We start from the raw sequence: 1,153,433 nt of genomic DNA on the forward strand, positions 1-1,153,433 counted from the left end.
TTGGCCTGCTGCTTCCACCACTGGGGCCTGACATTCACATTCCTAGAAAATCCTCACCACAGCCTCCACTAATAACCACACCCTAAGCCACTGAGGAAGTCACAGACAGCACTGAAGCTATTTACAGTGAAAAAATAACATGGAGACTATACTACTGCATGCACCCAGAATCAAAGCTAAAGTACCCTACCAAACTAACACCATGGATAGAACTTCAACAAAAAGTCTCCCCCAGTGAGAGCCAATCCAACAAGTTGGAAGAAGCAACTGTTATACCACATACACAGATATAAACATCAGGACACAAGAAAATGAAAAAGCAATCAAATATGAAACCTCGAAGGGATCATAATAATTCTCCAGCAACAGATTTCAATGAAAAAGAAATTTATGAGATCCTAGAAAATGAATTCAAAATAATGATCCCAATTAAAGAAGCTCAGTGAGATACAAGAGAAAATAGTTAAGCAATACAAAGAAATCAGGAAAGCAATTCAGGATATGAATGAAAAATTCACCAAAGAGACAGATACTGTAAAAAAGAATCAAACAGAAATCATAGAACTGAATAATTCAATGAATAAAATTAAAAACATATTTGAAAGCTTCAACAATAGATTAGATCAAGCAAAAGAAAAAATTTAAGAACTTGAAGTGAGGTCTTTTAAAATAACCAGAGTCAGAAAAAAAATAAAGAATTAAAAAGAAGGAACAAAGCCTACATTACATATGGGACACCATAAGGTAACTATTTAAATTTTGGGTATTTGGGAAGGTAAAAAGGCCAAATACATAGAATACCAATTTAACAAAATAATAGCTGAAAATTTCCCAAGTATAGCAAGATATTTAGACATCCAGATATAGGAAACTCAGAGAATCCCAAATACATGCAACTCAATATGTCTTATCCATGGCACATTATAGTCAAACTGTCAAAAGTCAAGGACAAAAAAAGAATTCTCAAAATAGCAAAGAGAAAAGCACCCACCCCCACATCAGATTAACTACAGATTTCTTAGCAAAAATGTTATAGGCCAGGAGAAAATAGAGTGATTTATTCTAAGTGATAAAAGAAATCTGCTGCAAGCCAAGAATCCTATACTCAAGTTATCATTCATAAATGAATGAAAAATAAAGTCTTTCCCAGCCAAGCGAAAACTGAGGGAATCATCACCATTAGACCAGCCCTACAAGAAATGCTTAAAGAAGTCTCACACCTGAAAGCAAAAGGATATCTACCATCATGAAAACACATGAAAACATAAAATTCACTGGTAGAGCAAAAACACAACTGAGGAAGAGAAAAAACTCAAATGTTACACCACGGAAAACAACCAAACCATAATGATAAACAACAAGAGAGAAAGAAAAGAAGGGCATGCAAAACAATCAGAAAACAATGAACAAAATGACAAGAATAAGTCCCCCTAAGTCAATAAAAAACTTGAATGTAAGCCGATTACATTTTACACTTAAAAGATATATACTGGCTGAATTAGCCAGGCATGGTGGCATGCACCTTGGGAGGCCGAGGAGGGTGGATCAGTTGAGACATGGAATTCAAGGCTATAGTGAACTATAATTGCACCACTGCAGTCTATCCTGGGCAACAAAGTGAGACCCTATCTCAGCAATAATAATAATCATCATCATCATCATTAAAGATATAAATTAGAGGAATGGATAAAGAAAAATATGGCAGTTATATATTGCCTACAGGAAACTCATTTTACCTGTAAAGACACATATAGACAGAAAGTAAAGAGGCAAAAAAAGATATTCCATGGAAATGGAAACCAAAAGTAAGTAGGAGTAGTTATATAAAACAGACTTTAAGTCAAAAACAGAAAAAGTGTACAAAGAAGGTCATTATATAATGATAAAGGAATTAATTCATCAAGAGGATATAACAATTCTAAATACGTATGTACCCAACAATGGAGTACCCAGATATATAAAGCAAATATTACATCTAAAGAGAGAGACAGACTCCAATACAATAATAGCTGAGGACTTCAACACCACAATCTCAGCATTAGACACATCACCTATACAAAGAATTAACAAAGAAACATTAGATTTAAACTACACTTTAGACCAAATGGACCTGAGAAACATCTGCAGAACATTTTATCCAATAGCTGCAGAATACACATTTTTCTAATTAGCTTATAGAATATTCTCTAGGATAGATCATATGGAAGGCAACAAAATGTCTCAAAATATTTAGAAAATCGAAATCATACCAAGTATCATCTCAGACCACAATGGAATGAAATTGGAAATCAATAACAAGAGGAACTTTGGAAACTGTACACAAACATGAAAATTAAACAACATGCTCCTGGATGACCACTGGGTAAATGAAAAAATTAAGAAAAAAATTTTAAAAAAATTGAAACAAATGAAAATGGAAGCACAATCTACTAAAAGATATGGGACATTGCAAAAGCAATGTTAAGCAGGAAGTTTATAGCAATAAATGCCTACATCAAAAAAGTAGAAAGATTTTGGCTGGATGCAGTGGCTAACACCTGTAATCCTGATAGTTTGGGAGACTTAAGCAGAAGAACTGCCTAGGGCCAAGAGTTTGAGACCAACCTGGGTAACACAGGAGAACTCTCTCTACAAAATAAATAAATAAATACAAATTTTTTTAAGTATAAAGATGTTAAGTAAACAATCTAACAATGCATCTCAAGGAATCAGAAAAGCAAGAACAAACCAAGCCCAAATTAGTAGAAGGAAAGAAATAATAATGATCAGAGTAGAACTAAATGAAATAGAGACTAAAAAACACACACACACACACACACAAAATCAATGAAATGTAAAGTTGGTTTTCTGAAAAGGTAAAATCAATAAATCACTAGCTAGATTAACCAAGAAAAAAAGAGAAGAACCAAATAAACAAAATCAGGAATAAAAATGGAGACATTACAAATGATACACAAAAACACAGATTATTTGAGACAATTATAAACTGTATGCTAACAAACTGGAAAACCCGGAGGAAATGGATAAATTCCTGGATACATACAACCTACCAAGATTGAGCCAGGAAGAAACAAAAGCTGAACAGACCAATAACGAGGAATGAGATTGAATCAATAACAAAATCTTTCCCAACAAAGCAAAGTCAGGAACCAGATGGCTTCACCACCAAATTCTACCAAACTTAAAGAATTAACACCAATTCTCAAAAAAATTACAAATTAAAAAAAAAATTACAAATTAAAGGCCAGGCACAGTGGCTCACCCATGTAATCCTAGCACTTTGGGAGGCCAAGGCAGGTGGATCGCTTGAGCTCAGGAGTTTGAGACCAGTCTGGGCAACATGGCGAAACCCTATCTCTACAAAATATATAAAAATTAGCTGGATGTGGTGACATGTGCCTGTAGTCCCAGGTACTTGAGAGGCTGAGGTGGGAGGTTGGCTTGAGCCCAGGAGGTAGAGGCTACAGCAGTGACCTGCATTCCAGCCTGGGTGACAGAGCCATACCCTGAAAAAAAAAAAAAAAAAAAGAAAAGAAGAAAGAAAGAGAACCCAACATCTAATCAATCACAAATATTAAAGAGGTATTGTATAGCCAGGTACAGTGGTTCACACGTGTAATCCTAGCACTTCAAAAGGCTGAGGTGGGCAAATTGCTTGAGCCTAGGAGTTTGAGATGGGCTTGGACAACGTGGTGAAACCCTGTCTCTACTAAAAATACAAAAATTAGCCCAGCATGCTGGTGCATACCTGTAGTCCCAACTATTCAGGAGGCTGAGCCTGGAGGATCATTTGAGCACAGGATGTGGAGGCTGCAGTGAGCCATGATTGTACCACTACATTCCAGCCTGGGTAACAAAATGAGACCCTGTATCAAAAAAAAAAAAAAAAAAAAAAGAAGTATCTTACATTCTTTTAAAAATATTGTCTTCAAAATCTTATGTGCATTTTGCACTTACAGCACATCTCATTTCACACTGTTCATATCTCAATTTACAAAAAAAAATATAGTTTTTTATTTGGGAAGACAGGAGGCCTCACTATGTCGCCCAGGCTGGCTCAAACTCCTGGGCTTAGATGATCCTCCTACCTTGGCTTCCCAAAGTGCTGGGATTACAAATGTGAGCAGACTTGGCCTCAAATGTTCAATAACCACATGTGGCTGGTGGCTGCCGTACTAGGTAGTGCTGTTCTAGCATATTAACTATGAATGATTTTTAAAGTTAGAAGAAATAATTCTATGTGAATATAAAATAAAATCACATCCACAGGTTACCTCTACAAAACAACACATGCATGCATACTGTCAAACATATGGACTTATTATTAGCTGAGAATAAAAACAGTATCTTGCCCCTTCAGGATGCTGCTGTAAGGCAAGCATAAATTAATCCATGAAAAGTGCTTAGAACATCCAAGTACCACACCATAAGCACGATTAAATATTAGTTACTATTATCATTAGATAATCTGCTTTGACATTTTTCCACTACTGCTTATTTCTGCTCATCCATTCATGTTATTATCTGCTAGCAAGTTTCTTGTGAAATAGAAGAAAGGCAATAACAGCTACCAAAGGTTTAAGAAAAATGCTTTGGGGCAGGTTGCTTAGTGTGGGAGGATCAAAAATAAATACTTGCAATTAAAAAAAAAACACCACATCTCCTCAAACTATTCCAATAAAATTGACGAGGAGTAAATTCTCCCTAACTTGTTTTATGAGGCCTGTAATACCCTGACACCAAAATCAGATGAGGACATGACAAAAAAAGAAAACTACAGGCTAATATCCCTGATGAATATACAGACAAAAATTCTCAACAAAATACTAGCAAATTGAGTTCAACAGGACATCAGAAAAAAAATATATCATGAGCAAGTGGAATTTATCCCAGGGATGAAAAGATGGTTCAACATATGCAAATCAATGAGCATAATACATTACATCAACAGCATGAAGGACAAAAGTCGTATGATCATCTCAATAGCTGCAGCAAAATTATTTGATAAAATTCAACAGTTTTTCATGATAAAAACTGTCAACAAACTAGAAATATAAAGAAAATGTCTCAATATAATAAATCCCATCTATGACAAACTCACAGCTAACAGCGTACTGAATGGGGGAAAGCTGAAAGCCTTTCCTCTATGAACTGGAGCATGACAGGGATGCCTACTTTCTTCACTCCTACTCAATATTGTACTGGAAGTTTTAGCCAGAGTAATGAGGCAAGAAAAAGAAATAAAAGACATTGAAATTGGAAAAGAGGAATTCAAACTTTCCCGTTTTTCTGATGGTATGATCTTATATTTAGAAGTACCAAAGACCCCACCAAAACACTCTTATAATATGATCAACAAATTCCGTAAAGTTGCATGATGCAAAGAACACACAACAATTAGTAGCATTTCTATACACAAATAATTAAATAGTTGAAAAAGAAATCAAGAAGGCATCCCATTTATGATAGCCACAAAAAATAATAAAATACCTATGAATAAATTTTACCAAGGAGGTAAAAGACCTTTTCAAGGAAAACTACAAAATACTGATGAAATAAACTGCAGAGGACACAGACAAATGTAAAGGCATCCCATGCTCATAAATCAGAAGAATTAATCTTGTTAAAATGAACATACTTCCCAAAGCCATTTACAGATTCAATGCAATCCTTATCAAAATACCAATGTCATTTTTTAGAGAAATAGAAAAAAATTCTTAAGTATGTATAGAATCCAAAATTAGCCTGAATAGCCAAAGCAATTTTGAGAAAAGAGAACAAAGCTGAAGCTATCACACTATCTGACTTCAAAATATAATACAAGGCTACAGTAACCAAAACAGCATGGTGTTGGTATAAAAACAGATACATAGACTAATGGAACAGAACAAAGAACAGAGAAATAAATCCACATATTCACTGCCAACTGATTTTCTACAAAGGCACTAAGAATATACACTGAAGAAAAATATCCTCTTCAATAAGTGGTGCTGGGAAAACTGAATAACCATATGCAGAATAAAACTAGGCCCCTCTCTCTCACCATATAAAAAAATCAACTCAAAGTGGATCAGACACCTAAACATAAGACTGAAAACTATAAAACCACTAGAAGAAAACATAAAGTAAACACTACAGAACATTGGACTGGGCAAAGAATTTATGGCTAAGATTTCAGAAGCACAGCCAACAAAAACAAAAATAGACAAACAGGACTACATTAAATTAAAAAGCTTCTGCACAGCAAAGGAAACAATCAACAGGGTTAAGAGACAACCTGTTGAATAGGAGAAAATATCTGTAAACCATTCATTTGACAGGAGACTAATATTCAGAATATACAAGGAACTCAAACTCAACAACAGAAAAACAAATAGTCCTGTTAAAAAAAAGTGAAGGATATAAATACACATTTCTCAAAATGTTGACATACAAATAGTCAACAGGTATATTTTTAAAATGTTCAACGTCACTAGTCATCAGGAAAATGCAAATCAAACTCACAATGAGATATTTTCTTACCCCAGTTAGAATGGCTATTAGTGAAAATGCAAAAAACAGATGCTGGCGAGAATACAGAGCAAGAGGAACTCATTCACTGTTGGTGGGAATGTAAATTGGCATAGCCATTATAGAAAACAGTATAAAGATTTCTCAGAAAGCTAAAAATAGATCTACCAGATGATCCAACAATACCTCACCTGGGTATTTATCCAAAGGAAAATAAATCAGTATAACAAAAGAATACATACATCCCTATGTTTATTATAGCATTATTCACAATAGCAGAGTTATGGAATCAACCTAAGTGTTCATTAACAGATAAATGGATAAAGAAAATGTGGTATGGAATGTGGTACACAATGGAATACTATTCAGCTATAAAAAATAATAAAATCTTGTTGTTTGGAGAAACATGGATGGAAGTGGAGGTCATTATGTTCAATGAAATAAGCCAGGCACAGAAAGACAAATACTGCATGTTCTCACTCATATGTGGGAGCTAAACATAGTTGATACCGTGGAGGTAGAGAGAAGCATGATAATTACCATAGGCTGGAAAGGGTGTGTGGGGAGGAGGAAGGATAGAGAGTGTTTGGCTAATGTATACAAACATACAATTAGATAGAAGAAATAAGTTCTAATGTTCAATAGTAGAGCAGCATGGCTGGTTAATAACAATATACTGCATGTTTCAAAATAGCTAGAAGAGAGGACTTGAAATGTTCCCAACACATAAAAATGATAAATGCTCAAGGTGATAAATACCCTAAATACACCAACTTGATCATTACACATTATATACATATTACAAAATATCACAGGAACCTCATAAATATGTACAAACATTGTGTTTCAAAAATTTTTTTCGAAATTAATTGATGGTTATTTATGTCATAAAAATAGTTAAGCAAACAAAGTTCCTAAAAATAATCAAACAGACAAACAAAATCCTGGGATGGCAAACAAAACCTTATGGTTTTTAGGCCATCAGTTAATTTCTGCCACTTGCTACCTGTTTGTTATAGGACAGGGACAGGATCAAAGAAGGGGAGTAGAACCTGCAGGTAGATTCACATGAGTGAAGTTACGAGGCATTGACCTACAAGACGTGTGACAGCCCCTGATGTGCCTGTTCTCTGCATGGTCTGTCATATCCCCCTGGCTGGACTGCTCTCTGCTCTCCCCCATCTGCTCTGATCGGTCAAGATCAGTTGTAATCTTCCCTCCTGAAAGCTTTCCTCAATATGGATTTCACTTGCTGTGTTAAATGATGTGGTTTTTACATTGACTTCCAAGATTTGCTGTTAATTTCATTCATGATAGTTGTTTCTCTCAATGATTATTTTATTAATTCACTCATTCAATATGCTCTTATTGGATGCCTCTATTGGAATTACGACTATAAAAAAGACAAGTCTGTATGACAATCTGTATTCAATGTGCGAGTAGGTACACAGAAAGTGCTCACTCTGCTCACTACTATTTGAAGAACTCATAAAGGATTTCTCAACCCCCAACATTATCAACATTTTGAGCTGGATAATTCTTTGTTGTGGGGGCTGTTCTGTGCGTTGTAGGATAGTTAGCAGCATCGCTAGTCTCTAATCACTGTATATGAGTAGCAACTCCCCCCCACCCTAGTTGTGACAAGCAAATATGTCTCCAGACATTGCCAAATATTCCTGGGGACAAAATTGCTCCAGTTGGGAACCACTGGAATAATAATTTTGAAAGGATCCAAGTAAAAATAATGTAACATCAAACACCTTTTGGTAACAAGTTATAACAAAATTCAGGTGTGGGAAATACAACCACAAAAAGAGGCCTTTGAATCAGCAAAAAATACATTTTTATTGGAAAAGGTGGTTTCAAATAAGTTTGAGGAAATTGTGAAGATTTGGAATATTTTTGAATATATTAAAAAATTGAAAATTTCTCAGGGTAGAAATTTTTTTAATCTAGTTTCTCTAAGTTTATTTGCCTAAGTAATACCTTTTATTTTTTAAACAGTACTTATTAACTTTGAATTCTAACCCATTAAACATGCTTTGAAAAATTCTATACTCTGTGTTCATTATACAACTATTACTGGTTGGATTGATACATTATAGACATTGCTATCCCATTATCTACCTCTGATAAGATATCCCCTTAAGAACATCAATGATACTAGTCAGGACCCTGATAACTAGCAAGGAGAAATAGGGACATTGTTTTAGGCCAGTGGTCTCAAAATTTAGAGTGCATCAGAATCACATGGAAGGCTTGTGATAAGAGATTTCTGATTTAATAGGTCAGGGTGGTGCCTGAAAATTTGTATTTCTAACTGTTCTGCAGGTCATGCTGATCCTGCTCATCCAGAGATTTCACTTTGAGAACCACTGTAAAGTATAATGAGAGCATCAAACCAAGTTACAGTTTCTATTTAGAGAAAAAACCTTTCTTGGTCTTTTGATGTGGCTAAACCTTACGACTGCTGACTGTTTCAGAAAGCCACAGAGTAGGGACCACAGATAAAGATGAGCCTTTATAACAGAAATGACAGTAAGTAGCCCATGGATAAATGTTGGTGGCACTTTTCTCTTACATTGGTATCGCATACTGGATATCTCTCAGTAATTGGGGGCCTACTGCATTTAGATGTTCAGAGCTTTGTACAACAGGCTGAACAAATTATAAGTAAGTCTTAGATATCTTATCTGCCCTCAATGAATTTATAGGATACTTTAGAGCCACTTAACAATACAAAACAGCATAATGTAAAGGCAAAATTAATAGAACAGAAAATGAAGAAGAGAGGGAGAAATGATCTCACATCATTAATACCACTCACGCCTGTAATCCCAGCACTGTAAGGGGGCCGAGGAGGGCTGGTCAGTTCGAGACCAGCCTGACCAACATGGCGAAACCTTGTATCTACTAAAAATATAAAACAATTAGCCGGGCGTGGTAGTGGGTGCTGAGGCAGGAGAATTGCTTGACACAGGAGACAGAGGTTGCAGTGAGCCCGATAATGGTGCCACCGCACTCCAGCCTGGGCGACAGAGCGAGACTCCGTCTCAGAAAAAAAAAAAAGCAAGCTGAGACGTAGAGTGTAAGTAACACGCCCCAGGTGTCTATCTTTGTTAGGCAACAGAGCAGGGAGTCAAATCGAGGTGTATTTAACACAGAGCACAATGTTATTTCCTCATTGTTCACTTGCAACTGTTTTTCTTGAGCTGCTTTCTCTTCCTCATCCTCTTTTTATAAACTAACCTTTGTTTTTGTTTAGTAAATAAAAATGTTTGAAACCCAGCATGTTAGCATATTAGCTAAATATGGTCTATACTAGAATCTCACTGCACCAACTTTAAGACTCAATGAAAAGATAAAGTTTATCCATGTGGAGCTGACCTAAAAGAATAAGAAGACAACAGTGGTTTATCTTTTAAAATATTTTTCAGTTTAATATGCCCTTTATTTGATATGTTAAGCAATTTTAGTGTACTAATATGTTTCAATACCAAACTATATAGATGCATGAAAACTATAGAGAAAAAACCCTAAATAAATCAGTAGCACTAAAGGACATGGTAAGCAATAATTATAGAAAGATTAAGAATTTTAGAGCTTAGAAAGAAATGAATGAGAGAGAATTAAACATTTTGTCCATGTTAAGATTGCGTGACTGTTTTATGAAAGTAATCAGGTATACCTTCAGAGTTAGAAGAGATCAAATAGAACAGAGATGTGCCCTATATAGGAAGATTTTTTTCTATTCAGTAGATTCTTGTATCCTGAGAATTGGGTTCATATGAGTTTCATAAAGACTTCTCTACTGCATTGCTTTTCACAATATAAAGTGCGTCAGCATTGTCTAATAGACTTGTTAAAACATAGATTGTTGGGCTCAACCCCCAGAATTTCCAATTCAGAAGGTCTAGTTAGGATCAAGAATTTGAATTTTTAAGAAGTTCCCAGGTAATGCTGGGTGCTAATAGCCAGGGACCACATTTTGAGAACTATAACTCTAGCAGTGGCAGCTCCTTGCATCCTGTTTTCACACATCACTCTCTCTCACCCCTTTCCAGAGGAGAGATCCTGCCTGGGGTCTGCTCTTTACATAAACTGCCTCTCCTAATTTTGCCTTTTGGTCTTCTTTTTCATGAAAGTCAGACAGCCACTTTTATTCTCTGATGCTCACAGAGGCAGGATACATTGAAATTAGAACTAGATTGAGATTCTGGTGATGGGGTTTAGCCCTACACCTGCCACTAATTGCTTAGATATCAGTTACTTCATGTTTTAATTGAGGGATTGGGACTCTTTGATCCCTCAGGTATCTTTCAACTACTGATCCCTCAGGTATATTCAACTAGTTGATCCTTCAGGTATATTTCAAGTACGTTTCTCCTCCCTGAATAGAATGTTATGCCTCAGTGGGCACAAGAAAAATATTAAACATTTTCGGTGGCATGTGGTGATCTCTTAGGCATTTGTGCTCCTGTCCCATGTCTAAGGAGAACTCCACTTCACTATGGGGAAGTGGCTACAGTGCTCTGGGACTCACAGCCCTTGGTCTTTGGCCCTGGTTCTGTGTTTGAGCAACCTTCTCTGAGTCTCAGCTTCCTCATCTAAAAATTCATGGACATGCATTCTATATATTATACAGATAAACAATCTATATAATAACTTTAGTTCTAGCTTCTGCTGACCACCTTAAAATTAATATGTGTCTATTATATGCCCATGTGGTAAATGACTTACATTAGTAAAACGTAAAAATGCTACATGTGATCTACCCCTGTGGTATTTTGTCAGTGAGCGGGTCCTTACTTATGAAGGGGAATAAATGTGTCATGCTATAATTTCAGATATTAATGGCTCATTGTGCTATGGTGATGCTACTTTCAGAAACACTTTCTCCCATACCCTTTAAGCAACAGAACAAATCACCTATCCTACATGTAATAAGTACCAAGTCTTACTGCGTGAACAATAATGGAGCCTGGATACAGATCATTTATTTCGTTTATTCTCCATTCTATCTTTTCTGATCGTAGTGAAAAAGGAGTTAAAGCAAGTCTACTTTGGCCCTGGTTAGGAGCTGCAGGGAAATATGTGCACCACCTTTGTTCCCTTAGTAAGTGTAAGTTATAGACTCAGGAATGGACTGAGTTAAAAAGGAAACCTGATAAATGAAATTCTATATTTAATATTTGTAATTTTTAATATTTGTCTACAATCAGTTGCCAAATACAATTCCTTTTGTCTGGAAAACAAGTTGGAAGGTCCCTACTATAATTGTGTCACAGTAGTCATGATGATGTGAATGCATTTCTTTTATTACATATTCACCTAGTGAATGTGGGATTGCACCTTTATTCTTCAAGGAAGCAGCAGAACCCCATGAAAAGAGCATTGGCCTGGATGTCAGGAGAGCCAGGAACGCAGGGTTGAGATTGTTGTTTGGATAAGATATCTTTTTTAAAAATTACCTCGAGGTTGTATTTTATCCTTCAATTAAATAGAAACTGATAAGTTAGAAGTTGAGCTCAGAGAAGAGCATGGCCCTTTGAGCCCACGGAAGTAACTTTGGAGATTTCTACAGAGGTCAATACAAGGGTGAAGAGAGCATCAGGGTTAAAAACATTCAAGGCAAATATACTGGCACTTGTGTGAAAAGAAGGAAATCAGTAAGGTTCATTGACACTGAGGACATAAAAAGTAAAGTGCCATAAAAGAGAGTCAGAGACAAGATCATCAAGTAGTTAAAGAAACTCTTCCACTGACAATAGGAGACTAGCAGAAGTAAAGGCAAAAGAGCTGAAAACATCAATCCTGGTATCAGAAGAAGGCTACTTTCCAATAGTCATTCGCTTCTCTTTTCAAAATGCCTTTCATACATGCATCATCTTTTACAAGCGTGAGTGAGGAAGTGCTTCGCAGGTGTTAGCTAAGTCAGGAGGTTAATGGTCTGAGTTCCGTTTTCTGAATCTCTGATTCACAGGCTACCCCATTCCTGATGGAAGAAGTAGGGTGAGCTCAGCCCCGATTAGTGTGCAGCCTTTCCTAACTTTCAACAGCCATGAAATTGATTTTTTTGTAAGCCTTCTATAACCATGATTGTACTTTCACCAGGCAAGTATCTTTGCAAACTAGATGACAAAATAAAAATATGTTGTTTTATAACAAATTAAGCTGATGCAGCTTAATTTGTTAAAGTTCCTAATTATTTGGACACATACTGTCATACACAAATAAGTTAACTAAAAATGAATTAGCAATTACTCATTGGGAGTGGGCCAATGATAAAATAAAATTTAAAAAATCTTTAAAGCAATTTTATTTTTAAACTATGAGAACTTGAGATTAAAATAATCTAATACATTAACTTTTATAGTAGACTGTACAATATATTGACTACTGAGAGGTCTACAATGTTTAGTGTATAATGAATAAAGCAACTTTTGGACCTTGCGTTTATCCTATAGTTGGTGACCTAGAACACTTGGTTTCATAAACAAGTGAGTCATTTAAGCTATTTCCATTTCAGGCTTTCAATACACATATCAGGGCTGAGTTTATTGGCATGAATTCATCTTTAAGTTTTTTAAGTTTAAAACTGAAAATTTATTTCCAGGACCAGGATTTGGTTGGCAATGTTGAGCCACAAAAGCTGAAAGAGTTTGAATTGAGAAAACATGGAAAATTATGGAAAATCTCAGCACCAGGGAAAAGGTAGATCTTAGAATTCATCAGCTTTTCTTGACAATCCTCCTCACCCCAACAACTACCTGTTCAGGTACATCAGGTATTTTACTAGCACACAGTGAGCTTCAATTCACAGACTAGAATTCAGACACAAGCTTTCAGTACTTTGTGGGAAAAGAAATATAGAGCAAGGATCCATTCTTAGATGTCCACAGAATGTAGGCAGAGATTAAGTAACAAGAAGGGTATCAGAGAGCAACTCAGAATTTACATGGAAATTGTGGTAATGAATCTGGGCATTGGTTACAAGAAGGAGCAAGATCTTCCACTGCAACTAGAAGCAAAGTCAAAACAAGGAAGCAGAAGCGCAAGATGGGTTTGGTGAAGAGACACTAAGATGTGAACCTTCACATGTCCTCTGTCCAGGGACTCGTTTGTCCCAGAGCCTGAGTGGGGCCTAGGTCTGAAATGGAATAGACATTTACAATTTTTTCAACATTTTGTTCTGCAAACATATCATATCCTAAAGACTGTACCTCTTCCCTGGAGGAGGACAGAAGAAGGGACAGTGGGAGAACCTTGAATGGACCAAGTTTGAACCTTGATCTTGACTAGGAGAACATATATTTTTGTAATTAGGAACACAATAATAATGAAGAGAGAAGATTAATAATTTTTTACCATCAATAGAAATGACACGCATGGGCTTGAGTAACTCCAAAGCTAAATTGACTCTGTTTAAAAAGATTTTGAGGAAAGTTTGGCACATTTCAGTCATGATTTGCACAATTTGACCTAGCAATACAAATATCTGATGCCCTAATTACATGCCACTTTTTCATATCTTTTTTTTTTCCTTTTAATCACTCAATCTTAGCAAGTGTTTGCCCTCAAAGTCCCAAAATAAGAGACTGGTGTTTTGAATATAATTTCATTAATAGAATTAGCATGATAGGCAGGGCACGGGATTTTTCCTTCTCTACTCTTCTTTCAGCCCATCTGGTCCAAAATGCTCCTCAGATGAGGTGAACTGCAACCACCATTTTACTCAGTTTATTCTCATGGTTTGAATTATGTCTCCCTGGAAGGGTTACTGCTATTGAAATCCCTTGTGCACTTTTTGAACAAATGGCTGCTGCCAATCCTATTACTCAAAATTCCACAGGGGAGTTTAGAAGGTGAGTTCCAAATTCATTGTGGCTGAACCAGAAAAGTATATTTGAGAGCAAAATTCTGCAAAAGAATTTGGCAAGAGATTATTCTTGAGAGTTCTCTTTCCTTCTAAATGCCTAGAAATTTGGGTTGATTTTTATCACTTTAACACAGTGTTTCTCAACAGCAGCATTGTTGACATTTGGGACTGAGTAACTCTTTTCTCAGACGTGTGTGCATTATGGGGTGTTTAGCAGTATTCCTGGCTTCCACCCACTAGAAACCACTAGCACCCCCTTAGCCAGTTTTGACCATCAAAAATGTCTCCAGGCATTGTCAAATGTCCCCTGGAGATAAAACTGCTCTTAGTTGAGAACCACTGATTTATTTATTTATTTTAATTTTTAACAGCTTTATTAAGGTGTAACTGATATACAAAGAACTGCACATATTTAATGTGTACAATTTGATGAGTTTGGACACATATAAACACCTATGATACTATCATCACAATCAAGGTAATAGGCATATTCAACACCTCCCAAAGTTTCCTGTATCCTCCCTTTTTCTATGACAGGAACACTTCACCTGAGATCTACCCTCTAAACAAAGTTTGAAGTGCACAATTGTTAATAGGCACTAGGTTATATAGTAGATCTCTAGAACTTACTCATCTAGCATAACTGAAGCTTTTACACTCACCAAATGACTTCTCATTTCCACTACCTGAGAACCACTGATTTAATACCTTTAAAATACTTTGATTCTCTAGACAAGATGACTAATTAGATTTGTAACAATATTACCAATAGATAGCTATCCATATGCAATCCTGTATTTTCTACCTTTAAAGAAGCACTATACATATGTACAATATAAACATGATTAATATTGTCTTTTTCACATTACTCTTGCCATCCAACCAACAAAATGTAATATTGTCTCGATCATGGATTATTGAGCAATTGAGAACAAAACAACAATAAAGATAAAACTATTAGGTGACCCATAAACCAATATTGAAATAAATAAGCACTGAAATAACTAGTAATTCTGTTTCTACAGCTAGGCCATTTTTGTATTTTATCTCCCTTTTAAGGAGCTATTTTTCATTCATAGCACTGTTGTAAATTATGCACAGCAGACTTCTTCATTTAATAGGTTCAGGTCAGAGAGTGATTGTATTTCAGCAGTTGGTATTCAGGGATTTTGTAATTTATGAGGTTTATTAATTTAGCAGATTATTTGCTTAAGATGCCACTATCCCTTCACCAAGCAATCACTGTGAGAATTTCTGGTCAGTTTAGCATTTTTAAAAGAAGCTTCAGTATTTAGAACATTCTCATACCCCTCAAAATTATATAAATTCCACAAAATTTAGCACATAGGAAGTGATTAGAAGAGAAATAAACGAACTGTTTTTTCCTTTTGTGCATGTGAAGGAGGGTAAGTGGAAAACTGGAAGTTAGGGGCTGAGGAAGAGCACCTTATTGTTCCCTGGAAGATTCAACAGGGAGTGAAATTAGAAAGAAACAGGTACTGTAAACGCCAATATAGGAAGTGCTTACAGAATTAGGCCCCCTAAAGAGGGCAATCCCTAGCATTTCTGAGAGGATCTCGAATTGGTCCACTGCTTCTTTAATCACATTACAAAACAGGCAAGAACAAAAAGAGCAGGGAGGTAAATGGGATGCAAATGGGAGGTAAAGGACTCAGTGCCAGGTGACTCAGAAAGGTATAGGCAAGTTTCTTTTCTTTGTATTTAGAAATATGAACTATTGCCACAGGATATATTTAAAACAAGAAAATGGGTTATAAGAAATCATATAAAATGGTATTATTTGCAGGAGCTTATGTGTCCCCCCAAATCCAAATCTGACTCTAGTGTCCTCTCAATGTCCAAATGAAAATGCAACCATCAACTGGAGTACTTTCCCAAGTATAAACATGTCACCAAATATCCTTCTTTAGCAAAAGGGCTTGGCTAGGTCATTAGAAGCCAACCAATATGACTAAAATGAATCAGATATTTTTCCTTTAAAATAGGCTTCCTGTATTCTTCATGGAAAAAAAAAAGCCTATTTTTCCCTCCTTTCTCTCCCGTATAACCTTTCAAGAATCTTCCACCTGGTGTCAGTGGTGAACTCCTCTCTGCCTCATACATGCTTCCAGAATTTCTGCATCTTCACACATTTCCCTCACTTAAAATTACTTTCCACTCCTTCCTATCTGCATCTGATTATCCTTAAAGCTGTGGCTGAAGTCTCACCTCTTACTGAATCCTTATTTGAACTCCATCCTCCACACCCACCTTGAAATAATATTATTAATCTCCAAACATTTATGGTCCTTGGTGCCAGGATCAGTCATTTGTCATTGCCACTCATTGTATATTTTAATATTTTAAATGTGCATGGTTTATATTCTCAATGATAAAATAGGAAGCTTATAGAGATGATTAATACTTCAGCATATCCTTTATAGATAATTGCTATTTTTGAAATATTTAGGTGAAATTAATTGAGAAAGAGGTGGTTTCTCTTTGCTGCTTACATAACCTGACATTCAGACATTCCTCTCCTTTCTTTGTGACCTCCCCCCACCAATTCCAAGCATCTTGCTACCTGTACCCTGATCCTAACTAGTTCTGTGTTTCCACTTTCTCCCACAACCTCTAAGATTGCATTGCCTCCTAGTATGCAACAAAAATGAGTTAGATGAATACCTGCCCATAGTGAGTCAAATTATTAAATTAGATTCATACCTGCAGATTAATACTAGCCCATGAGTGAGCCAAATTATTAAAGACAAGTTAATCTGGGCTTTTTGTGCATATTATATGTGTATGTGCATGTGTTTGTGTGTACTTATTTGGGGAAAGAATGGAAAGATTCTCTCAATATTCTCAGATTATGCCCCCTGGCTGCTGCCCAGCGTACGTTGATGAGCTGCTTACAGCTATCATCTACTGGTAAATGAAAAGATAAAATGACTCAAGCTAATAAATATGATGTAAATGATTTTAATCCACATTTGTAAGACATCTAAAAGAATAAATGATGTGTGATTATTCTCAATGAGACTTTTTTAAAAGTTAGTTTTAAAGATGTTCATTTTGTTACCCCAGCCTTCTCATGCCAATGCATTTTCTCTTCTATGTGTCTTGAACTGGGGTCAGAATCCCTTGCAGCAAGGCCTGGAAATATAAAAGGAGATTCTTTGTTCTTATAAAATTAACCTAAATTCACAACTTCAATGTGATAGCATTAAAATTTAATATTAATTCTATACCACTTAGGGCTTTAGTTTCCAACTTTACATAACGGAGAATGATTGTACCTTCCTTTATCTTCTTTTTTCTCTTTCTGTATAGCTATTTTAAATGTTCACTGGTTTTCTTGAAACTTAGCAATCAGATAAAACTGTCTTGATTGATGTTACAGAATCATGGATTTCCCCACCAAACCAAAGGAATCCTTCCTCATTATCTCTGGTCTCTTCAGCTAGGCCATGCTCATCTTCAGGTAAATGTACTTATTCCCTATCTTCTCAAATCAGCTATCCACTTTTCTCCAGCCAAGCTTGGCTGTAAATTGATAAAATCTCCAGTTGTCTTTGTGATTTCCCTACAGAGTGCAGCTGGGTCCCTTTCAGTTTAAAAGAAACAGGTGTGGGGGTAACTTTGCTCAACCTTTAAAAAATTGCTGTCATAAAAGACAGAGATGGAGTGGTGACTTAAATATATATTTTTTTGAATGGCAGAAACATCTTACTCTTATGGAATAGGAAATTCATGAAACATAAAACTGGCTAATCACAAAGCATCAGGCTTACTGACTGCTTCCATTTGTTCTTCATTTTTTTTTTGGGCAGGAAACTTTGATATTCAAGCTCACAGCTTTCAAAAGCGCTGAATATACTCAGAAAAATTAGAAACAGTGAGGTTAAATGGGAGTATTAGCTTTCAATCCTTCCAAACTTGGTAAACATCAGAAGACATTAGTCATAATAGAAGAAGTGATGAAGTAGGAATTAAAAACCTGGGGTTCCAGTCTCATCTCACATAAACTAGCCAAGAGATCTTTGATAGGTCATGAAAGCTTTCTGGACCTCAGGATTCTTATCTGTAAAAGGATGAAATTGAACTAGATAACCTCTGAGTTATATTCCAGAACTAAAATCCAAGGGCTCAACCTAATATTTTTAGACCTTTTAAATTTCCTCTGGTGCATAATAAATGCAGGTTTGTGTTTTATCTAGAAAGAATGAGAGAGATTTAGGAGTAAATTTGTAATAATTTTTGACTTAAGACCAGAGATGCTAAAGAGAAAGTTGGGTTCATAGGGATATAATGGGAAAGCATCCACCTATTAATGTTCCATTCTTAGACATGAGCATATGTAAAGTTGACACTGTTTTAAATATCCTCTACTCCTTATTCACCATTATTACTCTTAACAATATTTTTATTATTGCCGCTGTGTCAGCAGGTTGGCTAAGATTTGGTTGATCTCGGCTGGGCTTGGCTGGTACCTCTACTTTAAACCACTGGTTTGTGGGCATGTTAGGGTGACCCTGATTCATATGTTTCTTGTCTTTTCATGCCAGAGATTTCAGCCAGGGCATGTTCTTCTTATGGTGATGGTAGATGTTTAAGAGTAATCTTAATTTATAGATGAGAAAACTGAAAGCCAGAGAGGTTAAATAATAACAACACCCATTTCAAAGTAGATGAAGAAAATAAAGGGGGAGAGGAGAATGATTCTTTGGTTTATGTAGGTGGAAAGTCCAAATGGATGATCTGGCTTCAAGGCACAGCTGAATTTATTGGTTCAAATGATGTTCTTGGGTCTCTGTCTCTCTCCATCTCTTGGTTCTGCTTTCTTCTGTATTGGTTTCATTCTCAAGCTGATGCTAGCTGCCTGAAGCACTGGCCTTAAGGCTCATAATACAGAAGACAAACATTCTACCTTGTTGTTTATATAACATTTGCAAAACTATTAGACTGGCTGAGCTAGAGACAAGAACTTGCAAGAACTTGTACACGCATAGCCTTGAGATAAGAGAAGTGAGGCCATTTGATGTCAGCGTGGAGTAGGGGAGGGAATCCCTGAAAGGAAAAGATGCTGAATTGATAAAAACTTACAGATGCCTGCTCAAGTGTTTACCTAAAAGCCTACAAAAGTGGCAGAGCCAGGACTAAAACATTTATTTCCTTGACAGTTAACTTTAATATACCTTGTACACATTAGTGATGTTCTCTATGTCCCATTCTCATAGTGGTGGGAAGCAGGTCTGCCTAATGATGAATCAATGCCAACTCCAAGCCCTGGGGAGACAGAAATGATGCCCAGGACATATATATCTCCTATCTCTGGATCTCAGAAACACATTTGGGCCACTCATTTAATCTCAAGTGATCCAATACATTGAAGCTGGTCAGAATGTCCAACCAGCCGACTCTGTTTCTTAATTCCTGAAATAAATGGCTCATTGTGCTGGTAAGAGTGACCATACCTATTTGTGTATGCAATCCCTCTATACAATTGAGGGGAAAAAAATCACATAGTTTATTATTTTTAAAATATATCACCCCACTGCTATGTTTGTTTTATTCATCTTTTTAAAAACAAAACCATAGCTCTATGAAAGACTTTACTAAACAGAAAGTGATTATTTCTGTGTTAGCTTCCTAGGGTTGCTATAACAAAGTGCCATAAACAGGGAGTCTTAAAACAACACGCATTAATTGTCTCGCATTCTGGAAGCTGCAAGTCTGAAATCAAGGACTTGCTGTCTCTGAAACTTGCAGGGGAGATATCTTTGCTTGCCTTTTCCTAGCTTCCGGTGGTTTTCCAGCAATCTTTGACATCGTTGGCTTGCAACTGCATGACCCTAGTCTCTGTGCCTGTCTTCACACGGCATTCTCCCTGTGTCTCTGTGCCTTTGCATGCCCATCTTCCTGGGAGGACACCAGTCATGTTGGATTAGGGGCCTACCTTTTTCTAGTGTGACCTCAAGGATACCAGTTGTGGTGGATTAGGGGCCCACCGTTTTCCAGTGTGACCTCGTCTTAACTAAGTATGTCTGCCACGACCCTATTTCCAAACAGAGACACATTTGAGGTCACTGGAATTAGGACATCAACATCTCTTTTTGAGAGAGACACAATTCAAATGACAACAGTCCTTGGCAGGATAAAGGGTTAAAACTAAGGGAACTGCTGGTTGTTTGACACTCCACTTAGTAAGTGTTACTCCTCTTGGCCTTCCCTGCTCTTTCCTCCTCTCTTTTCCCCCCACCACCTTCCCTGTCAGAATTTCCTAAGTACTTTCAACCTCAGGAGACAGATAATGTCTTTATATTTAACTTCCAAGGGAATTTTTTCCACATTAATTTATCATATCATACACTGATCCATGAGGTAAATTCGGCAAACTTCATTATCTCTTTTCAGTAAGTGACAAAAGATAAAGACACCCAGAAATATGGAATGTCTTGTCTAAGGTCATTCAGCTGGGTGGTAAAGCTTGGATGAGAAGGAGAATGCCTAATTCTAACACCTGAGATTCATTCGCCCTGTGCTGCCTCCCAGCTCCAGAAAGACTCAAGGATTTGGTGACTTTTAAATGGGTCTTTCCTTTCTATATGTGCCACAGCTTCCCAGGCCCATCACATATCCAGCCATGTCTCTGCTTTTCACGGAAGGTTGACAATTCACAAAACTTTAAACGCATCCTGAGAGCTTTCCTAAGCTGTGTGGTCCTATTTTAACTGCAAATTGGGCATCTTCACTCGGAGGTTCTTTAAATATGGTAAGTCAGTATTTCCTCCCTCCCAAGATTCATTCCTTGTCGCAAATTTCCCCATCTCTGTTAATGGCCTGGGACCTCTTACCACTCCTACATCCATGTAGGAATCTATCTCATTGCTAGACCACATTGCATTTACCCCCAAACTCTCTCAGATCTCTCTCTTCCTTTCTATCCCAATTGCTGCTGCTTTTGCTGGATTCTTCATCAGTCCTGCCTGAACTGTTGGTTTTCCTTCCCCACTGTTCCCTCCCTGCTCCAGCTCATCCTCTACACGGCCCCTAGAGTCATTCTTAAAATGGTCAATTTAAAGTTCTTCAGTGGCTGTGAGAGCTGAACTATAAAATAAAACCAAGTATTAATGGACAAGATACTGGAAACATCGGGGGAACTATGGCAGTAAATTTGACAAGGGTAGTTGTATTATTAAAAATATAGAAAGATAGTCTTAAATTTCTAAGCTGTCCAAGAATATTACATACTCAAAGAAGAGTTCAGGTAAATAAAAATGGTTGGCGAGAGGGAGAAAATGTATATATGGCAACTTTGAGTGACTTGCTCAGTTTTTCTGTTAATGTAAAACTGCTCTATAAAAATAAAATCTAGGCTGGGCATGGTAGCTTATACCTGTAATCCCAGTACTATATGGGAGGCCGAGGCGGGTGGATCACTTGAGGTCAGGAGTTCGAGTCCAGCCTGGCCAACATGATGAAACCCCGTCTTTACTAAAAATACAAAAATTAGCCAGGTGTGGTGGTGCAAGTCTGTAATCCCAGCTACTCGGGAGGCTGAGGCACAAGAATTGCTTGAACCCAGGAGGTGGAGGTTGCAGTGAGGCAAGATTGTGTCTCCGCACTCCGGCCTGGGCAACAGAGTGAGACTCTGTCTCAAAAACAAATAAAATAAAATCTATTAATTAAAAAATAAAAACGATTGAGAATGAACTGTCATTGTTACAAATAGTTATAAAAATATTATAAATAAAACTAAGCATAATTACTTTTAGGTGTTACAGCTCGTCTGGATCCATGGTTAGGGTTTAGAGGACTGAAAGAAAGAGTATTTGCTCAATCATATTAAAACCTAACTTGCTGATATGCCGCCTTATTCTAAATTGCAAGTTTCATAAGCACTAAAAATTGGCTGACCTACTTCACCATAGTAATTGAAAGGGATTATTACTGACGATTAGCAAGCAAGCAATGGTAATAGATAATTTACTTTCCAAATATTTTGCAAGCAAGCGCATTTTTTTTTTCAAAAAAGAAAACACATTAGACAGTTGTTTCTTGGCAAATTACAATGCATCTTTTATTTCTTGACAAATAATTCATACTGCAGTGTTTTTTACAGCCTGTAATTCTAATGTGGCTGTTACATTTGTTATGTCTACAGACACTTTGTCAGGATAAGTATTCAGTACAATGCATAGGGACTTATCCACGCAGCGCTCATTATAGCCGATAGTCCCAAGATCATGGCCTGGGCAAAGCTCAGAGAGGAGGCCTTTTATAGCCAGATTTTGTCCTTCAAGGGAAAATGGAGTCATTTTCTATGTAAATGTTAAAACTCTTCCAGCCTCAGATAGTCTATTACAGCCTTTCCAAGGTGTTTTCTTTTCTATCCTTAGTGAAAAATATAGTAAAATCATGGCATATTTTTCTCATCCCACACAAAGGAACAGAAATCACTATATCTTTAGCAAAGGCTAAGTAAGGTGAAGGATGGAAGAGGCTCTGATGATTCACGATGTATTATTGGATAACACCTTCATTTTCGGGAAAACTATATTTTGAGTTTAAATTAATTATTACTTATTGGATTATATTTCTGGTCAATATGCCATTGTTTAGCACTCTGTTCTCTAATTACAACCTTGTCATACAATTTCTATGACTTATATCACTATCAGGTTAAGTTTAATGCAAAATACATATTAGGTAATCCAAAACTACTTGAATGAATTTAGTCCTCTGTGGTTTTCTGCAAAGGCACTGCATTAATGAGTTTTTCAGTGTCAATAAATCATTTTCTTTGCTTATCCCCAGAAAAATACATTGTTTTCTGCATAGAAAAGAAATTATAGTAGTAATTAAAGCACACGATTTGCCAAAAACTCTGGTAGCAGTATGCTGCTCTTTGTTCTAATGGAAAGCCTGGACTATTCTAAAGTCATGGACCTGTGTTAACATGGTTTCTTTTTCTTGGAATAGTACTCAGACACTGTTTGTTATATGAATGAGTGAATATATGAGTGAGAGAATGAACGAGAGTCCTTCTCTCTACCTTCTGTCTGGATCTACGGTATTCTTTAGAGCTCACCCTTACTGCTGTGACTTAGCCACCAAACACCTGTAGTTATACTTTGTGCATCTTCCCACACATCAGGAATCCGGCTTTCTGTTCAGTAAATATCTAATGAATTAATGACCCAGCTGACAGCAGTTTACTTGCCCTCTCAATAGATTGTGGCACTATTGACACTATGTCCTTCTTGAAATAAACTGTATTCTTGCCTGATTTTTCTGCTACCCTCTAGCTATTTCTTCTCAGACTCCTTTGGCAATTTGTTCTGGGCCTTCTTCTTTTTCTACATTCTTAGTTAATTTCATCCATCACTTGAGTTTTATATACTATGTAGGATAATGCCCTCTAGGGCCATGCATGTTATAGTAAGTGAAATAAGCCTGACACAGGAAAAAAACATGACCTCACTTGTATATGGACACTTTTTTTAAAGGCCTAATATAAAGAGATGGAGAATAAAATGACAGAGTTTTGGAGCGTAGAAAATGGAAGATGTGGGTAAAGGAGACAAAATAGAAAACATGTATGATGAACAAGTCAAAAGATCTAACAACAAGAGGACTACAGTTAATAATGGTGTATTATATTCAGGATTTTTGCTAAATGAGTAGATTATAGCTGCTCTTGCCGTGAGAAGTGGGGAAGGCAAAAATGGGTAACTACATGAGATGATGGATATGTTAACTTGTTCCACTATAGTCAACATTTTACTATATATATATACATATATATGTATCTTTTATAATATCATATTGTATACCTTAAATATATACAACTAAATGTATTTTTAAAAAATAGATAGTATCAAAATGTTGAAAACCCTCCAAATTTTATTTCTTTCTCAGACCAATCTTCAATCTTCTGAGCTCTGAACTTCATTTATATTATTATTTATTATATATTATATAGATTTATATATACATATATAACTTCATATATATTTATATATATATAACTTCACATATATGTGTATTTATATATATGGTGCATCTTCTCCATTCCAGGTGTCATAACAAAATACCACAGACTGGATAGCTTAAACAATAGGAATTTATTTTTCACAGTCTGGAGTTTGGGAAGTCCCAGATCAAGATACCAGCTGATTTAGTTCCTTAGTGAGGGCTCTCTTCCAGGCTTACAGATGGCAGATGCCCTTCTTGATGAATTAGTACCCTTATAGGAAGAGAAACCAGAAAGCTTGCTTCCTCCATCTCTCTCCACCATATGAAGACACAGCAAGAAGCACATCATGAGCACCCTACCCTCAGATCTCGTTTAAACTTAATTACCTCCCAAAGACTCGGTCTTCAAACGCTGTCATGGTGGGAGTTAGGGTTTCACCATGTGAGTGGTGAGGCGATACAATTTAGCCCATAGCACCAGGTAATCTCTCCATGGATACAGACTGAACAAAACTGATACAGGATCCTTTCTTACAGAACTACATTCTAGTTAAGGAAAGCAAACAGTAACCCAGTAAACAAAAATAAATGATTTCAATTATTATGTATCAGTAAAATATAAAGGTTAAAAAGTAAAATAAATAAGATAATTTCAGATAGTGATAAATGCGCTGAGGAAAAGAAACAGGGTAGTGTGACAGTAAAACTAGAATGGGATCAGGAGTTTAAAGGGCATGAGAAATAGGGCTAGTCTTTGTAGGAATGTGAACATTTAAGTCCTGGATCTGAATAATGAGAAGGAACAAGCTAAAATTTAGGGCAACAGTTTTCTAGGGAGAACCAACCCTGAGCTTGGCTACTTTGAGAAACATAAATAATTTTATAAACAAGGCTATAACCGGCATACCTAATTGGCTACCTAAAAGACATTTTGTGAGTCTAATCTTAAAACCAGTTCCAGATCACCCCCTAGAAATGTATATCTTTCCTGATCTTCCCTACCTCAGTAAATGGTTCTACCATGCACTTAATTGATTAAGCAAGACTTCTAGGAGTGATTTCTGTTATCTCTCCACTTCTCACTTCCAACATGCAATCCTGCTCCAAGACCTATCTCCAAAATACATCTGTTCACTTTTCCCCCTTACAACAACACCAATACAAGTCACCATGATTTCTCCACAGGAACTATTTCAATTATATATTAATCATTCAGATTGTTCACACTCTTGACTCCTTCAAGCCATTTCACACAAGACTGAGGGGGATGATCATTTAAAAATCCAAATTGTTGGGTGATGCAACAGCAATCAAGACAGAAGTATCTGAATAAAAAAAAAGAGACATATACATAAATGGAACTGAATAGACAATCCAGACATAAACCCACAAATTTATGCTCAAGTGCTATTTGACAATATTTCTAAGAAAATTCAATTGAGAAAGAATAATTTTTTCTACAAATTATGCTGGGACAACTGAGAATCTTCATGCAAAAAAAAAAAAGAAAGAAAGAAAAGAAAAAGAAAAGAAAAGAAATTAGATGAATTCTTTCTACCACACAGATAAATTCACTCGAACTGGATTTTTGACCTAAATATGAGAGATAAAACTATAAAAAATCTTAGAAGAAAATATGGGAATAAATCTCCATGACATTTGGTTAGGCACTCATTTCTAAGATATGACAAGGAAAAGCATACGTGATAAAGAAGAAACAGTTAAATTGAACTTTGTCAAATTAAAAGCTTTTGTGCTGCAAATAATACCACAAAGGAAGTGAAAGACAGCCCACAGAATGGGAGAAAATATTTGCAGATCATATATTTGTTAAGGAACTTGTACCTAGAATATAAAAAGACCTCTTAAAATGCAATTATGAAAAAAAAACAGATTTTAAAATGAGCAAAGGATTTTAACTGACCTTTCCCCAAAGAATATGTATCAAGAAATGATAAGCACATGAAAATATGTCAACATTCTTGATTATTAGGAAAATGAACATCAAAACCAAGATGAGATACCACTTTATACCACTTTAAGGTGGCTATAATTAAAAAGACAATAGGAAGTGTTAGCAAGAATGTAGAGAAATTGGAACTTGTAAACAGCGGACAGGAATGTAAAACTGCGCAGCCACTTTGTAAAGTGTTATGTCAGTTTCCCAAAATGTTAAATATAAAGTTACTATATGACATAACAGTTGCACTCCTCAGTATACATGGAACAGATATAAAAATATATGTCTGCATAAAAATTTGTACTTGAAAGTTCATAGCGGCATTATTCATAATAGCTAAAATGTAGACACAACTCAAGCATCAATTAACTGATAAATGGGTAAATAAATGTGGTATATCCATACAACAAATTAATGTTCAACAATACAAATAATTGAAGTACTGATACATGCTACAACATAGCTGAAGCTTAAAATCATTATGCTAGATGAAAGTAGCCAATCACAAAAGGCCAAATATTGTGTAATTTTATTTATGTGAAATTCTAGAATAGGCAAACCTATAGAAACAGAAAGTAGGTTAGTAGTTACCTAGGGCTTGGGGAGGGGGAATGGGGAGTGACTGCTAATGAATATGGAGGATTTTTTGAGGGGAAAACAAAAAACATTTTCAAGTTAGATTGCAGTGATGATCATAAAAATGCATGAATATACCAAAAGGCATTAAATTGTATGCTTTAAATAAATGAATTGTATGCTTTATGAGTAATATCTCAATAAAGCTGTTCAAAATTGTTAGGCGATGAAGATATTCTGTATTTTATGAGTTACATGTTTGAATCAATTTGTCAAAATTGTATAGTTGAGATTTGTGCACTTCAGAAAATATGAATTTTACCTAAAAATAGATATAAAGTAATAATCAAGTAAGGGTAGAGAATAAAGGATAGTATAGGTAAAACAAAAATAGCAGAATGTTAATAATTGTTGAAGGTCAATAATAGGTACAGAATGGTTTATTATAATATTCAGTTTATTTTGCATGTATTTAAATTATTCCATCTTATGTTTTAAAGTATATATTATATGCATAAATATATATTTCTGCATAGCACTTTTCAAAGGCCTCTCTACTGTGGACTATAGAACCCTGCATGATTTAGCCCGCTGCCTCCCCGCCTCACCTTGTGCCCCTCTTCCACAGTTTTGCTCTGCCTCGTCACCTGGGCTTCTTTTTCTTCCTCTCCGCGGGTGCAGGAATACTCATCCTTTCATCCTTTCTCTGATTCTCCCTTCATATTTTGGGCCGCAGCCTATAAGTAACTTCCTCAGAGAGGCATTCTATTTCCATCAAACTCTCTCTCGTGGCTCCCAACTTTTTGTTCTTTTTTTCAAAGAACATACCACAATATGCAATTATATATTTATTTATATTTTTATTTGGTTTTTCTCAGTAGGATCTAAACTTCATGAGGTCAGAGATCTTTTTCTATTTTGTCCTACGCTGGCTATTTTCTGCCTAGAGTTTGCGTGCCAACACATTAGTAAATAATAGTTTTTACACAGAAGTAAAGAATAAGTGAGTATAATTTTAGATGGCTCATCTTATGAAGAATTTCTAAAACCAGATTAGACCATGGAAGAACTAAAGTTTCAGAATGTATATCCTGTTTTTTTAATGTTTCAGTGATACTTTTTCTATCAGCAACTTTTTATATAAAAACTCATTACTCAGGGATTTTTAAGATGGTAATTTAAAACATTTTAGAGTGAGGTTGAAATTTCAAGGAAATCGTAAACTGTATTACCAAGAATTATTTTTTCTGATGCCAGAGGGAATTTTTTAAGAATATAATCCTATGGCTATTGTTTTGTAGCTTAATGAACTCAAAGTGAGGAAATAAGCACAGCTGCTGGCATTTAAAGCTATCAATAGGTAAACAAGGCGAGAAAACAAGTAATAAACCTTGCTTTCATTTTTGATTGCCAGGAGTAGATTAGAATTGTTAAGAAAAAGATGGAGCAAAATGTTGGGGTATTGTTAATTAAAAAAAAACCTAGTATATATGCTTAAAATATTCTTAAAGCAATGGATGTGATGAAAGATACATATTAAATACCTAGGTGCTACATTTTTCAACTGCCAGTGAAAATTCTGAACATTTTGGATGCACTTAATTTTTAAAAGAGCAGAAATTAAATAGTTTATACTGTGGTAAACTATAATCCTTAATATTCTTAACAAAAATATATTTTCCTTAACAATATTGAAATGTTTTTTACGCAGTATATATTTTATATGAGGTAGCTACATTATTCTGCTTTTCAAACTTTAATGTGCAAAATAATTCAGGGGAATCGTATAAAATGAAGATTTTGATTCAGTAGATCTTGGATGGGGCCTACACTTCTGCATTTCTAGCAATTTCCCAGATGATGCCAATGCTGTGGGTCCAGAGACCACACTTTGCTCAGTAGTGATCAGCACACTATTGAACTTTATTGGCAGAGGTAGTTCCATTACTAAAAATTGTAACTAGACAGTACCTTGAAGATCATTTAGTGCTTTCCTGCCTTCAGGAGAGGAACATCTATCATGAGGGCAGATGGCTTTTCTCTTTTTGAAGATCTTAAGAAAATGCCAAACTGCTTAATTTGCATCCCATTATAGTGTTTATTCACTTTGATCCTTAAGGATCACATATCCTGGTAAAAGTGGCAAATATATAGGCATGTGAACCACTGAAAAATAATACAAGGTAATAGATGACTATGGGCTACTGAAACCCTTGGCTCTTGATTCAAATATATCTTTCTCTATGTCATTTTTAACTTGATTTTTATCTTTATTCTGTTCATATTATTATATATATAATCATATGCTACATCAAATAATTGTTTGAATTATAAAAATACAAGTTAGGGAATGCTACATGAGTGTTTTACATAGTAAGTCTGACAGAAATTCAGAGAAAGAGAAAAGTCTAGAAATCACCAGACATTGCCCTAGAATGCTTCTTTTAGGAGGTGTTTTTAAGCTGGGTCTGTAGCAACAAGAGTGAAGTATAGAAAGGAAGGACAAATAAGGTGTGTCAGCTAAAGAATAAGTGGAATAACTGGGTAGAGCAAAGTGTTGGGAGATAATAAGAAATTAAATAGAGGAAAAATTTAAAAGTAAAATTGGAGTTAGGCAGTAGAAAACTTTCAGGAGTAAGACTCAGTGATTTGCCTACTCTTCCAAAGGCAGTGGGAGTCATGGGAGGTTTTCTGTGGGCAAATGACAAGATGAAAGCACAGCTGAGCAGGCTGGTAGGAGCCAGAAAGAGCTGGAGTCAGGGAGCCCATCACCCTACAAGCGTATAGAACCCTGCCATAGACATGGAAGTGCAGGGAGAGGAAGTAGCTTTGGAGAAGATGTATTTGGACCAAAAATCTGAATTTGGTCTAACATAAATGTTCCCAGCTTTAAGTCTATTATGTTTGCTTGATTTCTGTAAACATAGGAGAAAACGATTAGACTCTGAATAAACTAAAAAACTCTAAATCTAGATATGTTAGAAAACAATAGGTTTTTTTAATGTAAATGACGAGTTGATGGGTGCCACAAACCAACATAGCACATGTATACCTATGTGTACGTTGTGTGCATGTACCCTAGAACTTAAAGTATAATAATACAAATAAAAATAAATAATAGGGTTTTTACTCTTTACTAGATTTTTTTAAACCTTTCAGAACGTTTAATGCTTGGCTCAGTTAGCCTAAAACACACAAACACAAACACAAACACAAACATGCACACACAGATACATACACAAATACATAACACATGCACACACATGTTCTCTCAACCTTGCTCTTCACTTCTTTTGCCATTCTACTTCTCTCCTTCTTTAGCTGCTCTGTGTAAAGATGAATCTACACTCATGGCCTGCCCTTCAGCATTTTGCAAATTTACTCCTTAAACGTGTTGCACTCTGGCTTTTGTGTCCTCAACCCCCACACACAGTTGAAATTTTGCTGAAGAATAATTTACTAATTTTCAAATTGAGTAGCCTAAACAAATTTTTACTATGAAAAATTTCAAATATAAAGGCAAATAGCAATATAATGAACTTTGTGTCGCCATCATTTATACTCAAAAATTACCAAGACTTTGACACATTTGCTTCATTTTCCTTTCCTCTATTGAATTGCTAGAAAACACACCCCAAACATCATGTCATTTCGCTGCTACACATTTAGATACTTTATTTCTAAATAAATATGGACATTTTCTTTTACAATTATAATGTCATTATCAACCATAATAAAATTAACAATTACTCCTTAATATAATCTGATACCCAGTACTGTAATCAAATTTCTCCCAATTATCTCAAAAAGATTATAATTATTTTGTTTGAATCAGGATCTAAACAAGGTCCACACAAGACAATTTCCTGATAAGTCTCTGAAGCCTCTCATAATCAAAAGCATTTATTCCTAGCTTCTGTTCCCTCCTTTTTCTTCTCTCTGCCTCTGACTTGCTAAAGAAACTGGGTCAATTGATTTGAAGAATATCCCACAATCTGGATTTGTCTGTTTGCTTTCTTGTGGTATCATTTTGATTGTTCTTTTTCCTGTTGTATTTGCTGTACATAGGGATTACCTTTAGATGCTTGTTTAGATTCAAGTTCAGCATTTTATAGCAAATAATTTATAGGTGATCCTATGTGCTTCAAACTACATCAAATCAGCAGGCCCATAATGTCTTAAGTCCTATTTTTAGTGCTGCTAAGATTGATCAATGGGTGTCAAGTATTGACAGCCTGACCTCTCCATCAACTGTTCACCGAATGGTTCATCCATGTTGGGTTTTGCCTAAATCACTTTACATCATTAGAGTTTGAAAACTGAATTTCTAATTCTATTATCCATTGCAAATTTCTGGAGTTTATTTATAAACAGGTACTTTTCCTCCCTCATCAGCAGGGCTATTTGGGTAGCCTGCAATGTCGTTTATACAGGAAAGGCAGAACAAATGCTTACCTCTTTCCTTTTAATTGACAGTTTTGAAAGTAAGGCATTGGTATTTAGTTACTTTAAATGGTATCCAATGAGATATCATCTCCACCCTCTCACTTTCGAGTTCTCTATTTTTCTCCACCTCTGTCTCTTCTAAAGGACCATTTTGAATTCATAAGACAGTACTTAACTGTTTTAACCAATTGCATCATTATTTTTGATGCTCAAATTGTTTCATCTTTGGTCAGTTGGAAGTCTTTCATGTTGTCCACTGGGTCCTTGGATGGAGACCTTGCCTTCCAATCCATCAAGATTTTTCAGGCTCATATTGTATAATTCCTCCCCCTGATGTGTAATTTTTTCCGTGAAACTGTTACCAAAATATCAAGGGAGTGGTCTAGGTCCTGTTGCTCATTGCCCAAAAAGCCTATCACTGAGAAAACGAGTATTGCTAGGGAAGAAGGCTTTATTTGGATGCGGAAGCTGTGGAGACAGGAGATAAGTCTCAAATCCATCTCCTCAATTGACTCCATTTGGGGCATTATGTAGTGGGGACAGATGTAGCTATGTGTGGGAAAACAGGAATTCGAAAGGGGTAAGAAAGGGGAGTTTCAGTTCCTTGATACCCCCTGGGAAGCCTGAGGGTCAGTTTCCTGAGGAAGGAACTCAGATAAGACTCAAGCATTAACACTGAGAGGGTCAATTTCTATGTTTATCCAAAAACCATCTATGGGACAACTGGGCTGGTTGCAAAACCCTGATCACTTTTAGTGGAGATTGGTATTAAACTTTTACAAACTGGCCCTGCATATACTCACCGTAATCGTAAGCTCTGCGTTCACAGGTATCAAACAAAAGTAACTGATTTACCTTAAAGCTAGAAACATTCATACTGGACTGAATGGCTTAAACAATAGAAATTCACTTTTTTACAGTTCTGGAAGCTAGAAGTCCAAGATCAAGGTTCCAGCAAGGCTGGTCTCTGATGAGGCCTCTCTTCCTGCCTTGCAGATAGATGCCCACCTTCCTGCTGTGACCTCACAAGGTTTTCCCTCTGTGTGCACACTGACAGAGAGAGGACGCTGGCATCTTGTGCCTTCTTATAAGGACACCAGTCCTATTGAATTAGAACCGCACCCTTATGACCTCATTTAACCTAATTACCTCCTTAAAGGCTCTATTTAAATATTGTCACGTTGAGAGTTAGGCCTTCTATATGTGAACTTAGAAAATGGGGCACAATTTAGTTCGTAATACTCATTTTTTTATAGATTGTTATTGCTTCTAGGCTTTTTCAGTGGACAAAGCTAAGAAGAATTTATTTGGAAAAAAAACTTGGTTATGTAAATCTATGTTGCCTTTTCTAATTTAAATGTAAATTAAATGATAGGGTTTTAACCTAATTTCTTGGATTTCATTTTTGTTTCTTTTTCCTTTAGTTTGAAAATCTTGGTTCCTAACAGTTATAACAATTACTCGTTTGCATCATTCTATCATATACATAAAATAATTTCAAAATAATAATACCAATATTACTACTACTACTAAATAAGATGAACATTTCTTTGAAGCTCTATTTGTCTTAGGATATATTTCAATAAGGGCATACAGTCTTGTGAGGTCACAGCAGGAAGGTGGGCATCTATCTGCAAGTGAATTTAAATAAACTATTTTCTGTGTGTGGTTTTGTTAACAGTTGGTAGGCACTTTGGATAAATACTTTTGTTAGTTTATTATTTGAGGTTTTTGTTTTTTTTTTTTCCAGACAGGTCTCCCTCTGTCACCCAGGCTGGAGTGCAGTAGCGTGATCTTGGCTCACTGCAGCCTCTGCCTCCCGGACTCAAGCAATGCTCACACCTCAGCCTCCTGAGTAGCTGGGACTACAGGTGCACGCCACCACTCCAGGCTAATTCTTGTATGTTTTTTGTAGAGACAGAGTTTCGCCATGTTGCCCAGGCTGGTCTCCAACTCCTAGACTCAAGCAATCTGCCTGCCTCAACCTCTCAAACTGGAAGATCAAAGGCATGAGTCACTGCACGTAGCCCAGAATTTATTTCTTAATTATTTTTTTGAGAAGGAAAAACACTTGTATTTCCAAAATCAAAATTACATAACATGGAATATTCAGAGAAGTCTTACCTTTATTCCTGTTTCCTCTACCATATTTCCCCTCTTCTCTTCTAGATAAATATTTTTTTTAAGTTGACATTTTATTTATCCTTCCTTGGTTTATTTTTACTAGGCTAGCAGGATTGTTTTAACAATGACAATCTCAGCTCTGTATCTTTTTATTTTTTTGTTTGTACATAGTCCGCTTCTGTGCCTTTTATTTTTGCGTTCAACATATTCTAATGAAATCTGTCCTGGTTTTATGTTAAAACTTTTCTTAACATGTTCATTTTGAATATTATTTATTTTCAAAGTACAAGCAAACTTCAAAAATATAAAAAATGTAAAAGGTTTGGTCTCTAACTGAATAGAATATCATCTAAGACCTATTCACTGATGTTTTACTAGTTACAATAAATCACTCACACTTTCAGGTGAGAAAATATAGCAATTTTTAAAAAACAGACAAAATCTTAATCAGGGAACTGGGGCTTCTAGTTAAAGTAGACAGATGATGAACAAGTACCTAAATAATATATAAAATGAATATGCAACATGCAAGTCATATCCATTTCCCAGGGCTGTCACAACAAAGGACCACAAATTGAGTGGATGAAAACAACAGAAATTTATTCCCTCACAGTTCTAGAGGCTAACAGTCTGAAATCAAGGTGACAGCCAGGCCATGCTTTCTTGGAAGCCTCTAGGGGAGGGTCCTTCCTGGCCTCTTCCAGCTTATGGTAGCCCCAAGTGTTCCTTGCCTTGTGGCAGCCTAACTCCAATCTCTGCCTCCATTTGCTTATGGCATTCGCCCTGTGTGTCTCTCTGTGTCTGCATATGGCTATTTTCTTAGAAGGACATCAGTCATATTGGATTAGGAGCCCACCCCTACTCCAGTAGGACCTCATCTCAACTAATAACATTGGAAATGACACTATTTCCAAATAAGGCCACATTCTCCAGTCCTGAGGGTTAGGATTTCAACATGTATTTTTTTGAGGGAACACAACCTAATCTACAACATTAGGTATTGGTAAATATTACAAAGAAAACAAAGTAGAACAAGGAGGATAAAGAAGACACGGCAGTAGTATTGAAGGAACATGAGATGTGATGAAATTTTGAGCATTTTTTTAAGATAACATTTTTCAGAAATCATGGATAGATATGACATATTATCAAGGATTATTCCAGGTTTTTTGTCTAAGTCACTGGAAGAATAAAGGCACCATTTGCTGGGTAAAAATTAAAAAGTAAAAGTTTTGAGGGAGTAATTAAGACTTGAGGTTTTGATCAATTTTAAGATGCCGGTTGGACACACAAATGGAGATGACAAATAAGCAGTTGGGTATACAAATAAAGACTCTAGAGGAGTGGCTCGGACAGGAAATATAAATTTGGGGGTCATCAGTGACAAATTATATTAAAAGCCATGAGACTGTATAAGATCATACAGAGACTGAGAATGATTAGTGACTTGGCTTTTAGTAGAACCAAAGTTTGGAGATTGGAAAAATAAAGAGGCACTTGCATCGAAAACTGAGAAACATTGGCCTGTGACTTAGAAAAAGTCTCAAATGACTAAGTCTCAAATGACTAAGTCTGAGTCTCAAATGACTAAGTCTTTCAAGAACAACAGATCCTGATAGATCAAATACAGTGAGGATGTTATTAACCATTGGATATGGCAATGTGAAGGTCATTTGTGATCTTGACAAGAGCTGCTGATAAGAGTGGTAGGACAAAATCCTGACTATAATAGGTTCACAAGGGAATGGATAGAGAAGGATTGGCCATACTGCACACAGGTGAATCTCCTGGGGTGAAATTTGCTAAGAAAGGAAGCAAGAGAAAAAACCTGGAGTGAAAGTTGGATTCAAAGGGTTACTTTTTGGATGACCAGTAGAGAAGGAAAAAACAATGATACAGGAGACAGAGGAGACAGTTGCAGACGCAATTGAGTAAATATGAGGGAACTGGATCTAGGGGGGCATTGGCCTTAGTTTGAAGCTACAACTTCTACCTACAGTTTATTTCTAGTAACAACAGGAAAGCGAGGATATCAATGTGGATTGAGTTGTGCATAAATTTGCTGTTTTGCTGCTGGAAGCATATGAATTGTTTGTTATCTCAAAGACATAAGAAGCAGTGTCATCAACTGAAAGGGAGTCCTCCAAATTAAGGCCAAGATGAAGATTTCATCATGCACAATTACTCACTTTATAATAGCATAACAAAGACTTACTTTATCATGTATCACTTGTTTTCTATACTCATCATACACAAATCTATACTGTAATATTTTTTAAGACTCTGGAATTTTCCACTATGAAAGTGTATTTCTGAGTTTCCTTAAGGAAATAAGAAAAGCATTGTAATTGGGATGATTTACTTTATTATATAAACTTTAAATGGTGTTTTATGGGATTTAAAAAAGAAAATGCTCATTATAGATATGACGGTCTATAAGCCAAACTTTTATAAAACTTTCATAATTTCTGCAACCATAAAAGTGATCTATTTCAAAATTAGACAGCCTCACTCATTTCTACTCATTTGGGTAAAAATTTGTCAAGCAACTGAATAAAGCACAAAAGATAAGAAACAAACAATGGGAAATAATTTATTTCACTTACTGAATTAGTTAATAGAAGAAAACAAAGAAGATTATTTAAACAAAATTTTCCTTTAAGGTAGTACCAGTAAGATATCTAGTGGTAGATGAAGAGAAAAGCCCATAATATACCCAAAAGAGGTGGTGTTTGTTTTATTATTTTCAGCAACAAATATATAAACTAAAATTTATCAAAACAATGCTCTTGACAGAAGCATCTAAGCTTGAATGTTTTCTAAAAAAAATTTCAAAGAACTTATTATGTTTAAAATTAATTTTTAAAAATTTGCATTGTGTCTATATTAATATTTGAATGTCAATGCTTTGTGGCCTCCTGTGTCCATTTGTGTGTGTGTGTGTGTGTGTGTGTGTCCATGTGTCTGTGTGTATGCTCAAAAAGAGATAGGAGAGTAGAAAGTTAAAAGTTTATTGTTGGAAAAATTCATTGTTTGGAAGGGTTTACAGTCTGGTTGCAGAGAACATACATAGAAGAGAATAACACACAGATGTTATGTAAATGAAGATAATTTAAAACACATACAAGTGGAAGCTGACACAGTAACATGAGCTCCTAAGTGCCTGACAGTAGAGTAAGGACTTTTGAATGCCAATGGAGGAGAGTACATAGAAGTTAGTTGTAATAAGAACCCGGGTATGGCTTTCTCGGCAACATTTAAAATCGCGAATCGCTCCTTTTTTGGTATTCTGTCTTTCTTAGATTTCAAGATACTATTATTTTCTAAATTTTATGCTTTCTGTTTTTCTTGGCTTCTTTGGCCAGCTCTCCTTTCTCCCAGGAAGCAAGATTCAATATTAATTCTCTTCTTTGGCAACCACAATAGATAACCAGCACTGTTATATTAATCATTGTTCCAAATACATTTTATTGCTTAAATCTCACAATATCCTATGAGGTAGAGATTATTATTACTGTCATCTGGCAATGAGGAAACTGAAATAAAATTACTTGCCCAAGTAATTTGCCCAATATCTTTTCAAAGTTTCTGTGCCCTTCATTTTTAGCATGAAGTCTATTTCTTACATTTAAAATATAACTTTTTTTTCCTAAATACAGAAGTAATTCACGAGGGTCCGTATTAGTGAGAGTTCTCCAGAGAAACAAAACCAATAGGATGATTTATTATTAGGAATTGGCTCATACAATTTTGGAGGCTGAGAAGTGCCAAGACCTGCTGTCAGCAAGCTTGGAGGCCCAGGAAAGCTGACGGTATAGTTCCAGTGCAAGTACAAGACAGAAGACAGGGGAAGACCAATATCCCAGCTTGAAGGCACTCAGGCAGAAAGAGGGGGAATTCTCTCTTGCTCAGTCTTTGTATTCTATAGTAGTCCCCCCGCTTATCTGTAGTTTCTGTTACTCAAAGTCAACCGTCATCTGAAAATATTAAATGAAAAATTCCAGAAATAAACAATTTATACCTTTTAAATTGTGTACCATTCTGAGTAGCAACATGAAATCTCACATATACTCTCTGTGTCTTACCTGGGATATGAGTCATCCCTTCATCCAGTGTACCATGCTGTATATAGAACACACCCGTTGCTGTATAGGAAAAAAACCGTGTTTATGGGATTAGGTATGATCCAGGGTTTGAGGCATCCACTGACGACATCCACCCCAGAAATGGGGAGACTATTGTGTTTCTTCCTTCAATTAATTGCGTGAGGCCTACCCACACTGGGGAGGGCCATCTGCTCTACTCGGTTTACCAATTCACACCTTAATCTCATACAGAAACTCTTAGAGACACACCCAGAATAATGTTTAACTAAATATTTGGGCACCCCTTGGCCCAGTCAAGTTGACACATAAAATTAACTACCACAGTGTCATAAAATTTTAAAACCAATGCAAAACTAGGAATTGTTAATACCTCCTCACTTATCATTTTTTGCCATCATTTATTCTGCTCCTGTTCCACTGACCTGCTTTCTGCACTTCAAACAGTCTAAGTGTTGACCCAAATTGGAAATTTTGCCCATGCTGTTTTGTCTGCTCAGAACAATTTTTCTTTCTTATCATTTAAATTTTAACTCAATTGTTACCTCCCCCAAGTGACCAAGTGATACCCTTTATCTAACATCACACTCAACCCAACCTCCCAATATTAACCTGAGAAATTCCCATTCACTTTTTATTTTGCTTTCCTGTTGTAGTTTCTTTATGGAACTCATTAACTGAGATTATCTTACTTATTTTCATTTTATCTTTTGTGTTTCTTATCTTTCTCTTCAACTAGGAGATAACCACCACGAAGGTAAGAGCCATATCTATCTCATTCATTACTTTGTCTCCAGAACTCAGACAAGTATCTGGCACAGAGCAAATGCTTCATAAATATGGAATGCATGAATGAATAGGAGCTCCTAACATCTTCAGTCAACCATCCTGAACTAACCGTTGTGGCCAGCAGGTAGAATAATCTTCCTAAAACAGCACTTATCATATCATTTCCCTGCTCAGCAGCCGTTAATGTTTTACCATGGTTTTCTGAATAGCTTACAGATTTTGGTTGACATTCAAGGCCCTAGATTATAAACAAGGGATATTTTGGCAGCTCTAACCATTTCTCCCAAACACTCCAATGTTCAGCCAAACTTTACCAGTCACAAAGCTTCCCATTTCTATATCAAAATATTTCCCATCAGTGTAGATAAAGCTCCAATGCCACCGCTTCCATTGAGGCTTCCCTGAACACCCTAAATGAGCCAGTAGAGTTTATCTTTTTCACCTGGATTCTGATGATCCTTGCTTTATGCCACTGTATGAGAATATACAGCTTTATATGAATGTTATTTTAGCATATGCATTCTTTTCCATTATTAGAATGCAAGCATGCTGAAAACAGAGTGAGGCAGACTGGTGCAGTTGAAAGAGTGCAAACTTTGATATGGGTGAAGTAATTTACTAAAACACTCTAAAAAAATCTAAAGCACTCTTAAAATGGAGAGCCAAACATAATGTCTCTAGTAGGTTGCCTGCCATGTGTTAGGGTATCTGATAAATGTTAGTTTTCTACCTTTATTCCATATTTATCTTTATAGTTTTATAGTGCTATTGTCACAGATATATAGCAAATATTTGCAGAATAAATTGAACAAAAATTATCTTCATAATTTCAATTTATCATGTCAGCTCCATGCCTGTGTTTTAACTTCTACATGGATAACCTGCCATTACCTCAAACTTACCACATCCCACATACGACTCCATATTGTCCTTGTTCTTCTGTTCAATTGCCTTAGTTCTGTCACTGGCAAGACTACTGCCCACTTCTCAATACATCTGAGTCACCCTATCTTTTTCATCTTCTTTATCTTCATTGCCTGCTAAATGTTTTTTTCCTGCTTACCTTTTAAGATATCTCTAGCATCTGTCTCTTTCTTTTCCCTCCATTACCACCATTCTAGTTCAGTCTCTTAGCAAAACTTAGCTAAATCAGTCTATGAAATCCCATGAAATATTAGAAAAAGTTCCAGCATTAGTACTATGTATTTAGCTTAAAGGATGGATGGTTGGATGGGTGGATGGATGTGTCAACTGACAATAGACCTAATCCCTGATATTGTGCATTAGTTTCCAAAACTGAATTTGTGATAGGGGGTTTTCAGCTATTTTAAGAGATCAAAAACTTTCCAAAACAAAATTGTTTTACTTGAATTTGAAAATTTCTATCATTAAGCAATATGAAAATTAAGTTTGCAGGTAAGTGTATTTGGAAGTGTTCTTTTTTTTTTATACTTTAAGTTTTAGGGTACATGTGCACATTGTGCAGGTTAGTTACATATGTATACATGTGCCATGCTGGTGCACTGCACCCACTAACTCGTCATCTAGCATTAGGTATATCTCCCAATGCTATCCCTCCCCCCTCCTCCCACCCCACAACAGTCCCCAGAGTGTGATATTCCCCTTCCTGTGTCCATGTGATCTCATTGTTCAATTCCCACCTATGAGTGAGAATATGCGGTGTTTGGTTTTTTGTTCTTGCGATAGTTTACTGAGAATGATGTTTTCCAATTTCATCCATGTCCCTACAAAGGACATGAACTCATCATTTTTTATGGCTGCATAGTATTCCATGGTGTATATGTGCCACATTTTCTTAATCCAGTCTATCATTGTTGGACATTTGGCTTGGTTCCAAGTCTTTGCTATTGTGAATAGTGCCACAATAAACATACGTGTGCATGTGTCTTTATAGCAGCATGATTTATAGTCCTTTGGGTATATATCCAGTAATGGGATGGCTGGGTCAAATGGTATTTCCAATTCTAGATCCCTGAGGAATCGCCACACTGACTTCCACAATGGTTGAACTAGTTTACAGTCCCACCAACAGTGTAAAAGTGTTCCTATTTCTCCACATCCTCTCCAGCACCTGTTGTTTCCTGACTTTTTAATGATTGCCATTCTAACTGGTGTGAGATGGTATCTCATAGTGGTTTTGATTTGCATTTCTCTGATGGCCAGTGATGATGAGCATTTTTTCATGTGTTTTTTGGCTGCATAAATGTCTTCTTTTGATAAGTGTCTGTTCATGTCCTTTGCCCACTTTTTGATGGGGTTGTTTGTTTTTTTCTTGTAAATTTGAGTTCATTGTAGATTCTGGATATTAGCCCTTTGTCAGATGAGTAGGTTGCAAAAATTTTCTCCCATTTTGTAGGTTGCCTGTTCACTCTGATGGTAGTTTCTTTTGCTGTGCAGAAGCTCTTTAGTTTAATTAGATCCCATTTGTCAATTTTGGCTTTTGTTGCCATTGCTTTTGGTATTTTAGACACGGAGTCTTTGCCCATGCCTATGTCCTGAATGGTAATGCCTAGGTTTTCTTCTAGGGTTTTTATGGTTTTAGGTCTAACGTTTAAGTCTTTAATCCATCTTGAATTGATTTTTGTATAAGGTGTAAGGAAGGGATCCAATTTCAGCTTTCTACATATGGCTAGCCAGTTTTCCCAGCACCATTTATTAAATAGGGAATCCTTTCCCCATTGCTTGTGTTTCTCAGGTTTGTCAAAGATCAGATAGTTGTAGATGTGCAGCGTTATTTCTGAGGGCTCTGTTCTGTTCCATTGATCTATATCTCTGTTTTGGTACCAGTACCATGCTGTTTTGGTTACTGTAGCCTTGTAGTATAGTTTGAAGTCAGGGAGCGTGATGCCTCCAGCTTTGTTCTTTTGGCTTAGGATTGACTTGGTGATGCGGGCTCTTTTTTGGTTCCATATGAACTTTAAAGTAGTTTTCTCCAATTCTGTGAAGAAAGGCATTGGTAGCTTGATGGGGATGGCATTGAATCTATAAATTACCTTGGGCAGTATGGCCATTTTCACAATATTGATTCTTCCTACCCATGAGCATGGAATGTTCTTCCATTTGTTTGTATCCTCTTTTATTTCCTTGAGCAGTGGTTTGTAGTTCTCCTTGAAGAGGTCCTTCACATCCCTTGTAAGTTGGATTCCTAGGTATTTTATTCTCTTTGAAGCAATTGTGAATGGGAGTTCACTCATGATTTGGCTCTCTGTTTGTCTGTTGTTGGTGTATAAGAATGCTTGTGATTTTTGTACATTGATTTTGTATCCTGAGACTTTGCTGAAGTTGCTTATCAGCTTAAGGAGATTTTGGCCTGAGACAATGGGGTTTTCTAGATATACAATCATGTCATCTGCAAACAGGGACAATTTGACTTCCTCTTTTCCTAATTGAATACCCTTTATTTCCTTCTCCTGCCTAATTGCCCTGGCCAGAACTTCCAACACTATGTTGAATAGGAGTGGTGAGAGAGGGCATCCCTGTCTTGTGCCATTTTTCAAAGGGAATGCTTCCAGTTTTTGCCCATTCAGTATGATATTGGCTGTGGGTTTGTCATAGATAGCTCTTATTATTTTGAAATACGTCCCATCAATACCTAATTTATTGAGAGTTTTTAGCATGAAGGGTTGTTGAATTTTGTCAAAGGCTTTCTCTTCATCTATTGCGATAATCATGTGGTTTTTGTCTTTGGCTCTGTTTATATGCTGGATTACATTTATTGATTTGTGTATATTGAACCAGCCTTGAATCCCAGGGATGAAGCCCACTTGATCATGGTGGATAAGCTTTTTGATGTGCTGCTGGATTTGTTTTGCCAGTATTTTATTGAGGATTTTTGCATCAATGTTCATCAAGGATATTGGTCTAAAATTCTCTTTTTTGGTTGTGTCTCTGCCCGGCTTTGGTATCAGGAGGATGCTGGCCTCATAAAATGAGTTAGGGAGGATTCCCTCTTTTTCTATTGATTGGAATAGTTTCAGAAGGAATGGTACCAGTTCCTCCTTGTACCTCTGGTAGAATTCGGCTGTGAATCCATCTGGTCCTGGACTCTTTTTGGTTGGTAAGCTATTGATTATTGCCACAATTTCAGATCCTGTTATTGGTCTATTCAGAGATTCAAGTTCTTCGTGGTTTAGTCTTGGGAGAGTGTATGTGTCGAGGAATTTATCCATTTCTTCTAGATTTTCTAGTTTATTTGCGTAGAGGTGTTTGTAGTATTATCTGATGGTAGTTTGTATTTCTGTGGGATCGGTGGTGATATCCCCTTTATCATTTTTTATTGCGTCTATTAGATTCTTCTCTCTTTTTTTCTTTATTAGTCTTGCTAGCGGTCTATCAATTTTGTTGATCCTTTCAAAAAACCAGCTCCTGGATTCATTAATTTTTTGAAGGGTTTTTTGTGTCTCTATTTCCTTCATTTCTGCTCTGATCTTAGTTATTTCTTGCCTTCTGCTAGCTTTTGAATGTGTTTGCTCTTGCTTTTCTAGTTCTTTTAATTGTGATGTTAGGGTGTCAATTTTGGATCTTTCCTGCTTTCTCTTGTGGGCATTTAGTGCTATAAATTTCCCTCTACACACTGCTTTGAATGCGTCCCAGAGATTCTGGTATGTTGTGTCTTTGTTCTCATTGGTTTCAAAGAACATCTTTATTTCTGCCTTCATTTCGTTATGTACCCAGTAGTCATTCAGGAGCAGGTTGTTCAGTTTCCATGTAGTTGAGTGGTTTTGAATGAGTTTCTTAATCCTGAGTTCTAGTTTGATTGCACTGTGGTCTGAGAGATAGTTTGTTGTAATTTCTGTTCTTTTACATTTGCTGAGGAGAGCTTTACTTCCAAGTATGTGGTCAATCTTGGAATAGATGTGGTGTGGTGCTGAAAAAAATGTATATTCTGTTGATTTGGGGTGGAGAGTTCTGTAGATGTCTATTAGGTCTGCTTGGTGCAGAGCTGAGTTCAATTCCTGGGTATCCTTGTTGACTTTCTGTCTCGTTGATCTGTCTAATGTTGACAGTGGGGTGTTAAAGTCTCCCATTATTAATGTGTGGGAGTCTAAGTCTCTTTGTACGTCACTCAGGACTTGCTTCATGAATCTGGGTGCTCCTGTATTGGGTGCATATATATTTAGGATAGTTAGCTCTTCTTGTTGAATTGATCCCTTTACCATTATGTAATGGCCTTCTTTGTCTCTTTTGATCTTTGTTGGTTTAAAGTCTGTTTTATCAGAGACTAGGATTGCAACCCCTGCCTTTTTTTGTTTTCCATTTGCTTGGTAGATCTTCCTCCATCCTTTTATTTTGAGCCTATGTGTGTCTCTGCTCATGAGATGGGTTTCCTGAATACAGCACACTGATGGGTCTTGACTCTTTATCCAATTAGCCAGTCTATGTCTTTTAATTGGAGCATTTAGTCCATTTACATTTAAAGTTAATATTGTTATGTGTGAATTTGATCCTGTCATTATGATGTTAGCTGGTGATTTTGCTCGTTAGTTGATGCAGTTTCTTCCTAGTCTCGATGGTCTTTACATTTTGGCATGATTTTGCAGCAGCTGGTACCGGTTGTTCCTTTCCATGTTTAGCGCTTCCTTCAGGAGCTCTTTTAGGGCAGGCCTGGTGGTGACAAAATCTCTCAGCGTTTGCTTGTCTGTAAAGGATTTTATTTCTCCTTCACTTATGAAGCTTAGTTTGGCTGGATATGAAATTCTGGGTTGAAAATTCTTTTCTTTAAGAATGTTGAATATTGGCCCCCACTCTCTTCTGGCTTGTAGGGTTTCTGCCGAGAGATCCGCTGTTAGTCTGATGGGCTTCCCTTTGAGGGTAACCCGACCTTTTTCTCTGGCTGCCCTTAACATTTTTTCCTTCATTTCAAATTTGGTGAATCTGACAATTATGGGTCTTGGAGTTGCTCTTCTCGAGAGTATCTTTGTGGCGCTCTCTGTATTTCCTGAATCTGAACATTGGCCTGCCTTGCTAGATTGGGGAAGTTCTCCTGGATAATATCCTGCAGAGTGTTTTCCAACTTGGTTCCATTCTCCCCATCACTTTCAGGTACACCAATCAGACGTAGATTTGGTCTTTTCACATAGTCCCGTATTTCTTGGAGGCTTTGCTCATTTCTTTTTATTCTTTTTTCTCTAAACTTCCCTTCTCACTTCATTTCATTCATTTCATCTTCCATCGCTGATACCCTTTCTTCCAGTTGATCGCATTGCCTCCTGAGGCTTCTGCATTCTTCATGTAGTTCTCGAGCCTTGGTTTTCAGCTCCATCAGCTCCTTTAAGCACTTCTCTGTATTGGTTATTCTAGTTATACATTCTTCTAAATTTTTTTCAAGTTTTCAACTTCTTTGCCTTTGGTTTGAATGTCCTCCCGTAGCTCAGAGTAATTTGATCGTCTGAAGCCTTCTTCTCTCAGCTCATCAAAGTCATTCTCCATCCAGCTTTGTTCTGTTGCTGGTGAGGAACTGCGTTCCTTTGGAGGAGGAGAGGCACTCTGCGTTTTAGAGTTTCCAGTTTTTCTGCTCTGTTTTTTCCCCATCTTTGTGGTTTTATTTACTTTTGGTCTTTGATGATGGTGATGTACAGATGGGTTTTTGGTGTGGATGTCCTTTCTGTTTGTTAGTTTTCCTTCTAACAGACAGGACCCTCAGCTGCAGGTCTGTTGGAATACCCTGCCGTGTGAGGTGTCAGTGTGCCCCTGCTGGGGGGGTGCCTCCCAGTTAGGCTGCTCAGGGGTCAGGGGTCAGGGACCCACTTGAGGAGGCAGTCTGCCTGTTCTCAGATCTCCAGCTGCGTTCTGGGAGAACCACTGCTCTCTTCAAAGCTGTCAGACAGGGACATTTAAGTCTGCAGAGGTTACTGCTGTCTTTTTGTTTGTCTGTGCCCTGCCCCCAGAGGTGGAGCCTACAGAGGCAGGCAGGCCTCCTTGAGCTGTGCTGGGTTCCGCCCAGTTCGAGCTTCCAGGCTGCTTTGTTTACCTAATCAAGCCTGGGCAATGGCGGGCGCCCCTCCCCCAGCCTCGCTGCTGCCTTGCAGTTTGATCTCAGACTGCTGTGCTAGCAATCATCGAGACTCTGTGGGGATAGGACCCTCCGAGCCAGGTGTGGGATATAATCTGGTGGTGCGCCGTTTTTTAAACCCGTCGGAAAAGCGCAGTATTCAGGTGGGAGTGACCCGATTTTCCAGGTGCTGTCCGTCACCCCTTTCTTTGACTGGGAAAGGGAACTCCCTGACCCCTTGCACTTCCCAAGTGAGGCAATGCCTCGCCCTGCTTCGGCTCGCGCATGGTGCGCGCACCCACTGACCTGCGCCCACTGTCTGGCACTCCCTAGAGAGATGAACGCGGTACCTCAGATGGAAATGGAGAAATCACCGTCTTCCGCGTCGCTCACGCTGGGAGCTGTAGACCGGAGCTGTTCCTATTCGGCCATCTTGGCTCCTCCCCCTGGAAGTGTTCTATACTTAAACCAACACAGAATATTTTAACTCTAAGTTAGAGCTTACCTTTTAAAGAAGCTCATCACCAGGTGCTAGCAATCACTGTCAAGGGAAATACAATGATGGAGATCAACAGTGAGCCCTGGGCCTTCAAAGGGGATGAGAACATTAACAGCTTCATATTTAAAAATCTGTATGGACTATACAGTACCTGAATCCAAGCCAAAAATAATCATTTATTTCAAATGGTTTCATCAAATTATTCCTACAGTCTCTGTTGTTTTAAATGCACTCCGCCACAGTTTGGCATTAGTCACACCTGATATTCTGGCAAATGCCTCTAGGCCATATATTGCCTAACTTTGCTTTCTCCTTGTTAGGTAGCCAGCCTCCAACACAACTTTTAACAATTCCTGCCTACTGGTATTCATACCCTTGTATTAATTCTCTCCCAGATTATTCTAGGGTTGGTCCATGTGACCAATAGAATATGCCAGAAGTAATGCTGTGTCACTTTCAAGATTAGGTTATAAAAGATTGTAACTTCTGTCTCAGACTGTACTTCAACTCACACTAATGACTACATGTGGAGTTCTCCTGAGTAGTTTACAAGGAAGGAAAAAACTTAAGCTTGGTTTACAGGTGATTCTGCATGATATTCAGACAACGTCCAAAAGTGAATGGCTGTAGCCTCTGCTTCATTCGGGGATGACCCTGAAGGACAGTGGTGAAGGAAAATACTCTGACTTACAGAACTCTGAGCAGTGTGCCTAGCTGTTTATTTTTCCTAGAAAGAAAGATGCCCAGAGATATTGATATGCACCAACTCATGGGCTATGTCTAATGGTTTGACTGGATGAGCAGGGACTTGGATGATTGGAAAATGGATGGGAATGAAGTCTAAGGAAGAAATATATGAATAAAGCCTTCCAAATGGGAACAGAGCGTAAAGATATTTACATTCCATGTGGAGGCTCACCAAAGGGTACCTCAGTAGCATAAGATTTTATTAATCAGGTAGATAAAATGACCCTTGACCATAAAATGTGGATTTCAATCAGCCTCCTCCTTCAGTCACTCCTGCCAATGTCCATTGGGTTCATGAACAAAGCATCAAGGATGAAGGGTTTGCATAAGCTCAACAGCATGGACTTTCACCCACCAGGGCTGATTTAGCTACAGCCATTCCTGGATGCCTGGTCTACCAATAGCAGAGACCAACACCGAAACCCTCATATGGCACCTCCTGGAGGGATTAATCAACTTCCTGGCATAAAGTAGACCACATTAAACCACTTCTGTAATGGGGCTGGCGAGACTTGTTCCTAAGAGAATAGATATGGACTTGCCTACTCTGACCGCAATTTTTTAGGCAAAACTACCAGACGGCCTTATCTACTATCATGCAATTCCACACAGCATCTCTTCTGCCCATGGAAGTAACCACAGCAAATGAAATGCAGCAAGACAGTAATACACACAGAATTTATTCATGGTCTTACCATATTCCCATTATCCTGAAGACACTGGCTTCATAGAAGGGTGTGATGGCCTTTTGAAGACTCAGTTATGGTGTCAGCTGGGTGGCAACACCTTGTGAAGCTGAGGTAACATCCTTTATGATGGGTTGAAATGGCTAATACATTGTCCTGTGTTTGTGATAGCCAAAATCTGCAAGTTCAGGAATCAAGAGGTGGAAATGAGAGTGATATTGCTCCTAGTGATCTTATAGCAAAAGGATGGCTTCCTGTTTCTACAGTTTTGGGCTTTGCTGGTGTAGAGACCAAGTATTTTCAAAGAGAGGACAGCTTCCACCAGGGGACACAATAATGACTCCATTGAATGGGAAGTTGAGACTGCCATCTAGTCAGCTTGAGCTTGCATGCTTGTGAATCAACAGGCAAGGAAGTGAACGGCTGTAGTAATTGATCCTGACTATCGATGGAAATCGAGTAGCTACTACACAATGGAAATAAGGAGGAATAAGTCTGGAATGCAGGAGATTCTCTGCAGGATTTTCTACGTCCTGTGATTAAAATAAATGGAAAACTACCACAACCCAATTGAGGCAGAACTGTTAACAGTCCAGACCCTCCAGGAATAAAAGTTTGCCTCACCCCATCCATCAGACTGTGAACTACATTGGGTGTTAGCTTTTTGCTGAGGGCAAAGAGAATATGAAACAAATGGTGAAAAAAGGTGGTTATAAATACAAGCTATGACCAAGCGACCAGTTGCATAAATGAAAACTGTAATCGTTATATTTCTTGCATATTTTGAAAAAAACATGAATGAGCTAGAACGGAATTTGACAAACTTTTTAAGCAAAAAGCCAGACAGTAAATATTTTGGACTTTTTTAGGATTTGTGGGCCATGTACAGTCTCTGCTACATATTTTTTTATTTTATTCTTTTTTGACAATCTTTAATTTAAAAATAATGTTATTTTATATTTTATTTGTTATTTTCATCCTATTGGTATATTATTAAATCATCATAAAATACTTTGAAACAAAACTTTTAGCTCTCAGGCTGTATAAAAACAGGTTAAGGGATGAATTTTGCTTACAGGCCATAGTTTTCCAACCCTTAGACTAGAAGAAGAATAACCATTATCCACAGACAAAAACAAAACTTTGTGTTGTCTTCTGGGAAAAGGCTTAGCATGTTTTCCTTGTATGCTGAATAAGTGCATTGTGTTAGGCATAATGTCATTACTGTTTCTATTTGGAGATTAAGTATAGTTTAAGAAAATATGTCCGGGTGCCAAAGTGACAAGTTGTGGACTGGTAGCTTTGTAATGTGTCAACTTGGTTAGATTGAATGACATTTCCCAGAATTCCCTTCCCAGTATGTTGCCAGTTAGAGTAGGCCACAAGTGAATCTTATGCACGATTTGGAGGGTAGAAGAAGAGAAGCAACAGCAGTTGTTCTGAATGCTCACACACATTGTCACTGGCATGGAGCAGTAGCCAAATCTGCAACTGCCCCACCTTCTCCTGAATCCCCAGATGATGAAGAATGCCAGCTTCTCCTGTAGACACTCGTACTATCAACATCAGAACAATGGAAACTGCCATCTTATGCTTGTGGGTCCCAGCTAGCTCTTGCACTTCCCTACTTTCCATCTTACCTTCCTAACTCTGCTTTCCCTGCAGACTTTGAGCTCCAGCATAGCTCTCAAAGGCAACAGCCTTGCAGAGACTATCCAGTGAGCTTCCAAAATTGTGTAATGTCAAACCCCAGTAACAAATGTCTTTTTAAAATGTATATATCTGTGTATCTATGTGTGTATGTATGTGTGTAATATATAAAATCTCCTAATGGCTTTGCTTCTCTAACTGATATACCCTGCTATCTGAGTTTAGTGGTGTCTTATCTCTGAGAGCTGTTATACTATTTCCATCTCCAACTAGGAGAACCAAGAAGCAGTGAGTCTTTGTATATTGGAATTCTGAGCTTGATATATTTTCCTTATTCTGAGTGTGCAGTAAAATAATGTGGCTACTGTTAAGAGAATTCCATACTTTCGAGCTCAACAAAAATGTTTTAAGATATAAATTTTGCATAGTGATCGTTTATTGCACCAAATTACTTCCTTATTATCTTTCTCTCATTCAGAGAGATCCCAGTTATGGAATGCATAGATTTCTGCATACTATTTATTTACAAAACCATAATAAAATTATATTTTAACGCAAACAATTATAGACAACCTGTAATCTTATTTGGCACTCTTCTCTTATTTGTCTCTATGCTAGTAATCTCATACTTTCACTAAACAGTTCCTATCAAGCTTACTTTGTATCCTGTGGTCAGCTTACTACAGTGCAAAGCCAATTACTCTTGGATAATAGACTTACACTCTTATTTGTAGCCGTATCTATTCCTATGGAACATACCTGGTGAAATCTCTCCCAGATCCAAATTGCTTTTGTCTCAGGATTCCTGGTCCTGAAATGTTATGATTTACCATCTGAAGAGTGAAACAATATATTACCATGTGGTGGCAGGAACAAAGGAGACACAGCTAAGGGGGAGAGGAGACAAAAATAAAGACTTAAGGAAAACATAATAGTAATAAAAATAAGTTGCTAACACATGTTTTACATAGATTCTGTGCTACACATTATGCTATGCTTTTAAAAAAGCATATTTTCAGTGTATCAGGAAATATTTATTAAATAAGTACTTTTAATCTTTGATTACGAAATATTTTCTATAATATCATAAGTAAATTTTTAAAAAACTAACATCTATGCATAAGAAATGGAACATTATCAACAGCTTGAAAGTCCTCTATATCCCCTTCTTGATGCATCATCCTGATTTCCATCATGTCCAAATGTAGGTACAGATCTGAATTTTGTGTTTCTTATTTTCTTGCTTTTCTTTATCATTTGGCCTCATGTATATGTATCCTGAAACAATGTATTTAGCTTTGCTTGTCTTTATACTTCATATAGATGGAATTAAATTACATATATTCAGTGATTTCCTTTTTTACTCAACCTTATGCTTGTGAGATGAATCTATGTTCTGTGTGTGTGTGTACTTGGGGCTTATTCATTTTCACTATTGTGGACTTTCTGACTATACCTGACTTTATTTATCCACTCATCTATCAATAGATACCTGAGTTATTTGCTATTCTGTTTTTTCCATGATTAAAATTAATTCTACAATAAACATTCTTGAATGTATCCTTTGATCAACATGTGTTAGTGATTTTCTTTTGCCCATAAGTGTTTCCTGGATTTGTTTCCACTCTACAAGTTATTTCTATATTGTTTTCCAAAGCAGCTGCAACTATACATATATATATATATATATATATATGTATGTATGTATGTATATATGCCCACCAGCATTATTAAAAAGAAATTCCTTTTGTTATATTTTTTCAATGTTTCACAATCTGGTGGGTGTGAAATTAAAGCCACATTGAAGTTAAATTTGCATTTTCCCAACTATTAAAGGGGTTGAACATTGTTTCATATGTTCATTGGCTACTTGTTTTCCATCTTCTTTGAAATGTCAGTTCATATTTGTTGCCTTTTTTTAACTACTTTTTTTTTTCTTAAGAATTTTTAGCACTTGTTTATATATTCTGGAAGCTAAGCCTATGTCCATTATGCACAACAAATAACTTCTTTCATTTTGTGGCTTATTATTTAGGTTTCTTTATGGTATCTGTTAATTAGCAAAAGTTCTTAATTTTAATATGCTTGAATGTATCAATCAATCTTTCCTTTATGGCTAGTACTGTTTATGGAAATATTACTTACCCTGAGCTCTTAAATAGTTCGTATTTTCCTTTAAGTTCTGGCATTGCCTTTCACATTTAATTACTTAATCCACTTCTGTAGTAGACACACATTTTATTTTTCTACTTGTACCAAAAAGGGCTACATTTCCATCCAGCTTTGTAGTTTGGTGGAGCCATAGGAATGTGTACTGCGCCCTAAAATCTCTTGCAAGATCCTCAGTGCTCCCCATCTGCCAGCCGGCTACAGAAGACACGGAGGATAACTAAGCCAAGGGGATGGCACAGCCACTAGATAAAAGGAGCTGGATCTGTGAATGACAATGGAGATCAGACCACTGACACACCTCTCCCCCATAAATCTACATTAGAATGTGACACCGATAGGAAATAAACACTTTTCATGTGAATCCATTGTAATCTGTGGAGGTGAGAAAAATAGCATACCCGGCTAATAAAACTTAGGAATTAATTTTTTATTTTTTTTTTTGAGATGGAGTCTCACTCTGTCACCCAGGCTGGAGTGCAGTGGCGTGATCTCGGCTCACTGCAAGCTCCGCCTCCCGGGTTCTCGCCATTCTCCTGCCTCAGCCTCCCGAGTAGCTGGGACTACAGGCGCCCGCCACCACGCCTGGCTAATTTTTTTTTATTTTTAGTAGAGACGGGGTTTCATTGTGTTAGCCAAGAAGGTCTCGATCTCTTGGCCTCGTGATCTGTCCGCCTTGGCCTCCCAAAGTGCTGGGATTACAGGCGTAAGCCACCGCGCCCGGCCAGGAATTAATTTTTGTATGGTTAAGAAAGATGGAATTCATTGCCTCATATGAATAAACAATGGTCCAAGTTCCATGTATTGAATAAATCCAGCCTTTCCTCATTGACCTGCATTGCCATATCTGTCATATATCAAGTTTCCAAATATGTCTGGGAATGCACCTGGAGTTTCTATTCCATTCCAAGCATCTATCCCTGTACCAGTACAGATGGTTTTAGTTATTGGTGTTAGGATAAATCTTGTCATGGAGTAGAACGAGAATCTCCACTTTATTCTGCTTTGTCAAGAACTTCTTGTCTTGGATCTTCACTCTTCTATATGGAATTTAGGATCAGCCTCATAAACTTTATGAAAAGCTTTATGAGATTCTTTTATTGAAGTTGCTTTGAAACAATAGATAAACTGGGGAAAAATTGACATCCTCATAATATAAAGGCTTCTTACCCATTTGTTTGTACTTACTTGGTGTTTTTCAGTAAAGGTCTATAATTTTATGCAGAAAAGCATGAAATCCAAAACTTAGATAGCATTTGTGGTAGGCAGAATAATGCCCCTTCCCCAACCCCCAAATGTCAATGTACTAATTCCCAGAACCTGTTAATATGTTACCTTAAATGACAAAAGGGACTTTGCAGATGGGATTAGGGTAAAGGACTTTGAGATGAGATGATCCTGTTTTACCCAAGTGCATCCAACTGAATCACATGAATACTTAAAAGTGAGGACCATTCCTGGCTGTGGTCAGAGGAAGATGTGACTGCACAGAATGATCAGAAAATACACTTTGAAGATGGAAGAAGAGGAACATGAACCAAGAAATGTAGGAGGCCTATGAATCTTGTAATGGCAAGGCAAAGATTCTCCCCTTAAAGCCTCCAGAAATGAATGCGGTGTTGCTGACATGAAGATTTTAACCCAATGAGACCTGTGTCAAACTCCTAGCTACTAAACTGTAAGATAATAAATTTATATTCTTTTAAGCCATTGAATTTGTGGCAATTTGTTATGGCAGCAATAGAAAACTAATAAAGCATTATTATTGGTTTGTACAATTAGAGTTTGTTCAAATTTACCTGTATATTTATCATTTTTATTGCCAATGATTCTTTTAGAATTTTAGACCCTCCTAGGTGATGATTTGGCTCTGTGTCCCCACCCAAATCTCATGTTGAACTGTGATCCTGAGTGTTGGAGGTGGGGCCGGGTGGGAGGTAATTGGGTCATGGGGGCAGATTTCCCCCTTGCTGTTCTCATGATAGTGAGTGAGTTCTCACGAGATCTGGTTGTTTAAAAGTGTGGAGCACTTCCCCCTTAGCTCTCTCTCTCTCTTCTGCTCCACCATAGTAAGATGTGTTTGCCTCTTCTTGGCCTTCTGCCATGATTGTAAGTTTCCTGAGGCTTCCCAGCCATGCTTCCTGTACAGCCTGTAGAACTGAGTCAATTAAACCCCTTTTTTCATAAATTTCCCAGTGTCAGGTAGTTCTTTATAGCAGTGTGAGACGAATCTAACACACTAAGATTAGCGTTTTTCTTTCCGAAGTAAACTTTAGAAGGTAATTGACTTAGCATATGTTTATGAAACACTTAGGTTCTTTTTTGGCCTTTTGTTTGTCTTTGTTTTTGAAAAATTTCACAGAGTATGCAATTTAATGTTGACAGTTGTTTTTCTCTCCGTACTTTGAAGATATTCCACTCTTTCTCATTCAAATATCAGATATCTGACTAATTAATTATCCTTCATTAGGTATTCTGTCTTTTCTTTCTGACTACTTTTAAACTTTCTCTGTGGCTACTTTTTCTTTATTTTCACTGTATTATTTCTAAGAGTATTTCTTTTTATTTAAGCCTTTGGGGATTTGTTTGCTTCTTGAGTATGAAAATCCTTGTATTTCTCATTAATTATCTCTTCAATGTTTTGTCTTCACAATTGTCTCTATTATCTTTTTTTATTAATTTTTTTTGCAGCTCCATGTGTTGAACTTTCTCACTCAGAGTCCTATACTCTTAAACCAACTTTGATATTTTCTATTTCTATGTCTTTCTGAGCTTCATTCTGGATAATTCATTGTCTCTGATAGTTTGAAAATTGATACAGTTAAATTGAGATAACCACTAGAACAGTCAGAATTTGGGTTTGGAAGCTACAAGGTGAAGACTGAGAATTGAAAGTTCTTTTTTTTTTTTGTTTTTGAGACAGGCTCTCACTTTGTTGCCCAGGCTGGAGTGCAATGGCACGATCATAGCTCACTGCAGCCTCCATCTTCTGGACTCAAGTGATCCTCCCATCTCAGCCTCCTAAGTAGCTGGGACTACAGGTGTGCATCACCATGCCTGGCTAAATTCTTTATTTTTTAGTAGAGATAAGGTCATGCTATGTTACCCAGGCTGCTCTTGAACTCCTGAACTTAAGCAATCCTCCCGTCTTGGCATCCTAAGGTGCTGGGATTACAAGCATGTGCCATGGTGCCTGGCAAGAATGGAAAATTCTAAGACCCTAGATAAGAGAGAGGAAAAGGTACAGAGTAGCAAATACCAATTAAGTATGGATAGCAGGAAGGAAAGCAGAAAAGGCAGGTCTTGAAATGTTTCAAGTCATCATTTAGAAAATTATTTCTGAAAAGAGAATAATGGGAAACTTATACGTAAAACAATATTTTGTTCAATCTCCTACTCTGACAAATAAGAGAGCACATCCTGCTTGAATTTTTGTCTTTTTTGTACCAGAGATTAGATGGCATTTAAAAAAATGGAGGAAAAGTCTTGCCTAGTAATAAAGTTTATTAACTAGGCTTCAAAATTTAAGGGTTAAATTTTAAAGAGGGCACTATGAACACCTATAGAACATGTAGGGATAAAGGAGAGTCACTACAAAGGACTAAAGTGTACAGACATTGCTTTCATAGTAAGCATGAGTGTTTTCTTTATATTTTGATTTGTATTACCTAAGTAGTGGTTCGAAGCTGCATTTCTTTGCAAAAAATAAAAACATCACATATAAAGCCAAAATCCCTTTACTATCCTCCTCAATTTTAGAACATTCATCCTGGAGGAACCATGATGTAGATTTTCTCTAAATATTTACATTAAAAGGTGCCCAGATAGAACATATGAACTAATTGTATGTGTACTATATGTGTAGTTTGTATATATGTGTTTCATATAAGATTAGAAACATAGGTAGATGCTGCCCACTAGAAAGCCAGAATGAAACTGATAATATTCTAATCAGGAAGCGACGAGGTCCCAAAACAGGACTGACAGAGCAAAGGAAGTGGCTAAAGTTGATAAATGTGTATATGTGGAAGGAGAAAGATTTGAAAGTAAAGATAATGCCAAAGATTTGGGCTTAAATACCAGGATAGCAGCTGGTGATTCCCTTGGTGTTTAGGAAGTAGGGCAGTTGGGAAAATTTTAAATGAAACAAAGACATTTGTGTGAGGCATGCTGATTTGAGGTAGAAATGACCTCAAATCTGATTTAAATCTTTAATCAAATAATAGTCTTCTGTGGCTTGAAATGTACCTTATTTGACTATCTATTTAATAAGTATTCTACCCTACTGAATATTGATGTCTATTTAGATCCGTCCCAGTCATCATTATATTCAAAATTTTAAATTCTTTAAAAAGTGTTTCTCTAATTTTTTTTTTCCTTTAACGGACATTCTTTAAGAATTTGCTATTTAACTGTAGTGTTGAACAGTAAATTTTTAATCTGGACAGTTAGAGCTGTGTAACCTCAGTCAAGTCATTTGCCTTCTTGTGGCGAGTGTGCTGTTTAAACAAGGACATGTAGGCTTCCTTTCCCATCAACATTGAAGACTAGGTATCCTAACTTACCCTTCTTCTGAAAGCAACTAAATGCTAAGCAATTCTTTTTTAACTCCTTAAGTGCATTAATAATATGACTACAAGACAAATAAAAAACTAAGTGAAGTCAAGATTCCAGAAGTGTTTCTATGTAAGAGAATAAGAGTAAGTTAGAAACAAGCCAGATTCCTTCCTCCCTGCACCCCACATTCCACCCCCTGCCACTCAGAATGCAAGGAAAATAGCATGATGCTCAATAAGAGAGAAAAAAATTATCCTTTGAAAATTGCTAAAGAAATGCCAACCCTCAGGGCTTATAGGTCAGTTTACATTGGCTGGGTTCTTCAAAAATCTTAAAATGGCATACCAGAAGCAAATGCAAGTGCTCTTTGGAGGAATTACCTCAATCACAGGTCTCAAAGAATTTTAATAGGTGATGCTTCACATGAGATAACATGACAGAAACAGACTACAAAAAATGGCAGATACATGAATTATCAATCATGCATTATAAACCAACCATGTTAAAAGTTTAAGAAATAAGACAGTAGCTTGAAAGTATGAGCAGGAAGAAAGAAAACATAAAAAAGGAACATGAATTTTTGGAAAAGAAAACAAGTAGAACTAGAAATAAAAATTACAATAAATTTAAAATTCAGTGGATTGTACTAACTACATAGTAGATTAAATTAGAGAAACAATAAGTGTACTGGAAGGTGGATCTGAGAAATTATTAGGAATGTAGAATGCAGAGACAAAGAAACAGGAAATATATAAAAGTGATAATGGAAATATGGAGCATAGAGTGAGAAAATTTACCTTATAAAAAAGAAAAAAAGAGAATTGATACAGCAGAAGCGAGGTTTAAAAAATTTCCACAACCAATAACAAACAATAATCCATACCTTCAAGAAGCTCAGCAAATTACAAGCATAAAAAAGTTCATATGTGACAAATCCTACTGGAATTGCAGAGACTTACGTGGTCGAGATATTATTTTGAAAGACCCATTACATTAACAGAAGCAATGATAAACCAGGAATTAATGAACTCTGCTGTGAAGGGTGAGATGGTAAATAATTTAGGTTCTGAAGGCTGTATAATATCTGTCACAAATATTAAACTCTGCCATTTTAGCAAAAGCAGAGATAGAAAATGTGTAAATTATTAAGCAGGCTGTGTTTCAATAAAGCTTTATATACAAAAAAAAAAAAAGATGGTGATCCAGATTTGGCAGGTGGGTCACAGTTTGCTCACCCCTAAGTTAGACTGACATCTAACTCCTCAACAACAAAAATGGGAGACAGAGGCAATAGAATAACTGTAATGAAATGAAATAAGACCATGGCCAACTTGCCCTTCCATAGGCAGCAAAATGTCATTCAAGAATAAGGTAAACTAAAGACATTTCCCAGAAAAAAAAATCTGATAGATTTTACCATCAACATAACTTTACTGAATAAAATTCTTAAAAATGTAACTTCAGGCAAGGGGAAAAAGTGATCTCAGATAAAGAAATAAAAAGATAAAGAGCAATAAAAATAATATGTGAGTAAATCTAAATCAGTATCAACTATGTAAAACAAAAATAAAGGTATAACAAGCATATAAACAATAAATAAATAAGATAGAGCTAAAATTTCCAATGATAATAGCATTTACTGTGAAAGGAGTGACTGGAATAAAGTGCTGTAAGTTCTTAAATTGTTCAGAATGAGGGTGGAAATATTGATTAGCTTTAGGCTATAATATTGATATAAGTAAATTAAATGTATGTAAATGTATATAAACGTCCTAAAGGAAGCACTACATAATAGAAAGAGAAAAAGGAAATCCAAACAATTAAGGGAGAAATACGTTTTTTAAAAATCTACTATAAAAAAGTCAAGAAAGGAAAGAAAAATATCATAGAAAGAGACATACAAAAAGGACAAAAAATATGGTAGAAACGTCTACATATATAAGCAGTTAGCATTAATATAAATATACTGAATGCTCCAAATAAATAAAAATGGTAATGCTGGTTTTTAAAAAGCCACCTATTTACTACCCTAGGGAAGAAGAGCAATTTGAGCCTACAGCAAAGAAAAGGGAATAAATAGTAAAATTTAGAGCAGAAATCAATGAAATTACAAAGACGTAAACAATTAAGAGATTGTTTTGTTTTTGAGACAGGGTCTCACTCTGTCACACAGGCTGTAGTGCAGTGGTGATCATAGCTCACTGCAGCCTCAAACTCTGGTTCAAGTGATCCTCCTGCCTCAGCCTCCCAATAGCTGGCACCACAAGTATGTGCCACCACGCCTGGCTAATTTTTGTATTCTTTGTAGAGATGAGTGTTGTCTCTACAAAGAATGTCACTATGCTGTCCAGGTTGGTCTCAAACTCCTGGGCTCAATCCCACCACAGCCTCCCAAAGTGCTGGGATTACAGACATGAGCTACTGCACCCAGCCTAATAAGAGAATATTGACAAACCTCAAACCTCATTCTTTGAAAAGATTCATACATGTATTAGCCTATAACCAAGAAAAAAGAGAGAAGACACAAATTATAAATATCAGATGAAGGAAGGTCATTATTACTGATCTCATGGATATTAAAAGGATAATAAAATAATACCACAAACAACTCTATGCTTACAAGTTTGATAACTTAGATGAAATGGACCAATTCCTTGAAAGACACAAAGTACCAAAATTCACAAAGAGAAATAGATAATCTGAATAGGCCTATATCTATTTTTAAAATTATTTCAATAATTCATAACCTTCCCCCCAAAAAAGCATCAGGCCCAGATGGTTTTATCGCTAAATTCTACCAAACATTTAAGGATGAAATTACATGAACCAATTTTTTACATTCTTGTAGAGAAATAGAAGCAGACAGAATATTTCTAAACTTAATATATGAAGCTAGAATTAACCTATACCAAAGTCAGACAAAGACATTACAAGGAAGGATAACTAAAGACAGATAGCTTTCATGAACATAGAAAGCTAAAGCAATCTTTTGTTAAAGATTTCATACAAAATCTTTAACAAAATATTCATAAATCTATTTCAACAATCTATAAAGAAAATAATATGCTATGATTGAGTGGGATTTATTTCAAGTGTGCAAGACTGGTTCAAAATTCAAAAATCAATCAATGTACTTCACCAATTAGGCTAAAGACAAAAAAAATCACATACTCAAATCCACTGATGTGGAAAAAGAATTCAACATAATCCAACACCCATGCATAATAAAATTCCTCAGCAAATTAAGAATAGAGGGGAACTTCCCCACTTGATAAAGAAAATCTACAAAAAGATCCACAGCTACATTTTACTTAATGGTGATAAACTAAATATTTTACTCCTAAGACTGGGTACAAGGCCAGGACATCCTTTCTTTCTAGGTACCCGTTCAATTTTTGTGCTGGCAGACCAAGCCTATTCAATTATATGAGAAAATAAAGTAAAATATATAAAGATTGAAAAAAGAAATGAAATGTCTTTATTTACAGATGACATGATTGTCTATGTAAAAAATTTGAAAGACTTGACCAAAAAAATACTCACTCATGGATCCAATAAGTGAGCATTGCAAGATCACAAGATATAAGGATAACATGCAAAATGAATGTTTTTCTATATACCAGGAATGAACAATTGGAATTTAAATTTTAAACAACAAAACATTTACAATAGCACAAAAAAGAGAAAGAAATACTTAGTTATAAATCTAACAAAATATGTACAGGATCTATATGTGGAAAGCTACCCAAGTCTGATGCAAGAAATTAAAGAAGAGGTAAATAAATGAAGAGATAATCCATGTTCATGGAAGGAAGACTCCATATTATTAGTCTAACTTCATCTATAAGCACACTCCTAATCAAAATCCCAGGAAGCTATTTCACATATAGTAATATACTTATCAAAAATTTATGTAGAAAGGTAAAAGATCTAAGATAGCCAACACAAAAAACAAAGAACACCATCTAATTTCAAGACTTACTTTAAAGCTACAGTAATCAAGACAGCATAGTATTGGTGAAATAATAGGTACATAGATCAATTGAACAGAATAGAGGGCACAGAAAAATACCTACAAAAATATATAGTCAACTGATTGTTGACAGAGGAGGAAAGGCAATTGTATTAATTCACTATTGCTATTGTAAAAAATTACCGCAAACTTCATGGCTTACATAACACAAATTTATCTTATAGTTCTAGAGTTCAGAGGTCTGACATGGGTCTCACATGGCTAAAATCAGGTTGTCTGTAGGGGTGTGTTCCTCTCAAAAGATTCTAGGGGACAATACATTTCCCTGTTAGTTTTAGCTTGTTGAGGTGCCACATTTTTTGGCTCATGGCTCAATTCTATCTTCAAAGTTGGCAATAGCCAGTCATGTCTTTCTCTCTTTGCATCACTGTGACATTGCTTCCATCATCATCTCTCCTTCTTTAATTCTTTCACCTCCCTCCTCTACTTTTAAGGAGTCTTGTGGTTACTTTGAAGGGCCATGTAGATACTCCAGAATAATCTCACCATCTCGAGATTAAATGATTAGCAATCTTAATTCTATCTTCAGCTTTGATTCCCCTTTGCCATGTAACCTAAACCTAATTTACTCAGAGGTCTTGGGAATTAGGGTGTAAACATCTTTGAGAGGGTGTTATTGGGGAGGGGTGGATTTTTTTTTCTTTTTTCTTTTTTTTTTTTCTTTTTTTTTTTTTTGCTTACCACAGCAATTCAGGAGAAAGAATAAACTTTTCAGAAAATGGTGCATGAACAATTGGATGTCCATGTGTTAAAAAAAAAAAAAAAGGTAAATCTAGCACAGATCTTATACCTTTCACAAAAAGAAATCCGGATCATGACCTCAAAGTGAACCATAGACCTAAATGTAAAATACAAAACTATAAAACTTCTTGAAGAAAAACATAAGAGAAGATCTAGGTGGCCTTTGGTTGGTGCTGAGTTTTTGAATACAACACCAACAGTAAGAACCATGAAAAAAAATCTGGTAAATTGTAACTTAATAAAACTTAAAAGACACTGTCAAAAGAATAAAAAGATAAGTCACAGTCTTAGACAAAATATCTGCAAAACACATGTCTGATAAAGCACTTGTATCGAAAATACAAAAAGAATTCTTGAAACTCAACAATAAGAAAACAAACAATCCAATTTTAAAATAGGCAAGAGTATCTGAGAAGACACTACTTTAAAGAAGACATACAGATAGCAAATAAGCAAATGAAAGATGTTCAATGTATTCTGTCTTTTTGGAATTACAAATTAAAACTTTAAGGAGAAATTTCTACACACTAGTTACAACAACAAACAAACACACAAACAAAATACTCCTAAATCTGACCATAGAAATTACTGTCAAGGATAAGCAACAGGAACTCCCATTCTTTAATGATGAAAATTCAAAATGGTATAAACACTTGGAAGAGAGTTTGGCAGTTTCTTAAAAAGCTAAAAAGTCTTACCGTACAACTTAGAATGCACTTCTGTTTAGTTACCTAACTGATTTGAAAACTTATGCTCCACAAAAACCTGCCCATGAATTATTATAACAGCTTTATTTGTAATCACCAAAACATTGGAAGCTAGCTAGATGTCCTTCAATAGAAGAAATGGTATGTAAACTGTGATAATCCATGCTAGGAATTACTATTCCATAATAAAAAATAAATGAGCTGTTAAGCCACAAAAATAGATGGATGAATCATAAATGTGCATTGCTACGCAAGAGAAGCCAGGTGGAAAAGTGTACATATTCTATGATTTCAATTAGATTTGTCTTAGAAAAGGCAAAACTATAGAGACAGTTAAAGGGTCAGTGGTTACCAAGAGTTTAGGGGAGAGAGGAGAGTTGAATAGGTGAAGCACAGGGCAGTGATATTTTGGGGTAGTAAAATTATTCTGAATAGTACTGTAAGGGTAAATACATGAAACTTTGTCAAAACCTATAGAACTTTACAGCACAAAGAGTAAACCTTAATGTATACACATTTTTTAAAAAATCATTCAAGAGGTTGTGGGATCCTGGAATGGAATGTGGAATGTGACAAGACAGAATACCTTTGTTGCAACATTTAAAACAACTTCACTGAAGCAGTATGGGAAAAAGTTGCCAAGCTAAGTAACTTTGGAAATGAGTAGAGTTTGTTAGACGAAAGGCAAAAGAATCTATATATAAGCACTATACTCTAGTTGATAAAGGCGGTTCCCATGAGGTTATTGGTAAACAACTCTGATAGCGCTCTTCATGTACACTGAAACTAAACAATTAAGTAAATGGGTGACCGATGGTAGGAGCCAGGTTTCTTACTGTTGGAGCACGAGATTGCAGATATACCAGGGAAGTAGCCTAGATAGATCCATGTGGTGGTAATGGACCACAGTTGAGGACATCAGTATGAACGCATATTTAGCTTACTATACATATCTATATAGATGATTATAACATAAATATTATAGATATGTATGTACATATACCTGGATTAGTATACACATATATTTTCTTGCTGTATCAGCTGAGAAAATCTAGAAGCAATGATAATCCAGGAGTAATAAACACACCTAACACCTAGATCTTGGTTTCTCATGCCACTCTCCAGTAAAAAGAAGCAAGTCTTCCTGGTAAAATGGTTGGTTCTAGGATGGGATGGGAAATGTACAAGAGGATCCTGGAGCATCTAATGTTAGATGCTAATAATAGGGGAAACTGGGTGAGAGGTATATGTGAACTTTCTGAACTATCGTCACAATTTTTTTCTAAACCTACAACTGTTCTAAAATAAAATGTGCATTTTAAAAGAAATCTTGTATTAAACCAAAAGAAGGTGACAGGAAGAGCAGAAAGCTTGAAGACGCAAGATGGACAAATAGACAAGAATGACAAAAACTAAATAATTACATAAAGTTTATGTAAATTAACACGATTAATTACAAGGCAGAGATTATCAGACTGAATTAAAAAGCAGAACTCATCTATAAGTTCTCTAAAATTGGTGCATTTAAAATATAAAGGTACATAGAGATTAAAATGAAAAAGATGGAAAAAGATATATCATGAAACCTGTAACCATAAGAAAGCTAGAGTGTTTATGTTAATATCAAATAAAACAGGCATCAACACAAGGGGTATAACCAAAGGTAAAGGACATTTTAAATGTGTGCTGAATTCTACAATTTTTTAAGTGGGAGAGTTATGCTACATGATCTCTAAAGTCCTTCCTGCACTTAGGTCTATGATTTCAGAGCTGGGCAGTAGCAAGTCTGATTTCTAAAAGTGAGCACATTTTGCTATGCCTTTACAAGTCCATAAAGAGCTGTTGGATTCACATGGATAAATTCTGATGGGCTCTTTCTGAACAGATTTGTCTATGCAGAATATTTTGCTTGAATTCAAATGAAATTTGTATTAACCTTTGTAAGTGGGAAAGCATAAAGAAATAGCACAAGAGGTTTATAGATATACCAGACCATAAGATTGTTTGCTTATGAAAGCTGTTGAACTATTTATTTGATCCACACCACACACATTTTGGAGGCATTGAACTGAAAGCATAATAAACCCTAGGGTGTGTATGTATTCTAGAGAAAGAGAAAGACTTGCATTCAAATGAATTCATTTTGTTTAATGTGTGTTTTAGAACCATACTTGAAAAGTACTCTATGAAATTTCAATTTGATTTTGCTGGGTCACTTTCATTTAGAACTTAGTAAAATCTAAACTGCCTAATGAATATTTAGTATACCTTAGACAGTTCAGCATTTTCAAACCTGCCTTGAATTGAAACATCAAAACAAAAATATATTATTTTTCAAATTCTTCTTGGTCTTTTCCTTTTGTGCCTCCTAAATAAAGATAGTCTAATAGCTGGAAATACTAGTATAAAATGAAGAGGGTAATGAGTAGGAAAAGAAAGGTTAGGAAGTTATAATCAATTGTGAGCTTCAATACAATCATAAACCATGAGAGCTAAATAAGTCCTATCTCTGCCTTTGCCCTTTCCTTGTAATAATGCACACAGTGATTTTTAAGTAATATAAGCCTGAGATAAAAACTGCAAAGTTCAATTATCGTAGCAATGAAACATTAGGAAGGAAAAGTGGATATGTTTGAATAAGTGATAAGAGTGGAAATATGACAACATAATGACATTTCAGTAACAAAATTAATTTACCTCAGATATAAGAGGGTACATTTTCCCATACTGATTGCTACTGATTTTTTGGTTTAGTTTAGTGAATTGTAAATCTCCCTGCTGCTGTTCTAGTAATTATATATTCACTTGAATTATGAAAATGATTACCATAATATTTCAGCCTCTAGGGAGCTATAGACGTTTTCCATCACTTGAACCATTTTCTCCATTTTTTAAAACTCAGAATGATTTATATTCATTTTTTAAATTGTATAGAAATATTTGTAAGTTTAAATGTGATGTGATTCTAACTTGCATTGTTGAAAAAACTAATTTCCAATGGTTTTGTGTGTGTTTGTGTGTGCATGAAATAACCAAGTTATTTCATTGGAATGCACAGAAACGGAAGAACTAATGAGTTACTAAGTTGAGAAAGAACAGAAACGGAGCAATGAAAGACTGAAACATGAGGGCATTTCCCCATAGGACCATTTTAAATTTAAACCTAATAAAGATGTATCAGGGAAGGGGCAGCAAAAATGGGGAAAGACAGCATATAGTCTCACTTTGTGTATGTATAATAGAAAAGGTAATGGCAAATTGTGGAGAACAAAAATGTTTAGAGATTCTTTTGCAGTGGAAATCTTAGAATTGAGAGAGAAAACCAACTTGAAAACAAATAGCATATTACCATTTTCTCTTTCTTTTTCTTTGGCTCCATAAATAGGTACTAAGTCTCTGCCAAATGCAAGGACACTTAGCTAACTGTGAGGATGGCAGGATATACAGCACTGGTCCTCAAGGAGCTTTCATTCCCTTAATCGGAAGGCAGTGAGGGAGCTTGCCCATTGCGTTGTGTGGCAGTTAGGAAAGAATGTTTAGATAAAAATTCAGAGAGTGAATACTCTTAGGATGTCCCAAGGCCAGTATTTTTTTTTTCTGTTTTTCTTTTTGAACCAGGGTTTTTCTGTCACCCAGGCTGGAGTGCAGTGGCATGATCATGGATTCACTGCAGCCTCGATCTCCCAGGCTTGGGCACAAGCAATCCTCCCACTTCATCCTCCCAAGTAGCTGGGACTATAAGCATATATCACCTCACAATGCCAGTATTTCTGTGAGCCTCAGTTCCACTTCCCTCAGCACCATCTTACTGATGGAGTCAGTAACTGATGGGTTAATTCCATGTATATAAACTTAAGATCATTTCCAGTCATGAGCTGTTCAAGCCCCATCCTTCTTCCTACCTGCTTTCCTCCTTGTGTCCAGCATTAGTATGAGGTCATGTTTCTAAATACACATTTTAAAGACCCCACAGTTCTGAATGAAGCAAAATCATTCGCAGTTCCAAAATGTGTAAAGAATGTGGGCTTGGGGTTTGGGCAGTTCAGATGCCGTCTACTCTTCTCATGTGCATATAATTTCTTCCTGGATAAAGTGTGCATTCACATGAATTTCTCTTCAGTTCTGACTTTCCATCTTGAAGTGATCCTCTCTGCAGATTGGAGTCCTTCAGCCCTGGGAAGACACTATAAGCTTCGTTAGTGTTATTCTGCTGTCCCAGAGCTCAGCAGCCTATGGAAATAAATTTGGCTGTATTAGAATGTACTCTTGGCTGGGTGCAGGGGCTCACACCTGTAATCACAGCACTTTGGGAAGCCGAAGTGGGTGGATCTCCTGAGGTCAGGAGTTCAAGACCAGCCTGGCCAACATGATGAAACCCCGTCTCTACTAAAAATGCAAAATTAACCGAGCACAGCGGCATGTGCCTGTTATCCCAGCTACTCAGGAGGCTGAGGCAGGAGAATCGCTTGAACCTGGGAGATGGAGGTTGCAGTGAGCCAAGATTGCACCACTGCACTCCAGCCTGGGCAACAAGAGTGAAACTCTGTCCCCCGGACCACCCCTCAAAAAAAGGAATGTATTCTCAAATTTTGCTGTTTGGATATGCCCCTGTATCCTCCTGCAGCCCCCAAAAAACAACAGCAAACCTGGTTACGCAGAACCCGGCACATGACAAGCTTTCTCTGTGAAGTGTTTCTGGAAGACCTCAGAGGGTGTCTCATGGGTGCCAAACACGTCTGTGCTGCTGGCTGCTGTATGCCCCCCATCCCATCTCCATTGCCACTGGCTGGCTGCCAGCAGTGACGCAGGTGCTCTGCCACTGCATTTTCAGGAGCTCCCCTTGGTGCTTGTTGTAGAAACTCAGGTTTGCAAGATGTTATTATTTTGGTTGCAGTTGTTTAATTTACATCAGCAGACAATTTTTTTCCAAAGCACTAAGTTAGTTCTGTCTATCCTGAATTTGCACTTCCAAATTTGGGGAAATTTTAGGCTATGTTATTGGAAGACATAATTATTTGTATATAAAATCTTTAAATTCAGCATTACCAAGTAATTTTTAATAACGCAGATACAAAAAGAACAAAACTAGAATGACCCGAAGTATGTCATTATAACTCATGGAAAAAAATCGTAATCGACAAAACTTGAAAGCAAGCAGTATGTCCTTCAGCAGGTAGGTGAATGGATGAATGAACTGCAGCACATCCAGACAATGGAATATTATTCATGCCTAAAAAGAAATGAGCTATCAAGCCATGAAAAGATACAGAGGAAAATGAAATGCATGTTACTAAGTGAAAGAAGTCAATCTGAAAAGGCTACATACTTTACAATTTCAACTATATGACATTCTGGAAAAGACAAAACTATGGAGACAGTAAAATGATCAGTGGTTGCCAGGAGCTGTGGGGAGGGAGAGATGACCAGGCCAAGCACAGACGATGTTTAGGGCAATTGCTATCCTGTTTGATGCTGTAATGATAGATATATGTCATTTTAAATTTGTCCAAATGGCACAGAATGCACAGCACCAAGAGTGAACTCTAATGCAAACTATGGACTTTGGATGATAATGATGTGTCAATGTAGGTTTATCAATTGTAACAAATGTACCACTCTGATGGGTGATATTGATAATGGGGGAGGCTCTGCATGTGTCAGGATACAGGATATATGGGAAATCTGTTATCTTCCTCTTAGTTTTGCTGTGAACAAAAACCTGCTCTAAAAAAGTAAAATGTTTAAAAAACATAAAAGTTATGGTATTTATTTATATTTTACTCCCTAGTCTATATAAATAGCTTTGAACATCATTACTTTTATCTAAACTATCAATTTTTTTTAATAAAATGCAATCTGTTTTACATTGTCTTTTCTGAGGATGTAACACTGAGCTTAGTTTCTCTTGAGAAAAAAAACCAAAGTCCCTTTCTTTTTTTGTTTCATTTTTATAGATTTAGGGGGTACAACCTACACTGATATATTGTGTAGTTGTGAAATCTGGGTGTTTAGTGTAACCGTCACCCAAATAATTTACTAGTTAGGTAATTTCTCAACCCTGACCCTGCCCCCACCCTCCCACCTTTCCAAGTGTCCAACGTCTACTATTTCCACTTTCTATGCACACATTATTTAGCCCCTACTTATAAGTGGGAACATGTGGTATTTAATTTTCTGTTTTTGAGTTGTTTCACTGAAGATAGTGACCTCCAGTTCCATCCAGGTTGCTGCAAAAGACATGACAATTTCATTATTTTTATGGCTAAGTAGTATTCCATGGTGTGTGTACGTAAATATACAAAGAAAGATGTGATATATAGAAAGATATAGAAAATAAAGAAAATGTGATACGTCCAATCATCTGTAGATGGACACTTAGGTTGATTCCATATCTTTGCTATTGTGAATAGTGCAGCAATAGACATATGAGTACAGGTATCTTTTTGATATAATGATTTCTTCTCTTTAAGTAGATACCCAGTATCTAGTAGTAATCCCAGTAGGACTGTTGGATCATATAATAGTTCTATTTTTATTTCTTTGATAAATCTCCATACTGTGTTTCATAGAGGTTGTACCAATTTACATTCCCACCAACACTGTGTAAGCATTCCACTTTCTCCACATCCTCACCAACATAAGCTGATTTTGACTTCTTATTAATAGTCATTTTGACTGGTATAATATCTCAATGTAATTTTAATTTGCATTGCTCTGATGATTAGTGATGTTGAACATTTGTTTATGCTTCTTGGCCATTTGTACAAAGTCACTTTTTTATTTACTATTGAAGATAAATTGTAACTGCCAATGGCCATAGATACGTGGGCCTCATGTTGTTTTCAAACAGAACAATGCAGAATTATTCTAAAGCAGCTTTTATTTGCCAAAAATAAAACGAGTTGTGTATTATAAATAACAATTGAACACAAATTGTTTGGTTGTGTCCCTTTTTAACCCGGTATACAATTGTTTGTAAAAGCAAAACATCTGGTTCTAATTTTATGGGTATCAAAGCTACCAGAAGAGGCAACATGCAAACAATGAGCAGATTTGTCACTTTTGTAAGAGGGTCAAAAATCTTCTACTGCTTACACCCTAATGTGAGCAAAATGCTGGTCTTTCTCTTCACTTAGAGCAGAATTTTTGATCCCTCCCCAGATGTTCTCAAGGCCAAAGCCAGAAGTAAGGTCCCACTTCCTGATTTTCCAAATGTGGTTACAGATTTGGTTATCTTATTTTCTGTAAAGATCACAGGAAAATGGGTATCATTCATTCCAGGAACCTGTAGAATTAGAAAACAATAATTTAGGACTGCAATATGAGCCCCTTGCAGCTCTTTTCTAGGGGAGTGATTGAGTGATATGCTCCCATCTGATTGTGGAAATCCAGTGCCATAGAGTCCTACAGAAGCCCCAGTCATTTTTCCATGCTGACTACTCTGCTCAGATCATCTTTTTAACAGCTTTAAAAATACTATATATTTATTTGGAAGAGTAAACAAGCATTCTATTATTGTAGTGCTAATATTCTTCTATTTTCTCATTGAGTTAAATTAGATGCTGATTTTGTGAAGAACAGAGTCATTTTTATCACTGATTACACAGCACAAATCTCTGATATATGCAGGCTTCCTTCCTGATATAAGCATCCTCACTCATTCATTCATGTCCACTTCAGCATTGGCTTTAACATCCAAATTCTGGGTTCCATGCAGATCTTGTGTTCTCTGAGAAGCCTGTCTTATACACAGTCATGGAACAACAGAACTGGGAGATCACTCTAGCTCACATTACAGATGAGGACACTGAAACAGAAAGCTATTAAGCAATTTGCCTGAGATCATCCACCTGGTTAGCATAAACGTTCAGACTGAGCTGGGGTCTCATACGGCTCAGGCTACACTGGCTTTGCCATTTCCTGGATTCTTACAGTCTACTACATTATTTCACACTTAATTATGTATTGCCTGGCCATACTCCCTAAGTAATTCTTGTGTCTGGACCTTGCCTTACAGGCATATCTTGTTTTATTTTGCTTTGCTTTATTGTCCTTTTAATGCAAGTTTTACAAATTGAAAGTTTGTATTAAACCTGTGTTAAGCAAGTCTATTGGTGCCATGTTTTCAACAACATGTGCTCACTTCATCTCTCTGTCATGTTTTGATAATTCTTGCAATATATAAAATTATTTTTATATCTGTTACGGTGATATGGGATCAGTTATCTTTGGTGTTCCTATTGTAATTGTTTTGGGGTGTCATGAATCACACCCATATTAGACAGTGAACTTAATATATAAATATTGCGTGTGTTCTGACTGCTGCAGTGGCAGGCCAATTGCAGCCTCTCTCTTTCCTCAGGCCTCCATGTTCTTTGAGACATTACAATATTAAAAGTAGGCCAATTAATGACCCTACAATGGCCTCTAATTTTTCAAAGGAGAGAAAGAGTTGTACCTCTGACTTAAAATCAAAAGTTAAAAATGATTAAGATTAGTGAGGAAGGCATGTCAAAAGCTGAGACAGGCCAAGAGCTAGGCCTCTTGAGCCAAAGATAGCCAAGTTGTGAATGCAAAGGGAAAGTTCTTGAAGGAAATTTAAAGTGCTAATCCAGTGAGCACATGAAAGACAAGAAAGCAAAATAGGCCAGGCATGGTGGCTCATGCCTGTAATCGCAGCACTTAGGAGGCCGAGGTGGGTAAATTGCTTGAGGCCAGGAATTCCAGACCAGCCTGGCCAACATGGTGAAACCTCATCTCTACCAAAAATACAAAAACTAGCTGAGCTTGGTGGTGCACCTGTTATCTCAGTTACTTGGGAGGCTGAGGCAGGAGAATTGCTTGAACCCGGGAGGTGGAGGTTGCAGTGAGCAGAGATCACGACACTGCACTCCAGCCTGGGTGGCAGAGTGAGACTCTGTCCCCCACCCCCGCCTGCCAAAAAAAAATAAAAGACAGAAAGCAAAACAGCTTTATTGCTCATAGGAATAAAGTCTCAGTGGTCTAGATAGAAGACCAAATCAGACACAACATCACCTCAAGCCAAAGCCAAATCCACAGCAAGGCCCTAACTTTCTTCAATTCTATAAAGGCTGACAAAGGTGAGGAAGCTGCAGAAGAAAAGTCTGAAGCTAGCAGAGGTTGGTTCATGAGGTTTAGGAAAGAAGTTTCTCTATCATAGAAGTACAAGGTGAAGTAGTAAGTGCTGATGAAGAAGCTGCAGCAAGTTATCCAGAATATCTAGCTAAGATCATTGATGAAGACGGCTACGCCAAATAACAGTTTTCCATATAGACAGAACAGCATTTTATTGGAAGAAGATGACATTAAGGGTTTTCATAGCTAGAGAGGAAAAGTCAAGGCCTGGCTTCAAAGCTTCAAAGGACAGGCTGGCTGTCTTGTTAGGGGCTAAGGCAGCTAGTGACTTTAACTTTAAGCCAATACTCATTTACCATTCCGAAAGCCCTAGGACCCTTAACAATTAAGCTAAATCTATTCTGCCTGTGCCCTATAAATGGAAAAAGAAAGCCTGGATAACAGCATATCTATTTACAGCATGGTTTACTAAATATTTGAAGTCCGTTGTTAAACCCTACTGCTCAGAAGAAAAAAAAAGTTTCTTTCAAAATATTACTGCTTATTGACAATGCATCTGGTCACCCAAGAGCTTTGATGGAGATGTACAAGGAGGTTAATGGTGTTTTCACACCAGCTGACACAACACACATTGTGAAGCCTGTGGACCAAGAGTATTTTTGACTTTCAAGTGTTATTATTTAAGTAATATGTTTTGGAAGGCTATAGTGCCATAGATAGTAATTCCTTTGATATACCTGGGGAAAGAAAATTGAAAACCATCTGAAAAGAATTTACCATTCTAGATGTCATTAAGAACATTCATGATTCAAGGAAGGAGGTCAAAATATCAATGTTAACTGGAGCTTGGAAGAAGTTGATTTCAACCCTCATGGATGACTTGGAGGAGTTGAAGACTTCAGCTAAGGAAGTAACTGCAAATGTGGTAGAAATGGCAAGAGAACTAGAATGAGAAGTGGAGCCTGAAGATGTGACTGAATTACTGCAATCTAGTAGTAGACGGGAAGTCACTTCATATGGATAGGCAAAGAAGGTGGTATATTGAGATGGAATCTACTCCTGGTGAAGATGCTGTGAACATTTTTGAAATGACAACACAGGATTTAGAATATTACATCAACTTATCTGATAAAAAAATAGCAGGAAGGTATAACAGGATTGACTCCAATTTTGAAAGAAGTTCTACTGGAGGTAAAACACTATCAAGCAGCATCACATGCTACAGAGAAATTTTTTGTGAAAGGAAGAGTCAATAGATGTGGCAAACTTTATTTTGTCTTATTTTAAGAAATTGCCATAGGCACCCCAATCTTCAGCAACCACCACCCTGATCAGTCAGCAGCCATCGACATCAAGGCAATAGCCTGGGCAGCATAGTGAGACCCTGTCTCTACAGAAACTTTTCAAATTAGCCAGGAGTGGTAGCATGTGCCTGTAGTCCCAGTTACTGAGGAGGCTGAGGTGGAAGGATTGCTTGAGTCGAGAAGGTTGGGACGGCAGTGAGCCGAGATCATGCCACTGTACTCTAGCCTGGGTGACAGAGTGAGACCGTGTCTCAAAAAACAAAAAACAAATACCATCGTAGCAAACCCACCAACACAAAGATTGAAACTTGCTGAAGATGATCGTTAGCAATTTATAGCAATGAAGAGTTTTTTAATTAAAATATATGCATTGTTTCCTTAGACATAATGACATAATGCTATTGCACACTTACTAGGCTACAGTGGCTACAGTATAGTGTAAACATAAACTTAACTTTTTTTTTTTTTTTGAGGTGGAGTTTCACCCTTGTTGCCCAGGCTGGAGTGCAATGGCAAGATCTCAGCTCACTGCAGCCTCCGCCTCCCGGGTTCAAGCGATTCTCCTGCCTCAGCCTCCCAAGTAGCTGGGATTACAGGCAAGCGTAACCACACCCAGCTAATTTTTTGTATTTTTAGTACAGATGGGGTTTCTCAATGTTGGTCAGGCTGGTGTCGAATTCCCGACCTCAGGTGATCTGCCCGCCTCGGCCTCCCAAAGTGCTGGGATTACAGGTGTGACCAACCTCACCAGGCTGTAAACATAACTTTCATACACACTGGGAACAGAAAAAATTCACGTGATTTGTTTTATTGCAATATTGGATGGTCTGGAACTGAACCCACAGTATCTCCGGAGTATGCCGGTATCTATTGACTGCTGACTCCACGGTAGGTGCTCCAGAAACGTGTTAATTGACTGGCAAAAATGTGCAGTGATGTGGATAACGCCTCTTGAAAACCCTATCGTGAGACCAAAATGAAGAATTCCATTAAGATTTTGTGTTCTCATCCTTGAGATCTTGAAAATATTCCACAGAACGGTGGTAATCCTGCCTATTTTAAAAATCAGTACATTCAATATCGATATTGCTAACTTTTAACAGATAAAATCCCTTTTTAAAAAAGGAAGTAAAATCATATGGGACACAGTATCTTTCACTACTGGAAAAGGTAAAGAATGAGACATTAGCTCATTGTGTCCTTCCATACCCAATGCTAAGAAATTGGCATGAAAACTAAAAAAATTCAGCCAATTATCTGGATATTTTAGTTTGTCTTATAAAAAATGGTATATAGAAGGCGTCCAGAATTCTATCATTGCTTAGTTGTCAGTCAAAAAGTCATTGTTATACATAAATATGATGTCATATCAATGCATAATAAACCTTCCTGTCAATCAAAAGTATTGTTATGTATAGACTTTGTGTCAGACATTTTAGGCTTTGCATTGAGATATGAAGTGCATGCAAATTAAAGAAAATTTAAAGATGGCATGGCCACAGGCAAATATATTTTAATAGAGTTAGACTTTACAGGGAAATTGACACTTGAGCAAAAACACAAAACGCAAGTAAATACAGTTTGCTAAAAAAGGGAGCTAGGTTTTGAAGGGGGAAAGAAAAGATATAATTTTATCACATACAGGCATATTTTCAATTCAGACAATCCACCCATTAGGATTCTATAATTGAAAATGGGAAAATAATAAATGGAGACAAGGTATCAAGACAAACTTCTTGTCTCAATTTCTATATTTTCTAATATTTAAAAAATTGTTTAATATAGCTAATTTTCAAAGGAATTATCTGCCCAGTTATATATTACATTGTATGAGATCTAATATCAAAAATAATACTTTCACCTGAAAATTTAACTCTTTAATTCAATTTTCCATTCTAATCACTGGCAAAATTTCTTTCACTGAGGGAGTCAGCAAGACTCCTGAAGAACAGGGATTATGTAGTTGTTCACCTCCTGTCTTGCCCTGAACTCCTCCCTTTATGTGTTCTGTTATCCCTGCTTTGGCTGCAACTAAAATAATAATAATAAAAAAAGAATCAGCAGGAGGCATAGGACCGGAATGGTCTAAACTCACATCCTATCTAATCCAAGCAGCATGAACCTTCTGCAAGGGTGCCTGCCTAAACCTGGTACTTGCAGAATTCCACGTAAGACTTTGGCCACTTAACCTGACACAGGTTCTTCATCTACAAACATATAAAATGAAAATAAATTCATTTACATAATAAACATATATTGAATACTTTCTATGTTCTAAATACTAGGATAGAGTAATAAGCTAGAACATGGTTCAACCTAGAAGGGGGGGCAGACTTTAATACATTTTCTGGTTCACTATTTAGTTGCAGGTGGGATAAGTGCTCTTGAGCAATATACTTGAGGATGTACAGCAGGGGACTCATATACTCAAAGGCAGAGTTAGAGGTGGGTGGGTAGATAGTCCAGGTGAAAAAAAACCTAGCAATTACAAATGGGCTTTGTGAACCTCACATATAATGATTGTAAGAAAGCACCTTGCAATGTATGAGGGGCTAGATACATTCTAGTATTATTAATTTGGAATGTATAATTATGAACATCAGCACTTAGTTGAGAGTTAATTAACATCATAGATACTAAAAATATATGTGTTGAATTGATTGCTTTTATAGACCCCTTCACAGTCTGAATTTATTCCAAAAATAAAGTCATGCAATATTAAATGTAAGTTACAAAGTCCAAGAAGGCAAGAGTCATGTTATCTTGTTTACTTCTAGTACAGGCCCTAGCATATAGAAGACACTAAATAAACACATGATTTGGGGCTAAACAAAACAATAGACTTTAATTGTTCCATTTTACAGATAAGAAAACTAAAGACCAGAGAAACTGCTTTGTTCAAGGTCAGAGGCTACAAATTAGTACAAATAAAATCTGAACCTAGGATTTTGCTCTTAATCCATTAATAATAGTAAAATTTGTGAAAATAATATGTGATATCCATTGATTACTGACACAGGGGATAAGATCAAAAATGATTTGAGAGGAGATCATTTTCTTCTTAGGAACAAACAAACAAAACTTTCTGGTAACATATTGTATGTATTGCTTTTCTTTTGCAGCAGGCTGAGATTAAATTTCTACCACATAGGTCACCTTGCTACCCCTTACAGAGGTTAGGGTGGAACTCAGCAACAAAAAAGTAAGGGGTATGAGTGCCAATTACTGATAGTTAATCTTGAATGCTTCGCAATGGTCAAAAGCAGGCTAATAAGAGGAATATCATTTTCTCATAAAGCTGAAAAGGTTTGGGGAGAAAATTCATTCTCTTAGTGGAGAGTTTTTTTAACGTGTGTAATTGAGTGGTAATACTGCTGTAGCTAAGACTAGAAGGCCCCGCGTATTTTGTATCTATTGTTGTATGGCAAATTATCCTAAAACTTAGAGTCTTAAAACAACAATAAAAAATTATCTTACAGACTTTCTGTGGTTTCAAAACATTTGTTATCTCACACAATTATTGTGGGACAGGAAGTTAGAATTGGTTAAGCTGGATGATTATGGCTTGGGGTCTGTTATGAGTTTGTAGTTAAGATGTCAAATGGTGCTACAGTCATCTGAAGGTTGGATGAGAGCCGAGGAAGTCACCTCCAAGATGGTTCATTCACAGGCCTGGTGCTGCTGGCTGTTGTCAGGAGTCCTTAGTTCCTCACCATGTATACCTCTCCATAGGGCTAAGGGTCTTCATGGAACAGTTGGCATTTTCCAAAGTACTTTCCAAGAAAGCAAGGTGGAAGGCACAATATCTTTTACGGCCTAACCCCAAAGATCATACTTCATCGTTTCTGCAGTATTAGAAGTTATTCTGTGTGGAAGAGGATGGCACAAAGGCATAAATACCAAGAGACAAAACTTACTGATGGCCATATTGGAAACTGGCCACCAGATCACCCAAGATCACATGCTCTTCCAGGAAAGAAAGTGGACATTGGGACCACAGTATAAAAAAGTGCCTATAGTACACCAGTTGCACCTGGTTGGTAAATTACAATGTAATAGAATAAAACCTTCACTTGCTTACCTTTTTGTAAAGCAAGGGAACTATTAAAATTTCTCAACTTAGGTTCAAACAAACAAACACCAAGCATAATAAGGAAGCATAAAATGTAGAAAAACATTCTTCCCTAGTATCAGGGGACATATTTCGTGTCAAGTTTGAAATAATTGGTAACCAGAAGGGACTATATACGCTGGCAGAATTGTTCTGAAAATATCTTCATCCTGCTGATCAATTCACAGCGAGATGCTGGTAACAGTCAGAGGAGGTCACAAAGTTTCACTTGCTAGATAGAGAAAAGATGTTCCATGAAGGAGGTAGAGGAACTGAGAGATACAGGAAGTTTGTAAAAGGGCAGAAAGGTGATCTACCCTAAAGGTGGATTGCAACTCACCCAGAGATCCCTGAAACTACTCACCACCAAACCAAGCAATAGTACAACCTCATCACACAAGGCAAGGGATTTAGACTATTTGAGACCAATTCACCATTGAGTACCTCTGTGGGAAGCTTGGTTTAATCCCAAAGATGGGTATTTCTTACTATCCTGAGGAAGTGTACATTCTCACAGTTCCTAGCCAAAAATGAAATGTGCTTCAAAGTAGGTCAGAGCTGAATAACAGCTCTCAGGAGCTTTGCAGTACACCATGCATGTAAAGGAAGAAAAACAAAGCTGCTTAGAGAAGAGTCTCAATTCTCAGATTTTAGAATGAATTCTGTAGCTGGAATGAAGAAAAAAATAATTCTTTTGCATTTACTGAATGATTGCAGTAAGAACTTTGGCCATTAATTTTATCCTCTAGCTTGATTTTTCTTCTTCATACTTCCATTTTTTTAGGAATTTGGGTGTATGATAACTACTCCAGATTCTGTTATTAACAAGTAACTTACAGATTTTTGTTTCAATAAACTTTCTGAAAGTTAATCTAATCATACCCAACTAAGTGTTTCCAACTGTTTCTTATTATCCGCAGTAACAATTTTTTTTTTTTTAGACGGAGTCTCGCTCAGTCGCCCAGTCTGGAGAGCAGTGGGGCGATCTCGGCTCACTGCAAGCTCCGCCTCCCGGGTTCACGCCATTCTCCTGCCTCAGCCTCCTGAGTAGCTGGGTCTACAGGCGCCTGCTACTACGCCCGACTAATTTTTTTGTATTTTTAGTAGAGACGGGGTTTCACCGTGTTAGCCAGGATGGTCTCGATCTCCTGACCTCGTGATCCGCCCGCCTCGGCCTCCCAAAGTGCTGGGATTACAGGCGTGAGCCACCGTGCCTGGCCTATCTGCAGTAACAATTCTTAACCATGGAATAATTTGGAGAATACACACATTTGACACTAAAAACAGTTAACGTTTTGATAGGTAGATAGATTATAGATAGATAGATAGATAGATAGATAGATAGATAGATAACTGGGTGGGAAGATGAATGAATAGATGGGTGGGTGGATGGATGGACAGATGGATGAATGGATGGGTAAGTGGGTAGGTGGGTGAATGGATGGATGGATGAATAGATAGATGATAGAAAGATAGGTAGATAGATAGATAGATATAGATGTGTTTTCTTGAATGGCAAGCAAGGGGCTGCAGTTCGTCTTGAGCAAGCAAAGGTGAATGATGCAGCTATAATTTGTGTTCATTAATGGTATCACAGTGAAATAGAGATTGAGAGCTCTTGGCCTGCATTATAAAGTGGATCTTCCCACCTACCATTTTGAACCATGTCTAATGGAGCACCTTTCACTTACTGTTCCTGCACATGCCCCACATTTTCCCACTCCCAGGCCTTTGCTCATATTGCCCCCCAGCTTCTCTGATTAGCTTTACATGTCTAAATCCTAGCTAATTTTTAAAAGCTTACTGCCACCTTCTCATAAATGTCAAGTCCAACAGACCCTTTTCTCTGAACTCCTAAAAATATCTTTGCTTTTGCACTCCTCATTTGATTTTTGATTCGTGACACGGGGGAGGTTTAGACAAAGTGATTAATTAATTAAACTAATATTTATTGAGCATATATTATGCTCTTTGTATTGAGAATACAAAGTTGATTAATCACAGACTCTTTCTGGTAAGTTCATAATTTAACAGTAATGATAAATAAGTAAGTTACCGCTCAGTGTAATAAATTCTATGATAGCTGTAAGGATGGAGGGCTGGAGAAGCACAGAAAAAGAAGTGACTTGAAATTCATATATTTAGTTTAACAAACACATACAAGGAAACTACTACTGCCAGGAACTGTTCAAAGTGCTTCATAAACATTAACTGATTTTATCCATCTGACAATTCTATAAGGTAGGTATTGTTATGATCCCCAGTTTACAGATGAAACTGAGACATGCTCACACAGCTAGTAGGTGGAGAGCCAGGATCTGACCCAGGCAGTCTCAATCCTGAATCTTTGCTAAGAATTATTAGACAATGCTGGCTCAATGGCTATTGAATAATCAAAAAAGTTTTGAAAATAGACTTATTTTCATGAATAAACTCCATGAACGTTCATGGAATAAATGGCTTCATTCATGATGGATGTATAGGAGTTTGATAGGCAAAGAGAAGAAAGAAGGGCATTCCTGCTAGATAGATGGAGATGTTTCAAGATGTATAAATATGAAAGAACAGAAAGTATCTGGAAAACTGGAAAGTTCCCCTGGCAGGTACTGGGCCTGTCTGCCTCATTTCCATTCTCACTCTTTCCCTGTTTGACACTGTATCACAGGAGAGCTACTGCTACAGCAATGTTGTCCAAACATATGCATGAAGCCAGGTTTGCCACTGGGAGGCCCTGGACAGACACTGTAGACAAGAAGGCAAGCAGTGGTCAGAATATTTTTCCCAGACTCTTGTCTGTGGCAGGGCCTCTGGCAACAGCTGTGTCTCCTGGTCAGTTCCCACCAGGTGACTGGGCCCTGGTCCGCTGTCTTGCCCCTTGGATCCTCTAACCCAGATGTGCTGGGTGCCCTGCAGTTGCTAACCTCTGAGCTGTTGCACCATCCTCTGCCCAGTTTCTCACCGCTTCTATTTCCTGTGTAAGCAACCCCTAGTACTAATTCATTTTACATACACACAAAAAATTTTAGATAGGCTTTTGTTTTCATGCTTAGACCCTGACTGACATATTCAGAATATTAGGGACAGAGTGTATTCACCATATGTGAGAGAAAAAGGTATGAGTTTCTCATTGACGAACAGAATAAAAAATTGCAATGATAGTTTATTTACTCTTTACCTTATATTTTAAAACCTTATGTTTTGCATAATGCATAATTAGTAAAGTGATATGTCCATAAATAATATATTATGTATTAAATGTAATGTATAATTTAAATCTATTTAATGTATTTATAGTTATACAGTATTTATAAATTATACAAGATATCTATGTACTATATATAAACATATGTTATATTTTATGCATCTTAATAATTCTATTTAAATGTATTTAAATATATATTTTAAGATATTCATTCTCAAAGACTGTTTCTCCGATGGAGCATTCATCTGAAAACTTTAGAGTCTCTAATACAAAAAGACATTTAGTCAGTATCATTATAATGTCAACAAAATTCATAAGTCATCAGCATCTCCTCTTAGTGATAGGCACTGTTGTGTGAGAACTCATGATAGAAGCATATTAAAACAGCTTCACAGAATGACTTATGTCACTTATGTGGGCACAATGACTACTAAGACTTCTACAGTTGATTTTATTTTCTCCCAGGCATGGCTGAACTAAATTAAGCACTCTAACATTGGCCAGAAAAAGAAAGATGGAAGGAAGAAGGAAGAAGGAAAAAGAAAGGATGGAAGGAAGGAAGGAAAAATGAAAGAAGGAAGGAAGGAAATCTCAAATAGCATGTGGTCAGAAATGAAAAGGTAAAAATGGCCCCAAAGGTCCAGCTTCCATCCTTGCAACACTGTCCCCAGAGTGAAAGATTCTTAGAAGACCAGAAATCCTTCCTTTTGGATGGTTGGTGCCTATAGAGGATATGTGGCTCCTCCTGAATGTGGTTCAGCCCCCGGTTCCTCTTTTCCTACTCTGGGGATCAATAAAAGAATAGGGCTGAACCCAGGGTATCAGATAGACAGAATAGCTGCAATGCCCAGTGAAATGCACAATTTATTTTTATTTTTAGATGAAAATAATAAAAAGTGTCTGTAGATAGAAGTTTTAATATTTTTTTCTGCATTCTACTTTGGAAACTACTGTTTTATGTAATTTTCCACTTTATTTGGCATTTTTAAATGCTAGTCACCTTTATTTGTGTTTTCAAATGACCTGAGGGGAAGAACAGAAGGAGTGGGGAGAGAGAAACAGCTAAAATAGCTTAACACCTGAGCTTGCTCATACTGCTCTTTTGCAAGTTCATGCTTCTGCACCAGTTGGTTCAATCTGGACAGAACCCTGGGAAATGAACAAACCTATAGAATAATTTCTCTGTGTTGTGCTTCATGTTTCAGAGTAGCTATTTTCAACTAGTATCACAGAGTGCTGCTACCAGCAACTGTTAAATTACATAGGAATTTGACTTCACACTGTTTATTGAAGAAATGCTAGAGCATATTAAGTGAATTTTTATTGTGCTTATATATTTCTCAAATGCAACTACAATGCTAAGTGCCTTTATTAGAGTGAGCAAGTTGATAAAGCATTTATAACATATAAATATTTGAAATTTATATTTTCAAATAGTCTATGAAAACAACATAAAGTAATGGTTTACTTTGGTGTTTGGGAAAAGAAAGAGTAACTAGAAATAGAAATAAAAAGTCTTGATATAGAAAACACATATCATCTACATTGGAGATTTAAGAAGATTATAAAAATATATGTGTCGTAAAATATATGCTTTGTGGGGTAATTTTAAGAAATAAGAAAATCTAATCTTATTTGAGAAAACCAGCATTTAATTTCCTTTGGGTTCTCCCTTTTCTATCTTTGAGAATTGCAAATCTCTCAGTATTATCTGTTATATATCTTCCCTAGTGCTTAGTTCTTGGATTTATGTTCTATTCAACTACTGATTGCATTAAATAACAATGTTAATTCTCAGTAGTTATTAGTTGAAATTAGCTAAATTATTTGAAATCTCCCTATCAGGATAAAACTACAATTTAAAATACCTTTGTTACTTTTTTGGCAAGGGAACACCATTATTATAATCACCATCTCCTAAAGATAGTATTTATTACTTCTGTGTAGAATAGAGAACATTACAAGATTCACCTTTAAAAGAGCACACAATGTAAGGATAAAAAGGTAGAAATCATTTTCATCTCTCCACGCACCCATAGGTTACTGTTAAGAGAAGAAATAAGATTTGCTTCACAAACAAGCGTATGCGTCACTGAACAGACAACAGCTCACTAGGTATATTCTGAAAAGCTTTTTAAAAGCATATGAAAGAGTGAACAGTGGATTTTTCTTTTTCATACTAGGCTGCAAGCTATAGTAAAGTGGTTTTCTAAGCATATTTCAATATATACATATGCATGTATGTATGTACATATTCCAGATATTGGTTTATTTAAAGGAAAAAAATACCAGTTTTCCAAAGCATAGATTCCAAGGGGTATAATTAAGTTTAAAATTTTAAAGACATTTTGGACTTACTTTAATATTTCAGGCTGAAAAAAAAGTGAATGAGGTGGTAGTGGTTGGGAAGATACTCATTTGGCTGCTCAAAGAGATGTGTCTGGGTTCTGGGACCCCTCAAGTACAGCAGCAGCTGCGCCTGTAGATGATCCTGCACCTATTCCAAGAAGTGCCTGGCTGGAAATAGGAAATTCATGTTTCCTGATTACCTGCGCCAAATGCAGGGAGAAGCATTGTCAAGACCCTGCAATTCTTCTCGTTGGGTTTGTCATCGATGCTGTGGGTACAGTTTTCCAAAAAACAAAGGATAATGAAACTGAGTTAGGAGAATTTGATCATTTCATAACTCTGCCTATTAAAACCTTATATTCATTCCAAAAACTATAGAATGTGTGGATTTTCCAATTGTTATTCTCCTGGGATTTGAAAAATAATCTTCTTAAGCCAAAACTTTTTCTGAGAGTGGGAGAAAGAAATTTTATTTCCTGGAAACCTAATGAGAAATTGGGAAGCATAATAATAGAGCTGTTTTATTCATCACTAATGGACATATTTTGGAAGTAAAAAGTATAAAGAAACTATGAAAATAATCCCACTATATGCCAGAATTTTTAGAAAAAATAGTTTTATAGAATTAAAATTGAGGGAGGAAAAATTAAATCAAAGAGTGAGAAATAAATATAAGCTTTAATCCTAGGAAGAGTTAGAAGTTAAACATTGCAGAAGAAATACTGAAAAGCCATACTGCCAGAAAAAGTCCCCTCATATCTGCCACATTGCTGAGATTTCACTATTAAAAAGCCCTTATTTTTTGATTTTTAACAAAAATCCTTTTGTGGCTCTCAGAGCGTTCCTCTTCCCAAATCAAAATATCTAATAGTTCTAGTGATGTTACATTGTGATTGGTGTCAAATACACAATTTGAACCCAGGTCACCTGACTGCCACCCCAGTGCTATTATCTAATAGTAATCTTGCTCAAAATGGAATTTTAACTCAATGCTAATCTGAAAAATAAAAATATTCTTGACCATTTTAATGCCGATATTTGTGTCTAGAGTTGTGCCAACTTTAATTATCTTTATTAATTATCAACTTTAATTATCTTGGACTGAAACAGATAAAAACTTAATGCATCCCAAGTGGCGGCCAAATGAGGTAGGGGAGCACTGTGCTAAGGAAGCTTTCACATAACTTTGAATAGAGAAAGTGATCAGCTCATTGTACAACAGCACAGAAGTATAGGATTGTTAGTAATGGCCAGCACCATCTTCATGAGGCTAGAGGCAGCTAAGTATTGGCAAAATAATATCACATTAGACAGGCACGGTGGTTCATGCCTGTAATCCCAGCACTTTGGGAGGCTGAGGCGGGTGGATCACCTAAGGTCAGGAGTTCAAAACCAGCCAGGCAAACATGGCGAAACCCTGTCTCTACTAAAAATACAAAAATTAGCCGGGCGTAGTGGCATGTGCCTGTAATCCCAACTACTCAGGAGGCTGAGGCAGGAGAATCACTTGAACCTGGGAGGCAGAGGTTGCAGTGAGCCGAGATCATGCGACTGCACTCCAGACACTTAGTGACAGAGCGAGACTCCATCCACCCCCCCAAATAATAATAATATCACATTAAATTAATGTGGGTAATTTAGCTCTTGGCTTTATATATTTGATTAACTTTAACTTGTAAATGTGTGAATACTGTTTCACGGTTGTATAAAACTTTTGAGCATACGGGGGTCTGAGAGAATTCTTTTAAAAACAAAACATTATTGGAGTTCTGAAGTTTAGCAAACTGTGTCCTTTACTAGTTGAGACATTGGACTCTCTTGTCTCACTCCCACTTGTAATGGAGATAATTGATGTGTGTGTGTGTGTGTGTGTATGTGTGTGTATCGGCTGCAAATACAGAGCCAAATTAAATGTTAGAGGACCCAGGTCCTTTGGTGCCTAATTCAAATCCAAGGGCTTTTGAGCACAGGGAGATGACTTCTAGGTAACCAGGTAACCACTTTTATATATTGAGTTTGTGTCTGAACGCAAAATTTCCATGTGTTAGTCATTCATTCTCATTCGTGGTCTCACTTGAACAATTTCCTGAAGAAAATGTGTATTTTAAAATATGCCTAATTTCTAGAAGTCCCAATAATTGGGAAAGAACTCCTGTTCATTCATTCTGCATTGTTACTTGGGGACAGAGCTGGGACTTGAAGGCAGGAGAACTGAACTCCAGAGCCTGTGTCTGTTCACCTCCTTGCTTTAGAGACTCAAAGATTGTTCATTCTAAAGTGATGACATAAAGACAGTCCCCAGAATGGCTATTACATCATTGAAGTAATGGTGACATTGAGCTCTAAGAAGTGACAAAGGGAAGTTCTAGTTCTGGGAAGCTCTATTAGGCAGTTTTCTAGAATTTCTCTTTCTCCATCCTTATGTCTTTTTGCTAAATTCTTACCTCCAGCAGTCATCTGACTATGTCGCTAATCTTTTAACAGGAGAAAGCTGTATCAGTGATCTACTGTTGTATAACAGACCATCCCCAATTTAGTGTTTGAAACAATGATTTATTGTCATGTTCCCATGAATTCACTATTCTGTTCCATGTAGTGTTGGCTGGGATCACTCATGCATCTGCACTCAGCTGGTGGCTGGGCTAGGGTACATTGATTCTTTTCCTCTAGATGGTCTCTGTCTCTCTAGCAGGGTTCTTTAAAGCACAGCAGCTAGATTCCAAAAGGGAGCATTCCAAAAGGACTAACCCCAGTGTGCAAGTGCTTATGGAACTTCTGGTAGCCACAGCAATTTACATGGCAAACCCATGGTCCATGTGGAAGGGGACTAAAAGACAGTATTCATGCAAAACAGTGTGATTGATTGGGAGCCATCAATGTGTCAGCCTACAAATGAAATGTAGCTATGTATGAATTTCCATTTTTTAATGTATTTTCAAGGAGTGTCGGAATGTGATTACATTTTGTATGTATGTGATTACACATGTGCAAATCTATTAATATAATGTGATCTTGCCTGTTAAAGAGACATATAAGAATCTGGAATAGGCTCCAGAGAAGTTCTACTTGCCCCTCACCCTCTAATTTCCAAACAAATTTCAGTTCATGGCAAGTGACACATGAAATAAACCTGACAATGGACAGGGGAATGGTGTAAACATGCAACATTCAATGTATTAGAAAAAGTTAACGTTATCCTGCACATGTACTCCTGGACTTAAAAGCTGAACAAAGAAAAAGAAAAAATGTGAATATGGACAATAATTCTAAACAAACAGGGCAGGTATTTAAAGAAATTAATTTTTAAAAGTGAAATTATAGGTTCTTAAACCTAAATTTTGTGCAAAAAAAAAAATCCTTCCACGTATTGGCGTATCAGTCCCCCCTATTCAAGGGCCTTGATCATCATTTGTGAAGCTCATTAGTTTCATATCTGATGCCAAGAGAAGTAATAAGGTCCAATCACTGGGAGAAGGTACATATCAAGGTGGGTTTTGCAAGGTGAGATATAAGCTAGAATTTGGGGAAACATGTAAAACTTGGCATGATATAAAAAAAGAGGCTGGGCGTGGTGGCTCCCGCCTGTAATCCCAACACTTTGGAAGGCCAAGGTGGGCGGATCACCTGAGGTGGGGAGTTTGAGACGAGTCTGACCAACATGGAGAAACCCCGTCTCTACTAAAAATACAAAATTAGCCGGCGTAGTGGCAAATGCCTGTAATCCCAGCTACTTGGGAGGCTGAGGCAGGAGAATCGCTTGAACCTGGGAGGCGGAGGTTGCGGTGAGCCGAGATCACGCCATTGCACTCCAGCCTGGGCAACAAGAGCGAAAATCTGTTTCCAAAAAAAAAAAAAAAAAAAAATCAAAAGTGTGGAAAATAATATGATAATAACCTCTGTTAAACTTGCATGAGGGAATGGACTAGACCTAAGTGTAAATAGGTGATTTGATTGGGGTCATTTTGATTGCTTGGCAATACAATTCCTTTCTTTTATATTTAATCAGAATGTTTGTACATCTATTTATTAATTGACCCAGTGGGTAAGACGACCACAGTGACTGGGCTTAGTGTAAATACTCATTAGTTCAGTTCTCTTGATTGGATCAGATGACCCTTTTACCCATACGATCAATACATTATGTGACGCATAAATGGTTCGTCCAAACTTCTAAGGGTGACATTACTCCATTCAACAGTGCTCTCCCCACAGAGAAATAAGCATAGCTAAGGAAATAACTTCTTTTAATGAGATTAATCCCGATGATAACTTAAAAGGCAGTTTTACTGCAAGATGTAGATGACTTTCAAACCTCCTTATTAATTAAAATATTGAATCATTTTTGGTGTCATCAACATGGTGGTTATAAATAAAAGTGAGACTGGGGGAGTAGTTTTTTAAATAAATGAAGCCATAACCCTAAAATTTTCTGCCACGGATTACCCTGAAACTCTTCATAAATTCACCTAGAACAGGATTTAAATGATGCCTGCATTAACCATAGTCAAAACTGGTGATCAAATGCATTTCTACCCACAGAAACCCAGATGAAGGAATGCTGAGCCCTTCTTTCCACCAGGACCTAAATATTTCCTGAAAGTTTGAAACTCGAGGCTCAGCGTCTACTCCTTCCCCAATATTTCTGCAACAATTTTATTGGGACCAATAATTTATGCAAATGTGAGGCTGAACAGTTGGGCTCCTCTGGGAGCTTTCCACTGTGTTGGTGCTAGTTTGGATCGTGTGTGTGCGCGTATGCGCGCACGCGCGCGTGGAAAAACCGGGTATTTCCCTAAAGGAGTTTAGTTGACACCAAGAGGTCACTCCCCTGAGGAGCCGGCTGCAGGGCGGTGATTCGCCCCCGGGATGGTGGCGGCGATTCCGTGCGCCTTCCTGCAGTTGGACATCAGTTATATTTCAGGCTTTCAAAGTAAACGACGAACTCAGCACTTTGGCAGAGTCCAAAATCCGCCAGCGAACTTGGGTGCTAGAGTTCGGCGGGAAGAAAAGGTGACTCAGAGATGCAGCACATTTTTCTGGCACTTTCCACCGAGGATACTCTAATAAACGGGGGAGGGGGAAAGAGGGAGGGAAGGAGAGGAACACCCTCCTCCTCTTCCAGAAACTGCACCTCAGCCTGAAATTTGGGTATTATTTTACCTGTATTTATAAAAACCACCACCGCACTCCCTGCACCAACTACCCAACTGCCTCGACTTCCATTAAAAGCAGCTACTAAGACTAAAGAGAGGGAAAGACTAAGGGCGGGGTGGGGGGAGAGACAAATAAATAAATAAAAGAGAGCGCGAGGGGGGAAGGGGAGAGAAGGGAGAGGGAGCGCCTGGGACTCGAGACGGCGGCAGGTTCAATTAGCTAAACAAAGAAATCATGGCGGATTGTTTACATTTGGCAGCGCCCGGGCTGCGCCGACCGCCGGCCCCGAGCCGCCGCGGGCTCCGAGGAGTCGGCCGAGCTGCTCCCGCGCCCTGGCCGGGTAAGTGACGCCGGCCGCGGGCCCGGGGCGGCCGCCGCGCGCGCCACCCCCGCTGCCTCCCCGCCCCCGGCGGCCCCGGAGCACCCCCACCATCCCCTGCCCCCTCCCCCACCGGATCGCCCCAGCCCCCTCCTCTTGCCCCCGGCGCAGCTGGGCTCCGCTTGGATTTCGGTGACGCTGTGGCTCTGTTCGTTTGCTGCTGCTGCTGCTGCTGCTGCTGCTGCAGCCAGGGGGAAGGGGTGGGGAGAGTTGGGGTGGGGGCGGCAGAGCAGTGTGGAGAGCAGTGCCCCTCCACTCGTTTGTTGCCTCTTGGGGTCAGGACCTCCCCGCCTGGGCCAGCCCAGCGGACGGCCCCGGTGCGCGCTCGCCTTGCGCCACCGCCTCCGGGACCCAGGCGGAGCGCGCCACTCAGCCCGGGAGGTGGGGCCGGGCAGTGACCCCGCGCGAAGTGCCAGTGCGGAGGGCGGGGGTGGTTACCGAAAGATGTAATCCCAGGAGGGGCCGCCGCCTTCGCTGTCCCCTACCTGTACCCTCTCTTTATCCTACCCTCCATTCCCCGACCCTTTTCTCCCTCTCTTCTCCCCGTTCTTTTCTACTCCCCTCATTGCTTTTCTCAGACCGGCCTTAGGGTTGAGAACCTGCTCAAGAGGTCGCCTTCCAAAGGCTGACCTTGCCAAAGCCACCCACGTCTGTGAGAGCTTTTCCAAAGATTGACTCTTTCCTCATCTTTGTGGCCCGAGGGTTCACTTTTTTTCCGTAGGGTGGAACTCTTTCTCCTACAGAGGCTTTTTAGACGAGTGTCTTTGTGCTGCGGTTGGCACAGCAGTACTAGGAGGTTAGGTAATGACAGGGGAGGAAAACAAAGGCAACAAATAGGGGGAAAAAGGGAGGGCAATGTCACCAACAACAGAGGGGGCTTTCTGTATTCCCAGAAAAGATGGTTTCCTTTGCGGAATGCTTCCAGCATCATCGGCATGCAACTGACATATTTGCTTTGTACAGAGAAAAACAAATTCTTAGGTCCTTCAAGTTAACCTCTATTTTCCTTTCAATAAAACTTTAAAAAAATGTTTAGTGCATTCAGTAGTTTGCTTTTTCTCTTTCTTTTGCTTCCTCTTTCCAGAACCTTAGTTAATATCTGTGTCCTATTTGGGAGAAAATCACAGCCAGGACTAGCTGTGGAACAGAGCAGGACTGGAGTTGGTGACATTTAAGCAGCCTTGACTGGGGGCCAGGGCAGCAGAACCAGGCCCAGTTGCTTCTCTTGCATACGTCTTTTTGAGGCTCTGACATCACACTGCTGCTGGGTTGCTAATGCACCATTGTAAATCGTACAGTGAATTGCTGTATTACCTGAGAAAGAAAATGCTGGCATTAAAAACAATCTTTTTTGCATTATCATAGCAATCATATCTTCTATACAAAAAAGGATTCAAGCGAATTCTTGATTCATAATTTTTATTATACCCTGTGGAAGGCCCATCTGGAATAAGATATGCACGTACTATTTCTCTTCTTCCCCTTGAAGGTGGCAAACACTAGGTGGTTGGTTCTCATTTGTTAGATTACACCAAATTATGTCTATTTTTTGCTTAATCACCAAAGCAACTTTCTATCCAGCTCACTACATGTTTAGTAAAGCAAAACTTATTTCACAATTACTATTTGGCAGGTATAGCCCATCACCTTACCATCCCACTACTCAGTTCTTTTTGACCCATTGACATTTTAAAAAGTAAGGTTTATCTTCAGAGAGCAGAATAGAAATGAGAGTGGGTAGCGAGTCTTAGCTAACTCAAGAACTCAGGACTTAGTGGAGTTAGAAGCTTTCAGTGAAGATTGCACATGTGTATTTTCAGTTTTGTGGACATGAGAAACACAAAGCTGGTGGTTTCATAAAGAGCTTCTACCCAGACACTTAACTCACCAGTTAGCTTGAGATCGCATTACTCAGTAACCCCAAGCACATTCTCATAAATGGATTTTATGTTGACTCCTTGTCCATATCAGTTCAGAGATCATAATCATGGAAGAAAGTGAATTGCCTTCCACAATGACTTTAACAGAAGTAGAAAGATCAGCCTATGGGTTATAGATCTTGCTGACCCATTAAGGGTCAGTAAATTAGTAGACTGCACTTGAGTTGACACTTCTGATCCCAACTTAATGTGTTGATTAACTCATGGCTGCCATCTTCATTATGGGCTATTAGCACATTGTTAAGCCTGATCTTAGAGTAAGAAATTGTTTTTATGTTTACTTTTTGGTTCCCAAGGTTAATCAATATTCATTATGGCCTTACTGTTTTTCTTTAAACTGAGGAGGTTAAATAAGTCCTTCTATAGAGAAAAGAAAATTTAATACTATATATATGAATTTGGGATGCAAAATATGGGATGGAAGAATTTTGCAATATACACACATATATCGTTAGAAACACCATCTCCAAATGTAAAAATACTTATTATATATATACATATTAAGAAATTTGAATCTACATCTTTCTCATTGGTAGCTAGCATCCTTTCTTACTCTTGTGTGTGCATTTGAATGACAGACAAATTTAATGTATGATATTTAAACCTCCAATGCTGGTTTCTGGAAATTGCTGTGTAGAAATAGTCAATGCCTAAGTCTAGACCTTGTCTACTAGTTAAGTGTAAATTGTAGGCTCCAGTGAGGCAGATATCTGTGATCAGTTTAAGCTAGAAATCAATCTCTAGACTGCATTATTACATCCATGAAGCATTTCTTCTTTCCTGGTTTTCCTGAAGTTTCAAGGTAGTTGCAGTCCTGGTAGTCTGGGTATCATCAGTAAGTACTCTGTAGTCTCACCATTTGGTAATCAGTATGTCAATAATGCTGGGAAAACTGCTTAAGCTCGCAAGATTTATACTCCCAACCATGTAATAGATAAGAGTTGCATAGGTCGTTCCACATGGAACTTCATTCCAAACTCAATCTGTTCTTGTGTCAGCTAGGCCCCAAAGTAACAATTTCTGGTAGGGGTTTTTGGATCTATTACTTGGCAAACATTTATTGAAACTCAAGCAAAAACAAAATGTAATGAAACCCATTAGTCTACAGAAAAATATAAGGAGAATTGGGATATTTTTCTGCCTCTGAAATCAAGATGAAGAAGGGTGTTGAGGAAGCCTGATAGTATCAATAACAAAGGAATGGTCCCCCAAATCATGAGAGGCCACTGAATTTGTCAAAGAGGAGGTCATTGATAACCTTACCATGGGCATTGACTGAGGGTGTAGATCGGAGGGCAAGATTGTGGGAGGGTAAAGAAGAAGAAGATGGTGAGAAAGCTATGATAGATAATATTAAATTTGAATATCTCAGGATGACATTCTTGAAAGGTACTGTAGTTGGCAAATCCTCTGTTCACAAGGCCAGTCTCAGAGAAAATAGTATCTTAGTAGAAACTAAATTTTAAAAGTGTTAAGTACATTAAAAACTTTACAGCAAATAAAAGCCGAGGAAGGCACCTGCCTTCAAAATTAGCCACATTGTTGGCATTAAAAGCCTGTACCAACAGGTAATCCCCTTGAATCATCTTCTTTAGTCGTTCAGGGACACATGGCTGCAGAATTGTGATCTGCTGAGTACAAGTCTCCAAGCTCTAGGGTACACAGATTATTTTTGGTTTTAAAGTGTTTGAGCCCATTATTACTTGAAATTCAATGTCCTTTGCACTTGCTTCCTCCCTTATTTCATTTCCTTAAGCCCTGCCAAACTGCTTTTGTAACCATGTAGCCTTTCTACAAATTATCTTGGTATTTAGGGGAAGTTTTTTTCCTTTTAAGGGTGGTGGTGCATCTGGTGTCGTTATCTTTAGAGTTAGAGGATGTGCTGTCAGCAGACCCCTTTCTGAAACACACAGCCCACCAGCGAGATAGCAATGTTTATTGTCTGTCCTGCCCTTTCAGGGACTGAACTGAAGCTGTAATACATAAAAACATTGTAGGTTTTAAACTTATAATGTGTAAATATAAAGTGAATTATTTAAAATTTGTCTGGCAAGAGTTTACGTATAGGTATATGTAAAAGAGGGAGACGTAAAAGCAAAACATTTGGCTTTTATTTGAATGCAATCTGTAGATCTTTTTTTTTTTTTAATAAGAATTTGGCTTAATTAAGGTGGCTTTGTGGTATGCTGTGTGCTTGGAGCAGGAATGGGAGACCAGCAAGGGCTATGAGTCACAGGCTGTGAAAAACAAAGTGGGGCAGCAAAACATTCCCCTTCAACCCAGATCTTCACCCCTGCCCATCTCAGGCTAAACAGCAATATCAACAACCATGGCCATAGAGGTAGGCCAACTCAAATCAGTAGAATCTGCATCAAGGAAAACAGAGTAGACAGTATGTCAAAGGAGCAGCAGCTCTTGTCATCGCTGGGTTTTCAGATACATAAATCAGAGAGCTCTGTGCCAGTTAGTACCAGAGCTAGTGGAAGCAGAATCTTGTTGGAGGAAGAGGCTGGCTGAAGTTCACTGAGAGGCCAAAGTCCCAGTCTTGCTTGCACCTGGGCTTTATTGCTACCAGAATACAAGCTAGGAACCAGGTAGATGTGTCAGAGAGCTAGGTAGACTTCATGTGGAGATTAGGTGAGGTGTGGGTATTTGGGCTTTGCTCTCACTCCAGAACCCTTTGTTTAGGGGCAGCAGACCCAACCCCTCTTGCCAAATCCATTTCTACCAATGGGTTAGAGTGTTTATTGTTCTATTATGTCTCTGCTGTGCATGTTTATGGAAAGAGGTGAAGACTGAGTATGGCTGCAAAGATTGGATAAACAGGGTAGAAAATGATGGGGACTGATAAAATGGAGTAACCCAATGAGACTGCAGAATTAACTAAAATTAAATTATATTATTTTATATTTATTATAATATAATATAATTATGATATAATATTCCATAAGTACAGTATCTGAAAACAACAACCATATGCTCAGATAAAATCATGGGTCTGAGATTATATATATTCAACAATGCACTGAAAGTTAACTTTAACTTGCTCTTAATTATGTCAGAATTCCTATATCAAGCCCTTGTGTGTGTCACAACTCAATGAAATTTTAAAATTCGAGAATATACTCATACAACACATTTGACACATAACCATCCTTTCCAAATGAAAGACTCTAAATATAGTCCAGGTGAAACTGAGCACTGGAAAGAGACAGTGAGTTTGACAATGGCATTCTATTATTAGTTGCCATAGTTTCCACTGTAACAACACATTTCTTTAATTATATCTTTCTGAGGACATCACGTAAGATTTAACAGGATTGATTAAATGACAGTAACTTTCTGGCTAAAACAAAACAACAAATATCAAACATCTTTACCATCTCGTAATTCAAGAATGGAAGAATGATATTCCATATATATAAGAGGCTCTATGAATCTCTAAGAATATCACTCAATCAAGAACACAGACAGAACTCAACATATTAAACATTCAGATCAACATCTGAAAAATCAATCTTAATTTCACTTTTTATGTGTATTTTCTATTGCTGTTATAAAAAAATTACAACAAACTTCGTGGCTTAAGACAACACAAATTTATTATCTGACAATTCTGTAGGTCAGAGCTCTGATACACTTCTTGACTAAAATCACGGTGTCACCAGGGTCTTAGTTTTTTCTGAAGGCTCCTGAGGAAAATCCATTTTCTTATCTTTTCCAGCTTCTAGAGGCCACCCACATTCCTTGGCTCAGAGCCCCCTTCCTCCATCTTCAAAGTCAGCAATGTTGGATGTTTCTGACCATTCTTCCATAGTCACGTTTCCCTCTAACTACAGTTGAGAAAGGTTTCCTGCTTTTAAGCAACCACGTGATTTGATTAGGCACACCCGGATAGTCCAAGATAGTCTCCCTCTCTCATAGTCTTTAACCTTAATCACATTTGCGGAATCCATTTTGCCATAGAAAGTTTCATATTCACAGGTTCCAAGGATTAGGATGTGAACACTTTTGTTGCCCTATTATTCTGCCTAATCTTTAATTCTGCTTTCTTCTTAACCATGTTAGAATTTAATTCTGCTTTCTTCTTAACTGTGGCCTATGTTAGGCCACTCTAGAAGCAGTGGCCAAGGCAAGGATCCCAGTGCCTTTGAAGTTTAAAAATACAAGTTTCTTTGGGAGTAACACCAAAAAATGCTGATAAGGGAGTAGAGAGAAGAGACAGGAAATTAAAGAAATACAAGATAAGGTGTATTAACAAGCAAGTTACCACTGGGATATTCTGAGAGTTAGTGTAAGACTAAGAGTTATTCTAATGGAGGAGTGAGGAGTTTGTGGCATTTGTCCTCCAAATCTCTATCTTTATTGGTTTGAGCTGCTTCTAAGGGTATTATCTCTCTGGCATTGCTGGCTTGTCGTACATGTGGGCCAAGCATATTCCCCCAGCCAGGCTGAATACCTCAAGCAAAGATTATAGGTGTTCACAGCAAGCAGCTTTCAGTGTGAAGAAATGAGTGCTTGGAGTTTATGTGTGGGGCACCCATGGCTCTGCTACCCCACCCCCCAGATTTAGTTATTCACTAAGTCTTATGTTTTGTTATTCCTACATTAATTTCTTTGCACTTCCCTCTTTCTAGTACTACAATTGAGATCAGCCTTTCTGCATCAGTCTACTAATCTGTTCTATTCCACTCTAATTTGTGCTATATATGGCTCAAAATTTGTCTTCCTGAAAAATATGGCTTTTCGAGTATTACTTAGACAAGCAAGCAAAGAAAAGTCTCCACTGATTTCTCATTAGCTGTAGGAAAATGTGAAAAGAGAAGTCTTCAGCCTAGCGAGCCCTCAGGTAATTCCATTCTAGCCACATGATACCTTATCTTTGTCAATTCTTATGCTTATACTGTCCTATATATATCAACTTTACCCTGTCCCTGGAGACCGGAAGTATTAATCCAATTTGCCTAACTATGCTTTTGTTTTGTTCATAGTCCTTAAGTCTTCAGATCTAAGCCTGGCTGATATGGAACTTTTCACCTGGCCCAGGTGAGACATTCTTGTCTCATTACTCATTACTTGTCTTATCACTATTTTTGAGCCCATCTTATGATTTCCTTTCCTCTTGCTCTTGATCATAGAGTTTCTTTTTCTAGGCTAATGATCTAATACCTGCCATCCTTGAAGGTTCGGATAAAACCTTTCCCTTCTTTATTTAGCCTTCCATTAGCCCATCCCAGCTGGAAGTGAGGTATCTCTCTTCTCTGAAAGCTTTAAAACTACTATTTTAGCTTTTATTATTTTGTGTTCATAATTTTAGCTATTTTTTCATAGAATGTAAGTTTAATCACTTCAGACAGGTTCTAAGGTCTTTGAAGATAACAGAATATCATACTCTCTTACCTCTCAAATCCTAGAATATTTTGATTGTAGTATGTACTCTTTAGCTATTTGTTGATACATTTGTCAGACACAAGTAATCTGTTTTGGAAAAGTGTGCACAGTATATTTCAAAGTGAAAACTAATAAAGAAAAAATAATCAGTATTTCAGTGATGTGCTACTGTTGCGCTACAAAGCAATTCATTACTTGAGTTAAATGATAAAAAATCTAATTCTCTTTTTTCTTACTTCAGCAAAGCAATTTTTTTAAAGTTAAAGAAACCAACACATTTAAAACTAAGATATCTTAAAAGTATGAACAAGTTTGGATGTTTCTCCTCTATTCTTAACCTAGACCTAAGAGATGTGGTGAGGATGACAAAGTCCTGTTCCATTTTGAAAACTGCTGAAACACCCTTAAAAAGTGTTTGTACTTTTTTATTTAAAATTTTCAAATTTCCAAAACTAATTTAAAAAGAATCTAGGATACGACTTTACTTGCAAAGCATATATATCCAGTGGCTTCTTGGATGCTGGTGTTTCCATTTTTCATTGGGGGAAAAAATAAATGCTCCATTTTCATTTTGATCTCCTTTGTCAAGTGTGAGGCCTGCAAAAGGTTGGGAAGCATGGCTAATTATTTGTTATGGTATCAGCATAGCTTTTCTTTTGTGCATAATTTTACACCTCAGAGTCTGTGCTTTGGGGTGCTTTTTCAGTGTTGGAAATAGAACTTCACAGTGCCTTTAATCAGGCTCTTTGGACCAACAGGCATTGTAGTACTGCCAGCAGAATAGGACAAAGTTACCTGCCAAGGGGAGCATCCTTTGTTATCTCCGACCTCATTAATACCAATCAATTGAGTTAACAATCAACACATACTGCTTGGATTACTCAACCCTGGGAGTTTAAAAATACTCATGCCTGAGCCCCACCTGCAGACATTCTAAGGTCTGGTCTGTGTTCTGGGCATCTGAATTTTGAAATTAGCCCTAGGTGATTCTAAAGAGCAGCCAAAACTAAAAACCACAGGTCTGATCCCTACTGTCCCCCGAAGCCTGATAGAATATGGATATCATGGATTATAGAGCTTATAGATAATATAGAAATCATCTACTCTCCTCTCTGATCTGAAACAATTTATGAGCTGAGCAAGCAGATCTGGCAGTATTAAGAGAAGTGACTCATACAACAGGAGTCACGGCTAAACTTCAGGTCTCCTAACTTACGGGCCATAGTCCTTCCCTACTTAAAGTATGGTCATGGGACCAGCAGTGTCACTTGGGAACTTATTAGAAATGCAGAACTTTAAGCCCTACCGCTGATCCCCTGAATCAGAATCTGTTTTCAATGAATTCCCCAGGAGACTCGAATTCACATACTTTTGAGAAGTGTTCATCTTTACCATTGCTTAACTGTTGTCTCTTATAGGTTAGAATCTCATTTATCTCTGTATCCTCAACATCTAGCACAATGTCTGGGACATGTGCATTTTAAATGCATTTTTGCTACAAAAGATGTTAGACATGTACTTTAAAACATTTATTCTTTGAATAGATGAACTTTATTATACTTTCCATATACTGTTCCATGTTTCATCTTTATGAGCCTTTATTGTGTACTTTAAGTATACTTATTTTGTACTAGGCATTGTAACTACGAAGGTAAATGAGATATTTTCTAGGAGGTCACTATCTAGTTGGAGAAGAGGGATCGTAAACAGATATAATACATGGAGTTAGAAACACAATGGAAACAGTGTGGCATAAGAGCCCACAATGGAAACAGTGTGGCATAAGAGCCCACAATGTTTGCCATGGGAATGTGAAGAAAGAACACTGGGTTTGGGTCTTCGGGTGGTCTTGGGGTTTGAAGGGCAAAGCTGACTTCAGATAGCTATTAGGAGCCAGCCAGATGATGGAGATGAGGGATGCAGGTAGCACTGCTCAAAGGGTGGTTTAAGAAGAGACAGCAGCCTAGGCAAAGACTCAGAGATACCTTGTGCATCAAAATAGAAGGAAAACTACACTTAAGAGTGGCTACTCTTGAGAATCCAGTAGAAGGATGACTAGAGGTGGGGTGTAGGGAAGAGAAGAGGGTTCCTGTGTTTCTTATCCACCTGGATTTAGATGTAAAGGAAAATATTTAGAAAACCAAGGAACAGCCCAAAATTTTACAACTCGGAAATATCAATATTAATTGCATGTGAACTGAGAAATGCCTTACAGTCCAGATTTTTTTTTTTTTTTTTTTTTTTTTGAGATGGGGTCTTACTCTGTCACCCAGGCTGGAGTGCAGTGGCATGATCTTGGCTCACCGCAACCTCCGCCTCCTGGATTCAAGCAATTCTCCTGCCTCAGCCTCCCGAGTAGCTGGGATTACAGGCATGTGACACCAAGCCCGGCTAATTTTGTATTTTTTTTAGTAGAGATGGGGTTTCTCCATGTTGGTCAGGCTGGTCTTGAACTCCTAATCTCAGGTGATCTGCCCGCCTCAGCCTCCCAAAGTGCTGGGATTACAGGCAAGAGCCACCGCGCCCGGCCTACAATGACAGGATTTGGAGATCTTGTCATTGTGCTTTCCTGGTCTAAATCCTCAGAACTGCCTAGCATTCACAATCAACAATAAGCAAAGAGCAGTCCACTTCAATCCAGACAGAATCATATAATTCCATTACCTTCAAAGTACCTTTCCTTTTCAAATGAGACTGTGAGTTTAAAGAAGCATTGTCGAGTAGGGTAACTACTAGCCACATGTAGCTGTTGAGCTTTTGAAATGTGGTTAGTCTAAATTGAATGGTGCTGTAAGTGTAAAATGCATACCAGATTTGGAAGACTTACCAAAATAATGTAAGATATCTCAATTTTTTATATCAATGACATACTGAATTGGTAATATTTTGGATACATTGGGGTAAAAATATATTAAAATCTATTTTACCTGTTTCTTTTCACTTTTTTAATGTGAAAATTAAAATTATGTATGTGGCTCACATTATATTTCTGTGAAAAGAGTTGGCCTAGATTATTTAAACCTGAAGATGCCACCGAATAATGACCTTTCTCTTCTTACCCTGGAAACTCACTCCCATCTTCTACCCTGGTAACTGACTCCATATGGGGCTCCAGAAGCCTTGGAAGTGGTTTTAGCTTTTAAGTTGTAGAGGTAAAGTTTTTTAATAATTGTGTCAAGTTGGGATAAAGTAAAATGAATAACAGGTAAAATTTTGCCTTTATCAAGTATTTAAAATTTTTTATTTTAGTATATCTCTTAAACATCCCTGCAGTTATTTTTATTTAATGGTTATGCAAGTTTATGACTTGTCCAACTCTTTCCCTCTGAAGCCTGAATAAAATGCCATTGTCAAATACACCCTTTCTAATCTGTGTTATTTGACATACAGTAGGTAGGACAGAGCTTTAGGTTCTATTTTCACTTCAGTGCAGATGTGAAAGTTCCAGTTAATGAGAGCGTAGTGTAAGTGTTTGTGTTTCAGGAAGAAAAGGCTCCCTGAATCTGCCTTAAAGCTTTAGATATTCTGTACAGGGAATAAAGTGATAGGCTCAAATTAACTGTGGCCAGACAGATCCACATGATATGAATATAAATGTTTAAGTTTTGTTCGAATTAAGGTTCTTGGTATCAAGGAAAGTGCTTTCTCACTAGGCAAGTCAGAATCACTGTATCTTACTCCTCTGCTGGGACATATAGTATGGGTTTTTCATTGAACTCAACTATGAGATTTTATTCAAGTCCCTTATTTGGATACATTTAAAGGTAGCTTCAGTAGTCTAAAATTTTCAGTCCACATTTTTGGGGGTCTTCATAAATCTTTCCTGATTACATCAATGGTGATGTGGTTAATTGGAAAAAAAATATGGAGGCTAGAATGTGAATTTTAGAATCAGCAGACAGGTTTTAATGCCTCACCATTTGGTGATTAGAAGCAGGTCACTTCACCAAAAAACAGTTTTCTGAAGGATAATTACCTCGAATTGTATTTCTCCAAAAATTACTTCTCAGAAAGTCAATTCACCAAAATCCAATTTCCCTACTGAACACTTCATGGAATGATCAATTTGCCAAATCACTGCTTTATAAAACTTTCCTTCTATTAGGTTTCTTAAAGTTTGTAGCAAATCCTGCTGTATAAGGTGACTGTGGCAGCTTTGGGAGATAATTTAGAGGTTTAGTTTAGTTTAGTTTGGTTTTAGTTCTTCTTAGAACTGCAGCCATTTTACATTATAGCTTATGTATTTTGAATCACAGTGTTGTGTTGTCTTAAAATCAAGGACTTCTTAAATCATAAGGATAAGGTGAGTTCCCGTCATCTAACTCATTTTTAATCTAACCCATTGTCTTTTATACATTTTTGATTCACAGATTTGCTAACTGAATGAATCAAATGGATTACTTGTAATATATTTTAAACATACGCCTGAAATGTGAAACATACAGGAAATGACATTTAGCTGGTTTGGACTGACAAATGTGCTACAGAATTGCTGGGCTGAAATGGCTAGGGCAAAATTAAAAAGTAAACTAAAACTAGGACTAAACACAATTAAACTAAATATTCAAAATATCATTAAGGGTATTGAACCATCCCATGCAATTTGCTAGAAATTTTATAAAATGCAGAAAGTTTATGGCTTCTATCTCTTTGGTATGTTAACTTGGTACTGGTTTGTAGGAAGATTTGAGATGAAAGACAATAGCGTTGTAAGTGGTAGAAAATAAGCTGGAATGCCAGAAGGGATTTTATAATGGACCATGTAATTGAGACCTCAAATTTGATGTATACTAATTACCAATACAAAGTGAATTTAAATTCCTAAAAATTGTTGCCATGAAGATAAAATGAAAACCAGTCAACTAAAACTAGAAATAATATTTGGAAGCTTTAATTACTATGAATAATATTAATTGCTTTAAAAGTTGGACATAGTTTAAAGAAATAATTTTTTGGTAAATTTAGCAAATTGGCCATTCTTCATATTTATTATTTCGCAAATTGTCCATTTGATGAATAGATTTTTAGCAAATTGACCTAAAAGTGTACGATTTGTAGTAAGTTTGGTAAACTGTTCTAAATCTCACTTGCTTTACTCTATGAATGCGGATGATAGGGAGTATATGAGAATTAAATGAGGTAACTTAGGTACAGCACCTTATACATAACTTAACAAATGTTATGTCTTTATCCTTGGAGTGAGATTCCACCTGTGACTTAGCCACTAACCAGCTGTCTACCAAACCATGTCAACTTTTCTGGGCCTTAGCCTTCTCAACTTTATTATTATTATTATTATTTCGGGATGGAGTCTAGCTCTGTCACCCAGGGTGGAGTGTAGTGGTGCAATCTCAGTTCACTGCAGTTTTTGCCTCCCAGGTTCAAGTGATTCTTCTGCCTCAACCTCCTGAGTATCTGGCACATGCCACCACACTTGGCTAATTTTTTGTATTTTTAGTAGAAACGGAGTTTGGCCATGTTGGCCAGGCTGGTCTCAAACTCCTGACCTCAAGTAATCCACCCGTCTCAGCCTCCCAACGGGCTGGGATTAGAGGCGTGACCCACTGTGCCTGGCTAGCTTTCTTAACTTTAAAGTGAAGGGGTTTGACTAAATTATCTTGAGGATCTCGTTCCAACCAAAGAATTCTATGATGCTAAACACAAAGAAACAAATACCTCAAACACTGGCCTGCTTAGATTTCAAAACTTCTGAGGTCTGGGTTCCACAAAAGGACAGAATTCAAGGGTTAAGGTAACTGGGTCACTAGTGCTAATTATGAAGAGCCTCTCTGAGTTGTTTGCTTGGACCCTGAATATTTGGTGGTCCCAGGACTCCCAAGGTGATGTGCTCTTCAACACTTCTGAGAAAAAACACGTTTGGTCCTATCTAAGCCATGAATTGAGGAGGGAGACGAGCTGACTATGTTGGTTTCTTGCAGATGTCCAAGTATCAGTTCATTCTCCAAGGAGAGCTCCCTCACTGGTGTACTTGGGGCATAGGAGTATTCTAGGACTGCCTGAGGGCTGCCTGAGCACCTACTAGAATGCTAACTAAGCATGAGTGACCTGTTGGTTTCTGCCCCTATCCACTCCACCCTGGTCTTTTTTTTTTTTTTTTTTTAACTTATCAGTATTGCACATTTATTTGCTATACTCAAAGAGCCTCTCTTTTATTAAAAGTAAATAGCATACGTGTAACTGTATTACAGCCCCTGAACATGTCTGTGCAAAGCAAGTCCTTTTTCTGACTGGAGCACACTTTACTTGTGAATCCAAATTAGAATAATAAATAAATAACTTTTTTTATAGCAGACCAACAAGCTTCTGGTGAAAATAGCTACTGCCTAATTTAAAATGCTATAGAAAAATTTGATTCTTTCTTGATATTTTATGATGTTAGAGGTTCTCCCCCCACACAGCAAAGTTTACAAATATACTGTACATCCAGCTAATACTACAGCCTTAGAGTAACTGCATTTTCCTACATAATTTTAAGCCTATCTTCAGGAGTTCTAAACAAAGTAAAAAGCACATACATTTCCATCCATAAAATACAGCACAAATCTCACTACATTTTCTCAGGGGTAAAAGAAAGAAGTATCTCCATGCTCTGGGAACCATTGACAGAACATATTGCAATCTTTTCATTAAGTTCACACTAAATGAGGATTTAACGCATGGGCAAAACATTCCATCCCTAGAGGTTCCAGTGCCCATAATCCCACCTTGAAAATATCTCCATATTAATTGTTGCAGCCAAGTGGACACGGAGTTTTGCTGCTTGGCACTCCTACTTCACAGATAACTAACTGCAATCATGGAAACCTTGGTTTTTTATTTTCTAATACATCCTTATTCGAGCAAATATTTCATATATTCCTTTAAACCCAGAAAATCCATGTGGATCAAGCTAAACAGTAATGCCTTTAATGTATTTTGATCTTAACTGTATGACTTTTAGAATATTTATAAATACATGTACTTCTGTTAGACACATGTATCTATACTCTGCTTTAAAATTTGATATCTGAAAATTCATATTTCAGAAACTGATAAATTGCAGATTGGTCATCCACATTACTAAAAAACTAGCTGAGGCTTCCTTTAAGAAACTGTATCCCTAGTTAATTTAAAATATGATCCAATGTATAAGTATTTTGTTTTCACATCACTCCTGGGATGCATTTATTGTTTAAAGTGAGGTACACCTGGATGAAATGAATGTTTATAAGTTCTGGCTTACCTTTTCCATTTCTGTGCCTCAGGCTGTTAGCTGCCGAAGTCCTACTTTCTCTAAAATCATGTACTTCAGCCATTTAATAAACTCATAATAAGTGAGTTTCCCAAATAACCATTGGGACATATTTTACACTCATTTTCTTAAAACAAAGAAAATAAAAATTTCTTGTGTAGTAAATCCCTCACTACTCACAATTCTACCTCACAAATAAGAAGAGCTTAGTTGTTTCCAGAGACTGTACACAGTTTGCAACTCTGGCATGGTGGAAAATCCTGGCACATGAACAGCCAGTAGGAGCAATGTGCCAGTTTTGAATTGTTCACTGTTTTTATTATAGGTTCTAGGTTTCAGATGAACAGGAGCCTCCTATTGCTTTTATAGCAGGATATTAAATTGTAGCCTCTGGCAGGAGGCACCTGCCCTCTTCCTGGCATGCTGTAGTCAGTCTTTGGCCATGTGGTACTCTAGTGTAATGTATATTTTGTGTTTTGCTCTACATGGGGATTTAAACATAGCGGAACACAATCTCTCCCTGAAGGTATGCAACCCTTGGTGTCAGGTCTTGATAAAGTCTTCACACTACCGTACTAAAATTCAATGTGTATGGAAGGTCCTGCCTTCCACAGAATGTTTTTAGTGGTAGAATGAAATAAAATTTTATGAGCATCTTAGACAAATGTATATAATATCTTGTTGCCTTTGGATAGAACTTTCCTGATAGCTCCTTTGCCCTGGCTGTCTGTTCTGTTGACCACACATGATGATGTGTTTAAGTCCACCTAGTATTTGGAGAATTAATCATATATATATATATATATATATATACACACTGATTCCTTGTCCATGCTCTGCAGGCAGATCAGTATATTCTCCCCCAGATTTAAAACTAAGAGTATTGGAAGTAATTAATAATCTTTGAATACACTGTAAATCTTTGTCATTTATTGATGAATATTCAATCATATATTTCAAAAAACTGGAATGTACAAGTAGTACAAAGTTTTGCTCTTATAATTGCAGTACAGAGCAATGATTTAGTCTGTTATTAAAATAAAAGGCACAACTTTAACATCCTTAGTTTTAATAGTGTGATCTGAAGTTTATTTTGATGGCATTTCTCTTGAAGTTCCATCTTCTAGAATTGTCTAGCTGAGCTTACAACTTACTACTCAGTTAAAAAGAGTAATTAAATCTGTTAATGCACAATTGTGGAAGTATGGATGGCTTTTTGAAATGCGATATATTTAACCTTTACCTTATTTATTAAATCATGAAAACAGCTCACAGGATTAGAATACATCTTAAAGTTTTCTAGCCCCACCACCCTCATGATACTTATCTCTAAATTTTTTGCCAAACTATTCTTCATAGGTGTACCTCAGTTGTAATGAACCACCTCAGGATTGGCCTCCTACCAGATGTACCAAACAATGCCGTTCCCTGCCCCCAATCCCAGAGTGCTGCTTACATACTTGATTAAGAGAAAGTTTTGGCATCTTCTGAACCTAGAAAGAGGTCTCTTATTGATTGTTAATTGAAGGTGTGTCCGTTAATTTTAAGCTTTAAACACCTCATGTGCCCTTAGCAATTAGACTTTTGTTTCTAACTTCCTCAAAATCTACATTAAAAGACATTCAATAATTGGAATGTGAAATGATGTAAGAGGTAGTGGTGTGCTGAAATAGGCTCCTACCTGCTTGTATGGCTCACTAGTTGAGTGACATTGAGTTAAGTGACATCCCTTTGGTAGCTTGAAATCAGCCATGGTGGGATCATTTACACCACAGAAAATGGCGAGTGATTTAAATCCCCCTCACTCCAGCCAACTGTTAAACATTTACCAGTATACTACTGCATAAGGAGGTGTACATAATTGAATATTAAAGGAGATAACAGGTAAAATGCATGCCAGATACTCTGCCTTAAAGAAACCAGATGAATTAAGAGGTTCTGGCTTTAAAAAATAAATATTATGGTAATGTAGATAACTGAAAAAATGAAAGATAAAAGAACCTTAAGCTAGAGACTATTATAAAAATATCCCGTCTCTCAAAATGACTTGTTCTCTTTGGGGTCAGTTCTCAAAATGACTTGTTTTCTTTGGGGTCAGTTTTTTATAACTTCTTCAGGAAACTTGAAAATTTACTTAGATTACTTGCAAAAAAAACACTTTTCTTTGCAAATATTCTATATGGAGGAATCACCACATAGTTTTGGATAACTGAGCCATGAACTGAAAGTCTCTGAGTTGACTTGCAGAAGCATTTTACAAAGTAATGATACCCACTTTTAAAAAATCTATGATTACGTATGGATGTGATAATCTGTAGCAGCACTATCAGATAAATAATACATATTTAAAAAATTTCTGTAATTACATGTTTACCCGATAGGCCAGAACGACTCTGTCCCAAGGAGCTGTTACAGACTGAGTAAATAATACATGTTTTAAAGTCCATAATTACATATGTAAACGATAGACTATCGAGTAAATAATGCACATTTTAAAAAGTCCATAATTATATATTTACATGATAGTCTGTAAATTCTGTAATTACTTATTTACACAATAGACCATAACAGCTGTTACAGTCTATTATGTTAACTCTCATAGAATTATATTATGGATTTTTAAAAACACCATAAAGAACCTAAGGAATGAAATGATAGCAATGAAATAAAATATAAACTTCCACTTATTATAGCTCTCTCAAAAGAGGAGAATTTTGAGTTCAGGTGAAACTCATGACTGATACTTTATCAGTAATTTCTGACTTAAAATTTATTCACAAAAATATAGGTTAAGGAATCAAAGGATGAGGAATAACTGGGCAGTATGTATTAGGCCAAGTTTTTAAGCATTTCCAAGGATAAAACTTACTCTTGGTGGCATAAATAAAGACTTGTATGTAACTTTTATGTTTTTTAGACCTCATAAAATTGCAGTGGAGCATAAAAATGAAAACTGTATTTGTGTCTTTTATGTATTATTTAAGTATAGTAGAATTAAAATACTGTAGAATATTCTCTGGTTTATACCTAATGATAACATGTTGGGGCATATTCGTGTAGGCTATATATAATGATAACATATGCATTTGTGTGTTTTTTGTGGGAATTACAGTTGCTTTCTTGACCTTTTAAGGGTCCTCATGGGTTAAGGATTCATACCATACATTTTATGGCTCAGCTTCTGAATTTATTCTAAAGTTAAATACAAGATCAATGCAACTAAATGAAACTTCTATCCGTAATGACTACTAAATAGCAAGGCTCAATCAAGCAAGTTAGAATCTGTCATTTAGTGATATTGGACCACATATTCTTAGTTACAAAACATAGTATAGGAGAAACCTTTGATCCTATTTGTTAGGTATTATTTTGTAAAATATTTGACAGCTTAAAGTAAGTGAGTGCTTGAGTTTCAGAGAACTGTTGTAGAAAAGTTAATCTTCACATCTCTTAAAATTTATTTTCATTTCACATTTGAGCTGTAGACCCCTGACAAGTCTCAGCAATACTGTGGACAAAGTTACTTAAACCAGGGGCTTTCAAATTTCTTTAAATGCAACTCCTGATAAGAAATATTTAATGTTAGTACCCAGTATGCACATACATATATACCAAACTTTTACAAAACCATACATACTCTTATGAAATGTAATATACTCTGATATCTGTTCTTTTGTATTCTATTCCATTGTGTAAAAATGCTGGTTGTAACTCACCAAATTGATTTCATGATCTACAAATAGGTCACATCTGCAATTTGAAAAACACTGAACACTGATTTAGAGAATGCTTTTTTCTTTTCTTTTTTTTTTGCTGGAGTATGCAGGATTTCCTTACTTTATACTAGGTAGACAAAATCTGGTTACATTTGAGATGAAATGTTTTATTGGTGGATCATATTTGTATAATCTAACAAAAATGACTCATTATTCATGAGTCCAGAAATATATTAAAATATTATAAATTTTTCTCATATATGTCTAGTTTTACAGATCTTGAAATAGAGCATCCTAGTATATATTATTCTAGAGTTGTGGTTATTATTGAAACTGTAGAAATTATTTAATGGGAGCTATGCAGAGTGATAAATCAGATACTCAGAATGTCCTGCTTGAGAAGGGATTTATTTCATGGGTATTGTTGATATTCCCAGTGCACATTTGGAATCAGACAAGAAAAAAAGGAAATAGTAACCAGAAATGATAACTGGTCTGAAAGAGCATTTCATCTTCTTTGTATGGTAAGAAAGTCCTTGAATAATAAAATATAATAGGGTATTAAAATGTATCTAAATTTTAATGAGTGAATTAACTTGACACTTAAGATCTGAAATGAAAAAGTCACCATTAATTTGTAAATAAAGTTAAATATTTTAAAAATTATTGTTTTACTCTCCTTTCCATTATATATGTTAATGTTCACGAAAATACAGTATGCTAAGATTTTTTTTTCAGAAGCCATGCCTCTGATTGTGTAATGGAAGTTCTAAAATTGGTAAATATTCACTAAACAAATATCTAAAATCTATACTGACTGCTAGTCTCTATCTCGTCAATACTTTACATTTGGTGACCAGGGAGAATGGAAGGAGTTTCTTCAAGTATTCCTCAGTGATCTCTGTAATGTTCATGACTCTGAATAGGCTCTGTGGGTAGAATATCTTCATACCACAGCTAGTTTATATTTGTCAATTAGTCATAATGTCAAATACATGTCATGACAAATCTTTTGAGTTTCAAAAAACATCCGCTCTGCTGTTGTTTCACCCATTTCTTCTCCTGCATTTCTTCCCTTAGAGTTCAGCTCTCCATATATCCAGCCTCTCAAGCTCCTAACTCCCTCCCTGTCCTTCATTCTTCTTCATTCTTCCTCTCTTCATTCTTCCTGACTAGTCAATGCCACATCTTTTATGGTCTATTTCCTAAATATATCTTGAACTTGCCCCTTGTTTCCTTTCCGACTGCCATTTCCTACGTTCAGACCCTCATGATTTCCTCCCTGGATTCCTCTAAGCCTCTGGAGTGATCCTCCTGCCTCCAGCCTACTGCTATCACTTTTGTCTTCCCCACAGCTATTGGGGCAGTTCTAAAAATGAGATCATGATCATGGCGCCCTCTGCTGAGGATTCCCTTTCCCTTTGTTTTCTCTGACCAGCTTTGCTCATCCTTCACAACGTGGAAACAGCGCCTCCTCCCATAGGCCTTCCCTGCCTCCCTGCGTCCCCATAGCACGCTGAGTGGGCCTAGTAGTACCTTGAGCATAGCTCTATTAGGGCACTGTCAAACTATTTTACTGCGTGTTTGTATCTCTTCCTCATTAAATTTTAACTTCTTAAAGGTAATGACCTTATCTCTTTGGCAGGAAATATTAAGTACCCAATAAATATTTGTGGAATGATTAGATGGCAGAACCACTGTCTGAAAACATTAACCTCCAATTCAGGCTGGTATTTTTCAATTAGATTTGTCATAAGTTGAACTTGATCTTTTCAATGGTTACTAGAGAAAATAGAAATAGGGAATGGAGAAATAGGAGACACAACTTAGAAAGATGAAAATTTCCCTTCTAATTACAGAGTTGATCAGGAATTTTGTGGTTCTAGAATCCAAACTGTAAAACTACTGCTTCCATCGCAAAGATTCATTGCTACTGTAATGATTTCTTTAAAAACATTATATATTAAAGAAAGGTATTGAAATCTACTCCCTTCCTGAATGTTTTATAAGTATTTATAAATTATTTCCACATTGCACATAGCAGCTTTTTCTCAAACTCTATACCCAATTTGGATGTTGCAGTTTTAAAATGTAGACCACTTATTTAAAAAGAACATTTCTTTAGCTATATTCTGCAACTATGTATGGACATTATCCATACATGGGTAATTTGTTTTTTTCTGAAGGAATTTTCCTCTTGCTCTTTTGAAGTTTTGGAAGTTTGTGATTTAATAGCAAATGATTGCATAACTTTTCTGTTGTAATGTCGAGTACGTATGTGTTGGAGAAGTTATTTATTTTATATGCATTTGTTGTTTTCTTTTTTATTATTATACTGGAATTTGAAGACAGAGAGAGATTTCTTCCCTGCAGTGTTAACTACAGAAAGGGCTAGCATTATGGAATGTCACTTGACTGGCTCTTATAATGATAAATATTTCCATGACAAAACCTACTGTGAACCTGTCTGTATGCTACAGAAATTTCTCTCTCCCTTGGCTACTACTTTACTTCAAGAAGAACATAGAGAAAATATAATAGATTACTTCTAAACACTCATCAAAAATTAAATAAAACACAGGTAAAATAAAGGCTATCTTTCCCTTTATATTATTCTGCTATCAGTTCTGCAGTATGTAGATTTTATTCATTTTTTTTTTTTGCCCTTATTCAAAGTTGATGCTCTTGGTGGTGCTATTGTCCATTTATAAATACGCCTTGAAATTCAGGGTGTGTGCCAAAGATATTGATAAGCTAGATTCTTTGTCTAGTGACCATTCATTTATTTATTCATTAAAAATATTGAGTACCCATTGGACATGCAAAAATGAACACAAATTCTGGCCTCAAGTAGTGCAGAGTCTAGAAGTGGCAATAAGACATGTACATAATATGACAAAAGTAAAAAAGTGATATGAAACTCTAACCGCTTCTTACCGGCTCCAGTGCTTGCATGAAGTGTGTGAGTCACTATCATCTCTTGCTTACATAACTACAGGGCCTACTAATTGGTCCCCCTACTCCTACTTCTCACACACCCCAGCACTCTCAACACAGCAGCCAGAAGCTCCTTTTAAATTAAAAGTCAGATGATGTCACTCCTCAGCTTCAGAACTCTGTAATAGCACTCATTTCACTGCCATGATATGTCCCTTCAAACCCCCACACCAATGGCCTCTGACCTTATTTCCTACTACCTTTCCCCTCCCCAGGTTCCCTCAAGCCCCTCTGGCCTCTTTTTTGTCCCTCAACAGCACCAGGCGCGTTTCTAGTTCTTTGTTCTAGGTCTTCGCCACAGATCTATGTTACTAATGCCCTCACCTCCTTCAAGTCTTTGCTCAGATGTCACCTCTAAGTAAACCCTATCTTAACCACTGCATTACAGGTTGCAACCCCCTACACTCCCATCCCGTTACTCTGCTCTACATTTCATGTTCCAAAGAATCTATCACCTTTTAAATGCTACGTGATTTTTTTTGTGTATTCTATTTATTGTTGTTTCTCCTTGTTAGAATCTCAGCTCCATAAGGCAGGGGTCTTTTCCTCTTTTCACTGATGCATCTGAAGCTCCTAGAAGAGGACCAGCCCATAATAAGTGCTCAGTAATGTTGGTTGAATGAATGAAAAGATGAATGAGAGTTACAGGTAGAATGTTATTCAAATGTATAGGAGAAAGAGACTTATTCTAAGAAGAAAGGACTGGGAAGGCCTCAATGGAGGTTTATCTAAATTAGATGTTGATATATGAGTAAGGTTTGGACACATGCAAATACATTTCGGTGAAACAGTTTAGCTTGTCATTTTAAGTTTTCTTTTACCTTTAATATTGTCTTGTAATTCATATTCATAATATTTGTGTTAAAGTCAATTAAAAGGGCACATTGAAGATAGGATTAAGTGCAGAAAGAAATAGGAAAACAACTGGTTTTTTTGGTAGGAGAGTATACTTTCCACCTAAGTCTGTATAACAGTTCATTTTGCTTTGTAGTCCAATCTCTCCAGACTAAAACGAAAAAAAGAAAATAAAAATTATTATAGCAATCACATCGTCAGTCACCTTCCTCCTGCTCTTTCAAAATTATCTCAGAGACCTGATGTCCTCAAAGCCTATTTCTATTTAACTAAACATTCATTAAATCCAACATATGGTTTAAAAATTATTTCTGTTATTTGGATGTTTTGCAGCTCTTTAACTTCTTTTTGACATATTTAGAGAAAAAATTACTATAAGTGTTAACATCAGATAATCAGCCAGTATAATATAATGCTAACAACAACATAGTTTAGCTTATAGAGAAATCCTATATTAAAGTGCCTGCCTGATTTCTGCCTTCTTTTATTTCTTACTTAAACTGCTCAAAATGAAGCTTTTACTGCAGCACCAAACACTGAACTCAGAAGCTCAATACTAAAATGGCTGGAGGCCATGCTGAAAATTAAGCAGCAAAGAACTAAGGAACAACATGAAATACTATTTCAAGTGATGCTTTGCTAATTTGGCAAGATGCTGTTGCTAAGGTACTGGTTTTCTCTGCCTGCTCGCCTCTTATTCTTTCTTGACCACACTACAGATAGGCTTTTATACTTGTCACTCTACTGAAATTCCCTATACTTATCTTTGACATCTCACGGCATCTGATGCACTTGAAACACTTTTTTGGTGTTGGTGAGTATTCCTGAACATCACACCTAGGGTCACCTTCCTACCTCACTGGTCCTTCATCATATATCTCGGCTAGATCTTCCTCCCACTCCCCCTCATTGCCACCTGAACATATTGGTGTGTTCTGGGACCAGTCTTCACATGTCTTATACTCTGGATCTGCACTCACTGTTGGGGCAATACACTATTCCCATGGCTTAGATCCCATGTACGTACTGATGACCACAAGTGTTTTTCTCTAGCACCTGCCTCTCTTCTAATCTCCAAGTGCTTATCATCATCTAATAGACATCTCAAAATTAGCATGTTTAACACAGAACACTTGGTTTCCACTTAGCCTCACTCTGCAAACCCTTTTCCTGCAGTGTTCTGTATTTCAATCAATATACCACCACCATTGCCATTTATTCAATTACTTAGGCAAACCCTTGACTCATCCTAGATTCCTCTCTTTTGGACCACACATCCAACCCATTAGCAATTTCAGCTGGCTATATTATCAAAATATATTCTATATTTGGCCCTTCTTCCCAATTTTCTTTGTCCACCCTATTGAAAATAGCACCCGCTGTGGGTCACTTTTCCTGCTTCACTTTCCCCATGGCAGTTATCGCTATGAATTTATGTTATGGTATAGTGCCTGTCTCACCACGACAATGTGAAGGCAATGTGTACCTGCCTGTTCCCTGGCACATGGTAGGCACTCGATAATTTTTTGAACAAGTGAATAGATGCTGAATAAATATACATTATTTAAGTCTGATTTTATTTATTTTTGCCTCTGTTGTTTTCCCTAATTCTTTTTTCCTCAATAAAAACATGTCATGTTTTAACCACTCTACATGTCCTGTTAAGGGTGATTTAAAAAAAAAATTATATTAACCAAAAAATAGTATAGATGATCCTGGAAAACTTGGAAAATATTCACTGGAAATTATAAATCTTCACCCATTTATACTCTGTCTGGCATATTATATTAGCTTAAGATAATTCAGATACTGGCTGCAGTTTTTTAAAAAAGGTTTCCTTAGAGATATAGATTCCCATCAAAACCAAATACAAAAAGAACATGAAGCAGAAAGAGATACAGAAAGACAGAATATGAATATTTAGTGCTTTCTGCATAATTTTCATTCAGTCCATGAAGACCTTGTAGAAACTAGATCAGTTATTTCCTATTTGCCTTGACCCAATTCAACCTATAGCCCTTAGGCTGGTCAGAACTGGAACTAGGTTTTTGACAGATGTTAATAGAAAGTTAACAGAAAATCATGGAGATAAAAAAGTGAGAAATGAAAGCAAAGTGTCAGCACAGGGGTGAGCTGCCCAAGTATCTATGCACCAATAACCATAAGAAGACAGACTTATGGGCTCCCACTTGGTCTTCTTCATCATCCCACTCACCTCAGGGTCTTCTCACCTTCTTCCTGTGCTGGGTTCTGCATTGATGAACAAGAAATTATAGCACACTTTTTAGTTCTTCCTCTCCCACTGGGGTACAAGTCAAGCTGAACAACTAGGACAGTCGTACCTTTAGGATCAATTTTCCCTTGATGTTTTGGTCGTTCTGTGTGTGTATTTGCTATTAGAAAATTCTCAAAGGAGAATCCTAAGTAATGTCAAAGTGGACCTATGTGGAAATTTCTGTTAGAAAAACTGCTCCTCCCTGGAGGAATCATTTACCTATAGCAAAGGCAGATGATTCTATGGTCACTGGGCCTAAGAATGTATCAGTGCACGTGATTTCGAGCAGCCTGCTTGGGTATTTGTTATTTGATTAAGTAACTGTCTAGATTTTTTGAACCAATAATTTATTTAATTTAAACTAATCTGAGGGGTTGGTGGAGAAGCCAGTCTGAGTCAGTGAAAATAATGAATTGTGATTTAAAAAAAAAAAATGCAATTTATTTTCACTCACAAAAACCTAGCAGCTAATACTTTTGTCAAGTAGAGATCCTGCCAGATCCAAAAGATAAGAATTGCTTTATATACAAATGATCATGCCAAAGGACTAAAGAAACAGTTGTGTTGCATTAAAGAGGTTAGTACATATGCCCCTAAAATCTTATTTTTTGGATTGATATAAACCAATCCCAACTATTTCCTAATTTTTACAAATTTAAAATTATAATAGACAAAGAATTTGTAAACCACATGTTTGAACAAAACTCTGGGACACACAAACTGAAAGATAAGGGCAGAATATTTTAAATTAAAGGTATTTTAGAAAATCTGGACCAGGCTACTACCCCAAACATAAGACACATAGTTAGCCTGCGCCCAACTCTTTCATGTCTGCAAGATTAGAAACTGAGGCCAAGGATGTAATGTGTTTCAATTATGATAATTATAAAATTTCTTTTCTTTTCTTTTCTTTTTTTTTTTTTTTGAGACGGAGTCTTGCTCTGTCGCCCAGGCTGGAGTGCAGTGGCGCGATCTCGACTCACTGCAAGCTCCGCCTCCCAGGTTCACGCCATTCTCCTGCCTCAGCCTCCCGAGTAGCTGGGACTGCAGGTGCCTGCCACCCCGGCTAATTTTTTGTATTTTTAATAGAGACGGGGTTTCACCGCGTTAGCTAGGACGGTCTTGATTTCCTGACCTCGTGATCCGCCCGCCTTGGCCTCCCAAAGTGCTGGGATTACAGGCGTGAGCCACCGCACCCGGCCGATAATTATAACATTTCTGATGGATATAGGTGAAAGTAAGTTTGAATACAACCCACCCAAAACAGTGTTTGAAGATGTTTTCCTCAACCGTTCTTCCTATTTTATACTTTGTTGTATTTACAAACTGCTTCAAAGTTTTGCTTAAGTATATCTATTGGATTATGTGACATTTACATGATAGGTTTCATAGGTTTTTAAAAGTCATTCCTTCTATTTATTAATTCAGTGAATACAAATCTGTCATGATGCATTGATAATCCCCTTAGTTTTTATTATTTTGTGTTGAATATATTAATGTTTCCCTTCAAACTCACTTTTTTAACTTCATTATAGGTGTGCTCATTCTTTTTTGTTGTACTGGTTTAAATGCGCAATTAAAATTAATTAAGTGCTTTTGTCCAGAAGTTTTCTTGTGTTGTAATAGCTGTAAGGTTAAATTGGGCTGGGAGTGGTGGTTCATGCCTGTAATCCCAGCACTTTGGGAGGCTGAGGTGGGCAGATCACTGAAGGTCAGGAGTTTGAGACTAGCCTGGCCAACATGGTGAAACCCCGTCTCTACTAAAAATACAAAATTAGCCGGTTGTGGTGGCGGGCACCTGTAATCCCAGCTACTCAGGAGGCTGAGGCAGAAGAATTGCTTGAACTCGGAAGGCAGAGGTTGCAGTGAGCCCAGATCGCGCCACTGCACTCTAGCCTGGGCAACAGAATGAGACTCCGTCTCAAAAAAAAAAAAAAAAAAAAAGATTAAATTGAAGAGCAAAAGAAAGATTCAGTTTGAAATCACTACAGTCTATGGCTACTAGTTTTCAATTCATATGTGAGTAAGTGTATTTCATAGTTTTAAAACTCCACACATGATTCTTTTATGTCACGTGTTTTAAATTAGGCACAATAATGTGTGTGTTAGAAACCTACTTGGAGTTAGTTGATGCAGAGATGTTTGGGGACTTCACATCCATTTTCTAATCTCTAGTTCTCATATACTTCCTAAACTTGGAAAAATTTTGCATTGTACAAGCCATGAAGAAATTTGAATGTTGAAACAATTATTCTTTTCTTTTTCTTACTTCTGTGGAAATTAAACAACAAAAAAACTTTGTTAATTCAAGACTGTATTATGCCTGAGGTTTTAAATACACAAAAGTCAGTAAAATAAAAGTGATGGTTCCTAGAGCAAGTATAATTCAGCTATATTGCACATATATATTAAAGCATAAAAGTTAACACCATATGTACAAAATACTACACGGGCCCATTTGTGTCACAACTGATAAATGCACAACTCCTATAGGAGCTGTGAGCTCTTATAAGAGCCCAAGATTTGAGTCCCAGATATGAGAGAGGTTTAGGTACGGTTGTGAGAATACTGCTGCATTTCTTCTGTAAATTTTAAATTTCAACCAGAAAGCTGTTGAAGCTAAAATTTCATTAGGGAAACAGTGTTAGCACTTCTGATTTTTACAGTCACAGATTTGTTTGTATATTATAAATTCAGAATGGTCTTTGCCATTTATTGGTTGTTGCTGGTCATTTATTGTTTTCAACAAATATTTATTGAGAATTTACTAGGTACCAGATTACCCTAGACACTTGGGTCATCAGCAAACCAGACAGTAATTCTTGCCCTTGGGAAGCTTACATTCTGGTGAGGACAGGCAGACAGTAAACATAACAAATAAGTATATTATAAAGTAGGGTAGTAGTTGTTAAGTGCAATGAAAAAAAAAAAGAATAGAGAAGAGGTATACAGAGGACAGGAAGTTGGTGGATACGTTGCAATATATTAAAATAGGAGAAGAGGTGAGAAAAGGCTGGAAGGCCATAGGGAGTCAGCCAAGTTCATAGACAGAAGATGGTTTCAGGCAAAGTGAACAGCTGGAGCAAAGGCCCAAAGGCAGGAACATATCTAGCATATTTGAGATGCCGCCTCAGTGTGGCTAGAAAGGCCTGAATGAAAGGGAGAGTAGTGGGGGACAGTATCAGAGAGTTAACAGAACACTGGCTCATGAAGGGCCTGCGGGTCATTGTCTGGATTTTGACATTTTAATTTGAGCAAAAGGGTGTAATCCCACAGCTTTAAGCAGAGAAGTGACATGATATGATGTTACTTCTAAAAGGGTCACTCTGGCTGTTTTTGTTGAGAGTAAACCATGCAGGGACTACAATGATAGTATGGAGCCTCATTGGAGAATCAGAATAATCCAGGCTATATGCTTGAACCAGGCTAGCAGCAGTGGAATGGGGAGAGAAATGTTATGTTTTGGAGCTAGTCTGAAGGTAAAACCAACAGGATTTCCTAATGAGTTGAGTGTGGAATGTGGCAGTTAGAAAGAAATAAAAGGTGACTACATACAAAGTTTTTGGCTCAAGCAACTGGAAAGATGATGTTGCCATTATCGTAGATGTATAATTATTGGTGAAATATGTTTGGGAAGGAAGATTATTTCAGTTTTGGACTTGTTAAATTTGAGATATCTTTTAAATATCCAAGTGGTGTTGGAATCATTGCATCTAAGAGTGTGAAATTCAAGAGAAAAGTCTGCTGTACCTGTAGATTGGGGAGCCATGAGCTTCTAGATAGTATTTGAAGCCATAGGTCTTATTGAGGTCATCAAGAGGGTATAGATGGAGAAGAGAGTAAGGCCCTGGAGCCCTCCAACATTAAGAGGTCAGAGGAAAGAGGAGGAACCAACAAACGAGACTGAGAAGAAATGACCAGTGAAGGGAGAGAAAAATGATCAACTGGGTCAAATGCTGTGGATAGATTAAATAATCTAAGAACTGATCATTGACCACTGAATTTAGCAACGTAGAAGTCATTGGAGACCTTGATAAGAGTAGTTTCAGTAAAATGGTGGGGACAAAGCTTGATTGTAATGGTTTAAGTGAAAAAATAGAGAATATGTTTATGCCCAATACTTTTGATATATTTTGCTGAAAGGAGGAACAAGGAAATGGGATACTTGGTGAAGGCAGTGAGATCAAGAAAGTGATATGCTGGTAAGTATTTAACAACCAGCTCTCTGGCAAAAATAAAAATTTTAAAGAAATTTTGAGTTGTAGCTTTTGCCAATTTCAGTAGTGCAAATTCTCCTATTATGGCTGATTTTACTGAACACAGAGTTGAGAAGAGTTGGGCACAACTGGCTTTCAAGGGCTGGAGTGAGCCAGCTCCAGGACACTACTGGGTAATAGAAATTTTGTTTTGTTTTAAAATGAAAGAAAAAAGTAGTTTGTATATCTTAAAGGGACGAATTCAATAGAGATTTAAAATTTGATGATCTAAATAAAAAAGGGGGTGAATTTCTGGTTGAAATTTTCCATAGTAGGCGAGACAGGATGTGATGCGGTGCACACAGAGGGATCAGCTTTAAATAGAAACCTGTATAGTTCATCTTTGTTAATAGTGGGAAAGCCAAAGAATATAGTGAGTATTCTGTAGGTTTTTTGGTGACAGGAGCCTCACTGTTTATTTGTATGGAAGAGAAACCCACCTAAAATAAATTAAGCCTTTAAAAATAATGAATATTTGGAAAGATATAGTGATAGCTCAGAAAACCTAATGGGACTAACTGTAGTTGAGCCTCATGAGGAAACTTACGTCTTTGTTCTTAAGTTTTAGACATATCCTTCTCTATCTCTAGAGACTGAATTTCTTTCCTTCATTTTTGCATGTTCCAAATTCGGCTTCCCTGTTCAAGTGTCCAGTAGAGAGAAGCAAACTGCAGATAAGAGAACCTGTTACCTAACTTGTGTCAGTCTCCACCTGTGGTCCAATCAGCTTATATCAAGAGGGCAGGAGCTACTGACCAGTTAGCAAAGAAGATTCATTTTAGGGGAATGGGGTGGGTTCTCTGGGCAGGATAGGGCTAAGGATGAAAACATAGACATCTTCAATATGGTCATTAACAGTTTGGGGAAAGTATTGAATGAATGAATATCTTCTGTGTCATGCTTTTTTTATTCATTTATGTATTCATCAATTAATTATTTATGAGCTACTATGTGCCAATCATTGTGGTATACAGTGGAGCTATGAAGATGAATAATTCTTCTCCCTATCCTAAGAGCATTTCCATTTTTCTAAGGTGTTTACAGTCTTCCTCAGTATGAAAATGATAGTGGTGATAGCACTGGTTGATTATGTCTTAAAGATCAAATATTGAAAACATTTTATACAAACATTAGTCATTAGCCCAAAGACATCACGTACCTACAAGGCATTTGTTAAAAATCATTTATTGCCCTTTTTTTTTTTTTTTTTTTTTTTTTTTTGAGACGGAGTCTTGCTCTGTAGCCCAGGCTGGAGTGCAGTGAGTGCAGTGGTGCCATCTTGGCTCACTGCAAGCTCCACCTCCTGGGTTCACACCATTCTCCTGCCTTAGCCTCCCGAGTAGCTGGGTGGGACTACAGGCAGCCGCCACCACGCCCAGCTAATTTTTTGTATTTTTAGTAGAGTTGGGGTTTCACTATGTTAGCCAGGAAGGTCTCCGTCTCCTGACCTTGTGATCCGCCCGCCTTGGCCTCCCAAAGTGCTGGGATTACAGGCGTGAGCCACCGCGCCTGGCCTTATTGCCATCTTAATCTCTTATTAAAAAATGAATTATTTTTGGTAATTTTTTTATAGTTGGTTTCATAGGTTGTTTTTTTGTGAGAAAAGGAGCATGAATTCCTTGCTTTCATATGCTAAAAAAGTTATATTACCTCATGCTGATATTTAAAATAATTCATTTGTGTTTCATATTAGTTTTTGAATCATCTAACATATGTACATTGTTAAAGGCTTAAACATTATAGGAGAGAATGAAATTAAAAGTTAACATAACATCTAGCTCCCTGAGCTCTTCTTCCTTAAACCTTCTAGTCTCACTTCACCGAAAGAAATACTGCCAACATTTCTTATGTAGACTTTGGGAAACGTTTAATGTATATTTAAGATATTTATACACATATAGTACGGTCCTAACTTAGGATTGAAAAGCACTTGGCATTTGTTCTTTGAAATTCCCTGCATATATTTCTTCTTTAAAAATACTTATGTTATTGGATAAGAAATAACGAATCCCAACTTTTCCTCCTGAACAGACCTGAGACAGAGATCCTAAGTAGCTGAATTTCATCTTGTAATACTAATCCCATTTTACTGAATTGTGTTTCAGAGAAGTTTGTCACTTGTCCATGCTCATATAATTAACAAATGACACAAGTGAGATTCAAAACCATGCTCACATTATACTGGACTCTACTGTCTTCCAAATATTCTTGCCTCTTAATGATAAACAACTATATTATTTCTTCATGAATTTTTAAAAAATGTTATTTTTCCAAGCTTTTGCAAATGCCTGTTAATAACAGAGGTGTCACCTTTGAAATATTATGCTCTTTATGGCAATGAAAATAACTGCAAGCTTAATTTTTTAATTTAAAAATTTTTATGTTTCCATAAATGCAGAACATTTTGCAATTCAGAATCCTGGATCTGATTATTTCGAAAAAATGTATTGGGGCTGTTTTCCTGAAGGATACTTTACTTTTTCATGTGGTCTTTGGTTGCCAAAGTAGGTTGACAGATTCCCTCTCGTACCTTCCTATAAGAACAGCAGCAGGTGGTGGTCTTGGAAAGAGGGGATGCATATTTTTAAGCATTTTTTAAAGCCAAGTATTCTGGCAAATAATTTCTCTCTTGGCTGAATACTTGAGCCCCAGCTTTGATATGTTTGTTCTCTCTAAAAACAACAACAACAACAACAACAACAACAAAGCACACACACACACAAAAACCAGTATCCTCTAATTCCTCTATTTAAGGCTGGAAAATAGAATAGAACCTTAGTATCCTTCAATAAGAATTCTGTAATTTTCATTGCAGGTAGAGAAAAGATGGAAGGGAGTATAGCTCTTCAGAATTTGTCCTTATATGTTCTAATCTGTAGATGATGGGAATCTACAAAGCCCATCATCAGTAAATGATTATTTATTTTTGAATGAGCTGTGTTGCCAGACATAACATTTTTTTTACTATCTGTGTTTCTTTTTTTTTTCACAATAAAATTTTATATTCATCCACAAAAAAACATCTTGCAACCTTCGGAAATTGTAGAAAGAAAACAGTGGGGAGCATATCCTTGTGGAGCGACTCTGGTTGTAACTGGTGATTAGTATTTTGGTCTTTTGACTTCAACCCCATCAGCTTCCATCTTCTTCCTCTTCTCAATGATTGCACTAATCTTCCACTGGCAATCGAGCGCTGCTTTGTCATTGGTTTCCTTGAAGCGTCTGGTTTTCCGCCCTTCAGACATTTTGATACCATACTGGAATGCAGCCTTGGGCAAAGCCTCTTTGTTGTTCATATACTCGCTGTAGTCTTCCTGGGTATCAAAGTCCCAACGGCTTAAGGTTCTCTTCTTGTTACCCTGGTCCATTTTGCTATAATCCACCTCCTCATCACTATCCACAGCCATGTCATCCATCGTGGCTGGATAGCACTCTGCATAACTGTTGGACATGCCAAAGAAATCTCTCAGCTGCTTTTTGTCTTCTGCAATTTTCAGCGATTCTGTGCCTTCCCAGCCAGCAGACCCAGCAAACTTTTCATTGATGGACTTGATCAACTCCTTGGCCGACCCAGGTCCTTTGTCAACGTCCACGGACTCATCATGTACTTTTGGCTTCTCAAAGTAGCTGTGTCTCTTCTTTTCCTCTTCTCTCTCTCGGTCCTGCTCTCACTCTCGTTCCCGATCTCGTTCTCGTTCCCGATCTCGTTCTCGCTCCTGATCTCGTTCTCGCTCTCGCTCTCGGTCACGGTCTCTGTCTCCTGATCACGCTCCCGTTCCCGATATCTCTCCCGCTCCTTGTCCCAAGGTGTCTTGATTGTGGAGGGTGTATAATCCCCAATGTCTTCGAAAATACTCCTGTCAGCCTCAGCAGGTTTCTTCTCTTCCAGCTTCCCTTTATCCTTCTTCTTAAGCTTCTTGTTACGGGTTCCCTGCCTCAGGTATGAAAGCAACTGGGTAAGCTTGCTAATGACAATATCATTTGTGGTCAGTATGGTCTGGGCCTCCATGGTGGGGCAGTCAACCTTGCTGCGGATAAGAGTGGTGGGGATATCTGTGTCAGCTTACTCATCATCCAGGCCTACCACATAGGCCATGCGGCCCGGCAGGAACAACTCATTCCGCTTATATGCTTGTTCTTAAAAAGCACTCGGTAAACATTGCGGCCCAGACGTGTTTTAAATTCAATTTTATTTTCAGGATCCTCATCTTTCTTGGTTTCTTTCTGGGGCTTTTCCATCAGTTCCTCTTCCTCTTTCTCTTTGCTGGCAATCTCAGCTCGTACCTTTTGAAGCAGAGCAAAATCCAAGCCTTTCACCAAATGGGTGTGTTCCATGTCACCACCCAAGAATTTGGACTCCTGGATCAACTGTCTTCTCTTCTCTGCAGCTGATTTGTCCGCCTTAGTAGTGGGGCCAACAGCCCTGTAGTTAGCTGTGGTGTTGATAAGCTCGGTTTCTTCATAATCTTTGTTCACTCCATCTCTCCGTTCCTTGGCACGACCCCGGTACTTCTCTGCTAGCTCTCTCTCTCTCTCAATTTCTTGTTGGCGTAGCTTAGCATAATAACTTTTCTTTTTCCTCCTTCGTGCAGCTGGGTCTTCATCCTCATTGTACTCCCTTGGCATCTCATGGTGACGTGACTTAGAAGGTGGTGCAGAGGTAGGTGCAGCCCTGGGGGTCATGAGAAGTTTCCTGAAGTCTTCATTGGTGAGTTTTGATTGGTGGAAGGAGTGAGGATCATCCACATCGTGGCCATCAGGGGCCAAAGGGTTGGAGAACGGCTCACTATCTCGCTCCGGCATTTTGTTATCATTCTTCCGCTGTCATCAACAATCGAGTCTCCAACCTACTATCTGTGTTTCTTGTAGTTATATTTTTATTTGTCTGTCTTTGGATAAGATGCTGAGATCCAGTTTTCTTTTGGAAACTTAGTTGTCTGCATGGTAAGGAAAATGTGCCTGTCTTAATAGTTAATGATTAAGCTATTAATCTGGGGATATAAAAAATAAAAACCAATAAAATTTCATCAGTGATGTGGGAAGTGAAAATATCTGTTAGGTAATACAGAGATTGAACAATTTTAACTTTGTTTATTGGCCACACATTCCTTTCCTCCCTCTGACTTAGCTGATACGCTCCTTCCTTTATCTTCCCAATGAGTCGGCCACATTTATTAAGAGCCCACCATATTTTAAACGCAATGTATGTGCTGAGGGTAAATACAAAATAACCGGAAAATAAGGATAATTAGCTGGAGGAATTTATAATCTAGTTTCCTTTTTTTCCCCTTTGCTTTTCCCACTCAACCTCTTTCTTTGTTTTATTCCATTTAATTTTTCATTCCTGGGGTCTGCAAGCATTCTATATGACTGCCACATTCCCCTTTTTCTTTTATGTGCTCTTTATTTCATTCAGGAATACAGTTCAGGAATTTTCATTTGTAACTTTTTTTTAACATATGCCAGTGCTATATGACTATGCCAAATAAGTAAGATTATAAATATTTTAAGACAATTTTATAGGTGTTCATAACACTATAGGTATATGTAAAGATGTGTAAAAATTATATATGTATAAAATCCTGAAGGGCTATGGATAGCTATGTGTTTCAATAATTGAAATAAACATTTATATATACTCTATGTTAAAATGACCAAATTAAGTGGTATTACTGATTAAACATATGTAGTTGTTAATATATATTTATCCTTAGCCATTTTGATTACAGTTAATTTTAGGGACTAATTACAATAACGTTTGACAGCTTTAATTAGACCCCATCCAAAAGTGCTGGGTCAACATGGATAAATAATTCTGAAAATACTCTTGATACACTTACAAACCTATAGGAATTACTGCTAAGACTTTGTCTACACTTAGCATTTCAGCATCCTATTTTCATTTTTACCACTAAAATTCCTTAAATCTGTTTTTGGTGGTTGACGGAAGAACTAATGTTAAGTAAAATAATATATCGTTTGCAAATATTTTGAGCAGCTAATTAACAATGTTCTAGATACACCCAAACCAACGAATAAAAAATTCTCTTTCTCACTTTCTTTCTCTTATCTTTTTTTTAAAATTCATTTTTTAAAATTTTATTTTTCCATAAGTTATTGTTATTAGGGTGCAGGTTGTATTTGTTTACACGAGTAAGTTCTTTAGTGGTGATTGGTGAGCTCCTGGTGCACCAATCACCCAAGCAGTATACACTGCACCCACTGCACCATATATAGTCTTTTATCCCTTGCCTCCCTCCCACTCTTCCCCCTAAGTCCCCAAAGTCCCTTGTATCATTCCTTTTTTTTTTTTTTTGAGACGGAGTCTTGCTCTGTCGCCCAGGCTGGAGTGCAGTGGTGTGATCTCAGCTCACTGCAAGCTCTGCCTCCCAGGTTCATACATTCTCAATGCCTCAGCCTCCCGAATAGCTGGGACTACAGGTGCCTGCCACCATGCCTGACTAAGTTTTGTATTTTTAATAGAGACGGGATATCACCATGTTGGCCAGGCTGGTCTTGAACTCTTGATCTCAAATGATGCACCCACCTCGGGGTCCCAAAATGCTGGGATTACAGGTGTGAGCCACCGTGCCGGCCCATTGTATCATTCTTATGCCTTTGTGTCCTTGTATCTTAGCTTCCACATATCAGTGAAAACATACCATGTTTGGTTTTCCATTCTTGAGTTACTTCACTTAGAATAATAGTCTCCAGTCTCATCCAGGTCATTGCAAATGCTGTTAATTCATTCCTTTTTATGGTTGAGTAGTATTCTATTGTGTATGTGTGTGTGTGTGTGTGTGTGTGTGTGTGTACATATATATATATCACAGTTTCTTTATCCACTTGTTGATTGATGGGCATTTGGGTTGGTTCCACGATTTTGCAGTTGTGAATTGTGCTGTTATAAACGTGTGTGTAAGTATCTTTTTTGAATAATGACTTCTTTTCCTCTGGGTAGATACCCAGTAGTATGATTGCTGGATCAAATAGTAGTTCTACTTTTAGTCTCTTATATTCTCAGTGGAGAAGAAGCAGAAAGGATTGAAGGGGTGGGATGACGACTTTATAAACCGATAGATTCTCAAAATGCCTCCCCTTATGCATCTATACTATCTATTCAACTCAACTTAGTTATATGGCATTGTGTTAGGTCATGATGGAAGAGAGGCATTGGTCAAAAAATAAACAAAATTAATAGAAATGCAATCAAATTTGCAAGTTTACTATGGTTAAACATAAAATATAATAATTATAAAGTTATTAAAAATGAACATTCTAGATATTAGAAGACATTTGTTTAGAAATACATATTAACTAATAAATGCTATACAGTACCTCCTGCTTCGTGCAAAAGTCTACGCCATCTACCCATCAGATGAGTAGCCATACAGTTAAAATATTCTCAACCTAATCTTAAAAGGATAATGCTTAACATTAGAAAAAATCTTGAAATTGTCAAACATTAGAGGAGGGGGAAAGTGTTACACAATTTGCATTATAATTTAAAATAGAGGAAGACTTTTTTAATTTGAAAAAGAAAATATAAATTAATTTATTTTGAATATGGTTATGTTCTTCAAGTAAGCTGAAAAACAAAAACAAAGAGACAAAGCCCTAAAGCCATGAAAAGGCCCTCTTCTCATGGTGACCTTGACAAAGCAATGTTGTCTCCCAATAGTCAACAAAGGGCATAGGGAATGTCTGCGTCAGGGTTAATCTGGGTGGACAAGGCAAGGTGTTTCTTGATGGTTTCTGAATGGAAGGTAATTTTGACGAATATTCTGTTTGGTTAACCTGATCAAAGCAACAACGTGGGACTCACATTTAACAAGTTGATAAGAATAAGTTAATGTGTTGGAGCCAGCATTTGTGACACTGAAATGAAAGTGTTTGGAGAGGAGGAAATTAGAGCCATGATTAGCTAGCAAAACAAGACCAAAATAGACTATCCTGATATTGGATATATTTTTTCTCAAAAAAGTATCTTTTTATTACAAAGTAATAAATAGTCCATGCAAAAAATTTTTAATGATACAGGAGTAGTGACCTGCCTCTCAAAGGCAATCACTCTATTTTGGTATACATCATTTCAGATGTGAAAACGTATCTACAAGGTCAGAAGTATATATATACACATACATATACGCACATATACATACATATACTTTTCATATAAAGTATTTCTATGTTTTCATATTTCTATATATATTTATATATACATTCATATATATGCATTCATGTGAATGTATATGTAAATAAATCTGAAAGTATATATAAACAAACGTATAAATATATTCATATATAGTATAGTATCTAAATCAGTTTCATCTTAAAAATAGTTGTATGTATTCCATTGTCTAAATGCATCATAATTAAATTAGCCAACCGGATGTAATTTTAATTAAGTTTACATTGACTCTATTAAAAATGTGTTTTTATTAGCTTTGTCTGAATTATGATTTTGGTGATCTATGACCTCTATGTCTCCATTACCCTGATTAACTAAAAATGGACTGCATATTATTAGAAAATGTCATAGGAGGCAGCATTTAAAATTAACTTTTAAGGTAAACTAAAAATCAAAAGACCTGGATTTTATTTCTAGCTTCAAGACTTAGATATTATGTAAATTAATTAAAACAATTTCAACAGTAGCAAACATATGGCAGATCTGGGGTTACGAATTTATTCTACAGGATTGTTTTAAATTTTTAAAGGAATACAGAGACATGTTGGTTGACAGCAACTCTCACAAAACTTTTCTAGGAAGTAGAATTAAGGCTCCAGCCAGAGTGACCATGAGTTTAAACCAGAGAAACATTTTTAATGTTATATACCTTTATATTAATGGAAAAAAAGAAGAAAATTATCTTATGAGATGGTTAATAATTTTCATTTTTATTTTTCTCATTTACATTTTTTTTTTCATGTTGGCTCATGCACTAAACTAAACTGTGATTCAAGGCTTGGTATATCCTGTAACTACACAGCAATTTCCAAAACTTACTTCCTTTTTTTTTTTTTGAGACAAGAGTCTTGCTCTGTCACCCAGGCTGGCATGATCTCAGCTTACTGCAACCTTTGCCTCCCAGGTTCAAGTGATTCTCCTGCCTCAGCCTTCCGAGTAGGTGGGATTACAGGTGCCCACCACCACACCCGGCTCATTTTTGTATTTTTAGTAGAGGCAGGGTTTCACCATGTTGGCTAGGCTGGTCTCAAATTCTTGACCTCAAGTGATCCACCCACCTTGCCCTCCCAAAGTGCTGGGATTACAGGTGTAAGCCATCTTGCCCAGCCAACTTACTTCCCTTTTAAAGCATCTTCAGTATTTTTTATTCCTTTAGATTCCTTCTCTTATTGTGTATTTTTGTTAGTGTTAAGCTTTCTTATATTAATTTCGTTTCCACAGTTCAATGAATTCTGAAACATAGGTTACTTCTGGATACCCTGTCCATGGTTACAGTTTTGGATTCCATTTGTTTTCCTCTAGATGACATTGATGGATAGGTAGCCCAGTAAGCTTTTCGTATTCTGGCATTGTTTTCTCTGTAGAGATTACTATCACATTTAATTTGATAATTTTTAAATAGTTTTTATCACCTGCTATATCCTTCTCTAGCTTTCTTTATATAGTATTACAAGCATTAATATATTAATATGTATATCCTATCCATCTACCTTCATGCAAGTGTTATATGTATGTGTTTGTGTGTGCATGTGTATATATATATATACACACCTATACATATATATACTACGTGAATTATAAATGTATGCATAGATAGATGTGATTCAGTTTCACTTTCTTTGTTGTGGATGACATAATTGTGTGCTCTCCTGTGGTGATATTCAAGTTCTGGTTTCATTTAGAGGATTAGGGTTGTTTTCTTTTTTTTGTTGGTATATATTTAGGCCCTTTCCTCACTGGCAAATTACATAAGCTCAAGTTCTATAGGCAAACCAGTTTCAAGAAAACTGGGGATACTTTGTACATTTTTAAATTATGTGTTTAGAGCTTAAAAACGGGGCATAATAATTTCTAAAGTATCCCTTTTTTGTATGCTTTGATAAGTACCATGCATAATATTGGATTTTATATACATTTTAAGGCTCTGATTCATAATGTAGATTGCAATTTAATAGAAAATTTAATTTTGTTAGAAGATATACTAAATATTTGATAGATGTCCTGAAGACAAATGTTGTGTGCTAAAAAGAGAGTCATAGTTTAGCAAAGATTAAGACAGAGCTGATTTCCCTGCCTATTAGTTGTGAGCTGAGCGGATTACAGGGGAGTATCCATTCCTTCAGGGAAGTCTAACTGGTACGATGTAATTTACTTTGGATTTTCAATATCTTTTGCTTACTTCATCTCCTAAAAGGATAACTTTGAAAGTAAATTGCAAAAGCGACCATATTAGACCCTTCTGATGAAGAATTAGAAAAACAGATCAATATTAGGTGAAGTGTGTATTTTTCTAAATCAGTATTAGCATGGCAACCAAGAAGTGATTTATATGCTTAAAATACAAATTAATCATCAATAGAGTTCTTACATCATTATTTACAGTTAAAATATTCAGGAGTCATAATTTAGAAAAAAAGGTATTTTAAGCTCCCCGTGACCTGATGATCACAATATTTGGCCATTTAGCATTGCTCTTGCAAGGTGGTGTCCTGCATGTAAAATCATATGCAGATGCAAATGTTCAGATTTTACAAATTGTAATAAATCCTGTAATTATGAGGCATAGTTAATTAGCCTCCTATGAACTGAAAGGCATTGTTAAGTACCCTAAGTGTCCTTCCAACATATGGGATGCACTGTATGTAGGGTGAAAGGATTCCTCCCCGCAATAATCTTTCAGTTCTTGTCCTTTCTCCTAGGTGACAATTCCATAATGCATCTATCTACTCAGAACTGAACTGAGACCTCCTATCCATTTTGCATAGGACACTGGACAGGCATTAAAATGGAAACAATATTTTTTCCCTCTTGATGCAGAGGAGATTTAAATTGGTACCCTGGAGGTAAAAAGGGCATAGCTCATCACCCAGTGCCCAGGCTGTAGGGGATTTTTTTTAAATAGTAAGTACAAGAACATGATTTTCCTTTCTCAGTTTTTGGGAATACAGTCATTTAGAAAATATTTTATTAGTATAATTGCTTATATGAATCATAACCTTTCAAATACTCTAATTTTCATGGATCCATTTTAAACATTGATTATTTAAGTTCTGAAAAAAAGGTGTGAGTGTGTGTATGCGTGTATTTCTGGATTTATTGTAATACAATCGTGAACTTCCATATAAATAAAGTGAAGTAAAGATTTAGAGCATTCAAATCAAAGTTTTTATTACTTACGTAAATACAAGTTTTTATTACTTACAAAAGTATTTGTATCTGTTATGGCTACAAGTTTCTATTTTATTTTTCTGTAGCCTCAGTTTTCGTTAGTTGCATTTTTTTATCTCGAACTAAAAAATTCAATATTCATCTAATGCATGCACATTTGGAAGATTATTTTACAGAATCAGTCTGTAGCTACAGTTTCTGTGTCTATAGATGGACAAGTTGAACCAGACAGCCACTTCATGATTCTATGAAATTTGAGACTGAAGCTTCCTGCCTTTTTAATGATCTGAGAATGAAGGCAAATTAAAATAATTTCTTTGAAATTAAATTGCATTTTCAGAAATAATTCTAAATATTATAACACCAGATCTTCCACTTCCTAATTCTCTGACATGTACCAGCACCACTGCCTACTGTAGGTGTGTTCCTTCTGAACTTTGCTATACAGGCCTAAGACCAGCACTTAAATACTTACAAATTGAATTGCACTGTGTTAGAAACTGGCTTGATAAAATAAATTACTATATCTTGTAGGTTAAGATTTGAGTTCTGCAATTGTAGCTGTTACAAATTACCTGAAAACCTTTTTATATTGCATTTCTTAAGGCTGTATTTTACAATTGCTCTAATAAAAAATTCTATACAAAAATTGTTTGATATTAATAGCAATCATTAACAACTTGATAGATTCTTAAGTATATTTGCAATACATTTAATCTTATTAAACTCAGCCTTGAGTTGTTTCTTCCAAATATTATAGGTCTTTATGAAGCTAGCAATATAAAGAAGAGATTTCAACCATTTTCGGCCAAAAATTAGGTTTAGCTTAATGGATCAATTTTTTTCTTATTAAACTGCATCTGACCAGTGCCAAGTAATACATTCAGCATTGATCTTTGTCTCACCCTGCTGTAGCTTGCATTCTCTTTATGTACATGAAAAATAAGGTGCCAGGAATGAAAACAATGCCTGTATAATACAAATATAGAATTTTTCTCAGACTTCCATTCAGTTTATCATTTCACTTTGTTATTAATGCTTTGCCTGCTGCTTTTCAGAAATGTGTTTTTAAAAAGCACATTTATTTCCATAAAGAATGCTTTCTTCTGTTGTAATTATAAAAAACATACACCATATACTGGAGTACATCAATTGTTTCAGGGGCATGGAGAAAATATATGAGCCCCATTCACATGTGCAAACAGCCTGTTCTAAATGTGGAGCCCTCCAGGGACTTGACCCAGTAACTCCAGGGATCTGAAGCCTACTGGTTAGAACTGGGGCTTGAATTTGAAGTTGTGTTTTTCTTTCTGTAACAATAGAAAGAGAAATCAAAATGGAACCAGGTTTTAATAGATACAGAGTGTGCACCTGACAAATTTGAAGTGATGTCGGTGCTTCTGTGAACTTCTCAGTGTTTGTGACACCTATAGTCATAACAGTAGCCCCCAGACCTCTTCATACTACTCCTCTCCTGTCTTTTTTCCATCCTAATACATTCTGTATACTTCTTGGGAGAATCTTATATCATTGCCTCAACTTGGAACTTCCACTTTGCTTTAAAGTTTTATTGGCTCTTTATTGCCTTAAAAGGCAGAATTGAACCACCACACCTGGGCACTTAAGACTCTGGGGAATTGGGTTTTAACCCGACTTGTTGCCCTTGCCTTACACTTTCCCTACACAAATCTTTGAATTACTATGTTTCCAAATACACCTTGTGCATTTCTTTGCTCACACTTTTCCCCTTGTTAAAATGCCCTTTAATTCTCCCTTCCCCTTTTCCACCTGTCCAGTTTCTATCAGTCCTTCAAGTTCCAATTTCGTATGTCACCATTGCTTCAAAATGTTAGCTCCTCACTCTGCACAAACTGGGTTTTAAATGAAAAAGTAAGCTTTGGAGTCTAACAAATTTGGTTGGAATACAAAACAGACAAGCTGCATGACCTTGGTCAATTTAGTTAACTCTAATTTAGTAACTTCATTTACTCCAACTTTGAAAGTGGCAATTTTAATATTAATTCTGTATTGTTGTGAGAATTAAATGTATTTATATAATAATCTTGGCAAATGGTTGGCATCTGATAAATAATAATAGTTTTCTTTCTTCTCCCCTGAGGTCCTGTAGTCTGGACCATTTATTTGGTACACACTGTTGACATGTTGCAATAATTTTTTTTATTTATCTGTAGTTACCATCTCATCAACTGATTTTTAAGGTTCCTTTTCCATGGTGATGGTGCCATATATTACTTTGTATCTGTCATAATGTAAAGCACAGATTCATGCATACTAGACATGATTTGATTAACTTGTTATATTTTTTCTCAACAATAAAGAAAAATAGTATCTTTCTTCTCCATTGTCTTTCCACATATTGTCCCTTGTCAACATCAGGAGTCAGTCTCGGAATTCTTATAATTTGTTTTAGATTTTTCTTTTAATTAGTCTCTTTTAAAAAGGGAATGATACTTGATGGATGCCTAGAGCCCCTAAAGAGTGACAACTAATATGAGACAAGGGCAAGTGTCTTTCCGTTTGAACCATGTGGCTTCATTCTGTTTTGCCAGCAGTGAAATGGTGATTTGATTTCAAGTCCTAGATAAGGCATCTTGGATTGGAACATAGTTGTAATGTGGGACACACTCTTGTCTCTCTGATTGGTGATGGGAGGTGATAATCCGTAGAAGGCTTGTATTTTCTGGGCTTGGAAACTGTGGGGTATATAAAGCTATAACCTTTCCCATGATGAGATGGCAGTGCTTTGTATCAGCATCTCAGGTACTCTCAAGAATATAGGAAATCGACTTGGGCAATTCTTTGTAACAGCTTCATGAGTTACAGCAGTTAAAAGTATGTTTTTTGGGAAATATATGTCTTAAAGTTGGGCTTCTTAGTGGTTATAACTTATATAAATACCAGAGGCATACACCATTCATAATTCCATCCAAGGCAACCAAGGTGCGAACATGTTTTCTTTGTAGACACATGAATGCAAACATACCATAAATACATGTACACATGCATACCACTAGAGTAGCATCGAAAATGAAATATGCGGCCGGGCACGGTGGGTCACGCCTGTAATCCCAGCACTTTGGGAGGCCAAGGTGAGTGGATTACCTGAGGTCAGGAGTTCGAGACCAGCCTGGCTAACACGGTGAAATCCCGCCTCTATTAAAAATACAAAAAATTAGCCGGGCGTGGTGGCGGACACCTGTAATCCCAGCTGCTCAGGAGGCTGAGGCAGGAGAATCCCTTGAACCCGGGAGGCAGAGGTTGCAGTGAGCCGAGATCATGCCACTGCACTCCAGCCTGGGCAACAGAAGCAAAACTCCATCTCCAAAAAAAAAAAAAAAAAAAAAAAGAAAGAAATACGCAACTCCATGTGTGTGAAATATCATCAAACTGCATGTTTAGCTAAAGGTTCCATCCTAAGTCTTTGAGTGATCAGTATAGTCCTAAAAGTATCCTAAAATGAGTATATGTCATGGATTAAAGGCAAACCAAAACACACACAAAAAGGGTATGATTTTTGGAGTAATATATACCATAAAAAACAATGTTAATATTGAATATGTATGAGTTTCGTCATAAGTGCTCCTTAGTCTTTCCTAACTCCGAAATAAATTTTAATTTTTAAAAAGGAAAGTATATAAAACCTGCCTTTTTAAAATTTAAGAATAAAAGAAAAAAGTTAAACTATTACAATGCAATTCATATTTTTATACTACATTTTAGGTTTCAGTTTTGCAGTAAACACAAATGAGAAAAATGTTTTTAAGGCTAGTAAGGGAAAACATCTTATGTCTTCATGACATTTTGCCAGGGAAAAATTGTATACATTAAAATTTCAAATAACTGGCATTCAGTTAATTGGCATTCTTGATTAATTTTCATTAAAAGTAAAAATAACACCTGTATTTATTTTTAAAATTTAAATTGTACAGAAGGGACAAAAATGAAAAGTAAAAGTTTCTCTCCACTCGCCACTGGAAATCACTTAGGTCATTTATTTTACCTGCCCTCTTTCTTTCCCTTCTGCGCTCCTGCTATCTCTCTCTTTTTCTGTCTCCCTCCCGTTTTGTTCTATTCAATTGTATTGTGAGGTGGTAAAATTATTTATTTTCTAACTTATCAATCTTAGGCTACTCATATGATGGCCTACTGTGAAGGGCACATCCATTTTACACCATCACCACCTTCCATATCCTCCAACTTTTCTGCATTCTGATTTGTGTTAAGTTTTATAACATATACATTCTACTCTGTAGCCATAGTGAAGCCTTCCTCTACTTTTAAAAACCACAGGACAATTCTACACATTTTAACCCAGTAAAACAGTATTATGTTGTGTAAATGTTATTCAATGAAGAGCCAAGCATTTTGGTTGGACTTTGGCAAAGTAAAGATAATACTATCTCACTAAACTTCCAACTGCTGCAAAAGGAATTCCAAACTTCCAGGTTCAGTGGAAATATATATTTAAAATTCAGAAGTCTTTTTTTTTTAATTTCCAGAATGTGTGTCTATTTATTTATTTATTTATTTATTTATTTTCAAAGGCAGCCTATTCTTTTTAATGGATACCAAATTCTTTCAAATTCTTTCTGAAGATACTAGTTATAATTTTAAAAGCTTTCCTTGCTGAATGATATCTTTTCGGCATTAACTCTTCTGTTCTATGAATTCTTCTAGGCTCTTTTCTTTTGTGCTCTTGGTGTCTCTCAAATATGATCTTGGAGCTGTGTTTTCTGCGTAGCTGTGTAGGTAAGCAGCAGCGGGTGGAGTGTTTGCCAGGTTTTTCTGGAGGAGGTGTGTGTGAGGAGCAGGCAGACACCCTGGGAACCCCCACAACTGGCGAATAAGAATATTTATTTTGGCCTTGGAGCACTTTAATCCTTGTGTGTTCTCCTCAGTTTCTGGGGTGAAAGTCTAATATTACATCAAGCTCCCCATGCTTCCCTCTCAGCCCCCAGTCCCTCACCAGGCTTACTTATCAGCCATATCATACACTTTCTTTCGAAAGCAATTCTTGGGGTTCTCTGTGGGGGAAACCCCAGAATTTTTAAACCTAGATATTGCTGTTATTCATTTTACACACTGAAGAGGGAGAGTCGAGAGAAAGATCTGTATGGTTCAGCTGCTCAGAATGTAATTCTTCAGTTCCCCTCTGCTGACAGCCCCACAGCCCCTACTCCGAACTTGTTGACTCAACTTGAATTGATGTTTCCTTTGATGTTTTGGGTTGCAGTTTTCCCTCTAGTCTTCTCTCCTCTAATTTACTTCCACTGTCTTTGAATCAGTTTCCTCTGAATTTATGATTTTCTTCTGTGTTGCTTTCTTATTTGCCAGAACTCTTAAGAGGTTTTATTCTTCAGGAAAAAAAAATCTCTCATTTCAGTGGGACTTGGAAAGGAAGGATAAGTGGAAATAAATGCTTGATTTGCTTTCTCAAGCTGGAATCAAGGTTAAGGGCTGATCTAACACAACTGTGCTTTAGAAGGATGACTGCCAGTAAATGGAGGGTAGTGAGAGGAGAAACTGAGGCTGGGAGACTGGTTAGGAGGGTGCAACACTAGTTTGTGTGCAAGATGATGAGAGTTCCCAGTAGGACAGTTGCAGCAATAGAAAAAGATGAAACTATATTGGATAGTTTAAAAATTATTCTTTAACTTTAAGACCCGTAAGAAAGTAACCCTATGTACTAAAACAAAAAATTCCAGGGAATATCCTGGAAACAGTACACATGTCAAACCTTTATGTGTACTGTTCTGGACAATGAGCGATGATGTTTAATGATCATGAGGTAGTACAAAATCCTTAGGTAGGAAAATAAGAATTTCTCATGCTAATCAGACTGCATTTTGTTTTTCTCTCTCTCTTTTTTTTTTTTTTTTTTGGAGACAGATTCTCACTCTGTCACTCAGGCTGGAATGCCGTGGCACGATCTTGGCTCACTGCAACCTCCACCTCCCAGGTTCAAGTGATTCTCTTGCCTCAGCCTCCCAAGTAGCTGGGATTACAGGCACCTGCTATGAGGCCAGGCTAATTTTTGTATTTTTCAGTAGAGATGGGGTTTCACCATGTTGGCCAGGCTGGCCTTGAACCTCAAGTGATCCTCCCACCTCAGCCTCCCAAAGTGCTGGGATTACAGGCATGAGCCACTGCTCCTAGCCTCAGACTGCATTTTCTAGGACAGACATGAAGAACATTTTCTACCAGGCTAAAAGAATAAGACTTTAAAATAATGTTGTTTTCTAGTTGTACAGAAACTTCAGTTAACCAGGCTTCAAGAATTCAGGGAACTTGCATCTGTTTTTTTGTTTGTTTGCTTATTTGTTATTTTGAAGTCAGAAAAAGGGTATTATGAAAATGCTACCTTTATTCAGTTATGTGACTAAAACTTATATTTGAGAGAATTAAGAATTACCTTGCTTTTAGGGCAAGCAAAGATAGATTAGCGAGATTGCAAGGCAACTGAACCTCATTTATTTTTTTCAGTACTGGTCTGTGTTTCTGCTTGTATTAGAATTAAAAAGAATCTGAACAAATGCTTAAAACAATTTCTCTAGTTTCTTTGATGGTGTTAGCAGATGCTTCATATTTTAATGGATTATATAAATTGTGAGCATTAGAAAAGCAGTGAAGAGGAATGGAACTAGATCACATTTAGTATGATTATCATTATACTCATCCAGTCAGAGGAAAAATAGACCAATCCTACATATTATGGGTCTACTAAAAATGCAACTTTGTCAAGGAAATTTTTTGTTTCCATAATGGTTCTGTAGTTACTTCATCACAATGTAAAATGGTGTGGGCACAGTTATTAACTATATTCCCAGTGAAGTATACATTTATTTCCTTTGCAGATGTGCACTTCATAATTTTTTCTGTTTATAATTTGTGTATTGCCACACAATTCCCTTTTCTCTTAATAACAAAATAAGCACAGGATGATTCATAAAAGTTTTGAGCCTTTTTTCTTTCTTTTATTAGATCATTAAGAATATTCTAATAGACTCTTTTCTTCAGAGAAAATCTATTTCCATAGATTTCTGTGTGTTGTTAGGGAGTGTTTTCTTTCGTTTACTCATCTTTTGTGGGTTTTTTTTTTCCTGCTCTTTGTGTTTATTTCAGTCAATAAATAGATGAAAAGAAAATGCTGCATAACAAAATGCAAAGTGTATTTTTGTTTGCTAGTTGATAAATTAGGAAGATGTGGGGAACGAAAAATTATAACCTGCATTTGCAAGACACTTTAAAAAACTTTCAAAAGCAGCACATGTATACGATGTCCCATGCTGTCTCTAATGGTCCTGTGAGTTAGTGGGCTAGGTAGTGCTTTCCTAGGATGAGGAAGCCCATTTGCAGAGAGTTTAAGTGACTAATCCAAAGACCTATAGCTGATTGTGGTGCAGACAAGTCTTGATTCACATCTTCTAATCCTCCTTTTGGGAATTACCCTTGACTATGAATAAAGCACAATAGCAAGTCTATAACTGGTAATAAATGCACAAAGAAAGAAATAAACAAAGTATTTATTCTTTTCAGCAATCTTCCTAATTGATACTAAGTCCCAGTATCATTATATTGGTTGTTTGTGCAGATATGTTGATTGACAATCTGCAGTGATTATTAAAGTGGCCAAAATAAACAGATTAATTATGTGTTATCCTTCGTGACACATGCAAACACATGGCCAACATTATGGAATGTAGAAACCACAGAAAGCCTCAGTGAGACTTTGTCCAACACCCTGCTTTTAAACATAAAGAGACCAAAGCTTGTAAAGGCCCAGTGTTCAGAACCACGGTCTTAGATTTATTAATAAAAATTTAGGTTTCCTTACTTGCTCCCAACCTAGGAGTCAGATCTTGTCCTTAGTCGTATCTTCTCCTTTACACACTAATAATTCCCCATATCATTAAAGAAGTGGAGCACTTGACAAAGAAATTTCTACCTCTAATAAGCCATTAATGAGATGGAAATGCAATAGGATTTCTGATCTTTTCTCCCCAAAAAGAAAAAAATGGTAAATTGGAAGGGAGTGTGTGGAAGAATAAAACAGAGATGTATTCTAGGCCCCTGTTACACAAAATGTAGGCCAGGAACCAGCAACAGCAGTATCACCAGCAGCTGGTGAGAAATGCAGAATGTCTGGCTCTAGCTCAGACCAGTCAGAATCTGCAAGATTCCTGTATGATTTGTATGTACATTAAAGTTGAGAAGCACTGCTCTACATCAACAGAGTAAGGAAAGTGAATTTTTTATTTGCTCTTCTCCCATCAATTCTTTTTTCTAATGCAAACATGTCTTTAGGTAACAAGTTGTCAAGATTTGGCTTTCTGAGAAAGTGGAAGTGGCTGTTTAGCTTCTACAAATTATTCTCTGAAACATTAGAACTCTTTATAAGAAATCTCTCCCTCAGAATTATAAAATGCTGTATTTCTCAAAATTGTTCTTTATGTGCCAGATGTCAGGAGTATATATAGTGCCATTTTATGAAAAAATGAATGAATATATTATATTACAGACACATTATTCATAATGCTAAGGATCTTCCTTTGTTTGGAATGCAGAGATTTTCGGTTTGGACTTCATGTTTGTATAAGGCTTATTCTTTCAAGTTCAACCTCAGTTTTTGAGATTTTAGTGTGAAAAACTCAGAAGTAAATCCATTTGATATCTAAAATTTTAGATACAAAGGAAGGCACCATGAAATCAATAATGTATTTGCATGGAAGCAAAGGACATCCCTTGACAGAACATTTACCTCAATGAAATGCAGACCAGTGATATTGGACTTCAAAGCAAACATTAAGTTTACCCAGTATGTATGTAATATTTTCACAAAAGGCAAACTAACATGGTTCTCATTATTTAGAGATATATTTTTCAGAAGAGAGAAAGCTAATGGAAGAATATTCTGATATTTTTGCGGGCCAGATTTTGTTGTTTTCTTGATTCATAACAAGGCTTTCTGGGTACAAGTCAGTCAGGTAAGGAAAGCAGGAATTGACCACTGTCTTAGAAGATGAATAAGATTTGAGTAAGGTGAGGATAGAGGTTTTGTGGGGCCTGATGCGTATATATTGTTGGGTGCCTTTTTAAGATAAATAGTGCAAATTATAAATACAAAATTAGATGCAGTCTTGTAAGAGGCTCATGCAAATGCTTTCTGGCATAACTGCCTCTGGGAAGGCATTCTAAGTGAATAGAATTGGATGCACAAAGGTGCAGCAGTCTAAATGAACTGGTGGAATGGAGGTGTCCATATGAAAAACCAAAGAAGACTTTGTTCAATCCACTGTTGCTATTCCAGGCAGAGGTATTACCTAGAGGTAAATAAGGTATAAAATGGAGCTGGCTGTGGTGACTCTCTCTTGTAATTCCAGCAACTCAGGAGGCTGAGGCAGGAGGATCCCATAAATCCAAGAGTTTGAGGCTGCAGTGAGCTTTGTCACCCAACCTGGGTGACAGAGTAGGATCCCATCTCTAAAAAAAAATTTTTTTTTTTTTAAAAAGAAAGTATAGGCAGGGCACGTTGGCTCACGCCTATAATCCCAGAACTTTGGGAGGCCAAGGTGGGTGGATCATCTGAGGTCAGGAGTTCGAGACCAGCAGGCCCAACATGGTGAAATCCCATCTCTACTAAAAATACAAAAATTAGCCGGGCGTGGTGGCTCACGCCTGTACTCCCAGCTACTTGGGGGGCTGAGGCTTGAGAATTGCTTGAACTCAGGAGGTGGAGGTTGCAGTGAGATGAGATCATGCCACTGCACTCCAGCCTGGGCAAAAGAGTGAGACTTGGTCTCAGAAATAAAATAAAAATAAAAATAAAATAAAATAAAATAAATTAAAAAAAGGTATAAAATGGAGATTCAGTCTCATTACCATCACTACTATGAAAGTCAAAACTTATCACCACATGCTTCACTCTAGCCCTACAAATTTTCCCCTGCCATCTGAGCCATTCTTAGACTAGAGGAAATGATGAATTGTTTGGCTTTTACCAAATGTTAGTAACTTCCAGGTGAAGGAAGCAGTTTAAAATTAAACCGTTGCTTTGAAAGTGAGGTGACAAATTTCCTGTAAGCATAATATGTTTATTTTACCAACTTTTAAAAATAAAAGTGTTAAAAATGAAAGAAATGTTTTCAGTGGAAATAGAGAACAGTCTATGCGTTTACAGTAGTCCATGCTTCTTTAATAAACTTAACTTTAATGGATTAATTTTTCCCTGATACATATTCAGTAACATCATTTTTGAGTCAGTTTTCACAAATTCTAACTTAGTGAAAGGAATTTGAAACCTTTTGCTTCCCCCAACATTTTATAGTATTTCTCAGTTAACTTGAATGCTCACAAATTACATTCTATTCACTTAAATATTATATAGCACTTTGATGAAATGATAAGCAACTGAGCTTTAAAAAAAATAGTGATCCTAGAAAGGTTTGTGGATCTGTAGACTAAGGAAATAAATTAATGAATGTGTTTAGGATGTGCCAGGACAATAAGGTTCCCAACAATCCTTAGGTGAGAAAATTCTGTACTTTTAAATCCCAGAGGGCAAATCAGGTCTCTTTCATTCATCACAGTCTTGGGAGCTCCTAATTTTAAACTAGTGTGTAGGTGTCTCTCTGTTCACAATAGAACAAGAGAATCAATAAGAGATGGATAGTTTGGGAAGATTTCAACTGCTTCGGCACCTACTTTCATTACACACAAGGCACAGATGCATCAAGGTCAAGAGTCACTTGTAGACACTGTGATTTGGGTCCAAGAGAAGCTTTCTCTTGAGTGGCATTCTCTTGAAATGTATTTGCAAATACATGGCAATTTAGACTAACAAAGGCAATCCACTTTACTAATATATTTGCAGTGGCAGAAGAGATGCTCAAATTCAGGATTCAAAGGCAAAGGTAAAAGGAGAGCCTTGAATTTAAAAATCAAATCAAAACAAAACAAAACCTCACTCACCAACTTGTATGGTTCCTCCAGTCTTTTCTCGTCTTGGATTTTCATCATTCTGATACATTTACTGCTCTGTTTGGTTAAATCCCAAATTACCACTTCAATTTATCAGCTGGTCACGGTCTCATAGAACAGATCCTAATCCCAATGTCAGCACCACTCTACAAGGGCTGCTCCTGCGTTAAGTTTGTATGGAGTTGCCCTGGATACAGCTCCCTACCTAACTCTGTGGCCCTCACAGGGGGCGCTTCCAGCCCGCAGGCAATGCAAATTAGCACAGGAAATGTTACATTAATTTCTAGGCACTTCAAATAATAGTTAGAACGAATCCCTAACTAAATTGGTAGGGAGCAGTTAGGTTACTGTCTTTCCACTCCTGGGTAAGGTACCTCCCTGCTGATTGACAGGTCGTCCGCTTCTGAGCAGGGGAACAGGCTGAGAGTTTAAACTTCGCTCCCCCCAACACAGCTTTTACTTCAGCAAGTAAAAGCGTCACCATAGCGGCTTGAGTATATTTGCTCTTAACCTGCTCTATTTTATATAGACACGTATAAATGCATATATAAAAATAGAATGTACTTACATGGTAAATATGTATATATGTAGATGCATACACACAGATACACATGTGTGTAAATACATATTTATGCATGCAGATATACATATACACACACATATATATACATCTATAAAATTTTAATGTGTCTGGGTTTAAGAGGGACTTGGTGGATAGCAGCCTTCTTAGGAACACCCTCTGCCTCTCCGAACCCTATCATCGCATAATCATCCCTCTGGCTTCATGAAACAGACATCTGTGTTTACTGGAACTACCATGATATTTATTGAGAGGCAACAGAATATAGTCCAGAGAGGCATTTCCTCCAGGCTAAGATAGTCAAAGATAAAATACCAGTTCTTCCACTTACTGTCTGTGTGTTCCTGAACAAATTTCTGAACCCTTCTGTGCCTCAGTTTCTTCATCTATAAAAGGAGGATAATGAGAAAAACATATCGCTTAGGATAAATATCAAGATAAAATGAGATAGAAATGTACATGTTATAGTTCATATAACAACTATACAATAAATGTCACCTATTATCTCCTTATAATATTATCTGGAAATAATAGAATATGTTATATAATTAATTACACAACTGAAGCTTAGATAGTACCCACCTTGCCTGAAGCCTAGTAAGGGTGGAGCAGGGAACTCCATCACTGGTCTGTCTGACAGAGAAGCCCCTCTTCACCTGTTTCCTGATCCCTGCTTTTGCCTGTGTAATAGTGTAGCCTGTTTCCTTTTCCAAGACCCTACTTTATACTTTGGCACATCATCTGCAGTGCTTTGGGCAATGTGGAGTCTAGGGGGTGCATAATAAAGATATATTGTTGGATTAATTTGTTAGCACACCTCTACCTGTGATGCTGCTAAACAATTTTTAAACTTCTGACAATGCACTTCTCTAATAACCTGTTATAAAATGTTTATCTTTCAGAAGCTGTCTTTATTAAACTCATAACTTTTTTTCCCTTTCTCTTTAGCACAATTTCACTTAGCTCTCTTATGTTCAACTTGTTAGTTGAGATTGTTTTCTAATTGTATATAGCATGGCCAAATAAATTGTAAGTTGCACTTTCTTCATATTACTCCTTAATTTCACTTGCATTTCAAGGAGCAGTAAATAATTATATACACATCAGAGATTCTACGTACAAACAAATTGAAAAGTCTAAAGAGCCATTTACATTTTTTACTGGATGGTGTTTTTGCTCTCATATGGTTTAAAGAAATGTGATGGTGTGTTAGTCTGTTTGCGTTGCTCTAAAGGAATACCCGAGGCTGGGTAGTTTATAAAAGAAGTTTATTTGGCTTACAGTTCTGCAGGCTGTACAAGCATGGTACCAACATCTGCTCAGCTTCTGGCAAGGCCTCAGGAAGCTTATAATCATGGCAGAACGCAAAGGAGGAGCAGGCATACTACATAACGAGACAGCGAGCAAGAGAGAGAGAGGAAAGGAGGTGCCAGGCTTTTAAACAGCCAGCTCTCACATGAACTGAATGAGAACTCACTCGTTCCTGTGGGAAAGGCACCAAGCCATTCAGGAGAGATCTGCCCCCATGACCCAAATACCTCCCTCTAGGCCCTCCTTCCAACACTGGAGATCACATTTCAGCATGATATTTGAAGGGGACAAGTATCCAAACCATGTTAGATAGTGAGTGCAAAGTCAACAATTACAATTACGTCCTGGTTGCCTTTATCTTTTTGATTTTCTTTAAAGACAGGGTCTCACTATGCTGCCCAGGCTGGACTCTAACTCCTGGCCTCAAACAATCCTCCTTCCTCAGCCTCTCAAGTAGCTGGGACTACAGGTGCACACTACTGTACCCAGCCACCTTTGTCTCGTTTGTCCTTTTTTGCCAGGATTCATACTGTTGATCAATTTTTTCTTCTCCTCTTAGCCCCTTCTCCCTGGGCCTTCAGTGACACCTGGATCTCCTGGGTTTCTGCCTAACTGTCAAGCAGCTTCTTGGGCTTGCCACTTACATCAGGTCTTAAATTGCCATTTCTTTGGTCTGTTTCTTTGCTTTGCTACCTTCTTTGGTCTGCTTCTTCCTTAAAGCTATTACCTGGCTGCTCTCATTTACATTTGTGACCCTCCCTACCATACCTTGCATATTGTTCCCCAAGCTCCAAACCTGTATCTCTTTTGAGGACCAAACCTATGCTCTCAATTGACTGCAAGAGAATTCTCCTCTCTCAACCATACCACAAAATCATCATGTCCAAAGCTGAACTAATTTCCATACAATACCTCAAGTCTACACCCCTTTCTGCGTTAGATATCTAAGTGGATGACCGCACCATTTACCTTTTACAAAATAAACAAACTTGGGTGTAGATCAAGATTCTTCTCTCAGTCAAACACCACACTCTGTTAATATTACATCTGAAAATATCTGTTGAATCTATCATTTCTTCTTCATGCTTAGTACTGCTACCTTAGTTTTGTTCCTCATGATTTCTTGCCTGTGTTATTATAATAGATCCCTAAGTGGTCTCTTTGTCTACATTCTCACCCCCTCCATTTTATCCCATTGTGCTTTCCAGAAGGAACTTTCTAATTGTAGATCTGATTGTGCCTCTCTTGGGGCACACATCGTATCACTGCCAGGACAGGACCAAGTACCAAGCACCGTAGCATGGCAGTGAATGCAGATTAAGACCTCATTCCTGCCCATTTCATCAACTTTTTTTTTTCCTTTTTTTTGAGATGGAATCTCACTCTGTTGCCCAGGTTGGAGTGCAGTGGCTTGATCTCGGCTCACTGCAACCTCCGCCTCCCGAATTCAAGCAATTCTCCTCCCTCTGCCTCCTGAGTAGCTGGGATTACAGGCGCCCCCAACCATGCCTGGCTAATTTTTGTGTTTTTAGTAGAGACGGAGTTTCGCCATGTTGTCCAGGCTGGTCTCAAACTCCTGGATTCAAATGATCCACCCACCTCGGCCTTCCAAAGTATTGAGATTACAGGCATGAGCCACCACACTCAGCCTTCATCAGCCTTTATGTCTTCACAAGAAATTACATTTCTGCAACTCAGACAACTGTCCTTCCTGTTCTTGAAGGAGCACGATACTGCAGGACAGTTATTAAACATGTGGACTCCTGAAGCCCAACTGCTTAAGTTGAAATTAAGGCTCTATGTGACACTGGAGAAATACCTCACCTCTCTGGCCCGTGCTTTTCTCAACTGTGAAAGGGGAATGTTATAGTATCTACTTTACAGGATAGTTGAAATGGGTAAAGCACAGGGAATAGCAGAATAGCAAGTGCTCAATATAAGTGGCTGTTGTTGGTATTACCTGTTCTTTAGTCCCTCAGCTGCCTTCTCCTACTGCCTGAAATAGCTAACATCTACTCTTTATTTAAACCTTAACTTGCATTGTATGTTCCAGAAGAGTTCTCTAGCCCTATCCTCCAGGCCCTCACTGCGTTCCATGCATACCTCTATCACGGAGCTCAACTTAGTTTTGGGTCATTGTTTACCTGGGTTGAGGCTCTTTCATCTTTGTCTTCCCCAGCACCAAGCACTAATAATATCTCAGTAATTGTTGAGTGGTTTGTTTAATAATGTAAGTTGGTGTTTAAATAAATGACTGCTGTAGGTAGCTCGGAAATGACCTTGGGCAAGAGAAAGTGAGTTTTTTCATAGGATGGTTAGGAGTATTGAATGGATGTGATTATGCTTTAAGGACTCTAAAAATATTAATTCTCTGAACAGTTGATGATGGAAGTGGTATTTCTGCCAGATTTTACCTTGTTGTATAAAAGCCATTTATCTTTGTTGTTCTGCTGTCTGGATGGTTATTCTTAATTACCTTTCCTCTGAGATACCACAAAATATACACTTCTGCCGAGAGGCATCATGCGATAGAGGAAAGAAAGAACACTGGGCCAGAAGGCATGAAACCAGGTTCTATTTTGTGTTTATTCTTGACTGCTTTGGGTAAGGAGGCGGCCTAGCTGAAATTCAGTATTCTTGTCCATCACAGATGACTGGTATACTTTCTTAGGTTCCTCCCGGCAATCCTAGTCTGTGATTTATATCATCTGAATGAATACTGTAATAATGATTAAATTCTTAGGTACTTTAGTAACTGCATCACCACATCTTTCTTCCTTTTCTCTATTTCTACCAAAAAAACAAACAAGTTAACTTGGCTACAAAGTGGTTTATTCTAAATAGTTTGAAATATTTTTCAGATGGCTTAAGAAGCACTTATTTGTGTGGCATGGTTGGTGAACAAGAACTTTAGAATTTAATGTCAGATCTTGCTGCCAGAGAAGGAGGTGGAGTGGGAATAGAATGGTGATGAATCAGAAGCCTCTGGTCTTTTGAAGTCAGAAAAATGATACTTTAATGGAGTCATCCACACAAAAATGTTTTAGGTTTGATATCTTGAAAGAAGAACACATTGTGGGATTGGCTTTAGGTAGCAAGTAACGAGAGAAAATGCCAGAAGACAAAATAAATAAATAATATTTAGCAGAATCTAGTTGTAAACAGACTAATAACTCAAAGAAAGACATGAGAAACTTGACTAAATAAGAAGGAATTCCTAAGTTTCGGAAGAGCAAGGCTACACCTTAAAGGAAGCTTTCATTTCCAGAGTACTGATTAAGCATTTCCGACGTGCATGTGAGGCACTGTTGTAGGCACAGTGTATGTATTAAATCACAACAATCCTATGAAATAGGTACTATGACTATACCCATTTATCAGATGAAGAAACTGAGGCACTATAGAACTATACGAAGTCACATTGCTAATAAAAAGGGCACATAAGATTTGAATTCAGGCAGTCCAGCAGAATCTGAATCTTACTTAACAATAAAACCCTCTTATTAAAATTTGCACATTTGAGTTGGAGGTTTTCCTGAGGGGAAGGAAGAGGATAGCATGTTTTGCTTTTGTTTGTTTGTTTGTTTTTTTAAAGTAGAATTTCCAAAATTTGGGGGCATGGCCAAAATTATTTATCTTCCTAAATCTTCAAAATGTATGGGAATTATTTTTTCCATACCCCGTATGTTCAGTCATATAGAAATATCAGCTCTGAGGAATGGGTTAGTATAAGATAGTATGTGCAAATATAAAAAAAATTCATGCATCATGATATCCTTGTAATATATGGCCCATCTTTCTTCACATTCATAAACCCTTCAATGTATAGGAGAATTGTATGTGAATGATTTTTTACTATTAAATGAAAAAATATAAATGAGCATTGAACCCCTATTTTACATGGAGCATTGTAAATTTAGAAAGTTGTCAGAATTGTCAGTTCCATTTTTCTTTTTCAATTTTCAAGACTTTTAAATCTTAATATTTATCACACAACCAGAAAAAGTATATAAAACATACAGCACAGGTTTGATGAATATTTTTAAGTGAACATTCATGCACCTTTTGTTCTAGTCAAGAAAAGAGCATTCCCAACATGCTAGGAGCTCCCTTCTTCTTTAGCACCCAAGTCATGACCCATACCTTTCCCCTATCTTTATGTCAGTGTTATTTCTAACTCTTCTTAATATCATCAAATATTCATCAAACCACAGAAGCCCGTCAAAGAAACAAACTATTCATTACACTTATTAAAGAACAGTGAGTCAGACTCTATTCAAGGAGGGCTACTCAGGACTGCAGAGATAGGTGTAGGGACCACTACACTGTGGTTTTGCAATGGGGAAGATAGATTAGGCTCAACTCCTTGTACAACAAGAAAAAATGGGAGTTTATAGACAAGGAGTAGGGGTGAGTGTCAGTGGATCGAAAATTCCTACAGGGAAACACCAGGGTGAGGGGGATTTCTGGGCAAACGGACTTGACAGGATTCTTGCTAAAGGCAGGCCAGGGTGATCAGACTGGACAATGGTAGAGAATAAGGAAACTGACCAGATATCAAGGGTGATCAGATATCAAGGATGGCCAAGCTGACATAACAGGATTCTTGCTACAGTTGGAGAATGCAGAGACAACATGGAAGTCCGAAAGTCAAGGCCTACCTAAGAAGAGAGCTCAGAAAAGGCTGAGTAGAGTTTGGTCAAGGAGAAAATTTTTATCAAGGCTAAAATATGTTTTACTCCATACCAGCAATCCACTGACTTGCTAATTTATTAATCATAAAATTATAGTGTGTGATGCTAATTTCATAAGTGAAATTCATTTTTAAAAGTTATCAATGTTTCAGAAAAAAGATATACTGCTAGTTCCTCAATAATCATTTCTCTTCACTAAGGAAGAATATCCTGTACTTTATGTAACAAGAGATAGGCTGGTACATATTAAACACAATTTCCATAGAGTCAGTTTGGTGAAATACATTCCACCATTGACAGCTATTAACTGTTGTATTCATAAGTCACAATGAACTTTTGAAATAATTTTCTCAGTCTTTGCAATAGAATTATGTAAATATTATTATTGCCACTTTTTATAGGTGATAAAAGAGCTAATATCTTCATGAGTCCTTTTATGGATGCGATGTGGAAATTAGGGTGCAAAGAGGCTGGGTGATATGCCTAGAAACACACAGCCAGGAAGTAGCACTGTCAAGACTCAAAACGAGGTCTCTGCTTTCAACCCTTTCCACTTGCTCATCCTGCTCTTTTAAAATAAAATGTTTAACAGCAATCTTTTAACTTTTCAAAGAAATAGATAGTTTACTAGGTGCTTTTTAATTAATATGAAAGACTTCATAGCTGCCCTGTCAGGTAGGCAGATTGGGAGATTTTAGCCTTATTTGGTGAAAACAAAAAAATCCTGAGGTTCAAAGATGAAAAGTGATCAAATTAAGTAACATGACTTGTAGGTGGTGCAGTGTGGCTTGAAATGTTTTTTATGTGGATTCCACAGTGGGGTTGGAGAAGAAAAAAAAGAGGGCCCATTGAAGTATCACCTCATTTTCTCCTTCTGCTGCAGGATTTTTGCTTCTTAGCTCAGCTAGGTCTGGATTCTTGTCTCATGACCAGGAAGAATTAGGCAAGTGAATGTCAAAGATTGAGTGGGCTAGAATTTATTAAACACAAGGAAAGCTCTCAGCAAAAAGAGGAGAAGTGGGGGGTGGTTCCCCTACCTGAAAACAGGAACGTTCCTCTAATATGGCTGGGCCTGGGGATTTTTATGGGTCAGAATAGGGAGTGTGTGCTGATTGGCTTGTAAGTATGCAAAAAAGGTCAAAGTGAAGATACCACTCAAAGGTGCGCATGACAGTGTACAAAACCTATTAGGAAAGGGTAGTTATATGTAAAACAGGTGTAGGATGGGGATCAAAGACAGGAAAGTGTGCCAAATGGGAAGATGAGTTCTCAATCTGGTCCAAGGATTTACCCAGGACAGTTTCCAGCTTGAAGGTTGGGTTTCAATGAGGACCCACTCCTAACTGCTTAGGCACTTCCTATCACTTTCTTCCCCTTTGACGACAACCATTGCCACATATACTGGCATATATGTGGTCCTTAAACACCAGGGAACACCCGGGGAGGGGTTGAGACTGAGGTTTGGGGAAGTGACCCCTACTGTGAAAAGGCTTACATTAGGAAGAGGGAAAAAGATGAAAGAGAAATTTAAGGAGGGAAAGGAATAGAAAAGTTGGTCTTGAATTTTTAAGGGAGAGACTTATTTATTAGAGAGGTTAATATTAGGGCACAGGGACTACTGGAGTATTTTTGAAATATCCTAAAAAGCTATGGTGACTGAAGAGAAGGAAACATCAAGAAAATGAATTACTACATTGCTTTCAAGGTCAGTTAGATAAAAACATAGTTTCATTTCTTCTAAGCATTTTTTTCTCTAACCCCAGTATTCCTAATTTGGGGGTATTTAGAGATAATATTTGCCTCTATTTCATCTACCAATAATATATGAAGACTAGAAGGGTCTATGCCTCATCTAGTTTTCAAACACCTTTCTTGATTCTCCTGCCTGTTATGCCTGAAGGAGACATATACAATTCTTTTCACAAACATTTGACACCTATCTTAATAAAATAACAAGCACATGCCTTGTAGCACTTCAAGGAGAAAAGGAAGGTAGAACTAAAACCGAACCATTATGGGGTACTGCATCTCTATAAAGGTAAGGAGACTTCATCAAAGAACTGAAATGGATCCAGGGGGACCAAATTTTATTTATAGTAGTTTATAGTACTAAAAAGTTAGAACTGATAGCTAATTTTAAAGTCATTTCCTAACCACAAACCTTAAAGTGATGATGATATCAGTGCATTGCATTCCTATTTCAAATATTTACTTACACATGAAGATGACAATTAGAAAAGCAATACTAGCAGGATTTTCACAGCCCAGTCTTTGTCTCAGAAGGACTCTGTGCCTTTTTTTTTTATATCCATTCAAACTATTTTGAGATTTTATATGCCTAGACTCAATCATAAAATTGAATTCAGATATAACCTTTTGCAGTATGTGGAGCTAATGAAATCACCCCAAAGGTCATTTACTTAAGCAATAAGCACTTCAAATTGATCATGATCAGTTAAACTATCAACTCCAAGTAATGATTTTTTTTTGTCTCTTTTTCTTTTTTCTTTTGGTACTTACTCAAGTACCAGAATTAGAAGATCGGTTTGTCCCTAGTGTTTAATATCCAATTTTCTACCAATCACAACACAAGACATGCTCTGTTAGATTCATGATACTCTTAAAATGGGTTTTATTTTACAAGTCAAGGTACAATCACCAATTTTGTTGACATATTACTACAAGCTATGTAAAGCCTTAGATAAAAAGCAAAAAGGAGATAAATCTGTGTATCTCACATCTGATAATCACACATTGTAGGAAAATTTGAAAAATGTAAGGATATGAATGTAGACATATGCATGACAATAAAGGACACTTTCAAATTCAATATTTTTAGCTCAGTTTTCAAAATCAATTTTTATTTCCTATGTCTCTAGTAACATTGGGTAAGTCAGACTGTGTATAATAATATTACATATCATTTCAATTCAATCAAATAATAATATGTCAGTAAACTTGGTGAACCAAATTTATGTACTCTTATCATTAGTTATATATTCCAATTTCTTTAAACATTTCTAGGAATCATGGGACAGAAGTTTAGCATTATAATTAAAAGTTTGGTTTTAGATAACTCTATATGAATATTATAAATATCACATGAATATGTATCACCATGTCATCTTTATTTTTTATCTGAAAGATAACTTTTGGGCTAGATCATAGCATATGGCCCCTTCTGTAGAATTTGAGCAGAGCGAATAAAGAGTGAACATTCAAATTATCAGTGGTGTTACCTAGTCAGCAACCGTGGCAAAGCAGCTGATAGTTACTGAGTTGAAAAGAATTACTGAAATAAAGTTTGGGGACTTTGGATTTATTAACTTTTTCCTGCTATGGACTGCATTCAAATGCATCAAATAGCATCTCTTTTACTAGGAACAGAGATCAAAAGAGGAAACTAACATTAAATAGATAATGGTGCCTCCCATAGAACCTTAAAGTAACTGTCTACTTACTTCTCAAATTCAAAATACATGATTTATAGAATCATCTACTGTTCTTTCACCAATAATTAATTTTATTTATAAAAAACCCTTTTTTAAAATTTTCTATTCTGATATGGTTTGGCTGTGTCTCCACCAAATCTCATCTTGCATTGTAGTTCCCATAATCCCCACCTGTCATGGGAGGAAACCGATGGGAGGTAATTTAATTATGGGGGTGGTTACCTCCATGCCGTTCTCGTGATAGTAAGTTCTCATGAGATGTGATGGTTTTATAAGGGTTTTTTTTCCCCCTTTTGCTTGGTACTTCTCCTTCCTCTGCCATGTGAAGAAGAATGTGTTTGCTTCCCTTTCCACCATAATTGTAAGTTTCCTGAGGCCTCCCCAGCCATGCTGAATTGTGAGTCAAATAAACCTCTTTCCTTTATAAATTATGCAGTCTTGGGTATGTCTTTATTAGCAGTGTGAGAACGGACTATCTAAGGTTTTCATTTTGGCTGAATATTTGTATAACTAATATAATGATGTTGGCTGGGTGCAGTGTCTCATGCCTGTAATCCCAGTACTTTGGGAGGCTGAGGCTAGTGAATCACCTGAGGTCAGGAGTTTGAGAACAGCCTGGCTAACATAGCGAAACCCCATCTCTACTAAAAGTACAAAAATTAGCCGGGTGTGGTGGTGCACACCAGTAGTCCCAGCTACTCGGGAGGCTGAGGCAGGAGAATCACTTGAACCTGGGAGACGGAGGTTGCGGTGAGCAGAGATCATGCCACTGCACTGGGCAACAGAGCAAGACTTCATCTCAAAAAAAAAATGATGATATTGTTTTCATTATTTTTTTTGCATCATTTAGATAATTTGTTTTACATCCCACATGTAATACATAAGCAAATCCTGTTGGTTTTGCCTTCAGAGTGTGTCCTAATCTAACCATTTATCATCACTTTATCTCTGCCACCATGTCCCAAGTCATCACACCTCCGACCTGGATCACAGCAAGTGCTCCTAACAGGTCTCCTTATTTCTACCCTGGTTCCTGATAGTATGCTTTTCACAAAACAGTACATCTTTCAACATTTAAACTAGATTGTGGCACTCTGCTGCTCAAAAGCCTCCAATGACTTCCACATCACACTTAGAACAAAATGCTAAGTCCCCCATCATGGCCTATGGGGATTTGCCTGATCTTGCTCCAGGTTTCCTCTCCACCCTTGTTTCCCACCACTCTTCTGTGTTCCACCCAGCTGGCCCCCTTCAACTACTGAACACAAGAAAGCTCTTCTCAGAGTCACCTCCACCTGGAAGGTTCTCCCCTCAAGTACACATGGTTTGTGCTTTTACTCTACCTTGAATTCCTCTCTAATATCAGGTTCTCAGAAAAGCCCTGCCTTACCCTCCTATTTCAAATGGGTCTGCCTTCTATTATTCTGCCCTTTCACTCTAGATTAGTTTTTTCATAGTACGTATTGCTATTTAAAATAATATTATTGGTTAATTGGTTAATTGGTTGATTGGTTAATTGTCTGGCTGCCCCAATATGTCTGGCTGCCCCAATATGTCTGACTGCCCCAGAATGTGAGATCCTGTAAGTCAAGAACTTTTCTTTCTCTCTTCTTATTGTTTAAACTAGTCTATACCTGGGAAGTAGAACTAGTGCCTAGAATATAGAGGCACTTGATGAAAAAATAATGTTGGATTATTTGAGGAATTAATTTTCTTTTTAATAGGATGTGACATAAATACCTCCATTTGTTTCCTCCAGGGATCCCAGGACCTTACTCCTTTCTATTATAATGATAGAAATGCCACCATTGTAATACTAGCATTTACTAATGTTTGTATCTGTTTTCAGGAATGTGTTTTATCTCTTTATCTAATTGGTGTTTTGAAACCAGCATCCTACTGCTTTAACCATTGTAGTTTTATGGTACATTTTATAACTGACAGTGTAAGTTCCCTCCCCAATACTCTTTCCAAATTCTTATTTATTCTTGCTGATTCTTCTTAGTTTTGCCAGATGATCATGAGAACAACCAATTCAAAACAGTTATGTTTTAACTGGAATTGTGTAGAGCTATAAATTAGTTTGGAAATGTTTTTGCATTTTTTTTTACAATGATGAATCTTTCAACTCAAGAGAAATATGTCTCTCCATTTATTCAAGTCCTGTTTTGCAGCTCAATAAAACTTTGTGGTTGGCCAGTTGCAGTGGCTCATGTCTGTAATCCCAGCACTTTGGGAGGCCAAGGCAGATGGATCACCTGAGGTCAGGAGTTCGAGACCAGCATGGCCAACACAGTGAAACCCCGTCTCTACTAAAAATACAAAAATTAGCCGGGCATGGTGGCATGCACCTGTAATCCCAGCTACTTGGGAGGCTGAGGCAGGAGAATTGCTTGAACCCAGGAGGTGGAGGTTGCAGTGAGCCGAGATCACACCACTGCACTCCAGCCTGGGCAACATAGTGAGACCCTGTCTAAAAAACAACAACAACAACAAAAAACCCCACAAAAAACCAAAACTTTGTTTTTTTCTTCATTTCCATGTATTTCTTATTACAGTTATTCTTAGGTTTTTTATATTTCACATATTACATATAAGTTATTTCCAACTGAGATTGAGCTTTAAGTGATATTTTCCCAATGAGTCCCACCTGATTTCTCTTTGTGCTTTGCAACTGACGATCTGGATGCATGTTAGATTAATTATTTTCAAATGGGAATTACCTTTTTTTTTAAAAAAAATAACTCCTTATTTTGCTGTTTATGGGCTTAATAAAGATAAAATAGTGTATTCTAAAATGTTCACATCATGTCATTTGCCCCATTCCTCTTACTCCCTATGACCTTTATCAAAATAACTGAGAACTTGTCGTTTGTATTTATACAAAAATTGCTTAGCAGTCGAACATTTTATTAATCATTTGCGCAGAAAAATACATCGAAAATCAGTTTAACACTGTTCAAAAAATTACAAGTCATTTAAAATCAATTTTTGGGGAAAAAAAGAACTTGTTTCTTTTTCAAATATGCAGATGAATGTTCTGTATTGTGTCTAGCAAGCAAACAACTCATTCCTTTTAAAAAAGTGTAGTATAAGCGTTGAAAGGTTAAACTGAAAGAAAATCACTAGGCCATGAATTATAGAAAAGTATAATAGATATAAAAATAATTCAAAACTATGTATTTACCCCATTCTTTATTATCTGTACATTTTATAGTCTTAGTTTATATAAATGGCAAAACTGGCTGAGAACAGTGGCTCATGCCTGTAATCCCAGCACTTTGGGAGGCTTAGATGTAAGGATCGCTTCAGCCCAGGAGTTTGAGACTAGCCTGGCCAACATAGCAACACTCAATCTCTATGAAATTTTGTTTTAAAGTTAGCTGGTTGTGGCCGGGTGTGGTGGCTCACGCCTGTAATCCCAGCACTTCGGGAGGCTGAGGCGGGAGGATCACGAGGTCACCAGTTCGATACCACCCTGGCCAAAATGGTGAAACCCCATCTCTACTAAAAATACAAAAATTAGGCGGGCGTGGTTTCACACGCCTGTAATCCCAGCTACTCGGGAGGCTGAGGTAGGTGAATAGCTTGAACATGGGAGGCGGAGGTTGCAGTGAGCCACGGCACTACAGCCTGGGACAAAGCGAGACTCCGTCTCAAAATAAATAAATAAATAAATAAATAATAAATAAAGTTAGCTGGTTGCTGTGGGGTGTGCTTGTAATCCCAGCTACTTGGGAGGCTGAGGTGGGAGGATCACTTGAGCCCAGGAGTTTGGGGCTGCGGTGAGCCATGATCATGCCATCGTACTCCTGCCTGGGCAACAGAGTGAGACCCTGTGTCTAAAATAAATAAATAAGTAAATGGCAAAACTATGTCACACGAGTCAGAAATTATATCCAACACTTGGGCCTTACAAATTTCTTTTCCCGTTTATCTGTGAAATTTCTGGACATAACAAATGTTCTTTTTATTTCATGTCATTGCTGTTGCTTTTCATGTTCAAGTACTACAGTATTCTAAACACTGGTACCAGACACTCATATCAGATACTGCCCTGGAGAAGGTCAAGGGCTCTGAAATATACATTATCCTCATTAATCACTGTAAATAGAGAGTTTCAGGATGAAATTATTTAGAATATGTTATAATATGAATAACCAAAGACGACCACTTGCGTATTGTGGTTTGTAAAAACTGCCCGTGACACCTTCTTAGTGAAGATTCTGTTCCCCAAATAAGGATTATCTTTGAATAAAGTGATGTCATATTAGCTGGTGTGGAGATTCAATAATCCTGTGATGTTTCTTGAGAGAAGAGGGTCAGTTGGAGCTTCTGAAACCCATATTTTTGGTTGCTGTTCCACATCACAAAAATAAAATCCATCTCTTCCTTTATTTGTGTCATGTATACCTGCTTTTCTTGATGATGTGAATGATTAATACAAACTGTCACATTGATAGCTGATTTTAGAACGCTCATTTAAAAATATCTTAATTTCTGGGGTGGGATGCTGGGGGCGGAGTAGGGGCGGGGAGCAGCGCAGCCTCAGCGAAGGCGCAAGAGCAATGTGTGGAGTCAACGACACTTATCTTTGAGAACTTGCGGGTAGGGCGCTTTAAATTAAATATTAACATCTTAAAAATGAGGTCTGGGCTGGTTATCACTGCACAGAGGAGACCTAAATCGGGCTGTAGTGCTGAGGTCCCTGGCTCCACTGCACTGAGACAGAGTGCAAACTGATCTGCCTGTGGAGGGGGGTGGGGGTTGCAACTTCATTTTCCTCTGACATATTTTGTTGCCTGATTAATAGGCTGACACTAATTTAGGTCTCAGAAGACTAGGATGTTCTGTAACAGGATAGAGAAGGAAGCGGGGGAGGAGAAAAGGGGGAATAACAGAATGTGGGATGTCTTGGAATTTGGGCCTAGGGAAACCCAGGGCATATTTTAAAGACCTTACCCGCTAGCAAATTGAGAATGAAAAAGCCAGTGCCTTAAACAATTAATTTTGCTAATCATGCAATCTAAATTGTCACACTTAAGTATCTCAGTGTTGACCTGTTTAGACAATATGCCTTAATCCACAGGGGAGTAGTTTCAGTACATCATGTTTAAGTTAGCTAATTAATATCAAAAGCAGGGTGGAATTGACTAACAGGTAATTTAATCAAAAGATAATTAAAACTATTGAAAGTTACAAATTATTATTTAATTAATACTAGTTAATATTATAATTTTCAAAGTTTGAATTATGCTGATTAAAGCGTTCTCTCATAAATACCACTGAAAATTAATTACAAATTAATATAATCTGCTGAAACATCCTCTTAATGGACTTCCAGCTATTCTTGACTTTTGCAATAAATAAACATTAGACCCCATACTGCATCCCATCTTCCTGAATATGTTAGGCATTCTGAAAATATTGAGGCCTTCAACTCCCTGGGTTTCTAAAGGAATGCACATATACATTAGCACCTTTAATAGCAGAGAGGTTGATGCTTTTGCTGGGGTAGAGGCTGAAGGGCAGTAGAGGTGGGCAAACACTGAGGGGGAGCTCCACTAGCCAGTGCCTTTTTGGCTCCTCAGCGTGGCCTCGTTGCCTGTTTTAGAGAAGCTTCCAGAAGATAGTTGGGTGGGACATTAGAGGAGACAGTGGAATGTTGCTCTTGGCCCTTTGCTTCTTCCTGCACTTTGCTATAATCTCTGTCTGTGGGTGAATTCATTAGGAATCATGTGCAAGGATTCAGGTGAGTATGTTTGGGGAGCCTGAGAAAATCAGACCTTGTGAAGGAAACCTAACAGCCTGTGATAGAGCTGTGTTATATTATATATATTTGCAGAGAATATAGAGAAATAAAGGAGAAGTCAGGGGTAGGGTTTTAGGGAATAGATGTTTTCTCCTCTCTCATTTACCATAGAAAACCAAGCTAACAACACATCCATAGGAAATGTTCTTTGTATTATATTAGGGAATAGGCAGTATTTCCATACTAAAGTGGGCGAATACCCTCTAGAGCCTTAGAACACTGTAGAGATAACTCTTTAATGTTGCTTCTCCCAGTATTTAATTTTTGACTGTAAAGGGACCTAGAAAGAAGAAATGGAAGCCAGAAAGCTGAGCCAAAGGGAACTCTCTTTGGTCATTGAGGATTTGTGCTATTAACCTTTCCTAATAAACCGAGCATGTTGAGCCTCCCCCTCCTCCTGCCCCCAGTGTATAGCATCTAGCACTTTTGGAGTTGCCCTGTAAATATAAAATGACCTTGCTGCCTGTATTTATGAGGCAGTTAGATGCTGAATGGGATGTCATATAACCTAATACTCCATATAGAAGCTTCTGCTGAAATGTATATGCAGTAAAGACAGATTTACAACTGCCTTGAGTTTCCCTTTGAATTTCCAAGATTTATCTGAGCTTAAGGTCTCAACATTAGTTTCATGCTGCCAGAGCATTTTTCAGAATTCACGCTAGAACAGAATTTTGGGACTAGTGCTGAATTTCCTTTGATGAACATATGCTTTTGGTCTCTCATTTTCTCCAGAGGCTTTGACTGAAATTGAGGGTTATGGTCTTCATTTTGTTTTAGTCATTTACCATGGGCCACTATCAAAAATGCTTTTTCTTAATTGGAGCATTTTGGGAAAACTAATGAAGGAAAAATCTTGTCCCTTAAAAATTGAATCACAGCTGTAGTAGTAGATAAGACTGACATATTCAGTTCTTAGAAAGAGACAATCAATGTTGAATGCATCGGGTGAGTTCATTTCTGGAGCTTGGCTTTAATAGCTTATAAAGAAGATTGATTAAGTTCTTGTCTGATAGATCAATAGTGGAATGAAACTGAGCTTCCCTCCTTCCCCTCATAAGTGTGGATTCCCTATCTGCCTGGAGGCACAGAAAAGGCAAACATTTGTGCCTTGCTTTTCTTCAACGTGTTATTAACAGCAGCTATTATAATAGGGACAATATTTATAAGTTACCTAGATTGATTTATTATATATTAAACATTTGAGAAAGTTTATTAATTCATCTAACAAATAAGTCTATTTCTTTATGTTGCTGTGAATAATTCTGGCCTAGATAAGGATAAAAGTGATGACATTGAAAACACAGAGAAACGTCATGGATTTAAATCTTGAGATTCCGAATCTGCTCTTTATTCTAATCTGTGTAGCAAAAATTAGTTTATGAGTGTATAAAATTTTGGTTTTATATGTTTGTGTTAGATTTTAATGTGGAATAGTTTTTTATTAAATTAAATAATTTATTTTGTTATGTTAATAAAAATGCATATACATAATTTATGTGTTTACTCTTTAATTCATTTAATTTAATTCAATTTACATAATTTATACGCTTCTATTCAGGTTTTTTCGTTATTTTCTTTCTTTTTTCTTTAGCCTCATGGAATAAATCATGGCTGTTGAAATGAAACTGTGAAGCATGATGATTAGTTAGATAATTATTAAAAGTTTTCCATAATGATTAACTTGCATTTATTTGTAAAATATTTTTTAAATGCACTATCTCTAATTGCTTTTATAAACTGGGTAGGCCTTTCCTACTTATTAAGCTACTCCCCTACCATTTACATGTAACTAAATTCTCCTCTGATTTCCATGTGCTCCAAGAATAAAGACCAAAAGCCTTTCCCAGTCCCGTATGGCTTTGTGTAATCCAAACCTTACTTATTACTTCAGCCTCCAGTTACACCACTCCCTGACTCACACTGCCTTTTGTTTTCCTGCTATGTAGCCATTGAGACATTTTCCCCCCTTCTGCGGTGAACTCTTTCTCTCTGTAATCCTTCCCCCTTTTACCTGGTCACCTCTTACTTGACCTTAGTCAGCAGTTCATTCTTCACTTCCCCTGGGAAGCCTTTGATTCCTCAAAGGCACATAATGCTCTTCGATGGTCTCACATGACATCTTGAACCACAGTTTGTAGAATGCCTTTCTTGGTTTAATTAGTTGATCAATGTCTATGAGGACAGGGGCTAAGTCTATTTTTTGCTCATCTGTGCAATACAATAATAAGCAGGTAATAATAGTGTTCCTGGCACCTAGTAGATACTCAAAAAGTATTTATTTAATAATGAATTAGTGTCGACTATGGTACCACCTCGAACTATCCTTTTGCTTTAATCAGGCCTTCTCCCCGCTTTTAAAGAACAGGAAGAACTGCAGAATGCAAGGAGACCATTTCATAAAATGTATACACCAACTAACATTGCCTCTGATGGTTGAGAAACTGAATGAATCTATTCCTCCTTAAAGGAAAAAGAATCACATGATTTAATAAAGACTACTACTGAAGATTAATGTGTAAGTTCCTTCTTCTCTTAGAGAAAATTGGGAAGGTTTATGTGTGTGGTGGGGATGAGAGAGTGGCAATATACTGACAGAAGTGTTTGTGTTTGCATACTCACAGTAGAGGACCAGGAGAAGGAATGATAGTATTGTAAGAGTAAATACAGTGTTTTCCTCTGTGGCTTTACTGAAGCAAAGATCTATTGCCAACATCAAGGTGAGATTAAAATACTTTTTGTACAGCATCAGAAATAATTGTTTTTAGGGAGAATAATAGGCCATGGAGAGTAAAAGGGTGTTTCAGAGAAGCATATCTCTTCACACCTAAAAACACTCTTTTGGATACAAAGGGAAGAGCAGAAAGGAATTTATGAAATGAACAGATACAACATACATAATTGGGCAATATTGCAACCACAGATTATTCTGAGGTTAAAAATGGTATATTAAGAATACAAGAAGTTTTTCAAGTAAGAGAAATTGTTCTTTTTCTACCTTCTTTGCTTCATCTCTTTTCACTTTTTCTTCTTCACTTCTTCACATCTCTCATTCACTTTTTCTTCTTCTTGAATTTCAAAACAAAATTTATTACAGTACTTTCTAGGCATAGTGTTTCTTAACTTTCAGAAGTTGTGATGAGACCAAGTGGACCAAGGTGAACATTCAGTGCCTGCTTTGTCTCCAGCTCTTCCTTGCTTTTTTGTTTTTAAATGGCCAGGGCAGCCTTCTTGACCAAATTTATAAAATAGTAATAATGGCCAGGGCATGGTGGCTGATGCCTGTAATCCCAGCACTTTGGGAGGCTGAGGCAGGCGGATCACCTGCGGTCGGGAATTCGACACCAGCCTGACCAACATGGAGAAACCCTGTGTCTACTAAAAATACAAAAAATTTGCCGGGCGTGGTGGCACATGCCTGTAATCCCAGCTACTCTGGAGGCTGAGGCAGGAGAATCGCTTGAACCTGGGAGGCGGAGGTTGCAGTGAGCCGAGATCACGCCATTGCACTCCAGCCTGGGCAACAAGAGTGAAACTCCGTCTCAAAAATAAATAAATAAATAAAAATAATATAGCAATAAATGTTTCTACCCTGACAGGTTTTTAAAACAGAAATACTTTAAAGTTTCAGAAATATTATTTACAATAGAAGTTATTATAGAGATCGTTTAAAATTACATTAAACTTATTATTACATACATTAACATTACTATTACATATTAGCCGAAGTTGAAAGCACAGAGAGGTGTGTTTTATTTTACAACGAAGGCCTTTGTATGCTGCAATAACAGCAAGCATGTAATTTTTAATTAAACAGTCTTACTGATTTTTTAATAGTAGCATATGTATGGTAATATGAGAGGGAAAACTTTGGGATTTAGCCCTTTTCATAGTCTCAATGGCTTGATAGCTACAGTAGTGTTTGCATTTACTTTGAACTTTGTCTTATCAAATAATTTTTTAGACGAAAGCCATTATTCTGATCTGGCACCACATAAAGTTTATATTACTAATGCCTTTTAAAAATCATTTGAAATATATAAATTTCTAACTTTGGCTGGGTGCAGTGGCTCATGCCTGTAATCCCAGCACTTTGGAAGGCCGAGGCAGGAGGATCACTTAAGGTAAGGAGTTCAAGACCAGCCTGGCCAACATGGTGAAACACTATCTCTACTAAAATTACAAAAATTAGCCAGGTGTGGTGGGGCTGTGATCCCAGCTACTTAGGTGGCTGAGGCGCGAGAATTGCTTGAACCTGGGAGGTGGAGGTTGCAGTGAGCTGAGATTGTGCCACTGCACTCCAGCCTGGGTGACAGAGCAAGACCCTGTGTCAAAAAAATAAAAATTAAAATTAAAAATCTGACTTAAAAGGCTCAAATAAAACATTGTCTCTGTAGGGAGATACATTTGCCTTCTCCTTTAGAAAATATGGACAGAAAAGGAATATGAGGAAGAGTATTTGGCAATTTTGTAGTTGCTTTTATTTCTGTTTCACTTGAGCAGTTTATTGTCATGTTTTAATGAACATGAATTAAAATATGAAGAGTGATTATGGATCTATTTTAGGGTTAGTATTTTGCGATCACAGACTTATATTTTCTTTGCTGCAAAAGCTTTATTTGATAAAGATATAAACTGACTCCTTTGACAACTGGTAAAGTATTCTGCATGAATGTTTCTCAACCTTATTTGAGCAGTAATCTCTTTTCATTATAAACATTTTATAACTCCACTTACTATCCTGAGATTAAATTCATATTTAACATAACTTGCTACACACATAAATATTTTAAAAACTTAATGTAATTCACCAAATTGTTATGAAAGATAAGAAAAGGGAATGTGATTTATAATAAAATAATCCGTAGCTCAGGATGTAAATGCATGGTGGGACTGGATCAGAAGATGGAACAAAGTTGGCAGGGCTTGCCTGTGTATGATTGCTATGACTGTGACCATCGCTGGTAGAGCTGTGATGTATTGGCTACCAGGTGAAGTGAATTACCAAATGACTAATAATTCTTGGTACATTTATAAAAAACAGGATATAATCTTCCCTTAGTTAGAAGGTAGTTGTAGTTCCAGAAAATTCTGTTTATGTTAAACTTTTGGCAAAATGCGTTGTTTTTACTTTTAAAAAATGCTTTGTGTTTATATGTAAAATGGGTTATTTTGCATAATAATTATTAATGGATTTTTCCACTATAGGAGTGTTTTTCAAGATAACAGAAAATTATTCAGGATATGGGTCAGTTTTTGTTGTATGTGGGATTGATTTCCTTATTCTAAGACACCTAGCATCCCTGGCCTCTGCCTGCTAAATGCCAAAAAGACCCCCTCCATCATTGTAACAACCGAAAAGGTTCCCACATTTTCCAAAAAGACCCCTGGTGTTTTCCACTGAGAACCACATAATTACCAATGAATACTGCTGTATCCTAGATAAAGGAGATAGTGGCTCCTACTCCAAGCTAAGTATTATTAAATCTTTCATATTTATGTTCAATAACAATAAGTAAATAGGCTAAAATCATGTAAATATACAATATGATTTTTATCCAAAGATTAATTTTCAACTTGAAGATACCTGAAATTATAACAGATCCTCTAATGATGAGCATGCAACCATTTCTAGATTAAGAATTTTTAGAAGAAAAATGATTTTGGGATTTTGAGAATATTGGCCATAAAAATCCCCCAAAATTTTGCTAAAAAATGATCATGACCTCAACTAAAAGGCGTGCCTTAACAGTGAACTGAGGTCAAAAGGGGAGTGAGACAAAATGTGCATGGCATATGCGTTAGGGAAAAACCAGTTGTAGTGTGGTGTGAGTTAGGTTCCTTGGGATACAAACTCGGAGACAGCGTTTTGTGTGCAGGATGTTTATAAGGGACCCCTGGGGATCAACACCTGTGCAATCAAGACTGGACAGAAGGAGAAGTCAAGCTGTGATACAGTCTTAATACCTACTTTCAATGACCTCATGGGAGCTCCAAAACTAGGATAGCCTCTCAGAGTTGGACCAGGGTGTCCAGATATTTATAGTTTCAAAGTGGTCAGTCGTTGTATACAGGCTGATCCAAGAAGGAGTATGAATTTGAGCAAGTCCCCTCTTTGGAACTGCGCTGATCCCTGAAAGCCCTGACAGCGGAAGCCTGTCTGCTGACAGCACGCCCAGCAGAGAGGACAACAGGTCTTTTATTGAAGGGAGACGTGCATGGCACATCACAGTATTTACCACATAGATCTGGGCATCTGTTCAACTGGAATCCAAAAATTCAGGTTGGCAAGGATACCTGTGGGATCTGCTCTTTGGATGGGAAGCTGTGGCAGCAAGAACCTCTGGCATGGGTCATATTAATGGCAATATTTGCAATTATCATTATTCCAGACAGATCTAGCTATACTGAAAAAGAGAATGTGAGTATAGAAGACGAGTCCAGGCACCAGGAGCATAATAGCGGTCAGAGAACCAAGTCCAGGACCCCAGGCAGATTAGCTAGAGTTCAGGCAGGGTGTCAGCGCCAGTGGGGAAGAAAGAAACCAAGGAGCTGGAATACCGTCTGTAAGTTGAGACAGAAGGATAGCCATATGGCCTGGAAAAAGATGACAAGTTTGAGGAAATAGTTTGCATGTCAGAGGGAACACTCGAGGGACCCTGGCCAGAGGGAGGGATATATCCAGACACCCCATGTCTGAGTCAGGATAGGCTCAAAGGTTGCCCAGCACTGGACATCTTCAAAGATTTTTATTACTGTTTATTGCGTCAGGTGAAATCAACAACAGCTAAGAAAAAGGAGAAACACATTACAATGTAACTAGTATAAACAGTGGAAAATCACTGTGGTTTGAAGAAACAAGTTTTGGTTGAAGTAATAGTCCTAGCAAACTTCCTGCCTGGACTGTTTTTAGAGGATTTGGAAAAGCCAAGTAGCTGTCATCTCAAACTAAAGAAATCTGAGGTCTGTGTCTCCTAAAGAGAGGTGACTGTGGAACAGTAACACAGAATATCAGATTTCAATCTTCATGTTTCTCCTTTTGATGGGCACACAATCCAAATTCGAGATTTTAAGGTCCTGCACAATTTCGTTTCACCCACGTGTCCTTCCTTATTCCCCGGCCCCTTTCATGAGACGTGCTCCCTTCCTCCTCCAGTGCCTTAATGCAGCTTCTCCAGCTTCCGCAGCTCTTTACTCCAATCCCAGCCATCTGGGCTCACTTCAGATCACACCTTCCCTATGGAGATGACAAAATCTGCTCTACTGTAATGATGCTGGCAAAGCTTAATTGTTCTTCACTTATTTCATGGCTGTTTGTTTTATCTTCCCAGCTAAATAAATTGCAGTTCTTTTGAAAGAAAGGATCGGCTGGGTATGGTGGCTCATGCCTGTAATCCCAGCACTTTGGGAGGCCAGAGCAGGCAAGTAACTTGAGCCCAGGAGTTTGAGACCAGCCTGGGTTGCATGGTGAAACCCCATCTCTACAAAAAATACAAAAATTAGCCAGACATGGTGGCGTGTACAAGTAGTTTCAGCTACTTGGAGGCTGAGGTGGGAGGATCACTTGAGCCTGGGAGGCAGAGGCTGCAGTGAGCCGAGATGTGCAACTGCACTCCAGCCTGGGTGACAGAGTGAGATCCTGTCTCAAAAAAAAAAAAAAAAAAAAAAAAGATCATGTCAAAAGTTTCCTTGTTTCCTTTATATCTTTCACAGTGCTCAGAAAAGAGCTGGTCACCAGGTGGCTGCTAGGTAAACAGAAATCGATTGATTGACTCAGCCTGAGTTTATGTATTCAAATTCACATTTCCTGAATTAGCAGACATGGTCTTGTTTTTAAAATTGACTTTATAAGATCTCGTGTTTTCTTATATCTGATGGTGATGAAAATGTCTCACCTCAAACTTGTGAAAATATGAATTCCAATGAAGATAATTTTTTTCTTCCTCTTTTAGTGAGTATGTTTCATACTGTAGTCAAAATTTTAGATCTCTCTGAGAATTAACTTCTGTTTTATTACAGTGTGGCAATGCCATCTATTCATTGTCCTGAGAGATGCCTGCCCTGTCATCTCTCCTATGATCAGGACCCAAACTGTACTAAGTAGTAGCTATAGGGCAACATTAATTATTCTAGGGAATGTGTTTCTTTGGTAGAATCTGAAGTTCAGGATTAAGAGGACATCTTTCACTTGTAACATCTTGTTCCATTTGTGTTATTTAATTAGAGATAACTTCATACTATTAAGAGCTACTACTCTTGGATCAGATGCTGTTTTTTAAAGCTCAGTCCCATAAACCTCTATAGTCCACAAATATCATTTCCTTTTTGTGATACCTCTACAATATGAAGATTATATTTAACTCTCCTGGTTAATTCATTAATCTTATGCTTTATTCTTGACTTTATTCAAGGGGGGTAGGCATCGTGATAGGTATAGAGACCACTGTAATGGGGTCTTGCAGTGGATGAGAGACACTGAACTCAACTCCAAATATAACATGGGCAAGTGGGGATTGTAGACAAGGAGCAGGGTGAGCAGGGTGAGCAGGGTGGGGATCAGTGGATGGAAAATTACTAAGCAGAGACATTAGGGGTGAGAGATTCTTACGAGAGCAGCTCAACAGAATTGTTGCTGAAGGCAGGCCAGGGTGATAAGATATCCAGGGTGGTTAGACACTAAGGGTAAGGAGGTTTCCCTACACTGACTTAGCAGGATTCTTGCTCAAACTGGCTTGTACAAGGACAGAGAAGAAAGACCAAGGTCAAGCCTAGATGAGTACACATCTCAGAGGAGCCTGATTAAAGTTAGGTTAAGGAGGGGGTCTTTGTCACATGTTATTCTTTACATTTTACATGAGTTACTAATCATGATTGTGTTATACTTATGTGTTTGTACATATGTAATGTTACATGTAAGTATACATATAATATCTATTACGTCAATGAAATTTTTAAACAATGCTTATTATTTATTAGGCAAATATTTATGAAATGCCTGTGATGTGTCACTTATATAGGTACTAGAAATACAGAAGAGGGGCCAGACAAGGTGGCTCATGCCTGTAATCCCAGCACATTGGGAGCCTGAGGCGGGAGGATTGCTTGAGCCTAGGAGTTCAAGACCAGCCTGGGAAATATGGCAAAACCCTATCTCTGCAAAAAATATAAAAATTTGCTGGGCGTGGTGACACATCCCTGTAGGCCCAGCTACTCAGGAGGCTGAAGTAGGAGGATCACTTGAGTCTGGAAGGTCAAGGCTGCAGTAAGCTGAGATCAAACCACTGCACTCCAGACTGGTGACAGAACAAGACCCTGTCTCAATTAAAACAACAACAAAAAAAACCCAGAATAGAAGAAAATAGACAAAAATTCTTGCCTTATATTGTAACAGAGGATACAGACAATAACAGGTTTGAAAAGGGAAGACAGATAAGGAATAAGATAAATAAGTAAAATAAAGCTGAATAGGGAGATATAAAATGCCAAGAGGTTTTGTTTGTTTTTAAAGTTTAGTTTTGCTTTGCTGAAATTTTAGATAGGCAGGTTAGGGAATAAGAGGGTGACCTTTGTGCAAAGCTCAGAGAGAAGAGAAAGATGGAGCCACATAGATTTCTGGGCAAAAAGCATTCCGGGAAGAGGGAGAGGTGAGTGCAAAGACCCTGAGGCAGAGGGCCAAACATGCTCATGGAATACCAAGGAGGGGAGTGTGGCTGAGGGCAAAAGATGGGGTGGGGGGAGATTAGTTAGAGATGAGGTTAGATCTAAAGTAATGGGGAGCCCGATCCTGGGGGAATCCACTCTTGAAAGCTGTCATCAGGACTTTTAGTGAGATGTAAGCCACTACAAGGTTTACAGCACTGTGATGAAACAGTTATTATGACTATACCCATTCTACACGGTATTGTACAAATTTTATAGGGAGACTGCATGTAGCTCTTCATATTTAAAAAAAGGGAAAAAAATTAAAACACCTTGAAAAACACTCTCATACTAGAGTCACTGATAATATAATCCTATTGTATTTTTCTAGGGAGAGATGCCCTAATACTTATTCATGCATAACAGAAAGAGAGTTCCTTTATAATCTCAAGAAAACAAGACCATTTCATTTGGTAGATTTTTAATTGGGGAACTCCTGAAATTCCAGTAATGGAACATGAGCAAGGGTAGTGGAAAAAGTATTGGATTTGGAGTTATCTATATTTTTGGCTTCTTACTCCATTTTTACTAGCTTTCATTGATGGAAAGCTCACTAAGTGCCAGGCATTGTGCTAAAACCTTTAAGTGCATTACCTAATGTAATTTTGACAACATCCTGTCCATTAGGTACTATTATTTGAAAGGCGTAGATAGATAGATGAAGAAACTGTGGATTATAAAATTTAAATAACTTTCTTAAAGTCTTACTGCTGATAAGGGGAGGAACCTTTATTTAAGCGTACAAGATGTACAATGGCTTCTGATATCAAATCTCACATTCTACCTTCTAAAAAGCAGTTTAAAAAACCAATCCGTAATCACTGTGGCCAAGGGAGGTTTTGAAAAAATAAATAGCGGAAACCTTTCCATGTGTCCCATTCTGGACTTTTTACACCCAGATGGGACCAGGGGTCTCTTTACTTCAGGACTTTTACTGCCGAGTGCTTAGATTTTTACTTTGTGCTTGCTTAGAGTGACACTCTAAATATTAAAAGACGGGTTTTCTTTTTGTTTTTCTCTTCCTCTGTTTTCCTCTCTCTTTTCTCCTCCTCAGATAAGAGAATATCTACATATTGTCTTTACCCCTTCTGTCATTAGTGGTAATGGCCCCTATGTACTCTTCTGTGACTTTCCCACATTCATATATAAACATATATATTTCTTTTGCTTTAGAAAAATGGAATCATGTTATATAGACTTCTCTGCATGTTGTCACTTGACATTGGGAAAAATCCCTTGAAATCAGCTGATATTCAACCATTTCCTTATTGAAGCCGTTTTCTTTGTTTCCAATTCTTTGTGTTTCCGTGAACATATTTGAACATACAGTCTTACCTATTGATGGTTTTATCTTTGAGACTGATTCATAGGAATAGCATTGCTATGACTAGGTGATATATAGTTTAATTAATTTGTTATAATTAATTTTTAAAATTTAGACGGGGTCTTGCTTTGATGCCCAGGCTGGAGTGCAGTGGCATGATTATAGCTCATTGCTGCCTTGAATTCCTGGGCTCAAGGGATCCTCCAGCCTTGTTAAATGTTAAATCCCACAAAGTGCTGGGATTACAGATGTGAGCCAGCATACCTAATTTATATAGTTTTAATTTTATAGATATTTCTGAACTACTTTCAAAAACTTCTGTAACAGTTTACATTTGTAGCAACTAGTTGTTGCTATATGTTGAAATATAGCCATTTACCTGAGTCTTCACCAGAAGTAGATGTTACTTCTCCTTTTAATTATTTCTAATTTGATAGCATAAAATATCTCATGGTATTCTGATTTGCCCTTTTCTGTCTGGTAGAGAGGCTTAACATCTTTTTATAATTGTATTGGCCATTAGGACTAGTTTGTAAGATGTGTATGCAAATGCTTTGTACGTCTGTTGGGTAGTATGTTGTCTTATTTTAAACACTGAGATGAAATTCACATAACATAAAACTAACCATTTAAAAGTGAACAGTTCAGTGGTTTTTAGTACATCCATAATGTTGTGTGACCACTCCTACATCTAGTTCCAAAAATTTTTTTTCACCCGAAAAGGAAATACTGTACCTATTAACAGTTATTCCTCATTCCTCTTCCCCCAAACCACTGGCAACCACCACTCTGCTTTCTGTTGCTGGAGATTTACCTATTCCGGGTATTTCATATAAATGATGACCTTTTGTATCTGTTCTTTCACTTAGCAAAATATTTTCAAGGTTGATCAATGTGGTTGGTATATCTTGTTTTTTTTTTAATCAATTTGAAAAGCTATTTGTAGATCTAGATTTTAAAACTTTTTGTATCATCTGGATTATAAAATTAATATAGTATTTGGCAATGGATTTTGTTTATAGAATTATTTGTCATATAAAAGAGTGTAATATTTATACATTCAGATATTTCTATCTTTAACCTCTGGGTTGAGCATGCAGTCTGCTAAAGTTTCTCTGAATGTTTTTATTGATTTAGGTTCATATTTAAATTTTTAAGCAAATTGGAACTTTGGTACATGAGATTTCTTTTGTCTCAGAAGGATAGCCACTAGTTTCATTGTTATTTTTAAGTAAATTATCCTTTCTTCACTCAGTTGAAATTGTACCTTTCTATATATTAAATTCCTGCTATTGCCTTTTTCTGGTTTCTCTAGTTCATTCCACTGATCTCTCTGACTATTCTTATGCCAATACCATAGTGTTTTGATTCAGTGGTTTTGTATTTTTCATATTTTTCTCTCCTTGTTAAATGCTTTCTAAGTTTATATTAGTACAATTACATTTTTTATTAGAGGCAAAAAAAGTTACTCTTTTGAAAAATTTTGGCACTTAGAAGTAACAATTATGAACTCATCTGAAATAAGTGGCTATATAATATACTCATGTTTCTGTTGCTAAATCTGTAAATTTTAATCCTGGATATCAAGAAAAGATTGCTGGTTGCCATTTGACTGGACTTCCGAGAAAAATTACAGAGATAAAACCCTTCCTATATAAATCCTTCTGTAAATCATGAGTGTTTCATACTCGGAACTGGCATCACTGCATCAATCTGTGAGCGTGTTTAAATGCAAAGTGCAGAGTGATGCACAAGCTTTCCTTGGTGATGCTGTGTGTAATCTGTTTGCTAGCTGCCCCTTGCAGGGCCTGTCACTATGCCTGGCTTCTTGCCCCCTGATTACTAAAGACCATTGAACTCTTATTCATGAAGCGTTTTCAGGCAGCCATTGTATACTCATTACTGGGTAAGATCAAGAAAAGAAGTCCTTACTTGTTCTAGCTTTGAAAAACAAAGACAATTTTTCCTTCACAAAAAGAAGACACAAACTCTACCCTTGAGAAAAATCACAGCACAGTTGGGGAAATATAAATATTTATAATTATATCTAAATACGTCTTCAAATCAACATTTATATACACACATTGCAGTAGTAACTTACATTTGTAGAGCACAGCTCTTTATAGTTTAGAAAGTGTTTTCATCAAAATTGTTTTAAGAGGATGTTCCTACAACATTTTGAACGATGTCTAGGAGCTATTTCTGTCCCTAATTTAATGATGTTCAGAATAAGACTTTTAGGGTAAGCAAGGCCAAGAACCTTTCAGAAAAGATGGTTTCATTCCTGCATTTCTTTAACCAGGTTTATTTATTTATTTATTTATTTATTTTTGAGACGGAGTCTCGCTCTGTGGCCCAGGCTGGAGTGCAGTGGTGCGATCTCGGCTAACTGCAAGCTCCGCCTCCCGGGTTCACACCATTCTCCTGCCTCAGCTTCCCGAGTAGCTGGGACTACAGGCACCCCCCACCACGCCCGGCTAATTTTTTGTATTTTTAGTAAAGACGGGGTTTCACCCTGTTAGCCAGGATGGTCTCGATCTCCTGACCTAGTGATCCGCCCTCCTCGGCCTCCCAGAGTGTTGGGATTACAGGCGTGAGCCAACGCGCCCGGCTAACCAGGTTTATTTTTTAATGGAGCCATCCTTGGCTCTCAACACCTAACTTATGGAGCATCTTTGTTTTTTCCCCAGGAGTGAGAGTATACAATAGTTTGGTGGACATTTAAACTGTATATAGTATAAATTGTTCTTGGGGCTGGAGATCTGGGAGAGAACAAGACTTGACATGGTCCCTGCCCTCATGCAGAGTGTGTTTGTGTGTGTGTGTGTGTGTGTGTGTGTTTAGGAGGGATGTGCATGCAGGGCAGGGAAGGCAAGGATAATAGATATGTAAACAAATAATTAGCATTGTGATAATTATACAGCAGGCTGGTATATGGTACACATAATTATTGACCTGACCTTGATAGATATCAAAGTGAACTTTCTGAGGAAGTGACCATTAAGCTGAGTATGCAACTGCTTAGGGGAAGCAGGAAGGCCTTAAGGGAGGGAGCAGAATCGCACATTGAAGAATCTGGAAAAAGGTGGGAAGCACTGGAATAACAAAGTTCTCTGGAAACAAAGCTAGGGAGTGGGTTGGGGGCCAGATTATGCAGGCTTGTGGGTCAAGGAGAGGATAATGGAAATTATCCTTAGGAGCCGTGAGAAGTTTAGGAGTGACATGGTTCTATTAGAGTGCTATGGCTGGTTCAGAGTAAGACATAAGAAGAGAGGCCAGTTAGAGGCCTGTTGACAGAATTGAGGTGATAAATGTGGGTAACTTGGACTGGAATATTGGTAGTAGAAAGGGAAAGAAATGAACAGATTTGCAAAGCATTTAGGTTATAGAATTCACAGGTCTTAGCAATTGATTCAGTCTGGGGAGATGTCGAGTATATCTCCCAAGCTTTTGACTTGGGCTTGAAGAAAAGACTATTTATAATAATTGGGGCTGGGTGCAGTGACTCACGTCCGTAATCTCAGCACTTTGGGAGGCCAAAGCTGGTGGATCGCTTGAGCTCAGGAGTTCGAGATCAGCTGGGCAACGTGGTGAAACCCCATGTCTACAAAAAATAGAAAAATTAGGCGTGGTGGCTTGTGCCTGTAGTCCCAGCTACTTGGGAGGCTGAGACAGGAGTATCACCTGAGCCCAGGAGGCGGAAGTTTGCAGTGAGCTGAGATGCACTATTGCACTCCGGCTTGGGTGACAGAGGGAGACCCTGTGTCAAAACATAAAATAAAATAACAATTGGTTCAAAATATTTTGAAAATTGTTTTGGTTCTATCTGCATTGGTGCAAAAGGCAAAAAAGAAAAAAAAACAGGAATGTGCTTATGTAGACATTAAAGCCATAATGACACACCAAATATTTGCTTTAACTAAAGAGGGCTATGGTTGTACAGAGCTGACACAAATATGATACACTATTGATAATAAAACTGAGGTCTTGCCCTCTATAAAAGTTAAACTAATTATTTACACTTGCATATTCACTCACATTATTTATTATTTTCTATTTAAAATCATTATTTTTATTGCAAAACAGACTTAATTTTATTCTCAGCCTATAAACCTTACTATAACTTATCTATATCTGCTAAGCACAGAGTCATTTTTGTTCCTTTAATAAGTGTAGTAATTCGCATTGGCTAATGGTATAACTATGATAATTACATAATGTAGTTGTACTCTTAACCACTGCCTTATTACAACAATTTTAAATCTTGTTATTTTTTCCTAGTGGAGCAGAGCATATGGTTATCCAATTTTTTTTACTACATTAAAAAAACACACAACTTTTCTTGCTTTTCTCTTATCTTTTGCCTCAATCCAGTTAGCAAAATTTTACATGTAGTTTGGAGATTATACTTGCTATTGGGTGAAATTATATACCCTGTGCTTTTTTCCTCGTCCTGGATTAATTTGGGTTTTCTTCTTAGATCTTTTACTTCCGGGATAGTGTGTACAGTTTTTCATGGCAAATCATAAACTTAGCACATTTTACTGAACAATTCACTCATCTTTTCAACTACATTATGGTAGATAGTTGTGGAGAGGAGGGTTTGGTGTTAGTGATTAAAATTATGAATAGAGGAGCTGGGTACAGTGGCTCACACCCTGTAATTCCAGCAATTTGAGATGCTGAAGTGGCGGGATCTTTTAAGGCCAGAAATTGGAGACCAGCCTGGATAACATCGTGAGATCCTCTCATAGGTGGGAATTGAACAATGAGAACACTTGGACACAGGGCAGGGAACATCACACACCAGGGCCTGTCGTGGGGTGGGGGCATGGGGGAGGGATAGCATTAGGAGAAACACCTAATGTAAATGACAAGTTAGTGGGTGCAGCAAAGCAACACAGCAGATGTATACATATGTAACAAACCTGCACGTTGTGCACATGTACCCTAGAACTTAAAGTATAATAAAAAAAGAAAAGAAAAAAACAGTTTTAACTATTATTTGGGTGTGGTGGCGCATGCCTGTAGTGCCAGCTACATGGAAGGCTGGGGTGGGAGAATCACTTGAACCCAGGAGTTTGAGGCTGCAGTGAGTTACGATGCCATTGCACTCCAGCCTGAGTGGCAGAGCAAGACCCTGTGTCTAAAATAATAAGAAGAATGAATACAAATATAGTGAACTCTTATCTGGAGTGATTGAAAAAAGTGCAAACCAAATATTCATCTGTGTGTATTCCATGTATAATTTATAGATGATTAATTTTCCAATAACTATAGCCAGATTAATTTCCTCTAAAAATTAAACCAAGTGTATTGTATTTTGGCCTTTGAGGAGTCAGAAAATGCCTCAGGATTTTCCAGAACCTGACTCCAGCATGTTTCGGGGGGGGATCTAGCTGTTATTCCAGACTTCTTTATGCTTCCTTTATAAAGTTGCAAAAGTTCTGAGTAATAGACGTTTTGAGTATTCAGAAAAGATAGCTTTTCTCAATATGTCAGATCTTCATTATATATATCTAAGACATGCTAAACTTCTCAAGTTTTTTAATAAAACCATATTATAAAGGCATAAAATAAAGTTTTAAGGCTAGTGGGGCCAGGTCTAGGAGGTGAAGTGGATAGTTAAAATAATTAAAATGCAAAGTTTAAAATTGTTATTTTATTTAAAAGCCTAATAACTTAAATCCTAACTCACCATAACCATTAATTAAGTGGATTTGTTTTTCAGCACTGGCCTTGTTCACCTTAGTACTGAAGTCCATTCAAGTTCAACTCAGTCTTATTAGTCTTCATGCTGCCCCAGAAGATCACTGATGATCAGCATGATCAGAAGACCTTTAAAGGTTGCAAATTATGAAAAAAAGTATTAGATTATGTTCAATGTACTATGCCTGAATTAACCAGAAAACTTAATAGTGAAATACTGTGTTTATTTCTAATTTTGACAGCATTATTTAATTTGGAGAATTTGGTCAAAGAAACATAAGAGCAAAATGCATTTGTTTCAATAATTTGTGAAATTCAGAAGGTTGTGATGCTTTTTTTACTTTTTAATTATCCAGAGGCAAATTACATTCTTCTTCTCTTTGACTCTTGAAACTCGACCTAACATGGCTATTACAAGAAACAATAACAAATGTACTTGCTGCATTATTCTCTTGGTGCTAGTTACATCCATCTGTGTGACTTCTTAATGACTTATTTTTAATCCTGCAAGATTTTACATAGGTCAAATAATTACATTCATTTTCTTTATTTTATTTGTCTCCCTGAAATTGCTTAATGAAAGATCCACACAACTACTATTCACAGCAAGAAATGTGGCCATACGTGGGAAACATCTTTGGAAACTGTAAAGGCCTCACAGATATGTAATAATGGGAACGATGATGATAGTGTGTGTTTTGAACAAGGCTGATGGCAGAATATTCCCTAAGCATTGACAGGGAGCCCGGGAGGCAACTTTCCTGGAGGAGACTTTATAGTACTTAGCTTCTGCATTAATTTGAATGTGCTCATCTGCTGTACTGAGATCTTGTACACTGTTCGGCCCATTTCACTCTCCAATGACAGGTGTGGTGCATCTTGTTGGAGAACTTAGCAAACATCTCAAATTTCAGACCAACAGGTAGCCTTTGTCTCTGAGACATCCTTTCTATGTGTTGATTTCATTTGTTTCACCTCCTTTTACAAGGCCTGACTCCAGGCTCATTCTTTCAGAAAGCCTCTTTTTTTCACTGTTCTGACATGAAGGGCCAATGCCTTTGTTGCTCTTAATATTTGAACTCTTATTTTGACAACAGATTTATTATCAGTGTTGTGACATCTCTCCTTTTGCTTTCTGGAATCCTTACTCACACCCATATATATTCAGGTAAATTTCATGTGTGTTTGCTTTATGTTTCTTTTCATATTGTAAAACTCTTGAGATGTAAAGCCATAACCTTATATCTCTTTGGATGCCTCACAGTGCCCAGAATCTAAGAAAATTTATGTTTAGTTCAGTTTTTGTTGATTTAATTTTGATCACCAAAGATATATTCAAAAAAATTTTTGTGCCTAGAAAACATATTAGATTTTTTAAACAAAAGAAGTTTACTTTTCATAGAAAGGATGGTGGGTGATATGGACAAAGGAAAGATACAAAAGGTGTTTTTGCTGCAGTTTTATGGTCATTTTCCCATCAGATTGAAGATACTTAACATGGTTGTGCTTCATAGGGTCCTTAAACTCCCTGAAATTATGTGATTAATATAATTTGTAGAGAATTATAATATGTAGAGAAAGAGCCCATGGTTTTTATCAGATTTTCAAAGGTTGTAAGTGACTCAAAGATAACTGAGGGTCTGAGTTAGAAGGCACCACAACTAAAATACTCTGTAACAAAGCTGGTGTCAAGGGCTTTTTGTTTGGATGGTGATAGTATTACCATAGTAATACCATATTATTGCCATAGAGGAATGTTGTTTGTTGATCTGACTTCATCATACAACATTAATACATACATGAAAATCCAAGTTTTTGCAAGTATAAATTTGGTGATATTATTCACTTAAGGAAATAGTTAAGTAAAATTTTAGGTAATGAGCTCCTAGACATTTAACATTAACTTATGTGTTGTATTTCAAAAATACATTTCCTTTGCTCTGGACAAAAAGCATACCAGGAATTCTATAATTTGCAACAGAATAAATTAGCCCATAAATGTGCTGCATCTGCCTGTGGGACAGACATTATTTTAAAATGTTGTCTCACAGAAGTGAAGGCATTTCTTGATTTCATGTGTGTGTATTTGTTTTGTTTTGTTTTTAATTCTGTATGAGACTTCACAGCAGCTTAATATTGGATTCACAATTAGTGACTGAATAAACATCTCTGTGTGGATTGATTTAGCTCTGTTCATGTATTCATTATGTGGGTGATCTTCTAATACCTCAGCCTCCAAGTTCCTTGACCCATGCTCACAACCCAGATCAGTGGTTCTCAGTGTAGACCTCAGACTGACAGACACAGCATCACAGAGAACTTATTAGAAATGCAAATTTGGGGGCTCAGCCCTAAATCTGGAATCTGAAACTCTGTAGTGTGAAGCCCAGCAATGCAATCCCTTTAGCAAGCTTTCTGGGTGACTCTGAAAGCTGTTATGCTACAACTTGCTAATAACAACAACTCTACCCCTTACTATCATCTCAATTTCAAGCTAACTGCTCTCTGACCACCATTAATCCTGCCAGCTCCCTACTTCCTTCTAGTATCTCAACTGTCCCATAAGAGGTCCATGAATCATTTTCACTTTTTTTTTTTTTTGTAATCATCTCCGTTATGTCCTCATTACTCCTATTAGATCCCATGGTCCATGATTGTAATCATTAAGTTCCATGTTCTCTCTCTCTGTCTTCGTTTTACCTAGACAAATTTCCACCTTGTTTACATCATCTCTCCAATGCTGCAGGCTCATCTGAGTATTTCTAGAGAAAAACTCACAACCATGCCAGCAATCCACTTTAACACTAACCCCAACTGAACCTTAGTACTACTGGAAATCCCAGTATATTACCTTAGTCTAGTCACTCTCATATTCCTTTAGCAGAGTATTTTCACATTCTGCCTCCCCTACTGTTTTTGTGGATAAACTGTCCATGTCTTTCCAAAGGCCAACCTCTAGCTCCTACACTGGATTCCATTTCCTGTCCCCTATTCAAGGAGATTTTTTCCAGTAATTATTTTTTCTCTCTCCTGCACTAGCACTTGTTCCTTCTCTACCTGGCCACTCCCATCAGCAAAATAAATATGCTGTCATATCATCTATTATTTTAAAAAATTCTCTTACCTGCAAATGCCCTGCTTCCTACTATACTGCTTGTTTGTTTTTATAAGAAAACTCTTTTTTAAAAGTTGTCTCTAGTCATTTTCTTCCAATATTGTCACTTGCAACTACCCCAGCCAGGTGTTCATTTCTACTGTTTCATCGAAACAATTTTTGTCAATGTCACCTAAATCTAATGGCTAATTCTTGTCAATGTGCCCAATGAGTTTCTGAATCCAATGGCTAATTCTTGTCACTGTCACCAGTGCGTTTCTAGATTTAATGGCTAAATCTCATTCTTCTTCTGACATGGCCCATGTACAATATCTGACATAGTTAATCAGCTCCCTCCTTCCTGAAATACTTTTTTGCACTTGGCCTTCAGGACACATCTCTTTCCTTGATTATCCCTCTCTCAGTAGCCATTTGCTGCTTCATCCTCATCCTCCTGACATTCTAATATGGAACTATTTCCAGGTTCAGTCCTTAGCCTTCATCACTTCATTATCTGTAATCACTCCCTAGGTGACACCATCTAGTGTCATTCATTAGTTTATATACCATTTAAAAGCTGGTAGCTCTAAAACCCATGTCCCCATCCTATACTACTCCCCTGAACTCAAAATCTATATATCTGTTTATTTGATATCCCCACTTGAGTGCCTAATAAGTCCCATTAATTCATCATGTTCCAAACTGAATTCAGATTTTTCTACCCTGCCCACCAAACCTGCATCTTCCACACATTAGTTAAAGGCAGCTCCATTCTTGCATTTGCTTAGGTCAGACACTGTGCAGTGATCTTAACTCACTCCACTCTGTTTTTTCTCTCAGCCTACACCCAATCCATAGTAAGACCTGGCAGCACTAGCTCCAGTTTACATCCCAAATATGACTGCTTCTCACTGCCTTACTTCTACCTATCTGGTCTATGCCACCCTTATTTTTTTGTCTGGATTGTTGTAAGAGCTTTCTAATTTGTCTCCCTGCCTTTGCTCTTCTCTCTATCCTCTTAGATGCTACTCTTAACCTAGCAAACAGGATGATCTCATTAAAAAGGAAATTGCATCATTTTACTTCTATACTCAAAGCTGTCCCAAAACTTTCAGTCTTATTGGAGTAAAATCAAACTCCTTGTTGTGGCCACGTGACCCACCATATGACCCTCCATGATCTTGCCGCTTCCACCTCACTGACCTCACCTTCTTCCACTCTTCCCTCTTGCCCAACCTGCTGTAGCTACAATGGTGCTGAGGCTGGCTCTCAGTAACCAAACCCAATTCCACTTCAGATCTTTAAATGCTCTAACCAGAGAGATCTGTATCATCTTGCTTGTTTATGTAAGGTTCTTTCTTCCCTGACTACCGAATTTAAAAGAGTAATAGCCTACATATAATCACTTTCTCTTTTACACCAGCTTTATTATTCTTGATGTGACTTCTCACCATCTGACATATCATTTAGGACAAACCACATGAAATTGTAGATAATGACTATTTTTGACCGACAAAAACTGCCAGTGCCTAGGGTAGTCAGGGAAGCCAGTTCGTATTTCTTGTTTGTTTGTAAGCTCTGTGAGAGAAGAGATTTTTCCTGTTTTGTTCACTGTTATAGCCCCAGCTAAAAGATATAGTGCTTGGTACATAATAAATACTCATAAATATCTATAGAATGAACTACATGAATGAGTCAGCAATATTTATAAGGTATCTACAATGTGCTATTCTTGTTTCAATCCCTGTATCCACTCTCTTTTCTGTTTTATTTCTCTTTATAAAAATGAGTCACAGGCTGGGTGTGGTGGCTCATGCCTGTAATCACAGCACTTTGGGAGGCCGAGGCAGGTGGATCACCTGAGGTTAGGAGTTTGAAACCAGCCTGGCCAACATGGCGAAACCTCGTCTTTACTAAAAATACAAAAATTAGATAGGCTTGGTGGTGGGAGCTTGTAATCCCAGCTACTTGAGAAGCTGAGGCAGGAGAATTGCTTGAACCCAGGAGACAGAGGTTGCAGTGAGCTGAGATCACACCATTCCACTCCAGCCTGGGCGACAAGAGCAAAACTCCATCTCAAAAAAAAAAAAAAAAAAAAGAGTCACCACATTTTTCAATGAGTAACTAAATTAATATGCAGTTCGGGTGATTCAAGGGAACACAGTAACTATTTGAAAAAATAATGTAATAGAAATTTATATCTAATACATTATATCTAAGTATATGCATATATCTTTATTTTACTAATTATGCTTTACTGGGACCACTAATAGAATTGTACTGAGACCACTGATAGAGCTTTTTTTTTTTTTTTTTTCAATGTCCTGAACACATTTTATCTGAAAGTGTGTGATACGCATGCTGGCAGGGCAAAAGTAGGATGTCATTAAACTGTTGCTTTAAAGAAGTGACAAAATGTTACTTCTTTCCAAATAAAACAGGATAAAATTTGAAAAGAAAGGCTTTGGGATCATGAAAAGTATGAGTATGGGGAACAAAATACCTTCTTTTAATTTTGCAGCAATGAATACGCTTTGAAAACTGAAATTCGTTAGAAAGTACTAGAAATGGTTTAGCAATAGAGTTCAGCCACAAAACTTAAGTCTGAGACTATGGCATGGGACACATTTTCACCAGTCATAATTTTAGCCAAGTATAGAGAGATGTGATTAGGAATACTCAAATACAATCTGGGGGAAAATAACCAGGAATCACATTTTAAAAAAACATGAAAATTGTGATGTCCTGCAAGACACTTAAAACTGCAACATCCGTTCTCTGAACAAGTTAACTGAGGCAAACTGAGAAGGCAGTATATATCCAGGAGCACAGCACACATTGGGCGGAAGATCTGGGATGAGAGCCCAAAAGTCCCATTTTCCTGTCTCATACTTTTGTATTCAAAATATTGCAATCTGTTACCTAGAAGAAGATTAGTGTGTAGAACTGAATGCTTTAATTTTACTGCAGGAAAAAGTAATGTAGAAAGAGCATAGGCTGTGATGGATATAAAATGTGTCTAAACACAGATATCTTTGGTTAATTAGTAAAATGGCAAAGACACTTCGAAAAACAAGAGAGGCACATAAATCTCTTTCATAAGTGTTAAATATTTCAATATTCACTCATATGAAAATCTTTTAATGGAGCTCTCACATATTTGTAGAAATAATTAACATTATATTTGAAGCATCAATTTTTTTGCCACTGAGCTAACATAACTTTTTATCATTATATCTTTGAATACTGTATTACTTATCTGATCTAGAACATTTCACATAAAAGAAAGCTAAAGTTAGCAAAAGAACAGTTCATAAAAATATGTGGTATCTGTGAAAACAGATATGATTAAAATAGTATGTGCTGTTTAAATGAATTAGAAGTCATCTTGGAAAGCCCAATGAAGTCTCCTCATCACACAGAGGCAGTTAGGAAGGCAAATAGGACTCCAGGGTGCATTAAAAAAGGGAGAAAATAATATGGAAATATTAAGTTGATGTGATATCAAATAATGATATACTTTCATCCAGAATACCGAGTCTAATTTCAGTCAGTGCACCTTAAGACATGTCAAGCAGAGAATGAAAATATCAGAGGAATGTGGAAAAAGGAGTAAATTGGGGATTAATTCACAGAAAGATAATTTATTTCTCCCAAATAAGTTTTAATAAGCAGGAAGTCACTTTTTTTTTTCAAAACATCACAATAAAGGACATTGGGCGACTGATATTTATAATAAAATAATTAGCAACTTAATGTATTAGCTGAAGTTTGGAACGATACACTTAAAACTAGTTATCTGGATTGGTCAGAAAAGCGTTGCAGATTTAAAAGATCTGAATGGGAACATCAGTGATGGAAGCAGAACTTCTAGGCTAGTGGTCTTATTCTTTTCCAGGTTGTGTATTTACCCTGGGCCTTGGTCCCAATCAACATGTAACATTTATTGTAAGTTTATGTGCATTTATGGTGACACAAAAGTGTAAAATAAGGTCTCTCATCCTTTTTTCCTAATTAACAAAATAAATTGCATTATGTGTTTTCTCAGTATAGAAAGAGAACATACATATTACCAGAAAGGAATTCCAGGCTGGAACATGTAGATTATATAAAAGCCTTTTTCACTACCAAGGAAACTTTGTGCCTATTACCTAGAAATAATGGCTGAGCTCACTATTGTGAAGTCTGGGGCTTCCTCTAAGAAAAGAAATGAAATTATTTTCTTTTTCTTTTAATATACTTGTCATTTTATAAAATGTTGGATTTATGTACTTTAACTTGGCATATAAATTTTATCTCATTTATCCTCATGTGCTTCTTAAAATGATTAACATTATCTTCATTTCAGAAATGAAGAAACAGAGTTTATAGTTGAAAGAATGAAAAGGAACGAGGATTCAATTCTAGGCCTTTCACTATGAGTCTATTTTTCAGGATTCACAATGATATTATTTTTTATAATACAAGTGACAATGAGGAAAAAAACGTGACTCTCATGGAACACTGCATGGAATCTGGGACTTTCTTTATCTTTATTTATTTTTTACATACTCAAATAGGAAAAGATTAGTCCCATAAACCTAGCACTAATTTTAACTTCCTCTTGAAATATTCATATTTCAAGAAATTGAAATTACTCATTACTAGAAATTGGACTTTGTAAATAATCTGAATTAAGCTATTCATTAATATTCTCTACTTTAATCACTTGTAGTTTTGGTCTTCCAAACATTTAAGTGATTTTCTGCCTTTTCCAGAGACTACTGTTATTCAGGTGCAAACATTTTTTGTTTATTTTTTCCAAAAAAGATTAGTAAAGACCAAGGTTTGGGAAGCTTAGAGGAACCAAGCTTATTTGAAAGTAGAGTTAAGAGAATGGACTCAGAGGGTATATTATTTAAATACCAAACAAAGGTATTCACAAAAGAAAGAGAGAGAAATAGAGCACATGAATAGTAGCATCTAAGCATTTAGAGCTTCGAATGGAACTTTCTTTCCTCTCTTATGAAATGTCTTTGAAAAGAATTTGGGGCCTTGATTGCATGTTTAGGACATCAGAGTACTAAGCAGGGGTAGGGAAATTCAGGGTCCTATTCTGCCTTTGCTGAATACTGTAGATTTTTTTCTACCCCTCACTGGTAATTATAACGTTTGGAAAGATGAAAAAAAGTGTTTTTTTTTTTGTTTGTTTGTTTTTTTTCTTTCTTGGAGAATGCTTTTCTTTCAAAGATTCTGAGTTTGGAGAAGATCTTTAAACTAAGGGGTACTAGACATAAGAGTCTTTTTAAGTCCTTCTTATCCCAACATTTGAAAAAGCATTTTATTCATAAAGCTTACACTGTTTTTTCACAGGAGCCATTTAATTCATTATGGAGTAGTATGAAGCTGTTGAGAGAGATATAGCAGCTTGATTCATTTGAAATCACAGGACAAATAGACTTTAAAAAGCAAATGCATCCATTTTGACACTAATTATGTGTCTTTTGCACATGCGGTATCTCATGTCACAAATTGCTCTCATTTGCTTCTCACTGCAGAATGTCTCTGAAATGAGATGAGTGGAAAATGCCTTAAACAGGTGGATGTGGAACAGGTCGGGGACTTTAAGGACTTCAGTGGAGGAGGGGTGGGTTGGGGAAGGGAAACAAATGAAGATGTCTTAGAAGTCACTGCAATTTATATGGAATCTGTTCAACGCCGACACTGAACCATATGAGAAGGTGGGTTATATGGCTTTTCAAATATCATGTATTCTCCTTACAATCAGAATGACAATATAACAGAGCCCATGATACCTCAGAAATTGTGCTAGGATTATTTTATTTGTATATGGATCATTGTCTTTGAACCTTAACATAAACCTGTACTTCTGTTCCCATTTTACAGATGAGGGAACTGAGGAGGTGAAGGAATTTATTGAGAAGATCATAAGTAATTCTAGGGGGATTAAAACCGAGGCAATCTGATTCCAGAGCCCTAGAGAGCTTTCCCACCAAGTGTGTAGGACTTTGTCCTGCATTTTTCTGATTCTAACTCTTCTACTTGGCTACCCAAAATTCTGTAGAAATGCTTTATGACAAACAGAAAGTTTAGTGAAGTCTATAGAATTAACCTGAGTCTGGCATCTTGCAATCCACTGTTGAATCTATTTAGCACAGGAGGAGAGCTTTATAAATGATGCAAGAGTTTCTTAGAGTTCTTTATAGAACAATTCAGATTGGGCTAAAAACAACCAAGAGAAGAGAAAAGCACACATTCATTTTCCCTGAATATGAACAAAAACAAAAGCAGTTGCTACATGGTGTGAATTGGAGGAATCTTATATTATTGAGCTGGTGCTTGTTGCCTGATAATGGACAAGACTAGCCTCACTTTTCTGTAACTAAGCCTGTAATGGTGTCACAGCCTATTTGATGCCAATTGGTGTTCCTGGGGTCCTTGGTATAAAGCAACCTTTGCAAATGAGTAGTCAAAATGGTTGGAATAAGGAATAAAACCAGAGAGTAAAAAATGAATAGCTAATTCAACACTTAATTTCTTTTAATTTTGAGAGCCTTACATGTGTGCTGCTACTATGAATGGGTGGGATGTTGATGGTGGAGGAGAGTTTTAAACTGTAAATTTGTTTTCACCTGAGCTGTAGAATTCAAAACTGGCATGCCTTACACGTAATGCAGTTTGACAGTTCATTTGAAATAAATGTGCCGATAACCCTTAAAAGTGGTAATAAAATACTCTTTGCTCTACTGTACAGATGATTAATACCACTAAAGTAATTAAATTCCATTAGGCTGAGGTTCACATACCCAAGGAATTGGTGCCAGGATTTAGCCGTTCTCTAGTGAGGACAAAAGACTAATGCCTTTTAAAGCCATGTTTCACTAGGAAAATCCCAGGGAAGTCTATATTAACTTAGGACATCTGCTTGTTGTGATTGTTTGAGGTATTGATGCATTGGATCATTAGCAGGGTAGCGTGAACTAGTGTTTTCCTGTTGACAAGGATCTCTCACCAGGAGCTGCTAGCTTTCTGCAAGGGGAGAGAGAAAGCAAAGCAGGGCAGCCAAGTTGAGTCCTGTGAATAGCTTTGACTTACAGAATTATTGCTAACTGTATAGTCTCTGATGGTAGGAAACAGCATTTTGCCCCCAGCCATTTTTCCCAAGATCAAAGCCAAAGTAACTCTGTCTCCTGCTGTTTTGTAGCTGTAGATTCTTAAAGACTGGCATTATTGTCGTCGATGAACAGTTTGCCCCCTTTCAGATGGTTGCAGTAATGACCCACGGGGGAGGCAGTGGTTAGGCAGTGCTGACAATGTGACCAGGTGCTGCAGCATAAGCGTTTCATTAAATATTGAAGCAATGGTTTTCAGTTACAGTGGCAAAAAGGGAATTTGGTCTATGTCCAAATATGTGGCTATTTTTTCCCTTCAGCCTCTTCTAATCACATTATTTTTTGCATGACCTTTCTGCTGGTAATTAGCTGCCGTCCTGAAAAGCATTGTGGGTAATATATCTAAGGTGATTCTGCATCCCCCTTTACAGGCTGGTAGTCGTTCTTAATGTATGTATGATTTATTTACCATCTTTTGTCTTAAAATTTACAAACCATAAAAAAGCCCTTATGATTATTTTGTTTCCAGCGATACCCACTGAAAGAATCCTGAATTTTCCAGGGAAAGATAGTTTGCAGAAACTGAGAATGGGACTTAAGTGCATTTAGAGTTAGGTTTTATATGTGTACCATGTGAAAAGCTGTTTTGTGGCTTCAACGCCCTGTTTCCATTTAAAGAATGTTAAACTTGTCTGTATAATTTGTGTAATTGAATTCACAACAGAAGAACTACAGTCATTTCTCAAAGAATGTGGTTGCCACTTTATTAGAGGAGCAGCATTACAATAGCAAAGTTTACTAGGCTGTCTGTCCTGTGACAAACTTTTTATTTATTTTTTTTTGAGGCAGAGTCTCACTCTTGCCCAGGCTGGAGTGCAGTGGCACAATCTCAGCTTACTGCAACCTCCACTTTCGAGGTTCAAGTGATTCTCCTGCCTCAACCTCTGGAGTAGCTGGGATTACAGGCATACATCACCACCACACCCGGCTTAATTTTTGTATTTTTAGTAGAGACAGGGTTTCACCATGTTGGCCAGGCTGACCTCAAGTGATCCACCCGCCTCGGCCTCCCAAAGTGCTGGGATTAGAGGTGTAAGCCACCACACCCATCAACAAACTTTTATAGGACTTCCTAAAGTTCTCTGTTTGCAGAATCCTTTAAGAGAAAGTGGGACTTTACATAGGAAAACATTTGTAAATTGTAATAAAATATTGCACACAGAAAACTCATTCAAAACGTCTAGAGGAAAGCCTGGTGACTATTGGAGGCTATGAGAGGTGAACTAAAACAACAATGTACCATAAAACAAACAAAACAGAAGCTCCGGGTAGGAAAGGCCACAGAAATTAAATAATTTTCTTCCCACTTATCCCTACCTTGAAAATCTTACCTATTGCTTAATAGCTATATTAAATTTCAAATTTTCTGAAATATCAAACTGAGTTTCTGCAGGTTAGGTGCACTTTGTCAGATTTCCACATTTAAGTCAGGTTCCTCTCTTCCTTTAGCAAAACTCTTTGGCACTTTTCTACCAAATGTAAACATGGTTTTGTATAATATTGTCATTCATCTGAGAGACAAACTAAACTGTTACATGTGGGCATTATGTTTTAGATGTACCATACTTGCCCATGAGATCACCAGCTCTATGTCAAAACCACATTAAAATAAGAATCTACTGTCAAATTTTCCTTGTTTTTGTTTTGATTGTAGTTAGGAAGAACTGAATTAAAATGTTATTGTAACCATTCTTCAATCTCTGTCTTTCTATCTTTCTTGTTCTATCATTATTCCTTTATTCTTCTTCCTCAATTCATAGATGTTAAATGTGTGTACCTGCCAGGGAAAAAAGTACTGAAAAGTGACTGTTTACTGACAGGTTTTTATTTTCTGACCAGTATTAGTAAGATAAAACAACTTTTAAAAAGAGCTATAAGAAGAATTTTAACTTATTGTTATTATTTCCTTTTGATTGTACTGTTCAGAACACTTTAGGAAATGACTACCTTCTTTTCATTGGCAAATTCTTTTTTTTTTTTGAGATGGAGTCTCGCTTTGTCGCCCAGGCTGGAGTGCAGTGACACGATCTCGGCTCACTGCAAGCTCCGCCTCATGGATTCATGCCATCCTCCTGCCCCAGCTTCCCAAGTAGCTGGGACTACGGGCACCCGCCACCACGCCCGGCTAATTTTTTTGTATTTTTAGTAGAGATGGGGTTTCACCATGTTAGCCAGGATGGTCTTGAGCTCCTGACCTTGTGATCCACCCACCTCGGCCTCCCAATGGTCTGGGATTACAGGCGTGAGTCACCACACCCGGCCAACAAATTCTTAAAAATATAAAAGTTTATATGTAATAGAAAAAAATTGAGGCTGCTGTAGATGGAGCAAATAAAGAAAAAAAGGAGGAAGACTTGTTTAAAAATGTAAATTAATCAAGCTTGTTTCAACCTATTCATGCTTAGTTGCTAATATTATCACCTAGCTAGTACTTTCATGTTGAAAATTGTTTATACTCCCGAGACTGTTTTAAGTAAGATGACAACCAGGCAAAATTCTAGAGTTGTACGTGAGTATGGAAATAAATACAAAGTGTCTCGTGCCAGTACCATTGCTTCTTGTAGACATAGCCAAAATAGCTCCTAAAAAATGTTCATGAGATTCCTCAAAAGAGCATATTTATCTATTTTCAAGTGCTGGATGGGATAGTTTCTCTGCCTCAAGAGTTTTCACAAGCAATGGTGACATCTTCAAATTTCAGTCTAGTGGGCTTGAAATATTTTTGGAGAAGACAGTATGCATTCAAAACCATTCCTTTTTTTTTATTATAATGTGAAAATTCTGTTTTGACACAATTTCTTCATTTCTTCATGACAATTTGCACACACAGTTTAAATTATTTCCCATTATTTAATTGTATTCTTTGGGCTTCTCTGAAACACATAAATATTAAGGATAGATTAATGCCAGAGAGTATGTCCAAAATACTGCTGGCAAGAATAATGTGACCAAAGGGAATTATCTTTGATAGAGGAAAGATTGAGATACAGTTAAGTGGAAAAGGGAGGGGATTGTTTCTAGGCTAGTAACTGAATGGTCTCTATTCAGAATGAGATTTTGTTATAATAATAATAATAATTTATGAAAGGTTTTCTTTTTATTGTTAAGCTTTCTTTTCATGATATAAGTGAGATTTTAACTTTCAAATTTTTTTGTAGGACTCCTGATTTTGTGATATGTGGCCTTAAAGATTCTAAAAGTATCTGTATTGGCACAGATTCCTCTATTTCAGAACATTCTATATGTTGCAAAATAATTTTGTAATATAAATCAATAAGCACTTATTAAGTGACTATAGACATATATTCTAGAAAATACTTTGGATAATATATCTGAAGTCTGATTTTATACTTTTAATTTTTAGAAATTGACTCTTTGGTGGCAGTTTCTTTGAGAGCCTTGTGTGCTGTTTTAGAGGTTAAGTTATGGCGTACCCTATATTTTGTAGAACACTGACACCCTGTGAAAAACAACATAGTATTCCCAGGTTAAAATGGAAAACTAATGCTTTCCCCACTTCACAGACCCTACATTAATTTTATAATGAAAATATTTTTCATTTAAAATTTTTCTCTAAGAGCTGCCCATTTTTGAGAGACACTGACTTTTATTGTTTAGGCTTTTGGGCTATGGTGGCATTGCCAGAGGGAGCCAGAATTTGATCAGCATAAGGAAATTGCAAGGCATGGTTTTAAAAATTAATGTACGTGGTTCAATAAAGAGTGGTAATTTGAAAGGATCCAGCAGAATGCAGATAGAAGATGGGGAACTGGGCATTGGAAGTTCTGGTGGTATAGGTAGCTGAGCCACATATGGACACAATGAAGGAAGGTGGATGACAGAAGCAAGAAATGCATCAATAATTGTTGCTGAAAGGAACAATTTTTTTCTCTCAGTTTTGGGGAATGAGTTGAAGGAACAACCCAGCAAAAGCAAAAGGAAAGTTCAAAGTTAAAAACAAACCAGGGGCACACAAGCAGCAAAGGGGAGCTGAGAGGAACCTGGGAAAGTCCTCATTTATTTGCAAGTTCTTGGTGATCCTTGACATGATGTGAACTTGACTGCTGTAACTTACAGGGAAAAATACACAGTGGTGTGCTGGAGCCGGCCAGTATTTGCTCACAAGAAACAATTGTTAAATTGTCAGTAATTTTGCAAGCCCATTATTAAACACAGCCATTATTAACAATTAAAATTTTACACTTACAATTCAATTCGGTTTATATATATATAATATATATATATATAAAAATTATAAAGATGGGGTCTTGTTCTGTCACCTAGGCTGTAGTGTAGTGGTGTGATCATAGCCCACTGCAGCCTCAAACTCCTGGGCTCAAGCAATCCTCCCACCTCAGCCTCCCAAAGTTCTGGGATTATAGGCATGAGCCACTATGACCGGCAAATTAACTATATTTAAAATAAATGTAACATATGTGCAAAACTTATCACTTATTACCTTATAAACCTTTACTTTTCTTTATAATTTTGAGTTCATTCACATCTATTCTATCTTTACCGTGAAAATGCTATATAATGATGTGCTATTTCCTATCCTCTACATTTAGTATCATCATCTTGGTAACCTGAAGTCAGCCATGATGGGAATATTTACACCATGAAAACTGGCAAGTGTTACAATCAGGGCATTTTTCCTCATCTTGAAGCTAAATGTCAAACATATACTCTTACACATTTAACTACACCTTTGCAAGTATTTGTGATTATCTTGATCATTCCATTAACAGGGACACTCAACTACACTTAATCTACAGTAGGTCCAATATCTTGTTCATATTGTTTTTAGTAGTAGAGATAGTAGGATTGAGGGCAGATTCAGAAGAGCAGGTAAGCAAACATCTTCTTGCTCAAAACTAGTATTCAGTAAAAAGAAATGAGGTGAAGAAAATTTGGCAAACTGTCTTCTGAGACATAGGTTTTCTTGGAATTTTACCCACATGTCAGTATGGAAAGAAATCAAGATTGCATTTTTCCACCTATTAGGGAAATCAACACACACTAAGACAGAAGGGAAAAGATCATTTTTAATAAATTTGACCAACTGTGGTTCTTAGGGCAAAAAAACTGTTCTTCTCTGAGTTATTAATACCTAAATAACAAAGTGGGATTGGAAAAGGCCCAGATATAGGTATATAAGTACAGATAACAGTTAACAGCATGCCAACCATTGCTCAAAAGAAAATGTGAGAAAGACAAGAGTCTATCCCTGGGGTTCACATTGCCTTAACCTGGGTTCTTGGACCTTTCTATCTTCACTAAAATATGTTTCAACTTATGATCAATTATGAGTACAAGAGAGCCAGAGGGTTTTTTTTTTTTTTTTTGGTTCAGGGTGCACAATTGCAGCTTTGAAATTCTTTTACATTTTCATTCTTCATGCTGATGAGTCAGTGCAGATTTATATTACCATGTTATTATGGATAGTGGAGACTGTGTCTCCTTGAAAGTAACGGCATGTGATTGCTTACTCCATTACTTTCAATGGGACTCAGTCGTTGCCATCCTTAGGGACTCAATCCATTGAAAGTAATAGTCTGAGACTGCCCACATTGTTACCGTGCTTTAAATTGGCTTGAATTTATACTAAGCAGTATGGGCTAGCCACAGAAGTCTCACTTTTAAATGATGTAGAGTTGATCAAGTTTTTTGGCCAGCATTTAGAAAGTTTAACTGCCTGTTTGGAGAGTATATTCTTATTATTTAAACCATCCATTTCTGAATATTGAAATGTTTTGACATTTAGCCTCTGAACTATTAGAGAAATTCACAACATTGCAAGAAATTGTTTTTAAACTTTAATCCTTTCTTAAATATGCTGTATTCTGGCATTTCAGGAAAAGAGAATTCTTTTGCCTGGACATTAATTAGGTTAATGTTTTTACAATAATAACTAAAGTATATTTTTAGAGCTAAAAAGAAACTCCACAATATCACATTTTAGATGAGGAAGCTGAAGTTTAAGGTAATTTGACATGGGTCAAGGTCACAAGGCAGACTAATAGCAAAGCAGAGACCAGAATGGCTCTGTGCAGGATTATCCAATCCCATTTAAATCTTTAGAATTAGTCTATTTTTATTCTTAAATATACTAGTGAGTTGTTTCAAGATAAATTGCACATTAGTACTCACACTTAAGTGATAACACATTTTAATTTTTCTCCATAAAACAAACATTTTAAGATCCTGTTAGCATAAAATACCTTTCTGGTAAAAACATTCATGGAGTTTGAAGTGGGGTAGAGGAGAAAGAAGGTATTGCATAGGAGATTGTATAAAATAGTGTTAAAAAACTGCCTCAGGTATATTATCTTTTATATAACTTTGCCCCTATGTTTATGTTGGAGTTTGGGAATGCAGAACATACTTTTAAAATCTGTGTTCTGTTATCAAATTGTTGAAATGCCCAGTCTTTTTAGACTACTATAAAAAAGTTTCCATTGTAACCTCTATAAAATCAGCAAAGTGTTACTTTATATTTAGTTGCTTTTACAGCTAAAACTTGGACATTCCTTGATATATGTAGCAAATAGTTGATAAAATCATTAAATGTTATTGAGTTTGTACCTTGTCATGAAAGCTAATCATTTGTGAATTGAAGGCCTTCCTCTTTATTAGCAGTGCCAATAGTGGAAAGTACTGGCCTCTCCTAGATATTCACTGTAACAAAAAAATTCAAAGCCCTGTCAATTATGTGATGAAAATGAGGGAGGTATTAGCTTTGATAATAATAACATAACCAGAAATTTAATTTATTATTTTGTTTATTGTCAACATTATTGATGCAAATATTATTGATATATAGATTTTTACCACATATACTTGTATGTAATGCATATCTAACTACTATTTGGATAGACAATTGAATTATACATATATTAGTTATGTTACTATGGGAATCGGATGTAACATGAAGGTGTAAATATGGATGTTCTCTAAAATCTCTTCCATTTCTAGAGTCTATGATTATATGGTTTAAAAAATACGAATTTCAGTCCTAGCAGCTAATTTCCTTTTTATTATATAACAAAATTTTATCCTACAACATTTTTTAAAAGTAAACTACTAATATGGTTTGGCTCTATGCCTCTACCTAAATCTCACCTTGAATTATAATAATCCCCATGTGTCATGGGAGGGACCCGGTGGGAGGTAATTGAACCATGGGGGTGGGTTTTTCCCATGCTGTTCTCTTGATAGTGAATAAGTCTCACGACATCTGATGGTTTTGTAAAGGGCAGTTCCCCTGCACATGCTCTCTTGCCTGCTGCCAGCTAAGAGGTACGTTTGCTCCTCCTTCACCCTCCGCCATGATTGTGAGGCCTCCCCAGCCATGTGGAACTGTGAGTCCGTTAAACCTCTTTTTCTTTATAAATTACCCAGTCTTGGGTATTTCTTCATAGCAGTATGAAAATAGACTAATACAACTACCGCACCAAAAAACGAAAAAACAACTATACTACCCTGTGCTCTTACAAGTCAGGGTAGTGGCTACTCTTGGAGTGGGTGTGGTGGTGATTGACAGATGAAGAGATGAAGAGAAGAAGGGGAGATTCTTGGTGCTATTAATGTTCTGTTTCTTGATCTGGGTGCCGATCATATGATTGTGTTTCGTTTGAGAAAATTCATCAAGCTGTGCACTTTTCTGCAGTTTTGAAGAAAACTGGATAAAACGTTTTGAAATGACATGCAAATATAAAGAACAGGTTTATTCATTTGAAAACATCTGACGTTCCAAGAGACTTAACCTCCTTTTAAAAGTTCATCTTAGAATTGTTTGTTTGGTTTGTTTTTGGTTTTGTTTTGTAATAGGAGAGGTTGACAAACTATGGCCCCTGGGCCAAATCTGGTCTTTTGCCTATCTTTGTATAATCTATGAGCTAAGAATGGCTTTTTACATTTTTTTTTTGTCACCCAGTCTGGAGTAAGGTGGCGTCATCTCGGCTCACTGCAACCTCCGCCTCCTGGGTTCAAGTGATTCTTCTGCCTCAGTCTCCCAAGTAGCTGGAACCACAGGTGCGTGCCACCATGCCCGGCTAATTTTTTTAGTAGAGACGGGGTTTGGGATTTCACTGTATTAGCCAGGATGATCTCGATCTCCTGACCTCTTGATCTGCCTGCCTCGGCCTCCCAAAGTGCTGGGATTACAGGCATGAGCTGCTGCGCCCGGCCATGGCTTTTTACATTTTTAAATAATTGAAACAGAAAAATCAAAAGGAGTCTGTGTGTGGTGGTTCATGCCTATAATCCCAGCACTTTGGAAGGCCAAGGTGGAAGGACTGTTTGAAGCCAGGTGTTTGAAACCAGCCTGGGCAACACAGTGAGACCCTATCTCTTCAAAGAAAAAAAAAAATTAGCCAGGCGTGGTGGCAGGTGCCTGTAGCCCTTGCTACTGACAGGGCTGAGGCAGGAGGATGTCTTGAGCCCAGGAGTTGGGCTGCAGTGAGCTGTGATTGTACCACTGCACTCCAGCCCAGGCGACAGAGGGTGACCCTGTGTACAAACAAACAAAAGAATAGTATTTTGTGACCCATGAAAATGATATGACATTCAAATTTCAGTGTCAAAAAGTAAAGTTTTGGCCGGGCCCAGTGGCTCACGCCTGTAATCCCAGCAGTTTGGGAGGCCGAGGCAGGCGGATCACCTGAGGTCGGCAGTTTGAGACCAGCCTGACCAACATGGAGAAACCCCCTCTCTACTAAAAATACAAAAAAAAAGTTAGCCGGGCATAGTGGCACATGCCTGTAATCCCAGCTACTTGGGAGGCTGAGGCAGGAGAACTGCTTGAGACCGGGAAGTGGAGGTTGTGGTGAGCCGAGATCAGGCTGTTGCACTCTAGCCTGGGCAACAAGAGCAAAACTCCATCTCAAAAAAAAAAAAAAGTAAAGTTTTATTGGAACACAGCCACACCCATTTATTCCTATTTTCTCTACCATTTTTTAGCGGGGAGGGGGTCTGCTTTACTGCATTACAGTTGCTTTTGTATCAAAATAGCAGTCCAAAAATAAGTACAGTCTGGCCTTTTAAGAAAACGTTTGTGGATTTCTGCTAAAGGGATCAACTTTAGGGTCAAGGGTAAAATGATACTACTATCATTTAAATGGTATATGAAATAAGGCACTAATTGGCATCATTTAACTTAGATATTACCCACACTCACCCAGATACTTATCTTTGGAGCCTACATTCATTGTTTATCAGATTCTGATAGCAAAACCAGGAGAGCCAGCAACCGCATTGGAAAAAAGTATTTTTCTTGAGGTATTGCTGCTTTCTCTCATGCTTTTATCCTACCAGTTTCTGGCATCCTTACGGGGCCAGTCTATCTCTGCCTTCACAAAATTCCTGCTGACTCAATTCATGCCCTTCAGCTGGTAATCTGGTTAATATTGTGCAGTCTTCATGTGGGATCACACCTGCCTTTGTCTTCAAGATGTGAAGTATTGATTTACCACAAGCACTCTTTGACCTTCAGAAATCTGTTGATAGTTTCTTCCCTTAATGATATGTCCTTGTTAAGGTTATTTCCTCAACTGGTATCAGCCATCTTCTAGAAATCACACACACACACACACACACACTCTTACACTTACACAAACATTCAGAGATGTCCATGTTGCCCCATGGGCAATTGTTCTCATATTATTTCTCCTCCATCTAGTACATACTTGCAGTTTCCTTGGATATGGTCCATAGTAGTGACCTGACTGATCAGTTGTCATTTTGTTGATGCATCTTTAAGAAATAAGAAAAGAGGAAGAGCTGTGAGTGCTCAAGTAAAGCCAGGGTCAGAGGAAAACAAAGATAAGGTGCAAAAACTGGATTATTCAGGATTATGAGCATACCAGTTTTTTTCATGCATTCTGGTAAGACGGTGAGAAGGTTCTTATAATTTATTTTTCTCCTCTTCTTCTTCTTCTTCTTTTTTTTTTTTTTTTTAATTTTGAGACAGGGTTTCACTCTGTCACCCAGGCTGGAGTGCAGTGGTATGATCATAGCTCACTTCAGCCTCGATCTCCAAGCAATCCTCTCACTTCAACTTCTTGAGTAGCTGGGACTACAGGTACAGGCCAACATGCCCAGCTAATTTTTTAAAAATTTTTTGTAGAGCTGGGGTCTCCCTGTGTTGCACAGGCTGGTCTCAAACTCCTGAGCTCAAGTAATCTCCACACCTTGGCCTCCGGAAGTGCTGGGATTATAGGCATGAGCCACCATGCCTGGCTCAGAATTTATAACGTAAATCCACTTAAAAGAGGAATGGGGGAACCAGCCACCCCAAACTGTAACTATGCCATGATTCTGTAAGTCCTTCTCTTTTTTTTGTCCTCTCTTGTTTATATTTCCATATGGAATGAGAGCCTATGGCCCTGAGGCAGTTTGTCACAGGTGGCCACTATGCACTCAGAAATGCAGGTGATAGCATCTTGTGGCAGTTACGAGCATGGTCTCTGCAGCTGGAGTCTGGATTCAACCCTCACTGTTCCATTTCCTGGCTGCATGTTATACATTCCTGGACAGTTATACATATATCTACTCAGCACTTCCATTAACTCACCTAGAATGTGGAGGTGAAATGAATGAATACCAGTGCTTTTGTAGGGTGTTCGGTTCATAACAGTTTTACCAATCTCTCTCAGAAGCCTGAAGAGTCCCCTGTAGGATGCTCTGGGTGCCAGTATAGAAATAAAGTAGAGACCAGGTGCAGTGGCTCATGCCTGTAATCCCAGCACTTTGGGAGGCCGAGGTGGGTGGATCACCTGAGGTAGGGAGTTCAAGACCAGCCTGACCAATTTGGAGAAACCCCATCTCTACTAAAAAAAATTACAAAATTAGCCGGGAGTGTTGGCGCATGCCTATAATCCCAGCTACTACGGAGACTGAAGCAGGAGAATCGCTTGAACCCGGAAGATGGAGGTTGTAGTGAGCTGAGATCCTGCCATTGCACTCCAGCCTGGGCAACAAGAGCGAAACTCCGTCTCAAAAAAAAAAAAAAAAAAAAAAAGAGAAACAAAAAAAAAGAAAAAGAAAAAGAAAGAAACTAGAATTGATCTGTATGAAGTCACGCTGAATAACATTTTTCTTTTGTTTAAAGCTCAGTTAATCTTCAACTTCTAGAAAAAAGTTTGTGTTTGTAAATGACATCAGACTTAAAATTTACATCTTAAAATATTTTAGGCCTTACTCAACATCTCACATTCAATCATTGAACAAATAGTTATTGAATACCTACTGAGTGCAGTCATCATGTCAGGCCCTGGGGATGCAGCATCCAGAAAGACTCAGGTGGTCCTAGTAGGGAAGAAATCGGGCAAACAAAACCAAATAAAACAGCTGTGAAAGAAGTAAATGTTGTGGGTGTTGTGAATGGTAAAATAGAGTTTTAAACTAGAGAACTGCAAAAAGAAATGTGCTTTTGACAGAGTGATGGAAGCAGACAATTAAGCTTAGATCTGAAAGATGAAAAAGAACCAACTAGGTTGACAATGGGAAGGTGAACAGTCCAGGCACACCGTACAGCCCTTCTGAAAGTCCTGAAGTGGACACTGTTTGTCCTCCTTTGAAGAACAGAAAGGGGAGTTGAAGCTTGGTGAGTAGCGTGGAGATCAGGAAGAATGAGCTTGGGGAAGTGGGTCAGGGACAGATCTTGCAAGGTTGGGATGTAATCTGATTTCTGATTTATTTCATAAGAAGGTCCAAATTAGCCAGGCGTGGTCGCGGGTGCCTGTAGTCCCAGCTACTTGGGAGGATGAGGCAGAAGAATGGCGTGAACCCGGGAGGCGGAACTTGCAGTGAGCCAAGATCGCACCACTGCACTCCAGCCTGGGCGACAGAGCGAGACCCCCTCTAAAAAAAAAATAAATAAATAAAAATAAGGTCCAACTGGCTGCTGTGGGGAAATAATAGGGCAAGGGTGGAATTCAGAATTACAGTTTGAAGTCCACTGCAATAGACATGATGCAGATTATTGCAGGATCACGGACTCTGTGTGTGCGTGTGGCTTGGAGCATATATACCATGATCCTTATCAAATCATGCAGGGAATTCAAATCACCGCTATGTACGTAAAAATGAACTTATATAGACTACATATCTAAAAATAAATACTATAAACACATATTCATATGTCTTTATAAAAGATGAAATGCCTTAAAATTAAAATTATGGGATGTAACTTACTGTGTATTCAGTTTAGGATTATTTTTTCGCCTGTTAATAATGCTTATTTTCATGTATCAAGCTTTTATTTTTTTACAATTTCCAGGAAAAAAAAAAGCGTATTTGTTTTATCCCTTCAAACCTGCATTTCCATTCAAATTTACCTTCTTTATGTTTTTATGTAAGTGAAAATCTACATTAATAAGCATATCCATGAGATTTTAAAATGTAAGAGGGATAATTGTTATTGAAATGAATGTTGGGGAGACTTGGATGGAAGTGGCCAGGTGGAAGAACCTCGGCTGTATTCTGCTCAGGCAGTATGATTCTATTGAAATTTCAAGTCTCTCTGGGGATTTTTTCCAATCAACCAAAACTCATGATATGAATTTTTGATGGCAAAATTAGAAAATAAAGCGCCCTTGTCTTTAAAAATAAAATTTGAATTCAAGAAGTGATCTAGTTAGACACTTGTATAAACTAACTTTACATTCATGGCGAATGAATCTAACGTAGACAAGAAGTTTCACCTGGTTCCTCATTAATATGATTATATCCTGAGTTGGTGATGAGGTGGGACAGGTTCTGAACTTGCCTATTCTAACTAATTTATTTCACAATGAGAACCAAGTCAAGTGTATCCACATGAGAACTAGCCATGCCACCTAGGAGAAGTGCATAATTATCCTCAAATAGCCCCTTACCTTTGGAATGGGACACAAGATCAAATGTGAGTCAAGTTATTCAACCTGGAGTTGGCTTTCCCCTAGCCCCTCCCTCCTTTGTACAGGGCTAATGCAGACAAATGCTCTAATCCTCCCATCCTGAGGTTGGCAGTTAGCCAGCTGCAGGGACATTAGCTCCTCATTAGCACCTTGTCATCTGCCCACAAATCCACATCCCAGAACAAAGTAAAGTGCCTGTCCCATTTGAAGCTTTGGCTATTGAAAAAATGAATGCCAGTCCGTGGGGTTCCTTATGGTTTTATGAGTTAGGAGTAAAACAGAAATTCATGTTATTTAGATTTAAGAGATTAATGGCATGTTGGTCAGCAGATTATATATTATGGTATACTTTGATAAATTCAGATTTTAAAACTGACCTTTTATTTCCAAATCATTTGGAAATAGTCTTTTATTTTTCCTTTAGAATATTATCTTTATTACTAAGATAGCATTAGAAAGTTGCAGAGTAACAAAAAGGAGAGATGTTCTCAGAAGTAAGTCTGAAATGTTCTGGACAAGCACAGGAGTTTAGCTTGTTATAAATTCTTTGCAATATTGAATAGGTGAAGACCATTTGATAAAGAAGCAATTCTCATTAACACCTCCCTTTTTCTTTGTAGAACCTGTCTCATTCTGTGGTTGCAAAATGTGTATATCTGGGAACATGTGCATCAGTAAAAGCTTTGCAGTTAAGTCTCTCCAAATCTTTTTTTGTGGTCATTTCAGCCATCTGAACCATCAATTTTGGTTACTGCAAAAGCTAATCCTTTGGCTCAAAGCACAGCTAACGGAAAGAGGGTTGAGAATTCTGAATGTGGTGTCTTGCATTTGGTTTTGTTCCTGCATGTAGGAATAGCTGAGAAACATTTCTTTTAGTTCTGCAAACATGCTGTTACTCTCAGCCACACCCCCCAGCACTTGCAGAGCTCAGCTGTCGATGCAGCCAAGTTTGCTGTTCGCTTCCGATGGTGAAGCATTTTCCCCCATTGTATATCTTGTGCCTTACTATCTAATGCTTTAAATGCCTACTTTGATTTGTGGCTGTCTGTTAAGGCCTTGGATGTGCCTTTAAAAGGAATACAACTTTTCTGCTGATACAAAAAAATTTTAGATCTCAGATTTTCACCTTTGCCTCCACCCACTTAAGGTCTGAGAATTGGACAGTATGGAGGAGAAAGCATATCTTTCCCTTCTCATCTAAGGTTCATTGACTGGGGCCCCTATAACGAAACACAGATTAACGAGAGAAAATCACACATATGTTTTAAATGTAAGCTTTGTGTGATATGGGAGCCTTCATGAGGAAATTAAGACCCAAAGAAGCAGCTAAACTGTAGAGCTTTTTATACTGTAGTAGGTTTGATGTAGAGTGGACAGTCATGGAGAAATATAATTGGACAAAGGGGGTATGATCTAATGATAATAAACTAGGGGAGAACTTAGCAACACCCGTTTGTTCAGATTTTTCTTTGTGATCCTGTGTCTTCAGAGATAAGGCTGCTCTTTTCCTCCAGGTATAGAGAGAGCATCTCTCACATGAGGGTTTTATGGCCTGCATTAGGGGAGGGTCAGAAAATCCTTCCTAGGTTTTATGACCTGTTTTAGTGGAGAAAAGCAGGGGAAGGTCAGGGAGACCTTCATGCAAATACTGTTTCTCAAATTTCTTCAGCTTAAAATTTTCCATCTGTCAAGGTGCCATATTTTGCAGTAGCATGTCCTAAGCCGCAACAGTAACTGAGGAGTAATGGTTAATTGCTATATTTTGTAATTTCCACTTCAGCTCAAATTCTGGCCTGCCAACAAGCTTAGTTTCTTTTAGGGCTCATCTAATTTCAGTACTTTGAATCAATGCCAATCTGTACCTCCATACACAATAATACAAATTGATTCTATAGGAAATGATGCAATGATGAGATTGGTCAGTGTCCCAAAACAGGCAGCCTACTTTGTTGGAATGGAAACATTACAACTTTATAAGACAGGCTTATACATTCCAGATCACTGAAAGATTTTAGGATACATTTAATAGACTCATTTGCTATATGGAATGTCCAAGATGAGAAGCCACATTTTCAGAGGAGCAGGAGCTACCTCTTTCTTTTTTCTTTTTTTGAGATGGAGTCTCGCTCTGTTGCGCAGGCTGGAGTGCAGTGATGCGATCTTGGCTCACTGCAACCTCTGCCTTCCGGGTTCAAGCAATTCTCGTGCTTCAGCCTCCCTAGTAGCTGGGATTACAGGCATCTGCCACCATGCCTGGCTAATTTTTGCATTTTTAGTAAAGACAGGGTTTCATCACGTTGGCCAGGCTGATCTCGAACTCCTGACCTCAGGTGATGCACCCACGTCAGCTTCTCAAAGTGCTGGGATTATAGGCGTGAACCAAGCTACCGTGGCCGGCTGAAGCTGCCTCTTAAAACATATTGTTTGTATTCCTAAATATATTCAGAAGGGAAAAATATGACTATCAGTTGGGATAGTTTTATTTCCCTCCTAGAAGCCAAAAGGCTTCTTCCAGTCACTTCCCAAAATCACATCCAGCTCTATGGTGAGCCCAAAGACGCCATGGCACTTACTTAACTTTTACTATTTGCCATGTGTGTATGTGTTTGTGTTTGTATGTGAAGAGAGGAGTCCTGTATTGCTACCTGTCCCATCCCCCTTTATCTAATCCATGGTAGGTGTTTTTATGCTGACAGATAAAACCCAATCCCCTGGCAGTTTGAGGCTGTGTCTGTCTAACAGCAACTGCCGTTTAGACTACTTTTGGACATGGTCCATTAATATATGGTCTAAGTTATATTTTTATAAGTTATATTTTTCAAAAACCAATTAAAGAAACGTTAGTTTCATGTTATGTATGAGTTTCATTGAAGTGATGTTTATTTTGTTTACCAAGAGCTTCCAAATTCTGGTCCTTTAATTGTATTGTTTTTCTAAAGGCACAGCCCGTCTGGTATCATAGTTTAAAAGAATATTGTGATCTGGTTATCTAGTTTCTGTTCAGATTTATATATTGACAAGGAAAGCAAGATACATAGCATTCACATCTTGAGCTTTCAAATTCAGAAGTATAGTTATCACAAACATACTTCATAACTCAGCAATGCATAAAAAGTGTTTAAATAATAGATCGAGGTGACAGATGTCATAAACATATATGAAAGGGATAGAGTCAAACCTGGCAAATTTTGAGATGTGGTTTCAATCACAGTGTTTTTTGTTGATTTTTTTATATGATCTTAGGCAATTTTAAATTAAGGCAGGCGTCACTTTTAATTTATTGTCAGGTGGAAAGCACACTTATTTTGTACTCTAAGGATTTATTCAACTTAACTCTGTAATTGCTAGCAATATACAAGCTCATTATTTCACAATTTACTATATTTGGTGCCAGCTGTTATGGAGTTAATGGCAAAGTCGGAAAAAATGACATAAAGCACACTCTCAGGTTTAGTGCAACCATCATACATTATTGTTAAGAATCTCCAGTCAGCCCAGGAGTTCACTTTAGTACTATTTCTTACCATTGTCATAAGTTAAAATAAAAAACAAAAAAGATTATTTTTCCCACCAAATATTGTATTTAATATTTTGCCAGACATTCAACTTTGCCTCCCTTTTACTATAAGAGAAACTTCTCATACCTGTTTCTTTTTCCGAAAGTTATTTTTGGCAAAGTTACAATTTCATACACTATTTTCATTGAAATGAGGTTTGAGAGGTGTCTGTATAAAAAGTAAGAAGCAAATATGCTTTTAATTGGGTTATGTGTCGCTCAGCCCAGTATTTTTTCCTCCTAGATATACTTCCTACTCATATTTTAATAGAGCCTGTAATCTTAGGGGAACAATACCCAGATAAAACAGCATAACAACCCAATATGAATTCAACAGCAAAATTCTGAAATTAAAGAAAAGTGATTTTCCTGCATTACAAGGAATTTTTGGTATATATATATGTATAATATGTTACGTTATACAATACTCACATTGTTTACTATTGTTACTTTCACAATTTCAACCCAACATTTTAGGTTTTTTTCCTACTCAGTGATATCCCTAAATAAAGCCATTTTTAAAATTGAGTATTGTTACAAATTTTTTTTGGTTTGAAATTATGTAACTTCTTTTTGCTGAATATATTATCTCTGATATGCACAAAATGCAACATTTGATATATTTCTATAAATTGAATGGGTGTTAAAATAAGAAATAAGAAACTCTATTTTTAATTATGGGAATACTTAAACTATTCCTCACCCTCTGGTTAACCAATAATCTTTACACATTTTTGTGAATTTGTGTATCTAACTTGGGAAAAAGTCACTCTTCTTCTCTGTGTGACACATAAAAAGAGAAAATGCGTTTCCAGGAAACAATCCACTAGTAATTTAGTCCAGCTATTTTCAGTACTTAACTTTTGTACTTTTTTCTTAAGTTCACCATGATATGACATTTTATTATTGGTTTTTTTTTTTTAAATAGTCATTCACCAGATATTAAAGGATGCAGTTGGTTTCAGTTCAGGCAGGTTTTAACTGCGTTTTAATTAGCTTAAAACATATGCTTCCATTTATCGTATTACGTGGTGTACATCCTATCCCATTTAGCTGAGTATTGAGGACTATTGTACAATATTGTGCTCAGGCTAAAACAATGAAATACTAATTGGATCCAGTAAAATAACTGTAACATTTCCGATTCCTATTAGGCAGGTTACGTAAATTAGGCTAATATAAAATGGTGCTTAATAGAATTGCAAATATGGTGTGATGATACATTCAGACAGGAAAGACAGTGAAAGGGGATTTTGGAGAAAATCAAATACATTTGCATTACAATAAAACATTTCCTGCTGTGAGGGCTTTTGCAATGCTGGAAAAAACAACACTCCAGCACCACTCCCTCTTATTTACATAGGAATGCCATCCCAACCTCTTCCAGTTCCTATAAACAGTTGTCTGTCAGTAACAGAGAATAACGTGCAGTTTTAAGTCTGTTGATGAATACAGTCCTTTTATTATTTCGTCAGGCATCACATCTGAGATCTTTATACTGCAATGAGGGAGCATTTCTCTTTATATACAGTATGTCTTTTATGATGAGAATGTACTGTGTAGGCTTTAAAAACTGACTATAATCATTGGATTGGATTGATATTTCCTATTTGAGCGACTAAATGTCTTGTGTTTATTTCCTTCTCTTCTTTTAAATTATTACTCACTGGGTTGGATAGTTGTGACATTTGTATATACTTTAATCATCCTAAAATTGATTTGAAAATAAAGTCTGGATAGCCTTTTCCTCCAAGGTCTCAGCCCCCTTGGACTTTCTTTTAAGCTCGAATAACAGCCATGTCTGATATTTTAAATGAAGAAATTTGAGGAACTGACACCCAGGTGCAGAAGGGTAGACCGATCCTCTTTCTAAAATCCTTCCAAACCAACGCTAATTTTGTCTTTGTTCATTAGGAGTCCCCATGGTGAGTTTCCTTCTGTGTGTTTGAGGAATGCAGAGCACTTTCTGGGCTGAGAGGTGTTCTGGGGAGGAGATTTTTGAAGCTGTCCCTCAAAGGAAAAGTTGCCCAATGAAGTGAGGAAAGCACTACATTTTTCCCTTGCAAATACACTGATAAAAGAGCTTTCTGCTGAACTCACAAGCACCCTTGAACCTTTCAGTTTGCTCCCAGCGCTCAGATCCCAGTGTTTCTGTGAAATGGCAGAGAGAGAGAGAAGACCATTCTGGGGCCTAGCATGCAAATGAGCAAACCACGTAAAGGAAAAGAAAATTTAAATCCCATCTATTGTATTCTAAGCAGGTTGCTAGCAAGCCTTTGTGGAGCTGGTATAAAAATGAATCTCATCTCCTTCCTGGCATGAAAACTAAAAACATACTTTATTTCCTCACTCACATCAGTAATTTTTATGCAGTTTTATCTTCAAGAAAAGATTTTTGTTTTTCCTAGGATTTTAGGGTATAACATTTTCATTCATGATACAAATTATTTTATCTGCATCTGTGCTTCTGATTCAGACTTTAATCTCCCTGAGATGTTTAGTTTTGGAATTTGTCACTTTATTTACATTCATAGGTAGGTCTCCCCCTCTTTTAAAAAAGTATTGGAATTAATACTATTTGCTCAAAGGAACAGCCTTTTAAAAAGGCACTACGTCGTATGAGGCATGCTTTTCTAGTGAAGCAAACAAGTTAAAATCCTCTAGATTCAAATTCCCTTCACTTCCAGCTTTCAGCTGTAAAGCAAAGCATTTTCATCTAGATGTAAAAGATGGTAATTGTACAATAAAGGAAAGGTTCTGGCCAATAGGAATATGCTTGGGGAACGTGAGAAGAGGGGCACTAGGGGCAAAGAAATAGTCATCAGGCTCTGCAGTCCGGACTTACCGAAGAGGAACCCTCGACAACCCACGTGAAGCAAACTGGTCAGCCAGCCAACTAGAGGCTTTGTCCACCAAACCACGTAATCTGTTTAGCTGAGTTCCCTCCACTCCATTATATTGATTAGAAAAAATTAAACTGATTGATTTATTTCAGCCTCATTTCATGTAAGTCAAGTGTGGAAATTTTTAGATCTATTAGTTTTTCTTATTTTCTTTTTCTCGGTAAAATTTTTGAAAATCTTGGTACAATGTAATTCTATATCAGATAGAGGAACTACCCATATAATCTAGAGGATTCTCTTCTCAAATGACTTACAAAGATAACCTTTATTTTGAAATAATTATTGATTTACAGGAAATTGTAAAAATATTGGAAGTCCCATGTACCCTTCTCCTAGTTCCCCCATTGGTAATATCTGACATAATTTGAATACAGTAATACAGTCAAACTCAGGAAACAGATTGAAAGCACCTTATGATTTCACCAGTTTTACATGGATTCATTTGTATCTGTGTGTGTATGTAGTCTTAAACAATTTTATCAAATAACTTCTTTTTTAGCTTACTGATAGCTTCAGGAAAAAAATAGCAAAGTGGCCTCAACAGTGGTGTTTTACTAAATCACTCATTATTTCCACATTCAGTGATAGCCAAAAATAATATATATATATGTGTATATATATATACACATGTATATATGTGTATATATATATATACACATGTATATATGTGTATATATATATTTTGCTGTTGTTGTTTTGGTTGTTTTATTGTCTAATAAAATAGACTCTTCACAGACATAAGGAACATAAAATGCATACATGCAAAAGTAAAGCAGTAATTTGCTAAATATAATTATAATCAAAATAAAAGTCCAGATAATTAATATAATTTGATTTTCATCACAATGCAAACATTAATTTTTAGTTACACCTAGAATTATAGTTTTTAACCTTTTACATCACACGTGCATGCACACAGATATGTTTGTGGTAACCCTACTTTTATCTCATAGATCACTAATTGTTTATGTGCACATACATGTAAATAATGACACACTCCAATTACATAGATTTGTAGAGTACAAATGCCTTAGATCTGGGATCAGCAAACTCTTTCTGCATAGGACCAGATAGTAAATATTTTAGGCTTTGCAGACTAGGTCTCTGTTGCAACTACTCAATTCTGCCCTTGTAGCAAGAAAGTAGCCATAGACAATATGATAAATAAATGAATGAGTGTGGCCATGTTCCAATAAAACTGTATTTATGGACATTGAAAATTAAATTTCACGTAATTTTCAGGTGTCACAAAATATTATTTTTCTTTTGATTTTTATTCCAACTATTTAAAAATGTAAAATCCATTCTCAATTCACAGGCTTTACAAAACAATCTGGTTTTGGCCTGGATTTTACCAAGAGGCTGTAGTTTTTGGACCCCTGTACTACAAAATATGTACCATGCTTTCATTGATGTGTATGCATGCAAAAGTTTTCTCCCTTCTACTCTAATCTCATTCTCATTGTCACTTGAGAAGGCATAGACAAGTTATATAGTAGAAGCAGTTATGCTAATATGAGAGAAGGTTCTTGATGTAATAGTACAGTAATAGTAGATTATTTTCTTCTTTTTTTTAAAGTAGTTTAACATTGCATTAAAGGGAAGAACTCAAGTTTCTAATTTTTTTCCTATTTTCTTGTCATGGATATATTAGCAGTACATGATGCATACTAATTATAAAGTTGGCTGTAACAAGAGTTCCTCTTGTGAATCCATTTAAGAACTGATTGTTTACTATCTTTTTCTGTAAGTATAAAATTTTAATTATGCCACTGACAGGAACTGTGCGTGATACAGTGCTCTACATTTATCACTGGGAGAGGGCCAGTTGCAGAGCTGTTTGACTTTGGAGAAATCCTGATGCGTTTGCAATGTTGAGCAGCAGGTGCCACATTATTATGTACAGAAAAGCAATTAGGAAGCATATTGGATGAATGGGGAGTGCATTAATATTAGCAAGTACATTTGTCAGTGGTTTTGATGCGAGTCTTTTTCTTTCCTTTATGCAACATTAAGATTGTGGCTCTCATAAATTCTCCCCTTAAATTGCCATCTGTTCCCTTGTCAGGCAGTAGTGAGGTAGAGAAAAGTTTTCTTGACAAAATGAAAGGAATTTCTTTTATTTAAAGTAGAAGCAAAAGGGCCTATAGAAAGTTGCAGAATTGTAGGTTGTGCAGTTCAGCTTTGCCTGTGTTAAGTAATTACCTTTGAATGTAACATTAACCATGGAACCCTTTGATTTTTACAAGTCGCTGTTTTTTCCCAGTCATTTCATGTATTTGAAAATTCAATAGGAAAGAGTTATAATTAGATTAATGCAATGACAACCAGCAATTGGCCATTTGGATTAGGAAGTTTGAGGAAGAAATTGCTGATTTTTTTTTTTTTTTTGGTGCATCATTTCCATTTTTCTTTCCTAGGTCTATGTTCCTATCCTGAAATAATTTAAGATTAATTAATAGAATATCACTCCTCTTTAACTCTAGGCTATTTCTGAAATACATAACATTTAATACAATAGCAACTGAAAGAAATTCTCTGTACCATATTTACTATAACAACTGGGTATATCTTCATGACAAACTCTGATGTGTACTTAACAATTAAATCTTCCAAAATCTTCATTAACTGGAAGACACAGCCAATAAGTGATTTTGGTTAATTGAGTTTTCTGGTTATTTGAAAGGTAATATAATTCCTTTAATTACAACTACCTTAATTGAACCTTTTTTTCTTGAATATATTTTTTCACTTTTTAACTTTAGCAGTATAGGATATGAAATATCATGACATCTAGGCCTTCACATGCTTTCTCATTGTCATCTTGGGCATTTTTTAAAATGCTTTAGGAAGAAGAAAGAATTGCACTAAACTTGTACCTAATATGAAGCATAACCTAACTTTTTAAAAAATGGTTAATGTTGTTGTTTTCTTCTTTTCCCAAAAGTACTTCCTTTTTTTTTTTCTTTTCTTTTCCTTTTTTTTTTGAGACGGAGTCTCACTGTGCTGCATAGACTGGAGTGCAATGGTGTGATCTCAGCTCACTGCAACCTCTTCCTCCCAGGTTCAAGCGATTCTCCTGCTTCAGTCTCCCAAGTAGCTGGGATTACAGGCGTGAATCACCATGCCTGACTAATTTTTGTATTTTTAGTAGAGATGGGGTTTCATCATTGTTGGCCTGGCTGGTCTTGAACTCCTGACCTCAGGTGATCTACCCACCTCAGCCTCCCAAAGTGCTGGGTTTATAGGCGTGAGCCGCTGCGCCTGGCCTCCAAAAGTACTTTCAAAAGGAAAATTGAGTTAATATATTTTCTATTTGAGTTCTCGTTGATTATGGGCATAGAAAGATTGAGTAATATAGCTTTATGGCTGAGGCCTGTGAAACAAAAGACAGATTAACAAAAGAAAAGCATTCACATTTTATTTAATGTAAGTTCCATGTGACACAGGTTCATAAGGACATAAAGACCCAAAGAAACAGTTAAACTTGTATATTTTCATGCTAGGTTTGATGAAGAGTGGATAGTCTAGGAGGAATAGGATAGGACAAAGCATTTTCATCTAGATGTAAAAGATAGGATGATCTAATGGTGGCAAACTGGGGAAACTCTGCAAGGCCTTTTTGTTCAGATTCTTCACTATGATTCTTCACTTTCAGAGATAAAGATACTCCCCTCCTCCAGGTATAAAGAGATTCCCCTCTTGCATGAAGGTCTTATGAGCTGCTTCAGGGAAACCTCAGAAAATCCTTCTTAGTTTCATGATCTGCTTTAGGGGAGAAGGGTTGTGGTGGTGGGGAAATTAGAGAGACTGTCTTGTTTCTGCCATTTTTCAATATGTCAGGTGGCATAATATTTTGGGCTATAGTATCCTGAACCCCATGAATAACATGGTTTTTCCACCCACGTTAAGTGTTGTCATGCATAACGTAGCCCATTTACAGGTGTCTGGAGCCACAAATTGATAGTTGCAGACGTGAGGAAAGCTGAAGATGAAAAGAACATGAGGTTTGACTGAGGTCTTCTAGTTTCCCTTCCTTTCTGTTCCCAGAGTAACTAAGGTCAAGACCAATCAATTGTGACTCAAGCTCACATGAAATGTGTGTAAGAACTGATGCTGGTTTATTCACTTAAAATGAGATTGGGCACTGTGTCAGCTCATCAGCTTGTTCCCTACAGGTAAGTTTTGTTTAAAAGCTAAAGTTTAAGCACAGATTTTAGTTGGCATGCAAGGCCTCATAATTAGTGGATTTATCTGGATCTTAAGCTAGTGTCCTCAAGTTCAGATAGCCTTATTTGTCTCCACTCTTGGAACCCAAATGTTTAAGTATCCTCTACCATGGACAGGGCTGGAGATACCTTGAGAAACTCTTAATTTGAGAGTTCATTTATTCTTCTTGCCTCTTCAATTTTAGCTCAATTAGCAATATCCACATTCCTTTGAAATTTGAATATTCCCAAATCTCCTTAGTCATGCATAACTAAATCTCTTATGAGACTTTTACTCATAGATGGCTATGAGTAAAACTATGAGTAAAAAAGTCTCTTTCTTTTTGAGATGGTGTCTCGCTCTGTCACCAGGCTGGAGTGCAGTGGCACGATCTCGGCTCACTGCAACCTTCGCCTCCTGGGTTCAAGCAATTCTCCTGCCTCAGCCTCCCGAGTAGCTGGGACTACAGGCACATGCCGCCATGCCTGGCTAATTTTTTTTTTTTTTTTTTTTTTGGATTTTAGTAGAGATGATGGGGTTTTACCATGTTGCCCAGGCTGGTCTCGAACTCCTGAGCTCAGGCAATCTGCCTGCCTCAGCCTCCCAAAGTGCGAGGATTACAAGTGTGAGCCACTGTGCCTGGCCTAAAGTCTTATTTTTAGTAGGTGTTGTTTTTCAAGCTTTCAGAAGTAATCTTTGTTCTACATTCTAGGGCGCCCATTTAACCTCACTATCTTGTTTGAGTGCCTGTGTGGAAAAGGACAATCTGAGTACTTTTATAGTTGAATCTGGTTGTGATTACACCATGGCCTTTCATCCTCACAGTAGGCAGCTAGCTTGGGCCACATAAACAAAAACAAAAATCAAGTAAAAGGAAGAACAATTAGCCAGGTAATTTAGAGAAGCAAACCACAGCAATAAGGATGAAAATACCTTATCATCATTTGCAGTGAACTTTCACACGCGTCATCTCGTTACCTTCTCATAACAAACCAATGAAGTAGGCAGTGTTCATGTGTTTATCACAAATAGAGAAATTGACCCTGTGCCAGGCTTCCAGAATCATTCTGTAGGAAGGGGCAGGGCCAGGAGGCAAATGAGGATCTACTAATTCTGGTGCTTTTTCCTCCCTCCCAGCCCTCTTCTCAGCTTTTTGCATTTTATAAAGGGGAGTCTTTTAACTCTAGGGAATCCATTTGTAGAAAATATTGCCTATTTGATCAAACTTTCAATTTACTTGGTCATAGCAAATGGATCCTAATGTGTCTCATTGACTTCCTATCCTGAACACCTTTGAGTTTTTTGTTTACCCCAGGCTACGTGGAAGGAGTTGTCACCAAGGTGAGGGTAAAAAACACTGGGCTGAGAGTTAGGAGAGCTGACTTTTACATGAGTTTGATAGATACTTTTAGGTTAGTTATTCAACCAAACTAGACCACATCTGTAAAATGAGGGATTAGGACTTTGATATGTTCTAAGCCCCTTTCCGGTTTGGGGATTGTATGTCTGTCTCACATCTTTCAGGAAGTCCCAGAGCTCCTCACTGTTCATAGAGCTCAGTCCTCTGTTACTGGAGCCTCTGTATGTCTGGATGCATTTGGGGTGCCTGGACTCCAGTCCCAGTGGCCCAGCATACCAACTATGTGACCAAGGACTAGGCAGATGGTATCTCTGGACTACTACCTTGTTTCTACAACGAAAATGACAATCCTTACTCTGCTGGATTCACAGGGTTGTGTGAGGATCTAATGAGATAATAGTTATGAAAACATTTTATAAACTCTAAAAAGATAAAATAGTCCATGAACTTCAGTTAGTGATTGCTATCTAACTGATCATCTCTCTGTAGCACCTATTCTTCCCATGACCCACTACCGTTTTGTTCACTGGTCATATCTTGGAAGCTAGAGGCAAGGGCTGAAAAGCATATAATCTCAGCTGGGCCAGTTATCTTGGGTGTTAGATCTGTAGGAGTCTAGGTATTCTCCAATCCCAGCTCATTCCTGAAGCAAAAGAAAGCTCTATGGGAAGATATGTGTACATTGAAGCCCCTAGAAGGGAGGAAAAATTATTACTGTCGCCTAAAATCTGGAAATAAAAAGAAACATTTTAAACTATGAGTGCCAGGGAGCCTGGGCTTCTACTGGTGGCAAGAGAAAATGCCCCCTGCGCTTTATAATTGGATATCTGTCACTGCCTTCTAGCCATCCAGGCAGGCAAATTCAAACCTATTTTCTGTCTCTCACTCAAGAGAGATTTGGAGCCAAGCTTATAACCCTTTCTGGCATGCCTTTTGGATCTTTTCTTGGATTCCTTAATTATTTATTTATTATTATGAAGCCATCACTTTGAATCTGGGCATGAGTACAAAATGGAGGAAAAAATTAAAAAAAAAAAAAAAAAAGGAAAGTGTAGAACCACAAAGGTCAGCCAACTAGTCTCCAAATACCCCTCCCTTCATTTCCTTACTATCCTCCCCTTTCTATTTTCTCCTCTTTTCTACACTGCATACTCTGCCTAACTCAGCATCATCACCCACCTACAGTCAGATCCCTTTAAAGGAGTGTGATTAGATGCACATAATGACCATATCCAAAATCCAGCTGAATTTTTCTTCTCCACCCTTCTCCCCATCTTTACTTTAGTGACTTGCTTTGTTGAATCCAACTGCGGTAGAACTTGGTGGAACGCCCTTTGTCAAAACTCAACCACTCCTAAAGCATTTATTCTGCACCTTCATATTTTGGATTATTGGGTTTTTTGTATTTATTTGTTTTGTATTGATTTTATATTCATCTAAGTCCTGTGTATGGATTAAATTTTTTTGTATTGGTCTTAGTACTGTGTATCAGGGACAGCGACAGGTTTGTTCTCTTGTCCTTCTAATAGAGGAGAGCATTTATCTGTAGTTTCTCCAAGCACTTCTCAGAAGGCATGTTTGAAATGAGAAGAAAAAATGCCATTGATGGCTGGGTGCAGTGGCTCACGTCTGTAATCCCAGCACTTTGGAAGGGCGAGGCAGATGGATCACTTGAGGTCAGGAGTTCGAGACCAGGCTGGTTAACATGGAGAAACCATGTCTCTACCAAAACTACAAAAATTAGCTAGGTATGGTGACAGGCACCTTCCAGCTACTCGGGAGGCTGAAGCAGGAGAATTGCTTGAACCTGGGGGGCAGAGGTTGCAGTGAGCCGAGAATGCATCATGGCACTCTAGCCTGGGTGACAGACTGAGACTCTGTCTCAAAAAAGAAAAAAAAATGCCATTGATACACAGATATCAATATAACTGTCAGATGCTCTCTTAGGAATTAGCAACTTAATTCACTTCCATGCATATTTATTGAGAACTCTAATTTTATTGAACCTCATTTTCATCTCCATTTCTCCAATACTATGCTAGTTCCTGGGAATAGGGAAAAGAAACATAGAAGATAATTCATCTTTTAAAGGGGTTTTACAGTTTGGTGAGGAGTCTTAATACACGTGGACATTTAATACACCTGAAACATACAGCCAAATTGTAAATTTAGATGCAGAGGATAACGTCTAAGAAATTAACATTAGAGCCCAGGCATGGTGGCTCACGCCTGTAATCCCAGCACTTTGGGAGGCCAAGGCGGGTGGATCACCTGAGATCAGGAGTTCCAGGCCAGCCTGGCCAACATGGTGAAATCCTATCTCTACTAAAAATACAAAAATTAGCTAGCTGTGGTGATGCATGCCTGTAATCCCAGCTACTTGGGAGACTGAGGCAGGAGAATCGCTTGAACCAGGGAGGCGGAGGTTGCAGTGAGCCGAGATTGCACCATTGCAATCCAACCTGGCAGCAGAGCGAGACTCCATCTCAAAAAAAAAAAAAGAAATTAACATTAGGGATAATAAATAGATCAATATACTAGGGTTAATGGAAGGGACTTCATGGAAAAGAAAGGACGTAAATAGGGCCTTAAAGGACACATTGAATTTGAAAAGAAGAACAGAGTAGGAAGGGCACAAGAAGGGAAGGATATGACAGGCACAAATTTGTAGAGGCAGGAAGGGATGTGGTATGATTTGGAAGCCATGGCATTGGGCTTCAAATGGGACATTGTAAATGATGAAAAGGACTAGCAAGACCTTATTAGCAAAGATTTGAGACTGTAGACAGAGAAAGGATGCTGAAGTTTCGAAACAGAAGCATAGTGTAACAACTATGTGTTTTGGGGAAGTCTAAATTGGCTTAATATACACAGGCTAGATCAAGGACAATAAATGTAGCCAAATCAGATTGGGTTATCAAACTTAAGCCATTCAATTCAGAGTCATTTTATTTTAAATTTTTATCATTTGTTTTTATAGCTTGCAGAGCACTTTCACTTGTATTATCTTGTACACAAGTCAAAATAACCCAGGAAGGCAGATAGGGCATGCCATGTTATCCCATTCTATGTATATTGAAATCATAGAATCTGTGATGTTAAATGTCTTACCCAAATATATGTAGTGTAGAAGTGATAGAATTGGGACTTAAATATAGGAAATACAGTTTATAGTTGAAGGCATGCTATGTCACCATGAATCAGAAGAAATTCTCCTTTCTTAGGTCATTAAGTTGATCTTGAGGAATTTACATAAGCACAATATTTTACTCCTGAAATCAGTTCACTCAAGCGGACCTAGCTTCACACATCTCAAAGTCAGATTCCCTGCTCATTGCCCATTTTTTAGGATTCAAGTAGAAATATCTTTAGATCCTTTACAAGACTTTAAATATATTGACCAAGTGTGAGTTATTCTCAATCCTCTTAAGGGAACCACATTCTTTACAACTTAGGATGTTATTATCTGTTTTTATGCTGAGCCTTATTGTTAAGTATCCTAGCAAAGGCAAACTCAAATTTTATGAATTTGACTATGACCAGTAATTTTTTTTTTTGTTTTGTGATGGAGTCTCACTCTGTCGCCCAGGCTGGAGTGCAGTGGCACGATCTCGGCTCACTGCAAGCTCTGCCTCCTGGGTTCACGCCATTCTTCTGCCTCAGCCTGCTGAGTAGCTGGGACTACAGGCGTCTGCCACCATGCCCGGCTAATTTTTTGTATTTTTAGTAGAGACGGGGTTTCACCATGTTGGCCAGGATGGTCTTGATCTCCTGACCTCGTGATCCACCTGCCTTGGCCTCCCAAAGTGCTGGGATTACAGGCATAAGCCACTGCGCCTGGCATATGACCAGTAATTTTTTTCTTTAGAGAGCTTTTCATAGAAACATAACATTCATTCAGAATAATGCACAAATCATAAGTGTACAGCTGAATGAATTTTCAAAAACTGAATACATCCAGATTAATAAACTAAACAGGAGTATCCTAGAAGTCCCCCTCATGCCTCCTACTAGATGACAGACAACGTTATTCTATTTTTTATTTTAGATTCAGGGGGAACATATGTATGTTTTATACATGCATGTTGCTGCAAAGGACATGATTTCATTCTTTATGGCTGTGTAGTATTCCAGGGTATATATGTACCACATTTTCTTTATTCAATCTGCCGTTGATGGGTACCTGGGTTGATTCCATGTCTTTGCTATTGTGAATAGTGCTGCAATGAACATGCAAGAGCATGTGTTTTTGTGGTTCAAGGATTTCTTTTCCTTGGGATATATACCCACTAATGGGATTGCTGGGTAAAATGGTAATTCTATTTTTAGTTCTTTGAGAAATCTCCAAACTGTTTTGACAGGGGCTGAACTAATTTGCATTCCCACCAACAGTGTATAAGCATTCCCGTTTCTCTGCAACCTTGCCAGCATCTATTTTTTGACTTTTTAATAATAGCCATTCTGACTGGTGTGAGATGTTATCTCATTGTGGTTTTGATTTGCATCTCTAATGATTAGTGGTATTGAGCATTTTTTCGTCTGTTTGTTGGCTGCTTATATGACTTCTTTTGAGAAGTGTCTGTTTATGCCCTTTGCTCAGTTTGTAATAGGGTTTTTTTTTTCTTGTTGATTTGTTTAAGTTCCCTATAGATTCTGGATATTAGGCCTTCGTCAGATGCATAATTTGCAAATGTTTTCTCCCATTCTGTAGGTTGTCTATTTATTAATAGTTTCTTTTGCTGTGCAGAAGCTCCTTAGTTTCATTACGTCCCAGTCTGACAACTTATTAAAATGCTTCTTCTTATCTTACTTTTTTGAACTTTCTTTAGTAGAAATATATACTTTCTACTATATTATGGTAAAAATATATATTTTTTACTCTATGATAGTAAAAATGTACTTTCTACAATGTATAATTTAATTTTTAAAAATTTCATTGTTTTTACATTTTTGTATACCTATCTTAATACTTTGAGTCAAAATTCAGTCAAAATAGTCTTCAGCATTGTTATAAAGAACAGTCATTCGTAGGTAACCTGGAATGATTTTGATACAGCTAAATTTCAGTTTTCATTCCTTTCTCTAACAGTTATAATTTGATTTTCAGTGTTTCACTGTCTTAGATCTTTTTCAGCTTTTTTTCTCTTTCATTTTAGACATTGTCTACATACCTAATGATCATTATCACCTAGAGGGTCCTCATTCAGTTTGCTTTAATAGACTTGTCATCTGTATCAATCCAAGTCCAGGGAATTGGCTGTTTATTTTTTTCCCTAATTTAACATTTGCATGTCGATAGAAATTTGAGTGCTTGATTTTCTCTATTTAGTGTATATCAATTAATGTCCAATTATAATCTTTTCCTTTTACCAGTACAAAGCTTGTTATTACCAGTACAAAGCTTGTGGAGTTTGGTACTTTCTTTGCACTGTGATATGTCTTTACATAATAAATCCTAGAACAGTACCTATGTAAGTTTTTGCAGGTTTTATTCTTTCAGCTTTTGCTATTAAAACCTGCATATATGTAGATATTATTGTTCTGTTGGTTGTGACCTGGCTCTGTGTTCCTGCCCTTGAAGACTTGTGAATGAGTCATTTTTCTTCTATAACAATTGTGTTTGACTTAAAAAAGAAAATCTTGGCTCAGATGTCTGATTCTGACATGAATTACTTTTTGCTGCAGATTCTTTTTGCTACAGATTCTGTTTTCCCCAGATTCTTCCCTGACTCTGACCACCATGGCTCTTTTAGGTATGAGGTCAATTTACTACCTATGACCTTCGCTTCTTCCCTACCTATGATTAGCCACTATGCAGACTTGGCATAAAGAATCTCAGAAGTCCTCCCTAGTACATCAATTTCTAGGACTTTCCTTTTGCCTATGCAGACAGCTTTACTCTGATTCCTTTCTAACCTATGCTGTTAATTGCAAGATAAGCATACCCAAATTAAGGACTTGTAACACACAGTCAACTTCTCCCTGAGTTAAGGAAGGAATGCTCCTTGAAAACGAAGAGAGAAAGCTCTGCTCCCCACCCCTCCCACATTCTCTTTAGAAGGGAGCAAGAGAGGTTTCAGGGACTTATTTCTAAGTGCAACACTTAAGTTTGGCCTGTGAGGGGTAAATAGTCCATTATCAGGAAAAAAAAAGTCTTACCATTACATAGTCAAAAACATAGACAAATACAGAATTTGTTGCATCAAACTTTACTTTTTTCCAAGGAATCAGCCATCAGTCCATACACATCATATGGGCATCAGGGGCCTCCTTCTCCTTCCTTTTCCCCCTTTTTTTCCAAAGTCTTGTTCACATTTTTGCATCTTTCCAGAGCTCTGCTTCTTAGTCAATAAGTTTGTGATCTTCCTTCTAGATGCATCTGAATGGCAGCAGCAGGCCCTGAGCTCATTAGCCTTTGCATGTTATCTGCATCCTTTCAGGTGCTTGAACTTTCTCTCTGTCTCTTTCTCTATCTTAGGAATTCTTACCACCTCTTGTGGTCTGAGTTATTATACTTTATTATACTAACAGATTCTCTGTCTTTTTTGGGTCTCACCAATAGCTTCCTCCTGAGAAGGCGACTATGTGAGGAAGAAAAGTGGCAGGTGAAAAAGGGTAAAGAAGCTCCATATTGTCACATAAGTATTCATAGTACCTCTTTGAAAAGACTCCAGAGTTTCTTGTGCAGATAGTAGAGAGGGCAAGAAGAAGACTTAACACTTCTGGTTGCTTTTATTCTTGTAGGAAAAGCGGAGTGAGTGCCTAAAGTAGAGAGAAAAAGCAGCTGCTTGCTGTCACCACTGGGGCTTGGTCAGGGCTGCCTCCTGCAGGTCCTTCATGGACTTGGTGAATGTGTATCCTTTTGACACTTAGGTTTGTGAAGGTAGAAACAAGACAAGCTTTTCTCTCTATGACTTCTTGGGAATGGAGGAAAGAGGACAATTTTGGGCAAGACATTTGATACTTTATATAGAAAGTCGTTATAACACTTTTTCCTTTTTTTTTTTCTACTGGAAGTTCCTACCCTAGGATAAGACTCTTTCCACCAATTTCTTTCTTTCTTTCTTTCTTTCTTTCTTTCTTTCTTTCTTTCTTTCTTTCTTTCTTTCTTTCTTTCTTTTTCTCTTTCTTTCCTTTTTTCTTTCTTTCTCCTTCTTTCTTTCTCTCTCTTTCCTTTGTTTTTTTTTTTTTGACAGAGTCTCACTCTTTCACCTAGGATGGAGTGTGCAATGGCATGGTCTTGGCTCACTGCAATCTCAGCTTTCCAGGTTCAAGAGATTCTCCTGCCTCAGCCTCCCAAGTAGCTGGGATTACAGGCACGTGCCACCATGCCCGGCTAATTTTCATATTTTTTAGTAGAGACGAGGTTTCACCATGTTGGCCAGGCTGGTCTTGAACTCCTGACCTCAAATGATCTGCCCGCCTCAGCCTCCCAAAGTACTGGGATTACAGGCATGAGACACCTTGCCTGGCCTCCACCAATTTCTTATCCACACCACAGACCCTTCCCCTTGGAGAAGCATGTGACCTGTAATGCATCTTTTTTTCTTTTCTTTTCTTTTCTTTTTTTTTTGAGACAGGGTTTCCCTCTGTTGCCCAGGCTGGAGTGCAGTGGTGTGATCATAGCTCACTGCAGCCTCCACCTCCCTGGCTGAAGTAATTCTCCCACCTCAGCCTCCCGGGTAGCTGGGTCTACAGGCATACGCCACCATGCCTGTCTCATTTTTTGTATTTTTTGTAGAGACAGGGTTTCGCCATGTTGCCCAGGCTGGTCCTGAACACATGGGCTCAAGCAATCTGCCTGACTTGGCCTTCCAAAGTGCTGCGATGACAGGCGTGAGCCACTGTGCTTGGCCAGACCTCTAATATATCTTAGTGCAATTATTCAGTGCAGTAACTTCGGGATCCTTTTCTTTACAGCCAGCGAAAGCAGTTTCCCAGGTTTGTGCACAAGCATTATTTTTGAGAGTGGTTCATCAATTTATTAAAATAATTTATGTTTTAACTATGTTGTGATAGGAATGGCCTGATTTGGCTGTATTAGGAACTGTGACCAATAGTTGATATTTGCAAGATGACATCAGTTACATGTGCTTTTTTTCAAGATACTTCTGTCAAATGATTAGTTCACAGGTTCTACATCTGTTTTGAGCTTAGGAGGTAGTAAGTTTCGTAATGTTTATTGTTTTCTAATGCATGTTTTTTGTCAAAGTTTTACAAAATTTTTGGTTAAATTTATTATGTGACATTGGAGATTGAGTTAGTACTTCTGCTTTTTGGTCTGATTTTCAGGTAGTTACTCTAAAGATATGGCTAGTTCTACATCTAAAACAAAAAAAGAAAATTTTACATTTTCTTACAGGAGTATTAGAAGCAACACCCTTTTGTATCAGGGGTTGATCATTAGGGGATGGAGATGGGCCTCTATTGGAAGGAGTTTATGCTGTACATTTACTCAAGAAGGTAGTAGACAGATGAATGAAAGGTCCTAATCACCAATATTTGCTGAATAGGTTCTAGGGAATTATTACCTTAACTTCCAGCACATATACACACACAGGCTTCAAGCTGTAGCTGAATTTTGGTAGCATCTCTTCTCATCCTCTCTCCTTTTCAAGTTAGTCTGACAGTTTCTTCTTTCTAATATTTTATATAAAAACATTTCTGGTGAGGGACAGGCTAGAAGCCTAGGGTATTTCCACAAATCAAGATTTTTTCCCCCATAGCTCTAGCTTCTTCCACATCCTGTTAGATTCCCGGTTATAACATACCAAAGCTAAATTAATTAATTAGTGTTTAGAGCAGTTTTAGGTTCACAGCAAAATTGAGATGTATAGAGATTTCCCATATACCCCCTTGCCCTAACACATGCATAGCTTCCCCCATTATCAACATTCCCCACTGAAGTGGTATATTTGTTACAACTGATGAAACTACATTGACAGTTAAGGAAAAATAAAAAGCAGTAACTTATTTTAAAGATCATCTTGATTTCCAGTACACTCTTCATTTGATATCACTTAGGCTAATACCTTAATCAATTCTCAATCTCCGTGTATACCCTCTTGGAATGGTGTGCCCACCAACCCTAGCACAGGAGGAGCAATAGGGCTGTAGCGACTCACTCATGTATTAACTTACTATATCTGTACAGGCAAATCAATCCAATTGCATGGTGATATTTACCTGCCTAAAAGGGACATTTTAAAACAAAAGAAAATAAACATGGGGTGAGATTGATTTTAATTTGATTACTTCCAGATTAATTTGTTAATTCTTAGTAACAAATGATAGGAACAATCAGTGTTCTTGGTGCTATGATTATGAACACAAAGAAGACATACTCCTACCATCAAGTTGTATATTGTCAAGAGGGGAAAATCAGCTCATGAAGAGATGGTGATAATTATATGCACCAAAATCAGTGCTAGATACTCAGGGGCTTATGAGAGCCTGGAAGAGGGTTATCTAACGCTGTCTGAGGTTGATGGTGAAGGAGATGGATAGAAAAGAATTCCCTTAGCTGCTGCCTCCAAAGTTTAAAATAAAAGGATAAGTTTGAGCGAAAGAGATGAATAAGCTGGGGTGGAAGAAGAAGAGAGAATGGTATTGTTGGCAGAGCATACAGCATTAGCAAAGCTTTGGAGTCCAGAAAGAGCACTATGCATATTGGAGGGAACATGGAGCAGTTTAACGTTGCTCAGGGGTAAAGCATAGAAAGGGAGAGGTGAGAGATGAGGGCAGATAATTAGGCAGGGGCATTATCTGCCATGTTAAGGAGTTTGGACATTTTCCTATAGCTGATGTTGTGCTAGTAAAGTTTAAAATGGCACATGACAGACTTCCCCCTTTAATCGGACCATAACTTCAATTTCTTTCTGCTTTGAGGAACTGCAGGTTATTTGTCAACCCAATGGTGTCAGAGGTGTTTTTCCGCTGATGAGTGGACAAGCCAAATTCTTCAGAGAGATGCTGCTGCCTGACCCATATGGCCCACTGACAGTTTGACAGTTGACAGCTTTTAGTCAGACTAGACTCACTTAAGCTGCTTACCCATCCTGAGGCGAGCACGCGGCCAGCGCCCGGACTCCACATCATTCTGGCTGTCTTAATTGGGCACTAATTAAATGTTTTGGCTGGAAACCTCTCCTTGCCATGGCTGAATGGACTCATTTGAGGCCAGTATTTCAGGGAAACATCTTGTTAGGCTGATCAGAATCCCTGTTTAAAAGGAAAATGCATATATTCAGTTTGTTCCTTCCTATTTTGGCCTAAGGATTTATCTCTTTTTTGCCTTTGAGAAAAAAACCCTAAAAATTTAAAAGGATGTATGTGTATGTATATATGTATAGATTCACATGTATAAATAACATATATTCATATGTATATATCCTCATTCACATACACACGCATGTGCACATACACACACACACACGCACGGCTCAAGATAGGAGCTGATGGAAGCATAGCTCTACAGCCAAGAGGTCACATCCAAATTTTGTTTAAGCTAAACATATGGTTTACTTTAAGCTAAACATATAGTTAATCTGCCTGTGGCTTATTTTCTTTATTTGTGACAAAGTCACAAGAAAAACATTAGAATGTTAGCATAATATTTTAGAGTGAAAGTTAGGGATGAGGATAATTCACCTCGAATCCTAGGGCATTTACAAAAGGATAGATAGATGGGCTGAGATCTGTTTTCTATCTTTACTTAGCTGTTGCATGCTGATAGGTATTTCTTTCTCAAATCATTCCAAAAGCAAAGTAGATAGCCAAGTGTTTGGGTTTCAAAGGGCTATCTTCAGTCTACATTGCAAAGAGTGCCTGCAGTATCAACAAGGCTAAGCAGTAGGTACAGCAAATGCATTGAAGAAGAATATATTGAATGCACCAACCATCTTGCAGACCTTCAGGTGTTGGTTTTATAGCCATTGAAGGCATTGGAGGAGGTTACATCATTAACATGAAATAACAATTGTTATTTCTTAGGAATTCCTCCACTTTCTGAAACTATACCTCTCTTATGAATTTTGCTTTTCTGGTAAAATAAGCCTAGTAATGTGATTTTTCCCCCAAAATAATGATGGTGTTAATTGTATTAAACAAGAACTAACATGAAAATTGAGATTTGTGGAGGCTAAAATTAATTCCTAAATTATAATTTTCTATGAAGAAATAGAATTAGATAACAGGGTTTCAAGGTGATTTCTTCTCTAAAAAGGAAAAATAAGATGTGCTCCAGTTCATGTATCTTCAATGCTTTCAATTATCTTAATGTGTATTAATATATATTATATGTGATAAGTATAGGTTTATAAGAGAAAACCTCATCAATTAGCTATTCTTGAGTACCTTTGCATTTGGTTACTAAGGAATAACCTGTTCATGATCAACAGTGGTAAAACAGAGCACAGTAAAACACTGCTCTATCTGAACTAAAGTAGATCTTCAAAACCTCTTTGATGTGCGTGCTTCTTTAGGTCTTAAGGACACATTAAAGTGTATGTTGAACTTTCTAATATTCACTTTATTTAACGAGAAATGTTTTCCTTCCTGTTTTGCCACTGTCTTTCCCTTCCATATCCACTCCCCCCTCCTTTTATTTTATTTTATTTTTTGTTCTGAGAAATGATTATGTGTGTTCTTTTCCTATTTAAAATTTAAAGAGTTACATTTGGGAGAGGAACAATGTAGGGAAAGGAAACCCCTGGAGTGTGTCTGATGTGATCGTTCTCCTCTGTGCCACCATTTTTCCTCCTGCTGTGGGAGCGCTAAATGATAATGCCTGATACCTTACCGAATAAAGCCTGACACGGTTTCCAGCTGTGAGCATGTGATCAGTTTTTATGTTTGATTTTTGCACACAAGTATACTACTGCAAGCATGTCCACAAACTACTTCACAAATGCTTTAAGGGGGGAATTGCTCTTGAGTGAATAAAACATTAAACAAACACTAAGTAATTGCATGAAAAAATAAAAAACCTTCATTTATTTTAGAAAGCCATGTTTCTGTTCAAACCCAGACTTTTAAAATAAATTTAATTTATATTCAATGGTCAGATATAACCACATAACCAATCCTCTATGAATTTACTTGCAAGCGAATTTTAATCTGAGATGAGTTGTCCAAACAGAAAAGAGACTGTTACTTCCTGTACTTTGCTGCAATGATTAAATATGATTGTAATTATACAATATGTTGATTCATTTGTGAGAAACATTGACTAATATATCCACTATTATGTCATCTTAAAATGGAGTCTCGTAGGCTGTAATTTTTAAATCCATATTTTTCTTGAAGCAGCATATTACACATATATGATCCTGGTTTTAATGATATATTTTGGTAATAGTCTTAGATGTTAGAGTATTCTGTGTTAATGCCTATCTTATAATATACAATATATATTTCTTATTGTTAATTTGTTGATATTTATAAAAAAGCTGGCTATTCCAATTAGTAATTCTGAATTTAAAAATAAGATATTATTAAAACAAAAACAAATTATCAGATACTGTTAATTCTGAAATTCTACTGCTGTCATTTACAAGGTGTATGGTGTGCCATGATGTTTGTTAACATCAAAATTAATCAGACACTTCTTCTTGGCTCACCTCACTGATCAGAGGGCAAAAAGGCGGGGATTGGGGGAGCTCCTAAAGGAGAACACTAGCAGACAAAAAGAAAAGTAATTTTATTTTTAGTGATGAGATGGTTTGATCATTGGTTGTGGCTTAGTGGTTTAGAGATGGAAGGATAGGTGCATAATTTATAAATAAATGATAAGTACCTATACTCATATTTTTTAAAGCATTCTACTTCCATGCAGAATTCCATTTTCTGAATCCCACCCACTGCTTGTCCACCTGCAAGCACCAGACCGAGAGGAGGCCACTCCTATTCTCAGGCTTGTTAATATTAGATACAATATAATATTACATACAAGGGACAGGGATGTTACATTTAGAGAGAGTTAAGATTTCAAGTTTCCCAACAAAAGTAGAAAAAACAAACATTCCATCCTCAACTTTAGCTTTTAAAGATGTTGTAGAAGTATATGAAGAAATGGAGAAAGGATGGTGATAGTAATAGAATGGTTCTGCTAGTGATAACATGCTTGTTTTTAACTTTATATGCACCCACTTTAAATCCCCAATTGAACATTTCTAGTGGCTACTTGTTTTCTTGTAGAAATCTGGTATTTCCTGATTATCCCGATTATTGACAGAGTTTTTAGATGTGTCCTTACCATGGATGACAGTATTAAATCACTGTAGATATGCCGTCATCGTCTTTAGGGCCAGTCATTACTATCCCAAAAAAGAGAGATAAATAAAGGAGAGGAATGGCAGTGAGTCATTAGACCCTCTGCAGAGAAACTACTTACCAACATTGCTTTCATGAACTTTCCTTGTCAATGGGCTAGCAAAAAGAACAATGCTAGCCATTCACATAGACATGGAATTTGTGAATTTCTGAAGATTGGGGATTATTTCCAGTCCTGTTTTGGATTTTCATGAGCCATTAACTATTCTCTCTCTCTCTGTAAAGTATACATGCAAAATATGCAATGTTAAACATATTTGTTAAATGTATATATGTTAAAGATATGTTAAATGTGTTCATATATGTATTCATGTATTCATATATTCATGTATTCATATATAAACATGTATTCATATATTCATGTATTCATATATAAACATGTATTCATATTTTCTCATGATGTGTTAAATAGACATTATTCAATATATATTAAATAATATATGTGTAAGATATATCTGTCTATCCATCCATCCATCCATCCAACCATGTATCTCCTTGAAGTGTGAGATTAATAAATGGCCATATTTCTTTCCGTTGTTATGTTAGGACTTTACAAAATATATGGTGTTTGAGAGTGATGGGGAATTGGTGTGGGAATTTGCCAGGATAAATACTTCCAGGATAGGTTGGAATATGGGAAAAATGGCAAGTGTGGGAAAGAGTAGAGAGTTACCAGATATTTCGTAGCAATTGAGACAATCTGTGTTATGAACAAAATTACTCATTTGTATACTTCAGTTATTCTTCTGTTGAGTATAGATAATAATATTTCTTATCTCACTTGCCCCAAGCTGCCGTTCCCAAACAGCTGCCATATACTAGGTCTCTTGCAGTTTATGACATCCAGAGGCAGAAAAAACGAATGCCTTTTTTTTTTTTTTTTTTGAGACGGAGTCTCACTCTGTCGCCCAGTGGTGAGATCTCCCCTCACTGCAAGCTCCGCCTCCCGGGTTGACGCCATTCTCATGCCTCAGCCTCCCGAGTAGCTGGGAGTACAGGCGCCCACCACCAAGCCTGGCTAATTTTTTGTATTTTTAGTAGAGACGGGGTTTCACCGTGTTAGCCAGGATGTTCTCGATTTCCTGACCTCGTGATCGGCCCGTCTTGGCCTTCCAAAGTGCTGGGATTACAGGCGTGAGCCACCGCGCCCGGCTGGAATGCGTCTGATTTTTGTACCATTTAAAGAGGTGAAAAGCTCCCCTAGAAATCTCCCTGTAGATGCTCCCTGGTATTTCTTTGGCCAGAATCGTGGCACCTGCCAGTGTTTGAACCAGACACTTACATGAGGGATGTGTTTTTCTGAGGCAGCAAAAGAGAAGACATTGCTCAGTTCAGAACAAGAAAGGGCAGTCTTCTAAAGCTTTTTGTCCCGCAGTTTCAAATAAGAAAAAACCTTCTGACCCATAAGAGTTAGGAATTTTGTACAGAGTCATTACAAATGTTGTCATCTAAATCCTGTTTGATGCAGAAAGGTGTCAGTGGCTTTAAAATTTTTTCAGTTTAAGTCATTCAGAAATTCTTTCGAAGTATATACATTGATAAGACAAAAACAGTCTACCACCTTATCTCCTAGATAAATCCAGATTCTGAATCTGTTTCTACCACCGTTTCCCAATTAAACAGCCAAAAAAGTCATTCCTTAGAATGGATTAATGACCTGCAAAATTCCATTTAAACATAGCCATTCTTGAGTTTTATTAGTGGAAAAATACAAACTGGTCTGTGGTCATGGATTATTACAGATTCACTCCAGACTGCTGAATTGAACTCTGATGAACCTGCGACACTCTCCATTAAACCTCAAAATGAGCTTTCTCTTAATTGGGGAGTAGGAAGGGAAAGTAAACTAGTGGCTGGTAAATGCCAGACTTGTGAATCATTTCTTTATTTTGGACAAGAGTGTTGAAACGTTTTTAGATGTGCATGGAATTAAAAGAGAACAGGGTGGGGAAAGGAATTTATTTATTTATCAAGCCCTACACTTTTTCTGGGCAAATGTATGCATGGTATTTTTTAGACCTCAATATAATGCAAGAGGAAAGTAGTATTGTACTCATTTTTAGAGGATAAAATTGATTCTAGGAAGGTTAAGTGACTTGTGCCAGGCTAAATAATTAGTAGTGGCCCTAGGATTGAAACAAAAGCATTCTATAGATATTTATTGAGTTAAGCTCTAGCTACTAATATCTATCTATCTATCTATCTATCTATCTATCTATCTATCTATCTATCTATATAGTGAAAGAACCAGACATGATCTTTGTCTTTCTGGGGCTTATGGTTTAGAGGGGAAAACTAATATTAAAAAAAAAAAACTTCATGTAAAAATATATGTGATTATAAAGTTTGATAAGTATTATGAATAAAAAGTTCAGGGGGACATAATTTTCCTTGGAATGTCAGAATATGTAAGTAGGGACCTGAAAAATGAGGAACTATTATCTAGGTGAAGAATGGAGATAATTCTGTTCCCTCCAAGGAAATGGCCTATGTCAAGGCTCCAAGTAGGACATAAAAACTGACTGGAATAACCAGAGCATAGTAATTGAGGATGGTGTGATGAGGCTAGAAAATAGGCAAGGACCAGATTTTTATAGAGCTTTGGAAGACATGATACGGATTTAGATTTTTATCTAAAATGCAGGTCGGCCTGGCACAGTGGCTCATGCCTGTAATCCCAGCACTCTGGGAGGCTGAGGTGAGCAGATCACCTGAGCTCAGGAGTTCAAGACCAGCCTGGCCAACATGATGAAACCCCATCTCTACTAAAAATACAAAACTTAGTCAGGCATGGTTGCAGGCACCTGTAATCCCCACTACTTGGGAGGCTGAGGCACGAGAATCTCTTGTACCCAGGAAGCAGAGGTTGCAGTGAGCCGAGATTGTGACACTGCACTCCAACCTCACAACAGAGTTAAGACTGTGTCTCAAAATAAAATAAAATAAAATGCAGAGGAATACCATTGAAGCAGGGCAATGTCATAATTAAGATTCACAAAATCATACCTGTTGCTATGTAAGAAATGGATTAGAGGGGTTTCTTTCATATCTAGATCATACAACAAACACTTTTAATCATAATTATATGTTTCTAGTGTTGTTAGTTAAATGAATGAAAGAATAAATGAATAATTGGATCTGCAGATAAAATGTAGAACAACGCTTTAAAAGACAAATGAATTTTTGTTAGTCAGCACCAGAGAGAGAATTACCTACTAACATGGCTCTGAGAAAGTATTATAATATGGTTCTAAAGATAAAATTTACCTACCTCACATTTTTTATTTCTTTTTTCCTACTCTTATATATTAATATTAGGTTGGTGCAAAAGTGCTTTAGAGATTGAGCTTTTCAGAACTCTCTGCTTAAATTAAATGTATTTCCTTTTTAGAAACTTTAGCTTTCTTTAAGTTAAAGTTTCCTAATGCTGAATACCTAACAACCTGATAAAATTATTTTAGAGTTGAAGGAATCAAGAGCTCAAAATATGCCTTCACCCCACAGGTTTTCAAATTCAGAATGATAGCTGCTCAGTGTGTATTTATGTGCTTGCCAGTATATACTAGATATATTTAAAGTTTTTTAGTTCTTTTCCCTCTAAGCAGAGGCATTAATGGGCTATTATTGTTATAATGGGTGTATTGGTGGTTTATGAAGAAATTACTCTTAGGGGTATATGCATATTCACTTGTATATAAAGACAAACATTGACCCTCAAGGTGTCCATTTACATTTTAGGCTTTTCAGCTTCCTGACTTACAAGGGAACTATCAATATATTTAAAAATAAACAAAGAAATAACAGAATTGGAAGTCTACATAAAAGATCACCTAACCCACTGCATGGTTTGGATGTGTCTCTCAAAATTTGTGTGTTAATTCCAAATGCAACAGTGTTGGGAGGTGGAAACTAATGGGAAGTGTTTAGATCAGGAGGGCTTTGCCCTCATGAATAGATTAATTCTACTATGAAAAGGGTTTGAGGGAGTGGGTTCACTCTCTTTTGCTCTTCTTCATGTGAACACCCAGTACCTTGATCTCGGACTTACCAGCCTCCAGAACAGTGATAAATAAATTTCCGTTTTTAAAAATAATTTACCCAGCCTGTGGTATTCTATGATAGCAATAAAAAACAAACTAAAACACCCACCATGTTTATATTTCAAGCAGAGAAGCTTTTGTAAGGAGTTGGGCTCCTTTTTTGTTGTCATCGAGGAAAGACAGTGTCTCTCCCCACTGGTCACTGAGGATCTGTAATAATCTCCTTGAGAGCAGGTCACTATCTGAAGTAGAATATCATTTGGCCTTGTACACCTTGAGACCCCTGTGGTGATCAGACATTTGAATATGCTATCCTCTCTGTCTGGAATGTTTTCTTCTCTCCTTTTCACTTCATACTCATCCTTCAAAATGCAGTGATCTTATTTTTCTAGGGCAGTCTTCCCTGAACTCTCTTTTATGTTAAATTAGATTATACTATCTTTTGGGGCCCTCTGAGTACCATGGAATTTATCACAGCTGAAACTTTACAAATATTTGTGTGGTTATTTGATTAATATTTAGTTTGTGAGCTCCTAAGGTAAATAACAGCTCAATGACAGTGACATCCAGCATATATGAATGCAACCAAGGAAAGGCAATTAATATCTTCACCAGTTTCACAATAAAACAGTATTTTAAAAATATTTCTTTTTTTTTTTTTTTTTTGAGACGGAGTTTTGCTGTTGTTGCCCAGGCTGGAGTGCAGTGGCGCGATCTTGACTCACTGCAAACTCCCCCTCCCGCTTTCAAGCGATTCTTCTGCCTCAGCCTCCCAAGTAGCTGGGGTTACAGGTGCCAGCCACCATGCCCAGCTAATTTTTTGTATTTTTAGTAGAGACAGGTTTTCACCATGTTGGCCAGGCTGGTCTTGAACTCTTGACCTCAGGTGATCTGCCTACCTCAGCCTCACAAAGTGCTGGGATTACAGGCTTGAGTCACCATGCCTGGCTTAAAGATGTTTCTTATCAAGATTAAGTTTATTACAAAAGATGTCTCATTATTAGAATGCTATAGAAATTCCTTCCTTTTTTTACTTATTTATTTATTTTTGAGACAGTCTCGCTTTGTCACCCAAGCTGGAGTGCGGTGTTGTGATCATGGCTCACTGCTGCCTCAACCTCCTGGCTGCAAGTGATCCACCCACCTCAGCCTTCCAAGTAGCTGGGAGTACAGGCATATGCCACCATGCCTAGCTAATATTTTAAATTTTTGTGGAGATGGCATCTTGCTATGTTGCTGAGGCTGGCCTTGAACTCCTGGGTTCATGCCATCCTCTCATCTTGGCCTTCCAAAGTGCTGGAATTACAGGTCTGAGCCACCATGCCTGGCACCTTTCTCCTTTTCAAATAAATCAACTAAAGTCATGAAAATCGAAGTCTTTTAGCAGTTAATTTCAGTGTCTTGTCTGCAACCCACACTTAGAATTATGTTTTACATAATGACCGTAAACCTGCGAATATGAATAAAAGTTTTATGAAAAACTTCCATCATACTATACAATCTCCCACTGTATTGTAATAAAGGATGCTGATCATAAACCCCCAAACTGATGTACCTTCCATCAATGGGTTGTGATGCAATGTTTGAAAAGTACTTAAAGTGTTTATCTAATTGGGATTCTTCTCTATTACAAAATAGATAACTGAAAATTTAAATTATCTACCCATTGATAGTGTTACATATGCTTTTTTATTTTCTTCTTTATAGTATTCTGTATTGTCTACTTACTAAAATTAAATATATTGCATTTGTACTCAGAAACTAAGTTTAGGGAAATAAAGTTCCTTTTCAGTTATTACTTTGTTACTGCTAAAATATATACTTTTTTGATATTCTAACAGTCTAAATCTTTGCTTTGCTTTTCACTAACTTCTCAGCTCACACTAGTCTCATCTCAACAAAGATTTCTCTTTTTTGAATCTTCATAAAATCCTCCAGCTTCCAATTTGTATCTGAAGAGCTATTACATAAAACTGATTTCCCAGTACTTGTTTGGCAAAGCCTCACTTATATCCAATATTTAGATACTCTGAAGACAAGTACTGTGGGTGTCATTCACAATTTAGATTATCAACTTCTGGCCAGGAAATTCACTTTATTGCAGTATGTATAGTGCAAAGTACTTTGTGTTGTTTGTGTTTAACATTGTTTGTTAGTATCATTATCAACATAGTAATGTTATAAATAGCATTGTCAGAAACTACAACAGTCACTAAGATAACAGCCTTAACACCAGTGGCATGTACAGTATGCCATTATATTAATTATCACAATGGATCTGACAGGCTGCTCCTAAGAATTCACAGTAGTGAGTAGTTTATGATTTTAAACTCAAGAGGAAAACTGGAGAATACATCAATCCTAATACACTGTTGTCTCTGTGAACCTCCCTCTTTTTCTCAGTTTTAAAAAATAAAGAGGAAAATGATAAACTATTACTGAACCACATTCATTAATGGAATTAAATAAGTTGTTAGCTCTGTAATAAAGAAATGTGACAAAGAGTACATAATTTTTTTGCTCTATAATTTGATCATTGTCATTTGGCTGGATACAAGTAGTTCATCAGAAGGAAATTGTGCGTACCCAACAAGGTAAAGCTGTGAAAGAAAAGAGAATGTTGCATATTTATATTTATATTTCTAAATATGATTCCATTGAGAAAATATTTTCCTCTGTTGGGGAAAGGAATGGCATGTCATCTCTAAGCTGGTTTTATAATTTGGTATGTTGTAGATTCTGTAGTCATGAACATTAGGAGTGGGATAAAAGTCACTATCACTGCAATGTCCTCCCAATCTAAATAGTAAAACTGAACTTAACAAAAGGATATTTTTCCCTGTGGTATAAATTAAAAGTTGATTGTAATTCATAAAATGAACTTCTAATACTGCTTCTGAAAGCTTTATGTATACATGGATAATTTACTTATTTATTCCTATAGCACTGGACAGAAATGAATACTCAAAGTGTCCTCAATGTTTAGGGGTTCCTACAGAGTATAAAGTTATCTGTTTATTTACAGTTTTAATTACTATAAAGGAAATTGTTTCGTGGCTTCTGCCTTTATTTTTAGTTTCTTAAGGAATTATTAGATAAACATAGATTTCAATTTTACCAACTATCTTCTTTGATGGTCTGCTATTTGGCTAGCTTCTATCAGAAATCTATACTACCAATGGCCTTTGAAAGCAGTGAGTATATGAAATTAAATGCTGGAAATAATTATGGTTAAGCAGCAGTCTGAAAATACATGACACATACTCATTTGTATAATAGGATAATTTCATTTTGCGTTCACTTTGGTGTCATAAGAGTTAAACTTGGTTAAATAAATGGTTTGTGTTTTAGGCTTTTATTTATAACTGTATCTTATGTTTTATTTATAACTGTATCTTATGTTTACTTATTTAAAAATATAACATATAACTGTATAGGATTTGTTGAAGATAACTTAGGGTTAATTCATATTATGGCTAGTTTGTATCACATGGTTATTTAGGCAAACTACCTTTATCTCAGATCTTAGGAACTAAGTAAAATCTGACATATTTAATGTTGTGCTTCCATTATGAAATAGTATTTAGATAATTAAATTAAAAAGCAAATTTAAGTTCTTCATCAAGTCAATATTCTAGAGTTGGATCCAGTTGATCTAACTTCAGCTGTTGTCTTTAGACAGCGTGGCTGTCAGTGGTCATGGTCTTAAATGGAATAAAAAGCAATTCCTAATAAGTTGAAATAAGTCATTCCTTTGAACCTGTTATAAACAAATAACAAGACTTTCATCAGATACTTTTCATAAAAATGAGCAACTTTGTTCCAATACTCTTGGAAAATTCCAAAGGAAATATGCACTCCGTCAGATAGAATGTACATTATAGATGGCTTTGCCAACCTTACTGGTTCACAGATGGCAAAGTGTTAATAGAAACTATCATCTCAAGTCAAACTGTAAGGCCTAGTATTTAGTGTTTTAACTCAAGAAATATTTTCAGACTTACTCTGTTATTTATTTTTACTTTTTTCTTAGGGAAACTCAGGAATCATAGTAGTGTTCCTCTTTGCTTTTAATGTGAAGGGAATTTGAGCCCTAATTATGTTCACAGGACTCTCCCAAGATGATAGAGCTGGGCTAAGAACTGAGGAGTCTCAATTTCCAGCTTTGACCTCTGTGCAGCATCTAATATTGGCATGCAACCTCTGGTCATATATTTGTTCCATTAAAGCACTATGCTAACTGATGGGATTCAAAAGATAAGATGAAAAGTGAAATTGTGATAAGTGAACCCGTGGGACAACATGCTGCATTTGTTTTTGGCTTAAATTCTTGACTGTAGGGGAAGGGGCAAAGGGACTCTGATATTTCTAATGACTGCTTACACCTTCTTATCTTTTAAAAACTGTGCTCTCTGCAGTATGTAATAGAGTCTGTTTTTAAAAGACATCTTCTCTTGAGAGAAAACACAGATTCTTCCCAAATCCTCCAAAACCCTTCTCTCAGTGTTTGGTCACTGCTATTAAATAAAAATTTTGTGCAGTCTAAAGAACCGGGCAGATGTTAAAAACCCTTGTGGTCCCCACCAGCTGGGGGGTTCCTCTGTTTGTTATTTCCCGGCTGCTTGGCACGTTCCTGTGACATAAAACAAACCCCCATTATAAAGGATTATATGATGAGTCAACAAGCATGTGAAAGATAGCAACCAAATGGTGACTCCCAATTACATGAAAAATTACTATAATCACCCCTGCTGTAACACCCGTCTGTTGGCAAAGTGGTTGATCCCCTTGAAAAGCATTAAAAAAAGGCCTAGTGTATTAAATAAAAATCTCAGTTCTGTGTGTAATCATAAAAATTAACACTGTCACTTTAAAAAAAAACTAATTAGTGTCCTAAAGGGAAACCTACTAGGCTATGTAAAGTAGCTATTATGAAAATGTTTAGCCTTTTGAATGTATTTCAGACAGCGTTTGTGTTGCCAGATTTGTCAGCCAAAAATTCACTAAGCAGATTTGTCAGGGGCTGAGGCCATAATCTGTAAAACAGACATTGGCATAGAGATTAAAGATCAAGAGAATTATATAGGTTTTGTTACCATATGCCAAGATTTCTTTTTAAAAGTAAGTTTATTTTGTGTGGGCTGTAACCAGAAGCAAGCACTATCTTTGTTTGGTATTTAAAACAGTAGCATTTCCTGCCGAGGAAGGAACAAAACAGTTTCATTCACACACTTGGGGTGCGGTGGTGGTGGTGGTGGGGCGGGGCGGGGAGGGTGTGTGTGTGCAAGATGCTTCTGACATTTCTTCTGTAGTTTCTTTCCTCTCTTTCTACAGTGTAAGCCTCATGTATGAGTCATGGATGAAAAATCAACGACAGAAGAGCCCTTGGGTCCACAGTCACACTTTTCCCGGGGACTGTAGGAGCTGCCTGGGACACCCTCTCCTTTCAGAAGATGTGTCCCTAACTTGGAGGGTGCCCATATTACAGTCAGGCTTCCCATGTCTAGCCACAGATGACATATTCATGTCTATCAGGCTCCTCTTAAAGAATTTTATGCTTAGAAACATCAGTGACCCAAAACGGGCTGGGTGCAGAACTTCTTTGGCAGCTTGGCCACATGGCTCTGAGGAAGTCATGAAATCACTTTGAACAATGCATTCCTTAAATAAGAATGTGAATTAGGTGGTCTCTCAGGACCCTTGGCCTCTAAAGTTGTATGATTCTGTGAAGGTCAGACCTTGCATAAATTCCAGTACAACCCTCTCAGATGCAGCAAGAAAAAGTAGTTTATATTGCCATAATATATGCTGCAAAATTTAATAGAATGATGGACCGCTTCCTGAAAACAGTTGAGCAAAAGCGTTATGCTACAAAAAACTATATATGATGGTTTCCTTAGAACTGTGGTCAGTATTGGGGCAGATTTGGGTAATTACAACAGCCAAACATAGTAATGACATTCTGAGACATTTATACTTTTGAGATGACAGTGGATAAAACTCATTGTAATACTTCATAATTTTAGTAATATTTTAACACAGAAGCCTAGTCCACAGATATCCTGGGACACACACCTATGCACACACACAATTTATTTACCTAGATGGAAAGGAAGTCACATATAATTTGTATGGGAACTTTCAAAGGCGCTTACACTAAAGCTTTTCTAAGCCACTTTTAAATTATATCTTCATTACACAAATGGAATATTGCTCAAAGAACCGCTGACTGAGAGAAGTGGCAAGCAGTCTTCCCAGACTTTATTCAGTATTCACATCCAATCACATGGGTAAACATAAATACATCACAATGCTTATTCAAACACTCACAAGTTATCTATAGAAGACAAACTACCATATATTCTCCGAAACAGATTTTTCTTCCATTTCCCTTTTTCATTTTGCATCTAGTGTATTGACTGAAATTCATCTGGTTTTTTGTTTTTTCTTTTCTTGAAGCAAATTATAGGCCCCTCCTGGCTCCACCTATAATTTTTCACATTTTCTTGAGACAAACTACAACACATTGACACGAAGTTACTGGCAAACAGAAATTCTAGAAAGTATCCAAAAGGGGTTAGGAGTCTGACACTTGGCCTCCTGACCTGAGGGGAAAGTAGATTTCCGTCGAGGCTGCAGTCTTGGGACTTCCGCCTTGAGGAGCCAATCTTGGCCCTCATGTTCCGGATAGCAGGAAAGGAAGGGATATACCTGCGAGTGGTTTTTGTGCTAGTACAGACACTAGGGGGTGTCCAAGGACCAAATGTATTCCTCCTTCCCTTCAGCCTTGTCTTAGGTCCAGCTAACTTAAAAAGTGCAGGAGCTAAGGGAAAATCCATCCAATTAATTCCTGTCTTGTGCCGAAATAAATAATGTGGGGTCAGTTTCATCATCAGGCCCCGATTCCCTTGGATCTCTGGCAGCCTTTGTAATCTCAGGGTTCAGAGCTGGCACCATCCCGTATTTAAGCTACAGGTGATGAGAATGAGGTGCTCTGTTATCAAATGCTTTTTACTTCTGTGTGTGTCAGAATTTACTTGTTGTTGAAAAGAGGTCACCAATTTTCCTTTTCTTTAGTGTTTCAGTTTAGGTCTGTTCACACTAAACTATGAAGGGCGGGGGGGAATTGTAAGAAGGCAGATTTCTGCCTTCTCATTCTTGTGGGGTCCCATTTGCTTTTTATTGTGGATTATTTGTTAATTATTACTTATTAGAAAACATTGGCCCTTGCTACTGTAGACATCTTCAGGCCTTTGGGCATGGGTCTCTTTATGAATACCTATTACTTCTTAATTATGATGGTTTAATAAGATACGTCTTTCATTTTCATCTCCTATCTCTCTTCCCCTATGATTCTTCTCCTTTTGCTATTGGTCCCTGAGGGCATGTTACTGGCTCCTTTTTCTTTATTGCTCCCATCTTCCCTTTGCCCCTCCTGGTAAATTAAAAAAATAAATAGAATGCATTTTAAGGATGACAACAGTAATAATAAAGCCAGGAATTGCTTTCCAGCTAAATGCACTGATTGGAAGTCCTATTGAAAATAGCATAAACCTAATTGAAGTAGTCAACCCCTCCCATATAGGTCATGCTATGCTCTATTAAAATGAAGGTAAAACAAAGCTTGTGACATTTCTGCATTTCCCAGACTGACTTTTCCTAAGACATATCGATAGTATTGACAATAGTATTGCATTGTGCTCCCTAGTGACCCAGCCTGTCATCTTGTGGTCCTGGATAATTCTTTCTTAATGAAACCTTATTGTGTCCTTTACCTATAACAATCAACAGAAAAATAATTATGTTTCAACATATAGAAATAAAAAATTTGAAATAAATCAAAATTGTAGCAATTAACTAACCAGTAACACTGATCATTTGGATAATGTGGATGTTCAGTACCCGCCAATTGTGGCCTGTTAAAGATGCAAATACGTTTTCTAAATTTATGAAAATACACAAGTTGCTAAAGAAATGTCTGATGTGAAATTATCAGGAGAGTTGGGATTATATATAAGGAGTTATTATTTGATTTCATTTTGAATAATTTAAGTAGTCTGTCTTCAAGAGTCATTATTTGGTCCTAAGCTTTATTACTGAAGTTTCTTATATTCCATGGAACTGACTATCAGATTTGATGGCAAAGCACTAGCAGCTGGGAAACTGCTCTTTCTCTCCCCTCTCATTTCCCAAACAATGTTTGCACTGATTAATACTATGCAACAAGACATGACGCAGAGATTGTGTTGGCATTGTGTTCTGATGACCCCACACATTGTGTGCGCTCTGTGGTTCCTTTTGCTGTTCATAGTTATATGGGTTTATCAGAAATTACATGTCAGGCTCCCGATGAGTGTAATTGTATACTGATTGTGTATAGTTTTTTAAACCTCATTATTAGCCTTGTATGCAAACCAAATAAAAGGAAAGTTTAAAAAAGGAGAAAGAAAATAGCCTCCACTGGACGTCATGTCAGAGCCCAGGTGTTTGAGCCTGGATGCAGGGGGGAAACAAAATGTTCTCTCAGGGACATCTGCAGCAGCCATGTGCTTGAAAAAGGCCCTAATGAGTGGAGGGGGAAGGAAAGAAGTGGTTAGGGCATGGGGGGAGAGCTCCTGGCTTTGCTTTCTTCTAACTCTGTTCTCCTTGCATGCACGATTCATTTAATAACAAGGCAGGGAGGACACTGAGGGATGCAGTGTGTGTGTCCTCGTTCATTTTAACTTTCATTAATTGGTGCCCCCATGGCAATTTCTCTGAGTTCTGACCCTCTACTTAGAATCACTCTTTTTTTTTTTTTTTTTTTTTTTTTTTGAGACGGAGTTTCGCTCTGTCGCCCAGGCTGGAGTGCAGTGGCGCGATCTCGACTCACTGCAAGCTCCGCCTCCCGGGTTCACGCCATTCTCCTGCCTCAGCCTCCCGTGTAGCTGGAACTACAGGCGCGCGCCACCATGCCCGGCTAAATTTTTGTATTTTTTTAGTAGAGACGGGGTTTCACCGTGTTAGCCAGGATGGTCTCGATCTCCTGACCTCGTGATCCGCCCGTCTCGGCCTCCCAAAGTGCTGGGATTACAGGCGTGAGCCACCGCGCCCGGCCGAATCACTCTTTTAATGGAAAAACAAAAACAAAAACACCTCAACTATGCAGCTACAAACTCGGGGAAAATAGGCACAGGAAGAGTGATGAAATGAACAGTGCTTTCTTTCTCTTCCCAGGGCTCTGCCCTTCCACCCATTTACACCTGAGCAATTTATTGGACATTTCCAAGACAGTTATTATCCAGGATGTGCATACTTTGGACTCACAAGCAGGAAGCTCAGCAGGGAATGTTGAAGTATTACATACCAAGGACGAGGGACATTAGAATTAGACTCATCTCTAATGTGGAAAGTACTTAGTTCTCTTTTAAAAACCTTTAATCAGTATACAGTGGTTCAGTACACAGATGTTAGCACCAGTGTGAGGGCTCTCTAATTGTAATTTAAGTTATCCCTGCCTTAGGGCTCCCAATCAAATTATTAGACTGTTACAGTGAATCTGTGGCTCTTGGTTGCACCTTGCAAGGGGGTGTTTTCTGGAATGACGAGAAACAGTGGTTTCTCCTGGGAAGCAAATGTACCATTATGGACTTATTAGGTCCTTGATTAGATCCACAGCTGATAAGTGAGTAGATATTTCAAGAGAAAATATTGCAGTTTATTTCAATCTGCCTTACTCAGCCCATTGGGTTGTGGAAAAGAAAGTAAATGAAATAGAACTAAAGGAAACGTACGTGCAATTTTTTAAAAAAGTGGTTGTAAAATTTATTAATCAATCCTTATACATTGCTACTAGCTCTTTATGCATTAAAGGTTAATGCTTTTAAAATGTGTCTGTTTGTTTGGTGTTTCTTCTCAATCCCTAAACTTGCTTTCTATTGAAAATTTTCTGACTGGACTGCTAAGACTCAAAGAGTTAAATATTCAGAGCGACAATTAATTAATTAAACGGTCCTAGAAAGTAACCTCTCAAGTTTCCTTCCTGAAATTCATGTTGATCTGATTTGCTTTAATAAGTGACTTGCTATTGAACTAGTTTTATGTACTTTAATTTGAAGATAATTACAATACTATAATTCACATTTCAGATGCACATTAACTTTTCAAAAGATATCAAGCTAGATACCTCTACCTAGCATTGTGTTTATTTTTTAGTATAGTGTAACCTGAAGAATAATTATCTGGTTGTAGTAATATCTTTTAAGTTCTTTCTATTACTACGCATTTATTTGATTTTAATTGTAGAACCATTGGTCATATTGAGTTCATTTCCTGTTCATGTTGATTTCATGAATCTCTCCATTAGTATTCAATTGCACAGTAATTAGTCATTAGTTCACCGTGATGTCTTCAAGCATGTGTACACTTACATTCTCATTTTCCACTCAGTTTCTACAGTCATATTTGAATTTTCTATTTCTTAAGGAAACGAAGGCCATGATAAGGAAGACAAAAATGCTAGATGATGACTTGATTAAACATTTTGCCAAAAGGCCCCTAGTCGAGGCATGCAAAAGCTGGATACATTGAAAATGAAGTAAGTGGCAGCTGCCTAGCCATAATACTGAAGTCATTGAGATGTCAAAGCCTGGGATCTGAAGCATTTGTGATCAGAGGCCAGATAGAAGCTATTTAGTGAAACTTTAGCATGATGTTTGACCTCTGTGTACACCTGGCTAATTCTGATTAGAGCATCTTCAATTTCTGAAGAAAGGTGAAATTCCCAACTTGTTACTAAGCTCCAATAATGTATTAAATGTTACAATTTTAACTAACTGTTCGGCTTTACAGATCTATTTTTCTTTATAAGAGAAAGTGTTTTTCAAAAAAAATGTTGTCAATGGATTAATTAATTCCAAATTTGCTGTGTTTTTAGTTCACATTTTATCTGAGGTATTCGTTTAGCTCCCACGAAAAGTAAATATGTCATCTGTCATAGTCTGTCACAAGCTCCCAATTTAAATCCATTAGAAAACTGTTCTTGCTTTTTATTTGAGCTGGCTTCACATTGTTGTCCTAATTAAATTGGAATCTTATATCATTTAAATGTTAGACTTGAGAATGAAATTATTTCTGTTGAGGTGATAATGGCAGTCCTCTTGGCAGAGCTCAAAAACACTGCTTTCAGACTAGTTGAGTCAATGTTCTAGTTGCCATACCTGCTTCATATAGGTTTCCATTTGCATTTCTTCCCTAAATGAAATGAGAGACCCCAAGTTGAATAGTCTCTTTCCAAATAGATCAGTTCTGCAATATCTATAACTGTGCCCTATTTTTGGTTTTTTTTTGTTAGTCCAATTAGTACTTTAATTTTTATAACTTGTTTAAACAAAAATACTTTGCACCGTAGTGTGTATAATGCTTCTCAGACTAACGTGCATGTGAATCTCTTGGGGACCCTGATAAAATGCAGAGTCTGGTTCAGCAGGTCTGGGGTGGCTCCAAGATTCTGCATTTCTCAGAAGCTCCCGAGGGAAGCTGGCGTGGCTGGTCCATATTCTACACTTTATGCAGCAAGGATGCAAAATGATTAGGAGGCAAATGAGATGAATCAGAATTGGTATCTTCTCACCTAGCTCTTTTTGAGAATTGAAAAATCACTCTCAAATTGTAGAAGTTATAACAGCAGTTGTTATTTTGATGTGAAACTTTGCTAAGATGTTGGTTTTTATTATGTGTTAAGCTTTAACATCTATGTTTGATCCCTTTAGAAGCAACTGGCTTTTGTAAGAGGAATATGTGTGGCTTCAAAGTCACCCTCCTGACTTACACATACTCATTGCAGCAGGCTTTTTCCATATATTAAACTTAATATTTAGAAGTTAGCAGCAGGTATATTATTTCTGCATCTTTTTTATAGGAAAAATTACCTTTAATTTTTTGTAAACGTCTAGGCTTAAGAAATTAATTTTCATCTCTAAATTTAACAGGGTGAATCCACAGAATAATACCCAATAAGTTAATGATAAGGGATGCCAATTTGAGAATCATAAGAAACTGCGGAAATTCCCAGTAATCAAGGTGGTTTAACATAAATGTCTGCCGAATGTGTGTCTGTGTTTTATCTGGAAAACTAAGTTAGATCAATGAAACAGTTTATTTCATTTCTCTGGGCATGAAGTCTTGGCTTTTGGATTCGCTTCTGCATATAGTCTCAACTGTAAATTGCTCTCAGAATTGAATTATAGTCTATAAAGTTTCCCAAATCTACTTGGAAAACTCTTTAAATTTTCTCTATGTTTCAGGAAGCCAATGTGAATAAGAATAATTATTACCCATTTGTAAAGTAGAACATTCTTGGCCCTCATCTTTTCCTGTCTCTCTTCCTCCCTGCCTCTCTTTCTCTCCTCATTTTAATTCTTCTTTTCCTTCTTCTCCTTTTCCTACTTCCCTGTTCCTACACTCAACTCTCCTCCCTTCTTTCTCCTTTGCTTTTTTATTATTTTTAATTTTTTAATTGTCAATATTCAATAAAACCTCTTTCTTTTTTCTTTTATGCATTTGTTAAATGAAAAATCAATTATATCAGTACAGGAAGATTAGAAAAAATTCCAAATTATGATCAGCCCATGAAACTTATTTTTCAAACTTTTTTTTTTTCTTATAGCATGAAACCAAAGGAAATGTTTTATAAATTTCAGATATACCCTGGGAAGTTGGTTCATATCCATGAATCTGTTTCTGGTTAGTTAATATGTAAACTTTGAAGGAAATACTTTAGGAAAAATTTGATGTAACGTTATTTCAATTTTTAGATACAATCATTTTAAAAATTTGAATACGACCCCAAACCCGATGAAATGGATTAGGGAAAGATAAAAAAACAAAACAATAACAAAATACTTGACTCATCTCAGACTTTAGAGCCCAAGAAGGCTTTAAGTAAATAAGGTGTAGTATGTTTTATGTAAAGGTTGGTGGTATGACAGAAACAAGGTGTCCCAAAAGATAGCAAAGATATCAAACAGACCTTGATGGAGACATCCATCTGCCTCTTCCTACCTTTGCTACCTGGACAATTATTTATTGTTTCTGAGCCTAAGCTTTTTTAACTATTAAGTGAGATAATTACTAACTCCAAGTGTCCATTTGAATTAAGTAAAATAATATAATCCTCCCAAGCATGAATATTAACACATATTTTTTGATTTCTTGTCTCTGGAAATATAGCAGAAAACAAAATAGAAAAATATTTCTCATATAGCTTGCATTCTAATAAGAGATGAGAGAAAATAAGCAAATAGCAAATGTAATATATGCTACGGAAAAAAGCCAAAAAAAAAAAAGGGGAATAGGGGATGCTAAGGTGCCAGGTGGAGAGATGGTAGTTTTAAGTAAGGTCATCAGAAAAGATAGCATTTGAACAAAAGTCTCACTGGGAAGAGTGTTCAAGGCAGGGAAACAGCAAGTGCAAGGGGCCCGAGGCAGAGGTGTGCTTGGCATATGTGAGGAAATGCACAAAGGCCTGGATGGCCAAAGTGGAATAAGTGGGTAGGAGACCAGAGGAAGAAAAAGTCAGGGAGCTGCCTGTGAGGCCAGATCATGCTGGACCTTGTGGGTTATTTTAAGGACTCTGGTTTTTATCTTAAAATGATGGAAACCTGTTGGAGGTTTTGAGTAAGAGAATAACAAGATCTAATTCTGTTTTCAAAAGGGGAACTCCCTCTGCAGTTTGGTGTCAGCGGAGGTGTGAGAAGTAGTCAGATTCTGCAGGATTTGCTGTTGGATTGGATGTGGAGTGTGAGAAAAGAGATGAGTCAAGGACTTAGATTTTTTTTGGCCCGAGAAACTGGAAAAAAGGAGTTATTATTCAATCTGTGGCAGAAACAGGTGTGGGGAGGCAGGAAGATCCAAGTTGAGTTAACCTGTGTTAAAATTTGAGAAGCCTATAGGATATTCCAGTGAAGCTATGAGCTAGAAGTTCAGCAAATGTGTTGGTTTGGGGCTCAGTGGAGAGGTGCAGGCTGAATATGGAAAACCGTGAGAAGTCACTGATACCTTTTTTTTTTTTTGAGACTGAGTCTTGCTCTATCACCCAGGCTGGAGTGCAGTTGCATGATCTCAGCTCACTGCAACCTCCTCATCCCGGGTTCAAGTGATTCTCGTGCCTCAGGCTCCCGAGTAGCTGGGATTTCAGGTGCCTGCCATCACACCCGACTAATTTTTGTGTTTTTAGTAGTGACAGGGTTTTACCATGTTGGCCAGGCTGGTCTGGAACTCCTGACCTCAAGTAATTAGCCTCGCCTTGGCCTCCCAAAGTGCTGGGATTACAGGCTTTGAAAAGATATGTTTCCAGGGCGATGTGGGAAGGAGAGCACTTGTTACACAGTAGGTGTTTAACAAACACGAGTTGTCCTACTTTTCTCTTTTTCTTTCACCTTCTGACTGACAGTCTCATGCCATTTTTTTATAGATAGCTAGATATAAGTAGGGTCCAGATAGTAAATTATTTGTTACGTGCATGTGTGTTAGTCTGTTCTCACGCTGCTAAAAAAGACATACCCGAGACTGGGTAATTTATAAGGAAAAAAAGGTTTAATGAACTCGTAGTTCCACGTGGCTGGGGAGGCCTTACAATCATGGCTAAAGGTGAAGGAGGAGCAAGGGCACATCTTACATGGTGGCAGGCAAGAGCTTGAGCAGGGGATCTGCCCTTTATAAAACCTTCAGATCTCATGAGACTTATTCACTATCACATGAACAGCATGGGAAAAACTTGCCCCTATGATTCAAATACCTCCCACTGGGTCCTGTGGAAATTATGAGAGCTACAATTCAAGATGATATTTGGGTGGGGACACAGTCAAACCATATTACCATGTGATTATGTGTTTACTTCATTTCTTCTAAAGACTTGTCATTCTGTATCTATTGGCTGTAGTCTCTGTTTCTTGATTTAAAATAGTTTCGGAGCATACCTTCACTTGAACTAAGCCATATCTTATATTTTCTGTCCTCATGAGTATACCGTAATTCTTGTCTTCACAAGTGTTTATTAATAGACCATCTGGATTGCAGGGTGCTATTATGTAAGCAAGTTAAGCAAACTTGATGGACCTTTAGCTCTTTGCCCTTGAAGAACATTTAACCTCATGCTAATAGGCTCATAACCAACAGGCTATTTAGATGCTTAAATAAACACTGAAAAAAATGCACACAGTTTACAAAAAAAGTCTAATATTGACAGGTGCAAGCGATATTTTAAGATTTTTTAAAATGTGTTGATCAGCATAGCGAATGATAGAATATTAGACCATCTGGAGATTCTTTACCTATTGAATTATTAGAAATGTAATAATATTCAGTTTTGCTTCTCTCTGTTGACATTGTTTTCCCATGTGGCATCCATGTTGGCCCATGTGAGTGGGTTTGTAGCATGCATATGTTTTCATTTTACTTATTGATTTCAGAGCTTTTGTGTTCAGCATGTCTCTATATCCATCCTTTACATGTGGCCCACTCACATTTCCCCAGTTCAGAAGGAGCACAAAGCTCAGGGTGTCATGATTATTTGCTAATGAAGCATTTAGCCTGGAAATTTGCCCTCAGGAAAACAGAGCACACTGATTGGAATCATGTTTTTGATGAAACCTTTTGTTGAGTGAAACTAATTTCTCTTTAATGAACATCTATATGTATTGGTTTATTTATTCTACAAGTGTTAATTTTCCTGTCCTGTAGTTACGTAGAGAGTGCTGCTTGAAAACACAATATATAGTCATGCATAGTAATCATTTATTACTTTATAAAACACTTATGGTCCTAGAAGAAACTCCTTTGTTAAAAGAATCAGATTCTTTTAACAAAATAGTGTAAGGTTATATATTACATTAGATAGTGGGATTATATTATCTTTGTCAATTTTTATTTAAAACTTTAAAAGTGATTTTAGGGCATCTTCTTTTCTGATACAAATCAAATTAATTATATCTAGAATTCTATTTCTAATCAAAGGAAGCTTCTCAGAAAAACTAAAACTGCTCACCTTGCCTTATGACCTCATTCTAGTCAGGATAGCCTGATGGTTGTAACAAAAAGTCTAAATTCACCACGGGATAACACAACATGGCAAAGTTTTGTTACTCCTTGATGTAGTCCAATTATAATAGAATGCGGGGAGGGGTGCTTCCCTTCTCTGTCATTTAGGGACCCACATTCTTTCCACCCAGTGGTCTATCCCACCCTGTCTCCCGAAGACTCAGTGTTCTTGGCGGGATCCTTTCTATCCTGACAGTGAGGATAGACAACAAGGAAATAGCATGGTGGACTGGTAAGAGTTTTTAGATGCCAGGCCTAGAAATAGCACCTTTCATTTCTGTATATGCAGATACCTATCTGCTTGGCTAGAATTCAGCTATGTGGCTCTATCTAACGGCAGGAGTAGCCCAGAAAGGTGGTTTAGTTGGGTGCCAAAAAGAGGTGAATACAGATATGTCTGAGTCTTAGCAATCTGCCACAGACCCTATTAAATTAGAAACCAGAAACACAGTGGTGGACCTCTCCCCATTCTGCTATTTTCTCTTAATGATACTGCTTCCTCCACCTCTGTTCTCTTCTGCTATTTACCAAATTATATAAACTGTGAAATGGGAAGGAATTGCACACTAACCTAAAACAAAGAAAATAAAATTATTTTTATTTAGGAAAATATAACATATATTGGTCTCTTAACATTTGCTTTGAAGATTAATCTCAGTACAGCAGGTCCTTGAATAACATTTTGTTCAACATTATTTCGTTATAATGTTGATGAGAAAAAAAAAAATGGATTCCTATCCGGGACCACTGTCTGTGTGGAGTTGCATGTTCTCCCCTTGCCTGTGAGGGTTTTCTCCAGGTGCTTGTTTCCTCCACATCTGAAAGCTGTGCACATGTGGAGAATGGATGTGTCTAAGTGGTCCTGATGTGAGCGAGTGTGGGTGTGTATGTGAGTGCGCCCTGCCGTGGGATGGCATCCTGGCCAGTGCTGGTTCCTGCCACGCCCCCTGAGCTGCTGTGATGGGCCCTGGCCATCTGTGACTCTGAACTGGAATAAGCAGATAAATCATTATCTTACTTGTTTTTATTTTTTCTTAAATGTTTGTAGAACTCACATTTCTTTCCATGTTTAATATTAGAAGTGTTTTGGGGATTTATTTAGAAGTTAGCTGATGTTTTGTGACCAGAAATATGCTGTAGGAACTTAACTCTTGTTTTTTATCAATTAGCCTGTGGTAAAGTTGGTTTCATTATATATCATTTTACTTGAAGTTGATGTTTCCAAGAACCTATCCATAAAGTTATGTGAGGACTTACTGTATTTAGCTTGTGTTTCCCTGTATCACAGGCTGACATCTATTAAAAATAAGCTCCAGCGTACCATGCAGCCTTGTGGAATTCTGAGAAGGACATTCTGGTATAAAGTTCTATTGTGTTCCTTAGTGAAAATAGACCTGGAATTAAAATTGATTGAACAGCTACTATGTAGGTACCCTGGTAAGCCCTTTACAAATATTTATCTTATTTACTCCTCAAAACAACTTCACAACTCTGTGATTTGGGGATTATCCCTTATGTGGAAGGAGAGGAAACTGCTTTGACTAAAATACAGATCTCTTTGGCTATAAAACCTGTGCACTTGCCACAACAAGGGTGTTCATTGAATGATCCTCTCCTCCCCACCCTCCATCTCCAGGTTTCTTCAGTGGTTTAAGGCCCTATGCAAAGTCCGTATTTGACAATGTAGACTGAAGTAATTGGTTACCAAAACCATCAAATCTACTAAGTATAGACAGGCTGAGCCTGTAGTCAAACCAGTGTACTCAAACCAGGGATTAGAAAAACAGCTGAAAAACAGATTGGGAAGTCCTATAAACATAGAAAAAGATCACAGATATTCTGCTTATTTTTAACTAATTACCTTAAAAGATAATTAAGAAAAATGAAGTTAGTGCTGTTTTCCTAAATATTGGGCTCTTTTTCCAATTGATTTTTTTCTTCTCTTTTCTTCTCTTTCTCTCTGACTTATGTTCTCTATCACTGCTGACAAAAGAAACAAAAAGAAAAAAGGAAATAATGGAAAAGATTACTTTTTCCTTTCTCATGGACTCCAAATAAAATGGACATGGTATTAACTCCTATAATGATTTGCTCTTTGCTTCCATCTGCATATCTGATCTAATTATACTAATAAAAGAAGAAGGCAAAGGGAGATATTATACTAACAAGTGAAGTTTTTAACTTGCACAAGAAACATTTATTCCCTCTGCTCTCCACTCCCCTTTAAACAGCTATTTTGCATCCCTTGATGCACAGCAGGGGGAGTGGCATTTGCCACCCCATGGCAAAATGGATCTGCATGCCTCTGTACATAAAACTGGTCCATGTGTGATTTAGCTTTGCGTTGTATTGTGTTTTTTATACTAATATAATATTGTTCTAGTGCTTGCCCCTGATTAAAGAAATACATAAATAAATAATTTATAATTTAATTAATAAGGTATAATATGCAAAGCACAGTAATTTCAAACAGCTTGTAATGTCTCTAATGTACTTTCAATTTTTTATTTTACATAAGGGCTATATTCATTATGTGGTTATGATAAACATACTAATGAATTTTATTACAGGAACAAATTTAAACATGTAAATGAGATCAAATAGTATTAAAATGCAAACGATGGTGAAACTTATTACAAACTAACCTTGCCAACACACATGGAATGATGTTATTTTAAAACTTTGCAAGTTGTATCCCTTAAACAAAGACAATGCCTTTTACAATGTCCCTGAACATAAGAATTTGTGAACTGCATGCTTTATTCTCATATGAACTCCCCAACCAAAAAAAAAAAAAAAAAGTTAACTAGAATCCAGGGTTTGCATGTAACTTTGGATGACAATTAAAATCCCTTTTCTTGTTCCAGTGAACAGTAATCTATGCATAATTACATTCAAATGAGATATTAGCATTTTTTGTGCTTACTCTTTGTTAATTGCAGAGTTCACTCACCATGGTGATGCTTTTGATGGAATCAGGCAACCTTATTGACCTGATGCCGTAAGGCGTGTTGGGAAATTCTGCTGTATTCTTCATTTTTTTTTTTATTTTGGCATTTTGAGGAGTCCTGCTGCTTTTATTACATTCCTGACACTTTTGTTAATAAATCATTGCAAAGTTAATGAAAATTGCATTGAGGCATATCCAAAATAATTGTGTCCTTTGTCATGCTAATAAATTGAAAGATGTTGATCCAATGGGCGAATGCATGCCCATTATGGAGAAGTTTGTGATATGGTTGCCTGTTGCATTTACACTTTTTCCTTGGCATATCATTCCATGTAAAATGTGAAAGAGGAAAACCTCAATATGTTTTATTTCATATTTTATGCAATGAGCCTTTAATTAAGTCAGCAAATCGGCAAATTATATCTACATGGAAAGATAGAAGTATTTGTATTATGATTTATGAAAGGTTGTTAATATCAATAGGCATCAGCAACAGTCTAATGTCAGACTCATGAAAACATAAAAACCATGTTTAACTGACCTTTCTCTTATGCCTAGGAATTTTGCGCCACATTTATATATGACCCACTTGATTTAAAAATCACAGTAATAACCGACCATTCATTTCCCAAGGCTCCTCCTATACTAATTTAGGAAGAAAGTGAAGAAATGTGACTTTTATTTAAAAAAATGGTCTTTTTGGCAAAGCATTAGGTCTTTTCATTCACTAAGCCTTAAGTGTGTAAGGGTGCAAGTGAGTGTGTTTGAGGGACGAAAACATAGTCACACTCATACACACTGTGAAGCAGGTTTGACTGTTCTAGGTGAGGAAGAATATTCAGTTCAGAAAAATTTAAACTCATATTAGATTGCATATATATATATATATATATATATATATGTATGTATGTGTTTTTTTTAATTTATCTCAAGGAAGAACTCCAAGTAATTGTTGTCTTGGGGAGTTCTTAATTTATGCACTAGACCATCATGCTGATTTTAGGTAGGTATTTATTCTGCTATTCAATCAAAAAGCATAGTTTCCATAACAACTGCCACATCAGATGAAACGTACAGCTTGGCATTTGAAATACAGGACTTCTTAGGAGATATGCTTCCTGACATATTGTGTTGAACTTGTGTTCCTTTCATTCTCTTTTAAGCTAGCAAGATCTGTGTTTCTATAAAGGACCATCGCAGTTTTGCATAATTATTACAATCCATCTGCACATTTCCAGGATTTATATTAAAGTAATTAAAGCCATTTTGTATTAGTGGGTGCTGTGTGGAAGCGGCTTGGATGCAGGATTCTAAAAGTTCCCACTTGCCTGCTTGCTGTGCTGTAATTTGGAGAACAGAATGTTCCGTAAATGAGGTTTGGGAATACTACATTTTTTTTCTTTCTTTTCTTTGCAAAGTTACTTTTTTTCCTCCAGTGGAAAATGGAATAAAAGGTTCACCTAGGGACTGGAATTAATGTAGTCCTTCTGCCTAGGGTTAAAAAAGAGCAAAATCACAGCTAGCAACATTGTGCAAACCCTAATATATTTAGCTTTTTCTATGAAGAAATAATAAGCCTGTGTTTCTAAGGCAACTTTCTTCCAAGGAGCAGCAAGCAATTTAATTTATATTCTCATTTTCCCCAGCTGTATTTGTTCAAGATAAATGAGGGCTAATATTATTAACCCCATTTTGTGGATGGGATGATTGAGGCAGACAGATAATGTTGTAGAGAGCAGATAATAAGGAAGATAATGTTGTACTGGGCAGTGCGGAGACGCACCTCGGCAGGAGTAATAACTAATACCTATTATATCAGACCCACTGAAAGAACTGAAAGTGCGATACTGCATTTGCTGAGAAAAATCGTGTAAGTTCCATATACTTTCAAATGGCTAGTTTGGGATAGACTTACCACTTCTGGCTTAGGCATGAATCCTTGGCATCTCTGTTGAGGTTTGCAAGGCTGTTTGATTCTTAGCATTCAGGATCTGCTTCACAGGAATCTGCGATTCTTCTGGGTAGGCCACAGGAAAGCTCCGAGGAGACCATAGTATCCAATTAAGAAGGCAGCATTCTTTTATATATATATATATAAAATATATATATAATATATATAATATATAATATATAAAAATATATAATGTATATAATATATATATAAAATATATAATGTATATAATATATATAAAATATAATATATAATATATAATATGAAAATATATAATATATAAAATATATATAATATATAATATATTATATAATATATAATATATAATATATAATTAATATATATAATATATATAATATATAATATATATAATATATAATATATAAATATAATATATATAATATATATATTTTTATTATACTTTAAGTTCTAGGGTACATGTGCACAACGTGCAGATTTGTTACATATGTATACATATACATGTTGGTGTGCTGCACCCATTAACTCGTCATTTATATTAGGTATACCTCCTAATGCTATCCCTCCCCACTCCTCCAACCCCACAACAGGCCCTGGTGTGTGATGTTCCCCTTCCTGTGTCCAAGGGTTCTCATTGTTCAATTCCCACCTATGAGTGAGAACATGCGGTGTTTGGTTTTTTGTCCTTGCGATAGTTTGCTGAGAATGATGGTTTCCAGCTTCATCCATGTCGCTACAAAGGACATGAACTCATCCTTTTTTATGGCTGCATAGTATTCCATGGTGTATATGTGCCACATTTTCTTTATCCAGTATATCATTGTTGGACATTGGGGTTGGTTCCAAGTCTTTGCTCTTGTGAATAGTGCTGCAGTAAACATACGTGTGCATGTTTCTTTATAGCGGCATGATTTATAATCCTTTGGGTATATACCTAGTAATGGGATGGCCGGGTCAAATGATATTTCTAGTTCTAGATCCCTGAGGAATCGCCACACTGTCCTCCACAATGGTTGAACTAGTTTACAGTCCCACCAACAGTGTAAAAGTGTTCCTATTTCTCCACATCCTCTCCAGCACCTGTTGTTTCCTGACTTTTTAATGATCGCCATTCTGACTGGTGTGAGATAGTATCTCATTGTGGTTTTGATTTGCATTTCTCTGATGGCCAGTGATGATGAGCATTTTTTCATGTGTCTTTTGGCTGCATAAATGTCTTCTTTTGAGAAGTGTCTGTTCATATCCTTCACCCACTTTTTGATGGGGTTGTTTTTTTCTTGTAAATTTGTTTGAGTTAATTGTAGATTGTGGATATTAGCCCTTTGTCAGATGAGTAGATTGCAAAAATTTTCTCCTATTCTGTAGGTTGCCTGTTCACTCTGATGGTAGTTTCTTTTGCTGTGCAGAAGCTCTTTAGTTTAATTAGATCCCATTTGTCAATTTTGGCTTTTGTTGCCATTGCTTTTGGTGTTTTAGACGTGAAGTCCTTGCCCATGCCTATGTCCTGAATGTTATTGCCCAGGTTTTCTTCTAGGGGTTTTATGGTTTTAGGTCTAACTTTTAAGTCTTTAATCCAACTTGAATTAATTTTTGTGTAAGGTGTAAGGAAGGGATCCAGTTTCAGCTTTCTACATATGGCTAGCCTGTTTTCCCAGCACCATTTGTTGAATAGGGAATCCTTTCCCCATTTCTTGTTTTTGTCAGGTTTGTCACAGATCAGATAGTTGTAGATGTGTGGTATTATTTCTGAGGGCTCTGTTCTGTTCCATTGGTCTATATTTCTGTTTTGGTACCAGTACCATGCTGTTTTGGTTACTGTAGGAAGGCAGCATTCTTAACAAAAAAGTTAATGCACATTTAAAAATAAATTAAGTATACTAAAACTGTTTCCCAACTGGAGAAAATGATTTTTTCTTCTTAGAGCTTACTGTTAGTATTAAAACTTCCTTTACTGTGAGAGAAGCGAATGAGTAATGCTGAGCACTTTCTTTCCTGAGCCACTTATCTGTCAGACCATTGTTGTCATGCCCCCTAATAAATGATTATTAACTGATCTTTCTATGATCCCATCATACACCTATAAGGCTAGATGATGATGAAAATTCTTTGTCAGAAACAGTAACATCCACAGAATTGATTAGATGTGGAATCCTGGCTTCTGCTGCAACAGTGGAACTGAGATATTAGGGTGTCCTGAAGCACAAGGTTAAAAGTACCTGGTCATGGTGTTGATAAAGGTTAAGCATACAGACCTTGAAATCAGACAGAACTGCTTAATGTACCATTTACCTGCTATATGTTTTGAATCAGTTACTTAATAGTGCTGAGACTTGTCTCCTCTGAAAAAAAGAGTAATAAGAACTTGCTCATATTTGGGAGGCTGAGGCAGGTGGATCCCTTGAGGCCAGGAGTTTGAGACCAGCTTTGGCAACATGGCAAAACCCTGTCTCTACAAAAAATACAAAAATAGCCAGTCATGGTGGTGCACGCCTGTAGTCCCAGCTTCTCGGGAGGCTGAAATGGGAGATCACTTGAGCATAGGAGGTCGAGGCTGCAGTGAGCTGTGATTGAGCCACTGCACTCCAGCCTGGGTAACAGAGTGAGACCCTGTCTCAAAAAAAGAAAAAAAGAAGAAAAAAAGAACTTGCTCATGGGGTTGCTATAAGTGTTTTGTGAAACAATATTTGGAAAATGCTAGCACATTGCCTGACACATAGCAAAGACTCAAGAAATGATAGCTTTTAGGTTTATCATCATTCATACATTTTAGAACCTACCAATTTGAATTTTATCCGGCTTGCTATTTTTTTTTCCTTTTTTACTTGGTCTATCTCTTGAAGGTTTTCATTGTTGTTGGTGCTGGTGTTTAACAAGAAATAATTAACTTATTTAGTTAGTAAAGTAGGCAAAATAAGACAGAACTCAGGTTTAACAATACCATGACTGTTAGCTATATGATCGTGGAAGGTGAGAAACCTTGCCTGCATTTTTGTTTTCTACTCAGATCACATTCATTAAACTTCTGCAACTAAGAAGGGATAGTGAAGGCGATTAGAAGGAGGAATAGTGTAAGATCTCATAGTGAGATTCAAGAAAGTAAACTTTGGCTGGGCATGATAGTTCACACCTGTAACTCCAGCACTTTGGGAAGCCAAACGAGAGAATGATTGAGCCCAGGAGTTCAAGACCAGCCTGGGCAATGTAGTGAGACCCCATCTCTACAAAAAATAAAAACAAAAAAATAGCTGGGTATGGTGGTACATGCCTGTGGTCCCAGCTACTCAGAAGGTTGAGGGAGGAGAATTGCTTGAGTCTGGGAGGCTGAGCATGAAGTGAGCTGAGATAGTGTCACTGCACCCTAGCCTGGGTGATAGAATGAGAATTTGTCTCAAAATACCAAAAACAAAGAAAGTTAACTTCTCCACAGACTCTAGAACCTAACCTGGAGAAAGTCCTTAAAGTTTGAAAGAAGAAATTTAGAGGAAGGAGATTTGAGATACAGTTTGAAGAGTACCTGCTGAAATTATATAACTTTCCACTATAGTATATTTTGAAACAAATTTAAAGAAGCTTTAAACTCATTTCATGGGTTTTAGATCCACATTAAGTAACCACCAAAAATGGTCAGGATTAGGGGTCATCCTAAATGTGGTGAAGGGTCAGTGGAATGGGGTCTGAAGGCATGAGGATAAGAACAAGGAGGGGCATTTGATGCATAAAATGCTTCTGGTACCTTGCCTGGTCCCAGAAGCAGAATGCCAGGCTGACTAGACCATCGTCAGACCCAGTATGTATTACATTTCTGATATTCTGAACAGATTGTCTATTGGATTATAACCAGGTAATTCTTCCAAAATAATTTAGACAGAAGCAGATATACACACAGTCCTAGTGAACATTACCCAAAATAACTTTATCTATCCATGGTCTCTAAAGGCAAAATGCAATACAAATGAAAGGTTTGCAGAAGTTTTGATTGGGAGTGGAGGAACTCTTGCTGCATTAATGTGTGGGAATAAAAAGAGTTCCAAATCTAGCAGTGCCTATTTTCTGTTCTGGAAAATATAGAAAATAACTTGCCTTGCACACACCTCCTCTTCTCTCTCTCTCTTTTTTTAATTATATAGGTTTTGCTCATCCCAAACTGCCACTTTGGAATGACTGACTTGTCTGATACTTCTGTGCTTCAGTACATGTTTTATTGCCTGCAGTCTACTTTATGATGTGTTGGTGAGATTGGCCCTTTTTTTGCACACAAAATCATCAAAGTCCAAATTATTTTTGGACAAATAGAACCACCAAATAACAAAAATTTCAATCTATGAGTTTTAAAAATATAAATGAATACTGTCTACTCACTTAGTAATTTTCATTCAAATTTTTTTTTCAAGCATATGTGTTTTCGACTGAGGTTATTGAGGTCTTAGCTCTATAAAGGACCAGTGTTAGATGTGGGACATATTAAAGAGATGAACCATACTTAGCATAGTAGAAAATATTATAGAATTGCAGTTAGAAGACCTGGTTTGTAATCTCTTCTACTTCCAGCTTTCAAATTCACCCTCTGCAAGCTATTTAGCATTTTTAGCCCTCAGTTTCTTCATTTGGGAAAATGTAGAAATATTATCTGAGGTGTTCACCGTTTCATAATTTGTTCATAATTTATCATAAAATGCTCAAAATTTTTAATTCTGTGGAGTTTTATTGTTTTTACTGTTCATTATTCTTTTAAAAAATTGATCTTATCGAACAAAACCTCTTTTGGGTTCTACAACTTTAAATCAATGCAGCAGGCAGCAATGGAAACAAATCTCTGATAGAAATTCAAAAAGAAAGAAAAACTGATTAGAACACCACGCCTTCTGGTATTCATAGCAACACTTACATCATGTTGTTCCTCAGCTCAAATAACCTTTGCTGGCCCTTCTCACATGTATAGGTCTTAGCCTTCACCTCCAACCTTGTGTCTCCTCTCTTCTGTTGCCCTTCTGGGACACTATCTATGTGCCCCAGACCAGCTGAACAGCTTGCCATTTTCTGAATATTTCATGGGCTTTTTTTTTTTTGGCTTCCCCTTTGTTGCTGGTGAATTGTGTACTTCCATCTTGACTCACTTTAAATTTTTTATAATACTCATCCTTCCTAATTCTCTTGCCACATTTTTTGTTTTTTGAAGCCAATGTCGCTTATCTACCCTGGCACTTGGAACAGTGTGACACAGACAATCAACAAATATTGCTGGAAAATGACTAGGAATCCAGAAAGCATCCAGTGATTTCAGATCTATAGAACATGTTGTTCTACAAGCCAGTGAAGTATCTTAGGTTTGATGGCGTTTGTGGAAGATAGATATTAATGTTCTTCTGGAATTCTTTGCTCTGTATTTGGAGGACATCAGCAGATGGCCATCTCTCTTATCTTGAATTGGGCCACTCTCAACAACTCTGATGTGGAAGCTAGAGGGTCCAAATTTTACATTTTTCTTTTAATTTTCTGACTTATCAAGACATAAGAATTTCCTGGAGGTTTTTCTACTAGTTCATACATTATCATATTCAAGATATGTCATGATAAGCTAAGACCACTACAGCCCAGGAAGGCAAAATTTTGATGTCTTGTTCATGGATAACAGAAATCTGAAATCCTAAACGGAAGGGATTAATTCAGAGTATTGCTCAATGAATGGTGAGCAAATGTCTGTGTTAGCGTATCCATCATTAATGAAGAGCATTTGATTAGCTTGGAAAAGGCCAGGTTTGCTATGACCTTCCCCAGAAAGAAGAACAAGAGGGTGGACAAATGCAAGTACTGGATCTGAGTGTTTCATAAATTGTTTATTTCCAGTATACAAGTACTATTTAGAGTGGTTTTTCTTACCACTGGGCTTCAATACTAGCAGTGGTGTAGCCTGTTGGATTCCTTACATACTTCTTGGATACTTCATTGTAAAAGGGGTACAAGATGCTTTTTAATAATTCTTTAAACTTACCACGTATCTTAATATTGGGTGAAGCAAGGTTACTGGGAAACATTATTATTATTAATTAGAATATGTGTTTGTATTTAGTCAAGCATTGGGAGCATGCTCTTTTTCATATTCTATTTAGTTAGCTTCAAGGAGTAATGATGCTTCTCAGCATCTGAATCTCAGAGAGCTGGAAGACTGGCAACATATATGTCATTATGTCCCACAGTGTCCATTTCAAATACAGAATCTTCTTAAGACCTGGAGTGAGAGCTGTGTTAATTGCTTACACAAATATTGGCTAACACTTCTTTTTTTTTTTTTTTTTTGAGACAGAGTTTCACTCTTGTTGCCCAGGCTGGAGTGCAATGGTGCGATCTTGGCTCACCACAACCTCTGCCTCCCGGGTTCAAGCAATTCTCCTGACTCAGCCTCCCGAGTAGCTGGAATTACAGGCATGTGCCACCACACCCGGCTAATTTTGTATTTTTAGTAGAGATAAGGTTTCTCCATGTTGGTCAGGCTGGTCTCAAACTCCCAACCTCAGGTGATCCACCCGCCTCAGCCTCTAAAAGTGCTGGGATTACAGGTGTGAGCCAACACGCCCAGCCAACACTTTGGTTTTTAAACTGTACCCTAACTTTGACAGTGGAAAATTTTATGTAAGTGTATCAACAAGCAGATAGGAGATGAGCAGGCCTCTAAAATAGATGTTCAAAAGCTCCTCTGAACAAACCTCATGTGTTGAGTAGGATAATGCATTTTAAGAAGGAGAAAAGTAGTAAAGGGGACCCCCTTGGCCCCGCTGATATACCTGTAACATGAAGAACAACTCGAGTTTGGGTCTCATCTTAGAAACTTGGCGCCTAATGTATTTAAATCAACCTTAGCATTCTGGTGCATCACAATATACAAAATGATGAATGGATTATAAAGTGTTTAGGCCTCAGAATACATATATTGACACAGTTCTTGAGAAGCAGCAAATCTACTTCATGTTTCTGCTCATATACATAATGCTCTTAGCAGGTCTGCCAGAGAGTCTGTTGTGTCTTCCAATAGGTGTGGAGTGTGGAAACCATGGGTAGTTGAGTAGTTGGCATTTGACCGGCCCTGGCTTTTCCAATAGCATTCAACAGTGAATCTGGAGCTGTTGTTTAGATTGGTGCTGTTATCTTATTTGAGGTTTGAACTTGCTGTATTTCGTGTTTATTCTGTACTATAAGTTGCTCTACCTAAGATTACCAGTGGCTTTGAAAACAAGTGTCTGTTGAATAGTTTTTTTGTCTCCTCTTTATTTTTGCCAGCTGACCTTTGGCCTGTAACTATAAATAAAGATATTCCTGTCTTGAATGACTAAATAGGAATGAATTTAGAGATGCTCATATAAATACTATACTATTCTATAAACAGTGAAAGGACTTGGAGAAGCATTCTGAAGTACTAGGAAGATTAAAATTTCTATTGATTCTTATAGCTGACATCATGTGGTAGATTAAAGATTTCTAAGACATTTCAGAAGACTTTTTGCAATTGGAATGTATATTTTACAGTATTTTCCTAATATAGATATGGTAACTCAACAATTGAGAAGTTGTGGGGATTTTTGTTTGTTTGCTTCATATATCAGCATTGCATCAGTGACTAGGCAGTGCTTAATATTTCCTTTTACCCCTTCGCTAAGTTTTTGATGGCTTCATTTCATTTGACACTTCACACGAGTCCCTAAAACACCAAGACTGTATAATTCATATATCACAGGTGACAGTTCATGGATAACATATCATGTTTGGTTCTCTATTAGATCTGCTATAATCTATGGGCCTTGTGATGAATAAAGAGAAAGTGCTCTATCATAGCGCTCTATCACTGTCTATTACCTGGAAACACTGCACAGACACTAATTAGAGGAGCGTTTTCTAAAGGCCTAGAGTAAGACGAAAATCACAAGTAACTGAACCACAATCTCCCAGCGAGTTTCAAGCCAGAAGGTGCTGGGCCACAGAATGGTCTGCTACGGTTTTAGGCCCCTTCTTTATGTGGCTGAGGCAAACTTTGGTCCACAACTGCCTGAACCCACGCATCCACGTATATCTTCTGTCAGTTCTCCAGTGCTTAGAAGAAACTTCAAGCACTATTGCAAATATGCAAATATGTGTTGCATATTTTCGGGCCCTAATATGTTCTGAAAACCATACTCTCACTATTGACACAAACCAATTTAATTTGTTTTCATCCACCCCAAGAGAAAATAGGTTAGCCTGGGTTGTTAGAGAGTTCTTTGAAAAAAGAGGCTCATCTTTTTTGGGTTCTATAAAGTGTTTCTTAACTTTCAATGTGCATACGACTTCTCTGGGATCTTTTTCAAAATGCAGATTCTGATTCAGTAGATCTGGGTGGAGCCCAAGATTCTGCATTTCTAACAAGCTGCAGCCCCCTGTCCACACATTGAAGAACAAGGTTCTAAAAAGAACTCCTTGAAGTGTATGCCTGAAGACAGTTCGTGGCAGCTCTGAGTTGAAGATAGTGAGGAATTGTTCAGATTCCAGTTAGAAACCCATCTGCCATAGCATGTGTCCTGTTTATTTCCATTAACAAGTCCTGTTCTCATTATTGATCTGACCAGCCTTGAAGGGTCAGACTTCATCCCTGAAAGAACATCCTGCACCCTGAGCCACAAGGAAAACCATCCAGCAAGGGGATTAATATCACCCCTTTCGGTATTGACCCTCCACTAGGGGAGCTAGTATTTCTGGCCCTGAGCCAGCTGATCTCATCCACAAATTAAGCTGACAGTTCCTCCCAGCAATAAACGTTGTCTTGGAGCCAAGGCAACATTGATTTAATCGGTCTCAAACAGATTCACTGGCCACAATTTCACAGATTCCTGAGGGAGAGCCCCCCACTGCGCAGGGGTGCTGCAACCCTCTTTCTTTCCTCTTCTTCTCTCTCCATCTTCACTGATGCTGCTGGTCAGTGGGTTGGAACCGCTGCACAAGACAGGATGGAGTGAGATGGGCATTGATTAAGGTGAATGGGACTTAGATTAAGGCAGAGGGGACCAGGATCTGGGTCAGAGGATGAAGAACAAGGACTGGGAAAGAGCAGAGAGTGAAGAAACATAGGAAAGTAGTTTTCTGTAGATTTGAGACTATTTGATGCCTCTCATAATATGTATACTTTCTCATGGAATATAAAGTCCATAGATATCAGAAACATAAAAACTTCAAAACTGGAGGAGGAAAGGAGTCTTTCTCATTCTTTGTGTTTATTAGAGGTTTGCAAAGCAACAACTAGAACAATGGAATCCTGTTAAGTAGTAGTTATGTGGAATATGGAAAGGAATTCAGTAACTGAAATGGATGACTAAGAGGAAGCTATTTGCTGGATATATGTGAAGTCCAGTGAACAGATTGGGTACTAGACCTTTTTCTAATGCTTCAAGGTCTGGGATTCACAAACTCCCTCAGTTTCAAGGAATTCTTGAACCTCCTGAGATTATATCTAATATATGCCAGGTATAATTTGCATGTATGAACATTTTCAGAAACTGAAATAAGTTCCTTTTCTTTCATTAGGATATCAGAGTTGTTTGCAATTTATAAAACGTTAAGCAAAAACAGTGCCCTAAGAGAAGGACATTTTGGCTATGTGGCTGTGATGTCTGGTAAATTACTCTGTACTCCAAACTTGGTCAGAAAATACTTTGTAATAAATTAAGGAAAAAATGGAACCCAACTCCTCCAATAGCAAGAGCTAAGACTGACACTGGTTTTCTTTGTTAGGATGAACCAACCATTCAAGCTAAGGAGAACTCAAGAGGTGATGGTGAGGAGGGAGCATTTACACTGAAAGGAAACTCAGGCCTAGAATAGTATAAATAACTCATCCAGTGTCTCTTGGCAGAGCTAGAATGAAAACCTGTCTCACTCTTAATCTAGTGCACTTTTTTACTTCACCCTAAAGTTCTAATTTAGATGTCACTGTCAAAAATGTGCTCTAGCTTTTATTTTTTATATATTTATATATTTTGAGATGGAGTCTCGGTCTGTCGCCCAGGCTGGAGTGCAGTGGCGCGATCTCAGCTTACAGCAACCTCCACCTCCCAGGTTTAAGTGATTCTCCTGCCTCAGTCTCCCGAGTAGTTGGGATTACAGGCATGAGCCACCACACCTGGCCTCTAGTTCTCTTTTCTAATTCAATTCCCCACCTCCCATGATGACCTTGAGGGCTTCATGTCCTTGGCATATACCCTTAGACCCAAAATTACTTAGTGATTTTTAGTTTTTTCTTGTTTTATTGCACAATAATAAAGTTAAAAAGATCGGTTTCCATTTTCAAGACCTTTTTACTTTTGCTATTTAGTCAAAACCCTATTCTAACATTTCACAATATTGTAAGAATGCAGAGGGCTATAAATCCATGCCTGAATCTCAGTTTCATGTATTCTGTCCGTGTCTGTAGATTCTCTAGTCCCATATGGGTTCATGCAGTTGCATTATGCACTCTGACATCCATGTCATGTCATGTTTATCCAACTGTTTTACTACTAGTCAAAATCAGAAGTTTTTTTCCTTCCCAGTTCTCCCAACAGGGCCTTCCCAGCTTAGAGAAAAATGAAGCTGTCGGCCATCAGTTTATACATCATCACCAACGATAAACATGCCAGGATCAGAACCTGCATTTTGTTATCTGACCATTGTTGATGGCAGGGAAAAAAAGACAGCTTGATTTTCATTAGCTGAGCTGACCCCTAGCCCTAGGAGCAGTGGGAAAAAAAAATACATTTTGACTGGAAGTAAACTGAGGAAACATGACATGGAGTCAGGGAGGGATTGTAGATCTTTCCCAGAGGTGTGATTTTTTAACAGACTGGCTTTTGGCGTTTGAGGAAAATCTCAACAACTCTCTGGACAGAATTTTCATAACTGTCCACTTGGCAGGGCTGATGTGTGTCTTGAAATAATTTTCAAGATTTGATTTTGAAATCTGAAATTTGATTTTATTGTATGTGCTCTGGTTTTTGTATACAGTGGTCTTGTTTCCTGAGGCCTGGAAATGTAGACAAGTTTCCCCTCCTCCTGCATTTTATCCCCTTTGTATCTGTGGCCTCTCACAGAGTGGCTGGCACATGGCTATATAAGAAATTCCTCCAAAAGGAGTTAAGTGTTTATGTGGGGATGGGAGCTACCTTTTATTTGCCATATGATAGGGGAGAAGGAGCAGAGGCTTTGGGGGTCAGATGGGTCTGAGAGTATCAATCTGGAAATGTCACTTACTGATTTAATCTCAACGTCTTCATCTTTATTATGGCTATAAGACCTTCTTCCAAGAGATGTTAGAAATAAGTGATTAACATGGCTGCATTTAGTGACTCATACCTGTAATCCCAGCACTTTGGGAGGCCAAGGCGGGTGGATCACCTGAGGTCAGGAGTTTGAGACCAGCCTGGCCAACATGGTGAAACCCCATCTCTACTAAAAATAAAAAAATTAGCTGGGTGTGGTGGCGCATGCCTGTAATCTCAGTTACTCGAGAGGCTGAGGGAGGAAAATTGCTGGAACTCAGGAGGCGGAGGTTGAGGTGAGCCAAGATTGTGCCATTGCACTCCAGCCCAGGCAACAACAGCGAGACTCTGTCTTAAACAAAACGAAACAAAACAAAACAAAAAAAGTAAGTGATTAACACGTATGTGTAAAGTGTTGGCATGTAATGAGTTCTTGATATAGGTAAATTCTTTTTCCTCTTTTGGTTGCTTCTCTCTTTTGGTATAAATGCTGGATGTGCTAGAAATCTAGAGCTAGCTCAATACAACTTTTACATGAATCTCATGGCCTTTCTTTTAAATTTTCTTTGTGATAAAGAAGGAAGAATAAAGGCATTAGAATCAGTTAGACATAAAACACATTCTTCTTTTTATAGAGTGTTCAACTAAAAACAAGGGTCTTGACACAACCACTGCCTGAAACAAGATATATTAGTTGCATAACCACCCCTGTATCTACAAGCAGTTATTTCCTATTTTTCTATTGTATTTACTCTTAAAAGTAATGTTTGTGGCTCTAACAAAAGATAGATAGAAGAGCTTTATGAAATAGAACATAGGGGAAGTATTGGGAGAATGGAAAGTAGTGGGGAAAGGACCAGGGTGTGGGCAGGGAAGAGAAGAGCAAGGCAGCCGGAGGGCTGAGGGTTTGGCAAACAGTGCATAGCCTTTGTTGTACTGGTTGGAAAGGCTGCCCTGGTCTTCTTTTTCCATCGTCTGGATGCCACCATATGGCTACTCTATCTTGGCTGGGGTTTTCAGGGTTAAGATTCAAATCTCTTCTTCTTTTCCTCTTTAGAACTATAATAAAAACACCAGGAGGGTCTTGCTCCCTCTGGCCAAGAATAAGATGAAAGAACAAAGGAAACTTGATTCTATGCCCAGAAATTGGATTTTCCTTATTGGGTCCATTTTTAAAACCCTGGAGTAGAAGATTCACCTGGACTTGGGGCATTTCATTTGGACTAGGCTTAAGATCCTAGGGTAAACAATTGGAATGCTGCTATACAGACTTGGTGGCTGCGTTATGAGGTGTGTGTGTGGGAGGGTGGGAGGTCGGGGGAAGATTAAGGAAATACTTTCAGTAAGAAAGGTTAAGACTTCTGCTAATCATTGGTAGTGAGGCAACAATTCCACTCATGGACATTCGCAATTCATTTGAACAAGTATTTGCCAATTGCCTGCTCTTTGTGGGTCAAGGAGGGCAAAGGGTTCTCTGCTCTCCTGGGTGTGGTATTATGGTTAGGCTGAACAGCTTACACAGGAAACAGTCAAAGAAACAGTAGAAATAAAGCACTCAGTTGGCTATCATTAACTGGCCCCAGTTTCAATAATTAGTCTGTAGTATGGGAGTAGACAGAAAGGTCAGTGATCAGTGCTGATTACTGAGGAGCTCTTGTAGCAAATTTCATGAAAGAGGGAATCCTAGCAGGGGATACAAGGTAGTGCCTATCTCCATTTCCTTTTTTTTTTTTTTTTTTCTTTTTTTGAGATGGAGTTTCGCTCTTGCTGCCCCAGGCTGGAGTTCAATGGCGCGATCTTGGCTCACCGCAACCTTCGCCTCCCGCGTACAAGTGATTCTCCTGCCTCAGCCTCCTGAGTAGCTGGGATTACGGGCATGCGCTACCAGGCCTGGCTGATTTTGTATTTTTTAGTAGAGATGGGGTTTCTCCATGTTGGTCAGGCTGGTCTTGAACTCCTGACCTCAGGTGATCCACTCGCCTCAGCCTCCCTAAGTGCTGGGATTACAGGCGTGAGCCACCGCACCCGGCCCTCCATTTATTGATACATTCTTTTCAGGTCCTTATCTATGCCCTAAGAAAGAACAACAGTTCTCCTCATGTGCCATATTGTCTTTGTATAAGTGTTCCCTCTGCCTAGAAGGATCCTCTTTGTTTTTATTTGTTCTTTTGATTGTTCATTCATACATAAGCTGGTTGAATCCTATTTATCTTTCAGAACTTATTTTCTGTGTCACCTCCTCCTCCAGGAAGCCTTCCCAGAGAACTGACTCCCTTCCCCTCCAGCTGCCCCTAGATTGAACAGGGTGTTTCTTTTCCATGTTACATCAGCACCTATGCATACCTTACATACAGTGAAATGAGGGCAGATACTGCATCCTTGACCAGCCTCTGGTCTCCTTTAGCACAGTAATTTGTTTTAGCTTGACAGTCTGTAGTCAACTCAAGAAAGGTTTTTTTGAATGAGTCAATAAGAGAATACCAGATAAAGAGTCATGAACATCACATTGCTTCATTAGCTGTTTGTTTCTGGGGAGAACATTTTTATAGCAAGGAGTCTCATTTCAGAATCAGAATTTCTAATGCATACCTTATCCCTGAAAATTATGCGCTTGTCTGGCAGTGATTCCTGCACACCCAGAAGAAGAAACCTCTTAGCATTGGCCATAGGTGATCACGGGCCCCCACTCTCCTGCTGGGAGATGTATGGCTCCACGTTCCTCCAGGAGTGAGAATGCTGAGGCTGGCTGCTTCTAGGATGAATGAAGGGTCTTGGCAAAGGCTAACTGAACAAGCTTTGGGGTCCATTTGGAGGTTGACCTTTGTGTGTTGTGCAGCACATGCTCTGCTGGGAATGGGTGCTGTGTTTAGTGATCCACTTTCCCTGTAAGAGATGCAGAGATGGGAGGCCAACCAGAGAGAGGTTAAAGAGATGTGGGAGACTTACAGCTGGGGATCATTAACAACAATCAAGACCAACATAAAAAGGCAGCAGGACTTCTCTCCCTCTTGGCCTTGGACGCCATCTGGATAGAAGAAGTTTGGTTTAAACTTCTTAGCACTCTAAGATGGTTTCTTAAACTGCTCCATAGAAGTCCCTCAAGGTTGTAAAATCTATCACTCGAAGCCCCTTACCAGAAAATCTGTACCCTTTTAGACTGCAGCAGATGACTGATAACATAAATAGCATACTTACTTTTTTTTCTCAGAAATACCTGGTAGGCCCAATGGATCTTTTTACACATTCTGAAAGCCATTAACTTTTTCTAATTAGAACTAGACAGGATTCTTCAACTGCCCCACCCTCATGTCCTTTCTAAGGGCCCACCGTCTGCCAGAGCTGGTTGGAATACAGGTGGACTCCTGAACCTGGGGCAGCCCGGGGACTAAGACAAGCCCTGGCTAAATGAATCAGAGTTTTTCCCCATCAAGAAAATTAGAAGCAAGAACAGAGGGAATTTGCAGTCTGTGATGGACCCTTGAGATGAAAGGTCAAGGTCTTATAGAATTAGAGCTGGGTCTGCTTTCCTGATGTCACCTGCACACTGAAGTCATGAAAGGCTGGATAGTGAAGACCTGAGAAAGCAGCCAAGTGGAGGGGATGGATCAAATGTGCAGAGAGAAGGAAAGATGACACCGTACAGGCCCTAAGAGTTGGAGGTGATGGCCTCAGTGACTGCATGCAGGTTTCCAAGTCCAGGCCCAACTCTACTGTGTTTCCTGTCCTTGGATGCATGGATGTCCGTGACATCATCATTGTTGTGTCCATCTAACTCTCCTTTCACTAGCTTGAGAGGTTTTCTATTCCTAGCAATAGAAAATGCTCTGAACTTGTCCCTGTCAGGCTTTACGTGACCATGGCATTTATTTTATTTTATTTTATTTTTTTGAGATGGAGTCTCACTCTGTTGCCCAGGCTAGAGTGCAGTGGTGTGATCTCAGCTCACTGCAACCTCCAGCCTCCTGGGTTCAAATGATTCTCCCGCCTCAGCCTCCTTAATAGCTGGGATTACAGGCGCCTGCCATCATGCCCCGCTAGTTTTTGTATTTTTAGTAGAGATGGGGTTTCACCATGTTGGCCAGGTTGGTCTCAAACTCCCAACCTCAGGTGATCCACCCTCCTTGGCTTCCCAAAGTGCTGGGATTACAGACATGAGCATACATGCCCTGCTGACCATGGCACTTATATTGCTTTTTCTGTGGTGACTAAAAGCAAAGTATGTAGACGAAAGGGGACTAAAGGGGGATGATCAATGTTTGTTTTTACCCTCTTAATAACAGCAATAGTTCTTGGCCTCTGGAACCCACTGACTCTGTCTTAGTCATCTGTATTGTGCAACAGTTTGGGCCTTAATGGTATTCTGTCCTACAAGAGTCTCTAATCTTTCTAGACATGTAGTATTTTTGTTGAGATTGTGTCCAGCAATATGTTTCATGCTTTGCTTAATCTCCCCACATCAGTCAGTTTTGGGGCACAGTGCAGGCATCCAGCAGGTATTCCTTGACACGGGAAGGTAATGATGGGGATTCATGTTTTCCTCATATATATTAGTAAGTAAAGAAAACCACTCGATTCCTTCATATAATTTGCTTTTGAAACCTGTGCCATAAAATCAAAAGTGGAAGCTCAGTTCTACCCCCTCGTTTTGTAGTTGATACTTGGAGTGTCAAGAGAGGTTAGTTTGATGATAGAGTCCCAGTTCCAGGGACATTCTATGCCTTTGAATTTTTTTTTTCTTTCACACAAATTAAAATAACCTTATAGTTTTTTTGACCTGATTATAAAAGAAATGTATGTTTACAACACTCAGGGCCTTGGTGTTACTATTCTCTCTGCCTAGAACACTTTTCTCAACATGATGCTTGTGGCTGGGTCCTTTGTTTCATTCAAGTCTCTGCTCAAATGTAACTCTGAGAGGTCTTTGAACATCCTAAAGTATAATAGCCCAGTAGTTGCTCTCAATCACCTCTCCCTGCTTTCCTTTCCTCCACTGCACATACTACCTGCTGACCTTATATTCTATTTTTATTTATCCCTTGCCTTCCCCACAACATTGTAAGCCCATGAGCACAACAGGGGCTTTGTTTAGTCCTCGGTCATATCTTCATTGCCTAACGTAGTGCGAAGAACATGGTATGAAAACAGATATGCAGAATGAATATATAGTATAAATGAAATGGAAAAATTTAAAGACTTCCTAAGGAATAGAATAGAAAATAAATATTACCCACATTCCCACCACCCCAGAAATAAATGTTAACATTTTAGTAGACAAAATCTTGAATATTTTAAAGAAAGAGAACTTGTTGTTTGTGATTAGATTTTTTTTTTCATTGCAATGAATGTAGGTGTCTTTCCATGTGACATCAGTAGTTGTCAGCCACAGTAGTGTAGCAGCAGTTAGAGGGTGCTAAAATCCACATTTCAAAGTCCTTCCTCAGACCGATTCAATCAGATATTTCAGATGGAGAGCCAACATTCCTAGCTTTAGAAATGATTTGTATGCACAGTTGGAGTTGCAAGTTACTGGTCTACATCATTATTTTAGTTGCAAAGAATGGAAAGTTTTTTTTTCTTTTTGTAAAGCTAATGGACCCTTATAGGACTCTTAAACTATGACTAATGAAGCCAGATGTACCTACCAGTAATTGGGTTCATAATATGGCGATACTAACAAATATTTTTTAGTACTTACTATGAATTTAATTATATTTCAAGATACATGTACAGATGCTCCTTGACTTACCATGGGGTTATGCCCCAAGAGACTCATCCTAAGTTGAAAATATCGTAAGTCAAAAATGCATTTAATACATTTAACCCATGGAATGTCATAGCTTAGCCTAGCCTATCTTAAACATGCTCAGAGTATTTACATTAGCCTACAGTTGCGCAAAATCATCCAACATGAAGCCCATTTTACAATTAAGTACTGAATATCTCACATAATTTAGTGAGTGCTGTGCTGAAAGTGAAAAGCAGAATGGTCCTATGGGCATTGGAAGTGTGTTTCTACTAATCGTGTATTGCTTTTGCACTGTTGTCAAGTCAAAATATTGTAAGTTGAACCACTGTAAGTCAGAGAGTTTCTGTATCTATTCCTTTCATCCCCACAGAACTGTTAAGTTTGGTTCCTTGTTATTGCCATTTTACAGATGAAGAAATTGAGACACAAAGTGTAATTTACCCACATAACCATCATATAGCAGCTAATAAGAAATAAAGCTGGGATTTGAGCCCATTCTTCTAACCCTGATACTGTACAGCCCAATGGATTCTAATATAAATATAAAAATTAACATTGACTTAGTTTTCCAGTCTGAAAATAGCTTTTGCTTTGGAAGGCATAGTGGAACAGTGGAAAGACTTTCTCTGTCACATTTGAAGACATTTAGTGATTATCTACTTAATGACTGGCTGACCTTGGGCAAATTGTTTAACTTCCGTAGCTTAGCCATATTTGAAAAATGGAACAAAGATGCCAACTAAATACCTGTGGAGAGAATGGAGATGTTACATCTGTAACCGTGCCTGGCACAGGTAGGTCCTGAATAAATGATAGTGATTAGCATCATCATCACTTCACTTGATCCTCACAGACATACTGGGAAGGACACAGGAGGGGCTTTTGGAAAGGCGAGCTGTGCGGGGCTCAATTTGTAATGTTTTGCCTATACCTGTCTCCTTCCAATAAGCAGGGCCTGAATATGCTTTGACACATAATTTGATGGTTAAATCCTCTATTACATCATGGAACAAATGTCAAAAGCCCTTCCCCAACCCCTGTAAGTTATAGAGAAGAAGGCACATGGGGATAGAATGGGGGTAAGAAGATGGGTGGCATATCTGCCTTTTCCGGGTGTCTTTATTCTATTTTACTAGTGAGCGATTTAATTTTACTTGCAGAATAACAGAGATGTTAATTGTCATGTCAGAGCTTTTACATGACAAGATACAGTTAGTTATTGAATAGATAAGGACAATTTCAATGCAGTACAGTTATGGTTGAGGTAGCACAAGTGAACAGTGACATTTTTTATTTAACTCCCTATTACATTAAAAAATCAAGTCCTTATGCCTTTTCTTAAGAAATTATCAGTCATCAGTCTTTTGAACTATGAGGCTTATGAGTTAAATGGGTCTCCAGAATACATCTGAGAAATCACATTATAAAGTGTCCCTTGCCTACTAGGTTGAGTCTACTCTTGCTCAGAATGTTCAAAGCCTAAGGAGTAAAGGATAGGAGAGAGAAGTGAGTGGGCATAAAGTTGGAAGATAAGACAGAGATGGAAATTTTCTGCTGAGTGGGAGAGGCAATAGGAAGGAGACAGGAATTGAGAGACTGTGGCCAAGACACTGTGTGAAATGGTTACATGTCTTCTTCCCTGCAGATTCAGAGCTTAGACATTCTCAGACATGGCCAAAATATTACATGAAGTTTAGTCACACATCTCTAAGATTTTTTTCTACACTGGCTTTTATTTACTTACCTCCTATGTACTCTCGAAATACTCTACTTGGGCTTTCATTATTGAACCAGTTCATCTCTCAGAAAAGCCAGCAATAACCTGTATGCATTCTTGGCTTTTATCTTTGTAACCCTTCAGCATCTGTTTGGCATTGTTTTGCTCTCTCCTAAATGAACAAACATGCCCTTCCCTTGCCTTATGACAGCGCATCTTCTGGTTTTCTTTCTGTGAGTTTGACTACTCCTACTCAGTAGCCTTTATCGGCTCCCTCTTTTCTCCCTAGTCTTTAAATGTTGAGAGTTTTCAAGTTTTGTCCTTGGCCCTCTTCTCTTTGCCTGCTGTGCCTTTCCCCCAGGCAATTTTATTTATTCCCATGGCTTTAATTACATTCTGCCTTGCATAATCACTACACTGATGACTTGTAATTGTATAACTCTAGAATTGACTTCTCTTTAGACTCCTCTGTGAGCTGCACCTCACCCTGTTTCACGGACAAATGAAACCACTCAAAAACTGGACTCGACATCCCTCCCATCCCAAACAAAATCTTTTTTTTTTTTTTCCTTGAGATGGAGTCTTGCTCTGTTGCCCAGGCTGGAGTGCAGTGGTGTGATCTCGGCTCACTGCAACCTCCGTCTCCTGGGTTCAAGCGATTCTCCTGCCTCAGTCTCCTGAGTAGCTGGGATTACAGGTGCGCACCATGACGCCTGGCTAATTTTCATATTTTTTTAGTAGAGACGGGGTTTCGCCATGTTGGCCAGGCTGGTCTTGAACTCCTGACCTCAGGTGATCAGCCCACCTTGGCCTCCCAAAGTGCTGGGATTACAGGCATGAGCCACCATGCCTAGCCCCAAACAAAATTATCTTCCACTTTTTCCCATGGCCACTTTGTGTCCGCTCTCATCATTCATCTCTAAACATTCACCGTGTCCTATTTGTCTTACCTCCACCATTTTTTTTGGCTTTGTCTACTTCCCTCCTTGCTTTACAACTAAAAAGCAAAAAGTCTCAAGCCCTGAATGTTAGAGAATTTGCCTCTCCTACCAGCTTAAACATCTCCTCTGCTTACTCTCTGAGTCCCAGACCCTTTAGTATGCTTGTTTCTCCCTGGCTAAGAGTCTTCACGTGTTCTGTTCCCTGTCCCTGGAGGTCACTATCCACCTCCACATGCTAGGTAATTAATTGCTGCTTTTTCACTTCCTCAAGAAAGCATTTTCTGACCTTCCAGGTCCTTCCGCTATATGCTTTTATTATACCCTACCGTCTTCTTTTATTCAATATTTATCACAAAGTGTAACTAAGTAATTAACTAGGACAATACTAGTCAATCTTTACCATCCCAGTGAAATAGTAAAATTCATGAAGGTAGAAACCTTTTGTCTATTGTTCTATGCTTTCACCCACTGTACCTAGTACAGTGCTTTACACACTGAAGGCACTCAGTAAATATTAATTGAAAGAAAGATAAAATAAAAAGGAAATTCCTTTGTGGATATATAAAATTCAGGAAAAAGTCTGGGCAAAAAAACAGTCCATTACTAAACCTGGGAAGAATAGTTCAAAGTTCTTTCTTTCTACATTTGTCAGTCTCTCTGAATTTTTTTTAGTCAATTATTTTCCACCTGGCAAAATATATGAGATGGTGAGATACTTTCTCTGCTACAAAACTTCAGTCAAATAAGGGCAGTCTTTCCATATTTATGTTGAGACTGTATGTCCAGTTGTATAAATGTTCCTTGCCTCTAAAGAGGATTCTATTAGTTCCTTTTTCCTCTGTTAAAAAGTGAGAAAATTGAAAGCTATTATATTCCTGATTGCTGAAGCATGTTTCTGATTTAAACCCACATCTCTATGAATTTAATTTAATGATATATTGAAGATGGTTGAAGGGTATAAAGTTCTGCGCTGATATCAGTGTGAGTACACCTAAGTAATTAGTGAGGAGTGTAAATACTTTCTTTAAATAAACTGCTATCTTTTTAGCACTTGAGAGAGATTTCATCTTTATCCTTATTTCCTTGATTAAAAAAGAAATGATATGGCTGTTGTAACTCAAAGGCCTTACTCACTTCATAGGCATTGCTGACACTGGAAGCCATCGCATGAAGAGGAAAAGAAGGTGAAATTCTCACCCCTAACAAAACTGTCACAAAATTACATTTTCACATATCTGAGAAAAAAAAAAAAGAAAACACAATGCTATTCGTTTCTGACTTGGCTTTTTCAACAGCTAAATACAGGTGGCAAATGAGTAGCATTACACAACTATTTTATAAAACATCTCCAATAATTAGTACTGAAGTCTTTTGTGTGGAACAATATTTGGGAGATGGGCAGCTAAGAAATGGTATAAATGTCGAGTTACCAGGATGGGGACTTATTGGAAGACTGTCCAAAAGGTAGGAGAGAAAAGGAACAAGTGACTGTGGAAAAGCAGAGGGGAAGGGTGGTTTAAAGAGATCAGAGAGAACAAAAGGATGTGGGGCAGACTGCTGAAAGTCCATGGAGGATTGAAAACCAGAAGTGGAATTTTGAATTGGATGTACATATAAGAGGAATTGATTGAGGATAGAGGAGTGGGATGTAGTATTTCAGAATTATAGATGTGAGGAAATGGACAGGGCCATTGTCCACATGCATTGATGCACTGACCTGAGGAAAGGAATGAGCTCATCATGGTAAAAGACTGGGAAGTTGTGGGGTATTACATCAGCCTCTGATGAGGTCCTTCTCTTGCCTGCTGTTTTTCTGAGCCACTGGCAAGATCTCCCTTAACAATATGTTTCCTATTTGCTAACATGAGATCTGATGCTATTTTGTTTCTTTAAATTTTAAATCTTCTGAAGGAAAAGTGTTCTGATCACTAAAGAGATATCCCTAAATTGTGAGAATCTTTTTATCTATCTATCTATCTATCTATCTGTCTATCTATCTATCTATCTATCTATCATCCCTCTGTCTGTCTGAGTTTGGAAATGTTTAAATTTATTTATTAATTCAAATATGTATTTTATGTTTATGTCTTCCAGTATATGAAAGCATTTCATATTGAAGAAGGTTTCTAGTGATGGTAAGGGGTAGCTCTAGAAAAATAATGACAAGAAAATTTTGATTCAAAATAGGGAAGAGCTTTCCAGAATATGGAAAAGCTCTAAATGCGATAACTTGAGAAATGCTGAATTCTTCATAGTTAAAAGTGTTCAGATATGGGTGTGAGACAGCAGCTTGGCAGGAATGTGGCAATAAGAGAGGCAAGTCAGAAAGCCTGGACTAGGAGGCTTGTTATCCTGTGGCCCAAAGGCAGGCCATGTTCTCCCAATGTGTTTCCCCAGTCCTTTTTGGCTTTCATAATTTTTAAACTAGTTGCCAACATTTAAAAGTTGAGATAATTCAAAAGATACCAATTTTCAGCTTTTCTTGAAAAACTAGAAAATCTGGCAATAGTGCAGTATCCTTAATAAATGACACACCTCGGAGGAAAGTAGCCATTGTCCCTTGAGATAGTGCATAAGATCTGTTTGTCACAGGCCAGCAGAGTCCACTTCACACACAATCACATTACTTCTCTGTTCTTTGTGAACATTGGAGTTTTCACCTGGTTTATTTATTTTTTCCAATCCTTAGATTTTCCAAATTTATGAAAATTTCAGAATGTTTTTCTTTTTTCATTTTAGATACTTTGGATTTTGAGTGTGGTGTGATTAGCTGGTAGTCCATGGTTAAGATATTCTGTGTTTGAGATAGAAGTGAGAAGATCCAGGGGAGATAGCCAACGTTAAGTTTCTTTAATGATTTTAAGTTAGTTATGTCAAAGATACCTCATATTGATAATCACACATCTGATTGGATCAATCCTCTATATTGCTTACAAAAGTGGCTATTCTGTAAGTAATATTTCTTTATGAGTACATATACACTTTTCTTCATAAAGCACGATGCTTGAAACTGTAAGACAGCAATGAATCACTGTCATAAATCTTATTATAAATCTTCCAGGAATGTTTTAAACCAGATTGCAGTGATTTTTGCAGAATGCATATAGATTCTAGACATCCATATTTTATAAGCACCTGTCCTTAACTGCAAGAAGTCTGAAACAAATACATTTTGTTTGAGAGTTTAATGTCCTGTAATACTTTAAGATGTAACTAAAGATTCAGAAACTTCAAGTCTGTTAAATTTTACCATATACCTCAATGGCATCTTCTTTGCCTATCTCACTGGCAAAAATATGTTCACAATATATCCCACTTTATCAGTACTGTATAACTCTAGTACTCCAGTCCTTAGAGGCAAGCAAGAGATAAAGAAGAAATGTGTTTTTTTTTCTTTTTTTAAACCTGAAATCTATTACCTTTTTATTGTAAGAAATATACCTTTAAGACTCCTCTCTACTGCTTTTGATAGTTGCTGTGTCTGTAGTCAGTACATATCTCATGAAGATCTACATAATGCATGTAAACATTTTAATCTGATGACATTTCCCCATTAAAGAGAACAGAAAAGCACAAGATTTTTAAAATGCTTTTTAAAAAGAGGGTGTTATGTACATATCATTTATAAATAAACCTTGAAATAGCCATAAGATATATGTGGCAGATGGTTGAGTAAATGTGGTCAATATGAAGACTTCCACAATTGACTCAAGTGGGTAAAATTGATTTTTTAAACCTATAACCCATTATGATTATGCATTTAACCTAACCACACTCACATGGTGGTGTTTGCATTCTTATGTGGCTTGGATTTTCTGTCTCCTGTCTAGCAAATGCTAAGAATGGGAAAGAAGAGCTCCTCTTGGATATGTCTGAGTTCCATAAAGATATGTTTTAAATCATGGAGGGAGATAAGCTTTGGTTTCTTTTCTTCCTGTTTTTAAAATTCAGACTAACTCAGTGTTGTTGTCTTTATAAATGATAGTATGTATTGCATTTCAGAGTGGCCCCACTTATTTTTTATGACCACTGATGAGAAGTGTGTCATTTTTTGGAATGGAGAAGGTAGAACAGAGTTCTACAACCTCTCTATTTGTCATGGTGAAAAATTAGCAGTTTGTTGACTTTCCTTTTTCATTCATGTTGACTTGTCATCCTTCTTGCTCTCTGGTTTCCTAATCTTGGTAGCTGTTGTTTGAGAGCTTGTCTTTGTAGGGGCAGTGTCAGAATATTACTTGTAGCAGTTGTTTCATTTTAACATACTTCCTCAATGATGTCTCCTCTAGGTTGCATAAGAGCAAAGTTAATATTTTTGAGAACATCCTTTCTCCAGCCTGATACACTTCGTAGAATCATAGGAAGCTGGAACTGTAGGGAATCACTATAACCATGTAGTTTGGCATTCACAGACTGGTGGTCCACCAGTGCTCCTCTCAGCACTGTTTAGTTTGGCTGACATAGTGATTGTTGTTTGTTTGTGTGTTTGTTTTTAATCTGAATCTCTTCAAATAAGGCATGTGTTTTTCACACTGCTATGGCTCACGGTCCTCCTTGATTTCCCACAACTCCCTACTTGACACATTTATGCTACTTACCTAGCCTATCAAGTGTCATGTGTAGTAACTTTAATGTACATTAAACCATGACATTTCCATTTTTTTGGAATTAAAAGATAGTTGAATATTAGAAATTGCATATGTTGCGATCTTGTTGTTTCATAGACAAAAAAGTAGAGGTCTAAAGAATTAATCCCTTCTTCAAAAATAAGAGAGGTACTACCATCTCAAAACAGGTATGTTTTTTCAGGGATTTCTAGGTAAAGGATCATTTTACTAGATTGACAAACATTACCTATTAAAATGCAGTTACCTCTGGGATTTATAATTTTTGAAGCCTTATCACCAAGCATATATGTATTTGAATAATTTATTTCACTTCCCTCCTGAGAGTAAGATTTGATAGGTAGAGGATGATGGAAGGAAATGAACACTAGTGTTCAAGAGAAAAAGAAAAGGTACCACTGAAGAAAGAGTTAGGGCACCCATGAAGAAAAGACAGAGAGAGAGACGACATGCAGAAATAAACTTTAATTCTTATACCTACAGAGGGACATAAAGAGAGATTCACAGGATGGGCAATCAAGGAAGACTAAAGGGAACACAGCTTGCAATTCATAGGAGCTAAGTGGAATTTTCCTGAAGTTCTGTTTTCTCTGTAGATGTACCACTTGTTTTATGTGGATTAATAGTCATCAGAATCAATATGCTCTAAGTGATGTAAGTGAATTTAAGCATTCTTTCATTTAACAGATTCCTAGTGTGAACCATATCTAATGATCAGTCTAAAATTGGGAATAGATTATTTATTGCAGGGCTCTAAGTTATGAGTTTATTTGGTAATTGAGTTGGGACAAAGATATGATTACAGTTTGTTCAGTAGATGCACTATGGCTTAAATAATGCCTCTGAAATGCATGCATGTAGATAAAACTGCATCTGTGCATCTAAGGGAAAAAGTCCTGTCCTTTTTCTTTCAGAATATTGGGAAAATGGGTTCTGATATTAATTTTGGCAGTTAATAAAAGTAAAGAGCTATAACACTGTAGTGTACTCTAAAAATTACAGGGAACAGAGCCGCTTAATTACAAGTGGCCAGTTTTCAGCTTCGTATTCCTATGCTTGTAATGAGAACAGTAGGAATTATTCCTGATTTTTCTAGTTCCAAACATGCCAAGAAAACAATTGCCTTAACCTTGTATCTTCACATTAATAAATCCTAATTATGTTCTCAGTACTGAATTGTACAATAATATCCTTGAAAGTTTATACAGTGCTTGAAGCTACATCATCTCCTTAGATTCCTATGACAACCCCACGAAGTGAGCATCGGTATTATCCCCATTTTTCAGATGGGAAAGGTGAAGTTGGGCAAGATCAAGTGGACTGCCATGAAGTGGCGGGGGTGGCATCAGATCAGAGTCTGCATCGTTTTACTCTAATTCCCTTGTTTGTTCACTCTTTGGATAGAAGAGAGGAAAAAGCAAAGAAGCTTTGTGCCCAGACTGTTTAGCACATTGACCTGTTTTGATACCAATGGAGAGGCTCCAGAAAAAGTTCAGAGATGGCATGCAGATTCTGACAAATAGAGGCTTCTCTAGCCAGTAGACTTGAATATGCTGTAGAGGAAAAGCTACTGTGCCCTGCCTTCATGGCAGGTCAGAGCTTATATTGTCATGCTGTTTTTCTGCTTAAGGGGTCATGGCTCTCTGCTTTTCATTATCTAGGGAAATATCATATTATTAACCAGGGGCATTGAGGGATGTATATGAGAACTAGTGGCACAAATGTGTATAGTTGATATTTCCCAGTGGTCTGCTAGAGAGAGCCTTTTCCAGTGTATTGTGGAATTTCAAGCCACATTAACAGAGAGAAACACTATTCAATGTATCCCTTCTGTCCATAAGGGAGGAAAGTATATAGGGAAGAATGTTCAATTTCTGTTTCTCTATAGTCACAATTAAAAAAAAATTGATAAGGAGTATCAGTCTTCACAAATGAGAAAATTCAGTTAGAATCATTGAAATGATAGTGCTTTTTGGGCAATTATATGAAGATGGCTCATTTAAAATCAGATCTTTCAGTGTTAATTTAAAAGAGAATTTTCTATAATGCTATCACTGGGAGGAGGATGGCTCTGTGACTGGTAATAGGCTGGTAAGTGAGGGCTAAAGTTGACTTCCTCATAGAGCATGTTCATCACTTGCAGAAAGAGCAGTGCAAGTACTTATAGGGGCTGTATTAGGGGAGAGGAATTTTGGGAGAGGGTTATGTCAACTTTCCAAACTTTTTTGTAATGCAACTATACTAACTAGAAAAAGAAAATATGTTTATAATACAATGAGTAATAAAAGCCTTTATTAGATGTTACAATTGTGTTATCAGTTCTACAGATAATTTTTTTTTTTTTTTGAGATGGAGTCTCGCTCTGTTGCCCAGGCTGGAGTACAATGGCGCGATCTCAGCTCACTGAAATGTCTGCCTCCCAGGTTCAAGTGATTCACCTGGCTCAGCCTCCCGAGTAGCTGGGACTACAGGCGCGTGCCACCATGCCTGGCTAATTTTTTGTATTTTTTGTAGAGACGGGGTTTCACTGTGTTAGCCAGGATGGTCTTGATCTCCTGATCTCGTGATCCACCCACCTCGGCCTCCCAGAGTGCTGGGATTACAGGCGTGAGCCACCATGCCTGGCCTCCACAGATATTTTTACTAGCATTTAATTTGGGTGGAAACAGAATAGACTAGCAGCAGTATACATTTCAATTATATATATTTTATATATATGTGAAATAAATGGTCACGTAAGACGTTGGTTTGGATGTGTTGCCATGTGTCCTGCCTGGGTCACTTATTTTTTTTCCTAAGTAGCAAAAAGTGAGTGTAATAGACTTTATAAAGAAAAATACACTCCAAGTAAATTTATTTGGAGTATTAGAGGTTGTGAGCACATCATATACTTTGTTTGTTTCTGGAATCATAGTTCAATTTCAGTTCAAGTTAGGACTTGAACTGAATTTCAGTCAGTAAAGGAACAACTGTCAAAAAGGTTCTGTCTTGATATAGTTGTCTCTTCTGTGGCTTCTTGGTAGCGATGAAATGACCTTACTTGAGTCCATTAAGGTTTTTGGTACTGATGTACAGTGTAAATGATCCATTTTTATCTTTCACAAACCAATATTCTTTGAAAGTACTCGGTGTTTTAGGTGCAATTCAGAAGGTAATAGAGAAGGAGACTCGACCCTCAAGGAAGTTGCAATCTAAAGGCAATCTGTCCTTCAGTGGCGAAATGCTCTGCAGATCTGAAGTGCCTTCCCACTCCTCTGTGGAGAGAAATTGCCTTTCGCTTTGGTGCTATCCAGCGAGAGAGAAGTCCCTGCCCTTAACTATTAGCTTTAGAGAACAATTTGAGGAAGAGGTAAGCCTTCAGAATACTTTTCTAATTTAATGTATCTATTTAAGTTTTCAAAGACCAGAATTTCTTTTATTCGCTTCTGTTGATTTCCTCTGGAAGAACTGCGTTTACATTCAGAAAGCTGACAATTTACAAACTTTGGCCACACCAACTGATTCAGGGGTAAAGAAATAAACCAAGAAATTTTCATCAAGGCATTGGATCCAGTGAGGTAGCCTAGAGAGAAACAATAGGAACTTTTCATTGTCCAGTTAGACATAAACACTCTATACTATTTCATTCCGTAGTACTTGAGTTCTGGCCACAGAGGACCTGACAAGGCATGGAGACAAGATATGTCATTTTTCCTTCTCATAGAGTCCTGATGTTTCTCTCTATGGTTTCAATTTCTGATTATTCCCATGGCTCCTAGTGCTGTGATACCCCTGAGCTCACATCATGCTTATACAAGTTCAAGGAGTGTCTGCCACATTTTATAATGGAGCTTCTGGTCACAGCTTGTTTGAGAGTATTGCTTTTGGCCAGGAAGCAAACAAACAAGCAAAAGAGGCTCTCACTCCTCATTCCATTTCAATTGTTGTAACTCAAAAAAAAAAAAAAAAAAAACCAAAACAAACAAACAAACAAACAAAAAAACACCTAATTTCAAAACTATGATCTTTTAAAAAAGCACTTTCAGTTACAAATAGTCACTTTTCAAACAGATACACACACACAAGTACACGTATACATACACTGATATGATAATGTAGTAATCACAAATAGACTTTTAGTATGCTGTCATATTAGTTTATGAAATTGACTTATAAAGTATAACTCTTATATTGTACATTCCATAGATGATAGACTCTGATATTGTATTTGTTGAAGAGAGGAAGTAACAAGAAAGTCTTAGGATTGCTTTGTACATTTTATAATGTCAACTAATAATTGTTTTATACAGATATTTTAGCTTAGGCCATAGTTCATACTGTTCCTTCTTTGTACATTGAAATGCAATAGCTTTTTACGAAGAAAGTGAAAGTACAAGTGCTAACAAGAACTTGCCATTTTGCCTGTGCATTCTGTTGCAAGCTTTGGTTCTTTGGAATATAAGGTAATGCTGCTAAATATTAAGATAGTTCCTTTACTCTATGTACTTATCCAGTGATAGAAACCACAGCACTCATTTTGTCGAGATGTGTTTGTTTAACTTCTGGAGGTTAACCCAGTGGCAAGTTCATCTTTATTTGATAATAATGAATCAGAAGTTTTATGTGTTTGCTTGAGTAAGATTGCCATCTGGTAAATAATATGTTTTGTGAGTGTTTATAACAATCATGGTTTAAGCCAAAATTGACTTATCATGATTGCTGCAAATAACACTTGAGTGTCCTAACTGGTTTGATTTTTTTTTCTTTGTTGAATTGAGCAAATGTATTTTACGAAGCTTCCTGCGTTTATTTTTAAAGTATTTTATGGGTTTTAAAGCATGAGTTTTCAAAAGCAATAATTACAGCTGATTACTATCTCCATATAGTACTTCTCTAAAGTAGAAAAAAGGATTGTTTATAAAGCAGCATAAGTATTATATATATGTGTATGTGTATATATATATGTATGTATATATATGTATATATATAGTTTTGCCTTCAACAAGTTTCAGGTTTATTCCTTTATGAATTGAAGAACCCAAAACATTTTTACATTGGTAGAATAGCATGTTAAGAAAGTGTGGCTAACAGATCAGCCAAGAGTGTCTTGGTGTATTATTTCTCAGGCAGTAATAGCATTAAAAGCAATTGTGAAAATGGTCTTTAACCCATTATCTTGCCTTAAAAAGGAGAAATGTATGATATAAAAAAGTTTCTTTTTCTTTTCTCAGCCTAAGTAAAACCTGAGACTGTCTTTTTTCCATGCCACATGTAAAACAGCTTTTCTAGTTTCCACAGGATTAATTTTCTATCAGTTCAATTTGAAGACTTCAAGTGATATTCAATGACTTCTTCTTGAAAATGTCAATTAAAATCTTTAACTGGTTGCTTTGCATATCAAAAGGAACTGAAGGAAATGAGTAGTTAAACTAGAAATTTGGGATGAGTCTAGAAAGGGTGTCTATAGTTGGTTAGTTATTTTTGCTTCGACGACCAGGAGTTTGATTCTTCATGGCAATCAATTATTTTTACTCTGTTCTAAGGTCAACATTATGGTCCTTGGCTGTCAGTGACTCTCTTGCTTTGGGTGGTATGATCTGAAAGTAGACTGGAGAGGCTGAGAGTAGAACTGGGTCAACAAAAAGCCGTCTTCTGTTCTTTGAAATATTCTTCTTATCTTTTTTTATATTTTGGAAGACGATTATATCTTCATTAAATGGTCTCCATCTATGTGTATGGCATATGTAGATACTTCCCTGAATCCTGTCTTCATCTCTCTCACTTCTTACTCCTTCTTTTAGGAAGTTTATTTTCACTTATGTGTTCAATTTACACTTACATATGTATGACTTCAAATATACTTTGCTGTCCCCTTAGCTTTAGATCTTTAGCCATAAACATGCCAGCATTCTTGATTACTGATTAATGGCTCCTTCAATAAGTTTTAGAGTTCATTATCATTCCTCTTCTATCATTCCTCCACGACTGTGGACTTGTTGCTTAAATACAATATTGAGTAAAAATATTAAATCAGACATGATAGAGTATAAACTGCATGATTCAAAATAACATGAATTAACCTATGTTGTTTAGGAATGCATAATTAGGTAGTAAAACTATAAAAGAAAGCAAGAATGTGAATGGCATAATGGAATGGTGGTTATCCCCATGGAAAGAGGGGCTTATAATAAGGAGGGGCACACAGAAGACTTCTCTTGCTTGACCTGAATGGGATTATAATGGTTTCTTTTTTTTTTTTTTTTTTTTGGAGACTGGGTCTTATTCCGTCACTCAGGCTGGAGTGCAGTGGTGTGATAATAGCTCACTGCAGCCTTGACCACCCAGACTCAAGTGATCCTCCCACCTCAGCCTCCTGGGTAGCTAGACTCACAGGCACACGCCACCATGCCTGGCTAATTTTCTGACTTTTTTGTAGAGACAAGGTCTCACTATGTTGTGGTTTATTTTATTACAATTAATTAAGCTGTATATTCATGTTTCTGTACATTTCAGTATGTTTGTTACATTTCTAAATTTTTAAAAAGGAAAAATGGGAAAAATATATTTTAGGTTTCTTGACAAGATCACTTTTTCCTTACACATTGTGAAGAGAATTTAAAAATAAATCTATTATTGTATAAAAAGTAATGCCTAACAATGGTCAATAATCATCAAGATCTTTAAGACCACTGATATCCTTTGACTCTGCAATTCCAGTTATGAGCTCCATTGTAAAGAAATAAAATCAGAAGTATATATAGAGAAATATGCATTTGGATATTTATTATGGATTAAAAAGCCCTAAATTTCCCAAAACAGGCGGTTAATTAAATTTAGTATGGCATATTGACAAAATCAAAGACTTGAATCCTTATTCATTAGCAGTCGCACCCTAATATATTTGCTTTTTAAATTTTTAAAATGAAATTTGTTTTTCTAAAGATCTCTTAGTTTGTATACTTGAAAACCATAGGTCAATATTGCAAATAATATATTTTTCTTTATCTGGTGTACCCAATAGTTTGTGTTTTCTGATATCGACTGATCTGACTTCTTTTTCCAGAGGTATATGAGGATTTCTGCTAGTTTTTATGTTGGAAATTTTAGGCATATTCCAAATAGAAGTATGAATTTCAGCAGAAGAAAAGCCATTATTAGGAAAGGGAGTCACTTATAGTATTTCAAAACAAACCCACCATTTCTGCAGAGCTGAACAGTTTACTTAGCCAATGAGGATATAAATATTTGCATATCTGATAGACTAATGCCAGCTCTAGATTTAACACACAGTGCACAGCTGCTGTCGGCTGATGATTTTATTCCTGCAAACTCAAATATTAACTAAACCAAATGATAGATTTTTAGCTTCTGTTAATAGAAGTTTTACAAAATGGCTTGACTACCTGAGATAAAAGACATTCATGTTTTTCCAGGGTAAATGTAATTGCTTATAAAAACTGCCTCAAATTGTGATATTAAAAAAAAGTTTGATGTTAGAGGAAATGCGTGTTAAAAGACAATATTTGAAAAATGATGTAATGCAACAAACTGGGTTTTTAAACCACCTAGTTTTCCATAACATAAAAATAAATCCTTTCTGCTCACTCCAAAAGCAAAAGTCCTGTCAGGATTTACTGTTAGAAAATGTTAACTTTCCTTATTGCTTACATATTTCTGTAAATTCAATACATCTGAAATGTGTTCAACTCTTTGATATATAGCAAATCAGTGTTCTTTATGTTACAGGAGATTTTAAAACTGACTTTTCAACTTTTAAAAGTTATTGATTTTGACACAAATCTATGAAAAATACATCTTCTTGGTTAGCACCACTGCAACAAAAAGAAAAAAAAAAATCCGAACACACACACACACACACACACACACACACACACACACACACACACAACAAAAGCCTGAAGTGAGGTCATCCTCACAGAGATCCGGAGAGGGGAGTGCTTAGAGCAGGCACCGGGAGCAGTGTGATTAAAAAGCAATTTATACCACATTGTCTTCACACTAATAACCACTCCATGTAAAAGCTCCCCAGGAATAAATGTGCTGTGGTAAAAAGTTGAGTCAATTTCACATTTTCAAAACCCAAACACTGTGTGTGTGTGTGTGTGTATACATATATATAATACATATGTATGTGTATATATATATATATATATATATATATATATATATATATACAGATATATGTGTATATATATATATAGAACATTTAGTTAATCCTGTGCAAAAGGAATGGTCTGCTCTGGTGGAGAGCTTTTGAGTTGGGAAGATTGAGTTTTGCCTCATTGATCTTGGTCATTATTTAATTATCTGTACTTCATTTGCCCTTTATGAAAATATGGAGGAATTATTCTTTCCTACTTGTAATGTTGACCAATGATTTAGTACCATCTCAGAAAATATCTTTAATATTTTCTGAAAATGCTAGTAAATGTACAGTATTGTTATACCATGAATGTAAAAAGTTATAATAAACCACTTAATATTAGCTTTCAGAGAAGAAAATCAAAAAGATCATTTGACTCAAATGTTACCCTCACGTTAAAATGTCACCCTTTGTCTGAACCAAAAATAAAAGTCAATGTGGAATCATCCTAAGGTTGTCAGACAGGGTGAGAAGAACATACTAATATTGCCTCATTTTCTTGTTGAGTAGAACCCCTTTGGATAGTTCTTGAAACTCTTTGTGTCTCAGGTTCCTGTTCTGTAAAATTCAGGCACTGGGCAGATGATATTGAAGACCCAGTTTTAGAATTATATCTGTAGCATGAATTAAATTTGTTCCTATTTGAGAATATTTCACTTGACAGTTATTTAGATTATAAAAGCTGAATAATAATTTGAAGGAGACATAATGCAAGAAACTTGATTTAATTAAGAACTAGCTTTTAAACATGTGTGTGGGGGGCAGGGGAGAGGGTCAATAACATATAACAACAAAGAGGTAGAACATCTAAAACTGCCACATATTTCTGGTGGGAACTGTAAAACTCACTTTGAAAAGCTGATGGGAATGTCAAATTTTTTTAAAGATAACCACTTATGATTAAAAATGTTAGTAACTTGATTTAATTGAAACTAGCCTTAAAAAGAAAAAAAAAAAAGAGGGTGGTTACGAGTTCTCAACACTAATTCTTGGTGAAGATGTGATACAATTGATACTCTCATACACATTGTTTGGAGTTTCTTGTAAAGTTAAACACACACCTACCCCTTGTCCAGCAATGCCACTACTACCAAAGAGAAATGAAAACTTACATCCACAATAAAAAACTTGTATAAGAAAGTTGATATTGGTTTATTCATAATAGTCCCAAGCTGGAAGCAATTCAAATGCCCATGAATAGAATAAGTAATTTTTGTATTTTCATACAATGAAATAAATATTAACCAGCAATATAAAGGAAAAAAATACTGCAACACCATGGAGAAAACTCAAAAATGTTATGTTAAACGAATGAAACCTGATGTGATAACATATGGTTCATTACATGAAGTTGAAGAACAGGCAAACTATGAGCAAAAGTTGATTAACTGGAAGGAAACGTGAGAGAACATTCTTGAGGGACTGAAATAATCCATACCTTGACTGGGGTGGTTGTTATACATTTGGAATGAATGGAATATACATTTGTCAAAATAAATCAAATTATACTCTTAAGACATTTGCATTTAATGTAAAATGTAAATTTTACCCCGATTTTTAAAAAAGGGTAAGGGGATGCTTTTATGGTAAGTGGAAAAGTTGACAATGGGAGGATTAAGGGCCTACCTTATAGGAAACAATAGGATGTTAGTGGTTTATGGGCAGGAAAGTAGATATTATTTACAGCAATGATTGGAAGAGATGAATTCACTTAGTCCTGAAGTGGAAAGTGTTCTAAGTTTAGACAAAGCAGTAGTCTATAGTTATTTCACTCTGCCCTTTATGCTGATCGAAAATAAGCAAAAAAAGGAAAAAAAAAATCTCCTTCCTCATTCTTCATGATTTTAGAACTTCAGATAATACAAGTACCTCCTCAAATTTGGAAAATAGTAGACATTTCCTATTCTGAAAGACTGGGTTTGTTCTACATGGTTACTATAAAGGCCCCCAAGTAGTGTAATACATTGTTTCTACACCTAAAACTCAAGAAATACTTGAGGAATTTGCTAGACAAAATACAGTATGAAGGTTTGCGTGCTAGGGAGCAGCTAGTAAGTGAGATACGTTGAAAACTCAGGCAACCAGAAGGACTAATCACTCACCCATTCCTCATGCATTTTTGAGAGTAGATGCAGAACCCTGGGTTTTAACTGTACGTGAATCCAGTCTCCCTGAAAGTGAATGCTGATTAGCATAGCTCTGCTAGGTTGCCTGTTTTCTGAGCACCTAGGCTGCTGTTGATCTGTATGTTCCATAATTATTAGGGTGGGACGTGGGTGGGGAAGTTCATTTGTAACTGATGGGTCAGCTCTAACATAAACAGATTTTGACTCCAGGTTATGATTCATAATACATATTTCTTCCATTAATAATCCGTTCAGTAACCTGAATCAGATTTCATATAATGTAACTTCACAAAACACAGAATCACTTTGTATTGTCTTGATTAATCTGCTATAAATCAGGCTGAAAACTCCATTTTGATATAGATTAAAAAATACCTTCCACAAGTCAACTTCAGACTAGTAAATTAATTGTTTATGTGAAGAGGAACCTTGATGATTTATAGAGTTCCTTTGAAACACAGCATAGTATTTTAAAGGAATTACTTAAAAGAAAAAAAAAAACTTCTGTAGAAAGAAAGATCTCATATGACTTCCTGGTAATATGTTACTTTTTCATTAAATTTGCTTTTTATTTGGAATAGCTTTTGGCCCACTTGCTACAAGATTACATTTTAAACTGCCAACAAAATTATGTTTATCTCACAAAAGAAGTCTAACCAGTTTATTAAAAAGGCATCTAAACATAAAATCCCTGTCTTCAAATATTTGAAGGCCTGTCATGTAGAAGAGGGAGATTGTTCAAGTAGGAAAAACCTTCTGAATGGTAGAAGAGGAGCAGATTTCCAGGGAAATGAAATAATTTGTAATATTTACAGAATGGAAGTAGTTGAGTCTCCTGAAATAGATGTTTATCATCCAAGGTTTCAAGCCTCTGAGGTTAAATACCTCTCAGAAATGTTGCATAGAGAGTTCTGCGGTATGTGAGAAACTGAACCACAGACCTCTACATTCCCAGCAACTCTAAGATTATACTTACATGGTAGACATGAGTATTTTTTAAATGATACTTTCTTTAGAAACAGGTATCTATAGAAAAGTGATTTCTAGCATTGCCATAGAATGACCACACCACTTTTAGAAGAAAGAGTTGTTTATTATACTCCTTTCCTAAAACATGAAATTTTGGACAAATTAGGTAATTCAGCCCTTCTTCAGTTGCTCCAGGAACTTAGAATTTATCTCATAACCTACCCCAATTTTGTAAAATTCTAATTATTAATGATTTCTTCTTTTACTAGGCCTGCAGTTCTTCAGATGTCATTCAGGTACCCTGGGAGTCCCTGAAACCCTTTTAGGGTGTCCTCATGGTCAAAACTATTTTCATAATAGTACTAAGATATTATTTGCCTTTTTCCTTTTTTTTTTTTTTGAGATGGAGTCTCCTTCTGTTGCCCAGGCTGGAGTGCAGTGGTGTGATCTCGGCTCACTGCAAGCTCTGCCTCCTGGGTTCACATCATTCTCCTGCCTCAGCCTCCCGAAAAGCTGGGACTACAGGCACCTGCCACACACCCAGCTAATTTTTTGTATTTTTGGTAGAGACGGGGTTTCACTGTATTTGCGTTTTTCATTCTTATTCTCCACAAGAGTACAATGGAGTTTTCTAGCAGCTGCGCGATATACAACATCATCACAGACTATATATAGAAGCAGATACGAGAATACCACTGTCTTCTAATAAAGCAGACATTAAAGAGCCATCAAAAAAATGATAAACAATGCCACTTTTGTCTTGGAAAATAGCTGCTTTTCATTAAAAGTGTTATTTATGTTTACATATGATGGGTTATTTATTAGTTTAGATAAGTAATAAATATTTTTTAAAATTTCTGTTTTAATTTTTTTTTTAATATCCAAAGAGATTTATTCTGAGCTAAATATAAGTGACTATGGCCTATGACACAACCCCAGGAGATCCTGAGAACATGTGCCCAAGGTGGTCGGGCTATAGCTTGGTTTTATACATTTTAGGGAGACATAAAACATCAATCAATACTGCTAAGATATACATTGGTTTGGTCTGGAAATGCATGACAACTCAAAGTGGGGTGCTTCCAGTTCATAGGTGGATTTAAAGATTTTCTGATTGGCAATTGGTGGAGAGTTTATCTAAAGACCTGGAATCAATAGAAGGGAGTGTCTGGGTTAAGATAAAGAGTTGTGGAGACCAAGGTTCCTATTATGCAGATGAAGCCTACAGGTAGCAGTCTTAAGAGAGAATTAATTTCAAATATGGTAAATATCAATAGATACAGCCCACATAAATTATAGTGAGGGTAAAAGAGTTATGAAATCAAAACATTTGATAACTGCTCTGGCAAGTCAGAGACTCCTCCCCAGCTGGGCACGGTGGCTCACACCTGTACTCCCAGCACTTTGGAAGGCCGAGGTGGGTGGATCACCCGAGGTCAGGAGTTCAAGACCAGCCTAGGCAACATGGTGAAACCCTGTCTCTACTAAAAATACAAAAATTAGTCAGGCGTGCTGGCGGGTGCCTGTGATCCTACTACTAGTGAGGCTGGGCCTGAGAATCACTTGAACCCAGGAAGCAGAGGTTGCAGTGAGCCAAGATCACGCCATTGCATTTCAGCCTGGGTGAAATGAGACTCTGAAAAAAAAAAAAAAAAAAAAAACCACTCCTCCCTTCTTATTACTTTTACCCATGAAACCTAGATCTACCTAAGATATATTCAATATCTATGTGATCTGAGAATCTTGCAAATACTTGAAGACAGTGTAATAATTTCCCTCTCTTAGTCTCCCCTCTGCAGATAAAGGGCCATCAGTTCCTTCAGGCACTAGACACAACATATGATTTTGAGTTCCCACACTATTTGATAGGTCTTTTTTGAATGTATTTCAGTGAGTGATGTATCATCTTAAATATAGCACTCAGAATAGAGGAAAAATATTGTAGGTCATACATTTAATGGTAGAGTGGGACCATTATCTTTATTATTGGAATTTTGCTGCTATTCATACTGCTAAAGATTGAATTAACATTTCTGGCAGCTATTATCATGATTTTTTGATACACATGGAGCTTACAGCTAACTAAGATTCCCAAATGCTTTTCAGTTAAGCTACTACTTCTAGGCTACATTTTCCAGATCTTCAGTTTTTGTAATAATTCTCTTTTTATCCAACTGAAGATTTTACTCCTTATTAAATTGAATCTTATTTCATTTACCCTAATTATTACAACATGCTGGGATATTTTACAGATTGCCATTGTGCATCTGAAATGTTAGTCTTCTCAGCTTTGAGGCATCCAGGTATTCAATAAACATGACATTTACATGTGAATCAAATCATTGATGCTGGACAAGGCCAAGGGAGGAGTTCTGTGGTCCATCACCATAAAATTTTTTCATGAGGAAGGTATTTTCCCTCTTCAGATACGTCATCACTTTCCTTAGAGGTGGTCTCTTTGTGTCCTGACTGAACTCACTCCTATGAGCCATAAAATTATTGTTGACCTTCAAGAACTACTAACTATCCTGTCACTTATCTTCACACGTACCCTGAGCTTCACATCGCCCTCCATATGTTTACCTTTTTATATGAGAACAGTGCTATTTGAAAGAAAGCAGGACCGAGTTGAATGGCTTTACTTTCTGTTATCAGTTATTTTATACCTTCTTCCCCATGTAGACCTTCTACCACTTTTATCTTTCTCTTACTCTAGACATAGCTTTAGAAGACTTTGTGTTGTCATTAGGGTTTCTTACAAACCTCCTCTTATTTTGGACTTTCTACTCAAGTGACCCTGTTCCTTCTTGCTAGGGTACTCTCTTCACCATTGGTTAATTATTCCTCCTGGAACCTACTGTACAAACCTTTACAGAAACTGCAGTTGTCAGGTTGTTCCCTGGGCTGCCACATGACCTGTTTGGATACTTGTCTCTTCTGTAATGTCTCCCTCTTGTCATGAGCAGCTTTTGTTTTCATCAGTTTCTGACCTGGGTTCTTGCTTATCTTTCTACGTAACACTTTGAGTCCACCTTTTCTAAAGTTTGTGGTATCCATATGGTTATGTTTAGCTTTTTCTTATTTTGGCTTCTTGAACTCTGAAATAACACAATCATTTAAAAATATCTAATGTTCAAAATCTTGTAAGTTTAAAATTTTTTATGACATTGAAATACCATATTTATTTTCAATTTTTTTCTCTTACTACCAAAAATACATTTATCTTGTCTCTGGGATAGAATACAAATGTTTTGTTTTCATGGAATGTTTGATGTTAGTACAACTTGCCATGTGGTAAATGGCCTATATGTATTTGTTGACACAATGCTAACTCCTTCAAATATACTTTATTTCAATTAGAAAGTATTTTATTAGTGTATCAATGTTCCTAGCTTTTACCTACCATGGTAAAGTAAAAGTAAGAAAAATATGATTAGGTCTTTGTTTTCAAATAATTTATTGAGTACCTGTGAAGAAAAGGCAGAGTAGCAAAACAAAAAAATAAACAATAAAATAATCAGGTGACAATATATCAATTTGTTTAGCTGTTCATTTAGCAATGACTTATTGAGCAACTACTATATACCAGTTTCTTCAGTAGGCACCTGGGACACAAATATGTAAGGTATAGGCCATGTCATTAAGGAATACCAATCCAGTGGGGGTGGGGAATTCATATGATAATAATACAGTATGGTGAAAGCTAAGAGACATATACACATGAGAGACTATGGGAACCCAAGGAAAAGGAAACCAATGAGGCTCATACCCCTCAACTCCACAGAAGAGGAGCAGGAATTTTAATCATGGATTGGTTTTTACCAGGCGGCAAGATGAAAAGCAGATTTCTTCAGAGAAGGGGACAAAGCGTGCAAAGGGGAAAGCAAAAGAAACTGGGCCATTTGACATGGTTGAGTGTTTGCTTTGTATATTAGGGGCAAGGGCTGGAGGTGAGTGATACAAAGCAGTAATTTGAAATTTAGTATTTAAGCCAGTAGTTTTCTAATTGTGCTCTCTGAAATCCCTTACGAGCAATGGGATGGGAGCTGTGAAGATAAGAAAGCTGATCTGCAGGGCTCTGGGCTTCTCACCCCCGTTTTCACCAGGACAGCTTCTCCTTTGTTTGTTTTATCTACTGGACTTTTTAGTCAGGTTTTCTTGAAATAATTGTTTAAAGCTTTTTTGAAAAATGAAGCCCATTGCAATGGACAAAGGGGATGTCCTGATAAACAGGGGGCCAATATGTTCATCCCAGGGGTGGTGTGAAGGATAGGTGGAAAACAGGAAGACTAGTTAGATTGCCATTGTATTTACATGTTCATTCTTTCAAAATGTATTTATTGCACACCGACCCCAAGCCAGGTTGGAGTCGGGAAGTACAGAGAAAGTTTTGTGTCTGACAACTTGATCACAGAAGCAAGATTTGAAGTGGTTCTTGAATGATGTGTAGAAGATAAGGAAGGCTGAGCCTTTTACTTGCTTTTTTTCTCCTTGTAATTTTTCATTTTGATGAAACTTCAAACTTACAAAAAAGTTGCATTTTATCTACTTTAAAAATAACTAAATCTTGTAGAACATATAGAAACATAGAAATGTTCATAGTTATATTTATTTTTCTATATTATTATAACATATATAACATATAATGTTTACATTTCTTTAAATATATTTCTATTTTATAATGATGGAGATAAAAATAACCACTATATTGAATTCTCAAGTAATCCATGCTGTGACTTTGAGAGCCTGAATTCTCAAGGATAAAGTGACACTCTTGTTTTACTAAGATAAACATAGCTCCCTCTCAGTCACTGTACCCTACCATTAACGCTAATGTGAAGGCCTAACCTGGGGCTGTGCCCTGCTTCGTGGTCCAGGTGGACAGGGAGCCCAGATGAACATTCACGTGCTTCTAGAACATGCATAGTCTGCTCTGTTGGGCTTTGCATTGGGTTATAAGATAGAGCACATCTTGAAGAGTGTCACACCATTACACTTTTGAAAGAATTGAAAGAAAACCTGTAAGGCCAATTGAACAACTGGAGTTCTATCTTGAGGATGGAGTTAGTTGGGAATCCTTTGTGGTTTACTATGTGCCAGGCTATACGTTCATCCAATTTCTCATATTATTTCATTTAATTCTGAGAGCAAAAGGATAAAGGAAGAGCTATTATTATTCTCATTTCATAAGTGACAAATTTTCTATGCTGCAGCTCAGAGTTGCTCCGTAACTTTCCAAAGACCATAGATAGTATGTGGCAGAGCTGAGATTCAACTTGGGTGTGGTTGGGTTGTACTCCAAAGACCAAGCTCTTACGTAGTATTGTTCCCTGATGTTTCAAACCCATGCTCAGAACAGAGATTTGGTCAGAAACTCTTCTGGGAGAGGCCTGTGGGTACTTGACAGCTTCAGGCAGTCATCTCAGCTCCCGGCTCTCACAGCCCTGTCCCCTGGGCCTGCCTGTGATCACTGCTCTGTTGGCGAGGACTTGTGTGCTGCTGATAGAGATGGGAAAGTCGGTGGCTTAAAAATTTAGAAGGTTTTCTCTCGTGTGAAGGAAAGCTTTAAGAGGGTAGTGCAGGGTAGGCAGGCACTTCCTAGGCTCATCTGGAGCCTGAGTTCCTTTTATGTGTATGTTCTACCATCTTTAATACCAGTCGGTAGAAAGGTGGCGACTGAATCTCCAGCTGTTGTATACAGGCAGGAAGAAAGAAAGGGGGAAGCAGGACAGTCTCCAAGTGTCTGTCAAATCATTAAAAGGCCTTCTTTGTTAACTTCTCATTGGCCAAAACAAAGTCACATAATCACATCTAGATGCAGAGTAGCCTGGGAAATAAAAGCTTTTAGCTGAGCACATTGCCTCTTTAAACAAATGCAAGGTTATTACGACAACAGAAGGGGAGAATGAATATTGGGTGGGCAACAAATCCTCCCTGACACATTTTCCTAACCTGAGGTTTACCCAGTTTATTTCTAGGTTCAAAGACTGTCCACTGAAACCTGTGCTGGGTCTCTACTCTGGCTTAAGTGCTGAATGCTGGCTTAGTGAATTATGACATATTTTTATAGTGTTGTTTGTGAAATTGACAACCATTGTCTTTAATTCTGGATCTAAAGAGTTGGAACCTACTCAGGAATATTGTTTTCTAAATCTTCTTTGAATCTTTGAACACATGGCTATCATGGGACAGAGACAGCACTTGTCTCCATTACACCAGTTAAGGATCTGAGGCCAAAGAGATCAACAACCTTTATTCAGAGTTGATGCAAGGTACTACTATCTCTGACATTCAGACTAGTGACGTGTGTGTGTGTGTGTGTGTGCGCGCGCGCGCATCTTTTTTTATGCTTTCAAGTCATTCAGTCAAAAGCAGGGCTTCTCAAGGGTAGAGGAAGGACCAGGACTTTCATGTATGTTGAGAAAAATTATCAAGAAAAAAAAAAGGAAGCACCCTAAAACAGGACCCCTAAATTGTCATGTTTCCAATGTTACATCTGAAATGTACATTTTAAATGTTTACAAGTAAACATTAACGTTTTACAGTCACTTCTTTTATCCTCAACACATACACACCCAACCCCCTTAACAATCCCGTAATACTGTATCATTGTGCAAAATAGAATCTTAGCATTTGTTTAGAACACTAAATATTAAGGTCAATGTATAAGGATAGGGTAAAGTATGCTGCAGCAACAAACAAACCCCAATGTCAGTGGTTTTATACAAACAAAATTTATTATTTTTCTTCATGAAAAGTCCACTGCAGATCTAGATGATTCTCCAGGGGTTACCAGTGATTCAGCAATCTAGGCTAATTAAGGCTTCATTTTTCCACCTTTTTGTCCCTGCCAGGAACACGCAGCCTCTGTCTACTATGCAAGAGTGGAAGGCTACCGGAGAGTCCAGAAGATATGTTAGCTCACTTTTCATCATTTAGATCAAGTCAAAAAGCCTTGTTTGTAACTGCAACAGAGTTGAGAAGTGAATTTTCTGAGTTTCCAGAAGAAGAAAAGAATATGAACACTATCTTTACCATTGCCCACTAATGGGAGAAATTTTTAAAGTGGCATAATGAATATCATCTTTCAATCCTGCCAATGTTTCTCTATGACTGCATGTATGATGTTGGCTGAAATTTGAGGTCCTTTGTGAATGTGAGGTCAAGGCCAACTGACCCTATATTCCTCTTGCCAAATCTGTCCCTGGTAGACCAAGATAAAGTGCAGGAGGTCCAGGATTACCATCAAATAGCAACAACCAACATGCCTTGTATATGTGAGTTTCTGAGACTGCTATGTCAGTTGTCAAGCACACACTTAATATGTAATTTTGAATAAATGTTGGATGGAGGAGTGACTTATTCTTGGAAGCCTCCTTCAAGTTCAGACACGTAATTGAATATTATTTCTAGTGACTTATCTTGGACATCTAGTCTGCATTCATCTTTTAACAGTGTCCAATTGAAATTTCATATACATTTTGAAAGCAGAAAGTCCGTCTGCACTCTTTGGGATGAATCTTTGTTCAGGATACTTCCAAGCAGGGTCCCTAACAAAAGAGAAGGATAAAAACCCTCACCTAAGAAGAGGGTTGGGGTTGCTTGTGAGTTACTGTGATCATAGAGGGTATCTAACAATTTCCTAGTCCCCTTCCTCAACAGCTGTGGTCGTCTGATAGTAGGTCTTTCTATGCCTTTTTGTGTTTCTCTTAAAAAGTTGAAATTTTAAGGTGCTACATTTAACCATTTGCCCCCATGCAGTCTGATTTACATACCATAAATTTGAAGAGATGTCTATCTTTAGATATTAAGTTATAATTTTGAAAACAAAAAAGTGCCATCCATGGCATTTCACTGGGTAGTAGGTTGTATATTTTTATATCACAGATGGAAAAAGAAAACTAAGACGAAATTTTGATCTAGAGCACCAAAGGAATTGCCATTTGAGCATGTGTGTAGATTTCTTAACTAGCAGTCTAGGTATACTTCCCATATTGATTCTATTTCATTGAGCATCATTTGGGGAAGATGCATTCGTTGGCTGTCATAGATAATGGATAGAAATTGTGGTCATATACATTGAATTGTACCTGTATTTTCACCTCATTAAGACTGGTGAACACCTAACCAGAATAATTAAAGAAGGTGCATGTATGTCTGTGTGTATGTGATGGGTTTGGGAAGCAGGGAGGGGAAAGGACACCACTGAATACCCTCTGCCACAAGTAGTGAGAACTGATAAGAAAGATGGTTAATGAATTACTAGTGAGTAGAAAGAAAAATTTTTCTTGCTGTAGCTATCAAGTCCAGCTTTTCATTTTTTGTTTTTGTGAATGAGGAAATGATCTCGTTATTACTTTATTGATCTAGGCCAAGTGCTTAGATACATTTCTCTCAATTTTTGAAGTAAAAGTTTCTTTGTTCTCAATTTGAAAAGGATTTTCTTTTCTCTTCTTTTTTTGGTCAACCCCTCTGTGTTTCTGCAATATCGGGCCACCAATATGACTCCAATAGCACAGTCACACATGTGATGAGATGAGGGACAGACATGGGAGCAGATTGTCCCAGGCGGCTACTTTTCTGTTGACTTGGACGCAATCCTAGGGGAAAAATCATTTTAAATAAGTTACTCTCTTTAAATCTTAAAAGTTTCTGGGACAGCAGGCAGGGACTTGGCAATGTGCTGGTAATGTGTTTTAGCCAGGATGGTCTTCAGAAATATGCTTGAGAATTATTAACTTGTCTGGGCATAATTTAGCAGTATTTACTGTCTGTTCCTCTGAGTCATTGCACAATCTGTACTGTCCCTGGGATATTTAGACCTTCCTGGCCTGGCCTATTTTGTCATGTAATAATATATAAAAATACAACCATTCTTAAAGTGCAAGCATGTACCCTGTCGGAGTGTGACCTCTTTAAGTTAATTTTTATGCATCAAAGTATTTGATATTTACCCAAACATATTCAGATCTCTCACGCGGTGTTTTTTGTTTTTTTAATTTTTAATTTTTTTTTTTTTTTAATGACAAAAACATCATTGATCTGACAGCTTGCTCTCCAGGGAAGAGATATTGTGGATAGCTTTAAAGCCTAGATGCTTCCAAAGTCCTTTTCTTCCACCAGTCCCAAAGCAGTATGTCTGGAGTCGGGGCAATGCAGCTTGCCACCATGGCAGCTGGGAGTTTGACAGTGTTATGAAGAATTGCAACTGTTGATCAGTGAATTGTTACAGTGTTGATGACAGCGTTGCAAATTAATTCTGAAATTAACTGAGGGGACATGAAGAGGTCCCACTGCTTATCTGAGAGAAGGAGGGCAGGGTAAAAATTATTGGTGGAGATGAGTGAATATGAGAATCACATTCAGAAAATTGTGTCTACCAATCAAGGTGGTGGGTACAATTTCCATAGTCTTTGGGAGAGGCATCTGCCTAAGGAAAATTGGTGGCTGAAAGATACATGAAAAAGAGTTATGACTGAATGTTTTCAGTACTTTGTTATTTTAGAAATGATTTATTGAACTCATTGCATCTTAGAGAGGAAGAATTAATAGGTTGCTATTTTCCTTCTGTTTTAAAATTAACCCAATATTTTACAAAATTGAAACAATTTTTCAGAGTTTCTCTTCTTCTTCCTGCCTCCCTCCACAGTTTTGTAGCAGGATTTTATTTATTTTTTATTTTTATTTTTCCAAATGAAAGTACCTTCTAGTTCTGAGTCTTATTTTGGCTACGTGTACAGAATGCTGTGTACCTGAAACCAGAGGTATCCTTCACCAGTTTGTAGCAGCCATTAACATATGCTTTTCCCAAGGTTTCGTGTACTTATTCTGAGCATGTGCCTTTTACAATGCAGAACACAAGAGACTTGTTTTGTAAGATTAATGAAGGTCACCAAAATTCTCAAAAGTATTCTGATAATTAAGGCTTTGTTTATCAAAAACAAGTTATATTAAGAGCAAAAAGATTCATGGTAATTATTCATAATCTTAACAATTCAAGTGTAGCCACCTCATTTGTGCATTTAATTCTTCTTGTTAATGTTTTGCATAAATCTGCATAATTACTTGAGTTGCCTGTTGTAATTTTGACAGCTACTCAGTTCATGTGCACTAAAGTATATCAAAAGCTTGATGTGCTGAATATTTATAATTTTACGTATGTTCTTGGGATAATATTTTTTCAACAATATTTTTAGTTTTTATAAAATTGACACGGTATACTTGGAAACTTTGCCAAATGTAGCTCTCTAAAATAGAGAGCTCATCAGGGAAATAAACTAACATTTAAAGGTATAGAACCCACCCCGGGCAAATTTTTTCAGTAATCCAGATGAATTATGCCTGTCATGAACTATTTTTCTCTCTCAATCTTTCTCCCTTCCTTTTCCTTTATCTTTTTTTCTCTCTGTGTCTCTTGCTCTCTCTCACACACACATACACACTAACACATATATGATGCAAAAACTTCAGATTATGTTTTTATAGAAGTCTTTTAAATTTAGGACACAAAGTTTTTCTTTTCTTGTTTTAAATAATTATTTTGTAAGGATGGGAATAGCCAGATGCTTCCCTTCTGGATATTAGTAATAGTGTAATAAGTAAATAACCCCAGGAAAAACTCTAACCAAGTCTCATTAAACTTGCATTGTCACCTGAATTCTATAGTGGAAGGGAGAAGGCTATAATTCATTTTGTTATGTAGTTTTTAAAATGAAGGGAAGTGTTTTACTCAATGGGAGTTTCTTAGCAGGCGGATTTTTTAGGTAATATAAGATGTCCAAGAAATAGCCATTCCTAATCAATGTAGTCACAGGGAAATAATAGTAGTAAGAGAAACCCATCACTAAAGTGATATTATGCGCCATCCAAACTCCTGTTGAGGAAAAGATTTTATGGATTGAGAAAATTCTAACCTCTTCCAGATAAATGGAAGCAGGCATGATTTTAGAGTGATAGCAGATGTTGCCATTGTTTGTAAATATCCCTGTGCTTGTGAAATATTGAGACATTTCAAGCCTAGATCTTAGAGGAAATTTTATTGGTTTTTCTCAGATATACTTGGGGGAGTTTCATCAGTTAGTTGAAGTTGTGTAATTGATTGTGCTGATATCAGAATTGAAATAAGATATTAAAACAAGGTAAGCTTAAAATTCTTGTCACTGACATTCTTACAGATGATTTTGAAGTATCTCTGAGGTTCTGTTTTACATGGAAACACTATGGTTTATTCAGATTGCCCAAATTTGGTTAGTTCATTGGTTTAATAAACATTGAAGGTGCCGATACTTTCATGAAACATTCTGTAGCATCTGCATACACCATTAAATAGGAGATGACATTCCTTGGATGTCGATTTAATAATTTAATATTGTTTATAAATAATGTTATTCTAAGAGTAGTACAATATCCATTTGCTACACATAGGCATTTTGACCGTAACACTTTTTTCAAAAGTGATGTAAATGTATTAGCTTTCCACTATTAAACAGCCTGCCAGTATTTCTGAGCTATTATAATCACTTAAATAAGGAAGCCAATGAATGAAAATGATTACCTAAGAGAACAAAGATCTTATTTATTTATTAGAACTAAGCTCCTATGAGATGGCAGAAGCTCCTCTCATGAAAACAAATTGCATCAGTAATCCATTAACAGAGTTTTTTGTTTTTTGTTACTGTTTTTTTCCTAAGACTTCTCAATGCATTGAAAACATCATTCGATTTTAGACTACTGGGAGTTGCTAAATACACTTATTACTATGGGATTATTTTGCAAAAAAAAAAATGAATAAAAAGGGGAATTTTTAAGGTGACCAAATATCAGATAGATTTATCTAGAGTTTTATATATAGGTATTTCTGTGTATTTGTGACCTGTATGTCTCCATGGATGCAACTTGTGCATACAGACACACACATATGCACATTCACACACACACACACCTGAGATTGATTAAAGTTAAAAGTGCAGTCATGTGCTTCTATTTTTCACCTTAATGAGCACTCAGAAGTAAGTGAAAAATTAAAAGGTGGTTGGTTATATTTAGCTGTAGCTGTACACTCAATATATGTTGCACACAGTAGGAAATGAACATAAAATCAGTGAAAAAGCCTCAACATTGCAGCTATATGCATTAATTAAAAGAAGTTTGTTAAACTAAATTTGAAAAAAAACTTCTTTAATTGTGTTTACCCAAAAGGCTTTTCTTCCTAATTTAAATAGCATAAACATCTGGACTAAAGCAATATTAGAATCATGGCAGTAGTCAAGCAAATCTTGTGGAAAATAATGAAATTAGATCCCTGGTGTTGTGACAGAGTAAGGGCAGGATACATCAGTTCGATGTTAATAAAATTTCCATGAATGACTGAATACAATTAAGAAATTGTCAGTTGCGGCAATGAACTTTTGTAGCTCATAGATGTTTGCATCATTTGATTATGCTGGCAATTTAAAATTGTTTGTTAGTGTCTGTGTTGGGATATTAATTATGACCTTTATTACAGCCCACAATTAAACTAGTCATATAGCAACAAGCAAACTGTGTTGTGATACTGAAGGATCTGAACTATTTACAAAGAGGTCTGTTGGGTTTGGAGCCACCAGTGCCCTTTCAAACTGGAAATGATTTTAAAAGATGCAGTAGTTGAGAAACCACAACAACTGGGATGAGTAAGCCCTTTAATACAAGGAGTTCTTTTTAATAGTGTTTTAACAGTTTTAATTGCTAACAACATCTGTAAAACTGGAAAAAAAGCATTTTTAACTGTGACTCTAAGATAAGCTTTCCCTGTTCAGGAAGAGAAAACAATTATTCATTGGTTAATTAGCTGTAAACAACTTTTAAAAGATACATTCATTATATATGTAATTATTTGAAAAAAGGCTTCAATGTTATTTGTACTAATGCATAATTATTAGTGCTTGCTAAAAGGATTAACAGGACTTAGATGACCACTATTATTGCGGAGTAGCACAGTGAAGAGATGAGATTAGCATCAGGAAGGAATGTGTTATGATGAATCAGATAGGAATTTTTTGTTTTTGCTTTGTTTTTTCTTGTTTGCACACGGTAGTAGAGGTCACGTGGAGTCACATTATATTTTCAGAAACAATGTGTTTCAACCTCAAGTAATAGTACTTTTCATCTTTGTTTTTATGACACATAAAATATCTCACTAGACAAGTTTTTCTCTCCTAGAGTTATATTGTTGCTATGATTTATTATCTGTTCATTTATTTGTTTATTTACTTATATTTACCTTTGAGAGCTTTAAAAAAATCAACACTAAGTTATATTTTAAACTTGTGGTTATTAAAAACAAACTAGTTACCAGTAAAACCATGAGCTAGTTAGTCTCACTTGTGCTTATTGCAGCCACTGTATTATATTTATTAGATCATGTACCATGTTCCCTATAGCATGTTTGCTGTTTCACAACTATTGGTAGAAATTAAGTACAATAAAAATAGTTTGGTCTGATGTTTGAATTTCAGTAGATGAAGTTCAGTGTTGACCTGCTTCTAGTGTTCAGTGATTTGGTTGAAACAGAATAACTTGGATATTTTGAAGTAGTTTGGGTATTAGCTTTTCTCCTCCCTGCCCTCTATGTTTTGTTTAGCTTCCTCTTCCCATTACATTTAATTGGCTACCTGATACCATTATTACAGACTCAAAGTTGTGCATTTCATGCTGCAGTGATGTTGATAAAGATATTGCATAGCCTGGGGCAAACCCAGGGCTTTTGTACTTTTTACTACTGTATATTATAATTAACTCATCTTAGGTGGGCCAAAGGTTTGTCATGGGCTTTCTTACCACAACAGCCTGGATTTGATTCCACTCGAGAGCCCCACCACCCCCACCCCAACCCGCCAGTCTTTTTTTTTTTTTTTTTTTTAAGAAAGAAATGAAGTTCTGGAGCTTTGGTTTCAGCATTTGCAAACCTGTTTCCCAGGGTGCCAGTTAAAATCCCAGTGGTGGTGACTCATCTCCTTTATTTCTCCTTAAGGCCACTGTGAGATGAGACCTCGCCTGGAGCACTGTGCAGACAGAAAAACTATTGCATATTCCCAATAAGATAGGCTTTCCTCCGAAGTCCTTGATCAAGTTTTCTACTCTAAACTGAGAATGTTAGTGTCTTTGTGAGTCACTCCAGCCTCTATTACAGAGCAATAATATTTTGAGTTTGAAAATTTTTGTAGCATTTGGTATGAGCTTGCCATCTCTAAGCATTGCAGTTTTTGTCTTGAGTGACAGTGATGAGGGGGCAAGCCTGCTTGGGCTATCACGTTGGCTCAAGTAGCTAAGCTAAACTCTCTCATGCCTTGAGAGACCTTAAATGTGACATTATTCCAGTGTCTATTGAACTTTGAGTGTACTTGAGCACTAGTCAATCTGCTGAATTATCGGATACCTCCCCTCAATTTCTCCCCCATCTTTATCATGTGTCCTAAATATTTGAAGGAGGCGAAGGTGTCAGGAAAATTTACCTATAAAATCCATTCATTTATTAAATATTAAAATTCCAAATTCAAACACAGCCATGGCCTTTAGCATACAGGGAGTTCTAAATGAATGCTGTAGCACTGTTATTTTTGTTAGTTGACAGGGAAATTATTACATTTTTAAGGATTTGTGAATTTAAGCATAGATGATTACTTTGAACGTTGGGGTTTTGCAAATGGGAAGCCTTGTTGCTCAATTTACTAATTTATTTTGTGATCTGTGACTAAACTGAGTAAAAATGCAAATAGTACAAGGCCCTTTCCATTTTATCACCAGATCAGTTTACTGATGGGAGGATCAGAGTCACTAAACACTCCGACACTCTTGTGATTCCTAAGTAGTTGGGCATTAAAAGCCGCTAGTGAAGACTAGGAAGATTGTGGTGGTTCACACAGGGAGGTTTAAATGAAATCTAGTTATTTATTTTAGGTTTAAAATGAAGAGTCTCCAGCTCAGGTTTATTGGCCATTGTGACAGTACAAACAGGTCTCTTCCCCATCACATGCAACAGTAAACTGCATTGCTGGGAGGTGGCAAACTCATGCAAAAAGGAAAGCACTTGACAAGGGCTGAGTGAATAATGCTGCGAGCTTAAAAAGACCCTGTTAAATGCCTTTGTATGTTATTTGTATACAATTTCTGATTCTTAAAAACTGAAAATTATATTTTTGATTCTTTTTCTTCTCGCATTTTTATAGTGATCAAATAAGTTTCCTTTAACATTATAATATTAAAAATAATTCAAGAGAATGTATTTTTTCATATTATATATTAAAATGAAGTTAGGTCATCAAGGGAACACTAACGAGGGACGCTATTGTGGTACAGTGCATTGCTATATATGTTTAGAAACATTAGGGGTCAATTGAAATCCTGATATGATTTAATCAGCATTTAACATGTGATTTATTCTGAAAATCCAGTAGAGAAACTATGAAATTCCTCTACATAGTAGCCATTCATAGACTGAAATGCCTTTTAGTAGAAAGAATGGAAAACGTGTTCCCAAATGGGAAACATAATCCCAAAAGCGATCCACAACCCATATTCAACATCTCAACAATATGAGATGTTGATATGAAATGTAAAATGAAATGATCTGATATGGCATATAAGTTGATTTGTTTAGCATTGTCTCTTTCAAAAGTCTCTTCTTTTTTGTATTATACTTTAAGTTCAAATGTCTCTTCTTTAGAAATTATTGAATCAGACTAAGTGATGTAGCTCATTTGTGCAATAGGTCAGGGACTGGGTTGCAGGAAGCACACACATGTAGTCTACAATTCACTACCCAAAATCCCTGAGACGGAGACGTGTTTAGAAATTTTCTTTTAGAAAGGTACTATGGTGCATATACCGCAGATTATGCAATATCTCCAGCTGGGTCTGGGGCAGCACCCTATAATCAAACACATTCATGTTTCTGCATCGCAGTGTATGAATATTCACATTGAGTGGGATAAATAAAGATTCTAAATAATCTTCTTGAAATTAGTTCAGGTCTGGTTTTGCTGCCACATGAGTTATGAAAAGCCTTTCATAGCTTTTTGTTTTCACAGTTGCAGATGGGAGATTGTGGACCAGTGTTTCTATACTCAAGAGACCCCTCCAGTTACCTTTGGTGTCATAGGTTTTCATTTTTATATCAGTCAGGTCATAATATGTTGCTTTAATCAAACAAGCGAGTAGGGACAAATATGGCAAGAAACTTATGGTTAGACCTATTTGTTTAAGTCAACAAATATTTATTGATTAACAAATATGAGCCAGGCACAGTGCTGGGCACTTAGGGGGATATAGAAGAAGTGGAATCATGGTCTCTGCCCTGGTAGAATTTATAATGAAATTAGACACATGAAACTTTCTCTGTCTCTATTCCTCTCATACACACATACACACACACACACACACACACACACACACCCCTGCAGAATAATACCGAACATATATGAGCAAATGCCAAATTGAGTGTTCCAAAGAATACATGCTTTAAGTCAGCAATGGAAAATATGTTTCAAATCACCTGCCAAATCTTATCGATTGGCAGTGGCTGCTTCTGGCGCTAATATCGATGTTTCTAGCTAAGCCTGAGGTTAGCTGCAAGAGTCTCCTTATTGATTATCAATGTATGGCTTGGTGGCAGGAGAGTGGAATGATAACACGCCTAATATTTGCATCTCTTCAGATCTAGGTAGTCAAAGTCTAGGAAGGATTTCTTTTTGAAGACGGATAATAACTGCTGGTGAAATTTATTATTATTCTTTAATTATTCTTTGTCCATTAAAAAAAAACCCTTGGGAGTTAGTTATTTTCAAAAGTTTAAGAGCATATTCATGGAATTACCACCTGTGTTTAGAATTTTAAGATCCTTTAAATAATTATAGCATCTTTTTGGGGTGCACAATTCTGAGGCTGTAATTTTACGTATGGGACAATAAAATTTAATGTAACAAACTAGATTATAATCATATGGATTAGTAGTTGAGAATCTCTTCAGCTTAACTTTTTTGTTTATTCATTTTGTTGTGTTTTATATGTTATGTCTTATACAATATGAGTTATAAAATGTAGCTATGCTAATTAGATGTGAACCTCTCTTCCAAGAAACAATAATCCACTTTAGGGTTGTTACCCTAAGCCTTATCTTCTTTCGTTTCCTTTCATTATTTCAGGAGCCCTGTTTGCACTTGGTGCGTTGTAATAAGAAGTCTTTATGATCTTGTTGCTTACATTCTTTGGCTCCTCAGTCCACCTTCTGAAATGTTTAATTATGATGAATGTGGGATGTTGGAAAACGCCTCACTCCCATGTGATTATTATGAAATATATGTACTGTATATATAAATGGGGCAAAAATTCATTAATAGCAAAGATGTAACACTCCATGTAGCTTTCCTCTCTCACCTCAAGCATTCTCATATGACCTAATCACAGAAAAATGTGTCAGATTTTTCCTTTACTCTGGAGTTTGACCTCCTCCCATAAGAATTGGGTTTTGACATAAGCTTTCTCCAGTTCCTACTGTAATATCTTGAAATCTTATTTGAGAGATTTTTTCCTTGAAACTGTATTCTCAGATTTGAAAGGAAAACATTCTTTTAGTCTTGTAAATTTTTACATATTTCCCAGGTTCATGGTAAATTCTGTGGTGATGTAATTTTATATCATTAACAAATACTGAGCTGAATATTTTTAAATGAATTCTGAAAAGTTCAAAGTTCCCTGCTGCTTGTGTGAAAGGTTGAGCCATCACGTTTAAAATAAGAAAAAATGGAATAATAGGGGAGCCACAGGCATCTTTTATTTCTCTATCTTGGGGAAGCAGCAGCAGGGATCAAACAGTTTAACTATGACAGTGCCCTCCTAACCTGCCGTGTACCTCCTTGGGCATGAGAATGGACAATCCAAGGGACCCGAAAATGTGCTCATCCAGACACTTTGAACATCAAACTGGGCAATCATATTTATACTCAGGGGAAGCTAATTCATGGCTGGCCACAGAATGGCATTCAGGCAACCAAATGAAATGGATTATAAAATTTGATTGATATAACAAATGAAAGTTAAACTGTCCCCTAGTGCATTTAATTCTGAACTGGGAAACAGTGATCAGGTAGTGTAGAATTATAATTTATTTTTGCTAAAAAATAGAATATTGACTCCTACACAAGAGTTTTAGAATAGAAAAATCATCAATTTTAACCAGATATCAGCTAACAAATAGGCTTTATAATCAATGCAATACACATTTATGCTAAAGATATTAAGTATTAATGTATAATATTTTAAAATTCGTCTTAATTGGTGAGGATGGTAGATATGGATAAAGGCAATAATATATAATTATGTTACTTGTTCTAAAAAAAATAAAAATAAAATGCATTTTAAACTCAGCTTTGAATTTATTTGAAACTCATTCAAAAATTATATGGGATAATTATAAGCATGTGCAGATACAAGGAAATACCACTTCTATAAGGTAAACACAAGGACTATAATGGACAGAATAGTATAAAGAATACATCACGTAAAACAAAAAGATGAATGTAAGTATATAACTTGGTTTAAGGTATGTTTGTTTCCCCCCTAGATTCATATAGAATCTAAAAACAGGCTCATGAATCTCAAATGATATAATTTGACTGAACAGTACAATCTGTTAATGCATTGCATGTTAATATATTTTCCTTATATTGAGGTGTGTGTGGTTTTATCAAGTATATTTACTGTTTCAGACGTGTTTGTTGATGATAATGAGCACACTTTCACAATGTTTTTTATGGAGCTGTCAAATTAGAACATTTTTGACATCTACTCATACATCTAAATGTGTCAGTGGTCTGTAGTAGCCTCATATGTGTACTAACATTGATAAAGTGCCTTTGACAGTCATAAGGATGTACTTGTGCATCTCCAACTACAGGGAGTGTCACTTACCAAGGACCCCAGCTGCTGTGCTCTGAAATCTACTTCAGAGTTTGTGCCAAGGTCATGCCTCCCACAAGCCTCAGCCAATCACTGAGCTTTGCTACGCGCTGAGTCAGTCCTGTTGCCGGGACCCTTGGCTCTCTTCTGGCCAAGGACTCCTCTGTGCTTGCTGAGCAGTCTGGGAAGCTTCTACTCAACCCTCCTTCCTTCATATTCAAGCTGCACCGTGGTCTGAGGATTATCCCAGCCTCTTCTGTAATCCTATCTTGGCATCTGCTTTCCAAAATACCCAGACTAACACAATGCATTTAGTTTATTCTTATTCTTTTTGGAATTTAATTATTTGTCAATTTTATTTTTGTCAACTTCAACAGGCTTAAGTTGCAAGGCTCTCAATAAATGTTTAATAAATTCATGAATAGATGGCAGGCTTTCTGAAATCTAGCAAGATTCATAGATGGTGAAACTCAATTATGATATGCTTTTGTCAACTGTATGCTCCCAATTTTACTTAATCTCTATCTCAAATTTTTTTGATACTTTTGATTTTAATAGTTTCCAAAAATGATTACTGCTTGTGATTCACTAAGGGTAGAGCCAGGGCCATATGATTGTATTTTGGTCGTTGACTGATTATTCATTTACAACCATACATACTTGTGTAACACCTGTGACCACTACTGGCTGGGAGAAAGAGAGGAGAGCAAAGATGTATAAACATGGTGCTTTCTATCAGGGTGCTTACTATCTCACTTGACCAGAAACAAAACAAGCAAATAATTAACACCAATATGTGAAATGATTTGAGACAAAGAATCTTTTTCATACATAGCCAAGGGAACTCACAGACAAATGGTCCACTTGCAGGCAGAGACTATATGGTTAGATTTCACAATTTTCTCAATAAAATGAAACCCTACTACCTGCTTACTTGGTTGTCCATGATTATGGACTTCTAGTTAGCAAGTAGAGTACTTGTACCCTGATTAGTGAGTGCAGTCTCAGTCATTGGCTATCTACCCTTGCTATTCAGAGTTTAGGCTGATGACTAAAGCAGCATTAGCATCACCTGGAAGCTTCTTGCAAATGCAGAATCTCAGACCTAACCCCAGACCTACTCAGCATCTTCAACAGGTGATTCACATGCACGTTAAGGTTAGAAAAGAAATACCTTAGAGTCTAACACTTAAACTACTGACGATTATGTTGCTAGGATGAGACTCAGACCATGGAGGTTCACAAATTACTAGGAATCTCACCTAGAGTGGCAAGATTCTCAGCTAAGCATTGGATCTCAGACTGATGAAGCAACACTGCATTACTAACTCTTTATAAAAATTTGTTTATTTATTTTCTATATCCTGCATTGTTACCAAAAAGGCTCAAGATGGCTTATAAGGTATATATAATAAAATATTTTAAAGAGAATAATAATAATAGCATTGTTGGAAATACTTGTGAAGAGAAAATATGAATAAGAAACAGAAGCCATCGAAGAAGAAGATACACAAAACTCATGCAAAGAGATCTAGTATCTGTGTTTTATTTTGCAATAAGAAGGTTGAGGACAATGTCCATTACCTTAGTGAAGGCCACCTGTATAATATCCCTTATGAGACAGCCTTCCAAAATTTAGTGACAGGAAAATCTTTGTCTAATTTGAAGAACTGCTGTGCTTCCTTCTTAATGATAATAATGCTTTTACGAATTACTGTGTTTTTCTCCCTGACTTCCAGAAAGCACAGGGCCAAATTTTATGGCAATCATGAAAACTATTTTAATCTTCACAACTGGAATATTTTCCTTTTCTTTCTTTGAATACTTAAAATATTTTAGTTGTATTATACATATGATTCATATTATAGCCCAGTTTAATTCACTTTTGGAAGAAATTTTTTTAAATCAACATATAATCAATCAACACATTTTGTTTCATTCTGAGTATTGTTGAAAAGGATGAACTTTCATGTACCAATAACGAGTTACTCATTTATTTTTAATAAAACTAATTCAGCTAGTGTGAGTATTTTGGGTATATCTAACACAGGGTTACTTCTGAGGAAAGGTAAATTAAAAAAGAATTATAATATTGAAAACTACACCTAAAGGAAAGAGAGGAGCGACTATGAAATGGAACAAATTCAGATCTTATGTCATTGTGTACAATGCTTCAGTAGAATCAGTTTCTTTGTATCAGCTTCTCTACTGTGCTGATGTCTAACCCTCAGAAGTGAGACAGTTGAGTCTGCTATTTTCAGTGTAGAAAAGGACACATCCGCCAAGACTGTAGTCCTACAAAGTTTGCTCTCCTGCAAAAAGATGTGTTCTTGTGGATAGCCATGGCATGGCCTTGGGAAGATGGAGTTAGGCTATCTACTAGCATGTCTTCAATGCACCCAGATGCTGTCCCACCCACCTCAATACATTGCCATTAAAGTTCTATCCATTTAAGTCTTTGGGTCTTGATTAAATTTAGGTAGTTTTAGCAACACCGTTAAATAAAACTATTTTCCTTCATTTACTCTTTGGACGAATAAAATGTTTGCGATAGATTTCGATGTGTGGAGATGGGAGAAAGGCTGAGGATGAAGCCTTTGGAGGGAAAAAAGGGAAAGACGTGAAAGAGAGGATGATGGAAAACTGGAGGAGGAGGAGAAACTAGAATTTTCTCATTTATTAATTTCTGCCCCTTTAGTTCAAAAATGGTGAGCATGTTCAACTGATTACTTAATTAATCGGTTATAGAGTATTTTTCAGAAAGAGTCTTAACAGTCTCAATACAAATTGACTTGCACTATATCCATGTTATCTTCCTGCTCACTTCTGTGGTTAAGTTCTGTGAATCAGCCTTAGTTTTAGATTTTCTTACTTGTAGCCAATTGTATTAAACATTAATGAAATTGAAACTTTATCTTTTTAAAATCTGTGGGAAATTAAGTTTTGTAGTCCAAAGTATTTGCCCTTAAGAATATTGATTCTAAAATATAACACATATCAAGACTTTAAGACTTTATGATCGCGTGAATGATCTATGAAAGAGACATATAGCCTTTTCGTTTATGATTTTTATGTGAATGATTATTAGTATGTATATAGTAAATGTTGAGTAACTTGACTTTATTTTTCTATTACATTATAATGATCTTTTTAATTACAGAATTTTAATTAAATTTGGCAGTATTTTACTAAAATTCTTTAACAAAGAACTTTTTGCATGTTCTGTTATATTGTTTTCTTGGAAGTTGTAAATAAAACTATAGGCCATATCCATATAGAAGCCTCACCACTATTATTACTTCAGGTGTTAAATAACATCTATTTTGTACTTGATGGCTGTCAGCCTGTAATTCTTGCTTTGTTATACCTTGAGTATTTTAATAGTTTTCATTACATTTGTAGTATTTACACCCTACCCTATCATTGCATTTTTTAAATGGTGAAATTAAGTAATATAATCTTTATTTAACTGTCTTATTTGACCAGAGGTACTCAGTCTAGGCTGAGAAACATCAGGGGAGTTTTAAAAATCCAATTGTCCATGCCACACCCCTAATTAATTAAGGCAGAATCTCTGGGGTTTGGACCCAGGTATCAGAATTTTTTAAACCTCCCCAGCTGATTTCAACATGCAGCCAGGTTTGAGAAGCACAGGATAGGGCAGTAAAGCACATCTGTTCTGAGCCACTCCTGTTGGCCCCAATAGATTCTGCAAAAGATTCCCTGCCTCAGGCTTCATGCCCATTTGGTTTGTTCCTGTCCTGCTTCCTAAATCAATTTCAATCCAATAGTATCTTGATACAGTGCAGAAGATGTGCAAGTATTTTTTAGCAGGTTTTACCTAACAAAGTGATTGGCTTACTACAATATGCCAAATTCCAAACTTTGTCTTTTCATAGGCATAAATAATTGTGTCTGACGTTCATTATAAATGCTATTTATGAAATAATCAAGAATTCTGGGGAATTAACCACTCAAATTGGATATGCTATTCAAAAATCATGTATGTGACCCACAGGTCAGGCATATATTCAGAAAAAATATATACATACACACATATATATTCGAATACTTGTGTTTGTGTTTGTGTTTGTGTGTATGTATAAAATCTTTCCTTGAGTATAGAAGGATTAGTCTTGGTTGTTGTTAGGAACCTCAAAATTGGAGGCAGGAGCCTGAACTTTCTCCCTTGCTCTGTGTCTGCCTCTGCCTGAAAATTCTGTCATTTTTATTGTATAGACAGTTAAAAATGTAAAATCAGGTGAGATTGATTTTTCGTCTCTCCACCGCCCACATTTTTTTAAGTGCAGAAGCTTGGGATAAATATCCTTAAGTAAGGAAGTTTAAGTGCCTATTCTGACAGTTACAAATAATTTTATACAACAGTCAGACAGACAAATTGTGCCGATTGTCTGTATTTCTTTAAAAAAAAAAAAAGGAGAGAGAGCGAGAGAGAAAGTCTGGCCTGGAGACTAGAGTAAATCACAGAAGTGATCTCAAGTGAACAGAGATAGATTTCTGGAATACGGTGTGCGATGAAACCACTGACCTCTTATACATGGGTTCATGTCTTTTTCTACAGAAACAGATGGGTAATAGCATAATGCCGAAATCATGCTCTACATAATATGGACCTAGTGATTGCAGACCTGATTGCTTGCCATATGGTTGCTGAAGGGTTGAAGAGAAAATGGGATGATATGCAAACCCTTAAAAGCAACATTTTTATTGAATGGCCATTACATTAAAACCCAAACTCTGCAAATGAAGGCAAGAACTGTGGTGAATAATGACGAAATAACAAAGCAATAAAAGCAGCAGCAGCATTATATGTATTTTGTTTTCGATATGCAAATGAAGGGCAGACTTATTTTTGTCACTTTGCCTAACATTATTATGAGCATTAGCGGGTAAGGTGGTGGCACATAAATGCCTTTAGAGCAGAAATACTATGTGTGTAGGGCATTGCTACATTCACTAGGTCAGAGAGAGAAGATAATAATCACGTGTCCCAGAGGAACTGAATTTGACTCAGAAGCTACCTGCAGTCTGTGACTATCCGCCTGTGAAGTTCAGTCTATCAGCAAGAAGGTAGTAGTAAAAACCTGTTTGAGAGTCTAGTGTGATCATGCAAAATGAGGAAGCGTGTTTACTTTTTGCCTTTGAATTTCCTCATGCAGATTTTGCTGCCACCTCATTGTTGGCAAACAGGTGTATGGGATAAGGCGGGTGCCATTTCCCAGAGTGTATTACAGTTTAGTTGAGCAGCTGTGATCTGTTTTGCTCTGAGTTTTGTTTTTAGCATGTTACTGGGAACAGATAGGTTTTTTTTTTTCTTTAAAGAATTTTTTTATTAGCTTGCTTCAAATTTGCATACACTTCATTTCCTGTCTCTTTAACGAATGTCTTTCAATCATGCAAAATCATAAGAGTTTGTGCTCTCAGAAATGCAACTCAAATACATTAAACTAAACCTACTTAGAGTGTGTGGAGGGTAATGAGGTGAAAGGTAAAAACTCAGTCCTTCAGTGAGAAGTCAGAAGCATCTTATTTTATTTTAGAATATAAGAGCTACTGATCAAGGACCAAATATCCACACTTAGTATATATTATTATGCTAACAAATCTATGGAGATTTGGGGACTTTATAGTCCCTAGTGCCTACCTATGAAGGTTCATTTTTAAAGAATTTTTTTTTAAAAGCCTACATATGGCACCTTGCTATGAATTAACTTCCCTATTAAACTGTATGTAATTTTTTAAAATTCCTAAATGCTAAACTGTGATTAGTGGGAAGTCCGTGCAGTTTGCTTTTATTTTCCTCACACCTTGTTTCTTCTGAACAGCTCCATTGCTTTAATTCATATTTCCAGAAGCAGAGACATCCCTTGAGAGTTTTTAATACTGACCAAATTCAAGTTGTCAGTATTAAATAGCTTGTATACATTGTGCCTTCCCATTGTTTATAAAAAGTTTATGTGAAGAAAGAGACTGAATTTGGCTAATATGAGATTTGGGAATGTTCTTTAATTTACCTGAATTTTTATCAGTAATTGTAAAGGATAATTAAAAGTTCTTATGTTAAGTTGGAATGGGGTAATTTGCAGTTTTATCAAGTTTCCTGTTAATGTTGATGTTTTCAATCACTGGGATCACGTTTTCAGAATCATTGTCTATGTTTCAGTGCCTGTGGTCAAGCAGAAGCCTTAGCACCATCAAATATTATTGATTTGAGCATAAAAAGAGTTTGGGAAGTCTTGGATTTATTTGATGTTTTAAAAATAATGGCTTGCACACTTAAGCCAGCTAGTGAAACCGCATTGAACAAAAACAAGACACGTCTATTTAAAGTGGGTGAACATAGAGGAGGAAGACCACCTTATCCCTGATGAGATGCAACTTTTCGTGTTTCATCACTGTTAAAAGCAATCAGTAAGGTCTGCATCCTCTGAAAATATTCATCACTTAGGTTTGGCAGCTGAGACCTGTGCACCTTTGAAATCCTGTTTGCTTTTGCTGGAAGAATAAGAATTTCTATAGTAGTGTTCAAAGAACCCCATCCACTTAAATGAATACCAGAATTGTTAGGCATTTCATCAGCCTCATTGCTTTTATTACTTTCTGTGGCCTAAAGACATATGACAAGTGTAGTATAGTATTTAAGACATTTTATGTATGGCGAAAGAATTTTTCCCCCCAGTGATGAGGAAAATTTTCTTCCTGCCTAGAAAGCTGATTTTTATACAGCTTGACTAGTGACATATCTCCTTTGTGGCAGAAATAAGTTTTGCATAACTTTTAAGCGCCCAGGCTGACCTATTTAACAGAAACCCAGTGCTACATAATGTATTTAGGTCAAGTATTGTGTTTGAGCTTCTCATCACTCTTGTACTTGTCTTGCTTTCTGTGAAAACCTCAGGTATATCATACATACAAATATAGGCTGAGTGATGTCGCCTGACATCAAAATGTAATAAGCCTCTATATAACATAATTGTCATATCACCCTGTTGTATCACTGGAGTTTAAAAGGAATCTAAGATTTTAATGAAATATCTGCCCTACTGGTTTTACTTTAAGGCATTCACAATGCTACTATTAAGTATTACTATGAGAACCTGAAAAGAATCAGTGGCGTTAAAATGCTTTTGAATGCCATTACTATTTGGAAAACTTTTCTTTAAAAATTAAAGAAAATAGTGGTCTGCTTTTGTTTTTTGGTAACTTTTTATTTGAGAAGTCAAATTATTAAGTTTTGCAACATATCTCTAAATATTGGCAGAAATTTCTTGGATAGAGTTTGAAGCCTGAATATGGGCAGTGTCATTATCTGAACATGTTGGAAGATGAATCCATCCGTCTTATAACAATACCTCATTGTTTCTGAAATTCTTAAATTGTATAAATGTGAATTTGAAATAAAATTTAATACCTATTTTAAACTAGCTTCTAACAATATTTATCTAATATATTTGTTCCCCTGGTCTAAATAGAGAACATTGATTATTATTATTGTTTTTTAAAATTGATGCTAATTATATTTCCCTTTTATTGTTGTACTTATATCCCACTTCCCATTCCCCAGGATCCCGAAAGAAGTGCTTGAGCTTTAGGTCAACCCATATCTGGAAGGGACAAAAGAAACTTCTAATTTAGTTCTTTAGTGTGGGTATGTAATACACTAGTATTCCCATTTTATTGCTTACAAAAGTAAGATCCGCTTGCTAAAGAGGATCAGTCCATAGTGTACTACCGGTTAGAAATCCACTCTCCTGCCTTGTTGTGCAGAAATATCATGGCTGCAGAACCCAGGCTGTAAAATTAGTGGGTCTCAACCCTGGCTGCACATTAGAATCACCTGGGGAGATTTTGAAATGATACCAGTGTCTGGGCCCCACCCCAGCCCATTAAGCCAGAATCTCTGGGAATAGGGCCTGGGCAAGGATTTCTTTTCTGTTTTTTTTTTTTTTTTTTTTAAAGCTCCCCAGGTGATTCTAATTGTGCAGCCAGGGTTGAGAACCAGTGTTTTAAATTAAACAGCACACAAGTTCGTCCTCAGTCTATAGGAATCACTTTCTCAGCAATCACAGCTCCAGTCACAAATTGCCAAATGAAAATTAGTTATAAACGTGGAGGGAAAGAGAGTCCATGTTATGAAATCCCTCTTTGCAACCTGTCTATACAGAGAATCAGACTGAGGCTTGAGAACAGAAGCTCTGACCAGGAGTTATGAATATGAAAACAATGACTACCCTGGACGCCTTCCCACTGCCTTTATTCACAACAAGAACTGGTGAAGCACAGTGTTAACGTACAAAGCCAGGCAAGTTATGTACCCACTCCGTTCCATCATCATCGTCTATAAGATGCGGATAGGAATAGGATGGTTAGAAGAATTAAATTAAAAATATAACACGTCTGATCTACTGAAGGCATGATGAAATAAGTGTTTTAAGATAAAGAATTAAGAACCACAGTTCTTGTTTTAGGCCAAATAGGCAAGCAGTAAATTTGTCTGTCATTGCTTTTGTTTGGCTACACAATGGATAGATTGAAATGAATATTAGTAGGTATATTATGCACTTTGAAACCAAATATAAGTGACCTTTAAGTTATCTATTATTTGGATTGTGTGATCTCTGTTACGGCAGGCTTTAAAATATGAATTCCTCCTCCTCACCTTCCCCTTCCTATTACTGTTTTTTTTTTCAGATAAATATGATCTTAACACAGTACATTAGTATATTGCAATAATTGTAGGAGAAGAGCTTTTTGGTTATACATATTGAGGAGCTTAACTTTTTGAATATCGGTTGTGGCATAGTGAATGAGGAATTCCATTTGCGGCGTGGGTAGTGCATCTCAAAGGATCACATCCACTGCTATGGCTCATCTTACTTTGCATTTATAAACCTATACATTTGTTTTTGTTCATCAGACAGACAGTAAATACACATTCGCTCTCTGTACTTTTTCTTTAACTATGATTTTTATTTTAATTATTGGAAAATATCATTTATCAACCCTAACTGCTAACAATTTATCACTTGCATATTTTACAGAACTGGTAATTTATCACCTGTTATTTTTACAGTACTAGTAAATTTACTGGTTCTTTCAAAATAAAAGAAATATAGCAAATTTTATTCACCTTGTTCAATTATGTGTGTGCATGTGTGCATGTGTGTTTGTGTGTGAGTTTTAACTTTTGTAGTGGTTTTTATCTAATATCCTGGTTTAAAGTCTACCACTGAATTGGTAGATTTATTATTATTCTTTTTTGTAAAAGCATTAAAATAGTGTCAAAATTATTTCTTTAAAGAAATACATTTTTGTTTTATAATCGAAAGATTTTTTACACATACAGATGCTTTTAATCATTTAATTTAGATAACTTATGATAGTGCTCTCCTTTACTCTATAATCTAATAATTTCAGAGGAGAGCTGCTTTTAAGTGAAACGGGTAGTGTAGTTTTTGACTTGGGCACATTTAGAAGCATTTCCTAAATAGGGACTTACTTATGTTTCTGTATAACTATAATAATGAACCCCGTCTAAGAATCTGTATAGTAAGTGATGCTACTGCATTATACCTTTACTTCTCAAAAAAAAAAGAAAAAGAAAAAAGAAAGAAACACCCAAACCAAAAAAATTCAAACTGCCCTTAGAGGAGTAAAAGTGTTCCATGCCGTGTTCCTTCATCCTCATCCCTTTGTCCTGTTCCCAAGGCTGTATCTATGAGTCTTCATTTTGATTAACAGCCTTTCTCAGGAAGTGGGAGGCAGAGACTAAGAAGCTAAAATCTCTTTGAAGTGTGTGCTAAATGATTCACAACAGTGTGAATGAATCAATTTCTGCAAGCATTCACAACCTTTTAAATATGTAGTCTGCCAAATCTTTGTTGGACTACATTCAATTTTTTTTTAAAGCACCTTTCTCCATGACACCTCTCTTTACACAACCCACAAGTATACAAGCCATTTGTAGTTCAGCTGCAGTACGCCTACCCCAGAGATACTGTTTTGGGAGAAACATTTAATATTAATTTGTCTTTACATTTCATTGTGTTAAGTTTTGCCTTTTTTCATTGTCACCATTGCCATTTTTATTGGAGTTCATTTAGTGGTCCAAATTGTTTAAGAAACTGCCAGAACAGTTCTTTTCTGTTCACCCCATTTGATTCACAGTTATGTATCCTACGTGATGCTGAAGAGGGACTGCTTTATCCAAAATGGAAGTGAAAAGTATTTCTTGAGTATTTATTACCTTGAGCAACAACTTTATTTATACTTAGGTAATTATGTATTTAGGCAAAAGTTATTCAGTTCTTAAATGCATCACTGTAAATTATGAGAGTTCATTCTCAAAACTTATCTGAGAACCAAGTCTGATCTCCAGATGGTATCATTTAACTAAGGGCCATTGTCTATTTAGGGTGAGTTGGTGGCTGTATTTCAAGGACAGCACCATCAACACTCAGAGGTTGTCTTTTATTCTGATGACTGGTCATGTTCTCCCTGTAAAACTATAAATTTCCAAGCTCAAATGTATTATCTTCATCCTTGCTTCCTTTACCAAACAAAGCTGATTTCCGTTTTTAGATTTTTTTCTCACCCTTAGCACCATCACTATAACCCAGTCATTTAGGACATAAAAGAGATGTAGTGGAAGGGCTATTAAGAACCATTTGCAAAGTAGTTCAAAGGCTAGCGTGAGTTCTCTCCAGGTCATTTAAGGTCTAGTCTCCAGATACTTGCATTAGAATCATCCATACTGCTTACTAAACTAAGAGACTCCTGGCTTGTCCTCAGTTCTGAATTCAAGATGCTGGAGGTGAGGCCCCAGGCAGAATCTGCTCACCAGGCTCTCAGATTAAGCTTGCTCAAGTTTGAGAACATGCTATGGAGTTTTAACATTTTCTTTTGATATCACCATTCATTATTATGAGTAACCGACCGCATTGCATAAGCAGGGAATTCATTCTGAACATAAATTTGCTACAAAACTACACAATAGGAAGATAAGATTGGCTATCAGGTAGTTATTAATACAGTGTATAGAAAAAGAAGGAGAAAGATTAAATGTTAAATGCAAATTATGTCTAAGAAATTTTTCATGACAACTAAAGGATTCTCATTAAGAAGAAAAGAAACTTAAGCCATATTAGTTCATGAAGATTTGTAGTTTGGGCACTACGTTCTCATATTCTCTTGCTGGTCATCCCTCTCCCTCCCCTCCATCTCCTCTCCCCCTCTCTCCTTTCCTCTCTCATTATGGAACTGTTATGAGGTATCTTAGAATTTACATTCTGAAAGTTCATTGAATAACTTTTTATTTCTTTTTGTGGCAGATAGATATCACCTTAAGTAGCACCAGGAGTTTTTTGAGAGAAGAACCAGAACTCTGACCTAGACTTAGACAACAGTTAGTGTCCCTACAGTGTGTAATAGAGAATACCAATATATTGTATAAGAATTCAAGATCCTGTGTTATTTATGTCAGGGTACAAGAGAAATATGATTGCTATATTTAAAAAACAAACTTATTTACAGCTTGTTTTAGCTTCTCAGTATTATAAAATATTATTTTTTCTTTGTCATTTCACATTTTAAATCCATGCAGATGCAAATTTAGGGTTTAGTTATCGCTGAAACAGCAGGTATGTTTTCTGTTGGGTGAGAAATGGATCAAAGATTTATTAAGCTGCAAAACTCAAATGGGGTTTGGACAGGGAAAGCCAGTGTCTGGTGGGTTACTGTCAAACAGTATTCCTTTTTTTCATGTCCACCTGAAATGGAAGCTTTACTTATCTCCTGTGCAGACTAGAGTGGTTGAGTTATAAACTTTCCCCCAGTGATGCCGTACAAATTTTGTTCTTTGAACAATTAAAGCCAAGAAGACCAGAAAAGCACAATCACATCTCGATGGCCTCCATGCATTCCCTGGTTGATTTTCTGTGTACTGATTATTCTCTGGGTGAGTCGAGTTTGCTGTTACTCAACTGTTTACATCATGGTTTATTCTTCCCCCGGGGAGAGGATGACAGTGCAGGTACTAACAGCTTTCTCTCAAGTGGGTTTCCCTGAGACAAGGATGCATTGAAGAGAAAGGGAATGGGGAAACAGAGCGAGGCATATGGTTAAAGCTAACATCTACCTACTACTTAACCCACAAAGTTGATGTCCCTCAAATCAAAGAAAGTGGCTTTTGTTGCCCCACCCTTCCATGTCAGGCAGTTTTTCTGTGGGTTGTAGAGTTTTAACCTCTGCAGTGAAGTCGATCCTGCCAGGCTAAGGACAATCCTGCAGAAAAGGAGGCAGGTGGGAGCCTTTAGCTGCCAACTCTTCTAGCAGCTGGGGGATGGCTGTGCCTGGGCAAAGGAGTCTGAGTGGAGTACCAATAGCACCCACTTTTTGCCTTTTGTCTCTATACTTTTCAATCCGTGCTTCACTCTGTTCATTATACCACCATTCTATTCAGAAATGTCAGTGACTCCTCACTGTCTAGAGAACACATTTCTGAATATCTATTGCTCTTATCTTTTAAATTTCCAATCTTTCTTTTCACTGCTTTTGCAGCTCTCCCTAAGTAAGCAATCCACCTTAGTCCTACGTATGTTGCCTAAGTTACTTCCCTTCCTCTCTACCTGACTTACTTTTTCAATGATTCCTTCATCTTAAATGCTTTCTTCTTCATGCCTTGAAGTTAGAGTCAACAAAACTGTGATTTAGTCCCCATTCAAATACATTTGTGCTTGGGTAAGTTAGCCTTTTTCAATCTCAGTTTCTTTACCTATAGAAGGGACTGTTCAGCTCTTAAGTTCAAATGAGATGCTGCATTTTAAAGCTTTATCAAACTCTCCCCAAAGTACTCACTTACAAAGGGGGTTACTCACAAGACCCTTGCTCCCTTTATTTTATTAACTTTTTTTGTATTTATTGTGTCAGCTCTTTGACATTTATCATAACTACACTTCCATTAGGAGGCAACAACATCGTTGGACACACCATCTTCTTTGCAAAGGCAGGTATCTTTGCTTAACCAGCCTCCATAATAGCTAATGTAGAAGGTCTTTCATGGAGTTTTATAAATTAACATGCTTGTTTTTAAATAACAAACCTCTTGACAATTCCTTGTGTCTGGACTGTAAAACTATGCAAAGAAGGTGAATTTGAGGCCCAGATAATTACAGTTGAAAAATCCAGATAAGTTTAGGTTTACAGTTAAAACAGATACTCAGAAGCTGATGGTGATATACAATAAACAGTGATCAAAAGCTCACTGGAAAAGGGAAGTCTTTATTAACGGGGAGACCTCTAATTGAAATATATGTGGGAAGTAAATAATTCTAGTTACCAATATATTAGCAAAGAAGTTCCCAAAAAGTTGTCTCCCAATTATTTGCTTTAAAAAAAATTTCTCAAGCTACAGCCAAATAAAACATATTTTAAAAAGTACTTTCAATTTCTTTGGACCTTTTGAGTTTGTGTTACACACCCTCTCTCAAGAATGAAATATTTAGTTAGGATATCTGATTGGAACTGTAATGTCAAAGGTGATCAGAATCAGTAGGTTCATGATAAAGGCAGTACTATTAGGAGTTATTTATTATGTTCTTAGTGGCTGGGGTTCATGTTTTGAAGTGTATTCCATCATGCCCCAAGGGTATTTATAGACCAAACTTCTTAGCAAGTCTGGCTTTCATGATTTCACTCCGTGTATGGGGCTTGTACAAGTGGCTACTGAACACCGGTCAAGACGATTCACTTTTTATCACAAGATGGAAAACTTCCTTCAGTATGGTTCTATCTAGAGGTATCTGTTTTCTGTTACTGGTTAAATACTAGTGACATATAAGGTGGTAAGAATGCATTGAACATGTTAAGATAAATAGTTGAGGACTGTTTAAAAATCTGAAACTTGGGATTGTAATGAAAAAATACAAGTGGATCATTTCACAATAAACTCAACTTACTCATTTTTCTCCTTTACCTTCCACCTGTAACCCTAACTACAGAGATGAGAGAGGGAAAGAAATTGTGAAAAACCTAGAGAAATGCCTAAATAGCCTTACTATCTACCATAGTTAGCATTTATTTTCCCTTAAAGCAATTAATGGTTTAGTTATGTTTCTCAGCTGCAATTTAGAAGATAAGAGATAGGATATTTAGATTGTCATATAGAGGAAAGCATTGCTGTCAAATATGTTATTGAAGCTGGAAAAAAATGAAATTGAAACAGAACACCTGCTACTTTAACTCATTTAAAAAAAACCAAAATGTTCTTTACTTGCTGACTGGAAATATTGTATTTTCAGAGAAGAGAAAGTGCTAATCTAAATGGGATAAAATGTAATGATTCACTATGCAATGATACGAAATCAGAAATATTTTAAATTAGATATTTCAGTTTGTGGAGGGTTAGGTGGTTTTTATAAAAATCATTTTGCTCATCAGGTGGTGCATATTTCTCTCAAATTGCAGTAAAGAGAATAAAAATCGGCCTGTCATTGAAGATTTTTTTTTATTGACATCTTTAGCTTGTCTTCATGCCAGTAATTAAATTGCTAATTATGTGTTTCTGTTACTGTGGTCATGCTTTTATTACATAATTGCCTCAAGTTTAGCTCAAATCACTAACAATATTTATTTAACCTTTTTGTGCATTAGATAAATTTTAATATATAAAAGCTTTGGAACGAGTTCATTGACTCTGTTATGATTAGCAAAATCAAAAGGATTCTAACCTTTTTTATAGTTACATGAGTTGGTCATGTTTTCAGTGAGATTGCTTATAATTATTAATTCGAGCAATAGCAATCATTGAAGTAGAAGAGAAAAAATACAAAGAAAACTTTATAAAAACCTAGGGTATATTCCAGAGAAATAAAGTGATCTAGCTTGACATAATTGAAAATATAAAATTAATAATTTGATTTTTAATATATGTCCATGTTTTTCAAAAACTTATTTGATTAAGTTGTGGATAATTCATTTACCAAGCTGCGGCCATGCCAACCCCCGAACGCAGGTGTAATTTTTGTCAGTGTCTCAATGTATTCATAAATTTTTCTCATTTGTTTATTTTATGCAAACCATAAGAGACATTTTTCTCAGTGAAGATTGCCTCTTTATTTTATTTTGAAATATTTGTATATTTATTTCATTAAATGAGATAATGCTTTTTCTTATTAACATAATTTCCAGTACATTAAACATATTTCTCCACAGACAGAAGAGAGGAATCAAATTAAATGACAGCTAAATCACTTGCAGCAATTTCAGCTGTTAAAAGAAATAAGTGTCTCTGTTTTCTTTGTGATCACAAGATGTGCTGTAAAGGGAAATGAAATGCTAAAGAAAGAAAGGAAAACATAAAGAAATAATGACTGACTTATTGCAGTAATACCATTGAGAGAAGAAAAATTCACTACAAATAAAAGGAAAAATAATATAGTGGACTTGAAAGTTACCAAATTCATTTCTTATTGATGAGTTCAGTGGAAGCCTAATACTAAGTAAACTGATGAAAAAAAATCAATGCAATAAACTATGAATGATGAAAGTTGAAATAAATACTTTTCCTATGGAAGACCATTATTCTAAATGTCTTTAATTTTTTAATAATTCATGACTTCATGTTTATAAAAAAGGAGGCGTTATTGCTTGGTAGACTCAAAAATGCATGTACAAAGCATCTACTAGAATTCTGTATTTAGTAATAAGTCCAAATGATATTGGTGACCTTCTGATTTTTAGTATCATGTCCTGACTTTAGGTGCATTAGGGGGAAGCGAGCTAGAATTTTAAAAGCCATGCTGACAAAGGATGCTTGTACGTTTTTACAGCATACTTACTCTATTGAGGACAAACTGCTTTCCAAACAGATAATTAATCTTTGGATCATAGAAAGCAAAGTTCAGTGTATATATTATATATATGCATGTATACAGAATGCTTATGAAAATTCTGGGGGACAGTGATGGTAATTCTTGACAAAATCAACATTGCCACACACATGCACATGCATACATATGCGTGTGTGCATGTTTGTGTCAGTCAAGTTGTTAACGTGTTCAAGTCAGAGCATACAGGTTACCTGGATCTGAGTGTTTGCAGGTGGGCTTATCCACTTGTTTTCTCTTTTCACACATCATTAAAAAAAACTAGTTAATTTAATCAACACAATCAGAAGGCAATTAAGTAGAGAAAAAAAAATGATTCCAGCCATTTTTACTGAATTGCTTCTGACTGAATTAACCTTCTAATACAGTTGATCTTGTAGTATGCTCTTCTCAATGCCTGTCTCTTTCTTCTCTTCCTTTCCCCCAGTTCATCTACATCCTAACATTTCACTCTCCTTCTCTCCCTTTTGTCCTCTCGTTGGCTCCTAATTGGATTCTTCTTCTTTCCTTCAACATGTTAAGAAGCCTTTTCCACTGGCCGGTATTCCCATTCACTCTCCTGTCTCCCCTTCCAACACACATGTACCTTACCCGGCCCCAATGAAAAAAAAAGAAATGCTAAAGCTGATTTTTCTTTTTTTGACTTACAGACGTTTGAAACTATTGCTTTGCTGAAAACATCTGACTGCCAGGCTAGGATGTGACACTTAAGGTAATTGTGATTTTTTTTTTCCGCCTTTAGAGACCTCTTCATCTGAAAGGTTCTTGGGTCCCCACTTGGTGTAAAGTTTTGGCCATCTCTTGAACTGTTTCCTCCTCAGTATAAAGCCTTTGTGAAGGTGTGTGGGAGCTGCAAGGCAAGCAGTTTTCTGAGGAGTTGGGGGTAGGGATGTAATGTTAATGTTCAGGAATCCTTCTCTGTGCCCACTTTGGAAATACTTCCTCTTATCTTTCATTCAGGATGCAGGGGATAAGGCAAAAGTGCAGGCCACATGCAAGAGATTTTGAATTATGCATTAAGCTGATAATGCCCCAGAATGCAAGCTTATGTCAATAAATAACTAGGCTGGCAGGAGGAAGGCAGTCACCTTACCAGTGCGGAGGGTACCACATAGGGAGAGAACTAGAGGAAGACGAGGTGAAGGGTGAAAGGCGCTCACATCCTGTTAGCTTGCTCTGATGAAGAAGCAAGAAGAGTAAGTTAATATTGAAATTACTGTCTAATGCCTATCTGCTTTTAAATGGATTTAGCCAAGGTAACAAGACAATCTCTAAGGTGGGCCCTGTGTGTTCAAGGATGCATGTGTGGCGGGGTTAGCCCTTCTGTGGAGCTGTATGTAAAGAAATTCTGTCTGCAGAGAAATTCATGAATTCCTTAATGGGACCCATACATTCTTTAAAAGGGCAAGAATTTTGGTGGCAAAATTTGGCAAAATTCATAATGGGACACTCAAGGTTTTGTTTCACCAGGTATTCTTTTCTGATTATGCCGTAGAATAGCAGTAAAAGTTAAGCAAGTGGAAGAAGCAGGATTAAAAGAATGCCAAAAATTGTGTCCCTGGCACATGATACAGGACTACCCAATGCTGATGAGAAATGATTCTTTAATCTTTGTGTTATTTCTCTTGCCTTAGTAAAATGCATCAATAAACGTGACTATCTTCTGTGAGAAATGAACAGTGGTGCACACGCCAGCATATACCTGCACACACACACACACGATGTTTAAAAAAAAATTAGTCCTGTTTCTCAAGGAAATGGAAACTGTCTGGGTGTGTGGACCCTGGGAGATGGATACTTGAACCTTTATCTATTTTTTCCTTACCAAAAAGAAGAAGGAATTTCATATGCGTTTTACCATTTTCTTAGTTTTAGACAGCAATTTGCAGCCCCTGGTTATGCAATCTGAAGCTTTTGCTCAGATTCTCTTAGCAATGTGTGCATTTGCAAGGCCAGTTCTATAGGCCCACATGCATATACACACTGGCAAATTAAAAATGGACCTGGGAAAACACCCTTCTCCTAGGAGAGTCATATCAAGCAGTGTTTAAATTAAATAATTTGCAGAGTGTAGGGAATAAAGCTTTGTAGCAGTATCTGGAGGTTATCTTCCCTTGGGAAATTTCTGCCATTTAGTACAATCTGGTGCATGCCAATGAGACACACACTCATGCATACACACACTAGTAGATATATTTTATTTTACATCTAAATTATATTTATTTCTTTAGGTTATCTGCCATTTCATGTTCATGTTGAGGAGGAAAAAAAAAGAGACAAACTTCTTGTGAAGGGTTGAGGTCATTAAGATCCAAACAAAAGCAAAGAAAGGTTATTAGTGAGCAGAAATGAGGGAGGGCTGACTGTGGCGTAAAGCCAGTTACCCCACAGCTTCTGGGGGAGCATGGCTGTGATTGGGAGACTGATCAAGCTCAGGTCACTGATTTTGCTCCCAGCCCATTGACTGGTGGTAAAAGGGGAGCCATTGTTGTGATGAGATAATGTGAGTAGGTAAGCCACAACTAGCCGAAATTAGTTGATTTCTTGCTTCTTGTCTTCCTTAACCAATATCAAAGCCAAATTGCATGTTAAGGAGTTTGTCGGTTAGAACCTCATGCTATGTTTCTAGTTAATGCATTCCTCTATAGCCAAATGTATTCTTAGCGTAATCAGCATACCTGTCCACCTGTGGAGAGAATGAAGCCTGTCACATGTAAGGATGTTGAATGAAATGTTAGCAGGACAAGAGAGGGTTAGAGGGAGAGGGAGAGAGAGAACGCGCACAAACAGAAGAAGATATCTACCTCTGTACAGGTTATTTTGAAAGATCCTATTTATAAAAATTGGGATAGGCTCAAGTGAAAATAGTTATTTTTTCCATTTCCAAGATTATCTTTGTACCCTTTAGACTCCCACTTTTATCTTTTATGTAAGAAAATTCTTGCAAATTACTAGTAGCCGGTGTAGAAGCTGTGAGTTATAGTGCAACTCTCAGTGAATCCCGCATTCTGGCTCCCCCAATTCTTTGACAAAAATATACAGCTACTGGTGTATGTTAGTTTGCTTGGGCTGCCTTAAAAAATACCATAGACTAGGTGGCTTAAATGCAGAGATTTATTTTCTCACAGTTCTGAAGGCTGGAAGTCTGAAATCAAGGTGTTGGCATGGTTGGTTTCTTCTAAGGCCTCTTCCCTTTCTCTGCAGAGAACCACATTCTTGCTATGTTTCTCACATGGTCATTCCCCTTTATGCACAAATTTCCTCTTTTTCTAAGGATAGCAGTCACATTGGATTAGGGCCCATCTAAAGACCCCATTTTAACTTAATTAGCTCTTTAAAGCTCTTATCTCCAAATACTGTTACATTCTGAGGTACCGGGGCTTAGGCCTTCAACATATGAATTTCAGGGGAACGTAATTCAGACCATAACAACTAGACTTTCCAAGATAGTTGGTAGAGCTATAATTTTTAGATTTGTTTTTGCCTGTTTATCTAGAGATTTATTCTTCCCACTTTCCTTTCTTTTTCTGCATTTTTGTTAATACTGGACTGAAAGTAATTTGTTACAATGATTCTAGGTGGATGTGTTCTGTTGTTTTAAGAATGGTTTGGGGAAAGAAATAGAAAGCTTATTTAAGAAAACAAATCTTGCTTGATATTTTTTCTTTTAAATTCAAGCCGGCTCCATCATGTTCTCTGACCTTAGCAAGTTACTCAGCCACACTGTGCCTCCTCTTTCTCCTCTGTATACTGTGGATAATAAAAAGAAATTTTCGAAAGGTTGCTGGGAGGATTAATTGAGATAATACATGTAAAGTGTCTAGCATGGTCCCTGGATCACAGCAAGTGCTCCGTAAATAGTATTTATCCAATAACCATAATAACCACAGACACCTACAGAATTCTATGTTGTACACTGGTGCTGGACAAAATGTAATACCCTTTCTGAATTTCATTTGATTACAGACTTATTTCGTGCTTTTAGAAGTGGAGCTAGGAGCAGATTCCTTTTAAAAATTATTTTAAGTGGACTTTGACAGAGGCTTGGACTCACAAAGTGTAGATAAAGCACAGACAGGCTTTATTGTTATCTTCTGTTTCACCAGACCAAAAGAAAGATCTTTGGTTGATAAGCAGAGTTAGAAAAACAGAGAAGAGGGAGTGGCTGGGGTCTTCTGATACCTTGTGGGTCAGTAGGAACCCAGTTTCTTCTCTGGAGAATCTCAACCTGTGCAGCATGAGTAAACAGACCTGGCATGCGCCCTGTGGTCGTACGGAGGGACCAGTCACCAGGCCCTCTCTTTGTCCACGGGAGACAGTGGCTTTCTAGCCTTGGAGGCCCAAGCACATTGGACCACTGGATATTCAGAATTGGGATGTCAGACAGAGGTTACCCACAAGGCTTTCAAAATGTATAGTTAAGAACCAAACACATTCTTTGATGAAGCGAAACATTGAAAAGGCTCTATATACTGCAATTGACTTGTATCAACGAACATTTTTAAGACTCTCAGGACCAGGCGCAATGGCCCAGGCCCATACAGCACTTTGAGAGGCAGAGGCAGGAGAATCATGTGAACCCAGGAGTTCAAGATCAGCCTGAGCAACATGACGAGAAGCCATCTCTAGTTAAAAAAAAAAAAATTATATATATAGATATATAGATATATATATAGATAGCCAGGTGTGGTGGCGCACGCCTGTACTGACAGCTCCTCAGGAGGCTGAGGTGGGAGGATAGCTTGAGCCTGGGAGGTTGAGGCTGCAGTGAGCTATGATTGTATCACTGTACTCCGGTCTGGGCAACAGTGAGACCCTGTCTCAAAAAAAAAAAAAGACCCTCGGGACTTAACTACTTTAAAAATAGTCTGATGACCAAGAAAACAAAAGTATCTATTGTTTTAAAGTGGCATTTCCTTAAGGAGCCTTTGGCTCCATAAAATCCTGTGAAAATCTACATGAATACTCTGCCGTTGAATTTTGAGAGAAGTTAAGGAAGTAGCAGTATACTTTGTTTATTTTTTATTTTCCTTTTTGAGACAGGGTCTCACTCTGTCTTGAAAGCTGGAGTGCAGTTGGCGCAATCTCAGCTCACTGAAGCCTCAACCTCCCAGGCTCAAGCCATCCTCCCACATCATCCTTTCGAGTATCTGGGACTACAGGTGTGCACCACTGTGCCAGGCTAATTTTTGTATTTTTTTGTAGAGATGGGGTTTCGCCTTGTTGTCCAGGCTTATGCTTTGAATTGAATACAAAAAACAAGATGTTTGAGCTGTGTTAAAATAATAATGCTAATGATAAAATGCTGCTGTGTATTGGTATCTTCATGGGAGACACCATGCTAAACTTTTTTTTAATTTATTTTTTAGTTTTATTTATTTATTTTTTTAAGACAGGGTCTTGCTCTTTTGCGCAGGATGGAATGCAGTGATCATGGCTTCCTGGGCTAAGGGATACTCCTATCTAGGCTCTTAATATGTCTTAACTCATTCAGTATTTTCTAAAACCCAATAAGACAGTACGTTTTCTCACATTTAGGATGCACAATGAAGTAAAAAAGGATTGCCGGGTTTCAAACCCAGGCATTTGGCCTGCATTGCAATCTATGACGGTGACTGTTATACTTGAACAGGAACAAGAATCACTTGGAGGAGTTAAAAAAACCCATATTTTCATACTATACATAAAAATAAATTCCAGAGATATTCAAACTCTAAACTTTAAAAACTATAAAAATATAAACAGATAACATAGATGATTTTTTATAATTGTGAGTTGGGAAAGATCATTGTAAAGAACAGACAAAAACCTGTATGTTTACATTATATACAAATTAAACATCAAGTAGTGAGTTTTCAGAAAGTAATAAGAAGATAAATCACAGGACGGGAAAATGAGTGTAGGATATGAATGATATGAATGAACAATTAATAGAAGAAATAAGAATGACTAATAACCACATGAAATGAAGCAAAAAATGAAAATTTAAAATGAGATAGCCATTTTTAATACATTGGATTCGTAAAACTTTATGAAAAATATTTAGCATCCATGAGTTGTGAAGAAATGGGCCCTCTTATATTGTTTGTAGGTGAGAGTAGAAAATGATACAGCCTTTTGGAGTGGCAGTTTTTCATTATCTATTACAATTTAAAATGCACAGATCTTTGATACAGAAATTTCATTTCTAGGAATCAATACTGCAAAAACACTTGTGTGTAAATGAAGATAAAGTGTGAGAATCTCTTTGGAAACATTGCTCTCTTTTTTAGTAAAGATATCTAATAAGTAGGAAACATATTAAAAGCAAGGCAAAGGCTAAAATAATTATGATATAAATCATAATAAAATTCCATAATATAAACCATGAAATACTATATAACCATTACAAATAATAACAAAAATAGGTAGCTTTAAATAGATTTAGATATAAATCCGTATAATATGAAGTGAAAAGAAAACTCTGCCAGGTGCAGTAGCTGGCTGGGTGTGGTGGCTCAAGCCTATAATTTCAGCATTGTGGGAGGCCAAGGCAGGTGGATCACTTGAGCTCAGGAGTTCGAGTCCAGCCTGGGTAACATGACCAAACCCTGTCTCTACAAAAAATACAAAAATTTTCCAGGCATAGTGGCATGTGCCTGTAGTCCCAGCTACTTGAGGTGGGAGGATCGCTTAAACCTGGGAGGTTGAAGTTGCAGTGAGCCAAGATTGTGCCACTGCACTTCATCCTGGGTAACAAAGTGAAAACCTGTCTCAAAAACAAAACAAAACAAAATAGTATAGTAGTCTAATTTTTATTATGTAAAATATACAGACTTACAAATAAACCAATGAATACATAGAGCTACTATAAGGACCCATCTACTTTTAAAAGTAATTATCTCTGTGGTACAGCTATTGAGGGGATGGCAAGAGCATTCTTTTGTGTTTCTACGTTTAATGAAATGCAATGTATTAATCTTTTGCCATAAGCATATATTATGTCTTCATTTAAAATTTTTACAGTGACCCCCCAAAAAACATTACTGAAAATATTATTGACTTGAGAAATTTTGTATCAAGATATGCATGGATAGAAAGATGGATCTTGGACAGTGGCTTGTACATCATAGGTTTTCTTTCTGCTCTTTCATATTTTACTTACCAAATATTCTTGGGACTCAGGGATCTTCATATTAAGAAACTCCTGAGATAAGTCTGGGGGTTAGTTGGGTTTGAGTATATTGGCAAAGCTGACACATGTCCAAAGGATTTAAGGGGAACATGGACCTTAGAATTTGAATGTGCCTAGAAACAGTGATTTCAGTTAGATTTTGCTTGAAGGTAAATTTTAGAGAATATAATTGTTTCCTTTATATTTCATGAAGACTGATTCAGTACCCGTTTTTAACTCCCAGATATTTAGTCTCCTGTGATGATGCTATTACTTTGGTGGGTTTTTCACACTTGCTATATTTCCTACACCTCACGCTGCTGTTTATTTTAACTGTATATGGTCAGTGCACTCATTCCTAACACCATCACTTCCTAGTACACATTTAATTGTTTACAGAATAACCAGTGGGGTGGGTTTAGAAACCTCATGACTGATTCTCTGCTTCTTGTTTTCTTTTACCTTATTTTTCTTTTCTTATTGAGCTCTTAGAAAAGAGACATAATTACATTTCATATATGAGCACTTTCTTTTCCAGTATATATCCTTGGAAAGGAAGGGCCAGATATGTGTATTTTAAAAAGAACCTCAAATTAATCTACATCACTTGGAATAATCACGCCTGCTGCTATCATGTCTTTGGGTCCACTTCTCAATAAAACACTTATTTTTATATTTTCAGATCTATTGATATTTGCTTAGAATGCAATTTCCTCTTGTATGAACTGTGGAATAGGATCTATTTCCCTTGTCTGCTCAATAGTTCTATGCTGTCTCATTTTGCCTTCTGCACCTTAAATATTTCTTATGTTGTAGGTCAAATTATAGGTGAACTGTCATATCCCCTTATGTCTATGAAAGCAATATTCTTCGGAGAAAAATATAAAGTATACATTTGTAGCTTGTCTGTATCTTGAGAGTCTTCTTTCCATTCTATATTTTGGAAGCTCAATAAAGCTGGAGTTTCTAACCTTTGGGTCACAACATATACCCCTGATTAAGTTTCTCTGGCTTCAAAAGTAGCTACAAGAATGAGAATTGTTATAAAGGGGGGAAAGCTCTTCAATAATTAGGATTCATCTACAACTAGAGCATTTTATTAATTACACATTGTAATCACATGGATAGTCACAAAACCAATCGTGCAAGTCTGTATTTAGAGATTTGTAGACAGAAGACTTAACGTAAACATAGAAATGTTAAACCTACTCAACTGTAACCTGCAAAGAAGATAACAAGAAGGATTCTGTTCTCTGTATGATTTGTGAACAATGCTAAGTAAATATTCATCATTAATATATAATAACTGTTGCTTTTGGCAGTTCACTTTTCATTTAATTTGATAATGTGTCCAGTAAATGAAGTGGTACAGGCTACAGTGTTTTACCAACACAATTGCATATTTTCAATCATTGTTAAATGAAGGCAGCTCAAGGCAAAGCTTTAACCCCCACTAGTTTTGTGTGTGATAAAAAGAGAAGGCGCTATCAATCTTTATTGTCTGTCTTGCTTACTGTAATTGCATTCAATAGTCCGCTGATTCTGTTGTCTGTGCTAATGTCAGGAACAGAGGAGAGCCAGATGCTCAGACTTGATCATATGCATCCAGTGACCACTTTGATAAGTTGGCAGCAAGTCGCTGGGTTTGATGATAAATTGTTAACGCTATAGATTATGAACAGCTGAACACTGCAAGTGTACATGGAGGAAACTTCTTACCTTGTTTTAAATCTGGCATCATGATGCTAGCTAAAGGGCATGTCAATGTATTATTCAAATGCATCTTGCACTGGAAATGTGCCAATGACTCATTGTATCCCTATGAATAGTAAAAGCAACAACAACAACAACAAAAATCCACAGTGATTTGAACATGACATTAATGGTCCCAGGATTATGAAAAGCATTTTGAAATACTGTTTAATAGTTCTGATTATCTAATTCAACGAGAAGAAAGCTTCTGAGTTGTATTCCCATTTAATTCATATTAAATCATGTTCTTCCTGGTCATTTCTGTTATATTAGCCGATAATGAGGAAGTTTTTTAAAAACAAACCGATTTTTCCTTAGTTAAAACCCATGGCAGTTTGCTTGTGAAAGGACATATATTGGAGCTGGGAGGCAAGCATTGTGTTGACATTTTTGCCAAGGTTTTGTTTTATACAAATGCTGCTGCTGCTGAGAGAGACGTGACATAGGCCATTTGTACAGGGTATATAATAGGTCTTATTTCTACTGAGTCCATGTAGACATTTGTAAAAGTTCAGGGTTGTGGTTCTGAAGTCATTGGAAATCTATTAAAGTTGCTTTAAAAGGCTGACATAACCATGAACTGTATGACAGTTTCATTCTAGAGAATGCTAAGCTGTTGATCACATTTTTAATGGAAAGTTTTAAGTGCAGATGACGAATATTTCTTTATTATACAAGTAATTGCTCTTGAAGTCTCCAATCATTATATGGTTTGGTTTCCCTCAAATAAACCCTTTAAGAAATACTGAGCTTATGGATTGGGACAAAAAAGGTCTCTTATCTAAGTGATTTTTTTTTTGTTAGATAATCGAAATTTTGTAGTCTCTTGTGTGTTACTTTTTGCCTGTGCTGCCAGGAGACTCAAAACTGAATCATAATCACTTTTGTAGCTGAGTTTTCAGATATGCTTATCTTTTCTTTCATTTCTCCTTTTTTCTCAACTTGTTACTTTACCTTGTTTTTCTTGCTTCTTGCTTATTGGCAGGATGGATATGTAAGGAAAATGGATAGCAGAGTAAAGAAGGGAGAGAACAAACTTTACCATGACATTTTAAAGACAGAGCCCTGAGGTATTTAACCATGTCACAGAAATAGAAACCAAAGTCTGTAGTTATGACAAATGTGAAATCCTAGCCGACACTGAGAGTCACTTAAACCTCTCTTAGGGTCATTTCCTTATCTTAAAAAACTGGGCATAATAAAATTATTTAATTAATAAGATGTGGGTGAGGATTAAATTAATTAATTTCAAATAAACACATAATAAATGTTAGCAGCTATGATGATAAAAACTTTTTGTGTGAGCTCTGGAATGTAAAGATAGCATAAACGTATGACCCAAATGTTAGAGTTTACTTCCGATGGCAGCTGAAATTAAACTCAACCCTTAAAATAATTTCACCATGATTTGGAATACTACAAGTTAAATCCTGCTTTACGCAAGCAGATATATGAAAATCTTGGTTTACTCATTTGATTTTTTTGAGATGCACTCTTATTTTAGAAAATATCTTTAACTTTATAAAATTCTTCATTTTAGTGTTCTTTGAGGTATCAGGCTCTTCTGTAAGAATGAGTCATTAAAATTTAAATTTATACAAGATTTGCAAGAGCATATTGTTGGCCTAAAGTAAGATACAGCTCTCTTTCACTCAACACTTGAAGGAGTTCAACCCAGATTAGCACTCCCTCCTTCTGGATTTGTAGTATTATTGCTAATCTTTTGCTTTTTGTGCTACTCCTAGTTTTCTCAGCCTCAGTGGCTGCTCTTTCCAGTATTCTCCCCTTCCTATCCATCCTGCTCAGTTTCTACATTAGAATGCTCAGGGCCTTAGCTTGGGGTTCATTACTTGCTCTACATACACACTCCCCCCTTGGTGACTTCATCCAGTCCCAAGGCTTTACACGCCATCTATAGACTGATGGCTGCCAAATTTCTGTCTCCAATGTGACCCCTCTTATGGAACTTCAAATTCTCACTCTAAATGTGTAATAAGCACTTAAAACTTAACTTGATTTTCCCCTCCGGCCATCTCATTCCCTAGTCATCTGTACTTCAAGAAGTGTTACCACCATGTAAAGTTGCCCAAGCCAAAAACTTAGATATAATTCTTTATTTCTCTGTCTTCACCCACCACACCAATCCATTGGAAAGTCCTGCTGAGACTATCTCTTCAACATATCTAACCTGTCCACTCTATCTGTCTTTTCTTTCCCTACCTTAGCCAATGTGCCAAGTCACCTGCCACTCTCACCTGTGCCACTGCAATAGCCTCCTGGTCTTTCTGTTTCTCTTCTTGCTTCCTTATGATCCAAGCTCTATATGGTACAAAAAGGGACATTTTGAAAACAGAAATATATCATGGTACCACCTTCTTCCTAAATCCCTCCAATGGCTTTCCATCACGCGTAGGATAAAGGACAGAGTTCCTGTCATTGTGTGAGGCCCTACTTTTCCAAGTCATCTCTTATGTACCCTCACTTCCTGCATTTCTGACACACCAACATTGCTGTGACTCAGGCCTTTGCACAGATGTTTAATCTACTTGGATCAGCTTTTCCAAGAATTTTACAGGACTGGCTGCTTCTTGTCATTGAGGTTTCAGTAAATGCCATCTCATCTAGGATTTCCCGAAACATTCTCCACTATCTTTTATATCACTGTATTTTGTTTTCCTCAAAGTTTATCATTGTCTAATTGCTTTCTTATTGATTGATTTATTTTTCTCTATTTCACTGCTAACATGTGAGCTTCATGAGAACAGAAACATTTTCATCTTGTTTACCCCTGAGCCTTCTGTTCTGCACATTGGTTAAGACTGTAGGCCCTGAAATCAGATTCACTAAGTTTGAGTGCTACCACTGACACCTATGGCTGTGTCATTTCACATCAGTTGTTTCACCCTGGGCGACTCAGTTTTCCCAAGTGAAAATGGAGAAAATATTAGTGTCTACTCATACTATTGTGGGGAATAAAGGATCATACATGTAAAACATTTATGACGAGTCTGACATTCAATAGACTTTAGCTATTTTCCTCCTCACTTAGAATTAAATTTCTATATTTGGTAGCATAGTAGATATTCTATATAAAGGTACACAATGATATTTTTATGTCTTGATGAATATTTTTGAATTTTATATATTTTAATATTGATTTTGGAAAAGATGTCATAATACATATTTTGACTTCAGAAAAATAATTAGGCTGAGTGTGATGGCTCACACATGAAATCTCAGCACTTTGGCAGGCTGAGGCAGGAGGACTGCTTGAGCCTAAGAGTTTGACACCAGCCTGGACAACAGAGGGAGACCCCATCTTTACAAAAAAAAAATTAGCCAGGGATGGTGGTGCATGCCTGTTTTCCCAGCTACTCAGGAGGCTAAGATGGGAGGATCACTTGAGCCCAGGAGGTTGAGGCTGCAGTGAGCCTTGGTGGTGCCACTGCACTCCAGCCTGGGCAACAGAGCAAGACCCTGTCTTAAAAGAAAAAGAGAAGAAGAAGATTAGTTAATAATTTGCCAAATTAGCTCATTCATAATTAATGGCAAAATCATTTTTTTATAATAGAATTTTGAAGGTTGATGATTTTTTTTTAAATTGAGACAGAGGCTCACTCTGTCACCCAGGCTGGAGTGCCATGGTACGATCTCGGCTCACTGCAACCTCCACCTCTCGGGTTCAAATGATTCTCATGCCTTAGCCTCCAGAGAAGCTGAGATTACAGGTGTGCCCCACCATGCCTGGCTAAATTTTTTGTATTTTTAGTAGAGATGGGGTTTAGTCATGTTGGACAGGCTGGTCTTGAACTCCTGGCCTCAAGTGATCTGCCCCTCCTCTGCCTCTCAAAGTGATAGAATTATAGGCATTAGCCATTAGCCACTACACCTGGCCTGAAGGTTGATAATTATATTTAACAATATAAGTATGCCTTGCCATTTGGAAAAATTAGAACGTACAGTCAAGCAAAATGAAAAAATAAAAGTAATCTGTAATTCCTGATATTTTTAGGTATATTTAAACTTCCGGACTCCTCTGTGTACTGTAATGTATATTTTGTTTGACACTAGTTTCTGTGTTAGCCTGAAACAAAGGCTTGTAGAAGATGGTTTATCTGGGAAGCAATCCCAGGGATTTCATTAATATTGCTGTTGTAAAGTGCATTGCTTTTTTTAAATTGATTATTTTTCAATGTTTGCTAAGTATATGTTAGAATTACAATCGATTTTTAAAATTGTATCTGAAAATCTTGTTAAACTTAGTAGCTTTTTTGTAGAATCTTTAGAATTTTCTATGTATACAATTAAGTTTTCTGAATAAAGATTATTTTACTCATTCCTTTCTAATTTTAGCCTTTTTATTTCCTTTTCTTGTCTTATTGCACTATAGAAGACCTCCAGTAAAATGAAATGGTGAGAGTAGAAACTTCTGTCTTATTTCCAATTTCGGAGTATGTATTTCCAATACATACTATTAAATATGATGTTAGTTGTGGTTTTTTTTGTTGATACCCTTCATCAGATTGAGATAGTTCTCTCTCTAGTTTTCTAAGAGTTTTTTTTAATTATTATCATGAATGGATGTTACATTTTGTCATTTTATCATTTTATCCACTGCATATGATATGGGGCAGAGGAACCCCAAAATTGAGGCTTAGCCTGAGAAGGGTTCATGGTTTCACCCAGGAAGGAATTCAGGGGTGAGCCGGAGGTGTTAGATGGCAACTTTGTATTTTGTTTTGTTTTGTTTGGAGATGGAGTCTGGCTCTGTCATCCATGCTGGAGTGCAGTGACACAATCTCAGCTCACTGCAACCTCTGCCTCTGGGGTTCAAGTGATCCGTCCACCTTAGCCTCCCAACTGGGACTATAGGTGTGCGCCACCACACCTAACTAATTTTTTTGTATTTTTAGTAAAGATAGGTTTCACCGTGTTGGCTAGGCTGGTCTTGAACTCCTGACCTCAAGTGATCTCCCTGCCTCAGCCTCCCAAAATGCTGGGATTACAGGTGTGAGCCAGCATACCTGGCCTAGGCAGCAACTTTTATTAAAGCAGCAGTGTACAGTAGCAGCAGAGTTGCTGCTCCTTGCGGAGCAGGGCTATCCCATAGGGGGCATGCCCAGAGTAGCAGCTCAGAGGCAGTCGGCCGTGTATTTTTAGCCACTTTTAATTACATGCAAATTAAGGGGCAGATTATGCAGAAATTTCTAGGAAAAGCGTGGTAACTTCTGCGTTGTTGGGTCATTGCCGTGGAAAGTGGTAGTAACTTCTGGGTGTTGCCATGACAATGGTAAACTGACATGGCACACTCACAGGCATGTCTTATGGTAAACTGCTTCCACACTATCCCTGTTTTAGCTAGTCCTCAATTTGGTCCAGTGTCTGGGCACAACCTCCAGGGTCAATTCCTACCTCCCACCTCACATCTACTGGGAAGATCATATGGCTTTTCCTGTTCATTCTGTTAATATGTTGCATTTTATTGATTTATTTTCAGTTATGAAATCAGCCTTAGATATATTAGGTATGATGTATTATTATAACCTTGATTATGATGTATTAGCTTTTTTATGTAGTTTAGATTCAATTTGCTAATATTTTGTTAGAGATACTTGTGTATATATATCCACAGTAGTATCAGTCTGTAATTTTTTTGTTTTTGTTTTGCTTTTGTTTTTTTCCTGAACAGTATCATTGCCAGGTTTTGGTGTTCGAGTTATGTTAGCTCCTAAAATAAGTTGAGAAATGAGCCTTCCTTCTCTATTTTTAGAAAGAGTTTGTGTAAGAGTTATAATTTCTTTTTAAAATGTTGATAGAGCTCACCAGTAAAACCAGCCAGATCTGGAGTTTTCTTTGTGGAACAGATTTAAATGATAATTTAAATGTAATTACTTGATAAGTGGCTATGCAGATTTTCTTTTTCTTCCATATCACTTTGGCAAGTTTTATTTTATAAGGAATTTATTCATTTCCCTAAATTGTTGAATTTATGCACATAAATTTGTAAATAATATTTTCTTAATATCTTTTTTATTATCTCTAGTGTCTATAGTGATATATCCCCACTTTTGTTTCTGATATTGGTATTTTGTGTACTCTCTCTTTTTAAAATTAGTTTTGAAACAGGTTCATCAATTTTATTAATCTTTTAAAAGTCAAATTTTGGCCCTGTTAATTTTTTCTACTGTTTGTTTTTGAACTTACTGATCATGCTTTTATCCTTATTATTTCCTTCTTTCTACTTTGGTTTATTTTTTCTTTTTATGTATTCTTAAGATAGAAACTTAGATCACTGATTTTATATCTTTAATGTTCTTTTGTAATATAAACATATAAAACTATACATTCCTCTTCAATTACTTCCATAGCTGTATCCCACAATTATTGATATGCTGAGTTGTTATTCAGTTTGAATATTTTCTAAGTTCTCTTTATCAATTCTTTTTTTGATCTGCAGATCAAATAGGTCTACTATTTAATTTTCAAATATTTGGTGATTTTCTAACTACCTTATTTTTATTGATTCCAGATTTCAATTCTATTATCATCAGAAAACAGGTACTATAAGATTTCAAACCTTCAAATGTATTTAGATTCATCTATGGTCCACTGTGTACTTAAAAGCATTGTATTCTAAGTTATTGGGTGTGCTATATTATAAGTATCAATGAGGTCAATTCTGGAAATATTCTATGTATCTATTATATTTTTTCTATTTGTTCTATAAGTTTTGGAGAAAGGAGTGTCAAAATCTATACTTAAGACCATATATTTATCTGTATTTTTCTTTATTTCTGTTGATGTTTGTTTTTAGCATTTTGGAGCTCTGTTATTATATACTCACACATTATGGTTGTCATGTCTTTCTGACAATTTGAGCCTTTGTTTATTATAAAATGTCCCTTTTTATTTCCGGTAATACTCAGTGACATGAAGTCTAATTTGTCTGATATTATTATAGCAGCATCAGCTTTCTTATACTTACTATTTGCCTTACACAGCTTTTCAATCCATTTACTTTTATGCTATTATCACATTTGAAGTATATCTAGTATACATGTTTGTGTTTGCCTTGTTTATTATTCATGCTATTTCGGCCTTTTAATTTTTTGTGTAATTAGAATATGGTTGGGTTTAAGTCTAGAATGTGCTATTTGTTTTCTATTTATCCCATTGGCTTTTAGTTCTTTTGTTCACCTTTCTTGCCTTCTTTTGGGTTAATTTAGTATTTAAAAATTCCAATTTAATTTTCCTATTAGCTTTTTTTCCTTCAAATTATTTTTTAAAGTTGCTTTAGGGATTAAAATATGTAACAGCATCTGGCACTCAAAAATTTCAACTTCTTCTTCAGCACTTAAAATAATGCTGCTCATTGGAAGAAAATAGATAAATACTTAACGAATTAATGACCAAATTCATGATGTGATTTTTGTCTTTTGATAAATGCTTTTGACTTTTATGTATATCTAATACTGATTTGTGAAAAAAGACCTTTTACACCGTTTGGACCTGAAAAGAATTATTAAAATACTCATAACATTATTTCAAATGACCTGTTAACAATCATATTGCCATTTAAATTTCTAAAATTGATATATGAAGCCTAGATACGTTAGTCAATAAATGCAAGCAAATTACCCTACTCATTCTAAATGGTGAAGTTACTATTTTCTTTTATAGAATGTTGAATGGCTGGTAACTTTCTCATGACATAAGTAATACTTATTGATTTGGTTTCCATCAACTACTTCAATCTTATGAAGTCCTGAAAGGCAAATCCTGTTTTTAATTGTGTCCACTAACTCTTAGTTGTGTCTGAACTCTTGATTTTTTAAATGTGTTTTGTAATTGTAAACTAACAGCTGTCATCCTTAGCATGGTACTGTCTTGGGAATCCTGTGCTATCTGTATTAAGAGTGTATGTCTACAGAATATTTTTGCATTATCTTCTACCAGATGTCCTGAGGTGTATCCTAATCTGTGGGCAGTTATTATGCCAGTTTCATGACTTAGGAATTCCCAAATCATAGGACTAAAATTAAACCACATTTTCTTCACCTGCCCTCTGATCATACATTTCCAGAGATTGTTTTTTCCTCTTCTATTCCAACTCAGAAGGAGGGAACCTTTTGTGTCATCTTTTTGTACCAGTTGGTGGATTTTTTGAGTCCACTCAGGATGTAGTCCCATGAAGGTCCTGATTTTCATGATGATGTAGAAGGAGGGATTGTCTCAGTTCCCATCTGTTTCTTCTGAAGCTTGAGGCCCTTTATCTTATCACTGGGTCTGTGTTCAAAATGAAGCTTTGGAATTACCAAGAAAGATCTTTATGCACACCTCCACACAACCCATCCTGGGCAGTGCATATATTTTTTGCTCTGGTTTTCAGGTTTTTCTTCAGTTCTGGCCTTGGGGGTTTACTTAACTTTCTTGCCCACTTGAACATGTATTAATAGGATGTTTCCACTGCACCTGTAGTCCCAGCTACTTGGGAAGCTGAGAGAGGAAGATCACTTGAGCTCAGGAGTTTGAATCGAGCCTGGGCAATGTAGTGAGACCTCACTTATAACATTTTTATTTATTTTTTTATTTTAAGACAAGGTCTCACTCTATTGCCCAGCCTGGAATGCAGCGGTACAATCTTGGCTTACTGCACCCTCAACCTACCAGGCTCAGGTGATCCTCCCATCAGGCTCGGTTGATCCTCCCACCTCAGCCTCCTGAGTAGCTGGGATTATAGGCATGCATGCACCACCCAGATAAATTTTGTATTTTTAGTAGAGACAGGGTTTTGCCATGTCACCCAGGCTAGTCTTGAACTCCTGGGTTCAAGTGATCCACCTTCTGCAGCTTTCCAAAGTGCTGGGATTACAGGTGTGAGCCACCACGGCTGATTTCTCTCTCTCTATATATATGTATTTTTAAAAATTAGTCAGTTATGGTGGCATGTACCTCTATTCCTGGCTACTCAGGAGGCTGAGGTGGGAGGACTGCTCGAGCCCAGGAGTTTGAGAATACAGTGAGCAATGACTCTGCCACTGTATCCCTGTCTGGGCAACTGAGTGAGACACAGTTTCTAAAGTAAAACTTCCTAATCTAAATTATTTCATATAAATAAGCAAAAATGCTGTGCATGCTAACTAGTGTCATATCTCTTTGCATTTCACTAAAATCGCATTATCTTGGTGTGATAACAATGGTTATGTGATGATCAGAAACTCTGCCTCTTCATGGTATCTGAGACTAATGAGACATCCTTGTGCCAAATACTGATGAGGGAATTTCAACTATTCCCATTATTCATAATGGTGAGAATTTAACATAATTTCTTTCTCAATATTTCCCCAATTTTCTCAATACTTTGTTTAGTAATTCATCCCCAAATTTGTAATTGTTGTTTTATTGTATTACTAAACATTTATTTGTACCACATTCTGTTTCTGTTCCATTGTCCAGTCCATAAATTTTTGCGTTAAAAATCCACATTTCATACAAAGTAAACACGAAACTTCTGGGAAAAGTGAAATAAAAGTAGACATTGTTTATGTAAATATTTGGACTCACTGTATTGTAGCTTTCTGGACCTAAAACTGTGAGCTAGATATCCTGATTGCCAAAATTGTCTTGGGATCTTGGATGTCTTTGCTTCCATTCTAGAGCCAAATAAGATTGTATTTTGTAATTATATTATTGTGTCATGTGTCATAGCTGAAATCCTAATAGCCACACCTATGAAGAATGGAAACTGTTTACATCTTAAAAGATTTTATTCAAGAACCAGAAGGCAAAATAATGGAGTACCTTTATGTAAAATCAACCTTGATGTAAACATCTGGATTTACTTAGCAATTGTTTCATAGAACTGAAGTATAATTAAAAGGCTAATTTGCTAGTTTGCTAGTCATTTCTCTCAACTGCAGACATAATCATAGAAATACAGGTTTTCCCGTTTGGAAAGAGTGTTAAAGACTGACCCCCTTTTTGAAGGTTAAATCCCCTCTATAATATTTCTGCCAAGTATTATTCAAATCTGGAATTTGGTGTTTGTCTCATAGCTGTGTAACCCGGTGATGTAAGCCCTCTTGACTCTTGGAGACCAGTTGCGTGTCCTGGGATAGTCAGTAACCTTCTGCTTGTGGTATGTTTCTTTGTCTCACTTGTTCTGAATCTTCATGCTCCTGAACGTAATTTGGATGTCTCATGTGGCACAGGACAGTTGGGATACAATACCCAGTTCTTTACTAGTTTTCACACTAAAAAAAAGACTACCAGCATCAAGCAGTTAATAAGTTTGTAGTTTGTGTGTATGCGTGTGTGTGTGTGTGTGTGTGTGTATGTGTGTGCAAGCACGTGTGTGTTGTGGGAGGGGTAAGGAGTAACGGAGGAGAAGGTCATTATGCTGTCTATGGGGACTTTCACCAATTTCTTTTCTGCTCTCTAAAATTCACCTCATTCACTTGAGGTTGAGGCAAGTGTCATTCAGAAAACTTCCATTCCTGTTTACTGTAATACCTGTCTCTAGTCTATTCTAATTTTATGAAAGATTTACTTTCAACCAAGATTGTACTCACTGTAAAGGAGAGTCTGGTGGATATTTCTTTTCTCATCACAGATAAAAATTATCTTTAAAGTACACCTACCTACAAATTCTGTACAATAGTACCAATTTGAAATACATAGCTTGCTAACTTGAATATCTTATACATTTGTGGTAAGAAGTGGTGAAGACATTTAAATTATAATAATCCTGGAGATGTGAAGGGTTATCCAGGATGGAGGAACTTTGCGTAGGTATAACCATTGCAGGGAGGCCTACTTGACAGAGGAAATAACTTGCTTGCGGGTTAGGGAGTGATAAACTATTGTAAACTAAAGACTCTTACATTCATTTAAATAGAAAATCAATACCTACAAACATGTTGCCAGATATTTGTTATTTATTACCTTCCTTAGTAAAGGTATAAGACTAATCTGTAATTAGCACATTTACATTCTAAATGGAAAGCTCTCAAAGAACTTACAAACATTAAATGAGCAACTACTGTAAGGTTAAACACTGTGCTGCCCCACATGGCTGCTCTTGTGGTTTTAAAAGTGCCTAGATGACAAATCACATTCTAAAATAGTATATTTCTCTCTGCACATTCTTCTAGCACAGAAAGAACACACTAACATCTTACCAAAAGTTTAAATTTGACTAATTCTGAATTAATGTAAACACATCATTAACTCTTATTACCATGATGATTATTTTTATTCAGGGTTATGCAGAATTATTTGCACTTGTCCCTTAACTAAAGGAGACATTTACTTTTCTTTCATTTCTTAACAGAATGGAGAAATGCATCTATCCTTTCTGTTGGTTTTCAAATGGTGTTGACAAAAATATCTTTGATCTTACTTAAGAACAGAATGTGTTGGCCAGTTAAATAGCAATGATAACTAAGAGCAAACTCTCCCCAGTGTTTCGTATAGCTCAGTGTGTCTAAGGGAATTGTGTGGCTATTTTACTGCTGTTTCTCGACAGGTTTTTCATAGTTCTTTTTATAGCTAATATATTGTTCTGGAGCTCCATTCTTTCTAAATACTGGGGAAAAATGAGAAATCCAGGGCTACGGCCATGCCTGTGGCAGTTAAGTATTGATGATGAAATTGGTGAGGCATTAAGGAAGTGTGAGTTGGTAAGCAGGTGATACATTTAAAAGGGAAAACAAAATGGGAAGAATGGTCTGTTGGATGTTGCAAAAATTACAGAAATATCTTTAGCTTTATGCACCCTTATGTGCATAATGGTAGCAGCGTTGGTGGTTGGGGCATTGGAGTATTTTTACACTGTTTGGGATGTTGTCCTAAGTGAATTGCCTTAATATTTTCCATAGAGGCAGGAATCTGAATAAATACTATATATGTTCACATATGTATCCTTGTATATGTTTTTGATTGGAAACAATCCTGTCATAAAATACTTGCCTACTCTGCTAAATTAATATGAGTGTATTTATAGTCATGGGAATGATTTAATGTTGTTTGATAATCTTCTGTTTTATTTATACTGAAAAATTAAGTAAGAAGCAGAGAAAAACGAAAAAGTGGTTTGTTAAATTCATTTTACCTACTGTTCTTTTTTCTTTTCTTGTATTTTCTTCAAATTAATCAATTAAAATGCACAGATGTTCAATTAAAACTATAAAAATTTTCCATGGCTACAGCTGTTTTGAAGCTGCATTGTTGAAAATTTAACATATCTAGTAATGATTCCCTCTCAGAAGAAATTAAATTAATGACTTTGCTAGATTATTTTCCATTTGATAAATTAAACAAAATTAGAAAAAAAACTGAGACTTACTCTGCCTGCTACCTTTATTAATTAGCATGATAGACTAGCAGATATTAATATGAAAAGGCAACAAAATGGAAAATGTTTCTTATTTTCCAAGTGAAATACCTTCAGGACTGCAGTTTATCTTATCGGCAAATGGTTACATGGTATAAATTATTAAAATTTTACCTGTAAATAGCAGACAAATGACAAATTTCATAATCCCACATAATAGAAATGGCAGAGATGTGATTATGTGGAGCTGATATAAAAATTTTTTTCACATTTTTGTCCACCTTGTGCATGCTAGTCAGTGACCCTTAAATAATAAGTAGAGAAACAGGATCTTTTTTCTCAGTCATGTTGCTTTATCTCCAGGAAAATTTGATTTTTTTTCTCATTTTCAATTTATTCTTTAATTTTTAAAGATCTTTCTAGTCATTTTTTTTCTTATGCCAAAACTAGTAGATGGTCATTGCATTAGGGTTCTCCAGTACCAAAAGGGGTGTGTGTGTGTGTGTGTGTGTGTGTGTGTGTGTGTGTGTGTGTGTATCTAGAGAGAGATTTATTTTAAGGAATTGGCTCTCATGATTGTGGGAGCTGGCAATTCTGAAATTTGTAGGATAGATTGGCAGCCTAGAAACTCAGGCAGGAATTGATGTCGTATTGAGTCCAAAGTCTGCAGGGCAGGACGAGCTGTCTAGAAACTCAGGCAGAGTCTGTATGCTGCAGTCTTGAAACAGAAAGAACGACATTCTTTCCTTTGAGACTTTCAACTGATTGGATGAGGCCCACCCACATTATAGAGGGAAATCTGCCTTCCTTAAAATCTACCAATTATAAATGTTAATAAATGTTAATCACAACTAAAAAATTCCTTCACAGCAACATCTAGACTGGCTTCTTATGAGTTTAAAATGTTTTAAACTTCATTTGCTTATGGATCCCACAGATGACAGCCAGCTTTTACCTGCACATGAGGGGTAGCACTGTCAGCATGGTAGGGTTGCCACAGGCAGGCACCGGGCAGGTGATCAGGGCACACATTTACCATTCGTTGTGACAGTAGGATAGGCACCATATGCTGGGCACCATAGCCTAGCTAAGTTGACACATAAAATTAACCATCACACTAATTAAGAAAATTTTAGAAAATAAAAACTAACTAAAAACACATGTAATAAAGCCCTTTCAAATGATCTCTGCTAAATGTTTCAGTGTATATCCCTAGAGTCTTCCTCTTATGTTTATGTGTCTTTTCTTTTTCCTAAGTTAAGAATAAAGTGTTTATTCTATTTCATAAGTATTTATTTAAGAGTATATACACCTCAATTCATTGAAATTATTTATTTTTCAATCATATTTAATAACTTCAGTATAACCGGTTGAAGGGCTTGTTGGATCCTTAGGTTTTTAATTTTACGTGGACATTATATCTTTTTACATGTATCTTTTGAATATATTACTACATGTGCATTTGCTAGTTAAAAATATGTACATTTTAAAACTTTTTGCATGCATGGCTAAATTGCCTTCTAGAAATGTACCAGTTTACATTCCCAATATCAGTATTCCAGAGGCCAGTTTCCTTCCCTACCTTTCAATATTAGGTGTTAGAATAAAAATATTCCAATCCAAAAGATAAAAAAGACCTTGCATTATTGTTTTAATTTGAATTTCTTTTATTTCTAATGGTGTTACATGAGTTTCTTATGTTTATTTATATTAGTAGTTCTTTGTAAATTGTCTACTTTGTCCAGTTTCTATGAAGACGCTTGCTGTTTTCGTATTATAAAAACTGTATGCCGTATGTATATACACACACTGTTATATATGGAATACATATATAACTATATGTATATTATAGTTATATATGACATATATATGTATGTGTGTATATATGTGTGTATAGATATATGCACACACAGTTGTATATGTGTGTGTGTATATATATATACGCACAGTTATATCTATATATGAGAAATGTATGGTATATATATGTGTGTGTATATATATGCCATACATTTATATATATGTGTATATACATACATGGCATATATATGTATATATATATGAAGTTTATCAAACTGAAGTAAAAAACTCATCCATTTTTTCTGTTATGTTATACTTTTGACGTCATGCATTTCAAATTTTTTCTGTCCCAGGATGGAACACCCTCTAGTGCCATTGTAGTTTATTTTCTTTTTGTAAGCCCTGTAATTAAATTTGATGTGTGGTGTGAGGTAGGGATTATTTGTCAGTTTAATATTTTGTTTAAACTACAATTTTTCTATCTACTTCCATACCTGAGGGAGTTGGCATGCAACAGACTGAAAATGCTAGAAAGAAGCAACTTTACAGGTTCATATCTGATTGACCCAATAAAGATCACAGTGTTTCTGCACCATTATTATTCTGTCTAAAAACAGAATTAAAGGTAATGGCAGTTGCCTCCAGCATCCAGGCATATGAATGCATGTGTATGTTTATGTGGATGTGTGTAGATATATGTGAGCATGAAAGAGAGTATGCCTATAAGATGATAATGAGGAATCTGAGAATCATTTTTAATATTAACTATGATCTTATTAGCTACAATTTTTTCAAGACTTGAGAATTTTTCTTTGTTGACAATACTTGCATCTTTAATCAGTAATCATGCTAGATCAAAAAGTACTAGACTACAGTATTTTAACTGCAGCAGTATGTATTTATGTACAAGGGAAGAATATATCCATGGACAAGATACTGCCTCTAATTCATGGACATATTCTGCCACTGAGCAAATCTTGTTACCAGTGACTATGTTGACTTGGAAAGGTTATGACACACATCCCTAAGCACAGTGCTGTTTGTGACCCTATTGTAATTTTTACTATATTTATGTACCCCCATAGGAAATGTCTTCCATTTATTTTTTACAAAATGATAAGTTATTGGGTATAAGAAAGTGCAGTGACTAAGATAAATCTTACCCTATATAGTCTTATTTTTTTCCACTCATCTTAAGAATCCTCATCACGCTCATCATCAATTTTTCATCACTAAATATGGGACAAGAAGCAATGACCTGAAATTTCAAGTGAGCCATATTAAGAATTATGATTTTCATAACTGCCAGAAGTAAACAGGCTTAGTATTTTGTCAATATGTTTTATATATTTACCAATTCGTTTTAGATTGCTGTCTTTTTTTTTTTTTTGAGATTTTTTTTTTCAGAGTTATCTTGAAGTTTATTTTTAGTGTGGCAGAATTCCTTATTAATATTTGTGGGTTTTCATTATGCATTGCACTGTTTTACACTTGAAATTTTTAGGAGATATGGCTTAGCATTTTACGTTTTATCAAGCTCCTCAGGATATTGATATAGCTATTCAGTTTCAGAGGAACTAGACTATTGCATTTGGCTTTAGAATTGGTATATTCAGAGAGATTTTCTCATGAAATGTAAGAAGATAGGTTAAAGTGCCTAGCACAGAGCCAGGCACAGAGTAGGCATTGTACAAATGTGCATTACTTATTTTATCCGAGTATTAAGGGTAATTAGCAAACTGATGTGGACTTGGTCTGTTCCACATTTGTGGCTGTTTTTAAGGAAGCTTCCATTTAAATCCATACATTTTACAGTGTATGTTTTGTATTACTAATCTCTATGAGCTTAACATTTGGAGGACAGTGTTTATTGACTTTTTAGTGTGAACAGCTCATCATTTTGTTAAAGACTGAATATTCTGAACATTCCAGGAACATAAATATCCAAAAGTACTACTTGCATTAGCTAACAGAACTGCCATATATTTGCACAGCTGTTAAATGGTTGTTTTAAAATTTTAAAAAATACTTCAGGTGTATGCAATTATTCAAATTATGTAAATATTCAGAGGTTTATACCAAAATAAGAAGATGCCACCTTGTGGTACAAAAAAAAAGATTTTTAAGTACATTTGTAATATGTGGTTGACAAATCTTTGGAATAACATGTGGTTGACAAACCTATTTGAGTAAATAGGAAAAGCCGCTAAAATACTCATGCTCATGGCCAAGTGTTTTATTTTTATTTATTTTTATTACTTTTGAGATGGAGTTTCTCTCTTGTCACCCAGGCTGGAGCACAGTGGTGTGATCTCGGCTCACTGCAACCTCTGCTTCCCTGGTTCAAGCTATTCTCCTGCCTCAGCCTCCTGAGTAGCTGGGATAACAGGCACCTGCCACCATGCCCAATTAATTTTTGTATATTTGTATTTTTTTTTTTTTTTTTTTTGTAAAATTGGAGTTTCACCATGTTGGCCAGGCTGGTCTCAAACTCTTGACCTTAGGTGATCTGCCTGCCTCGGCCTCCCAAGGTGCTGGGATTACAGGCATGAGCCACTGTGCCTGGGCACTAAATGTTTTAATTCAGCAACTATGTCACAAATAGAAAGATCACAAGGGGAAAATTATGTGGGAGTGTTTTGTTTTATGAAAGCAGGGGTCTATTCAGTAGTATACAGTTGTTACAAAGGTATTACAAGGGAACATTTCAAAGATGTTTAATGGAATATAATAAACTCACAACATGTATTTTAAAATTAAGATCATGGTGTATTTTCAAGAACGATTGCTACATTTTGTTCCTTTAGGTAAAGAGTAAAATTTTATTATGATTTCACTTTAATGAACATAATTTAAGACAATCTTTTACTTGGATAATGTCTATATATATTAAGATGATGTTTTGTTAAAAAGATAAAGATTACTTGAAATGAATTATGAACTATAGCATACACCTAGATGATGAGTAGATTTCTTACATCAGATTATGTTGGAACTTCTGAGAATGAGTCAATCTTGGAAATCATGTAGTTTGATATTTTATCTTTTATTGGCATGTAAACTGAGGCATAGAGATGTTAAATGACTCGCCCAGGAACCCCCACTCCTCAGCAGTTTCCTTCCTTTATCCTGTGCTGCTTCTTCTTCCCCAAACTACATTTGAATTGGCCTCTTGTATTGAGAATCTTTGTTTTCCAGAAAAAGAATAGATGAGAATCCATTTCTCCCCTCTGAACTTTTCATTAAATGTTTATTCTGTTGCATTTCTCCATAAGCATTTTTATATTGCCATTTTCTCCTCTTATTAGAATACTTAATATAGTTCCAAATAGTACCTAATTGAAAACAGTTTATCATATCCCTTTTTATTTATTAGTATAATAGTATCCCTGCAATCTGGTGGCAGGAAAGTACTGCACTATTTTATTGTAATTTATCCCATTTTAAATGTTCATTTGGGTCTATGAAATTGCATAATACTTTTAATACTTTATAGAAATACACTTTCAGAGTATGTGTTGGAAAAAACGCCTCAAATATCAGAATTGGCTTTGAAATTTTGCAGAAATAATATTGGGGGATATTCCAAATCCAAACTTAAATGAATGAATCGGCCTATCATTTCAAAGATTTTGAAAGGGTGGGCACCTGTATATGTACCAAGGAAATAAAAGATCATATTTATAGACATTTATCCATGACAAGTGACAAAAGAAGTTACTGGCAGGCCTTGTTATAGAATCTCCAGAGCATTGTGAGTGGATTTATCAGGAAAAGTATCACACATAGACTTGTATCTATCTTATTTTTATTATTTTTCTTTTTTGACTTTTATTTTAGGTTCAGAGGGTACCTGTGCAGGTTTGTTACATGGATAAATTGTGTGTTGCTGAAATTTGGTGTAGGAACGATCCCATCACCCAGATAGCATACCTAGTACCCAATAGGTAGTTTTTCAGCCCATGTCTCCCTCCCACCCTTTTCACTCCAGTAGTCCTCAGTGTCTGTTGTCTCCATCTTTGTGTCCATGCATACGCAATGTTTAGCGTCCACTTATGAGTGAGAACGTGTGGTATTTGATTTTCTTTTCCTGTGTTACTTTGCTTAGGATGACGGCTTTCAGCTGCATCCATGTTGCAGCAAAGGCCACAGTCACATTCTTTTTATGGCTATGTAGTATTCCATGGTGTATATGTACCATATTTTCTTTATCCATCCACCATTGATGGGCATATAAGTTGATGCCATGTCTTTGTTATTGTGAATAGTGCTGCAGTGAACACACAAGTGCATGTGTCTTTTCGATAGAACAGTTTATTTTCTTTTGGGCATATACCCAATAGTAGGATTTCTGGGTTCAATGAAAGTTCTGTTTTGGCTGGGCATGATGGCTCACGCCTGTAATCCCAGCACCTTGGGAGGCCGAGGTGGGGGATCACGAGGTCAAGAGATCAAGACCATCCTGGCCAACATGGTGAAACTATGTCTCTACTAAAAATACAAAAACATTAGCTGGGTGTTGTGGCATGCACCTGTAGTCCCAGCTACTCAGGAGGCTGAGGCAGGAGAATCGCTTGAACCCAGGAGGTGGAGGTTGCAGTGAGCTGAGATTGCACCACTGCACTCCAGCCTGGTGGCAAAGCAAGACAAAAAAAAAAGTTCTGTTTTAAGTTCTTTGAGTTATCTCCAAGCTCCTTTCCACAGTGGGTGAAATAATTTAAATTCCCATCAGCAGTGTACAAGTATTCCCTTTTCTCCACAACCTCACCAACATCTGTTATTTTTTGACTTTTTAGTCATATCCACTCTGACTGGTGTGAGGTGGTATTTCAATGTGGTTTTGTTGAATTATATTTAAATGAAGTCTTGAGGAATAAGAATAATTTAGATAATTAGGTGGTGCTGAGGTGGGTACTTTAGGCAGAAATGGTGTGGCCCATGTCTATTTCTCTTTGGGACATAGTGATTAAAATTTGTTTGGAGATGGAGGACCTTACATAAGGGTAAGGTTATTCAGGACAGGTGATGAATTAATTGTGTTTAGCTGTTTTCCATATGTAATGGAAAGCCATGAGTGACTTTTAGTTAAGAAAGTGTTATGAATGAACTAGCATTATGATTGAGGATTGTACACAAAAGTGTGGTTTTGAGAAAATAACATGAAATGAAATGAATGTGTGTGAATGTCTCTTAATTCAACAACTAATCTTTCTATTTCCAGATGTGCTTTGATTCACAAGTATCATAGAAGAAAATATTTTTATTACCTTTATTTGGTTAATCTTCCTTTCTTCATTTATTGACCAGAAATACGGCAATAGAAACTCTATACTCCCTTTGCAACAATTTATCTTTTCAACAGCACCATCCCTTAGGACAACTGTCACCTTCCAAGTACAGATTTACTTAAAAGAAAAAAAGCCTAGGGGTGTGTTATGGTTTGAATTTGTTTCCAGAAAACGTGTGTTGGAAACTTAATCCACAATGCAACCGTGTTAAGAGGTGGGGCCTACTGGGAGGTTTTTAGGTCATTTGGGCTCCCACCCTCACGAGTGGATTAATGTTGGTGATAAAAGGGCTTAAGGATGTGAATTTGAGCTCTTGGTCTCCCTTACTCTTCTTTGCCCTTCCACCATGGGATGACAGCAAGAAAGTCCTTACCAGATGTCAGCTCCTTGATCTTGGTATTCTCAGCCTCCAGAACTGCAAGAAATAAATTTCTATTGTATACACGTTACTCAGTCTGTGAGTCTGTGGCATTCTAACATTACCAAACAGACTAAGACAGGGTGGTTGCACAAAAATGTGGTAGAGTACCCCATCGTTTATATACTGTATAGGTGTTAGTAGGAGGTCAGTTAACTCAGTATAGCCCAGAATAGGCATCAAGAAGCTAAAGAAAACCTTTCTCAAAAATGTCTTTGTGTTAGGTGGAATAATGGCTCCTCAAAGGTGTTTATGTTCTAATCCCACAGACCTGTGAATGTTAGGTTATATGGCAAAGGAGAATTAGGTTTGCAGTTGAAATTAAGACTGTGAGTCAGCTGACCTGAAAAAAGAGAAATTATAGTAGCATCTCTGGGCTAAGCATGTTAGCACTGGATTATCTGAGTGAGTCTAAAGTAACCATAAGGATCCTTAAAAGTGAAAGACAGAGACAGAAGAGAAGGTTGAGATGATAAAATGTCAGAAGGACTCAACCTACCATTGCTGGTTTTGAAGATGAAAAGGGGGGTGTTTGGTCTAAGACAAGAACGTGGGCCTCCTTTAAGAAGCTGGAAAAGGCTGAGTACGGTGGCTCAAGCCTGAAATCGCAGCTACCCAGGATGCTGAGGCAGGAGAATCACTTGAATTCAGGAGTTCAAAGCTGCAGTGCACTATGATTGCACCACTGCACTGCAGTGGAGTGACAGAGTCAGACCTTGATCTCAAAAAAAATAAAATAAAATAAAAAATAAAAAAAGCTGGGAAAAGGCATGACAAGGAAACAGTACTCTTTAGAAGCTTCTGAAAGGAATATTGCCCTCTTGCCCTACCTTGACTTTAGTCCAGTGAGTTCTGCAACAGACTTCTCACCTACAAAACTGTAAAATAATACATTTTTGTTGTTTTAAGCCACTCAGTTTATGGTAATATGTCACAGCACCAGTAGCAAATAAATACCGCCCAGACCAAAGATCAAAGGATGAGAATGATCCTCCTCCTCCTCCTCATCTTATAGTTATTCTGTGGAGGACTGACTGTCTGTCAGGTACTCAACATAATCTCATCCAGTTCTTACTGCTACCTTGCTGGCAGGTATTATCTCTAGCTTGTAAATGATAAACAAATGCTGTTAGGAATTTAGAAAGAAATTCTCCCCAGAGCCTTGAAGTTTGTATGTGACAGAGATCAGGTTTAAACTGTTTCATCTGAGGACAAAGTCTCATCCTCTTTATTTCAGCAGGAGTAGTTGGGAGGCAGTAGAGTTTTGGGCCTAAGCAGGTTGGCTCTGGAGTCAGACTGCCTGGTTTGAATTCTTGCTCCTCATCTTGTTAGACTAGTGCCTAGGACATAGTAAATCCTGAGTACATCTTGGCTGTTATTATGATGAATTGTTGTTATTAGTATTATTATTATACTGCATAGATGGCACTATAAGAGTAGTCATTGTCTTAGGAAGGTGTTTGTTAAAGTAACTACTACAACATCCAGACTATTGAGCTTAAGTATAAACTTCTCAAACTTCGTTTTATCCTTTAATTTTAGCTTTTGGAATTTGTTGAAATGCCTCTTCAGTTCATTAAGCAGTGAACTTGAAACTCATTAATTCATGTATTTACCTGGCATGGTCTTTGTTTATAACTACTGGGAATGCTCTATTTTTGTCAACCCCTAATGATTGTTGGACAATATCTTGAAATAATTTTCAGTGATGGTTACTTTTTTGACGGGCCCTACCTTTGTGCAGTGAACTACTTTTTTTGGAAAGATGCTTGGATTTAGGAAAATAGGCATCTGAATGAACAGAATATAGTCCCTTGGGTGTAAGTGATGATCCTTTCGTTCTACCATTGTCAAGAGATGGCATTATGATTTATCTGGACATGTATGCAACTTGCAGGCCCATTTTATCATTCATTGTCTTACAAATAAGCCCTGTTCCCTGTTTAACCAAGCCTCAACCACAGAAGGTGGGTAGCAAGCTGATAAATCTCTACCAAGGCACTGGGTCTTCAGACTGGTAATTTAATGGTAAATCACTATTCTGGTAATCCAAAAAGACAAAATTTCTGGTTGTCCCAATATTCTGATTTCAAGGCAATCATTCATCTTTGGCCCCAGACCAGTGCTGAAGTAAATGTGTGCAGCCAATTCCAGTATGTGCTGAGTCTAAGATTAAGCAAGCTCTTGACACCTGGAACCCTCAGATGTTAATCTCTTCTTAGTCAGTTTCCTGATCTTCTATTTGCTCTTCAACTCCCTTGGTTTCCCTGATATTCTTTTCTCCTTTTTCATTGTTCCTCTTTCACTTCTCATTCTTGGTTTCTTTTACGGACTCCACTTCTATAGTTCTCACATTAAAAGATAGCTTTATCTAGTTTTAAACTTCTACCCTCTACTCTTCTTGTTCTGTTCTCTCTTTCTGAATGCTTTTTCTGACTTGCATGCCAACAATTATTACCCCTGTTCTGATGACTCCCATCCCATTTTACTAGCTCCTAAATTCTTCCCTGATCTTCAGACTTATGAATCCAGTGGCCTGGCAACTGGGCATGTAGATGAATATTGAAATCATCTTTCCTGTATAAGCCTGGGTTTTCTGTCCTAGTTGTGGCATCATTATCCTACAACATTCAAATAAAAATCAACTGTTTTTTCCCATTTTGGTGTACTGTAATGTGTTTCTTGAATCTCCTTTCTCTCCATCTTTATTGTAGTTGTCCTGATTCAGGTCCACGTATTTGTCATCTGAATATTAATTTTGTTTTGATCGCTTTAATGTATCATTATAAATTTTATCATTAAATATATCCATCATGCTTTCTATTTTTTAATTTCATCCATTGCTTTAATGCTTTGGTGGTACTAATCTACCATGAAATAAGTTAAATATTCATATAGATTTCCCTCTAGATTATTATGGTTTCCTTTTTTATTAATTATTAATGCTTTATAGTTTCTTTTCTTTTTCATGTTAAATGTTCTTTCATTTTATTATCATTACTTATTTAAGGTTTGGATACTTGAATTTTTCTTGATTGAGTTTCTTGAATGTTTACTCCAATAATTTTTGCAAGAACTAGTTCTTACAATTATTAATTTTAGTATATTTTTATTTTTTAAAACATTTTTACTTATTTCTGCTTTCATTTTTAATAGTATCTTTTTTTTCTGATTTTCCTAACTTTTCTTTGTTGATAGCATTTAGGATATGAATTTGCCTCCAGGTTACAGCTTTTTAAGCAACATGTGTTATAGTATGCAGTACTTTAAAAATATTCACCTTTTATATATGAAGAATTTCACATGTATGTAATGTAAGCAGAATAGTTTAATCACCCCCCAGGTACCTATCACCAAACTTCAACAATTATCAACATTTTGCCATACTTATTCCCCCATGCCCCCATTTTTTTTGCAGTATTCTAAAGCAAATCCTAGATATTGTGAAATACAGTAATATTTATTTATATTTTTAATTTTGAGTTTCCTACTATTAAAAAAAGTTTAGATTATATATGTGTGTAAGTATTTGCATGTTTATGTACTCATATGTATATATGTGTGTAAGTATTTGCATGTTTATGTACTCATATGTATATATGTGTATTTGTGTGTATATATACAGACACTCTGATACACATGCACAAACATTTTCAAGTAATTGGTGAATCTTTTAAGCTTGATTAAAATATTTGCAGTTTCAGGGAATGTAGTCAGATAATTTGATCTGCATTATTTCTGCTTCTCCTAATAAACTTCGTTCTTCTTATAGATCATTATCTCACCAATTTGACAAACTATGTGTTCTTCAAATGCAAGGAAAATCTGCTTTTAGCGTTGGAAGCACAATATATTTTATCAACTATGCTAGTCAAATTTCCATGCTACCATTATCTTAATTATAATAATCCAAATCTCCATGTTGTCAAATTCGTCATGTTCTGTCCAAAGCTGGGAACATTGTATTAAAATCTATTATGACAACGTTTTCATTTTTATCTGCCTGCCAATTTTTGCTTAATATATTTGGATGTTATATTATTTGACTCATAAAGGTTCATGGCTGATATATCTTTTATGAAACTTTTATCAATATAAAACAACTCTCTTTTATTCTATTTTATGCTTTTTGTCTTGAAGCCTACATTGTCCAAAGTTAACACTGTCACTTTTACTTAAATTTAATTTGTGCTCTCTAGATTCCTCCTCTCCGGGCAGGGCATCTCTGAAAGAAAGGCAGCAGCCCCAGGCAGGGCCTTATAGATAAAACTCCTATCTCCCTGGGACACAGCACCTGGGGGGAGGGACAGCTGTGGGCGCAGCTTCAGCAGACTTAAATATTCCTGTCTGCTGACTCTGAAGAGAGCAGCGGATCTTCCAGCATGGTGCTCAAGCTCTGCTAAGGGACAGACTGCCTCCTCAAGTGGGTCCCTGACCCCCGTGCTTCCTGACTAGGAGACACCTCCCAGCAGGGGTTAACAGACACCTCATACAGGAGAGCTCTGGCTGGCGTCTGGCAGGTGCCCCTCTGGGAGAAACTTTCCAGAGAAAGAAACAGGCAGCAATCTCTGTTGTTCTGCAGCCTCTGCTGGTGGTACCCAGGTAAACAGGGTCTGGAGTGGACCCCAGCAAACTCCAGCAGACCTGCAGCAGAGGGGCCTGACTGTTAGAAGGAAAACTAACCAAACAGAAAGGAATAGCATCAACATCAACAAAAAGGACATCCCCACAAAAACTCCATCTGAAGGTCACCAACATCAAAGACCAAAGGTAGATAAATCCATGAAGACGAGGAAAAGCCAGTGCAAAAAAGCTGAAAATTCCAAAACCAGAATGCTTATTCTCCTCCAAAGGATCACAACTCCTTGCCGGCAAGGGAAGAAAACTGGACAGAGAATGAGTTTGATGAATTGGCAGAAGTAGGCTTCAGAAGGTGGGTAATGACAAACTCCTCTGAGCTAAAGGAGCATATTCTAATTCAATGTAGGGAAGCTAAAAACCTTGAAAAAAGGTTAGAGGAATTGCTAACTAAAATAACCAGTTTAGAGAAGAATATAAATGACCTGATGAAGCTGAAAAATACAGCATGAGAACTTCGTGAAACATACACAAGTATCAATAGCTGAATTGATCAACTGGAAGAAAGGATGTCAGAGATTGAAGATCAACTTAATGAAATAAAGCATGAAGACAAGATTAGAGAAAAAAGATGAAAAGGAATGAACAAAGCCTCCAGGAAATATGGTACTATGTGAAAAGACTAAACCTATGTTTGATTGGTGTACCTTAAAGTGATGGGGAGAATGGAACCAAGTTGAAAAACACTCCTCAGGATGTTAACCAGGAGAACTTCCCCAACCTAGCAAGAGAGGCCAACATTCAAATTTAGGAAATACGGAGAACACCACAAAGATACTCCTTTAGAAAAGCAACCCCAAGACACATAATCATCAGATTCACCAAAGTTGAAATGAAGGAAAAAACGTTAAGGGCAGCCAGAGAGAAAGGTTGGGTTTCCCACAAAAGGAAGCCCATCAGACTAACAGTGGTTTTCTCTGCAGAAACCCTACAAGCCAGAAGAGAGTGAGGGCCAATACTCAACATTATTAAAGAAAAGAATTTTCAACCCAGAATTTCATATCCAGTCAAACTAAGGTTCATAAGCAAAGGAGAAATAAAATTCTTTACAGACAAGCAAATCTTGAGAGATTTTGTCACCACCAGGCCTGCCTTACAAGAGCTTCTGAAGGAAGCACTAAATATGGAAAGGAAAAGCTGATACCAGCCACTGCAAAAACATACCAAATTATGAAGACCATCGACACCATGAAGAAACTGCATCAACTAAGAGGCAAAATAATGAGCTAGCATCATAATGACAGGATCAAATTGACACATAACAGTATTAACCTTAAAGGAAAATGGGCTAAAAGCCCCAATTAAAAGACACAGACTGGCAAATTGGATAAACAGTCAAGACCCACTGGTGTTGCTGTATTCAGGAGACTCATCTCATGTTCAGAGACACACGTAGGCTCAAAATAAAGGGATGGAGGAATATTTACCAAGCAAATGGAAAGCAAAAAAAAAAAAGCAGGGATTGCAATCCTAGTCTCTGATAAAGCAGACTTTAAACCAACAAAGATAAAAAAAGAGAAAAAAGGGCATTACATAATGGTTAAGGGATCAACACAACAAGAAGAGCTAACTATCCTAAATATATAGGTAACCAATACAGTAGCACACAGATTCATAAAGTTCTTAGAGACATACAAAGAGACCTAGACTCCCACACAATAATAGTGGGAGACTTTAACATCCCACTGTCAATATTAGACAGATCAACGAGACAGAAAATTAACAAGAACATTCAGGACTTGAACTCAGCTCTGGACCAAATGGACCTAATAGACATCTACAGAAAACTCCACCCCAAATCAACGGAATATATGTTCTTCTCAGTTCCACATTGCACTTATTCTAAAACTGACCACACAATGGGAAGTTTTGGTCTATTGCACTCCTCAGCAATTGCAAAATAACAGAAATCATAACAGTCTCTCAGACCACAGTGCAATCAAATTAGAACTCAGGATCAAGAAACTCACCCAAAACTGCACAACTGCATGGAAACTGAACAACCTGCTCCTGAATGACTGCTGGGTAAATAACAAAATTAAGGCATAAATAAATAAGTTCTTTGAAACCAATGAGAAAAAAGACACAATGTACCTGAATCTCTGGGACACAGCTAAAGCAGTGTTTAGAGGGAAATTTATAGCACTGAATGCCCACAGGAGAAAGTGGGAAAGATCTAAAATAGACACCCTAACATCACAATTAAAAGAACTAGAGAAGCAAGAGCAAACAAATTCAAAAGCTAGCAGAAGACATGAAATAACTAAGATAAGAGCAGAACTGAAGGAGATAGAGACACAAAAAACCCTTCAATAAATCAGTGAATCCAGGAGCTGGTTTTTTTTTAAAAGATTAACAAAATTGGTAGACCACTAGCCAGACCAATAAAGAAGAAAAGAGAGAAGAATCAAGTAGACACAATAAAAAATGATAAAGGAGATCACTACTGATCCCACAGAAATACAAACGACCATCAGAGAATACTATAAACACCTCTATGCAAATAAACTAAAAAATCTAGAAGAAATGGATAAATTCCTGGACACATACATCTTCCCAAGACTAAACCAGGAAGAAGTCGAATCCCTGAATAGACCAATAACAAGTTTTGAAATTGAAGCAATAATTAATAGCCTACCAACCATAAAAAGTCCAGGACCAGAGAGATTCAGAGCTGAATTCTACCAGAGGTACAAAGAGGAGCTGGTACTATTTCTTCTGAAACTATTCCAAACAATTGAAAAAGAGGGACTCCTCCCTAACTCATTTTATGAGGCCAGCATCATCCTGATACCAAACCGTGGCAGAAACACAACACAAAAAGAAAATTTCGGGTCAATATACCTGATGAACATCAATGCGAAAATCCTCAATAAAATACTGGCAAACCAAATTCAGCAGCACATTAAAGCTTATCCATCACGATCAAGTTGGCTTCAACCCTGGAATGCAAGACTGGTTCAACATACACAAATCAATAAATGTAATCCATCACATAAACAGAACCAATGACAAAACCCACATGATGCAGAAAAGGCCTTCAATAAAATTCAACACCCCTTCATGCTAAAAACTCTCAATAAACCAGGTATTGATGGAACATATCTAAAAATAACAAGAGCTATTTATGACAAACCCACAGCCAATATCATACTGAGTGGGCAAAAGATGGAAGCATTCCCTTTGAAAACTAGCACAAGCGAAGGATGCCCTGTCTCACCACTCCTATTCAACATAGTATTGGAAGTTCTGGCCAGGGCAATCAGGCAAGAGAAAGAAGCGTATTCAAATAGGAAGAGAGGAAGTCAAATTGTCTCTGTTTGCAGATGACATGATTTTATATTTAGAAAACTATCTTCTCAGCTCAAAATCTCCTTAAGCTGATAAGCAACTTCAACAAAGTCTCAGGATACAAAATTAATGTGCAAAAATCACAAGCATTCCTATACACCAATAATAGGCAAATAGCAAGCCAAATCATGAGTGAACTCCCATTCACATAAATACCTCCCATTCACATAAAATACCTAGGAATACAACTTGCAAGAGATGTGAAGGACCTCTGCAAGGAGAACTACAAACCACTGCTCAAGGAAGTAAGAGAGGACACAAATAAATGGAAAAACATTCCATGCTCATGGCTAGGAAGGATCAATATCGTGAAAATGGCCATACTGCCCAAAATAATTTATAGATTCAGTGCTATCCCCATCAAGCTACCACTGACTTTCTTCACAGAATTAGAAAAAACTACTTTAAATTTCATCTGGAACCAAAAAACAGCCTGTATAGCCAAGACAATCCTCAGCAAAAAGAACAAAGCTGGAGGCATCATGCTACCTGACTTCAAACTATACTAGAAGGCTGCAGTAACCAAAACAGTGTGGTACTGGTACCAAAACAGATATATAGACCAATGGAACAGAACAGAGGCCTCAGAAATAATACCACATATCCACAAGCATCTGATCTTTGACAAACCTGACCAAAACAAGCAATGGGGAAAGGATTCCCTATTTAATAAATGGCATTGGGAAAACTGGCTAGCCATATGCAGAAAACTGAAACTGGACCCCTTCCTTACACCTTATACAAAAATTAACTCAAGATGTTTTAAAGACTTAAATGTAAGACCTAAAACCATAAAAACCCTAGAAGAAAACCTAGGCAATACCATTCAGGACATAGGCATGGGCAAAGACTTCATGACTAAAACAGCAGAAGCAATGGCAACAAAACCAAAAATTGACAAATGGGATCCAATTAAACTAAAGAGCTTCTGCGCAGCAAAAGAAACTATCAGAGTGAACAGGCCACCTACAGAATGGGAGAAAAATTTTGTAATCTATCCATCTGACAAAGAGCTAATATCCTGAATCTACAAAGAACTTAAATTTATAAGAAAAAAACAACCCCATCAAAAAGTGGGCAAAGTATATGAACAAGCACTTCTTAAAAGAAGACATTTATGCGGCCAAAAAACATATGAAAAAAAGCTCATCATCACTGGCCGTTAGAGAAATGCAAATCAAAAGCACAATGAGATACCATCTCACGTCAGTTAGAATGGCAATCATTAAAAAAAATCAGGAAACAACAGATGCTGGAGAGGATTTGGAGAAATAGGAATGCTTTTACACTGTCGTTGGGCGGGTAAATTAGTTCAACCACTGTGGAAGACAGTGTGGTAATTTCTCAAGAATCTAGAACCAGAAATACTATTTGACCCAGCAATCCCATTACTGGGTATATACCCAAAGGATTATAAATCATTCTACTGTAAAGATACATGCACACGTATGTTTATTGGGGCACTATTCGCAATAGCAATAACAAAGACTTGGAACCAACCCAAATGCCTATCAATGATAGACTGGATAAAGAAAATGTGGCACATATACAACAATGGAATACTATGCAGCCATAAAAAAGGATGAGTTCATATCCTTTGCAGGGACATGGATGAAGCTGGAAACCATAATTCTCAACAAACTAACACAGGAACAGAATTCCAAACACCACATGTTCTCACTCATAAGTGGGAGTTGAACTATGAAAACACATGGACACAGGGAGGGGTACATCACACATTGGGCCTTGTCAGGGGGTGGGGGGCTAGGGGAAGGATAGCATTAGGAGAAATACCTAATGTAGATGACAGGTTGATGGGTGCAGCAAAGCACCATGGCACGTGTATACCTATGTAACAATCGTGGGCATTCTGCACGTTTCCCATAACTTAAAGTATAAAAAAATTAATTTGTACTTGGTTGAGAAATCTCTAGTCATTCTTTCATTTTAAACATGTATGTGCACTTTTAAATTAGAGATATTATAGTAGCAGCACATTGAATGTGTCTTTTTACTCAATCTTCTGGTAGACTTTCTGCTATTTCTGAGTTTTTCAAAACTGATGTTTGAGTTTCTCTCTTTTCCTTGTGTGTATTTATCTCCCTTTTATGTTTTATTTCTTTTCCTTCAATTTTTGTATTTTTAAATTTTTTGCTACCTTTGTTTTGGTGATTGTTTTTGAATGGTCTATGCTTTCATGTTTTCTATTGATTAGGAAAGTAAGAATCTGAATATTTATTCCACTCACTTTCCAAAATATCCAGCCTCTATTTTTTTATATGAAAGTTAAGAAACAATAACTTTTGTTTATTCACAAGGAAAGTGTTGACATTCCCTGCTCCCAAACCTCCCAGTCCCTCTTATTTATATGAAAAGTGGTGCTGGACTCAGAATCAGCTTGATATTATTAAATTATTTTTGCTTCAGATCTATTCTTTTACAAGATTTATTTTTGACATTTGAAATTAGATTTGAAAATGTATTTATGATTGGTATTTAGGCCTAATACTTATGTTTATTTATTTCAGGGTTCATCGCTAAGATTTATATTCTAACTTTCCAAAATTTAAATTTGCAAATTAAATTTTAATTTGAGTATTAGTAGTCTTTTCTTTCCAATCTATTTTCCTTTCACCTCAGATTGTTCTTTCTTTATGACATCTTGAGGATGCCCAAGAGTTTTCTAAAGTTGTTTTCCTGATTCCTATAAAACCAAGAAATATCGAAAACTTCTAAATGGTACTCTTTGCTTATAGCCATATGTAACCACAGGTCTCTTGTTTATTTACATTCACTCAAATAACAACTTTTTCCAATTCATTGTTGTTAATTTGTCCTCCTTGCACCTTTTCCCACATACTATTGGGTAAGTTGATGTGTTCACCTTCCTTTCTAATTTCCAGGGACCAGGGATCATTTACATACTGTGGTCTTGCATTACTGCGATGAAATCTTCCACCACTCCCACCACCCACTACAAGAGATGGAATTAATTGAAACTACAGCCTTCAAGAGACATTTGGAGCAATACTCTTCCAGTTCTTTCTTCCACATTTTATTTGTGGGTACAGCGTCTCCCAGGATGTAGTGTGCTGTAATTATTCTTCCACCCTTTTATTTTCTGGGAGTTTCTCTATCTGAATAGCACAGAAATATTAGTGGATAGGAAGGGAATATAATATTCTATCCATCTGAAAATTAACACCCATGTTGAACAGAATCCCTTTTCAGTTTCCTGTTTACTACAGGGTCCAAATCTCTGAGCTGAGCTGTGCAGCAGATAATAGGAGAAGAAAAAAAGATACCTGCTCCTCTTTCAAGGACGTGGACTTTTCTGTTTTGTGAAGTGATACTTGGATAGGCTACTGGATATTTTCTCATTCTTGACTCATCAACCTTATAATTGGTCTAAGTTTTTCCCAAATTTGTAGCTCTGGATTTCCTGTCACTCCTAGTTTTCTGTGTTAAAGTTTTCCATTTTGATATGTATGATATTGACAACTGGGAGAGGCAGTGCCCAGGGGATGGTAGCCAGATGCCATTTTGTACCAGAAGTCTTTTATTATCTACATTTAATGGTTATAAATAATGAATGCCTTTGTTGGGAGTACTTTCATTTACTCATTCCAACAAACTCTTAGACCAATTTTCCTTGAGATCAATTAAATTCAATCCCTCCTGTATGCCAGACTTTAAAAAAATGCCCAATACTAAGTAGAATAAAAAATGTCTTTTGCTTCAGAGTAGTATGATTAGGACTATAACAGAGTTGGGTTGAAAGGTCTATAGTACACCAGAGTCAAGACTACGTTTGTCCTTGGGAAATTGGAAAGGCTACTGGAGAATATGAAACTTCAGTGAATCTTGGGGTATCACTGGATATTTAGAAGCTGGGTTGAGGGGCCAGGGGATCCTTGGCAGAAAGAAAAGCATAGTGACATGAGAGTGCATCATGAGATCAGGAAGTCATGATAGGTTGTAGGCAATTAAGCTGAAGAGGTTTATGAGGCCCTTATTTGTGTGGATAGTGGACAGGTGCTGGGAATGATGGATGGCAGGAAGATCTGATACTAGAGCAGTTAAAATTATCTAGGCAAGTGAGATGGGGAAATGAAGTCAAACAGCAGCAGCAGGGATGGAGGGAAAGTGACAAGTTTATGAGTCTAAACTGGAGAGAGAGAGGATGAGGGAAGAAGAATGTAGAATTTGAAGATTGTTTGGTTCTTCTGGTCTTCCAATTATGTTCAAGTATATGTGAGATGCAATGGTCAAAGTAATAGGTACATAATAAATAAACCATTTCTGTTTTCAGCATCTGTAGATCAAACTTTAGCTTGCCTTAGTTTATCATTCGTGTGTTTAGACTATGATCAAATAAATATATTCATTTTCACACTCTATTTTTAGTGGTACTAATATATTTTTTGTGACGCAAAATAGTCACATTCCTAGTGATGGGAAAACTAATGCATAAATGGATTTGGCATAAATCTTGAGGAATCCCTGAGAGATCTGGTTGGATAATGAGTCCTATTTTTGATTTTCAATCAAATATTCTTTCCACTAGAATTATCTGCTTTCTTGCTCAAAAAGAGTCAACTAACTATCTGAAAACTAATGATAATTTGCAAGTTACAAGAAAGCCATTTTCTACCTTTGTTATACTTGTAATAAATCCTAGGTCCAATGAATATGTTTTTAAATATGTTTCAAATAGGTATTACTAAAGTAAACCATAAGAGAGACAAAGTAGAATTATTTCCCTCAAGTTTTTGGGAAAGTAATATTCTGTTCAGAGAATCAAATGGCATTATCCAAATGAAAGTATTATTTATCCCTCAAAGGAATTTCTACCTATTACTCACAATTTAGTTAGGTAGATTTTCTTCTCATGTTTGAGTTTCTTTTCCAAAATCATTTATCTTTTATTCAGTTGAAAAATACATATATATTCTTAAGCGGTATTATTGAGAAGTTTTCCACTAATGGGGGAGTAAAGAATAAAACAAAAAAATTAATACATGCTAGAATTGCTCAAACAACTTCAAGTACCCATCTTATAAACCCATAATACATTTATAGGTTTTTGAAATTGAGAAAGAAATCTCCATTTGCTCTAGTCAAATAATTTTTAGAGGTGCTAGAAATCATATATACATATATGTATGTATATATGTACCAGATTTAATAACTTGGCATGCATTACAAGAAATAACATTTTTCTCACATTCTTACTTTAAGGTAAAGATTTTTAAAAAAATACTTTAGTGAATTGAGATAGTCACTCTAGAAATTAATGCTAAAATGTTTAGTGATGCACTTGTACTAATTTAAAAACATAACTTGTTAACCATTATATAGTATTTGTTTCCAAACATTTAAAAAACTCTAATAAAGATTCTAACACAATTGTAATCAGCTACAATCAATATGCAGGAGCTGGTTTTCATTTTCCACTTTGCACTGAGAGGCAGTTCTTAAAGTGCTGAAGACCTAGCTGTACTTGAAAATGGCTGAGATTTAGTTGTGCTTAGATCTCTTATATTCCTCCTCAACTTTCAAGACATGCTTTCATTTGATAAGGATGCTTTGGAATCTGAATTTTAACATGTAGCTGTGATGCATTTCAGCATGCAAATATACACACTGTATATTATTTTGCTTTTACAGTAATTATTTTCATTTATGAAATTCTAAATTCGATGTTAAATATTGAATATTTTGGTTAAGTGACAGCTTGTGCTAGCTTTAGGATATTCCTGCTTGATAATTATTCATGAGAAGAACAGCTGAAAACAAACTAGTTATACACCTTGGCAAATTACTGTGATTGTAATTCTGTGAAATTTCCCCATGGCCATGTGACTTTATTATAAGTACTCTAACAGTGCAGATGTCCAGAATGTTGTCGTTGTCACAAATGTTATTCCTATATTCAAAGTTTTTGAATTACTCTTAACTGCTTCAGAGAAAACGTGACAAAGGAGATGAGACATGCAATATGTATGATAGAACATATGCAGCTCTCTTCAGTGCCTGTCCTCCCTTGGTTTGGAGTGGGCATGGTGCTTACATCCCTTATTCCTGCAAAATAAGGAAGCAGTGGCATTTTTGTGAAATCTAGATATGATGAAAACATTTCCTATTAAATGTTAAGAAAAAAGTAGCCCCAATTTATCATTCGTCAAAAAATTTCTGTCGAAAATCAAATGTTATTTCCCTACTCTCCTTCTCCCTTTCAGTTCCTTCCCCATATGGTTCCTGAAATGTTCCTCCATTTAAATGGATTTTAAAGCTCATTCCTTATAGTTCCTAGAGCATTCATTGCTTTTGAGAAAAAAAGAAAAACATTTTAGCATGTGCTATTTTTGTTATTCTAATTAGCAAAAACAGCTGGTCCTGTGCAGCTCAGACTGTAGTCTTTTTCAACACATTGTTCAGATTTTTTTTCTTCTTCTTCTGTCAAGCTACAGGCTACCACCTCTCCTCTTCCCACACAAATCAACCCCCAAAACACCTGCACACACAACCTTAAATATCACCTACATCTGCCATGAAAGGAAAAGGGAAACAGCCTCCCCTTCCTGGTGGCTGGGCAGGGCACATGTACCAAATTATACAGAAGGTGAACTAAAGTCATTCTTAAGGTTCTCACTACTTCACTGATTTTCCATTCACCCAGCATATGTTTCTGTCGTCTCAAAAAGTGCATCTGTCTTATAGTTTTTTGTTTTCTTTCTTTTTTCTCAACCCCCTCTGGCACATAGGAGTAGCCTCTTGCAGAATCAGAGATTGAAAAATTGGATAATCAAAACTTACTCACAATTTGGTATCTATCAAAGGCATGTGACTGCCAATGATCATTGGAGCTGATCAAAGTCACACTCTGTTACCATGGCAACGAATCCCCATCTTGTTTATATGGAGGGGTACGCACCACAGGAGAATAATGTTGAGATGAATTAAATTTGTGTTGTTGAGAAATTAACATGTGGGATGTTTAGGGGTGAGTTGAATGGGTGTTTATCAGTGTGCTTTTTTTTTTTTTGTAAATGGAGGTGGTGGGGACAAAACATGACATATAGAGGGTGTCATTATAAAAGAATCCAGTAAAACACTGAAATGTTCCATAAGTGCATTTTTAGATGGGATCCAGATATGAGGAAATAGTCTTTATTTGGTTTTGTCACTGACATATTTCATGAGCTTGTCTTTCCAAGCTCTTCAGCTATTCTTCCCTTTTCCAAATTTAAAAAGGATTGCAATGGTGTGTGTCTTTCAAGTTTTATATTTGTTTATTTATTGAGCTGGAAACAATTCTTAATCTTGTACCATTAATCTTTTAGGGAAGATGTAGTATGGCTAGTATATTTTAATTTTCAGTGATTTGAGACCTCCCCTAGCCAAATTTTGGGTTTGCATAAAGCTCTTTGTGTTTTTAGTTTATAAGATATTATCTGATCATGAGGGTTGTAAGTCATTACACAATTTTCCAATGATTTTTTTGGCACCTTTTAATGTTTTAAATTTTTCAGAATAAATTAGAGTATCTTCTTCAAAGGAAATACAATACACATGGGATATTTTAACTTTTTGTCATGTTCAAATACTAGCTCTCCTTGCCATGTCCCCCATTCTTTACCTAGGCACTGTTTTCCTGCTATTTTATCTCTCTTATCCTTCCACGTCATTCACCATCCATGTCAAATGCTTGCACTATAACCTCTATCCAATGTGGAACTATCATTTTCCTCTTCTCCAGCAGCCACCAGGAATCATTGACTCATATTTTCTGAAATAAACAAGACTATCATATGTCCAAATATTAGTTCCCATTGCACTTGTTATTTTAGCCTTCTACCTTTTTATACTTCTCTTATTATTATTCAAAATACGAGTTCCACAAATATTTGAAGTGACTGCCTCTTTCAAGACTGTGCTGTCATGTAAGATATGATCCCATTCTGGGAGTTTGAAATCTTATGAGAAAGAGGGAGAAACCAACACTCACTGACAGTCTCCTATGTGTCAGTGCCCCTGCACAGCACTTGATGCATTTGTAGCTTGTTCAATCTTTACATACACTAGAGGAGGTGAGTAATACCCTCATTATTCAAGTGAAGAAACTAAGTCATGGGGAGGTTAAGCAACTTGCTTAAGAACATGAAATGGAAGTCCACCCCTAATATTTGAAGTGCTTTATTTCAAGATTCTTGTTACTTTGTTTGCTTTTTCTAGGCTACATTGGGTGATAAAACATATACACATAAATACCATACAAGATGCAGCGAAATGAGTGTTACGTGAATGTCAATGGCAATATCTTCTTCAGAAGTGAAAGATGAGGAATAAATTCCTTCTAACCAGAATGTCAGGAATTAATTCTGAGGAGGAGGTAGCATTAGACAAGGCTGTGAGAAGGGTGGCACTTATTAGGTAAAGATGGAACCTAGAGGTGAGGCTGAATGACTTGCCCTCTGTCACCTAGGTTGATCACAGATGCTTATAATATTGGTGCGTAGGCCATTTAGGATGTATGCTCAATACAAACAGATGAAATCTTTGTTTTTCATTTTTGTATCTATCTTGGCCAGTACATTTAAAATGTTCATTTATGTTTTCCAGGAGGAGGCTTGCTGCTTTCTTTTTAATACCTGAATTACTTATCAAAAATAGCTATCCTAGAATGGGATATGATGGATGATATATTTATCTTTTATTAATCTATAAGGCCCTAAGGACCCATAACCTTTGTTAGTCAAATTAAATTAAATCAATGAAGAACTAGTACAACCAGCCTTATATAATTTTCTATTGCATATGCTAATCAAGGGTGGTGATAAATTCAGACAGAACCTATTAACCACTGCTTTACTGTTTACTTCAACCCTTTCTCCTACCAAGTTGTGATGACCTGCTAACATTGAGGCAATGAGTCTTGTTTCAGATTGCTGGAAGTGTTGTTAAAAACAAAGAGAAGGGTCAGGAAATAGAAAATATGCCAAATTATCTATTGGAGAGGATTAGCCAGGAACCAAGGGATAATAGGTTTCTATACCATTCTCTTAGTTGTGTACCTATTATAAGGCAATGGTCTTGTACTTTCTCAGTTCCTCATCCCTATACTGAGAATGATGATACTGCTCTCGTCACTAAAGTTATTAGCAAACAAGTGTTAAGTACTTCCTATGTCATTTTAAAATGGATGCATATTAATTTACTACAACAGCTTTATGGAGAAGGTAAGTTTCATAATGAAACTATCTTGCCACCCAAAGAGGTTCTATCTGTGTTTATCTTCTTAGAAAAGCAAAAGGCTGCACACTTCCTGTTGTCCTCTCCAATGGCAGTGAGTCAAGGCCTCTCTTGGAGAGCTTTGTGGCTATAGAACCTTCTATCATCAAGGTGGGAACCTGTGAGCAGCAGAGTGCTTCCACACTGACCCTTTCTTGAAGAGGAAGATTCTTTTAGCCCGAGACTTCAGGCAAAATACATTTGGAAAAAAATGTTTCTGAAGTATATTCTTGGAGGCTTCTTCCCCGCAACCCCTTCTGAGTGTCTGAGAAATACAGGCAAAGCTGCTAAATTTAGAGGACAAAATTTTTTTACCCAAAAGTATTAAATAATCTTTCTATTTGCTGGCAAAATGTGTTTAAACCATTTAATTCATTTATTTGCTTTAAGAGGAAAAGAAAATGTGGTCAGTGCCTTCCAGGAAGTGAGTTACTCAGCTGCAAACAGTGCCTGCATTGTTGTTATGGCTGACAGGTTATCCTACTGGTGAGAAAAGGTTTTCCCACCACATTCCAAACGACCACCATCTGAGTATTTTCAGGCTGCTTCAACCTTGTCTAAAGAAGCCAGAAGAATGTCTCCTACTGCTTCAGTTTACAACTTGATGCAGACATTGGGGAATTTTGAAAACTTTCCCATCAAAATCTACAAGAGGCTGTTGTCAGGGTGAGCTGTTTAAAGATCACAGCTATTGGGTAACTGGTTAACATTGTCCCTGCCCAATACCCCACCCACTGCCCCCAGAAGAGCTTTGTAGGCTTTCGAGGTTTCAAAATGGGCCTTTAGGCTGGAAGGCAAAGTGAGGGGGATTCAGGAGCAGAGAGCTCTAGCTCAGCTTCCCTGTGTGCCATTGTGCTTGTTGGGTAAGCAGGGGTTTAATGATAAAGTCATGAACTTAGCATACGTTTTCTCCTCTGTATTGTTCCTTTCTGCAGTGTTGTCTAATTAACAAGGGCATAAGACCCTTCTCTCATCATACCAGGAGATCTGCCACAGATTTCAGCTTACTCAACTTTCACTGACTTGGTGCACATCCAAAGAGTATTGGGGCTTCAGTAATTGCTCAATTATTAAAGAATTGTTAAATAGGTTTGTGTGGAAATGGAGTTTTCTGAAATACATTTGTATCATCAGAATCTAAGCTTATGTTCTTGGGTAATTCTGTCTTCTCTTAAATTTCTGAGTGGCTTTTTCACCCAGTGCTATTTTTTTCCAGCATAGAGGAACAAATTCATAAAAGAAATCTCAATTTGTTAAAGCCTGATATTATGCGTGTAATGACTGGATTCTACAATGAACTGACTTTTGAATTTTAGTGAGTGGTAAATGAACGGATTGGAAACCGTTGCTTTTAGAAATGGGCTCCTTCTGTTCCTTTATTCTAAATTTCATACTAGAAGGAAAGTTATTTTGCAGGTATAGTCCTTTTGCCTGGAGGTTGATTTTAATTTACTTGAAATGGTAGTTTCTTTTCCCTCTTTCCATTAAAGCTTTCTTTCTGTTCAAGTCTAGAGCATTGAAAAACTGTAGCAAGTATTTAGATCCTTTGTGATTTACAGGTTTTATGTATATAGTCAACCTGTAGTCAGCCAGCAAGTATTTCCCTTCCCAGGCATGGAGAAATATTGTCTAAAAGTAAATGAAAACATCAGTGAGGGCTTAATGAATTTCATGAAGCCTTGGGAAAACAACAGACCACAGATGACTTTCCTCTTCTCTTCTCTTTTACTTTTTCTTGAATGCAAGAAACCAGATAAAATATTAGACTTATCAGAGCGTAAATAGAAGATTCTGTTTTGATTAATCCTGGTAACAAATTAGAACAGAAAGACTGACACAAATAGACTAAAAAAATAAAATAAAATAATGAAAAAAACCCCACTTATTTTAACCTTACTCTACAAACCATCTAGAGATGGCACCTGCTCCAGTTGTTCACTGTAGGAGTTGGAAGTTGAGAGGTTAACTTCTTCCAGCCCTTTTGTAAAGGAATAGTGGTCTCCCTTTGTTTTCTTGCTGCAAATCTGTGATACGAAAATAACATTCCATATACCTTCAGAGGAGGAAAAGTTCACACTGACCAATTTTATTTGATTTATTATTAGAAAACTAAGGAAGTTCACACTCTTGTTTACATAGAATTAATATTCAATCTTCTGTTGAGAGGTAGTATCATTAGCCGAAAGAACTTGCAACAGAAGGAAGTGGCTTAGAATTTTAGTCCTTTGCTCCTAGTAGCTGTATGACCTGGTAAGATTCTGAATTCTTCTGGCCTTCACTTGTCTCATCTGTGTAACGGCAATAATATTTTATGGACCTTTTGGTCCATAGAAACTGGAAAAAGATAAAGCCTTAATAATATTCCTTCTAGACATGGGTGCAGTCTTTAGGATGGACAAGTACCACTAATATTTTCAGATTTTTATCTAATAGTCAAGATTTCTCACATGCTATAATAAAATGAGGTTTCATGCTAGACAATGAAACAAGAAAGAAGTGAAAAAATTCCTAATGATAATCCCACTTTGCTTGAAAAAGCAATTCCAAACTGTCAGAAAGACAAAAAAATGGACTTTTTTTTGACACTTGCTAAATTATTACCGTTACTGGATTAACTCTGCATGCTGCTGGTTTACTGGGTCAGATACTGCTGTCCATTTGTCTCTTTTGGGCTTCCTGGTAAATAGTATATAGAGTGAAACCTCATTAACTTCTCCAGTTATTACAGCTAAGTTTTGACTATCCAGGGATGGGCTTGCAACATTTTTATGTACTAATCTATCAGACTAAGGGTTTAAAATAACTTATTCAACTGCCTATTGTTCCTTTTCATGTTTTTCTACTCATAAAACCTACAACCTACACTTAAAAAACAAGAAGATACCTAATTATTGTTCCAGTTGCTATGACTATATAACAAATTATTCCTAGATTCACTGACAAAAAGAAATTTACTTATTAGGTTAATTGATTCTGTGGGTCAGGGATTCAGCCAAGACATGGTGGGGACAACCTGTCTCTGATTTACAGTCTCTGGGTCCTCACCTGGAATCTTGAAAGCTGGAGACTGTAGTCATTTGAAGTTTTCTCACTGACATTCCTGGAAGTCGATGCTGACTGTAGGCTGAAACTTAACTGGGACAGTTGACCAGAAGAACTATGTTTGACCTCTCCATGTAGTCTGGGTTTCCTCATAACATGATGAGAGAGAGGTAGGCAGAAGCTGTATTTTTTTTGACTTCAGCAGTCACATAACATCACTTCCACCCACTCAATTATTCTGAGCCTACCCAAATTCAAGGCAATTCATGGGGAATGAGGAGGTTCCAAAAGAACATGTAGGACTTCAAATATCACTGTAGTCATTTATGGAAAATGCAGTCTACTACAATTACCTTCCCCTCAACATTGAGATGTTGTAAAATATACAACTAAGTAAATATCCACAGCAAAAAAAATAACTACTATTAAGTGGATGCCTTGCTTCTATTCATGAGGGAAGGCTGTTTCTCTTAGGGAGAAAGGAAGAGGAAATAGTTTTAAGCAGAAAGTCATCTGTAACAATTTAACTAGATGACTTGTGATTTCTAAAATAATAAATTATTTCCCAGTTAAATACAAATACCAAATCCACATTGGAAAATCACATTTAAATGTTTTTAGATGGATTGTTCTTCTAGATTATCCAGGATCTCAGCACTACTTCATTGGACTGGTTATTCTAGTTGCTTATTTCTCTTCTTCTAGTTCCCCAGGATTAAAGTTGGTAGTGGTAATGGTGTTTTCAAAGGAAAAAAAAATGTGATGGACATATTCCACCTGTAGTAAGACTTCTAATCATCTACTAATGCTTGAGAGTGTTCAGTGAGATCAGAAATAATCTTTGGATCATTAACTCATTCATTTATTCTTTCATTCAACATACATTTGTTCAATAATTACTTAAAAAGCATGCTAATTGTTATTTGTTCTGTCAAACACAAAGATTAATAATAAGCAGTGTCTGCTTTGAACAGAAATATTAGCTGTCATTTACTGAGCTTAGTATATGTCTGGCATTGTGCTAGCACTTCACATATAGTGTTATTCAACCTTATAGCATGAATTAAGGCAGACATTATTATCACCCATTTTACAGTTGGGCAAACAATTTAGGGAGGCTGATTTCTTGCCTAAGTTTGTACAGCTAGTTGGGAAAACATGTTGATATCACTCTTTGCTTTGTTCGTCTGAAAAGCCTATTTTTCCTACAAGTCTAAACTGCTTCTTCTAAGAATTAGTCTTAGTAAGAGGAGGAGGGAGATAGCTACATTTATAAATAATTGTTATAATATAGGTGGAATTTGATAAGTATCATTCAAAAAGCTATGTGAGTTTGGAGAGCCTGCTTCTTTGCTGAATAATTAGGGGAGAGCATCGTGGAAGTGATGGCATTTGAACTAGAAATTGAAGAACTCGTAGGATTTTAATTTGCGGAGATGGGGATAATAGAGGTAATGTAGATGTTAGAAAAGTGTAACTGGGTTAGGAAGAGCATGGAGACATTTGGGAAATAGCAAATCATACACCTTAGAGTAATCGATGTGGGAGGATTGATGGGTTAGATGGCTGGTTGAGTCCTTATCACACAAGATCATATATGGTAGCTAGTGGGAGTTTAGCAAGTAATAATGAGCAGTTGCAGGTGGTTGAGTAGGAGATTGACATAGGGTAGGGCAACAGGAAGAGAAATCCAGCTGGGCTACCCAGGATGGACTGGAAGGGTTTGGTGACAGTGACGCTAGGAGGTTTGCAATAATCTGGAAAATGATGACGCGGGTAGAGGGGGATTGGTGATGGGAGCTATAAAGAGAGAGAGTGAAATGTGTTGACATTTCTATAAAAAGTTAACTGCAAGTCTGGAGCAAAAAGAAGAGCCATTTGTTATATCTATATCTATGTTTCCCACCAACTGACCAGTTGTTCAATTAAAGTACATTTGCCTCTTCCCTCGAATTATCTTTTTTTACTTTATTAAGTCATACTCTCCGGGGGCCCTACCAAGCACCTGCATCTAATTTGGAAATGGGTTGTCATGGCTCCTGTTGCGACTGTTCTGCATTTGGAAGTTCATTTTCTATTCCGTTTATTTCGATTAAATGCTTTGCTATTAGACTCCTTGCAAGTCATACCCCCGGAATATGAAGTCAGAAAATAACGTGAGCAGCCCTGAAAGTGCTGAATTGCTGGTCAGTGTTGTGAGGAGCAAGAGGAATAAAAGGATAACAGTGCATGTTGCAAGTAATTTTGTAGAAGAGGTTTATTCCATTTTTGCCCCTGAAATAGTTCTGATTTTCTAAAAAAAAAAAAAAAGAAAGAAAGAAAAAGAAAAAAGAAAAGAAACGGTGTGCTTGGTTGATTCTGTTAACATTTCCCTTTCCCTGTGCCCCTCAAGGTAGGTCTGTGCACATGGAGAGGTTAATATTAATATTGCCTTTTTACAGCTAAATTATCTGGCTCTAGAACCATTCACAGATTCTATTAAAGACCCCTGTGGAGGATTGCTTCTTCAAATAGGCATTTTAATTCACCCGGGTACAATAAGGTGTTACCTTTCTTTCATTAATAAAATGGGAACTCATAAAGAAAACCAGATTATCTTGAATTTATGATCAAGTAATTTTGTTTCTCTTAGCCTGGATAATAATTGTGAAACATCATTTCCCCCCTTCTTTCCTTTTCCCTTCATACACTTCGACATTCTTAATTTCTCATGTTTATTTATCTTTTTTATTTTAATTTGACAGGGAAAGCTATCTAGGACCCCAGGAGGCAAACGCTGTGACTCAAGAATTGGTCTTTTCCATCTCCAATTTAATGAAATAATAAGCCAGTAATTGATTTATATTTATATTTACATTTGCCTTACAAATTCTGGGATTTTTGTCACCTTTATTGTAATTCCATAAGTAGTCACTAAATTACTTCCAATGACCTCTGTTTTTCCCTTACCTACCCAGTGACTGAAGTCCTTTATTTTTGTCTAGGGGCTTTGTTCTTCTCTTTAATTTCTCCTGGCGTTTTTCCTTACCTCAAATTTTAGTTTTCATTTCAAAATGTTATTGAGTTAATTTTTTTTTTTTTGCCTAAAACTCTGTACCTTTATTAACAGATAATTTGCTTAAAACAATTTGGCTTTGTGTCTTTCTCCCTTCTCACAGTCTCATCTCAAGTGTTCTAATGAGGACTGGATTCTGGTCGTATTAACAATTTAGGACACAACTTGGAATTGGAAAGTAAGCTAGCTGGGCTTCTGAGCATTTTGGGTGCACTCACAAAACCTTTTTATCCAAATCATGATGTTCATGGGCCTTCCTTCATTCAGACACTTGTTGCTTTCTCCATTCTTATTAAGAAACCTTTATTATCTGGTAATAACTTAAAGAAGATTAGATATAGCTTATTAGAAGGAGGATTGAGGAAAGAAGGATCTGTTGGATTTAGGCAAATGGCATAAGAAATGATAGCTGATAGCCTGATATTTGTGGAAAATATTAAGCACTGAAAAATTTGTAACTACATTAATATTGGCAAATGTGATCTCTGGGGCACCCACTATGTGTCAGGTGCTTTTCCATATATCATCTAAGTATCAGTGTTTCCATTTTATAGATGAGCAAATTCGGGCTGAGATGTAAATTGTCAAAACTGTCACAGCTAGTAAGTGGCACTACCAGAGTTATCCAGTAGTCTGTCTGACTCCTGAAATTGTGATGTTGTTCTGTTTCTCCCTATTACCTCAGTGTGCTGCAGTGGGTGCCTGCCCATGAGCACTCATCTTTGAAGAGAAAACTAAATTCAATTCTGTGGCTTCTCCTTGAGGAAGCAAAAAAACAAGTTGTCTTGAAAGAATTTCATAGAAATGAAAGTATATATTTTTGGTTGTTAGGAAATGAACTCTTAAGCTATTTTAAAAGTTAATTATGTGGAACACCCGAGTTCACAGTAAAACAAGATTATTTTAAAATAATCCTGACATCAGAATATCTGGAAATTTGATCCCTGGATTGGGTTTTCCTTTAAAAAAAAGTTCACCATGAGATATCAACATTCATTCATTTATTCACTCACTTTGGTTAACAAACATTGAGTGACTATTGTGCACACAGAAACATTGTTGTGACTCTTGAGAATTTGACCAGATAAGAAAACAAAACTAAACAGAAAATACAAAAAGCATGAAAAGTGAATTTCTGTTATTTAAATAAATGCTGAAATAGTGCTCCTCTTCCTCTACCTCATTCTTCATGTTGCCACTGGAGTTTTTTTTTCCTAAATCCGTAATATGATGGCATTACTTCCTGGTTTCAAACCTCTGACTACCATCACTGCCTATTAAATGTCACGTGGCCTTTCAGAACCTGTTGGTATCCTGCCTTTTCTGTCTCAGCTGAGGCTGCATCCTAAACTGCTCACTCTTATGCCCCAACTGGCAGGCACTCTCACATCTCCTTGCCTGCCCTCTTGCTACTTCCTCCTGGGGCACATCCTGTGTTCTCTCATTCTCTGTTCATCCTGCAGGATCCAACTCAAATGGCCTGGTTGGAAACTGCAAATAGACTAGCGTCTTACGGTTTAGCATGCACAAGAATAGAGAGGCAGCAGCCTAGCAGGCTCAGAACATGGGATGGCTCCATATTGTTGGAGGGCCTGTAGGTGTGATAATTTCACTCTGCCATGTATATATTTGGGGAGCCTTTGGAGGTATGGTTTTTACCCCAGGGGATAAGATTGGACTGAGAAAGACTAATTAGGAAATGCTGGAACAGTTCAAGGCAGAGACAAAGGCCTGTCTAAGGTGGTGCTGCAGGGCTGCTCATGGTCTTGTTCAGACTCCTGCAGCTATATCAGAACTGTCTGGCTGAGCTTGCTCCTTAAAGTCTCATTACAATTTTTTTGGACACTGACTGTCTTCTTGGATCTCCTATAATCTGATTTTAGCTCTTACACATTCTTCCTTGTTCTCTCAGCTCAGGCCATCCTGACCTCCTTGCTGTTCTTTGAACCTTTAAGAAAATCCCACTGTGGGAGCTCTGCCCTTTCTGCTCCCTCTGCCTAAACACAGTCCCCACCATTCTCTGCTCAGGGAGTGTGTCCCTACTGACTCCATTTCAATTAGCACCCCTCTCAGCCACATTCTCACTTTTTACCCTGCTTTATCTCCTTTTTGGTACTCACAGCCATCTCCTATTGTGTGTATATGTTTTTACTGCCCTGTTTACCCCATTCAGAATGTAGATTCTTTAAGATTAAACAGCAGTTTTGTTCTCTGCTATATTCCAGCATCGAGAACTATGCCTGGCATAGAGTAGGTGCTCAAAAATATATATTTAATCATTTAGTAAATTAATAAATAAGTGAGCGTCACAAATCCCCCTGATTCCTCCACTAATCGTTCTACCATCACAAGAACTGATGGGCAACCTTTATGCCAGTATTTTCCAAACCTCTTCACCTCAGGACGTAGAAAATATGATAATATTTGCCTGGTATGACAGTATACTAGCAGGGTTTTAAAGATAGCTATCTGGTGCTTAGTGAACAAAAAGGAATTACGTTTTTCAGTTCAATTATGGTAAGAAAAATGAAATCAAATATTGGATAAAATGTTAAATATTGAATTTTCATAAAAGTTCCAAATGAAAATTTTGTAATTTTACAAAATTTTATAACCACCACTGCCTTATGGCACAGCTGTAACCTGTTTGCCACATACCGGCGGGTGTTGGCTCCCCGTTGCCTTTTTCCATTCTGTCTGGATTTCGGATTTTGCCTTTGGGGCAGGCCTTGCTGGCAGCACAGTGTCCCTCGCTGCATCCCACACCTTCCTTGTGAGCTGGCCTGTTCCATCAGGGCAGTTAGCTGGACGGTGGCCCATGCTATGATAATAAGGATGCTGAATGTGAATTGTCTGCCTTCACCAGCATGACAAAATAGTAAGTAAGTAATGTTTGCGAAAGTTTGGCGTGTTGGAGGCCTCCTTGCTTAACCGCAGCTGAGCAGCACCATCTGCTTGGGAACAGCCAATTTGTTGTTTGTTTTACACTGAGTTTATTAAAGTTACCCAAGGGAGAGTAGGAGGGGCCTTATTTGGAAGCCTGTTTCCTTGAAAACCCGCATGATTTAGTGGAAAGAATACTACAAAAGTCCTCCTAAGACCCAGGTTCTAGTCTTACCCATGGTCTGAGCTGTACAGTCTTATAAATTGTTGCCTCCTCTGAGCTTTGGTGACCTCAGATGCAAAATGAGAATAATGCCTTTCCTTTCTATGTCTCAGAGCTGTTGTAAGAATCACATCAAATCTTATAATGGCAAACTATAAGGGCTCTGATGAGTAAAATTAGATTTCCCAGTGTAGACCATCCCATTGGGATTGTTGCCAGGGTAATTCCTGTCCGTGGGAGTGCATACCAAGAGTCGGTCCCTAAAAGCCTGGGTCCAGGCTTTCTTATCTGGAAGCTTCAAAAGCCACTATGCCTCTTATCCATTACAAATGAAAAGACTCATGAGTAAAATGCATGTTCCTATTTTAAACCTGACAACTTGTTAAGTTATATACAGTATTCCTAAAATGAACTCATTGGCATCAAGACTTGTCTACAAGCATTGAAATGAGGATATAGCTTTACATAGATTAACAAAGTCTTATTAAAAGGTTACCATTTCTGTATTCAGACTACTTGTACATGTTTCTCTTTTCTTCTAAGGATTCAGAATATTTAATTCAAATCATTTATTCTCTTGCCGTAAACTCCAGACACAAGTCGAAACTTACTTTGTTAGTTTCTCTTCTCAAACACTCCGATATTTTCCAGAAGTGATTCAGTTTAATTCAGTGAAATGATCTTTAGTTCAATTCTCAAAAGCAAGGGATGGTGTTCTAGTTAATAAACACTCATAAGAGGCTTTGCTGTAATTCTTGAATATCCTTATTTTTTTAATATTAGGGAGCATCAAAGGCATTAAAATTATACTATCTTTTCGAAGCACTGTGTTGTTAATTAGTCGTTTTCATCATTTTGATCATCTTGTTGAGAAGTTGTTTCCACTGGTTGCTACTTTTTTTTTTTTTTAATGTTTTAGCATCTCTGTGTGCTTCGACATTTTTCCTAGTTTTTATCTCAATGAAACCTACCTTTTTTGTATCTAGTGCACATGCATTGAGAGGAAAAGACGTGTTTTTAAAAATTGTCTTAAATTGCTCACATTTTTTAAAACACATATTTTCAATTTTGTGTTTTGAGTCTCAGGTGAAGAGTGTAAGAGAGACTGTAGAAAACATTACTTTTGGAGAAGGCTCCTATTTTGGTTCCACAGATTGAAAATCAGATTTTTCCAAGGATTTTGTAACATATGGAAATTGACATCCCCTGAAATTTGGAGACACCAAAATAGAAAGTAAGGCCAGATTTATTTTCACTTTTAGTAATCTGGCTCTATTACCTTGAATAAACTAGCCTTTAGAGAATTACTTAAACTCATTGTAGAAAATATGGAATATTTAGAAATATATAAATAAGAAAATAGAATATGAGACATTCTACACCCAGATATAATTACTGCTGATGTTTTAATATATTTATTTCTGTATTTTATTAGTATGCCTGTAATCTATATATTTTTTAAAAAACAGGCACTGATCAGTTTAGAGTCTTGCATTTTGCTTTTTCTCTTGCCATCACATTATGAGCATTTGTAGAATGAATAAACTAAAAGCCATTAAATATTCAATAGTACATTAAAAGGTTGTATATTATTCTTTATATGGACATGATATAATTAATTTTACTGCTCCATTATCATTAGGTAGGGACAAATTTTTTACTATTATTAATAACCCATAACAGGACATTTCCACACACAAATTGTTTTTATTTCTAATTGTTTCCTTGCAACCATCAAAGACTTTTTGTGTTTCTCCTATCAATTTGGATCTTTTTCTATATCAAAGATACTAACTTTTATTGAGACAACTTTTCACTCATTAGTTAGAATGTTAGAAACATTAGTTTCATTTAGTTAGAAACATTAAATAGAATATTTTTCAAAATTTTTTTAGCTAGTCCTTATTCAATAAATGGAGTTTCTCCTCTGGGCTAGGGATACTAGGCAAGATAGACATGCTCTCTGCCCTCACCATGTACACACCACAAGACTCGGGAGAGTCTTATATTTCTTCAATGGAACTCTAAAATCGCTTTGACGGTATAAGAAAAAATGCAAAGATTTTAATTGTAATAGCAGTAAACCCATGAAATGGAGAAGAATTGACATTCTTACAAAATTTGTTCTATGTCTGAGACATAAAAAATTTGTTCTATGTCTGAGACATAAAAGGTCTATTTATGTGTTCTTTTATGATTTTTCAGTGAAGAGCTGTAGTATTCATTTGTTCCTGCATGTTTTTATGTTTTTAATTACAATTCTTTTTATTTTTTCATTGCATGTTGAGAAATGTCTTCCCCCCCATTCTGTTACTGTAGATATAGAAGAAAATTATTCATTTTTGTATATTTAGTTTATGTTTGGCCATTTTCTAGAGTTCTGTTTTTAGTTCCTCTATGAGACAGATAGACATAGTTTTGAAGCGTGGCTTTGGCACTACCAGTTCTGTGGAGTTGGGCAAATTACTCAAGTCTTGGTCTGTTTCTCAACTGAGCGTGAGGACAATACACTAACCTTAGGAGTTATTAAGATTTAATGAGCTACATGTTAAATAGCTTAGCACAGTCCCTGGCACATAGTACTCATTTGATAAATGGTAGATCGTTATTGCCATTTTCTTAAATTCTTTAAATCATTTACTTCTTTATTTCAATTTAGCCTAATGTCTTCCACTACAATGAAGTTTTTCCTTTATAAACTTAAATACTACACCATTCAAAGAATAAATTTTATTGTTGGCATTACTGTTGTTATTATTGTAACTACATGGCAGATTTTACCTATTATATTATGATTCTTTTGTTCCATTTAATTTTTTAATTCTAATTCTTCAGTATCTGATATTATGGTTGTGATGCCTGCTTTGTTTTTGTTGTGATTGTGTGATACTCCTTTTTAATCTCTTTGTCCTTTTGTGTTAGCTATGTTTCTATTAGCAGCATACATTCAAGATAATTTGCCCCAAACTTAAATCTTTTGTTTGCTTTTAAAAATAGTTCTATAGATTCACATTTATGTCATCGTTGATGTATTTGATATTACAGTAGTGCCCCCTTATCCGCAGGGCATACGTTCCAAGACCTCCAGTGGATGCCTGAAACTGCAGATAGTACAAAACCCTGTACATACCATGCTTTTTTGATTTAACTCATAGAAATGGCCTCTAAGTGACTAGTGGGTGGTGGTCTATACAGTGTGAATGTGCTGGACAAAGGGATGATTCAAGTTCTGAGCGGGATGGAGTCAGACAGCACAGGTTTCATCATGCTCTTCAGAGTGATGTACAATTTAGAACTTACGAATTGTTTATTTCTGAATGGCAGTCATGGATAACTGAAACTATGGAAAGCAACACTTCGGATAAGCGAGGACTATTGTATTTCTCACATTTGTTTAAAATGTTTCATACCTCCTGGTTTTGTTTGTCTTTTCTGTTGCTTTATGGATTTTTTCCTTCCTTTCTCCCCCTTTTTTCGTTCCTTCTTTCCTGGCATCTTCTTCCCCTTCCCCATAGTTATTTATAAAGTATGCATTTGTTTTTAACACTAACAATTACCTTTACATTAAAATAACACTTCTTAAGCCTATATTTCACTAATTACCAGCATGGAGAAAAAGCTGCTTTTGATTAGCCACTTTGTAGGATTGGAAATTACCTCTTTTTACTACTTTTTAAAAAAACGTACTTCACAGTTTGTGTTAATATAATCTGGGGTGTTACAGCCAGATAATAAAAGTTAAATAATGATTTTTTAAGTATTAGGCTTCTTCTTTTGCAAGAGCCATTATATAAAATATTAATTCATATTCATAATAATATTTTAACACCTTAGACACATCATCATTGATATTATTTTTTATTTACCATCATTTATATTATAACAATACTTTGTTCTTTTCATTTGTAAAAATTTTGAGTATTCTCTGTTAACTTAAATATACCTTTGAGTAATTTTATTTTTAGAAAACGGTATATGGATAATATGCTTTCTGAGCTCTCGTGTATCAGAGACTATCTTTGTATTGCTTTTATAGATATCCCACAATTGTTTGCATATAGAATTCTCAAATTAATTCCACAAAATTGTTTAGATATTATTTCATTATCACCCAGCATTGAATGCAGCTCAACAGAAGTATAAGACCAGCTTAATTTTTTTACTTTTTTGTAAGTAGCCCACATTTCTTTTTGATATAAATAGGATATTATTATGTTTTTACTTTCCTGCCACCCTTTTAAATGATTGTCCTTAGGTTGGCTTCCCATTCTCTGTTTCGTGTCTGCATTTGTCTTGTGACTCACAGTTTTTGTTGTTGTCCTTTATCTGTACCCTCTGCATGTGCACCTAGTATTGGCTTTTATGTCACTGACCGTATGTTTTCAGCACAATCTATGCATTAATTCTTTAATGCAGATTCATTTACAACAATAAAATTCTAGATCCCTCTCAAGCTTTTCTTTATTCTTTCAATTTCTTTATCACCTACACATACATCTCAACTCTTTTCAAACCAGTCTGTTTCCTGATAATTTTTATCATTCATCTCTTGCTTTTGAGGACAAGTTTTCTTAAATTTCATCAAGAACACTGAGATGATGCTTTCCTCTCTCCCTTTAGGTAAGTAAACCGAGAACAAATGTACTCTGTTTTTATGTTGGAGAATCTCATGATAAACTGTTGTCATCTTTATTTGCTTATCTAAGAATGAGGTGTGTTTTATTCATGTCAGGCTTTGTGAATATACCATACTGGGTAAGTAGATTCTGTTTGGCACACCTTAATGTTTTCCTCGTTATTAGAATCTTCTATTTAAATCTTAAGCTGATGGCCAGATATCCAGTGGCATGTAGTCATCTATCTAGTAACATTCTTTTGAACTGGAGAGGGATTTTCTAATCTATTTTGGTCATCTCACTTTGAACAATTTGGATTTTCTCATTCCAGAACTAATAACGTAAAATCCGTGATGTCCAAACCGTCTCCCTTCCAAGGCTCTTATTGATTCAGACATTTCTATCTCAGATTCAGTGTGTCACTACCCGTCCCACCCATACGTATGGTGCCTTTCTAAAATTATAACCTATGAAAGAACATATAACAGTAGGGATTAATAAGGGTTGAGAATGGCGTGGTGCAACGATAATGGATTAGCTCTGGTTATTTAATAAAGCAGCTTCTACTCAGTTCCTGGTTCTGTGGTCAGCAGGGCCACCATGTTGCTGGGAAGGGGTACAGAGTAGAGGTGAGTGGGAATCTCCAACTTTCTTTTTTCCCTAACCTGACTGTCTTGTCTCAGGGCTTTATTCATTCTTTGATTACATGCTACTTCTCCTGGAGGAGGTCTGATTATCTATTAATTTATCTAGTTTCCACTACTATTGCAACTTATCTGTGTTCCCCCTGTGTTTCAAGAGTGTGAAGAGAAGGGTGAATCAGATGCCCCTGAGTAATCCCTATAATAATACAGAAGCATGGTATAATTCATAAAGAGAAGCACCTCACAGGCTGAAGATAAAACAGTGAGCAGGGAGTACATCTTCAGTAGAAAGCAGTTAACAGAGGATCAAACCCAAGCCTTCTCTGAGATCCAAGGGTGGGGGCTTCACCATCGTTCGTATGAGAATATTAGACACAATTATTGTGTTCATATTAGAGAATCTATAGAACTTATCATGCATAATGAATAAAAGAAATGTATAAGGGGAATTGTCGGGGAGCGTTAAGAAGCCAAGGTTCTGGGAGTTTGGGTCGGCTGATGATACTTAGAAGATCTTTGCAATTCCGTTTATTAACCTGCTTATTCCCTAAATCAAATAATCTGTTCATTGAGGTCTCAGCTGTGTGTTGAGAATAACATTTCAGGAAAACTGTCTTTAGACTCTCCAGTTTTGAGCATCCCGAGGGAGCCATTTTTAAAGATATCTCTCATTCATGCATGCAGCTTTTGAATTCACATTCTTCTTCCTGTTCAGAATAGAGCAGCTGCTTCTGCAACTGCAGGAGACTTTCCTACTTAGAGTGAGGTCTGTCACTATCATTTTATGGCAGACTGAATCTAATGTTGGTTGTTAGTTTCTGAAATAATTAAATATTGCCTGCTGTTGTACCTCTTCAATCTAGGGCTCCTTATCAAAGCACAATTGGGGCCACTACTCTGAGACTCTTGCACTTCACTCCTTGGACTCCCTATTTGGTAGAAATCTAAAGGCACCTTAGTGTCTTCCAAGCTGGAGATGGGCCACACTTAAGTGGTGGAAAACATGGAGCCAAGTCTTGAACCAGGAGGAAGATTTGGGAAGTGGTATATAGATAAGAGTTGGTAACCAGAACCAAAGAGTCAAGGGTTATTTCACTGCCAGTGTACCTGTCCTACTCTACACAAGTGGCTCCCTGGATCTCAGAGGCTGAAGATCAAAGAATTGAAGGACAGTAAGTTGATGGGCACTAAGAGCTAGAAGGACTGCTCAGTAGTCACCCAGAGAGCTGGATGGATGGCTGTGGAGACTCATAAACGAAATCTGGACAAGATAGGCAGTGTCTGACTATGACAGACCACTAAAATCTATGGTAAATAAAACTTATGGATGAATCGTTTTGAAAGTTCTGTATTTGACAGAAACACTTGCGTTGCAGTCAATAAGCTGATGATAAAAATAAGGTCTTTGTTCAGTAAGAGTGCTAGCTGAACACTTTATAGTTCCAAATGCCCTCCTATTTATTCTGAATTAGCTTGTTCACACTTTAATGGATAAAAATTTCCATTTTAGGTTTTTATATATGATTATGCATTGCAGTTAAAGCCTGTTTTTGGGAAAGGTTTTACGATGTGATTTTATTTGTTTGCTAGTAAAATTTATTACCGTAATACTTTTACCATCCTCATTTAATCTTCAGACTTCTCTTTAAAAAAAGTCAATTCACCATTATGTTAGCTTCTCACATGAGGTGAGGGGGGTTCTAGTTTCACAGTGTGTACATTCTTATTGGCTTTGTCTTGAATATTTTATTCTGAGGACAGTGAAGTCAGTTTTTACAGGAATAAATCATTTAACCATATTAAGATTTGAAAGGGTTATAAATGGTTTATTTTCAGCCATCATTGTGAAAAGAGGAAAAGGGGGGAAACACTCCACGCTAACACTTAAACGTGTCAATTTTCAAAATAGTGCTGAGGAAAAGCTTCTCCTTTTTTTTCTTTTGAAACAACAGAGTTGGGTGAAGAAGTTATATCTGGTTTATTTCCTCTTGAGCTATTCTCTCCTAGTTATTTTAAATATGAATATACATTTCTGAAACAATAATTGTTATTTCTAGGGAGTATACTAAGAAATAAATACTCCTTGCATATGTATAAGAAGTCTAAAAATACTTCTTTTATATATATTTTACATATAAATTTCTCTGAATTTATTTATTTTAAAGTTTAAATTATTTTCATGGATTCCAGAAATAAAGCTTATAGTTCATTTCCACTTTTTATAGCACCTTATATTAAGACCCATTTAGTTTTTAGTATTTTTGTCCATGGATGTATCTTCATTCACATATGTATGTGAATTTCTTTGTTTTAACACTCAGAACATGATAATTTAAGCCCTGTGTTGTTATTGAACTTTATATGGGTCGAATGTTTCCCACAGGACTAAACTGCTCCCAGGACTGCCACACAATGAGATAAAGACAATCTAGCAAAAATGGATCTGCCAGGAATTCGAGGCCAGCCTGGGCAACGTAGTAAGATCCTGTATATACAAAAAAAATTTTTTTTAAATGTGTTCATTACCATTGATTCTGGTCATTGATTTTGCAGAACAACTCAATTTAAATTTTCAATGGTTTAGATTTTTTTTCTGAAGTAATTGATCAATCTGTTTATATCATAGAGTTGGTCTTGAAGAGAGAAGGAATAGTAGGTAATTTAACTAATGCTTAGTCTCTGAGCAAAGTACATTCTTACATCCCATGCAATGAAAGCCTCCTTTATGTTCCTAATAGATGCTGAATTTTTATTTTCATGTTGTTAATACACAGCAAGTATTTTAAACTGATGTTTGTATGATTGTGCTTGAAGATATAGTTCATATGAAAGGTGCTATAAAAATAAAATCAAATTCTATATATTACCACACATCCATATATACATACACAAATCATCAGCCCAAATTCATATTCCTCTAAAAATATTTGTAAATGTTACTCCAAAGACACATTTGGTAGATTCATTATTGAATCTTTATATAAAATTCATCTTCTATAAGCTGTTCAAAATCTTTAGAATTCTTCAACATGTCTTAATAATTGTGTTTGAGTAATGTTTTACATTTATAGGAGTTTTAAAAAGGCAGGTGCAATGTGACATATCAGAAGAAGCAAATTAAACTCTTGTAAAGCACAGCTGGAATGCTAAAAATGTGTATTTGTAATTTAAATATGTGACACCATCACACTGTAAAATCAGTTCATAATTAGAAAACATCTGTTTTTTCCAATATGATGCCTAATAGTATATTTAAATAATTTAGAATGCAATAAGAAAAAAAGTCAAGGAACAATAAGTGATTCATGGACATTTCTTTCCTTTTGTTTAATGCCCTGTAAGAGATCTTGGAGTAACCTATCATTTTGAAGCTACTTTTTGGATAGTGCCTAATCATCAATGTTGAAATGCATATGCCAAACATATGTGCTGTTATGACCTTATTGTGTCAGTCAAAAATAAATAAATAAAACCAGTCTGTGTAGGTTGTGGTGTTAAGAAGAATTTACACACTGTTATTTCTCTCTCACCTCACTCTTTTTTTTTTTTTCAATCAAAAGACATTGAAGCAAATACAAGTTGATTATTTTCACAGGAAATTTATGAGAATGTATTGCAAATACAGGGGAGCTGTTGAGTTATATGAGTTCTGGAAATATACTTGAACCAGGTAAAATATTGAGCTAAAACTTATCAGAATCAATTCTAGTTTAGCTAATAAAGTTTGAACAAAACCACAATTTCTCAAATGAAGTTAACATGGTAGATTAGCCACACATCTGTCATCAGTGTTTGCATAGGAAGGTATTATATATGTGTGATGAAAACTCAAATGGGTATTTCTATTCTAACTGAAGTATGCACGCTGAATGGTCTCTTGGTTTATTGGCAGTAAATCGTGTAACTTTTTTTTTTTTTTTTTTTTTTTTTAACCACAATCCAAGTAATTGTTTCAGATATGGACAAACCAAATGTGGCTGGAAAGTTCTGGTTTTGGTATTTCTGGCCTGTGTCTGGAAAGGTTTGCAAATCCAAAAATAAATAAGTAATAACACAAATTAAAAAATAAAGTATTTGCACCAGCTAAGAAGCAGAATAAAAGCAGTTGGAAATACAGGTCAGGAGTACTGCTAAAGCTTAGTCACCAAGCTATGGTGAGTAAATTAAGTGCAGCAAGGACTGCCTGACAATGAACTTTGTTGAGCGAGAGGGGAGTATTATAATGTAGGGACTTACCTTTCTATTTTAAATGCAATTTTGTCCCTTTAATTCTTGGGGTGGGGGTGAAAACTCGCTTTTTTTGCAGGGTTAGAGTACACAAAGTTAATCTGCTACCATTTATATTCATCTACTTTGAATCGCCTTTTATCCACCTTTGCTGCTACAGCCCACCACTCGCCATTCATCAGTTTATGCATTGTGCGCCAGGGCAAATAATGACAGAATATCTAGCTAAAGAAGGGGTACTTAATCAGCAATCAAGATTCAATTTGTTTTAATTTTAGCAGGTGTTTGTGAGGTACATTGATGGGAGAGATAATATGTGCTGCTTTCATTAGCTCTCTTGTTTTTGTGCTTGAACATTTAAGAGCCAGATGTTCGGAGGTGAGCTGATCAGAATATTAAGTCTCCAGAGGTTGGTTTCCATAGTGTTTTACATTCCTTTCTTTATCTCCCTCGGTTCACCCTGAGCTGTGAGGTGCAAGTGCTGGCAATGACAGACTCCATCTCAACGTCCTGTTCAACTAAGGCTTTAAATTAGTGGCTAATTTTTGGTATGAAATACTTTAGTTTAATAATCTGTCATTAATTCTTGGACTCTGGGTCAGCCTCGTTTCTCATGTAAAACTCTTTCAGCTGATAATCTATTTTAGAAATTATTTGTGTAGCAGCTGGTATTTCATCAGGATATTTTCCTGAAGCAAAAACATGAGAATCACAAAAGCTACAAAGGTAATGACCCCATCATCTTGTTAAATCAATATCCAAACTTAATCAGCACTCTGTCATCACTAGTCAAAACACGACAGTGATGACATCATCATGGCATGAACAATAATAGGAGGGCCATTCAAAATTGGTAGCTTTGCTGAGCTTGAAAGTTATTACCTCTCACAAGGAAGTGTGAATATTTGTACATGAAATTATTTTCTAATGTAATATAAGATTACTAGGTTACAGTTTGCAATAAACCATTAATAGGACTTGGGGAAGATCTAATCAGTAGTTAGGCTTTGCTTTACAATTTTTAACTCAATTGTGACTGAATTTTGCTTTTATTTAATAGCTTTCCTAGTTACATTTTGATTAGCTGTATATATATTTTTTCTTCTTTTGGTTCTCCTAGCTATTAGGAGTGAATATCTGGGAACATGAATTCCCTTTCTGCTGAAACACGAACCTACCAATAAAGAGTTAATTAAATTGGCATTGGCAAGATGTTTTCTCCCACCATTAATTGTTCTCTGCTTACTTTGATGTTCAAGTATTGTACTGTTTTATAAGCATATTTTCTTAATTGTGTCACCTTGTACTATAAGTATGTCAGAGGGGAAACATTTGCAAGTGATTAGATATGGACCTATGTGTCACCAAATGTATGAGGTACATACCCTTATAGGATATAATTGTGATCTTTTAATATGTGGCCATTGACCCAGACTTGTTATTATCTATTATAGTTTATAATAATGTATCTCTTTATGATTAAATGATGATGCCCGGCAGAACACTATGATTAGCATTTCAGTTATTTATAGATTATGTCAGAGCAGTAATAAACATAAAATGCTGTTAATGTGTGGCTAATGAAATCTGGACATGAACAAGTTTATGAATTGATATAATTCATTTGAGTGTTCTAACTGAGCTGCTGGTTCTTGTCATAATTCAAAAGCTTAGCAGCGTTCACCGATTAGATGGTAGACTAATTTGCTACAAAAAGTCAATGGGCTTTCATCGTCTTGGGCCATCATGCCCAGCATGGCTGATTGCATAAGGACTATACAAAGTAATTCTCATAAGTATATTTATTATGCTTAATATGTTTGGTGAGGATAGGACAGAATCTACTATTACACAACATATGTAGAACAAAAATCACAGTGTTAATTAGATAGCCAAAAAGATATGTACAGCAAAATCATGAAAGGCTAGAGAATTATTTGATTATTACAGGAGGGAAAAACTGGGATGATTCAGGAGCAAATGCTGATGACAGCTGCAAAATGAGGGTGTCTCCTTTTTTTCTCTTGAGATATTCATTAAGTATATATTAAATTCTGTTTGACTAGTAATGACTGGAAGCTGCAAGTTGCATATTTCAGGTTGTTTGTACAAGCTCCATGTCTATAGCTAAGTTCGAGTCTCCAAGGAAGGCTGGCAGTTTGTGTTTCATTTTAATGATGCTAATATATTTGTTGGAAGGGTCTGTTTTTAGACCAAATGTGAAACCATACTTTTTTTTCAGGAAACAGAATCTGAAGATGTCTCTTCGTTTCTTAGAGATCAATCTTTATGGCTAGATAGAAGACCACTCAGCCTTAGCTTATGAAAAACAAGTTCTAGACTCTCAGCAGTGTTCGACCCCTTAGCATGGCACACTTGCACAGAACACTGCTAAATAGCCATATCTGATTCCTTTAAGAAATAAGTAGGTTTCAAATGTCATAGAGTAAAGAGAAATAAAGAGAAATGATGCACAGATTTTCCAGCTTCAGTTTGAATGTACAATAGCTGGTGTCTTCAGAGTTTCTGTTTGTCTAATTTATGTACTATTTCCATAATATCAAATGTTTCTTTTTATTAATTCATTAAAGGTCTATAGGGGTCAGAGCAAGGACAAAGGAGAAAATGATTCAAGGTGGCAGATTTTGGGTCAAATTTATTATTGTTGTTATTATTAAAACCAACACTACTCATGACAGCAGCTTTCCAACAGTAATGATCAATGATTACTTTCTAGCCATGAAGTAAGTTACCTCTGATGATATGAGCTGTCCCTGGGGATAGTCAAGTAGAGTCTGTATGATTAGATGAATGATAGAAATCCAGGATGGATCAGCATTTTCCAAAGTGTGTTTTATGGAATGTCAGTACCTTGAAATGCTCTATTTAAAAAAATTGTATTCAAGTTAGTATGGAACACACTACATAGTCCAACATGTGCTCCCACCACTCTAATAATCAGTCTAAAATTAATCTGATCTTTAAATCTATGCAACAGACAAGAAATAGTTACGGGACATAGTAGATATTCAAATTTTTTTTTGTGGAGTGAAAATATTAATTATGACTTTCTGGAAGGTTCTTTATTGGCGATATTATAGCAGTTGTAATGTAAGCCGCAGCTTTTGCATATTAAATACAGTTGATTTCATTACTTTTCCTGCAGCTGTGGCATAAGGGTAAATTTGTTGTTGTTTTTTTCTTTTTAAAGAGGAAATAGGAAAACATCTCGGAGAATGGAATCTTTCACTCCTTGTTGGACAGTTTTTCTTTTAATAGTTAACATTCTCTCCTGAAACTGTACATTTCTGCAAAATCTGCTGGGGCAGATGCATAGACCCTCTCAGAGTTCAATGAGCGTAGAGTGAAGGGCCTTTGTACCTGGAGGGGTGAGAGAGAACAGAAAGATTAGTGAGGTCTGAAAATGGGAACAGGTTATGAAGACCCGATGCAGGGTGAGGAACATGGTACTGGCTGGGAGGCCACACTCTGCAGCCTGGCTCTCCTGTTTTCTTTCATGGTATTCCTTCTGCTTAAAAGCCACTTGCTCTTCTTTTTTTTTCTCTTTCTTATGTAAGGAAATTATATTTTCCTTTAATACCAAGCACAAAACAAACATCACTGCCTTTGTGAAGATTTCCTAGGTTCTCCCTGACCCTTATTGTATTCCTATACTGTAACTGTATATGTACCATTACTGCTTTACCAATCATATTGAATTGTAAGTATGTTTATCTCTCTATAAATATTTCTTGAGTTTATGAAGAGTAGGATCTGTGTCTTATTCCACTTTATATATGCTACAGTGCCTAGGGAAAAAATGCCTAGTTCATATAATCTCCATGGTGGATGGGCCTGGAAGGAAAACAAGACCACAGGGAGGCCATTCGGCTAAGATGGTATCCTTGAAGCTGTGAGTCCCAATCTTCGAAGACTGGCTGTATAAAATGACCCAGAGTTTTATATATATATATAATTTCAACTGGGAAGGCTTGTAAGCTTGAATTGGGAAAACAAACAAAAACAAATAACATGAAACACATAATTTCCCAGGGAATTGAGTTCCCTGTTTTAGGTCAAGAGGCCTCAAACATTAACTTTAAGGCCCAGTGTATCATCAGGAAGTGTAGTCCTGAGAAGTAAGTGTAAACCTGAGGAGAACTGGAGCTCATCCAGCATTGAGGTTTCTCCTTTATTTACCTATGGCTGGAAGATTTTACTAATCCCTTAAAAAGGAAATAATCACAATAGCAAAGACATGAAATCAACCCAAATGCCCATCAATGATAGACTGCATAAAGAAAATGTGGTAATATACACCGTAGAATACTATGCAACCATAAAAAGGAACAGAATCATGTTCTTTGCAGGGGCACGGAAATTGCTAGAAGCTGTTTTCCTCAGAAAACTAACACAGGAACAGAAAACCATACACTGCATGTTCTCACTTATAAGTGGGAGCTGAATGATGAGAACACGTGGATACATGGTGGGGAACAATACACACTGGGGCTTGTTGGGGGTGGGGGGTCGGTGGAGGGAGAGCATTGGGAAGAATAGCTAAGGGATTCTGGGTTTAATATGTAGGTGATCGGTTGATCTGTGTAGCAAACCACCATGGCACACGTTCACCTATGTAACATACCTGCACATGTACCCCGGAACTTAAAAGTTGAAGGAAAAAAAAAAAAGAAAAAAAACAAGGAGGTGATCAACAGAGAAATACACCTGAGAAGGATATACATTCATATATATATATATGTGTGTGTGTTTGTGTGTGTATATATATATGTAATAAACAATGTTTGTATCACCCCCAAATTCATATGTCAAAATCTCAATCCCAATCTGATGGTATTTGGAGGTGGGTATTTGGGAGGTGATTAGGTCATGAGGGTGGAACTCTCATGAATGAGACTAGTGCATTTATAAGAAGAGGCCAGGCTGGGCATGGTGGCTCACGCCTGTAATCCCAGCACTTTGGGAGGCCGAAGCAGGTGGATCATGAGGTCAGGAGATCAAGTCCATCCTGGTAACACGGCGAAACCAGGTCTCCACTAAAAATACAAAAAATTAGCCGGGCGTGGTGGCAGGCACCTGTAGTCTCCACTACTCGGGAAGTTGAGGCAGGAGAAATGCTTGAACCCGGGAGGCGGAGGTTGCAGTGAGCTGAGATTGCACCATTGCACTCCAGCCTGGCCTGGCACAGCAAGACTCTGTCCCACCCCCCGCCGCCCCAGAAAAAAGAAGAGGCCAAAGAGCTAGCAAGCTCTTTTTCTGTCAGGTGAGGACAAGCAAGAAGATGGGTGTATGTAAACCAAGTACTTGTTTACTCTGATCTTGGACTTTCAACCTACAGAACTGTGAGAAATAAATGTTCGTGTTTAAGCCACTCATTTTATGGCATTTTGTTAGAGCAGCCCAACCTAAGAATATATGTATGTGGATATGAGTGTGAATGTGTGTCTGTGGGTATGCGTGTGTGTATATTAAATAAAATGTTTATATACATGTATGTCTTTGTTTATTGCTTGATAAAACTATATAATATTCACCCATAGTGTTTCTCACTTATAAGTGGGAGCTTTATCATCAAATACAACTGAAAACTGCACCAGACTTATTTGGAAATGGAAGGCTGGACCTCATTCTTGTATGCATTGGTAGGGCATGCCTTCTGTATCATTTGGAATCCAGGTACTTACACTGATGAGGCCCCTTATGACATGGACTTCTCTTCACACAACATATTTTTTTAGAAGTAAATCTCATAATGCAAATATATTTGTATTTAAATTTAGATGTGCTTATGTTTTAATTTTTAAAAAGCTAATAGGGTAATAGTGTTTTGCTGTGCTAAATCAGTAAAGCTCAATTTGGGAAATTCCCTATTGCTATACCATAGAATTCAACCGGGCCTCAAAGGTAGTAATAAAGGATCATGAGCTATTTACAATATTTCTAAGAGCTTAATGGAAATTATAGGTTTACCTGTGATAGAACTGCCTATGCTGACTTAGATGACAAGTTTCTTGCTTCTGGTTTTAATGACATCAACTTAATGTGGTACTGTTGATTTGCTCATAGTGTTCTAGATTGAAGACAGAAACAGCTATAGAGTCATGTATAGTGTCTTCTTACCTGACTTATTTGGGACTGAATGTTGTTCAAATTATTATAAACATAAATAAAATCAAGAGTCTTAAAAATAATATCTATTGAAGCACTTTATTTAAATTTAAAACTCTGAGTGGGGGACCAGTGATTGAGATTCTGTATAACTCTTTTTGTATAAAGTATACCAGTGATCTATTCTTTATGATGATCAATTTCAAATTCTTTAAAGTGAAGTGAAAACTTACAGGTGGATGCTCTGAAGAAATACGAAAGCAAAATCCTTCAGTTTTTTTATTTTTTATTTTTTTTAACAACTTTTCCTAATCAGTAGTGGCTTTTCCCAGAACTAAAACTTCAGCATTTATGTATGGTGGTGGTGGTGGCTTGGGGGTAGCTCAGGTTTACCTATTTTTCCCAAATAGGTAATGTAGTTTCATGAGACACAGTAAGTCTTTCTTTTTGCGCTATGTTTCATCGTTTCGTGGACTTTTAAGAGAGCTTTTACACATACATGTATATACATACATATTTGCTTTACAAAATATTTAAAATTATCATGACTTAATACATGCCACTTGTATAGTTGATAGAGCCTTTGAAAAAAACAGGAGTTAATAAGATCTTTGAAAGAAGAAAGTAAAAAGTAATAATAATAATGAATCCCTTGATTCCAGAGACCTAGTTTTGAAAAAACGTTCTTGAAGTTTTTCAATTAGAAGTAGCTGACCAACAGGTTATGGTTCAGGTAGCTGGATGAGGACAAATTCTGCTTCAGTTTGTCAAATTCTGGTTAGAGAGATACTCTACATGCAGCTAATGTTATATAGGAAGTGTCTCCTCTGATTGGGGCAGGCAGGAATCTAGGTCCTACAAATTGTCTTAATATATGATCTTTTACAGTAGCATTTTGCATTTACAGAATAAAATACTTTCAACATTTTATCAGGTTCTTCATAAAATTCTGTTTGTTTTTTTTCTCATAATACATGCTAGGAAGTTCCTGTCTGCCTCCTATGTCAGCTAAAATTTCATTTTACATCTAATCATAACTTCAGATTTGATGCCTTTACTAAAGGGTCTTAGTAGGTCTTTATTGAAGGCCTTTTCTGTATTCCAGATTTAGTCATTAAAATATTACAATTCTGCCCATTCCATTAGAGGAATATCCATTTACAATAAGTAGGGCCAAACAATGAGGTCTCAGTGGGCCATGAGGCTGTTTGCCTGTTCTAATTCAGAGTCCTTTAACTATAAACTAAGCAATTTTGCTGTGATGTAACATGTAGGAGAATGTTAGTTACCAACTATTTATGAGTCCTCTGCATTTCCTAGCATCTGTACATATAGGTGTGTTTATGTGACTAATACTTACTGGTGGAACATGAGTAAAAGCGACATTTCACTCGCAGTCCAGGGCAGTGCAAAGTGGGTGGAATTTCTATATTTTTGCTCTTCCTCTTTCTCCCTGCCTCTCTTCTTCCCTTTCCTTTTCCCTTTCTCTTTCTCTCTCTCCCTTTATATATTAGAAGTGAAGATCCTTAGAGGGAGAATTGCAAAATGGAAGTATCCTAAGTCCCTGAGTCCCTGAGCCACCCAGTGGAGGATTATCCAAAACACAAAGCCTGTGTGTGCATAGGTATACAGGTATGTGTGGAGGGGTTAAGCTGCTGAAATTTTAGGGTTTGTTACCACAGCATATATTAGCCTGTCCTGAATGATAGAATGGTTCACTGTAGCTTAATTCATTAAAGGAACCAGAAGAATTTTAGCTTAGTATGCTCTTTCCTATAACATATTTTTATAGTACAATACTACTAAAGTATACACTGATGAATCAGATCCAAAAAATGAATAGCTATCTGTTTTTGTTTCTGCAAAGACTTGCTGTGATTATACAGATAATCAAAGTAGAAATTAAAAATTGAGCCGTTGTGCAAAAACCAGCAGCAATAGTCTTGGCATCCTCTCTCTCTGCCTCTTCAGCTCATGACATTTATTTGGTGCTTAGTAGTTTCCAGGTATTGTCTAACAGTTTTACCTGGATAATCTAAATCAATCCTCACAGTAACCCTGTGAGACAGGTAGCATTATTTTTCTCATTCTACATATCAGGAAACTGAAGCCCAAAGAGGTAAATTGCCCAAGGTAACATTGCTGGTAAGTGAAGAGGGGGAGATATGAAACTCAGAGTATGCTGCCAGAACCTGTATGCTTAACCTGTATGTTTATATAAAGCAGAGTTTTTAAAAATGATATTCATAATTGTGGATTTGTAGGTTCATAAACATAGTGTGTTGCATGTAGCCAGTACTCCAAAAATATTGATTCATTTCTTGATGAAGGACTTCCAGAATCCAACTGTTTATGGTCTCTGTATTGGTAAGATTTAGGGCCATGAATAGCACCCCTGTATTCAAGGCAAAGGAAATACCTCTTTTTGCAACTTACCTTCATTTGGCATGTTCTTCCTTGCTTAGAAATTCTGGTGGTCCCTTGAACCCAGAGACAGCAAATGTTCAGAGCTCCTATGAGAGTGGAAGATTATGTGTAGACTGAATTTGAAGAGCCATATACCACAGAAAAATGTTCATCCTTTACTGTACAAATTATCTTAAAATATCCCATACTCATCTCCAGAGCTTGAGTGTGTTCCTTAGCCTTGTTTGCAGGTTCTGCTGATATAACTTCATTTCCTATTCTCTCTAGATCACAAACACTTTATAAAACAAAAGAATTGCTATAAATGATGTCTAGGATGTGTTCTTTTGACTGCCAGGCAGATCATATAACTGTATCCACCACCCATCTTTATTACTCTTTCTATAGTTCCTTTTCCTATAATGGTAAAGAATGCTCAAACATTAGGGTTAGATAGACCTGGATTTGCATCCAATCTATACTATTTAATGGAAGTTTGTCTGTGGGAAACTTGTTACTAAATTCCTCCAAGCCCCATATCTCTCAACTGTAAAACAAGTATAATCACATTGACTTAGTAAAGCTTGGCCTGTAATAGATTCTCAATGAATGGCAACTTCCTTCACCTGTTAGCTTCTTTCTCTGTCTCTATATATGCCATATGTCAAGGCCTGGCTTTAATTTCATCTCCACCTTGAAGTCTTCTCTGGTGAAGTCTACTTTATTTTTTTTTCACCACTTCTCAATTTGCTTTTGCACTTATTTTCCTGTGCTTACAAGTCATCCTTTATTATAACTGATATATGAGCTGACACCTAAAATCAAATCTTGTTTAGCCATTCTTTTGTTGATTTCGATTGTCCAGCTAGTATGCATATTGAGGGTAAGAAGGCCTTTTCTCCTGCATTTCCTATAGAGCTGGGCACACAATAGTTAGTCAATACATAGTTCTTTTAATTGATTGTCAACTTGTTTATCCTTGCTATAAACCAGCATGAGAAGAGGGGCGCAAGTCAATTTAACAACTACTTAATTATTTTCAATTAGATGCTGCATTGCGGAGAAATAGGGAACCCCCCCAAATGAGGAAAAAGTTGTGATGCAGAAAAAAAATGAGTGCAAAATAACTACTGCCATGTAATTTGAGAAATAGAAACACAGGGCATCCAAAAGATGGGGAAAAAATACATCTGGTTTGGAAAATTAGAAAAAATGAATGATATTGTTTCTATTACAATGGACACTGTCAGTTGCATTTTATCCATCTCGAGTTCAACTGCTTTATCATCAAATACAACTGAAAACTGCACCAGACTTATTTGGAAATGGAAGGCTGGACCTCATTCTTGTATGCATTGGTAGGGCATGCCTTCTGTATCATTTGGAATCCAGGTACTTACACTGATGGGGCCCCTTATGACATGGACTTCTCTTCACACAACATATTTCTTTAGAAGTAAATCTCATAATGCAAATATATTTGTATTTAAATTTAGATGTGCTTATGTTTTAATTTTTAAAAAGCTAACAGATGTGTAGAATGGAAAAGTGAAGAGTACACTTTAAAAAAATCATCTGTGATCATTCCAGTGCCCATGCAGAGGTGTTTAACATTCCTCCCTCTGCACATCTCTCTGACCCAACACGACTCTGTGAGCATTTGCTCCCTTATCTCTCCCATCAGCCTCTGTTCAGTTACCTTTCAGTATCGTTCACACTATACATAGTCTTTTACCAAGGAACATAAATCTTTTTCCTGTCTCAACAAAAAAGTGCTTGGTGTAATCATGCACCACCAGCACTAGCCACATTTTGCTGATCCTTTTTTTTTTTTTTATTTTAAACTACTAGGAATTAAATTAGTTTTGCCATATTGTTCCCACGAATAATTTTTGTCTCCCCTTTGAAGATAAACTATACCTTCTTCCTTTTCTTTATTGAGTTAGGGGGAAAAAGATTTGAAAAGATTTGTAATTAAACTTATTACACACTTCAATAAACTAATCTATCATGAATCACTCTTTAACAAATTTGACATCTGTAATAAAACTTTGCTTTTACATACTTCTTTATGTCAGCCCAGATCTTTTAATATTCTTAGTGAGGGAGCCAAAATAATGATAGACTCTTTGTCAGTACAATTAGCATAAATGCCCTGAATAATTGGAAAACATCTACACTTTAAACTTCACTGTGGCCCATTTTGTCTTAGCATTTTGATCTTTCTTTTTTCGCGGGAGGAGGAATAAGCCAGTATGTTCCTCTTTTCTTGATCCTAATGTGAAATTCTGTTTCTGCATATCTAAATACATATCTGACTCAACCCCTTAGAAACTTTGCCCACATCTTTATCTCCTTCCCCATTCACTAGCTTCCCCACTCTGTAAAGTTAAAAAGAATTATGAGTGTCAGCCAAGAGAATGCTGGGCTGCGGAAGTGTGTGATTTGAAGATGTTGATGATAAGCACGGAGAATTACAACTACCCTCTTTAACTAGAATGCCATGTGTTTTCCTCACCACCTACAAAATCCCACTGGCAACTTAGAGGCATAGTGTTTTGTTTGGGTCTGTATCTTACTTTTCAATATGCTGTAATAGAGCAAGCATGTTCAATATATGAGGCAATTAATTTAAAAAATATTTAGCTCATGTACTTTGGAAAGAAATCAGCTCAATTCAGAAATATTATAACAGTTCTAAAATCCCACTCTCTAAGACAAAAGAGGGCTAATTCAGAGTCTGAATAACGAAGATTGTTAAGAGATGTGTTACCTAAAATGCCGGTGAGATTAATTTCTTCAGCAACTTTCAGGATACTTGACAGCCTTTACACAAATAAATATAAGAGCTATTTTACATAATAGGTAGTTAATATATGGAATGCAGTACCTAAAGTAAAAGAAAAATAGCTTTATAATAGATTTAATTTTATTCACTAATTTGAAGTTGATTCTGTAGAGAACCACTACACCGTCCTATAAAAATACTCCCCACCCTTAGTTTTATAGCTAGAAAGAGGGTACTGAACTAAATTGACAGTGGTTAAGTATTGTGGTTTATTTATTCTGTTATTTTCAGTTAGTTATTAAGAGACTTGCTAATAATTCTTGTCTCATTTATTGTGTCTTTATGGAATGTTTTTAGAGTACAAATGGGTGTTTAATTTTTCATAAGAATCTTTGAATTTATAAACAAAACATTTTAAAGATGGATCTAAAATTAAGGTGGCTTTAAACTCTGTACTAGCTGTAAGGCATCAATGTCTATAAACAAAGTCAGTCCAGGTGCTATTTAGAGTTAGGGTTCATCAGTAAGCACAGGTTTACTCAAATTTTCTTTTCTTCTTTCTTCAAAGTATAATGAAAATGGTCAAGAGCTATGCATCAAACACATTGTTAGATGCTTAGGGACATAGCAAATTGGTAGAAAATAAAATTTCTCCCCACAAGATTTCCAATCTGATTACAGAGAAGGCCCAAAGCATAGTGGATTATGATCCAGCTACAAGTGGCACATCCAAACAGAATTAGGAGGAGGAACAATGATTTGGTGTAAAGTAGTTTAAAAACAAATTCTGGAGAAGGAAGAATGTGAACCAGGTCGAGGAGGAAGAGTAGGTAGGAAACATTGCAATGCAGGGCAGAAGAGAGCAGAGTGAAGTGGCATGCAAACAGTATAAGGAAAATGTGTAGGCATGGATTGTCATGAATACGGGAATGATGAAAAGAACTCTGGACTAAAATCAGAAGAGGTAAGTTTTAAATATTGCCTCTGATATTCTGCTTGTCCATCTATAAAATGGGAATATTTATACCTACTTTGAATGTCATACAGAGGAGTTTATGGCTGAAAAATATACTTGTGAAAGTGTCTTGTAAGTTGTAGATCTGAGTTTTATTGTTGTGTTCATTGTTATGCGTATGATGTTTGTGGAAGCAGGGTTGGAGAGAAGTGGAACAGGAGGCCTAAGAAAGCCATTGCCAGTGGAGAGGAATTTAGACTTGCTTCAGGAGATAGAACTAGCCACAGGAAAAATTATGAAGTTCAATTAAATTCCAGTAATATTTACTGATATTGTAATATGTGGTAGTGGTAGAGATTGGTAGAGATTGAATGTGGAGAAGACAGATGTGGGCCCTGCCCTCCCTGAACTTATGATCTTAAGATATTTTCCCCAGCACCCTGTCCTAGTGCCAAACCTACAGAACCTTAAGCATGACCACAATATTACCCATCTGAAAAGTATTGTCTTAAATCATAACCTCTTGAAGCTTTAAGCATATTGGAAAAAAATGACTAGGTATTACATAACATAAAAATGCCAGGTGCTTGGGGAATAATACTAAGCTTTTTACTGAGGAAGTAACACAATACAAATGATATTTGAGGAATATTAGTTAGTTGGGAGTGTGAAGAGCATATTATTGAGAAGTATAGCCCAGAAATTTACTGCTTCCTGAATATCTGAGTGCTTTTCATATATCCCAGGGTCTTTTCCAACTAGCAGCACCATGTTACTAATTCTGGATAATGGGCTGTGAACAGGTGTATTTCATTTCCAGACAACAGTTTTAAGGGTTCGTGCATGGCCATCTAGGTTCTTCTTACCTAGTATGGCAACCCAGGAGGTTTCCACTTGTGGTGGCAGAGACCCAAGATGGAAACAACTTGTGTCTCTGAATTACTTAACACAGGGAGCTGCTTTGAAGATACTCTTGGAACTGCAGCAGACTCTGTGAGCATGAACTTACCCTCTCTCACCTTAAACTGAGTCCTATCCTGACTCTTCCAGAGAAATAGGCTGCTGACAATAACATCTGCTAAATGACAGGAATATTATTTTGGGGATGAGATGATACAGCTTAAGAGCTGGGGAATGCCTTGAATGCTCTGCTTACAGTTCCCAGTCCTTACATGTCACTTTCTTCAACCTCTTACCTGTTAAAAGAAGGCTGCAGGTTGAAAACAAATAAAACAGATTTTTTGTTAGTCTTTTCAAGATTATATACAAAAAATAAAAACAAAGACAGCAAATAAACTGAGAATCAAATCCCAAGGATGGTAGTTTGGTGCATAAAGTTATGTTCTCTGAGGGAAGACATAAATGTTGGATTATAATATCTGCACTGGAATATTCCACTGAAGCTTTCTTATGTCCAGGTTTTCTTTTGATGACTAAGTGTGCCAGCAATGACTCTGACATCTACTGCTATGTCATGTGGGCTTTGTTTACTGTATGAGCAATTTCTCAATGAAGAGAGGCATTTCAATTATTCCCAGTAGCTGTGTGCCTGTTGACACCTTGATGCTGTATAGGAAAGAGTGAGTGAGCTTTAGCCTCTGGAGCCAAACACATTTTATCAAGAAACAGTTTCAGCAATTGACTCTCATCTGGTCATGTTACTTATATCTTGTTATCTCTCAAGGGCCCTGTAATTAAAGCAGGTGTGTGTCCTCTTAAATTACACATGTGGCAACTGTAGACATTGTAGTAAGTTTTAACGGGAGTCCCTAATGACCTGCAGATTCAGTAATTACAGTGAAGCCACTGGTGTGAGTGTTTGGCCAGGGAGAGTGTCAAAATGGGCAAATATATTCCAAAGTGATGGGCTTGAAGGATGTAACCTAACAGAACCAGGAGACTTTTCAAACAAAATCACAAAGATCTCTCCCTCCCTCCCTTCCTCCCTTCCTCCCTCCCTCCCTCCTTCCTTTGTTCCTTCCTTCCTTCCTATTTCCTCCCTCCTTCTCTCTCCTCTCTCCCTCCCTGTCTATAAATAGACTAAAGCAGAATTTGAATTTAGATGTTTTCACAATATTCAATGTAACAAGTAAGAGGCCTTCTTGCTATTTTAATAGCTAATATTTTAATAATCAAGTGACCCAAAATTGTTTTTATGGCAGTTTGGAGGCTACTTTTTATGTCTTAATTGGGTAAAGGTCATGTTCCACAATTCTTGAAAGTTGTGGAAAGGTAAAGACAATTGAGGAGGAAGGAAGAAAGTGTTGAGGTGAGTGAAAAGAAGGTAAGAAGGAATATGTGACAAACAGGACCCAAAAGGAAGAACCAGAGGAGGAGTGATGGTATTTTTCTTGAGGCAAATGGAGAAGGGGAAAATAAAGACCTTCCTCTGAATACATGTGTTTTGCGAAGGTAATTCCACCTAAAGAATAGCAGCACTGTGGCTATGTTCAATGTTCTTATATTTACTTTTTAAGAGGAACATAAAACAACCTTCTCAAGTTATTCTAGAGCAAGAAATATGTAGTAGATGTTACTGGTTCCCTCGGTCCCCTTATTTATAGAAAGCAACCCTTGTGCATTTGGATGGCTTCTGACCTCAAGCTCCTTTCAGTTTCTCTACTTCAGGGAATTCTCTTAGGCCAGTGGTCCCCATTCCCCAGGCCATGGACGTGGACCAGTACCAGTTAATGACCTGTTAGGAGCCAGGCTGCACAGCAGGAGGTGAGCAGAGGGCCAGTGAGCATTACTACCTGAGCTCCTCCTGTCAGAACAGCAGGAACAATTGATTCTCGTAGGAGCAGGGACCCTCTTGTGAACAGTGCATGCGAGGGATCTAGGTTATGCACTCCTTATGAGAATCTAACTAATTTCTGATGATCTGAGGTGGAACAGTTTCATCCTGAAGCCATTCCCCGCACACCCCTTTAATGGAAAACATTTCATGTTTCATGGAAAACATTTTTTCCATGAAAATTGTCCCTGGTGCCAAAAAGGTTGGGGATCCCTGTCTTATGCTTTAGCTTTTTTAGCCCCAATTAGATGCAGCCTTGATGTATGGGGGAGAAGCTCTCAGGGTTGGGGCAACTATCAATTATGGGCTGTGACAGAGGCTGAATGCCCCAGCCTTCTGTCTTGCTGTAGTTCCAATAAAGTTCATTTCTACTTGGCTCCTGAGGGACTCCAGTGGGAATAAGCCTCAGATGTCCACAGTGATAATCAGCTCAAAACTCATCTTGACTAGCTTTGCTTCCTTTCTGAACTCTCTCTGCTCCTTCACTTTGGCTTCCTGGGATTCCATCCAAATAACCTCAGTTCACCAAACCCTTGTTTCAGTTTTGGCTTTGAGGGAATCCAAATTAAGATACACTATTTTCATCATAAAATGTTTTTCAAACTCAACTCTCCTGTACATTTTATCTACATTTTTTTATTTTTATTTTTATTTTATTTTTATTTTTTTGAGATGGAGTTTCACTCTTCTTGCCCAGGCTGGAGTGCAATGGTGCAGTCTTGGCTCACTGCAGCCTTCGACTTCTGGGTTCAAGCGATTCTCCTGTCTCAGCATCCCAAGTAGCTGGGATTACAGGTGCCCACCACCACACCTGGCTAATTTTTGTATTTTTAGTAGAGACAGGGTTTCACCATGTTGGCCAGGCTGATCTGGAACTCCTGACCTCAGGCGATCCGTCCCCCTTGGCCTCCCAAAGTGCTGGGATTACCGGTGTGAGCCACCACGCCAGCCCATTTTATCTATTTTTAAAAATGTTTTTGGAATAAGTTGCATTGAAATATACAAGACACAGAGAACCTTAGAGGATGGAAATCAGAATGATGAGATAAGCTCTTCCCCTTTCTACACCTTTTTTTTTATTGGGCAGGCTAGATGCTCACTGGTACTTTCAGGGTTATTATCAGAAGTGCTAATTGGTTAACACATACACAGTTTATTGTACCATTACAGGGGAAAATGTATTATTTTTATTTCTTTTTCCTGAGCCCCCACAACTGTTGAGAACTGTTTAACCTCTAAGTTATTAACGATTTTTTTTTTCTGTAGAGATGACAATGGCTGATGATTTCTGTGTCCTTAGGGCAAGGGTAAATCTTGGTGTGCAGCCTGAACCAAACAGATAAATATAATTATTATTTCTGTATATTTGATGATGAAAGGGTTTCAGGCTCCACAGACTGATCTTTCTGTCGACAACTGTGTATTGCCGAAATTTTGATTAAAGGCTCACTGAAGTAGTTTATCAGTATTTGTTTGGTTTCAGGAAGTAAAATATGTGAGCTCAATATGAATGACAGACTACATCCATCGAGAGCATTTGTTTCTTCAGTCTGGGAAACTCAAAATCCTTGCTGTAGATAATGTATGAGGAAGATATTTTCTTTTCCCAGATTTGCATAGAGCTCAATAGTCCCCTGATTCCAGACATATTATGTTCTGTAGTAGCTTTCCTTGCCTCCATCTTCCTCCTGCAAATGTGAATCTGCTAGAATACAGACATCATTTAAAAAATAATTTAAACCCTTCAAATCCTCCTGTCTGGAAAATGTGTATACAATTTGTAACAGAGAAGCCCAAAGTGCTGCTGAAGAAAGCCAAAATATTTTGCTGACTTTTTGAAGAGATCATTTCTAGGCAAGGGAAAAAAATACTGATCTTGATAAAAGGAGAAAGAAAGTGAAAAAGCAGGTTCTGATTTTTAAGTTATTCCATAGAATATAGGCAATTCTTTTGCATTTTAAGAAATTACTTTAAAGATACTAAATGGGTGAGAAGGAGAAAGACATTGCAATAGCCCTTCATTGTTTTGAGTCAAAGAAACTAAACTTAGGGGCACTATAATAAATTTGATGTTTTCTCTGTATGTCTGAGAGAAAGACACAAAAGAGAAGGTGGGAGGGGAAAGAAAGGAAGGACGAGGGGAGAGAGGAAGAGAAAGAGAAAGGAGAGAACACACACATAAGCACACACACACACAACTTGGTGGGAGAGAAAACAAAAACAAGCTAACAAAACCATGATACAAGCACTTCCAGATCTCACTTGGTGATTGTAGAGTGGTGACTTTAGTCTTTGTACATACTCCCCAACCCCTAAATTGAAAGCATTAATAAACACAAATAAACTTTTGATAAATCTCAGCTAGTTACATCTGTGTATGAAATTTGAGGTATTTATCCTAATCAAGCCTTTTAACATTGAGAATTTTGAGTGTTTTCATTTTATCATTATTGTCATGAACCTGAGCCTTTGTCATTCTGTATGTACACACCATGTGCACAAGTGATTATGAAACGAAAAACAAACATCAAAGACGGATGCCTTGATTTCTTTCTGTGGAGCAAAATGGTAAGAGGCAAAGATATTCACCATCCATTGTAACTTTGGTGGTTTTCTAAATTGCTTGCAATATGGCAGCTTTTTTGTTCAGACCTTTTAAAATAACACAAACAGACAACATGCAGAGCATTCAGAGTGAAGCCTGACATTGTCTTTTCAGCTGATGGGACTTGGGGATAAGAAAATAAATAATATAAAAACAACCTGCACAATGTGAATTAGAAAATACCTGTCTCTACCTTTTAGGTTTTTGGGCTTTTCTACATTTGTAATATAATCTTTCTATTTTGAAATGGTGGCTATGTTCTTTTTTATTCTTTTATTTTCTCTCTTTCTCTGATTTTTTTAAAAAACAACCCACAGTCCCGTCTATGTGTGGGATAAGTAACTAAACAGTGAGGCATGTGATCAGTGCTGTAGTTATTTTGAAAAGGTGTATTACTTGGCAAAATAGTCTGTAATGATTTGAGCCTATTGTGTATATCTGTGTTTGGATGCTTTTCTAAAAGTGAGCCTTTGATCTGATGAACCATAATAACTTCTTCTGTAGCAAATCCCTCTCAGATGCTGAATTATTGGGCCTCCACTACAGTTACGGTTTATTGGGTAAATAATAGTATGACTATACCAAGCCAAAAGTTATGGATGGCCCAACGTCCATGTTAGCTACCTACAAATCTTCCCATGATTTTATTGAAAACAATTACCAGACTGTATAAGCTCATAGAGGAGACAGGGATTCCCTTTGGATGATTATATAGCCATGCGTGCTATTCTTTTCAAGGCCTTTTGTTCTTCTTTTTTTTTTTATTAGAATATGACAACAGCTCTGAGAAACCAGTGTTGCAAGTTTTTCTGGCCAATAAAAAAACTGAATTTTAGTTCATCAAATGACTCACCCAGGGCCTTGGAGCTTTCAGGATGGAGAGCTTGGCTGTGCCTTCTGGGCAGCTGCTTTCTTCCCCACAGACCCTTTATGGCAGGTGTAGAGTGAAGAGATTTAAGCTCAGCATTTGGCTTGAAGAAAAAGAAGTCTAATATGGTGTTCCAATGTCAGTAATGTTCAAGTTTGCTCACATTTTGAGACCAGAAAAAGAAAAACCATTTTAAGATATTAGTTAGAAGAGGGTCGTAGTGTTGAAAGGAGGAATTAGTAATTTTGTTTAAGAACTGAAGTTTTGGCTTTAGAGAGGTACTTGGCAAAGGTCTTCGTTGCAACCACAGGTATAGAACTAGATGCCAGCTCAATAATGTCACCACAAGTGTTTTTTAGGCCACACTTATATATTTCTTGAAATAAGCTTCTTAAAAAACAGGCTTGGCACAGTGGCTCACACCTGTAATCCCAGCACTTTGGGAGGCGGAGGTGGGAGGATCACTTGAGGTCAGGAGCTCAAGACCAGCCTGGCCAACATGGTGAAACTCTGTTTCTACTAAAAATACAAAAATTTGCCAGGTTTGGTGGCAGGCGCCTGTAATCCCAGCTACTAGGGAGGCTGAGGCAGGAGAATCACTTGAACCCAGGAGGTGGAGGTTGCACTGAGCTAAGATCGCACTATTCCACTTCAGCCTGGGTGACAGAGTGAGACTCTGTCTCAAAGAAAAAAAAAAGGTTTTCATAACTGAGTTTGTTCTGGGGACTATACTCAGAACTTTCAAGATGTGCTGGAATGTGGCCTTATCAGAGTGAATAAATTAAGAATTTCCAACATTTTCTCCAATTAAAGACATAGAGACTACCTTTTATTTTTATTTCTATTCACCTTTTATTTTGCCTTTTTATTCTTGCTGAAAAAATTATATCCCAAATATTTTTTATGCTCTTGGAAGTTAAATGCACATTGATATACTTTCACATACAAAGGATTCAACTTGGCATTGCTGGGTATAATAACACAAATAAGATATCCCCACCATATTAGTTTTTTATTGCCATTTAACAAATTACCTCAAACTTAGCAGCTTAAAATACCACCCATTTGTTAGCTCACAATTCTGTAGGTCAGAAGTCCAACAAAATGTGGCTGGGTTCTTTCTCTGCTCAGGGTTTCACAAGGGTAAAATCCAGGCGTCAGTTGTGCTATGTTCTTGTCTGGAGGCTTTGGGAAAGAGTTCATTTCCAAGGTCATTCTTGGCTGAATTCAGTTCCTTTGATTTGCATCACCGAGGTTCCTGTTTTCCACCTGGGTTTCCTGTCAGAGGCTGTTCACAGTTCCTAGAAGCTGCCTGCATGCCTTGTCCTGTGGTCTCTTCTATCTTCAAACTGGCAATGGAGAACTTCTCATGCATTAACTCCCCTGTGTACTTTGAGTCTCTGACTTCCCTTTCTGCTTGGATAAAAATTTCTGCTTTTAAAAGACTCATGTAATTAGGTCAGGCCCACACAATGATTAATCTTCCTATGTAAATGTCAGCTGATTTAGGACCTTAATTTCATTTGCAAAGACTTTTCACAGCAATACTTAGGTTATGCTTGATTGAATAACTTGGAGAAGGTGTGTGTACACCAGGGGCAAGGAATGGTGGAGGTCTGTCTTATAATTTTGCCTACTACACCTGCCCTAAGGGAACTTAACATCCTTTGAGATGGATAAAACAAGGATATAAAGAGTTAAGATGCAAGTGGTATTATAGGAGCCATAGGATAAAGATGCAGCAGATATTATAAGAGTTCAAAAAAAGGATAAACCACTTTTGTACAGGGAAATCTGCAGCAGTTTCTTGAAAAGGACCTGGAAGGGTGGACAGTATTTTTGTTCATGAAGATAAGGAAAAGATACCCCAGGCAGAGATAGTAGCACAAACAATGGCATAGAAATGACAAAGTGAAGACCATTTGGGAAAGGGTTGACAGCACTGTGTAGATACAGCATGAAAAATGTACAGAGAGGTGAGAATGGAATGACAAATATAACTTCTATTTGGAAAGGGCTTTGAATGCCAGGCAGATTAATTTGGCTCTAAGTTGGTGGGAATGGGTTATTAGTGAAGGTTATTGAGTATTGGAAAGATCTGATGGGAGTTATACTTTAGAAAGATTGATAGTAGAATAGAAACAGTTTGGAGTGGGTTGGGATCTTCCAGGGAGGCTCTTTAGCAATAGCCTAGAAAGTAATGAGAAAGGCCGGGTGCGGTGGCTCACGCCTGTAATCCCAGCACTTTGGGAGGCCGAGCCAGGTGGATCACCTGAGGTCAGGAGATCGAGACCAGCCTGGCTAACATGGGAAACCCCGTCTCTACTAAAAATTTACAAAAATTAGCTATGCGTGCTGGCATGTGCCTGTAATCCCAGCTACTTGAGAGGCTGAGGCAGGAGAATCCCTTGAACCTGGGAGGCGGAGGTTGTAGTGAGCCAAGATCACACCATTGCATTCCAGCTGGGCAACAGGGCAAAACTCTGTCTCAAAAAAAAAAAAAAAAAGAAAAGAAAGTAATGAAAAACTCAACTTAGGGAAAGTAAAAATAGAAAAAAGAGGATGGATGCATTGTGGCGATAGAGTTTATAAATTCAAAAACAGGCTGGATACATGGAGAGAGAAAAATGAGAAGTTGACTTCACTTGGAGCCTGCTCTCATAAGCAGAAATAGGGACACTGGAAAGATTTGTTTTGGAAAAAAAATATGATGATATAGGTTGTACATGGTTTAATTTAGGTGGAATCATTATTGAAAGTATTCTTGGTTCTAAGCATCAAAATAAGGCTGTCAGGAAGGAGAGAGTCACGGCCATATTGGACAAAGGGATAGTAAAATTAACAGGGATCTAAGGCTGCCAGGAACGGGCCAAATATGGAATTAAAATGAATCCAGTCATGGCAGTAGAAATGTGTTAAATGCCTGGCAGGGGAGATGCTTGGAGTCTCAGGCAATCATTGTGGAGGAGTCGGAGGCCATAGACACAGGAAATATGGTCTAGTCTCTCAGGGGGAAGGAATTAGTAAGAACTGGCTCAGAGACAAGGGACCCAGGTACCTCCTGAAAAACTGATGCACTATTCAGAAGCCATTCATACAAGTTGTCCAGACATATAGGTGACATGATTTAGGGGAGGGCTTAGGTCTGCCAATCCACAATTTCCATGGGCTCAGAGTAGACATATTGGAGGTAGAACTAATGTTGACCTCATGGTCTAGAATGGATGTGTCAATGTAGCAATATACATTAGCCACCTTGGAAACACATGACACTGTCTATAAGGTGAGGGTGTTCCTATCATATTCACAATTGAAAGGGAATAGACAAGGCTCAGACTATTATTTAATATACTGATTTTCAAAGGATGGTTAATCAAAATTTTCTTGCAGGCAGGTAGAAATGTAGTTCTGTCCCTCAAAAAAGTGAATGAGATTCTGTGTTCCATAGAATTTTGAGGGAAAGGAGGAATGAAATTTTAGATATATGATAAGTATAGTGAGCAAATTGTTATAATTAGTCTCACTCAATTTTTAGCAGAGAAAGAAAAAGAGATGGGTTCATGACAGGGCAGGCTTACTGGTTTTAAATAATCTAGTGGCCCGTCTTGTTTTTAGATGGAAGAGAAGGAGCCAGCAAAACTACTGCAGAGGAGGGTGGAGGGCCTGTCAGATGGTATGAAGTCCTATAGGAGACAGAGACAAAAGGATGAGCTTGGGTGAAGAGATGAAGAAGTTAGTGTGATTCTCCTCTCTAGTACGAGTAAAAGCTTAGGTTCTTCCTAAAATATGTAGAACACATCATACTCAATCAGCAATGTCCAAAATGTCCATCCAAAACTATTTAATATCTCCTTCATAAAATCTGCTTTTGAAAATACTTACATGTTAGTACATACTTGTACTTAATATTCGGACTTAGATATCCAAAGTTTCCCTTGAAGTCCTTTACTGGCCTTGTCTTTGGGAGGCTGGATAGAGAGGATGGGACTGTCATTGGAATTCCAGTTTATAGCTTCTTGGTTACCCCATGGGGTGGAGTAAGGCAGAGGGTTCCAACACCAAGCCAGGTAGATCAGAATCCTAAGTAGCCAGTGCTAGCAATGTGAAGCCAAGAGGACAAGATGAGGCACCAGCTGGAAGACAAAGTAGAGGATCAGCTGCCCAAAGCTGAAGAATTGACCTAGTGAAGAGGAGAGGATGAACCATGGTAAACTGCTAGGGAAAACCCAGAGAAGTGATGACATAAGGCATGGCTAAAGGTTGGATTTGTTTAAAACAATTATGCTTCAATTTAGTTCATGAAATTTAGTTTCTTTCCTAGTACTGCATCAAAGATGTTTCTACAGAGTCACAGAAAGTCTTAAATTGGCAGACTCCTTTTTAACTTTCTCCAAGGCCTTTCATGCCCTATTCTCTCCTCCTGTTTTTTTATGGGCATCTTTGTCTATTCAACCAAAAACAACTCTTCTACTTCTTAGTTATTATTTTTTTTTTCACATGGCCTCCATTTCTGCTGGAAATTTACTCCTAGTACCGTCTTCCAAAACACTTCTTTATGCCAGGAGTTTCTGAAATCCCACTTGTTCCATGCAGATATATTGGCAGAATTATGGAACCTTCTTCCAATTACCTTTCTAATCTAAATAAAAGACGATGGCATTCCTTCCACCCTTCAACCTCCAATAGTCACTTCACCTTTTGTGATACATCAGGTTAAGAGTCTTTGTGAATATAACTTACAAAAAATATGTAACGATCCAGTGTGGTGGCTCATGCCTGTAATCCCAGCGCTTTGGGAGGCCAAGATGGGCAGATCACTTGAGGCCAGGAGTTCCAGACCAGCCTGGCCAATATGGCGAAACCCCATCTCTACTAAAAATACAAAAGTTAGCTGGATGTGCTGGCAGGTACCTGTAATCCCAGCTACTCTGGAGGCTGAGGCAGGAGAATCCCTTGAACCCAGGAGGCAAAGGTTACAGTGAGCTGAGATGCACCACTGCACTCCAGCCTGGGTGACAGAGTGAGACTCCATTTCCAAAAGAAAAAGAAAAGTCCCAATCCTATCCTACCATAATCAAAAGATTTAAATTATAAATTTAAAATTTGTAATTTTAAATTTTAAGTCCTTGGAGCATATTTAAATCTCTTGATGTGAGGTGAATGAACTACAATGTATTTTGTTAATTTTATTTAACATATCTTTCTTGAATGCTCACTATTTTCCTAGGGTGGTAGTATGCTAGTGGTGGTGGTGATGTTTATGTGTGTGTGTGTGTGTGTGTGTATGTGTGTAAAGGGTAGACATCTAAGTAGAGAAGATAAATGTTTGCAAAAGCAGAGGCATTCCTGGAGAAATTGCAGTGGGTAAACTGTGGCTGGAGCACAAAATGCATGGATATATGAGGGCATGGTGGTATGGACAATTAATCCAGCCATGCTTGTTGAAAAGGAGCTAAGATGTTATTCTGAGGTATTTGGAGTGTATTCCAAAGACCATGGGGGAGCCACAGGTTTTCAACCATGTGATCTCCATGAAGACAAGATCTAAACCTTTTTTAGAAACATCCCACAGTGTCTGAGACTTCAGAACTAGATGGTGAAAGTTTTTGCTAAAATAAATTATACTTAATTCATGTGAAGTCAGTGTAATGCAGGGCCAATATTGTGACTGTACTGTAGTAGGGAGAGGCAAGAATCTGGGGCAACCTGTGGACCACTGATACATTCAGATAAAAGATGGTAGAGATCATAGAGTTATGGATGACTTTTATTTTTGTCTTCATACTTCTGATCATTTTGCAGTATCTTAAATGAACATGAATTACATTTATCATTAAAAAAACCCCATAGACCTTATTATACACGGAAATAGAAATGACTAACAGGCCTTTGGTGTGCTTTTAGAGAGTACAGGATAGAGTTGACAGGCATTTTGAAAATACTGGACTTGGATAAAGGAAGGATCTCTTGCTGCCACATGTGCATGTTTCATGTGCCTTAGATTTATTGAGTTGGATTTTGATTGCTGTGTTCTGATAAGCCTATAGGGTAATTCCAGGCCTCTGTAGGTGTTAGGGCTGGGGCAATGTATTAGTACATCTGCATGCTGCTGATAAGACATACCTGAGATTGGACAATTTACAAAAGAAAGAGGCTTAATGGACTTACAGTTCCACGTGGCTAGGGGAGCCTCACAATCATGGCAGAAGGCAAGGAGGAGCAAGTCACGTCTTACATGGATGGCAGCAGGCAAAGAGAGAGCTTGTGCAGGGAAACTCCTGTTTTTCAGCCATCAGATCTCAATGAGAGTTATTCACTATCATGAGAATAACACAGGAAAGACCAGCTTCCATTATTCAGTTACCTCCCACTGGGTCCCTCCCACAACACATGGGAATTGTGGGACATACAATTCAAGATGAGATTTGAGTGTGGACACAACCAAACCATATCAGACAGTCTCCCTAATAGACATTCGGGACATTGAGGTTTTCATGAAGGGAAATGACGTTTATATGAAAAGTCCAAAATAGGCTGTAAGAAGACTACTCTTAGCTCTGACCTCATTATTTCAGGCCAGCCCTTTACAGGAGACAATGATGCGGGAACCTTGAGATACATCCTTCAGGGACAGGGGAAACCACCTACCAAGGGGAGCAAGTTGGAAGCTAGACCAGGACCATTCACCCATAGAGGGCTATAAGCTAAAGAAAATGGAACTGTATTTCACACATTAGACTATCTAGTTGCTTGTTGTTCTCTGTATTTACTTCCTTTCTATTATCCTTGTTTAGTGAAGTCTTGTTCTGTATTTTATCTGAGCTAGGCTTTGGGGGAACTGAAAAAAATAGTTGTATTTCCACACTTGGACTAAAACATGAAATGGGGCCACTCTGCTTGGCTGTGGTAACAGAACTTAGTATGAGCTCATGACAGAAAGGTGAATCTTAGGGTATAGGTGGGAGGCTGTGAGTTCCAGACATCCCTTCCTAATAGTGATTGTCTCTGTTACTGTGAAGGATTAGGGTCTGACCTTTTTCAAGGTATCTGCATATATAAGTTAGTGCCTGTCTGAGGAGAAAAAGGGGAAAGAGCAGAATTAAGTAAGACTTGATGTTTCTGTTTTCCTAATTAAAGAGATCATGGTGCCGTGAACTGAGATAAGGCACTCATGAAGGTCAAGTTTTATGGAGGAAGGACTTCGAACATGGTAAAGATGAAGCATCTTTGTCCAGGTGCAGTTGTCCAGGAAGCAGTGGGACCTGGCTTAATATGAAGAAAGACATAGGATTAGGAACTAGAATTCAAGAAGTCACATCTCAATAGGGGGTGAGAATACCAGTTATACTACCACATGGCATTGCCATATGAACAAAATCAATCACCACAACACTATGGATAGCTTCTGGCAAAAGGCACTTATGTCCAGAGTTGGATAATAAATATAAAGGCACTTATGTCCAGAATTGGATAATATGTTACTCTTATTAAAAATAATAACCAGCAGCTCTGTGTATTCTGCTGTTAACTTCACATTTCTGCCATGTATTATTACTCTTTCTCTTTTTAGAAGCACTTTTAATTATGTTATTGTTAGACCTAAAGCAAAGATTTATTTGGAGAACTACATTGTCCCTGAGTAAGGAACTTTTTAGTTTCTGGAGAGAGTTGCACTTAGGATGTAATAACTAAAGCTTAAATATAGCATGATATATCTGCATCAGTCTTTTAAAAATTTTTTTACTCCTTAAAGCCTGGTAACTTTTGGTTTTATTTGAGGACTGAGAAAGCTACTCACATTTGAAATTGGAGGAAGGAAATAATTTCCTTTGAAACACCACAAAATCACTGCATGTTACTAATACTATAAGGCTTCTTTCCCATTCAGTTTATCTGGAGAAAAACTGATTTGCATATGTTTGCATCTATTTGCATGTTCAATTCAAGCTACTCCCAACTCTAAGTATATAAGATGAAACAAATTAACTCCTTGTTTTAACCTGCTGTGATTCTTGTCTAATGCTGTGTGGTGGGTTTGGAAATTGTAAGTGCCTTGGAAATTGGTGTAGAATTCAAGATGTGTGGAGGTGGGCATTCAGGATATCATGTTGGCCTTAGGGGCTCAGGGGCTGAGAGCTGGGAAGCCACAAGAGGCCTGGGAGAGTGTCAAAATGGGCAAATGTGTCCCCGAGCGTGAGCTTACAGAGCACCCCCTAATTGAGCAAGGGAAATCACAGAGGAGGGTTTTGAGAAACTGCCATCTGCAATCAGGGACTTAGAGCTACTAGAGGCGAAGCTTATCCTTGGTCCTCTGCCCTTGACATTACTGCCCTCCTTTCAAGGATCCTCTAGCATGTCCTTAATTTTTTACAAATCTATATTGTAAAAGGATGGCTTATCTTCATATTACATGTTCACTAGACAGATTATGGAAAAGAAAATCTTCCCTGAATTTTCTTCCCCTAATATGTGTGTGTATATATATTTATGTATGTGTGTGTGTGTATATATATATATATTTTTTTTAATATATATGTATATATGTATATATGTGTGTGTGTATATGTATTTATTTATATATATATATATATATAGTAGCATATCCATCAAACCATAGGAAGTAAAATGTTAGAGGAAATTTTAGGTTCTTTGGAAAACCAGTAAATATATTTTCTCCCTGGGAGTAGGTGGTCTTTGAAGCCACTACATAAAGACAGTTACTTCTTTACTTTCTTATTGGGCCAGACTTTAAGCCTGCTTTTATCAGGGCAGTAGCCACTTGCCACATGTGCCCATTGTACAAGTAAAATGTGGCTGAATTCTTCTGCATTGGGGTATGCTGTAAGTATAACATACATATTTGTTTTTTTGTGTGTGTGGAGATAAGGTCTTACAAAGCAGGGTCTCACAAGACAGGGCCTCACCAGCCTAGGCTGGTCTCAAACCTCTGGGCTTAAGCAATTCTCCTGCCTCAGCCTCTCAAAGTTCTGGTATTACAGGTATGAGCCACTGCACTTAGCTACGCATTGATTTTTAATGCTTCCTGTCAGAAAATAATGTAAAATTTTTCATTAATAGTTTTTTTAAAATGCTAATTACATGTTGAAATGATAATATTTTTGATATATTGGATTAAGTAAAATATATTATTAAAATAAATATTTTGCTCCTTCTTACTATTTTTTTTTAATGTGACAACAGGAAAACTTGAAATTATTTATGTGGCTTGCATTATGGCTCATACAACATTTCTGTTGGGCAGCACTGCTCCAAGGGAAACATTTCACTGAGGAGAAATCTTGAGCAAAAACTGAGAGTCCACGCTGGGGCTCTGGTGGGAAGCAATCGCTACCAGTTGCTCACACTCTAGATTATTGCTATTTGTGCTATGAATATCAGATGTCTTAAAATTATTTTAATGTGGATTTTGCTTGCTTTTCCTTTCTTTCCACCCTGTCTGTATTTCTACTATGATCCAATGTAGAGATAAGGGAAAGCCAGTGTCCTCAGCTTCAGGCCTATGTAAACGGATTTTAGTTGAAACAGTTTCTCCTGATGACTGTTTAAAACTAATTAGGTTTTGTCATTTATTCACATGGAATTTTGTCTCATTGAAATCTTGCTACTCTATTTAACCTACTTCTGGTTGGCGAATATCTGCTGCCATGTTAGGTTATGCTTTTTTGCTTAAATTAACTCCTAAATAATATAGCTTAGCAGATACAGGAGAATGAGTGGGGAAGGAAAAGTTTTCACTTTTTTTTTAAAATACAAGACTGATTTTATTATATTGCCAGAGAAATAAGTTAGATTGCTCTGGCAGTCTCAATAAATCACACATGAAGTCATTTTTTTTTTCTAAATTAAATTTTTATTTAAATAAAAGTGTTATGTTTGTATTTGAGCTGACAGCTAAATCTGATAATTAGAGTGCATGAAGTTGGCTTTGATTGGCATTGTAATTGGATTGTCATTGGGCTGAGAACCTATTATCTTTGGATCATGCCCCATGAAATCTGTTGAAGAAACTTTGCTGCCAGTCATTAGAGCCACCATCTTGGCTTACAAATTAGGTTTGAAAGGCTTCTTACCACTGGGAATGTAATTTAAACCACTGTAATTGCACTCCCATTAATTAAAATTATATTAAAATTATGGTTCATTTTCTAAATTTTTTTGTATTTTATTAGACATACTTATTACTAAATGCTTAACAAATTACATAGCAGTGCTTAGTAAAATTATGTTTCATAGATAATCCATCTCTTCAGCACATGTTACTCAGCATCAGTAGAATTAGTCACTGTTAATCATTAAAGGATATACTATTTACATTTTTCATTACAGGTTTCAGAAAGAAGCATTTCCTTTATTTCAACATAAAATGCAGGACCAGCAATGTGTCGTGTAAATTAAGATAAGTCCTGCCAATAAAGAAATATGCAGCTTTCCTTTAAGGAGATGTCATCCGTCATGGTCACAGTTCTTCCTACCTTAATTTCTTTCTTTTCTAAAACAATAGAATACTGTAAAAGACAGAAGTCTTTTTTGCCCCCATTTTTCTTTTTTGGATAGATGATTAAGAAAAAATTAAAAGCACACATGTGCCAAAATCTATGCTACTCTTTATTGCTGTTATTGTCTGCTAAAAGCAGATCAGCACTGATTAAGACAGAAAAGGAGCTTGTGAGAACTGGAAATGAAAATGATGTGGGAGATGGGGGGTGAGACAGGTCTCTCCCAGCTGGCAGAGAAGAGGATGTGTATGACAGGGTCCATGATACATCCTCTCTTGACTCTGGTCCTTCAATCTGCCCACAGCACCTTAGATACTACGAGCATCTGCCACCGTCTAGCGTATGGATGTGAAGAGCTAAGAGGCATACTTCCTGAGATACAGAACCAGGCAAAGATCCTGATATTTACTTCTCTTGTTTATTGCCCCCCGACCTTTTTGTGATTGATGTGATTATTCAGGAATATCTCCTCATCCCTCAATTTCTTGCCTATGGATAACTTTGGGGTGATAGTTTGGCAGCTTGGATGAAAACTTTCAATGAATTTAAAAGTATAAAATAAAGTTTTCAAATTTATGCTGTTTTTATTTAGATTGTACTGAATATCTATACCTCTCCCCTGCTCTCTCAGCTACATTTTTTAATGTACCTATTTCCATTGTTGCTTCTGTTTCTAGCTTCAGCGTTTTGTTTCTGACATGTAATAGATGCTCAATAAATGTTAAATTGAATTGAATTGAATTTGAAGTCTAAAGATTACAGCGTTACTTAGAGCCAAATCCCAGATAGGCTAAAATATCATATATGGGTGGCAGCATATAGGTGATAAAGTCTTTCATGGCTTGTTTTATTTACTCCCCTGTATGATGTTTTAGAGATGATTTAGGGTGAATACTGCTACTTGCTTTCCCATCCCTCTTTTCTTAATAGATGACGACATTGCAGGTCAGAGAACTGAGAGATCAAGAACACACAGTTATTGAATAAGTAGCAAAGCTGAGACTAAACCTCAAAATTTTTTCCAAGTTCAGTGTGCTTTCCATTTTCCCATGCTGCTCCCTGTTTTAAAAAAGGACCGCATACATCCCCAAGTGAGGGAGAATGTCTCACTTTCCTTTTTACTCACTGGTGGGAGAGGAAACTGGAAGACAATTAGCCATGGATTAAAGATCCTGTTTGGGCCCTGTGACCCTTTGAATTCCTTTCAAAGAATATATTCTAAAGATGTAATCATATGAGGACTTATTAAATCACAGCCAACTTTTATTGAGCCCAAATGAGCCAGGCATAGTGTTCAGCATTTTTCATACCTTTCCCAGTTTAAGTCTCAGAACAGTTTAATGAGGTATGTTCTTACAATTACTCTCCCCTGAAACAGATGGTGAAATGAGGCATGGGAGGATTTTGTATGTCCAAGTGTCTAAGTTCCATGGCTACGTAGAATTTGGATCCACATCTGATCCTAGAGCAATTTTTCCCCACTGCTTTGCTCACTGTCCAGTCTGTGCAGTGTTGCTTCATGCAAAGACAACCAGGAAATGATCTAAATAGGGAAATTATTTAGAAAAACATCCTTGAAATTCTACAAATGATACTTTAGATATAGATGATGGATGCCAAAAGATGATAGCAATAAAATTGAAATCTATAAAATGCTATGATCCCACTTTGTAAACATATGCCCATGGAAAAATATCTGGAGGGATTATAGCTCAATTTTTTGTTTTCTTTTTCTTTATATTTTCTATTTTAGCTACAATGAACAAACCTAATGGTGTCATTTTCTTTTTTAGGCTAAAGTACATTAATTGGGGAGTAGTTTAGAACTTTTGAAGCACTCAAATAGCATCAAGGAATTGTCATAAGGCGTGTCTAAGCAAAGCGAATTCCACTTGGATATGGTTTGGCCGTGTCCCCACCCAAATCTCATCTTGAATTATAGCTCCCATAATCTCCACATGTCATGGGAGGGACCCAGTGGGAGGTAATTGAATCATGGGGGTGGGTTTTCCCGATGCTGTTCTTGTAATAGTGAATAAGTCTCACAAGATCTAACAGTTTTATAAAGGGCAGTTCCCCTGCACATGCTCTCTTTCCTGCTGCCATGTAAGACATGCCTTTGCTCCTCCTTCACCTTCTGCCATGATCATGAGGCCTCCCTAGCCGTGTGGAACTGAGAGTCCATTAAACCTCTTTTTTTAAAAAAAATTTACCCAGCCTTGGGTGTTTCTTCATAGCAGTATGAAAATGGACTAATACAGTAAATTGGTACCAGTAGAGTGGGGTACTGCTATTAAGATACCTGAAAATGTGGAAGCAACTTTGGAACTGGGTAAAAGGCAGAGGGTGGAACAGTTTTGAGGTCTCAGAAGAAGATAGGAAGATGTGGGAAGGTTTGGAGCTTCCTAGTGACTTGTTGAATGGTTTTGACAAAAAGTCCAGGCTGAGGTGGGCTCAGATGGAGATAAGGAACTTATTGGGAACTGGAGCAAAGGTGATTCTTGCTATACTTTAGCAAAGAGACTGGTGACATTTTGCCCCTAGCCTAGAGAACTGTGGAACTTTGGAATTGAGAGACATGATTTAGGGTATCTGGCAGAAGAAATTTCTAAGCAGCAAAGCATTGAAAAGGTGACTTGGGTGCTCTTAAAGGCATTTCATTTTATTTTTTCACAAAAATAAGGTTTGGAATTGGAACTCATGCATAACAGGGAAGCAGAGCATAAAAGTTCAGAAATCTGCAGCCTGAGGATGCGATAGAAAAGAAAAACCCATTTTCTGAGGAGAAATTCAAGCTGGCTGCAGAAATTTGCATAAGTAACAAGGAGCCAAATGTTAATTGCTAAGACAATGGAAAATGTCTCAAGGGCACGTCAGACATCTTCACAGCAGCCCCTCCTATCAAAAGCCAGGAGGCCTAGGAGGAAAAAATGGTCTCATGGGTGAGGCCATAGACCCCCCTGCTGTGTGCAGTCTCAGGACTTAGTGCCCTGCATTCTAGCCCTGGCTAAAAGGGGCCATTGTACAGCTCAGGCTGTTGCTTCAGAGGGTGCAAGGCCCAAGCCTTGGTGGCTTACATGTGGTGTTGGGCCTGTGGGTCCACAGAAGTCAAGAATTGAGGTTTTGAAACTTCTGCCTAGATTTCAGAGGATGTATGGAAATGTCTGGATATCTAGGCAGAGATGTGCTGGCAGGGTGGAGCCCTCATGGAGAACCTATGCTAGGGCACTGCAGAAGAGAAATGTGGGGTGGGAGCTCCCACACAGAGTCCCCACTGGGGCACTGGCTAGTGAAGCTATGAAGAGAGGGTTACCATCCTCCAGACCCCAGAATGGTAGATCCACTGATAGCTTGCACCTGGAGAAGCCACAGACCCTCAATGCCAGCCTGTGAGAGCAAACAGAAGGGGAGCTGTACCCTGCAAAGCTACAGGGGTGGAGCTGCCCAAGACTATGGGAACCTACCTCTTGCATCAGTGTGACTTGAACGTGAGATATGAAGTCCAAGGAGATCATTTTTGGAGCTTTAAGATTTGACTACTCTGCTAGATTTCAGACTTGCGTGGGGCCTGTACCTCCTTCATTTTGGCCAATTTCTCCCATTTGGAACAGGATCATTTGCCCAATGCCTGTGCCCCATTGTATCTGGGAAATAAATAACTTCCTTTTGATTTTACAGGCTCATAGGTGGAAGGGACTTGCCTTGTATTAGATGAGATTTTGGACTGTGGACTTTTGAGTTAACGCTAAAATGAGTTAAGACTTTGGGAGAGTGTTAGAAAGGCATGAGTGGTTTTGAAATGTGAGGACATAAGATTTGGGAGGGGCTGGGGGCAGAATGATATAATTTGCCTGTGTCCTCACGCAAATCTCATCTTGAATTGTAGCTCCCATAATCTTGTGTCATGGGAGGGACCTGGAGGGAGGTAATTGAATCATGGGTGTGGGTCTTTCTTGTGCTGTTCTTATGATAGTGAATAAATCTCATGAGATCTGATGGTTTTATAAAGGGCAGTTCCCCTGCACTTGCTCTCTTGCCTGCTGCCATGTAAGATATGTCTTTGCTTCTCTTTTGCTTTCCACCATGGTTGTGAGGCCTCCCAAGCCATGTGGTCCATTAAAGCTCTTTTTCTTTATAAATTACCCAGTCTCAGGTATTTCTTCATAGTAGTAGGAAAATGGACTAATACACCCTTCTAGTTAATTTTCTTCTTATATTGCTTCTGGGCAGGGCCTCTCTGCTTTCCTCCTTGCATGCAAGCCCTCTGGTGGGCCTTTGAGCTCAACAGGGCATCAGGGAGAAGTAGGCTTGTTGTGAGGCCAGGCTTGGAATGTCTATGGCTGTTCATGAAGTGGAACTTATATGGGATTCAAAGCTTTGTTGTCATTATTGTTTAGCAGGAGCACAGCCTTCAAAGAGGAAGCATGACAGCCAAATTTTGGGTAGTTTGCACAAGTATGAGCTCCAGCAACTTAAGGAGCAGCAGGCATATTAGAAAGGAAGCTCAGAGAAATGAAGGAAAAGAGAAGCAAGATACCCACCTTTTGAAAAGAGTGGCTTATTCTCCTCTTTTGGTGACTTGGGAGGGTAAACAGTATATAAAAACAAAGGGCATAACTGGGAGCCCAGGAGAACAGGGCTGAGACAGGATGGAGCATTATGGTTTGGAGTCCAGCAAGGTGTGCTATGTGTGTAGGCTCTTCCTTAACAGATGCTTCATGTAGTCCTGCACATGCCATGGTCAAATCTCCAAAAGCAAACTGGGCATTGGTTTGGGTCTAAGCCATGGCTTATGATTTGTTCAGTGCCTTCGACACTTTGGTGTAAAGTTGGGGCAAGCACCCAGAAAAGAAGCTCTAGGTCCTCTATTCTTCTATTTGTACATTTGAGGTTTGGGGTGTCTAATAGAATCTCATTTGAACAAGGTCTAGAGCTAAAACATCATCTATGAAAGTTCAGAGGTTGGGTGTGGTACCTCACACCTATAATCCCAGCACTTTGGGAGGCCGAGGCGGGTGGATCACCTGAGGTCAGGAGTTCTAGACCAGCCTGGGCGACATGGCAAAACCCCATTTATACTTAGCAGGGTGTGGTGGTGCATACCTGTGGTGCCAGCTACTTGGGAAGCTGAGGCAGGAGAATCACTTGAACTCAGGAAGCAGAGGTTGCAGTAAGCCAAGATTGCATCACTGCTCTCCAGCCTGGGTGACAGAGTGAGACCCTATCTCAATAAAGTTCAGAGTATTTAGGAAATAGGAGCTACAATATGCAAGTTTCCTTGAGGGGAGAAATTGAGGAAAAAGGGTGCTGTCCATAAAATGCAGTCCAGAATGGGACGGCTGCGTATGGGGAGGACAGCAGAGGTGGACCCTGAAAGAAAGGGCAAAGGGGCAACCAAAAAAATCATCACCACATTTTCACAAGTATTTTATTTAACTGGTTGTGTATTTCTACTTGAGAAATGTCTAGAAATATTGCCAAATGATTTATTTGCCAAAGAAATTCTAAAGTTTTGAAGAATTAAATTTTCTCAGGCAATATCGGTCATTTAAAACTAAGTGTTGTTATAATATAGCCAACATAGAATTTTATATATAGATGGTGATTATATGTTTATAATCACCGTAAACTCCAGAGTGCCTCTGTATAATTTTTTGGTGTTTCTAGAGTTTTGATTTAAGTTTTCAGTTTCACAATGAGTTTACACTTTTAATATGGCACAATAGAATTCAGCTCCTCAGTAAAATTCAGCAATTCTGTTCAGCAATTTTTATGCTGTATAAAAGATGCAATTTAGCAGAGAAGTTATAAGGGTAAGCTTTGGAGCCAGATCCCCTGAACGTGAATCCCCTTCTGCCATTTATTAGCTGTATGGCCTTGGTAAAGTTTCATAAATTCTCTGTATTTCTATTTCCTCATCTGTAAAATGGGAATAATGACAGTATTTCACTGGCAGGCTTTTATTGAGGATAACAGCAATTGAAACTCTTGAAGTGGTTAGAACCATGCCTGGCAAAAATGAAGTTCCATAAATGTTAGCTATCATTGCTGTTATTGTTATTCTTAGACACTTACCAAATTTCAGGTACTGGGGGAGATACAAGGATGAAAAAGATGTATTTCTATTCTTCAACTATCTTAAATCTTAGATCGCTATTTTTCTCTATTTTATTCATTATATTAGGTTGTATTACTACTGCCATCAGTGTTTTCTATCAGAATTTCTGAGTTCCAAAGTTGTATTATTGAAAGAAATATGGAACTCTTTTTATGGATTTTTTATATTTCCTGGGAGAGATAGTTACCTCCTTCCTAAGCAAGTCAAGACCTAGCAATTCACTGCCTCTAAGGTGAAGCAGCCCCTCCCTAGATAACCACAGTGGGATTCCAGGAAAATCCTTTGAGTATAGCAAAGGCCCTATGCTTGCTCCCCTCTTGGTAAATGAAATCATTGCTCTCCCTTTAAGACTAACTTATCTAGGGGTGATGTTTAGCTGACATTTATGTTGAGATCGCTAAGTGTGCAGCTACAATATATGCACACATTTCCAGAATACCCACCTGCCTCCTCCTCCTCACAACACAGCTGGGTCCTCACATGCACATTTGAATTTTTTTTAATGTACTCTTCCCTGAAACTAAGAAAAAGAGTGGAATCTTTTCATTTTTTTCTTTTCAATTTGTGTTAATATAGACATAAGCCTTTATTGGGAAAAGTGAAACCAATGTGTATGAAACTTGGACTATATCCAACTGAAAATAAAAACGAGTTCAGATGCTTTCTATGTTGGTTTTTGCCTCACATGCAGATTGTGCTGTTTGGTGAGAAATAATTAGTCATTTACAGGTTCATTACATAGTACGGTTAAACTTGACCTTCTCTTCTCTTTGGCTTGCTGGTGAGAGACCTTTCTCAGTAGGTCCAGCTGGCTAATATGGCTCTTATATGTATAAACCTATGTAGTACAGTCTGTATTTTCCAACTCTAATGTCACTCTCTTTGAGATCCCGATTTTACATATGGCAAGGAAGAGCTTATGTGTCATTCATTTTTCAGTTCTTTGTATAAGATCTCTAAATGGGACGTCCATTCTCCATTCTACCCTCTACAACAAAAACAGCACATTGTTATTTAAAAAGCAAAGGCTTTATAGATTAGTTGTTGAATGTGATATTCATCTCATGAATAACTAATAACATAAAATAAAGAACAATGAAAATGCAAATTATCTGCACATATACAGTGGCAGTTAGCAGTACGAATATCCCTCCTGAGTTTGTGCAAGGTAGGAAAAAGCCAGTCAAATTTCTGATTGTACCTAGTCCTTTGAGTTGTTGAGACAATATCAGAATTCATCCTTTTTAGGACTCATTATTAAGGCATGAAAAAAGAGATTGAAATCTGGTAGAATTTTAATTCTTTCGTTAGCATTATTAATAAACAAGAATTGGCAGGAGCTAAACTGATTGGCACATACATCTGGAATAACAGAAATAAATAAAGTTTCAGAATGGGAGGTAGGGCTTCTACTACAGGGATTTTGGTTAGAAAATAGCATGTGTGTGGCAACAGGTTCAAATCTAAACAAACCACAAATAAATCTTACTGAGAAGCACTTTTAGTGTGTAAGATAGGGACAGGTGGGTGTCTTTCTTCATGAGTGACATGTGTGGCTTTTATTTTGGGAAAGAGATCAGAAAGTCTGTTAGGGAAATGGAAGTGGAGTGTAGGTTACCACAGCTGTGAAAAACTAGCCCAGGGAGACTCACCAGGGAAAGGTCTCATCATTTTAAGTATCAAATTGCCCTAGAGCATTATTTGCTGGATTGACTCTTAAGAAGACCTAAATGGTAAAGAAAAAGATCTCTGGCCTTTGAAATATTTATATGAATACACAGAACCAAGATTTTGTTTCATGTGTAAATAGTGAATTAGCTTTATTCATTTGATAAGGAAGCAACATACACCAAAAGCACTGAAATTGTCTTTTTCTTTTTCTAAACTGCTGCTTTTTTCCAGTCTGTGTGCCCATCACGCACAGTACACTTGGTCAATGCATTCAGTGAGAACGATGATGGTTAAAGGTTGGATTTCATTTCCTTGACAGTCTGCAACCAGAAGATGACTCTCTGCTTTGGATTCTAGTGGTAGTTCGCCCCGTGTCACTTTTGGTAAGGATCCCACAGAATAGTCATGCAATATGATGTGGACAAGGAAGATGCAAACATTACAGGATGTGCCTTTTTATAAGGCATTAAATTACCTTCAATTCTTTTCTTTTCTGGGTGAAAGAGAAAGATGAAACTGAAGGCTCGAGAGCACCATTGAAAAGCAACAGGCCTCGCAGATGGCTGACCCAGATAACTGATAGCATGACATTACAGCCTCGCTCTGTGTGGTGAGCTCTGGCAACCCTGAGCCCCCTGGCTGCCCGCCACTAACTGCCAGGCTAAACTTTGCTTCCTGTGGTCACTCTGAAATTGTCGTTAGCCTAATGGAGGGGCTCCCCACCCTACCTACCCACAGACCAGGCCTCGATATTTCCTTCTGCATCACCTCTTGAGAGACTCACTGCATTGAAGAACTTGGGGCATTCATGAAACTTTTGTCTTGAGTCTAACATGGCTTAGATCAGTTCTCTTCAACCAGCTGTACTCCAGTGCCCTTAGTCACGTGGAAGAGTTAAACTCTTACTTCGTTCATGCCAAATCAACCCTCAGCAAGAAAACCATTTCTTTTTAAAAATGCAGAGAAATGTACATTGTACTCCATAATATGTCTGTGTTTTAATTTCTTAAAGTATTTAACAACCATCACCTGCTGCCATGACTGCAGCATTTTAGAGAAAAAGTGATGTTTAGTGTGATCCTTAAACCAGCAGTATCAACATCATCTGGGAACTTGCTGGAAATGCAGATTCTCAGACATCCACTTACAGAATCAGAAACTCTAAGGGTAGAGCTTAGCTATCAAGCTCCACTGGTTCTTAACAAGCTCTCTAGGTGACTGTGTTGTATAATAAAGTTTGAGAGCCATGTGCTGTGTTAACCTGGGGACTGTGAGTATTTTCTGATGTGGGTACTCTCAGGCATGTCATTCCCAAATTGGAGAAGCAGAAGATAGTTGATGGGAGCAGAGGTTCTTCAGTTTTTTTTTTTTTTTTAAGGAAATGTTTACATATGGGAAATACATATGGTCCCCAACTTACAATGGTTCAACCTACTATTTTTTTTAACTTTACAGTGGTGTAAAAGTGGTACACATCCAGTAGAAACTGTACTTTGAATTTTGATCTTTTCCTAAACTAAGATAAACTCATGACTATCTGTAGCATCCTCATCATCCAGCAATTAATTTTAGTTCAGTGCTTCAACATTCTTCAGGCCTACTGTGCCTTCAGCTGTATACATTAATGATGAATACTCGTACGATGATTCTGTTTTTTACTTTTGGTACAGTATTCAATAAATTACATGAGATATTCAATGATTTATTATAAAAATATGCTTTGTCTTAGATGATTTTGCCCAACTGGAGGCTAATGTACATGTTCCGAGCATGGCTATTGATGTTTGGTAGGTTACATATTGTATTAGTTCATTAGTTCATTGTCATAAAAACCTGAAGCTGGGTAATTTATAAAGACAAAAGGTTTAATTGGCTCACAGTTCTGCAGGCTGTGCAAGAAGTGTGGTGCTGGCATCTGCTTCTGATGATGGCCTCAGGAAGCTTACAGTCATGACAGAAGGTGAAGTAGAAGCCAGACCATCACATGGCAAGAGCAGGAGCAAAAGAGAAAGGGAAGAAGTGTTACACTCTTTTAAACAACTAGAACTTGTGTAAACTGACTGAGTGAGAATTCAGTCATCACCAAGGGATGGCACTAAGCCATTTATGAGAGATTCACCCTGATGACCCAATACCTCCTACCAGGCCCCACCTCCAACACTGGAAGTCACATTTCAATGTGAGATTGGAAGAGGACAAACATCCAAACCATATCAGTGTGTTAAATTCATTTTCAACTTATGATGGGTTTATTGGGACATAACACCATTGTAAGTCAAGAAGCATCTGTACTTACTTGGATGTACCCAAAGTTCATTGAGTTGGCCCTTTCATAAATATTTACTGAGCACTTACTGTGCAGGCACTCTTCTGTGCATTAGAGATACAACTGTGGACAAGGATAGCCAATAATCAAGTGTAATGTCAATAGAAATAAGTGCCACAGAGAACAATATAGCAGTATATAGGATCAAGAATGTCTGAGTTAGGATTGCTCTTTTGGACAGGGTGATCAGAAAAGGGCTTTCTAAAGAGGAAGCTTTTGAGCACACCTGAGTGAAGTAAAGGACCAGGTTATGAGACTGTCTGGTAGAAGATATTTCTAAGCAAACTGTGGATGATACCTTTGTCAGTTTCTCCAACTTAGAATAGAGAAGCCTCGATACTGAGAACATTTCTTATCTTTTCCTTCTGGGCTCTAGGTCACTGGGACTCACTGTCTCGTTCCCAAGTCAACTCTGTGCTGAAGACACGTTCAATAGGAAGAGGTGGTTTAACTCTTCTGGCAAATATTATGCATGGTGGCTGTCCCTGAGAGTATCTGCTAGAGCAAGGGGTCAAGCATTGAGTCCTAGGCCCTGGGTGAGCAAGGGAACCAACTGGAACTCTAGACCTCTCTCTCACATCTCCCAGAGCAAAAACTAGGAAAACAATTTGCAGTGTTTTTACTCCATAGATGACATTGAAGTTCTTCTCATGTCTGGATGTAGTGTATGGATGTGAATATAAATCTCTCACAAACTTTCGTACTTTACTAGTAGCAGCAACACATTACTTGTAACCTTACTTTGTGAGTATTCCAGGCACAGCACTTTGTCAAGACAAAGCCCTAGGTTAAAAAGTACTGTGAGAGAGGTCAAGGTAACAGATTCAATCCCTATCTGTGGCAGTTATCATTCCCCTAGAGACTCATGACCCTTCATAAAGTGGATTTTTTTTTAAGTAAATACCATTAGCATCAGGGAGCATGGGGCATGGAAGTACAAGTCATTCTCACCAAAGGCTTGCCAAATAAAGGCAATATTGACAGAGGGTTAAGACGGAAATTAAACAATTTGTTTGTTGCAAAGTATGGTGGAGGCTGAGATTCAACTAGCAGAAGCAAAAATCATTTCTCTTTCCTTAATTCATAGCCCTTTTTTTTTTAATGAAAATATTCAATGAAAGTAGTATTCAACAGTAGTTTATGATCCTGAAGAGCCACTCAGGGGTTTCCCCCTTCATCCTACTGAAAATGCACAGAGACTTCACAAGAGAGTTTCACTGAGCAGCAGTGGTGATAGTACAACCAGGGCTTTACCTGTCTTTGAAGATGAACAGCAGAACATCCATCATCCATGAGACCCACTGTGCTACCAAAAGCGTAAAGAAAACCATGAGTGCAGTGTTGTGATTCCCAAAGATATTTCTAATGATTTTCAAAACAAGAGCAAGAAAGGAGTCACAATTGTACTCTATTCCCACTTGAGATACAAAGGACATTTTCCCCAGGATATGGGGACTGATTAAGCCAGCAGTATCAACATTATCTGAGAACTTGTTAGAAATGCAAGATCAAGCACTTTCTTCTCATTCTTTTTCATTCATGTGCTTTCCCTCACACTGCTTTACTTTCTCTGCCTTTCATTTCTCTGGTTTATCACTGGCTCCCTCATCCTTCAGCCCTTGGATACAATGTGAAGTTTGAAACCTCCAGCAGTCCTTTCCTTCAAAGAAAGCATGTAACCCCCACACTGGAATGTCTTTGGAGCTGTGTGAATAAATGTGTTGAGAAGGAGTAGATGGTTCCCAGGTAATTTTTGCAGACAGAACGGCAATCCAATTCTGGATCTGCAGTCAAACCATCTGCAGAGATAAACATCAGAAGCAAATTTGTATTTGTGGGGGAAACTGTCCTTCGTCCTCAACCCAACATTGAATCTGAAATATTTACAAGCTTTATTACATGTAGAATTGGTTTTTAATGCTTTGAGGTGTTGTGTAGGTGAAAGGGAATGGAGCTGATAAATGTAGTTACATTCTTGCATCCATTGGTGACACAATTTTCCAAAAAAGTCATTTTGCATGTAGAAAAAAATAATGATGGGGGAAATGAAATAGTGTCATAAAAATGTATAAAATAATCTGGCAGGGCTCAAAATTTGAGAGAGATTTGAGGCCAAGCAAAAGACTCTATCAAAAAGACTTTAAATGCTATCTCCAATTTTCTTAAATTTAGATAATAAGAACATAACATTTTTCAATCTAAAATGATTCCCCTTGTTGATGGGGGTCTGAGAGCCAGGGCTGCAAGACTGTTCATTCTGGTTTATCTTCAGATGAAATCCAGCCATGGGGTTCAGGTGGAGGGCATCGAATTGTTGTGAGAAAGCAGTGGTGTAGAAATCTCTCATTGCACCGGCATCAGACTTTCTCACATACACAGAGATAGAACATTATAATTCTCCGCCCCACCCTGCATTCTTGTGGGATTTAAGAAATTCCTGCTCTCACTTTCTACAAGGGCTGGTGTAGTTCATGCTGGTGCCAAATTGGTCACAAGGGGGCACCGAAGTGCCACAAATTTTGCCCTGGGACCTTTCTACACATGCAAATTTCCAGCAACAGAGGCCACAGAACTGTGGCCCTTCAGGAGCATTCTTCCCAAGCTTGCTTGGCAGAGGCATCACCATGGTGGTTGGAATCATAAAACATCGCCCACAGTTTGTGTCTGCCCAAGTGTCCATCTTGGTGCCAGTTTGAAAGTATTCCACCATGGTGGTTGAAGCACCATATTAAGGTTCTTTCTTTAAAATATTTTTTTTTCTTTAGCTAATTCAGCCCTGCATCATGTTACTTTTAGAGAAATTGTTACAAAAATCCATTTGAGAGGAATCTGTTAATTAAAAAAAAATTGATAGTACACTTTCTAACAATACATTTCAAGTATTGGTGTCCTGAATCTATTCCTAACAGGGAAACTATTATTTTCTTTTTTAACTGTTTGCCAAAGGAGACAGTCATTTGTTTATTTATTTACTGTGCATTGTCTTTCCTCTTTACCTGAAAAGTGAAGAATTGGCAGGGTTCTTGCTGCAACATGAAGAACCATGGGATAATTTCATGGAGCAACAGTGAAGTTATATGTTAGTTTCTCTCACTTAGAGAAGATGGGGAATTTGACTATTGATTTCAAATTTTCTCTGTCTGGGCAGGAGAGCTTGTATTTTATTAAATGCAGTCAATTTGTGGTGAAATATTCTTTTTATTTTTCAAGATAGATTGCTGATTTACTTTAGAAGGGTGGGAAAATAAGTCTGTACCTGCTGAGTGCTGAAGAGAAGTGTTTATTTGCTTTATTGATTTGATCCATTTTTGTGAGATGTTTTCTATGTATTTTTCATTTGGCTACAAAACCTGCCCACAAATGGTCCTGGCTGTTGTACTGCTTCAGCATTCTGGAGAATAGCTCCAAAGAGTAGAGTTTGGAATTTGCAAATAATTCTTTTGTTGGAGAAGCCTTTCGTGGAGAGAAGCTCTGTGCCTCGGATATGGACAGGCTTATAACAGCAACCTCTATACTTTCCAGTGATCTTGATTGGTTAAGTTGTCTTACGGTTCGAGGGTATGAACAAAATAAGTTTTGGCTTCCCAGCTAGGACCCTCAGATCATTGTTAAGTGGGAAGCATGATCAATCACAGGTACTAACATAAATACCAAGAATATTAAGCTTTCAAAAATGGTCCTTCTGGCCTTGAATTCTTTATTTGGTATCAGAGGATGAAAGCTTCCTGTTTAAAAACAAAATGATGATACTGCTTCCGATTGAAAACTTATTCATTTATTTAAAAGCTAGACTTAAAAAAAGCTAGACTTTTAAAAGGCCATTCAATTATGATGAGCAAGAAGAATGTCTGATCTATAGTTTTAAGTGGAAAAGTATAATGTACATACTATGTATATAAAATTTTACTCAAAATTTTACATACAAGATGTAAAATGTGAGTATGTTTATATGTAGCAACTGGGAGGCATTTTGGATTACATAGGCTATTTTGTAGGGATTTAGATTATAGGTGACTTTAAACAAATTTGGTTGTGTTAATTTTAGAACATTATTTATGCTAAAAAAGAGCATTGGATACTTTTGTAAAATGATGACTCCTTTATGTGATTGGGACTAATTATCTTGACATTTTCTGGCTGAGTTAAAAAATTTTTTGAATGTTGGGTTTCTTTCAAGTCATATCTGATTCCATTAGAGTTGACCATTTCTACTTTCTTTACAGAGGAAATCAGACCAAGATTTTTAGATCTAGACTGGAAAGATAAACATAAATTTTATTGCAATTTAAATTACATATAGTATCCATCCAATTTTGACAGAATAGGCTCAGGATTCATTGATATTTTTTATTTCTTCGATAATGAGGTAGAGAAAATAAACTTGACAAATTCTAAACTATACTCAACTGTTCTAGAAATAATATATAATAAGCTTCCATTAATGGAATGACCTGTTGCAATGAAGTATATTTTTAAAAATCCTTATGTATATATTTCAAGATTAGAAAGCTCACACACACACAATTTTTTTTAATATATAAAGGAGAAAACAGGTTTGTCATACAATTAGTTCATATACATATGAGGTCAGTTAACTCTGTTCAGCTTTTAGTCATGCATAGAAGGATAGCTAAAGATAGCAGATTCAACCCACTTCATTTCCTATGTGCGCCTAAAGGCACTGATGCTGAGTTTTGGCAGAGAAAATAAATTCAAATATAAGAGGATGTAGGCATGTTGATTTCCAGACCAGAGAAAGAAGTTAAAGAAGTAACTTTGTTTTGGATAGAGGTGGGTGGGAAGGACGCTCTCTTTGAAGTAATGTTCGGAGCTTAGATGATGTTCTAGGAGCCTTTCCAAATTTAATTATTTTTGTGCTCAGTATTTCAAATTTCAAATAATTACAGTTATCTAAATTTCAATACAGGCATATGGGTTCCCCATTTCCTGTGACTTATAACTGTACTTGTTTGGGGGAAGGAAGTTTCAAAGGTGAGATTCATTTTCATGGTGGCTGTGGTTGTTTCCATTGTGCACTTTTCCAGGCAGTTGTTGTGAAAGCAGCCCAGGAAACTTTGCTTATCACTGGCTAAAAGGCGATACTTAAAGGTGAGCTTTTGGGTGGTGGAGCAGGAAGTGGTGAAAGAAATACATAAGAAAGTAATCTTGGAACAAAAGCCTTGCCAATTTGTTCATTCTTGCATTTTTAAAAAAAAAAGAATAATAAAGATTCGATAATCCTGGATTCTCAGAGCAATGCTTCCATCACTGTGCTTCATCCTGAAGAGCAATTTGTTCATCTACATTAGGTTTCTTATTTATATTCACATATGGATAGGTATTTCTTTACATTCGGCTGCCTCTTATTATATACTGAAAAGACAATATGCTTTTCCAGTCTTGTAGCATTGTTGCTGGTTTGGGACATCCCCACGTATTAAAAACATGCAACTGGCATAGGATGTTTACCCCATTAATTAAATTTTTCCTAATGCAGTTTATTGTGGGTGCTATTTTCAGGTCATGCTTCTATTTGTAGTCTCTCTCTCTCTCTCTCAAGTAGATTTTTAAAAAAACAGGTCTAGAAATCTTTGTGAAACTTAAAAAAAATTATATGGAGTTATAAGCATTTCTTTCAAATTAACGCTTATTTAGATACCTAAAATGTTATCACCTGGAGTTTTTTTTAATGTAGATAACTCAACTTGACTTCTATTTTTTTCTTGTTTAAAAGTTTGTTGTTGTTGTTGTTGTTTTTAAAATGAGAGTTCTTATTGATGGGAGAATACTGAGCCCCCCTTTCCCTAATATGTAGATGAAAAGGGGAAATTAATGATTGACTGAACTTTTCACTTTTATCCAGATGTCTTTGCTTTCTGTCTACTTAGCCTAAGTGTGTGTGTGTGTGTGTGTGTGTGTGTGTGTGTGTGTGTGTGTGTGTGTATGTGTCTACAGGCATGTGTTCTAACCCTCCAGTCCCAGGTAGAAATTGGTGGGGTCAGTTCTGGGATGGTGATAGAATCTGGCAGCATAAAGTGGTGTGGGTGGGTGTCGCTTCAGCTAGAACCAAAATGCTCAGATATCCTTGCAGGTACAGGTGTGCTGGGATGGACTGCAGGACTATAATGTGGAGATGGCACCTGCCAACAAATTCCAGTGACCAAACAAAGGGAATGACTGCTCTTTGGAGACTGTAATTGTGGTCTCACAGCAGATCTCACATTGTTCTATGCTCCGTGGTAAAGGGACAATTTATGTGTTGTTTCAAGAAATTATTATTCACATTTCTTCAAAAGAACTCTGCTTTGTAGTATTCCTGGGGACATTCCTATTTGACTGCAACAGTGACTGCCTTAAAGTGGTGAGAAAAAGTGATCTTCACACATAGAAGTTAGGAAAGCAAAGGTGATTGGGGACTGTGGTATAAATGTGTTATTAAAATTCATCTCTTATATGGTGAGCTATATCTAATTTCAGAAATAGATTTTATCAACCAGAATCAGCAATATCTTTCAGTCTGCAGTTCTCTGTTACACAGACACATTCTCTATTAAATATATTTTTCTCTTAAAACTGGGAATATTATCTGATGCCTGTGTATGAGTGACATACTCCAAGTCCCATCTGCTGATCTACCTTTCAAATATTCCGATGTCCTCCTTGTTTCCCATTTTTTACTGTTCAGGTCCTCCACAGAACATTACTGTCCCAGCAGACCTTTTATCCAAGGACTGTTGATCACAACCCAAGAGCTGTCATCCTATTTGCATTCTGTGGAAGCATCATTATTCACAACACTTGATGTCCATAAAAACACATTAAAACTATTTCCTTGAGCAAAAATAATCAGCTCTCTGCTGTACATATCATTTGTGTACTCAAATTGTAAAATGTAAATTGATATATAAGAAAATGGCCCATTAACTTTTTCATTAATGACAATAATACATTTTGTACACCAGCAGTAGGAGGATCTTGCCTCTACTTTAGCAACCTGAAGGGTAAATGGAGCCCTCCTTCTTTTTCTTTTCTAATTTCATAAAAATGGTGGGTATCATCAAGCAGAGATTCTTTTATGTATCTTACTTGCCTTAAAATACAGAACCTTTGATTTATTATAAAATTAAAACTACCCTGGTATCCTATGTGTGTTTTTTTAAAGAAAGCCAAAAATAATTATTTACTATTTGATTATGCCTGAGAGGACAAGTTTTCACCATGGATAACATGTAATTATCTTAAAATGTTTATTATAGTTTCAGTACTTAATTATATGCTCCCATATTACATTTAAAGTATTACCAAAATCTTAAAGTATTAAAAAAGGATGTCTTTTATAGCCAGATAACTGTCATAAAATGCAAATCTATAACTGATCTGAAAACACTGAATATAACTTTTTGTTATGAGATAGGGATATTTTTATTAAATTTCATTAGGATTTACTTTGATTACTTTTTGATGAGAATGTAGCATAAGCATGCTTTTTATACAAGAGAATATTGAATTAGTCAGTTGTCTTTTTTTTCAGGTATTAATGATAGTCATATTCTTTCAGGGATGTAACTCCTATAGTGCCTACATGAGCAGTTGTCAAACCACAGTATTTGATTGAAACATGGATTAATAATTTGTCTATCACTGATACATCATGCACTAAGAGATAAAGAGCATCTGATATTAACTGAGAAATAAAATCTGCCTTCAGTAAATTGCGTAGAAAAATTACACAGTACATTTAAATTACCATTTGCTTAGCAACATGCCCTTGTAGCCATTCCAGTGGGGCTATAAAATGATCGATTTACTTTAATTTTCTACTGAATCCTGAAAAAAATGACTATCAGTAACCTATCCCTTCATCATAGCATGCTGATTCACTCTGTGTATTAAATTTACTGGCAAGGAGCAAGACGTTAACAAAAAGTAACAGATAATGTGAACATTTCATGCATAATCTGTAATATGAGATATGTATTAATAGGGAAATTATGATGCATTCAATTATTCTGAAATGCCTTCCAGAGATGTTTTGATTTGGCTGCGCTCGGATAGTAGCAGCACAGCGGGGAGCATCTCAAGTGATGAATAACCTAATCTCCTAATCTCAAAATGGGCACTATTCACAGTTAGCCTGGGAGAGGCTGGTGGAAGAAAGCACACTTTGCAGACAAGGCCACTAAGATGAATCCAACAAAAATAACAACTCAAACAACAACAAAATAACCAGCACCCCAGCCTGCCAGCCTGCTACCATGCCACCCAGCCTTTTAAAAATCAAGATATGAAATGCAGAGCTCTAAGGAATCTGTTTTGTTCCCTGTGATCACAGTGGTCTAGATTCCAATCGGAGAGGTACCTTTCCATGCCTCTCAGCCAAACTTACAAGACAAAAGGCTATAAAAATGATTGCACTTGCCTTAGTGCTGTTAGGACTCTGGTATTTATGAGACATTATGTAAGCACAAGAACCCTTACTAATTTGCCACGTTTCATGCACACCTGGAATAATCTTCCCCGTGTATACCGGCTTTTTTTTTTTTTCCTTTTCCTTAATTTCCAAAGAAAGCCTACCCCAACAGGAAACTGTTCATTTTGTGTCATAAGCCCCCTGTTCTATAAAGCTGCTTGGGCGTAATTAAGTGGCTACGTTTACTTCTTCATGTGGGGAACAATGGTCTGGCTCCTTGGAGAGGTCAAGCAGGATTTATTTTATTGTGTACAGAGTCGGAGGAGTGGAGGAGGTTGTCAAGACAGTAGCTGGTCATTCCTTTGCCATTTATGTGGCCCTCTCTATGTAAGAGTAAGGCTGTATATATTTTTTCAACCTCTGATTTGCTTCCCTTTTTTCCTGGGATCATTGCTACAAAACTATTAGGTAATACTCTGTTGTAAGGAAAATCAGTCCTGAGGAAAATGTGCTATGCATGTATGCCTTCCCCCACCCTCAAATTACTTGATTGCAGCGGGCTCACTTTTTGATTAATGCAATTTTGCATAAGGTAATATTACACGAGTGTATTACTTTTCAGTAATTATTCAATGGAGTTAATATGGCAGACTTCTTGAAGAAAAATTAGAACCGTGGCGTCTCATTTCTCTAAATCCCCAGCACTGTTCAGTAGGGTAACAATAATAATTATGTATAAATAAATAAATTTCTTTTATCAATGTTCACTTGGGCTAGAAATAACGGGCAGCCTCATCCCCAATCAGAACACTAACGGCTGTACTTTTTAATTAGCAATGTTCCGAGGGGCAGAAATGATTTTATGTGCAGTTTTGTTATGCTGCAGTTTGGGAGAGTGACACAGTGATTTGTTATAACAAGGATCTTTGCAGTTTAATCATCGTGTGAAATTATGTGTGCTATTTTGCTTTTGCTTTCCCTTGCACCTTTGAGTTTGCGCCACTCCACAACGGAGGACAGGAAAGGCTCGTGGACTCCTTTTCCTAAAGCAATTTTCTCTCCTTTAGGTCTGATTTCACGTGAGCATCATTTTAAATTCCAGCAAGATGTGGTTCTATTTAACTAGCCCTTGCTTACAGAGGTCCCATGCCTACTATTATATTTCCTTACCATGATACATACTTTGCAGTGCATTTTTCTCACTAATCATGGTTTAGCAAACAAGGAAGGAGGGCCCCGTTTTATGAAACTTTCTGATGAGTGATGTTCAGTTTATTTCAGTCTTTAGTATACTAGAATGTACAATTGCTCTGAAGATAAATAAAAGATTCAGCCGGGTGCCACTGGAGAGCAGAGCAGCATGTCTTTGGCATTGCTTGAGACTTATCTGATTTGGATTTGTATACCTCATGGGGAATGGCAAAATATTGGAACAGACGGCTTGATATTTCCGAAGAATATAGTGGGCTTTATTAGCACCAGTTTCGCTCCCTGACTGACGGCTTTTTCAAATTTTTTATCTTATTAATCCGTGCTACTGTATGTAAATGTTATTCCTCTCTGCATAAGGGAGGCAACCAGCGATTTGTAATAAATGCTTATGAGTGCCTGAGGCTGCACTTAAACTTTAAAACATCTATTATTAAGTTGCAAAAAAACACTGTAATGGCCAATAGTGACCTCATAGGAATTTTAAACTGTGGTCTGCTCTTCTGCATTAAAAACAAAAAAATTGCCTCAAGTTAGAATTATGAGCAATGCTATTTTAACAGCTGCATTTTGATTATTAAAGTGTGTTTTACAACTGAATTACAATGCTTTTATGGACTCTAGGTATAAGATTTAAAAAGGTCATTAAACATAGTCGGGTTTTGTCACAGTAGGTGTCATTGTATACAATGGACACTACACAATCTATTTTATGTCACCGCACTTAGGATTTAAAATAGCATGCAGGAGCACTTTAGTTTGTTTAACCATGTAGATTACTATAGACCTCTCAAGGATTTTGACAGTTTGCAGTCTGAGATGACTACTTTCATTATTATTTTATTAATTTGACAAGAAGCCCTACAGATTTTCTGTGTATCACCGATCCATTTGTCCCAGAAATAATTAAAAATGCCAGCCTGGAGCAACAGACAACAGATACACTTCTGGCAAATCAATGTTCAAAAATGCATTGCTTGTACTGTAGCCAACTCTTTAGTCCTGAAACATTTCTACATTTTCTCCATCTGATCATATATGGGCTCGTTGACAATAGGTATTGACCTATGGTGTAGGTTTTCCAAATGTAGCACCTTTAAATTGATTTATCCATTATGTCATTATGCTGAATACTATATGTAATGTTTACATCTCTTGCTGCACAAATACAGGGTAAAGTTGCTGAAATTTCCCAGGGCTGCCTCTGTTGTATACGGCTCAGCAAGGCGGTAAATGTAAACTTCAGTTTGTCTTATGTATGCCCTGCCTGTTAGCTACTTATATGTAAATCTTTAATTTTCTTTTCATTAATTTGGCATGGTGTTATGCCTGTGACTAGCTGGAGTCCATGCCATCCGTGAAACTGATTTCTGGGTGCCTGATTGTTGATGAGGACACAGGGATGGAGGTGTGATAAGGAGCATACAATCCTCAAAATAGTTGACAAAATGTCACAAAGGATTTTATTTGCATGTAGTACCCTGGGTAGGACATAATGATTAGTGTGCAGTGCATCGCTGGCACTGCGTATCCGAGCTCATCCAGATAACATGTCTGCTGCACAGCTTTGAATATTGTATATGTACTTTGAACATATCTATGACTAGCAAAGCTGTCATTCTGTTGAAAAATGTAGCTGCACGAATGACAATACTGGTTTGATTTTTTTTTTAAAGAGGACATCTTCTAAATAATTATTATCATGCTAATAACATTTGTATTCTTTTGTGTATAATTAAGATCTGCCTGTCTAAGCATGAAATAGGGTTGAAATCGTGAATGAGTATGCTATCCTTAACCTATTTAGTAAATCAGTTTTAATTTGGCTTTCTTTAGGTTAAATCATAACAATAGACTGCTGTATACAAAAACCCACACTTCTTGGCTGTAAACAATCTTGGAAATATTTAACACTCAGCAAAGCTTCCCACAAAATTAAAGGAGCCCCTCTTATGAACGTTAAGTGTTGAATCAAAGATAATAATTCAATGATATAGAAGTCATTTATTTTATAAAGTTAAAATTATTTATTTCTCAGAATGATAAATACCCAAGCAATTTTATATTCTGACCTCTTTGGCTTTGGCATTTTTTTCTTATGTAACAAAAAAATTAATCTAAGACAATATTCCACCTACTTCTGAGAGGACATGAGGCAGCAAACAGGATAAAAAACAGTGAAACATAAGCCATTTACGGATAAAACATAACAGGTTATGTAATTTAATGATCACAAACTGTTTTGGAATACATCGTGCCTTTTTGTTCCCTTAAAATAAGATAATCTGTTTTGAGCAGGATCTTTTTTTGTTTGCTTTTCTGTTTGTTTGTTTGTTTTCTGGTATAATTTCATGGCTAATACCTAGGCAGGCAATCATGCTAAAAGAAATTATCTTTGTCATTTTGCAAGGGTTATTCTTTATTTTGAAGGTTCTTATGGCTTCTATAACCTAGCATATTTACCCTTCCCTATCCCAACTGTAACCATTTGCATGCTGTCATTTATAAGGTTATTGGAAAACACCTCCATTTATCAATTATGAGAGAACACAGACTGCTCGGGAACAGTTTGAGCAGCATCCTTGGCAAGTGAAATGTCTAAAGAGGTGGGGGGCTGAGAAAGAAAGAAAAGAAGAGAAAATGGCAACAGGAGGAAAGTGGGAGTGTAAAGAACTCATTGACGTTTCTGCTTTTGTTTTCCTGCTGAGCTCTACTTGCCCTCCTTCCCACAGCTTTCCAGGTGTTGTACACACAGGCCCCTGCCACTTGATTTTTCCATCCATATTTTTGGTGCTCATGCTGTTTTTCTGTGAATCTGCATTTGTTTCTCAGTCATCAGCAAATATGTTCTGGATGTCTGTGCATTGAAGGCCTAGCATTGTGCAGAGCCCCATGAGGAATACAGAGGGAGTGAGGATGGGACCTATTCTCACCTCCTATCATGGGCAGAACAAGCCTTTACAAAAGTACCAATTCAAAATAAACAGAAAATATAATATGAGGTGAGTGCTAAGTAAATGAAATCACATTTACAAAATGGTTTGCACTATAGTGGTTTACAAGTCATCATTTCTTAATAAATGCTAGTCACTAATAATAATATGTTGATGATGATGATAATTTGATGCCAGTAAGGACTGAAGCAGTTGCCACAGAGGAAGAGGTTAAAATGGAGCAAAGTTTTCTGCCACTTAGGAGACCCTCAGCATTTGAAGGGTCTTCCACAGTGGAAGATGCTTTGCTAGGTCCTCTCTGACCCAAGCCCCATTCTCTCATTTCTCTGACTCGTTTTCTTTATGGCAATTAATACCTTCTGATATACTACCTAATTTGCCATCGACTGTTTTTTTGTCTGTCGCCTTTCTCTGGAATGTAAGCTTCATGAGTGCAGGGATCTTTGTTTTGTTCGTTGAGAAACCCCAAAGTCTTTGAGAGTGTAATGGAACAGAGTCAGCACTTAATACCTATTTCTTGAATGCTGAATGAATGACTGAAAGCTTGTCTAATTTGCCTGCCTCCTCTCTGTTTTCTAATCTCATCATCTGAGTGTTCCCACCTCGTGCACACTTAGTGGCCATTGTGGGTCTGCTTTCTATAGAGAATCTGGTAGGCGGAGGATGGAAAAGAGAGAAAGATTTCCAGGAATGGCTGGATGACCTGTGATGCCTGTGCAGCCTGACCTAAGGTCAATTTCTAGGAACAGCTAGAAAATTCAATTATAGCCTCCTCATCTGTTTGCATATTGAACCCAGTTTTTCTGGGCAAGGTTTTCCTGAGAACTCCACTTCTCCGACAATTCCCTCAACCTTGCATAGAGGTTAAGTAAAGAGGCTTTGGAATCAGGGCTTCAGTCCTTTCTCCTCTACCTTCATGCCAGATTAACCCTAAGCAAGTTCTTGGCCTCTCTAAGCTCCACTTTTCTGATTTATGGAACTGAGATAATAAAGATACCTACCTCCTAGGTGGTTGTGAGGAATTAAATGAAATGCTGAATGAACTCTGCACAATGGTGAGCATTGATAGCCAATGAAATACTACTACTAATAAGCACTATAGGTTTATGATCATTATTGTTGCTATTTATTTTGGCAGGAATCCAGTATGTTGTGTAAAATGTTACCTAAAATTTTGTGAGCTGTGTTACACCTTAAGTTCTCTCTTTCTTTAGTATCTAATCACATCTTCTTTATTTTTTCCCCTATTTTCTCAGAGATTTAAATTATCAGTAGATTTATTTGAAAAAGAAAAACTTAAGGAACTGGTTTGGGAGAATATACTGAGATTCAAAACTAGAATATTACTTCAGAATTTAGAAAACATCTTTTTCCCTCCAAGTCATGATTACTAATAGGAAGAGGGGTAAAATTATGTGATTTGGATGAAGAACAATTAAGAGAAGAAAGTAAAGGAAGAATAGTTTGAAACCATTCACCATCTTGATTTTATTTTTAATTTCCATACATTTGACTAAACCTAAGTTAGTATTTTTGAATGTTACCTGATTTTTTTCTCTTACATCTGTATTTTCTTGCAAGCAATTATTATTTGTCGAATAATGAATTAATTAGAAGGGATGATATCTGTATCTATATCTATATATCTATATCTAGTTAGAGAATGAATATCTGCAAACTGGGAATTACTTTTCACAAAGAAATCTAAACATAAAAAGATAATTAATTTGAAAAAGAAAAATGATATAGTAATGTTGCACTAAGCACATTACAAAATTTCAATAATAAAGATGCTGTTACTATTGTAAGATGAAATAGGCGTAGTATAATAGAATTTAAATATAGAAATTAAATAGTATAAATAATTTATACAATTAAAAGTAGCATTTTGATTTAATGGAGAAAAGATAAATAATTTGAAGAAATGTATTAAAAATTTAGCTATTTGGGGGGAAAAAGAATGTAGAATTCTGCCTCACACAATATTTAAACATACATTTAGGGTCAATTAAAAAGTTAAATGTAAACGATAAATTTATAAGAAAAATCTAGATGGAAGATACGTTACTAACAGATCTAAATGTAGGGAAAGCCATTTTAGCATAAAAGTAAATAAAGGAGATATAGAGAAGATTAAGTTTGATGATGTAAAAATTAAATATTTATTCATGCAAAAAATTAAAAGGCAAAAAAAAAACCCAGGTAAATATTTGAAATATTTATAAAACATAAAGTGTTAGTCTTAATATAAAAAGGGATTCTTAAAAATCAGTAAGAGACAGATTCTGCTAGGAACATGTGTCCAGAAACTCAACATTTTTCCTTTGTCTTCTCAGAAACCTTAAAAAGCAACATGGAGAAAGGAAAGAAAAAAACCTACACAATATTTTTGGTTGAACTAGAATACAGACTGTCAAATGTTTGCAGGGACTGCCAGTTGAAACCATTGGGAGTAAGTGGAGGAGAACTGGGTTCTGTAACACAAGGCTCTATAACTCTTCTATACAAATATGCTTCCTGTAGTTCGGGACACACTCTGAGGGACAATACCTGGATTCCTTGTCTGCAAAGAGGGTTCAAAAATGGGATGAATGGGGAAGTGACAGTGCTCCTATCCCCAGAGGGAGGATCGGGCTTAGAGCAGGTTCAGAGGCAGGGAGTGTCATGAAACATTATGCACATGGCCTGGCGCAGTGGCTCATGCCTTTAATCCCAGCAATTTGGGAGGCCGAGGTGGGCGGATCACCTGAGGTCGGGAGTTTGAGACCAGCCTGACCAACATGGAGAAACCCCATTTCTACTAAAAATGCAAAATTAGCTGGGCATGGTGGTACATGCCTGTAACCCCAGTTACTCAGGAGGCTGGGGCAGGAGAATCGCTTGAACCCAGGAGGCAGAGGTTGCAGTGAGCCGAGATTAGACCATTGCACTCCAGCCTTGGCAACAAGAGTGAAACTTCGTCTCAAAAAAAAAAAAAAAAAAAAATGCATACAAGCCACAATGGCAGGATGTAGGCTGGCTTTATCTGAGAAAAGATGCCTATGAACATGAACTAACCCAGAACACACCTGACTCCTCCACACTTATGAGAACTTCTTACAAACAGCTCTTCCAGAAGACCCCAACTCAGACAATACTACAAACACTAATACTAAAATACAACACTTACACAGCGTGTATACATAGATAACATTTTAAAAAGAGGAAAAGAGCCTCATTCTTAATTAACAAAAAACATTCACCAGAATGAGGTTGCTGGGACAGATGTAAATTGTGAGTAATTGTGATGCCTTTAATTAAAATAAAAAAAAATCTCTTTACAAAAAAAACCACAGTGCAGAAATGCAAATATATAGGAAAGACATGATAACGTGGCAAAAAGAATGAAAAGTAAGCTGAACAAACTCATGAAAGAAGTAGAAAAAAAATAATGAACTACAGAAATGGAGGTGAAACAGGAAGCAGCACAAGTCCAAGAGACACTGCAGAGATCATGGTCAGGAACACGGAGGGTCGCAATCATGAGAGTGAAATGAAACAGATGTAAAGAAAGATATAAAGGATCAGAACAAAGATGGTAGAAATAGAAGTAACGAGGAGACATACTATATATGTATTTAGATTCCTTATGGAAGAAAATACAGTATTAATGAAATAAAACAATTATTTAGAGATACAATTTGAGAACATTTTCCCGAAAGGAAAGAATTAGTCTATCTATTGAAGGGGCACTAGTGCCAGGAAAATTGACCCATTTCAGTCAATACCAATATTAGGGCTTAAGAAGCCACACATACACACAAAAAAGGAGTCATTTTTTTAAGGGATTAAAAATCAGGTTGGCTTCAAATTTCTCCACAGCAATCTTCAATCCCCAAAGATAATAAAATTAAAGTTACCAGATACTTAAGGAAAAGAAAATATGAGTGAAGGATTTCATATCTAGTAATGCTGTCTTTATACTATAAATACTATAAACCAACTGTTTTGAATGCATGAGTCAAAGTGTATTCTTCCAGTGAGCTCTTCTAGAAAAAATTACTAGAAAATTGACATTAATAAAACAAGAGATAACTTGGGAAAACATAGCAAAAGGACTGGCAGTGAACATTCCATATATTTAATAGAACTAAGACTAAAACTAATGTGGAATGTAGCATAACAGACATAATGTAAATGTTATATGCTAGCGATTCTCAAATTTTAAGATACATACAAATCACTCGGGGAGCTTCTTAAAATGCAGATCCTGAAAAATTAGGTTGGGATGAGTCCCGAGATTTTGTATTTCTTACAAGTTCTTAGCTAATGTTGATGCTGTGGGTCTCTGGACCTACTGTGTGTAGTAAGTAAGGTACGGTAAACACAATACAACCAATAGAATTAGGAGGGAAAAGCGTATGGAAATTAAAAGAAGTATGATTATTCATTCATTGATATCTGTGAATTAATGAGTATTGTCTACTGCTGATAAATCAACTTGCTGAAGTATAAACATTTAGTAGTACAAAGGTAAATATTAAGAAATATAATATTATTGACCAAAATCAAGCAGAGGACGAAAGCGAGAGGATTCCAAGGAAAAGAGACGTGATACTTTTTTCTCATTGCTCACAGTAGGAAACTATTAGATACAGCCCTCCAAATTAGAGGATTAAATATATAATATAAAGATATAACTACAAAGGTAATCATTAAAACAAAGTACAAACCCCGTTTTTAAATATTAGAACTATAAACATGTAAAAGAAAACAGAGCACAATAGTGAAAGATGTAAACAGTAACTAAAAAGAAACAAAATAATGACAGAACAAAGACCAAATATATTAATCATAGCAATAATGCAAATTGTTTAAAACCCATTATTAAAAGACTAATGATTTTAATTAGAATCACATAACAAACCCACCCTTTATATCAGGGTTTCTCAACCTCAAAACTATAGACATTTAGGGCTAGATTATTCTTTGAGTGGGTGGATGGGTGGGGGCTGTCTTACTCATTGTAGGATGTTTAGCAACAACCCTAGATTATTCCCCAGGTTCCAGTAGCACACCCCTCCCTCAGTTGTGACAATCAAAATGTTCCCAGACATTGCCAAATACCACCCCCGAGGGGAAGGAGAAGGGACAAAATCATCTCCAACTGAGAATCACTGTTGTAATTAAGACATGCATATATCAAAATGATTTAGAAAAGTTAAAAAGATAGGCAAAGACATGCCATGCAAATGTAGATAAGAAAGATAGATGGTAACATAGTATGAATATGAAACAATAAGGAATTCAGGCCAAAGGCATTAAGTAAATAACAACAAGAAAAGCCCTTGGTAATGTTAAAAGATAAAATTTGCAATAAAGATATAATTGTTGTAATTTTCCATGCACTAATACTATAGCATCAACATATGAAAAATATAGGACATGTAAATAAAAATAGAAATGTAATAATAATTTACCTCTTATTGTTGATGATTAGACAAAGTGAAAAAAAGTAAATACACAGAAAACTGAAAAAATAATGTAGATTTTTTTTTGTATTATGTTAGTTCTATTCTATAAAAATAGAGGGAAAACATTATTTTCCAGTAACCATGAACCCTTAGCCTGATCGTGTCCTAAGGAACCAAGGAAACCACAATTATCTCCAGATGTATAAATAGCAAAGCAAACTTTTTTATGACAAAGCAACAAAACCAAAATTGTGAACAAAATTAGAAAATAAAATTCTCTACTTTCTAGAGGAAAGTGAATCAAATCTAGGTTTAAAGATGAAATATAAACCAAAATTTCAGAATATGTGAAAAAAAAGCTGTCTGCAGGACAGTACTATTACAGCTGATAGGATGCAGCTAAAACAATATTCAAAGAAAATGCATAGCCTTAAATTTTTATATAAATACATAGTAAAGACCACAAAAATTAATATAAGAAGAGGCAACAAAATAAATATAAAAAATAAAAAGAAACAAGAAAAATGCATGAGTTAGAAAAACAGAGACAAAGAACAAAAATGATATAACTAAGGTGTTAGCTAAATTCTTTAAGATAAAAAAGGCCAACTACAGTACACAAGAAAGAAGAGACTACTTTATTCAATATTTTGCAAATAAATTTCTTAAATGTAAGTGAAATAATTTGTTTAAGTTGACTCTAAAGGAAACACAAAGTGTAAACAAGTATTTTTCCATAGAAGAAATAGAGAATACATCGTTATCTATACTTTCCTCCTCCCCTCCAAAATAAAACAACCAAGTTGTAGCTTTTTCAAACAAAATGATACTTTGAAATGGATAATGTTTAAATAAACTAAGTTCTATGGTTTTATAGGCGAACTACCAACAAATCTTTAAAAAGTAGATGTTAATGCTGTTTAAACTATTTCAGCTCATAGATAAGAGGGAAAAATGCCAAAATATTTTTAAGAAGTGAGCTTATGCTTTTAAAACATCTGCTTTTCAAACGGCTTTTCAAACAGCAACAACATAGTCTGAATTCATATAAAAAGAAAATATTAGACCAGTGTTTCCATACCTGGCTTTACATTAGATTCCCCAGAGACCCAGGCTGCGCCTTCATAGATTCAGATGTAATTAGTTAGTGCATGGTGTGGTTGGGTCAGTATTCATTTATTATTACTTTTATTTTATTTTGTTTGTTTTTAAAGCTCCCTATTGATTGTAATAAGCAGTTGGATTGGATAATCACTGTTTTAGATCAATGTCTCTCTAGAATATCAGTATAAAAATTCTAAATAAATATTGATATTTGGAATGCAGAAACGTATTAAAATAATACATCATATGACCAGGATCTTTCAACTTTTAAGATGTCTAATAATATAATATTAATGGAAGAAAAATTATATAACCATTTTCATAGATACTTAAAAGATATGTTGTGGAATTTAATATTCATTCCAAATTAAAAAAAACAAAACCCACAAAATGATATATCCATATCAAACCAAAGCCCAACATCATGTTTCCTGGGAAAACATTAGAAGCATTTCTATTTATGTTAGAAACAAGAAAAGTGTGTCCACCATCAACGTCTATTATTACAAGGTGAACTAGCCAATGCAAATAGACAAGAAAGAAATAAAAAGAATAAAAATTAGAAATGAGAAGGTAAAAGTATTGTCTTGTAGGTGATATAATTAAATACTTTGAAAACCAAGAAAATCAACTAAATTTACTGCCACAATAAAATCTCTCAGGTGTTAGGGTGCTAAATTAATACACAGATGTCAATAATTTTCCCATTTACAAACAAGTTAGAAGACATAATGGGAGAAAATACCTGCTTTGCAATAACAACAATAAGTAACATTTAGAGGTATGAGCTTAACAAGAAATGTGAGGCTTCTAGGAAGAAAATTTTAAAATATTTTCAAAGTCCACAAAAGATTGTATGAACAAATGGAAAGGCATAGCATGTTCTTGGATAGAAAGACTCAGCATCATTAAGATGCTAATCCTTCCTGAGTTTACTTATAAATTTAACATGATCCCGATAAAAATACCAAGTCTTTTCTTCCCCAAAACTAGACAAGTTGATTGTATAATTCATATGAAAATCAACAAGAATAGCCAAGAAATTTCTGAAAAAGAAGACCAATGAGGAGGAATTAGACAGACATAGAAAAATGTGTATGGTATGATATGATTTGTGTAGGAGAAGAAGAAAAACTTTATAAATATACATTAAAAATATATATGATATACACATATACTCTACTGTGTAGTGTGTATGTGCATGTGCATTTGGCTTGCATATGCATAGTGTTGTCCTCTGGCAATAGACATGAGAAACAAAGAAGAATCGTAACTTATTCGGGATATGGGCACGAATCTAATTCTGGATAGAGGTAGGAAGCTGAGCCTTGATTGCATGATTTTTATACATTCTGAGGTTTGAATCATGTGATTATATTAATATATTCCAAAATAGATAAGCAAAACACAAACCCATTTGTAGAAAAGTGAGCACAGGACAGCAAGTTGAAACAAAGAAATTTTGAACATTATGAATCAAGGAATATAAATTACAGCAATAATAATGATACTTTATTGATGTATACAATATGTTAGCTACTGTCACAAGCACTTTATAGGATTTAACTTAATCCTCAAGCAATAACCCTGTGACTTAGGTATGTGTCACATATACATAACCCTGTGACATATGTATAGATATGATTTTAGGGGATTTTTAGTTCTCTGTTTCTTTTGATTCCCAAATGTCCTGAAATCACTATTTTTCTTTTTGTTTTCAGAGGAGAAGCAGTGAGTATTTAAAAAGAGAGCTGGTGTTCTTGACCATCCTGTCACTCAGTTGTACTCCATTATTTGCCTGAGTACTTCTGGGCTTTCCTAGATTCCTTCACTATGTGGTTTAAAGAGGTTTAATGGCTTTTTATTGGTTAATTGTGTAGGTTGTCAAATTAATACAGAAGCATTGTTAAAAAATTGTTTGCATGTGACCAATTTTATGATTTAAAACCAGCACTACAGTCATGAATTGATTAACAAATATCTTTGGAATCATCCACTATGTGCAAGATACTCTGCTAGGTACAGAGGGTGATAGGCTTCAGGAGGATGACTAAAAATATAGATCTGGATGCCACTAAGGTCAGGTTCACTGTTGGTTTTCTAAACTCATGACATGTGCATTTAAAGAAACCCACTCAACTTAATAACAGCAATAGTTGTGATGATAAAAATGAGGGTTGCTTAGCTGGGAGAGAGACTATTGCAAAATACAAATAAATGATGATATATCAGAGGCAGAAAATCATAAAGCACATGAGAACTACTTAACACTGTTCAACGACTTACTGGCTGGGTGACTTGGGGAAAATTAACTAATTAAACTAATCAGTCTATACTTTAGTGGCCTCATCAATAAAGTAAGTAATCATGGCACCTAACTCATTGGGTTATGGTACAGATTAACAAATATAAAACTCTCGGGACACTGCCGAGCACATGGTAAGTGCTCAATAAATGAAAGCTATTGTCGTTGTTATTATAGTAAAATCCCAGCTCTCTCAAACAATTTTTGGAACTCAAGTGACTCTAGAGATACTCAATATAAGCAGAGAGGTGATTTAGAAGATCAACTTTTTCCCACAATAATTAACAAATGTGATGGGAATAAACATAGCAAAAGAGAAGGAGGGAAAGGAAGAACAGAATAACGGCATGAAAAGGTAGTGGCCATCAGCAGCAGTGGTGGTGATTAAAATCAACAATGAAATTAGTGATAACACAGAAGTGAGACTGAGATGAAGATACCAAAAATGAGAGCTACACTATACTATCGGGGTAAGCAGGATCCACCCCACAGGAAACAGTCGGAGAAAGCACCGGGCATCTCTAGTGTGCATGTTTGTGGAAGGACTGGTAAAGAACTCTTTGCGCCTTTCTATTATGACCTTTCAAGGCTCTAGGTGTCATTATATGATGCCAAGCAGTAATACTTCTATCTGATAATTTGTATAAAAATTATCACATCTAATTCTATCTCATTAGCCATTATATATTATGGATTTTGATTTTCCTCTAGTAAAAGGCAAAAGACAAAAAGATTATAACAGTTTGTGCAACATGTAAAAGATAAAATGAATATCTTCACATGACTTGGAAGGATTAGTCCAGGAATATTTTATGGGACTTACTTGACTGCATTTGCTGCATTCCAGTTTTAAAACAGAGAGGTGGCCGGGCGTGGTTGTTCACGCCTGGAATCCCAGCACTTTGGGAGGCCAAGGCAGGTGGATCTTCTGAAGTCAGGAGTTCGAGATCAGACTGGCCAACATGGCGAAACTCTGTCTCTACTAAAAATACAGAAATTACCTGGGTGTGGTGGTGTGCGCCTGTAGTCCCAGCTACTCAGGAGGCTGAGGCAGGAGAATCGCTTGAACCCTGGAGGCGGAGGTTGCAGTGAGCTGAGATGGTGCCTGGGCAACAGAGCAAGACTGTCTCAAAAAAAAAAAAAAGAGAGAGAGGGAGAGACAGGGAGGTACTTGGTCAAAAGTCAAGCTGACATCTGGAACCATTTCAAGGAAGTGAGTTTAGGCCCACTTCTGAGATAGTAACCATTCAAAATCTCTTCCTGTATATATATGCAGTTGTCCCTTGATATCCATGGGAGATTGGTTCCAGGACCCCTAGAGGACACCAAAATATGAGGATGCTCAAGTCCCTGATATGAAATGGCGTAGTATTGGCATACAACCTACACACATCCTCCTGTATACTTTAAATCACCTGTAGATTACTTATAATTTCTAGTACAGTGCCTACACATCACTTTATACATGTGGATTCAACATAGTACTTGGCTCGGGCAAATTTTAGTTTTGCTTTTGGAACTCTGTAGAATGTCATGGAGAAACACAGGCCTGGCTTGTGGTACAAGAACAGTGAGTGGTCAGTGTTACTACTTGTTCCGTACAAATCCTACTAGGCAAATTGTATTATCGCTCTTATAAAGATTAATAAATTTAGTATTACTAGGTTTAGGTAAATCACTAAAATCACACAGTAACTTTGGATTGGACTGCAGACGTATTTGACAACAAATCTCTTGTCTTTCACATGTTGGAACCCAGAAACTTTTAATGCAAGAATTTGGTAAAATCCACTTTGATTATCAGAGTTCTATATGTTTTTATGTAACATTGCTTTTTACTGTGTTCCAGCTTTTTGAGCTTTCCCAAAATGTAAGATATTACTGTCTTTATAAACTGATATAGATGTTTGCTACATATAGAGATATTTCATGAACACACACAGCAGACAGAAAACTCTCCTATCTCATGCTTCCTTCAGCTCCCTCTACGTATCTACCGCCTTCAGAACAAAAATTCTTAAATCAGTTTTCTCTACCCTGCTCCTTAACTACCACTCCTGCCTCAATCTGCTAAAATGTCACCACTTCCCCAAAATTGTTCTTGTCATGGCCACAAATTCTCTTTATTTTTTGTAAGTTGAAAGGCCACTGTAATTATAATATTACTTGACATCTCTCAATAATTTGATTGTGTTAGCCACTTCTTTCTTAAAATCTCTTTCCTTAAAATCAGTGACAACTTAGTTGCTGCTTTTCCTTTTACCTCCTTTTACCCCAGTTGTTCTCAGTCTCTTTTGCAGGAACCTCCATTCTAGGTCCCCTTCTCTTCTTCCCTGCCTGATCCTGCCCACTCCTGTGACTTTGCTGCTGTATGTAGTTCTAATCCATACCCCTTGCCTGGTCTCCAGGCCAATCTTTCCAACTGCTTAGTCACTGTATCTTCCCAGCCTTCAGTTTCACATTTCCAAAATTGATTCCAATGTTTTTCCTACCGTCCTATCCTCCTACCCTCCTACTCTAAGCCTGACACAACTCATAATCTACTTATTGTGAGGGTGGAGGAATATGAAGCACAGCATTCAGGACATATTTATTGAATGAATTCAGGAAACACGGAAAGTAGAGCATTCACTTGTTTTTCCTTTATAGCTTAGTGACCTATAATAGGAAGTGCTTAAGAAATGATTTCTTAGAATGTTCCAGTTGCTTGTAAAATAGCTTTTTCTTTTCTTTTTCTTTTTCTTTTTTTTTTTTTTTTTTGAGACAGAGTTTTGCTCTGTTGCCCAGGCTGGAGTCGTGCAGTGGCACGATCTCAGCTCACTGCAACCTCCACTCCTGGGTTCAAGCCATTCTCCTGCCTCAGCCTCTGGAGTAGCTGGGACTACAGGCATCCACCACCACTCCTGGCTAATTTTTGTATTTTTAGTAGAGACAGGATTTTACTGTGTTGGCCAGGCTGGTCTCGAATTTCTGACCTGTGTTGATGCTCCTGCCTCAGCCTCCCAAAGTGCTGGGATTACAGGCATGAGCCACCACACCCGGCTAAAATAGCAAATTATCATTCCTCCTGTGACCTGCACAAAGCATGCTAGGATAACTCTTGCATAAAAGCCAACATTTTGACCTTGGTCCATAACGCTAGTGCCCTTGGTAGCACTCCAGAGTGGATGACCCCTGCAGAGCTCTGAAGTCTCTCTATATGACCCCTACAACTTGTCACTAGACCTGAAATTCTGCACTTCTGAAATGACCCCTATATGAAGTGGCCCACCAAACCAGAATATTTTTAACAAGAATTAAGCACAAGCATAATCATACAGTTTGGTATTTGAATGAGTTGATAAACTAATAGTAGGTTGGTGTAAAGATAATTGTGGTTTTTGCCATTATAGAAAAACTAAAAAATAGAGACCCTTAAAGAGACTGAGGAGATGTCTTTATAAGCAAGTATTACGTCAAAACTTACTATAGACAAAATACACTATATTTCTTGAGCATTTACTACATGCCAGAAAATAGTCTATGAAGTTGGTATGTGTTGATTCATTTAATGTTCCCAACAACTTTATAAGATGATTATTCTCATTTTCTAGATTAGAAACCCAATCACAGGGAGATAAAATAATGTGCCCAAGGTCACACATCTGTGAATGATGAAGCATAACCACCACATTACAGATGAGCTCAGTAAGGAAAGCTTGATTCCTTTACAGGATTTACGGAAAAGCGACATGAAGCCACAGTTCACTAACAGAAAACACATTTAGTAAGCAAATATGTACAAAAATGTTTGTCTGCCTTAGTAAGGGAGAAATACCATACAATAAAATACCACCTTTACATCCCTGAAATGAGAGAGAGAGACAGGGAGAGGGAGAGGTGAAGAGAGACGGAAGGAGAAAGAGAGGGAAGTTGGGGAGAGGAAAAAAAGAAAAAAGAAAGAGAAAAGTGCATACTCTAATCTTGGTGAGGTCGCAGTGAGATTGCATACTTCCTGCCACCCCCAGTTGCAGTGCAGTAGGAGCTGCACTAAAAAATGATAGATCGAGAGTTACAAAGAATCTTTTCCTGAGATTTTTAGCATAAGGAAATAATTTAACGAAAAAGAAAATTTCATGTACCAAAATGATAATTTCATAATTATTTATAGTATAGTGATATTGCAGATGATCTAAATGCCTAGTGATAGAATGTCATCATAATTCATGAAATCTGTAGATTATCCAAGCATGAAAATAGCCATTTTGAAGAAGACATATGTAATATAATGTTAAGTGGAGAAATCTGAATACAAACTTTGTTATATCAATACCTAATTTTTTGCTTATGTATAGAAGTAAGAACATAGAAAAATTAAAACAGTTGCTATGTTAATTGTGATATTATGATTTTCTTTATTAAATAGCATTTTTTTATTATAACATTGCTTTTGTGATAAGTGAAATTGAGAAGTAAACCAATTAGCTAGATGAGATATGGGGAAGCTTTGTAAACGCTCAGTACCATTATTTTGGGATGAGCGAAAAAGTTACAGTTATGTACTAGAAAGAGGCTGGGGCTTTGAGTGTAAATAAATTTGGTCGTTGAATTCTGGCTGCAGCATGTGGTTTTAGGTCAATCACAGCAAATTTGACCCTTGGTTTTTTTCATCTGAAAAAAGTCTAGACACTTGGATTAGTAGTCAATAAAATTTAGTTTTTTTTCTGAAGTGATCCTCCTATGAATTTCAGGTTGTAAAAAGCAAGTAAAAACCAACCAAACAAGAAACTCACACCACCAAAAGTCTAAGTTAATTCTATCCAGTCCTATCAATTGAAAAATACTTCCTTTTAAAAAAAAAAAAAAGGAAAAAAAAAGAAAAATACTTCGTTTGGGCCAGGCGCGGTGGCTCACTCTTGTAATCCCAGCACTCTGGGAGGCCGAGGCGGGCGGATCACGAGGTCAGGAGATTGAGACCATCCTGGCTAACACAGTGAAACCCCTTCTCTACTAAAAAATACAAAAAATTAGCCGGGCGTGGCCGCAGGCGCCTGTAGTCCCAGCTACTGGAGAGGCTGAGGCAGGAGAATGGCGTGAACCTGGGAGGCGGAGCTTGCGGTGAGCCGAGATCGCACCACTGCACTCCAGCCTGGGCGACAAAGCGACTCTGTCTCAAAAAAAAAAAAAAAAAAAAAAAAAAATCTTCGTTTGATAGCTGCTTTGCTGAATCGCAGCATCTGTATCTTCTTTTTTAATTTTTGAAGCACTAGAATAAGTATTTGGAAAAAGAAATTTTTGCTTTGTCTAATTATTGAAAATATACCTGTGTCTGGCCAGCATAATGGTAACCCATCCCTGTCTGTGGCTGTCAGAATGGGAGATTTAGAAGACACCAATGTAGGATGAACATTCTAAATTTATGAGCGCAACTCTTCTTATCTGATTCAAAAGTTGGAAAGAGTCATCCAATAAGCTAAATACTTAGAGGCGAAATGAATTAAGTTTTCTTTGAGAACAGCATAAAGTCTTTCTCCTAATTATGCTAATGATTTCCTCGGCAAATAGAAATGTGTTATATTCATATTACTGGTGGTACTTTAGATAATTTTAGGTACTTTATATATATTTTAGTTACTTTATATATATTTTAATAATTTTTAATGATTATATTTTTATTTTACTGTGTATTAGAAAAAAATAGTCACCAAAGCTTCATATGCACATGCATATACTAGGAATTATGCAAGATGATCTATTTTGGTACAAGAAATATAAAGGAACTATTTACATTCCTTTCTTAATTGATTCTTTCATTTTTCTTTTTGTTATAATATATATATTATGCAGTAATAAATGTACATTGTTATAAATAAAACAAATGACTGGATGTACATGCTAAAAATATTTGACTTATAAGATATAGAAACCGCTGTATTTGAACAATATTGGTTTTCCATCTTTAGTACTGGTATAAAGTTTCCTTTGAAAATTAAATTACAAAAGTAGTTAACATAGAGTAAACAATAGTACGGATAGTAACACAGATAAGTCACAGACCAGGGTAGTGAGATAAGAATTACTAAAGTTTGGAAATCCTCACAGAGAGTATTGGATGATAGAAGGCATATGGCAGTATCCAAATAAAAGCACATTCATCTGCTAGCCTTTTCCCATGCTCATGGGTATCTGGAAAAGCCGGTCATCCTAGAATAGCAGAAGGTCATTAATCCTGATTAGAAAAAGGGTGGAGAGGACACTGAAGGCATTCGGTAGGCCAGTTAAGAGACTGGTGCCAGGACACAAAAGATCATAGGTGCAGGGGTCAACATCTGCTTCTATGTAGTGTCTATCTACTACTTTCAGACTTATGCCTTCTTACTTAAAGTTCTAGTTCATGACTGATTTGGAGTAGAAGGAGATTTGAAATTCCAATAGCATAAGAAAAAGGTGTAGATAAAAATAATTCATTTAGTCAAATATTTTGCGTACACATTTTTTTTTGCAGCCATCCCCCACCACCATACCAAAGTGGAGGTACTGCAAGAAAATGAAGCTGAAGCTGCTTACCGGGCAAATTGGAAATAAATCCTAAATAGTGTATTTTTGACACTAAAGATAAAGTACCCCTTCAAAGTATCAATTTATAAATTTATACATGCTTTGATTTTTTTAAAGAAAAGTAGAAAACAGTCTGTATATTTCTCTTAAAACGCTTTAAGGTGAAAATACTACAGAAGAAAGTCTCCAGGTTTTGACCAAATGTTCTAGTTATGAATCTATGTAATCATTAGAGAAAGAAGTAACCACTTCAGTGTGAGAATCATCTTTTCTAAGCCATTTGTATTATGTGAGATAGAGGGAAAATAGGTTGTGGTTATTTTTGCCAAATAATTAGCTATTATTAACATGAAAACTATGTATCAACAAAAGGACTGGAAGAACACCCACAGTACTTAGGCCAAAGTAAGAAATTGTTGATTGCTGGATTTTATGCTCAGGGACATTTTAAAAAAATTAACAAGGGAAAACACCAGCCCATCTGCATTATGATGGTTTTGAATTCAGTTTCATTTCTAGTTATAAGGATTGTAAGGAAATTTTTGATCTTTCTTTTGCATCAGCCTCAGTTCACTCCCTTTGCAGCACTGCATAATTGTTGCGTATTTACCTCCCTAGAATTTGCCTATGCTTGTCACTAGTGGGTGTGAATGCAGCATAAGGGGAAGGATACAGGTGATGTCTAGGAACCTCAAGTTGAACTTTTGCCTTCTTGAACACTGCTGGGGCAAAAAACTAAAAGCCCTAGAGACTTCCAGCTCCTGGTAAGTATGACTCATTAAGTACCAATCTTTAATAAATCTGCCTGGTCAGACTCATTCTTTTACTTAGAGAAATATAGGTCTGAAGAGAATTTTGAGCTGTCATAAAATTCATCTCTGTTGATTGTACTCAGGACTAACCAGAGACTCAAAGATGTTGGCCCAAACACTTATTTTTCTCATTGCAGTGGCTGACAGCTTTCATTGCTGAATCTATGCTATGGCTTATTTCTTTTTGTGTGCTTTTTCAAGATGAAAAATCACTAGAAGCTTTTGAAGAATATTTTATTTTGTTTAGAGACAAGTGTCTTGTGGTATTGCCCAGGCTAGCCTTGAAATCCTGGTCTCAAGTGATCCTCTCACCTCAGCTTCCCATGAAGCTAGGATTATTGGTATGCACTATAGTGTCCGGCTGAATATCTTTTTTTATATGGGGAGAATATCCCTTTTAGACATTTCTTAAATATGCAGTGATACTGGGAGTTTGACTGATAGACTTAAAGCTCTTTGTTTGGTTTAAAATTAATATTAATGCCATTTGCCTTTAGCTTTTCCCGATTGGTCAGCGATGTCTTATAATCCAGCTCATCTTTTTATTTTTCCTTCATTATTTCCGTGGGAGAGAAGCCCATATAAAACACACAAACACAAAGATAGTAGAGGTCCTATTTAGGTCTTTGACTTTTATAAGCTTTTTTCTGTATCTCATCTTAATTAGCAAGCGAGATCAGAGGAAACATACTGAACATAAGAAGAGAGAGGTGATGAGACAAAGGCTTTAGGAATATTATTGTGTCTCTAATAGTTTCATGTGGGTTGAAGGCCATCTGGATGGCATTATGGGAAAAGGGCAACCTGCTGGGATATTTGGAAGAGAATCAGGTTTATTAGATAACTTGTGCAATAAAATTCAAATTTTGGAATACCTGAAAGGAACAAAGAAGTGAGGGAGCTATAAAAAGAAATATTTGATTGTCATATGGGTACTCTAGAAGTGAATATGATATTATGGACAGGAGCAGTTGTTATTTTAGGGAGCATATTGTTCATATGACCCAAAAAAACAATATGGAGTTACTCAAAACAAAGAAGACAGAATTCATGTGCTCGCAGTTGGTTTTTAGGAATGTACCTCGGCCTTTATAACTGATAGAAAAATATGAAATCTCCCCCTCTTTTTGAAGCAAAATATTCCTTTTTCTAGTTTTCTCTTGACTTTTTAATGTTTAGCTCATGTTAAAGATAGAATTCTGGTCCTCATAGATTTTCTTGAATTTTGTACAGTTTTTAAGGAGAAAAACTTTTTATCAATTATTTCAGTATTTTCCTTTAGAAAAAGCATGCTTATGAAGAACCGTTAAATTTATGTTACAGTTTAATTGTTCAGATGATACATAAGATAGCATTTTAGTCCAGTATTCTCGAATAAAAGAATGTGATCTCTAAGGTTAGAAGCACTAACTTAGGGAACTGAAGTGCACGGTGTACAGCAGCTTTCAGTTCTGAATTTTTACCAGTTTGGTTTATGTGGCTGGTAAGAAAAATCTACATGAATGCATGTGGGGCAATTGTTGCCATTCTTTACATTAGGACATGTTAAACTGTAGGAAAGCCATCTATATTTGCCAACAAAATTGCTGAACTTTTGGTAATAATTTGTCCCCAATAGTGTCAGAAAGACAAAATGTAAGTGGCTGTACTTAGTTACATAGTAGTCATCCAAAGAATTTTAAAAAGGTATTTATCTTTAAACATAGTCTAATTATACTATGTATTAAATATATATATAATTAAAGTGAAAACATATGTTTTAAAAAATCTCTTACAGGTCTGCCATCTATGGCCTCTACTTTGAGAATTATTGGCCAAAACAATTTCTTCTTCCTATCTATTTAACTGTCACGTGCTATTGTCTCTATGGCAAAAAATAGGGGATGAGAGCAGGTGTAATAAATCCATGCAGAAGAGATCATCATTTGATGTTAGATTTCCAAGACATTTAGCATTTGCCCAATTCAACTACCTTATGTTGACAGAAGACTGACCCAATGAGATGAAGTGATTTATACGCAGTAGCACAGCTAACGTAAGACTCAACCCCAGGACTCCTGACTTCCAGTTTAGTACACTCTGGTGTACAGCTGTCAGAAAGAAATACAAATGCATTTTTATCAGAGCAGTGGAAAGAAAGAAAATAGTATTTGGTTAATATGGATACATATAAAATTAGATTACTTTGGTTTCTAAATTTTCCTTTCTTGTTGGATTAGGTTAGTTTAAAATATATTGAGCTTTATTTCATTTTTTACTTTTTATTTTTGCTTTTAAATGCTATAACTTAAATATTAAGGTAGAAAATTCTTTTCTGTTCTCCAGTTGAAGAAAAAGATCTCATTTTATGAAGTCATTTAAGGCAGGAATATTAGGAACTGCCAAATGAAGAGTGGATATGTCTATTTGGGGTGATGTGGAGTATGGTGGAAATGCTTTGGGGGTATCAAACCTGGAACATCAGATTTGAAGGGAAATTAACTTTTCTGTGCTGTTCTGCTTCATTTTATGCAATTCCATTCAACTTTTCACTCCTCACCAACCTCTGATTTACCCATTTGGACTGTATCATACATCAGCTTTTGGGGGGCTTGGTTTTCTGTCTATCCACTCAAATGCCGGTCATTAATGTCAACCTGTCTGTTTCCATGTCAGGTTTCACAGAACTCAACTGCACATGTTCTTTCTGTCACAAGTTTTCTTTTCTTTTTTTTCCCTAAGACAGAATTTCATGCTTAGTCAAAAGAGGTAATGGAAAGTAAAAAATCCATTTAACTTTCAGGTATTTTTCTGTGTTTGTGCTCAAAATTGGATATTATTTAGCATTGTATTTATTAGAGGAAAAATGATTTTTGATGCTCATACTTCATCTTCTCTTTTCCATTAGTATGGTTAGACATTCCAGAGTCTGTACAAAGGAAATCAGCAGAGTAAGAGACTGAACAAGGGGGAGAGTAATGCCAAAACTGTCTTCACTCACAAACTATCTTAATATTAAGCAGGTCACACAAGGAGGAGAGCAAATGCTGTTCTTGAAAAGATAATGCATTGAATATTTAACAAATGTTGTGTGATGTAATTACTTGGAAAACATAGTACCTTTTCCAATTTAGAGGGATACTCAAAAAAGGAAAAAGCTGAGGTTTTGTTTTAATAATTAAAAAATGCCTACAATAAAAATCTCATGACTATAAGCATTTGATATTTAGGGATTTTATATATTTGTATGTGATTTCTATAATTCAAGTTTTGAAGAAATAAAATTATAGCAGTTGCTACCTTTTGCTGATATGAAGGTCAGCTGTGTGCTAATAAAGTTTGTTTAGTGAAGGCCAGCCATCTGCTAATGAAGTTTGCTCTACATCAACTCATTCTGTATAGTTAGGTAAATGATGTCATCTTTATTTTATAGATGAAGACACTGAGGTTCAGAGGTGAGAAGTAACTGCTAAGATTGCACTGCTGTCATATGCCAGAGCTGGGAAGTATCTAGGCTTTCTGGTGCCGTCCTTCTCACTGAACCCTGTAGCCACTATGCAATGAAGCCAGCATAGTACTTCACTGGACCAAAACCATGGCCCAGTTAAATTGATGTCAGCCGCAAAGGGCTCACAAATGATTGTGTACATGAAAACAGGACATATTTAACAACCTTTGGGTTAACATTTTAGGATCTGAATATGTGATAGACTGTTATCCTAAAACCTGAAGAAATAATAGGGATATCTGCTTTTTTTTTTTTTTTTTTTTTTGAGACGGAGTCTCGCTCTGTCGCCCAGGCTGGAGTGCAGTGGCGGGATCTCGGCTCACTGCAAGCTCCGCCTCCCGGGTTCACGCCATTCTCCTGCCTCAGCCTCCCAAGTAGCTGGGACTACAGGCGCCCGCCACTACGCCCGGCTAATTTTTTGTATTTTTAGTAGAGACGGGGTTTCACTGTTTTAGCCGGGATGGTCTCGATCTCCTGACCTCGTGATCCGCCCGCCTCGGCCTCCCAAAGTGCTGGGATTACAGGCGTGAGCCACCGCGCCCGGCCGATATCTGCTTTTTTATAATATCTCTTTCCTGTACTCAGAATGCCCACTTCTTTCTCTAGTCCTCAATGTTGAAACTTCATCCATCATCCATCTTTCAAAGCCCAGATTAAATTAACACACTGTATGGGCTAATTCCAATCAAAAGTGATCTATTCCTTCCAAGACTGTGACCATTTCATTTTAATGAGGACTTTTGACTCTATGTAGAGTACTGATGTCTGATTGCCCCTCTTGTAGAGCCTGCCCATATAGATACAGTTCTGTCTGACTCCTCTTGGTATTTCATATTGCAAGTGGCTTGCTTCTAATGATATCTTAATACTAACTTGTTGAACAAATGAAATGACAATAAAGACAGGAACTGCCATGAGTTTCTAACATAGAGGTTCTATAGATGGGATGATGATGATGATGATGAGCTAACATTTTATCCATACTTAGTCTGAGGAAAAAAACTGTGAAAACTGTTTTATAATCACATTTTGCCATCCTAACAATACTCTTAAGAAGGGATTATTATTATCCCAATTCTACAGATCAGGAAATGGTCTCAATGAATTAATATAGTATGCCTACATTCACAGAGATAGTAGGTAACAGGGCTAAGATTTAATCCCAGGTCCATGTGACTCTGCAGCTAAAGCCTCCAGGCCATGGAAATGAATATCTTTTTACTCCTCTGTGTTTGCTCCAGAACTTAAGGCTATACAAAGTCTCCTCAGATAAAGCCATAGCCATCTAAGAGATGGGGCAGCAAAAGAGGGGAAAACCCAGGGCTACTAAATGTACTTGTGCAAAGTGTACATGCGCACAGACCTCCATGTGAATAGTAGCTCCTGGAGGTAAGTGTTCAGTGCACAATCTGCACAAACTTTCATGACAGCCCTGAAATTTGTGCCTTATTTGAAGCAAGCAATTCCCTCACTCTTCCATCTAAATGTTGACTGGTTAGGGGGACTATACATTTCTCCTGTTTACTCCAGGGATTATTTTAGTCAAAAGACAGATACAAAAAAAATCTACATCTTAGCTTTAAGTTCTGAAATAAGCACAAAAGGGAAAGGTAACTTGTTGTATACAGTCAGAATCTCATTTTCTAAAATAATTATTAACAATAAATACTCATAAAAGATTTTAAGTAATAAGTAATTATAATTCTGAGTAAGTATTAAAATATCATTATTTCCCAAAGAATTAAAACACATTGGTGAACAGTATCTTTGATTTTTCTCAATGTTATCCAATAAGGATTCTCCTAAAGGTGATTTCGGATTCATAATATTGTAGGCACTGAAAAATAAATAACCTGGCAGATGCAATGCCACATGACAGATCTGAAAGCATGTTCCTTTAATCTGTGTCTCACTGTTTCACTAATCTATCTTTTTAAATATTTCCAAAGGTCTCCCCAAAGTCTTAGCTTGAGTTAACACTCTAAGCTCTTGATATTCATTCCTTCATTTAGAAACTATTATCCAAGCCTTGAAAAGAGCCACTTAGCCATTCATTCTAGGAAAGTAAAGATTTATTCTGGTGAGCTTTCAAAAACCTTAACTTTCATTTCATTAGTCATTCATGTATTGTCATAGCAGAGCGAAAGTGATGGCAGTACACTTCCATTCTCTAGGCAAGTGTGATTCTTATATGTAAAGATGCACAGGGTATCTGATGCTCAAATAAGAGGTCTAAGTCATGGTCAAAATTAACCTAGGAACCTATCTTCAAGTGTTTTTCTAACAACAATTGTTGTTCTCCTGCCAAAGCAAAGTTCCCCTTGACCATGTGTTTCCAATTGCTTTCTCCGTGTGTAGTCAATTTTGTGCTGCTTTCCTATTTTTTACTACCTTATCCCCTCAGCTTTTTCACACCCTGTTTCTTAACTGATTTTCATGTCAGCCTTGAGCCCTCATTGTAGCAGAGCACCTTGGTTTCCCAGTCCTTTGCCTACCTGCTTTTTGATACCAACACTGCCCGGCTAGCTGCTTGGCTGCTCTGTGGCTGATGCCCACTGCCACCACGTTGCCTTTTCTCTTATTGTCTAAGTTTCCTACCACTTCCTCAGCCTCCTTAGTCATCAGTGTCTTACCTCTGCCCCTCCTGCAAATAACTCCTCACCTAGTCAGTGAGTTGCCACTGATTAGGGGGGAGAGTCACTGATTTGGGATGTTAATGATCTTTGTTATAGAAACTAATGGAGAAATTTTTAGGTTGATGATGGCCAAGTCTTTATTCCAGTCTAGAACTTTCTGCTAGTTTCCAAACTCAAATATCCAGATAATTTTGTCAAAAATGTCTCCCTAGTTTTCCCACACTATGTATGTACAGTATTGAGCTAGTTATCTCCCATCTCCCATAAACCAGTTGTATCTTCTGTATTCACTCTTTCCAATGATATCATCCTGGCTAGAAGCCTGAGGATAATTCTTGACATCTTTTTTTCTCTCCTTCCCTCCCCACATCCAGTAACTTGGGAAATGTTGTCACAAAATCCAAATCATGCTGTCCTCTCTGTTCTCCTTTCTCTAATGCTGGTTAAGGCCTTATCATTCATTTTTTCAGCTCAATCTATGTCATTTCTCCAGCCTTGCCTCCCTCAGTGTGGCTTTTTGGCTTCCTCTCATGTACAGGATAAAGTAAACATTTTTTATTGTGACTTTATTTTATGACCCCTGGTTCTGCTTTTATGTCTTGCCAATCAGTGCCCCATTCTCTATGTTTCTTGGCACCATAATCCTTGGAGTTCTTCATATCTCCATCTTCGCTTTCTTCTTGGTGAATTTGTGACATTTCTTCACATGGACTTTGCTATCCATTTCTTGTTTGGCAACTGTTATGCACTTTCAGTTTGAGAATACATGGTTTTATTTAATTTGGAAAAATTTTGAGCTATCATCTTCTCAAACACTGCTTATCTGCTGCTCCCTCAAATCTCTTCTGCTTGGATGCATGAATGTGTATTGGAGTTCCTCATCCTCTATGTCTCCGAGCTTCCCTTTTCAATTTTTATCTTCACATGCTTCATTACTGTTTGACACCTCAGATATTGTCCAATTCACCAGTTTCTCCTTTAGCTGGTGTTTGTCTACAGCATTTCCAATTAATTGTTTTCTTTATTTTAAACATTTTGTTTCACATTTTTGGAATTCTAATTAAGTGTCCTTTCAGATACCCAGTCTCATTTCTATTTATTCTGTTTTTTTTCTTAAATTTCCTATTACCTTATTATTTATTCTAAATGCCATGCATATCTTCATCATTTTGATGATGTTAAATATAAGTATTTTAAAGCTACTTAGGAACTTTCTAGTTATTTTCATTTCGCTTAGGGTGTGTCGTTCTACTGACTTATTGATTTTATTGGTTTGTTCTCCTAGCTCTTTTTCTCTCATGTATTTTGGAATTTGAATCTTCAGACTAGAATTGAGTGGGGTTTGTTTCATTGCCTTCCTGTCCTGCACTCATCCCTTCCTATATTGCCTTCCTGTCCTGCACTCATTGCCTTCCTGTCCTGCACTCATCCTCCTCTATATATAGAGACTTTTGAGCTTGTCTCTATCCAGTCACCCTGATTCTTCAGTTCACAACTAGGTCTTTGATTGCCCATGTAGCAGTTTTTTCTCGTGATGAAAATGAGGCTAAAACAGATGTTATTACTGAGTCAGTGAGAGCTGTCAGGCTGTGTATGCTACTTCCAGCCATGTAACTACAAAATTTTATGTAAATAATAACCTTAGACAGAGGGCACTATTGAGGAAGACTGACAGGGAACTGCACTGACGTAATCCCTCTGGTTGCTTCTCCACCTTATCACTGATTCCTCTCAGGGAGAAGGAGTGACTTATTGGCTTAGAGAGTTTTTGAGATGGAATGAATGTATGTGGTTTAGATGCTTTGAGGTTTTTTCTTTGAGACTGTCTGCAAGTGGCAATGAGTGACTTCTGGTTTGCCCTCTTGGCCAAGATCTAATCTCAGCAGGGAGGCTCTGACTTTGCATAGGAGTGAGCAGTTTTGCATCCCTTCTGTTACTGGGTGGATAAATCTGTCTAATTCAGGAGACTGTTACCAACCCCACTGGCTATGCATCTAAGCCACACTCTCCAATTTAGCATTTATCAGCAATAAGGGATGCATTTTGATATCCATCTTTCTTACTCTCATTAATCTTTCCCTCTTCCTCTTCCTCTCCCTTTTCCTCTCCCTCTCCACTGGTTCTGAACTTGAAGAGGTAAAGAGATGCTATATATTGGGCTTTCTTGTAATCTAGGAGTGGTCATAGTCTTTTCACAGGCAGGTCTCCAGTTCCAAGCCTATCTCTAAACATCAATCTTGCACAGGGCATTCTTAATCTCAGTTTACTCACAGAAGCAGGAATTCCTAGCTTTCTTGCCTGGTTCGATAGCCTAAGAGCAGCAGAACCACAGTTTCAGGACCAGGCTTGAAAGATTTATGTTACTTGTCTGCTTTCAGACCACAGAGATATCTAACTTATTTATTTGATCTCAGCAGTGCCTTTTGGATTTTATCTATAACATTTTTATATTTTGCTACATTTTAATAGCAGACAGAGGCCAGTGTGTAGCCACGTGGCTTTATAATTTTGTGTTAGCCTGAAATCCTTCTCAGCAACTTTGTGCATGTTATTTCCTCTACCTGACATGCCTTTTGTGTCTTGTGTCTCCCTTGACCTAATTATTATTTAAGACACAGCTTTGATGGCACCTTTTTAAGAAAACTTGCCCTGCAAAGTTAGTCACTTCACTTCCAACCTGGAAATGATCCTTTTAGGTGTCTTCCGCACTAGGTTCTAAAATCCTTTAGGGCCAAGATGGTATCTTATACATTTTTGTGACTCCAGCACAGGTCCAGTGCCTGATATAAAAGCATCTTTAATAAATGCCTTTTGATTTATTAAATCCTTATATATATTATAATGCTTGTTGATTGAATAAATGCTTTTTGAAGTAAAGGTGTAATTGTGTATTTGCACTGTGGAATCATGTACAAAGTTTCCTCTTTTCTTTTTTACTGGAATGTCATTATCATTTCCATCCACATTACCTTAATTTAAGGAGTCATCATATCTGAAAAGCAGCATGGTAAGATGGAAAAAAACATGGTCTTTGAACTCTACTAAGACTACAAAAATTAGCCGGGTACAGTGTCAGGCACCCATAATCCCAGCTACTCGGAATGCTGAGGCAGGAGAATCACTTGAACCTGGGCAGCAAGGTTGCAGTGAGCTGAGATCACGTCACTGCACTGTAGCCTGGGTGACAGAACAAGACTCCATCTCAAAAAAACAAAAACAAAAAAAAGAACTTAAATTCATAGTTTTCTTAATATTGATGAATCTCTATGAGTAACTTTCTTAATATCTATGAATAGCTATCACTAGCTTTCTTAATACCTATGAATAGCTATTTTCTTGTCTGTAAAATGGGGTTAACAGGATAAACCTTGCATGATCTGATTATGATATTAAATCACAGATCAGGCAGGGAGCTAATACTTCTTATTCTCCCATTCCTACATTGGTCCCCTTGTGTTGAATGATGCAATGATTTCCTAACAGAAATGTAGTTTGTCTGCATTCAGAAATTCCCCTATGGTCTTGATTTTTCCCTATAAGCATAATCAGAGGTGGTTGCTCAGAGGGTATCTTGAAATGTTGATCCGTCCTCCCCTTAGGCTTTTTCCTGGCAAAAGCTGTATCGTTCCTCCAGTAAAGGCTGACAACATAGAAGGCACTCTCCTAACAGGATTTTGAAGAGAACGCATATTAGAATCTTACTGTTAAAAGCTTGAAAATACAATTAAACAATATTTTAAATTGAAACAACACTAGAAGAATCCCTGTCACAGCACCACTTCTGGACAGGCAAGACATACTATCACTGTGCAAATAAAAGTGGCAAATTGCATGTACATATGGAAGGCTGAAATGAACTTTTTCATATCCAGGAGCTGGATATTTTATTCTCAGTTTCACTCTAAATAAAAAGGAATGTCAAGGATGGTCTTATTTAATTCTTTAATCTTCTTTGTGTTGTTGTTTGCTCTTTCTGAGTAGGAATAGGGAATAAAATTCACTTCCTTAATTCTCATTAATGTGTTAGAGAAGTGGAATGGGATGAGGTTTGTTCATCCTCATTGCTTCCTTTTTCTGGGCTGGAGGCCATAAGGCACTTGGCTTCTAGAGCTCAAGCTGTTCTGTTCTTCAAATATCCCCTGACAATCAATTTATTGAGTGATCCTGATGTTGCTCCAGGGATGAGATGACAATTACAGACCCACCAGGAAGCAAAAAGGTGGCGAGAACAGCAGTTACTATACAATGGTGAGGATTCAGGGATTTGTCAGAATATGAGTGTGAGGCGAGAGTGAGAAAGAATGGTGTGTGTGTGCGTGTGTGTGTGTGTGCATGTGTGTGTGTGCGCGCGTGTGGGTTTTCAGCAGTGAGGATACACTGACTTTGATGTTTAGATGTACTTAAAATATGCTTCTACTCAGCAATAAATGCAATCTTAGCAATAGGAGAAAGGACTAGAAATAAGGGAATTTATAAAGAAAGAAAAGTGGAACAATGGCTTTTGAATGAAGGCCCCTTCTACTATTAGAAGGCAAGAGCCACTCTTCTTCTATAGATGCCACATGTGAGAGTGAACATCAGAGTGGGAGATGCTGGAACATGTTTGACTTTGAGTGTTGAGTTGAAGCCAAACTTCCGTCAAGACTGGCTGAAGATTGTTCAATTTTTAGAACTGCTTTCTTTCCTCCAATATGTGAATTCTTTGGATTCTATAAGTGATGATGATTGAGAGGAGGTCAGTGAAAGGGGAAAGCCACTGTTTTTTAAAGTGATTTGACTCTTTTATTGTTTTCCATGATTGATTGGATAGAATATGCTTCAAGTAGCAAATTTCACATAAATACTTTGCTGTAAGTTCTACTGGACATATAAGAATAGGGAAGGGAAGAAAATCTGGCTTTATTTCTCTCTCCAGTAAACATATTAGCAAATCCACTTCCCTGTGTCCATCAAAAAGGTAAATTAAAAAAAAATACATAAACAAACATAGCAGATGGATGCAGGATGTAACCCATTGAAGCTTGATCAGTTTATATTTATTTATTTGTTCTCGGTAAGCCAGTCATCTCATATGGGATTCAAGAAATAAGCAGGAGCTGTGACACCTCCGTTATGGTGCTCAACAAGAAACACTTCCCCAGATTCTTTGAAATAAAGCTAAAAGTAAATTAAACATAGTAGGCTTCACTTTTTTGAATGAAATTCCAAGAGTGATCTTTGTTTTGCTCAGTATTTTATCTCTTCTTGTTCTGAGTGAGTTGGGAAAATTAGGTAGTTCTTATTTATTCAGAGGAGGACCCTGTAGTATTATACCATCAAGGTGAACTAGAACAGGGATCCCCAAACCCTGGGCCACAGACAGGTAGGTACCTCTTAGGAACTAGGCCACGCAGTAGGAGGTAAGTGGCAGGCCAGCAAGCATTACTGCCTGAGCTCTGCTTCCTGTCAGATCAGCACTGGCATTAGATTCTCATGAGACTGTGAACCCTATTGTGAACTGCGCATGCAAGGGATCTAGGTTGTGTGCTCCTTGTGAGAATCTAATTCCTGATGAACCCCACACCACCACCCCCTTCATAAAAAAACTGTCATCCATGAAACTGGTCCCTAGTGCCAAAAAGGTTGGGAACCACTGAGCTAGAGAAAGCTCCACAAGCGTATCTTTTGTGTTTGCATTTTTAAACAGGTTATTCCACTGGAGACTGGAATTTAAAATATCTTTACATTTTCCTCTTGATTTTATTTTAATAAATAGTGTTTTTCTAAGAGCTAAAAACCCCTAATTTTACGAGAACATTTTGTGTAAAGTCAGATCCAAATTCCAGACACAGTGATAGCAACTGCTACACATCCTTTTACATAGCTCTTGAGAATATTAAGGCGTTCCATACCAAATTTCTATGTTAAAGGCTTGTGAATAGGATTAAATTCGACCCAAAGCAAGGTGGCAAAAATATGTCATCCAGTACTTATAAAGCAGCATGAATGAAAATGGACTCCGTCCAGTTTTGATGTAAATTATAAACAATTAAAAGTACATGAGTTACAATGCCCAGAGCTGAGCACTGAGGACATTACTGCACACTTGAGATAACTTTGGGAACTGAAGAAGCAATCGTTTCACAGTATGACATGAAAATAACAGACAATATTTGTGTCTGCAGAGTCAAGCACAATCTTGTGTGCCTTTATCATGTAGGGGATTTTTTTCAGCACGCTGGCAGGAGCATGAGTGATGCACAATGGCAGTGGTGAATAGTTTTTGGAATAGATTAGTAAGTGACGTCACAGATAAAGGACTATTTATCACCATAATTTAACACAAGGTGCAACACAATGGCTTGATGGATGCATTTTATGGTTTTCAGCCAGTCATAATAATGGACCTATTGACTAAAGTTTTATGTGTCCTTTATGCATCCTTCATGTTTTAGAAAAAAAGCAGGGACCACGCTGGGGTAGAATGAGTGATAATTCAGAAAGGACCAGCCCTTTGTGGAGTATGTTTTTCACCTGCTCAGGCTCCTATCCCCGAGTCTCTGGGGCTCTAAGCTCAAACTACCAAAGGCCAAGGAGACAGCCGAAGCTAAATTAAAGGAAACATCTGAGATGAGAGACAATGTTGCTCTGCCTCACCACTGAGGTCAGTCAGCAGGGATGGGAATCACTTAGGGAGCCGAATTACTGTCACTTCCCTAAACAAGGGAAGGGGTGCTGGTTAGGGAGAATGATACCTCTCAGAGAATTTCTTAGCTAGTAGGGTCTGTAAAGATGACAAAGGAGGTCAGAAAACATTCTTTCAGAGAAAATGATGAATTCATTATGTCCGATCAGAGAATTTCCTTAAAGAAGGGGAGAGTATGCAGTGTCTTCTTTTCCCCCTCACAAACACTCTTAGGGATACATTTTTTTTTCACTGATTTTCATGGACTTTTGGACTGCTATAAAATATTGGGCTAATTTCTTCTTATTATTTTAAAAATGATTCACTTGTGGGCAGTTGGAGAACCAAAGACCCTAATGTTGTTTTCTTTACAAAGAAGGGCTCAGAAAGTAGAAGAATTGGATATTTATGTGATCAATGTTTTATCATTTCTCTCACAGCCAGCCAGGACTAGGATGTTTTTTTCAATTGAATACAGCAAACAAGCAAAAATATTAGATGATGAAGTGACGACACTACACTGACAAAAATTATTTTCCTCAATCTCAGCACATAGGTACCCATCTCTTACTGACTATTCTTTCCCTTGTCTGCCAAGTGAGGGTAATAATATCATGACCCTCATAGGAAATTTGGGAGGGTTCAATGGGACGATGTCAAGAAAAGCAATTCATATATATGCATAACTCTTATGTCCAAGGCATTGTCCAAGTTTTACATTTCCCACCAACTTGCCTACAAGGCACAGGGGTGGAGAGCAGAGAAATAAGCCGCTGGGTTCTAATCTTGGGTGGTGGTCATATCATTTGAGAAATCAGGAAAGGTTTAACATTGGTAACCCTCAGTTTCCACTTATTTAAAATGGAGTTTATATTAGTACCAGCTTTATCCGATTACTCTGAAAATGAAATAAGTTAATGAATGTAAAGGACTTGTCTGTAATAAGTATTAAATAAATAGAAGTCATTGTTATGACTAATCCTGCTCTTGGATTCTTTTAGGAGGTAGCCTGCCAGTAATGAAAGGACCAGTTCAGCTCTCATTATGAATATTTTTAACAGTGTAGATTCTATATTTGTACATGCTATCTGTTTGTGCTTTAGTTATTTGCTCCAAAGTATTTTTCACTCACCACAGTTTGAGATTTGAGTGGAATAAAATATATTTAAATGGCCCTCTGTGTAAAGGGAACATTTAAAAAAAAAAAACAGTAGACAGAGGAATAAATTCTCTATTTATCAATCTATCCATCTATTCATCTAAACTTTTTTGAAATTAGTACCTTATGTAGGGGACCAGATGGCTCAGGAAATTTGTAATCCTCATACTTTGCATTGCCAAAGTGCTTTTAAATTAAAAATCTAAAAGCATCTTACCAATATTAGCTCATAACTCATTAGAATTAACCTAAGATCCTTGGTTCATTTCATCCCCAAGATGCTAATTAGCAAAAGCACTTCTTACTCTTACTGTTTGGGTGGCTTAAATAAAATGGTTACACTTTGTTTCTGAAGAGTATGCATCTGCACTGTGATTGGTCAGTATTCTATAGCTTTGGTTTCACTAGAAAAATTTTAAAAATCATACAAGTAGGCAGAACTTTCAAGATAGAGAAAACTATACAATAGGTATTTAATATTTTGAAGAAGAAAATACTTGAGCAGGAAATGAGAAATAGTGCATGTTTCATCATGTAAATGCCAGTGAATTATTGATGATGTAGAGAGTGTGAAAAAAATTTTGAGATTTTAACTCAAGGAGATATACACAACTTCATAAGAACTCCTGAGATTTAGTGAAGTGAAAATCATGATAGACACTCCTGGTGAGGAAAGTTATACCTCTGTTTGAAGAGACACCTGCATGAGAATGGGAGGCACAAGGCCAAGAGAATGTTACGGGAAATCAGTGAAACTGATGATGCAATGTTCTATTGAAAGTAAAAGTGAGAAATAAAACTAGCATTAGAGAGAGAACATGGATGCTGCATTTCAAGTATAGGTAACATAAATGGATAAGAAACAAGTTGCCTTGGTGATAGTGGAAGTCAGCTACCAGACTATCTGCTGAAATTCTCACTCAGCTACGAGTAGAGCATATAAAACATTTGAGTCTTACCCTACATTTCATGTCTTGCTACCAAGTCTTGTCAGATGAGGCCACCTTCATTTTGTGATAGAACTGGGAAAGGCTTTAGACCTAGTGAACCTGGATTTCAACAACACATTTGGTAAAATCTCTGGTTATCTTTATAGACAAAAATGGTAAAATGTCGATAGGATAATAGGTATGTACATTTGTAACTATTTAATCACATGCCAATAAGTGCTACTTAATGAAGCGAAGTTTATCTTTAGGGAACAAACTGCGCTTGTGCTCCTGTCAATGGTCTTATTTCTTTGCGTATTTTTCACAGTGACTTTGGTGATGACATAAATGGGTTACTCTCTTCTGATTACTAGATGACAGGAAAAAAGTCATGGAACTCAAGTATTTGCTTCATGATCAAAAAGCTCTCTAAAGGATGAAATAATGGGTCAAGCATAATGAAGTGGGAACTAGAAGAGATAAAAATAAAGTTATACACATAGGATCCCCAGATCCCTCTGTTTTAATATGTAATAGGGAATATGAAGCTGAACAGTAGTAACACATTTTATGGAGACTATACTAGTCCATTCTCACACTGCTAATAAAGACATACCCGAGACTGGGTAATTTGTAAAGAAAAAGAAGTTTAATGGATTCACAGTTCCACATGGCTGGGGAGGCCTCACATGGTGGCAGGCAAAGGAGGAGCAAAGGCACGTCTTGCAAGGTGGCAGGCAAGACAGCATGTGCAAGGGAACTGCCCTTTATAAAACCATTGGCTCTCATGAGAACTTATTCACTATCACGAGAACAGCACAGGAAAAGCCCACCTTCATGATCCAGTTACCTCCCACTGGCCCCCTCCCATGATAGATGGGGACTATGGCAGCTACAAATTTAAGATGAGATTTGGGTGGGGACACAGCCAGACCACATGAGAGACTCAATGTTTAATTGATTCTGAAAACCCAGCATATGTCAACACTGTGATGTAACTACTAGAAAAGCTGTGTGTTTCATGGACATTTATATAACGTTAGTACTGATGAGATGACAGATTCCCTTTACCCTGTGCTAGTCAGGCTAGACTTGGACCATGGTGGTTCATTTTAGAGGCCATATTTTAAAAAGACATTGATGAGCTGATATATACCCAGAATTATTGTGGGTGACTATAGAGGAGAACTTGGGACAGTATTTGTAAAATGTAGGGTGAGAGGAGTGGGTTAGGTGGGGTGTTGGGGTTTCGTCGCAGTATCAGGAAGGTACTCCTAAAGACAGATGAACTAGAAGAGTGGAGAGTTGATACACATCTTGTTAGAAATGTTATAAAGGACTTAAGAGTCAGCTGATGTGTTGGACTAGCAACCTCTGATGGTCTTCCAAATCCAAGATGCCAGAAATCTAACAAAATCTTAATTTGAATGACCAATGGATATGAAAGTTGATATTAAAGAAATGAAGTAAATGGAGAATCATTGGCATGCAAAGAAAAAAAAAACCCTCAAGCCAAAATCTCTGGTTCTCTGCCACATGTTTCACAGTATGTTTCTACACATCCTGTTTCAAAGTAGTGCACAAAGAAAAAGGCCCTCAGATGGTAATTAGCCTCTGAACTTTTCTTTAATTTGGAGTTTGAATTAGTTTATTCACGCTTAATAGGGGCCTTTGGGTTGACACCTGGAGGTAGCCTACATGTCCCAAATCTTCTAGCAGGCTTCAGAGATGAACTCAAATCCCTACTATATTTGACTTTCACTGAGCCTTTGATGTTTGCTGTCCCTTGTTTAGGTGCTGGAATAAAAATACTGACCACAAAGACAATCCTATCACTCACAGTTGCATGCAATTTCTCTGAATATTGCTTTCAATCATGAATGATCATTTTTTTGGAAGCAAAGACCAAGTACCTTTTGGGTCAAGATCATCTTCATTAATATATGTTTGTTTTTTCCAAATCTAAATAATGTTTTGTTTCTTTTTCTAAAAGAAGCAGTATTTCAGTACATGCTTCGATGTCTAGCCTTTAGTTTTATTTTGATTTCACAATAAAATATGAGTGTTTCAAAGGCTGGAACCATCTTTGAATCCTCAGCACTTACCTCACTTTTGGCACAGTGCAGGTGCTCAATGAATGCTTGTTGGACTTAAAAGCTTACTGATGATTCGATTAAAGGACATTAAGGAAATATGACAAATAAATACCAGAAGTGATCCTGGATCCTGAACCAACAAAAGGGCCTTCAAGGGACAATGGTTGAAATTTGAATAAGATTTGACTAGAGATTAATTATGAATTTTAATGTTAATTTTCTGATTTTGATAATTGAACTGTGGTTATTAACACTAGTTACTATTGTAAATATAGGAATATTTGAGGAATCTTGTATACAGGGATTCTTTGTACTATTTTTGTAAATGTATTAGAAAACTGAAAAAATAAAAGAAAAATGTTTTTCAATGATATCACTTAGCAGCCTCAGAGGAGATTAGAACAAGATTAGTTAGCATTTTTTCTAAGGCCTAGATATTCATGGGACAGGAGGAAGTGGTCTTGCATCTTGCATAAATCACAAGCTTGTTCTAAGGTACTATTGGCAGGCGTCACTTGGAATTAGCAATATCAGATCACAGGAAAGTGGCTGGTTGTAGAGAAGGCCATTTGTCCACCTGAACTTTATAACTGATTGTCAACCAAACTGATGTAGAGTGAGTTCTCTTTAATTTTACAGAGAGTAGCCTAAAAGATGACTTCAAGCTGACTAGGATTTAATTTTCAATGCTAACCTTCAATTAATTTGTAACTTTTTTGGCACTTGGTTTGCTGCAATGGCTGTAATTATGTTGTTTTCTGAATGATGAATTCATTCAGTGCATACTCTCCAGACTGTTTATACAGCTGGAAAATAGCAATGGTAATAGATGAGGGGAAAGAAGTTAATAACGAACTTACTTAAAAAATTCAGTTATCTGTGTGTGTATTTTTAAGTGTCTCCTGAGCCATTATTTGGTAGCTTAAACTAAATTTTTCATGGCCACCATTTTAAATGAGCTAGTAATAAAATCGCTAGATGTTTTAATATTTTAAATGCTATCTTGAATGTAAATGCATATTTGACATTGCAAAGGAGGCAGCTTAATGCCTTTTAATCCTTAGTTCACCATTTGCTGAAGAAAGCCATGTTGGTTTTCCATTAAGGAAACCAAAGCTGTCATCTACAAATTTCTTCTTAGCCAGTAACTGCTCTTAGCATTTTCTAGAATTCTTTCTATGATCAATTCAAACCCAGGCAGGGTATATTACTGCCATATTGGTTTCAGCTGATGAGTCATAAAAATTGCCTGTCAAGCAAATGAGGAAACTTGCAGATGATCTTTGGAGTTTTATAATACACACTCTTTCACCTTAACTTCTATTTAGACAAAAGAACGTTCTTTATCAGTAGAAATTTTCTTTTGATCGTAAATGCCCACCATGTGGTTTGTAACCTTGTGTTTAACAAAGTACTGCAAGAGCTATCAGTTGGAGTGAGGCTGATTCAGAGTTACACAGACTGCTTGACCCTAGACCCTGAGTTTCTGATTTAGAAGGTCTGGGATGGGGCTGGGAATTTACATTTCAAATTAGTTCCCTGGCATTGCAGGTGCTGCTGGTTCAGAGACCATGCTTTGAGAACCATTACTCTAAGGCAGAGGTCAGCAAACTACAGCTCCTGGGTCAAATCTGGCTACCCACTTATTTTTGTAGGAGAGAAATTCATTGAAACACAGTCATGCTCAATTATTTACATATTGTCTACTGCTGCTTTTGAACTACAATAGTAGAAATTCAGTAGTTATAACAGAGACCTGATGGTCTGCAAAGCTTAAAAGATTTATTACATGACTTTTATAGAAAAAGTTGGCCAAATCCTACCCTAAGGTGTTACCTCTAATCCTGTGACCCAGTGTGGCTGAGGTGTGGATGTGGTCAACCCTGAGCAATAGAAGTGCCCTCAACTCTCCCGCACCTGTCCTGCCCTTCTGCTTCTGCAGTCACTCTTGGAAATGGCTCTGTTATTAGTCACTTACTCTTTATTCACCTGTTTCCTCCTTAGAGGGTATTTGCACCTGAATGTTTCTCTCTCATTACAGGGTTAAAAAAAAAAAAAGACTTCTCCCTAGGGAAATACATTTGCCATATCACAAGCAAAAGGAGAGTTCATTTTGCCATAGGAGCAGAGAGCTCCTGGGAGCCGGGAAATCCTCGCTTCTCTGTCTCCGTGTGAGACAGGTCCCTGACATGAACATCTCCCTCTGCCAAAGTGCACTCAGACAAGAAAAGAGAACTTTTCTTGTTTTGTGGCAGCTATTTCTCATTGTGGCCTCCTGTGCTTGGCCTGAGACCTTAGCTCCAATGGATAAAATCCATTTTTGACACTGTTCCTGGGTGAAGGAGAAAAGTTAATCTCACAGATGTCTAGATGTTTGTCCTCACTCAAACCAGTTACTAGTCCTCCCACCGGCCTGTGAGGAAACTTCCATTTCCTGAGATGGACACCTGGACTCCAGAATTTTTTGATATCCAACATCTCTCTACATTTCCCGCCTTTCTAGGCATCACCCAAATATTTGAGTTGCACAGATATTTTATTTCTTGTGCTATGTCTTTTTTAATGGGTCTCTCTTGCCTAGAAAGTATGTCTTTCTCCAAGTCACATGGTTAATTTCCTCTGCATCGTATGTTCAGGTGGCACATCCTCAAGGAAGCTTTCCCTGCTTCCCTCAGGAATGCCCACTTAACCCTTCTTTGGGTTCTCATGATTCCCTGTCATTTCAGCATAATTGAACTTTCCCTTTGTTTTATAATCACCAGACTCTTACATTAAGTTTGCTTACAGCTGCTATATTACCTTTCTCTGTATGTTCCAACCCTAGCACAATACTAAAATGTGGATAATATTCAAATGTAGGCTAAGCGAATAAATAATTCAATGAGATACACTCTCAGATGTGCAGAGCCTCCCTCACATCATTCATGCACCAAGAGTAGTAGTGGTAATAGTTATGCCAATATGATTTTCCTAAAATAGAAGTAACACCCTTTTCTTCTGCTCCTCTACCTTTGGGAAAACTCAATTTTTATCAATATTTTGGGAAGTCACAACTTTGCTGATGATGGGTTTTCACACCTGTCAAATGGGTCTAATCCAGTCTGTTCTTGGAAACTCTCAAGATGAGTTATGGATCCAGTGAGAATGATGAAAAGGAGCTTTGCAGAATCAGAGGCACTGCACAAACTATGGCATTATTATACACACCTTTTAAAAGTGTCATGGTGCCATTTAACCTTCTCTTGTTCTGAGAATCATCTTGACCTTAGGAATTCACTCTTCAGTTTGAAGTTGGATAAACAAAAGTAAAGCTTCAACGTCCTTTCTTTAGAATTAAAGAGGAAAGTTGGTGATTATGCATGTTTGTATTCTGCGCTTCTTAGAACTGTTAGCAAGTGTGTCTAGAGAGAGATCAGCTCTCAAGGCCCTATATTTTAAACATCTGTTTTTAAACAATAGATTTCTCTTTAGAGACACTCATTGCTTTGACATTTGTAGATTTGCTGCAATGGAAGGTCAATAACCATGCAGTGTTAGAAAGTATTTCCCCTTTTTGCATGGTCCCTCTGAGGAGAGGTAATTCATACATCTTCTAAAGCCTGAACCATGGCATCACCCAGGTGGAAGGGAAACTTTTAAGGCCAGTGAGCATGGAATCCTCTCATTCCATCCCAATTATGGAAACACCTACACTAAATAGCACATCAAAAATTACAGTGCTTGGCTTTGAATGAGCAGATAGGCATATATCCCTGAATATGCAGTATCTGTACTAACAAAAAAGAAGTCATTCTTGCACCCTTTATAACATTGGTGTCACTTGTATCTTCGCTTCATTTGAAATCCTGAGATTACATTTAATCACTGTTCTTTTTCTCCATTCATTCATTCATTGATTCATACAATAAACATTTATTAAATTTTGACCGTCTGCCAGGGGCTGAGCTAAGTGCTTAAGACCAAGCTCTGGTCTTGCCCAAGGATGAGGCTGACAGCTAACAAGGAAGAAAATGTATCTTTAAACAAAATGATATAAATGACACAAAACAAAAGAAAATGGAGCAAATGGCAGGTCTTCCTTTATAAATATATATATTTAGCTAGGACCTCTAAGACAGGCTTGCTTCTTGAGGGAAATGATATTTAAACTTTGGCTTGAAGGCTGAGTTCTTCAGATGAGTAAAAGAAAGAAGAGAGTGATTTTAATGTAGAAGGTAGAGTGTGCAGTCAAAAGGCTCATGGAGTACAGTGTGTCAACTCGGAATAATAAGTTGTTCAGTGCGGCTGTAGTTTTTGGAAGTGGAGGGGGAGGAATAAGAGATAGGAAAACTCAAGAGAATTTGGGTTTTGGAGGACCTTGACTGCTAATGAGTTTGGCTGTTGTTCAGTGGAGAAGAGGGAATCATTGAGGAATGTTAAGCTACTTCATCACAAGAAATTAGGTGTTTTATCTGAGACTAGAACATCGAAATCCTTGCCATTTTTCTGAGAAGTGGCCTAGGCCAAGTAACACAAAGGATTGGTCTCTCACTCTTTCGTCTTATACCTTAGTCTCTCCAGATGAGTTTTAGAGTACATGAAATCTATTTTATTCTGAGATTGGTATCCTTAACATGAGTTCTGCCTTTTTCTCACTTTAGGAACTGAATATCTTGAGGCACTTACTCCTTATCAGTAACAAACCTATTCACTTTAGGTATGTTTTGGTGTGAAACAAAACCAGAGAATTACTTTTTTAGGATAGAGATTAATAGTATTCATCACATTCAATACTTCTCTCCTTTCTGGCACACAGTAAGTCTTCCCAGCTTCCCTTGCACTTAGTTTGATCCACACAACTAGTTCTGGCCAATGGATTATGAACATAAATGATTAACTGTAATTTCTGATTAAAATACTTTAGACTGGGTATGAGTTTTCTATTTTTTTCCCTCCTGCTGATGCAATACTAGTAGACTCAGTATCAAAATATGACAGAACCTTCATCAGCTGGATTCCAGAATGACCATGTGGAGCAGAGCTACCTGCTGACCTGTGTCAGGAAAGAAGAACCTGAAATTAACCTTTGTTGCATTATGCCACTGAGATTTTAGAATATATTTGTCACCACACTCAGGGAGACATTGAGGATGTTTGGGGCCTGAAGATTATACAATTTGAAGGGTGGGTGCTTTTATAGAAACAGACACAAAACTAACTTACTTTTGCAAAATTTACAAAAGTATATGAACATGAAAACTCATTGCTAGGGCCTTCTTAGGACCTTGGAAGGGGTCTGGATGGTGAGGGGCCCTGGAGCTAAGCTTTTTTAGATTTGTAGTAAATCTACCTCTTCCCACAGCACAGCCTATCTTAATCTACTTTCCTAGAAACATTTGTACCCCAGGCCTATGTTTCATTATAGAAGGGAAAGCTTTTATCTTTGTATAGGGAAATTTATGCATTCCTGTAAAGATAGGGACCATTCTGGAGTAGGGCTCGTGAAGATTCCTTTTCCCTTGAAACTGTTACTTGGGGTGACATCCACACTTGTGTATAAGCCCAATGACACCTTTTGCCTCTTTTGAAAGATAAATATATGTACCTTTGCAGTTGAAGGGGCTAGTTTGCCAAACGGCACAGCTTTTGCCCTCATCGGCTTTGAGAGTTTTCAGATTTCTCTCAGAAATTCTCTGTGATTGATTGATTGATAATAAATCTATTCATTTATTTAATGAATATTTATTGTGTTTGGTATTATTAGAATTGCTAGAAATATCATGATGAACAGTATATACATGGTACCTAACTCCTGAGAGTTAAAAATTTAGAAAATTAATTGATCTATTACTATCAAGATACATGGAACCTTAGTTAATTCTCTTTGATCTGTGGGGTAAGATTGTCCTTCTGAGCCAAATGGGTTCAATGACCTTTGCCCCTTTCCTTCCTTCCATTTGAGGTACTCAAATCAAATGAATTGGGTCATTCATGAAATTTGTTATAGCCTCAGGAAGAAAAGTTCTATTTAAATCCAAATCATTAGCACCAATAAATCTAAAAATAGACATATAAATTCATAATGCATTTAAATAACTCTAAAATAAATATGTGTGTTGATTAAGCAGTGCCATAATTGGAACTCTGTGGGTGGAAGTGGGATGAGGGGGAGATAAAATCACCTTTCTTCTAGTCCTTATTAACCACCAAAATTTAAGAAGTGTTACTTGGAAGAATAATTGTGAGAGCGTCTCTGATTACAAAGGGCAGGCTAATGTGATTAGTTTCTATGAGACATTTTTGCAAACTGTATGTGCATTTCCTTTGAGTCTATTTCTTATTGTTATTGTTAAAATTTTTGTTAAATTGCTAAAATCTCATAGCAGTCGGGTAGCTTTTGTGAGAATAGTGCTAAATGTGGAGCTTGGGTACACTCAGGTAATCATAGAAATATGAATGGTGCTCATGGATTAGCATCCACTTTTTCTCCAATTTCATGCACTTTGTAGGCCGTGGTGCCTCATTCTTATTGTGTGATACATAAAGGCTCAGTACTTAGAGATTTTCTGTTTTTAGTGTGAACCCCTTATTTTCTCCCCAATAAGAGCTATCTTTGTAACACCCACATATTTTAAATTAAAGAAAACATAAATACATGCAAAACTGTCATTGGCTTTTAAGGTATTATATAAGTGATTAAATTTTATCACGAAGAGACAACCAGCTAATGGTTTTAGTAGAACACATAAAACCTCATAAAATCCAAAAGTTAAATTTTGTCATATAATGAGCATCACTTAGAGAAACCAACAGAGTTTCCTTTTCCCCCTGAATAAATTCTAAACAGTCCTTAGAAAATGAATTACTGGACTGCAAATCAGGATGAAATATTTTATAGCTGTAAAACTAAAGCTACTTTCAGACCACTTAGTTGGAGGAGAAAAAAACAGGAGGGAGAGCAACTTGTCAACCCTGTTGTTGTGGCATCCCTGCCAATGGCATCAGATGCTTGGCTCTGCCTCTGCCTCCATTTTAACAGTTTGACCTTGTTTAGAACAACCTGAATCTAATCGCCAGGCCTCCCTCACAATTCCCCCACCCATAATAGAAAGCACACCCCTCCGAGAGCGCATTCAGCTGGAGCTTTGCCAATAGAAGTAATTACATGATGAAACTATTTAACTTTGACTAAAATACTCTCACCAGGTTCTTGCAAACGGTGTGTCTTATATCTTGTTGAAGCAATTTTATATCATGCCTTTAAAGTACAGTAATGGCCCCTTGCATTGACAGAATCCTCGTAAAAGGAGAAGACCAAGACCTGGCTCATGAAGTGGTATTGATTTTCTGAGTTCCTGCTCGAGTTGCCAAAGATACAACACTGTTGTTAGGGAGAAGAGATGCTTTGGCCTTCAATATCACAGGAGGGTTCCTCAGTAAGCACAGGCATCAGGAGGCCACAGTGATAAATAATGTATTGGGGTGATAACTGCCTGTAGTACTTGGTTAGTTTTAAAGTGACTCAGCACTTGTTCATCCCAAATGCTTCTTGATGTCACCGGTGGCTGTGGAGGACTGTTCTATATATAAATAGTGCCCAGACTCTAAGAGAGTGCCTCTTGAGGGTTAATTTACATGAATGATTTATTTTAGGCAGAATTTTCTAAATTTTAATCACTAAGAACAATGAACAGATTCAACTTCTAGCTAGAGTGATGGCTTCAATTTGTTGCTTAAAGAGAGTTTAAACATGTCTGCAGATCCGTAACTATATCTAATACAGGTTAAGTTAGTTTTTAGTCATTTCTAGTAAGTCCATGTGAAAAAGATTTATAACCTTGAGCATAGCTCTACATATGTCATTACAGACAGCAAGCAAAGGAAGCCAAGCATCTTGATCAGACGCTTGCAAAATATACATTTATACCGACCTACTTAAGTGCATACAACTTAATCTTCACTTTTTTCCATTTTACATTGATAAACTGCACAATGTCTAATATTGAATAAAAGTAGGAAGATGGATCTCTGACAATTTTCAAGAAAAATTGAAAGTTATGTTTTTTAATCTGTTGAGAATATGAATACCTATACTCAAAAACTTTTTTTCCCTTTGGCGGTGATGGGGGATGTGCTACAGAGATGCAAATAATAGGAATAGCATTATATTGACATGGTTCTGAACCACACAGTATGTGTCCTTAACTCCAGCCCTCACAGGGCTCATATGAGCACCCTATGAGAGGGAACCAGCAAGCACATGTGGTCACCTCTCACTCAGAAGACAGAGAAGGAAAACAAGAAGCAGAGGAAAAAACTGCAGCCCCTCTGTTAATTAAAAAGATATTGCCCATTCGTTTCTCTCTCCTCCCGGTTCCAACAAAAAGGAGGCCCTAGCAATTTGACTGTGATCAGGTGTACAGGTTGTACACTGCTTAATTTTCAGGAATTTCACTAAAGTCACAGGGCTTTTATTGAAACACCTTTGTTTGGTGGACGGGGTACTGTCTGCTTTGTAGTCTGCATGAACAGTGTCACTGGAATCATGCAGTGCTCAGCCAGCATGGACATATGCAGCCACCATGGTGGAAGAGAAGTGATGTAATGAGATGTTCCTGCCTCAACCTCCTCATCCTCACTGGAAGCTGTTAGAGGCCACAGATAACTCCAGCCTGGTCTTGGGAGAGAAGAACTTAGAATCAAAGCTGAAATTGAAGTTTTAAAATAAATAGGAGTGGGTCTTAAATGAGGCAATTCTAACTACCAAAAGGAACTGCAGACTTAGGAAATCAGACCAAGATGTTAAGAGAATGATTTACCAGGGGAAGAAGACAGTTGGACATGGTAGAATTAGGGGTCAGCTATAGAAAAGAAATTAAACTGTTTTGTTTCCACTTCAATGTGTTACAACACATGTAAAATGAGGTACATATGAAATGAGGAGATTATGGCTTTTATTTACTGCAGTCAGATAGTATTTTTTTCAGGTCCAAATCCATACTGATTTTCTCATGAGGCTAAGAAAAGTTACTTGCCTGGAAATCAGCTTTGCTCGAGTTTGTACTCCACTTCCAGTAACAAGGTTTTCTCCTTGTCCTATGACTGCTGTGCATCCTATTTCCAAGGATGGGCTATCACTTACTCCTCGGTCAGAATCCAGTCTTTTTGTGTTTCTGTATAACCTAATGCCTTCACAGCTGTGATCCTAATTTACTCTAAACAGTTGACTGAATCTCCCTCCTTTATCAGGGCCTTACTTTATCTGATGCCAACAATGTAAGGGCTCATTGAAATTCATATGGAGAGCCCCTCAAGCTAATTGATGTTGTTGGAGATGAGTTGGTGCAGGGCCTTTGAGGGCCTTGCTGTTTGGTCAGCAGCCTCTCAAGACACTGCATACCTTATTTCAGGTGGAAGGAAGCATTTTGTCAGTCCCAATACCACCCAACACTTACCATGTGGTTGCCAAGGAATGCTGTGATTCGTGGAGATGATCATGTTCTTGTTCTAAATGTTCTGTCATCTTAGATGGACGATCTAAGGATAGTTAAGGGTCCATTAGCCTGGGGCAAATGAGGAGGCGGTGCCCTCTGCAACTTGATGGAGGTCAGCTAAGGACAAATGAAAGATAACACTAATTCACACAGTGGGTAATAAAATGAGGGACCTCATTATCCTAAAAGGTGATACTGGCAGGAAATATAAATGGATTTTAAAAGGGTTTGGACAAATTTATGAATGACAGATTCATAAATGGTTCTAGAGAGAAGTGGGATGCAGTCAACCTTTAAGGTAGATGTCAGAGAGGACAGTCATGCCTTCTTGGGCCCTGCCCCTTAGAGCTTCTCTTGGCAATAGGACCTAGAATTGGAGGGAACACAGGCATGGGTGATCAGTCTATTCCAGGCTGAGAAACACAAAGGCAGCAGCATGATGTGCTGGGGAGAATATGGGCTTTGGAGCCACACTACATTTCAGCTAGGTATCTCTGGGAAAAGTCAGGTGTCTGAAAAAAGGAGGAATAACATGCAATATGCACCTTGTCCAGTTTTGGGGATCAAAGAAATTATGTGTAAACTCTATTACGAGTCTAATACATGGTATGCACTCAAAAATTATAACTACCACTATTTAAGTAAATCCATGGAAATGAAAATGACACTCTTTGCTACTTTCCAAGCACAGTCACTTGTGCTGGGCTGGTAGATTCATCACATAATTATAAATAGTGCCCATAACTAGATATTTCATCTATGGAATTTGCATATTTTAGAAGACCATTACCCAGGGAATCTTGGTAAGCTGACATTGCTTTGAAGAGATTGATTCCAAGAGCAGCCTTAGGTATTGTGATTCCTTGATGTAATTTCAGAGACTTTGGAAAGTATTAGGTATCCACACCCCAGTCTCACGCCTCTTCCACGTCTTACCTCTTTGCAGAATTTTTTATATAAAGGACAAGACTTCTTATAGCTTTGAAAGTTTTCCAGATTCCTTTTTGAGGAAAGAAAAGATACATCTAATGAGAACTGCTCATCAGCATCACAGCCACTACCACCCTGCTGAAGAATTTGAACTTTGAGAAGTTTACCAAAAATAAATAAATAAAAATGTAAAAATCTTTGTAATGCTAAAGTTGATAAGATTTAGAGGTAGGTGACACATTTGTTTAGGAAATTACTCTGAGGAGTTCTATTTCCTGAGAAGGAAAAACTCTTCTGAACTTAATGAAAATAATTAAGAGAAAGCAATCACATAGTTTTGTAAAATGTATTCACCAAGTAATTTAAAAAATATATATAATTTGTGTTTTACAGTGGCAGTCAATAAAGGAGAGGGACAAGAGCCTTTTGCTTCAGTGTCTAGGGAACAAAATGACCAGTAAGAAATTTCCTGGGACAGGGATGGCCAAAGGACTTAAAGATTAATGATATTTGGTTTTCTATTTTAGGTTGTTCTTATTTTGTGCTATGCCATGGCCTCTTCTGTTTTACCCAAACTATAAATTAAAGTTAGGCACACACAATAACTTTGTACTGATACAGTGCCTGAGAGAACGAAAAGCACAGAGATGAGGATGCACATGGATTGGTAAAGTGGTCTAGGAAAGAGGAGTAGTCTGAGAAGGCATGACTGTATATGTAAAGGAATCAATGGGAGTGACCAAGAAAGTAAGACTCCTCTTTTTTTCCTGGACATTCCCAAATATTTTCAGGATCGAACTACTTTTCCATGTGTAGGACTGGGCTGAGTCATTTCATTAGGACATTTAGAGAGGAATATGACCCTAAAAAGTGGGAGGAGGACTTGGGACAATCATATTATATGGATGTTATCAGTCAAATCCCATTGAAATGAATGAAACTTTAAGATCCCAAAGTTGATGATATATGTTAATTTAACCACTGTAAATTATGGAGACATGTACCAAAGCAAATAATACAAGTCAAATTAATATTATTATTTACACATGCACAGTGCTTGAAACTTTACAAAATACTTTCATCTCTATTATATATTTGACTAAACCACCCTCTGAAATAGGTAGCAAATTATGGCAATTTTATATTTTACCAAATGTAGGTACCCAGAAATCTCATCTTTCAAGAAGTTATACTTCACTGTATGCAGGTAATGCTTTGGATATTTTTTTAGGTTAAACATTTGACTCACAGAGTTGGTTAGAGAACCCACATGGAATGAAATGTTGGTTTTGTTACAATTTGTGAACCCTGGTATTCAACATTAATTTAGAAAATGTAGAGGGGACATTTGCTGAGCCAAATACACAGGTCTCTGGTATCTTGGACACACAGAACAATATGTAAAGTAATAGCAAAAACAAACAGCTTAGGAAAAGCAAAGCAAGGTATTTTTGTAATTCCTGAAAAGGATTTACAACCTATATAAACATGAATCATAAACCCATCGGCAAATAGATCCAAGCTCTTTCAGGAAGATGTTTCGTTGATATATGGGAACCAAAAACTCAGGATAAGAGAGAGGGTCAACAACAAAAAAAAAGATTCACATTACTCAAAACACATAATACCGTGGTAAATGATTATTCTGACATTTTAGTTATAGATATTTGATTTTAATTTCCTCAGCACCTGTGCTCACTTTCTAGGGAGAAGGCATGCCAGTAATCCTCTCAGAATTTGGGGGGTTATATATCCTTATGGAAGGCCTCCGCTTTAAAATATTAGAAAAGTTCCTCTATTAACTTTCTCCTGTATGCCCACTAGAATGTGTCAAATTGTCTCTATTAAGTGGGACATAAAGGCATCTAATCCAAGCTTTGTGACATACTAGGTGAGTGGCCTTGAACAAGTTGCTTATATTCATCCATTTATTCAATTAATCAGTAGATATTTATTGATTTCCTATCACATTTTAAACACCATATTTATCACAATGGTCAAAGTGAACATGAGAAAACATAGCACTTACCGTTTAGGAAAGTGCTTGAAATAGGAAAGAAGAGTTTAGAATAGTGTCTGGCATCCAGGAGGTCCTCTAATAAATGTGTCTAATGAATAAAAGAAAACCCGGAAAATATGCAAGTAAAAAAAAGAAAGAAATGCACATACATACATACAGACAGACACACACATGTCTTTAATATGTTAGTGTATATTCAGACTGTTTTTCATGAATATGGAAGCATCTATGAGTTGAGTTTATGCTATACATACATACTGTTTTGCAATTTGATTTTTCTTCTCTTAATAAAATACATACTGAACATTATTTAACACTAATATTAGTTAATACTTTCTCATAAGCTAACCATTTTAGTTTTTCTGAAAAATTTCCTGCAGAAATGATAAACATCCCTTTCTTGTTCTACCTTCTACCTTAAGTTTAAGTTTCATGGTCTTTCACACTTTTCACACATTGATTTATGCACATTTTATTTAATCATATAGGGATTTTATTTTTGTTTTACATAGATAGTTTATATATGTATGTGTGTGTGTATATATATATATTTATGTATCTATGTATGTATGAATATGAAATGTGCTTTTTAAACATATATCATGGATACCCTTCAGATCAAAAGGACCTGGATAATATGAATTGAATACTATATCATGATATAAATAAACAAGTTTATTCACTTGTTTCCCCACTGATAATTATTCGGATTATGTTCCCTATTTTTTTTTTTTTTTTTTTTGAGACAGTCTTGCTCTGTCACCCAGGCTGGAATGCAGTGGAGCAATCTCAGCTCACTGTAAACTCTGCCTCCTGGGTTCAAGCAATTCTCCTGCCTCAACCTCTGAAGTAGCTGGGACTACAAGCATATACCACCATGCCCGGCTAATTTTTGTTTAGTAGAGATGGTGTTTCGTCATGTTGGCCAGGCTGGTCTCGAACTCCTGACCTCAAGTTATCTGCCCGTCTTGGCTTCCCAAAGTGCTGGGGTTACAAGCGTGAGCCACCTTGCCCAGCTCCACTTTTTTAAACCAATTTAAAAAGTTTCCCAATAAATGTGTTTGTAATATATCCTTGAGGACTGATATTTCTACAGGATAGAATCACAGAAGAACAATTCCTGAGATAGAAGTCTTTATTTTTAATAAATATTGACAAATTGTCTTCCAAAATGCTTAGGAATCCATATTTTATCAGTAGCGTATAAGAGAACAATTTTCCCCACATCCATAGCAGCACCATGCACTGTCCTGGCATGAACTTTCAGGGACTCTCTTGGCTGAGAAGACAGTTATACACGGTTGCCTCTGCCGGGATTCTAGGCCCTCTGTAACATGAATTCAATTTAACATTTGGGTATTACTCCTCATTACTGTTCTGTTCTACAGAAACCCTTCATTTTAGCCAAAGTAATTGCATTGTTTCTAAAACCAATTTCATCTCTTCTTATTCTTTCCCCTTTGCCCAGGGCTATTCTTCCACATCCTCTTGGGTTTTTCTCCCATTCTGCCACCTCTCTCCTTCTGTTAAATTTTTCCCTGCTCTTCAAACTCCATGTATTCTCTCAGTGCTCTTGAAACCCTCAACTGTGTTCCTCTCCACACTTTTTATTCACGATATGTCATTCATGCCTGTTTTGTGGCATTTTTGTATATTTTATCATATACAGTTCTTTATGTACTTGCTCATTGCCCATAATAAGCAGTAACATCTCTGAAGACAGAGGATGTGTCTCCTCATTAGTATTTTTCATATTGACACTTTAATTTTTATCAAATTGAATTGAGGGATTAATGAGATATTCCATTGTGCTCATTAAATGCAGGGAAAAAGGCAAAAGCAGCATTAAGAAATTGAGTATATTTCACATGCAAGTTACTAGGAGAATGAGGACTCCTTTCTTTCAAAATCAGGAACAAGAGGAGAACACAGTTTGGAGATGAAATTAATATATTTGGGCGGGATTCATTTCGGTACCATCGGCCATCCAGGTGGCAGTATACAAAAGGAGGTGGCTGCACGTAATGCTTATTTTAGAGAGAGCTGGAACTTAAAATACAAAGATACACTTTTCTCAATTTATTTCATATTTCATTTTATACATTTTGAGGCCAGACTGAGGTAGCACATGGGTAATAAATAGGTGAAATGATTACTTTCTATGTGTAAACACTGTGTGAAGTGAAATTGGGTAAGAAACTGGCTAACAGGTTTCAATCTCCCGTTATTCATTACAAAGATCACATAGTGGAAATCTTATTTTCTCAAGAGAGGCAAGTTGGTGATAGTCACACTTCTGTTCCTTTGTTTTGTGAATATTGCTCTTGGTTCTCTCTAGGGCTGGCTGACGTTCAGTAGCTGTCCCATGCCTGTGTGGTCATTTATGTTTTACAAGATATTGAAATCCTTCCCCATTGAATGTTAGATCATTTATGCCCCATGGGAGTGCCTTCTTGCCATTACCCTGAAATCCGAAACCCCACTCTTAGAACCACTTTTTCCTCACTGCCTCCTCCCATCTTCTTAACCTCAGACTTCCTCAAGATCTGACAACTAAATGTTGATACCTGACAAGGTAGAGCTCTCGATGATCTGGTTATAGCTCTGGGCCTGGTGGGGTCTACACACAACTGGATTATCCCCAGATTCTCAGCCATCACATCTTTGAATCCACACAAAGCATGGTTGAGGTGCCCCCTCTCTTATTTGAACAATGAGTTCATCACTTGTCCATCTGAACATGAACCTTCTGCATCCATAGAGTGCTACGCAGTCTCAATAAGTGGTTAATACATTAAACCGGAGCTACAAAAGCTCGTGATGTTGAAGAGGTTCATTGTAAAAAAATACTGTAAAAAATTATCTCAGAGAGGACAAATATATGCAAACCCTGTTTGTTTCCATGTTTGCATTTAAAAGTGGCGAAGGCTACTTAATGAGAGATGACAAAGAATGCCCATTTGTGAATTTAAATCTGATTTGTTTTAGTATAGTTTTTACCAAGTAAAGCACTGAGGGAAGCTCTGTGCTACTGCTGTTACTGGTGTTATTTAACTTATCTGTACTTTCTAATAAAAAAGGTGAAGAAATAAAAAACTATTGATCTTTATTTATTGACTTCCTTGTGAGGATAGTTAAAGTTGACACAGATCAATCACAATAAAGCTAAATGGATGATATAGTGTAACACAACCTAGGGTTGCAAGTGGAGTTTTAATTATGGGAACATTAATGTTTTTCTGCATGCAAATTGGGTAGGAATGGGATTTTCTAAGTACACAGGGACCAGGGAACAGAGTTTACAGAATTCTTACCATCTCCACACATGCTTCAGCAAAGTTTCCAGCTCCTTGGGGAGCAGAGAAAAGGAGGAAGAAAAGGAAGTCAAATAGCCATTTCTCAAATTTCTCATTAAATCTGTGTTTTACCCTGTTCCTCTTTGGAAATCCTAAATGAGATTAATATCTGACATTGTTAAGAAAGAGAAAAGGGAGATACACAAAGGTGGTGAAGCAGCCTACCAAAAGCAGAATATCAGCCTTGAGCTTCAAAGAAATATTGTAAATAATTAGAAAATATTGTAGCTTCAAGTGCACACATCAACCCCATACACCACATCAGGAGAGTCATTTTCCCTCTGCTTTTTACTCTCATCACTTTTCTATGTTTCTAAGCTGTCAGGGGAAAAAAACAATCTCTGTTGGAAGAAAAGAATGTTACCAATGGAGAGTTCTCATCTTCTTTTTTATATTTTATTTTTATTTATTTATTTTAATTTTTGTGGGTGCATAATAAGTGTATATATTTATGGCTTACATGAGATAAGGCATGCAACATGTAATAATCACATCAGGATAAATGTATTTATTTTTTGTGTTACGAACAATGCAATTATATCTTCTAGTTATTTAAAAATGTACAATTAAATCATTTTTTACTATAAACACCCTGTTGTGCTAGGAAATAGGTCGTATTAGTTCTTTCTATCTACTTTTTTGGTACCCATTAACCATCCCTACTCCCCCAAAACCACTGCCCTTCCCAACTCTGGTATCCATCTTTCTACTCTCTATCTCGTTGAGTTCAAATATTTTCATATGTATCTTTCACAAATAAATGATAACATGCAAACTTTGCCTTTCTGTGCCTGGGCTATTTCACTTAACATAATAACCTCCAGTTCCATCCATGTTATTGCAACTAACAAGGTCTCATTCTTTTTTATGACTGAATAGTACTCCATTGTGTATGTTTACTGCATTCCATTATCCATTCATCTGTTGACGGACACTTCAGTTGCTTCCAAATCTTAGCTATTGTGAATAGTGCTGCAGTAAGCATGAGAGTGCAGATATCTCTTCAATATACTGATTTTCTTTCTTTTGGGCACATACCTAGATGTGGGCGGAGGATTACCTAGGTGCCGAGGCAAGAGACTGAAGGCACAAACTGTTCCAGTATAATAAAGAAAATAGTTAGAATAAGAATAGTCATAATACAAATTAGATATAGAGATGATCATGGACAATTATCAATCATTATTATAAACATTATTAATCATTAGCTTTTAATATTACTCTTTGTTGCATTACTAATATAACCTAGAAATAACTGGCGGGTATAGGGTCACGTGCTGAAGGGACATTGTGAGAAGTGACCTAGAAGGCAAGAGGTGAGCCTTCTGTCATGCCCACATAAGGGCCACTTGAGGGCTCTTTGGTCAAGCGGTAAAGCCAGTGTCTGGGAAGGCACCCGTTACTTAGCAGACCGCGAAAGGGAGTCTCCTTTCCTTGGAGGAGTCAGGGAACACTCTGCTCCACCAGCTTCTTGTGGAAGGCTGGATATTATCCAGGCCTGCCCGCAGTCATCCAGAGGCCTAAACCGCTCCCTGTGGTGCTGTGCTTCAATGGTCATGCTCCTTGTCCACTTTCATGCTCCTCCCATACTCCTGGTTCCTCTTTGAAGTTCGTAGTAGATAGCAGTAGAAGAAACAGTGAAAGTCTTAAAGCCTTTGAGCTTTCTTATAAGTGCAGAGAAGAAAACGCTGACATATGTTGCCTTCTCTCTCTGCTTCAGCTACCTAAAAGGGAAGGGTCTCCTATCCTGTAATCACATGACTTCCTTCACCTTGTCAATCACTTAGAAGATTCGCCCTCCTTACCCTGCCCCCTTGTCTTGTATGCAATAAATATAATCCAGCCCAGACTTTCGAGGCCACTACCGGTCTCTGCATCTTGATGGTAGTGGTCCCCTGGGCCCAGCTGCTTTCTCTTTACCTCTTTGTCTTGTGTCTTTATTTATTACAATCTCTCGTCTCCGTACACGGGGAGAACACCTGCTAAGCCCCGCAGGGCTGGACCCTACACCTAGGAGTGAGATTGCTGGATTGTATGATAGCTAAAGTTTTAGTTTTTTGAGGAACCTCCAAAATTCTTCACTGTAAATTAGTGGTTATACTAATTTATGTTTCCACCAACAATTTATGATGGTTCTCTTTTCTCCACATTTTTGTCAGCATTTGTTATTGGCTGACTTTTAGATAAAAGCCATTTTAAGTGGAGTGAGATGATATCTCATTATAATTTTTATTTCCATTTCCCTGATGATCAGTGATGTTGAGCACCTTTTCATACACCTGTTTGCCATTTGTCTTCTTTTGAGAATTGTCTATTCAGATCTTTTGCCTATTTTTTGTTTTTTTTTAATGAAGGAAAAAAGGTATATACTTTAATATACTACTTAGATACATTAGATAATATTATAACACAGCTCCCTCTCCTGTTGTCCTTCTTTATACTTGAGCCTTTTGTCCCAATTATTTAATTGAACCTAAAATTTTAAAGTTCTCTTAGAATAAATCTTTACTTTGACAAATAGCAAGATTAACTATTTTTTAAATTTAATTTAATTTTATTTTATTATTATTATACTTTAAGTTTTAAGGTACATGTGCACAATGTGCAGGTTACTTACATATGTATACATGTGCCATGCTGATGTGCTGCACCCATTAACTCATCATTTAGCATTAGGTATATCTCCTAATGCTATCCCTCCCCCTCCCCCCACCCCACAACAGTCCCCAGAGTGTGATGTTCCCCTTCCTGTGTCCATGTGTTCTCATTGTTCAATTCCCACCTATGAGTGAGAACATGTGGTGTTTGGTTTTTTGTCCTTGCGATAGTTTACTGAGAATGATGATTTCCAATTTCATCCATGTCCCTACAAAGGAGATGAAATCATCATTTTTTATGACTGCATAGTATTCGATGGTGTATATGTGCCACATTTTCTTAATCCAGTCTATCATTGTTGGACATTTGGGTTGGTTCCAAGTCTTTGCTATTGTGAATAGTGCCGCAATAAACGTACGTGTGCATGTGTCTTTATAGCAGCATGATTTATAGTCCTTTGGGTATATACCCAGTAATGGGATGGCCGGGTCAAATGGTATTTCTAGTTCTAGATCCCTGAGGAATCGCCACACTGACTTCCACAATGGTTGAACTAGTTTACAGTCCCACCAACAGTGTAAAAGTGTTCCTATTTCTCCACATCCTCTCCAGCACCTGTTGTTTCCTGACTTTTTAATGATAGCCATTCTAACTGGTGTGAGATGGTATCTAACTGGTGTGAGATGGTATCTCACTGTGGTTTTGATTTGCATTTCTCTGATGGCCAGTGATGGTGAGCATTTTTTCATGGGGTTTTTGGCTGCATAAATGTCTTCTTTTGAGAAGTATCTGTTCATGTCCTTCGCCCACTTTTTGATGGGGTTGTTTGTTTTTTTCTTGGAAATTTGTTTGAGTTCATTGTAGATTCTGGATATTAGCCTTTTGTCAGATGAGTAGGTTGCGAAAATTTTCTCCTATTTTGTAGGTTGCCTGTTCACTCTGATGGTAGTTTCTCTTGCTGTGCAGAAGCTCTTTAGTTTAATTAGATCCCATTTGTCAATTTTGGCTTTTGTTTCATTGCTTTTGGTGTTTTAGACATAAAGTCCTTGCCCATGCCTATGTCCTGAATGGTAATGCCTAGGTTTTCTTCTAGGGTTTTTATGGTTTTAGGTCTAACGTTAAAGTCTTTAATCCATCTTGAATTAATTTTTGTATAAGGTGTAAGGAAGGGATCCAGTTTCAGCTTTCTACATATGGCTAGCCAGTTTTCCCAGCATCATTTATTAAATAGGGAATCCTTTCCCTATTGCTTGTTTTTCTCAGGTTCGTCAAAGATCAGATAGTTGTAGATATGCGGCGTTATTTCTGAGGGCTCTGTTCTGTTCCATTGATCTAGCTCTCTGTTTTGGTACCAGTACCATGCTGTTTTGGTTACTGTAGCCTTGTAGTATAGTTTGGAGTCAGGTAGCGTGATGCCTCCAGCTTTGTTCTTTTGCTTTTGCCCATTTTTAAATTGAATTATTAGATTTTTTTCATACAAAGTTGTTTGAGCTCCTTATATATTCTGGTTAATAATCCTTTGTCAGATGGGTAGTTTGCAAATATTTTCTCCCATTCTATGAGTTGTCTCTTCACTTTGTTGATTGTATCTTTTGCTCTGCAGAACCTTTTTAACTTGGTGAGAACCCATTTGTCCATTTTTGCTTTGGTTTCCTGTACTGGTAGGGTATTTCTCAAGAAATCTTTGCCCAGTCCAGCTTCCTGGAGAGTTTCCCCCAATGTTTTCTTTTAATAATTTCATAGTCTGAGGTCTTAGGTTTGCATCTTTAATCTATTTTGATTTGATTTTTGTATATGGCAAGAGCTCGGGGTCTAGTGTCATTCTTTTGCATGTGGATATCCAGTTTTCCCAGCATCATTTATTGAGGAAACTGTCCTTTTCCCAATGTATATTCTTGTCATCATTGTCAAAAATGAGTTCACTGTAGATGTATGGGTTTATCTCTGGGTTCTCTATTCTGTTCTGCTGATCCATGTATCTGTTTTTATGCCAGTACTGTGCTGTTTTGGTTACTGTAGCTCCGTAGTATAATTTAAAATAAGGTAATGCCATTCTTCCAGTTTTATTCTTTTTGCTTAGGAGAGCTTTGGCTATTATGGGTCTTTTGTGGTTCTATATACATTTTAGGATTTTTTTCTATTTATGTGAAGAATGTCATTGATAGTTTGATAGGGATTGCATTGAATCTGCAGATTGCTTTGGGTAGTATGGACATTTTAACAAAGTTGATTTTTCCAATCCATGAACATGGAATATCTTTCAATTTTTTGCTGTCCTCTTCAATTTCTTTCATCAGTGTTTTATAGTTTTTATTGTAGAGATCTTTCACATCTTTGGTTAAGCTAATTTCTAGCTATTTAATTTTATTTGTGGCTATTGTAAATGGGATTACTTTCTTGATTTCTTTTTCAGAATGTTCACTGTGGCATATAGAATGTTACTAATTTTTGTATGCTGTTTTTGTATCCTGCAACTTTACTGAATTTGTTTATCAGTTCTAATAGTATTATGGTGGAGTCTTTAGGTTTTTCCAAATATGAGAGATCATATCCCCTGCAAACAAGGATAATTTGACTTATCTCTTTCCAATTTGGAGGTCCTTTCTTTCTTTCTCTTGTCTGATTGCTCTAGCTAGGGCTTCCAGTATTATGTTGAGTAACAGTGGTGAAAGTGGGCATCCTTGTGGTATTCCTTATCCTAAAGGAAAGACTTTCAGTTTTTCCCCATTCAGTATGATACTAGCTATGGGTTAATCCTATATGGCTTTTATTATGTTGAGATAAGTTCCTTTTATACCAAGTTTTTTTGAGAAGGCTTTTTTTTTTTTTGTCATCAAGGGATGTTGAATTTTGTCAAATGCCTTTTCGGCATTAATTTAAATGATCATATGTTTTTTGCCCTTCATTCTGTTGATATGATGTATCACATTAATGATTTACATATGTTGAACCATCCTTGCATTCCTGGGATGAATTCCATGTCATCATGATTAATGACCTTTTTAATCTATTGTTATATTTGGTTTGCGAGTATTTTGTTGAGAGTTTTTACACCAATATGCATCAGTGATATTGACCTGTAGTTTTTTTTTTTGAGACAGAGTCCTGCTCTGTCACCCAGGCTGGAGTGCAGTGGTGCCATCTTGGCTCACTGCAAGCTCTGTGTCCCAGGTTCATGCCATTCTCCTGCCTCAGCCTCCCGAGTAGCTGGGACTACAGGTGCCCCCCACCACACCCAGCTAATTTTTTTGTATTTGTAGTAGAGATGGGGTTTCACCATGTTAGCCAGGATGGTCTCAATCTCCTGACCTCATGATCTGCCCTCTTGGCTGCCCAAAGTGCTGGGACTACAGGCGTGAGCCATCACACCCGGCCAGTTTTTTTTTTTTTTTTTTAAATGTGTCTTTGTCTGGTTTTGGTATCAGGATAATACTGGCCTCATAAAATGAGTTTGGAGGTATTTTCTCCTCCTCTGTTTTTCAGAATAGTTGAGTATGATTGGTGTTAGTTCTTTAAATGTTTGGTAGAATTCAGCAGTGAAGCCCTCAGGTCTTGGGCTTTCCTTTGCTGAGATACTTTTTACTTGATCTTGTTACTTATTAAGGTCTGTTCGGGTTTTAGGTTTCTTCATGTTTCAATATGTAGGTTGGATGTGTCTAGGGATTTATCAATTTCTCCTAGTTTTTCCAATTTATTGCCATATAGTTGCTCATAGTAGCCACTAATGATCAGTTGAATTTCTGCAGTGTCAGTTGTAATGTCTACTTTTTCATCACTGATTTTATTTATTTGGGTCTTCTCTCTTTTTTCTTAGTATGGCTAGAGGTTTGTGAATTTTGTTGGTCTTTTCAAAAAACAACTTTTTGTTTCCTTGATCTTTTGTGTTTTATTTTTTAATTTCAATTTCATTTATTTCTGCTCTTATTTTTATTTTTATTATTTCTTTTCTTATACTAATTTAGGGTTTGGTTTTCTCTCACTTTTCTAGTTCTTTAAGGTGCATCATTAGGTTATTTATTTGAAGTTTTTTCTCTTTGTTGATGTAGGCACTTATAACTATAAACTTCCCTCTTAGTACTGCTTCCGCTGTATCTCTTAGGTTTTAGTATGTTGTGTTTCCATTTTCATTTGTTGCAATTAACTTTTCAGTTGCCTTCTTAATTTCTTCATTGACCCACTTGTCATTCAGGAATGCATTGTTAATTTTCATGTGTTTCTCTAGTTTTGAATATTCCTCTTGTTATTTGTTTCTAATTTTATTCCATTGTGGAAGAAAAGATGGTTGATATATTTTTGGGGTTTTAAAAAATGTTTTAAGACTTATTTTGTGACCTAACATATGGTCTGCCTTTGAGAATAATCCATGGGCTGAGGAAAAGAATGTGTATTCTGAAACCGTTGGATGAAATGTTCTGTAAATATCTATTAGGTTCATTTGGTCTATAGTGTAGATTAGGTTCAATATTTCTTTGTTTTTCTGTCTAGAGTATCTATCCAAAGCAGAAAGTGTAGTGTTGGAGTCTCCAGCTATTATTGTATTGGTGCCTATCTCTCACTTTAGCTTTAATAATGTTTGCTTTATATATCTGGGTGCTCTGGCATTGGGTGCATATATATTTACATTTGTTATATTCTGTTGCTGAATTGACCTCTTTGTCATTATATAGTGGCCTTCTTTGTTTCTTCTTATGGTTTTTGTCTTGAAATTTACTTTGTCTGATATAAGCATATCTCCTCCTGCTCTTTTTTCATTTTTATTAACATGGAATATCTTTCCATTCTTTTATTTTTGGTCTGTGTGCATCTTTATATGAATTGTGTGTCTTGTAGGCAACAGATCATTGGATCTTTCTTTTTTTTTTTATTCATACAGCCACTCTATGTCTTTTGATTAGAGAGTTTTTCCATTTATATTCAACATTATTATTAATAAGTAGGAACTTATTTCTGCCATTTTGTTATTTGCTTCTGGTTGTTCTGTGGTCTTCTCTTCTTTCTCTCCTCATTTTCCTTTTAGTGAAGGTGATTTTCTCTGGTGGTACAATTTAATTTCTTACTTTCTTGTGTATATATTCATTGTATGCTTTTCAATTTGAGGGTATTTACTATAAGGCTTGAAAATAATATCTTATCACCCATTATTTTAAGCTAATAACAAAAATATTTGCATAAACAAATAAGGAAAAAGTAAAGTAATACAAACTCTACACCTTAACTTCATTTTCCCACTTTTTAACTTTTTTTGTTTCTATTCATATCTGATTGTACTATGTCTTGAAAAGTTGTAGTTTTTATTTTTGATTGGTTCATCATTTAGTCTCTCTATTTAGGATAGTTTACACACCACAGTATACAGTGTCCTTTGGGAGTTTCGTTATTAAATGCCTTGAGGTAGGCAAAATCTGCTTGGGTTAAATTTTCTTGCTGTTCTATAACTTTCTTGCACCTGGATATTGATATCTTTCTCTAGGTTTGGGAAGTTACTCATTATTATCCTTTTCTACCCCTATCTCTTTCCTCTTTTAGGCCAATAATTCTTAGATTTGTCTTCTTGAGGCTATTTTCTAGATCCTGTAGGTATGCTTCATTGTTTTTTATTCTTTTTTCTTTTGCTTCTTCTGACTGTGTATTTTCAAATGGCTTCAAGCCACTAATTCTCCTGTTTGATCAATTATTCTATTAAAAGACTGTGATATACTCTCTAGTATGTCAATTGCATTTTTCAACTCCAAATTTTCTGCTTGATTCATTTTATTTTAATGTCTTTGTTAAATTTGTCTGATAGAATTCTGAATTCTTTCTGTGTTATCTTAAATTTCTTTGAATTTCTTCAACACAGCTCTTTTGAATTCCCTGTCTGAAAGGTCACATATCTCTTTTTCTCCAGGGGTGGTCCCTGGTGCCTTGTTTAGTTCATTTGATGAGATCATGTTTTCCTGGATGATCTTGATGCTTGTGGATGTTTGACTGTGTCTGGAAGTTGAAGAGTTATTCCTTGTAGTCTTTGCATTTTGGGCTTGTTTGTACCCATCCTTCTTGGGAAGACTTTCCAAGTATTCAAAAGGATGCAGGTGTTGTGATCTAAGCTGTATCTGCATTAGAGGGCACCCTAAGCCCAGTAACTCCATAGTTTTTGCCTGCTCATAGAGGTACTGCTTTGATAGTCTTGGTTAAGATCTCGAAGAATTATCTCGATGACCAGGCAGAGACCCCTGTTCTCTCACCTTACTTTCTCCCAAACAAACAGCCCCCCACCCCCCACTCTCTCTCTCTCTTTTCTGAGCTGCCTGCAGCTGGGGCTGGGGAAGGTGTGACACAAACACCCCTGTGGCCACCACCACTGGGACTGTGCTGGGTTAGACCCAAAGCCAACATGACACAGGGTCTTACTCAAGGCCCACTGTAACCACTATTTGGCTACCACCTATGTTCACTCAAGGCTCTGAGCTGGTCAGCAGGTGGCAAAGTGAGACAGTGTTGTGTCCTTCCCTTCAGGGCAATGAGTTCCTCCAGGCTCCAGGCAGGTCCAGAGGTGCCATCTGGGATCCAGAGACTGTAGTAAAAATCCTTAGAAGTCTACCTGGTATTCTATTGTACTGTGGCTGAGCTTGCATTCAAACCATAAGACTCTGTTCTTTCCATTCTTCCCTCCCACCCCTCATTGCATGGCTGTGATCCCAACAAGTCCATGGGGAGTACTGTCAGGCTATTGCTGTTGTTTCCTTAAGTTCCAAAGGCTCTTTAGTCAGCTTGTGGTGAATGCTGCCTGACCTGAGACTCATCCTTTTGGGCAGTAGGCTCTCCTCTGACCCAGGGTAGATACAGAAAGGCCATCCAAGAGCAAAGGCCTGGAATTGGGGAACCCAGTAACCCACTTGGTGTTCTACCCCTGTGTGGCCAAGCTAATACCTCAGGTGCAAGACAAAGTCTTATTTACTTTGCCCTGTTATTTTCTTGAGGAGAAGGAGTCTCTTTCTATATTTACCGCAGGTTGGAATGTGCTGAGTCTCACCTGAAGCTAGCAAGTCTCAGAGTCTCACCCATGGCCCATGACATACTACCTAGGTATTACTGCTGGTTATCCAGGGCCCAAAGGCTCTTTATTCAGCAGGTGATGTGTTCTGCCAGGACTGGGTCTTTATCCTCAAGGTAGCACATTTCCTCTGCCGCAGAGTGTGTCTAGAAATGTCATCTAGGAGCTAGGGCCTCACTACTCTGACTGATGCCCTATCATACTGTGGCTGAGCTGGTATCCAAGATGCAAAAGAAAGTCGTTTTTACTCTTCCTTCTCCTCTCCTGAGATACAAGGAGGGAACTCTTTTGGAGCCACAAGCTGTGCAACCTGGGGTTGGGGAAAAGATGGCAGAAGCACTGCCTTAGCCACCCCAGCTGGTGTCTCAATAGGACACATATCCTGCAAGTCCACTGGCTCTGAGCCCTGTTCAACACTAGTACTAACCTAGGAGTTACAGTCCTTGTGGCCTAGACTGCCTTTCAAGTTTATTTAGAGATCCAGAGCACTTTAGCCCATGGTGGCAAGGCTTGCTGGAACTCAAGTTCCAGCTGCTGGGATGAGCAATTCCCCTTTGACTAGAGCTTGTTTAAATACTCCCTGTATGGATGGGTGTCAGCTTTTAGCCTGGTTTTGCTTTCTGCTGTTACACGGCAGCACTAAGTTGAGTGCAAGTTCTCACAATTGCTGTGCTCTCCCTCTCCCTAGCACAGAGATTTCTCTGTGATATGCAGCCACTGCCAGAGGATGGGGGAGGGGTGGCATTGGCAATATGAGGCTGTGTTTCCTAATCAGTTCAGTGCTTCTTTCAGTGGCATGAAGTTAAAACCAAGTACTGTGAGTACTCACCTGATTGTCAGTTCTTATGAAGGTGTTTTTTCATGTAAATAGCTGTTAAATTGGTGTCATTGTGGGAGGAATCTTTGGTGGAGCTTTGTTTTCTGCCATCTTGTTCTGCCACCTCTCTTGTTTTGGAGTTGACTCGGACCAAACTGCTCAGATAGCAAAGTCATATGGCTAATAACAATTGTCTTTGTTTCTTATACAAGAGAAGATGGTATTAGTAACTCCAATTAACAGGGTATATGTTGTGTCTTGTCTTTCTGACAATGGGACTGCCTTTGCCCTGAATTGCCCACACATTCTTTCTCAGTCCCTCTTGTAGCCAATATCAGACTTTGGCTGAAATTAAGCAGTTGGTGAAGAGCAATAGCTATGGATTAACTAAGGGGTCCCTGTGGGGACTGAGGCTAAATACTTTTGTCTCATTAAGCTAGTGTTCTGAAGTGGAGTCACTAAGCATGTTGATCTTCTCATGGATGCCTGTTCCAGCAACTGCAGTCTTTATGGCTACTAGTAATATTTGTGTATCCAGGTAGATTGGAATTGAAGCATTTATAGCCTTATAGGGTAGAATTATGTACTTTTGTTATTGGTACATAAAATACTGCCATGTATTTCTTTTATATTTGATTTTAACCCTAAAAATTGCAGATTTTAAAATTATTAACATTAACAGAACTTGAGAAAAGTGTATGGTCCTGGTTTGTATTATGTTCATAACAGATTTAAAATAATAAAAAAATTGCTTGTGCCTGGAAACATGTTTTCTGTCCTGTGCATGGGCTTTTCTCCTTCCCATCCTCTCTACAAAAACCAGAGCTGACAGGACCTGTCGGTGCTTTTATGTAAAGTGAAACAAATAAGGCTGCTTCTCAGGGAATGTTTCTTTGATTTCCTTTTCTTTTTCAATTGGTCACCATTAATTTTAAACTTTCCTGGCATTTTCTATGCAATAAGAAGAGGGAAGGGAGGAGCTTCTGGAGGGGGATTCTGGCTCTTCCTGCAAAGTGTTCACAACTGGTTGTCCATTTTGAAACACATTCTGCCTGCATACAAAGAGATCACCACCATCTTTCACATTCAAAGACAATTGACAGTTGGTCCAGTTGCAGGAAATAAGGGTCACAGCAATTTCCATAAGGGGCAGAGTTAATGTGATTCTGGCCACTCTTAATACTGCATGAAAATACCAAGTTTTGTGCAAAAATAATCAGCTTATTGTGCCCACCTTTATCACCAGGAAAGGAGAGCCCACAATCTCTTTTTGGAGACCTAAAAATCTAGGGTGGCTAACTCATTTTTATTGGACAGTGGCTTCAAGCTTCTCATTGTCATCCACTTAAGAGGTTTATTGTGAAGCTCATAGCATTTCTCCTGAGCTAGTTAGAGTGGAGAGAGTGTTTGGAGGAAGAAAATTGTTTCTTAGGAAATTCCATGTTGTAAATAAATTATTTTTAAAAGACTATTTAATTTATTTATTTTGGCAAAATGCAATGTTAGTTCCAATGCTTGGAGATATTTGGGGATTCCTGCTTCATGGAAAAACAACAGGACCTCATGGAAGTCTTTTGCTTGTCGGTTTGTTATTTTTCCTTAGATTCCTTTCTTTTTTTGGTATACATGAGCCAGTATTTGCTATGCATTCATCAAATATTGATGAATAGTGTATTAATTAGGATTAGGTTCAGCTGCTAGTAACAGAAAAAAAATGGCAGTGGCTTAGAAAGAAAAATACATGCTTATCTTCTTTTGACATGAAATTCAGGGTGAATGAAGTCCAGGGTTGTTATGGCTGCTCTGCTCCCTCATGATCTTTCATACTCACCACTTTACTACTCCTAGACTAGAATCCTCAGCCTCATACTATCCTGTGTCACTGATGATGCAGGCTACAAGATACAATAAGGGTGATAAAGAAGAGAACAGAGGAAATTTTTTTTTCTTTGAGAGAGAGTGAGAGAGAAGGGTGGCCACCCTACACTGCTAGGATGCTGTGAAATATAATTTTAATTCTGTGGAGTCCTGAATGAAGATTCTATTGCTATGGAAGAATGAGAGAATATATATTGTAGCATTACTAGCCTTCTCTTTTGCTGTCCATTTCCCTGATTGAGACATACAAACACAGCAGAGGGGATGTAGGGCAGTTCCACCTGTTGTTTCTTCAAGGGGTAGTTTGGAAAACATGGTAGAACTGCCAAACATAATGGAATTAGCTACATGAAGTGCAAAATAAGTTACGATTACATTTGTTCTATGAAACTGTAAAATTTCTAGATGTCCTCAAGTAGAAAATACTGAGCCAAAGAAAACTGTGAGCTGTTCGGCATAGTTCAATTAATGAGTTTTATTTTACCAGGTTGGCATTCTGCGTACCTCACTTAAATATGTTTGTTTATGTCAGGACTTGTTATGATTCTATAGCTTTGGTCACAAATGTTATACTCTCTTTCAGTAGTTCTCTGTTTTGGCCATGGTAATTTGTGGTTTTATTTGTGGCACCTGAGGTTATTTGAAAATCATATCAACAAATTTTGTTTGTTTCTCTCTTGTAATTTCTTGGTGCCTATGTCTCTTCCTCTCAGTCTTTATCTACAGCTTGTGATCCAGTCTGTTCCATGACTAGTTTACAATTTTTTTGTTTCATTTTGGCTAAACTGGACAAAAGTAATCTGTGGTGTCCCTTGGTCAGGAGAAACAGCAACAGGACGATCAGGACCGTGGACAGCGACACTCAAATTCCAGGCTCTAACTCCACACTTCTACAAAAGCTTTGTTTCTGTGTTTGAATGTCCTAACCCTGAGGCAGCAGAGATTCAGGTGAGAGAGTCTGGAAGGGGACAGCACTAGGGGAAAAAGTGAGGAGTGGCTTCCTATATAGCTCCCTACCCACTTCCTTCTGTGCTCCTTCACCCTCATCCCCACCTCACCAAGCAGAGAAGTTTCTCTCCTGAACTCCCCAACCTCTAATTAATTTCCAACATCTACCTCTATTACCAAACTTTGGGAAGTATGATAAACTTAAGGTGGTTTCTCATAATTTACTCGGATGAAATTTATTAAACATTTGGGCATCTTACTGGTTTTAGTTTGTTTTCAATTCAAGTGAATGAATGAAGCACAATTCAAATTATTTGATATATTGCCAAGATTAAGAGGAATTCCTGGAACCCTGCGTTACTAACTCTTGTTTGTTGTTGCTCACCTCAAGTGCAACTTGTTCTAATGATTCTGATTCATTCCTTCCACTCCACACTCATTCTTTACATAGTGACACTATAGACCAAATCCTTATTTTGTAGATAATTAATTTAAAGCCCAGAAAAATTATATAATAAGCTCAGCTGCAAGGAAGATTCATTCAGGTGCCTTGAGCCTGAGCCCAGTTTTTCACTGGCAGATTTGAGCATGAATTTCTTGTTTTCTGACCCTAGACCCACCACCAATCTGATCTACTCTAACACATCACTTCTTTGAGACATGAACATTAATCAGGTACAAGATGGCTATAAAACATAGTTTATGGTCACCTTGAAAAATTATCTAGCTCAACTACCTCACAGACAGATTTTTCAACCACATCGTAGCTTTTTCATTATTATCTATTACCTCTCACTCTTCCATTTTGCACATCTTCCTTTGAAAATAGAACTTTTGAGTGTCACATGCTGTCTATTCTGAATGAGCGACCTATTCTATATGTTTGGACTTAGCAGCTGGATTCTGATGAACTATGAACCGAATGCATCCCTTGTCTGGAAGCTCTCATTCAGGTGCCTTGGGCCTGAGCCCAGTTTTCCAGAGCCCCTTCCTTGGGCTCTCTTATTAGATGCATGCCTTGGCTAATGGTGATTAGTACCAATGTGTGACTGTGTGTGCTCACATCTACTCTAAAGCTGACCTAACAGAGACTTTTTGTAAATTTTCCAATTTGGAAAACTCCCAAATGGAAGACTGACAGAACTCTGGGGTAGGCATGATTTAAAAAAATAAAATCCAAGGAAATTCAAAACACAACATAGTCATTTCACTCTTAAAAAAAAAAAAAATCAGTGCAGTGTCCTAGCATGTGTGGTTGTTTTCCTAATTGATCCTCATTTTTGCTGTTTTTTTTTTTCTCTCTCACTCAGGGCCATATCTAACCACATCCACCCAGACTTCATAAGAATGCTGAGTTGTCATGCAAGAGTTTTACCTCACACTGGGGAGATATTAGTTGATAAGATCCACCTTGTTCAGATTTATTGCTTTAGCATATTTCATGCTAAAAATATTTTTTCTACCATCTGCTAAGATTAGCACTCTAGTGGTATAATAAATTTACTCACCCTGTTTCTGTGATATACTTTGGAACCAACTTTATACTTTATTCAGCCTAATTGAAAATAGGATAAGATAAATGATGCACTTTGAGTTTCTCTCTCAGACATACCATTGTTCATTACTTCAACAGAAGATGAGCACATCTGATGGTAATTTTAGTGGTTCAGTAAAATAAAAGTTCCCATGGCAAAAATACAGTATTAGCCATTGTCATCATCCAGTAGAGTCTTGTAAAAAATATTTAATATTGTTGTGCCCTCAAATGAAATATTGTTTTTCATTTAAATACAAAGCTGCTGGCCATCTTTTCAAAACATGCTATGAAAAGAAATATATTTCAGTGGAAATATGGGACTTGGTATTCATTTACATCTGAGGCTTAAACTGAAGGCCAAATTTAGAATTTGATATATTCTTGGCTTATTGGGAAATTTGGATTTCCTTCTCTTATTCAGTCTTCTTAGGCTTGAGTTGTTTAGACCATATTGAAAGAGAAGAAAGAATATGTTAGGTGCTTTTTATGTTAGATTGTTATCGATCCATACCCTTGTGTAGTTTCCTCTAACTTTGATCCTGGGCTTAAACATGAGACTTGTGTTGGCCCAGAAGACCAGTAAATGTGATGCAAGCAGAGGCTTTAAAAATATTTGCAGATTGGGACTTGGAGCAACATTGCCATGTAAAGAAGTACGGTCTGCTGGAAACAGGTGGCCCAGCTGACAGATAGCACCAAGTGCTAGACATGTGAATGAGGCCACCTTAGATTACCCAGTCCTTGTTGAGCCACCAGATAACTATAGCTGCATGAGTGACCCCTGGTAAACTAGCAGAATTCTATAGCTAAGCTCAAGCCAAATAGTTGACCCACAAAATAATAAGTAAGTAAACTTTTTATTGACTTATGACTTTAAATTTTTTAAAAAATTAAAATTGTGATAAAATGCACATCAAATTGTCTTAAATATAATTCACAAATGTCCAGGGTTGTTTGTTATGCAGTAATAAATAACTGATGGAATACATAAACCCATTCTCTACTGCCAACAGATAACTTTGTGATTAGGATCGAGGATAATGGAGACACTAAAGCCTAGATGAGGTTGTAGTTATGGCTGGATGGACGTTGCTAAGGAGACAGAAATGTACTGGAAGACCAGGAGAAGAAAAAAAATGGGAACAAAAAGTATTGATTATTACTATTTATAAGCATTATGTGCCTCAGTTTCTTCATCTGTAAAAAGAGGATGATAAGAGCACCTATCTAATGAGGATTGAATAATTCACATAAATCACCCAAACAGGTTTGGTGCTTGGCACAGAGAAATCATGCAATAAGTATAAGCTGTTACCATCCTGGGTAAATACACTGTTAGCATATGCTTGATCAAGTTGGAGAAAAGTCTCCTTGCAGCCAAGATATTAGTGGCCCATGAAGTGAAGACACAATGAACAAGAGTGATTAGACTTTGTGATTTTGGATTGGTTCACAGGTAATGAGCACGTCATGGCCCACCTGCAGAGAACTGCTTTCAGATTGGCCACTAGACCTTTTCCAAAGTCCTCTGTAAGAAGGTTAGTTTTAAATCAAGTTAACAATGCACTAGAATAAGGTTTTCAAAAGAAACAATTTACTCTTCAAATTACCAATGTGAACTATCTCTATACCTTCAGACACCAGAAAAGAAAACTAATAACACATATTGTAGCAGGAAAAAAATCTTTTTATCCAGTCCTATTTCTGATGCTCAACCATTTCCTCAATGTAGAAATAACTATCAAAAACTATCAAAAAAATAATATGTTATGCAAAATTATCGAAAATAAATAAAATGTAGGTTTTTAAACTTTCTCATCTTAACTGTGACAGTCTGGTGACAAGGAGATGGCAGGAGTCTGTATTTGAGGATGGGTCTCTGAGCATAAGCATATTCAGCATTTCCTTCCTTCCTTCCTTCCTTCCTTCCTTTCTTCCTTCCTTCCTTCCTTCCTTCCTTTCTTCCTTCCTTCCTTCCTTCCTCTCTTTGTCTCTTTCATTCCTTCCTTCCACTTCCTTTTTTCTTCTTTCTTGTGGGTATTAATGACTAGGAGAGAAGAGGGGTATATGTTTATTAGAATGTTATCATCTGCTGTACCGTTTCTGACTTTATCAGTCATTAAAAAGTGAAAGCACCACCTTTAGCCTTTCTATAGCCTCCGCTTTATTATATCTTCAATTTGGGAAACCTTTGTAGGAGCCAGATAGAAGACCAAATACTGCTTATTTGTAAAAGCAGCACATCACGGTGATCAAGAGACTGGCCGTAAGGTCTAAAAAGGCTGTGTTCAAATCCACACAAAATACTTTCTAGGACTCTGACACCAGGCAGGCTAATTAGTTTCTTTGAGGCTCAGTCCCTATCTGTTAAATAAGGTTAATAATTCTCACCTCAAAAGGTAGTTGAGATGATTAAATGATCTTTATATGCAGTATGAATGGCACATAAATAGTGCTCAAAAAACACTGAGGATATTTATCATTTTCTGTAATAGAACATGCTGGGCTATGTCATGAAATTTTATTCAGCCACCCACTCTGTCCACCTACTCTACATTACTTATGACAAACTGGTGTAGCACAGCTGACCAGGGATAAGGTTAAAACCATGTCCATGCATCAGCACAGACTTCACTCCCTGCTAACTTCAAACTTAGGCCCCAGATGCTATCACTTTAACATCTGGGTCTCACTGATCAACAGGCTATATCTATGCTTTTGACCTTTAGCTGGTTTTTCAAATGAAAAGCAGCAGAAGCAACATTTAGAATCATCATGACATGTTATAGTTTGAGAAGACACTAGAGATGATTAGCCCAATCATCTCTAGTTCTTTCTTCAAACATGTATTATCCAATAGGGTAGCCACTAATCACATGTGGATACTAAGCACTTGGAATATGACTAATCTGAATTGAAATGTGCCATAAGTGTAAAATATACACCAGATTTTGAAGTCTTGGTATGAAAAATAAATATAAAATATTAAATAATAATTTTGTATTAATTACATGTCAAAATGATAACATTTTGGATATGTTAGATTAAATAAGGTATTAAAATTAATTTTGCTTTCAATTTTTTTAATGTGTCTACTAGAAAATTTAAAATTACATATGGATTCACATTTGCATCTCACATTGTGTTTTTATTGGGCAGCACTGTTTCAAACAAAACAAATTAGGCATGGAAATGTGAAGTGACTTGCCCAAGATAGCTCAGCTTTCATCAGCAGAACACAGATGTGATTCCAGATCCCTTTGCTAACAGCGTTTCTCTCAACATGCAACCTTCTCCTGCTAAATATTTTTTTTTTTGAGACTGTAGAGTTGGGTCCCTGAAAACTGAAGTTTCTTTGGAAAACACTGCCAGCACCTCCTCTGTGACCAGCTGTGCTTTTTTTTCTTTTTCTTTTTTTTATTGCACTGCCTTGGAGACTGTGCTGCTGTTATCCATTTCTTGCGTCAGTTACAGAAATTGGTATTGTATCTAAAACAATTGCTGTTATTAACAGGTTAAGCTGCTGGGATGTTAAAATAAAGGCTGCCCAGCTTTAGTGCATTTTGTTGTAATCATCTCCCAGATGCCTTGTCGGAAATCAATTCAAGTTCAAAACTGGCTGGAATTGGGAGGTCAAGGCTTTGGCAGACTAAATATTTTATCTTCTGCTCATGTCTGGAGCTTTTAAAGATGTGGACCGGGGGCTGTTTTCTCATACCCCATCTGGACAAAGATGATTGGCTTTGCCATTTTGCCCAGGTTAGGACAAGGTTAAAATCAGTTATAATCAATTATTAAGAGTCTTCTGTGGCTGCATTGCTTAAAAGGGGATTTTAAAAGTTTCTCAGTTCTGAAACATGCATATCTTAGTTGCTACTGGAGATGTTGTTATTCTAGAATGTCAAATATAGATGTTATCAGCATCAAGAATAAATACGAAGAATTTCTACTTCCTATTTCCTTGATAACTATGTTTCAGGATAATGAGAAAAGCCTAGAAAGACTGAGATAATCATCATTCCTGCACCAAGTTGAAAAATTTTGTTACCTTCTTATATGTGTTAGACTATTGTAGCTATTTATTATTTGGTTACATTGTCAAATGATTTCTTAGGAATTTACTGAGATGCTCTCTGCAGTTATGTGATCATTTGCTGTGTAAATGCACATGTAACTCCTCAATCTAAGGTAGGTTCAAAGAATCATAGATTTGTAATTGCATAGTAATTTTGAGACAAGCTAGATACAGCCCTACATTTTATGATAAGGAAACTGAGGCTTGGATAATTTAAATGACTTCCCCTAATTCTTAAAGCTATCCAAAGGGAGAATTGTATCTCTTAGTTCCTAAAAGCATGTGTGGTCCCTAAACATTCAAAGGAATATTTTCATTTTATACAATATTTTCATACACTTATGATTTTCTTCACAATGATTTGAGAAAAAAAAGTATTCATACAAAATGAATATCATTCTGAACCTTAGACCAAGACATGAACTCAATAAACAGAATATAATTTTAAAGTGTTCTCAAAAGGTCACTTAGCTTTATCCTTCATCTCATTTCCCATGAATGGAAATCCCTTGTATTTTCAGGTTTAATACAGACCCAGTAGCTGAGGGTTCAAAATGCTGCCAGAAAAAACATTCCATTTTATTTACAGTCTGTTTAGAAGGAAAACTCCAGCAAATATACCATAATTTCTCTGTAGACATGTTCAGTACCAGTTATTGAATGGTGAGTGTGGACTATGTTCTTTGCTGGTATAGGAGGAGCCTGGCATTAACAAACACTGACATATTTTCATAGCAAGTTCCTCATCCTTGTAATATACTGAAAAACAACAAAACAAAAACTTGCTATTTCTAATTTGAGGGAAAAAACCTCATGGATTTATTGGGGGGCATACGATTGAATTTTAACACTTGCTCATCTCTCCATCAGCAAAATAAAGTCCCTTGTATTGCTTGCTTACTTTCCTCCAGCTCATGTTGGCAATAGAACTGAAGTATAATACATGTAAAGCATTTGAAGAAACTAAAATTAGAAGGTCACAGGTAGGGCCGTAGGAATCATACTCGTGTAGAAATCAATGCAACACTACATAGTGGTGGTGAGAACACAGCTTGGGCCCAGACAGACCTGGTTTTGTGTCTGATTCCATCCTCACTGGCTGTTTGGCCATAGACTGGTTACTTACCTTCTTTAGCTTCAAATTCTTCCTGTGAAAAATGGGGGTTTCAATTATGCTTACCTCATGGAGTTGTGTGAAGATTAAATGAGAAACTACCTGAAAAAGACTTATAAAGCTTGGTGTACAGTCAGCTTTCAATATATCTAAACTATAATGATGACAAATTATCACCGCTTATAATGGTAGCCTCAGTAGCAGCAGCCACAGTGGTAATATGTATATTCCTATTTCTAACATTGTATTATTTTCTTTGGGATCCATATGTACACATACAGGATAGAATTGCTTCAATGTCTGTTCAGATCAAAAGTTCTGGGTGAATTTTTTCACCTTGGTTTATTTCACAGCAACACAATTCATATGACTGAACCCTTCAAACCTTTCTCTGCTGAAAGAATGCGTTGTTCATTTGGATCATTGGTTCGATTCTAAGAACAGTTTATTCACTGCATGTGCACAGAAAACCCAATTCTGATATTCCAAGTGCTAATTAATTGGTAGAAATTTTTACTCTTTCTTTCTGCATTCAATCTAAGTTTGTAGCACATTGTATTAGAACAAGCTTTTAAAACCTTTGAAGCCCGCCCCGTGGGCAGCATGATGCCATGGTTAAAGGATATGTCAGGGTTACAGAGTAAGACGGACTAGGGAGTTTTGTCACTTACTGGCTGATCCTTAGCAACGTCCACTCACCGAACTGAGCCTCTGGTTCTTCATCTGTAAAGCAGAGAGGATAATACTTACTTCCTAATATCATTTTGGGTGTCAAAATTAATACAATGCAAGTAAAATTCTTAGCACAATGCCTGAGACATGACATGTTCTTCTTAAGTGGCAACTACTATTTAAATTTTTACGTTCTATATTTATACAAGTCATAAAATGTGGTATTTATTTCAGGGCAGTGAATAAACATTCAGATTATATCCATTCATTCATAATGTCAGTCCACAAATGCTGATTGATTGATAACTTATCTGTAGCAGATACTGTGCTACAGCTGCAGGAAAATGGTGAGCAATAGAAACGTTCTTAGAAAAGAAATAGTACAGCTCTGGGGGAGCGTGGCGAGAGAGAAAAACTAAACGAGTAATTTCAGTAAATTAATTATAGCATCATTGCTTATTAATTCCCATTGGACTTGGTAGCTACTTTGGCTTGTCTCACTGTAGCTAACAGCTCAGATCAGGCTCTGGAATCTCTGGATTTCAGGTACACATACTTTGCTTCCAAGTTATGCAGACCTTTGCCCTTTGTTTACATAGCTCCTTCATCCAAACATCTCAAGCACTTAAAATTGGCCCAGTAACTACCTAACTTACAAGGGAAACTAAAAATGTACTCTACCTGTTAGAGTGTTGACATAGTGGCAGATAAAGAAGCTCGAGAAAACTACCCTGTGTTTTCAAAGGTACCCAGTGATGTCCTGTCCTCTATTTTCCCTTGCCTGGGTATAGTTTCTTCTTAATTGGTTTTGCATCTGATAAGATGAACATTGAACATTTGCAGTATGTTTGTCGTCTGTTGCCAATTACAAGCTACTGATCTTCAGCAGGGCCTGCCATCTTTGCATTCAGCACAGCCTTCCCCCATTCTATTTGGATCTACTGGCTTAGTACCAGATATGGAAGCGTATGAAAAAGTAAAGGAGAATAAATAATCCTGTGTAGTTTTCTTGGAGCAAAAATGTTTCGGAGGAATGAGTACCCCAGAGGTCCCCTATTTCCTTTACCTTTGTGAAAGGAACACCCTATGCTTTAAATAATGATTCATGCAGTATGCACCACATCCAAAGAGTAAACGCAGAGATGAAAGCTTCTATTTATTCTGTACAGTGAAAATAGAAATCTGGAAACAGCATCTGCTTCTCATTTAAATGTATTTTTTTCTAATTATTTAGATGTATAGAGGCATCAAGCCAGGTTTCAATCAACAAGAAAGGTCTTGTGCTATCTAAACAAAATCTTATGCCTGAAGCCACTGGTCATAACACTTAAAATGGCTTAAAGACCTCAACAGGGCTTTTTATGCAAAGTAGTTGTATAGCATGGGTCATGAACAAATATGTTATTTTTGCTTAAAATGTAATCTGAATGTATGGAGAAATATTGCTAGAAATATATTTCCTGATCCCTAAAAATAGCAGGTAATTAACCTTGGCTCAGAGTCACCTTACCTTTTGAAGAATAAATCCTGGAATCATGACTTTTGTGTCTTGTTTTTAGTGGAGAAGAAAAAAGACTAGAGCTATGGATGATTTGATTATATGGATTAGTTATTAGGAGCATTTAAAAGAATGCAATTTTTCAAATATCAACTTATATAATTATGGCTCCCCCAATTCCACGACTCATAAAATAGGAGATTCATATAAAGAAACTCTGGTTTTCAGAAACTCTGAAACTATTCACAATTACCCATAGGTGAATAAATATACCATAAAATTTAGAAGAAAAAGGAATCAGACATTTTGACGAAAAGGGTCCTGAGAACCAACAAGCCTTTTTAACATCTGGATGTGGGAGCCCAGCCCGTGTGGTAGACCTGCAACTTCCAGAGAGGTTTGCTCTGCACAGATGATCCCACAGTAACGATGAAGATAGAAGCAAAGGAGTGTTTGAATGAGGACAAGAGACGGCTGGCCCAAATTGGTTTAGAAATGGTATTTGCAAGGCACTGTTAGAAAATGAAGCTACCCCTTCATTTTGGGTTAACCCCTTCTGTTTACCCCTTCCCTCCATGAAGACAAGGCTTTTAGTATTTTTTTTTTTACTTTTTTTTTTCTATTCTTAGGTACACTTAGAACTGTTTCTATGTACAGTTCTAAGCTCAGATTGACTTAAGAGAAGTTGATCTCCTGTCCCCTAATTATTCTCCATGTCAACTTCTGGCTGATTAGAACTAGAGGCTGAAAGGATGTTGATTTGGGGGAAAACTGTATTTTCTGTTATTTTTCAGATAATTTTTAGTCTGCTCTGTAGATGTAAATTGAAAATATTTTTTTTTCCTTTTTAAACTTTCTCTCTCTTTCTCTCTCTCTCTCTCCGGCTTGCCTACCATACCTATTTTAGTCTTATTTTACTAGCTCTCCAACCTACTGCACTCATGACCTTCTCTGATATATGATAATTGAATTTAGGGCAAGAGTTTACATTTTTATATACTTTTTTTATGATTTATAACCTGCCTAATTTCGAAAAGGATTTGAGGCAGCAAGAGTAAATGGCACTGGGAGTTACATGGATATTTTTACCCTGCATTTGGCCCATTTTCTTTTAGGCTGCATACATTTCCATAACTCTGAACAAGGATCATGTTTGGATGACCTTTTGTCCAGGGTAGAATTCACAGATTTGCAGTAGGTAGGAAATGAATACCTCAGTATTTACAAAATCACCAGAGGCACATTTGAATGAATTAAATATTTCTACTATTCCAGTTTTGGTAATGGTACTAATTATATTGTTTGGTACTTAAGAAATGTTTCCTCTTCTGGAGGGGAAAGAGGTGGGGAAGATTTAAAGTACCTCTTGGATTGCTGTGTGACTTTGGGAAAATCACTGATTACTCTGAGTTCACCATTCCATGTCTGTTAAATGGGGATAATAAACCAACAGCATGTTTATTATGAGGTCATTGTGAGGATCAAATGAGATAATGTACCTGTAAAAGCTTAGAAAACAATAAGTCACTATGTATTATGCAGTCAGTGTGGGCGAATGCTTTATTTACTTCCGTCTCAGCCTCATACAGTGAGCCTTATACAGTGAGAGAGACCAGGCCCTAGCTCTTCCGGATGCTCTAGGAAAAGTGCTTCATTGTGTTTGGGCTTTATTTATTGAATGCATTTGAATGAGTGATCATTCTAAGAGCAGAAAGTCATTCAATTTGATTTCACAATAGGGTGATGGGTGAGCCTGGAAACTACATTCTCAAATGCATTATCCCCAAACACAGGAAACAAAACCACTTTTTAAAAGTGACTCGTCTTTAATATCTCATAGCAGTTTTGAAATACTTCATTCATTCATTTTTATAGCAAACTCTTAATTGAGAATGTCATTAACCACTTTGCAGAGAGAGGCAATCATGACCTGAAAAATTAAGTGGAGTGATTTACAAATAGGCTTTTGTTTCGCTAGGTTTTTGCTTATTCAGGACTTGCCTTTAGATTATTTTAGCAACATATGCTCCCCTTTCCCCACCCCATTGGCAGTATGTATTTTGGGTGTCTGATACATACTGAAAATGAAGAACAGTTTTCGTATGTTGCTTTTTCCTGGTCCACATTGGAGAGTCCTTCTGACCCTTTTATTCTCAAAATCAAACACTATCATTTTCCTTCTTCAGAACATTTTATCTTCTCACCTTACTGTGTGTCAAAATTTCTTCCCATGTGGGCCAGACAAGTATGTTATGAATGAATGAACATTGGGTCCACTTCCAGCTTTTCTCTGTGAAACCAACTTTGACTGAAGTCCACAGTGAATTTCCTCTCTTAATTTCCTTACAATTCATAGTCTCAATAATTTAGCCCTTTAAAAAATATATTCCCTTTCCCTTCTTTTAAAAATATTTTGTCCCTTCTCCTCCCTGCCCTGACTGTATTAGAAGCTATCTGCAGAGGGCTGACTTCTAAGTCAGATAAACTAGAATGAAAGTACTGCCATTTACTAGTTGTGGCATCTGAGGCACCTGGGGATGATAATAATAATAATTACTTTATAGGGTTGTTGAAGGGGGTAAAAGAGGTAGGTTATATGAAGCATAAAACATATTATATGGGCTCATTAAATTCTTGTTCTGAGATTAATTTACTGATTCTTTTCTAAGGAAAGCTTTCTTTTTAAGGAGTGGAGGGAGAGAAAGACCTCTCCTTTTTTAAAACCAAGGACACATGTCCCCAGTTTTTGTCCCCCAAACTTATGGCCCCTTAAACTATTGAAGATTTTGTGAACTTTCATTTAATTTCATTCTTGAAGCTTAGTCAATTGTTTATTGCTTTCAGATCATTTTACTTAACAGACATTAATTGAGCTCCTATTATGTGTCAAATACTGTACTTGACACAATGAAGAAAATTTCTATTAACTTCTAAAATCCCTGTCTGCAGATCTGTGAAATAATTTTTTATACCATGGATTCATACAGTGTTCTTCCTTTCCCCATGTTCCCTATATGCCATCTTAAAAATTAAACTTGGGCAAGGGAAGAAAATATCTATGGAGAGAACCCAGTGGATTATAGCATTCAAAGTTACTTTCAACAGGCTGAACACCTAGGATACTGTTTGGGCAAGGTATGAGCCATGCCCAACTCATGTCATCCTATAGCTATCATGCTTACATTAACACATTGTTGTATACAAGTAACTATGCCTTACATCACATCATTTGATCCCCTTTGTCTTTATTATTAATAGATGTAGATCCACCACTTTAACTCATAGTCACCATAGTTTACCCCATTTTAAGTTTGTACATGCAATCCATTTAGCCATAAAACACATTATTCCAAAAGCAATATTTAGCTAGTCTAACAGTATTAACAGTCTACCACCAAAAATTCCTGACAAATTTGTTATTGTACAGGTCAGAGCATTCATAGTTTCTAACTAGGATAAAGCAGCTTACTTAGATTTACAAGACAAAAACAAAGCTGAAACAATTTTGCCTTGATGATACCAAAAACTCAGTAATTGCTTTTCTCTTCCCACTTGTAGTAATGGATAGCAAACGGATTATTATTGACATTGGTAGTTTCATCAAATTTTCAAATTGGGAGATACCAGCTAGTCACTTGTTCTTCAAATTGTGGTTTATGAGCCTGCAGCATTGGCATAACATAGGAGCTTGTTTGGAATGCAGAATCTCAGGCCCGCCCTAGAGCAACTGAATCAAGATCTGTATCTTCACAAAATACCCAGGTGATTTTTACACTCTTTAAATTTTTTGAAGCGCCATTCTAATCCACCTTCATCTCTGTCCTCCTTTAAGAAATGAGAAAGTTCACACTCAGAGTTAGTGTAGAGCTAAGATTAGAACCTCAGCCCCCTGACTCCAAGGTTACTGCTCTCTTCTGTGCTCAGAGCAACCTCAATAGCTTCTGAGTACAGTGTGGAAGTGAGTGACCCTTGCCCACCACTTGATGTTTGGTGGTCTAGTAAAGTAGACTGCAAGATTAGAGAATCACCTTCTCTTTAACCTCCATTCCTTTTCTGTGAGAAACTATTTGGCTTATCACCCCCTATGGCCTAAATCCTCCCAAAGAAGAGTGAAGCTTTAATGAGGCTAGAACCCTCTTATTGTCTTGAATTTTAGATGTTTGTCAGCATCTATGATAGGAATTCTTTCCCTAACTCACAGTTCATGGTTGTATAGTGCATCTCCATTCATACGAGGAGGATAGAAAAAGCTGAGCCAAACCCTGTTAACAAAACAGTCCCCCGAAGGGCTATAATATTGCTCAGTGGTAATATCATCCCTATGCATTTTATCTTATACATGAAATCTTGACTAATTATCATTTTCTCATACAGTACATTTTAGACCATTGTGTTTTTGTGTCCCTGCCTAGTTCATTAAGCAGGGTTTTACGGCTCCTCCAGTAACAGAATCGCTATTGACACTTTCATTAGACCCATAATTCAAATGCTTGTCTGCCTTCCAAATGGAAGCCTCTGAGTCCAGAACCACAATCTGGCCACCAACCGTATGTTGGCTTTTAGAACTGTCATAAACTCATCATCACATTCAAGTTCTTGAAGGGTCAAAATCTGCTTTCTTGGTGAACTGTCTTCATCCAACAAACAGTCAACGTGTTCTCCAGGAATAGTCAGCCAATTTTTCTCTGTCGCTCTCTGAAAACTCTTCCAGACAGTTCTCAGTGTGGTATGACTATAGCACAAATAATCAGTGTCCACATTTAAATATTAATTCTCTTATTTATTCATTCATTCAATTATTTTTACAATTTAAGACCAATATACCAAATATTATGGCAGTTGCTGTAGTGATTTAAAGATGAATAAGATGGTGTCTGCCTTGGAGTTTCTTATCGTCAGAAGATATGTATATAAATCACTATGTGAAAAATTTTACTTCTAAGTTGCCAACAGTTGGAACGGCGGTGATTGTAGATTTCTTTGCTCTAACTAATGGCTATTATCAACACTGGTTCTTTACCAGTGGTTCAAATGGAAATAGACTCGACTAGACTAAGTAGAACTATATATATATGAAATATATCACAGAATATAACCTTAGGAGCAAATGGAGCCAATTCCCCAGTGATACAGCTGATGGGCATTAGAGAGAAGGTGGGATCAGATCAGAGACAGCAGTTGCTTTAGTGATCACAAAAAACAGTCTTTCATTATCAGTAGGATTTTGATTTTCTCTCTAAAAATGTTCAAGAAGAAGTTCAGTGAAAATATTTGATTTAGTTTACAATAAACTTTTTAGAGGTGCCTCCTAGACATCAAAAATTTTTGCTTTTGGCTGAGCACAGTGGCTCATACCTGTAATCCCAGCACTTTGGGAGGATGAGGTGTGTGGATCAATTGAAGTCGGGAGTTCGAGACCAGCCCGGCCAACATGGCAAAATCCCATTTCTACTAAAAATACAAAAACTAGTTGGGGGTAGTGGCACATGTCTGTAATCCCAGCTACTGGTGCGGCTGAGGCAGGAGAATCGCTTGAACCCAAGAAGCAGAGGTTGCAGTGAGCCAAGATTGTGTCACTGCACTCCAGCCTGGGCAATAGAGCAAGACTCTGCCTCAAAATAAATAAATAAATTATACTTTTAATTTTTGCAGAAGTAAATATCTTGAGCAGGAAGTCTGAGCAGATTATATACCATCAGTGTGAAAGAGAAGATTTTCACCTTTACAGAAGACTTTTAGCGATTTAATTAAACAGAAAATTGTAGATCATATTTTTAAATGTACAATTAGATATGTTTGGTTTAAACGACTGCTGACTGGGTACTGTGGTTTTGCTTTCTGTCCAATTAGATCAGAGAGAAAAAAAATTGTTTTTGGGTCCTTTCATCTTCCTTACATCTATGCCTAAAAAAAAAAAAAAAAAGAAAGAGAGAGGAAAAAATGGAAAAGACAAAAGTATAGGCTGGTGCCATTTATTCAAGTCTTTTCATAGGTTTTGACTTTACCTGAGCACACACATTGGATTACCTACCTCATTAGCTTTCTTCCAACCAAACCCAGAGCCTCTTTCCTGAAGTGGAAAGGTCCTTTTCTAGAGTGGACTCAGACTGTTAAGCAGAGGAAGTGTGTGAGGCTGGACTCCACTGCTCGTTGGAGTAATGTGGCTTCGTTTTGCAGTAATATTGCTGTGCTATTGAAAAATGACTTCAGTATTCTTCTCAGTGCATTTCATTCTACCACATGCACTTTCATAAACATGTCCAATCACGTGATGGAGGTCAACAACAGTGTGGGGTTTAGAAATTGTTGCTTGGAAATCACACTCACTTAAATACCTGAATCTGTTCATCAGCCATGCCATAGCTTATTCCAAGCCTGTGCAGAAGAGTGATTTGCAATCGCCTTGCTTTTCATTTCAAGTAGCATCACTCACTTTAAGCCAGATATTCAGGCCTCTTCAGAAGCCTCCAGGGTGAAGGACAAGTAAGAAGAAGCTTATTGAATCTTTCACAACTGTGGCCAGCTACATCTACTCCTGCATCAAACTCAGTACATCTTTCTTTGGTGTTTTATTTCAAAATCACTTATTCTTCCTTTTACGTGACAAATAATAGAGATTTTGCCACACAGTTTCAGGATCCAGATGGCTCTTTTGTGGTTCTATACATTTAATTGATCACTATCCAGGTTGAAGTCTGAGCCAGAGTGTCTGGGATGGAAGAAGAGGACATAATGTTTATTTTTGCCAATCCTTCTTTGAGTTATCTTCTCTCATCGTCTATAAACTCAGGTTGCATAACTACATTCTGTTTTTTTTTTCTTTTTCACTTACAGGGACTTACCAATTTGGGATTCTTCCAGGAGCTGAAAACTGATTGCAAATATGAAACAGATTTCACTACAGGACTTGAACCCTACATTAAAAAACAACAAGCTCCCCAAAATAATTGAAAAAGATCTTCACCAAAGAGTAGCTGCAATGTGAATGGCAGGATATGAAGCAAGTAAGAGGTAAATTTTGTATGAAAACATCTTTTCTTTATGGCCAGATATATAGAAAATATTCATATGGCCTTAAGGTAACATTCTTTCTCAGGCAAAGGTCAGAGGACAGAGGATCTTTTATATAATCAGCAAAAAAAAAAAAAAAAACAAAAAACAAAAAAACTGAATGATCCGGCCTATTCTGGGCCTGTCTGTCTAGCTATCAATTATAGAAATATTGCAGAATGCCAGATTCTTTCTAAAAACATTATTTCGGAGGAGTGGGCTTGCTTAGTAAAGGAAACATCCTCCACAAAAAGCATCCGTGGGAACATTTGATAATTTATTATGCTTCAGAAATTCTGGTGCACCATCTTGAAAACCTACCTCCTGATTACAAAGGATCAAATAAGGAGCAAAAGGCAATAAAGCCTTTAAATCCTTTTTATCTTGATGTTTGAGGAAAAAATATAAAGAAAGTGGATTGGGCTTCCCAGAATATAAAAAGATCATCTGGAGTAGGTACTTGCCATCTTAGCTTTTTTCAGTAAGAAAAGAGGGAAAAATGAATATGTACATGTGTGTGTGTTTATACATACACATATACACATACATTGTGTGCGTATATATATATTTACACCTGCAGTTAATATCTCAGTCTCAGTTGTTTCTCTCTTCTGGCCTATTAAATAATTTCTGGCTTCATCTTTTCTGTCCTGCCTGGAAGGGCCTATGAGTTGCCAGATTCATTCTGGGGCTTGTATGAAGCAGAATCTGAAGAATTGGGAAAGAATAGAAGGAACAAAAGCCATGGTGTCCTACTCTCATGAGGAAAGCAGTGAGTTTGGAATATAGCAATGAAAGGCATTCAATCCTCCAGAATAAAAAGGCAGAATGGGGGTTGGGTGGCTAATACCCGAGGTGTAAGTGTGGAGAGACTCCAGTGAGTGAGGATGTGGCATGAGAATTCTAGGAGATGGTGGGAGTGATTTGGGGAGAGATGATGGAGTTTGAACAGTCAACATGTGAGCTCACAGAATGAGCTATTCAGAAAAGCAGGGTATTAGAAAATGAGAGATGATGGGAGGTATTAATAGTAATTGCCATGGACTGTATTTTTGGCTTTCCTTTATTTCTTCGATGAATGAGTAAGGGATAGAATCCCCCAATTTTCAATGAAATGTCACTTCAGGTCTGAACACATGGGTGCAGCCTTTGATAAGGTTTCACCCACAAAGCAAATATCTCACTGGGTACTCTGGCAATGGGATTCTTTTTAAAAGAAATCATAGCGTCTTCTCAATGCCCAAGCCTCTGCTTGACCACTGGTTTTCCAGTTCTCTTCATATGGCCTAGTTTTATAAAGTACAGAGCTGAGAAGGAGCTGCCCTCAGCTTTAGCCTTGGAGGAATCACAAACTAGTTGCAGGACCCCAAGTCACTCATCTAAAGTAATGACGTGCACTAATTAGGGATATGGGACTAGGGAGTCACAGATTTTGCACAGGTTATTTAACCTTCTTCAGGCATTGTTTCTTGTATCTATACAGTTGAGACATTAGAAGAATCTCCCTTGTGGGTTTTTTTTTTAATTAAATGCTGTATGCAACGCTTCACAGTACTAAGCTCAACCAATATTAGCCACCATGGTTACAGCTGCTAGGATTATTATTGGTGGTGGCAGCGTTGTTAATCCCTGGCCCTCAGTTTCCTCATCTTTAAAATGAAAGGATAAGATAAAACTTCCTCTCTGCTCCCTTCCAGCTCTAAAAATACTTTCCATAATTCCTGAGTTTAGGAACACCTCCCACAAGAAACAGGCAACGGGCCACGAGACAACTCGTTTTCACCCTAAGTCTCTTACAAATATTCAGGTTATTTTAAAACGCCACTCCCTGGAGAGGGCCCAAGATTTCATTTAACATGAGCTTTGCCAACTTCAGTATCTTGCTCAGTACTACTTGCATACTTGTATTACTGAATAAGAAAAAGGGTTGGATTTTTTTTTCTCTTTCCATCTATCACTGAACCTACTTGAACTACTTTCAATTTATCCTGTAGGTATGGGACACTAGTTAGTAGTTCTGCCATTTACAAAAAAAAAAGATATTCTCAAAAGTATATTTTCCTTTTCCTTTTTTTCCTCCACCCTCTTTTTCCTCTTTTTTTTAAAAGAAGATATTAAAATCCTAGTTCTTCTGTGAGAGGAAACAGACCATCTCTTTCAAAGACTTTTAGGCTATATCTGCTCTTTCCTTGATTTGCTTGGTAGCATCTCGGCCACAGGAATACAATACTGATAGAGTTGTTGATTGGTCCTAGAATATATCACAGTCCCTAAATACATGAAATTAAAAAAAGAAAAAAGAAATCAACATGGTTCTGAAAGGAAGGTAGTTAAAATTCAGAAAGAGAGATTCTTTAATTAACTTAATAAAATTACTAATGGAAGCATTTTAACTGCTAAATTTAATTTACTTGTCAAGATATCAGGCTACAAAGAGGAGGGAAGAGTAGGAACTCTGCTTCCCATTATGATGTTCTCTATTATAGAATAAATTTGCTTAAAATGAAATATATCACCAGAAGCCATCAATGACATCTTAATTTGGAACAGCCAGTTGAAAAGTAATTAGACTATGAAGCAATCAGTTCTAGTAAATCAGTGTTTCCCTTTACATAAACATACATTTTTTTCCTATTTATATACAGGCAAGACTAGACTTTCAGGTAGTAGGCAAGCAAAGAAGCGGATTCTTTTGGCTGTCGGTGTTTCTACTTTACATTACCAAGCTGTCAAAACAAAATGTTTTATGATAGGATTAAAAAATGTATAAGCATCTGATTTGATTTAGTGTTTATATTTATATGTTGAACTGAGGAGAGTTTGCTTATCATAGGGGTTTAAAAGATTTACATTTGTCTGCTTCTTACTTCCAAAATGCTTTCCAGATCCACAGGCAGCCCTGACACCTTACTTCAATGAATGAAGCCCAGTCAAAAATCAAACAAGAGCTCTGCTTCTCCCTGCAGGGCCTCTCCTAACTTACATAAATAAACGGAGAGAATGTGGTTGCTAATGAGACATGGTTTGAGACTGAGGTGGGAGTGGTTAAAATTATCCTTTGGTTTAGCAACTGAAAATTCACCATTAGGAATTTCTCACATTGTAACTGACCTTCCTAAAAGTGTGTTTGTTTGTTTATTGTTATGAACAGCTAATACGGGACATGGGTAAAACAGAAATAATGCATATTTAATTTGATTATGAAAAGTTAGCACAATTTGGCAAAGAGATATCAAAAATTCAAGTATCAAACTACTTTATAGTAGGAAACACTTTCTGTATATATCTTTTCTGATCACCTTAGTACCCCATGAAGAAGATGTTTTCAACTTCAATTTACAGACATGGAAATCGAGGCCCAGAGAGGTTAAGTGTTTTGTGCAGGCAGTGGAGGTAGTTAATGGAAGAACTCGGGCTAGAATTAGGGCTTCTGGGCCCCTGATACTCTCCACAACATCTGCTTCTGATGATGGAATCCCATCTGTTATATGCTGAGGGGAAGAGGTGTGAGAAAAATAACTAGAGGAGCTATCAATCACTCAGCAAAATATTTATGAAGGACATCATTCAGATATTAGGGGTGTCACCATTGTCACCAGCTCTGAAAAATCAGAGAGGATGATGAATTATGCCAAAGAGAACATTAGCTCAGAAGGTAGAGAATATCTTGCAATGACATGCTTATGTTAGTATGTATTATTTCCAGTGGGAGAGAATGGTATGAGAGAGGAAAATAAAGGATAATTTTATAGGGAGTGAAAATAAGCTACACCTTGTGATTAAGAGAGAAATGTGGGAAGTCTCTGAAACCTGGTTCTAGGATCTGCCAGCATGCAAATCACTTAACAGTATGCAAATTACCTGGGCCTAATAGAGTAAATCATGTCCATCCTGCCCGCGGCCTATTTAGAAATGTGATCATTGATAATGATACTACAAAGTACTATTCCTCACTGGAAGACAAGAGATTGGAAGGAAATCTGATATGGATGATGCAAGGGGAGTAAGTATTAAGATTTGCAATTGTAGATAGGTGTGAAGTAGGCTAAAACAATACAATTAAAGTGTAAATTTTAATTACACTTTAGTGTAATTAAAGTGTAAAGTAAAATTAAAGTGTAAATTGCACTGGCCAAGTGAGAGAACTGGGCAGAACACAGGGACTGCAGGACCCTTCTGCCTCTGGGAATCTAGTAAAAAGACAGTCTGTTATCCGCAGTGGCTCCTCAAGATCTGTGTGTAACAGGACAATTGCCTGAGAGTGGAGATGGCAAGAACTATATAAAAATAGACAGAACAACTTAAAGTTACTAAGGAAAAGATAAGGAGTGCAAAAGTGGAAAATGAGATATTGCTAGTAAAAGAGGTTAAATGGAGTAAGGAGATCTTTTATAAATGTATCGGGGGAAAAAGTGATCCTCGAGAAAAAGACTACTGAATAAATAAGAGAAGGGTGTCAAATTAATGATGGCTGAGATATTGACTTCCTGCTTTAAGTCAGTTTTTAAGAGAAAAATGAGAAGAAAATTTGGACACCTGGAGGGCAATAATGTCTTTTAAAAATAAGTATTGACAAAGAGGATGGGAGGAAATTTAGAAAAAAATTAAACTTTGTGGCATATACAGATGGTAAGTTTCAAATAATATGCTTCCTAGGGAATTAGATTCCCTGCCTGTGAACAATACACAGACATGGAAGAAGGACAATACAAACTAGAGAGATGTCGGAAGCTCGTCAAAACAAATGTGTTTCATATAACAGTAAAATAAGGGTTGGGGCAGATTGGGAAGGCAGACATAGGACAGGCTCTCTAAGTGTTGTGTAAATTTGTGGCATATTTAGTCATGGCTATGTGGCAATTGCAATTTTAGAAAATTAGTGAAAACTTTCTTCTTGTATTCAGTGAGAAAGGAAATAAATCGGATACCCCATACAACTAAAATGTATTGTAGATACTCTAAAAGTACAAGAGAGAGTTACTGTTTTATGGGGAAAAGTAAAACAATGATGCAGTCCTTAAATATTACATAAGCATTGAAATATTGATTTAAATAGCTACGTAAAATTGGAAAATTCAGAGCACGGTGGAAAAAACATCACCCTAAAGAAAATTTCAGATCCTAATAAAATTTCCAGACTAAATTATCAAAATCCAACCAATTAATAGGAAGCTACTAATTGTTTGGGAATAATCATTTAGGGAAACTTTTGTTGACATTAGGCAATATATTTCTGTGGGATAAAGATGCAAGTGTAAGCGTCAGAATTTGACAGAGAGAATAGTTTATTGGCAGTGAATTCTTAAGATAGTGTCTTAGAATATTTGCCCCTGAACATTTTCGTCAACATTCCTACCCGATAGGCTATCTTAGTTGACAGAGTGTAGTTAGTGGAGCTCAGTGGCTTCTTGGTTTCTCTGACTTTTGGTGTTCTCTTTTCTTCTCACAAGGTCCTCTTCAATAACTAAAATCATCTGAGATTTGTGGTATACCACTCCGTTGACACACTGGTCCTATGCTCTGCAAGGAACCTACAGCTCCTGCCCTGGACCAGCTTATAGTCAATCATAAGTCAAACCCGCATTTGCGGTTCCTTGCTAGTTGAGTGCCCCAGGCACAATGAGGGAAGAATATAAAAGGATGAAGTTCTAGGGAAAGACAGGTGGCAGAGGTGAGACTCAGCCTCCTCCCTGAAGAATGTGTGGAATTTAGACACACAGAACAAAGTGAGGAGAGAGCAGTTCATCAGTCCGAAAGTCTACAAGCAGAGAAGTGCATCTGCACAAGGGGACGGTGATTCGATCTTTTCTGTTGGAGCAGACCCTTAGAAGGTAGCAGGGTGCAACTGTGATGTGGTAGGGCTGTTTGGGGAACTGAAGACGTGGACACAAATCAGGGCTCTGACTTTTGGGAAAGCCATTTTCTCTCTCTAATGTTCATAGTCTCCATTTGTAAAACGGAGTTCGTTACTCTCCTCTGTGGCCTGCCCTGAGAGGCTCTGAACATGGTACAGGTGCATGGTTGAAGTGGCCATGCCATCTGCTTCCCACTTTCTACCCAGCCTCTGCTTAGCTTTCACAGGGGTTCTATTCCTAAGCAGTTACTTTTGTGCCTAGTGCCATTTGATTCCCTGACACATTGCAATTAAGCAATTATTTTTAACTAATTGTTTAATATTTCTTTCAAGGTTTCTAAAGCAGTTTAAATGTTTTGTACCAATTTTTCATATTTTATAACAATCAGCTCAAAGAGAGATGGAAAGAAGATTACCTGCTTTCCAGTTGGATTGTGATGCTGTGAAGATAGGGAGTTTATGTGGAGAAAAAGAGAAATTCCATTCCACCCGCAGGAAAACAGAGATGATTTCTGACTAGAATAGTAGCAGATTGTGAGTGAGAGGTGGGCACTGCTGATTCTTTTACATAAATCAGACCCCAAATCCAATAAAAGAATGTCAGCTCTCGTCACTAAAGAGTGGTTTGTGAGCATTATTGAAGGAGGGCAGGAGGGATGGAGAGATGAAGGTAAAGGAAGAAAGGAAGTGAAAGAAGGGAGGAAGGAAAGTGGAAAATAAAAAAAATGCATAGGAATGCACATATTTTTTAACAACCGATTTTGAAGCAATGTCTATCATTTTGCATAATTGGCCACAGGAAACAGAGACCTTCATTTCACGGTTCCTTTCTCTTTTTTTCTGTTGCTCTTCTCTATAGATCTTCTATTGAAGACAACTTTATTGAAGAATATGTGAAAAGTATTGATACATTATTTTTTATTTCCATTAGTAGTTTTATACATCGAACATTCTCTTTGAGTTTTTTTTTTCTTTTTTTTTTTTTAATTTTTTGAGACAAGGTCTTGCTCTGTTCCCCAGGCTGGGGTGCAATGGCGTGATTTTAGCTCACTGCAGCCTCAACCTTCTGGGCTCAAGAAATCCTCCTGCCTTAGCATCCCGAGTAGCTGGGACCACAGGAACATGCCATCACACCCAGCTAATTTTTTAAAATTTTTTGGAGAGATTGGGAGGTCTCACTCTGTTGTTCAGGCTGGCCTTGAACTCCCAAGCTCATGTGATCCTCCTGCCTCAGCCTCCCAAAGTGCTAGGGTTACAGTTGTGAGCCACTGTGCCTAACCCTTTGAAGTCTTTAATGTCTTAATTTCTATACTTCAGGACTTGATCCCTGACTTCGGGAAATCAAAGTAGAATATGCACCAATGTATATTTAGGCAGAGCTGAAAACTACTTGACTAAAAACTTAGATGCTAATATGTAATAGTTAATAGTGAAAAGTCCCCTCTTAGCTGTAATTTAAGTTCTTATGAATAAATGAAGTTATTTTTCTCTTCTGGCTATTATACAGTATTTTAAAGAGATTATCTCATCTTTTCGGAGTATTTTAGCTAACGTATTGTTCAAAGGGCATGAGGAATAACGTACACAACAAGCAATATATAATAAAATGTGTACAATAAATAATATATAATATATAATAAGCAATAAACATGAGAATGCTACATATCAAGACTATGAGACTCAGCCAATGCTATATTCAGAGGTGAAGTAATAGCCTTAAATATTTTATTTCTTTGGGGGAATAAAGAAAGGATAACTACAAATAAATTAAAAGTAAAACTCTCGAAATTAAATAAACATAAAATAATCAGGAAGAAAATACTAAAGATAGAAACAGAAATGAGAAATGTAAAGATAGTAAAAGTGATGAATCAGTCTCTGGGTATAAGGAAAATCTATTTTATTTTAAATTTCACTTTGATATATTTATCATATAAATTATATTTATTTATTATATATTTGTATTTATAATATGTGATATATATTATATATAATAATGTTATTAACTTATTTATTTTGTCAGCTATTTTATTAATTGATAAAACCTTGCCAATTACAATAAAGGGAGGGGATAACACAAATAAAATTAGAAATGGTAATATGAGTTTTAGAGTAGATTCAGGGATAATAAAAATTATAAGATAATTGTGTCCTTATGTTGCAGTATGTTTGAAACCTCAGTGAAATGAAAATATTTTGGAAAAATATAAATTGACAAAATTATCTGAGAACAATTGGAAAGAAATAACTAAAGTGGTAGCCAAAGACAAAATTATGTAACTTTTAAATAAGATATTAAAAGTGGTTAAAGTGTTAAAAATATTACCTATAAAACAAAACAAATCCTGGGATCTTCAAAGGCCAATTAATTTTAAATTATTCCTAAATATAAACAAATACTGAAAACTGCAAAATTCATTTTATGATGTTAGCATCACTCTGATACCAAAAAAACGAGAAAGATAGTAATATAATAAGATTTAAAAATCTACAGACCTCTTCCATTTATATATAATTACAGAAATATAAAATAAAATAACTAAACTGTTTATAATATGAGTAGTCTTTCCATCATGGTAGGTAGGCTCAGGATACATTTGGAAAGAGGTGAGGAGGTCATTGCATTTTTTTATCCTTTGTTAGAAGAGGACTCACTGCTGGAAAAGTGGCAGACAGGTGGAGTACCTTCATCAACTCTGACAAAATAGGTGATCACAGAACCAATTAGAATGTGTTTTCAGGAAATGATTTGATTCTGGATATTTTTACTGGAATATGGGGACTGGGGTTAAAGTCAAGAAATAGTCATGCTTTATTTTGTATTGCTTACACTATTTTCAAAGTTATCATTTCACAGAACAATTATAAATCAGCATTCTGCATTAAATCCTCAATGTAAGCAGGCTAGTGCTACACTCTCTTTGAACATGGTTCAAAGAGGTAAAATTAATTGTTAGTTGCCAATAAACTTCATGCATAGTGGGCCCCTCAGTATATTTGTTAGTGATCTGGCTCATTCTTCTCTTGCCACCCTGTGTCATATCCATTTATAAGGTCTCTATCTCTCTCTTTCCCTCTGGTTCTCTCTTTTTCTCTCTTTTGATTCCCTTCTCCCCCGCTCATTCTTTGTATTGTTTGGGGAGTTTGGTGAGCAGGCTTTTGTCAAGAGAAACCTGAATGGCACCCTCCTAGAGAGGAAAAAGCTGCCTTTAAATGCCATTCTTAATTTATGGGTAAGAGCTGCTACGGTACCTGTGTGAGGTTCCCATGAGAGTTTACTAAATGTGTCTCTGCCAATACCAATGACCGAAAGAGACCTTCCATTAACTTCTGAATTAGCCAAATGGGACAGAGCTTAATCTAATATGTGTTATTTCATTTTCTAGGTTACTTGTTTTAAAGGAAATAAAGTATACTCATAGGCTGTCTAAAACTGTCCTGGGAGATGTGCATGGAAGGACTCCATCTAAACAGTATTGGCTTCTGATAAAGCTGGGTGCATGCCTGAGGGCCCAATTTAGCTTGGTGGATGCCTTTCTCACAGTAGGCAAAGCAAGTTCCTAACTCCAAAGAGCTTTGAGAGAAATTGCACATTAGTGAAAATGATGAGCGCTTGTACTGGAGTTCTAAGATACTGTGGATAAAGGGGCTTTTTTCTCTACTGATAGCTCTGCCAATACTAAACTTAAATTCTACTTGGAGGTGGCATTCCTCACAGTAGCAGATCTCTTCTCTTTGGCCTGGTATGACCAGCACTATGCACAGTCTAGCCATCATTAGAAGCAGATTGGAAACTGATGAACTGGAGCTAAAGGCTTCTGAGGAGGCAGAGTGGTACAGTGGAAGGATAATCAAACTCACTGCCTGGAGACCAAGTGTCTTTCTCATCTCCGTCGTTAATCAGCTGGGTACTGTTCAACGTAACTCCCCCTGTGCCTCAGTATCTTTTATCTTTCAAGTGGGGATATTAATATTTACCCTGTATATTTTCACAGGACCATTATATTGATCAAATGAGGTAATAAATATGAAAATGTTTTGCAAACTACAAAACACTAGACAAATTTAAGTGATTTTGAGTGTGATATGGCATATGGAATAGTCCAACAGGTTACTGAGTTCTTGTAGGTATCTTGGCAATGTCTTCTTGACTCTCTAGGATTTTCATGAAAGCAAAATTTGCTAAACAGAGCTAGATACATGCAGCTCTCTCTCTTTTTATAGCCAGCCTTCCCAACTGCCAACCCTATTCATAGGACTTAGGAATGTGCCAAGGTTAGAAGATTCAGACATGGGGTGTGAGCCATAACTTCTAAATCAGTTTTGGAAGGATGCCAGACCATCAGTTTAGAAAAGTGATTTGAGTGTCTTCCTAAGGACAAAGAAATACTTAGAGAGTCTATCTTTCAAGAACATGTTATTGAAACTTGGAATAAAGAGTTTTAAAACGTGAGAACACTAGTATTAAAGGCACTCTAAACCAATTACAGTGTATTTACTTGGATTTCAATGGAGGGGATACCCTTTTTATTATTTGTAAGTCTCAAGAACATTAGAAACACTTCACTGAAGACAATATAATATCCAAATATGAAGTAGGCTGTTGTTTGTCCATTTAATCCACTTTCTTGCTTTTACCTTCTTTGCGAAGGCAGAAGAGCACTTATGTGTTTTTAGAATGCATGATGTACACTCAGTAGGCAAGGTACTTTTGGAGAGTTTGCACCCTTTGTCCCCTGGAAAAAACATATTATATTGTACTTCCCTTACCCTAGGGTTCCATGAAGATGCTGTGTTTGAATAGGATTCACAATAGGGACAGGTTTGTAACCTTGAACCCTTAGCACAGAAAGGCCTAGTTGTTTCACAGGGCCTAGGGCTCATTCTACATAAATCAAGGGGAGCTTCCCTAAGACCATGGATGGAAACCATAGAGGCCCAAAGGAAACTTGTGTTCAGAGATGCCCAGTATTTTAAATATCTCTTGTTAACAATGCATTGACTACTTTCAGCTAACAAAACACTCTCTGCATTTTAGTGCCCTTTAGCCAGAGGATGGTAATTAAACAGAAAGAATATCCACTTTTTCCTGGTAGGTTCACTGTTTGGGTTTGAAATGAGTTTGGGGACCCAATGGTGCATTGTTGAGTCTCTATATGTCCTTATACACATCAAACTATGGGGTTTTCCTCATGCCAGCCACAAATGCCTAGTTGGATGGGCTTTTTATTTGGCTCCTATTTTTCTTCCTGTTGTGGAAGACTCTCCTCCTGCTTAGACAGGCTCTGACAATCTGTCATGCCCATAGAATGGTTCTTGGTGCTTTCCTGTTCTAGGACAACTTCCTAAGCCTTGCATGTCACAGTGGTACTTGGGTTCTCCTTCAGTATGATGGACACATTCTCCTCATCAACACTTGAGTTGAGTCTTGGGACTAAGTCTTCTGGGTCTCACTTTGTAGACTAGCTCCTCAGAGACTGCAATGAGATGGAGTGGGTTTCTTCCAGGCCTTCTGAGACTCTATGGGTTCTCTCCCTCTTGCCAACTGCCTCTTCTCAGTGCAATGCCAAGAACAAGAGCTTGTTGTACATTTTATTCCTACCTCTACCATTACTACTTCCTGTGAACTTAAGCCAATTACTTCACACCCCTGTAGCAAGATATCTTCCTACCTTCTTAGGCCAGAAGGGTAACTGCTCTAACACAGAGATCCCCCAATTATATTGACTTAAACCCAGTAAAACAGAAGGGCCAAAATTGGTTTCAAGTCAGTAGAGGGCATTCCTGTTCCACGAAGACATTCAAAGACCCCAACTGACAGAAGCTCTGCCATCAGCAACCTGTGGTTTCGAAGGTCACAATGCATCAGTGGCTTCAGGTGACAGAAAGGGAAGTTCCCATGGGGAATCTGCGCTGTCTTCTTGAGGCCCTGGCCCAGAAGTGGCACAATCACTTTCTTTCACACTCTGTTGACAAATATGAGTCATAAAACCATGTAGGAGTTGAGGTGGGAAGCTGAGAAATCTACTTCCCAGCAACAACTCCAAAGTATGGAAGGAGGAACAGAAATTGTGTTGCATAGCTGCCTCTGCCATATACCAGGCTGGGTTACTTGGGTTACTATCAAATGTGGTAGTTATGAGTGTGGGCTGATTTTGAATGGGCCTCTGCCAGTCACTAGTTTTGTGATGATGAACAAGTAATTTAAACAATCTAGGCTTCAGTTGCTTTATCTTTAAATGGCGGCAGTTTAGGACCTATCGGACAGAATTATTGTGAGGAGCAAGTGAGTTAAGTCATGTGGAGAACCTGGGACAGAACATGACACCTATAACTACTCAATGAATGTTAGTGGCTTTTATTTCTCACTCAACCACTTTGAGATCCTGTTAAGACTCAAGATTGAGTCTTATGGCAGAATGAGATATTTATTTCCTTTGTGATGGCTTTTGAAACAGAGTACTTCTGTACTTAATGGTGGCTTTAATAATAACAATGCCTACTTCTTGAGGTCATAAACAATCTAAAATTTCAAACACAGATTCAAGGAAAGAGACAGAGACAGAAATGGGGTGAGGGGGAGTAGAGAGACTCACCATTGGCCTGGCTGGATCTTTCTTATATCTGTGTTGCAGTGGAGATTCTTTCTATCCAGCCTTCCTTCTTTCCCCCTCTCTTTCACAAGGTCAGACTTATGGCATGGTCTGAAGACTCACTCTGCCTTCTCCAGCTCTGTCCCCTTCAGCCTTGACAAGTACTTCCTCATTAAATCTCTCACACATTTAATCCCATCCTGGCATCTGCGTCTCAGAGAACCCAAACTAATACACAAAATAAATATTTCACGTGTATGTACTCAACATAAAGTGAGTCTCTCCCCAGTTGTCCTAACTCAAACCACAAGAAACTCTTTCTCCAATTTTTTTGTAACTCTACTTAAAGCTCATGCAGATACTTTATTTATGTGGGCATTGGCCAGTTTTCTATACCACTTAGTGCTACCTTTCTCAGATTATAGCCTATAAAACATATGCAAGTAGATGGAAAAACCTGCCATACAGCTAGACGAGATGATTTTGGAGCGTAAAAAAGTGTGAGCTTGTGTCAGGAAGTGCCTCTGCAGGGCAGCACAGGGATGTGCTGGAGGAGTATCCTGCTGGCTTCTCCGTGGCTCCGTGTTTTGAGGAATAGCAAGTGAGTACCTGCCTGGCACTATGACAGGTACTGGGACTACAGGAGCAAGGCCCACTCCTTGCCTTCAGAGTGCTTACAGCCTGGCCGGACATGAACAGCTAAACAGAAAGTTGCAATTCCAACTGATGGGTGCTAGGATAGGATGGTGTATTAGTCAGGGTTCTCTAAAGGGACAGAACAAATAGGATAGATGAATATATGAAGAAGAGTTTAGTAGCATTACTGACTCACATTATCACATGGTGAAGTCCACAACAGGCTGTCTGCAAGCTGAGGAGCCAGGAAGCCAGTCCAAGTCCCAAAACCTCAAAAGTAGGGAAGCCCATTGTGCAGCCTTTACTCTGTGGCCGAAGGCCCAAGAGCCCCTGGCAAATCACTGGTGTTAAGTCCAAGAGTCCAAAACCTGAAGAACTTAGAGTCTGATGTTCGAGGACAGGAAGCATCCAGCATGGGAGAAAGATGGAGGCCAGAAGACTCAGCAAGTCTAGTCCTTCCGCGTTCTTCTGCATGCTTTATTCTAGCTGCACTGGCAGCCAATTAGATTGGCCCCACTCAGATTGAGGGTGGGTCTGCCTCTCCCAGTCCACTGACTCAAATGTTAATCTCTTTTGGCAACACCCTCACAGACACACCCAGGAACAGTACTGTGCAGCCTTCAATCCAGTCAAGTTGGCACTCAATATTAACCATCACAGATGGCTGCCTAGGAAAGGTGAAAACTGAGCTGCATTGCAGAGGTGAAGTCAAAGTTGCCCAGAGGCAGATGGGAGGGAAAGGGCACTCCAGGTGTCAAAGCAGCTGGTGTCTGGGTTTGAGGCAATGACAGCATAGAGAAAGTCTAGTCATTCTGCCTGTGGGGCCAGTGGAGCTGGTGGGGATAGATGGGGGCCTGGGCAGTAAACAGCTTTTGTGTTCTCCAAGAGTGAGAGCTCTGATAACTGCTCTAATATAATGGGGTTGATACCGTCATGGGGGCTCATGGAGCATGTTGCTATTGTCGTTGGAATGGCAGTGTACTTCAAACATCTATAAACTCTCTTAGAACAACGACATGCATTCATCAGCAATGACTTAATGAAAATTATAATAAATGGAGAAAATAAATATATTTTTTCACCTTTAATTAGCACCTCTTGGTGACTCACTTTGCTGCTTTCTTTTATTTGTTCTGAAAATATATCCATTAAGCCTCAAGAGATAAGGTATGGTGCAGGGTACATGGGTAGATACTAGCATCTTAGACTTCGTTAATGATTTTACATGCAACTAATCCTTTAAACCAATTAAATAAAATCATGCCGTCAGCCACACATGTGCCCCTCTAGCCTTTACCAGTGTATATGAAGGAGTCCTGCTTCTTTATTCCCACCTCTTCTCCTGCTCTTCCTTTTCCTCTCCTTCCCTTATCTTCTTCCTGCTTCTTGGTCAGCCTTCCTCCCAGCCAGGCTCTGAATAGGCAGTTTCTAGTTGGTGCCCCTGGGGGTATGGAAAGGCTCTTGGCTCTGCCTGTGCTTTCTTCAGGCCAGACAGTTTGACCACACTTGGTTACCACCCTCTGAACTCTTGAGTTTCAGTGCCGCGTGGGGTACCTGGAAACATGAACCTGGACGACCTCCCCTCCCACACCATGGACATGCCCTACCCATAATATTTCTCCCTATCTTCCAGTTCCTGAGAACAGCCTGCCCTCATCCCAGTTCTTTGAAAGATCAGATAATATGTAGTTCAGTGTAGCAGCTATGGAAGCCTAGTTGCATGTACCTACCCAATGATATAGATACATTACAGACTCTTCTGTGGCCTTTTTGAGTCAGCTGACTCAGAAGAGCTTCTAAAGGTTTCCTGTAGGGACTTGCTGCTGTTAAGACTGCCCCAAACAGGGGGCTCAAATCTTTCAAGTTCAATCAACCTCATTAGGCAAACCCAGAGGTATAAAAAGCTGTGTTTACAGTCAAAAAATAGAGATCATTGGTTTTATCAGTGACATGCTTCTAAAATAGCAGACACCTTATGTGTAAAAATATTGTTTCACTTCCACTCAACTTTTCCAGGAATGTGTGTGTCACGCAAAACAAGACACACCTGTATAGCCTCTGAAGGGTGCAGGTCCTGTCTGCTGCTTCATTCTCTCACTACTGAAAATAAATGTGTTAAAGACTCGCCACACATAGGGATATTTTATTTTAAGCTAATTGGACACAAATAATTTTAATTTGGGTTATGATCCAGATGAAACTGTAAATGAACTTTTATTTTAAGCCAAATCTATCTGTCTAAGTGGCCCCACCAAATTTTTTTCTGCCATTGAAGAGCATGCTCCTTCTCACCCTTTTGGATTCTGCTAGCACAGATATTCTTTAAAAAACAGGTAGGCTTCTCCCGTCTATGTGGTTCTTCTTTGTCTGCCAGGTGCTGTTGAAGGGCAAAGGGCATTTTAAAGCATTGGTCTTCACATAATGCTACCACCTTGCTCTTAGCTTCTTCCATCACCACATGAAAGTTGCGGTTAAAAAACACACATCAAAGAGCAAGTCCCATTGAAAAGGCGAGAGCTGCCTGCTGAGCTGGCATTCAGAGCCTGGCTTTTGTTTCAGTGGCGACTCTGACTGTCTTCCAGCGAGTTTCCTGTTAACTCTGGTGTGGGTTCTGACTCGCTCTTGATGATATTGGAGTGTGTGTTTGTGGCACTCACTTTTAATCAGTGCATTTGAGTTTCTGAAGCAAGAACTTCTTTCTCCAGCAGGTTGAAACTTTTGAATGGAAACATCATGTTTGGGCCAGATATGTGTTTAACTTGGGGATATAAATTTTAAATCTGGGTCCTCAAACCTACCATGAATTTTAGGAAGGGAGATTTCGGGCTTTTTTTCCCCCATTTATTTCTTGTTTGATAAATATGTCCATCTTTTTGAGAGAGAGAGGCTGCCATGAAGGAGTTATGTGGGAATCATGGCAAGAGGCTGCTCTCTGGCTGTCTGCATCCAACTCAGTTCCCCCTGTCTTGCCCTGACCCCCTGTTTTACCTGTAAACCAGAGGGTGTGAGAGATTGACTCTCAGCTAGCCCAGCCACTGATTTGCAACCAGTGGGCACCTGCTGCAAGTTCAGAAGGTTGGGCTGAAGTGGGAACTGCATTATCCACAGATATTTACAAGTCTGACAACTTCATGCATATCTCTTATGAGATTGCCTGACCAGCCATAGCCATACCTGGTTAAAAGGACCCTCACTTACTATATCCTTGCCGATAGGCTGCCATTTATTGTGCATCAATACCCAGGATTCCAGAGCACCATTTGCTTAAGTGGCAGCCAGACCAACATTAGGCCCAGTTGTGAATGAGTCAAAACATATCTTCCCCAGCTCGCTCTTTGTCCTCTCTTACTTTCCTCCTACTCCATCCTCTCATTGACTTTTAGACCCTTTTCACTCCATAAATAACAAAGGTTCATGGAGCTCTGTGAATAGCTTAGCTTGGTTAATGTTTTCCACACTTGTTCTACAAAGAGCCTTTTACCCAGTCCCTACCCTCTGCACCAAGCAGAGCAGTGCTTCCATTCTTATGTGTTTTTATATATTGAACATGAATTAAAGGTTGACTTAAGGAAAGAAATCTACTGCTAGAATGTCTTTGAAATCTACCACTTCTATTTAAACACACTCATCCTACAGATGAGGAAAATAACTTCCAGGGTGGGATCAGGGCTCAGAACATGATACCCCAAAATATGATACCTTGACATGCTGAGTATTTTTGAGCTGAAGGAGACAGGAAAGCCTCTGAAGCAAGAAGGTCTCTCTGACCTTCTCCTGCTCTTCTGTCTCCCACTCCTCTTACTCCCCTAGAGCAAACCATAAAACCTAGAAAGATCACTCTCTGACCTACCTCCTCTGAAAATTGATCATCAGACCCTCATGCGACAGTTATCCTGCCCTGTACCTGGAGGGAAGGAGTACTACCACAGAGGAGCCAGGAAGAATCTGAGCAGACAGGCCTTGCTGGGTTTCCCTGCCTTAGTCTATTACCATTAGACTATACACTTTTAACCAATTATGTTTTCTACAACTATCTGTGTTTTCCCCCAAACTTAACATAAAACATGCAGTTTTCCCTGAGTCTTTTCGTCTGCATTTCTGAAGGCTCCTGGTTTCACATAAAACATTGATAAATAAATTTGTTATGCTTCTCTCTTGCTGACACATCTTTTGTTATAGGAGTGCTGGCCGTGACTGCTGTGGTGCGTAAGGAAAAGGTATTACCTCTTTGCCCCTATAGTGGTTATGGTACTTAAACAAGTTAATTTGGTGGCTGAGTCTGAATTAGAACTCAGATTTCCCTAGTCATCCTCCTGTGCATTTTCATTCGTATCACCCTGTATAAAATATTTGTTCTCCCTGGGGCTTATGCGTTTTGAAAAGAGTCAAAATTTAGGTTCATATTCAATGATAGACTTTAGCAAACTCTACAAATGAGCTTTAGTCATAAGCCACAGTTGGAGGGTTCATGTGCTTGCATATGCAATGGTGGCCTTAAAACCCTCCCAGAGACTGAAATTGCAACATATTTGCTGGCCTCTTGCTCTATCCCCAAGGGCGGCAAACCTGGTGCTTCCTCTACCTTTCTGTGGCAGGCATCACAAGGATTTGCTATGCTGGCTAATGTCCCTGTTGTCTTCTATGAGAAGCTCTAATCAGAAATAGCTTCTGTCTGCAGTCGTTATTATGCCTCATGAGAAAATTCAGGGGCCATCTTCCTGAATGAGTAACGTGAACAGGAATGAAGTTCTCCAGAAGGTCTCAGGTTGACTCCATGATATCACAGTGCACCCACTCTATGCAAAGCTTCTCTGGGATTTCCATAAAAATTTCCACTATCTAAATCTCATTTGCATTCCTTTCTTAATTGATTCTGAACCAGCCCTCATTCCCTTAGTGATACCTCCATAAAACAACTTATTTCCACTCTTGAATAGCCACGCTAACAAGAATGGGTGATTTCTACCTGTGGAAGAAAAAGTATCATTCCAGTGTAAACTGGATTTGCCGCCCACGTTGTAGAAATTCTGCTTTCTTGAGTAATTGAGGTGCTCTTTTGAGATTTTTGTTGCCATTCCTAAGGTGAACTGTGCACTTAAAGATCTTGCTATACATTTGTATAATGCTTTATCAATTTATAAAGCATTATGAAATGCATTATTTTGTTGAATTCTTGATATGGTTTGGCACTGGGTCCCCACCAAAATCTCATCTTGAATTCTACTTCCATGATTCCCATGTGCTGTGGGAGGGACCCAGTGGGAGATAATCGAATCATGGGTGTGGTTTTCCCCATACTGTTCTTGTGGTAGTGAATAAATCTCACGAGATCTGATGGTTTTGTAAAGGGGGTTCCGCTTTCGCTTCTCTCTCATTCTCTCTTGCCACTGCTATGTGAGAAGTACCTTTTGCCTTCCGCCATGATCGTGGGGCCTCCCTAGCCACATGGAACTGTGAGTCCATTAAACCTGTTTTCCTTCCCAGTCTCAGGTATGACTTTATCAGCAGTGTAAAAATGGACTAATACAATTCTAAAAGCCAAACTGCCAAGTAGCTGAAGCAGGTGGAGCCAGGATACTAAGGGTTGGAAAAGGGAGATCACCTTTCAAGAGGGAACCCATGTTTTCTGACTCCTCAGTACCAAGCTCCACATGTTTGGGAAGCAGTCACTTGCTGGAGAACTTGGGAAAGAGATATACTTGCTAGGAGTTACATGAAAACTGTAGTTATTGCACTGTTTCCAGTATCCAGCAAGAGGCAAGAGAGTTGGAGTTGGCTTTCCTTGCATACAACCCTTAACCAGCAAAGCATCCCCACAGTCCCTTACTCTCATCACCTAGGTGCCATTTCCCTTCCACTTCAGCCCTACCTTCCCTAATTTTCTGACCTCCTACCTTATTAACTCTTGATTTTAGAATGGTGGAATAGTACACCCTTTGGGGGCTGATGCTGATGTGTGCATTTACCTGATTGCCTGCCTGTATTTTCATTCATGCATTTATTTAAAAATATCTAATCACCTTCTACTGTGTACCAGGCACTGTGTAGCAGGAAGAAGATGGAGATACAATGTTGAACAAAGTAGACTTTCTGCCCCCTTGGAGCTTGCAATCCTGAGGGTGAGGGGAAGATATTCTATTACTCAAAGGTTTTGCTTGCAAGCAATAGACTCTAAAATTGGTTAACTAGAGCAGAAATGGAATTTATAAATTCTCACAGCACCAATGGGAATCTTAATAACCAAATTCAAATTCATAAATAGGCAAGCTCTAAAGGAAGCTTGGTAGCAGGGCCACATAGCCAAGGTAGCGCTGCAGAACAGTCTAGGTTGTACCTGTCACTGCCACTGCTGTCCTGGAAATTTGGTGCCCTTGCAGCTTCATTCTCATGGCTGTCACCCTGAATAGTTTCTCAATTTTCTCTTTGTTTTGCTTTATTTCCTTAAGGTTTAAAATCTCAAGTAAGGATGTTAGATTGTTTGAGTCTACACTCTAGCTACATGCAGTATTAAAAGGGATAACTGGGTCCTTTCCTTTCTGTAGTGGGAGGTGAAGGTTTTCTCTTCAACAGCACACACCTCTGAGTTTATTCCTCAATCCTTGGGATCTCTTGCAATTGTGAAGGGCCATGTGAATCATGATAAATTTAAAAATCTTATACTAAGAGTAATGCGTGGCCAGTGAAGTGCTTCAAGGTTGAAAGTAATATGGGTCAGTTTACATTTGCAAAAGAAATTTCAGTGGCATTACAGTAAGTCTGGAACAGAAACCAGACAGCAACATGCTTTCCACAAGAAATTTTAAACCAACTAAATGATTTATATTTGAATTATAACTTGTAAAATTAAAGTAATTCATGCATATTATAATAATTTGGGGTAATTAATGCTAGATGCTGTAACAACCCCAAACTCTCATTGGCTTATTTTCTTATTCACATAAAGTCCAGTGTAGATGTTGTTAGTTAACAACAAGTGGTCTTCAAAATAGTTCTTCAAGGACCCAGGTTCTTTGCATCTGATGGATCCATCATCCCTTCTGGCCTTTGATTCTTTTTGCTGGAGACTTGGTATTTGATCAGGGATCAGGGAAAGAGAGAGGGTAAAAGATCATGTGATACATTTTTATGGGCTATGCACAGAGACGCTGTTATCACTTTCTCTCACATTCCATTGGCTAATACTCAGTCACATGGCCATCCACCTTCAAAGGAGGCTGGGAAATGTAGTCTGTGTGTCCAGGAAGTAAAGGGAACAGGTTTTGATGAACACATAGCAGCCTGCAACGTACAAATAGCTTAAAAATTTATAGGCACAGAGGCTTACAACAAAAAATTGAAAAATAAACTCTTTTCTACCTCCTAGCCCATTGGCAGTGCCCTGAGTAATGTACCTCTGATTCCTTTTTTAGAGCATGTGACAGCAAGATTGCCTCTATGTTTAGCTCAATGTAACATACATGTTGTGAAGCAGGAGAAAGCATTACATTTCAGATTATTAGAGTAATTCCAGGTCAAAGATCCAGAGTTCAGTGAGGTGTGTCACCCACCAGCCATTTGGGTTGAAGCATCAAGGTGTCCCCATCACTTTAGGGCAGGGTTTCTCAGTCTCAGCACTACTCACATTTTGGAATGGGTAATTCTTTGTTGATAGGGGCTGTCCTATATATTGTAAGATGTTTAGCAGCATTCCTTGGCTCTACCCACTAGGTAGTAGTAGTAGTAGTACCCCTCCCCTTACTTGTGACAATTGAGCATTCCCTGACATTGCATATGTATCCTGGAAAGTAAAATAACCCCTAGTTAGGAACCACTGCCAGAGAGGTTGAACCTGGGAGACTCAGAGAGAAGAAGACAGATTCTGTCACTGTGGGCCTCAGATGATGGCACCACTGAGTTTTAAAGGTAAGAATTCCCCTCAGCTTGAGTTGTAGAGAAAGATGAGGATGTGAAAGAATACCATTGCTGAGGTACTTTGGTGTGAAAGACGCAGTTAGGTACAGCACACCATCATATTACTTTAAGATCCAGGAATGACTTTCTTCGTGACTCCAGCCAATACTATTCTCCATGCCTCATCCTTATCACATCTACTAGTCAGAAACATGGCAACACTTGAACAGAAGTTGGGAGTTTAAGGACAAAGAAAGCTAGGTATCAACTTGATTTATCTAGCTGAGGTAGACCAGACCTTTTTTTTTTTTCCCCCTGAAGTGCAGCCCCCTGGTGGATAAAGATTTACTCTACATCTCTGATTCAGCTGCCCTGTGGAGACAGACATTAAAGAAGAATTAAGAATGAAGACAAGAATATTGATCTCCCTCACCAATCTCCTCTAACCGATACCTCTTAATCACAGAACAAATTGGAGTCCCGGTAAACTACTTTAATGAGCATCCATTCTATTTCTTAGTTCACATGATGGGAAGAGAAGCTATCTTGCTGTCTCCCTACCTGGTTTCTCTTTATTTGTGTTTGTAATTCACTTTCTCATACCATGTCTATATTTCATTTTATGTATACATGCATATATATATATACACATACACACACACACACACACACACACATATATTATTTCACATTTTCATCTGTGTTTTGCTGTAACACTGGAGGTTTATTATTTTAGATTGTTGTGAGGCACCTGAATATTTTGCAAGACAATGAGCCTCTAGAATCTTGGTATCCAAGGAACTAATTTCGTGCAGCAAGAGAAAAAAAAAAGGTAAGCAAAAGAAAACAGTAACTATACATCTGGATTCTAGACAGTGTTAGGATGGCATAACTTGTTCCCATCTGAGTGAATTCAGTGGATTTGTATTATACAGTGCCTGCTTAAAACGTGTAGCCAAATCAGAGCCATTCTTTAAATTAAAAACAAACCCCATGGCTTTTGCAGCACTGTGTGCCTTGTATTTGCAACTCTGTTCAGTGAAACAAACTCTTGTCCCAAGAGAGTGGGCAGACAGGAGAGCTCTTAGTGCACAAGCATAAATTTCTTCCTCCTTCCAAATGATATTTTATAAAATTGTAAAGGAAATTGACACCTGAAAGTGCCTGGGTAATGCCATGTCATAAACTTTGTACTGTAAATTGGAGAGCTGGGGTAGACTGTGTTTTGAGCAGCAGGCTACGTACCCAGAAACTGGGCCTATGTTCCCAGGCCTGTCCCTGGCTTTGTGTCACCCAGGGGAAATCAGTACTTTTGCCAGGGCCTGGATTACCCATCTCCAAAGTGTAGATAGATATACACTTTTGCTCCCTCCTTGTCTCTGTTCCCAGCTGTAACTTGCATTTTTGGTATTCAGAAAATAGATGAGCCAATGTTTATGAAACACTTCGAAACCCTAAGTAAAATAATCTTATGCAAGCCTAAGTTGTTATCAACTGTATTGTTATCCTTATCATTACAATGTACATGCTGTTGCATATTTGCAAATTACATACAGTAATTACCTGAATACATACAGTAATTCAAGTACCATTACTAGTACTTGACATTAGTATTTCATATCAACTTGCAGGGCAATAAATACTGCTGGGATGCTTTCACTTGACAGTTGATTATTTATTGGTAGCTCAGGATTTGTTAGACACTATAATTTAAGAGAATTTTAAACTTTGTCTGCCAGCAACTTCATAATCTCAGATATCCTGTGTCTGGTGATAGGCCTGTGCTGTAGGAAGTTCCCAGAATATTAAAGATTCAAGAAACCTGTAAGTGTATCTCCTTCAATGCTTCCATTTTGCAGATGAAGAGATGAGGTCCAGAAAGATCAAGTGACTCTCCCAAGCTGTGTAGTTAATGTGTCAGGACTGAAACCCAAGTCTCTGAATGTGCAGTTAATTGCTCTTTTCATTGTCTTGAACTATATGGCAAAGGCAAAAAAGAAGAAAAAGGGGGTACAGAGCCCAATTGTTTTGCTTGATTGCGTGATTCCCCAATAGTGACAGAGTTACACTGTTAAGGATTTAGAAAATGTCCCCATGGTACCTTAAAAGACTAACTGAAGTTGACAAGAAAGATGAAAACCAAATGTAACCCATGGGTTAGAGACATCAGTGACATGATTAGAAGACTATGGGATGAGTTTCCTTAGAGAGCTGTGGCATAATCTTCTAGTGTGAAGTTGTACTGCTGTCTTTCTGGCAGGCAAGTAGGTGGACTCCATTTTCTATCACCTTTACAGCTGGGATATAAATGAAGATTGTCACTTCCTGGCACTTAGTTGACCCTTTGCATAGAAAACACAACAAATTGGGTGTTGATGATGGTGGAGGTGATTATTTGGGTGAGTCCACATAGAGGAACTAGGCAGCCACATCACTGCCTATGGAGCAGAGATTCCTACTTACTGTGTGGGGACATTTATCATTGACAGATATTCTCCAGGTGGTCCATGGGCTGATATTTTTAAATCATATTAATGTTTTCTTCATAATACAGAATTGTTTCTGGCACCAATTAATAATGTGATTATGATATTTCATACAACTCAGACAGTCCCAGTTTGATTTTTTATCAGTGGCAATCTATCTTCTCATTATTTTTCCTCGTAGGGAATTCTTGTTTTCCAGTGTGTCATCAGAGATCACTCTCACTTTAGTAGGCTGAGATTTGAAAAGAAGTACTTATTTTTAGTAGAGAGATCCATATTATTCCTAGGAGCATGGAAGAGTAATGACACAGCATGATGCTGAAGTATGGTATAGTGTTGGAAATACTAGACTAGAAGTCAAAGGATTGGGAAACTCATCCCGACTTACATACCAAGTAGTTTTGTGATATGACAACTCACTTAACATTTCAGGGCCTTACCTTTCTCTTCTGTAAAATGACATAATTTGATTAAGTCAATTCTAAAGCCCCCTCTAGTCATAAAATTATAGGGATCTAAGTGAATTGAAAATTGATGGCACAATTTAGGAGAAAACTTCCTGGGTTATGGAAGATATTATTATAATTCTTGTGAAACACACAAATTACACCAAATGACCCTAGAGCCAGAGCCCTGCAGCCCTGAAGCTCCCAAGGTGTGAGAGGATAGCTTTATGTTTTTATGCTGTACACAAACCACCCTTTTCCCCAAAACAAGAAGCACATTTTCAACCATAGCTGTTGGGTAATTACATACCCAAACACTAGCCATCATAAGCTATATTGGTGTTTTGTACACCATGCTATGGAATGGTGTACCATCTAAGTTCTTTCTGATGGTGTCAGGAAGACTGGGGAGGAGAAAAGAGACAGGAGGGGAGATAGAGAGAACTAAAGCATAGGCTTTCTGAGGTGGGTGTTGCTAGAATGTCCTTTAAAAAACATCTATCTAGTGTAATGGAAAATTATTAAAGCTGATACTCATGTGGCTAATAGGATCCATCTCGTTTGTCGTAGTCTCATTCCACATACATTAGAAACACACTGCAACCCAGTGGGGCAGCTCTTTGATCTGCCACTAACTTGATAACACCAAGTATTTGTCCCTTATTAATTGTAGCCATACAGTGTAATTTTTTACTGCAGCACAGAAATCCTATGGAACAGGTGTTCCCTTATTGCCCAATGTGACTGCCATAAGATTCCATTGTGTGTGTGCTTCTAGCCCTGAGATTTGAGGAATTAAAGCAGTTTAGGGAGGAGATGTCAAGAAACCTCTCTTGTTTCTGCAAAGCCATCTTAATCATGCCTGCCTCTTTTCTTCAGGTTGATTTACATAGCAGCGTGACATTTCATCATTAAGGAAGCAGGTCCCAATCTTCTGTGTCTTTTTCTTGGCTTGTCTGGCAAGCAATTCTCTTTTGCAAGCTATGAAATCCTTAAGGAGGACTTCCTGGCAAGGGAAAAATCCTCAGTCATCCAACAGTCTCTCACTTTTCTATTTTAAATCTTGGTCATGCACATATGGTTGGGCATGTGTGTCTAAAAATTTCTTCCACATTGACTAACTTGAGCTATTTAATAGATTGTGCTGGCCGTGGGCCTCTGCAGCAAATCCTGTGATGCTCATCTCCTTCCCTTGGGAGGCAGAAGACGGCTTCATGCATTTGCCTTTGTGCTTTCCTTGTAATCTCCCTCTTTTGCCCTGTTAGAACATGAAAGTTAAAACCCGCTTCTTTGCTCATTTTCTTGCAATTAACATTGTCCCTGCACTCCTGCTTCCAGCAGAAAAGTGAGATCTCCAAATATCTTGGTTAATGTCCCAGCAACTGCACTTTCCCTAGGGCTTTGCTAGGTCTGTTCTAACACATTTCTGAGGACAGGAGAGCTTGAGGACATTTATACCCTATGCTCTTCTTTAAGGCCTGATTTTGTGTGTGTGTGTGTGTGTGTGTGTGTGTGTGTGTGTGTGTGTGTGTGTGTGTGAATATAATACGTCTCAACCTCAACTTGCTCCGAAAACTCGGAATTCCTTCCTTGTTTCTGAACAGCCCCAACCGCAGACCTGGGGCCTATTATATCCTCTGAAATGATGGTTAAAGTAAATTTGGAGACAAAGCCAGGTTCTGGCAACTTTGTTTCTTCTTCCAGGTTGTAGGAAATGGGGCCAAAGGAATACAGGAGAATGGTGGGGGCATGCACCCTAAGCCAGTCCCCAGCTGTGCCTCTTCCAGGCATGAAGCCCAAACCCCCATGGTTTTCTCAGCAATTTAGCAACTCAGAGAAACTGGCTAAATGATACTCTGTGATCCAGAAGAATGACTTCTCTGCCAGAAGGTGAACAGTTCTGCCTTCCCAGAGGAGACTATGCCTAAGAAGACAAAGAGCAATAATAACAATAACAACAGCAACAACAACATAATAATACTAGCATGGGGGATGAGGAGTGGTTTAGAAGCTTGCAGAAATTATCCACCCCCACTCCCCCATTTTGTCACATTCTGTGCCTAGATAGTTTGGCAATGTCTTAAAGCTCAATGCTGCTGTAAGAATGGTGTTATTATTCTCCTGCTGGGTGGCCCCAGAAATTTCATTTTTTGTAGATTGTTAAATATGTCCCCCGAAGTTTATCACAAACAGCATGAAGGAATAAAACTCCACGTGGCTGGTATTCGGTGGATCTTCCTCCCCACTGAATGACAAGCCCTTAAGTAAAAAAAGTCAGAAGAGTATGTGATAGATGGGAATATCGGGCTTACCTTCTTGGAGGGGTGCCTTGGCAGTGCACATGGTTTCAAACTTTATATAAAAATAATACTGCTGCAGTAAATGGGAAGAACATGTTGTCGTTTTTGGATTCCAGACAAAGGCAAGAGTAAACATGCATTAAAATGGAATCTTTATTTTTAACTTACCTTTCTCTTTCTAGAAATCACATCAAAATCAGATGACACATAATACTGCATACCTTTTAAGGATGAACCAACCTCCCAGTATAATTTGCAAAATTATTACATTTTCTACTGCTAGTCAGATGTATAATGTCTCAAGGCACCACCACCATTTCATTTTGATTCTTAGAGCTCAACTTTGTTACTAATTGTTGATTCTGACTTCATTATGCATTTAACTACTCTTGTTTTGTTGTGATCTCTGGAATGAGGATATTTCAGTAATGTAGCCCCCTATTTTCCTTTATCTCATTATGTTTCCTCACCTCTTAGGGAGCATTTTCTTATTTTGCGTCTCTCATTTTGATCCTAGTTTGATGCTCTCTAAATCCAGGCTTGCAAACTAAAGTCATCAGTACCGAGAGCGTCTGGGGCACGAGACATCACAGAAATGGGACACACATTTAATGGTTGGCTTTTAAAAGTGTAAGAGCCATTGTAGAGAGGACTTGGGGAAGAGCCACCTGTAATTTTTCTTCTGTTTCACTTCTCTCCCTCTGACTGAGAGGGAGGAACACCCAGATAGTGAGTCCAGACTCAGGATTTCTCAACATGCTGGTTGGGGTCTGCTCATTATGAAAGGCCAAAGAATGGAGTAGAGAAATAAGCACTACCTCAGAATCCTGGTGAGGTGTTTTAGATTCCGCCATGTTAACAGTTGATCCTTGCATAGCCCTCGTCAGGCGCTGTTGTGAGAGCTTTACCTGGGTTCCCTCTTTATGCCTCTTGACAATGCTATGAGGAACTCTTACTCTCTTACCTATTTTACCAGTCAGGAAATGGAGGTAGAGCATGGCTATGTAACTTGATCAAGTTACAGAGCAGAGTTAGCCCATCTGGCAACAGAGGCCAGAACAATCACTCTGCTCTGCCACCTTTATGCACCACACCTACCCCAATGCAATGATGGGAAGAAGCTTGTAAGTTAAATGGTGAATGTTAAAATGCACTGCCCTTTGACTACCAAGACAACACAGGTATCTTCTTTCCATCCATAATGTATGGAGCTTAATTTTTATTTTTCCTGTTTGTGTTGATTCTCACTGCTCACTTCCTAAGACCATCTTGGGATCATTAGCACTCTTTTATTTTTATTTTCTGACACTTTCCCAGCAGTACAAAAACGAAGTTCTTAGGTATAGAAAATTTCATTCTGCAAAATAAACACACTCACATTAGAATCAAATGTATAATCTTGGATTTGTTAGTACCACGTGTTACCTAACATGGCTGTCCAGCTCAGGTGATAAGAAATTACCTGAAAACAGTTTGATGCCTCCCTCACCACCCTGTATGTAAATTCAGTCATGTACAGTATAGCAGAAGATGCAAAAGTAGAATACATTGTTCAGAATTTGGGGCTTTTATGAAAATTAAAATTTGATGCAAACACTGGAGAAAGTGATTAATATTAATTCTCGTAGATATTTATTGATCCTAACTGTGCATATGGAACTACACTAGATGAGGCAGGGAATATGAGGATACATAAATAAGGGTCCCTTCCTTTGGGGAATCATAGACTAATTGGGAGACATAATGGAAAACGAAGGGCCACAAAATAAAAATTGAAAGTTACAAGAAAGTAAGTAAATATAATAAGTTACTATATCTGAATGGCTTAGAAATTTCTCTGAATTCAAGAGGTAAGGAAAGAGACAAGGAAGTAAAACATTTATTATGAAACTAAGCTGTTCCAGATGCTTTTTTATGTGTGTTTTATGTAATTATCACACCCGCCTTACAAGGCAGACATGATTATTTCCTTATTTTATGGATGAAGATGACAACTGATCCAAAAGAATGCCTGGCCTGCCAGAAGGTGAACAATCCTGGCTCCTCAGTGACTCCTACCATGGTTCACCTAAGTATGCAGGGGTAGATTTAGATTTTTGAAGCCAGGCCTTTAGTAAGAGTAATCAAGGAAGGCTTCCTGGAAGGGGTGTGCTGATCCAGACAGACAGTATGTGGGCAGGGAGAAATCAGGGTAATTCCTGGCAGAAATTGGCTTGAATAAAATGATGGAGAGATGACTCTGCACACATATTCAGTCAGAGAAGACTTAATGGTAATAGGACATTTATTTAGGGGAAGAGTTAGAAACAATGGTAGAAAGTGTGAAGCTAAGTCTGCATGAATATGAACTAATGATGGTGAAGTGAACCATAGTGCACACTCAAACAAATCACCAATCTTTCAATCATATTGCTATATTCAATCTACAACATAGTATCAATAATATTTAAACCCTATATTAGATTTATAAAAATTGTATTTTATATTAATATTTACAGGTCACATTAAGAAATCAGCTCTTCTTCTCCCTATTATCAATTAATATTTATTGAATTGTTCTTTGATGTAAATATGCTGTGTCAACCCCAAAGTTTCCTACTATCTTATCATCATGGTCATCATTGGCTTTACCTGAGTACAGTCAAGTAAATAAATCACTGTGGGTCCAGATGTATGGGTTGCATTCTGCTGGGGTTTCCAAGGGCACTAGAAATGAAGAATAGCAGGTGCACAAGCATCTCTCTGGGACATCCATAACTTTCTAAAAATCCCCTTTGTCTGACTTTATAATATCACATTCTAAAATATTCAGGTTGCTTTTGTTGTTCTCTCCATAAAAAATTAATGGTCATGAAAGTATTATCATGTTTATTTTAAAGCAACTATTTTCCACATTTTAATTAAAAGTTGTAATTCACCATCTTTTGACCAAGTTATCTTAAATCTTCATCTTATTGGTAATGGGCATTGGGCTAGATTCAGAAAGAAATACAAGTGTGACAATGCAAATAGTAAAATCTCAGCATTTCGAGAGATATGGTTCTGTTCATTTCATGTGCTGTACTAACTCTGCCTTTTTAATTAGAAATATTCTCCCTGCTTATGCAAGAATACTGGGAAAGGGGCATTGTCTTATTCATTATGTATTCCACAAGAATCATAAGTGGACAAAACCAGGCATAATATGATGACTGTTGTGTTATTAAAGCACTTTAATAAGGTTACTCCCTCAGTAGAGTGAGCTTCTCAAATACCCGTTTCTTTTCAAGAGATGAGCTACACGGAGCAAGATGTATGTTGCTCCTCTGTGCACACGTGAGGATGATTTCTGTCTGTATTTTACAGATCTTCATGGCTATCCTACCAGGACTAGTTCTTTTTTAGTTCCCTGTCCTACCTCAGGGATTGATGTCCTAGAAAGTATTGGATATTCTATTTTAGTCCTATGGTATATAACAGGAAATAGTTTGAACTAATGATATATTGAAGAAAGGTCTGTAAACAAAGATTCACTACATCTAGGCATTTCTATGCAATGCGGTGCTGCTATATTTACCTCTTTGTCTACCCTGCCCTCCAACTAGAAAACATTTTAATTAGTATTTCAATCTCTAATCATTTTCATTAAAACAAAATCTTTCATAGTACTGAAGTGTTCTTTAAGAAAGAAAATGGAAAGAGTGAGGAAGGGTGGGAGGCAGGGAAGGAGGAAGGAAGAAGGAGAGGAAAGAGGAGAAGGAGGCCGGGTGCAGAGGCCCATGCCTGTAATCCCAGCACTTTGGGAGGCCGAGGAGGGCAGATCACGAGGTCAGGAGTTTGACACAAGCCTGGCCAATATGGTGAAACCCCGTCTCTACTAAAAATACAAAAATTAGCTGGATGTTGTGGCGGGTGCCTGTAATCCCAGCTACTCAGGAGGCTGAGGCAAGAGAATCATTTGAACCCTGGAGGTGGAGGTTGCAGTGAGCAAGATTGTGCCATTGCACTCCAGCCTGGGCAACAGGGCAAGACTCTCTCTCTCTCTCTCTCTCTCTCTGTCTCTCTCTCTCTCTCTCTCTCACACACACACACACACACACACACACAAAGAGGATAAGGAAGGTGAAAAGGAAGGTTTTTTTTTTAAAGGCCTACCCAATGGCAGCAGAGCAAAGACTTATCTATATGCATTACTTTGATTTCAAATTATTTTTAGCATGGCTTTTATTGTACTCATTGTTACATACATAAATCTTTAAAGTAATACGTTTTGTAAGAAATGGTCATAAAAATTTACAGCCAGTAACTTTTCCCCTGTCCCTTACAATGATATTCTACTAAAACCATTAAATGGTTCTCATTAATGCCCTTTAAATGATTGTGTAATGACCCACAATCGCTTGTAAGTGAACAACCATTAAAGAATTACCAGTTCTTAGCATGCTTTTAAGTACAGCTTAAATACATGGGAGGTAACATATAATATATTAGAAAAAGTATTAAATTCGAAATAGTAAAAACATGATCATCACAAAAGAATGAGTAGGTGTGCAACTTTACCCTGCAATGACCACAGTTCCTACTGAACACATTATTATAGTAGATTTTTACAGCATTTGTGCTTTTTCCTTATTGAATCTTTTCCCTTTTTTTCTGGGATTAAAAATAATAATAATAATAAAACCCTGACACAACAGGAGAGAAAGTACATATAAAAGCAAATGGGGAAAATAATTAAACCCATGTAACAGACAGCCTATCTAAACAAAAGTGAACAGTTCATCCCTCAGATACTTTGTGCACAACAGCAAATATTCACTTTTCCCCTAACCATACAGATATTTGACATGAGACTAGTAAGCTCTTGGATGATTGCATTTTTACACCTCAAAGTATTCTGCATCATGGGAATATGGTCAAAGATAGTAATAAATAATAACCCTTTCTGAAGGTGTGAGTTCAGATTAATTCCCTGCTATTGCAAGCTTGTTCTGTATCAAGCTTATCCATCCATGTAGAGTTGGACATTTGATTTGCCCTAAGCTACAAATGTCAAATAAAGACTTTGGTGACATTCTTTTTTGAAGTTCTTTCACTTCTGACAGACCTCATTTGTACTCAACTACCATTCATGGTGATGCAGCAATAGAACCAGGACCCTGGGAACCACATCACCAAATAGAGCAAGGCATAGGGTGAGCACAGTGCCACGCCACACAAGGGAGAAGAGAAAATCAAACATTTACTGCCACTTTCATCTGCTTTTTTTTTTTTTGAAGGCATTTTACCAGGAAGAGGGGTATACAGGGGCATGAGTAGTATTAGTTTTATGTCCCCAAAGACACAGCCACACGTTTTGCTTGGGACATTTTAGAAAGTCAAGCCTTAAACCCCACTCCACAACTATTGTCTTCTTTGGCCTCCTAGGATTGATGATGTACTATCTTGTCTGCTGTCTGACAAGCTCTGCATATTCCCTGTTTTCTTAGTTGCCTCGTTATGGTGCCCTGAGCCAGGGCAGGGAGATTACTGACTTTTGAAATTCTGAGATTAGACTCACAAAGATGATCAGACTTGTTTCTCCATGTCATGAAAGTCTCAGTGCGACTATTCACAATAGCAAAGACTTGGAACCAACCCAAATGCCCACCAATGATAGACTAGATAAAGAAAATGTGGCACATATACACCATGGAATACTAAGCAGCCACAAAAAATAATGAGCTCATGTCCTTTGCAGAGACATGGATGAAACTGGAAACAATCATTCTCAGCAAACTCACACAAGAACAGAAAAGTAAACACTGCATGTTCTCACTCATAAGTGGGAGTTGAACAGTGAGAACACATGGACACAGGGAGGGGAACATCATACACCGGGGCCTGTTGGGGGATGGGGGGAAAAGGGAAGGAGTGCATTAGGACAAATACCTAATCCATGCGGGGCTTAAAACCTAGATGACAGGTTGATGGGTGCAGCAAACCACCATGGCACATGTATACCTATATAACAAACCTGCACATTCTGCACATGTATCACAGAACTTAAAGTAAAATAAAAAATAAAATAAAATATTTTTAAAAAGAATTTGACCTGAAAACCATCATTAAAGTACAACCCTAATAGTTCAATATAACATAATTAAGGTTTTGCTATAATTTTAGCAGAGGCAGGGCTAAAGTTTATATCTGCTAACCAAAATGCAGAGAATGTTGACTTACATGGACTAGAGATAACGTGAAAATCCAAATAAAATTTTCTTGGGTACAAAAAAGAAAAAAAGAAAGTCTCAGCTTGGCTCTCAATTCCTCTGGGGTTCCTTTCCTAACCCCATGAGACTCTTTCCATAATGCTTACCAAGTTCTGTTATAGCGACAGAAGATCTGGAGGGGCAAGAACCACGTTGATTCCATTCCCAGCCAGGTCCCTTGTGCCTAACACAGTGCCCAGTAATCCTAGGCTCTTAACTAAATATCAGGTTATGAAATGTACCCAGAAAGGTTGCAAAATAAGTTCAGATGGCCAAATAGAGCTGGATAATTCTAAATAGATTGCTATTCAAAAACGAAACATAGAGATCTACAAAATTGTCATTAGAAAGTAGAAATCTGGGCCTGACAAGAATAAAACGAATCTCAGGCATTCCGCAGTTTCTCTTCTCTACACCCTTTCCCCTGTCCCGTGTTGGTCCCTCTTGTTCTCTATCCCCTTTCCAGAAACTGTGCTGCTATTATTTCCATCTCTTCCACCCTTCTCCCCCTGCCATAGATTCCCATCCCCATTAAAGTTGTTCTTCAAAAGTCGTTCCAACTTTATGTTAGTCCATGGAGGTCTTTGCATTTTGAATGTTTATCATATGATGAAAAAAAGGATATTTTCTTCCCTGTGACAAGAAATGCAGTTCTGATCATTGGTGGGCTTGTGGGCAGCACCTTCAAGTAGCCCTGAACCCTGACAGAGAAATGAGAGAGAGTGGGGTAGAGTGAGAGGGTTTGGATTAACTGGAAGATTGGCCTGATAAAGAGCATTTTCCTTAACTGATTTGACAAATAAATCAAGCATAGAAAGAAAGGCAAAGAAAAGAACACAATATTTCTTAGCTCTGTGTCACCTGGTATTCTCCCCTGAAGTCAGGAATCTTTCCCATCTCTAATTGTGAGACACATTCACATTCAACCTCGGAGCCTCTTCCCTGCATGCCTGGCAGGAGCTGCCACACTGTGTGTTAAGCGTCTTCATTCAGCTTCATTCAGAAGTCATGTTGCTCAGTACTGAAACACAATCACCTTAAGGGCAATTTTCCAACAGTTCATGTTGATTTACAACATGGAATGAAGACCAGATGAAGTTCCAGGAGGTATTCAGAGAAGACGGGCAGTGATGCATGTTAGAATTTGGTCAGTTTGCTGGATTGCATGTTTCTGCTGGAAAGAGGCATGGAGCATTGGTAGACTATCAAAGGGAGGCATCCTACTTTATGGCCCCATTTGTAAATGCAAAATTCTGCTAAATCTTTCTATAGAAAGAAACTGGCAGTGAGGGTGGCTCCATTCTTATACTCCTCAGCAACTTTTTTTTCTTTCCATGACTAGTAAGAACTCACTTTATTTGGTCCAGAAAATTATGCTGTACCCGCCTTGCTCCTACCAGATTCTTCCAGGGATTCGTGTTTATGATTAAAACAAATAATGACTGTGGCTTTGAGGGAAATTCTGAAAAAGTTTATGTTGTGGATTTTTGGTGGTGTTTTGGTGGTTTTTATTTTAACCTTTCTGAAAGTTTCTATGGAGGTGGTCCTGAGCCAGTCTTTGGCTTCCTAAAGACATTTTATGTGATTTGCCAGATGCCAGTTTTAAAGAAGCACCATTAAAACAACTGGGGGGATAAAATGTCTTGGCTCTCAGATGGTATAAGAGTAGACAGGCAGGATGACTCTAATAGGTTCATGATTTAGAATACAGTGCATTATTTTCCCTTTGTTCCTTCCTTCTATTGTAAATTAATCATTAGAGAGCTCTATCTGAAGCACTTTTTTCTCACTCTGTATCCCGTTTCAACTTGCCCCATGCGACTGCACCTGACTGTAATTTGGGGAACACAAATTGCAGTGGTTCAGCACTTTGTGATTCCTCTAATAAGTTAATGTCACTCCTATCTTCTGGCACAATTCAGTTCGGAAGGGCTGCAATGTATCATTAATGCGTTAAAAGATGTTGTGTTTTTAGGTTGAATACCTGGAATTAGTTGGGAGCCTGACAATCCAAAACACACTTTTTACAGTGCTTGGGAGCCTCAAGGAAGCAATTCTTGTTTAAGCATCTGCGTTATCAGAGCAGCCCAAGTACTTCAAAGGTCTGTGCAGGATGCTCAAAATAGGCACCTTGCCAAACAGAAATTGAAACACATATACGTACTACACTATTTGCCTTACAGAAATTAATTTTCAGCCAGCAGCACCCAGGATTATTTAATATTTATCTTTAGCTGCAGGAAGATGAATCTATTATTTTATGAGTTGATTTTGCTATTTTACCTGAGTGTTTCAGTCAGTCTTTCCAGTAGGAGGCACTTATGGGCTCCCCTAACCCCTGCCTATCTCCCTTTTCTTGTTTTTCTAATTTTTTAAGGATTTGGAAGCAAGAAGAGATTTCATTTGTATCACTTGATTTCCCCAGTGGGTTCCCTTGAATCAATGATCCAAGCAAGTTTTAGGTCTAGGAATGTATCAGTTGAGTAAAGTCAGTAGTGGTAAAAGGTATTGAAGAAGTAGTTGTGGATTGCAAGTAAGGAAACCTGAGTTCTAGAGCCCCTCTCTACTTTTGTGACCTGTGATAGGACACTTAACTACCAGAGCCACCCCTTGTCATCTGTACCTAACTAGTTTAGAGTCAAGTCCCTGAAGAGCTATTTCCCCTAGCAATTCCTGCCTTTCTGAAATGCCACCAAGGCCCAACGGCTCCTCCTTCTGTTGTTAAGATTCTGAAGGACTGTGTACTGTGTTGATTGTTTGCACCTGTGAAGATAAAACACCAAGAACAGAATATGTCACTGTGTCAAATAACAAAATGACTGATAGAGTGTCAGGGGGACTTGAGTGTATGAAAAGCCACAATATTGCAAAGTACTTTGTAGATGGGAATTGTTAAATATCAATGGAGCATTGCTGTGTCTGCACCGTCAGCAGTCTTCCCTGTGACCACAGTGAGAGAGATGATAAAATGTCATTTCATGGACCACATTATGTGCTGCTTACGATGAATATTCTGGCCATGGATTATTACATTTTTGATAAATTGTAACTTCTTGGACCCAAATTTGGTTAGCTTATCTCTAGTACCATTTAAATATCTTAAAAGACTGAATTTGCCCCAAAGATTTAATCATCATTCAGCAGCAGTCTGTAGCCATGTGGTACTAATTTAAATTACTGTAGCTATGGACAAGTCTCTATCCAGAAATTAATAAATGCAATTTATAAGGAATCTTAAGTAACAACTAACAATTTAATGCTTTGTGAGTTTCAGCCAAACTGATTAAATAATTAAAACAGATTTCCAGGGATAGGGGAAGAGATTTTACCATAAAAGAGATAAACAGTTTGGGAATTGTATGCATTCTTTTAGACATTTAAGATAATTAAATCCAAAACCTATGTTAAAATAACACTAAAGGTCTGGTTTAAATCAGTAGTGGGAATTGCTAAGTTAAAAGTTGAACACCATCCTCAATGTCTGCCCCATTGTTTTAAACAAGGCATTTGGGGACTCTCAGAACACTGGGTCAATTTATAGAGCACACTGTTGGTGGGACAATATTGGTCTCAAGCACAAACAAATGTATTCAGTGGAACCTCCTTTTTGTCATGATGTTTTTTGGCTTTTCATGAAACTAAACTGAATGTTTACAATCCACTCAAACTTGTTCAAACCTAAAATTTATTTATTTACTGTTTTCAAATTCTTATTGAAAAAAGGTAAAGGAATTTAGAAATCATAGCTGTTTTGATTTAATGTGTAATAAGCATAATATGTACATTTATGTGCTTAATGCAATTCATTTTTGCAATGAATTGTTGCGTGCTTATATATGTACAGTTTAGGTATGGCTTTGTGGTAGAAAGATTAATAAGGCATAGAAGCACTCTGATTTGTGATGAATAATGATTTTGTAGCCAGTAAGAACAGATGGTAGCTCCTTTGATAGAAATGACCATGGGTTACAATACTATGTATTTCTTTAAGGATTTTTTTAGTAATTTGCATAAATGACTCAAAAAGTGTCCATCAATCATCCGTTATGTTCTATCTGTAGCCTCTGAACCCCAGTGGAGAAAGACCATTTAACCACTTGTGTCAGGGTCTCCCAGATTAAATACGTGAAAGCTGGATGGTGGTATCTACAAGATAGAATGGAAATATGGAAGACTGTTTTACAAACACCTTTTTGAAGGGACGTAGTGAATGCTAGCTGGTTAAATTTTCACTGAACTGGCCATCTTTTTAGGGGCCAAGTAGATGAAAATTAAATGTTCTACTGTATAGTAGGTTTGGAATCCATTATCTTCCAAACTGAACTTATCAAATTTTCCTCAAAATTTACTTTTCCTTGCATGGTAACCAATCATCCTGGTTTGCCTGGAACTGAAGGATTTCCCAGGATATAGATCTTTTATTACTAAAACTCGGAAAGTCCCGGGCAAATCTGCATAAGTTGATTGCCCTCTGTTTGAAATTCTCATCTTGTCTTTTCCATCCTGATTAATTATACTTTCACCTATCCAATCATCCTGGACTCCTTCATTTCTTCTTCCACATTCAGATTTTAGTGAGTTTCATCAAGTATTTTATTTCTCATCCTTCTCTAGTCTCTTCGTTATTACATTGGGTCAAGTAGTATCATGCTTATGCCTGAACTATTGAAGCAACTTCTAAACTGAATACCCCACATCTAGTCTTGTTCTCATTCCAGTCCCCCTTTGACCTAGCTTCCAGTGATATTTAAAAATACCTATTCACTTTGTTAAGTGTTCAGTGGTACTTATTACATAAAATCTTAATTTATATACAACACAAAAAGGCCCACCATCATCCAGTTCCTGCCAAAATCTCCAGGCTTACCTCCATCTGCACTCCTTCCAGCCATCCAGATCCACTTGGGATTTCCTGGGAGCAGAATACTAGTCCATGCTTCTCCACCTTTGGCTGTAATATTTCTTCGTTTCGGGATGCCCTTTCCAGCCCCTTGCAACTGATTTTTTTTTATGACCCAGTTCAAACACTGCATTCCTTTATGAAATCCTTCCTGCCCTCAAATAAAATTGACCCTGACTGATTTTGTGCTAGACTGTGTGTTTTACAGTTATCATGCATCTACAAACACATATTACAGTTACTTGTTCGGTCATTAGTCTTTTCTTCTAGATTCCTTTCTCTTTTAGTGAAGGGAACCTTATTTATTAGTATTTATTTCCAGATTTTGGTATTAGATATTACACAAGACAGATACTCTAATGTTAGTGGAGTGGATGAAGAATCTCTCTCTCTGTATCATTTAATCTGTACTGAGACAGCAGAGAAATGTATGCAGTGATCTCCAAGGATTTTCACAATGCCCTTCTCACATCACCTGGTTGAAACTTGAAGTAGTTATTTACCTGCTCATGACTTCACTGCTATATCATCTATTTGCTCATGGAGTAACTTTCAGAAGCAAACTGTATGTCCACATAAGACATAAAATCTTAGGTTTTATATCATTTTATCCCCTTACACTGTATTAGCTTTGATTCAAGTCTGATGAACACTGTTGACTGCCTACCTAACATCCATTTCTCTGCTCCACCTCAGGCCTTTATCCGTCCAAAGACAGACCTGTTTATTCCAGAATCCACTGTCCTCCCCAGACCATCTACTCCTGAAAAGGTTGCTTCTCTTCCCAAGGGGTGGCCCCTGATTGTTCTAAAGCAATGGTTCTGTTCCCCATTGCTACTGAAAATGCTGTGAGGTTTGGGCATATGACATAATTCTGACCAGTAAATGTAAGAGAAGTCTGTTGGGGGTCTTTTGGAAAGGTTATTTCTCACCAGAAAGGTACCCAGGAAGCAATGGTATCTTGTTCTCTGGATGTGAGTAATAACACTACTGTAGCCATCTTGTGTTGCTGAAGGAGAGCAGTCTCTGGATAAAGCCAGTACTGAGACCAGCATGTGTCATAAATCAGAAGGAGCCCAATCTTGATGTCATTATGGAGTCTCTGATCCTACCCAACTAGTGCCCTCAATCTCCTTCTTCCAGGCTTGTAATTATGTTACTTGTGGCTGAATGTCTCATCCTGACACCTACAAGTTCAGCATTGCCATCTGAGAGGCCAGAGACATTTGCTTAATACTCATTTATATGGTACTTCAAAGGTAAGAATAAAAATGCTTAAAATACACTTGAAATAAAGGAAGAAGCCAAAAAGACTAGCTGAAGTAGCTTCTAATTCTGTCATCTGTTCAATATGTTGAATGACTGAATCAATGAGTGAGTATTTTGTTCAAAGAATTGTACAAAGTGCTTATAAGGAACACATACTCTAAGCAGCCACAACCCTTCCTATATGAGCTAATGGTCTCGTTAGTGAGCTGGGGCAGTGACCTAAATTACTATACAATAAAGAAAAAAGTAATGGTTATTATAGTAATGATAATGACATAACATTTACTGAGCAATGACCATTAACCAGGCACTGTTTTAAGTCCTTCCCAAGGACTTTTTTGCACCAACTGTATTTTCTCTCTCAAATATTTTCCTCCTAGAGTACTTAGCCTAAAAATATTTACATGCAAGTGCATGTATACTCTCATTCCGTGAAGGAGAAAATACCATTATCTTTCCTGACTTTGATTTCCTCTCAAGATATCACTTTGTTTCTCTTGAATCTCAGTTTTTTAAAAATTAATAAACTTTATTTTTTAGAGCAGGTTTTTTAGTTCACAGCAAAATTAAGCAGAAAGTACAAAGAGTTCCCGTGTACCCCTGTCCCCACACATGCGGAACCTGCCTCACTTTCGATGTCCTGTGCCACAGAGGTACATGTGTTACCATCCGTGAGCCTACAAGGACACATCATTGTCACCCAAATTTCATAGTTGATGTTCGGTTTCACTGTTGGTGCTGTACATTCTGTGGGTTTGGACATGTGTCCTCCTATAGCGTTATACAGAAGAGTCTCAATGTCCTAAAAATCTTTGCTCTGCCCACCCACCCCAATCTCTCTTTACCAAGTTTTTTGGAAAAATAAATAAATGACACCTTGTTCTGCCAGCCTTTGATTCTTCATATCACATTCATTCTTTGGTCCACTGCACTTATTTTTATCCCCTCGTTTTTCTGAAACTTCCTTAATAAAGGTCATCATGGACCAAGATGCTGAGAGTGCAGTGACCGTGGTCTTGCTGATTACTTCTGTCTTACCCTCATTAGCAACATCATTTGTCCAGTTTCTCTCCCAAGCCAGGAACCTCAGGCCCCTGCTCGACTCTCATCTTTTCTCTTTTGTCCTTAATTGTTATGTCACTTGTTAATTCTATTTTCTTTTTTAATTTTTATTTTACTTTAAGTTCTGGGATACATGTGGAGAACGTGCAGGTTTGTTACATAGGTATACATGTGCCATGGTGGTTTGCTGCACCTATCAACCCATCATCTAGGTTTTAAGCCCCTCATGCATTCGGTATTAGTCCTAATGTTCTCCCTCCCCTTGCCCCCCATCCACCAACAGGCCCCAGTGTGTGACACTCCCCTCCCTGTGTCCATGTGTTCTCATAGTTCAGTTCCCACTTATGAGTGAGAACATGCGGTGTTTGGTTTTCTGTTCTTGTGTTAGTTTGCTGAGAATGATGGCTTCCAGCTCCATCCATGTCCCTGCAAAGGACATGAACTCATTCTTTTTTATGGCTGCTTAGTATTCCATGGTGTATATGTGCCACATTTTCTTTATCCAGTCTATCATTGATGGGCATTTGGGTTGGTTCCAAGTCTTTGCTATTGTAAATAGTGCTGCAATAAACATACGTGTACATGTGTCTTTATAGGAGAATGATTTATAATCCTTGTTAATTCTGTCTTCAAAATTTCTCTTTCATAAATTTCTCCCAAGAGAAACTCAACTTCTCCTGTCTTCCCTTAGGCTCAGCACCTCTCCCCTGGGCTGTGGTATAAACCTCCTGACAGATCTTCATGCCAGCCTACTCTCTGAATCAATGTTGGAGTAACTTTGTATGACATCATTCTCTTTCTGGCACTCCCTTGTTTGAAATACTTCAATATATTTTTTTCCTGTAGAATGGCATCTCAACTCCTCAGCTTGGCCTGTGATTGTCTTCACAGTCCTGGATTCACAATGCGTCTTGAGTGTCACCTCAGCCACCCCTCCACTGTGCTCTCTTTTCTACCTAAATAGTCTGTGCTGGAGCATGTGTACTTTCACAGCTCTGTAACTTAGCCTAGCCCATTCTCTCTATGTGGAAAGCCCTCCCTCTCCTGTCTAGGTAATGAACTTCTACTATCCCTGAGGCAAATTAGAAATGTACCCTGCTCTCTAGCATTCTTTCCAAGGCATTTTTAATATATCTCCTTCATTAAAGCTATTTTTTTAATGATTGTGTCTGATTCTTGAAAATGATTGTGTCTGATTCCTTTGAGACAAGGAACTTTGGATTATTAATCTCAGTATCCTCTGTACTTGGATCCATGTCTAATGCTTAATATATGTTTGTCGAATTAAGGCTTCTGTGGTGGTATGAACAGAGAATGAGGGAGCTTTGAGAGGGAGCATTTGGTAGGGGAATTTCATAAATTTATTCAACAAATATGTATAGAGGACTTAAAATGAGCCATCCATTCTTCTAGGCACTGTACATAAAAGTGAACAAACAGATGAGTAACTTACACTTGTGAGACTTAGCATTCTATACTAGTGGGAAAAGACAGATACAGTGAGTTTAGCAAAGAACCAGTGCCCAGAATAAATGAAAAGATTGGGGTGTAAGACATAGTGAGTGATGAGGGTCAGTGATAAACTGCGCAGTACATGACCCACCCAAAGGCATTTATTTGAACTCCTATTAAAACGATATCTATAACAGCGGCTACACATTACCTGGCTCACTAAACATATGCTAGGGCTGTATTTGTTCAGTGGATGCCATATTTGTTCAGTGGACACCTCTTTGTTGTCTTTGTTTCAAAGGCATCTTTGTTCCAGGTCCTGTTGGAGAAGCAGGAATAGGCAGTAGACCCTGGAACCTTAGCAGAATGTATTCAGTCTTACTCCCATCAGCCTCGAGGACAGCACTTCACTTTGTCCTACCCTCTTTATCTTGTGCTTGCAGCTTTTAAGATATTTTCTCAGCAGCCACAAGGGTGTCCTGAGCAAGTGGTCTACTTGTGTTTTTTGGAAAGAATAGCTTGTGAATAGGAATAGAAGGTCCAGCAAGGAGAGCTCAAAGGGGACCAAAAGAGTGTGGGCTCTCTCCATTCAGAAGTTTTGGTGTGTTAAATAAAAATAGCTTCTCCAATCATCTTTTCTGAAGCAACGGAGAACAAATAAATATGCCATTAATATGTATGTGTATGAATAGATGGCAGAAAAAAATAATATTTTAAAGTTAAAAAGGCACTTAAAGATAATTCTAGATTAAGCCCTTTGTAAACAGACAGGAAAACTAAAGTTCGGTTATGTACCTGAATATATTAAGCAGTGTTCATGCTTGTCCATCTGCTTCTCCCCCATGTTGGTAGTCAAGGGTTTTCAATAGCAGAAATGGATTGGGGACCCTGACCGGCAAATTGTGTTTTTCCAAATTTCTTTCTTTTTTCTCTTTCCCACCCCCTCATCTTCTTTGTGCTGGTATGTGTTTTTCCAAATTTCTGTAACCTAAATAACAAGCTCTTAATAAGGAGGAGAGCTATGAAAGAGGTAGCTGGAGATGGGTTTGGGTTAATGTGAAGGTGTGAGGATGGTGCATGGAGTACATGTAACTCCAGCTTGCAAATTAAAGCCAGAGGCTTGCAGAATTATTAAGTTCTGATAGTGTGTGGGAGAATAGCATTGTTGATTATTATTATTATTATTATTATTTTTTTTTTTTTTTGAGATAGAGTCTTGCTCTGTCACTCTGGCTGGAGTTCAGTCATGCTACCTCAGCTCACTGCCACCTCTGCCTCCCGGGTTCAAGAGATTCTCCAGCCTCAGCCTCACAAGTAGCTGGGATTATAGGCACTTGCCACTACGCCCAGCTAATTTTTTTTTGGGGGGGGAGCAGATTTTTAGTAGAGACGGGGTTTTACCATATTGGACAGGCTGGTCCCGAACTCCTGACCTCTGGTGATCCACCCATCTCAGCCTCCCAAAATACTGAGATTACAGGCGTGAACCACTGCGCCCGGCCCGTTTATTAATTTATTCATCCATGTATTTATTTCCCCATTTACAAATGCTGAACTTCACTACTGCTTACTTCTTGGAGGACATAAGGTGGCAGAATGCTCCTCCATCCCAGGGCTCACAGTCCCATGCAGGAGCCAGGCATGCAGGCAAATTATCACAATGCACTGTGACATGCGAGCATTCATGTTATTCCTGAAGAAAAGGAAAGACCACCCGGACTCTGAAGGCAGTTTGCTCCAAGTCAAGTGCCATATTAAAAATACTTTACTGTACCCTAACAGTGCTGTCTGTGCACTAATAATCCTCTGAAGAACCTTTTTCCCTCTAGCAAAAATAACCTGCTTAGAAGATATTATGAAGAGGTTTTCTATTTCTTTTGAAGCTATAACACCCTCCAAGTGACGTACTCTGTGTTTTCTGTTATTCTGTTCCCGGAAGGACCAAGGCTCCTGAGTCATAAGATGGCAGTCATTCTCCACAGCCATTGGCTCCCGGGAAGCAGGCATTTCCATCATCTGCAAAAGGAAGAATTAGCCGCCTGCTTGAATCGACCGTATGTGTGTTGGTTGAGAGTTGTGATGAGACGTACCCCTGACAAGAGCTGAGTTGCCCAGCCAGCCTCCCTTTATCAGATGGGCCAGTGCCAATCATCATTGTTCTCGCAAGGTGATAGCAGGAGTTGTTCCCCGTTAGAAGATGGTGGCATTCTGGCAGGGTCACCGTGGTGTTAAGATGCATAGCATTTGTCAGGTTTGCCTAGGACTTCTGGAGGTTTAGTTATGAAACTTGTTAATTGAGCTATAAATATAGCTGCAGCCTTTGCCTTCCAGTAAGGCAGTGTGTTAATTTGGGTTTGGCAGGGGGATGGTGCAAGCTGCCAATGTTATGTTAGGATTAGTAACGTGCAGTACATTTTAACTCCACTTCCCCATGTGCCACGCGTTCCTCCTCTGTTTGTTATCTTTGTGAGGGAAGAGAGAAGAAGAGAAAGCAAGCTCATCGTCATGGGCATCTTACATTAGGGATATTTATCTGTGGGGCTGCTTTCTACCCCTTAGGTCTCCAAATAGAGTCAGAGGGAGAAATGAAGAAACCCATATGCACGATTCCAGAGGGCACAGCCGCAGCCTTCTGCCTAAGATTAGTGTAACCCCAGTTGAGAACAGGGGTGTATTTGCTCTTGCTCCCTGCAGGGAACCCCTCCCTATATTCAGGATATCTCTCTCTACTTTAAGGTGGAAGCGATAATCATAAATATATATTATCCTTTTTATAAAAAACACACATAGAATTAGATGTGGAATGGAGTGGATTTATTTGCTTGTTTGCTTGTTTCTTCTTCAATGAGTTATTAGAGGGTAAATAAATGTGTCACTTGCTCATCTGACTGAGAAAATATGTGAGAATTTTAAACTAGACAGAAGAGCAACTTTGGTTGCATACTTTGTGCTCACAGAGGAAGGGAGGTGAGGCTGATGAAGCAGTTATTTTCATGACCCTTTAGAGATGCTTGATAAGTATTGAATGAATGAATGGATGGGTCTCAAACAGTTTTAAAAGAGTGGCCTTTACAGATTAACCAGATGGCTATGTCTGCTTTCTTTTCTTAAAACACATCAGTGACCTGGAAATAGGTTGGTAAAAATGTGGAATCCTGTTAGTTGGCAGTGTGGTTGAGGAAAGAACTAACTTCCAACTAAATAACACTGAACTTTTTTTTTCTAAAGCACCTGGCTTGAGTAGAAATATGAGCGATTTAGAAGCCTAACATCCTGTGTGGGTTTCTCGGGAGACAGTGCTGATTGCATTTCCCTGGTTATAAAATGTTACGGAGAGATCAGCTTGAATTAAATATTCTTGGTTTTTCATTCAGCTTTCCACTTCTTGGGCATGTCTCTCACCTCCGATAGGCAGAATTTTCCACTTGTTTTTATTGTTTTGTTTCTTTGTGTGTGTGTGTGTGGTTTTAAGGAGCAGAGAGTTTAATAGGCAAGAAGTGAAGGGAGAAGACAGAAGGAAGAAGCTCCCTTGTACAGAGACAGAGGGAGGGGGGCTCCAAAGCCGAAAGAGGAGGTCCCCCTGTTGTTTTGTTTCATTAGAGTGCCATGTCTTTCTTCCTTCTTGAGTTGAACTCTAGAAATAAAGATGTTATATCATGGACACAGAAATGTGCTCAACTCTAATGAAGATTGTATTATTATTATCATTTTTTTACAGTGAGACTGTAGTGTGCCTTAACTACACCAGCTGTTAATTGTATTTTTTTAAGTCCTTCTGATATTCATTTGAAATGCATTTTATAACTCATCTGGTAACCTTGCTGCTAACCAACAATTATAGTCTGACATTTGAATACAAAGAATTTGGGACAAGCCACAGTTGTACATGGAAACTTTTAAAACAATGTCTCCCTTAATATATTCCTTAGTGAAAAACATTGTGAAGAAATGATTATAGCCTCACTAAATTCTGACATGCTGAAAAAATGTCTGTTCATTCTTTGAAAATTTCTACCAACTTAGTGATTGTGAATTGAGAAAACAATAGTAATAAAACAGCCACAGGCTACACCAGGGAGCCAACCGTTCCTCCACTCCACCCTGTTCACAAACTTGACACAGCCTGGACCAATATTAATTCCAACTGTTTGAGGTGGACAGTGAGTGGGTGCCATTCACAATGTGGTTTCTTCGGAGACTGAAGAATCTGGAATCAAATTGATAGGATTATTAGAGTCTGAAGCAGGCTGCTATGGGCAGTTGTGGGTTTTTGTACTTAGGCACCAGGCCGAGTAGGCAAGTGTGAGCTGGAATCTAGCCCTGGTACTGCTTGCCAAGCTGCATGCCCCAGCCTGGGGCTGCATCAGCCGAGAGGAAAGGGCCATTCTGCAATTCATCTGCCAGGGTGGAGTGCCTTTTTGTAACTTGCACAAAGATATACTGTGCGCTAGAGGTGGCCTTGGATGGAAATAACTGTTGTGGGAGATCCTGTCTTCCCCATTGCTATTGTGTATATGAAACACTCCTGGACTCTAACAACCCCTTCATTAACCCACCCCTATTAGTGAGAGGAGAGATGAGTTATCGATCTGATGGCAGAGTCTTGAAGGAGAAACTAAACATGGGCAGCTCTATCCCTTTTCCTGTCTTTCTCTCTTTAGGGAACTAGCTGCCCATAGACAGCATACATCCTCTAGGTGTATGCAGGAGGTAAGGAAAGGAGGGATGAGAGGCCTGACCCAGTGGTCTTGGAAATTAGAGTCTAATTCCAGGAAACTCAGCTGCACATCTCTCCCAACCTTGCTTTCTTCAGTAAGTAAGGTTCTAATTTGGCCCCCATCTGCTTACTTCTTTGTCTTATTTTTTTAGTTGCTTTAGAATTCAGGAAAAGGGGTGCTATTTATTGAGCTTCCAAGAAGATCTTAGAGACCATATAATTCCCCATTTCCCTCCACACCCACACTTATAACAGAATTGTTCGTTCCAGCAAAAGCCACGAACTAGTGGGCCATTGGCCAAGTGTAGCCTACATCATATTTTGTTTGGCACAGAGAGTGTCTTTTGAAAATAATTGCACCAACATTTAAAAATGAGAGGTTGCATGTGCACATCAAGAATTCTGACCTTTCTTAAAAAATAAAATTGGAAAATCTGGCCACATCAGTCCTGCCTCTCCACATGGCAACAATCAGCTAGAGTTGTACTCCCATTTCCATGGAGCATTTACTCTCGTTTTCCTCTGTCTTCTCCATTCTCTTTTGGCTCATGGGCTAAGGCTGGGTGTCAGCCACCATTTATCATTCCTCTCTCAGTTTTTGTTTAGAAGTAAATGAATGTCCCTTTACTCTTCTGTCCCTTTCAAAAGTCTATTGAGAAGTCTCCATTTATGAAGAAACAAGAAACATGGGAGAGAGCAAATGTCTTTATGGAACCATAGATTATTTCCATATGTTTAACATGTATTTTTTTTTCCTGGATGATTCACATATTATGCCACCTACCTGGCTTCTGTAGATATTTGGGATTTCTTAGTGAAAGTCTTTATGCTTTTCTTAAAATACAACACATGAAAAGGAATTCACTGCTATATGGAAGCTCTTCCTTTTCTTAATACCTGCTCCCTGCACCTTACACACAATGGTATTGGCTCAGCCACCTCAAGCCAAATGAAGAAATATGCGTCTGTTAGCTCATAAGGTGTTCACTAATATTTCTTGTCCTCCTTTTGGATGTGGTAGAATTTCACCTTCTCTAAACCTTTAAAGTTAACCATGACAGATTGACTTGCATCAGCCAACAAAATGGCCACAGAAGGGATAGGTTATTTTCAGAAAAAACTTGTGAGAATCAGTGTGAAGTGAACAATTAGCCTCTTTTCTTCCTTTCTGTGAAAAGGACTCTACAGAAAACAGAGGCTCCTTCAGCCTGTGTGCCTGAGTGTGTTGACTGTCTCAACTGTCACCTTCACCTCACCTCAGATCAGAGATGGACAGGTAGTGCTAGTGAGGGTGGAAAAAAAGAACTTTGTTGTTTTAAGTCCCTGAAATTTTAAGGTTTTCTGTTAGTATTGCAAGCCTGGTCTATATTGATAGATACACCCCTTCTTCCGTTTGGCAGTTCTGGTATTTGAAGATCATTCCATTGCCTTTATTTTATGATTCTCTGGAATAAACTTCCATTTGATGCATGCATGATATATTTTCTAAATATGCTCCAAGTTCCCATCCCATTCCATTGAAGAAAATCTTTCTCAAGATAATATTCCTATGGTCAGCACTGCCAACAGCTGCAGAACAATCCAGAACAGGGAGTGAAATCTGCCTCGAAGCCAGAAAAAGAACACTGTGACACATTCCATATTCAAAAATATGTCACATTGGGCCTGTTTGCTATTTTATGTGGCCCTGGGTTGTCTGTGATAGGGGCAGCAAGAAACCTGTTGTAGAAAGCACAGTTACCATCCATCGCTGAGAAAAATTGGAGGCATTCTTCAAACTTTCCAGCTCCCCACTGAGTTCCTGCCATGCCTGAAAGTCTCCAAACTGTCCTTGAACTTGCTGCTATATTCAGCCTTTATCTGAAACCCTACACTTGCTTGGTGGAGTGAGTTCCAAGGTTTACTGACTAGTGTGAAACTGAGTAGTCCCTTTATTGTTTCTGAAGAACATCTTCCAAAATTCAGGAAATACGCTCTTGTTCTAGTACTTTGATAATTGTATAGGCTTGAACTCTATAACCTTTTATTACATGAACCTTCCTTGTCCTACCAAAGGAAAATAACGTATTTTCCATTTGGGGGTTATTTACAAGGATTTAAAAACATTCTTCATAACTCATCAGAATTAAAATATTATCCAATATAATATTTTTAAATGAATTTTATCCATCAATCCATCTGTTTACCTATGTTAGTGTCTCCTTTTCTATTTTTGTCCCAATGTGTGTTTGGATGATGTGATGAGTAGCAAGGAGGAGCTAAATGAGAACTGCAGAGAGGAAACAAAATCGCTGTTATTTGTCCTTATAAACCTTGTAGTCTCTCCCCTCTTCCTAGTCCCTATTCAGGAGAACAGAGAGATGAAGGCTGAAGGTTCCAAAGGTCAGTGTGATACACTGGGCTTATCATAGATATTTCAGTGGGAAAACCATTTTGATCTCCTGCCTGCTGATTATAACTTTGGGCGAGGTACAATAGGAAGAACTTGAAATTCTGCAGTAAGAAGGTTCCAGCTCCAGCTCTGGAGGTAATTAGGTCATTTGGCTTGTCTAAGCCTCACTTTCCTAGTTTGTAAGACTTCTACTCTACTTACCTCATTGAGGTCACCTGAGATTCCAGTGCAACATCTACAGATGCATTGCCTTAAAGTGGACTACTGTGAATGTGCTAAACTGTTTCAATTAGGATTCTTTCAGGCTGCCAGCAAGTAGAGGCATGTTTTTAGGAAGGGAAGATTTTCCCAAAAACTTTTTAGAAGGCCCCTATTGGCCTTGTGTCCCTGCGATTTCTCCCTCTGTGACCCTTTTCAGGCAACAGCACCAAAGAGTCCTAGTGAGGCTTGTCTCCAGCACCAGGTAATTTTTACATCTTTCCCAGCTTCAAATGCAAGCCCCTAAGGAATTCAGTCTCCCTATGCCCCTCCACATACTGTTTGCTGAGTTTATGTGGGAGGTCCCTGAGGTTATACAACCTAGAAGAGCTAATGTCTGAGACAGCAAAGAGATCGAGCTTCTGGCTTTGCTCAGAGATTGGACTTTTCTGGTGTGAGAGGCCTCAGTGGAAGGATCATAATGCACTGGGAGCAGTAAGGTACTGGAAGGAAAGGAAGGCTTCCAAGTGCTGAGGGCAGGCCACGTAGCCACCAGAATCTCTTTTCTTTCTCCACAGTGAGACGTATCCCTTCACTCCATCTCCTACTTGTGTCACCAGGGACATATTTTTTTCCATTTGTAAATCAGACAAACGAGATTTAAGGATTTCGAGGGCAGTCCTGAGCACTTGGTTGGTAGTATTTTCTTTGGGCAGGGACTAGGCACTTTCCAGCTTATTTTCTGGATACTCAGAAGTTTCCCAAACGTTACTCTGAGGGCCGTGTAGAAATACACTCTTCTGTCAGGCTTTGGTTTCTGAAGTGTGAATTCCTGTGACTCATGGCTGTCGTCTTATTTCTCATTTTTAAAAAATGAGAATTATGTGGAAGCCAGACCAACTGTTGTGGACTGAATTGGTAAAAGAAAAAGAAATTGGATTCCAGGTGATCCAGTCCGTCCTCTCTGAGAAAGCAGATTGTGGATGAAAACATGGGCATAAATGAATCAACATATATTACCTTTGTAATATGTCTTCCCATCATCAGTGTGTTCATAATAGGAATATATAAGCTAGAGGGAAGACTTTGTGATCTATGCCTCAGATTTATCTGCACTCCCGGAGTCGCTGCTTAACTAACCTTGCCCTGCCCTGCACCATCCTTCATCCCTGCAAAGTAAATAAATGGAGTTCCCCTCAGCTTTTTTTCTTAATTAGCTATCAAAATTTGAGGTGTCACCCAGGCTTTGAAGACCCCTCTGACTCTGTTTTAAGAATGTGGGGGTTGTCCTGCTGTCCTTGGCCAACTCTTCCCCTCTCCTATCAGTGGTCTCCAAGATGAATGCAGCCGCACACGCGTTTCCTGCCTGGCTCCCACCACCAGTTTCAGAGATGGCGGAGCTCCTGGCCTCTGTTTGTATATAGAGCTGTCTGAAATGCATTCGGGATCTCTTGAGGTGAAAAGAGTTATATAAACAGAGAATGTTATTATGGATTCTTACTACAGATGGAAATGACTGGGTATTCTCAAAATAAATAACATTTCACATTTTTATAGATATGTAACATAATATGCATGTGTGTGTGTATTTATATTCTTTCCATCTTGAATACACAGCCTCTCCTTCCTCAGCACTTGGATAAGCCATTCATTTTGCCTCCTGCTTTTTTGATTCTCTTCTTAAGAATTCATTTAATTGTTGCCAGCATTTGGAGAGTTAGGATGAAGCGGTTATAGGCTTCCTGCTAGCTCCCGCCAGATAAGCCTGCCGTGGCTGTAGCAGTTAGGAGAGCTGAATGCTGAAAACACTTAAGTTCTGTTTTTCCACTTCCCCTCTAAAGAGAGATCAATCGGCTAGTAGCTCAGCATAATTACAAATGGAAACTTCCTAGAAGTGGTGCCCAGAGTTACAGGATTCAGTGTAAGGCACCTAGACCTCGAAGTTACTTGTTTAGATATAGTGGGTGCCTCCTCCTCCTTTTATTGAATCTGTATATTTATTTTCCTTGAGTTCCAGAGGACATAGCATGCCATATCTCATTTACATTAATCTACTTTCAGTTAAACATACAAGTGAATGTAGGTAAATGAATGATAGGATTATCACTTTCATAATGGTGCCATTCCCACAAGGAAAATCCCAAGTATTGGGACCCCATGCCTGGGGTTTGCAGAAAAGAGCAAAGATGCCAAAAATTTATCCTGAGCCAGGGAAGAGGAAGATTGGCATCCACAAGTCCAGGCAACACAAGGCAGGCAACAGCTGGCTTTGCCAGCTCCACCTGGCTCCAATAAAGGACTGGCTGCCATCCTTGGCAATGGCTGGTGGGAGAGACAGACAAAAGCCAACTTCTCCGAGGCTGGCCAGTTCTGGTGGAAGAAGGTGGAGGAAGGAGAGGTAGCTGGGTGAGAGGGCCTCGGGCCCTCAGTATAGTGCTGAGAAAATGACTGACTTGGGGGAATTCAGGCCAATTATAGAGTGATCCTTTCACACCCAGCCATCTGGAGATGCCTGTAAGGGGATGGAGCCTGTAATTGGGAAGCTAACCTAAATGACAACTTCCAAATTTTAAGGAGATTTGATAAAATTTTAAGCTAAGTTTTACTGAGTGCCTACTATGTAAGCAGGCTTTTTGATAGGTGCTGTGGTCAATAATAACAATAGTCATAATGATGGTGATAACAAGATGATGATGATGGTATATTGCTAAACTTAAATGAGCACTTACTAGGTGCCAGATTGTGTTATGTGCCTCAGCCCCTTTGATTCTCATCCTTCTTTTAAAATCAGGAAATCAAGACTTAGGGAGTTAAAGTAATGTGCCCAGGATCATAGAATTAGATGATATTGCTGGAATTTGAACCCAAGCAGTTCAACTCTTAATCTCTATTCTAGATTAGGCTGAAAATTATATGGGGTTGTACTTAAGGAACTAATAGTAAATAAGAAACTACATAATAATGATGATAGAAATAATTAATAGTAATAACAATAATACAGTAGAACCCCACAGTAATGCACTCTGCAACAAAGTAAATTCAGATATAACACACTTGAATATTCAATTTCATTCCTGGCTTTGAACTCACTTACACTAAAAATTAACTGCACAAACCCCTAATCTATATTTTTAGAATTATTATTTTTGGATCCCATTCAGAGTGATCTGGAGGAATATCACTATATAATATTAGTATAACAATAGCAGTAATAGCTGATTTCAATGGTATACAAGAGTAGCTGGTTTTTATGGACCATGTACCATGAAGCCATTAATTCTAGTTCTTACAACCAGCCCCCAGAAAAGTAAATAATGTTATCCCTGATAGAGAGATGAAGGTCATGAAGCTTACATTATCTGCTCAAAGTTGAGTAAGTTAAGTGGAGAGCTAGGATTGGAATTGACTCAGAATGAGTCTCATATGAGACTCACTATGCCATCTATATTGCCTCTCTCCAATAAAATGGGATATATGAAAAGATTGCATATGGTACAGTTACACAGAGGAGAGAGCATATTTAATTTTAAGGAATGGGTTTGTATCAGAGAGAGAGAGAGCTAACATGTACTGAGTTCTTACTACATGCCAGTCACACTACTGAGCACGTAGCCTGTATTCTTTCATTTAATCTTTGTAAAAACTGAGTCAAGCTTTATGGATGAACAAGAACCATCCAGAGAGACTGTGAATGAGAGGTGACTAGTCCAAGTTGAACGAATAGTATGTAGAAAGGCCTAGAGCCATGAAATATCATGATGTGTTTGGCAGAGCTAAAATCATTTTGGTTTTACATGAGCATAAAAGATAGTGCAGAAAGGCAGTATGTGGTTGTGGGGGAATAGAAGATAGTGGGGATCAGAGATGGAGTTATAAAGATAGAACTGTGATGACATTCTGAAAGGCCTTGGACCTGGCCCTTGTCCTACAGATAGTATTTGGGTGGCAGAGTGGAGGGAGAAACAAGTCCAGGTAGAAATTTAATTTTCTCAAAAAATCTTGAAAGGTGGAGCTATTATCTCATTTCATTGTAATCAGTAAGGAAACATGATGCCCAGATAGAAAGAGGAAAGAACTTAGCCAAGATTTTGCAATTTGCAAATGGCAGAGCTGGGCTTCAAACCCACTTCTCTCTGGCTCAAAAACCCACATTTCTTTTACAATCCCAAGATGTATCACTTTACGTAGCTCAGTTCTAGAGCTTGGAAAGGAAATGAATAGAAAGAAGGTAGACAGAAAGTGCTCAGCAACTTTAGATCTACTTATACAAGACTGTCCTTGTGTTGCCAAAATAAATTGCTTTTTTCTTATAGATTTTTATTACAATTACCAATGTTACCATTGCCACTATGAATTTTAAAAAGGTCAATCAAGAAAGATGATATTGTAAGATGGAGTCACACAGAACCTGAAGAAAATGATCAAGTAATGGTAGAGCCTCTCTAACTTCTGTCACTAGCTAGGCTGCCGCTACTTACATTTAGAAAGCAGGGCTTCCAAGAATTGCTGGGGCAGGTCATGCATGCACAATGATACCCAGTGAGGATAAAAATCATACTTGCATTTGACTCACCTGTCCCAGCACTGAGTTGTTTCTACCCTGAGGAAAGCACCCATTTTTCATACATAGGAGCCATACAGGTTAGCAGAAGTCACCGTCATGAAAGAAGCATCAATAAATCAGCAGTTCCCATTAAAAGTTTTACCTGGTCTCCACATTTTGCATAAAAAAGCACCACTGTACCCATTGTTTGCATAATTTCAGCAATGCTAGCATTTAACTTCTAGTTTAATGGTACATTCAACCTTTACCCCAAATTATTGTTTACTCTCCAAAGCTTTTGATTTTCTTGATTGACACTCCAGATTATTTTGTTTGGTTTTGTTTTTGCTTTTGTTTTATCCTTATAAGTGTGGAAAAGAACTGTGGCACAGGAGTCTGATGATTCACTCTTCTACTCAATATTTAGCAGAACTATGCCATATTGGTTACTTTCTCAGAATTCCATCTTACTCAGCTTTGAATTGAGCATAATAATACCTACTTCCCAAGGATTTTTAATGGGAAGTGTCTGACTTGGAGTGAGACCTAAAAAGTGGTCATGATTATTGGGGTGTTATATAATAAACAGTCAAGATTACACAGGTTTATCTTCACCCAACCTGGCTTAAAACTGCTATCACTCCAGATCCCCCCAAGTGACAGGTTTACTACAAGGACAAATAATGAATTATGGATTCAAAATGGGGAAGTGGTAAGGGGCATATAAGAACTCCTTTTCCAGGTGGCCTGACTCCACACCAACTCCGAACCCTATTTTTTTGCTAGCTTTCTTTTGAACCTTTCCTTGAAGGAAATCCAACTAGTTTTTTTTTATCATAGTTTTAATAGTTTATTATAGTTTTTTATTATATTTATATGTATGAAGCTAAACATTAAAATTGCATGTAATGTATATTTAGATTATACATTAATGTAAGTATCTTCTTGTCTCTTACAAGTCTTTGCTCAAACGGATTAATACCCTCTCAGTGTGGTCTACCCTGACCACTCAGTATAAAATCCAGTCTTGCCCACAGAACACCTTCTCCCTTTCCTGTTTTATTTTTTTCTCTCTTTAGCATCTCTCACGTTCTCATATGCTACATAATTGTTGTTTTGTTCATGTTTTGTTTACTCTCTCTTTTCCACAAGAATATATGCCACATGAGGGCAAGGATTTTGCTCTTTTATCTTGGTAGCCTTTTCCCCAGGGCCTAGAAGAGTGCCTGGAATTTGTAGGAGCTTAATGGTGAAGAAATAAAATTATATTATGGTTGCTTTCCCCACTAATTTCTAGGACCTGAGAGTTTACATATTTTATTGAAAGTTGTCAATAAAATGCTTTTTTTGGAGAGTCGATACACCTACAGACATAGAGGTCCTAATTAGCATCTAAAAATTTTACGTAGCCCATCGTTTATGAAAACCAAAGTAAACTCCCACTTGTCCAGAATAATGCATTTTCTCCTGGGATGAGAAGCCTGAAGGTTGCCTCTGCCTATTTCATGAAAAGGAATAAAATGTAGAACTATCTCTTCCATCTATAATTTTTTTCCCACCCTATTATTGGTAACTTCTAAGATTATAATGTCAATCTGAGATATTGTGTAATGGATAGTAATTAAAGGCTTAAATCTTGACTCAAACAATGAAGTAATGCTGCTCTGAAAGGGGAAAGAAAAACTAAGGTCCATCTCTTCCAAATCTCTCGATGTGGAAGTGCTTGTTTGTAAATTGTCAACTCTGTGTGTATGTGTATGTATTTCTTCTTAAATGATGATTATTTTGGGCAAGTGAAGAGCTTTGATTGTGTCATCTGTGCATAAAATTAGTATGAAAGTAATGAGTTTTTTTTGGTGATTCACTGAATTGTCAGGTGCTAGTTAAATGGCTAAGGCAAAGTCAAGTGACAAAGATTTTCTTAAATCTTTGTTTCAAAGTAATGTAATGGAAACACAGATAAATTTCAATATGATTGTGTTAAAGAAACATTTAGCAAGACAGCAAATAGATGTGTGTGGGTCAAATGGGAGGATGGGTAACTTTAGTACAGGGAAATATAAAATAGTGCATATTCAAGATCATGGACAGTTTAATCATATACATATAAACAGGGACAACCCAGTTTATTTGTTGACTTACTGCTTTTATATTTTATCCTGGAACTCTACTCTATTTTGTTTAATTGACAATGGTTTCTATTTCCCTCTCCTTGAGTAACTATTTTTCATTCCCGAGTTTGGGGGTGGGAAGAGGCTTAAAATATCAGTAAGACAAATGGGAAGAAAGGCGAAACTATCTTTGTCTGCAGGTTATATAACCTGTGTTTATTATGTTTATAAGGGATGAAGATATAGCCACTATAGTATCCAGAAAAAGAGAATCATATTGGTTGGTTCCCATGTGTAGGAAGCATTTCAGGCTGAGCACAGTGAACTTACTAGAGTGCTATCCTCAGCTGATGGAAGCTGAGCTTATGTTGTAAGCAGTGCATATTATTGTATAAAATTTACTGCAAAGGGGAGTGATATGAATAGAGAATGTATACAGTAGCTTACTGCGTGCTAGCAGGTCTTTTCTGGGCTCCTAAATGTTAACTGGATAGTAATGTAAGTTATTACACTCATTAAATTAGGCCACAAACAAGTCAACAGTGATTCAGCAAAATGGCTTTGTTTGTATAGTGCAAGGAAGTCTGATAGATATCCAGTCACACATTTATGGCTAAATGGATGAAGATTTTAACATTACAGCCTAATAAAAACCCCATACTGTGTGATTAAATAAGAGGGAAAGCAGTAAAAAAGAGAACGCGTAATGACGGTAACATGTAGGTCAGTTACAATTTAATTGTCATTGCACTTCATTGCTAACATATCAATTCTCTGCTGCTTAGCTGAGCAGAAAACAACAACTTAACATGTACACTGGGCCCACTGACGAGTCGTCAAACCCCCACTTCCATCACCTGCTTTTGACTACTTCCTTAACAACCACGTGAAGTCTTCCTGCTTTAATAGGATAATCTTGCTGAAAGCTCCTGCTGATTGTTTCTTCCTATGCTCAATGCATCAGTGATCAGTAAATTTACTTCACACTCTACATAGATGCTAAAATTAGATTGTTTGCATTACAACTTTCAATACTTCTGCAACAAGAAACACCTGCCTGCAGATTTATATTGTTTTGTTTAATGGTTTAAAATAAAGATAGCCTCACAGTGGCGATACCTTGATGTACTATATCGGAGGCACACAATGGCTGATCATTTTTCTTACTTATCCAGTTTGTACTGTATTTCTTGCCATATAAGGTATAGCTTCATTATCATTAATTGCAGCTTTAGAAAAACCGAGGAAGTATTTATTCTTGCCAACTTTGCTGCAATTTTACTTATTCAATGCAACTAAGAAATGAGGGGGGTAGAAAAGCGCAGTATATTTAACATTTTTTTCCCTGAATCTGGATAATTCACACAGATCTCAAAGAGGCTTTGGCACCTTTTTAAAATGTTAGCTCTAGAGAATTGTCTGCCTAGCATACTTATGGTGATCTATAGTAAAGACTTAACCGAGTACATAACCAAACTATTAATTCAGGTGCCTAAGGTGACATATTTTATCCAGCTTAGCGTAGTCTATTCCATATAGAATAGAGCACAGCTCTTGGTATAAAAAATGATCTAGCAGAAGCTAGATAATTTTATTAGAATGATTAGAAACATCAACATTTTTTTCTCATTTCAAATCTCATTTTAATTCAGATTTCTGGGAATCAGGCCCATAGATTCCAAATGTTTCAAGTATGTTCTACTGGTAGATTTTCTTCCCTTTGCACCTCATTTTACCTATTTAGATGGAATCATGTGTCATCTAAGGGCAAGAATAAGGTCCTATAGTTCAAGATCATGGACAAGCAGAGCAAAATCCCCAGGAACAAATTCTATCTCTAGAATGATATCTAGAGGCAGTCTCCAAGCAATGAGAGTTATTAGTGATTTGGGAAGAGTCTCGTGGTTACCTCTAAGACTGGCAGCTTATGAATCTCCAATTCTGATTTAAGGGTCAGTAATTGATAGATACTAATCCAGGATTTTAATCATTAAGAAAACATTTATAAGAAAAAAGGGATGAACACAAGGAAGGCATGCTTCTTCTTTATGCACTATGGATGGAAATTCTTTCTTTGAGTTCAACCAGGGAAAGACCGAAGTAGTACAGTACTTTTGGTTTCCATGGTGCTACTTATAAAGATTATGCAAAGTGTTTAATGAATAAGTAACTCCTCTTAACACTTTGTGGATGAGACACTTAAGAGATTTGGACAAAAATAACAATATGAATAAAAAGTTATATGTGGTGGTCCAAATGCCTAGTTATCTGCATATACCCCTGTCTGCTCAACTGCACCAGGAAGATGGCTGTCTTCTATTAAGAGTATTCTTTCTTATCCTTTCTAATAACAAGTACAGGCCAAATTTGTTCCTCTAGCATGGGCAACTTCTTGTCATCTTGGATAATCGTGCCTAGTGGAATTGGTAACACTCAGACTGCCTAGAAAATGAACCCTAGCAATATGCAAAGTTGCTTATCCAGGTGAACATTCTGCAGATGCTCTAGAAAGTGAGGGAGAAAGCTGAGGAAGACCTGTCATCGCAGAACTATCCAATTAGAGTTTTTATTGGTGAGGGTTCTCTTTAGTCTTTTATTTTGATTCATTTGTTGAGTGCCCATATACGTTTTTCTCTGTCCCCATGAGAAATAAATTGTAAGTAAAAGACTCATTTTCACAAGTAACATATATTATCTGGGGGTTTGGGGGGAAAATGCATTGATTTTTCCATGAAAATGAGCTTTGGAGATTTACAAGTGCCTGGCCAGCTAAATATAGAAATGTGATAAATTCAAATTCACAACAATGGATTTAACCACATTATTGTCAAAATAATTTATTTAACCATGTATTAACTTATCTGAAATTAGCTAGAAGAAGGACTGAAGAAAGCTGAGTTTTCAAGTGTTTTCAGATACCAGCTTCAAATCATATTTACCACTTGTCTAATTTTTAAACCTTGACCAAATAATGCCATGTTCATTTTATCTTTGAATCAAAGAGAACTTGGAAAATTTCCAAATGACAAACTCTATTCACTGACTTCGAGCATAGATTTATCACCCAGAATATTAACTAGCTTGATTCTTGATACTACTTAGCTGTTTTAAATGGTAAGGCCAATCAGTGTTCTCTAGGGCTATTTTAGATTCGTCTCTCTCAAAACCTTAGGAGATTAGTATCTAAGCATGGACTGAGGGAAGCATTGCCCCATTATGCATCATGTATGTGTGTGTGTGTGTATGTGTCTGTGTGTGTATGTGTGTGTCTGTGTGTGTGTGGTGTGTGTGTGTATGTGTGTGTGTGATGTGTGTGATGATGGTTTGGCAGAATGGACTTCCACCTTCTCCAACAGCTGCCTTTTATAAGCTTATCTGAAACACTGACACAATTTTTGGAAGCTCATTAGACTTAAGAGTGATTGCAAATGAAATAGGATGCACAGTTACTCACTGACATTCATGCCTGCTTTTTAAATCTCATGCTGTATTGTTGCGGATCTTGATTTCACACTCAGATGCTTAACCCCACATTAATATGTGTCTTCTTCCTCAAGATGAACACAGTTGCCTTCCTTGCCTGGTATTATCATTCCCCACCAACAAAATGGATTGCAGGAAGTTTAGAGGGAGAAAAAACAACTGACATGTCTCAAAATTTTAACCATGATTTTTCCATGTATTCCTTAATGCAATTCATATATTTAATGCAATACATATTGTTGAGTGCCTACTATGTACAGCCCTGTCCCGGCACAATGTAGATTGTTATGGGGAATTAGCTTCTTAAATAAAAAGACAGGTATTTTCATCTCCCTAGGGTCATGCCAGATGTCTGTTTCTTTTTATCTTTCCTTATTGAATTATGTTTACCTGAATACATCAGGTTCATTTCACCTAGGCAGGATGTCCCATTAAGCATGACAAGTAGAAGGTTGCAAGATTAATGCCCTTCTTGAGCTTGAATTAGTGTGTCAGCATCTTTCCAGACCTAGGACCAGAGTATACAGGAAGTATTCCATAATGGACTTTAGCCTCTAACTGAACTGCTCTAATATTATTCCTATAACAAGACTCCTTTTAAAGAGTCTCATTATTGGCTTCATTAGATATGTTACTTGCATCAGTGGCTGTAGTTATGTGTATAATATAGGAGAGGTTAACATAGCGTATTTTTTATGTATTATATGGCATACAGCTTGAAGTAGCCAAAAGGTTTATGGCGATGTAATTGGTAGTTAGTGTGAAATTTGTAAGACAAATAGACAATATCTAGGGTAACCCCTCTAATCCTCATCTTTCAGTTTTTTACAGCCACCAAAGGGCCTCATTAAAACAGCAGTCAGCACCTTAGTGAAAAGATAACAGTGCTTAGAGTGCCCAAATGTGACAGAAAATCTGCATTTTGTAAATCTGACACCTTTGATAGATTATACAGTGTGAAGCCATTTCTTCTAAGCATTATGATAACGCTTAAGATTCTCTTCTGAATCCAACTTTGCTATATTCACCAGCTATAACAATGTGAAAAAGAGCCAATTGAATAAAATGAAGCTTAGAAGGTGAAGAGGAACCTTTTTCTATGCCACGAAGCTCTTTGCAGGCAAAGGGGCTGGAACGCAGTCATTGGCATTTCCAAGGACCACTTAATCTTGGGGGTAACATTCCTTTAAATATGAGGATGCTGCTTATGAATACGCCAGCATTTGTGTACAACAACATGTAGGCTTCTAGGACAGAGGAATAGTAGTTTTATTTTCTACATGGGAAAGATTACTGGCTTTTCATATTTTTTTAAACAGATTAATGTTTTACAAGGGTACCCAGGCTAAGGGAATTAACGAAAACCTTACTCTTCATTTCACAAAAAGACCCTGTGAAATCTGAGACTTCAGAATGAGGAGGTCCAATGCAAATGATGTAAAACCAAGCAAATCTTCTAATTTAGTTCTAGGTAGCTGCCGGAACAGAGCAGGACAAATGAAAATGACACCATGAATTGTAGAAGCATGACTGCAGTGATCTTAAGCAAAGACTGCCTCCCTTCAAGCCCTCACCATACCTTTCCCCAAGCCAGAAGATTTTGGCATGGTCCCTTTCACTCTGAGTCTCATCCCCAAGGCCTCTTTCAGAAAGATTGCATGGACAACTGACAACAAAGGTGGAAACTCAAATTGTAGGGCCTATAGAAGAAATAGTCTTCAGACATTCTGTTACATGTTAACGTACATTTTCATAGCTTCTTGGAGGAAGAAGGGAAGGCGTAGAATAAAACTTCCATATGATTTCATCTCTATATTGGCCCACAATTTGAAAATGTTTACTAATTATGATTGGGCCAAAATAGAAGGTGACCTCTCTTGAGCCCTTTGTGTCTGCCTGTGATTGAGGACTGTTCTTGTATGTATATATTTCCAGCAATTCTTACAAAAGTAGAAAAGCCCATTCCCCACTCTTCCAAGCTTTCCATCTTTCTGGTCAAATGATATTAAAATGAAGTCTTTTGTTTTAAAACTTCTAAAAAGATGACCAGACCATTTTGGCCTGTATAGTTTATGTATTTTATGATGAATTCAGATTGCTGCTTAATATAGCAGTGGAGTATCTTCAGTAAAAATTGAAAAGTAGAAGAGATGACTAAAAAGCATGTTGTGTTATTTTTGTTTTAACCCATAGCATAATAGAGTGTTATTTGTAAGCAGCTGTAATTCAAATGAAATAAAACATATCTGACCATTGTTTATATTTTAATATTGAAAGTCTTCGAGGACAGATTGATAATCATATTTAAACATGCCAAGGTAATTGCCTGTCTTTCTTGTTAGATATACTTAACCATATATACCTCCTGAAATTTCCTTTTCAGTATTTTATGTGTACTCATTTTGAATCTATTTTCTGAAAGGGTTAGGATTTTTTTTTCCCATGCGATAAAAGAAACCAGTTTTCATTTAAATGTTCCCATTTAGGTATTTGCAATTATTAATAATACAGCATACAAAAGGAAACATTTCAATGACAGGAACCTTGAAACAAATCCTTGAGAATTTGGAATGGCTATTGCTTTCTCTTATAATAATCTGGGGCCAGTCACCACTTTTGTTGAATTCAGTGTGTGGTTCCGTGTGTGTGTGTGTGTGTGTGTGTGTGTGTGTGTGTGTGTGTGTGTTTGAGGGTCAAAGCTATTAAATTTTAGTCAGTTGCTAGAGGGAGTGGCAGGCCTCTTGACTGAGAAATCTACTTGAAATTACTCTTTGGGAGAAAAAAAAAAAAGATAGAAAATTGCCTCATCAGACCCATCTTTCAACCAACAAATCCTGTGACTCTCACTGTTCTTAATTGTTGACCCCTACCATCTGTGTCATGCAATGTGGTAGGAACTCTCCCTTCAAATAAAGATCCATGCTACCTCATCAGAATGTACTTGTTAAAAGTGATAATGGTTCACAATCGGTACTTAGCCATGTGAAATACAATATCCCCTTTTAAAATGTGGAGGTTTCAGGCCTAAATTAATACCTTGGTATGTAAGTCATTACATTATCTGAAAATCATTTGATACGAAGGAGAAATATCTGTGAGATGCTTTTGTTATCCAAAGGGTTTGAATTGCTGAATTTATTTAATTTGCGAAAGGGAAGTTATTGTGTGATGTCTATGGCTAATTGCTGGAAGTCATTTAGCCTTTAAAAAGCTGCCTTTACATATGTAGCACCAGCACCGGAAAATGTATTTTAGGAAGTTATATATGTTTTTTCATCAAGTAAACAAAAAGCATTTGAAATATATCTGGCATTATATTCGTGGAACTGGACTTTAAAAAATCACAACCTTATCCAGTGAATTCTCTGAGTGTATGTGGCTTGCCTTGCCCTGCAAAATGAACTTAAAGGGGCATTGTGAATAGAATATGTGGGTTTAAAATTCAGTGGATTATTCACATCTGTTAGGTGAGAATTAAAGAGCGCTGAAATAATGTATTCTTATGTTTTAGAGCTATCACTGCCAAAGGCTACTGACTAGTAAGTATCAACATCTGTGTTACCTCTCCTTTTGATTTCCTGATTCGATGTGTCTAAACATTTCATTTACTACTGGAATTTTTAAAAGTAGTTTTAAGCCTCTGTTTGATGTACTAATTCATTGAAAGATATTATTAGCAAATATTAGTTAAGGGATTATATGTACAATTAGCGCAAAATAACATTTACCGAATGTTGTGATTCGTATTATTGAAAGGACGTCAGACTCTTGAAATGGTAAATAATGGAATAAAAATAAATAAAGGTACCTGTATTTTGACAGTGATATTCCACCTCTGGTTTCCCCATGCGCAAGCGTAAACACACACTCTCTCTCTCTCTCTCCGTCTCTCTCTCACACACACAATCATTCAAATGCCTTTTCTTTCTCTGACAAAAATATTCATTAAAAACATTTCACTGTGCTGCCTTTTAATATAGCACGGGCATTCAACCTGCACGGGAAGCTTCCTGGAACCGCACAAATACTGTGTAATTATCTGGTGGCTCCCTGCTGGCTGCTGCATATTCCAAGCACAAAGTGAGCAGCGCATTTCTAGAGCCTGACTCCTGTCTTCATTGTCCCTGCTTGGAATATGAAGCCTCACTTCATTATAGTAGACCTGATCAAACTTGATAGATTTAGCCATTATTCTTGACTGTGTCAACTTTCCACAGTTTTCCACCCCCTCTCCTTGGACTCTTTTGTTTTGCCACCCAGGGAATGCAGAATATTCTGAGTCTAGGCTTCTCTCTTTCTCGCCTCTTCTTCTCTTTCTTCCCTCCCTCTCTCTCTGGGCTCTCTTAATCCCCCTCCTTCTCCCTCCACCCCATTTCTTTCACTATCTCCCCCCCTCTTTCTCTCCCCTCTCCCACCCAAACAAACCAAGGATTCAACAAATAATGTTCTTTCCACATCATGTGATTCAAGGAAAATAAGGCTGCAATTTTTCTCTCAATTGTCCTCTTTGGTTTTGAGTTTTCCGTTACTATAAAAGAATTCTGCAGCAATGTTGACACACAAGGCAGAAATTCTTTGAAAATCCTTTTATATTTCCTGTTAGTAGCACAGTAACTTTTGCTCTATGATGTTGTGATGGTTGTTTTTTTTTGTTTTTTTTTTTGGTCTGTTTTATGACAACTTTCAAGGAGCACTTCAGAGTTCATATTTTCAAGGATCATCCACATCAGTGTATCTTATCAAATTTTATAAATGCCCTAGTGCATTTTCTTTGCAAAAGGCATTAGATCATTCTCTAGGCAAATACAGATGTTGATACAACTGGTTTAGCATAACGGATTGCTTGTAGTATTTGAGAGTTCCTATGTAACAATAGAGAATTATATCATAGCTCTAACAAAATTTTAAAGTATCAGAAAAAGAACGCAACCCACATTACCATAATTAGGACCACACTGATCCCTCAAACTGTCATGGAACAAGTTAACCAATATGTCAGGAATTGTTACTGAACTTAAAATACTTATAAGGTCAATTTATCGTTACCCTAGTTAATGAATATTTTGTGGTGAGATTTAATTCCTTGAGTTTTAATTTATTTCTTTTGCACATATAGCCCTTGGGTGGATCTCAAATGCTATTTAAAAGTTAAAAAATAATGCTTATGTTAAAGTCTGCTTATTAAGTGCAAATTATTAGTACAGTAAAAACTTAAGGGCCTTAGAAAGTTCTCTCACTCTCAAGAGTATCTCCACACCCCAAAACACTGCCAATCCTTTTAAATTTTTATTTTTTGAAAGCAAAAGCCAGGCTCCCAACATGGTGCTTTTCAACAAGTTTGCTCACTTATTCTTATTGTAGCTTCTGCTTTTATGCCACAGAAATAAGGTAAGACGCTAGTATGGCATGAATTTAATATTATCCTGCTTAAATTTAAAATAAAATAATTATTTTTTAGAGTGGCATTTTCAGTCACACCAAAAGCTTCATGGCATCTTAAAATGTAAATTGCCGTGAAGCAACACAAAGGAGAAAGAGAAGATTTTGAAGGCAATCGCACTGATCACTTAATTCAGTAGCTGCATATCCACTTGGCATAAGGTAATTAGAGTGCCACATTGCTGTAAAGACAGAAAGCTTAGGGTCCCATTCTGACTCACCCAGACGATAATACATGATTAGAAGTCAGTGACAGATCACAACTGCTGAATGACCCACCAAGGTCTTATCAAGGGCAAATCGCATAATTAGCATGCACTTCACTGGCAAAGGAGTACAGTGCTATTGTTCCCGCACAATCAAATTAGCCCCGCCAATGAGGTCAGTGTTCTGTGACCTTAGAGACATTTTATGTCTTATTCCCCCTCCTTGTCTCTCACATACACACGTGCAATATGCACACATGTACACACTTAAACTGAACCTAAGTTCTATGGACACTCCACACATGTTTTATAGAGGCATTTTTGAAGTACACTCCATTGACTCTTTAGTTCATCATATGTGGAATGAGGAAACTAGCTAATGTAGTCTGACCCTGGGGAACACATATGTAATGGAGCTACTTTGACATAAATTCAAGCATCTAGTGAGGCTCTGATCTCACATTATTTGCTCTTAATACATCTGCAGCATCCCATGTGTACTAATGAAGTCTCAATTCAAGCTGCAGATCTCTCCTTCCTTTTGGCAGTCAAAATGACCTGGCTGATTTGTCCACTCTGCCTCCATCCCAGCTACATTTTCCTCAAGCACTATGCATTTCTGTGACCCTAAACTTCTCTCAGAAAGGGCAAAATTTGGAAAATGGCTGAGGCCCCTCATAGCTCCAGACCATTCTTGCAGCCGGAGTACCCCTTACTGTGCCACCGATGGCCCACTGAGTGTAGCTGTCATAGGGTCAGAGGCTTCCCCTGCTGGGTGACATGTTGGTCTGTGATCTGAAAAGTGGGCATCTTCTTTTCATTTTCAGCAATGTGGGGAATCCTGGAAGAGCCCTTCTGTGAAACAACTTGACTGACTAGCAAGGAGCCTGTTTTGTTTTCCAGCTTGAAAGTCACTTTTTGATTTGTTCTACACACTTCGTCACGTGTTCACTGCACAGGAGAGGTCGACTGGCACTCTGCACTGAGCAGAATCATATGTTACCCTCGCCCTGCCATTTCCATCATTCCACTGTGCTCTCCCTGAACCAGGTATTATCATCACCCACACTCCTGAATTCCATTCTGCTGGCATTACCTGCCTCCATACTTTCTACTGATTCCTTTAAAGACATGTTTACATCCTATCAAATTAAAGCCAAGTTTTGAGTCCTCTAAAGAGGATGATGAAGATATTTTGTTCTCTTAAGAGCTAAATAATTTCAAGTTTTCATTCTTCGAATCTTGCCCAAACATGACTCACAATTTACTACTGTTAAGATAAGGCTCACATGAGCTGAGATTTCATGACATTCTCAGAAACATGTAGTCCAAATTTTAGCGCTAATGAGAAGTCTAGGGAATATTGATTTGTATAAAAGGGAGGGGCTCTGGCTCGAGGCTATTGTTCAGGGAGTGGGGGCTGCCTGAGTTGTGGGAAGCTTTGGATTTGTGGTGCAATCAAGAAGCAGTGGACTGAATTGAATATCAGATGACTTGGGCCTAGCCCTGGCTTTGAACTTGGCCAAGGCTTTTTTAAATTCTTGGCCTGGATGTCTTCATCTGCAAAATGACTAGATTTGGCAAGAGGCTCTCTCTGGTGTCTCCCAGCAATAACATTCTGTATTTCTAAAACATGTATGAAAGCTTTGACCAGTTCATCTGGTCAGATGTACGAACCAGTTGCCGTCTTCAATGTTTGCGTGTCACAGCTGTGACCATTGTAACTAATAGCAATGTTGCAGGTAGTGGATTCAGACCTTGGAAATCTAACAGCACAAGGAAGAGAGGGATGCGAATGTATCTCTTGTTTATAAGACTTCATCTTCTCTCACCCTAGACACATACACCTTCTGTAATTAAACACTAAGGAAAGCGAGAAGCCAGTGAAAGTACAACTGAACTTATGTTTAAATAATATGTTTCCAAAGTGTCACTGACCAGGCAAGTTTATCTTTGAGCCAATTAAATAATTCTAGCTCCACTTTGGCCTCTTCTGTAATTGCTGTATTTTGTGACACTTACATGTTAATAGGTAATGCATGTTTACAACTGTGTTGTGGTGCTCCCATGCATCCAAACATATTTTCTTGGGCAAATGAAAGATTTTGATTGACTTCTATTTTCTGAAGCTGAACTCCATGAATATTTTAAAAGAAGGAGATTTAAATTAGAGTTTAGTAGTATAGGGTCCTCCCTAAGAATTTATTTCTAAAGTATAGTTCATCTATTATAAATGCCTTGGCCATTTGTGCTATATACAGGGATAAAACTTTTCTTCTTCTATAGCACAAAGATAATTTCTAAAGGTCTTGTTGATTTTGCAAATACAGGGACGTTTCCCTTCAATGAGAATTAATACTGTCTGTCTATAGAATGGCAGCAGTATTCAGCATGCCACAAAAGTTCCTGAAAACATTGTATTTATAATGATTGTGATAAGCTATTCCATCCTCCTGGTGTTTAGCCTTCATGGTAACTTCTTTTTGATGAAAAATTATAGAGAATTATGCACAAAGGAGCAGTTTTTATACTTGTAATGGAAATATTAAAAAGAGACCCATTTTTACAAATTCTCTATCTAATAGAGATTTTACAGCATCTGTAAAATATAGACACTGCATCTTGCAGCACTGTTTCTGCTGTTAGGGTGTGTGCTGATTTGTATAAGGTGTATATTTTCATATGTGTGCTCTGGGTACATTATATATATTACATATAAATATAAATCATGGTACCCAAAGTCTCCAGGGGACCCCCCCCAGCCCTTAGTCATCCAGTGCAAACCATGAAAGTCCCCTAACAAACAGGATTAAAATTCACTCCTTTCAACCATCCCAGGCATTTATTCCTTCCTTTTCATTGAGCTACATTTGTCTGATTTAACAAGATAAGATTTGAGTGCTGATGCAGCCCGTTGTTAATGTAGCAGCCGCATCCACCATACCATCGACACTCGGCATCAGAGGAATGCATAAATCAGGTATTCAAAAAAAATTAGATATGCAGCACACCAGTTTTATAGTCCCAGCCTCAGAAATTGAAATGGCCCAGATTAATGTATTATATCTTACACACTGTCCGAGTGAATCAACTTTAATATATTGAACAGATTCGCAGAACAAGACTTTGTTATCTAAGGAGCACTCGGAAGAAGGAATTGACCTGAGGATTTGATTTGGTTCAGGTAGTTCATGTTGTACAGCAGCATTTGAATAGTTTCACATAAAAATAAAATTTGTATTAGAAATATTTCACATCATTTCTGGGCTCATCCACACGGCAGCTTTGCAGAGGGCCAATATTACAGAAACAATATCCGGCCAAGTTATGATTTTAACCTTTGCTTCTGACATGGCAAAACAATATAATTGTAATTTTAATGCAAGCTGCTGTTTCTCAGCAAGACAGCTTGTACAGGCTGACTTTAACTAGTTTGGATTTTGACTGGAAATGAAATGCCCATTGAATTGCTCATACAATAGAAGCACCACAATTTGTAGCATTCCATTCCCAAAGGCTCAGTCGGGGCTGAAGCTGCTCTGTGAAGAAGCTGCTTTTTATACTGTTGGATGCCTTTCCAGGAAAGGACCAGCCTGGAAGCAATGCAAGGTTGTGAGGACAGTATCTCTTTTCTTTGCCAGGCTGGGATAGCCATGACTGGGAAATAGTTTTGGGATTTGAACTCAGAGATGATGTGATCTTTCCCCTGATCACCTGCAATAGAGGAAGGATGGGAAGAAGAAGAGCAAAAATTGAAGTCTAGAGAGAAATAATCTGCATTTGGGGAATACGTGCCAAAGTGTTTCATTCTTCCACACTTTCTTTTTTCTGTTTTAAATGCAGCTACATTCTAGAGGACCCTCTTTGTGTAACTGCAAGACCTGCAGGACTGTGCTCTCTTCCCAGAGTGACAATGATGGAGCCTGAAATCATATCTTATACTTATTGGCAATGTCAGCTATGTGATCCACGACAGACTATAAACTCCACCCTACCCAGAGGTGGCATTCTATTTAATGCATTTGATAGAACAAATGCTAGCGGTAGTGACAATTTTCTCATTGAACTCAGAAAATCTTTGTTATTTCTAAAGTGTTTGGAATGACAGAAATAGGCAGAGACAGACATTAAATGTAAAGACAGTAAATAGACACAAAACTGGCCAAACACTAGTTCCTGTTACATTTACATGCAAAGTAAACAAGAAGTCAAAAAAAAAAAAACACAAAAAAACACATACTTCATCCTTAGGACAATACTACAGCCCTTGTTGGCAAAGATTCTTTTGCCTATTTATTTACCCAATTAGTCTTGCCTGTTTTTCATACCTTTAATTTATTCTAATTTTTAACTAAAAGGCATGCTTTGGTTCATTCAGCCAACCTCATAGGTAGATGGCTAATGTTCCTGGTTTTTCTGTGGTTGGTGGAGCTGTGTGTGAACATGTCTGACATCAGAAATCTGACTATGCTTTTGTGACTGTTTCTGCTTCTGTTTTCACCTGCCCAATTCTCCCTTTTCAGATGTCAATACTAATCTTTTTATTGACTGGAAACTCAGCCCTCTTTCCCTTCTCCCCTACCAACCCAATCCGGGCTGGGACCCACTGATGGAAGAGGGAAGCTTGTCCCCTCAGGGTCTTGGACTTGGAAACCATCTGATGGCCCCTCTGAGGACACAGGTCAAGGCCCAAGATAGTCTTTGAGCAGGGCAAGGGTCAGCAGGGCGAGGGTCCCACGTGCCACTTGCCATATAATTGCAGACGCTGGCATTCATTCCTCTCCTTACATCCTGTATTACCCCTTGTCCCAGTGTTTGCCTATTAGCTTTTTAGGTACTGATTTAAATCTATTTTTCCCAAGAGAACTCAAAGCTCTTTAAGACTGTCTTTTTCATATATTCCTCATTCTTAGCACAGTGCCTGGCACATAATAGGGTTTCACTAGAAATCAGTGAATTCATGTATTCATTCATTCAGTGAATATTTTTGAATGCCGCCTCTGTGTCAGGCACTGTTCTAAGCCCCAGGGATACAGCCGTGAACATAACAAAGCCCCTACTCTCACAGCACTTACACTTTAGGGTGGGAAACAGATATTGGCAAACAAACATGTTAAATGAGCCATATGAAATTACCAATATATGACCAGATGAGATCTAGAAAAATAGAAATTTCATATGGTCTGACCTAATACACAGCATATCATGTGGAGATAATGAACATACCAGTGCAGTCATGGTGTTTGACAACATTCTCTGAGCCATGTTATGATTTGAAAGGTTCCAGCTCCAGCTTAGTCTACTTTCACATAATAAAATTGTCCAAAAATCATCAGAAAAAAATGGAGCACCATTAGTCAGATGGAATGTAATAGTTGCTCTCATGGCTATTGAAACAACAATCATCACATCCTGTTATGTGTGTGTTACTCTACATAGTTGGCATGGCAGAACCAGTCCTTTTTTCTGTACTTGGGGGTCTCAGCATATCCTTAGAGCCCTAGAGAACCAGCCTGTGCCAAGTACCTGTGTGGCGCGGGCTGGGTCTCTGGCCAACAGGATTCTCATTGAGCCACAGTGACTCTTCTCCCTCATGGGTTCAGGCCCTTCACCATGGTTCTGGTAAGTAAAGCTGCCATTCTGGGGAGAGTGATTTGGGGGCTGGTAAGCAAAAGGAAATGAGACCACACAACGTGTTTCCCCACCTCCTTGCCCAAGCTGAGGAATGAATGCCAGTGTCTGCAATTATATGGCAAGTGGCACATGAGACCCTTCTCCCCGCTGACCCTTGCCCTGCTCAAAGACCATCTTGGGCCTTGACCTGTGTCCTTAGAGGGGCCATCAGATGATTTCCAAGTCCAGGACCCTGAGGGGACAAGCTTCCCTCTTGCAGGCACACTTGGTGCATTATTTCTCATGGCATGTTCTTGTAATATTCGGCTTTGACAGCACAGTCTCTGAGCGTGCATAGGAAGGTGTCAAAAAAGTGCTAATACTTCTGCTTGTTCAGATCATTAATTTTCTCAAAGAAATACTAAATAAAATGACTTTTTTTTTTTTTGAGACAGAGTCTCGCTCTGTCACCCGGGCTAGAGTGCAGTGGTGCTGCGATCAAGCTCTGCCTCCCGGGTTTACACCATTCTCCTGCCTCAGCCTCCCGAGTAGCTGGGACTACAGGCACCCGCACCATGCCTGGCTAATTTTTTGTATTTTTAGTAGAGACTAAAAATTTCACCGTGTTAGCCAGGATGGTCTCGATCTCCTGACCTCGTGATCCACTCGCCTCGGCCTCCCAAAGTGCTGGGACTACAAGCATGAGCCACCGCGCCCAGCCTAAAATGACGTTTTTAAAAAGCCCTCCTACACTGCTATTTTTAAAGTTTTATTTTAAATCTTGTGCCCTTAAATGGCTCTTTTTCCCTTCCACTTAGAATTATTTTTCCAGATTAAAGTTCATAACTCTTTTATAAAATATATATCATAAATATTTTTGCATATTTTAAAAAATTATATAGCAAACAGTGATGTTTGGGAGCTTTTGCTAGAATTATAAAGGATTTTTTTTTAAGGAAGTCCAAAGCAAAGTCCAAAGCAGAGGGAAGCTGCTGCAGAAGGGAAAATGATGACTTTCTGCCCCTCTATGATCCTGGGGTTGGTAGATGGCTTTTCATCTCTAGCTCACTGGAACTGACTGAAGGCAGAGGTCATATGTCTTACTTGGAACATCTCTATAGTGGCTGGTACAGGGCTCTGTGCACAGGGTAGGCTAGAATGGCATTTATAGAGAAATCATCTCAGCTGTCACTTATTAAGCACAAACAATGTGCTACATCTTACCAGACCCTACTTTGGGAGAATATTTTTCCCATTTTACAAATAGGCAAACTGAGGCCCAGAGGGTTCACTGGGTGTCTAAGATTACATAGCTAGCAAGTGACAGAGATGATCCAAACGCAGGTCTCCACCTCTAAAGTCCTTGCCCTCTCCACTCTATTACTAAGCTTCTGACATGGTCGAGTTCTCAAGAGAGGGTAGGTACATCCAAACTGTTGAGCAAAAGAATGCATTTGTCATTAGGAAGTGGTTGAGTTACTCAACTCAAATTAAAATCAGGGTCCATTGTGTATCTATTCTAGGCTTGTTAGGGTTCATTCTCCTCCCTTTCCCAAAAACTTGAGCCTTCCTGAGACCTCTCTCCTTGACCCCACATACCCTGACATCTGGCAACAGGAGACCCTCATAGTAAACTGCACGATGGATGAGAACTGCTCTCCTGCCACACCACTTCCTACCCTTGTCCAAACAGACAACTCTTAGAGATCCACAAACATCTTTCAGCAGTCATATGACATTCTGTTCATTAAGATAAAAAATAAAGTGGCTCAAACCCCAATTTATGGATTTCCCCAAGGTTTCCAGAGACTTGGAAACAGGAAATGCTATATTCTCCCAGGCACCTCAAGCTCTAAATTCTTGCTTTCTCTGAACTCTCTCCACAATGCTTGGCTATGCTAATGAGTACTGTCATCATTCTCTCAAGTACCACAAAATTGAGTTATTACACATAATATGCATTTATTGATGATGTCCCAGTAGTGGAGAGGGATTACAGCACAGAAGAGAAAACATCTTTAAATTGACCATGTGGCGTCACTGCTCTTACAGTTCCTTGAATATCCTCATTGCAGGGTGTATCCTCCCTGGGACTCAGTCCCTGACCATTAAACTGGGGCTTGTTCTTCCTGCTGTAACCTTTTTACAAGCATCTGTTCTCCCCTCAAATCTCCAGCCTTACTCCAGTCCTCCAAGCCTACCAGAGGAAAACTGAAAATTCCTGTAAAGTTATTCTGCAGAGTGACTTAAGACCACTTTTTCTCATTTCATACTTTGCACAGGCCTCTAATTTGTATAACTAAGAAGACTAACTCACTGGTTATCTTCAACCGTCAACCATCTACCACTGAAATGATTTCCGGAGCTTTTCTGGAAAGCACAGGGTGCTCCCATCATCTCATTTTGTACATCACATCTTGCCCCTCATACTGACTCTTTTTTTGTACTACTAGTCTGATTAGGGTTGATCGCATTCTAGGAGTCAGCTAGTAGCTGACTCCTTTCTCTCCTCGCCTTTCTCTACTCCTTCCACATACTTGTTTAATGTTTTGGGAATATTTTTGGACTCCAGAAACCATGTTTGGGGAATCCTTGAAGCCATTACTCTTTAGGGGCTGAGGGCTAGTCTGTCAATCAATGTGCTGGGCCTCTGGTTGGTTTTTTCTCTGTCCTCAGCTACCCTGTGATACAAATGCCACATGGACATGAGCCTAAGTCACTTCTTTCCATCCAGAATGAGACTGGATTTGGTTGTAATTCACATACAAATATACCATCCCCAGTACCTTAACTAATCTGTAAGGCAACTATACATTTAACCTTCTAAATAGTGATAATTTAAATGTCTGCTACATATTAAACATTTTCTAAGTGCAAAGTACCATGTCTAACATATATCATTAAAGCTTTATCAAGCAATGTGTCATAGAAATTGTTAGCCCATTTTACAGGTGAAGAAACTGAGGCACCATGAGTTTCATAGCTTGTACAAAGTTACAGAGTTAAAAAGAGGGAGAAAAGATTGCAATTTGAGCCTTTTTGTTTCTAGAGCACAAGTTCTTAACCATTCTTTTTTTATCACCACCTGTCCCACCAGTGATATATAGATATCTACTCCAATTCCCGTGTGATAAAAGGCTGTCTTTATATGTAATCTAAGCAAGTGAGCCCATGGCTATAGGTCAATAATGGACAAATTCACCAGTCCATTAAAGCCAAGTAAAGAGAAATAGAGGTTCCACAGAATCAAGCATTTTTTTTTTACTATAGCTAATCTTATCTTTGATTTAATTATTTATATTCCTGGAACAGCCTCTTATATTCACTTAATAAGCTAGCTTCATCAGAACATCTTCAACAACTTATTGCCTATTTATCCCTCCTTTGTTTCTCACTGGAAATTTCTTACAACATATCCTAGCCTGGAGATCATCAAATGAGTCAATTTTTCTAAAGTCTATCAAGCACTGGGATCATGTCTGTGACAGCTAGTTGTGGGAGTGGATAGTTGATTTTATGGTGCTTTTAAAGGATGATGTTTGGACTATGATTCAGAATGCTCTTTGTTGGTTATCTTACATACTTAGAATGTTTTAGGTGTGCTTACTTGAACAGCATGGTTCTTTTATGTGCCTCCTTTAAAAATGGTGCTCTGCTGGTAGAAGGCCTGGTGAGTCATCAGTGCATGGTGATGGAGAACCACACTTTAATGAAAGCAGGCTGTTTGTGGGCTCCTGAAGGACCTCTTACACTTAGGCTTGCCGTTACCATGAGACTTCACAGAGGCCACTAAGAGAGCCCTTATTTTCTAAACACCTTTAAGAAAGGGGGTACAAGGATCTGAAAGAGACTAAGAAACTCTTGGCAATGTTCTCAGAGCTGGTCTAAATAACACCAACATTAAAAAAAAAAAGTTAAAGTAGAAAACTCAGTCAATCAATCAACTAAATGTTTTGATTTTCAACATCTAGATACATTCAACATTGGTCTCATGGGAACAAAGCCATAGTATTTTCTTGGCCAGTGTTCCAAATGTGGTGGAGGGACCTGGATATTCTGGAGATGTTTTTGTCTTTCAGATGGTGAAAAGATTATCTTAAGCTTGGAATTAAGTGATGAAAGGGACCTTCGAAATTATCAACTCTAAATACTTCTTTACAGGTGAGTGCCAGTGAGGATATGACGTCGCCAGTCTTAGTCACATTGCTAATTTCAGAGGCAAGAGTGAAACAAAGTTCTCCTGCTTCCAGTTGCATCTTCATACAGTTGTCATCCTGTATTTTCTTTTGTAAGGGGAAAGAAAAGTGGCAGCTGGAATACTCCACCTTTGAAATTAGTTAGATTTTTCTGTTTCCAAATACAGACATGATTTTGCCTGCATAGGTGAGATTTACAGCACACGTTGGGCCATCATCATGATTGTCCAGTATGTAGGATGAATATATTGTATGTGCAAAGCTCCAGACAACGCCCGAGAGAATGAGAAGAGCTGGAAGACACCACCCCACACTTTATCTGATGGTTGTGCCGTTGGAAACAATCATTTGTGCAAACCTAGTACTTCAGAGAAAATAACACAGCCTGAAGAAAATCAGGTCTTGACTCAAATGAATCTTGACTGTGTTCAGCCTTCCCTGAAACCCAACTTTTTTCCTGAGAATGTGTATGTAAAGGAATTTTGAGAATATTTGAAGAATGCAAATAATTATATTTTCTTAGTGTAGTTAAGAAAAGGATGTGTGTGTGGGAGGAAGAGTAGACGTGCAGTGACCGCACTAACAAGTATTGTCCCCCCAATGTATATTTAATAGGATAAGGATGGTTTTTTGAAGTTAATGGCATAGAGTTACGATTAAAGTATATGTGATATGAGGGATGTAGGAAAGTCCAACAAATAAGAATGTATGGGCAAGCTCATACAAAGAAGACAAGACTAATTTTATTAGTGTGGTCATTTTTGTTTTAAAGAAAGTCCTGAAGGATTCATATTTTAGAAGATTTGCTTCCAAAGATGCCATAATCTTCTAAAATAATACTCTAAAAATCAATGTCAATGTAAATGTTCATTTCTAATACGAATAAAATTAATCAAACATTTGTTACTATTTCATATATCCAGGCTTTATTATATGCCCTTCATTTTAGGAAAATTGAAAGCAGTTAAGAACCTGCCCCCTACCGTGGAGTTCTTGGTGCCGTGAGTTGGAGTTCTTGGTGCCTGGGTGCGTCCCCAAGGCCACTGGTCTTCAGATCTTTCTTACTTGAGAAGAACGCCTCCGCCTCCTGGCTCTCCCACCAGTGGTATTGCCACCACCACACACCAGCATAAAGCACAGATTGCTGCCCAGCTCCTTGGAGAGGGGCCAGTGCATTTGTCAGGAATTGAAAAGTTTTGGAGCCAGTTCGAGGACTTTCTCCTGCACAAAGTGTTGGCTGGAAGCATGGTGAGTATTAAATGGGATGTTAATTTTCATGAATATTTTCCCCATGGTTGTAGCTTGTGGTCATTGAGCAATTTAGCAATCACCATGTGGTCTGTTGGACACACAGCCTGGATGAAGTTCAAGAAATTAGAAGCCAGTCAGTGGGGACAAGGCCAGAACTCAAATTCATGTGTTTTCACTTTCTTTCTTTTTTTTTTCCTCCCACCTCAGGGGATGGTTGCTTCTTTATTACAACTTAGGTGCAACCATATGCCTGAGATCCCTTTGTACCACCCATATTGATGTTCCTTCACATTTTCACTCATTTCATTTTAGCTCATGTCTGTCAGACTTGTATTCTGGCTGTAAAATCCATGATTCAATGATTATTTGCCAGTTCATTCTTTGCCTCATCATGTAGGGTAGATTGCATCATTAATTCCAAGGACACTTATGTATGGTACAAGGCGTAAACGATTTCATACTTATCTTCAAAGTGAGAGGGGTTTGTTGGAATTCTGGAAATTACAAGCCTGTAAGAGAAGAAATTTTGATACAACGACTATGGAAAATCAGGGTCCTGTATTTGACGTGAATACCATCTTATGTTTTTACGGTACCTTTCCTACATCATATGATTGCAATTAACTTTCACAACACTTTGTGAGACGTCTAAGGCAGGAACTCTATCACAGTTCCTTCATTACCCATCCTATAGTCCTTAGAAGTGAAACTATGTTGCTCAAGCGGACACAGCTAGGAGTGGAAGACCTCCTGCTCCACCCACATTCTCCTTCCTCCCTATCAGCCCTCCCCCACCTCAATACCCAAGCTGTGTCATTAGAAATTTGTTATGGATAACAAATATAGCACGATTCTCCCATGACTTATTTTTCTCGGTTTTTAATAAATTGTAGCAAGTCAAATTTTTATTCCCATTTGTTAATATTCCTGCATGCTTTCTTGAAGAGAAACAGAGTGGATGGAAATGTCATATATGCTCTAGGACAGCAATCCCCAACCCTTTTGGCACCAGGGACCAGTTTCATGGAAGGCAATTTTTTCATGGACCAGAGATGAGGGAGTGGTAGGATGGTTTTGGAATGAAACTGTTCTACCTCATGTCATTAGGCATTAGTTAGATTATCATAAGGATCACACAACCTAGATTCTTCACATGTGCAGTTCACAATAGGGGTTCATGCTCCTATGAGAATTTAATGCCACTGCTGATCTGACAGGTGGCAGAGCTCACAGTAATTCTGGCTCGCCTGCCACTCACCTCTGGCTGTGCGGCCCAGTTCCTAACAGGCCATGGACAGGTACCAGTCTGCAGCCTGAGGATTGGGGACCCCTGCTCTAGGAGTTATGTGTGACACACAGATGTCAGCATATCTCATTGGCACCACCTGAGGAATGGGTGTAGCATGCAAATTGATATTTGACATATTGTTGATGAGAGTTTGCATACCCTCTACTGTGTTAGCCACTTCTGTCTACTGTCTTAGGAGGAGATATTTTATAGGGTCACTTCAATGATTCTCATTATTTAATTGCCACCCATGGTAGAACCCCAGAAGTGAAACTTTTTGATATTCTCTTTTCCAGGATAAAATTCTCTGACATCTGAAGTTGCTTTCTGAGAATTAAATAGTAAATGAATCTGAGATGAATCTTTAAAAGTTCACAAGTAGATTATGTTATTTGTTTAGCCTATGAATAATTACACATATAATCAATAATACATAGTAAAGCACATTAGATGTATTCCCAAATATACATATATATATGCATATATAGAAAATATATGAGCAATCCATTTTTATTCAATATTATTGGAAAATCAATTGATCTGCATATGTAAAATTTTGTCTTCCTTACTTAAAAACTTACCTTTTAAGTATTTTAACAATTTTGATGGACTTTCCTTTGAACTGTTTTACATACTTCTCTTTCAGGAAAGAAAGAGAATATGGAACTCATTTAGTCCTTTTTGGAAGGCTTGTGTTAATACTATAAACAGAATTTATTTGCTCTGTTCTCTGAACACCTTGAAGATTCTTTGAGACATTCTGTCCATTGTATTTTTGCGGCTCTTTTCTTACCGGAATAGCCAGTCTAGTGTTTAGAGGTTTTAGCCTGATGATCTCTAGCATTCTCATAATTTGCTTCTTATCTGCATTGAGCTGCAGCTCACGATATAAAAGCATTAGTATTTCGTGTGAAGTAAGAGTTAATAGGCCCTGAATGATTAGAGTACATATAAATTATGGGGGCTTGATGTTGTGGAATAATAACCCTGAATTGCTGATTCTCAGGCCCCTTTTTTCCACTTTCTCTTTGGTTTCCAGGTAGGATATAAAGAATAGAAGTTGCCTAATAAGTGAAGTGTTACTCTCCATTAAAAAACAATGAGGTGCATATGAATGCTTTAAATCTTACTGGGATTAGCAGTGTTTAGTTTGGGATGACCAAGGGATAAGCAGGGAGCACTTCTGGCTGTGCATAAGAGAGGAGTGTTTTTATTTGTGTTTGTCAAGGATGAACTTATGAGCAAACTACAAAAGGACATTGCCTCTTTAACGGAGGCTCTGGCTTGTGTTCCTGGGAGCTTCGCAGCGTTTGTTCGTAAAGCAGCATGAAAGAGTTGATTTTCATTTTATGTTGTGCTTGTGAGGCATTAGCATGATGTTCTAACACTTGTAAATGAATACAGCTCTCGCCTAATCTGTCATTTTAATGCCTTATAGATTTTATTTCACTCGATGTTGTACCAGATTCTCAATAATAATAATCAACTGCTTTGTTGTTCTCTTGCAGAAATTAAATTTCTGCAGTGAGTGTGCAACTAATAAAAGATGTTGCTTGAGGAAACAAAAAATAAATATGATGAATCATAAAAGTTGGGTGGGGGGAGAAGGGAAGTTGCTCCTAGATGAAAGACAATTACTGAACCAGTGGTGAATGTGTCTGATTCTCATACTGTCAACAGCTTAATAACCGTCACAAAGTCTTTAGCCACTGTACTTATGTCTGAGCATTAACCTCATGGACTTGGCATTTCCCACGATTTCATTGAAAAGCATTAAAATAAAAAGGTGAGGTGGTAAAATCACTATTCTCTTTGCTTTGCACCCTAGATAAGTTTGCTCAGGGTTGCCATTTTGCCACACATACATGTTATCTTTTCCTTGTCATGAGCTATCCAGGAGAGCAGCATCAAGGCAGCTGTGTGGGACTTGGAGTACTGGCAAAGACTGCAAAGTGGAAAATAAACAGTGTGTCTATCACCAAGCTACAAGAACACAGCACTCAGAGCAGTGAAATGACAGTCCATGGCAAGCAACTAATTGGTCACCAGCTTTGGAGGAAATACATTATTCCAGACCTCTGTCATTTACCATGTTCTTTAAACTAGAGAAAAATCTGCCAGGTTGAAGTGTTGGCTGCAACCCCCAAAAGAAAGGAAATAGAGAGTTAAGACTGCGAGGCTGGGCAGGCACTTTGGAGACTGAGTAATTGAAGACATCCATTGCTAGAGAAAGAGTCAGTTTCCTGAGACATAATGAATTCACCCCATTGCGCACAGGTATTGTGTGGGTCCAGCACCAGTTATGTGATGAACGTTGTATTTCACATAGCTTCTGCCTGAGAATACAGGCTCAAGTGAATTCAGCATGTGACCACATTTTTATGAGAGCTGTCCCTTTTTTTTCACAGTTTGTCTCTCTAATTTATCGTTTCACTTGGAAAGGTTGATACATTGATGAGCTACGAAAAGCAAGAGGGAACATGCCCATCTACTAAGAGGAGAAGAGAGCCTAAAACATACACATTCACTAAGGAAGAGAAAGCCAAATGTGAGGTAACAGACACTCACAGGGCTACACCTACAACTGGTCAATTTAAAAATGTTAAAAGTAAGGACCTAATGCATAATCAGATTGACTTAAGCATGTGCACCTCTGTCCCAAACTGGACATATCATATGCAGAAGAGAAGGAATAAGAAGAAACTTCTCACACAAATACGCATTTTATTTATGTATTTAAATGTGCAGCCACATAGACTCTCCCCATTCAGGTTAGCTTGGATGAATGAGGCCTTAGTGTGCACTGAGATTGTGAATTTAAAAACCCAGAGGTCTCGATAGCAATAACTGGTTGTTTATCTTAATCCACAGAAGTATGTAGTCCAAAAATTATAAAATAGTTTAAAATCATGTAGGTTAATAGCTTTATAAATGTAAGCACTGTTTCTTTGATGGGCCTTAAAGGGCCCATAAACTCTTTGGAATTGTACCCTTTAATGTGTATGGATATATGTACATTTTAGAGACGAAGAAGGTCAGTGGTTTTCCTCGGATTCTCTAACAAGTACAAGACCAAAAAGAAGCCAAAAACCTCTTAATTGTGTATACTGAAAGAAAAAGAAGAAGAAAAGAAAAATAGTAAATTTTAAGGAAACCTATGATCAATTGTTCATGAATGTCAGCTCTAAATAGGAAAAGATTTATTAAAAGTAGTTTTTAAAAGTTGTGTATTTTTATAACTTGCTTTTAATCACAAGAATCATCTTAGAATTTCATATGGAATCCTTTTGCATCCATATGACTTCATTTCCATTTTTAAAACAAATATATAACCTAAAAGATGCCCAGACTGTATCTTTGTATTCCTAATCTATGTGTACTATTGTGCTCGTATGCGCATGCACTCTCTCTCTCTGCCCTCTTTTGCCTTTTCAGAAGCAATAACACATGGTTTGCCAAAGAATCTGCATTGAATAATACTGGTGGTGACCACAAGAACATGCCTCTCTGACTGCAAGGAACAAGAGTGACCCAGGGTTTCAGCTGCTGCCTTGGAAATTCATCACAGTGCAAGTCTATGCTTCCCACGGGCTGCTCCCAGCCTGTGAATAAGCCTGGCATCTTTGTTGAGGCAGGCCTATTTCTGGAGATGCAGGATCCTCCGATGGGCGAATTTGGCTCTAGGACTGCTTGATGGCCTTGACAGACTTTCCTTAGAAATGCATGGCAATTTAGGGTTCCTCCACCCTTCCCTCTTTCTCTCCTTCACCTAGGGTCGGACTTGCATCATGGCCTGAAAGCTCCACCAGCCTCTCCTGCCCTCCTCCTCATTTTCTTTCACAGGCATATCCTCTAATAAATTTCTTGCACATTGAATCTCATCTTGGCATCTACTTATTGGAGGATCTGAAAATTCACATTTTTAACACAATAATAAAATTCACATTTTTTCATCATCCACTATATGCCAAGTAATGTGTTACTGTGTAGTCTCATTAAATCCTCTCAAATCCAAGAGATAAGAATTACATTTATTTTACAAGAAGAAAAGCAGTCACTCTGAGAGGTAAAATAATGTATATGGCAGTAGATTGCAGAGTTAGCATTTGAAGAATGTTCGGTTGTACTCCAAAGCCCACCACAAAACTCCACCACTAAACCACAGCACCTTTGGAGCAATTGGAATGACGATTCTGTTCAAATCATATTAATACCAATCACTGTATTTGACTTTTTCGTTTAGATGTGGCTGTGATTGAAAAATCATGGTCTTTGTATATAGTCACCTGTTCTATCTGCCTTTGTTTTGGGGGACTGCCACCTGAAATTCCTGACTTTTACCCTGGGAGGGGCTTGTGCAGAGGATCTGAGTTACTCATCTGAACGGACTGCCTAAAGACACCTCAGTTTGTGTTGTCTGTGCATTCACTCAGCCTCCATAGCTAAACTAAGATGCTGGGAATGAGAGACTGTTCAAGGAGTAGAAGCCTTGCTTCTAGCTTCTATATTCCTCCTACCACCTATGACTTTTAGCGTTGTCAGGGAAGTCATGAGGTTAGAGCTGATTTTTTTTTTAAGAAAATGAGAAACATAAATGTTCTCTTTTCAAGGTTTCTGTTTGATAGTGTTTGCTAGACAAAGTAGAATTTTCACAGTACAAGTCCTTAGCTCAAGAGCTCCACTCAGTCAGCAGTTATTTCATCTGCCTTTTATCCAGCCTTTCTCGTTTAAAAAAAGGAAAAAGAGAAATTTATCCACTCAAAGTGAGCTTTTTGCTAAACTTGTGTCTTTCCCTTGTTTGTCATGTTAATTACATCCCAAACAACCCTATTGCAGAGAATTCTGCAATCAAACCCCAAAGTCCCATCAGATGTACAGTGGCTTTTAAAGTGGACTGATTTTTTATGTAATAATAAATTTAGTGTTATGCTTACCTCTAAATAAATGCAGATTCTGCTTCTTAGAATACCTGCTACTTCGTGTATCGTGTGACCTACTATGGTAAGATGTTTAACCTCTCATTTCTTAATTTCCTCACATTTAAGGCAGAGATAATAATATCTCCGCTATAAGGGTCGTTATGTGCCATGTGTTATATGATATGCATTTAATTCATGTAAATGTGTGTGAAATAAATAACCAGATCTTGCCCAGTTAATTTTTGGTGAGGCAATTTGACAGTTCTATTGTAGATAGACCTATTCAGCAAACTATCCATAAGAGAGAGAGTTTATCTGAAATCGCCTTGGCTGGACAATACTTGTGGGTTCAGATACCTTTAGGAAGTGATTTTCACCACGAATGGCAGAATTTAAGAGATCTCAACTGAATGAACATAGATAGGTGCTCAATGAATATTACAAAACTAAGTCAACAAGGGAATGTGGCATAGAATGAGCTTGGTCCTCCAAGGTGAAAAAGCTAATGCCTGCATTAGTAAAGGGTTATTCCATTAACTCATTTTCAGTTAATACAAGACTAATTATTCAAGTATTACTCAAATTCCCTTTAATATTAACATTGTGTGTGGAGATTACATATTACAAAAACATTTGAGGATTAAACCAATGTATAAGTCATTAAAATTATTCTGTTGCAGGGGTGGGGTGGTGAGGACTATTTTATTACCGTGCAGAAAATTCCCTGCTCATCTAAAGTGAGATCATACTCACCTTCTAGCCTTGTCTGCTTGTTTATAAACTCCAGCAGGCAAAACAGTGCCAAAGGACACACAGAGATTTTCCCAAATAAAGTGCTAAAATGGTGGTCAAAATGTTGGCAGTATAAGTTTATCACGTGATATGTTAATCATAGTTACAGACTGACTGGGAAGTGTTAGTTTAAGAGGAAAAAAGACGAAGAACTTTACCTGTCTTAAATAGAGAATTAAACTCATTTTGGAGGGAGAGGGTTTGAAGTGGTTCCTAATTGGATGATGTTGGCTGGTTTCATCTCAATCCTGAAGGGATCTAGAAATACAGTAGGGTCCCACATTAGCTTTATATGTAATATGGAAGCAGCTTAATGGGGCCTTATAAAGCTTAATTCAGCACTCTTATGCAAGAAGAAATGTCATAACCCAAGGACCACCTAAGAATGAGAAATATTAATAAAAGGAATATTTGTGGGGTCCTTGGCCAAGCTTTGGTGTGGATCTCCAGAAAATTTATGAGAGAGGCAAATTTGCTTTTTTGTTTAAAGCCACTACATTATAATTCTGCCATGTAGCATAGTTATATATGCACTTATTGTATTCCCTCTTACTGGATCATCAGCTCATTATAGGCCAACATTTGTTCATTAAACAAAACATGTTTTAAGTTCCCATTTTGTTCTGAGCGCTAGCAATATAAAGAAAAAGGAAACAAAGATAACATTGCTGTTCTCAAGAAGAGTATCATCTAGTGGTGGATGTGCAAATTTAATTAAGAATTAAATTCATATCTCCTTGTGCAGCAGTTTCCAAAGTGAGGTATGCACATTGAAGGTATGGAAATTTCATATTCCATAATATGATGACATTATGTGATATTTGACAATAATAGAGCATCTATTTATATTTAAAAATGAGAAATTATGTTTAATATTGAATATGTGGATTTACATATATTACATATATATCATTGTTTGTAATTATATATTAAAAATACTTTAGTGATAGTAAGATAGCAGTTGGAAGACAAATATTATATATACCCACTGGATGTCAGTAAACAATTGTTGAATAAAAAGACTCATAATCTCAGGTTAGTAAATCTTCTTATTGTCGCAGGTACACTAAAATCTACTTGTTGTCCTTTTAACCACACGTGCTTCCTCTTCTGCCTATTGCCCCATGAGCAAGTTCCCTCAGTGACATATCCAACTCATAGTTTTCCCTGCATTGACCAACCCAGAAGTCCTAATTCAATCTTGAGTTGAATAGAATTGAATTACATTGCTTGAGTGCATTTCTAATAATGTTTTCATGAGGTAACACATAGCAAGATTCACAGAAGGTTCATTTCAGTCCCCAAGTGTACACATTTTGTCTGAGCAGTTCAAGTTAGCCTCTATATTAATGAACAGATATGACAACCTCTGTGGATCACCAAATACTAGAAACCGTAGTCATGATTAGGTTTCTAATTTTTCTGCCCCAGAGTTCTTGTTCTACTTACTGATGCCACTTCAAGGAAGAAAGTTAGTGTTTATTTTGAGGGGTTATAGCAAGATTTCTGAGACCATCACGATAGATATTTGGGACCCATAATTCTTTGTTATTGGAGGGCTGTCCTGTGCATTGTAGGGTGTTTAGTATTATCTCCATCCTCTACTCACTAGCTGCCAGTAGCAGTTCATTCCCCTCCCCCATTTGTAACATGACAAACGTCTGGGGATATTGCCAAATGTTCCCTGGGGAGTAAAACTGTCCCCATTTGAAAGCCACTGGGTTAGGGTAAAATAGTATGAGGCATTAAAAAATGTACAGTGTAATTTAGCAAGCAGCAGATTAACTATGTAATTGGGTTCAAATGCAGTGTGAATTTCTAAAATGTGAATAATCAAAAATGATGTATTTGAGAGGTTAGAGTCAACTCCAATCCCCTGCTAATCACATTAGTTTTGAGTTGTAAATAATAACTTAAATCTTACTTCCCTCCGATGTTATTTAGCCATGGGGGACAGAGGTTTTAAGTGGTGAAACAGTAAATGGTAGAAAGAGTAAGGTGGAAGATCTACAGATAATATAACAAATTGGTGAAGGATGATTAGTAGCATGTTTTCTGAATAATCAAATGAATCAAGGCTATCAGGAAATTCTGTCGCTCATGACATCCATTGGGAGGTGTGCCCAGAAACAGCCAACAAAAGGTAGCATAGTACATAGGAAAAGATGATCCTTGGAATCTCGTTATTAAAAAGTGGCTCAAGGTCAGTTTCCCAGCACATTAGCAGAGTGCATGTTTTCTGAATGAGCTAACTAATTTTACTCTAAAGGCTTTCTCTAAATTCTAATTGGAGAGTCTTTAAATCTTCAAACATGAAAATGCTGGAGAAGAGATTCAATTATATGTGAATTGAAAATAGGAATAGATATGCTTGACCAGTATGTTTTTCTTTTCCCATTAGAACTAACGGAAAAACATCCAGCCTACTCCAATGGGCTTGCTGTCCATTTGCTGGATTTATGTCAGATGGGGAATTACTCAGAATCCAAGATACTGAAAAAGCAACTTGGGTCAAAACTGTCAATTAAATGGAGAAATTATGTACAAAATTAGGATTTCAGAGACCCAGATCTTTTGGCAGATAGCTAGGTCCTGACGCCCTTTGAAATCGGAATATAGTACAATGACCCTCTGGGGTAAACCTTCCCATTAAATTTGCAATTCTTCAATGTTTGATACTGTCCAGGGAGCAAATGAATTAAGACTTTCTTTTGTAAAATATATTTTTTATTTCTACCTGGCCTAAATTCTGATTCCTGCTTCTCTGTGGACTGCAAATGGAAAGGTTCATGTCCTATGGCAAGTGCCATCTGTAACTTATGCTTCTGAAAATTTAAAATGGCTATAGTTTATTGTTTTGTCACTATGTGTTACATCTACAGATTGTTTAAATGACAAAAGGAAAAAAGGGCTCTGTATGTATGCAAAAGAACATGTAATTAGATGCAAATAAGCAATAAGGCAAAGAAAAGACATTTAGCTTTTGCTTGTGTAATGTGATATAGGTTTTGTTATATACATATCATATTTATTTATCATATAGCAACTGGATGCACAGACTTTAAAACCACTTGAATATTAGATTTTGCATAATTGGGAGGCTGCCGTCACCAGTCCATAGCACAAAGTCAAAAGGCATTTTAGGAATTGCTTACAATGAATTGTAGGTCATTTGAAATAAATTTGTAGGAAGCCTATTAAATCTCTTTCTATCTCTCCTCTCTCTCTCTTTCTTTTTTCGCTACAAAACACCCTAAAGATCATTTCTCTAATGTTTTGGTCTGTCAAATCTGTATAAACAAGTATAAATGTTAAAAAAGTAAAGAATACTAATCAAGAGACACAAGACATACACTGCCTAATAAATCTTGCCTTCAATTTATTTGTCTAGTACTACAAAGGCAAAGGAGATATCAATTAATATAGGCAAAGAGGACCCATAATTTATAATTAACTGGCAAGTGGTTTGTAACAAACAGCAGCACCGAGTCTAATAGCCGGTAGAAAAATAACTAGTGTTGATTTGTCCCTCGGCAAATTAATAGAGTGCTTATCAATGACAGGGTTACATAAAACTGCTAAATAAATAATCATCAGTGAGTTCGAGTGAAGCAGATCTTTAACAAGCTTAATCTGAACCTCTTGACATCTGTAGACTATGAAGAGATTAAATGGTAAGAAAGAGAAGATACAGTGTGCACATTGTAAGCCTGCTCAGTAAGTGTACAAGATCATGTTCTTATGTAATGAGAAATAAAGAAACATTTTTATTGCAAAATTACATTGAAAAATGATTTTCATTATAATTAGAGTGAAAATTATAAAAGATATATCAAGGAAATGCTGAACTGGAATTCACCAGATGAGAATTTCACTACATCTCTTAACAATGAAAACACATCATTTTAGTCACTTTTGATATATTTTTGCTCGTTTGCTTCACTTTTGTTTGATATATTTTTGCTCGTTTGCTTCACTTTTGTTACTCACCTTTGTACACGCCACATGTTCCAACTCATATGTCACCACCACTACATCCGTGAGCTTGTTTTTGGTTATTATGGTTCCTCTATAGAAGAAAATTAATCAAGGTTCTATATTTAAATGGACATTTCCACCCTGCCTTCCCACCTACCCTCCCCCTAGGCATATATATGGAATTCTCAGTTTTTTTGTTGCAGAGCATTTTATTACTCCTGGTTTGGACTGTGCATCATTTGCATTGCTGGGAATTAATAGACCTGTATAATACCTCAGGTCTTGTCTTTTCTATAAGAAAATATTTTTAAATTACCATCTTTTGTAGGCATATTAACATCATGATACCACTTGGGTTTTCAGCACTAGTGAACTAAAAAATGCCTGTTTAAGATTGATATAGATACAGATATATAGTTGGAGCTTCTCACAAGTGGGGAGATCCCCCCTAAATTTTAAATAGAAACCTGATTTCTAGTGGGATAAATATATATTTCCATAGGTGTTCCTGTGAGAGACAAAACATGTCTTTGTCCATTTGTGCTGCTATAAAATACCCTAAGGCTGGGTATTTTATAAAGAAGAGAAATATTTATTTTCTCACAGTTCTGGGGTCGGGGAAGTCCAAGATCCAAGATTCTGGCAAGTTCGGTTTCTGGCAAGGGCTGCTGTCTGCTTCCAAGATGGCACCTTGAACACTGCATCCTCATATGGTAGAACAGAGGGGTAAAAAGGGACCAAATACTCTGTGAAGCCTCTTTAATAAAGCCCTTAATCCCATTCACGAGGGAGGAGCCTCATGACCTAATCACCTCCTAAAGTCCTCACCTCTTAATACTGTTGCATTGAGGATTAAGTTTCAACATCGATTTTGGAGGGACACAAAACCATAGCATATTCAAACTATAGCACATGCAAACATGGGGCTAGAAAGTCAAGAGCTGCATCCAGTGTCCCATTTTTGTTTAGGGCAGAACGTATCATTATTACAATTTCCACATTCCTTGGGCTTGGGGATGCCACCTCTGTAGGGGTTCACCATTAGACTTGTCTTTGCTCTACTTATGAGCTACCAGTGAAGATCAGCTTCAGATATGATTGATCATTTACGTTTTATTATTTGGATATGTCTTATTTTCTCATGTTAAATATTAGCTAGCACCAACAAGAACTGCTAAATATTCAGTGGGCATGTGTGTGTTTGTCTTTAATGTGCTTGGTAACTTACAGCAAACTACTCTGTTGGAGACATTAAATTACTTGACAATACTCAAATCTTAGTTATCAGCATCACTGCTTTCCTGAGCTTCAGACTGAATTTCCAACAACCTTTTGGGCATCTCACCCACAATATTCTAAGAGAACTTTATATTTACATATTAGACACTCATCTCATAAGTTAGTGGCATCATATTTCATCAAACTGTTCAAATTTAAGTAGGAGACATCCTTAATTTCCTATTCTTCCTCATGTTTTTTATACACTCTAAAGCCATCCAAATGAATCACTATATTCTTCTATATTTTTATTATTTGTGTTTGAGACAGGGTCTTGCTCTGTCACCCAGGCTATAGTGCAGTGGCATGATCATAGCTCACTGCCACCTCAAATTTCTGGATTCAAGTAATCTTCTTTCCTGACCTCCCCAAGTGCTGGGATTACAGGCATGAGCCGTTGCACCCGGCTGATACTCTTTAATTAAGCATCTAAAAGCACTCTCTTGTATATCCCTTCCTGTTTATTTCTACTGTCACCACCTTGATTCAGGCCCTTATTATCTCTTAGCTGAGATTTTGTAATAGCCTCTGAGGTAAGAATAATGACCCCCCAAAGGTGTCCAGGTCCTAGTCTCCAGAGCCTATGAATATGTTACATTACATGTCAAAGGGGAATTAAGATTGCAGATGGGTTTAATGTTGCTAATCAACTGACTTTAGGGAGATTATCATGGATTATGGCAGTGGGTCCAATTTAATGACAGGGATCTTTAAGAGTAGAAGAGGGGGACAGAAGAGGAGTGAGAATGATTTGATTTAAGTAGGACTTGACCCAGTGTTGCTGGCTTTAAAGATGGAGAAAGTGGCCATAAATAAACGACAAGGAAATGGATTCTCCCAACAGCCTCCAGAAGAAAGGCAGCCCTGCCAACACCTTGGTTTGAGCCTAGTGAGACCTGTGTCAGACTTCTAGCCTGCAGAACTGAAAGCTAATAAATTTGTGCTGTCTTAAGTCACAAAATTTGTGGGAGTTTGTTATAGCAGCAGTAGGTAAACAAATACAGTCACCAGTTCTTAGCCAGTCCCCTGGCCTTTAGCTTCCTTCTTTTGGATCTATTTTCCTTAGTTTTACCAAAATTATCTTTAAAAATACAGATCTGGCTATGACACATTCTTGTGTTGAATTCTTTGATGGTTTCCTCCATTGACTAGGATAAACTTGCACTGCTTTATCATGGCACACAAGGCTCTGCGTTATCTGTTCTCAGTTTCCAGCTTTTATGCCTCCTGTAGGTTTGCCCTTTCCTCATACTCCCCCTTCCCCACATTCCAAAAAAATGTATTCTATACTTAATACTTATTAGCTTACTCAGTTTCTGGAAAACACCAATAACCTTTATAGCTGCTAAGTGCTTGTTTATGCTGGTCACTTTATGTGGTATGTTCATTTCCTTGCTGTCTCCCTGATGTGTTTACCAAGCACATTCTTTAGTGCTGAGTTCAGGGATCTCCTTCATGGCTCTTTGCATGATATGATTACTCCTCCTTCCACAGCTGCTCCCTCTCAGACTAAGTGAGCACCTACTATATCCCAGCCATTCAGTTGTTCTAAACATTTTACAAGTATTAACTTGTTTAATCCTTGTAACAAGCCTATGGGAAAGAGATATTCTCATCTCTATTTTATGGCTGATAAAATTGAAGCACAGGGAAGATAAGTAATGTTCCCAAGTTAGAAAGCTAGTAAGAGATGGAGCTAAAATTCAATCCCAGGCATCTGTGACTCCAGAATTTGTTATCTGAACAATACTCTGTACCTTCAAATACCAGTCAAGTTAGTGAATAAGGAGAACATCTGCTTTTTCGGCTCTGTGAAAATAGGAAACTTTTTACTGAAGGAGTGGACAACATGATATAGCCCCCCACTCTCTGTGGTCTCATTAACTTTGATATATTTGGTTTATCAAGCAAAATCTGTTCATGCCAAAATTGTATTTTCTAAAATGTTTTTGAAAATGCTTACATCTATGTCCATGAAGGATTTGATAAGTAGTTTTTTTGTAATGCCTATTTTTGATTTTGCTTTCAGACTAATGCTGGTTTCATAGAATGAGGTGGGAATTATCCCTTCTTCTCTGATTTTATAAAATAATTTCTGTGAAATTGGCACTATTATTATTTTCTTATATGTTTGGAAGAATTCACCAGTAAAGTCATTAGATTTTAGAGTTTTCTTTCTGGGAAAGTTTTAAACTTTAAAATAAATAAAAATATGTAATAGGGCTACTCAGATTATTTATTTCTTCTTGAGTGAGTGTTGGTAGTTTGTTTCTTCAAGGAATTCTTTCATTTCATCTAAGATGTTGAATTTATTGACATAAGGTTGTATATAGTATTCCCTTATCCTTTAAATATCCTGAAAATCGTAATGATGTCACCTCTGTATTGCCTGAATTTGGTAATCTATATCTCCTCTCCCTTTTCACTAATTAATCTGGCTGTAAGTTTACCAATTTTATTGATTTTTTTCAAAGAAGCTGCTTCTGGTTTTATTAATTTTTTAAAATCATTTTTCTATTTTCTATTTCACTGATTTCTTCTCTGATAGTTATTATTTCCTTTCTTCTCTTCACTTTAAATTACCTTTTTTTGTGTGTGGCTGCTGCTTTTGTTTCTTATGGTAAAAGCTGAGTTTATTAATTTAAGACCTTTCTTCTTCTCTTATATAGGCATTTTCTGTTGTAAATTCCCTCCCCAACCACCAGTACTGCTTTACTGGAATTCACAAATTTTGATACACTGTGTTTTCATTTCCATTCTGTTCAAATTACTTTCTACTTTCCCTTTTGATTTCTTCTTTAACCTATGGTTTATTAGAAATGTGTTAAAATTTCTAAATATTTGGGAAATTCATTTCTTTTGATTTCCTATTTAACTTCCTTTGAAGTTAGAAAACATATTTTTTAAGACTTAAATTCTTTTAAATTTATGGAGACATATTTTTATGGCTCAGAAGTTAGCCTATCTTGGTGTTTGTAGTGCATTTGAAAAGTAGAGTTTTTTGAGATAGGGTCTTGCTCTGTCACCCAGGCTGAAGTACAGTTGGGTGATCACAACCCACTGCAGCTTCAACCTCCAGGGCTCAAGACAGAATGTATTTTCTAATGGTTGTAGGATGGAGTGTTCTATATATATGTATTACTTAAGTTAATTTGGTTGATACCATTGTAAAATCTCTATGTCCTAACTGGTTTTTTGTTCTATCAATTATTAAGAAAGAGATATTAGATTTCTAGATTAAATTTATGAATTTTTCTATTTCTCCATGTAACTCTCAGTTTCGTTTCATGTATTTTGAAATTATTTTATTAAATATATACACATTTAGAATTTTTATGTACCAATCCTTTTATCATTATGAAATTACCTTCTTTTCCACTGCTCATCTGCTCATAGTCTTTGCCTTGGTGTCTACTTTGTCTGATATTAATATAGTCACTCCAGCTTTCTTTTGGTTATCATTAGAATGGAACATCTTTTTCTATACTTTTAAAGTATTTGTTTCTTTATGTATAAAATGTGCTTCTTGTAAATGGTATATAGGCCATTCTTTTTTTAATCATTTTTTGAGAATTTTTGCCTGTTAATTGGAGTGTGATATGGTTTGGCTGTGTCCCCACCCAAAATATCATCTTGAATTGTAATCTGAATTGTAATCCCCACATGTTGGGGGGAGGGGCCTCATGGAAGGTGATTAGATCATGGGGGTGGTTCCCCCATTGCTGTTTTCATCATAGTGTGTGGAGTTCTCACAAAATCTGATGATTTTATAAGGGGCTTTTCCCCACTTCACTCTGCACTTCTCTCTCCTGCCACCATGTGAAGAAGGATGTGTCTGCTTTCCATCTTGCCATGATTGTAAGTTTCCTGAGGCCTCCACAACCATGTGGAACTCTGAGTCAATTAAAAATCTTTCCTTTATAAATTACCCAGTCTTAGGTATTTTCTTCATGGCAGTGTGAAAACATACTAATAGAGTAAGCTGGTACTTCAGAGAGTCGGGCACTGCTGTAAAGATACCCGAAAATGTGGAAGCAACTTTGGAACTGGGTAACAGACATAGGTTGGAACAGTTTGGAGGGCTCAGAAGAAGACAGGAAGATGTGGGAAAGTTTGGAACTTCCTACAGACTTGTTGAATGGCTTTGACCAAAATGCTGATAGTGATACGAACAATAAAGTCCAGGCTCAGACAGAGCTGAGGAACTTCTTGGGAACTGGAGCAAAGGTAACTCTTGCTATACTTTAGCAAAGAGGCTGGCAGCATTTTACCCCTGCCGTAGAGATCTGTGGAACTTTGAACTTAAGAGAGATGATTTAGGGTATCTGGCAGAAGAAATTTCTAAGCACCAAAGCATTCAAGAGGCAAAAGAACATAAAAGTTTGGAAAATTTGCAGCCTGACAATGTAGTAGAAAAGAAAAACCCATTTTCCGAGGAGAAACTGAAGCTGGCTGCAGAAATTTGCATAAGTACCGAGGAGCCAAATGTTAATTGCCAATACAATGGGGAAAATGTCTCCGGGGCATGTCAGAGGGCTTCACAGCAGCCCCTCCCATCAGAAGCCCAGAGGCCTAACAGGAAAAAATGGTTTCATGGGCTGAGTCCACTGCCTTGCTGCTTTGTGCAGTCTTGGGACTTGGTGCCTTGCATTCCAGCTGTGGCTAAAAGAAGCTAATGTATAGCTCAGACTATTGTTACAGAGGGTGCCCCAAGCCTAAGTGGCTTACATATGGTGTTGGGCCTGTGGGTGAACAGAAGTCAAGAACTGAGGTTTGGAACCTCCGCCTAGATTTCAGAGGATGTATGGAAACACCTGGATATCCAGGCAGAAGTTTGCTACAGGGGCAGAGCCCTCATAGAGAACCTCTGTTAGGGCAGTGGGGAAGGGAAATGTGGGGTCAGAGCCCCACACAGAATCCCCACTGGGGTACTGCCTAGTGGAGCTGTGAGAAAAGGGCCACCATCCTCCACACCCCAGAATGGTAGATCCACTGACAGCTTGCACCATGTGCCTGGAAAAGCCACAGACACTCAATGCCAGCCTATGAAAGCAGCTGGGAGGGTGATTGTACCCTGCAAAGCCCCAGAGGCAGAGCTGCCCAAGGCCATGGGAGCCCACTTTTGCATCAGCATGACCTGAATGTGGGACATGGAGTCAAAGAAGATCATTTTGTAACTTTGAGGCTTAATGACTGTCCTGCTGGATTTTGGACTTGCATTGGTCCTGTAGCACCTTTGTTTTGGCCAATGTCTCCCATTTTAAGTGGGTGTATTTACTCAATGCCTGTACCTTCATTGTATCTAGGAAGTAGCTAACTTGCTTTTGGTTTCACACACTCATAGGAAGAATGGACTTGCCTTGTCCAAATGAGACTTTGGATTTGGACTTTGGGGTTAATTTCAGAATGAGTTAAGACTTTGAGGGACTGTGGGAAAGGCATGATTGTGTTTTGAAATGTGAGAACCTGAGATTTGGGAGAGGCCATTGGTGGAATGATATGATTTGGCTGTGTCCCTACCAAAAATCTCATCTTGAATTGTAATCTGAATTGTAATCCCCACATGTTGGGGGCAGTACCTCATGGGAGGTGATTAGATCATGGGACCAGTTTCCTCATGCTATTCTCATGATAGTAAGGTTTCATGACATCTGGTGGTTTTATAAGGTCTTTCTCCCCTTCCCTCTCTACTTCTCTCTCTCCTGCCACCACATGAAGAAGGATGTGTCTGCTTCCCTTCTGCCATGATTGTAAGTTTTCTGAGGCTTCCCCAGCCATGTGGAACTGTGAGTCAATTAAACCTCTTTCCTTTATAAATTACCAAGTCTCAGGCATTTCTTCATAGCAGTGTGAGATTGGACTAACACAAAGTGTTTAAACCATTTTTATTTAATATGATTGTTGACATGTGTGGAAAAAGCTAAGTCTATTATCTTTCTGTTTTCTATTTGTTTCTTTTTTCTAACTCTTTTTTTTTTTTAACTTTTCTGGGTGGTTATTTGTATTATTTGTGTTCATTTTCACACTGCTATAAAAATACCTGATACTGGGTAATTTATAAAGAAAAGAAGTTTAATTGGCTAACAGTTCCACAGGCTGTACAGGAAGAATGGCTGGGGAGGCCTCAGGGAAATTCCAATCATGGCAGAAGGAGAGGGGGAAGCAGGCACATCTTCACATGGCCAGGGCAAGAGGAAGAGAGAGAGGTGGGAAGTGCTACACACTTTTAAACAACTACATCTTGTGATAACTCACTCACTATGAGGAAAATAACACCAAAAGGGAAATCTGTCTTCATGATCCAATCATATGGATTGGATTTTATACATCTGAAACCAATTTTCATTTCATCTTTACATTTGAAAAATATGTTCCCTGGTATGGAATTCTAGTTTAATAGTTACTTTTTTTTTTTTTCTATCAGTACTTTAAAGGTGTTGCTCCACTGGCTTCTCCTTTGCACTGTTTCTGAAGAGCAATATGCTGTAACTCTTACCTGTCTTCCTCTGTGTGTCTTGTGGCTCTTTCTTTGGCTACTTTTAGAACTTTGTTTTTTCACCAGGTTTGATCAATTGGGGGTAGTTTTTCTTTATGTTTCCTGTACTTGAGCTCATTGAGATTCTTGAATTTGGAGTTTATAGTTTTCATCAAATTTGAAAACATTTTAGGCATAATTTCTTCAAATTTTTTCTCCACTTCCATCCTCTCCTTATAGGATCCCAATTACATGTATATTAGGCAACATTAAGCTGTCTGTCCCTCAGCTCACTGATGTTTTTTAAAATTATTGTTTTGTTCTTTTTATTTTTTTGCTTTTGCTTTTGTTTTTGTTTTTGTTTTGTTTTGTTTACAGATAGGGAGGGTTTCACTTTGTCACCCAGGCTGGATTAGAGTGATGTGATCATAGCTCATTGCTGTCTGGAACTCCTGGGCTCGAGCAATCTTCTTGCCTCAGCCTCCTGTGTAGCTAGGACTAGGTGTGCTCCACCATGACTGGCTAATTTTTTATTTCTATTTTTGTAGAGATGGTGTCTCACTGCATTGCCCAGCCTGCTTTTAAACTCTTGGTCTCAAGTAATCCTCCCACCTTGGCCTCCCAAAGTGTTGGGATTGTAAGTATGAGCCCCTACACTCAGCCTGCTCTTTTATTTTGGATGGTTTTTATTGCTGTTTTCAAATTCACTAATCTTTTCTTCTACAGTGACTAATAATGCTGTTAATCCCATCCTGGTTAGTTCTCTGGAAGTTTGATTTTGATCTTTTTTATCCTTTATGTCTTTTCTTAGCTTTTTGAATATATAGAACGGAGTTATAACAATTGTTCTAATGGCCTCATCTTCTGACAGTAACATCTGTGCCTATTTTGGGTTGGTTTTAATTACTGATTTTTCTGCTCCTTAAGGTTTTGGTTGTCTTTTCTTTTTTCTTTTCTTTTTCCTTTTCTCTTCTTGATTCTTTACATGTCTAGTAATCTCGGAACTGTGATTTTACCCTGTTGGGTGCTGATTATTTTTGCATTTATATAAATATTTTTGTCTTTTGTTTGGGACACAACTAAGTTACCTGTAGGTTTAATTTTGGAGGGTCTTACTTTTAAGGTTTTGAACTGAGTCCAGAGCAGTGTTTGGTCTAGCGCTAGGTGTTTCCCACTAGTAAGGCAAGAAACTCCTGTGTACCCTTCACAATGCCCTGTGAATTATGACGTTTCCTTGCCAGTAGGAACACTCTTCTCAGCCCTCTTTGGCCTCCTGGCACTGTTTTCTCTAATCCTTTTGGATACTTCTTTCCCTGGCCTCAGGCAGTTTCATCACAGGCCTGTGCTAATAACTACTCCGCTTAAGTACTCTGAGGGCCTCTGCAGATTTCCAAAGTCCCTTCTCTGGGCAGCCCTCTTCTCTCTGGCACTGTCTTGTGAACTGTCAGCTGCCTTTGTCTCCCTATACTCTCAGCTCGGTCTCTTCAACTAATGATTGGGCTGTGCTCCGCCTGGGTTCCTCATCCCTGTACCGCAGCCTAGAAACTCTCAAAGTATATTTTATGGCAATTGTAGGGTTCACCTCACTTGTTTCACATCCCTTAGGGACTACTGTCCTTTGTTGCCTGCTATCTAGTGTCTTGAAAACCATTGTAATGATCTGGTTTTTATTTTTTCAGGCAGAAGTTAAATGTGGTCACTTTTACTCCCTCTTGGTTGGAAGTAATGTCAAGTTAACATTCTTGTTGCTCACTTAAGGGCTTCTTGGTGGAAACAAAGACCCAGAACCTAAAGTTTGAATTTTCTGTTTCGATGAATTCTGATGGACCAGAAGCTTTTTCTACCTCAGTGACCTCACTGTATTTGCTAGGAAGAATCAACTGATGGCCTCTAGCAGAAATGGGGTATTCAAGACAAGCTTCTAAGGAGCCTGTCCTGATAGTATTAACCCACCCGGCAATCCCAGCTACATTCTGTAGCACTTAGGTCTAAAGCTGTATTTGGACAACCTCCATGGTAGGTGCCTGTAATAAAAAGTCACACCATAAAAATAGACATAGATTCTTAGGAGACCCATGGCTTTGCACTAAAAGATAAAGGAAAAAAACTAAATCTGAGCCTTCAAAAATTGTGTAGAAAATTTTGAGAACTGGATGAGAAGTTTTTCTGCTTTTATGCAGTACTTATTTTTGTCGATTTTTTAATCAACTGTAGCTCCAAAATTATTCCTGGGCCTGACATTTCACAGGATCATTTGCCATTCAGATGTGTTGCTCACTTTTGTGTGACTGATCTGCAGAGCCTAGGACCAAACATTTTTAATAAAAGTTTAAACAATTACAAAAGACAGTATAGAGTCCTCATACCATGTTTCGAAAGGCTTTAGGTTGTTAACATTGAAATGGATGTCAGGTTTGATAAAAGAAATAAAAGTACTTTTTTTAGTTCATAATGAATGTTTTCACTTCAGGGCTATGGGAGTCATGTTTCTACATATTTCCAAGCATGCGACTTTTCCAGGATAATGTAACTCAGGACTCCCAGGCCTTCACTGTCCAGAGGAAGATCAAAACTACAGAAAGAAACACTGAAGGCTGTTTTCCTGGATTGCTTTCCTGAGGGCTTTATGATCTTCTCAGGCTTCCTTACATGTCTGGTGCTAGGAATTTCTAGGGAGCAGCTAACTTTATGCTTCTTGAACTAGTCGTTTTTGAAGGAGATGAGCATGTCTTCATTTTCCTTTCTCCTGCTCCTTTTCCCCATTATTATGTCTCTTGCCACTACAAAAGGGTGACTATTCCATGGTACCTGTAAAGATGGCACTTCTCCTGCCCATTGACAAATGCGTCCATTCTCCCCATGTCTAGGGTACAACTACGTATACCGAGAGTACCTTACCTCTTGAGGGCATCCCCTGAACAGTTGATGCCAACTCATAGCTGGGCTAAGATTCTTCATGCCTTCTGCCAAAGGGGAGTCTGGTTGTTATCTGGGTCGAGAACGTTGGCTATTATTGTTGCCACTGCTGCTGACTTCTTGGACTCTGAATAAATCATTGAAGTTTTATGAAATTTTTCTTTGCTTTTGCTGACTCTCCTGTTGCAGTCATACCACCCCAGGATTCAAAGGATTTAACTTTTGAGCTAATCTATGGAAAACACTTAGGAGAAAGTAGAATTTATTCACAGAACTACAAAAAATACCCATATGACTGGAGGCTATCTGTGTAAATAGCCGTGTAATACTGGGGTCTAGAAGGGCTCCTTAAAAGAGGACCCTCTTCTTTGATATAGCTCACCTTTCATTTGAACTAATTATTGTTCTTATTCCTGTTTTCATCTATTTGCCCTTATTTGCATTAATGGCACACTTTTGAACAGCAGCATATTTCGATGCCCCTTTGAAGGAATTAAATTTGCATCCACAACCATCATACGACTCACGTGGTTGCCTTTATCACAATGTGGCTGTGTGAGTAGAGCAATTTGTTTTCCTGGGCTCACTCCATTATGCTCTCATGCATCTCTGCTTTTTTTTCTTTTCTTTCTTTCTTTTTTTTGAGACAGAGTCTCACTCCATCATCCAGGCTGGAGTGCAATGACGCGATCTCGGCTCACTGCAACCTCCGCCTCCCAGGTTCAAGCAATTCTTCTGCCTCAGCCTCCCAAGTAGCTGGGACTACAAGCACCTGCCACCATGCCAGGCTAATTTTTTTTTTTTTTTGTATTTTTAGTAGAGACGGGGTTTCATCATGTTGGCCAGTCTTGTCTCAAACTCCTGACCTCAGGTGATCTGGACACCTTGGCCTCCCAAAGTGCTGGGATTACAGGCCTGAGCCACCATGCCTGGGTGCATCTCTGCTTTTACTGTCTATTCCATAGGTCAATTTTTCCCTGGGAGGACCCCGATTCTTCATATAAATATACCAGAAAGAAACTTGCACCACCAGCCTTTCAAACATACCTAAATATGTCTGAATTCTCAGGTGAACATATTTTTTGCTCAACTGAAACTTCTGTTACTGTTCAAACAAACATCTTTACCTGGCATTCTCTTGGGAATGAGTAACTAACAATGAATTTCTGGTGGCAATGAAATGGTACAGCCTATAGGTAGGAGGGCCTGCTGAGCAAGTCCTTAGAGATGTCTGTACTTTCCCAGATATAGGACTGGATGGCATTGGGGTGTTCTCTCAGAACTTTGAGGTTTGCCAAATCTAGGAAAGAATTTTGATTTTTTACGTGCTTACTTGATTTCCTAGAATGACTCCTGGATAGAAATAAAATTGAAAGTAATTTTGTTTTTAGGCAATCCCATAGCATCACATTGCTTCTGATCTCTTCACTCCAGATAATGGAATGATGAGCTGACACAAGGCCACATGAAGCCAGGGTGAGGTAAGGCTACAAGGAGGGGCAAAGAATGAGAGATAGCAAATTTCACCAGAAAGAAATTAGGGAACAGTAAAGAGAATAAGAAAAGTAAGGAGGCAGGAAAATCTGAGTCATGGTTCTTTTACCTATAAAAGAAGTAAATTCACATGCATTTAAGGGGTGTGTGTGTGTGTGTGTGTGTGTGAAGTAAATAGTTGTATATGTCTGTGTTTCAATTGTTTTATCAAACCTGGAATGTTGCACCAATGAAGTAGATCCAAAGCCTTAATTGGACTCATATTTACCTGGGATTGCATGGGTGGGCTTTTATATTCTTTGGTGAAAAAAACCATTCCTTGAATGATAGCAAAAGAAGGGGAAACTCCCTTCATTGAATGTGCTCTCTGATCTTCCATACAAGCTTTTATGTGATTGGTAGCATCTCTTGAATTGGGATCAGGCCCTAGCAGCTGTTGGGAGAACTTGTCCCTGACCATCTTTGTTGGCAGCAACAGGACGCTGCCCTGAGGGGGCATTGTTAACCTTCTCAGTGGTTTTCATCTTACACTCCCTCAACCTTTAGATGGATTCTTTCAGAAGTGCATTTTTTAAAGTAGCATTTGTTTATACCTGGTTTGCTAACAGGATGAGTTAAAGTCTTTGATATTCCAGTATACTGCAAAAAAACTCAGGTGATTAACAAAAAAGAGAATCATTACATATTTACAAGAATACTGATGCTTTTGTTCGAATAGTACCTTTCATTTGAAATAATTTTTGTTCTAATTTTCTCCTGTTTTCATCTATATGCCCTTTTTGCATTAATGGCACACTTCTGAATACCAGAATATTTGGAGTCACCCTTGAAGGAATTAAATTTGCATCCACAACCATCATACAACTCATGTGGTTGCCTTTGTCACTGTGTGGCTGTGTGAGTAGGGCTACGTGTTGTCCTGGGCTCGTTTCATTACGCTCTCAGGAGACAAAGTTCTTCCATGTTTTAGAAGACACTCCATTTTTATTTTGCATAGGCTTAGTGCTGCATATAATAACAATAACAATAATAATCTGTTTATTTTTTTATCCATCTTGGAGAAAGTTGTACTTCTCTTCTTATTCTGAGACTAGCTTAAAATTGTCTGTTGGACAGGTATCACTATAATTCAGTTGTAACAATCAAAGCTGCATAATGATTATAAAAAAATTGGTGGCTCACCACCAATTCAGGGTACCTAGCTATATTGTACTACCACAACAGAATAATATCATTCTAATATTAATTTGTTAATCATTTCTGATGGATAACCTTGACCCAACTTCTCTGAAAATACTCTATATTTTCAGCCAGATATACCCTTATGTGTTTCTTGATGTTGTGTTTTTATTTTCCTCCAATATCGGGGTTCTGGGGAAAAATGCTTATTTAAATCTAAATTATAATTCAAAATTGATAAAAAAAAATACATTGTATCTCTATACGTATATGTTGCGTTTATAAATAAATGATACCCAAAGATTTGCAAATAAATCTCAGTGCCATCCTCTATATCCTTTTTGGATATGACACATGAACCATTTTAATAGGTAACTATCATGTAATAAGAAAAACAGATCCACTTTATTAGTGCTGTCTTGTTATTTTGCTTTTCAGTATAGGATCAGAAGTGATTTATGAATAAACTTTGAAATATAGTCCAATACATTATGTCAGCTTTGTTCTTTTGAGTTTTGGCAATTGCATCCTCCATAATAAACAATATCAACAATCATATGCCGCATCACTATTGCCCAGAAAAACCCACAAAAACCAAGTGAGCTATTACTTCTCAGCTCTGTCCTTCGCTTGAAAGATGTTTTATCAATGTTTCCTTGAATACTCGAATGCCTTGCAGGTCATTTACTAATTTTATCATTATCTGCTTATTTGCATGCAGTAGGAAGACTGGACATTGCATACCCAGGCATGGTGCCCAGCACAAACTGTCAGGGCTGGAGTCTCTACCACGCTGTTGGCAATATGCTGTGGAGAGGCAGCCACAGAGTCAGGCTCCCACAGTAATGAGGAACATAAAAAATGATTTTTTTTAATTCTGAAAATCTTTTTGAGAGCATGCAAAGTGAAAAAGGGCAAAGTCTTTAAGAGAGAGGAAAAAATAAAGGGCTGTGAGAATTCTGTGATGGAAGAAGTTGGCACCTGGGCCAAACCCAGCATCTCTGGACTGACAAGGACTTTAGGGTACCATCAGCAGGCGGGTGTGAGTCACATGCTGGCATTTTCTCTTTCCTCACTCCTGCCTACTCACACCATGACTCTAAATCAAAACTCAAACTTAAAAAACAAAAAGATCTCACTGTGTGTTGGATACATAATAATGTGTTTCTATCTAAACTTCTTTCTGTCCTCTAGATTGACAATTCACACCATACAAAGCACACTGTGGATTGGCACTCCATCTAAGGAGCTCTGTAAATGACTATCCCTTATGGCCAGATCATGGAAAATGCAGGCAAGGTCCTATGTGTTAGTCCTTGCCCCAGGTATCATGCCTATGCCAGCCTGCGTACTGACTTCAACGTTGCATTGTCCAATGCTCAGTCAGAAGGCTGAGCTTGTCTCATTACTCTCCACATCTACAATGAGTTATGTAAATCCTGCCTACCTAGTATTATCTTGTGGTTCTTTTTATACCCCCAAAACATGTTGTTATGAACTTCACTATGATGTCTCCGTTCTACTCTCTCTTCCCATGGCACAGAGATTCCTCTAAACCCAGCAGCAAAACCCAACCCCAGAAGCTGACAAAAGCTGCATAGTAGGCTCTCTTACTCATGTCTATCAGCCTCTGAATGCTGATGTGTTCTTGAAATGAGGGAGCTTTAAAAACCCTTGTTGACATCAGTCTAAGATCTCTCTGTCTGAGGTACTATCAGGGAATTCGCAGGGCATTCATCAAAATCAAGCTGATGCAAGCATGAATACTCACAAGAAAGAGCCCTTTTATGCCGAAAACTGCTGAAGGCTGGAAAAGGGGCTAATTTATTTAAATTATCCCTCTAAGTGTCAAGCCCCACAATTTCTGGAAGGAGCTGACAACTGTGGGTTAAAGAAAGTTTTCTTAAATTTATAAATAAATTAGTGACGGTAGAAAGTTAACCTGGGAAATCAGAGTAATAGAAAAGTAATCGCCATCGATGTTGATGCAGATGTAGGAAAATACAGTTTTCTGCTATTAAGCTTTTAAATGTCAGCAAATGGCAGTTTAGTAGATCATTTGCTAATAATGATTAAATTTCTCATTAAAATGCTTCCTTCATTATTCTTCAGGTAAAAATGTGTAATTCAATGATTGTTACATCAATTACACTTAAAAAGCTCATTAAAACACTGAAATATTATCTCTCGTAGTCAGAGTACTTTGAGAGTACTGTACTAATTATAAAAGAAATAAACTCTTATAATAGCACCATTTGAACTGATGCCTTATAAATTCTTAATGTAAAGCTAACATGTAAAGTTTAAATCAAATATATAGATCCAATAAAACGAAACCTTTTTAATCTTGTTTTACCTTCAAAAGGACTCTGATTATTGTAATTAAATAATGCATGATATAATAAAGATCTGGAGTATGTGATTATTTCATTGGCAATTGAATATTGGTGCTTTTTATTTATGCAAGCAATGTATCACAGGCAATATGCATCAAGCATTAAAATAGTGATACAATTACACCTAGCCTGCTGAACCAATAAAAAAAATCTGTGACATGACTCTGCTGATGATACTAGGACAGTTTGAAATCCTTTTTAAATTTTAATACTCTGATGTGCTGGGTTATGCTAATTTTGCTAAGAAATAATGCCTCCAAGATTCACTGTTGTGCTTTCTATTCCTGTGCGTGAACAAATCCAGCTTTGCTCAGCATAGCTAACAAGTAGAGTTTGCTTCTGTACACATTTGGCCATTGTTTCATTTTTTCTTTTTCTTTTTTGTTTTTTGTTTTGTTTTGTTTTTGAGAAAGACAAGAGAATAGTGAAGTTTGGGATTAATTTGTTTGTTTTTAGGGGTATTCATCCATATTATAATGATCTTTCTCTAATTTTCTCATTTACTAAGTTTCACAGTTTTTTTTTTTTAAACATTCAAATGCTTTTTATCCTTAAGTCCTTTCTCAGCAGAGTAAAGGGTCAGGAAAGGTTTTCCTTTTAGCTGCTTTATTATTAAAGCCCTGGCAAGTGACTACACAAAGTTCTGAGCCCATCCCAGAAGTCCCCCAGGGACGGAATAGGTGATGGGATTTTTCTGTCATCTGCACACCTGAGGTTCAGTCTTACATAGCTGACCCATTTTCTCACCTGTAAAAATGGACCAAAAATGCCTTTGTTGTTCTGTGTACAAGACGTAATTTAATACATAATTGTTGACTAAAAAACCCAGCAACAGAAACAGACTCTGCTCACTTGGCTGTGAAATGTTTGCATAATTCGAGGGACCTTCCTCTTTGCTTCTGAAATATTTTAGACCCCTCCCCTGCCTAGAGTGAAAGATTTTTCTGTTATCTCACCTAAGAGTGCTGTTAACATAGAAAAATGCACAGATTCCTAGTATGATAGCTGTGCCAGGAACCAAAAAATGACCTCGTTCAACTTTCATATTTTACGGTGGTGTCATTCTAGGCGCAGAGATGTAAAGGGGATGCGTATATACACCCATGTCTTCTTCTGACCAGTCCCACATAGGAGTGTGATCTGATGGGATCTGCATCCTTGTCAGACCTTCTCCTCAGTGATGGTTATCTGGGCGATCTGATAAACACCCTGGTCCCTAAGAAGAAGCTGCCTGATATCTGCTTTTCCAAAGAGGTGCCAAGTATGATATGGAGCTCTGAAAGAAGTGAGAATTGTTGAGCCTGTAAACAGGGTATATACATCATAGCAATTTAATTGCATTTTAAGACCCCAGAGCTGTACTCTAGAGCCAATAACTGTGTAAGCCCCATCTTCACCTGTCCTTCCAGGGACTATAGTTCCCCTTTTAGCAATGTCAGGTATATTTCCTCCCTCTTTTCCTATGTGAATAAGTAGCAATGGCTGGCGATGATACAGCACAGTTGATCATCCTGAATGTCTATAGGATGTCATATTTATGCTCTTCTGTTTAGCTTAAATCTTACTCAGGTTCTAATAGCAAACAGTTCAGTTACAATGGGCTGGCATTGCAAAGCATCTGCTCAATTCAGATAAATAAGACCAATGTGTTTGAAGGGCAAAGTTTCAATACAAGTGGTCTGCCATTTCATTTGGAGATGCAATTCTTATTCAGCATAAATAACAGAGGGGAAAGGGATCATTTGCTAATTGATTAATTATCTTGTAAATGAATTACAAACCTGTGGAGTGTTAGCTAGGTGTTTGCAAAAGACCTCAGCTGCTTTCTTTTCTCCTTTGAGTCTGTAAGTACTGTACAAGTGACGATGAAGCTCTATACTCACAAAGCTGATATGTGTCATACCAGGCTGAAGGCCGCATGCCATGATGCACTTGTTTTTCAGGGTTTGAAACCACTCGTTGTCTGATGAAGGTATGCATGTGTGCATGTTTATGTGCATATGTGTATAAAATGAAAAGAATTAAATTTCCAGTTAAAGCAATACATGAAGTTAACAGTTCAGTTGGGGATGGGAGACCTTTTTTTTTTTTTTTTTTTTTTTTTTTGCCTTTATTTTTACATTCTATAAATGAGCAGAGTTGTGCCAAATAACAATCTTTTGTGGACTAAAAATGCCAAGGATTAAAGATCAGAGAGAGGAGTGTTCCCAAAGTGCAAACGCTGGTGTGTTTGCAGCACCTTGATAACCACAGAAGAGCCGATAATTAACATTCCTGCTTCCTAGGCAAAGGGCAATTGGCCTTCCAAAGGTGTCCCTATTTTACTGTTTCTCTCCCTATATGAAAGTAGCTGATTTAGTCAGGAAGGTGACAGTTAAGGCTCTTTGCTGGCAGAATTTTTGCATCTTTCCAGTGCCTCGTTTCCCCTGACTTTACCACGGAGGCTGTCCATCACGGTTGTTATGTATGCAGGCTGAGTGAGCCCGCAGGGGATCCTAGTTATTTACACTCTTTTTCAAGCTTCGAAGCTGTTATAATCATTCGCTGTCAACTTTGTGCTGACACTGAATTTTACTTTGTGTTTTTTATGCTCGGTTTGGGTCTAAATACTGGCACCCATACCCGACACTGTAATTCCGTGGGTGACTGAGCTGACCAGCCATGTCCTGTATTACTAACAGAGCCCTGGAATCCTGCTACATATGGAAATTTCAGGATTTGTTGATTGTGGACAATAAACAGAGTCCTCCGGCTTTGTGCTTTTATCCAGGTGGTGGCCCTAAAGAATCAGCAGTGCACCCTGTTTCATCTCATTACATTTTCATCTTTAAGAACACATAAGTATCAGTTTCATTTGCCCCTGAGTTGTAAAGTTGGAACAGGCAAACTTTCCCTCCGTAAAACCCAGTGTGATTTTCAGACGTTACTTCTTCTCTCCAGATCCCTGTTACAAGGAGAAGGTCTGTGATCTCCCCTTGTGGTTTTCCCCTCCCCCTTCCTTTCTATCCTCTGTGAGTCCAAATACATGCCAGATATGCATTCATGATCCAGATTAAAATAGAAGTGTTGTCCTGGGCAGTATGCATGATGAGGGACAGATTATAAAGACCCTGGGTAAGGCCACCAGAGGGGTGGGAGCGATATGCTTTTAGACTTCATCAATAGACATTTGCATGCTCAGACTTAAATGCCCTGTGTCCCAGTCATGCGAGGAATAAACACCTTCCTTTCACTTGTGAACAACATTCTACCCATTAAGTCCAGGGCCTTAAACCTTTAATGACAGGGCAGCAAATTATTTCTCCATGTTTAAAAGGTACTGTTGCTATGCACCATCCCTGTCTTCAATATGAAAATTTCATGTACATCGGGCCCAAAGGGAGTGATCCACAAAATGATATGACCCTATTCTTAACTGGACTTGAAATAAAGCTGGTCAAAGGAACTTGTGTGCTTGGCCAATGTAATAAAGTAGACAAATAATTACGGAGCAAATCAAACACACTTACACCTCAGATGATTTTGAAATATTATCTATAATCGGGCACTTCTGTGCTAGGAGGAAAGGTTAATAAAGTAATTTAAAAAAGATTGTGTGGAGTATTATAGAATCAGAAGAGGACTGGCAATCATAATTGTTAATCTCCTGAAACACCAGTTCTGTATTGCACAAAGCGGATATTTTAGTGCATATTCTTATTGTGTATTCCACTTATTGCTATATTAGCTTGCTTAATTATCCTTTTTAAAAATCTTACGTTTTTGGCACAAAAAAAGTTGATATAATTATTCTAGCAGACCTGAAATGTGTATGTCAATCTTAAGATGTGTAGGAAAGATTGATATCTTTGAAAATTAATTGTCTTTATGTATGTCACATAGAAGATAAACATTGGAGTAGGCAATAGGTATACTCTTTCTTTCCTGCTTTTGTTTGTGTTGGATAGATAGGGGAATGGCACAAATTTTGCAGTTGGAATAAGGAGAAGTAATTCTGAGCTTGCTGGTGGTAGTTTAACACTCTTCAGATAAAGCTAAGATGTACAGTTGGGGCTTTTTCATAGAAAAATCTGTTTACATAAAACATCATCTGTTTTGATCAAAAACTTACTGATACAAAAGTAAGTTTCAGTCATTCTTTCTTCTACTGAAGAATTCTATAGAAGGAAAAAGGGGGACCAGCAAGCATCAGAAGACACAAGCCCCACCTCCACCACTAACTAATTGTACCCCGGAGCAGATTGTTTATCCTCATCCGTAAAATAGAAATAACAATAGAGCTTCCTAGGACCTTGGAAGGATAAATGAGAGAAGTACAGAAACTTCAAAAGCAGCATCCTTGGCTTCACTAAATTTTCCCGTCATATTCATGTCATAATACTTTATGACTTATAAGTGTTTTAAAATATTTAATGTTTAGTTATGCAACTATTTTTCACTTTATGTGAAGCCCATCCTGGCTACAAATAGATTTTTAATGTGTTTCTGTACAAATAATTTGCACTTTAAATCATGCCCCTTGCTTGACCCTGCTGCCTCTTCTGGGGAACATTTACTCTTCTCTTTTCACTTCCCAACATCTCAAAGAGTGATATATCACTCCTGTACTCTCACATTCACTTTATCCCTAACCTTCTTGCACTCAGCTCTGTGCCTGCCGTGCTGCTGAAGCTGACCTTGCCTTAGTCCCAGTGGCCAGTGATCACTTTTCCAGGCCATGCCTTTGACCTGTCTGCAGCACTGCCATACTGGAGCCTTAGGGCAACCCTTAGCCTCTGAGACATGAGGTGCTCCTGCTAAGCTGCCACTTCTGCTTCACATTTCTCCCTCCTCCTTCTTCCTGCCTGGAGAGGATGTGCCATGGGTTCAACCTGAGCCGTTGGCTCCTGTCTCTTCACACTCCTTCACAGGCTCTGTCTATTCCTGAAGCTTCAAAGAGAGCCTCACTGCTGCTTACTCTGCCCAGATCCCCCTTTCAAGCCTCAAACTCCAATCGCTCATAAGAACATAAACAAACACATTTCTGGCTGCAGCTGTGCAGAACTCTGCAACTAGCAGGAGTTATGTAGCAGTGAGAGTGACCAGATTTGAAGAAGCCTTATTTTAGATTGAGGTGAATTAGCGTCTTAATTCTTACAAATTGAAGCAATTGTGAAGTTGTTCACTTTTTATGGTTTTGGTGTAGAAGCAAGCAGATTTCATAAAATGCTGGAGCCTGGTGTGCTAGAATCACCTACTAAACATTGTTTCGTATAAGACTGAGGGTTCGGAAGGAGTATTCCATGCATGTGCATCAGTTGCCAGCATGGTTTTAGGACTTTGGGGATATGGCGCACACCCTGGGAGCACGGAGGACTTTCGAACGACTGAACTGGAGTGTCCATTAGTTGCTTTGTGGATTGACATCTTCATTATTTTCCAGCAGCAAATACAACTCTTAGAATTCTTGGCAGTAACATTGGCAAGACTCCAAAAGCCAGACCTTTTGAGGAATTTGACCCAGGACAACATCGTCTGTGCTTTCAATTAAGTAAAATTAAAAAGTGGAAAAAAAAAAAGGAAAAAATCAGAACGTACTGTTACTCTCAGGTGCTATCACACCCCACAAAATTTGTAGTAAGCTTCTATCTGTCTCCTGAAAAGTGAGAACCTGGTCCAGTGGAGGTCATGAGAGAAGTTCAGGTCAGGTCCACAAATGTCTGATATGTGCCTTTGAAAGCCTGGCTTTTCTCTGAACGTGTCAGCTGACATTTGCTGTCTCCTACCTTCTTCTGGGATCAATACCAAATCCCTATGGAGAACTGGATGACTTTGTCAAACACACACACACACACACACAAACCTTCATGGACACAGGGTGGGATCATGGGGTGGCAGGTGGCAGGATAGGAAAACTTTAGTATGTGAAGAAAAATCGAGGGAAAAGGAAGATCTCTCTTCTCAATTTTGAAACTCAACTACCATTACCTCACATGCCCCGCTGCTGTAGTTTGTGCTTCTGGATCTAATGATGCTATTCTGTCTGGTTGCAACTTTAGGACATGAAACCTTCTATAGAATTTGCCAGATTATTAAATAGTTGGTGAAAACAGAAAGCTAACACATTATTTTTTAGTAATGTTTTTCTTTGATCATATTTCCAAATAAAAGCTCTTTTATTGGATCATATTTCCAAATAAAAGATCATATTTCCAAATAAAAATACAGTGCAGTTCTATCTGCATGAATGAATTCTAGAGTATAGGCAGGTAACACATGATTTCAAATATGTAAATATTAGTCATACGGAAGGCCTGACAAAAATTTATTGGTGAAGTGGAATTTACTGATATCAGCTGTGGTTTGTTGATTCCTCTTTATCTCTCCCTCTTTCTTCTCTCTCTCTCTGTTCCTTCTTCTTTGCTTATTTTCTCCTTTTCTTGCTTTTCTCTTTCTTTCCTTTTTTCTGTCATTTCTTCCTTTTTAGAATATTATATGGATTGCTTTTGTTTATTATTATTGACATAAAATGATTTGTTTCATTTCCTTGCATATAATACTGATGTTGGCTATTGCATTATTCAATATTTCTTACCTTTACATTTCTACCCAAAGTTAGAGTGTTCCTGCAACCTCTGTGCATGTAGATACATTCAGTAAAAAACAAAAAGCAAACAAAAAACCAGTGTAATAATCGTACGTCTTTATATAGGTAAGGTCAGAGCACAGCATCATGTGACTTTTTTTTAAACATGGTAACAGAATTTTATACTATGAATACCTTGGATACAATACACAGAACAGGTTAGAAAAGTAATATAGTCATAGTAATTACTTTCATCTGAAGAAATGTTTCAGTCAGCAGTGTCTAGCAATAAAATAAAATGATCACCTTTAGCATATGTATTACAAAAACAATTGTCTAAAATAAGAATGGTTTAAAATACCTGGTAGAATATAAAACATTGAGACAAGAGACCACCTCTCTTCTCTCTCTCTCTTGCACCCTCTCTCTCTGTCTCTTTCACACACACACACACACACACACACACCACACACACTCTTCTCACACTTCACAGACTATGTTAACAGAAATTTACTTGAAATGTAGGGCTGTTTTTAAGGGAAAAAAAACCCCAATTAAGGATTTAGAATAAATACACTATTATAACCACTGTCTTTTTAAAAATGAGTTTTCTTTTAGCTTTTAAGGTTTATAGAAATCACTTATCTGCTCCTTAAAAGATTTTTATTCTTTTTTCCCTTCTCTTTTTTATAAGTATAGCGAATGTGAAACATCATTAATCCAGTCGTAATATCATCTGATAGTAGTTAATCCCTTCTTAGACACAGCTTTTCTCGGGCCTTTGGAATATAGAAATGTGCTTTTACTCTTAGGCATTTTATTTAAGCATCAACCTATTCTTAATTGTCTTCCGTAAAAGACCACCAAGCAAAGTGCATGATGTATTCAAAGTTCTTTCCTTGAGAGTCTGATGACATTCGGCAGCCTGTTATTTTGTCTGCTAAGGTCATGGATCAAGGGCAGCTTTGTGCCTGTGGTTTGGACTTGGCTATCGGCCCTGACAGGATGATGCAGCCCGCGCTGAGATCCCAATCGGTCAGAAAAAGTCTATTAAGTTTGAGCCCTTAAGCTGTCTCAGCCAAATCAGGGATACCAAAGTTACATTTGTTTTTGTGATGACCATTCATTTTGGTCAAATGAAGAAATTGCTCGTGTGGATTTTGTGGCTTCAGGGGCAAAATCTGTGAATGTCACGTATCTTTTAGCCTCTCTGCTTTTTCACAGACATTATTGAGAAGACGCTTATGAAAAAAATCATTTTTATTGCAGCTGTTTATAAGTCACCTTGATCATAAAAGAAAAGAGGCCAAAGAGAGGTAATTGGAAGCTCTTTCTCACAAAGTTGAGAAGGCCTGTGATCTGATGTATTGGGGACAAAGTGTATGTTGTGAGTGGTGTCTGACTTAGTCAATGGACAGGGTGGGGTCAGGACTTCACCTTGGAAACTCTTCATGCTTTTTCAAAACCAATGGTCTGGCCAGATCAGTAAAGATCTGAATCTGCCCTCTTAGATCCTAGATTCCTAGATTATAGCTGTATTACTTAATTTTTTTCATGGATAAAATAAAAAGTCTTTGGTTTTATAACAATGCTATTTGTGGATTTATAGCAGCCTGATCTATAGCAGTCACAAAGGCAGAATTAATTGTTCTGTCCATTTTCTCTTTTAAAATTGTTGAATTTTTAGTTAGCCAGTGAAAGGGTTTCCTTGTGATACAAATGTTGTTAATCTGGACTTAACTTTCTAGTAAGAAAAATACGTTAAATTTTAAAAGTGCATCCAGTATGTGCGTTGTATCATCTTACCAGGACCTTAGAACTTTAGTGTTTTTGTCAAAGGAGGCCTTAGTCATTACATTTTACAGATGAAAAACCTGAGGCCTGAGCAACTGTCTTGTCCTGGCAACTGATAGCAGAAAGATTATTAGAATCTAGTTTGACTCTCGTGAAAATGTTATTTTCACCACCAACTTCCACCAAAAGTTTTGTCACTTTTTGTGAGAACACAATTTTTCTTAATGTTCATTCTATCAATAATAAGAGGGTACATAGAATAATAGTTACTGTTTGGATCTAAAGTTAGGCTGACAACAAGGGCACACGATGGGGAAAGGATAGACTTTAATAAACGGTGTTAGAAAAACTGAATATCCACATGCAGTAGAATGAAATTAGACCCTTGTATAACACCATATACAAAAATCAACTCAAAGTAGATGACAGACTTAAGTATAAGACCTGAAACTTAAAAACCTCTAGAAGAAAACGTGGGAAGAAAGTTTTTGACATTGGTCTGGACAATGAGTTTTTGGATATGACCCCAAAAACAAGAAAGCAAAAGTAGATAAGTGGGATTGAATCAAACTGAAAATTTTCAGCACAGCAAAAGTAAAAAATAATCAACAGAGTGAAGATACAAGGAGAGAAGCTATTTGTAAACCATACGTCTGATAAGGGGCCAATGTCTCAAATATGTTTGTATGTATGCATGTATTTAGAGACATGGTCTTGCTCTGTTACCCAGGCTGGAGTGCAGTGGTGCCATAATATCTCACTGCAATCTTGAACTCCTGGGCTCAAATGATACTCCCATCTCAGCCTTCCGAGTAGCTGGGGGCTACAGGTGCATGCCACCACACTTGGCTAATTTATTTTTATTTTTTTGTGGAGATTGGGCCTCCCTGTGTTGCCCAGGCTGTTCTCAAACTCCTGGCCTCAAGCAGTTCTCCTGTCTTGGCCTCCCACAGTGCTGGGAATACAGGCATGAGCCACCATGCCAGGCCTCAATATCCAAAATATTTAAAAAACTCAACCCGGTGGCAAGAAAACAAATACACTAATTTAAAAATGGGCCAAGGACCTGAACAGACATTTCTCAAAAGAAGACATACAAATACAAATGGCCTACAGATATATAAAAAAATGTTCAGGCCAGGCGCGGTGGCTCATGCCTGCAATCCCAGCACTTTGGGAGTCCGAGGTGGGTGGATCATGAGGTCAAGGAATCGAGACCATCCTGGCCAACATGGTGAAACCCCATCTCTACTAAAAATACAAAAATTAGCTGGTCATGGTGGTGCGTGCCTGTGGTTTCAGCTACTCAGGAGGCTGAGGCAGGAGAATCACTTGAACCCAGGAGGCAGAGGTTGCAGTTAGCCGAGATCATGCCACTGCACTCCAGCCTGGGCAACAGAGCGAGACTCCGTCTCAAAATAAAAAATGTCCAACATCACTCATCATCAGGAAAATGCAACTCTATACCACAGTGAGATATCTCATACCTGTTAGAATGGTGACGATCAAAAAGATAAAAGATAACAAGTGTTGGTGGGGAAATGGAGTAAAGGAAACAGTTTCACACTGTTGGTAGGAAGGTAAATTGATACAGACCTTACAAGAAACACAACTCTATGTATGATCGAGCAATCTCACTTCTGGGTTTATATCCAAAGGAAATGAAATCAGCATCTCTAAGAGATATCTGGACTCCCATGTTCACTGCAGCATTACTCAAAATAGCCAAGGTATGGAAACCTAAGTATCCATGGACAGATGAACAGATAAAGAAAATGTGTTTTGTGTATGTATGTGTGTGTGCATGGGTATATGTTCTCACCACACACAAACAAAAGTAACTATACAAGGTGATGAATATATTAATTAGCCTGTTTGTGGTAATCATTTTACAATGTACACGTATATCAAAACATCATATTGTGTGTCTTAAGTGTATACCATTTTTATTTGTCAATTATACCTCAGTAAAGCTGGAAAAAATTAAAGTCGACTGATGTGAATTGGAGTACAGCTTGAACACCTGTAGAAGCTCAACTTCTCTGAGCCTCAGTTTTCTTTTTTCTTTTTTTTTTTTTTTTTGAGTTGGAGTTTCACTCTTGTTGCCCAGGCTGGAGTGCAATGGTGTGATCTCGGCTCACCGCAACCTCCACCTCCCAGGTTCAAGCTATTCTCCTGCCTCAGCCTTCCCAAGTAGCTGGGATTATAGGCATGCACCACCAAGCTCAGCTAATTTTGTATTTTTAGTAGAGATGGGGTTTCTCTGTGTGGGTCAGGCTGGTCTCGAACTCCCAACCTCAGGTGAACCGCCCACCTCAGCCTGCCAAAGTGCTAGGATTATAGGCGTGAGCCACTGCGCCCGGCCTGAGCCTCAGTTTTCTAACGTGTAAAATGGTCAAGATAATTGTTCATATCTCAGAAGTCTGTTTTAAAAATTAAATGCAAGAATGCATATGAAGTACTTCACACCAGACACAGCATCTTACAATTGCTCTATATGGGATGTCTACGACTGTGTAGCTTTCTGCCAACCTCTGCAACCTCAGCGGGGAAAAAACAAGTCTAAAGTTCTCCTAAGGAAAAGAAAGCAATGAGTATGATATGGAAAATAATACATTTTGTAAGATTGCATTGTGAGAACTGAAAAAGTGTAAAAATTATGGTATTTCAAATTGGCATACTATTATGTTACAGTACAGCTAGCAGACAGATGTAAAAATAAAGTACAGATGTATCTTTTTTTAGTCAAACCTGATATATGGAAATCTAGATTTAGAGAAAGATTGGTTATAGGGTCATTATTTGCTTTACAAAGCAATTTGGCATAAGGTTCCTTTAAAAGGGAACTTCCCTAGTATCTTTAATGTAATATTTCATTTACTGAAAAAAAGATCACACAACTTTACAGAAATTCATTTCATCCATAAAATGAAACACATCTGTTGAATGTATAGAGGAAAAATTAAAGTAGAGAGAAAGAGAACATTGAAAGTTAGAAATAAGTCAGGTAATAATACATATGAAAAATTAAGTAGCAAGGGAACTTGAAGAACTAGAACTTCACATTTTGTTATTAATAATTTTTAATAATACATATTCTTCATAAAATGTCTACACTGTGTGTGCGTATGAGAGAGAGAGAGAATGTGTGTCTGCTGTTACCTCTCCATTTGGCTTTAAGTTTTGCTCTGACCTGACTCCTTCCAAGCCCTCTAGACATTGGCACATGTGCCAAACCCAGCCATATGCACTGCCATCCTCTCAAGCCTCTTCAGTTTTGCACAGGTCAGTCTTTCTGCCTGAAGTTTCTCAATGCTCTGACAACCTCAGTAGTTAGCACCTATGTTTTTGGCAAGCTAGGCTTCTTCACTTTATCTGGTAATGTTCCTGGGATGGCATTCCATCTCCAGATAATCAGGGAACCCCACCCACTGCTAGACACTGGCCTACCCTCATCTTTACTCAGTTACTTTTGTAGAGGGGTATGATAGCACATAGACTTGGGAACACAACAGACTTGACTTTGAATTCTTGCTCCCTATCATACTTCTGGTTTGATCTGGGCCTTAACTGTTCTCTCGGAGCCCTGGTCTTCTTCACCAATACCCCTGGGATAATTAAAGTTATCTCATACTGTTTCTGAGAGGATTTGATGAAATATGTAGAGCCCTTAGCATAATGCTTAGGAAAAAAAACGTCGTGGCACAAACAAATGCTTATGTCTTTTTTTTATCATTATTACATTGTATTGTATCTGTTGACTTGCTCTGTTATTTACTTTGTTTTCCCCCATTAAACTATGAGTTACTTAAAGGAAAATATTGGATCTAATGCAGCTCACATTGCCAGGGCCCATCTGATTCATACAGAGTGGGCACCAGATACTTATTTGTGGAGTCTAACTGAGAAAAACACTAGAGCATATACTCTCTTGGAATATGCAAGTCCCAGAGTAAAGCTATGTACAAAAAGAGAAAGAATAAAGAAAAGAACAAGGGGGTAAAATAAAGTTGAAAGGGCACAAAACACTAGGGAACTCTCCCGATTGCCCCCAATTAATTAACAGGTGTTCTCTGGGAACATTTATTTAACCACGTTTGAGTCACCCTAATTACATAAGCCTTTTTTTTTTGGTCCACCAATATGTTATGCAATAATGTATTAAATATCTTGATGAAACAGAGCCATTCTCCCAACTATCTGGCTAGTCATTCTATAAAACAGAAAGGGAGCAAAAGGAAAAAAAAGAAAGAAATGAAGTAAGGGAGTGAGGTTAGGAGAGGTGGGAAGGAGAGAGAAATTGGTGTAATCCTGAGTAGGCCTTTGCTCACTTAAGGTGATTGCCACTTCTTTCTCTAAGCACAAACAACCCATGCTTGTGATAATCCATCCAGAATTTTGCTAGGGATATGTTCTGGATAGTTGTTTGATTTTGAAAATCGAAAGCTTTTCTTTCTATAGCCCACACTAATCCCTGATCAACCATAATTAGACTGTGATTCTAAAAAATTATTGGGAGGGTTTCCACAATCCCATCTGGACCGTTTTTTCAGTTCTTTCAGTAACCTGAGATATAATTTGTCTGGCCTGGAGCCTTGAACTCATCTGAAGCAGCTAGGTCATACTTTAGTATGTCTTGACTTATCTTGGGCCTCAGTTCACTCTTAACTCTGCTTGCTCTGCCCTCTCGGGTTTGAAGATCATTCTTCCTGATAGAGACCATAGAATCAAAATAGGAGTTGAATAGTTCTGTTTTCTCTGTGACATCTGTTAACATTTTGCTGTGTGCCCCAATCAATGTACCTATCCCTTTGTTGTTCTTCACAAACAGAGCTTAAAATAGCTTTCTGTTGTCCTTGGCAGTTTTTCAGCCTAAAGTCAAGCTTTAACCCTCCTGACAATATTCTTACAGCACTTTTTTATATTCGTTACCCATCATGTTTTCACCCTTCCATTTTGGATATATGTTCTTTTATAGTCTGCATTCAGTAGCTTTAAAAAGAGGAAAAGAATGTCCCTTTCATGTTATATCTTTTTGGCATAATCTGTGATTATTTTGTCTGAATTTTAAAAATAGTCTTATTTTCCCTTTAAAATTATTTAGTCATGAAATCATCTCTCCATTTTCTCTATTTTGATGACTGTTTTCCTAAACTCTAGGATAACTGCCTCTGTCCAGAATTAGTTTCCTGTGAAAATAACAAACTCTAAGATGACATGTCATTTCCTTCCAAGTTGCTCATCACTTTTAATTCACTAACCAAATCTCACTCCTTGTTCAAAATTAAATTCATGTAAAAATTCTCCAAATTGATCTCTCAGCCTTCTAAAGGAATGCAAGTGGCAGAAGGTAGGTCAAGAACTTATCAGAGGGTCTTCGTTTGAAACAGACTTCTGGCAGATGTTTAGGAGAAAAGTTTCCTGTCAATCATTTAACATCCCTCTGTACTACTTTTGTAATTTGCATTAGGAAGGCCTGGGGATGGTAGTCATTCCTTTTCTGAAACAATACCACTTTAACTTTACTCTCCTTTTAACCTAACGTACATGTATTCTAGCATATGCCCTCATTGGGGCCGTTCATAACCATTCTTCCTGGATTTAGAGTACTAAAGCCACATCCTTGTGATAAACTCTTTTGGGGCCATCTAAAATGTTACTCATAGAGCAGTGTATGTCTGTGAGCTGTTTATGATTGGTTTGCAGAAATATAAGTGCAGAAATGGAGAGTGAGCATGTAGGAATTTTTAAAGCAATTGACAAAAATAATCTGTATGTTAAATCTAATAATAAAAACTGAGGATTCAATATTGTATATATTTTTATATTCTTTTTCTAGTAATTTAGTCTTCTTGAATTGTACCAAAGTCCTGGTCTATAACAGATTGGAAATAAGGAAACCGGGAAGGATCACATATGATTCGGAAGCACTACCAGGGATGAGGCCCACACCTGACAAAGACTCTCTGTATATGTCAAGGATCTTATTTAGCTTTTTGTATTAAAGTTACACATTCATTGTATTATTCTTTTTTTTTTTTTTGAGATGGAGTTTCCCTCTTCTTGCCCAGGCTGGAGTGCAGTGGCACGATCTTGGCTCACCACAACCTCCGCTTCCCGGGTTCAAGTGATTCTCCTGCCTCAGCCTCCCAAGTAGCTGGGATTACAGGCATGCACCACCATGCCTGGCTAATTTTGTGTTTTTAGTTGAGTCAGGGTTTCTCCATGTTGGTCAGGCTGCCCTCAAACTCCAGACCTCAAGTGATCCGCCTGCCTCAGCCTCCCAAAGTGCTGGGATTACAGAAGTGAGCCACCGCGCCTGGCCCATTGTATTATTCTCACTCTGATAATTGTTATATATGAAGATACAGGACAAACACATTGGTCCTTTCCTGCCCATCTTCCTTGTGTTTTCTTCTGCAAAATCCTGGCCAACTTATTTACAATTTAATATTCTCCAAATAATACCTAATGATATAGTCTAATGCTGGATTTGAAAGCATTATTTAGATTTTTGCGCCTTTTTGGCTTGAAGTTTAAGTATAGTTTGCTTGGCCTTGGTATTTTTGGCCCCAAGCATTGCTGCCAGTCTTCAAAGAGCCACTTCTCCCTTTGCAGAAGACGCCCTTTCTACTATCAAGAACCATGTTGTAGACAAGCAGATTCTCTTTTGTGCCACCTACATATTTCCCAAAGCCTCCTTGTGTTCTCAGCTAAACTTGGCAGCAGATATCATCCTTCTACCACCTCTATGCTTGTGCCCTTCAGCTTCCTCCTTTGTCTTCATGCCTCTAGAAGGACAGTGACTATGTCTCCTAAAGACAGCACTGATTATCACACGTAATCACAGAAGACAGTGGAATCTTTCCACACATTTTATCCCAGGAAATTCGTTCATTCCCTTTAGTCTCATAACGTCGAAATATGAACTCATGAATGCCTTGGCAGGGAGCCAACCACACCCTCTCTCCTCTGCCTCTTGGAGAAGATGATAAAACTGTTCTAATGTGACTATCCTGAAAATCCTTTTTCTCCTGTATGGGACGAAAGGCAGGTTGTCATTGCCCTTATAGGAATTCACCAGTCATCATCCATGGAAGTAGATGATATAGAGTACATTACCCCACCAGTCTAAAATGTCTTTTAACCTTCTTCATACCAGATTCAAATTTTCTCTGGTTCTGCAGCAACATTTTTTTCTTCTACATTTCTTGTTGGGTTCTATTTTTTTTAATGTCATTACGATCCCTTCATCCTTCCTAATAAGCTGAAACCATAGAATGACACTCATCAAGTGTATTTACCTTCTGCTCAAGATAGAAGGCTCTCTGCATTTGCAGCATGCACAGTATTGAGGGCCTCAGGCAGCTGGACAAATGTCACAGAAAATTCAGTAGCATCGTCTCTGGTGCTAACTCCCAGACATCAACATACATTGCTCCCGTCTCAGCTTCCCTGATAAGGGATTTGCTGTTCCTTTTTATTGTTAGACTCCTGCTGCAGGATTGTGTGTGGTGGTGGTGGTGATGATGGTAGGTCCCTAGTAATGCTGCGACTAACCAGTGTTCTGCATGGGTTAGATATGCATGTTGTACAGACCACGCATTTAATTACTGAACTGCCTTTTTAAAACCAAAGAAGTGCCTACCTGGAAAGGTGACGTTTTCATTGCCTCTCATTTTTCTTTATTCCTCATCCTCCTAACATCTAGTTAAATCAATTGGAATATGATTAGAGGGCTGGGAAGATGAATGAGAAGTGGTTGATTGGAGTACTAAAAACTTTGTGGATTTGTGTAGACTTGGACCAGGGAGCTATAGAATTTGGGGGTACTGGGGGCCAAAGATTTCTGGGTCGAGGCCTGGGTCTCGGGTTCTTTACCCACAGAGGAGGGAAAACTCAAGCTCTGAACAGGAGAAAAGGAAATGATGCTCCTCTTCACATCTTCCTTCTATGAGTTCCTTATCCACTCATCTCACTTTTTACTCGCCTTGTTATCTCATGGTTTTCTGTTTCTTGGAACCAAAGGACAGCCAAAGCAGTTTGGATTTTAGCTCAGCTACGTGATGACAGACTTGGTTTTTATGGGCTAGCCTTGGAACCAAACTACTATTTAAATATTGTTTCTGTGGAAAAAAATCATTACAAATTTGAAAGAAATTTACAAGTTAACTTTTGGAATTAAATAAATTTGTCTCATGGGGGCTGACTGTACAAGATCCATTAAGTATTAGTAAATAGAAATACACACATATTAGAATGCTATATTTCAAGCTTATGATACCTAGTGTTCAATTTAGTATATTTTATTGTCAAAACAGATAAATAAAAATGTCACTTCATAAAAACAGAGACTATAATATTTTTAAAGTTTTTTTAAAAGAAAATTTTATGTAGGCCTTGAAGCTTCATTAGAGCTCTGTATTTAATAATGAAATGGTAAAAGAAGTATGAATTTTGGATGAATAGTTGCAAATCATTGCTATATACCCCCCCCAAATATTTTGTTTCAGCTTAAACATTTAGTTTAAAAATTGTTACAGAAAACAAAAAAAAATGTCTTATTTACAATTTCCAAAGAAGGGATGGGGCAAAAAAAAAAAAAAGTTCATCTATGTTATAAAAATATTATTTGAAAACTTTTATTATGCCTTTTTACAAGGCTGTGAATTTTCTCTCTTTTTTTTTTTTTTTTTTTTTTTTTTTTTGAGACAGAGTTTCGCTCTTGTTGCCCAGGCTGGAGTGCAATGGTACTATCTCGGCTTACTGCAACCTCCGCCTTCCCTGTTCAAGCGATTTTCCTGTCTCAGCCTCCTGAGTAGCCAGGATTACAGGAATGCGCCACCACGCCTGGCTAATTTTATATTTTTAGTAAAGACGGGGTTTCTCCGTGTTGGTCAGGCTGGTCTCGGACTCCTAACCTCAGGTGATCCACCCACCTCAGCCTCCCAAAGTGCTGGGATTACAGACATGACCACAATGCCCAGCCAAATGTTCTTCTTTAATGTGATTTTTTTTTAAATAAAATTCTCCATGTAATATATATATGTAAATCTGTGTGTATGTGCACATGTATATTTCCCAACAGAATTGCTAAAGTAAAAGTGATAAAGCAAAGATGATATCTGTTTCCATAGAAGTATCTTTCTGAAACAAAACAAATAAAAATTATACTTTATATCACTAGTAAAATTTAACTTGATTATCTGAAGACTAATTATATTAACTTCTATTACCTAAAGTGCAGTTTTATTCCCCACTCTAGTAATTAGAGGGATATTAATAGCTGTTATATTCTAATACTTGAGAGTCAAAATTGGTAATGTAGCCTCACTCTGCCCACAATTTAGCACATGGCAAATTAATGATACAAGAGATATTACAATATACAGTTGTCAAAATGTACCTGGAAGCTCTTAGAGGAATATTAGAACAACTGACGACAGGTGAAATAAAGAAAGTCTCAACTTTCTGAATTCAGGAGGATTCAGCAGAATTTCCTATAATGTCACTTTGGGCATTTAAAAATGTTTCCCGCAATTAGAATAGCAACTACAGGTGGAATAGATTCAAAACTGCTTACTAAGTTGTTTGTTATCTATTTCCCTTTGGTTTCCTGAGGCCACAGAGACAAGGAATTGGCCTGAGTTTTCACCTCAAAAACTAAAGCACATTAGTGGTGGCACCTTTTCAGGCGCTCCTGTGTCATTCCCTGAAAATCACAGACATGCCGTCCAATTAAAATTTTACTTTGTGGAAACCAAAGGAACATAGCCCAGGAGCACCTAGGAACCGCTCGTATGCTTGGAGAAGCTAAAAGACTTGCTTACATGGACCACAAGAGGCCTTCTCTGGCCCCTTGAAAATAAACATCTCTTTTGCATAGATGGTCTCTCATAGCTGCCAGTGCTCTGCCAAGGAGAATTGTTATTTTAAATGGAGACTCTTTCTGTATCTGCGGGAAGAATTTATATCCAGTCAGAGAGAATGTAGAGAGCAGTTCTTGTTGCCCATCACATTTTAGTGCAGGGAAGTGCTTTGCCCTAAAGGTGCCAGGTAAAGAGAATTGCCAAGTAAAGAAAATTTATTGAATGCATTTTCCAATAGGGAAGCATAATCTGACATTTTTGTTTCTCGGATCTCAGAAAAATAACTTTCCTCAGTTCTTATATCAGGTAGGAGGACATGCAAAGGCAAAAACGAACAAACAAACAAAAAAACCCATTTGGTCTTAGAATGCATTTATGTACATTTTCTTGTATTTAATAATGTTTTATTCATAATCATTTCATATGCTTTTCTTTTTTCAAATGTCTGCCTGCAGCACACGTCAGGATGCTGAATTTATTAGTGTTTCCTCTTCTCTGGTGCCCGCTCTCCTTGGAACCACATTATCGTGGGTCCATATGATTATTCCCTTAGGACTATCCACTTGAGAGTAATGCAATGGCCTCCACCTCCCAGCCTTTAGGACCGAAGTGATGGAGTTAAAGAATCGAACTTTCTCTTGAAAGCCAGTGGCAGCCCCACATCCACGTTAGGTTTGAGGGGTGGCTCTCCTCCCTGACTGGCTAGTAGGTGAGGTCCTTGGTATGTTCATGCCTTCTTACCTGAAGCCTCTCCCTCATTTTAATTCCAATTGATTTCACCTTAGTTGTGCTCAGATTTTGTGGGTTTGTTCAAACTGCTCTTGGGAGTAACACAAAAGTATTAACATTTTGCTGACTCCAGGACTTTAGAAAAGTTAAGCTTGAGTGAAAAACAAACTGACGGATTCAAATAATACAAACGCACCCAATTTCAAATCATATTCTCTCTTGCCTTGTCTCACAATGCTGGGCTGCCTCCCTTTACAACACAGCTGCAATCTCAACACTCCATTCCAACCCGCTCTGTGACAAAGCGTAAGGTTCCACCTCTGAGCAGGTAAAATATGTTTGTTAGGGAAGGACTGCTCGGCAGTAAGGATGACAACAATTAGCACATGCTACTCATTAACAAACGGAGATTAGAACGCAGCCGAAATGGCAAGCTGCCATCAGTGTGATAGTTACGGGGCAGTTTAATTTCTAACGAATGTGAGTGCTGGATCAGTAACAATATTCGACAAAATGCCGCCTGCATTCTCTTATGGCTTTCATTACCAAATTGAAAATCTGTGTAGATTTCTGAAAATTACTTTTAAATGTAGCCAATCTCCTAGACTGCAAGGCTTGATTTGCTGGTGAGGGAGCCCTGCTGTGAGATTTTAATGAAAGATCATAGTGGCCCTCCAAGGCCAGCAAAGAGCTATGGGCCCTGGAAGACCCGAAATAATCTGTTTTACTTTTAATGGCAGCCATTTTATATTCATTAAGATCAAAATGCAGTTTTGCAGGCAAATTGCAAAGCTGTTCCACTCACAGCTTGAGAACCTGGAGGCCCTACAGCTTTTTATCTTGTTCATAAGCAAATATGCAGTTAATATCTTTTAATATGCTTTGATGCTTGGTACCTTATGGGTACATCGTACCGGAGGTTAGAGAACTGCATGTTTCCTTGGCACAGCCAGCCACGAACTAAAGCGGTAGTCCTTTTATTTCCATAATGGCAGAAGAAATGAGTCTCTCTTTTTTTATCCCCTCCCCATTTTTTAAAAAATATGAGCTCTGCTCAAATAGATTGTAAGGTGCTGTATAGTGTACATTCAGGGTCTCAGAGAAGGGGCAGTTTTTCACTGGGATCTGTCTGTTGGTGGTTCATATTATTTAAATTTATACAGTCACATTATTTAAATGTAAACAGCCAAATAAGATATGATCAAATCATTGGCATCTGGAAACTGTGCTCTCATCCTCTTTGATTGTGAGGTTGTCTGCATTAATAATGGAGTTCTAAAGACTGTGATTCCACCTGATATACTGTATGACCTTAACAGTTGTGATTTTATCAGGGTTTCACTGTAGTAGAAAATGAAGGTATTTTGCAGCTCATTTCCAGCAAACCTAGTTTGCATTATCTTCTGTCCAGAGTAGTCCTGCCTGTTTTGTGTTATAAAATATCACCTCCCCCATTGCCCCCTTTCTGCTGCACAGCTGTACTTCCGGTCTGGAACCATGTTGTAGATTAAATTCCATCAGATTTCTTGTAGAAGGTAAATGGTACTGTGTTTAATGACAAAAGAAGGAAGGAAGGAAGGTCAGGGAGGAAGGAAGGAAGAGAAGTCAGTAAGGTGGGGAGGAAGGAAGGGGGGAAAAAGAAAGGAAGGTGGGATTGAGAGGGGAGAGAAGGAAACACTGCACTTCCTCCTCCAATTCATCAATTTCTATCTCATCTCTAAGACAAGAAATAAGGTTGATGCAAGTGGATCTTATTACTCAACCCCCAACTCCATCTTAATTCTGCCTAAAGCAATAGGCAGGCGTTAGATATAATAGTCTAGAATCACAGGACTCTCCAATACTAACAAAAATAATATTTAAGGGGTACTTTTTGGTAGAAAAAGGACCAGCCAGGTCTATTTCAATTTGCCCAAAGATTTGGAGGCTAGGCCAACAACAAACAGAACTTTTGCTCCTTTACCCAAATTATCTTGGTTTTTGAATGCACCCAGGGCGTCAAAGTCAGTCTTAGAACCAGGGCGGGAATGGGAACCCTTTTTGGTGGGAGCAAAGCTTTCCATCACTATGCAGCATCAGATGAGGGTGTTGTGCTTTTTTTTTTTTTTTTTTTTATTTCACTCTATAGCCATTGAAATTTTAGCCCTCTTGAAGAGCACTGTAGGGCTAGCTAGTTTAAGAATGGGAGTTAGCTTCTTTATGCAAGTTAATACCCATTGTGCTGTCTCTAAAAAATAATGTACGTTAAGACAGCTCCACAGAAAGGCCAGCCTTTGTATCTCCAGGCCCGCCCAACCTTTGTACTTAACCGTGCCCACAGGCATATTATAATATTGTATGACATGTTTACAAGTCCTAACATCTTACTTTGTGCAACTGCATAGCTTCTTTGCAGGCTCAAGAATTCAAGCTTGGACTGTCTGATGAGGGAATTTGATAACCCCCTCTCCCTGGGTCTCAGAGCAAGGTGAAGGTGTCTGGCCTGCCAAGGCACAATTTAATGGTCTTCTGAAAACACTCAAAAGGCAGACATAAATGTGTGGATGGGCAGCCAGCCAGGCTGACCTGGGGGATGGGGCCAGTTGATTTTAAGCAGGGTGAGGTCGGGAAGGAATGTTTCAGACCAGAGCTGGCTGCGGGGGTTGGGGGTGGAGGCGGTCTCTGGAAGCCTGAGGGTTGACTGTAAAGGATTTACAGAGCTCGAACTCGACTCTGTAACCTAAGAGCTCAAGCATTCCCACCTGTCCAACTTTAAAAGGGAAATGGAAAATGTAAAGAACATATAATTAATTTCAATTACAAGCCTCACATATCTCAAGCCAGATAGGCACTGTCTTCATTTCCTGTCAGTTCAATGGGCTCCAATACAAAAGTCACGTAAATTAAATTAAATTAAATTAAAACATAAAATTCCCTCTCACACATCTCTGTTTTCTATTCTTAATGCCTCTTGACAGTTAGTCTTTGATATGCTACTTTTTTTTCTGCACAACACATATACTTTAGATGTCGATTTCCAATCAGTCTTTCATCTTTATGTTGCATCATCCACTATCATGGGACAACTATATATCAAGAATCTTTGGAAAGATGACCAGAGAAGGAATGGGAATACACTTAAACATGAGAGGTTTCATCTATTGTTTATTTACAACTTTATTTCAAAATGATCCCATAATTTTATAATACTTTTTTTTTTGCCTATCTTTGGTATTTTCAATAATAATATGGAAACTTTTCTAGGCTTAATAACCTGGTTTTATTTTGGCTCCATAATTACCTTGCTCTTTTTTTTTTTTCCTCTCCAAAGACATCTCAACGTGTGCTGTGTGGTGTCATTGGCCACAAAGGGGTCACTCTCTCACAGAAGGTGGATTTGCATTTTCATCCAGTGCAAGGGAGAAAGTAATATTGCACACTATTTTCACATACCCATGGTATCAGCAGTGGTGTTACATCACTGCAAGTTGAGCTCTGTGTAGATTCCTAAAAAGGAGGTGTACGTGTGCTGCGGGGGTGCAGTGAAGAATAATGTCACCCTCAGTGAGACTCCGTCAGGGAAAGTGGGAGAGAAAACAATCTTCATCAAAGCTTTTTGCTATTTGGATTTCCTTCGGCTGCCTATTATCCATCAGAATATTAGAATCCATACATAATGGAGTTCCTTGGCTCCTACGCAGTGATGTCCTTACGCATGCAAAAGGAAGTTGTATCTTGCAAATTCCTCCAAAAAGGTTATCAAAATTGCCCTGAAGGGTTGACACAGTCCTGACAGGGATTGTTTTGAAGGATGATGTTATTATTTTTCATTGGTCATTCCACAAAAGTATTAGTAGAAAAGAAAAATTCAACACCTGTCCCTCGGATCTTATTTAGCAAAAAAAAAATACAACAAGATTTCACTTTAACAGGGTCTTTCAGGCAGAAAAATACAGCAGTAACATGTGTAAAGAAAATTTCAATATGTTTTGACAATAGTGTAATCTAGAGGAAGTGTTATCCCCCTTGTGGAGGTCATCATTCTTAATACAGTGTGTGTCATCAATTCTCAGGACAACAGAGAAAATGATCTAGTCAATACATATGAAACAGAAATCATGCATAAACATGCTGCCTTACTATAAAGTGGGTGACACCACTGAAAATTGGATAGCAGGCCTGGATGCAATTTTCCGTAACTTTTTATTATTCATAAGATCGTGTGATCTAATAAGCCACACCTCAAATTACTGTCCATTGAAGGTGTTCTTGAGTGATAGATTTTGACAAACCAGACAGAGGATATATTATGATTAAGATCAGATGCTGGTAGTGCTGGACTTTCTGCTGCTGCTGACTGTTTTCAGCTGTCTTCCATCAATTCTGTATTTTTCCCCCTTAAAAAAGTGAAGAAGCATGAATCCGTGGGCTATGAAAGCATAAGAGAAGAAATCTACTAACTGATTATTCAGTAGCTCTGATTCCAAGTGTCTCTCAATTTAACTTTGATTTTAGGTGGGGGAGGATTGATTTGAGAAAGAACAATGAGGAGGAGGGACATAATATCTGAGTTGAAGGAGACAAATATCCGAATCTCCCATTTAAGTATTTGTTAGAAATACATGGAACTTTAAAGTGGCAGGCTCTTTCTTAAATATTTAAATGGTCAGGGGGAGGAAAAAAAGGTAACACTGCCACCAGCAGAAGACCAACACACCCAAGACGACCCAAACCTTTGCCTAATCACTTTTTGTTAAAATTAATGGTAGGTTTCTAATTAAGCGGCGTGCCTCTGTAAAAGCTTTTAAAAGCTTTTTTTCTTCTTTCTCTCTCTCTTCCTTTCTCCCTTCCTCCCCCTTTTCCTTCGTTCCTTGCTTCTTTTCTTCCTTCCTCTCTCTCTCTTTTTTTCTTTTTTGTCCTGTTAAATAACTCCTATGGTCTAGGTCTGTGAAAAGGACTCTGCCCCTTTAATTCATCAAATGCAGAAAAACTGGCGTAGCCAGTATCTACAAGCCACATTCCAAAGGGAGATGTTTTCAATTCACTCATTATAGAAAGGTCAGTCAGGTTCAAGTTCAATGTCATGGAAAAGAAGTACTCTCTACAAGGAGTACCACCCACACATGAAAAAGTGGAGGGAGAATTAGATGAACTATGTAACCTAATTTTTTGGGCAAATACAAGAAAATTAGCCCTGTGTGCTATTTGAATTTAAAACTACATATTAACAATTCAGCTGTAGAAGGTGACAGCAACCACAACAAAGTAAACACGCTCTCCAAACCACTCGGCCGTAATGATGTTATTAGTATGCATGTTGCTGAGCCCAGATGTAGCCTTTAGCAGCCCAAGCCCTTCCAGTGCTTTTTGTTCTAATGGCTTCAGACTCTTTTTCAAAATGGGGCACTCAGAACCCACCACGAATAGAGGACAGGATCAGAGGATAATTCACACTGGCAAATGGGACATGACCGTCACGTCCGTCTTCACCACATCCCATTGTCTGCCATGATAATAAATGATATCTGCTGGAAGACAACAAAGCACCTGTGAAGAATCGTGGGTTAAGTGGAACTGAGCCTGTGCTGAAACTGAGTTCTGAGAAGTTGTTCCTTTAGGTTGATGGCAAAACAGTTGCCTGTAGATGGGAGAATGAGGCCGCACTAGCGACCTCTCCTGAGTTCTCCCCTGAGTGAATTTCCCCATTGGAAAAAGGATGTGCTGGCCTTCACTTACATGTGCTTGAATAGAAAAATTGTATATATACAATCATAGCCTACGTGCATTCAAACCAACTGCCCAGTCATCTGCGAGAGCCTTCATCTTTATGTTAATTTCTGCATTGCTGCTGCGGGAGTCTTTGAAATGTACAAAAATATGCAAAGAAACCCTGACATTCAGAACATAGAACCTTCAGAAACCACACCAAAAAACAGTGTCTTGGATTAATCTGTTATTCGCTGTTACAGTTAAAGTCAACCGTTTTATGCCATTGTTTTGAATTCCTTTCTTACATATAGTCATTCTCTTTTTAAAATTTTTATTACTATAGATATGTAGAAACAGGAGTTAGGACTGTTTTCTTTTTGAATCAGAAGTAGGTAAACACCGGTAAAGCTGAGAGTGTAGGCTGTGATTTAGTGTAGGTTAACATAGTGCAGAGGGTATTCTGCAATAAAATTTTAAATTAGGGGGAATATATTTACCTCCTGTTGTGTGTGTGGCTTATGAACTATAGGTTTGATATTTGGCAGAATGTGTAAGAACTGATAATTAGGTATGTGTGTGTAGGTAGTGACATTTGTTTAAAACAAAGTACTGTAAAACTGAATTCATTTATGCCTCTTACTTTGTTCAGCTTCTCATAGACAAGTAATAAAATATACCAATAATATCTCACTTTACAATAAGCTTTAATTATAGAGACACCTGATAAAATGCAGATGAGCTATCTGTTCAGGAGCTGTGTGAATTCTAATAAATAGAATTGGTTTTGTGTGTGTATGTCTGTGTGTGTGTGTGAGAGAGAAAGAGTGACAGAGACAGAGACATACATAATAGTGCTGAGATTTTTTGATGGTGGGTTTTTTTAATTTGCGAAATTTTATTGGCTCAGATTATATGTAATAAATTAGAAAAGGCTAGCACATAATTTGTCTTTATTTGATGTGTCAAAAAACTAAGAGAAGTAGTGCCACAGGAAAAAGAAAACTGATGATGTGTATTACTTTTTTATATTGCCATTTGAAAGCATTGTTTTTGTTTCACAAAATAATGTTAATTTGAAAGCAAAAAGCATAAATGAATAATCCGTTTGAAAAATTCCAAATGATGTATTCAGGAGTGTTTGCAAACCGTTGTCCCTTTTCTGCCTTGGGGTGGAATCTAACCACTGTACTTAATTATGCCAGAAATTTCAAATGAAATCAAATGGAAGTCCTTTCCAAGTTAAAGGTAACCCAGAGAAGGCCTGAACTAAGGCCTTTTATCGTGCAAGGTTAGTGTTAGAGCAACTCTGATAATTTCTAGGTTTTTTTTTTTTCTCTTTATTTCTGCTGTATCTCTCAGCAGAGGTTTATTACAATAAACTTGGATACTAAATGAGGCTTTATTAGTTAGGGTTGGGCAGAAAACCAGCTGTAACATAGTGACCCCGGGTAGGAAGCCAGACCAGAGTAATTAAGACATAACATGGTAAGGGGGACAAATAATGAATACACTCAGTGACCTGATGCCGAGCCATGTCCCCTCTCAATGCCTGTTTTTGTTTTGTTTTGTTTTGTTTTGTTTTTGCTTTTGCTTTTTTCCCCCTTTTAAATTAGTAGTTCTCCTGAATTGCCTTTTTATTACACTTCGGTACAGATGATCTCCAAAGTAGTAAAAATCGAGGAAAATATAGGCTAGTGTTGGAGAAACTTTAACGTTTAAAGACAATTCTGTTTATGTGATGTGATTGCTATCATTCGAGACCAGAGGTTGATGATCGTTTGCTCTTCATCATACAGCGTTTCTCTTACCTGGAGGAAGGCTAATTGAATAATATCCTGGGCCAAGCGTGCGTCTCTTCTGAAACGGTCGTATTCTGCTATATCTTTCTGGTTTCTTCCCTTGATGCTGACTCCTTTTGGTTTCTTCCCTTGATGCTGACTCCGTTTGGCCGAGAAAGAAGCCAACAGGGCTCCCCAAGGTCTCAGAAGGTGAGGAAGAACCTCACTATACTCTTTGTGCCATGTTAGACTACCCAATGGAAAGATTACAATAAGGCATCCTCTCATCACAAACTCCTCAAGGAGTCTACATTGGAAGTCTGTGGACACTTCAGGACAAAACGGCTCTCCAGGAGTGTGCCTGCAGTTTTAAATAGTTCACAAAGTTTCCGTGTGGATGCAACCTGACCTGTTCACCCACCCTTTCAATACATTTGCGTTTGGAATAAGGATGTTTGCACTGGGAGATAAGAGCTTTATTTTTAAAATTTAAAAAACCTGACAATTGCTATGGCCTTCCAATCTTTTTAGTAATACTTGCTCTCCTTCTGTTGAAATGTCATTGGTTAACACCTTTGCAAATCTTGAAGTTAAATGGGATCCTTACTCATAATTCCAAATCTGACACAGAGTAGGTACTTAACATAAACTTATTAACTAATTATCTGTCTGGGCATGTAAAGTGATGAATTAAGGCAATTATCCAAATAAAGGAGCCCAATAAAATGCAAAACAAATGTTCCAACAAAATCAAACAAAGCATCTACATTCCAGTAATGAATGTTAAAACATTTTGCTTTTTATTTTCTTGACTTTTAAGACTACTTACTTCAATTCTCCATTTGTTTATGTATCCCAACATAGCCAAAATATTCATGAAACATGATACACCTAAGAGAGATGTTTTTATTTTTTTGGCAAGACTTTAAATCATTTGCACCTCAGTTTATTCTTGGTTGAAACAAAATCTTCACCAAGTTCCTCAAATAGTAAAGAATTACTAAGTAAATTCTAGCCTAATGTTAACAGAAGAAGAGCTATGAATGAGTCCATTACAGCTCTCTTAAGTTGTCCATTTGCTCGACTTCAGGTGTAAAGGTTTTTTTTTTTTTTTTGGTTTGTTTGTTTTGTTTTGTTTTTTTCTGAAAAGATTGCCTAGCTGTTGTGAGGGAGCTATAGTATTCTCAAAAATGTGTCATTTTGTGTTATGAAAGCATTGGCATTTCTTTTGCCTTCTGTGAATCATATAGTAGTTGGCATCCTGAATTAATCAATACAAACATTCTGCATCTAATGACAGTTTATTCTAGTGGGGTAAAAGTCCTGGGAAAAGTGAAAGAAAGAATTGCCCCTATTTGATTTTAAAACAACTCCGTTGGCTTCTCATCGCATTGAGCAAAGGAGATATATTGTAGGATCGCTGCTTTAAAAGCTTCTTTTTAAAAATTGATGTGTTTTAACAAATTAGATAAATAAGATACTTGTAATGGTACCTAACATTTTCTTCCTCAAGACCTTTAATATAGCATAGTTTTAGCTACAGCATAGTATTTAGATGAGTGATTTCAGGAAATTTGTAAGAGTTTTCTCTATATTTGCAACTTTTGCTTATTATTAGCATAATGTATAAAAAATTTAGCTCTTATGGAAAGAGGGTTTGCATCTGTCTTCTTTAATGGCTAGAGCAAACACTCATGCTTCAGAAGAAAGGACTATGGTTGTGGGTGGTGGGGAATGGCTACAGGAACTTTGCTTCTGTTTAACAAAACAGAATTTCTTATTCAACCTGAAAATAAATGTTATGATTTTTCTTTCCCTAATCCTTTCAATTTCTCCTGTTTTGCTGGGTTTTATTTAAAAGTCAGGCTCAGGAAATTCAGAGCTTTGAAGAAATAGTTTGCACATACTTTGAGTAAGTTAAGAAAGTTTTCCTCTTTCTGGTTTTAAAGTGAAGGTTAAAAAAAAAAAGACATCCCCACAAACTGGAAAGAGGTCCTTGGGCTAAGTCAGACTCCATCCACTGCTTAGCTGAAAACATAATGTAATCTAGAAATTTATAATGATAAAAGTTACATTTCCCCATCAGACCACTGTTAAAATTGCAAAAAAACCTGTGTATTAAGCACATAGAGATTGTCCCCTAGAGCATGTTACAGGTAACTTCGAATAAAGGCAATTGCTGCTGTGGTCTCAAAAGATGGGCAAGTGCTCTTTTCTTTGGAAGATATTAATGCTGATGCAGTAAACATTTTCGGAGCGACTTTCCCAGAGTGGAGTCCTTTGCTTGTTCCCCGTTCATGCTCTTGCCTGTTCTTTGTGCTTGAAAAGAAGAAAACTGACAGCATATAAAGAATGGTGAATGGAAGATGGACATAAATCAGAAAGAAGGAAGTGATTAGAGACAGACCTAGAAAACCGTCTTCTTTCCCGATGACTGCCTTGTGAACTAAGAAAAAAATACATCTATTGGCTCCTAGAAGCATCGTGTATGAATGAGTGTGCGTCTCATCTACCCTTTTTTAATATTTTCTAGCTTCTTAAAAAACACATTTTATTTTTAAAATTAAATAGAAGTTTTAGGTTTCTTTTAAAGGTAAATGGTGTTTCAAGGCATTCACATTAATCCATATCAAAGAATAATATAGTTGGAAAGAAATTTAAAGATTATCTGGCAGAACATTTTCAAGGGATTTGGGAGGAAATCAACTATGTTTAGGTTTTGAGAGCATTTTGATCTATCTATCTAACACCTGTCTGTTATATACATAAACATACATGTGTATATATGTATATATGTAATTAGTGTGTGTGTGAAAATTATAAGAATCGTCATGTACATCTAGCTTCTTATCTCCAGTGACTGCATGGAAAACAGCAGTGTGCAGATAGTGGATACTGTTGGCAGCTCCAGAACCACTTGCCACCCCTCTCCACCTACCTATGAGCTCTTAACACATTCCCTTGCCTTCTGGTTTCCAGTTGGGTTTAGGCAACAGAAGCATGAGCAGTACATTTGTAGGACAGGAGGGGAGTGAGTTGGAGTATTTACTCCCCTAGTCTTAATAGGCCACAATTTGTCAGTGGCTAGGAGAATAGTATACTACAATCCATCTAATCATTCATTAAATAAACATTTGTTGAAGCCCACACCATATCAGGTGTTGAGGACACAATAGAGGCCAAAGGCATGAGATCTCTGTTCACAAAGAACTTGTTTTAAAACAGTATCTTTTCTGATTGCTTTCATTTTTAATTATGACATATTTAAAGATTTTGTGACTTACCTTTCACAGAAAAGTTTTTTTGTTTGTTTTTTTTTTAAGATGGAGTCTCGTTCTGTTGCCCAGGCTAGAGTGCAGTGACATGATCTCGGCTCACTGCAACCTCTGCCTCCTGGGTTCAACCGATTCTCCTGCCTCAGCCTCCCGAGTAGCTGGGACTACAGGCACACACCACCACACCCGGCTAATTTTTTGCATTTTTAATAGAGATGGGTTTTCACTGTGTTAGCCATGATGGTCTCAATCTCCTGACCTCATGATATGCCCACCTTTGCCTCCCAAAGTGCTGGGATTACAGGCGTGAGCCACCACGCCTGGCCCGAAAAGGACCTTTTTTAAAAGAATTGGAACAAAAAATGTCAAAAGCAATTGTAAATGTTAGTAGTAATTTGATACATTGATGGCAAATAGATTGTATATACCAAGGAACTTGCTGCTTAAAAAGAAAAAAAAAAGAAAGTAAAATGAATTTTAGTTACTTTTCAATGAATATTTGAGTAGCCAGGATACCAAATGAATTAATAAAATAGTAAAGCGAGGCGTGTAAGTTGGGAGATTATATTTCTTGTCCGGAATACTCTATACTGTGTGAAACACATGCATTGAACTAGGTTCTAAGATGAATTAAAAACTGCAGATGAGCTTTGTTTAACACTTTCAGGTTGTTTTGATGGAGGAAAGGAATTCATCATTCATAGGAGAACTTACTTGAGTTATAGATTTGACAACTAAGACTGAATATACATAGTGATAAAACATCTGCTCAAGTATTGTCAAAAGCTCAGTCAATTTTGTGAAGAAATCAGTCAAGCCTGTTGCTTGGTGGCATGTAGACAAAACCACCAACTGATCGACTGAGTTTTTCACTTTTGAATGGGTTGTTTGGCATCTTGTAGACCCAGCCTATGATTATACTGCCATCTGTATTCTTTCTTACATCAGGCTTATTTCAGCCACAACTTATACATGCTGTTTTGAGAAGAACTAGTCAATATTTTGGTTTGTCTTTAGCTATAAGAGCGCCGTAGACAGTCTTGCGTGAACTTGGCTCTGCCTTGCTAATTCTCTGTCAGTTCTGGCAGCTATAGGAATTTAAGTTCATGATGTAGATATTTGGATTCCCCTCAAAATAAAAATAAAATATGTAAAATAAAATCTTAAAATAGGCTGCTTTCCTTTGACAAAAATACCCAAATTCCTAGAAATGGCCAGCCATAGTCAATATGTGTATATATATGAGAGTATAATTTTAATGTAAAAACAATACAAACAGAATAGAATATTTTGAAGTTAACAATTGCTCATGTTATCTTAGTTCTCAAACTACATGAAGCAATTGAATAAATCTTCCTTTTCCAAATTCAACTGTTCATAAATGCTTTTGCAACTCTAAGATACTATGTGAGGCTGGTAGAATTGTTCACTCAAAATTGGAAAATAAAATATTACATGTTTTTTGTTTTGTTTTGTTTTGTTTTTTTTACTAGCACTATCACAACTTGCAGTCTCAAAATGTTACAATGACTACTGGGACCCATTATTTTTTCCAAACATCTAGGCTTAAAAAAGAGTGAAAGTTTGAGCTTTGGAAGGCAATGAATCGTGAATGAGCTTTTGCATAACCTTCAAACTGCCCTCCGATTTTAATAGGCGAGAGCTGCATTGAAACATGTTTCTCTATACATACACCTGAATCAATAGTATCTTGTCTTTGTTTTGTCTTTTTTTTGTTGTTTAATGAAAGTTGGAAAAGTGATAAATCAAAGCAAATGAGGAAGAAATATGTAATTTTTATTTGATCAAGTATTAGAGTGGGCAGATTTAGGTTTTGTGGACCCTGAAATGTATACAATGTGGGAAACCCATTTTTTAATAATGTATAAAATTATAAATAAAACATTAAACACAAAAGTGAATGTTTATTTAAATGAGAGGAAAAAGGTCTTTGGAAGGAAGATGCTTAAATCAGGGAACCTAAAACTTGAATTTCATTAGTTTTACAATACAGCTAGTGATGAAATAACAGAACAACAACAATAAAAAAATACCTGGAGTTTGAGGCATGAAAATAATTTGTCACAAAGATATGATTTATGATATCTTACATTTAAAAATCTTTTGAGTACCCATCATTCATAAATAACACTTATATAGGGTCATCTGGGCTTCTTTTTTCCGTTGTTCCAGTAGAATCTGAGTTAGCTGACTCTATTATCTTACAAAACATTTTAGAATCACTAAGTAATGACCCTTTAAACACAAGGAGACAGGAGCATATTACCGGAAGAACTGTGCTGCCCTTAGAGGAACTGTAAAGGAATAATTGAGGGCTGAGAGGCCACAGATTTTTGCCTGATGTGTTATCGGCATAGTCAGTTTACAGATAAGTAAAATTAAACCCAGAGAGGAGAGGCAACTTGCCCAACTTCCCACAAACCACTAATGGCAGAGGTGAGTTTAGAAGCTGGACCTCTGGACAGCCAATCCAGAGCCATGCCCACTAAGTCTGACTCCACATCAACCTCCCATCTTCAGTTTTTTTTCACTGAGACCACTTAACCACCTCATAGTTGTAGTCACCACTTCTGCTCTCCAGACTAGCACTCTTAGAACTACCTGGTGAATTGGAGTGTCTCCTTTTAGGTCGATGTGGTACATGTCTAGTTTGTATCAACCTTCTGAAAATGTTATGGTATTTACACTTACTTTCTCTGACCACTGAAACCACTTGTGGCTGCATTGCATTCTGGCAGTTGTGAGTAATGTGATTAGCACAAACCCAGGTACATGATTCTCTCTTTTAAAATATTGCTTCCAGTTATTTCTTTTATTCACTCAGACAGACATGGTATAGGATTCTTGAGACTGTTTTTCTAGCAATTTAACAGAAATTATCTGTCTTATGAAAAGTAACTAAAAATACTGGTTTAATATAAAAATACATAGCATATCAATGATATGGTAAGAAGGTTAGCAGTTTGCAGATGTCAAAAACTAAGTGAAAGTACAAACCCAGAGAGCCAAGCAAAACAGTGAGTATGATTTGTGTTCTTAGGATACTCATCAAACCAAGAAGAACTTGAGTTTTCTTTTCACATCTTCACAGGTCACAGGAGATGGAGGACTAGTACCCACAAGGGAAGGAGATGACATCTCATAGGTAACCCTCCCCATAGATCTGGGACCCCAAACAGCCATCCTCTAAAAGTAAATAGAAATGTCACCTTCCCCTAAGGGATCAGCAAGACAAATTGCTCTTCTCCAGCCTTGACCAGAAGAAAAAACTCTTCTCCAGAAATTCATACTACAAGCCAGTCTTCACTGGCTAGGTTTGCAGATAGAGTCCACAGCACTTGGGTGTGCTCAAATAAAACTAAAAGCGTGCATTTAATTAAAGTGATGCTGAATCAATAGGCTCTCCAGGCACGTAGCAGAAGCAAATGCAAATCCTATTTAAAGGAACCTCTTTTCAATCTAAGCCTCAGTAAATTTGCATAAACAAAGTACTAAAGAATATGAATTCAAGTTCAATCACAAAACATACAAACAAAACAGTAAAAAACATGAGCAAGGATAATGTGAGCCACAAACTTCCTACTTTAGAAACATATTTTAAAAGAGTATGGGATAAAGAGGTTTAGCATATCTAATGAATTAAAATAGGGGATACAAATGAGTAAAAAAGAGGAGTCACCATAAAAATGACCAAGCAGGTATAAAAATAACCAAAGAGATCAATGGAAGAGACACTATAATAATTGAAATTAAAAACTTAATACCAACCTTCTAGATTAGATTAGATATAGATAAAAAGAGAATTCATAACCTGGATTATATTTCTGAAGAAATTATCTGAAATGCAGTATAGAGAGACAAAGACATAGAAAACATCGCAGAGTTATTAACAGATATGGAGGATAGAGTGAAAAAATCTAAGGCATGTATGTACTTGGAGTTTTCGTAAGAGAAGAGGTAAGCAGCATGTGAAAATAAAATGGCTGACAATTTAAAAATATTAATTAACAACATCCATCCTCAGATTAAAAAAAAACCAAGTAGGATAAATGTAACCATCCACATTTAAATATACAATAATGAAAATGGATATCACCAAAGATAAAGAGATGATTTTAAAATCAGACAGAAAAGACAAATTATCTAAGGATGATGATTAAAATAACAGTTGACTTATTAGTGGCAACAGAAGACAAAGAGAATAGAGTAAAATTTTCAGAGTATAGAAAGAAAATAATTGTTGAATCTAGAATTCAATATTCCACAAATATTTTTTAAGAATAAGGGGGAAATAAAGATATTTTCATCAAAGAAGTCTGAGATGCAAGGAAGAATGATGATCAAAGAAAGTAATAAATATGTTTGTAATCAAAACAAACATTGACTATATAAAACAATAATTGCCACTTTTAAGTTTATGAAAGAAAAAAGTAATATAAAATAAAAATACATAAAGCAATAGTGCTTAAAGGGAAAATATTATTAGAGTTATAGTGTTCTAACATCATTGATTTGTTCAGGAGGGTGAAGATAATGATTAGCTTTACAATTTCATAAGTTAGCCTGCGTGTTAAGATTCCTAGAGCAGTCACTAAGAGAAATGAAAGAGTGTTAAGTAAAAAGAAAAAACAGAATGAGAAAACATATTCAGTTAATTCAAAAGAAAAAAAATAAAGCAAAAACAAGTATAGAAAAGGTAGGACAAATTTCAGTTTGAAATAAGGTAGAAATAAACCTAAATATACCAGTAATTATAAGAAATGTAAATGATTAAATAATCCAGTGAATGACAAAGAAACATATATAACACACAAAAATGTAAATAGGTTGAATATGAAAGGATAGGGAAAGGTATCTCATCAAATACTTTCCAAAAACAGAAAAGAAAAGCAAAAGATGTAAGTACAGCTTGATTACTAGACATTAAGCTAAAAAGGATTATTCAGATTTAAAAGGTAACTGTGTAATAATAAATGATTCAATTCACATGGAAAATATAAAATTTTAAAATGTTTGTCTCCTAAAACACATAAAGCAAAATCTTTTCCTCTAAAACAGATAAGGCAAAAATGAAGACAAACAAGAATAAATAAATTTATTATCATATTGAAACATTTTAACAATGCCTATCACTAACTGAGAAAAATAAATCAGTAAGATTTGGAATTGAACCAGGTGTAGTGGCTCATGTCTGTGATACTAACACTTTGAGAGACGGAGGCAGGAGGATCACTTGAGCTCAGGAGTTCAAGATCAACCTGGGCAACATAGAGACACTTTGTCTCTACAAAAAAAATTTTAAAAATTAGTCAGTCATGGTGGTACGCGCCTGTAGTCTCAGCTACTTGGGTGGCTGACATAGGAGGATAACTTGAGCATAGCATATAGAGGCTGCAGTGGACCATGTTTGTGTGACTACGCTCCAGCCTGGGCAACAGAGTGAGACCCTGTCTCAAAAAAAAAAAAAAAAAAAGATGAAATTAAAAGACAATTTGCAAGCTTGATCTAATGAACCTAAAAAGAAGATTCATATTTTTCTGTTCTTTTTCAAAATGTAAAGCTCAATCTCAAATGTATATCATCACCACATAATTCTGCAAGAATCTCTAAAAATACACAGCCTTGTTTGTACATGACTGAAACCAAAATTATGCCTGATAAAATTATGAATGATTTCTTGGTATTATCCAAAATCCAATTCATACCATATGAAAATGGTCATGATTGTTTAAATGTATTTTCCACTTGGTTTATTGGAAATGCAATCCAAACAATTGCCTTCCTCTTTACTTCTTCCCTTTTTTCATCAGGCCACTGAGTGGTGGAAGAACTTGGGTCAGTTCTAAAAAGTGTCTCACATTCTCGATTTCTCTGATTGCTTCATTGTGGTGTTAATTAACTCATTCCTTTGTCTCCTGTATTCTCTATAAATGGAATTTAACCCTGAACTTGATTAGATTCCCTTTCAATTTGGGAGTCTTGGTTGGGGGGAGTACTTAATATTACATCACAACCAGATGACACCACACTTGATTGTCCCTCTGTTTGTAATGTGAAGATTGATCATTTGGTTCATTTGGTCATTGCCTGATCCCTTCACTCTTAAGTTCTCCATCAAGCTGGGTGTGGTGTTGCACTTGAAGTCCTAGCTTCTTGGGCAGCTGAGGCAGGAGGATCACTTGAACTCAGGAGTTTGAATCCAGCCAGGACAACATAGTGAGATACCATCTCTTTAAAAAAGAAAAAAACAAAAAGTAAAAAATAAATAAATAAATTCTCCATCAATCTTTCTCTTAATAGTGTCATCCATGATGACCATTGTCTAAATCCATTATTTCATTAGGTTTTTCAAAATGACATTTTTTATTTTCAAGTACATGGAGAATATTTGCGAAAATTGAAAATATTTTGCTATAAAGCAAGGATCCAAACATTAATGTATATTCAAGAATTTGTATCATACAGACCACTTTGTCTTGTCACTGTGAAATTCAAATGAGATTTTTTAGAAAGATAACTTGAAAAATGTCAATACTTTAAAATTCTATTTTAGTCAACTTTAAACATAATATGAAAAAATGTAAAAGCAAATTTCATTTTTAAGCTAAAATTAAAAATTTCTAATCAAAATATTGGAACACTGACATCTAGCAATGTGTAATAAAGTGGAATTCTTTTCAGGAGGAAGATTGATTAAACATTAAGAAAATCACATAATTCAGTTTACCAACCTAAGAGATAAATGGGAAAAAAAGATGGCATGATTATATTAATAGAGGAAGTAAAAGCCTTCAATAAACTAAACAGCCATTCATATTTTTTAAAGAAAGAAAACATAAAAGAAAAGCACTTAGCAAAGTAAAGAGAAAGGGAAATTGTATTAATCTGATAAATAGTAACCTACAAAACCTAGTACTTTACAGTACTATGGTGAAAGAGTTGGCTTTAACATCATAAAAATCACAAGGGTGTCTGCATCAGCAATTCTGTCTGACATTATATTGTGTGTCTTAGCTAGTGCAGTAAGGGAAGAAAAATAAAGAAAAGGTATAGAAGAGGCTATATGATGTAACCTTTAAGGGTTGGACCAGACTGCCTGGATTTAAATCATTTCTCTATTGCTTACAAATTAAGTAATGAACAAGCTTAACAAGCTTAGTAGCTAAGTATTTTATTCTATATGTGCTTCAGTTTCCATAATGGAAATAATAATACCTACCTGATGGGAGGTTATTAATGTTAAATTAGTTAATATTTGTAAGTGCTCAAAATAGTGTCTGACATGGGAGGGAAACAACACACACTGGAACCTGTCAGGGAGTGTGGGGAAAGGGAGAGCATCAGAAATAATAGCTAACAGATGCTGGGTTTAATACCTCGGTAAGGGGTTGATCTGTGTAGCAAACCACCACGGCACACATTTACCTGTGTAACAAACCAGCACATCCTGCACATGTACCCTGGAACTTAAAATAAAAGTTGAAGAAAACAAACAAACAAACAGAAAATACACCAATAAAAATAAAAGTGGGATCACTAAAAAAATAAAATAGTGTCTGAGACATGATAGGTACTATATGTGCCTATTAAATAAGTATAATAGAAAGAAAAAAGGAATTACTCATCACAGATGATAAGACTATGTAGAAAACTCAATAGCAATATAATATATTAGAATAAATTAGATGGTAAAGCAGGTGTGTTGAATACAAAATCAACACATAAAATTAGTAATTTACTACATACAAATAAGTAATGTTGAAAAACACATTTTAAAACAGATAAATTTTACCATGACATAAAAAAATCAGGTGCCTAGTAATAATTATAACAAAATGTACATATGCTATTTGTGGAAAAATAAAGCTTTATTGAAAGAAAATAAGAAAATCTAAATAAACAGAATTATACCATGTTCATGGATAGGAAAATTCAATAGTATAAAGATGTTAATTTTTCCTAAATTGATTTACCGAATTGTGACAGATGATTTTTTTCTAATATGGACATAGCCAGATTAGAAAGTTGGGAGTGTGTGTGTCTATGTTCATCCCCTTGAATTTGATGAGCTATGGTAGAAACAATAATATTTGGTACTAAGGCTAGGTCATAACTATTGATGTGATTTCTGCCTGTTCCTCTTGGGACTCTTATTTGTTCCAGAAATCTGGTCTCATTGTCATGAGAAAGTAGAGAAATCACGTGGATAGGATACGTGAAGCAGTTTTGAACAACAGCCCTAACTGAAGTTCCAGCTGACATCAGCTTTCACTTCCAGATATATGAACAAATTATATATATGGCCACCATTAGACAAGAGCCACATGAGAGACCCTCAAGAAAGAACTGCCTAATTCATCTCAGTTAACCCCCAGAACTGTGAAATATAATAAATAAAAATGATTCTTTTATGTCATTAAGTTTAGAGTGATTTATAACAAAACAATACATACTTAGAATGAGTCAAATTATTCTGCTTAAAATTCCTACTTTTTTTTTTAACTTGCAAGCTAATTCTAAAATGATAGATACACCTAAAAAAGAAAAACAAAGTGAGGGGTCTTTCCTTTTCAGACATCAAAATTTATAATAAACTAAAAAATAAGTTAGGTGATATTGCCATAGGGATAGACAAATAGATTAATTGAACAGAAGAAAAAAATTACACTGAAATCTAGCAGTAATGATGTGGAATTTTTTTCCAGAGGAAAGAATTAATAAACAAGGTTTACATATAGAGGCTAACTTAATTTATTGGCATGAAAATTAGAAGGGAAAGAACAGACTTTAATGACTGGTGCTGGGGAAAGAAAGCAATTATCCAATAAGAGTGCTTTATAACATTTAGAAGATGATACAAAAGAAAAACATTTACCTAAAGCTGTTCAATGAATGTATGTTGAATGATTAAAGTTACTATAAGATTCCCTTATGAAGTTTTATTTAAATTTATTATATTTTATCTGCCCAGCTTTTCCTGTGGCATAATTGTTACCAGAAAGGTGCCCAAATCCAGACCCCAAGAGAGGGTTCTTGTATCTCATGCAAGAAAGAATTCAGGGCGAGTCCATAGAGTAAAGTGAAAGCAAGTTTATTAAGAAAGTAAAGGAGCAGCCCCGAGGGCTCCTGGTTGCCCATATTTATGGTTATTTCTTGATGATATGCAAAACAAGGCATGGATTATTCATGCCTCCCCTTTTTAGACCATATAGGGTAACTTCCTGATGTTGCCATGGCAACTGTAAACTGTCATGGTGCTGGTGGGAGTGTGGCAGTGAGGATGCCCAGAGGTCACTCTCGTAGCCGTCTTGGTTTGGGTGGGTTTGGGCTCGGTTCTTTACTGCAACTTGTTTTGTCAGCAAGGTCTTTATAACTTGTATCTTGTGCTGACCTCCTGTCTCATCCTGTAACGTAGAATGCCTGTCTGGGAATGCAACCCAGTAGGTTTCAGCCATATTTTACCTAGCTCCTATTCGAGATGGAGTTGCTCTGGTTAAAACGCCTCTGACATAATGGTTTAATTTTTCAAAGTATAGAATTATAACAATTATCACGATATTTTAAACTTGGAAGTAGGAACTTCCTAATACTAAAAAAAAAAAAAATCTATTGTCCCTGTGGTTTGGACACAATATATCTTCGTTTTATTAGAGTCAATAATAAATACTATTGTCTAATAACTTATACTCAAACTCATAGTAATTTAGCTTATAAATTCAGAGTGTCACTTTTAAAAAGTTAAGTGGTCAAATGATGTTAATATTTTAGGTGTACACTCTTACGTGGAAGTAGGAGATTTATTATTATCCTGCCTATATATAAGTCCTTCAAGCAATGAAGGAATGAAGAGTTTGCTGTGCCTTTAATTTTGGCCACTCACTACATGATGATGCCTCATAAGGGAATTCCTAGTGTGCTCTTCCACTCAATACAAACATAAAAACAATTTCAGTTGCAGAAAATGGGAGGACAGTGGAGTACTACTTATCCACTGAACTCCATTACCATCTATAGCTGCTTTGAATAATTGACCTCACTTTTTTTTCTTTTTGCCAGAATTAGTTGGATAAATGCCTTAGTTTTCCATTTTACGTAATCTGTGTAGACAGAGCCAAAGAATCCCTCCTCCGCCAAACACAAGCTTTCCCACTGCACAAATGATGCTAATGCCCTTGATTGACATGACACAGCACTCTAAACCATTTGCCTCCAGTGAATTCATCAAGCAAGAATGTCTGAAAGCAGAGTAACTCCTCTGTTTAAACACTTAAATGCACAGCAAATAACTGCTCGCCTTTTTTTCTTCACTAGTCTGCTGTCTCATGGAGCAGTGTATTATTACAGATAATCTACAATGAATAAAGGACAAAGCATTCTGTATTCAAAATATACACACGCATTTGCCAAGTTTACTGAACCTGTGATTTTTCAAAATAAAAGATACAATATTTATTTCAAAAATGATATAATTAAGAGGGGCTTACTACAGAGCAGCAACTACACAATGCTATATAACCAAACCATAACACCAATAAACAGGTTTTGCAGACAGACACCTATTGTCAGTAAGATTAGTTGAACTCAAAATAATGCCAGGAAACCTCTTTCATGCTTCAACAGAACATAATTTGTTTCAAGTAATGATGACTAGTTATGTATAATTATCTGATTATTGGGGAAAAAACTTGCCTAAACAACTTTGGTGTGCTGCATTATAAGGTTTCATTTAGTCTCTGAATTATTTAATGTTTATGTAGTTCTGAGACAAACTGCACAATTCAAAATCAATTAAAACATTTGCCCAGATCCCCCATAACTTGTAAATTGGCATGACATGGTAGGATACATATTAAGTTGGAAGTTTTTTTGGAAACTAGTAGAGGCTTCAAAAACTAATGAGGTTTTCCAGAAGAGAATAGTTTATAAATCATCAGTCAATAAAAATGATTCATGAAATTATATCAATTTTAATATAAAACAGCATAATTCTTATCTCATGTAGGTAGACTTTTAAGATGTATGAGAAAGTGAATTGCTTATACCATGTAAATGAAAATAATCATTCAGTGTCTAGCACAGTCTTTCAAATCAGGAAAAATATTTAGATTCATACACACAAAATTTTTAGTCATTGTTATTCTTCCAGGTTACTTGGAAACACAATGAATGAAACTAATGTTATTTTCTATTCGACTGGCATAAATTAACTTTGCTTCTTGGAACAATTTATTTTGAATACTTGCCCAATGAGTTAAAATGCTGAATATTTTTTCTTCCTAGGTGACGTCCTAGTCCCCTATGGTGGGAAGAAGGAAAGAACTTAATCTTCCCATTTATCAGGGAAAAAAAGGATTGTTATTATATTTAAACAATTTCCTTTTATTTTTCTTTTTCTTTTTTTTTAGTGATAAGGTCTCGCTCTGTCGACCAGGCTGGAGTGTAGTGTCATCATCAAAGCTCACTGCAGACTCGACCCCCTGTTCCTCTTCAGCCTTCTGAGAAGCTAGGACTACAGGCACATGCCATCATGCTCAGCCTTTTTTTTTTTTTTTTTTCTTGAGACAGAGTCTCGCTCTGTCCCCCAGGCTGCAGTGCAGTTGTGCGATCTCGGCTCACTGCAACTTCCGCCTCCTGGATTCACACCATTCGCCTGCCTCAGCCTCCAGAGTAGCTGGGACTACAGGCGCACACCGCCACACCCACCTAATTTTTTGTATTAGCTGGGTTTCACCATGTTAGCCTGGATGGTCTTGATCTGGTGATCCGCCTACCTTGGCCTCCCAAAGTGCTGGGATTACAGGCATGAACCACTGCGTCCAGGCCATTTTTTTAAGGTAATCTTTTTGCAGACAGAGGGTCTCGCTATGTTGCTCCGGCTAAACTTAAACTCCTGGCCTCAAGAGATCCTCCCAAAGTGCTGGGATTATAGGTGTCAGTCACCACACCTGGACTATTTCTATATTATGTAAATTTAAGATAAATGTATAATGATTTGGAGCTTAGATTATCATCTCCTTGCATTGACATTATTATCAGTTGATAGTATTAGGAATGCTTTTGCAGCAAGTAACATAAAATACTATTTATCTGACTTAGGCAAAGAGACACTTCTTTTTCTCATGTCATAAGGAGCTCAGAGATAGGCAGGCAGCTGATGACATTAGTTCCATGACTCAATCATGTTGGAGTTAATATCAGTTGAATTGTTCTTGGCCTTTTCCTGATGAGTCCACGATTACTGCCTCATCTCTTGACATTGTGTACATGTCAAGGTGAGGAAGAAGGAAGGAGACTGAGATGCCAGCATTGCCCATTGCTTTTAATAGAGAAGGAAAAACTTTCCCCAAATCTACCCCTGCAGCAGAATTTCTTTTCACTGCAGTCAGAAAGATGTTCACCTGGCTAACTCTAGTTGCAAGGGTGGAAGTGAAAATTAGAGGTTGTTTTTTCTTTATCACGAAGATGGGCAAGGGAGAAAAAGATTGGACTAATTTAAGAACAACTTGTTTTATACTGATGTTATCTAATATTCTAATTATAAAAGAGTGATTCAGCTGATCACTTATACACATGAGAAAGTGAGAATACTATTTCCCTGTCTACCTCTCAGAACTGTGTGAAGGTTAAATGAGATAATATACATAAAATTGCTCTATAAACTATTAAGAACTGAAAATAATTTAGATTGTCAGTGTTGATATGGGAACACAGCTTCAAAGATAGTATGCAATGACACCCTTATATTAATCACTTCAATTTAGCCTTCCCATTTCCAGAAACTCAACCTGCAGGCCTATAAACACAGCTGTATACAATTTCTGACATAGAGCTGCCTTAAGATACTCACAATAAGTGCAGAAAGAAAAGACAGCAATAAAACCAATTAGAAATAAGGTACTATACAGGAATAAAGATGATGTAATATAATTTTTAATGGGCATCCTGTAGAAAACTTCTAGAAGAATCCAGAAAAATTTCACAGTGTAAAAGTGGAAAATTTCCCTGAAATTAAGCAAAATAACTGATTAAGTTTAAAGATATGATGTTCCAGGAAAAAAAAAACTGATAAAAATTTAGCCTGTTTAAAATATTAAACTTCTAGTAATTTTTTAAAAAAGATTTTATTTTAGTCATTTCTGCACGCAATAAAAGCAAGTAAACTATTACATAAAAAAAAAAATGAGGCCAGCCTAAGATCTCACCAGCAGCACTTAGTTTCAAAAGACTGTAGAACAATGTGTACGAAGTCCTGCTATTAGAAAAGCGTGGCCCAAGATTCTTATAACCCAGGTATAAAAACTAAAACTAGATATTCTTAAGCACACAAGAACTTGGGAAGTAGATCTATAAGCCCATCTTGAAATGAAGAGATTTATGAAAGTGAGTACTGGGCAACAAAGAGAAGAACCAAAATAAATATCTCAAGAATGGAGAAATAATTGGAAGTGACTGTTTAGGTAAATACAATCCTCAGCTAATATTGGAAATTCAGTTTTGAAGACTAAGTTTAAATGCTATATGCCTTGATGACATAAAAATAATACAATGACAGTGGGATTTTTTTTTTGTCTATTTCTAAGGGGAAGTCAAACCTTTCTAAATTTGGATCTCATTCTAAAAACATAACTTCAAACACCTATTATTTTGATGACATTTTATTTTTAGACTTAGATATATATTTTTAAAATTGTAATACAGCATTAAAAATATTTATTTAGTATTCAGAAAATTCTTCAGTTTGTCCACACAATTTAATTATAAAGATTGGTGCAAAAGTCATTGCAGGTTTTGCCATTACTTTAATGACATATACAACTAATTTAGTAGTTTTTTAATTAAAAGAGCATGTAGATTAGCATCTTATTTTAATAAAATGATTTTATATATGTGTGTGTACATGTATATGTATATATACATATAAATATGTATCTTTTGTTGTAAACAGACTAATGCATCCCCAAAGATGTCACATCGTCATCTCCAGAATATATAAATAAGTTATAATACATGGCAAATGGGAATTAAGGTTGCAAATAGAATTATAGTTGCTGCTAATCAGCTAACTTTAAGTTAGATATTCTGGACTGCCTGGTCAGGCCCATTATAATCACGAGAGTCCTTAAAAATGGAAGAGGGAAGCAGATGGTTAGAGTGATGCAACCTGAGAAGGTTTGAACTACACGCGCCCGCTTTAAGGTCAGGAAAGTGGCCACAAACTGAGGAAGGTGTGCAGCTGAAAGTACTAATTTCTCCCCTAAAGCTTCCAGGAAGGAAGCGGACAGCTTAGTTTCAGCCTCCTGGGATTTATAGCCTACAGAACTATAAAATAATATTTTTGTGTTGTTTTAAGCCATTTAGTTTGTGGTGATTTGTTACAGCAGCAATTGGAAACTAGTGTGTATTTCAATATGTTTATATGCAAATAAACATATAAGAATGATGTCCCATTACAGTTAAGGATGGCTAGTTTAGAGTGGCGGGATTTACACAGTTTTAAACATGATTCCTGTGCTTTTCTGCATGCTTTTAAAAATAAATTAATATACTATTTCTATTAGGAATTTACACGAAATATATACATTTCTCTGAGAAGCTCAGTAGAAAAAAAACACTTGCTTTACTTCGTTTAATTTAGAGTTTTCCAAATATATTTAAATGTAATGTAAAAGAGGCCAAATTCTTTACATCTTATTAGAAGGTGGAATTTCAAGAAACATGTCTACACTGAATAATTGATATCCAGTACTGTCCAGGTGATAAGTATTTTATTCATCCTGATTACTCAGAAGTTTAGATGTGATCCATGTGTGGTACACTTAATTATCAGAGTTGGATACACTCACTGTTCTTAGTAGAAGAATCATATAACACAAAGGTATGTGTGTGAGAGAGAGAGAGAGAGAGAGGTAGAGAGAGAGAGCGAGATCTAAGCTTAAGTAATTTATTCCCCCAGTTATCAGTAAGAAAGGAGAAAGGTTTTATGGCACCTAGCTAATGGTCAGTTTTTATAGCAGTTATGTAAATGTGACTAACAAGTGAATTTTTCAACTTTGATTTGAAGCTGTGGATATTAGGTAAATTCCATCCAGCGTTAGATAGAATGTTAGCTAAAAACCCAAAAGATAATCCATCCATACTGGAGAGAGTTTCCATAGGTCCTTTAATTGCCTCTTCTTCAAACACTTTAGCTGTCCTTTGGAATTCATGCTGGTGTAGAAATAAAAGCAGGTGATTGTAGTCTGATAAATGCATGCATCTAAAAACGAAGATAAATCAGTTTTCTTTGGGTGTGATGTTTGGTTTAGCTCTACCATCTTTTAACACCTAGATAGGGATATAGATTTGCATTCTTATTTAAGAAATAAAGTCAGGCCAAGAGTGATGGCTCATGCCTGTAATACCAGCACTTTGAGAGGCCAAGATGGGAGGATTGCTTGAGTCCAAAAGTTCGAGACCAGCCTGCATCTCTACAAAAAAAAAAAAAAAAAAAAAAAATGAAAAAATGAGCTGGGTGGGGTAACACATGCCTGTAGTCCCAGCTACATGGGAGGCTCAGGTAGGAGGATCATTGAGCGAAGGGAGGTCGAGGCTGCAGTGAGCCAAGATTGCTCCACTGCACTCCAGCCTGAGTGACAAAGTGAGACCTTGTCTCAAAAATAAAAATAAAAGAAGTCAACAGGGAGTGAAAGTTTTCATTAATTACCCAATAGTATTTACCTAATTCTTTGGAAATTCATTTAAGGACCGTAGGCTAATGGGGGAAAATAAGGAATTTGGCAGAATTTTTGCTGCTCTGGAAAGGAGAGTGGTGGTGGCTAGTAAAACTTTTCTAAAACTAAAATATCTATCTCATAGCACTTGAACTCAAGAAAGAAAAATACTGAATTGGTTGAATTTAGAATTTTTTTTCAAAAGAATTACTTATTGCAAATAAGCAAATGGTACTCCGTGAAAAATTTTAAGTCAAGTTCTCTTTTTCCTGTGATTCCAGAAAAATTATTTACTTTCTCTCCTTCCTTCATTTCCCCTTTCTTTTTTTTTTCCTCTCTTTTAAACATTTTAGCAGTAAGGCAGTGTATTGCTAGTGTTGTTGAAGTTAAGTAAAAACTGAACACAGGATATTTCTATTTTTGTAAAGAGTAAAAAAAATATAAAAATGATAATAAATGCTTACAAAAATAGTTTTCTTTTCCTTGCTGAGTGCTATTATGTCTTTCTTCTTTGCTTTGACTTTTCTCATGCCCATCCCATCCTCACCCTTGCAAGCAAATATAATTCTTATATGTTCTTTTGGCAAAATACCTACTCAAAGAAGAAAATTCCTACTTTTTGTGGATGCTTTTAATAGGTACTGATATGGTTTGGCTGTGTCCCCACACAAATCTCATCATTATAGGAACTACAGTTCCTATAATCCCCAGGTGTGGGAGGGACCAGGTGGAGATAATTCAAGCATGGGGGCAGTTTCCCCCATCCTGTTCTTGTGATAGTGAGTTAGTTCTCATGAGATCCTATGGTTTTATAAGGGGCTTCCCCCTTCACTGGGCACTCATTCTCTCTCCTGCTATCCTGTGAAGAGGTGCCATCTGCCATGATTGTAAGTTTCCCGAGGCCTCCCTAGCCATGAGGAACTGTGAGTCAATTAAACCTCTTTCCTTTATAAATTACCCAGTCTTGGGTATTTCTTCATAGCAACTTGAGAACAAACTAATTCAGGTGGTTAGATTTGACATCACAGTTTCCAAAGTCTAAAAGGGTATAGTAACTTGGATGAAAAACATATTTACAGGATTCAGAAAAAATATAATATGCAGAAGCTAAAGGGCTGGATTTTCTTGGTTGGGAAAATATATTTTATGCAATTCCCGAGTTGAAGTAAAGACAAATGAATGTCCCCATGATGTAATCACTGAGTTGAAAAACCAGGTGATCTTAGCCTTCAAATTCCCTTTTAGCACAGTAAGTTTTAATTTTTTTTTAATATCTTGGTTAGTAGATGGGTCAATATTTAAATGGTCATTCATCATTTACCATATAAAAGAAAAGCTATGACCTGAAACTGATTTTTACAGTTGCAGACAAACAGAAATAATCATTTTCGAGACCCTAAAGCTGTTACTTGAAGAATGTCATCATTTTATCCTTATTTTACTTATTATTTACTTATATATAAGCCAGTTTTTGAGAGCTGCACCCTGCAAGTCCTGGCTGTAAACAGTTTCTTCCAATTCTCTACTACAGCAAGTGAGGAGAAGAAATAGGACTTTCTCGAAATCAAAGTTATATTTCTGACAGACTCAAAGAATGAGGCCAAACTCACAAAGCCAGCCATAGCAGTCCTGGTTCCCATGATGGGCCAAGCTCCTGTATTCATGATAGGTAGTTGGGTGACTACTAAAGTGTCTGAGAGTAAGTGCAACACTTATTCTTAGGATAGTCCTTGTTCTTTCAGACATTCCAAGAATTATTCCAAATATGTAGACTTAACTTTTGTAAACATTTGCTACCTTTTTTATTAAATGACATTTGTTGGAATGAAGAAAAAGGTAATAATACACTAGTTGGGCAGTGGTCTTCATGAAAATTGATGAGTGACTTGACAAGACATAAAAAATTATTAGAAGAGACATCCTAGTGATTGAGAAAGAGTGGAAAAGCTCTAGAGTCACCTAGAACTGGTTTAAGTCTTCCCTCTGCTAAGTAACAGTGTGGATGCAAGCAATGTTTCAAACTTTTTCTGGCCATATTCTTCTTATGGTCAGAAACACACACACAAAATAACATTTGTGTCAGAACAGATGTGAGCATAAAATAAAAACATATATAAGATGCCCACTAAATTGGCTATGTAATAGGAGTGCAATAAATGTTAATTCACTCCTGGTTAATCACTCCCAGACCCAGTAATTCTCTTTGACTGTGTCAGAGCAACCTCCCCTACTATGGATATCCTTGGAATGTAATTCCAGGCCAAATGTAATTCAGTCGTATACTAAACCAGGTGGAATACGTATAACAGGCATCATTTTAGATCCATACCCCCTTCTCTTCTTCCCTCCTATAAGAACAACTGTTGGGTTGCCAACTATGTATCAGGTACCGTGCCAAATCCTTATATATTTTATTTCCTTTAGTTATTATAACTGCAATGAGGTAGTAGATATTATTCTAAGTTACCACAGAGGGGACTAAAATTCTGAGAAATTACGTAGCTCAAAGTTAATCAGCTACTAGTTGACAATTCTGTAGCCACATCTTTTCCCCCTCCCTCAGTTTACCTCCAAGTTCTGTGATGTCAGAGAGGTTTCTGAGATACGTAAATTGGCCTGAGTACTCACCATGACAAATGACTCAACACATGAGCAAAAATAAGAGCTTTGTGATTGTTCTGAAACCACTGGATAATGGCAACACACGCAATTTTTAGTTGCTCTGCGCTTGCTGGTTGATGGCACTGCACTGGGTTCCAGGGCTGCCATGACATAATATGCCAGGAAACAGGAGAACTGCCATCACTTATCAAATAGTGCATAGGGAGATGGTGGGAGAAACAAAACTACAACCAGGAACAAGGGCTAAACTGAAAGACACAGATACTGTAAGGCCAAGAATGTGGATGTGGTTTTTAGTAATTTCCTTCCCCTGCTGTGCGTCTGTATTTATGTTCACTTTTCCACCACCTCTTTTGGGTTTCCAGGAAATATGACTGGGAAGATATGGATGCCAAAAGCACATCGTTTATTAAAGCTTCTGTCCAGAACCCTAATATGGTCCTGGTCTCTAACCAGCAGAGGCAGACAGTGTAGAAACCACCAGGAGCCCTCAAGTTCCTTTTCTTTGAAGTCTAGAACTGAGTTAGGCTTAAACAGCCATCTCTTTTCCCACGGTCTTCCTGTACCTCATAAAATCCTCCAAATCCATAGCATAGCTCTGATCCAAGGAGAGAGGAAAGGACATAGTTGGATTTAAAGATTTTTTTAAGGCTTTTACGTTCCCCTCCAAATGCTGAAGTTTTAAGCTCCTGTAATTTCCTTGTAAATTGTTAACAGACCCTTCCTCATGGTACAGTAGGCATTTAATGGCCAATGGAAGACCATTTGATCACAAAATACAGACAAAAAATAGTTGCACTTTTAAAATCAATTGCTTTGGAAAATAGAGAATGAGAAAAAAGTTACAATGAAATAATTGGTAACTGTATTAGTCTGTTCTCATGCTGCTGATAAAGACATGCCTGAGACTGGATAATTCATGAAGAAAAAGAGGTTTAATGGACTCACAATTCCACATGGCTGGGAAGGCCTCACAATCATGGCAGAAGGCAAGGAGGAGAAAAGTCACAACTTACATGGCAGCAGGCAAGAAAGAATGAGAGCCAAGCGAAAGGGGAAACCCATTATAAAACCATCAGATCTCATGAGACTTATTCAATACCATGAGCACAGTATGGGAGAAATTGACCCCATGATTCAATTATCTTCTACCAGGTCCCTCCCACAACACATAGGAATTATGGGAACTACAATTCAAGATGAGATTTCTGTAGGGACACAGCCAAACCATATCAGTAACTTATAAAAGCAACTTTGTATTTTATGTTTTTTGCTTTTTTGTTTGTTTTTGAGACAAGGTCTCTCTCTGTTACCCAGGCTGGAGGGCAGTGATGTGATCTCAGCTCACTGCAGCCTCGACCTCCCAGGCTCAAGTGATCCTCCCACCTCAGCCACCTGAGTAGCTGGGACTATGGGTGCATGCCACCACACCTGGCTAGTCTGTATATTTTTTTGTAGAGATGAGGTTTCACCATGTTGCCCAGGCTGAACTTTTTAATTATCAGAAGAACATCTGTGTACACTTGAAAAATAGATAGTGATACATCTTCTCAGGGTACTTATTTATTCAACCTCCAGGGAATTTTTGGTGTGTTTAATGGGATTTATGGGCCCCTTGAAGTCATTTTGTAGCATTCCCACAAAAGAAAGCCCCAGCTACAGATTGAATCCCTAATCTTGGTAATGGGAAGCTACTAAGGATTTTAATGACATATACAAGGTGATGTCTCAGGGAGACTGACTGACAAATCATTGGAGACATAAGGGATTAACTGTAAGGAGATTGATGATTACTGTATCCAAAGTATAAGATTTTGAGGTCCAAACCTAGGTAGTGGCAGTAGAAACAAATATTAGTTGATAGATATAAAGAATATTTAAAGTTTAGAAACTTTTTTTAACCTGGATATTAGAAGAAAATGAGAGATTCCAGAATCTTAAGTCCTAGTGGTTGGGAGATTGACGGTCAAACACAGTTGGCTTTGGGAAAAAGATAAATTCAATCTTAGCTATCTTGAAATAATGGTGATATACTCACCAGTGTGTGTGTGCAGGGGAGGGAAATGTTAAATAGGCAATTAGAAATATGTGAATGAAGTTCAAAAGATCGTGACTATGACTAGAGGTTATGAAATCATTTCTGTAGAAGTGATTGAAACAACAAGAAATCAAGAATGTACTCTCCAAGATAAAGATTGAAGAGCTGCCACAGTTGAAGAAGGATCTAGAGTCAACCAGAATTAGCCAACATTTTCTGTAAAAAGCCAGAGAATAAACATTTCAGGCTTTGTGTTCTAAAGGTCACTGCTGCAACTAATTAACCACGCCATTGTATCCCAAAAGCAGCTGTAGACAATATTTAAATGAATTGGCATGGCTGTGTTCCAAGAAAAATCTATTTACAATAATAGGTGATGAGCTGGATTTGGCCTGGAGGCTTTAGTTTGTTGACTTCTAGTCTAGAAACTTAAGCTCCATAAGGGCAAGGATCATGTGTGCCTGATTCTCTGCTGTACCCCCAGCACCTAGAACAACACCTGGTTTGCAGTAGGGTCTCAATAGACATTTGCTGAATTGATGAATACTGTGGTGGAATGACTATGTCCATATTTAGCTTTGTTGGAGCAACAAAGAAAACCAAGAGCATAGTAAGAGTTATGAAGATAATTAAGATCCTATGACATAGATGAAATTAAGAAAAAAGTGTATCAACACAAAAAGGTCTAGCAACAATGATGACTTAAAGAGATGTTGAGGAATGAAGAGTTATAAAAAGTCACTTTTTTGACAATTAGTTGTAAGTCAGATATTTAGGTATAAAAGACCAGAATAAGAGACCACAGGAATGTTATCAAAGACAGATATATATACACAAAATAGCCTGGGGGTTGGGGTGAAAGTTGTTTTGTGGAGTCTGCATGATTTAATAGTTACTTCCCTTAACATTTTTAAGTTTTTAATCAAAAAGATTTTTTTCAAGTATAATTCAAAATCTGTTAATTAGATTCTTATAAATCTAACATGAATTTTTAAACTGTTTGAGGGAGAATCACACTTGTTTTCAACATTATGTAAATAAAATAACCAGCCTGAGTAATTTTTTAAATAGTTGTGTTGATATTTGTCAAGTATTCTTTTAACTTTTTCTCCTAAATATATGAGCTTAACTTTTGTGAATTTCCAACTTCACTTTATGAAGTTGATATCAAGCATTGGATTTAAATATTTTCTTTTTATTATTGGTTTCCAACATTTACTTTTTCCTTCCAGATTATCTCACACAGAGCGTTGGAATTACTTCATGATGATTTCAAAGAAAATTTTCTTCTCTAAACACTCTTATCCCAAGGTAAATTGATGCATTTCTAATGAATAAATTCTGGGAGGAAAACATCAGCATTTTTATACTTCATTTCAGAGTATTTAATTCCCTCACCCTTAACTGTAGAACTGTAGCCACCTGTCATTCTAAGTTTATGCAGTCATTTATAACAATGGGAAACTATTATTTTTTGTACAATGTTGACCACCTTTGTGTCATTTGATACCTAGTGTGTTTAGTTTGTTATGCCTATGCAAGTGAGAGAAAAACACTACCATAAACATGTCTAATCATGTCATTGAAGCTTTTCTTGGAATAATTGGAGTGTGATGATGGAGCAGGGAGAAAGGAGGGGATGGAAATTGAGGAAAAGGGTCTCAGCCTGAATTTTCCAAATTGGCTATTTATCTGGTTAATTCTTCATCTTTCCTCATCACCATGTCTGAATTGAGAAAATCTTCCTAATGATAATAAACTATGTCAAGAACAGATGGCTGATTTGATGTGATGAAAATAGCTATGTCAATTGAGGGTATTTTTTTCCTCACCCGTTTTGCTTTTCATCACTCTGGGGTTGGTGGTTCATATATTTTTTTTCTTTTACAGAATATGCCCTCAGCCCAATATAATGTGGTGAATCTTTCCCCAAAAGCAGTTTGGGCCTTTATCTCTGAAAGAAAGAATGAAGAAGTGGCTTAAAAAAAAAGTGATTATCACCTTTCCTGCCTTTTCAGCTTTAGTTAAGTTACTTTTGGAAGGATCAGTTTACAACAAATGTTTAGTGTCAGGAATTTTACAGTTTCATAGGCCCTGACAGCTTGGCATGAAAAGAGGTGGCATTATGTCAATTTTAAATGAGTATGCCATTTACATACTAATTAAACTTTGCACTAGTGGGGTGAAAGAATGTCATTTTGAGCACCCCAGTTATTCTGTTTATATCATTGTTGTCTATTTAAACCATCTATTGTTTGGCATGTCACAGCCTCATCCCCTAAATGCCATTTTATGACCTCATACTACTTAAAAAATATTACCCCACTGCTTGACAAATCACACAGAATCAGTGTATCTAAAAGCAAAGGGGATTCCTTGGATCACCTTGCATCATTATCACACCTAGTTCGATGGTGATGATAGTAACAATTAGCTTTTATTAATTACTCCTAAATGTCAGGCATTTCACTAAACTATTTTTAATATCTTAATTCACTTAATTTAAAAAATAAGTTGGGAATGCCTATTACAACCTTTTTGCACATGGAGAAATTGGGGTTGCACAGTGTGTGGGTGAGCTCTTATTCACTATACTCTGTTGCCTTCTGCTTTACTGTGTCCATTGATCCACAGAAGGTCCCACTGTGGTCAGATGTGGATAGGGTTACCAAAAATATACCAAGCATAGGAATTTTACTCACTATCTCAACCCATTTACTTCAGGGAGAAAATGATAAACATGAAAGAGCAGTTGCATATTACATGATATACTATTCATTGGTTATGTGATTAATGTATCACTAATACAGGCTCATATAACATACATATTTCCCATCACTTTTCAGTTGCATCTTATTAGTTGCAGTCTTCCCTGGTCTGTTGATGATGTTTTTACATAGAATTCCATGTGTTCTCTGTGAACTTGATTCAGGAATACTGATAGTGTCTGTTAGCTTATAAAATGAAAAGTGATTAATACTTTTTTGGGCTATTTTATCCTCTTGATTCACATCCACAAATTCGGTTTATTGGATTTGGTTAAGGACATTTTTTCTCACTGTATAAGGAGCAGAATCAACATTAATATCACACCTGTGTGGGAGTTGGCCTAACAAGATTGGCAGTGACAGGAGTAAGATCAGAACTTTTCCTGGCTGGGCGTGGTGGGAGGAACCCACCATCCTTCTGGGTATTTATACACCAGTGCTGAGAGCCTGGAGTTGGCATTTCTTGGCATTGTCAACAGAGTGCTGGTCTGCACTTCTTTCTTTTTTAAAAAAATGACAGAAACAGAAAGCCTAGATAGTTGACATTGAAATAACTTGCCAAGAGAGGGTTGAACATATGATCCCTTTATAGCTTTTTCCTCACTATTTTCTGCAGTCTTCAAGGTTGAAATACTTCCATGATAGAGTCAAAATCCAGGGGAAGAAAAGGAAGAAAATATACTTTAGCTCTCCATAATTCCAACCACCATATCGCATTTCATGAAATGTGACATAGTTTTGCTCCACAAGCTTGCCAAGGGGAAAAATATATATCTAAATTTTAAGCTGATAACTCGAATGGTTCCAGAGATATCAACTTGTGAAAAGTCACAATTTTGCATTGTGCTGAAAAGCCACCTTACAATACAGGGACTACCATCACTCTTTAATATCCAGCAGAGTCCCCCGCTGTGCTTTGTCAGTCAGTAGCAACATCCAAGTCTTCCCGTAAAAGTAATTCACACTTTTTTCACAACACTGTTGCTTTAATTACCACTGAACTCTGCTGATGCTCAGGCAGGCCTGGCAGGACCAAGGGAGGGTCAGAGCCACAAAAGAAGCAAATAGCTTTTTTCCCTCCTTACTTTATTATTAACAAACCATCTTTGATGGAAATGTTCCTAGTTCTGAGGCCTAGACTTAACTCTGGGCCCCCTTGGCGTATTCATTATCAAAAGAGACTCACAGATGCCATTCTGAGAGAGAAACACAAACACACACACACACACACACACACGGGGCGGAGAGAGAGAGAGAGAGAAATAGTACCTACAATCCTAATTAGAAATTAGAAATTTTGGCAAAGAACAAATATAGCAATTCAAAACTGATAAACAATGATTCTGCTTCTTATACAGCTTTTCTTTTCTGCAAATGAACTTACATTTCATACTGTATAGTTCTGCTGGATGAACGTCAATTTATCTGTTTATTTATTGTGGATTTTTCTTCAGGATTAGTTGACACAATAAATTATATATCAAAGGAACCACAGAACTGACAAAATCTACCAGTGCATAAAAGTGATACGAAAAGCCTATGGTTTATAAATAATATGACAGCAATATTATAGGTATAACATCTTGTGTGCATAAGGCACCTTTCATTCCATATCACAAAATGTTTCTTCACTGAAACTATTCCTGTGAAATGAACTTCTGAAGTCTCCTTCACGCAAAATAGGAAGGGGCCCATCAGGAACTTCATATACACTTTTGGGGAAGAATTAAATAATGTTGTGAACTTAGGGAAAGAAACTGAAGGACTGCTAAGCTTTCTCCTGACTCTAAATTCCATGTTTTAAAAAATTATAATTTAAAGTTACACTGTAGGCTTGTCTATGTATCATCAAGTACTTAATGCTGCTATTATTTATTATTTACTGACTTATAATCTGACTTACCACAAATGTGCAGCATTTAGCTGGAAAGTGTGGTGCTGTGATAAGTTAATTAATATAAGTGAAATAATCATCGGATTCTATTGCAGACCATTTGATTCTTATAAGTCCCCTATGATTTGGTCCTAATCTTTCTTACAGACATCTTTATTTCCATCTGCATATATCCTATACCTCAGTGGTTTCAAAATCTGATTGATTATCAAAATGTCCTGGGGGAGAGGAATTTAATAACTTAAAATACTCTAGAAGTAGGGTGTAGAATCTGTAGTTCTAAAGGGGCCTTGGAGTTTTAGATAATGTACTAGGTTTGGTCAATTTCTTGAATCAAACTTTTTCCTTACTTTTGGTGCTTGTCTCTCAGCATCTTCTGTGGAAATCTTACTAAACTTCCCAGTCTTAGTTCTAATACTCCACACCCCAGGCAGCATTTACTGTTTCTTCAGCCAGTAGTAGCCTCTGCCTTCTCAAAACCCTGATAGTACTAAATACCTTCCCTAAGACTTAAACCTTCTATGCCAAGTTGCCATTTTCTATATTTTCTTTCTCTTTTCTCATATATTTATCTATAAATATAAGCTCCTTCAGGGTACAAGTTAAAACATTCTATCTTGAAACCACATTGTGTAAAAAAGATGCACTTATGCATCTGTGTAATGAATGCATGGATTTCATTTTCTATGGCATGTAAGACTGCACATGAAGTGGAAATGACTAACTCATGTTCATATCTTCATTTGTGTGACATAGACACAGTGCAGCAGACTGAATTTTCCAAAGATTGCTGCGCTGGTATATATTCTATCCCACGTTCTTAAAATGTTGGCACAAGTGTTGAGAATCCTCCATTAAGAGTGGTGTTTATATTCTTTCACCGTAAACCCAGGCAGATTTTTTATAACTGCCTCAACCAAAGATAATGTGGTGGAAGTGCCCCTCAGTGACTTCTGGTGGTAGATTACAAAACTGGTAACACAGCTTCCTCCTAGATTTCTCCCTTGGGAGTCAGTACTGATGGGTAACAAGTCTGGCTACCTTGGAGCCTCCTCGCTGGAGAGACCACACAAAGTGATAAGGGAGCTCCAGTGCTTCTAGTACCCAGCAATTTGGTTAAGACCTCAAACGTCATGGAGCAGAGAGAAGCCATCCCAACTCTGCCGTAATGTTAAGGCACAGGATCTATGAACATGACAGGTGACCATTTTATGCCACTACATTTTGCGTTAGTTACTCAGAAGTAGTAATCGGTACACCTAACTTTAGTCACTAGAGACCCCAAATAAGCAAGATAAACAATATTTCGGCTCTTATACAGCTTCTATTCTTTGCTAAAAATAAATAAGATTGAAACCTTTCATCTTGTTAATTAAAACTGTTCTATTTTTTAAATGGCTTTATTGAGGTGTAATTGACGTATAATAAACAACCCATATTTAAAGTATGCACTTTGATAAATTTTTACATATTTACGCACCTGTGAAACCATGACCACAGTGATGAAAATGAACGTATTCATTATCCACAGGGACTCTCCTGTCTCTTTGCAATCCTTCACTGCATGCATGCAGCCACTGTGCAGCTTCATGTCACTTTAGATTCATTTGCATTTTCTAGAATTTTATATGATGTGAAATCACATGTATGTATTCATTTGTTTCTCTTAGAATGATTATTTTCAGATTCATTTATTTGTTGCAGATATCAGTAGTTATTCCTTTTTATTACTGAGCACTATTCCATTGTATGGATATACCACATTTTATTTACCCATTTGAATTGTTTCCAATTTTTAGCTATTACAGATATAACTGTTGCTCTGAACATCATGTACAAATCTTTATGTGGACATGCACTTTTATTTCTTGAGTAAATGCCTAGGAGAAGAATGGCTTCCTCTGTGCACTGTAGCCCAAAAATTCTCTCAAGGAAGTAAGGTGGGACAATGTTAGGGCTTACCTGACTTGTTTACCACTTATAAGATACCACTCTCTTCTGTCACTTAATTGGACAATGGTCTGAAAACTGTAGGTCTCTGTGTGTGTGTGTATTGTGTGTATTCATATAATACACATGTATTTATGTATATGAATATATGAATATGAATATATACATTCATATATTCTCTCTTTACTTGTTCAGGTGGGAGGGTAAATATAGTCCCTATTACTCTACCTTGGTACTTTCTCATTTTTTAATTCCCTTTTAGGTTAAGGTCTTATTAAGAGGCAGAAGAATATTTGCCCCCTCCTTGTGTCTTCCAGAAATATGCTTTACAAATGCAAATGGGCATTATTGTCATTAAGTAGAAGGCTTCTGAAGTCACAATATCACAATGCCTGGTTTTAACTCAGGATTCTGCTACTTATTAGCAGTAAAATGTTGGATAAGTTACTTAGCTTCGCCAAGCCTCAGTTTTCTCGTCTTCATAATGACATCGATAACAGCAGCAACAGTAATAATAATACCCATTTCATAAGACTGGTAGAAGGTTAGAAGAGAAATCATGAAAAGTACCAAGCCAAGTGTCTGGAACATCATAAACTTTCAATAACATGCTATTGATTGTTATTGGTTTAATTTTAGGAGAAGCTATCTGCACAATAAGAAATCGTGTCCAACCCTTGGATTAAAAAAGCATGGCAAATAGCTTTAATACCATTGTATGAAACACTTAGTAATAAAGGTGATTCCTCACACACTCTGAATAAAGTCTCTGGGTTTCATTCCCTTTTCTAAATCCCATCACTAGAGAATTGACATTCTGCAACCTTTACACACAAAAGCTTCAAGAAATTCAGTCAAATCATGTCAGAGATCTGGGAAAAGAACTTAAAGTTCGGTCAACAGAAATGATCCTCTCAGAGAAACTTGTTCTATCCACTAGGGCTGAAGGAGCGTAGATGTGATGTGGAGCCTAATGCACTTTGTAGAGTGAGTTTGCAGAGGGAAGCTCTCTGTTTTGAACAGAGAGAGTTTTCTGATGGAGTGAGCTCTATAGCTAGGTGAGTAGACTGAGGCGGATAACTAGCTAGCTTCTAGGGTTCAATTTGCTGATGCATTCAACTTTTAATTAGGACAATATTGAATAGCTAGTTAAACTCTGTGTCTGTGTGTGCACGTGTGTGTATGTATTTGTGCAGGCAATGGAGAAATCAGGTGAAGGGGGGTCTCAAAATTTTTCCTTTCCTTTATGGCAGTTTGAATCTATTTGGAGACGCTGGACTGAATGAGAGTTTTAAAAAAAGCTTTTAGCTGCTCAAAAATGTAAAAGATGAACATTAAAAATCCTAGCCCCTTTTTAGGGACTCTTATTAGCAACCTAACCATGCCTAACACAAGGCTTCCATGTGCCTCAATGTGAATGGGGCCACCTGAGGAGGCTGTGTAATGCTATGGGCCAAGTGGAGCACCAAGGAGGAGCTTTGGTGCCAAAACAGGATCTATGGATTATAAAAAGGCATTTTTTTACGCTACTCTGTGCAGTACCATTTTACAGTTAGGCAAAAGCTGTCCTTGCCTTAAGCCCTGTGCTTTTCTGGGCCCATTTTTTTTTCTTTTCTTTTCTGGGCTTTTTCAGTCCTCCTTAAGGGGTAGGGTATCCAAAGAACCAACAGACTTTCTCACCTGAATCCTGGACATTTGCCCCCTTGTAGGTCATGCTCTAAACATAATAGATCCCCAAATTCCCTGCCTATGTGGCCCCAAACCCACCGTAGGGCCTGTGTAGTTCCATCTTCTTAGGGATGGACTTTACCAATGGCCTCTGCTCCCCTGAACCCTGGTGTCAACTGACCATGGAGATGTGGAAAAATATATCCGCACATGTGAGGACCCTCACAGTGGAGGGATGGGAAAAACAGGAGGTGGGTGGGAGGCTGAGGTTTGGTTTTCCTCTTCTGTCAGTTCCAGCATCAAACTTCAAGGATCCCAAAGATTCTAAGTTGAAACTTAGACTTCCAGGTTGTTATTACAGCCTATTAATCAAGACAGAGGGCTAGACCTTATTTTAGTCAACAGTTTGCTAGCTTTATTTATAATGAAAATATTTCAACCTACATTTATGTGGACCTCCCTTTGTATTCTTTCTCCAGGCCCTTCAAATGTTAAGGGTAATCATTACTTTGTGACTTTATCCCAAGTAGATTCTTCCTGCTCTCTCTTGCCCATCTCCCTCACGTACAATGGGAATATAAAACAAGAGTCAGAGGGATAAAGCAGTGATGAATCAGGTAAATTCTTTTGTCCTAAGGTGTCCACTTTATGATCTACTGTGTAACTGCCACTTCTGCAGTTTTCACAGACAATGTAATGAAAAGCAACCTGATACTTTCCTCCTTGGCATCTTCAGAGGAGATGGGCAGCAATGTGTTTCTTAAGTCTGGAAATCTCTGGGTCTCTAGTTACTCTCAGTGTATCCTTTACCCTCTTCACAAACTCTTTAAAATTCTGAGGCTGTTCCATGGGTGCCTGTTTTTGATATGCTTCTCAGAGATATCACATGGTCTTAACAAATTCTATGACTAAATTATCCAGGTGTGGTGGTACACACCTGTGGTCACAGCTACTTGAGAGGTTGAGGTGGGAGAATCACTTGAGCCCAGGAGGTTGAGACTGTAGTGAGCTGTGATTGAGCCACTGCACCCCAGCCTGAGTGACAGAGCAAGATCCTGTCTCAACAACAACAAAAATTCTAACACTATTTTCCTTATTTCTCCTATATTTAAGTCCTGGTGAGCTTGTTACCTTTGATGTTATACCCGCCATCAACATTTGGTGAGAAGGGAGGGTTTCTCCCCAGAAATATTGACTTTCTTCTTTTCTACCTTTTTAACACTTATTCTTTCTTCAGTTTGCAGCTTAAGATTTATGTCTTCCCAATGAACACGTCTATAAGGTCGTAGGAAAGAAGTTAAGTGTGGAGTCATATAGAGATAGAACTGGATTTCAATTCAATACTTTGTGACTTACTATGTTATCTTGCACAGGTCACTCAAACTTTCTGAGACTTGGTCAATCAGTAAATGGGTATTAGGCAACTGTTTCCAAATTCTGTTGGGAGGATTAGATGATGTCATTGACGGAAAGCATCTGGTGTGTTTTTAGATAGATCTCATCTCGTGTTGACTCCCAGATCAACATAAGTACTTCTTCCTGTATGTGTCCATCACACCTATCACAAACCCCAGATAGCTGGAACAATAACATAAGGACACCAGGCCATAAACATAATCTAATGCATTTGAGCGAGAGCTACCAGTTTTATTCAGCTGCATTTTAGGGGACAGTCAGAAAATGTTCTAGTGAGGTGGGCTAAAACCAAGTTGGGACAGGCATTTTAAATTAAATGAAGAAATTTGACCTACTGTTATGTCTTAGAATTCCTCAAGTAGATATGTGAGTTTTCCATCTTCTTTAGATAAAATGTAATTAAACATCTTAAAGCACCTCAGCTTAATGTACACAGAATGGTGACATGTTGCCAAAGAAAGCTTTGGGACTTTGTTGCCTACAACTACGCGACAGCTTAGTAACCAAAGCATGCTTGCTATTACATCAATGATAAGTTCTGAATAAATTAGCTACGTCCAACATGGCATAATGCTTTGGATCATGCAAGTGAGACTATCATATTCCTAATTATCATTTTCCCCCAAACTAGACAAACTGTTTTATAGGATTTTTCTTACTGCTTGTGTTTCAAAATGAAATTCTTACCAATTTGGGATACTAATGATTTAGCCATGTACCAAGTTGGAGTTTCTCCAGTGTGCATGTGCTCCTTATGAAAATGAAGAAGGCAAGCTGCCAATCAAAAGACTAGTTGCAGGTTGCAGGCAAAGACCAGATTGGTGATAATTGCTGGCATGGTGCCTAGCACAGTGTCCCATACACAAACATGCTCAGAAAATGCTACTGGGTCCAGTCAAGGCTTCCATATTCCAACTAAGAGCCCTCCCTTGAACACGTAACATTTGTTCAACCTAGAGTTGGAAGGAAGGCAGCGGTATGGACAATCTCCAATTAGCCAGAAGATTTTAATCTACTTTGCAGAACTAATCGAATGGTTGTGCTTCCCCAGTGTTCACGTGAATTGCACCCTAGCTGGAAGTTAACAGACTAAACAATAGCAGCAGCAATTAAGTGGATATAAATGAATGTGATAGGCTAATTCTCACAAGGAGAACATCAATGTGTCAGTGTCAGTGCACTGCTGCCCGGAATAAAGAAGGAATTGACTGGGATGAAGAAGGTAGCAATGAACAAGATGTAGCAATCTTGTAAGGACATATATTCCTCAACTAGATTAGTTTGGAAATTCTTTGGATATAAGCAGAAGGAATAAAAATAAGTAATGATAGCAGTTCTCTTCTACATATCCTCTTGTGGGAGGAAAAGAAAGAAAATACCACACTTTCACATAAATACATTCAAGGTATTATACCTATGGTGTACCTTAACTATGAAATAGATTGTTGGATATGGAATAGGGTAAAACACAAATCTACTTACAATGAGGAGAAGGACATTTTCATGACCTGGGAAGCTGAGAATTCAAAAGAGGACAAACTTCCTTGGCCTTTTTCATATTTGAAAATGGGAACTGATTGACAGAATAGAAGGCTATAAAAGCTTATTGCTGCTGGGTTTCAGCAGAGTCTAGAAAGACAGAAGAAAATATGGCGCAATAGGAAAACTTGAGTTTTTGCTTAAGTTCTTTCCTTTGGCACTTCGATACTTTAGGGAAATCTCAGCATCTGTAGACTGGGGTGTGAGACTTGGAGAGAATGTGAAATTTGTAAAGATTATTTTACATGCTGCCCCAGAAAATTCCTTTTGTTTAAAGCATCTGAGAACATTGTCTGATTTCATTTTTAGCTCTTTTGAAAGAGAAGAATCTGATGAATGCAATGGGTTCAGCCTGACACCCTGCCTTCTGTTTTTCAGGGCATCCTAAAGTTCCTCTGGAATGCATTGGGTGGGAGAGAAAGTTCTATGTCAACTCTTCTGGCAGAGGTGAGTCTAAATCTACCTTTCCTCATAAATCTGCAGAGGACATCCCTGAATGTGTTGACTCTCTGGTCCATGCTGAACATATCATAAATGGGCCTGATTACTATCATAACACATTGCCTGTCAAAAATCAAAGGATGGAATAAGAGAGTAAATCAGATGCATAAAGGAAGAAAGACAATCATAATGTCATAATACACTGTATGGTATATACAGTATTTTATTGAAGAATAGTTTCCCAATGGGCAACTGAGACATTAGAGTAAACCGGAAGTTAATCAAGATTAATAGATTGGTAGAATAAGAGAATGAAAAAAAACCCATCTATTATCTGGAAAAGAAAGGTGGGTACATACAGAGTCTTTTTAGAGTATGTTCAGATGATTTAAAAAAGCATAGTCAGAAATAAAAGTATTGTGTGAATATGAAGAATATTAATTATCATCATACCAACATGTTATATAAGCCATTACTGAAATTAAGCTATACATGAATAAATGGCATGCATAGTTTTGGTTCTTCACCTTTCTATAACTTTTTAAAATTGTTTGACAGAAACCTATAAGTTTTTGTATCTGCCAAGATCAAGCCTATGACTTTGGCTGCTTATATAAATAAATTTTATCGGGAAAAGGTTGTACATGAACAATTGAATTATCAGAAGGAAATATAAATCTAAGTTCAGTTAAATTAGTTGTATTGATGCAGGATTTTTCTTGATCACTTTGCCAGCTGGAGACTTTTGGCTGATGATGCCCCTGACCGGGCTTCGCTTAGCCCCAGGCCTGCCACAGGAGGTGTGCCACTCACTTGGCCCACCAGGCCGTGCCTGGCTTGCACACTGGCTCAGCCCACAGCTGGCTTGGGCATGCCCCAGTCCACCTGTGTTACAGCTCATACTCATGTTCGGCGTTTCCCGAGTTCTTGTCCTGTGTCCAAGAAGAATGAGGTTATGCTGACAATCAAAGGGTGAGGAGGGCAGAGACAAGTTTTATTGAGTGATAAAACAGCTCTCAGCAGAGAGAGGATGTGAGGGTGGTCCCCCACCTGAAGTCAAGTGGTGCCTCTTTCAGTGTCACTGGGTCCTGGACTTTTATGGGGTCAGAATGAGGGAGTGCATGCTGACTGGTTTGTGAATACGCAAAAAATGCTGAAACAAAGGCACCACTCAAAGGTGGGCATGACAGTGTAAAACACCAATTAGGGAAGGGTAGGTATATGAAAAATAGGTGAAGGGTGGGGATCAGTCAGAGAAAAGCATGCCAAATGGGAAGAGAGGTTCTCAATGTGGTCCATGGATTTACTTGGGACTTGTAGCTAGGCTTTAAACTGTCCTTGGCTTGAAGGTGGGATTTTACCAGGGACCTGCCCTATCTGCCTAGGTTGTTCCTGCCTGCTGCTGCTATTAGCATTATTGACCCAGCTCCAGTCTTTTTGTAGACAAAGCCTCAAAGAAGCATAAAAAACAGTATTAAGGACATTTTACTTGACAGGTTTAGATAGAAACATTACAAATTAGCAATTCCTTTCCAATAAAGCAAGAAATGAAACAACCAGTAGGAGAAGTTGAGCTATTATGCCTCAATAATTTACATTGAATCAAGAATTTTTTGAGACACAAAATCTTTAAGGTTTTAATGTAACAACCTAGTGAACCATCTGACCTGTATGTTTATTTGAAGACTAAGGTAGTACTTGCATATGGGCTGGCAGGAGGAAAGGAAAGTGAATGTAAAGTAAAAAGTTCAAGCAGCAATACTAGAATTGTTCTTATGAGAAGAAAATGTGAAAACAATGAAGCATGGGTAATAGGGTCCTATAAAATAAGTAGTATGCATTTAAAAGGCAAGAAAAAATCATGGCATAAATTTGACTCCACGGAGATAGATTACTGGTTTTATCTGAAAGAAGGCAGTGCTTTAGACATACCTGGTATTATGAAACAAATGTGGAGTTTGAGGAAATATTAATCAATTTTTCCATGATCTACAAATGCGTATTTTTACAGAAGGAACTTTTTCTTTCTGTGTACAAAAATTACATAAAAATGTATTTGTTTTATGCTAACAGTGAGTTAGGAAGTTAGAACTAGATAACCTTATACTTTTTTTTAAGTAAAAGAAATAGCAGCTCAAATGATCAACTTATAGCCATGTTCTTGATAAAATTATGAAAATAACAAATGACATGATAGAGATTTTAAAATAAATTTTGTTTGCTGATCCCTAATCACAAGTAAAGAACATGGTCTTCTTTTGTCCTAATATGTTTTCCTTAGTTTCTGACTTTTGGCAACATCTCCAGGCAATCAGCAGGGAATGGAGGGAAATTAAAGATATGTATCCTAATGTTATTGGAGGAGAAAATGTTGTTCACTTACTTGAAGTCATACAGTCTAGTCACAGATAAAAATCTGGTTTCATAGCATCTAATTTGATTCTTACAAAAGGTGTGAGCATTCTTTGCTTTTGACAAAAACAACATGAAATAACTTGCATGGTAGATCTAACTTGTATGAGTGGTATACATTGTTGCAGGAACTACTCTAGATATTCAATGCACACCAGTCTATTTTGTACTTATAATAAGTCAATAAGTTAAATATTTAGGATAAAGGGCTTGTTAAGGCTCTTCCTGCCAGTGAAGGGCAAGGGCCAAGATTTCAACTGGTGAACTGCCCACTAAAAGGATGTTATGAAGTCTCTAGTGGTAATATGCGTAATTTTGGAACAGAATAAATTAAATGGAATAATGTTATTATCTGATAATTTTTGTCACTTTTCCATCAACCCATAAATGTCTTCTCCACAGAATTCTTGTCATTTGACAAGTATTTTTGGTATTAAAGAGAACAATTTTATCATGGCTAAAAATGGATCAGAACTTGAATACATCTTTTTTTTAAGGCCCAAATTCCAATTCCTATCTTAATACAAAGAATATGAGGGAAAGGAAAGAAATGAAAGAACAACAGAAAGAATGACAGAGGGACAGAAAAGGGGAAAGGAGGGAGGGAGGAGGTGAAAGAGAGAGAGAGAGAGAGAAGAAAGGGCCCAGGTAAAATCTGTGGTCATTATAAATGTTTTTGAAACTGTTTCTAGACATGGAAAGAAATGGGTACATTTTTCTGACAATGATATATCTATTAATATAGCTAATATATCTATATGCTATGTATATTCAAGGAAGATGAACAGGAATCAACAGCAATATTTGGCCATGAATGCTGAACACTAGGATATGCAGTCTTTGATCTTTGTCAGAGATAAAGTAATTAAACAAATTATTAAAGATAAAATGATTAGGTCGAGCATGCTGGCTCATGGCTGTAATCCCAGCACTTTGGGAGGCCAGGCACAGTGGCTCACATCTGTAATGCTAGCACTTTGGGAGCCCTAGGCAGGTGGATCACTTGAGGTCAGGAGTTCGAGACCAGCCTGGCCAACATGGTGAAACCCCATATCTACTAAAAATACAAAAATGAGCCAGGCCTGGTGGCATATGCCTGTAGTCCCAGCTATTCAGGAGGCTGAGGCAGGAGAATCACTTGAACCTTGGAGGCAGAGGTTGTAGTGGGCCGAGATCAGGCCATTGCACTCCTGCCTGGGAGACAGAGAAAGACTTGGCATTACCCGCCCCCGTCCTGACCAATAAAAGATAAAATAATTATAATGGATAGACTGGCCATGCCGAGATCCATCTATTTCACATGGGCCCATTTCATGTGCATACATGAAATGATTTTTCTAGGCACAAAATACGTTAGTAGGTCTTATTATGAATCGGAACTATTTCACCCCAAGTTCCATGCCTGTTTTTCTATTGGTTGTATGGCAGCATCCTGTCTTATTCAGACTCTAAAATGATAACAGAGTGATGTTATTTGGTACGAATTCGTGTGCATGGGCCAGGTGTGTTAGCCAGTGTGCAGGTAGTCAGTACGTATGTAGCAGCCATGCTCTATTCCCAGTTCATTAGCTTGGCAGGTGACACGTTGGCCTCTGCTAGGATGCAAAATGCTCTCTCAGATTCCAAAGATTCTGTGTCAACTGTTATGTACCAATCATTGACTTCTCTCTGTGTGATGTGGGGTTAATGAGGAATGACAGGTTGCTTTTTTTTTTTTGCCTCAGTATATGGAAGCTGCCAGGCACACTTAACCCAATTGCCATTATTTTGGAACTAACGTCTGACATATGGATCATATTTTAACCTATAAGTAGATATACACATGTTCGATATGAAGCAAGTGTTTGCAAAATATCCCATGTACATAACAATGTCATACATGTTTATTCATGGTGGAATACACAGAATTGGATTTATAAAACATTAACTCTATGTTCATAAACTCTCTGCAGTTAACTAAACCAAAGATAGAAGCTTTCTAAAGGAGCGACAGAATACCTCTAAGGAACATGAGTGACTTTTTAGTAGTCTGATATAGAATGAAAAATGCAGACACAGTATTTAATAATGTGCTAGAGTAGAGACAGTGAATACAATCACCCTCCCTCCCCGGCTCCCCCGCCCTGCCATGATCTTTATTAGCTTTGTCCTGACAATCTGACCTACTGAGCTCTCTCCAGCCCTGACAGCCACATAAAACCTACAAACAAATAGGGAACCAGTGCAGCCTTTTCAGATTTAGGATCATGTTCAAGCTTATGAATCAGATTTTTCTATGTGTGGACATGACAACTATGGAAAAACTGTAATTTAGGACATATTCTCTTTATCCTTTTATGTAGAATTTCACTTTAATGTGATGCAAATGACAGTAAGAAATACATTCAATGAATGTTAAAGCCTTCCCATTAAAAATTCTGTATGCATTTTACATTCTAATTCATGTACAGTCAAAAACCCTGATAAAATCACAGTGCTGATTTGACTGCTGCACTTATCGTATTAATGAGGATACTTTATGCCTTTTGAAAATTGGGATATGGTCCATTATGTGATTGTAAATGATGTGATTGTATCACATAAATTTGTTATTCAATCCCACCCCTCCCTTCAGTCAGCTTTGTATATAAGAAGATTCACTGGTGAGCCAGAATTGAGGCTGGAAAACTGAACTGCAAATGAGACTTTTCTTCTTTTGTCTTTATTTCTGTTTATAGAAAGGAATATAATAAACATGCATACGTGTGTATGTGGGCATATATATATATGTATATATGTATTTTTTCTTACCTTTTTTTTTTTTTTAATTTCCCTAAAACCACAGGGAAAAGCTGACCGAGGAAGTCAAAATGAAAGAAAGAAGCAGACAGGACTGAGGCTCCCTGAGGTACGTAGCACTTTCTTCCACAGCCACGGAAATACGCCTTTTACTTTTTCCTGATTTAGGATTGTCTAACACTTGGAAGCCTTCCCTTCTCCCTCCTACAATAAGTGAAAGGTCTGAGAACTGTTGTTGGCCAAGGTTTCCTGATTTTTGGTTGCATTTGCATTCCTAAAATACCTACTTTTCTCTTTATTTATTTTTCTGTCTTGCCTACCTAGAGACACAAACACCCTCCCTGACATCAAGATTTCCAAACTCCCCACATAACAAATTACAGCACTGATCACAGAAGCATCTTCAGAACTCTCAGATTAAAGCAAAGGAGGGGACCACTGGCTGTTGGCTGAGTAGTTCTTACGGCCTCGAAGGGTTACACATTTAATTGCCTCTTTAATGACGGTCCCAAGTCTTATGATTATTGGAGAGAAGCTCATGCACCAAAGGTGCTTTCTGGTCCTAAAGCCATGGCAATTATCATTTGTTGTCTGTACATCTGTGTTTTATAAATTTTATTTTTGGTTTTGGATTCCTGAGTATTTGTAGGCTGGCCTTTTCTTTCTTTCTTTCTTTCTTTTTTTTTTTTAGTTTTGTTTCTTTTTTGAGACAGTCTCGCTCTCTTGCCAAGGCTAGAGTGCAGTGGTGCAATCTCAGCTCACTGCAACCTCCGCCTCCTGGGTTCAAGCAATTCTTGGGCCTTAGCCTCCCCAGTAGCTGGGATTATAGGCATGCGCCACCATGCCTGGCTAATTTTTGTATTTTTAGTAGAGACAGGGTTTCACCATGTTGGCCAGGCTGTTCTCCAACTCCTGACCTCAAGTGATCCACCCACCTAGGACTCCCAAAGTGGTAGCGTTACAGATGTGAGCCACCATGCCCAGCCTCCTTTTTCTCTTTATTCCTTAAAAAAATGATCTTTTGTTGCCTGGAACCTGGAGTAAGTGATATTGCCCTTCACGGTAGAGCAAGCTGTGGTGTGAAGTTCATAGAGTTTGAAATACAAATGCCCAAGTTCTTGCCACTCATCTGGCATCTCATATTTCTGACTCTCATTCTTGTTCACCTTGGTACCTGACCTTTAGGCCTTATGAAGCTCTGAGTTTTCTCAGAGCTCAGATGCTGTGGATGAAAAACAAAAATTAAAGTTTGGTCTCCGATGTGTTCTAATATCAAAAATACAGTACCATGTTTCCCTTACTCTCTTCCAGGAGAGATGTCAGAGGGAATGATTTCCACATTATAGTAAATTTGATGGCACGTCATTTATAATTTTACAAATATTTACAATTATTGTAAATTTTATTTTTTAAATAGCACATGGGAAAAGGTAAGTTTTTTGACTAAGATATACCAAAAGCTTACAGGGGGTCTTTCCTGATGGGAGGTAGGTTTTTTCTTTTTTTTTCTTTTTTTTTTGTTTTTTGAGATGGAGTCTCGCTCTGTCACCAGGCTGGAGTTCAGTGGTGTGATCTTGGCTCACTGCAACATCCGCCTCCCGGGTTCAATGATTCTCCTGCCTCAGCCTCCCAAGTAGTTGGGACTACAGGCACGCACCACCACGCCCAGCTAATTTTTGTATTTTTGGTAGAGATGGGGTTTCACCATGTTGGCCCGAATGGTCTCCATCACTTGACATCATGATCCGCCCGTCTCAGCCTCCCAAAGTGCTGGGATTATAGGCGTGAGCCACTGCGCCTGGCCTTTTTTTTTTTTTTTTAACCTTATTTTAGATTCAAGGCCAATAAGAACTTTATACAATCTTCTGGACAAAGCTTGCTACATCCTAATCTCTGCAAATCCACTCTGTTCTATTCACCGCTCTCCTTATTAATCAGTTCTACAAAGCTGTACCCTTCTCAGTACTGTTACACACACTGCATTTTTATGTTTCTGTTTCAGAGTGGCCTTTTCTATATTTTTGCTTTGCCTTGCATTCAATTACCCATAGCTTGTCCTGTAGAATAGGATACTATCACTGCCTACATTTAGGCCACAGCACATTATGTCATCTGGAGTCATATATTTTACTTCTGCCTCTTTTAGGAGGAAACTCATTTGAGAAATCTTGGCTCTGCCTTTGGGGAGGAATCATTTACCTTCTTTCATCTGGGCTGAAATTTGCCTCCTCATTTCTTTTGTTAATAAAAAAAAGAAAACTTATTTACATCTTCTCAGATCCTATTAGTTAGCTCAATTGCCTAATTGTTGCAGTTTTAAGAAAGACCTAGTCATTTTCTTACTTTCCATCCTTGTTGGTCTATTTCTTGGGTTACACAATTCTACATTCATGTCTGCCTACTTTCTTTGAGAACCTTTTTCTGTTTCACTTTGCTGTGCAGCATCATGTGCATGGTTCATTTCCTTGCCACACATAGGAAATATGGCTAAACCATCCCACTACAAAAGAGTAGAGAGAAAGATAGTGGGCCTGGCAATATCGCCCATCACCTTGACCTCTCTGTCTGAGGATAGGGGCAGGCTGGAATCTGTGTTTCTGTATGAATTTGGCCTGATTTTTCTTCCCTTTTTTCTTCTCTAATGTCTTAATAGTTCCTTAGAATGAATTTCCGTACCTAAAATGGATCTCCCCCTTTCTCTCTTGACAACGCTGAGTGAACCAGGGTGTGAGATATTACCCATGCAGTCCACTCTCTGAGAGGTATCGCTGGATGAAGCCATGCTGCTCATCTGCCATTCTGTACCCAACTGTGGATAATAACGGAATTGATTTTACCTGAGGAAAGACAAAGGAACCTCGGGCTGCTTTTTGCATTATTTTGTTCTCAGGTTATTCTGCTCTGAATGGTGAGATCTCTCACTAGAATATTGGGTCACATTTAGCTTTCTTTATGGCAAATCCCCTGTGTGGGAACTTCTGGCAATGAGCTGTGAGGTGTTACTATTCTGTGTTTGTGTGTGTGTGTGTGTGTGTTGTCAAAGTATAACGAGTAAGTTTATGTTTTCAAGTCCTCTGAATGCTTTTTCTTTTTTAAATGTGTTTTTAAGAAAGCATATCTTAAGTTGGAGACTAAAACTTGGCTTTCAGATCCTCTGGATGGTGACTTTAAAGAAGTCTATTCTTGAATAAATTGTAATATGACCATAGATAAGCCAACCTACACATATTATAAGGGCAATAATGATAATAGCCATTATAAATTGAGTGCTTAGTACTTCTCATGCATGTTCTAATTGCCTCATGCTTATTAATTTACTAAATCCTTATAATAACTTCATTAGGCATACATTATTTTTATCTCTATTTTACAGATGCAGAAACTGAGGCACAGAGCAAGGGTAAGTAAATTGTTCAAGCCATATAAGTGGTAAGTGGCAGGTGGCCTTGGCTCCTAAATCTAGACTCTTAAATGGTGAACTTCTCTGCCTCATTGAGAGAAAAATCTACAATGTCTCGTATAGTAACCATCATGTGAGCAAGATGTTTTACAAATATTTTAAGGAAATGTTGATAAAATAATGTGTAATTATAAGTGATTTTATTTCTGTCACTCTGTGGTTTTTTAAACTATATTATCCCTTTATGTTAAAACAACCCAAGTTATCTTGAGTTATGTGGAGAATTCAGGAAAGTTAACATATAATGGTTGTCATCTTAAAAAAATCTGGTGTATTTGCTATATGAACCCTTGAGTTATTACTTTTATTTTAAATCTCTCTGTATTTTCTGTTGACTCTTATTGATACTTTTATTTAGGTGAGAAGGCATATACACCCACTGAGGCTGTCTCTGGAAAGTGTTGAAAGAGGGTCAGGTAGAAGTCTCAGTTTTTGCCTGTGCTTAAAATGTGTAACTAAGAGAAATGTATTCCAGGGATGGCCTTCATAGTTAAGTGTTTACAAAGAAAGATATTAAATATATAAGGACCCATGGTCACCCTAACTTTCTGAGCATTGTTAACTTTGGGTCTGATTCTCTTAGCTCACTGCCTCAGAGTTGCCATGGATGTGCTTGGTAGTCCTGTGTACACACAATGAATGTATTGGATGTCTTGGAATTTTGAAAGTTCAGGGAATATTGGATTTTATGTATTATATATTACCTATTACTTGCTGGAGTAGTTTGCTTCTGTTTCTTATAGAGTTAAGAATAGAATTACTATTCTGGTAGTCTTGCACAAGTATGACCCTTTAGATTATGTGAATAAGCATCAAATTGGTGGCAAGGATTTACAAATTAGTACAAGTTAACATAAGTATCATAAAGCTTTGTGGGACCCAAAAAGAGTTATTTATGTTCAGCTCTGGCTCTAACCAAGTCATCACCATTGGATCAATGCATCAGATCAAGAATAAGTAGAGCCCCAAAGTCACACCATCCTATCAAAATAATTATCTATAATTAATATAATTATTGATCATGTAGTAGAAGTCACTGCCTGATGATACAGGGCTTTTAGGATTTCATGGGAATGCTTCACAACCTAATTATGTTTCCCTGGGAGATTATAATATAATTCAATTAATTTTTCCCATGTGTTTCATCAATCATTATGTGGATAGAAGGAATATCAGAATCTCATTTCTATGTCAATTCCTGCAGAATGTAGACAAGTCATTTCAGTAGAACAGAGCTGATTAGAAGATAGGGTTCCTCCCACAGGAAAATTATACCCTATGCCACTTGTAATGCTGGTGCCACATTCTGTTGGTTTTGTAGTATGTGATGAGGATAGCTACAAAAATCTGTGATATCCCTGTTCCAGCTTATACACCAAAAAAACTGAGACCTGTATAAAATAATGTTCTTAGATATGTGAGGAGTTGTATTCCCCTCAGGACCTTGGTTTCTCTATCAAAGGAGTCAGGTGGTGGCTAAGTCTCCTTCTACTTGTAAAGCTCCATACTCTAGTTTTGTTTATGCTTTAGCTCTTTAGTGTTTACACTGGTTCGTCTCAAGGTTTAACATACTTATGAATTACTAGAATCTTGTTAAAATGTAGATTATGATGCAGTTGGTCTAGGGTGGGTTCTGGGCTCCTGGTTTTCTAACATCTCCCAGGTGATGCTGAAGCAGCTGCTCTGTGAACCACATTTTTACTAGCAAAGATCTAAATGATGTACAGAGGTAAGGGGGGAAAGACTAGTTCTTTGTCTTCCTGTGGTAATACATTCACCTGCTTCTGTCTCAGGGCTAGGATTCTTGACTTTCTTCTGCAGAACACTGAAACATGCCTCCTCTTTCCTGGCCCCACCAAGCAGAGTTTAGGCTTCAAGAAGACTGAATGCATCTGTACAGAGCACAATCCCTTCTCCAAGAAGGAAACCATGGGGCTTATCAAGAAAGGTCTGTACTTTTACTGTCAGGCATCCTCAGCCCTGCTGAAATATGAAATAAATGAGGTGGAGTTTAATTTTAGGGTCTACAAATCTGTAATGTGTTCATCATTCCTGATGCCATTTTACATGGCAGGCTGGTGTTGTCAGACATGTTTTGTGAGGAGAGCTGCATTTGAGTTCTGGTTTAATGAAGCCTTCGCATACACCCTCCCAGGTCCCTCCTCTAATCTCCACTTACCGGAGAAAGAGATGCCACTTGTATGAGGGGTTTTCACTATTGGAAATGCACATCTCTTTTGCTTTCCTAGGGGCAGGCTCTTTGGGGGGATTTTCCTAAGCTGGACTGCAGGCTGGCTTCCCAGCAGAGGGCGCACTGCCCCAGTGCCATGGCCCAGAGCAGTTTCCTCCTCTTTTGGGTGGACTTCCCTCCCCACTAGGCTGGTTAGGGCTGAGAAGGAATCCAGGAGAAATGAGCTTTCAGCAAAGGAGGACATGAAGATGAGATTAAGGGAGAAAATCAAATCTAATCATTTCAGATCTGAATCAGTGACTTTTAAAATGAAAGGTCTACTTGGCTACCGTTAATGACAGCTTTTCATAATTCTCAGCTATTGCAAAACTAACTTTTCTTTCTTAAAGCTTCTCTGAACCCTACATTGTCCAGCATTTGTATCTTTCACTTTAATGAGCTCTAAATAAGAATTACATAAAGAATTTTAATAATTCTCACTGGAAAGTTAATTAAGCAGCGAGAAGTCTTTGGAACTGTTACTCTTTCTGCCTTTTACAGACAAGTGCTTCCGTGGCTTCCAAGGAAAGAGGTCACATTTATATATATATATAAAATGATGTGTGGGTTAGTAACTTTTTCCAGTAACAAATGACCTCCTTAACGAGCTGAAATCGTGAAATAAAAATCCACCTTTTTGTGGCCCACTTTCCCTGAACTCTACTCTCCACTTTCCTCAAACTTCTTTGCACAGGAAATGAATCCCCTGTAACTTTGGGGGGGCTCGAATATGTTGATCTCAAGTTCTCCAAATTTTTTGTTTCTCTATAAATCATACGGGCATGACCCAGCCCAGTCATTCATTTCAAATTTCTTTTTTCCTTTCTTGCTTTTTTAAAAAACAGCTTCTGTTTTTTCTCATTTTTGATAGATCCTACCACAAACTTCAGCTAGAGTAAGTGCAGACGACCATAACACTATTCTCACATAGAGGGTATTTTATTAAGTCCAGCAGTTAAAAATGTACAAAGTTCCTTGTAATAATCCATTCATTCTGTTCTTGCCTGATTCTTGGAGTAAGCCTGCACAATTATTCAAATCCCAGCTTTTAGCTACAGCATACACCTCGCCATGGGGCTATGCCTCTGTAATCTTGCTTTGGTCTTGCATGTCAAATGGAATTAACTCCCATAAGAAATGTGTGCGAAGACAACCCAAAGTGTCTAATCCTGCTGTTGTCTTAAATTTCTGAAACTCTGAGCTGTCATCTTTTTCTATTGCTTTGTTGAAGTTCTCACTTATGCTTCAGTCCATCCAAAGCTGAAGTTTAGGAAAATTTGCATTTTTATATATTTTTTTCAGTTATGCTCTCCCTTGGCCTTTTCACATGTTCTCTTTGTAGGAGGATTTTTTTCTTCCTTCAGATTTCAAGACCATTTTATACACAGTGGAATTTCAACAAAAGGTGAATTCACTTTTTTTTTTTTTTGCCCCTGGGAGTATACAAGTTGATACACAGACACCACCAGTTGAAGATTCGCAAACCAAATCCAAACATATGTGAGGGTGTGTGTGTGTGTGTGTGTGTGTGTGTGTGTGTGTGTGTGTGTGAGAGAGAGAGAGAGAGAATGTGTCTCTGAATGTTGAATGAGAAAGGGGAGAGAAGAAATAATGATATCATTATTACCATACCTTAACCACTCAACCTAGCTAATCAGAAAAACTAATTCTGTCTCAATTGAATCTCAAACTGCATCATCTCCCTCATGAGTAAAATGCTTGGTGAAATGAGCTTGGTTAGGTTAGTCTACTTGCATGTTGTATTAAGAGTAGATTAGTTTGATGAGTAATTTTGTACTTTCTTCCTTCTCTAGGGGGCATACTATTTAAAGATCTTGAATGCTGGGACAGTCCTCTTCTTCTTCACCAGATCCTGTATTCCACTTAATCACCTTCCTAGACATGAGGAATCTAGACGAAGACTTAGTATCCAGAATGCAATGCAAGCACTTAAATATATGTTGAATTCCTATGAATAAGGACAGTGCGTTAGCTAGAGCATACACTTCATCTCTTTCTTTCTGGGTGACCTATCTTGTTGCCTCAGTTTACAAATTGTATCATTCCATCTAGAAATGAAATCTGGCCAGGTTTTAGTGAACTCCCCTCACAGCCTGTGTGTTCAGTCCGATCTTCACACATGGTACATATTTTTAAATCACCAGTTATTCAGCATTGAGGGTTCCTTGAGGTGTCTCAACTAAGTGAGGTGTGGAAGGGCAAAATTGTAACTTGGTGTGGTGGATGTTTAATAAGTGGTAAACCGCAGCATTCTCCATTTGAAAGCTAATTAAGGCCACTAGCTGACCGTGCTTGTGCAGAAAACATATTCATGGTTTAGCCATGGAAACAGTCATAACAGCGCTCAGCTAAAAATAATGGGCTTAAGAGACATTTTCACTGATCACTCCTCAATGCTTATTTATTTATTTATTTTAAATATAAGAGTTGTCACATTTTTTAGGAAATACTCAGCAGCACTAGCTCATTTTGAGACTTCAAAGTTTTACTTGTGCCACCATAGATACTAATATGAGGAGGGATGTTAGGGCACAACCGTGAGACCAAATTATATTTTTTAATGCTATATGCAGGAAGGTCTCAAAATATAATCATCCTTTTTGCTCTCTTGACTCTCTTTCCTTTTTAATACTGGCCTTTAATATATTAGTGATGTGATGACTTTTTGTCACAAGAGAAGTTAGCCCTCTAGCACCTATTAACTTATTTTATCTAAATTGAGTTGGTGTTTGTTGAAGAGACCTCCTTTACTGACAGATGATATAATATGAATTACGTTTCTGTGTGCTCATTGTTTCTTCACAATAAGAGTACTGTAATACAACAATATATTTTATTGTACAATATATTACTTTGGCTAATAGGATTGAAAAAACATCAAATGTAAATATTTTTTCAGCATCTGTATGGTGAAGTTAGATTGTCTTATCAAATATCTTAATGCTCTTCTAGGATCCAGCAATATTTAGTGTCACTGAAATAGGGGATAGCAGAGTATCAGGCAGATGTGATGAAAGCATAACCAAGGTAAAGGGATCTCAAGGAGGCTGAAATGATCTGAGGGCATTGTTAGGCTGGTTGATTGCAAGTTGTTTTTAACTGAACAATAAGAATTATGTTTGAAATCACTTTTGGGAGTGGACACACAGTAATCTTGGTCCATGCTCATTTCAATTAATTTTAAATTAATTTCATTTAATTTGTCTTGCTGACATTGAATCGTATCGAGACCACGTATTGCAAGAATTTACTTCCTACTCTCCCATTCATCCACACAGCAATGGGTCTCTAAGCATATCTCTGGGATAACTTTGAGCTCAAATGACACTTCAACGTTAGCAGGATTTGGTAGAGAAAACAAATTGGTGCAATGAGACATGTATTTTCCACACCTTCCAAGAGCTAAACCTTATATCCTGCATATGCCATCATTTAACCAAATAGAGATAGAAACATGGTCCAAGAGCCATAGGACTTCAGATCTAGATTTAGAACATTTTCCTGCTTAACCTGGCCATATCTGCAGCAGAATATGTTAAACAGAACTGACCTAGAACTGTCATCCCTACAAATTCTCACTTATGGCTCTTTTTAGCTTAAGACTAGATGACAAACATTGATCTCTGCCAGTATCGGTTGAGTTTCTCAGGCTCCATTTTTCTCACTGGCTACTTTAAATGAATACCATTTTTGCTGGTTTGTTCCTCTTCCTTCCCACTCTCCTTTCATTTTCGTTATTTGTTCTAATTTAATTTGAAATGCCCAGCATCTGACTGTAATCAGGTAAGGGGACTCAGGAGACTTCCAGCAAGAGCAGGTCTTCTGAAAAGGGTCTTTTGGACACAACAGAATGAGCCTTTATTTATTATCTCAGGGATAACAAAATGGGGAGTGAGCAAGACTGTGCGGCAGCTGTCCTTTCAAGCAGCAGCTAACTTCGTGGAACACTCCCGTCCCCAGGGTGTGAACAGACCGCCCCTTGGCTCAAAGTCATCCCGCTGTCCCTGGCTGCTGGTTCTCTAGGCCAACACAAACAAGCATAACAAAACATGCAGGGAAAGTGTCAACAGAAACCCGTTTTCTAGGAACCTGGCTTTTGGAAATGAACTGGATTTGCAGTCCATACAAAGGCTTGGCAAGGTTTCATTGGCCATGGCCACACACCTCACACTGTGACTTCTATCCATCAGGTGGGACATTTCGCTTATTAGGCACATGTGCTCTGTTTCCTCTGAGATCCTCCAGAGAAAGGCCTTGGTTTCCCCATGTACCAAATGAAGATTACTGGGGAGGAACAAACACTGGAATTTGCAAAGGATCTCCTGGGTTTAAATTCTTGTTTTATAACCTGAGAAAATCACTCTCTCTAACCCTCAGTTTCTTCATTAATAAACTGGGGATAACAATATTTTCCTTTATAATCATGGTGATCAAATAAAAGAGAGAGACGTGTTATCATTGAGAAAAATATCACAATATTTAGACCAAGGTTAAGTTTGGTGTGGAGAGCCAATGAAACCACAGATGTGAAAATGCTTGAGAAATGGAAAAGTACTATAGACATGAAATATATGGTCATGATTATTGTTATTATCTTCAAGGAATTTAGTCATTTTCTCCATAACAGAAAAAACATGGTGATCCTATCCCCACATTTATGCCTGGATCTATCACATCTAGAGGGTCTTCTGCTGCTTTGCACAGGGAGACAGCCCAGGCACATCTGTCCCTTCATTTCACAGAAGTGTAGCAGATAGCTCAGTTACAGACCAGGTAAGACGGCATTGTCCAGAGACTTTCATGCTGCAGAACTTACAGATATGCAATGATCTTGGGTATTTAATGTTCATGTGTTGTGAGTTCCCAGGGAGGGTTGAGAAAAGGTAAAAAATTCATGCTAGTCCATGGTTCAGTTCCTGCAAGAGGAAAGCATGATGAAATGGGATACTGAGAGCTCTGACCTATCAGTCCATATCCAGTGTCCAGCTGTATGATTTCTTTCAGGATGTGGAGACATTGGCTTTTCTATAGTTAGTTGCCGAATTATTTTTTGGTCAATGCAGATGCTTTATCCTGTCACATACATCTGCCTAAGAATGTGTGTGTATGAAAAGGAGACAACGAGACTCTTTAGGAAGTAGGAAACAGAGGTAATTCAGAGAAAGAAAATCATGAAAAGAAATGATAAAACCTATGGCTCAGGCATGTTCGTCTCTTTATTTCTAGCACTTAAGCGGGGACCTGATTCTTTATGGAATGTTGCACGATTGAAAATAACTGGAAGACTGTGACTGTGTTGTCTGTTTTTAAAGTAACACTCCACTCCCTTGAACCTATACAGAAACTATCGCAGTACCTTATACAGGTTGAACACACAACGCTTTGTGGTACCAGAAGGAACTTACAGCTGGGCGTGGTGGTGTGCCTGTAGTCCCGGCTCCTCAGGAGGCTGAGAAGGGAGGATGGCTTGAGCCCAGGACTTAGAGGCTGCCGTGAGCTATGATTGCACTGCTGCACTCCAGCCTGGGTGTCAGAGTAGGACCCAGTCTCTAAACAAAACAAAAGGAACTTGCCAGAATATGTGACACCCACCCTTAAAGTAAAATGAAAGGCCCTGGAAGTGTTGACAACATCTAGATGATGGGCAGAATATAACGAGGCATGCTTCTGGCAGCCTGTGGAGTAACCAGCACAGCGAGCCTCTTTTCAATGCAAGAGAAGGAATGTCAGGGACCTAAGCTAAGGCCCAGAAGTCAATTGACTTGCCTGGCATCCGGGAACATTTTCCAATTGCTTTCATAACACACGTCCACAAGCATCTGTATGTATAAGGGTCAGTTGAGGGGGTGTGCCAGAGAATGGGGAGGCAGAAAGTAGGAGTTACATAAGCTCTGTGAGCCTCTGTGTCCTCATCTGTCAAATGGGCTAGAGCTTCATGAATCCCACAGCTGTGAGGAATGAGTGGGATAATGTAGATTAAACCTCATCCCAGTGTCTGGCTCAGAGGAAGCACTCAACTAAAAGGTAGCAATTTTTATTAGAAGGAAACATAACTCTTCGTCTTTGGAGAAGCCCTTTCTCTCTCCTTGCCTCCTCCTTCAAACCTTTGAGGCACCTCAGTAGTAATTGGCTGCTAGGACTTGGAATCTATCTGTGGAGAAACAGTGTTTGTGAAAGGGCTCTAAGGTGATGGTGTGAGGCATTTATTTGTGATCTAAGGGAACATAAGTTGCCTCTGGTGCTTATTGACTATTTCTAGCTGGAGGCACAGAAATACACAGGCACTAAAGGGTGAGTTACTGTTGGACGCTCCTCTCTGGACCAGCAGGGACTTGGAAAGCTCTTGGAGGATGTAGTGTCTTGCATCAATCACCAGTGACCCCTCTGGCTGAATATGTACAGGCAGAAAGAGGCTCCTAAGCCTCTGTTCTCCTTAGCTAGATGGATGGAAGATGAAATGCAGCCCCTGGAGGAGGAGGAAGTGTGTGCGGTGGAGGATTGACCTGTACCCTGGAAATCCAAGCTGATTCCTCCTTTCCAAAACAAATCGGAAATGTCTTTATTTTCTATGAGCCTATTAAAGCATATACATTTAATAAATTGACATCGTGGGAGACGAGAAACAGAAAGGAGGAGATGGGGAGAGGAGAGAATGGTCAAGAAAAATAATGCCCGGAACTACTTGTTTGACGAATGAATTAAAATAGAGCAAAAGTGGCTTAGGACTAATTCCAGCATTTTTTAAAAGTGTACGTTGAGATGGATTCATGCTAGGAGCAGAGGTGTGAGGTGTGGTATCAAGCCGGCTGATCCATTTTAAATAACTTCCAGAAAAATTTCACGTGCTTATGAAAAATTTCATTGAATATTAATTCACCTAAGAATGCTGAAGATTTGGCTAAACCGCATAAAAGCTAGGAGTCATAGAAAAGGTGCTCTTCCAGGATATGCTAATGACACTCTAGAAATAATGCTTCTGTTTTTGAGAATTGTTAGCATATATCCAGGGATTCTTCTACTTCCTCCTCCCTAGCTGTAATTTCTCCTTTGGTCAAAAAAAAGGAAGGCAAGCAAAGGACTCCGTAGGTAAAAGCACACCTTTGTGCCTCACATTTTCTAGGTTTTCTTTATGGTCCAATGGCAATCATTTTAATGCCTGTTTGAGAGCCGTCCGTACTCAAAAAGCCTGGCAGGAAAATAGTAAATCTGTGAACTCAACATTATTTCCCATGGTAAGAATTTTTCTTTGCTTCCTTTCTGTAAGGCCTAAGACCAGTACATTGAATCCCACTCCAGATGGATGTGTTACATAACCACAACCAGGCACGTGCAGTCATCCCAGAGCTGACTGAGCCACAAAGGTGGATCACTCAATACAAGCCTGACCCTGTTGCTGCCAAAGTAAATCCAGAAGGCTCGGTAAACATCTGTTCATGCACAAATAGGTCATCACCATACACGCTTGAGCTGTGAAGAGCAAGGAGAAGGATTTCTTTCTCAGAGTTACCAGGCCTTCTCAGTATTAGCTCACTTTGTGGGGACAGCATGTGAGCCTCAGGGGCTTGTGGTGTTTTGGATACACTTGAGGATTCCCTTCCTAATAATAATAATTAGCATTTATGGGAGGCACTTGGTAAGTGCCAGATGCTGTTGAATGCACTTCACTTATATTAACACGTTGAAATCTGTCAGGAACTCTATGAAAGAGAATCTTTTATAATCCTCGTTTTATAATAAGGAATTTAAGGCAAAGAGAGGTCAAGTATTCTCTCCAAGATCACAGAACTACCAAGTAGTAGAGGTGGGATTTGAATCTATTCTGTCTGACTCCAGAGTATATGCTTTTAACCATTATAGCATATTTTTTCTGGCCTAGGCGTACACTGAAGAGACTGGAAAGTGAAGATGCACTATTTGTCAAGGTATTATATCCCTTTAACCTGGTGGGGGCAGGGAGGGTTTCTAAGGAGATCTGAACTTATAGAGTAGTCTTAGACTTTCTCTGTCTTCTGGGATCTCAATATCCTATCTGTCAAACAAATACACAAAGGACCAAAAAACCCAAATAAACTCTAGAGACAGTTTGCAGATTTAAATAAGTTTTCCTAATTAGGAACCACTTCTAGCACAGCTCTTAACAATATAGGTAGAAGAGGTGGCCGTAGGGTTCACACCGGGAAGACCAGTAGCTCTGAGGTAATTTTGGCAATTGTGAAGGAGGTCCATTGCACTCAGCAGCAGTAAATGACAGAGAAAAATGTCAACCTGAAGGGGTGTACCATGTTGCCTAGGGTGTGGGATTGAATTTATAAAATTGCGAGCATTCAAGAATGTCGCATAAGGACTCCATTTGCTTCTGTTTGCAAATTCATTCAGGAAAGGCTTCAAAATTTATGTTATGAGAAAATACAACATAGTTCCTCCTCTTATGGTTTCCTCCCCCTCTTCTCCCACCCCTTTTTCTTCCCACCACCAATACCACCATGCATTTTTAAAGTCCTTTAAAGTTTTCAAAGTGCTTTCATATACATACTTCATTCTTTATGTCAGGTCAGGGCAAAATTTTATTGCATTTGGCCAAAGGCCATTTTGAAATTTTGAGAGAAAAAAGGAGATACGATGTGATCTTTGAAATAAAGGGATTAAAACAGAGCAAAGTTAAAAAGGATTTATGAGTAAAAAAAAAAAAAAGTTAAAAAAATATAAATCAAATTTTAGAGTTGAACTGGAAAAGGACTGACTGACCAAATGCTTCTCATATTTTGCAAAAGAGTTGGGATTTAGACAAAAACAACTGGAAGAGATACACAAATTATTTTAAAATAACATTTATCCAGCTTTGATTTTAAAATGCTAATACATGCTCATCACAGAAAAATTGAAGGATGTGAAAGTCAAAAGTTGAAAATATAAACATCCATAATACCAGTATGCATTCAAAAACATGATTATGTTTAGAGTTACAATCCTCTAGTCTTATCTTAAACACACACACATACCACACACACGCATGCACGACAGAGTTGTAAATTGCTTTATGCTGTACTCAGATATGCAGAAAATAAATGCTGCCCTATAATTTATAAAAACTGTGACCTGGCCCATGCACTACCACTTTACTGAACTGCAAAAACAACTTACTCTCCTTTGGCAACATTTTAGTCTCTTCTGCTTTGTAAGTCTTCTTTCACTTTAACGTTCAGTCCATTCAAAGTTATGATGGTTTACAGAGGCATCTTTCAAAGATTTAGTCTCTTTAGGAAAATGCATAGTGGTTCAGATTGCTCTCCTAGCCCACTTTTCCCTTTCTCAAGATGGTGCCCTGCTGTCTGAGAGACAGGGCTGTAGCTACCAGAGACTTAAACTTACAGTGGATTACAAAAAGACTAAAAAAGTCCACACTTCTGTGTTGACTAATGCCAAAAAATCTCCCTTCCTCCAGTGTGCACCTTGTGGGGCACATTTTTGTGAGCACAACCTGCCCAGCCCTAAGCCACATCCCTTGTTCTGTCTCCACGAGGGGAGAAGAGGATGCTTAGGTCCATGCCCTGCCTCTGACCCTGGGGTTTCTCTGTAGCAAGGTCTCTCCTCTGCCTGGCTGTTCTTTGCTCCACAGGCATTAACAGTAGGTTTGACTGGGGACCTGCTGGCCCATTGTGTGGTCAGTACTCTCAGATAATACCCAGATGCCTCTGACTCATCTCAGTTTTTGCTGATGTGTTTTGTGTCTCTGCCATGTAGTGGCAAACAATCTTTAACAGTCCTCCCAGAGTGTTTGCTGAGGAGGCCCTTTGCCGTTTATCATAGGGGGCTGGTCCCCTGCCAAACTCATGACACTTAACTCAGCCTCTCCTAAGTCCTCTCTTTGAGGGGTATAAAGAAATTTCCTAATCTTGCCCATGCCACTTGGGAAGTGAGGTCAATCTACAGAATATAAATTCTGCACCTTCCTCTTCCTAGCTGGGTGGCATCACTGAGTTCTTTTTATGTGACCATCCCACATTGTGTATCTGTTAAGATCATTTCAACTCCTGCCAGAACGAGAGCTGTTAAATTAATGGAGGATCAAAGGAACAATGGAAGAGATTTTAAGAAACTTTTCTAAAATGCGTAATGTGTATTTTGTATCTTGTCCCAAGTTCACACTTTTTCTTTATGAAGAACTCGAGCCTCTGTAGAAGTGTTTTAGTGCTGCTGCACCTCCTGAGTCCAGAAAAATTTTCAAGAGAATTATATGGCTCAGTGATTTTGGTGCTTATTAACTTTATATTTGCTATCTACAACAACCTTTAGTGAAAATTAACAGGTGGATATATGGAACCAATTTTAGAGATGATTTCTATAGCTAATGGAAAGTTTATGTTTCCACTAAAATTCACATTTATTTATTTAAAATAATAAGTTCTCCTCACAGTTTTACAAAGGAGACGGAACAATACCATTCAAAGTGAAACAGCAGAATCTTCAACATTGAGAAGATAAGAGGTTTTCCTCCAGTTAATTAAAGGAGCAAGAGTTATGGAACTTTATAGTCATTTAATTATGTCATTAAGGTAAGGTAAGAGTTGGCTAGCAAGGATGAGGATAGGGTGGGAGAGACCACTACAGGCCACTGTGTAGAGTTCGACCTTTCAAGGCTTTGCCAATGCTTAGACTGTGACTCTATATTTTTGAAATATTGCAACTGGATTGACACATTTGTTATAAAGATACTTAACCATTTCATTAAAATGGCATCAATATATGTTTTTCTAAGGGAATTTTAATTTTTTTCTCAGAAGTGGTAAATACAACTTGTCTCTGAAGGTTAAAAGCTTAAAAAAATGTCTTCTCGGAGTGGTTGGCAGCATGGTTAGGCATGCTTCTGGGACACGCATGTCTGTTAACTTCTTTCTATCTCAGTTTCTCAGGTGGCAAGCAGAAAAACCTAGTAACACCTTTGTAATACTAATCCTAGCTGCTATGTATAGACTTATTTATTTGGTCCTGTGTACCAAGGCTTTTATTTTCTTTCACTTAATCCCCACAGCAAACCTATGAAGTAGGCATTATTATGCCTGTTTTACAGGGAGTGATGCAAACTGAGCCATACAGTGGAATGGGATTCTAATCCATCTTTCCATCTTTTTTTTTTTTTTTTTTTTGGAGACCTAATCCATCTTTCCATCTTTTTTTTTTTTTTTTTTTTTTGGAGACGGAGTCTTGCTTTGTCACCCAGGCTGGAGTGCAGTGGTGCAATCTCGGCTCACTGCAATCTCTACCTCCTAGTTTCAAGTGATTCTCCTGCCTTAGCCTCCTGAGTAGCTGGGATTACAGGCGCATGCCACCACGCCCAGCTAATTTTTGTATTTTTAAAGACAGGGTTTCACCATGTTGGTCAGGCTGGTCTCGAATACTTGACCTCGTGATCTGCCCACCTCGGCCTCCGAAAGTGCTGGGATTACAGGCGTAAGCCACTGCGCCCAGCCCTCTAGTCCATCATTTATCACTAAAAGACCATCATCTTGTCTGCTCTGGTGAGCTACCTCTCTTCCCTATCCTACCAAATTTGCTTTAAAGATCGAATACAACCATGTATGTAACAATACAAGTTACTTTCAACTAGGCAATTTCTATTTAAGGTATTTTTCTCCTCCCTATTTATTTTCACTTACATTTTGTTTTCTTGCACACAAAAAAACCAAAGATGACTAAAAAGACCCAAAGGAAGAGAGTAGAAAATAACAATTATGAAGTGTGGTGATGATTTAAAATACTAAAAATAAAGAAGAGGATATCATCATGCCATCTATCTATGTGTACCTTTCTGTGATTTGTCTTTGGCTTCAGTCAGAAGAATCATAAAATTATTTATAGTTTGTCTGTTAGAATTTGTGGTTGGGAGGGAATTATCTATGACTTTTTATAATTTATATCTCAATTAATTTAAAAAATGGTAGAGTCCCTATTAATGTGTCCCTTGAAAGAAAAGTTGTCTAGATCATATGCTCTCCTACTAAAATTATCTTTTTCACAAAGGACATATACGTACATGAGAAATAAGATCCTTTTAGGAAATATTAGAATAAGATTTTCAATTAGAAAGTTGCATCTGCATAGGCCTCCTGGACAGTAGGAGGAATAACTGGACTGGAATAATAAAGAGAGAATGAAAATTTTAACAAAAGAAGTGAAAGATCTCTGCAAAGAAAGCTATAAAACATTGAGAAAAAAATTAAAGAGGACATAAAAATGAAAAAATATCCTATATTCATGGATTGGAAGAACTAATATTGTTAAAATGCCCAAACTACCTAAAGCAGTCTACAGATTCAATGCAGTCTCTATCAAAATACCAATGACATTCTTCACGGAAATGGAAAAGAATCATAAAATTAATATAGAACCATAAAACACCTTGATTAGACAAGGTAATCTTGAACAAAAAGAATAAAGCTAGAGACTTTACAGTACCTGACTTATAAACATACCACAAAGTGATAGTAATCAAAACAGCATGATACTGGCATAAAAGCAGTCACATGGACCAATGGAAAAGAACAGAGAACCCAGAAATGAATCCATGCATTTACAGCCAACTCATTTTTGACAAAGGCGCCAAGAACATACATTGGGTAAAGGAGAGACTCTTCAATAAATGGTGCCCCCAAAAAACTGGATAACTATATGCAGAAGAATGAAACTAGATCATCTTACCATATAAAAAATAAAATCAAAATGGATTAAAGACTTAAAGGTAAGACCTGAAACAATAAAACTACTAGAAGAAAATATTGGAGAATCTGGACAAAGATTTTTTGAGTAAAACCTCAAAAGCACAGGCAACAAAAGCAAAATCAGAGAAAAGGGATCACATCAAGCTAAAAAACTTCTGCACAGTAAAGGAAACAATCAACAAAATGAAGAGATAACCTACAGAATGGCAGAAAATATTTGCAAACTATCTATCCAATAACCAAAATACATAAGGAAATGAAACAACTCAGTGCTAAATAAACCAAATAATTCAATAAGCAAATGATCTGAATAGACATTTCTCAAAAGAAGACATACAAATGGCAAACAGCTATAGGAAAAAAAATGCTCAACATCACTAATCATCATGAACATGCAAGTCAAAACCACAATGAGGTCTCATCTTATCATAGTTAAAATGGCTATTGTCAAAAAGACAGAAAGTAACATGCTGGTCAGGATGCAGAGAAAAGTCAACTCGTGCACACTGTGGATGGTAATGTAAATTACTACAACCATTAAGGATAACATTATGGAGGTTCCTTAGGAAACTAAAACTAGAATTACTACATGATCCAGAAATCCCACTTCTGGGTATATATCTAAAAGAAAGAAAATCAGTGTATTGAAGAGATATCTGAATTCCTATGTTTAACGCAGCACCTTCATAATAGCCAAGATAAAGAATCAACCTAAATGTCTATCAATAGATGAATGGATTTAAAAATTTGGCCTGTATACATGATGAAACACTATTTACTAATTTTTTAAAAAATGAAATCCTGTCATGTGCAGCAACGTGAATGGAACTGGAGGACATTATGTTAAGTGAAATAAGCCAGACAGAGAAAGATAAATATCGCATGTTCTCGCTCATATGTGGGAGTTAAAAAATTGATCTCATGTCAGTAGAGAGTAGAATGGTGATTACCAGAGGCTAGGAAGGGTAGAGGGCAGAGCAGGATGAAGAGAATTTGGTAAATGGGTACAAAAATACAGTTAGATGGAAAGAATAAGTTCTAGTGTTCAATAGCACAGTACAGTGACTATAGTTAACAATAATTTATTGTATATTTCAAATGGATAGAAGAGAAGTTTTGGAACATTCTTGACAGAAAGGAAAGATTATAGTTTGAAGTGATGGATATCCCAGTTACCCAGATTTAATCATTACACATTGTATGGATTTGTCAAAATATCACATGTACTACATCAACATATACAACGATTATGTATCAATAAAAAGAAATAAGGGAAAACAAATGTCATTAAAAGACTAACTTGATATGTTATTGGTACAATTCAATTTCAATATATATGAAAAGTTAAGAAGTATCAGGCAGCTGGGTGTGGTGGGTCACGCCTGAAATCCCAGCACTTTGGGAAGCCAAGGCGGGTGGATCACTTGAGGTCAGGAGTTGGAGACCAGCCTGGCCAACATGGTGAAACACTGTCTCCACTGAAAACACAAAAATTAGCTGAGTGTGGTAGTGGATGTCAGTAATCCCAGATACTCGGGAGGCTGAGGCAGGAGAATTGCTTGAACCTGGGAGGTAGAGGTTGCAGTGAGCCAAGATTGTGCCACTTCTCTCCAGCCTGGGCCACAGGAGCGAAACTGTCTCAAACGAACAAACAAACAAACACACAACAACAACAAAAGTATCAGGCATAAAATAAATACATTTTTGGAATTTACACCTTGTTCACAAATTTAAATATTTTTCACCTATCTTAAAAAATGCCCTATACTAAGTCAGAAAACTTTTAAATGGACCGCATAAACTCTTGAACCATTGGCCTCAGAGCACCTTATCTTGTCTCGTCAGTCAATCCACAAGAATTTTTTTTTGAATGTTTGAAGTGCTCCAGAATCTAATGATCTTTTCTCCCTTCACACCCTCACTATGTCAGACCAAATTCCACCCTGTTTTTTTTTTTTTTATTATACAGTTTGGTCTAGTTTTTACATTTCAGACTTTCTTCATTTGCTTTTGCTTTTAAATCTCTCTTTACTGACTTTGAGTGCCTTTCAAAAAAAAAAAAAGTCACTACCAACAACAGGCACTTGCTTTCAACAAGTGTACAAACTGCTTCAATCAGATTTTGCTTTTCGCTTCTTCCCAGAATAATTGCTGGTTAGTGTTTCCTTCTCATTTCATCAGTTTTCTTGAAACTATGGTAAGGTATGCATACCATACTCCAGAAAAGAGTCTTTGGGGACTCAACAAACACCTCTTTTTCCTTTTCCATTAGTAGTGGAGTGTATATCTGGTCAGCTATGTAACTTATTTTTCAGGGATACACTGGTACAGGTATTTATTTTCATATGATGGAGACACCTTTCCTATAAACATCAACAAAAACATGTTAGGGTAATTTCTCTCACCTCATTATCCCTCCTCCATATACTTCAAATTCAATTTTTGTTGTCCCCTTGGTATCATTTGGATATTCTAGTTTTGTGTTCTTATGATGAAGTTTTAATTGTAGCACTTACTTTGAAACCACACAATCAGATTATTTGTCTTTATTTCTTCAATAGTCACCTTGGCAGAAGAACTGTCTTTTTCAAACATTATGTTCCCAGGATTTAGCATAATATGTAGTCCATAATAGAGGTTGGGTAATGTTAGATGGTAAATAAACTGTTCAGTTCAATTGCTGCATTAAATGAAGGATACAACATTTGGGTTAAAGGAAAGAATTGCTAATGAAGAATAGGAAACTAAAATGGGTTGACTTAGAGAATACAAAAGGCTAAAACATGAGTTCTGTTAAGAGTATCTGTAGAATTCCTGCCTTTTCATCTGCGGAAAGATAACAGATTTCTCCATGTTCTCCAAGGTTGACCCCAAAGGCATAACTAAGCTCCTCCCAAGTCAGATAGTCTTCTGCTGAACGAAGCCTTAGGCAAAAGCCTGCATTATTTTCTGGTATAATTTAATATCGTCCATATCCAATAGCCAAGAAGGGTATACAAGCATCTTTAAGGGGGTTTTCTCTCTCTGCTTGGAGTCCCCCTCCCTCTGTTTTTGTACGGGGAGCTTTTTCTGTCTTTCTTGCCTATTAAACTTTCTGCTCTTTCAAACCACAAAAAAAAAAAAAAGAAAGAAAAGAAAAGAAAAGAAAAAAAGCATCTATGGGCTCTGAAAGTCAATTTATTTCGACATACATGTATTGAGAGCCTACTCTGTGCTGGAACTGCAGATACAGAGACGACAGGATCACTATCCCAACAGTAATGCACTTTACTCAACCCGGTGCACTCACTATGCCAGTCAGTCCAGTGGTTTCTACACCAGATTATCTGTGACGTCACCCCAGCATATCTTTAATGCTTTCTTGTAAATAACTTCAAATGGCTTATTTTCTTATAGGTATGTCATTCTTCTTTTTTTGTTTTTTGTTGTTTTTCCATTCTTCTTTACCCACTATAAATTTAACTGTGTTTTCAGTAAATTATATGCCCAGAGTTCTAATATATAGTTAATGTTTAATTGGTAGTTTCTTACTATATATTACATTTTTCCTTTTTAAAATACTTATTCAATGACTGTACACCAAGAATGTTTCTACCCACTGGAATACATAGATGAACAAAGTTTAAAAAGTTTCTTATTTATTTTTATTTATTTATTTATTTTTGAGACAGGATATCACTCTTCCACCCAGACTGGAGTGCAATGATGCGATCACGGCTCATTGCTCCCTTGATCTCCCGGGCTCAAGTGATCCTCCTACCTCAGCCTCCCGAGTAGCTGGGGCTACAGGTGTGTGCCACTGCACCTAGCTAATTTTTTTTTTTAATTTAGTTTTTGTAAATATGGGGTCTCATGGTGTTGCCCAGGCTAGTCTTGAACTCTTCCTTTTTAAAATAGAGCTTACAATTACATTCTCATGAGGGAGCAAGCAACAAACAAACAAATGGTTTCAATTAGCATTTATACTACAATAATGCTACGAAACAAACAACTCTAAATCTCTGAATTGCAACATCAAACATTCATCTCAATAACAGTTCTGTGGGTTAGCTAGAAGGGGACTGACCCTAGCAGAGTTTTGCTTATCTTGGCTCTAAACCGTCAGTTGGGATCAGATCTGCTCCTCTTGTTTCTTCAGTCTCCCTAGACCAGCTATCTGGAGCATGTTCTTCTTGTGGGGAAGTGTAGGAGTGCAAGAAAACAAGCCAGATGGCCGGGCGCGGTGGCTCACAACTGTAATCCCAGCACTTTGGGAGGCCGAGGCGGGTGGATCATGAGGTCAGGAGATCGAGACCATCCTGGCTAACAAGGTGAAACCCCGTCTCTACTAAAAATACAAAAAATTAGCCGAGCGCGGTGGCCGGCGCCTGTAGTCCCAGCTACTCGGGAGGCTGAGGCAGGAGAATGGCGTGAACCCGGGAAGCGGAGCTTGCAGTGAGCCGAGATTGCGCCACTGCAGTCCGCAGTCCGGCCTGGGCGACAGAGCGAGACTCCGTCTCAAAAAAAAAAAAAAAAAAAAAAGAAAACAAGCCAGATCATGACAACAAGTCTAAATCTCTGCTTCTGTCGCATTTACTAACATTTCTTTAACTCAGACAATTCACATGCCAAGCCCAATATGAGTGGATCAAGGGAGTATTTTTCACACATATTGGAAAAAACTGCAAGTTACATAGGAAAAAAGGTAATGTATAATTTTATAATAGAAAGAGAATGAAGATTAAAAGTATTAATAATAACTCAATCTTTCAATCACAGTTGTCTCTCTTGTTCACAATTCATGTTCCTTCTGCACCTGAGACATATTAATGGCCATTCCAAGAAACCCACAAAGTTTCACCCAATTATGGCATTGAGTTCAAAGTCCAGGATCTCATGATCCATGTCAGGTCTGGATGGAACTTCTCTTGATCTGGACCTCTATGAACTGAAAAGATATGTTATCTGCCCCCACACATCTAATGTCCCATGCTGGAATATAAACAGAACAAACAAACAGCTGCATTCAACAAGGGGACAATTGGGAGAAACACAGAATAACTGGTATATAGAAATTTTGAAACTCTGCTGAACAAATTTTGCCAGGGTCTCCTACAAGGATGTTGGCAGATATTTTGGTTAAGCCCTGTTTCTGTACCTGGGAGTTTATCCCCAGTCTACTGTTGTACATGAGTCTTTGTTCTTGTCTTGGAACTCCTTCCTTTTTCATTTTTGGCTTTCTGATGAGTAGAGGAGAATATGTCCTCTTGGTAGCTGAGCAGATTTCTCAGCCTGCTTCCTGTCTGAAAAATCTTGGGGTCTCAGAGATTCTTATATATTTCCAACAGACATAATTTTTAAAATCCAGGCTGGTGGTAATCTTGCCAATACAGCTCTCTCAAAAACTCTGTGAACTTTCTGTTTGCTTCCAGTCAACTACAATGGGCCAAATGCCTCAACCATAATTCTTTTAGAGACAGGTTCTTTTCTAGCTATAAGTAGGTAATTTGCATGTATTAGGCATCTGTGAGATGCACCCTCAGTCTCCTTAATCTTTTCAGGAGTCTTTTTCTATCTTTTTTTTTTTGAGATGGAGTCTCACTCTGTTGGCCAGGCTAGAGTGCAGTGGCATGATCTTGGCTCACTGCAACTTCCACCTCCCAGGTTCAAGCAATTCTCCTGCCTCGGCCTCCCGAGTAGCTGGGACTGCAGGCGCACGCCACCACTCCTGGCTAATTTTTTGTATTTTAGTAGACACGGGATTTCACCATGTTGCCCAGGCTGGTCTGGAAATCCTGAGCTCAGTCAATCCACCTGCCTTGGCCTCCCAGAGTGCTGGGATTACAGGTGTGAGCCACCACGCTCCACCCTTTTTTCAGGAATCTTACCAATGGGTGTGACAACTATTTTCTTGATTTTATCTTTATCTTACCTTATGGCGATGTTCTAATGGCAATGTTATCTATAGAGAGAAATGGTTTAATTTTCAAACTGATAATTTCCAGAATTTGGGGGTTCTCTCAGTTTCACTCAATCTTATTTGCAAGTCAGTCAATTCTTTTCTAAGCTTATATTTTTCTTGTAGTAACTTAATAAATGCAGACAACAACAGCCAATTCATACTATAAATATTTTGCCCCCAAAACTTCCCGGCTCAAAGCTACAAGTACATTTAGTACACTTTCTGCCTTCCAGATTATTGTAGTCAACAGTTTTATCAAATGTTTTGGTACTGCATAATATGGGTTTTCATTTTCCTAGCTATTACTTTTTAAATAATAGTTTCTTCTCTTCTTACCAGGTGATCCCAAACTAATGACACGTTTTAATATTTTTTGACAGCAGAAGCCCATTTTTGGTAGAGTTTCAATGTTAACTAGCAATTGCCACAAGTAGAATATATAACAAACCTCACACCCAAACCCAAAACTCAGTGGCATAAGCAAGTATTTATTTCCTTGCTAATGGTCTCATGGGTTGGCTGAAACAGTGCTACTTTAGGTCATAGGGAGACTTGGTTCCAAGACTCAGATTAGGTTCAGATTTGTCCTAAAAGTCTCTTCACTCTTCTTCAAAAACTGACTACCTAGGGTCTATTTCTCTAATAGGGAAAGGCAGAAGCACCAGGATCCAAGCAAGACACATGGCATATCTGAAGACTATTCTCATGATGACTGCCAACATTTAATTAACCAATGCAAGTCACATGACTAAGCCTAATTGCAATCAGGTAGGAATATTTTCTACTCACAGTGACATGTCAAATGATATGTATATTATAGCATGAAGGAGTCAAGAATTAAGGAGTTCAATCTAGCATATATACAAACAAGAAAACATCAGCTAGTATAAATTGTGAGGAAAGTAAAGCGGGTCTAGAGAATGCTTGGAAAACCACTAAGAATAGTTTGTTGAGATGACATTTTAACTGAGGTTGAATGCATTCTATGCAGAGGAAACAGACAATGAAAAGACCTAGATGCAGAGATAAGCTCAGGGTGATGGAAGAACTGAAATAAAACCACAGAGAGGATGGTAGGAGATGAAACCAATGAGGAAGTAGAGGCCAAATTATTTAGAACTTTTATTATCATTATTATTTGCAATATTACATAAGTGCACATTTCAGAGGATTATTTACCAAATGCTGAAGAAATAAAAAAGATTTTTGTGAGTCCTAATGGTTGTCATGATAGCCCATGAATAGGGTAGCTGAATTCAACCACTCTGGAAAGTTTCATAATGGTCGAGTTGTGTAATCGATTCAATAATTTACCTTTTCGCTGGTTCTTTTTGGAGTTTTGGCCTGCTAAGTTGTTTCAATGGAAAACCTGAAAATACTAAGAATTCTTGACTAGAGAGTTGCCAGCTGAAATACTGAAGAGATAAATTGGTAGCCGCTGAAACTGCTCAGCTTCTTAGCAGTTCCAGGTATTTCTTTTTCCCTGGGCTTCTCGGAGCTAAATGGAAATATAAAGGTGTTGGAGCCCCGCTTCTCCCTCTTAGTTTCACTCAGGAGAATTCTCTTATTCTCTACTCCCAAGAAGGTTCTCTAGGTATGAAACAGTAACAGTTCTGGTTGTTGGTGGTATCATTTCCTAGGGAAGTTTTTGTACTGGTCCTTTGGATATGGTATCAACTCTGGGTGTAAAACCCAGAGGTCCATCCCATGCCCTTGGGAACTTCAGGATTAATAGGAGATGCAGAATATATTTAAATGGGACATACTCATCACCATAAATAGTGTGGTCACACAGAAAGAGAGTTGTACAAACCTCAAAATTTTACTGAATTAGAAACACAAATGCTCTAAACACTAAAATGCCTTAAAATAAGAGGTCATGAGCACTTTCTAGAAATGACCTTTGATCTTTGTTCAATGTGAAAAATTTTGTTTAAAATTGGCATTTAATTAGCCAGATTTTCTTTTGTCCTCATCTTCCTGTAGACTTATGGAAAAGGGAACTACTCTATTTTCAAAAACATGAAAAAAAGAAAACCTAAACCAGCAATATAGAGAAACTGTGGTTCTCCCTGGGTCGCCATAACACCTCTACAGGTGTGCCCTTGACTTCTATTAAGAATCACCAGCTAAATAGGTGAAATACACAGCTGTATATTTCCACTGCAGCATCTTTTAGCAAGCAAGGGGCTGTGTCTAGGTGAATCAGAATATGCTGGCTGGTGGAGCTCAGACACAATAATGTGTTTTTTTCAGGAAAAATAAGTGTGACAGTGTTTATTTCACACACAATTGTTTGTCAGAGGACTTCAAAGGGGTGGGCAGAGATCAGTTAAGCATTGCCACCTGTCCCATAGGTTGTGCTTCTTCTTTTCAGGTGGGACTCTGAGGTCATTAGCACTGGGGTGGCTTATCCTCTGTTCAGCTCCTGTGCCACAACGTAAGACAGGAATCCTGCCAGGAGGAGGACTTGGGTCCTGGCTCCTAACCACCCCCGTTGGACTCCAGCTGCCAGTGCCGCCCAAAGAAGAGAGCATGCCGCCTGGCTTTAAGAAAGCTTGCAGCCCCTGAGAGTGGCAGGTTAAAAACCTATAGGGTGGTTCAATAAAAGGCAATGCCTTGCTCCGTCCTGTGCTGCTATTGTACATTGGAACACATGCTGCTAGGAGACAAAGAGGACACGCGTTTATTTTCAAGCGTAGGACTTTGGAACCACTTGGGAAGAATATTCTTGATTGAGAACCAAAACATTCCATGATGCTTAACAAACCTGCAAATTGAAAAATCAGCTTCGGCCTGTGCAGTCAGGAGGCAGGAAAAGGACCTATACCCTGAAAAAAAAAATCAAAATATTCCTTAAATGATATTTGTGTGCATTTACAAAGTTACCGCTTTCTGAATCAAAGTCTCAAGCTGTTTTCATCTGAGAACATATGTTGTGCTGTTAGACAATATCTCAGCCTGCCGCCATCCATGACATACCCTGCCGCATTGCATAATGGACAGTCCCTTGAAAAAGGAGCCGCAGCTCAGTCAATGCCCCTGTAATAATATTTTAAAATAAATGATATGCATCATTAAATCACTGAGGATGACTAACTCAATTTTAGAAAACCCACAACTCCAGCAATCATAGTTACAGCTCTGATTTGAATATTTTCACTTTCACCTGAGCAGCCAGTGGGAGCCAGTCAAGCAGATTGGGCATCCAGGCAGAGGAAGGCTGTGTCTCCGAGGAGCAGGAGGGAACCTGTGATTATGTAGTTACAGTAACGTCGGCTCATGCCTCGTGTCCGCCTGGGCTTTTTAGGCTTTTCCTTCCTCCCTTCTTGGCTTCTTATTTACATATCACAGGCATCCTCTTTGTAAAGTTATTTTAAATAATGTATTAGATTGATCTTTTTAAAATTCTACCATGGCTAAATGTCATAAGGAAAAAAAAATAAGTCTTCGAAACTTATTTAAAGGTTTCTACTGGAGTAGGCCAGTTACCTGCTTCACTGCTGATATTCTAAAAATACCTCCATGTCCATACTATTATCCATTCTTCACGTCCAATTGCTCTGTTATGGTAATAGTCAGAAGCACACCATGCAGTAATTACTTACAGCTGACTGAAGAAAAGAATATTCAACTCCCCCACTGTTCCACTAGAAGGTCTTTATGCACTATTAACTCATTCCTGTTTATTAATACTCTACTGGTAATTCAGACTGCTGCCTCTTAGGTTTGTAATAGGAGGACTATTAAACAGCAATTACTGACCATATGGGTTGGTGAATATTTGTTGTTTTTTGGTGGGCTTTTCCCCCCCTCCTTCCAACTTGTTTTTTAAGAAGCCATATTACAACATAGTAAAAGTATCATCACATCTGCATGAGATTAACAAGCTTGGCAGGATTTCTCCCTTAGAAAATGTGTATTTATTCCCAGATTATCATCGCTAGCTTAAGAAAAGGAGAACGTGGGAGAAACAGGAAAATGTGGGAGATTGTTCTCTTGTGAGAAGACCCCTACTTTGGAAGATATTTTGGATCTTATGTTTCCTAAGTCACTCTGTGGGATGTTTTCTTTTACTGACTTTGAAAGGACACTGACCCACTCTCAAACACCATCAGCTTCTCAAAGCAAGCATAGTTATTGAGGAATCCAGTCAAATACCACTCTCCATTTCAAGTTCCCCAAGTGTTTGAAAGGGATCACTGTAAAATTGATAATTTAGTAAATTTATCTCCCAAAAAGCAGGTATATGAACCCTGAGAGGTGACGAAGGGTTCCCCCTGGGAGAGGGATGGCAATGAGTAATGGGTTCAAGTGAGGCAAGCAGGTGGTAAATGATGATTATGGTAATAATAATGTGTGCCTCTCTCACAGGTAGTGAACACTGAGCATGTTGCAAGCATTAAACACATTTAAATGGAGATGCATCTTTAAGATAAATAGGAGCCCGGGAGCTAATTTTCATTGGAAATTGAAGAGTTGAGATCCAGGACAGAGAAGTCACTTGACCAGCAACCTCCACTAACATGATGGCAGTGGCTAGGTGTCTAGGCTGTTTGACATAGTAAGCTTTTGCTCCAAGGCAGCCAGTCTCCTTAGGGTCCCTTGTGCTTATCTTCTGATTTTTCCCCTTTTCCTATAAGGAGCCATTCTCTCTTTATGTCCAAATCTTTCTAGCCCTTCAATAAACAGATCAAATCCCACCCCTGACCCCAAAACTCCAGCTCGCTTTGATCTTGCCCTTTTCAAACTACCAAGCAGATTTAGTGTCAGTACCACACCTTTGGCAGGTGGTTGTAGCTAATTTAGCACTCTCCCTTTGTTACCTGATGGTGTTGTGTGTGGAAGTTTTTTTTTCTCCTCGATACACTCTAAATCCTTGAAGACAGGGACCATATCTTTTAAACTTTTCTTCTATTTATCTCCGTACCTAGCTCAGTATTGGACATTCAGTTAGTGCTAAATAGAGGTTGGAAGAATTCAATGGAAATATGTAGAGCAGGGGAAAGGACATTAACCCCTACATTTTCTTACTCTATAAAGTTGTAGGAACTGGAGTTTCTGAATTAGGTATGGAAAAGCAACAATAAATAATAATAACAACAACAACAAATAATAATAACAACAACAACAAAAACAAAATGACAAATATCAGCTCAAACCTAGCAGTACCAAGCTAATGTGTAGCCTATATTTGATGTTCAATGAATATTTGTTGAGTCAGATCCTCACACCATCCCAGAACTTTTTCACAGTGGGTCTCGGCCATAGGGAAAATTGCAAAAAATTTATTTCATCCATATCTTTCTGATTGGATCTAGAATCCTGGATTGCCTATGGCCTAGAAAGCCCTCAAAGTGGGGAGAATGATTCCTCTAAGACTCCGTGTGGTAGGTAGCTTCAATAATGCAGGCTGATCCCAATAACACAGGCTGATCCAGACAAGATCAGAACTGCCTGATAGGATCTGAAAGGCACCAGAATGGCCTCCCTACTCTCTAATATCTCACAGAGAGAAGGAGCCAGCAAGCACCTGAGATTAATTACTCCAGTGGATTTCAAATATTTTGTTTTGTTGCTATTGTTTTAACAGTAGGACTGTTTTTTTCCCAGTTAAGCATTATGCAGAATCCTGGTGTATACAGCGGATTAAAACAGAACAGCTCCGGTTGAAGTTGGGTTGGGAGGCATGAATTCCTAACCTGATAACCTAGCTGATAAAGCCAAGAGGCACTTCTGGGAGACCCCAGTGTATCTGGGGACACTATAGGGCAAGTATTTTTCCAGTCCAACCTTTTTTGGATATAAATGTGTAGATTGAATGCAGAATCTCAAATCCACACAGCTAACAGCAGAATGGTCCTGGAATCCAATCCTTTTTCCTTAGGTTTATTGAGGTATAATTAACAAATAAAAATTGTATACATTTAAATTACACATCAGAATATATTTGGATATACACATACATTGTGAAATGATCACCACAATCAAGTGAATTAACATATTCATTGCCCCACATAGTTACCTTTTCTTTTGTAGTGAGAATACATAAGATTTTCTCTTAGCAAATTTCAAGTATACAATACATTATTATCAACTGTAGTCGCCATGCTGTGCATTAGATTCTCAGAACTTATTCATCTTAGAACTGAAAGTGTGTACCCTGTGACCAACATCTCACATTTCCCTCCACTCCCTGGCCCCTGACAACAGCCCTTCTACTCTGTTTCCATGAGTTTGACTTTTTGGATTCCACATTTAAGTGAACTCAGGTAGTATTTGTCTTTCTGTGTCTGGTTTATTTCATTTATCATAATATCCTCCAGTTTTATCCATGTTGAAACAAATGGCAAGATTGCCTTCTTTTTAAGGCTGTATATATATATATATATATACACACACACACACACATATATATACACATATACATATATACACATATGTATATATACATATATACATCTGCATGAGATTAACAAGCTTGGCAGGATTTCTCCCTTAGAAATTTTACTCTTGGAAATATATACATATACATATATATACATATACATATATATACACACACACACCACACACACACACACACACATATATGGCTGTATATATATATATATGAAACATATATATTCTATTATACATATTTATTTATAAAGTATATATACGTATACACAGATTTTTTAACATTCATTTGTCAATGAACACTCAAGTTCTTTCCATATTTGAACTATTGTGAATAATCAATTTTTTTGTTAATTAGCTAAGCTTTTATCTCTATTGCCTACCTGTGCTAGTAGATTAAGTCATTGTCACCAGAAGGCTACTGTTAATGGGTGCATATGTGACGTCGCAGAACCAGGCTATTAAGCCTCTTACTTTAAATTAAAAATTAATTATTTATATGTTTTTTTGAGACGGGGTCTTTCTCTGTCACCCAGACTGGAGTACAGTGGCACTATTATAGCTCACTGCACCCTCCATATCCCAGTCTCAAGCAATCCTCCTGCCTCAGCCCTCAGAGTAGCTGGGACTGCAGGTGCACACCATCATGCCTGGCTAATTTTTTTGACTTTAGTAGAGAGGAGGTCTTGCTATAATACCCAGGCTGGTCTTGAACTCTTGAGCTCAAGTGATCCTCCCTCCTCGGCCTCCCAATGTGCTTGGTCTCCTGATGTGCTGGGGTTACAGGTGTGAGCCATCACTCCTGGCCTAGCCCTCCTCTTAACACAGAGCTGAGATGAGTTTATAGTCAGGTGAGTCAAGGTGTATTGAATGGGTGTCTTAGTCTCTTAGTTTTCTCAGCCTGCTATAACAAAATACCATAGACTGGATGGCTTAGACAGTGCACATTTATTTTTCACAGTTCTGGAGGCTGCAAAATCCAAGATCAAAGTGCCAGTGGATTCAGTTCTTGGTAAGGGTCCTCTTCCTGATTTGTAGATACAGTGTTCTCATTATGTCTTCATGTGATCTTTCCTTGGTGCATGCATTTGAAGAAAGAGAAAGAGGAGAGAGAGAAAGAGAGACAGAGACAGATTTTGTGTCTCCTTCTTTTTATAAGGGTGTTAATCCAATCATGAAGGCCCCACCTTCATAACCGAATTTAACCCTATTGCCTCCTAAATGCTCCATCTCTAAATGTCATCACACTGGGGATTAGGTTTTCAACACTTCAACATTTTGAGGAATACAAATATTCAGTCCATAATAGTATACCCGTGATCCCCCAAATTAATGTCCTTCCTGCATACAAAATACATTTATTCCATCCAAATTGCCCCAGAACTCTTGATCCAGCATCAACTCTAAAGTCCAAAGTTTTATCTAAATATTATCTAAATAAGACATAGATGAAACTAGAAATACACTTATCCTGAAGCAAAATTCCTTTCTATCTGTGATCCTGTGAAACCAGAAAAAGTCTGTGTTTCTAAAATACAATGATGGGACATGCATAGGATAGACATTTCCCTTCAAAAAGGGAGAAATCTGAACGAAGAAAGAATGATGGATCCCAAGCAAGTCCAAAACTTAGCAAGGCAAATTCCGTGAAATCTTAAGGCTCAGTAATAATCCTCTTTAAAATGATTTCCTGCCTACTGGACCAACTGGAGCAGCAGTCCTGCCTTCCAGACTCATTGGGGTGGGTGGTTCTGCCAGGTGGGGTTTGTGAAGAGTCGTGCTCCAAAATCTCTTGGTGGGCCCCCCTTTACTGCTCTAGGATGCTGCAATCTCGCTGTTGAAGTGAAGGCATTTGCCCTTCCTGCTTCTTTGAAAGCAAGGAAGCAGCTCTGATGATTTCTGAATCACCTTCAGGGTCATGCTTCTATTTCCCTGAAGAATAATGTTGACAGCCAAATAGCTCTCTGGTCTAGTCCTGTAGAATGTAAAAAGTGTGAAAGCTTTCCTTCATTTAGTCTCATCTCTGTCCCCTTACATTCAAATTAGCATCGTTCCTGCTGGGGTGGCTGATTAGGTCCATGATTCCTACCCATATTAATCCTCTTATCAAGTCGTTGCTCCACCACATGCTTAGCGTTCTCTACAATATAGATGGGCTGAGAATTTTCTAATCTTTAAGTTCTGGTTTATCTTTGCTTAACAATTCCTTCTTCAATTTATTTCTGTCTTCTTGCATTTTACTATAAGTAGTCAGGAGGAACTGGGCCACTCCTTCGACACTTCTCTTGGAAATATTCTCAGCTAAATATCTCATTTCATTGCTTGGAAGTTCTACCTTCCTCAAAACTTTAGAACACAAATGCAATTCAGCCAAGTATTATTTTTTTAAAAACAAAAGTTGCCTTCCCTCCAGTTTCCAATAACGTTTCTCATTTCTACCTAAGTTTTTCCAAACAACTTGAATGCCCTTTACCAAAATGGCCATTATTGTCCATATTTATGCCAACATTCCATTCATAATTATTTAGATATCCCCCAAGAAGATAGACGCGGTCTCTGCAGCTCTCCTCTTTTCTTTCTAAGTCTCATTAGAATCATCCCTAAGTGCCCTTTATGGGAATCTTAGCTTTTTCTAGCTTGCATCTTAAAAACTCTTTCAGTCTCTACCCATTACCCAGTTCCAAAGCCATTTCCACAGTTCTAGGCATTTGTTATAGCAGCACCCCACTTTCTTGGTACCAGTTACTATCTTAGTCTTTCTGTACTGTTATAACAAAATACCATAAATTGAGTGAGTTAAACAACAGACACGTATTTCTCACAGTTCTGGAGGCTTGAAAGCCCAAGATCAAGGTGCCAGTGCATTTGGTTCTTAGTGAGAGTCTATTCCTGACTTGCAGATGCCATCTCTTCTTACGTCCTCATGTGGCCTTTCTTTGGAGCCTTCCTGTGGAGGGAGAGAGAAAAAGAGAAATAGAAAGAGATTGTGTATATCTTCTTCTTTTTATAGGGTATTAAGCTCATTATAAGAGCCCCACCCTCTTGACCTTGTCTAAACTTAATTATCTCCCAAAGCCCCTGCTTTCAAATACCATCACATTGAGGATTAGGGCTTCAACATATGAATTTTAGGGTTCTACAAATATTTAGTTAATAGCACATTGTATGAACAAAAGCTTCATATGGAGGCTTTCCACTTAAAGGAGGGATTTCCACTTAAAGGAGGGATATCCACTTAAAGGAGGGATATCCACTTAAGGATCTTAAATTTCAAAGCAAATATGGGGTGATTGTGGTTCATTTTCAGCTTGGCCACTTCTGCATTTGTGTGGTTGTTTTCCCTTCCCTAGTTTTAGCTCAACTTGGGTGTCCTGTGCTTGCCTGGTCCTGGATCACACATTTATACCAATTTCTATCTTGTCTTAGTTGAGGGAAACCACTACAAAGACTCCCTTATGGTGCTGGAAATTAAACTTCTTCTATACACAGCATAATATAGATTATGCTATAATCTACAGCATGTGAATAGTCGATGTGCAGAGAATAGCATTAAAATATTATTTTGAAGAAAATGGTCATATTGCAGATTGTCTTTTAATTATTTCACCAATAGTAGTAGCAGGAGGTAGTGAAGAATATGGTATAGGGACTGACGGAATCTCTATTCTAGACTAGAGCTTTTTGCCAATTAGCTGTGCATCTTAGGGCATATTATTTAACCTTTCTATACTCTCACTGTTTTATGTCCAAAATAAGGCCCTGTGGCCCAGATTTGCTTCTGAAATATGTTTGACTTCACTGAACCATCAAAAACTTGAATGCCCTCTATTCAGTACTTCTGAGTTAAATTGTATTAAAGCAAAACAAATGACTATAAATAGCTATATTATGAATAGAATGCTCATATATGCCCAGAAATATAAATTAGGCTGCATGACAAAACATTTGTTTCTTATATCAGTGAAAACTTGAGATAATTCAGTAAAGATGGTATTAAGCCGTGTAAATATCATCCAACTGTGATTTGGAACTGTGGAACTTTCCCCACGGGTGAGAACATCTGGGCAGTCTGTAGGCTTGATTTCAGAGATTCACTTATTCAATACGTACTCACTTTGTTTCTTCCATATTTCATTATTCAATTAATAAACATATATTGAGTTGATGCCATTGATTCATTCAATAAATCTTATTCAATGTATTTTTAAAGAGCAATCTGCTGCATACGTAACACTGTTTTCATTGTTAATGATATCAGTGAAAAGATGAGTTCTTGATTGTGAAGAACTAATAATATCACTTGGGAGAGAAAATGTATTTGTTAAAAAGATAAATAACTTTATGTTATAATGCATGATACAGACCGAGAGAGATAAAGGCTATAACGGTTGGAAGTAGGGGGTGGAGAGTGAGCATGTCAGCTGGGTGAACAGGAAGGGTTTAGAAGCCTCTTAGGCTGTGCCTTGACACAGAATAATATTAGCACAGGTGGAGAGGATGAGAGAGGTCACTTTACATAGGGAAACAATATGTATTAAAGCAGTGAATTGTATAACATTAAGAGGTGCATGAATTTAGCAAAAATCCAGGCCCATGTGCAGAGAAGGGCTTATATGAGAGACTAGTGTTGATGAGGGAAGTGACATGAAAGAATCTTCCATTTTGGAGAGATTTTCAAAGTCAGGTGAAGAATTTTGATTCCTTCCTTCCTTCTTCCTTCTTCCTTCATTTCTTTCTCTCTTTCTTTTTTCTTTGTTTCTTTTTCTTTCTTTCTCTTTCTTCTCTTTCTCTCTCTCCTCTCTTTTCTTTCTTTTTCTTTCTCTTTCTCACTTTCTTTCTTTGTGTAATATGTTTTGCTTAATGGAAATGTTTTTTTTAATGAAGTCACAGAGGAGTCCTAGAGACCATAGAAAGGAAAAAAAAAAACTGCAGGAAAAGCTACTAGGGTAACAAGTGATAATGGGAGTGGTTATAAAATATCAGAAAACATGATTGAGGTGGCAGAGCTTGGAAGACCCATGATGAAGGCAGGGTTCCTGACCAACTTGATAAGTCAGGTTGGCCAAAGATGAACTGCGCACATGGAAACTTCTCCAAGTCATCCATTCCAAGTCAGGCACAGTACTTACAACAGACTTTATTTGTCTGAAGGCATTTTCTAGTATTACTTGAAAGTTTTCTCTTTACCATTTGAGGGTTCCACCATACAGGAACATTCTCATACACATTTGCCTAGTTACATGCTGATTAATTGACAAATAAATTCCTTTTCAATTTAGACAACTTACTTTAATGGTATGTCTGTTGCTGTTTTATTGATGACAAAAGTGGTAGGTCCAGAATGATCCCTCAGAGCCAGAATGCAATGCCCTACAGTTCCTGAAATGTAAATGGCATCATAAGAGAGATATGCTCAGCCACTGCTCACTGAAAAGTGCTACCCCGTGCTCAGGCCTAAATTTCGAGGCATGTAGTATTAGGTTGCTAAAACACACAGATATTAACTTGTGGAGAAGAGTGAATTCTAGGGCCCTTGAAATAATTGCTAACCCAAGATTGAAATTGAAAGGTAGCAGACAAAGTGGGTTTTATTTCCCTGTACTGGTAGAAAACTTGTACATCACTTACTTTTATGGACCGAATTTCATCTCCTCAAAGTCCATGTGTTGAAGTCCTAACCTGCTGTACCTCAAAATATGACTGTATTTGGAGATAGAGTCTTTAACGAGATAAAATGAAGTCACTAGGGTGGGCCCTAATCCAGTATGACCAGTGTCCTTAAAAGAAGAGAAAATCAGGACACAGATAAATGCAGGGAGGGAGGACCTTTTGAAGGCACAGAGAGAAGATAACTATCTGTAAGTCAAGGAGAGTTTCCTGGGATAGATCTTTACCACATGGACCTCAGAACAAACCAACCCTTCCAATACTTTGATCTTGGCCTTCTAGACTGCACAATTGTGAGAAAATAAATTTATATTGCTTAAGCCCTTCAGTGGATGATACTTTGTTATGGCAGCTCTAGAAAATTAATACACTTACCCTTTAGGGTTTTGGATGCCTCACACATTAATGGCAAATAATAGTTTATATTTACATATCTATCAGCCATTGCCACAAAAATGGTGTGCATGAGGTGGCTGGGACAGCCATATGCATTCTGAGGCCTAAGCTGAAGGGAGAGTGACTATCTGGTGAATATCTTCTCATGGCAATGGTAGAAGTGCAAGATAGCAGGCCAATTCCACAAGCATATTTCAGCTCTGCTCTCCAACATTCCTGTAATGTCCCATTGACCAAAGAAAGTCATATGGCCAAGCCAGGATAGACATGTAAATGTATAAGATAAGAGAAGGAAGAGTTGGAGAAAGTAATTCACTGTATGATACTTACCACACAGAGGCAGGAGGCTGGATGTGATGGCCTTTTAAAGCCATTTTTCTCTAAGATAGTTCCATGACAATTACCCAGAGTCTAATTTTATTGAGAGCTTACTATGCAACAAACCCTGACCTAAGTGCTTTACAAGGTAATCCAATTAAACCACACAGATCTGTAGCTTATTATAAACAATATCCTGTGTGACTTAATCAAGTGTAAGATGATAAACCGTGGTGTTACACATCAGATGGTAATTTACCATTTGCAGACGCTTCAAGTACAGCTCCTGAGACTAAGAATGAATGTACATAGACATTCCATGCCGGGCAAAGCATCCACAAACCAGCTAACTCATTTGCAAATGCCATTGTGTTTGTTCTGACATTTTTCCTAACTCAAACTACAAGACACAAAATAAACACACAACTAAGGTCTTGCCTCCAAATAGACACTTGACTCACCTCTCAAGATATAGCCGAAAGAAGTTTCAGAAGATACTGTCACAGCTAAGGCTGTATAAGAACTCAGTGTCTTGTGACTCCAAGGCCTTGACACTGTTGTGAGAAGGCCTGGCAAATCAGAATGACCCATTCAATACCATTCCACAGTGTCAACCCCTACACTACTAGTTTCTCCCTCTGATTCTGGTCAGTGTCTAATTTTTGCTTAGTAAATGTAGGCCAAATTATGCTAAGTGGTTTTTGAACAGGAATTGAGATTACAGATTATCATTGACTACTCTTTACAACTGATTTCCATTGCCTTAAATTTGAGCCTATTCCCTTAAAAAGAATGTGTAATCATTGCTACGTCTTAACTTTGAAGACAGAAAAGTAGAAATGGGTGTTCTTCTATTCCCCCTCCTCTAGAAATCCCATTGAATCTCATTCAGAAACAGAAGTTCAGGCACTATAATAGAGAACTCTGTGAAATGGCCTTTTCCAGAATAGCAAATGTCAGTGCTTCAAGGATGAATGGCATCAAGATGACAATATACATTCGATTATGGCATATAGATTAGATAACAAGTATAAGAAATGCATTTACAACCCCCAAACCTGCTCTTATATACTTATTAGTACTGATGTTTTACCAAATAATACCCAAAATTGTTTTTAATATTAATCACTGTTCCTTTATACATTTCCAACTCTGTTTATATCTCTTGCCTATATTTAATCTCTATGATAAAGACAGTGGATTTGTTTTCATGTGATAGAAATAAATGGTAATCCAGAAACTGATGACATTTGGCATAGGTCAAATGACAATTCAGAGCTGCAGGAATTACTGGAACCTTCATCTTTGTAACAATCGTTGAGATCCAGGGAGAGAGAGGAGCTGCCTCACAGTTCTTTACACATGTTGATTCATTCCAGTCTGGGCTGTTTACACTGTAAAATTTAGGAAGGCAATCTGTAAAATGGCCCTTGGGACCTTGGTAAAGATTTCTCAAAGACAGTCTGAGCTCCCCATTCAGTAGTGTTTCACAACACGTGCTCACTCCAACACCCAGGCATCATATTCAGAATTTTATTTGATCTTCCAATTTGGGGCAGTTTGACACCCTAGCAGAAGGTAGTTTAGTCACCTTTGTAAACGACTTCATGACGACTGTTCTCACAGTAAGTAGTTCTGCTGAGCAAAGAAAACAAATCGGTACAAAAACAATGCCAGAACAGGTGTGCTAGCTGTTGGGGAAAAATCATTAGAGTGCCATTACTCAATCACTCTGTTTCTCTTATAATAATATATTATTTATTAAGAGCATTGTTTTTCTCCGTGTCATTTTTTATAAACTTCACATCTAACATTTATTTTTTCCTTCAGATGTGCCACAGCAGAAGCAAGTTGTGTTGGCAGTAGGTGAGACAGAGAAATTTTAATCCTGTTTTCAATAAACCATCCTAAACTTATTTACAAACCAATATAATTTGAAGCAAGACACTTCTGATATTTTTGTCTTTTGTTTGGGTTTCTCACATGCAAAATGATACATTTTAGAGATCAGAGAAAATTAAAACAAAACAAAAATAAAACTATTTCTCATGTCTGCCAACTGAAAAACCTGAAGAGTATGTTCTTTATATGATTCTATGAATACTTTACTAAGCAGACCAAACATGCACATTCATGATACAGCATCTCCTTCCAGAGTAGAAAGAGCATTGTTGTAGGAGAGTTTTCCTCATCCTATCAATTGAAAATAAGGGGGATTCCATTTTCTGGTATCTTATTTAGTAAAATTAAGCAAAGCTTCCTGATTTAAAGTCTTTAAGTGAAGGTAATAGAGAGTGTTAAGTAACCAACTAATATTCTGCTGAAAACCTGACGACCCTCAGGGAGGCCTCATAGAATATGTATTATTGAATAGTGAGCCTCCTACCACATGTTTTTTATTTGGATGACTCCAATTCTACCCCATTCCCTTGTCATTTCAAGCAGCACTCTCACAGTTCAGGCAATCAACAGGGACCTGGAGGAAGAGAACGTTCGATCTGTTCTCTGAAACACAGGAGAGAGAGAATGTGAAAACTGGGGTAATTGCCTCAAAAGTGGGGCATGTGGCTCTCTAACAAAATCCCCACCTCTGAGAAGACTTTCCACAGAAACATCCTGTCATCCCCTTGAGACTGTATCAAGTCAGTTTGGATGTAACACTGTGAAAATGCTATAGATGCAGCAGGAGAAATTATTCCTTTTCCTGAGATGATTATGACAAAGAACTCATGTCAAAAATAAGGAAACTTGCCCTAGGAGTTTTATAAGCACTGATTGGCAAAAGCGGAGCAAGGGTGGACCTTGGACATTTTGCATTTCACATGAGCTCATCTTTGGTAGCCTGGGTTGGGTTAGTTGGGTCAGTTAGAAAGGAAAGTAGGCTGAAGATGAGAGGGAAGCAATAAAAGGAAACTTTGTAATCAGGCAGTTTCCTATACTATTGGTATTATAGTTAGTGTCATTCTTAGTGTCTAGTGTCTCCCACTAGGAACATCAAATAGGCAGATAAATAAGGTAGTCATGAACATAGTCACTTCACCATTAGCCACATTAATGGAAGACAAAAATGTAATGGAGATAATGGAGGTAGGAGGAGAACACATACACTTAAATGGATAATTTATCATTAATTTAATTTCCCATTGACATTGATTAGAATTTAGGAAATAGACTGAATAAATAAATGAGGAAAATATAGTGGTGAGTGTAAATCAAGGCCATCCAAGGCTCATGTGCTTCCAGTACAACTAGCAAGCATTTCTTGTGATTTTACCATGTGCCAGGCAATGCTCTATGTGTCCTCTGGGAATAACTTACATAAACCCTTACAAAAAATGGGAACTGTTTATTATTCCAATTTTGCAGTCAGTGAAACTAAAGCACAGGAAGGTTTGACAACTGGCTCAAAGGACCACGGGACTGAGTAGAAGAACTAGGATCGAAATCACATAATTAGAATTCTTCACCATGATGACCCTATCCTGAATCTAGATTGGAAGAACAAAGTGGAACTTGGGCTTGAAACAGAAAGTAGGGTATACATGTTTAGTCAGCTTACCTGCAGGGTGTTACCTTTTAAGTATTCCCTAATTGATGGTTAAAATTCATTTAGTTGTAGAAATAACTAATACTTCTACAAATGGTGGTATCATACCACTATTTTAGTTCTACAGGATGTCACTGACAAATGATGGGTACTTTTTATTCCTTCTTTTGATATGAAGAAATGAACTTGTGAACCACTGGACATGCTAAGGTACTTTAGTCAGTGTACATTGATTGAAAACAAGTCATTGAAGTATTGACTTGAATTAGATTTCATGGAAACGTATAGAGTATTAAATGATAGTCATGAATATTAGTAACAAATAGTGACTTTGTTTTTTTTAAGACCATAAGCAATTCTTGTAACCCATGTTATTTCTGAATATCTGTCTTTTGTTCTGATGATTTTTAAAAAGAAATTGTTTGGAATTCATTCATTTAAAAATCTGTCTTACTGGGGACATTACTTCATAGCTATGTCTAAATGTCATTTTTCTTTTAGGAAACAAGATAAAGAGAAGAACTCAAAGAATTGAGAGAAGGCTTTGAACATGATGATGGAGAAATAACACTCTTGGGAGAAATGAAGATACTTTCTCCTCCCTGGTTTACCTGAGTTTCCAGCACCCAGTGATAAGAAAGGATGGCATTAGTGATGTGTACACCTGCAGTGATAGCTTCACCTTTCTAAAGCAGATGCCGTGGTAGACATTTTGCCAGCCCTCCTTTCACTATACACACAGCTTGGTGTACGCTGGCAGACTTTTGACCTAATTTCTTAACCCTCAAATATTCCAAGACAGAACAAAGCACACAACAAAACCAGAATGAGGCCGGGCAAAGTGGCTCATGCCCGTAATCCCAGCACTTTGGGAGGCTAAGGGGTGGGCAGATCACTTGAGGTCAGGAGTTTGAGACCAGCCTAGGCAACATGGTGAAACCCAGTCTCTACTGAAAATACAAAAATCAGCCGGGTGTGGTGGCAAATGCCTGTAATCCCAGCTACTGGGGAGGCTGAGACACAAGAATCACTTGAACCCAGGAGGGGGAGTTTGCAGTGAGCCGAGATTGTGCCACTGCATGCCAGTCTGAACAACAGAGCAAGACTCTGTCACAAAAACAAACAAAAAACTGAATGAATGGAAGCAGATAAGTGCAGAGAGAAACACTGATTTACCTTCAGAAAGATAAAAAAGTAGTATATTGATATACTTGTATATTGCTATCTACTAGTATAGCTTCAGTTGGTGTATGAGTATAGAACTATTGGGTTGTTCTTTATGTGATTACTCCTTCCCAGTTTTAGTAAAGTATTCCAATTTGAGGGAAATTCTTTCATTTGTCAATAAAATAAAAAGAGGTAAGTTTTAAAATCTGTATAGTTCTTCCTTCATGCTAGTTGCCTCTCTTTTTGATATTTCTTCTATAAAAATCTTTTCTTACATTCAGTTTTCATTGTATAGATCATGAAGGAACCATAGTGATTATCAAAGATCAGCCGATAAGTTCAAGGCAGAGTTCCACCTTTCCCCATGAAGCCCTTCCAGACTTGTTTACATGTAACACCCTTGAAGGCAAGACTCATGTCTATGCTATCTTTGCTGCTATTTGGCACGTATTAGGTGTAAGGGCAATTAGACCATATCAATTAATGATCAGTAAGAATGGATAAAGTAGATGTTTTTGTGAGCCTCTCAAAGAAGATGTATAGAATATTTTGGAAATGGGCCCAATTTGTTTCTAAAGGAAAATTTACTTTCAAATTAAAAAAAAAAAATCACTCAAATGAGATTTTGGGGGATTTCATATGATTAACTCTTTACATTATCTTGTGGTAATTATACAGAAATCTGTATTTATGTAAACACAGTAAATGCATCATAACACTAGAATAAGTATACAAATACTGCATGTCAAATTAGGTTATAATCACTTTCAAGGGACGTGATTTCCTAGCTAAACAGATTCGTTTACATTTTGCAAAATAAAAAATAAGTGAAAATAACTATATAAAATCAGGCTTACAGCTGGACAGATCTTCTTGGCAATGGTCCAGACACTGAGTAGGGAAAAGCCCCTCCAGCTGAGGAACGTTCAGGACGCTCAGGACGACTTTGCAGGCGCGGCCGGGAGAGAGGCCATTTTTGGGGTTGCCTTGACTGTGCACCCTGTTCCTGGCTACCTATGGGGAGATAAGCTGCATTCACATATCAGATGAGACTCTTTTTGTGAGAGGTCTGGGGTGGGATGTGGGAAGTGGAGTGAAAACCTGCTTAGTAGGGGAGGAAAAAAACAAGCAATCCAACACTTCACCTTTAGGTAATAAACATAATAGAAAAAGTCAGGAATTCTCTAACTAAAAAGCAGACAGTGGAAGCTAGCATCGGACTCACTGAATTTTAGAATCAGGGTCTGTGTACCATGGATTATCTGGCCCTGCCCTTGTCACTGGATGAGAAGATTCTGGCTATAGGGCAAGAAGCAGTGCTTGGACCGAGATCCAGAATGTTACCCTCAAATCTGAAGCTTATTTATGAGATAAATAAAGCTCATATTTTCAAGAGAGATAATTATTTTAAAACTTCTCATTTCAATGTGTACCTTAAAAAAATAAATACATTTTGGGCCAGGTGCGATGGTTCATGCCTGTAATCCCAGCACTTTGGGAGGCCGAGGTGGGCAGATCATGAGGTCAGTTTGAGACCAGCCTGGCCAACATAGTGAAACTCCGTCTCTACTAAAAATAAAAATAAAAAAATTAGCTGGGCATAGTGGCACGTACCTGTAGTCCCAGCTACTTAGGAGGCTGAAGCAGGAGAATCGCTTGAACCCATGAGGCAGAGGTTGTGGTGAGCCCAAATTGCGCCACTGCACTCCAGCCTGGGCAACAGAGCAAGACTCCATCTCAAAAAACCAATCAACCAACCAACCAACAAAAAACATTTCACATCTCCCTGACGTAGCCAACATTTTCTCCAACATTCTCTTATTTTGATGGCAGAAGGGCATAACTGTAAATCTCAGTTTTTATATGGTATTGTATAATATAGTGGCATCCTTTGCGGCCAGTTGATTGTGAAGAGCAGTTTGCCTTTACTTAGCTTCCATGAACATTAGCTTTAAATGCTCATTGACATTAATGAGAGCCAGTTTGCTAAATCTGTGTCTCCTTCATGTTCATTTGCTACTTAGTTTTGTTGATTCCAAGAAGTCACTAATTTTTTTAAATCATAGATTCTGATTTCGAGGTAGCTTCATTTTTCTAGTGTTGAGTAAAATGTGTGTGTGTGTGTGCTTTAGTTTAATTAATACTAATTTTTATTCAAAATATATTTGTTGAGCACTTACTCTCTGCTGTGGCTGGGCATACATTACTTTCTTTCCACAGTCCGTTGGTTGAATTGTCCTGAGCAGGGGTTGACAAATGATGGCCTGTGAGCCAAATCTACCCCACTGCCTGTTTTTGTAAATAAAGCTTTATCAGAACATAGTCACACTCATTTGTTTGCACATCATCTGTAGCTGTTTTTGCACACATGGCAGGGTTGAGTAGCTGTGATGGAAATTATATGGACCAAAAGACAAAAGTATTTGCTATCTGGCCTGCAACAAAAATATTTGCCAATTTGTGGCCCTGAGTATGAACCTTTAATTACCTAGCTGGTTTGATAAAAGAGCTAAATAAAATAGATGACACCAAACTGCAGCTACCTGTTCACTACTCACATTCAAGTGTCTGTGGTCACAAGAAATAATCATGTCACTGGATGATACAGAGAGAACTAGGAAAATTCTAGTCTTCAGAAAAATAGAAAGCTGTTCACATTTGTTTAAACAATTTCCAAATCCTGTTCCTAGAACCATCCCTAACCTGTCCTAATATGTAAACTTGCAGCTTTTGCATTACAAATTTATTGTTATTACTTTTAACTCCTTTTTTTTTCAGGAAAAAGGTAATTAGGCTATAAACAGAAGTCTGACAACTAATTTCAGACAAGGCAAAATTAATGCAAAGCCAGCTGATAATTTTAGTCATGTGAAATTAAAATAGATATATTTTAATGGCATTCTACAAAATCCAAGTCTAATATCTTCCCGTTGTTTTCCCACCTTCCCCTGTTCTCATGTGAACTGCCGCTCTGTGTAGGTAGTGACATGTGCTGATAAAGGTCATTGCTTTAGCTATACTCACTGTCCCCTTCTCCTGTCCCCAGTATTGATCTTTGAGTGGAGAGCTGCTTCTTCCCTTTCCTTCTCAGGAGTTTCTCGACGCTGAAAAGACAGGACCATCCAAGGGAAAAGTATTCAGTCCCAATTCTTCTTACATTTTCAAATGTTCATTGACATTAATAAGAGGCAATTTGCTAAATCTGTACTGGGGCTTCAAGAATTTAAAGGTTAGTGGCTGTGTGTGTGTGTGTGTGTGTGTGTGTGTGTATGTGTGTGTGCATGTGTATTTCTAGGGGGAGATTCCAACACTGCTGTATTCTGTCATCCCAGGAACATGTTAAATATGCATCTCAATGTCAGCAGCAGCTTGGGATGTTATCATCTCCAAAACTATCACCTGCCTTCTGAAAACCATAACCCTAAAAATATTGATTGGTTAAAAGGCAGTATCTGAAGGCATGAGTCAGTGTCTCGCTGGATTATCCTAATCAAATAAGGATAGTATTAGCCCAGATACTCACTGATCTGCCAGTATTTGGTTTGAAATGTAGGCATCTCAACTAAAGTTATGTGTTTCATTTTTTTGAATATTTCTTCCAGACATTTAAATACATTACCACTAAGCAAGAACCAAGAAAAGCATAAAAAGCATTTTAGGGAATAAATTCAGCAAGTTTCCATTTGTACCAGATAGTAAAATTGTTGACATGCATTAGGAGGCATGTGTATTGTTCAGCCTGTCGGGTCTCAGTCACGTGCTCAAGGTTTAATATTTTGGCTGCCAGGGGTTATGCAGAAAGGTCCCAGACCTTTAAGGGAGCAGTGCTTCTTTGTAAATAGAAAGATACTTTCCAAGTCACCTGGCATAACTATTTAAGCAAGTCAGAAGAGAAGCTTATTTCATTAATTATGCCACAAATTAACTTCAGTGAAGGGTAACCAGCTAAATACAGGATGAAAGGACTGGTAGGAATTCTCTCCATCAAAGTGTTAAGCTTTACGCAATTTTATTTAGAAGCACTTCCATTACTAAGGAGGCTATGAATTGACAACTGTGTCTCAGAATTAACTACAGTGGTAAAAACACAAATTGCGGCAGGGCGCGGTGGCTCACGCCTGTAATCCCAGCACTTTGGGAGGCCGAGGCGGGCGGATCACGAGGTCAGGAGATCGAGACCATCCCGGCTAAAACGGTGAAACCCCGTCTCTACTAAAAAAAAAATACAAAAAATTAGCCGGGCGTAGTGGCGGGTGCCTGTAGTCCCAGCTACTTGGGAGGCTGAGGCAGGAGAATGGCGTGAACCCGGGAGGCGGAGCTTGCAGTGAGCCGAGATCCCGCCACTGCACTCCAGCCTGGGCGACAGAGCGAGACTCCGTCTCAAAAAAAAAAAACAAACAAACAAACAAAAAAAACAAAACAACAACAACAAAAAAACCACAAATTGCAAACCAGCACCAAGTCACAAAGGGGAAGGAGAAAAGAGAAGTAGTAAAAGTCAGGCACTCATATGTACTCTTCATTTTCCTTTCTGCAAATAAGTCTTAGACCAGCTGCCCCGAGTCCTACATTAGTATGAGCAAGCCAGGTTACTGTTACGCAGAGAGTCTAATGAGAAATGCTAACACAAGGGTCTTTATTTCTGTTCTCATTTGCTTCTGTTTCCAGAGGAGTCTAGATTTTGTTGGAGGTAAATGACTGTTTCCTTTGCTTGATGTGCTAGGATGAAATATGATTGGGAAAAAAAAAGGAGAATCTCTACTGGGAAGTGTTGGGACTATGAACTGTTTGAGTGGGCCATTGAGCAATGTTCCAGCGGAATATTGTTTGTAGTGAGGGGTGGATGTGATAAGTGCTTGGAGCTCACTTAATGTCATCACCATCTTTGAATTCTTTTGTGGGCACTACTCATTCTTCCCAGGGAGTATTAATTATGGCAATTCTGCTCTTTTTGTTCTTTTCATGAGAAATTAGCACATATTAAAATTAAACTTTAATCCATATCAGAGTGATAACCCTTTTTCCTCATTTCCTAATTTCCTGACTGATTTTTTTCAAGATTAAGGACACAGAAAAATACTTATGTTTCCCACAAATGGCCAAGGTGGAATTTTTTCAGAAAATCACTAATTATAATCTATTGAAAAATAACTCACGTATTGTGATATATACATCTTTGTATCTCCTATAGTGACATTTTGTTGACTAAACCAATAATTGTTGAATAAACCAGGAAGACATTTTGCTTTTATTTGCACATCCTTTCAATGTACCAAGTGCTCACCTACAAGCTCTTTTGCTATTGAGAAGTGGCAATATGCTAGCAGCCCTCGCTCGCTCTCGGTCCCTCCTCGGCCTCGAGGCCACTCTGTGCCACTCTGGCCGGTGAGGAGCCCTTCAGCCCGCCCCTGCACTGTGGGAGCCCCTCTCTGGGAGACAGAGAGGCCGGAGCCGGCTCCCTCTGCTTGCGAGGAGGTGTGGAGGGAGAGGCGCGGGTAGGAACCGCGGCTGCGCGCGGCGCTCGCGGGCTAGCGCAAGTTCCGGGTGAGCGCGGGCTCGGCGGGCCCCGCCCTCGGAGCGGCTGGCCGGCGCCGCTGGCCCCGGGGAGTGAGGGGCTTAGCACCCGGGCCAGCAGTTGCGAAGGGTGCGCGGGGTTCCCCAGCAGTGCCGGCCCTCGCGCGCGGCGCTCGAATTCTCGCTGGGCGTCAGCTGCCTCCCCGCAGGGCAGGGCTCGGGACCTGCAGCCCGCCATGCCCGAGCCTCCTCCCCGCCGTGGGCTACGCGCCGCCCGAGCCTCTTGAAGTCAGTGAGACCAAGAACCCGCCAATTCCGGACACACTATTAGAAGATAAGCTCACAGCAGAGCAAACTTTATTACTATTTTAAACATAAGGAAGCCGACTCTATGATGAAGAATTAGCACAGGTTATGTGGCTGGCAATTGCTGGATTCTTCAGTAGAACTCCTGATTCTAGATGTGTAAGTATTATGCTAAACTTCCTTTGTCAGTCTATAAAATCTTAAATTTTTACTCAATATGGGAAATTTGTATTCTATTGGCTTTTTATCTCTGGTTACCCCAAATCAGAGTAAAGTTAGTTGAAATCCTCAAAGCATGTCTGAATTTCTGGGAGTAGAGTTGTGCTAGATCTGGCTCCACAGGGGCTCAGCTCGCCAGCTGATTCAGCACATCTTTTTCACTTTCGCATTGAATGATACAGCCTTGGCAGCTTGAACTCAGCCATGGCATGAGTGTTTACACCATGGAAATCGGCAAACATCATATACAAATTATGCCCCCTGCATCTCCACACCGAGGGTCAGTTGTCGAGTGTCTACCAGCATACTGCTGCTAGAAATCTGGGCACTTTGGCAAAAAAACAAAACAAAAACAAATAAACAAAAAACCAGACCTTGCAACTGGGTTTCTTGATGCTTAGACTCTGTTCCAATGTGCTGAATTTGTAAGACATGACACCAAGTTCCTTGTGAAATCTTTTGAGTATATCCCCTTGTGGTCTTTTGAAATTGTATGTGGAAGAACATCAAAGTATCTTCTCCAAAAGGGAGAATGAGATCTGGGAACAAAATTAGCTACTTGTTTAAGGCTATGGGTGTTTGTGAACATGTGAGTGTGCTTTAAATTACACATAATTTTAAACAACTGTGTAAAAAGAGTTTTAAAAGTTTAATGGTGCTGAACCAAGCATAGGATTAAAAATTGAAAAGAAAATACGAAATTATACCTTGTTGTTCTGCTTTAAAAAAAAAGTTTCCTTCTCATTTGCAATTAAGATGCTGATAATTTGCATAAAATGTGTAAAATTAGAGATAATTGAACTACAGTAGCTATAAAAGTGGCTTTTCCATTTAAAAAATAAATCAGATGTCCACTAAAAGGGTGTAAGGACCATTCCCCTGTCTCTTCCCTCTTCCATTTGGGTCTCTGGTATTTTTCACACTTTTATAGCTGATTTTTATTGCCAAACAATCCGTGGAGTTTGTGCAGCTCCAAGACAGCAGCTGGCCCAGGCAGGCCTGTTAACTCTGGCATGTTAAGAACCCTTCAGAAGATTTCAAATCCAGCCTCAGCAGCCAGGTCAGTAGATCAAATCCAGGGAGACCTCAGGGAGGCTGCAGTCAGGGCGGGAGGAAAGAGGTACATGGGGAAAAAAAGACAAGGAAAGCCAAAATACAGAAATCCCTTTAAACTAAACATCAATAGCTATTTTTGTTTCCCTGTACCAGGGCTTCCCCTGGGAACCTCAAGTTTAAAGGGGCCAATCTGGAAAAGAGTACACCAATGATCAAAGTGGCCACAAATAATGGCCCCAGACTGGTGTTTGTTTCTATTGAAGGAGGCTTTCTTCCCAGGATGAGGTACAGTCTCCATTCTGAAGATAAAGTCAGGACCAGCCCTAAGCTACTTTGCAAAACATGTCTCAGGCCTGTTCCTGTCTGCCCATAGCTGAGGTGGGCTTTAGCTCTTTCTCTTTGGAGCTCTGGCATATGATGATATGTGCGATTTATTTTGCTACTGTACTGAGATGTTTATGATTTTGAATATTGGCAGGTGTTCTCTTCATTTTGTCTCATCTTGCTTCTTCCATGAAAGCATAAGAACTTCAAGGGCAGAGACTATGCTTATAAGCAGAGTATTGGTAGTGGAGGTGAAAGTGGGTGGGCAGATTTCAGTGTTAAAACATGACATCGAAAGTGCTCACATGAGAAAAAATGTTGAATTCTGAAAATGTGATGAAGCTCTTAAAGCTATATAAATAGAAAAATGCTAGCTGTAGTTCTATATCTTCTGATACAGAGTAAAAATCATCGTTTTTGTTAAAATATTATGAGTAATAACAAAGACAAGTGGTCTTTTAAAGTGAGATCTCTCATACTAAGCCATTTTATCTGTGACCCTCAAACATCTGCTCATGCTGTGTCTATGTGTTATGCAATAGATCCCAGAGCATCTAGGAGGTATGTAAAAAATGTTTGTTGATTTGATTTGACATCGCTTATTCTCAGGATTTTAGAGCCCTGACAGCCAGCTCTATCTGGAGGGGTCTTTCTCAGCATAATCCTTTGTCGCTAATATTACTACTCAATCTATGTCACATCTCTTTAAAATGATATATTTTAAGAAATCCTACAATTGCCTTAGGTTTCTACTCTCTCTTTAGAAGTTAGTAGCTGATTTGATAATAGGCAATAAGGTTATTGATCTAGTATGTGAGCCCTGCCTAGTAGTTTGTTTGTGTTCAAGTTGGGGCATCCTGGAAATGATGTGTCAACCCATAATAGTGATTTTGCTAGCACCCGAGACACCACAGAAGGCCAGTGGGAATTAACAGTAGCAGAATGCAAATATTCAGAATCCCAGCAAACCGCACTACCAGAAAGCTGTCCTCCATTTTTCTATTAGGCCAACCTATTAGGTTGTGCTCTTTATTAGCTATAGGTATCTCTGTTTTACTTACACTATGGCATGCCCATTTCCCATAAAGAATCAACATCAACATGAAAGTATTTCTACATATTCTAATTTCCATGTAAAGGCGCATGACTAAAAATGTATTCATATTTAGTAATATGTATGAAATCTACCTCCTATACAACGTACATAATACATAACAATTCTTTATATATCCTCACCAAAAGTTCTTAGTACATAAGGATGACGAAGGTCTGAAAGTGTTCTGTGGAGAGGTATCTTGAAAAATGAGGCATGGGGTGTCTCAGGCAAGAGAGGGCAGGCATGCTGTCAGCGACATCTGGAACATGGAGATTGGCACATGTGGCTGAGAGAACTGAAATACATGTTGCCATTTTCCTCTTTTCATTCACATTGAGACCTCAGAATCATTCTCAACACAGTGTTCCAGGAAGCAGATAATTGCGGTTGGCTAGAGCAACAATGTCTCTTTGGCATTCAGGATATGTATCATAGGAAAATATGGTAAATAATGCTGGAAGTAGAATGTGCAAGTTTCTGGGTTGTTTTTTCTAGTTGGTGAGTAGAGGGTCTTCCAAACCTTGGGAAAGTTATGTGCTTAATGAATATTTAATTCAGCTATTCTTTTCTTTATAATCCATTACCAGATTTCCAGCCTGTCTACGTGGGTATGCAAAAATGCAAAACTAGCTTTCATTAAAAGTTGGTGTAAGAAACAGAAAAGAAATAGGTATAAAACGTGCCTCATATGATCTCAAAGTTTCTGCCAGTGTGCCTCAAACTCGAATGTTAGCTCTCTAGCTCTCTAATGTCAGATAAGCCCCTTCACAAGCCCATGTGATTTCTGTGATAATGAGGACAAGGCTATAAGACGATTGAGGGCTTTGGAGGATACCATGGGGCATTTGGGACCACCCTACCTTCATCTTTTCGCTCAGACTTTTCTTGTGTGATTTTTGGATGTCCCCTCTCAGAGGGAAATGATGCCTCAGTGCCTTCCCTCTAATGTGGAAACTGCCTTTACCCAATGTAAATTCCATAATTTTTAAAAAACTCAATAAACTAGATATTGATGGAATGTATCTCAAAATAATAGGAGCTATTTATGACAAACCCACAGCCAATATCACACTGAATGGGCAAAAGCAGGAAGCATTCCCTTTGAAAACCGACAGAAGACAAGGATGCCATCTCTCGCCACTCCTATTCAACATAGTATATTAGAAGCTCTGGGCGGGGCAATCAGGCAAGAGAAGGAAATAAAGGGTATTCAGATAGGAAGAGAGGAAGGCAAATTGTCCCTGTTTGCAGACGACGTGATTCTATATTTAGAAAAGCCCAGCATCTCAGCCCAAAATCTCCTTAAGCTGATAAGCAGTCAACAAAGTCTCAGGATACAAAATCAATATGCAAAAATCACGAGCATTCCTATACACCAATAATAGAGAGACAGCCAAATCATGAGTAAACTCCCATTCACAACTGTTACAAAAAGAATGAAATACCTAGAAATACAACTGTACAAGGGATGTGAAGGACCTCTTCAAGGAGAACCACAAACCACTGCTTGAGGAAATAAGAGAGGACACAAACAAATGGAAAAACATTCCATGCTCATGGATAGGAAGAATCAATATCGTGAAAATGGCCATACTGCCCAAAGTAATTTATAGATTCAGTGCTATCCCCATCAAGCTATCATTGACTTTCTTCACAGAATTGGAAAAAACTACTTTAAATTTCATATGGAACCAAAAAAGAGCCTGTATAGCCAAGACAATTTTAAGCAAAAAGAACAAAGCTGGAGGCATCATGCTACCTGACTTCAAACTATACTACAAGGCTACAGTAATCAAAACAGCATGGTAGTGGCACCAAAACAGATATATAGACCAATGGAACAGAATAGAGGCCTCAGAAATAACACCACACATCTACAACCATCTGATCTTTGACAGACCTGACCAAAACAAGCAATGGGGAAAGGATTCCCTATTTAATAAATGGTGTTGGGAAAACTGGATAGCCATATGCAGAAAACTGAAACTGGCTTCCTTACACCTTATACAAAAATTAACTCAAGATGTATTAAAGATATAAATGTAAGACCTAAAATCTTAAAAATCCTAGAAGAAAACCTAGGCAATACCATCCAGGACGCAGGCACAGGCAAAGACTTCGTGACTAAAACCCCAAAAGCAATTGCAACAAAAGCCAAAATTGACAAATGGAATCTAATTAAATTAAAGAGCTTCTGCACAGCAAAAGAAACTATTATCAGGGTGAACAGGCAACCTCTAGAATGGGAGAACATTTTTGCAATCTATCCATCTGACAAAGGGCTAATATCCATAATCTACAAGGAATTTAAACAAATTTACAAGAAAAAAACAACCCCATCAAAAAAATGGGCAAAAGATATGAGCAGACACTTTTCAAAAGAAGACATTTATGTGGCCAACAAACATGAGGAAAAGCTCATCATCACTGGTCATTGGAGAAATGCAAATCAAAACCACAATGAGATACCATCTCACACCAGTTAGAATGGTGATCATTAAAAGGAGGTCAGGAAACAACAGATGCTGGAGAGGATGTGGAGAAATAGGAATGCTTTTACACTGTTGGTGGGAGTGTAAATTAGTTCAACCATTGTGGAAAGCAGTGTGGCAATTCCTCAAAGATCTGGAACTAGAAAAACCATTTGAAACAGCAATCCCATTACTGGGTATGTACCCAAAGGATTATAAATCATTCTACTATAAAGACACATGCACATGTATGTTTATTGCAGCACTGTTCACAGTGGCAAAGACTTGGAACCAACCCAAATGCCCATCAATGATAAAGAAAATGTGGCACATATACACCATGGAATACTATGCAGCCACACAAAAGGATGAGTTCATATCCTTTGCAGGGACATGGATGAGCTCAAAACCACCATTCTCAGCAAACTAACACAGGAACAGAAAACCAAACACTGCTTGTTCTCACTCCTAAGTGGGAGCTGAACAATGAGAACACATGGACACAGGGAGGGGAACATCTCACACCAGGGCCTGTCGAGGGGTGGGGGGCTAGGGGAGGGATAGCATTAGGAGAAATACCTAATGCAGATGACGGGTTGATGGGTGCAGCAAACCATCATGGCACGTGTATACCTATGTAACAAACCTGCACGTTCTGCACATGTATCCCAGAACTTAAAGTATAATAAAAGAAAAAAGAAAAAATACAGAAACAGACAAGACAGAAAAAAGAGTCTTTCTGTAATATGGAAACTTCAAGCAGAGGACTCAAGGTATTTTATTTTATCAAACTGGATCTAATTTCACCAAAGCATTAGAAAGAAATCTGTTTGGCATTTTTGTTGTCCAGTATTCCACCCACTCTGAAGACATTAAAAAGCCACCTTTCGGCTTTACAGATGCCTCCGTGGAACACGGAATTATGTAATTGGACGAACAGTTACCACTTTTCCACACTCTTGCTACCCCATGTTACTGCTGAGCAGACTACTGTTTTGCAGGCCTTCCTTATTGCGTAAATGGCTACATTATCACTGTGTACACATTAGGACAAGCAAATGGGCCCCTTAAGGCAAATAAGGGTTCAAATAACCCAGACAAGGTAGCACAACTGAATTGAGGATTCACCCTTCTTACAACCTTATTGCTTTATGGCACATGAACTAACGGAAGGGACAGACTGCTTCAAGTGTGTTTCCTCTGATCCTGTTGGCAAATCATAGCTTTATTACAGTAATGAGTCTGACCATATTTCTGTGCTTATGCATATTAGGCACCAAATGTATTTTCTGGCCTGCCAGCCTGTGGTAGTAACTAACACGAGCAATTTGTCCTGGGTTACAGTGTGTGTGCATGCATTAGGTATGAACATGTTAGTTGCTCTGGGTTATAAAACACTACATGTTTCATCACGTGTATTTTTATGTGCACAACTTAACTATATGCAAAATAGCCTGGCAATTAACCAACACAACTTATTAGTAGGCTACAAGATTATTCCATAATCTTGGGGAAAGCCACAATTTCAATTTAGCAATATTAAACATTCCATAGAATTATTAAATACCTAAGGAAAATGCTGAATTTTTTTCCTCTATAAGTGTTAAGATTTTTAAAAAATACCCTTATTCTCCTCTCAATTTCATTTTCATAACTCGGAATGACTCCTTTTTAGGAGAATTTGGGATTTTAGACCGTGTATTCCCCTATACTCATTGTGAGATGATATTTGGCCTTTGACCACAACCATTTTCAGGTAAAGGTAAATGATCATTATTGTAATTGTTGCCTCAGGATCATATTTTATGTATGCCATTTATTGGGTTCATTATTATGAAAAAGTGACATCAGCATAAATTTCAGCTCAACCAGTAAAAACAATGTATTTTTTTCCTTCCCTTTCTATTGATGAAGCATAGGCCTGGTGCTGTTTGCTTGATTGTATAACTGTATAGGAAGCATACTAATAATTCAGGGGCTTACTTTAAAAGAACATACATGTGGAAATACATCCTCTTGCGCTCTTAATTAAAATTAGCTCTTTCTCTCACTCCCCTGCAAAATAAATCAATAAATATATAAACAAAAAGAAATAAGTAGGTGAATAAAGAATTAGAATCAGTCAAAAACCTCTGCTAACAGAATTACCCTTGCTGCTTCCACACAGTTGTTTTAGGTTGTCAGAGATTTACTTTTTTCCTCCATTCGGGTTGGATTTATGCAAATGACCACACAGGACAGGTGCCTTTATTTAGTCACTACTAAAGCTGGAATCATGTTGTACAAGAGCTGATAACATGAAATAACACGAAATAAGTGGGCTTATCCCTTCTGAAGCTTGTTTTACAGTACTGGTATTTCTCTTTAGCAAATCCTGCTGCGTTTTTAAGTATTATGATAAAACAACATAAATGTCTTTGTGGCTAAAACTGATTGTTTCAGAAAGAACACGGCTGTTTTATTCTTGTCTTTTATATCCTCTACATTGAATGTTTGAACACATTTACAGTTCCCTGGTCTATGTGTATATCATGGGTTATTTGCTTATGGACCCCACAATTATTCATGCACTGAAGAAAGCAATAAGGGGAGGAAACTCATATTGGTAATAGCAGCACCCCAAATAAATAGAAAACCAAGACTGCAATGTGCCTTTTGCAGTCCTGTCACAGATTAATATGGCTCATGATAGATACTTAGTTCTCTGACAGTTTCCCATGGACCTTCGCTGGGAAGTTGATAGAAATTACTCCAGCTGAATGCTTAAAGCAGATGTTATCCCATTAATTAGCTTTGGACCTGGGTACACTCGAGACTTTCCCATTTTGAGGCCGAAAGGAATTGGTCCCAGTGAGCGTGCTCTATATCCACATTTAGTATCATCTCATAAACAGCAGTGAAAACACAGCAGGCCCTTGATGAAGATACATTAGCTTATTTCTAATTTAAAGTTATGTTGCTTAACCTTAATGTAATTGGTCACTGGTGGCCAACTGTTTGTATAGTGTGTTGATGACCAAAGAGATGTAATAAATTATAAAACTCTCTGCTTAAATGGAGGGAACGACTGCTTTGTTAAAAGCCTTGCATGTAATAATGGTAAAATAATTACACCTCAAGCCAAATAACTGTGAAGCTGTTAATACTAACAACAGAGTTGTTCTCAGGATAGCTCAGTTCATCCCCATTTAAAACTAGTACATGAACGAGGCTCTTATATTTAGCCAAAGAGTAACTTTGAATGTTCAATCTCACATTGATTAAAATAAATGAGTAAGTTATCCTGTTACATTATTTGGGAATGATGGTGATGAGTAGTGGTGGTGGAGTGAATTAAAATATGTAGCCAATTGCTATGGTTAACTAGGAAACAAAAAGTGCAAATAATTCTATTCAGTACCTCAATTCATAGTCACCGCCAGGCACATTTTTAAAGAAGACTTGATTAGCTGGTAGAATAACTGGGATAATACTCCAATATGAAAGTAATTGACACAACTTTAATGCTTAATAATGAATAGCATGCTAGGGGCGAAATAAAGGCAAACTGTCTTCTTTTCTGAGAACAAGTTCAGACTTAAAATTTCTTAGGCCAAATATAGTGATTCCTTGAGGCTTGTGAGTTGCAACTCCAGCATTATAGGTAAAGTTACAAATATGATTACAATGAAATACCGTGAGCAATAATATTCGTGCTATTAGTTTTCTATATGTTACTGTTGAAAATCTGCTTCTCCCTCTCCATATTAAAGGCTTGCAAATTTAGGTTAAAATGCAAAAGTGAAATAAACATATCCATGCTTCTGCCTGTGTGTTCTTTTTTCCTTCCTCATTCGATTGTGTTAACTAGCTTTGCTGTAACAAGTAGGAAAAGTACAGTATTTGCTTTTCTCAAAAGATAGTCCTTTACTCTAAATATTTGCATTCTGAATTTGGATCACCTCCAAAGGGCATTCATTTTACAATAGAGTAAAAACATCTCTCTTCTCACATTACATTTCCTAGAAAGACCTTCCAATAATTTAAACTATTTACAGTACCTCTAGGTCATTATTTCCCCTGACTCCACCGAAAATACCCTGAGACACTATTTACAGCTGACTCCTGAGTTACCTCACAGGATCAGTTTACAAAACGGAGACTTCACCATGTGAAAGTCATTATTTTGTTTAACACAACTTGCAATGTTAAGTGTTTTTTTTTCTTTCTCTTTCTTTTGTTTTTTTTTTTTTTTAAATTTGCCACTTTTACACAAATACTGCCTTAGCTGATAGGAAAACCCTGGAAGCTCAGATATGAATATATTTATCTCTCCAGGGCCAATCTGTTGATACTAACTGGATCTAATCCATGAAACAAAAAAGGGTGATAGGAAAATAGCAGAAGAATAAAAGAAATTTTTCCTTCTTGAACAAAAGAGAAACTTCTTATGAAATTAAAAATTCTGCATTATGAATAATAACCTATCAGAGGTTTCTAAACAGAGGATAGTGGGCTGTCCCATCAAGACCATGCTAATTGAGGCAATGAAGGGGGAAGTCCCCAACTTTGTACAGAGACTAGTGGTGCTCTGGGAATAACTTCAGAGCTACCCTTCTTAAGAGTAAAAATGACTCCGTTGCTGTTCCAACTAAAAATCAATATGGCTCACAATTTTAATAAGGAACATGAATCTGAAAACGTGTTTAGTATCAGGTTATATAAACACACCCTAATGAGATACCATAAAATCCATCACATTAAAGGCTGGTTTCCTGCAAGGTATATTAGCTAAAAATGCTCCATATATTAGGTCAGTATACAGCAGTACACATAATAAAACAGCTCTGTCAAGATAAGATGCATGTTTTGCCCCTTAAAACTGTTATGTTTTGCACATTTTATAAGGTTCCTTGAATACATGAATAAGATAAGTTATTCCCATCTCTTTCTTAAGCAATCTCAGAAATGGCTATGACCTGAAATTGGAATTCTTGTAAACACCCATCCGAAGAAAATGTGTGCAGCTCTGTCTTAAAGAGATGGTACATGTTTAATTATCCCAACTTCTTCTAGCAGAATACTATTAACATGCACATTAGCATCATCTCATTGGTTCTTCCTGCTGCTCCACCTTAGGGGCAGCAGTAGGAGCTAATCTTATTGCTCCCATGCGCATAATAATGAAATTTGGTCTTGTCTCAAGGCAGCGTTCTTTGGTCTAAAGTACAGCTGGAGACATTACTGTTTTGGAACATTCCTGACCGATTGATTGTAAAACATAAAGAAGTAAAATAAAATATAGTCCCAAACAATGCTTGTGAAACATATTGTTTTACTTTGAGCATCAAATATCGAACAATTGAAGGTACGAATGACTCTATGTTTGAATAAAGACATAAGTGGAGGGAAATTCTTAAGATACCTCTATCTGTGTACATGCCAACAAGCACACCCCATGTATAAACCCCAATCAACGTGTACCTGTGAAAGTTCTGTTTCTGAACACTACCTTTAGCTGTATACAGGCAGGACAAAAATAAGCCAAAACCATAGAAAGAGCCCTTTTCTCATGTCTTTTTCATCCATTTTCCAAAAAACAATGACAAGAGCTCATGGAATGTGTAATGTGCTTGCCTTTTTGCATGCAACGTTGGAAAGCTTAAAAAAAAACTATGCATACACTACATAGCACACACAAAAATACTTGTGAATTCAAGGCTACTGAATTAAGGGAGGTTGTTCCAACATTTCCCTCACTGTACATTATTTGTATTCAAGGTTTTTGAAATGACATTGTAATCTGATGATGCACCAGCCTATTATATTGTCTAGCAGGACAAATATCCTTGCGTTTTCTCTGTAGAACTAACACAATTTTTCCATGTCAGAGGTGCATAATATCCTGGCGGTCATAAGGAATGATGCTATTAATCCTCTTGGGCAATCTCCAGGTCTGATTATTAGGGAAATAAATTTGCATGCTGCATATGAGCTAGGTGAATCACCGAGAGCACAAATTATATTTCCTGACAGCAAGTTAGAGAATGGAGCCGTGTCGCTTTTTTATCTTTCCCCCCTTCTGAAAGCTATAGAATTTCAATTCATTACATGAGATTGGTTAGAATTCAAGTCTCTTTTTAAGTTGATATTAAGTTGAGTCTGTTATCTCTGCAAAGGCTGGTAGGTTCCCCAGAGTATCCACCTAATCACTACTTAAAAAAATCGAAATGTATAGTTAGTGTCATGATTTAGGTACCAGAGCTACTTTATTTATCAGCACAGAGTGAGATAATTTCAATTTGAGCCTCCATAGCCCTCATGAATTTAACTGACGTGAAAGCTTTTCACCCCAACTCTCCTTCTCCCTCCTCCTTTTGTTGCATATTGTAATAATAGTTATTCTGTGCACCTTCGTTGTTGCCATGCCAAGCATTGTACTAGACTCCTTCCTTTCTCGTAGAGACTCGATTCTAGCCAGGCTTGTGCAAAACATCCCCTAGTTTCTTTTTCCACATCTGACTGCCTCCTCTCTGCCAGCAGTACTGCCAGGCGTGTCTGCGTTCAATATCCATGATGAATGTATTTTTATTATTTCTAGGGTTTGGCATCAGAGAAAGCTTCTTGCATTATTAAATTTGAGCAGGGAGAATGATAGCAAATAAGAGCATAATAAATTGCTTTATGTCCTAATGAATTAATTAAGCAGACATTTATTATAATGGTTGTTTTATAGACCCATTGTAAAAATGTATGATTGTGTGGTGATACTCTTAGCTGGAGCCACATATGGCAACTCGGGTGAATGGGTTGTGACGTCTGTCAGATAGGAAAGGGTTCACCAGGTCTAGTCTGCAAATTCACAAGGATGCAATGAACCTTGCTGAGGTGTGAGTTTGGTGAAATATTATTGCTATGGCTAGCATGCAGGCAAGTTGAGAATCCTTTTATTATTATTGTGGTTGTGCATAAAAATAAAAATATGCATACCATGTGCAGTCAAATAGCTTATATTTGTATAGTGTTTTATAGTTTTTAAAGTATATTTACAGATGAATGCACCACAAAAAGAAACAGCAGGTTATGGAGGCTTCCTTCAATTCAAAAATGTATATCATTACCATTGTTTGAAACAGAAATATATGTACACTTCAGAATAATAAGAGTAATGGCAAATCCAAGAGGCGGACAATTTTGGAATATGTAAGCTCTAAGTGTTTTAGATTATATTTATTTACTCAGAGCAAACCAAAGCGGCACAGCTCAAGGGTTATATCTGGGCCTAGTGATTACTTGAGCCATGGGTAATTGTCAGAGAAACAATTCATTCTTTATCTTGCTTCTTCACAGTGGGTCAAGTGACTCATCTGCCATTTTCCCAAAAATAATAATAAAATAATAAAGTAAGATAAAATAAAAGGCTGCAAATTCTTCCTTTGCTTTGCTTTCCCATATGGTTTGGGGCATTCCTTTTCAGAACAGAGGTACCTCTGAATCACAGGTGTGCTTTGCAGGCACATGGCTTGGGATTCTGCATAGTCAGGAAATATACCCTACTTTTAGGAAAAGGAGATAACAGTTTGAAAGAAATCAGAGAATGTCCGTGGGGAGGGACAGTGGGAGCCTGAAGGGTTGGTTTCTGTACCTCACTAGAGGCATGAGGGCTATTTTTGGCTTCAAGTAGCAGTGCTTTTCAGCAGTGTTGAGTTTAATTCCTGTGTAAGTCTGGGCACTGAGACTGATTATAGAGGTGATTTGTAACATATTCAGGAAAGGACATTAGTTTAGAATCTGGGAATGCCTGAAAGCAGTTACTGCAAATAAACCAAACCAAGTTCGTCTCTAGCACTATCCTGGACTCCTCTCCCCAAGAATTCTGTATGCTGGATGGCCTCAAACAAAGTGTCAGAAGGATTAGGAAATGGGAGGGATGGAGAAGGCACAAGGCTGGAGTATGATGATTGTTGAGTGCCCGTGAAAGGCCTTGAGCCTGGCCACTGGCCAGCCCTGGAAAAGAACCGTTCAGGCCATGCAAAGTGCATCCATGAACTGGGAGCCAAACACCATGTGATCCAGAAAAATGCTTCCTCCCTCAGCAGTATGTCAAAACATTCATTCATTTCAGCGAAAATACATCAGTTTGACAAGTTCCTTTATATTTAGAACATGACAGCATCTGAGTGATTTGAGTTTGCTACTTTAGTACCAGTTGTTCAGATATATGTCTGGATTAGAGAAGGAATTTCCATTCCTAAAGGCCAGGCATCCTGCTGGGCACTTTGTTTATGTTCTTTTTTATGATCCACACCATAGCTTTACATGAGAAGGAGTGTAGGTCTACTGCAGATATGAGGTCACTGAAATTTGAGCAATTAAGTCAATGCCCTGGCTCATAGCTGGGAGGCGGTAGAGCTGGTATTCAAATATGATTATGACGCCTAAAGTCTCTTGTTTTTATTCTAGGGTTAATCTTTCTCCTAGACAGACAGAGAGAGAAAGGGAGATGGTGTTGGAGAGGAAGATGGAAAGAGAAGCATAGGGAGAAGAGAAAAAGAGAAAGTGAGGTAAAGGTAGGAGGAAGGAATGAGAAAAGGGAGAGTGAGAGACAGTGAGGAGAGGAGGAAGGGAGGGAGAGAGAGAGAAAAAAAAGGAGAGAGGAGAGAGAATGAGAGAATTTGAATCTTCAAAGGAAAAGGAAGGTAAATGTAATCGAAAATATTTCTCTATCTTTTCATACTGCCACTCCAACTGAGACTGGATACTATCTTAACATTAACAAGAATCACATGTAAACCACTTCTGTTTACTCTTGAGAGTTACAGGAAAAAGTTTGATGTTATATGACTTCTGGTCATTGCCTTTCTCAGAAGGTTTATCAGGGTACACAGGTAATGAAGCCTCGTGCCTCAGGATTATGCTCTTTAGACCCAGACAGAATTATGTATAAATTAAATCTTGATCATTTACTAGCTGTTGTTTCCTAGAGCAAGCCATTTAATTTCTTTGAATGTTCAATTATTAGTATTGTTGTTATTAATATTATTGTACTTAATAGACTCAATCATAAAACTTCATGAAGCACAGTAAATTCTCTCAGGTCTCTGGTCAAAATGCAAATTTGTATAGTTCAGACCATAAACCAGGCAGAATCCAATCCTCCTATGTCATTATCCACCTTGCATAAAAATGTGACACTGATTGCCTGGGCTGTAGACACTGAGGATGAAACCAAAAGCTGTAAGTGGCAGTGATTGTCCTCTCGCATTGTGATTGTGTGGATCGTGGTAAGGTGTTTGATTATAATAAAAGGAATCTACATGCCTTACATTTGTCTTGGCTTTTGCAGTGAATAAGATCTTATTTTTTTTTTTTTTTTTTTTTTTTTTTGAGGCAGGGCCTCACTTTGCCCTGGCTGGAGTGCTGTGTTGCGATCATGGTTCACTGCAGCCTCAAACTCTGGAGCTCAAGCCATGCTCTCACCTCAGTCTCCCAATGTGCTGGGATTACAGGCATAACTCACTGTGCCCAGCCTAAGAATGTTTACTTCAGTGATTCCCTGTGAGTTTCATAATTACCACAAGACATAAACACTTTCATTGACATGTTGCAGATGGGGAAACTGAGTTTCAGTGACATTTGAAATGACCTGCCCGATACCACAAATCTGTAATAGAAGAGGACATGAAACTCAGGTTTTCAGTTTCTTGTGTTCCTTTGGGGTCTGAAATTTCAGATTTGAATCTTAAAGTGAGGTATTTCAAAAAGAGGATGGAATATTTTCTACCAAATTATTCTGCCAGCTAAGGAAACTAGAAGACATCAAGCTTTATATAGAATCTGGATTCATGAGGTGAGTTGACTGATACATCTTTAAAAAATCTCACCGTTATAAGAACACTAATACCACTTACATTTATATAGGGCTTGGATTCCAGTGATTGCATACTTGTCCTAAAAGCAAAGGCTAGCTTTTCAGGATTTTGCCCAGGGCCCTGGAATCCACCAGGGAGATGGCAGTCTACTGCTAACTTCTGTGCAGTGACCTATCATGACAAAAAAGAAATTTCACACAGCCCAAGCAACTGACAAAACAGTTCACCTTTCAGGGAAAATGTAATATTTTCTGATAAGCAGCTTATGCTAGTTTTCTTAGCAAATAGCCTGGAAGCATTTCTGTCTGTGGCATTTCTAGATGTGATAAGTTGAAGGGAACCCTTCTGACCATGCCATAGTTAGGCAGGCCCTTTTCGTTCAGGGGACAGCTATTTGGAAAGATCTAAACACGTAACAATTTGAAAATGATATAAAATAATTGATCACAGAGACAGCCCAGAGCATGCATTGTTAACAGAAACACATGTCCCTGTTTATGGAGTTGTAAACAGAGACGTGTGTATTTATTGTTGGAGTTGGAGGCCAAAGCCTGAGGCAAGATTAGGTCAAAGCCTTGTCTCTTTTGCACATGGCCATGAATAAAAGCAATGCACATTTTTAGTAGCATTACTCTCCAATGTGTGTTCGAAGAACAGGGACAAGGTGGTAGGTGTTTCTATACTAGGCTTCATTTGCTCATCACAGAAACATAATGAAGAGATATTGTTGCCATTTGGTGAATGAAACACTGAGGACCAGGATCGTTTAGAAGCTTTCCTTATGTTAGGCAACTAATTAATAGTAGAGTTATGATTTCAACCACCTGGTTCCAAAGCCCAGGGTCTCCACCACGCCACTCTTCCTCCAGAAGGGAAAGAAGAGAGATGCATTGTGCAGACCTGGCCATGTGTCTGCTTCCTGTAGCGAGAACCTGGACTGCTCCAAAGACAAGAGATCTTGCTATGTTTTGCCCCTTTCTAATTACTCAAAGCAAACTCAAGGAGGTGCCGTATCTCCTCACATAGCTGATTGCCAAGAGCCTGGTCAGGCTCTGGAAAAAGATGAAGACAATTCTTTGGGGAAATTTCCAAGTGACTTACAGCCTTTGCATTGCAAAGAACACTACTGTGCCTACCCTTTGCTTTCATAAATTTGGTTGCAGGCTATTTTAAGGGAAAATGCATCCCATCTTCCCTTTACCTTGCAGGTATTCAGTAACTATTAGACCACATTTTAAAATGAATTGTGTGCACTGATGTTAGAGAAGGTTAGACTCTCTGAGCTGCCACCAGTGACATATGACTACAGTGACAGTCAGTCAGCAGTATTCAAACTGAATTAATCAGGAAACACAGCCTACTTCAATATGACGTTTAGAGGGAGGAGTGATAGCTACTTATTTACCAAAGGGATGTCACTGAACCATCTTTCTATCTAGAGATAGCCTATGGCTACATAATCCTTTCAAACCAGCAGTAGAGCAATAAACTACACTCAGAGCCAGCCAGGTCTTTCAGGCCGGTTCCCTCTTGTTCTCTTCTCTCATTCCTCAAGCTGGCTCTGGTTATTTTATTTTTGGCAAGGCCACAAGATAAAGTAGGGGTTCGAATCCCTTCTATGGGGACTGCAGGGACACAGCCTTTGGAGATGGAGGTGCTTTCTCTGATCATTCTCAAAAGTGAACATGCACATGTATCAGCACCCAGGAAGGAAGGAAATATGGTAATAACGGTGGTAGTGGTACCTTAATCTCACAAATATGTAATGCTAATTATGTAAACAGTGGAGAACTCTGAAATCTCTTCATCGTGTGTGTCATACAATGGAAATATTATGCAGCCTAACTCGACATTATACAGTAATAATGTTATTTCACATTGGCTAGTTGACAAGCATAGGCCAATGCTGTCTATCAAACAAAACTGTTGTGCCAGATTGTATCTTGGCGATAAGTAGAAGAAGAGCCACCCAGAGTCTGTTTGTGTATTAATCATGGCATCAGACTCAGGCCATTTCTGCAGGCATATCCTTTACTAAATAATTTGTAAATCTGCTGGTTACCAGGTATCTTAGTCACCTCCGGCCACCACAGGCAAATATTATAGTCAGAGTGGCTTCGACAACAGCAATGTAACAATTTATTTTCTCACAGTTCTGTAGGCTACAAATTTGAGATCAGGGTTTCAGCAGGGTGGGGTCCTGGTGAGGGCACCCGTCCTGGCTGGCAGATGGCCACCTTCTTGCTGCGTTTTCACATGGCAGAGAAGAAGATAGAGACACATTCTCTGGTGTCTTTTCTGATAAGGGCACTAATCCCTCATAAGGGCTCTACCCTTGTGACGTCTAAACCAAATTATCTATCAAAAGCCACGTCTCTAAATACCATTACACTGGGGCTTGGGGCTTCAACATATGAATGTAAGGGGGCTGGGGTGGCCATTCAGTCCGTAACAACACATTGTAGCTGAATATTTGTTGCTGAACCCCGAATCCGCCTTTTCTCATGAAACTTTTCTTTAAGCTTCAACTTAAGTGTGTTTTAATGATTTTTTGTCTTTGATTCCCTTTTTTTCCTAAGAATTTAGAAAATCATCTTCTTGTATCTCCCTAAACCGTCATGCCACTCACACTTACACAGGTGAGGCATATGCCACACAAATTTGCCGTGAAGGGAAGCAAATCGCTTTGCATGCAGGTACAGTCAAACTTGGTGAAGACTTACGGAATGATTATGACACTTGTCCTAAGAACAAGTACTTTACTTCTAGAACAGACCCAAAATAACTTGTACATTTTTGTAAGTCACCATTCCTCCTTTCTACCTAATGCTTAACTCACGCACTTTTTTTTTAACTTTCCATAATAGTCGCGGTAGGATAAGAATATTCAGATCTCAGTGCCAGAGTAAGTCTGAAGCCAAACTTAGAGTAAGCATATCTGTTGAATATCTCCTGAAAGCAACACTGATGATTTTCTTCATACAGCAGCCAGTGTTGGACTATTTCAGATGAGTTGTTGGATAAAAATGCCCTCATTCTTTAGGTGATATGTATCTAGATGGAAATCAAAGGTGAAATTCTTTTTCTTCTTCTTTCCTTTTTTTTTAAAGAATTGCAAAAAGCCTGAGAGGCTTATACCATTGAAGGAAGAGATTATTGAGTAATTACCAGTCAGGACTGACTTGTTAAGAGCTTGGTGAAACTTGAAGGCTGAGTCTACATAGCATAAAGTGAAGAGGGTATTTGGTAATTATTATTTAATTTGAGCAATCTTTGCCAAGAGGTCCTTTTACAATTAATTAGTCTTCATTTAAATACAATTTCATAAGTGGACCCCAAAGTATCACCTCAGGAGAAAAATGCAGTACCAATAATGATACTATATCAAGAAATATCATAATGGAACCTATGACGTGGCACAAATAATTATCCAAGGCCAAACAAAGCAATCCTTAATGCTGAGACTATTAGTCTCATATTCCTATTAGAGATATGTTCCTCTAGCTCTCTCTGCAAGAAAGAAAAATATTCAAGACCCATATAGAAAGAGTAATTAGTAAAATGCTTCAATTAGTGCAGATTAATTTTGCTGTTTGATTTGAACCTAGAAAATGTCATTAAGTAAACTTTTCAAGATTTATCAAGGAATTTTTTTCTACAAGTTTGTAGTGCAAATAGAGAAGACCTTTTAATCTGACTTGGAGGAAATCCAGGATTGGAGGATAATGCACACTTATTGCAACAGTTCTTATATATATATAATATATATTTTATATAATATATATATAATATATATTTTATATAATATATATTTTATATAATATATATATATAAAACTCAGCTCAATTCATTTCAACTACCTATAAAGTACATATGTATGTGACACCTACTCCGTCCCAGGCACTGTGTTTTCTAGGTAATGAGCTGCTGCTAGATGGCAAATGCTTTATAGGCAGGAACCACATCTTAATAGGCATTGCATCTCTGATGCCTAGCAACAATATTCAAGTGCGAATGTGGCAGTGTGTTTGAGGAATGCAGTCCTGGATAGGATTTAATAATGAATGCTAGGGTAGTAGGACATGGGACCTGAGCATGAAGGGCCTTGAATACAGTCAAGAGAGTCTCAGAAAATAATGATATAGAGACCAGAGAATGTTTCTGTAGTATAGACTGCAATCCACCTAGTAGTCATGCCATTATCCAGTACAACAGTCAGCAATTTTTTTTTGTAAAGAGTGAGATAGTAAATATTTTGTGCTTTGTGGGTCACAGGATCTCTGTTACAGCTACGCAGTTCTGCAGACACTGTAGCAAGGAAATCAGCCATGGACAATATGTAAACAAACGGATTAGATGGATTTAACCTATGGGCCACAGTTGGGCAACTTCTGATCTAATTTGATGTTAGCCATTCTCTTTTCTAACAAAAGACTATTTGACTGTAATATGAATGGCAACAGCAATTCTTTTTTTTTTTTATTATTTAAGTTTTAGGGTACATGTGCACAACGTGCAGGTTTGTTACATATGTATACATGTGCCATATTGGTGTGCCGCACCCATTAACTCATTATTTAGCATTAGGTATATCTCCTAATGCTATCCCTCCCCGCTCCCCCCACCCCACAACAGTCCCCGGTGTGTGATGTTCCCCTTCCTGTGTCCAACTGTTCTCATTGTTCAATTCCCACCTACGAGTGAGAACACGTGATGTTTGGTTTTTTGTCCTTGCCATAGTTTGCTGACAATGATGGTTTCCAGCTTCATCCATGTCCCTACAAAGGACATGAACACATCCTTTTTTATGGCTGCATAGTATTCCATGGTGTATATGTGCCACATTTTCTTAATCCAGTCTATCACTGTTGGACATTTGGGTTGGTTCCAAGTCTTTGCTATTGTGAATAGTGCCACAATAAACATACGTGTGCATGTGTCTTTATAGCAGCATGATTTATAATCCTTTGGGTATATACCCAGTAATGGGATGGCTGGGTCAAATGGTATTTCTAGTTCTAGATCCCTGAGGAATGGCCACACCGACTTCCACAATGGTTGAACTAGTTTACAGTCCCACCAACAGTGTAAAAGTGTTCCTATTTCTCCACATCCTCTCCGGGATCTGTTGTTTCCTGACTTTTTAATGATAGCCATTCTAACTGGTGTGAGATGGTATCTCATTGTGGTTTTGATTTGCATTTCTCTGATGGCCAGTGATGATGAGCATTTTTTCATGTGTTTTTTGGCTGCATAAATGTCTTCTTTTGAGAAGTGTCTGTTCATATCCTTTGCCCACTTTTTGATGGGGTTGTTTGTTTTTTTCTTGTAAATTTGTTTGAGTTCATTGTAGATTCTGGATACTAGCCATTTGTCAGATGAGTAGGTTGCAAAAATTTTCTCCCATTCTGCAGGTTGCCTGTTCACTCTGATGGTAGTTTCTTTTGCTGTGCAGAAGCTCTTTAGTTTAGATCCCATTTGTCAATTTTGGCTTTTGTTGCCATTGCTTTTGGTGTTTTAGACATGAAGTCCTTGCCCATGCCTATCTCCTGAATGGTATTGCCTAGGTTTTCTTCTAAGGTTTTTATGGTTTTAGGTCTAACATGTAAGTCTTTAATCCATCTTGAATTAATTTTTGTATAAGGTGTAAGGAAGGGATCCAGTTTCAGCTTTCTACATATGGCTAGCCAGTTTTCCCAGCACAATTTATTAAATAGGGACTCCTTTCCCCATTTCTTGTTTTTGTCAGGTTTGTCAAAGATCAGATAGTTGTAGATATGTGGCATTGTTTCTGAGGGCTCTGTTCTGTACCATTGGTCTATATCTCTGTTTTGGTACCAGTACCATGCTGTTTTGGGTACTGTAGCCTTGTAGTGTAGTTTGAAGTCAGGTAGCGTGATGCCTCCAGCTTTGTTCTTTTGGCTTAGGATTGACTTGGCAGTGTGGGCTCTTTTTTGGTTGCATATGAACTTTAAAGTAGTTTTTTCCAATTCTGTGAAGAAAGTCATTGGTAGCTTGATGGGGATGGCATTGAATCTATAAATTACCTTGGACAGTATGGCCATTTTCACAATATTGATTCTTCCTGCCCAAGAGCATGGAATATTCTTCCATTTGTTTGTATCCTCTTTTATTCCATTGAGCAGTGGTTTGTAGTTCTCCTTGAAGAGTTCCTTCACATCCCTTGTAAGTTGGATTCCTAGGTATTTTATTCTCTTTGAAGCAACTGTGAATGGGAGTTCCCTCATGATTTGGCTCTCTGTTTGTCTGTTATTGGTGTATAAGAATGCTTGTGATTTTTGCACATTGATTTTGTATCCTGAGACTTTGCTGAAGTTGCTTATCAGCTTAAGGAGATTTTGGGTTGAGACGATGGCATTTTCTAGATATATAATCATGTCATCTGCAAACGGGGACAATTTGACCTCTTCTTTTCCTAATTGAATACCCTTTATTTGCTTCTCCTGCCCGATTGCCCTGGCCAGAACTTCCAACACTATGTTGAATAGGAGTGGTGAGAGAGGGCATCCCTGTCTTGTGCCAGTTTTCAAAGGGAATGCTTCCAGTTTTTGCCCATTCAGTATGATATTGGCTGTGGGTTTGTCATGGATAGCTCTTATTATTTTGAGATACGTCTCATCAATACCTAATTTATTGAGTTTTTAGCATGAAAGTTGTTGAATTTTGTCAAAGGCCTTTTCTGCATCTATTGAGATAATCATGTGGTTTTTGTCTTTGGCTCTGTTTATATGCTGGATTACATTTATTGATTTTCGTATGTTGAACCAGCTTTGCATCCCAGGAATGTAGCCCACTTGATCATGGTGGATAAGCTTTTTGATGTGCTGCTGGATTTGGTTTGCCAGTATTTTATTGAGGATTTTTGCATCAATGTTCATCAAAGATATTTGTCTAAAATTCTCTTTTTTGGTTGTGTCTCTGCCAGGCTTTGGTATCAGGATGATGCTGGCCTCATAAAATGAGTTAGGGAGGATTCCCTCTTTTTCTATTGATTGGAATAGTTTCAGAAGGAATGGTACCAGCTCCTCTTTGTACCTCTGGTAGAATTCGGCTGTGAATCCATCTGGTCCTGGTCTTTTTTTGGTTGGTAAGCTATTAATTATTGCCTCAATTTCAGAGCCTGTTATTGGTCTTTTCAGAGATTCAACTTCTTCCTGGTTTAGTCTTGGGAAAGTGTATGTGTCCAGGAATTTATCCATTTCTTCTAGATTTTCTAGTTTATTTGCACAGAGGTGCTTATAGTATTCTCTGATGGTAGTTTATATTTCTGTGGGATCAGTGGTGATATCCGCTTTGTCATTTTTTATTGCATCCATTTGATTCTTCTCTGTTTTCTTCTTTATTAGTCTTGCTAGCGGTCTATCAATTTTGTTGATCTTTTCAAAAAACCAGCTCTTGGATTCATTGATTTTTTGAAGGGTTTTTTGTGTCTGTATTTCCTTCAGTTCTGCTCTGATCTTAGTTATTTCTTGCCTTCTGCTAGCTTTTGAATGTGTTTGCTCTTGCTTTTCTAGTTCTTTTAATTGTGATGTTAGGGTGTCAATTTTAGATCTTTCCTGCTTTCTCTTGTGGGCATTTAGTGCTATAAATTTCTCTCTACACACTGCTTCGAATGTGTCCCAGAGATTCTGGTATGTTGTGTCTTTGTTCTCGTTGGATTCAAAGAACATCTTTATTTCTGCCTTCATTTCATTATGTACCCAGTCATTGTTCAGGAGCAAGTTGTTCAGTTTCCATGTAGTTGAGCGGTTTTGAGTGAGTTTCTTAATCCTGAGTTCTAGTTTGTTTGCACTGTGGTCTAAGAGACAGTTTGTTATAATTTCTGTTCTTTTACATTTGCTGAGGAGTGCTTTACTTCCAACTATGTGGTCAATTTTGGAATAGATGTGGTGTGGTGCTGAAAAGAATATATATTCTGTTGTTTTGGGGTGGAGAGTTCTGTAGATGTCTATTAGGCCTGCTTGGTGCAGAGCTGAGTTCAATTCCTGGATATCCTTGTTAACTTTCTGTCTCATTGATCTGTCTAATGTTGACAGTGGGGTGTTAAAGTCTCCCATTATTATTGTGTGTGAGTCTAAGTCTCTTTGTAGGTCACGAAGGACTTGCTTTATGAACCTGGGTGCTCCTGTATTGGGTGCATATATATTTAGGATAGTTAGTTCTTCTTGTTGAATTGATCCCTTTACCATTATGTAATGGCCTTCTTTTTCTCTTTTGATCTTTGTTGGTTTAAAGTCTGTTTTATCCAAGCCTAGGACTGCAACCCCTGCCTTTTTTGTTTTCCATTTGCTTGGTAGATCTCCCTCCATCCCTTTATTTTGAGCCTATGTGCGTCTCTGCACGTGAGATGGGTTTCCTGAATACAGCACACTGATGGGTCTTGACTCTTTATCCAATTTGCCAGTCTGTGCCTTTTAATTGGAGCGTTTAGCCCATTTACATTTAAGGTTAGTATTGTTATGTGTGAATTTGATCCTGTCATTATGATGTTAGCTGGTTATTTTGCTTGATAGTTGATGCAGTTTCTTCCTAGCCTAGATGGTCTTTACAATGTGGCATGTTTTTTCAGTGTCTGGTACTGGTTGTTCCTTTCCATGTTTAGTGCTTCCTTCAGGAGCTCTTTTAGGGCAGGCCTGTTGAGAAAATCTCTCAGCATTTGCTTGTCTATAAAGTATTTTATTTCTCCTTAACTTATGAAGCTTAGTTTGGCTGGATATGAAATACTGGGTTGAAAATTCTTTTTTTAAGAATGTTGAATATTGGCCCCCACTCTCTTCTGGCTCGTAGAGTTTCTGCTGAGAGATCAGCTGTTAGTCTGATGGGCTTCCCTTTGTGGGTAACCCGATGTTTCTGTCTGGCTGCCCTTAACATTTTTTCCTTCATTTCAACTTTGGTGAATCTGACCATTGTGTGTCTTGGAGTTGCTCTTCTTGAGGAGTATCTTTGTGGCGTTCTCTGTATTTCCTAAATTTGAATGTTGGCCTGCCTTGCTAGATTGGGGAATTTCTCCTGGATAATATCCTGCAGAGTGCTTTCCAACTTGGTTCCATTCTCCCCATCACTTTCAGGTACACCAATGAGACGTAGATTTGGTCTTTTCTCATAGTCCCATATTTCTTGGAGGCTTTGTTCGTTTCTTTTTATTCTTTTTTCTCTAAACTTCTCTTCACGCTTCATTTCATTCATTTCATCTTCCATCGCTGATACACTTTCTTCCAGTTGATTGCTTCGGTTACTGAGGCTTGTGCATTCGTTACATAGTTCTTGTGCCGTAGTTTTCAGCTCCATCAGGTCCTTTAAGGACTTCTCTGCACTGGTTATTCTAGTTATCCATTCGTCTATTTTTTTTTTAAAGTTTTTAACTTCTTTGCCATTGGTTCGAACTTCCTCCTTTAGCTCAGAGTAGTTTGATCTTCTGAAGCCTTCTTCTCTCAATTTGTCAAAGTCATTCTCCGTCTAGCTTTGTTCCGTTGCTGGTGAGGAGCTACATTCCTTTGGAGGAGGAGAGGCGCCCTGATTTTTAGAGTTTCTGGTTTTTCTGCTCTGTTTTTTTCCCCATCTTTGTGGTTTTATCTACCTTTGGTCTTTGATGATGATGATGTACAGATGGGTTTTTGGTGTGGATGTCCTTTCTGTTTGTTAGTTTTCCTTCTAACAGTCAGGACCTTCAGCTGCAGGTCTGTTGGAGTTTACTGGAGGTCCGCTCCAGACCCTGTTCACCTGGGTATCAGCAGCGTTGGCTGCAGAACAGCAGATATTGGTGAATCACAAATGCTGCTGCCTGATGGTTCCTCTGGAAGTTTTGTGTTAGAGGAGTACCTGGCCGTGTGATGTGTCAGTCTGCCCCTGCTTGGGGGTGCCTCCCAGTTAGACTACTCGGGGGTCAGGGACCCACTTGAGGAGGCAGTCTGCCTGTTCTCATATCTCAAGCTGCATGCTGGGAGAACCACTGCTCTCTTCAAAGCTGTCAGACAGGGGCATTTCAGTCTGCATAGGTTATTGCTGTCTTTTGTTTGACTGTGCCCTGCCCGCAGAGGTGGAGCCTGCAGAGGCAGGCAGGCCTCCTTGAGCTGTGGTGGGCTCCACCCTATTCAAGCTTCCCGGCCACTTTGTTTACCTACTCAAACCTGGGCAATGGCGGGCGACCCTCCCCAAGCCTTACTGCCGCCTTGCAGTTTGATCTCAGACTGCTGTGCTAGCAATGAGCGAGGCTCCATGGGCGTAAGACCCTCTGAGCCAGGTGCGGGATATAATCTCCTGGTGTGCCGCTTGTTAAGCCTATTGGAAAAGCCCAGTATTTGGGTGAGAGTGACTCCATTTTCCAGGTGCCGTCTGTCACCCCTTTCTTTGACTAGGAAAGGGAATTCCCTGACTCCTTGCACTTCCTGGATGAGGCGATTCCTCACCCTGCTTCGGCTCACGCACAGTGTGCTGCCCCCACTGTACTGCACCCACTCTCCGGCACTCCCCAGTGAGAGGAACCCAGTACCTCAGTTGGAAATGCAGAAATCACCCGTCTTCTGCGTCGCTCATGCTGGGAGCTGTAGACTGGAGCTGTTCCTATTCGGCCGTCTTGGCTCCACCGCGGCAACAGCAATTCTTAATGAATAGTGTTATTACTGTTTTTGATCACATGCACTGTATGTGGATCACCCTCCCCCAAAATAAATGACAATATAACTTAAAAGTCACTGTACCTTTAAAACCTGTATTTGTAATATTCAACTTGAATTATAGGTGTATGAATTGAGTGGTGAGTGAATACTGCAAAGATCCTACCAACAATAATGGTCAAACAAAAAAATTGAATCTCAGTGACTCATTTAGACTAATTTAAAGACAAAATATCAAGAAACCATTCAATTTTTCTGAGAGCTCTGCATCCCCTGTCAGATGACCCTCAGCGTGGAGGCAAAGACAAGCCAAGTTCTTTGATCCTTGCCATATTTCCTCAAAATAAGGATTTGAACCACATGAGGTGCCTGGTCAGATTCTAGCCCCCTTGCCGTACTTTCTCAGGCTGTTAAGGAATCTGAGTCCTTCACTGTATGTGGCTTAACAAGTAATCTAACCATTGGCAAGTACTTTTTAGAGCACAGTTTGACCCTCGAAGTCTGCTATAAACAAACATTCAGAACTTTTACCTCTTTCCGAATGCATTACAAGATTTTTGCACATTTGAAAATGTGGTAGTAGTGATGATAATGGCTCATCAGAGAACTGGTTGTTGCCCTTTAGGTGAGTGAAGACTGAGTGACATTTCCTGTGCTTCGTCTTCTACGCTGTCTCCCCCCAGCTTCTTTTCTGCCCGGTTGGGATGTTTCTCTCTGTCATAGTTTTTGAGTATTTGAATGGTAGATCACACACCTTTAAAGCTGTTATTTTCAAGTTTTAATAATGTTTTGCAACTCACTTCCTGTTTCTCAGCTGCCAACCTTGCCAAAAGCATTCCTTGTCAGGTACTAATTTGGGTGACGTGAGGACCACTTGATCTAAATTTTTGGTGGGTAATTACTGAGTCAGAAGTGAGTAATTTTTTGATATCCAGTGGCAGTCAGAAAGGTGGGTATTTTACTAACCACTCATTAGAGATTCTCCAGTATTGAAATGTCTTGAATTTTGCTCTGTTTACAGACAGAAGAAAAATCTGACTGCTCTGATGAAGAGTAAGTTCCTGCTTATTTTGGCAGTACTTACAAGTATATTGAATCTTTTTTTATTGTGAACCAACTCCAGAGTTTCATTGTACCTGCAATATTAATTTTGTATTGATCAAAGTCTTATGCAATGACTTTTTGTTTTTTAAAAAAATTACAGAGACCTTATATTTAATTTAAAAAGTAGGTGAAGATATTTCAGTTATTAAGGGTTTAAGAAATACCAGAAGCATTTAGTAGTAAATTTTGGTACTTAAGAATAAAGAGTATCAGCCTTTCTCTGTAAGTGCTAGTTTGTTTTTCTTTATTTCATGTAATAGTTCTGGGTGAATACTTTTGGGATTTCTAAAACTGTTCACTTTATTTTTCTACTAGAAGAAATGAATAATAGTGATATTTCTGGTGAGAAATAAAAATCACTTAAACTTGAAGCAAACCTGTGTACCCATTTATTAGAAGCAGTGAAAGCAAAGATGAATTTTTTGTTTTGGGAAATTTCTACTTCAATAACAAACATTGACATATCAGATCATGTTTATTTACCTGCAGACAAAAAGTTTAACTGAAATTATATGCACTCATAGATTCTTTTCTTTCATGTTGTTCTATGATTAAATCACAACTTTTTGTTATGATTAGCCACATTGTATAATATAAAGTTACATATTTGTAATAGTTACATTATTCAAGATAATACACCTAAAGAACCAGTTTAAAAGTAAAAAAAATTTATTTGAATAAATTATTTTTAAAAATATTGTATAGAATAAATGCTGTGTTAGTTTTCTATGATGATTATAATAATTTACCACAAATTATGTGGTTCAAAAATCACATAAATTTATTCATTCATGGTTCTGGAGGCCAGAAGTAGTAATTTATATAACTGGATATAACTGGGCCTGAATTAACATGTCAGCAAGGCTGTGCTCCTTCTGCAGCCTCTAGGGAAAAATATGTTCTTGCCTCTTACAGCTTCTGGGGATTGCCAGCATTCTTTGGCTTGTGTCTGCATCACCACAGTCTCTGCCTCTGTGTTCTTCTCCTTCTCAATCTCTCTCTTTCTCTTCATCTCTCTCTCTCTCTTTCACTCTCTCTCTCTCTCTCTCTCTGTGTGTGTGTGTGTGTGAAATCTCTCTGCATCTCTAAGGATGCACATGATGGCATTTAAGTCACATCTAAATAATCTAGGGTAATCTCCCCACGTCATCAAGGTCCTTAATTTAATCATGTCTAAAAAGTCCCTTTTTTGCCATATAAGGTAATTCGCAAGATCCAGGGATTAGAATAAATATGTTTGGGGTCTTTTTCAGCTGACCACAGGCACTTATTAAACATTGGTACTGTGCAAGACAGATTATGATCTATACCCTAATTAGAGGATAATCTTTTACAGGGGTTTGGAGAAAATAAAATTCACACCTACTTGAGTGTAACAAGGATTGCTAAAGAAAAGGAAGTGTGAGCTGTGCTCTGAAAATAGGTATGGATTTAAAAGCAAAAATAGGGTGGAGAGACATTTCTAATGAATGGAAGATTTTGACAGAAGTCCTAAAGGGGATAAATCTGACAGACTGTAGTGTTGGGTTCAAACCTTGAGTTATTTTATTTTTTATTTTTTTGAGACAAAGTCTCACTCCATCACCCAGGCAGAAATGCAGTGGCATGATGTTGGCTCACTGCAACCTCCACCTCCTGGGTTCAGGCAGTTCTCCTGCCTCAGCCTTCCAAGTAGCTGGGATTATAGGTGCATGCCACCATGCCTTGCTAATTTTTGTTATGTGTAGTAGAGACAGGATTTTGCCATGTTGGCCAGGATGGTCCCAAACTCCTGACCGCAGGTGATCCACTCACCTTGGCCTCCAAAAGTGCTGGGATTATAGGCATGAGTCACCACACCCAGCTAGAACCTTGAGTTCTAAAAGCAGATTCCTGGGTTTGGTTCCTCACTTTGTCTTTTTCAAGCTATGTGTCTTTGTTTGATCTCTTTGTACTTCAAATATTTCATATTTATAATGGAGATAATGGTATCCAACTCATAGGTTTTATTGGTTACAGTCTTTACGGCACTTATAATAGCATTTGCATATGGTAAAATATAAGTTGCTAAGTTGCTATTGTCATCCCTACATGTCTAATGTTTTTATTTTAATGTTTATTAAGTAATTGCCCCAATCCCCTTCAGAAGTAGGTAGAGGTACATGCCTTCCATGAGGTACTGAGAGGAACTAAAGTTTCTCAAATGAATAATTCTCTTTATTAATCACAGCCCAGTTCTCTAAATTGTAATGATGAGACTCCACTGTGATAGTTTCACCTACAATACCTTCAAGTCGGAACGGGTAGGTATCACTATAGTTCAGCAATTCTGAGATGCACATCTTTTCACTGTTAGGTTGTGTTTTACAATTACTGTATATCCTAGCTTAATTGGGAGCAATTTTTCTTTCTTAGTGGTACATTAGATAATGGCAAATTTTACAATCCATGGCACCTTAGATTTGATGAAATATGGGTTTAGTCTCATGTAGACGGGGAGACTGAGATACTATGTGCTCTGTTTTGAAGATGAGTCAAAGGTCTAGGTTTAGGGATAACCTTCAAATTCTGACTCAGTCACATATTTTCTTCTCCAGACCTAGCCTTTGTAGTAGTCTTTTTAGAAGTCCTTTCAGCTGGGAAGGGGCAGCATGGCTTAGTGAAAAGAACATGTGCTTTAGCATCACACAGAACTGAGTTCATATCCAGACTCTGCCACCAGCGTGACCCTAAGCAAGTTTCCTGTCCTCTCCAAGTTTCAGTTAGCCCATTTGTTAAAATATATTGACAATACAGTTTTCACAAGGTCATAGTAAGAATTTCCTCAGCTTCCTATCACAGATGCAGAGGGCTCACCAAATATTCTATCTACTCATTCACATTCCCTTGCTGCCTTGTATCTAGGCAGGGCCATGTGACTAGCTCTAGTCAAGGATTATGTGTGCCACTCTCGGCCAAGGTGTGCCACCCTGCAAGAGCCTCGACTCCTGAGAATCAGAAGGATCATACTGTATCATGTAGTTCATCCTGTAGTTCTGAATAATTCTTGGGAGTAAACCCCACCTCACCCCTGGACATTCACATGAGACAGACCTGGAGTAAGAAGTAACTTTGTGTTCTGGTTAACTCCTGAGACAGGGAGATTATTTATCACCACAGCATGACATAGCTGTTTTCATTTTACATTGCTGCATAACAATTTACCACAAACACAGCAGTTTAAAACAACATGCATTTATTATCTCACAGTTTCTGTTGGTCAGAAGTCTGTGTTTGGCATGAGAGGATTCTCGGCTTCAGCCCTCTCAGAGCTGAAATCAAGATTTGGATCAAATGGCAGTTCTTGTCTGGAAGGATCTTCTTTCCAAATTACTGGTTTTTGGGAGGATTCATTTCTTTGAGCTTGTAGGACTGGAAAACCACTTTCCTGGCAGGCTTTTCTTAGCTCGTAGAGGCCATCTGCCTTTTTTTTTTTTTTTTTTTTTTTTTTGCCACATGGCTCCTTCCACCATCAGACCAACAGTTGAGCACTAAGATTCTTTACATGTTTCCAATCCCTGATTTCCTCTTCTGCAACCAGCCAGAAGAGAATTTCTGCTTTTAAAGGTCTCCTGTGATCATTTCAGAGCCTTACAGATAATCTCTGTGTCACAATAGCATCTTGGTTTACATAGTACCCAACACATAATAGGTGCTTAATAAATATTAATTATCTCATTACCACACTCTCTGATCAGACATTTATCACCTATTATTTCAGGGTATATTTTATTTTTAATTTTTTAAACAAGGAAGTTGTATTAGTCCAGTTTCACACTGCCATAAAGAACTACTTGAGACTGGGTAATTTATAAAGAAAAGAGGTTTAATTGACTCACAATCCCACATGGCTAGGGAGGCCTCAGGAAACTTATAATCATGGCAAAAGGTAAAGGGAAAGCAAGCATGTCTTACCATGGTGGAGCAAAAGAGAGAGAGAGAGCAAGGGGGCCACTGTCACACACTTTTAAACATCAGAGATTGTGAGAACTCACTCACTATCACAAGGACAGCATGGAGGAAACTATCCCTATGATCCAATCACCTCCCTTCAGGCCCCTTCTTTAACACATGGGAATTACAATTTGATATGAGATTTGGGTGGGGACTTGGAGCCAAATCATATCATTCTCCTCCTGGCCCCTCCCAAATCTCATGTCCTTCTCACATTTCAAAACCAGTCATGCCTTCCCAATAGTCCTCCAAACTCTTAACTCATTCTAACATTAACTAAAAAGTCCAAATCCAAAGTCTCATCTGAGACAAGGTTAGTCCCTTCCACCTATGAGCCTGTACTATAAAAAACAAGTTAGTTACTTCCAAGATACAATGGGGGTACAAGCATTGGGTAAATGCTTCCATTACAAATGGGGGAACTTGGGGAAAATAAAGAGGCCACAGGCCCCATGCAAGCCTGAAAACTAGCAGGACAATAATTAAATCTTAAAGCTTTGAGATAATCTCCTTTGATTCCATGTCTCACATCTGGCACACGCTGATGCAAGGGGTGGGCTCCCAAGGTCTTGAGCAGTTCCACCCCTGTGGCTCTGCAGGGTACAGCCCTCTTGGCTACTTTCACAGGCTGGTGTTGAGTGCCTGTGGTTTTTACAGGTGTATGATGTATGCTCTCAGTGGATCTACATTTCTGGGGTCTGGAGGATGGTGGCCCTCTTCTCACAATTCCACTGGACAGTGCCCCAGTGAGGACTTTGTGTGGGGGCTCCATCCCTACATTTCCCCTCTGCATTGCCCTAGTAATGCTTCTCCATGAGGGCTCCACCTCTGCAGTAGACCTCTGCCTGGTTATCCAGGCATTTCCCCACATCCTCTGAAATCTATGTGGAAACTCCCAAACTCTTGCCTTCTATGCACTCAGAGGCTGAACACTATGTGGAAGCTGCCAAGGTTTGGGGCTCATCTTTACTTTTGTAGCTTTACTTTTTGCAGCCTGCACCTTAAATTTCTTCCCAGAAAATAAGTTGTTCCTTTCTACCACATGGTCAGGCTGCAAATTTTCCAAACTTTTACTTGCTGTTCCCTTTTAAACATAAGTTCCAATTTCAGACCATCTCTTTATGAATGCATATGACTGTGTGCTGTTAGGAACAGCCAGGTCAACTCTTGAATGCTTTGCTGCTTAGAAATTTCTTCTGGTAGATACCCTAAATCATCTCTCTTAAGTTCAAAGTTTCACACATCTCTAGGGCAGGGGCAAAATATTGCCAGTCTCTCATCTGAAGCCTAGCAAGAGAGACCTTTATTCCAGTTCCCAGTAAGTTCCTCATCTCCATCTGGGACCACCTCAGCCTGGACTTCATTGTCCATATCACTATCAGCATTTTGGTCAAAACCACTCAACAAGTCTCTAGGAAGTTCCAAAGTTTGCCACATCTTCCTGTCTTCTTCTGAGCTCTCCAAACTGTGCCAACCACTGCCCATTACCCAGTTCCAAAGTTGCTGGATATCCAAAGATATCCACATTTTCAGATATCTTTATAGAAGCACCCCACTCTCCTGGTACCAATTTTTTGTATTTGTTCACTTTCACACTGTTATGAAGAACTACCTGAGACTGGGTAATTTATAAAGAAAAGAGGTTTAATTGACTGACTATTCCACATGGGTGGGGAGGCCTCAGGAAACTTACAATCATGGCAGAGGGGAAGGGAAAGTAAGCACACCTTACCATGGCAGAGCAGGAGAGAGAGAGAGAAAGGGGAAGAATTGCCATACACTTTTAAACCATCAGATGTTGTGAGAGCTCACTCACTATCATGAGAACAAAATGGGGGAAACCACCCTCGCGATCCAATCACCTCCCACCAGACCCCTTTGTTAACACGTGGGGATTACAATTTGACATGAGATTTGGATGGGGACACTGAACCAAACCATATCAGAAGTGTTAAGAGTCTTAGTTTCTTTATCTCCTGCTCAGAGAAATAAAAACTCATTATCAGTTTATTGAAAATCATGTCAAACCGTTTTCCATTATTTATATAAATATATAAATACCAGAACAAAAGACTGTGACTTGATGTGTGAATGTGCATGTGCATGTGCATGAGTGTGTGTGAGTGTGTGCATGATTTTACATAAGTAACATCATACTAAATGTATGCCTTGCAACATACTTTTTCACTGAAAAACAAATCTAGATGTTTACATATTGAAGTGTATGAAACACATCATTGTCCATAGTTGCACCACATTCTATCAAAGTCTGTTTAGCAGCTTCCATAGTAGACACTTAGGTTGATTCAAATCAGCTATCACAAATATTTCCACAAGGAACACCCATATATATATATATCTCTTTGAAAACATGAACAAAAGTTTCAACTTTGATGGTGAAAACTGGATTTGTTGGGCTGTAGTATATGTATGTTTTAAATTGTGACCAATGCTGCAAAATTGATTCCTTCCAAAATGTCTATAACAATTTTAACTCTCTCTAGTATTAGGTTAGTGCAAAATAATTGCGGGTTTTGCCATTACTTTTGAGGCAAAAAACACAATTACTTTTGCATCAACTTAATAATTTAGAGAAATATCTGTTTCTACACATGTATTAGGGTCCTCCAAAGGGACAGAACTAATAGGAGATATATATATGTATATATATGTATGAAGGGAAGGTTATTAGGAGAATTTACTCACGCAGTCACAAGGTGAAGTCCCACAATAGGCTTTCTGCAAGATGAAGAGCAAGGAAGTCAGTCCAAGTCCCAAAAGCTCAAAAGCAGGGAAGCCAGCAGTTCAGCCTTCAGTCTGTGGCTGAAGGCCTGAGAGCCCCTGGCAGTGGTGTAGTCCAAGAGTCCAAAAGCTGAAGAACTTGGAGTCTGATGTTCAAGAGCAGCAAGCATCCAGCACAGGGGAAAGATGAAGGCAGGAAGACTCACAAGTCTCTCTCTCTTTTTTTTGTTTTTGAGACAGTCTTGCTCTGTCACCCAGGCTGGAGTGTAGTGGCTGTGATCTCGGCTTACTGCAAGCTCTGCCTCCTGGGTTCACGCCATTCTACTGCCTCAGCCTCCCTGGTAGCTGGGACTACAGGCGCCCACCACCAAGCCTGGCTAATTTTTTTGTATTTTTAGTAGAGATGGGGTTTCACCATGTTAGCTAGGATGGTCTCGATCTCCTGACCTTGTGATCCACCCGCCTTGGTCTCCCAAAGTGCTGGGATTACAGGCGTGAGCCACCATGCCCAGCCAATTCTTCTTTCCAACTTCTGCCTGTTTTACTCTAGCCACACTGGCAGCTGATTAGATGGTGCCCACCCAGGTTGAGTGTGGGTCTGCCTCTCCCAGCCCACTGATCAAATGTTAATCTCCTTTGGCAACACCTTAAACAGACACACCCAGGAACAATACTTTGCATCCTTCAACCCAGTCAAGTTGACACTCAATATTAACCATCACAGCATACCCTTACCAACACTTGATATTGATCAAAGTTTTTAATATTTTGAAATTTCATGTATGAATGGGATATTTTACCATGGCTTGAAGATCATTAGTTGATATTGTTGGAGCTTTTTTGTTTTTTGTTTTTTACGTTCAGATTGCAAGGAACTTACAAGGTGTTGAACCGTATATTCTGTGCAGTGTATAGACTTCATCTTAAGTGTCTTCAATTCCTGAATACTTATACTTACCTCTTTACCCTTCCTTTGAGATCTAAGAAGGAGCCATTCCTCTTGATATTCTTTTTTATGTCCTTGGGGTTTATTTGAAGTCATCAATATCTTGGAAGGTCTTAGATGGGAAATAGTAAAAAAGAGGGTAGTAGGAGATAATAAATTAAAAATATGAATAATAAAACACACCTTACTGCCCCTGCCTTAGATGAATCTGATATTATCAACTGTTAACTGTGCACATGTACATGTGCAAGTGGCTTTGTAAAGAGACTAGAATAGCTAGCCCAGGACAATAGGTTAAGACTGAAAGAGTGGGAAAGACACTCTTTTTAACGCACATCAAAGGCACCATTGGCTAGTCCAATGCCAGCATATCTTTGCTATCTTCTGGTACTAAAACTCTTTTAGTAAATATGGAATTAATGGGGAAAATATTGATTTTGGTTGTTAATTTGATTTCAAAAATTGGTTTCCTGCAATCTCAGTAGAATAAGTCCAAGATATATCTGTTTATTCATTTATTCCTATTAAAATAGCAATTCTAGAAAATACTATCTGGTATTAATCTGGTGAATAGTGTTATAAATGCCAGAGTTTATGTTTATTATACTTATTAAACTGGTCCTGATATCTCATAAAAATAAAATAAATGGCAGGGTTAGAAATGTAATACTTCATATAATTCTTCAAATCTTTAATATTCTGTTTATTAAGTTTTTATTGAAATACAATCCGTGGAGGACAGAGTGAGTGAGCTGAGTTTCAGAGCTATACAACAGCTGAGCTCCAGCATTCCTAGGAGAAAAATTGTCAGGCTTCTATTTCTTTTATAAAAATCTCTTAGACTTCCAAAGTTCTCTATATTCATGGGAACTTGCATTTAAGAGGGAAGTCACTTTTTTTTTTAAGGAAGTGTGTTCGTTGAAGAAAAGACTTTCCACTCATCTAGAGCTGATCACATTTACCACTGTCACCTTCACACAGGGACAAAAACAACCTTAGCCGTGAGCAAAAGGAGCGAGGAAGCAAATCATGATGGAGGCTTAGAGAAGCACATAGGTAGAGAGAGCATCCTGGGTAATTCTTGGGGGAAAAATAACACTGGGTTTTGCATCATCCTCCCTTCACCTAATAATAATAGTGTTATGCATGGCATATGCCTCTTGTCATACACCATTTGTGGGCACAAAGTAGCTAAATTGAAATCAGGACTTGGAGGAGAACATTTATGAAAGTCTAGCTTAATTTCAATAGATAATGCTGGGTTGAAACAAGGCCTGAACTTCTCACTTTTCCATGGTGCAATGGACAGAATATTTGTGTTTCCCCAAAATTCATATGTTGAAATTTTAACCCCCAAAGTGATGGTGTTATGAGGTGGTGCCTTTGGGAGGTGATTAGGTCATGAGGGTGAAACCCTCATAAATGGGATTAGTACTTTTATAAAAGAGACTCCCAAGAGCTCTCTCACCCTCTTTCTGCCATGTAAGGATACAATGAGATAACGGCAGTCTGAAACCCGGAAGGGAACCCTCACCAGAGCCCGACCATGCTGGCACTCTGATCTTGGACTTCCAGACTCCAGAACTGTGAGAAATACAATTCTGTTGCCTATAAGCCATGCAGTTCATAGTACTTTGTTATAACAGCTCAAAGTGACTAAGACACATGGGGTATAATGAAGAAGCAGCCCTGTTATTAAAATTTAGAAGTAATGTCCTCTGTCTGGCAATCAAGCCCTTTGGTGAACTGCTTAACTCCTTTGTATCTTTTTTCACAACTGGACAGTGATAATGTCAATGATTGCTTTTATATTTCCCTGGCATATTGGAGCAAAGAAACTAATTATGGTAAAGTGCTTGAAAGCTTCCAAAGTAGAGCAAGATATCATTACAGCAGTACTAAAGTATTCCATATGCACCTCAAATACAAATGGTCGCATTTCTTCTTCCTCTCTAATTTATGTGTCAACTGTAACCTAGACAGTAGACTAGTGTGTAGAATTGGCACAACAGGTAATTGCTTTCATAGGATAAATGGAAAAATTCTAGAAATACCCCCAGTGCCTAAGACTGGGAATAGGGATTACAGAGTCTTTTCTGTAGATGTAATTGAAACCATAAGAAAAATAAAATAAGGCACCCTCTAAGAGAAAGAATACAGGAATGGAACAGTTTAAGGATGGGCCTAGAATCTATCAGCAGTTAGCAAATTTTTTTGTATAGAGGATCAGACAGTAAGTATTTTAGGTTCTGCATGCCGTATGGTCTCTGTAGCAAGTACTCATATCTGTAGTTACAGCACAAAAACACCCATAGACAATACATAAATGGATGAATGTCATTGTGTTCCAATAAAACTTTATTTGCAAAAACAGGTGGTGATCAGGTTTTGGCTATAGTCCTCCAGTAGCCTATGTGATTGATATGTAGTAGAGGTATAATAAAGATTCATTGAATGATTAATAAGTTATTACTTTTCCTTGTTTACTCCTTCAGATTAAATTTTGTGTTCAGATCCTGTTTCAACACACTTTTGTGGGGTGCCCAAAATGTATCAGGCACTGGGCTATTTTATCTGACATTTTTAACTGATTTTCTTTCTCAGCCTTGCTCTTCTTTATTTGTTTACCTTTTGTTTTCCAGTTGCTTCTGTTTAGTTGCTTATTTTGACAGTCAAAATTTCTTCAGAAGGGCTTGAAAGTACAATAAGCATATAGGGGAAAATAAACAATCAGTGTTTTATATGAATATGCATTTTTGATATATTTATTTTACTGAAATTTGTCCTTTAAATGAGAGATTTTTTTCTCTAATATGCATTCTATGTCATAGCAGTTTTGCAAAATGCTTCTTGAACAAAGATTCCTTGATCAAAAAACCTTGGGAAACTATGTATTCTGTCTGTCTGAGAGTCATTCACCAAAGGCACTATGATGTACAGTAAAGAATCTGTCTTAATCTGTTCAGGCTACCATAACAAATACCATAGACTAGGTGACTTAAACAACAAAAATTTATTCTTCATGGTTCTGAAGGCTGGAAGTCCAAGATCAAGGTGCCAGCTGATTTAGTTCCTGGTGAGGATATTCTTCCTGGTTTGCAGATGGGTAGATGCCTTCTTGCTGTACCCTTACTTGGTAGAGAGAGAGAGCACATCTCTTGTGTCTTCTCTTTTAAGGGCACTAATCACATTCATGAGGGCTTCACCCTTACACCTAACTACCTCCCAAAGACCCCACTTTGAAATACTATGATACTGGGGAATAGGGCTTCAACATATGAATTTGAGGTGAGAGGGCACAAACATTCACATTCAGTCCATAGCAGGACTTCTGATAAATTTTGTTTGATACTCTCTTGCAATGGTCCATGTTCAAACAACAGCAAACAGCATTTGGTGCAGGATTGCAGCAGGTACACAGGCCTCTGTTCTCTCAGAGTCCAGCAGAATTGTGACAGAAGTATGCTGGGGCAGGGAATAGCTGGATAAACAGAGGGGCTATATTCCTATAAAGGGTTTCACAACCCTGTTGCTCTCTCTTTGTATGATGTAAGCAGGAGAACAGTCTTCAATGAAGAGAACTGAACTCAGACACCTAGTAGTCTAAGATTAGACACTAACCATTGGGTGAATTGCTAGAAATATCAGTTGCCCAGCACTTGGAGACTTGGAGGAGCCCAGACCTCTGGGTGTAGAGTCTCAGCACACCTCCTGTTGCTGAGAGCAGTGAGAGCTGCTATACCTATGGGGAGTTGTAGCCATTCCTGATGAGAGAGCTGGAGCCACTCTTCCTACTAGCTCATTTTGAGGCATCAAGGGAAGGAGTCCCGTAAATGCAGAGTCTCCTACTGTATTTGAATATGGAAATCCACCCTTCTTTTCTGTATGAATGCATGGGTATTGTTTTTTATCCCATCAATTAATGGCATGTAGAACCAATGTTTTGCAAGACATACTTTGACAATACTCTATTAGTGTTACTTTAGAAAAATGATTTTTAAAATGGCCACAAAAATTCACAAATTCTGGTATCTACACTCTTTGCAGTGTAACTTTGTGACTCCTCCCATGAAGAGGTGTTGCCTCCTTCCTCTACTCTTGATCTGGGCTAAGGCTGTGATTTATTTCAGCTAATAGAATTAGGCAAAGGTAATGGTGTGCCAGATCTCAAGAGACCTTGAACATTTTCACTCAACTCTTGGACCCCTGTCATCACCATGTGAATAATAGCTAGCTGGCTGGATACTGAAATAATGACCCAGTCATTCAAGAATCCCAACCATCAGACAGTAGTGAGGCCATCCTATACAAGCCAGCTCCTAGCTTACCCCTGAATATCTGAGAAATCCCAGCCATGGCCAGCAGAGCCGATTATACAATCCATAGCTGACAAGGCCAGTAGAGACCAGAACCACCCAGCTGACTTGTAAACTTGTGAGCAATAATAAATGCATCACATTTTTAGCCATTGTGTTTTGGGGTTCTGGTAGCTTTGGGCTATTAATATGCAGTAATAGCTGCTGACACAGTTACTAATTGTTGGCCTTTTAATACGTTATTCCTTGTCCATGAAATCAAGGCTAAGAAGTGACTTTATTGAAAGTGAAAATTGAATCATGCACATCAAAATGATAATCAATGAAGAGTGTCATATTAAGAAAATATGCCCTAGCAAAGGATTATTCTAGATGTATTGTTTTGACTCAACATGGACAACATTGTATAGGCATATACAAATAATGTAAAATTAGTGTGTAGGGAATCTCAGTGATACAGACGAGGCATATATAGAGAGAATTTTATTTGTCTGTTTCTCTCCCTTATAGCTTCCCCTACTAACTGTCAAACCTACTAGGTTTCAGGTAAAATATCCATTGAATCAGGCACCATTTCTGGAGATGTCTTTCCATCCTGAGTTGCTTTAATAATATATTTTTTGTTTGGAAATAGCAATGAATAATATTGTGGAAAAATTGCTTTTTTGTTCTTAGGTTTGAAGCTTATAAGGTAGAAGAAGAAACTTCTTAAATAACTAGGAAGCTAAAAACAATAAAATGACAGAGACATTTCCTCCCTTCTCCACTCCAAGTTTCTGTCCAGGGGGAAAATATTGAAGTACAGAGGCCTCTCTCCTCTCACAAAAGCATTCATGGGTAAACAAATCGGTGCCATCTTCCCCGTGCCATGAGAAGCCATGAGAGTGGTGTGGGAAGAAATAATCTATCTTTTAGGGCAACAAAACAACTACTGAGAGGCCCGTGGAAATGAAGGGCTCGCTGGACCAGTGGAATTCCCACATCACACGCTTGAGGCACTTAACTAGTGCCGCTGGCTGGGTTGCAGCCTGCTAATTGAATTTAAATTAATGAGGTATATTTCTTTTAGTTTAAGTTGTTAAATTGTATTTCCATGTTTGATAGCCATTTGCTAATTCTTGAAAAATATCACATATATAATAATATGTTTGAATACCCTGTAGCATTTTTTAAAAACTAACAAGTTATATATGATTTACTTGTGCTCAAGAAACCTTAGTATAAGCAGAAGAAGGATTGGGTTATTGATATGAATTCTAATTCAGATATGATTTACGAAGACTGTATCAGAAACAAAGCGTTGGCACCCTCATTTAAAATTCCTTCTTTCTCAAAATGGAGAGACTTTGACTCACTTTCTTCTTTAAGAAAGAAAAGTAAATAGAGGTAAAGAAATAGCTAATTTTTTCATGACTAATAATTCTGATTTTTCTTCACTTAATCAAACATAATGTTTTTTTTTCTTCCTCAGCTCCCTGTACCCTAAATAATAGAGGTACAAAATAATTTACTCACAGCCAACTAATTTGAAAAACTAAATATGTAATCTTTTCATAGCATAAATGACTTGATTCTTTGCACTTTGCTAATTTGGAAAAAAATGCATAAGGGTGCAAAAAATTAATGAAGAGCGCTTAAAGCGGATTTCATGAAGTTTTCCTCATTATCTTTATCTGTAGTAAATTTATCACAAAACAAACATAGATAAAAATGCTTAATTTTGGTTTGTATTACATATGGGCATGCTCTTTTCTTATACAGTCTATTATAGTGGAAATATCTCTGCGATAAGAAGACATGGATTCTAGCTCCATCTCCAGAACTTAGGAGCCAGGTAAGTCTGAGTTGGTTCCTTAACACTTCTATACATGAGTTGACTCGTGTTAAATTGTTATGCTAATATTAACTATATAAAATTGTCCATATTAAGCCACTTTTGATCAACAAAAATGGCAATTTTATATGATTCAACCTAATACTGCTCTGTCTTATAGGGTTATTACATCAAATAAAATAGTTTAAAACATTTTGGAATACCGTAAAATGTATATAAATGCAAGAGTTTTATTATCCTAATGTATGTGTGTAAGGAAAATCATTTGATGCAACTGTAATAATGATTAATATAGATTGCCACACATTCATTTGCCTGGGAGGCAAAAAAAAATTGAGGGCACTAGATAGCATGAACCAAGTTTTATGAATTTGCTTTTCTTCTCCATTAAGATTCCAAAACTTTGGTATTTCCATAGTAAATTGTGAGTTATGGACTCAATAGCAAGCAAATGACTCGTCTATCTGCAAGCCTTTCTTTATCTACCAGGAAGATGTGTCAGTGAACTGGCATCTCTCTAGCCACCATCTGGGTTCAAAGCATCACAAATCTGGCCTAAATGCATCACTTCTTCAAAGACATTGAAATACTAGATTCTAGTTCAAATGCAATCCATTTTGGGTATCCATAGGTGACCAGATAGAAGCCTTCTGTCTTTAGCTTTCTCTCTGGCCAGGCACTAATACCTGGCTTCCTCTACTTCCTCCTGCCCTGTGTCTGCATCCTTCACCCCACACTCTATCCCTCATACCCCACAGCATGCTCTGATGAACCCAATACTTTCTCTTTCTTGATAGTTTAGGTCTTCTAATCCCAGCTCAGCCTCAGCAAGTTCTTGCAACTGAGCTCTTGTGGAAGTGGCCAGCTGATGTGCAGAGGTAGACTGAGAAGAGGTGCCATGAAATGCACTGATGGGCTCCAGTAGTCTCAGTAAAAGCAAGCAACAGTTGTTTTCTGCAACGATTGAACGTTTGTCCCCTCCAAAACTCATGTTGAAATTTAATTGCCATTGTAACAGTATTAGGAGGTGGGGCCCCTAAGAGGTATTAGGCGATGAGGGCTCCACACTCTGAGTGGGACTGGGGCCATTACAAAAGGGGAAGTTCATTCCTCTTTCACCCTCTTGCCTTGTGCTATGGGATAATGCTGCAAAAAGGCCCTTGTCAGATGCAGATTCCTGGATATTGGATTTATCAGCCTCCAGAACTGTGAAGCAGTAAATTTCTGTTTATTGTAAATTACCTAGTCTGTGGCATTCTGTTACAGCAGCACAAAGTGGACTAAATAAGACATTTTCCTTTCTTACGGCTTTGTAATTCATGATTGTGGTCTCTCACAGGGCTCAATTTATTTTCTGCTTTAAGATTTTATAAACTATTGTGCATTCTTACAATTTTTTTAAGAAAACTGACTGAAATGGGTCAAAGGCCTGTGCCCATTGCAGAGATACTTCTCTTAGTATCATGGACCTTTGGACTGTTTATAATCAGTAGACACAATCCTTCCTATCACTTTAGATTTATGTCTTTATATTTGGGATCAACATATACAGGGTTTCTTTTTTGATACAACTTATTTATCAGATTTATATTCAAGTAATTATAAACTTTACTCAAAAAATTCACTCCAAGTTTAAAATTTAAGTAAAAAGGGTTTATGATAATTAAAGAAATTCAAATAAGTGTGCTCTTAGACTGGAAAGTTCATTTCAAAGAGGATTTTCAAGAACTCTTTGAGAAATTGTAGCATTGTTGGAATATTTGTACTACCTCTCACACTGCCTGTTTTTGAGGTAGCAACTCTAAATGGGCACAACAAAGAGTTATATTTCAGAAGTTGACCTCACACTATACGATGATGTAATTGTAAGTAGTCTTAATCATTTTGTTTTCTTGTGAACCCCAAATCAGTGCTTTTTAATGATCATGAGACTGACAATTGTGGCTTCTGGTAGATTAAAATAAATTAATATAAACAAAAAGCAAAACAAACAATTCAAACATTTTTCTCCAATCTAGTTGCTCCCTAGTGCTATACACAGAGCAGCTGGGCAGAAGTGGCTGTTCTTGAGTCTGCTGGGACGGAGACTCCTACAGACACATTTTATGTAACCATGGCATGGGTGCCCTTTTGCATTTTGCTAGCAAGAGAAGTCCTTATGTTGTAGTCTCATTGAAAGACAGAAGTGACACTGCACTCCAGGAGATATTTCCTGTTTAAACAAGTCACACGAAGATTATTTGAAGGGTAACAGCCAGGTTATGTACCCCATAAAAGTACAAATGATTTACAAATATTTAACAAGGAAAAAACTAATTATGCTGCTCTTGTCACAGAGAGGCCAGCCTCAGAAATGGTATAATCAATATGGGAATGTTAGCTGTAATACAGTCTGTCAGCTTTTTAACCAACCAACAACAACAACAACAAAATCAGAAAGTCTATAAACAAAGTGGAGCCCCCTTGTCTGGCCCCCTGAATGTTATGTATCCAGTCACATGTACCTTGGCACATGTAAGGATTAGAGCATTCAAAGTTATTTTCAAGCCCATTTGGGAAGGTCCATTTAGCCTGAGTTTAAAGAAATTCTAAGAGAACTGACTGGCTTCACAATGGGTCACTGTACTCAAAATGTAGCATTTTGTCCTTTGGGCCCTAGTTAGTATTTCTTAGAATATTTGCCCTTTTGGACCAAACTCACAGAAATTTGGCTCAGAAAAGTCTTTTATAATATGGGTGTGTTTTAAAAGGTGGACAGTGTTTATATTTTGCATGCTTATTATGTATCTACATAAATGTAATGATATAGATGTATTCGTGGGAATCTCAGGGCCCAGGAAAATTGCCTAGCTGGGAAATATCACTCTGGAATGCTATACCAAAAGTGGCTCTCTGCAGAGTGTAAGGAGATCATGTAAAGGCCATGAACACAGCTGGGGGGCAAATTCTATAAGTTTAGTTCCCAGCTCTGGTCACTTAACTCATAATGAACTTGGATAAGACTAATGTGCTGCAAATCTTTCACCTGAGAAATGGGGGAAATAATGGCACTCACTTCATAGGTTGTGGTTTAACTGAGAAATACATGAAAAATGCTAAAGACAATCTGTAGTACATGGTCAATACTCAATAAATATTAGCTGTTAGTATCAAACCAAAGCTTTTGCCATTTGTAACCCATGTATTCCTAACCTTGTCGGCTTCTGGGTACAAAGGGGGTCACATTAATAGGTTGTATAGTTTGCACGATTATTATATATCTATAGTCACTAATTGGCCTAAATTTCACTAGTGTTTGCCAGCATCTGCATAAACCTTTGGGAACTAAGCACCTTCTAAGACCCACATATGTCCCTCTCTCCCCAGCCCTCACCAATATTTCCTGGCATTTCTGGGCTGTTTAACATGAGTTCATGGATCATCTCTTACTATTCATGTTGATGTTGGCTCAACTTAAAGCCCCTCATGGAAGTGATTTGCTGCTGTAGCTGCTACCAGGATTTATGAAAAAGTCGAGGCCAGTGACATGGGTCCTGCCTCTCTCTTGCTGCTTCCAAAGCTACCAACCTGTCAGGAGTTAGCATAGTGTCATGTTCCCTACTGTCCTCAGCACTTGGAAGCCCCTAAAGTAAAAATGTCTCTCTCCTTCACCATGGCACATTTTATTACCAGGGCACTAAAACAGTTATGTGGCAGCTCATTCACTTATGGTTTCTTATTAAAAAAAAAAAAAGTTTAACCTCTGCCTACAGTCCCCTCTGCAAGTTTCAGGTAAATGTCCATAGAGCAAGAAATCAAACCAAAATTAAGAAAAGTCCCATGATTTCTGCTCAATCTCAGGCTTTTGTCTCAGGCATCTGTTAAAAACAAACAAGCAAACAATACACACACCAAAAACTAAAAACCAAATGAACAAAACCAACAAACAACAAAAGCAAAACAGCCGCTTTCTCAGCCAACTTTTTTCAGAAATTGGTTTCTTGAGACCCTGACCAACATACCAGGTCTTCACATATGCCCAGGTATACTTAAACACCAGCTTAGGCTCCACAGGGTCTCCCCTCTATGTGATGTAAATGGAATGGAATATTTCTGTATTCCAACAGGATTTTTACCCCTTATGGCTTAGGGGAACATGATTTAACCCGAGATAAATACCTGAACCCAGATAATACTGATGGCTATGACAGGGTTCCCTGTGTTACATGTTCAGAGATGGACATGCATTGTTGCTTCTGCACATAAAGTTCTCAGAGTTGGTCCATTTCTGATTTGTAGCTTTGTTTCAGTAGTTTGGGTTGGTTACTACATTTTACATTGTAGTAACTTTATTTTATTGCTACTGTCACAACAAAGCAAAGCAGCTATTATCTTATAACAAACTAAAGCTACATTTCTAAAGCATCGCATCTAACCAAACTACAGTGCTATAACACCTAATTTACAGTTTATTCCAATTGCATGGACATGAGAAGCATACAATAAAAATAAAAAAATATATACCAGATTCCATTGGCTGAGCTGGGCCAAGCGCTTTGAAGTTTGGGAGGATGGTTATAAAACAGCTGAGGTTCTATGTTGCTCACAAGACTTCTATTTAGAGCTAGGCAGCTGAATACACATTAGGGCTAACTTAAAATTGTCCATGTGCTAGATTGACATCACACTCAGGTTCTCACATCTCTGTAGCCAAGCCAGAAGCCTGCTCCTCCAGGCTTGTGCAGAGTTGCCTTTTTAAAGCTGTAGACACTGCTGTGTAAGGGATTCCTAAAGGGCCTGCAAGGTGAGAGAGTCTTGAAGATGATCCAACAGGCCAACCAGTTAAAGGTTTGGAGGAATGTAAGCACAAAGGCAGAAATGTAAAGTAAGGTTTTTAAAAATGCCTTTATGAAAGTATACTTGTGTGTTTCCATTGATAGGTTGGCTCAGGTTAAAGTTAGAGATGAGCTACTCTAAAAATAAATAAGATATGAAGGCCTGATTCCCTTTTCTCTCTCACAGGTTCTTGCATAACATTGCACAGGTTCAGATGGCCTTACTATTCCTCTCTTACCCAAGACTAATTCTAGCTTCATGATTCAACCACTTCCACATGAAAGTGTATAAGATTATTACAAGTAACATTATAAATCACATGTGTTAGTCCCACCTTTCCCCCTCACTACATCAGCCTGATAGGATGCGCCCTTTCTCTGAGCTTCCACAATGCTCAGTTACTCCACAAACTGTGGCTCATACATCAGCTGCATAGTATCATCATATGGTTTGTATGTTTGTCCCCTCTGAATCTCATGTTGAAATGTCATGCCCAGATTTGAAGGTGGGGCCTGGTGGGAAGTTATTGGATCATGGGGCAGATCCCTCAGAATTGGTTTAGCTCCATCCTCTGGGTGATGAGTGAGTCCTTGCTCAGTCAGTTCACATGAGATCTGGTTGTTTAAAAGAGCGTGGCACCTCCCACCATCACTATCTTGCTCCAGCTCTGGCCATGTGACATGCTGCCTCCCTTTCACCTTCCACCATGATTGTAAGCTTCCTGAAGCGCACACCAGAAGCAGATGTTGGCACCACACTTCCTGTAAAGTCTGCAGAACCATGAGCCAATTAAACATCTTTTCTTAATAAATTATGCACTCTTAGGTATTCCTTTATAGTAATGAAAAAATGTCCTAACACAGATCACACTCAACAATGTAGGTGAAGAGGCATTTGGGGGTGGAATGATGGATCACCATACAGTGGCAAAGGAGTAGAAGAAGTTTAGAGTGATTCCCAGGTTCTGATGGTCATGGGTCTCCATGGTGGTGCCATTTCTTGAGACAAAGCACCTGGGAGGGGTAGAGATTTGTGAGGTCTGAGAGTCAATTGCCCCACTTTGTGTCTCCCTTGCACTTCTGTTCATATTTTTCATCCTAGCATGATTGGTGTCCACAGCTTAGTGCCCAGAAAACATTTGTTAATGACCATAGTAGCAGTGCACCCCTTTAAACCAGGACAAGAAAGGCCTCAGATATGTTTTAGAAGGCAGCCCTCTGCCCTCCGCCCTGCCTTTGCGGGGCTACAGGAGTGGGTTCAAGCAAATGCCCTCACTTCCAGACCATGTTTCACATAACCTGAACCCGCCTCCAAGGCCAGCATAGACTGTTCCCCTTACTGCTGCTTCCTGTGGGCAGACTATGCTGGTGGTATGTGCACATCTAGACTTCAGGAGTGGTTAAGTTGAGCCAGCAGTGGCTGTTTGCAGGGGTAAGATGCAAAGAAATTTGGATGTGCAGAGAGGAGAATCTTCCTAAGTCTGGTGTGAGATGCAGTCTGTATGGAAAGCGAGGGTGTTGTGTCATGAGGCAGGATTTGGGGACTGAAGTCCAGTCTTCTCTGGATCTCCAAGTGACCAGAGAGGAATTCCAAAGAATCCAAAAATTTTAATTTTGAGCCTAAATTTCCAGGTTATTAGAAATGAATCTTAACAAAAAAGAGATAAAATATTTATTAACATATTTTCTTAACTTGATATAAGTTAAATATTTAAATCTATGCTTCATGTACTTGTGGCTTGAGGCCTATAAAAGAGGCAGGGCTGAACGGGGGATCTGAGAAGCACTGTGATCAGGGTGCCCTAAGCATACTTCCTAGGATGTGGCACAAAGACTCCAAATGCAGAGCCTCATGATATTGGTGTGTCACTAAGTCAGACATGGAAAGAGAAATGCAACAGATTCAGGAAGCAAGAAATGGTCATAAGAAGTTGGACAGTGTATTAGTCTGTTCTCCAGCTATTAATAAAGACATACCGAAGGCTAGATAATTTATAAAGGAAAGAGGTTTCATTGACTCACAGTTCCACAATGCTGGGAGGCCTCACAATGATGGCAGAAGGTGAAGGAGGAGCAAAGCCACATCATACAGGCAAGAGAGCATGCACAAGGGAACTCCCCTTTATGAAACCATCACATCTCGTGAGACTTATTCACTATCATGAGAACAGCATGGGAAAAACCTGCCCCCATGATTTAATTACTTCTCACTGGGTCCCTCCGATGATATGTGGGGATTATTACAATTCAAGGTGTGATTTTGGTGGGGACACAAAGCCAAACCATATCAGACAGCAAGAGGGACTTGGTTCCTTTCTCCTAAATAAAATAGTTCCCAGTAACTCAGTCCCAGTCTGCTGTCTTCAAACTTAATCTATTCTCTCTGATCATATCATGCTATTTTTTTTCTTAGTATTTGAAAGAATAACATTACAGTACAGTATTTGATTTGTCTCTCCCCACCCTACCTCCTGGGTGTTTTACTGAATTTTTTTGTGTTTTCATAAACTGCAACACTCCTCCATATTCTGTCCATCATTTTAAGGGTTAGAATACTTTGTTTTTCTTCAGTTTTTAGTAACGTCTGTATTTCCCAAATCCTAATTATTGTTTTAACTGTTTCTTATCCTCTCACCCTTTTTTCCCCACCATTCTTTTCTTCTTTTCTTTTCTTTTCCTTTCTTTTCTTTTCTTTCTTTTTTTTTTTTTTTTTTTTTTGAGACAGGGTTTCACTCTGACACCCAGGCTGGAGTTCAGCGGTGCGATCTCAGCTCACTGCAGCCTTGGCCTCCCAGGCACAGGTGATCCTCCCACCTCAGCCTCCCAAGTATCTGGGACTACAGGCGCAAACCACCATGTCTGGATAATTTTTTTTTTATTTTTTGTAGAGACAGGGTTTCACCATGTTGCCCATGCTGGTCTTAAATTCCTGACCTCAAGTGATCCGCCAGCCTTGGCCTCCTGAAGTGCTGAGATTACAGGCGTGAGCCACCAGGCCCAACCCCCACCACACTTTTTCTATCTTCCTTCCCTATTTCCTGGTTCATGTATAATGGAGAGCAGTCATATAGCTATATCAGGACCATTTGATTTTCTCAACACTTACTGGACAAAAATACTTAAGCCAGAGTACAGAGAAGTAGCTCCAGGCTTTACAGGGAGCTAGGGGATGAGCTACATATAGGGGAGAGCACACATTCTATCACTCCTTTGCTTAAGGGTAATAAGGTAAAATGTGGAGGAAAAGGGGGATGGTTTGTTAAGAAGAGGATGAAGAAGATGATGTGAAAGTGATTGCAAGAGAAAGATTGGCGGGACCTTTGAAGGAAGGAGACATTCATAACTTATGGCTGAGTTTCTGTGGCAATTCACTGAATTAAAGAATTACCTTCCTTGTACTACACATCTCTTTAGTTGCTAGAGGGGAATGATAGTGAATGGCCATTGCAGGGAGAGCTTCACGGATGCTTATTGAAAGGCATCTATCTGCTCACCTGGTACTTCTACAAGAATTAGAAGATCCTGCTCTCATGATGCTTAAAGTGTTCCCAAGGAACCGATGTTTACACACATGAAGGTAACATAAGTTGGAGCTGTTTTCTCAGAACAGGCATAGGGAAGTAATGGGTATCTCTCTTTTGCACAGCCAGGCCAACACACATACATGTAAGAGCAATTTTCACCCTGCCTGTGGCACACGAAACCAGTTGTAACACTTCGGTTTCCCCATATTATCTGCCTCCTCTGCCTGGGCACAGATCCTTGGCACACACTGGAGCAGTATTTCTACTTCTTTCTGTGTAGTCCAAAACCTTTATGGTTGGGCTCTTTCTGGTGGTTATACTTGTACAAAACAAGGGAGTAGCAACTCTTTTGTTCTTTTTTGTCTATTTTATATAAAGCATTCAGCCAGTACACTCTGCTTCTTGTCCTACTCACTCTGAAAATAGTGACTTTTTTTTTTAACTAGCCATGAACCACAGGTCATATATGACTTGGGCATAATATGCATATATTATATATGTATATATAATATCTGTATACATAATATGTATATTTTATTGGACTTCAGGAAAACAGCCAAAGGCTGTAGCAAAGTTAAGAACTCCCAAGTTAAGAGATCTTGCAGAGTCTATTTTCTTTTTCATATGAAAAGCCATTCTTTTGATGGAACAAACAGTGCTACATACACTACTCTGTACTTGGATGGTATGACTTAGCCTCCATATTGTAATGTCTGGTGGTGCAATGTTTCGTTTTCCGAAAGCTGCGTGCAATACTAGGGAAAATGTAGACTTTCTGCAAATAGTGCAAGTTCAACACCAGTCCTACTGTTTTCAGCTATATGACCTTGAATAAGTTTCTTAATTTCACTGGTCTTTAGTTTCCTTATCTGTAAAATGGGTTAATAGAAATACTTACCTCCCTGGATTTTGAGACTTACATGAAATGATTGTTTAACTAGGACTTGGCACGTAGATACTCAGTGTATGTGAGTTTTTTATTCTTTCCCACCCTTACCATGAGGTCTTCCTGCATTCCTGAGAGGAAGTGAAATAGAGTGGTTGAGGGAATGGGTATTAGAATTATGCTCTCTCATTTTACTGCCCTGGAACCCTGAGCAAGTTTCTTAACCTATCTTTACAATTGGAATTAACAATTGAACTCATTTCACAGGGTTATAATGTGAATGAAAAATAATTATATGAAATGATTAATCCTGAGCCTCTTCCAAATAATGTCTGGAAATACTGTGTGTTTTTTTTTTTTTTTTATCACACTGTGCCTTGGCTACTTATGGCCTTCTCTAGCCCTATCCTAGCAGAGCACTGATGCATTCTATGGAGAGGCTCCATTGTAACCAGTTCCTGAGCCAGTGTGGACCAAAGCATGCCACCAGCTAAGTGATCTGAAATTAGTCTGTAATACAGGAAATATTTTTACAGATATCCTCATGTATTTTAATTTCCACCTTGAAAATGTTTTGCCCTTACAGCCTTTTTTTTTTCCCTCTCAGACTGTGCCCTGTGGTGTAGTGCCCCAAGGCGGGAAGTAGGGATTTCTTGACTTTTTAGCAAGATATGAGATTGAAGCCAGATTAAGAAGATTCTACTACAGTAGTTTAAGCTAAGGGAATGCAGACAGAAGAGGAAGGATTGTGGCTGGGGTCAGGGAGCCAAATCTTTCTACCTCTGGATAATGGTGGAAAGAAGGAGATTGAAATGTGGGGGAAAAGAAAGCTATTAGATGTAAAGGGTCAAGATGGCTCTTCTTTGGACTGCAGTTTGGAGAAGGCAGATGTGCTAGAGTAGTATAGGAATTATTGTTAAGTAAGAGGAAATATTGCCCAGATTCCCAATTGGGACTCTAGAATAGACTGCCTCTTGGCTGCTTTTCTTTTCCACCTACATCCTTCTTTCCTAACCCTACCTTACCAACCTTTATTGCAACCTTATGAAAGTAAATTTGGTTGCCCGGCCTGGTTAGCCAGAGAGAAGTCCTTCAACTCATCTTTCACAAATGGAAGTGAATGTTCATTGCAAGGAAAGCTCCTTCACTGATACTTATTGAAAGGCATCTACCCACTGCACTCACTGTTATATCCTGCATGTCATGGCAGAGACCCACAAGTTCCGGTATCTTCTTTGGAAGAGATTTCAAAGGCAGTTGCGTTGAGATCCAGTTGGATTGTGATAACACCGCCTGTGCCAATAGACAGGTAGCCTTCAGCAGAGCCTGAAGATGGGTCACCTATCTATGGGGGATGGAAGGAGAATCAGATTTAAGGTAAAGGTAGGTTTCCATGGGGAGTTACACAGTCCCTATAAAGCCAAGAGATGTCACGAGTTACATAAGTAACAGACATCACTCAACGCCCACCAAGGGCAAGAGGTATTTCTGTATATCCTCACCTTCCATCTCTGTGTAATTTCTCTTTTTAGGAAAATCATATGACATGGGTGACCTGCATTCAGAGTGGGCTAGAGGCCTGCAGCTAAGATTGTAACTCTTTGCATAATGAAGATGGAATGGTGCAGAGAATTAGTTCTGTCATCCAATTTATGATGGCCACCACCACTCCACTCTTGGCTAGACTTTGGGAATTTGAGCTAGATTCCCATTGCATGCCAGTGGGAAGAGCAGGCCAAAGAGGAGAAGGACAGTACAGTGACCAAGCCCATAGCCTGGATTTGCACACAGCCAACAGCAAAGTAGGCCCTGGAAAATTGGTCAGGGGACATGAGCAGTTGAAGTAACTTAATCTGATTTTAATAAATATGGGGATTTTATTTTCTCAAAAAAATAACATGAACAAAAAAAAGAACCAATGCAAATATCCCCTCATACCAATTAATGCCTTGTGGCTAAACTTCAGCTTTGTGCTGAAATGGGCATTCTCAGTTTCTTTTTAGTTATTTGCTAAAAAAGAAATTGCATATTGCAAAATACTTAACAGGCATAAACTTAAATTCTGATTTTTATACATAAAATGTCCAAATTCATTATGTTAAAAATGAAACTGACAAATATTCACAGTTAGCTATGCACCATGAGAAACAGAAATAAAAGGCCAAGGTATGAGGCTGGCAATCAAGTTACAGTGACAGATGCTAAAGTGTGAGGAGCTAGTGGCGCTGATAACAGGAAAAGATAAACTGAGGCACAGCATACTGGGTAACCAAGAAACAGAGAAAGAAGAGATCATCTCAGCCTTTGGTGATTGGTGGGATGAGGCAGAACTAGATAAAGGGTGGGAATGGGCAGTCATGGGCAGACCAATCTACAAAACATGCTCTAAATCAGAAAGATAGTACCAGTTAGCACGGCAGGAAACTCCTTGCAGACTTTCACACTGTAAATTGGCCCAACTACTACAAAGTAAAGCATCACTATGGTATGGAAAGTAACAAACCCATGTCATTGGTATTACAACCTCACTAGAAGATTTTTGCAAATTGGGAGGTATAACCCAGGTTTGCCTCCAATTCCAAGAGCAGCTTTTGGACATCATAGTCATTGGAAGCTGAAATTATATAATAGAACAATAGGTGGTTATACAATTTACCTGGACAAACACTTTACCAGTATGAGTAGCCAGTGCTAGCTGTTTATTAATACAAATAGCAGAGGAAAGGTGCTGCAACGTAAGATGCAATTCCAAAGAAGTTGAAATGTTTTGTCACATTCAATCCATCTTATGAATGTGCAGAAAAAGGCAAACAAATTTCATTATTTAAAATTTGGTATTTGCACCAAATTATTAGCTGGTTATGGCGTCCATTTTTCTCAGTCTACCCCTGAATAGAGGCACCATTTGAGCTAGGTGTTAAACAGTGGGCAGGATTTGAACATGCAAATAGTAAAGACACCTATAAGGCAGGAGAAGTAAACTTCTGGCAGGGAGGTCTCTTCTCTACCTGGTCCTCCACTCTAATATGTAAAATTTGGGGCGTTCACATAGCAGTACTTGTTGGGCTCATTTGTCAAACAGAAAAGACCTAATTAATGTCCCATTTTCTTTAGTATGTACCCTAAAAGATGTATGGCAACTTGGCTTTCCTGAAATCTCAGCCAGACTCTAGGGTAGCGTGGTGTGGATGAAGAGTATGGGCTGTGGAATCGGGCAGGCTTGGGTTTGAATTCTGGCTCCATCTTGTACTGACTGTGAACCTTCTCTGAATTTACTTATCCTTACTAGAGAGGATTTAGTCTCTTTTAAAAATGGGAACAATATCAATTATCATGTAGAGATGTTGTATTATTTGAGATAACACATGTAAAGCATCTATCACCTGGGAATAACTCAATGAAAAGAAGTTTTGATCATTAGTTTGAAGCTTTGTCTTTCCCATTGCAAAACTGGCAAAGAAGCACCATGTCCTTCCTTCTGCTCCAACCAGTCTGCACTGCCTGTGGTTTTGGGATAGCAAGTCCGCACTTGACACATATTCAAATGGACACTTTCCTGCCATACCTTGACATTGTCTGGTTTGATAATTTGCCGATCTCTTTGCCGTAGAAGATTCACCCAAACCTGAATGGGATTGGGTTTCCATGACCCGTGAGTCAATTGCCATGGTAAGTGACATGGTTTGGATATTTTCTCCTCCAGATCTCATGTTGAAATGTGATCCCCAGTGTTGAAGGTAGAGCCTAGTGGGAGGTGTTTGGGTCATGGGGGTGAATCCCTTATGAATGGCTGGGTGCTCTTCCTGTCGTAATGAGTTCACAAGAGATTTCACTGTTAAATAGAGTTGGGGATCTCCCACTTCTCTCTCTTGCTCCCCCTCTTTCCATGTGGTATGCCGACTCCCCCTTTGCCTTCTGCTCTGATCGTAAGCTTCCTGAGGCCTCTCCAGAAGCAGAGGTTGGTACCATGCTTTTTATATACAGCCTGCAGAAACATGAGCCAAAATAAACCTCTTTTCTGTATAAATTATATTTACAGAAAATATGTATATACAGAAAATACAAACAAAACTCTTAGAACAGTACTTGCACACAGTTAGCATTCATTTTCTCTATAAATTGCCTAGTCTCTGTATAAATTACCTAGTCTTATGTATATACATATTATATATATAATATTATATACATATATATGTGTATAATACACATATTATACATATGTATAATATATAATACATATAATATACGTTATATGTAATATATAATATATATAATATATGTATTATATATAATATGTATATATGTATTATTTATATATATTATACATATATATAAAATATATATATATACACATATTATGCCCATTTCTTACCTAGTCAGTGCAAAATGGACTAACACAGTAGGGAATCTACTTGCACAATATTTTATACCCTGCAGTGAACCATGGTGACTATGTATTTTGTTTGCCATCATACTTCTCCAACTCTCTTTGAGTAAAGTCTCCTCCATTTAGCCATAGGATTGGAGTATGACCCAAGCCTAGCCATTTACAGTACACCACTGTGTACAGTACACCACTGTGTACAGTACACCACTGTGTACAGTACAGGCCACTGTGTTTTGTTCAAGACAGAGTCATATGACTCAAGCTGGACTAGCTGATACACTGGAAGAAAAAAAAGCTGTTGATTCCTCAAGAGTTATTAAGCTACTTCTGTTGAATCTGGTTCTACCAGAAGCTATTTCGTTACCATCTGAAGAGAATCTTTCTTTTGTATTAAGAGCTAACATTAATTGAATGCTAACTGTGTGCAATTACTATTCTAAGAGTTTTGTTTGCATTTTCTCACTTAAATCTCACAATACCCTTATCTTGTATATAATGTTATTATTAGAGAGATGAGGAAATTCAGGCACAAAGAGGTAAGGTAACTTGCTCAATGTTACATTGACAGAAAGTGATAGGATTTGAATTTATGCAAGCTGTGTTACTATTCTCTAGGCCAGTGGTTCTCAACTGGGGGCAACATTTTCCCTGAGGGGACATATAGCAACCTCTGGAGACACCTCTGTTTTTCACAACTTGAGACCAAGATGCTACTGTTATCTAGGGGATAGAGGCCAGGGAAGATGCTAAGCATCCTAAAGTGCACAGGACAGTTACCCTACAACAAATAATTACCTAGCCTCACATTTCAATAGTACTGATTTGAGAAACCCTACTTTAGGCTGTTCAAGTTTCCTAGTGCTGACAAACAGAAATGAGAGAAGAGTGGAAGTGTGGACCAATGGTAGCACTGGTCCTTGAGCTCCCAATACCGTGTGCTGGCCTCAAAACATTCCCAGCTACTTAAGTCAAAAGGAAATACCTCAGTCAAACTTTACTCAACATGAAGGGCATCCTTATGGTTGCAAGCAGGAGCATCTTGACCAATACATATACAAAGGTTGCAAGCAGGAGAATCTTGACCAATACATATCCAAAGCCCATTTTCAGTCTACTCTAGTCACCACCATTGGAAAAGACGTGGATGATTTCTGTGTATGTCGCTTGTCCACTTTAGACTACAAGGACTATAGTGATTTTTTTTTCTCTACCTATGAAGATGCTTAATTGGCACTTTCAGGAAAAAGTGATAGTGATGAGCTATAAGCCATCACATGTATCACACAGGTCAGTATGGAAATGATCCTCAACAATATTTTTCTTTACCTTTAATTTAGAATTTAAAATTCAGTGAGATAATTTATCAAACATTTAGGTTTAGAGGCAAATGCATGCTCATCACTTCTGCTCCAGGAGCCATTTATTTTTATATTTATTTATTTATTTATTTATTTTTTGTTATACTTTAAGTTCTAGGGTACATGTGCACATCGTGCAGGTTTGTTACATATGCATACATGTGCCATGTTGGTGTGCTGCACCCGTTAATTCATCTTTTACATTAGGTATATCTCCTAATGCTATCCTTCCCCCCTCCCCCAACCCCAAAAAAGGCCCTGGTGTGTAATGTTCTGCACCCTGTGTCCAAGTGTTCTCATTGTTCAATTCCCACCTATGAGTGAGAACATGCGGTGTTTGATTTTCTGTCCTTGCAATAGTTTGCTGAGAATGATGGCTTCCAGCTTCATCCATGTCCCTACAAAGGACATGAACTCATCCTTTTTTATGGCTGCATAGTATTCCATGGTCTATATGTGCCACATTTTCTTAATCCAGTCTATCACTGATGGACATTTGGGTTGGTTCCAAGTCTTTGCTATAGTGAATAGTGCCACAATAAACATACGTGTGCATGTGTCTTTATAGTAGCATGATTTATAATCCTTTGGGTATATGCCTAGTAATGGGATGGCTGGGTCAAATGGTATTTCTAGTTGTAGATCCTTGAGGAATCACCACACTGTCTTCCACAATGGTCGAACTAGTTTACAGTCCCACCAACGGTGTAAAAGTGTTCCTATTTCTCCACATCCTCTCCAGCACCTGTTGTTTCCTGACTTTTTAATGATAGCCATTCTAACTGGTGTGAGATGGTATCTCATTGTGGTTTTGATTTGCATTTCTCTGATGGCCAGTGATGATGAGCATTTTCTCATGTGTCTGTTGGCTGCATAAATGTCTTCTTTTGAGAAGTATCTGTTCATATCCTTTGCTCACTTTTTGATGGGGTTGTTTGATTTTTTCTTGTAAATTTGTTTAAGTTCTTTGTAGATTCTGGATATTAGCCCTTTGTCAGATGGGTAGATTGTAAAAATTTTCTCCCATTCTGTAGGTTGCCTGTTCACTTTGATAGTAGTTTCTTTTGCTGTGCAGAAGCTCTTTAGTTTAATTAGATCCCATTTGTCAATTTTGGCTTTTGTTGCCATTGCTTTTGGTGTTTCAGTCATGAAGTCCTTACCCATGCCTATGTCCTGAATGGTATTGCCTAGGTTTTCTTCTAGGGTTTTTATGGTTCTGGTCTAACATTTAAGTCTTTAATCCATCTTGAATTAATTTTTGTATAAGGTGTAAGGGAGGGATCCTGTTTCAGCTTTCTATGTGTGGCTAGCCAGTTTTCCCAGTACTATTTATTAAATAGGGAATCGTTTCCCCATTTCTTGTTTTTGTCAGGTTTGTCGAAGATCAGATGGTTGTAGATGTGTGTTATTATTTCTGAGGTCTCTATTCTGTTCCATTGGTCTATATCTCTGTTTTGGTACCAGTACCATGCTGTTTTGGTTACTGTAGCCTTGTAATATAGTTTGAAGTCAGGTAGCATGATGCCTCCAGCTTTGTTCTTTTTGCTTAGGATTGTCTTGGAAATGCGGGATCTTTTTGGTTCCATATGAACTTTAAATTGGTAGCTTGATGGGGATGGCACTGAATCTATAAATTACCTTGGGCAGTATGGCCATTTTCACAATATTGGTTCTTCCTATCCATGAGCATGGAATGTTCTTCCATTTGTTTGTGTCCTCTTTTATTTCGCTGAGCAGTGGTTTGTAGTTCTCCTTGAAGAGGTCCTTCACATCCCTTGTAAGTTGGATTCCTAGGTATTTTATTCTCTTTGAAGCAATTGTGAATGGGAGTTCACTCATGATTTGGCTCTCTGTTTGTCTGTTATTGATGTATAGGAATGCTTGTGATTTTTTCCCATTGATTTTGTATCCTGAGACTTTGCTGAAGTTGCTTATCAGCTTAAGGAGATTTTGGGCTGAGACAATGGGGTTTTCTAAATATAGAATCATGTCATCTCCAAACAGGGACAATTTGACTTCCTCTTTTCCTAATTGAATACCCTTTATTTTTTTCACCTGCCTAATTGCCCTGGCCAGAACTTCCAACACTATATTGAATAGGAGTGGTGAGAGAGGGCATCCCTGTCTTGTGCCAGTTTTCAAAGGGAGTGCTTCCAGTTTTTGCCCATTCAGTATGATGTTTTATTTGCCATAATAGCTCTTCTTATTTTGAGATACGTCCCATCAATACCTAATTTCTTGAGAGTTTTTAGCATGAAGACTGTTGAATTTTGTCAAAGGCCTTTTCTGCATCTATTGAGATAATCATGTGGTTTTTGTCATTGCTTCTGTTTATATGATGGATTAAGTTTGTTGGTTTGCGTATGTTGAACCAGCCTTGCATCGCAGGGTTGAAGCCAACTTGATCTTGGTGGATAAGCTTTTTGATGTGCTGCTGGATTCAGTTTGCCAGTATTTTATTGAGGATTTTTGCATCGATGTTCATCAGCGATATTGGTCTAAAATTCTCTTTTGTGTGTGTGTCTCTGCCAGGCTTTGGTATCAGGATGATGTTGGCCTCATAAAACGAATTAGGGAGGATTCCCTCTTTTTCTATTGATTGGAATAGTTTCAGAAGGAATGGTACCAGCTCCTCTTTGTACCTCTGGTAGAATTCAGCTGTGAATCTGTCTGGTCCTGGACTGTTTTTGGTTGGTAGGCTATTAATTATTGCCTCAATTTCAGAACCTGCCATTGGTCTCTTCAGGGATTCACCTTCTTCCTGGTTTAGTCTTGGAAGGGTGTATGTGTCCAGGAATTTATCCATTTCTTCTAGATTTTCTAGTTTATTTGTGTAGAGGTGTTTATAGTATTCTCCGATGGTAGTTTGTATTTCTGCGGGATTGGTGGTGATATCCCCTTTATCATTTTTTATTGCATCTATTTGATTCTTCTCTCTTTTCTTCTTTATTAGTCTTGCTAGTGGTCTATCAGTTTTGTTGATCTTTTCAAAAAACCAGCTCCTGGATTCATTGATTTTTTGAAGGATTTTTTTGTGTCTCTGTCTCCTTCAGTTCTGCTCTGATCTTAGTTACGTCTTCTGCTAGCTTTTGAATGTGTTTGCTCTTGCTTTTCTAGTTCTTTTAATTGTGATGTTAGGGTGTCAATTTTAGATCTTTCCTGCTTTCTCTTGTGGGCATTTAGGGCTATAAATTTCCCTCTACACACTGCTTTGAATGTGTCCCAGAGATTCTGGTATGTTGTGTCTTTGTTCTCATTGGTTTCAAAGAATGTCTTTATTTCCACCTTCATTTTGTTACGTACCCAGTAGTCATTCAGGAGCAGGTTGTTCAGTTTCCATGTAGTTGAGCGGTTTTGAGTGAGTTTCTTAATCCTGAGTTCCTTAATCCTGAGTTCTAGTTTGATTGCACTGTGGTCTAAGAGACAGTTTGTAATAATTTCTGTTCTTTTACATTTGCTGAGGAGTGCTTTACTTCCAACTATGTGGTCAATTTTGGAATAAGTGCTATGCGGTGCTGAGAAGAATGTATATTCTGTTGATTTGGGGTGGAGAGTTCTGTAGATGTCTATTAGGTCCACTTGGTGCAGAGCTGAGTTCAATTCCTGGATATCCTTGTTAACTTTCTGTCTCGTTGATCTGTCTTATGTTGACAGTGGGGTGTTAAACTCTCCCGTTATTATTGTGTGTGAGTCTTAGTCTCTTTGAAGGTCTCTAAGGACTTGCTTTATGAATCTGGGTGCTCCTGTATTGAGTGCATATATATTTAGGACAGTTAGCTCCTCTTGTTGAATTGATCCCTTTACCATTATGTCTTTGTCTCTTTTGATCTTTGTTGGTTTAAAGTGTGTTTTATGAGAGACTAGGATTGCAACCCGTGCTTTTTTTTGTTTTCCATTTGCTTGGTAGATCTTCCTCCATCCCTTTATTTTGAGCCTATGTGTGTCTCTGCATGTGAGATGGGTCTTCCAGGAGCCAATTTTATGTACGTTTTACTTTTCCTCTCTTTGCATCCAGTTTGGAATTCTTTCTTGTCTTATATAAATAATAATAGACTGATATGTTCCAAGAACAAATAACAATTCTTTGTGTCTGTGTGCCTGAAGGTCAACAAACCACTTTCATTTTTAGTTAGAATAAAATAACTACCAACACCTAGAAACAAATAGAGAGCTGGAAAAGAAAAGAAAGACAGTCTACATGTAACACCTAGAAAAGCTACAAATTCAGGAAACACAGAATAGACCTGGAAAATAGCCTGAAAGTCTCTTTCTGTGTGTTTCACAGCAACTACCAATATATGGGATGCTAATATTTATTTAAGAATCCCATACTCATGGCATTGTGTTATGTATTGGGCATATCACTTGTTTCTGGCAATGAGGTACACATCTTGACATTTAATAGTAATGAATTTTAGAGGGCAACTCTTCTCTCCCCACTTTTATATTTTGCTCTGTTTTGGGACTTGGCTTTTTGTTTGTTTGTTTGTTTGTTTTGAGAGAGTCTTGCCCTGTTGCCCAGGCTGGAGTACAGTGGCTCAATCTCGGCTCGCTGCAAGCTCCGCCTCCCGGGTTCATGCCATTCTCCTGCCTCAGCCTCCTGAGTAGCTGGGACTACAGGCGCCCACCACCACACCTAGCTAACTTTTTTGTATTTTTAGTGGAGATGGGGTTTCACCATGTTGGCCAGGATGGTCTTGATCTCCTGACCTCGTGATCTGCCCACCTCAGCCTCCCAAAGTGGCTATTTTTATAGGACTGGGTTCTTCATATACCACTATCTCAAATTATGAAATGCATCTTTAAGTAAACCAAATCTTATATAATTGATTGAATTACATTGACATTTTTAGGAGCCCTTAGTTGTTTTCTGTGGGGTCTGTTGATTTAAAACATTTCAAGTTTTTCACTGAAGCTAACATTTGCTTAGTTTTTTACTACTAATTTCTTTAATCTGATTAAAATAAATGACCTTTCAGGATCTCTGTTTTGTGATGGAGTTATTAAATAATTCTTAACAGACTTCTTTAGGGGGTCACAGAGAAGATAAAAAACCCTGGCTTTGCAGGGCTCCAATGAAACCACTATGGTTGCTATCAAGATATATTAGAATCCGAAAGTTCTCATGAATGTCAGCCATTGAATTGGATTATATTTTCTAGGTGTTCTTATATTTTCTCTCTGTGTTTTATTCATACTTCAATTACATGCCATCATTTTCCTCTGTTAAAACAACTGCAAAACGTATTGTCTCCCATCCTCCCTAAACTTTGCTAGCACAGATTATATAATTCACTGCCTTATCTGGTTTCATGTGAATATCTTTTTACTCCAATTAGATAGTGAGCTTGAGGGAATGGATTATAAAACACATTTCTCTCAAGTCTAGCAAAATGCTGTCTAGGTGTCCAGTAAATATCTGTTTAATAAGTTGAAAGGCAGCATGGTAAAGCAGAAAAAGCCTAGCTGGAGGTTTAGTCATACCTATTAGCTATGTACAGTGCAAAAATTAAATCTCTGTCTCAGTTCCCTTCATCTGTAATATCTCTATTTTTTTCTGGCCATTGCATATTAATTGGTGCTAGACGTACCCTTACTTCAAACAAACAACTGGTAAACTGGACAAACTATATGAAATAATTGTTCTTATATGTTGGACAACAGATAACACACAACTGAGATCCCTGACGAAAAGGAAGTAAGTGAGGTAAGACCTGAACTCACATGGCTTTCTGCCAGGAAGCATGTAACAAACCATGAGAAAGGGAGGAGAAATCACAGAGAAGAATCTTATCACTGAGGTGAGAAGACAGATTTTGGAATGTAAGAGGATGAGGTGGCTAGAACTTGTGATGCAGAGCAGTGCAGAGGGGGCAGAAACACAGAGAAAGAGCTCTAGGAATCTATTAGGGTTCTTCATGAGTTTCTGATTGGATATTGCAAAGAGGGAAGCTATAAAAGCCTCGGCAAAGAAAAAACACTGGATCACAGCAAGCTGAGCAATTCCTAGAATCCACACAGGGCTGGAAGACATTCATATTTGTAACAGCCAGATTGAAGGGAAAAATTTCAACATCACAAAAGAAAAGTGATGTCACCATAGACCTTAAATTCATAAATGCATATAAAGACAACATTATAAGAAACGTTAAGTCAGTAAATTTGACAACTTAGATGAAATAGAGAAGTTGCTTGAAAGACAGAAATTACCAAAAACTGACACTAGAATAAATAGAAAATATAAATAGCAATATATGTGTTTAAAAAATGCAATTGGTAATTTAAAAAATGTTTCTAAAATAAGAATTCCAGAGCCAGATAGCTTCACTGGTGAATTCTGTCAATCATTTAAGAAAAATCACACCAATTTTATATGAAACCTTTCAAATATTAGAGGACAGGGCATATTGTAACACAGCTCTGAAACCATCATTATCATGACTCCCAAGACAAAGATGTTATCAAACAAACAAACAAACAAACAAACCCAAAACAAACTATAGATCCCTATTCCTCAAGAATATAGATTAAAAACTCCTAAATAAAATGCTATCAAATCAAATTCTGCAATTATATGAACTGTATGATACAAGATGACCAAGTGAACTTTATCCCAAAAGTGCAAGGTTAGTTGAATATTCACCAGTCAATACAAAATCACCATATTACCACAATAAATGAGGTAAATCGTGTGTGTGTGTTAATCATAATAGTTGCAAAATCATTAGCAAAATTCAATATCCACTCGTGATACAGTCATCAGACTGGGAATAGAAGGGATTTCTTCAACCTGATAAAAAGCATGTATGAGGAAATCTAAAGATAACGTTTTATTTAATGGTGAAAAAACTATGTCCTTGAGATCGAGACTAAGCAAGAATTTCCTTTCTCATCACTTATACTCAGCATTACATTGAGAATCTTAATCAGTGCAAGACAAAACAAAGCAAAACGCACACACAGACACACATACACACACACAAGAAAGCACAAAAGACATACAATTTGAAAGGAATAGGGAGAATGGTCTTTATTCACAGAATACTTGATTGTGTACCTAGAAAATTCTAAGAGATTTACCAAAAACTACTTGAAGTGAATTTAACACAGTTAAGAATACAAAGTAATATACAAAATTTATTGTATTTCTATATATAAGCAAAGTACAATGACAAAAACATGAAATAATTAAGGATAAATTTTTATATATGTAAGATTTATATTCCGAAAACTACAAACCACTGCAGATACAAATGAAAGGAAACCTAAAGAAATGGAGAGAGATATATCATGTTCATGCATCAGAATGGCCAATAGAAATTATATGTCAAATATCCTTGAACTGATTTATAGACTTAACATAATCATAATCAAAATAATGCCACCTTTCCTTTTGGTAGTAATTGGTAACTTTTTAATAAAATTTACCCAGTAATGCAAATGACATAGGGTAATCAAAGTGATTATAAACTAGAAGCATAATATTGCAGAATTTACTATCTTAGCTTAAGCTACGAAAACAAAATACCACAAACAGTGAGGCTTAAAAAACAGGAATCTATTTCTCACAGTTCTGAAGACTGGGAAGTACATGATCAAGTTGCCAGCTGATTTAGTTCCTGGGGAGGGCCCTCTTTCTGGCTTGTAGAGAGCTGCCTTTCCACTGGGTCCTTACATAGGGGGAGAGATAGAGACAGACAGAGAGAGAGAGAGCAAGCTCTGCGGTGTCTCCTCTTACAAGGACACTAATCCTAGTGAATCAGTGTACTGCCCTTATGATCACTTAACCTTAGTTACTTCCTTACTCCAGATATACTCACATTGAGGGTTAGAGCTTCAACATATAAATTTTGGAAGGACACAGTTCAGTCCACAGCACTTAGAGTATCTTATTTCACAACGTAATGCTTACTATAAAGTCATAGTAATTAAGGAAGTAGATACTGGCCTAAAGATAGAAATGTAGATCAGATAAACAGAACAGTCTATAAGTAAATCACACATTTGTGGTCAATTGATTTTTTACAAAGTTGCCAAATTAATTCAGTGGGGAAGGATGATCTTTTCAACAAATTGTGCTGAAACAACTGGACATCCAAATGTAAAAATGTATGAAGCATTAGCTTTGCTTTACATCATCTACAAAATTTAATTCAAAATAGATTATAGTCCTCAACCTAAAGCTACAACTATAAAATTTCTAGAAAGAACCACGGGATAATATCTTTATGATCTTGGGTTAAGCAAAGTCTTCTTAGACAGGGCACACTTATTCATTAAAAATATTAGATTTTATCAAAATAAAAACTAACTTATAACTTCTGTTCTTTGGAAGATCTCTTAAGAAAATGAAGTGGTAAATCACAAAGTGAGAGAAAACATTTGCGAACTTTTTTTTTTTTTTTTTTTTTTTTTCTGAAATGTAGTCTCACTCTGTCGCCCAGGCTGGATATGGAGTGCAGTTGGTACTATCTCGGCTCACTGCAACCTCTGCCTCCTGATTTCAGGTGATTATCTTGCCTCAGCCTCCCGAATAGCTGGGATTACAAGCGTGTGCCACCACACCTGGCTAATTTTTGTATTTTTAGTAGAGACAGGTTTTCACAATGTTGGCCAGGCTGGTCTCGAACTCCTGACCTCAGGTGATCTGCCCACCTTGGCTTCCCAAAGTGCTAGGATTACAGACATGAGCCACGGCGCCTGGTCCTTGCAAACATTTTTATTCAGAATGTATAAAAACTATTATAAATCTACTGTAAGAATACTAACTATCCAATTAATTTTTTTAGACAGTCAAAAACTTTCAAAAGACTTGACCAGAAACGTCATGAAAGAAGATATTTGAATGGCCAATAAATACATGAAAAGATGCTCGTCATAATCTTCATAATCATAATCATAAGAGAAATGCAATTAAAACCACAATGAGGCAACATTACATGTCCACTACAAAAGCTAAAAATAAAAATAAAAAAAATGACAAGACCAAATGTTGTCAGCGATGTGGAGCAACTGGAATTCTTGAACATCTGATGGGAGTGTAAAATTTTATCATCACTTTGGGAAACAGTTTGGCAGTTCCTTAGAAAGTGAAATATACATTTACCATATGACCCAGCAATTCCACACTTCAGTGTTTACCCAAGAGAAAATGTATCCACACAAGGATTTGTACATAAATGTTCACTGCAGCTTTATTCATCACAGTTGAAAACTGGAACCAAGCCAAATGTCAAAAAACTGGCGAGTGATAACCAAATTGTTGTATATTCATACGATGGAATACTACTTGGTAATAACAAAGAATGAACTATGCAACCTGAACTATGTAGTAACATGAATGAATCTTAGAAAACATGGATGATGAGTAAGGTAATCTGACACCAAAGAGTACACACATTGTATGTTTCTTTTATAAGAAATTCTAGCCCAGGCAAAACTAGTATATACTGTGAGAAAGCAAATCTGTGTTTGCCTAGGGCCAGGGTTGCGGGAAAATTGAAGATGAGCACAGTTGTTTCTGGAAATTTGGGGGAACTTAGAACTTTGATTATAGTTTTGTTCACATGGATATGTAAATTTATTAAATCCCATCAAACTATACATTTAAAATGGGTATGTTATGTTGTATGGAGTGGATAATTTAATAAAGATAGTTCATCGTGTTCTTACCAATACATAACTAAAAGAAAATGGTACAGGATTAAATGATATAAGGTGTGTAGCTGCCAGTACTGTGCTTGGTAGTTAGTAGGTTTCACAAAAGGTGGCTCTCTCTCCTATTTCTTTGTCTTCTCTTGCAGCAAATTCAAAACTTTCTACCCACTCTGGAAAATATTAATATGTTTCAAATTTCTATACATGTATAATAGTGATTGTTTTAGACCCAATGAACTTTAATTGTTGGGTATTCTTGGGTAACAATATTTTTAGAACTTTGATACATTTTGGTAACCATTTGTAAGATAGTTTTATTTTATTTACATTCTTATGAGAACTAATTGAAATGAGACTGGTGATACAAGTCAACTATTGCGTCAGAGCTAACCAATTTGAAGATAAAGAATTGAGGTGGGGTTGAAGTGGGGGTAGAAGGCAGTGAAGAGCACTGGATTGAAAAGTGATAAGATTACTTCTTTGGGTTAAATGGTAATTAGATTACTGGTCCATACCTAAATGTTTTATGAGTCTGGACTTTGAAAAAAATGGAGAAATTTTATGCTACTGGAAATATATGTATACATATGAGACCTCAGGGGAAGATCATATTTTATTCTCTTTATAGGCAGTTCATTTTGGTATTAAAAGTATTAAAAGTCTAGCTATTTATTCCATATATCAGGGAATAACTAATTTGCTGTTTTCTCTTCCTCATTATTTAAAAACTTTATTAATGCTGATTCCTCTTTTTGAGTTCAGGGGATGAAAGAAATGCCCCCCCTTAGCCATTGAAGACAGAGGGGAAATATGCAGCCTCATGACAAGTAGACTATTGTATAAAATACCACATCCCTAACACTAATCTTACCACCTGTACCCTGTCCCATCTTCTGCTTCCTTCTGTTCCCTTGTCACTTCAGTCATTGCTTCAGTCTCCCAATTTCCTAGAATCAAATCCCTGGGGATGCCTTTAAATTATCTCTTTCCTGCCAGGACTCTGCATGTCCTCTGCATGGCAGAAAACATGCCAGGACATGCAGTGTCCTGGCATAGGACATAGCATGTGCTTTGCTAAATCCTTTAAGACTTTCTCATATCAGCCCATTAACTTCTATTTTATTTGATATCACCGAGTCTACCCCCATATTAATCTATTGTAGACCAACTGTATTTTCCATTCTCTAGACTTTTTACCTGTGTCTGCATATTGCTCACAAAATTTTAATGGTTTTCCGTTACCTGATTAAGTTACACACCTTATTCTAACATCAAAACTCTCCACAGTACCAGCCTCTCAACTTTCTTACTACAGACTTTGCAAGCAACCTACTTCATTTTATTTTTGTTAACACTTCATAGATATACCATATAAAGTGCTGCCTTCTAATCCTTGCTCATGCAGTTCTCAGATTTCTATACTGTACTTAACTAAGTTTTGTCCTTCTATCAAAGTCCTACTCAAATTCTGTCTTTTCACTGAAGGCAAAATCTTTGATTTAAAATGGTGTTTCTCACTAATGATTTATTGATGTAAAAATATGCCTGGCTTTTGATCCTTGCATCCCTCCATTCTTTGCACTCAGGGACACTTGTCCCTTATTTTAGATCAGTGTCCATGCTGTTGGTCTCACTTTGATCTTGTTTTTAAAATAAAGAAACTAAGTCCTTGCCTTGTTGACCATTCATTATGTGACTTAATCCCACTGGTTCCCAAAGATCTTATAGGAGGAAGAGTCCCACCCACAATGGTATTCTTCATGGTGAGACTCCATTTCCAAGCACTTAGGCTTCCATGAAGCCAGTGGCTTACCTTCCTCTGTCACTCTCTGATATGTGCACTTGCCCTAGTGTGTGCCCCATCTTTATGTGAGGTCTGACTTTTCCTGATCTGTCCAGACTTGCTGTCAATAACCCTTGGTTAGGAAACCTATGACACTGATGAAATTGCAAAGGTTACTTATCTTGCTAATTATTATTCTCATGCAAATTTTTCTTTTTCAATAATCTGTAATTTCCTTGAATGCATGGATCACATTGAACAACTCTTCTACCTCTACTCCTAAATATTTTATTTATGGAGAATACAAACTTAATAAGTGGTTTGTTGTTTATTATGATAGTGGTGATTTTATTTGTTGTAGCCAATGGCTTGGTACAAGTTGGAGTTTTGGATAATGGTGAGCAAAGATTACAATCATATAGCTATGTCAACCTTTCTGCATGTAAAAGTGCATATAGTCTGATTATAGATGTTTCGGTAAGAATAGCAGTTGAAGCATTTATAATAAAGACTCATCAGCCAGGTGCGGTGGCTCATGCCTGTAATCCTAGCACTTTGGGAGGCCGAGGCGGGTGGATCACCCGTCGTCAGGAATTAGAGACCAGCCTGGACAACATGTTAAAACTCCTTCTCTACTAAATATACAAAAATTAGCCGGGAGTGGTGGTGGACGCCTGTAATTCTAGCTACTCAGGAGGCTGAGGCAGGAGAATCACTGGAACCCTGGAGGCAGAGGCTGCAGTGAGCCGAGATCATGCCACTGCACTCCAGCCTGGGTGACAGAGTGAGACTCCATCTAAAAAAAAAAAACAAAACCAAACAAAAAAACAGAAGGCTAGGCGCGGTGGCTTACACCTGTAATCCCAGCACTTTGGGAGGCCAAGGCAGGTGGATCACCTGAGGTGGGGAGTTTGAGACCAGCCTGACCAACATGGAGAAACCCCGTCTCTACTAAAAATAAAAAATTAGCCGGGTGTGGTGGTACATGCCTGTAATCCCAGGTACTCGGGAGGCTGAGGTGGGAGAATCACTTGAACCCGGGAGGCAGAGGTTGCGGTGAGCCAAGATCACGCCGTTGTGCTCCAGCCTGGGCAACAGGAGCGAAACTCTGTCCCCCCCGACCAAAGAAAAGAAAAGAAAAAAAAAAGACTCATCACTTTGATGTGCCTGGACTTCAGGAACATAAATGCCCATCAGTGATATATAGCAAGGAATACATATTTCATAGTCATGAATGCTTTCAGGAAGGTAAACATGGGTTATTAAATAATATGCAAATTTTTAATAATATAAGCTTGATTCACACTAGTGTCTTCTCAGTAATCTCTAAATGTTGCTAATTTCCAGCAGTCTTCCAAAATAAATGAAAGCTGCCACTTAAATATGTCTTTTCTAGTTGCCAGATACAGGGATGGTTTTCTATTCCATTTTTCATTTTCTTTAGTGTATTGTTGAAAAGTGATATTCATACCCATTAGACAAATGTAGTTGGAATTGTTGCAGTTATATATAACATATCAACACCTGCTTGTTTCTTCTCATTAAAAATGTGATATGTACTGAGATCTGGTTGTGTTTGAAAGGGTGAAAATGCATATCAAAAGCAAATCAAAGATTTTGTAAAAGAGCAGTGGTGCAAATCTCTGAGAGTATCACTTCTTGAAGATGATGTATTGAAATCTGTCCTTCTTATGAATTTTTGTGTGCAGCCTCTTTAACTGGTGAAGGCTCCCTCTCCTAACCTGATGAGTTTGTAATAGATGTGTTGGGGAAAAAGGTATAGGGCTTTCATTTATGTGACCTTTCTAGTGGAAGGTGAATAATGAGAGTATTCAACAAACATCTTTTTGACTGCCACATCTTATTTTGTATCATCGTAGGATTCACTTAAAGGAGACACGGGCTGTGCTGGCTTCTCAGATTTGCAAAAGATCAATGTCTCCAAGTACCCAAAACTTACCTGGGGTTTTCAAGATTATGCAGCTAGGGTAAGTTAACCTGCTTCCAGCAGCATTAAGTTGTTTTTATGATGACAAGAGTTTCCAGGTAATTTTATTTTATTTTATTTTATTTTAAATAAGTTGTAATGTGTATATTTAAGGCATATAACATGTTATTATTTACATATATAAATATGTAAATATGTATGCATATCTATTATACACACACACATATATATGGAGTGAAAGAGAAAGAGGGAAGAGAGAGAGAGAAAGATAGAGAAATGGTTACTATAGTGAAACAAATAATTAACACCAGGCATTTCTTTTTTAAGTGTTGGTTATCTCACTTGACAATGAGAAATAGATCAGTAATCACTGACATAGACCATTCATGGCATATTTTCATGTTTGATCCAACTATGTTTGATGAAACAAGAATATTTTTTATTTTTTATTTTAATCAATATGAAGTACTTATATGTTGTTTTCTTCAACTATCCCTTTCCAAATGTGGTGATGGAATCTATGATTTGATTATATTTAATATAGTCTTTCAAAGGGGTATTCATATGATTTGGCTACCTATCCTGTCTTACACTTCTCAATAATATAAACATTATTTTCTCTTGTTGATTAGGTGCAGAAATATGGGACAGCTAAAACTTTGGTTAAGAAACACAAATATCTATAAAAGTTGTAGAAAGCAGTTTGCATTGCGAACAATTAGAGAGAGTGTGCTAACCATTAACAAACAAATTGGTATCAGAGTGACTTTACACAGTAAAGATGGCTTCTTGCTCATGTTAGAATGAAAAGAAGCCCTTTATAGTCATTTAGGAACCAAGTTCCCTCCACATGGTGGCTCCATCACTCTCTAGGTTCTTGGAGACCTCTCCAATCACCCTCTACATCAGAAAGAGACAGGATAAGGATCACTTGGAGAGTTTTAATGCACCAAGACACTGGCCAGAAATCAATCTGTGATGATGCCCACAACTTTACTGCAAGGGAGACTAAGAAATACAGTAACTGGCTGGGCGCGGTGGCTCACACCTGTAATCCTGGCACTTTGGGAGGCCAAGATGGGGGGATCACTTGAGTCCAGGAGTTCAAGACCAGCCTGGCCAACATGGCAAAACCCTGTCTCTACTAAAAATACAAAAATTAGCTGGGTATGGTGATGTGTGCCTGTAGTCTCAGCTACTTGGGAGGCTGAGGCCAGAGAATCGCTTGAACCTGGGAGGCAGAGGCTGCAGTGAGCCGAGGCTGTGCCACTGCACTCCAGCCTGGGCGACTGAGCGAGACTGTCTCATATGTGTGTGTGTATGTGTGTATATATAGTAATTGTGTGAACAGAAGAAAAGGGGAACCATTGGGTAGACAACTGACAGTCAGTGCTGCATTAATTGACATGCCAATTTCAGAACTACAAAGCAAAGCACAGATAATAATTCAAGCCTATCACTGTAGCCTCCTGTGAAAAACTGTGTAGGATGTTTACTTGTTGAAACACTTGGCCAGAGAGATACAGAGATTTTTCTTCCATAAAATTCTGGATGTTGTTAATAAAAGACTCACAGGGTACATGGGCATAACTTCTTTCTTGCTCTGTATTTCTTCTTCGATTGGCAATTGATTGGCAATCACATTTGCTGAGTTCTTGAGCTCCCAGGATTAAGCCAATATTAGTCTTAAGTGTGACAATTATCTATCCCTCAAGCCAAAATTCCCAGAGGGTCATCATATAATTAAAACATTTCCAAAACAGTCATCATGTTATATTCATAGTAATAAGTAAAGCTGTACCAAAGGCTATAAAGCTGTGGGGGAAAAATAGGGGTCATTCTCCTTTAAATAAAATGTGGCACATTTTCTACAAAAAAATGAACTTTTTTTGAAATAATAGGTAAGCTGTCCTTGTTATTCATAAACATCTTATTTATGCATCTTCACTGTTGTGATAAATTAGCTGGGTTTGTTTTATATTTCCCTACAGTTTACTTTAAATAATCCTTCACAGTCGTTCACCACAAGACCACATAAGGTTCTTTTTTTAATACCTAGAATGCTGAAATAGCATTTTGAGCACAGACTGTAATGCATAACAAGTGTAGTGTATTATTTCTTCTTGGGAACGCCATGCAAAAACTTGTTCCTCTCACATTGTCTGTTTTTAGTTTAATTCTTTAAAGCTGTTCTGTATTTTAAAAGGCGACGTTCTTTGACCTTGTAACTGCGTAACACCCTAACTTTCCTTTCCCCATATGCCCCATCATCCACCCCATCGTCCGTATTCTAGCATAAGCATATCCTGAGTCTCACTGCCACAAAATTCTAGCCATTTAAATGAGATTGTTAACATAGAACACTGCCCACCCTCTTTCCCACTATAACCATCTCTCAGTTCCTTCACCAAGCCTACTGAGTCTCTCAAAAGGCATTCACTTATTATATCCACCCACTCTACCGAGTTCCTGAGTGCTGAATTTCAGGGACAGAGTGTAGATTTCAAATTTTAAAAGCTAAAGGCTAATTTCCAATTGAAACATACCACCAACCACCCCAAACCCACCCATCCCATCACCACCATTGCTATTGCCATATATATGCCCAAATACAGACCATTATCGCATATGATACACCTGCTAATGGAAAAGTATCTGGCCTCTTTGAATCTCACTTTAGGTGTGTCTTCTTATGCTGCAGACCTGATTGATACTGAGGAGCATAAAAATGTAAAAGTTCTTATTTATCTTTTAAATTATGTATTGTGAAAGCAAAGATAATTTTATGAAATCATTCATTCAAAAGGCTATGCTGAGTACCAGCTCGGTGGAGGTGACAAGATAATAAGAACTAGGATATGATTTCATAAAGTTCACAGTCAAGTGGGTAGAGGCAGTCACATTACGACGATAAAAGCAGTGTGGTAAAGGCTAGGAGAGCAGGTGCAAAACACTCCACCAGGACACGATACTATTTCACATCTCCCTGCTTGCCCCTGTTGTTCCCTCTGCCCCAAATGACATTCCACCTTACTTTTCTAAAGCACTACTCAAATCCTGTGTTACATCTTGTATTGGAATATCTTTATTCATGCTCCACCTTTGCAGAAAGAAGTACTTCCTCTTTTGTATGAACACTCATCTTTCTGTGTGTTCTACATGATCTGTATTATCACGTTAAATTATAGTCATTTGTTTACATATCTGCTTCCCTGCGTTAATCCTTGAGTCTGGGATCAGTGCCTTGCACAGTGCCTAGAAAATAGCACTTAAATATAGGCTGGCACTTACATGTATCTTTATACTTATACATTTATAATATATAATTAATAATATAAATATATATTTATACTTATATAATAAATTTGTATTTTATATATTAGCATATATATATGTGTGTGTGTATGTGTGTGTGTGTATATATATATATATATATATATGGACTGTACAACGAATTCTGTCAGGAAAAACCAGGGACTATTTATAGAAGAGAAGATATTTGGGAAGGCAAGAGGGAGAAATATACCCAATAAATGAGAACAGTATATGTAGAGGCACAAAGAGATGGGAAATACAGAATTGGGCCAGGAGTCAGGGCAAGGATTCAGGGTTTCAGAGTTTCAGAAGCATATAGTAGCTGATTGGAGGGAGCTGTGAGAGTTTAGAAAATGAGATTGCTGAGGAAGACTGGGTAAATAGTGAAGATCTTCATAAAGCAACACTTAGAAAGGGAACATACTTCTTAGCACTGGTGCCTAACCATTTTTTTAAGTAGACTTTACTTTTTTTTTTACAACAGTTTTAGGTTCACAGAAAAATTGAGCAGAAGGTACTGACAGTTCCCATATGTGCCCTGTCCACAGATGCATGGCCTCCCCCCTTATCAATAACTCCTGCTAGAGTGGTATAGTTGTTGCAATTGATAAGCCTATGTTGGCACATCATTAGCACCCAGAGTCCATAGTTTATATTAGGGTTCACTCTTGTTGTTGTAGTTAGAAAAACATATGTCTGTAATTATAGTATACAGTGTAGTGATGTAAGAATCTTTTGTGCTCCACCTATTCATCCCTGTCTCTGCCCTCTAACTCCTAGCATCCCTGGAAAATTACTTTCTCCATAATTTCCCCTTTTTCAGAATGCCAGATAGTTGAAATTATACAGTTCATAGGCTTTTTGGATTGGCTCTCATTTGGTAATATGTGTTTAAGTTTCCTCCATGTCTTTTCATGGTTTGAGAGTCTGTTTCTTTTTAGTGCTAAAAAACATTTCATTCTCTGAATATACTACAGTTTATTCACCTATGGAAGGATGTCTTTCTTGCTTCTAAGTTTTAGCAGTTAGGAATAAAGCTGCTACAAATCTCCATGTGCAGATTTCCATGTGGACATAAGTTTGCAACTCCTTTGGCTAAATATGAAGGAGTATGGAAACCGAACTGTCTTCCAAAGTGGTTGTGCCATTTTACATTCCCACCAGTGGTGAATAAGTGATCCTGTTGTTCCACATCCTTACCAGTATTTGATGTTGTCAGTGTTCTGAACTTTGACCATTGTAATAGGTATGTAGTAGTGTTTAAACTTTTTAAAAGTCACAGAGCCCTTTAAAATCTGAAAACATCCGTAGACATTTCCACAGAAAATGAACACTCTGTGTTTGTTTGTTTGTTTGAGATGGAGTTTCCCTCTTGTTGCCCAGGCTGGAGTGCAATGGCATGATCTCAGCTCACTGCAGACTCCACCTCCTGGGTTTAAGCTATTCTCCTGCCTCAGCCTCCTGAGTAGCTGGGGTTACAGACGCCCGCCACCACACTCGGCTAATTTTTTTTGTGTGTGTTTTTAGTAGAGACAGGGTTTCACCATGTTGGCAAGGCTGGTCTGGAACTCCTGACCTCAGGTCATCCACCCTCCTTGGCCTTCCAAAGTGCTGAGATTACAGGCGTGAGCCACCGTGTCCAGCCAGAAAATGAACACTCTGTATGCATACTATTTTGTCCCTTTTGATGCCTTAGACTACCTAAAACTCTTCCAAGGATGCCAGAAAAAAAAAGTGCTTTTTTGGCTTTTGCCCTGTTGGTGACTGAGAGTTGTGAAAGCTTGTAAGGCCACATTTGTTTCAAAATAAATCTAGTAAACTAGTTTAAAGTTCAGTTAAAGGAGAAGAGATCGGAAATCAAGGTATGAGTTGAGTCTGGCAGTCACTCAATGAAATCACTTTACTCAAAAATTTTAGAGTCTTAATCATCTTTGGCTGTAGATACATTGCTGTATTATATTTCCATATTGCTAAGATTCTTGGTTTCCATTAGACAGAGCTCCTTGGCTCAGGTGCCATACATCTTTTTTATATATGTTTTTACAGAACCTAGTTGAGTGCCTGTGCTAAGTAGTCACCTTTTGATTAACATTTGTTAAAGAGGTAAGTAAAGTACACCTAAACTAAGAGAAAGAAGATAGATTATACATATGTAAACATTTTTTCTAGAGAAATTATTTTGCCATTTTATGGTCAATAGAATAAGGTAAAGATTTAATCTGTTGCATGAAATTATAAAAAAGCTTACATGAGGTTTACATGCTATATGCTACATGTTTTCATGCTTACATGCTAACCTCTAGGACAGAGTCAACAAACAACATATACCATTACTCTCCATTTCCTCATTCATTGCAAACATAGCTTCTTGAGCACTATGGCAGCCAGCTTCCTTGTTGGCCCACATTATGGTTGGTTTGTGTGATCAACAGAGTATGTCTAAAGTGATGGTAAATAATTTCTGAGACCAGGTTATAAAAGCTATCTATCTGTTATTTCTCTCTCTCTCTCTGTCTATCTATCTATCTATCTATCTATCTATCTATCTATCTAACTATCATCTATCTATGCCTATGTTTACCCCTACTTCTGTATATTTGATAACAAGTCCTGGGAAAGTCAGTTGTCATTTTGTGGAAAAAGACCCACATGATGAAAAAATGAGGCTTCTGGACAACAGCTGGCAAAGGACTAGCTACTAACACCCATGTTGGTGAGCCACCACACATGTAGATGCTCCATCCCCAGTCAAGCCTTCAAATGATTACCACCTTTACAGATATCTTGCAAGCAACCTCATTAGATTCCTTGAGCTAGAACCACTCAGGTAGGCTGCTTCCAAATTCTTAACCTATAGAAACTATGAAATAAGTGTTTGTTGTTCTAACCTATGAAGCTTTGAGGTAATTTGTTATGCAACAATAGATAGTGAATGCAACCACAGTATTCTTTGTTCTTTGCTCTATGCTCTGAGGCCATCACTGAAGTTTTTCCAACATCATGATCCAGGCAGCCACCTCTGATCCACTGATGTTGGTAGGAGATAAAACTCATTTGCCAGCCGATTTTGAATGGAAGTCCAAGGTTGCTTTCCCATGTTTTATACCATCACTTGGTAATAACTAAGTTGTCGTCCCACTGAGACTTTTCCCACTTAAAACTTGCCAATCAATTTCTTAGAAACCTACACATATAAAAGCCTAGCAGAAAGTGGCTGAAGAAGCCACACAACCTGGGTTCACCAAGATCTAAAATTGATAATGACAAAGGAATCCTTGTAGTTCAGTCCATCACAGTAGGAGACCACAGAGAGGGGTGAAACTCAAATCTTACTGTGATGTCTTATGCAGCCTTCTGGTGTCCTGGTTCCTCAGATTTTAAAGAAATAGCTAATCCATAGAAACTGCCATCCAGAGTAAGATTATAAAGCTCATCCAATTCCACATTCTCCCTGCCATACCATGAATGAGTTGTGGGAAGTTATGGCTGGGAGTGAAAGCAGAATATGACACGATTCTCAAAAACTTAAGGATGTTTTCTGTTCAGGCCTCACTGCCATTCACATCCTGCTATGTAGCTATTTTTCATAGCTTTATGTAAACTTTTCGTGAGACCAGTTATTGTTTCTCTCTGCACTGTACCTTATGTTAGGATCTTCTGTAAGCTAAAGAATTCTCCAAGGCAAGGGTAGTTATATAGAAAGATTAAATAGAATTTCATTTCATGTGGGGGTTCCTGAGTTTAGAAAGTATGAAGGGTTCTTTTCTAAGATTTATGTCTTATTCCAACAATTTCTTTCATTAATGAGCTCTTTCTTTTAGATGGCTTTCAAGCAAATTCACTGGTGGTCATGGAATTGAGGAAAGAATGCAAGATAGGTTTTTTATTATGCTCTCTAAACTTTTGGAGAGTAAAGAGAATCAGTATCCATGTATTACATCAACAAGAAGCTTGGCTCAGAACTCTCACCCAAGGCCACCATGTGGGTCAGCGGGTATATGGCTTTATTCCCTAGGAAGGGAACTCTTACCTACTATTTGAACCTTTGAATACCCAACTGACTGCTGCACTATATATATATATGGTTTTCATTAACAAATACTTAATGACTAGTTGATTGAAAGAAACAGTGGAGAAACAGGAAAAGTGGAGGAGGCATTTAGTAGATTTTCCTGTAAGAGCAGAAAATCATAGAGACGGGAAAGGGAGAAAGGGAAATGGTGTTGTTTATGGTACACTCTGAGTGGCTCTACATTACAGGACCTTATAGGGACCTCTGATAAGACCCTGAGAAAAAAGACTGATATAGTTAGTAAAGAGAGAAATGATCTTTATTCACACAAATTAGGCTGGAATAGGTAGAAAGAGCCTTTAAATTATGAATTTTGCAGCAACAAAACTTACTGAGGCAGTTTCTTAAAGCCCCAGAGAAATTATTTTGGTTTTCATCTTCAGGTCGACATTGGCTTTGAATAGCAGCCTTAGAGAGTTTGAAGTTTCTTCTCTGTACTTCCATTCCTCCCTCTAGCCATCCAGTGTTGAAAACCTTTTCATTTCAGAGACCAATTGAGTATGTTTGCCAGAGAGAAAGTTTTTCACTAGACTCACTTCTCCCTTTTCTTTCTGACGCAGAAAGTTGGAGTCAGACCTCTGGCCAATAGAAGGGCACTGACGAATCCCTACACAGCCCGGCACATAAAATATTTATACTCAGAGAAAGCTACACTAAGTAGTCAGCAGAGTATTTTGCAGCATAGAAGCCAAACACCTCTCTAAAAGAGTAGATTGTGTTCGCAAAAGCTCCTGTCGATAGAATGAAATGTAAACTGTGATTTCCATAGTGGAGGATTGCTTGATGTTCTTTTGACTGGTTCATGCCATAGGCTTCTAAAATCAGAGTCTGCTTGATTGAAGAAAGGACAGATTTTGTTTGTTATTTGTTTACTTACTTATTTTTGCTATTATCAAAGACATCAATTTCTGGATGGGAAGGGTAGATTTCAAATAGTAGGTGAGAGTTCCCTTCCTAGGGAATAAAGCCATATACCCGCTGACCCACATGGTGGCCTTGGGTGAGAGTTTTGAGCCAAGCTTCTTGTTTCACTGCCTTGACATTATTTGGAATTGTGGAAAGAGGAGCCGAGCTTTGATGTTGGAGACACTCAAAGGAAAGCAAAGGACAAGGAGAAAAGCACAGTGAGTGTAGCACCACTGACCCTAGACAATGCTTGACTGGTCCTCTTGGCCCAGCCTCATATCCATGGCCTCTCCATCAGTAGCAAGAGGGCAGGAAGGGCTTTCCTTTTAGTTGAAAGCAGAGGGTGAGCTGAACAGGCGGTTCAGAGGGTCATTAGAAAGCATCAAAGGAGGCAGCCTCATGATGGTAATAAGACAGCTGTGAGGAAATAAAGTGGGCATTGATCTGCACTATCGAGTGTGACATTTTAACCGAAGCTAAAAGCCAAGAGCAAATCTAGCCCTCTTATTCATCTGCCTGCCTGTTTTAGTAAATTGTCTCCCCCCTCCCACAAAACCACTGGCCTCAGAGGTCACTTCATATTAGCTGGCTTGTTAATACTGAGGCAATCAATACTTAATCAACAAGTAATGGGATTTTGCAGTCATCCTGTATGATCTTTCAATAAAGCCCCGAATCCATCTCGGCCCATTCCAAGCCTGACGAAAGGTGTGCGGTTGCAGCAGACCCTGGATTTGATGGTCTGATGCTCTTCAGCTGATCTGCATCTTATTAAGACACCAGGCAGCCACTGTCCTTCACCCCTTTGTTTCCTGATCCCCACAGAGCACAGCGTGGCATAGAATCCAAACATCTAAGATTTTACATGCATCAGTAAGAAAATTCAGATTTCTTTGCTTCATAGGTTTCAGGCCTCATTGGTAGCATTGTACAATTTTTACAAAATGCATAAATAAAGGACTGAAGAAGGAGGAGATGCAGCAAGCCAGGAAATTTAAAAAGGGAAGATGGCTATTTTAATATATGATATTAGGCCAGGGAGCTGAAATCCCCGCATGTCCCAATTATTGAACACTGGGCTGCCCAAGCTGTTTGCTAAATGGACTCAATGAATGATGAAGGGGGAAGGATGCAGACCTCAGCACTGACTCTGACCATCCGGCTTCTGAGAGAGACCTCTGGGTACTGTCATAAAGAGTGGAATTGATTTTGTGATTCAGAACAAAATTTTCAGTATTCCTGTGGTACCTTGAATATGGGTGTTTTGTCCACCTATACTATTGCAATAGCCTTTAGTAGATGTTTAAAGGGGTTCCACAGTAAGAGAGGGGAGGCTTTCCAGGGGAAGACCTTGCTATCATCCTTACATGATCCCCCAAAGCAGATTTTCTTTAGTGAATTAACCTTTTGCCCTTGTCTGACTTTTCAGGCACCAAAAGTGGATCTTGACAGTGTCTGACTCAATGGTGCAAGTGATGAATAAAAATAGAATGCTAATGTATTAATATAACTTTAAAGCAGATAAGCTATCAGGTGCTTGGGCAGACCAAAGTCCCACCAGCACAGCCTTTCCTATCAGAAAAGAAGCTGCATTATTAGATATTGACTGGCAATCACGGAACTTGATAAAGGGGAATTAAAAGATAATATGAACATTTAATGGCCACAGGATCTAGCACCGTGGTGCATGCAACTCCACAATAGGCTGTGCTTGCTGTTCTGCATTTACAATTATACTGTGTTTATTATTACCCCTATATATTATATATATATTTAATATATATATAATATATTATATATATCATATTATATAATATATTATATAATATGATATATATAATATATTATATAATATGATATATATAATATATATATTATATAATATATCATATATATATTATATATAATATAATATAATATAATATATATATCTAATATAATATATTATATATATAATGTAATATATATGTATAATATATTATATATATAATATAATATATATGTATAATATATATAATATATAATATAATATATTATATATTATATAATATATATTATATATTATATAATATATAATATATATTATTATATACCCCCTGATATATGCATTATTTCATAGCAACCTAAAAAAAAGCAAATATTATCAGCATCTTCATTGTACATGTAGATAGACTGAGATTTTGGAAGTGGTTGAATTGCTTGCCGAAAATCATGTAGCTAACATTATAGGAGAGCAGAGATCTGAATCCATACACACTGACCTCAGAGCTGTGTTATAACCACTGAGCCGTATTCTGGCTCTGCCATTTACTAGCTGTACAACATTGAACATGGCCCTTAAAATTTTTCAGCCTCAGTTCCCTAATCAATAGAGTGGGAATACTCATGCCTATGATTGCCATTGACTTGAGGGTTTAATGAGTTATACAATTTAGGCCCTTAGTATAGAGTTTGGCTTATAGTCAAACTCACTAAACATCAGTTACTATTATGGTGTCACTGTAGCATCATCATATTCACATCAGCTTGTTATATCATCTTTTCTCTTCCATTCTGCTTGGATGAGATCCGCCAACATTTCCCTCAGGAACACTTCTTTGTCTAGGGTGAAGGATGATCTACTATTCCCCTAAATTGTGCAGCCTTCCTTTAGCTATGTTTGTAACCTCAGTCATATAATACCTTCTGGGAGTCATAGTAGCTATTCTATATCTCTTTTTTGTTAATAGATATATGAGGGGATTTGTTATGGGAATTGGGCCACATAATTATGGATGCTGAGAAGTCCACAAAATGCCATTGGCACCCTGGAGACCCAAGAAATCTGGTGGTGTAATTCAGTCTGCGTCTAAAGACCTGAGAATTTGGAGGGTCACCGGTGTGAGACTCCAAGTCCAAAGGGCTGAGAACCTGGAGTTATGATGTCTAAGGGTAGGAGAAGTTGGATGCCACAGTTCCAGAAGAGAAAGAAAACAAATTTGCCCTTCCTTCATCTTTTATTCTATTCAGGCCTTCAAGGGATTGGATGATGCCCACTCATGTTGATGAGGATGATCTTCTTTCCTCAGTCTACTGATTCAAATGCTAATCTCTTCCCCAAACACCCTTAGAGGCACATTCAGAAATAATGTTTACCAGCTCTCTGGGCATCCCTTAGCCCACTCAAATTGGCGTCACAACCAGCTTTTGGCTTTGTTGATTTTCTCTATTAATTTCCTGTCTTCAATTTCATTGATTTCTGCTCTGATTTTCATTATTTATTTTATTCTGTGTACTGTGGGTTTCTTTGGCTTAATCTGGATTCATGTTTCTTATTCCTGGTCTAATACTTCCAACACTCCTGCCGTATTTCACTCTAGTTATGATGCTTGTTTGATCTCCTCAAACTGTTTGAACTGCCTTTTAGTATGCCTTGTAATTGTTTCGCTGAAAAGCGGACCTGACCTACTAGATAAGAGGAACTGTGGCAAATAGGCATCTAGTAATGTAATGGTAAGGTGCAGGGGAGGGGAAGTGTGCTTTAGTTGGGTCTCAGCCTTTTGGTAAGCCTGTGCACCTGGACTGTGAACTGTACCAGTTCTTCTTAGTATTTTTTCCAGGTAAAGTGGGACAGGAGAACTAGCAGGAGGTTGATTTGGGAATTTCCTTTCCCCCAGGTCATTCAGGCTCTGATGGAAACTCCAGCACACTGGCTCTGGTAACAGTTTCTCCTGAGGGCAAGCCTTATTAAGAAGAATAGGATGCTTTGGAGTATTTCACAACGGTTCCTTTTCTCCTCCCACTGCCAGAAACACTAGAAAATGTTTCTCAAATAACCACTGTAAGGACCTGGTAGAGCTCCTAGAGTCAAACTCATAAAAGTGTAGAGGCTCCCCTATGACTGGAATCCCTTGAGGTATTTTTTTAGTATCTATTTTTTTTTTCAGATGACTTAAAAAAATTGTGTAAGAACACTTCAGATCAACCATCTTCATAAATTTGTTACAATAGGTCAAGCGTGAGCAGGACAGGAGAGGGCTCCCCCTACCCCACCAGGAATGTCAGGCGACCATCAGGTGATGGTCAGGCAGTTGTCACACTGCCTCTCTAAAATAATAATTAGTCACAATCAGTGCCAGGGAAAGGCAGTTTCCTAGTAGATAAAAACACCTATAACTGGTGATTGGCAGCTTCCCAATAGGATGTCAGGAGTTAGGCGAGTGGGTTCAAGCATGTGCATTAAGAGGCAAAATGGTAGAGTTTAACTGGTATATGACCTTCCTGGGGCATTCGACCAGAAAAGGGAAGAATCCTTCAAGTGAGCATGTGACAACTCCAGTGGTCGTGCATGCGGGCAGCCCACCCTAAGGGGAAGAATCAAGGGAAATGTAAAGAATCAAGTGAAATAGGAGGCAGGACGCTGGAAGTATGCCAGCATATAAAACCCGAAGTCAAAAGGTCAAACCATGCACTTGTCCTCCAAGATGTCCGCTTGGTCATCTTCCAAATGTACTTTCCTTCCTCTTGTACCTGCTCTAAAGCTTTTGAATAAACTTCCATTCCTGCTCTAACACTTGCCTGGGTCTCTTCTTCTACCTTATGCCCCTCAGCTGAATTCTTTCTTCTGAGGAGGCAAGAATTCAGGTTGCTGCAGACCCGACCGGATTTACCGCTGGTAGCTCAGATAACTTCTGCTGCTGGTAACAAATTTGTAAGTGCATGATGTGTTGTTTTTAACTCTAGGCACGATATTGTACTATAGAGACCTAGAACTTACTCATCTTGCATAATTGAAACTTTAAACCTGTTGAACAGCAACTTCCTATTTCCTCCTCCCTGCCAACCCCTGGCAATCAATATTTTACTCTTTGTTTCTATGAGTTTGATCTTTTAGATAATTCACATAAGTAGAATCATGCAGTATTTGTTGCCTTGGAGCTTTTAAACTCTCAGAGTTGTCTACCATGAGCCTCCAGTGATCTGTCCATTACTGTTCATGTTTTGCTGCTCTGGCACTGTTTCCTGTGGTGGTTTCTGCTTATGGGTTTCTGCTCTGTGAAGTGGTGATTCTCTGCATCTATTTCAGGTTCTGCAAATTTGGGTGCAGCACTTTTCCCTGGGACCTCATTTCTCTGATGGATTTAAGAACAGTTCATGATTTATCAATTTGTTCAGCTTTTTAAATTGTTGTTAGGATGGATGGTAACTTTTAAGGTCCTTACATGACAGACTGGAAGTCCAATAACAATCACTTTTAGTTGTATGGTTTTACTGAGTATGAGCCTATCAACCAGCTTGTTCATTCCCTTATTTTACAGATGAGGAAATTTAACTCGCACAAAATCATACATACATTAGAAGTAGAGTCCAAACTATAACCCATATCTCCTGGATGTAGGGCAATGATTTTCTAGGCTAACTGGGCCTGGTAGCCATGGAAGGAGAAATACATATATTCATAATTTATCACTCAAGTTTGAGCATTCGTATTCCAGTTAAACTTCCCTCTGCACTGAATTGGAAATATGAAGAAAGTGAACACAGAAGATGAGGTTGGACAACTCGTGTTACCTGCGAGAGTCACCTATTGAGATAAAAACGTAACACGTAAGACTTAAAAAATTGATTTTCCTTTTTTTCCCCATTTTTGCAAAGGCAAGAAGACAACTTGGAAATTATTTCCCTTTCACTCATTTAGTTAATAAGCCTTTCTTTTTCTTGCATGTTGACTCTTTTTTTGTGCTGCCATGCTCACAGAGCGTCAGTACAGAAGAAAATCTGTCTTTATTTAGTGTTCCAAGTGTTCTAGCATGTACATAGCCATTCAGATTGATGCAAGTAATTCCAGCAAACTTCAAGAAGTTAAATGTCAGGAAGTAGGTAAGGCATATGCCTACACAGAAAGACTACTCAAAAGGGAGCCATGGCAATAAACTACACACCCTAGAGCTTAGCTCAGAGACCTGCTGACTATTCAGGGTCTTTCTTCTTAGCACCAATATCAACAACATTCTTTTTCTCTTCCACATGACTCCCCAGTGCTGTGATGCCCCTCCTCACTCTCTGATTACTCTCCAGGCTGCCTGTCCTCTAATTTGCCTTTTAGTAAACTGGCTCTTCTTATAGATTTCAACATGCCTCTCACTTCTTGATGCTGACCTCAAAGAAATTCCAATACTTGACATGTGTGCCCCAAGGGGCTGATGATCTCAGAGTCATCTGTCTTCTGGAACCTCCCAGTACTTTCTAAGCAGTGAACCAGATGCCAGTGACTACTGTAGTTCTCCCATAAAAAAATAAGGCTTATCTCCCATTCTGCCTGGCAAAACAAACAAACAAAAAAACCCAGTTATCCAAGTAAATAATCCCCACCTCTTCCTTTCTCTGAGCAGAGCTCATGAATACTAATAAGCAGGCTCATCCAGTCACCAATTTCAAAAGGTTACTGAAGAGAAATAGAAGGAAGTCCAAAGATACTTGGGCTTCAGGGAAAGGATATCTCAAAAAATGACCTGTGAACACATTTAGCTTGATTTTTCAGGGCTCTAGTCTACAGGGCAGCACTGAATTTTCTGGGTTTTCAACAACTTGCAAGAGAAATGGTTCTTCAGTTTTCCAGAGATACCAATTCGAATGTCAAGAAAAATGCAAAGGACTTAAAGTGATTTGCAGGAAAGGAAGCAGTATCTATGTGCTGAATATTTTCCATTCCACCCCCAGTCCTGCCCAGACCTACTCTCTACTCCTCTCTATCCTGCTCTGGGCAGAGGAAGCCGATTGATATGTGAACTACTTCAATGGAATCCTTCCCTTTCTGGCTTGTAGTTGGCTTTGGCTAGTGGGAGGATCTGCAGCAGATCTGACAGCAATTCAAGAGTGGGGTGGATATTTTATTCCTTCAGCTCCCTCCCTGTGGGTCACTTAGGGTTGACTGGGCTTTTCTGCTGAAGACCACAGCTCCTGTTGGACAGCTCTCTCTCTGAGCTGTGGCCAGCCTCTCTTGGTTCTATAACCACCCGCTTTCTTTGCCCATTCAGGTTTAGGAGTGGTGATAGCTCCCAACTATTGCTAGCCCCAAAGTACTACACAAAGCCTTGGGTTTCCCACATTCCTGCCCTTTGGATTGTCCCTCATTTCAAGCTTTTAAACATTCTTCTATTTGAGCATGCTGTCAGTGACCCTAACTGATACCATGAATAATAATAAAACATTGAGTAAGAGAAAGTGCCTAAAGACTCTTAATATCTAAATAAAATTTAAATTTTAGAGGGCTTCTTGAAAGAAAGAAAATGTGATACTCTATTGTAGATTACCTTCTAACTTGACAGAACCCTCTGAAGTGAGCTATGAATTGAATATATGTTTATATTTTGGAAGACGATGGTGGTAAACTTAGAAATTAGGATGAGTATCACATGTGAAAATAAATGATGCTGTGAATGGCATACTTCTCTAGTGATTATGATAAAGCCCCAACTCTTAATTTGGATAAATTGCTAACAACCCAACTTAGCGCACCCATTTGCGGTAATCATTATTTTGCTGACTTGGCTCTATGTCTGGCTTGCATTTCAATAGTGAATGCAAAGCCTATAAGCATTTAAGGGCTTTCTTGCTAAACATCTTCCTATTCACAGGGAGCCCACACCCAGAATCAGAATGTCCCTATGCCTGGGCTATATTTCTAGTAGAACATTAAGGACTTTTGAAGTATGCTTTAACTATTAAATGCTGTCAAATATCTTTTGAATCTGTCACTGAAGCTGGTTATAAAATTCAAAAGCATTTATTTCAAAACTGAAACTATTAACCAACTGCCTATTGACACATTGAACCATATTCAGATAGAATCCATAACCCCAGCATAAACTCACTCCTTGCTTTGTCACCAGGTGCACGAGGCAAGGATGAGAAAGGGTATGTGCATCAAATGAGTCTAGTCGTACCACTATCTGAATGTCTGTCTGAGGATCAGCCAAATTAGCAAGCTGAAATATTAGGACTGATTTTCCTCATTGGCCATTCTTGTGAGTTAGGAGATTCCCTCAATCAATTTAGAAAAGAGCCTTGGTTTGGGAGTTTTATTCCTAGCTGTTACTAGCCAGCTTGAATGTTTTTAAAAGGTTGCTTAATCTCTGTCAACTTTTGTTTTCTTATATATAAATGGAACATGTGCTAAAGTTATTTTCCACACTGAAGTGGCCTGGCCAGGTCCCTCCAAATGTTTGTGGGCTCCGTTTCTCCATAGTGGTGTTACTCCAGTATCTCTTGAATGGTGTCTGGAGTGTATCAGGGCATACATTTGCATGTCTGGATGTCTCAAGGTATTTAGGAGAAAGAGCATGCATTTTGAGCATAGATACTCAGTCCCCAAAACACAGTGGTGCCCACCTCTGCTCTTCAGAAACCAAGCTCATCTGCTGGCTTAATATCAGCTTGACCCTCCAAGTTTGTGTCTACATTCCAGGCCAATTTTGATTTCATTTTCAGCTGAATTGTCTATTTTTTTGACATGATAGATTATAAAGCAAACTTGAAGGGACTCTAAAATTGTTCTGGGCAGTGTTTTAGCAGGGGCCTTGAACTTCAGTGGAAGAAGGCCAGTCATATATTCTGCATGTATTTCACCAAAGATGACAGTAGCTAATGCCTCTGAGCCCGCCTTCTAAAGACACCTTTAACTGAGAAGAGCTCAGATGAAGGAAAGGGCAAGTTATGGGAAATGAATATCTGGCAAATCCAACGTGTTATAATTGTGTCCAAAACCAACCATGTTCTGACTAAATATTTCATGCTTTCCTCAATAGGATATCACCTAACCTCCAGCTGTTCTCTTCGACAGAGATAAATTCACCTTTATGGGGTGATGCATTAACATGGGTTTAATACACTTTATGAAAAGTTTGTTTTCAATTGCTTGTATATTCTCCTCCTCCTTTTTTTCTCTCTCCTTTCCTCTCCTGTCTCCCTTTCTCTCCCTTCTCTTCACCATCCTATTCCATCCTACTCTTAATTGGAGATATAGATTTTACCCAAAAGTACCAGTCTGAATACATTTTATCCCCTTCCAGCCCCAGGATTCACACTCTCTACAGGTTGAAGGTGGCTGCAAATTGGTTCCCTAACTATGAGACCTTCTAGAACCAGATCATAAGCCTGGCTAGACGAAAGACACTGTATTGCATGTCTGCACTGTTGGTATTCTTTTCTTTTGTAGAGTTCTTAGCTAATCTCTTTAGGTGAATAGACTTCATGGCTGCTGAATCTTTTTTGGTGGCTTGCTCCTTATTCACTCTTCTTAAACCTATTATGATTTTATTTTCCTTAAACTTTAGGTTGTCGGATACTAATATTGCTACCGCCTTCTTTTTGGCTAGTATTTACATTGCGTATCTTTTCCCTCTTTAAAATGATAACATGGATTTGTTTAGGAGCTCTCTTTCAAGTAATATGTACCTTTACCTATTTAATACAATCTGAAAATCTCTGTATTTTAATGTAAGAGTTTATGTACTTACTGTGCATTTTCGCTTCATGTATTTGTGCTTAAATGCAATTTATTTATTGCATTTACTTTGCTCACTGACATATTTTGGATTATTCTTACCATTATACTTTGTGCTAGCTGTTTACCATCCTTTTTTTTCTTTACTTCTGTTTGATTGAAGAAATTCTTCGTATTTATCTCCAGTCTTCACTATATACTTTTCTCCTACGATGATTTGATATCTATGTATTGCATTTCAGTTTATTTAATGAGTGTCATTAATTTTGTAACCTACTTACATGACTATAATTTTTAAATATACTAACTCATTTTTTTCTATTTTTGTCCTAAGTACTAGAATAATTCTAGCACAATCTAGCGAGTCAATAAACATCTTACTCTTCTTGATTTTGTAGTCTAGAATCATAATTTTACTTATATTAACCTAAAAATGGGGATTTTAAAAAATGATTGACATAAACTTAAATTATTGATAACTTCAGTCAATTTCTGTGCTCTTCACAATTTAGTTTTTCTCCTAAAATTTTCTTACCGTATAATATTATATATATATATATATATATATATAGAGAGAGAGAGAGAGAGAGAGAGAGAGAGAGAGAGACAGCAGAAGCATGTGTTAGTCATTCTTTTAATAAGGGCCTGTGTGGGAAAAAGCACTTTTAATCTTTGTATGGATAATACTGTGATTACTTTGTCCCTATTTTTGAAAGAAAGTATAGCTAGGCATAAAAGTCTAGGGTTGAAAGTTAATTTACCTCAATTCACTGAAGTTAAGAATCCACTATCTTCTGGCCTCTAGTGTTACTGATGGGACCTATTTACAAAAACAAACAACAACAGCAAAAACCTGTAATTTCCTGTCAGTAATATGTCTTATTTTTATGGGAGCTTTTAAGATTAGTTAATTATTTATTTACATTAAGAGATACATGTTGAAGTATGAAATTATAGCTCCATGTTTTATGAACATGCTTTTATAAAAAGATAAGGTGAGTACCCAATGTTTCAAAATGTTGTGTCAAAAATGAACAAACTAAAAGAAAATAATTTAATGAGAGAAAAATCTACTGTTATGTATATTTTATTGTACTATGTGGTAACATCTTTCCCAATTAATAAGTAATCACTTACATTACATTTTTAATGGTTTTATAGAAGAAACACATAGGCTTTAGCTAGAAGTAGTCGCTGAAATGTCAGGAAAATCACAAGCATCATTAAGTTTCATTGTCCTGATACTCTTAAATTTCTTAAGGATAAAAGAAAAGAGTAATGTTATATCCATTTAATATTTTGAGGAAATGAATGGGTAGAATAAGAGTAAATAATGAATGAGTGTATAAATAAATGAATGAGTAAGCCTAAACAAATGAATAACTGGTCATGTGAGCAAGAAAACAAGTCACTCTTTTTTTTTGAGAAGAAGTCTTGCACTGTTGCCCAGGCTGGAGTAGAGTGGCGCAATCTCCGCTCACTGTAACCTCTGCCTTTTGGGTTCAAACGATTCTCCTGCCTCAGCCTCCTGAGTAGCTGGTATTACAGGCGCCTGCCACCACGCCTGGCTAATTTTTTGTATTTTTAGTAGAGACGGGGTTTCAATATGTTGACCAGGCTGGTCTTGAACTCCTGACGTCGTGATCCGCCCAGCCTCGATTTCTCAAATCGTTGGGATTACAGGCGTGAGCCACCACGCCCATCCAACAAGTCACTCTTGACCGTTCTCTTGCCCATCTCCTAAATCCTGTGATTGGAGAGAGTGATTCTCCTAAGACCCACTAAGCCTCCTAACGATGATCAATTATGTCACATTATAGTGCCAAAATATGAAACCTCAGTATTTAGAGCATCTTGTTGTATGAAGAGTGGCTGTATTGCTGCCTTTCGTATTTTTTCTCAGGTCCTGAAATCATTTAGAGGATCTGGAAAACTCAGTTTTTGAGAATGAGCTGTTTTCTATTTTGTCTAGATAGGACTGTGAGTCCTCTTGCCCTTTTGTTTACACATTGACCAGAAATGTGCACATTTGTGTTTGCACACATAACATACACATGTCATCATATTATTCAGACTGACCCCAGCACAAATATTTCTGTATGGAGTTTAAGTATAACCTAGAGACAGGGGACCTATTTTTTTTCTGGCAATTGGGAATTGCTAAAAGGGTTAGTATTCCTGTGTCAGGGCCCAGCACGCAATGCTCTAAAGATGCAACATTAAGTGACATTAAAATCTTGCTTTGGTCTACTAGATCTGCAATGAAAGAAACACTGTTTCTTGTCCAGACATTGGATGTCTGTAATCCTCCATGCCGTTTGTAACTAAGAAAACCAGGAAATAGATTGTGGACATTTGAGTTTTATCTCTACTGCTGGAAAATAAGTTATTGTTCATCGTCAGTTAATGGTTGGTAGGTAAGGACTAACACATATTTTGAAAATTGTCATTATTTAAAATGAAATAGTCAAATTTAATTTCAATCCATTAGAAATGTTTAATAAGTAGTTATAAATCTTAGAAGAGTAAAGGACTCTCAAGAGAGCATCTCATTCAGTGTCCCATAGTCCTGCAGGTAAAATATTATTCTTTATTTCTCCTGTGATAACACTACATTTCGGGCACTGTGCTAGGCTCTAGTGAATAAAATACAAATTCTATCTGTTAGTCACATTAGGATTAGGCTTCTATAGATGACAAATCTGATATGCCTCATAAAATGTAAAAGGTGTAGCCCACAGACATAGGGCCAATAAATAATGGCAAAACAGGTAGAATAGATGCTTCCTGCAGATAAATGGCCTGAAGTCTGGTGTATACAAAGAAAATATGACATATATTAACTGACATTAGTATAAGAATGTTTTTAAACTGAGTTCCCAGATATTAAAACAAAAGTAATCCAGATGCCCATCTTCAGTATCATTCCTTTTAATAGTAATAGTTAATATTTAAAATGTCCTCATTATGTCTCAGAGATGTTCTTACCTCTTTATATTTATTAAATAATTTATTTATCCTAGCAACCCAATGGAATGAGTTGTTAAACCCATCTTACAGAGGAAGAAAACAAAACTGAAGGCACTAATTTTATATGTAACTTGCCCCAAAGTAACAAAGCTTATAATTGGCTGAAGAGGCTCTGATATCCTGGTTCTTGACCACTCTGTTATCCAGCCTCTCAGGAGAGAGTTCATTTATGTTACATGGGCAATAAGTTTTTTCAAATCATGAATAAATAATAAACCTAATTTTTTGCTACATCCTATTCTTTAAAATTCTTTGAAAAATCTATGTTTTCAACTATATTAATTAGAAGACCTCATTTCTTAACTATAACGAATGCACTGAGTCTCATTTCTTTTTGAAAATGGGTACTTTTCTTTACATTTAAATTTCTCAGATCATGCTTACACATTTAGTCATTCATACATTTCTTGTCAAGTTTATAAATTTCTGAGTACCCTATGATAAGGGACCTCAGAGGTTTAGAACCTATTCACTGGGAACCAATATGCTCCGCTGCTTTTTGATGCAGTCTAGATGCTTGCAGATAGTTCTCCAGTTCTTAAAGTTAGATTATCAGGAGACTAAATGCTTTTGAAAAACAGAGATGTGCCATTTGTTCTCCATCTCTTAACATCTGTATTTTAGTAATTGTTTTCTTGTAAGTGCTCTATTATTTTTCTGAAAAAAAACCTAAATAATTTTCACTTCATTTTTCTGTACTTTGCAATGATCTCACCAAGAAGTAGATGGGCTTTTTAGTCTATACTAACACAGAATTATTTCAGCTGGGTAAATTTATTTCATTTTTATCTCCAATATTCATATACCTTGTGAAAACCTGCCTACCCCCTGCAACTCCTGCAACAACAAAAATGAAGGAAGGAAGGAAGGGAGGGAGGGAGGGAAGGAGGAAGGCAGGAAGGAGAAGGAAAGAAAGGAGAGAGAGAAAAAAAGAAAGAAAAAGAAAGGAAAGAAAGAAAGAACGAAAGAACAGAAAAGAAAGAATGAAAGAGAAGAAAGGAAGTAAGGAGAAAAAGAAAGAGAAAGAAGAAAGAAGAAAAAGAATGAAAGAGAGGAAGGAAGGAAGAAGAAAGAAGAAAGAAAAGAGAAATAAAGAGCAAGAGAGAAAGAAAGGAAGGAGAAAGAACAGAAAAAAAAGCAAGCAAACAAGAAAGAGAAACAAAAGAAAGGAAGGAAGGAGAAAGAAAGAGCAAGAGAGAAAGAAAGGAAGGAGAAAGAAAGGAAAAAAAAGCAAGCAAACAAGAAAGAGAAACAAAAGAAAGGAAGGAAGGAGAAAGAAAGAGCAAGAGAGAAAGAAAGGAAGGAGAAAGAAAGGAAAAAAAAGCAAGCAAACAAGAAAGAAACAAAAGAAAGAGGAAGGAAGGAGAAAGAAAGAAAGAGCAAGAGAGAAAGGGAAGGAAGGAAGGAGAAAGAAAGAGAAAGAAAGAAAAAGCAAGCAAGCAAGCAAGCTAACTCTAATTCTTTTGGGCATATACAAGTATCACACCAAGAAGATTGTGCTTTTAGTCCTGGAAAATTAAAATTAATAATAACATACTATGTATATGATTGCATATTAAAAACAGAACCATATTGTCAACTTCTCAAAGAAGAACATAGACTCTTTCAGAGTGGCAACCAAGTCCCGTGTGTGTTTATGACCTATGTAACACATTGCTCAATACATAGTAGGTAATTGGTACTCTTTGGCTGATTTGTTTCGTATATTACTATAAACTACCTGTCATTTAGTGAAAAGGCTAATATTTGTTCTTAGCCTATCCACGTCATTTCAATGTTAGCAACATCATGTATCACGGTCTTCAATCTCTGATTGTACTTAAGGCTGATCATAAATAGAAAGGCTTTGGGCTCTGGGACTATGATTATCAGCTAGCGTATTCTATCTAAACAGTGAAACCATTGTGTGCATAGGAAGAAAGAGCATTTGCTAGGCTATCTCACTGCAAAATGCAAGACAAAAGTCTTAAGATTTTTATTTAAATAATTGGTTTTATATAACAAATTTAGGGAACACATGGATCACAAAACAAACCTTTTTATCTCAACATGAAGTAGTCAGTGATAAATTTCTTTGGAACACTGAGAATAAAATGAATGTAAGAGTGTTCTGTAGAAGAAGTTCAAATGTAGGGAAGGCCCTTGTGGTAGATACTGCTAGTTATTCCCCAATAAGTATGCTTCCCTTTTCTTTCAGTCAAAACTTTAGATTTCTTTCCATTTCTGGTATGGCTGAACAAGCTCCTACTGCCTGACACTCTTGGAGATAACACTTATAAACTGTGGGGAAAAAAAATACAGAGAGACAATGACTCAAAGGTACTAGAGACTGAACAAAGCAGGGAGATTTGGGAGGGAAGTGACATGATAAAAAAAAGAAAGACTGATTGATTTTTCCATTTGCTATGACTTTTAAACTGAGGGCAAGCCACAGTTGGCATTGAGCAAGGCACTTAAAACTGATGGAAAACCAGGCTCTCTGACGTTAAGGACTAAGGGAAAGAGTTTGAGGCAGATGTAGTAACCGGAAAGTAGTGCTTCATCACAGAAAAGAGAGAGACAGAAAAAAAAAAAGGAACTCCAACTTCTGTGCATACACTCTGCTTAAACCTCTGGCTTTACTCTGAACCATGCATGGACAGAATAAATTCCAGCTAAAAATAAAAGCAGTGAACTGGGATTTGACCTGCAGCTCAAGAGAGAGAGAATTTTAGTTTGAGTCTGACCAACTTAATTGCCTCCTAAAATGAAAATATGTATATATCTGAAGAAATGTAACTGAGTACAATATCTTCATAAAAATATTAAAAAATTTACAATGTTTAGAATACATTTTAGAATTACTTGACATATAAACAACCACGGAAATGTTACTAGTTGTCTCTTCTCTTAAGAAGTTACTCATTCTTTCTTTCTTTTTTTTTTTTTTTTTGAGATGGAGTTTCGCTGTTTTGCCCAGGCTATAGTGAAGTGGCACGATCTCGGCTCACTGCAACCTCCACACCCCCGGGTTCAAGCGATTCTGGTGCCTCAGCCTCCTTAGTAGCTGGGATTACAGTCACCCACCACTACGCCCGGCTAATTTTTGAATCTTTAGTAGAGACGGGGTTTTGCCGTGTTGGCCAGGCTGGTCTCAAACTCCTGACCTCATGTGATCCACTGCCTCATCCTCCCAAAGTGTTAGGATTACAGGTGTGAGCCACTATGCCCAGCCAAAAGTTACTCATTCTTGAGAGAAAACACACTCAATGGAAATGGTTCTTTGATGGCTGGGATATCAGAATTAATGGATAATTGTAACTATGAACAATGATGTAGAGGACAATAGGCTTGTAATTAATTAATAAAAAAAGGATTGCTCAGCAGATATATAAAAACTTATAAAAGTATCAAATGGAAATTCTAGAACTAAAGGAACTATAATATATAAAATTAAAATTTAACTGGATGGGCTTAACAGAAGAATGGAGACAACAGAGGGGAGTCGGTGAGCTTGTCTATAGGTCAACAGAAGCTGAAGAATGGAGAGGATAAAAGATGAAAAGAATAAGCATAGCCTCAGAGAAATGTAATGTAATAACAAAACATCAAACATACATGTAATTGGAGTCCCAAGAAAGAAGAGATGGGCTAAAAAAAACTATTTGAAAAAATAATGGCTGCAAATCTTTGGTTTGTCAAAAGACATAAATTTACAGAATCAAGAAGCTTACAAAACCACAAGCAGGGTAAGAGATGAAGGAAAACATGGACAGATGCATCACAGTCCAACTACTGAAAACCAAAGATAAAGAGGAGGTTACAGATTTTTTGCTGGCTGTATGATTGCCTGAAATGAAAACTACATTTGCCAGTCTCTTTCATAACTAGGTGGGTCCACGTGACTAAGTGTTGATGAATTGCGTGTAAGGAAAAGTGAGGTATGCAATTCCTACAGTGTGTCTTTATAGAAAGATGTGCACTTTCTTCCCCTTTTGGTTTTTGTGCTACCTGGAGAGGAATATAGTGGCAAGTCATCTTCAATTGTGAAAAAGAGTAACAACCTAGAAATAGCAAAGTAACCACTGAGAAGGAACCTGGAATTTCTAATGAACAGAGCACCATTCTGGTTTGCGATGACCTCTGTCTTAGTTTGTTCTGTGTTGTTATAACAGAATACCAGAGAATGAGTAATTTATAAGGAACAGAAATGTATTTTTGACAATTCTGAGATTGTAAAGTTCAAGGTGCCAGCCAGTTAGAGACCCATCTCTCTGCTTACAAAATGGCCGCTTAAATGCTGCATCTTCTGGAGTGGAGGAACACTGTGTCTTCATTTGGCAAAAGAGCAGAAAAGCAAGCTGGTACCAGCTCCCTCCATCAAACCCCTTTATGAGGGTACTTAATCCCATTCACCAGGGAAAAGCCCTCATGGACTAATAAGCTCTTAAGGGTCCCACTTCCTAGTATTTTTATATTGGCAACACCTAGATTTTGGAGGTCACACAGTCAAACTGTAGCAATCTCAGAGCAGCAACAGCACATCAGCCTCAGAATGATGTATGGCACACAAATGAACTTCTATCTTTTACCTTTGAGGAAAAACAACAGTTTTATCTACTGCTTTTGGTTTTTCTGATGATGAAACCAAACCTATATCTATGTTAACACACGTGAAAACACCTTGTATCGGGCTCAGGTCACACTTACATAGGGCAAAAGCAAAAACATGAATAAGCCAGAAGTCTGGCAAAGATGTAAGTGGATTTTTAAACTTGTTTTACTTTATTAAGATAAGAAGTTATTAGTGCTGTTCTGTTTGGTATTTTTCGCAAGCTTAATGTAAGTATTTTTTTTTTGTTAAATGGCTCACAGGAATTTTCAATCAACTTCTTTTTTTGTTGTTTTTGTTTTTGTTTTTATTTTTTTATTTTTATTTTTTATTATTATTATACTTTAAGTTTTAGGGTACATGTGCACAATGTGCAGGTTAGTTACATATGTATACATGTGCCGTGCTGGTGTGCCGCACCCATTAACTTGCCATTTAGCATTAGATATATCTCCTAATGCTATCCCTCCCCCCTCCCCCCCACCCCACCACAGTCCCCAGAGTGTGATGTTCCCCTTCCTGTGTCCATGTGTTCTCATTGTTCAATTCCCACCTATGAATGAGAACATGCGGTGTTTGGTTTTTTGTCCTTGCGATAGTTTACTGAGAATGATGATTTCCAGTTTCATCCATGTCCCTACAAAGGACATGAACTCATCATTTTTTATGGCTGCATAGTATTCCATGGTGTTTATGTGTCACATTTTCTTAATCCAGTCTATCATTGATGGACATTTGGGTTGGTTCCAAGTCTTTGCTATTGTGAATAGTGCCGCAATAAACATACGTGTGCATGTGTCTTTATAGCAGCATGATTTATAATCCTTTGGGTATATACCCAGTAATGGGATGGCTGGGTCAAATGGTATTTCTAGTTCTGGATCCCTGAGGAATCGCCACACTGACTTCCACAATGGTTGAACTAGTTTACAGTCCCACCAACAGTGTAAAAGTGTTCCTATTTCTCCACATCCTCTCCAGCACCTGTTGTTTCCTGACTTTTTAATGATTGCCATTCTAACTGGTGTGAGATGGTATCTCATTGTGGTTTTGATTTGCATTTCTCTGATGGCCAGTGATGGTGAGCATTTTTTCATGTGTTTTTTGGCTGCATAAATGTCTTCTTTTGAGAAGTGTCTGTTCATGTCCTTCACCCACTTTTTGATGGGGTTGTTTGTTTTTTTCTTGTAAATTTGTTTGAGTTCATTGTAGATTCTGGATATTAGCCCTTTGTCAGGTGAGTAGGTTGCGAAAATTTTCTCCCATTCTGTAGGTTGCCTGTTCACTCTGATGGTAGTTTCTTTTGCTGTGCAGAAGCTCTTTAGTTTAATTAGATCCCATTTGTCAATTTTGGCTTTTGTTGCCATTGCTTTTGGTGTTTTAGACATGAAGTCCTTGCCCATGCCTATGTCCTGAATGGTAATGCCTAGGTTTTCTTCTAGGGTTTTTATGGTTTTAGGTCTAACGTTTAAGTCTTTAATCCATCTTGAATTGATTTTTGTATAAGGTGTAAGGAAGGGATCCAGTTTCAGCTTTCTACATATGGCTAGCCAGTTTTCCCAGCATCATTTATTATTCTAAAAACAAAGAGAAAAGAAAGTTAAGAAAGTTATAAACATAATTGAAGAGCTTCTTTAAATTTTTCTTACTTCTCCCAACTTTGTTTTCTTATAAATTAAAGCCAATGCCCATTCACTGTCTCTCACCTGTTCTGATCTAACTTCTACCTGAGATCTTGGCTTGCCATGAGGTTTTGCTGAGCCTTTATTTCTTTTGACTAGACAAGCAAGGCTTTATTACATTGGCACATAGGAGATGTGGTTTATTTTTTTCATTTTGTGTTGGAATAGAACTTCGATCCCCCATAGGGTTGTAGATTTTTTATGTATCCTTTTGTATATTTGCCTGAACTGACCATATCCTCACAGGATTTTCAGCCTCTGCCATCAACTCTCCCTTGGTGAGATAGTTACTCTTTAATGGTGTTACTCTATGAAGAGGAGTAGGGACCTCTTGCATAAATTTTCAGTACCAATTGTTGAGTATAAAAAAGATAGTATTTTTTTCTAAGCATCCACAATATCAGCAATGATCTCTTATATATATGACAAAGGATTTAGGAAACTAACTACTAATTTAAAGCAGGTCCCTAAGGTGAAAGCCTTCATTAGGCCACTTTAGGTGGCTGAAAATTGATAAATGTTTCCTGTTTTATAATTCTTACCGGTTCCCTTTTATTAAGGATAGCCAGCTAGCTCTCACATGGCTCTTCAATGGCTTTTTTGTCAACAGCTTTTGGTGCTCTAAGGATCAATACTTTAGAGCTAAACATGAGGCTGATTTTGTGTCAAGATGTTTCCACTAAATGGTACTGCCCAACCAATGCCTCTTGTGAACACATGTATGAGGAAGCAAGACTTTTCCCTGAGTCTGCTTAGCACTTCCTTCCAATTTAAATTAAACCCACAAGCAGGAAAATGGCAGCTTCCCAGCTTCCTTTATTTCCCATACCTGCATTAGGACCAATCTGAAAAAATTTGACACTTGGCAGGTTGCAGCATCTTCTACTTCACCGACTCCCCATGACTCAGTCAGCTTCTGTGGCCTCCTCAAGATCAGAGCTCTGTGCAACCTGAGGAGTCATTACATCTGATCAAATGCAATTTGCTTTGCAATCCATGCTTATAGTTTTAGTCCACAAGTATTACTTTGAAAGGTTCAACCACTTTTTATTGATTTGAAATTTAACATAATGAATTTGGGACCAACAAAGGTGTTTTAAAAGTAAAAAATAAATATTAGAGCTCTGTCCCCAGTTTCTGGTGCACAAATCCTAAAATTCTTGGACTTTCCTGAGGACTAAAACTATATTTGAAGCTATCTTTTGTATGCTAATTATGTTACTCATGGGGGCAGGAGGGGGCATGGAAGGTAGATATTTTCAGGATGGGGAATAGTCTCCAAAAGGATAAGGTGTAATTAGAGGGTCTGAACTTTAAGCCCCAATCCCCGGCCTCTGGGGAGGGGAGAGGGGCTGGAGATAGAGTTAATCATCCATGGCCAATGATTTAATCAAGCACATCAACATAATAAAACCTCCATAAAACCCCTGAATAAAGGGGTTCAAAAGGGTTGGTAGACACCTCCAGGTTCTGGGAGGGTGGGGGTGCCTTGAGAAGGGTCAGAAGCTCCATGCCACTCCCCCCATACTTTGCCCTATGCATCTCTTCCATTTGGCTGTTTCTGAGTTGTGTCTTTTATAATAAACAGGTAATAGTAGGTAAAGTGCTTTCCTGAGTTTTGTGAGTTGTTCTAGCAAATTATCAAAATGGGACTGGAGGGAGTGGAGAATCCTCAAATTTGTAGCTAAGTCAGGCAGAAGTGTGTGTTATCTGGTGACCTGATTCTGGAGACTAGTATCTGAAATGAGGGCAGTCTTGTAGGACTGAGCCCTTAAACCTGCGGAGTCTCATGCTCACTGCAGGTAGTTCGTGTCAGACTTGAATTAAATTGTAGGACACTCAGTTGTTGGAGAATCAGAGAACTGAAAAATTAGTGTGGAAAATACAATATGTATTTGATATGAGGAGGAAAAAAATCCTCTCATTTGACGTCAGACGTGCTGTGAGTAAAACCAGCTCAAAAGAGTAGGTCCTCATCAAAAGATGGCTTTGTCTCATCAGATTTTTGTTTTGCAGTTAGGGGCTCTGGAACTTCCTTAGACCATTTCTTAGAAGAAGCTTGAGAGTGACATGGTTAAATTGCACAAATGCATGATCTTGGAAGTGAAACAGACCCCATTTTTTAGAGAAAAATACTGATTATACTAAGCAGGAGTATTTGGAGGCTGACAAAATAAGCAGTCCATGTAGGGGGCACTTCAGTTGTTTTAAGAGTTGGATAGAACATAGTATAGAGGAATTTATCAGAAAGATTGGTATCCTGTAATCTAGGATCATAGGCAGCAGGTTTGTATCAGGCAAGTGCTTTAGCAGTAAGTAAGAAGCAGGCCTTTGGATCACACAAAGCCTGTCTTGGGAGTAGTCAGAGGATGAACTCTCAAGCCAGCCAGAACAAGGCCAAGGCCTACAGAGACCATGTACAAGGTGAGTTCCCAAGATTTCTCTGTCACCGAAGAATCACCACCGTTGGGATTCCCAGGTGACTGGCTTTTAGGAACACAATGCCTAATTATCAGAACAAAGTGAGAGTCAGAATTAACACAAGAGAGGCTTGATGCTGAGTCCCAGAATGTTAGACTAATGCTCTTTGACATCCTCTTTCCTACGGTGAGGTTTCGACCAAGAGTTTAGCAGTACTGACCTTCAGGTTGAAGCCATTGTCCCACCTGCAAACAAGATATGATGGGATGTTTTGACAATTATCTTGATCAGAAAGTTGCTGAGGACCATTTTCATGTATGTAGAATAATTAGGAAGGGCAGATATGTATTTTCATTGAATTTGTGTAAAATTTTCAATGACTTTGTTCTGGATATGTTTCTTCAACTACTTGTTATCCTGATGGAAAATAATTAAATTTCTACTCTGTGCAGTGAAGTGTTCAAAGAGCTCGAAAAGATACAACTATATATAGTATTCTCCTTTAGTTAAAGACATAAAATACATATGGAATAACGACAATTAACCACATATGGGAACTTAAAACTAAGTGTTTCATATAAGAAATACAGACAAGTCCTACTAGAATTCTAAAGAAGGCAGAACACTTTTGAGCTTTGATGAGCATGGTCAGACAAGGTCTAAGAAGTTAATCTGTGTCTTAAAGGAGCGGTAGGAGCTAAATGTTAAAGAGGATCGGGGAAGTTTTTGATTAAAGACAGAGGATGGAATTGTTATGGGTTGATTTTTGCCCCCCCCAACCCCAAATCCATATGTTGAAGTTCTAACCTCCAGTATTTCAGAATGTGAATAGTATTTGAAAATAGGGTTATTACAGAAGTGATTAGTTCAGATAAGGTTATACTGGTGTGGGCTGGGTCTCCAATCTGATGTGACTGGTGTCCTTATCAAAAGGAGAAATTTGCACACAGACACACAGGAAGGAGGCCAGGTGAATATTGGAGTTATGTTGCCAAAAGCCAAGGACCTTCCAGAAGCTAAGAGAGAAGCCAGGAACAGATTCTTGCCTAGCACTTTCAGAGGGAGTATGGCTTGGTCTTGAACTTCTAGACTCCAGAACTGTGAAACAATACATTTTTGCTGTTCAAGCAACTCAGTTTTTAGTATTTTATTATAACAGCGTAAAAACACAAACACAATGACCAAAAACACAGAGGCAAGAATGCACAGGGCAGATCCTAGGGAATGCTAAATCAATATACACTGTCAATACCTAACGCTTTCTAAATGCCTATCATCAATTTCATGCACATTTTATAAATTTTATTCTTGTGATCATTCAATAAATTAAGCCCTGTTATTCCCATTTTATGGATAAGAAATAGAGATTTGGATAAGTTAAAAAAATCTCCAATGGTCATACAGTTAGGAAAGTACAGAGAGGGTGGTAAGAGATACTGAAAGAGCTGAGGAGCTGATGAGGACAGAGTGTCGGGCATCTCTGAATCTCTATCATTGATGCATTTTCTCTGTACCAAACAGAAAATGACAGACTAGCAAAAATACACTGCTGAGGAAAGTAGAGCCACCATGGTTTATTTCTGAAAGAGACCACCAAATTGGTCCTCACTTAGCAAAATGCTCTCATTTAGCAATGGGAAATTCATATCCAAAAAGGATTAAAAAAAGTCGTGGAAGACCAAACAGCTAGTGTGGAGTTATCACTAGGGACTAAGCTGTGTGGCTGTCAGCCCAGAACCTCTTCACTATATCACCTATGTGTGTAAATAACATTGATCAGGGAGGCATTCGGGTTTTATACACCTGCTCCCGCCTTTCCTTTTAAATGGAGATTAGCAGAACTCTCACAGCAGGCACCCATCCCAATCCAAGGAGGAGATTTCTGATCAGTGGTGCCCTGCCCTGGGTTTTGCACCTGCCTTGTGTTTGGACAAAAAGAAAAATGGTACCTCTCCCCTGAATTGACACATCGCTATTTCACTAAGCATGCAAAGTGTTCCTGCTTGGGCTGCCTTGGTAAATATTTACCTTGAATTATCACAGGCTTGAAACATCAGCTGCCCAAAGGAGCCGAATAGTGACTTTGGACATTTGGATCTGGAACCTGTGAGGAATAGAAATATAGCATTGCATGTTGTCAGAGTCTCTGGTGTGCCAAGGGAAAATGTACTTTATGCAGCCACAAGCTTGACCTCCAAGAGCCTTAAAAAGCCTCACATACTCAAAGGTGCATTACTAGGCCTTACATTAATTCATCACGATAGCTAAAGTGCTGTGTGTAAACCACAGGAGATCTGAATCCCCTGGGCATCCAGGAGTCAGCATTAATTGCTTCAAGTTTAGCATAGGGAGCTATAAGTGAACATAGGGGAATGACTATTTGCATATTGTTTGCAATAAAGCTTAGAAATGGTTCCAGATGTCCCAGCTTAAACCTTTTCCCCAAAAGTTTGTCCAGGTTGGGAATCAGCACAAGCCAATCTAATAGAAGTTTCTTCTAGTCTGTCTCCTCCTGTTCCGAATCAGAACTTGCCGGTTGCTACAGGAATACTCGAGACAAATTTTTATTCTGAGCAGGCTGGACATGATTTGTTAATTCACTTCTGAAATAACAATTGCAGTTGGGAGGGATCAGTTGAAAGCCTTAATTACATTGGAAAATATGCTTCACTGTAGCCTGCTCCTATCCAGGGTACAGAACACATAATTATCATAATTTTCAAATTTTATTATTATTATTTGAAAAAATTTGATGGAGAGCAGACTCCGTCAACTTAGCTACTTCAAAGCAGTGGCCGAGTCACATTTAAACCTTTGAATAGATGATTTCCCCAACTTGCTTGTTAAGGCCTCTTAAATGGGAAGACATCTATGGGCTGTTTACAGCCTCAGATGTGATTTGTCCAACAGAACTAGCTTCCCAGTTCCTTTTTCTTCCTTTGTGCCAAGAGGGAAATGCTCAGGTGTGCTGTTGCCAGAGTGATTAGGCTAGCTGGGAACTCTCCTTGGACAGGAGGTTGGAAAGCCTTTGGGATCATGCCCTCTCATCCTTGTTAAATGACTCTGTGTGTGTGTGTGTGTGTGTGTGTGTGTGCACGTGCACGCACACGCTTGCTGCATGCACACCTGCCTAGAGGGAAGAAGTTTGTTTTCATTTTTTAAAGTCCCAGAATATTTTTAAAGATAAAGCAAAACATTTCTGAAATAATGTTGGTATCTGTGTTAACCAGCGAGGGTGCTGGCAGAAGCCTCATTTGTGGTTATTGGCTTTGTTATCAACTTACCATGTCTTTAGAGAGTCTCTGCCTCTGGGTTTCTAACTGTAACCCTGGGGTGAGGAGATCTCTCTCCACTTCTTTGGGTGGCTGTGATGTTTATCAGACTAATGAGTCCAATTCTGGTGTCAGTGAGTTCTAGCATGTCCCTGACCCAGTTCTCACCTGACCTATGAATTATCTACCTTCCATTTCCAAGCTTCCTCCTTCCAAGTTGCCATTGATCCTTAAATAGTAATAAAACCCAGGGGAGGAGTTAAACCATTTTGAATAATTCAAACCCTTTGTTCAAATGGATCCATTTAGGAAAACAAATCAAATTTTTAAAAAACATCCAAAGTAATAAGAAAGACTGGTTGGCCTGAATTTAGCTTGAAGGTAAATCATCCTTCTGTAAACTCTCCTATCCCAGAAAGGTATCTAATGGTTGTCTGAATAGGAAGCAACTGAGTAGAAAGCACAGAGCATTCAAACCGGGAAACCTGGAATCTAGTCTTGGCTCAGTCACTAACCAGGGCAAAAACCTGGGGAAAGCCTCCTTATGGACTTGGGCTTCAGTTTCCTCCCTGGTAAAATTGTAGTCATAATATTGGGTCCTCTTACATAATTTCTCGAAGCATGCTCTAAATGTGGGCATTGTTTAAAATCATTAGAATTGACTCAGAGCTTTGAACACAGTAGGAACTAAATAAACATTTCTTGTAGTGAGTTTACCTCCCTATTTCCCATTTTATTTTCAGAAAATATTTTGCTATTCCCTGAAATGACACAATTCCTGTCTATATCTTCCCTGAATGTGAGGGCCCAGGTGTTTTTTTGTTTGTTTGTTTGTTTGTTTGTTTGAGGAGAACTGCAAAAGCAAATATAACCACTGAGGACCCCAATGTCTCTTAGAAAGATAATATTTTATTCTCTCCCACAGACATAAACAAAACATGTTTATTTGGAGCCAATGACATTTTAGGGTCATTAAGGTCTAAAGATGAAGGGGCTTTAGAGAAATTAATGTTCATTTTTTGTTTTCCAACTCCATTTTCAGAAAAAGAAGCCAATGCTAAGACATTGTTACTTGCCTAAATTGTTGTGCTTTCTTACCAATTGGAGGAAGGTGTCTGACTTCCCACCGAGGCCTGTAATCTTTGTGCCCCCTTTAAACTAATCATTTGGTAAGACTCTCTGCTGTGAAGAACACAACCTTGGAAATACTGCTCTTGTCTAAATGCATTATCTTACAGAGAAGGAGCCTCAGGTCCACATGGCCCTCTGCTGAGTCTGAGGAGGGAGAGCAGGAGTCACTTTTTCTCTAGGCTCCAAGCAGCTCCCCCATGACACATCATGGACAGCTGTTTCTTGAGATACAGTTGTGTCAGGACTCTCTTTCCATAGCTGCTTTCTTTGGCACCAAGGCTAACTTTGACAAATCTCTCTATGCCCCAATTTTCTCTGATGGAGAAGACCAGAGGCAAAGCTGTCATATTCAGTCTCTACCCACCTCCTCACACCCTCTTCCTTGGGAACATCTATTTCTCTCTTCAGATAACAGCAACTATGGTGTGCTTAGTGCTTTTCCCAGCATCGTCAACACACTGCTTCCCTTTGGCTTCCTTCACCCAAGTAGGTAAGTCCATTTTCTGATCTGATTAAGTTAATAGAAAAATGGTCTCCTTCTCCTCCTCCTCCTCTTCCTCTTCCTTCTTCTTATTCTTCTTCCTTTTGGTTGAGTTGTATGAGATCTGACAAGGAAGAATAAAGGCCAAGAAAAGGAAGAAATGATGATAGTATCCTTGGCTGTAGCTATTGTTCAGGAGCTGAAGCTTCTTCTGGTTTTCCTCAGCAAGAGTAAGTGCACCTTTAAACAGGTGGAGACTGTGTTAAGACAGCTCATCACTCCTTTTTACTCAGCAGTTTATAGATTCAGCTCTCTAGTACCAATGGAAAAATTGATTAAAGCCTTCCCTTGAGGACACATCACCTCCAGGCATTATTATTTCAGAAGTCAGAGCTTCTTCACTTTGACAAACATCGTGAATACCTGAAAGGAAGGGGAATAAATGGGCCTTGTTGCCCAAGGAATAGAAGGAGTGAAATGACATAGTATCCTAGATATGAAGACACTATTGCTCACTATTGGCTTTGAAAATTAAAATGTGTCCCACCTAGTACTATTTGTGAGCACTAAGATAAGTAGGAAAATACCTGGCCACAGCTTTTGGTGTAGGAGAATGGTTAAGAAGAAAGATGCAAATATGTGGTGTTTCAATTCCTCCCACAAACACCTCTTCTCCTCTCTGCCTCCAGACTTCTCTAGAACAAAGGTCTCATTTTTTAACCTATCTAGGTGGTATCACTGGCAGTGACAACATATTGATTATCAAAATATAAAAATTTAGAACATATTGAGATGGACCCCACTCTTTGGGGTGTCATATGGGAAGAAAGCCCATATTTCCAGGGCAGAAGCTTGCTCAACTTATGAGAAATAAAATCAGCTTGTGATTCTCCCTGTCTGCTTGGTCTGCAGGCTTCTATTTCCATCATCTCCACCATTGTAGGACTGGTTTTGTCCTCACACACACATTGCATTTTGCCCATTACATCTGTCTTACTGTGGATGTCTGTTTGAATTTGATTCTATACAAGTTGGAAATTGGGTGGACCGGAATAGTGCATTTTCAGTACCCTCTTGAATGAATTCCATGGTCAGCATGGGGGATGGCAGCATTGACCCAAGAGGTATGGAGGAGGAAGTGGAAACTTAAGGAAGACATTAGTGAGGCAGTCAGAGAGCATGTCAAGGTGATTTGATCAAGTAAAGAGGGAGCAGTGCCTCATGTTGTGGCTTATGGTGTAATTGTAAGCAGGACACATGTGCCTCTGAAGGGGCAGCAGAGAACAGTGAGGCTGGCAAGATCAACTTCAGTCAATTTGGCTTATCTGAAACTGAAGAGTTGCCTTTCCCTCATTTGCTTTTTAAAATTAATTAATTAATTTATTTATTTTGAGATGAGGTCTCACTCTGTCACCCAGGTTGGGGTGCAGTGGCATTATTTTGGCTCACTGCTACCTCCACCTCCCAGGCTCAAGCGATCCTCCCACCTCAGCTTCCCAAGTAGCTGGAACTACAGGTATGCACCACCACATCTGGCTCATTTTTTAAATTTTTGGTAGAGACGTGGTTTTACCATGTTTCCCAGGCTGGTCTCAAGCTCCTGAGCTCAGACATTCCACCTGCCTTGGCTTCCCAAAGTGCTGGGATTACAGGCTTGAGCCACTGAGCCCCACAGGCTCGTTTGCTTTAAAATGTCAACATTTCTCCTCCTCCTCCCACTCTTCTCCCAACTTTGGAAAGGTGTTAAGGAGATATCATATGTGGACTCTTCTGCTGACATGTTTCTGAAAGACCTTGTCAACTGGTACTAATTGTTGTGACTGCAAACTTCCATTCCATCCTGGATGCTCTTAACATCCTGGGCCTATCTCACATTCTCATGTAGTTTTATTGGCATTCACAAGACCTCAACCTCCAGAACCTGTGGGCGGAGGATTACCCAGGTGCCCAGGCAAGAGACTGAAGGCACAAACTGTTTCTGTATAATAAAGAAAATAGTTAGAATAAGAATAGTTATAATACAAATTAGATATAGAGATGATCATGGACAATTATCAATCGTTAGCATAAACATTATTAATCATTAGCTTTTTTTTTTTTTTTTGAGATGGAATCTCGCTCTGTCACCCAGGGTGGAGTGCTGTGGTGCCATCTCGGCTCACTGCAACCTCCTCCTCCTGGGTTCATGCCATTGTCCTGCCTCAGCCTCCCCAGTAGCTGGGACTACAGGCGCCCAGCCACCACGCCTGGCTAATTTTTTTATATTTTTAGTAGAGATGGGGTTTCACCGTGTTTGCCAGGATGGTCTCCATTCCTGGCCTCCTGATCCGCCCACTCGGCCTCCAAAAGTGCTGGGATTACAGGTGTGAGCCACCGGGCCCAGCCCCCTAATCATTAGCTTTTAATATTACTCTTTGTTGCATTACTAATATAACCTAGGAATAACCGGCAGGTATAGGGTCAGGTGCTGAAGGGACCTTGGGAGAAGTGACCTAGACGGCAAGAGGTGAGCCTTCTGTCATGCCCACATAAGGGCCGCTTGAGGGCTCCTTGGTCAAGCGGTAATGCCAGGGTCTGGGAAGGCACCCATTACTTAGCAGACCGCGAAAGGGAGTCTCCTTTCCTTGGAGGAGTCAGGGAACACTCTGTTCCACCAGCTTCTTGTGGAAGGCTGGATATTATCCAGGCCTGCCCGCAGTCATCCGGAGGCATAAACCCCTCCCTGTGGTGCTGTGCTTCAATGGTCACGCTCCTCATCCACTTTCATGTTCCTCCCGTACTCCTGATTCCTCTTTGAAGTACATAGTAGATAGCGGTAGAAGGAATAGTAAAGTCTTAAAGTCTTTGATCTTTCTTATAAGTGCATAGAAGAAAATGCTGAGGTATGCTGCCTTCTCTCTCTCTGCTTCGGCTACCTAAAAGGGAAGGGCCCCCCGTCTTGTGATCACGTGACTTGCTTCACCTTGTCAATCACTTACAAGATTCACCCTCCTTACCCTGTCCCCTTGTCTTGTATTTAATAAATATCAGCGCGCCCAGCCTTTTGGGGCCACTACCAGTCTCCGCATCTTGATGGTAGTGGTCCCTAGGGCCCAGCTGTTTTCTCTTTATCTCTTCATCTTGTGTCTTTATTTATTACAATCTCTCCTCTCCGCACACGGGGAGAACACCCGCTAAGCCCCATAGGGCTAGACCCTACATCTGGTACTCCAATGTGCCTTTCTCCCTCGCTGTGTGAAGTTGCGCTTTGAGCCGGGGACTCAGCGGAGGAATTTCGACGACAGATTCCTGAGGATTGCGGTCATTAAGCTTGGTGGTAAGTTTGGGCACTCAGAGTATCTAGGGGACACCATGGGACAAGCCAGTACTAAGTACTTGGCCTATTTAAATTTCATAAAAACCCTTCTTAAAGAAGGAGGAATTTCAGTTTCCTCTGACAAACTGATTGAACTCTTTGAGGTCGTTGATCTCATTTGCCCTTGGTTTCCAACTGAGGGAACTTCAGAACTTAAAGACTGGGATGAGGGGCCGACAGTTTAAAACTGCTCATAGAGGGGGACATGTTATCCCGCCTGCCATTTGGACAGTTTGGTCCTCGGTTCGCTCCATTTTAGAATCCTTGCAGCCACAGGAGGAGGGAATGGAGGGTACTCTACCTTTCCTCTCCTCTGAAGAGGTTGAGGAAGTCCTCAGTACTCTCTCTCCAGAGGACGCCGCACAACTTGAGGCCGTCATTTTAGAAATGGACCCCTACTCTGATATTCCTTTGGCACCACCAAATACACCACAGCCTACCGCGCCTACTGCGCCCCCAATATCGCCTTATGAGGATTTTGTGGAGGATCTCCTTCCCCCAGATCCAAAAAAATCCCTCTAAAATGCACTATCAGCAGCCGTTGCGGCCCAAACCTCCTGTACTATCTCAGCCTTGCTATAGGGCTCTCCACCATCCGCCTGTTCAGCCCGGTTATGAGGCTCTCAACCCTATCCCTGTTCGGCTCGATAATGAGGCCCTCAACGCTATCTCTGCACTCAATTCTGCCTTTCTTTCTATGCATCAGGCTCCTCAGAAGTCTGACTTGCAGTCAGTGCACCAGCCTGGAACTCAGGCCCTGCAGTCAATGCACCAGCCTGGAACTCAGGCCCTGCAGTCAATGCAGCAGCCTGGAGTTCAGGCCTCTGAAAGACCTGCACAGCAGGCAACCGCGCGTCAGCCTGGCTTAAAGGCTCTCAATTTCTCCTCTATTCAAAACTCCAATTTCCTTTCTGCTTCTGGTCCGGTCACAACTGCTGTTACTACCCATAAGCAACAGGTTACATACCTTCCTGATAATGACACCCCTCTTATGAGGGCCATTTCTCAGGCAAGGGAATATGGGGATCCCGAGGCATGGCAGTTTCCTGTTATTTTACAATCTGCTATACCTGCTGCCTCTATTCCTGCCGCCCCTGCTCCAGCTGGCTGCACCAGTTCAGCCACAGCCCTTTGACCAAGCTCAGCAGGCAGCTGATCCCGCTGCCGCTGCTCCTCCAGACCCGCAGCTTAATGATCAGGCCCCTCAGCATTTCTCCTCCTCCTCTCACTCTTCTCCCAACTTTAGAAAGGTGTAAAAGAGATACCATATGTGGCCTCTTCTGCTGACATGTTTCTAAAAGACCTTGTCAACTGGTACTAATTGTTGTGACTGCAAACTTCCATTCTGTCCTGGATGTTCTTAACATCCTGGGCCTATCTCACATTCCCATGTAGTTTTATTGGCATTCACAAGACCTCAACTTCCAGAACCTCCTACTTCACCATCACAGCAGCCTTTCTGTCAATTCTTCCGCACATAGCCCACAATGGTAGAGCTCTGTGTGACTTTAGCTAAAGGCACCTAATTCTCAGAACTCATTTTTCCCCCTGTCCAAGGGCCCAGGCACCAGCTGTATTCCTTTATTTGCATTAGAGGCTGTTGAGCATATTCATTGTGAGTGAGCTGTGTTTAGAAACTCAGAGTGCATTATCCGTCAAGCTATCTCTGTTGATATGCATGTTGTTGACCTGTACCTCACAAGGGCACCAATCAATGTTACAATGTTCTATCTCCAGCAAAACCTGGGTGATCTGATGGACTCTCTGGGTAATATTAAAACCTGAGGAGAGAAGTGAAAAGGGAGGCTTTATGAAAGCGACTTCCGAACACTATCCAATTATTAGTATGATTTTTTATAATACCAACGGTTTCAAATTTTATTGAGAGAGAGAGTTTTTCCCTAGCCCTCTTGGGAATGATTTTATTGAAAGCATCAGAACGAAGAAGATGGCTGCATCATTTCTGTAGTGCCAGGGGTCAGAATCTTTGACTGGTTTGGTGTAATGTGCACATATAAAATTTCACTCAGTCCTTATTCATTGCCTTTTATTTAATATATAATCTGGCTAGATCCACTTTTGTTTCTTTACATTTACTGCTTGCCTGCATTAGGTTATTCTTTTGGCTGCTTTAATATGTATATATTAAATCATATATATATGTATATATATATTTTCTGATCAAGATTCTTACATGAAGGAAACGTTTTGCTTTTGCTCTTTTTACAGAGTAATTACAGTAGCATAGATGGGAATGAGAAACTATCCATAGGACAGCTCTTTATGTTTGATAGCCATTTAGTTTAGAATGCTGTTGTTCTTACAGAAGTAAGTGTCTGTGCTTTTCCTTCCCTCCCTTCCCTTTCTCTGTATTCCATACCTACCCCCCATCCCATTAAATATTATTCACACTCCATAGCCCACCAAGAGCACTTTAAAGTATAATAGATTTTTTGAGTTGCATTATTTAAAATGCACAAAACAAAATGCAAGAGCTACATTTGTAAGGAGAGCTTGCTGACTCAGAAGAGTGTCCTCTTCTTTAGCCTCTAATCAATGGAGAAGAGCCCTAAGCAGAAAAATAAGAACAATGAGTGTTATCAGTTTTATTTGTGAAAGCCCAGTGACTCCCAAAATATGAAACTCCCTAGTAAAGTTAGATTAGGGGATGGCATTGGGATCTGGGCCAAAGTGGTTGCCTCTTATACATTCCCATTGTATTGACAATAACTGTCTCTTGGTGAAGGACCGAACTATATAGGCTAGCAATTTGTTGAGTATCATATGATAGGAACATTCAAAATAACACTGCCTAAACAAAATAGAAATTTATTTATCTCCCACATAAGAGAGGACTGGAGGGAGGCAATCTAAGGTTGCTGTTGTGGCTCCATTAAGTCATCAATGACTTATGTTCCCTCTAGGAAATATGTAGCTTTGCATTACCTATGTTATGGGTGTCTACTTGTCATCTAATTAATTGTACTCCCCATGCCCCCTAAAGGTAGCTTTCAGAATTTCCATGTGATGCTGTCATGTCTCTTTGGCCAGAATGTTGTCACATGGCTATCCTGAGCCACAAAGGATCATAGGCAGCATTGTCTTTTAGGTAGGTAATATTGGGCCTACTAAGCATGGGGATTCTTATTTCTAAAGAAGGGTACAGAGAAAATTGAGGTGACCTAGCCATTTCTGAAAAACTTGATGGTGAAAGGATTATTTAAGGTGAATCATGCCTCTTTCCTGCTGATTCCCCATCACCTATAAAATAAAGGCCAGTCTTATAATCATGACATGTAAGTCGAGTGACCATATAATTTATCATCTAAACTAGGATATCTTTGAAAATAAAAAGGAGAACTATTAATAATACACCATGACAGCAGGACTATACCAACTCTCTTAGGTAAACAAGGATGTATGAACTAAGCACTAATCACCTTTTAGACCTCATCACCCTCGACTTCTCCACCTGCACTTTATTTTCTATCTATAAAAATAGTCTGATTTTCCCCAAACATAGCATGAGTCTTCACATGCCATGGAATTCCCATGTCTACCTTGTACCTAGTAAATCCTTATTTGTTCTTTCCACCCCTACCCAATCTTAGATATTTCCCTGCAAAGTCTCTCCTAATCAGGCTTCCTCAATTCATTGTGTTCTTTGAAAATTATTAAGATTTGCTTACATGTTTACTTCATATCAGGACAGGATATGTTATGCTGTGGCAAAAAAAAACTCATACAATTTTTATTGCTGTTGCTCATGCTTCACAATCAATTTCAATTGGCAAGGAGGCTCTGTTCATTGCAGTTCATTGTAGGCTGATGGGAGCTACAGCATAGCAAATAATTGCACAGCAGAAACATAAGAAAATAGGATATGGTAACTCACATAAAGGCTTTTAAACATTTCCATGTAGAGAAGACACGCATCAGTTCTGCTCATACTTTACAGACCAAGGTAGGTCACATGGTCACTTCTGACTTCAAAGCAGTCATGAAATATGATCCGACCATCTGCTTGGAAATGGAGAGAATAGCACTAACTTATTAGATCAGGAGCTGGCAAACAGTTTCTGTAAAGGGACTGAGAGTAAATATTTTATGCTTTGTAGGCCATGGAATTTCTGTTGCAACTATTCACTTCTGCCATTTTAGCATGAAACCTCCTTTAGAAAATACATAAATAAGCAAGCATGGCTGTGTTCATAGAACTTTATTTACAAAAACAGGTGGTGGACAGGATTTGGCCCAAAGGCCATAGTTTGCTGACCCCTGTATTCTGCTGAGAACTTCATTTCTATTACTTGATAAAGGTGTCTACAATATGCTGAGTGCAGTGGCTTGCAACTATAACCCCAGAACTTTGGGAGGCTGGGGCGGGGGGCGGGCGGATCATTTGGGCTCAGGAATTCAAGATCAGCCTGGGCAACATGGAGAAACCCCATCTCTACAAAAAAAATTTGAAAATTAGTGGGGCATGATGGCTCGCAACTGTAGTGACAGCTACTTGGGAGGCTGAGTCAGGAGGATGGTTTGAGCCTGGGAGGCGGAGGTTGAAGAGAGCTGCACTCCATCCTGGGCAATGAGGGAGACCCTGTATCAAAATAATAACATGGATAATAAAATAAAAAGGTGTCTACAATATATCAGGTTCTTAAAAACATCTTATTGATTTGTCTGAAATACTTAAATATGTCTGAAGCAAATGAAATGCTTCATTTTTCCATCTGTGAAACTAAGTAAATGTTATATTATTTTACCCATTGTCTTAGCCCATTCAGTCTGCTATAACAAATTGCCGTAGACTAGGTAGCTTATAAGTAATTACTTATTTCCTATAATTCTGAATGCTGAGAAGTAGAAGATCAAGGTGCCAGCAGATGTGTCTGGTGAAGGCTGGCTTCCTGGTTTTCAGAAAGCAGTCTTCTCACAGTGTCCTTACATGGCAGAAGGAATGAGGGATCTCCCTGGGGTCTCTTTCATAAGGGCACTAACTCCACTTATGAGGTCTCCTTTCTTATGGCCTAATCACCTCCTAAAGGTCCCATCTCCTGATAGCATCACATTGAGGATTAGGTTTCAACATGTGAACTTTGGGAGAACACAAATGTTCAGCCTATAGCATCCACTCCTATAAAGTTTTTATAGGGCAAAATATAATAGGATGAGCTAGGAGCGGTAGTTAATACTTGTATATAAAGTTTTGAGAGGTGTAAAATCTAAAAGAGTCTGGCCAAGAGATGGGTGGCTACCTGTGGCAAGATATGCACAGGAATTGACTGAATTCAAAGTAAGTAGCCAAGCATCTGTGTCCAAAGGACTAGTCTAACCAGAAATAATTGGGGCGGGGGACTGGAGGAAGTGAACTCCAAAGAAAGAGATTGAGTTCAGCATCCTGTTTCTCCACACAGGCATATAAACCAACATTCCAGGGCCTAGAAGATAAATTATCATTTATCAAGAATGAAAGTTGGCCAAGTTCTGCACTGGTATTTAATATCCTGCCAAGAACAAGCAGACAAGGGTTGGTGGGTAAGCATTAAGTGCCAGAGAGAGAGAGAGGAGCGTGGAAGACACACACACACACACACACACACACACACACACACAGAGAGAGAGAGAGAGAGAGGGAGAGAGCAGGTATCTGGGAAGTCCCTCAGAAGGGAGTCAAGAGACAAATTTTATCTACCAGGAGATGTGCTACCAACATCTGAGGAATGGCCAGTCTTTATCAATAAAGATAGATTCTTCCTTCCAAGTCATCTTTTCATGCAGACATGCCCCATCTTTCCTCACCCGAGTCATCAGAGGTGTGATTGCCATCTTCCGAAGTACAGTCTAAGTAAATGACAGTCTAGTGCTTCTTTGCACACAGAGTTGGGGAGGCTATTGCCTCCTAGAGCGTCCTCTTGTTTGACTAGAACCTCCGGGTAGGTAAGTATATGGCCTGTTTAAATGCTAATGACCACAAAGGAGGACAGGGAGGCCTTTGGTAGGAAAACATTTAGCTAAGCAGAGCAATTTTAATTAAAGCTCGTTGAGGTGTGCATTACTCTCAGGGCAAGGCGACTAGTAATAACAATGGCAGTAATATACAGAACAGGCTATAATATGTGAGTTAGTGGCCGCCACATGGTTTTTAGTGGCTCCTCATCACAGAATCCAAAAGGCTGCTCAGGGCCAAGTACAGAAAACATTTGGCCCAAGGGGTGTGGAAAATGTTCCAATGATGCATATGTTCTTCAGTAAACAGAGCAGCCACTGGTACCACAGGACAGCCAGTGCTGAGGAGGAGAGGGTGAGAGGGGACTCTGCAGGAGGAAAGAACAGGGCTCAGCAGCAAGAGCTGAGAAAAAGGATGAGGGAAGCTAAGACCTTGAAAGAAAGCAGCGCTGGGCTCTGCTCCAAGCCTAAATTTATGAAAACATTGGGCCAAAACAAGATAATATGGCAGCGTCCTTTCACACAGGGGCCCTTGCTGTTGGGCACTATTATTCCAATTCTGACACTTGAATGAAATGTGGTATAATTGGGTTTCCGAGCCTCCGCTTCAGGCGACATCAATTGCCGTTTTTAAAAATGATGATGGCGTGGAAGGAGACTCCTTTTTCCCTTTAATGTTTGGAAGTTGCCACACTCTCTGTGCCACTTGTATACTCCTTGGAAGAGCCATGGGACTCCTGGGAGGATCTGAAGTACTAGTGGCCGAGCCCATGAAGAAATATGGCAGGTTGATGGCAGAGAAGCTAAATGTGGCAGAGGATGCAGGATTAAAGTTGGTCCCATGACACATCTTTCTAGGTCTCTCTCTTTTCTTGCTGTTTTTCTTTCCCATCAAAGAGTGTTTTTTTTTTCTCCCTCGTCCTTTGGCTTTCCTTCACTGTTTTGCATACAATGACTAGGATTTTTTCCAGCTGTTGCAATTTTTTCTTTTGGACTGAACAATGTGACATCTATATTATTGAGTCAGAGAAAAAATATTGTCATGAAAAAAAGCATATTCCATGCAAAATGGCTAACTCCTCCCTTAGTGTGGCACCCTGGATACATGTGTCCTTGTGTATGCTGTTTGCCTCAGTGGTGTTTTTGGGTTGGGTTTTGGAGGCAAGTAGTGGGAGGAGAGAAAGTTGAGGAATTTTTAAGCATCCTTGTATTCTTTATTGATATCCATAAAAATAGAGGCAAAGTTTTCTTTCCATTTCAGGTTTTCCTTCTGTGTGTGTGTGTGTGTGTGTGTGTGTGTGTGTGTGTGTGTGTGTGTGTGTGAAAATGTTCTTTAAAGCAGAAAGAGCCAATCCGATTTGTAGAATTTCCTCCAAGCAGTGGAAGAAGTTGGAAAAGCAAGGAGCAGCGTGATACTCAGAAGAGATTCCCTGTCTTCTAAAATACTTTCCTCCCCTACCAGAGAGCACTCCCTCCCCCTAATTAGTCTTAATCGAAGTAAATAAATATAATTTGCAATGCAATCTGGAGTCTCTACTCTGAAAGTCCCTATGCCAAGTGAAAACTGTCAAATACAGTTTAAAACAATGTTTTCCAAAAATAGGCCTTACATAATTCATGTTTCTTATACCAAGTTGAGAATTCAGAGACTCCTCCCATATCACATGATGTCATCGTGTGAAACCAAAACAAATATGAAGCTACTATGCTGTGACATTGTTTATAAAACTGTAATACTTATCTTCAAACACAGTCAAGAAGGTAATATGGGGTCAGCAGTGAATCTGAAAACATTAAATGCTATTCTTCCCAATTCCATGTGTACCTTATATTAAATATGAGAAAAATTTAGTATGTTTCTACTGTGATCATTGTGGCTAGAAAGAGAGTAGTTCAGTGGCCTCAGTTTTATTTCAATTAAAAGGCTGGCTTGACCAATGTGGTGGTGTTGGGGGAGCCACTTTTTCTCTGCCTCACGTCTCACCTATAGGATGGGTTAATAAATTCTCTTTATAACTCATAGATGTCCTGAAGACAAATTCGTAACAGAATCCATCATCATCATTTATTATTCAACATATAGATGTATACCAGACACTTACCAAAGGGCTACATAATTATCCACCTGGACATTTCCTTTAAAAGAATGTCCTCATCCTAACTTTTCCGACAGCACATTTGATTGCCTTTGTTCTCTTAGCTGTGAAAGGCAAGAACACCAGACTGTCCCCACCACATATATCCCTTAGGGAATGGGACGCAGGTAGAGACTCTCTTCTGCCTCTGCTTTGATAACAGTCTGGGATGCAATCAATGTTCGGCTGAGGGTAGAACCAGACCGTGTCATTTCTGATGATGGGTTTCCCTCTTTATAACTGTGGGAGAAACATACCCCAGGCTGTTCTGGGGACTGCTGTGAATTCCTTTAGCCTTCGGTGAGGCCAACCCGCAGAGCTGAAAGGGACTGTGAGAATGTTATTGCAACTTCTTAATTCAAAACATCACTGAAAAGAGACTTCCTGGGATGGGGCTGGAGGAAATGGGGCTGCTCAGCTGGGATGAATTACTGAGACCGTTGGGTTAGTTTTGCCCCCTAGTGGTTAGAGGCTTAGGGACCCCAGGAGCTAAATGGCTCCCAGCATTGAATAAAGGAAGCAGCTGGGGGAGCAGGGGGATACCACATGGGATAACCTGAGCCTTTAACTAATGGTGTGACCTCAGCTCTCAAGATCCCAGTCCCCACACCTGCAAATTGAAAATGATGGACTAGATCATGAAGAATTCAATTCTTCTGTCTTTATTGATAGATGACTCTAGAAACATAACCTGCGATTCTGCAATTCCCTCACATATTTCCTGAGGGCAACAGAGATAGAGTTTTAAGGTCCTGATGGTTGATCAAGGGGCCGTAACATCTAAGTGGGGGCTAAGAGAGCTTACTCCTCAAGTGTCTTTAAGATAAAGACTGTCCAAGAGGATGAATCCATGGTGGCCTTTGGAACAAAAGTTTCTCTCCTGCACGGATGCCCTTTGCACCCTTTACAAATTTCTTGAAAGTGAGCAAGAAGAAGAAACAGCACAGGGTACCACTTTCACATACACTGCAAGACTTTCTTCCATTCAATCCATTGTTTCTCATATCTCAATAACATAGAGATCATAAATTTAAAAAAAAAAAGTTTCACTCTACCCCAGAAAGGATTAAGACCATCCTCAACTCCTACAACACAGGGGCAATAGGATCCTCCCCTTTAAACTTACAGAGTGAGAAATAAAACAGTTGTTTGAATTTCTGGGCATTGACCCTATATTGCTCTGTGTAAGAATGAGATTCCCTCAAATGTGATGTTATATGGCTTATTTGTCTCTCCTTTGTGAAACTTACTGCATCTCAGAACATTGCACAATACATGAACATGCCATTGCTTCTTTTCTTCCTGTGCCATCTTTTTAGATTTTCTGTTGCATTCTCCTATATTAGGCAGATAAATCTCCATAGCATCTGTACAATTTAAAGGTTTTGACCAAATCAAGCCGCAGACATGCATTTTTCTGTTAGTGTTTCCTAACTCAGTGGCTTGTTACCATTTCTCCTTATATTTCAGCCTAAAAAGAAATGGATGGCATCTTCCTTTCTGGGGCTGTGTCATGTTTGAATGTAGCTAAGGGTACCATTTCATCAAGTCAATTAGGTTGAGAGGATGAAATGAATTTGGGATACATTATGCAAAGAAAGATGATAGTTAATTTTTCAGGGCAGGCAAGTGATTCTGGGTCACCAAGGATTGTTAAAACAAACAAACAAACAAAGGAATTCCAGGTAACTAGAAAAAAAGAAAAAGGATGGCTCTGTTCAGTTAAAAGTGGCAGAAAAAAGAAATCCATAAATTCATTTACTCAAACCTGTTTCTGGCTAGAGTGAAAATGGAGACAATGAAATCATTTTCAGCAAATTATTAGTGCAATATATTTTTTTTCCTTTCAAGAAAAGGAAACTAAAGAATGGTTGTGGCCTTTTGTTGTAGATAGCTTTTCAGAAGAGTGTAACGTAAACAGATTATCTGCAGTGTTTATTCAGTGTGAAAAAACAGTTCCAAGAGCCCCAGGTGCTTGCCAAGATCATAATTGTACCTTCTTAAATACTTTCATTACTTGGAAGTACAATAAGCGAAGCAGGGACACATGCTTTCCATTTTCTTGTCAACAAAACACCTCCAAGAAATTAAGCTCTATTTTCTCTAGAAAATTTCTCTAGAACTGTTCAGGGCATATGAAAAAGGAAGGGAGGTGGGGCTTTGGTTTAATTTCTTTATGACCTTGAAAAGAAGCGTGTAACTCCTCCCCCCACCCCACCCCACCCCACCCCACCCCACATAAAAGAAAGGTGGCTCGAGTATGGGGTGCAGGGTGGCTCAAAACCAGAATATTAAATCTATAATGGTTCGTATTTGGTTAAATGTGGATATATGAGGAGTATAGAGTGTTAGGGAAACATGATTTCACACACAGATTTTTCTTTAGCGGGAGCTGAGTCACTCTGGGGTGGGAGGAAGCCGCAGGACAAAGCTCAGCTCATCTATGTGAACATTTACTGGGCCAAGTCTTCACAGTGGGATGAAAAATACTTGTTGATCTTTCTACAGGAGTTGGCCTTTGCATGAGGGGGAGGGAGGTAATCTACTTCTGCTTTTACATTTTAGTAACTTTTGAACCAATTGATCATCCCAAACACAGGTTCTCAGGATGAAATGTCAAATTGGCATGTGTGCACAGGACCTCAGAGGAAGTTTCTGTCTCAGGAAGAAAGGCCGTTACGTCTGGCTCTGCTCCTACTGTTGTATCCTTCTCTGTTCTTTCACTCACTGCCTTTTCTCTGAGCTTTTGTCCATCCTCCCTTCTAACCAGTCCTTTCTCCTTTCACCTTCAGTCACAGTGTTTTCACCAGCTTCATCAGGGCTTGAATCTCCTGGGGTATGTCACAGCTGCTCACATATATGCAAACATTTACTTTCCTGTAGCCTCTGCTACGTTTCTCTAAACTTGATCACCTTATGAAAGTGAGGAAAGTCCTCCTGGATCTGGAGCAATCAGAGAAGATACAGAAATCAGAAAAGCTGCAAGTCAAAAATTCAACAGTTTTTCTTCAATTTTCCTATGTGTCTTTTTCTCCCTTTTATCAGGCTTACTTCCAAACCACTGCTTGGAGGGGATATGCTGGCAGAGAAAGAGAGAAAAGAGTGGGGGAGAGAGAGAGAGAGAGAGGGAGAGAGAGAGAGAGAGAGAGAGAGAGAGAGAGGGAGGGAGAACTGGAATATCTCTAACCAAAACAGTAAATCAATTATAATCTTTCTGCACCTGAATTTTAGGAGAAATGTAAAGGAACACAAAATTGTCAACATTAAACTCTTCTGCTAGACACTCCTGTATGCATTATTTCAGTTCATCTTTATACCTACCCTTCTGGATAGATCTTTTTGAAGGTCATTTTATGGGCAAGGAAACTGAGGCTTAAGGAGTTTAAAACATAGATCTGCAAATTATGGCCCATGGACCAAACCTGACTCACTACCTGCTTTTGTTAAAAAAAAAAAAAAAAAAAAAAAAAAGTGGCATTAGAACAATGACTCCCATTGGTTTGTGTCCAATGGCTGCTTTCATGCTACCACAGAGGGTTGAGGAGTTGCAGCTCAACAGTATGACTCTTTATGGCCTACAAAGCCATATTGACTATCTACCCTTTTATAGACAAGGCTTACCAAACTCTGGTTTAAATAGTATCTCTGTCTTCAGGTACGTGAACGAGATAGGGGTTGACCTTTAACTCAGACCTTTTTGGTTCTAGAGGCCACTGGACTTTGAGACAAGAAACAAGAATATAAGGTGATAGGACTTTTATTAAATAATCACAATTTCAAACAGTGATTTCATTTGTGAAAAAACAAAAACAACTACACTGGAATGCTCTCAGGTCAGCTTTAGAGTGAAGGCAATCTTTACAAATCATACATCTGTCCTGGAGCTCAGGAATGACTTAGAAATGCTGTACTATCTCCCCAATCTTGCAAACAGTCTTAACCTTACTAAGGCAAGGAAGTGGGTCCCCACAGTGCCTTCCAAACCTCAAGGTAGACACAATTTACCCAGGGTTTCTGCTCAAAATGCAGATTTTAATGTGGTACTTCTGGGGTGGGGCTGAGAATTTGCATTCATAACAAATTCTTAGCTAATATTTATTCTACTGAACCTTGAACCATACCCTGAGTAGCAAGGCATTAATATACTTATGCCAAAATCCTGAGCCAAAAGATTGCTGGGTCAGACCTAAATTACCCAGAAAAATCAAATAACATCTACATGTTCCCATAATCCCCACGCTAGTAGTCAAAAGTGGTAGACTCAGGTTAGTTTATGCCACTGGTTCTCAAAGTGTGGTCCTGGGGGTAGAGCAGTGTCAGCAACTCGTGAGAACAGCTGTGCTTTGTCTTCTACCAACCCCTTCTGATTCTGATGCATGTGATAGTTTGAGAACCATTGGTTTATGCTCTGAATAATTAGTCAGGAAGTTTTTTTTTCTATGGACATCCTAAAAGTCTATCTTTGTAATATGTTCAGTCTCTGTTTATATAGTGTATACATCCTCACCTAGTAGAGAAGAGAGGAAAATGGTAGAATGAGGAGAAACACATTCTGACATTATTCTGGATCTTTCTCCTCCCTTCAGTATGGTACAAAGCATTCAATTTATTTCCCGTAGACTATTAACTGATATTAAATAGCAGCAGAATGGGAAAGTTTCTCATTTAATTACTAAAGACTGTTATGTATACTTGTCCCACATTTGTTAAGATAAAACATGGCTCTAATATATCCCAGTGAAAAACCTGGGAGGGTAAGGAAAGGTATATTTTGACGTTTGGAAACTTTCGTTCAATGTTTTATTGCTCATTCTTCTAGTACCATCTTTTCTATGTAACAAATGTGCTGTTTATTGGAAATAACTTCTTCATTAAATTGGGAGAAAAATGTTGTTATATGAGTCAGACACCTTCATGTGCCACTTCAGATTATCTTAGTTTATCTGCAAAGCTTTTGTCAACACAACTACTACTTCATTGACAGTTCTGTATGCATCTTCTTCCTCCTCCCCCACAGCTCTCTTTCTTGCTACCAGGGATGTGTGCCATGCTGCAGGACCACCGTGAGCTCATAAATGCGCAACCCCAAAATGTGGGGAAACTAATGTCCCATGGAGTGAACCTTTGATCAATGGGGGGGCTAAAGCCAGCAGATAGATGCCTCCACTGTCTTTCACTAAGTATTGTGATACACAGCCACTACCCAGCGTCCTTTTAGAAAAACGTCTACATTGCAGAGCAAGCTGGCACCCTTGAGGCCCAGCAAAGCCCAACTCAGTGATGCACTCTCTTTCCCTTCCCCTCCCCTTTTACCTCACTCCACTTACCTGGGCTTTCACTCTCCAATCAAATAGAAGCACATACGCTATTGCTCCAGGCTCTGTTTTCTGTGAAGCCCAGGTTAAGGCGTCATTTTACACCACAACAGAGGTCAGAAACTTCTTTTTTAGGTTCATCTCAGTCTGTGGTCCGTAGAAGTTTTAGGTTATTCAGAATGTTTGAAAGGTTGGAGAGGGCACTTGGGTGACGGTAACCAGATTACTTCATGATGGATGCAGTAGCTGCTTGGGGGGTGGAAGGAGAGCAGTATAAGTCAAGGTGAAGTGCAGAAGTCCACACTACTTCCTGGGCTTCAGAAACATCTGTGGAGAATTGTCCAAGTCCCTGCCCAAAGACACTGCATCAGAACCTCCTGGGGGTGAACTATGAAATATTTGTTATATTTTTATATCAACATGATTCTGATGGGCAGATAGGGTGGTCAGCCTTTAAGATAGGGTAAAAATACACACTGGAGCAAACGTGTTTTTTAAAATACTTTATTGAGGTATAAGTAACATACAAAAACTTGTACATATTTAATATATACAATTTGATGAGTTGGAAGATGAGTATGTGTCTGTGAAACCATCACCACAATCGATGCCATAAACATATTTATCACATCCAAAATTTTTCTCCTATACTTTTTATTATTAGTTGTGTGTGTGAGTGTGTATGCATATGATAAGAGCACTTAAAATAAGATTTACCCTCTTAGCACAATTTTAACTATACGGTACAGTATTGTTAACTATAGGCACTATGCTGTGTAGTAGATCTCTGGGACTTACTCATCTTGCATAGCTAAAACGTTGTACCCTTTGATTAATACCTGCCTCCCCCTAGCTCCTGACAGTCACTATTCTACTTTCTGCTTCTATGTGTTTGACTGTTTTAGATTCCTCATATAAGTGGTATCACGTAGTATTTGTCATTCCGTGTCTGGCTTACTTCATGTCCCTGAATGTCCTCCAAGTTCATCCATATTGTCATAAATGGCAGGATTTCCTTCTCTTTTAAGGCTGAATGATATTCCATTGCCTGTATACACTACACTTCCTTTATCCACTCATCTATCAATAGATGTTTTGGCTGGTTCCATGTCTTCCCTATTGTGAATAATGCTGCAATGAACATGGGACTGCAGACATCTCTTCAACATACGCATTTCATTTCCTCTGGATATACACCCAGAAGTGGGATTGCTGTATCATATGGTTGTTAGTGATACGTTTAACTTTTTGAGACATCTCCATACTATTTTCCATACTGGCTGCGTCAGTTTGCATTCTTACCAAAAATGCACAAGTATTCCCTGTTGTCTACATCCTCACCAACACTTGTTAACTTTTGTCTTGATAATAGAGAATGGATGTGGTTATAAATGCCTGAGTCATTCACTTACCTGCCTCACGGCCTTGAGTGAGTTACTTACGTCTATGAACATCAGTTTTCTCATCTCTAAATAGGAAAGATAATAATACCTACCTTAAAAAGTTATTAAGTTAGCTCATAAAGCACCTAGTGCATAGTATATGCTCAACAGCTGTTGATTTCTTGGTCCCCTCCTGCTCTGTTCTTTTTGGTGTCGTTATAATTAACCCATGTTGAGTCCTATCTAAACACAAGTTATCACCCAAACCCCTGTTGTACATTCCTGGCTCCTCATCTTGTATCCCTCCTTGTTCCATTGCACCTCACTGCTTAGAATTTCCATCCTCTGGTCCTGTCCGAATCACACTCCTTCTATGAGATCCTGTCCAAATTCTGCCCTACCCATAAAGCCTTCTGTTACCACTTTAGCTTGCTGTGTTCTCTCCACCTCTGAAATTTTCTGGCATGTATTGTCTTTTCCACTTAGCACTGATTCCTTCCCATCCTTTTTATAGTTTAGTGTATCTCTGAATTATTCTCTAACAAAATTCTACTACTTGATGGAAGGCATTGTGCCTCGTATTCACTCGTGACCCTCAGAGTGGCCAGCATGGCACTTTCAGCTTTGTTTGCTAGTTTCAATTGGAGAGTCCATTCTCCTTTTTGGGAGAAAATTGAGTGAGTATGAGACAAATGATACCAATAACATATTCCCAGGCTCCAATTGTGAATCAAGCCAAACTGCTTAACAATAGAAATGTGTCTGTTTTTCCTGGTTTGGTTTAACGATTTTCCTGTAGATCCACATCTCTTTCTATCACAAAGAAATCACTTTATCCTGCTGGGTAATTAATATGAATGTACAGTATAGCAAACATATTCCTAAATTCCTGCTTATTTTGCTGGTAAATTACAGGAAATCCTATACAGTACACCTGGGATACCCTGCAGTTTGAAATTAGAATGTAAAGTGTCTCCCAGTTCCTCCTACTTGGCCAGGATACTGGTCTGATTGTGAAAATCTTTCTAGTTAGACATGTAATGAACTGGGATGATAGCAAATTCATTTATTTCCCTTTAGCTTAAAATTAATAAAGATTTTAATTCTAAGCTTAAAAAAACCCACCCTGTTTACAGCCTTCTGAGTTACTAGAATGGCATGTGATATGATATTGGTTCCCAGTTGTGGATTCATTCAAAAAACATACACCACATACAAATTTGTAACTAAATCCTTAGAGTCTAAGGTATATTGCCAGTAAAACTCCTTGGCCAAGCTTTAGTTCTGTGTGATGTCACATCTATATGAGCCCTTCGATAGCATTAAACTGGCCACAGCTGTTTCTGATTGAAGCGCCATAGACCTCTTAAAGGCAGAGCTCACCTCTTCCCCTCCCCTTCCCGCCTTCTTCCTGAGTGGCTTGCTTTAACAAAAGGGCTTCTCTATGAACATGGTCATTGAGCTTTAGCTGGTTATTGTCACAGCAAGCTTTTCGTGATTTGGTTCAGCCTTGGAATGGCTGAACTCACGCACACAAGTGAGTATGCGCGGGCTAGCATACACATGCACACACACATGCCAACAAACATATGTACACACAGAGACAATCCAGAAGGTTTTTCTTTTTGATAATTGATGTGTAAATCCTCTCTAGGTCTGTGTGCTGTGTGCTGAATTTCAAAGCAAATGCCTTGCCATCTTTGTTTCTGGAAATAATAGTGTAGTCCAGTCCAGTCCAAGTAGCCAATGGGAAGTATCAGACCTCATCTCTCCTTGGAAGGGAGGAAGTAGTGAGAGGGTAAGTGAAGTAAACTTTGCTGAACGCAATTTCATTTTTTTTTTTTTTTTGTTACTTAGAAGGCTCTAGTTCAACAGAGGTTCACAAACTATTTCTTAAAGGGCCAGATAATGAATATTTTAGGCTTAAAGGCCAACTACTCAACTCTGCTGTGGTAGCATGGAAGCAGCCAAGGACAATTCATAAGTGTCCCCATCAAATTTTATTTACTAAAACAGATGTCAGATGGGATTTTGCCTACTGCATAGTTTGCCAACTCCTGTTCTAGTACAGTGTTACTCAGTGCACAGTGGCCTGGTGCCAGTTTGAAACTACTTAGAGCTGTCCCAAGAAATGGTAAGTGTAGAAGTTAAAAGTAAATTGATAGAAACTTATAGCAGTGACATTGCCACACAACATTCAAGTGCATGAGCCATGCCTTTCTCCCCATGAAGAAGGAATAGAGCAGTTCAGATGTCTATCTTGTGTAGGGTTCTTGCACATGGTAAAGCTGCACACGAGTCCTGCTCAGTAAGACACATAGTGATTCAAACACAAAAACAATGGATGGGTTGTTTACTACAGGCAGTTTGAGAGGCTGCTGTAGCAGGCCCATGAGTGAGAAAGATCTCAGCTTTACAATCCCAACATCTAGGTGTGCTCCTCTGTCTTGTGAAGAAAGGTTTTGGATGGCAGTCTCTACTCTGCCTACTTGAAATCCTGAAACAAAGAATCTCCATTTGCCTGTTCATACTTTAGAAATAAAGGGGATTTAGCCCAGTAGCAGGAACTCCTGCTGTATCATGAAGAAAGTTGGAATTTTTTTCTTTTTTGGTCTTGTGGTGAAAATTATTGGTCAGACCAGTCCTAAAGGGAATGGGAAAGGAGGTGCAAATTGCAGAACCTGGCCAAAAAAGAAAAAAAGAAATCATTACTGCTTGAACCCAGACTGTTTTGTCTCTTTTCTAACTCTCCGTCTAACCTCCCTCCAGTCAAAGCACCCTACCAGCCAGACCTCTTTTATAAGGTGCTATTCATAAGGTTGGCCTCACAGTTTGTAAACACATAGAAACTTATCTGGACGGAGGGTCGTAGTCTTCAAAACCCGAAGAAAACTTTGGAAACTTAAGGTTGTTAAATAAACTACCAAATGCCAAATTTTGATGGGTTAGGAACATTTTAAGATACTAGTGCCATTGGATTCCTATCTTTAAAAGCTATGGTGTCACCATAGAGGAATATGATGTCAGGCTGTAAAAAGATCAGAAAGCTTTTGAAAATTCTTAGGCTGTGTTGGGAAGTTTATGTGCAATGCTGAACAGAAAATACAGTGTTTCTTTACCTCTTGCCTCCACCTCCTTCATAAGTACTCTGCCAAAACACGAAGGTGAGGCAAAAGCCGCTGTTCCTTTTCTCTCCCTGGAATTGTAGCTGGCTTTTATTACCGGAACTTGTTCATTCTTTGACAGAGTTGCAGTAAAAGTTTTTAAGAAAAGTTTCTTGGCTTAACTACTACATGAAATATTCAATGGTTGGCCATCCTCTTTTAGAAATAGCGCTTACTTTCCATGAAGTAGGGAAGATACTTTTCTCTGTGTTGGCTCAAACTCTTGGTAACAAGGAAATCATTTGTGCATTTTCATTTAAGAAGGCTCTGGAATTCTTGCCCTAGCTCTCATTAGGAATGTATTGGGGCTCTCTCACTTCCTTTCTGTCTCCAAGGACTCAGTACTAATAATGATTTTTTAAAAATAATTTATGTTGATATACTTTCAAGACAACATTCTCACATTTTGATGGTAAACTATTGGGCAAATCATCTGTCAAGAATAATTAAGGAGCTGGAGAGACTGATTTATGAGGAAAGATTAAAATAACTAAGTGTGCAGAGCTTGGCGAAGCAGAGATTGGGGGGCATCCGATAGTCATCTACTAAAATCAGGAAGGGGTGGGAATGCAAGAGGAGGAGAGCATTATCTCACCTAGGAGCTGGCTCTAACGAAGAGTAATGTGAGGAAATCAGGAGCTGAGGATATAAGATGCGTATCACACCAGTCATCCTGACATTGAGATCCATTAGAGGGTGGGCTCATCTCAGGAGAATTGGTATGAGAATGCCACTGGGGAGCAACCTGGACTGCCGGGAACAATCAGATCCCAGAGTATCTGTGAGATGGGAGGCTTTCTTTTGTTCAGTCCTTTATATTATTTTTGCAGGGTTGTCGTTCTGATGCCTCAAGTCATTGCAAAGCAATATATAGCAACAGTAACAAGCGTAAAAAGGAGAGTCTGAGAGGTGGATGGGCTTGGGACCTGTACCTAATGATTCCTTCAGGTCTTTCTTCTAAGAGATTGTTGCTTTTCCCAGCTTTAGTCTCAGTATCCCAAAATCTAGTAGGTGTACAATGTGTTCTTCAAGTTTAAAATAAAACAAAACAAAATAAAGGTAAAAGTGGAGGAAGAAAATGCCCAGCGCTTTGGGAGGCCGAGGTGGGTGGATCACGAGGTCAGGAGATCGAGACCATCTTGGCTAACATGGTGAAACCCCATCTCTACTAAAAAATACATAAAATTAGCTGGGCGTGGTGGCGGGCGCCTGTAGTCCCAGCTACTCAGGAGGCTGAGGCAGGAGAATGGCGTGAACCCAGGAGGCAGAGCTTGCAGTGAGCCGAGACTCCGTCTCAAAAAAATAAATAAATAAATAAAAAATAAAACAAAATAAAGGTAAAAGTGGAGGAAGAAACTACCCACTTTGCATACTGTTTAAAAAGTGAGAAAATACTTTGAACGTTTTTGGAAAAAAGAAAAATAATCACCTGAAATTTCACAGACAAAGATAAATAATGTTATCAAGTCAGCGTGCAAGTCATTTATGGATTAAATAATTATCCCTACTCATACTGTTTTAGATTCTTTCAAGTTTGGGCTACCTATGCTCTCCTGCCATATTATGTGTTTGACCACCACAGATATAAGCAGAGTGTAAAACTAGGCCTATGTGATTGCTATCCACCACTAAAAAGAGCTCTTGGTAAGTGGTGGAATTTTAGCAGACTCATTAGGAAAATCCTGGCCAGATTCTGTTGAAATTATTTACATATTAGAGAGGTGAGACCACGAGCTTTTGGAATAACATTTCTTTGAATATTTACTATTTGCCATTTGTTCTCTCCTCCCTGAGTGTTACTAGGGAATTATAAAGAGCAGATGAGGTTATGGAGACATGAGATTAAAAGAGCGAGGGAGTGAAGAATTAAAAAAAAGAGAACGAGGAGAAGGAGGAGCAGTGAGAGGAAATAAAACTGATTTCAAGAGTTTCAAGAAAACTGATTTCAAGAGATGTACAATCTGGTTAATATTATCAACCTCTCAAACCCCTAAGTTTCATATGTATTTTTCCCAAGACACATAGTATCAGCATAAGGCTGATATTAATTTGAATCTGTCTTAGCAGTCAGTAGACATAATATCCAAAAATTGTCAAGAAATTTTTGGTCAAGAAAGAGAAGGGCACATATCTATGTGACAGGTCACATTGAAAAATATAAGATAACATAGAGAAAGGATAATATCTGCTTAGGAAAGAAGCTACATTTTCCAAAGTTTGGATTATTCTTCATGCAAATATTATTAAAAAGCCAAGAGAGTACAATATGAAGACAAATATTGAGCAGATTTTGTGTGGTCTATATATAAAAATGACCACATACATTTTTCTGATAAACTGATATTTTTAATATTAATTTGAGCCTCTGCTATTACAAATGAAACAATCAGTTGTTTTCCTGAAAAATCATTATATGGATTTTAATTACCCAAATACTTAAATTTTTGTTGAACTTTTAAGCTCTCAGCAAAATTCTTGCTATAATGAAGACATAACCTGTATGCCCTTTGTAAGACTTTTCCATAAAATTGTGCAACTAATATCTAAATTGAAAATGTGTAATTCCTTTACCAATTTTTTTTATGTAGGTGTATTATGTAATTAGTAAAGAGAAAATGCCCAGCTGCCCTTTGCGTTTGCATACTAATGCTAATGGGAATAGAAAAATGAACTCTTTCCCCTCCCCACCCTTTCCAAGGCCAACTGACTTTTGCTCATTTCCCTTCCACATGCATACACCTATGATAAAAGGAAACGAAGAAGATAGATTTAAATCTTGCTTCTAATTTTTCTGGATTTTCAGTTTTGTTTTTCTCTGCTGTTTGTCACTTTTGTGGATGTTTTGTGTGGGTGAGAATCTGTGTGTGTGTGTGCGTGTGCGTGTGTGTGTGTGTGTGTGTGTGTACGTGGTTTAATTATACGAAAATTATACTGGGGGTTCAGTAACCAGTGGCTTGAAAATTAACTGAATTATGAAAGCTGAAATGTTGCTCATAGGATCAGTTAATGACAAGGTCGCCGCCACTGTCATATTCAAAAGAAATGTCACACTTGAATGGGGCTGAGATGGCTGTGTTGTCCCAGGGTCCCAGGTAGAGACAATGAAACAGGGCCTCCTTGGGTACTGTTTCATCCCATGTTTGAATCTAACGCATTCTTCTTTCAGCTCATTTTGGTTCTGCTGTGTTCCCATAACATATGGAGTCCCTGGGTATTCTGCTATAACATGGAAACTTTTGGGGCTGGGAATAACAGATCATGAATAGATTGGAAATTCTCTCTAAGTGCCCCCTTGGGTGGTCGATGTAAAGGCTCATTGTGTGTTGTTTCTGTCTTTTACAAAAATCAAATATGTCTAGAATTATTTGAGTCCAACAGGCTATATTAGGGATCTGAATTCCAGCATACCCCATACACTACCAGATAAATGATGACAGATGTATGCCCCTAGTATCTCCTCCTATCGCCCCAGCTCTGGGCAACTGTAGTTAATTGAAAAAGAGGAAGGAGGAAATTGAGTTTGGGATGGAATCAGTTGGAGATGAAGGAAAAATCTAAATAATAGATTTTGATGTTTAGCCTGTCCCAAAGCAGTTGATGGAGTTGGTGCAAGTACTGCATTGGGGCAGCTGGCAGGGCAATAAATTTGCAGAGCAGCAACCCAGAGAAGGAGCCTGACTGATGATGACTTGGAACTTGAAAGGAGGAGAAGCCCCTAAAAAGATCAGAATGGGACTTCAGGAAAAGGGGAGGCAGCTGCCCTCCACCCCCAAATATAACAACCTCCTCTTCACTGGGCGGGAATATATTGAATCTGATATTGTGCATGCATTGTTTATTTTCTCTCCCTTTTGTTCTCAAGACGAGGGTTTCTTAAGAAGTAAGACTGGAATACATAAACATGAATATAGTTTCTTCTTTCAATTTTTTCCTTTCCCATTTGGAGCCCAAACTCAATGTGTCAGCTTAGCAGTCCTCACACAGGGGATATATGGCTAACGGCTACTGTTTTCCTGTCACTGTGTTAAGCCCTTTATTTATACTGCCTAATTTAAGGTTCACAGAAGCCCCAATAAGGTTAATAATGTCATCCCCATTTTTGAGATGAGAAAACCAGAACTTGGAGAGGAAAAGGAGGCAAGTTGCCAAAGGCTGCCTGATGAGAAAGCGGCACAACCCGGACACAAACCCAAGTGTGTCTGAAGCCAAAGCCTGTGTACTGAACCCATTTGTGGTCAGCCTCTAAGCTACTGTGCTGCATAGCTAGGGTAACCTTAATTCTTGTAAAGGATAGTCCTCCTTTACACTTTTGTCCCAGTTTCCTGCCTGCTTGACATTTGTCCCAGACAAACGTTTCCTGGCTTGGATGATGTGGATGCTCTGCATATAACCCAGCTCACTGTTATATTGATAGGGTTCACCCCACTGTGGTTCCAGCATCAGGCACAGAGCTACAGCTCTGAACCCAGGTGCCCAGGGAAGTGACAGTGGCAGTGGGGAAGGTGGGCTAATTGCTCCTGGCTGAGCGCTGAGTGCCCACATGACAAAAAAATGATATGCAGAATGTATGGCACCTGCTCTCTTCTTGGTGTCTATTAGCTCAACTTCTCCAGAAATTGGAGAAGGTAAGAGCAAGGAGAGGTGACATGAGCAGGGATGAGAGCAGGGACTCTTGGATGAGAATTAATCAGTAATTCTGTCTAATTAGATAACTAGGCAATATGTTGCAATTTTCTCTGATTAGTCATGCTGAAACAATAACATACTGGGGAAGGACATTCCTTAGTGTTTATAGTTTGTAGAGTGAGAGCAGTTGTGAGGAACATTTTTGCAACTCTTAACCTTGGTGGAGAAAATGTATAAACATCTGAAGAAGATTTGTCTTAAGGTTTCCACATCAAAGAGTGAAAGCATGTCATATACTTGGGATGTACGTGTTGCTTGGGAAATTCACCTCTAGGACAGAAAGCAAAAAGGAAACACTGTCTAATCAGAAATTCCATAGGGCTGAGTCTGATGATTCAGATAAAGGTCGTGGGTATCCTGTGGGGATAGAGGTGCCTTGGGGGTCCCGTCCACTTACCAGCAAAGAGAAAAGAACCTGTACCCGACTCCTAAGTCCCACCCTAATATCCATACTGGCTGCTCTGGATCAGTACATCAGCAAGATCATGTATCTGGGTTTAGTACAGGTTTTGTTTGTTTGTTTGTTTTCACAGAAATAGTGGATGCTATTTCCTGAGTTGGGGGTGTTGGGGGGTGGCAGAGGTGGGAGCTACATTATATCTTTGAACTGGATTCTATGATAGAGATAAGTCAGTCACTTTTTCATTGTTTGGAAGAGCTAAGATAGCTAACCTTCTTGAACACTTGTAAGATCATGCTCTGTTACAGGGGTTTTACATGGGCTAATTGATTGAATGTCCTCGCTCCACACTCAAAGAGGGTAGGACTCTTGTCCCTTCTTTAAAGCAGAGGAAACTAAGATTCCAAATGGAACATCACCCCTAGAGTTACATCATTCTACATCTCAGAGTTTTACCTCCCCTGTGGGATAGGTCTAAACAAGATGAGAAATAGTTTGAGTTTTCTTGGGCTCAGTTGGGTAATTATTCTTTTTAAAAATTTTTAATTATACTCAACATTTTGTTTCTAAATTTCCATCATGTCTGCATTTCTACTTATACATGTGTAAGTGAGAGGCGTAGTATTGACACTACCTAAAAGTGGAAATAATAAACTGATTATATACCAGGAATGTGGCAGAAACTACTTGTTGCTTACCCAATACACATTCTATTTTCCTCCCTTAGATCACCCATTTGGTTACGGGTGACCATGTGCTCAGGTGAAATAAAATAACAAAAATACAAGTCTATATTTCTCAGATACCTTTGCAATTATATGTGACCATATGACCAAATTCTGACCAAGAGTTATAAATAGATAATTTTAGATGGGTTTTAAGGAAAAGGGAGGCAAGTGCTGCAGAGACATATTCATTATGCATGTCTTTCTTCTTCCTGGTGTCATCCCAGCCAGGCATCTTACAACTGAATGTGAGGGAAAAAGTAATAGGACTGCAGAAACTTAAAGCTTTGGGTCATTACATCAAACTTGGATCTCTTCAACCTTCAGATCTTTTATTACAAAAGAGAGGATGTCACTAGGGTTAAGTGAGTAAATATTTAGCTTAAGACAATACCTCACATAGTAAGGCTATAAATGCAGCTATTATTTGTTTTATGAAAGGCACTGTTATATAGGTTTCTTTTTATGTATAGCTGATATGGTTTGGCTGTGTCCTCACCCAAAACTCATCTTGAATTGTAGTTTGTGTAATCCCCACATGTCATGGGAGGGACTCGGTGGGAGGTAATGAAAACATGGGGACAGTTACCTGCATGCTGTTCTCATGATAGTGAGTGAGTTCTCACGAGATCTGATGGTTTTACAAGGGACTTCCCCAACTTCACTCTGCACTTCTCCTTGCTGCTGCCATGTGAGGAAGGATGTGTTTGCTTTCCCCTTCTGCCATGATTGTAAGTTTCCTAAGGCCTCCCCAGCCATGCCGACCTGTGAGTCAATTAAATCTCTTTCCTTTATAAATTATCCAGTCTCAAGCAATTCTTTATTAGCAGTGTGAGAACAGACTAATACAGCAAATTGATACAGAAAGTGGGGTGCTGCTATAAAGATACCTAAAAAGGTGGAAGTGACTTTGGAACTTGGTAACAGGCAGAGGAACAGTTTGGAGGGCTCAGAAGAAGACAGAAAAATGTGGAAAAGTTTGGAACTTCCTAGAGACTTGTTGAATGGCTTTGACCAAAATGTTGATAGTGATATGGACAATGAGTCCAGGATGAGGTGGTCTCAGATGGAGATGAGAAATTTGTTGAGAAGTAGAGTAAAGGTGATTCTTGTTTTGCTTTAGCAAAGAGACTAGCATCATTTTGCCCCTGCCCTTGAGATGTGTGGAACTTTGACCTTGAGAGAGATGATTCAGAGTATCTGGCAGAAGAAATTTCTAAGTGTCAAAGCATTCAAGAGGAAACAAAGCATAAAAGTTAGGAAAATTTTGCAGCCTGACGATGAAGTAGAAAAGAAAAACCCATTTTGGGAGGAGAACATCAAGCTAGCTGCAGAAATTTGTGTAAGTAATGAGGAGGCAAATGTTAATCACCAAGACATTGGGGAAAATGTCTTCAGGGTATGTCAGAGACTTTCATAGCAGCCCCTCCCATCACAGGCCAAGAGGGAAAAATGGTTTCCTGGGCCAGGTCCAGGGCCCCCTGTTGTGTCCAGCCTTAAGGCTGTGTTCCAGCTGCTCTGGCCATGGCTAAAAAGGGCCAAGGTACAGCTCAGGTCATTGTTTCCAAGGGTGAAAGCCCCAAGCCTTGGCAGCTTCCATGTGGTGTTGGTCCTGCAGGTGGCACAGAAAACAAGAATTGAGGCTGGAGAATTTCTGCCTAGATTTTGGAGGATGTATGAAAATGCCTGGGTGTCCAGGCAGAAGTTTGCTGCAGGGATAGAGCCCTCATTGAGAATCTCTGTTAGGGCAGTGTGGAAGGGAAATATGGGGTTGGAGCTCCCATACTGAGTCTCCACTGGGGCACTGCCTAGTGGAGCTGTGATAAGAGGGCCATTGTCCTCCAGACTCCAGAATGGTAGATCCATGGAGAGCTTGCATCGTGTGTCTGGAAAAGGTGTCTTTTCAATACCCACCTGTGAATGCAGACTGGAGGGGGGCTATACCCTTCAAAGCCTTAGGGGTGGAGCTGCTCAAGGCCATGGGAGCCCACCTCTTGCATCATCCTTCCCTGGATGTGAGACATGGAGTCAAAGGAAACCATTTTGGAACTTTAAAGTTTAATGACAGCCCTATTGGATTTTGAACTTGAATGGGGCCTGTGGCCCCTTTGTTTTGGCCAATTTCTCCCATTTGGAGCAGGTTTATTTACCCAATACTTGTACCTCCAGTGTGTCTAGGAAGTAACTAACTTACTTTTGATTTTACAGTCAGAAGTACCTACCTTGCTTTTGATTTTAGGCAGAAGAGACTTGCCTTGTCTCAGATGAGACTTTGGACTTGGACTTTTGAATTAATGCTGGAATGAGTTTAAGAATATGGGAGACTGTTGGGAAGGCATTATTGTGTTTTGAAATGTGAGGACATGAGATTTGGGAGGGGACAGGGGCAGAATGATATGATTAGGCTCTGTATCCCCACCCAAATCTCATCTTGAATTGTAGCTCCCATAATCCCCACATGCCATGGGAGGGGCCCAGTATAAGGTAATTGAATCATGGGGTTGGTTACCTCCATGTTGTTTTCATGATAGTGAGTGAGTTTCATGAGATCTGATGGTTTTATAAGAGGATTTACCCATACCCACCTTCTCTCTGCACTCCTCCTTGCTGCCACAACATGAAGAAGGATGTGTTTGCTTCCCTTTCTGCCATGATTGTAAGTTTCCTGAGGCCTCGCCAGCCATGCTGAACTGTGAGTCAATTAAACCTCTTTCCTTAATAGGCTACCCAGTCTCGGGTATTTATTAGCAGTGTGAGAATGGACTAATACCATAGCTGAACCTATTGAATGCATAATTTAATATTAGTGCTAAGTGTAGCTAAACAATTTACTAACAGTCTAATAAGTGCTCTGAGGGCAATAACAATGTGTTCTGTAAAAAGGTAATTGGTGTTACATGGAAAAAGCATTCTGTGGTCAAATAAACTTAAAAAGCCCTGGAATACACAAAAAACTATTAGATTTCTCTGTTGCAGTGCTTCTCAGAGCTTTTAGTAATTTAATGTGCATTAAGAACATCCAAGCAAGAGATTAAGTAAGCGGCATTTTCTGAATTTCTTAAGGCAAAGAACACTCTTTCTGCACTTTACATGACTGACATTCTATACAACAACCTTTTTGGAATACTAACTTGGATGTTTTAAAAGACGATTTCCATTTCTAATATATGTTATGTTTTTTTCCTGAGCATTCCTCTACTTACAGAATTCCTGAATGCACTTATTTCATTCCACCATTTTGTTCAAACTGCTCCCTTGGCTTGAGATGCAGATTTTAAAAATTAAAAGATTAATTGAGTGCTAGCATTAAATGTGTCCAGCATTATAAGAATACATTTGTAAATTGTTCCTGTTAACTAATGAATAGGATATGCTAGGTCATGATGTGGTAAAAACAACAGACAATGACCCCCAAATCAATGATATATTGCAATAGATATTTACTTGCTTATCATACACAGATAGATCTGTGTGACTATCCAAGACATCTGTTCTCTGTGTGATGACTCAGAGACACAGGTGGCTTTGAACTCATGGCTCTCTAAGCAGGAGGCTCCCCCAAGTTTGCCATGTCAGGGAAAGAGACTTGCCTTAACATGGAAGTGAAATATGTCACTTCTTCTCACAGTTCATTGACCAGAACCAGTCATAGGGCCTTGTCTGACCGTAAGAGAGCTGAGCAGTTCAGAGACCCTTGTGCTGGGACATTGGTGAGCCCACAAAAGATCTATTACAAATTCTATAATTTAGCTGGTATTTGTATCTTTTATTTTATTGTAAATGAGAAAACTGAGGCTTTAAAAAAGTAAGGTAACTTTCCCAAGACTACACACCATAGCTCAGATTTTAATCTAGACCATCTGCCTCTTGGTATCACCTGACCTCATATTTACCAAGTCTGAATTCCTGTAAAAGGCTCCTCTCTACCCATCTCCCACTTCTGTGAGGGACAGTTCAGAAAAGAGTCAAAACATCTAAAAGAAGCAAAAGTGTCTGCAATCTTCTCCCACCCCCACTTCTGTATGATGCCCCTTTACTTTTCACCAACACTTAATGCACATCAACCTTAAAAAAGAGAAGAAAAAACTGCCCTCAACCCCCACACCTGCCATGCAGAGACAAGTGACATTCTTCTGCTGCTTTACAGAATAGAGAGAAAACAATGGGTCCCTGTGTAGAGAGTTCTAAGTCTTTTATCTTTCTACAGATTCAACCACAGTATTGATTCTTTATTGACCTAAACTGTCCTAAGCACGGCTGTGGTTTTTTCTCATATAGTGTATGGGAGAGTTAAGGCAGATACTACTTTAATATTGATTTTTGTGAAAAAGATGCAGGAAAGAGGGCAATTTGTGTCTGCAGTTGCTCTTCACTATAAAAGATACCATTGTTAGGAGCTTATAGCATTATATCAAGGGTCTTAATCTGTAGCAATCTTTTCTTACAACTTAGCAATAGGCTTGGGCAAATCTGTTATTGGTGTTAATGATATTTTGAAGTGAAGCAAATTTGTCAGCCTTTCTAAGTAAACTGTTCAACTTAACTATTTGAGGACTTGCCAGGTTGACTCTGAGTGTGCAGAAATCTTACAACTTATTTATTTATTTGAAAGTTCATGAAAGAATGTTTTGTTGTATGAATAGTGACAACAATGTTTGCTCAATGAATCTTTGAGGAATGAGAATGATTATATAGGGCTGAAAGAAGCCATGCATATTTCCCTAGGAGAATATTTCTTCTTATTGTAAGAATCAAAGGATTCTCATTTTTGGAATATCGTTCTGTAATTCAGGAGAGAGAAAGAAAAAAATATCACTCAAGAACCCGGAATTTTATTGGTCAGAATAAAATGGCAGTTAAACTCGTGGGTGGGTTTTCGTGTTCTTGAATGAATATCTATTTTTGGAAACAGGTTCTATTTGTGTAACAGAAAAGCTTCTGAAAAGGTTTCAATAAAGCCAGAAGAAATGGCAGATTTTCTGAATCTGACCAGCTTAATTTGTCTTATTTTTAGCAAGTGCACTCAAAATGGGCATTTGCCACTCTAAGTTCAGAGGGTTTTTCAGCTATAATTGTGTGGTTTTATTGGAATTATTTGCTTCTCTTCAGGTGGGAATGGCCAGTAAGTCAGTGAGAAGTATGAATTATGTATCTACTGCACACAGAGCATTCTCCAAGGTGTTGGAAATAGAGGAACAGAAGACAATGATGATTTAGAGTCATGGTCCCAGAAAATGATGACCAGGGACTGGTATGGGATGCCAGGGCACTGAACTCTTTGGGAATACTCCTCTTATCTATAAAAGCTCAAAGGGCCAGGTTCTCCGTTGTCACTAGGTAAATGTAACATGACAGTCCTTAAAGTTGAAAAGATCTAGTGCTTCTCAAGATGCACAGAACGATTTATCCTGAGAGAAAATTCTATTCACCATCTGACAATATTAAAATGATGACTTCCACAAGTGAACGTTGTATTACCTAGTTTTAGCACTCTCTTCGGGCCTGGTTCTTGCAGTCAGGTGCAAATATTCAAATTATCACTTTCTTGTAACACCTGGTTTCTGCTTAAAACTTTAAGAAACTCCAAAATAACACCTTCTCTTCAGATTATTAGTTGGCATTTTAAACATTTGCTTTTTATCTAGTGCTATTGTTTTGAAATATATAGTGCTGGCCGGGCATGATGGCTCATGCCTGTAATCCCAGCACTTCGGGAGGCCGAGGCGGGTGGATCACAAGGTCAGGAGATGGAGACCATCCTGGCTAACACGGTAAAACCCCATCTCCACTAAAAATATAAAAAATTAGCTGGGCATGGTGGCGGGCACCTGTAGTCCCAGCTACTCGGGAGGCTGAGGCAGGAGAATGGCATGAACCCAGGAGGTGGAGCTTGCAGTGAGCTGAGATCGCAGCACTGCACTCCAGCCTGGGTGAAGAGAGATTCCGTCTCAAAAAAAAAAAAAAAAAACAAAAAGAAATATATAATGCTGGGCCCCAGTGGGCTGCCTTGTATATACTATATCAAAATATCATAGTACCTGGTGCAGGTTATGTAAGAAGGCTAGAAAATTGATTATTTCAGAAGGAATAGAGGGCCTGGTCATTTAAAGACACCCTTAATCATCTTTCTTTCTTCTCTTTTAAATTTCCATATTGAGTTTTCAGATAAAATTTGCAAAGGTACAAAAATATACCCCATATTGATTAACCCTTTGACATGAGTAAATTATTCTTTAAGCATATAAATATATGGCATAGCAAACATGTACACAGAGATGCACACATGTAGACATGGTCACCTCTTCCCACACATTATGTCATGAAAGCTGGGACACCATGAAAATAAATATAAGCCCATATGCCAGGTCCCCAAAGAAACAAGCAAATACAGTAAAATAAACATTTTTTATCGTTTTCTACCACCCACAATTCCCTTTTTGAACTTTTTGAATTGACATTCATATTTGTAGGAGAACTTGGACTGTTAACAGGAGGAAACTGGAGACCAAAGCTTATGGCTGAAGTGGTGAGTAAGCTGGAAGCTTGAAGTGGCCAGGTGGGGCAATCTCCTATGTGGCTTGAAGTGGCCTTGGAGGCTAGGTGAAGCATAGTGGAGGAAATAGGAGTTTTTCATCTGCCTTATTCAAATGAAGCCTATGTGTGATCTTGGGAACAAACTGCATGCTTTTTCTCCAAGAAATTTAGACAGCAGTAGAAATAACTGGAGGTTGAAATTGGTGGAGGGAAGTTATCCTCAATAATAACAAAAATCATAAAATTTCAGCTCAGGGATATGCAGACAAGTAATGCTCCTTTCAGCATCCACATTCCCCTACTACATAGACTCTTTAACAGTACCCACTGCTTGTACAGGGTAAGGGATAAATGGTGGTACTGCCTTTTGGACACATTATGAAAATCTTTGGAAGTATTATTTTTTGTCACAGTGATACTGACCAAGTATTCTAGATAATTTTGCACAACTAGGAAGTTTCACAGTTGGAATTTTCTGAAACAACTGCATGTAAATAAAGCCTATTTATAATTAACCCAGTCTAGAACAGAACTCCACTTAATATTTATATACGTAGCATGATTTTAACATGCACTGACTTTTTCCAGAATGTTACCATTATGTAGATTGAAGGAAAAGCACACTTTTTTTTGTTTTGTTTTTTGTTTTTTTTTTTCTGTTTGTTTGTTTGTTTGGAAGTTATGCCAGGACATTGTTCACCATTTTAAAAAGTCACATCCCTGATTGTAGTATTATATCTACCAATTAGCCCACTTCTATCACTGAGTCTGCATTTGTTGCTATTGAACATGCACAGTGATTCTACATAAGTTCAAACAACTGATTAATTATTTTATTACAACATATAACAAAATATGTGTTATAGAAAAACAGGCATCAGGTCTGATTTGGTTGACAAATACTGATTGCAAAAATAATAATAATAATAATCTGGTTTATCCCTCCCATATACTATCTTAGTTTTAAATAGTCATCTTCAGACATTTCCTCACTGTCCAGTTTCTGGCTTGACCCTTTAAAAAAAAAATTCTTCAGACAAGGCACCCAGGGTTGGAAACCAGGGCTGTGGAATCCTTTTCCTGGCCACAACCCTGGTTTTCAACAATTTTTGCTGTATTCTATTCCATTGCAGCCACAGTACTCCAGTCTACTGTGGATAAATTCCTCTCCCAGGTAAACTCAACTGTGGTACCAACCTCAGTTTGCCTCAGCCCTAGAACTGGAGGAAACTCTGTGGTCACACAATCCATTTGAAGGTGGAAAAAGTGATTCCCAGATAAGTTTAGTGAACGTGTCTAAGTTTATATTGTTATCATAGAGAACTTGAGGCTTTCTCCAGAGATGAGGAAAATAAGATTGTGCCCTGAGCATCGATTCTTCTCATTCTATACATAATTATCAGAGCTGTTGTTAGGCAAAGTTACCTTAAAGAGACCTAATGGCTGTCAGCTTATATTATCAGACTGGACTGTGATATGATTGATATCTTCTTTGAAAATGCAAATATGCTCAATGGGATGCCTCACATAGGGAATTTTGACAGTAGACTTCCAAGCTCTATCTAGCGCTGAGGAAATGTAAGCCATTAGACTTTCAATGTTCAATTCTATAAACAGGAGTATCTCTATTATGAAATAGATGCACAGAAGTCTAGCTAAGCCTGATCATACTAACTGCCAATTCACCTAAATAGCTTCCTTTATTATGAGTCCATGTCCACCATGGTTACATTTCGTTCTCTAAGGAGGAAAAGGGCTGGTTATGTGGAAGAAATCTAAGTTGTGGCATCATTTTTATAGGCAATAAATGTGTTGGCAATCTTTAATTTAAAACAATTAAATACATTTCTGATTATGGCTTGGCCTTTTCAATTAGCTTGATGTACAGATCACAAAGTGGGAATGAGTTGATCATGCAGGCACGATTACTTTGCTTCCAAGCAACAAACATTTCCCTTTGCAAATTGATGAATCAACATTCTGATTAATTTATATACAATTCTAAGAGATAAGCCCTCCATTAGTGCTCACCGGTTTCTGATTCTGCAAGTCTGAGGTGTGTGGTATGAACAGAAATTTCCCACAAGACTGTAAACTCCACATAGGCAAGTATACTTTACCCATGGCTTTATTCCCAATGCCTGAGAGTGCCTGGCATATTTTTTGAATGAATGCGCATTTCTCTGGAGGAGACAAACTTCTAGATACTCTTCAGGGCTGTGCTCCATCTCCACCGCCATCATCACCACTGGTTTCAGTCACATCTGTTTTTCTGCTGTTGTTAGCACACCTGGGACTAGGTGTCCTGACTTTGTTTTTCTGTCCTTTCATCAGACCATAGCATCAGCAGGAAAGAGAGTGAATGTACCCCGTAGGCTTGTTCAGACTTGGAAATGACAAAGAAGAATGGGGAAATGAGAAGTTACTGAGTGATTTGCCCTATGGCAGAAGTGAAAAGTGGGAGGAATGGAAAATATAGCTACAGGAAAACAAAAACGTTAAAGAAAGTTTTCTCTTTTATTTATACTTCTTTTATTACTTTCCACATGGCATTTGGCAAATAGAGATGTAGATCATTTAGGCTGAATCTTATGAAATTAAAATTCAGGAAGGAAGATAAGTATATTAAAAACGAGAAGATATCAATTTGATTTGGTCATACAGTACCTTCAGCCAAATGCTGAGGACCTTAAATAATGACTGTGGTTTGAAGAGAGAACACGAGGTGAGAGTATACAAACATTTTTGCTAGATGTGTGAGTCTGAAGAAAATGAGAGAAGGTTGGCCAGGCACAGCAGCTTATGCCTATATTCCCAGCATTTTGGGAGGCTGAGTTGGGAGGATTATTTGAGGCCAGGAATTCAAGACCAGCCTGGGCAACATAGCAAGGCCCTGTCTCCACAAAAAGATTTTTAAAAAATAGCCTAGCATGGTGGCACGTACCTGTAGTCCTAGCTACTCAGGAGGATGAGGTGGGAGGATGGCTTGGGCCCAGGAGTTGAAGGATGCAGTGAGCTAAGATCACACCACTCACCACTGCACTCCAGCCTGGGCAACAGAGCAAGACCAAGACTCAAAGAAAACAAAAAAGGGAAAAAGAAAAAGCTCAAAGTCAAACAGGTTTTTGTTTATTTGTTTTTAAGGTAGGAGATACTTGAGCATGCTTTAGCCTCGAGTCTAGAGGAATAGCCATAAAGAGTTTCAAATGGAAGATTTATTAATAGAGAAGGAAGAATCCATGTATCATTATTCTAAATTAAATGATAGAGAAGAGCATCTAAAATATAGATTCTTCCCAAGGCAATTAAGAGATGATTCTCTTAAGATAATTTCAACTTGTTATGTACTGGAAATCTCACAAAAATTCTCTTCAAAGGGACATCATAGCATAAAACAATCTTGCAAAGGAGCTTCGTATGTAGCGCTGAGACAGAGAGATGGAGAGAGTTCAATCTAAATTTATTTGTGTTGCATAACTTCTCTCAAATATACAGCATACTTCATATTTGACCTAGTTCATAATATGTAGAGAAACAATGGGAGCAAAATGATCATTACTATTCTTACTTCCTGAGAACAACCTTATTTGTAGAATTGTTTCATACCAATGTTATTCTCCTAACACTCAATGTTATTCACCTAACATTACACTGTGGTGTTTCTGTTTGCTGAAGCTGCAGTATGGTGAAAAGAAAATTCTTAGACTTGGTTGAAAACAAAAAAAGGAAGAGTACCACCATGGTTGAAACCTTATATATGCAATGATCAGAGATCCCAAATACAACTCAAACAAAACAGAAACCACACCCAGACGAGACTCTGGCAAAACCTAACAATATGACTACATAATTGCTTAAATTCTTTTTTCTTTGAAAAAGTGACAGATTCTCAATAATTATGTGTCAATGAAAGAAGGAAGGAAGACTTCAAACACATCCACTTAGTGTACATCTGCAATCTAAATATAAATATATAAAGAAAGGGATACAGATGTCAATCGTCATGTAGAAACTCTCATTTGTTCACTCCAAACAGCTATTCTGTAAACAAGTTCTCGAACACAGGATCAAAAGACATTGGCAGGCCATTAGTTTGTGAAAATAGTCATGGAAATAGTCTGTATCCTTAGCATATGTGCCTTTCAATTAATAGAAATTTGTGGAAGAATTCCTTTGGGAAATTGCATGTCTCAATTCTGTAATGATATAATTACTAGCGTAAATACATGAACGCTTCTGCTTACAAGTATTTCATCCATCTAAAGAGATAAGTTTTAAAAGATTTGAATAAAAATAACTTACTAAAAATAGTGATTCTGTTTATCTTTCCTTACTTGTTTTTTATTACAAGTGTGTATTTACATATAGATTAATGAAAGCAGAGTAAACCTAGGGAAATAAAAATCATTCATAATCCTAACATCCAGAGATACTATGTTACACAGCAATTTGCATCCTGACTTACGTCATATAACACCACTCCCCTTATTCCAGAAACATATTTAACAAATACAAAAGAACCTATTGTATATATTGGATTGAATCATATTACTTTGCTACGAGATTTCTAGCAGTGACATAATTGAGCTGATGATAAACAGCTTTATGTTACTTTAACTTACATTAGAAAACTCTTTTCAAAATACTGAGGAAAATTTACTCTGGTCAACAACATACGAAAAAGCCACATGCTTATCAACATTGATTTTTTTTTTCTTTTCTCGTTTTTTTTGTAAATTTAATAGAAATGCAAACAAAAAAACCCAAAACAGAACAAAAACAAAATGAAAGTCTACCAACTTGTTTAAATTTACCTTTCTTCTTTAATAGTCAGATAAAAATTTTTCCATGTTTATTGGCCATTTGAATTTCCTCTTTGGAAACTGCCATCCCCTAAATGTTGTATTTGTTTTGATGACTCAGTTTTCTTTCTAGTTTGAGTTGTCATATTTGTGGGCTTTCATCTCTTGTTTGTTGCTTGCCTTTGACTTTGTTTATTTGACATGTAAAAGTTTCATATCTTTTGGTTTGCATAAACATTTATTTTAAATTTTTAGAAGTCATGTCTGCATAGTTCTAAGTCCCTTGAAAAGTAAAGAAAAAAAGTATTTATAGCCAAATATTTGGATGTAATAATAATGCTATGTCATAGAGCACAGTAGTAAACATCATGGGATTTGGATTAAAAACTAAGAAATCTAGTTTAGTCTTTTATTAGTTTTTTGATATTTGCCAGTAACATAATATATAATTTAAAAGATTGTTTTGAGGATTAGGTTGCTACATGCAGATTATTTAGCACAATGTGTAGCTAGTCTATAGTAAGCTTTCACTGATCAACCTAAATTAAGATTATTTTTTAATATTTAATGAGCTTTTTCTTCTCATGTGACTAAACTATGACCTTAGAAATGATATCTCTCTACACAGTGATAAAACCAATTCAGGACTTTCTAACAAATCTTTCATTGAATAGAAGATCATTATTTCAGATGGAGCAGGCAAATAAGCAAGACCAATATTCCTCAGTATCTTCTTGTGAAGATAAATAATGCAATTGGTGAAAAACAGAAAAAGTAAATCAGTTTATAATGGTATTTTATGTGTTATCTTCTTCTAGATATCATGCTTCCATATTTCTGCCTCAGTACAATCTAGTAGGGAATAGTAATGTAGTAGTAGTAGTAATAGTAGTGGCAGAAATAATAATTCATTGATTTCTAAATAATGTATATGCCAGATGCTGTTTTAAATACTTTGCATGTATGATTTTCTTAAATCCTCATAACAATCCCATAAGGTAGATAATTATGACCCTAGTATACAAAGGAGAAAATGTAAATAGAAAGGTTCATACAGTTAGTAAATTTCCTGTACTAGTTTGCTAGAACACCATAACAAAGTACCACATGCTAGGTAGCTTAAACAATAAAAATATATTCTTCTTACAGTTCTAGAGGCTAGAAGTTCAATATCAAGATGTCAGCAGGATTGGTTTCTTCCAAGGCCTCTCTCCTTTGCTTGTAGGTGGCCGTCTTCTCCCTGTGTCTTTATATGGTCTTCCCTTTGCACCCATCTGTGTCCAAATCTCCTCTTTTAATTTAATTAATTAATTAATTAATTTGTTTTTTGAGACAGAGTCTAGCTCTGTCACCTAGGCTGGAATGCAGTGGCACCATCTTGGCTCACTGCAACCTCTGCCTCCCGAGTTCAAGTGATTCTCCTGCCTCAGCCTCCCCAGTAGCTGGGATTATGGGTGTGCACTGCCACACCTGGCTGATTTTTGTATTTTTAGTAGAGATGGGGTATCCCTATATTGCCAGGCTGATCTTGTACTCCTGACCTCAGGTGATCCACCCACCTCAGCCTCCCAAAATGCTGGGATTACAGGTGTGAGCCACTTCGCTCAGCCAAATTTCCTCTTTTTATAAGGACACTCATTATATTGAATTAAGGTACACACCAATGACCTCATTTAAACTTAATTACCCTTTAAAAAATTGTATCTCCCACTACAGTTCCATTCTGAGATCCTGGGGACTAGGGCTTCAATATGTAAATTCTTAGGGGACACAACTCAGCCCATAATCCTTCCAAGGTAGGCAACTTCATATTCACATGTCAAATACGGGCACTCTGGCTCTAGGTCCATATCTTTTTCTTTTTCTTTTAGTTTTGAAAAAAATTCAGACTTACTGAAAAAGTTACAAAAATTGTTCAAAGAATTCCCATATATTGTTCATAGAGATTCCCCAACATTATCATTCCATCATACTTGTTTTATCATTCTCTCTATATACATCACAGTACAGTTTATCAAAGTTAAGAAATTTTCATCAACACAATACTATTATCTGATTATCAGAATGTAACAGAACTGTATCAGTTATCCCACTATTGTCCTTTATAAAGAAAGAAAACCAAAATTTTCTTATGATCCAAGATGCCATATTTCTTAAATCTCTTTTGATTTTAAACATACCTTCAGTCTTTTATAATTTTTGTTTTTCATAACTCTAACAGTTTTGAAGAGCACATTACTAATATTTTCTAAATTGTTCCTTGATTTGAATTTGCTGATATTTCTTCATAATTAGATTCTGGTCATGCATTTTTGGCAATATGATTTTACAAATGAGATGCTATATCCTTCTCAGTGCATTGTGTCAGGAGGCACATGATATTAATTTAACCCCCATACTGGTGGTACTAACTTGACTACTTGTTATGGTATTATCTGCCAGGTTTCTGTACTGTAAAATTACTATTTTCCATTTGCAATATTACTTGATAAGTGTCTTGTGAAAGATATAGACAATATATAAGCCCTGTTTCTCATCACAATTTCACCTTCCAGTTTTGGCATTCATTCATATTTCCTGTCCAAAATAATTATTATGGTGAATTTTAAAATTCTATCATTTCTTCTTTATCTATGGATTGGAATTCTGCTGTATGAAGGATATCCCCCCTGCCATTTGTTTATATCAATGTATATAAATGGATTATTATTTTAGTCTATGGGGAATAATCTGTTACTATCATTATTTTGTTGTTTAAATTGTCTTGAATTTGGCCAGTGAAGGCCACTTCAAGTTTGTTCTATATAGTTTTACATGTCTCATTATTCCTTGAGAACTTTCTTAATTTTTTGCACAAAAGATGCCCCAGAATCATTTTGTACTCTCCAGGTCTCAGCCCTAGAATTATATTTATCCATCCCTTCAAGGACTCATAGTTTCCTTTACTTATTTAAAGAAAGATCGTTAAATAAGATCTCAGCTGTAGGTGTGCTCACTGTTACTGAGGTGTAATTGATTCTAAGCCCTCTTATAAGAGAACTACAAAATACGTTTGCATAAGCACATCTATGCTGATTATTTCTATCTGTCTATCTATCTATCTATCTATCTACCTATCATTTAACTAAATTGATAAACATTTAAACATGTTAATACCTGCATTTTAAGTTGTGAAGACAGTCGTCACTTTATAGTCCTGCTAAATCTATGCTTAAAATAATTTAATATCCTTTCGTTAAAATTGTTCAACTTTAATTTCCAAGGTTTTCAGTGTGTTTTCCTAACTTTTAATCCTGGAGGTTAATACCAGATGGTGACATCACAAATCTAGGATTACGAGTACAGAAAAGCAACATTTCAAAGAACTACAGAGGAAATTATTGGAAAACCTATAGATGGAATCATGGTCTTCTCAATCCTTTTTGATTTGCAATTATTTAAGTATCTAGGGCATATATATTACTACATAATCATATCAAATCTGATGTTTTAGAACTACTAATTCCTTGGAGGCATAGATGGCTGAGGGTCAGGTTCTGTTACAGATCTGATCTCAATTCCATACTCAATAGAGCTCTATGCACTAGATCAGGGATTGGCGAATTGCAGCCACACACATTCATTAATGTATTGTCTATGTCTGCTTTTCTGCTACAACGGCAAAGTTGAGTCATTGCTACAGACTGTAGGACCTGCAAAGCCTGGAATATTTACTGCCTGGCCCTTTACAGAAAAAGTTTACTGACTCCTGTACTAGATATTTCTGAGCCCTTGCATTGATAAGGTTTTTTTTTTGTCATAAACATGTGCACAAACACACACATGCACACCACTGCAAGACAATGACATTAAGAGATACTTTATACATAGTGCTGGATGAGAAAAAAATACTGCCAATGGCTGGCTCCATATAATATTGATGCAATTGAGTTGGCATAAAGGTCTCATCTTAGATTTCAAAGTATGCTATACCCAGACAGTTCATCAGATTAGTCTGCCTATTCATTCTGTGTGGCATGCAACCTCTTTGATAATTGGGCAAATAATTGTGAACATCCAAATATGGAAGCCTGTGTCAATTCTGTATGACTTATCAGTTTGACTTATGGTGCTGTTAGAAGTTGAACTTTTGTATTTTTACAAATATGTCTGCATTTCTCATTAATTATTTTGAGACCTAAAGAGGAAGGGAGACATTCTTTGGAAAGACTGTGAACACAATACTAAGTTAAAAGCTGTGCGGAATGGTGTGATGTCTGCCGGTAGTGCCAAATTACTGCATGGTTGATCCACTTGCCAAAGTCAATATGACTGCTGAAGCAACCCAATCTCCCTTTGTTCCACCCATAATCATACATAGAGAGCTATGAATACCAGCAATATAAATTTAATGCTGGTTTATTCTTATTTATATTGGTCATTCAAAGGAAAGAATCTTGATGCTGACTTGATGTGTTTTTTTTTTTTTTTGGTACACCTTTTACTTTATGGTGAATTAAAAATATTGAGGCTATGCCTCCAAGCTTCCATGACCCCAATCTTTGTCCCAGGTCTCTCTGAACATTCTATGAGTGCTATGAAATAGTCTTTCTGAAGTCAAAATATTCTCTGTCAAAAATCTATCCTTCTTTGTTTTCTGATGACTCAGGTTGCTACTTACTTTGTACACCTGTTCAGATGTATGATATTTTTATGTCCATTTCTTTTACCTGCCATAAAGCACCATCACTGTGCTGCCTGCTAAGCTTTTTGTCTTAGGGGTGGTGAGGAGGACACACACAAACACAGGCATCAAGGTTAACTCTTTGACTGCTTCAAAGCAACACTTTCTAGACCTGTCTGAGATTCACATTTAGAAAGTGACAATCTTAGTTTTACAAAACAAGACTTTTTAATCTGTCCTTGGGTCAGTTCCCAAGATCCATGAGCTCCTTAGGTGAAAACTTTGTTTTCTCCTGTTATATATTATTAATCTTAAAGGACTTCAGCTTTTAAATAACTAGAAGCAAACACTGCAAGACTGTAAGAAAGTAAGAATGCTACTTTTTTATATAATTGTAGTGGCAGTCTTCCAAATATATTTTAGCATGCAGATATCTATTATTAGCTCTCTTTTTAATATTAATGCTATTGCTATTTTCTGTTTTGTGCTTTGCCCACAAGTCTTAATACAAAATACACGCTATCCAAATCATCTGAGTGTGTCTATCTGAAAGTCCACTAATACTGAGTGGCACTTATCATTCATGGTCTTTCCACTCCTACTTAATGGACCTCATACCCCTGAGAATGTTCAAAGATGAAACCTTTTAAAAAATGTTATTTTATCCCAGAGGTTTTGCATCTTTGAACCACCAAATCTAATCTGAAACACTTGAGGCCAGATATTTTTCAGAATTAAGGATGTTTTAGAACTTGGAAAGATGCATAAAGAATGTGCTGTGTATATTAAGTATTATAATAACCTTTGTAGGGTCTGGGACAACTCCCTGTAATCAAACAAACCAAAATTTCTGTAGTGAATCATATAAATATTTCCAGTGGGATAAATAAATAGAAACTATAAATAACCTCATATCAATTCAGACAAGTTTATACCATTGATGCTAAAGGATTTCAGGTCAGTTCAGGTTTTGCTGCCAAATACTTTTCAAAAAATTTTAGATTTGGGCATTACAAATAAGAAATTGTTGATCCATACCAGGGGTCAGCAGATTTTTTTATATAAAAGGCCAAAGAATAAATAATTTAGGCTTTGCACGTTACACTCTCTCTGTCTTAACTATCAAACTCTGCTCTTTGTTCCTTAGACAATATGTAAATGAGTGTGACTGTGTTCCAATAAAACTTTATTTACAAAAACAGACTGTGGGTTAGATTTTGCCTGTGGGCCAGATTTTGCCTGTAGGCCATAGTTTGCCAAGCTCTGATCTAGATATCTTTATTGTTTTTAATTCTGTACCTTGTGTATTAAATACAGTGTCTAGTTTGTAATAATTTCTTTGAATTCACATTTTGAGAATGGGAAGACTTCTTTGAAAAGGGGAAGAGATTTCTATGGCTTGTCATCTCTTTTCGGCTACCTCTTCTTAATTTCACAATGCAAAAGTGCATAGAAAATAGTACATAGCTCTGGAATAGTGTGATCTAGATCTGAGTGTGATCTAGAATTTAATTTGTCATTGACTTCATTGTTAATATTATGTGATGTTAACATTTAAAAACATGGAGTAGCTAGGATCTAGTGGCGTCCGCGATTGTTGGGTTAGTGATCCTAAAGAAAAATGGAGGTTTTCAAGCTTGACTTTAACTTTTACTGTTCTGTGGCTGAAAACACCAGATTGAGCATTTGTCCTGTTAGTATTCTTCTTGCTTTGTTATGTGTTTATTCAATTACAAAGGCCAAGAGAAAGTATATGGTTGAACTAAAACAGATGAACAAATTGTAAACTGTTCATAGGAGTTTGTGTTTTTGTCAACATAATATGGAGCAAGGCTTTGTTGGGTCAAATTTGAAGGGCTCTTTTGAATAGGTTTGTTCTCTTGGTGGGTACTATCTGGAACTTCTTATCAAAGTGAGATTGGAGAATAGAGCAGTATTCACTGTAGATGGCCTCCCAGGGTGTATTAATCTGTTCTCACACTGCTATAAAAAATTCTTGAGACTGGATAATTTATAAAGGAAAGAGGTTTAATTGACTCACAGTTCTGCATGGCTAGGGAGGCCTCAGTAAACTTACAATCATGGCAGAAGGGAAAGCAGGCACATCTTATACGGCAGCAGGCAAGAGAGAGGAGTGGAAACTGCCACTTATAAAACCATTAGAACTCATGAGATCTAATCACCATCACAAGAACAGCATTGGGGAAACCGGCCCCATGATCCAATCACCTCCCACTAGGTTCCTCCCCTGACATGTGGGGATTACAATTTGAGATGAGATTTCGGTGGGGACACAGAGCCAAACCATATCACAGGGTGCTAAGAAATTATGGGCTCTCAATAGCTGATGGATTGATTATTTGAATGAGATTCACCTTAAGAGACACAATTATACATCTAAGAAGTGGGGAAAAAAACTCTTAACAAACTCTCAGCCATGAAAAGCTGATTCTTTAGTCCAGATGTGTGAAGCAAATAATTGAGACCACCTTAAAGACACAATGATATTTTTGCCAGTTATCTGCTAAGCTGACTGAGCAGTGACCCACACTAAGCATGGTGTATATTTAGGCATCTTTTCCTAACTGTTGCATATGCTTTCTTAGGATGACTTGCTGCCTGCATGTGCAGAGCTGCCTTCATGATTGGTCTTATGAGAATCTGGACCAGATTTTAAAATTTGAGGGACAATAATTTTTCCTTGTTGTAGTGCTAACCTTTCAGAACTTGATAAAATTTAAACAATGCTTAAGGATATTTTGTTTTTTTGGAGTTCCTTCTGCATCTTGAGGATATTTTTTTCATAGTGCTCCTCATATGGCTTCATACTTTGACTTTCATGCTAGAAAATTAGCTTTTTGAGAGCAGGAATAGGACTTTTTTATGTCTGTAATCTCAGCTTCTCTGCTGGTACCTGACATAAGATACACACTAGACTTTAGAATAAACAAATATGTATTATTAACATCCAAACATATTGTAATGACAATTGAAAGATAACCTAGATTAAGGCAATGAGACATAATATTGGCACTTGTAATTGGAATGGCAGTAGGGAAAAGGAGAAAAGTTTGAAGGATAAATTCATTTCTGTTGCTTTAAGCAGATGTGACTTGGCCAACTGTAAAGGAAACTATACAAGAAAAAAATGATTATGGTAGTAATTTCTGCTTAATTTATCCTAGATTTAACCTGGTTACTAACTGATTTGATTATATAAAGAGACAAGAAACTTACATCATCGATTTCTCTTTAAGGACTTTTCACTTAGCAACTGAAAAAAAGAAGAGTCACTTGAGCTTAGCAATCACCTGCTAAGGTACAAAGAGAAGCTGGAGTTAGGAGGACCAAGCACAAATAAAGAAGACAATGGGATGTTTCTAAATAATGCAATTATTGGCTGAAACAATAGTCTATTAAGATTCCACAGGTATAGATTGTACTATATTCTGTTTCTTTTTCTAGTCTGAACAAGTCAGAGAGACAATCTCCTGCCTCTCTTCCATCCCATCTGGAAACAAGGCCCATGTAGCAAGCAGACAATGACATCTACCCAGCTGCCAGGACTGTGCAATGAATGAAGCATCCCCTCAAAAAACTCTGAATGGATTGCCAATTTTTATTATGTTTAAGGCAGGCAGTAATTTCAGTTTTCAATTCTACTAAGTAATAATAGTTATTAATTAGTAAATTAGGCCACTGGGTTCTAGAGGTGAGCTAACAGAATGATTAAAAAGGAGAAAATTCACAGATAATGCTCAGGTTTCATAGAAGCCTGCCATGATTGAGAGTTTATGTTTGTACATCTCTTCAGAATGGATTGCTGCACTTAAGAGCAACTTACATTGCCTACAGTGCCGTCTGTTCGGTAATTGCAGCAAAGTGAGGTACTGCACCATACATTGTCATAAAGATGTCAAGAAATGAAGGGAGATGTTCGAGGGCTCAGCTTCTAATACTTACATTTTAAATCTGGGGGCATTAAATCTAGGGAGGAGAATTCCTCAGATTTCCCAACCCCACATCAACAAAAGGCAACATTTCCTGAGTAAAGGGCTTGATATCAACCCCAGGGAGGATTTCTGGACTCCAGGTAGGTTTAATTCATTTTGGAGGCTAATTTTTTGAGCTTTATATCTCGAACACAATAGCCTTCATAGAGGTTTGTGGACTGTGATTAAAAGTACTTTTCATGGCTGTATCTGGATAATAACAAAATCCTTGAAATATCGTTTAAAACTTCTTAAAGACTTGAAATGCTAAAACTGAAGTTTATCTTGCAGGGCTCCAGATGGGCAAAAATGCAGGTAACATATCTTATGGCTGTTGGAGTGAATTTCTGATACTAAAAGAAGTAGTTGAAAAGTGTGAAAACCAGTCCAACTCATTCTGAAGATACAAAATAGTAGCAATTTGCTGGAGTTAAATGTGATTTATAAAAAACTGTATGGAGGCAAACCAGATCTATGTATGAATACAGACTCTTCCTATAATGGCCAAGTGAATTAAATCATTAAGACTGATCCCTGGCTACTCTTTTTAAGAAAAATAGCATATTCTTATTCTTCTATTAAAATTAGCTATCTGCATGAATTTTGTTGAAATAAAAAATTGATCTATTTTACTATGCTTTTATAGGAATCAGAAATAGGTATTTCTCAAGACTTTAAGACAAATTTCTCTAACCAATTGTTCTTACCTTCTGAACACCCTCTCTCTGCCTTATCATTTTTGTTCCCTCAATAGAGATTGGTGCTTGAGGGGTTTTTTTGTTCCCCCACCCTGATTGTTTTCCTTTTCCTTCTGCTTTTAAAAAATCTTCTTTGAATACTTGCCTTTACAGTTAAAAAAATACTAGAAATAGTGGTTTTTTTAGTCCCACAGAAACTGATTAAACATTTGGCTTCACTACTCACTAGCCATTTTCAGCTTGGGAAAATTGATCAACCTCTAAGTTTTTCTTTCCTCATTTGTAATGGGGGGAAATGTAATACTTACCTCACACAGTGGTTTTGAGTTTCTCTGATGCCCAGAAGACTTGTTCTTGGAGTAAAGAAAGGAAAAAAAAATTGGAGGTGGTTAGTTGGCACATAGACAAAACCTTTTTACTGGTATTAGTATTAAACTGGATCAACTAAGATGTAATCTTTCTAGAGGTAGATAGATTTAGTAGCTATGAACATGGAGATTGAGTATTTAACTGTGACAGTTGGCGCTTTGTAGGTATTCAAAATATATTATTTCCCAAATCCCTGACCCTATTCTCATCTCAGACGTACACACACACACACACACACACACACACACACACACACACACACACACACAGCCTTAAGTCTAATCTATGTCTGTAGGTGTGGGTGGCTTCAGGACCTCCTGTCTATGCTTACCTATCTCTAGTTTCTAGATAAGGCATAAATTTCCATCTTATGCCATCTGGCCCCACTCTATTGTTTTCTTTTTTATGTGAATTCATTAGAAAATCTTATTTGCCATGAAAATGAACGTTAGGCTGTCCCTCTGGGTTTTGTTGTTTGGAGCATTCATCTGATATTGAGTCTAATATATACAGAATATAAGAAACAAACTGTGAATTTCCATTGTTGGAAGACAAGATTAAACACCTACTTAGAGAGAATGTTTTAAGATATACTGGAAAGGGGCAAGGATTGGGAAAGGAAATAGGATGGACAATATTAAATGGAAACAAGATTTTTAAATAAGATTTGAAATAAGTTCATCAATGTTCATCATAAAAGGTCAATCTAATTTTGTTTTTGAACAACCGACTAACCAGCCAACCTAAAAACAACAACAAAAAAAGCGACACCAAAATAATTTGTTAAGGAGATCATGAAACAGGAGATCATGAATATTTGAACATCAATCCACTGCTCATCAATTGACAAGGAAAAACAAATGTCTATGTTTTTATCTAAGGATGTGACATGTAAATTCCTAAGAATTCACACAAGGCTGGTCCGGGTGCGGTGGCTCACGCCTGTAATCTCAGCAATTTGGGAGGCCAAGGCCGGCGGATCACGAGGTCAGGAAATTAACACCATCCTGGCTAACGTGGTGAAACCCCGTCTCTACTAAAAATACAAAAAATTAGCCGGGCGTGGTGGTGGGCACCAGTAGTCCCAGCTATTCAGGAGGCTGTGGCAGGAGAATGGCTTGAACCCGGGAGGCGGAGCTTGCAGTGAGCCGAGATTGCACCACTGTACTCCAGCCTGGGCGACAGAGCGAGACTCTGTCTCAAAAAAAAAAAAAAAAAAAAAAAAGAAGAAGAATTCACACAAGGCTGTAAAGGAAAGTTTAGCAAAGAACATGACTAGATTGGAAAAGCATTTGAAGGTTAAGATACTCTCAGGGAGTTTCTTGTTCAGTCATCACTATCACTGAACTTTTCTGCCTTTAAGGGTTTGTAATATTTAAATTTAAATTATTCCATCTTTAAAGATACTCAGTGATATTTCTTTTTTGACCACCAGCACAAGGCAGTTTTCTTTTTCCTTTCCCCTCCTATCATCACCTATATAACATAGCAGTGTGCACAGAGCACAGCCGGGAGCTTTCATTCAAGGTCATCTCATGCCCACCATGGTGAGACATTTCGATAACTTGGAATTATTTTAACTAGATATGTTTGTAGCTGTCAGACTCCAATCTACATGGTTCGTGGAGGCTCAGTTTCTTTTCTCTATTAATAGCTCATTGAGCAAACATAGTATACCAGACTAAATATATATATATATATATGTATTTTTCAATAAACTCTGTGATCCTGAATATGCAATAAAAATGTTTCTATTATCTTTGCCTGTTTGCATTTCAAAAACTGTAAAAATGCATTGATTTTTGAGACAATTTTTGGGGCTTATAGAACTTATCCTCTTGCTTAGACATGACTTTTAGAATTAACAGGTTCATCATTTGTCCCAGGGGGAGTTTTCATGTTTCTGGACAGAAAAGGGATATTATGGGTTATGAAAATAACTCTGTCAAATTACAATGCAAAATACTGGGTGAAAATCGACAATTGCAGCCAAATATCTGAAGGTGTGATCTACATGAAATTATCTATAAAACATTAAAGAATCCTGATAAGCTGTCTTCTTAAGGTTTCTTTGTATCTCATGGCTTATATCTGGTACTTGATTATATTATCAATTAAGCTATCACACCAAGTAGAATATGTACTCAACCCCTAACAGACACAGTGGGCAAAACAAAGACATTTTGAGGCATTTGCCATGTAACTAAGAAAATAAGCTTTACATAGATGAAACAATTAGAAAATTAGTTAGTGACTAATTGGTATTGGAAGGGATAAATCAAAGTGGGATGTTAATAACAGGTAATAACTTCATGAAGAAGAAAGGATTTAAAGTAAAGGGCTTGTATTTAAATAGAGATAAAAAGGGATTTGGCTACATTTCAATGTGGGCAAATAGCAAGAGAAGTATAGAAATAGAAATGGACAATGAAAGCCAGCTTAACTAAATGGGAAGTGAGAGTCGGCAAGGAGTAGGGATAATTTGGATAGTTAAGAAGAAACCAATTTCTGGAACGTATTGTAAGTCAGCTAATGAAATTTGAGACTCATACAATGGGTAATAGGAACTCTTTGCAATACCTTTCTTTCAGGAGTGATGTGGCATTATATGAAAGTGCTATTTCTGTAGTGTTGCTCTGACCTCACATGCCAGTGTGTCAAGACTCTCATCTCTGGTCCTGGGCAAATTATATGGCAAGGTACAGAAAGAATGCAGAAAATGTTTATGGAACCTTCACCATTCTTTGGAAAACTTTGTGGAAAATGAGAATGGGAATGGGAATCGTACAAGAAAATAGAAAATCAGAAAATGTTCTGGGAACCAAAAAATAGGAAATGGGAATTCTGGAAACTACATGTTGGTAATCTTCATATCAATTTCTTAGAAGTTTCAGAATTAATTTCTAAATTCCCAAGTTGTGAATAAAAAGAAAAAAAAAATCTGAGTATTGACATTTACACAGGTTCACTAAAAACAAGTGATGACAGATGAGACATTTTCATTTTTGATGGCATTCGTGTCACAGGGTGAACCCCAAAATTGGGTTTCAGCATGGAAAGCCATGTGAGTTCTTGGCTTTGTGTGGAAGGAATTCAAGAGCAAGTTTATAGAGTGAAGTGAAAGCAAGCTTATTAAGAAAGCAAAGGAATAAAAGAATAACTACTCCACAGTCAAAGCAGCCCCAAGGGCTGCTGGTTGGCTATTTTTATGGTTATTTCTTGATCACTTGCTAAACAAGGGGTAGATTATTTATGAGTTTCCCTGGAAAGGGGCTGGTAATTTCCAGAACTGAAGTTTCCTCTACCTTTCAGACCATAGAGGTTAACTTCCAGATGTTGCCATGACATTTGTAAACTGTCATGGCCATGGTGCTGTGGTAGTATCTTTTAGCATGCTGATATTATACTTAGCACATAACAAGCAGTGAGGAAGACCAGAGATCACTTTCGTTGCCATCTTGATTTTGGTGGGTTTTGACCAGCTTCTTTACCACATCATGTTTTATCAGCAGAGTCTTTTTGACCTGTACCTTGCAAAATCAATCCTGCCAAACTGCTTTCTCATTACTGTGCCACTAGGCCTTATATTTTTTGTTAATCTTGTGTTGTTGAAAATGGTCTGATATGTGGTAGGTGCTTAGTAAACAAATGTTGCGTTGCTGCTTAAATATGTAAGTCAGAGGAATAGATTTGTTTAAGTCTAGATTTGTCAAAATTTCTAGTAATATTCTGTGAGAGAAGACAAAGAAGTGTGTAGAAAATAATGCTATAGTTAGATCAACTCATTCCTTGTTGATTAGCCATAATGTTTTGGTTAATAAATTGATTCCAATTGAGAAGGTCATCTTCAACATCTTCAATGCCAACAAACAAGCTGTGTTCTTGCTTCCACCTCCCAATATTTCAATTAACTCTTTCTATGTTGCTAAAAAATGGAATGTATATCACATTTGTCTGGGTGACATCAAGTTGTGAGGCATGGTTATACATTTGTTGACAGATTCAGGATGAAAAAAATTCTAAACAGGCTGAAGTAATGACTGCCCCCCTACCACCACCAAATAGTTAAATATATAACTTGAAGTGAAGAGTATGATTGGGCTGCAAAAGCAAAGAGGGGAAGGAAAGCTTCAGGATGGGCAAAAGGATTAGCTCAGAAAGTTACCTCCCAAGTCAGGGACAAGCCTGGGAGTCATATAAGGGCTCACACAGAAAGGAAGGAAGATTTAAGATAAGACAGATGCCAATTAATTATGTAGCATCATTCTTCTTTCTGGAGACGGAGGTGGAGAACCCAAAATTGCCTCTATTAAATTGACCACTGTGAATTGTTGCCATGAGGCCCATTTTAGACCCTGTTCATTTCTTAAGTGGAGTTGTTCTCTGTTCAGAATTGATTACTATATAAATAATTGAAACTCCCGCAATGTGAGGATTAAGAGAAGGAAGCTCCAACTGTGTCCCTTCCCATTAGCTACAGGAAGGCATAAGTTAGAGGCATGAAATGATTGAATACAAATAAAGCTAGCCCTTTAACAAGCTGTGCTGTGGGGATGGGAAGCAACAGGGGTAGCAACACCTAGAACAAATATGGCACTTGGTGAACACTCAATAAATATTTGTCTAATAAATGAAATATGATTCCTATGCTGTTCAGCCCCTTCATCCATATGAACTGTGACTAATTTCCTTACTAGTTTTCCTAACAATCACTCACACCAAGATAAATCTTAATTTTTTTCAGAAAAAGTTTTCTCCTTATAAAGTTATCATAACTTTTATCTTCCCCATTGTGAAGCAATTGCCTGGACATAATTTTTCTAAAACATTTGACTATTTTCTGGACCTAACTGAAATTTCAGATCTATAACACATTCAGGAGAGATGGCCTCACCTCCTTGCTCTGATGGAAGGGGTGCTGAGGCATCCAGTCTATCCCACCAGGCTAATAATGGCGGTCATTTATTATGCCCCACTCTGTGCCAGTTACAGCACAAGGTGCTTTGTACACATTATTGATTAAATCATTAAAACAATCCTATTGGATAGGATTGGGTAGCATCCTGATTTAAAAGATAAGGAAGCAGTTTTCTAAATGCTGCACCCAAGTTCATAGAACTAGGTAAGCAACAGAGCAAGGGTTAGAAACAAATGATCTGACATTTTGATGTTCCCAAGAGAGCAGTGGATCTAAGCCAGGGTGCCTGGATTCAATCCTGGCTCTGCCACTTACCATCTGTGAATTCTGTCAACACATGTAACTCCATTGCACCTCAATTTTACCAAGAGTAAAATGTGAATGGTAATATATTTATCCACAGATTTGTCCTAGGATTAAGCTACTTGCTTCATGTAAAATACTTAGAATATTGTTTGGAACATAGTAAGCACTTAATGTATATTGAATATTTTAATTCAAATTTCTGTAGAACTAGCCTTCAGTATCTTGTAATTTAGCACTTAGTAGTTTAATAATTTTTTTGTTTTATTCTCTGTGGTACATCAGGAATTAAATGATTTCATGAAGGAATCATTTAATAAATTGTAATCTCCTTAAGGGCTGGGTCCTTGGTGCACTTTCAAAAACTAGAGGATTACATAGTGAATATTAGATATACAATTAGTACTTCCAAATAGGGCTACAAAAGTACAAATGATCTAATCCACTACCGTTTCCAAACAAAGCCTTTCTTACAGTTGTGTAGAATTTTCTAGTTTGCAAAATGATTCCCAGACTTTAAAAGAAAAATTCCTACATTGACTTCTGCAAAATACATACCTTTATCCCCCATATCATACACATGAAATCTAAGGCTAAGGCTGGTCAACAGATTAAGGAGAATTGGTGTATGCTTTTCTTATATAATAAGGAATGCAGAGAAATGTAGTAGCCGGCATGATTTCTCTGGCTTGACGAGGTTAGGTCTCACTCTGCTGTCATTTCCTTGACTTTTCTCTGATAGTCACAATATAGCCACTTCACTTCTAGTCAGGATGTTGGCATTTAAGGCAGTGGGAAGGCGATAATTTCACAGGAGCCTCCTTCTTCATTGTCCTTTAATATGAAGGAAGAAAAGCTTCTCCAGGGGCTTCCTAACTCCCAGGAAAACTTTCTTTACATGTCCAGGGCCAAAAGCACATGATATGGTAGCCCCTAGTTGCAGGAGAGCCTGGAGGGGGAAGACGCTTGGCTTTTTGAACTAAGGAAGTGGTAGCAAGAGAGAGGGGCTGCACATAGATTTTGGTGGTCTCTACATAGTGTCTGCCAAGAATCAATTATTTTTAACGCTACTAGTCCTATCACTCCTACTCCTACTTCTAGTACTAAGGATCTTGCCTTAGCAGATATAGTGTGCTCATTTGCTATACCTTAAGTTCATCAAGAAATGAGAAATGACAAGACTTTTTCTAGCAGTGATGAACATAAGTTGGTATTCGAAGGTAAAAATAAGTGTCTTCAATCCCCCTGCTGCCCTTTAACAGAAGACATTGATGACTAGTATCAGGGACCTTTAAGAATACTCCACTCCTAATTGGTATTCAGTCAGGAGACCAGAGTTGTGGCTTGTATGTTTATGAGCTACTGGTTATGTGATAATTGGAATAAGCCATGGTTTGACATATCAAGCTCAGATTACACATGGAGGATTTCTAGAAGATTTGGTTGGGCTTAGATGGGGCTTGAGCAATGCCTGAAAAGGAGAAGGATAGAAAAAAAACTTAAAACTAAGTTGGGTCATTACCAGTCACAGATCTTTTACTTTGGTTTCCTGGGAAATTAGCAGAGCCTCTGGGGTCAATCTCCCCAAATGTAAAAATGCCTTTCCAATCCCAACCCCAGAGGCAGGGCCCTAAAAATACTGAGGAGGGAAAGTAATTGAAATATTTCTGTTTCACAAATAAAACAAACTTATGTAGATGAATTGGGTAGAAATACACTGGCATTTGGTCAAAGGATGAGCATCAGATAACTTTTGTCTTATGCATCTGTCATTCCCTCTCACATTGTGCACTAAAATGACACAGCCTAGAGCAGTGGTTGTCAAACATTTTTGTCCTTCCCCATATTTCCAGGAAGATGATTATATAGATAAGGTCACTTTGGGAAGCAAAGAGAATCCAGGACACAAGAAAAGTCTGGAGGCTGGGGAAGGGTGGGTGAGACAGATCTGTGTTAACTGGCTTTGTGTCCAAGCTATCATGTGCTGGCAGCAGAGGCCATTTTGAATTCAATATTCCCCAAGAATCCTGCAGCCACTCTGCTATTTGTTCCCTAAGTCATCAGCAGTTTTGCAAGCCAAGGTTGCGTATTGGAATTGGGCAGATAAGGAGAACTTGTCTATTAATTGAGTGTTTGGGAATGGGAAAAAATGGAGTGAACACACAAAGGCTCTTTGCTGTTTGGAAAGTTGGAAGGTCAAGGGTGGTATGTTTGCTTCAATTATGGTGCCAGTAGACCCAGCTAAACTAGATCTACTGCACTTTGTCTTTAGTATACATATGAACGTATTTGCAAATAATTGACACTTGGGAAAATGATATTTGGCCAAGCACATTTTCCATTAACATAAAACAAGAGTGACAGGGAAGGAAGGAAGGAACAAGGAAGGAAGGAACAAGGAAGGAAGGAAGAAAGAGAGGGAGGAAGGGAGGGAGGGAGGGAAGGAGGAAGGAAGGAAGGGAATGAAGGAAGGAGGGGTGGAAGGGAGGGAGGGAGGGAGGGAAGGAGGAAGGAAGGAAGGGAAGGAAGGAAGGAGGGAAAGAAGGAAGGAGGGAAGGAAGGAAGGAGGGAAGGAAGGAAGGAGGGAAGGAAGGAAGGAGGGAAGGAAGGAAGGAAGGAAGGAAAGAGCTTATTCAGGGCAAGGGGGAGGGAAATTTAATCTGATCCACTGCTTTATTTATACTTAACTCGACAAAATGATCAAAGTGGGTTAGTGTTTGGCTCTTTACTGTCTAAAATGTAGTGAGCATCCTTGGACATTCCTTTTCCCAGACAATAGGCCAGCTGTGACATGACAATGTTTCAGGATATTGGTTCCAAAGCTAAGATGCACAAAATTTGGCTAAAGGCAAAACCTATTCTCCTCTGCTCATTATCAAACACTTAAACCGCATGCAGTTAGCCCTTTAGCTGCCTTCTAATACCTTGCATTGCCATCTTGTAAATGCTGCTGCTTTGCTGAAACACCTACAGAGTTTCTTGGTTTATAAACACTATTTGATCACACACCAGGAGTAAGGTAGACTCATTTGCCTCTTGGCCAAACAGTTTAAGACTTAACTGAGCTGCTGTCCGAGCCCTGGATGGCCCCTTCTCTTAGCATGGCAGTCCTGTCAGTGGGGTGCTTTCTTGCCCTTGGCTTTAGAAGGGGAAAACTAGCAGCTTGAAGCAAAAGGAAGTCTATCACACAGCTGTACAGTCTATTACAAGTAGACTACTCACTAGCTTAACTAGTCTTTCTTTTTACCTCACTGATGCTACCCCTTAAGTATTCTTTCTCCTTGACAATATTCATCCCACAACATTGTCTCCAGACCCCTATACATTCTTAAAAATGACTGAGGACCTCAAAGAGCATTTGCATGTGTGAGCTACACACAACACAGTAAAACAGAGAAATTTAGACACTTATTATTGTAAAATAAGACCAGAAAGTATACAAACTTCTTGTTGTGTTTCAAAAAAAGAAAAAGAAGAAGGTAAGAGAGGGCGGTATTTCCAAAGAAAATTAATTTTTGGATTTCAAATTACCGGTACATTGGATTAAAAACAAGGTTTATAGCTAATAGAAACAAAGGTAAATGTCAAAAGCTTGATATAAATAAGAAAAAACTGAGTTAATTTCTGAAGACTCACATTTTTTTCCCAAAAACTACTACCTTAGAAAATTTTGGAATATGTCAGTACACATTCCATTAGTCATCAGAATGATACCATCACTATCACTCTTCATGTAAAATTCCTGAGTAACGTACACTTAATGAAAGAAAGAGTGAAAAGGCAAAAAAACAGTAAAAGAAAAATTATAGTTTTATTGTAAAAACAATTTTAACTTTGTGGATCCTCTAAATAGGTCTTGGTAATCTCCTAAATTGACCACATGTTGAGCATTGCTGGGCTAGAGTATCAATGCACTGAGTTGAGTCTAAGATCCACTATTAACTAGTTGAAGGGCTTTGAACAAATTAATTGCCCAATTTCATCACCTGTAAAACCAGATAATAAATATCAGAATGTGAATGTTTAATTTGTTTTACTTTGGAAAACTAAGTGGAATTGCTCCCTGACCTGCTCCCTGACACGCCCTGACCTGCCCCCAACCCTTCATTTGTTGCATTAAAAGAATTCAGAAGTTGGGGAGTAAATGGCCACTTCTCCACTTCACCCAAACCACTTCAAAATGACTTTTGAGGAGTAATTGGCACCACTCTCAAGTAAAGGTGGGCCAGTTTTCCTCCTGTTAATAATTGGGACTATGGGACAAATGATTTTAAAAGGTTTAGAAAGAAAGGAGAAAAAGAAACAAAAGTTTCTTGTCTGCAGGAGTAACGGTGATACAATGGTAACACTCTGAGAAAGGAATGGTTATAAAGTATCAGGGCTTAGAAAAGCAGTTAGGGACCCTGCTTTGTTTGTTCCAGGCAAGTGGTCTTTTTCATTGTTCGCAATTTACGTTAATATACATTAGCATATAGATCTCGAAATGCATGAGTATATATGTGTGCATATGTATAAGATTAGCCTGGAATATCTTATGTGAAAAAGAAAGAAAGTGTTCAAAGAATGAAGAAAACATGTTAAAAGGACACAAGCTCTAGTTTGAAGGGGACTTCCATGGGCCAACTCCAGGATAATTTGAACATAAAATAAATAAAGGCAGTGAGAGATTATAACTTATTGGATAAAGTAAGAATTCCTGAGTTCCCAGTGATACAGATGTATAAAAAGGAAGAGAAAGCTTTCCCCTGTAGTAGAAAGCCAATTAAAAACTGTTGAAGGAATAATGAAATTAGGAATCACCATTCGTAAATGTTAATTTCCCAGTTATACAAAGTTATGTTTTATGAAAATGCACTAGAAAATATTTTGGGGTGAGGATACAGATTGAGAAAGAGAGGAAAGAATAAATTTGTCTGAAAGGTATGGGTGTCTGGAGATTTTTTTGCATTATTCTTGCAACTTTTCTGTAAGTCTTGAAATTAAGTCAAATAAAAAACCCTGAAAACATTAAATTAATAAAATAAAGTACTTCCTCATAAACTGTACGACACACATGTATGGATTTGTTGATTTCACCTGATGCCCTAGGGACTGGTGATTAATATCTAAATGCCAAAATCAAGTGCTGAGTTTACATTTGGAAGATTCAAATTAGAAACTCATATACAGAGATGGCTGCATACCACTAATTAGTACAATGGATATTTAATATTAAAACATTTTAATCATAACTAACATAAGTAGTGTTTAGGATGTGTAGATTGGCTAGAAATGCTCTACAGCACATTAACCTTATCATGAACAGGGTGTAAGAATCTAGTCAGCCCTAAGTAACCCACTGTAACAGGACCTCAAGCTGAGGATTCCAAACAACAGCCTCTCATTGTCTCCAATTAGAAATCTAATTGAATCCTGCCAATATATAAGACATCTACATGTCTCATCTACATTCTTGACCCTTTCAGTAACAACTTAAAAGATGCCATAATTCTTGAGCTTATAGCATACATTGAATGATTGTTCTTGGGCCTACTTACTGGAAGATATTTATTTGGTTGGCGGTCCACTTTTACTGTAACACACCATCTGTATCATACCACCCAAGAGGAAGGAGACTGTTAGTTTTCTAGGGCTGCCATAAAAAAATACCACAAATTTGGTGGCTTAAACAACAGAATGTATTCTTTTTCTAACATTTCTGGAGCCTTAAAAGTTCGAAATAAAGGCGTTGGTAGGTTTGGTTTCTTCTGAGGCCTCTTTCATTGGCTTGCAGATATCCACTTTCTCTCATCTTTACATGGCCTTTCTATGTGCATGAGTACCCTTAATGTCTCTTCCTCTTCTAACAAGAATATCAGTCATATGGGAGAAGGACTTCACCCTGTAAGGGCTCATTTTAACTTAATCACTCCTTAAAGACCTTATCTCCAAACATGGTTCCATTCTGAGGCACTGGGACTGGGACTTCAAAATATGATTTTGGGGGGACACAATTCATCTCCTAACAAAGGCCTACAACCTACATTTTCCTTTAACTGTTGAAAGTGCTATATATCCTCAGCTAAGATAATGGTTACTGCAAACTTTCATTACAAACACCAACTTCATGGAATTTCTGTGATGATTAATATCCCTGGCACATAGCTGATGCATCATTAATACTACATACATGCTGATACTATCTAGGAAGGCTATTTAACCCTCATTTTGTATGGCCAAAGCTCAGCAGATCATCCTGTCATCGCCCTAAAATTGAATTACTGTTTATAGCATTGATAGTAAAATTTAGTTTAACAACAGGTATAGTAAATATTAATGCCAACGTTTGGAATAGTCAAAGGTTTTTCAATGTCAAGTTCTTGAGATCTCAAAATGAGCATGTTTCCTATTTGTATTTAAAGATATGTAATTATTCCAGGAATATTGAGTGTCCCAGAAGAAAGCAATAAGAAACTCTAAAGGCCAGATATTTAATAAAGACTTTTTAATTATGCCCAATAATTTTACTTTTGAGAAAAAAATTTAAAATAATACTTTTGTAATTTCCCTCTGAATCAGAATCCAACTGGCATAATATCTGCTGAGATATGTATGTACAACACCCATACACAGCCACATATTCATAGATTCTGATATAAAATGTTCAATTGCTCATAAAATATACATCAAACATATGAGAGGCTCCTTTCACAGCTCTCAAAGGGAACAGGTAGATTCCTGAACCTAACATGTTCTATGTTCATTATAACTTTTAATTCCTGGTTGAGAAGAACATGGCTTCCAACTTTCAGTGATGGATGAGTTTAATCCCAACTTCAAGATGCTTATAATTTTTGTTGTTGTTGTTTTGTTTTGATTTTTGGAAAAAGTGACTAGTTAGATTGGGACTGCATTGTATGAACCCTCATCCTCACCCGCATCCTTGGCTTTAGGGCTGTCTTGCCTCCCAGACCTGTCTTGCCTCACATTTAAGGCTGTTTTGCCTCCCAAGACCTCATGATTGATGGTGCTGCTTTCTATCTGGGGAACCAGTCAAACCCATTTCTGTTCATCAGCACAGCTGTCTTTACTTCTCAGTTATATGGCACTCACTCTACAAGCTTTGGATATTTAGGCATAGTCACTGAGGCCTGTGGTATACATGGAGATGAGCTGCCCAGATTATCCTTCAAGGAAGAACTTGCTGTCCAGCATTGGGGAGTGCAGTGAGCAGACTGCCTCCAGCTATGAGCACCTTCAGGTCCTGTTCAGGTGGCAAGCCCACCTTGTTGGACATCCTGCTTCTCTGGTGGCAGCTCACATCCAGTGACTGAGGGAGGCCAGGGCATCAAGGCCCAAGTAGGTTGGTCTAGGACTTATTGAGCCTGCATAGCAGTTAGGCTTCTGTCTCTGTCCATTCCTGCATCTTCTCCCTTCTGTTCACAGGCATTCACTCCTGATAAACACCTTGCACCCAAACTTCAGTTAGGATCTACCTCTGGAGAACCTAACCTTTGTCAGCCTCTCTATCTGATCTTTCATGTTACTTGTCTTTCCCTCCCAGATTCCCTGGAGCAGTGGAGATGAGATGTCTGGTAATAGCCATCAAGTTAATATCTTAGAATTAATGTCATAGAATTTGTAAAATGTACAAAGATTTTCATGTGTAACTTTTCTCTTCATATTTATTCCATCAACAAACACAGTGGGGTAAGACACACTTCCTGTTAGGAGAAGGTAAGCACTCAAGAGGGGCCACTGGCATCTGACTTGGGGCATTGGAGCCATTTCATAGACTCTGAGGGTGGAGATGCCAGAGGGCAGGATCTAAGCCAGAGCCCATTCCGTTTCTGAACCATGGTCAAGAAAGAACAGAATACTGAGAAGATTGCAAGGACAAATGGGAGGGAGGTTGAGGAAAAATGTACAGACCTTTTTTTCCTTCCGCTTTCCCTGGAGGAAAGAAACAGTGAGATTCTAGCAACAGAGATTTGTTTAGGATGACAAAATGGCCTCTGAATTAAAGCTCTACTGCATTGATATAAAGAAAGGACATATTGTCTTTCCATGAATATTCTCTCATACACCGGGCACTCACTGCCAGACACTTGTCTGATTTTGAGGCATTGTCACCATTCACTATTGCCACATGTGTTAATCTCCACTCATGTGGACTGAATATGTGTTTTAAGAGGTCAGGACCATCTGACACATATGAGGAAGTGGCATGAGTTGTACATGAGGTTTAAATTCCTGTGAAGGAATGGTTTTGCCCTTGATCTGTTCCGAACTATTTTTAACATTAATGTCCTATTTAAAAAGGCATCATCTGCCTCCAAAGTAGCTCGGTGGGGCGGCATAGAGCCCCTGGGCAGGCTACGAGGCCCAGAGTGAAGGAGCTGATTGCTATTTATCACACATTACTGCTGGCTCCCAAGGATCAAAACTTTAAGCGCAACTTGGTGGGGAAGAAAGGTTTCCATCTATTCCCTGGTATTGCAACTCTATGATTAATATGACCTAAGCTACCTAATTCTTGGAAAGATGCTAATATAATAATACTTCTTTTTAAAGGTCAAAACTCTGTATTTCTTTCATTAGCTCCATCACGTGTGTCTCCAAGTTGAACACACCTCTGTGGTGTCTCTTCAAACCAGCACAACCATGTTTTGTGGCAGGCTCAAAATACTCTTTTTGTTTCGAAAGAGGCGACATACTGAAAGACACATTTCCAGCCAAATTTACAGACTGCTTCTATCCCACCTTTCTTCCATGCTGCTAAAAAATATAGGATGAGTGCAGCCAGACAGATGCTATAACTACTGTAGGCAAGAAATATAGATTCTAGGTGGGAAGCTACAGACACCGAGATAGAACCATGAAAATGTAACGTGAATGGTTGAGCTTTAACTCAGCAGAAATACTTGTTCTATTTAGTGTTTGTTATTCTCAAATGGTAAATCTTAGAGAAAACAGTTCTAGAGGAAGTGAAACCAGAGGTTTATTATGAAAATGAGCACAGAACTGAAGACGTGTTACGAGTCCCATATAATTGCCTGACGGGGGCATAGCTAATCCAGCACAGCATCAGGCTGAGGCTAGAAGCTGGATTCAGCACAATTTGATCTGTTTTCTTCCCCAAAATATTCTCGTAGTGTTTTGTTTGGGGTGCTTCCATATCACTCTAACATGAATAGTGCCCAGGAATTCTGTTGTTTTATTTAGAGTAGGAACTTTTCTGAGAGAGAGAAAAAAAAATAAATCTGTTTAGTAATAGAACATGTTTTTTTTCCTCTATGCTGTTAGACTAAACTAAGTACACTTTTTCTCCAAAAAGTAGCAAGATAGCCCAGCCTACTTCAGAGTAGGACTGCTATTCATTCATTTATGTATTCATTCATTCATGGATAAAGCATTTATTGAGCTTATATCACAGGGGCTGAGATTATAAAATGAGTAAACTGCAGTTGAATTCCTCAAGGTGCTCCATTGCCTTTGTAGAGTCAAAATCTCCAGTGGTTAATTCCCCAGTTATTTACCCTCTTGTGTCCATGACTTTTCCATGTGACTGTGCAGTAGCTTGCCACTCTGAGCCCAGCCATGTGACATGCATGGCCAATAGGATAACCACAAATATGGAGCAAACAGAGGCTTGAGAAAGGTTGAATGATGGAACTTACTCATTCTTGCTGTCTGCCATCAGCAGGAGAACATGTCTGGGCCACTCTGCTGGAGGATGAGAGACATGGAACTGAGCCATGCTGCCCCAGACATCTATGCTGATGTAGATCCTAGATCAGTCAATAGCCAATCTTCCCCCAGGCATATGAGGAAATCCAGGCAACATCAGCAGAACTACCCAGCTGATTTATAGATTTCTGCAAATCCATGAGTGAATACAGTAAGATCAGCCATGCCCAGTCCAGGCCTTACAGATAATGAGCTAAAGTAATATCATTATATACCACCAAGGTCTGTGGTTGTTATGCGGCTCTGTGCAACTAGGGCTAACTAATGGATCACCCCAAGGGCTCAGTCTAGGACTCTTCTTGCTGTAGAGGCCTCAGCTGACCTTCACATGGGATTCTGAGTAGATCTAAAGCTCTTTACAAATCCTGATATTTTTGCCTTTGAAGCCATCCTGGATTTAAAAGCATCTGACTCACATGTGTTACATATACCATATGCTGCCAAATACACTAAGGGTGTTTTCTCTGGCCAGTATGGTTGTCAGTGAACACTGGCATCTCTTTGTTAGTGGATTTTCAATTAAGCCTTAGCATACAGGACTCTCTTTCCTAACTACAGGCATTGGAGGCCTCCCCCGACCTGTCTACCTCTATCCAGGTCTGGTTCCCGGCCTCAGGCAGCGCTTATCCAAGGGTTTTCTAGAGATCCCCCAGCTTTCATGATGTACAGCAATCTTTTCAGGCTGTCTAGATGACTGAAATAAAGTGCATTTGATTAGCTATGAGCTATTAGTGGTCAAATCACTTCACCTCTCTGAGCTTCAGTTGTTTTATTTATAAAGAGGATGATAATGCTTAACTCAGAGGTGAGAAATAAAGAGATAAGTATATGGAGCGTATACTGCAGTGCTTAGCAAATAGTAAACATCCAAAAGATGACAGCCATGTTAATTCTCTCCACTCTGCCTAATCTTTAGTAATATTGTTCCCATGATGTGCTGGGAGAGGACCCTCGACAAATTATAAGGACCATGGAATTAAAATACATAGAAATGGCCTGCTGGAAAACAGCATAAGAGCAAAGTAAGCAAAATTCCCAGCCCCAGAACCCCTCAAAAGACTTCATCACCATGTTAGAAAGAGGCTTCATTGTGTGCTAAAATGCTGCAAGAAGGGTGTTGGAGGCAGAAGACTTTCAGCATCTGTTCTTCGGAAAATGCCTTACTTAAAAAAAAAATAGATCTGTATCTCTATGTATCCTGAAGCTGTGAGAATACAGCTTCAGATTCTCTCCTTCACCCCAGACATACGTACTCAAAAGTGTGGAAAAGGTTATAAGTATTACAAAGGCATCTGTTTAAGAAGTTATGAGGGGCGTGTAATCTGGGAAGGTGACTTGGTCAGGACTGAGGTCAAAATTATGATGTGCAGGTAGAGAAGTTCTAGCAGGAACCCAAATCAGTTTTTGATCCTAACAGGTCTTTGGGATTTGTGGGTGAAGGTTAACATTTGGCTAACAGTGCTGGGCCATAAAGTTATATTTGAAATGTTGTACAAAGGAAAATAGCACACAAATCTAAAATCCAAAGCTTATAGTTACTTTGGAAACTGGTGTCTTATAATTTCTTACTGTGAAACAAAAATGGAATTAATGAGTTAATTTTAGTTTTGTTCTTGTTTGTTTGGTAGAGGTAATCAATGAGTGAAAGTTATTCCAGAATTGGTTCATATTATTTAAATGAAGATAGAAATGACCTGGACTCTTGGTGTCTGTCAGTGTTCTTATCAAATTGCATGGGGACAGTTACCTTAAGGAATTAAATAGCCACTAAGACATGGCATAAAACATGAACACACAAGTTCATTTCTATAACAGTAATACATTTGGACACTGCATTATTACCTAGGGCTGCCATAACAAATTGCTGTAAGCTGAGTAGTCAAAACAGAAATTTTATCCTGTCACAGTCCTAGAGGCTAGAAGTCCAAAAGCAAGGGGTCAGCAGGGCTGCACTCCATCCAAAGACTCTAGGGTAGAAACTCCCTTGCCTCTTCCTAGCTTCTGTGGTTGCTGAGAATCCCTGGCATCCCTTGTCTGATAGCTACGTCACTCGAATTTCTGCCTCCATCCCCAGATGACCCTCTTCCCTTGTGTGTGTCTCTGGTTCTGTTTGTCCTCTTCTCTTCTTGTAAGGACACCAGCTCATAATAAATTTAGGGCCACCCTAATCCAGTATGACCTTATTTAAACTAATTATATCTATAAAACCCCTATTTCTAAATAAGGTAACATTCTGAGGTTCCATTGGACATGAATTTTTGGGGAACACCATTCAAACTAGTATAGACACCCAAATGGAGATAATGAACAACAGGCTTTCTATCCTGCTTCAAAACAGCCAGGAAATCAGTCAATATTTCTTAAGTGCAGTGCATTGTTTGTCACATTATTTGTTATGTGGGAGAGCTGAGGGTGGTGGATATGAAACGCCTCTGGGTTTTTTTGTTTGTTTGTTTTCTTTTCTCTCTCTCTATCTCTCAATCTCTCCCCTCCCCCCACTGTCTGTTTTGTAAACTATATTGACATCATTCAACTTTCAAGTTGGTGGAAGAGAAACAAAAACAAAAACATATACTTAGCAGAAGATATAGGCATTTGCTATTTATTATGTCTCAAAATAACAGCCAAAGCAAAGCAAAGTTTTAATGGAGAGCACATGTAACAGATGCTTTTTTCATTTCTTCAATTCATCATATTGTGATATTTGTTTTATTAGCAAGGAATGTGTTGGGTGATGAAGAGACTGGAGAGAGAGAGAGAGAGGAAAAGACTGGGCTAAACCGAGTTGACTTTAGATGAAAAAATTTTTAAACCCATATATGCATACACAGTTTATGAGGTTGAGTTACTTAATAGAAAGTAACATATGCCAAATATGTCTGCTTCCTTCCCATTGCTGGTATAGAAAGCAGGAGTTCTGAGTGATTGATTGTAAGCTCTACCACTGAATGTCAATAATTTATCAACCTTTCTGTGTCTGTAAAATGGGGATAATTACACTTGTTCTATCTTTCAAATTCATTGTGAAGATTAAATGTGATCATGGAAATAAAATGAATTTGAATTCTAAAGTAAAAACATATTCTCGTGATTGCCATATACTGTTGGTGCACTTGAATACTGAATGGGTATTCTTGGCAAAGTCTAGGATTTATTGTCTTGTCCAGTTATGTAACAAGAGCGGCCACCATTTATTGAGCAACTGCTATAAAGTGCTGTGTGAGTCACTTTATAAAAACAATTCCTACTGCTCACAATGACTCTGCAAAATAGACTTTGTTGTCCCCATTTTGAACAGAAGTAACTGCAACAAGGTCTAAGTGAGCTCTGCCTGGTCAACTCGTTTTAGCTTCCGAGTAGCACAACTTGCACGTGGCAAGGCCAGGAATTTCTGCCAAAGTCAAGTTGGTTTTTCTTTCTCTCCCCTCCACCAAGATACCCCTGGGATTTCTCTCTCTCTGTCACACACACACACACACACACACACGCACACACACTCACATTCATCTGCATCTTTCTCCCTCTCCCCCATACCAAGCACGTTGAGCAAATTAGTTATTTATTTATTTTTTTAATAAATCAATCTCAACCATTATTAGATGGCACTTGGGCATAATCAAAAAGAATTGTTTGAGAGAATTTTTTGATTTTCATCTGGTTATTAGCAGGCTCTGAGTTTCTGTGGTTCAGTGCAGATGGAATCAAAATGAAACAAGAGTGTTCCACATGCAGTTTTGCAAGTCTAAGTACAACCATTTCCCCTACTTAATCCTCGGCTTAGTGCTGGTGTTCAGTGACGGCAAAAGAGGTTTCCCACTTGCTTCTCTGTTCCAGTTTAGCTAGACCCAGACCACTCAGGAAAACCTGGGGTCCTGCCAATTTCATCTGCCTCTCCTCTGTTGAGAATGGAGTGTGTTAATCTTCTAGTTTACAGAAGATAGAATTCAGGAAGATAGCATTGATTTCTAATTACTTTTTATCCTGTCCTTTAACATTTTCTGTTTGATAATGCTTTGTAATATATCTAATCTAGTAGTACAATTGCAGAAATATTGGAGATGTGTGCTCGAAAATATTTTACTGATGGACAATATGATTTAAAACAATTTTAAAACCACTGAACCGGAGCAGTAGAGGCATTTCGCTCCATCCTTGGCTTGGACTGGTGTTTTTAGAATCCTTGGCATGACCTATTTTGTTTGTAAACTCTATGAGATAGTTCTTTGGGTTAAAGAAGGCCAGAATGGCAATGACACTTCATTTTTTTTTCCTTCCTGATCACGTAGCCGGTTTTGCCTATGAAAATGAGTTAATGTACTAAATGCCCCATTGCCCATTCTTCATGGTTTACCCTGGTCATAACTGTGCAAGTGGGCTGTATCTCAATGATGGAGGAATTGACAACAATCAAAAAGCAGCTCAGCCTCAACTCTCCTTTCTGATATAGCAACCAAAATCATGGCACAGAATCACAGAAGCTCAGGGCAGGTAATAACCAGATAATGTTGAAAATTTCACTTAAGCTATTATTTTTTATTAAATCTATGTAATAATATCTAATAATAATTGAGATGAACTTATTTAAACCAAATGACTAATGTTTAATGCTCACTTTTCTAGTTAGTGACCGTTGTGACTCCTCATGTGACCCTAAGTCACCTTGGCTTCACCTTAATTTCCTAAACAGGCATGCAAATTCTGTTCATTATGCACAAAGCTCTTTTTTGCAATGGTGAGCATTGTCTCACCACCTCTTGACTTTTGTTAATCTGACAGCCACACAGTCCTTTCTTGGGGAATATTGCAAAGTGTCTTCAATTCAATTGCATTTCTGTGGTCGTGGGGTTTTATATAATTACAGAAGTTCTGTAGTTGATTTGAATGTTATATCCCTGTTGTGGAATTACGTTTGGACTTTATCCTAAAGGACAGGGAAGGGATTGTGTTTGTTTTGTTTGAACATTTCTTGTCACAGGACTATGTTGGAGACAAACCCCAATGACACAAACATTCAAACACCACCTTCAGATGTAATATTGATTTATAAAACAACAGTGCACAGCTGCCAAGCTTCGCTCTTGAATACAGAGGGTCTTCAATTCCCAACAAATTACTGGCATTTCTACCAATTTACAAATTAGAGTTTCCTCAGAATATCTCACAGTTCTTAATATTCCAGTCACCTTCCTTTTCAGCCTTCTCTCTTGAAATCTGTGTGTGGGGAGGAGGGAGGAGGGAGAAAGTAGAGCATTTGTAAAATTGGAGTTAAAAAAATCTAGATCAACTTTTATCCTTAGGCAAATTATGCACAGAGTTAAATTAAACCACTATATGTACTTGTAGATTGAAGAATCAGAGGTGGAGGAGGGGTCAGAGACACCGAGATCAAAGTTTCTGTTCTTTGAACAAAATCCCTTTGAAAAGCCCCCCATGCCACCTATCCTGCTTGTTAATGTTTTGACTGGGAGTGTCTAGCCGTGTCATCGGCAGCAGAATATTTTTAGTACCATATTTTATTTTATTTTCTGTGTGCAGCTAGCTCTACTTAGCAAAGCACCAGATCCTTTGCCAGCTCTGTTCTATGTCTCTTAGGGGAATATTTTTGTTAATTGCAAATATTTGATTGACAAACATAGGATGCAATTAGTAGTCAGGCACAGTAGGAATGTGCAGTGAACTGGATCCCTGAACCAACGGATCTCAACTCAACTCTCTCAGCTTGATCTGAAATCGACTAGAGCATTTCAACCATATGTTTGCCTCAAACTTTCTCTTTCCTATGAATGTTGCTTATTTCCCCAAACTAGCTTCTTTTCACCTTGGCTCACTGAGGGAGCTAATTCCTCTATGATCAAGCCAAATGAAGAAAGAAAATTCTTCACAAGTTTCAGTCTGGTGGGGCTATTTGACCATGGCTGTAAAAATTAATGTGGACAAAATTACACATGCCAGTTGTTTCTCTCCAAAGCCCTAGGTGGAAAAAAGAATCTAATCTCTTCTGAATTCAGACATTTTATTTTTCATAGCTATTTAAAACAACCTGGCAACATCTGATTATCTTTATCAATTACATTTTGCTTCTTTATGCATATAGCAAGATGAGCTGTTTGTTCTGTCTTACTGCAGTATGTGAAATAAATTTCTGTTTTCAAAATATACCATTTATTTTAAAGGTATTCTGTTTGCCACAAATCAATGGGAGGAACTGGAATCTGATGCTATCAGATATTCTGAACTTCCTTCCCCCTTGAGAAATTAATTAAAACTCACAAAATTTGAGGGGAAAGAGCAAACTTCAAAGCCTTAAGTACCAGCTTTAAAAAGTCTTAAGAAAATGTACGCTGTTTACCCACATACATGATGTAAAAAACAAAGTTGAAAACAAAAAAAATAATGTAGTCAAATTGGGGTTGTGGCTCTAAAACAGCAGTTCTCAATTTTTTTAACTCGTTGATGCAGTTCTCATGTTATTTTAGGGGGATGAGATATACAATATGAGTTGCTCTCTCTGAAGGATAAGCAAAGAGTTATCAACATTGTGGGTAAAGAGATAAGACATCTCTCAAAGCTGGAGGAGAGCATACTGTATGCTTACGAACATTCTGCAAGTTCATGGCAAATGATGTGGGGCCTTCAACGAAGATGGGGAACCTGAAACCCAGGGAGATTTTAAATTAGTTCAAGGACACACTGGAAGTGCTCGGTGATATGGAAATATAGGGCAGGAATCCTGACATGCAGCCCATGAAACCAGAATGCTTGTCAAGTCTGTCAATTATAATGTGCCACATTCCAAATAAAGCTTTAAAAATGGGTGTCGCAAGGCTGCAAGGCACTGCTGTGGTTCATCTTGACCATCCTCCTGCCTCTAGAAAAGCTGTGATTAATTTTTTAAAACTAGCAGTCTGCTTCAAACATACAAATAAAAGGTGTTCTTCATGTTTAGAATTTAAATAAAACCATAGTAGAGCAAACTAGGAATTTGGAAAAATAAGAAAACAATCTCGTGTTCTCTTGTTTTTCTCTCTCTCTCTCTTTATTTCTTCCTTCTTGGAATGATGATCCTAAGCTCAGTGACCATGAAACTATTGGGATGGATCTGGTTTACTGCGTAGAGCACTGACACAGCAGCTCCTTGGGTGTCTGTGTGCCCTGTGGCTTTTGCCATTAGTCAAGGCATTGTCTAAGCTGATCACATCAGCTAAGGTCCCCTAACTCACGTAAGCTCACCATATGCCTGGATGCCATAGATCCTTGGAAATAGACAAGTTTAGAGGTGGAAGGATCAGGAAGAAAATGTACCCATTCAACAGATGAGACATCAGAGGCTCAGCAAGTGGTGACTGTTTTGAATAACTTGAAGTAATACCAAAGCCAGCTTCTGAATGGTGTAATGGTTTGAGCTCTGCAAGCCTGGAAGAGTATGAGGCATGGGGGAGAAATCAATGAGAAGAATAAATTGAAGCAGCTACACAGATAGATTTGACTGATCTAGTGACAGCTTTCTGAGATGAACATTTTGTATGTGGGGAGGCGGGGCTTGTGAGGGAAGGACGGTGTATATTTTTTCGAGTAGAATAGGATAACACCTCAGATGATGAGTCCATAACCTCAAATTTTATGATAGGAAATCAGATAATGCACTGGATACTGTTGTTGGATTTCTAAGGTATATATTTCCCTAAATGCTGCCTTCAGAGAAAACTAGTGGCCCTCAGGGAATCAGGTCTCTTCTCAGAATTTCCTCGTTTGTCTCAGTTTGCAGTTCGTTCGCTAATGCTGTGGCCTGTAAGTGAGCTCACATCTGAGATTGTAAAGGCTTGTGTAAGGGGATTCTTCTCTTTTTTTTATAACTCTTAGTAGGGACTCTCTGCCACTCTACCAGAGACTGGCAAATGTAAGTGTGCACCAGAAGCACCTTCAAGGCCTATTAAAATGCAGATTGCTGGGCTCCACCCTCAGAGATTCTGATTTAACATTTTTGAGGTAGGGCCCCAGAATCTGCATTTGTATAAAAGCTCACCGATGCTACTGATGCTGCTGTTCCAAGGACCACACTTTGAGAAACACTGCTCTTTATATAGAAGCAATGTTCAGTGTATGCTATTGACTGAAAAATCTTTATGTTCACCTGTATAAAAAAAGATAAGAGTTGGAGAACAAAATAATATTGGCAGGTACCAGCTGCTCAATAAATATTTTTGATCGATTGAGTTGAGGATTGATGTTACTCTCCATTTGCTTATATTGCTCAAAACAAATTATGAAGTTGAGTAAATTCCAAAACTTTTTTCTCTGTCAGCCATATCCCAGGCTGTGTTCAAATATCATTATCTAATATTTTTAAACCTTAGTTTTCTCAGTTTTAAATTGGGGGAAGTAGGGATATTGTGGAGGAGTAAATAAAATAACTTTTGTTACAGTTCTTCTTAGCAGCGTGCTGTAGTGTAAACATACTCCTTTGTCTTACATAGCTATTGGTGAAAATACGTTTGCCAACTGGGAGGGGCCCTTCTTCTCTTTGAAATGAATTGGGAGGCATTCTTTAAGAAGTGCATCTTAAATTATGCCTCAGTATCCAATGATCTAAATGTGAAGAAATCTACAGGTAGCCTGTTTACTAATATGATTCCATGTGAAAAAGAGCATAGAAATCCTCTGTACTAAAAAATATTTCTATTAGAACATTTGAAGGAATTAATCAGTTTGTTTTAATTTATGGGGAATCACTAAATGGTTTAATGGGCTAGCACATAATGAATAAATAATGGAAAACCTTCAAAATCAGGACACTAAGTGGCCCAGATGTTCATCAGCTGTTTTGTAAGCATATACACCTGTGGCTTAGTATTCAAAAGTTAAGAATATTTATGTTAGTTTTCTAACAAAAATATCTTTAAAAAAATTTAAATATAAGTAAATAAAAAGAAAGCAATATGAAAAAAAAATTCGGAATAGATTTACATTCCTTGATAGTCTTTGGGTCAGATGCTTATACCTTTGGTTCTTTATATAAATAAAAATAAAGGATTCTTATTTTCCAGATAAGTTTTTATCTCCACATGAAATTAGAAGTAGATGACTCAGTTCTAGGTAACAAATATATTATTTACATATTTATTTTAACTTATATGAAAATTTACAGAGTTCTTACTATGTTCCTGGTGTTATTTTAAGTGCTTTATGAATATGAAGTCATTTAATCCTCATACCCCACGAGATGGGTATAATTGGTATCACCCCCATTTAACAATTAAGAAAACTGAGGCACAAATAAATTAAGAAAATTGCCTATAGTCACATAGCTAGTAAACAGCATAGCAAGGATTTGAACCTAGGTGATCTGGGACTGTGTTCCTGCTCATCCTACACTACTGTCCCAGCGACCCCAGTGACAAATACTGGACTGGGCGATGTGATGCGATGTATAAGTGGCACACCTTCGTGGAATTTACAGTCTCACTGGGATTACAAACACAACAGCATTCGTTAAAATTCAAGTGCTAAAGGACAAGTGCCAATATTTATGGTGTGTAGACAGAGGCCACAAACTAGAGAGCCCAAGATAAAATCTGGCTTGTGGATATGTTTTGTTTGGCTCATACAACATTTTGAAATTTTTGAGCTAATGGCTTACAATGAAAAATTATATAAATATTCCAGATTTTTAGTCATTAAAAAACACACAAAACTTAAACATTCACTGTGCCCAAATTTGGCATGAAACAAACAGATGGCACTAAATTCTCTCCTATTTGCTCCAGTCTCTGACATTCACACAATGTATATGTATGCATTTTTATCAGATGCATGCCATTCATTTATTTTTCTTGCTGAGTTCCTGAGTTGACCCATATATGTGTCCTGAGAAAGGGGTGTTGGATGTCCGGGGGACAGCTATTGCCTGGAATACTTGTAGAAGTTTCAGGAAGAAAAGTTATTTGCACTAAACTTCAAAAGAGGAGGACAGGTGGTTGTAACAAGATTGCAGTGAGCCTTCTGATTCTTTCTGACACCCTAGAGTGTATCTATACAAAACAACTCTTCTAAATTCAGCCAAAATAATGAGTAGATGTTGCAGTGTTCTGACACTTACTTTTGTAGTGGCTACCATTTGACTAGCCAAAATATTCTTGCCTCATTGTTTATTCACTGTAGTAGTATTGCTAGTCTCACTTCTCTGAATTAGAAAGAAAGCTCCTTCTAAGAAACACACTACACAGAGACAGGGATCTGTTTGTCTTGATCAATACTAAACTTCTAGAACCTAGTGCTGTGTCTGGAATGTTGTAAGAGCTCAATAATGTTCTAGGAAAAAAAGACAACTGAGAAAGACAAAATAAAAAGAAAGAAGAAAGGGGAAAGGAAAGAAGGAAGGAGAGGGAGGGAGGGAGAAAGGAAGGAAGGGAGGGAAAGAGAGAGAGAAAGAGAAAACAAAGCAAGGCATCTGATGACTTCTCTGCGAGTTCTCTTCCTCACTAAGTGTTAGTAATGGCCATTGCCGATATACATCCAGGAATAATAGTACAGGAACTTCGTGGGAATTTTCAGACTGTACAAGCTCTTTCTATGTTTGGTAAAGGTCAAATTTGTAACTCGTTTAAAGAATCAGGTAGAGCCGTGATTTATCAAAGTATATTCCCTAGATGGCCCACATTGGGAAGGCATGCTTGCTGTGAATGTAGACTCCCATGCTCCCCCAACCCTCCATGATCTAATGGCACACAGGAATTATGTATTTGTGCATGCCAGGTAATTCCTTTGCACCTTCAATTTTGCACACCAAATTTTGGTGGAAGTACCCTTAGGTGGAGAAGGTCTTAGCAACCTGTAATTTGAGCCTGCAATCACAAGGTTCACACAATCTGATTAAATTCAGTTGAGTTGAAAATTATACAGTTAATTTTGAATAGATGCTACATCAATCTGACACTTCTTGATTAAGCTGAATTTTTACCTGACTGGTGGGTGCTTTAGTTAATATAAGTTTATGTGCTGCCATGTATCTGCCAAAGTGTCACTAAAATTCTCTAGACACAGAATTTGGGAATTGGTTGTTTTATTTATTCATTTGTTATTATTTTAACTAGGTTGATTTAATTACGAAGTATGCAAACTACAAAAGTAACAAAATTCTATTTTGTTTGGTTGATACTGTGGTTTAAACAAGTGAATTTAGGCTGGGCGCTATGGCTCACGCCTGTAATGTCAGCACTTTGAGAGGTCTAGGGGAGGGTGGATCACTTGAGCTCAGGAATTCGAGACCAGCCTGGCCAACATGGTCAAGCCCCATCTCTACTAAAAATATAAAAATTGGCTGGGCATAGTGGTGTGTGCCTGTAATCTCATCTACCTGGGAGGCTGAGGAATGAGAATCGCTTGAACCTGGGAAGCAGAGGTTGCAGTGAACCGAGATTGTGCCACTGCACTGCAGCCTGGGTGACAGAGTGAGATTCTGTCTCAAAAATAAATAAATATGAGATGAAAAAAAAAAAAGAATGAATTTAGACGTCCTTATGAACATGCTCTGCCCAGTTTGGCCACAGGCTCCATCACTTCCCATTATATTTCACCAGGTTGTATTACACACTGATGGTACTAGCTCAAGTATTTGGGCTTGCAACCTCAAAAACCAAAATAAAACAAAACAAAATAATGAGCTGACAGCTCTACTCTACTCTGTATGGGATCCCAAATCCAACCATCCCTCACCACCTCCACTACCACCACCCTAGCCCAAGCTATTATTATCTCTCACCTAAAGTAATGTTATAATCTAATTATGGGTCTTTCTGTTTCTCTCACTGTCATAGCTCTATGTTCTCTACACAAAAGCCAGCTCAAACAGCTCATAACCCTCTCATAGCTTCCCATCTCATTGGAATAAAATCCAACAATTTTACCATAGGATTCATGCATGCTGTTTACAAAATATTTATAGGTCTCTGCATAGTGGACACATGGTAGAATTGTGCTCCCTGCCCACACACACCTGTCCCTTCTCTCCTCCTCCGCCATCATTGCATGTGGTTATATGACTAGATCTGGCCAGTGAGTTGTTTGTGGAAGTGCTATGTGTCCTTTCCATGCTGGAACATTAATTGCTGATATGAGATCTTTCAGAGATGTCTTTTCTCTGATAATATGTTTGGCAGTGATTTTGACAGTGGTTTCTCTGCCCATCTGTTTCCTGGGATGAGGATGACACAGTGCAGAGCCTCCAACCTAACTGTGGTAGACATGATGTGAGCAAAAAATAAACCTTTCATGTTTTCAGCCGTTGAGATTCAGGGTTGTTTGTTACCATAGCATAGTCGGGCATATGCTGACTGCTACTCTGACATTTGTCTACAAGGCCTATGTGAGCCAACCTCCACCTATCTCTCTGACTTCATCCCCATCCTCTTTTATCCTCTCCCCTTTTGTTTGGCTCTATTTGCTTTCCTAGTGAATTCCAGCTTTCTGCCCAATACTGGGCCTTTGCACTGTTTATGGATGCATCTTTCCATGTTCTCTTACTTCATCCAGATCTTTGCTCAAAAGTCTCCTTCTTAGGGGGAGCATCCCTGACTACAGATCTAAAACAGCACCCTTTATTATTCTATTCTTATCCTGTTTATTTTTCTCTATGTCTGAGATAGTTTTCCTTTATGATTTTACTTTTTGCTTCTAAAACTGAAGTATAAATTCCTTGAGGGCAGGGACATTTTGTTCACAGGTGTTTTCCCAATAGCATGAGCAATGCCTGGGGTAGATAGTTAATAAATATTAATATTTGATGAATTAATGAGTTATTCATTCTTATCACACAACTATCATTCTTCTCATCCGAAAGTATGGCTTAACATGACCCTCAACATACTCTACAATGTTATGTTATAGTTTCAGAAGTAGAAAGCACAATATATTTTATTTTCTCACCATAATGGTAGGTTAATTCACTTAAATGTTCTCATCTAAGGTGTTAAGAGAAAGCATCCTAACAATAAATAATGCCTTTGAGGCCAATGGGCTTGACCTTTGGGTTTCTCAGGTAGTTTACAGTCTCATAGTTGTTTCTTATGTGAAAATAATTCCAGAAGGAACTATGAGAACTGGCATGCACTGAAAGGCTGCACATACAGTTGAAATCCTTCATTCTTCTCAAAAGTGAATCTGGGTATCATTTATCTTGGAGGCATTGGCAGAGTTTTGCTTGGTCATACAAAGTTTATTGATTCTTTTCTAGCAGCCTTGCTTGAAAATTAATATGGAATTTAAGCAATGACCTCTTCTAGAAATAGTGAACACGTAATTTTTTATGCTGAGCCTTCTGAGCATCTAGTAATGGAGTATGGGTCACACTGAAATAGAAGCTTCACTTTCTAACCTGAATTTTACACAATACAATTTTACTTATAAAAGACAGCACATCTCAGTAAACTCTAGAAATATAAATTTGTGATTTCTTCCTACTTAGAGTCAGCCATACAATACAATTACCATGAGAAGATTGCTTTAAACATGCAATTATAAACATGGCATGATTCTATAAATTACCTGTAATTTATTTATAAATCTGCTGCAAGGGCTAATGTTTAACACATGCAGATATTTTTTTATGCTCCTTTTCCCTTCAGTTCTGTCATATCATTAGATAAATATACTTAATGAGGGTTTATTATGGAAATAAAATAATCTAAACAGTATTATATGGTCTACCGTATTATGAAAGAGTGATTTTAAAAGCCTATTAAAGTCCCTGCTTAGGCTTGTCCAAGTTAGCATAAGTGAGGAATGATAACCTAGAAGAAAATTCCTATTTTGATTATTCAATCAAGTATATTCTCTTGTATTATTCAATCAAATCTGCAGTTTTCTCTTTCTGCTACTCGATGTCTATAAGTTACATTCAGATAAAACCATAAAAGTCAAGAGACTAATTTCTTCTTCATGGTCTGTCTATGGTATTAAAAAGACCAGGTTTTGAGTCAACTTTTTCACCCACCAAAAACACAGGAGAGAAACACATATCCCTTACAAAAGACTACTGTAAGTTCTAAGCATCAATTCGCTTTTTAAAAAGAAATATGTTAAGTATTAAATATTTGTAGCTAGATTTTGCAAGTTCTGTATATAGCAGGAAAATTTGTTGTGATATTATAGTCAAAGAGATATACTTTAACCTTGCTGACAATGAAATGCTTCCATTTTGATTCGTAAAATGGGATTCCCCTAGTAAGTGAGACACAGAGGGTAATTCATGACATTTTTGGATCACAGAAAGGTCTTTCTTACATATCTAATCCCAATCCATGTGACAAAATTTACCCACTCTACTGTGCCCTCCAAAGAAAACAAACATTAATCAAGCTCTCCCCACTAAATCTCCCCAGAACTTGAGTTCTGGGGTCCTACCCTAATCATCTTTAGATCCTTAGTACCCAACTGCACCCTTCACCCACTAACTAACTATTTGAGGTATTCTATATATAATGATAACACAAGTAAGCTAGCACCAGAAAGGTGTTAAAACAAATGTAAAGGAGAACTCAAAACAATTCTACCAGGATCCCACACAGTATGTATGCATTTACATGTACAAATAGAAATGACTGGAGAAAAGTAAGGAAAACGCGATGTTGGAAATGCTGTATCTTTCTACATAAGTAACACTGATATGTGTATCGTCCACAAGGTATTAGGTACCCCATAGTTACAGCATCTGGACAGGCGACTGTATTTTTCTGTTACTTTTCTCATAGTCTTCAAAGGGCAACCTAGCACAACAGTTTTCAAGAAAACTCCCTCCTCCTTTTTTTATTTTTAATCTTTTTTTAAAGGCAAATGCTGCACTACCTCCCCCGAAATAAATTATACTAACAAACAATTTCAACAACCTCAATATATGAAAAAGATAAAAGTAAAGGTGGAAGAGTCACTGTGCTGATTTCTTTTTACATACCGCATATGGCAGCCATCATGGCAATGTTTAAGGCCATTACAGAGAACTCGAGGGCTCCTAGTTAGAAAAGCAGTGACCCAGATCCATAGGAAATAGATATTTTTCAATTGCACTAGACAGATGCATATATATCGATGTTGCATTCACTAAATAAATATATAAAGATATAAATTGACTATATATGTATATATATACACACATATACTCACACACACATATATATATATCTATATGATAGAGACCATAATTTGGTTCCATATTGTGATTGTGGAAAACAAGTGGTGATATATTTTTCCTCTATTGGACATATTTTCAGAATCATGCCTGGGGATTTATATGCATACCCTGTGCCATTTATAACAGTGCTGCAAATAACGAGGATTATGCTCATTAGCAAACATTGCCACTTTTTTGAAGGGGATGCTAGGCAGACATGGCTGAAATGAAAGTCTTTTTTAGACAGAAGCGACAAACCTGGAAATAGGAATCTATATCTTGGTCCTGTGACTGTTTAGTGCAGTGTTTCATGAGCTAAAAAAGAGAGAGAGAGCACAAGAGAGAAAAATGGTGCTTTGTATAATATCTTACAAGCACCGCAAAGAAATCTGATGTTCATCTTAAACAGGCATAGCTATGATTTTGCCATCTAGTTTCTCAAAAATATTCACTGTATCTAAAGAACTTCTATCTTGAAAAAGGGGAAAGGGGAACTTAACCAAACGTTCTTTTGAAAAATCTTTTCTCTCTACTGGCAAGTTTGGACAAATAATTGACATGAAGAGAAGATAGCTTTTTGTAAGAAATTAAAACTTCGTTATTAAGTTGCCCTTCAATTTTCTCAATCCCCATTTTACCCCATTTTCTCATCTGTGTAGCCTGTGTTGCGTTTGCGGTTGTTTTTCTTAAGGATAATTTTTGCTTCTAAATACTGAGAAAGAATAATCAGGTGCTTGAGAAGTGGTGTCTCTGCTCATCTCCCCACACGTGACTGCTTTCTGTCTGGTGCTTTGTCATGGTGCCTCCAGAACAGACTTCCTCAGCTTCCTTTGTTATCCTCTCCTGATAAATAAACAGCACAAAATTACCGAACTTATTATGGTAATTGAGAGAAGGGAACGGAATGCCGAGCCTGCCCCGCTATCTGTTACGCTGCCATTGCAAAAGTTGGGCAAACCTGTGCCAAACCTCAGCTGATAGTGTAACATCAGCCCCTCTCCTATGCGCCCCCCTTTATTGCCGTAGCCCCCCACCCTCCACGATGATTGCTTTCTGTCCATCTTGAGCTGGGTGTCACTTCGTTTAGATTTACATCAAGTAGTAAATTAAAATAATCACTCAGCAAACACTCTGAGCTCAGTTTTCTCTTTCAGTCAGGAGTTGTGCGAGCTGCTCGAAGCATTCAAGCAGAAAATATTGCTGTCTAGATATTTGTCCTCTGGGTGATAAAGGAGGCATTGTCTTGGGACCCACTCAGGCCTCGGAGCCGATCGTCGCTGTGCATCACAGCTGTGAAGTGCGCTTTGTTATGTGTCTGAGGATTCGGGTTCAGGACCTTGTTTTTCTTGAAATACCAGACTGATCAGAGCTGCATATGTTCGGGGGAAATCAGGGGTCGGTGGTTCTCTGTCCACATTTTTACTAGATTATTCTTGGACAGAACTCTGGGAAAATACCCTGCAGCATAAACCATCCCAAGAGTTTTGCTTTGTTTTAATTCATTTTCTTTCTTTCTCTTTCTTGCATCTTTATTTTTTTTCCCTCCATATTCTGCATTGTTACAGTCCTGGAAAATGCTGGAGTTTATCTGCATGAGTCAGAAACAAAGGCTTACGGCATTGCTGCTTCCTTTTGCTTTGAACCTGGTGCCATAATGTACTGAGTTATAAACCTGCTTCTTTGTGTTCTCATTACAGTACATCTATCTGCCCATTTGGAAATCAAAATGCAGAGTTCAGTCACCTGGGATGAAATATAGAGTGGGCTAAAGAGGCTTTTCACCATTTGCAAATGATCAGTGAGATCTTGAAACAAAACAAGGAGTTGATAGGAGAAAACAAATCGGAAATTTTGCTCTGAATGAGAATTTTTTTAAAAAGATAATTATCACTTGTAAATCTTAAAGTCATCACATTTTTATTTCAGCTATTTTGTAGGTATGCTATTGCTAAGAGTGTGAAGAAGTGAAATATTTGTTACTCTAAGTAGTGACAGAAAAACATTAAATGTTAAGGAACATGGTTGCAGGCGTAGGAATGAAAATTGAAATTTTTAGTCAATTATCTAAATTTTTACAAATAGTTCTGCATGCTTGGCTTATTGACTACTCTTATCAATTTTTGGCTAGAAATTTGGCATCGTGCTATATTTAAGCCAAGCTAGCTACAGTGAATGTGCTATTTGATATATTCCTTATGTCTGTGCTCTGGCTAAATATACATTTTTCAATTATAAAATTCTCCATTCCTACATAGAAAGAACATTACTATTATAAGCCAAAAAGAAATAAAGGAATGGGATGGACATGTATGTATTACAGGCACATATATATGGTCATGTGCATGATGTACTCATGAATGAATGATTTCATGTTCTTGAATTAAATGAGTTCCCCTTAGGGATGTTTTCATGGTGACCCCACTGCAACCAGCTGCAAAGCTTACCCTTTCGACCACTGTATCTATAGGAACCAGAGGTGCCATTAAAACCAGCAATGCTAAGTCCTTAGATTATGCCAATGAAAATAAATTTATTCACCAGAGTAAAATCACAGATGGCTTCCAGTCATATATTGTGGTTTGTGATGTTTTATGTCCAAGTCCCAATTTAGTTCATAAATATAGGTAAAAGGAACCAAACTAGAAAATTTGGTTCTGATTTTCCTGGGCTCCAGAGCCAGAGTCTTATTTAATTCCCCTGTCTGTCACTGATAGCTGAGTAACCTTGAGTAAATTACCTAGTCACTCTGATACCTCAATTTTTCCATCTGTGCTTTGGAAATATTATTAATAGGCACCTCATAAGTAAGTTTGTTAAAATTGTTTAATGAATATTAAACATATTAAATGCTTAGAATGATGTCTGGCACATAGCTAATATTCAAAAAATATTTTATTAGTGATAATGATGATGATAATAATGATAATAATTTCTACAACAAGAAAAAAGGTAACACTTATCTAGGAAACACAACTAAGGTGGAATAATAGATTTGTCCTACTCTTCCAAGGTTGGTATACACATTAATATTAGGTTGTCCTGGGGCTGGGTGAGGTGGCTCACACCTGTAATCCCAGCACTTTGGGAGGCCGAGGCGGGTGGATCACCTGAGGTCAGGAGTTTGAGACCAACCTAACCAACATGGTGAAAACCCATCTCTACAAAAAATAAAAAAATTAGCTGGGTGTAGTGGCACGTGCCTGTAGTCCCAGCTACTCGGGAGGCTGAGGCATGAGAATCACCTGAACCCAGGAGGCAGAGGTTGCAGTGAGCCAAGATCGTGCGGCTGCACTCCAGCCAGGGTGACAGAGTGAGACCCCCATCTCAGAAACAAAAACAAACAAACAAACAAACAAACAAAAATTAGGTTGTCCAGAATAAGAGTCACCGTTTAACCATTTACTAACTGTGTGCATAGGCAAATTATTTTATTTTCTATGTAATAAGATAATAACCGGTTACTGTGGCTGTTGTAAAGATGAAAATAGACCGTACACATCACTTGCTTAGTACCTTGTGTGGCCAGAAGGGCTGCTCCTAAGTTGTGTTATTCTCCAGGCCAAAAATTAAAAAAGGTCTCCTTTTTTATAACCAGTTTGATTTAAAATAATATTACAAACCTCAAGAGCCAGTTATTAAAAATTTAGAGAAAAGGGTAGAGAAGAAAATCTTACATATTTTTTCTTGTGTAATTAACGTGTGTGAAAGCTTTTCAGTGTCCAGGCACCATCTGTTCAGGTGCAAGAAACTTCTCTTTATGTTTTTTCTTTTACTTTTTGATTTTCAGAATTACCGGGTCTGACTAAATCACAACTCCCACTGTGAAAAAAGCTAGCAATGCTGATATTACTTACTCTGCCATGACTCTTCAGAACTTGTATATATTGATATAATATTGATGATCTTGCTTCTGAGCTTCCCTAGTACCATTTTGTAAAAGTCTAGTTATAATAGGACTTGTGTCACTTCATCATCCATTGCACTGTTTGTAGATATTGGTTTCCAGTAATTCTCTCAAAGGCTGTTTTTGTGCTTCATTGATGATGACCACGATTGTAAGTCTTACCCAGAGGATGCAGAAAATGTGAGGAATAACTTATTCCCTGATCATGTTAAGTTTACCGTTCAGAATTCTATAGCATACAAATAGAAACAATATATCTTCCAACCATGCTTTCTCATGAACTAATTGGGCTGTAACATTGCATTCCTAGAATGTGATCTCTTTCAATGTTGTCTGCATCCGTACCTTCCACTCACTTCCACTAGCTAGAAGGGTAGAAAAGGAGGAAGGCACTAAGTGAGAAAAATGGTCCTATTTGTACAAAAAAGTCTGTCCTTTGACCAGCATGGCCTAAATCTATCCAGAATTTCATGATGTGACCACATCAATTGGAGGCAATAAAGAACATTAATGGGAAGGCCCCCTTACTGTGTGGAGCAGTGGTCTTGGAAGCCTCAGGGGAGATAGTTGCAGCCACCTGGTAGATTGTCTAAATATGGTACAGAGCCTGCAGAAGGAATAGGATGACTGTTCTGGATGCCAACAGTAACGGTCCCATGAGTAAGTGATGTCTGGGGTTACCTCCACTCCCTCAGGTGCTGTAGCCTGAAGCCAGCACTGTGATTGGTCAGAACATGGGTGGATAAGCATGGATCACACATAGTTCAAGCTCAAGGCTGGCAGTGGACTATAGGTAGTCCAGAGTCCTAAACTCCTTCTGTGTCTGATTTGAAAGTCATACAAAATCAGCATGTCAGCACCATTATGACATGATACTCCTAAAGAAATACTGTACCGGCTAGCAGGAAAAATACATTCACCAGGTCACTTTCCTGGAACCAGATGTCCATGTGGCTTCAGGACAACCCCACAATGATCCCATAGGCTCAAGCTGCAGAGGTCTTGGGGCATCTGGTTGGCCCCATAAGTGCAGAAGTGAAATGGGGTGTCAGAGCACCCCAAAGGAAAAGGATGAGTCAGGACTCACAAGAATCTGTATCTGAGTTCTGTTAGACCTGCTCACATGCTACCTGTGCCCAAAGAGAGACTTAAATAAATTTAAGAAAAATTTGAGACTTAAACATTTTTTGACGAATTGGAGTTTCTTTTAGCGTGGGAAAGAGAAGGAAGGAAAGAATAGGTATACAAAGCAGAGGCAACAGCCTGAGCACAACAGAGTGGAATGCAAATGGTCTAGTTTTTGAGGGAAATGCAGGGGCCAGTAGGGGCACTGAAGTAGGTGCAGATTGAGATTAGAATTGAAACAGAAAAGTTACATGGAGATCAGGTTTTGAAGAGCTTTGAGTACAAATTATATCCCTATATATTTAAGGGGCTTACTTTATGCCAGGCTCTGAGCCTTAGAGACATTATTCCAGGTTTTGGGGGGAGAAGAGTAAATTGTTGAAAGGTTTTCAAGCAACACAGTGATCTGTGTTTTTGAAAGATTCCACTGGTGGAACTTTAAGGGTTGGATAACAGTGGATGAGACCATGAAAAAGGAGATTAAAGAGCTATGATCTTTAATTCATCACTTCTGGAGAGTGATGAAGAGAACCTCAATTAGGATAACAGAATGAGAATGGAGAAGAGGGAAGAATTCATTATTCTTGTAAAGGTAAAGTCAGCAAAATTTGAAGACAATTGAATGGGTGCTGGAGGAATAGACTGGTCACTTAATGTCTCTATAACTATGATATCTGTTCATTAATTTAGTTCATAAAATTTTGTGAAGCGATGTGTCTCCAAGTGCTAGGCCCTGTGTAGGAAATACAGAAGATAGAGGAGTTCTGATCATGATGGGCTTTCAGAGGTGGGAATCACTTCCATGTTAAATATGCAGAGAGCTGGGCCTCTCCCTGAGCAGGCATGGGTTCCAGAGTCCAAGGATTTGTGTTTTTAACAATTGCCCCAAGTAACACTTTTCATCATGAGAGTTTGGGAAATTCTTCACAAAATAATGCATTTGGTTTTGGATGTGTTAAGATAATCTACATAGAGAGAAATTATACATGAATGCAGATATAGGATATTCTACTACATTCACATAAGCATCATAGGCAGAAGATGTTAAAAGGAGGTTTGCTAAGCTACTCTACAAGGTAAAACAAATAGAAGAAGCTAAAACCATAAGGAATAAGCTCTCTGGACAGTGTACCTCTCTGGCACTGAGAAATGGGGCTGGAAACTTCTGCCAATAGAAATGTCTCGTTCGTTGACTGACAGATTGACTCAGCCTCCCACCCAAATCCAGCTTCAGGCTTTAGTATCAATTATGGTGATTGATATTGTGATTTTTTGTTTTACAGTGCAGTGCCTGCTATGAAGCACACACAATGCTTATCTGCTGCTCCATTGGAAAGCCAATAGCAAAGAAGGGAAAGGACCTTCTGATTGGAGAGTGGAGGAGTGAGTTAGAAGATGGTTTTATGTTTACTGCAATGCCCTTTGTCCTCATCAGAACTGTGAAGTGGAATTTGATTTTGATGCACTCTTTAACAAGGATGCTTTGTGTTATCCATGCAATCCCCTACTACTCTGAACCATAACATACACATGCTACATCCCAAAAGCCAGAACCCCCAAAAATGGGTTGTTCCTGGTTTCAGCTTCTAAGATCTAGCTTTCTTTCTCTCAGAGTCTCATTTATCCTTTTCTCCCAAAGGCAAAGCTGTTTTTATCTGATTACTTGATTTCTATGAAAATTTTAGTGCATTTTAATGACTTTGTAGTTTATCTGACCCAGATAACATGCACTTTAATAGGAAACTTTTACAGAGACAGTGTCTTAACCAAAAGAATGACTTAATGACGAAATTTCAGGTAGATGTTTGTTCACATTGAGGGAGGCTAACTAACCAAGTCGAGTAGAGGATGAACAAGGTTTAGGGAACAGTTCTTTTTATAATTTAAATTTTAAAATTTTAATTATAAGCTCTAAATATTAATGCAAGCCATATCAACTTCTTTACTGGACTACTTAGGACATTTAAATGAGATCACATATATAAAGCCCCAGCTCTAAGACTTGGAATTCAATAAACGTCAGTTTTTTCCTTACACCCTCATGCCCATATGGGTGAGTGTGGGTTGCCCTGTAATCTTTTGCTGCATGTTTCTTTTTTTAGATTATTCAGTTAAAAATTCTATTTTATTCGGAAGAGATAAGGCTTAAAGAAGGAACTAGTTTATTTATTGAGTGCCAGGTTGTAGGACTGGGGATTATATATGTATTATCTCACTTAAATGCTGGCAAATAGTCTTGTTAAATAAGTTATAAAAATACAGTAGAAACAGTTGCTACATGGCATGATTAAGGTGGGGATTCTGGAACAATCATCTTAGGGGGTGTGCCATGCTGTTCCTGTGAAAAATAATTAACTTGATGATTATTAGAAACAATAAGACTAGTTTGCCTTAATTTTTTTATACATGGAGAATCTTTAAAAACGGAGGCTTTCTGCTTAGGTACTCTCCAGATTGGCACTCCAATTTTGCCAAATGCTCCTAGTATCTGTTACTCTGACTGAAATAAATATACCATGAATAAAATGCTCAAGTTTCAGAGTATGGATATTATGATATCACTGTAGTGTCTCAGATGCCTTTCCCTTCTTTCACTTTCCTCTTCTTTCACTTTCTCTTGCTCAGGGGTATTCTGAATAGTAGAGGGTTGTCAAAGAACTGTGTGCTGGTGGAATGAAGTTGAGTTACCATGCTTTCCTATTCAACCCTGACTCAAAGTGAATGCATATGCGTGCATTGGAAATGCTGTCACCAGTGTTCTGGCCGTTTGTAGGTATCAAATCACTAACCTTGCCAACGAATAAGTTTGTGAACCTTCTTTTCAGAGGTTCTGTCTCTGATATTTCAGAACCATTCAATTATAATTCTGATGCTTTCTTTTATGTGGCAGTCATGGGTTGTCAGCAAGGATAGAATTAAGAGAGGCACATGAAGTGTGTTACGGCGGCTCATGCCTAAGGATCTCTATTTCTTTTGTTCATGGTGACAAATGACAGCCTTAAAGATATTTGTCCTGATTCCTCACTGTCCCTATGCAGGTAAAAAACTTTCACTGAAGTCAAACAAGCTTCATTGAAGTTAATGGGAAGTAATGCCCTTGAAGGGAAGGGAGAACTAGGGTGATTAATTTTAATTAGCCAAATATAAACAAGCATGTGTCTACAAGTAGTGACAGGAAAGTGGATATCTGTGACTTTTAACTTAGCTTTGGGGAGCTAGGTATGGCCATTTTGTAGAGAATCAGATGAAACTATTTCAACTCAGAAACATAAGAATGCCCATAAAAAATAAAATCCATTTTCCCTAGCTGTATCTCTGAGCTTCACCTTCAATACACTAATTCAACAAAACTCCTAAAATATTACCAATATTACCACACAGCAAACATGTTTCAGGCCTTGGGGAAAGAAAGATGACTACAACTGGAACCCCATATGGGACTCACTTTTAGGTCATGGAAATACCTCAGTAAACAGTTGTGGTACAAGTCATTCGTTAGTGTCTCTATCATTCATTTATTCATTGATTGATTGGTTCATTGAAGAAATATTCGGCACAGACTTTCTAAGTGTTTTGCCTCTGTTCCTATAACAGAGCATGTGCAAAGTACTACTAGAACCAAATGGGATAAAATTCTTGTTTTGCATGACATGGTGAGTTATAATCATGGAAAGATTCTTAGAGAGAGTGTCACTTGAGCTTAGTTTTGCTAGCATTTAGTTAGGCAAAGTAAAAAGGGAAAGATATAAGAATGTGGGAACTATATAATGGAAGGTATTTATTTATTAGGGAAATGCAAATCAAAACCAAATGCAATACCACCTTACTCCCTCAAGAATAGCCATAATGAGAAAATAAAAAAAATAATAGATGTTGGCATGGATATGGTGAAAATGGAACACTTTTACACCATTGGTGGGAATGTAAACTAGTATAACCACTATGGAAAACAGTATGGAGATTCCTTAAATAACTAAAAGTAGATCTACCATTTGATCCAGCAGTCCCACTACTAGGTATTTACCCAGAGGAAAAGAAGTCATTATACGAAAAAGATATTTGCAGAGGCATGTTTATAGTAGCACAATTTGCAATTCCAAAAATATGGAACTAGCCCAAATGTCCATCAATCAATGAGTGGATAAAGAAAACATGGTATAGGCATACCATGGAATACTACTCAGCATAAAACAGAATTAAATAATGGCATTCGCAGCAACTTGGATAGAATTGGAGATTATTATTCTAAGTGAAGTAACTCAGCAATGGAAAACCAAACATCGTATGTTCTTGCTCATAAGTGGGACCTAAGCTACGAGACACAAAGGCATAAGAATGATACAATGGACTCTGGGGATTTGGGGGAATGTGTGCAAGGAGGGTGCGGGATAAAAGACTGCACATTGATTACAGTGTACACTGCTCAGGTGATGGGTGTACTAAAATCTCAGAAATCATCACTAAAGAACTTATCCATGTAGCCAAACAACACCCGCTCCCTAAAAACCTATTGAAATAAATAGAAAACAAATTATAAAAAGGAAAGGTGTGGAAGCACAGAAACTCATAGCATGTTCAGAAAATATTTGAAAATGCTCTAGTGTAAGGGTCAGCAAACTACAGCCCAGAAGCCATATCCAACCCACCATTTGTTTTTGTACAGCCCATGAGCTAAGAATGTTTTGAAATTTTAAATGGCTAGGGGAAAAAATGAAAAATAAGAAGACTATTTCGTGGCATATGAAAATTACATGAAATTTATATTTCGGTTTCCATGAATAAAGTATTATTGAAACACATCAACAATCATTCATATGCATGTTGTCTATGGCTGCCTTTGTGCTACAAAGGCAGAGTTGGGTGGTAGTGACAGAGAATGTATGGCCCACATAGCCTGAAGTATTTACTATTTCCCCCTTAATGGAAAGTTTGCCAAACCTTACTCTAGTGTATGAGGTGCTGGTATATTGAGAAAAAAATTATGAAGGATCTTAAATATTATTTGAGTGAATATAAACATTATCTTGTGTGAACTGGTGAATACAATAGTTGAAGGATTTATCATTATGTTAAAAATTAACATTTTGGTGAACTTATCATTCATTTGATAAAATCCTCCATTCAAATGTAAGTGCCACATGACCATTGAGCCATAGTCAGGTTAGTTAACAAATCTTTACAATTCCTAAAGAGAATTAAAAGGTAGTTCAAGTATGTCTCAAGGCTTATAGGTCAAACAGAAAAAAATGAGTTTTAGGTTTAGAAAATCCCAAAGTGGTCATTTGGCACAGACAGTTTTCTGAGAAGAAAAGTCTGACATGTACCTACTTTATAGCCCAGTAGCTAAAGACTAAAAAAAAAAAAAAGTCATTTTATTTAAGCCATGTTTCCAATATTTTTGAACAAGAATGCTCCCTTTAAGGCCAAAAAAAATTTATAGGCCATTTTGCAACAGTAACAGTTGTACACATGTTGTAAGAAAATGTATAACGAAATCATGCATTTTAAATTAATTTTAATTTAAGACGCTTTTGTATACACAAAAATAGTAGTACAAATGTATGTAAACCTTATGCAATCTTTTGAATAATATTTGGTACGTGTGGTTTTAGAAACTCCTTAAAAAACTAGGGGGAACCAAATGTCCATGTTAAAAAGCCTAGGAGTCAATTGATGTACAATGCCATAGAACTATTTTGACTGAACTTCTTAATTAATTAACTGATTTGCATTTGCTTGTGTGATTCTTTATAGCCTGCTCATATTTGTTTTAAGCCAAAGAAAACCAAGTTTGTTATTAAAAATATCATCAAAACCAAAAAATTTGGTTAATCATATGCTAGGTAATTTCTGGACCTGATTGGATGATTTCTTCTACAATTAATTCCTTGAACAGCTAATTGATTTGTTGCCAGATAAACAGAAAAAGGTCATGCTAAAATCCAGTCATACCACATGCTCCATTTTGGGTTCTGGGACCAACCTATTCACTTACCTTTTATCCAGATAAATTCTAAATTTGACTCAGAGATAACTTACAGAACAGGTCAGAAAATACTAATATCTTTTGCATTGTAAACAACAAAAAAAATGTAGGTAGCTCTCCCTTTTTCAAAGTTTTGTTTTTGTTATTTTTTAAAATATTTAATGGCTTAGGAGATACATGAAAAATGAAAGAAGAAACACACCTTGGCAATAAACTGATAAATTGATGATATCATCAACGCTAATCATGGCACAGAAGCCTTCAACTACAGGATTAAAAAAGCACCACTGAAAATACATTACTCTCTGGCTTTCTCTTCAGAAAACTAGGCTAAATTCAGCTTAAAACTGCATTCGGTGACTCCTTTAACATTTTGACTGAGGGGTGATCTGGAGGTCAGTGTGGAGGTCAGGAGTAGGGCAATGTGATGAAACGTCCATTTCATTGTCAACCATGCATTTGAATGAAGTTCTTTTTTATAGGCGGAGTAAGAACTAAAGGCCAGTAGGGAAAGCCTGGGTTGTCAATTACTGCGTGTTTTATGTCTTGAATCATTGGCCCTAGAACCTGAAGAACTCTTTCTGTCTGTTTGTTAAGAATTGACCCAAGATCCTTTCTCTAACCCCTGAATATGCAGTAAACTTCAGAGTTACTATGTTTTTTATAATTATGATTACTACTCCCAATGTCATTCATTTTACATGTTGCTTTTAACATTTTTATTACCATCACCTCTAATCCACTTGACTTTTCACAATAGTCCTGTATTGGTATTTCCAGTTGACAGATGAAAAACATACTTGGTTGTTTATTTTAAAAGACTAAGGCAGACATTTTCACTATTTCAGCATAGGATATTTCTGTGAGTTCATAAAAATCCAACTGTTCTTAGTTAAATCTCCTTCTAGTATACATCTTGTAGCCAAATAAAACGACTATATTTGGTCACATCATACCCCTACCTGATCAACATACGCCTAGCTGAAAATTAGGTCAAAGATGGACTAATAATAGTTTGCTTGGTTAACAGGAAGTTTTGCCCAAAGAAAATAATATTTTTTATTAATGAATGATGAATCCTAGATGATAAAGGTAAGGAAACTGAATCAAACACATAAAATCAGAAACTCAACAAATATCCATTAGGAACCTTTTATGGACAAGGCATTATGCTAGACACTGAAAGATATATATTAAATAATATAGTGCATTCATCTTCAAGATGTTTTACAAATCCATTGAAAGAAATGTATTAATTTATTGAAGCTCAAAGAGAACCTTGTCACTGAGTCTTCATTCTAATCAAAGCATTATCAGGGGAAAAAAGTCAAAACGATTGCTACATTGAAAGATAAACAGAGACTATATAATAACTATGATAAATATGTAGTTATAATCTTCTCTAAATTAAGCTTAACTGAAAAGTTATGTACTTACAAAGGCCCCAAGTCTTGATCATAAAAGACTCATGGAACCCTATAAAGAGTGCTAAAGATCATTTGGGTAAAACATTTTATTCAAGGCTATATAGTGGAATAAGAACTAGTCACCACCAGGCCTGCCCTAAAAGAGCTCCTGAAGGAAGCACTAAACATGGAAAGGAACAACCAGTACCAGCCACTGCAAAAACATGCCAAATTGTAAGACCGTCAAGGCTAGGAAGAAACTGCATCAACTAACGAGCAAAATAACCAGCTAACATCATAATGACAGGATCAAATTCACACATAACAATACTAACCTTAAATGTAAATGGGCTAAATGCTCCAATTAAAAGACAGACTGGCAAATTTGATAAAGAGTCAAGACCCATCAGTGTGCTGTATTCAGGAAACCCATCGCACATGCAGAGACACACATAAGCTCAAAATAAAGGGATGGAGGAAGATCTACCAAGCAAATGGAAAACCAAAAAAGGCAGGGGTTGCAGTCCTAGTCTTGGATAAAACAGACTTTAAACCAACAAAGAACAAAAGAGACGAAGGCCATTACATAATGGTAAAGGGATCAATTTAACAAGAAGAACTAACTATCCTAAATATATATGCACCCAATACAGGAGCACCCAGGTTCATAAAGCAAGTCCTTCATGACCTACAAAGAGACTTAGACTCACACACAATAATAATGGGAGACTTTAACACCCCACAGTCAACATTAGACAGATCAATGAGACAGAAAGTTAACAAGGATATCCAGGAATTGAACTCAGCTCTGCACCAAGCAGACCTAATAGACATCTACAGAACTCTCCACCCCAAATCAACAGAATATACATTCTTCTCAGCACCACACCATGCCTATTCCAAAATTGACCACATAGTTGGAAGTAAAGCACTCCTCAGCAAATGTAAAAGAACAGAAATTATAACAAACTGTCTCTTAGACCACAGTGCAATCAAACTAGAACTCAGGATTAAGAAACTCACTCAAAACCGCTCAACTACATGGAAACTGAACAACTTGCTCCTGAACAATGACTGGGTACATAATGAAATGAAGGCAGAAATAAAGATGTTCTTTGAAACCAACGAGAACAAAGACACAACATACCAGAATCTCTGGGACACATTCAAAGCAGTGTGTAGCGGGAAATTTATAACACTAAATGCCCAGAAGAGAAAGCAGGAAAGATCTAAAATCGACACCCTAACATCACAATTAAAAGAACTAGAGAAGCAAGAGCAAACACATTCAAAAACTAGCAGAAGACAAGAAATAACTAAGATCAGAGCAGAACTGAAGGAAATAGAGGCACAAAAAACCCTTCAGAAAATCAATGAATCCAGGAGCTGGTTTTTTGAAAAGATCAACAAAATTGATAGACCACTAGCAAGACTAATAAAGAAGAAAACAGGGAAGAATCAAATAGATGCAATAAAAAATGACAAAGGGGATATCACCACCGATCCCACAGAAATACAAACTACCATCAGAGAATACTATAAACACCTCTATGCAAATAAACTAGAAAATCTAGAAGAAATGGATAAATTCCTCGACACATACACCCTCCCAAGACTAAACCAGGAAGAAGTTGAATCTCTGAATAGACCAATAACAGGCTCTGAAATTGAGGCAATAATTAATAGCTTACCAACCAAAAAAAGACCAGGACCAGACGGATTCACAGCCGAATTCTACTAGAGGTACAAGGAGGAGCTGGTACCATTCCTTCTGAAACTATTTCAATCAATAGAAAAAGAGGGAATCCTCCCTAACTCATTTTATGAGGCCAGCATCATCCTGATACCAAAGCCTGGCAGAGACACAACCAAAAAAGAGAATTTTAGACCAATATCCTTGATGAACATCGATTCAAAAATCCTCAGTAAAATACTGGCAAACCAAATCCAGCAACACATCAAAAAGCTTATCCACCATGATCAAGTGGGCTTCACCCCTGGGATGCAAGCCTGGTTCAACATATGAAAATCAATAAACATAATCCAGCATATAAACAGAACCAAAGACAAAAACCACATGATTATTTCAATAGATGCAGAAAACACCTTTGACAAAATTCAACAATCCTTCATGCTAAAAACTCTCAATAAAGTAGGTATTGATGGCATGTATCTCAAAATAATAAGAGCTATCTAGGACAAACCCACAGCCAATATCATACTGAATGGGCAAAAACTGGAAGCATTCCCTTTGAAAACTGGCACAAGACAGGGATGCCCTCTCTCACCACTCCTATTCAACATAGTGTTGGAAGTTCTGGCCAGGGCAATTAGGCAGGAGAAGGAAATAAAGGGCATTCAGTTAGGAAAAGAGGAAGTCAAATTGTCCCTGTTTGCAGATGACATGATTGTATATCTAGAAAACCCCATCATCTCAGCCCAAAATCTCCTTAAGCTGATAAGCAACTTCAGCAAAGTCTCAGGATACAAAATCAATGTGCAAAAATCACAAGCATTCTTATACACCAATAACAGCCAAACAGAGAGCCAAATCATGAGTGAACTCCCATTCACAATTGCTTCAAAGAGAATAAAATACCTAGGAATCCAACTTACAAGGGACGTGAAGGACCTCTTCAAGGAGAACTACAAACCACTGCTCAATGAAATAAAAGAGGATACAAACAAATGCAAGAACGTTCCATGCTCATGGGTAGGAAGAATCAATATCGTGAAAATGGCCATACTGCCCAAGGTAATTTATAGATTCAATGCCATCCCCATCAAGCTACCAATGACTTTCTTCACAGAATTGGAAAAAACTACTTTAAAGTTCATATGGAACCAAAAAGGAGCCCGCATTACCAAGTCAATCCGAAGCCAAAAGAACAAAGCTGGAGGCATCACGCTACCTGACTTCAAACTATACTACAAGGCCACAGTAACCAAAACAGCGTGGTACTGGTACCAAAACAGAGCTATAGACCAATGGAACAGAACAGGGCCCTCAGAAATAATGCCACATATCTACAACTATCTGATCTTTGACAAACCTGACAAAAACAAGCAATGGGGAAAGGATTCCCTATTTAATAAATGCTGCTGGGAAAGCTGGCTAGGCATATGTAGAAAGCTGAAACTGGATCCCTTCCTTACACCTTATACAAAAATTAACTCAAGATGGCTTAAAGACTTACATGTTAGACCTAAAACCATAAAAGCCTTAGAAGAAAACCTAGGCAATACCATTCAGGTCATAGGCATGGGCAAGGACTTCATGTCTAAAACACCAAAAGCAGTGGCAACAAAAGCCAAAATTGACAAATGGGATCTAATTAAACTAAAGAGCTTCTGCACAGCAAAAGAAACTACCATCAGAGTGAACAGGCAACCTACAGAATGGGAGAAAATTTTCGCAACCTACTCACCTGACAAAAAGGGCTAATATCCAGAATCTACAATGAACTCAAACAAATTTAAAAGAAAAAAACAAACAACCCCATCAAAAAGTGGGCAAAGGATACGAACAGACACTTCTCAAAAGAAGACATTTATGCAGCCAAAAAACACATGAGAAAATGCTCATCATCACTGGCCATCAGAGAAATGCAAATCAAAACCACAATGAGATACCATCTCACACCAGTTACAATGGCGATCATTAAAAAGTCAGGAAACAACAGGTGCTGGGGAGGATGTGGAGAAATAGGAACACTTTTACACTGTTGGTGGGACTGAAAACTAGTTCAACCATTGTGGAAGTCAGTGTGGCGATTCCTCAGGGATCCAGAACTAGAAATACCATTGGACCCAGCCATCCCATTACTGGGTATATACCCAAAGGATTATAAATCATGCTGCTATAAAGACACATGCACACGTATGTTTATTGTGGCACTATTCACAATAGCAAAGACTTGGAACCAACCCAAATGTCCAACAATGATAGACTGGATTAAGAAAATGTGGCACATATACACCATGGAATACTATGCAGCCATAAAAAATGATGAATTCATGTCCTTTGTAGGGACATGGATGAAGCTGGAAACCATGATTCTTAGCAAACTATCACAAGGACAAAAAACCAAACACTGCATGTTCTCATTCATAGGTGGGAATTGAACAATGAGAACACATGGACACAGGAAGGGGAACATCACACACCAGGGACTGTTGTGGGGTGGTGGGAGAGGGGAGGGATAGCATTAGGAGATACACCTAATGCTAAATGACGAGTTAATGGGTGCAGCACACCAACATGGCACATGTATACATATGTAACAAACCTGCAAGTTGTGCACATGTACCCTAAAACTTAAAGTATAATAATAGTAAAATTAAAAAAAATAAAAAAAGATTAAAAAAAAAAGAACTAGTTTATCAATCAGAATACCTGGGTCTAGTCCTGGCTTTGCGTGAACTACTTTGATCTTTGAACTTAGTCAAGTTACGTAAAATCTTCTTTAAAACAGTTGTGGAGTTTGAGTAGAAGAACTAGGCTTCTTTTACTTTAAAACCTCCATTACTTTAAAGTTTTGAATTATGAACTAGTAAATATTATAAGATCTATGTATATGCCAATTTTACCCATGTTAAATAAGGTCCCCACTACTTATTTTCCACTACAGGAGGACAAAAATGTAATGTAGAACCATGGTTTGATTTTCCTAGACTTGCTGAGAGTTCCTCTCTACCATGGTAATGAGTAGAAGTGACCAGTTTTCATTATTGCATAGATTAGAATAGATGATGCTAGAAATAGTGGAAACTATAGCAAAGTAGAAGAGGAGGTTAGAGAAGTGAAGAGGCTTGCAGAAAAGTTTTGTTTTTCAGCCTATAAAAAGACAATTTTAGCCACTCAGCTGGGCCTTTTACATCAAACGTCTGAATCAGAGTAACAAGTGCATATGTACTAATGAAAAATTTCCTGAATAGAGGACCCACTACATTATTTCATTAAATTAGAAATACAAAAATAGCTATTTAATAAATTAAATCACAGTTTTAACAAATATTTACTAAAGAATCATGAAGTATTGCCTTGGCTTCTAAGATGACTAATAGGGATTTTCAACTTCGCTAAGCTTAGTTCTTTGTTAGAGGAAAAATCTTAGTGCGATATGACCAAGAACGCTAACCCTTGGAGTTCCAAGGGGTCTTTATCTCAATTGCTTTTAAATAGTGTTAGGCGTGCCCAACCAGAGGAACCAAGGTGAAGAAGAAGCTTGTGTGGACTGACTGTCGGGCTGACTGATAATTCCTACTGAGATACACTTCAATGCCATCCCACAACAAGATGCTGGGATTGGATTTAAAGCCAATGTAAGCTTTAAATGGAGTTTTACTGTGAAACAAAACACCTGTCTTTCATCCCAAGCTAAATTGACAAGCAATAATTTAGTTGTCTAAACTGAGAGCTTTCAGGATTCCAAACTGCATAATGTCAAAAGACAATGTATAAAGTTGCACTTGGAAGTTCAAAGGTAGAATGCCATGTAGGCAAACATATTATATGACTGGTCTTTTCCTCTCTCTCTTTAGTCCTTTCTTCTGTCCCCTCTGCCAGTTTCCTTTGCTACTATTTTTTTGGGGGCTGGTGAGGGGCTGGTGAGGAATGTGGGGGAGAGAGATTGTAACTATGCAAATTGGTGAGTAGGTGACAACAAAAGCATTTTCTCCCTTTTACTTTCCACAAGATGAGCACTTCCTGTGTTCAATTGAATTAATCAGAGATTGCATCTACCAAATAGAAATAAAAGGAAAGAAATAAAGAATACTTAAGCAAGATTACTAAAGTCCTCCCTACATAAATGTAAAATAATATAGCCTGAATTTTGTAGCAACTTTTTCCATACAAATTATTCTGTTTCTTCTATCTTCCACTTCAGTTGCATTTGTTAAAATCGGGGTACCTGACATCGGAGAGGCTAAATTTAGTCCCTTACACGTGACAACATTTTACACTTGTCCTTCAATAATTTCTTTTTAGGATAAATAGTAAAAGTAACCATGGCCTTTCTTTCTCCAAACTAAAATCTCTCTCTCTCTCTCTCTCTCTCTCTCTCTCTCTCTCTCTCTCTCTCTCTCTCTCTCTCTCTCTGTCATCCACACACACAGGGTATTTCTTTTACTTTTTTTTTCTTCTTTTGAGGTTCACAAGCTATCTTTTCTTCCATCTTCTTTCCCAAAAGAAAAAATGAGGGAAGCAGGGTCGATTAGCAAAATGAAACAGATGCTGATACAAAAGTAGTGAGCTAGTTCTGATTGGACTTTGCCAGCTGTCAGTGAGCATTTCTGTGTTTTGTTAATGAAGTGGTATTCACTTTTCTGGACTGGCATTGGCTGACATGTTTAGTGTAATGAATGCTAAACTGAGCCTAGATCATTTTTTAAATCATAGCTTAGGGCTTAACAGCCCTTTAAATGAATTCTATAAACAAGATAGTTGTTAATTCTCAATCAATGTATCACTAATCATCAAATAGTATTAAAACAAGAGATGGTCTTTTACAAACTCAGTAAACCTTATTAAAGTTACCAAATTATCCATTCAGGGGTTATTTTCTCATTCAGAGAATGTCAAGATTTGAACAGAAATATATTTGAAGATACCTATTTCTGTGGATTAGTAAAGGAGATGTGTGTTTGTGTGTGTGTGTATAAATGTGTGTGCCTTCATAAATTAATATGGCCTCAAGAAATGAGTAACTAACATAGCCTTAAATCTGAAGTCATTAATAAAAATGTAAACTGTATATCACAGTGAGTTCCATGTGTCTTTAGTTTGCTGACACCCACAAGCAAGCATTTCATGAGAGGAACCTAAGTATGGTGAAAACTAGAAAAGTATATGTAGGCTATTCTTTACAACAACAACAACAACAAAATTCTCCCTTTTACTGTGACACTATAACAATACAGGCTATATTATTTTGCATTTATGTGCAGTGTTTTAAAATTCATCTACAATTCCGTAGACTCAACACTTGGGGAGTAGTATAGTGATTCTAGCTCACCCTATCTCTTCTACTGTACTGCAACTCTGCTTTACTTTCTCATGGAATACTAAAATAGTGCCTGGCATACAGTACATGGTAAATATTTGTTTCATAAATGAACAAATGCAGGTGGAAGATGAAAAGAGATGTCAAGGCAAATAACATTCATTAACTATCTTTTATTCTCAATGTTAAGGTGTGTTTGGGACCTATTATTTAATTCTAATAGCAATCTCATTAGGTAGGTAGTATTATTCTCAGGTGTAATATTTAATTTTGAAATTTAATTATATATAAACTTATATTCAAATACACATTTAATATTATTCTAAAATGTAATTTCTTAATTGAATTAATTTAACAGTTATATGAATAATATTTAATATTTTATGTATATAGTTTTAAAAGTCAAATGATGATCAAAAGCTTACAATGGTAGTTTTCGCTCATTTACCCCTCTTCCTCTCCCTTTGAGGCCAGTTTCTCCAGAAATGTATTCTTCAGCTTTTTGTCTAGGGGTATTATGATGTTTGAAATGCCTTACAAAGGAGTGACAAATTTAGCATATGTCTTCAGAAGAAAGGTAATACTAGAAGTGTGTTGACAGATAAATGAGATTTATCCCTAGTTAGATGAGGGCAGAGAGGGACAATTGTAAATCAAGGGAAAAGCAAGTACAGGGATTAAAAGTTTAGAAGTTTCTGGTATGTTTGTGTAGCTGAGAGTGTAAGATGCTTGTATCTGTTGGCTAGATCAAGGAATATAGGCATCGGGAATGAAGCTGGAAGGATAATCCTTGACCGTTGCGTAAAGAACTTAAAATGCTATGCTGATAAATTTGTATTTTGTAATGTATGTAGAAAGCGAAGCAAAAGCTTAAGAAGGCACCACATCCATATTTTAGAAAGATTTGGTAACATTGTGGAGAAGGGATTGAGGAGGGCAGGAATTAGAGTTAAACCCCCTAGTTAGGAGGCTATTACAGTCACCCATGCAAGATGTATAGAAGACTTGAATTGCAACTATGTACTGATTGTGGTCACTGCTGAGGCCCTGGCAAACAGCTCAACTCTCACCCCTTCATTAGTAACTGAATTCCAACTGTGTTTATGCATCCATTTCTTGATGAGGCACTCACATCCTCAGTTCAGGGATAAATCCAGATTAGTCCAAGGAAATTATAGAAAATCCACTGAATTTGTTAGTGATTGGCTGAGGAGCATGCATGTGACAGTCTGATCAATGGGATGTGAGGGGAGTTTTGCTGAAAGCTTTTGAAAAATATTTCTTCATTTTATAAAGAGACACTGGTCTAGATAGTTTCTCTTCTTCCAATGGATATATTCATGCTCAGATGCAGTATTTTAAACTATGACAAAATATCTGACCATGTGGGAGAGCAGAAAGAAAGAATCTGGGCTTTTTATTACATTGCTGTTTGGCTGACTTAATTCTTATTCTTTCCATAGCACAAAATTTTCCTTTATCCGAACTAGTACACCACTTCTCCTCCTCCTCCTCCTCCAAATAATACCTGGCATTTAGGCAATATTATTATGTGCCAAGCATCACCTAAGACAGCCCTATAAAGGAGATTCCATGGTTATCAAGGGATAATAGAGAAAGACAGGGTGCAAGTTTGAAAAATGTATAAGAAGTAACATCAATAAGTTTAGGGACTTCATATATTAGATAAAAGACAAGATATCAAAATAATTATACATTTGGTTTTTAATTGAGTGACATTGGTGAATGGCGCTAAGATTAACTGAGCCTGCAAATAGCAGAAGTTTTGGATTACAAATTAGAAACACTATGTTGTTGAGTTTAGGACTGGTTAAGAATGTCTGGAATAAGTTCAATAGTTGGGGATGTGGGATCAGAATTTTTAATTACTGTTTCATTGTCATGTCTGTAGTGGGTACTTAGCAAATGCTTGTGCAATAAAATTAATTAATAAACTATTTCTGAATATATATAGAAAGAAGCATTCTCTTTCTCCTACTACCAACTGCCACCACCTCACTCAGATGAATATATAATCAAACGTGAATGGAACAAAGAGTGAGAATATAAAACATCACTGAAGCAGGCTTAATCTGATGCACATGTAGTGAATAAATAGCAATGATGAAATCTTTTATTTTTCCAAAGATCCATTTGGTGTATTTTTTACCCATATGAATTCATATGGGTAAAAATTCATATTCAAATATGAATTCAAAGTCAAACAGAAATCATAAATATTTTAATCTCTTTGCTGGTATTTTCAGTTAGCCAACTAACAATTAAAGCATCCCACAAGATAGTTTTTTCAAGTGCTTTGGGTATTTTCTTCCTGGAAGCATTAGCAGTGAGGGCCAACAGCCCTATGATACTTTGGGAATGACAACTAAGTAACAACATGGTGCACTGATTCATCTGTCACCATCCTTATGTTTTAGGTGCTTGTGGCAGAGATGTAGGTGAGACCACCAAGAAATGTACTCTTGAACAGTAAAGTGTTTTCTTAAAGTGAGCTAACTTATTGCAGCAAACGAGTCAAATTGAGGGGGAAAATAACGTACTTTAGAAGTGAGACACTTACTCAAGCCTCAAGGGCGAATACAAAGTGAGAATCAACTACTGATGATCAATAATTCAGTTAGCCAACTGCTTTGTCCATGTACTCATTTATTCAAATTATTTGTTTATTTGTGTACCTTTACTGATCATTTCTAATGTGCCAAGCACTCTGCCTATGCACAGGTTTGCTAAACTAAACATGATTTGAAGATAGGAAATGTCTCCCAAATTCTCAAAGCATTATAGAGGGTAAACAGCTTTTTAGGGTGAAGTGAACTGCCCTAGACCTAGGGAAGAGTGAAATAGCAAAAACATACATGGCCCATGGGATTCCTGTGTTGCAATCCACACAAAGTACATGTAAATGGCCGCTCAGCTGAGTGACCAGGTGACTCTAACAGACTTGGTTCTCAAAAGTACTGACAGTTTATTCAGGTAATCAGTAAATAAATTATTATTATTATTATTATTGTTTTTGAGACAGAGCCTTGCTCTACAGCCCAAGCTGGAATGTAGTGGCGTGATCTCAGCTCACTGCAACATTTGCCTCCGAGGTTCAAGCAATTCTCATGTCTCAGCCCCCCAAGTAGCTGGGAATACAGGTGTGCACCACCAAATGAGGCTAATTTTTGTATTTTTGATAGAGATAGGGTTTCACCATGTTGGCCAGGCTGGTCTTGAACTCCTGGGCTCCAGTGTTCCACCTGCCTTGGCCTCCCAGAGTGCTGGGATTACAGGTGTGTGCCACCACACCCGGCCTCAGGTTATCAGTAAATAAATACCCAACCACTGGTTTGACAGTTGTTTCATTCAATTAGTTGGCTTTAAAGACACTGAATATCTTTGTGGTTTAAAAAAAAATGATCCAGATTCAAATCCTGGTGTGACACTTTCCATCTGCATGTCTGTGGTTAAGCTTGCTATTATATTTAGTTACTTTACCTTCTCACATTTAAAATGATGATGAATATGACAACCACCTAGAGTGATACACAAATTACACAGTGAATGTGAAAGGCTAAGCATAGCATGGAGTACAAGGTAAGGGCTCAGCTAAAAGTAATCCATGTAATTAGTTCTGTTTTGTCATAAGGTTGGTGCAGTTTACCTTAAACATGTATATACATAGTATTTGACCAAGAATTTCTGGTAGCAGTCTACTTTTGTTTTTGTTTTACCTTATAATTCACAGGCAGTTAGATATTACCAGTGGTATGGATTTTCACCATTGCTTTTCAGCTATTATTACTCTAAACAAGGAAGAACTCTGAAAAAAGGCTAGAAATTATTGATTAGTAAAAGTAAATCCTAGGTAATCAGTTCCATTTGGTGGGTACTTCATTTGCTCTGTTTCACAGCCATGGGCAAGATTATAAGTACAGTACCTTGATCAGAAATATTTCAACTATGAAAAAACCAAATGAGTACAAAAAATGTAATAGCAGATTTAGGCAGTATAAAATTAATGCTGGAATTCAAATATATTATTATGGAAACAAGCATTTTATTTCTTTGTGCTGTGTCATTTTCTTTCTATTGGCTTTGGCACTTGAGTCCAACGGTTGTTGCCTTATGATTATAAGGTGGCTGCTACAGCTCCAGGCTTTATTTCTGCTTTCCAGACAAAAGAATGACAATTCTTTTTAACATTGTGAAGTTTTATATTTTTGTCCCAGGAGTCTTATCCTCTTTGGCAGCCTTTCAATTAAATCTTGTAGGCCAAAAGTGGGTCAGTCAATATGACCATCATTACACTACGAAATTTCAATAATTAATTTAGACCAAGGGGATAGGTAATGGCCTATCCAGGGACTGTCACTTACTACCTGAACTGAAAGGGAAGAAAAGCAGCAAACAGCTATTGGGAATTGGGATGAGAACAGTCTTCCATACTCCCAAGAGAAACTATGTTTGGTTTAAAATTAAGGACAATTAGAGCACTTACATTACAAATGGGATGACCTTGGATAAGTTATTGAGCCACTTAGAGCATCAGTTTTCTTATATGTAAAACAGAAAAAATAAAAGCAATCTGAGAGGTCTGAAAGCTTCTGGGCCCATCCCGGCTGATAAATAGTTTCTCAATAAATGTTGGTTTTCCACTGTGAAATGTTGATCAAGTTTACTTTGAAACTCTAAATCTCAGTTTCTTCCTCAGTAACATGGGTTTGATAATAGTGAAGCAATCTTGGAAAGCATTCAACACAGCTTCAAATAGTACAGCTCAATGATTGTTAATCATGATAATGGAAGATGATCAAGATAATGATCCTGATCTAGGCTGGTTAGTCTATTTTTGTGCTCTTTGAAAATCCAAAGAAAAATACTTGGCTGAAAATAGTTCCACATCTTTGAAGCCCTACTCCAAGGAAGACTTCTTGGGGCTTTGAAGGATCCTTAGTCATTGAGAATTTTTTCCTTAAATTCAAAAGTAGCACTGAAGGTAGGTAGTCCTTAATTTTGTTGGCTGCTATCAGTGAAAACTTTAAAAGGGGTGAATAAGAAGTATTTGAGTCTTTTCTGGATCTATTTATTTATGAGTTTAGTAAAAAGACATGGAAAATATCTTTTTCTCCCCCACTGTCTTCCCACCACTCACTCTGACTATAGAGACTATAGATCTAAGAAAATTCATTTACAGGAGCTCCAGTTCTCATGAAACAAACTCCTTCAAATACAATTTTTCTGTTATGATTTTAATAATTTGTTTCAGTAGACCCAGAAGAACTGGCTTCTGCCTCAGGCTAGTCAAGCCCACCCAGAATTGTCACAGGTTAAGCTCTGGACTGCAAACTTTGCTAACATGGAATTAAGGAACAATGGATAAAAGTGTTGTCCTCCTAAGGGATGTTCTGAGAGTTCCTCTTGTCTTACTTCTTGGGAAGCTCTGGAAAGTGTTTTGTTTCTTCTCCTTTTCCCCTGGTCTCCTTTTCCTCACATCCCAACAATTATGTCACTTTTTAAATATTTCAAATGAAAAGACCCCTTTCATTCATCATGGTGCCTTCATGGTGAGGAGCTCTTGAAGCCTGAGAGTTTCATAGAGGATTTCTCTGAATAAAATCTGAGAATCTGAGAGCATCCCTTAAACTCCAAGCTCAGCTGCCCGGGACTTCTAAAATTGGAGGAAGAACCAGATGGAGTGAAAAAAGGAAAAATGTAGCAAAAAAAAAAAAAATTAAGGCACTTGGGCTTTCTAATGTCCTCAATCTGCTTCTTGTCTTGTGTTTCCTATTTTGCTTTCTTTAACTTCTACCTTCCTCACCCCTCTGCAGGCCTGCAACCCAAATGGTTACTGTTGGTCAATTCTATCATAGTAGAACCTCACTCAATCCCTATAGCATTGCTTCCTGGCTGCCTCTCCCTTAGTTCAAGTGTGGAGAGAACCATTGCAGCCTTCCCTACTTCCCATCATTCTGCTGGCCCCAGGGCCCCCACCCCAATGGAAGACATTTTCCTACAAGTACAAGGTTATCCCCAGCCCACAATCTACATCCTCAGCACCTCCCTCTGCCTGCACAACTGAGGTTGCTGAGCACTACATGTAAGGTTTATTATGATATGTCTCTATCCTGCTTCTCTGCACTTATGTCCTGCTCTTTCTCCATCTTACTTCTACGTATAGCCACTCTCATCTTGATACTATAGGACTTTCCTTGCCTGTGTGTTCTGTTGGAGTCCTGTGCTTTATTGCCTTCTTTGTTTCAGGGATCACCAATCCAATTTAATTTTGAAATCCATCTGAGCTCCTCTTTTTACCTAACAACCTACAGCCAGTCCATCAGGAAATAACATGAGCTCTACCTTCATAATATGTTCAGAATATGAACTCTTCTCAGAGCCAGAGCATAGCCATAAGATGGGCTCCCCCTGTCCCACTCTCTCCCCCATACAACCCACACTTGCTTGACCCTCTCCTGCATCTCTTCCCACTGTTCATTCCAATGTCTTCTTCTCAATGAGCCAGCCTGACTGACTGACCATCTCATGCCCCATCCCCACATTCCTGATCCCCTTATCCTACTCTACATCTTTTTGTTTCCATAGCACTTGTCATCTTATAGCATCTTATATAGCATTCTATATATGTTGCTTTTTGCCTGTCTCCCCACCCCCCACCTTAGAAGATTATTGACTTTTTGAGGTTGGGAATCTCTGTGTGGGTTGAATGAAGGATTGTGCAGGAAGTGATGATAGATTTTTTCTTTATTTAACACACATTTCTATGATGCTGATCATATGCCAGGCACTATTCCAAACACTTGCCAAACTTAACTTATTTAAACTTAATACCAAACCCATAAGGAAAGTTATATTATGATCTCCATTATACAGGTCAGGAAAACAAGGTATGGGGAGGTGATATGGCCTGCCAGGACACATGTCTGGCCAGGATCACAGCCAGGATGTAAACACAGGCAGTCTGTATCCTGAGTCCTTGCTCTTCACAGTGACACCATTGGCCACTCATGGTGCTATTCTGAGTAAATGAATGAATGGATGCTACTGTTCACTACCCTTTTCCTATTCAGGAAGAGTTAGCTTCTCTGCCTTAGTACTTACTATATTGTATTATAATTCCCCTCTACCTCTAGGCAGTGAGCCCTTTGAGAGTAAAGAATGAGTTCAGGAACTGGCCCAACAGAGGACACCCATGAACATTTGCTGTCCCGAGTGGAGCTGAAGGAAAAAGAGTCATGAATTGTTTGCAGTGTGAACTTTAAAGAATATAAAATGCAAAATGCTCCAAAAATTGGGATAGGCTATTTGGAAAGGCAAAACAGCAAAACAGAGTTTTGCTGTTACTCAAGGAGAGACATTTCCTTGCCTGTCTAACAAATTTTTTAGACAGATTGTATTATCCTAAACATGAGTTTGTTAAAACTTGAATATACCTAAATAATGAGATTGTCAATGATTAAAAAGACAGGCCTGGTGCAGTGGCTCATGTCTGTAAGCCCAGCACTTTGTGAGGCCAAGGTGGGTGGATCACTTGAGCTCAGGAGTTCCAGACTAGCCTGGCCAGCATGGTGAAGCCCTGTCTCTACTAAAAATACAAAAATTTGCTGGGCGCAGTGACACGAGCCTGTAGTCCTAGCTACTCAGGAGGCGGAGGCAAGAGAATTTCTTGAACCTGGAAGGCGGAGGTTACAGTGAGCCGAGATTGCACCACTGCACTCCAGCCTGCAGTGATACTCTATCAAAAAAAAAAAAAGATTAAAAAGACTGAAAAAAAAAGAGTACATTTCTCCAATAGTACCTGTCTTCTTTATTTTTTTTATTATTGTAAGTTACTGACTATACTAAGTGACTATTTGATATTATGAGGAAATATATTCATGAGATGGGCAGTGTTCATTCACTTTTTCACATTCTTAGCCACCCAGTAGGAGGCGCTGTGCTGAGCTCTGCAAAGGGTACAAAGAGGGCTGCTGCACACTCTATGCAAGTGGTGGCCTTCTCCTTGGGAAGGTGAAAATAACAGGCATTAAAAGGGATAGACGAACTCCAAGTAGTTATATCAACAATAACAATAATATTGGCAGTCACTCTACTAATAGCTAACACTTTAAAACTCTTTTGACTTATCAGGTATTGTGCTAAAATCTCTAGATTCACTTCTCTATTTAATTTTTATAGTAATCCAGTAAAAATCCTATTAATGTCCCCATTTTATAGATGAAAAGACTGAGATTGTATAGAACTTAAGTAATATACCTAGTGACATAGTGTCTGAGCTGGGAAATGGCCCTAGATCTAATGGACACAAGAGTTTATGCTCTAAGATTAAATGTATGAATGGAAAACCCAGGAGCAGGAAGAGGGAGGGTTGCTAGGTCATGCAGTATGTCTCAAACCGAGGCAAAAAAACAAAACAAAACAAAACAAAAAACAGTTTTTAAAGGAATTAATAGAAATAGTCTGAAACTATTATGATTAATTATTACTTTTTTCACTATGATGATAATGTTGAAATAGTGAACCAGAACTTTTTATCTTCTTACCTATGTAAAGAAAAGGTATTTGGAGTCTTAGAGATTATTCTTTTGGATTCTTTTTTGTCCATTTTCCTCTAGCTTTCTTCTCTTTCCCTTTTGCTGTCTAATATTGATGCATTGTACTTCCATATCAGATCAAAAGCATATGGGATTTTGAACTTATTGACACTGTTCTGTTAAAAATTACATTTAGAAGCATGTTAAAAGGTCACCTCTCTGGTTACTTATTTCTTGACACTTTGCTAGCACGGACTGTAGCCTTGGTTCATTAGTCAAGGATATTAACAGCCAGGGTTCGGCTTTCTGAGGTCACGTGGTACAGTCTGGGCCCACACATATTTCTAAGGCTTGTTAGAGTCTTTATTCTTTAAGAATTACCCATTAATCTCTGCCCAAGAAGTGCAATAATAGGTTAGTTAGTCATCAGATACAAATCAGAATCATTTCTACAAGTGCCTTTAATAGCATTCATTAGTTCTGTGCTTATGTTTTAAGGGAAATGAAGGTAGGGGAGGAAAATGCCCCCTCTCCAATACTGAACATTTTCCTTCTTTAAGAGCATCTCATTTTGGAATCATTGAAATTAAGACACAGAGAATGTGCCAAATCAAATGCAGAAAGTGTGCTTTTCCTGTGGAAATGAGGGCTCCTACAATACTGACTCCTTTTTTTTTTTTTTTTTTTTTTTTTCACAGAGAGGCATCATCTTTGATCATCATCAGATTTTACAACTCATTGTTCCCTTCCAGTCCACAGGGTGAGAGAATCATGTAAATGGTCAAACAAACACTTGGATTATAGAAGACACTTGATATTAATAATGACAATAAAAATGTTTACCTAACTTGGATAGATTTTGTGTATAGATAGGATGTGTGTGCGCATGCACGAATGTGTGTGTGTGTGTCTGTGTGTGTGTGTGTGTATACTCCCCCCTTACTGGGAAAGGACATATCAGAAGATCAGGAAATGCATTACACAATTTTTGTATGCAATATTAGTCCATTTCTTGGCGGAGACCCAAATCTATTGTGGCGAGAAAGTAATAGATGAACTAACTAGGGACTCAGACTTACTGGCTAGTGTCCAAGAAACATTAAAAAATTGAGTACTGAACATAACAAGTAGGATGGTGCATGCAAATTTAGATGTCTTATTGAAAACAGCACATTTATTAATATATTAGACTTGTAGACGTGAGGGTGTTTTAATACCTACTCAGAAATTACTCATGGGTCGGCTTCACAGAAATATCACTTGCATAAGTGTGAGCTTCAGAGAAATGGTGCCAGGCATGAGTGATCATGGCTGGACTAATCTAAAGAAAACTGGAATGCCTGTAGTTAATGATACTATATTTTACACGTAAAAATTTTTAAGAGGGTAGATATCATGTTAACTGTTCTTATCACAATGAAATAAAAATTTAAAAATAAAACTGATTAATGGGCAAAATATGTTATTGTCATTGTCAAACTGTCATCTTTCTTCCTAATTCCTTAGAAACTGCTTAACATAACTTTATTTGATGCCTACTATGTGTCAGGCTATTTTCTAAGACACTAGAAATATCCAGATAAAGTAAAAAGATTAAAAGCATGATTATATAGGAACTACATTTTTGTCAGATTTATTTAAGATAGCATTTATGTACAGTAAAATGTACCCTTTAAAATGTACAGCTTGAGGAGTTTTGACAAATATATACAGATATATGACCATCACTACAATCAATATACAAAACTTTTCCATCATCCCAGAAAGTTCCCAGCTGATCTCTGTAGTCAATGCCTTCCTCAGACCCCCAGCCTCTGGCAACCACTGATCTGATGTTTGTCCCTGAAGTTTTGCCTTTTCCAAAATGTCATATAAATGAAATCATACAAAATATAACCTTTTGTGTCTGTTTTCTTTCACTTAGCACAATGCTTTTGGATCCATCCTAGTTCACACCTTTTTATCACTGAGTGGTATTTCATTTGTTTATACATTATTCAGTTGATAGACTTTTAAATTATTTTCAATTTTGTCAACTATGGATAAAGCTGCTGCAAGTATTTGTATACAGGTCTTGTCCATTGTGTGGGCTTATATTTTCAGTAGGCAAATACCTGGGAGTGAGATTGCCAGGTAATATGGTAAATATATGTTGAACATTGTAAGAAACTGCCAGAGAGCTTTTGAAATGATTCTACCATTTTGCTTTCTCACCACAATGAATGAGATTTTTAGTAGATCTGCATCCTTGTTGACATCGCCAGTCATTTTAATTTAAGCAATTCTAATCAATATGTAATGGTGTCTCATCACAGTTTTTCCTTGCATATTGCTAATGACTAATAATGTTGAGTACATTTGTATGTGCTTATTTGTCAACGAGGTCTCTTCTTTGGTAAAGTGTGTGTTCTATCTTTTGTCCATTTTTAAAAATTGGGTTTTTGTCTATCTTACTGAACTCTTCTGTGAATTTAAATATTGTTTCCTAATGTGTTAAATGAAGATAATGCCTATCTCACTGTTTTGTGTGTGTGTGTGTGAAAATAAATGAAACATATGTACAATTGACCCTTGAACAACTTTGTGCGTGCACTTACATGCAGATTTTCTTCCTTCCCTGCCACTCCTCAGACAGCAAGACCAACTACTCCTTTTCCTCCTCCTCCTCAGCCTTCTTAATATGAAGATGATGAGAATGAAGAGCTTTATGGTGATCCACTTCCACTTTATGAACACTAAATATATTTTCTTTTATGATTTTCTTAATATTTTCTTTTCACTAGCTTACCTTATTGTAAGAGTACAGTATATAATATATATAACATATAAAATATGTTAGTCAACTATTTATGCTATCAGTAAGGCTTCAGGTCAACAGTAGGGTATTAGCAGTTAAGTTTTAGGGATTCAAAAATTGCATGTGGGTTTTCAACTGTATGTGGGGCCAGTGCCCCTAATTTCATGTTGTTCAAGGGTCAACTGTATACAAAAATCTGTAGCATAGTGTCTAATTGTAGGTGTTACATAAATAACTACTACTCCACTTCTATTATTGTAAAATATAATTCCATTTGTAAGATACATACTATCTAGTTAAAATCAATATCCTTTCCTTTCTTCCAGGTAGTGTCCCATCCCAAACCATTCAGCATATTACCTTATCCTCAACTAACCTTTAATAAAGTACTAAATAGTAACTAAGACATTGCATGGTAACAGATAATCCAATAATCCCTGCAGGGCGATCTTCATTATTTAAAGACAAATGTCATCTAAAATCTTGAGGAGTGGGGCTGTGTTGGTTGAATGACCATTTGGTGCAGTTGATTTGTAGTGAGATGACTTCAGCTGGCGAATCTTTTTAAAATTGATACATAATAATTGCACATATTTATAGGGCACATGTGATATTTTGATACATGCATATAAAGCATAATGATCAAATCATGGCATTTAGGTTATTCATCACCTCAAACATTTATTATTTTTTGTGTTGGTAATGTTTCAAATCTTTTCTTCTGCTATTTTGAAATATTCAATAAATTATTATGAACTGTAGGCACCCCACTGTTCTATCAAACATCAGAAGTTATTCTTTCTATTGGCCATTAGGGCTTTCCTTTCTTTTTGTTGTTGTTAAACTGCTCTATTTCATTAGTGATTAGAGAATGCACATTAAAACAATTACTCCCTACCCTTTTACAAGTTTTAGACAGGAATTAAAATCTGATAACAAAGGGTTCTTGAAAATGTAAGGAAGTAGAAATTTCTATGCCTTATTGATGGAGGTGCTAAATTGTTAAAAGAATTTTGGAGAAAATATTGTCAATGATGGAAAACTTTGAAGATGTCCATTTCCTACCATCCATTAATGTCATTTCCAGATACATACTTTGGAGAAATATTATAAAGAGACATGTTCAAGGGTGTCCCTGCAGCGTTATGGACATGAAAAAGCATTCACTTATTTTTTTTACCACTAACTAATATGTTAAAAAACAATTTCTATCTCTAATTAGACCTTTAGCCTTTCATTTTTCTGCAAGTTACTTTCCAGAAAAATCTACCTTGCCCTGTTATGAACTGGCCTTCTTATCTGTCACATTTTGAGAGAACCAGGATCACCTAGGAAGGTTTCTACTACCTAAATAAATTCAGTGTTGTGCACAAGAAAATCTGCACTCCACAGGCAAATTTGAAAAAGAGTCTGCAAGAAGTCTTTAAGGAGCAAATTGGGAAATTTAGATAATTTCTTGCTGAAGTGCTTAATATCTGGTAATATGAGTACTTGAAATATCTTTGAAATGCCAGTTGGGAAAGGAAAGAATGAGATTTTCTGGAGTATAACCTTGAGACACCAGGGCCCTCAAATAAAGAGTTTGCACCCTCTGGTTCCCTTTCAAAAAGAGAAATAATCACACAGTACACGGTAAGTTCATGTTAAGTACTGGTCAAAAAAGGGCATCGATACACCTTCAGAAACATCTTGTATATCTTCCAAATTTCCACATGGAGTCATATAAAAATTATTGGCATTTAGTAATTTAATAATAAACCCCAGGTCTTGAAAGCACCTGAATGATTTAAAATATTTGGTTTTCCCCAATGAGCTAATTAAGCAAAATTTTGAATAACATAATTTGAAATAATAAATACTGGATTTGGAGGAGTCAACCATGTTATCAAGAAGATTTTATACATGTCCATTTAGCACAACTTCAAAAATATAGATAATATGCATCTCTAGCAAGGTTGTCAAACCAATATACCCATACATTGCTAGAACCAAAATATACTGTGATATATTATTAAATATTATTGCCAAGAAGTAGAAAATGTGCATGCTATTTTGCCCAATAATTCTACTTGCATGGCAAAAAAAAGGAACCAGGTATATTCTTCAAGACGTTTATGCAATATTATATTACATAAAAATGTTATGAAGAATGTAATTCCACAATATGGTATTAATTAAATTATTGAGCACATCTAATTACTTGAATATTATGCAGATCTTCAATATAATAAATTGAAACAATATGTCAACAAAAGTGAAGGACTTGATATATATAAAAATGCTGTTCTGTACTATGATTAAAATTATGCCAAATTTATTAATTCACGTGGACAGAAATTTGAGAGAAAACGGTAAATAGTAGTTCACTTTTTGGAATGGTTTAGGACCATTGGTAAAGTTATTTCTTTTATTTTTAACATTTTATTACTTTAGTTTTTCATGTTATTTTAAAAGAAATAACTTCACATACGACACCTTATTCCTTGAGCATATTGGTTTATTTAGAGCTATGCCTCATCCCTCCACACAATGGCCAACATTAATGTGAGTTTTCTGCAGATATCTAGCGCAGCATAAATCCATACTCTTTGCTTAAATAAATCGCTTTATTTTTAAATAGAAGGAATCTTTTTCTTCTTTTCTTTTGGGCTCCAGCAGGTGGGATCACCTACATAAGATATATCTGCCCTAATGTATTCCCTATGACTTTAGTCAAGCTTTCCCTGAGTTTATGTAATCAGCATAACCTTAAAAACTAAATAAATAAAAATCTGAACAGGTGGACTTCTGAGCAGGACGAGTTTTCTTAAGCTCTCGTGGCTCTAACTGTTACATGCAAATTGTTCAATAAATAACGTTGGCCATAAAAAGAAAAGATATTAATTAAGAAGAGGATTTAGGCTGACTCAGTCTCATACATGAGACAAAAGGTTAAGTAAATGCCAAGGCCGCTGTGCCTCTTCAAACAATGAATATTAGTTTTAGAATCATTAATGTCTGCTTAGAAAACAGAGTCATATTGGAGAATTGTATGCCAAAATAACCAAGGCCAGAGCTGTTTCTTTTCAATCTGAATTGAAATAATTCTCCAACCAACGGCTAAATGTATGCAGTTAAGAGTGTTAGGCAGGACAACAGGGACCGGCACTTTGAATATGTAGCCAAATTGAGATCATGTTTTTCTTTGAATGTAATAATATGCACAGTTAATACATATCAGCAAAATCTGATAAACTTTGCTGAGGAAAAGCAGGGCTAACTGGTGACAGGAAGCCATTGCATTTTCTGACAGGAGGACAGTAGAATCCCCAGGGCAGGCCAGTGTAGGACAGGAATGAAGACCTGGCCCAGATAGGTCTGCCCACAGCCAGACAGGGTTCCTCTAAGAGCAGAAAAAAAGTGTCTGCAAAGCAAGATCTTTTGTAGACTCACTTCTGTTTCCCCAATAAGTTAAGCCTGTGGTGCTTTCTGTATTGATCTGGAAATTCTGCAAGCCATCTTGCAGTGAATCTTTTCACTAGGGTTATTCTTCAAACACTTTCCTACCTTCTGGTCAGAGAAGCTGTCCAGTAAAGTTTACAAACTAACTGACCTGGTGAAATGGCTCACTCCTGTATTCCCAGCACTTTGGGAGGCCGAGGCTGGAGGATCACTTGAGATCAGGAGTTGGAGACCAGCCTGGCTAACATGGCGAAACCCTGTCTCTACTAAAAATACAAAAATTATCCGGGCATGGTGGCACATACCTAACAGCTACTCTGGAGCTGGGAGACATACCTCCCAGCTACTTGGGAGGCTAAAGAGGGAGAATCGTTTGAACCCGGGAGGTGGAGGTCGCAGTGAGCTGAGATCACACCACTGCACTGCAACTTGGGCGACAGAGCAAGACTCTGTCACACACAAAAAAATAAAGTTTACCAACTAATTTATATTAATTTATATTTCTTCTATTTCAATTGAGTTTTCCAATTACCATGTGGGATTCTGACATCTCTATCAATTCAAAATAAGCCCTTTAACATTAATACTTTCCAAAGGTCGGCATAAAGTATTTGTGTTTACAAATCTGGAGAGGTGAAGTATACATTCAAATTCTAAAATTTAGAGGGGTCATTTTGGTGATAAATTATTTTATAATTATTGCTAATGTTAATTGGTATAGAATATAACTTTAATATGCAGTTTAAAATTCCTGTTAAATACCTGCTGTGTATAATGTCTGTGGTATTAAAAACAATTTGGATTCAATAAATGTCTTTTGCCTCTACTCGTATTTCTCTAAATGTCTACATATGAGTATTCACTTAAAAGATAATCCAATCCATTATATCTAATGCATTCATTTTTATGATATCGACTTCTGGAATCAGACTTTTAGCTAAATATGGAAAATATGTCTTGTAATTCCAGCTTGAACGCTTAGTGATTAAAGTGAATTCTGAGGTTTGTATTTCTGAGTTTGGAGGATCCCTAAAATGAGGCAAGAAATGCAGATGAAAAGTGAAGTGAGAGGAGATGAAGGAGGGATCCTGGTTAGGTGTCTCCTCCTTGGCTGCTTGATGGAGCAAGTTCAGTTAGCAGTTCCACCAGGTCCTGCTCTCATTTCTCCACCTTGAAACCATGTGATGCAACCTGCCTCTCTCATGCCCCCTCTACTACTTTTCTCATTTCTCAGATATATTTTATGAGGTTAAAGAAAATGTCTAAAGAAACACATCAACACTAAAAGAGTCAGTTGGTAGAGATAAAATCATTAAATGTGAGATGGCTTAAATATCTTCAAAGTGGGATAAAATTTCAGAGCATTGTTTTTATTATCTAAATCACTAATCATGAATTTGATAGAGACCTTTTTTTTCTTATTATAAGCTCCTTACTGAATGCTTAACTCAATGACCAAAATTTCAACTTATATATATATATAAAATACACACGAGCACTATGTAGATAATGCATGTATACACAATATATATGTGTGTGTGTATTATGTATATAAAATATGTATGTATTATGGATATATAATGCATATATACTTATATACATATGCTTATAACTCATATATATGTATATATGTGTGTATATATACATTACATGCATACACACATATGGTTGGAGAGTGAAAAGTGTGTGTGTGTGTGTGTGTGTGTGTGTGTGTGTGTGAGTGTGGGTGTATATGCCTTCCAGACAGTGTAGAACTAGAGACAAATTTGTCCTCTGAAAACATCAGAAGCAGCTGTCCTCTGAAAACATGGCCTGAAGCAGCTGACAGGCCATGAAAACTAACAAGTCATAGACAGGACAGTCTCATATTGGGTCCCTTTGTTAAATTCTGGGTTGAATTTCAAAACCAATTGTTTCTATGCCAAGTTACCCTAACAGAGGTCAATAGTGAGGTAGGCATGGCCATAGAGGTGGTGAGTGCTGGGAACTTTGTATTTGTCAGAAGTTCCTGAGTCCCTGATGTTATAGAGGCAGGTGGGCAAAGAGTAAAGTCTCATGTTGGTCTTCCTCTGTCCTAGAAGGGGTGAGAGGCTTTATGTGGACAGGAATAGATAAAAAGCAAGGTAATTTATCAAGGATGGGTGAAGGGTGTGGTACAGAATGGGAAAGAGTGAGTGAAGTACCCAGAGGAAAAGATAAAAATGAAGACATATATGCATGTAGAGTGAAATAAACAAGAGAAAGCACAGAAGGCGGCAGATGCAGAAGCTGAAACAAACAAAACTAGGAACCCCAATTAAGGAGACAAAGGGGACAAAATATAAAAATATAGAAGAGGTTGGAACAGAGCCAAAGTAAGAGAATGTGAACTGGGGTTGGGAAGGGAAATAGAGAAAGCAGGGGAGTAACTGGCTTAAGGTAAAGATAAATACAAAGAAACTACATCAAGTGAGATAGCAAGTACAGGCAAAGGGAACACTTTGAGGGGACCAGAGAGCCTGGTGGCATTGGAGAAGTCACCAAAAGGGCAAAGACATTATGGGAGGAGAAAAAAATAGAAGAAACTCTATTTTCAATACAAAGGAAAATTAAGTGTATTAAAAGTCCCCTTTACTAAGGAAGCACAGGTGCCTGGAATGGGATGGAGGGAGGCAAAGGGGACAAAAGAATGGATGTCATGTGTCCTTCCTTTTAGAAATCCATAGTGAGAAACACCCGTCCAGTACATAACAATCAACCGTTGAGAAAAATGAGGAAGTTAAATTTAAATACTAAATGTTTGATGGGGACAGTAAATGTTATAGGAGTTAAGAGGTTAGAGAAGATGATTTGGCAAGTTATTGGTAAAATTTTGATTACAAAAGCCTTGAGCTGGAGCTTGCTGGAGAAGCAACTTTTTGCAGTGATGGAGAGATGGATGTTCTACACTTAGTCCCTCTAAGCCTCCTGGTGGGTTTGACATTTGTAAGGGAAGTCTTGTACCCCAACCGCCATCACTGCTAATGCACCCAAATTGCTCTTCTCTTACCTGGCCCTGGCCTCAGAAGCTGCAACCCTACCTCCAAATATATCCTTCCCTTCCATGCCTCTGTGTTTGGGGCAGTAATACTTCCTCCTACTGCTGGTTTATCCTCCTTGCTCTATTCTAAACTTCTTCATCCATAAATCATCCACTCATCCTCCTAGGCTTAAGTCAAACACCATCTCTAATTAAATAAAATTAATTAAAGTACTGCAGTTAAAGTTTCTGGGACATTGTCTAAACATAGAAGGCTCAAATAGGTGCTAGTTTCCAATTCTCTGGAGGATACAGACCATTGACCCACTCAGTCTTCATTCGATCTTTCCTCTAATTGAAGAGATTAGAAAACTAAAACTATCTTCCCAGTTTCCTTGCAGCTAGAGTTTAATGTGAATTAAATTTAGCCATATTTATACCTACATGACTTTGAAGGGTGGAATGAGGTAGAGGCTACCTCCTTGCCCCTTTGGCTGTTTCCACAAGGGGACAACGCTCTGAGGAGATGAGTGTCTTCTATGGTGGCGTTCCTTGTCAATTTTTCAGTTTCCTAAATGTGCTGACAGGCACTTAGGATGGTAATAGCGGAAGTAGCAGCTACTGAATTCCAGTCCCCCTTCCAGCTCCACTGGCAGCCTTAGAGGGAATAGCTCCTTTAGAGGGTCCAAGTCATTCTAGGAGATATTCCTGACAGCTCAGCCTAGCACCTCAGCTCCCAATTCTTCCACCAATTTTTAAGAACCTAATTCCCTGTATTAAATTCCTTCTGCTTAAAATATTTTGAGAATTTTCTGTGTATTCATTGAAACCTGGCTGATACAAGTTCTAATATAAACAGCTATAGCAATTTGGAGACTTGTAAGGCAACAATCATGTACTCTTATGTGCTGCAGTTAATTGTTTATGGATTACACATGCTTTCTTGGCCTTCTATGCTGTAAGTCCTTAGTATCCCAATCCCAAAATATATAGCACAGGGTCAAATAGGATATCCACAAAAGCGGATTAATCACTGCATTCAGTTCTCAATATCAGGTCCCAGGCAGTGTGGGGAGTATCTTCACTGTTTATTTATTGTTCTTCTCTTGGATTGTTCTTTCTCTACTCCGAAACCAACAATTAGACAGGGAAAGTAAAAAATTCTGACACATCATACCATTCCCAATTTGCTAATATGTTCCTTTTGAATATGCTTTAGTGTCAAGTTTGGGGTGGGGTGGACAGAAGCAGAGCCTTGGCTCAGTGTGCACTTATGGATTTCAAATATCTTTGAGGTCCTTTCTCCAAAGACTGCAGCTACCTGAAAATGGGATTTCATGTAAAAATTTGCTGGCAGAGAATCCTTAATGTTGGCATGAAACAGGTACACAAGAATCAGGACCTGAATTCTGAAAACAGTGCCAATAGAATGAAGCATTAAAATAATGCCAAATAATATTATTGTTGGCTTTCTGCAAGTCTCATTGTAATTTCTGTAATTAATATATTTATATTTACAGTTAAAATATAAAGCAGAACTATTAAGAGATCATGAGCTTGAGTTTTATAAGCTGCTGCTTTCTACAGCCTGGGGAATTTTGAGATGTTTTAGGTATTTTATGATGCAATTATTATCTTCTTCAGGCTTCAACTCACAAATATTGAATTTGGTTTCTCTGCCCAATTTGTAAATTATCTTTGTCTGAACCATCATCAAATAGAAAAGAATGCAGCAAAATATGTGTTATTATTAATTTTCTTTCCACCATGTTACAAAATTTCCAGTTCATTCCAAGTACTTGCCTAAGAAATGCAACAACAAAGTAGTGAACGTTGAGAAAGTTAAAACAATTAGTACATTAATTCATTGTTAAAGACCAGTCTTAATCTAAAGCAAAAGCAAGAAACAAGGTGGTGTATAAAAATGCCAGTCTGTAATCTTATAAGTGTTTTTCAAAATGAATGACCAAGACATGTTTATGTGATCCCTGCATTTCTCTTCTTCCCACTCATTTCCACTCTACAAAAGTCCACACATCATTATATTCGACAAACATAAGCAGCCACTTGGAAAATATATATTTGGGTTTTCCACAAATGCCCCAATGTCCCTGTCACATAGATGCAAGTGTCATTAGAAGAAGATATGTAATGCATTAAGTGCTTTGACATTTGGGCATGTTGACTTAGCCTTTGGATGTCATTAGTACTTAACTTGCTACTCCTCTAGCTCAAGTCCAATTTCTTGGGCTTGGCCTTTAGTGAGGGTATTACTGAAATTCATCAATGTTACATCCTTTCCCTTAACTGAGAAGCTACCATATTTACAATTAAGAATCAAGAAAATACCAGGAGGAGTCAACCATTTCCAGTTGCCTCTTGCTTCTTTCACAGAGGAGCTGAGCCCATCAAAGAGAAGCCAGACTTTTTTTAACAAGGAAGTGCCCATCCCACAGACACATGAAATACACATTTTACTTGTTAATTCATTCTTTCACTTTCCATGTGCTAAACAAGAGGATTATTTTGAAGAAGTCTAGTCTCAGACTTGGAAAGCTCATAGTCTCCCGGGGGAGACAGACACATCAATAAAATTTGCCCGGCTCAGTGATGCTTCCTGCCACAGAGGCATCAACAGTGCCCTCTGGGAACACTGGGAAGGGGCAACCCAGAAAGGAGCCCTGAATACATTCTCAGTAAATATGCAAACTTCTCGCTAAATGTGTTGTGGTGGCAGTGGAGGACAAGTTGATGTCATTATATTCCTTTTAGAGAGAGAAAAAAAAAATTCTGAGATGCAGGAAAAAATGGAAGTAAACTTTTCCACAACCATCATACAGAGCTGAGATTAGAACCGCTTCTGATGGCACAGTGACTCAGCCCAGCAAAATAGATGTGCTGTTCCAGCATTGCTTGGCAAAAAGCCCTCCCTGCCATGGGTAGAAAAGATGCTACATTATGCTTCATATTCAAAATATGTTATACAATCCAGTTGGAATTCACTGAAGCTGTGCTTCTCACTTCATTCTAGACCCTTAAGGGACACCTGAAAGTAAATGGTGGGCAAAGTACCACCTATTTTTCTATGTGTCTTCTCCTTTACAAAGCCAGCTCTTCCTCCTGACGTTCTTATTCATGTTAAAGTGGCTACTATTTCCCTGTTATGCAAAAACAAAGAGTCGGAATCAACTGTGAGCCCTTTCTTTTCCCTTTTACTCCTATTTAATCAGAACCTAAGGTTTACCCATTTTTCTGAGTATCACATGACCATATTTTGTTTTCTATTCCCCATCCCTCCATTCATGTCATGACACTCTCACTCTTCCAGTGGTACCCCACCTGCCTGTCCATCTCTAAGCTGTTTGGATTAACACCTCTGATTTGTCTTCCTGCATTTCTCCTATGATCAATTTACCATGCACCCTAGTCCCAAAACACTAGTCTCTCTTCTGCCTTAAAGAAAGAGAATGTTAGCTTGGTCCCTACCACCTTTCTCAGGCTCAGGCTCACAGGTCCCCTTCTTGCTCCCTGACCCAGCCAACTACTTCCTCACTGTTGCTCAAATTCACCTGGCATTCCCACATTTTCATTTTTGCCTGGGTCACTGGGAGAGTGAAATTCCTGGATTGCCCCTTTCTTTATATCTGCCTTTCTTAAAATCCCACCTTTTGTCAAGGTTCCACTCATCCCCTTGAAAACTTTCTTGATCATTCCAGCTAATCACATTTTCTTTCTGCTCTGTACTCTCAAAGATGGTATAAGCCAAACCCCTACTTTGGCCCTCAGCATTAACAGAGCTGGTCAGGAAACACTGTATTTTCATGCCTGCACATCAAATTTTTCTCAGATATTTACTGAAGGCCTAATATATGCCAGTCATTGTGAGAAATGCTTTATTTATATCATCTTAATAGTCTTCCAAATACCTTATGCATCAGTAGTCCATTTTCAGGTGAGAAAACCAAGTTCCAAGAAAAAAATCCCTAAAAGACATAGAGCCACACAGCTAGCAAGCACCCAATCTGGAATGGAGCTTGTCTGTCAGATGACAGGTCCATTAGATCTCCATTGATACTATTCTGTAAACACCATGATAATAAGGACTATGCCTAGGACCTCTTTAGAAGCCACCAGTGTTAACATAATGCAAATGCTCAATGCATATGTATCTAACAATAGCTTTGTTTCATAGATGCTCTGCAGCCTGTGTTTTAAAAGAGTAACAATGGAGTATAAGCCAACTACAGGCTCTAAATGTCCAACTACGTTTATATTCTGCAGAAGTCTAAACACAAACCTATTCTCGTCCCTCAAGGAAACTACAAGAAAGCAGATTTGTTCATCACTGAGAAAGGGAAGGTCTTAGAAATCACACCTGTCAGTGAGCAAAGAAGTCTCAATATGTCCTGGTAGCCCTTTTCTCTTCACTATTAGATTTGGGGTTAGGGTAATGGCACAAGTCCCCTAGGGTATATTTTGACATAGAAGATGGTGACTCCAAGTCTGTGAATTTACATCACTCTGCTCTTTGGGATTTGGTCCTCCACAAAAACCTTCCACCAGTTTGCACCAATTCAATTAGGTGCTCCCAATGGCCCTAGTGAGAAGTGGTGACCTGCTATTTCACCACAGAGCCAGAGGAAAGGAATGGCAAGTCCTGCTTGGGACAAGATTCCTTTGGATGTAGAAAAGTCTTCATTATAACCAGGTTAAAAATAGGAGAGTCGAGCATCTGAGATTCCTCAAAACACTGAACAGAGATATGACTTGCTTGAAGTTCAGAAAGTTCATGTCTGCACAGCCAGTGGTTAAGGAAATTTTTCATAAACCTCAGAGGTTCTGTGAAGATGCTGGCTTCTAAGAATGTCAATCTCTGTGATGAAAGATAACTGAAGTCAGGTTAAAGAATAATGTTTGCATCTTAACTGTGTGGGTTCAAGAAGCTGTACCCCACTAGAGTTAGCTAATATTATGCAAGCTTTGAAAAGAGAGATGTTTTTGTGACTAGGATAACCTAGGGAGAATAAAAAGTCTGATTTGATGAAAAGCCTCTGGTAAAATTAGAACCTGCTTCTAAGCTTATTCAAAGAAAATGGAAAGTAATGAAAATTAAGAGTGGCAAAGGAATCTTGCAAAAATCCTGACAAGATGGCAATCTAGAATTCAATAGAGTTGATTTTGTCTTTCTCTATGGTTTCATCAGATTTTTTTCTCTTCCTTTCCATTTCTCTCTCTTTCTGTCTCTCTCAAATAGCAACACATGCCTTCTTTCTTAGCAAATTTATTATATTCATAAAAAACAATTTTAGAGAGTGCATGTAAGCTTTTAAAGAAGAGGCTTTTTCTTTAAACAATGGGGAAACTATGCACATCAGCAATCTACCAACAAACAGTTACCTGATGCAAAATTAATTCAAGGTGTAGTGTAAGGTTCTACAGAGACAGAAAGTGGCTGATTTTAGGCAATTCTTCAATTTTAAAAATTTAGCCTGGAAAATGGCATTTTTCTGGAATATCATGATTTGAAAACTGCTTATTATATCAAGAACCAGGAATAGAACCTGGAATGGGGATTGGAGACATGTTTAATACTGGGGGCCAGGAAGAGGCTGAAGGCAGGACACAAATAAGATCTAAGTGTGTTACCCACAGAGGACAACCACACAGTCAAGATCAAAGCCAGGAGACATGGAGTTAGCCAATTTTAACCAGCATAGTATTCATTAATTGATCAAATCTAATGGGTGCCTTACTCTCTGCTCCACAGGCTTCAGAATATGAATACAGGCCAGACCTGTGGGACAAGACAGACCCTGAAGTCAAAGCTGCAGGTACAAGAACAAGAATTGGGAGAGCAAAGTGAGCTATAGAAGTCTAAATCCCAGGACCCTCAGTAAAACAATGTTAGATCACTGTTGAGCCAACCACAGTAAACAGCAGTCTGCTTATTTCCAAGGATTAATGATTAATGTTTTATCCCTGGGCAGGGTTGGAACAAGCCAGGGATTCAGTCTGATCCTGGAAGTCAGGGGCATCCCAGGTGCCTGAAGACCTTTCCTCTTGTTGCTCAATCTAGCACACAGGAAAGAAATCATGTCATGGAAAAGGTGTGGACTACGGAGTCTTCTTCCCAGTGCTGATGTAAGGAGTAGTGACAGTTAGAGACTGGAAACATCTAGGACAGTGCCTGGCAAATATTGGGCTGAAATCTTTATCCTTCAGCGTCTCATTAGGCATCCTTGGGTAAACCACACAGACTCTCTGAGCCTCAGTTTCTATCTGTGTAGTATGGGCATCATGACACCCCAGCACCTGTCCTTGGTCTGCCTGTTCTCACATCTGTTTTCTGCCTTTTCTCTGCTCTGCTCTATATTTCTGGGTACTGACCCTACAAAAAGCATTTCTCTGTTTTCTGGCCAATGAGAGGCACTGGGCTAGGTGGTATAGAGGGCAAGGGAACGAGAGATTTGCCTCTCCATCTCACTGCCTTGCATGGCCTTTCCAGAAGTAACCGTCTTTCCTCTGTGCTTCTCTCTGGGCTCTAGGAATTCCACCTCCTTCCTTTTCCTGCCAATATGAGAGTGCCTCACCATTCCCGGTTTGGCTTCTCAGTCTTATATTGCCTGTGTTAACCATTCACTGTCTTAAATTCTCTGGATTGCCAATTCTCTGTATCCAATCTTCCCTGTTATAAATATTTAGAGGTTTCCTGCTTGGATCCTGACTAACACACTCCTCATAGTGTTGTTGTAAGGGGTAGTGATAATTACAGACACGATGCATCTAGTACAGTGCCTGGTGAATAATAAAGTGCTCATTCACTTGCCAAAGGTGTATGGTTGTAGAAGGAAGACCTGCTGTATGTGAGCCTCTCCAGTTCCTGTTTCAGACTCTATCTCTAGTTTGTCTTCATTGTGCCTATACTTTCCATGGCATTTGTTTGGTAACAAGACATGCATGGTTTTGCATGTGATGTTATACTTTTAAATTAATGTTTCATTCCATTTATGGCCATAATGTGCCAGAAATGTTCTGGCTCAGCAGAACCTGCCAGCAGGTTCTGATTAAAGCCTTGTTGCTGAATGTCTGAGTGTTCACATTTACTTCCCCCTCCCCTCTTAGGGTGAGTGCCCAGTTCCCCAGGTGGTCTGAGGCTGGGCACTCCCTCCTGAGCCCAGCTGATGCTTTCTCACTTAGCTTGAGGGGACCATACATGGGCCCGTGGCAGCTGTGACAGATCCTGGACAGCTATCACAGGCCAGGTTTTCTTGGCCACGGTGTTAGGCATCTGTGTGCTCACCTAGAGGAATAAGAGCAGTGCAATGTCATTGTTGCTTACAGGTGTCTTTTTTGCTCCTACAGGCTACCACGAAACCCTTTGCCTAGAAGTACAATTAGTATCTCTTTCCTGCGTACTTCACTGTTAAAACTCAGGAGTGTGGAATAGGCCTCCTAAACCATAAGTTAGCTTCAGGATCTACACTCTTTTCTTTAGAATTTGGATCATGACTAGGGACATCCTCTGTATGTCTTTGGCATGATATTTAACCTCTTAGAGCCATAGTGTCCTCAGCTGTAAAACTAGCACAACAGAACCTTCCTGGTACAATTTTTTTCAAATCACAAGTATCAGCTGTTTAAAAATCAAGGGATCCATGAAGTAAACAAGTCATCTCATCTGTGTGGATCTAAAGAATCATAGATTGTTTGGATGCAGAAGGTTTAATCTCAAGACTGTAGGACACAGAGTCACTTTGGTCTCCAGTGGCTCCTTGAATAACCTTTGTCCTGTTTCTTAGCTCAACTAGAAAACCCAAGACTTACACCATTTTATGTTCTACGGAAGCTACACAATTAGAATAAAATATGGCTCTTGTCCTCAAGAAGGTTTTAGTTCAGTTGAAGAGAGAACAGTATAGTTTCTTTTCTATTCTGCTTAGCTGTCCTAAAAAGAGACTCATGCCTGGCAAAGTATGGCACATTTCTTATAAGATGAGGCCTGGAGATCACTGATAGCAACTGTCTCTCCTGCTAGAATGTTTTGGATAATGGAAGAAAATCTAAATTTACCAGTAAAACAAATCCCAAGCTAAGTTGCGAGCCCTGAGGGTATCTACTATAAAAGCTCATTTCTTAGGGCTAAGTTCTCTTGGACTGGCCCACCAGAAGAGTCTCATTATAAAGTCAGGCATCTTTCCTTTTCCAGAAATTAACTCTTTTAAATCTTCCAAGTTTTCCCTTTGCATTTTTCTACGTAAAATCCTGATCTACAAGGCTAGTTGATAAATTTTGTTTAAAAATCTCCAATTTTCTTTCCTTGAAAAATTAAGGTAAATAATTTATGAGCCCAGCATCTAGTGTTTCTTTCTATCTTTTGATTCTTTCCTCCTCCAAATAGGAAGACAGGAAACACTTGGACCAAAGGCAGTACCCAGCCCATTGTCCATGCTGGTCTTCCTTTAAAAGAAGGAACTCCAAAATCATACTTAATAGAAATCAATGGCAAATGGGCACAGTGTACAAACTACAGAGTCTTGATTGCTGGGTTATCTGATCTGGGGAGCTCATGCCTAGATTCACAGAAATTTGGAGCATTTATGGAGTCATCAAGATAGTTTAGTAGGTCAGGGAGTGAACAAGAGTGGAGGGGGTGGGGTAATTGTATTTTTTCCTTTGGCTGGCTCCGTAGCATTTTCTTATCTGAAGATTTAGTGATGTAAAGTTTCAGTGGCTTTCTCTACCTACCACACCATTGTTTCCCTTTCCCTTTTTGTCTTTTCCTTTTTTCTTTCTTTGCAGGTAGCTCCTATCTTTAACGTCAGCAGTAATCACTGTGGTATTTTTGCTTAGGCAGTTTTGAAGAGTCAGAATTGGGCTATAATTGAAGAGTTCATTACCAAGATCGGTTGGTTCCCTGATTACAGTGGCAAGGTGAAATATTTATCCTCTCCAAAAAGCTCCTGCACAACTGTTCTCCAAGTCACCCACTTCTCACTCTTTTTTCATCCGAACCCGGATGAGCTTGTCAGCAAAATTAAAGGTATGTCATTCACATCGTGCCTGCATTGCAAAGGACTATAAACCTGCCAACCTCTTTGATGAAATAAAAGGATTTTATTTATGATTCATGTAGGAATATGAGGTTATTTTTATTCCGTCAGTACACTAATAATCAGACGAGGGCTCGGGAAATGAGGAGCCCACTGACAGGGAAGGTTCTGATAAAGGGGAACCCTCTAGGGTGTTTGCCCCTCTTTGTAATATCCTTTCTAGTGTGAGGTTATGAGCATGGCAGAGTGTGAGCCAGCTATAAGGCTTGGCTGCAGGAACAAAGACAGATGCAATCCAGCAGGACTTGGGATGCCATCCGTTGAAGGGGAAATAAAAAAAGCAGTCCCTTCGACAAAAAAAAAGTTTTTGCTCCGGCCTCAGGTTAGCAATTTGGAGCCTCCCCAGTTTCCTGTGATGTCTCCAGTTCAAAAAACAGCCGATCCTCCAGTCTGCACTCCTACTGGGCATTCTAGCCTAAGTTAAAAAAATAATAATAATATGAAAAGATAAGTAAAAGAAAAAGAGAGAAAGAAAAGCCAATTGGCCAGGTTCCTTCCACAATCATTAACCATTTGTTCCTGCCACCCAATGTCCTTGGTTAAGGTGATCTGACTTAAAGGCAAACAAATGTGGCTGAGTATATTTCAAAGGACACCCTTGTCTTGTTATTTCAAATACTCCCATAATTTGGGGCCCCTTTCATCTTTGTTCCTGCTCTAGGAAGTGCTTGGAAGTTATTTTAATTCAAGTTGGGGGTAAATTCTTATTCTTACCCATTGCTCCCATTGAGATGACCTCAAGCAATTCTGAATAAAAAGTTATCACGGCATGAACTGGGCAGCATTAAGGCCTGTGATTTGTTCAACAGTGACATCTTGGCAGAGAAACAGAAAGACATATAATCTACTGAGAATGAAGTGCAAGAAAGTTCACTGGAGGAAGGAAAATAATACTAATCCTTTATTCAATAAGCAGTAAGTCGAATGAGGTGCTTCTTTTTTTAAGGTTTAGTAAGTGAAAAGTAAATTTAAAAAGCAGTGCCAGCTCAGATGGGGCAGGAGTAGTTATCTGATGGGGTCCTGCCAGGAAATTTGTTTTTATGACAAAGTGTCAGTGAATGTTATCTGCATGTATTTATGTATATGCATCCATATATCTGTCTAGAAAAGACACATTGGCAAGAGGACCTGTCTGAAAATCAGGAGTCCTGGCTAGTTTTTCAGAATCAAGGGTCCACTGTTTGCCTTCCTCATTCCATACAGAAGGGTGCTTTTCTCAATGATGTTATTGCATCTTTGACTGAAACATGCGTTAAATGACACCAGAACATTCTTGCAGAATGACCTAATCCCTGGAGGTGTTATCTCCAGAAGTCAAACCCCTGGCTTCACTCCAGAGTAACCAAGGCCTGAGCCATAGATCCTGCGAGAAGGCACACACAGTGCTTCACCCCAGAATCTGTCTGCTTGGGCACTGAGTGGTTAAATTTCACCTGTCACCCTGTACTACCTTAACAAAGTAAGACAAAAAATGTCTTGCTTGGGAACTATCTGGTCAAAATAATTCGTCCCTTTAGAAAGCCAAAAAGTAATCTAAAAAAGAAAAAGTTTTCAATACATAATCTGATAAAGTAACCACCTAGTTTGAGAGAAATGGCATGTTTGGAAGTGCCCTTTGCTGGAAGCCTGTAAACCTGCATTCTAGTCTGTATTCCACAGCTAAACTTTGATATGGCTTTAGCGAGTGGCCTTACGTCGGCATGCCTCTGCTTCATCATATCCAAAACAAGACTCTCTCAACTCCTTTATCAACTGCTTGAGCAGTAAAGGATATATTGGGTGTGAATGTTTGGGAAGGGATAAACCTTGATACAAAACCAAGCTATTTTTAACTGTGAAATTCTACATTTGGAAATGGGCTTTGTAGTAGTGTGTACCAACCAGTGTCTTAGAGCTGGGTTCTAGAAATGGCTTCTACTCTAAGACAGGATCTGTCATTTTCTCTTGCCACTTGGTGGATGGAAAAAGCTGGGGAATGATGGGGCCTAGGGAGGCAATTGTTGGGTTATGCTTGGCACCCACTGCAGACTTCCATTAGATAAATCAGGGGCCCAGTGGTCACTGTCAGAACAAAGTGGGACAAATCCTGAGTCCCTAAACATTGTGGAATGGTCTAGTTCATGGGATCCAGAGATTCCAAGCTTTTATTTATTTTTTTGTTATTGAAAGAGCACAAAAATGAGGAGTCCTTTATCTAGTTAGCAGTAGGGAATTGACAAAAAAATTATGGAGGAACTATTTGAGAAATTATAGCATCTCTGTAGTCCCATATCATGATCTGTAAATGCAGCCTCTTTCACCATGACAGAGAAAACCCTGAGATGTAAGGGAGATGGCCTTATGCCTTTATTTCCCACAGCCACGAAGCTCACCTCTCATGCCTACCCTAGCGCCAGAAGGTAGAGCAGGTAACTACTCCATTGGCCCTAGATTTCATTCTCATGGAGCAGAGAGGTTCATTATATTCTCTTTATCAGCAGTGAGGTTTACAGCTGAAGCCATAAGAGAGATCTGTGTGAAACATGAGCCGAGAGAGAGGCACTGTGTCTCACCATTAATAAGCCCTCTTCTGGGATCTGGCATTAGTGAGATTCAGCGGATCATGGAGCACAGGGGTATCATTTTTACATGATTACTCTAAATTCTTAAACCAGAGGCTTAAGAGAGAGGCTTCTCACAAAGGCAGCCGTGGGAATTGTTGACTGATTGGTACAACACTTGCAGTGGGTTAAACCACTTCAGGTAGCTCCACTTGTGGGGCTTACAATCAGGTATTTAGCAATCTGCTTTCCAAGGAAGGGGAGAGGGAGCTGAGGAAAGGGAGTGATGTCAGGCGATAACAGGTGAGCCTGACTCACTGCTAGCCATGGTGCACTCCTTGTTAGCAGTATCTGCAGCCCCACTGTTCCCTCCTTCCACCCCTGCTGGATTTGCCAGGCTTCTCACCAGTTTGGTAACTGAGATTATCTGCTTTTTGAACACTAATGCCATTACTTGTCTTTGAAAAGGACTGCACCCTCTCCCTGTAAACTCACCCTCTCTTCTTTGCAGAAGTGTGAAGCCTGGTTGGAATGACTGGTTCAGACAACTGGCAACCTGTCCTCTCAGCCCAAACATGCTTCCGTTTTCTGAAATAACATTCATTTTCAGGAAAAAAAATATACTGATGCTATTTCCTGTCTCCCTTTGATCCAAAATTCCAGCAACTCCTGTAGTCTCTAGCAGGTCTCTTTGAAGGTAATGTACCTAAATGTGCCTGGATCAAACTCCACTGGGCTTCTCTGTCCATGCATCAAGTAAAGTTTGATTTTGTCAGCTCAGAACAGGGTTACCTGCCTCCATTCAGAACAAGTTAACACTCAAAGAAGTTTTCACAGGAGAAATTTGATGCTACTTTCTGCTTTGCCTCTGAAGGCGCTAAAAACCCAGAAAATGGTCTCAGCACAACTTTAGTGTTGGAACTCTAAAGATGCCTTATTATCTGATGGTAAGTAGAAACATTTGTTGAAGCCCACAACTTGCCCTTAATGATACTGGGTTTTGTACTATTCTCTTATTGTTTCAGAGGTTGGCATCACCTCCTCAACAATGAATGAGAGGCTATGCAGTTAAAGAGCAGGGACTATGCTTGTATACTACTCTTGAACAAACAGGGCTCCAAGCACAGCCCTGGGCTGACTTCAATACAAATTGGCTGACTTCAATGGAAATGCAATTTGCATTTTTCAGGCTCCTTTTCCCAAAGCCACTGACACTTATTTGAAATGGTGTTCAAAGTGTTTAAATCTGTATGAGATCTAGATATCCATATTGTTATGGGCTGAATTGTGTCCCTCCAAAATTCATGAGTTGAAGCCCTAACCCCCACTGTGACTGCATTTGGAGACAGAGCCTTTAAAGAGGCAGTGAAGGTTAAATGGGGTCATAGGGTAGGGCTCCAGTTCAGAACTGGTGTCCTTACATGAAAAGGAAGAGACAGCAGAGATCTCTCTCTCTCTCTCTCTGCATACACATAGAAGAAAGGCCGTTTGCAGGCCAAAGACAGAGGCCTCACCAGAAACCAACTCTGCTGGCACCTTGATCTTGGAATTCCAGACTACAGAACTGGGAGAAAATACATTTCTGTTGTTTAAGCCACCCAGTCTGTGGTATTTCATTATACCAGCCCAAGTAGACGAATGCATACACCCCATTTCACAAAAGATTGAGAGATGCAAGTTCGCGGCAGAGCCAGGGTTAAAATACACATGTGTGCTCTCACAGCTGGTGCTCATTTCACTCTACCATGTTATAGTTGTGAGGTACAGAAAACACTGATAGAGAATGGAAGGGAACCGGAGTATACAAATAAAATATTAATATTTAATCATAGTGAATTCCTTACATTATCTTCTCCTTTTACTTGTCAATTTATCTGAGATGCAACAGCCTTTGGAAACCTACAGATCTGTAGATCGTGAGAAGGAAAGGGAAGGGGAGGCGGATGGCTTCCTCCAGAAGTGATATATATTAGGAAGTCCCAAAAATCCACTACAACAGGAAGTTTTCCACAGAGCTAATGTCAGGGAGCACCCTCCTAAGGAGATGTTTTGCTTCGTTTCATTTCTCCCAGACCATGCATATGTATGTAACTGAGATAGCTGTTTAGAACTTTTCTCTCACAGAAAATGAGATAACCATTAGGACAACAGGCTGACAATATGAAAAATGAAGTTATTCTTCCACATACAAAAATTTCAGATGAATCTAAGATCTAAGTGTAAAAATAAACTACAAAATACTGGAAGAAAGTTTGAGTGAATATTTATATAATTTTGAAGGAGGAGAGGTCTTGTCACATATGACATTGAAGACAGAAATTCTAAAAACATAATGATACATTTTTGCCTTATAAAAGTTAATCATACTTGTACAACAATAAAAGCAAACCAGTTAAAAATACTATCAACAAGTATTTAAAATGTCTGGGAATATTTGCAAATATGTAGCCAATACAGTGTTAATATATGTAATATATTTGCACATATGCAGTGAACAAAGTGTTCACATAAAATATAGTTAACAAACTGTTAAGTGTTAGTGTAAAGAGTTCTTCCTACTAACTAAGAAAATGACAAATGTTTCAAAAATATAGTGGACAAAGCATATGAAAAAGCAGCTCGTAACATAAGAATCTTAGGTGGCAAACATATAGTAAGAAAGAATAGATTCATTCTATGAGTCAAATAACTGCGCATTAAAACAATAGAAACAATTTTTCTATCAAAGCATATGGGAATAGTTTTTTTTTAAATTATAATATCCAGATTGGGAAGGGGTGTTTCCTCATTTTTATTGAGTGCCGCTGAGAGAGTAAATCAGGAAACATTTCTTGGGGACATTTGGCAATTTATCAAAGCCTTAAAATCTATTATCCTTTGACTTGATAATTCTGCTACTAGGAATTTGTCCTTAGGAAATGACTGAACAAGTAGGCATATGTACAGAAATGCTCATCACAGGTTTGGTTTATAAGATAGAACTATTGGGAGAAAATCTAAATATTCGATGTTAGGGCACTGGCTGAATAACCATACATCTGTTTAATGGAATAACCATTAAAAGTGATGATGAAGATATTATGGATTTGCCAGTATGCAAAGACATTTATGATTTATTAAGTGAACTAAACAACCTATAAAGTATAGACATATACACAAATATTTTATATTATGTGTATGTATACATTTTTTAAGAATATACACAAAAAATTAACAGTTTAGCATGAGTTATTTCTCTGGATGTGAGTTTGATTTTTCATTTTTATTCACCTGTGTTTTCTAATTTTCCAACAATAATCTGATTTTCTTCCAAAGCAGCAATAGTAAAGAAGGTGGGATAAATGAACAGAAGATCTAATTGGCGAAACAGTTTTTGGAAATGAAACCTTTTATTCTGCGAATAAGAAACACTTCTGCGGTGTTCCTTAAAGTGTGGTCTAAGCATCGTCTGTATCAGAACAATTCAGAGGCTTTCTTAGAAGTGCAGATTCCAGAGCCCAAATGTGAGGTATAAAATGGATCCCTGGGACAGTGCCCAGGAATCTACCAATTTAATAAGCCAAGCGCCCAGGTGCTTTCTATGTATTGGGAGGGCTGAGAACTATTGGCCACAGAAATTACCTGGATCCTTTACATTTCAGAGTTACTGAATGATGGTCAGTCATATTGAGTGATAACTCTGTGCTAAGTAGCTTCTAGTAGCTTCCTTATCAGTGCAGTGACTGTTGGGTGTCCATTAAGGTGTTAAGGGATGCAGCTCAAGGCATTTTTGATGCAAGGAGAAAAGCCATTTCAGTTTGCACTCTTTCCTTTCTCTCCCCAGAGCATCCCCTTTCATGATTTGTAGGCCACAGAAATTATCCTGGTCTCTAAGTCTCTTTGCATGTGAATGCCCCAGGGCACTGTCAATGGACAACAAAGTAGACATTATTCTTAGAAAATGAGCTCCAAGAGTTGGAGAGAAAGAGCCCACTCAGGAACTTGCCAAGGAAGCAACACCGGAGTAGAACGAATAGAGAGGCGTTCGAAAACTTAGCTCTCACAAGGCTGAGGTTGAGTTGGAGTGGATTGAGGAAAAGAGGAGAAAGCGTTCTTTTTTAAGCTAGCCAGTTTTCCAGGAGTGTGAGATGCCAAAACTAAGTTTTCCATAAGTTTCAGCACAAGCTCCGCATCTGTCAGCCCTCCAGACTCTGATGATAAAATGATACGCAAAGAGTGTGGTTGCTCCCAAATACCACAGTGAGTACGTCAGTCCCCGTCTGGCATATAATTGCTTTCCTAAATTACCAGCAGGTGGTGCAAGAGTTTCCAAGTCAGTGAACTTCCCCTTCACATGGCTTCTGCTCTGGGAAGTCTGGCAGTAGCCCACCCCTCCTTCTTGAGTTCCTCTCATGATCCTTACATGGCTCCTCTGTGCTCCAATAATCACAAGGGATCGGGAAGCGTCTTTAAAACGCATTTTGTACCTTTTAAAATGTGTTAAATATAAATGTAGAATCAAAGAAACATGCATTAATTATAGAACCGTGTTAAGGAATAGAGAAAAAAAAATCCCATTGCTAGCAAACCCAGCGGAAACACAAGCCTTCCCCTGTTAGCAAAAGAGGAATGGGGAAAATTAGCAGAAACCTTTAGGATTTAATGCCCTTTACCTCCTACTAAGAAGACTATGAATATGGATTTGGGAAAAGGGATTGTTGGTGGGGAAGGGATTAAATTAGCTTAACCGGAAAAATCGAAAGGAATGAGAGGATATAAAATTGGCCACATCCTGAATGGCATTGGTAGCTTCACTGGTTATATAAGAAGTGAGGAAGAATCTCTAATTGGGAATTCCCAGAATGTTGTTTTGGAATATTTCAGGCCAAGGAGGAGTGGGGAAAGTCTGTTTTAAGAAAACACCAGGCAGTCAGAAGGAAGTTCAGCAGGGTTTCCAGACCTGGCTAAGGAAGAGCTGGAAGCAAAGGGGACTAAGGCTTGAGTTTACTTGAAGTGGAATGGAAAACTACATCTCTAGTTGAGAGTGAAACTCTGACAAGGTCTCAAGACAGGGATGCTATGGGGTTCTCGATTTCAGGCATCTATAGCAAAGTGGTAGCAAATTTGGGACTGGGAGTGTTCACACGTCACATGCAAGAATTCAGATGGAGAGACAGATTGCATCATCAAATAGACATGGTATTAATGCAGTTGTGAGTATTTGTATATCTTTGATTAAAGCTTGGAAATGACACTACGGTCTTGCACAAATAGAACTCCAAAGGAAAAAGAAGGAAAATGATAGGCTCTGACACATGAGGCAGAATTTAGTCCAGGCTGAATGGATTGCTTTTTTTAAAGATCATCCCCTTTTCTAAGGAACTTTTTCACAGACCCTTTCCAGGCCTGCCTTACTGTCTCTAAAATTGCTAACTACTCTAGAGAACCAATCTAGAAACACCATGACCAAGACCTTGATATATTCAGTGACTTTGGGCAACCTATTTAAACACTATGGGCCATTACGTTAAGTCCACAAATGTAGAGCCAACTCGCAGTGAAAAGTGTGATGTTACTCTGGAAACAATAATGGGAAGATATATACCATATACAAATATGGGGTGGGGAGGAAGGGAGGACATGGAATCAATTCTATTGCACTCAACTACATTTGCTGAAATCATATACATAAATGTGTTCTAAAATGCAGCTGAAACATGGATTGCTGCTTGAGATTAGGGCTTGTTATGACAATTCAGGATACAGTGATTGTCACTAAAAGATGACTGCGGGCACATAATGAAGTAAAAAGTGCTAGTTGATAGGTAGGTGCAGGTGACGTATGACAGCTAATGAAACAATATAATGTGTAATTGAAAAATGTACTGCCTTGGTTACTGTGAATTTTATTGCCGTCCATAATAAAGGGACCAAGATTGTACATCAACGATTAATCCTCCAACATGTGTCAATTCCTGCATAAATATAGTGAAAGAGGTAGGAGCCCAGTACAGTGTTGAAAAACATATGCTAAGACAAGTGTTAGGCAAAAGCAGAGTAAAAGGCCACATTCTCTACAAAATGGCTCAATTGTCCTCTCCCCTCCCTCCATTTTAGAGCATCTCTCTAGTATCATCTGACATTTTTACCATATTTCTTGGAGAAAGTGGTATTTCTCCTCCTCATAAGGCTGAATATTGAGAATATTTCTCTTCCATAACACATATCAGCATCTAACAAATTTTATGTTTTACTTATTTCATTTTCTGTCTCTTCCTACTCTAATGTAAACTATGAGAGGCAAAGATCTTTACCTTTTTTTTTTCTTGCTGCTGCGTCTCTAGTGCTGAAACGAGTGAGGGATATATAGTAGGTACTCAATAAATGATTTCACATCTTCCTATACCTCTCAGGATCCTTAGACCTTCCCTCTTCCTAGAGATAAACCTAGAAATTTATATTATAAAGATAATAATTTTCCATCAAAGCTACTGTTGTAAATTCCTTTTCCTTTTTTTCCTGCCAGAAACCCCAAATAAGTCTGCTCTTGGCCAACATCCCCATCCACACCACATAAGCTATTTTTTATCCATTGCCCCTCAATCAAAGACTTTTTCAAATTTTACTTCCAAGTTCAAGGGGTCTTTTAATAGCCAATACCCTATGCGACTAATGTGCCACAGTTAGCCTGTTGAGGACTCTCTTCCTCTTGAAGTTTCCTTTCTCTTTTGTCTTCTATGACACTGCATACTCTGGTTTCTGTTCTTATTTATTCAAAGGATATATTTCTGTCTGCATAAGATACCTATTTTGTAACAAATGACACCAAAATTTAACAGATTAAAACAACAATGTTTATTATCTCATAGTGTCTATGGCTCAGCATTTGAGGCATGATTTTGCTGGTCCTCTGCGACATGATCTCTACACTCTACCAACAAACTCAAAACCAACACTCTACAAGACTGCAATCAAGATGCTTAAGGATACACAGTAACAGATAGATAGGAAAAATAAGTTCTAGTGTCCTATATCAATGTAGAATGACGATAGTTAACAATGTAGAGTTTCAAATAGCCAGAACTTGGATATTGAGCTGGGCCCAGTGGCTCATGCCTGTAATCCCAGAACTTTGGGAGACTGAGACAGGCAGATTACTTGAAGTCAGGACGTCAAGACCAGCCTGGCCAACATGGTGAAAACCCGTCTCTACTAAAAATACAAAAATTAGCTGGATGTGTTGGCACATTCCTGTAATCCCAGCTACTCAGGAGGCCGAGGCAGGAGAATCACTTGAACCCAGGAGGCAGAGGTTGCAGTTAGCCGAGATCATGCCACTGCACTCCAGCCTCTGGGAGAGAGTGAGACTCTGTCTCAAACAAACAAACAAACAAACAAACAAACAAAGAGGATATTGAATTTTTCCATCACAAAAAAATGATGAACATTTGAGATGATGGATACACTAATTACCCTGATCTGATCTGATCATATAAATTATATGTATAGAGACGTCACTATGTATACTATGAATATATACAATTATTATTGGTCAATTAAAAATTTTAAAAAAAATTTAACTCAAAGTTTTAAAAAGGATATTGGCCCAGGATCTGTGGCATTATCTGAAAGCTTAATTAGGGACGGATCTGCTTCCAAACTCACTCATGTGGTTGTTGGGATAATTGAATTCTCCAGGACCTGTTGGACAGCAGTCTCAGTTCCTCTCTGGCTGCTGGCTGGGGGCTGCCCTCTGTTCTTTGCCAAGTGTCCCTCTCCATCATGACAATAATGTGAGAAGAGGCAGAGAGAGTGAATACCAGAAAAACGGAAGACACAATCTCTTATGACCTATTCCTGGAAGTGAGATTTTCTCATTTTTGCTGTTTCTATCAACTAGAAACAAGCCACTACTATGTCCTGCCTGCATGCAAAGGAAGGAGATGACAGGAAGGTGTGAAAACCAGGAGACAGGAATTCTTGAGAGCCTTTTAGGATATTGAGTTCCACAGTCACCTTCATTGACTTCTTTCTGTGCTTCTACTCCATCAAATGGACAGTCTTCAACGTTCTGTCCTCACTTCTCTTTATTCTAAAAATACTTCCCTGTTTCTGGCAAATACTCATTAATACCATAAATACTCATGCCATAAAGCTTTATCACTTTTGTGTAATGATTTATATTCATCCTGTTCAACTCAGATGTCCCATAGTCACCTTAAACTCAGTTTATATAAAATCACATGTATTACTTTGACCTTTACTTTTCTTCATGATTATTATGATTCTTTCACCTACCTGAAAATCAGTTTTTGTGTGTGAATATATCATAGTCTTAAAAAAAAAAAACAACACTTTATTGAGTTTATTGAGCTTCCATTGACATGTAAAAAGCTACCTACAATATATATAATTCAATGAATCAAATATAATGTGTACAATTTGATGTGTTTGGGAATAAATATATATCCGTGAAACCATCATCACCATCAAGTCCATAAACATATCTATCTGGGATTCTTAACAGCCCTTTTAAATTTTTCTGCCTTCATATTATATATCTAATACACCCCCAAACCCTATTGGTTCCTCCTATGTTACATCTCTCACATTTGTTACTTATTCTTCATCTTTACCCCAGTTTGGGCTACAGTGACTTTATCTCCAGGATCTCATAATAACCATGTGGTGCTTTCCAAATTTCTACCAACAAAATGTGCTCTGTGCAGCCATCCTAAAACACTGCTCTCATGGTGCTACTGTATTCCTCGAAGCTTTTTATTTTATTTTAAAACAAATGTAGCTTTTGAAATTTTTTGAAATAATTTTAGACTTACAGAAAACTTGCAAGAATTTTACAAAAAATTCCTGTATAACCTTCACCTAGACTTCCTAAACATTAACATGTTGTCAATTTCTTTTATCATTCTATCTCTATATATCCACGTTTCCTCCCGAATTTTAAATGTTCTTGAATTTAATTCCAAATAAAAGGAAACTTCTCATCTTGGCATTCAAGGCCTTATGTATCTGGTCCCAGACTTAATACCAAGAAGTACACTATGCCTAACTGACCTGGTTTCTGTCTCCTTAACAGTCCTTGAACATTCCCATTTTTATTATGCTTTGTGCCACTTACTTTGCAGGAAATGTCTTACTTATACATATTTCTACCTAGCAAAACCTTTTTCATCTTTTAACATCTGATTCAAAAGGTCACTTCTTTATGAAACTTGGAGGCCAGAAGTGATATCTTCCATCTCTGAACTTCTGTAACATTTTGTTTTTTACCATACCTTCTTTTCTTGTGATTATTTGTGCAAATGTAAAGTATTTTGTAACCTTGATTTATTTATAGCCCTTATTATATACACCATCATTATGCTGACATACCCTGGTACTTTTCATTCACTTAGGCCTGGTTAAAGGAGAAAGATTTTTAAAAGGTTGTTTTCTTGGAATTAAAATATATAACTAACTAAGAATGAGGTTATATGAAATCAACCTAAGGGTAACAGATGGCCTATATGACTGGACCATACTTTGAAGATACTAGCATATATAAAGGAAAATATGTCACTCAGAATGGAAGCTGTTCTTGTTAGACATACAGTGTGAGAGACAGTCTGAAGCAATTATTGGCAGTATCTAAACAAGCACTGTCCTGGGTGTGTGGGTAGACCTAAGTTCTCAGCACCAGAGGACACTGTAACAGCTTACTACACACTGTGCACTTGGCTAAGGGCTTTTTAATCCCAGCCTGATTGACTTATCACCTTAACCACATAAAAAACAAAAAATAACATACAGTTGTTCCCCATCTTAAAAGTAAGGAGCTTAGAAAGTTGTAGCCGTTTATTAAGAATTCTCTATTCTGTGGAGGCATGAACATGAACTGGTTTTATTTTCCCAAACATAATTCTGAAAGGTAGCAAGTATTTTTATGATATATCAATAAGATTCTAAACCTTGCTGGTTAATTTTACTTATTAAAATTGCCCAGTTCAGGCTGAAATAATAGTTTCATACCAGATTCAGAAATCTCCCCCTCTCTACCATAAACCAAACTGTATGAGTTTAATGATGGGTTATATCTGCATGTTTATTTGTGTACATTTGTGGGGCGGGGTTGAGGGGTGGTTGGGGTTTCCTCCTTTTTTATGTCTTCCACTCTTCATTCTTCTAAGTTCTGTCTCCTTTGTTGTTGGGCACAGTGAAGAGAGAATTTTTTTTTAATTTCTCACTTTTTTTGTTTCATATTTGAAGGGAAATGGCTAGCAGCTGATTGCTCACATGGAGGGCACACTGTTAATTCACTATAGCCTGGTAGGATTTGTTCCTCACAATTATTTGTACTGTTTGATTAAGAGTGTGAGATACTGGACTCCTCACTTTTTAATCTCTAAATAATTCAAGGACAACAGGAAACCACCCTCTCAACGTTGTTAAAATGATGTGCCCAAGATCTCATAGTTATTAGGTAAGGGGGCAAGAATTTGTCTGAGTGTATAGTACTATACTACTACTAAATATTCAAGTTAATATACTCCCCTAGTTATGATATCCTGCACATCTGCATAACTGCACATCTTCTCGTTGTGGTGGTTCCTTTTTAGATCTGCCTCTAGGAAAAGGATGAGTCATTCAAGCCACTAGAAATACGCTGATTTTTGTGACAGCTATTATTCTCATTGAAAACCGATCACTCTGGTTTCTTTATCAGACTGTGAGCTTGGTTGATGCAACCCTGTCCCCAAGAGATGGATTCATTCTTTCTGTGTTGATAATGTAAACCTTTAAAACTTATAAGGCTGAACAACAGATTCTAGAACTGTGGTGACCTTCCAAAGTCAGAGAAGCACATTGTGCCGCTTCATTGTGGTACCACTTACAAAGCCAGCAAGCAAACAAACAAATTATCCAGCATCATCAATATCTCAAGCCTTCCACAATTAAGATCAATAATTGTGTAGGTTTACCAGGATATGATTGACAATTAAAATGAAAACATCTTTTAATTGAAATAAAATGTATTTTACGTAACATATATGTGTCTGAGAAGGTCAAAGTCTACTTTAGGTTTCTTTTTTAAAAAAACAAAATTAACTTAATACTTAAAGGAATAGAATGTTTTCTGTGATGTAAATATTTTTATTAATTTATTTGTAGATTACTTTTAATTATCAAGGTCTACTTATAATAAAAAATACATTCATTCATCCTGCTAGGTGGCAGTCATCTCTAGTCTTTCATTAAGACAGTATTAAATGTCAGCATACAGAGACATCAAGTTGGAGACAAACTTCTTGATACACATTATATACATATTTTTAAGCAAATCATGTCACAAAAAAATGCTCAGATTGTCATTAACTATTTGATAAGTACAATATATTACTGTAATTTATTAAAACCCAGGTTTACACTTCATGATTCTGGCCAAAATAGAGTAAGCCCATTATACCTATCACTCCCACTGATTTCAACTAAAAACTGGACAATATTTAAAAGGCAACCATCTGCAAACTCTGAGAAGTTAGCAATAGCAGACAAACTAGAGAGACAGCCAAACTTGAAGAAAGACCATAATAGAGATAAATACTTTGACCTGAACATGAGGCAGTAAAACCTCTAAGGAGAAAAGAGCTCCCTGATAGCTAGAGAGTATTAAGAGAAATCTCAGAAAGAAGAAAGCTGGAGATGACCCCCACTTTATATATGAACTGACACAAGTCCTGGGCTAACCCCTAAGCTGTGTATGTGAGTAATAGGCATTAATATGAACCAGCATAGTAAAGGCTTTGGGAATTGAACTGTAATATAAACCACCACCCAAGTCCCAGAATTACCTCTGAGAGATACATGTGCAAAAAAGTCAAAGCAATATAATAAAGACTTCGAAATCATAGCTGACATTGGAAATACCACACACAGAAGGCAAGAAATAATTCTTTAGTCTTAACCTAACTGGGTTGATGGCTTGATAAATTAAAAATTTGACATTCAACAGAAGGTTTTAATGGCACCCAGTCTCTCAAGGTAATATTTAAAATATCCAGGATATAACCAAAAATTACTAGAAGAATAAATAACCAGAAAAATATGACAAAGTCTCAAAAGAAAGATAAATAATAAGACTTAAAGGAATAGAAATAGACAAATTCACAAATATACTTGGAGACTTTAGCACTCTTCTTTGAATTATCAACAAATAAGTAGATAGGAGACCAGCATGGATATATAAGATCTGAACAACACTATCAAATAATTTGATGTAATTGACATTTATTGAACGCTATATCTAGCAACAGCTGAATGCATATTCTTATTAAATCCACCTAAACAAGAACCTAGATGAGCTATATCATGGCTTTTATAGCAAACTATAACACATTTAAAAAATAGAAATAATACAAAATATCTTATTTGATCATAGTAGAAATCAAAACTAAAAAGATATCTGGAAAGTACCGAAATATTTGCAAACTAAATGGCATACTTCTAAATAGACACAGGTTAAAGAAAAAGTCTGAAGTAGACGATAAAATATTTTGAACTGAATGAAATTGATGAGAATGGAGATAAATTTGCAGAATGAAGCTAAAATAGTGCCTAGAGGAAAATTTATAGCATTAAATGTTTATGCTAGACATATAGAATGGTCTCAAACTAATGATCTAAGTCTTCAACTTAAGAAGCTAGAAAAAGAGAAACAAATTAAAGCACAAGAAAAAAGGAACAATAAAAAATAACTGAAATTAATGAAATAGAAAAAGAAATAGAGAAAATAAATGAAACCAAATCTGGTTCCTTGAAATGATCAATAGAATTCAAAAATATCTGGACGGACTGACCAAGAAAAAAGTGAGGATATACTTTTTTTCAATATCAAGCATAAAAGGGGGATTTCATTTCAGACCCTCAGAAATAAAATAGAAGGAAATCTGAAATAATAAGAAAATAATAAAAACATTTGTATGCCTATACATTTGGCAACTTAAATGAAATGGACCAATTAGTTAAAAAGATGGAAACTACAAAATTTATTCAAGAAGAAATAGATAACTTGAATAGCTTTATATGAGTTAAAGAACATTATTCATAATTAAAACTTTGCAGCAAAAAAGTCTAGGACCAAATTGCTTCACTGATGAAGTCTGCCAAAATTTTAAGAAATATGTAAACTTTATACAATTTGTTTTTCAGAAAATAGAAAAGGAAATATTTTGTCATTTTGTCATAAAAAAGCCAGATAAATGTAATACAAGAAACAAGAAATTGAAAACCAATATCCCTCTTACACATGGACATACAAATATTCAACAAAATATTAGCCAAAAAATACAGCAGTACCTGAAATAATATTAATACATCATGACTTAATAGGATCTATTTCACTAATGAAAGACTGGTTCAACATTCAAAAGCTAACCAATATAATCCGTCATAATAACAGACAAAAATGATAATTAAAATAGATAAAGAAAAATCATTTGACAAAATTTAGCATCTAATTTCCTCATAACAAATGATATTGAGCATTTTTATATGATTATTTGACATCTGTATCTCTTCCTCGGTGAGATATCTCTTCAGATATTTTGCCCATTTTTTGGGGGGGTTATTTTCTTATTGTTAAGAGTTCTTTGTGTATTGTGAATACAACTGCCTTATCAAATATTTGTTTTGTAAATATTTTCTCCCAGATTGTGACTTGTCTTTTTGTTCTCTTAAAAATGTAATTTTCAGAGCAAAACATTCGAAAGGTGCAATTTATCATTTTTTTTCTTTCATAGATTATGCTTTTGGTGTTGTTCCTAAAAACTCATTGCCAAACCTAAAGTCACATAGATTACCTCCTACATTTTTTTCTAGAGATTTTACAGTATTGTGTCTTATATTAAGGTTTATGACTGATTTTGAGCTAACTTTTATGAAAGGTGTGAGGTCTGTGTCTAGATTTTTTTCTTTTGCATATGGGCATCAAATTGTTCTAGCAACATTTATTGAAAAGACTATCATCTCTTCATTGAATTGCCAGTTTTCCTTTATCAAAGATATTTGTGTTGGTCTATGTATGAGCTTTCTATCCTGTTCCATTGATTTTGCCTATTATTTTGCTAATCTTAGCCTGTCTTGATTACTGCAATTTTTTATTGTTTCAAGTTGCGTATTGTTACTCATTCAACGGTGTTCTTCTTCAGTATTATGTTGGCTATTTTGATATTTTACCTTTCCATAAAAATTTTAGAGTAACTTTGTTGATACCCTCAAAATATCTTGTTGAGATTTTCATTGGGACTGTAAGTTCTGAAGGAGCAGGGAAACAAAAGGACCAACACTCAGTGAGCATTTACCATGTACCAGGAACTTGACATTGCCTAATCTCATTCAATCATCACAAAATATTCTTATGCTACAAGTATTTCCCCCCATTTTACAGAAGAGGCAACTAAAGCTCAGGGAGAGTAAGTAATTTGCCCAAGTTCACTAAGCTAGTAAATGATATTGCTTTGCTTGTTCCTCTTTCAAAATCCATACCACTTCCGTAATAACCTACTACCTCCCAGACTATTTATCTCACTATCAGCAATGCTTAGTTTATTTCTTCTCACAATGAAGGCACTCAGAATGTGCCTCTGATAGAATTTAGGGGGAAAAAAACTTACATGAAACAAAGTTCATTAATCTGACAGAATATAGAGGAAAACACTTACATGAAATAAGTTTCATTAATCTGATAGAACTTAGAGGAAAAAACTTACATGAAATAAATTTTATTAATCTTTGACTCTAGTGACATTAACAGATAAATAGTTTCCTGTGTGGAGCTCACTTCCTTCATGTAACCACTAAATTCAGAACTCCATCATTCACTGATCCATTTAACAAATAGATATTAAGCATCTCATAAGTACCAGTTTTTTAGGCACTAGGAACACAGTGGTGAGCAGGGGGACATCAAACACATTCACACTCACAGAGTCTCTGACTTCTAGACAGAGATTATTGGTCACATTTGTGTCTTCCCTAAAGATATCCTGGGCATGGGTGTCAACCTTGACATCACCAAGCAACTTGGCTTCTCAGTCATTTGTTTATATTTCTAATTGTCCTCCTGACAAAACAATAGGGGGTAAATAATATACTCAACTCTCTTTGATCCTCACAAGTGAATAATAATGATTGAGTACCCCTTCCCAGAAGAAGGAACAGAATTTACTAATGATTTCTTGTTTAAGAGTTACAATGCTTAGAACAAACATTTGCTCCTTATAAGAAATTTACATGTTGTCTAGTTAGAATGGTTTAAAATGATATTAAAATATTCATTATTCTGTAACACATACCGAAGACCCTGGAACTTAAACTTAACTGAAAATGCACATGTAAGTCAGACCACAGTCTCTTGAAGTTTCTATGGCAAGTTTGTCAAAGTTGGAGAGTGTCACTTACTCCCAGCTGTTTCTAAGGTTCACAGCTTCCACCCCCTCAATACGTTGTCTGAGATTCTTGGCTGAGAGAGCTGTTTGTTTCTTTATTTAGCAAAATCTAGCACAGCTCTGCTTAGCAGAGGGACAAACTGGAATTTGCAAGTTTCTGCATTATCACCCAGGCAATTGCCAACTTGTCACAGGTGTACAGCATGAGAACAATGGGAAGAAGACAGCCGGGGACTGCTATGGACCTGAATGCAGGGGGCTCCATCTGCAATGTCCCACGCACCTTACTGCATCTCACAGGGGAATCCACTTTTCGTGATAGGCAGAGGTGGGGAGTGCAGGTCCTACTTGCGGCTTACAAGACATTTTAAGTCGGCAATTATAAGCAGAGCTGTTAACAGAACGCTGCTTGATTATTATGTTATGAAGAAAAGAAAAGAATGGCAAGGGTAACTTGAAAAAATAAATGAAGTGCAGTGAGTTTTCCGAGAAGCAGAGAATGAAACTGAGAGATTCTTGTTATTTTTAAAAGCTGCTGAGTTGGTCTCACTTCTTTGCTAAGTCTCTCAAGTATTTTTTTTTCCTCAAAAGGCTTGAATAAATACCTGCCCTGCACTGAAGGGGAAATGCAGAGGTTCAGCTTACCGACAAGTGGACAGGTGGCGAAACAGGTATGGGCATTTCTGTTTCAGGTCAGCTTTTCATGGGACTTAATTGAATAATATCACCTCTCACTTTTTCCCTTTTTCCCCCTCATTGATCAAGCTGCTTTTGAGAAAAGTGATACTTTGCATATCTGGCTAAGTACTGTTAACAGCCTCTGCCTGCGGTTTGTTAAAATTAAAAAAAAAAAAAAAAAAAAAAAAAAGTGTGATCTTGCCGGAGAAGTAATTTGCTTCTCTCCAACCAATGATGGCTTGTACTTTATGCAAATTGGTATCTAGGGACAACAAATCCCATTTAATACATATGCATAGTTCATAAAAAAACGACGTGAGAGAAAAGAGGAAAAAAGATAAAGCAACGAGTCAGCAAAAGAACAGGTTCCGAGGAAATTTATTGTCCCAAATTGGACATTTGTAACAGATGATGTGAACAAGTGTTAACTTTGTTTTCAGCAGCTCTTCATGTACATTCACTAGACATCACACAGATTATGTTTTAAGGATCTGAACTGTAATAAAAAAAAGTGTCTATGGGCTTTAGAGTGTTGTGTTCCATATGGTTAGGGAAGTACGGAGTTATTGCGACAAGCATCTTGTGAAGCTCATTACGCGCGGTGGTGTTAGATGCGAATTGCCGCGCATAGCTATAGGGTACGTACATGACATCCCACAGTCAGCAGATAGCAACTGGAAATGAAAGATATGAAGGCACAGAGTACAGCTTCAGGGAACATGTTAGACAAAACATCTGCTGGTATCAGAACACTGCATTATCAGATCATTGTGGCCATGAATTTTTTATAGACACTTTTTTCCCCCAAACCGCAACTTTGAAAGTGACATTTTGTGCAAAAAGTTTTTGATTGAAGTGTGATGTCAGGAGGAAGTCCAGTGCTGTAAGTCGTTGTATAGACAGCCGACACTGGCAGCTCAAGAAAACTCCTTTTTGCAAAGTGGGGCAACCTCGACTAGGAGAATTTATGCTGCAGTGCATGCACATGGGAATGCATAAGGAAGAAAGTTTTCTAAGCAAAAAACATGACTGAGATGCTTTGGTCTTTCTATGCCACTCGACATGTGGACAGGTTCATATTCTAGACATTCACTTAACACTTCCTTTCTTCATGTGGAGAAAGGGTTGGTCAGGAGCTCCAATTAAGCAAGGAGGCAATATTCCATCAACTCATCTCTTGCACTCTGCTTGTTAATGGCAGCATTTCTCTTGTGCCACTTCTGCCTGAGAGTGGCTCTTATAAGAGATTCCTTCATTGCAGGAAACATGCATGGATGAAAAACTAGTTGAGTTCTGATTATTGGGAGTATACATTAGCAGCCCCACAGTCCTTTAGAGAGGGTGGCAGGAAGGCCTGAAGCGAGGGAAGCAGTAAGGAGATGGTTCTCACCTTGAGAAAAGTTAAAGGTCCTGATATTTAGGACCCATTACAGGATGTCATATATTTCATCTTGGAAGATAATAAAGCACATCTAAAAGCATTATGACTTATGGAAGAATCCGGCTATCGATAGCCACCTTTCTGTTAGTGTGGTTCTGAGAAATGGAATGATTTCACTGATTCTGACCACCCAGGCCATGGGGTATAGGGATAAACATATTTCTCTTAAAAGAGCTAATGTGAAAGAAGAGTAGAGGAAAAAGAGCTCAAAGACAAGTGGCAGGTCCTTGAAATGGATTCTGGAGAACTAGAGGAAGTGCTTTTCTCTACAATGCAACCAGTATTCAATTTAACGTTCTTTTCAATAAACCACTGGATTCCTCTTTTAGCCCATTAGAAAAGTGACACACTGGATGAGATCAGAGTGTGAGGCTCAGAAACTCTCAAGAGTCAGACTATATTTACTCATGGCAGCAGATATGCAGGAACATCTGTACAATAATTGGCAATAGTTCCAGCCATGAAAGAGAAAAGTAAAAGGTACTCATGAATGAGTAAGCACCAACTACAGAGCTCTGTACTTCACAGCTCTAAGCTGTTCTCTTACCATTCTACACAGTTTTCCCATTTTCTTTTTGTCTTATTTTCATCTTTCTTCTTTATTTTCTTTTAAGAAAAGCAAAGTGAGGAAGAGGGTTGCTTTTCATTTTTCATAATTCCTTTTTTCTACTGCTTTGTAGAAGAGATACAAATATAGAGAAATACCTTCTGGGAAAAGGATATATTCTCTATTATTCTCCCTGAAAGTTTTGATGAGCCATGAACTGTACACAGAAAGATGCGAAAACTCATTCATTCAATAAATATTTACTGAGCATCTATTACTGCAAGTGGCCCTTGTGCCAAGAACAACTACAATTTTCAATAACTGTATTTATTTATTTTTAATATTATTTTTGAGAAAAGGTCTTTCTCTGTTGCCCAGGTTGGTGTGCAGTGGCACAATCATGGCTCACTGCAACCTTGACCACCAGGCTCAAGTGATCCTCTCACCTCAGCCTCCTGGAAAGCTGGGACCACAGGTGTGCACCACCACACCCAGGTAATTTTTTTATTATTTGTAGAGTTGAGGTCTCACTATGTTGCCCAAGCTAGTCAGGAACTCCCATACTCAAGCAATCCTACTGCCTCAGCCTCCCAGAGTGTTGGGATTATAGGTATGAGCCAGTGCATCCAGCCTTTATTTATTTTTGAAAAATATTATAGATAAAAAATTAATAAATAATACTCAGAGCCAAACATTAAGTAAAAGAGGGGAAAGAGAGAGTTAGGTAACCTTCAGCCTGGTTTTGTCTTGAGAACATTTGCTGTTCCAAGTAAATTTAGCTTGGTTTTTCTTGATCTCTGAGGGTATGGAAAAGACAAAGTCTAGGGATCATCCTAAGTGGGAAATATAGATGGAGATATCCCTACATTTAGTACCTCCAAAGACCACATGCTCAGTGTCACATAAAACACAAGTAAGCATGTCCCAGTCATCAGCCAATCACCAGTACACACACACACAATAAGCCAACAACACAATAAGACAAAGACTTCAGAAAACATATTTATCAGGTATAAAAGAAATATGTCTAATGAGTGCTAAGAAGGTGAATAAGGGACAAATTATAAAAAATAGTTAAAGGTTATAAAAATGTAAAAGCATATTTGAGTAAGAAAAAATAGAGCTTATAGAAATAACATATAACTCATTGGATGGATTTAACAGTTGAATACAAATAAAGACAGAAATTTTGTGAGCTGGAAGATATGTCCGAAGGGAAGCAAAGAGATGCAAAATGTTTTAAAAGTTAAATCATGATGGGGAATAAAAAAGTTTTAATATATGCCTAATTAAGTCTCATAAACAAGACAGAAGGGAGCTGTGGTAGTATTTGGCAGCATAGCGGTTTAGAATTTTCTAAAATTTATTATTTTTAATACCAATTCCCAGACTTATGAAGCTAAATGAATCCTAACCAGCAAAATAAATATCTAGAACACAAAACTGCAGACCATAAAAGACATAAATGTATTAAAGCACCAAGACAAAAATGAGAACCTTCAATGTTTGATGAACTTCCAGCTAACTTCTCAACAGCAATTATGAAAGCCACACACTGTGGTAATGTCTTTAATGTGCTCAGAGAAAATAACTGTCTACTGAGACTGCATGTTAATCAAAGTGATTTTCAAGAGAGTGGGTAAGGTAGTGGTATTTGTTGATACAAAATTAATAGTTCACTATCAACAGATCCTCTTTGAATGAACTTTTAAAAAATGAAATTCACAAAAAAAAATGCAAGTGATCCCAGATGTTAGCTTTGAGTAACAGGAATATATTAGGAGCAAAGAAAATGATAATATGTGGATAAATTTAAATAAACTTTGGTTGCATAAAATCATAGTGATAAATTCTTCTTGAGCTTAAAAAACAAATAGAAAAAATAATAAAAGACACAAAAAGGGTAAAACGAGGGAGTTGTTTTTATTAAGATAGTCTAGGCCAGGTATGGTGGCTCATGCCTGAAGTCTGAGCACTTTGGGAGCCCAAGATGGGCCGATTGCTTGAGTCTAGGACTTCAAGACCAACCCGGGCAACAAGACAAAACCTTGTCTCTACAAAAAAAAAATACAAAAATTAGCTGGGTGTATTGGTATGTGCCTGTAGTCCCAGCTACCTGGGAGGCTGAGGTAGGAGGATCACCTTAATCCAGGAGGTCAAGTCTGCAGAAAGCTGAGATCTTGCCACTGCACTCCAGCCTGGGTGACAGAGCAAGACCCTGTCTCAAAAAAAAAAAAAAAGAAAAAGAAAAAGAAAAAAAGACAACAATTTATGGAATATTTAGGTTGAAGGGAAATATATCAATTTAAATTTGATAAATAATCTTTGCATGCTAAAATAATTAAGGGAGCCTTTAAGCTAATACAAATAGGTCATAACATTTATTAATAAATAGGTAGGGGAAAATGGAAATAAAAATATGATCAACCATTCCAAACAGAAGCAATAAGAGAGAGGAAATGTGAAACAAAATTTGGGGCAAGTAAGCAGAAATTAAAATGGAGTATGTACATTCATATAAATTACAGTAAATGTAAATGGTCTTTATGATCTAGTTAAAAGATCAAGATTGCCCAACTGAGAGCAAGAGAGAGAGAGACAGGGAGAGAGAGAGAGAGAGAACAGAGACAGAAGGAGAGGGAGAGAGAAAGAGGGAAAACAAGAAGAATAAGGAGGAGGGGAGGAGGCTGGGAAGAAGAGCAGGAGAATAAGAAGAAGAAAAAATACAGGAAGGGAAAGGTAAAAAACAAGAAGAAAAACAAGAGGAAAAAATTTAAAAGATTTAAAAAAAGAGAGAAAAGATAAACCAGGAGATTATTAATCGAAAGAAAGACAGTATATAAGGCAAAATAAATATTATTCTTATGAAAGATAAAGAGGGTCACTATATAATGATAAAATGTTTAAACTTGCATGTACCTAGTAATAGCTTAGAACATGTAGAGTCAAAACTGACCGAACAATGTAGTATAACTTGACAAACTATTATAACAGCATATTTTAAGGCCCCTCACACAGTTATTGATAGAGAAAGAAAACAAAAACATTAAAATTTGAAGTTTTCAAGCAATATAAATAGTATGCATGATGTAATAGGTGTATGTAGACTAAATTCCCTTTCATATATACATATATCCTATTAGTCTTGTCCCTCTGAAGAACCCTAATACAATACACAAATAAACAAATTAGAAAAAGAACACCACTCGCTAAATAAATGGCGAAGGGTGAAAATAACAACAAAACAGTAGAGATTAAGAAACTATGTAACAAAAAAATCCAATAGAGTCATTGACAAATCTTTGCTATTGACAAAGATTGTTTTCTGAAAAGTAAAATGTGAAATTCCTGTAGCAAAATTCATCAAAGAAATGCAGAATAAATTAAAAATATTGGAAATAAATGATCCATAATTCTAGATATTAAATATAGTATGAGTAACTTTGTGTCAGTATACTTGAAAACATAAAATGGTCAACCTTTCAGAAGAAAAAGTAGAACTTTAAATCCAGAATGAGAAAGAAAAAGAAAATCTGTATAGTTTTATTACCTCTAAAGAAACTGAATTATCCTCTGAAAGAAACACCAAACCCAAGTGATGTTAAAATTATGTTCTACCAAACATGCAAGATATAAATAGTCCTAATATCATACACATACATGTATCTCGAAGCTTAGATAAAATGGGAGTAACATGCCACACAATTTGGTGGGCTAGCAAATTCTTAACACTACAACCTGGCAAGGACAACATAAAAAATCAGATTATATCTATAAATCACTCTGGAATAGAGGTGTAAAAATTCCAAACAAAAAATAAAATAAACCTAGCATTGTAATGATTTTTAGATCTACTCACAAATATGCTTATACTGTCTTTTCCTGGGCACATAGTAGGATTTCACTTTTCTACATACTTATGGTTAGATTTTTCCATGTAGTGTTTTGGCCAATAAAATGTAAATAGAAGGGCTGTGTGCCAATTCAAATCAGAGGCTTTCAGAGCCAGAATGCAAGGTCTCGTGTTATTTCTGTCTCCGCAACAGACCCCTGCCACTTCCATATACTCCCCAAACGGTGAAGGTGCCATCAGCCTGAGTTCCTGTCAAAAACTAGATAGAGCAGAGACTCCATCTGACTCACAATTGACATTTAACATTATTGAGAAATAAACCTTTGTTGTTATAAACTACAAAAACATAGAGGTTGTTTGTTATAGCATTAGATCCCAAACCATTCTGCCTGATGCAAGCATTGTATAAAAAATGAATTTACTTTGTGGCCGAAATGAATTTATCACAGAAACATAATTGCTGCTTTACATTGGAAGATCACCACGTTAAGAGTTCAAGAGAAAAAATATATGATCTTCTCAATAAATGAAGATAAAGGTTTGATAAAAATAAAAACGTATTTATATAAAATCTCTCACAAGACTATTGATAAAGACAACTTCCTTCATAAAAGATGTACACCTTTTGAAAGCCTGAAACCTACATCATACTTCATAGTAAATGTTGATAGTATGCTCTTTAAGGTCAATACAAATGGCAAGCATGCTCTTCATGATCATTTATAATTGGCATTGCATAGAAGACCTTAGAGCACTAAGGCAAGAAAAAGAAATACAAAGTGAGGGATTAGAAATAGAGATACAAGGCCGGGTGCGGTGGCTCATGCCTGTAATCCCAGCACTTTGGGAGGCCGAGGCGGATGGATCACGAGGTCAGCAGATCGACACCATCCTGGCTTACACGGTGAAACCCCGTCTCTACTAAAAATACAAAAAATTAGCCAGGCGTGGTGGCAGGCGCCTGTAGTCCCGGCTACCCGGGAGGCTGAGGCAGGAGAATGGCGTGAACCCAGGAGGCGCAGCTTGCAGTGAGCTGAGATTGCGCCACTGCACTCCCGCCTGGGAGACAGAGCGAGACTCCGTCTCAAAAAAAAAAAAAAAAAAAAAATAAGAAATAGAGATAAAAAATGTATTTACTAATGAAAATCATATAATTACCTTGGTAGAAAATCCAAAAGAATCAGTAAGTAAATTAAAATTCATAAGATAGCTTAGGAAGACCTCTGAATGTAAAATCAATTCAAAAACTGACTGCAAATATATTCAACAGAAAAAAATGTGTAAAATGTGATTTTAAAGGAGATACCATTTACAAAAACATCAAATATACCATATATATGGATAAATCTAACAATGTTATGAAGAAAATTATAACTTAATTGGAAAGAATCAAAGAGATCTCAGTAAGTGGAGAGTTATGTCATATTCAAATATAAATATTTATGTTCAAATATAAATATTTATGTTCAAATATTGGGGAAATAATAATTGCAGATTTAAATTCAGTCCACATTGATTTATGGATTCAATGCAACTTATCTAAAATTTAACTCTGTGTTTGTGTCAATGAACAAGCTGTTTCCAAAGTAGGTTAATGCAAAAGTAATTGCAGTTTTTGCTGTTACTTTCCATGGCAAAAACCACAATTACTTTTGCACTAACCTCATACATATGGAGAGCAAAAAGTCAAAAACAGCCAAGATATTGTCAGCTATCAGGAATTATCATAAAGCTGCCTACATGTATATGCTAATGTGATATGTGATTTATTTTCCATTGCAGTTCAATGGGAAATAATAGATTTTTAAATAAATGATGCTAAACGAATCGATTTTCCACATTATAAAAGATATAATTTAGACACCAACCTCACACCACACATAGCAAGACCCTGCCTCTAGAAAATAACAATAATTAAATTAAATTAAATTAGTTTGAATTTAAGACTAAAATGGGAAAGACAAGCTTATAAAAATTTTTTAGAACAATATAAGAGGTAGCAAAGTCATTACCTCAGGGTAGAGGATAAAAAAGTAGAAAGTGCAAACCGTAATCAAAAAGCTTCATAAATTTAATTATACTGAATTAAGAATTTAGATTAATTATAAAGAAACCAGAGAGTGAAAGAAAAGCCTATAAAAATGAAAAAAATACATTTATGACATATGTAACTCAAAAAGGATTATTATGTAGAATAGCAGCTAGATTAGGAATCAGGCCCCTCCCTGAAATACTCCCTGCCCCACAGTGATTCCAATCAAGCATACACAAAACACTTCTTAAAGGGTAGGGGCTTATCTTGACATTCGGGGTTGGTATATCTTGGTTTTGGTGGTTGATAAAGAAAAACTGGGGATTCCTGGACAGAAACAGAATTCTTCCAAGATCCTCTTTGGGTCAGAGAAGCTGAAACAGTGGGTCTATGTGAAGAATCATGCAAAGGAGTCAATTACACAAGAAGCAATGGGAATCTGGGTAGGGCAGCAGAGGAAGAGACAGCCTTTAGGATATGAAGGTGAGTCTACAGCCATACCACCCTGAACGCGCCCGATCTCGTCTGATCTCGGAAGCTAAGCAGGGTCGGGCCTGGTTAGTACTTGCATGGGAGGATATGAAGGTGAAAGCTGACCCTGGCCCATCCTCTTTCACAGGCATCTCCTGCAAGATACGTGCATAGGTCATTAAAGGTCTCACATATGTCATTAAAGTTTATTCCTATGTATTTATCATGCCTGTTGTTATTGTAAACGGAAATTTCATTTTACATTTCTAATAGATTGTAATTTTTACATATGAATATGTACATTGTTTATTGTACCATTTTACTACTGAATTACCTTTGTTTGGGGTATATTTTCACTTGATTCTTTGGTTTATTTAGATGTACAATCATGTTATCTGTAAATTGGAATAGTTTACCTCCTCCTTTTCAATGTTATCTAGTTAATTGGCTTTTTTATTGCTTTTTTCAAGTTTAGTGTTAGTAATTGTGACAAAAATCAGCATTCCTTACTTTTTTTTAATTTCTAAGAGGACACCACTTACATTTGCACAGGAAGAAATAAGTTTTAATTGTTTTAAAGTATTATCAATACATTTCTATTTTAGCAAATTTTTTCAAAAACATTAAATTGTATCAAACATCCTTTGGAGTCTGTGAAGGCAATCATATGAGTTTTATCCTTATGTTTATTTATTTATTTAAAAAAAATTTTTAGACACAGGGTCTCACTCTGTTGCCCAGGCTGGAGTGCAGTGGTGCAATCACAGCTAATTGCAGCCTAGAACTCCTGGGATCCTGGGATCAAGGGATCCTCCTGCCTCAGCCTCCCAAGCAGCTAGGACCACAGGCATCTGCCACAATGCCAGGCTAATTTATTTTAATTTTTTTGTAGACAGGGGGTCACGTGATGCTGCCTGGTATTGAACTCCTGGCCTCAAGTGATCCTCCCGCCTTGGCCTATGGAAGTGCTGGGATTACAGGTGTGAATCACTGCACTTGGCCCTTATGTTTATTTATATAATAAATTATATAACTAGATTTCTTGATATTAACTAACCTGCTTTCCTGGCATAAAAGCCACTTATTTATGAAGTACTATTTTTTACTGTTATTCTGAAATCTGTATGTTGATATTTTATTTAGTATCTATGCATTAATATTCATGAGTGGTTTTGGTCTGTAGTTTTCTTTCTTTATAAAATCATTTTTAGTTTTGGTGTTAATGTTACACTCACTACATATGAATACATAAATAAGAAGAATGTCAACGTATTGGAATTTTCCACTCCTTAAAGTTTCTTGTGAACATGTCTGGACCTAGTGCTTTTGGGATATGGGGCATGGACACATGTTGCACAGGAAAAAAGATAGATTTCATTTTTTGTTTTTACTTTTAAACAGCTTTGTTGAGATAAAATGTACATACCATGAGGTTCACCCACTTAATATGTACAATTCAATGATTTTTAGTGCATTTGCAGAGTTATGCAACCATCACCATAATCGTAATATTTTTAATATGCCCAAAGGAAAACACAAACCAAATAGCACTTACTCTAACTCCCCCATCCCCAGTTCTAGGTGACTACTAATCTCTTTTCTATCTCTGTAGATTTTCCTATTGGGACATTTTTAATAAAAGGTTTCATATAAGGCACGGTGTTTTGTGACTAGCTTCTTTCATAGCATAATGCTTTCATGGTTCATCCATGTTGTAGCATGTATCAATACTTCATTTTTTATATTGCCAAATAATATCCATTGTGTGGATATATCATGTTTTATTTATCCATTCATCAGTCGATGGGCATTTGGGTTGTTTCTACTTTTGGCTATCATGAATAATACTAATGTGAACATTTGTGTACAAGTTTTTCTGTAGACATATGTTTTTATTTTTCTTGGTTATATACCTAGGGCGGTGTAGAGAATTTGAAGAGCTTGGTGGAGGTTCAATGGGAATTTTAGAAGTTAAGATCCTTTGGGGAGAAATTAAGAGATTTAAAAATATTTAATATCAAAAAAATTTTAGAGGATACACAAAAAGATATCAGATGGATTACCTGGATTATATGATAACTCTATATTTAACATTTCAGACACTCGAAAACTGTTCTCCAAAGTAGCTGCACTACCTTATATTTCTTTTAGCAGTGTATATTTCTTTTAGCAATGTATTTCTTTCAGCAAAGTATATAAGGTATATGTTTACCTTATATTTCTTTTAGCAAAGTACCTGCACTACCTTATATTTCTTTTAGCAGTGTATACTTCCAATTTCTCACGTCCTCACCCATACTTGTTATTATTGCTTGTCATTTTGATTGGAGGTTTTGAAGTGGTATCTTGTTATGATTTGCTGTCTACCTAGTGACTAATGGTACTGAGCATCATTTTATGTGTATTCACAATTTGTATATCACCTCTAAAAATATCTATTTAAATATTTTGCCTATTTTTAATTGGATCATTTGTCTTTTTTAACAAATACTTTTTAAGTTCAGGGGTACAAGTGCAGGTTTGTTACATAGGTAAACTTGTGTCATGGGGGTTTGTTTTACAGATTATTTCATTACCCAGGAATTAAGCCTAGTACCCATTAGTTATTTTTCCTGATCTTCTCCCTCCTCCCACCTCCACCCTCCAAAAGGCTCCAGTGTGTGTTGTTTCTCTCTACGTGTCCATGTGTTCTTATCATTTAGCTCCCACTTATAAGTGAGAACGTGGTATTTGTTGATTTGTAAGAGTATTTTATATATTCTGCACACAAGTCCCTTATCAGATACATTATTTGCAAATATTTTCTCAGTACATAGGTTATCTTTTTACTTTCTTTTGAAGTCCTTTAAAGCAAAACATTTTTAATTTTGAGGAAGTTCCATTTGTCAGTCTTCTCTTTTATCACTTGTGCTTTTGGTGGCATATCTAAAAAGTCATTGCCAAACCCAACATACAAAGATTTACTCTCATATTTTCTTCTGAGTTTTATAGCTTTAGCTTTTATATGTAGGTCTATGATCTACTTTGAGTCCATTTTTGTGTATGATGTGATGCAGGGGTCCAAATTCATCTTCTACATGTGGATATTCATTTATCTCAGATATAAGTTTTTGTTAGATGTTGTTAATATTTAAATTATAAGAATGTATTCAGAAATATTTGGATAAATGAGCAGGAAAGAGAACCACCCTATTCACAGAAAATGCCGAGAATAAAATCCTTATTCTGTTGATATTTATAAGATAATAGATATAATCTGGTGATCCAGAAGTAGATTTTATAATTTTTTTCAAATTTCCAAACTATCTATGAAAGGAAGGGTTATCTGGTAATATAATTTTTAAAAAGCACTTACAATATGTCTGTACAATGAAAGAATCTATAGCTATTAAGAAAAATAGCTTGTCTCCACATGCATGAATATGGAAAGATTCCAAAATACATTAGGTAATAAAATTAAGTTACAGAAATGTATTTATATCTTATAAACATTTGTGTAAACACACACACACACACACATATCGACTGCAGGTAAATGTATAGAACATTTCTTGAAGGCTATATCCAAAATGATAGTCAAGAAATTGGCAAAATGTTTGCCCTAGATGGAATAGTGGGTGGTTGGGTGGTCAAAAGAGAGATGGAAACTTACTTTTCACTCAATGCCATTTTCTACCTTGTAAGTTTTGAGCAATGCGTATGTCTTACCTATTTAAAACTCAATAAAACTAATAAAAACAGCTTATTAACTTTACTAAATTTTACTAGAAAATGTCTTTCTCAAGTTGCCTGTAAAATATTGACTGTAGAACTCTAATATATTTCCTATTAAATAATATGACTATACAAATGATTCCACAAAAGTTACCAATCCAAATTCCTTGAACATGCTAACACTGCAGCCAGAACCCACTCGATATGAAACAACATTCAGAAATTACCCAGAAAGAACATATTATATGGTATTCTTCTTAAAGAGAATGTGGCACATTAGCATACATTACATTTGCTTATTCACAAATCTCAGAACATTCAAACAAAAAACTCTCCTTGAATTTTGAGAAAGGTATAACTACATGATACATAAGAAATTTATAGAGGCCAAGGAGTCATAAATCACGTTCTTTATGAAGAAGACATAGATGGGAAGGAGCCAAGATGGCCGAATAGGAACAGCTCCGGTCTACAGCTCCCAGTGTGAGTGACGCAGAAGACGGGTGATTTCTGCATTTCCAACTGAGGTACCGGGTTCATCTCACTGGGGTGTGCAAGACAGTGGGTGCAGGAGAGTGGGTGCAGCACACAGTGTGCAAGCCGAAGCAGGGCAAGGCATCACCTCACCCGAGAAGTGCACGGGGTCAGGGAATTCCCTTCCCTAGTCAAAGAAAGGGGTGACAGATGGCACCTGGAAAATCGGGTCACTCCCACCCTAATACTGCGCTTTCCCAATGGGCTTAAAAAACGGCACACCAGGAGATTATATCCCGCATATGGCTCAGAGGGTCCTACACCCATGGAGTCTCGCTCATTGCTAGCACAGCAGTCTGAGATCAAACTGCAAGGCAGCAGTGAGGCTGGGGGAGGGGCGCCCACCATTGCCGAGACTTGATTAGGTAAACACAGTGGCCCGGAAGTTCAAACTGGGTGGAGCCCACCACAGCTCAAGGAGGCCTGCCTGCCTCTGTAGGCTCCACCTCTGGGGGCAGGGCACAGACAAACAAAAAGACAGCAGTAACCTCTGCAGACTTAAATGTCCCTGTCTGACAGCTTTGAAGACAGTAGTGGTTCTCCCAGCACACAGCTTGAGATCCGAGAACAGGCAGACTGCCTCCTCAAGTGGGTCCCTGAACCCCAAGTAGCCTAACTGGGAGGCATCCCCCAGTAGGGGCGGACTGACACCTCACAGGGCTGAGTACTCCTCTGAGACAAAACTTCCAGAGGAACGATCAGGCAGCAGCATTTGCGGTTCACCAATATCCGCTGTTCTGCAGCCACCGCTGCTGACACCCAGGCAAAGAAGATCTGGAGTGGACCTGTAGCAAACTCCAACAGACCTGCAGCTGAGGGTCCTGTCTGTTAGAACGAAAACTAACAAACAGGAAGGACATCCACATCAAAAACCCATCTGTATGTCACCATCATCAAAGACCAAAGGTAGATAAAACCACAAAGATGGGGAAAAAACAGAGCAGAAAAACTGGAAACTCTAAAAATCAGAGCACATCTCCTACTCTAAAGGAAAGCAGCTCCTCACCAGCAACAGAACAAAGCTGGACAGAGAATGACTTTGACGAGTTGAGAGAAGAAGGCTTCAGAAGATCAGACTACTCCGAGCTACAGGAGGAAGTTCAAAACAATGGCAAAGAAGTTAAAAACTTTGGAAAAAAATTAGATGAATGGATAACTAGAATAACCAATGCAAAGAAGTCCTTAAAGGACCTGATGGAGCTGAAAACCAAGGCACGAGAACTATGTGATGAACGCACAAGCCTCAGTAGCCAATGCAATCAACTGGAAGAAAGGGTATCAGTGATGGAAGATGAAATGAATGAAATAAAGCAAGAAGAGAAGTTTAGAGAAAAAAGAATAAAAAGAAACGAACAAAGCCTCCAAGAAATATGGGACTATATGAAAAGACCAAATCTACGTCTGATTGGTGTACCTGAAAGTGACGGGGAGAATGGAACCAAGTTGGAAAACACTCTGCAGGATATTATCCAGGAGAACTTCCCCAATCTAGCAAGGCAGGCCAACATTCAAATTCAGGAAATACAGAGAACGCCACAAAGATACTCCTTGAGAAGAGCAACCCCAAGACACATAATTGTCAGATTCACCAAAGTTGAAATGAAGGAAAAAATGTTAAGGGTAGCCAGAGAGAAGGGTCGGGTTACCCACAAAGGGAAGCCTGTCAGACTAACAGCTGATCTCTTGGCAGAAACTCTACAAGCCAGAAGACAGTGAGGGCCAATATTCAACATTCTTAAAGAAAAGAATTTTCAACCCAGGATTTCATATCCAGCCAAACTAAGCTTCATAAGTTAAGGAGAAATAAAATCCTTTACAGACAAGCAAATGCTGAGAGATTTTGTCACCACCAGGCCTACCCTAAAAGAGCTCCTGAAGGAAGCACGAACCATGGAAAGGAACAACCGGTACCAGACACTGCAAAAACATGCCAAATTGTAAAGACCATCGAGGCTAGGAAGAAACTGCATCAACTACTGAGCAAAATGGCCAGCTGACATCATAATGACAGGATCAAATTCACACATAACGATATTAACTTTGAATGTAAATGGGCTAAATTCTCCAATTAAAAGACACAGACTGGTAAACTGGATAAAGAGTCAAGACCCATCAGTGTGCTGTATTCAGGAAACCCATCTCACATGCAGAGACACACATAGGCTCAAAATAAAGGGATGGAGGAAGATTTACCAAGCAAATGGAAAACAGAAAAAGGCAGGGGTTGCAATCCTAGTCTCAGATAAAACAGAATTTAAACCAACAAAGATCAAAAGAGACAAAGAAGGCCATTACATAATGGTAAAGGGATCAATTCAACAAGAAGAGCTAACTATCCTAAATATATATGCACCCAATACAGGAGCACCCAGATTCACAAAGCAAGTCCTTAGAGACCTACAAAGAGACTTAGACTCCAACACAATAATAACGGGAGACTTTAACACCCCACTGTCAACATTAGACAGATCAATGAGACAGAAAGTTAACAAGGATATCCAGGAATTGAACTCAGCTCTGCACCAAGCAGACCTAATAGACATCTACAGAACTCTCCACCCCAAATCAACAGAAAATACATTCTTTTCGGCACCACACCACACCTATTCCAAAATTGACCACATAGTGGGAAGTAAAGCACTCCTCAGCAAATGTAAAAGAAAAGAAATTATAACAAACTGTCTCTCAGACCACAGTGCAATCAAACTAGAACTCAGGATTAAGAAACTCCCTCAAAACTGCTCAACTATATGGAAACTGAACAACCTGCTCCTGAATGACTACTGGGTACATAACGAAATGAAGGCAGAAATAAAGATGTTGTTTGAAACCAATGAGAACAAAGACACAACATACCAGAATCTCTGGGACACATTGAAAGCAGTGTGTAGAGGGAAATTTATAGCACTAAATGCCCACGGGAGAAAACAGGAAAGATCTAAAATTGACACCCTAACATCACAATTAAAAGAACTAGCAAAGCAAGAGCAAACACATTCAAAAGCTAGCAGAAGGCAAGAAATAACTAAGATCAGAGCAGAACTGAAGGAAATAGAGACACAAAAAACCCTTCAAAAAATTAATGAATCCAGGAGCTGGTTTTTGTAAGAGATCAACAAAATTCATAGACCACTAGCAAGACTAATAAAGAAGAAAACAGAGAAGAATCAAATAGACGCAATAAAAAATGACAAAGGGGATATCACCACCAATCCCACAGACATACAAACTGCCATCAGAGAATACTATAAACACCTCTATGCAAATAAACTAGAAAATCTAGAAGAAATGGATAAACTCCTCAACACATATACCATCCCAAGACTAAACCAGGAAGAAGTTGAACCTCGGAATAGACCAATAACAGGCTCTGAAATTGAGGCAATAATCAATAGATTACCAACCAAAAAATGTCCAGGACCAGATGGATTCACAGCCGAATTCTACCAGAGGTACAAGCAGGTACCATTCCTTCTGAAACTATTCCAATCAACAGAAAAAGGGGGAATCCTCCCTAAGTCATTTTATGAGGCCAGCATCATCCTGATACCAAAGCCTGGCAAAGACACAACAAAAAAAGAGAATTTTAGACCAATATCCCTGATGAACATTGATGTAAAAATCCTCAATAAAATACTGGCAAAGCAAATCCAGCAGCACATCAAAAAGCTTATCCACCATGATCAAGTGGGCTTCATCCCTGGGATGCAACGCTGGTTCAACATACGCAAATCAATAAATGTAATCCAGCATATAAACAGAACCAAAGACAAAAACCGCATGATTATCTCAATAGATGCAGAAAAGGCCTTTGACAAAATTCAACAACGCTTCATGCTAAAAACTCTCAATAAATTAGGTATTGATGGGACGTATCTCAAAACAATAAGAGCTATCTATGACAAACCCACAGCCAATATCATACTGAATGGGCAAAAACTGGAAGCATTCCCTTTGAAAACTGGCACAAGACAGGGATGCCCTCTCTCACCACTCCTATTCAACATGGTGTTGGAAGTTCTGGCCAGGGCAATTAGTCAGGAGAAGGAAATAAAGGATATTCAATTAGGAAAAGAGGAAGTCAAATTGTCCCTGTTTGCAGATGACATGATTGTATATCTAGAAAACCCCATTGTCTCAGCCCAAAATCGCCTTAAGCTGATAAGCAACTTCAGAAAAGTCTCAGGATACAAAATCAATGTACAGAAATCACAAGCATTCTTATACACCAATAACAGCCAAACAGAGAGCCAAATCATGAGTGAACTCCCGTTCACAACTGCTTCAAAGAGAATAAAATACCTAGGAATCCAACTTACAAGGGATGTGAAGGACCTCTTCAAGGAGAACTACAAACCACTGCTCAGTGAAATAAAAGAGGATACAAACAAATGCAAGAACGTTCCATGCTCATGGGTAGGAAGAATCAATATCATGAAAATGGCCATACTGCCCAAGGTAATTTATAGATTCAATGCCATCCCCATCAAGCTACCAATGACTTTCTTCACAGAATTGGAAAAAACTACTTTAAAGTTCATATGGAACCAAAAAAGAGCCTGCATAGCCAAGTCAATCCTAAGCCAAAAGAACAAAGCTGGAGGCATCACGCTACCTGACTTCAAACTATACTACAAGGCCACAGTAACCAAAACAACATGGTACTGGTACCAACACAGAGCTGTAGACCAATGGAACAGAACAGGGCCCTCAGAAATAATGCCGCATATCTACAACTATCTGATCTTTGACAAACCTGACAAAAACAAGCAATGGGGAAAGGATTCCCTATTTAATAAATGGTGCTGGGAAAACTGGCTAGCCATATGTAGAAAGCTGAAACTGAATCCCTTCCTTACACCTTATACAAAAATTAATTCAAGATGGATTAAAGACTTACATGTTAGACCTAAAACCATAAAAACCTTAGAAGAAAACCTAGGCAATACCATTCAGGTCATAGGCATGGGCAAGGACTTCATGTCTAAAACACCAAAAGCAATGGCAACAAAAGCCAAAATTGACAAATGGGATCTAATTAAACTAAAGAGTTTCTGCACAGCAAAAGAATCTACCATCAGAGTGAACAGGCAACCTACAGAATGGGAGAAAATTTTTGCAACCTACTCATCTGACAAAGGGCAAATATCCAGAATCTACAATGAACTCAAACAAATTTACAAGAAAAAAACAAACAACCCCATCAAAAAGTGGGCAAAGGATAGGAACAGACACTTCTCAGAAGAAGACATTTATGCAGCCAAAAAACACATGAAAAAATGCTCACCATCACTGGCCATCAGAGAAGTGCAAATCAAAACCACAATGAGATACCATCTCACACCAGTTAGAATGGCGATCATTAAAAAGTCAGGAACCAACAGGTGCTGGAGAGGATGTGGAGAAATAGGAACACTTTTACATTGTTGGTGGGACTGTAAACTAGTTCAACCCTTGTGGAACTCAGTGTGGCGATTCCTCAGGGATCTAGAACTGGAAATACCATTTGACCCAGCCATCCCATTACTGGGTATATACCGAAAGGATTACAAATCATGCTGCTATAAAGACACATGCACACGTATGTTTATTGCAGCACTATTCACTTGGAACCAACCCAAATGTCCAACAATGATAGACTGGATTAAGAAAATGTGGCACATATACACCATGGAATACTATGCAGCCATAAAAAAGGATGAGTTCATGTCCTTTGCAGGGACATGGATGAAGCTGGGAACCATCATTCTCAGCAAACTATCGCAGGGACAAAAAACCAAACACCGCATGTTCTCACTCATAGGTGGGAATTGAACAATGAGAACACATGGACACAGGAAGGGGAACATCACACACCGGGGACAGTTGTGGGGTGGGGGGAGTGGGGAGGGATAGCATTAGGAGATATACCTAATGCTAAATGACGAGTTAATGGGTGCACCACACCAACATGGCACATGTATACATATGTAACAAACCTGCACGTTGTGCACGTGTGCCCTAAAACTTAAAGTATAATAATAATAAAATTTAAAAAAAAAAGACATTGATAAAGTTGTTGACTTCAGTGAAGGGATGCTATGGATGTTTGGGAGAGCATTTTCTAACATTACTTTGACGTTAATGCCTGAGAACCAATCATTTACTCACAATACTGTGCTTTACACCCATCACTATCCCTTTAAGCCAATGGGTTGAATGGAATCACAGATCTGACTCTATGTGGCATCTTCTGATGTTCTCAAATCAGCTTAGAGATGGTGTCTAAATAGTCCTTTAACCATGGCCATTTCATATGATACCTCTGCTATCCTTCTGAAAAAAAGAATCCAAATCTCGGTGTGTTTATTACAGTGCCTTAGCTGCCTCAGAAGATTTAATCTGTCTGACTGACTGTACATGGAGAAACATTCTTTGCTAGTCTGCATTTTATTTTAAAGTTTACAAAAAATAAAGATGAAAATGTCAATATAAATGGAGCATGCCTGGCTGTAAAAGGCCAGTTGTGCCTGTTTCAGACATTCTTATATTTTGTTATCAATTTGTTCCAAAGTCCAAAAATGTTCATATATCACAGCAGATACTTAAACAACAAACGGCTAGTTTCTTTCCATTGGAAGCCTGACCTTCTCAGTGGCAGATTGTGGGAACATAGGCTTCTTAGTTTTAAAGAAGCAAATAAACTTACAAATGAAGTTACCTGTTGGTAAGTTCCATGATGGGAACAAAGAGAGGGCCTCTGTAAATATTATTCACCCCACTGCTGGGTCCGTCCGTCTAAAGGCCGTGATTGATGATGTCACCAAAACAAAGGAGTGCATTTAGTCTAATAAGCCAACTTGATGAGACATTGAAAGGTTGGAATTATGTATGGCAGAAGACAATTATGCAAGCTAAATGATTCTTTAATTAATAATGAGATCCATCACAGACTGAAGAGAAAGACTCACAGGATGGAAAGCATTGTGATTTACTCTGTGTGTGTCCATATGTGTCTGCAGTGTATATATTTTGGGATGTAAATGATATATGCACAGTGTGGGTGCTGTGGCATCTGAATCTATGTGCTTATTGTCTGAGATCATGACTCATTTGTACACTGGGTAGGTGGATGTCTAGAATGTACTAATTGTTTCTTAAGCAGTAGAAGGCTTTGCCTGGTTCCTAAATCCATATGGTTTTATTAGAAAAACAGTTGAATTTCATTGTTGTCATGTATGTCCCCCTATTTTCAGAATACAAGTAGTTGCCTTATGCTGTCCCAATTTAATTTTTTTAAACATTAAGCCAAACCATGGAAGTACCCAAACATCAATATCAATGTAAAGGCATAAATTAACAAAATGCCATTTAGTTCACTTTTAAATATTTCCCAGTGGTAGGATTTGGCTGTGTCCCACCCCAATCTCACCTTGAATTGTAGTTCCCATAATCCCCATATGTCGTGAGAGGAACCTGGTAGGAGATAATTGAATCATGAAGGTGATTACTTCCGTGCTGTTCTTGTGATAGTGAGTGAGTTCACACAAGATCTCATGGTTTTATAAGGGGCTTTTTCCCTTTTGCTCAGTAATTCTCTCTCCTGCCATCATGTGAAGAGGGACATGTTTGATTCCCCTTCCTCCACAATTGTAAGTTTCCTGAGGCCTCCCCAGTCATGTGGAACTGTGAGTCAATTAAACCTCTTCCCTTTATAAATTACCCAGTCTTGGGTATGTCCTTATGGCAGTGTGAGAATGGACTAATACATCCAGTCTCTGGATTAACACCTGCTTCTAACTAACTAGTGACATTTGTTTTAAAATTTTAGATATTTTGGAACAACAATGGTTTTCAAACTGTGTTATATGGAACACTAAGTATTCAATAGAGCTCTCCCCTTCTTCCTCTCCACCCCCACAGAAATGACAAAGCGTGGGAGGTAAGGGAAACAAAGAGACAGAACTCCAACCCAAAGAGCTGCAGTTTTATTTGGGGGAAAGGCAAATTTATTTTATGGTTTTGTGTAAACAAAGATTTCTATGGCTATAAGTAGTTTTAAAACCATCATTAAAAATGCATTTGAAACAAAACTAAAGTTAGTTTCTTACTTCATACTATATGTGAGAAAATTTCACATAAAACATAAAACTCATAGTATGGAAGTACAAGAAAAGATATTTGGAGAATTTCAAAAATAATTTTAAGTTATTAAAACAAAGCCTATACACCCCCACCAACATGCGTGCATGTGTGCGTGCATGTGCACACACACACACACATATATATACCTTGCCAGATTAGAAAAACAATTAAACTTCTATAGAGCACAAAACAACATTAAAAAGTTAAAAGAGAAAGATATAATAAAAATAGCATACTAGGAGGGAATATTTGCAGCATTCATAACAGACAACAAGTTAGTATCCATAGTAAATACAGAACTCTTAAACATGTATTCAGAAGTAACTAGAATTAAAACAACAAAGGATATTAACAAGAAATGTATTAAAGAATATAAATGGGCAATAAACATAAGATGCTAAATTCACCAGTAACCAGGTAAAATGTAAATTTTATAAAGTGTATTGTTTTTACCCTATTAGACTGGCAAAAATATAAAAATAAGCCTGCTAATGTCAAATGTTCATGAGAGTGTAGAAAAACAAGCAATATCTAAGGTCTTTGTGGAGTTTTAACAGACTTTTTGAAGGACAATATGGCAATGCCTTTCAACTTTTGAAATATGCATAGGCAGTTATTCACCAATTCCATTTCTAGTAATATATCTTAGAAATACTTCATGTCATTTACTTATTTGTTTACTTACTTGTTAATTTTTTTGTGGTGGTGGTTTTAAAACATTTCGGCAAATTATTTTACACTCCTTCATTTAAAAGGTGAAGTATAATTCACTTCCCCTTGAATGTTGACCAGACTTTTTTTATTGATATATAACAGATGTGCATATTTCCAGGGTACATAGGATAATCTGATACATTCATATAGTCAAATCAGGGTAATTGGGATAACCATCACCTTAAATATGTATGTTTTCCTTATGATAAGTTCCTTTGAATTATTCTCTTCTAGCTATTTTGAAGGGTGCAATAGAGTCATGTTAACTATAGATACCCTATTAATTCCCCTCCCCTTGAATGTTGGACAAAGTTTGTGACTTGCTTTAACCGAGAAAATGTGACGGTAGTGACGCTGGGTGACTTCCAAGGCTAGGTCACAGAAAGGATAACTTCTACCTGGCTCTTGCTTTCTTGGATTGCTCATGTTAGGGAAGCCAGCTGCCATGTCATGAGGACACTCAAGCAGCCCATGTTGGAAGAACTGAGGCGCTATGGAGAGGCCTATGCTAAGAAGAACTGAGGTCTCCCACTAACATCTTGCATCAAACTACCAACCATGTTACTGAGCCACCTTAGGTCCTCCAGCCCTAGTCCAGTCTTTGAATGACTGTAACATCTTGACTGTACCCTAATGAGAGATTCCAATCCTCAACCAGCCAGCTATGCTGCTTCAAGATCTCTGACCAGCAGGAACTATGAGCTAATAAAGAATTCTCATTATTTGAGGCCACTAACTTTTAATATAATTTGTTATGCCCGAAGTGTATGATTGAATTAATTGTGGTTAACCCTTATCACGAAACATATGCAACTGTTAAATTAAGACAGTATCTCTATGTATTCTAAAATAAAAAATCTTCAGGAAATATTAAATAAATTATTCAAACAATATACGTTTTATTAATTTTTCATATTAAGATACATTTGGATATATATAGTTTACATACACACCTCTATACAGATGTGTGTAACTGCATATGTAAATGCTTTCAGAAACCTATGGAATAGAGGATTGGACTAAGAAAGATAGCAAGGGGACTTCCACCTTATGAATTTCTGTGTATTTGAAATTTTTTAATTACAAACATGTTTTGTGTATTCATATTTACTTTTATAATTTTATTTAAAAAATTTTAACTAATGAAAAATAAATGAAGTAGCATACTCTTCTTTGAAGGGCTTTCGTTGTTGATATTAGTGAATTACCAGGTAGTAGAAGACAAGAAAATGGGATGAGTTAAAATGCATAATTTACTTTAATAGCTTTGTGGCTGAGAGGAAGCAAGTAAAATGATTGTTATAGTTTTGATTCATGGTCAGGTGGCTTTATGTCATTCTATGGCCCTAGCCTACCTGTTTGTCAAATGGGACAGTGAGTACGGAGAGGTAAGCTGGGGAAGGAATGAGGATGACTTAGTCTAAATACACCCCTACCAGTGGACAAAGTCCAGAACCCACACCAGATGCCAGATGAATTGTAGGTCGATAGCGACATCTTCATGTACAAAGGACAGCACATTAAAGAGGGGGATGAAATAGATATCTACCTGTGGGAGCTATTGATTGGATTTAATGCTAGGGCTTTTATCCCATTATGCTGCATGTAATATGCTGAGGATTTCAGAAAAAAAATAATACATGGGCTGTCCCAAGAACTATAGGTCAAAAGGGAGTGGATAATAGAATGTGAATAAAAAGGAAAAATTGATTTGCTGATAGTGATTATTAGGCAAGATTATAGAAGGCAATATTACAACTAGCAGAGCATCACTAAATGATGCCCATTCCTTAATACAAAGCCATCTGAATCAACCTGAAGTACAAAAGATGAAGACTCAAGTGACCAAGGCAAATTTTAATTGGAATTACAAATATCGCATGGCAAATAAAGGGCTCCTTGAGAGTATTTATGTAAAATCTTATGTCTTTCTTTCAAAGATTTCTTAAGAGGAGTTCCAGAAAATATCTTTAATTCCAGTTTATAGATTTTCCTTATTTTAATGTTTGCACCTCTAGTGTAGGCATATTATAAATGGAATTGACTACGTTACTAATGCTTTTAATCTGATTTTACTGGCGCCTAGGGCTGATGACTAGGAATCAGCATGTGTGTCATTAAAAAAAAATAAAGTTATATAGAAACTAAATTACATGTCCAAATAAACACATTTATCTGTGTGCTTTATTTATTATCCCAAGTAGCCAAAGCACAGAGTCCTGACTGCCTGTCTTCAAAAATAAAGTAGCTACAAAGCAGTTAGTCTGGCTGCTGGAATCAAAAACTCTCACTTGATGAAAGAACTGGCAAGAATAGCCCACTATGTTATGATGTATTCCTTCGTTTATAACTCCCGGATCTCAGGCCTGGAACTAGACGTTTGTGGGGCACTGCATGCATTTTTGTAAGACTATTTATATGCAGGAAATAATTGACAGTATTTTAGTCACTCAAATCGATTGCTGAGCGATCGACCATTGGATTGCTACTCAGTCGATCTGAGTTGGCACTTCAGACAAGTGAAGTATCAGCACTTACTGGGTACTATTAATTGCAAGTCCTCTCCATGAGCCTATGATTTGGACCTGATGGAAGATACGGACAGAAATGCTAGAATATGTGGGCTGAGAATTTTGCATGAAATAAGTGAAAGGGAAGTGAGGCACTGTCCAAAATGTCAAAACTGATTCCTGAAATCCCAGGGGACTTTTTTCTCAACTTGCATTTGATTATATTTACTTTGGAATGTTTTTAGATTCTGTACTATGTCAATCATAAATCAATGCATCATGAATGGCTGCCCCTTCTGCCCATTGTCTACCAAATCTACTGCAAAGACTTCCCAGTGACCTTGCCACCTGCTAAAAACCTGTCCTGACCACCTCTGGCTGAGGGGTCCTGGTTGTCTTCTGCCCTCTGATTACAATTACTTTCTGAGCAATTTAATGGGAAGCACCTCCCTTTTTTTAGTCATTGCTTCTGTTGTTATTTTGATTATTTAAATTATGTGTGCTATCATTTGACTTTGTGCATTGTTTATAACTCAGGTACACAAGAAGCTTTCAGAGTGCAAATGGTTGTATTTTATCTTGTTTCCTTTTCTTTCTTTTTTTTTCCTTCCTCACTCCTCCCTCCCCTCAACAACCACCTGTGCCTTCCAGGTCTATGATAGTGCCGTACACTTAGGAGATTCTTGTACACGTTTGTTGTTTTGCAATTTGAAATTCATGATACATTCTGCCCTCAGAAACTTCAGATCTTAATTGTGTCAGGACAACATGTACACTCCAAAAAATCTTTATTACCAATTATAGAGACAAAGGAATGGGAAATATATTTAAGAACAAGAATGTTTTCACCATACAATTTACTCTTCTCAATATGTGCACAATGAGGTGGGTATTATTGTCATTTTTACTTTACAGATAAGAAAACCAGGCTGATAGATCTTAAGCAATTTGCCTAGCCTTACTGGTTTTAAGAGGCAGAGTTGATTCAAACCCGGGTCAGCTGGGTTCTATCCTCTGGACCAGTTCAACAATAAACAACATTAAAGAGGCTGCACTAATATCCCTACAAAGCAGGGTAACCACTGAGGGAATGTGGAGTGAGGGAAGCATGTGGAAATGGGTCATGAATTGGGAGAGGCTTCCTGGGTGAGGGAACATTGAAAGGAGCGAGAGAGAGGGAATATAGCTCTGAAAAATAGAGGATGGGATAAGTGGAGCAAGGTAATAAAGAAAAGAAAAAGCCTTTGCCATTAAGGCTGTGGAAGTATTTACAGTTGGTTTCCAATTTCCTCATATTTTTCTATCTAGCCAAACAGCAATAAAGGTATGTGGAAAAAACATATATATTAAATTACTAGGTGTCAGATTTCTGATTTGATAACACTTGGTGGAAAAATAACAGTTATTATTACTCTTCATTTATCTAGCTCTGAGAGTGTACACAGCACAGTATAATAAGTAGAATTTATCAGAAGAGGGACAAGATCGGTGCCCTGAGGGCTTTTCCACTTGAGTAGAGGCTCAAGTGGAAACTGTGACACCCAAGAATCAGGGCACTGCCCTCACGGAGATGTGGACTCTCCTGCTCTCACCGGCTGCAGCTGAAGATATGTGGTCTTATTGTGGGTGGCATTTTTCTTTTGTGGGAAGATATGGAAAGAGATTTTAATGTCTGTCTTCTAGACAGAAGATGTTAATTGAAATCTTTTTCTAACATTATATGTCTCACATTACTACATGTGAAAAAAAAGAGAGGCATTTTTTTTTTCTTTAAGAGCCTGCTTTGTGTCTTCTGAGCAGCGAGCAAGGTTCAATCATGAGCCAGTGAGACTGAACACCTGGGAGCAAGGGCAGATGGACAGCTGTCTTCCTCAGGGTGCCCAGGAATACAAATTTAGGCTCATAACAATTCAGCGTTCTAATTACAGAGGATGCACCTGTACTAGTAAATATGTACACAAAAATACCTTGCTTATGCACTGTCGCCCAGACGTCCAGAAGATAATCAAGAAATAGCGAGTAAGCAAAACAAAGGTAAGAAACCTAAAGTTTCTTCACTCAAATTTGACCAGAGTCTCAATCTTAGCTTGTTAACTTTTACTCTGGGCACAAATTTAATAAACGTTGTTTATAGTTGCCTAGCTCCCACTCAGTACTTTAGCAGCAGCAAATGAGAAGTATGGGGGACATGACAGAGAGCTGGATAACAAGGGAGGAGACAGAAATGCTGAAAACATACAGCTAGAACTGGGGAGAGGTGGGGAGCCCACAGCATAGAGCAGACAACCCTATAACGTCAGTGGTTTCTGAGGGCATCAGCACTTCTGCAAAGGATGTAACTCAGAATTCAGTTTGTTTGTTCCAGGTGCTATATATTAAATATTATCTGTAATAAAATAATTATATCTTAATTGAATTAAAAAATTGTGATATTCTGCAAAAACAAATATGAAACCAGCTACTCCATTTGAAAGAGAAAACTAAAATAGTTGAAATATAAACGTGAGAATATTGAACTCATGGTGTAGAATAGAAGCAGCAAGTAAACTTTGGATTTAAGTTTAAATAATTGCTATTAATTATTACGAAGATTTAAGGTAAATGTTATTAAAAATGTCTTAAATTAGCTTGCAAATGCAAAATTCTAATGATCAGTTGGCAGGAAATTCAGGTTATTCCAAAGACCTTATGAGGTAAGAGATGTCAGAAACTAAAATCATACTAAAGTTTATTTAACATTGAATAAATATTTATTGAACCCCTGTTTTGTGTCAGAAGCTATACCATATGCTAGGATCTTAGTACAAAACAGTAGAAACTTATAAGCATAAGCACGACATTCCACATGTGAACTGGACAATAAACAAATATGTAAATATATAATTTCTGCTTGTGATACATGCAATGCAGAATAAACCAGGGTAAGAGTGTTAAGGGACAGGCAAGTGGAGGGACTGCTACTATGTTAAGTATGGTATTCTTAGAAATCCTCTCTTTGAAGGTCACATTTGGACAGAGCCTGTGAACACAATATGGCCATCCAGAGGAAGAGAATTCCAGGAAAAGTGCTAGGTGAGTGCAAAGGCCCTGAGGCAGGGTTGAGTTTGATGTATTTCGCAAGCAGTAAGAAGCAGAATGAGACAGGGCGAGGAGGTACATGACTTTGACAGCATAGATGCTATTCCAGAGGAACAGGACCTACCGTTGAGTTAGATGTGGGACATAATGAAAGGGGAGAGGAATAAAGGAGAAATTTACGTATTCTCCGTACTCTCACCCTCCCCTCACCCTGATACCAGATACTGGGTAAATAGTGAAACCAACTGCTGTACTGAAGAAAACTAGAAAAGAAGCATATACATGAGGAAGTTGAGGGGTTTGGACTAGAGGGTGATTCCACTGGAGATCTGGAAAGAGGGTGGAGATCTGGAAGATGGATGCTTGGGATCCACGAGAGTACAGAGGATACATAAAGCTAGCAGGCTGGATATGAGGGCTCAGGCAGGGGGCATAGATACGAAGACAAAAGGTCTAAAGACTGGCTCACAACTCATGCATTTAGAAATCAGCAGAGAAGGAGTGTGCAAAGAAATAAGGAGCTCAAGCGTCCGTGGAAAGATAGAGACTTAGTCCTAAAAGTGGAAAATGAAAGTATTTAAGAAAGGGTGAGTGATCAGCTGAGGTATCAGCTGAGAAGTTGAGGAAGTCAGATGTGCACTGAGAACCCAAAGCTTGTCAGATTGGGCAATCTAAGGCCATTGGCAATCTAGAGGTGGGGCCTGGGAGATGGATTTATAGCTCATACATAGTTTAAATGCTCGAAAATGATAATGTTGTACAAAGTTTAAAGATAAAACAAACTTCTAAAATAATAAATACACCTTAGAGGGATGACTTCTACCCCACCCTTCCCTGGTGAGCCCCTATTCCTGATAAGAGAATGTCACATTCTTGTATGTAACGGGGCGCAGAATTTTGGGCAGAACCATCCCTTTTTGTTATGGTGAGTCACCAACGGGAGCTAAAACAGCCCATAATTTAGAGGAGAGCTAATTCAAACAATTTAAAGAAATAGAAACATTAAGAACCTCATATTGGACTACTGAGTCAAATGCAAAGGCATAGCTGGGGGATTGAGAGGAACCCTCAGTAGTCCACCCATGACTTAACTGAAAGAAAACCAATCCTAATAAATAATGAATTTGAGTTTATTGCTTTGATTTATGCATTTTACTTTTTTCTTCATCAAGTGAAATAAAATCACAGGGAAGCTACACTGCCTGTTCGGAATTTTGTAGGAAAAAAGAGGAAAGAGATGTGGGTGCTTGTGGGACAAGGAATGGTGTGGGGCAGCTCCTTTACAGGGAATGATATTTCCCCTGCAATTGAAAAAATTTGATATAATTGCTCATTGGGAGAAAATCTAACCATCATCACCATGCTTTTTCTTTAGAGCCACCTTTGTCTTATTGTATGTGGTTGTGGAATTGATGTATGGTAACATTCCTTTTTCTTTTTTAAGTACACCATGAAGGAAAAAGAAAAGAAAAGAAAAAAAAAAAAAGAATTCCATTGTGATAGTGAGGCAGCCAAGATTTAAAGGTTGTGCTGGACTTACAATTGAAATGCAAATCACTCTTTGCAAACAGCCTCCTGCTGAGGCCCAAATTTTTACAGATCAGGTTCTGCTGTCCTGATGAGGAATCACTGAACAGCATTTCCCAGGATTCACAAATTAGTTGCCATCTAAGGTATCATTTTCTACGTTATAATTGTAACTTACCAGAGGAAACTTTGTCACAAAAGACAGTACCCTGTGCTTCCATTATTTTTCCAGCTGCACCGCCACTAAGGATACTTTCACACACAATAAAAATACACACATCACGACCTCCCTCTCTGAAATACACACTCCTTGAATATAAACATTTTGAGAATATTGGTGTGCTTTTCTTCCCGTTCTTTTTTAGATGTGCAGGTGGTAAAATACTGGCTGCCATGAACTGCAGACAATAAATAAAGATTACCAGCTTCTTATGGATGCCTGATAGAAATGTGCCAGCCTGGGAAAGCCTGATTCTCCAGGCACAGTCATTCTCTGGGCAAGACATCTGTCACTAATGAGGCCCATTTTCTAGGTGCTCTTGAATGTGCTGGTAGGGGTGGTCCAGTGCAGACATGCTTAGTGGCCCCCAGAAATAGGAGACCCTTAAAACCCTGAAATGTTACCTTTCCTCTACACATTAAAAATTGCTAATACTCTAAGAGGGGGCAGAATTATACACAGGACAGGGAAAACCAACACACACACAAAAGTTGAGAGTTTAAAAGCCAAAGGTGAGAGATGAAAATAATTCCAAGAAGTAGGGCTGTATTGTGGGAGAATCAGTAGCTAGTACCCTTACACTTGGTCTTGTCATTGACCCTTGCTAGCTGAGTTATCTTGGCAAATCCCAGAAATGTCTGTGGACATCACTGTCACATACAAATGTCTGGATCAGAATTGCTCAAAGAGAGGTCTGAGAATCACCTGTCCCAGGAGTACACAGGGAATTTGCTCTGAAAAAAGGTTCAAGGGATTCATCCCCAGAGATTCTGATTTACTATATCTGGGATAGGCTCCAGGAACTTGTAATTTTAACAAGTTCCCCAGATAATTTTTTAATAGATTTTATTTTTTAGAGCAGTTTTAAGTTCACAGCAAAATTGAACAGAAGGTATGGAAATTTTCCATATACTCCCTGCCCCTACACATGCATAGCCTCCGCTATTATCAACATCCCCCCCAGAGTGTTATGTTTGTTCCAATTGATTAACCTACATAAACACATTATCCCCCAAGTCCATAGTTTATATTAGGGTTCACTCTTGACATTCCATTTTCTATGGATTTGGATAAATTTATAATGATGTGCATCCACCATTGTAGTATCATACAGAATAGTTTTACTGCACGAAAGATGCTCTGTCCCTCTCCTATTCTCCCTTCCTCTCCCCTAGCCCCTGAAAACTATGGATCTTTTTACTACCTTCCATAATTTTGCCTTTTCAGAATGTCACGTAGTTAGAATCATACAGCGTAGACTTTTCAGACTGGCTTCTTTCACTTGTTAGTATGCATTTAAGTTTCCTCCAAGGCTTTTCATGGTTTGAGAGGTCATTTCTTTTTTGCCATGAATAATATTCCACTGTCTGGATGTACCACAGTTTATTTATCCAGCTCCAGAAGATTTTAACGCATACTAAATTTGAGAAGAACTGCACTAAATGAACTCTGAAGTTCCTACCAGTCTTCAGGCTTGATAAATTCATAGGTTAGTCGAGCATACGCACCATGAAGTTTGAACCCCTTAATCAGAAATGTATGTGTCTATCTATTGATCGATCAATCGATCGATCTATCCATCCATCCATCTGTCTGTCCATCTGTCTATCAATCCAGCTAAAGAGAAACAGAAGGCAAAAAGCTTGCTCCAGAAGATGTTGCTAGCTACATCTAGAGAGAAGCTACTAGAGGTCCCTTCCGTCAAGTATGTGCTAAGAACATGATCAAATCCCAGAGATCAATTTCCACATCCTACTGGTAGATGCAAAGAGATGATTCTTATAGCAGCAGTCTTCCTCTGCCAGGGCAGGAGAGACTCCTGAGGAAGAGAGAGGGGCACAGGGAGAAATACAGTCCTACCTCCAGTCCCTGTGGTTTGGAGAGGAGGAAAAAAAACTGAGGAATGAGGTTCCTACTCTTCTCCCAATGTATGTTTTTGCCTCCAATTTCATCACAGAAACTGAACCACAGTTTCTGTGATGAAATTGGAGGCAAAAACATACATTGGGAGAAGAGTGGGAATTAAAGATTGAAGAAAAGGGGATTTGGGGTTATTACTGAAGGGAGTGCATGTGAAATCTGTGCAAAGTGAAGAAAAAGTTGTGGTGAGTTGCTTGAGTCCCAACTGGGGTGATAGCATGCTACCGTCTTAATGTCCCCCCACCCCCCAATTCACATGTTGAGACCTAATCACCAATGCAATAATATTAAGAGGTGAGACCTTTAGGGGGTGATTAGATCACTGAGATGAAGCCCTCATGAATGGAATGAGAGCTCTGATAAAAAAGGTGTGAGGAAGCTTGTTTGGCCCTTCTACCACGTGAGAGAAAAGGAACCATCTGTGAAGAATTGGCCCTCATCAGGCACCAAATTTACTGGCACCTTGATCTTGGACTTCCCAGCCTCCAGAATTGCAAGAAATAAATTTCTGTTGTTTGTCAGTATTTTTGTTTAGCAACAGACTAAGAAAGAGCCTTTGGCATTTCATTAATGCTAATCAGCTGAATTGTGAGACTGTTTATATCAACATTTGATTCTATGAAAACTAGGGAAACTGGATATTTCTTTACATCTTCATTGATTACATATCATTTTTATGCATGATGAATTGTTGATTAATATACTTAGTTTACATGTTTGCTTATATTTTCTTCTTTAATTTCTTTGACCATTTCATGTGCTGCATAAAGTAACCCTTCATTTTATGTGCTGCAAATAGTTTATTTTATTGTGTTTCTTTTTCAAATGTGGATGTTTCATTTGTATTTACCCAAATCACTGAACTTGCTTTTTATATTTTCTTCCATGTCTATCAACCTTATTGAAGAAAGCCAAATATTTCTAGGATTTTCCTTTTTTTTTTCCTTTAATTTTTGGTTCAACTGATACTTTTTTTGTGGTGCCAATCTTTGTCTTTTTTCCCTCCAAATGGCTAAGGAATTGTACAGTCAACTCTCAATTATTCACAAGTTAGGGAGATTGGCATAACATGCATGGTTATAATACTATTAATTCCCCCCAATGAGTACAGAAAATTATCTGTTTTCCCTCTGTAAAGCTTTCACTTCAATAAACTCTTGACCCAAAGCATCAGCTTGCAATATTAACACTTATCTTCTTTGCAAAAAGATAAAACTGGTTTCACTGGGTGACTGTGCTTTACTTGGTCTTAGTCTTCCCACCCATGATATAAGACATGTTTTAGGGGATTCTCAAAGACTATCTCAACTTTGAAATTGTGTTATTCTTATGAGCACAGTTGACATCCATCACTGTATTAACAAGAAACATAAACCAACCTGCCTTCCTGAGAGCAAGGGTCAAAACTGCAGCCCTTGGGCCATATCTGACCAGTAGCCAGTTTTATAAGGCACTTGAGCTAGTTTTTACATTTTTAAAGAGTTGCTACAGCAGCAGCAAGAATATTTCATAGAGATCCAGAGATCATGTGGAGCCCTTTAGAGAATGATCTTATTGACCCCTGCTTTAGGGTCAGCAGTTATGTCTTTTGTTATCACCAGCACCTCTTCAAAAGTACCATCGGCAGAGAAGGGTATGTGCACCATGTTTCCTTTTCTTCCTGTTCACAGAATTAGAACCTATTTCCCAGCACCCCTTGCAATTAGGGCAGGCCACTGGCTGAACCTTGCAGAATGGGATGTGGGCTGATGTGAGGAATGCCACCTCTAGACTTCTACTAATCCTATGCCCTTCTGGAGATGCATCACACTCCCTCTTTTTCCTGTAAGCCTGTTGTATACAGAAAATCCAGCAGAAGAAACTAGTACTTTAGAAGATGGTGGAGACTTAAGGTAGAGGGAACCTGAGTCCCTGACTGACTTCATGGTAGGTTATACACTGACAAAGAACATCCCATCTGACTCAAATATAAGCTCATGTTGGTAGAGACAGTGAAATGTGGCCATTAATTACAACAGCTGCTAGTATTTATCCCAGCTAATCTTCCCATCATAGCTCAGCTACCGTGTTACTTCTGTCTGCTTTCAGCTTGGAAACCAGAACACCAATACTGTTAAAAACAAAATTGTGACACTAAGGACTAGTCAGTGTCTGAGTGAAAGATTCTATTACATTAATTGAGAGCAAGAACGGAGATTTGGGGAGATCAAAGGCCTTTGTCGATTTCCAGTTTGAGACTTTTTTTCTGAGAGAAAATTTTGATTAAAGAGTGATCTTCAAACAAGTGGAGTGTCAGGCTGTCATCATTATCTGTGTTGAGTCTCCCTTCTTCCTACGTTAGGGCTGGTGCTAATCACAGGTGAATGGCTTAAAGTGAGTATAAGTACACTGTAACTAACCACTCACAAGGTTTAGTTCTAAAGCGATATGAAGAAAAACTCTCCTTGGATATTCATATTGCCTGGGAAGGTCACAGAAATAATTCTAGTAAGTTTCTAAAACAGAGTGCCTCCATGACAGTATGGGAAATACTATATCCAGAATATTTGTACATCACAACAACAACAAATAGGTGTTGACTAGTAAAGCGAACCTGTCCTATTTGGATAAGTTAAAGAGAATGAAGGAAGTTAGCCATTCTAGATTTGAATTCTTGCTGCCCCCTTTAGTAACTGTGTGACTTTTTATGCACACAATCTCTCTGTTCTTCTGTTTCCTCACTTGTAAATAGAGAAAAAGTATAATAATGATATCTACCACATAGCGTTGCAGTAAAGATTAAATATATTATTATCTTTAGTTTAAAACAGTGCAGGCACATGTAAATATTCATTTATTCTTATTATTACATGGATGCAAAATAAAGGAATTAGTTCTATGTGCGAGACCTAATGTCACACTTTGGAAATCTCCATATCCTTTCAGTCATGCATTTCTGTGAACACCCCCCTAGTATTTCACTTTTGTCTAAATTATCCAGTAATTTGTTCCAAGCCAAATTTTAAGATTAGGCTTGAGTTATAGTTGTAACAAGTGGACAGGAAGTGAAGGATATTCCACTGAGATGTAATAACAGGGGAAAGACATAGAAGTTGGAAAGTGGGGTGTGCTTGGTTAGATTAGTTTTGGTGGCTATCTTTATAGTACAGCATATTTTTCTGGTGGTCCTATGTTCTAAAAATGAGAGTTAGAAACAAAAATCGCAAACAAACAAAAATCCCATTATTTTTATCTTCTCTAAAGAAAAGAAGAAAGTAGTCTTTCTTTCAAAATGCCATAAACCCTAGATACCTCTAAGACTTCTTTACATTTTGAATTGGAAGAAAAGGAAATTCATGATCAAAAGAAAACAGTCTATTTTGAAGAAAATCTTTAAGTTGCTACTGGATATACATTATTTAATTGCTTGCAAATGAACAACATTTGGCAGTTTGGATTATCTTGAGAATCTGGGTCTTTGCACATTTTTTAAAAATAAGGGTATCTGTTTTTCCTTTGCTAAAATTTATAGTTGCTCAGAGAGCAGTATGAGGAACTCTATTCTTATTCAGTGCATTTTGAAGGGCTTGCTTCATTTTCCTCAAGGAGAGGGAGATACTTTTTTTTTTTTTTTTTGTCAGAAGGTTTGAAGTCACCTTGTATTCAGTCTCTTAAACAAGTGATAGTTTATCATGAAGAAAAATATATTCAGATATCACATGCAATATGAACACACTAGTTCCTGCTATTAATTCATTATTCTTAGTCCATGCTGCATGCTCCATAGCCTAACATAGTGAAATGAAAGAAATTTTATATATTTTAGTTCTGTCCCTCTACTGGCAGTGGGAGTAAATCCCAAAGTATTTCAGCAGGTGCTATTAATATGCAAATAACAGAGAATACACTATTTCTAATAGACCTCCCAACTGCATGGGAGGCATCGCTGTTGGAGCAAATTAGCTTTCTGTAATTTGCATGCTTTTCCCAACCACCTGGGATTATATTTTAGATCAGAGACAATAAAAGCATATGCAGTTAGCTTAAAATGTAACTAATTTTAGACTTTGAAACAATTTTAACCTAACTTCTTTGTGGTGTTAAACAGCTATTTGCAAAGAAACTTTTATAACAGTCTATAATTTTCATAGCGTTGATTTGCCATGAATGGCCCCATTTCTCTAGCATAAAAACAAATGTGGGAACAGACCAGGTGTATACATTTCCCAATTGACTGAAAAGACACAAGAGGGTGGTGAACTAGAAGCCTGGAAGTATGGATTGTTTGGACAATTCCAAAGGACAGTATTAAATTAAGAGAGAATATGAAATCGGCCCAAATTGAGTGATCAGCCATAACAGTCTATGGCCAGAGGAACAAGCCATAATCATGAAGCCTATTTAGTCCACCCATGAATCTCACACTGTCTATATGTCTGAATACATTAACCAAAATCTCAATAAACCAATAAATATTAAATTAACTGATTTTAGTGATGCCAACCTGTATCTTACAAATAATGTATTATTGGAAATTTTAACCCAGGTTATGACACCCCTTCAGGCTAAAAACTCTCAATAAACTAGGTATTGAATGTATAATAAGAGCTATTATGTATAATAAATTATATTACATATTATAAAATAATAAGAGCTATTTATGACATACCCACAGCCAACATCATACTGAATGGGCAAAAACTGGAAGCATTCCCTTTGAAAACCGGCACAAGACAAGGATGCCCTCTGTCACCACTCCTATTCAACATAGTATTGGAAGTTCTGGCCAGGGCAATCAGGCAAGAGAAAGAAATAAAGGGTATCCAAATACGAAGAGAGGAAGTCAAATTATCTCTGTTTGCAGATGACATGATTGTATATTTAGAAAACCCCATTGTCAGCCGGGCACAGTGGCTCACGCCTGTAATCCCAGCACTTTGGGAAGCCAAGGTGGGCGGATCACGAGGTCCAGAGATTGAGATCATCCTGGGCAAAATGGTGAAACCGTGTCTCTACTAAAAATACAAAAATTAGCTGAGCATGGTGGCACACACCTGTAGTTCCAGCTACTGGGGAGGCTGAGACAGGAGAATTGCTTGAACCCGGAAGGCGGAGGTTGCAGTGAGCTGAGATCATGCCACTGCACTCCAGCCTGGTGACAGAGTGAGACTCTGTCTCAAAAATAAAAAAAGAAAACCCCGCCGTCTCAGCCCAAAATCTCCTTAAGCTGATAAGCGACTTCAGTAAAGTCTCAGGATACAAAATCAATGTGCAAAAATCACAAGCATTCCTATACACCAATAATAGACAAACAGAGAGCCAAATCATAAGTGAACTCCCATTCACAATTGCTACAAAGAGAATAAAATACCTAGGGATACAACTTACAAGGTATGTGAAGGACCTGTTCAAAGAGAACTACAAACCACTGCTCAAGGAAATAAGAGAGAACACAAACAAGTGGAAAACATTCCATGCTCATGGATAGGAAGAATCAGTATCATGAAAATGGCCATACTGTCCAAAGTAATTTGTATATTTAATGCTATCCCCATCAAGCTACCAATGACTTTCTTCACAGAAGTAGAAAAAACTACTTTAAATTTCATATGGAACCAAAAAAGAGCCCATATGGCCAAGACAATCTTAAGCAAAAAGAACAAAGCTGGAGGCATCATGCTACCTGACTTCAAACTATACTACAATGTTACAGTAACCAAAACAGCATGGTACTGGTACCAAAACAGATATATAGATCAATGGAACAGAACAGAGCCCTCAGAAATAATGCCACACATCTACAACCATCTGATCTTTGACAAACCTGACAACAAGCAATGGGGAAAGGATTCCTTATTTAATAATTGGTGTTGGGGAAACTGGCTAGCCATACGCATAAAACTGAAACTGGACCCCTTCTTTACACCATACACAGAATTAACTCAAGATGGATTTAAGACTTAAATGTAAGACCTAAAACCATAAAAACCCTAGAAGAAAACCTAGCCAATACTTCAGGACACAGGCATGGGCAAAGATCATGAGTAAAACACCAAAAGCAATGGCAACAAAAGCCAAAATTGACAAATGGAATCTAATTAAACTAAAGAGCTTCTGCACAGCAAAAGAAACTATCATCAGAGTGAAGAGGCAACCTACAGAATGGGAGAAAATTTTTGCAAGCTACCTATCTGACAAAGGGCTAATATCCAGAATCTACAAAGAACTTAAACAAATTTACAAGAAAAAAAAAACAACCCCATCAAAAAGTGGGCAAAAGATATGAGCAGGCACTTCTCAAAAAAAGACATTTATGTAGCCAACAAACATATGAAAAAAGTTCATCATCACTGGTCATTAGATAAATGCAAATCAAAACCACAATGAGATACCATCACACAACAATTAGAATGGTGATCATTAAAATGTCAGGAAACAACAGATGCTGGAGAGGATGTGGAGAAATAGGAATGCTTTTACATTGTTGGTGGGAGTGTAAATTAGTTCAACCTTTGTGGAAGACAGTGTGGCAATTGCTCAAGGATCTTGAACCAGAAATACCATTTGACCCAGCAATTCTATTACTGGGTATATACCCAAAGGATTATAAATCATTTGACTGTAAGGACACATGCACATGTATGTTTATGGCAGCACTGTTCACTATAGCAAAGACTTGGAACCAACCCAAATTCCCATCAATGATAGTCTGGATAAAGAAAATGTGGCACATATACACCACGGAATACTATGCAGCCATTAAAAAGGATGAGTTCATATCCTTTGCAGGGCCATGAATGAAGCTGGAAACCATCATTCTCAGCAAACTAACACAGGAACAGAAAACCAAACACCACATGTTCTCACGCATAAGTGGCAGTTGAACAATGAGAACACATGGACACAGGGAGGGGAGCATCACACACTGGGGCCTACTGGGGGGTGGGCGGCTAGGGAAGATGGCATTAGGAGAAATACTTAATGTATATGGTGGGTTGATGGGTGCAGCAAACCACCATGGCATATGTATACCTGTGTAACAAACCTGCATGTTCTGCACTTGTATCTCAGAACTTAAAGTATAATAAAAAAAATAGAAAAGTTTTTTGAAAAATATTCAGCCAATCAGGGGGCATCCCAAGTCATTGGGAATTTAGCATAATTTGTCAGGACCACATTTTTCCATTACTCTCATTAGGGAGAAGATGAAAATTGTACCAACTAATGCACACTTCATTGAGAAAACAAGTTACTTTGATCCCTCCTTGAGCTTGATAATCCCTTTTTTTTTAAATAAAAATATTTAGATGATATTTTAGCTTTTTTGCTGTCTTAAATCCACATATGAAAATTAAATTGAAGAAATAAAATTACTAGATGTTTAAAGCTTAAATGTCACCTTTGAGTATGTGATTTTGATTTGGAGCACAAATTATCTAATGACTATTATTCTGCATTTCTTTTTATTTCTATTTATATAGACACCACTATATCAGTTTAAAATATATTCATATGAAAATATCTCATAAATTAGAATTACTTATGAAAATGTCCTGTCTAAATATGTTCCTACCCATCAGTCCTGTAATAAGTAACTTACTACAAGTAAAATGACTTAGAGAAAAAGAAGAAAAATAAAAGATAACTTTCCTATGAGGAAATAATATAATGGTCATTCCAATATTTCTGGTTACACTGTGGACTAATTAAATTCAAGTTATTTCTGTGCATTAATTTTGCACAGATGTGTGAATCAACTTGCAATAAATAATTCAACCATTCAACATACTCTGAATCTGCAAAGTAAAAAACTATTAAATATGTCAAATTTGGCCAAATCATTAATTTCACCTATGTATATATATTTATATGTGAATATAATATTATTTTAATCTATGAATTAAAGCTTTAAATATGTTATTTTGTACTCCATGATTACATTTTGAAAAATTATTTTTCCATGTCAAATAGAAAGAGAATTCATGTATGGTATACACAAGTAAAGCAACACATTATGAAAAGAAGTTATTTGAAAAAAGACACTGAGAATAATAATTTTGCAATAAAACTAAAATATTATATCAAATAATTATAAGAGGCATAATTATATATACATAATTTTACATCTATTATTTGTATAATTACTCCCAAATATGGCACAGGTTATGTTTGGTATCATGTATCTTCTTCAACTTCTGTCCCTCCAAATCAACCCTCTTAAAGCTCTGCCCCGGCCCATCATTTTTATCTTCCTTGTCTAATCATATTACCCAATGAATGGCTCTCTTTTTACCTTTTTGTTGATAATACAGCTCTTATACTTTTGGTTTTTCTCTTAAGCTGAAGATTTGAATTCAGTCCATGCATTAATGAAAGTCTAACTCAGATATGGACTCCACCAATGAAGTTTCAATATTGCTGCTCACTCAAACCCCTCTCTCATTCTCGGGAGTCCCAGGAAGATTTTGGCTGTGGGGTCCTCAATTCATCCTATTCTTAACATATGTCATGTCCTCCATTTTTAAGTTGTATTACAAATGTCTTATTTCCTTTGACTAAACTGTATGCATCCTGACAGCACGGTGTGTTATCGTGTGCTAAGACCAATTCCTTGAATATCGCATGAACTCCAGAAATACTTGTTAAATAATATGTAAAATCTTTATCAACATCAACGTATCCTCTTACCCACTGTGTTAGATATGGGGAGAGCTTTATATTTTGTATCTCCCTCCTCCTCACTTCTTTCCACAGGTATTTACTCTTCCCACAGAGAGTGATTAACTATGTAAGCCGAGAACACATTTTGAGACTCAACTGAGTTTGTATTGCTTAAGTGACCTTAGGTACATCATTTACCTCTATTTGTGAAATATTAAAGGCTTAATCTATCAACCCCTCTGAGTTGCTGTGAGGATTATCTAATGCAATTTGCTTTGCACAGACATGTTCTGAAGAAAGGTTTTGATAAACAGACACTGGCAGTTCTTGGTATTCCAGTCCGGGCCAGCAATGCCTGAAGCTGCTGAGGGGCCTGGCTGCCTCTCCACTGGGACAACATCGGAATGTCCTCACTTTTAGTTACTTGGCTAGCACCTTCATGACAAAAAGTCTTTACGGTCTCTGCTTTTCTCACAGAGTGAGAGTAATTGTTTGGACATGATCTCCTTACCGGCTGACTTCAAGTCATGGAGAACTTTTTTGGCAGCTGATGTGAAACATTCTGGTCAGACATGTTTGGGGCCTCAAGTCACAGACCTGTGTTTATTTTTATTGAAAAAGAGCAGACCAGGGAGACTTGGCCCCATGGCCTTTATTCTAGTAGCACACAACAGCAGAGCCCTGAGTCCAACGATAGAGAGAAAAATGTTTCAAGTATTTTCACCAAAGAACACAAGAAGATTACCAGGTTTTAGTCTGAGCAAAAGATTGCTCTTCTAGGTACATTACACAGATGTAAGCCAATGAAGATTTCTTTTTTGAAAAAAGTCACACTAGTTACTCTGAAAAATATCCTAAACACATCTCAGCTTAAATAGTCAGAGAAGTTTTGCCTTTTCCTAGAAATAACTGAGTCTATCCCCCACCCCCAATCCATGCCTTACCCTTTACAAACACCAAAACTTCTCTTTTTTGAAAGACGATAGTGTGGAATATAGGTTTCTTTACTGAATTTTGCATATTTTTTCATGTATATTCACAGACCATATTTGAAACCTCTGATTAATACTGGCGTATACTCCTTTCTTTGTGACAAGACGTGAGTCTTCTTACATATCCTTCCTTAGGCCCTGTTCATGCACTGATCATTTTTATTGTCATGAAGAGATGGGCCACAGTTTGCATATATTGACCACTTTCTGTGAGCTCATCACTATGCCAGGAGCTTTACATCACTTCCTTTCATCTTCACAACTACCCTCAAAGGCAGATAGCATTATACTGATTTTAAAGGTGAGAAGATTGATTCTCTGAGAGGCCCAAAGAAAAACTGCTAAATAACAATGAAGCCAACATTTATATTTAAGGCAGGCTGACTGTAGTTTTCACATTCTTTCCATTATACAACAAGAATGAATAAATAAATACCCATAAATAACACACAAACACACATATGTATATCTACACACAGAACACCTGTTGTTGAGGCTTCACGGCACCTAAAATAATCTGATATTAGACAAAAACCAATTTGTCATTTCAGTGATTAGCAGATGACGTAAGTACTACTGAAACAAAATACTTGTCGTATTATCACTGGTTCTTTTAGAAAGTCATAGGCACAGATTCATATACAGAAACATTTCCATGACTCACATATACAAAGGAAGACCTGTGGAAAAACTCTTTCCCCCAGTCTGCTGATTTAATCTCTTTTCTTTCATATCTCCAGGTGGCTCTAATCCAGCAGACTATGGCACTAGAAGGACAGGCTGGCAGATGCTCAATGGGCACAAGTGTTCAGGCTGAAAGATGTTGAGCAAGCATTTGGAATGGAGATGGGGTAAGAAGTAGTTACTATCTCCCAGATTCTGGATGGAGAACCTCGGTCCCAAGCAGAACTAGCAGCCTTCCTGACCAAGAGCTCAACCACTGATGGACTGGAACAGGGTGGCTGATTATCCCCGACCACAGCAGAGATTGTTTGCACAGTCTACAGCAAAGCTGAGCCTATAGATGATTAAATGCTCACAGCTTCAAAGATTAGAGGGCTAAAGGCGGCAGGAGTAATTCAAGGAACACCAATCCTGCTCTTTCCTATCTGTATTTTAGCCTTCTTGTTTAAGCCTTCCAGAGCATGATTACTCTTCAGCAGACCATGGTAATATGTGCTTGGGAAAAAACAAAATTAAACTAGTGTTTCAGGAATTCTTTCATAATGTAATCTGAACCAGTCCTTATTAATGAGGCCAAAGTATTTCCCATCCAACTGAAGTCCTGCAATTATTTAAATGTGTAAGTGAAACCATTCTTTATACCTTCATTCACAGTCCATTTAAGTCAGAAACTGAGTTTACTTGGTTTACTAACTGGGCATTAGGCACCATTTGAGCAGCTTAAGAACTATCAACAATTGCAATGGTCCATAATAAATATATATACAATTATATCTATATAGACTGTCCTTCATAGTTAAAAATGATGTTGTTGATTCAGGTACTAATCACATGATTCACTGTAACCGCACAGATAAAATTTAGTGTATATATGCTTGAGGATTTGCCATTTAAAGAGCATTTACATTGTCTCATTTATTACTCAACATAACCCAGGTAATTTGGTGTCGTTATTATTATTACTACTATTTTACCATGAAGGAAACAAGATTCAGAGATACATACTGATAATTGTGGGTTATTTGAACTCAGATAATGTGAGACCATATAATCAGGAAGCAGGAGACCAAAGCTCTTTACATATAATGTATATATGCGTACCATAAATAAGCATGATTATTTCTTTCATAATTACTCTCCAAAATTCTGTTAGCTATCATACTTGAGTATCGGTCATTTATATGAAATACAACACCCATTTTAAGAATGGTCATTTTATGTCATTAAATCTACATGTAGATGAATTATTCTTTTATCAGTTCTTTCATTGGAGTATTTAAGTTATTTATTTGAGGCATTTAGTTATTATTTGTGAATATAATAGAATTTTGCAGCAAAGGATATAAAAATAACATTTTTCAAGTCTAATGTGATTCACATTTTATTTTAAATTTAATCATATGTTTAATTTAAAAATATACTATACAGTTCATGTGTATCAACAGTTTTCTTCAAGTCACAGTATATTAAAAGTAGGCATTTTAATTTAAGTGTATTCTTAGAGGTTGAAAAATATTGGAAAACTTTAATAATGTAATTTCATACCTTGATGCCTAGTATTCAAAGCCTTGTAGATTTTCACTGTTATAAAAGAGAGCTCATGAAAATTATTTGATTATGTCATTTTGGACAGAGAAGAAGAAAGGTTTTTATTGACTTCATTCCTTTCAAATCACTTTGCCTTGGAAATATTTCTGAAAGATTGCTCAGAGTAATTAATATGAGGGAAGAGTAGACTATAGTACAGGAGAACTGACTAGAAATTCCTAATGTAGCCTCTCCCGAAATCCCAGTAAAGATCCATAAATGCCTAAAAAAGATAAAAAGTCACAAAACTTTAATAAAAAAAGTTAAGTAAGCTATTGCCAAAAGTTGGGAGAATATTTTACTACCCACAAAATCTATGTAGTTGTATGAAACAGCACAATTTGCCATTATGCATATGGTGCTAAAACAAGGATCCTATAGGCCTGATAAAAAAGAGAAATATAATTTCTCCCTCTATCATTGCTTGTCTTGGAAGCAGATAGCCCTGCCCTAAGAAAGCTTTGCTCCATAGGTATCTTATTTCGACATAAATTATTGTTTCTAATTTTTCATGTTTAAATTTCCCCTACAATTCAGAAAGTAAATCCCCAGAAAACAAAAAGACAAGAAATAGGGAGATGCTGATGGAAATCTATTTTATCTTTGAGGTATAACCACAATAAATTTAGCACTGTGGATAGGAGCGGTGACAGGAGGATGTTTGTTGGTGGGAAATACTGATAATTGTAGGTTATTTGAACTTAACTGGTTTCATGTCAGTGAATCATGCAATGAATGCTGGAGACAAACCTAACTCAGTCCAGCAGAGACATGCTTAAAATCTGTTCTACAGGCATAGATTGAGAATGGGATTTTAGTGATATTTAAATATAAGTGGTAATTAAGAAAGTTGTATATATCAACTGTTAGAAAAATACTGAGTATGATTCTATCATTTCCAATTTCAGAACCCGCAAAAAATGTTAGGCTACTATTTGGTATTGAAACAATAGGCAGGAATACGTGATTTATGTCAATCAAGAGAACAGAGAGTCATATAAGAATCATACTGAGTTGTAAAGAAAGTAAGATAAGGTAAAACATGAGATGAGTAACATAAGAAAAGATAATCGGTAAACTAAAATTAACAATAGTTAAATTAAAATCTGGACTGTGGATATTAAAGCAGAAAACTGGCTTACTATGTAGGAAGCAAACTTTAAAAGTTTTTTTTGGAATAATAGGGAAATAAAAATTTATGACAGAAGTTGATGGAAAAAAGATGACACAAACATGGAAACTAATATTTTTGGGAGAGAGAGAGAGAAAGACTAGGAAAAATATATATCAGAAGCAATAATCAAAATGTTTTTAAAAAGAGAAAAGCATGGTTTTTTAGACAGGAAACACTTCATGCTTAGAAGCATTATTATAGCTAAAGTTTAAATTAGAGTTTATAAACATCTCCAAACATCCAAGCTAAAAAAAAAATAGGTTACCTACAGATAAACAAAATTAAGTCTTGCCTGAGACTTCTCCTTCACATTATTGAACAACATGAGGCCCTGCACTTTAAAGTCTACAGCAATCTTTGGGGAAATATTTGTGATTAAAATTTGAATAACATTTCAATTTTATATTAATAGGTGAAAAAAATTCATTCTCAGATATTTGGGGAGGATAAATTTAGCATCCATTTTACTTCTTGGGAAAAAATTATTTAAGACTTATTGGAGACCTATTTCAGGCAATTGAGTGATGAATCAAGATTACAAAGTCATGAAAGGGAAATAGGATATTGGATTTTTCTTAAATGTTACAATTCTGAACACTGAAATCAGTATTGCAATGATTATGAGTCAAAAAGTAATTCATGCTACTATAACTAACTACAAAATGTAATGCAGGAGTCAGAAATATTTTTGAAAGAAAAAATGTGATGCAAAATATAATAATTGATATTAATCTAAGTCTAAAATTATAAGGAACAAATTCTAAAAAGAAATTGAGAGTAAAATTTTACTAATTTCCCCAAGTTATTAGTAGAGTTTAAAAATACCGTTTTTGTCTTTTAAAATAATTTCTTAATTACTAAAAGACATATTCATTTGGGAAAATAAGCAACATAAATATGTGTATAATTTAAGTAGCAGATTCCCCACTTATACCCCCTGTCATGTAAACGATGTAACCACAAAAAACTAGTGTGGTTTGTATTTTCAAGAACTATAAAGAGTTAGGTAGAATATAGGAGAATGTATATGTGTGTGTGTGTGTGTGTATATATATAATATATATATAGGGAGAGAATGAGTATAATATCTGTATCTTTTGATATTGTACCTATATATTACATATGAAATTCAAAATTGTTTTTATAAATATTTTCTACAAAATTATATAATAGACATACTATTTTACAATTGGTTTTCTGCACTCAGAAAGCTATAATAGACATTCTTATTCACTAGATATACCTAAGTTTAAGAACATGTACATATTTAAATATGTAATCTTGATAATTTAACCATTTTTTATAATAAATTATAGATTGTCTCTAGATAGATATTATTAAATTAATGATGCAGTATACACTCTTGAACATACATCGTTGTATACCTATAGTATTTTTGGAAGATATGCTTCTAGAAGCACAATATTTGTTTTAGTGAATATGCATACTTTTTATCTCAAACAACACCATTTGGCCCTTTCTCAAGGAATTCAGCCTTTAACCTAAGCAAAAGCCCTAAGACTGACTCTCAGAACAACAAGAGTACCCCATCTGGTAATTTGCTCATGCTTCCTGAGCAAGGGACTACTAAAGCCACAAGGCAGGCATCCAGATGCATCCTTCCCCATATGTATATCATGGCTTGGGAGCTGTTAATGAAATTTTGTATTTACCTATCTTAGACAGTAAATATTTAGTTTTATTGAGGAAGGCACTGCAATGGATAGTAGTGATCACTTTAGATCCTTATTACAAATATCCACAAAATAGATGAGTAAGAACAACTATAATTTGGGGAAAATGTTTTAAAAATTATAAAACAAACAATAGAATTAAGAGTAATCAGGCTGAACCATGACAGAAAATATATCCTAAGAAAACAGATGTAATGTAGGAAATAAAATAATTAAATGTATGTCCCTAGAAAGATTCAACGATTCATTACAAACATAAAGCAAATGTATGCTGATATGAACCTCAAGCACACGAGAAAAATAAAATATAAAACAACACAGTCATGAAACAAAATAAATAGGGGTGCTGAAAAGTTGAACTGATACTACTTGATATTACTTAAAACTGAAATAATAATGTAGATTCAGACTGCAAGGGACAATAACAGCCAGATATCAATCAATATAAGTTATAATTAACTCTAAAGAATATTTAATGTCTGATATGATTTGACTCTGTGTCCCCACCCAAATCTCATCTTCAGTTATAATCCCCATGTGTTAGGGAGGGACCTGGTGGGAGGTGATTGGATCATGGGGGTGGTTTGCCCCATGCTGTTCTCATGATAGTGAGTGAGTTCTCACAAGACCTGATGGTTTTATAAGTGGTGGTTTCCCCTGCTCTTCTCTCTCCTGCCACTTTGTGAAGAAGGTGGCTGCTTTCCTTCTTCCATGACTGTAAGTTTTCTGAGGCCTCCCCAGCCACGTGGAATTGTGAGTGAATTAAACCTCTTTCCTTTGTAAATCACTCAGTCTCAGGGAAGTTCTTTATAGCAGTATTAAAATGAACTAATACAATGTCACAATTATTAATTGTCAGTTTTAAATAAGGATAGGCATAACATGAAAACAGTTTTACTATCTGGGAAAGAATTTCCAAATTGTTTCCATAAAGCTGAACAATGAAGAAAATTAAAAAAGAGGGGACGGGGATGCAAATAATACTGTCTTCGTTGAGGAAGAAATTACAGATACTAATTAAATTTTTTTAGTCAATTTTATTGAGGTATAATTAACATGCAATAAAGTGTTCCCTTTTAAGTGTATTTTTTGAGAATTGATAAACACCTGTGCAACCACCACCACAATAAAGATGTAGAATATTTCTTTTACAAAATATGTTCATTTTGTCCCTTTCGAACCTCCACTCATACATCTAACTCCAGGAAACCACTGACCTATTTTCTGTTACTGGAGATTTGATACCTTTTCTACAGTTCCCCATAAATTGAATCATACAGTGTGTGTGCTCTTTTATGTCTGGCTTCTTTTGACCAGCATATGTTTTTGAAATTCATCCATGTTTTTGCATCTATCAGTGATGTGTTTATATTTATTTCTGAATAATAATCCATTGTATAGATATACCACAATTTGTTCATTCCCCTCCTGATGGGCATTTGAGTTGATTCCTGTCTTAGGGCTATTATAATATTCAAAGCTTCTGTGTAAAGGTGTGAAAGCATGTGGTCATTTTCATAAGAGGAGGACACAGTTTTACCAATGGCTACAAGTGGTGGATTATAGGTATCCTATGTATTTAGCTGTTTTAGAACATACCAAACTTTCTTCCAAAGTGGTTTCAACATTTTTATTCTCACCAGAAATATATGGGAGTCCTGGTTGCTCCACATTTTCATCAACACTTAGTATCATCAGTATTTTTAAATATAGCCATTCTAATGAGGATTTAGGATCTACACATCTGTTACAGTATGACCATACACATCTGTTACAGTATGGCTCATTGGCCATACATATATCATATCATCTTTGGTGAAGTGTTTAATCCAATCTTTTGCTCAGTTTAATTGGGCAGTTTGGTATTTTTAAGAATGAAAGAGTTTCTTATGTATTTTTAATTTAATTTGTTTGTCAACTAAATTAATTATAAATATTTTCATTTTCTTAAGGGCTTCTTTTGTAAAGCAGAACTTTTTTAGTTTAATGAGGTCTAAATATTTTTTCTTTCATGATTCATGATTTTTCTATTTTAAGAAATGTTTGTCTACTCCAACTTTGAAAGATTTTCTTTGTTTTGAGAAGTGTTTTATAACCTTCATCATTATATTTTGTTTTAGATTACATTTTAGGTTTTGTAGAGGTATGAGAGAATAGTCAAAGTTTATTTTTCTTCAGTGTGGGTATCCAATTTGTTGAAAAAACTATGTATCCTATTGAATTGTTTGAGCAGATTTGTTGGTAATTGATTGACCATATTTGCACGGGTTATAAACATATTGTCTTTCAATTTATGAATATGGCATATCTTTTCATTTAATTAGGTCTTTCTTGATTTCTCTCTGCAGAATTTTGTAGTTTTCTCTTTTTTTTTGAGACAGAGTCTTGCTCTGTTACCCAGGCTGGAGTGCAGTGGCGTGATCTCGGCTCACTGCATGCTCCGCCTCCCGGGTTCAGGCCATTCTCCTGCCTCAGCTTCCCTAGCAAGAATTTTGTAGTTTTCATTGAACAAAACTTATTTACATTTATCTCTATGTATTTCAAGCCTTTGGATAGTATTTAAAGTGATTATTTTATTTCAATTTCCAGTTGTTTGGTGTAATTATATAAAATAAAAATTGAGTTTTGCGTAATAGTCTAATGTCCTGAGATCTTACTAAACTCACTTATTAGTTCTAATAACAATTTTTTTATAGTTTCTTTAGGATTTTCTATGTATACCATTAAGTTATCTATGAATAAAGACAGCAATACTTATTCTCCGATTTCATATTGTTTATTTTTTACTTATCTTGTTGCACTAGCTAAGACCTCCAATTGAACGCTGAATAGGAGTGGTAAGAGTGGACCTTCTTGGCTTGTTCCTAATCTTAAGGAGAAAGCATTTCATCTGACCCTGTGAAGTATGATAGCATAGTTTTGTTTTGTTTTGTTTTTCAATAGATGCTCTTTCAGGCTAAGGAAGTGGCCTTCTATATCTAGTTTCTAAAGGGTCTTATAATAAATGAGTGTTGAATTTTGTCCAGTGCTATTTCTGTATCTATTGAGATAATAATTTGTTGTCTATTTTATTCTGTGAGTATGATAAATTATATTCATTGATATTTGAATGGTAATTCAAAATCGCATTTTTGTGTTAAAATTTAGCTTGATTTGATTTGCTAATAATATCTTAAAGATTTCTAGGTGTATGTTTGTGAGAGATATTGATGTGTTTTATAATATAATTGTGAATTTAAAATATTATAGTGAGTGTGACCTCAAAAAATGTTAGATTTTTTGAAAATCTAAATTTTTTGAAAATCTAAATTATTTGAAAATTTTTTTCTATATATATTTGAAAGCTATCACCCAGGAATCAGATATCAGCCCTAATGTCCTCAGCATTCCATAGAGTAAATATTTCTGTCATGGCACATTTTAAGCTTCTAAAGTGACATCCCTGAAAGCAGAGTTGCAAAAAGATGTGCAGGAGCATATGCCATTATATAGTGTTTTCATCATATACAGACAACAGCTATAAATAATGTCAAGAGGATTGATAACAGAAAAAATATATTAAGGTAATTAAAAGATAATAACACTTTTTGTATTTCTTTCCTTTGGCTTCAATATAATCTATTTAAGTGTAGTTTATGTAACTTAATTTTTAAAGATGGTTATATTTAAACAATCAGCTTGCACAATTTTTGAAAAATGTCTGTTATCTGTTCTGAGTTGCAATGCCGAGTATAGAGTAGCTGTATTAGTTACCTATTGCTGCTATTATAAATTACCAAAGTTTGGTGGCCTAGAAGACACAGTGCTTATTTTCTTCCAGAGGTTGAAACTCTGAAATGGGTTTTAATAAGTTAAAATCAAAGTGTGAACATGTCTGTGTTCCTTTTGGAAACTCCAGGGGAAAATCTGTTCTCTTACTTTTTCTAACTTCTAGAGGCCATCTTCTTTCTTAGCTTGTGACCATTTTCAAAGACAGCAGCCTTGCATCTTTCAGTTTGTTTTGTTTGTTTGTTTTCTGATTAAACTGTAATGCCTCCTCTTTCACTTAAAGAATGCTTGTGGGCCAGGTGTGGTGGTTCAAGCCTGTAATCCCAGCACTTTGGGAGGCCAGGGTGGGCAGATCACCTGAGCTCAGGAGTTTGATACCAGCCTGGCCAACATGGTGAAACCCTGTCTCTACTAAAAATACAAAAATTAGCCGAGTGTGGTGGCAGGCGCCTGTAATCCCAGCTACTTATGAGGCTGAGGCAGGAAAATTGCTTGAACCTGGAAGGTGGAGGTTGCAGTGAGCCGAAATCGCGCCATTGCACTCCAGCCTGGGGGACAAGAGTGAAACTCCGTCTGGAAAAAAAAAAAAAAGGAACTCTGGTGATTGCATTGAGCTTATGTGTGTCTAATCCAAGATGATCTCCCCATCTCAGAATCTTTAACTTAATCATACTCACAAAGTTTCTGTTTGCCTTGTAAGGTAACATATTCACAGATTCTAGAAACTAAGACATCGGCATTTTTGGAGGCCAGTGTTCTACCTGCCACAGCAGCTTTTGCTATTACTATGTTTAATCCACTGATATCTCCATTCTGGCAAAGGAAAACTTGAATAATTCTCAGCCCTGTGTGAGTTTTTACAATATTTCTGCTTATAGTTCTCTAGTAATATTCTTCTTCCACAAGTTAATTTTTGTCTGGCCTCATGGAGTTTTATGGTATGCATGTACAGATTAGTATTCAGCCGAGGATTCAAAGGAATACCAAGCAGCTTTTGGAATCTTTTTCTTTTTATAGTCAGCTTCTTTCTAGTACTTTTCCTCTCAAATTTTAGCCTCCTCCATATTACTGAATACTAATCTGTCTCCTCAACTCAGTGAAATCTCTGGGTACTGTTTGAGATTACCCTTCCTTGTGGCCCATTTTGGAAACTGGCTTCAGACAGAAAGCTGAGGCAATGACAGGACTAACCTCATTTGTTTCTACCTTCTCTTTGAAATCACAGTCCAACTCTGCTTATAAACCAATGTCTAAAAATAGTTACTTCATGTATTTTGTCTAGCTGTTTTTTACTACAGGATGTCAAGTTTGGATTATGTTACTCTCTTAAGCGAGGAAACAAAAGTTGATATAAATTTTTAGTTGAACATTTAGTTCAAATTGTATTCATACATTTAGAGAAAACTATTAGAAAATAAATTAAAATTATTATTTGCAAACACTAGGAGAACTGAAATGCAAAGAAAAAAGAGAAAATTAAAAATTCAAAATGCAATAATTTAAAAACTCAGAAAATGCAAACAAAATAAATAGACAATAAATGTGAAGTGAATAGATTGAATTATCTGAGAAAAGTCAGTCATGCTTAGATTGGATTTAAAAATAAAACCACATGTTCTTTAAAAGATATAATGGATATAATCAAAATAGTAATCAAACGGTTTGAAAGTAAATGGTGAAATAATCTCATTCTTAATTCTGCTACATAGAAATATAGTCTTGTGTTATTTAAATGTTAACAATAAATTGAACAAAAGTCATGTTAAAACAGAAATAATATTATTGGATAAGATTAAAACTAAGATACATTTCTCATAATACAATATACAAGACCCTTATCTCTAAAAAATAAAGGAAATAAAACATTAACAAATATTAAGAATTATAAAAATATAGCAAACATACCAATTATTACAATAAATGTAAATGGATAAAGCTCAAAACATCTGTGTTTGACATTAATAAAAGGCCATGTATATGCTACCCACTCCTAAAAGATGCCACAGTAACTAGAGGTGTATAAAAACAATATTGGGTAAAAATATACCAATCAAACAAAAATTTTAAATGGCAATATTAATATCAATAAATAGAATTCTAGAAAAATCAGGACAATAAATAATAAGTCAGTAAATCGCATGTAATTTAAAAAATAACAAAGATAGGGCTATTGCATTGAAAATATTAAAACTATGAATTTATGATGCTTTCTTTTTTTAACATCTATTTTAGGTTCAGGGTTATATGTGCAGTTTGTTATATAGGTAAACTCATGTCACAGGGCTTTGTTGTGCAGAATAGTTCATTACCCAGGTACTAAGCCTAATACCCAATAGTCCTTTGTTCTGATCCTCTATCTTCTCCCACCCTTCACCCTCAAATTGGCCCCTGTATCTGTTGTTCCCCTCTTTGTGTCCATGTGTTCTCATCATTTAGCTCCCACTTATAAGTGAGAACAATTCATGATGCTTTCTACTTCAAAATATAAACTGACTGAAGGCCAAGGGAAGGCGGAAATAATACACTGCAAAAATTAATAAATATCTCATTTCTATACTGTAAATTTATACAATACTAACAAGATGAAGAAGTTACTATTTTTGAAGAGAGTAAGACATAGCAAATCAAAACACATGAGTTCCAGCAATTATGAGGATTTTGAGAAATAGTTAATAATAGCTAACATATTTTGAGTGCTTACCTAGTTTCATACAGTGTTCTAACCCTTTAAATGAATTTGAATTAAACTATTTAATTCTCAGGTAAAACAACATAAGAAAGGAAGATTTTACATAAGGAAACTGAGGCAGTGAGACGTTAAGTAATTTTTTCAAGGTTAAACAGATGGTAAGTGGCAGAACTGCAATTAGAAGAAAAATCTGGCTCTAGAGTCTCTGTCCTAACCATTACACTGCACTACTTCTCATTTAGAAGATTTTATGTGAAACTAAAAAGTAGGAAAAAAGCCAATTGCATAGAAAAATATATGAAAACTTTATGTGCTAGCTCAAAGAAAGATTTTAAGATCAGACAAATCTTACAAATAATTATTCTCCCAAACTTGCAAGGCTCTACTATCATGTGATCAGGAATTAACACAAGCACCCAGAGAAAAACAATGCTATATTGGAATAAAGGAAGCAAGGAGAGAGGGAGGGGGAGAGAAGAAGGAAGAAGGGAGAAAGGGAGGGAGGAAGGGAGGAACGGAGGAAGGGAGGAAGGGAGGGAGGGAGAGAGGGAGGGAAAAGAAAGAGAAGAAGAGAGAGGGAGGGAGGAAGGGATAAATAGGGGAAGGCAGAGAGGTAGGAAGATAAGAAGTGTACCCACAATAGCTAAATTTTAGTGTCAATAGATTTTGTTGCTGAAACAGTGAGGAGGAAAAATAATAAACATGATGGAAATGTATAAGAAATACATTCATGAAGTGATAGAAAATTAAAGAGATTTTACTGGAACAAAAGCCAGATGTAAGTAATGTCAGGATTTTCTTTGTGATGCTCATGTATTATAAGTATGCATTTATATTTATGTAATTATTATTAGTAATCCTTCAGTGTAGGAAACACTAATTTAAATCTGAAAAATGTTTAACCAGTAAGTACTGCTTTTAAATTGAAATAATTGTTTAAGTAATGGAATCTATAAAATCATAAGGTTTCTTAGGAAGGCAACTGTGGTATTATGGCAGAACAGAATGTGTATGTCTTTACCATAAATAAACAACTATGTCTAAAACTGACAGCAAACATAATACTTAAAAATAAATACCAAATAAGGTCATCAAAAAGTTTATTGAGGAAAAAAAACCCTGACCCCTGCCATCATTATTTCTGAACACTTTCTGAACAAGTCATGTGATTAGAAACCAGAATTAAAAGTGTAATCAATGATAGAGCACAATTGTGTTAATTATTTATAGATGTCATCTTTACGACATAGAACAATCAGTAGAAACAAGTGAAAATTTATTATTAGATGAGAAAATAGCCAGATAAAAGATAAGCACACATAGAAATATTTACCTTCACAATGCCAATAACCAATTGCAAAGTAAGTTATAGAGTTTTCTCCACAAAAAATGTGTTTGTTATGTTTGTGTATGTGTAGGTATAAATGTCTGTGTGTTTATACATGCATGTGTGTGTATGCATCAAGAAATAATACTTAAACAAAATCCCTTTCCCCACAATTACTTGTTGGCCACTTATCTTGTTTTTTCTTATAGCACCTAACGTGTCATATAATTGTTTAAAAAGTTATAATCTTTCTCCCCCAGAATAACGAAAGCTCCAGGAGAGGATGATGTTTTTTCATTGCTCTGCTTAGTGACTGCCACACAGTGCACATTCAATAAATAATTGTGATGCTGGTTATTGTAGCAGGAATAAAGAATACCTTACAGATGTGTTCATCTCTATCCTAGTTGAATAATCTAAATATTGCAAAGATGCCAATCTAATATATTTAAAAATAGTTCTTTGGTGTCTCAATGAATACTTTATTTTTCAAATAGATAAAAAATATTCAGTATTACAACTAGAGAAAGAAACAGGAAGAAACCACTAAGAATAGGCTGGAAAAGAACAGAGTTGAAACTTTCTCTAGTAGATTTTAAGGTAATGTTTTCATTTGTGCCAAAATTAGCAGATGCATCAATGGTGTCTAATAAATAGCTCTAAAATTAATTCTAATCAAAATAAGAATTTAGCTAATGAAAAAGGAAAGATCACAGAATAATAAAAGAAGAACTGCTTATTCAATACATGGAATCAGGAAAAAATTGAAGAAAAAATATATATTGATGTAAATCCTAAATATACTGAAAAATTAAACATAACATGAATATCATATAACATAAGGAGAAAACACAGATGAATATTGAATGACTGTGGAATAGGAAAATGCTTTCCACACATTCAAAAAGGCAGAAACTTTGTATCAAAAATACCATAAATATTAAATATCAAAGAGGAAACTGAGAAAAATTTATTCTTATCAAACATTCAGGAGTTACCATTCTTAATATCAAATGAGCTCTTACAAATTAATATATTATCACAAATTAATATAGTAAGCATTATAGTGAGAAATGTGCAACAATAATAGAAGCAAATAATTTGTGCATACACAAAAATTCAGATATCCAATAAATACATAAAAATTACTCAGCAATGGCATTTTACTTTTAATTTGCCAAGGAGTAAATGATTTTTAGAATTATTAATATTCGGTAATGGTTAGTGTGTAAGTGTGGGAGATGGGCAATAGTAGGCTAATAAATTTTAACAACTGGCTGTTATTGGCTGATATTTAAATTTAAAGTTAATGAGTAAGACAAGAGTAAAAAAAGGACAAAAGTCAGAATGTCACTCAATAAGAAAGCAACTTGTTTACATAGGATGATCAATTGTTTAAATAGTGGAGTAGATGAATTATCTGATCAAAGTTTACTACTACTCATAATGTAACCACTAAAGATGTGACATATTTTAAATGTAAACCTGCATTATTAATATTTTCTCCATTGCTTTATTGAGACTTAACTGCAAAACAATAATTCAGACTCTGGTTTGTAGTATTTGTTGTATTGCTGTAGTGAAATGATCCCACCATAGCTGATTTCAAACTGCTAATATGAAGTTGCTAAAAGACACACCATACTACCTCATTATATAGTATTTCCACCAAACAGACACCCCAGATGTAAATATTAGAAAGTGATGGGTTTTATCGTATTATGGGGGAAACTGTGTGTTTTATTTAAACTGGAAGGAAATTGTATGTTATTTGATCTTATATTTGTAAGTTCTGTTGCATGTATATGTATGTGTGTGTGTGTGTTTATTCATGTGTATTTTGGGTTATGTATGTTTACATTTGTTTACCTAGGTAGTATATTTGTATACAATTTGAATGTCCCTATTTCCATTTTTCTGTTATTTTTCAAATTTTCTACAATTAGCAAGTACTTTTCAGTTACCGCACAAATATTTACTATCTTGCAGCTCTTTCATTGTAAGCCTGAAAGAACTAATTCCTGTTAAACATATTTTGCTTCATGTCTTCCAGGTTTTAAGAGGGAGAGAAAAAGGGAGGATACCCCCAAAATACTATGTTATTCAAAAGATCAAGTGCTGCGAAATGTGTACATTTAGCTTAATTTTGCAAACTCTAAACAGATTATAAATTCAATTTAAATAGCACACCAAGCCCAGTCCAGTCTCTACAGTCTTCCAAACCACATTTTTAGGCCCTTTACCAAATTAGAAGTGGTCTTGAATTGCAAAATTGAGGTTTTTTTGATCCATTAAACTGAATGCTGCGTAACAGTCGTTATCCCTGAGAATGGTGTAGCATATATGCTGAATCTGTATTTCCATATACATTTTTGCACATACTGATTATAGAGAAGGCAATAAGCTCTACTTTGTTTCATTAGTTCAGTAAAAGAGGTGTTCAGGATTATTCAGTATAATTCACAGCACTTAAGAAAGCATGTATTTTCTTAATACTCTAAATCTATTGCTTTCAGTAGTAACTCAAGCATATTATGACTGGTTTGCTGTAGCACTGTCATTTTAAAATTGTGGTGGTACTATTTTCCCTCATTGTAACTGACCAATATAAGAATTGATTTAGTATAGTATTTTTATCAAAATTACTTTTTTATTAGGTGCATTGTGTGCACCTAATACACAATGTTGTGATTGTTTGTACTGCTGTCATAGAGGAGGTATCTGTACTTTTAAACCAGTTATAACTTGAACTGTTTTTAAGCTGAAAACTGGTCAGCCAACACACACACACACACACACACACACACACACACACACACACTGGTTTATGTGTGTGTATATATTTATCAGGAATGTGACTTTTACCTAGTGAATTTTACCAAATGGCAGAATTTGGGATTTGTTTATTTTTGATAGTCAAAGAGATCAAATGTAAGTATTTTAATATTGCTAAATATTTCACTTCTCCATAGGCAGATGATTTTCCGAAAATATATATACCCCATATTATTAAAATTGCTGGAAACACATGATCTTCAATCCCTTATTACTGACAAGTTAGCTTCTCTGATATCCAATAATAAAAAGAATGCTGTTAAATATATTACTGATGTAGTTGTTCCTGGTGGAAGTTTTATCGTAAACAGAACTATCCATTTTAGAATCAGAAACCAACATCCACTACATTAAAACAGAAAAAGCCTATTTTATCAGAGTTGCCCTCTGTTCTCAAAATTCACATCTAGTTGGCTGATGCTATCTTAGATAGCTACAAAGTAACTAGAGTATTCTTGAACATTGTTTAAACCTTTTTAGTTATCTCTGTTTAATCAATTTATGTTTTTATTTTCATATTCTTTTCTACAGAGATCACTGTATCAGAAAGTTTGAGATACAATCTACTTTGTACACAGCATGGGATATGTATGTTGTAGTTTTACCTCTAGATATTTCATGCTTTTCAAATTAACTCTGCAAAGAGCAAGTGATGAAGGAGATCTGACTTCTACAAAATGACAAATACAGGTGAAGTGTTGCAAGTAGATAAAATTAGGCAAAATCATTATGGTCATTACTTTCTTCAAGAAGGCTTAGATATGCCTCTGATTTTGGACAAAGGCTCAGTCTAACTAAAAAAACTAAGGTAATTTCATTAAAATTTAGTAGATTGTTGTAAAAAGTTGATCTTGGTTATTTGGAACTCAATAAGTAAAACAGAACAAAATAGACAAAACTCAACATGATGGCCAGAATTAATGGTTTTCTTGAAAGTTTAACATTCCCAGTGAAAATTAAAGGTACCTGGTAGCTCTATCATTTGAATTGTCCCATTAATTCCATAACAATTATTTATTTCATAGCATTTTATAGCAGTGAAATAATGTGCCAACCATTAAATGTATGGCCAAAAGTTAATTAAATGTGTTTTCGAGTTAACAGATGACACAAGAGCCAAAATAAACTGAAAAGGCAAAAAGTTTAATTTAGTACTGGTCATTTAATTGAGTAGTGTCTATGAGTGAGAAATTTGTTTTTTATGGATATTTTAAACTCCTGGTAACAGAGAGACATCTAATTTACTAAATGTGAAGTCATCACATTTTAGCTCATATTGACTTTAAAGCATCAGACCGCTTTATTCCATTACAGTCTTGCTCAGCCCCGAGATAAAGAAAAAGACAGGTTGTGAAAAGTCTAGGAAATGACCACCATGCAGATTTCATGCTGTTGCAGAACAGAATGGAAACAAAATAAAACAAACAAAAAAAAGATTTGAAGAGAAAATGAGGAGTTTAACCAAACAAACAAAGTTTGCAGTTAAGGAAGAGGAATTAAAAGAAAATATTAAAAATGCATACACACATAACATCTAGATAGTAGATAAAATCTCACACATGCCCAGCAACAACAGAAGCACCAGGTTTGATAATGAAAAAAGAAAAGGATGAATTAAATTTGATAACTGACAAATGTGAAATGCCAATGGAATGTTCAAGTAGCAATATCTAGAAAGTAGTTGGTATTTTGAGAGAGAAAATTGGGCACATTCTAGAGTACAAGATATATATATATAAGGTATACATTTTGAAAACAGAGATAAGTTGCAGCCTGGAGTTTTATTAAGAGTGATAAATTATTAGGGCTTATAGAAGAAGAAAAGCGAGCCATTGGCCCGCTCTTTCATTGTACACCCCTACATATTTGGAATGATATATGTTATCAATTACAGTGATTTTGCAAGAGCAATATATTGGAAACAAATGAAATGTTCATCAGTAGAGGAATGGTCAGATAAACTAGGATATAATAACAAAAGGACTCATTATGCAGTTTTTGGAGAGGTAGCAATATAATACAATTACCAGGATATATAGTTAAGTTAAAAAAAAAAAAGGCGTGGAGCAGAATATTGCATGAAGTATATGAACCTTTGTGTAAAAAAGTTTGGGAAAGTAGAATATATATTTTATTTGCTGGCATCTGAAAAAAAAGACAAGAAATATACAAAACTAATAAAGGTAGTCATACATGATGGAAAGGAAAAATGGGAAAAATAAGGACAGATTGGAAGAGAATCTTGTCAGTATACACCTTGTGACTTTTGTTTGTGAACCATGAAAATACATTTTTTATTAAAAAATGATAAATAAGACTTAAAAAACATATTGAATGTGAGAGACATGGAGACCACAAGAACAGATTCTCCAGGATGAAAATAAAGCATGAAGACAACACGAAAACCTCTCAAAACTGAGAGGTAAGAAAAGAACCAAGAGAATGAAATGTGTCAGGGTAGTTAGAGAATGTCTAGGAGGAAAAGAAGATCATTAGTATTTTCAAATGCTGCCAAAAGAATGTGGATTATGAGACCTAAAGAGAACAAAGAGAACAAGGTAGAGGTCACCAATGACAAGCATTTTCCTTCCTATAGATAACACTGTTGGTGGCACAGTGCATCTACCTGTCTGTGTTGCCATTAGCATTTAAATGTTTGCCACATAGCAGCAAAGATTCTTTAGAACTAGTCACTAGATCCTGGTCTCCCTTCATTATTTTTATTAAAAATGCCCCATTTTAAAGTTAAAAAAAAACAAATAGTAAACCTGACAGATTAGAAAATAATTCTTATAAATAGTAAAATCTAACATTCATTTCAGCCTTTTCTTAAAAATAAAAAATAAAAGCCTATTTGGTATAAGAAAAAGTATTTTACATGAATGTTTTCTCCTGAAACTGTAGTTTTTTAGGAATAAAAAATAAACATTTTGGTGGAATGCTGAGGTCAGAAAGTTGAAACTAACTTTAAGGTAAAATTACCCCTTGAAAAGTTAATTTTATCCTGGCATATAGTTGATTAAAGTAAGATATAAGTATTGGGGATTTGATGAGGCTCTGGAATTTTAAAAGTGTAAACTAAAAAAAAAAAAAAAAAGTGAATCACTGAATCCATTTTTTTTCTGAAAATTTTCAGAAATTTATAAGCTACTAAAATTTTTAAGGAATTTATAAGCTACCAAAAAAAGTAATTTGGATTCTTTAGTTGAATGACCTATGATTTTTTTAATGCTACTATTGTTTTGTTGTAGCTGTTTTTAATTTTTAGTCTTTAAAATTATTCAGTTTTTTTGTGGGGAGAGAACATTTCCCTTTGAAACCATAATCTTGCTAAATATATGCTCTCTCTTCAACATGTTTTGTAAATGGTGAAAGCATTCACTAACTAGAAAAGGTGATACATAAAGGATTTCTTAATTAAGTAAAGTTTCCTAGATAATTCTCCTGTTACATCAAAGTAAACTAAAGCTTTCCCAAACTCAATCTCCAAAGGCAGGAAGTCATGGAATCATGAAAATATTTGCATAATATTTACATTTGAATTGTTAATTTTATTTTGATTGTATTTTTAATTTTAAGTTAACTTTCTAAAAAATTTATTAAGTATAATAATTTTTGCATTTTAAAAAATGCTTTGTTGTTACGCCTGCTCTCCACTTAGATCCTCAAGTTCAAAGCTGTTTGGAACAGTTGGAAATTAACTGATCTGATCAACTGATTAGTCCTCAGATGTGAGTACCTCTTAATGGTTGAATTACTACCCTTTCTAGAGCAGCTGATACATGGTTTGCCTGACAGAAAAGACAAATGTTTGAAATTGATTTAGAAAGATTTGGGTATCATATAAACCATGGGTGGGAGACACAGTTTTCTTTTTTTTTTTTTTTTTTTTGGAAACAGACTTTAATTCAAAATCATGGGAAGCCATGCTTAAGTGCAGACCTTCAGATGACATTAAAGCAGAATGCATCAGGTGGGAGGACTTCTGGGAAGTAGATACACTTTTCCCTATTCTTTCCACTAAATAAAACTAAATCCCTGGACAACATATATGAAGCAAACAGTAACACCTCCCCAAGCAGTATAGGCAGAGACTACATGGCCTAGAGCGCCACACTCAACCAGAAGTAGGGAAATTTCTGACCATTCCTCATTTCTCCACCAGGAAGGCTTTAGAGCAGGAATAGTGGAAAGTCATGACTTTCATCAAGGAGTAATGAGATTTCCCCACCTACTCTGTGTGAGTGGAAGCCATGTGGGAGGCAGGAAGGAGGCACTCCAACCCCCGCCAGCCAGGAGGGTATCAGTGGAGACATAGTGGAGAGCCAGAATGCCGACCCACACCCAGCCGTAATGGAGTATAATGAAGCATATTGCCCACATTAATTGTGAAAGCAAGGTGAGTGAAGAATTGAATTTCTATCCCAACATGGCAGTAATAAGGCAGCACTCTCATTTTCCTGTTAGAGCACTGCCAGAGAAGTCAGCTGAAAGACAAGGTTTAAGAAAAATTTACTCATGATAGAACACCCAACATGTCAATGATTCCGTTGAAAATTACTTGTTATACTAAGAACCCAGAAGATATCAAACTGAAGGAAAAACGACAATGAATAGATGCCAACACAGAGATGAAAGAGATGTTAGAATTACTTGACAAAGATTTTAAAGCAATCATGAAAAAATGCTTCAATGAGCAATTATAAGCACACATGAAACAATGAAAAAAATAAAGACACAGCAAAGAAACAAATTCTTGGAAATAAGTAGACAATATAAAGAAGAAGCAGATGGAAATTTTAGAACTGAAAAATATAATAAAAACTCTAAACTGAAATTAAAAATTCTCAATAACAGAATAAAAGGCAAAAGGAAAGAATTCCTAAACTTAATGACGGAACAATACAAATGACCTAAATTCTGAAGAGCAGAGAGAAAATAGACAGGAAAAGGAAAATGAACAGAGCCTCAGGGATCTATAAGACTATAAAAAATTGATGTTCATGCCATTAGAGTTTCAGAAGGAGAGGAGAAAGAGGTAAGGTTAAAAACTTCTCAAAGAAATCATGGCTAAAGATTTCCGAAATTTGACAAAAGACATAAGCCTGAAGATTCAAAAAACTAAGCAAACCCCACATAAAATAAACTCAAAGGAATTCACGCCAAGACATATCGTAATAAACTTCTGAAACTAAAGACAAAAAAATCTTGATAATATCAGGTGAGAAATTACACCTTACCTATAGAGGGGAAAAAAATTGAATGGCAAAATTTATTGTCAAAAATCATGGAGGCAAGAAAAAAGTTGCACAACCGTAATAGCTAAAACAATTTTGAAAAGGATACAGTGGAAGAAAGCATTCTACTTGATTTCCAGACTTATTATATAGCTACAGTAATGAAGACACATGTAATTGGCAAAGAAATAGAGACACAGATTAATTGACTAGAATACACAACTCAGAAATAGACCCACACAAATATGCCCAATTGATTTTGACAAAGGGGCAAAAACCTTCAATGGAGTCAAAATAGACTTTTCAACAAGTGGTGCTGGGGAAATTCAACATACATTGTTTAAAAAAATAAACCTTTACCTAAGTCTCACTCCTTATACAAATAAAAACTGAAAATGGGTCACATAATTGAATGTGAAATATAAAATTATAAATTTTTAGAAAAAACAGAAGAAAATCTTCCTGATCTATGTCTAAGTAAAGAGTGTTTTTGACTTGACAGCAAAATCACAATTCATGTAAGCAAACATTGATTAGATTTTATAAAAAATAAAGACTTTTTTTAAATGTGAAAGACCCTGTTAAAAGAATGAAAAAACAAGCTACAGATTAGGAGAAAATATTTGCAAAACCATCTGAGGCAGGAGAAAGGATGGTAAATATTTGAAAATCATCTGGTAAAGGATAATTATTTAGAATACTTAAAGAACTCTGAAAACTCAACATTTAAAAAAATGCCATTCGAAAACGGACAAAACCGGAAAAAGAGTATGCAGATGGAAAATAAGCACATGAAAAGATGTTCAACATCATTAACGATTAGAGAAATACAAATTAAACCACAATAAGATATTACTACGCACGTATCAAAGTAGCTAAATAAAATAATTAGTGACAACACCAAATGCCGAAGAGGATGTGGAAAACCAGATCACTCATTCATTGCTGGTAGGAATGTAAAGTGGTACAGGGATCATGAAAAATAGTTTGGCAGTGTCTTAAAATACTGAACATGCAGCTACCATATGACCCAGCAATTACACTCTGGAACATGTATCCTAGAGAAATAAAAACATGCTTACCCAGAAATCTATGCACAACTGCTTATAGTTTTCTTTTTAATAACCTGAAACTGGACACAACTTTAATGTCCTTCATCAGTTGAATAGTTAAACTAACTTGGTATGTCCCTACCATGGAATATTAGTTAGCAATAAAAAGAAACAAACCATTGACATATATAACAACTTGGATGAATCTCCAGATAATTACGCTAGGTGAAAAAACCCAATCCCAAGATTTCACGTATATAAATTATTGAACTGACAAAGTTATAAAAATGGAAAAAGATTAGCTTTTTTCAAGGGCTAAGAAGAGGTGGTGATGGAAGGTAAGTGGATGTGGCTATAAAAGGGCAATATGAGGCACCCTTGTATCGATGAAAACATCTGTATCTTAACTAAATCAACTTCAAAATACTGGCTGTTATATTTTACTACAGTTTAAGACATTACTTGCCAGGCCTGGTGGCTCACGCTTGTAATCCCAGCCCTTTGGGAAGCCAAGGCAGGTGGATCTCAAGGTCAGGTGTTCCAGACCAGCCTGACCAACATGATGAAACCCTGTCTGTACAAAAAATACAAAAATTAGCCGGGTATGGTGGTGTGCGCCTGTAATCCCAGGTACTCGGGAGGCTGAGGCAGGAGAATTACTTGAACCAGGGAGGCAGAGGTTGAGCTGAGATTGCACCATTGCACTCTAGCCTGAGTGACAGAGGGAGACTCCATCTCAAAAAAAAAAAAGGAAAAAAATTTTAAACAGACATTACCATTGTGGAATAGCTAGGTAAAGGACACAGGAGTTATTGCTACGTTATTTCTTACAACTGCATGTGAATCTATAATCATCTCAAAATGAAAAGTTTAATTTAAAAAAGAAGAGAGTTCCTGCCTGGCTGCCTCCAAACTGGGACATTAGCCTTTTCCAGCCTTTGTACTTGAATTGAATCATCAGCTCATCCTGAGTCTTGAGCCTGCTGGCTGTCACACTGGAACTACATCTTAGGCTTTCCTGGGTTTTCAACTGATCAGCTCACTCTGGTGATCTTGGGAATTGTCTGCCTCCATAACTGGGAAAGTCTAACTGCAGCATTCTGGAGGTCAGCCTGTCTGCATGCAGACTATCCAGAAAGGAAACTTGTTAAGTTGGTATAAGATCTTAAAAAGGAAACAATATTCCACTGAATATTCACCAACAAAAGGAAAACATCTATTTAACAGAAGGTCCAAGGTATTGTGGGAACAGAGACCTAGACCCTCCATTGCACTGATAGGCTACAAGGCCTAGAGGCAGAAAACACTCACCTCCTCCACAAATAACCAAAATAGTGAGTAGATAATCACACGTTGAATAGAGGACCCAAGAGAGAACATTAGAATTCAACAGAGAAGTGATGGAAAACACATAAGGCAGGAAAGGAGAGGGAAGCAAGGCAGCAGCCTTGCTGGGATCAGCTGAGTGCCTGGAGAAGCTTCCCATGTGGGGAAAGGGTAAAATATATTGTCCCCAGAAGTCCACCTTTACACTGTGAATTCCTGCAATCCTAGCCATGGGAGGGCCTCTCGACCACTGAGGGTGCTGAAACTAGTATAGGGAGCTGCCTGGAAAATGTTTAATGGCATTGCTTTAAAGAAGAAGTTCACTCTGGGTCCCAAACACTCCTCAAAACACAAGCACCTGCAGTATGGTACCATTTTGAGAGCCCAACCCCACCTACTGCATCCTGTCCTGGGGCCCAACAACCCCTGAATCTCCACATCCCTGGAGCCTCACTGATATTCCCTTGTGTCTACCCAGAGGGCTGCAGCAGTGCAATGCCAGTTGGAACCAGGAGTATGATAGGGAACCCAGCACTCTAGCCCAAAGAGTATCCTACACTCTGGGTAACAGGTGATGAAGTACAGCAGGGAGGCTGTCCCTGAGTCAAAGGGAACCAAAGTATGTGCTCCCAGAGCCACAGAGTCACCTGTCTGGGACTGCTGCCATTGACAGCAACACTGTCCCCATCAGCAGCAGGGCCCTGCCTTCTTGCACATGCTCTAAAGACAGGCTCTCTTTGCCCACTGTGACCACTTTGAGCATACTGCATGGGGGCCTGAGGATAGCCCCACTGTGCCCACCACCGCCTGTACCTATGTGCACTGCCAGGGGGCCTGAGGACAGGTTTGCCAGCCTGTCAATGCTCTTCACTTGTCAGTGCCCAAGCACACTATTTGTGGGTCTGGGTGTTACCCTACCCCACTGGTCACATTGAGTGAACATGCATACCACCAGAGAGCTCAACAATAGGCACAGAACACTTGCTTCCAGCAGCCAAACATACTATGCAGAGGCCTGGGGGTTGTGCTGCTCCATTCACCACTGTTGGCATCTGTGTATTCCTATGGAAATCTGAGGAGGGGCCCACCTAGCCTACCACCACTACCATTGCTGGCAGCCACCTGCATGTACCACCTGGGGGTCTCACCCAAAGAAATCTTCTCCAATGCACATTATGTTCAAATTGTCAAAAGTCAAAGACAATGAATGAATTCTAAAAGCAGCAAGAGTAAATTTTCTAGTCACATATAAAGGAACCCACATTAGACTAACAGCAGATTCCTTAGCAGAAACGTTATGGGCCAGGAGATAATGGAATAATATATTCAAAGTGCTAAAGGAAAAAAAAACCTGTCAGTCAATCATACTATACCCAAGAAAGTTACTATTCAAAAATGAAGGAGAAATAAAGTGTTTCCCAGACAAGCAAAAACTGAGGGAATTCATCACCACTGGATTAGCCCTGCAAGAAATGCTTAACCTGCAAGCAAAAGAACAATATCTACCATCAATAAAACACATGAAAGTATGAAACTCACTGGTAAAGCAAATGCATAAATGGAGAAGAGAAAGAACTCAAATGTTACCACAACAGAAAAGCACTGAACTGCAATGATAAACAATAAGAGAGAAAGAAAGCAATTAACAAAATGACAGGAATAAGTCCTCAGATATCAATATTAACCCTGCATGTAAACAGATTAAACTTTTCACGTAAAAGATATAGACCAGCTGAATGGACGTAAGAGAAAACAAAAAGTATGACCCAACAGTATGCTGTCTACAAACAAACAAACCTCAGTTCATCTGTAAAGACACATATAAACTAAAAGTAAAGGAATGCAAAAAGATATTCCATGCAAACAGAAACCAAAACTGAGCAGGAGTAACTATACTTATATCAGATAAGAGATACTTTAAGTCAAAAACAGTAAAAGGGGCAGAAAAGATGATTACGTAGTTATAAAGGTATAAATTTAGCAGAAGCATATAAAAATTGTAAATATATATGCACCCAACACTGGAGCACTCAGATATATAAAGCAAATATAATTAGACTGAAAAAAAAAGAGATAGACTCTATTCTCAGCATTCACCCCATTGTTAGCATTAGACAGATCATCTACACAGAAAAGCAACAAAGAAATATTGGATTTAAACTGCACTTTAGACCAATGGACCTAACAGATATTTACAGAATATTTTATCAAACAGCTGCAGAATACACATTCTACTCATCAGCACATGGAACACTCTAGTTTAGACCACAATGTTAGGCCACAAAACAAGTCTTTACAATTTTTGAAAATCAATATCATATCAAGTATCTTATCATACCACAATGAAATATAATTAGAAGTCAATAACAAGGGAAACTATGGAAACTATACATACATGTACGTTAAACAGAACTATGCGAAATTGAGACTAAAAAGCATATAAAAGATCAACAAAATGAAAAGTGTTCTTTTTGAAGAAGTAAACAAAATTGATAAGCTGCTAGCTGAACTAAGAAAAAAGGAAAGAAGACCCAAATCAACCAAACGAAAAACAAACAAACAAACAAAAAAGGAGACATAGCAACTGATACCACAGAAATATAAAAGACCATCAGAGGCTATTATGAACAGCTATGTGATAAGAAACTGGAAAATCTGTAGGAAATGAATAAACTCCTGGACACATATAGCCCAGCAAGATTAAATCAGAAAGAAATAGAAAACTTAAACAAATCAGTAATGAATAATGAGGTTGAATTAGTAATAAAAAGTCTCCCCAGGATGGGATGACTTTGCTGCCAAATTCTACCAAACTTATAAAGAAGAACTGACATGAATTCTCTTGAAACTATCCAAAAAAATTGAAGAGAAAAGAACTATTCCTAACTCATTTTATGAGGCCAGCATTACCCTTATATCAAAACCAGAGACACAACAAAAAAAGAGAGAATGCTACAATTCAATATTCTTGTTTATCATGGACACAAAAATCCCCAGCAAATGCTAGCAAATCAAATCCAACAGCACATCAAAAAGAAAATATGCAATTGTCAAGTGGAATTTATACTAGGAATGCAAAGATGGCTCAACATACACAAATCAATGAATATGATACATCAACAGAATGAAGGACAAAAACCTTATCATTTCAACAGACACAGAAAAATTATTTGGCAAAATGCAATGTCTCTTCATAATGATAAAAGAAAAACTCTCAAAAAACTAGCCATAGAAAGCAAATACCTCAACATAATAAAGGCCATATATGACAAGCCCACAGCTAACATCATACTGAATGTAGAAAAGCTGAAATCCTTTCTTCTAAGAACTGGAACAAGACAAGGATGCCCATTTTCACCACTCCTATTCAACATACTACTGGAAATCCTAGCTAGATCAATGAAGCAACAGAAAGAAATAAAAGGCATCCAAATTGGAAAAGTAGAAGTTACATTGTCCCTCTTTGCAGAAGACATAATTTTGTATTGAGAAAAAACTAAAAACACCACCAAAAACCACTTAGATCTGATAAAAAAAATTCAGTAAAGTTGCAGGATACAAAATCACACAAAATCAGTAGCATTTCTACACACCAGTAATAAGCTGGCTGAAAAAGAAATCAAGAAGTCAATCCCATTTATAATAGCTATAAAAAGTAAAATACAAGGCCTAGGAATAAATTTAACCAAGAAAGTAAAAAACTTGGTTGGGCACAATTGCTCATGCTTGTATTCCCAGCTCTTTGGAAGGCTGAATGGGGAGGATCACTTGAGGCCAGGAGTTCAAGACCAGCCTGGGAAACATAGTGAGACTCCATCTCTTCAAAAATGTTTTTTTAAAAAAATTTTTACAAGGAAAACTATATAACACTGATGAAAAAATTGAAGAAGACACAAATGAGAAGACATTCCATCCTCATGGATTAGAAAAATTAATAATGTTAAAATTAGAATACTACCCAAAGCAATCTACAAATTAAATACGATCCCTTTCAAGACACGAATTATAATTTTCACAGAAATAAATAGAGAAACAATCCTAAAATGTGCATGGAAGCAAAAAAGAGCCCAAATAGACAAAGCAATCAGAACCAAAAGAAACAAAGCTGGAGGCATCACATTACCTGACTTCAAAATATATTACAAGGCTACAGTAACCAAAACAACATGGTATTGGAATAAAAGCAGACACACAGACCAATGGAATAGATTGGAGAACCCAGAAATAAATTCAATTATTTACAGCCAAATGATTTTCAACAAAGGCACCAAGAACACATACGAGGGAAAGGACATTTTCTTCAATAAATGGTGCTGGAAAAAAATGAATCTCCATATGCAGAAGAATAAAATTTAGTTCCTTTCTCTCAACATATAAAAAGTAAATTCAAAATGAATTAAAGATTTAAATGTAAAACCTATAATTATAAATGTATTAGAAGAAAACATAGGGGAACTCTTCAGGATATTTGTCCAGTCAAGACTTTAAAAGTTAGCTAACAAAAACAAAAATAGACAAATGGGACTATATTGAACTGAACTTCTGCACAGCAAAGGAAACAGGTAACAGAGTGAAGAGACACCCTGTTGAATGGGACAAAATATTTGTGAACTATTCATCTGACGGGACTAATATCTAAAATATACAAGGAACTCAAAACAACTCACCAACAATAAAAATCAAATAATTTCACTAAAATGTGGGCAAAAATCAGAATAGATATTTCTCAAAAGAAAACATACAAATGGCCAACAGGTATATGAAAAAAATTTTCAACATCACTAAACATCAGGGAAATACAAATCAAAACCACAGAGAGATATCATCCTACTCAGTTAGAATGGCTATTCTAGAAAGACAAAATACAATAGTTGCTAGTGGGAATATGGAGGTAAGGGAACTCTTATGCATTGATGACAATGTAAATTAGTACAATGATTATGGAATACAGTGTGGCGATTTCTCAAGAAAACTAAAAATAGAACTATCATATGACCTAGCAATCCCACTACTGGGTATTTATCCAAAGGAAAGAAAATCAGTGTATTAAAGGGATACCTCCCTGCCACTCACATGTTTATTGCAGCACTGTGCACAATAGCAAAGATATGGAATCTACCTAAGTGTCTATCAATGGATGAATGGATAAAGAAAATGTGGTACATATACATAATGTAATACCATGAGGCCATTAAAAAATAAAATTCTATTTGCAACAACATGAATTGAACTGCAGGTCATCATATTAAGTGAAACAAACCAGGCACAGAAAGACAAATATTGCAATGTTCTTACTCATATGTGTGAGCTAAAAAAGTTGATCTTGCCAAAGTAGAGAGTAGAATGATAGTTACCAGAGGCTGACAGGATGTATATGTGAAGGAGTGAGAGGATGAAGAGAGGTTGGTTAACAGGTACATTCAATTAGTTAGAAGGAATAAGTTCTAACGTTTGATAACAGAATAGCATGACTATAGTTAACAACAATGTATTGTATATTTCAAAATAGCTAGAAGAGAGGACTTAAAATATTCACAACAAATAGAAATCATAAATATTTGAGGTGATGGACATCCTAAATAACCTGATTTGACCTTTACATATTGCATGCATGTAACAAAACATCACATGTACCCCATAAATGTTTGTACATATTGTGTATGTATAAAAATAAAAATAGAGATCAAAAAAGAGAAGAAAGCATACTAAAACATAAGCAAAGCAAAACAAAACAAGAGTGAAAAGAGTTTTCTTAGAATCTTCCAGCTTGGAAAATAATAATTTTTTTAATCACTTGCCACCTGATTTCTCTATACAGATCATGGAGAATCTACAGATAGACTCTGCAAGATGTATCGTCTTTCCTTCTAGGGTTGTGCTGTCTTGCCTCATGATGGGACTCATTGAGTTCTGTTTCTGAACACACTAACAATTTTTCTGGATTAAAATTTTGACTTGTTCTTTTAGCACTCCAAGCAAGCTGCTTGGGCTTCCTAGTATTCCAGCATCTTGCTTGTAAAACAGCTAACAACACGGCCAAATCCATTAGAGCATACCCTTATCAACCTCCTGAGTTTATTGATATTTACATTTATGATACAGACAAGTTTTTTGAGAGCCTCTTTTTCTGCTGCCTGGTGTTTGCTTTCACAGGGAGAGGCCAGACAATTGAGAGGGAAGGAGGCAGCACTTGTGCTAGATTTATTGGCACAGCACACTGAAGAGCAAACACACCACCAAATAGAGGATATTGATAAGGAGACTAAATTCATTTGAAATCACTAAAACTCAGTTAGGGGCATATTGTATTAAGTGAAATGCCATTACTGAAGGGCCAAGGGAAAGACTGTATGCCAAGTCATGAGAGCTTTTCAGCTCACTGGAAGGCAGCCATTGCACCCACGCACTACATTTGATGGTTTGGAAGAAGAGATAATTTCTGCATAGATCATAAACGGACTTAAATCTCTCAGTCACTAGGAGCACAGGCATGAGCTGAATTGTCCCCAAGTGAGAGTGTACAAGAGAGGATCCCCATGCAGTAAAAGCATACACTAAGCAAGTATAAATTCCAGCTTTCCATAAAGGCATTCTTTCCCCGTGATTGTGGCACAATGGTGTATTAAAAAATTCCACACTAAGGAGCATCATTTGATTCTGTGATTTGTGTGTGCATGTATGTGTGTGTGTGTTTGTGTAAAGCATCTCACTCTTTGTAGAGAAGATGACAGAACTCTGGCTTACTTAATGTATTTTAACCATTTTTAAATGGAAAGTTCCTCCAACTAACGTAAGTTCCTGCCCAGGCCATAAGAACAACTTGGGGTCTATTCTGGGTGCAGGAGAGAGGTTGCTACCTGCCACAAGTAAAAGAGTAGACTCATAAAGGCTGTTTTCTCCTAAGCAGCCTCCTAGCACTTCTCTGAAGGTTGTTTGAGGTTTCCTCACTTGATGTCTCTCATGCTGCCCTTGCACTGTTAATCGTAGTGAGCAAGGATGGGCGGTAAACAGGAGTCAATTTCAGTGATGTGTATAAATCTTGTTCAGGTTATTCAGACTAAGGCAGCCCCTTATCTAACAAGCAACAGAGCAGACTTTGGAAAACACTTTTCACCTGTGACAATAGCGGCCCAGTTTTGTCCTCGTCAACAGTGGAATAAATGTAATATCTCATGTCAGCTAACTCCATGTCTTATTTATGCCAAATTCTTCTGGGTTCAGCATTTTAAGACAGCCTTTGCATTAGGATTTTATTCTAGCACAGACTCCTAGAATAGCATTGTTCTGCAAAGAGAGAAGACACTTTTAAGTAAAATTTTATAATGACCAGAATAGAAATGAATTGTTGTCTTTGCTGTGCTATCTCACCTGACTGTTTATAAAGTAAGAAGAATGTTGGCAAATCAGGAGACATCATACTTCAAACCTTTGATAATAAGTACATTGAAAACTATCAGAGTTGTGCTGAAACACTATGAAATAATTCCAACAGTCACAAACAGAACCATGGCTAGTTGGAGGAAGATTAAGGGTTATTTATTGGCCATTGAGGGCTTCCACCTAAAATTAAACTTTTTGGAGGGCATGCATTTGAATGTGAGGTCCTAAAAGGAATATGAACACAGTAAAAAATGCTCATATTTACAAGAAACACATATTCCCTTCTCTGTGGTCAAAAATGCATATGGCTGGCCTTTTGGCAACATGATCATACTTTTTCTTGATACAGTCAAAGCACAAAAATGAGCTTCATTCTACTGAACTAATCTGTATACGGCAAAATAATTAAAAATTGCAAATGTTTGTAAGATTATCAGACATGCTTTGCCAGCATGTGTTTTCGTATATCAAACTATCAAATGAACCAATTTTGAAACAACCAAATTCACATTATTTAATTACGAAGCTTTAATTGAAGGAAGAAGATAGAGGTCCTGAAAATTAAAAACAAGAAAAAAAGCTTATCGGTATTTGTATTTATCGCTCTGATATACACTCTATATAAGATCTGAATGGTCTTGCACCATTCCCACCTGATGATATCTCTCTCCTGGCAAAACTCTTCAATTATTGCCCAGTTTCTCCAGAATAAAGGCTATGCTACTGTGAATGGCAACACTGCATATCTATCAGTCTGGCCTCTGTCTAGGTCTGCCACCTTATTTCTAGATTTTTCTTTGTTACTTTTTATGGTTCAGCAACACTAAACAACTTATTCCCCAAACATGCCATGTTCTCTTGGCATCTGCATTTTCTGTTTTGTCTGTTCCCATTACTCAATTGGCAAACTTCTATTTATTATTTTAAACCTGAGCCTCAATGTAACTCCCTCTTGGAAGCCTTCCTTAATATACCTAGCAGACTATTCTTCGACTGTGATGTGGCCCTATTTTATTTTGTGTATACACACATTATTGTCATTACAAATACTTGTCAACATATCTGGTTCTTAAGGGCAGAAACTATGTAATTTCTTCCTTGTTTCTTCAGTGCATACTATAGTATTTTATATATGTGCGGTCTTAAAGAGTCAGTGAATAAATGAATCAATCCATACATGAGTTAATGAATGAAAGTAGCTGTAGAGAATACATTTGTAGTTTTAAACACATTGCAGTGCGTGAACCTGGGAGGCGCAGCTTGCAGTGAGCCGAGATCGCGCCACTGCGCTCCAGCCTGGGCGACAGAGCATGTCTCCGTCTCAAAACAAAACAAAACAAAAATTGCAGCAAAACAGATGTTAAAAAAGAAAAGGTACGTTCCTAATTCCTCTCTTTTTGTGATTTGCAATGTCATTTAGGGAGTCCTAGAGCTGGACTTCCCAGAGCTGATGGTATGATGGTTTTCCTTACCACAGTGAACCACGCTGAAATTTTCTCAGAAGCACAATATTTCTCTACTCCTCATCTTCTCCCTCCTCCTTCTCCTCCTCCTTATCATCAATATATACATAATCAAAATTGTACTCTTGTTCAGAATCTGCTCATTCACAAAAATAAAATTAAATAAACTCTTATACATAACCATTCATGGCTCAAAGAAAAACACTGTTTCCCATGTCAAGAAAAACCAGCTTGCAGAAGCAAAATAAATATTAGCCTTATCGCAGAGCCAAAGTGATATACATGTCCAGATATGTGCTGTTTTTAGCTTTTAAAATAAGCAAGGTACTATTTTGACATGATGGCTTAATACTTGAGTCTTCCAAATTTTACCCTGAGAAGAGATCCGTGTCTGGCCAAGGGAATGTGTCCTATGGCAAAAGGATGAGAACATGCTAGGGTTTTCTAATGCCTTTTTCACATTCTTACAGGCAGAGTATCATGGTCCCCATTTAAAAATACCATTTATTTAAATATTTCCTTAATAATGATGCCCTCAAACACAGTATTCACACCTACCTCACAGCAGTATCGGTAGATACACTGGATACTATTTACAAAAGGTATAATTTCTTTCTTAGAAGGAGTTGTATTAAAAATTAAAAATGTTAAGGATGTAATTGAGCAATACCATATTAATAACTCCAGTGTCCAGAGAATGAAGTGTGCTAGATACTTGAATTTTCTGGTTAATAGAGTGTTGTACTTTCTAAGAGAGCAGATTAGGAGGGTAGGCTTGAACTTAAACTACTTAGGTTCAAAACTGAGCTCTGCCACTTCCTAGCTGTGCAAGCTTGGGCAACTTTATTCCCTTCTCTGGAACCTCAGAGTCTTCATTTTTTGAAAAAAAGAATCATGATGATATATATCTCCAGTGCTGTGCCAAGTCATATTCGAGACTGAAGCAAAAAAGAAAATGGTGTGCTACTACACACACTATAAAATATCCTCTAATATTTTTAATCAAGTGGAAAAAGAAAAAGTAAGTTCCACAATCAGAAAAGCATGTCAATATTTAAAGCTTTGCATTGTCCAATCTGTTCACAGCCATTGTCAACCCTTATAAATTTACCCTGTGGGGTGTGCAATGATGCCCCAGGGCCAGAACCTTGGGCTGGTTAAATATTACTGTTCAATTGCACGATAATACAGGATCACAAGAGACAATAACCTATCTTTATGTTAAATTCTGATAATTTATTCGTTATGAATTTTTGTATTTATTTTTATTTTAAAAAATATTTTATTAAAATATGATTTATTCTGCTTACTGAGATTTTTGGTATCCACTTTAATATTGTGCACTAACCTCACCTGAGTTGTGACTGTGTCTAGCTCATGTGTTGTTTTGAGGATGAAATGAAATAATTATTGTAAAGACCTTAGCAGTAGGCCTGACACATACTTAGTGCCCAGTAGTGTTGTTAATTAACATTGTTCTTGAAAAGGTAATAGGCATAGGAAGTATAGGTTTTGACCCTTTTTGCCCTTTGTGGGATAATCTTCCCAATATGTCAGTGTTATCCCTTAATTCTCTTGAGTCCTATTAACTTATAACCACCAAACTAACCACATTAATTCGTTTTAGGACCCACTGGATATCCTTTAAACAGAGTAGTTACTGTACAAATACCTTAATTTCTGCCTTTCGTCTTTCTGAACAAACTTACCATTTGGATTGAGGAGGTTGGTTGATTTGGTTCAACACTGAAGTTCATGCTTTCTTACCGAATTGGTCATTTGTATGGTTTGGTTGAATAGCCAGTCAGTCATAACACTTAAGCCAGGTATTTGTGCAGATTAAGTGCTAAAGCTAAGGCCCATGTTGTGAGGCTAAGTAAAGGTAGGCTCCTAGAAAATATAGCTAATTGAAGACTGATCTCTCCAAACACATTATTCTTTGTGTTTTCACAAAGTAACATCTGTGACAGTTCTGCCATGATCTGAATGTCTGTGACCCCTGTAAGCAATGCCCTCTGCTGCCTTCTGAAATTAATCCACCTGATCAGATTATGATGCTGATTGTGATGTGACACATGAGATATTTAAAAAGTGTTTCCAATAGCAACCTTGTCAAAATACATTTGCCCTCTCAAAAAAGGAATACAACGACTGCATGGCTGGTTCCAACATACACAAAATGCATGGTAAATAACCAAGAAATAAGCAAAAATAAGAGGAGACTTAGCTGATGTGATTTTAAGTGAGTGATATTTTGGAAGGGGTTAAGCATTCTTACAACTAATATATGACTGAGAAGATTCAACTTTAGTAACTGCATGAGAATATTATAAACCAAGCCCACACAATATTAAAATTAGTTAAAATATATGCAAAATTTATGAGAGAATGTCAGGTGTAATACTTGATAAAGTAAGCTTAATGCTTAAGAAATTTATCTTCAGGCTGAAAAGCCAACTCTTGCAATTCTGAGTGAGAGTATAATTTTAGAAACTCTTTTCTGTAAAGTCATTCTTTTATTAATGAGATCAGCTCTAGGTGAGCTGAAAGTGGTAACTTCCTAAAGCATCCAGGAGGACAAACAAGACCCTCAAAAGCACTGGGACATCAGTAGTACCTGTTAAAAAAATACTGGGGAAAAAATATGTCCTCAAAATTTGTGTCTGTTCAGTCATATTTCTTTTGTTGTTTGGAATATTGCTGAAGCTTGTGAAAAATAAGTTTGAGGGCTGACAGAGGCTCTGTGTTATCTTAGACTTTTCTTCTTCACTCTGGGTGTGTCACATTGTTACACTGGGTGACACCTTTATTATCAGGCCAGAATTCAGTGTAAATATACCACCAGAAAGTCCAGAGAGTGGACTTCCATTGGCTAATTAGTCACATACTACAGCTCCCAGCTGAAATAATGCTGTGGATGAAAGAAGAGAAAAATCTGCTTATTGCACCATCTCTCTGCAGGATAACTCAATCTCTTCTTTGTAATCCAAACACTTTTATTCACAAAGCAGGCAAGTATAAACTCAATCAGCCAGGGTAAATTATTGACAGCCAAACACTGTTGAAGCATCCAGCAAAGGTTAGAAAAGAACGTCAGACATGTTTAAGCTTGTGAAATCACATCATGTTTAGGAACACTAGTCATTTTTAGATGACCTTAATCTCTAGGCTTTTGGCATGCTGCCCAAGAGCTGGGATTTGCTGTGTATATCCTTCTCAAGGGCCTGGCTGGGTAAGAAGTTTCTAGGAATTCAGGACTTTTCATGCACCAAGAATTTGAAAACTGTCACTTCGCAAATATCTCAATTCCTGATTTTTGTCTCTAATGCACACAGCGTTTCTGAACAAGCATGGCGTTCTGAAACTAAGTTGGATTTAAAGAAATATCTAAGTGACTTATTTTATACTTGCCACAACTCTTTTGAGTCACTTCTTCAATTCTGCAACTCAATATCAAAAACAATAATAAAAACAAAAGAAGAATGTAATGGTTTGGTTAACCTTTAATGTAACAGCTAAACTTCTTCCTGGCATTATAGAGTGGTTGGATAAAGGATTACCACTATTGTAGAATGATGTTCCCAGCAACACAGCATGAGGAAATACTTGAGTTGGTAATCCTGCCTAAAATATTCAAATAGGGCCAATTAACTTGTTCATAGCTGCTTTACATGTCTTATTACCTCACATAACTGTTTTAAAAGCTATCTTACCAAAGAATAGCATTAGTTCAATATTAATTTCCCTTGCTCTGAAGTCAACTGTTTTTCTTCTTTCACTGTGTCATGTCTCTGTCCTACTCCTCCCTTTCCATTTTTCTTTTACTTTCAACTTCTCCAAACATTTTTTACTAGATACGATTTTATACAGGTTTTATTTCTTGAAAGCTATTCTAAGCCTTTCTTACAAAATGAGGATGATCAATAAATTGTCTGCTTGCCAATTCTTAAAAAAAGAGAGAGGTTTAAAACATGAAGAAAATTGCTGTGAAGGTGTGACTGCCAGATGCCAGAAGAGTTTAGATAAGTCAGTGCAAATCTCTCTATATGTGAAGAAAGAAATCTGTAGATAGATTTCTATATTCAGTGGAATTAGGTGAAGCTCTTACATCAATATTAGGTATTGAATCTGACCTTTTTTGAGGAATAGTTTATGGAATGGATAACCAACATTATTTAAGGTTGCATAAGTTACAAGGTAGTATACTTACCGTAAGCATTAAAGGCTTCTAGAGAAAGAAATGAGTAGCCTCAGAGGATAACAGCTCTCAATATTCATGGCCAGAGGCCAGAATGTCAGAAAGAAAGTGATCAACTGCTTTTTTAACAGTGACTTCCCCTGGATGGGGAATGGAAAGCCTCTTTGGTATTCACTACGCACCAGCAAGGAGTGTGGCTCCTTCTGGGTTTTGTACAGGGCCCAGCTCTACGCACACTCATTACAAGGTTATTACCATCATTATGGTGGACAATGCAATAATATTTTAAATGGGCCAAATTTGGCTCCTAGCTATTCATGTGCTGCTCTTGCAGGCCTTAGGGAAAATAGCTTATGAGTGCAGGGAAATCTAATCTGGCCCACATCCCATTGCTTCCTCTATGACACATTGAAAAGAGCCTCTGTGAAGAATTTCCATGGTTCTGGTTTGCATGAGCACTGATGAAAAGAAGTGGACTTTGTGGATAACTCTCTGGGCCTAATAGAAGAACTTATTCGGGGTAAAAATATAAAACAAGTAAAGTTAGTTGCCCAAGCCCTCCATTATCCCTTTCTGATTCATTTCCCTGACAGCTGTATGTCTTTCTCTGATCCTATTCTCATACTCCATTTTTCCTCTTGTGAAGAAGAAAAAATTCAAAGAAAGCCAACATCTGCCAAAGTATGTTTCATGGGCTAGTAGTTCTTCAAAATGTCTTGCCACAAAAAATTCTGGAGTCAGATAGATTTTAGAGAAGTCTCTCTTGGAGAGTCATAGGGCACATATGAACATGCTAGAGATTTTGAGTGGCTTCAGAGGAAAGGGGCCTATAGAACTACGTTTAGGGCCCCTGTTTGTGACATAAGATCTAATACTTCTTAGAATTAATATTGTTCTATGGAATTATGTTTCAAATTTTACAGATCTTATGGAAATGATAATGTTTAATATTGAGGGTGTCATGTTAAGGTCAGCTGAACTTCAAACCTAAGCTATACCAGCTGAATATTTAAATGAGAAAGAGTTTTTCAAAACCTTATCCCCAAAGCAGTGAATCTAGATGAGAACTTCAAAAAATTATAAAGGCATTTATTTCTTTGCAGACACAATTCTGTATGAGAAACAAAATACCTGGTATGAGAAAATTATTAGTATCATCCAGTGTAACTGATGTTTACCATAGTTTTAGCAACTACAACTCATAATAATAAGATAGTGTGTTAAACACGGCATACCTTCTCTGATTCAGGAGATGGCTTTGCCATCAGTTGAATGATTTCTGGGAATCAAAGCTAAATTTTGAACATTGTTTTTGGATTTATTCCAAATGTAAAAAACTAAGACAATTAACTACGTAGAATATGGACCCTCGCAACTTCAAAATGCACATTTCTTTTCAACCAGATTTCTGGTAACTTTTGGTCTTGATGAAATGATTAGCTAACTGATTTTCAACTAATTTAAGAATAGGATTCCAGCAAAACAGTTTGTGCATACAATCACCTAGGCAAAGATGACCCTGGCAATTATTAGCTTGCTCTTCCTCTGCAGAATTCCTGGGGAAACATGATCCACAGTCAACTAACCATTTTCATTAATATGCACTTATTCCTGCAGAAAGAAACATAACAGGCTACTCCATCCACAGACTTTAGGCATGCAGCTTGTGTGCAAGTGAAGCTTCCACAATGTTGTTCTACTCTCATTCCTCTGCAAGGTGGCATTACTAGGGAAAGTTTAAGGGGAGTGGGTGGGCAGAAAATGATGCAAAAACTTTTTCCTGTAGAAGTGATTCTTTATCTGGGTTAAGGGCAGTACACAATTTTACAAGAAACAGAGCTTTCTGTAATTGTTGCATTGGGGTACATGTAAGGAGACACATTGCACTACATATATGTCACATGGCCCTTCTGTGGTATTGATGTTTCTTGTGATAAAAAGTAGACAAACTGAACATTCAAGGGTACATTTTAGAATAGGATTTTCAGCTAAGCAAACAAGAAACCTGCACAGAATAACAAATTTATCCAATTAAAAAAATCTTACACATAAACTAAAACCAAGAGCACTGTATTAATCCATTCTCACTCTGATATAAAGAACTGCCCAAGATTGGGTAATTTATAAAGAAAATAATTTTAATTGACTCACTTCTGCATGGCTGGGGAGGCCTCAAGAAACTTACAATCATGGTGGAAATGGAAGAGGCATGTTTTACATGGTGGCAGGCGAGAGAGAGCAAGTGCATGAAGAAGGAACTGTCAGACACTTATGAAACCACCAAATCTTGTGAGAACTCACTCACTATCATGAGAATAGCAGAGGAGACAGCATTCCCATGAACCAATCACCTCCCACGAGGTATCTCCCTGAACATGTGGAGATTATGGGGCTTACAATTCAATATGAGATTTGGGTGGGGACATAAAACCTAACCATATCAAGCACTATCTAAGATCAAGAATTTACTTTGGAATCATAAAAGCCAGTGTTCCCCTTTATTTTGGGTCGTTGGGTTGTTTGCAAAGACAGGATCTAAGATCTACCAAAGCAGAATTTTCACTATTTAAGATCTGTAAACAAAAATTTTGTGGACAGCAGGGCAAAGAATTCAGTTGAACATAGCCAGGTTTTCTAAGTAAATTAGAACATTTTAAATTATCCCATAAATTTAATAAATGTTTACTAATAATGTATTAACATCAAACGCTGCTCTAAGCTAGTTGAGAAAGTTATTTAACAAGTTTGAAGTCACTACCACCTGTTTACAGAGTGACTTGAACCTAATCTTTAGCCCAGAAAAAAATGAGTCCTGTGGAGAAGTAATCCTGTCCATTTGCACGGTTGTGAAGACAGCAAAGTCAGAACAGGAAGTCTATGCAAGAGAAATAAATGTACACTCTTATTGAAGACTTATTGATTCAGTATTGATCCAGTATTGCTGTAGACTCAGTTCAAGTTAGATCAACCTCTATATTAGGTGATAAATCACTTTGCCTGGTTTTCAATCACCTTTGCCCAATTCTCACTCAAAATGCTCCTTTGCTCTTGCCTTATTCAAGTCTACTATTCTCAAAGCTCATTCTCTTCATGAAATCCACAGATTGACTGCTTTTTTTTAAACTATCATTTTTATCAGACTTCTCCTGTATTTGAAAACTTACAATTATTTCTGATTTCCTGCTCTCAGGTCAGTGCTTAGTGCAGATTTGAGGTGAGCCAAGTTAGTGTGGGCCACTCTAGTCCTGCTCCTTTGCATCCTCTCTTCTTGATAGCAGCTGTTCCTTTCAGTGTACCTCTATGCTGCCTTCTGCTCTAATTTGTGATACTGAAGACTTCAGAATGCTACTACCTTACCTAGTGGAGTTTCCAACTCCCAAGAGGAATCACTTTTAAACTAAAAAAATTGAGCTACAAGTGGACGGTTTCCATGTACCAGTTATCAAGCAAAAGAAAATTTGAAGACTATGTGCACCTTCTAGTTTGCAAGGCAGCACCGTACGATGTGTAAGGCTGATTAATTGATTTCTCTTTATTACAGTTTCTGAACTACTAAAATGAGAATTATGAAAGTTTTTATACAGCTGTTATAGGCATAAATGACTGAATAGTTGTAAATGCTCAGGTCATAAATACTATGTAAGTGTCTAATCATTAGCTAAAAATTGGCATCCAGATATGTCAAGGTGAGAGAATAAGACTTCATGCTAAATTTGAACATGGAGTTCAAGGTCATCCATGATATGATTTCTATCTCTTCCTTCTGTATATACTTCCTACTTACTGCCCTGGGGAGAACTAACCTCTTCCATTCCTACTTCTTTACATAGGACAGACCTAGGCTGACAACTCAACCTGCTTGTCTCTCTTTTGTAACTGTGGATGAGCAAGCTAAGCCAGGAATGGCCCCTCGGTGTATGTCTCTACATTTGTGACGACCAGCCCTCTTCACCCTGCTATCTATTCCAAACTGCTGTGAATGTACTGTACATGTTTCCCTCCAGAAAATGAAATTCAAAGGCAAACAGGGAAATACAGAAGGGAACCCTTGTTAGTTTTTGGTTGTGCTTTAAAAAAAAAAAATTCACATAGTCTGTTGGTCTCTGGATCATAGCTGTTACAATATTCAACAAATTTTTGCTGAGCATCTACTGTGCAATGCCCTAAGCAATGAGATGAGGCAAAAAGAGGGGAGGGTGAGTAAGACAGCTCTTGCCTTCAAGTAGCTTTCTTTTAAAAAACCCATTCTGCTATTTTTGCAGCTCATTAAAATAAAATAAACTATCCAAATAGAGATGTTTGGAAAGCTGATGCATAGAAAATCAAGAATTAAAAATGTTTATGAATCCCAATAATTCTCCCAGGAGGAAGTTTTAAGAATGAAGAGAGAAATATTTACCATTTTGTTAAAACTGTTCTAACATGAGTCCCTTTTTCCACTTGGGCAGAGTTGAAGTGTTAAATCTAAGTCAGCATTAATGGATTTGAAAGAATATGAAGAACTAAGGACTCCTATCTGACCTGGATTCGTAATTAGAACCAGTGCTTCCCTGTGTTATGAGAGACAAGGCCCCTGTCTCTGCCTTCACTTTAGAGAAGTCTTGGTCTAGTTCTCTCAGATTATGTTTTCCCCTCAGAGGAAAGATTTGTGAAGCCAAGGAAACAAGCTCTTTGTCTAAAGGGCATTCCAAGTACCAGGATCCTGAATTTCCCACAATGGTTCCAGTGAACCATCCCAACTGTTGTATGGCCAGGGGGTGCTGTTGCTGTGAGTATGGATGGGGCTTAGCTGTGTGCACTGGCATTTCCCCAAAGGTACAGTGGGGCTCCTCATAGTTCAGGATACAGCAGGGGAAAGATAAAAGAAGGGGGCGAATCAGGGCCATGAGCTGCGGGCTGGCCCTCTACACCACGACCGCATGTGGGAATCTAAGAATTCTAAATTCTGCCTAGTTCTAAATTCTAAATTCTGCCTGGGCTTTTGGATCATGTGAAGGTATGTATTTCAAGGTAGGAAAATAGAATGTGGGTTATTCAACCGTTTGTTAGATTGATTTATAACTTTTGAATATTAGACATATCATTTGTGGGCTTCCATATTTATTCTTCCCCTACCCTCACCAATGTCAGAATATACATACAAAATGGAGTTTGGCTCTGTCTTTCTTCAGGAAATTCCTCCAGGCTCCTTCTGTGAAGCCTGTCTGTGCTCTCCCTCATTTCCTGGACAGTTTCCAGCTTTAGATCTACCTCTCTGTCTCACTTTGTAAGAAATAGACTAGTTTTTTGGATCATTGGTTTGACCTCTGCCCTTGTCTTCTCTCTTACTACCTTTGTATTTTTGTATCCCTAATGTCTGAACCCAGGTGCACTTTACCTCCTTGCTCAACAAAGTCAAGCTCAAATGAGATTTGTATGAGAGCTGGTTACCTATTCAGGGGCTGGGATTAATCAGCTGCCCCATACCTCAATTGTTCTCTGTTATAATGTATAATAAGTCCTTTTCTTGATATATATATACATATAAAGTCCTCAAAAACAAATCCAAGAATTAGCACTGACAAAAGATGTAAATTAAAAAAAGAAAGAAAGAAACTTAGCCAAAAGCCTTTGAAGTCATTAAAGCTTGGAACGACAATAGTGGTAATGCTGAGGTTTATGACCTGCGCAGGTCCATGGCATAGGCAATCTCCATATGTTGCAACTATTATGAATAGCAAAGCTTACCATCAAGTCCATTCTGTTAGACTCTAGAAATGTAAATGGCTTAATAGTTGCTAAAATTAATTAATTGGTTGAATCATTATTTCACTGCTACCACAAATATTCATCTTGCATCTGCCTAATAGATCAGCTGGTCTGTTCCCAAACAAGCCCACCATGGGTTGTTCCACTATATGTAGACATTACACAGCTATTATGGAAAAATGAACTCTTCTTCCTACTTTTCTAGCAACTAAAGCTCCCGCTCAAACACGAACACGTCTCATTTTAACTATATTTGATGTAAATATTTCTAAAGTGTCCTAATTTCCTTAGAGTATACTAATATTCTTTAATCACTCACAAAGTCAATCACTCACCATGTTTTAATCAATTCTGAGATGTACTAAGGAAATTTCAGAGTATAAATGGCAGTCTGTTTGGTTTTGGTTTCTGTATTTGTTCTTTGTAATTTTTTCATGCACTCTCATTCTTTACTTCCATCAATGTGCCTTCCTAGTACCTCTACTCCCTTTAATGTGCTTCTCACCTTTGGACTGGAAAACCACATATGGAAAAACATTTTCTAAAATAGCAGTGAGCATCTGACATATTGTCTATGAAAAAAAAGACATAAATTTAATAGACCAATTTTAAGGCATCTTTTTTGACTATTGGAGATCAGGTTTGATTATTTCCTGTTTTGCAGTTGTATTTAGAAAAAAACTTGTGTAGTGACTAGTTAGTAGGTAAATTAGGTATTATTGAAATATGCTATGAGACATGTCATAAGATAACTGACTAGTTCAGAACATGTGATTTGTTAAAAAGAGGTAAATTCAATGAAAGTAGTTTGATTTAACTGACTATCAATCAGATCAATTCACTCAACTGGCTATGTGTTTGCATTAGTGTTACGTATTTATTTTATTTTCTAAATGCTTTGCAACTCAAACTGGAATATCTAGGAAAACTGTTAAAAATAATTAAAATAGGTTAAAAGATCAGCTTTCAACATGATAGCATGAGGAACTATGCTAGCCTGCTCCTCAGCAAAACTGGAGAATATATATATATTACATATATATTATATATATAATATATATTCTTTTATATATTATATATGGTATATATTCTTTTATATATTATATATAATATATATTCTTTTATATATTATATATAGTATATATTCTTTTATATATTATATATAGTATATATTCTTTTATATATTATATATAGTATATATTCTTTTATATATTATATATAGTATATATTCTTTTATATATTATATATAGTATATATTCTTTTATATATTATATATAGTATATATTCTTTTATATATTATATATATAATATATATTCTTTTATATATCATATATAATATATATTCTTTTATATATTATATATAATATATATTCTTTTATATATTATATATCATGTATATATAATATACAAAATATATATAGATTTTATATATAGATTATTACATAATAGAATATATTATATATTATATATAATATATACATAATATATAATATTATATATGATATAATATATATCATATATATCATATAATATATATTATATATCATATATTATATATAATAATATATAGATTATATATAATTATATATATAATATATATAATTATATATATTATCTATATATAGATAATATATATAATTATATATAATATATTATATAGATTATATATAATTATATTATATACAAAATCTATATATAATATATATTATATTATATATAATATACATAACTATATAAAAAATATAATATATAATATATATAATATATAATATATATACTATATATATTATATATATAATATATATATATATAATGTTTCTGGAAATTGTCCTATTGGTGAACAGCAAATGAAGAAACATCTATTCAATAATCTTTACAAAAATTTGTTAAGAAATTAAGAATTTGTGGTATTTTGACCAAAACCACTTCCTCTTTCTCTCACTCCCAACTCAGTGAGGTAGAGACTCTACTCCAGATTGATGCCACAAAAAACACAGGGCTCACTCTCTCCCAGCACCCAAATAGAGGGCTTTTTTATTGGGGCTACCATGTCATAGTATACAGGATGTCAGTGTTTCTCATTCTGTTCCCAGTTTCCTGTTACTGAGGCTAAGTCCTGGGAAAGTTTGGTTGAGTGGTAGGGGTTCCCTTTTTGTGCCAAGCCCTCACTTGTGAAATGGAGGCTCCCCCACTGGGCACAGTGTGCTCAGAACACTGAACCCCTGATGACTCTTGCCCCAGCTTGTGAGGCTATGGTTCCGCACTAGGAAAAGCAAGCTGAGAAAACCCAAGGTTTGTGCCACCTTCTCCATGAGGCTTTTGCCTCCTGTATTAGTCTGTTCTTGCATTGCTATAAAGAAATACCTGAAGCTGGGTAGTTTATAAAGAAAATAAATTTAATTGGCTCATGATTCTGCAGGCTGTACAGGAAGCATGGTGCTAGCATCTCCTCAGCTTCTGGGGAGGCCTCAGAAAATTTACAATCGTGGTGGAAGGTGAAGGGGAGCATGAACTTCACTGGAGTACATGGTTGCAGTAGGAGCAAGAACAAGAGCAGGGGAAGTGCTACACACTTTTAAATAACCAGATCTTTCAAGAACTCACTATCAGGAGAATAGCACCAAGAGGATGGCGCTAAACCATTCATGGAGGATCCACTACCATGATCCAGTCATCTCCAACCAGGCCCCACCTCCAACATTGGGGATTACAATTGAACATAAGATATGGGTGGGGACACAGACCCAAACCATATCAAGCTCCTAAATCAGTGATGTCATTAAGAAAGCAGCTTGTCATTGTCTCCATCCCCAGCTTCAGAGCCCTGGTTCATAGATTTAGCCTGGAAAGAGAAACGGGCTATAAAGCAGATAGGATAGCTTCCAGGAAGTAACATCAGCAAGATGGTAAAATAGGAAATCTCAGGCTCCACTTCCCACTACAGAAAGTTCAACTACTAGGTTGATGTAAAAGTAATTGCAGTTTTTGCCACTGAAAGTAATGACAAAACCGTAATTACTTTTGCACCAACCTAATAGCAACTCTTCTCAAGATAGGACATCTTTTTGAAAACCACAACACTTGGAAACAAACTGGAGATATCACATGTTCTGTAGAACTGAATGAAATATAAATTAGAAGGGTAAGAAGAATGATCTCACTCTATGTCAACCCCCTCCCATCCAACCCCATGTCTGCAATGCCAGATGAAGATTTCCCTGGTCCCACAGTTTCTACAGGGAAAAAAGAGAACTGAGAATCAGAGGCAATCATCCAGCTTCTCTAGCATTCCAAGATACTTCTCAGGAAGCCCACTCTTGTCTCATCTCACAGGGAATACTTGGAAAAACGTTACGGCTATAGGGCCTGGGGTCAGGTAGGAACAAAGAAAGGAGACAGAGGTAATTACCCACCTGCAAAGCTGATCTAGTTGCCCTCAGAATCCTGGTGGGAAGCAAAAATTAGCTTGAGTTTCTAGAATGCTAGTTTTTCCACCTAGCCTCAGGGTCCACCTCAATGACCAGACCCAAACAGGGAGACACTGGTCTCTGCTCATTTTGGAATAGCAAAGTAGCTAGACCACATTATTCAGATAGAAGATTGATAAGGAAACATTGGGCTTAAACAACACTTTAGACCAAAGGGACCTAGTAGACATATACAGAGCATTTCATCCAACATTAACAGAATACACTTTCTTCTCAAGTGCACGTGGAACATTCTTCTGGATAGATCACACGTTAGGGCACTAAATATGCATCAGCAAATTTAAGAAGAATGAAACTATATCAAGTATCTTTTCTAACCACAATAAAATGAAACTAGAAATCCATAACAGGAAGAATTTTGGGAAATTCACAAATACATAGAAACTAAACAACATGCTTCTGAACAATTAATGAGTTAATAAAGAAGTTAAAAGGAAAATGTAAAAATATCTTCGAAAAAATTAAAATGGAAACACAACATACCAAAACTTGTAGGATACAGCAAAGGAAGTTCTAACAAGAAAGTTTACAGCCATAAGCACATCAAAAAGCAGAAAGATCTCAAGAAAATGACCTGAAGTTACATAGCAAGTAACTGGAAATTAAGAACAAACTAAGCCCAAAGTTAGCAGAAGGAAATAATAAAGATTAGAGCAGAAATAAATAAAATAGAGACTAAAAAAAATGCAAAAGATCAACACAACTAAGAATTGGTTCTTTGAAAAAATAAAATAGAGAAATCTTTAGCTAGACTAACTAAGAAAAAATGAGAGAAGATCAAATAAAATTAGAAATAAAAGAGAAGACATTAAATTGATACCACAGAAACACAAAAAGAAAATATTACTAAGAAAAATAAAATGCCAACAAATCTGATAACCTAGAAGAAATGAATTTCTAGACACATACCAATGCTATTCTCTAAATGAATAACTTTCTAGACAATCTACCAAGACTGAATAATGAAGAAATAGAAAATCTGAACAAATCAGTAATGAATAAGGAGATTGAATCAGTAATAAAAAGTCTCCCCCAAGAAAATCTCAAGACTTGATGGTTTCATGACTAAATTCTACCAAACGTTTAAAAAGGATATAGTAATAATTATTCTTAAAGTAATCTAAGAAGAAATACTTTTAAACTCTTTTCATAAGGTCAGAATTACCCTGATACCCAACACAAAGACATTACAAAGGAAGGAAGGAAGGAAGGGAGGGAGGGAGGGGAAGGGAGAGAGAGAGAGAGAGAGAGAAAGAAGAAAAGAAAGAGGGAGAGAAAAAGAGAAAGAAAGGAAGGAAGCAAGAAAGGAAAAAAACTAGTGGCCAATATCCTTGATGAAGATATGAAGATAGATGGAAAAATCTTCAGCAAAATGCTAGCAAATAAAATTCTCCAACACATTATATCAAGTGAGATTAATCTCTGGGATGGAAGGATGATTCAACATACACAAGTCAATACATATGATGTATCATATTAACAAAATGAAAAACAAAGACCATATTATCAATTCATTAGGTGCAGAAAAGGTAATTGAGAGAATTCAACATTTTTTTTTGTGATAAAAACTGTCACCAAATTAAGTATTGAAGAAATGTACCTAAACACAATACAGGCCATATTGAAAAGTTCACAGCTAACATTAAAGTCAACAGTGAAAAGTCTTTCCTTAAAGATCTGGAACAAGAAAAGGATGCCCACCCCATCTACCTCTGTTCAATGTAGTATTGGGAGTCCTTGTCAGAGCAATTAGGCAGGAGAATGAAACAAAAGGCATGCAAATAGGAAAGAAAGGAGCAAAATTGTTTACTTTCAGAGAGCAGTCTTTCAGAAATTATTTGCTGATGATATGACATTATATAATAGAGAAAACCCTAAAGACTCCACCAAAAAACTGTTAGAACTAATAAATGAATATAGTAAAGTTGCAGGATACAAAATAAACACACAAAAATCAGAAGAGTTTTTATACACTAATAATGAATCATCTGAAAAATAAATTAAAAGAGCAATCCTATTTAAAAGAGCTAAAAAAAGAAATTATATACTTAGAATAAATTTACTGAAGAAGGTGAAAAACCTGTACACTCAAAATGTAAAACATCAGTGGGAGAAACTAGATACAAATAAATGGAAAAATACCTTGTGTTCATGGATAAGAATAGTTAATATTGTCAAAATATCCATACTGCTCAAAGTGATCTAGAGATTCTATGCAATCACTAGCAAAATTCCAATATCTTTCTTTTATAGAAAAATAAAAAAATCCTAAAATTTGTATGGAGCTGCAAAAAAACCCCAAATAGCCAAGGCAATCAGAAGCTAAGAACACCAAGCTGGAGGTATCACATTACCTGATTTCAAACTATACTAAAAAGCTAAAAATAACAGTAATGATTTTATTTATCTTATTTTTATTTTTTATTTATATATTTATTTTTATTGGAGAGGGAGTCTTGCTCTGTCACCCAGGCTGGAGTGCAGTGGTGTGATCTTGGATCACTGCAACCTCTGCCTCCCAGGTTCAAGTGATTCTTCTACCTCAGCCTTACAAGTAGCTGGGATTACAGACACCCACTACTACTCCCAGCTAATTTTTGTATTTTTAGTAGAGATGGGGTTTCACCATATTGGCCAGGCTGGTCTTGAACTCCTGACCTTCAGTGATCCACCCATCTAGGCCTCCCAGCGTTCTGGGATTACAGGTGTGAGCCAGCATACATGGCCTTATTTTTATTTTTTTAAAACAATGCCTCACTCTGTTGCCCAGGCTGGAGTGCAGTGGCATGAACATGGCACACCGAGGCCTCAATTTCCTGGGTTCAAGTAATCCTCCCACCTCAGTCTCCTGAGTAGCTGAGACCACAGGCACACATCACCATGCCCAGCTGATTGTTTTATTTTTTGTAGAGATGAGGTTTTGCCATGTTGCCCAGGCTAGTCTTGAACTCCTGGGCTCAATCTTCCAGCCTCAGCTTCCCAAAGTGCTTGGATTACAGACATAAGCCACAACCCCCAGCCAAAGCTATAATAATTAAAATAGTATGCTACCAGCAAAAAATAGGAACATTGACCAATGAAACAGAATAGAGAGCCCAAAAATGAACCCATGCATGTAGAGTCAATTGATTTTCAATAAAGTTGCCAAGAACATGCAATGGAAAAAGGACAGTTCCTTCAATAAATGGAGTTGGAAAACTGGACATCTATATATAAAAGAACAGAACTGAGCCCTTATCTCACAGCATATACAAAAAGCTCGAAGACAAAGTCTTCAAATTAACACAATTCAACAAAGACAAAAAAGAATAAGAAAACATAAACAAAGTCTTCAAACAGACTGGAATTATGTTCCATGACCAAACCTAAGAATAATTGGTGTTCCTAAGGAAGTAGAGAAATCTAAAAGTTTGGAAAACATATTCTGGGGAGTAACTGAGGAAAACTTCCCTGGCCTGGCTAGAAACCTAGACATCCAACTACAAGAAGCACAGAAAACACCTGAGAAATTCATGGCAAAAAATCGTCACCTAGGCACATTTCATCGGGTTAAACTAAATTTAAGATGAAGGAAAACATTTTAAGAGGTGTGAGACAAAACCACCAGGTAACCTATAAAAAAAAAAACAAAAAACCTATAAGATTAACAGCAGATTTCTCAGCAGAAAACCTACAAGCTAGAAGGGTCTGGGGCCCTATCTTCAGCTGCCACAAACAAAACAATTATCAGCCAAGAATTTTGTATCCAGCAAAACTAAGCTTCATATATGAAAGAAAGATACAGTATTTTTCAGAAAAACAAATGCTGAAACAATTCACACTATCAAGCCACCACTACAAGAATTGCTAAAAGGAGTTCTAAATCTTGAAAAAAATCCTGGAAACACATCAAAACAGATCCTCTTTAAGCATAAATCTTACAGGACCTATAAAACAAAAATACAATTACAAAACAAAAAATCAAGGTATACAGCCAACAAATAGCATGATGAATGAAATGGTACGTCACATCTCAATACCAGTGTTGAATGTAAATGGTATAAATGCTCCACTTAAAAGACACAGAATTGTAGAATGGATAAGAATTCGCCAAACAACTATCTGCTGCCTTCAAGAGATTCACCTAACACATAAGGACTCACACAAACTTAAGGTAAAGGGGTAGAAAGAGACATTTCATGCAAATGGACACCAAAACCAAGTAGGAGTAGCTATCCTTATATCAGACAAAACAACCTTTAAAGCAAAAACAGTTAAAAATACAAAAAGGAAAATTATATGATGATAAAAGGTATTATCCAACAGGAAAATATCACAATCCTAAACATATATGCACCTATAACGCTGGGGCTCACAAATTTATAAAACAATTACTATTAGATCTAAGAAATGAAAGAGACAGCAACACAATAATAGTGGGGGACTTCAGTACTACACTAAGAGCACAAGACAGGTCATCAAGACAGAAAGTCAACAAAGAAACAATGAATTTAAACTATAGCCTGAAACAAATGGACTTAATGTATATGCAAAGAACATTCCATCCAACAACCACAGAATATACATGCTATTCAACAGCACATGAAACTTTCTCCAAGCTAGACCATATGATAAACCACAAAAGAAGCCACAGTAAAATTAAGAAAATTGAAATTATATCAAGCACTCTCTCAGACCACAGTGGAATAAAACTGCAAATCAACTCTAAAAGGAACCCTCAAAATCATGCAAATACAGGATAAATAACCTGCTCCTGAATGATCACTAGGTCAAAAATGAAATCAAAATGGAAATTAAAAAATTATTCAAACTACACGACAATAGTGACAAAAAACATATCAAAACCTTTGGCATACAGCAAAGACAGTGCTAAGAGGAAAGTTTGTAGCCCTAAATGCCTACATCAAAAAGTCTGAAAGAGCACAAACAGACAATCTAAGGTCATACCTCAAGGAACCAGAGAAACAATAAAAAACCAAACCCAAACCCAGCAGAAGAAAGAAAATACCAAGATCAGAGCAGAATTAATGACACTGAAACAAAATAAACAATATAAAAGATAAATAAAACAAAAAGCTGGTTCTTTGAAAAGAAAAGAAAATTGATAGACCATTAGCAACATTAACCAGCAAAAGAAGAAAGACAATACAAATAAGCTCAGTAAGAAACAAAATGGGAGATATTACAACTGACACCATAGAAATACAAAAGATCATTCAAGGGTACTATAACACCTTTATGTGCATAAACTAGAAAACCTAGAAGAGATGGATAAATTCCTGGAAAGATACAACCCTCTGAGCTTAAATCAGGAAGAATTAGATACCCTGAAAAGGCCAATAACAAGCCACGAGATTGAAATGGTAATTAAAAAATTACCAACAACAAAAAAGCCTAGGACCAGATGTATTCACAGCAGAATTCTACCAGACATTCAAAAAAGAATTGGTACCAATCCTATTGACACTATTACACAAGACAGAGGAAGAGGGAACCCTCCCTAAATCATTCTAAGAAGCCAGTAACACCCAAATACCGAATCCAGGAAAAGACATAACGAAAAAAGAAAACTACAGACCAATATCCCTGATGAACACAGATGAAAAATCCTTAGCAAAATACTAGCTAACCGAATCCAACAACATATCAAAAAGATAATCCACCATGATCAAGTGAGTTCCATACCAAGGATGCAGGGATGGTTTAACATATGCAAGTCAACAAATGTGATACACCAAATAAACAGAATTAAAAATAAAAATCACATAATTATCCCAAATGAAGAAAAAGCATTTGACAAAATCCAGCCTCCCTTTATAATTAAAACTCTCGGCAATATCAGTATAGAGGGATATACCTCAATATCATAAGAGCCATCTATGACAAACCCACAGCCAACATAATACTGAATGGGGGAAAGTTGAAAGCATTCCCTCTGAGAACTGGAACAAGACAAGGATTTCCATTCTCACCACTCCTCTTCAACATAGTACTGGAAGTTCTAGCCAGAGCAATCATACAAGAGAAAGAAATAAAGGGCATCCATATAGGTAAAGGGGAAGTCAAACTGTTGCTCTTTGGTGATGATATGATTGTTTACCTAGAAAACCCTAAAGACTCCTCCAGAAAGCTCCTAGAACTGATAAAAGAATTCAGCAAATTTTCTGGATACAAAATTAATGTACACAAATCAGTAGCTCTTCTATACGCCAACAGCAACCAAGCTGAGAATCGCATAAAAAACTCAACCTTTTTTCCAATAACTGCAAAAAGAAATAAATAAATAAGCACTTTGGAATCCACCTAACCAAGAAGGTTAAAGACCTCTACAAGAAAAACTGTAAAACACTGCGGAAAGATATCATAGACAACACAAACAAGTGGAAACAAATCCCATGCTCATGGAAGGGTAGGATCAATGTTGTGAAAATGACCATACTGCCAAAAGCCACCTACCAAATCAATGCAATTCCCATTGAAATATCACCATCATTCTTCACAGAAATAAAAAAATTTCTAAAGTTCATATGAAACCAAAAAAGAGCCTGCATAGCCAAAGCAAAAATAAGCAAGGAGAACAAATCTGGAGGTATCACATTACCTGATATCAAACTATAAGGCTATAGTCACCAAAACAGCATGATACTGGTATAAAAATAGACACATAGACCAATGGAACAGAATAGAGAACCCAGAAATAAACCCAAATGCCTACAGCAAACTGATCATTGACCAGGCAAACAAAAACCTAAAGTGCTAGGAAAATTGGCTAGCCACATGTAGGAGAATAAAACTGGATCCTCATGTATGACATTATACAAAAATCAACTCGAGTTGGATTAAGGACTTAAATCTAAGACCTGAAACTACAAAAATTCTGAAAGATAACATTGAAAGAAACCCTTGTAGACATTGGCTTAGGCAAGGATTTCATGATGAATAACCAAAGAAAATGCAATAAAAACAAAGATAAATTACCGGGACTTATTCAAACTAAAGAGCTTCTGCACGGCAAAAGGAACAGTCAGCAGAGTAAACAGAGAACCCACAGAGTGGGACAAAATCTTCACTATCTATACATCTGACAAATGACTAAAATCCAGAATCTACAATGAACTCAAACAAATCAACAAGAAAACAACAAACCGATCAAAAATTGGGCTAGGAAAATAAATAGACAATTCTCAAAAGAAGATATACAAATGGCCAACAAACATGAAAAAAATGCTAAATATCACTAATGTTCAGGGATATGGGAATCAAAACCACAATGCAATACCACCTTACTCCTGCAAAAATGGCCATAATCAAAAAATAGTCGATGTTGGTGTGGATGTGGTGAACAGTGAACACTTCCACACTGCTGGTGGGAATGCAAACTAGTATAACCACTATGGAAAAAAGTGTGGAGGTTCCTTAATGAACTAAAAGTAGAACTACCATTTGATCCAGCAGTCCCACTACTGGGTATCTACACAGAGGAAAGTAAATCATTATACAAAGGATACTTGCACATACATATTTATAACAGCACAATTCACAATTGCAAAAATGTGGAACCAACCCAAATGCCCATCCATCAATGAGTGTATAAAGCAACTGATTATTTTATATACATACATACATATATATATATATATATATATATATATATATATATATATATATATATATCCACACGATGGAATAGTACTCAGCCATAAAAAATAATTAATTTATGGCATTTGCAGTGACCTGGATAAGATTGGAGACTATTATTCCAAGTGAAGTAACTCAGGAATGGAAAAATAAACATCTCATGTTGTCACTCATAAGTGGGAGCTAAGCTGTGAGGATGCAAAGGCATAAGAATGACACAGTGAACTTTGGGGACTCAGGGGAAAAGGGTAGAAAGGGGTTGAGGGATAAAAGACTACAAGTAGGGTGCAGTATATACTGCTTGGATGATGGGTGCACCAAAATCTTACAAATTGCTGCTAAAGAACTTACTCATGTAACAAAACACCATCTGTTCCCCAAAAACTTATGGTAATAAAAATACTAAAAAAATTAAAAATAAATTTAAAAAATCAACTCAAAATGAATTAAACACTTAAATGTAAAACCAGAAACTGCAAAACTAGTAGCAGAAAACACAGGAGAAAAACTACATGACATTTGTCTGGGAATTGATTGCTTTTACCCCAAAAGTGCAAGCAGCAAAAGCAAAAATAGACAAATGGGATGTCTTCTGCACAGCAAAGGAAACCATGAAAACGATACAGAAACCACTGTCAGATTGGAAGAAAACATCTGCAAATCATACACATTTGATAAGAGATAAATATCTAAAATATATAAGAAGCTCAAACAGCTCACTAGCAAGAAAAGAAACAAAAGATTTTAAAAATGGACAAGGGATCTGAATAGACATTAAATGTATATATTTTATATATATATATATATATATATATATATATATATATATATGCTCAATGTTGCTAATCATTAGAGAAATGTAAATGAAAACCGCAATGAAATATCATCTCACACCTTCAGAATGGCTATTATCAAAAGACAAAAGATAATTATTGGCAAAAATGTACAAAAAAAAAGGGAACACTCGTATACTGCTAGTATCAATGTAAATTAGTAGAGCCATTATGGAAAACTCTATGGAAGTTCTTCAAAAAACTAAAAATTGTACCATCACATGATCCAGTAAAACAACTTCTGGATATCTACCCAACATATTTGAAATCAGTTTGTCAGAGATGGCTGCACCCCCATGTTGCAGCACTATGCAAAATAGCCAAGGCATGGAATCAACATAAATGTTTATTAACAGATGATTGGATAAAGAAAATGTTATACATATAGTTCATATATATGGTATTTGTAAAAAAGTTCATATATATACTGTTTCATTTCATTCTTATGCCTTTGCATCCTCATAGCTTAGCTCCCACTTATGAGTGACAACATACGATGTTTGGTTTTCCATTCCTGAGCTACTTCACTTAGAATAATAGTGATTATGATTCCAGTCTCATCCAAGTTGCTGCAAAGGCCATTAATTCATTCATTTTTATGGCTGACTAGTATTTCATCATATACACATACCATAGTTTCTTTATCCACTCGTTGATTGATGGGCATTTGGGTTGGTTCCACATCTTTACTATTGCTAATTGTGCTGCTATAAATATGTATGTGCAAGTATCATTTTGTATAACAACTTATTTTCCTCTGGGTAGATACCCAATAGTGGGATAGCTGGATCAAATGGTAGTTCTACTTTCAGGTCATTAAGGAATCACCACACTTTTTTCCATAGTAGTTTACATTCCCACCAACAGTGTGGAAGTGTTCCCTGTCACCGCATCCATGCCAACTCCTCTTACTATTTTTTTTTATAATGTCCATTCTTGAAGGAGCAAGGTGGTATTTCACTGTGGTTTTTATTTGGATTCCGCTGATCATTTGTGATGTTGAGCATTTTTTCATATGTTTGTTGGCCATTTTGTGTATTTTCTTTTGAGAACTGAGAATTCATTTCCTTAGCCCACTTTTTGGTAAGATTGTTTGTTTTCTTCTTGATAAGTTGTTTGAGTGTGTTGTAGATTCTGGATACTAAACTTTAGTCAGCTGTATAGATCGTGAAGATTTTGTCCCACTCTGTGGGTTCCCTGTTTACTCTGCTGACTGCTCCTTTTGCCGTGCAAAAAATCTTTAGTTTAAATAAGTCCCAGCAATTTGCCTTTGTTTTTATTGCATTTGCCTTTGAGTTTGTTGTCATGAAATCCTTGCCTAAGCCAATGTCTGGAAGGGCTTTTCCAATGTTATCTTCTGGAATTTTATAGTTTCAGGTCTTAGATTTAAGTCCTTAATCCATCTTGAGTTGATTTTTGTATAATGTCAGACATAAGGATACAGTTTCATTCTCCTACATGTGGCTAGCCAGTTATCCTAGCACCATTTGTTGAATAGGGTGTCCTTTCCCCACTTTAGGTTTTTGTTTGTCATGTCAAATATCAGTTTGCTGGAAGTATTTGGGTCTATTTCTGGGTTCCCTATTCTGTTCCATTGGTCTATGTGCCTATTTTTATACCAGTATCATGCTGTTTTGGTGACTATAGCCTTATAGTATAGTTTGAAATCAGGTAATATGATGCCTCCAGATTTGTTCTTCTTGCTTAGTCTTGCTTTGGCTATGCAGGCTCTTTTTTTGTTTCATATGAATTTCAGATTTTTATTTCTGTGAAGAATGATGGTGATATTTCAATGGGAATTGCATTGATTTGGTAGGTGGCTTTTGGCAGTATGGTCATTTTCACAATATTGATTCTACCCTTCCATGAGCATGGGATTTGTTTCCATTTGTTTGTGTTGTCTACGATTTCTTTCTGTAGTATTTTGCAGTTTTTCTTCTGGATGTATTTCACTTCCTTGGTTAGGTATATTCTGAAGTATTTTATTTTTTTACAGCTATTGGAAAAAAGGTTGAGTTTTTTATGTGATTCTTAGCTTGGTTGCCATTGGTGTATAGAAGAGCTACTGATTTGTGTACATTAATTTTGTATCCAGAAAATTTGCTGAATTCTTTTATCAGTTCTAGGAGCTTTCTGGAGGAGTCTTTAGGGTTTTCTAGGTAAACAATCATATCATCACCAAAGAGCAACAGTTTGACTTCCCCTTTACCTATATGGATGCCCTTTATTTCTTTCTCTTGTATGCTTGCACTGGCTAGAACTTCCAGTATTATGTTGAAGAGGAGTGGTGAGAGTGGGTATCCTTGTCTTGTTCCAGTTCTCAGAGGGAATGCTTTCAACTTTTCCTCATTCAGTATTATGTTGGCCGTGGGTTTGTCATAGATGGCTTTTATTACATTGAGGTGTGTCCCTTGTATGCCAATATTGCTGAGTTTTAGTCATAAAGCAATGCTGGATTTTGTGAAATGCTTTTTCTCCATCTATTGAGATGATCACGTAATTTTTGTTTTTAATTCTGTTTATGTGGTGTATCATATTTATTGACTTGCATATGTTAAAACATTCCTGCCTCCTTGGTATGAAACCCACCTGATCATGGTGGATTATCTTTTCGATATTGTTGGATTTGGTTAGCTAGTGTTTTATTAATGATTTGTGCATCTATGTTCATTAGGGATATTGGTTTGTAGTTTTCTTTTTTTAGTTATGTCTTTTCCTGGTTTTGGTATTAGGTTGATACTGGCCTCATAGAATGAAACTATTCTCTTTTTTTCTCTATCTTGTGGAATAGTGTCAATAGGATTGGTACCAATTCTTTTTTGAATGTCTGGTAGAGTTCTGCTGTGAATCTGTCAGGTCCTGCACTTTTGTTGTTTGTTTGTTAATTTTTAAATTACCATTTAAATCTTGTTGCTTCTTATTGGTCTGTTCAATGTATCTAACTCTTCCTGGTTTAAGCTTGGAGGGTTGAATCTTTCTGGGAATTTATCCATCTCTTCTAGATTTTCTAGTTTACAGGCATACAGGTGTTCATAGTAGCCTTGAATGATCTTTTGTATTTCTATGGTGTCAGTTGTAATATCTCCCATATTGTTTCTTACTGAGCTTATTTGTATTGTCTCTCTTCTTTTGCTGGTTAATGTTGCTAATGGTCTATCAATTTTATTTATCTTTTCAAAGAACCAGCTTTTTGTTTTGTTTATCTTTTGATTGTTTATTTTGTTTCAGTTGCATTAATTCTGCTCTAATCTTGGTAATTTTCTTTCTTCTGCTGGTTTTGGGTTTGGTTTGTTCTTGTTTCTCTAGTTCCTTGGGGTGTGACCTTAGATTGTCTGTTTATGCTCTTTCAGACTTTTTGATGTGGGCATTTAGGGCTATGAACTTTCCTCTTAGCACCACCATTGCCGTATCCCAGAGGTTTTTTGTTTGTTTGTTTTGTTCATTTGTTTCTCAATATTGTCATTCAGTTCGAATAATTTTTTAATTTCCATTTTGATTTCGTTTTTGACCCAATAATCATTCAGGAGCAGGTTCTTTATTTTTCCTGTATTTGCATAATTTTGAGGGTTCCTTTTGGTACTGATTTCCAGTTTTATTCCACTGTGGTCTGAGAGAGTGCTTAATATTATTTAAATTTTCTTAAGTTTATTGAGGCTTGTTTTGTGGTCTATCATATGGTCTAGCTTGTAGAAAGTTCCATGTGCTGTTGAATAAAAGGTATATTCTGTAGTTGTTGGGTAGAATGTTCTGTAAATGTCTGTTAAGTTCATTTGTTCCAGCATATAACATACATTTATTGTTTCTTTGTTGACTTTCTGTGTTGATGACCTGTCTAGTACCGCTAGTGAAGTATTGAAGTTCCCCACTATTATTATGTTGCTCTCTATCTCATTTCTTAGATCTATTAGTAATTGTTTTATAAATTTGGGAGCTCCAGTGTTAGGTGCATATATGTTTAGGATTGTGGTATTTTCCTGTTGGACAAGGTCTTTTATCATTATATAACTTTCCTCTTTGTATTTTTTAACTGCTGTTGCTTTAAAGTTTGTTTTGTCTAATATAAGAATAGCTACCTCTACTTGGTTTTGGTGTCCATTTGCATGAAATGTCTTTTTCCACCCATTTACCTTAAATTTGTGTGAGTCCTTATGTGTTTGGTGAGTCTCTTGAAGGCAGCAGATAGTTGGTTGGTGAATTCTTATCCATTCTGCAATTCTGTATCTTTTAAGTGGAGCATTTATGCCATTTATATTCAACAATAGTACTGAGATGTGAGGTACCATTCCATTCATTGTGCTGTTTGTTGCCTGTATACCTTGGTTTTTTGTTTTCTGCTTTTTTTAAATTGTATTTTTGTTTTATAGTTCCTGTGAGATTCATGATTTAAAAAGGTTCTGTTTTGATGTATTTCCAGGACTTCTTTTAAGATTTAGGGCTCCTTTTAACAGTCCTTTGAGCAGTTCTTGTAGTTTGGGGGTGATGAATTCTCTCAACATTTGTTTTTCTGAAAAAGACTGTCTCTTTCCTTCATTTATGAAGCTTAGTTTTGCTGGTTACAAAATTGTGGTTGATAATTGTTTTTGTTTAATGAGGCTGAAGATAGAGCCCAGACCCTCCTAGCTTGTAGGGTTTCTGCTGAGAAATCTGCTGTTATCTAATAGGTTTTAGATATAGACATAGATATAGATATAGATATAGATATATAGATATAGATAATGATATACATATAGATTACCTGGTGCTTTTGCCTCACAGCGCTTAAAATTCTTCCCTTAATCTTAACTTTAGCTAACTTGATAACAATGTGACTAGGTGATGATCTTTTTGTGATAAATTTCCCAGGTGTTCTTTGAGCTTCTTGTATTTTGATGTCTAGGTCTCTAGAAAGGCTGGGGAACTTTTCCTCAATTATCCCCCAAATATGTTTTTCAAACTTTTAGATTTCTCCTCTTCCTCAGCAATGCCAATTTTTCTTAGGTTTGGTCATTTAACAAAGCCCAGACATCTTGGAGGCTTTGTTTGTATTTTCTTATTCTTTTTTCTTTGTCTTTGTTGAATTGGGTTAATTCTAAAACCTTATCTTCAAGCTCTGATGTTCTTTCTTTTGGCTGTTCAATTCTATTGCTGAGACTTTCCAGAGCATTTTGCATTTATATAAGTGCATCCATTGTTTCCTGAAGTTTTCATTGTCTTTATTTATGCTCTCATTGAAAAGTTTTTGCTTCACTTTTTGTGTCATTTTTTTTTATTTCCTTAATTTGGGCTTTACCTCTCTCTTGTGCCTCCCTGGTTAGCTTAATAACTAACCTTCTGAATTCTTTTTCAGGTAAATCAGGGATTTTTTTCTTGGTTTGAATCCATTGCAGGTGAGCTAGTGTGATTTTCTGAGTGTGTTAAAGAACCTCGTTTTGTCATATTACCAGAGTTTGTTTTCTGGTTCTCTCTCATTTGGGTAGTAGAGCTCAAGGCTGTTGTTCTGATTCTTTCGTTCCACAGCATGCTCCCTTGATGTAGTATTCTCTCCCTTTTCCTACGTATGTGGCTTCCTGAGAGCCAAGCTGTAGTGGTTGTTATCTCTCTTCTGGATCTAGCCACCCAGCAAATTTACCAGGCTCCAGGCTGGTACTGGGGGTTGTCTGCACAGAGTCCTGTGGTGCGAACCATCTGCAGGTCTCTCAGCTGTGGATAGCAGCACCTGCTCCAGTGGAGGTGGCAGGGGGATGTTGGTTGTTTCATGCACTATTTTTGTGCTAGTAGGCTTCCTGCCAGGAGGTGATACTTTCCAGAGAGCATCAGTTGTGGTCGTATGGGAAGGAATAGGCGGTGGGCGGGGCCCTAGAATCCCAAGAGTATATGCCCTTTGTCTTCGTTTACAGGGTGGGTAGAGAAGGACCATTAGGTAGGGGCAGGGCTGGGCCTGCCTGAGCTCAGACTCTCGGTGGGTAGGTCTTGTTGCAGCTGCTATGTGGGGGATGGGAGTGAGGTTCCCAGGTCAACAAAATTATGTTCCTATGAGGATTGTGGCTGCATCTTGTGTCATGCAGGTTGTCAGGGAAGTGAAGCAAAGTCGGCAGTCACAGGCCTCACCCAGCTCCCATGCAACCCAAAGGGCCGTTTCACTTCCACCATGCCCCCGCAACAGCACTGAGTCTGTTTCCAGGCAGCGGGTGAGCAGGGCTGAAAACTTGCCACAGGCTACCCACCCCCAGCTGCAAAAGTAAGCAGGGCTTTCACTCTTCCCCCAACCTGTGGAGTCTGCACATTGGATTTATGCCCTCCCCTGAGTTCTGGCCAGGAGACTTCTTGATAGATTCAAATTGTTATAAAGCTCAGCTGGAGGTTTCCTTCTCCCTGTGGCCTCTTCCCAGTGCCTCTGGCCACACTCCCCAAGGACTCTTGTGAGGCAAAGGAATATTAGAAAAGACACCAAAAACACAAGCAACAAAAGAAGAAATATATGTAAATTGGACTTCATTAAAAAAAAATTGTGCACCAAAAGACCATTAAAAAAGTGACACCCACAGAATGGGACAGAACATTTACAAATCATGTATCTGATGAAGGGCTTGTATCCAGAATTTATTAAAACAAAAACTTTTATAATAAAATAATAAATGAACACATAACCTAATTAAAGAATGGGCAAAGGATCGGAATAGAAATTTATCCAAGAAATATATGCAAATGGCCAGTAAGCATCTGAAAAGATGCTCAACATCATTAGTTATTAGAGAAAGCAACTCAAAACCACATGAGATTCTACCGCACACTAATTAGGATAGCTAGAATCAAAAGCCAGATAACAACAAATGCTGGTAAGGATGTAAAGAAGTTAGAAGCCTCATACACTGCCAGTGGAAAAGTAAAATTGGTGCAGTCACACCCAACAGATTCCCTGCCCTTATTAGAATACAGATTGTGCTCACAAAGAAAACAACCAGAGAACAAGACCAAGAATTAGGTAAATGGCTTGACCCTCCCCTCCCCCATGAAAGCAGAGTTTGGCAAGAGTAATCAGGGAAGACTGGTTTGTTTGTTTGTTTGTTCGCTTCTTTTTTAAGTGAAAATGGAATTTGTTTGAGAAATGTATTAGATAAGAATGGTATAGCAAAGAATGAAAGGTCAGAAGCAAGAATCAACTTGACCTGAAGGAGGGCTATCTGCTTGCTGGGAAGAGAGAGTTTAATCAAGGGGTGGGAGAGATGGCGATAGATATGAAAGGTGGGTGCCCTGAATATGAGAATTATACTTTATCACCATTGAAGAGTGGCTTCTGATAGAGTTGATCCTAAGAACCCTTTCACTAGGAAGTGATTTTGCTTTGAATATTCAGAGAGGGAAAATTAGGATTTTTATTTTATATCAGTAGGCTATACCTTGAACCAACAGATAAAGTGGAAGACATTTGAATGGATTATCAACATGACAGGATCTCCTTCAGAGCAAATGCCTACATACATAACTAAACAAAATTAGTTTTTAAAACAAAGGTATATTTTAAGGGAGAAAAAGTAACTAGCTGTGAAACCTCTCAACATTTCTTTTCTGGAGCTCACAGAGAGCCCTAGGGCTGTCTTTACAACTACCCAACAAGCTCTTGAAGAGGAACTTTTCCTGTGATTTAATAACACCATTCCCAGAAAACAAAACCTAACTTTTAAAATACTCACTAAGAGAATGGAGGCAGAGGGATATGTTGGTAGCCAGCGAACAATTCATTATCTTTGTGAAAACAAACATGTAAATAATCATTTATTTAATTTCATGAATGAAGAGTGGGCAACAAAGTAAATCCTTTTCAGACACTATGCTGGTGGCGGTAAAAACGCTTTCACCCTACCCTGTGGTCCCACTGACATCGTGGTGCTAAAGTGAAAATACTCTACCCATTCTAATAGGCTGAAAATAAAAATAAACAGCTTAATTATATGGTGGGTGTTTGTGAATGGCTTCCTGAATTTTAAAGTGCTCATGATATGTCTCTATTATCTTCACACACCACAAGCCTTCCTCCCTTGAAGTACTCAATGAATTAAGATTAATGCAACAGATAAGAAGCATCATGTTTTGAACTCTGGTGTCTGTATTTATTTTCATCATTGAAATGGTGGGGAAGTGATAAACACCATGGCAACCTTGTTGCCCATATATTTTCTTGAATGTCATGCTTAGCTCAAAACTTTTACTTCAAATCAGGGGATTGAGAAATACCGGTATAGAAATATTCTATTGGTTTTCTTTGGTTAACTGAGACTGGGAGTTGTAGGTTTTGGGATATGTTACAAGCTTTTGGAGGGTAGAACCATATCTATACCACTTGGTATAGTGCTGCGTTGAAACGAAAGTCTAAGTAACAGCTTCATGAAAACAATGAAAATACAATGTCATGTTACTAAAAACAAAAAAAATTAACTCTTTTTCTCTAAAAGTTAATTGGTGAGCTGTGAGCCAATTGGCCACCTTTTTTTGGAACTATTTTGCATTAAAATTATGGATGAGGAGAGATGTGGGAGGAAGACAAGGAGGATAAAAAGAAAGAGAAAAAAGGAGAACAAAAGGAAGAAGGGAAAAATAAAAAAAGAAAGTCATAAAGAAGAGAAAGAAAGAAGTCCAGAATTTTTACAATTAAGCAAATGTGGTTTTCAAAATGTTCCACCAGGAGCTTATGCATATATTTGAATAAATTGATAACTGGAATTTCTCTTTTTAAGCTGTCCTAGAGACAATTTACTTGTCATAAAAGACAAATAGTCTTATTACATTGTACTGTTTTTTTTTTTTAGATGGAGTGTTGCTCTGTTGCCCAGGCTGGAGTGCAATGGCGCGATCTCGGCTCACTGCAACATCTGCCTCCTGGGTTCAAGTGATTCTCCTTCCTCTGCCTCCCAAGTAGGTGGGATTACAGGCATGTGCCACCACACCTGGCTAATTTTTGTATTTTTAGTAGAGACAGGTTTTCACCATGTTGGCCAGGCTGGTCTTAAACTCCTGACCTCTAGTGATCCACCCACCTTGGGCTCCCTAAGTGCTGGGATTACAGGTGTGAGCCACCGCGCCAAGCCTATGCTGTTTTATAATAACTAAAATGTATTACTTACCATATTCATCTGTTTTAATTGTGAATTACATTCCCCCCCCCCCCACCGCCAAATATCAGTCTGGGATGGTCTTTTGAAAGAAGGGGATGCAAATCTGCAGAAGATACACAAAATTGAATTCTTACCATGTGCACTGAAAAAACAACAACGACAACAAAAAGTGGGTCTGCTGAGAGAGAATAGAAAAGCACATGCACACAGAGAAAGGAGAGATATAGGTGGAGGAAAAGCTCTCCCTGGATTTTTTTTACTCTTTCCATTTCCTGTTTCCTGAAGTCCCTTGGGTTCTAAGAGACACCTTTGTAGCTTTTACTTTGTTTTATCTCAGGTACAGAAGCTTTTCTTATTCATATTTCTCAGTTCATTGTATTCTCTTACTGGCTTATGAAAGACCCCTCTGTTTTATGACCTTACGTATAAACAGAAGTAAGAATGTAAATAAGATATATATATATATATATATATATATATATATATATATATATATATATATATATACACTTCTATTTTTAGTCTCCACTCTCATTCTTCCAACTTCCATAACAACTACTCCAATATATTTAATACATAAGATTGAAATGGAATTTAACATTGTAAAATACATGGTATTTATCTGTATATGGATTTTTGTTTATGTGAGTGACACTGTGCTATAGTTTTAATTGTATTTTTTTATTTCTGTGATTTTAAGATATATTCATGTTGCTGTGTGTATCTATCCACTTGTTACTTCTAACTGCTGCATAGTTACATTCCCTAATGTGAATGTACTACTTTTTCTTTTTTCTTTTTTTTGAGATGGAGTCTCACTCTGTCATTTAGGCTGGAGTGCAGTGGTGCAATCTCGGCTCACTGTAACCTCCGCCTCCCAGGTTCAAGTGATTCTCCTGCCTCAGCCTCCCAAGTAGTGGGGATTACAGGCATGCACCACCACATGTTGCTAATTTTTGTATTTTTAGTAGAGATGGGGTTTCACCATGTTGGCCAGGCTGGTCTTGAACTCCTGACCTCAGGTGATCTGCCTGCCTCGGCCTCCCAAAGTACTGGGATTACAGGCATGAGCCACCGTGACCAGCCAATGTACTACATTTTTTATAGGTGCTTCCTCAGTGTGTAACTAGGAAGTCTTCCATTTTCTGCTACTAAACATAAATTTTACAGTAAACAGCCCAGAGCGTGTCCCATTATGGAAGTTCACTGTATTGCATTGATGAAGCATGAGGTTTATGAATATGACAAAGTTCTGCTAGATGGCTCTCCAGGAGAATACAACAGCTTTACACCTATTAATAATAAAAGCGTAAGAGACCTTATCTCCAACTGTACTAAAATTTGGCATTACACAGCTCTAATTTCTATAAATCTCATGGCTATAAAGTAACATCTCATTCTTAGTTTGACTTTCACTTATTACTAATGAATTTGAACATCTTTTCCTTTTTCTGTTACCATCTACTTTTCTTCTTCTGAGAATTGTGTGCTCATGTTCATTTCTTTTTTGTCAACTGGGTCTTATATTTCTTTTTCATTAATTTGAGTATATGAGTTCTTTATGTATTCAGGATACTAGTTCTATTTTGCAGTATCTTCTTTATCCTTAAACTGATTATTACTTTACTCTGTGGTGTATTTCAATGAACAGATATTCACAGCTTTGAAATAACTTAATTTGTTGTTCTAGAGGACTTTCAAAAAACTTTATAACAGTTGCTTTCCCAAAAGGAAAACCATACAACTCACTCAGGAGATTAGAAGAACATTAAATTAAATAACCAGATATGGTCATTACAAAAAAGGATAGTACCATGTGACTTGCATGCATAGATGATAAATGCCTAACTACAGTATTAATTAACTTTATTTAAAAGTGGATTAAAATGAATATAAAGATATAAATGTTTTATTAAAGGAATTCAAGGATAGTTTAATATCAAAAAATTTACAATTCATTTATACATATTAAAGGAGAAATATAATAGGATTTTATCAAAGAAAATTATGGATAATTAAAAAGAAAAAAAAAACTCTAAAAAACTAGGAGGACTATTTCCTTAACTTGACAAATGGCAAGTAATAAAAACCTACAGACAACATATGCAGAAAAAAAAAAATTAGACGTATTCACTTGAAGACTAGGAATAAGTGTTCCCAGTATCTATTACAATATTCTAGATTTCTAGCGTCTCCATAAAGCAATAAACAAAATATGAGTTATAAAATTAGAAAAGCTAAAACTTTATTAACGTTCCTAGAAAATTAAACAAAATAAAGCAAACAATTAAAAGTAATAATACAATAAACTAGTTTGCCTGACAAAAGATGATTACTCTCCAAAACCTGATAGCATTTATTGACTATGTAAAAAAACAAATAGATATATAATTTTAAATAATAAGATTCATTGACAATTTAAAGAAAACTCTAAATTATTTGGATATTACATTAACAAAAATATACAAGATCTCTGTGGAGAGAATTTTAAATGTATTAAAGGACATAAATGAAGAACCAATTAAACTACATTGCATCATCAATAGATGAGATAGCCTAGCTTTGTAAAGCTATTCTGGTCAAATTATCCTATAATTACAAAATGATCCTTATCAAAACATTGGCTGGATTTTTTTAGAAACTTGACAAATATTATAAAATTAAATGTAAGAATAAACAATGAATCCATAAATACTAAGTCAACTTTGTAAAAGAACAGTCAGAAGTGGGGACTTGCCCACTAAATATTAAGAATTTAAAGCCATTATAATAAAAATGGTTTTGTAATCCTAAAGGGACAGACAGGTATAATTATGGAACATAATTCATTGCTCATAGTTCATAGTCCCCATATGGGGACTTGATAAGTTATAAAAAGGGCAACACAAATCAATGAATATAGGACAAGTTGTGAAGTAGAAGGTCCTAGAAATAACGTCCTCTGTTGCAGCATTTGCAGAATTGGACTCCAGATGGATTAAAAAGTTATATTTGGAAAGATGTCAAGTAATAATTTTGTCACCTGGTGTGAAGAAGAAATGTTAAGGATCCCCAAACCTAGAGAGTGGATCCAAAAATTAGATCTTGTATCTTTGTAATATATCTTCTTTTAAAAATAGAGCAAACAAGCTTGAATGAGTTTCTGTTGTATACACCTTTTTCATCCAATTATGTCAACTCTCAGAACATAAAGATGTGCTACCTCCTGGGATATGTAGCAGACTGAAATAGACTCTGAAGATCTTTTAAAAAGTGAGAATTACAAAATAAATAAAGCATTATTGGATTGAATATCTTAACTCTAAAAGAGACCATTAGGAAGAGAAACCCCTCATGTGACTGTAGACCTTCTGACTTACTAGCATGTGAACCTTTAGACAGTCATTTACATTATTTTATGACTATCCTCTTAAGACTTGGAACAAAGAGCCTGTAGTCAGTGTCAGGGCCCTGGACAGTGCTGACCATGGGATACTGAGCAAGTCATGAACCTTTCGGAACCAATTTTCTCACCCTAGATGAAAATTATAAGACCTGTCTTAACTCTACTCATGAGTGGCTTTGAGACAGGCACGTGCAAATTCTGTGTAGCATAACGTGGTAAATAAAAATATTAGAGTTTGGGCCGGGTGTGGTGGCTCACGCCTGTAATCCCAACACTTTGGGAGGCCGAGGCGGGCGGATCATGAGGTCAGGAGATCGTGACCATCCTGGCTACATGGTGAAACCCCATCTTTACTAAAAATACAAAAAAAATGTAGCTGGGCATGGTGGCGGGCACCTGTAGTCCCAGCTACTCAGGAGACTGAGGCAGGAGAATGGCATGAGCCCGGGAGGCGGAGCTTGCAGTGAGCCGAGATCGTGCCACTGCACTCCAGCCTGGGTGACAGAGCAAGACTCCGTCTCAAAAAAAAAAAAAAAGAAAGAAAAAAAAATATTAGCGTTTGATGCATGAAAGAGACTGGGAGATGACTTTTGAGATGAAACCTGAACAAAAGTTGTTGACTATTTCATCACTTATGTATCATTTTCTTTCCTTAAAACAGATTCTTCAGATTCGCTTGCATTTAAAAAATTTTGTTTCCTCCTGTGGGAAAAGTCCACGTGCACTGCTATTTTTATGCTTCGTCCAATTCAGAATAAAGAGATCTTGAACTTATTTAAAAATAGTTTTAGGTAGAAAAATATCACTGACCGCATCAACACAGCAAAAAATCACTTGGTATGTATTAAGAGAATGAGAGCAACAAACAAAGGCACAGCAATACACCAAGAACAATGTGTGGTACTGGCTCTTGGTCTATAAGGGAAACAATATATATAAATCAAGAGTTAACTAGGAAAGCTATGCAGTACATAAAACCATAAAGCAATGATCTAAGTGTTTTTGGAATTTAGAGGTTATTATAAGATAAGACAGCTTCCTGGAAAAGCCAGACATAGGAGGAAAAATTGAGGAGAGAAGGAAATATGTTGAGAATTCCAGTGTAGTTGAATAAAATCACTGTATCTCCTTCGATGCACCTGTTTGTTTGTAGCACAGGCAATAGAGAACCTATGTTTGGAATCTGCCCTGTCTGTGGCAATTCCAGGAAACATGGAGTGGGGCAAGGAGAGGAGCAGGTGGGTCAGGCTAAATACGTTACTATATTCTTCAAAAAGAAGGAACACATTTCATGATACCTCATTTTAGCATTGGTCCAGAAAAGAGATAATATGCCTCTATGAGTGCAGTCGTAGGTTAATTCAAGTAGCAGCAATAGTATAAAACTAAGACAGTCATTTTATATTTTAAATGTTCTCAGGGCCAAGTAGTGCTTAGCATGACTCTAGCGGGCTCTTCTTAAAGTCAACAGGAATAAAAGATGATTTCAGGTCAAGAAATTGGGCTTTGCCCTTTTTAGCTTAAATTTTTATTCTGGGAAAGCCATGAGAGGTGGAAAAATAAGAGGACTGACTCTCATCATGTTTAGACTAGGATGAGAAGGGGATGCATTGGCAAGTCTTCATAAAAGAAATTAGTTTTGATTGGTGACAGTTTATTTATATACACTGTCCATTCTGTCTTCAGCAAATCTTTTTCTTTCCCTTTTCTCCCTCCTTTCTTCCTTCCTTCCATCCCTTCCTCCTTCCCTCTCTTCTTCCCTCCTTCCCTTCCTTTCTTCCTTCTTTTAATTACTTGATACTTCCTAAGTGCTAGTCACTGTTCTCAGCCTGAGGAATAAAAAGAAACACTTGCCTAAGACATGGTAGCTCAATGAAACTATCTCTTTTCTCATTGATAGCTTTGACAAAGCAATGCAGGATGCATGTGCATGGAAAAGAGGTAGAATATCCTTCTAACCCTCATCAGCTAGTTTTTGATTCCTGCAACTCTCCTGAAGAAGACTGTAGTAATGCATCATGAGGATGTTCTAAGACTGAAGCCTGCAGCAGTGCCTTAACATCTTTATTCTTCTTATCTTAGGTTGTTAATATTCCTGTATCAGTGCCAAAGGAGGCAAAATTTTCATTTTTCTTTTTACACTCTCCAGAATGACATCTGACTTTTTATTTGAGGATAGTAAGTCAAGTTCCTTGGGAAATGGTTTTATTTTTAAGGCCATTAATTCTATGTGCAGCAAATTGTTGACTGCGGAATTGAAAGAGACCTTTGGGTTGATCATCTTGGACAGTTAGTGAGGTAACGAAGGAGCATCATGCTTACTTTAAAGGTTGTAGATGCAGAGCCTATGTAATCACTCAGTTTGTCTAACTTTTTTTCCTTTAACAGATGGGGTCTCCCTATGTTGCCCCAGGTGGAGTACAGTGGCTATTCACAGGTGCAATAATAGTGCACTATAGCCTTGAACTCCTGGGCTCAAGTGATTGAACTCCTCATCCTTGAACTCCTCAGCCTCCTAAGCAGCTGGGACTATAGGCACATGCCACCACACCTGGCCTTAATGCATCTAACTTTTGAGGTTTAATCATTTGCCCCATGTTGCTTTGACAACCTCCAGTGGCTAGTAGCTTATGTATTCCAATTCATTATGTGGCTATTTCTATTGTCAAACTACTCCAGGTACACACAGTATTTTTCCCACGTGCAATAAACATTTCCTTCCTCCTTTTTGTCATTTATTCATTGATTCACAATTTTTTTGTTAATAAGAGTGTATTTACTACATAATTATAGCCATTGTTCCAGGTTCTGACTTTCAGAGCAGCAAAAATGAAGCCTTTCTAATATCTTACACAATTTTAAATGCTGGTTTGAGTTTGGATTTCAATTATTTCAACTCTGGCTCAATTTTCAAACTTTCCCCATCTTAGTTTTCTTCCTCTGGATTAAGAGTCCTCCTTAAAATATGGCACCCAGGACTGAACAAAATATGCCGGATGTGGTCTGAGCTACAGAGTATAGGAAGATTATTACTGGCTGCAATTTAGAAAAAGGGCTTCTACTATTGCAACCTATGAATGAGATTTTTTAAAGCATCTGCCTCACACTGATGGGTCCTATTAAAGTTGTGGTCAGCTCAATCCTCCAGATCTTTTATATGTGAATTTCTGCCAAGCCAAGCCTCTCCATCCTGTATTTATACAATTAATTATTTGAACTTTTATGCAGGACACTGTATTTATCCCTGTTACATTTCATCTTATTGGAATTGGCTCAGAATTCCAGCCCGTCAGAACAATTTTGAATGTTGATTGTTATATTTACTATCCTTTCCAGCTTTGTGCCTTTCAGATTTTATAAGCTTCCTTTCCACACTGTCATCAAAATCATTGGTAAACACTCTCCATGAGGCTGGGTCAGACAGAAATCAAGTGGCCATCTACTAGATGGAGGAGGTTAAAATAAATTATTTAGGTTCTACTGTTGAATTCAGTTAACCCACGTTCACCAAGCTTGCATTTCATCACATACATTAATGTTAGAGGAAATATTATTGAATATTTCATTTAAATCGAGACATTTCTGCAGATTTATCATGATTTGCAACTTTATAATCTTAACGGGGAAAATGTTCATCCATTCATATATGGTTCAAGAAATTTATTAGTGCCTACTATGTGCCGGACATCATTCTGTGTGGAGATATACTGTAGGCCACTATAAGAAATCTGGATTTTAATTGCAATGAGAGATTATTGGAGAATTTATCAGGGATAGAAAAATGATCTCAGTTTCACATTTAAAAGATCACTTTGATATTGCATATAGAATGAATTATAGAGGGGCAAGAATGGAAATAGGGAGACTAGATATGGTGTTATGGTGGTTAATTAAAGGAATGCTGACCTCAGAGACAGAAGATCTAGGTCCTCTCCTAGCTGCACCACTAGGAGAGACTTTTCAGCCCCCTCACCTGGGTTCCCTTATCTACGAAATGAAGAAACAAGGGAGCTTTGTGAAATAACTTCTACAGTACTTACTTACTAGCTCCAACATTCCATGTATATGTGATTGAATCATTACTAGTTGATTTGTTTATGGCCAAACTCAGAATGTTCCATGGCTCAATAACAATATCAACTTCCTTCAGTTTCTGAGATACATATACCTCCCTTATTTCAAAATTAGGAGATCCTCTGGTGTGAAGCCTCCAAAGTTGTAAGGGTTGGATCTCTGAAACAATATCAGTCAATTCTCTACCTGGACCAAACGAGTGGAATTTACTTCAAGTAGCTATGTTCTCCTTTACTAACCCTGACTTAGAAAATAATATTTTATACCATTCAATTGTTTCTCTCTGAAGACCATGCTCCTTGTCTGGAAGGGTATATAGTGAATTAAGAGTTAAACAGTCCTGCCTCCTTCAGATATTATTATATGTTAGCATCACAGCAGATATATTTACTGCTAGCGTTGGGGTTACACAGAGCACAATCTGAATGGAGCTGTTTTAGCCAGAAACAGTTAAAGTGACTTTCTTGCTGTGTAGGCCTACTCACATACCAAGCAGTCTCTCCATTTTCAGGAAGAAGTGCATTTTATCCTGGGTTACATCAGCAACATCCACATCAGCAGCAACATACTGTCCCTGAAATCCATTCAATGTACAGTGTATGTCTGGCACTGAACTAAAAGATTTATGTGCATTATCTTATTTTACAGGGCAGTTTATTTAGACATCCACTCACTCATTTGATTACTATTTACGGTGCACCTCTGATGCACCAGATATTGAGTAAGCACTGGAATGTGGAGGGGGGGGGCGGCGGGTAAACCAAGCAGTCATGTTTCCTGCTTCATGTAATATGTGGCCTGGAGGGAAAGATAATCATTAAACAAGTGATCACAATGAAGTGAGTATTATTTATTTTTTGGAAAATGCAAAGTCTATGAGTGCTCACAGAAAATGGACCTACTAGATGACTCCAAATTTTGCTGTTTTCTGAATATGCCAAGCACTCTTCTGCTGGAGGGTTTTTGATTTCCTGTTCTATTTATCTAAGGTTCTCTCCTAGATATCTGCATGGGCCACTCCCACATTTTATTTACAAAAATGACACCTTAGTGTTAGGGGCTTTTCCTGCCACTCTACCTATTGAGGCAAGTTCTCTTCCCAGTGATTTCTTTCTACTTGTCCTACCTAATTTTTCATCATATAATTTATTAACACCTAAAAGATATGTATGTCTCCCCTCAATCTACTTTCTAATAAGTAAGTTGCACAAAACCAAGAACTTTATTTTATTCACTGCTATTTTGTGAGAGCTGAGAGTAATACTTGGCCCATATTAGGTTCTTGCTCAATAAATATCAGTTAAATGACTGCTTGATTGAATGAATGATCGAATGGATGAATGTTACATGACTACCTAAGTGAAAGGCTCACATTTGTCATACTGTGCCTTAGATCAGTGCTCTGTGCTCTGCCAGGGACAATATGAGTAAGACTCAAGTATCTGGATAGCTTGTCTCTGGTTGAAACAAGGGACATTTGATATCTGTGTTGAAAGATGACTGTGTAAGTTTAGGATACCTGCACATCTAGGAAAAATAACTGTGAGCAATCATGTAAAAAGAGACAACTAGAAAGTAAAATATTTGTTCCAGACAGGCATTGAGTTGATGAACAAATGCACACATGTCTAAGTGAATGAGTGCAATTCAGTCTTGGTCTATTTCCTTTTGTTAGACGGTGTACAAGATTTCCCTCTTCTTTTGTCCTGTGAACCTCACACCCTTTCCTAGCCAAATCAGTCTCTCTTTTATTTTTGACTCTCTTTCTACATTATCCTGGCCCAGATACCTGTCCATAGAGTTAACAGTGGAAGAGGCTGATAAAAAGAAGGCAGGTTCCAAAGTCAAATAGTAGCAAGGGCCACAGAAAGAGAATTACAAATTAAAGAGTAGAAACAAAGAAAATCAGCCATATGAGAACCAGAATGTGGCCTTAAGAAAGCAACATTTGGGGAAGGGCAGGAGCAAGAGCAGTCTCTTTTCCAAGCCATAAGCGGGCTAGAAAACAAACCAACTTGACGGGGAGATAGTATCCCCATGGAGAAAAGGGCAGAACCAGAAGTGATGGTATCAACGCTTGGGAAAAAGCAGTCCTCAAATGAGAGGGCACATCTGGCTTTCGGAAATCAAAAGAAGCAGAGGAACAGCACAGTCAAAGTGAAGTCTGCGGGGACCCCAGCAGACCACCTAGGGTGACCCAGTAACCAGAAGGAGAAGGCAAAGTGCTGGTCTCGGGGAAGGAGGTGGTTTGGGAAATTCAGATTATTGGAGAAAGAATAGCAGAGCCCCTGCGGGATGACAGTCATCTTTCCACCATTACAGATCCGATTTTTCCCTTTGCATAAGAAGGTTCTCCATATATCATTATGCTTTCAACAAGAGGTAACATAAAATGCCTTAGAAGCAGCATTGTTCTTAGGCACCACAGAACAACTGACTAAAAATATTCAAACTCATTTGTCGATCTCATGAAATTAAAAAAGGAAGTCTTTTTTTTTTTTTTTTTTTTTTTTTTACAAAATCCCCACAAATTTCAGCTATTTTGATATGTACATGTGGACAGGGCCCCAACTTGTAGCTTCATTTACCTGAAAAATGCTACAAGCAAAGCGATAGCAGGAAATTATGCCCAAAGAGTGTTTTTAAATGCAAATTTACAAATGAACCTGGGCAGTCAGCAGAGGAAGATCTCTTGGCAGGTAAACATCAACACGAGGCCTTCTAAGTCCATTCCTTGTTTCTTCCTTTAAGAAATATGAGATAATGTTCAGTGAATCACCAGATGGAGAATTTGTTCAGGCAAAATGGCTTTGCAAGTTCTCTTGTAAATCGCCTCTGGCTTCTAAAAAACAGTAGCAAATGTGCCGAAGACTGAATTAGCTAGAACAGAAGTTTCACTTTTTCACTACAAGAATTATCTGGGACTGAGCTAAAACCCGGACTCCTAAAGCTGGAAGGGATGTGAAAAGACTCCGTCAACAAGGCCTCTGATTTCAGTCAGGAAGACTCAAAAAATATATGACATTTAGAACAGGGTAAGGTCCCTTCCAGACTTGAGAGAAATCCAATCCTTTGAGAACCTTGAATTTATAGGAACTAACTTTATCTGTAGGATACGGACACTGAGGGAGAGATATTGCATGATACACATTGCTAAGCCCTTGAAGAGACTCCCACATGGCTCAGGAGTATTGGAAGAAGAGAGACAGCAAGAGATGAGAATCTTCCAGAAACTGAGAAAATTTGTCTTGCTTTTGACATCTTTCAAACCTCCTGGAAGATAAGATTTAATCAAAGAGCCTCCAGCTGAATTGCACAAAGGACAAAGTCTAGGCTGAGTGCTCCACTGGGCCCTCAACTGACCCTTGACCCTTGACCCTCAGGCCATCAATAGCTGCAAGGCTTGCATCTTGAGCACATACCAGATTCTGAAGACTCCTCAGGAAAGGATGCCTTTCTAGAGTACTGCCTTGGAAGTACACCCTACTTTTCCTCCCACACAACCCCATGAGTGGGGACTTGAATGAGTGAGACCCCACTGAGGAAAAGGCGTCTACATTTAAGTCTCCAGAAGTAGAAAAAGGACTTGGCGAAGAAGTGGCGACAAAGGGGGAAGAATAGCATTTGGCTATTTTTGAGCCTTACCTTTAAACAGCTTGAATTAAAATCAGGGCATTGAGTCAAAATTATGGAGCCACCTGGCCAAAATTGACTGAGTTTTACATGTGTTTCCTTCCTTGAAACTAAAGCTTGCACTTTGGGGTGGAGGAGAGACTGAAGGGACTATGGAATGTGTGCAATTTAAATTCTTTTGCATTTAGTGACATTTTCTGGCTAGGGAGGGATTCAGATATTTGGATAATTTCATAAACCATTGACTTTTTAAAAGAGGAATATGAAGAAACATATGCCAATTGAGTTACAAGCTGGGCATAGCTGTGAGATAGATATTAGTTCCTTTTACCAAAATGTGCTTTATGAGGCTTTTAATAGAGATTAAATTGGTGGAAACCAGGTTTTACCTTATTATGGATTTGATAGTTTCCACATTTATCTGCCCAATGTAATGCTGAACTGTTGGACCCAATGCAGAATATTTAACTCTGCATAGATCACCTGTTTCCATTTTAAAAATCAGAAATGACAAATGTCTATATAAAAATCAAAATAATTCATCAATGATTAGTTGTTCCCCTCTATACAAACTCCTCCTGATAACCCTGGTTCTGTTAATGGCCCCAGGGACCACAGTGAGTAACGTGGAGTCACATTCACCTCTATACTCAATTCCCACCTTGGGTTATTCCTCACTTAGCAAAATTCTACCCATTCAGCAAATATTATTGAGTGTTTATCAGTGCTAAAAATTTCTCTCTAGATGGTGATAAGTACTATGAGGAAAGGTTAAGCAGACTAAGGAGAAATAGAATGCGTGGTTTGCTGGGATGTGAGCTTTATAATAGAAGAGTGATCAGGAAGACCTCTCTGAGAAGGTGAGAAACGATCTGAATTTTTTTTTTTAAGGGCAAACAGGACAAAAGCAGGGTTGGTATGCTCATGAATGGTAAGAGATCTCACTGGAGGGAAGTGAGAAAAAGAGTGGTGGAGGACAAAGGCAGAGAAGCAGGCAAGGGCCAGAATATGTGTGAATTTTGCTTTAAGTGTGAAACTAGTGGAGGATTATGGGAGTGAGAGTAACAGACATGGCAAAGTGCTTACCCACAGGGAGCTTATGCTCTAGTGGAAAAAGAAAGATGATTAACAAGTAAATCAGATGTGAGTTAGTTCCTATTTTAAAAGATCATACTACACTGACATTTTACAAAATCATGAATTCATGAGCCCCTAAACTAAGTTTCTAACAAACTTTAGAGGAGCATTATCCATCTTGAACTTTCATCTACATGTTACTTTCTTATCACTTTACAACATGAATTTAATGCTCAGGATGGCGTATGTGTTTTCTAACCCATCTTTGGCTAGAAGATAACATTTGATTTTAAATGGCTTCATTAAATATTGTACAGAATTAATTTTAAGAAGGCTAGCTTTTCTTCAAAAAAATGTTTTATCTATATTTTCTTTTCAACACTGGCTTTTAAGACTGATGAAAATATGACTTATGCTATCAGATGGTACGTTGATCAGCTGGCCTTCCACAAGAAAATACTACAGACTGGGTAACCTAAATAACAGAAAATTTTTTTTAATTTTTATTTTCAAATATTTTATTTCTCATTCTTTTTTTTAATATACTTTAAGTTCTGGGATACACGTGCAGAATACGCAGGTTTGTTACAAAGGTATACACATGCCATGGTGTTTTGCTGCACCCTTCAACCCATCGTCTACATTAGGTATTTCTCCTAATGCTACCCCTCCCCTAGCCCCCACACCCCTGACAGGCCCCTATGTGTGATCTTCCCCTCCGTGTGTCCATGTGTTCTCATTGTTCCACTCCTACTTATGAGTGAGAACATGCAGTGTTTGGTTCTCTGTTCCTGTGTTAGTTTGCTGAGAATGATGGTTTCCAGCTTCATCCATGTCCCTGCAAAGCACATGAACTCATCTTTTTTTATGGCTGCATAGTATTCCACAGTGTATATGTGCCACATTTTCTTTATCCAGTATATCATTGATGGGCATTTGGGTTGGTTCCAAGGCTTTACTATAGTGAACAGCGCTGCAATACACATACGTGTGCATATGTCTTTGTAGTAGAATGATTTATAATCCTTTGGGTATATACTCAGTAATGGGATTGTTGGGTCAAATGGCATTTCTGGTTCTAGATCTTTGAGGAATTACCACACTGTGTTCCACAATGATTGAACTAATTTACACTCCCACCAACAGTGTAAAAGCATTCCTATTTCTCCACATCCTCTCCAGCATATGTCGTTTCCTGACTTTTTAATGATCGCCATTCTAAATGGCATGAGATGGTATCTCGTTGTGGTTTTGATTTGCATTTCTCTAATGACCAGTGATGATGAGCTTTTTTTCATATGTTTGTTGGCTGCATAAATGTCATCTTTTGAGAAGTGTCTGTTCATATCCTTTGCCCATTTTTTTGATGGGGTTGTTTGTTTTTTTCTTGTAAATTTGTTTAAGTTATTGTAGATTCTGGATATTAGCCCTCTGTCAGAAGGATAGATTGCAAACAGTTTCTCCCATTCTGTAGGTTGCCTGTTTACTCTGATGACAGTTTCTTTTGCTGTGCCGAAGCTCTTTAGTTTAATTAGATCCCATTTGTCAATTTTGGCTTTTGTTGCCATTGCTTTTGGTGTCATTGCTTTTGGTGTTTTAGTCATGAAGTCTTTGCCCATGCCTATGGACTGAATGGTATTGCCTAGGTTTTCTTCTAGGGTTTTTATGGTTTTAGGTCTTACATTTAAGTCTTTAATCCACCTTGAGTTAATTTTTATATAAGGTGTAAGGAAGGGGTCCAGTTTCAGTTTTCTGCATATGGCTAGCCAGTTTTCTCAACACCACTTGTTAAATGGGGAGTCCTTTCACCACTGATACCACAAAAATACAAACTACCATCAGAGAATACTAGAGACACCTCTATGCAAATAAACTAGAAAATCTAGAAGAAACAGATAAATTCCTGGACACATACACCCTCCCAAGGCTAAACCAGGAACAAGTCAAATCCCTGAATAGACCAACAACAAGTTCTGAAATTAAGGCAGTAATTAATAGCCTACCAACCAAAAAAGGCCCAGGACCAGATGGATTCACAGCAGAATTCTAGCAGAGGTACAAAGAGGAGCTGATACCATTCCTTCTGAAACTATTCCAAACAACAGAAAAAGAGGGAATCCTCCCTAATTCATTTTATGAGGCCAGCATCATCCTGATACCAAAACGGGGCAGAGACACAACAATAAAAAGAAAATTTCAGGCCAATATCACTGATGAACATTGATGCAAAAATCCTCAATAAAATACTGGCAAACAGAATCCAGCAACACATCAAAAAGCTTATCCACCATGATCAAGTCAGCTTCATCCCTGGGACGCAAGGCTGGTTCAACATGCACAAATCAATAAATGTAATCCATCACATAAACAGAACCAATGACAAAAACCACACGATTATCTCCATAGACGCAGAAAAGGCCTTTGATAAAATTCAACACCCCTTCATGCTAAAAACTCTCAATAAACAAGGTAATGATGAAACGTATCTCAAAATGATAAGAGCTATTTATGACAAGCCCACAGCCAATATCACACTGAATGCACACAAACTGGAAGCATTCCCTTTGAAAACTGGCACAAGACAAGGATGCCCTCTCTCACCACTCCTATTCAACATAGTATTGCAAATTCTGGCCAGGGCACTCAGGCAAGAGAAAGAAATAAAGGGTATTCAAACAGGAAGAGAGGAACTCAAATTGTCTCTGTTTGCAGATGACATGGTTGTATATTTAGAAAACCCCATTGTCTCAGTCCAAAATCTCCTTACGCCAATAAGCAAATTCACCAAAGTCTCAGGATACAAAATCAACTTTCAAAAAATCACAAGCAATCCTACACACCAACAATAGATGAACAGAGAGCAAAATCATGAGTGAACTCCCATTCACAACTGCTACAAGGAGAATAAAATACCTAGGAATACAACTTACAAGGAATTTGACGTACTTCTTCAAGGAGAACTACAAACCACTGCTCAAGGAAATAAGAGAGGACACAAACAAATGGAAAAACATTCCATGCTCATGGATAGGAAGAATCAATATCATGAAAATGGCCACGCTGCCCAAAGTAGTTTATAGATTCAATGTTATCCCCATCAAGCTACCATTGACTTTCTTCACAGAATTAGAAAAAACTACTTGAAAGTTCATATGGAACCAAATAAGAGCCCATATAGCCAAGACAACCCTAAGCAAAAAGAACAAAGCTGGAGGCATCACACTACCTGACTTCAAACTATACTACAAGGCTACAGTAATCAAAACAGCATGGTAATTGTACCAAAACAGATATATAGACCAATGGAACCGAACAGAAGCCTCAGAAATAACGCCACACATCTACAACCATCTGATCTTTGACAAACCTAACAGAAATTTACTATCTCACAGTTCTGAAGGCTGAAAGTATAAGATCAGGGTGCCAGCATGGCTGAGTCCTTGTAAGGGCTTTCTTCCTGGCTACCATCTTGTTGTGTGTCCACATGACCTCTGCTTTGTGCACACATGCAGTGGGGGGTAGAGCAAGTTTTTGGTACCTCTTGTTAAGAGGGCACTAATCTCATCATCAGAGCCCCACACTCATAACAGCATCTAACCCTAATCACCTCTTACTGAAGGCCCCATCTCCAAATATAATTACACTTGGGGTTAAGGACTCAACATCTGAATTTGATGGGGGGATACAATTCAGTCCATAGCAGATGAGAAATATTGATTATATTCTGTTAAAAAATTAGGCATGTGTTCATTTCAGGGTTTGCCATCATATATGCTGATATGATTTGCCTGTGTTCCCACCCAAATCTCACCTTGAATTGTAATAACCCCTATGTGTCAAGGGCAGGGCCAGATGGAGATAATTGAATCATGGGGTCAGTTTCTCCCATACTGTTCTCATGGTAGTGAATAAGTCTCAAGAGATCCGATGGCTTTATAATGGGAGTTCCCCTGCACAAGCTCTCTCTTGCCTGCCACCATGTAAGACATGTCTTGCTTTCCCTTTGCTTTCCACCATGATTGTGAGGCCTCCCCAGCCATGTGGAACTGTGAGTCAATTAAACCTCTTTTCTTTATAAATTACCCAGTCGCAGGTAAGTCTTTAGTAGCACTGTGAGAACAGACTAATACATATGTGAATAAATTAATGAAGGAGGATGTGGGAAGGAATGAGCTAATGCTGCTATTTCTGAACTTCATTTTCTACCATCCTTCTTATCTTGGTTTACTTAATGTAATTAAGGCAAAGGTCAAGAAGAGGCAGCTCTTTCTTCTGTCTCATGTGTCATGAACTCTCCAGTGATGATTATGGAAGATGAAGGCCTCATGTTCTCTCACACTGGAACTCTGAGACCACTTGCAGAAGAAAGGATGGCACTAGCTTATGAATTTCTTGTGTTGTTCCTGAACGTTCCACATACTTTAGCCCTATCTGTTTCTTTCCAGATGAAGAGGCAAAAATCAGACAGTGCTGGATGAAATAAAAACCGATTTAAATTCTCATTGCTCTCCAAACCATGGAGATGAAACTGGGTCAAACCATTTGGCCTGAAGCTGCTACTTCTGGATAAAGGGTTCAAAGGGCTGCCCTGAGGCCCATGGTTCTCCAAAGTCCTTGCAGCAATGTTTACAGACAGGAAATGGCATGACTCTGAGACAGATGGAGGACGGACTGAGTGAGGAGGGACAGCAAAAGACAAAGATAATTTCTGCAAAAAAATTATTTTTTGCCAATCCTTTTGTCAGTGACTTTTTTTTTTTCATGTGTAAGTTTATTACTTTCTTTCCATGCAGCTCAACCACTATTCTAGCTGGGAAGAACTAGAAGGTTCCTTTAAACAAAGGAAATCACAGGAGTGGAGCTTGGAGGTGCTTTGAGTTCTCTGACACTCAAAGAAGTGAAATACCAGCACTTGGCTTTGGTTTGAAGATGCTTATGTGTTTTTGTTTTATTTTAATTTCTTTTGGGGTGATGGTGGAATGAGAGGTTGAATGAAGAAGAAGAGGAAGGCAAGCACCCAGCTTACCAACTAAGCCCAGAGAATTAGAAGCCCTAAGCAGTGCCAATCCTGTTCAGTTCACCCAAGTGAGAGCCAAATAATAAAATCATGTTACACAATGCAGAAGTCAACTCAGAGCAATGAATACAGAACAAAGGTACTTTGGAATATGCCATCCTAATATTCCTGTATGCGCACTTTAGTGTTCTTAAATGTGTTTCATGTTTAATGAAAGAAACAATGACTTTCAGTGGAGGAAAAAAATAGATCTTTAAATATAATCAGGGCCTTAACCACCTACCTTAGGTAACTGAGAAAAAGCTACTGTACTCTTTATTTTTTAATACTCCAGATATGTAATTTAATGCAGGTCTAATGACAGTCTCAAACATGGGGCTTTAATCGAAATTGTTCAAGCTCAGTGCTGTGACAGGAACTCACAAGCCCCCAACAGTGCTGTCCATTTTCTCAGGTTCTTCAATAGAAAAGGAAAGAAGAAAAAAACCTCTTGAACTTATGTTGCTATTGATGTGTAATATACAATAAAAAAAAGTTAAATTTCAATTACCCACAGGTAATTATAATTTTATTGTTTGACTATACTACAGGGATTTTTGTAATTCCCAAGACTAATAATTTTCTATAATTTTACAGGTTGTCAAATAAACTATTAAAGATTATCTTTGAAAAGGTGTCTGCAATTGTAAGGACATATCATACTGTTCATGTACTGTATTAGTAATTAGAGATTCCTGGATAGTGAAAGATCTGCACTGGGAGCTTACTACCGGGGAGCACATTTTCTCACAGCCGCCTCTAATCTCCCACGGAAGCTTTCAAACTTCTCAGGTATTCTCTTCACTGCTGCAGGATGCACGCTCCCATTTTATTAATATTCTGTAAGCAATCCCAAACAGTTTATCAAGATAAATCTCTACCTCCTGGTGGGAAGAAGTTAAAATTAGAAAGATGGGTCCCACCTATTGTTAAGGAAAAATCCCAGGACCACCTGCAGAATAGGAGGAGCTGGTTTGGAGGGAGTGAGTGGTGAGTGGAGAGTGCTGAGAGATATTGGTTAAGGGATGTGTGTGTGTGTGTGTGTCGGAGGGAGGGAGGCATTGGGACCAAGAACAGAAAGGTTTTGGGTCCAAGAGAGTTATATAGTTACTTCTACCAATAACTGTTACACTCTATGATATCAAATTAGCTCAACGGTAAGGTTCCTTCTGAAACTTTCTGTTTTGCAAGGCAATTTATTTTTGTGATCTCTCTATATACATTGTGGAGTGTGGCCTCTGGACCTACAGAGATAAATCCTGTCCTTTTGGACTGGGTGTCAATGATCCTTTCTTAGGAAACAGACAGGTATGACTTCCTTATGGAACTCTTGTTCCTCTGTAAACATACCGAGTTGGTCTCCCTGTTTTTAAGCATATTGAACCCTCAGCCTAAATGCCTCCCCCCGCTCTTTCTGTCAAACTCCATCTCACTCTGCAAGACCAGAAGAAATGATGCCTCCTTGGAAAAAATACCATAAACTCTTCTATTTCTATTAAATACTTTCTCTTCTGGGTTCACAGAGGATTTTTTAAAATATCTTTATTATTGAGGCAGGGAGAACCATGTCAGGAACACCATATGCTAGGGAGAGCTAGGACAAAAACAATGGTAGTTACTTGATATCAAGGATAAGAAGTTGAGAATTGGAGAACAAAGATGATTTATTAGAAGACAAGGCTTTGGGGGAAAAATATTACATTATCTGATTAAATTATTGTGAATAGATGTTTGAGGAAGGGATAAAAAGCACCATCAGGTCTTTTGGCCTGTGCCAAGCCCTACATGGGCCTGAGAGTACAGACATTGCATTGTCTTTTAAATCTCAGTTTCTGTCCATCTCTTCCACTAGCCTGTGAATTCCTAATGAGGAAGGATGGTTACATTCATTTTTGTTCCCCTAGCACCTTGTCCAGTAGGTAGTCATCTAATAAATGCTTACTGTCTATAGTCTGAAATGCATAGAACTTGAGCCCTTTTCCTGGCCTTACCATAGTCTCTCTCTACAACCTGTACCAAGATTGAGCCTCAAGTTTCTATATTGTGTTGTATACACCCCATTTCCCACCCTGGAGAGACAGTAGAAACCATTCTTTACTGACACCCTAAGACTTCTACTGGTTGGGTACTTATTGCTTGCATTTCTATAACAGGAGAGGGAAATCAGAGCTCTGCAACCAGAAATAAGTGCAAATACAACAAGGGACAGTAACTAGACAGCTCTTTCTTACTATGGGGTAAATAGTTAACTGGAAACCTTGAAGGAGAGCCCGGTTTGATGAGACAGTAGTTTACTGGTGAGACAAAGTGGCCTGTGGGTATGGGAAAGGGATACTGAGGGAGGAAGCGGGTCATGGAAGGGAAAACAGATAAGAGATAGGTCTTGGGGTCTAAGGCATATTTTTCATCTATACATTTTGCCCAGAGTTTGCCTTGGTAAGAGGAACTGATCATAGCTTGATTTCTACGTTAAAAAAAAAGGACAAAGAAAAGTCAAAGTAAGAAGTAAGGCAATCGTTGTATTCACCTTATGAGACAACAAAGCTTTAAGAAATTTAAAGATGATTGTATAAAATATTTTTCCAAGGCCACACTGCATAGCAACAAAGTGAAAGCCAAGAATGAAATCTCTTGACTTTTAGCCCAGTGCTCTTTCTGCACTTATCTGTTTCCAGTCTTTGTGGTGATGCTTAAAAAGATACGCTGCAACCCACTAAAGAAACATTTCACAATAAAATAATGTTGCTAAGATTCAAATGAACTAGGTCAAAAATATCAAAAATACAGTGTTTAAACAAAGACTATATTTTTTACCAATGCATAATCTCAACATGAATTTCATTTCAACACAATGTAGTCTCCTATTGGCCACTACAAAGGTAGTATTTGTCCTTGCAGTGTAAGGGTTCTGGTAGCTTAAAATTCTAGAAGGTAGAATTATTAAACAAATAGTCCTTATTGCTCCATGTCTTACTTCTTGATAAGTCATTTTGATAACAGTTTCGTGCCCTGAGCTGAAGGCAATGTCAAGGTCAATTATTTCATTCAAGGACCCTAATTAAGACTACTTTTTTGAGGTCAGGAGAATGCATTACCTTATTTTAACAGGAAGAAGATCAAAGCTCTACCTTAAATTTTCCTGATGCAAAGCAATGCTGCTTTAACCTGGCTTGTATTAACAAGGGAGAAAAACTGTTCACTCATTTTGTAGTCCCCCTACTCTACCCCAAAGAGAGTGTTAGGCTCAATGGAAATGAAGTTTATTTAGCCATAGAGACCACCCAATTTCTGCTCTGATTGCATGTACTTAATCCTTTTTTTTAAAAGCTCTATCAGAAACTTGATTTCTATGGAATAAGCTTGTGCTAGCAAAACCAGTTTACCCAGAAACGCACAAATGAGCTGCTTAGCATACTTCTGAGATCCTGATTCCCACAGTCCCTGTGCTGTTGTTGCTGTTGATATTGGATGGAGACTGTAAATGGAAGGTAGGCACCCCCAGATGTGCTTCCTGGAGCCCAAATAAATTCGGAGTGTTTAAAAATCAAGATATTTCCCATAAAATCTTGATTTTTGGATTCTCACAAAAGGAAACCCAAAGATCTAACATTAACCCACATTCTTGAATGGGAACCACTGGCTGGAGCCCCTTTCAGCCCCCTTCAACCCCCTTCAGGACATGGCCCCTTCAGGACATGCACTCAAATTTGCCCTGTTCCTGCTGCTCACTGTTGCAAGGGTTACAAACTGGTCATTGTATTTCGCTTGGATTACAAATTGTTATTATTATTATTATAATATTGTAATGCCTTCAGGTAGGATTTAAATTTGGCAGTTCCACAGGTTCAATATTCCCTACTGCTCTATACCTGGCCAGATTCTCCCATTTATTTTTCCAGCCTGGCATCTGTAGCAGCCCTTCCTGGTGTTCTTGTCCCACGTTTCCTTAGCCCACCTGACCTCCCCTGACCATGAGTAGACAGTTTGCAGCAGCTCACAGCTCTCTACCTCAAAAGCCTACATCTCTCTGCTTTGCCAGAGGGTTTTTCCCAACACCTTTATGCTTATTTTGCAGCAAAGCATAAAGAAGAAATGCTGGGCATTAATGCCCCTGTCGTAGTTTTCTCCTAGTTGGGGAATGAGCATGGGTGGATACACACCTCGGCCTCCCAGCACCTGCAGAATGATTCTGAGGTGTGTTCCACATGGTTTCTCAGAGGGTCCCCAGTGTAATGGAGCCCCATTGCCCACAGCAGTAGTCAGCTCATTAACACATACTTTACTGGCTTTTCTCCCTTCTTGCACTTTTTACCCTTCTTCACTTGAGCTTCCTGGGATCACCTCCCAAATAAACTATATGCACCAAGTCTTTGACTCAGGTTGCTTTCAGAGGAAAACTAATCTAAGACAATATTTACATGTATTCCATGATGAGGCCATCCTAGTAGGTATGCACTGTGAGAATGGTTGATCAGGATTGTGAGGATCCAGGATCCATGTCACAGAAGGAAAATTGGTAGGAACTGTACGGAAGAGACTTAAAAGAAGTCAGATAAAAATAATCAAATTTGGAGAAAATGTCCTAAAAATAGAGATACAACTAACAGGTTAGCTCCAGACGGTAAGATTAAAGCTAGTAAATTTGACCCTAGTGGATGTAGGTTGAATATAAGGACACATTTTTAAATCTTTAGAGCACACCCAAATGGAATAGGCTACTTCATACAGAGGTTCACGTTTCCTTTCAGGGATTTAAAGTAACTAAATTCCCTTCCTTTACACATGCACATGTAATCCATGTTAGTTATACACATTTGTTTAGTATCACAAACACGGGATTACATGCAGGGGAACATTGCTGTTTATCAGGTTGAGTAGCTTTTCAGATTGGGGAAGCTTTTGAGGTTGGAGAAGGAGGAAAAAAGAGATAAAGCTGACATTTGGTAATGGGAGAAGTCTTTAGTTTCCCCACCATTATAGGGATATAATTTACCACCCCCATAAAACCTAGGAATGCCTCAAATCAAAATGCATTTTTCTCTTCACACTAAGAATCTCTTAAGTGCGCAGGAACGCATAAGATCAGGTGAATTATCTATTATCTGAAAGATATTTATGATGTCCAAGGTGGGAGGGCACAGATTCATATCTCCTCCTTACAGGGACTCAGACACGATAGTGAGCCGGTGGGGGGGGGAAATAGCTGAAATGTATGGAAGAACAGACCCTCCTTGCCAGAGGTTACTGTGAATTCAAGTGTTTTCCACTTCTGCCCTTCTTCAAAGCTACAAAGAAATGAGGTAGTCAAATTAATGAAGTATTGTAATAGAAATGGAAAGATTAGAGTGTGCCAAAGAGTGGAATACAGTTTTGTTCTTAAGGGGCACGATAGGAAAGAAGCACTTTGATGTAAGAGACTGGCTGAAGGGGCTATTCAGCTTCAGTGTCACCAAAAAAAAAAAAAAAAAAAAAAAAAAAAAAAAAAAAAAAAAAAACGAATGGATTAGCATGATTTTGTTATCATTACAGATAGGATAATGCATGAGAAAATAGATATTACCAGGCTGTAATTCAATAGAAAATTTCTGATAAACGTAAGCTGCAAGAATCTAGTTCTAGCCAGGGTACATTTTGTCAGAGCCTCCTGTGAATTGAATTACAGCTCTCATAATGGCCAGCAGCCCTCCCACTTATGTTTATGGATTCCAGTCCACCCAACAAAAGTAAAAATTAAATGGAAATTCATTACAAGGGGACATAAAGGCCCTGATGTGACTTGCAAAGTGCTGGTCAATTTTCAGAGAAGGAGCAACTCCAATTGCTACTTAACTCAATATCATGCAATGACACTTAATGCATGTTCCCAAGAAACTTAGGCCTAACTCCAAACGCCGAGATTTGTAAACCTGAGAATGAACATGGTGCTTTGAGCATAGATACAACAAACTGCAAAGTGCCACTCACATCATTCCTCCAGCACCAAGGGCTCCCTCACAGTAACACAACCACTAGGACAATTACGAGATCGGGTGTCAATCATCTGATTCTATCTCCTCAGCATGCCTTGGTGACGTCTCCAGCAGAGGGTACTCGCTTCAATCCCCATGCTGCTGTGGGTGGGCCACAACAACAGATGACTTTTTAAATGACATGCTGTTTCCTGTTCTGCTACTTATGTAAGTTGATTTCGCTGGGATTTTCTTTTGATGATACTAATTCTGCCAAAGATAATTAGGGAACAAGGAAGTCTGCTTTTGTATTCGTGCCTTCGGTATGTACAGATTTAGCATTGGAAGGAAAATGAACTTCACTGAATGAGAAAAGGGAGGAAACTCTATTTTAAAAGAGAAATTAATGCAGCTTAAGCTTTGGAATCACCTGCAAAAGAAAACCTTTTTATTATGATCTCTCTGGTGATATGAACATTGCTTCATTTCTTCAGTGTTTCCTGCTCAGATACAGCCAGCCAATGATATGGGGTTGGTGTTTGTGAAAACAAATGTATTTTTCAATCATCAAAGTCTCTAAGCTGGGGGTAATGATGTCGATGGGTGTCACTCTGAATTATTAATTTTAAAATAGTGTTTCACATGTAACATATTTCCTGAAGAGAAACCCTAAATACAATAATAATTCAACAGCCCATCCTGCTTTTTGGGTAATGTCTTACACAAAACTTTCTGATTGAACTCAAATAAGTCAGTGTTTGTCATAAGACATTCCATGTACTAAGATGGACAGATCTTTTTTTTCTTTCAGATTTTAGGATAGAAAAAGTGGCTATAAAATATCACCCGAATGCAATGTTTTTGTGGGAAGAAATATCACAACCCATCCCAGCAATATCTCCATTTTCTATCAATGTATACATCAGATTGAAAATTACTTGAAAATACTCTGCTTATTCTGTATATGTGCGGTGGCCCCAAATTTGCACAAGGGATATAATAGTCTATTGATTAATATTTTTAGAATTTAATTTTTATATTACCAATTAGAGATTGGAAAATTTGCCTCCTTACCTGATAGAGCCTTTGCCATAACTATTTTAATATAGCTATTTTACAGTAACATTTAACCTTCAACAGTGAATGTGACTTGTAAAATATAAAAGAATTCATTAAGTGTAGGAAGGCAGTTGTTCAATGTTGTACGGTTATAGAATTGGGATAACACAAACAAATTCTGCCCAACAGACCAGATATGATGATGTTTGACAAACTTATAGATATTGCGACTCCTCTAAGTACACACAGATAATGCCAATGAGTTTCAATGAGTATGTGGGTCTGAGAGAGAAGATGAAATTAATATGTAGACAGAGAGACTTCAGAGAAAAGCCAATTATCTTCTCGGCATACTGGCATACTTTGCATATACAAATTAAATATTATGAGTAACTGAGAATTAATTTTATACTAGAATCAATTCTGAATATTGTACTCTCACTTACCTGTTATACTAGTGGGGCATTTTTCATGACAAAAAAATTACTGAAGCTGGCTATTTCTCTAATGTTAGAGTTTCTGAAGAACCAAGTTATATAGAAAGAAGAAGAAGGTAAAGGCTGTGAAGGAAAAAGAGAAGAAACTAACTGCAAGTAAAAAAAATGAAGGCCATATATTTGTTGCTATGATCTGAATGTCTGTGTTCCCTCCTCAAAATATATGTTAAAATCCTAACCCCTAAAGTGAAGGCATTAGAAGGTGGAATCTTTGGACAGTGATTAGGTCATGAGGGCACAACCTTCATGAATGGAATCAGTGCCCTTATAAAAGAGGACTAAGAAAGGTCCCTGGTCCCTTTCACTATGTGAAGACATAGCAAGAAGGTACCATAATGAACAAGAAAGAAGCCCCTCATAAGACATTCAATCGGCTAGCCACCTGATCTTGAACTGACAGGTCTCCAGAACTGAGAGAAATAAATTGATCTTGTTTATTGTGCCACTCAGTTTATGGAGTTTTCTTACAACAGCCCAAATGGATTAAGATATTGCATATGAAATTTAAAAAGCACTTTTTCTCTCCAAAACCAGCTATTGTTCCCTTTTATATAACATTTTATACTTAAAAACAATGTCATTTTTATCTATAATTGAGTTTGAAACATATAAAATGAATATTTGTAAACTCATTATTTGACTTAAAAACTAAAACATTAATAATGCCATTGCTTTTACATGAAGGTCTTCCTCACCTTACTCTCATCTTCCCACTATTCTGAGTTTTATGTTCATTATTCCCTTACTTTAAAAAATTAGTCTTAGTTCACATGTGCATAATACCAAAATACTACATATTAACTATTTCTCGTTAAGCTTTATAAAAATGGTATAATACTGAATAAAGTATTTTATGGCTTGATTTGATCAGTAAATATGTTTTTAGGATTCATATTCTTGCTGGGTACAGCTATTGTTTATTCACTTTCATTGCTTTATAATATTCCATTTTGTGTATATATCATAAATGATTTATGTATCAAATTAGACTGCTAGAGCTGCCATAACAAAATACTGCAGACTGGGTTGCATAAAAAATAGAAATTTATGTTCTCAAAGTTCTGAAAGCTGGAAGTCCAAGATTAAGGTTCTGGCAGGGTTGGTTTCTAGTGAGGTTTTTTTCTTGCTAGATTTCAGAAAGCTGTCCTCGTTGTGTCCTTACATGGCCTTTCCTCTGGGCACACCCCTGGTGTCTCTCTCTTCTTATAAGAACCAGTCCTGTTGGATTAGAGCCCTACTTTTATGATCTTATTGAATTTTAATTCCTTCTTAAAGCCTCAGTCTCCAAATATAGTTACACTGAGTGACAGGGCTTCAACACATGGATTTTAGGGGACACAATTAAAGGCATAAAATGTATTGTCTTCTTGAAGGAATTAGGGTTTGTCCCAGGTTTTTGCTCCAGTAATCAATGCTTCCCTGAACATCCTTGTACATATCTCCTGGGACTAAAGAGTGAGACTTTCTCTAATTCACATAACTGGACATGGAATTGCTGGTCCACAGGCATGAAAATGTTTAAATTCACATACTGGTATCAAATAATTTTCCAACATGGTTGTATCAAGTTTTAGTTCCACCAGCAGAGTCTATGCATTCTCAAGGGTCCGTGTCCTTACCACTAATAGTTATTACCAAACATCTTAATTTTTTCCAAACTAATGAGCATAAAATGTATCTTACGAAGGTCTGTAACATTATTTCCTAAATTATAAAGAATTATTATCATTTTTCATTTGTTTATTCCAATTTGTGTCCTACTTCCTGTAAACTTGCTATTTTATTGTATTTTCCTTTTTTTTCTGTAGTTTTGTTCTCTTTTCATTCTGTTAGTAGACATTTTCTCTACATTTTGTATAAAAATTATTTGCTGGGCTGGGCACGGTGTCTCACGCCTGTAATCTCAGCACTTTGGGAGGCCAAGGCGGGCAGATCACAAGGTCAAGAGATGGAGACCATCCTGGCCAACTTGGTGAAACCCCGTCTCTACTAAAAATACAACAATTAGCTAGGCATTGTGGCGGGTGCCTGTAATCCCAGCTACTCAGGAGGCTGAGGCAGGAGAATTGTTGGAACCCAGGAGATAGAGGTTGCAGTGAGCCGAGATCGCACCACTGCACTCCAGCCTGATGACATAGCTACTCAGTCTCAAAAAAAAAATTATTTCCTGATCATTATATTATTAATATCTTCTTATAATTTGTATCTTGTCATTTTACTCACACTTGACGGACCAAAATTTTAAATTTTAATGCAATCAAACTTATCACTTTTTTTTCCCCAGAGTTTGGTACTTGTTGTATACTGTTCAAAAATTCTTCCCTGCCCTAAGGTGATAAAGATATTCTTTGTGTGTTGTATTTCTTTAAGCCCTTTATTTCAACCCCACTGCAAAAACAAAACAAAACCACTTAATTTTAGCTTTTACAAAATCCTCCCCTCATTTGTGTCACAAATATTTTAGATGAAATATATAAATTGCTGGTTTGAATAAGTTATTTTTGCTCATTTTCTTAGCACCTGCTGGTGGAAATACTATGATAAACTGGATATGGTCCTTGTTCTCAAGATGCTTAATGTCTAACCCAGGAAAGCATGGGTAGAAGCATAATACTAGAGCATATTGTTAGGGTTATAAATAAGAAGGCCCCAAGATCCTAGAACTCTAATTACCTTTAAAGTAATTTAAATCTGAAATTTATTGGATTTATACAATATGTAAAATAATCTTATTTCTCCAAAAACCTTATGAGATTTTTTCCTGTACTGATGTATTTTTAAAATGGCAAAACCACTCTGTATCTTGGAAAGGTGACCTCACTTGCTCTGAAGGACCTGGCCAGCAAGGCGCACATTAGGATTTGATTTAAGGCTGTCGGCTCCCTGAGGCCTTCCACGATATTCCTGCTCCTTCTCCCCCTCCTCATTAAGGAGGGAGCTAAAGCAGGGTAGGACATAAGAGAATTAACTAGGGCTGTGGCATTGGAAATAGGCCTTAAAAGATGGGAAGATTTCAGAAGTCAGTGAAGAGGGTCTTCAGAATGGATTAGTCAGAGAGCTGGTAAGGTGCATGTCCAATTTTGGAGACAGCACATTGTGACAAGTCATCCTTTTTTCAGAAGATGTTGGAATTATAGATACAGGAGTGAGAGGGAAAGGAATATCATTCCAATGACACTACCATAGTCTATAGCAGCAGTCTCTAATCAGGGACCAGTTTCATGGAAGACAATTTTTCCATGAATGGGGGTTGGGGGACAGTTTCGGGATGAAACTGTTCCACCTCAGATCATCAGGTATTGGATTCTCCTAAGGAGCGTGCAACCTAGATCCCTCACATGCACAGTTCACAACAGGGTTAATGCCTATGAGAATCTAATATCACCACTGATCTGACAGGAGGTGGAGCTCAGGCAGTAATGCTCGCTGTCCAGCCAATCACCTCCTGCTGCCTGGTTTGTAACAGGCCACGGACTGGTACCAGTCCTGAGCCCAGGGATTGGCTACCCCTAGTTTATAGGGCACCCCAGCTTCCCTCAATTCTCTTGTCTCAGCTCTCTGTTCTACTTCAGTCTCCCTGGCCTCCTGGCTGCTCCTGAACAGGCTGAGCACAGCCCTGCTTTAAGTACGGTGCGCTTGCTTAACACTTTTCCTTGAATGCTTTTCCCCGTTGGCCTAGAATACATCCTCCTTCCTGTTGCTTGGGCACATACTTAAATGTAACTATTGCAGAGGCTTCTCCTAATTATCTCATCTAAAACAGCAAATCCTCTCTCTCTCTCTCTATCTCTATCCTATACTCTGCTTTAGTTTTCTTCATAGTACTTACTACTAGCCAAGATAGTGTTGTATCATTATTTCCTAACTTATCATTCACTAGGCAAGAGCTCTGGATGACTTTTTAATCTTACCATATCCCCCGTGCCTAGATTTTGCCTGGTGCATAATGTATGATTCACAAATATGTGTTGAATAAATGAAATAACAGAATGAATGATAAATGAATGACTGAATGAATAAATGATGGGCATGAAGGTACTACCAGAAGTTTTAAAGGTTGTGGTATGAACCATGGTTTTGTAAGCAGTCTGTGGCATAAATATAAAGAGGAATAGGAGACACAGGACAAAGAAATCAGAAAGATCATTTATGAAGGTTTTATAATAGCTGGTGGGGAGCCTGGAAGGGGAGAGCCTAGCGGTTCACAGCCTCATTTTGGTGCCAGAGTTCAAATCCCAGTACTAAGGCCTCCTAGCTGAGTAACTCTGGGAAAGTCACTGAGACTTTCTGCCTCCCTCTTTGTCTGTAAAGTGAGGATATATTATCACCTGATTTAGAGGACTGTTGGACAGCTTAAATGAAGTAATGCATTGATTAAATGATTCATAAATAAGTAGTGGCCATCAGTGATAATAAACAAATAAGCTAGGGCAATGTCAGTGGGAACTGAGGAAGGAAATGAGTAAAGAGACATTGAGTAGGAAGGACAAGAAGGCCTTGAGATAACATTGAAATAAAATACCTGAAAAAGACTCAGATTTCTGTTCTGCCTATGGATAATGACAATAACTTTAAGTGAAATCCAGCATGCAGATAAGGAATTAGATCTTAAGTATGTCAGAAGGTAGAAATAGGAAGTAGCACAAAGAGTGAGCTTTGTTTTGCAATGTTTGAGTTGAGATGTACCCACTAATTTTACACGGAGATGTCTAACAAAGATGGAAATGTATATTAAAGGGTGATGACAAACTTTAAGAAGTTATTTTTTTCTGTTCTACAGAAAGATTTCCAATAGAATTTGCGTAGCTTTCTTCCCTTTGTATTTGAAATATGTCTAACTTGGATATTACTGTCTCTCTAAGTTGTATTACTCTAACAAGTATTTTACAATTTCTGCAGCATTCTATGCGTAAGCTCAAAGTTTAACAGGTCAAACTCTATGACCTGACACCTATTCCTAACCCTGTCCCTATGCCTGCTCCCAACCTTTCACTACTGAGGAACTGAATAAAGGATCCTCTGGTCCCATGTAGATTCTGAAGACCTGATTTAAATGTATTACAGAGCTGAACAAAATAGACGTGGAAGGAGCCACCAAGAGGATATGAACAACCCTCCAATTTGCAAACCAGAAAGCTCTGGTTTACCACCCTCAATTTTAACCACATACATTCCTATTCAGACAAAACAGCATGCTCATAGTCATTCAAAAAGCAAAAAAGGGATTGTTAGAAATCTGTAATAAATGTATGTGAGACAGAAAATTAGAAAATGGCCACCTGCCAGCGGCCCCATAAATTTTGGAGGAAATGCATTTTCTACTGGGATGCTTTATCACAGGAATTGCAAATATTTATTAAAAGTATTAAAATAGTCAGAATGTTAAATGCTTCCTCCAGTGGTGAAATTTCACATTGCCACATTAGAAGATGGGATATTCTGATACAGCGTTTATTAAACTGACTTCATTTTATTAGTCTGTCATCTACAATAAATGGGCAGGTACCTTTAAAGCAAGATCTATTATAAATAAAAGAGATGTGGGGAAGGAGCAGCATCTCATTGTGTGAATGGCATTGACTATGTAAGTACTTATCTTGTAACCTTTCCCAAAGGAGGCCACAAGATTTTTGTTGTTCTAGTATATTTTTGTTGCTTGTTGGATTTTGTTATCACATGAAAATCAAAAGTAGTGTTTGCTACTAATGTTCATGCTCTCTCATGCAAGGTACAGTTGAAAACTATTTGAATGGTTAGTGCTTCATGGGCTCTCAGATGTAATTACCAAACATATCTAAGTAAAGATGCTAAATGGACTCCAAATGAACTGAAGATAGAAGGAGGCAGACGAACTTATTGCACAAGGATAATAGAGATGACAGCCAGAGTACATCATTACTGAGTGACACTAAGTTGAAGGGTGACAGGATGAGCTGGACAGATTACCTCCCTAAGAGGCTTGTGGCTCGTGCAAGGCACTGACCTAATAAAGATCTTATGCTATCACCCAGAAAAGATAGAAAGAGCCTTTTCCCATCATAAGACACTCTTCTGTGTAGGTCACAAAATTTTCCCCAAGTTCATCCCATGAAAATGCTGACAGCACTGAAGAAATCTAGGTTAGCTTCAATATGGGGTGGGGTGAAGTGGAGGGAAGGAGATGCAGGGCCTGTTGGGAAGCCAAGTACTTCCTGGAAAGAATAATTAAGAAGCCGTTAGCTTTCAATAGGTGGTTAGAGTGGCCATTTTTTTTTTCCCATTGGAATAGAAGCATTCTCAAAGGTAGGATGGTTGGCATTCTGTTTAAGGTATTTTTCCAGATTAATTAATGGGGTCACTGGATATTTGGGGGAGTCTTTCCTATAAACTAACCACTAATCTTGGTGCTAAGCATCAGAGGTGAACAACAGCAACTCAGCCACTGACCCAAAGATGTGACATTCTAGTGGAGAGCAGGTGGGTGTTTACACATCAGTATATGATAGTTCAGGGGTAATGAGTGCTTTGAAGAAAAGAACAAAACAGGGTCACTGGGAAGAAAGTGACAGATGGGACCAGAAGCATCAGCATCACCTGGGAACTTATTAGAAATACCAAATCTAAGACCCCACACAGTCTACTGACCAGAATCCACATTTTAACAAAGCTCCAGGGCAATGTACATAAGCTTTAAAGTTTGAGAGGCCCTAAAGTAGAAAACAATCTATTTTAGACTTGATATCTTTACACATGGACTTGGCTAGTCCTCTCTCCAATGCTGATAAGATGGCAATGGGGTAGGTATGGGAGGAGAGAGATGGAGCTTGTTTCTTCCTCCAGCTCTGCCAGCTCCATGGTACACTCAGACTAAGAGTCCAGGGATGAATGGTTTTATTTCATTTGACTGAAGAAAAAAAGGCGTATTTACTGACCAATGTGGTGTCATTCATATGACATTACTCTTTCAGTTTCCTTAGTAAAAAATGAGTCGCCTAGTTAAATAATAATAATAAAAGTTTAAAATAAACAATATTGGTTTTTTAAAGAGTAAGACAAATATTTTATAAGCGAATTACAAAAGCTGATTACTTACATTAAAATGAAGTAACACAAATGTTTCTTTTGCAACTTAGTGTCTGTGCATCTCAAAACCTTTGAATTTAAATTGTGACTTTGCCCATTCCTAGTTGGGTGATTCAAGAGTAACTAATTCAAATGTACTGAGCTTCAATATGTTCATCTATTTTGTTTTTAATGGGGAATGCAGAGAGACCTGCAATAAGTGTACTCATGGAAAGATGGAGCCACTGTGGCTTTCTCAAGGAGTAGGTCTGACCTACTACTTCATCTACCCCAGTCATAGTCCTGCATACCAAGGTGAGGAATGTGAAGGACCAGCAGGTGGCATGTTATAACAAGAGGACCTTGCTGGCAATCAGCTGACTTATCTTAGTATCTGAGAACTGTAATTACTGGGCACTGTGGTTTGAGAAACTAAAGTCCATATGTCAGAACTTAAACTTAAAGATAAGGATATCAAAAGGTGAGACCTGATGGAAGGGAATCAGGTCATGAGGTCTCCGCCCTTGTGAATGGCATTAATGCCCTAATACAAGGGCTGAAGGGAACTAGCTAGACCCTGTTGCCCTTCTGCCCTCTTGACATACAACGACAAGGCCAGAAGGCCCTCACCAGACAACGAATCTGCTGGTATCTTGATCTTGGACTTTCCAGCCTCTAGAACTATGAAAAATACATTTCTGTTTGTTACAAAATATTCAGTCTAAAGTATTTTGTTATAGTATCAGAAATGGACTAAGACAGAAACTGGTACTGAGAGTGGCATTTGGCTATAACAAATACATAAAGATATGGAAGTGGCTTTGAAATTGGGTAGTGGGTAGAGGCTGAGCCTCAAAGGGACTATTCTTAGGGGGCTCTGAACAAGAGGAGAGCTATAGAGAAAGCCTTAATCTTTTTTGAGATTACTTAACTGGTCATGATCAGAATGTTGGTAGAAATACAGTCATGTGCTGCATAACAACATTTCAGTTAACAATACAGCATGTACACAACAGTGGTCCTGTAAACTCCATTATAATGGAGCTAAAAAAAATTCCTATATTCCTATTTCCTAGTGATGTAGCCATTGGAACCTTGTAGCAGAACACATTACTCATGTGTGTGTGGTGATGTTGGTGTAAATAAATCTGTGCTTTCAGTCATACACAAGTATAGGACATACAATTATGTACAGTACATAATACTCGATAATGATAATAAATAACTAAATTACTGTATTTACCATACTATACTTTTTATTGTTATTTTAGAATGTACTCCTTCTACTTATTAAAAATAAGAAAGTTAAATGTAAAACAACCTCAGGCAGGTCCTTCAGAAGGTACTCCAGAAGAAGGCATTTTTATCATAAGAGATGACAGTTCCATGCATATTATTACTACTACAGACTTTTCAGTGGGATAAGATGTATAGCTGGAAAACAGTGATATTGATGATCCTGACCATGTATAGGGCTAGGCTAATGTGTATGCTTATGTCCTATTTTTATCTAAAAACTTAAAAAGTAAAAATAATAAATACATAAATAATAGAAGCAAGCTTAGAGAATAATTAACAGAAGGAAAATATTTGTGTACAGCTGTACAATGTGCTTGTGTTTTAAGCTGTGTTATTTAAAATGAGTCAAAAATTAAAAACAACAAAAAGTTTATAAAGTAAAAATGTTACAATAAGCCAAGGTTAATTTGTTAGTATAGAAAGACATTTTTAAAAAATAAATTTAATGTAGTCCAAGTGTATAGTGTTTATAAAGCCTACAGTGATGTACAGTAATGTCCTAGGCCTTCGTATTCACTCACCTGTCATTCATTGACTCACCCAAAGCAATTTTCAGTCATAAAAGCTTCATTCATGGTAAATGTCCTATATAGGTATACCATATTTTTGTCTTTTTACCATATTTTTACTGTATGTTTTCTGTGTTTAGGTATGTTTAGATACACAAGTACATATCATTATGTGGCAGTCACTCACAGTATTCAGCACAGTAACATGCTGTACAGATTTATAGCCTAGAAGCAACAGGCTATACCATATACAGCCTTGGTATATAGTAAGCTATACCATATAGGTTTGTGTAAGTGCACTCTCTGATGTCCAATACAATGACGAACTTGCCCGACAATGTATTTCTCAGACAGTATCCCCATTGTTAAGTGATGCATGATTGTATGGAAGGTAAAGGCAATTCTGATGAGCTCTTAAATGGAAATGAGGAACAAGGTATTGGAAATTGGAGAAAAGGCTATACTTGTTTTAAGGTGGCAAAGAAGTTGTCTGAATTGTGTTCATGTTCTGGTGTTTCCTGGAAGACAGAACTTAAGAGCAGTGAACTAAGATACTTGGCGGAAGAAATCTCTCAGGAAAGTGCTCAGAATGCTTCATTGCTTCTTTCAACTTCTTATAGTAAAATAGAAGAGAGAAATTAAAGATAGGTTTATAATCAAAAGGGAAGCAAAACCTAAAGATCTGAAAAATTCTCAGCCTGGACATGTAAAGAATAAAAAAAGTATGCTCAAGAGAGAAAACTAAGGGTGTGGTCAAGGGAATGTTTGATAAGGAGATTAAATATAGATATAAGGAAGCCAGATGTTCTTAATCAAGACAATGGAAGAATGATCCTGAAGGCATTTTGGAGACCTTTGAAGCTGCCTCTCTCATCATGAGCCTTTGATGGCTGAATGGTTTCGAAGGAGAAGCTCAGGACACCCATGCGATCTTGGGACCCTCTGTCCAGAGCTGCCTCGAGTTTTCGCTCCCGACATTACAGTGTAGCATTCTTTGGCCACCCTAGCTGTGGCACAAGCCAGCACAGGTACAGCTTGGGCTGTCTCTTTGAAAGTATAAGCAGTAAACCTTGTTGGCGTCCACAGGGTGCCAACTCTGCAGGTACTCAGAGTGCAAGAGCTGTGGAGGCACAGCTACCTCCACCAAGATATTAAAGGATGCATTGGAGAGCCCTGGGGCCCAGGCAGAGTACTACCACAGGTTTAAGCCCTGCAGACAGCCTCCACTAGCTCAATGCCTATCAAAGCCATAAGGATGGGGCCACCTCGAGTCTCCATAACTGTAGAGCCACCAGTATGCAGTACCAGTCTGGGAGACCTGGAAGCACCTGACTCCAACTCCTGAGAGCTTCTGCATGGGATGTGCCCACCAAAGCAACAAGAGAAGAGCCCCCCTAAAATGCTGGAGACCCCTGCCCCAGTGTCAGAAGGCAAGACGTGGAGTTGGAGAAGATTATTCTCAAACTTCAAGATTCAATGTTGGTTGCACTGTTGGTTTTGAACACTTGCAAACTGATTCTCCTTTCTTCTTTCCCATGTCTCCTTTTTGGAATGAGAATGTTTATCCTATGCCTGTCCCATTATTGTACTTTGGAAGCACATAGTTTGTTTAATTTCACAGGCTCACAGCTAGAGAGAAAATTGCCTCAGGATGAATCACGCTTGGAGTCTCACCCATATCTGATTTAGATGAGACTTTCGACTTAGACTTTAAAATGGATGCTGCAATAAGTTAAGACTTTGAGGACTATTGGGATAAAATAAATGTGTGTGTGTGTTTTTTTTTTTTTTTTTTTTGAGACGGAGTCTTGCTCTGTCTCCCAGGCTGGAGTGCAGTGGTGCGATCTCGGCTCACTGCAAGCTCCGCCTCCTGGATTCCTGCCATTCTCCTACCTCAGCCTCCCGAGTAGCTGGGACTACAGGCGCCCGCCACCACGCCCGGCTAATTTTTTTTTTTTTGTATTTTTTAGTAGAGACGGGGTTTCACCATGTTAGCCAGGATGGTCTCGATCTCCTGACCTCGTGATCCGCCCGCCTTGGCCTCCCAAAGTGCTGGGATTACAGGCGTGAACCACCATGCCTGGCCAATAAATGTATTTTGTATGTAAGAAGCACATAAACTTTTGGGGTCGGGGCAGAATGTTATAGTATCAATATGTGTCCCTCCAAATTCATATGTTGAACTTAAACCTTGAGGTGATGGTGTTAAGAGGTGGGACCTTTGGGAAGTGATTAGGTCATGAGGCCTCTGCCCTGGTAAATGGGATTAGTTTCCCTTATTAAAGGGCTGGAGGGAGCTAGCTAGGTTTTTGAATTCTTCTACCCTTCCACCATGTAAAGATGCAGCAAGAAGATCCTTACCAGATGCCAAATCTGCTGGCACCTCTCATGTTTTTAAAATAACTTCAGGAATGGACTAAGGTATTGTGTGAACTTAAAAGAATCCAGTGACCTCTGTAGTTTTCTTTCTGGTAAAATAAAAAGATTGAAACGTGTCATTGTTTGGCTCTAAAATTCCAAATTCATTCTTTTAAAAAATTATCTGATTTATTTACAAATAGTTTTGTTGTAGATACTGTTTACTATCCATTCCAGCAATATTCCTTTATGCCAGCCTCCATCATAGAGATTAGAGCCAAAGTGCCTCATTCTTCACTTCCGTCACAGCTGGGGTGGCCGTGGAACTCCGTCCTGGTCAATGTGTTCTAAGTAGGAATCTGCTTTTGCTCTTTTCCCCTTCCTCCTTCTCCCGGTCTGGATCACAAGGAATTCTGGCAGATGCTGTATCACTAAGACACCGTTAAACCGTGGTACCAGTCCTGGATGATCTGTCACTGTACCTCTAGTTATATGAGACTAACGAATTCCCCTCTGTTTGGTTTACACACTGTAACTGAGTTTCTATGTAATCCAAATTGAGGCCAGAATTAGCTGTTTTTCAGGCATTATTCTAAGTTCTGGGACTTCTGCAGTTGTATTTCAGTGTTGGCCAATCTGTTACCTAAATTTGCTTCAGTCTTCTCACCAGGAAATACTAGAAATAATGTCTTCTCAAAGCCCAATAAAGTAAAGGCTTCTACCTAAACTAAGATTACCACAGTACTGAAAAATATCTGTGTTAATTTTTCCTTATGACAAAAGTAATATCAATCTCTGCCTGAACACATGTGTGGGTTGCAGTGTTTCATGTAACCCCTTAGACTACATGCTGTTGTCGTGGCGCAAAGGATGAAGAGAAAAATAGCCTCTACCCATGAATGCCCCAAAGAAGTAGTCTACGTTGTGATTCTTAGATAGCTGAGAAAAATTTGGGGTCTGCAAAAAGTTTCAGTGGAGAAATACATGACAATAAAGGCAAATATTTTCTTAAGTTTTGTTGAAAAAATGAGATACGGTTCTGTGCAAATCTTTCAAAAAGGAATAGGAGCTTTGTGTGTGTGTGCGTGTGTCTCTGTGTGTCTGTGTGTGTGTCTCTGTGTATGTGTCTCTGTGTGTGTGTCTGTGTGTGTTTGTGTGTGTGTGTCTGTGTGTGTGTGTGTGGGTGTGTATGCTTTGAGAGGGCTACTGAAGCAAATGCAGAATGGGAGTCCTCAGGTTATCTCCACTCCTAATACGGAGGGACGGAATGGATGCAGGAAACGAAGAAAAGGATTGACAAAAAATAAGGAAGGAAGGAGAAAATGGAGGATGTGGGAGAAAGAAATTAGGAGGAGATAGAAGGAAGCTGGCAGCGCAAAAGGAGGGTGAGAAAATAATCTACATATGCTGGATACCTTGCTGTTGTAGACACATGCTCTTGTGAGCTCCTCTCAAGCTATTCCCATCACCACTCTAAAGAGATCAATGCTATTATCTCTCTTCTGAAGTTAAGGAAACAAGCTTAGGGAGGAGAAACTTGGTCATGGTCAATGACGGGATCCAAACCTAGGACTATGGGACTATAGGACTCCAGATCCCAGAAATTCTACAGATTTATGAAATCACAATAAGGCCCCTAGCCAAGAATCTCTGAAAATGAGTTAGTTTATTAAATATATATTTATTGAAATACCTATAAAATGGCCTGAGATACACCCATGTGTAGGGGTGGGGAGAAATAAATCCTCTGCTTTAATGAGCTTACCTATGGGGAACAGTTAAACAGGGTATGTTTGAAGTGAAGATTGCTCTTTATATATGGAGGTTAAGAAGAGTTCAATGATAGAGCAGAATTTGAGCAGAGACATAAAATAAATAAGAAAAATTGAGCTATGAGGAGATCCTGGGAAGAATATTTCAAGGAGGCACAAAAACAAGAGCAAAAGGCCTTTAATAACTTAGGATAACAGGGTAGCAGAAAAATATGAACCTATCCGTAATAGTAATTGTTATGCACAAGGAGTGATCAGTTTAGTTACATGGCTACTCAGTGGTGGAAGCATTTTCCGGGAAACACTACAAAATGTATAAAGTATATAAAATGCTCTAAGAATAACTGAGTTGGAGAGGGAAAGACTGGGTCAGAGAAGTTGTTACAAACAGTATTTGCTTAAGTCCTAAAAAATATCTGCTAGTGAACCAGGCTTCCATTGTCTCCAGAGAACTACAGAGAAAAAATACCAAGTAGAGTTATCCACTAGAATTTGAGGCTAGTATTGGGTCAGGTCATATTTTGTGTTTTTGTTCCATTTCCTGCTTGAAGGGTTTCCATATTGTGGTGAATCTGTGTGTGGCTGTAATGGGGGCTTCCATCTGTGATCCTGGAAGAGACAGGTCCCCAAGCATAAGCCTGGTCACTCACTGTCTTGGGAGGAAAACCAATTCAGACCCTGGGCAGAAGGACATCCATATAGCACAACAGATAATCTTCTCAAGACCAGCTGCTCCTTGCTTTTTGGACATGGAATAGGACCCAAATTACTGAATCTGGGAGCAGATCTGTCCTGGGTGCCACATATTGTTTTCCCTCCTGGCAAGAGCAATTCAATGTAGCCTTTTCTGCAAGATGTGCACCAGTGTGACACATCAAAAGAACAGATCCATCAGTGTGAACCTGGGTTTTTGGTAACTATTGAAAAGCCCCTGTCAAAATTACTCTTAGTAATCTGAATCAAATTCCAAGAAGCTTACCTTCTGATTTTGATGTTTCCTGTATTTTCTTGCACCCCTTTCTCCTTGAAATGTGACTCCACCAGAGACCATTTTCCAGAGGTAAGCTCCTTGAGACAAAGGACCATGGCTGATTCTTCTCAGCATTCCCAAGGCCTCACAGAAAGTCAGGCACATAATAGGTACTCAGTGTATTCACTGAAGAGAATTAAAACATGCTTTGAGGGTCAAATCAGCCCCGGTTTATTTGATTTTGTCAAAAGATGAATCATAAACATTTTGCAAGACCCTGAGTGCTAGTTAGATTTTTGAAATCTAGTAAAAAAAATAAAAAATAAAAAAATATATATATATATATGTACACACACACACATATATATAAAATGATGGGCATTTTGGGGGGAATTCAAAGAAGAATAAGACAGAATTTTAGGAAGAGAACATTGCAAGGAGAGAGTCAAAACAGAAGCATATGAGGATGCAAATGGAAAAGCTTAATTTGAATAATGGTTCCAGCACAACAGAAGAACGTCACCAGGCAGGTCACCTTCCATTGCCAAATGAATGGAAAAATAATAAGAGTTAGAGAATTTTGGAGGAGGAAGATTTTGGTCTTCCCGGATGGTCAGAAAAAGACACAGGGATGGGTGGTGGGGGAGAAATACTTGACCTAGCTCTTGGAGGAACTAGTAAGATTTCTATAGCTGGAAGGGAGAAGAGAGGGATAGAACTAGCTTAAGCAAAAGCACAGAGGGAGAGCATTTATCTGTAGAAACTGTGCATCAGAGAACAAAGCAGGGTGGTTAGAGCAGCGTGTCCACACAAGGGGGATTTGTGGGAGAGAATGGGAACACGAAGGTGAGAACCACATTGCCAAGGAACTCGAGGGGCAGTCTAAAACATTTTTCTTAAGCAAACTTTGAGAAGGCCATAGGTCTTTGTCTTGACACTGGAAGAAATTTAAAAAGAAACATATGCATGGCATGATTTCACTTGCAGCCTGATTTAGAAACGTATTATCTAGTTTGCCTCCGCTGTTGCTTTTCCTAATTTCCTCACTGCACAAAGAAAATAAATAAATAAGTGTACTATAGTCTTATTTATCCTTCTTTGGACATTTCTTTACCAGGCAGATGGTCAATTAAGAGCACTAAACAATGACACTGTTTTCTCTGTAAACATTTTTTTTTCTAATAGCCTAACAAATGTAAGTCTGTGCTGCCATACTGCTGAATACCATCTTGACTTTCTAATTACAAAGAACTGTGTCTTGATAGTTACAATTACAGCTGTAACAATGATGCTGGGCCCTGAACAATACCGTTAGAGGCAAAGTGCTTATCTGAATATTCACAAATAAAGTCTTAAATTTATGCCAGAGATGTAGACAGAGGTTAAACAATTGGAAAGGGGGAAAAAAGGTTGAAAACACTGGTTTAATGCTACAGATGTGAATTTGAATCCAATTACTCTGAAAGAAAAAAAAACTTGAAAAGGTGCTGTTTTTTTCTGTTTTATTAATCAATAGGTTAAGGAATAGTTCAACTTAGCACACTAATACCTCTAATTTTGATGTTTGGCTACACTCTAGTATTCTCAAAGCATATTATCTTTTTAACAAAGCGGGTTTTTATAAAGTGCAAATGAGTTTCTCCATGTTAAAATAAAAGGTAACCATTTTTTCAATCAGTTAACCCATACATTAAATAATATATATAATTTTTGAGCAGTTAGTTGACGTGTCTAGTGCTACTTTAATGAAGACGATATAGCACAGTGATAAAGCTCTGTAGGGCTTTGAAGTCAGATGGCCAGGTGTCAGAAACTCTTTTCTCTCTCAATTTCCTCATCTGCAAAATGGTGATAATAATGGCACCTATTTATATAACCATTACCACTGGATTGTAATGAAGTTCAAATGAGTAGATACAAAGCATGAAATAAGGTGTCTGCTTTAGTAAGCATTTAAAAGAGCACAGCCACTGTTGTCATCAAGGAAAGGCACACTTTAGAATGAGCTTTTCAAACTCCAGAATAGGAAGACAAATGCAAGATGTGTTGTAAGAGGTCACCTACATTGAAGAACACCAAGGGTCATTCAGTGTCTCTGTGTTTGGTCACATTCATAAAAAGAATGCTGTCCTATAACTTATGAATGAAGTTATATATAATTGGGCCAATTCAGAATTGTACTTTTCCATTCACTGCATTTTAAAATTTCAGTAGGGAATTTTCTTTCCAGCTCAGGGATGAGAGTTAAGATTGGGATTTAACAGTGCTAATTATACTTTTTTTTTTCTTCAAAAATTATCTACAATCTACGATAATATGAAGACATCAAGTCGCCTGAAAAATGTAGGAACAGCCATGTTCTCAGCCCTGGGTGGAGTAAAAAATGTGATTGTTTATAAGCCTCACTGTTTAGTTAAAATAATATTAACTTATGCTTAATTGTATATGATGTACATGCCATGGCTAAGCCCTTTACATGATAAAACTTATTTAGGCCTCCCAAAAGCTTTGCAAGAGAGGTAATATTTTATTTTCTTCATTTTATAGAGGAGCAAACCAAAACAGACAAGGTAAGAAACTTGATAAAAGACAAACCGTAAATAAAAGACCATAGATTTTTAAATCCCAAGAGCAAACTAATAATGTAAAACCATACAAAGGCCTCGAAGCAAATAGACAAAGATTAAGACCTATTATGTATGTTAAATACTAAATGTTTAGTTCCAGGCTTGGCTATGCTCAGTCACATTGTGAGGAAGACTGCCTCCCTACTAATCATGTCCAGTTCACCTGCACACAGCTGTCACAATGATTTGCATAAGTGCCAATCTAATTACATTATCTTTTCTATGAAAGGCTTCACCAGCTTTCTTATTTGTACAGGATAAAGGCCAAGTTCTTTAGCTTGGCACACTCGAGCCCTGTGACCTAATCCTCATCTTACCTCTGAACATGCCTGCCTCACCGTCTCCTTTCAAGCTGAGAGAATCGCAGTTCCATGAATAGGCCCTGCTGCTTCACACCTTCTTGCCTTTGTCCCCGCTTTCCCTGCTGCCCAGAACAGAGGACAAACATCATTTTCTTTAGAGACCCGCCTTGAGCCCACCAGGTGGCACAGTCCACACTGTCAGCATGTGTTCCCCAACTTCACTCAATGCATCTGAGCCCTGCTATTGCACAATTTATTTTCTCGGTTTTCGCCCTTGATTAGACTTTTAAACTCCTATAGAATAGAGTCTTCTTAACGGCTATTTTATTTCTAGCATCTAGGTCCATGCAAATAAGTATGTACTCCTTGAATGTTGAGTGAATGTAGGAGATTGGAAAGAAATGTGTTTAAAAGGGTCCCAGAAGACTAGAGAAAACCCCACCCAACCTGATTTCACAGTCAGTCTGAAAGAAATGTAAACCAGTGGAGCCACCACACTCTCCCTGCTTATCTAAAATAAGCATTTAGAATACTAACCTTCTGTCTGCCCCTCCTTTCCTCAGAGTGATTTCAAGACCCAAAGATGAATGCTCAGGGCATATGCTTTAGCATCTGATTGGATAAAAAACAGAGACCAATCATTATCTTTGAGATATTAATTTTGCATGGGGGAAGGGGATTTTATTGAGTTAGTTGGAGACCTCATGAGTTTTCTGGTTAGTCTTTGAAGTAGCAGTAGTAGTTATTTCCTTAGGTATGTCATTGTAAATTCCGCCAGACAAAGATGTGTGTCTTCTTCATCTGGGTCTGAATCCACCCATGTGTACCATGCCCAACAGCTATTTGTCAAATGAATGGGTGGGTTAGGCCACTCATTATTGAGAGGAGGAAGAAAAATAACCTGTAGGGTAGGGGTGATAGTTCAGATTCTCTTTATGCAAAGGATAATCTTAGCTCTTCGCACTTTCCCAATTTAGAACAAAAATAGAACTCCATGGGGAGAAAAAGCAAATGCTGAGGTTTTTATTCTAGTAACTGAGGGTAGGTGGTGGTACCTACCAAGATGGAAAGGCTAGAGAAGAATGGTTTGGATTCAGTTAAATTTGGCCATGTTGATTTTGAGAACTCTATTAGACATTCAAGGGAGAGACAGGGTAGGCAGCTGGAGACATAAATCCAGGGCTCAAAGGAGAGGTTACAGTTGAGGTTAGAGATGTGAACTGGGGAGTCAACAACAGCATGGCATTTGCAGAACGGGAATGGGTGTGATGGTATAGGGTATGCATGCAGACAGAGGACATGGGTAAGGCTGGGAGCTGGAGTGTTCTAAAATGTAGAGATTGAGAAAAAGAGTAAAAATCCAACAGAGTAATCTTCTCCCATTTCCATATGAGATGGGTAAGACTGGGAGCTGCAGCGTTCTAAAATTTAGAGATTGAGAAGATGAGAAAACATCCAGCAGAGGAATCTTCTCCCATTTCCATATTAGAAAAATCCTCCTGGCTTCCTGGAGTTTCAGTTAAGATTTCCAAATCTCTCAGCAATGATTTTTAAACATTCATTTTCCCTAGGACAATTCTCTTCAGCTTGGCTTGCCTTCAGAAAACAATCAGGGCGCTTAAATACCATAAAAGTCTCTTCTCTTTCTGATTCCATTCCATCCTGTGCACCATCTCTAGATCAACCCTTCCAGAACAGCATATGTATAATGATAATAGCTACAATTAATACGCTGTGTCTTATTTACCTTAATCTCATGCACATAGTAGGCACTTAGTAGTTTGTGATGTGGCTTGGAGTTTGATTACTTTCCTAAATGCATTCTTAAATCTCTTCCTCCCTATTGATTAGTAAGATTTATTTTATTTCTTTTCTCCTCTGCCTATTTTTAAATATAACGAGAGACCAGTATCTCCAGATAGTGTGTGAAAGCATTTTAATACTTTAATAATTTCATATAATTCCAAATGATCATTTTCCTCCCATACTTTACAATAAATAATAAGCACATAGATGAAAAATATGTGTTTTGTATCCAAGGGAAGAGCTATTAAGTATTACCAAAAGATGGAGAACAGTTTTATCTTAAGTCAGCCACATAAATACCCATTAATTTTTAAAATGATTTTATTTGGTTGATGGAGTATTACATCTTCAAATTACATAGTTTAGATTTCCCATTACATGCTCCTTATAGATCATATGCATATTCACAAAGTTATACAGAAGATTCTGTGATGGGAAGGAGCCAATTTTCATTTTCTCTGTTCTTGTTTGAAGAACCAAAACTGTTAAAGGGATAAAGCACTCAGAAGTGCCTGTTCCAGGTTAATTGTCTCAAATTGCTCATTTAAAGCACCATTATAGTACAGCAAAGCCAGTTAATCTACTCTGAAGCTTCCTTTTTTTTTTATGACCTTAGCTACATTTGGTGAAATGGCACCTTTGGCAAACACCCAAATTGGATAAAATTGCCATTTTTCTTGGAACCTGTAAAGAATAACACATGTTTTGAAATCACTTCATATCATGCAGCTCTAAATGGTAAGCTGCATGTTCGTCTTGCTCTGGAATTCACTGTCTTTGGCATTTTCTGATTTGACTCCAAATTTTCTTTACTAAATTTTCTTTTAATTTGCTTTGCTGATGTGAGTAAATCATGTGCTTTTGCATACAATACACAGGTAAGAGTTGGGAGGAAGGGCGCAGAGGAAACTGGCAAGGAGAATTTTACCAATATTTTTAAACATCACAACTGTATAAAAAAATGATGTGTCCCTGCATTGAACACTTGTGCACAACTTTCAGCTGATGGTACCTTTATTATTGGAAACACTGTAGTTTGAGAGCCTCTTCAATGTCGACATAACTAGCAGGTGCCGTGATCATAATGGTAAAAACATTCACTTATTAATCAGCGCACATAATTCCTCTCTAATGCTGTCAATTTAAGATGGCAACCTGATTTTTTTTTTTTTTTTGGAGTGGGGAGGAGGGTCAACAATTTAATGAATCTCGTCTGCATTTTAATTCCAACCTAATAATCTGCCTCCGGCTCTTTTCCCTCCCTCACTCTGTGAACATTTCTCAGGATCCTGCTATTAAGCACAATGGGATATTTACCTCCTTACCTCAGTTACACATTAAGATAGGGGAAACAGTCAGATAACCAGACCCCCAATCCAAGTAGAACTAATGTTAACCTGTCACCCACCCTCACTGGCACTATCCTCAAATTCCTTTCTCTCCATTAGTACGTATAGAATCTTCTCATTTCCAGATTCTGACACTGTAGTGCTTTTCGGGTTTCTTTTATTAAACACCACTGGGACCTAGAGTCAGAAATATGCAGTATGTTGACATAGTTAAAATAAATAAATACAGCCCATTGCCAGAAATATTAAAAAATTCACCTAAATGTGCTCCTGTCAGAGATGATTTGTTTGCATCCAAACAGGGAAGACTGATGGCTTCAGGATAGACTGCGTAGAGTCTTCATCGATTCATTCATTCCTTCATTCATTCATGCCCTCATTCATTTCCTTATAAAAAAGCAACCCACCACCCCTTGCTCACCATGTCAAATGTAAACAGAATAGACTTTGTTATTAGGAGAGATGTGACTCCAAGTGTCTGAGCCGCAGAGTGACAGCCGGCTCCTCTCTGAATTTCAGGCAGCCTCTGTCACTTGCCTTGACAATGAAGGAAGTTAATATATTCATGACATTACCACACATGCATTCGCAATGCACAGCATATTGTATTGTTTACCCCTGTTCTTTTGTACTACTGCATGTAGTAATTTGCCTTCTAGCAACAGAAAAATTCCTCAACTTAAAATTTTACCCTCATTTTATTTACCCTTAATAGAAAAACCACTGCTTCCTGGCCCATCCATGGTTGGCAACACCACCTTTCCGCAGCATTGCAAACAGATAAATGTCAGATTTTACATTTTGATCAGATGTGTCTACGGTCATTTCCTATACATACTCCTCATCTTCTGCCTCCCACACCTTCCTTCAGCAGTCATTGCTGCCCTTCCTGTGTGCTCTTAGCTCTTTTGGCACTAGGTGGCCAGCTGTCATAGGAGAGAGAATGCAGTGAGAGAAGTGTGCCATAGACTAGCTATCATTCCCTAACAATAAGGTCAATGCTAGTGAAAGTGAAGGGTACCATGAAGGGCCACACTTTTACACAGTATGCCCAGGGTGCTTCTTGTTTTTATCCATTGTAACACATCCTTTGGTTTATCACTCCCAGTGAACTGGATGCATTCCCCAACATGCATAGATAATCACCATTCTTTTAAAACCATTTTTTAAAATCAATTTGTTAATAGGGCATTGATTACTCAGCCTCTTAGGCCTAACTTATTTATTCTGATGGGGTGCAAACTTGTAATAATGTCGAATGTTTAAACAGATTTTTTTTTTAGGATGAGTACTGCATAGAGTGAGTTGTTATTCTCAGATATTGCACTATTGTTTTTCAGAATTTTTCTGTTGGGGGACCAGAACTGAAACATGCTTTGATGGCATAGGGCAACTTTATGGAGATGGCTGGAGGAGGCGAGCAGTCTGGTTAACAAGACACAATGGCTGTTTCATTTTCCTCGCAGTGATGAGCTGTCTGCATTCCAATGCATGTCACAAAATTCCTGGGCTGAGAGAGGCTGTGAGGGGTCACTCAGCCCAACGCCCTGCCTTTCACTAGAATCATTTCTAAAATACCCTATGTTAAGAGTCTTCAAGACAACCTATGCCCCTCAGTCCAACTGAATGTTGAAACCCTTTCTTACAGTAGGCATGATCTCGTCTGCAATTTAAAAGCATCTCCTGTTCTGTTAGGGAAAAAGCATTTGGTGGCTGGCTCTTTATATTCAAACCCTTTCACACTTAAGAATTATAATTGAGTTACATTCTCTGAGATTCTGCTGCTCTTACAGTAGGCTATATAATTCAATGTTTACTTTTGAAACCTCCTGGTTTCTTTGTACTAGTTCTTTATTGTTTTATCTGTGTATGTCTACCCAATTAACTTATAAGCTCATATTGAGCAATAACTTTTATAAACTCTTATTAAGAATAAAATAGAGGCTCTAGAGCAGTGGTTCTCAATTTTGGTTGCATATTACTATGACTTGGAAAGATATTTTAAAATATTGATGCCTGGGCTGCAACCCCAGAGATTCTGATTTCAATGGCCTAGGGTACAATGGGTTATGGTAATTTATTAAAAGCTCCCCCAGGTGATTCTGCTGTACAGCCAGGATCGAGTCTGATCTTGGGAAGATTGCTTAACATCTCTAAACCTTGATTTCATTTTGCAAGAAATGGAGACAATACAGCAACAGCCTATTTCCTGGAGGATGAAAAGAGTTCATGCATGTAAAAGCCTTATGCATAATACCTGGACCAGAGTATATGCTCAAAATACTAATGTTAGTTAGTATCATTATGGTTCAGGTCATTATTGTTATTTGACCTAACATACTTAGCATGTTATTGGAAAACTGAAAGGCACTTAGTAAATGCATATTGACTAATAGCTTCAGGTCATTCTGCCAATTAATTCACATGTACAAGGGAAAAAATTAAGCATATTAAGTAAGTATCCAAATAATTCAAGTCAAAATATAATTTACCTTACATATAAAAATTCTTGAGAAATATGTGTTTTGGGAATTTATGTAGGTAATTTTATCTGTTCACAATTTCTTCATGCATACAAAATAAATGAGTTGACTGTGGCTTGGAAGATTTAAAGTGGACAAATAAAAGGGTAATAATATCCGAAAAGTAAGGTCTAAATACAAAGAATTACAAAGTGCTCAGGACAATCAGATGTTGCTCTCGAGAAGATTTCAGCATTATAAGGGTGACAAGATCATCATTAGAATAACAACAACAACAACTTCCCATATAAAATATCTTATTTCATTGTAGTAGACAAAGCTTACCAGTTATCTGAGAAATCTAGCCACCACCATCTTCCTGTTTTACTGATGAGCAAGCTAAGGCCAAAAAACGTAAAATGATTTGGCTACGAATAGCTATAATGCAAGGTATAATAAATAAGAACCAAACCAAAAAGCTTGTAAGACAAAAAGAACCAATAGAATAAGCAAAACAAGGGACCTGGTTGATGCAAGCATAATGTGCATTAGAAGGGCAATGGATGATAAGATTGGAATAGAAGTTTGGGATCAAATGTTAAAAGACCTTGAATGATAAGCATGGCAGAGATCTTGGAAAAGCCATAGTACAGGCTAATTCTAAAGTACAAGTTTCTTTAAATTGGCCATAAAACAGCTTCAAAACCAATGTTGAGTGGATTGAACTGATACAAAAGTAACTTAAATTACCACCATAAAAAGAAAAAGAAAATAATTCAACACTCTTTAAAAGAAGACAAGAAAATTCATTCACTAAAAAAAATTAATGATAATTTCCAGTATTCAATTCAAAAAAATCACTACACATGTAAATAAGTAGGAAAATGTGACCAATAATCAGATAGAAAATAATTCAATAGAAACAAGACCCAGTAATTACAGAAATGATGAAAACATCAGATAAATATTTTTAAAGAGATTTCTAAATATACCTTAGTCTTTAAAGGAAGCTATGATCATAATGAAACAAAGTAGAAGATACATTACTCCCTCCTTATCTATGGGGGATACATTCCAAGACCCTCAGTGGATGCCTGAAACTATGGATAGTACTGAAAATTATATACACTATGTTTTTTCCTATACATGCATATTCATGACAAAGTTTAATTTATAAATTGGGCACAGTAAGAGATTAATAATAAAAATACAATAATTTTAATAACGTACTGTAATAAAAGCTATGTGAATGTAATCTTTCTCTCTCTCAAAATATCTGATTTTACTGTACTTGCCCATCTTCTTGGGGTGATTTGAGATGACAAGAAGGTCTACACGATGAGAGGAAATGAGGTGAATAACCTAGGCCTTCTGACTTAGTGTTAAGCTACTACTGACCATGAACATGAGCACCGCAATACTACAAAAGTCAATCCAACTAAACCAAGATAGCTACTAAGTGACCAACATGTGGGTAGCATATATATGATAGAGACACTGGACAGAGGGATGATTCATACTCTAGGCTGGACAAAGCAAGAAAGCTCAAGATTTCATCAAGCTATTCAGAACTGTGCACAATTGAAAACTTACAAATTGTTTATTTCTAAGTTCCATGTAATATTTCAGATCACAATTGACTGAAGGTAACTAAAACCAGGGAAAGTGAAACTGCTGATAAGGGGGGCTAGTGTATAAAAAAAGAAAAAAATATAAGTCCTAGAGCTGTAACATATAATATTTGGTATAAAAAACTCTGTAGATTATCTTAATAGCAGATTAATCACTGAGGAAGAAATGATTAGTGAATTTGATGACATAGCAATAGAAACACTAAAACTAAAAGGAAAAATAACTGAGGAAAACATTTAAACTAAAATTACTGATCTGTGGGTCATTTTAGAGTATTCTAAAGTAAGTGGTATTGGAGTCTCAAAATGAAGATCAGAAAAATATTGAAGAAATAATAACAGAAAATTGTCCAAAAATTGATGTTAACAATATAAATTCAAAGTTCTAACCCCCCATTACTGACCTCAAGAAAGATAAACACAATTAAAATCATGCCAAGGCCAAATGTTGTAACCAAATATAGGCATACCCTAGAGATGTTGCAAGTTTGGTTTCAGACCACTGCAAATGTGTATCACAATAAAGCAATTCACATGAATTTTTTTGTTTTTGGTTTCTCAGTGAATATAAAAGTTATGTTTAAAATATACTGTATTCTATTAAGTGTGCAAAAGCAATATGTCTGAAAATATACATATCTTAATTGAAAATGCTTTATTGCTAAAAAAGGCTAATGATCATCTAAGTCTTCAGCAAGTCATAACCTTTTTGCTGGTGGAGGGTCTTGCCTGGATGTTGATGGTTGCTAACTAATTGGGTAGTGGTTGCTTAAGGTTAGGGTGGCTATGGCAATTTTCTTAAGATAACAATGAAGTTTACCACATCAATTGACTCTTCCTTTCCTAAGAGATTTCTCCATAGCATGTGCAATGCTGTTTAACAGGATTTTACCCAGAGTAGATTTCTTTCAAAATTGGAGTCAATCCTTGCAGACTCTGCTGCTGTTTTATCAACAAAGTTTATGACATATTCTAAATCATTTGTCTCCTCTACACTGTTCATGGCATCTTCACCAGAAGTAGGACTCATCTTTAAAATCCACTTTTTTTTTGGTTCCTTCATAGCAAGCAACTCCTCATCCACTCAAGTTTTATCATGAGATTGGAGGGATTCAGTCACATCTTCAGACTTCACTCCTGATTTGAATTATCTTGGTATTTCTACCACATCTGCAATTACTTTCTTCTATGAAGTCTTAAACCCCTAAAAGTCATCCATTAGGATAGGAATCAACTTCTTCCAAACTCCTGTTGATGTTGATATATGGACCCCCTCCCATGAATCACAAGTGGTTTTAATAACATCCTTGATCCATGAGTTGCAGAGTAGATGTAGTACTACTATCAGGCATGAAATAAACATTAACTTCTTGTTAATGCTTGTTAATGTTTCTGTCAGAGGTCTTGAGTGACTAAGTGCATTGTCAAAATTGAAAGGAATCTGTTTTTCTGAGCAGTAGATCTCAACCATGGGCTTAAAATATCCCACAAACCATGCTATAAACAGAAGTGTTGTAGTCCAGGTTTTGTTGTTCCATTTATAGAGGACATGGAGAGTAGATTAAGCATCATTCTGAAGGGCCCTGGGATTTTTAGGGCAGAAATGAGCATTGGCTTCAATTTAAAGTCACCAGTTGAAATAGCCCCTAACAAGCAAGTCAGGCTGCCTTTTGAAGCTTTGAAGCCAGGAATTGACTTCTCCTCTGCAGCTCTGAAAGTACCAGATGGCATCTTCTTCTAATAGAAGTCTCTTTTGCCTATATTAAAAATTTGTTGTTTAGTGTAGTCAACTAATGATCCCAGTTAGATTTTCTGGATAACTTGCTGCAGCATCTACGGCAGCACTTGCTGCTTCACCTTGTACTTTTATGTTATAAAGGTGGCTTCTTTGGCCAGGTGTGGTGCTCATGCCTATAATCCCAGCACTTTGGGAGGCCGAGGCAGGCAGATCACCTGAGGTCAGGAGTTCGAGACCAGCCTGACCAACATGGAGAAACCCCATCTCCACTAAAAATACAAAAGTAGCCAGGCATGGTGGCACATGCCTGTAATCGCAGCTACTTGGGAGGCTGAAGCAAGAGAATCGCTTGAACCCGGGAGGCGGAGGTTTCAGTGAGCTGAGATCACGACATTGCACTCCAGCCTGGGCAAGAATAGCAAAACTGTGTCTCAAAAAAAAAAAGGTGGCTTCTTTCCTTAAACCCCATGAACCAACCTCTGCTGGCTTTACACTTTTCTTTTGCAGCTCTCACCTCTCACAGCCTTTGTAGAACTGAAGAGAGTTAGGGCCTTGCTCTGGATTAGGTTTTGGCTTAAGAGAATATTGTGGCTGGTTTGGTCTTCTAACCAGACCATTCAAACTTTCTACATATCAGTAATAAGGTTGCATCACCCTCATAATTTGCATATTCACTAGAGGAGCACTTTTAATTTCCTTCAAGAACTTTTCCTTTCCATTCACAACTTGGCCAACAGTTTGGCACAAGAGGCCTAGCTTTACGCCTATTTGGGCTTTTGACATGTCTTCCTCACTAAACTAAATCAGTTTCAAGTTCAAGGGAGAGATATGTGACTCTTCCTTTCACTTGAATACTTAGCGATTATTATAGGATAACTGACATGATTTCAATATTGTGTTTCAGGGAATGGGGAGGCCTGAGGAGAAAAAACAGGGATGAGGAAATGACAAGTTGGTGACGCACTAGTTGAATACGTACATCTATTAAGTTTGCTGTCTTATATAGCTGTGGTTAGTGGCGTGCCCAAACAATTATAATGGTAACATTAGACATCACCAATCACACATCATCATAATAGATATAATAACAACTTTAAAGTTTGAAATATTGCAGGAATTACCGAAATGTGTCATAGAGATACAAAGTAATTACATGCTGTTAGAAAAATGGTGCCCACAGACTTGCTGGATGCAGAGTTGATACAAACATTCCATTTGTAAGAAACATAATATCAGTAAAGTGCAATAAAGCAAAGCACAATAAAATAAGGTATACCTGTAGTTATAAGCCGGTGAAATAAGAAGACCTTAAATAAAACAGCTAGAATTAAAAACACATTAATTACATGGCATCAAAGGTAAAAATAAGAACTACATTTTCATCAGAAGCAATGCAAGATAGGAACAATCAAACAACACTTTAAGTGAGAAACAGGATAAAACTGTCAAACTAAAATTCAATATCCAGCAAAAATATTCTTAAAAATTAAGTTTAAATAAAGAAGTCGTTTTCAGTCAAAAAGAGTAAGAGATCATTTATCACCAACAAACCTGAAGCACAGTCATGTTAAAGAAAGTTCTTTAGGTCAAAGTCATCATAATAATAATATCAGTTAGAAATTCAAATCTACACAAATAAATGAGAAGGACTGGAAAGAACAATGTGAGAAACTATTAAATGCTTTTTTCTCATTTCTTATTTATTTAAAACATAATTTACCATTTAATGCAAAAATACTACAGTATTTTGGAAATTACAGATAGGTATATTTAAGCTTTATGACAGTAACAAGACAAAGAACAGTACAGAAAAATATAAAAATATTGTTAGAATGCATCTATAGAATACTTGAATTTCCCCCCTTATTCATGGAGAATAAATTCCGAGACCCCCAGTGGATGCCAAAAACTTGAGGATAGAACCAAATGTTATATGCACCATGTTCTTTCCTATGCATACATACATATCAGTAACATTTAATTTATTAGGTACAGTAAAAGATTAATAGCAATAACAAAATGAAATAGAATAATTTAAAAATATATTGTAATAAAAGTTATGTGAATGTGATTTCTCTCTCTCAAAACATCTTATTGTACTGTTCTGCAGGTAACTGAAAACAGAAAAGCAAACTGCAAACGGGGGGCTGCTGTATACCTAATGTTATTTAAATGTAGGATTTAGCAAGTTTCAAATGCATATTGTAAACCCCAGAATACTCACTTTTTAAAAAAATAAAACAGAGATACAGCTAAAAAGTTTTAGAAGATAAAATGAAGTATTAAAAAATATGTTAGTGTAAGCCAAAAGAAGGTTGAAAAAGAGAAGAAAAGAACAAAGAACAGATTAAACAAATTGCAAACCACAGTGAAGCAGTAAAGTAGTAGACCTAAACCCAACTACATCAATAATTCACTAAGTTTAATGGTTTGGCACTATAATTAAAATACAAGTATTAAGGGATCAGATAACCAAAGCTAAATTAAACTATATGCTATGTACAAGAAATAGATATTAACTATAAGAACAGGGATAGAACAAAATTTCAAAGACAGTAAAGGTATACCAAGCAGTCACCACTCTAAAGAAAGATCGTGTTCCTATATTAATACCAGATAAAGTAGACCATGTTTAAGGAATAGTTGAGGCATAAAAAGGGATGTTTTTAAGTGATCAATTCATAAAAAGATATAAGAATCCTACATATGTATGCAATTGTACCAGAGCTTGAAAATATATGAAACAACAGTCACAGAACTACAACAAGAAATCACAAATCCACAATCATAATTGACAAGTTTCATGCCCCTCCCTGAGTTTAACAGAATAAGTCGATGGCTAATCTATCAATTTACATGAATTGATTGACATTTATAAAGCATGACACACAACAGCAAATATACATTCTGCTCAAACATAAATGGATTATTCATTCAAATATACTATATACTGCGTCATAAAAGAAGAATCAACAAGTATTAAGGATGGAAAATTTGTTATCTGACTATAAGAAAATTAAAATGGAATTCAATTTTATAAACAAACTGGAAACCACAATTATTTGGAAAAACATATTTTTAAATAACTCAAGAAGAAATCACAAGGGAACCTTAAAAATATTGTGAACTAAAAAAATAACATATCAAAATGCACCAGATGCAGCTAAAGTAGTTTATAAGAGGAAATTTTTTAGCTTAAAGTGTTTATATTCGAAAACAGAAAAAATCTAAATTGAAAAATCTGGACCTTCCTTATTACAAAAAAGAAAATATTAAACCCAAATTAAGTAGAAGAAAAAAATAAAATTGAGAGTAAAAATCAAGAAAGTGGAAAATATGTAAACAATAAAAGATTAATAAAATCCAAAGCTGTCTTACTAAAAAGATTAATAACTTTGTTAGATGCTTAGCTAGAGTTATCAGGTTAAAAAAAAGACATATTTGCCAATATCAAGAATGAAAAATGAAACAATACTAGAGACCCTACAAACACTAATGAGATACTATGGAGAAATTATAAAAGACTTTAGGCCAGAAAATGAAAATAACACATTGCTTGAAACAAAGAACACAAGAAGAAATAGAAAAGCTGAAGAGCTTTATGGATATTTGTGATTACAACCTTCTCACAAAATTCCAGGCTCAGATGGATTGACTGGTGATTTCTACAAAATACTTAAGGAATAATGCCATTTCTCCAGAAATTCTTTCTGAATACCAAGGAGGAAGCCATACTTCCTAGCTCATTTTATGAGGTCGCCATTACTCAAATAATAACACCAGGCAAAATTATTATTTTAAAAAACTCTATATTTCCTGAATATAGACACAAAAACACCTAACATAATTCTAGTAAGTACAATCCAGAAATATTTCAAAAGGGTTATCTTAAAGCTGCAAAATTAGTTTAAAATTTGCATACTGATCAATATGCAGTATTTTGCTATTTTAATAAATAAAAAAGATAAGATACATGCTTATTTCAATGGATACAAAAGAACATTTGACAATTTTAAACACTAATTTATAATAAAAACTCTCAGCAAATTTAGAAGGAAGCTTTCTCTGATAAAAGGTATATGTAAAAAAAGATAAAGCAATCATATTTACAATTGAAAGAATGAATATTTTCTCCAATATTTGGGAAAGGCAAGTTTGATTACCACTTCTGTTGGCTTCACTACTGGAAGTCTTAGTTAATGAAATAAGCCAATAAAAGAAAAGGAACAAACATTAAATATAAAGAAGTAAAACAGTCTTCATCTAGAGATGGCATCATTATGCATGAGAACATCTTAAGGAATTTACAGAAAGGTTTCTAGAAGTAATAAATGAATTTAGTAAGGTTGTAAGATAGAAGGTAAATATACAGGCTGGGCATGGTGGCTCCCGCCTGTAATCCCAGAACTTTGGGAGGCTGAGGTGGGTGGATCATGAGGTAAAGAGATTGAGACCATCCTGGCCAACATGGTGAAACCCCATCTCTACTAAAAGTACTAAAAATTAGCTGGGCGTGGTGGCCCGCGCCTATAGTCCCAACTACTCAGGAAGCTGAGGCAGGAGAATCATTTAAACCTGGGAGGCGGAGGTTGCAGTCAGCCGACATCACGCCACTGCATTCCAGCCTGGCAACAGAGTAAGACTCCGTCTCAAAAACAAAAACAAAAACAAACAAACAAAAGAAGGTAAATAGGTAAATACACAAAAATTAATTGTATTTCTATATATAAGAAAAGGACACTTCAAAATTAGATTTTAAGGATTTCATTTTATCCTGTCTTCCAAATCATAAAATTATTAGGGATAAATTTAATAAAATGTGTTTAAGACCAGAGCTCTGAAAATGACAAAGCACTGTTGGGAGTAATTAGAAAATCTAAATATAATAGAGACTCATAATGTTTGTGAATTGGAAGCAAGACAATCCTTTTAAGGTATCAACTCTCACAAAATTGGTTTACCAATTCTATACAGTTCTAATGAGAACCCATAAAAATCACAGAGACTATCTGATAAAAATCGACAAGCTAATTACAAAATTTATCTGAGGAATTTAAACAGAAATGCAAAAAAACTAGAAAAGCCAAAACAATGTTGAAGAAAAAGAACAAATATGAAAAACCCATACCATTTGATTAGAAGCTTATTTTAATTAAATATTTTACTTAATTGTAATTAATCTCAACCCTTTCCTCATATCATATACAGAAATTACCTCTAGAAAATAGATAATATCTTGATACCTCTAGATAATAGAACTAAGCATAAACAAGTGAAATCTTTTAGAAGAGATCAGAGGAAAAAATCATTGCAATCTTGTGGTTGAAAAACACATTCTAAATACTTCCTAGATAAGACATTAGGACACACACACACACACACATACACATTTGACCATTAAAAAATAATAAAATTAATTGGACTTCCACAAATTTCAACTACTGTGATTTGAAAAACACATTAGGAAAATGAATATACAAAAAACAGACTGGAAAATAATGTTTGCAATACATATATCTGATAAACAATTTGTATCAAAAATGTAAAAAAAATCTTTCATTTCAACTGTAAGAAGACAATCAACATAAAAACGGGAAAAATGAGTTGATCAGAAACTTCACATACAAACATGCATGAATGGCCAATAAGCACATAAACGATGGTCAACATCATTAATAATCAAGGGAATGAAAACTGAAATCATAATTAGCTACCTCTACATACATATCACAATGGCTAATGTTAAAAAGGCTGACTAGTATTTGCTGGTGAGGATGTGGAATAACTGGAACTGGAATTCTCATATTGCTGGTGGTAGTGTAACATGGTATAATCACTTTGGAAAGCAATCTGATAACTTCAAAATCATATACTTATTTTATGATCAGACAGTTCTATTCTTTAAATTGTTTACCTGAGAGAAATGGAACATATTTCTACAGAAAGACTTGTATATGAATAATCATAGCAACTTTTTTCATAATATCTTAAACCTGGAAATAATACAAATGTCTATACACAGTTGAATGCATAAACCATTGTAGTATATCCATATAAGGGAATACTATGCAGCAATAAAAGGACATATACTAAAGATAAACCTTATCATATTATGCTGCATGAAAGAAGCCAGATATGAAGGATTACAAACTGTAGAACTGCTTTTATATAAAATTCTAGAACAGGCAAAAATAATCTATAGAAGCTAAAAGCAGATTAGTGGTTGCCTGGTAACTGGGTTGGTATGTTGGGGTGGAGAAAGGAATTGACTACAAATAGTCATGAGAGATTGTACTGGTGTTATGAGAGTATTCCGTATCTTAATTGTGATGGAGGTTATGCAAATGTACACATATAGCAAAACGCATCACACTGTTTATTGAAAATTCGTGCATTTTATTGTACATAAATTATATATCAATTGGTTGGATAATGTTAATTTTAATGATTTATAAACATCTAGCATTCTGTTAAGTTTAGAAAGATATTTTTGCCTATAAGGAGCAAAATTTTTAGGAGACTTTAAGAAAAGAAGGCTACTGTAAATATACTTTGATTGGAATTTGAACCAGAACTGATTTGAAAATCTCTGAGACGGGAACAAAATTGAGGATTAAGGAAATATGGGGCAGGTAGGCAACTGAACTCAAACTCACTGAGTTGTTTTACTCTGTCAGACTTCATGCTAAGAGTAGTTCATATGTTATCTTGCATACTTATCAAAACAATTTAAGATAAGCATTATTAAACTTTTTATGCAACATGCCCAAGTAACAAAGTTAAAAGTAAAGGTGTTGAAATACCAGCGTATGCCTATTTTTTTCCAAAGACATCATAGCTCTTTTCACTTAAGTAATAAAAAACAATTGATGAGGCAGCATTCACTAAATTTGAAGGGGGTTATTTCTGGTCCATTTTTTAGAGGGATTTGTCTTAAAAGTGAATAACAACTTTTTCTACCTCCGACAGCAATGTCAGAAACTGGATGTAAAGAAAGTACTTAACATTTTTGACATAAAAAATTTTAAATGAAAGGGAGTTGAGGAGACTTACTCTCTGTGATTAAATTCACCACCTGATTTTCAGTTTCTAGACTAAGGGACTTGAGGAGATCTCTTAAAATTTCCCCAATTACTAAACAAATTAGTGTGGCTAAATAATACTCCTACATTCACAGTCTCTCAAAATAACAAGTCCAAGATCGTGACCCTAATGAGAATCATCATTTTGTCTGGTGGTTTCTAGTGGTATTATGCAAGAGTCTGGATTGCTCTACATTTTTATAAATCATTCATACACAGTTTTATGAAGAAATACCAGTAGAATTTACTCCTTTGAAAATAGTAAAAAGTTGGAGAGAATAATGCTATGAAGGAATAAAAGAATTCAAAAATTAGAAATACTGAAGATAGAACAATGAGAGATGAAAACGAAAACACAACCTAGTTGTAAACATGAAGTCCTTTATTTAAATTGAAAACCTGAGAGGCACTTGAACTTGGATAAATTACAGCTTATTTAGGGGAAGGCAATCAGAATGGCCAAATATTCAGAAAACACATTTTAGGAAAAACATTTGAAAAAGTTGAAAATGAGAAGGTTTTGTGGTTGCCCAAAGGTCTGATAGATGAAGACTTATTTTCATTTTGCGCAAGGATGATCAGTGCGTGAAGAGCGACGTATAATAGACATACTTGTCCACAAATGAAACAGACTGCTTCATAGAGGAATGAACTTTCTACCATTAGAAGTACAGGAGAAGACAAACATTTAGCTGGATTAACTGAGAAAAAAGTAAGAAATCCCAAATAAATAAAATCAAAGCTGAAAAAGGAGACAGTACAACTGACACTAGAGAAATACAAAGGATCATGAGAGAGACACTATTCTAAATAATTACATACTAACAAGTTAGAAAATCTAGCAGAAATAGATACATTCCTGGCCACATACAATCTACCAATATGGAATTATTAAAAATAGAAAATCTCAACAGACCAATAATGAGTAAGGAGATTAAATAAGTAATAAAAAGTCTCCCACGGAAGTAACATACAAGACCTGATGGCTTCACTGCTGAATTCTATCAAACATTTAAAGAATTAATACCAATTCTTCTCAAACTATCCCAAAATATTTAAGAGGAAGGAATTTTTCCAAACTCATTCAATGAGGCCAGCATTACCCTGATACCAAAACCTGACCAGGACACACAAAAAAGAAAACACCTGGCCAATATCCTTGATGAACACAGATGCAAAAAAATTCAGGAAACACTAGCAAACTAAATTCAGCAGCACATTTAAAAGATCATCCACCATGATCAAGTGGAATTCATCATAGGAATGCAAGGATGTTTCACACATGGAAATCAATAAAAATGATCCATTACACTAACAGAGTGAAAGACAAAAACTATATGATCATTTCAGTAGATGTAGAAGAAGCATTTGATGAAATTCAACATCGCTTTATGATAAAAACTCTCAACAAATTAGTTTAGAAGGAATGTACCTCAATATAATCAAGGCCATATATGACAAACCCACAGCTAACATAATACTGAATGTGAAGTTGAAAGCTTTTACTTCAAGATGTGGAACAATACAAGGAGGCTTACATTTACCACTTCTATTTCACATAGTTCTGGAGGTCCTAGCCAAAGCAATTAAGCAAGAGAAAGAAACAAAAAACATCGAATTCAGAAAGAATGAATAGATTATCCCTGTTTGAAGAGAAGATGATCTTATACATACAAAACCCTAAAGACTATACCAAAAAATAATCTGTTAGAACTAATCAATGATTTCAGTAAAATTGCAGGATATAAAATTAACATACAAAAATCAGTAGTAGTTTTATATGCTAATAGCAAACTGTCTGAAAAGGAAATACAAAAAAATTGCATTTACAATAACTACAAAAAATTCCTAGGAATACATCTAACCAAGGAAGTAGAAGATCTCTACCATGAAAACTATAAAACACTTACAAAATGAAATTGAAGAAGATACAAATAAATGGACAGATATCTCATACTTATGAATTAGAAGAATTAATAGTGTTTTTTCTAATTCTGTGAAGAAAGTCAATGGTAGTTTGATGGGAATAGCATTGAATCTATAAATTACTTTGAGCACTATAGCCATTTTAATGATATTGATTCTTCCTATCCATGAGCATGGAATATTTTTCCATTTGTTTGTGTCCTCACTTATTTCCTTGAGCAGTGGTTTGTAGTTCTCCTTGAAGAGGTCCTTTACGTCCCTTGTAGGCTGTATTTCTAGGTATTTTATTCTCCTTGTAGCAATTGTGAATGGGAGTTCACTCATGATTTGGCTCTCTGTTTGTTTATTGTTGATGTATAGGAATGCTTGTGATTTTTGCACATTGATTTTGTATCCTGAGGCTTGGCTGAAGTTGCTTATCCACTTAAAGAGAATTGGGGCTGAGAAGATGGGGTTTTCTAAATATACAATCATGTCATCTACAAAGAGAGACAATTTGAATTCCTCTCTTCCTATTTATATACCCTTTATTTCTTTCTCTTGCCTGATTGCCCTGGCCAGAACTTGCAAATACTATGTTGAATAGGAGTGGTGAGAAAGGGCATCCTTGTCTTGCACCAGTTTTCAAAGGGAATGCTTCCAGCTTTTGTGCATTCAGTATGATAATGGCTATAGGATTTCTTTTTTTTTTTTCTTTTCTCTTTTCTTTTTTTTTTTTTTTTTTTGAGATGGAGTCTCGCTCTGTCACCCCAGGCTGGAGTGCAGTGGCGCAATCTCAGCTCACTGCAACCTCCGCCTCCTGGGTTCAAGTGATTCTCCAGTCTCAGCCTCCCAAGTAGCTGGGATTAGAAGTGCATGCTACCACACCTGGCTAATTCTTTTTTTGCATTTTCAGTAGAGACAGGGTTTCGCCATGTTGGCCGGGCAGGTCTTGAACTCCTGACTTCAAGTGACCTGCCTGCCTCGGCCACCCAAAGTGCTGGGATTACACGCATGAGCCACCACACCTGGCCTAGGATTTCATACAAAACCAAAAAAGAGCCCATATACCCAAGACAATCCTAAGCAAAAAGAACAAAGCTGGAGGCATCATGCTACCTGACTTCAACCTATACTACAAGGCTACAGTAACCAAAACAGCATGGTAGTGGAACAAAACAGACCTATAGACAAATGGAACATAACAGAGACCTCAGAAATAACACTACACATCTATAACCAACTGATCTTTGACAAACCTGACAAAAACAAGAAATGAGGGAAGGATTCCCTATTTAATAAATGGTGTTGGGAAAACTGGCTAACCATATGCAGAAAACTGAAACTGGACCCCTTCCTTACACCTTATACAAAAATTAATTCAAGAGGGATTAAAGACTTAAATGTTAGACCTGAAACCATAAAAACCCTAGAAGAAAACCTAGACAATACCATTCAGAACATAGGCATGGACAAAGACCTCATGACTAAAACACTAAAAGCAATTACAATAAAAGCCAAAATTGACAAATGGGATCTAATTAAACTAAAGAGCTTCTGCTCAGCAAAAGAAACTACATCAGAATGAACAGGCAACCTACAGAATGGAAGAAAAATTTTGCAATCTACCCATCTGACAAAGGGCTCATGTCCAGAATCTACAAGGAACTTAAACAAATTTACAGGAAAAAACCAACAACCCCATCAAAAAGTGCGCAAAGGATATGAAGAGACACTTCTCAAAAGAAGACATTTATGAGGCCAACAAACATATGAAAAAAATATCATCACTGATCGTTAGAGAAATGCAAATCAAAAACACAATGATATACCATCTCACGCCAGTGAGAATGGCAATTATTAAAAAGTCAGGAAACAATAGATGCTGGCGAGGCTGTGGAGAAATAGGAATGCTTTTTCACTGTTGGTGGGATTGTGAATTCAACCATTGTGGAAGACAGTGTGGTGATTCCTCAAGGATCTAGAATCAAAAATATCATTTGACCTGGCAATCCCATTACTGAGCATATATCTAAAGGAATATAAATCATTGTACTATAAAGCCACATGTACATGTATGTTTATTGCAGCACAATTTACAATAGCAAAGACTTGGAACCAACCCAAATGCCCATCAATGATGGACTGGATAAAGAAAATGTGGTACATATACACTATGGAATACTATGCAGCCATAAAACGGAATGAGATCATGTCCTTTGCAGGGACATGAGTGAAGCTGGATGCCATCATCTACAGCAAACTAACACAGAAATAGAAAACCAAACACCACATGTTATCACTCATAAGTGGGAGTTGAACAATGAGAACACATGGACACAGGGAGGGGAACAACACACACTGGGGCCTGTTGGGGGCTGGGAGGCAAGGGGAGGGAGAACATTAGGACCAACACCTAATGCATGGGGTCTTAAAACCTAGATGACAGGTTGATAGATTCAGCAAACCACCATAGCACATGTTTACCTATGTAACAAACCTGCATACTCTGCACATGTATGCTAGTACTTAAAGTAAAAATAAATAAATAAATAAATAATAAAGCATTAATAGTGTTAAAATGTTCACACTTGCCAAAGTGATCTACAGATTCAATGCCATCCTTATCATAATATCAAAGACATTCTTCACAGAAATAGAAAGACCAATTCTAATATTTGTATGGAACCACAAAAACCTCAAATAGCCAAAGCAATATTGAGCAAAAGGAACAAAACTGGAGGCCTCACACTATCTTATTTGAAAATATACCATAAAGCTATCATAACCAAAACACCATAATTTGACACAAAAATAAACAGACCAATGGAACAGAATTGAGAGCCTAGAAAGAAATCCAGGAATTTATAATCAACTGATATTAGCAAAGATGCCAAAACACATATTGAGAGAAAGACAGTCTTTTACATAAATGATGTGGTAATACTGAATATTCATATACAAAAGAAATTAAACCTTTACTCTCATCACATGCAAAAATCAACTCAAAATGAATTAAGCATTTAAATGTAAGATCCAAATCTACGAAACTACTAGAAGAAAGCATAGGGGAACTGCTTCGTGATGTTGGCATGGGCAAGAATTGTTGGATAAGACCTCAAAATCACAGGTAACAAAAGCAAAATTCAACAAATAAGATTACATCAAACTGAAAAGCTTCTGCACAGCAAAGAAACAGTCAGCAGAGGGAGAAGACAACCTACAAAATGGAAGAAAATATTTGCAAACTACCTGTATAACAAGGGATTAATATTTAAAATATATAAGGAACTCATAACTCAACAGCAAGAAAACAAATAAACCCATTTAAAAATGGGTAAAAGACTTGAATAGATACTTCTTAACAGAAGACATACCAGCTAACAGGTATATAAAAAATGTTCAACATTACTTATATAAGAGAAATGCAAATCAAAACCACAATGAATTATCACTTCACACTTGCTAGAATGGCTACTATCAAAAAGTCAAAGATAACAAGTGTCAGTGAAAACGTGGAGAAAAGGAATCCCTTATACACTTTTGGTGGGAATGTAAATTGGTACAACCACTATAGAAAACAGTATGGAGCTTCCTCAAAATATTAAAAACAGAACTACCATATGATTCAGCAATCCCACTAAAGGGTATATATCCAAAGAACCTGAAATCCGGATGTTAAAGAAACATTTGCATTCATGTTTATCACAGCACTATTCATGATAATCAAGACATGGAATCAACCCAAGTAACTATCAACAAGAGAATAAAGAAAACGTGCCACACATACACAATGGAATACTCTTCACTCTGAAAAAATGATGAAATCCTATCATTTGTGACAACATGGATGAACTTAGAGAACATTATGTTAAGTGAAATAAGCCAGGCACAGAAAGGCCAAATACAACACGATATCTCTCATATGTGAAATCTAAAAAAGCTGATCTCATAGAAGACAGCGGAGTGGTATTTATCACAGACTTGAGAAGGTAGGGAGGATGGGGAGATGTTGGTCAAAGGATATACAATTACATTTACATAGGAAGAGTTAAAAATGTCCAGAATAGTCAAACATATAGAAACAACAACTAGACAATTGGTTGCCTGGGGCTAGTGGGTGGGAGGGAGAGGCTAGAAGGTGGGGGAGAGAAACAGGAAATAAATAGTAATGGTTCTGGTGTTTCTTTATTGAATGATGAAAATGTTCTAAAGTTGATTGTGATGATGGTGGCACAACTTTGTAAACATACTAAAAACTATTGGATTGTACGTTTTAAATGTGTGAAGTATATAATATGTGAATTATATCTAAGTGAAGGTGTTTAGAAAGATAATTTTTTTCTGGAATAAAATAAACTTCGACTCATCCTCCTCAAAAGACACGTATAGGAGAAGATGATAAATGACAATCTTACAAGAGGAGTACAAATGAAGTTTAAGATGTTAGGTTAGATAACTTGAATTCTAGAGATCAAAGAGATGGCCACAATTTAGTTGTGACAGATGAAGAAGAGGAAATTCAAAGGTGGTTTCATGGCTTCTTGAGGAAGAAGTAAAAGGACAGAAAGAGGAAAGACAAAAAGAGAGGCAGATTTGGGGAGAAAGCCCAGTACATTCTATTTTATAATCAATTTTAAATTTATATTGTGATACCAGTGTTAGAACCAGTTGCAAATATTTTGTTGATATTATTTGCAAATTCAGGGCTCTGTTTCATGAAAAGAAGGTGAAGGAGTTATTGTTTGGGAGCTTATTAGCCTAGAAATTGCTGCTGAAGAAAAGAGTATAAGTGATATCTTAAGGAGAGGGAATACAGTGAGGTAAAGAGGATAAGAGTAGCGCTTTGAGGAATGATTTATCACTTTTTTAGAGTCGGAAAACAGCAAAGAATCAGAGAAGGACCATTAAAAGGAGGAAAAATGTTGGATATTGCCAGCCTAGAGAAACCAAGAGAGAAGAGTATACCAAAGAGGCAGGGGTCATTAAAGATAGTTTAAAATACTACATAGAGGGCAAGACTAAAGAAGACTCAGAAAATTTCATTTTAACTTCACCATCAGAATTTGGAGATGAGAGATAATTTTCTGTGGTTTACAAATGTTAGTAAATGGGAGCAATGAGTGGGCATTTTTTTCAATGTATTTAATGGCAAAGGAAATAATAAGGAGATAGCATGTTGATTGCAAAAATCAAGATGAAAGCAATTTTGTTTGGAAAATTAGATGCTTTTGCATATGTTTGTGTAGGCCGAAACAATTGGAAAAAATATTGAAGCTGCTAAAGGAAGAAGAGGTGTATTCTACAGCTCCTAGAGATACCAGACAGTAGGGACCATGAGGTGGTGGCCTTGGGGGTGTGGCCTTGGGGCCACGATGAGTTAGCCTTGGGGGCTAACTCTGTAATTCTTGGTTTCCAGATACGATGCATTAGTGATGAATTTCTAAATGTTACTAAGAGATCTAGATATACAATGCACACCCAATCTAATTTAGTGCTTGATACATATTAACTATTAGTCTTAAAAACCTAAGTTTTTTTTTTTAAAGATGGAAACAGGAGAAAAGAGAAGGAAAGATAAAGATACCAGAGAAAGTCTCAGAAAGTGAAGCATGGTGACAGATGGAGAAGAGGAAAGATTATGGAGGTTTTACCAGATGGCCTCTGCTTTTTCAGTAAAGTTGGAAGGAAGGTCATCTGTTTGGAGTAAGGATGGCGTGGTTGAGAATGAGGCATCACAAATGTAGAAAAAAATGTTAGAACATTTTTTTTCTTGAGAGAAAAAGATATACCATTCAGAGAGGAGTAAGATACTTAAGATCCTGAGGAATAAGATGTCTAAAAGTGAGGTAAGGGAACATGAGCTTATCCGACTCATGGTAACTTTCTGATAAATCCATTAAGCCAAGCTTGGTTGCTTAGTAGTGAATGTGTACCCTACAAATGGTGGTTGAGTAACTCACTTTTGGGATTTGGCATGATTTAAGGCCACTATAAAGGGTGATTCTAGTGTATTAGAGCACATGGAAGAGTCTTGGGCCTGGAGGAGGCTCATAAAACTGGTAGAGTGAAGAACTGGAATAATTGAGGCAAAGTTGGGGACAGGAGCTGTGATAAGGACAAAAATTAGATGCAGTAGAAGGAAAGAAATAGAACAGCTGGAAGGTAAAGTGGTTGTCATAGGAGAGAGGAGCTCTTCAATGGGGATTATTGAAGTTAGGTCAGTCTTAAGAGAAGGGGGTCCAAAGTAGTAGAAGTAGAGGGTTGGTTGAAGAGCATTAATATCAATGATATATGAGTTGAAGGTACTAAGAAAATTTTGTAAAAGGTGTGAGTTTAGACATTAAGAAAGATTCTCAAATTATTGAGCTGATAGATGAATTAAGGGAGAAAAAATATAATACAATAACAGCAGTAGAACTTCATGGAAGATGAAGTTAGTGGTTAGGTGATAGTTTCAAGGCTCTGAAGAGACCTTTAAAAGACAGAGAACACAAAATTTCATAACAAAGAGTCTCAAAAATTTCAGAACAAAGAACATTTACCTGGGATCTAATAAATCTGAGCTCAAAGCATGGCTCTGCCACTAAGTAAGTTAGATTTCCTAGAAAAAGGGATCTCACTTATATGTGGAATCTAAAAAAAGGCAAACTCATAGGACTAGAGAGTAGAACGGTAGTTACTAGGGGCTGGGGTGTGGGGAAAATGGGGGGATGTTAGTGAAATAATACAGAGTTTCAGTTAGGAGAAATAAATTTTTCGAGATCTATTGCATGACATGGTGACTATAATAATAATGTAATGTACATTTCAAAATTGGGTGAGAATATATTTTAAATGTCTATAATATAAAAAAAAGCATGTAAGATAATAAATATGTTAATGAGCTTGATTTAATCATTTCATAATGTGTATATAGATCAACACATCATATTGTACCCCCAAAATATACATAATTATTCTTTGTCAATTTAACATTTTAAAAAAGAAAGAAAGTTAAAGACTTGAACTCAGATTATTTATAGAGCTAATAACTGTGAACCTCTAAGACACAGAGCTTCGCAGAAGCTTACAATCAAGTTAGAGAGATAAGCTGCATTCCCATACAAAAAGAGTTAAAAATAGGAGTGACCTAACTATAGGAGATTGTGGATGTTAAGTGGGTAGCAAAGAAATTCTTGCTACAGATGTATCTCAGACAAGAACTCCATGCTAAGGTCACCACCTTTCATTATGGAGAAACAAAGAAGCCCCATGATCACCTAATGTCACTGCCACCCAGGCACAGCTCCCTCACCAGCTCGCTGTTTTAGCTGGATGTTCTTCCCAAGGAAGCTACAAGCCCGAACCACTGTCTTACTCTAAGGAAGACTTACTGCAGAGAGAGAAGAACAGCCTTGGCCATCAGCAAGCCTCCCTCCTCTACCCACCACAACTTCCAGGGATTTCCAGCAAATTCTTCTGAAATCTGCCTTTGCCTTTCACCCACCACATTCCACAACCAGTCTCTGCCTTAGACAGTTGAACCCACTTCCCTGATGCCCCCCACATGTTATTTTTTCCCTACTCCAATATGATTAATATAATAGTTTAGGTAATTCATTACCTCCTGAAAAGGAGGCACAGTAGGCACAAGGCTTAGGGTACATTATAATTTTAGGAGTCCACAAAAGTGTTTTTTCTTTTAAAATCAGAAAAAAAATAAATGTAATACAAATAAATATGTTAAATTGAATCAAGCCTGGATTACATCGTCATTATACCTACACAGTCATAAAATAGAATTGTAATTCCTCCCTGCCACGCAGAAAAAGGAGCCCATGGAGACCCAAATGCCCAGGAGCCTACCGAAACCATAAAGCAGCCCTGAGTGTAATCATTCATGGCTTCCTTTCACCCCTCTCAAAACAGTCTTGGTTTTAATTATAAAATTATGTGCTGACCTTGCATCTGAGAAAGTTGAAGAGAGAAATGGGGAGATGTGGGGAGATAGAAATTCTCAAATCTAAAGTAAATTACAGGTAAATGTCTATTTCAGACCAATAGTTATGGCAAAACTTATGGCCACTTTTGAACAGTTTCTTTGAGTTCATTTAACTCTGAAGTGTCCCTTGCATTCTTAGAATTATTCTAAGAAAGTCCAGCTCACCATCCAGGACACCCGAAGGATAAATGAGAGAAGGGATAGGGAGATTGTGGCTCCATCCACCACCCAAAGCCCCCTACCCCAGGAACTCCACCACCATCTCTTTTTTTGTTGTTACATTTTGTTTTGTTTTATTCCTTGCTCTCTCTCACTTTCTCTCTGTCTCCCAGGCTGCCAAGTTTTGTTAGAGATACTTTTGAAAACATGCTGATTGGCTTTGCCACAAATTCGTGTTCTCTAACCCCTCACTGTGGCTCAGCAATCCTTCTTTTCATCTCTTGTTAACTCTGTTTACTACTTCTCTGATGGCTTGGCATAGAGTAGAATGAGAAACAGTCTGTCTCTTGATCACTCAGCAAGTTTTGGTTGAAGACCTACAGCAACGCTCAGGACACCAGGTCCTGTCACAGTTTTGACCTCAAGTTGCTCACAGTGTAGTGAGAAATACAATTTGATTTACCAATTTTTAAATCCCTACTATGTGCCAAGTATGACAGTAACACTTAGGGATTGAAAAGAATTTGACATGACTCTGCTTCCCCTGAAAAATTCACTTTTCAAATATATGTAAATGCATAACCACAACCCAAAGGTTGCCTCCCTTTAATTAGAAGGTAGGTGGCTGACTATGTTAAGTTCACTTCAGGGAAGACTACTTTTGCTCTCTGCAAAAATTGGCCCCACCTCCACAATAGACTGCCCTTTACTCTTCATTTGGACCTCCTCCCATCTGCAGACATTTCAACAGTAAAACCATAGTGAATACAAAATTATTTTTAAATCATTAAAACCCTTGGCCCAAACAGCTAGCCAGAGCATACTGTTCCTTAGTTAGGAGCTGTCAAAGTCACTTAAAAACAAAGTTGAACAAAGTGTGAGACAAATATACAAGAAGAGCCAAAGGGGCAGGTCAAATATCACCAGGTAACCCAAATCCGCTGTGGTTTGGAGGGAGTATGCATCTGCAGACTCCCAGAGACCGCAATGCTGATTAGCTTTTTCATCTTACCCCAGGAAGGATGGACATTTTTCTTGTTACTGAGAGACACGAGGAACCCATTATTTCTTTGTAAAGACAAATATCCATTTCAGTAAGTAATTTAAAGCACACACTGTAGAGAACATGCGTGGATATTTGGCATAGAGTGGGGAGTACTAATAAAATAACTTCTCTTTAGCGGGTCTTTTCTAGACTAAAAGGCAGAATTAATGGTGTCTCTTTTCTGGTATTTACCATATTATAGATGCTTATAGTTGATCAACTGTTAGAAATAAAGCAGTCTTATGCACATAAAATAAGGGAAGGAGGACAAGAGAAATCCATCACCATTTTCTGTCCTTACTTAGAATGTCATCAGTGTTTGGTGCTCTTGATGTCAGCCTGGCTAATGACTGTCTTTCATTATTAGATATGTGTATACCTGAAAGGGCCTAGGATTGTCTCAATCATACATATTTGACTTTGACACTAGTTGCTCCTTTAGAATTTGAGTATCCTAGAAAATAATGCATTTACATTTTAAAATGAACAGTATTTCATGACATGTTCGTGAGTCTAAGAGAAAACTGGGGATTTATGGTATTATGGAGTGCTAAGATTCATTTCCCTGTAGAAATCATATATTTTGCCACCAGCCCTCATCTGGGCATCATGCTGGGCAGAGGCAAGATACATTTAGTATTCAACTAAACAGTTAGTACAAGGGGCTGGCTGCTGTGAGGGAGAAGTCCTATTTTTCCCTATCGCTACCCTCACAGAGCTTATTATTATTTTTAGATAATAGATAAATAAGAAAAAAGGCCAAAGACAGGATTTAATTAGGGCAAATAGTAGAAAAATTCAGAGCGCTGTATTTCAGGGCACAAATGAAGTCCCTAGCACTATGCCTGGTTCCTATTAGGTGCTCAACAAATATTTGTTAAATGAATAACTAAATATTTTCTGTACATGAGAAGATGATGACTCTCAGCTATCATATTTTGGATCTCCATTGGCAAGTATAAGGTTTCAAAATTCTCAACCACTTTTCTTCATGGAAAATTGGCTTCATATTACATGCATAATTTTACAAACAAGTGTAAGAATTATCAAGTTGCTGACCATTATGTGCAATAAAGTTTTTGAGATAAAGAGGGCTCTCTCATGCATTAGGGGAGGAGACTTTTTGATGAAGGCTTTTAAATGGATTTTCGTATGTCACTGCTCTGCAGAACCCCGCACCCCACTCCTATTTACATTTTTGGTGTTCTTCAGAAACTCTTCATACGAGCTCTCTAATCACCAAAAATCATTTTCCAAAATTTCCTTTTCTCTCATTCCTTCCTATTATAATGCATCATCTTCTGGATCAAGTTAAACAATTTCTCTCCTTCCTTTGCTTTTCTTCCTTTGAAATGTTTGCAGACAGTAATTATTTCCCATCTTGGCAGTAGCTTCAATGAATTGTCCATTTTTCTTTAATCCACCCAAATAACTGGATTCTTCTATGGGCTTAATCATCTTGCTTCTCTTGCATGGAGTTCTTCTCATTGCTGTTCTGTTCACTTGTTCTGAAAGGAGATCCCTCAAACTGAACCCTGCATGCTGGTGGGATTTTTAAGGAGCAGGCGTTTTCTTGGTATTCTCTTGAGGCAATTTTATTGCTATGTGGCTTTTTACGGTATTACCAACAATTTGTATTTTCTCCAAACCTGTGCCTAAAGCTTTGCAAAGCTTTATTTGCAGTTATGGGTCTTCATTTAATTAAATATTCTGAAGTGTGACGGGGGAGAGGGGAGAAAGAGAGGGAGAGGTTGTACGTATGTATGTATGTATATGTGTATAAGATATAAAACAGAAGAAGTGCCAAACACATCTATATCTTTTAATTAAAATAGTTTCATTTGACCCAATCCATTAGTGTTTATAACTCTCCAACTTTACCTTACAATTTTAAGAACTGTTATTCACTCAGTAGTTTACAAAGTATTGTTTGATAGATACAAACATAATTATCCAAATAGATACAGATATAGAATTTTAATCCTGAGAGACAGCATTATCCCCATTTTACAGATGGTAAAACCAACCACCAGAAGATTCCAATATCTGGGGAGGGCAGATCTGGGACTCAGCCTTAGGTGCACAGCCTCCTAATCCAAAGCCATTTCTCTTCTAAAACAGCTGCCTCCTCCATCACAGCTGTTGTTTAGAGAAGCCAATTCCAGTTTCAGATAGTGAATATATAATAAAAAACTATGGCAAACTTTATTCTCAGCATCAAATACTTATTGTACACTTTGTTTTATTTATCTGATTGTTTTGCAACTGTCAAAGGGAGGGAAAAAGAAACTAGGAATGTGGAATGCAGCTCATGTTTTTCTTTGTAGAGACCCCTGCTAACACTGATGTCAGAAGCTAAGGACAAGAGCACTGTTCTGAGTTTTCTTTGGTGTAGTGAGAGAGACTAAACATTGCTATGCTCTGGTGATAATAGAACAGAACACATGACATGAAGAATGCAGTGATAGTTACTGGGCTTAGAGCCCCCAAACCATGAACAGGTTGTCTTCCAAATGTTCTCCTGAAGGAAGTTACTTAGAATAGTGGACCCAGGTTTTCATGTGGCAGAGAGGCTTTGTGTAATGAGGTTAAGAGTTTATGCCCATTGAAAAAGTGTGACTGTAGATACCTGGTGTGCAGTACCAGGTACCCTGATGTCTCTATAGTTAAAATAAAATGTGTTCTGGGATGTCTAGGACACAAATCAAAACACTAGTCTCCAACCACTGCAGTGAATCAGGACAGCATTCAAGTGGAATCCTGTGTTCTGGGGAAGGGGTTCCAGAGGGATGGGGATTGCAAGAGCCAAGAGGGCATCCTACAGAGAGGAGAAACCATGCAGTTGACATTAAAAGTTATCGTGAGAGCCTGAGACTTCCACCAGGTGAGCCCTAGGGAGAAGTTCCTACTTTCTTCACACTTGCTAGCCCTGGGGCTGAGCCACCATCTCTCCTTTCTGCAATCATGACTTGTTGCTTCATATTTCCCTTTGACCAGAAACATTGTGGGACAGAAGAGAGGCCCAGGGCTTCCTCTTCATGCTCCATTCCTGAAGCCAGCACACTGCAATGCTAAGGTTGACTGAGTTTATACCTTTTCCTGTCCTCTGGCATAAAGATCACACCAGGAAAAAACGGATTCTTTGCCATGCCCTCCATCCCCGGGCTCTATGGGTATCATTCTGTCATTTCACAATTATTTAATCCATAAATTTGCAATACATACGAGGACAAAATATCAGTGGCTTAGATTGTGTCTTTTAAGTTATTCTAATAAATATTCTAATCCCTAAGGTTACATATTTATATCTAGATTTCCAGTGTAAATTTTCACAATATTTCCCACGTAGTTGCCACAATGAGGGATTCTACAGTAGGACTGCCATGTTCACAAGTTTATGCCCTTTCTTTATTGTTACAATAAAAGTAATAATACCTATCTCAAAGCATTGTTGAGAGGATGAATGAATTGGTCTTTGCAATGGACTTATCCTAGTGATTACCATAGAGTAACTTGGTAAACACTTGGTGTTTTTTTTCTCGTTGCTATCATTGTTTTCTTTGTTTTCTTGTTATGTTTCAGAGCACATGGTTTCTGGCTTTCCTATGGAGTTTTATCAAAGGCGTTGGGAAGACCTCTTTGTTTTGATAGAGGACCTCTGAGATTGGATGCTGTGAGGAGATGGGCTAATACCTGTGGATTTATAACCTCCACGCTTTTCCATTAGAAGATGTGAGCATGGGAAAAAGGATTGGTCCTTCTTCTTTTCTCTCACTATTGCAGTGATTGGTTTGCCCAAGCCCAACCCCATAATGAATGAGAAGTGAGGACTGCCAAGAAACCAGTGAAGAGGAAAGGAGGCAGCAGAGGGTAGTGGTGATAAAATATATTCTGGGCCAGTTGTCTGGGTTTGAACTCCACATCCACCCATTAATTTATGTATGACCTTGAGCAATTTACAGACATTTTCAGTGCCTCAGTCTCCCTACTTGAACAAAGAAGATAATGACCCTATTTACTCATAAGGTTGTCATGAGAGTTAAATGAAGTAGTGTATATAAATGAGTAGAACAATGCCTTTGACAGTAGTTAAACTAGGTTGTAAAAAAGGAGGGAAGTGTATTCCACATGGAGTTAATAATAACAAGCAGCCCCCTCCAGTGGCTTTTCTTGAATCCCATTTGTATCCAAAATGTGTTTATATGTCAACTGTTTTTATTAACCGCAGATTTTTAAAAAATAATGATCCAACTATCTTGTCATTTTTTGCATGTGTTTGCATTTTTTCTAACATGTTTTCTCGTTGTCATCCTAAAGTTATTATCAACTTTAGAAAAACTAAAACCAGATAAAAAAATTTCAGCTGTCCCTTGCATGAATATGTTCTTAGTCTGAATTTGTATCCAGATTTTCCCCCTTCAGGGTCTAGAATGATAAGTGAGAGGCAGTCAAATTCATGCCTGTCTCTGCAAGAGGCATGACTCTGCCACATTTCTTATACAATTCCTGTTCTGCAACAGTGATGACCCCTTCTTCAATCAATCCCTTTATATAAGACTATGCAATTGCTCCCTAAAATGGGCTGAGAAACCAGAGCATAAGCACATGGCAGACTAAATGAGGCATCTACCTTTCAGTATTTGTTATTTAGCCTCTCTGAGCTTGAGTTTTCTCCTCTGAAAAAGGGGCATAATACTACCTACCATTTTGTGCACCATTTATAGTTATTGATAATCATGTATTATTACTACAATGTTTAATCTTACAGTAATAGTTGTGTTTTCTTTCTTTCTTGAATTCATCAAAATCTGCATTTACTCATGCAAATCTGTAGGCAAATTCCATATTTCACATATGGTGAGACATAAAAGGGTTGAGAACAGTTAGGAATGGAAAGACTGTAGTCCCTCGAGAATTCCTCCATTGATCTTACTTTCCTCACCTGAACTCCTGATATGTCCAGAGAGGGAGAGAGTTCATATTTGAGTTCCCTGATGAGTGTGCCACTCTTCTTTACTGTTGTCACAGCATTTGTAAACTATCATGGTGCTGGTGAGAGTGCAGCAATGAGGATGACCAAAGGTCACTCTTGTTACCACCTTGGTTTTGGTGGTTTTTAGCCAGCGTTTTTATTGCAAACTGTTTTATCAGCAAGGGCTTTATGACCTGTATCTTGTGCCAACCTCCTATTTCATCCTGTGACTTAGAATGCTTAACTGTCTAGGAATGCAGCCCAGTAGGTTTCAGCCTCATTTAACCCAGCTCCTATCCAAGATGGAGTTGCTCTGGTTCAAATGCCCCTGACATAACCAATGCCCATCTCAGTCATAATACAATTATTATACTTTACATAGTAAAATAAAGATCACAAAAGAAAATCACTCATAGAATATGAAAGGCTCAACATTACAAACTTATTCAATTATTACCTCTTGGTATTGAATGTGTTAATTTGCTATGTCTACTTACCTATCAGGGTCTGTAGCAGCATTATGAAAAGTCAATGCAATCCACAATAACATATTTTCTGTCTTTAATTTTATGTTTTCAGATTGGTTATAATTTTAAAATATGAAAGGACAGAACATATTCTGAATCATCCAGGATCGCATCTTATAACCTAGTACTGCCACAAGATTTAACTGTTCAGGTTTATATGTGAATTTATTTATTTATTTATTTTCATTTTTATTTATTTTTATTTTTTGAGAGACAGTCTCACTCTGTCTCCCAGGCTGGAGTGCAGTGGCACGAACTCAGCTCACCGCAACCTCTGCCTCCCAGGTTCAAACAATTCTCCCTGCCTCAGCCTCCCTAGTAGCTGGGATTACAGGCACACACCACCATGCCCAGTTAATTTTTGTACTTTTAGTATAGATGGGGTTTCGCCATGTTGGCCAGGCTGGCCTCAAACTCCTGACCTCATGTGATCCGCCTGCCTCGGCCTCCCGAAATACTGGGATTATAGGCATGATCCACTGCATCCCGCTTACATGTGAATTTAGTCATGTTGGTACCAAATGATCACATCCCAGTCAGAGCATGTTTGGCTGGCGTTAGGTGATCATGTCCTGATGTTAATGAGACAGGCGTCATCATGTGTCTGTTATTGTACTCTTGTTGGATTCTTTTGCTAATTATAAAGACAAAACTTCTCTTTTACAGTGATCAACTACAATTGAAAGGTATTTTCACAGACTAGGATTTTAGCTTCATACTTCATTTAATAAATTTAGAATGTTTTTATATCATGGAAATGAAAATGTGGTAGAATAATGTTCTACATTAATTGTCACAGGCTAATGAGAAAAGAACAGAAGCTGACCTAATATATAAATGAAATTTTGTACCAAATGAACAGTAAATGACATCAGAGCAAATGGTACAAACTTACAAAGATTTTATAATTGTTCAAATAGAGAATTCTGGTTGAATAATTAAATGATCACAAGGTACGTAATAGTATGAGCATATGAGATTCAAAAAAATCCATGCATAGTGGTAGATACTATTCATGTTCTCATGAGTATTCTGTGTAGATGTATCTTTATACAGTACGACCTGCAGCAGTTCATAAGGACTAATCAGTAATAAATAATAAAGAATTTTCTATTAAATTATATTTTAAAAATATTTATTGGTGTTAATTTTTGGGTGGATTGCAACAAGAATTGGCCTATTACACAATGGATTGTTGTTCAAATTTTTTTTTAAATGGCTGCAGTGACGGTTATGATGTAAAGGAATGGTCCATCCAACAGGCCTAACATTGTAAGTATACAAGTTAACAAAAAATAAAACAAATGCCTATAAGTATTCTTTAATAATTAAACCCACATAGATTTAGTTCAGCAAAATAACATATCATCTGTCACATTGAAATATTTTGAATAATTTTAACTACATATTTTTATTTGTATTGATGTGAAGCTCTGTTTGATTTTTTACAATTGTAAGCATGTTTGCATATACTTTGTTAAAATATAATAAAAAATAATTTAAGACAACAATGAGAGCATATGAAAATGTTTGGTTATACAAAAGTTTCCTTCACTTTATTTCTATATAAATTTTAAATAGATAAAGATTTTAATAGTAAAATTTACCATTGCTGAAATGCCTACTATACATATATCATTAATTACTATTCTCACTTTAAAAATTGAAAAATACATTCCAAGAGAAAAAATGATTTGTCCAAAGTCATATAATTACTAAGTTGCAGAACAAAGATTTGAAGTAAGATACTCATAGTTTTAATTTCTATTTAAAAATGAACAAAACAGAAATAACAAAAATAGCAAGTTTGGGAAAAGTTGACCTGTAGCCCTTATTCTCTTTTTATTTTTTATTTTTTTGAGACAGACTCGCTCTGTCACACAGGTTGAAATGCAGTGGCACAATCATGGCTCACTGCAGCTTTGACCTTCAGTGGCCCTTATTCTTTAACAGTAATTCTACAGTACAGCCAGGAATCTAATGAAGTTACTGTTAATTATGATGACAACTGGTCACTTGCATAAGAATAAAAAGCATTCTACACTAGCTCAGAAGTGCTCATCAAAAATAGAAAATCTTTTAGCAACTGCGCCATAAATATCACGTCCCCCCTTTTGTTTCTATTTTTTATTTTTTTAAAATAATTTCCACTTTTATTTTAGATTCAGGATGTACACATGCAGGTTTGTTACATGGACATATTGCATGATGCTAAGGTTTGGGGTATAATTGATCCTGTCACCCATGTAGTGAACATAGTACCGAATAGTTCATTTTTCAACTCTTGCCTAGGATCCTTTGTCCCCTGTCTCATAGTTCCCAGTGTCTGTTGCCATTTTTAAGTACACAAGTACACAATATTTATTCACAACTTATAAGTGAGAAAATGAAGTATTAGTTTTATGTTCCTGCATTAATTCACTTAGAATATTGGTCTCCAGCTGCATCCATGTTGCTGCAAAGGACATGATTTTATTCTTTATGGCTGTGTAGTATTCCAACGTGTATATGTACCACATTCTCTTTATCTGATCCACCACTGATGGGCAACTGGGTTGATTCTACATCTTTGCTATTGTGAATAGTGCTAAAGTGAACATGCAAGAGCATGTGAATTTTTTTTTTTTTTTTTGGTTCAAGGATTTCTTTTCCTTGGGATATATATCCAGTAATGGGATTGCTGGGTCAAACGGTAGTTCTTTTTTAAGTTATTGGAACAATCTCCAAACTGCTTTCCACAGTGGCTGAACTAATTTACATTCCTACCAACAGTGTTCCCTTTTCTCCACATCCCCACCAGCATCTGTTGTTTTTAAACTTTTTAATAATTGTCATTCTGACTGATTAAGTTAGTATCTCATTGTGGTTTTGATTTGCATTTCTCTGATGATTAGTGATGAGAATTTTTTTCATATTTTTTTGGGCTCATGCATGTCTTCTTTCAAGAGATAGTCTGTTCATGTCCCTTGCCCACTTGTTAAATGAATTATTTGTTTTCTGGTTTCTGAATTGTTTAAGTTTCTTATAGATTCTGGATATTAGACCTCTGTTGGATATGAATATTTTCTCTGTTCTATAGGTTGTCTGTTTACTCCCTTGATAGTTTCTCTCCCTTGATAGAAGCTCTTTAGTTTAATTAGGTCCCAATTGTCAATTTTCATTGCAACTGCTTTTGAGGACTTAGTCATAAATTATTTCCTAAGGCTGATGTCCAGAATGGTGTTTTCTAGGTTTTCTTCAGCATTCTTATAGCTAGAGGTCTCACATTTAAACCTTTAATCCATCTTGAGTTAATTTTTGTATATGCTGAAAGGTAGGGGTCCTATTCCATTCTTCTGCATATGGATAGCCAGCTATTGCAACACTATTTATTGAATAAAGAGTCCTTTTCCTATTGCTTACTTTTGTTGATTTTGTCAAAGAGCAGATGGCTGTAGAAGTGCAGCTTTACTTCTGGATTCTCTATTCTGTTGCATTGGTCTGTGTTTCTGTTTTTTTATAAGTACCATGCTCTTTTGGTTACTGTGGCCTTATACTGCAGTTTGAAGTTGGGTAAGAT

At 37.5% G+C, this 1,153,433-nt stretch overlaps 4 long non-coding RNA genes and 1 pseudogene across 9 annotated transcripts, besides 19 other annotated features; 3 read left to right on the forward strand and 2 right to left on the reverse strand.

The window, feature by feature from the left end:
- Positions 118,431–120,293, reverse strand: LOC644456 (IK cytokine, down-regulator of HLA II pseudogene; annotated as a pseudogene).
- Positions 155,353–155,957: an enhancer, noted in NCBI's record as "OCT4-NANOG hESC enhancer chr2:58724227-58724831 (GRCh37/hg19 assembly coordinates)". NCBI's record gives its function as "activates a minimal SCP1, AML or CMV promoter by ChIP-STARR-seq in naive and primed H9 embryonic stem cells {active_cell/tissue: H9 hESC(naive and primed)}" and the evidence as "EXISTENCE:reporter gene assay evidence [ECO:0000049][PMID:30033119]".
- Positions 179,014–722,027, forward strand: LINC01122 (long intergenic non-protein coding RNA 1122). Its single transcript, NR_033873.1, has 14 exons — positions 179,014–179,198; positions 314,911–314,972; positions 508,691–508,867; positions 570,980–571,007; positions 582,806–582,887; positions 583,872–584,170; positions 662,210–662,288; positions 672,591–672,659; positions 677,890–677,952; positions 681,217–681,243; positions 683,097–683,251; positions 691,431–691,476; positions 716,822–716,857; positions 719,040–722,027. It is a non-coding gene; the product is annotated as a long intergenic non-protein coding RNA 1122 (long non-coding RNA).
- Positions 179,466–181,266: an enhancer, noted in NCBI's record as "VISTA enhancer hs1174". NCBI's record gives its function as "enhancer in: dorsal root ganglion[6/6]" and the evidence as "EXISTENCE:transgenic organism evidence [ECO:0001131][PMID:17130149]".
- Positions 193,459–194,215: an enhancer, noted in NCBI's record as "OCT4-NANOG-H3K4me1 hESC enhancer chr2:58762333-58763089 (GRCh37/hg19 assembly coordinates)". NCBI's record gives its function as "activates a minimal SCP1, AML or CMV promoter by ChIP-STARR-seq in naive H9 embryonic stem cells {active_cell/tissue: H9 hESC(naive)}" and the evidence as "EXISTENCE:reporter gene assay evidence [ECO:0000049][PMID:30033119]".
- Positions 198,069–198,652: an enhancer, noted in NCBI's record as "OCT4-NANOG-H3K27ac hESC enhancer chr2:58766943-58767526 (GRCh37/hg19 assembly coordinates)". NCBI's record gives its function as "activates a minimal SCP1, AML or CMV promoter by ChIP-STARR-seq in primed H9 embryonic stem cells {active_cell/tissue: H9 hESC(primed)}" and the evidence as "EXISTENCE:reporter gene assay evidence [ECO:0000049][PMID:30033119]".
- Positions 198,653–199,234: an enhancer, noted in NCBI's record as "OCT4-NANOG-H3K27ac hESC enhancer chr2:58767527-58768108 (GRCh37/hg19 assembly coordinates)". NCBI's record gives its function as "activates a minimal SCP1, AML or CMV promoter by ChIP-STARR-seq in naive and primed H9 embryonic stem cells {active_cell/tissue: H9 hESC(naive and primed)}" and the evidence as "EXISTENCE:reporter gene assay evidence [ECO:0000049][PMID:30033119]".
- Positions 212,704–213,204: an enhancer, noted in NCBI's record as "H3K27ac hESC enhancer chr2:58781578-58782078 (GRCh37/hg19 assembly coordinates)". NCBI's record gives its function as "activates a minimal SCP1, AML or CMV promoter by ChIP-STARR-seq in naive H9 embryonic stem cells {active_cell/tissue: H9 hESC(naive)}" and the evidence as "EXISTENCE:reporter gene assay evidence [ECO:0000049][PMID:30033119]".
- Positions 213,205–213,705: an enhancer, noted in NCBI's record as "H3K27ac hESC enhancer chr2:58782079-58782579 (GRCh37/hg19 assembly coordinates)". NCBI's record gives its function as "activates a minimal SCP1, AML or CMV promoter by ChIP-STARR-seq in naive H9 embryonic stem cells {active_cell/tissue: H9 hESC(naive)}" and the evidence as "EXISTENCE:reporter gene assay evidence [ECO:0000049][PMID:30033119]".
- Positions 216,923–217,596: an enhancer, noted in NCBI's record as "OCT4-NANOG hESC enhancer chr2:58785797-58786470 (GRCh37/hg19 assembly coordinates)". NCBI's record gives its function as "activates a minimal SCP1, AML or CMV promoter by ChIP-STARR-seq in naive H9 embryonic stem cells {active_cell/tissue: H9 hESC(naive)}" and the evidence as "EXISTENCE:reporter gene assay evidence [ECO:0000049][PMID:30033119]".
- Positions 230,855–231,733: an enhancer, noted in NCBI's record as "VISTA enhancer hs1071". NCBI's record gives its function as "enhancer in: ear[4/10]" and the evidence as "EXISTENCE:transgenic organism evidence [ECO:0001131][PMID:17130149]".
- Positions 291,123–292,800: an enhancer, noted in NCBI's record as "VISTA enhancer hs1152". NCBI's record gives its function as "enhancer in: limb[4/5]" and the evidence as "EXISTENCE:transgenic organism evidence [ECO:0001131][PMID:17130149]".
- Positions 406,864–408,241: an enhancer, noted in NCBI's record as "VISTA enhancer hs1067". NCBI's record gives its function as "enhancer in: dorsal root ganglion[3/7] | limb[5/7]" and the evidence as "EXISTENCE:transgenic organism evidence [ECO:0001131][PMID:17130149]".
- Positions 533,197–534,506: an enhancer, noted in NCBI's record as "VISTA enhancer hs1199". NCBI's record gives its function as "enhancer in: other[3/6]" and the evidence as "EXISTENCE:transgenic organism evidence [ECO:0001131][PMID:17130149]".
- Positions 584,177–590,427, forward strand: LOC124907771 (uncharacterized). The gene is made up of 2 exons (XR_007086326.1): positions 584,177–588,014; positions 588,897–590,427. It is a non-coding gene; the product is annotated as an uncharacterized LOC124907771 (long non-coding RNA).
- Positions 610,118–611,368: an enhancer, noted in NCBI's record as "VISTA enhancer hs1181". NCBI's record gives its function as "enhancer in: heart[3/8]" and the evidence as "EXISTENCE:transgenic organism evidence [ECO:0001131][PMID:17130149]".
- Positions 613,035–613,536: an enhancer, noted in NCBI's record as "NANOG hESC enhancer chr2:59181909-59182410 (GRCh37/hg19 assembly coordinates)". NCBI's record gives its function as "activates a minimal SCP1, AML or CMV promoter by ChIP-STARR-seq in naive H9 embryonic stem cells {active_cell/tissue: H9 hESC(naive)}" and the evidence as "EXISTENCE:reporter gene assay evidence [ECO:0000049][PMID:30033119]".
- Positions 630,031–631,655: an enhancer, noted in NCBI's record as "VISTA enhancer hs393". NCBI's record gives its function as "enhancer in: eye[6/12]" and the evidence as "EXISTENCE:transgenic organism evidence [ECO:0001131][PMID:17130149]".
- Positions 700,422–700,571: a silencer, noted in NCBI's record as "fragment chr2:59269296-59269445 (GRCh37/hg19 assembly coordinates)". NCBI's record gives its function as "represses an EF-1alpha promoter that drives an FKBP-Casp9 reporter gene in an ReSE screen in K562 erythroleukemia cells {active_cell/tissue: K562}" and the evidence as "EXISTENCE:reporter gene assay evidence [ECO:0000049][PMID:32094911]".
- Positions 736,100–738,019: an enhancer, noted in NCBI's record as "VISTA enhancer hs975". NCBI's record gives its function as "enhancer in: midbrain (mesencephalon)[4/7]" and the evidence as "EXISTENCE:transgenic organism evidence [ECO:0001131][PMID:17130149]".
- Positions 875,969–937,661, forward strand: LINC01793 (long intergenic non-protein coding RNA 1793). The gene is made up of 3 exons (NR_110219.1): positions 875,969–876,035; positions 913,424–913,523; positions 935,793–937,661. It is a non-coding gene; the product is annotated as a long intergenic non-protein coding RNA 1793 (long non-coding RNA).
- On the reverse strand, positions 896,975–1,047,769 carry LOC105374754 (uncharacterized). 6 transcript variants are annotated; one of them, XR_940131.3, is made up of 7 exons: positions 1,046,323–1,047,769; positions 1,042,885–1,043,054; positions 907,750–907,954; positions 907,370–907,426; positions 899,254–899,364; positions 898,551–898,602; positions 896,975–897,162 (listed from the first exon to the last, which is right to left on the reverse strand). It is a non-coding gene; the product is annotated as an uncharacterized LOC105374754 (long non-coding RNA). The 6 variants fall into 6 exon arrangements; XR_940128.3 differs by lacking the exon at positions 898,551–898,602; XR_940130.3 differs by lacking the exons at positions 898,551–898,602; positions 1,042,885–1,043,054 and having other exon boundaries at positions 899,182–899,364.
- Positions 907,730–909,081: an enhancer, noted in NCBI's record as "VISTA enhancer hs1119". NCBI's record gives its function as "enhancer in: neural tube[6/6] | hindbrain (rhombencephalon)[5/6]" and the evidence as "EXISTENCE:transgenic organism evidence [ECO:0001131][PMID:17130149]".
- Positions 971,766–973,063: an enhancer, noted in NCBI's record as "VISTA enhancer hs836". NCBI's record gives its function as "enhancer in: facial mesenchyme[5/12]" and the evidence as "EXISTENCE:transgenic organism evidence [ECO:0001131][PMID:17130149]".
- Positions 1,047,770–1,153,433: the final 105,664 nt, after the last annotated feature.

The sequence above is a fragment of the Homo sapiens genome, chromosome 2 (assembly GCF_000001405.40).
Source record: "Homo sapiens chromosome 2, GRCh38.p14 Primary Assembly".
Classification (NCBI taxonomy): domain Eukaryota; kingdom Metazoa; phylum Chordata; class Mammalia; order Primates; family Hominidae; genus Homo; species Homo sapiens.